Below are 1,058,537 nucleotides of genomic sequence, written 5' to 3'. Positions count from 1 at the left end.
ATAGTGCATGTGAGTGAGAGTGCAGTGAGTGTAGTGTCACTTTACATGTGTACTTAAATCAATCACAAACTGTATTAGGATGGGGCAGCCAATAGAGGCCACCTGTAGGAAGCGTGGACAGGGCATGGTCTCAGCCGAGCCGTATACCATCAGACTGTGCCTCTATACGAGCAGAGCGGCGCTGACTCACACTGACTATGTTCTCTTAGTTTGTATTTCTCACGTCAGTTGTTCTGTGTATCACTTATGTTGCACCCTCTGTATGATTCCTTTTTCTTGTTGTGTTGAGTCACAAGAGGCTTATTTCTGTTATTGTTCAAAGGTTTATTGTTAAAGACATGTGTGTGTTGCTAGTATTGGTTTTGTGTATTACTTGGTTACAACATGACTGCCAACAAGTTTGTAATGGTTTCTGCATGTGCAGACTTTAAGTGCAGTTACATCAGCTTTAGTCATTACAGACACTGTGATACTGGCCTAGATTGAACAGCTTACTTTGGCAGCGACCACTTTGTTGGCTTCATTAACAAACAGAGTACCATTCACTGGTCTATCCATCAACTTTTACTCTGTTTAATGATTCAGCGGAGGATTGGAAAGCTTATGAAAAAAGACTCAGACAGCATTTTTTGGCTTTCAATGTGAGAGACTCAAATTTGTACAAAGCCTTGTGCCTCTTGTGGCTTTCACCTAAGTTGTATCAGTTACTGTTTCAGCTCACCCCTTTACAAGAAATGTCAGCTCTTACTTTTGATCACATGTGCAGTTTATTGTCCAACTACCATTGCAAACAAATGCCTGTCATAGTGGCGCAAGTTGAACTCAACCAATGCTGCAAGAAACTAAACCGGTCATACAGGGCCTGGGCAGTTGCGTTACACAAACTTAGCCATAGGTCTCAATTCGTTACTGATGCCCATAATGATGTTTATGCAGACTCTATGGTGCGTGATGCAGTTATCTGGTTAGCTCCGAACAAGGAAGAGGACCAGAAGGCATTATTGTGTGAAAACCCCCTACCAGCAGAAATTTTACAAATAGCACTATCTTTTGAGGTTTCTTGGGCATTGGGTGATCAGATTGAAGCATAGGGTGATGTGGCAGTACTATCACAAGATGTGCCCAATAGGACAACAGGTAACTTGCAAAGGAAGCGGCAATGGCAGTGGTAAACGTGCGGGCCCAATGTGGAGCAGACTAAGAGTGGCCCAAGTAGCCATGACCACCACAGTGTCAGTGTCAGCATTCTCTGTTTCTGTATTGTCCAGCATGAATGTTTGGTGTGCCCTAGGTACTGGGCTACTTGTAATGCTTGCCAGAAGAAAGGTCACATTGCTTCCGTGTCTCATTGTCGAAGGTTGCTCAGGATATGTACATGGATATAAACTGTGTGACTCCAAGGCTTGTGACCTCTCACAAGTTGTTTATTGAGTTAAGTGGTTTCTGCCAATTGCTGACACCACAGGTTGACACAGGTGCTGTAGTGATGTTACAGAATTCTCAAACCTATGTGAGTTTAGGCCAGCTGCTGTTGACACTGTGACATGGAAGCTGGTCAGTTATAACAAACAGAACACTGTGCTGTTGGGACAAATTATGGCAAGTCAGTGGTTCATTCTATTACATTTTTGGTGGTTGCTGATGCTGGTGTTGAGAACTTGGTTGGGAGGGTGCATTTCAGGCAGTTGGATTTCCTGTCACTGATGCAGTTCACCTAGTGCCCGATCAGGTACAATATTATCAATTGGAAATGTTGTGCAAGGAGTTTCTGGAGATGTTTTCAGAAGATATAGAGGTGCTACAAATTTTTCTGCTCATATTTCTGTGAAAATCCACAGCTCGCCCTTGTTTTTGTCATTTGCATCTTACTTCTGTCACCCTGAAAGATCAAGTGAAAGCAAAATTGGACAGACTTCAATCTCTGGGGATGGTGCAACCTGTTATGGCTGGTGAATGGTCGTCTGCTGGATGTAGTTCAGAAGCCATGGAGGAAACTTTGTCTATGTGGCAACTTCAGTACTACTGTCAACATGCAGTCGATCATAAATACGTATCCTCTCCCATGCCAGAAGGAACTGTTGGCAAAAATATCAGGTTGGCAATACTTTTCTAAAGTTGATTTGTCTGAAACGTATCTGCAGGTTCTGTGGATGAAGAACTTTGACAAATACTGGTTATGAATACTAGTTTTGGTCTCTTTCAATATTTGTGCCTTTGTTTTGATGTGACTAGTGACCGTGCCATTTTCAAATGATTTTTAGGACAAATGACTGTGCCTGTCCCAGGTTGCAGTCATTATCTGGATGATGATGTTGTCACAGGCTCCTCCACAGCTGATCACTTGTGAAATTTATGCACTTTGTGTTCTGTCTTACTGTCTGCAGGCTTATCATATAACCTCATGAAATCTATTTTCAACCTTCTGTTGTTTATTTGGGGTTCGAGGTCTGTTACATCTCTGCCTCACCCCTTTCCCGTGAAGAGGCTTCAGGCCTTCCTAGGGAAGATAGCCTTCTAACATAAATTTCTGACAGGGGTGGCCACATTGACCTGTCCATTGCCTACAATGTTATGCAAGAACATACCTTTTCGCTGGTGCCTGAATTGCTAACATGCCTCTCAAATGTTGATATCAAAACTACTCTCAGCAGCTTGCTTAGCTCCATACTCTCCAGATCAGCATGTTGTTTTGGTGACTGACACCTCACATTACGACTTCTGTGTGGTCCTAGCCCACTGATATGCCATGACTCTGAATGACCTATTGGTTTCACCTCTAAATCTCCCACTCCAGCACAGCAGCATTATTCTCAGGTGGAAAAGGAGGCTCTTGCCATACTCAATGTGCTCCAGGATCTTTTTCTTTTTTTTTTTTTTTTTGTATGGCTACAAGTTTCACCTTATTGCTGACCATAAACCATTGGTTTCCTTGTTTAACCCTCACACTTCCTTGCCTGACACCACCTACAACACTGAGCACTGTTCTGGTCTCACACACATCCATTTTCAACCTACGTCTAAACATACCAATGTGGGTGCCTTGTCCCGCCTTCCTGTGGGTCCTAACCCTGACTTTCTTTGCTTTCATCTTGATATTGAAATGCAGGCTCTAGTTGAGGACTTCCCAATCATGAACTCTCACATAGCAGCTGCCATTCCTGCCAACCCAGTTCTTCACCAGGTGGTTCTGCTTGTTCAACAGGGTTGGCCATATATACCACCAGATCAGGCTTTGGACCCCCTGTGCAACTGTTTATCCTTACAGTATCGCCTCTCTGTTTTTGACAGTGTTTTGCTGTTGTCCATAGAAGATGTCTATCCCAGATGAGTCATTCACGCATCTACATATACATCTACATATATACTCCACTAGCCACCAAGCTGTGTGTGGCGGCAGGCACATTTCATGCCAAATTCATACTATCCCCCCCCCCCCCGTTCCACTCACTCGTGGATCGCGCGAGGGAAAAATCACTGTCTGCCTCAGTACGAGCTCTTATTGCCCTTATCTTTGAATGATGATCATTATGTGATATGAAAGTTGGTGATAATAATATATACTCTACATCCTCGGCAAAGATTGATTTTCGGAATTTAATGAGCAGCTCCTTCTGTTTGGCGAGTCGCCTATCGGCAACTGTGTCCCACTTCAAACTTTCTATGAGATTTGTAACACTCTCACGATGGCTAAATGTACCAGCCACGAATCTTGCCGCTCTTCTTTGGACCTTCTCAATCGCTTGAATCAGACCCAACTGGTAAGGGTCCCATACAGACGAACAATACTCTAAGACTGGACAAACTAACGTATTGTAAGCTATTTCCTTTGTTGAAGGACTGCATCACTTCAGGATTCTACCAATAAACCGCAATCTAGAGTTCGCCTGATCAGTTACTTGTGTAATCTGATCATTCCATTTGAGATCATTTCGAATAGTCACACCCAGATACTTGACTGATGTTACCACTTCCAAAGACTGATCATTTATTTTGTACTCATACATTAACGGGGATTTTCGCCTTGTTATATGCAGTAGGTTGCACTTACTAATATTGAGAGATAACTGTCAGTCATTACACCAGGCATTTATTTTCTGCAAATCCTCATTGATTTGTTCACATCTTGGTGTGATACTACTTTCTTGTAGACTGCAGAATCATTGGCAAACAGTCTAAGGCCGCTGTCAATACCATCAACCAGATCATTTATGTAAATCGTAAGCAGCAGAGGACCTATTAGGCTGCCCTGGAGCCCACCTGAAGTGACTCTTGTTTCTGTTGAACTTACCCCATTCAGGACAACATACTGCTCCCTGTCTGTTAGAAAACTTTCTATCCAAATGCATATGTCATTGGATAGACCGTAAGCGCACACTTTTTGTAGCAAGTGACAGTGCAGAACTGAGTTGAATGCCTTTCGAAAGTTGAGAAATATGGAATCAACTTGGGAGCCAGTATCTAGAGCCTGTTGTATATCATGCACAAAGAGGGCCAGCTGTGTCTCGCATGACCACTGTTTCCTAAAACTGTGCTAGTTTCTGCAGATGAACACCATGTTACAGAGCTTAGTTCTACATCTTCTCCACCACAGCCACTGAGGATTTTCATGCACTAAACTGTTATCTAGGACACACGCTTTTTGGCTAGGGATTATGGCAAAATTGTCTGTTTTGTCGTGGATTGTGAGCAGTGTGCCTGACAACAGGCAGCTCCCAGGGTGTCTCTGTCCCTCTGACCCACTCCATGCCAACCATGGGAACTAAATCACAAGGTGGAATGACTAGTGTGTATGTTCAAGTCCCAAATGAAAAAGTTTGTTGTGGATACTTCTCCGTTTTCTAAGCACCTATCACCTCACGCCTTTGGGGGAAGCAAAGCCCACCTGTTATCCTTCACAGTCAGTACCCACACACGCTCCTCTACCTTCTATGGCCTGCACCTGCCACGGTCAGGTTCATCTGGCCGCTTTACATCAGGATTGCCAGCATGGGCGCAAGTGTTTGGTCGCTAGCCCGAAAGGATACTGGCCTCTGCATCTGCTGCCAGGCACATTGTCTTCATGATGTCCTACAGCCACCAGCCTGGTGGCGGGCCACTATGACCAGTCGCATCCCCACTCACCCCTGGAAGCTACTGGTTTGCGGGTGCAGCCCTGTCACTGCAGCCTATCCCATGACCCTCTGCCTTGAGCCCTTTGTCACCTGCTGTGGAGGTGCCTCAGTCTCCCATTGGCTGCTCCTCCACATGCAACACCCTGGAGGTCCAGCTCCCTGGCATAGGGCGCTGGTTCATCTCTTGCCTTGTGTCCGTCCCCGCAGCCTGCTGTTCGAGTCAGGCCGCCCTACCTGCCCTTTCGCCATCATCACTTCAGCCTTTGTCACTGGTGGATCGAGTCCATCTCCTGTGCACTGGAAAATTCCTGCTGGAGACAACACAGAGATGGCGTTAGCACCCTCCTCCCCAGTGCTGTAGTTGGGCAACGCACAGACCCACCGCCTCCACACCTACTAGCCCTACGCTCAGTGCCCACCCGGCACATTGTCCCGTCCCACTGTCAGTGCTGGCTGTTGCCGCTCTAGTTCAGATAGCTGTGTCTTTCACAGGCAGCAAGCATCTCCTCCGTTTTCTGTGTGCCTTCTTCGCATGAGGGAGAAGTGTGCTATATCCTGCTACTAATGCACGTGAGTGTGAATGCACCAAGTGCAATGTCACCGTGCATGTGTAGTTAAATCAACTGCCAGCTGTATCAGTACAGGCCAGCCACTAGAGGCCACCTGGAGGAAGAGTGCATGTGGTGTGGTCTCCGATGTCCCATCTACTGCCCACTTTTACCTATATTTGAACAGAGCAGCCCTGACTCACTCGTACTATGTTCTCTTAGTTTGTACTGCTCACATCAATTGTTCTGTGTATTGTTTATGTTGCACCATCTGTATGATCCTTTTGTCTTGTTACGTGTGGAGTTACGAGAGGCTTATTTCCATTATTGTTCAGAAGTTTATCAATGAAGTCATATTTTGTTACTTAGATCAGTTTTATATATTACTTGGTTACTACACGCATAGTCTTAACAATTCCTTGAGTCTTTTTTGTACCTTATTGTCATGACCAGCTCTCCAGTACTTTGCCTGTACAAAAAACAATTTTCATGGACCGATATTTAACTTCTTTGCCACTTCTGAGTTCTCTCCTCAATCAGAAATCAATACAATGGTGTGGGACAATAATGAGTCAAGGGTCCAAGAAGTATTGGCCTAAAAAGGATCGACTACACAAATGTGAAGGAAGAGGAAGTTTCAGTCAAGTAGTGAGAGGTGATCATGCTATTGCAAACATAAAATGGCATGACTATCAGGCTCTTCATCTGGCCTCTTCCTACTGTGAAGTGAATCATGGTTGTCAAAGGTGGACTGAGTAGCAAGGTCAATACAGAGAGATTTCTTGTCCATTTTCAGTAAAAATATTCAGTTCTCACATGAGAGGTGTGGATATTTTGGACAGAGTCATTAGGAAATAAAACATGGGAGGAGAACAACGAAGTGAACAACAAGGATACTACATAGCTTTTTCTTTTTATTTTTCAATTGTTGCATCACATGTTGAATACAAAAATGCTGTAATTGAAACGACAAAAGAAAAAAAATAATACTTTTCCTTCAAGATGGACATTGCTGAAAATGTGATGTAGAACACCACTCAAAGGAACACAATCATAAACTTTCTGGATGTTAATGAAGAAGAAGCTGAAAAAAGGGAAGGGGAGAATGAAAGGAATAGAAGGTCAGTTTAGCCAATACTGCCAATGGCCAAAGGATATAAATGTGCTTTGCAAATGGCAGAAATTACTATGAAAGAAAAGAACAGATCATGGCTTAAGGGACTGGGTTGTTAAAAAACGAACAATGTGAGGTGTTCTGAATGTAAGAGTACTTGCACCTTACTTCAGAAAGGAACTGTTTCACGAAATTTCATGCTTCATAATCTAGGACTATTCCGTAATATTTTTAAAAAGTTATAATGTAATTAGTGCAATTAATTCTTTTTCAAACATTTTTAATTTTTATTTATTTAAACAAGTGTCACTCATGGAAGTGAACAATGAGTGGCCACGGAACATTCTGTGGACAGACAAAGACCATGTCCATCTCCAAGAGACATGCAAATATGCAGAACTGCAGAATATGGGCAATGTAAAAATCTGCTCACACATCAACCAGTACCACTTCATTTTACAAAGGCATCTGTGTGGTGTGGGTTGAACGATACTGTTTATCATGGGGCCATATATTTTTGAGGAGATGTGTCCTGTTAGCTGTGCCATCACTGGTAAACAATATGATAGTCTTTGGCGCACCAACATTATTCCAACTCTTAAAGAGTGTGGATGTATGCAAGATGGTCCACATTGCACAGTCAGTAAAGTAGCTGCTGAAGAGGTATTTTGGAATGCTGGAATTATCAGCCATCATTACCCTACAGACTGGCTGTCCAGGTCACCTAATCTTAATATGTGTGGCTTCTGGCAGTGGGATTACCTGAAAGATGCTGTGTTTAGTGCTCCAGTTACAAGTTAGCTGAACTGAAGGCACACATTGTGCACCACATTCAGAACATGAGCCCTGACACACTCCGATCTCTCATGGAAAATGCTGTTTCTCGATTTCAGATTTCAGCTAGTGGCAGCAAATGGTGGCTGGTATACTGAACATGTCTTGCACCAGTCTCAGGTCAATCACAAACAGATTTAATTGCTGATTTTTATTCCATTTTTGGCCTCACAACAGTTGAAAGCAAATTTCTCTCAAATTGCACAGTATGGTTGATTTAATGTACAACTGTGGCTGTCATGTTTCAGTTCATCTGTCATTTGTAGCCAAAACCATTTATGTTGTAACACTTGCAACTTAAATTTTTTTCAATAATTTACTACACTCTGGTTGTACAATAACATTAAATAAATATAAGAGCATATTACAAAGTTGGCTAAAAGATAAAGAATTCTATTTAGCTGAAGAACTCCTAGAAACTAATAATTATAATATACATGTTTCCTAAGTTTTAGATCTTAAATAAGCTAGCTATTTTCTGTGACCCAGTATTGATGAAAGGAGAAAATATAAAAATGCAGTAAATGAAGCAGGCAAAAAGGAATACAAACGTCTCAAAAATGAGATCGACAGGGAGTGCAAAATGGCTAAACAGGGATGGCTAGAGGACAAATGTAAGGATGTAGAAGCTTATCTCACTAGGGGTAAGATAGATACTGCCTACAGGAAGATTAGAGAGACCTTTGGAGAGAAGAGAACCACGTGTATGAATATCAAGAGCTCAGATGGCAACCCAGTTCTAAGCAAAGAAGGGAAGGCAGAAAGGTGGAAGGAGTATATAGAAGGTTTATACAAGGGTGATGTACTTGAGGACAATATTATGGAAATGGAAGAGGATGTAGATGAAGACGAAATGGGAGATACGATACTGCGTGAAGAGTTTGACAGAGCACTGAAAGACCTGAGTCGAAACAAGGCCCCCGGAGTAGACAACATTCCATTAGAACTACTGACGGCCTTGGGAGAGCCAGTCATGACAAAACTCTACCAGCTGGTGAGCAAGATGTATGAGACAAGCGAAATACCCTCAGACTTCAAGAAGAATATAATAATTCCAATCCCAAAGAAGGCAGGTGCTGACAGATGTGAAAATTACCGAACTATCAGTTTAATAAGTCACAGCTGCAAAATACTAACGCGAATTATTTACAGACGAATGGAAAAACTGGTAGATGCGGACCTCGGGGAGGATCAGTTTGGATTCCGTCGAAATGTTGGAACACGTGAGGCAATACTGACCTTACGACTTATCTTAGAAGAAAGATTAAGAAAAGGCAAACCTACGTTTCTAGCATTTGTAGACTTAGAGAAAGCTTTTGACAATGTTGACTGGAATACTCTTTTTCAAATTCTAAAGGTGGCAGGGGTAAAATACAGGGAGCGAAAGGCTATTTACAATTTGTACAGAAACCAGATGGCAGTCATAAGAGTCGAGGGGCATGAAAGGGAAGCAGTGGTTGGGAAAGGAGTGAGACAGGGTTGTAGCCTCTCCCCGATGTTATTCAATCTGTATATTGAGCAAGCAGTAAAGGAAACAAAAGAAAAATTTGGAGTAGGTATTAAAATTCATGGAGACGAAGTAAAAACTTTGAGGTTCGCCGATGACATTGTAATTCTGTCAGAGACGGCAAAGGACTTGGAAGAGCAGTTGAACGGAATGGACAGTGTCTTGAAAGGAGGATATAAGATGAACATCAACAAAAGCAAAACGAGGATAATGGAATGTAGTCAAATTAAATCGGGTGATGCTGAGGGAATTAGATTAGGAAATGAGACACTTAAAGTAGTAAAGGAGTTTTGCTATTTAGGAAGTAAAATAACTGATGATGGTCGAAGTAGAGAGGATATAAAATGTAGACTGGCAATGGGAAGGAAAGTGTTTCTGAAGAAGAGAAATTTGTTAACATCAAATATAGATTTATGTATCAGGAAGTCATTTCTGAAAGTACTTGTTTGGAGTGTAGCCATGTATGGAAGAGAAACATGGACGATAACTAGTTTGGACAAGAAGAGAAAAGAAGCTTTCGAAATGTGGTGCTACAGAAGAATACTGAAGATAAGGTGGATAGATCACGTAGCTAATGAGGAGGTATTGAATAGGATTGGGGAGAAGAGAAGTTTGTGGCACAACTTGACTACGAGAAGGGATCGGTTGGTAGGACATGTTTTGAGGCATCAAGGGATCACAAATTTAGCGTTGGAGCGCAGCGTGGAGGGTAAAAATCGTAGAGGGAGACCGAGAGATGAGTACACTAAGCAGATTCAGAAGGATGTAGGTTGCAGTAGGTACTGGGAGATGAAGCAGCTTGCATAGGATAGAGTAGCATGGAGAGCTGAATCAAACCAGTCTCAGGACTGAAGACAACAACAACAACAACAACAACAACAACAACAACAGTATCTAACTGATTGTTGTATAAAACTTGACTCCACTAAAAACTTTAATGAAGTCATTTTTATGAAAAATACTGGAAGGCAAGTAAAAATGACGAACACCATGAACACCTCAATATGTCAATGATTACTTACAGTATTGAAAAAGTGCAGAAAATGACAGTTGAAAATTACCAAACTATGGTTAGAGTGGTTGCTGATGTTGGTGCACTATTTGACTCATTCTAATCAATTTGTCAGACGTTTTGGGCACGAAATATGTAGCAGCAAAATTTGTTCTGTAACTGTTGAATTCCAGTCATAAACATTGCTGAATGAACACTTCCCAGCATTTTTGAACAGAGTTCTCGATTATTCAGAACTGCTCAAATGGGTCATAATTGGTGACAGCGCTGAGAGTATGATATTAAAACTAAGGCCTATTCTTTCCACTGGAAGCATCAGGAAAAATGAAGGGAAATAACACTAATCAAGTGTGATTGAATGAGAAGGTTCTACACACTGTTTCTCCCATTTCAGTGGTGTAGTGTCTCACGAATTCTTGCTGTCAGGTTATATGACCCATAAGGAGTACTTTCAAGAAGTTCTCCGCAGTTTGAATGGAAGAATTTGAAGAAACAATTCATGACAACTACATGATTATGCATCTGATCAATCTTCACTCCATGTTTGTGACATTTTGGCCAGAAACTACATCATTATGATATTTCAGCCTTTCCTGACACCACCCCTTGTGATTTCTTACTATTACCAAAACTGAAAAACTATTATGACAAGATGACATTCTGCTAGTATGGAAGAAATTAAGACAGAACCACTTAAAGAACTAACCATCATAGAGCAAACTGCACTCCAGAAGAGCTTGGAAGATCAGAAAAAGCACTGTCTAAATGTGAAGTTCTTTAACACGTTGACTGCCACAAGGATGGTGACAGATATTTCATAGCCAGGCCATGCTTGAAGGGTTGAGGCTTTGCTATGGCTGCTGGTGGTGTTGTGGCAGTCAACATATTAAAGGGTTAAAACAAATAACCAATGAACAGTTTTTCAAGAACAAGAAATTCTGCATCCCACCACCCTATTCCGATAACCCCTCCCAATATAACAGCATCTGTGGACAATATACTACATGTGGTACACGAGTTTTGTAACAACTGTCACAGAAAGATATGAACTGCAGATTAAAACTGAAGAAGTTGCAGAAAGTTAATAAATTAAGGTGATGCGACCTGAGTAAAATGAAAGAACCACTAGTTCTTGAGGGTTTCTAATGCTGAACTAGGCAATGATTAACTGAAACATGGGATAAGAACACTATAAGATGACTGAAACAACAGAAAATCTTGGATGGAATAACAATATGTATTAAGGCAGATCACTACTTAATGCAACAGAAATACAGTCAAAGTTGCTAACTTCAATTTTACTTACTTGATGAGTTGTTTCGGATCAGGATTCATTTTGATATCATCCAGATGGTCAATATAGTATTTCCCAAAATATAAGAACCATGTCAAGATAACAAACATACACATATAACAAAATGCAAATGAACAGTTACAGAGAATGCAGATAATGCTGCAACAATTCATTTTATTTATTCTACTGTACAACAGCCAAGGGAGACCACCAAGATACTAAGGGGATGATCATACTTTTCTGGCTGATCTGCGGGTACTATTAGTATATCTATTAAAGGATCTGGCACTGTCTTATATTTCTGCCATTAAAGAATGTCTTAAGTATTGTTAAAAAACCAGTGGTTTGTACAATGCATCAAGGTCTATTGATGTATTGCAACAATAAGGGCATTTATTCATCTGTTAGTAGATGACTGGTTTCCATAAATCAAGAGAAACAATATCAGAAATATTCTTAGCTGAAACATATGACCACAAAATGATGAATCTGTAGAACACATGCCATGGAATACATCAAATATGCAAACACAGTTCCATACAAATTATTTCTCTTCCACCTGAGGTCCTGTTTGACATGTAGAGATATATGTTCATTTGGTACAGCATACACAATGTAAACATGAAGCACAAATCCACGAAGCAGCAATACATTACAGAAAGTGGTGTGTGATGCAGTCAAAGTAGTGTCAATCATTTCAACAGAAAGTGAATGTCACACTTCTCACAGAGCTGCTCCTCATAATGAAAGGGTCTGGGACAGAGCAATTCAAGCGTACATACATACCTGAGAGCATCTGAAACATGCTACATGGGATTCCAGCCAGGAAATTTTCTACTGCAAGCACTAAATTTTCTGCTGTCGAAGATATCGGCTCATGAGTCAAGCCCACTTGCACTGAGTGTTGTGATCTTGTGAGATGATAGATCTAATATACTGGCAGTCCAGCAATATGGAGATGAACTTAAAGATTAGCTGTGATATTATTTGTACAGCTGATAGTTCTGTCCTCAGCAGCCATGTAGGGATCACGACAAACATGTTACATGGAGATAACTGTTAGCCCTCTACTAGAAACAGTTACCTGACACAGTGGGAGGATTGAGCAGTTTGTATTTCATTACTGAAGCCAGTCCTTGAATACAGCTATTACTTTGGTTTCTGGACCTGGCCTTTGATTTGGAATTCTGTTGGAATGAGTGTATTGCGTAGAATGATGCTGACTTCAATTCATAGGTACTGATTCAGGATTATGTTACTTGTAGTCATAATGTTCCCTCTACTGACATAGCACTGGTCACTGCATGGATATGGTGTGCGGAAGAGATCAGTCTTGGTAACGTCAGGTTGTCACATTTAATTGGTGATGGAGAGCTCAAACCATCACATATTCTTAGTTTATTGAATGGTGGGAACAGTCACAACAAGTGCAACAGCAAATTCAGAAAGAGTCTGATACACAGTATCACCAGCAGAGTGACCTGCTGAAGTGCATGCCAGAGCATTGTTTTGTAACGCTACTAAGAGTTCAGTCTGCTTTTTTATTATCTTCTATAAGCTACATTTTTAGCTGATTCACAAATTACAACCAGTCCTAGAACCAAGCACTTCTTGCTCAACATCTTGTGTACTTTTCTCTTCAATCATTTTCACACACACACACACACACACACACACACACACACACACACACACACACTGCTAAACTAAGTTGAAACCGGTGTCAGAAGAATGTGAGACAGTTGTACAAATCCCAGTTGGCTAACCTATGGGATCCTCATCATAAGTGTAACGTTCTGTGTTCACAACGCAAAATGTTGGTTGGTTCAAAAGTCGGGGGAGGACGGGGGGGCAGGGGGGGGGGGGGGGGGGGGAGAGAAGGGACCAAACTGCAAGGTCATCAGTCCCTTGTTCCCAGTAGTACAATTACCCAAGGGAAAGAAAGAAAGAAAGAAGATGTACAGCATAATAACAGGAGAAAGGGAGAACCCAAAGAATGACAGAAGGACAACAAACACTACAATGAACAAAACAGGACAAGAAAGCCACAGAGAGACGCAAGGAACAGGGAGCGGAGATTAAAAGCAAGAAAGGAAATTACTATGGCTGGCTGACCATGAGAGTAAAAAAAGGAGAAGCCAACCATTCTGCAACACATTAAAACCTCCACACAAAAAGCCCTAGGATGGAGGGGACAGAGGTACAAAGGATATGTGCTAAAACTCAGATCAAATGATAAAACCCACCCTCATGAATAAAACTGTCACCCAACACCAAAGCTAGGGTCCTGGGAATGTTAAAAGTTCGCTCCAAAGTGGCTAAAAGTGGGCAATCCAGCAAGAGGTGGACACTGTCATTTGGGAGTCACAGTGACACCGAGGTGAGTCCTTGTGACAGAGGAGCTAACCATGTGTCAGCCATGTATGGCCAATGCAGATTCGATAAAGGACAACTGATTCCCTGCGAGAAGCCCACAGGGAAGACTTCTACACGTTTGCAGTCTCCTTAATGACACACAGTTTGTTGCGCATACTGTTATGCCACTCCGTCACCCAAAGGCAAAAAACCTTGCGGCCTAAGACAGAATGCAAGTCAGTTTTAGAGATGCCCATCTTCAAGAGCAGTTTCCTTGTAGCCTGTCTGGTCAGCCTGTCAGCAAGTTCATTTCCTGGGATTCCGACGTGTCCTGGGGTCCATAGAAACACCACTGAGCGACTGGACAATTCTATGGCAGAGATGGACTCCCAGGCGTTCACTAACAAATGATGGCGAGGGTAGCACTGCTCAATAGTTTGTAAGTTGCTCAGGAAGTCAGAACAGAGAAAAAATGACTCATCAGAACAGGAATGGATGTACTGAAGTGCACAAGATATGGCCACAAGCTCTGCAGGGAATATGCTGCAGCCAGTGGGCAAGGAATGCTGTTCAATATGGCCTCTGTGGACATAGGCGAAGCCAACATTACCATCAGCCATTGAGCCATTGGTATAAACAACTTCAGAGCCCCGGAACACATCAAGAATCGAGAGGAAGTGACAGAGGAGAGCGGCAGGGTTAACAGGTTAACAGAGACCAGACGAAGCTTCGGCCATGGTGTACCACATAGGGGTGTACGTGAATGGACCTCAAGTAGAGGTGGTAAAGGGAAGGACTCCAGTTCAGAGAGAAGGGATCGCATGTGAACTGAAGTTGTGAGCCCTGACCTGGGCCACTGTTGCGGGAGATGAACTGCAGTGGGTGGGAAAAGGAGATGGTAATTCGGATGCTCAGGAGAACTACGAATGTGTACAACATAACTGGTGAGCAGTCGTGCACATCAGATCTGTAATGGAGGGACTCTGGCCTCCACCAGGACACTTGTCACCAGACTGATTCTAAAAGCTCCCCTTGCTAGGTGAACACCACAGTGGTGCACTGGGTCAAGGAAACACAATGCCGAGGGTGCCGCAGATCCATAAACCAGACTTCCATAGTCAAGGTGGGATTGAACAAGGACTCTGTACAGCTGCAGCAGCGTAGAGCGATCTGCACCACAATTGGTGTTGTTCATGCACTGGAGAGCACTGAAGTGCTGCCAGCACTCTCGCTTACGCTGATGGAGGTGAGATAGCCAAGTCAATTGGGCATCGAAAACCAGTCCTATGAATCGATACGTCTCCACTACGGCGAGTGGATCATCATTAAGATAAAGTTCAGGTTCCAGACGAATGGTACAATGCTGATAGAATTGCATGACACACAACTTCATGACTGGAAACTGGAAGCTGTGGGATAGAGCCCATGACTGCACCTTGTGAATGGCTCCCTGTAGGTGCCGCTCAGCAACACCAGTACTGGAGGGGCAATTTGAAATGCGAAAGTCATCCCACAAACAGAGAAGGGGAAACCGACGGCCCTACAGCTGCTGCTGGGCCATTGATGGTCACTAAAAATAGAGATACACTCAATACGGAACCCTGTGGAATGTCATTCTCCTGAATACGGGGGGAACTATGGCAGGCACCAACTTGGACACAGAAAGTACAGAGTGACAGAAAGTTTTGGATAAAAATCAAGATCGGGCCCCAGAGACCTCACTTGTACAATGTGGCAAGCATATGATGTTGCCAGGTCATGTCTTATGCTTCCCGTAAGTCAAAAAAGATGACAACCAGATGCTGCCACCTCGAGAAGGCTCTTCGGATGGCAGACTCAAGGGACCCTGGCAGAAGCCGCCCTGACATGGAGCCAGTAGGCCACGTGACTCCAGGACCCAAACCAACCGCCAACACACCACACTTTCCAGCAGCTTACAGAGAACGTTGGTTAGGCTGATGGGCCAATAGCTATCCACATCAAGCGGATTTTTACTGGGTTTTAGCACCGGAAAGATGGTGCTCCCCTGCCGTTGCGATGGAAATATGCCATCCCACAAGATCCAGTTGAAGATCATGAGGAGATATCGCTTGTAGTCAGAAGAGAGATGTTTAATCATCTGACTGTGGATCTGATCTGGCCCATAAGCTGTGGCAGGCCATTGTGCAAGGGCGCTGAGGAGCTCCCACTCTGTAAATGGGGTGGTATAGGGTTCCCTGTGGTGTGTAGTGAACAAGAGGACTTTCCTTTCCATCTGCTGTTTGAGGGTGCGAAAGTATGGAGGGTAATTCTCCGAGGTAGAGGCTCGAGCATAGTGCTCAGCAAAGTGCTTGCCAATCGTGTTGTGTCGGTAGAGAGCATGCCATTGATGTTAATGCCAGGGACACATTAGTGTCTGGTACCCAAAAAGACTTGGGAAGGTGACGTATGGAACCCAATGGTTGACACGTACCTCTCCCAATACTCCTGTTTCCGTCATTTTATAAGCAGGCAAATGCAGGGACAGAGGCACTTAAAGGCTATTAGGTGCTCTATGGATTGGTGCCGTTTATGTTACTGTAGAGCACGCCCATGCTCTTTAATTGCCTCAGTGACTTCCAGCGAACACCAAGGAACTTCTGCCGGGGCACCCTAGAGAATGGGGGATCACATTTTCTGCCACAGAAATTATCGTTGTAGTGACCTGATCAATCACGACATTGATGGCACAATGTGGGGGAGATTCAACAGTAACAGCAGAGGTGAAGGCTACCTACTCTTCCTTGTTCAAAGACCATTTGGTAGGCGTCCATGGGCATGATGCCGGGGAGTCATAAGAAGATGGGGAAGTGGTCAGTACCACACAGGTCGTCATGTGCTCTCCAGTGGATAGATGGAAGGAGTCCTGAGCTGCAAATTGATAAATCAATGGCCAAGTAACTACCATGAGCCACACTGAAATGTGTGGTGGCCCCAGTATTTAAGAGGCAGAGGTTGAGTTGGGACAGTAAATTTTTTACATCTCTGCCATGGGCAGTAATCATGGTACTACCCCACAAGGGGTTATGGGCGTTAAAATCTCCCACAAGTAGGAAAGGTTTAGGGAGTTGATCAATTAGTGCAGCCAATACCTTCAGGGGTACCACACCACCTGCAAGGAGATACACGTTGCAGATAGTTATTTCCTGCATCATCCATATCCTGACAGCCACAGCTTCAAGAGGAGTTTGAAGGGGCACAAGTTCACTACATACCGAGTTCAGGACATAAACGCAAACTCCACCAGACACACCATTATATTCGCTACAGTTCTTGTAATATCCCCTGTAGCCGCAAAGGGTATGGGTCCGTGTCGTCGTGAACCAGGTTTCCTGGAGGGCAATGCAGAAAGCAGATGTAAAGCTTAACAGTTGCCACAGCACAGACAGGTGGTGGAAAAAACTACCATAATTCCACTGGAGGATGATGTGCTCATCAGACTGGAAAGGCATGAAACACTCAATGAGGTAGTCTACACCTCAGGGTCACCTATTGTCACCAACTTATTTCCTGAACAGGCTATATCCATTGTGTCTGAGGGTCTGGCGAGATCTAGGTCCTCAGCAGACGCCAGAAACTTCACCTCATCCTCAGACGCACAGCTTGTAGGCAGCAGTGGTGTGAGTGCCACGACAATTCCTTTTGTCTTCGGGGTCTTCTTTCTTGATTTCTCTCACTGATCCTTGGGTTTCTCTGGCTGGGAGGCCTTCACTCATTCAGTCTCTGGGACTGAGGATGATTGGGAAACCCTACAACCAGCTGCTTTTGGGCACTTCAGCCACTGGTGGGTGTCATCTTGCCCACTAGCAGAAACCTGGGAAGGGAGTGACCCAAGGGACCCCTTCCTAGCGACAGGAGCTGAAGAAGACTTACGCTTCTCTGGCTGAGAAGTGGGGACTGGTGTACCTGATGGTTGGGGGGTGGGGGGGGGGGGACAGTGCTCCTGAGGTACGTGGTGTGGGAGCAACAGGGAGGGAAGTGCAGCCCTCCCCTATCAAAGAGGCAGGTGTAGTCTTCCCGCTCTGAGAACCGACGGGAACTCGCGGAACTGATAGACCTACAACTATTCTCGTAGTGGCAGCGTAAGAGGTGGTCATAGCCACAGGATGTAGGTGCTCAAATTTCCTCTTGGCGTTAGTGTAGGTCAGTCGGTCCAGGGTCTTGTATTCCATGACTTACCTTTATCGCTGTAAAATCCTGCAGTCTGGTGAGCAAACGGGATGGTCATATGCCTTGACATCACAGCAGTAGACCATCACCTTGACCTTCCCAGGTAATGTGTCACCCTCGAAGGCCAAGATGAAGGCACCGGTGGCAACCTGATTATGCCTCGGACGCCAATGGACAAGCCAGACAAAATGAACTCCTCATCACTATAAGTTGGCACTCAACTCGTCGTCAGACTGTAAAACAAGGTCCCTGTGGAATATTATACCCTGGACCATACTTAAGCTCTTATGAAGTGTGATGGTAACAGAAACATCCCCCAGTTTGTCGCTAGTAGTAATGCCCTTGACTGGGCAGAGGATGGTGTTTTTATTAAGGCTGACCCTGACCACATTTTGGACAAGCCCTCCAACTCCCCAAACTTGTCCTCTAAATGCACTGCAAAAAACTGAGGCTTCATCGAGACAAAGGAGTCCCCATCAGCTCTCGTACATGCAAGGTACTGGGGCGAATAAGGTTCACTGTCATCCTTAGCCTGGCATTCCTCCCATGGTCTGGCCAGGGAGGGGAATGATTTAGGATCATACTTCCTTGCATTGCACTGAGACTTTGAACGCTTAGCGACTGCTGGTGTTTGATCACCAGCAAGTGACAATGTGGTACGCTTTATTGTGCGTCATCCGCCCTGATGCCACCCACTCCAACCAGGGGCCCTCCCTGCGGGTGCCATCCAGCCGTAGCAAAGGACACCTGGCAGTAAGGCCACTGCCGGGAGTCCCGATGCCCCAGGGTGATGGGCATCTACTCCTTGGCATACATGGGGAGTTAACAGCACAGGCATCAGCAGAGCGATGCCTGTGTAGTCAGGGGGCTGCAACCTACAGGGTACATGGCAGCCCCACCACAACGGACTGGCTATTGTGCTGGATATGAGGTGCAAGGAATTCCATGGTCCTCGTGAGCACAAAAAATGACACTGCACAGTGGGAGGAGTAAAATGCCCCCAGGTAGGTGTCCTTGCTGACGAGATGGAGGATGAGCGGGACTGCAATGCCACGATGAAAAAGTGGGGTAATGATCTCAATGCACGATGGACACGATGCACCATGTAAGGCGCCCTTCCCCAATTGGCTCGCTCTTCAGGAAATTTTGAAAAATGGAGGTCAAACCCTACAGGGCACCATCACATAAAGGCTGAAAGGTGTGAGACTCGTTTTAGTCGCCTCTTACAACAGGCACAAATACCTCAGGCCTATTCTAACCCCTGGACCTGCAGGGGGGATGCAAAATGTCTTTATGTCAAATCTTTAATTCAAGAAGTAGTTGTGCTTGTAACTACTGACTCGGTGGAGCAAATTAAGGACACCTGACACTGAGTGTTTCTGTGGTCAGAGCTGATGCAATAAGCCACAGCATAATGCTTTATGTTTCACTCATAACAAATGTGGGCATAAACTTGGTAATGCTGGCCGTGACCTTTACCAAGATGTTGAACTTGGGAGGTCATCATTGGTCATAAGTGAATCTGTCATCAATCCAAAGGTTGGTTTGAACACAACTGTGTTTTTACTAAGCACACTGCTGTGGAAGATCGTATGTTGCCCTTTCCTTTCTCAGACCCTTGAAGTGACAGATAGCCAAACCAATGATCAAAAGCCAGGCCTTTGGATCCATAGTCAAACACAGGGGGCATCAAATATTTGAAGTAGCAGCCAAATAAGAACACCTCATGCAACACTGCAATCAACTCTGGCAATGAAAGCTAAATGATGTTACAATACTGATACAATCTTGTCAGTGTCAGCTTAAAATATACCTGGCAAGGATGGTTTTCGGAAGAATAATCATCTCATCTGGATTTCAATACAAAGAGTTAGTTCACATGCTTCATTGAAATGGAGGAAACAGCTGTTGTAAATTATGCAGGTGTGAGCCATGGTCGTATCTTCAGATATTCCAAACTGCATGATAGGCTGGAATATACTCTTTTTTTAGTAGCATTAAGGGGATGGGTGATGCTCAAGTCTGAGCACAGTGTGGTACTTGGGTAAGCTTTCACTAGACCAGTATTCTTAGGGTTACCCGCAATGTCAATGTTTTCTGGTCACTAATATTGCAAAACTTGTTTATAAATGATTCTGTCAGATGCGAATACCAACTACAGGGTATCTACTACTAGCTGCACAGAATAATGTCTGTGGATAAGAAAAAAGCCAATCATGTTGCAGCCTCAGTGTTGATTAGCTACGAGGCCTAAATGCTTAATTTGGAGAGCAGCTTAGAAATCATTAAACTGGACAATCAGTAATGGGTTTTCAAGACGGGAAGAAAACAAGTTTAGCAAGACCATGACGAGGAGAGTTATCAGAAATTTTTGGCTTTAATAGACATACTTTATTATTTTTGGCTGGGCATATCAAACTTTATGGAGACAGGTTTGCTGTAGGTATAACTAATTGACAGATGTGACCGTCAAGGTTAGGGGTAGTGATCTGACCCTACTACATGCCGTTATTGGTGGCAGCCTTGAGTTAAATCAGTGAGTTAATGGTTATCTGGAGGAGATATTGGTCAAATAAATATACTTAGAAAGGTTTATTGAAGTGTGAGTAAACATTATTGTTTCTTTAGTGACTTTCTGACTTCATATATTTGAACTATTCTCTTGAGATTTTTCTGTACCGAGATACTGCAAAGAGCCAATTGATCATAGATTGACAGAACTGCATATGTCCAGTCCAGCAGTTGGTTCTTCAAATTTATTAAAGGTCACTCGGACTGATAAAGATCGGTGATTAGTAATGACAGTTGTGACTTTTTAACTTCTCTCATGATGCAATATGATGCTGTCAGCCTTTATCAAATACTACACCACTCACATAGTTACGCAAAGAGTAGGTTCTCGTCTAACGATTAAGAGTTCCTTCACCAACAGTAGCCCAATTAAAATGCACATAGGCATTGCATGTGTTCTGAAGGTCAAGAGTGTGTATAACATGGCATGGAAGTGATATAATAATGTTGTGCAGTTACCAAAGAGAAGATGGTTAGAAACTTCTAGCTGAGTCAAAGGGTTATATTTCCATGAGCTTTTACCTCTATTACTCTCAGACTGCAATGAACAGTTGACTACAAATTTCGTGAATGGATAAATGCACCATGAGATTGTGGTTTAATATCTGAAATTGTTTAAACAGAAGCCTGGAAGATGTAGGTGTACAAACTAAAACACAATTCTAATTGCTTTATTTTTGTCTGGGTGAGGAGTTACCCCAAAATATTAACCCATAGGACATCAGTGAATGAAAATATGCAAAATATACACCCATAAATTTAGTACTTATTCTTATGGCAAAAGTGTTTAGCAGATCTGTTATATGTTTTTTTCCCATTTAAGCATTCATCATTGTGCACACCCAAGAACTTGAAACTTTTTGTCCTGTTTCTTACTTTTTTGCTGTCTACATTTACAGCAGATGGGTTTTTCTTTACAGTACACAATTGGATGAGTTGTGTTTTATTGAAAGTTTAATGCTAGCCCATTAGGGCAAAATCAGTTAATGACTTTAACAAAACCATCAATTACTATTTTTCCTATGCTTATTTGAATGCTTGAAAATAATGCTTTTATCATCTTTCTAAAGGACTAATTTTGCCTCCTGATTCAAATAAAATGGTAGATCATTAACAAAGAGCAAGGACAGTAATGGAGCCCAAGATCAAACCCTGCAGATGCCCATTTTGATTTCTTCCCATGTTGGTAAGATAGCATCTCTGTTCATATTACTCAAACATCCTAGCGTAACTTTCTGCATCCCACTTCAACAGGAACTATACCAGGCATGTGCTGGACTCTATATTACATAAAAATTTAATTTCTCTAATAGAATATTAGGAATGACACAATCAAATGTAATAAGTCACAGAACATCCCAACTGATGATAGTTATTATGTGCTCAGTGAAAGTATAAAAAGCTTCCTTTTGAAGTCCAAACTGTGACTCTGACGGGACCATGCCACGATCCGACATATAAGCAGGCCGAACACCAGTCAGTCAGTCAGAGTCAGTTGTGATGTGACCTGTGGAATGCGTGGCAAGTGTGCTACTGGTTTGTCTTAGATGCAATTATCATGGACGCTATTTGTCATTGGAAAAACTTTGACATGGTACAAACTGAACTTTTTTGCTTTGGGATATGGACTTGAGTTAGTTTGCACTGTTTCAGAGGAGCATCAGATACATCTCTTACTATAAATAAGCTTCGCAGGTCCCCACTAGCTCAGGTGTAACGTACCTTTACAAAAGACACTAAACCATATTTCTAGCTCACTTTTCTTGACAGGTTCCTTTAGGAAATTTGCATTAAAATTGCTACAAATCAATAATCCCTTTTTTCTGCCTGAGATATCATAATAAGGAAAAGAAATTAGTCATGAAAATTTCCAAATTATCCAGTGGAAATCTGTATACTGTAACAATCACAAATGTTATACTGTACAATAATTCACAAGCAAATGTTTGTATATCCTAGCCTATAAAAATGTACTTATCTCCATATTTTTGATTTCACACTCATTTTTATAAGAAAATGAAAACTTCTCCCTTATCTATGGTGGATCTAAGCAGCTTATATGTAACCACTTAATGAGAGATTCTGTCTCATTGGCCATATAGTGTTCAAACAAATACATTTCTTTCCAGCAGCTGAGATCATCTTAACTAACAGGTCATTTACTTTATTTTTTCTCTCTCTCACGTTCTTATGAACCAAGTTGACATTGAGATACATAATTTAGTTTTTAAAGGAAATACAATATTGCATTTCTGTGTGAAGTATGATTGCCTTAAGTCACCATTTTATGTTCACAAATACAAAGGTGTGTCAAACATGGAAAAATAAAAAATCACAAGTATAATATTTAAAAGAAGGGTTCTGAATAATAGACAGGAGAGAAATAAATTTTTCTTTTTTTTTTTAATTTATGAAATCAATATCACAGTCCTATAAGTAACACACATAAGTTTACACAGCACGTAAGTATGAATAAGAGTAACAAAACTGTGATCTCAATTACATGACAGTAAATGTCAGCACAGTGAGGACAGGGTATATTTAAGAGATGACATGGATATTTTTAAGCACAGACAAACTTCAAAGGCAATGTTGTCATTGTGTTAGAAATGTGTTATTCCAGCTCCATATCTTCTTTTATTTGCCTTTCCTTCTTACAAAAAATAAGATATCAAACAGGTAGTGGTTTTCAGGATATTTGTTTAACATTGTGTTTCAACATGTGCAAGAGAGCATAAACAAAACCTCTTAACAGCTGAAGACACCATTATGTAGGCACTGTTTTGGCACTCAAATCTGAAAATGAGTATGGTATAATTATTTTATATTACTACATATATGCAACACAGTAGCTAATAACAGAGATGTAATCCATGCCAACAAGAATTTAAAAAGTAAAAATAATGAATTCTCAACTTGTAACAGAATACACAAAGCACAGAAACCTGCTAAGAAATCATGACATATGTTATACTGCTGACCATAAAAATTGTATACCATGCATGTGACACGTAACAAATGTCAAACTGGCATGAAGTGCAGTTTATCAGTCAGCTACATTGCTGCTCGTTTTTGTTGTAATCTCATAATTTGTGAGAATATGGAATTGATGCAACAGTATCACTGCCAGTTCCTACACAAGGTTTGCATTTCAATTCCATTTTCTGACATTTTGACTTTTCTATTGAATGGCACATTATCTTCTAACAGCTTCAGGAAGCTTTCAATTTTATTCAAAGGATCTGGGATATATAATAGGAACAGAGACAGCCCTGTGACATCTTTGGTGTACACCAAAAATTACTTTTATATCTTTCACACCATTAAGAACAACATACTGAGTTCCACCTGGTAGGAAGTAACTGGTCAAATCACATATCTGGTCCAATATCCCACATGCTCATCTTTTGTTCACTAAGCAACAGTGTGGAACTGTATCAAACATCTTCTAGAAGTTGAGGAGCAGAGCATCAACATGGGTACTATTATCCACTGCCACCCAAATTCCATGAAAGTATAGACTAATTATTTTCACAAGGTTTATGCTCATGGAATAAAGTTTATTCCAATGCAGTAGGTTTCCAGTTTCCAAAAAGGTGCTAAAACATACACACACTACTGTCCATTAAAATTGCTACACCACGAAGATGACGTGCTACAGATGGGAAATTTAACCGACAAGAAGAAGATGCTGTCATATGCAAATGATGAGCTTTTCACAGCTTTCACACAAGGTTGCCGCTGGTGGCGACACCTACAACGTGCTGACATGAGGAAAGTTTCCAACCGATTTCTCATACACAAACAGCAGTTGACCAGAGTTGCCTGGTGAAACGTCGTTGTGATGCAACGTGTAAAAAGGAGAAATGTGCACCATCACGTTTCCGGGTTGTAGCCTATCGTGATTGCGGTTTCTTGTATCGCGACATTACTGCTCGCGTTGATCGAGATCCAATGACTGTTAGCAGAACATAGAATTGGTGGGTTCAGGAGCATAACACGGAACTCCGTGCTGTATCCCAACGGCCTCATATCACTAGCAGTTGAAATGACAGGCATCTTATCCGCATGGCTGTAATGGATTGTGCAGCCAATTCTCGATCCCTGAGTCAACAGATGGGGATGTTTGCAAAACAACAACCATCTGCACGAACAGTTCGACGACGTTTGCAGCAGCATCGACTATCAGCTTGAAGACCATGGTTGCGGTTAACCTTGAATCTGCATCACAGACAGGAGCGCTTGTGATGGTGTACTCAACGACTAACCTGGATGCACAAATGGCAAAACGTCATTTTTTCGGATGAATCCAGGTTCTGTTTACAGCAGCATGATGGTCGCATCCGTGTTTGGCGACATCACGGTGAACACACATTGGAAGCGTGTATTCGTCATCGCCATACTGGCGTATCACCCGGCGTGGTGGTATGGGGTGCCACTGGTACACGTCTGATCACCTCTTGTTTGCATTGACGGCACTCTGAACAGTGGACGTTACATTTCAGATGTGTTACGACCCATGGCTCTACCCTTCATTCGATTCCAGCGAAACCCTACGTTTCAGCAGGATAATGCATGAACGCATGTTGCAGGTCCTGTACGGGCCTTTCTGGATACAGAAAATGTTCGACTGCTGCCCTGGCCAGCACAGCCTCCAGACCTCTCACCAACTGAAAATGTCGTAATGGAGGCCGAGCAACTGGCTCATCATAATACACCAGTCGCTACTCTTAATGAACTGTGGTATTGTGCTGAAGCTGCATGGGCAGCTGTACCTGTACACACCATCCAAGCTCTGTTTGACTCAATGCCCAAGCATATCAAGGCCGTTATTACAGCCAGAGGTGGTTGTTCTGGGTATTGATTTCTCAAGGTCTATGAAAACGTAATCACATGTCAGTTCTAATATAATATATTTGTCCAATGAATATCTGTTTGTCATCTGCATTTCTTCTTGGTGTAGCAATTTTAATGGCCAGTAGTGTAAAAAATGTTCGACAATTCTAAAACAGATTAGGTAACAGTATATGCCTATAATTATACTCATCTGTCTGCCGACCCTTCTTGAGAATGGGAATCATCAATACCTTCTTTTTCTAGTCCTTTAGAATGCTTTCATTGCTACAGTGTCTTGTATAATCTGTACAGAGTAATACAGGTATCTCATTAGGTCCTACAGCCTTTCTAATTTTTAGTTATTTTCCATTCCACTGTCACTTGCCCTAATATCTGTCACTTCCGTGTTTGTGCAATGAAAGTGAAAGGGAACCATACGGCAATTTTCCCCAGCAAAACAATTTTGGAGTGCCAAATTCTGTATGTTGGCCCCCTCGGTGTCTGTAACTACTTTGGTGTCAGTATTAATATTAAACAACAGGATAAACAGCTTTGCTCCATTTACTGACTTTACATAAGACCAAAAGTACTTTACAGTTTTTCATCACATTGGTTACCAGAATTTTACTTTTGGGTTCATTGAATGCTTCTCACTTTTCTCTGCTTACATTTATTTTGGCTTCATATAATTTTTGTTCGTCAGTTAGACTTCGCCATTGTTTAAATTTGTAATATGTTATCTGGGTACTAAACCACAGCACTCTTTTCCATTTCTCACAACCTTGCCCAGGATATAATTGTCTTCAGCATACTGTACAATAATTTTAACCATTTCCATTTACATTCCACATTCTCACACCTATAAACAAATGCTGAATGTCAATTGCTTAAATAATCTTTGAATGAAAGGCTAGTTGTCTTCACCAAGACAGCCAGCTATCTAAAGAAGAAGAGGATGACCTCTGTTAGGCAGAAACATTTTGCAACCTTTCCTAACATTACTTTTAACACCAGTAATCACTGATATTATAATAACCATACAATAACCGATTCCCTCTTTTTTGTTTCTCAATCAGATATTTTAACTCTGTTAGTTACCATGAGTGATTTTCCAAGGTAATTTTCAGAGGAGACATTCACAATAATCTCATATGAATCCTTGTCCTTGCAACCAGTTTCACCAAGAAATTTTATCTCCAAGTGGCCTTTGAACCATTCTGTCACTAAAGCTACTGAGGCAGGTGATCTATAAATGCATCCAATTAATATGCTTGACCTAATTTTAACCAGACTATTTTCTATTTTGAACTGTGATAACACCATTAGATCTTATCAAGTTGTTCACAGCACTACAAATGCCACAATGGGTGTCCATCCTATCCTTGCAGTATATTCTTAAATAGGAATTCAAGTCTCAGCTGCTACTGTGTGGTCATTGTTATAAGCAAGATTATTTGTAGGACCTTATAATGAATGCTCCTGCAATCAGTACCACATTAATGTTTCCTCTTCCTTATCTGCAAAGATGAAACCCCTATGTGATGTGGCTGAGCTAGTCCTCTTTCTGAATATGACACTTAATTCATCATCAAGCCTATGGATGGGTTCTTCTAACCAGAAGAGCGCTCAGGTACCCACTACATGAAGAGCTGCTTCCTTTATGAAGGGTACAAATGACATACTCAGTGGGACCACACAATTCTACATTTGACAACAGAAATGAAGATTTATCATTCAAGACTATTGCAAATCATTTGAGTCTGCCACTTAAACACTCAACTCAGCTCCTAACTAGGGTATCATAATTAATTCTGAGGATGATGCTCTATATCCTGAGTCATATTTCCACCCTGTCTACAAGGCTATCTGCCTTCACCAACTCACAAAACCATCTAAAGAAACAAAGAATGATTTCTGAGACAACAAGGTGGCTGGTATCATTCATGCCCACATGAGCGACTTTTTGTAGATAGCTGTACCAAATGCCTTCAACAGCAAACGGCGCATCACAATTAAATCTAAAAACAATATAAAATAATTTCTGAGTTATATTTCAACAACTTTGTTTTTAGGTATGCCACAGTATGAGCCTGTTAAAACAATCAATGAGACCATGAACTGAACTCGAGGAAATTATTTTTCCCAAACGATGTAAATATTCGGTCTCTAGATTGATGCACAATGCCATACAGTCAGATTCTGAACGACGGTCACAAGAGCAGTTAAAGTAACATGCACTTTATTTTTACGAGGGCAGAGGGCGGGGGGGGGGGGGGGGAGGGCAGAGAGCGGGTGGGGGGGCGAGGGCAGAGGGCGGGTGGGGGGGCGAGGGCAGAGGGCGGGTGGGGGGGCGAGGGCAGAGGGCGGGTGGGGGGGCGAGGGCAGAGGGCGGGGGGGCGAGGGCAGAGGGCGGGGGGGGCGAGGGCAGAGGGCGGGGGGGCGAGGGCAGAGGGCGGGGGGGCGAGGGCAGAGGGCGGGGGGGGCGAGGGCAGAGGGCGGGGGGGGCGAGGGCAGAGGGGGACGAGGGCAGAGGGGGGACGAGGGCAGAGGGGGGACGAGGGCAGAGGGGGGGGCGAGGGCAGAGGGGGGGGCGAGGGCAGAGGGGGGGGCGAGGGCAGAGGGGGGGCGAGGGCAGAGGGGGGGCGAGGGCAGAGGGGGGAGCGAGGGCAGAGGGGGGGGCGAGGGCAGAGGGGGGAGCGAGGGCAGAGGGGGGGGGTGAGGGCAGAGGGGGGAGCGAGGGCAGAGGGGGGAGCGAGGGCAGAGCAAGGGGTGAGAAGGGGTGTGGAGAGGAAGAAGGTTTGTTTGTGGAGAGGGAGGAGTGGCATGGAGGGGGAGGTGGGGCATGGAGGGAAAGGATGGGGAATGGGCAAGGATGGGGAGTAGGGGGATGAGTATGCAGAAAAAGCTGAGTACCTATGTCACATGAAAGCATCTTGGACAGTGGCCAGTGACATAAGCCCAGCCGTTGCCACATGGCAGTGGGTGGAACTGTGGAAGTGCTTGGCTCCTGCTGGATGTTGCGCCGGCAAGTCACTGACATCAACTGAAGGAGATGGCTACTAATGTCCTCAATATGGTTCTTGGCTGCAGCTGTGGCATGTGCCGTTATGCTTCCTCCCTCCTAGAAAACTCCTGCCCTCTAGATGCCTACTTGTGAGCTGTTTGAAACATAAGCACTGTTACATATACACTATTATTTACACTCTGTCTCCCATACTTCTCTCAAAGTGATACTTGATGCTTTACATTGTTCACATGTCCTTTTCTGTCTCACTAGCATTTGGCACATACGCTAAGTTCGTACTTCATGATTGGCTCTGTTCTTTGCCAGTTTGTTCTTTGTTGGTGAGCAGCTTTTGGCACCACTATGTTGGAGGGGGGCAGTTATCAGGGTGATACTAGCACTATGATTTAATTTCCTCTTTATCTGCACCTATCTGTATAATCTTCTACAAGTTTACTTTAATAATTTAATACCTATAGTTAACGACTATACACATACTGTGATCTAAGCCTTTCATTAACCCACAGGGAACAAAACTGACCTATGCAAACTGAACAATACACACACTGCTCTACAGTTTGGTGTTATTGGCCTGTGTGAATTTTGTGGTTTGTGCACTGTCCTGTTGTACCATACCTTATATCTTAGCAATTAGGAAAGATGTACTTGCAACAGTCAGAAATCTGTGGTGACTTTGCTTTTGTCACATTTTTAAGACCCAGTGATCAGGAATCTATTGGAACTTCCACAACCTTTTACTGTTTTAGTCTTTATCTATCCCCTTATGTTACATCTCTTGGTTAGTTGGCTATGGTTGGTGAATCTACTATCATTAACATTGCTTCTCAAGGGATCTGGAGCAGCTTAATTGATGACATCTTGGCCAATGACACATCTCACTTCCTTGAGGTATCTTAGTATTTTTGCTGTTTTGAGACATTGTCTGAAGACAACAAAACCTAACCAAATAATACCACTATGACTGATTATTATTATTCTAATTCACTGGTGCTGTTATCACAGCTTAACTATATCTTATTGAAGTAAGTTGTGGCTGTTAACTATTTTCACTGGAGGTCATATTTTTCCAGATTACACCTCCTAATATTCTTGACTTATATTTAGTTGCCATGACCTTAAATCCTACACGATACCCGCCTTTAGTTACCAATTTACAAGGTACTTCTACTGTGCTTAACCATCCTAAAGTATTTACTCTACAGAATTTCTATTTAAAATAAAAATCTTGTGGCTTTTCTGGCCTATCCTCAAAAAAATTACCCAAGTTTTTGGGGGTACTAAGGCTTCCCATACCTGAGCTAGGTGCTCTTACAGCACTGGCTGGCATAATGCGCTTTTTGATGGCATACCCAGCAAACTACAGGGTGCAACTTAGTGCATGGAGTGAAGTTCCCAGGTGAATTGCACTGAGTGCACGTGACAGGGATTACTGTTTCAGCCCTTGGTTTTCTACTAAAACGTACAGCAATATCTAATCCCGACATCAAAAGAACAACCATATCTAATCCTGACATTATAAAAACACCACAGAGAGGTGAAGGCATCAGGACGCAGCATTAGCAGAATTACGCAGGCCTGGGCCGCGTGTGGCGAGGTTGCGTTAGTCGACTCATCGAGACCCTTCTAATAAACACATCGCCGCTTAACTGTTAGATTCAGCAGCGGTCTGCACTATTTAAGGGCATCAGAAGTGGGCGTTCAGTCACTGTCACGTCATCGTCATCAGTGACGCACTCTCCGAGGACCGGTCAGTGGGGGGGGGGGGGGGGGGGGCGTTACCCGCTGCTGCATCGGTGACTCCCGGCATCATCACAAGCCGTTGCGTCTGCGAGCTGGGCCGCGCCTCATGCTGCTAACCTCCTACTACCTGCGCAGCCGCTGACCGAGCACGGCGTTGCGTTCCCCGGACTGCGTGCATCAGCTTGTCTCCACCATGACACGAGCGGTGGGGCTGAGCTACTGGAAAATGTATTGGGAGAACCACCAATAATGAGGAAGATTGCTAGAAACAGCCACCTACTTCTACCCAGCCATGCCTTACAACCCCGATCATGTCACCTGCTCCGGTCATCCCATTACAAGTGGTGTCAGTCGGGCAATCTGCGCATCACACACTCCTGTTACAATTGGTGACAGTAGTGGTCTTCTCCCTGGATCTGGAGGAAATTGTGGCTGGTAATCGAAGAGGATATGTGGCAGCTAGAAGGGCAACAATGGATCAGCAACTCCTGCAACATGACAAGTAAGTGCCAATTTTTCGTTTGGTGGTTTGTCTGAACCTGTAGCATAGTCCGTCTTCCCTTCCTGTTCTTTCTGGGCTTAATGTAGTCTTGATTCGATAGCTGGTAGTGATGGAGCAGTCTGTCAGCTGAGATGGCTATTCAGCAGCTACTTGAGCGAGTGTCAGAATTAGAGATAGAGCTTGCTCGGTCTAATAAAGCGAGCATTGAACGGTTTCCTGTTAATGCAGTAATTCTTGACACTAACGCTGCATCTTTGGTCACCTCTTTCTCGGGAAAAGCTGGGGAGGATGTTGTGATTTTTTTTTTAGAACCTTAGCACGGCCGCTAAATTGGTGGTGGTGGTTAGTGTTTAACGTCCCGTCGACAACGAGGTCATTAGAGACGGAGCGCAAGCCCAGGTTAGGGAAGGATTGGGCAGGAAATCAGCCGTGCCCTTTCAAAGGAACCATCCCAGCATTTGCATGAAATGATTTAGAGAAATCACAGAAAACCTAAATCAGGATGGCTGGAGAATGCGAGTCCAGTGTGCAAACCACTGCGCCACCTCGCTCGGTGCCACTAAATTGGGAAATTGGGGTGCAGAAACACTTTTGCATGTGGCTAAGTTGAAAGTAACTGGGGATGCCACAGCGTATGTTACATGCCATGAAGAATTAAGGGATGCTCAGACATTTGAAGTATTCAAAAAATGGTTGCTGGAAAGATATCGGAGGAAAAATACGTCTAGATATTATCGGGAACAGTTCAATAGAATGTACCAAAGGAATGGGGAATCAATAGACGCTTCTGTAGACTGAATTTGAAAAATGAATGTTAACACTTATGAGCTAACGGATTCCGATAGGGTTAATGAAGCCATTCTGCAGGAAGCTGAGCAGAGGGCACTAGACGCATTTTTGTGGGGAATACAACCCGAAACCTCCCGCAAGATTAGGATGGAATTCCCTAAGACTCTCAATGAGGCAGTCAGAATCGCTGTGGCATTAGAGGAAGTTGAAGCAGTAACAAAGATGCGGGACAGGAAAGCAGTATTTAATGCAGAAGTAAAATGCTTCAGATTAGGTCAGATGAGACACATTACACATGATTGCAAGGAAGTGCAGTGCAGGAAATGCAGACATTGGAGTCATTGGGAGCGTAATTGCAATGCGTCCTGGCAGAATCACGATAGGAAACCGCAAGGTGGGCCTCATCCCCATCAGTTAAACAGGGCAAGGGGTGATGTGTCAACTGTGCAGCACCCCCGATAAGGATTACTGATAGTGCAGAATCAGTGGCAGACTTTTTTCTGACCGGCTTGGTGAGGGGCAGACCGTGCAAATTTTTATTGGATACCGGGTCTCAGGTGAGTAGAATTGTACTCGGTAAAGTAGAATTAAAACCACCACGCTGGGGGTTAAGTGGTGGGGGTAGGGGACAGGTAAAGTCACTCGGACCAGCGGTGTTAAACTTCCAAGTGGAAATGAGGAACTTCCAGGCGAATGTAGAAGTTCTTCCAGTTGTTAGCAGCAGCTATGATGTTATACTCAGATTGGATTTCCTGGTTGCGCATCACGCAAAAATTAACCTGGAACGGCATACAGGAGAACTGGATGGAATACAATTTAGCCTAGGTTCTGCAGCCGAAAAACCATTACTGTCGCAAGGAACCACGCAGACGTTGGGTGGGCCACCTAAACTGCGTACAAGGTCCCTTAGGGTTAACTCGTGGGATACTATACTGAAGGGTACAGGGAAAATTATCTGGGCAGATGTTGGAGCTAGCGTGCCGGTAAATTCGTTGTGCGATTGAACCTTAGTCTGAGAATGAGCCGCTGGATAAAATGAAGTGTTTTACGAGCCGTAGCGTGTCCTACGTGCGGCAGATAGAAGGAAAAAAGGTTGTGCTTGTCAGTATTCATAATTTTAGCATTGAAGAGGTGCAGTTAACATGGGGTACCATAATAGCAAATCTGGAGATAATAGGAGAAGATGAACTGGATAAGGATTTCACAGCAGATTACACAATGCCGGGAGAGTCTGTCAGCTGGTCCGCACTGAAGGGTTGGGGTTGTGTTGTTTGGGGAAGGAGACCAGACAGCGAGGTCATCGGTCTCACCGGATTGGGGAAGGATAGGGAAGGAATTTGGCCATGCCCTTTGAAAGGAACCATCCCAGCATTTGCCGGGAGCGATTTAGGGAAATCACGGAAAACCTAAATCAGGATGGCCGGACGCAGGATTGAACCGTTGTGTGTGTGTGTGTGTGTGTGTGTGTGTGTGTGTGTGTGTGTGTGTGTGTGTGTGTGTGTGTGTGTTTGAGGTTTATGGGCGCTAAACAGCGTGGTCATCAGTGCCCAAGCACATAAAAACAGGAACACATGCAGTGAAGGGACTAAGACGAACAGCGATCAAGGAGAATGGCTAAAAGATGCAGACCTGATGCAGCTCCAAATCCCCACATACAGAGGTAAAACAAGAGGAGAAGGAACACACTAAAAAAGGAAAGGAAACACAAGGAAAAGACAACAGAAACCAAAGGGAAACAAGGAGGTAATCGTGACTGGCGGACCTCTTACCTAAAACCTGGGCGAGCCAGTCACCCAGCAGCACATTAAAACCCTCTCCCTAAAATCCGAGGCAACAAATTGGACAGGACACAAAACCGTAAGACCTTAACCACAGTCGTTGTGACGTCTTGCAAAATAGAGGGCAAATCTGGTGGCAAAGAAACCACCGCCCTCTGGTCAGAGAATAAACGACAGTCAAGTAAAATGTGGTGGACATTAATCTGGACGCCACAAGCACTGCAGATTGGGGGGTCTTCCCACTGGAGTAAAAAACCATGCGTTAAGGGACTGTGCCCGATGCGGAGGCGAGTGAGGAGAACCCTATCCCGCCTGCATGACTGGTAGGACATACGCCATGGTCGCATAGTAGCCTTTACCAGACGCAGCTTATTGTCACCAACAGCCAGCCACTCGTCTTCCCATTGACGCATAACACGAAAACGCAAAAGGGAGGTAACAGCATGGAGGGCACATTCAACAACGTGAGGGAGGGAACATGCATCTTTGGTAGCCACATCCGCCAGATCGTTTCCCCTAATACCCACGTGCCCCGGCACCCAGCAGAAAGAAACCTCCTTCCCTGCCGTTGCAGGTGGAGTACGGCAACATGGATGTTCTGGACGACCGTATCGAAAGGGTGCAAAAAATGGCAGCTCGTTTTGTATTATCACGTAATAGGGGAGAGAGTGTGGCAGATATGATACGCGAATTGGGATGGAAGTTGTTACAGCAAAGACGTTTTTCGTCGCGGCGAGATCTTTTTACGAAATTTCAGTCACCAACTTTCTCTTCCGAATGCGAAAATATTTTGTTGAGCCCAACCTACATCGGTAGGAATGATAATCAAAATAAAATACGAGAAATCAGAGCTCGAACAGAAAGGTTTAGGTGTTCGTTTTTACCGCGCGCTGTTAGGGAGTGGAATGGGAATGGTAGAGAGATAGTATGATTGTGGTTCGATGAACCCTCTGCCAAGCACTTAAATGTGAATTGCAGAGTAGGCATGTTGATGTAGATGTAGATCCGCTGGGTACAAGTGTTGCATGGTCTGAAGGGCACTCAGGGAGTCAGAACAGATGAACTTAAGACTGGGAACACATCTCATCTGCTCCAATGCCCGCAAGATTGAAAACAATTCGGCATCAAAGATGGTAAACGCCGCAGGAAGCCGTGACTTGACGACTTGATCAGGGAAAACAACAGCACAACCAACAGAGTCCCCCTGTTTAGAACCATCCGGGAATACAGGTACATGGTCCGGATGCCGGTTTAAAATATCGTAAAATAAGGAAGTAAAAACAAATGCTGGAGTGCAGCTCCTCCAGTTCTCCGACAAGTCTAGAAGGATGCTGGGCCTCTGGAGCAACCAGGGAGGCAGGCGAGTAAAACCTTGTCATTGGGGGGCCACACGCTCCACACCAAGGGACTCAAGCAAATGCTTGGCACGAATCCCAAATGGTCTCGTTGCCCTGGGACGACTGAAAAAGAGACGTTCTATAGGCGGTCGGGCAATGGTAGGGTACGCAGGGGACAGGCAAGGAAATGACACACCCCTCGCACCATGAGGAGTTTCCGCCAGATGGTGAGCGGCGGTTTCCCTGCCTGAGCACACAGGCTGGGGATGGGACTGGTACGGAAGGCACCAGTGGCCAGCCTGATACCCTCATGGTGTACTGCGTCAAGGATCTTCAGATACAAAGGCCTTGCTGACCCATACACAGTGCAAGCATAGTCAAGACGCGATCGGACGAAAGCCCTATAAAACTGCAGCAGACGCGCCCCACCTGCTCCCCAGGACCGATGGCTCAGACACTTCAAAATATTCAGTGCCTTCAGGGCCCGCACCTTGAGGTCTTTAAGGTGAGCCAACTACGAGAACTTGGAATCAAATGTGAGGCCCAGGAACCTCACAGTGTCTCTAAAAGGAAGAACGGTGTCCCTCAGACGCAATTCAGGGGAGGTAAAAGGACGCCGAGAACGATTAAAATGAACACACACAGATTTGTCTGCAGAAAAGGTAAAACCCGTCTTTGCAGTCCATGCCTCTAAGCGCTTTATCATAAGCTGCTACTGCCGACTAGTAGTGACAAGACTGGAGGAAGAACAGAAAACAGCAAAATCGTCCACAAACAAGGAGCATGGGCAGGACCCCGGATAGTGGACGTGATACTGTTAATAGCGACGGCAAAGAGGGTGACACTTAAAACGCTGCCCTGAGGAACACCATTCTCCTGCACATACAAATCAGATAGCACATTACCAACCTGATACCAAAAGAGGTGGCGAGAAAGAAAGGACCGAATGAAGATGGGGAGACGGCCACGAATGCCCCACTCATGGAGTCGATTGAGGATAAGGCGGCGCCAAGTAGTATCACACGCCTTATTAATGTCAAAGAAGACACCTAGACAATGCTGGTTACATAGGAAGGCCTGCTGGATGGCGGCCTCAAGCAGGGTCAAGTTGTCTATAGTGGAATGACATCTCTGAAAACCACACTGAGAGGGGCTAAGGAGCGGCCTGGTCTCGAGCAGCCAAATCAGGCGACAGTTGACCATGCGTTCCAACGTCTTCCCAACACAGCTCGTCAAAGCAATACTTCGATAACTACTGGGATGCGTTCGGTCCTTCCCTGGTTTGAGGAGGGGAATAAAATCGCCTCCCTCCACGAGTCAGGGTACGTGCCGGATAACCATATCATATTAAAACAGTTCAGAACTTCCTTGGATAGCAGCCGCAGCATGCTGTACCAGATTTGATCATGATCAGGTGCAGTATCATGAGCCACAGACAGCGCTGAATCCAGTTCCCACATTGTGAAGGGGCAGTTGTAGGGTTCAGAATTTAGAGACCGGAAGTCCAAGTGACCCCTCTCGATGGCAGTGTGGTAGCAGCAGAAATCTGGATCACAGTTAATAGTGGTGGTAGAGTCCGAAAAATCCATGGCCAGTGTCTGGGCAATGTCTCTCGGCGCCGTGAGGAGACATCCCTGATGCAGCAATGCCGTGACAGGTAGTTGGCTGAGTTTCCCGGAAATCCTCCTGATGGCTTCCCATACTTTCATGGAACTAGGAGCGAGAGACGGAGTTCAAGAATGATTGCCATGACCATCGTTTGCTCTCATTAATCACTTGCCGCGCTTTGGCCCTTGCCACCCGAAAGGCCGCAAGATTGTCAGCTGAGGGACGGCACTTGAAGCAGCGCAGAGCTGCACGGCGGGCTCGGATGGCTGAGCGGCACTAAGTGGTCCACCAAGGGACAGGACGCCTCTTGGGATGACCGGATGACCGTGGGATTGACAATTCAGCAGCATGGGAGATCACGGCTGTAACATGGTCTACCCATTCGTGGACACTGGCACGGTGTTCCAAAACAGCCAGTTAGCTGAAAAGTGTCCAGTCAGCTCTGCAGAGGTGCCACCGGGGTGGCACTGGTAATGCCACAGCATCATCCAGGAGGCGAATCCAAAGGGGGAAGTGGTCACTAGAATGGAGGTCAGCAGCAGCCTCCCACAGAGCAGAATCCGTGAGTGCTGGAGAGCAAAAGGAAAGGTCAATAGCCGATGACGACCCAGAAGCAGTACAGAAATGAGTGGGAGCACCAGAGTTGAGGATGCACAGTTCTTCAGACATCATGAGGCTTTCCAGAATGCGGGGTGCATGTCACGGACAAAAACTGCAACACCACCCTTTGCCCTTTCCCCCGTCAGACCATATTTTCGATATACGGTATAGCCCCGTAAAGAAGGAGCATCAGTGGCCCGAAAATGTGTCTCTTGGAGACATAAGCACAAAGGGCACTCTCATACAAGGAGTTGTAATTCGGCCACATGCGTCCTGAACCCATTCAGGTTCCACTGTAATATGGGAGCCAGTTATCAGGGTGGCTGAACTTTCACCCTGCCTCTGTGCTTTGGAGGAGAGCCCATACTGGCCGGAGATTTATTCCTGGGGCGAGAAGATCGCCCCCAGTCGACATCAATGTCCATCAGCTCCGGTAACGACCCATGGGAGATGTCAGACAGTACGATGGCCTCGTCATCAGACCGATCCTGACTAGTCTCCTCAGGTGGCAAAACCTTCACCTTCTGCGTCTTTGTCTTGGGGGGCTTAGAATGCAGAGCCTTGTCAACAGTTGGAGCTTTACTCGCCTGGGCAGAAGGCGTCATATGGGGAGAGGCAGCAAGTACCCCAATGTCAGCAACCACGGCCTTGTCCGACGTAGCGGGGAGAGCCGCAGGTTGCAAAACAACCGCAGCAGCACAAGTGCACTGGCAAACGCAGGTATTAGTGCTAACACTAGCAACCTCCATTTGCGTATCAACAGTGGCCATTTGTAGAGCGGAAGCGAAAGATGTTGAAAACACAGGAGGTTGCATGGCCTTAAAGAGCTTCTTGGCCTCACCATAGGGGATGTGCTTAGAGGTTTTAATCTCCTGTACCTTCCGTTCTTCGAGATAGATGGGGCAGATCCGGCTCTAGACAGGGTGACTCCCAGAGCAATTCACGCACTTCACAGGCGATGAACAATCGGCTCCGTCATGGGCAGGCTGACCACATTTACCACAAGTGGCTATCCCATTGCACCCCAACGTAGTATGCCCAAAGCGCTGACATTTAAAACAGCGCATTGGGTTGGGGAAATATGGCCGTACTGGCAAACGTAAGAACCCCGCTTTAACATGCTCTGGGAGTCTCGGGCAACTGAACGTGAGAATAAATGAGTCAGATTTGACGAGGTCCCCATCGACTCGTTTCATAATATGCTGCACATCAACAATACCTTCACCAGCCCACTCAGATTTTAAGTCGTCTATGGAGATATCCACCAAGTCCCTACACGTCACAACACCCTTACTATAATTCAAAGTGGAGTGGAGCTCGGTCTCGATAGTGTACTCTCCTAGACAGGTTGCTTTCCGAAGGGAAGCGACTTGATGGGAACTAGAAGTCTCAACTAACAGAGTCCCATTGCACAGTCGCTTCACAGATTTCAGTGTTCCTGCAATTCCCTCAAGACCCTTGTGGATGTAAAAGGGAGAAACCCTCTCAGAGCTACCCTCCTTCCGTTTAATAATCAAAAACACATTCTGATTATCAGCATGTGCTCCGTTACGACAGTCTGTTAAATCTCTAGCAACACCTGGTGCTGGAGGACTCACAGTGCATAGCCGCTTTTTTGATGGGGTGTGTTTTCCTACCAGTGGCCCACCCAAGCCACTGGTAGGGGGAAATGTAGAGGTCGAAGGGTCCATTGCGGTGCCACGAGCAGCTAGGGAACTAAAGGTCCGCTCAGACAGAGCCCCGTGTGCTTGAGTAAGCCCTATACAACTGCAGTGCGGCAGGTGCCCCAGAGGTTGCCCGCTTGCAACTGTTCCACCCCAACAGTCATGCATCTTCTAGGCGCGGAGCACACCGAAAGATTGAGGTTTTTTTTATAGAGGTTGGCCTTCCTCACAATCCAGGTGGTCAAGCCAACATTACCATTCCCCGCAGCACACAACATTCCACCGCTGCGCCATACGGTGGTCGCTGAAGCACGTACGGGGGTTACGGTGACAGGAGACTGGCGGCGCTGACCAGTCCCCAGCTCAGGACCTCGGGGTCACCAAGCCCGTACTCAGCAAGGAAATGTTGAGCCCCTGGGGGCTTGAACCATCGTCCACTGAGGGGTGAAACAGCACATTTAGAAGGGCAAGACAGAGAAGTCATGGAGAACCTTTTGACGGAATATAAAGAGTTATTTAATTCTCATGGTCCACTGCCCGCCACACCATTAGTTCATCATTACATCCCCACTGGGAATGTTCAAATGGCTCTGAGCACTATGGGACTTAACATCTATGGTCATCAGTCCCCTAGAACTTAGAACTACTTAAACCTAACTAACCTAAGCATGTCACACAACACCCAGTCATCACGAGGCAGAGAAAATCCCTGACCCCGCCGGGAATCGAACCCGGGAACCCGGGCGTGGGAAGCGAGAACGCTACCGCACGACCACGAACTGTGGACTGGCTGGGAATGAAGCACCGATGTATAAACGTCCATATTGTGTTCCAAAAAGTTTACAACCTGTCATGGAAGAATTTACTAATCAACAGCTTAGGGATGTGATAATAGAAACCAGTAGTAGTCCCTGGTCTGCTCCTGTCATAATAGTGGGTAAAAAATCACCCGATGGGGAAAAGGCATATAGTTTTTGTTGTGATTATCGTTTCCTGAATCAAAAAACTGTATCTGATGCATATCCAACGCCTAATCTCACTGAAACTCTGGATAATTTGGGTCAGTGTCGGTACTTCACGACCTTGGATCTTCGAAGTGGGTACCGCCAGTTGGAGGTCGCCCTGGAAGACCGACCGAAGACAGCTTTTTCAAGTCCTACAGGTCATTTTCAGTATTAGCGAATGCCTTTCGGACTCAAAAATGCTCTGGCAACCTTCCAACGGTTACTAGATAGCGTGTTACAAGGGCTGAAACCCAATCAGTGTATGGTATATTTGGATGACATAATTGTTTTCTCAAAGGACATGCAAGAACATGTGCACCATTTGCGCGAAGTTTCTGATCGTCTGAAAGCAGGGCAATTAACTCTTCATACGGAAAAATGTCATTTTTTGTTACAAGAAGTCCATTATTTAGGTCATATTATAGGACGGGAGGGTGTCCACATGTATCCAAAACTTGTAGAGGCGGTAATGAATTTTCGGACACCTACAAAATTAAATAGTTGCAATCCTATTTAGGTCTTGCCAATTTTTACAGGAGGTATATTCCAAAATTTGCGGAAATTGCAAGGCCCCTCACGCAGTTGTTGAAGAAGGGAGCAAAATTTCACTGGTCAAAAGAATGCGAAGAGGCTTTTTAAATGTTAAAAAATTTGTTAACATCTAGTCCAGTTTTGGATTTTCCAGATTTTGGCAAAAAGTTTATATTATCTTGTGACTCCAGCAATTTTGCTTTGGGTATCGTATTATCTCAGGAAGTAGATGGGCAAGAACACCCAGTAGCATATGCTTCAACACAGCCAAACAATGCAGAAAAAAACGAGAAGGAGTTATTGGCATTAATTTTCGGAATAACGTATTTCTGGTGTTATTTGTATGGACGATGTTTCAAGATGATTACTGACCATGCAGCACTTAAGTGGTTGTTAGGGCTTAAAGACCCAATAAGTAGATTAACTAAATGGGCTTTGCGTCTTAGTGAGTATGATTTTGAAGTGATTAATCGACCGGGTAAATTGCACGGAAACGCAGATGGTCTGAGTCGTAAAGCATGCGCCATAGAATGCACAGGAATAAATGAGAATGAATGGGTGGAGGCACAAACCGCTGACACAGATTGTCAACGATCTACCTCGCAGCGACAGTCCGTCATGGAAGACGGGATATTGTACTGTAAAACTAAGAACGGTCCACGCATAGTCATAACAGAAAAATTGCAAAGCAAAATTTTAAGGCAAGCACGTGATTCAATGTTTTCTGGCCATTCGGGTTGAAGAGCAACGGAAAGAAGGGTAGCACAGAGTTACTTGTGGTCATTGCGTATGCAAGATATCGATCAGTACGTAAAGAATTGCATTCCGTGTGCTCAACGGGTGGAATTGAGTCATCAGAAAATTGTATTGCAACGACTACCGGAAATGGATAGACCTCTCCAATTACTGGGCGTAGATGTCTTCGGACCATTAGTGGAAACACCAGCGGGTAATCACTATGTTTTAACAATAATAGATCATTTTTCGCGCTATGTGTCTATGACAGCTATTCCAGACCAGCGAGCCGAAACAGTGGCTCATGCCTTGGTACATCGGTGGATATTGAAATTCAGAACACTTGAAACCATAATTACAGATCAAGGGTCTAACTTTATGTCCAATTTGATGAAACAGTTATGCAAGTTGTTGCATGTAAAGAAATTGAGAACGAGTGCATTAAACCTGCAGGCTAATGATCAGATCGAGAGAGTTCATCGTACAACAGCTAAGATGTTAAGTTATTATGTAAATTCTCAACACAACAACTGGGATACCCTATTGGCGTTTGTAACTGCAGTGTATAATTCAAAAGTGCATGAAAGTACAGGATTGTCTCTGTATGAAGTACTGTTCGGTCGGAAGATGCCATCTCCATTTGAATTGCTCAAGACCCCACCAGGAACTGATATTTCGGCTGTTAAGGATTTATCCACAAAGTTGAAAACAATCTGGCACCAGGTGAAAAAAATGAACACTAAAGTGTTAGAGAAACAGGACAAAGTTCACAATAGAAAGGCAGCTTTACCCAAATATCATGTAGGACAATGGGTGATGATGACCAATCCGTATGTGCCAAAGGGCAAAACGAAAAAATTTGTATCCCGTTATCAAGGTCCTTTCCAGGTGATCGAGATGACATTGCCGGTGAGTTTCAAATTACCGCTTCCAACTCGCCCTACTATTGTGCATGTGAGTCAAATTAGGCCTTTCAAGGGGAATTTTGAGGAACTTCCTTCATTGTCTGCAGTAACTTTAAGTGGAGATAAAAATGAATCTAAGAAAAAGAATAAGAAAGAAGTAGATAAATAAGAGAACAGGTAAGAACAGCAGTTCCAGCATCATGGGTTGCGCTGAAGAGGGAAGGTGTGCACTATCTCTCAGCATAGTTATTCTGTTTTGCTGTTGCAACTTAGCTGAAGCCTTGAAGATACGTCTTATATCAAGTGGTGTTTTGTTCTCGCAACAAGGGGACATAATTATGTCCGGACATCAATGGACCTTAAGAGTGGACTGTAATATTTGGGCGGTTGACAACAAAATCTGTAAATTAGAGGATACATTTAATGAACTTCATTCCATGGTGGCTAATCAGTCATGACACACAGGAGGAATATCAGCTACTACGATCAGCTTTTGTATGTAATGCGTGGGCATCTAACCTCGGTACTGTTACCTTCAGAACAAATTTGGGAAGGATTACGGAAAGTTCAATCAAAATTGCCCACATCCCTGGAGCTACTGACGACATTAACAGACGAACACTTATCTCTGTACTACAAAATGGCCACTGTTACCAGTACACGGACGGGTACCCTGCTGAGAATTCATATCATAATACCACTAACATGTAAGGATTGTAAATTTGAATGTTATGCCTTGCATATGTATCCAGTGAAATTTTGCAGAAATTTGTATAATTAACCATACGGGAAATACTGTTAGTGGCACATAACAGACAAGATCATGCATTCCTCACTGCACAAGACTTGCTGCGTTGTCGAACAGGTCCAGTTACCATCTGCCCCGTGAAATTGTTACACACTGTTTCAAATCTTGTGAGTATTCTCTATTCCGCTCTCAAGAACCAGTCGTGGAATGCCGTAAGGAAATTATACCAGGCGTGGTGCAGTTCTTTCAGCAAGTGGGTCCACATTGGGCATTTTCAGTAATGGAAAACACAATCGTTATTTGCATTTGTTACGAGCAGGGTAAGCAAGGGAGTATGCAAAGAATAGAATTGCAGACGCAAGGACTGTTGATTAACGGCACACAGTGTGATGTTTCAGGGCCAACTTTCCGCTTACCAGCCGTGATTACTGGAGATACAATCACAAACATAACACGCACACTGATCTAGGTACCCGACCAACCGGCGCAACTCATCATGAAAGAAAATCTCACTCTTTTGAATAGCACATTAGACCCGACTTTGCTCGCCTCTTTGGACCGGACGCTAGCAGCTCAGGATGGGCATCTAACTATGGAACATCTTTTTCAACGAGTGCATGAGTACCGTAATGAGCATAAGCAACGCTTACTAGTTATTGGATAATCAACCACCGCCACCTGTATTTTTATCTTTGTCATAGGATTAGTGTAGTATCGGCTCAAGAGGAAGGTGGCCCAAATCCCGCCCCTTCCAACCTTTAACCTAAGGGTCCAGACCAAATCACGGACCAGTTGTGAGGCACTGCAGCAGAACACTGAGTAATGTTTATGGACAAAGATTAGACTGAGGATAGAAGTGACTGAACACAGTGTAAATAGTGAATCAACCGCATTTTGTGGTGTTTGTGAAGTGAACTGTACTTGTTTTGACTTTTTGGTTGAATTCGGGGACGAATTATTTTTGTACGAGGGAGGAATTGAAGAGGACAAGGGGCTATTTTTAGGAAATACGGTGCAAAATTGTCATTTAGTGTGTTTCAGTGCGTGATGCCCCAGCCTCATGGCAAATGGCGGATGAAGGCTGGCCGGCGTGCTATGCAGATGACACAGTTTTGTAACGAGCATTGGTATGTGTGTGTATGTGTGCGGCAGCCATCAGAACGCAACATTAGCAGAATTACGCAGGCGTGGTTGCGTTAGCCAACTCATTGAGAACCTTCTAATAAACATGCTGCCGCGTAACTGGCGCATTCAGCAGTGGTCCGCACTATTTAAGGGCATCAGAGGTGGGCGTCAGCATTCGGTTCGACCGGCTGAGCATTCAGTTGCAGTCACGTCGTCGTCATCAGTGACGCTGTCTCTGAGGACCGGTCAGCGGGGGGTGTTGCCCGCTGCTGCATTGGTGACTCCCGGCATCATCAAGAGCCGCTGTGTCTGCGAGCTGTGCCGCGCCTCGTGCTGCTAACCTCCTACCGCCTGCGAAGCTGCTGACCGAGCGCGGTGTCACGTTCCCCGGACTGCGTGCATCAGCTCGTCTCCACCGCGACACGAGATGTGGGGCTGAGCTCCCGGAAAATGTATTGGGAGAAACAACAATAAAGAGGAATAATGCTAGAAACAGCCACCTCCTTCTACCAGCCATGCCTTACAACCGCAACCACGTCACCCGCTCCGGTCATCCCATTACAACTCTTATGATAGGTTTTCTTTCCATCAGTCATCCTTCTACCCACTTCCCTTCCCCCTTTGGAAAGATGCGGTCCTCAAATTGCATTGAATGTTCCTGCTGTAGAACCAGGTAACCGACTGCTGTCTTCCATTGCTTAACAATCTTCATCTTCAGTGATTCTTCTGACATGAAATACACGATTTGTCATGAAACTCCATGTTTTCATACTGGGTGGTATAGTCAAGTGGTTGGCCTCAGAGAGAGATAGAGAGAGAGAGAGAGAGAGAGAGAGAGAGAGTGTGTGTGTGTGTGTGTGTGTGTGTGTGTGTGTGTGTGTGTGTGTGTGTGTGTGTGTGTGTGGGGGGGGGGGGGGGGGGGCATTGTACATTCGCTCTCCGATGATGTTTTGTATACAGTGAGTCTGTGATGTAGACACATGACTTCCACACCTATTTTAATACTCTGGTCCTCTAACCTGTTCCAGGGGGCAATACAATTTTGAGGTGGCCTGGAAACTTCAACACAGCTGGCTCTGTACTGAAGAAGAAACTACCTGGTCCAATGGATCCTGCATGAAGATCCTCGTTATCACCTACAAAAAGTTCAGGTACATCAGCAATTTACTGAAGGTGATTATGAACAGTGTCTTGTCTTCAGTGAAACAATGTTTGAAACCAGAGGCAATAATAAGAACATAATTCCTCTCATGAGTGATGAAACCTTTTTCCATTTAAATGGAATAATTAACAAACAGAACTCTAGATATTGGGCATCATGAAGATCCTCAGATGTTACACAAGACCCCTGAACACAGCCCAAATGTATCAGTACATGTGCAGCTGGGGAGAAGGGCATTATTGGCTCTTTCTTTTATGTGAAAAACAGCATTACTGTGACTGTTTATTCAGAGCAGTGCATTATGATACTCTAAGACTACTACTTCCCAGAATGTCGACATTGCACACATGCAATGAGGAAAGTATGGTTTTAACACAATGTAACAAGTGCACATACAGCTCGTAATTACAAGACTGTCTTACAGGAGCAGTTTCCATGCCACTTTATCTCCAGATATGGCAATCTTCATTAGCCTTCTCACTTCCCTGATATAAGCTTATGTGGCTTTTCTTTGTGAGGATATCTCAAGTTCTGAATATATGTTAACAAGCCACATTGCCTTGAATATGTGAAGACAATAGGCCGGAAGGAAATCATTCCTATCCCATGCCAGATGTTAATTGACACTACTCAGACTGTAAGGACCGGCTGCAATCATACATAAACATAAAAGGGCAACATGCACTATGTATTACCACAAACAACAATATTTTTTAGCAAAACTAAGCAAATCTTATTTGAAAAGCACATGATTTCCATGATGGACCATGTATAATGATGCAGCAGAGAAAGTGTCTGTTGCTACAAGAAACTCTTTACTGTTGTTTATTTACACTCATTCAGTCTTCGACGCTGCTAGTATTGATCTGTGGCGAGTGTGGTTAATACAAAGATATGGTGTCTCCCAGTGTGTTGGCTTCCCAGCTTCAGCCTGGTCAGTGGTAGTACACGCCATGTGCCAACACTACTGCTGTTTCAGAAATGTGTCAAGTTTCCCAGTTGTAGCAGGCTGGCTGGGGCATTGGCTGCCATCACAGAATATATGGCAGGCTGCATCTTGCCCCAGTGGCACAGAGTGAAGGAAGCCTCAGATTGAACCTCAGAAAATGCAGCAATAGCTGGATCCCAGTCTTATAGATCCATGATGGCAGCAGACCTGCCTAGTTCCTGAGCAGTCACGTGAAGGTCGAAAGTTCAAGGTCTGGCACCAGTGGTGGCGTTGACTGTCACCGTCTGGTGGACATCCCGGCACAGTCCAACTGTTCAATGATGCCGGGCTGACCACGATGGGTTTAAATATTGCGGCCCGGGGCTGAGCATTAGAGAGAAGCCACAAAAAGGGGCCAGTGACCTAGGCCTGGCTGTCACTACCATAGCGGTGAGTGGAACTGCGAAAGCACATGGTTCCTTCTTGGTGCTACAACTGGGTGCTGCATCTGCAGCTGATGAAGATGCTGCTAATGCCCTAAACATGATACTTGGCTGTGGACCATGCTGTTACAGAATCACTTGGCGCATGGTTCATATCCCTGTGGTAGACACATGTGCAAGACCTGTCCAATTCACCTACCCAGCACATCCTACTCCAGTCCTATCATGGGCTTATGTTATCCCATCAGAGGTAGGACCACTAGCTAAAGCAGCCATGTCATATAGCATCATACACCACCTCTGCTGGTATTTGTGCTCAGCATTTTATGTGGACATGACCACCAAACATCTGTCCACCCATGCTAATGGTCTCTGCCAAACTGTGGCATGTTTTACCACCAACTGGTGGAACCCTGTGCTGAGCACAACACACTCAATTTCAACTCGTACTGCACAACCTGTGCCATCTGGATCATTCCCCTCAGCACTAGTCACACAGATTGGAGTTGTCCTTGCAAAATATTGTTAGTTCTCATAAACCTCCTGGTCTCAGTTTTTGATAACCCACTGCATCCATATCCCCTCACCTAATCTCCCTTTCCTCTGTTCTGTCACCCCACTTCCAATCCCTTCCCTCACATCACCACCACCTTCTTCCTGCTAACTCTTCCTCCTGCATTCCTATCTCATGCACCTGCTGCCAGCCTCTCTTTCCCAATGCTCCCTCCCACTCCATGGCTCCCTATATCTTTTCTCCCCTCACTCACTTCACTAGCTGTGTGTGTATGGGTGGGTGGGGGGGGGGGTGGATGGAGGGGGAGGAAGGGGCTTGGAGGGGGGGTGGAGGGGGGAGGGAGTGCGGACGTGCGTGTATGAACTCTAGCACAAAAAAGATTTTGTCCAAAAGCTAGCAAGGTTTTCAATTTGGTTGTATGCCTATTGATGACTCAATGTCTCTACTACCCAGCAAGTTGTTACATCTGCTCCTAAATTATTTATTTTCTGCCAGAACTTTCCCTCCTATATCTATTACTGGGATTTAGTTAAACTGCATAGAGAGAGACGTAAACTACAAAAAATATAATAATGGCTGGCTGGTAACAGTGATCTGGTATGGCTTCTCTATCGTTTCTCTATACCAATAAAATATCTAAATGAGTGCCCTTCATTCCCAGTTTTAAGACAACCTCAAAATTAATTTTTAGCCAGTTATCATCTGTAACAGATACAATGTACTATTTAAAATACAGGGTGGACAGAAACAGTCTGAAAAATGTGTACAACATTGCAAGGAAGGTTCCACGAAGAAATAATTGTTAAGAAGAAAAACTGATACATTGTGCAGTTTCCACGTTATTTATAATTAAAGTTAGCCTATCAGGTTGTTACACAAATTCAAGCACTTGCACATGCTAAAATGCAGTAACATACAGACAAATGTAGGCCTGTGTGTTCCCACTTGTTCAAATGCTCTATAAAAGTTAAAATGTACCTTTTTCAGAAGTAATAAATTTAAGTTGGATGAGCAAAAGCTATGTTCGTTCAGTCTGAGGAAACTGAACAAAAAACAAGTTTTCTGTCTCTGTCCCTGGCAGCTTTCTTGAATATGTGTGTGCAACAATGTGATTGGCTAACTTCAATGCTAAATAACTCTGAAATGGTGCAACATATCAAATTTTTTCCTTAATGATTTCTCAGTACAGCCTCTCCTGCAACACTCTTACAACTTTTCAGACTGTTTCTGGCTGCCCTGTATATGTACTGTAGTTACAACAAAAGGTGATAATTAAGTAAACCAACATATGTAGAATTATTCTATGTGACATATCATGTCAATTAAATAAGAAAGTATTATCATGTCCCGTAATGATACTGCTAAAGAGTACTTCAAGAAAGATATATGTTTAGATACAGGATACCAGGTACAATAAATCAATATATTAAATTTAAAGTGCAGACAGCTGCACACAACAAAGGCAGTTAAGAAAGTAGGAAGAGAAAAATGAGAAGCAATGCTATACAATGAAGGTGGTGGTGATGGTAGTTACGGTGCCAGTAATGCTAGAGGTAATAAGCAAATCTACAGCCTGGGCTTAAAGACACATGCATTAGTCTACGAAATGAAACTGAGCAAAGCACCTAAAATTGGACAGATAACACACACAAAAAATAACAAATAATAAAATAAAATGTTTACCTTATATGTGTCTGATTCAAGGTATATTGTAATTATACTTCTCCTATTCTTATCGCTTTTACAAGCAGACTGACATTGTTATTTTTCAGTGCCATACGACAAGCATTGATGACTGAGACTTTAAACCTGCCAACTGAAAGGGAACAGTATTAAAAATATGGAAGCATTAGTTTCCTTTCTACAAGTTCAAGAAATTAAAATCCAGAACATCAGACCATAATATGCAATATTTCTACAGAATAAGGATCAAATAAATATAATCACGGATACTGAAATGAATTAATATTTCACAGACAGGAGAAGGAGAAAAACATAGCATTTACCCAAACACCATATGCAGTTATATACGCAATTAGATACTACATCAAATGTGGAACACAGCCTCTGAAAGTGGTTTATGTATAAAGTAATCATGTCTCCCTATGCATCTGTAACCTTATATTTGCATTGCACTGCAAAAGGGTCAAAATTCACTTTTTAAAAACACTGCTATGAAAAACAATAATATGCAAAAATACAGTTGTGCATTTGATGAATTAATAGTGGTTTTGACAATCCCTCAAAGCCAGTACTATATCTGTTACACAATGATATCGAAACAAAATTAAGCATAATTTAGCATCACATAGGTAAAGAAATTGTGTGCTTTAGAAGTAAGAGTCAGCAACAGAAATTCACGCAAGAACTCAATATCTGTGCACTCTGAATCTTTTGCTTCTAAAGTGTTATGTATTTATCCTCTCTATCAGACAGGTATTGTCAATGATTATTGTACATGATGCAGGGCATTGCTGTAAATCCTGCTCTGAATGCTAAAGGTCTCAGTAGATTTACTACTGAAAAATAACTATTTATTATATTTCTCTAGGCTAATAGGCAAAATATGCACTGTATGAACACCTGACCACAAGAATAAAGAAAACACTAATATGTTATGCCATACTGTGAAGAACTCATAACCACTCATTCCAGAACCTTTTTCAAAAAGGTATTTGGAATCAACTTCTCAAAAGATTATAAATACCAGAAAAGAGGCTAATAGGTACATAAATTATTATAGACAAAAGAGGTTTTACAGATGGACTAAAATAATCTGGTGGCTTCACCAGTACACCACCTTTCCCCATAATTGCAATACTGGTAGGAGCTAAATCCTTATCTTTATATATAAAATTCTTGTATCACAGTGTCAGTTGACACACTCCTCTGAAATGGCTCAATCGATTCTGATGAAATTTTACATGTATATTTTGTAGGTCTGAGAATCAGCCGTAATCTATTTTTCATACCCCTAAGTGATAAGGGTGGTCCACCCCAAATTTTTTTCTTGTTATTTGGACAGAACTTTCTATTTTTATTTTTTATGATGTGGCATTAAAAAACACACACAACCCTAAATTTTCACCCTTCCACCACCAACTACTATTTTTTAATAGCGATTTTAGTAATTTAACAATTTTCAACCCAGGTCGATAACTGATCAATTATCCCTGCCAGGTGTCTACCGGTGACAGTCTTTCACTATTCGATAGATAGGTAATTGGTAATTGAAGAAAACGTACCAAAAGCAATGACTCGAATATTCCTCTTTGAATCGACGTAACTAGACCGAGAAGTTTAACTAGGTAGCACGTGTCATTAGCCAAACAGACATTTAGGCCTGGCGCACAAGCATCGATTTAAATACATCATACGATCAAATTCTTTTAGTGGAACAACATACAATATTTTTACATATGATAAAAATCTGTGCATGTCCATTTGGCCTTATTCATAATGCTGGCAAACACGTTTCAACACGAAATTGCCGCTATGTTTGTATGCTCATGGGCGAGCCATGTATCGGATGCAATTGTTAAATCCGTGAAATCTACCGTACAAACGCTAGAACTAATAGAGGCCGATACTGCCGGACTTCCCCCTAAGCCTCTTCTCACTCCCAACACAGTTTTTGCCCATTATTATTGTTTGTGTCATGAGCTCCCACCAACAACGCTATTATGTTAGACTTATATATTGTGTTACACGTATACATTATTCTCATAGACTAGAGATAATTTATATGGCAAAACAATGTTTGCCAGGTCACCTATAACACACAAAGATTTTCAGAGGCGGAACGAAATTCGCTGGGTATAGTTAGTAAAATATATATTCAAGTGTTACAGATTTTATCTCAATGACTGTGGCAGCAGTAATTGACTGAACATGTAGTGGGAAGGGAATTGAATTGCAAATGCTCCTTTGGGCAAGTATTCAAATGCAAACCACTCTCTAAAAATGAGGAATAAGAGGAGAGCATTTTACAATATAAATACAAAAATAAATAGGGAAAGAAACACATGGCCTTCACCTCCACACAATATAGATTTACCATAACAACAAAGATTGCACAACACTGAATATATAACCACATCACAAACCCTATATAGCTCCCCAACAACAACTGAGTATGACACCGATTCAAAATATGGCAGACCAGTGTGCTGTGTTGTTTATCTTTGAGGCTTTTCACATTCTAGACAAAATGAGGCAAGGACAAATTAGAATAACCAGAATAAAAATAGAACCCGGCACAAGAGAGAGAACTTCCAGAGGGTGGCAAAGACCACGTTATTAATAGTGTACACTTTGAACTATGGCAATGAAGAAATAAACTTACATTTCTATAAGTTAGAATTTTTCTCTCTCTCCAATCACATCAAAGTTTAGTGATAGGACGAAGTTATGAGATAGCAGCTGTTATCCCACAACTGGAAATAAAGTGAGCAGGTCAATTTAGAAACCAGAGAACACAGCAACCTATATAGTCTTCTACAACATGGAAGCACCATGTACGTTGAGGTCTTCAACGAGGATTACCTACAACAATATAAACTTTGAACTAATTAAAACAAAACACTATTAACAACTGGCTAATTCTTGAGGGTTTAATGGCAAATGACCATAACAGTATTTATATCACAGCAGAGACACAATAAATGCAAATGGTGCACTTGGAACAAGATGACAGGCCTTAATTAAAAGAGACTGCAACAGATTAATGAAATCCACTGCTGTATGCACTAAAAGATTAAATTTTAGTCTCGTTTATACAGAATATGCAGTGTTTAACATTATCACAAAGCCACAAAGGGTGTAGTTAACCAAGTTAACCAAGAATTAACAGTTTAGAACACAAAGTGGAAGTGCCTGAAGACTATGACGTGAGAGATTAGGTCCCAATTATATAGATATATGGAAAGTAAATAATTGATAATTAAAATAATAATAATATTGTAATAATAATCTCTAAACTCTGCAATCAGGCCCAGAGGACTGTGTGATGCAGCCCAGGTGTTGTGTCATCCTCTGCTATATGGCATCACTTGGAAGCAGTATGGAGAGATATGAGGTCAGTATGCAGCCCTCCAGGCTGCTGTCGATTTTTCAGACCTCAGAGTTGCTCTTTCTCACTCTAGTAGCTTTTCAAGGGGCATTACGAGTGGACCCAATTCCAGTCCTCCCACAAAGGAAAAAACCCTGTCAGTAGCAGGAATTAAACATAGGTCCTCTGCATGACAATTAGATGTGCTGACCACTCAGCTTCGGAGATGGATGAAAACCAAATACATACAATGTTCTAAAACACCGAAACAGGTGTGGTGGTGGTGGTGGTGGTGGTGGTGGTGGTGGTGGTGGTGGTGGTAGAACATCTTATTCGAAAGCAGAATGTTTGGTGTGTCATGTAAACTACTGATAGAGTATTTCTAATTCTGCTGACACCACCCACAATGAGGTTTAATGACAGCGCAATGACTAAAGGGTGGGGGAAAATATTAGAATATGTGCTGTATAAACCCCTCCATGATAATATAGTTGCTGATTTATGATTACACATCAATCACATAGCTGAATTAAGAGCCAATTATATCAACGGTGTCATCAGTTATCCATGTAGGCATGAAGCTCAACAGCTCTTGAGTTCAAGAAAAAGTATGTCATGGGACCAGAAGGAATCTGTTTAGTATTACTGCAACAAATACTGCCACAAATAACACATTATTTGCCAAAGATATAGATGAATCATTACACTCCCAAAGTGATTCAGAAACTTTGAAAATAGTTCAGATGTCCTTTGCCCTTTTGCCACCTCCAAACATTGACTTCTGCAGCTCCATACTTACTGGATGCCGCACAATCATTTGTTGCTTCTGCATGCCATACAACAATGATTCTAAAAGTTACACCATAGTATTGTCTGCATCCTGTTTAAAAATTCGATGTTGAACCACTTTGATCCATATCATGATTCATTACACACTTTACTATGCAGTTTAGAAGTGGTATCTCCAAAGTCAAAAATCAACTGAAAAAAAAAGAAAGAAAGAAAAAAAATTGCCACCACAAACAGTTCTTGCTGTCATACAATATCCCTCAAAGCACAATGTGTACGTTCAAGGTCAAAGCAGTAGGCATGGCAGAGAGCAGAGTTACAGCTGAATGGAAGCTCAATGCTCTATTTGGTAAAGAAAAGAAAAACTCCGCATCATATCCTACGAATGCCCTACTTCTGGGCATGAAATTTTGGGGAAAAACTCTCAATTTTGGATTTGGAGAAAAGTATGGTTAAATGGTGGTAAGTCTTTCCTGAAGGTATTTGTCTGGAATGTAGTTTTGTGTGTGGAAGTGAAATGTGGGTGACCCACAGTTTTGGACATGTAGAAAACAGATGCTTTTGGAACATGGTACTACAGGAAAATGCTGAAGGTTAGATGGGTAGATAGGATAACTAATGAAAAGGTACTGAATCAAACTGGGAAATACATTATGGTACAACCTGATTAACAGAAAGGGTTCCTACCACAATGATATACTGGTTATTGTTTGTGGCATTTTGCCATAAACTTAGTAATCTGCTTCATCGCATATCATGTTCAATAATAGACTCAGACTCACTCTCACTCTGTGTGTGTGTGGTGTGTGATTTGGGGGGGGGGGGGGGTATTCTGGCATTGGCTGGATGCGCTCCATGTTATGTTTTCATATGCATCACATTCTGACAGTTGAAAAGTTTCAGGATAAAATGGTTAATCGTATCATGGCAAGTGGAATGCTGATAAAGCTGAGTTTCCTTAAAATTGTTTGAAATGAGTATTGATTTTGGTAATAAAGTCTGCCATTTGCTAACAACTGTTCTCACTCGAACCTGTCACTGTCCACTTCCTAAAGAGTACTAGCGAAAGAAAAAATGTCATTAGCTCCTTGGAGTGGAGAGAGGCATCATCATCATTTAATATAGAACACCAAACTGTGGTGTTATTAATTGGGACTGGTGACAAGGATGTCACATCCTGCAAAAATCTTTGGATTCAGTGCCTGATTGCCAGCGTCACTGTATGGCAAGTGAATTCATAATTTTCAGTGCTGTCTCCATTTTTCAAGCCACTCTGGACAGGAAAAATATAAAGACAATTAATAATAAGTTCGCTATAAATTGTGTGTGCAGTATACATATTTGAATAACAATGGGTAATCAAACTGAGAATCATAACCTAATCAATGAGGGGAACAGTAGAGATTGGGATATTTTGAACATGGATGTTATTAATGAATTGGGATTAATTAACAGAATTTGAACTGTAGAGACAACGGAAAATGAAAGTTCAAATTCAAACACAGACCTTGAAACATGAGAGGCAGGCACAGACAGCAATCATATCAATAATATTGCCAAGTTTGATGTAATAATCCAACTTTTATGATAACTGGGTAAAAAGCCTCTATGATAATAATCAAAATATTGAACATAAGGCTAGACAATACTAATAAACGACTTTATGATCATGAGCAAAATTTGGATAAAAAACCAAATGATGATAAAAAATTGGAAACTGATTTGAAAAAATGTTGTATCAAAAAGTAACTGACATTCATGATGACATGCAACAGTTATTCAAGGAACTGAAGAATGAGCTTATAGAACTGACAAAAACTGAACAGCCGGACAATACAATGGGCAGTAAACAACACAGTGAAGAGAGAAATGATGAGGTGATAGAAGTTCAGTCTCAATCTTACAGCAATAAGAAGTTTATCAGTCTACTGGAGCGACCAGGTGCAGTAACTCACGATGCCACTGTTCTGTGCCATATGGACCAGGCAGTGCACTCGTCTGCCAGCACTGAGGTAGGCTGTCTGTCAACAAAGCTACATGGAACACGGAGACAACATGAGTCTTCACTTACGTATGATGCATTCACAGTTTCGGTTAGGTTCTCAACACAGCACAACACCCGTAAGTGCAGTCAATGATAAGATAAAATAGTGCAACGTAAAGTATGATATGGACATCTCACACTGAGAGATTTAAGTATTTAGGTACATGTCTCACAAATTTACCTATGCACTCTCCTACTTCCATTTCTTCATTTCTGAATCTACCAACTATTACAGTTTCTGTATTTAATTTGAAAATATTATATGTTTTGGGTATAAACTTTACTAATGACATGATCACTCATTACGTGACTATGTAATAAGATGACATTTGTATATCATGATCATTCTGATTACAAATTGTGCCTCTGTTTTTGTCTGATGGAATATTTATGGATTTATGCATTAACAATGTGCCTGTAAGTAGCTGTTACAGTTCCATTTAACAGACACATTCTGTAAACAGTTGCATTTGTTATCTTTTTCTGCCAACATTTCCTTGGATACCATATATTAGAGATTTTTATTTGATATCATATGTACTTATTCTTTGAAGTTGTTTTTCATATGATGACATCCATAAAGTGTAGATGATTCAAGTGCCTGTTAATTTACCATTATGCAGTATTTAATTATTCCTTCTTTCCTATCTACTAAGGACTTACTTTACTGATTAATTTCACACTGCCATGGATTCCCAGACCCCCCCCCCCCCCCCCTCTCCATTTTACTTTCTTTTTCTTTTTTTAGGTCTGAGGATCCTTTCTCCTACCATGACAATATACTGGTTTTTCTTTGTGACCTTTGATTGTAAATTTATTGATTTGCTTCATCACACATTATTTATTAGGTTACTGCAGCTGCCGCTGCAATTTGAGCATTTGCCCTCTGACAGTGCATTCCGAGGTAGGGTGGTTGTTGCATGCCACGAGTGCTTCCAGTAATAAACCATATCGTCTGTAATTCACAAGCTGTTCTCAATCGAACCCATCAGTTTACTTCCTAAAAAGTAACATACAAAGAAAATGTATCGTCAGTAGTGTCCAGATTTTAATGACCTAAAAAACAGCGATATCTGCAAACATTTTAGATCCAAAACTTATAAAAATATATAAAAGTAAAATAAATGGATACATACATTTATTTCAAAATGTACTTGTAACTCTTCAGGCTTTCCCGGCGAGATGTTGACATGTGGAATAATCGGGTCTACTGCCGGATGTTTGTGTTGCTCTGGCACAATATTTCAGCCACGTAACTCATTGCCTTCTTCAGGTGCTACCTGAGACTGCTGTATTGGAGGATCTTGTCCAGTATTTACGCCCAGAGGGTGCTGGGTGCTCTCTCTGCCGTCTGCAACCGCCTGGTGCTGCTTGTAATGTGTTGTCTCTCCCCCGGTGCCCCCTCAGACGTCCGCCCCCGACTTGCTTGCCATCTGTGGCAACTGTCTGAGGCCCATCCTGCGTCGGGAGTTGCAGTCACTGTCCGCGCCCACCTGGCGCTGCTCCTGCGGTGTTACTACTCCTTGAGGAGTTTCTTGGTTCCTTTCGTTGGGCCCTCATAAGCTCCAGAGCCGGATTCCACGCCGAGCTGAGCTGGTAACCGCTGTCTCGGTTTATTAGGTTGTCTGTGACCTTGATCTTGATGGTCTTCTGTAGATTTTCTATCTCTGTGGCCAGACTTTCCATATCCAACAGAGTCCAAGCCCTGTGAAGTAATGTTTTCAAGACTCCATTCTTCTGTACCGGGTGGTGGCAGGTACTGGCTTGAAGGTATAAATCCGTGTGGGTGGGCTTACGATACACACTGTGCCCCAAAGTGCCATCTGCAAAGATCAGCAGAATTGTTTCGAAATATGATATAAACAGTATCTTCCGTCCAACCTCCAAAATTGGGACAATGTTAGGGAGTGTGAAGGACGACCTGGAGCTACATAAACCAGGCATTTACAACATCCCATGCCAGTGTGGAAAATCATACATTGGCCAGACAACCAGGACAGTTGACATCAGGTGCAAAGAACACCAGAGGCACACCAGACTCGGACAGGCAACCAAATCTGCCATAGTGGATACTGTCTGGAGCTCGGTCACTCAATGGACTACAACAACACCTAACTTGTGACACAAACTCCAAGATTTTGGGACAGTGTCATAAAGAAAGCCATCGAGATCAAGGTCACAGAGAACCTAATAAACCGAGACAGCAGTTACCAGTTTAGCTCAGTGTGGAGTCTGGCTCTGGAGCTTATCAGGGCCCAACAAAATGAACCAAGAAATTCCTCAAGAAGTAGTAACACCGCAGGAGCAGCGCGAGGTGGGCGCGTACCGCGACTGCAACTCCCGACGCAGAACGGGCCTCTGACAGCCACCACGACCGGAGATGATGGAGAAGCCGAGTGCGGAAGACCGTCGGAGCACCAGGGAAGTGCCAACAGCTCAGGAGCAGCACCAGGTGGACGTGGACCGCGAACGGAATGCCCGACACAGGACGGCCCTCAGACAGCTGCCACAGATGGCAAGCAAGTCGGACGCGGACGTCCGAGGGATCACCGGGGAAGAGACAACACATTAAAGCAGCCCCAGGAGGGCAAGGATGGCAGAGATAGCACCCAGCACCCTCTGGGCACAAATACTGGACAAAATCCTCCAATATGGCAGTCTCAGGTAGCACCTGAAGAAGGCAACAAGTTACGTGGCCGAAATATTGTGCCAGAGCGACACAAACATTCGGCAGTAGACCCGATTATTCCACATGTCAAAAATGTACTTGTTGATTTTATATATATATATACACCAAATTAGCTTCTGAACAAATTGTGAGTATAGTACTTACTTTTAACAATGTTTGAAACTAACTAGCACATATTTTTGAAATCCTTGTATATGTCCGAAAAAAAAGCTAAGTGCAAACTATATAACCTATTAAAACAACAGAGTGGTGCTTTTACTACTGCACACCACTTGTTTAAAGTGTTCAAAATAGTTACCAAGTCCTGTCACTCTTCTGTTTCTGGAGAATTGCACTGATCCCAAGGTGCACTTTCAGATTTTCCATTTTTGAAGATCTATGGCTGCTGCAGGGGATCATTTTGCACTTCACACCTCTTGTCTCACATCACAAATGCCACAAGAGTATATTTGAATGTGGTGAGGTCACTACAGGCCAGCTGTGGTTCACTGTCTTCAAATGTTGTCGCATTTGCAGAAAGAGTGTCACTAATCTTGCACATTAGAATATCCATGATTCCACTGGAGAAAACTTTGCAATTTGTTGTTCACTTTGTCAGCAGGAGCAAACTCACACAGCACATGTTCCACACTATCCAGAGTGTCACACAGTTGAGTACCAGCAGCTACCAGTTGTGGATGCTTTTGATATCACTGAAAAGTTGGCATTGGCATATGTCAAGTTTTCAGAAAAGGTATCTGTAAATACATCTTTCACAGTTTTCATAGCACTTGATTCATCATTATCAAGGTCACAAAGGTTGTCGTCATTTTGGTGTACTTGGTGCAGTACCAGTCAGAAACATGAAGCCAGGAACCCCATCATGTGAGAAGAGGCAGTGAAGGTGTTCCTTGAATTTTTGCAGCCATTGTGGAGCTTTCACATAGTTTTCTTGCTACAGGAAATCACTTTGTCCACATTAGGGTAATTTGATCACGCCTCTTCTGCAACTCATTGTAATGTATGTGCACGGCAAGTGATGTACTGGGGTAGAGAATCTGAAGCCCCTTGGCTGCTTCAGCCGTGTATGAATCACCATCTGTTATTAGCAGCAGAACATTGTCTCTGTTCACACTATCTGGCCACAGTCGCTTCATAGGGCTGTCAAATAAAATGGCAATTGTCAAGCTGTTTACTCTCTTGAGAACTTCACACGTGAAGTGGAGCATTTAACATTTGCAATGTAACACCCACCCACATCAGTGGTTTCATTTACGGATACCCAGACCTTTTGATCAGAAACACTAATTTGTATTTTGTTGAGCATCTCCTCGTAGCACACAGATAAACAGTTCTTTCTAAAAGCAGATTCTTCTGGAACTGTAAGTATTGTGTACTTCTCCAAGAACTCTCAGAAGCATGAAATCTTCTCCAATTGGATGCTAAAATACACCATCATCTCACGCAAGTCCTCGAAAGATGATTGCACAGTTGAAGATGGACCTGTCTGCTCAAATGACAGCATTTGTCTGCTGTCATTTTCAGCACTTCTCTTTACACAGTTCCTGTGTTTGGTGGGATTACAGTTTTGTTGTACATTAAAGTGCTTTTTTACACTAACTTTAACTTTATATAGTTTGCAAAATAACATTTCCCCATCAGTGCTGAAGAACTTCTCTCCATAACCACAAACAAAACCTCACAACTTCATGATATTGAACCAGACTGCAACTGTATTCAGGTTGTATAATGTGACCACAATGTGTGATGTTTATTACGTTCTGAAGCCACCTTTGTTGGCTTCCAGAGCATTTTGTCAAGCCTGTGCTCCAATGTTTTACATCAGCGAACAAAATGGTGTGTCACGCTACTTGTCTCTATAGTCCTGATAAATAATGTGTGATAATATCATCTGAAACTGTCATGTGAGCAACATTTTTATGCTTTTATTCTTGTGTTTTTACAGATACAACAAATATATGCATTTTAGGCAATAGTTGGCCAAAATATAACCATTTTAAAAACAATTGTAAATATGGCTTTATAAGGACAATTAGAATACATTTTTTTACTCCAAAATACCTAGATTCACGAATAAATTGTTGTAAAATTCACCCTCAAATTCAGGACAAAGTATTACTTGTCATTAAAATATGGGCCTTAGTCATTAGCTTCTCGAAGCGGGTAGAGACAGCACCATAGTTTATTACAGCACACTGTGGTTTTGTGTTATAGTAGGTGATATTATAAGCATCAAGCAACTGTCAATTTGGTAATGGAGGAAAGTATGGGAGGGTGTGTGTGTGAAAACTGTAGAGAAAGACCAAGGGTTGGCTACTGTATAGCAAATTTCAATGAATGAAGGTGCAGCAGTTATGCAGAGATGAAGAGCCTTGCACAAGATAGACTCATAAAGATGTGCACGAAACCAATTGTCAGACTGACGATTGTAATATAACAGAGGGCTTATTGCTATCACAGTGATGTGTAATGGGACTAATAGCTAGAAGAGAAATGTATGCAGTGATTAGTAATGTTGGACAATGAAATGTGACAGCAACATGAAAGATCACAATCTTATTGTTATGCAGAAACAGACCATACAATTTTGTTGACAATATTGGTCAGAGGTTGGAGTATTGTACCAGTTATGGATCCCTCAACATTGGCAGTTCAAAGCTGCCAAAGGCACCACAGATTCGCTTCTCTTGTTCAGAAGCAACAAAATGCCTCAGACTGCCACAAGCATGTGAAAACAATGACTGGCTCAGTAAGTGGTAAACTATAGTGCATTCAGAATAATTCTTACTTCAACATGCCCTATAGTGATGGCTGCATATACACTCCTGGAAATGGAAAAAAGAACACATTGACACCGGTGTGCCAGACCCACCATACTTGCTCCGGACACTGCGAGAGGGCTGTACAAGCAATGATCACACGCACGGCACAGCGGACACACCAGGAACCGCGGTGTTGGCCGTCGAATGGCGCTAGCTGCGCAGCATTTGTGCACCGCCGCCGTCAGTGTCAGCCAGTTTGCCGTGGCATACGGAGCTCCATCGCAGTCTTTAACACTGGTAGCATGCCGCGACAGCGTGGACGTGAACCGTATGTGCATTTGACGGACTTTGAACGGGGGCGTATAGTGGGCATGCGGGAGGCCGGGTGGACGTACCGCCAAATTGCTCAACACGTGGGGCGTGAGGTCTCCACAGTACATCGATGTTGTCGCCAGTGGTCGGTGGAAGGTGCACGTGCCCGTCGACCCGGGACCGGACCGGACCGCAGCGACGCACGGATGCACGCCTAGACTGTAGGATCCTACGCAGTGCCGTAGGGGACCGCACCGCCACTTCCCAGCAAATTAGGGACACTGTTGCTCCTGGGGTATCGGCGAGGACCATTCGCAACCGTCTCCATGAAGCTGGGCTACGGTCCCGCACACCGTTAGGCCATCTTCCGCTCACGCCCCAACATCGTGCAGCCCGCCTCCAGTGGTGTCGCGACAGGCGTGAATGGAGGGAGGAATGGAGACGTGTCGTCTTCAGCGTTGAGAGTCGCTTCTGCCTTGGTGCCAATGATGGTCGTATGCGCGTTTGGCGCCGTGCAGGTGAGCGCCACAATCAGGACTGCATACGACCGAGGCACACAGGGCCAACACCCGGCATCATGGTGTGGGGAGCGATCACCTACACTGGCCGTACACCTCTGGTGATCGTCGAGGGGACACTGAATAGTGCACGGTACATCCAAACCGTCATCGAAGCCATCGTTCTACCATTCCTAGACCGGCAAGGGAACTTGCTGTTCCAACAGGACAATGCACTTCCGCATGTATCCCGTGCCACCCAACGTGCTCTAGAAGGTGTAAGTCAACTACCCTGGCCAGCAAGATCTCCGGATCTGTCCCCCATTGAGCATGTTTGGGACTGGATGAAGCGTCGTCTCACGCGGTCTGCACGTCCAGCACGAACGCTGGTCTAACTGAGGCGCCAGGTGGAAATGGCATGGCAAGCCGTTCCACAGGACTACATCCAGCATCTCTACGATCGTCTCCATGGGAGAATAGCAGCCTGCATTGCTGCGAAAGGTGAATATACACTGTACTAGTGCCGACATTGTGCATGCTCTGTTGCCTGTGTCTATGTGGCTGTGGTTCTGTCAGTGTGATCATGTGATGTATCTGACCCCAGGAATGTGTCAATAAAGTTTCCCCTTCCTGGGACAATGAATTCACGGTGTTCTTATTTCAATTTCCAGGAGTGTATGTTACATGCTATCATGATGACCAAAACCTGTTAGTCTGCATTAGTGACAGCACAGAAGACAAATACCAAGTGTGATGGTTTGGAGCACCTTTGGATTCACCACACAACTGTGTGGTGAGGCTGCTAATGTTGAGTAAATGTTTAATGTGACCAAACATCTAATGTCATCAGTCTCCTATTCATGCACCTGGACAGAAATAGGGAACCAGCCCAGTATCCATCTTGTGAGATGTGGGAAACTACTTAAAAGAGTCATCCAGGCCGGTCAGCTCACCAACCCTCCACTGCTAATCTGCCAAGTGGATTCGATCCCAGGCCGACATACCTCTCCGTCCCGAAAGCAGCCATGTCAACACACATGAGGCTATGTGGGCAGTTTCTTGTTAAGATACTGAAGGCAATCTAAACAGCAACACCTACATCATGGTGGCTTATGAGTCTGTAGTACTGTTTCTCTTTCATGCAACAACACATACTATATTTTGGCAGAGGAATGTCCGGTCACACATGTCGAGGAATGTGAACACCTCCTTTGAATAACTATGTGTGCTTCTGTTTCCCTGGTCTCAAAATTTGTCTGGTATTTCACATAATGAAGATGTGTGGGGAAACAATGTATCAGTTACTTGTTGGTGTTGAGCCTACCACCCACAAGGATGGCAATTCTTCAGGTATATCTTATTTCATGTTATAATGTTTAGATGCACTAATTATCGAACTGGTAGGCATAACATAATACTGAATTCTTAGAAGACAAAGATCAAAAACTCTGTGATTCTAATTATGTGTGTATTGTCATGTACTGAATTTTTGGTATAAATACAGATAAGTCAGACACACTGATGATTCAAAACACTATGACTACCTATTCAATCATCTTTGGAATTCAATACAGCAGTTATTATACATGGCATGGATTTGACAAGTCCCGAGTAGTTTTCTGGAGGTATGTGGCACCAGATGTCTATGCACACATCATGCAGTTTCTGTAAATCACGGGCCAGTGGTTTGAGGGCACAGAGCTGGTGGCCAATAAAGTCCCAAGATGGGTTCTGATAAGGTGAATTTAGTGGCCAACACATCAATGTGAGTTCAATATCATGCTTTTCAAACCACTATAGAACAATTCTAACCATGTCACAGACATTTATATTGCTGGAAGATACCATCACCATTGGAGAAGACGAGAAGCATGAAGGAATGCAGGTAATATGCAATAATGTTCGCACAGTCGACAGCTGTCATATTTCCTTTGCTTACAACCACAGGTTCCATGGAAGCCCAAGTGAATATATACCATAGTATAATACTGCCCCCATTGGCCTGTATCTGTGGCACAGTGCACATTACAAGCAGGAGTTCACCTGGATTGCAGCATATCCGGATACGAACATCCACTGCTGCAATAAGAAACATGATTCTTCTGATCAGGAGACATGATTCCATTGGTCTGAGGTCCAATCTCAATAATCTCATGCCAACTGCAATCATAATTGACAATATCATAGGCAGTACATGGGAGCACAGTGGGCTGGAGGTGATGGAGAGGTGGGGGAGGGGGAGGGGGAGGGGGAGGGGGAGGGGGAGGGGAGGGGAGGGGGGTGTCTGCTGTGTAGCAACACATTCAACAATGTGCACTGAATAGTGTGCTCAGAAACACTTGTATCTGCACCATCAGCACTGTAATCTGTCATCACACCTGCCACAGATCACTGCCTATCCTAGCATCCACAGCGGGCAACTTGTGTTTCACCATCCTTCAACCACTTTCTGTAGATGCTCATGATAGTAGAGTGTGACTAGCCGACCAGCTTCATCTTTCCTGATATGCTTATTTCCAGGAGATGGGCATATGAATTTGGCCTTTGTCAAAGTTACTTATGTCAGTTGATTTCCTGCTTTTTTGGCCTATAATGTTGCTAGAATAATTCCCCATTTCTCTCTGCTTCACTCATATGCTTTCCTTACCATGGCATGATGGCATGTGCCTGCAACACCACCAGCTAGTATCAACCACATGATGGGTGGAATAGCGGTCATAATGTATTGGATCACCAGTGCTGCTTATTGCAATTGTATCTCTCTCTCTCACACACACACACACACACACACACACACACACACACACACACACAAATAAATACTTCAATTTACCTCTTAGCTTAGCTGCCTTTTCAATTACGAGATTGACTTGTTTCAGAGCTTCTACAAGTTCTTGATGATTCGTGCAGCGTATGTTATAACCCCGTACCAAGTCAGTGCTAATGTAATTCAGTTCTGCATACCATCTCCGAACATCCTTACTGCAATATAAAATTCAGTTAACCACTAGAAATTTAAAAAAAAGCCACATCAAATGGAGTCACATACACTGAAGGAAAAAAATTACAACATCAAAAATAATTAATTCAGAATAATGAAATTTAGGGAATACATTTGTCTAGGTAACATATTAAAGGAATAAACATTGCACGATCACAGATTAATTTAAGCATGAGATAAGCCATTGAAAATGTGAAATGCTGGCAAACTAATAACTGTTATAACTGTCAGAACATTGCAAACATGCATGTATTCTATTGTACAGATGCCAAATGTCAGTTTGCGGGGTGGAATTCCATGCTTGTTGCACTTGGTCAGTGGATACAGAGATGGTTAATACTGTTTGTGGACGATGCTGGAGTTGTCATCTAAGGTTGGTTGGTTGATAAGGGGGAGAGGACCTAACGGTGAGGTCATCGGTCCCATTGGTTTAGTAAATGATGGGGAAGGAAGCCAGCCATGCCCTTTCAAAGGAACCATCCTGGCATTTGCCTGAAGCGGTCATCCGAGGATGTCCCATATGTGCCCAATTGAAGACAGACCTGGTGATCCAGAAGACCAAGGCAACATGCTGACACACTGTAGAGCACATTGGGTTACAATAGTTGTATGTGGGTGAGCATTATCCTGTTGGAAGTCACACCCTGGTATGGTGTTCATGAATGGCAGAACAATTGAATCACCAGGCTGATGTACAATTCTGTAGTCAGGATGTGTGGAACAAACACAATAGTGATCCTGCTATCATACAAAACTGCACCTCAGGCCATAACACCAGCTTATTGCTAAAATAAGTTTATGTGAATAAGGATTTAAACAGTCATATCTTGTTTTATATGGAATTAGTCAACATCTTAACACACATTCTGTAATTTGTTTATTTAACTCAGCCAAATGGCTTGACAATGGTAATTTTGGCACTGTCTACAGATTTGTGAGACTAATGACTGTGCATGTGGGAGAGGAGCAAAGACAGTTGCAGCAAATGAGATGGGGCAAGGTGGAGTACTTGTTGGACATCAAACAGAACGGATGCTTTTCTGGAGATGTAGAAGAGTAAGATTGGTGTTTAACTTTTATTTTCGAGAGGCATACAGCCACTTCTCTGCAAGGTCGCAGGACTTAATATTATGCATATGATGTTACGTTGGGACTATGAAATACTTATCAGATCACTCGGTAATAAAATTTGATGAATGTTAACTTGATGCAAAGTATATTACAGTAAAGTTCTTGTTTACTAGTTGCATTTATTAATATTATGCATATGCTTTTTCTAGACTGTATATCAAATGAATCAAAAACTTTAAAAATTCGATCATGAATTTTAGCTATGCAGCCAGGAACAGCCTGGAAAAGGACTGTTAGGTCACCCATTCTTCTTACCTCCACCATTAACTTTTTTCAGGAGGGGGGGGGGGGGGGGAATCTTTCAATGATCTGAAGCTGTTGTCTGTTACCACTTAATTAAACTGTTTATGGTGCTTTTTATGATTAATACCAAGATTTATGACATTTAGGGCTGTTCGAAAAATAGAAAAAAGTGCATCATTTTTAGGCTGAGTTAGGAGGATCTGGTCTTTTTCAGCACTGGTCCTTGTGCTACTGGAGGGGGATGGGAGGCAGCATATGCAAATACCACACCACTCCTCTCCCCCACCACCACCCCCACCCCCCAATCTTCCTTTGACTATAATACCATCATGGTCACTAAATCATGTCTTTTTGTTAACCCCTTCAAAAAGGTTAGGTTGGTTTCTAGTTTGGGGGTCTAAATACTTTTCCCCCCACATTTGGATTGTAAAACTAGTTGTTCATGACAGTTATCTAATTAGGTGTTCAGTAATATTTTGGAAGTCTGTCTTTAGCACTCAAAGCACATATTTCCTGTCAAAGCTTGCCAAATTAAGATCACCCTCTTGAAATGACTGTGTTTAATGCAATTAAGACCAGCAGCCAGTAAAACATCCAATTACCAGTCCAACAAAAAGCCCATTTGCACTGGGTCACTGGGTATCTTCAGCCATATAATCTCATGGTTGGAATCACTTTTGACATCACTAGACTTAATATTTCTATTTGCTTTTAAAACCCACCACATAGAAGTCTTATTTATCTTACCAGTAGGTCTCCACATGTCTCTGAAAAGAAACTGTTTTCTACATCAGATTTCAAGTATTGTGTAATGGTGACAAGTTTCTTGGAGAAGGGTGGCTTCTGAGCCTTAGGCCTGAATACTTCAGTATTCAATTTCTACACATTTGTTTATTCTCCATATTTGATACTTGGGCCATTCTAGTAACTGGTTTCTGGGATAGTGTTCGTCCTACAATACAGATTATAAAGTAATTTTCAGGTATCATTTGTGGGACAGATGGGTATCCCCTGTTGATCACGTCAGCAATCCTACAACCTGACATGCTATGTAACATGTTTGTAATGACAGGAGATGATGCCACCCTCAAATGCAGGTTGCAGGCTGTTGCACCAGTTGACAACACAGTGTCTAGCTACCCAGACAGTGGACAATAAAAAAGGAATCAGTCTAAAGGAACTCACAACAACCTGTCTCTTAGAAAAAAAATATCAACTGAACTGGGGTAGGGAAGGAAAGGGAGAGGAGGGGGAGAGGGTGAGGGAGGGGAAGGGAGGGGGGAATATGAAGGGAGAGAGGGGGGGGGGAGAGTGAGTATTAGTTTTACTAGTACATAGACAAGTATCCTACTTTAGATGATGAGGCCAGCAACACTACTACTCCTGCTGCTGCTGCTGCTCAGACACAGTATGAACAAACTGTCACATCTATATCTGAACTAAATGACAGTGGCAGTTATGGAAGTACACAATTACACTACTAAAATCTGAAATAATATTACTGATCTAGCACACATTAAATAATGTGATATGAGGATGGGAAGTAAGAAACAATTTCAAAGAATCTTGCTATTACCACTCTATGGTTTGTATCATGCTCCATTTCCCTTTCTAATATTCCCGAATCATTGTTTATGGTTTTGGAGGGCAAAACAAAAGCAATAAAATGCATGCAACATTTTATCTGCTGTAGTGTAGCAGTTGTCACTGGCTGTCTAGTGGTGTGCAGGTCACTGATTCAATTCCCACCTCTTACAATTATTTATAATCTAACACTGGAGATTTCTGGAAAGATCTGTGACTTATTCACAGAAATTTAGAATTTGCTAGAATACTTTATGTATCTATAAATAAGAACACAATCTTTTGAGACCCACAGTTGAGTTTCATTAGTAAGTGTTAAGAGAAAGTGTCAAAAACTAACACAGTGGGATTGGTGGTAGAATAACATTGGGCGACTTTCAGACCTTGACAAAAAGAACTGAAAAATAAAACCACTTGTTAAATGCATGACATCAGTTGTAATGAAGTGGAGCAGTGACAGAGGTGCAAACTATCTAATTCCTGAAAATTATAAAGAACTTGCCTTGTACATAGTGGTGAATCATGTTCATGTCCATTAATACTTGTTCTTGCTTATTCACTTTCTATATGACCAGTACCAAGTCAAGAAATAATACAACAGTAACAAAAAATACAAACAGGATATAAAAGTATCTGCTAATTTTCCCTATCTCCAAATACCAAAGGATACTATTAATATAGAAAATGAATAATATGAGGGCAAAGCATTAAGATTCCATTGTATTTGCGTCAAAGTATTTGTTAAGATGAAATATACTCGAAAGGATACAAACACAACTTCCGATAAGAAAAACTACTTTTTATGCCTACTACTTCTCATTACGGAACAGAAGATGAATAACTGAACCTCCATTTTTTTATACCAATGCTTTGGCAGGATGTTTACAGCCACTAATAAAAAGTGATGAGTGATAATTGCTGCCTTGTTAAAAGCCTTTTGTGAACTGTGAGAACAATGGAAAATGGTATTAATTTCCTTCTTAGTTGAAGGTACATACTACAGACAATGAAAGAGTTCTGATAATAACATGAATGTACTTATTTGCAGATTTCTAGGTACGTAACAATATACGTAATACTCATTGTGGTCCCTCTCCTTCCCGGTAATTTTAGATTTTTCCTTTCTTTATGTTGATCTGTTTGCTAAGTGTTTGGAGGTGAAAGTAACTTGTCAATAAATGGAGTTAAACTGTGTGAACAAACCAAGATCAGACAGGACATGGGGAAGGGAGACACAGACAGAATGTAGACAGAAAGTACAAATGTTGTAGGAAAGTGTTGGTAGAATGTAAATACTTTTGGCTTAAAGGAGACCCTCACTGAAAACCAGAAGCACTGAGCCATCAATAGGCACTCACAAATGAAAGCTCGTAAGTTTTCTTTTGGTTCGTGTGTGCTATTAACAATTCGACCACATCTGCTTATCTGTGAGTGGTCTTCTTTAATCCAAAAGTGTTTACAGAGGAAAAAAAAAGTACTGTAGTTGAAAAATAAAATAATAAATAAACAGAAATAATATGCACAAATGTCAAAATAAAATATTTAATAAATATTGCACATAACAGAATGTTCCTACCTATGGAGTTTGGTTGGGGAGAGCCTCAACACTAGATTCATATGGCTCATGTGGTAGCATTTCAGGAATCATATGGCATGCCTGTACACAATACTCATGCTTACACACAGCTTAGAGTTGGGTATTCCTACAAAGAAAAATTGAGGAAACTAATTTTGCCATTGATTAACTGAATAGTTGTTTGTTTATAATCCACTTACAACAATATAACAGCAACTGCATTCTTACATTAGCAGCTACAATTATGCTTTTACAACATTACATGAAAGCCAAAAACTTAATCATCATATTATATTGTCACGTGTTTCTTCAATACATGGAGTAAAACATGTCTGAGGCAGAAACAGATGATCCACGCAACAGTAAAATCAGTCAGTCTGGAAATCAGCTTATAATCAATGCAAGCTGAACTATACACAAAATTTTCAGTGATTGTCAGACATCTCCCCCATTACAGCAGATTTTCAAATTCCCATATGAATAGGTTACTACTCGGTAAATATAAGAGTAACTGGGCAGCAAACAATCACACAAGAAAGCATGACAGACTGACAAGTCTTTGGGCAAATCCCTCTTCCCAGACAGACTTACAAGCTATCTCCCCCTCTCAAATATACCGCCCCCCCCCCCCCCCCCCACACACACACACAATAAAGCATGACAGATTGAGAAGTTTTTGGACACAGCCCTCTTTCTGGACAGACATACTTGCTCTCTCTCACTCTCAAATATCTGCCCCCCCCCCACGAACGCGCACCCACCCACCCACCCACCCACCCACCCACCCACACACACACACACACACACACACACACACACACACACACACACACACACCAACCAGAGAGAGAGAGAGAGAGAGAGAGAGAGAGAGAGAGAGAGAGAGAGAGAGAGAGAGAGAGAGATACTAATCCATGAATTAGTAGTTTACAGGACTGGGCTACATTTGGTGCTTTTCTTTAAGAAGAGGGGAGATTACAGATAAGAAACTTGTTGAATTACAGTCACTTGTGATGTAGCTTTAGTGCAAACAAACAATTTTAGGAAAATAAATCAACTGTGATTTAATAAGCAAGACATTTTAACAGAAGAAATAACTAAACTAATGTGAATTTCAAATGAAATATGAAATAGTAGCAAAACATACACATCTCCCAAGTGCTGGGCATTTTCTGCACGCATCACCAAGCTACGAACAAGTCCAGAATGGTCTGCCATTTCTGCTGCCAAACGAAGCCTGGTTTCTTGAAGATCACTTACTTGCTGAAGCAAAACAGCAATTCGTTGTTCTTCTTCAGAAAATTCTGCCTTTACCTGTAACACACATATGCTAACTAAACAAAATATATAAACAGATTAACTAGACATTACAAATATTAATCTAATTATTGTTTGACACCTAGCACTACCAGAAAGTAATTTCACAGGGAGACTGCACCACTCTTCGTAATACCAGCAGCATCATTGGCGAGCAAAAGGTAAAACACTATGCCATGGCTGTTAATGTCAGGTTTTGAAATAAAAGCCACCACTTATCCTTCTGGTAGCTCTTCAGTTGTTCTCATATGGCTGAATGAGTCCTGTGTCGTTCCTTACACAAACTGAAAATCTTTTGCAGTATTGATGGTTGAACCAATGTCTTCAGTCTGGCACTCAGATATGCCAACTTAGAAAAATGGATTTTTCTGTTTGACAGCTACAAGTTATCAGCATTCTGGAACATGTTCTTAGGAAACTATAAAACATAGTTGAACTTGGACTCGAGTTCATCTAATCCCTTCAAGTGATTTATTATTGTCTGGCTTCATTTTTCATGTTTGCGTTACTATTTTCCTTATAATTCACTTCTCTTCTAAATTACTAGTCTTTATTTTAAGTTATTTTCTTGAAACATTATAAGCTGAAAGAAAAGAACTAATGAATTGTGTAGCAACATGTGAGATGCCATAACAGGATTCACGTAACTGTATAAAAGTGTAAACCACACTTTACATAAAAAGTAATTTACCTAAGAGATTATGCAGTCAGAGACAAGTGTGATAATTAGAATATATATATATATATATATATATATATATATATATATATATATATATATAGAGAGAGAGAGAGAGAGAGAGAGAGAGAGAGAGAGATCTAAAGTGATATGAATAATTGAAGAAATAATGCACATGGTGACAATACTGATGACTGGATGGCACAACAATACCTGGAATGATGCAAATTTTATTTGAAGGTTGGCTTGAGGAAGGACTATTTTGTTTCATCTGTGCAGCATCTGTTCTTCAGCTTGGACTGAAACCTGTATTGATCCTACGTACTGTGACACTTCAAGATAAAAATTCATACATTTAGATAGTAACATGACAGAAATCCACACAGCTTTAAGTGATATTTGAGATGAACTAATGGCGAACCATAGCGACTGTTTATTGGTCTAACTTTTTTCATAGTGGCTGTGAGATGAAATAACGATGCAACATCAAGTAGGTCAAAAACACCAACATATCAATTAAGTGTAAAACCTGTAACAGATACTTTTGAAGAAGATCACTGTGTATAAGTAAAGAATTTTCTCATACCACAGGGAATCCACCTAGTTAATATTCCAAATTATGAAAAATGTTTTAAGCAAGACAAAAAATTCTGTCCAAAGGATTCCTAACTGCTTTACTGCAATAGTTTGAGCTATAACTGAAGTGACAGGTAAACATATCACCAAGGATTAGTTTAGTATCACACATTGCAGATTTCAGCTTTGGTGATAAATCAGATACCTTACAGATGCCCAGGGGGTCTAAATTACGTACAAATTGGAATCCTAACTATCATAATCCCAAAGAGAAGAGCAAAACAGACCATTCTGGTATCTCCTCAAAACCCTATCTGCAGATGTCTCCCATCTAAACTGTTTCTTCCAACAGAGAGCAATTTTATTGTTGCAGATCCTACATTATTTCTTGATGTGTGTCAAGTTTACTCTCAATATAATATTCTCGTGGATTCCACAGAATAATTTTTTCATTCCAACAAACAACTCATCTACAGTAACAGGAACCCCACAGTGAATAGCCACTGAAACATATTGTATTCTTTACATTGTGTTCACTCCAAAATGAATATTCCTGGAATTTAAGCTTTCATTGATATTAACGTGATGAGAAAAAAAGTACTTCCACAGACAAAGATAGAGGAGGAAATCAGCTATAACCTTGTTGAAGAATGTGTATTACATCAACAAGAAGTAATTTTAAAAGCTCCAGGATTATGGGGTACAGATTTGAACCCGATTTTACAATCAATTAACAATAATGTAAAATACTAGATAAATGACAAAGTATAGTCACAATGGAACTTAAAAGTGATGAGGGGACAGACACACTCACATGAATTGACAGGTTCACTGTAGCATTGGTGAGTGATATGTCCACTTAATCATTTTCTATCATTTCAAAATTCTACTATTTATAAGTACTTGTTGAGAAGTGTAAACAACATATGGTAGATATATTAAAATATTTTCCAGATTAAAAATGAAGAAATATAAAACCTTTTTCTCAGTGTCACATTTAAAACAGATTACCTTTTTGTCATCCCCATTATTACAGTAGCAATGGGTTTCAAACAAAAATAATAATGGGAGGTCCTTGACCTAACATGACTCACATTACAATAAGTTTAACAAACAAAACACAATGTTGTGACTGTATGCCCCTTACTACATTGCAAATCATCAAAACTCATAAATAACTTTTCTGGAATTTACCTGCAATTCATCCAAATTTAAAAAAGCTGCAAGGGATTGTACGATATCACCTGCAACAGCCATGCTGTGTGTTGCAATAACAAACTTATTTTCTGGTTGCATTGATATATTTACTCTCGTGTTGTCTCTTAGTGAAAGAAATGTCACATTCAGTTCATTGTTTGCTTCAATATCTGACAAAACCAGGAAATTCTGATTAATCCACATTGCAATCTGGATGCATGAAACAAAAGAAAAATATCTGATTGATTTATGTTACAGAATAAATATGACAGTTTTCATGTCATTCAATGGAACAAATATTCCAAACTTAACAAGTGCTTACCCTCTGCACCCTTTCATTTAAAGAGAATGACACATAGCTGGAGGGTAAATTACCCGGCTCCTCGCATAAAGCATACATAGCAAAACGTGGTAGCTGCCTTGTAAGCTCAAAAACATGGTAATGCTGGCTTCCACGATAACCCACCAAGGCCTACATACACATAAAGTTGACCAATGATAAAGAATCTTGAAAAATGAAAGTGTATATCCTATTAACTGAACACACTGTGCAAAACTAATACTTTACCTTTATGTGAATGTCTACTGGCACATCCTTTGGAGGATAGAGTGCAACATTCACATTAGATGATATTTCTGATTCTTTTAAGTGGATAACATGTGTCTCACCTTCAAATATGCCCTCAGCGAATACCATTACAACTCTTATTACAGTTTCATTGTTTGTTGCAAGAGCGACTTCAATGTGACCCTAGTAATGAAGCAAAAGATTTAGAATACATTTTCACCCAAGTCTAAGAATAAATAAATACGTACTTAAATTTATGAAACTGTAGGAAGTTCAACAGTTTGCTATTACTTTCATTAATTACACCATTTTATGAAAAAAGAAGTGTCAGCATATTGTATAATTTGTCAGAAAAAGGTGATATTTGATTTGCATACCACCTTCTAACACTAGTCATACTAGAAATAAACAAGTTTACATTTTGTAATTTCCATCTCGTTTTACAAATGTGTTATTTTTTAGTCACATTCCACACAAACACGGTTACATTGCTCTGGTTGACTATAGTGTACCAGCTCTGCAGCTCTACTGGTGTGAACATAGCCAGTATGTGTGTGTATGTATGGGCGGGGGAGGGGGGGGGGGGGAGGCACTCAAATTCGAATCTTTGCCTTTTGTAATGTAATATAGCAACTGTTTATGGCATTAAGAAAAACCCAAAGATATGAGACACATGCAAAAAGTTTTTATCTGTCAGGCAGTTGCATAACAGTGCAAACTCTGTCACAGAATGAAAGTTCATATGGCACTGAGCACTATGAGACTCAACATCTAAGGTCATCAGCCCCTAGAACTTAGAACTACTTAAACTTAACGAACCTAAGCACATCACACACATCCATGCCTGAGGCAGGATTTCAACCTACGACCGTAGCAGTCACGCGGTTCTGGACTGAAGTGCCTCGAACCGCACGGCCACCACGGCCGGCTCACAGAATGAAAGGTTTATACTGAAATGAAATACTAAACCTGTAAAATACGGATGAGTGAGCATGATTTAAAAAAAATTGTTCAAATCAGTGTGTACTATACAAAAAATACACACTGTTTTCAGTTAAAATGAAAAGGTCATATTCATTCCACAACAGTCTGTCCTATGAGCAGGAGGAGGGCTCTAAGCATCACAGGGCAACGCCTTGAATTCTCTTAGAGCATTATGTCACTGGTATGGCAGTAACGGTGGAATGTCACTATTAAGTGCTTGGTTTCAACCCACATAGTTCCTCCCATAGATGCATCACCTTGCCTTAATAACAAAGTACAAGAATTCAATGAAATTATTCATTATATCACAGTATATTCCACATATCCTACTTAGCTACTCATTGGAAAGCTCAATTGTCTAAGATCTCATGTGCCCCATTTGAGAGTTCTAATGTTATGTCCAAATGATGCATCTTTCCTTTTGTCCTAGTGCAAATGCATGGGAACAAAACACATGCGCAAAACTTAGTGAATAGAACATACTGTATGCAAGTGCGCTATCATGTCCACACATTGGCTCACAGTTAAAGTAGTCTGATGTGCATCCATGTCTTTGCGCATTAATTTGTGCCATGTTTACTGTTATGAAAGGTGACAAAAACCATGAAGGCAACTTTCGGTCACACAATATTTAAATAACAGAAGTACAGTATAAGACATAAAAAGTGACAGTGATATTTTGTTTGCAAATTTCATGAGGCAGTTACAGCAAGCTTTCAGATTTTCTGCTTGAGAAACTGAGAACTTGTACCTCTAAACAATACATTCTTATACGTAATGCAATTTCTGCAGTGATAAGGCTGGAAATAATATTTTGCTAGGCAGCAACTTATATACCAATTTTAGTTATTTATTTCACGGCTCGAATCACAGTATTTCAGTATTTCGGTGATTATTCCTGAAACTGAGAAACAGAGTGAAATATAGCAAAGTGGAGTTATTACAATTACTATTACTCTGCTTCTCTTAAATAACTAATTTTTCCCTCTTATCTTTCATCTGAATCTGTTTATATATACTACTATGTAGGCAGTGCATATGGTACTTAAAAATGCCAAAATATTGTACATTCACATAATTTTACTATCCATGTGATAGTGCACAGTCTGCTGATTAAAATGGTACATGTGGTTTTGTTTAAAACCTTGTTAATTAAAAGACATTAGTAATGGCATGCTATGTAACAATTAGTGTGAGCAAATCAGTAGTTTTGACAGGATCGATATCACTCATTAGAAAAAACAAATTTCATACTTTCTAGCAATAAAATTAATTTTTCAAGAAACTAATTTACTCTAAAAATAACTGTAATTAAAGTCTGGTTACGTCCACAATTACTTTCATCATTTGGGCACTTCAACTCATTTAATTCCCAGGCTTGATGTCATACTTTTGTTACCCCAATTTTTCTTAACCAAATAACACTCTTCGTTATCCAATTAGGCCAATAACTAAGAATTTAGATAAATAAGCAAAATTTTGAATCTGGAAACTTTACACGAAATTAGGGAATTCATTTCAGAGCCATACAGTGTGCTTTCCTAACCGCCTATCTTCAAATTAAAGCAAATAACTGTTGGAAACTATATTAGTAAATTTTCACTGTTCAGTTTCACAAACTAATATTTAACATACAAGATTAAAAAGTATCATTACACCAGTCTATATATATTTCACCCCACCAAAAATCCTCAGTCAGCATCTAATAAGCACACACTCAACATATCTATGAAAGTCTATAAACATCATTTACTTACTTGGGTTATCTTTGTGAGCTACTATGGTAAAAAGTTAGTATGCCGCCACACTACACAATGAAATATATATGGGCCCCAGCTGACTGTTGTCTGTTATACAGCACAAGAGATTCCCAACCTGGGAACCAATGTGCTACAACACATGATATCCAATTTGAACAAATTAGGTATGAACTAATACATGTGCATGCTTGCACTGTTGGAATGTGAGTGCACACACAAATTTGAAGAGGAAAACAGCATTGTGTGGATGTACCTTAAGGATAACTCATTGATTTACAGTAATTTAGGATCATGGCAGAAGGATCCTCTCTCAACTACTGAAGTACCCTTTACATCATATGACATCATATACAGTTTGATGGAGCACCCAAGATGGACCCTCTCCTTAACTTACATCAGTCTGTGTTCACTGCACCATAATTCAACTCATTTAAGAAGGGCAAAGGATTGACTTTAAAATACAATATCTCTTGCACTATGACTCATGTGCTAAAACACTATAGTAAAAATCCAGATCAAACCGACTTAATGAATGCAAGTTTCCCTTGAGGTGGTGAGGCACTCATAGACTGAGCAGGACTGGAGGGGCTGCCTGAGTCCGGTGACTAGGCATCGAAATCTATGATCTCCTCCTCACCAGTTAGACATACCAGAAAGATATCTGATGGTACCTGGGACAGCTTTTGACCCAAATGGCATGACCCTTTCACTGCTCCCTTTCCCTTCAAGTATGAGGGAAAGGGGGCATTGAGAGGCACTGTGCTTTTGGGGTGTATTTTCTAGGTTCACTGGGAAAATGCTGCGGCCTCTTCTGTCGTACCTGCCTAGGTCACTATGTCTTTATTCACTTTGCTTTGGTATGGTATGTACACGTGCTGGTGGTGGATAATGATATGCTGAACATCATTTGTGTCGAAGCATTGACCTTAGGAACAGCTTTCTGCACCAAGAAAGCATAAAAAGTGGCAAAAGTGGGGTCTCATCATCTTATATTCCTTTTTGGCTTTTGCATAAGGGATCCACTTGCTCTCTTTTATTTCCTGAATTTTGCATTGCTCAGCAAAAACAGGGCAGTCTCTGCTGCAGGCTGGGTGGCTGCCAAAGCAGTTGGTGCATATTGCCAGAGATGGGTAATCAATTCCAGATTCATGGGCTGCCTTTTCACACTTCCCACAAGTTGTTTCACCTCCACAACTCAGCATTTTATGGCCAACCCACTGGTATTTGTAGCACTATATACATTTAGGTACGTATGGCCTAACCCAAAATCAGAGGAACCCTGCCATGTCGTGTTCTGGCGACGTTCAAGAACTGAAGGTGGCAGTCTATGTTTTTAAGCAATGTGTAGGATAACCAAATGAAGAGTACATGTGGTCATACCCAAAAAATAATGAAAATACACTCTTTGATTAAACCAAGCTGAATGAAGTCTATCAATTTCGACTTCTTTATATCTCAAGATAACTCTATGTACTGGTTCTACCTTGCACTAATGCTACTGCAGAAAGAGAGTTCTCAATCACAAATGATTTATGAATTGATGAAGAGAAGATGTTTAGTGTTGAAGCCATTAAGGAAATAGTTGTAACTAAGTTTTATTTTCAGGTTACTTCATGTGTTGATTTATATAATATTCTGTTTGAAAACATGAAGCTCCTGAATGACACACATTCTTCTGCAAAATTTAACAAAAAAAAAAAAGGTTTCCCAGAAATTATCTGCAGTTAAGCTTCCAGGCCAACTGAGACTGTACAATAAGTAACTAATGTCAACAATAATAATTTTCTACCCTAGTTAAAGACATCATTATATTATTGTGATATGTTGTGTTTGGATGTGAAACAACAAAACAATGAAAGTCCCACATTTTGATTTTGAAACTTTGGCCATCATTTGTTTGGATGAGTGAGTGTGAGTACCATACTTACTCGAATCTAAGCCGCACTTTTTTTCCTGTTTTTGTAATCCAAAAAACCACCTGCAGCTTAGAATCGAGTGCAAAGTAAGCGGAAGTTCTGAAAAATGTTGGTAGGTGCCGCCACAACGAACTTCTGCCGTCGAATATATGTAGCACTACACAGGCATGCTTTGCAGGCATAAAGATAAATACTGGCGTCAAAACCTCTTAGTCAGTAAATAAATTAAAATAAAAGGGTGGAAGACAAGCTTTTTTCCTCCGCCTCGAGTTTCGACCACTGCATTTTCATACATTATCCAACGACGTAAATACAAATTCCGTATTGTTCATCTTCGAATGTAGCAGCATTTCCATGTACTACGAAAATCCGACTGGCAAGACTGTTTGGGGTGTTTGTCAATATGGCCAACTCTGCGTTCTGATTTTTTTCCTACCTGTGAGAAGAGATGGTTGCTAATAAGAACTTTTATGAATTGTGAATCACATGCAGTACTCTCTTCACCATAAGAATAATACGAATATAAACATTTTGCCATGTTTTCGCTGCTATCTCATTTAAATCCTGTCTGCCTAATAAACTACGAAACTAGAGTGAAACAACAGCAAACGTAGAATAATCATATCATGTCATATCTATAATCGTATTATTCTTATGCCTAATAGTGATACAGTCAGAAATGAAGCACGGCAATTGACTAGATTTTTAAATCTAAGTTGACTCTAATCTCTGTGCAGAATGTGATGTACTAAAGAGGCGTCTGCAAAGATTTTCAAACAGAGAAAAATTTTCACTAAACTCTCATTCAGAACATCTTCAATCATGCACAGTCTATTATTTGGTTCTTGTTGATCATTATCAAAGAAAGCAGCAAGTAAGTAACAACAAATAGCAGTCTCTTGCCATTGTTTCGCTAATGAGACGATTCTTCTCTCTCTCTCTCTCTCTCTCTCTCTCTCTCTCTCTCTCTCTCTCTCTCTCTCTCTTTTTAAATTGTAAGCGGTGGTAGTGTGCACAAAAGCAAGCCATGCCGCGAGCGACGATGAGTCGTAAACACTCGTTATCGAAATGTGACAAACAATGCATGACACAGTACACTAATACATTTTCACCTTAGAGTGATGTAAACACTTATAACAAAGAGAATGGCACTTAACAGATCAAAGAAAAATAAGCAATCAATTCAAACTAGACGAAGCCCATGAAAAATGAAGGGTACCCATATAAATACGAACGGAGCGGCCGACACATAGCAATGGATTCCTGGTAAAGCTTAACTGCTAAGCTTATGACCCGAATCAAACTACTGTAGCTGTATCGTCATTCATTCGACATAAATTGTGTCTCATATTACAATGGACCAACTTAGTTTCGATTTGGAGGTGCTGCCTAGAACTGTTCTCTCCCCTTGAATTTCGAGTCTCAAATTTCAGGTGCGGCTTAGATTCGAGTGCAGCTTAGATTCGAGTAAATACAGTACTCCCCGACAGTACACCCATCAGATAAGGATTTGATAAGTTTGAGGGTTCCATCTCAGTTCCACAGGAACCTAGGGGAATAAAGGTCCACTCAGACAGCACACAGCTTCCTGCTTGAGACATGACTAAAGAATATCGTTGCTTCTAGAATCTAGATGGGACAGCAGTCCAAGTATTGCATTTTCACAAAACACTAGTTAATATAGAACTGTAGTGAGTACTAGTAGAGTTGGCTAATTCTTTGATTTGAGATTTGGATTAGGGTTGTTTTCTCCCTCAGGTTGAGAAATTGTTCCAAGAGTCAGATTTAATCAGAATGTATCTGAAGGCTTTCTTTAATCAATTCACAACATGTAGCTACATCCTGCATTAGATGCGTATGTCACTAGGTGGCTTATTATGAGTCACAGATGGTGCCAGAAGCAGACCTTATATGGGGTGGCATAACAACATTGCAGATAAAATGTTGTGTTTATGGGACATACAGAAGACCCTTTGAAATCAGAGAGAGAGAGAGAGAGAGAGAGAGAGAGAGAGAGAGAGAGAGAGAGAGAGAGAGAGAGAGGAGGAGGAGGAGGAGGAGGAGGAGGAGAAGCAAGCAAGCTACTTACCGGTTTCTTTTCATTCCCCATATTAATGGAGATTCCAGTCTGCAGCCGAGTCTTGGCCTAAAACAACAATATCACATCAAACACTCACAGTATTCAAGAAACATATAAAACTGTACAATAACTAATCATTAAAATTCACACTGAAATATCACAAAAACACTGAGGAAGTCATCAACAGCAACAACTATCAAACAAAGTAAGCAACAATTACTGAAATGTAATGGGACATGTGTCTATGCAAATTTTATATAATGAAAAAAGATGTGGAACTGAAAAATCATCCAGCTTTCTGATTCAATTTGTTTTCCAAAGTCGCATAAAAAATACATTTGGGTCACTGAGTTCTATAGTTTGTATTCAGTTAAGTGATTAAGTGGGTAAATGATAGACAACAAATCCAAAGGACTTGTATCCAATCCTTTGTCTAAGTATATTTTCATCATTTATCACTCCTTTTATCTCTGGGAAAATGATGATACATGTAAACAACATGTTGTACTGTGGTTTAGATTGCACATTAATCTGTAGATCCCCATATAACTGACTGAGTACGTCAGTTCAGTAGTCAGAAGAAGCCAAGGGCATATCACCTCCAAAAGGACACCACCTAATAAAACACTATGGTGTTCAAACCTACCTACAGATTGAGGACGGCTTTACTTTCTTACTATTGATAATATTTTCTGCATCTCTGCAATATTTGCTGACGTGTTATTTTTTTTCTCAAAGTATTCTTATAAAATATCACACGGATTAAACGAAAATGAGACAGATGAAAAGAAGTACGTAAACTGTTTATTATTCCAAAAGCTATTGCCATAATGTTAATAAATTTATCGCACTATGAGACAAAGCGGTCACTAACTTCATAGAAAAATGTTTGTGGTTGCCTACAGAACCATTATTGTACCCAGGCTTGCACCTAAACGGCCACTCAGGCATGCACTTATACATCCAAAACAAATCAACGGCCATCAATGTCTTTTTTCAGGGCTCCAAAAATATGGAAACGAAGAGCTTAAAGTTACCCTTAGGTAAATGATTGATAGTTGAGCCAATTTCTGAGCAGAAGTTATTGGTAACAGTAAATTCATTTCTAGTATAATTTCAAGTTCACAAATTTTATTAAGTAAGGACTGAACAGGATGATATATTTTTACAGCTGTGATATCAGTTTTGAGATTGGTTAAAGCCATATTCACAGTGACACGGATGGACCTTTAGTTGAAATTATGCTTCTGTTAGGGTTTACCATCTTCTGGATAACTAAGCTTGCCAGGTGGAGTTTGAACTGCTGAGTAATTGTGGCATGTTTTCTGTCAACTCTACAGGGATTGCCCAATTCAGACTAATCGCTACATTCACAGTAATCTTTTTGTTTCTTAAAATGTCATCTCTAACAATAAGCACAATAATAAATTCTCCAGCTGTTATCTCATTCCATAATCATTGCAGACAAAAAAAAAATCATTGATGAAAGGAGATACCTATGTGAACAAGAATGAAGGAAGTACTTTAATAATGAAACAATCAAAGAAACATCTGCATTTTCAAATTTAAATATTATAGTAAAACACTCACAGGTATTACACCAGCTTGCTGCTGCAATTGTTGAGCAATACTTTCAGCATAATCACTATGTGCAATGCCAGAGAGCTGTGCATTACTTTCATACATACGAAGCTCTGTAAGCAATGCCTGCTTCCTTGATAACAATTCCCTGACTGTCTCCTGTTCCACATTCACATCAGGTCTTGTTCCCATCATTTTTGCCTGTTTGTAGCCCCTCACTGAATAAGAAAAATACTTAATATTCATCATATAATAATAATTAATATATGATAAATTTTATCATATGCAATTTTGAAATATAATCCACCTGATGAATCTTATCTCTAACAGTACACAACCATTTACATTTTGCAAATTATCAGGAAGTGTTAGATCAAGATATTAACACCAGAATGAACTTTTCACCTTATAGCTGAGTGTGTGCTGCTTTTTTGAAACTTCCTGTTAGATTAAAGAGGTGTGTCAAATTGTAACTCAAACCTATAACCTCGCATTTTTTGGGCAATGCTCTTACCAAATGAGCTACTCAAGCATGACTGTCAACCTGCCCTCACGACTTTGTTTTCTCCCAGTACCTCTCACTTACATTGCAGATCAGTTTGTAGGAACACTGTCTGTGAAAAGCAAGGTACTGGGTTTGAGTCCCCATCTGGCACACAGTTTTAATCTGCCAGGAAGTTACAAGATATTCACAATTTGGAAGAAATCTGCACACAGATGCCACAGAAAAGGACAATCTGCATTGTTCAATTGGCAGAAAGAACAGGTAGCTTGTTGTCTAATTAATTATTTCAATAGAAACAAAGGTGAGTATACAACTTCAAAATTTCTGCATATCTATAGTTTTGTAGCACTCAAATTTAGAAATCAGATAATATAAATTGCATTTTTTTTACCTCTGACGAAACAAGCTAAGGTACAGGAACTATTACATCAGTGAGAGTCAACCTGGCCAATACCGCCCACTACTGGACGTTACAGTTTTCATAGAGGGCAGCAGGCAGTAAGGATTTTAAAAACACTTTCACTGGGTTTTCATAAAATTTTGACAAAGTATTTGCTAAATAATTATTATTACTTGCTTTAACTCAGTGTAACTCTGCTTTATAAATTTTACAAGGTAAATTTACTTCCCTACTTTATAAATCATAATTATGGTGGAACTAGTGGGCACTTAGATGATTTTACTATGTTCAGAGATGCAAAAGTGTGCGGCAGATAAAAAAGGTTGAATACACTCGTATTACATGAGTAACTAAAATTAGGCATACAAATTCAGAATTAAAATGGTTGACTGAAAGCTCTTACCTTCTCCCTCAACAGTGCAAACAAGGAGGTCATTCTTTCCAACAAGTCGATAATCGCCTTCTACAATCCCTGCTATAGAATGAGGCAATGTATCCTTGAAGATGACTTCACCTGTTCTGCTATTTCTGGCATCCACCTTCCCATTTGTCCAACCAGTTATCAGTTCTTCCATACCATCACCGTCCACATCAAAGCTATAGATGATAACAGCACGACTTTTTGACTGTGAAAAACATACTTTTTTATCAATATTCTAACAGCATTTCCATCAAAACAAATATTACTGAAATACAAATGCACAACTACAGTAATGAAAACATGATGTTTATAAAGGCATACTGCCTTGTAAAGGACAGATCAAGGTAGCGCAGTGGATAAGGCACTGGACTTGCATATGGAAAAATCAGATTTCAAATGCTTCTAACATGAAGCTACGTTAGATACTGAATCACACTGTAAAGTGATTAAGGCAGTAGAGTCACATTTGGAAAGAGTGGATTCTAAATCCCTCGTCATACCGGTTTTGAATATGTTGAAGGCATTCAATTTTCCTTCCTTCAACCTAGAAACGACTTTTTTTTTTGTATAATGGCTGTCTTTTAACTTGAAGTAACCTTATTTTATTTCTAAATTTATTGAGGAAATTAAAATCCATAGCCACTACATGAGACAAATCTCCAAGTGTTACATTCAACTGCTGAAAGGTCTTACTTATTTTGAAACTACAAACATTGTTGCAATAAATACTTCCAATTAAACTCCCTAACGGGCAGCAACTGAACACTATAATGAGTACAATACAAGGCTTTCTTATACTTTCTCAATAGCCATTCTCTGCCACAAAAGATGAGCAGTTAAAATATGTAAAAACATATCAGACTGAATAATGACACTGATTGTTTTTCTTGATACAGCGACAATCTACCAAAACCCAGGCACACTCGAAACAGAGTAATCCCAGTAATTTCCTAGCAGCAATTTCAAATTACTAAGGAAGTAGCAGTATACACTCCATGAGGTCTTTGAGAAGATATGTGACATTTTAAATGTCAATTAAAAATAAAATAAAATAAAAACAAATAATAGGTGCCTCACCCCTTCCCATACCCCACCAAGTGTGGACCTCACTGTTGTGGAGTATGATATGTGCAACAACATCAGAATGGTATTTGTCAAGGGGCCAAATAACATATGATTCCCAAAGAGGGGGTAACAGCCTTTTCAGTACTTACAGGAACAACAGTCTGGATGACTGATTTGGCCTTGTAGCAACAGCCAACAGGGTCATTTTATGTTGACACTGCACTAGTAAACTATAATCAATATTCTTCCCAAAGCTGTACCAGGTAAAATATTCTGGAGATAAAATACTTCACCACTTGGATCACGAGTGGTGACTAGTAGTAAGGAGGATGCTGTCATAAAAACATATCTAGCATTAAACTGATAGAATCCCTTAATCGTGTAGGTAGGTTAGAGAACTTGAAACAGAAATATATATATATGGAAGTTAGATACAGAGGGATTTAATGAAGCGTGGTGGTAGAGAGAACAAGATATTTGGTCAGAAAATACATGATTATTAACACTGAATCAAACAGACGTTATGCAGGAGTAGGTCTAATAATGGAGGTTAAGTACTGTGAACAGTGCAGTGAATAGATTTCAAAACCAAAATATACACAGGGTCACGACACACAACAGCAATATAACTGTAAGAAATTGTTCTTTTCCATATTCGTGATTCGAAAAATACAGGGTCATGTTATATTCAAAGATTAAACTATTGCTGCTGAGATCAATATTTTTGTGTTGTGTAACATTAATATAAGGGTCATCTTACATTTACAGATGAAGTTTTGGCCATTGAGGTCAGATGAATGTGGAATGTGTGTGTGTGTGTGTGTGTGTGTGTGTGTGTGTGTGTGTGTCCAGAGGATGTTAACTGCATACCTTGTCTTTTTATGAACACCTGTCGCATTTAAAATGCAGTTGCCTTAACCCATTTGTAGGCAGTATCAAAGTGACTTTAAAATTGGACAAATATTCAACAACTGTATACATTTCTGTGGGAGACAGTAAAAGTCTACATAGAGGCCAGTGTCACACGTGTTTCATGCAGCAATGTTGTCAAAGCTTGCTGTGAGGTATGATGGAACAAAAAGGGGTGTGCCAGCTGCTGGTTCTACACAGCCAATGAGAGAGCAATAAGCAGATGACATGTTTGGAAGCAAAAGACAAAGGAATACTGTCACATTCTCACATAAATATGGATGTGAAATCCATTACGTATTCAAAAACAGCTGTGTTCTCAGGTCCTGCTGTAACCACAACCTTGGAAATTGCAACAGCCACATAAATGTGACAACCATTTTATTGTTGCTCATATATAGAAATACATTGCCTCTTTTCTCACCTTTCATTGGCTAGTGAAACTATCATCCCAAGTACAGTGGTGGTGATGATCATGATAATATAAATCAATGTAAACTACTCTTTTTTGTATATTTTAGTTCTCAATATATTATCAAAATGTAGACAATCAATAAATAGCGTTAAGTTTAGAACAGGTATAATGATTACTTTTTGTATCAATGAAACAGTTAGTAATTTTGATTAATCAAAATATGTTAGAAATAAAATTTTCCTCACAGAGTCTTCTTATACTCTGGTAAATACAGTATGCTTGCCTAGTGGATCTGCAGATAGTGAAGAAACTGAACCAAATCAGATAAATATATTATTCACTAAATTATGGAAAATGAAAAATTAACTATCATGGATGACTGGAGTTCAAGAGTAGAAAATCAAATAGGAATTACAGGCCTATATCACTAACGTCGATTTGCAGTAGGGTTTTGGAACATATATTGTATTCGAACATTATGAAGTACCTCGAAGAAAATGATTTATTGACACACAGTTAGCATAGTTTCAAAAAATATCGTTCTTGTTCTTTATACTCATCGACTCATACTTTATACTCATCAGTAATAAGTGCTATCGACAGGGGATGTCAAATTGATTCCATATTTTTAGATTTCCAGAAGGCTTTTGACACCGTTCCTCACAAGCGTCTTCTAACCAAACTGCGTGCCTACGGAGTATTGCCTCAGTTGTACGAGTGGATTCGTGATTTCCTGTCAGAAAAGTCACAGTTTGTAGTAATAGACAGAAAGTCATCGAGTAAAACAGAAGTAATATCCAGCGTTCCCCAAGGAAGTGTTATAGGCCCTCTATTGTTCCTGATCTACATTAACAACATAGGAGACAATCTGAACAGCCGTCTTAAATTGTTTGCAGATAATGCTGTCATTTACCATCTTGTAAAGTCATCAGATGAGGAAAACGACTTGCAAAAGGATTTAGATAAGTGGCAATTGACCCTGAATAAGGAAAAGTGTGAAGTTATTCACATGAGTACTAAAAGAAATCAGCTAAATTTTGATTACGCGATAAGTCACACAAATCTGAAGGCTCTAAACTCAACTAAATGCTTAGGAATTACAATTACAAATAACCTAAATTGGAACGATCACATAGATAATATTGTGGGTAGAGCAAACCAAAAACTGCGATTGACTGGCAGAACACTTAGAAGGTGCAACAGTTCTACTAAAGAGACTTCTTACACCACACTTGTCCGCCCTATTCTGGAGTATTGATGTGTGGTGTGGGATCTGCATCAGGTGGGACTGATGGATGACATTGAAAAAGTACAAAGGAGGGCAGCTCATTTTGAATTATCGTGAAATAAGGGAGATAGTGTCATAGACATGATATGTGAATTGGAGTGGCAATCATTAAAACAAAGGCATTTTTCGTTGCAACGGGATCTTCTCATGAAATTTCAATCACCAGTTTTCACCTCCAATTGCGAAAACATTCTGTTGGCACCCACCTACATAGGGAGAAATTATCATCACGATAAAATAAGAGAAATCAGGGCTGACACAGAAAAATTTAAGTGCTCGTTTTTCGCACGTGCCGTTCGAGAGTGGAACAGTAGAGAGAGAGCTTCAAGGTAGTCCACTGAACCCTCTGCCAGGCACTTTATTGTGAATAGGAGAGTAATCACGTAGATGTAGGAAAAATAGTAGGACATGGACTGACAGAATGAAATGAAATGGGAAGGTGTACAGTAGAAGGCTGCAGAATACAATTTATTCACTGCTAATACATGCTTTAGGAATCATGGAAGTAGTTATTGTACATGGTAGAGACAGTTAAACATACAATACATAATCATAAGACAGATATAAAAGCATGATTCTGAACTGCAAAAAATTTCCAGGAGCACATGGGGACTCTGGCCATAAATTATTAGTTATGTAATGCAGATGAAAGTTGAATAAATTGCAGGATGGTTGGATATTAAGGATGTAGCACCTAGATACATTGAATCAACCAGAAAGTTTCGAGAATTTCAAAGAGAGCCTATGGTAATGACTGTCTGAAGTATACAAAAGAAATGTAACAGAAGATAAGTGATAGCAAAGAGAGCAAAATAGTGAATATAGAAGAGGAACAGCCTGGGGAAAAAATCAAGGTCCAATAGTAACACTCTGATAATTCATATGATAGTAAATGTAATTGATGGAAGGAAAAAATAGGAAAATTATGCAAGCAAAACGAAATGAATACAGAGGTACAAAGACTGAAGTGACAAAAAAACGGCACAGCTGGAATGGCCAGAAGAAACGGAGCTGTAGCATAAATGAATGAGGAAAACATAGGTGCCATGTAATGGAACATCAAAAATAAACCTTTGGAGAAAAGAGAAGCAGCTGCATTAATATCAGGATCTAAGGTGACAAGCCTGCACTAAATTGTGAAGGGAAGAGTGAAAGGTGTAAAGAATCATGGGAGAAACAACTAAAACTGCTCCACCTGGTATTCTGGACAGCTGAAACACCCTCGGACTTCAAGAGGAATTATATAATTTAAATACCAAGAAAGGCAGGTGCTAAAAGGTTAGAGTATTATCAAATCACCAGTTTAGTAAGTCATAGTTACAAAATAGTAACATGAATGATCTTCAGGATAATAAAAACTTACTATGGAAGATAAATTTGCGATCTAGAGAAATGGAAGAATATGTCAGATGATACTGACCATACAAATGAAAAATCTATATGTACAGCATTTGTAGATTTGTAACAGATTCTGATGATGTTGACTAAAGGTGTGGTTGGCATGTTTAATATTGGATTTGGCATGACTAACTTAAGATGAGACTGGGTGCCCTTCCTATTGTCATCCCATGACATCCCTCCCACCGTCCTTCCCCATGAAGGGAATGTGTGTACCCCATCTGTGTAATGTTATCCTTGGGAAAGAGTGTGGACATTTTGTAATGTTTAGCAAATTGCCAGGCTTGGGTACCTGCCCAGTATTCACCTCATCATATGTGGTAAACTATTTACAAACCACATCCAGGCCAGCCAGCACACCATCCCTCTTCAATTAATCTGCCCGGTTGATTCTCTAAATCCCTAAAGTGGCATGCTAACCTGCACATCTACCCAGGCAGGTTGCTAGAATATAGTTTTTTGACTTTATGAAGCCAGCAAATGTAAAACACAGGAAGCCAAATGTTATCTGTAACTTGTAAAGAAACCAGCAGCAGTTATCAGAGAAGGGGGACATGAAAGGACAGTGTAGCTGAAGTTGAGGGGGGCAAAGAGAGGGCTTAGCCTATCACCTGTGTTATTCAATCTGTACATAGATCAAGCGATAAAGCCAGATAAGGGGAAACTGGAAAATAAATTCAATTTCAGGCACAAAGAAATTTAACAAAATTAATGTTAATCAATGATTTGGTAGATCTGTGATCGATGGCAAAGCAGCTTGGAAGATCAGTTGAATGGAATGCATACTGTCTTGTAAAGAGATTATAAAATGAACTTCGACACAAGTACAACAAGGGTAAATGAGTGTATTCTAATTAAATCAGGTGATGTTGAGTGAATTAAGATTAGGAAATGAGAGACTAAAACTAGGCTAGTTTTGATATTCAGGCAGCAAAATAACTGATGACAGAAATAAAGAGGACATTAAATTTAGACTTGCAATAGCAAGGAAAATATCAATATGTAATACAAATTTAAATGTCAAGAGGTATTTTTGGAGGTATCTACTTGGAGTATAGCCTTAGGTGAAAGCAAAATGCCGTTGGTAAACAGTGAAGATAAGATGAGAATAGACGTTTTTGATATGTTGTGCTACAGAAAAATGCTGAAGATTAGATTAACTGACTTCAATTAACTCATTTCCATAATCTTTGTTTTGCTTTTGTATGTCTCTTTCATTACACATTTTTCACGCTCATAAAGGCAGCCAATTAGGCTAACAGTTTTTAACATTTTATTATTTTATCACTACTAGATATTTAGTAACCAATGATTTCCACACACATGGTTGAAATTTTCTTACTTACCACATCTACTTTTTGAATAGTTACCCAAAAATGACTGACTCTTTCAGTCATTAGTAGTGAGGATCCCAATATTGGCACATATGTAATTAAAAGCTTTAGTTCAGCCTCATACCTAGTATTTCTGTGATCCTAGTTCTCAGTGTTCATTATCAGTCATGACCTAACAAAAGTGTGTGCATTCATAGCCCCCTCCACTCCCAATCAATGCATGGGGACCAGGTGCACCCCCCCCCTTCCTTCCTTCCCTCCCCCCCCCCCCCCCCCCCCACACACACACAAAGTCACTGTTATAATTAGTCATCTGCAAATGGCCTGCATGTAAGTACTAGAAATTAAAAACAGATTGAGTATCAGTCTGATGTTGAGGGTCGCATACATCAGAAATCAAGGTGCTACTGTTGCAGCAGTGCTATACAAGCTTCCTTCCTCCCCACTGAAGTCTGACGAGCCTGAGAACAGTGGTGCTGCAGTCGCGCTTTCCTCATTGACTCATTCTCTCATACTGAAGTATGCAGGAGTGTATGGCTAGCTGTCACTGAGTATGACCAATTGTTGGAATCAGATGGCTTTTAATAAAGCTGTTTTTTGAGAGATTGTGAAGGGTGTAAGACGAAAATTATGAGAAGCAGTCTACACAATTTCAAGCACACTCCATTGCAGGCAGAGTCACACATGGGAAAAGCTGGATGCTATAGTCTACACTTCATATGAAAAACATACATTCGTTTGAAGCAAACAAATATTGTTGTATTCTCGTATATTCCACCTCCACCAGACAACAGATACATGCTCCATCACACAAAAATTGGGCACAGAGCAAGGTCATTGTCATGTTCGTGTGACCAAAAAGAGTGCTATTTGTTTATTGTCTCATCATAGTGGCTTAGTTTATGGGTTAATAATGAGTTGTATAGTTTATCATTCATTCATTCCTGTAACATTATCAAAACGGCTGTAAATTTATTTTAATAATTAACAACTATTTTGAGCCTATACTTCATCCTCATGTCCCGTGCTCGTCATATATCTCACACAATGACAACACTGGTGAAATTACATAAATTCGGGCTGATACAGATGGGCGTCAACAGTCTTCTCTTGTCCCATCCACAGATAGATTAGGAAGAGTGAAAATGATTTTGGTACACTATGCACCCTTAATCCCACAATGAATTGTCAACTGCAAAGACATTGATGTTCATTGAAGATGCTGTAGGAACTAGTTCAGCAGGGAATTCAGCTGTTCCGTTTCCTACTGATAAAGTGTTTCTCATAGAGCCTCATGCTTCCCCTGCTGTGCCATGTGTTGCTCTAGCAGCATCAGTTATGGATGGTAGTGATTTTCCTGTTGCTAAAGAAGTTCTAAAATTACCAGATCCATAACAAGTTACAGCCACCAGGGTGAAAGTAGACACCAACTCATTGTCAAGTTTTGTCTCTAATAGGTAAGCATTTACAGAACACTAGTACTGTATTGTGAACACAGTAGTACAATATTAGAACTTACTGAGGTAAACATATAGTATGACACAGCAGCAGCAGCAGCAAATACACAATCCTGTTAAATAAAATCCGTAGCCAATGTCCATGTTTAGCAAAGGTTATCATGGGAGAAACAAAGTGTAATCACATCAACAGTAACAGTTATAGTACCAAGAACAAACTGAAGTGATGCATTGCCATGTTGCTCCTTATGTCCTACCCATGAGTAAGACTACAAGGCTTGCAGCTGTGGCACATACATGGTGGTGGTGTCCTTCAGTTATGGCACTCCATTGGCTCTAATGTATTATCAAGATTAATATTTTCAGCTATTATAAGTAGTAGACGAGGCAGGTGGAGATTCCAGAGTAGGAGAAGGAGAGAAAGGGATAAGGGAAAACTACAATGGCAACACCAGTATGGAGTGGAGTAGTAGTTCTGTGAGTGTGAGGCTGGTGTTTGAGTAGGTGGCTGGATTGGGTGGCAACAGAAGAGAGTTGGTGGAGGCAGGTAGAGGACAGGGACCAGTGGAGATTGAGGCAAGCGGGTTGCAGGAACAAAGAATGTGTTGCAGGACCTCATCCTTTCGGAAGAGTTCACTGTATGAAAATAGCCTAACAAACTTGCTCCATTTTGTTCAGGAAGAGTTGTCCCAAGCCTTGTACAACAGTCCTTGCACACCTGATGGCCAGACACAAAGCAGCACACCTGTTGTTACTCAATATTACACTAACTTGATCAACTGAATCACATTCTCAGCAGGAATTTCAACTGCCTCAAACAGTTTCCTGGCATGGGGTATATCCTACTCGCAACTTCCCTCCATCTCATAATCCAAATCTACCACTGGCATTCTACCTCAACAATGATAGAAGCATTTATGAAAGCAGCTACATCATCTATAAATTTTGTTGCAGTCACTGCTCAGCATTGTTCAAGAATGTGACCAAAAGTATACCACCGCCTTGGATGTATCACAACTGCCAAACTGTGGTCAAGTGCTAATCAATAATGACAGAAATTTTCACGAAAATGATAACATGAAAAAATACATGAAATTGATGGTTTTAAGCGAACTAATGTGATATCTGGAATTTTTAAGAAATATCCTGAAATTTGTCATTTTCCCCGATAAAAAATGTTATACATCTGAGGGTGACTGTTTACTAATAATTGTAACTGATAGTTACTGAATGTTGAAACTGTATTTTGCCATCTTTTTTCATCAAGACTGATGAGGTTCATGTATCATACTAAAATGACAGTTCATTTCCTGCATAACAAAATAGCACCGAAATTGACAAAAAATTGCACTGAAACTGGTAAAGAAATAACACCAAAACAGGAAAAAAATGAACACTCAACTTGGCAAAAAGAAAGACTGAACTTGGCAAAAAAATACTGAACTTGGCAACAAAAAATCCACCGAAATTAGCCATAAAATAAAATGATTTTTTCCTGATCCTACAAACGGACCATCTATTTGTGAAGCACATAGAGCACAATAATGTGGTCGACTTCTGTGGCTCCTTCATAACTCGCACCACTCTAATCCTCCCTCCCAAGACAAGCTTTTCTTAACTGCTTAGAGGAAGGTACTTTTACTGCAACATATTCTTCATTCCCACATTCCCTCTGGCCTCAGGTCTCTGCTGGTCACTGTTCTCCACTTGCTTCCAACACCTCTTCCCCTTCCTCCACTTTCTGCCCCTTTCTACTCCCCTCCCCCAGTCTAGTTTCATCTTCCTCCAGTATTTTCTACTCTATTGTTACCTTCCCTTACTTCTTTATCTCTTTCTTCCAATCTGGATGGTCCACGTTCTGCCCTATACTTCCCTTTTCTAACTCTCTCCTTGTGGTCCCATAATTGCACATACATGCTCCACATCAGGATAAAATTTCCTCAATCTTTTCATACATAATATTGTATGCCATCTTTTTATTTCCATAACTACATATAAATTCAAAATGAATTAATGGAAGAACAAATCAGAAACAATATTCACAATTAAGAAAATTTTAATTAAAAATTCCATAAAAAAGAATAAGAAGCTTATAGTTAAACACAAACATGTACGTAAGCGATTTAAATTGCATTGCAAAAGTTATTACCTTAACTCTCCAAACCCTCTGAATTTTCTGATATACACCAACAGTGCCATTACCCAATCCATAGCCGAATCCACTTCCATTAAGAGGGGTCAGCACAGTTACTGCTTCAAGTTCTGCATGTTCACTTATTATATTGTCCTCCTTGAAGACACGGATATCAAAATCTCGAGAGCCAACAATTAACTGTAACAAAACAATGCTCCACAAATACTACAACTGAGCAGATTCTTACCAACAGATATTCATTATTCATAAATTTAATAATGTCTCTTAATGCAATCTATTATTGACTTATTTTTCTCCATTGGTCACCAGTTTCATTCTTAATTGGAGACCTTCATGTCCATTGAAGTTGCAGAGCAGTGAGTTGCTTTCATGTGCTGCATATAGTGTCAAATGGTTCAAATGGCTCGGAGCAATATGGGACTCAACTGCTGTGGTCATCAGTCCCCTAGAACTTAGAACTACTTAAACCTAACTAACCTAAGGACATCACACACATCCATGCCCGAGGCAGGATTCGAACCTGCGACCGTAGCAGTCGCATGGGTCCGGACTGCGCGCCTAGAACAGCGAGACCACTGTGGCCGGCATATAGTGTCCCTATGGCAAATGTGACTTCTGGCTGCTGTGCACTCTACATGAAATTGACTGACTGCTCTGCAACTATTAAGAATGACACCGTAAAAGTAAGTATGACAATACATTACATTAAAAGAAACTATTATAAATGAAGTGTTATAGATTTTCTCCAGCTGATATGAGAAGACTTCACGAAGTTAGGCATTATTATGGCAAGACTAAAATGTTTTATTGAATGCTGCACTACACTTCAAAGTGACACAGACAAATGACTATTTTTCAACACAGTCACCAAATATCTGTGAACAATGGTCAGAATGTTCTATCAGTCAATTTCTTTGTAACAGAGCATGGTGGAACCATCCCATTTGTTCTTCTACCACTCATTATCTCGGTATTTTATTTTATTTCTTTATTTAATCCGGTTTCATTGAGAATACGCAAAGGTCAGTTATATAGAATATATAATTTCTTATTCGTGCCCATTTCAGTGAGACTTATTATTCACTGTGCAATTTCTCAATGACTAACAGAAATATTATAGTTAGATTACTTGGAAATCATTTTTATAATGAAATATCTATAACTGAAGATCTATAAAAATCTATAATTGAAGATTTGTAATGAAAATGTGAAACTGAATATTTTACTGAGCAAATAGCTGTTTGTTTATAAACTGACACAGTTAACTTAAAAGCCCTCATTCTCCTCTTTGTCATAAGAACTTTACTTTTTCCAAAAATTTCCTATTTCAAAAAACATTCTTAATCAAAGTTATCATGTTCCAGAAGGTTTGAATCTTAAATAACCAGTAAACCCCAAATTCCGTAAAGAACTGACTTTCCATTTATAAAACGGCTTCAAATGTCTGATTACTTTAAAGATGAGTTAATGTTAGAAATGTTTGTATTTATACATGTAAGTGAGGAAAAAAATTAAGAAAAGTTTGAAATAGTGCTTGAAATTTGTTGGCAGTCGCTAGTGCTCTCATTATGAAACAATGGATAAATATAAAATGGGTAATTTGTGCTCTATTTTAAGCAAAAGCTAGTTTCTCACATTTCTCAATATGTACGATGTTATAAAACAGCTTCAAATGTCTGATTACTTTAAAGATGAGTTAATGTTAGAAACGTTTGTATTTATACATGTAAGTGAGGAAAAAAATTAAGAAAAGTTTGAAATAGTGCTTGAAATTTGTTGGCAGTCACTAGTGCTCTCATTATGAAACAATGGATAAATATAAAATGAGTAGTTTCTCACATTTCTCAATATGTACGATGTCATATCTCCTGAACTGTGTGTGTCATACAATGATACAATTTTGAAGGTTTGTTCAGTGGTATATAGTCTGCATATCGCATGGCAAATAGAGGTAGTCGTAAAGAAGTAATAAATTAAAATGTTGTGTGTGATGCTGAAGTCTGAGCGTGAAAATGTAATAAGTGATAAACTTTTTTCCTTTCATCATTTTTAGGGGGGGTGTTGATGAGAAAAAATTTCAAAACGGTTTGAAATTATGTCTAATCTTTTTTTGGAAATCACTAAGTGCTCTTATTCTCAAATACTGGATGAATGATGTCCGTATATTTGCGCAACGTCAGTTATGCTGCATCAAGACAAACACACAGCTTCTAACTATAATATTTGTGTCAAACTTTTAAGATAAAATTACACCTCTTAATGAGCTGATTATTATGGCAGGTTAATGTTTTAAAATTTGGTCAAAATTAATGTGAATTACTGAAAATATCATTTTTGTTGCCAATACACTGCAACTGGCAACAGGTTCTGGAATAGTCTTTTACTGACATAGATGGTTATTTCCAAAATTCTGAACAATAGTTTCATAGCTACTACAAGATATTCTTAGTATGCTAATGATTTAATTTGGAAAATCTCAGTTTTTATCACCTTTTGCCCAGTTATGGGAATTCCTGTGAAAGTAGAAATTATTGACATAAAAAAGTACCTTCTTTTTTTTGCAATATAGGTTAGAGTTACACAGACTTACTCGTTTGGTTGTTATTATTTTGTGTGATATTGCTCTTTTATGTTAGTATTACAAATATAACAAATTTTGAATTTTAGCCTTACATGCATCTGTAAGAAAGTGTGCAGGATAACGCTTCAGTCAATCAGCACCTAACAGCTAAACTGTGAGCATATCTGTGTCACTGGCTGGGTTCAGTCAGTCAGTCCATGGTTAGCCATTTAAATGTAAACTTCCTGGTGAATCATGGATGGGTATGCATTAATTTGTAGTGAAGTATGTCAGTCTGCAGTTAGCCGCTATATTGTAAAAATCATGTAGTAAGTTATACAAAGGGAACAGCTACTATATGCAGTGACTGTGTATGATGCATATTTAGAAAGTAAGTGTACTGTGATCACAACAAGCTGTGGTTTTTTTAAGGGTTGGCAACACTGAGCAGTATAGAGGGATTCCCTGACCACAGTGAGAATAATATGAACATAGTATTACATAAACTCACATTGTAGTGTCCAGTTGTGTGAAAGGTGTTGACAAGAAATCTCACCACATGTGGTCCACATGCTGTGATTCGCCTCCTATTTGCAAAAGGAATAACACCTACCAAATTTTTTTCACCAGTCAAGATGGTTTATGATGAAGGTGTTATGAACAGAATGAGTATGTTTAAGTGGTGTAGGGAGTTTGGTGGATGCAGGAAAAATGTTTATGACAAACAGAGGAGTGGAAGACCTATTTTGACTGATGAGTTAGTGCAAATAAAAAAGAAAACTGTTCATGAAGATCACCAATTGACAGTGGATGAAATTTCTGTGATGTTTCCACAATTCTCCAGAACTCTCTTATACGAGACACTCACAGAAACGCGAGGTCAGAAACTGTGCATGAGATGTGTCCCAAAACAGCTGACAGAGAAACACAAGAAAAATCTGATCAGTTGCACCCTCAATTTCTTGAGTGACTTGAATTGAAGGTTGAGGATTTTCTGAGCTCTATTGTGTCTGGAGATGAAACATGGGTGGCTCACTACATGCCTGACACAAAAAGACAGTCATTACAGTGGCTTCACACAAATTACCCATATGACATTTCAGCAGTGGTTAGGTACCGAAAAGGCACCATTTCGGTTGAATTTTTGCCTCGGAGGGAGACCATAATGCACAACGATATTATGAGACCTAAACAAACTCTAAAGGGGGCATTAAACACAAAACGAGGGGCATGCTGACGAGTTGTGTGCTTGACGCATAGCAACAGCTGTCCTCACATACAACCTTAGTCACCAAGACTTGGACTCATTTGGCTGGGATGTTTTGAACCACCATCCTGCACTCCCCTAACTTGGCACCTTTAGATTCCCATCTTTTCACCCCCCTGAAGGCACACACCAGTGAAATTAAATTTTCAACCGCGCACCAAGAGCAGACAGAGGTTATGAAGTGTGGAAAGGAGCTGGTAGGAGAATTCTTCAAGGTGGGCATAAAGAATCTTGTGCCACAGGTGGCCACATGCACTGAACAGGATGGTGATTATGTGGAAAAACAGTCAACAGGAGTATCAACAATATCCCATAATTTTTTCAAATACACTTTAAAAAATGTATATACATATATAAAAATCTAGTACTCTTACTTTCTGAAAATGTCTTGTAACTAAAATGTATTTCAAATTGAAACTTCCTGGCAGATTAAAACTGTGTCCCAGACCGAGTCTCAAGCTTGAGACCTTTGCCTTTCACTGGTAAGTGCTCTGCCAACTGAGCAACCCAAGCAATAGTCACAACCCATCCTCACAGCTTCAATTCTGCCAGTACCTCATCTCCTAACTTCCAAACTTCACAGAAGCTCTTCTGAGGGCAAAGGTCCTGAGTTTGAGTCTCGGTCTGACACACAGTTTTAATCCGCCAGGAAGTTTTATGTCATCACACACTCCTCTGCAGTGTGAAAATCTCATTTTGTATTTCATGTGGTCTGTCAGTCAGAATTAGAAAGTGAAAGTGCACCGTAAAAGTGTTACCACTCAGTCAAAACATTTGTAATGTAGGTGCTGACCTCTGATATATGAACTGTCTAAAATATTGAACAGAAGCAAATAATCACTATTTTACTGATACTAATAAATGTGAAAAGATCTCGTGTTTTTCATTTAACAAACATGTCACAAAACCATATAATAACTAGAAGGTAGATGCTCACGAGAAGCAGCACTACTGATGTAAAATACAGGTCCATAACATTACACCTCGGAGATAGAAATCCGCTACTTAGGTCATGGAGTCATTCGAGAACTGCTGTATTACTGTGTGATCACCACCACCACCACCATCATCATCATTGGAAAATCTTCCCCCCACCCATGCCCAAAGATATTCTTTCAGTTTGTTAAAATGATCGATCACATGGTACAATAGCTGGATTCCCTGATCAGTATCAACCACATTTGTGCTGTCTTGATCAAAATCTTGGCACCATTTTATGATGGCTGGATGTGAAATTGCATTTGGTCCACATGTTATTATAATTTCATGGTGGTCTGTGTGCAATTTGAATGTTTTGCCTACAAGAATTGTTCTGCATGGTGTAATTCAACTTTGGAGTAAGTTTCCACTTCCCATACCGTTCCACTCTCACATGGCTATACACCTGTTATCTGTACCACAGCAGTACTGTCTCTGCAAAAAATCTGAAAGATTCACTTTTTTCTCACAATACATCATTCTTGCTGTGCAGTGGACTTAATGTGGGATGACATAACTTATATACTTTTTGAACACACTACATAGTACGACAAACTTTCACAAATTTATAATAACTTTAAAATATGTTTTAATATTTAGATATACTCTCACAGTGCCAATCAGTATCACCACAATAAGGAGAAATTATATAGGAATGCAGCAGTATTCACTATCCATAAAAATAGAAATCCCCTCACATTCAACACAAGGTTTGGTAAGATATGTTGTATTTATTCTGAAAGTGACAAAAGTGAAATACCTTTTTCAGATATGAATGTGAGTTAATACATATGTTTCTACATAACAGCATTATATAAACAAGATTTTATGAGCTGGGTATCAAAATTTAGTATGTTTCATCACGGCATTTTTGCAGTATCAATGAGGTGCGGCATATATATCTACTTCCACAGTTAGAACAACAACAAGAACAACAACTGAAGCAATATTAACTATGGGCAGAGTAACTCAACAGTAACTGAAGCCAACTTTTCTTGTGTGTCTCTCTTCCTCCCACATTGCAAGAATCTGGTGCTTAGTCTATGTCCACTTATGTTTTAGCCTCAATGTCCCTTACAAAACCTGACAATACCACAGCACAGAATATAAAGGGAAATGATTTACTAGCACAAAAATATAACATATACAGGATGTCCATAATTAAAGTTCCAGTTTGAAAACACTGTAAAAAGAGAACTACTACTCAGAATGCTGTCAGATTTGAACAGCATATTAATGTTGGGGGGGGGGGGGGGGGGGGGGGGGGGACACACGACATAAGGAAGAAAAAATTTTACCAACAGATGGCACTGTAAACGTTTGAACATAAATGGGGTCAGCTATAAATGACAGGAGGAGTGCAATATGATGGCTATGGTTTGAGTTGCACATTACATCATCCATACTATTCAGTGTGAATGACTGCACAAGTACGGCATGCAACATTTATGGCACTGTTGGCAAGACAATCTCATCCACAAAGTACAGGTAGGACCGCGTCAGATGAGAAAATTGGCTTTTAAGTGTACAGAGGCCACAAACAGAATAAAAAGCAAAATGACATCAATTTCTAATTGTCGTGAGACTGACAGAAGACATGTTCAACATGCTGTCCACCATTTTCTGCCACAAGTTGAAATCGAGAAACAGCATGTCCCACAACAGATTAGTGTCTCCGGGGTCATGTTCAGAATGCGTTACACAATGTATGCCTTGAATTCAGCTACACAGCTACATTCCTAATTGCAGCACTGAGCACATCTTTCAGATCATCCCACAGCCAAAAGTCATGCAGAAAAAGCTCAGGTGATCTGGACGGCCAGGCTGTAGGGAAATGATGACTGATAAGTCTAGCAGTTTCAAAATGATGACTGTGCAATGTGCAGAGGACTGCCATCTTGTATAAAAATGATCTGCGCACACATTCACGCTGTTGAAGGGTTGAAATGACTTTGGTGCACAACAGACTCTCATAGCATTTACCAATGATGGTACAGGCAACAAAATTCGCACAGTTTACCTCCTCGAAACATGTTCAGAATGTGTTCAACAATGTGTCTCTTCAATTCAGCTATGTTCCTAATTGAAGCACTGAGCCCATCTTTCACATAGCCCCACAGCCAAAAGTCACACAGATTAAGATCACATGATCTGGACAGCCAGGCTGTAAGAAAATGATGACCGATAATTCTAGTATTTTTGAAAAACTGACTGTACAATTTGCAGAGGATCACTGTCTTGTACAAAAATGATCCTGCTCACACATCCATGCTGTTGAAGGGTTGAAATGACATTGGTGCACAAAAGACTTTCCTAGCATTTACCAGTGACAGTACAAGTAACAAAACCATCAAGACTCATCTTCTCAAAACAATGCCGTCAATTTGCACAACACAGTCATCTTTTCAGAATGAAGTGGTAGCAGTCAATATACAAGTGGATTTTCTGTTCTCAGTATTCTGGAGTTCTGTGTATTGACATGTCCTTGGACATGAAAATGGGTTTTGTCTGTCCACACAACATTCCATAGTCATTCTCGTCCACTTCCATGTGAGCAAGAAATTTCAGAGTGAATGTTTCTCTTGATGGCAGGTCAGAAAGAGGCAACTCCAGAACATGGGAAATTTTGTATGGCTAGCAATGCAGGATGTTTCGTAGGATTTTATGCACCATGGTTCCCACGCATGCCCAATGTTCAGACAATTCCCCATGAACTGCATGTTTGCACAACACCACTCAACCCCTCATGCAACGTCGTGACCACATATTAGACAGATGTTGGATCAACTGCCTTCCTCCCTCTGTCATGCTGTAATTCAAAAGACCTTATGTTTTCAAATTTTGTAATCATTTTCTCCAGATCCTCTGCATGCACTGTACCAATGCTTTTTTTCATACCTTGAGTATCTGGAACTACTGCAGGGTTACTGGCACACAGTCCCCATTCTTGTAAAATAACTGTACCAGCAGCATGTAATCCTTCATGGAGACAGCCATGTAAGGCATTTCAGATGCAAACTGAGGAACAGCCGCTTGCTGCACATCTGTTGGTGTGAATATACTGATGCTTACAGTGCCATCTAGTGGTCAAATTCTTGTTTTCTGATGTTTGCCCTGTATTAATAATATGCTATTTAAATCTGACATCATTCTAAGTAGTGGTTTCCTTTCTACACCATTTTGAAACTGTAACTAATTATGGACACCCTGTACATAATTTTATGATTTACAAGGGTTGCCCAGAAAGTAATGCACTGCATTTTTTTTCTTCAACAATACTTTATTGAACATAATGGGAATTACACACACAAGAGAATGGTGTTTTATCTACACACCCTATTTTTCCACATAATCTCCATCCTGTTCTATGGCCTTCCGCCAGTGCGAAACAAGGGCATGTATGCCTTGTCAGTAGCAATCCTTGTCCTGGTGGCAGAGCCAGTGCTTCACTATGTGAATCACCTCCTCGTCATCCTCAAAATGTCTTCCACAAATGGCAAATGACAACATCAGCTTGCTGCAACACGTCAGGTGTACCAGACATGGATGGTCTCCCCAACCACTGTAAATCATGGAGCTCTGCCGAACTGCCTTCTGATGACATCACCCTCTGTACCCAGCAGCTAACTATACTTCTGTCGACAGCAGGTGCTCCATAGACTTTGCACAAGTGTTTGTTAATATTCCCCACAGTTTCTTTATCTGCAGTGAGAAATTCAATGATGTCACATTGCTTGTAATGTACATCATATACAGATGCTGTTTTGAAACTGTCCTGCAGCTACACTATCTGTCAGACGTGGCACGCTCACTCAGGAGACTTCAAATAATACATACAAAATGTCTTGTATTCATAGCGCAGTTATCGGTTGAGAAAAAAAATAAGTGGTGCATTACTTTTTCGGCAACCCTCATATAACATTGTGTCTGCAAACTCATACAAGGCTAAATTTAACAATGAAAACTATTTTCTATATTTTTTGTATGCTAAAAAATAACAACTATTGCTAGTTTGTGAAAATTAAAAGATATGGCAGAAACAAAGAACACTCACCTCATTATCACCATCACCATCAAAGTCCAATAAAGCAAGCGAGGTGACTGTGTCTCCCGTGACTGTCCAAAATGGCTCATTACCTTCATAGTCAAATCCCTGAATAGAGCAGTTACCACCAACAATGACCAAAGGATTCTTCCAATGACCTAGCCTCCCAATTGTAATGGCAGACACTCCATCCATCACCTAGAATTTTGATATGGTAACAGCACCACGTTTTCTGAACAGTTTACCGATTATAATCAAAGCACCCACACCCAAATGCTGAGGTTAAAGCATTCTTTTCTTCCACAGAAGGAAACAGCTGTTGTATGCAGAGGTCAATCTCCTTATTTCATATTTCAATACTTTAATAATCAAATGCAGCAGTACCTGCTTTGGTGTTTGAAAATGATGTTTACTTTTAATTGTATTTATTATGGAGATATGCAGCTATGGACAGGTGACATCAAGTACAATTTCATTGTAACATAAAAAACAAATATTTAAGTGAACTTTTCAATCTATCCTGCAAATGACAGACATATAGAGCTATATACATTTCCCAATGATGACAAATTTTTCAAAAAGGCTCAGCCCACTTACAAAATGAAATCTTTGCCATCTCAAATTGTCTGAAGTCCTACATCACAATTTTACATGGCACTAGTTTTTGCATTTTATTCCCCATTTCAACAACACACTAGACTGGGTTTCACTGCCTTTAAAAATATGTTCCAAGTATGGAGATGTGCCTCTTTCGAAATTTTTGTGAATTTCTCTGTGATATGAGATGTAATGTGCCACACGTTTTTACGTTAAAGGGCATGATGCATACAAAGAACAAAGCAATAGCGACACTTATTACCTGACAGGCAATAACTATGGATAACCAGTTTCACTGACAGGAATATTACACATTTGTTGTTGTTATTGTCCTCCAAAACAACAACAACAGGCAGATGCCCTCATGTCTTCCATACAATTTACATGTTCATTCACCAAGTTTTACAAGAATTAAATAATAAAACAGTGCCAGTTGGTATTTTCTTCAACCTATTTAAGGCATTTGACTGTGTGAATCACAATATTCTTCTAGACAAATCTAAGTTATGAGATTGATGGTAAAGCCAACCAATGGATAATGACACATCTAGGAAAAGAAAGCAGAAAGTTGTAATTAGCAATTCAACCAATACAGTCTGGGGACATAATTCTGAATGGGGAGAAATCGTGTGGGTTTCCCCAAAGCTTAATCTTAGGTCCACTGTTGTCACTCATATGTTTTAATGTATCACTGACCAATTTTCTGCGAATGGTCTCACACTCTGTTTTAAAAAGACACAACATATTCAGTTCTGCACATCTAGAGTACTACATCAATGACAAGTGTAACACATGGCGAGGAAATAAGAAAGGGTGTGTAAACTTCAAAATTCTTAGGTTCAATATTAGTGAGAATTTAAACAGGAAAAAGCAGATTTTGGAACTCCTAAAACAACTTAGTTCAGTCACATCTGCATTTAGACTCATTGAAAATATTTGGCAAAGACAGTAAGCTGACATATTTTGCATATTTTTATTCAGTAATGTAATATGGCATAATGTTCTGGGGCAACCCATTTTTAAGAAAGAAAGTCTTCATTGCTTGAAAACATGCTCTAAGAACAATGTGTGGGGTTCACTCACAATCATATTGTAGACATCTGTTTATGGAGTTGGGCATTCTGACAACTGCTTCGCAGTATATTTGTTCCCCATGAAATCTGTTGGAAGCAATCCACTAAAGATCAAAAGAAACGAAGGTGTACATGTGATGAGTTTTCAATAAGTAATGCAACACATTTTTTCCCTATGTCACTTTTGGTTAAAAAAATTTGGAATTTCTTGTGGGACATTATGGAAGTTTCATGAAGTTCCAATAGGTGGCAGCCTTATACATAGCCTTCAAAATGGCCTCTGTAACAGAAGTGTGCCCCAAACAGAGATCTGTCATTGAGCTTCTTTTGACGAAAAATCAGAGCATCTGACATATTTATAGGCACTTGCAGAATGCCTATGGAGACCTGGCAATGAACAAAAGCATGATGAGTCATTAGGCAATGCATCTATCATCACTGCAACAAACTCAAATAAACCCATCTGATCTCACACATGCTGACTGGCTGCACATAGCCGTGACTCCTACAATGGGAATGTGTGGACAATCTCATTGAAGGTGATTGATGGATCACAATCAAACAACTCACTGCTCAATCAAACGTCCCTGTTAGTAGTGGTTAGTTGGGGGTACTCACAGATGTGTGCCACTGGGTTCCTTGCCACCTAACGCAAGACCATAAAGAACTACTAAGGACCATCTATGCAGAACTGCAAGCACATTATGAGGCTGATAATGACAATTTTTGGTCATACATCATCACAGGCGATGAAACATGGGTTCATAACTTTGAACCAGAAACAAAATGGCAATACATGAAACGGTGCCACACCACTCTCCTCTGAAGAAAACAGTTCAAAGCTGCACCCTCAGCCAGTAAAGTTATGGTGACACTCTTGTGGGACTCTGAAGGGGTTATTCTGTTTGACAACCTCCCTCATGGTGCAACAATCAACTCAAAAGTGTATTGTGCTGCCATCAGGAAATAGAAGAAATAGGTTCAGGGTGTTTGTCATCACAAAAATGCAAACAAACTTCTCCTTCTCCATGACAATCCAAGGGCTCATACAAGTCTGCACACCCAAGAGCAGCTCACAAACCTTCAGTGGACTGTTCTTCCCCATCCACCCCACAGCCCAGATCTCGCATCTTCTGACTCCCATCTGTCTGGTCCAATGAAGGATACATATTGTGACATATTGTGAGAAGCAGTAAGTGGATGATGGAGAAGTTAGTGATGCATCAAGACATTGGCTCTGACGGTAACCAGTAGAGTGGTACCATGGGGGCATACAGGCCCTCCTAGAAAGGTGGTGTAAGGCCATTGTGGTGAAGACAGATTATGTTAAGAAATGTGGTTTTGTAGCCAAAAGAGTGGGGAATAATATGGTGGGATAAAACCAACTTGCTTTCAGAAAAAAGGGTTGCAGTACTTATTGAACACTCCTCATAATCACAATACCAGAAAAAAAGGACATTCATTACTCCACATTAAGGTTGTCTTTACCACAAATAGTGGTACACAATGTTGCAACAAAATTTTTGACCGCTTACCCAGTGATATAGAATGACTGGCAGACAGCAATGCAAAAGCTAAAAACAAACTGAAAAAGTTTCTCCTTGACAAGTGCTCCTATTCCATAGAAGAATTTCTGTTATTGTAATGTATAAAACATGGTGGGTAGGAATTATTACTAACTCACATCTGATAAATGTTAAGCATGTAGCCATATTTACAAATTAATTCGTAATGTCAATGTGAAATGACTCATTTCACATTATGCAAAATGATCCACGGAACATGTAACTAACAAACTAACTAACTCACGCAACTTACCATCCGCTCCCCTACTTTTGTGAGTGCTCCACCATAAAATCTATAACATAATCAATAACTTCAAAAATTTTGTAACTTGCTAAATAAATGTTATGTTGCATAAGGATGTTTGAGTAAGGTTTACCATGTCAAATTTTGACTTTTTTTATTATGTTGCATTTCTTCCTGTAGGCAAAACAGAGCTATGTCAAGGGAAAGGAGACTATGTTGTGGAATGTGTACTCCCCTTCCACCTGTTAACATATTCATGTACTTCTAAGAGGTGAAATCTTTTTGTACAATCATTAATGAGCCATTTCCATTTAGTGTTGAACATGGAGGACTATGATTTGGATTTTCACAGTAATTCAGGAGACAATAAAAGTACTTAAAAACAAAACAGTCTCTTACATATTTGCATATTCCAAGACTTGGAATATGAACAAGGTCCATTTTATTTTTTTACTCACGCATCCATGTGCACTTATCATAGTTCAACCCCATTCAAATTAAGTTAAAATTTGTGTATAGTGGAATATGAGATACAAGGATAAGTTTATCACACTGGTTTGTACTGAAATAATCCATATTTAGTTTTTGCACTGCAAGAGAATTTCGCCCCATTAAAAATGGATCTATACGCATTGTTTCAATGAAGATCTTTCTGTATTCCAAGGAAACACATCTGCCAGACAAGTGGCGAACATGAAACTGATAACCATAATGGAAATGAAGTACAAGGGAAAACAATGGAAAGGCACAGGCAGCAAGAAAGCATCAGAAATGCAAAGAATGAAGCTTCTCTGGAAACACTTATTTTCAGTTTTGTCTTGGAAAAGTCATTAACTTATCTAACCTAGCCTTATGACTGCAAACAATTACATTTATACAATCTTGGTATTCATGACCTTGAGAGTGAGGAGAGTACAGTGTGTATGTGACATGATGGAGAGCAGACAAAGCTGGATGACACATAATTTAATACTGTAGTGAGGAACTAATCAACTGCCTGAAGGATACTGTGATATATTCCAACAGTTGTGGGGGACAAATTAGGAATTTCAAAATTTCTATGGTCCAGGTATTCTCTTGTCTGCAAATGAACTTCGAGGAACAATTAATGAAAACAGGCCACAGTTTTCCATGAAATGATAGATTTTTCTGTCACTGAGTCAGATCACTATAAACACATCTGTATGTCCAAGCACAGTATGGAAATAGTGTCATAAGCAAAGAACAATAAACTATTTGATGTAGTGAGAATGCAGAGAACTACTGTCAGTTGTGTAGGCAGAAATGATAGCCATTCATTCACAGAAAAAAGACTAGTGATGCATGGCTAGAAACATGTTTGCAATTTAAGAGGCTTCATATAACATACCCATCCAATGATAATGGAATTCAAACATTCCATGGATGACAGTGAGAATGGGAGAAGTGTGGACTTTGCTAGATGGAAGGTAGGTCATCCTAAGGTGGTGTACCCAGAAGGGTAAAAATATATAAATACATTAATAATAATAATAATAATAATAATAATAATAATAATAATAATAATAATAATCAGAGGGGCAGAGCTAAATGACTTCAAGAAATTTCTTCCATAGCATACATTCTATCTGACGGGGAATCCTAAACTCATTCCATATTTCAGGTTTTTGACAATGTTCCTTACAAGAGACTTCTAATCAAATTGTGTGCCTATGTAGTATTGCTTCAGTCGTGCAACTGGATTCATGTTTTCCTGTGACAAAGGTCACAAGGTGAATTTCTTTGCACCATGAGATGCAATGTGCAATCTGCTCTTCTGCACTTACATTACACACAGTTTTCTCACTTTAAAGTGGTTTTGCCAAAGGGTAAATGAATCTGGTATCTCACTCAGATGATTTAACACTCTAATCAAAATAGACCTGTAGCACCTCCATCTCACATGGACCAGCTCTTGAAAGAGCTGTTTATCACTTAGTTCTCAGTTGGCCTGCTCTGTTATAGGAAACTGTCATCTACAAGGGAACACAATCTACACGTCTGTTTCATCATCTACTCCTCTGTTTCCAAATTTGATGAATGGAGACCCACTCTGACGAAGGCCTACTACTGATGTGAAAGTCAATGACACCATTCCTATAGGCTTCATGTACCACAACAGACCACCTCTGGAACTGGTGTTCACCACAACTGGTTTCCATGAACTGTATCTCCACATTATGTACAGACTGTTAGTGACTGACTGGTAAAACTTACACAATCACAACTGAAATTTTGTTTCATTTGTTTTCACCTTGTAGTTTTTTCTTTAGTTAGGTGCACATGCTGTGTTTAATAAACTTTCAGAGATATATTATTTTACATTGTGAAGAACCGTGGCACATCATCAGTGACTAGTTTTGTGACTTCAGAGGAAATGCTACAGGGTAAAATTGGAAAAATTAGTGCATGACATTACTGCTCAGTCCACTTAGCAGAAGTACCATCTGGTTGGTAGAAGCAGTGCTGTACAAACACTCATCGTGCTTTAGCCCAATCAACCGCACACTTGTCCCGTAGGTGCTTTCTGAAACTGAGCTGGCAACTAGCAACTGAGCACAGATGATAAGCATTTCAAATGACTTTACAAGTTCTAGTAACAGGTTAACAGTGGCAATGCAGTGCACCTTCTTACACAGTGAGGACCTAAAGAAAGCAATATTAGGGTTTAGCGTTCCTCTGATACCAATGTCATTACAGATGGTTCACAAGCTCGTAAGTGCAATGTTGTGAAGGAAAATTGGTCACCAACTTTTCAGAGAAATCATACTGACTTTTGCCTTAACAAAATTAGGGAAACAAGAGAAAAATGAAATCAGAATGTGCGAGCTGGAATTCAAACACTGCTGCTCCTGATCAAGAGTCTAGAGCAGCGGTAGTAAGTGTGGTCCCTAACAACCATTAGTGGGCATTCCAGCTTTCATGGTGACCAGTAGGTTTTAAAAACATTTTCATTAGGTTTTCATAAAATTTTGGCAAAGTGTACAGTAAGTAATTATTATTGTACACTTTATATTGCTGTAGATCTGATTTATAAATTTTATTAAATAATATTACTTTCCTATTCCACCATTACTGTGGAACTTGTATGAAGTTAGACTATGTTACTACTAAAAGAGATACAAAAGTGGGCAGAAGTCGAAAAGCAGTTGACTACCTCTGATCTAGAGTACTAAAAGTACTGCACCAATTCATGGAACTTGCAACAGATTATTCAAAAACAAAGATACAAGATCAGATAGCTAAGTGCACAGTATTTGTGCACAGATAAAATCTTAAGAAGCTTTCCATATAATGAGCAGTTGACATCTGCTTTGAAATGTGTGGCTCAGCAGCTTTGTCAGAGACTGGGATTACAGGTGGGCTAAAAGGCCTTTATTGGCAGCCTAGTTCCCTCATTGTGTACTAGAATGGACATCAAGCAGCTTTATACATGTTTAATGTTTAGATCAGAAGGTATGATAATTTCTTATCATTTTGTTATATTATTCTGTAAATGTAACTGTATGTAACTTCTATGTATTCTGATGCTTTGGTCCAGTAGGAAAAGTTTGATATGTGACATTTTTGTTAATGCACAAGTAACAAATGAAAGAATCTAGCCTAGGTGGAGACTCTAAAGCATTAAGATGGATGAAGATGGTATGTCTGATTATAAGTAGAAAAATTTATTGTATTTTGTAACAGGTAAATGTTTCTCTTAAGAGTAATGAATCAATAGGGTAAAAGAGAACAGGAAGTTTTTAAGTATAGTGAATCTTGGTCGGGGCTCTGAAGCATGTATATGGACGGGTGTGTGTGCACAGAGTTAATTAGTGTGTGCGCAGAGTTAATTAGTGGAAAATCTATTAATTTTGGAAGAGAGATAAGCAGCTTTCATATAGTTGCAATTGGAGAAGTTCAAGAAGATATGAGACACACATCACTGAGATGAAGAATACATTATTAATTTATAGATACTAGAAGGAAACAGGACTTTCAAGAAAACAATTGCTTTACCACTGTTGAAATAGCATATCAACAGCTTAACAAGACATCAAATTCTGAAATTTGTCATAGAAGAAGAATCACAACAGGTGAAGATTTTGAAGACAGAAGAAAGGCAAGAACAAAAATTAAAATACAGAAGATTTTTCAGGAGCCAGCACAAAAGACAAATGAGGCTGAAGTTAACAGTACATGAAGAACCATAGAACCAGATGCTATATCGCCAAGAAAATACAAGAACATTACACACAGATATGGAAACGCTGTGAGAAATGCATGCTTGAACATAAATGCAAATTCTAACCCAGCTGTCCTATCTAACATGAACGGCGCTTGTGCAATGCCCTCAATACATTGTAAGTGACGGTCATGGTAAGAACAGTATCCTGGATAGTTGTGAGCGCAATATGTTGGAGCTCAGTGCATTCAAACATGGGCAAACTGTTGGTGCTTGTATGATGGACGGGTGTTCTGTAACCACGGGGGAGGGGCAAAAGGTTTGGTTTCTCAAGAGGCACCATAATGAAGATTTATACTGCATACAGGGGAAGTGAAAAAACATCACACTCTAAGTCACAGTGTGGATAAAAGTGTATGTTGAATAGTCATGACAGACAGTCATTGGATGGGATTGTCACAAAAAATAAAACGACAACAGCTGCAAAAGTCACTGCAAAACAGAATGTCAGCCTCATGAACTCTGTCAGCCTGAGAACAACATGAAGGGAGTTCCATAAGCACAGAATTGTAGAGTGAGCTAGAATGCCAAAACCACTCACCAGTGATGCAAAAGCCCATAACAGGAAAATGTGGTGCTGAAGCCATAAAACCTGGACTATGGAGCAATGGAAGGAAGTCAATTTTCACACTGTTTCCCTATATTATGATATTCCATGAGCCCAATGGCTACTCTGCAAGGTTACACTACTGCCAAGGATTATCTGACCCTTTTGGCTGATCAGGTCAGTCCCATGTAACAATGTCTTTTTTCCCATTGTGATGCTGTGTTCCAAGATGACAGGGCCCCTATTCACACAGTTCACATCATCCAGGACTGGTTTTGTGAGCACAAGAGTGAATTGTTGCATCTCCCCTGGCCACCACAGTCACCAGATCTGTATGTATTGAATCCCTGTGGTCTACTTGGGAGAGAATGGTGTACGATCATTATCCTCCTCCACCTTTGTTACCTAAAATTGCCTTTATTTTGTACAAAGAGTGGTATGGGATACACGACCTGTATTTATTCATTCTGAGATGACTGGCAGCCAGTTTGAATGCCAATAGGTTTCCTACACTGTATTAGGCATGGTAATGTGCTGTGTTCCTAGTGTATCCACATTTTTGTCCATCAGCTATAATTTCTCTTTGAAAGTATACCCAACCATTTTTCCACCTTATTCTGAAAAAGAAGAGATACTTAGAATTTCACCCATTCTACAGCCTACACGATAGAAACTGACTGCTACCATATTGTGTACTGACTGCGAGTCATTTTACAAAAGTTAGCTTAATCTGAGTGAGAACCAAAGCATGCTACGGTATATGAAAGTGAAAAGCAATAAAAGTGACAACTCATCACCTAAACACATGGTTACGCAGTTGTCGATCATTGAGCGTGCAAAACTGTCTGCTATACTCACTCAGAACATTCCGAACTCGCATCCTGCTCTTACACAATCTAAAATATTTACAGTCTGCACTCTATGACACAGTTCCACATTGGAGGAGCGGCATGAAATTAATTTGATACTTTTGTTAATTAATTTTGTCATTGTTGAGATAGCGCCTGCATACGTCTGGGTTCACCGATCATCAAAAACAGCTGTGGTGCACTGACACCAAAGAGCATCCAACTCAGCAATGGCAACACCATGTGAGAAAAGTGAATATTCCAACAATTTATATGCAGAAACAAGCTTTGTTTTTGCAATATGTGAAGACAGCATCATAACAGACTATCATGTAGCCATGTCTAAGATCACAGAACAGATAAACCAATTTCATTACGTAAGGAAATGATTTGAGTTCTATCACATCTTAATTTACTATTAGCTCAAAATTTCCATTGGCTGGAATCTGCAATCATATCCCTTAAAAGAACTGTGAAAACACTACCACTTATGTTCTTTGCCCTTACTACAACAAATAACCTTGTAATTAACAAAGTGTTGTATTTTTTTTCTAAATATGTTTGAGTGCAATAAAGGAAAAAATAGGTCCTCATTTGCTTAGCAAGAACAAGACAAAAAGCTACAATACATTACAGCATGTAACAGAAATAGCGAAATGTACATTTTACATTATAGTTACTTTGAGTCCCGGAATTTAATGGGCATGACCTTGCAAATTTGTACCAGATATATCAATTGCTACTACAATAGCATAGTCCTCATAAAGCTTTGCATTTTGATACACACCACTATTTTACGTGTGAGTGTATGTGAATGATTTATGTCGCCTGTATTACATTAAAGTAGGAGGAAGCTAGCAGTGAGCAGATTCAGTAGAGAAATCCATTTAGCAGTGAATTATTTTTTTCATTAGACCTAATCACATTAAAGGGGAGTATCCTTTCAAAGCAGTTCCAATGCAGAGTCTTCGATAGCAACTCTGCATGGTACTAGTGTGCGAGCTGTTTATAATAATATGTTACACTTTAACCAACAGCTTTTTGCTGATAAAGTGGTTGCTTTGGGGTTAGCTGACATTACCAGGTGCTACAAGCAGCAGTAAGTATGGAACACTTGAGGAGAAATTTGGAGAATATTTTGTCTAAATTTCCTGGTCATGTTATAGTTTTAGGCGGAGATTTTAACTTATTAGCTATAGACTAGGAGACTCAAGTGATTATGGTTGGCAGTAAGGACATAGAATTGTGTGACATTGTTCTAAGTGTCTTAGCCAAAAAATACATTGAGCAGTTAATCAGAGAACTGATTCATGAAGACATCATCTTAGACCTGCTGGGGACAAACAGATGCAAACTTTTGAATTATGGGTAGAACTGGGAATCAGTGATCATAAGGCCATTACAGCACCACTGAATACAGCTGTAAATAGGAATACAAAGAAAGACAGGAAGATTTTCCTGTTTAGCAATAGTGACGAGAGAGAGAGAGAGAGAGAGAGAGAGAGAGAGAGAGAGAGAGAGAGAGAGAGAGAGAGAGAGAGACCAGATTATCTGACAGGTCATCACAAAAATTTCATGTCCAGAATGCACAATGTTGAACATCAATGGACAAAGTTCAAAATCATCATACAACGTGCTTCCAAAAATTGTGTACTGAGCAGAATTGTGAGGGATGGGAAAGGCCCACCGTGGTTTGACAACCACGTTAGGAAGCTGCTACAAAAGCTGAGAGAGCTTCACAGAAAATTTAAACATAACCAAAGCCTCGCAGACAAACAAAAACTTAATGAAGGCAAAGTTACGATTAAGGGGGTCTATGTGTGAAGCATTCAATAAATACTAAAAGTAAAACTGTCTATCAACTTGACAGAAAATCCTAAGAGGTTCCACTCTTATGTTAAACCAGTAAGCTGATCAAAGAAATCTGACCAGACAAACTGTGAACGTAATGGCACTGAAACAGAAAATGCTGAACTACTACACATTTTTTCCAAGACTGTTTCACAGATGAAGATCACACTGTGGTTCCTCCTTTAAATCATCACAATGGATGACAAAATGACAGATATCAAAATAGGTCAAGGGATAGGAAAGCAACTGGCATTACTCAACAGGAAAGGCCACTGGACCTGACAGGACATCAATTTGGTTCTACACAGATTATGCGAAAGAACTTCCCCCTTTTCTAGCACCAGTGTACCATAAGCCTTTAAAGGAGTGAAGCATTCCTAATGGTTGGAAAAATACATGTGTTATTCCTGTTTTCAATGTGGGTTGTTGAACAGATGCACAGAACTAACGGCCTACAACTCTGACTTTGATCTATTGTAGAATTTTGAACATGTTTTATGCTTGCATATTATGACATTCCTGAAAACTGAAAATCTCTTCTGTAGAAACCACCATGGGTTCCAAAAACAATGATAGTGTGAAACACAACTCATTCCATTCACCCACGAGATCCAGAAAGCAGTAGATACAGGCACCCAGATAGATGTCGTGTTTCTTGACTTCTGTAAGACATTCAATACAGTTCCTTACTGCCACCTAATGAAAAAAATACAAGTGTACAGAATACCAGACTAACTCTGTGACTGGACTGAGGAGTTTCTAGCAAACATAACACAACAAGTTATTCTAAACAGAGAAAAGTCTTCAGACATAGTAGCTTCGGGCACGTCCCAGTGGAGTGTTATACGACCACTGCTTTTCATGATATAAATATAAATGACCTGCAGATAACGTCAGAAGTTCCACAAGGCATCTTGCAGCTGTCAGTGCGTATACAGAGAAGTCACAGGGTTAGAAAACTATAACAGACTGCAGGAAGAGCTGCAGAGCATTGATGCTTGGTGCAGAGAGCAGCAACTTGTTCTCAACATAAACAAATGTAACATCTTGTGAATACATAGACAGAAAGACCCTTTATTGTTTGATTAAAAAACTCAGAACAGTCACTGGAAGCAGTTGCTTCCATAAATTATCTCTGAGTATATGTATGGAGTTATATCAATTGGAACCACCACATAAAACTAATCACGAGTAAGGCAGATGCCAGACAGATTCATTGGAAGAATGCTCATGAAATTTAGTCCATCAACAACGAAGTAGCTTTCAAAACACTCGTTCAACCAACACGTGAATATTGCTTGTTAGTATGAGATCAGTACCAGATAGGACTGACAGAAAATAGTGAAGAGCCAAAGAAGAGCAGCAGTTTTCATTACAGGTTCATTTTGTAAGTGCAACAGCATCATGGAGACAGTGATGCTCCATCACAATATGGTCTACTGTTAAAGTTCCAAGAACATACATTCCTACAGAAGTCAACCAATATATTGTTTCCTCCTACATATATCTCATGAAAAGTTCATCAAGATAAAATGAGAGATTTCAAGCCCACATCAAGGCTTAGAAGGAATCGTTTCTCTCGTGAACCATATGCAACTTGAAAAGGGAAGGTGACTCTGGTACACAAAGTACCTTCCACCATACACTGTAAGATGGCTTGTAAAGTACAGATGTAAATGTGGTTTCTGACACACAGCAAAGGTGTTTGGGTTTATTACAAATTGTTGAAAACATCTTAAATAGTTTAATATAGTGGAAGGTAGTATAGAACATTTCAGTAACACAACAGTGGTCATGCAGACCCATAAAACAAGCATCCACGCACATGTCTTGTAGAGCTGCAACAAGCCAACATGTTAAAATAGTCAATGCGTTTAATGACTGTGCTTTCAGGTTCCTAAGGTGTGAAAGTCAAGTAAGCTTACAATCAGAAAAGAGGACCAAAGTCCTAATCTTTCATATTTACAACAGAAAACATCGTGCCAAGTTCATGGAGATAAACACATTATGAGCTGTAGAAAACGGATTTCTCGGGCTAGAACTTAAAAAACTTTTTTCTTTGCTCATTCTTCCAGCCTTTTATTTCTCTGTTGAAACAGAAATTGCCTGTGTTCTTTTCAAAGGAGATGAGGTGAATTTGTTTGTGAAGCTGAACCCTGGCAGACAGCCCCAAGGCTGACAAAGTGCTGTGGCTGGTCCAGCTGAAGCAACCATTGCTGTGAGCCTCTAACACATCAATATTTTAAATCTCTATAAAACAACAAAAGTTAATAATTTACAGTGAATAAAAATTTTCATAGTGAACTGCATAATTAACAACTTTTAAATGCTTCATGCGATTTCAACAACCGATATCTCAGATGACAGCATTGCACTATAGCTATCATCCTTTAAAGCTACATGTCTGTATTTATTTCATTTCTTGATTTATTATGTTTTTCATATCTCTTCATGATGCGAATGTTTGTCATTGTATTCTTTGCAAAAACACGGCAAATGAATGCAACATGAATACTGTATGTTTTGTCATATTTGTGTATTTACTTAACAAATATGTTAATATTCTTGCCAGATATTTATTTAACTATTGATTACAACTGTTAATACAAAATCATTTTAAGAAATGGTAAATCGTGTGTGTTAACTGACACCACCATTGAAGAGTGATAAAAAACGTTTCTGTCAAGCAAGCTTAAATAGTTGTTTAAACAATGTTCTGCAACAATCAGTTGTCATTTAATGTGGGCACACTTGTGAAAGAATGCTGGCTCATTTATTAATGAACAAACCCTTATTTTCAATTACTGTGAATCATAGGAATGTGATTTATTTATTTAAATATTTAAAAATTATTTTAATATATTGGTTTAAGTGGTCAAGTTGAATCAAATCATATCTCTAGAACTTACGAACAATGTATTATTGGTGGGGATGGCCTTTAGCAAATGAGAGTTGAACAGTGGTAGAACACTGCTGAAGTCAAATGGTGATGCGACACTTTTTCTAGTGAAAAGCTCAAGGGAGCGATTCTGGTCATTTTTGTGGGGAATTCTAGATGAAGGCACACCTGCCTGTGGCATTGTGTGGCATTTCAACTTATAGGTGATGAATTCCAGGCAGGAAATAGCCATTGCCGTATTTTAACTTCTGAAGTGACTTATATGTTGAGAGGTTTAAATGTACTCCAGTGTAGGACACTTAACTTTTTTCACCTGCATTACGAAACTGAGAATAGACAGAGTGCGAGTTTTTGGTCTTTGTATCAGTCAGGTTAATTTGTGAATCGTCACACAAACACTGAACTACTTTGAGCTGGCAAATATTTTGTGTATTATGATCAAAATGGACTTAGTTTCACATATCTTTGATGACTATTTAATATGAATAATCTGCTACCATTCTCATAATGCTCTAAATGCAGCTTTACTGCATTTGATAAGGTTATTTTCTATCTGACTTTTAATTGGATATCACAGGACCTCTTTCTGTTTATTTCCCATATCTTTTCTTGAATAAACATTATTCAATATAATTCTCTGTAGTCTATATCATAGTCCAGTTATCTAAGGTGTGAGGAACATCATGTAAATTCGCAATTGGTTTGCTCATAAAGGAAGCTGGTTAGATTGTGACAACTCAGGAGAAAACGGTTATGAAACATTGCATCAGGCTTCTGACAGGTGGTCACATTAATGTGAACAGAGTGTGTATGTCATAAAAGGCTGACAGGTTTTCTGCAGCTGGACAGCATTTGAAGCTAGGCACAACTACCTATTTGCCCTTGATTGTGGAGTCATACTTGTCACTCCACCAGCAGACAGGATCCTTTCACATTTTGTCTGAAAACTATGTGACGGCTACTTCAGAGCATATTATTCTTAATAAACTATGTGATCAAAAGTATCCGGACACCTGACTGAAAATGACTTACAAGTTTGTGGTGCCCTCCATAGGTAATGCTGGAATTCAATATGGTGTTGGCCCACCCTTAGCCTTGATTAGAGCTCCCACTCTCACAGGCATATGTTCAATCAGGTGCAGGAAGGTTTCTTGGGGAATGGCAGCCCATTCTTCATGGAGTGTTGCTGCACTGAGGAGAGGTATCGATGTCGGACAGTGAGGCCTGGCATGAAGCCTGTGTTCCAAAACATCCCAAAGGAGTTATATAGGATTCACGTCAGGACTCTGTGCAGGCCAGTCCATTACAGGGATGTTATTGTCATGTAACCATTCCCAACAGGCCGTGCACTATGAACAGGTGCTCGATTGTGTTGAAAGATGCAATTGCCATCCTCGAATTGCTCTTTAACAGTGGGAAGCAAGGAGGTGCTTGAAACATCAATGTAGGCCTGTTCTGTGATAGTGCCACATAAAACAACAAGGGTGCAAGCCCTCTCCATGGAAAACACCACCACACCATAACACGACCGTCTCCGAATTTTACTGTTGGCACTACACACGCTGGTAGATCACATTCGACGGGCATTCGCCATACCCAAACCCTGCTATCGGATTGCCACACTGTGTACCGTGATTCATCACTCCACACAATGTGAAGCGTCGCTTGGCATTTACCAGCGTGATGTGTGACCTATGAGCAGCTACTCGACCACGAAATCCAAGTTTGCTCACCTCCCACCTAACTGTAATAGTACTTGCAGTGGATTCTGATGCAGTTTGGAATTCCTGTGTGATGGTCTGGATAGATGTCTGCCTATTACACATTACGACCTTCTTCAACTGTCGGCGGTATCTGTCAGTCAACAGATGAGGTCGGCCTGTACGCTTTTGTGCTGATGTGTCCCTTCACGTTTCCAGGTCACTATCACATCGGAAACAGTGGACCCAGGGATGCTTATGAGTACGGAAATCTCGCATACAGACATATGACACAAGTGACACCCAATAACTTGACCACATTCAAAGTCCATGAGTTCCGCGGAGCACCCCATTCTGCTCTCTCACAGTGTCTAATGACTACTTAGGTCACTGATATGGATGGAGTACCTGACAGTAGGTGGCAGCACAGTGCACCTAATATGAAAAATATACATTTTTGGAGGTGTCGGATACTTTTGATAACATAGTGTATAACCTAACCATTATAGGATAGTAAGAAGACGTTCAAAGATGGTGTCTTGGTTACAGAGTGTCCAGAATGCCTTACTGTGGACCCACCTCTCAATATTGCTCTCTCTAGCAGGTGAATCCCAATTGAAGAGTGGTGACCCTGCTGGGAAGATGCTTCTGTCTTGCTAATATTACATTGTACTTCCAAAATTTGATCTACTGCAATCATATTTATGGGTTTAGTCATGGACAGGGTTGGGGTGGGTGGTCCCTTCACTGACAGGCTTTAGTTGAGGATATGAGTTGTAGTCCGGTGGCTCAAGACATCATCCATCATCTACAGCCACACATTTTATTAGAAACAAGCTGCAGTGCTCCTAGTGTCACTCCATAGTGACAATGCCATTGGGTGTGTGCTTACAGCAGCCAGCACAGCAGTGCTAATGCAACAGGTGGCCAGCAGCCTGATGGAAAACTGGGCCGGATGGAGAAGAGCGACATCAGCGGCACTACGTGCACCGTTTTGTCACGACTCTGCAACTCTGGGCAGGAAGGTCGTAATTCTTGTAGAGTAAGACAGTTCCTAGCAGTGATGTCTTCCCTCGAGCACAGAGCTGTAAACACTGTCAGTCAGCCTGCACAAGTGCATGCAGTGGAACTGCCTCATTCATGAACTACTGCCCTCCAGGGCAGACGGTTGGTTGGAGGCAGCCCATTATCTGGAAGATGCCAAGTCCATGTAAGTGGACTCAGAACCAGCACTAGGCTCACTGGTGTTGCAATCACAAGTCTCGTAGGGGCTGATTGCAAAATGATATTGCCACGTCACCCAGCACAGTCCTCCCCTAATGAATGGTGCATCCAGACGCCTCTGGCTGAAAATGATGGGTATTTATATCAGTTCAGTGCCTATTTGTCATGCCGCACCACTATTCCAAACACACACACCAAAACAAGGTGGCCGGAAGGACAGCAACTGGTCTGCTGTTGCCGTGATCACGCCGTCTTTCTGCTGTGTCAACAGTATTTGGGCACTGGCCCCTAGCTCAGAATGTGGAAACAGGCTGGTGGTATTGTTGCATTTGATGTTCCTTCAACACTCAGCTTGCTGGCTTCCACAGCCTTTCCCAACAGCCATGACAGCACTGCTATCTTACTCTGTAGCATCGTACAATAGTGACAGCACTAGATATCTGGTGATGTCACTCTGAAGACTTCATATGTCCCTTGTACTGTGTAATAAACTTCTTGGTCTCACCCTTTGGCGTGTATGTACCTGATAGCAACAATCACAGACATACCAATACTCTGGCACCTTTCTTATATGTTTCCTTACTTCTTCCTGATGTTCCAGGGCTTTGGCATTTACCCTCTGGACTTCTTTCCATACTACCCTTAATGTCTTTGTCAAATTCTGAACAGACTCCCCATTCCTCTTGATCTGTGGTCTGCTTATATCAAATGACAAAGGCATCTTCTTCCCATATACTACCCTTACAGAGCAAACCCAGTGCCTGTGTGCACTTTGGAATTATATGCCATGATGACAGATGCTAAGTAAACACTCCAATCATTACGGCTGTTGACATAGTAACTCAGCATCTTACCTATAGTACGATGTGAGTGCTCTGTTCTATCATTAACCTGTGCGTGCAGTGAACTAATCTTCTGTTTTCGCACTGTGATAAGTGATATAACTGCTTCATCAAGTTTGACATGAGATTAGGTACCTTGGTCCATGATTACCATTTCAGGATCACTAAATTTCAGCTCCCAGTTATTCTCCATGGCCTAGGCCACTGCAGTTGCTTGTTGGCTCTTAACATATATTGTGAGAAATAATATTTAATAGTCAGAACATAGCAGTTTCCCACTGGCATCTGGTTAAAAGGTCCTAAGATATTAATTCCTGTCATACCAAAAGGTTCAACTGTGCCCAGTAACCTCTGTAGTGTGTAGTGGTACTTCCCAATGGCTCAGATCTGCTTGCTGTGAACATGGTACAGAGGTTCTTCACATACTGGTCTACATTCCTTTTCATTGTCCTCCATCAGGAACATTCCATCACCCTTTGACACATCGATGTACAACCCCAAGCACAGATAGTACGTGATTGTATGCTTCCTTCCCTTAGTTTACCAAGCACTACTATGCAGTGCCCCAGTGTCATTGACCTACATAAAAATCAGTCATGCGCAATGTACTGTTGCTGCATCGTAAACAGCTTGCAGTCTGCGTCAGCTGTGTGTGCTGTTTGTCACTTCACAAAGCTGTGACCCAGCGCCCATACTACTGTAACCTTCCTGCTCAATCCAACCACATTTCCATTCTTCCTGTCTAATTTATGGACTACCTCAAAGTTAAACTCACTCAGTTCCAATGCCCACTTCATCAGTCTGCTTGATGGATCATTCAACCCTAACAACCTCTTTAACATTTTATGATCGTTTAATGTTTTACTATACATATAACATTTAAAATATGTAGCTCCCATATATCAGGCTCAACATCTCCTCCTCTGTTGTCGAGTAATTCCTCTATGCTTTGCTTGATTGCCACGAGATATGAGCCACAGGATGTTCCTCACAATGTATTACCTGACTCAAGGCACACTCAGTGCCTTGCTGGAAGCATCACATGATAGAACAATCTCCTCCTCACAATCCAGAAAGACCAACACTAGAGTCAACACCAAAGACTTTTTAGCTTCTCAAATGTGACTTGACACACTGTTGCCCATTGAGATTGTACACCCTTTTTAGTAATGTGTAAGGGGCTATGCAATGTCCAAACAACCCTTCATGAATTTTCTTTAGTAATTGACCAACCCCAAATATGATTGTAGCTCCTTACTTGTATGAGGAAACGGAAAATTCTGCACCTTCTGTATTGATTTCAGGTCTGTTTGTACCCCTTCCTGACTAATCACACATCCCAAAAAACTCCCTTATTCCTGGACAAAATAACACTTTTCCAAACTTAATGTAAGACACATGGCATATAATCACTTGAAAAATTCCCTCAACAACAGTGCATGTTCCTTCACATCCCTTGAAAATACAGTTATATCATAGAGGTACACCATAAATTGCTGAGGTTTCAAACCCCACAGTACACTGTCCAACAACCGCTGAAACACAGCTGGTGCATTTTTCAACCCAAACAGCAATCACCAATACTGGTAATGAGCCCAGGGGACCAAAAATGCAGTTTTTGGCCAGTCCTCTGGAATCACCTTCAACTGATGACACCCACTCTTCGATCATGTCATAGAGAAGTACAGGCAGTTGTCAAGGGCTTCTTTAATGTTGGGTACCAGGTATGAATGTATTATTGTTTTACCATTCGGATCCAATAGTCACAACAAAGTCCATACTTTTTCGTTGTATCTGCCGATTTCATTGGTACAGCTGCTCCCCACGCTCAGTTGTTTGACAATGATGTCCTCCATAATCAGCTGTAAATGCCAAGGTATATAATATTGTTTCCAATATACAGGTTATTTGCTCTCCAATGAAGTTCTATGTTGTGTTGTGAGAATCGCTAGTAATTAGCTCTGAGGATTAAATAGATCCTCAGATTCCAGTAACAATTATTTCATTTTTACTCTGTTCCCTTCAAATACTCTACATTTACATGTAATGCAGTTGTAATGGCAGCTTGCTTATGATTATAACCCACACATGACACGCCCAAATCGTCTTCATCCAGTACTTATAAACTTGCTTCCAACAATCCTTTGGTTAGCTTCATCTCAGTGCTGCCAAAGTTATTTAAACTGACAAGTGCCACATTCTCCCCATCCATCTCCTTATGCATACAATTCTGCTCCATATAAATCATCATGATGCAGCAAATATATCATTCTCCTATAGTTAACAGACAATTCTGGAGTCACATTAATCCCAAAGGAGTTTCCCACTGCCTTGCAGCAATATATCATGTTATTAAGCTTTAGTTATCTTGTCTGCAGTTTACCTGGGTTTCCCCATAAGGTAGATGCACCTAGTGACATAATTTCATTGGTGACAGCTTCCCCCAGTTGGAACATTGTCCCCTTGAATTACACTGTACATTCCCAAAGGTCAATTGTGGTGCCAAGCTTGAACTGAAAATCTAGCCCAGGGCTGTGCAGCAACCTTCACTTACATGAGATACCACTTTCATACACTCCTCAACTCATTCCACCCCAACCTGGAAACTTAATGCTGCTGAACCTAGTGACTTCACATCACTATCTCCTAATCTACAAAAATTATAGTGCAATAATTAGATTCCCTACCTAAAAGGCCCTGGCTTGCCACTGACACATGTGCTCCAGTGCCCAACAAAAATTTGTTTCTTACCCCTTACCATTCCTAATGTACCACACTTTGCCTTTGCATACATTTCTGCAGAACTGAAATTTAATGGGAATGCTGCCCATCTGACTTTTGGTTCCAGTTTGTGGTTAATGCCTGAATATTCCACTGTGTCAATTCTGGCCCTTGCTGCTGCTGCTGCTGCTGCTGGTACCGAACCACATCACATATCTCACATTGTGGCTGTTGGCACTGCCTGTGAACATGCCCAGCACATTGACACCTATAAAACCTTATTTCAGTACATCAAATACCTTACCTATTGTGTATCCCTGCTGTTATATCTATTACCTCCTGCTCCGTAGCTATCCTAATGGTAGTGTTCAGGTCTTTTGGGGTACCTGCCTGAACCCTCCTAGACATACCAGTTGGCAGGCCCCTCAGCAAAGCGTCTAGTGCCCTACAATCTGCTTACTCACTTCACCACTTTCTATTAATTCATAGGTAGGCCCATTCACTCTCCTTACCCTGTCACTGAACAGTCAATCGACTCATTCTGTTTCTGTGACATTTCACTCAAACACTCCCAGAAAAACCTCCCACTGTTCTGTTCCTTAAAGCATTGCTGGAGCCCTTGACCTAATAGCTGAAATTTTAGTGCATGCCTTAACTCTTCATTATATCTCACAAACACTTTTGCCTGCACTGTCAGTTCTATTTGCAATAGCTGATCATCGGACCAAAACCCAATCTTTAATACTGTTTCCAGATCATCCACCAAGGACAATAGAGCCTCAGTTGGTTTGCCCGAAAAGGGAGTAATAAAATTTCTAGCAGCTGGATTCACCAATCAAGTAGACAAACTGGATAATACCCTACCCTCCTCCACAGAAACCATCTGTACAGGCATCTCTGCCTTACCTGCCAATAATAGCACTACCTGATTTATAAATAACTGAATTGCCTCCTGTCCAGAAACATCTTGCATCCCTAATTCCGTGAAACCTTTATCCACAACACACAACCAAGTGCAATAAAACAATAACACCAGGACAATTACAGAATACTACTTGCACCATACGTCTAATCAACAGTCACTTCAACTCAGTACACTACCTAACAATAGGGTCATAATGGTGATATGTGAAACATTCCACTGATACCACCTCAGACCGTGGTGCATTGTGCCATAACAGGTTGCGTGCTCGCACGCATCGATGTGAAACTGTGGCAAATCAGCTGGTTCCTGAAGCTTCACAAATGTTACTCTCAAGTTACAATGGCAGTCTTGCCTTGAACTCATCTCCCCAGCACATGAAAGTAGGAGAAGAAAAACAAAACAGCTCATCAACTAACCCCACTGTAGCTCTCGATGATACCTGCTGTGGCTGAGACATAGTACTGAGTCCAGCTGCTGATATACCTCTACAAGAGGTTCTGGCACCAAAATGTAGAGATCTGGGGTGGGTGGCCTCTACAGTGGCAGGGTTGAGTTGAGATGGTAGGTTGTTATCCAGGATGTTGGCAGTAATACCTCAAGAAAAATCAACAACAGTCACACATTTTATAAGAAAACAAGCTACAGCACACACAGTTTTGTTCTAGAGGCAACATTCCCTCAGCATGTGCTAACAGCAGCTAGGGTGGTATTGCCGATGCAACAAGCAGCCAGCAGCCTACTGACAGCTGGGCTGGAATGCTGACATGCCAAGTCTGTGGCAGCATGTGCACTGTCCTTGGCAAGACTCGAATTCAGGCCAAGATGCATCAGCAGATGAAGGAACCTGCCACAATTCTTGTAGTGGAAGAGAGCCTCCAGTCATGGTGTCCGGTGCTGCCAGGCTGAGATGCCATTGGCTAAAAATGATGTGTATACATATAGAATAGAAAAATTATAGGTTTGGTGCCTATTTGTTGTGCCACTTCCAACCATGTACACCACAACAAGATAGTAGCCACAAAGCAGAGCAACTGCCCTGCAACTACAACGGTCCTGCTGTGTCGCTATTGTGGATGCTGGCCCCTAGCTCGCACTGTGGAAACAGCTGGTGGCATTGCTGCATCTTATGTAATAGTGTTTTTTTCAGCTCTGTTCTTTCTGGCTTTCATGGCCCTTTGTTAACAGCTGTGGCAATGCTGCTATTTGACTCCATACTGCTGAACAATAGTGGTGGTGCTACAGCCTTTTCTGTAGTAGTAGTCACAATTGTAGAGGAAATAAAGCTCTTTGGAATGGGTCATGTTACTGGTAAGCAAAATGACTTTACAAGGCAGTAAGATGGGCAGCTGAATGGCCTTACTCAACATTTTTCTCTCTGACAAAGACCAGATATTCTCTACCCAAAACCGATTGGTTTAGGCTGTAGTTGATAAATATGAGCTGAGAACAACATTGAGTACATTTGTGAGTAGCTGAATAGCACCTGCCATATATCACCTTGTCACTGAAATGAATACTAGTGTGCCCAAGTAGTTGGCAGCTGAAGCAGTGTTTTGTGTTGAATGCATAATGCCTAACTTACAGGCAGATGAAATACACTGAAATGAACTGCACTAACTGTGGTACAATAGAACTAAGAAGAGGGGATAACAGTCTTGCAGGGATCCTTGTGCACTCTCTTCGCAACTGTCCTGCCTTCCAATTATTATTGCTGGACTTTGGTGTCAAGGTTCATTACATCATTCTACCTAATGACATATTTAAAGTGGTATGTCACATATTGTATATTAATTATGCTGCACATGGTTTTCATGTGTTATGTAATTATATATTCTTAGTCTTATTTCCCAAATTAAAAACTTGAGATTGCATTTGCTTATGTTCACAGCATACTTGAATTTCACTGTGGTACCTCATTTGAACATTTACTTGTTCTCTGCACTTATCATCCAAGTACCAAGTTAAAATAATAAGACCAAGATATTAATTTCAAATTATGATTAAATCTGACATAAAATTAAGAAACGATGGGTCAGGACCAAAGCGTATGGGCTCCTCTGCACTGAAAAACTCTAGAAAAAATTTATTTATCATTTTTAATGTTATTATTAATCAAATCGAAACTGGAATCGGTTATTTATGTTATTAAAACATTATTTATAAGATTCCCTGGGACTACAGTTTCATATACAACTGAAAGATTTGTTTTACAAACCTCTTTATAGAAAATATCCATATTTCTCTCCACATCATATGCCAGAAGATTAGTAGCGGTTCCAACAAGTAATATATCACAGTCATTGCTCGGATCCAGGCGTCCTGCACATATGGCTGTTACTGGCTGGTTGATGTTAAGAAGTACCAATTCCTTACTTCTTTCATGTGAGACCATGCGTCCAGTTTCATATCCAACTCTTCGGTGTGGACTGTGTATAAGCACCTGTAATTAATGGCATTACAATACATCTAACATTCATGTATTCTGGTAAATTTCAACAGGACAGCTTTAGATAACTTGAAATTATTTGATATTTTAATTACTGGTATCTCATACATTTTTATCTGCTTCTGAGTCAGTATCCCACTCTTTAACATTTATAACCCTGTTGTCACTTAAATATTCCGCAATTTACTGGAACCCAGTACAGTTGCCCAAATTAATAAGAAAAATGACTCATCTAAAGGAAGGAAGGAAGGAAGGAAGAAAGGTCCTAGTTTAATGTCTCACTGATGAGGTCGTTACAGCACAAGCTTTGATTAAGGAATCATCCCAACATTTTCCAGTCCTCTCTAAAGAGGGGGCTTCTCTGACCCCCTCCCCCCATCCCCCCCCCCAAAAAAAAGGCCATACAGTCAGTGCTGTGCTTCAACCACTGTGCATACTCATACAGTGACTCAGCCAAAATCATGGACTGTTGACATCCAGTGTGCCAATTTGTCTACCTTCATATCTATTGTGGGCAGGGGTGTAGCTAGTTCCCATCTAGGAAATCCCCTGTAAATGAGTTTGGACAGTATATTGTATGCAGTGTGTCACATATACTGAAGTGTCCTACTGCAGTACATACACTCAAAAAGAAGCTACAGTGTCAGTCTTTGTTATCTGTATCAGTTCACTTCAGCATCCACCTTGTTGTTCGAGTCCAATGCCATTAATACTGTTCAAAATAGACACATGTCATAAACGTATGTCTTGTGTTACACCAGTCATTCAAGTGCAAAGTTGACCACAAAATCAGTAAGTGATCATCAGAATGTGATCATTCCTAACTGTCAGAGTGAAAACTAGCTCTACGAAATGCTCACAGCATCCGCTTGACCAAGGAGTCACTAGTGGCAGTGTGTACCAGAACTGCTTAAATATCCTTATTACCAGTATGAACTTCCCATTCATCCTCCCAGTTTTCCCAACTACTGCATTACTCCACCTAAACCTCCCCCAGGCCCTTCTGTCTCCCTCCCCCTTTTTCTCATACACCTTATTCCTTGGGCATACTTTAGGTCAATCCCTGCAGTTGATACTCAGTGTTATTCACTCCCATTTGAGTTACTGTACACCTCTGTATGACTTCAGGTGCAGTAGATGTGGATAGCTTATTAGAGCTTAGGGTGAATGCCCATATTTGAGATGGAATGACTGTGTCTAGCTTGGAATTCAAAATATTGTTAGGCATTATTGTTCTATCACAGAGTTCAGACTAAGATAATGGACGCCTCCCTCAATTTTCCATCCCTTACCATCTACAATCTCATCATGCCATGAAAAGTGGATGTACAGATTACTTTGGCACAACTTAGATGAGCTACCTATATACCTGTTTGTCATGTTACGCATCTGGCAAAAAAGATCCTCAATCTCATATGATAATGTCACATCCAAGAATTCAGGGCAAATCATATTACCACTAACCTCCCTATCATACCCGACCCCTCTCCCAACCCCCCCCCCCCCCCCCCACGGACCTCATCTCTCTCTCAATCACATAGTACCCTTTCTCATCCCCCCCCCCCCCACATGTTAACCAATCTAGACAATTTGCAAGGTTTACATTATATTTACCAACTTACAAAGACAGTGATTAGACAACAAATGGTTATTCAAAACATAATCCCTTGAATAATAGGTGGACACATTTGTATTTACATGACCTAAAACTTCCTTGACATTGTGTATCTCTGTCAGTAATGTGCATTGATTGTGATCGTAACACGCTTAGTTTTGTGTGTGTGTGTGTGTGTGTGTGTGTGTGTGTGTGTGTGTGTGTGTGTGTGCGTGCGCGCACGCGCGCGCTGTTCGCCAGCTGCAAGTCCTTCAATTTGATGCCTCTTTGGCAACTTGCACATCGATGGGGATGAAATGATGACGATTAAGACAACAAAACACCCAGTCCCTGGGCAGAGAAAATCTCCGACCCAGCTGGGAATCAAACCTGGGCCCTTATGATCGACATTCCTTCACGCTGACCACTCAGCTACCGGGGGCGGTTACATGCTTAGTTATGGTCCACCAATGAGTGCAATAGATGCAATAGCATGCCTTAGATATCAGCAGATCTTTAAATGGGTGTTATCCTTTCCCTATCAGGACTCCACAACAGGCACGAATAACTATACGGCATGAAGTACTTCACAAAGGCTGTCAAACAGCTGTGTGAGGTATGATACTTTTCTTGTGAACAACCTCTTGTGATCAAATGAGCACTTTAGCATTTGAGGTAACATAGCTTAACCATGGCCCATCAGCTTGTGTAATTTTAGGATGCTTTATCAAATGGGCATCTTTTATCATAAGCCTTAAGGTACCATAGTTATGGCCCACTGACTCATGTACCACCCGCATGCTAAATAGGCTAACACGTCTTTAAAAGGAAGTACTTTTCCTTGATTAAGACCCTGTGATGGGCAATAGTTAGAACATGGCATGGAGTACTTAACAGAAATTGAACACAGCTGTAAGAGATAGGGTCCTTTTTTATGCAGACAATGTTTACAACAGGCATTTCTTATCTAGTTTAAGACCTTTTGTATATGACTGTATATGACATGAGGAATCATGCCCACACGACATAGGTGCCTCACACTAATCCATACTATGATACAATCTGTTTTTTCACTTTAACTTCCAAAAATTTATCTTAGGTCCTGTTACAATGGTCTTGGAATACACTGGACATGACATCATATTTTTAACATGCAGATCCTAGTTATATTTCATAAGGTTTTATTTCAACTGTTAATTTTTGTCATGATGGCAACTTACCAATGTTTTGTAAATTGCTTGTAATAAAATACCCAAAGCTTTTGACATGGTGTTGCTACCCAGTGATATCAGAAGATACCATATGCGGCATCACTGGTACTTGATGTACTTATACTAGCAAATCTTCACAACTGCTACATGTGTATGGAAATTGTGTATACATCCTAATCTACTTCTCCTCCCCCTCTCTGTCCATATCCTCCCCCCTCTCTATTGCCCACTTCATCTTCCTCCCATCTCTCTTTATCCATCACCTACTCCTCCCCTCTCACACTGTCCACCCCCCCCTCCCCCCCCCATCTCCCTCCATCTCGTCCTCACCTCTCCCTTTGTTTATCTTCTCCTTTCCCCTCTCTGTACATTTTCCCCCCTTCTCCTCTCTGTTCATCTCCTCTTCCCCTCTTACTCCAATCTTGAGTCTTGTTTATTGTTATTGCAAATTAAAACATTGACTAATAAATGAAATCACTTAAAAGAAATGGGTAAATCAGTTGGGAGACATCCCAGTTGCTGGATCTATGAGGATAGTAGCTGCAATGACAGTATTTCTCATAATTTTAAGTTGTGAACTGATAGACTTGCAAAGTTTCAAATGATTCAGACTCCACTGTAGTATTCTAATCATCAGTTGATAAGCCACAAATACAACATTCCTCTTTCCTCTTGAAACTGACTGTGACAAAGGAAACAAAACAGCACAGTGTTGTGTGTATATATATGGAAGAAACAAGTTGTCTAAAGGTTTAAATGCCCTGACATCTAAGTTAAAACTGACTGCAAGAAAGAAAAGGAAACTCCCTATTTTTTTCACAGTGCCACATTTTATTTGTAGCAATTAGTTTTAACAGAAAAGCTGTACATCGTTGTTTAAAAAGTAGAGAGACCATAACTTTCAAGATTCTTGCAAACAACGTTTCCCCTATACATATTACATACACATATTTGTTTACCAAATTTAAAAAAAAAATTATGTAGCTTATATTTGTCTGAAAGGTTATTAGAGTTTCACACAAAAATAGGAAATAACTCAGCCAAGAACTTCTTAACATTGATGCTAACTATGTTTCTCGTTTTGTGTACTACACACACATTTATGTATTAAAAAGATATGTGGCCTATGTCTGCCTGAATGTTTAGTAGAGCATCACGTAAAAATTTGAAGCAAATCAGAAAAAAACTTTTTGAGAATTTTGCTAACAATGTTAAACTACAAGTTGTCTTTATATAGAAGTACTGATTTACATTTTATAACGTTTAGTCCTGTACCTGCAACAACTTGACAAGAATGAATTGTATTAATTTTAATAATCTTACTATCTATTATTTACAAATCCTGTTATGCAGTTTTAATGCCTGATGTTCTAAAATACATCATGTGTGCTATCACTGTATCTAATGTTTGTACATTCCACTTAGTGATTTATATGTTTATTTATGTTTTCAATGAACAACTTGTCAACAATGCCTTTCATGTAAAGTTTTGTAGATCATGTTTGGGTTACAATAAAATGCCCCACTCCTTGGATGTATGTCGCCACCAGTGACTCCTAGGTCACAATGATACTGTAGTTTTCGTTCTGACAGTTAGCGATAAGCACATCTGGAGACCATGTTAGAAGGATCTCATGGTCAATTTTCCAGTCGTATGACTGGTGTAATGCAAGAGTTACATTTATTGTATGTCATCTATTTTGAACAGTACTACTGTTGTAGAGCCTAAGTTTCTATTGTAATGCAATTTTGTAAACCTTATTCCTATATATTGTAACATCTCCAGTATTTTGTTCCTCAGGCTAATGGACAAGACGTCCGAACCAGTCATCAATAAATAAATGTTCTCCAAGTGCACCTTATGACAGTTTCAGTAACAGTTATTCTAATCAAGAAGTCCTTTGTCATGAGAGTTTTAATGTATTCCAGAGCTCATGATATAGAGGTCAACTCTGCAGTGTATACACTGCATGCACTCAGCAGAGAATAATTCTCATGCTGCCTCATGTGTGTGCAAAAGCATAATCAACTCTTCTGTTGACTTTCAGTCCAGCTGTATAGATGCATGTCGCATTGGGGTAGTCGCGGTGAACTGAAAGGAATAATCAATCGCCTGAGAATTGTGGAGCCTATATTTTCATTTGACACATGGTAGAGGTCCATCCAAATTATAGGACTGGGTACACTCTATGGGACATGCTTATTGGATACTCTGTGTACACGACAATAGGGGCAGTCGGAGGTCCATGCACAGAGCTTCAAATTGTATCCCAGCTGGTCTATCCATTTTTGGGTGCTTTGTAAACAATCTGAACTGCTGGTTGTGAAACAGAGTCAAGTAACACAGATTGGTAGGTACGTGACAGACTGTGACCACATGTCTGACCCTTAGTGGTCAGATACCAGCTTTCATCAGGAAGCTGTTCACGGGACCCGTACAGTAGGCTCCACCTGCTAAGTGCACACCACTGTGATGGACTGGGTCTAACAAGTGCAATACTGATGGTGCTGTTGAACCTTAGGCAGCACATCTGTAGTCCAGGCAAGATAAAATCAAAGCTTAATAGAATCACTGAAGAACTGTGTGGTCTGCACTCCAGGAGGTACTGCAGAGAAATCTGAGTGTATTAACTTTGCTCATGCAATTTTCCTTGAGCTTGTGTACATATGGTAACCTTGTTGACCTACTGCCAAAGAAAATGCTTAAATATTTGAAACTTTCAACGACTTCATGTAGCTGGTAACTAAAATAAAAATCTGGGTGTGGATGAACAGCCTGCATCCATAACAGTGCATGATGAGTTTTCATGTAAGAAAATTGACATCCACGATTCAGGGCCCAATTATGTATTTTCTGTATGGCCCCTGAAGTTGGAGCTCTGTGTTGCACAATGATGCAGAGTTGTAATACAGGCAAAGGTTGTCCATGTACAGTGACTGTGAATTGTGGATCTTACAGCAGTTGCAATACCACTGACTGCAATGGCGAAAAGGGTTACACTCACAACTGACCACTGAGGGACGTCAGCTTCCTGCACATACTGTACAGACTGGTTGCTGACGGTTAAGTCTACCTGGACCCAGAACAGTTGAAAGGATTGGAAATTCTTGGTAAAAATGGGTAAGCAGTCCCAGAAGCTCCATTCATGCTCAAGTAGACAGGATGTGATGGTGCCAGGCTGTATATTTTAAGCATTATGCAGGTCAAACAACACAGCAATCAGGCATTGGCGATGCACCAAAGCAATGCATACTGTAGATTCCAGATGAATCAGTTAGTCTGTGGTGGACTGGAGTGCTCAAAAGCCACTTTAAACGTGTGGTAAGTAATCTCTGGCACCTAGGCACTAACACAGCCATTGGTTAAGCACTCTTTCAAATATGAAGGACATTGAATACATAATGCACAACTTTTTTCCTCAGACAATTTCACATGAAAAAATGTGGAATTTGTTGTGGGGGCATCATGGAACATTCCCATTTCAGCCCCTATAGTTTCACAGTTCCAATAGGTGGTGGAACAGTATGTCTCTTTCGAAATGACCTCTTGAATAGAGGCACATTCCAAGTACAGAGCTGTCACTGAGTTTCTTTTGGTGGAAAATCAGAGCATCCAAGACATTCATAGGCACTTGCAGAACGTCTACAGACACCTGGCAATAAATAAAAGCACACTGAGCCTTTGGGCAATGCATCTGTCATCATCACAACAAGGTTGTGCAAACCTGTCTTATCTGGGTGCCAGCCAGCTGCACACAGCTGCAACTCCTGCAATGTTGGAACATGCGGACAATCTCATTCAAGGTGGTTGACAGTTCACAATCAAACACCTTGCTGCTCAGCTGGATGTCCCTGTTAGTAATGCTGACACACTCGTCCACCAGTTGGGGTATTCAAATATGCGTGCCTGCTGGGTTCTTCACTGTCTAAGAGAAGACCATAAAGAGTAACTGAGGACCATCAGTGTGAATTATTTGTGCATTACAAGACAGATCATGACAATTCTTTGTCAATCATCATCACAGGTGATGAGAAATGGGTTCATCACTTCAAACAGGAGCCAAAACATCAATCTGTGGATTGATGCCACACCACCTTTCCTCCAAAGAAAAAGCTCAAAGCTGCAGCCTCAGCCAGTAAAGTCATGGTGACAGTCTTCTAGGACTCTGAAGGGTTTATTGTGTTTGAAGTCCTCCCTCATGGTGCAACAATCAACTCAAAAGTGTATTGTACTACCATCAGGAAATTGAAGAAATGAGTTCAATGTGTCTGTCATCACAAAAATGCAAATGAACTTCTCCTTCTCCATGACAATACAAGTCATCACAAAAGTCTGCACACCTGACAGGAGCTCACAAATCTTCATTTGACTGTTCTTCCTCATCCCCACTACAGCACAGATCTTGCACTCTCCGACTGCCACCTGTTTGGTCAAAGTTTGCACTCTGCGGTAAGCAGTACATGGATGACCAGTAGTTTTACTGTGTGAGCATACAGGCCCTCCCAGTAAGGTGACATAATGCTGTCACACCGAATGGAGATTATTTTATAAATAGAGTTTTGTAACTAAAATAGTGGGGAATAATATGCTGTATTGGAATCCTGAATAAAACCAACCTGCTTTCAGAAAAAAATTTGTTACTTTCCTTATTGAACGCCCCTCATAATTTACACAGCCAGTTCGTTAGCAAGACTGGTTGATAATTAGTCAAAAATTGAGGGTCTTTCCCTACTTCCAGGATATGAATAATAATGGTATTCAAGCATTTGACTGTGGATTTCATCAAGTCCAGGAGCTGCCTCTCAACACACTATTAAAGCAGTTCATTACTCCCATCCCCTAAATGGAATAGGATACATAGTTTTGTTCTGCTAGGCATTTCCATGTCAGGAAATTATGATGATACATACTGTATGTGGACACTTCGGCGAAGTGTGCCACAAACCACTAAGCAACTGCAGGAGAAGTACAGATATTGCCACTGAGGGAGAAAGCAGAAACTACAGTGGACAATGGGTGGCTGCTAATGTGGTGGGGTTTAGTCAACACTTGAGACAATGCAGTGTGGGGCCTCACACATGATTTATACTGTTCCAACACTCTCCCTTTTTTATTAAAACCAATGCCTTCATTTGAAGTCTGCTAAATGCTAATAAATGTTCCACAGAAGGATGGAGTTTGTGTAACTGAAGCGCACCTCAGTATTCTCCGATAACTGCAGCGATTTCTCCAGACCATCACGGTACAGGTATCCAGTGGGAAGGGCCTGAAGGACAGGGTATCACTGCTTCCGCAGCATGTATAATCTTGTCAACAGTATCTTATGTTGCTCCTTTGGTACATTTTTCTTGACTGGCTTCAAAAGTTGCTTTGGAGGTGAAAGCTTGCCAGTTGGTTTTCTGAAATGACCAGTGTGGTGCTTATTCCACTGGTCGGTAGTTTGAGAAAAAGAGAGTGATAAGAGGCTGCCATGGATGTAGCATGATGCTCAGGCTGCAGACTGTGTCTATGGCTGAGTATGTTTCATGAGACATACTGAAATGTGTCACATCTTCATTAGTAGGTAGACACCTTCAGGTCTCAAACAAACTGCTCTATTATATGGCCAATGCTAGGTGCATTTGTGTAGCCTCACAGAAGATTGTGGGCACTGAAGTCCCCCAGAAGGAGGAAGGGTGGAAGCAGTTGTTGCACTACCTCAACCAGTTGAGGATATGATGTACATGTGTCTGGGGGTAGACAGTTATTACATACTGTTACCTTAACTGGCAGATGGACACTAACAGCCACAACTTCTAATACAGTGTTCAATGGCACCTGCTCACTGAAAGAGTCAAGTATGTATGGGCATTCAGATTCCTTCAGATGCCCTCTAGGTATTAACACAATTTTTACAGCAGGATTTGTAATTTTTAATAATAAGGAGTTGGGTTTCAGAGAACTCTCTCTCCTGAAATGCCACCCCTAGTGCAGAGTAAGTAGCCATTAAGTGATGGAGTCTGGCCACGTGGAAATGGTAACCATTACAGTTACATTGAAGTAACATTTTCAGATTATGATCTGACAATGCAGCAAAGGGGAAACAGGACTTTGCTGTAGAGTCATGTTCCATCTGAATGTGTGATTCTTCATTGGTATTCATAAGCTTAAACAGAGAGGGGGATGGGTGTACGCCAGCAGCAGATTTCAATTTAACTTTTTCTTCTTTTTCTTGCCTGTGAGAGGTTTTCATTCCTGAAAGGATTTTCCTGTCTTGACTTCTGGGACAGAAGGAGGCCATTCTTGTCTACCTTGGCAGGTGTCCTCTTCCCTGGTTATGCCAGAGGATGAGGCATTTTTTGGTTGTGCCGATGGGGTGGTAACCAGCAGTGCTATGGATTTGGGAGAGAGCTGATGTCCCCTCCACTAAATGAAAAGCAGTAATTGACATGTGACTAGGGCCAGATGTTGCAGTTTGAAACCATGACATCACATTAGGTGTGGATTTTGACACACAGTGTTTGCAAAGTTTGAAATCATATCAATTGGGTGGAGTCATTTAAATATTTTCTTAGCACCTTGATAAGTCTTTCAGATTTTCTTGTTCCTCTTGAAAACTGAACATGTTGGCAAATGAAAGGGTTGGTGGTCTCAGCAGTTTACACACATAGGGGGCCATTCGCAACAACTGCCCTTATGAGTAATTGTTCTGCATGTCCCACACATAGCCTCATTAGTATAGCAGGAGAACATATATCCAAACATCTGGCAACTAAAACATCTTATAGGAGGAAAACAGGGTTTGACAACATACGTATAAAACATAACCTTAACTTTCTCAGGTGAAACATTTCCAATGAAAGCTAGAATGAAAGCTCCAGTGTCCATCCTGTTTCCTTAGCTCTTCTCTGAATATGATAAACAAAATGCACTCCACGTGACTCTAGGTTAGTGCACAGTTCCTCCTCTGTCTCTAACATTGTGTTCCAGTGGAAGACAACACCTTCAATCCTGTTGAGTCTGTTGCAAGGAGATGTGGTAACTGTTATATCCTTGAGCTTGTCACAATCCTCAATATTTTCAATGAAAAGCAGTGGCTTCATTATTGCAGAAGATTCCCCATATGTCCTGGAGCCTACTAAGAACTGGGAAAACTGTTCATCTCAATTTCTCCTTGCCAGACTCTCATCCCATGGTGAGGCAAAGGATGGAAATGTCATGGGGTTCTAAGCCTCTGCATTAAAATCTTGTTTTCTATCTGGGCTATGATTGCATGGCCTCTGGTATGGGTAAGTTTGATACATTTCATTGTGGATAGTTTACCCTGATGCCACTAAGATCACAAGCTTTCCCCATAGTGCCACCCTACTATGGCAAAGGCTACCTGGCATAGTAGCCATTGAATGGAGTCCTGGTGCCACGAACTCGACAGGCACCTTCTCCTCGGCACACACGGGTAAGTTACTGTGGGTCTATTCTAGCCCCTGGCACTGCAGGGAGAGGTGGTTTCGAGAACCCACTGTTTGTATCAGTTACAATCACAGATAATAACAATGAAGAATCCAGTTTGATGTTCCAGTGTAATGATGCAGAATAAGTACTGGGACAAAACTGAAGAGGAGTATTATATTTTAAGGTACTGTCAAAGTGACGTATTAGAGAAATAGCTCTAGTTCAGGCTGGAAACAATAGAAGATGAATTTCGACGAGGCCTAGTAGATGGAAATATCCATGTATCTGCCTGCAGTGTTTTAACCACAATAAACAAGTATCTAGTTGGCCATATGTGGATTTGATACATACTACTCCTTGAACATAAATCAGAGTAACAACTGCTGTGCCATGTTTCTCAGTGATGGAGCAACAAGACATTTTTCTGGACTATATTGTCGTTAATGGTGATTCTTGCATAGCTTACAACACATCTGATGATAAGAAACAATCAAAGGAATTCCATTAAATATCATCAGTAAATGATCTTAAAAGATGCGACAAAGACCACACGGAGTGTCTTTATGTCTGGTAACTGAGCCCATTGTTGAGAAGGTTTAGCTTACCCTAAATTACATACAAGATGATTTATGTTCCTGCTTACTTTTTGGAGCACCATATAGTGGCTGAACATAATAAAAAACATACTCATTTTTATTTGCCTTTCATTCAAGATTTAAAATCTTTAATACTGTCATCCACATGAACTCCATGTATACTCAGTATGTGAACTGCTCAACAGAGACTAACTTTGAATCAACTACAGAAGGATGAAATTGCTGATAGAAGCTGATTTATGGGAAGATCAGTTTGCGTTTTGGAGAAAAGTAAGAACACACAAAGCAATATTGACCCTACAGTGACACTGTTGACTGGAATACACTCTAAAGACCTGAGTTGTCAGGGTCAGTGAACATAAAATGCTGACTGATAACAAAAGAAAAGTTTTTATCAGAGAATAGAAATTCATTAACAAGAAATATAAATTAAAGTGTTTACAAGGCATAGGTATTTATTTGGAGGATAGCATTAGTAAGATATGGATGCTAAAACAGACAACGACAAGAAGACAGAAGCTTATGGTATGCATTACAAATGATTGCTAAAGATATGGTGAGTACATTAAGCAACTAATAAAAATATACCCTGATGACCAGTCACCACCCCACACGCAAATAGTAGGCTAAATTAGGCCAGGTTCAGAGCAAAAATGCTTCCATTGTCAAAATTTTATCAGTAAATTACCGAAGTATTTGCCACAAAGTTTCTGAATTTACTGCTCCCCCCCCCCCCCCCTCCCCAAGAAATTTGCCACGCTCAAATTGTTCAAAGAACCAAGAGCTGGAAGAGACACCAAGTAGAAAGCTTTGAAATATTTAGCAAGACACGGAATGTACACTCCTGGAAATTGAAATAAGAACACCGTGAATTCATTGTCCCAGGAAGGGGAAACTTTATTGACACATTCCTGGGGTCAGATACATCACATGATCACACTGACAGAACCACAGGCACATAGACACAGGCAACAGAGCATGCAAAATGTCGGCACTAGTACAGTGTATATCCACCTTTCGCAGCAATGCAGGCTGCTATTCTCCCATGGAGACGATCGTAGAGATGTTGGATGTAGTCATGTGGAACGGCTTGCCATGCCATTTCCACCTGGCACCTCAGTTGGACCAGCGTTCGTGCTGGACGTGCAGACCGCGTGAGACGACGCTTCATCCAGTCCCAAACATGCTCAATGGGGGACAGATCCGGAGATCTTGCTGGCCAGGTTAGTTGACTTACACCTTCTAGAGCATGTTGGGTGGCACGGGATACATGCGCACGTGCATTGTCCTGTTGGAACAGCAAGTTCCCTTGCCGGTCTAGGAATGGTAGAACGATGGGTTCGATGACGGTTTGGATGTTCCGTGCACTATTCAGTGTCCCCTCAACGATCACCAGAGGTGTACGGCCAGTGTAGGAGATCGCTCCCCACACCATGATGCCGGGTGTTGGCCCTGTGTGCCTCGGTCGTATGCAGTCCTGATTGTGGCGCTCACCTGCACGGCGCCAAACACGCATACGACCATCATTGGCACCAAGGCAGAAGCGACTCTCATCGCTGATGACGACACGTCTCCATTCGTCCCTCCATTCACGCCTGTCGCGACACCACTGGAGGCGGGCTGCACGATGTTGGGGCGTGAGCAGAAGACGGCCTAACGGTGCACGTGACCGGAGCCCAGCTTCATGGAGACGGTTGCGAATGGTCCTCGCCGACACCCCAGGAGCAACAGTGTCCCTAATTTGATGGGCAGTGGCGGTGTGGTCCCCTACGGCACTGCGTAGGATCCTACAGTCTTGGCGTGCATCCATGCGTCGCTGCGGTCCGGTCCCAGGTCGACGGGCACGTGCACCTTCCGCCGACCACTGGCGACAACATCGATGTACTGTGGAGACCTCACGCCCCACGTGTTGAGCAATTCGGCGGTACGTCCACATGGCCTCCCGCATGCCCACTATACGCCCTCGCTCAAAGTCCGTCAACTGCACATACGGTTCACGTCCACGCTGTCGCGGCATGCTACCAGTGTTAAAGACTGCGATGGAGCTCCGTATGCCACGGCAAACTGGCTGACACTGACGGCGGCGGTGCACAAATGCTGCGCAGCTAGCGCCATTCGACGGCCAACACCGCGGTTCCTGGTGTGTCAGCTGTGCCGTGCGTGTGATCATTGCTTGTACAGCCCTCTCGCAGTGTCCGGAGAAAGTATGGTGGGTCTGACACACCGGTGTCAATGTGTTCTTTTTTTCCATTTCCAGGAGTGTATATCGGAAAGACAGATTAGACACCCTAGAAGGTTGAGTATTCATTGTAGTCGAGAAAAGTACTGTCTCTAATGAGGTCAATCCTGAGTGTGACTGTGAAGTTATTTGGATGTACGTAACAGATCTAGGTGAACACACATGAATTTTCTGATGTTTTTACTGACCAACTGATTCCACTCAGACAGTTTTAGAATCATTTAAAACAGTCTTCATTCAATAGCACAGAAAGATACACATCATGCAGTATTAGTTAGAGATGACTTTAGCCTACCAAGTGTAGACTGAGATGTGTATGAATTCATTGTAGATTGCATGGACAGGTAGCCTTTTGAAGTTCTTTTGAAATGTTTTCTGAAAACTGTCTTGTGCAGATAGTTCAACAGCCCACATGCAATGGAAATATTCCAGACCTTACAGCTACAAACTGGCCCAACCTTATCGACAGTGTCAGTACAGAGACAGGGATTAATTATTACGATATCATTGCAATGATGGTTACTAAAGTTAATAAAACAATAAAGAAGGCTATAAGAGTATTTCTGCTAGAAATTCACAGATGATCAGCTTGCATCCGACTTAGACAATGAATAAAGATCATTTAGTAATAGTATGATGGAAGTATAGGAATTATGGGCAAAGTTTGAACGGATTCTAAATCACATTCTAAAGAAGTGGGTGCCAACTAGGTGGACTAAGGACAGAAAAGCCCCAATGTGATTTAACAACAAAATTTGGAAAATGCTGAGGAAGCAAAGACTTTTGCACTCTCCACTCAAAAGAGTAAGCACAAAAGATGACAGGCAAAAATTAGTTGAGATTCCTGTGTCTGTGAAAAGGTCAATGCGTGAAGCATACAATAACTACGACAATCATAACTTAGTGAAGGATCTAGTTGAGAAACAGACAGAATTCTGGTCATACATAAAAATGTTAAGCAGGTCAAAGGCTTCTATCCACCCACTCGTCACCAGTCTGGTGTGGCAACAGAAGATAGCAAAAGGAAAGCTGAAGTTCTAAATTTCTCATTTATAAAATCAGTCGTGCAGGAGGATTTTACAAACACACCATTGTTTGACTATGATGCAGAATCCCATATGGAGGACATATTAATAGGTATCCGTGGTGTAGAGAAACAACTGAAAGAGCTGAAAACAAATAAATCATCAGATCTGTATGGTATCACAATTCAGTTTTACAAACAGTACTTTGTGGTATTAGCCCCTTACTTGGCTTGCATTTATTGCAAATCTTTCACCCTTCGCAAAGTCCAAGTGACTGGAAAAAACTGAAGGTGACTCCTCTATGTAAGAAGGGCAAATGAGATAACCTGCAAAATTAAGGACCAATATCCTTAAAATTGGTTTGCAGCACAGTTCTTGAACACATTCCAAATTCGAATATAATAAAGTTCTTTGAGATGGAAGAGCTTCTGTTTACAGCTCAGCATGATTTTAGAAAGCATCGCTCATGCTCAATTTGCCATTTTCTCAGAATATCCTGTGAAATATGGATGAAGGACCCTCCGCCACACACCGTCAGGTGGCTTGCGGAGCATAGATGTAGATGTACATGAAGCAGATTCCACATTTCTAAATGCCAGAAAAACATTTGACACAGTGCCCCACTGCAGACTGCTAATAAAGGTATGAGTATATGGAATAGGTTCCAAGATATGTGAGCAGCTCAAAGACTTGTTACGCAATATGACTCAATATGTTGTCCTCAACAGCGAGTGTTCATCGGAATCAAGGGTATCATTTGGAGTGTACCACGGGAGTGAAACATGATTTTTTTGACTTTCAATATACATAAATGAACTGACGGACAGGATGAGCAGCAATATGCCACTGTTTGCCGATGATGCTGTGGTTTATGGGAAGGTGCCGTCATCCAGTGGCTGTAGGAAGATACAAGATGCTTTCAACAAAGTTCCTAATTGGTGTGATGAAGTCTGCTAGCTCTAAATGTAGGAAAACTTTGGGAAAGTGTAGCTCACCTATGAAGGAGACAGCATATACAACACTAGTGTGACCCAGTCTTGAGTACTGCTTGAGTGCTTGGGATTCCCACCAGGTTGGATTAAAGAAACAGATAGAGGCAATTCAGAGACAGGCTGCTAGATTTGTCAGAGAAAATTCGATCAACATGTAAGTATTATGCAGATACTTTGGGAACTCAAATGGGAATTCCTGTAGGGAAGACAAGGTTCTTTTCGAGGAATGCTACTGAGAAAATTTAGAGAATCGGCATTTGAAACTGACTGTATAATGATCCTACATCAATGTACTGGTACATACATTTTGGCTAAGGATCATGAACATAATATAAGAGAAATTAGGGCTCACAGGAGGGCATTTAGAAAGTTGTTTTTCCCTTGATCTATTTGCAAGTGAAACAGGAAGGAAAATGATTATTAGTGGTACAGTGTAACCTCTGCCATGCACTGTATGGCACCTTACAGAGTACATATGTAGATATCAATGTAGATGTAGTTATGCAGGTATGGAAACATTTGCATGAAGTAGACCAGCACAGAAAGCTGCACCATACCAGTCTTCAGACTGATTACTATAACAACAAATAAAGATGCTGACAGACACAAAGATGGGGTGACGGAACATTATCCTACCACCACATGTAGTCTCCCACCACACAGTACAGTCCCCACTCATGTAATATCAGCGCTCAGCTCTTCCAGAGGTTGTGCATGTGCATACCACTACACACTGATAAGTAATCATATAAATCTGGACTTGTTGCCCACTGAATGTCATTCAAATTTGTAGATTCTTCTCATTTGTAATGCAGCTCTGAAACAGAGTATCCATCAGTTGTCAGATTGAATCCTAGAGACCTAGTATGAACATTCACTCTATATATTCAATTAATTACACTTTCAGCAAGACATTTGATGCAGGTTTAAATCTATAGTCACAACACCTTCATGGCATTCCAATCAGCCCAGGAGACTTGCATTTGCATAGGATATAGTTTTGAAACAGATACACCTTAAACATTTTTTTTTAAATAAAATTCTGTATATGCAACAACTCAGGTGCAAAAAGGTCTATTGTTCTTTCCTGTAATCAGCAGATGCTGCATGGAGGAGAATAAACAGATCAACTGTGAGTAGTGTGAAAGAAAGGAGAGGGAAAAGAAATCTAAAATTGACATTCAAAATAGTACACACTTAGTGAAATGAATACACATGATTTACAATACAGCAAGAGAAGACCGGATTTCTTCTTTTAAATTGTATTATGAACATCCCATTAATAATATTATACGAGAGCAGCTTCCCAAGGTTGACAGTGTGGGAAATGGAAACTGTAGCCCAAATAATGTACTTATTTGGCATTTGCAGCCATTTTTCTTGCTACTGGTTTGCCACCATAAATACAAGCATCTGATTAAGAAACGGAGAACTGGCTCACAGGAGAATGATCAAGCAATGCAAAACTTACAACCTTGTTAAAGGAATAGTCCCAGAATTCAGAAGGCATAATTTTGGAAAACTAAGGAAAACTGATGTCAGTAACCCTACACTGATATCTAAATAAAGGTTTGGAAAATTCTTGTAAAATGAAGTGAGCCCAATAATGAAATCCACTACAACAAATAATCACTGTGACATACTTCAAATGAAAGAGAGTAATAGAAGACTAGGAATTTAAACTAAATATAGAGACGGAATTTCGAACTATCCAAGACAGAGAAATCTCACTTATAGAATTGGGACATGTTGTGAAGAAGAAATAATGACGTAAAGAAAATAAATCTTTGTGTAAGGGGGATAAAAAAGAAATATCCCTTTTACAATTAAAGTGGTTTTTACACTTTTCTTATGCGAATCATCAAAGAAGGATAATAAAATTTATTGAACACTTATGGTAAGTTACACTTAAATATTTAAGAACTTTGTTCTATATCTGTGGACTATGGGCAACAGATATAACCTGACTGGCATCTTTCGATCCAATAAGTGAGCTACAAAACAAGCTAAATATTACTCACTCACAAGAAATTACTTAACAAATAAACATAACAAACCTGTATATTGAAATTAACAATGACTATACATTACCTGGTCAGCTGTGGTGGCAGCAGTGAGACATGCATGTGTGCCATCATACTTTCCAATTGTAACAAGACCAGGCAGAATCTTGTGGTTAAGGTTAATGGTAAAGACTGGCAAGGCCATTATTCTTAATCTCTAATCTTTGCCTGAAAATAAAAAAAAAAAAAAAATTCTAAGATATACAAGTGACAAGAAGTAGGCATGTAAAAATGAAAATAAACTTTTGGTTAATTTATGTTAAAACTAGAAGCAATGACTTTCAGAAAGATAATAATTAGCCCCAAAACAATTTGTTGGACATAATTATGCCACATTGCATCTTATCTTGTCTTACTAACCAGCCATATTTATAAAATGTCAGCCAAATCTCAAAGCAAATTTGTAATTGAAACAGAAAAAAATTTCTTTTGACCACCATTTTCTGTTCCATAAAAAATAAAATTAAAATAAAAACCACTAGCATGTATTGTGTAGAAGAAGAATACGTATATCTTTGTATCACTAGCATAATGAGTAGTATCACTGCAGACAACGACAATAAATAAACAAAAACTTTTACAATTATAGTATTTATTGACCATTAAACATTAATACAATTTAAATTACTGGAGTCCTGAACCTGCAAAAATTTAAAGTCTATAAGAAACATGAGCAAATTAGAGCAAACAGACACTTGAACTTCTAGATTTTCAGCATTTTTTACATGATGCAATGAGTAATACATACTAACAGTAGCACAGACATCCCAAAGAATTTCCGAGCTAAAAACCTGAAGTTGAGTACTGCTAACTGAGTCAAAGTCCCATGGTGGTATTACAGGGCAATATGACGAATCTGGCAAATTCCAATGGAGCAGAGTCATGTCGCGAACAGAGATTAGCTGCAGTGGTGCTGAGAAGATGGTACAGTAGGGCATCACATGTATTGTCACTGCCTATTGATCGTGAAGCCCATTTCTTTATTTCTTTCGGCAGATATTCAAATTCATCCAGCCACAGAACCAGATCCCCCCCCCCCCCCCCATGCTTAAAACGAGCAAACAAATGCAAGCGCGCCCTATATATATATATATATTAAAAACAGTCCGCAGCTCGTGGTCTCGCGGTAGCGTTCTCGCTTCCCGAGCACGGGGTCCCGGGTTCGATTCCCGGCGGGGTCAGGGATTTTTCACCTGCCTCGTGATGACTGGGTGTTTGTGTCGTCTTCATCATCATCATCAATCATCCCCATTACGGTCGGAGGAAGGCAATGGCAAACCACCTCCACTAGGACCTTGCCTAGTATGGCGGCGCGGGTCTCCCGCGTCGCTCCCCTACGCTCGGTAAACGGAGTATGGGACTCATCATCATCATCATCATATTAAAAACAAAGATTCCAAGACTTACCAAGCGGAAAAGCGCCGGTAGATAGGCACAATAAATAAAACACACAAACACACACACAGAATTTCGAGCTTTCGCAACCGGCGGCTGCTTCGTCGGGAAAGAGGGAAGGAAAAGGAAAGATAAAAGGATGTGGGTTTTAAGGGAGAGGGTAAGGAGTCATTCCAATCCCGGGAGCGGAAAGACTTACCTTAGGGGGAAAAAAGGATAGGTATATACACACGCGCGCGCGCACACACACACACACACACACACACACACACACACACACACACACACACAAGCAGACATATATGTCTGCGAGTATATACCTATCCTTTTTTCCCCCTAAGGTAAGTCTTTCCGCTCCCAGGATTGGAATGACTCCTTACCCTCTCCCTTAAAACCCACATCCTTTCATCTTTCCTTTTCCTTCCCTCTTTTCTGACGAAGCAGCCGCCGGTTGCGAAAGCTCAAAATTCTGTGTGTGTGTTTGTGTGTTTTATTCATTGTGCCTATCTACCGGCGCTTTCCCGCTTGGTAAGTCTTGGAATCTCTTCTGTAAGAATGAGCCCAGACAGTGACACCTTACAAGTAGCACTGTGAGAGCTGGATGCAGGGTTCTGGAAGGAGTAGTGTCAGGAGATGAGGGAATATTTGCAGCTGTCACCCATGTAGTAGTTCAGCTGAGCTAAATTTGTTGGCTGGTGTCATACTGTTGGAACCAAAAAAAGAATTATGGTTGATGATGTCATAGTGGATTCCACAGCTTTTAACATTTTCTATTTAAATGTCTTATCAAGCCTTCGGTTCCACCGTTGGAGGATGGATAGAACAGAGGACTGAAGTCATGTTTTATGACATCAGCTAGACAGAAGTCCTAGGATGTGGCAATAATGAATTGTACCCACTGTCTGACACAAGCATGCAGGGTAACACCAAATGGTCAAAACCTGGGTGAATGCACTGAATGTGACTTCTGTCAAGGTGGACACCAAGCTTACAACATACACATTCTCTTAGTATACATCCATGACGGTAACCTCATTCTGTTCACAAATGCGTCTGCAAAGTTGAGGTGTATGTGGTCCCAGGACTAGCAGAGGATGGACCATGGAGCAAAAGCTTGTGGTGTTGCCACCTGGAACTAGGTACATGATGTGCAGCTGTGTACTGTCTTCTTTACATCTCCACTGGTTCCAGATGAGTATGTGTCTTCTTAATACTACCTTCATGACAGGCATTTCCCAGTGTTAACAGCGCAGTATGTGCAACGAATGACAGTTCTGCTTAGATGACCATCCAATGTGTGTGTCATTCACCAAGTCCCAGCAAAAGCTGTCACCTACGACCAACAGCCTGAGATCAATGTGTTTCCACATCTTTAGGTCACTGCTCATCCTTTAGGTGAAAAATGTTGGTCAGGCACAGGTCACATAGAACATGACCTGCCACAAGATCAGCTTCCAGGGTAAGCTACCAGTGACATGAGCTGCTGTAATGAAAATGCTTTCCAGAATATGTTTTCTCGCAGTGTCCATGTGTAAACACAGCACTTCCCACAGATGAAATTTTCAGTCTTAGAATCACAAGCAAGCATCCCACTTAGACAACAAATGGACATCATTTAATTCCTGTATAGTGGACACAGAGGAATTACTGGCAAAGTTTAAACTGATTGTAAATCAGCTCTGGGAAACTGTGTTCCAATAAACGGAATAAGAATGGAAAAAAACCACCATGGTTTAATAACAAAATTGGAAAATGCTGGGAAAATATAAATTTTTGTACTGTTGGGTCAAAACAGGATACAGAAATTTTGACAGCCGTAGGCTATTAGATATTTGTGCATCTATAAAAAGATTGATGAGCGAAGCACACAATAGCTTCCACCATCACATGTTAGTGGAAGATCTTGACAAGAACCCAAGAAAATTACGGTCTTATGCAAAATTACTACGCACCTCAAAAGCTTCTATTCACTCATCAAACATTCTATTGTGATAGTGTAAGAGAGCAAAAGGAAGGGTGAAGTTTTAAATTCCCCATTAAAGAAATCATTCATTCAGGAGGATCATACAGACATAGCATTATTTGACTTCTGCACAGACTCCTTTATGGAAGATACAGAAATAAGTATCTGTGGTACTGAAAAGCAATGGAAAGAGTTGGGGAAAAAAAGCAAGTCACCAGGTACGGATGGAATTCTAGTTCAGTCTTACAGGAAGTCCTCTTCCTTAGCATCCATTTATGACCACTTTCTCACCCAATGCTAAGACACATGTGAATGGAAAAAAAGCACATGTCTCTCATACACAAGAAAGGTAAATAATCATACATGCAAAATTACAGAACAAATACTTAACACTGACTTGCTGCAGAAATCTTGAGCATAATCTGACTTCAAGTACAACACATTTCCTTGAGACAGAAATGCTTAAACCCACACAGTATCACTCATGTGAAACTCAACTTGCCCTTTTCTCACACGATATTCTGTGAACTACAGATGAAAGGCAACAGACATATTCCATACTCCTAGATTTTCAAAAATCATTTAACACAGTGCCCCACTGCACACTGACAATAAAGGTCCAGGCATAATGGGTAGGGTTTCCAGATATGTCAGTGGCTTGAAGACTGTTTCAGTAACAGAACCCAGCATGTTCTACTGGATGGTGAGTGTTCATCACAAACTAGAGTATTGTCAGGGGTGCCCCAGGGAAGTGACAGGATGGCTCTTGTTCTCTATATACATAAACATGTGAGGGCTTTTGTTCTCTATATACATAAACAGTCAGACAAATAGGGTAAGCACCAATCTGCAACACAAAGAGGGAGCCCGAGACATCAGGAAGGAGACAAACCATAATTGGATTTATGGCAATGGCAAACAGTACAACACTTAGCACGGAGCTCTGGGGTACACCGTTTTCTTGGGAGAAAGTACGGGAGAGAGTAGTGTTCACCCGCACTTTAAATGTGCGCTCTGCCATAAATTCGCGAAGAAAAAGGGGCAACCGACCACGAAAGCCCCAAGAGAACAGTGTCCTGTCCTCCAACAGGTATCGTATGCTCTCTCCAGATCAAAAAATATTGCTACTGTTTGGCATTTCCGGAGAAAATTGTTCATGATATAAGTGGAGAGAGCAACAAGATGGTCAACTGCAGAACGATGCTATCGGAAACCGCATTGGGCAGGTGTTAAAAGACTGCGGGACTCCAGCCACCAGGCTAAACGGCAATTAGCCATATGCTCCAAAACCTTACATACACTACTCGTGAGAGAAATGGGGCGATAGCTAGAGGGGAGATGTTTGTCCTTTCCAGGTTTCAGAACAGGAACGATGATAGCTTCCCACCATCATCTGGGAAAAGTACTGTCGGTCCAAATTCGATTGTAAAGGCGGGAGGAGGTAACACAGACTATGGTATGGTAAATGCAGCAACATTTGGATGTAGATACCATTCGGTCTTGGGGCAGAAGAGTGAGAAGAAGAGAGTGCATGGTGGAGTTCCCGCATGGAGAAAACAGTATTGTAGCTTTCGCGATTTTGAGAGGAGAAAGCAAGAGGTTGCACTTCTGCTGCACGTTTCTTCGAGAGAAACGCTGGCGGGTAATTTGAAGAGCTCGAAATCTCAGCAAAGTGTTGACCCAATGTGTTAGAAATCGTGATGGGGTCTACTAACGTAACATGCGCGACAGTGAGCCCACAGACCGGGGAGAAACTAGGCGCGCCAGATAACCATCGAATCCGACTCCAAACTTCTGAGGAGGGAGTGAACATGTTAAATGAGCTAGTAAAGAAGTCCCAGCTTGCCTTCTTGCTATCGCGGATGATGCAACGACATGGCGCACGGAACTGCTTATAGCAGATACAGTTGGCCAAAGTAGTATGGTGTCTGAAAACACGAAGAGCATGTCGTTGCTCACGTATTGCGTCACGGCATGCCTCGTTCCAACAGGGAACTGGGGGGCGCCGGGGCAATTCGAAGGTGCAAGGTATTGAACGTTCCACAGCTGTAAGAATAACACCTGTAATATGAGTGATCTCATTGTCGACGCTAGGAAAGTGACGGTCATCGAATGTCGCTACACACGAAAAAAGTGTCCAATCGGCTTGGGCAAACTTCCAGCATCTCAGGCGCATATATGGAAGTTGTGGCTACAATAGAAGGACACATGGAAAGTGGTTACTCGAGTGTGTATCAGCAAGGGAGAACCATTCGAAGCGCCGAGCTAGCAGAACCGTACCGACCGAAAGGTCCAAATGAGAGAAATTTGTCATGGAGTCAGACAAAAATGTAGGGTCCCCAGTGTTGAGGCAAACAAGATCCGCTTGGTGGAAGACGTCTATCAATAGTGAGCCACGCCAACAAGGATGTGGAGATTCCCAAAGCGGGTGGTAGGCACTTGAAGTCCCCAACCAGCAAATAGGGGGGTGGAAGCTGACCAAGAAGATGGAGGAGATTCAGCTGGAGCCATTGGTGTGGACTATGGAATGTATACAGTACAAAGAGAGAAGGTGTATCCAGAAAGGGAAAGACGGACAGCAACTGCTTGGAAGGAAGTGTTTAAGGGGATTGGGTGATAATGGAGAGTATCATGGAGAAGAATCATGAGTCCTCCATGCGCTGGAGTACCTTCATTCAACAGAGGGGAGATTAAATCGGACTGACTGAAAATGGGGGAAAACAAAGCGGTTGTGGGGACGCAGCTTTGTTTCCTGAAGACAAAAGATGACCGGCGAGTAGGATCTTAAGAGGTTCATCAATTCATCCCGATTGGCTCGGATATTCCAATGGATAATGGACATAGGGTGGACAGAAAATGGAAGAATGTGACCAAGGTTGCCATCAACTCATCGACTGCTCAGAGCTTGCGACCGACAGCATGGAACGGCATTCAGCCGAAGGCAGAAGATCCAGATCCATAGGTTGTTCAAGAGCAGCTCCTGCCACCAGCGATCGGCCGGTTGATTGGCCACCAGCGATCGGCTATGCGTGGAAATGCGTGGTTGGCCCTCAGACACGCACAGGGAAGAAAAAAGAGAGAGGGAAAAACAAAGAAAGGGAAAGGAAAGAAGAGAGGTCTCAAACACCGCAGCAGAGAAAAGGGTAAAGAGAAGAGGTAAGGAAAAGAGAAGAACAAAGGAAGGATGAAGACTTGCAAGCAGAGAAAACGAAGAGTGTCCATCTCCGGAGGTAGGCACAAAACATACTCCCAGAGGGGGAGAAAGGGAAGGAAAGAGGCGGAGGTGAGGGGGGGGGGGGGGGGAGGACAGGGCGAAGATGGGGGAGGACAGGGCAAAGATGGGGGAGGACAGGGCAAAGATGGGGGATGGGGAAGGATGAGGAAAAGGAAGGTATGCAGCCCGGAAAGGAAGGAGGGCCACATTAGCTTGGGGTCCCGTGCTCACTACGTACGTATCCACAAAAGAGTTGTGGACCCCCTGGGGAGCCATTTTAGGAAGATATCAAAGCAATTCAGAGGCATACTGCCAGATTTGTTACAAGTAGGTTTGATCAACATGAGTATTATGGAAATGCTCTGTGAACTCAAGTGGGAGTTTGAGTTCCTGGAGCGAAGACGACATTCTTTTCCCAAAACCCTATAGAGAAAGTTTAGACAGCTGGTATCTGTGACTGACTGCAAAATGATTGTCCTACAATCAAGGATTGTGAATACAATGGATGAGAAATTACAGATCATGTGGAGGCATGCACACAGATGTTTTGCCTTGCTCCATTTGCGAGCGTAAGACAAAATGGAATGACAAGCAGTGGAACAAGATACCCTGACACACTGTTTACGGTATCTTGTGAAGCATGTGTGTACATGCAAAAGTATGGATGCCTTCTTTTGCAAATGTATCGGCTAACACTGAAATGGTGGCTTCTGCTAAGGTGTAGGACATTTGCATTGTACAGTAGACATGTGAACAGACATCCTTTACTACTATCCACATACTCTGCAAGAAATGCCCCACAAAGTCTATGTGGATGTGGTCCCAAGAACCCTGTGGTAGAAGCAAGGAATGAAACTGCTGATGTGCTGCTGGATGGGATATGCTGCAGACCATGCAACCATCTTCATTATACCATGCCACTATATTGACCAGCATCCATAATATTTGAAATGATAATTAAATCAAGACCCTAAGCTGCCGACAGGCGTTGATATACATCAACGGGGACAGTTGAAAATGTGTGCCCCAACCGGGGCCTTAACTGTTGGAAGATGGTATCATCTTCACATAGTTAAGGCTAACAGCCATTGACCTCCTTCTGTACAGATGCACACACATTGCCCGAACTCTTACGGGACTCGGTAAGATCGTCTACTGGGAGTAATGAGCGGAATGGGCAAGGGCACTACGAATATAGTGTGTGGACATTAAGTTGGGAATGTGGGTCTCACGGGGAGCGAGCAAGGGATAAATCCCTGCAGTCTCACTATCCTCTGTGCCCTCAGTGACTCAGATGGATAGAGTGCCTGCCGTGTAATAAGTAGGAGATCCTGGGTTCGAGTCCTGGTCAGGGCACACATTTTCAACTGCCCCGTTGACGTATATCAACGTCTGTCGGCAGCTTAGGGTGCTGATTTAAATATCATTTCATCTAGAGAGTTGCACAGTCACCGTCAGTATCTGTTCTTTCAGACATGTCTGAAAAATTTATGATTACATTTGGTCCACCTGATGTGCAAACAATTAAGGAATGGCATAGGAAGTTTCCGGCAACAGGAAGTGTTCTGCAACATTCTAGCACTGCACATTACGGAGTTTGAGAAGAGACAGTGGAGGACATCAGACAAACTACAATGTGGTACATTTTTCATTTTCATTTCTACTGTGGTTTTTCTCTCCTGGGTCCTTGAAATCAGGGAGGTTTGAGTGGGACACACAAGAAACAATAAATTGTTACGTCAAATGTCTGGTCAGTCACAAAAACTATCAGTGAATCTATTGGAGGTCTTTGGCATTTACAAAGCAGGAACAGAAAAAGGAGGTAATGACAGTGGCACGTAAAGTGCCCTCCGCCACACGCTGTTGGGTGGCTTGCGGAGTATAAATGTAGATGTAGATGTATAAATGGAGCTTTCAAGTCTTCACTACAGTGTAGCTTTGTTACACTAATAAAGCAGGCTGTATGAGTGATGAATACAACAGCAACTAAACATTAATCGTGCATCACAAGCAAAAAACAGTGAAACAAACCAAAATTTCTAACTGGAGTTTGATGCGTAATTTTTGTTCATATATGACACACAGCTGAAGAATATGGAAAATTAGTAATTTCAATTTCGATGTCAGCATATGCTGACTGTTCCTATGACCTATGACATTTGTCTCAAATAATCACAACAAGGACAAATATGTCAGTAACATATATGCCGTAAAGCGTTAAATCATGCAAGAATACAAATGTTTCATTCCAATGCCTCTTTCTGACAATACACAAATATGATAAGCAAGCAAGTTGTGGAAGATACAGCCACCACCTGAATTAAATCCACAAACTATCTGTAATAGTTTTGCAACGAGATAGGTAGACAATTTAATTTACAATGTAACCACCTGACTAGCAACTCTGAGATTTGTAAAATTTCATGATGGTATATAAGAAGTAGAAGCATTTTCTTGAATGACGGGTTAAGTCAAAAACTTTTGTATGACACAGAAAAGTAAATGTTAAGTATTGTGTACAAACTTCATTTTTTTCCATGGCTCCACAATCTGACATTTATATCCATTTGAGTTTATTGACAAACTTTACTGAGTGACTTATCAAATCCTATAACAAAATGATTACAAGAAGTTATAGAATCCCTCAGTCTACCTTTATTATAAAGCGTAATCTCATAAAGAATTGAGTATGCAATTTTACTTTGCTGCAGGACAATTTTTCTGGCTGGTTCGCTATTGTCGAACATCTTTTTAAGAAAGTATGTGTTACTTCCAAAACTTCAAACCTGACATGCTAAATGCAACAGCCTGAAATTTAAAACAAAATAAAATATTTAATGATTTGACATTTTTACTATTACAGTATTTACCTGACAATATAAACGGCACACTCCATTCAGGTGCTGCGAGTTGTGCTGTTGTGTGTACTTGCTACCTAGATTCCAACTAGACTGAACTATTGTTACTTTCATGCCACTAGTTACAGCAGAGTTTGACTCCCGATACCCACCATGCCCTTGCTGGTCTTTTGTTTTTCAGAGACCACACTGAAATTCAATGAAACTTAAATCATCACATCATTCTCCAGCTCGGGTGGACGTGATGGCTAGCGAGATCTTAATGAATTGAGTGCTGCATCCCAAGCCTTATTTGAGTTGACCCTCTGTTCTGATTTGTGAGGTTTTCACACATCATCACTTTGAAAGAATCCTTAATGATGTCATCCAGGAAACTCGGCATTTCCACCACGGTAATAGTCTCTTCTTATTTAATTTCATGATTATATTCAATGTACTGCTCGGCAACATCTGCTTTGCTTTGTTGTTTAGTCGTGTGTGTCACTGATATTCCTTGACTGCTCTAATAGAAATATGTGGAGACCCTATTATGGTGCAACTGTCACATTTCTGGGACAGTGTAATTAAGGAGTCTATCGAAATAAAGATGTATGAAAAACCTAATAAATCAGGACTCAGGTTTCATTTTAAACAAGGCTTGGGGTCTGGCACTCAGTTTATTAAGATCTCACCAGCAGTACCACCCACCAGATCAGGGAAACACTGACAGAGCATGTGTTTTGAGAAATATCAGTGCAGGCTCTGATAGTAGAGTATCAAAGGGCACAGTGGCCAATATGAGTCAAACTCTACTGTAAAAGGCACGAGACCATGAATGATTTTCAGTCTAGTCGGAGTCCAGGCAACAAGTACACATAAAAGCACAACAAGAAGCACCTGAATAAGCTGACTGGATTGGTTGTTGAAATATTGCGCACAAAATGCGAACAACTTGGTTGAACTCCTGGAAACACACCATTAATCTGACTGGTTCTGCTGGTATTTCATATTGGTGGCTTCCTTTCTATGATTGCTCCATGTGGTAACTGGATTCATAGTGATATGTGGTGGTGGTGGTGGTGGTAAGGTTGTGAATACACAACAGCAAGGACTTTAGTACCCACACAAAAATGTAATGAGACAGGTGGGGAGGAAGACTGTAAAATTACTAAAATGAGAACTGTGAATAAAAACATAAAGAAAGTCCTAAACACACACACACACACACACACACACACACACACACACACACACACACACACACACAAAAAAAAAAATCAGGCTGTCTGATCTAACACCAAATGGTAAAAATGGAAAAAGCTAAGAAAAAAATAAAAGAAGACAGTAGATACCTGTGGCTGGCTGACTGCCAGAATAAAAGAGGCCAAGCCAGCAAATCTGTAACACACTAAAATCTCCAGCGTAATAGCTTAGGCCAGTGTCCAGACATATCAAAAAATTTTAAAAGCACACTCACCTTGTCATTAGATAAAATAGAAGACAGATCCCCAGGTCCTTGTGCCGGGGTAAAAAGCCACATGTTAGGGGATAGTGCTCAAAGATGAGCACAACTTGCCAGAGCAGCCGGTATTAGGATCGCCACAGCTTATTGTCTGTCACTGCCTGCCACTCCTCCTCAGAACAATATGGAGCTGCAACCCACCAGTGAAATGACAGCCTGTGGCAGAATGGTGAATTCTGATACATTATGTTCCATGCAGACCTCCTTGGCATCTTTGTCAGCCTGTTCATTTCCATGAATTCCCACATGCTCTGGTACACATCAGAATGACACCTTCTCCCACTGCTGTATGAGCTGGGCCAATTTCTCTGCTGGGTACATGTGTTGCAACGATTTTAGAGCACTAAATGAATCAGAGTAGATGAGAAACTGTTTTCCCTGAAGACATTTCGACTGTTCCAGTGCCATCAGGATCAAATGAAGCTCTGTAGAAAATACAGTGTAGGTGTGGGGAAGGCAAATCCCGAATACATGTTCAGGGAATACAACTGAATAATCAAGGGAGTCCCCTCACTGTAAGTCCTCTGTGTACCTTACTGTACAACCATGATGCCTATCTAAAATTATAAACAGAGATTAAAATGTAAAAGTGGGAGTGCACTCTTTCTGAAAATTCATTAAGTCTACAATAGTTCCAGGCCAAGGTGGAAATCTGCTCCAACCTTGGTGTAAAACATTAAAACCAGCCACATCCATCACTGAAGGGCAATCTTTCATGTGAATCCCATAGCACCTAGCTGCTAAGTGTCAAGTATGGAACAGCATTTCTTGGTGGCCAAGCAGTAGTATGGTATGCAGGTGTGTATGTAGTAGACAGTATTTTACAGGCTTGTGGCACCATGAGGAGTCATTGCCAGATGTGAAGCGACGGCTCATCAGTCTCAACACAGAGGCTCAGCAGGGAGCTGGTTTGAAAGGCCTCAGTAGCCAGCCTAAATCCTTCATGATTCATCATGACCAACATCTTTAAACAAGATGGTCCTGCAGACCCATACACCGTGCACCCATAATTGAGGGCTCTGTACAACTGGAAGAGGCAAATTCTGGCTGATCCCCAAGAATTGTGGCTAAGACATTTTAAAATGCTTAGTGCTTTCAGGGAGTGTCTTTTCAGGTCCCTAAGGTGTGGCAACCACATAAGTTTCCAGCCAAATGTGAGGCCCAGAAACCTCACCGTGTCTTTAAAATTAAGGACAGCGTCCCTCATCAACAACTGAAGAAAGCGTAAAACCAAACTAGAACAGTTAAAAAGGATGCACACAAACTTTTCAGTTGAGAATTTAACACCTTTCTTCTCGGCCCATTCATCCAGTCATCGAAGAGTCAGTTGCAACTGACAAGTTGTTGTTGCAAGGCTTGAAAAGAAACAAAAGACAAGAGAAATCGTAAACAAAAACAGAACACTGCAAAGGATATTTAAAAACAGATGTGATACTATTAATAGTTACTGCTAAGACAGTCACCCTCAAACATTACCTTGAGGGACACTGTTCTCCTGCTCAAAGCTGTCACAGAGGATGACACTAGCTCATGTCTCAAATAGTGTGATGAGAGGAAGGACCACATAAATATAAGGAGACATCCTCAGAAACCACATTCATGAAGCAGCCCACAAATAATACGCTGCCAAGTAGTACCACGGGCCTTCTTGATGTCAAAAAAATACACCCAGAAGGTGAATGAGGCAACTCAATGGTTCCATCACACACACTTCTTAGTCCGTAGTGCCCACAGAAGTGTCATTATATCCGTCTGATAAAACTAGTGTTGAGTGGTCTGACAGCTTTCATGTTTTCTGCTTTTTATTCTGTGCTTAATTTTTGGGGATAAAGGTGGGGGTGTAACTATTGAACAAATCCTAGAGGACTTGTCTTTGACTGTTGTTCACATAAGTGCGGTTTGCTGTTCACTATTCGTAAGTAGTGGTTTCATTAGCTTCTTGGAGCAGGTAATTTGTTTCATACATACTGCACTTCTAAAAGCGCACTTGCAGGTACACTTTTCCTTTTTTCAATATTTGAATAGTCTGTGTCAGTAAAGTAACTTTTTGTGGCAACTTTTTCACTTTGTTTGCAAGTAATATTGGACACAATGTACTGAACTCACTATGGCATTTCCTGAATCTTTTTCTCCTCCTCCAACTAAACAAGAAAATCCCAGTTTCAGATAGCACAGTTTCCATAACACTTGAGGGGGGAGCTGAACATGCAGCAGAAAGCTCATGCACAGCTTTTTCACAATTTCAACAAGTTGTCTGACCAGCAATGTGCATCAGAAATGCTGACATTTTAAGCACCTTACTGGCTTTGATATGTATGGCCAGACTCTCAAATGAACAAACCCTGTTTTGATATAGTCAAGAACAACAGACATATTAAAAATCAAAATAAATGCAGCTGGCTTTTGCAATAAGTCATTGATATGGTGGGGAGGTGGTGTGAAACACATCACATTACTTTAAAACATGCCTTTGAAAACAAAGGCACAAGAGCTTTCCCTATAACAATAGACCCATATGGGTCCTGAATCAATCTTGGTTACACTGTTGTGGCACAGCCACCTAACTGATGAGTTTTGCCTTTGTCTGCTCCCCCTCCCCCTTTTTTTTTCTAGCCAAGATTGTAACAATGTGGAAGCAGAGAGGGGGCTGGTTGATTTGCTTCAGCAGACTTCACATTTCATTACTTTTGTGAAGAGACCCTCATCAGACTAGACAGAGAACATTAACATAGGATAGTCTGATGGCTTTTGATACACAGTTTATCTGTTTGGTGTTTTTCTTCCTATGTCAGTGCTGGCAGTAAGACATTTCAGTACACTGCTTTTTGGATATTTTGCTGCTCTCTGTTATATGAGATGACATTTTATTTATTTATTTGTCCAAGGATCATTCACAATGACACAGGATCTGTCAAGGTAATACAATACCAATCAATGGGCCAAAATATAACACACAGCATACATAACATGCTTTAAGAGGATAAGATAGGAGGAGTACAGAGATAGGACAGGTGGTATAGTTTATCAGAAACTATTAGGTTTCAAACATGAATGTCTTTATGGAGCAGAGAGTTTAATTTCAAACAGAAAGAGGGATATTGAAGAAATTAAAGAGAAAGGCAGAAAGATTGTTAGGAAAATATTACGCCCAAAAATTACTGATGGAGAAACTTATAGGTTGAGAAGTAGTAAGGAAATAGAAGAATACACGGACATACATGGTGACATGAGAAAATGAAGACTTAAAGTTTATGGGCACATTAAAAGAATGGTCCCCACTAGGTTGATAAAACAAATAGAAGAATTCTACAAAAACAGAAGTAAGGCCAAAACTGAGTCAATTAAATGGATCAGTGTGATTAAGGGGGATCTTAAAGTAGCCAGTATAACTGAGGCAGATGTTACAGATAGAAAAACTTTCAGGCAAAAGATATTCGCTTGAAAAGTTGGTCAGAGGGAAATTAGAAAATGATAAAAGAAGGAGACTTCATTGTGTAAGGATGAAAGAAATTTGGACACAAAGGAAGGCCAACCATCAAAAGTGACATTGATGGATTGTGCCTCGCATGGTCCTATTGGGCCATTCATGAATAATAGTAGTAGTAGTAGTAGTAGTAGTAGTAGTAGTAGTAGTAGTAATAATAGTAATAATAATAATAATGTTTCTTACATCAGTCATCTCTTCATCAGATAATTCTTATGTCAGTTCACAAAATATTGAGACAAACTTAAGAGAATTGTCCTTTTCAACAATAATTGAGTATTTCCCTAACTTTTTTTCACTAAATAAGCCTTTCAATATGTGTGACTGCTAACTTCTCCATAAGCAACTCCACATTCCAAATTCATGTCAATAACTTTAGGCTTATAGTTACACATGCTATAACTTTTTTTAAATAGAAGAGTGACACCACATCAAATGCCACTTTTTCTCTTTTAATTACAGTATGTATACACCCCTTTACAATTGATCATTAACATCAGGAAGGAGGAATGTCAAACTCTTAGGTGCCTGGGAATAGTTTCAACCGCCCATCCAACACACTGCAGGATTTTTGGTAGAGAGAGACTTAGTTGCACCTTCCCGGGACAAGCTTGACAACTGATTTGTAACACTGGTCCCAGAGGTTACTTACAGAAGAGTTTTGCTGTCCATCCTATTGACACACAGCATGTCTTGAAGGGGGGAGGGGGTCCACCATCTATGCTATCTAGGTAACTAGGCCAAGATCACCATTTTCTGTAATGCACAATGTTTGATCATTACGCTGTATGATCTGTAAGGTGGTCGCCGAAGCACACTGGAGTTTATGGTTATAGAAATACTGCCTGAGGTCTCTAGCCTCTAGATCAGAAACCCCCACAGGACCATCAAACAGTACTCTGCCAAGAAAAGCCTGCTTGCAATATGACTTGTGGGTTACTGAATGCTACAGATATGGCAAGTATTATCTTCATTAGAGACTCAGCACAGGGCCAACTAGATAAGGATGGTAGTGAAAACTGACCATGCGATCTTAATTAGACCATCATGGCGTTTACCTGAACTGATTTAGAAAAATCATGAAAATTCAAAATCATTGAGAACGGAAGGAAATTTCAGCCATGTTCATTCAGAATATGAGTCCACGGCCTCAACCACAGCTACACCTGGCTTGATAACAGGTGGAGAATTGTAACAAAATCATTGTACATGGTTTTACTGCATGACCTTTCTAACGTATAAGGTTACAAATCAGAAACACACTTTCAGACAAACTTACAAATGGAATGTAAGCGAACTTTCACTATGATACACATAATCTGGCACCATGCTTATCACACATACAACCAAAATGTTGACAAATCCCAAAATTGATAACATGCAACAATCAGAATACTTTCTGAACTGTATAACTGCACACTTATTTATCTGTAACTATCAATGACACAACAATGTATTAACAGCATTTAAATATAAACTCACATAAATAAGATAGCGGATGACCATCACCAATCTTTATGCTTCACAACTGGAATGGAACACAGTGGTGGTATAAACTGTCTCCATAATCATGAAGACCACCAAACTAAATCTGAAATGTGAAAGACGTGTGGAATTTAACACTTCTGCACTGAGGGAAATACTGCAACAATTCCAATAAAAAATTTACAAATTACGATTACCCAAATATTTGCTCTCTCTCTCTCTCTCTCTCTCTCTCTCTCTCTCTCTCTCTCTACAGGGCCATTCCATATCAAATCACAAACTGAAAAACACTTATATCACATTTCTCCAATCTGCTGAGAACCTAGTTTTGGTCTTAAAATATTCCTAGGGTTATAAGCATTCTAATAAAATCAAAATATTAATGGGTTTTCTGTGAATGGATACACAAATAAATCAGAAACCAAATAACTTTTTACTGTGATGGAAAAACAAGTCATTCTAAGTAAGTTCAGTCATATCTGACACCCACTGCCTCAGATGCAGAGGTCTCAAATTAGCATATTTAAATATCAATTATTCTAGACAGACAAATTAATTTTAAGTGTGAAAAATTTATTTCATTTTATTAACTAACTGATTTTTGAAAGAATGTAATGTATCACATTTATCCGTGCAGCTAACCACCAGCTCACAGCAATAAAGCATTCTGTGTGATTGCAGTAGCATTATTGAAACTTGTAAATAAATGAAAACATTGCAACATCACTGTCATCTGTTGCTGAACATAACTGACAAGCAACAATCAGTCCATTTGACCTCAGTTGCTCCTTGTCTTTCTGTGAGATAAGTCATATTTGTTTGTGGTGCAGCCATTTATCATTCTGTTTATAACATAGTGCATTTTTAATCAAAGTAGTGCTCATCAGAGGGTAGAATGTCAGATCTCTTAATCGGTCAGTTAGGTTAGAAAATTTAAAAAGGGAAATGGATAGGTTAAAATTAGATATAGTGGGAATTAGTGAAGTTCGGTGGTAGGATGAATAAGACTTCTGGTCAGGTGACTACAGGGTTATAAATACAAAATCAAATAGGAGTAATGCAGCAGTTGGTTCGATAATGAATACAAAAATAGGAACACGGATAAGCTACTGTGAACAGCATAGTGAATGCATTATTGTGGCCAAGATAGACACAAAGCCCACACCTACCACAGTAGTACAAGTTTATATGCCAACTAGCTCTGCAGATGATGAAGAGATTGAAGAAATGTATGATGTGATAAAAGAAATAATTCAGATAGTTAAGGGAGGCGAAAATTTAATAGTCATGGGGAACTGAAATTCAACAGTAGGAAAAGGAAGACAAAGAAAAGTAGTAGGTCAATACGGACTGGGGGTAAGGAATGAAAGAGGAAGCTGGCTGGTAGAATTCTACACAAAGCATAACCTAGTCATAGCTAACACTATATGTGGAAGAGGCCTGGAGACACTGGAAGGTTTCAGACAGATTATATAATGGTAAGACAGAGATTTAGGAATCAGATTTTAAATTGTAAAACATTTCCAGGGGCAGATGTGGACTCTGACCACAATTTACTGGTAATGAACTGCAAATTAAAACTGAAGAAACTGCAAAAAGGTGGGAATTTAAGGAAATGGGGCCTGGATAAACTAAAAGAATCTGAGGCTGTACAGAGTTTCATAGAAAGCACTGGGGAATGATTGACAGGAACAGGAAAAAGAAATGCAGTAGAAGAAGAATGGGTAGCTTTGACAGATGAAATAGTGAAGGCAGCAGAGGATCAAGTAGGTAAAAAGGTGAGGGCTCGTAGAAATCCTTAGTTAACAAGAGATATTGAATTTAATTGATGAAAGGAGAAAATATATAAATGCAGTAAATGAAGCCGGTGAAAAGGAATACAAACGTCTCAAAAATGAGACCGACAGGAAGTTCAAAATGGCTAAGCAGGCATGGCTAGAGCACAAATACAAGGATGTGGAGGCATATATCATTAGGGATAAGATACATACTGCCTACAGGAAAATTAAAGACATCATCCTTGGAGAAAAGAGAACCACTTGCATGAATATCAAGAGCTCAAATGGAAAACCAGTCCTATGCAAAGAAGGAAAATCAGAAAGGTGGAAGGAGTATATAAAGGGTCTGCACAAGTGATGTACTTGATGGCAATATTATGGAAACTGAAGAAGACATAGATGAAGATGCAAGTCAAAATAAGGTGCTGGGAGTAGACACCAGAACTCCTCACAGCCTTAGGAAAGCCAGCCATGACAAAACTCTACCATCTGGTGAGCAAGATGTATGAGACAGGTGAAATACCCTCAGACTTCAAGAAGAATTTCCAAAGAAAGCAGGTTTTGACAAGTGTGAAAGTTACTGAACTATCAGTTTAATATGTCATGGCTGAAAAATACTAACCCGAATTCAGTACCGACAAATGGAAAAACTGGTAGGAGCCAACCTCGGGGAAGATCAGTTTGGATTCCGTAGAAATGTTGGAACACGTGAGGCATTACTGACCCTACGACTTATCTCAGAAGATGGATTAAGGAAAGGCAAACCTACGTTCCCAGCATTTGTAGACTTAGAGAAAGCTTTTGACAATGTTGACTGGGATACTCTCCTTCCAATTCTGAAGGTGGTAGGGGTAAAATACCGGGAGTGAAAGGCTATTTACAATTTGTACAGAAACCAGATGGCAATTATAAGAGTCAAGGGACATCAAAGGGGAGCTTTGGTTGAGAAGGGTGTGAGACAGGGTTTTAGCCTATCCCCGATCCGATGTTATTTAATCTGTATCTTGATCAACCAGTAAACAAAACATTGTAATTCTGTAAGAGACAGCAAAGGACCTGAAAGAGCAGCTGAATGGAATGGACAGTGTCTTGAAAGGAAGATATAAGATGAACATCAACCAGAGTAAAATGAGGATAATGGAATGTAGTCAAATTAAATCAGGTGATGCTGTGAGAATTACATTAGGAAATGAGACCTTTATAGTAGACGTGTTTTGCTATTTGGGGAGCTAAATAAATAACTGATGATGGTTGAAGTAGAGAGGATATAAAATGTAGACTGGCTATGGCAAGGAAAGTGTTTCCGAAGAAAAGAAATTTGTTAACATTGAGTGTAGATTTAAGTGCCAGGAAGTCATTTCTGAAAGGATTTGTATGGAGTGTAGCCATGTATGAAAGTGAAACATGGATGATAAATAGTTTAGACAAGAAGATAATAGAAGGTTTCGAAATGTGGAGCTACAGAAGGATTCTGAAGACTAGATGGGTAGGTCATGTGACTAATGACGAGGTACTGAACAAAATTGGGGAGAAGAGGAATTTATGGTGCAGCTTGACTAGAAGAAGGGATTGATAGGTAGGACACATTCTGAGGCATCAAAGGATCACCAATTTAGTACTGGAGGGAAACATGCAGGGTAAAAATCATAGAGGGAGACCAAGAGATGAAAACAGTAAGCAGATTCAGAAGGATGTGGGTTGCAGTAGTTACTCAGTGATAAAGAAGCTTGCACAGGTTAGAACAGCATGGAGAGTTGCAAAGAACCAGTCTCTGGACTGAAGATATAAGAACACAGTGTTCATTTACTTACAATGGAAAATATGAATTCATGTAGTGTCAGACAATTACTGACACCATATCATTTGATGACCTACACCTCAGCAAAAATTCTTCAAAAATTTTTAGAACTAAGTGAAGACTAAGAAGATTTGGTCATGTTATGGTCCAATACAAATTTCCCAGATGACCAAGAAAGAACTATAAGTGGACATCACAGATATTATTACTTAAATGGTTTTTGAAAGCCATCAAAGAACATGTTGTTATTCTTTCAAAATACATGGGCAGAAAGTTAAAAAATCTTTGAGGTCTGTAAGTTTGGCTTTGTCTAAATCATTAAGTGAGAGGAGAATTTATGTCAAACAAAGAAAAAGCTTTGTACAGCATGTGAACAAAAAACTGAAATCAGCGATGGAAATGAAAGTGCTGCCAGTGACCCGGAGGTGACAGTACATGAGTCAGTGCTAAAAAGTGAAAGTAATAAGAACGAATACACAAATTAAGTTGATTTTGGGTGCTCTCCCTTAAAACTCCAAATCACAGCAATGTCTCATATGGCAAACAGATGCCAGAAAAAGGGAAGCATACTTTGGAAGAAAATGTGTACCAGACACTGGATTGCAGCATTGAAATTTTTGACTGTAGGGTGGATAAAATGGATGATGAAATTGTTAAGAAAGACTTTGATGCCATGATATTGTTAATGAAAGAAAAAGGAGCTGGTGTAAGGAAATCTGAAATAATTCAAGTTTTAACTATAGCTCCTGCCTCTTGGTCAAAAGAAAAAAATTTCAAAATTCAATGTTAGTGTGTATACAGCTCAACAGGCATGGACACGAAAAATAGAGATGGGTATTTTATCAATTGGTAAGCCAAACTGAGGTAAAATGATGATTGATAAAGCTGTGAAGTTTGTCACTGATTACCGAAATGATTAATACACATAAATGTTACCAGGAGCAAAGGACAAAGGACAAAGTTAACATTCAGAAGAATCTGCCTGTGCAAAAAAGGTCCTTTGCAACCTTAAGGAATGATATCATTGTTTTAAATGGGTAAACCCAAACATTAACACTGGTTTTCTAAATTTTGTTCACAAAGACAAAGTGGTGTATTTTAGCAGGCACTCATTCAGCATGTGTCTGTACTATCCACCAAAGTGTAAAACTGCTTTTGGATGCAGAACGAATTCAATAAAGATATAAACAATTTTTAAAATTTCTTGCATGTGACTCGGAAAACTACAACTGCAAGCTTAATCACTGCGATAGTTGTCACAGTGGTGACAAATATTTAGACTTTTTGAAAGAAATATTATCTTCCAAAGATGCTGATGATGAAATTGAGTACAGCCAGTCGATTAGCACACACCATTGGACTGAACTAGTAAAGCAATCTGCAACTGTTGAGGAATACACTGATTTGTTGTGATTTGTTGGTAACCAAATTACAGGCACTTAAACCACACTCCTTTATACCTAACTGTCAGGCAAGTCCCTGACAAATTTGGAAGAAAATCTAACCTCTGAAAACGCAATTCTGTTAATGGTCTTTGTTGAAAACTACAGTTTTGCAATTCAGAACAAAATATAAGTTAGCACTGGACAAGAAGCAGCTGTTCAATCCATCCTGTTTGTGTTTATGTGATAAATAAGGAAAATAAATTGATAATACCAAACGATTGCTTTGTAAGTGATGATATGGATTACGATGTAGTATATGTAAATGCTGTTCCGAAGGAAATGGTTAAGTGGTTGGCTGAACACTACCCACAAGTCAAGACACTGCATTATTTCACTGATTGATGTGCTGCTCAATATAAATATACAAAAAGCTTTAAAAACTTGTGTCAATATTGCCACTGAACATACCTTTTTTGCTGCTAGCCATGGTAAATCTGTGTGATAGGCTGGGACGAACTGTAAAATGTGTATTGAGAAAAGCTAGTCTTCAACTAGACGCTGATGTACAGATAACAACTGAATTTTTTTTTCATTTCTTAGAGAAAATCAATGTAGATTTCCTTTGGAAGAAACTTGAGAAGAGATTTTTGACAACCTGCAAAATTAATGCTACCAGGAATTTTCACAATTACAAAAAATTTTCCTGTTGTCCATTACAAATAAGAAAAGTAACTTGTTCTGAAAGGTCTTCCTTGATTTTCTGATTCAATGAAAATGCCCCGCAATGGACACGTACCCGTCCTCAACAAAACTCTTTTGTGGCAACTGTGTATGATGACAGGTGGTACTTTGCCTTCATCAAGAATGTATGTGATGGAGGAGGAGATGCTGAACCACTTTTTCTCCATTCATCTGGACCATCAATGTCATTCATTTGGCCTGAATAGGAAGACTATTATTTTGTGCCTTTGGAAAACGTTTTATGTACATTGGGTGTACCGGAATCAAGCACACTTAGAAGGAATGGATTACTTTCATGAAAATGATATGATGTTAATAGAATCTAATTTCTCACAATGGATTCAAAACAAAGACACTATTGAAACTATCAATTGAGAACTCCAAGGATCTTCACTGCTGAACATGTATGTTTTAAATCTAAACATTTGTCTGTGTAGAATAATTGTCATTTAAATATGCTCATTTGATACCCCTAAATAAAGTTAACATTAGTATTGAAAAATATTTCAACTAAAACTACAACTTTTGGCTCTGTGCTATTATCATTTTAACAAAACGTGAGATGTACCAAACATGATGTGCTTTAAAATACCTACTGAACAATGTTACAAATATTTTAAGACATAAATTAAAATTCTATGTTTGTCACAACCCACGCCTGTTTTTGTTTTTAATCACATCATATTTGAGCTTCAATAAAAAAACTGGCCTGATAACAGCTCCACCTAAAAGTATTTTGAATATTTAAGAAATCATTGTTTGGGCCATAACAATTTGATTTTCAATGTCACCATAAATCAAGCCGAGTTACTAAATATTTTTTCCCCCCACAAAGTTACATTCTTTTTCTGATATCTGGAAAAATATGATAGTGATTTTTTTTGAAAATCTGAGTTTTTTCCCTAAAGTAATGCAATCCAAATAAAAAGCTTCAGACACAGAGTAAGCTTTCTGAATGCTTAACCACATTTTCCTTAAAAAAGTATATGAAACATGGAAAAAATTTTACACTGGTTAATACCTGTAAAAAAAAATTAAAAAAAAATCTAAGGCAGTCGCTGTCAGGCCTGGATGAAGTTAGTAGGAATGGCCCATTTTTCATTATAGTTAAGAGGTTTTTGATTTCAAATGTGTGTGTCCATTCACAACAATATCATTAATATTTTTATATTATTAGAAAGCCTACAACCTTGGGAATCATTTAAAATCAAAACTAGATTCCCAGTAGATTGGAGAAATGTGATATAAGTGTTTTTCAACATGCCTATAATTTTTTCTAGAAAGTTTAAAGTGACCTACATTAATATTTTTTTGTAGTTTTCTTTATAGCCTTACTGCTCAAATAAATGCATTTTTGTTAATTATATGCCTCTCTTAACTTCTGAAAAAAAATCCAAAACAAAAGCTTCATATATACCTGGGTTATGAGTATTTCTGTAGATAAGTACCACTTTACATGGATATGCCTGCAGATCCCAATATCTGGACATCACTATATTGAAAATTCAATAAAGAATAAAGTTTTAGGCCAAAATGAATTTCCAGAACTTCTTATGTTACAAGTATAAGCAAATATACAAAGTTTCATAAAAATTAGAGAAGTCAGGTGCGTGACCTGAGTGATTGGATGTGGAATTACCCTACATCCATATTTGAAATTGAGCACTATCTCAAATTGGGCTGCAATGGTCTAGTGGTTGAAGAACTTGACCCCAGCCTTGGGGAACCCGGGTTCAAACATGGGTAGGGGCAGCGATTTCTGCTCTTCTTTTCCCTCCAGAATGGCCCCAGGACCACTCTGTCTACTGTCAAATTGAGTAATGGGGAACTTTCCAGAGGGTAAAATGCGGTTCAGGCAAGAGACTAGCCACCCATCCCCTCCTAATGCTGTGGTGGATAGAAGGGCTGAACTGTACCTGCACTCTGAACTATAATCTGATCATGGACTTGCATCACATGCTAGCTCAGATGCAACAATGATGGAGGCTGGGTTGTAGCAGCTTTGATGAACGAATAATCTCAGCCTTTCCAATAATGATTTGGGGAAATCATAAAAAATATACACTAAGATGACACGATGTGAATTTTTGTACTGGTTTTTCCTGAGTATTATCCACTGGACCAACTCACTCAGTTTATTTTCTAATTTTTATGCTTCTTTTAATATTACATACTTCTGACACCAATTCTTTTACACATTTCCAACAGCTCAGTAATAGTGCACAAATGCAATGCAGTATTACTCATTTCATAGACTTCAATGATGTACTATGACAGCTCAAGCTCTCTTTAATTTAGGATGATACATTTTCTTCCATGTCTCACTTCTTGTTTTGATTACACATAAGTTTCTAAACTATGAGCTTGTCATTTTTCACTTTTAAAAGAGAGCTAAACGGCAGTATTCTTTCCCTATGTTCTTTCTGTAGTTGGAGTGCTGGAACTCGCCTGATTCACCTTAACTACTGGGGCTTTCTCAAGAATTTCATAAACCAATTTATGGTGGTGATGTAGCAGTTGGATTATTTTGTTTCAGGTATAGTTCTGTATAAATAATTAGGATGAAAGGAATGGAAAGTAAACAGGATGGGAAAGAGGTAGGGAGAAAATAATCAATTCCAGCTGCAGAGGACATTGCAGCAGTGTAATGGTGAGAGATGAAAATTTTTTGCCAAAGTGGGACTCGAAATCAGATGCTCTGCTTCTCTCTGCAACAACCACTGCCTATTAACCCCTACCCACAGATTTATGATTACTGTAGTATTGGTTATGCATCCACACTTAAACTTTTCATCAAACAGCTGTTGCACCCACAGAATTCTAGATATCTGTTGTATCGGACATATCCAACAGATGAGCCACCACTGACATTGATAAGTGTAGTTCCCTTTCCGACAGAATGGTTACTTACTATATCAGAATATCACAAACGTATGGTGATGCTTAGTTTGTCACATCGAACTATTCACCTTACCATCTTTTAGCAAAGAGTTATGTATGATCTATGTGGAACACAGAATTCCAGTACTTATCATTGCAGGAAAAACACCAGCATCAGTGCTATTAATCAATTTTAAACAGATAAATATAGCAAAAGGGGCTACTTGTATCAAAGACAAATTCAAGTTGTTATTTATTAAATATAAGAAAGTACACTGTTTGTAATACTGCATCAAAACTCTTGGCCTGATTTATGTGTCAATCTTATTTCTCTGTCAATTCTGTCCACATTTACTTGGATCTCAGTTGCACAGCACAAGTGGGCCAAATGAAATATTTGTTTCCAAAATCCAAACTATGAGAATTTTAGTCTAACTATAGAATGAATTAACTCCTCTATTTTCATTTCTTTGTCCCTATTTCGCCTTATTTTTTGTGGTTTCTGTACTGTACTTCTAGGAAACTTCACTTTTTCTGAAACTGCACTTTATAAGCCTTCGTTACAAGGTAGGTTATATTTCTGCTCCATTTACTGTTATTCTGGTACTGTCATTCTACAAGTAGTGAACTAGCTATACTACCTATTACACCACCAGAGTGAATAAAATGGATGCAAATATAAAGCATTACAAAGAGTAGTAAGCCATAAAGCATCACAAAAGATGGTTCCAAACTGGTAAGGTTTACTGATTACAAACATACTAGTTAGTTACTTTCATGTTCTACAGATAATTATTTGAATGATTATTTTATCAAAATGAAGTGGGTCAAGTCAGTTTACATGATATCAAAATGTATAATAAAGGTCATTTTTCTCTCTACTGTTGTAGTTCTTAAATTGTGATGGATTGTTTATGACAAACTTCATTAGTGAAAATATGTAGAAGTGATGGAGCAGTTAAAATGCCTATCTCCTTGAAGAGGTACAAACACAATATTTTGCGTGACCACCACACATTACTCTTACTGCTTGCTTTTGTGCAATCGATACTTTCTTTGTAAGTGATGAGTTGCCCCAGAAAATTTTCCCATGTGACACTGAGTGGAAATTAGCAAAATGTGTCAGGAGGCTGATATATCTGTTTCCAAGATTAGCAATTAGTTGAAGAGCAAAAGTAGTTGAACTTAATTGTTTGAGAAGCTTAGTAATATGCTTGGTCCAGTTCAAGTTTCCATCAATGCGTACACCCAAAAATTTGGGGCATTCTATCCTACTTACTGGTTCCTGTTCATGTGCTACATCAGTTATTGGTATGACTATTTTTTATACAGAACTGAATGTAGTGTTTTTTTTATTTGTTTAAGGGAGATAGGGAGAGTCCATTTTTAGAGAATCACTTAATAATTCATTGGAAAATATCATTTTCTAATTCTTCTGTTCTCTCAAGTGGGATTTACAACAACACTAGTATCACCTTCAAAAAGTACCAATTTTGCTTGTTGAATGTTAAGTGGAAGGTCATTCACATATACGAGGAATATGAGTGGACCCAAAACGGTACCCTGTGAGACTCCCTTCGTGATTTTTATCCCAGTCACTAAAATTTTCAAGCTTTCTGACACTGTCTGAATTATTCACCACAACCTTTCACTTTCTGTTTGTCAAGCACGATTCAGACCAGCTGTGTGAAAAGCCACTAATTCCATGAAACTTGAGTGTCATTCTCAGTCAAGCAATCTTTCTGGAAACCAAACTGTGATATGCTAAGTTAGTTGTTTCAGTTTAAGTGTGCAACTACTATTGAGTACATTACTTTTACACATATTTTGTGAAAAAAACACCCGCAAAGAAATTGCACAATAATTGTTTAAGGCTGCCTTGTCACCTTTCTTATGAAGTGGTTTAATAATTGCACATTGCAACCTGTCTGGAAAAATACCCTAGGCCAAAGATCAACTGCCTATATCACTCATGACATTGCTTATTAAGTTGGAACAACTTTTCAGAATTGTGTCAGAAAATCCATCAACTCCTCCACAAGTTTTTGTTTTTTAGAATTTTTAGAATTATATTAAGTTCAGTGAAGGATGTTGGTGCTACTTCTAGTTGCTTAAAGTTTTGTGGAATGACATTTTTAATACATTCTCTTGCTTCTTCAATTGAACCATTTAATCCTCAATTTATTGCTACATTTAGAAGGTGATTGTTGAAAATACTTGCAGCTTGTGAATTATCAGTCAAAACACTGTCATTTAGTTTAATTGTTATAGAATCTCATACACTGACTGACTATCCTGTCTCCCAGTTGACAATGTCCTGTATAGTTTTAATCTTACTATCTGCATTATTTGTTTCTTTCATGACATGCATGCTTCTGGATATTTTAATGGCTTTCCTTAAAATACTACAGTATTTTTGTAGTATGCAAGTAATGTCAGATCTTGACTTACTCATACTGAGTATAAAAAGCTTTCATATGGGACACTGTTGTTCTTAACCTACACATGTGATCATCCAATGATGTTCAAGGAAAGTTATAAAACTGGAATGCTTGCTGGTATTGTTAACATAATTTTCCATTGATATGATACAAATTTGACCATTATTAGGATGTAGTTAAATGCACTACATTATTAATCCACTAGTTACAATAATAAAGGGGCAAAATTAGTGATGTTTGTTGTTGATAAAAATGTGGGGAGTTTTTACTGATTGATATCGGTTGCACATGTTTAAACTTTGTTTAAACTGTGCTTTATTTGAACAGTTTAAACAGAGTTTGAAAGACTTTTTGATAGGCAACTCCTTATATTCTGCAGATTCATATCTTAACAGCAACTGTTGGACTAGCTGAAGTAAAAATGTCTGTTAGATTTCAGTTTCACTTGGTCACAACAGAAAAGATTACGTATTTTGTGTGTGATACATATATGAAATGAGCATAACTAAGTTTCATTCTGACAGTGTATAAATTCCATAAATATCAGCAGTTCCAGTTTACTGTAATGTATTTATATATTTTGACAATCTTGGGACAAAAGAGCACAGAAGTGAGTATTATATTCAAATGTTCTTTTTTTATGCTATACTTTATGACAAGACTCATCTCATCTTTGGGTCTATGGAATGAAAACAGACTCTAATCCGATCTCTCATTAATCTTATAGCGACCAGTTTTATTTGGTGTGATGTTTCTTCTTCGCTACTTAAGAGTGATTTGCTCTGTTATTTGTATCTGACTTGTAGCTAATGTGTCAGGGCGATTGTCCGCACTAACTGTACAAAAGTATCAAAATTTCATTCTCTCATCCACGAGTGTTACTTTGGATACCTCATCGAACCAGTTTCCTATAGGACAAGCATGGTGACTTTTCAGTTACATTCCAAACTCACAACGGAGTGCTGCACTGGAACTATGGACTGCTCCATCAAACAAAGGTTGCTTGGACCATTTTAGCAGCAGAGTGATCTCAGTGTGTATCACTGTGTAGTGAATGATATGAAATAGGCCAGTGACTCCACAGACAATACAAAGCAGGTTCCCCTGGTACATGACAGCATTCATGTGACTTGATTCTGATTTCCACACAATTTAACAACATGACAACTCTCCAGTCCATACCCTTGTGCTTCTGGACCAGGAACAGTGCAACTGAATCCATTTCTCCCATTATGTGGAGCACAGCCTGCTAAGTAGTGCAACAAGAATTTTAGTTTTTCTCACATGGCGTGCATGATCAATGGGATCCTGTATGCTGACACCCTTCGACCACATAACCTAGCACCATATGAAAATGTTTTCCACAATGTGTTATCACGATATTCACCATCAAAGTTACCTCCATTTCAAGTGGAATATCCACGGACATGATTTGCTATTGCAGAGATATTTTCACTGGTCATAATCCAGTAAACAGTTTGTCAAAGTTTTCTGTCTTATCATGGAGTGTTGGTGACAATGCATTCCCATAGCTATGTGATTCTATCTCCTCCAGCCACGGGCAAATTTGACATAGCTAAGGCTGCTTCGTGACAATGTTTGTCCATATCATCTGAGCAAGAGACAAGGTGGGTGGTTTATTATGAGAAGTTGGATGGCAGAATGCTGTTCCAGTTCTGGAGGCATCTACATGAGTTAATTGATTCAGCACTAACACTGTGGACTATATGGTAAAATAAATTGCTTGCACACATAGAAGTTTACATGATTTCTTTTGAAGGCAATACACAAGAGCACAGGTTACTTGTAGTTTATCAGATTTTTGCACTCACAGAGCAGTAGCATTACTACAATGGAGGCAGTGACAGTTACAGTGAAAGCAGCCATTCACCTCTCCAACATCGCAATAGGTGGTCAAAGAGTGCCAAGCACAAACAGAGGGACATGACAGTGCCACAGCAAGTGAACAATGGCTGTTCACAGAAGTCCCAAACATCTGCTGTTTCTGGTACATGAGCCCACAGCTGACAATAATCAGAGTTCTACTTACATCTGAGAGAGAGGACATAGTGGTACTGGTTCCACATATATTTTCACACTAGTGCTCACAAGTGCTCTGCATATTGCTCCCACCCAAATTCCAGATGCAACCTCCACTAGATGCTACGAGTTGCAGCACATTTCAGGGGCACCTACATTTAAAATGATTGAGCCCCACTAGCATAGCTTGGATCTCCCAGGACAGTTGCAGGTTATATGTTCTCGACACAAATGTGAGTCACTATTCCCTTGTGGACACATGCAGGGAAGTGAGCATGATTATAAATGCATAAAAGCAATTTTTGATATTCTGTGACCGTGTCTAATTGCCACAATCGCCAGCGGAGCACATGGAGTTAGTTACTGCAAAGACAGGCCTTGTCTCCTATGACTACAATGATCTGTTGCCATGGTGACTGATGGTGTTGGACACAGGCTTCCATCCACAGTGTATTGTCCATAAATTTAACAAAATGAGAAGGAACCACACGAGCAGACACTGTGGTAGGTGTAAGACAACAGGATTCACGGAATGTGTATTACAATTTATTCTGTTCATACAGGAAATTAAATACATTGTACAAAGTAAACAACATGTGATGCAAATGCTCAAGATTGTTCTCTTTAAAAAAAAATGGCTCTGAGCACAATTGGGACTTAACATCTGAGGTCATTAGTCCCCTAGAACTTACAACTACTTAAACCTAACTAACCTAAGGACATTACACACATCCATGCCCGAGGCAGGATTCAAACCTGCGACAGTAGCGGTCATGTGGTTCCAGACTGAAGGGCCTAGAACCGCTCGGTCACACCGGCCGGCTGTTCTCTTCACTTTTTTACGTTGGTTTATCAGATTTCAAGGGTTCAAGCAGACACAACTCAAATTATAGCTGAGCAGGCCTACAACTGGTTCAATCCAAACAGTTTCAATCTTAATGTCACAAATACTCACATTATGCAATTTTTGAAAAAAACTTAATGAAAGATGGTGTGTAAAATTCCTTGGAGCCAGCTGGGCAACAATTAAAATACAGTCAACACACAGATAAACTGGATAGGCTAAGTTCAGAATGTTTTATGCTTTACAAGCATCTATCACTGTGCTGGCCTACAAAGAACGTTGACTTCCACATATTTTTACTTCCTGCTATCTCAAGAAATTATCTTCTACGGCAGTGAACCCAAAGTGAGTGAGTGATTATACAACAGAAAGAAGCACTCAAAATATTGTGTAAAGTAGATAACTGCTCATTCTGCAAGGGACTTTTTAAGGGTTTTGGAATTCTTACATTCACATGTGAGTAAATTTACTCCTTGATGATTTTTGTGCCAACAACAATTTTAGCTGAACTGCTATCTACACAACCACAACACAAGACAGGCACGTAGTTTGCAGGTAGACTTTCAGAGAGGGGTTATGTACTCTGAGATAAAGGCATTCAACAAGCTCTGAAACAACATAAATAAATAAACTGGCAGCCTTTTACAAATTGTACCAAAAAATTGAAAAACTATGCCATTAGCCACCCCACCTACAGATTATTTTAATATCTATAATTGTGGACTGAAAAGATCTGTCAGCTACACAGCAGGAAGTAGTGTTTGTTGTACAGATGAATAACAAGTAGTAATGCATCGCGAAAGGACTGTTTACAGATCCGGGTACCTATTTCCTTTGAGAAATATCATTGTAATTAAGTACATATTAAGCTGCCAATCAGAGATATGCGGCAGCTATTTAATATAACAGAGGGAGCAGCAGTTTTCCTTCGAATGACGCTATACCAGGTTAAATTTAGTGAGCATAAGCACAAATAGAGATAAGCATTATATTGATAGTTTATTGTTGAAACCATGTAGAATTAAAAGCTTGTTTGTATTTCACTAAAGTATACGTTAACTCATTCCTTATCCCTAAAGGTTCTCATTCATGAAATCTGTAGAACACCATGATTAACTGAATGAATAAATGAATGAATGAATGAAACACTTATGAACCCTGCATCCAATGTGGAAAGATGTTTTTTTCATTGGGAAGTATACCATCAATGAAGTAAGTGAAAATGAATCTCTTGTTTTTATGGCTGGGAGGAAATAACACTGAACTCTACTGAAACGAAAAGACTAGTGTTGTCAGTTTCTTCACCTCAAGGAAGACAAACATTCTCTTAGCGGTGCATGATACTTTCCTAGCTTCCTTCTGCTGCTATTGTAACTGGAAATTGGCATCTCAAATATTTGAAGCAGTTTATCTGTTGAGCACATGTGGGGCATGGGTTTCAGTTCACTGGGTAATTTCAGTAAGTAAGGACTTCAAGTGTTTTGATCAATTCCAGAGTTTCTAATGCCTCTGGGATTATACAAATTTTGACAAATGCTATTCACAATATACATAAATGACCTGGTGGATGACATCGGAAGTTCACTGAGGCTTTTTGCAGATGATGCTGTGGTGTATCGAGAGGTTGCAACAATGGAAAATTGTACTGAAATGCAGGAGGATCTGCAGCGAATTGACGCATGGTGCACGGAATGGCAATTGAATCTCAATGTAGCGAAGTGTAATGTGATGCGAATACATAGAAAGATAGGTCCCTTATCATTTAGCTACAAAATAGCAGGTCAGCAACTGGAAGCAGTTAATTCCATAAATTATCTGGGAGTACGCATTAGGAGTGATTTAAAATGGAATGATCATATAAAGTTGATCGTCGGTAAAGCAGATGCCAGACTGAGATTCATTGGAAGAATCCTAAGGAAATGCAATCCGACAACAAAGGAAGTAGGTTACAGTACGCTTGTTCGCCCAATGCTTGAATACTGCTCAGCAGTGTGGGATCCGCACCAGGTAGGGTTGATAGAAGAAATAGAGAAGATCCAACGGAGAGCAGCGCGCTTCGTTACAGGATCATTTAGTAATTGCGAAAGCGTTACGGAGATGATAGATAAACTCCAGTGGAAGACTCTGCAGGAGAGACGCTCAGTAGCTCGGTACGGGCTTTTGTTGAAGTTTCGAGAACATACCTTCACCGAAGAGTCAAGCAGTATATTGCTCCCTCCTACGTATATCTCGCGAAGAGACCATGAGGATAAAATCAGAGAGATTAGAGCCCACACAGAAGCATACCGACAATCCTTCTTTCCACGTACAATACGAGACTGGAATAGAAGGGAGAACCGATAGAGGTACTCAGGGTACCCTCCGCCACACACCGTCAGGTGGCTTGCGGAGTACGGATGTAGATGTAGATGTAGAAAACAGAATGTAGACTTTCAATACTCACTATTCACATGGCTGTAGCAAATTTTTATATGGAGACATTTGAAGAAGAAGCCCTTCAGACAAAAATAAAAAGCCCTCATGTTGGTATCAGTTTATGTGGTTGATATTTTCATTACATGGCCTCATGGAGAAGAGGAACTCTCGTAATTCTAAATTTTCTAAATAATGTTAAGTCCAATTTTTGGGTGTACAGGTGCTTAGAAAACCTAATGGAACTTAAGGACATAAGGTCTACATAAAGGTAAACACACAGATAGATACCTTCACAGAAATTCCAATCACCACCCCAAGCAGAAAAGAGGAGTCATAAAAACCTTGGTGGACTGGGCTGAAAGAATCTGTGAACCACAGTACTTGGAGGGCATGCTCAACCTTCAGAAAAAACATCTATTCTGACAAAGAGATAAATATGGCACAACACCCTAAAAGGTCCAAAGCATCTAATGAAAAAGAGCCAACTAAAAGGAAAATTTTGCCTCCATTTATAAAAACTGTCACAGATCGCATCAGCAGAGTACTCAGCAAACATGGAGTTGATGCAGTGTTGAAACAAAAAGAAAGGTGTGCGAACATTTGTACACTGCAAAGGACTTATGCTTGCCACTTGCACAACAGGAGTATATCAAATACCTGGTGCTACATGTCAAATGTAAATATGAACTACAAAAATAAGCACTGACCTCACTTTCAGGAACACAAGATGCAGTGGCAGATAATGAGCTGGGACCAAGGAACCACAACATCCATTTTTCTGACACTATGGTTTTATCAAGATCTACTCATTAATATGGCCACAGAAATTCAAATACACAAAAACAACTTTAACAGAAAAGGAGGAGGATTCAAATCAGACAAGTTGTGGGCCTTAGTGCTAAATAACAAACAGCACCAACTCTTCCCCACCACAAACTCCATAGCATACGTCAACATGACTCCGTGATCTCGGGCACCAGTCGACCTCACAAACTGAATGTTGTGTGGATACATATAAACAGTTTGGCTTCTTGAGCTTGCTTGAGGCTGTAACTGCTTTCTGAAATGTTAAAGCCTCTGATGATGTCTCTACCAGTAGAAGACGAAATGTTAAGCTGAAAATTATGCATTGGACCACAGCCTTATGCCCAGAAAATAATTACCATAAACAAAAAGACAAATTCTGCAGACAACTTAGAACCATCTGTGCATATAAATTTGATAATGCAGAGGTTATTATTGTTGACTGTTAGCACAGGGCTTGCAGTTCTTTAAAGTAACAGCATGTATGGAGAAAACATTCATGTGGGGGTCAACAGAGGCGTCCGATCCCACCCATCGGCAGTGACCCGTGACATAAGGGTGTTGTGCTGTGTGACGTCATGATGGCACGGACTTTAGTTTATGATTGTTGTGTTTGTAGATGTTGTCTTGTTGCTGTTGGTGGTGTCCTCTGATGGTGTGTGTATGGCCCGTGTGTTATGTGGTGTATTGGGTTCATTTGGGTGCCAGTGCCTGAAGTGTGTATTTATCAGTTGTGACTGTTATAGAAGAACGGAAATTAGTTTCAGTGAATTAAGAATTAAGTTTCCATTGTGTTTATGTCATTGTGGTGTCATTTGATGTTACTGGTTTGTTGTTTGTCGTGTGGTAAGTCGTTTAATTCAATCTGTGTCTAGATTAGATTAAATTAGATTAGATTAATACTTGTTCCATAGATCATGAATACGACACTTCGTAATGATGTGGAACGTGTCAAGTTAATGAAAGATGTCTGTACAAGATATTACATTACACAAAATATTGCATGACACTAATGCTTAAGTCAGTTTTTTTCCCTCCCTTAATTTATATCTAAAAATTCAGCCAATGAGTAGGAGGAGTCGTCATCTAGAAATTCTTTTAATTTATTTTTAAATGTTGGTTGACTATCTGTTAGGCTTTTGATGCTGTTTGGTAAGTGACCAAAGACTTTTGGGGCAGCATAATTTACCCTTTTCTGTGCCAAAGTCAGATTTAACCCTGCATAGTGAAGATCATCCTTTCTCTTGGTGTTATAGCTATGCACACTGCTATTACTTTTGAACTGGGCTGGATTATTAACAACAAATTTCATAAGTGAATATATATACTGTGAGGTTACTGTGAGGATCCCTAAATCCTTAAACAGATGTCTGCAGGATGACCGTGGGTGGGCTCCAACAATTATTCTGATTACACGTTTTTGAGCAATGAATACTTTTCTACTCAATGATGAATTACCCCAGAATATGATACCATACAAAAGCAGTGAATGAAAGTAGGCATAGTAAGCTAATTTACTGAGATTCTTATCGCCAAAATTTGCAATAACCCTAATAGCATACATAGCCGAACTCAGACGTTTCAGCAGATCATCAATGTGTTGCTTCCAGTTTAACCTCTCATCAATGGACACACCTAAAAATTTTGAAAATTCTACCTTAGCTACAGACTTCTGTTCAAAGTCTATATTTATTACTGGAGTTGTGCCATTTACTGTACGGAACTGTATATACTGTGTTTTATCAAAATTTAAAGAGTGTTCGTTTGCTGAAAATCACTTAATAATTTTGTGAAAAACATCATTTACAATTACATCACTTAGTTCTTCGTTTTTGGATGTTATTACTATACTTGTATCATCATCAAAAAGAACTAACTTTGCATCTTCATCAATATGGAATGGTAAGTCATTAATGAATATCAAGAACAGTAAAGGACCTAAGACCGAACCCTGTGGGACCCATTACTTGATAGCCCCCCAGTTTGAGGAATCAGCTGTTGTATTAACATTACATGAACCACTTATTTCAACTTTCTGCATTCTTCCAGTTAAGTATGAATTAAACCATTTGTGCACTGCCCCCCTCAAACCATAATGATTTAGCTTATCTAAAAGAATTCCATGATTTACACAGTCAAAGGCTTTTGAGAAATCACAAAAAATACCAATGGGTGATGTCCGGTTATTCAGAGCATTTAATATTTGATCAGTGAAAGCGTATGTAGCATTTTCTGTTGAAAAGCCTTTCTGAAAACCAAACTGACATTTTGTTAGTACTTTATTTTTACAAATATGGGAGGCTACTCTTGAATACATTACTTTCCCAAAAAATTTTGATAGAGCTGTCAGAAGAGAGATTGGGCGATAGTTGTTGACATCCGACATATCCCCCTTTTTATGCAATGGTTTTACAATGGCATATTTCAGTCTATTGAGGAAAACACACTGCTCCAAAGAGCTATTACATACGTGACTGAGAATCCTTCTTATCTGTGGGGAACAAGCTTTAAGTATCTTGCTGGAAATGCCATCAATTCCGTAAGGGCTTTTACTTTTCAGTGAGTTTATTATTTTACTGATTTCAGAGGGAGAGGTTCGTGGAAATACAGTTGTTTCAAACTGCACAGGTATGGCCTCTTCTATTAGAAGCCTTGCCTCTTCTAGTGAAGATCTAGATCCTATTTTCTCCACAACATTTAAAAAATGATTATTGAAAATATTTCCAATTTCAGATTGTTGGTTAGTACACTTGTCATTCAGTTTTATGGCACTAAAGTCTTCCTGTGCTCTTGGTTGCCCTGTTTCCCTTTCAATAATATTCCAAATTGCTTTAATTTTATTATCAGAGTTACTGATCTTAGACATGATACACATGCTTCTGGACTTTTTAATAACTTTTCTTAGTACCGCACAATAGTTTTTATAATAGTGAACAATTTGAGGGTCAGTACTCCCTCTTGCTGTTAGATAAAGTTCTCTTTTACGGTTGCAAGATATTCTTATTCCTTTAGTTAGCCAAGGTTTTTATGTGTTTTTTTGGAATTATGTTACACTATTTTCTTGGGAAAACAATTTTCAAATCGGGTTCCATATACACTTCATCCCAGTCTAGCTCCTTTAGGCTTTCCCTAAAGTTTGCAGTATTTATATTGTTAATTGAACGCACTGCTTTGAAATTCTGATTTGATATACTGCATGGAGCTATGTCATGTACTGTAACTAGCTGTGCACCATGATCTAAAAGACCATTCTCAACAGGATAAGCATTTATATCCTTAAACTTATCTTGGTCTATAAAAAAGTAATCTATCAATGTCCTGCTGTTCTTTGTTATCCGAGTAGGAAAATTAATGATGGAGCTCAAATTGAAAGAACTGAGTAATACTACAAGGTCATTCTTCCTATTACACTCTTTCAGGGAATCAACATTGAAATCCCCACAAATGATAATTTGCTTCCCCCTGTCTGACAGATAGCACAACAAAGCATCCAAGTTTTCTAAAAATAGATGGAAATTCCCTGAGGGAGACCTATTGACCTATATAGGTCAAGGGAAGTGTCCGATTCCCAATTTTTGTTGTTTGAGGTAGTGGCTTTTTGGTACTGGCAGTTGCCGTGTGAATATAAATTTTGGTTTTTATTTGGTGGTATCAACAATTGTGGTTGAGCTATGTAGGTGAAGGGAAGTGACCGATTCCTGTCGATATTGTAAGTGTAGCGGTATTTGGGAATTTTGTAGCACTTTTATATCCTCGTCCTGTATGGTTTGGGATCGTGGTGTGTGTGTCTGTATGTGTTTATATTTAGTTTGTCCCCACCCAAAAACCCCCAATTTCTCATGCTGGTCTTGTTAGTCTGATTATGTTTTTGGAGGGACATGTGTTTGTTGGTTTTATATGTATTTTCGTGTTTGTTGTGTTTATGTAATGACGTCATAGGCGCCATATTGGAGACGTTGAGAATGGTCGTTTCTGGCGATGACGTCATGAGTCAAAGCAGATGGGTGGAATCGGACACTTCTGTAATCCCCTCATGCGGTTGTTTATCAATAGTTAGATGCTTTTGAGGACAGTATTAACTACAAAAAGAAGTTATTCAAATAGACAAACATACGCTATTAAATCATCTAAGTTGTTGTGCCATGGAACTCTTCTTTGAACCTTCCCTGTATCAATGTTTTGATCCCACTACTTGGATCTTTATAATGCTGTGTTATGTTATTGGGCAGTTTTGCTCTATGATTTCATTGAATCTGCTGTATACTTAATGACAGACCATTGAGAGCATATGAAATGTATTGTCCATCAGTTTTGACCCATCATATAACAGTGTGTGTTAGGTGACATGTTTGCCAGTGTACTTCAAATAGACTGTGTTTAAATAGGAAGATATGAAGTACTTTGTCACACTGTATTGTTGAACATCAATGTTTCAAATCTGCGTTCAAGTGATGTAAGTGCACAACTGGATTGGTGTGGTGCTATTTGTTAGGTGTTGTGTATTACTTGTATGCTTCATACACTGATAAGCCTAACACAGTAACGAAAGTATATGAGTGGAGCAGTCACACACGAAGGATCATCCTAGTGAATATATGAGCTGCAAATCGGGAAATCCATTGCGATAAGCGACTTTGACAAAGGGTAGTTTATTATTACATAGAACCTGTGAACGAGTCTGTCAAAAATGGTGATGCTGGTGGAATGTTCAAAAATGTTACTATCATGAGCATCAGTGCAAAGATGTAAAAGGACAGTGAAACTACCACTAGGCACTAAATGGTTGGACGTCCTCGACTCATCACAGAACGTGGGGTTCAGAGGCTTGTCTGCTCCGTAAAGTAGGATAGACGGTGATCTGTGGCATCTCTACCAAAAGAGAACAGTGCTGGTGCACATGCAAGAGTTTCAGAGCACACCGTATGTTGCACATTTTTGAATGTCGAGCTCTGCGGCAGACCACCCCTATGTGTACACATGTTGACTCGATGAGGTTGTCAATTATGATTGCAATGGGCACATCACCATCTGGATTTGACTGTCAATCAATGGAAAACATGTTGGCTCTTTGGGTGAATCACATTTTTGGTACACTAGGTCAACGGTGATTACGACAAACGCCATCATCAAGGTGAATGGCAGCTCGAAACATGCAGCGTGCCACGGATGAAGGCTGTTGGGAGTAGTATTACGCTATGAGAGGCATTCTCTTGCACTTTTCAGGCATTGTAGAAAAGCTGCAAAAATGTTTCCCTAAAACGGGTGTAGCACCAACAATGAGTTATATAGCCAGCACAATGATACTGTGGCCCACTGCAGAGCAATAAGTCAACTACATAACACAAAAATTACAAAATATGAAGTTGGCAGGCCTAAATAAGGTGCCAGTCTGTTCTAAAGGCATGAATGGATAGGTCAATTGAAGTTTTCTGTATTGCCAGATGGGATTATACCATGTATGTCATAATTGTGCTGAAGTTTTCTCTTTTGCAGGGAGGCTTGTGTAATGCTAGTTTATGAGCTTTTATTAGAGGACACACTTATTTGTGAGATGGTTGAGACTGTGTTGTGCAGGGTAAGCATGTTTTGTAATTATATTTGGTTTTAAGTTATGCTGCACATATACTAGGAATCAAATTATGTATTGTGATTAAGAAATTGGTCTATACTACAACATCTCTCTAGTTTTTCTTTCAACTTGGATATGTTTCCAACCAGATCTTTAATCTGTGATGCCACTGTACAAAACCCTTCTGCACCATTGCCCTTCCATATTGTTTATCGAGCTTCCTCCGGATGTTGGAATGAACTACTGGATTTGAGTAAGTTGCTGGTTTTAGTAACAAATCACATCATGGAAAAAAATATTGCACAGTTGTTTTGAGGATTTGAAGATTTCTAAATAGATTTCAACACAAGTGCCTAGGATGGACTCCCCGCAGTTCTAATAGTGTGCTTCTATGCATAGAATACTTTTTTGTTTTGTGGGAAGAAAATACTATGGAAGTCTCACTTCAGTCTGCTGTTTATATGCAGACCCTTCTGCACTGTTTTAGCTAGATATGACATTCCATTCGCTTGATATTACAATCAATTCCAAAAAAACCATGTTTAGCCACGAGAATACTATGAGTAACACAGTCATATGCCTTAGATCGATCACAGAAAATACCAACTGGTACTATTTTATTATTCTGTGCTTGTAAAATTTGGTGAGCGAATGTGTCAATGGCGTTATCAGTTGGTCAACTGTGATTGTTTGACGATATAGTTGGGGTGCTATTCTAGAATACACAATCATATTAAAAAAAATTTGGGAAAATTATGTCAGTGGTGAAAGAGACCGTTAGTTACTGACATCTCTACCGCCTTTCTTATAGAGGGATTTACAAAAGTTACATTTCAGTCTCTATGGAAAAAGCTCTGAATTAATAATGCCTTACAGATTTCAGAAAGACAGTGGTTAATTTACGGGAACAAGTATTCAGTAGTCTGTTGGAAACCCCATCATATCCAGATGAGGATACACATAAGGATACTGGTGAAGAGAATGTTAAAAGCATGTTATGCCATTAAGGTTATGTCATTAGAATACAACAGCCAGTGTTTTGTAGTGACATGCTATTGGCATGTATACATAATTCTTAGCTATGCGATTTGTTTCTGGTGACGGGGACACTCATTATGGCGATTTGGAATTACACGAATGTTTACGTGGTACGCTGACTGCTAACCGAATTCTGTAGACAAAATGCTATAGTACAGCCAGTTTAACAGTGTGCTAATCATATCATGCACACTTTCTTCAGAAACTTGTTTTTCCCTTAGAATGGCACCAATAACTCGTAAGAAGTTTACTTCTGGGTTTAACTATTAACCGTCTATTTTTTTCATTTTTCTTTCGCCTTTAACGCATAATATCTCTTATTCAAATTCATATTGGCGGTATAGCAATTATTCGTAACACGTAAACGTCGTCACTGCTAATGTTAGGCCACTTCAATGATTTTCTGAAGAAAGTTATTGCCATATTTGGTACTTTACTATATTCCGTGGGCTGAATATGAAATTGCATCCTGGTGAAATCGAATAAGCAGCTGTCATTATAACAGAATAAAGTTTTGTTGTGAAAGTTTTGTTTTCCATATAAATTAACTATCGTGTTTAAATTAAACTCATTTCTTTCTCTTTAAGGCTTAAAAGTTACACGTCAAAATCACAGATATATTTACGTGTGCTTACTACTTACAGTTCTACACCGTCACATACTCTTGTTTTCCTGCAGCAAAATTTTAACTTAGCGCCCTTCAAAATATCAACAAACTTTGACGGAAACTATTTGGGCAGAGATAGTATACATTAATCCACAGATTTTAGCAATACTAGCATTTGAAAACGTCAAATATAGAGCCACGAAATTTACATCAGTGTCATCCAAGAATATACTTCACAAAAATAGTTAACATTAATACTTTCTATTTCCTATATAAAACAAAAATATCAGAAAAAGTAAAAAAAGAACGTTGCAATAATTTACGACGAATCCCTGTTTATTGTAGCTTGATACAACCCCAGCTCCCAAAATAATTTATGTATTCTTTCACTGTAGGAGTTTTCAGGGATCACGCTGGCTCCCTAGCAAAACGTAGTTTCTTCTGCTCAAGAACAATTAACATTTATGATATAAGTTTTCAGATGACGAACATTTTGATCGTGTACTGCTCTTTTTCTTTCCTTGTTTGCAGGAAACTGTCAAATTTTTAAAATATATCAGCTGTTTCATTTTAGCTTAAATTTCTGCATTTTCATAATCAGTACTGTAGATGAATTCAATGTCACATGTGTGAAAGAACAGACAAAGGGTTACACATGCACAAAGGAAATGACCTTCTAGTGGAAAGTATTGCTTTGACTTAGAGCTTTATCCTGAATTATGCTAAGCCCTTCTACTATTTCCGTGATTCATGCTCCACTATGAAGTCACTATAGAGCAAAATCTCATTTCATAAATCGGTGGGCAGTATTAATAAAGAATGCATTTCCTGATCGTGTTGCACAAGACTACACATACGTATAAGTGTTACCGAGCCACCAGTTACTGACCGTTGTTTACTTTTTCAATTTTTTCCCGTTTTCAAACGCAACTTTTTTTTTCACGTCGTCTACTAAGATTCATCCACATGTGGAAGCCTCACCTTTGATGCGAATTGGAAGTATGAGTTTGAATAGCGTGGACATCAATTGAATAATTTTCAGCTCTGGAATTTACTTCTGAAAAGTTTCGTTTGTAACATGAACGCATGCATCCTACTGTCCATACTTCAGATAGTAAGCTGTGTGATGGTCTCTGTGTGAATGGCCACGTGTCATGCTGTAGCGCGAAGTGGTCGCTACAGGAGCGGCGTGCAAAGCACTCACGCATTGTAAAAGTCTTTTATTACGTGTCGATCTAAATATCAAGAATAACGTCAGAAATGACATACTACTCACGCTAGCAGAGTTTTTCCGTGCAGCGGGAATTTATTACTCGAAAAAAATGTTCTTAGACATAAGCAATGACAAATATACAGTAAGTAGTGTCATACTGACAGTCTGACCAGAGAGATGGGATCATTAAATATGTGTTTTGTTCAGCCATGTGACGTAAACTATGGGTGCTGAATCACCACGAAGGCCCACATGCGACTTTCTAGAAAGAAAAACAAAGATCGAAATGAGAATGTTATATTCAACCCGTGCATGTTACAGGGTTGCTAGCCACAATTGATAGCAGTAAACCCTCCTTTGCATGTGGAAGCGCTGTAACACACATTCCTTCTTACTAACTGAATAGAAGATTTCTCCAAAACATTAATTTAATGCTTGAGTTGTTACCTGTAAGTTCTTAACTCAAATTGGACGACGTTCTTTTCGTGATAAGACTATTGAGAAGTGACATCCGTAGCCAACATACATTTTGGTAAAAGAAATTAGGACCCATACAGAAACATCTCTTTTTTTTATGTTTTTGTGTGTACAGTAACACCGTGCATACAAACCAAACACATGCATGTTGCTTACAATTGCTGGACTCACACTCCATGCCATGGACCTATGGTATCCACGTAGCAGTACACACAAAATAGTGTAAGTAAATTGCAAGCCTAATCAGATTTAGAACGTATAACCAGAAGATCATGTGACTGGTAATGATATCATCATGTTCTTTAGCGAAATGTTTCTGATACTAGTGTGAATGATAATCATCAGCAAGAAGTATCAGCTTTTGGAGGACTATATTGTTATGCTCAAATGCATTCTGGTGTTTTCCCTACACTTCGGAAAATACTAAGACAGACTGACATGGGATCTAAACCAGCAACTGCCAGAGAATTATGTAAATACTGTCAACTTGTTTGGTGGTACACACATTCCAGGTAATCAGAACCGATAATTGCTTATATTCTCTATATGGCTGTTGTTTTAGTTATTTGACATGGAAATCGATTACACAAGCCATCAAACAGCGATGCTAACAGCCCTGCTGTAGACTGTATCTTGGTTGTATTGCAACAGGATGACTGTCTATTCGTCGTAAGCAGATCACAACTCAATATTAGTATGCGTTACAAACGCTTCTCACAGGTTTTCGCTAGTGTTAAGAATGTGGAAAACTCTATGGACAATAAATCTCAGAACGCAAAGAAAACCAATACATCTCTAGAGGCCTGGCTGCCTTTCTGGCAAGTATACATGGATACCTAAATGAGCCGTCGTGTTGAGAAGACTTAGACCATTACCTATTTAAGTTTTCGAGCATGTGAAATTTTAATGACGTGTCGTTTCTGGGATAATTCTCGAAGTTATGTACTTAAAGTTAATACAGACTGTAGTCTGGTGACTTACTGTCAATCAAGGCCAAGTCTGTATTCTCCACCATGTTTTGTGTCTCGTGATGAGCAGGTAAGTCCTGCTCCTTCCTATTATACAGAGTGAGTCAGGAGGAAGGTACATTCGAGAGAAGAAAAAGTGGGCCATATCTGAATTCCAATTTGTAGACCGCGCCCGACTGTATGCAACCAACACATCATAACTGTATCGCTGGTCCTCTAAGCCCTCTGCATTACAGTAGTTTGACTATGCACAATGAGTACCACAGTAGATTACTAGAGAAAACTGCTCATTATGGTAGCCAGTTCAGATATAAAGTAATACCGTTACACAAAAAATATTAGGAAACACGTTATTAGAGGCGAAACAGTTCATAAAGCTTGCAAATGAAACATCATTACAAAAAGTGACACTACAGAACTCTTATTACACGCACTAAATGACATGATGAGTTGTTCGTGATCCGAATTTGATCCCACTGTTAACAAAACAAAGCTTGTGTGTCTGATCAAGACTCGACTAGGCATAAAGAGATGTCAAATATCAAAGTGATCGCCGGTATCAGCTTACAAGGCCAAATGTCCTAACCTGGAAATAAATGACGATACGTTTGGCACTGCACTGGGAACACCATGAAGGTTATATTGCCCCTGAGAAGTAACCATTAAAGGTATGTAATGAAGTGCAACGCAAGAGTAAGAAAAGCCATGAAGTAAAGGGGAGTAGAAAGTAGTTATTTGAATTGTTAGCTGTCGGCCGTTGTGACCGAGCGGTTCTAGGCGCATCAGTCCGCAACCGCGCTGCTGCTACGGTCGCAGGTTCGAATCCTGCCTCGGGCATTGATGTGAGTGATGTCCTTAGGTTAGTCTGGTTTAAGTAGTCTAGGGGACTGATGACCTCAGATGTTAAGTCTAATAGTGCTCAGAGCCATTTGAACATTTGAAGTGTTAGCTAAGCACAGTATTAAGTATGCTCACCAGTAGCGTGATAATGGAACCTGAAAAGATGATACAAATGACTTTTGCCTGGTAGGGAATCGAAACCGACACCTTTCCCTATTGTCTTATAGCTACGAATAAGCACGGAATATTTATTGTTTCTTCACCACTAACGAGATGTGCACCTGTTCGGCTAGAGGCAACACAATGAATAGTTCTGTGCTGCCTGGGACTCCAACCCGCGCATATCGTTGTTGTTAACCGCACGCGAAGAGGTTTCAACTATCAAATACCCTCTCACTAGTAGTTACAACAGTTAGGATCACGCTATAGGTAGAGACCTGCAGAAGTTTGGCATCGTGAAGAAACAATGAAATGCTGGAACAGCATCATCTCGAAGGATTCAGATGTAGAGAAAAATTGAAATCGGAGCTCGAATCCCAGTCGAGTGACAATATTTTCAAAATCTCAAGGTCACTTAAAATAAGAATTAAACGTCCTATGACCAGATATGACGATTGGTCCGTGAACTAAAATAACATTACTAGTGCAAGAAAGCTTACGAGAGGCAGAGTTTCTGCAAGCAGCAAGTTTTGCCTCTGACAACCAAAACTAATCCAGCTCTGTTCCAGTCAGTAGCGAATGGACATGTTCAGTGTTGATTTGAACCCACACCGCCTGCCGGTGTGGCCGTGCGGTTCTAGGCGCTTCAGTCTGGAACCGCGTGAACGCTACGGTCGCAGGTTCGAATCCTGTCTCGGGCATGGATGTCCTTAGGTTAGTTAGGTTTAGGTAGTTCTAAGTTCTAGGGGACTGATGACCATAGATGTCACGTCCCATAGTGCTCAGAGCCATTTGAACCCACACCTTAGCCACTACAAGCTAGCCTCAGTCCAATCAACCACCAAATTTCACGTGTGTTAGAATCATGTCTTCGTCGTAATGGGGTACACACTACACGGTATGAAAGGTGTTAACGTCACCTTGATGTGTTGTTGTGGATAACATTTTCGTTGTCTACTAGTCAATTTCATGCAGTGCGATCACAAAACCATGAAATCAAACCCATTCTTTTCCTTTCTTTTTTAAGCCGTATTCCGTCTACCTGCTAAGAGCATCAGTCTCACAGAAGGTCAGAGACAATTTCGTTGTTTTCTAAACAACCAATAATAGAGAAACCTTTCGGAAACATGTTTGTGAAAGGGCTCGCGGTTGTCTGTCATGGTAAGACCAATTTCAGTATCACCAGCCAGTGGCCGCTTGATACAGACCAGCGTCTGCCCAATTGATCGCGACGCATCAGGCGTAGAGTCTGTGATCTCCAACGGACATTTCTGTGCTCGAATTCGCAAGTATAGCAGTATGAACGTTGTGTATGATATAATACTATGTTTCAACACACTCCGTGGAAGTTTTGTATGGCATATTGTTATAAGAGTATTTAACTATGGTCTTATTTTATTCAAGTTCGTAGCATAGTTCATGGTATCGCAATTTGAATATTTCTCATTTACGATGTTATGAATTAGAAAATGTAGTCTAAAATATAGTAAAGTCTAATTTTGTGACCTTGTGAAACCAGTAAAGGCAATTCGAAACACCTATCCCCTGTATGGAGTGAGTGCTATCGAGGAAGTCTAGTTGTATCATTCCAAGTATTATCGTTTTGAGATGAATTCATCACCACATTCAGGAAGACAAACGAGTGTGATTTACTACTATGACCGTGTCAGTGTGCCAACGGCCTTGCCGCAGTGATAACACCGGCTCCCGTCAGATCACCGAAGTTAAGCGCTGTCGGGCGGGACTAGCACTAGGATGGGTGACCAACTAGTCTGCCGAGCGCTGTTGGCAAGCGGGGTGCACTCAGCTTTGATTGGGAAGTGACGGCTCCGGTCTCGTAAACTGACATACGGCCGGGAGAGCGGTGTGCTGACCACATGACCCTCCATATAAGCATCAAGTGACGACTGTGGTCTGAGGATGACACTGCGGCCAGTCGGTATCGTTGGGTCTTCATGACCTGTACATGCGGAGAGTTTTTCCAATGTCAGTGTATCCGATAATTGTCAAGTGTGACGACCAGTTAACCTTAGTGCGACACTTGCCTTTAATAATCATATTGGGGTTAAAAGAAAGTAAGGAGGATTACGGTACAACGTCTCGTCGAAAAGGAGATTAGACGCGAAGCAAAATGTCGAACTGGGAAGGATGAGAGAGGAAGCAGTCTGTGTCCTTTCAAAGTACTGATCCTGGCATTTGCCGTAATAGATTTAAGGAGGTCACCATAAACCCAAATCAGTGCCACCTGATGGCAATTTGGAGTACAGTATGGTAACTTCGTACGGAGAAGATAGCGGATAACATAACAGACATTTTATCGGACGAAGGCCTGTATACGTCCATTAATATTGGTATGCATCTGGTGGCACAAAGAAGGTGTTTTGTGTTAGGAACTGATTCACAGGGATGTGTTCTTCGCAGTTGACATTTGTTGCCAACATATGAAATGCGCCCTGGAAGATAGTACCAAGGAGCTTGGTTGGAAGGCATTCCTACCGCGCGTTTTCGAATCTGCTACCCGCATGTGTAGAGAGAGGGAAGACGGACTGATCGATTGAGATGGAGCTGTAACAAGGTAGGATTTAATGGCAGACTGATGATGCATGCTAGAGAGGGAGATTTTGCTGCAGGGGTGTCGATCAAAGACAGTGCAAGGGGTCTTTCAGTCTCTAATTTCATCCTAAGACTGTGAGAATGCTCTGTGACTCGCTGACTCCCATCCGCATAGGGATGGATCGTAAATTATGCACTATGCTCGAGGTGCCAAAAAAATGTATAGTGCTGTCTGGTATACTTTGATGACGTATATGTTCGAGAATTAACAATGAATGGACGTACTGCACTGTCATCTATCTACATTCGCAATGATACTCGCAACGTAGAAAAGGGGCGGTTTAGCTATGATACTGAAATTGGGAAATATTCTGACACCTCGTTTGTCGTTGAAATTACTGTAAAATTGCTAAAATTCTTCGCAATATCAACTGTGATGCTTATTATTGCAGTACATCGATGGTTTCTTCTCCACCCCGTCTGTCCACCGGTACGCTGTTGGTTACCACATATTGATTGACTGACATCGTATATTTGAGATGGAGAAAGAGTTTTGGTGGAGGGGCAACACCTTCTGGGGATGGCTAGTACCGAAACAGTGATCGCGTACATGATTGCAATATGAGGAATCAGTAGAAATGGAATGCTTATTCATCAGCTATTCCGTCTCTGTGACAGATGAGTTTAAATGTAGAGGTCGTCAATCACCTTCATACAGCCGTTTGGAAACGCTCCACAACGCCGTCAAACTTTTCCAGTTTTCTTATGTTGTAACTGTCTTTTATTTAAAATCATCCAGTTTGTGTAGTGTGCTACGGTAGCAGCTGTAACATGATTTACACCGTGCGACGTCTAGTTTTCTGTGAGAAGGAATGGGTCAGAACGTCTTAATGTCAGTTTAGAACTTGCCACAGACCTTGAAGTTGTGGCGGAAAAAAAAAGTATGTCAATGTACAAAGCGTGTTGCAGCATAAAAAACAATGTTTCAAACCATGGCACAGGGTCACTGGAGAGCGTCTTTTGCGACTTCAAGTATGGTTTGTGGGATACGGTCATCCTCCTACAGCACAGGCGATGCAACTTTACACTGGTCTGTGCAGTGGATCGATACCTGTATATTTAATAGGATCGTGACATGTGCTAGATGCCGGCATGCAGACGGTATTTGTTTTCGATATATGGGAGGAGAGAGATGCAGTAAAAATCTTATCGAGTTCTCTATCAGATGAAGTTGATGGAGCTTTTATATCAAATGGCTCTGAGCACTATGAAACTTAACGTCTGAGGTCATCAATCCCCTAGAACTTAGAACTACTTAAACCTAACTAACCTAAGGACATCACACACCACATCCATGCCCGAGGCAGGATTCGAACCTGCGACCGTAGAGGTCGCTTGGTTCCAGACTGTAGCGCCTAGAACCGCTCGGCCACCCCGGCCGGCTGAGCTTTTATAGTTCGTAATTTTTCTCTGTTGGATGGTACAGAATAATGATCCCAGAATGAGATTTTCACTCTGCAGCGGAGTGTGCGCTGATATGAAACTTCCTGGAGGATTAAAACTGTGTGCCCGACCGAGACTCGAACTCGGGACCTTTGCCTTTCGCGGGCAAGTGCTCTACCATCTGAGCTACCGAAGCACGACTCACGCCCGGTACTCACAGCTTTACTCCTGCCAGTATCCGTCTCCTACCTTCCAAACTTTACAGAAGCTCTCCTGCGAACCTTGCAGAACTAGCACTCCTGAAAGAAAGGATATTGCGGAGACATGGCTTAGCCACAGCCTGGGGGATGTTTCCAGAATGAGATTTTCACTCTGCAGCGGAGTGTGCGCTGATATGAAACTTCCTGGAGGATTAAAACTGTGTGCCCGACCGAGACTCGAACTCGGGACCTTTGCCTTTCGCGAGCAAGTGCTCTACCATCTGAGCTACCGATGCACGACTCACGCCCGGTACTCACAGCTTTACTTCTGCCAGTATCCGTCTCCTACCTTCCAAACTTTACAGAAGCTCTCCTGCGAACCTTGCAGAACTAGCACTCCTGAAAGAAAGGATATTGCGGAGACATGGCTTAGCCACAGCCTGGGGGATGTTTCCAGAATGAGATTTTCACTCTGCAGCGGAGTGTGCGCTGATACGAAACTTCCTGGCAGATTAAAACTGTGTGCTCGACCGAGACTCGAACTCTGGACCTTTGCCTTTCGCGGGCAAGTGCTCTACCATCTGAGCTACCGAAGCACGACTCACGCCCGGTACTCACAGCTTTACTTCTGCCAGTATCCGTCTCCTACCTTCCAAACTTTACAGAAGCTCTCCTGCGAACCTTGCAGAACTAGCACTCCTGAAAGAAAGGATATTGCGGAGACATGGCTTAGCCACAGCCTGGGGGATGTTTCCAGAATGAGATTTTCACTCTGCAGCGGAGTGTGCGCTGATATGAAAGGCAAAGGTCCCAAGTTAGAGTCTCGGTCGGGCAGACAGTTTTAATCTGCCAGGAAGTTTCAGAATAATGATGATTGCATGTTGGAGTGATAGGCACGAATGGGCCCTGAGGTGTTCGGATCTGCTTCAGAGAGCAGTACCTGTATGTAGTTTGGGGATGCACCACAATGCTGTAGCAAAATCCTTCTCCCAGTTCCCGTACTGTCTTTTCTACTACCTCGTGTTGCACGAGCAGGCTTAACTTGGCGCTGACCTTACACGCAGTAAACTGTTGGCGGAGTTATGTCAACTTGTTTCCATTTCCACTGAATGGTCAAAACACGATCCTGTTGCACCAACTCAGGTCGCTCTGTTTCTCCACGGGTTGCAGAAGGTTGTAAATACAGCTCTCTCTGACTTCTGCTCAGTTCCGACTTAAATTGGAATGATCACATGCGCGAAACTGCAGAAATAGCAGCAGTTGCAGGAGGCATAGGGACTATCTGAAATTTTACTGTAGCAGATAGGTTCGAAAAAGGTAACGCGTTCCGAGATATGAGAGTGCCAGAAATGTGATTCACTAGTGGTTTTAATCATAAAAAGACTCCTCCATCGGATACAACGCAGGTATGTGGTTGAATGGAAAGACTTGATTCCAAATCATAGACATAATTTCTACCGGGAAGCGCAGCACTAGGGATCTGAGAAGCTAGTGTACATTTCTTACGAAATGGTTCAAATGGCTCTGAGCACTATCAGACTTAACATCTGAGGTCATCAGTCCTCTAGAACTGAGAAATACTTAAACCTAACTAACCTACGGACATCACACACATCCATGCCCGAGGCAGGATTCGAACCTGTGACCGTAGAGGTCGCGCGGTCCCAGACTGAAGCGCCTAGAACAGCCCGGCCTCACCGGCCGGCACATTTCTTATCACCTCAATCAGCACACCATCTACTGCTTGTGATCCTTCCCAATCAACCATCGCTTATAACCCAGTCGATATATCACCGAACCTGTGATGTGGCATCGAGACAGAATGGGAAATAACTGGCGGTGGCATGGGGCGGCTGATAATTCTAGCATTTCCGAACTGGCGCTTCAGCGGCTGTTTAACTGGATTTGCAGTGTGCGGAGTTGCGCCATCTTGCATAAAAATGATCCCATCCACACACCCACGCTGTTGGAGAGCTGGAATGACGTTGTTGAGCTAAAGACACTCAAAGCGCCTACCAGTGACGGTACAGGTAACAGGACAGGAAGCACCTGTCTCATCGAAAAAATATGGCCCTATGATAAATAATGTTGTAAACCCGCACAGCACAGTGGCCTTTTCAGGATGAAGTGGTGCTGGTTGATTTACGTGAGGATTTTCCGTTGCCCATGGTCGACAAATCTGTGTATAGACATATCCTATCAGATGGAAGTAGGCTTCGTCTGTCTACAAAATCTTCCATTGCTAATCATTATCCACTTCCATTCGAGCAAGAAATTCTAAAGCAAAGGTCTGTCTTGCTGGCATGTCACCAGGAAGCAACACGTACACGCGGGTAATTTAGAATGGACAGCAAAGAAGGATGTTTCGGAGGATTTTACGCACCGTGCTCACAAATGTGTCCAATGTTCGGGCAATTCTCTGTGCACTACACGTTTGCACACCACCACCCGTGTCCTTCTGCATTGCTGTGGCCACTGCTTCCACTGGCGTCGAATGAATTCGTTTCCTCCCTCTACAAGGTTGCACAGCAAAAGAAATGGTTGAAATGGCTCTGAGCACTATGGGACTTAACATCTAAGGTCATCAGTCCCCTAGAACTTAGAACTACTTAAACGTAACTAACCTAAGGACATCACACACATCCATGCCCCAGGCAGGATTCTAACCTGCGACCGCAGCAGTCGGGCGGTTCTGGACTGAAGCGCCTAGAACCGCTCGGCCACCACGCCTGGCAGCAAAAGACCCCGTCTCTTCGAATTTCTGAATCATTTTCTCCAAACCCACGGCAGTAATCGGACCAACGCCTTTTTCAAACCCTTCAGTGTCTGGAACTTCTGTAGAGAGACGTGTGCACAGTCATCATTCTTGTAATACAAATTTACAAGCAGAGAGGGATCCTGCATTGAGACAGTCATGGCGAACGTCGCAGACGCGAAAGGAGGAAAAGCCTTGTTTATACCAACTTCAGTTGGTCATGTGAATGACAGATGTTTTCATTTACGTATTCTGACATATACAGCACCATCTATTGATCAATTTTCACTCTATTTTTTTCTTCTGCTATATGTTTTCCATGTTCTCCTATAATAATGGTTCAAATGGCTCTGAGCACTATAGGACTTAACATCTGAGGTCATCAGTTCCCTAGAACTTAGAACTACTTAAACCCAACTAACCTAAGGACTTCACACACATCCATGCCCGAGGCAGGATTCGAACCTGCGACCGTAGCAGCAGCGCGGTTCCGGACTGATGCGCCTTGAACCGCTCGGCCACCTTGGCCGGCTCTCCGATAGTATTCCGTTGTAATTTGACGTCATTCTCACCAGTGGTATTATTTCTACAGCGTTTTGAAAGTTTAACTTTAATTATAATTACCCTGTATATCATCCATTTCATCTACATTTTGCGCACTTATAAAGCGCACTCAGTGTTTCTGAAACAATAAGTGCTGCACGCCGGAAATTACGTTCTGCTGAGACACTTCACTTACATCGCAATGATACACCATTACTGTTTAATTCACAGTTAAGTGCCTCGTAAAGGGTTCACAGAATCGCTACAATTTCTCGACTGTTCCACTCACGTATGAAGCTCGAGAAAAGCGAGCACCAAAACCTTTATGAGCGAGATCTAATTTCTCTTATGTTACTACAGTTGTAATATCATCATTTGTACGGTGGTGGCAATGAAAACTGTTTGCATACGGAGGAGAAAAATGGTGATTGAAATGTCGTGGAAATAACCTGTGTTTGTTTTAATACTGCGTCCCCAACTCGGCCCCCTGCCCCCTCCACCCTCAAAGAAAAAGGGAAAAATACATGCATCACTCTCTCCCGCATTCGTGTCCGCAGCTCATGGTCTCGCGGTCGCGTTCTCGGTTGTCGCCCCCGGGATCCCTTGTTCGATTCCAGGCGGGGTCAGGGATTTTTTTTCACCTGCCTCGAGATGACTCAGTGTTTGTATTTTCCTCATCATTTCATCATAATTCATGAAAGGGGCGAGTTTGGACTGAGCAAAGTTTGGGAATTTGTACAAGCACTGATAACCGCGCAGTTGAACGCCCCAAAAACCAAATATCATTGCTATCATCATCATCCTAATTCGCTATACCACAAAATCAGTTGCCTTCTTTCAATGGTTTCGATGTCCGCCGTCAACCCCGTCAGGTAATGAACGCACAGTGCTCAGCAATATTCCAGAAGAGGTCATACAACCGTAATGCTGGCTGTCTCTTAAGTAGACTTCTTGGGTCTTCTAAGGGTTTTGTCAAGAGCCCAACATTTGTTTCATCTTGGCCACAACATGTGATGTTTCCCAGTTACGTTGTTTATATTTGTACTTTCGTTAGATCTATAATCCTCAAATTTGTTTTGCTTATTGATTTCTCGATACTTGACGAAACCTTTTTAGTAATCACGTGGTGAACCAGACAAATTTTATTGTTTACAGTCTACTGTCACGTGTCTTACCGCAAAGATATATAATCAACATCATTTCGCAATTCTATTTGCTCTTCGAAGGAATTTACCAGGCGGCAACATTACCTGCCACAAATCTAAAATGAATGTTTTGATTGTGTGCTAAATAGTTTATGTATATTAGAAATAGCAGAAGATCAGCATCACTTTACTTGCGGAATCACACACATCACTTCTGTTTCGCTAAGTGATGTCCCGGCAGCTACTGCTAACTGTGACCTTTCACACAGGATACCACGAAACTAGTCGCACAACTGAGGCAATAGTCCAAATTCTCAGTTCGAATATAATGAATTTCCTTGAGACAGAGGAGTTGCTGTCCATGCATCAGCACGGCTTTAGAAAGCATCGTCGACCGTTGTGGCCGAGCAGTTCTAGGCGCTTCAGTCTGGAACCGCGCGACCGCTACGGTCGCAGGTTCGAATCCTGCCTCGGGCATGGATGTGTGTGATGTCCTTAGGTTAGTTAGGTTTAAGTAGTTCTAAGTTCTAGGGGGCTGCTGACCTTGAACCACTTAGAAAGGATCGCTCCTGCGAAACGCAACTCGCCCTTTTTTCACATGATATCTTGCGAACCATGGGTGAAGGGTATCAGACGGATGCCATATTCCTTGACTTCCGGAAAGCGTTTTACTCGGTGCCCCACTGCAGACTCCTGACTAAGGTACGAGCATATGGGATTGGTCCCCAAATATGTGAGTGGATCGAAGACTTCTTAAGTAATAGAACCCAGTACGTTGTCCTCGATGGTGAGTGTTCATCGGAGGTGTGGGTATCATCTGGAGTGCCCCAGGGAAGTGTGGTAGGTCCGCTGTTGTTTTCTATCTACATAAATGATCTTTTGGATAGAGTGGATAGCAATGTGTAGTTGTTTGCTGATGATGCTGTGGTGTACGGGAAGGTGTCGTCGTTGAGTGACTGTAGGAGGATACAAGATTACTTGGACAGGATTTGTGATTGGTGTAAAAAATATTTAAATGTAAATTAATGCAGATGAATAGTAAAAAGAATCCCGTAATGTTTGAATACTCCATTAGTAGTGTAGCGCTCTACACAGTCACGTCGATTAAATATTTGGGCGCAACATTGCAGAGCGATATGAAGTGGGACAAGCATGTAATGGCAGTTGCTGGGAAGGCGGATAGTCGCCTTCGGTTCATTGGTAGAATTTCGGGAAGATGTGGTTCATCTGTAAAGGAGACTGCCTATAAAACACCAATACGACCTATTCTGGAGTACTGCTCGAGCGTTTAGGATCCCTATCATGTGGGATTGAGGGAGGACATGGAAGCAACTCAGAGGCGGGCTGCTAGATTTGTTACTGGTAGGTTTGATCATCACGCGAGTGTTACGGAAATGCTTCAGGAACTCGGGTGGGAGTCTCTGGAGGAAAGGAGGCATTCTTTTCGTGAATCGCTACTGAGGAAATAGAGAGAACCAGCATATGAGGCTGACTGCAGTACAATTTTACTGCCGCCAACTTACATTTCGCGGAAAGACCACAAAGATAAGATAAGAGAGATTAGGGCTCGTACAGAGGCATATAGGCAGTCATTTTCCCCTCGTTCTGTTTGGGAGTGGAACAGGGAGAGAAGAGCTAGTTGTGGTACGAGGTACCCTCCGCCACGCACCGTATGGTGGATTGCGGCGTATGGATGTAGATGTAGGAAAGCAGTGTGGTTGGAAGAAGCTTATAAGTAATGGTATCGAAAGACATTCTGGAACTCTATAAATACGGGATCAGTTTGAGAGACCCTGTACGCAACACGTCGTGAGTATAAAGTGCAAGCTGTGTCCCACAAGAGTGATACTTTCCAAATCCATGCTGGTTTGAGGTCAATAGATAATATATCTCGGGGTATTACATAACGTTAAAACAAAGTATTTTTTCACACTTCCTGCTACATGTCGATCTCAAAAAATGGTTCAAATGGCTCTGAGCACTATGCGACTTAACATCTGTGGTCATCAGTCGCCTAGAACTTAGAACTAATTAAACCTAACTAACCTAAGGACATCACACACATCCATGCCCGAGGCAGGATTCGAACCTGCGACCGTAGCAGTCGCGCTGTCGATCTCAATGAAATGCATCTGTAACTCAGAGGATTACGTTTACTCTCTTTCGTATGTATTGCGGTGGTCTGTGCAACTTTCCATTCTTCTTCATCACCATAGATGCTACAATACTCCTCAGGACGTCGTAGCTAAAGTAATTAAGCCACTGCATCGTTGATGCACAAGATGCACTCCTAAATTTTAACCCACTCTAGAAAGACATTGTCTGGAGAAATATAATCGTCCTGCTACGACTACGGTGGGATCATGACAACATAGTGAAACAAATCTGGCGATGCTGTAACAGTTTTCTTAGTTCCTGGAATGTCAGAGAATTATCTTGCAAGATTCACTTGATATATACGTCATATACTAACAAAAATTCCGAATGATTTCGACTTTGGTGTGTCACCGACCTATCAAATATATGGTTAGAGACAAGGGAGATATCTTTCAAGCGGCAACTACAACTAGTCTCGTTGTCTACATTGCGAATTATCTGTATCAGCCATCACAAGGGCAATGAGAAGACGATGAACACTCCAGTTAGTCGCTTGATCCCTAAAATGTCGATGCACTGTAAAGAGAAAGAGGTAGTAGCTTCCAGTTCGTAACTGGCTCGAGAGTAACATTTTACCTCATCTGTGAGAGGAGACATATTTAGAAATTTTGACATCATAAGACGCTCGAGCATTTTACGAGCATTTTACGTATTTGAATTGACGCGGCTGGAAAACCGAGAACGTTTTATTCATGTATGCCGTCGCGAAAGACTCCGAGGACACATAAGACGTGTCGCTACGTTCAGTAACCAGTAGATCTAGAAGTAGGAAACATAAAATACTGCGGAACTGCTACTAAAAATACAAAAATCTGTTAATGCAATCATATCACTGAATACTTCGTTGACTATGTTTCACTTAGCAACTGCTCTCACAGTCACATTGTGGAATTTACATTGTAGTCCGGTAAAGCTACTTTATTACGACAAAAGACGTCACATTAAATTAAGATAGCCATTCGTTATATGGTATTATGACGATTCACCAGTTGTTTTACCGTGATGCATATTATTACCGTTTCCCACTAGGTTAATAAACAAAATAGACACAATATAATCAACCTCGTTATAGAAAACCGTCTGATGATGAGCATGTAGTTTTTCATTCCCACGCCTGTATCGATTTGCTGATTGTGAGTTAACCCAAGTTTAAAGTGCAATCGCCAAAACATAATAAAAAGAAGAAAACAAAAACTAACTCTCTTAGTGGTTGATCGATAAGGGGAGAGAAAGATAAAACACACGCGGGTAGCAAATTGTGCGGCTGGTCCCGGCGGAAGTTCGAATCCTCCCTCGGGCATGGGTGTGCGTGTTTGTCCATAGGATAATTTAGGTTAAGTAGTGTGTAATCTTGGGGACTGATGACCTTAGCAGTTAAGTCCCATACGTTTGAACATTTGGTAGTAGATTCGAAGACGTGCGGTAAGAATGTTTGCCAACCAAGCTCCTTGGTACTGTCTTCCAGGGGCAAAGAACACATCCATGTGAATCAGTTTCTAATACAAAACACCTTCTTTGTGCCACCCGATGTATATCAATAACAATAAAGTTTGTGGACGTATACAGGCCTTCGTTCGATAAAATGTTTGTTGCGGCTTACCCGCTATCTTCTCCTTACGAAGTTACAATACTGTACTTCAAACTGCCATCAGGCAGCACTAACTTAGGTTTATGGTGTCCTCCTTAAATCTATTACGGCAAATGCCAGGATCAGTCCTTTGAAAGGGCACAGACTGCTCCCTCCCTCATCCTTCCCAGTTCGAGATTTTGCTTCGCGTCTATCTGCTTTTCGACAGACGTTGTACCGTAATTCTCCTTACTTTCTTTTAACGTCAATATGACTACTGAAGGCAAGTGTGCCATGGAGGTTAAATGGTCGTCTCACTTGCAAGTTATAGGATACACTGTCATTGACCATAGTAGTAAATCACGCAAACGTCTTTCATCAACGCCCGTTTGTCTTCCTGAATGTGGTGATGCATTTATCCCCAAACGATGGTACTAAGAATGATACAACTTGACTTTCTCGATAGCACTCACTCTATACAGAGGACAGGTGTTTCGAACTGCATACACTGCTTTCACCCTTTTATTAAACACAAACAGAACACAATTTCATAAAGGTGAGACTTTACTCCGTTTTAGACTCCATTTTCTAACGGATAAACGACTTTACTCATAACGTCAAAAATGAGAAATATTCAAGCTGTCATGGTATACTGCAAACATGAACAAAATATGACCATAGTTAAATACTCTCATAGTGACATACGGAGTATGCTGAAACACAGTATTATCTCATACACAACGTTTCATACTGTTATACTTGCTAATTCGCGGGTAACGGCCTTGCCGCAGTGGATACACCGGTTCCCGAGAGATCACCGAAGTTAAGCGCTGTTGGGCGTGGCTGGCACTTGGATGGGTGACCATCCATAGTATTATCTCATACACAACGTTTCATACTGTTATACTTGCTAATTCGCGGGCAACGGCCTTGCCGCAGTGGATACACCGGTTCCCGAGAGATCACCGAAGTTAAGCGCTGTTGGGTGTGGCCGGCACTTGGATGGGTGACCATCGAGCCGCCATGCGCCGTTGCCATTTTTCGGGGTGCACTCAGCCTCATGATGCCAATTAAGGAGCTACTCGACCGAATAGTAGCGGCTTAGGTCAAAAAAACCATCATAACGACCGAGAGAGCGGTGTTCTGACCCCACGCCCCTCCTATCTGCATCCTTCCCTGAAGATGACACGGCGATCGGAAGGTCCCGGTAGGCAATTCGTGTCCTGAAGACGAGTGCTTTATACTTGCTAATACGATAACAGAAATGTGATCTAGAGATCCTAGACTCTGTGTCCAATGCGTCGCTATTACTTGGTGGCACGCGCTGGTCTGTATCAAGTGGCCACTGGCTGATGACGCTGTAATTGTTCTTAGCATGACAGACAACCACGAACCCTTTCGCAAACAGTTTCCTAATGGTTTTTTCTATTACTGCTTGTTTAGAAAACAACGAAACTGCCTCTGACCTTTTGTGAGACTGATGCTCTTAGCAGGCAGACGGAATACGAATTTATTTATTTATTTAAAAAAAGGATGGGTTTTATTTCATGGAGCTGCGTTCACACTGCATAACGTTGACTAGTAGACAACGAAAAGGTTATTCACAACAACACAACAAGTGGAAGTCAACACTTTTCATAGCGTGTGGTGCGTATCCCATTACGACAAACCGTGATCCAGACACATGTGAAATTCGGTGGTTAGTTGGACTGAGGCTAGCTTCTAGTTTATAAGGCGTGGGTTCGATACCCGCTGGGGATTCCAGTTTGAAGTCCCAAACATACCCTCTTTACTTATAGCAACACTACGTAAAGAACGCAGGACTGTGTGACTCCAAATCAACATTAAACATGTCCGTTTGTTACTGACTAGAACAGAGTTGAGTTAGTTATGGCTGTCAGAGGCGGAACTTGCTGCTTGCAGAAACTCTGCCTCTCGTAAGCTTTCTTGCACTAGTAATGTTAGTTAGTTCACGAACAATTTGTCATGTAAGGTCATATGACCTTCATTTCTTATTTTAAGTGACCTTGAGATTTTGAAAATATTGTAGCTCGACTGGGATTTGAGCGACGATTTCAATTTTTCTTTATATCTGAATCCTTAGAGACGTTACTGTCGCAGCATTTCATTGTTTCCTCACGAAACCAAACTCCTCCAGGTCTCTACGAATAGATCGATCCTAACTGCTGTAACTACTAATGAGAGGGAATCTGATAGTTGGCACCTCTTCGTGCGCGGGGTTGGAGTCCCAGCCAGCACAGAACTATTCATTGTTACCTCTAGCTGAACAAGTGCAGATCTCGTTACTGGTGAAGAAACAATAAGTATTTCGTGCCTATTCGTAGCTATAAGACAATAGCGAAAGGTGTCGGGTTCGAATCTCTACCAGGCAAAAGTCATTTGTGTCATCTTTTCAGGTTCCAGTATCACACTGTTGGTGAACATATTTAATATCTGATATCTGATTGTGTTTAGTAAACAATTCAAACAGGTACTGGTTTCTACTGCCCGTCCATCACTACAATTTTACTTCATGGCATTTCACACTTGTACGTTGCACTTCAGTACCTATCTTTCGTGGTTACTTCTCAGGGGCAGTATAAGCTTCATTGGGTTCCCGGTGCAGTGCTAAACGCATTGACATCTATTTCCAGGTTCGGACATTCGGCCTTGTAAACTGATACCGGTGGAAACTTCGATATTTTAAATCTCTTTATGCCCAGTCGTGTCGCGATCAGACGTGTAAGCTTTGTTTGGTTAACAGTGGGTTCAAATGCGGATCACGAACAACAACTCATCATGTCATTTAGTGAGAGCGATAAGACTTCTGCAGTGTCACTTATTGTAATGAAGTTTCATTTATTCGCGTTAGTGACTGTATCATATCTAATAACGTGTATGTCGGTGTTGGTTTACATCTGGACTAGCTGCCATAATGAGCAGTTTTCCCTAATGGTCTCTTGTCGTAACCATTCTGAACAGTCAAGCTACCGTTTACCGAGAGAGGTGGCACAATGGCACACTGGACTCGCATACGGGAGGACGACGGTTCAATCCCGGATCCGGCCATCCTGATTTAGGTTTTCCATGATTTATCTAAATCGTTCCAGGCTAATGTCGGGATGGTTTCTTTGAAAGGGCATGGCCGACTTCCTTCCCATCCTTCCCTAATCCGATGAGACCGATGACCGCGCTGTTTGGTCTCCTCCCCCAGAAACAACCCAATCCGACTACGTTCAGACGGCCTGCGACACAGCACCGTTATGTTGGTTGCATTCAACAGTGACCCACTTTTTTGCTGTCAACTGCACTTACTTTGAGGGGTGACAGTAATTCTGAATTGAAAAAACGTCATATAGAAATATGCCCTAGTCTGAATGGTTTCTGAGCACTCAGAGCCCCAGATTCTTCATTATCATCGATTCAACGTGCAACTGGTGCTTCAGTGACCACGAGGACTATTAATGGGCGACTCACAGAACGAGGGCCGAGCACAGGGCGCCCTTCCATCGAATACCGATGACCTCTGTACACCAACAACCCTGCTTGCAGTGCTGTCGGTCATATTGGGCCTGGAATCTCACTAACTGGAATAGAATTGTATTCAGTGATGAGTCCCGCTTCTGTCGGAACCCCGATGACCAGCGAAGACGTGTCTGGAGACGCCCAGGATAGCGATGAGAAACCAGCCTGGCCGTCACCCACCATTTGGCCTGACAACAAGCAGTGATGGTTTGGGGTGTCATCTCTTTTCATAGCAGGTTGCCATCCGCGACACCCTTACAGAACAGTCGTATGTTGACGATATTTTGCACACCGTTTTGTTGCTCTTCATAGTAAGCCTTCTTGGACTTACATACCAGCAAGATAATGTCCACCCACACCCAGCGAGAGCTTCTACTGTCTGTGTTCATGCTTGCCAAACCCAGCCCTGGTTAGCAATTGAGAACATCTAGAGCGTTAGGTGCAGGACCCTCCAACCAGTCCGGGATTTTACATTCTAACGCACCAGTTCTACAGACACAGACACGATATCTGTCAGGATGACACCCAACGACTCTCTCAATCAATGCCAAGAAGAATTACTGCTTGAATAAGAGCCAGAGGTGGACCAAGGCGACATTGACTTACACAGTCTGTGAAGCTCTTTCTCTTGAATAAATCATCCAATTTTTCTAAAAATAAACATTTGTTTGTCTGTAAATGTACTATCGTACCCAAAAGTATCCTAACGACCTGAATAGTGTTTCGCCTGATTCACATTCAGTCCACATAACGTAGCTGTCGTGCAGGTATTCTATTCGCTTTGCAGAACAGTCGTTTGACTATACAAAATGGATACCACAAGAGATCACTCCCAGAATGAGATTTTCACTCTGCAGCGGAGTGTGCGCTGATATGAAACTTCCTGGCAGATTAAAACTGTGTGCCGCACCAAGACTCGAACTCAAGACCTTTGCCTTTTGTGGGCAAGTGCTCTACCAAATGAGCTACTCAAGCACAACCAACGCGCTGTCCTCACGGCTTTACTTCTGGCAGTACCTCGTCTCTTACTTTCTAAACTTTACAGAAGCTGTCCTGCGAACCTTGCAGAACTAGCACTTCTGAAAGAAAGGATACTGTGGAGACATGGCTTAGCAACAGCCAGGAAGTTTCATATCAGCGCACACTCCGCTGCAGAGTGAAAATCTCATTCTGGAAACATCCCTCAGGCTGTGGCTAAGCCATGTCTCCGCAGTATCCTTTCTTTCAGGAGTGCTAGTTCTCCAAGGTTCGTAGGAGAGCTTCTGTAAAGTTTGGAAAGTAGGAGACGAGGTACTGGTAGAAGTAAAGCCGTGATGAGTGCAAGTCAGTTGTGCTTGAGTAGCTCAATTGGTAGAGCGCCTGTCCGCTAAAGGCAAAGGTCCTGAGTTAGAGTCTCGGTCCGGCACACAGTTTTAATCTGCCAGGAAGTTTTAAGAGATCACTAGCGAATATTGTTCTTTAAGATAATCAATCCAGATCTAAATCAACACCACGATATTGCAAATTCTGGGAAATGCATCTTTAGAGATAAGACAGTCCTTGACACTTGTAAACTCAGTTATATTACAGTAAGTGACACTTCAAAATCACTACCACACTAATTAGAGTCTGAGTTAACTAACACCGTCACATAAGTCACTCTAGCAATATTTAGGCAAAATTAAATGTATTTATGAACAAGAGCTTTTGAGACAACATCTGGAATCCTAAAGCTCTATGATAATTCGAAATATGTTTGCTCTTTAAAACATTTCGCAACACCTGCAAAACATCGTGCCAGAAACGAGAAAATGAATATTGAAATAACCATGACTGAGCAATTATTTGTTCATATGTTTGAAATTTAAACGACATGAAGAAGTTTTTTGTTCCCGATCTGGATTGAAACCAAATACTTATAGCCCTATAACTAAGTAAAGCTTTAGTGTCTGACCGAAACTCGATTGCAGCAATGTTCGTCGTTGGAGGCTAGGCATAAATAGTTGTGAAATATCGGAGTTTTCGAGGTATCAGTTAGCAAATCTGAATTTGAAAATTTTTGTACTTTGCCTATAATCCTGTCAAGATTCTTACCTCCCTCTTAACTAATCACGAAAAACGTTTAATATAATTTAAATTAACAAAGTTTGCACGTTTTTAAAACGAAGTGCCTTGATGTAAAGTCTTGTGACGGTGACTCGAACCCAGCACGTAATCAGATTGTTAACTAAGTAAAATCAGATGTTCCATATCAAATTTTTTCACCATTAGCGAGATGTTTGAATTTCAAATGAGGATACACATTTTTTGCCTGATTTGGAATCAAACCCGGCAGCCACCGCCGTTGTTTTCTATACACGAATTGTTTGCTCACCAGTAGTGAGACGTGTACATGTTTGACTAGAAATAACGGCACTTATCGTTGTTGTTGACACTACTAGTTTGGTGTGCATACACTAAGGCTTGAAATGAAACCATGAATGTTTTTGTGCTGGACCAGGGTTCGAACCCACATATGTGCCTTTCATGAGAGCTAGAGGAATTTTCGGTCTTGGGGAATACAATGAAATGATTGAACTATTTCGTTCAGCGTGGGTCAGATACGACGAAAGAAGAGATCCGAATTCGAATCCCAGTCCACCACCATTCCTTTTTTTTTTTTTTTTTACCGTCTCAAGTTCAAATAAAATATCAGCTCTCTGACATAAAATGGCCAGTGATTCATTAAATAAAATAACATTTCTAGTGTAAGGAAGATCACTGGACACAGAGTTTCTGTCTGTCGCGACATCCGCCTGTGTTATGGCCCAACCTAAACCGGCTCGGCCCCAGTTGGTAGCGAAGGGATATGTTGTTCATTCTGCGAATTGTTAACTACTGTGCAACCTGACGTTGTTCACTTGGCGTTACTTGAGTTATAGGTGATCTGTTCGGGTGTGCCGGCCTGGGTGGCCGAGCGGTTCTAGGCGCTACAATCTGGAGCCGCGTGATCGTTATGGTCGGAGGTTGGAATCCTGCCTCGGGCATGGATGTGTGTGACGTCCCTACGTTAGTTAAGTTTAAGTAGTTCTAAGTTCTAGGGGACTGATGACCTCAGCAGTTAAGTCCCATCGTGTTCAGAGCCTTTTTTTTTCTTTTTTTTGTTAGGGTGTGTTTAAAGTACAGGAGGGATGTAGGAATCGAAACCATACCTCGCAGCTGACAAACTAGAATCAATCCACGAGACTGCTGAAACATACATTTGCCACATTCATAATATTGAGTAACGTAGGATACGATTAGCTAACAAATCAGACACGGTGAAAATTTTTCAGTCCTCAATTAACTGGTTAATTATCAGCAGGCTTCTGACATGGAAACTATGCTAGTCTCATGTCAGCAGGATGTAGGGACGCATTTAGCCATCACCGCCTCGATTCGAAGCCATTTTGAAATTTCCACTATTCCAAGAAGTTCCCCAGATCGAGGTTCAATCCCGTCTCCAGCTATCCTGATTTAGATTTTCCGTGATTTCCCTAAATCGTTTCAGGCAAATGACGGGATGGTTCCTTTGAAAGGGCACGGCCGATTTCCTTCGCAATCCTTCCCTAACCCGAGCTTTCGCTCCGTCTCTAATGACCTCGTTGTCGACGGGACGTTAAACACTAACCACCACCACCCCAGATCGAGAAATACAATTGCAGATTATGAAGTTAACAAATACTAGTATTATTACTGCCACTATCGCTATTAACTTCTTCAACCTGCTGCTGCTATCAGTGTGCTTGCAGGATGCATTAAATGCTTCTGGTCCTTTTTAGAAGAAGTTTCCCGAAAACAGGTAAGTACACTCCTGGAAATGGAAAAAAGAACACATTGACACCGGTGTGTCAGACCCACCATACTTGCTCCGGACACTGCGAGAGGGCTGTACAACCAATGATCACACGCACGGCACAGCGGACACACCAGGAACCGCGGTGTTGGCCGTCGAATGGCGCTAGCTGCGCAGCATTTGTGCACCGCCGCCGTCAGTGTCAGCCAGTTTGCCGTGGCATACGGAGCTCCATCGCAGTCTTTAACACTGGTAGCATGCCGCGACAGCGTGGACGTGAACCGTATGTGCAGTTGACGGACTTTGAGCGAGGGCGTATAGTGGGCATGCGGGAGGCCGGGTGGACGTACCGCCGATTTGCTCAACACGTGGGGCGTGAGGTCTCCACAGTACATCGATGTTGTCGCCAGTGGTCGGCGGAAGGTGCACGTGCCCGTCGACCTGGGACCGGACCGCAGCGACGCACGGATGCACGCCAAGACCGTAGGATCCTACGCAGTGCCGTAGGGGACCGCACCGCCACTTCCCAGCAAATTAGGGACACTGTTGCTCCTGGGGTATCGGCGAGGACCATTCGCAACCGTCTCCATGAAGCTGGGCTACGGTCCCGCACATCGTTAGGCCGTCTTCCGCTCACGCCTCAACATCGTGCAGCCCGCCTTCAGTGGTGTCGCGACAGGCGTGAATGGAGGGACGAATGGAGACGTGTCGTCTTCAGCGATGAGAGTCGCTTCTGCCTTGGTGCCAATGATGGTCGTATACGTGTTTGGCGCCGTGCAGGTGAGCGCCACAATCAGGACCGCATACGACCGATCACACAGGGCCAACACCCGGCATCATGGTGTGGGGAGCGATCTCCTACACTGGCCGTACACCTCTGGTGATCATCGAGGGGACACTGAATAGTGCACGGTACATCCAAACCGTCATCAAACCCATCGTTCTACCATTCCTAGACCGGCAAGGGAACTTGCTGTTCCAACAGGACAATGCACCTCCGCATGTATCCCGTGCCACCCAACGTGCTCTAGAAGGTGTAAGTCAACTACCCTGGCCAGCAAGATCTCCGGATCTGTCTCCCATTGAGCATGTTTGGGACTGGATGAAGCGTCGTCTCACGCGGTCTGCACGTCCAGCACGAACGCTGGTCCAACTGAGGCGCCAGGTGGAAATGGCATGGCAAGCCGTTCCACAGGACTACATCCAGCATCTCTACGATCGTCTCCATGGGAGAATAGCAGCCTGCATTGCTGCGAAAGGTTGATATACACTGTACTAGTGCCGACATTGTGCATGCTCTGTTGCCTGTGTCTATGTGCCTGTGGTTCTGTCAGTGTGATCATGTGATGTATCTGACCCCAGGAATGTGTCAATAAAGTTTCCCCTTCCTGGGACAATGAATTCACGGTGTTCTTATTTCAATTTCCAGGAGTGTATTTAGTCCGCAGCAAATGGAACCGTTGTTCTGTGGCTCAAATGACTCTGAGCACTATGCGACGTAACTTCTGAGGTCATCAGTCGCCTAGAACTTAGAACTAATTAAACCTAACTAACCTAAGGACATCACACACATCCATGCCCGAGGCAGGATTCGAACCCGCGACCGTAGCGGTCGCTCTGTTCCAGACTGTAGCGCCTACATTGGACGCGCATTCGGGAGTATGACGGTTCAATCCCGCGTCCGGCCATCCTGATTTAGGTTTTCCGTGATTTCCCTAAATCGCTTCAGGCAAATGCCGTGATGGTTCCTTAGAAAGGGCACGGCCGATTTCCTTCCGCATCCTTCCCTAAATCCGAGCTTGTGCTCCGTCTCTAATGACCTCGTTGTTGATGGGACGTTAAACAGTTATGTCCTCCTGTAGCGCCTAGAACCGCACGGCCACTCCGGCCGGCTGTTGTTCTGTGGCAACTGGACTGTAACAAATAGTTATTTAGTTCTTTCCATGTCTAGCGAATACCTTTCATGTTAAAACGGACATCTGCAATTACTAGTAGCTTACATTAAAACTACATTAACTGATGAAGACGTTACTTCATAACAGAAATTGCGTTGCATTACTTACGCTTAGCAACGACACTTGTAAATTGCTAAAACTCGTTGTAAACCCCACTTTCAAAGGCAGAGGATGTTAATGTCTTCTGTTGAATGTCACGATCACTCTCTCGTAACTTGGTCCACGTCACCTATTTCAAGTAGTACAAGGAAGAAAACATTGCAGAAGATCAAATGTTTTCCGTTGCAGTAAAATCATTCCATGTGGTCTAAGTTCATATTTTTATGGAATCACTATTACTGTAGTATCCAATTCAACATTGTAGATAAATATTTCAACGTTGCAAAATTCATGTCCGACTCAAAGGCCTTACACTTAGTCGCCAACCAGAAATTCTAACACTGTGTAACACCAGTTGCAGTAATCTGATGTAGCGAAGACTGTTTACTGCTGCCCTTTCTCACCGGAAAATAAGCATTTGACATATTGGGCTCCATAACTATAGTATAACAGTCATTTCGCGTCCAAGCAAAGCTTAAGAACAGCAGAATTTAATAGTGCCGTGGCTTCCAGTTCTCTATATTCCTATATTGGCTCGCATTGCCAACTTAATTGTTCATTTCACTTGATTTTGTAATCACCGAAGTAAAAGTCACATGACCTCCCATTATGAGAGGTTCCATTTCGTTCCTTCTTTCCATTTTAGCGATTAGTTTTATGGACAGTAAGCTATGTCCCACGTAACCAGCGGAATTCTGCAAAATATGCCCAGTAATCACTGCACAAGCCGCTGTTTCATGCTGTTAAGTAGATGTATTTTAACGTTGCCGTAGGAGAAGGAACTTAGTTTAATCTTAAAACATCTTAAGCAGTAAAATTCAGAAATGGGCCAGATCGATCTTTTCGCATGACACCACTGTACTATACTTTGCCTAAGAGGTATCACACGATGTGTTCCTGTAGCTGTGGAAATCATTAGCTGAAACCAAGTTTAACATCGGACGATATGGTATTGCTAAAAATACAAAGAATTAACAAATGAAGACTGAGTTCATCCTCAAACAATAATTCGATACCTGTATGAGGGGCTGTTATGGGTTAATGTGGTGTAATATGTGAGGTAACACAGTTGACTAAAATACGACATCGAGAGTCTAAATCTTAGCATTAATCTCTGAAAACGGTGTCATTATTATTACCACGAAAGATGTTTGGAGACTAAATAAATTTACACGATACTCTCAAGAATACTCAAAAGAAACTAATTTATAAAAAATTTTTTTCAGATCATGTAATGGGGAAAGGATTTGACTTCTGAGGTGAAGGAAGTGCTCTCCACTTTGCATCGAACGTTGTTTTGTCGGCAGGCTCTTACTTGCGAGATGTTACATCTCTAGGAATTTGATAATGGGGTGCATTCAAGCGCTTTATGGAGATGGATACCGTATCAGCACAATTTCCCGTGCCCTACGATACAGCAGATCTACAATACATCTCTGGGTGAAGAGGATGGCGGAGAATGGCCACCTCAACCGTTGTCGTCGCCCTAGACATCCACGGACCGCCACAGAGGATCAAGACAATAGTATACTCCACTGCAGTTACGAAGACCCTTTCAGGAGTAGCAAAGAAATGAGGAACATCCTCTAGCTGAGTGTGAGCAGGTCGTCCATTCGTTGTCGTCGTCTCAACGACAAAGGAAGATATTGACGAAAATCTGTGGTTAAGGAAATGTTGAAGGAGCAACATAAGGCTGCCAGATTAAACTTCGCACAGGGGAACAGCAGAAAACCGCTTTCGTGCTGGGAGCAAGTTACATTTACGGACGATAAAGTATTTTCTACTGCACCAAATACTTCAGTCTATGTATATCGACCAAGTGGAGCGAGATTCGATAGCAAATATATCCAACAGAGGTAAAGGCGTGGCCGAATTGCTGTCACAGTTTAGGGATGGACATCAGCAAGTAGCAGAGGCGTTCTGTAGCAAGTAGACCGTCTGTGTTCTAGTCATTAGTACTGCGAAATGCTGGAAAACGTAAATGCTTCCTTCTGTTGTTTAGGGATTTTTGGGGTGTACAGTAATCTTCCAACATGACCATTTTCCTCTTCACATTGCGAAATGTGTAGAACACTGGTTTCAAATGAACGTAGATGTTGTGCTGTTAGAGTGGTCTCCCAAAGTTGCTATCCTGTGTCCCATAGAGTATATTGGCAGAGATGGAGAAAATTGTCAGGTGTAGAAGACATTTACCTACAACCCCAGCGCTGGTCGCATCACTTCATGATGCATGGAAGAGTTGTCACAGAGTAATAGATTCATTTGGAAATTTGTTGCCTCGGCTGCTAAATGCAATTGTATAGGAGGACGAAAACTGGACACAGTACTGAATTTTTGTGTTGTTAAATAGAAAATTTTATATGGCAAATGAACGTTTTGTTTTCCCTCGAAGAACAGGAAATTTCGCTAGTCTTATCTTTAAGAAAAAAAGGAAGAGGAGCAATTTATGCATAATAATTTCACTCTTTTCAGTCGTTCAATAGACTCCGATTGTAAATTATTTTAAGACCTTTGATCAAAAAGACAAACATAAAACTTTTTTTGTCACGTGGCGCATGACTTCGATGCTGATGAAGATATGAAAGAGAATGTATTTAGTTTTTTATGTCGGGGAAAAGCATCACATTAATTTGTGTTCTCTTTATTTACATTCAGGCAGAACAGCAATGCTGAAAAAAGCACAAAAGAGATATAATTTTTTAATGCCAAGCAGAAATCACAAAACATAAACAGAAAAAGTGATGCACGACCGGTGGTATAGACGTGAAGTCGAGCGTTTGAGTCCAGTTCAACCTCAGTTATATACTTACGAATACTTTAAAAATGTGATTACTTAATAATACTCGTTGTCTTTCTAAACTAATAACTCTTACCACGAATTAAAGTTCATGGAAGTGACAGGATTCGACCGCCCCCCCCCCCCCCCCCCCCCCGAGACAGATCAGAAACTGACTGGACTAACCACTACGCCATTCTACCAACAGCATACGCAAAACTGACGTATGACATAGTTTGTGATGTCATACGATACTCATGAAAAAGAAATGGCACAGTGCGACTTCGACGGAAATGCAGACAGTCCAAAGCAATGGAAAGGTGTGGTAAGGTCCCTCAGCTTACACACTACTTAATCTAACTTAAACAAACTTACGCTAAGGACAACACACACACCCATACCCGATGGGGGGAGTCGCGCGGCAGACAGTCCATCTGACTTTGAATTCCATGAACGGAGTTATGAAGAACATAAGGTAATTGAAAGTGACAGAGTAGATATTCTGTTAGATTTTGTCAGATTTGCTTGTTTGGAAAGTGCTGTATGTGGGAGAGTGTGAGAAATGAAAACCCGCTAACGCGAGTGTCATACAGTTTCGACACGATGATGACAAAGTTACTCATGTGGCAATTACTCGTGAGAAAATGGCTTTAGGATCTTTGTAGCATATATTCTGTCACCATGGTTGAAATGTATCAGAAAACACAGTTGAATTATACACGTATCATATCTATATTACGAGGAAAGTTTGATCTAATGAAAGAGAACTGTTAGTTTTAGGCACAGTTGCGAAGTGATTCGAGTATATATCACGCAGTAATCAGAACGTATATTTACGAGGAAAATATATCTTATTTGATGCAGATACAAAAAGAAAGATAGGAAAAAATTGAAATTGTGCTATTAAATACGTTTTTCACCTTCAGATTTACATCAGTATGTTCATTGATTCCGTAAAATTTGTCTCGGGTGATGTTTTCCTAAATGACAAACAACACACAAATTACAGTCATTAATGGATCCTTGGAGCCTTTTCTGAGCCTTTCTTGTGAAATAACTCAGTATTTCGAAAGCAGACACTTCTGGTCACTCTTGCAATGTATTGAATAGATGTTGTAAGATGGCTTATAACGCAGAGCTTTTGTTATGATTTAGTCGCTGAATTTCGTTCTACCCGATTGAAAATCGAATAAAAAAACGAGAAAAGGACTTATGAACCGCAGTGTTTCTCCAGCGAGGTCCGAACCGCCTTTCATATGAACCAGTGCATTGGGAGTCGAGCGTGTTAACCCGAAGTATTTCCTAAAGTTGTTTACTCGAAATGTGACATCAGAGAGCAATCGTAGCTTAGATGCCAAACAGACAATTGATGTTACTAACTCATTGTCATATTTTAAACGGAAGCCACTGAGTATATTTCCTCTGGATGGCAAGAAACTTATGAAAATGGTTTAAGTATGATAAAATAGTCTCAAGTGGAAAAAGGTCTAACATTTGCTACGTATTGTTCGCTTTGGGTTTGGTTGAGGAGTGAAGGCAACAGAGGAAGCTGTGAACCTTGACATTATGTGAGGGGCGAATGTTTTTTGGCAAAACACGCCAGAAAAAAACTTTTTGCTCCGAGAAAGATCTTCTACCATGAATGAGGTTGCACATTCAGGAAGCCTCGATAATAGACATGTAATGAAGTGCAATCATTTAAGTGTCGTGCGACAACTGCATTTAATAGGCAAAGTTCAGAATTCTTGAGCAGTATTATTTCATTCTCTAAACAACATCGAAAATCAAAGTGGTGAATATTAACTCATTTTTCCTTGATCGTCATCAGTTGGATAACTGCGAATTCCAATGCAATATTTCTACTGGTGACTAGTTAGGATGTCTTTATATTAACTTCATAAGAAGAATTGATGACGGAACCCTATCAAATAACACACACTCGAGCAAAGGGCAGTGTGAAGTAGTACTTTGCATCTGGTGGCTCGAAAAGGGTATTGTGTGTTACTAAGAGCCCGCCAGCAAAGAGTATATCGCAACTGTTATTTTCTGCCAACAGTCAAGTCACGTATAAAATGGTTCAAATGGCTCTAACCACTATGGGACTTAACATCTAAGGACATCACACACATCCATGCCCGAGGCAGGATTCGAACCTGCGACTGTAGCAGCAGCGCAGGTCCGGACTGAAGGGCCTAGAACCGCTCGGTCAGAACGGCCGGCCAATCACGTACTGGTCGCAGTGTATGAAACACGGCAGACAAAATTTCAGCACGTGTTGATAATACACGATAACGCATTCTAACGATTTCACTAACAAAAATTGAAACGTCCCCATAAAAAATTTATGAATTACTGTGCTGATAAACCTCTTACATTATTTGATTTTCAAACAGCTGAGGAAAACTGAACGTACTCAGACATTTCTCTCTTTACTTATTCTGATCAACACTAAACTGACAAACAATATTTTTTAGCGCAACGCAATCCTACTTTCAATAGTCTCTACAAAAGAGCGGCCCTGACTAACAATGACCTATACGTTTCATGAATCACTTACCTCACAAAAATCTTAGTTACTCGAACTACTGCTATACAGCGAGCTCCAATACTGCCAGCTAAATAAAAGATTCTAACTACTGAAGGCACTAACTACTGAGAGGCATACTTAGCAAATGAAAGATTTTGACAGAGAACAAACAATGTATTTACCTCAATAATGTTCCAAAGTCGTCATATATATATATATCAGTTCATGATATCCAATATTACAAATTTACTCTTTCTGATGGACACACGTCAGGATCGTCCGCTCTCAAAATTCTGCCATTTCTCTCCCCACATCCACCACTGCTGGCGGCTCACCTCCAACTGCGCAACGCTACGCGCTTTTCACATCCAGCTGCCCCACACTACAATAGCGAATATTCCAACAAAACCACCAGCCACAGACTCCACACAGCGCAGGCAATGATTTTCATATAGAGCGCTACGTGGCGTTACCAGTATAAAAACCTAAACAGCCTACTTACATAGCCCCCATGCTCCCCACAAAAAAATTTACAGATTGTTTTGGGCGCTGGCCAATACACATTTGTTAAAAAATTAACGCTAACAAATATATCAAATGCACACACTTATCGATACAATGTTGGTCAAAAGCTAAAATTTTCTCACAGTCCATAAAACAGTTCTGATCATTCATCACAGTATTAATAACAATTTTATTACGGAAGTCAGAGCAGTAAAAGAAAATGCACACGGAAGTAGTGGATTTCCATGCAGTCTTGAAGAAGTAGTCTTGTCCTTCCAACGGAAAGACAGTGCTGACTTTTGACATGCAGACAGGTAATGGGCCACAGCAGAGCAAACCCGCACCAGAGTCTGTCGAAGTTTTGAAGAATATTGGTAGGTAGGTCATCACAGAGCAGAACCACTGCAGTCCTTGTAGATATGGCCAGCAGCCATCTGTTGCGACTGTGTGGGTGCACAATCACCATCGAAGAGTCTTGCGGACAATATAGCAAGTCCATAAACCACCACTTGTGCACTCACAAAGCTTTTGGAATTGTCCTTAGAACCAGAAATGCTGTTAACCAGTCCCTTGCTGAATTATTAACACACGTGCAAACACTAACAGTCCCAACTTCTCACATATTGTGCGTATACTATGACCAACAGAAACGTGTGCAGTGAAATGAAACTTAATTTGAAGAACTGGTTGTAACACCATAGCTCTAATACTCCAATGATTTATTTTGGTTTTTGTTTCATTTAATATTACATCGTTAAGCTTCTGTAAATGTTTTTGATTGAATAGATGTCACAAAATTGTATACTCTTTTCTTTGTTTAAAACTTTGATGTCATGATTTGATTCTATGCAATGTAGTGTACCTTTCATTTGAATTCTTTGTCTCATTTGGAGGGAACAAAACTTACTGTATATGATTGTAATTTTGTGTGAATAATTTTTGGTAGAAATGTCAATATGTGCAAATGTTTTGTTTTAATTAATGTATTTGATTATTGTTATGTAAACTGCTGATCCTCACTTAGGGTTCTTAGTTCTTTAGTATATAAAAGGTGTAGTGGTTCCCCTCGGGAACGGAACTGTGTAGCGCGCGCAAATTGTGGTTGGCATAGGTAGAAAAGGTGGAACAAGAGTCAGTCGGGGACGAGCCACTAGTCGGGGGCGAGCTACCAAATTGTGAACTGCCATGTAATAGTTGCATATTGTGCTGGTTCCGAGAGAGGTTTTTTTCTGCCACTTTCCAATGCCTCGGATGGATGGATAAATAGCTTTAACTATTCTGGAATTTGTATCTATCATCGCCACCAAGAAATGACTGAGTCCAGCAATTCTACCTGTAATTCCACCTACCGACATGCAATCGCCACCACACTGCGCGATCACTGTAATGGAGCACTATAGCAATGTACAGTGAAGGATCAGTTTAATGGATGTGTTAGTGTGCTCAAATATAAGGTAATTTATAACTTAGTTTATGTACCTACCTTGATTTTTCACCTTATCATAACACCTCTCAGTTTCCTCTCCGTTTGAGCTAAAGTGATTTCCGAGTGTCCCTACTGAAATAACATTAAAGACCAGTGTTTTTGCTAATTAATGCCTCTTGAACATAATAAAAAAAGAAAGTTAATGAAAGTAATTTTCCTAATAAAACTGCTTATTAATGTATTGTTGCCAACTTCAAATTAAGAGTTCGTAAGACTGAGGCTTATAAAGTTTTGCTTCGTAAATGATCTCATTACTGCTTGTTGTAAAACACAGAAGGTGAGTCAGTATTTACATATATGTTAATTTTGTCTCTCAATGTAGTAAGAGTGGAAAACTGCAGTATGAAACTTTATATACTCATGTTTGCTAAGTGTTTGTCTCTCTTGTGTATTAGAAGTGCATATGAATAGTATACCAGGATCCATAGTCCGTCTATTGTGTTAATGCTCGGTAAGAAGTAACGGAAAGACCATTAACTATGAAAACCATAATTTCTTTATTGAAATGATATTGAGAAGCAACCTGTTATTGGATTCCAATTAACTTTCATTTTAAATAGTAAAGTATTTAACTGAGAGAGACTTAACCTATATCCAATTAATGATTCTGCAGTGAGTAGTAATAATAACGTTATAAAGACCATCCAGTTTGTGTAAGCCCTTAAAGTAATAGTGTGTTTCGGTATCTGTTAAAATTTTGCAAATAGTTTGTGCTGCTCCAGTTGTTAGCTTCAATCTTAAAACATACGTGTGTGTCAAGAGTTCACTGCACTCACGTGTGACAAAGTATAGGTTGTGTTTATCCATTAAAGTTACTAATAACTATTTTCTTGAACGAGAATGTTAATCATTCTCTTGCCTAGTTAGGCTGGCGACCGTTTTCTTTACCCGTTAAACAGTACAGATAGGCAAAATTTTGTTTGTTACTGTTCAAATATTTCCGTAATTCTGACTTTCACTTCCGATAAGCCACCTCCGTTAGGTACAACACGGTCAACACAACAAAATTCCTCTCAGAGGGTAACACTGCTCTGTTGCGTTATACCATAATTGCTTTAATAAGATTGTTTTATTTCACAACCTGCTTTAGGGTTATGGTACAACAGCAGTAGCAAATTGCAGCAGACGGTAGTGTTATATGGTGCCTATACAATTATAAATTTACAACATAAGAATACAATTACAAAGGTACAAAATATAGGCTTTACAAAAGACTATATATAAACATATACATCACTGTTACAGGAATTATGACATAAGTACATACATAAAATAATGAGAATAGTTTTCGAAACATTAACTTCAAACACAAGCATGAAAACAAAACAGAATAAATAATGTCTAAACATCTTTACAAAGAAAATAACATATTATTAGAAAAATTCTACAACATAACTCTTATCAGATAAAAACATAAAGACAGTAAAAACACAAGCACACAAGGGTACACAAACACATAGTGGGATAACACAAAAGGAAAGGACAGGGCTCGTTTTCAGTGTAACAATTGGTACTGCAGTCCAACCCAAAACTTCATTCCATAGATCTTTCATGAAAAAAGAATCCTATCTAATGCTGTTGTCTCTAAACCCTACTGTTTTCTTCGTATCCTCTTTCAAAATAAATATTTCTCATTGTACAATACTCATTTTGGCCTAAATCTTTTTCATATAACTTCTCAATGCATTCTTTCCCTATTCTTCATAGTTAGTTTCTTATATAGTCTACCCCCTCTTAAGCTTACTTAAATCTACTGAGCTCAGATACATAAACTAAGGGACGAGGCAATGCAGCAGTACAAAACAATTAGCGCAAACAGCAAAGACCAAAAAATGCAAATTGGCAAAGCAAGCAGCAGTATATCTAAATTAGCAAAGCAAATGCAACATTACAACGAATATAGGGCAATGTGCAGCAAACAAGAAAAATAAATCAGTAGTAAAACAGGCTTAACAGAGTAATACAAAGTGAAATTCAGGAACACTATGGTTGGCAACCAGCACCAAGAAATGCAATAACTTATACCTAAACATGATAAAGCTCAAGCAGAAAGAATATTACAGTAAAGATATGAAATGCCTAATACCTATGTCAGATCTTAACAGTAGAGTGATGCGTCACCTTGACTTACTCTACGAAACATGTTACCCAGACATTGAAAAAAATTCTGTATGCAATTCCTGTGAAGGGAGATGTGTGTTTGTGATCACTCGTTTTTTTTTTTTTGGAAGTAGATCATAAAATAATTATTTACTGGATCTGTAGGCATAAAATATCTATATTAATACATCTATTAAATTTTATTTTAACCAATGATGCAGTGCAGCTAGAAACTAGATATTAAACAAAATGAGCATATATATATATATATATATATATATATATATATATATATATATATATATATATAAAGCAAGGCATGAAACGTCATTCACTAGGCAAATGGCGTCTCCAAAGGCAGTAAAAAAAATCTCTCAACTAGAAAGACAATAGATGTAAAATGTTTCTCATCATTTCATTAGGCATTTTAGTAAATATCATAAATTAAGAGCTCCACAGTGTAATCAAATTTTTTCAAGTTTGAGCGTGTCGTATTTGCGATGCTTTCTGCAAAGAAATGTCAATAGTGAGGATAATGGCCTCTTTTTTTCTCCACCTAATGGCTTTCTTTTTTCAGGCGACTATCGCACAGCTGGGCGCCCACAACGCAAATCATCAAGGTCACTTACCTTTCTTACCGAAATTTACAACAGAAGTTTCTCCTACAGTGACAGTTTGATACAAATAAAATTTCACAAGTCGAGAAATTACAGTAGAAATGTGTAGAAACAAAATCTTATAAATATAACAGTGTCCAAAAAATTTTCGCCGGCACTGTGATACATTCACTCAATTTACACACATTTCATAACTCTTAAAGCATGATTCTTGGTTTCCAACATCCTTTTTCACAAGTCAGAGTCCCTAACTACTACTCATTACTCCTTACCTTATTACACATACACATATTCGTCGACATTTCTTCAATATTTCATCATAATAAATACGTAGCATAATCAAATTCCTCATATAGCATCAGCTTAGATCATAAACATACCTCAACGGCATAATACACATCGTCATCGTAATAATCACATCATAACAGGTCAATCACATCTCAATATAGTCACAGATTCTTTCAATAATTTCAAGACCTTCAATAAAGTCATCTACCTCAAGCGTACTTCAAAAATCATTATCCCTTACCAAATACGACATTCACAGCTCTCATAGTATCACAATGGTTCCGAAAAGATTTGAACAGTTCACAAAGCACAGACAAAATACAATTTCATAAGTGTGAAGTTATCCAACTGTGTAATTGCGTAAACATCTGTCACTGATGTAGTAAAAAAAAATGTTTGTCTCTCTCAGTTAAATGATCAGATAACTGTGTAATTCTGTGTTACAGAAATGTGGTACCGATGTGTAAAGTTGTATAAGCAAATACCATATTAGCTAGGGCTCCTTGTGCTTGCCAAACACATGGTACACAAAGTAAGCATGTACTCCCCCTGAGGAATAATGTAATTATACCCTCAGGTGTTACAGATTACAGCAATGGAATGAAATGTATCACGGAAAACCTTTGTATCTTTTTAATTCAAAAATCTTTGGAAATTAATGTTTTAAGTACTAAATTAATCACTCAAATGCGTGTACTGTAGCGCTAAACTGTGCGTCTTGTTGTAAGATAATCTCTGTCATTACTTAAGTGCAAAAAATGTGCCAAGTGTCATAATTATCGTCGTCCGTAAGCAAAGTTATGTAGAAGTCAATGTACTTACCTCGTAATAAACAAAAGCGAAATGCTATGCGTATAGATATCGTAGTTATTACGTACAGTACCGTGATCAAGAAAGAACTAAACTATAACGTATTGTTGTGCTACGAAAAAGGCTGTCTCATTGTAGCTATACCACAAAAGGTACTACTAAAACATGTTTTACTTTTCAGAAGAATTCAGAAAAACTGTGCAGATATAAGACAGATACAGCGCAAAAGCAATAATATAAACTGTGTCACTCATTAGTAGCGTCGTGATATAATCGTGTAGCCGTCAAATAAACTAACCACTGAGTCATCTGATATCTCTCAGAAAGCACTTTAAATCCATAATGTATTTTCAAGTAAACCAAAATGTTGCATTAAGATCTCATTAGCAGTAGCGGTATATGTTTTAAGTATGTGAGTCTTATAGTCGTTACGTAATCGTGCAACTAACAAGCAAGAATGTACACACACAATAACACTGTGTCGTCTGTTCACTATAACAATGTATTCGTAATTACTGTCTAAATATGTTCCCTAGGTTCTAGACTGGATAGTTAACTTCAAAACATTGTTGCATGTTAACAGTTTCTAAGTGTGACAAAGCGTACTAGTAGCGTGAAGTGAAAAATTTTATGGCAATGACTAAGTTAAAAAGCAGATTATCATTCAATAAACGGTTTTACATGTGAAATGTGCTGCAATATTTTATCCTTTCTAGTGCGCATTTTTTCAACTTCAACGCAATTATCATGTGGTATACGTCGATAAAGAATACTGGAATTTTTCTCAAGGTTAGCGTCTATGTTAGTTTTCTCTTGAGCCAGACGGCGCACGTGGCTAACTGCGGTGGGAGTCATTGCCTATTGTGTCTTTGTTGGCGCGCGTCGTTATTGGGATTAGGAGACCTAACTTCCACAAATTCACCTTGTCGAGAGGGCCCTGCCCTGTTTGAATGCCGCCAGTTCTTGAAATTCAGGTCTGTCGTTTTGTCGGTAGATTCCATAGTTTCCTTCTTGCCGGTCACGTGGTGGAGAATTTCTCCATGAATCGTAACTGCGAGGTGGATCGTTGCGTCCGACGTTATTCTGTCTCCCTTGATAATAATTATTTTGGTTCCCATATTGTCTGTTTCTCTGATTGTCTCTGTGATAGTCATTACCGTGGAGAGGCGATCTTTCCCTGTAATTATTATTACCCTGCCAAAGGTTGTCATACGGGTGGTGTCTGTTTTAGTCACGATTTACGTTGTAAGAATAGCCTTGTCGTGTCCAGTTATTATTTCTTTCATCGCGGAATTGTGACGGATGTGACCTGTAATTGTTGTGTTCCTGTTTTCGCTTCCCGCGATTGTCAGTGTCAATTTACAATTCTTGTAACAGTCCCTGAAAAGCTTCTTTGTAACGTCCCGCCAAAATAATATGTCGTAAATGTTCAGGCAATTCGATTAAGCAAATGCGGATGAGTTCTGAGGGGCTGTATGGGTTTGACAGGTACTGATTCTTGTATAACATGTCTTCAAAATATTTCACAAGACCGGAAAATTCAGACTGTTCGAAATGTTTCAACATTATGATGTTATGTTTTACTCGGTCTTGTGTAGCTTGAGACCAATATGCTGAGAGGAAGGCATGATAAAATTCTCCTTCACTGTGACAATCGTGAATGACCGATCGCATTCTTACAGCTGGTTCATTCTCTAAATAGCCACACATAAATTCTAATCTGTTCTCTAATGACCAGTTGGGAGGAAAACAATGAGAGAATTGATGAAGCCACGCTTTTGGATGAGCGTCATTGCCGGAATTCTTAAATGTTTTGAATTTGCGTGTAGTAATAAACAGCTTATAGTCAAAATGATCATGTCGGCGAGTCGCACGTCGGTCATTGTTACGTCAAAATTCGGTGTACCTTGCCAATTTCTTTCATAATTTCCGAAGTGCCCTGTGTTATTATTTTGTGGCTGTTCCGTATTTCTATGTCCCTCTTCCCGTATTGGAGCGCGAGTGTCCTCTGAAATATGTAATTCTTGTATTATCTGTGTCAACTGATCTTGACTTCCCGGATTTCTCTTTGGTGTTGCGTATTAATTTGATTCTGATTTTGTTTGAATTTCCTAATTTGTTCGTACTCTTCTGTGTCATTAAAGACTGCCGGTCTTGTGTCATTCAGATTATCATCTACCTTCGTAGATAAATTATTTAGCTGATCCGAAGGTTCGACTACTTTCTCTGATAGTGAACTAATTTCCAACATGTGTCTTTCTGAACCAATTTACATAGTATCTACTGTGTCCTTTAAGTTTTCCTGACTTTTTGCAAGTTGCGGAACCGAATTGGTAGATGCAACTGAGTCAATTTTAGCCCGCAAGGTCTCGTGATTTTCATGAACAATAGTTTGCAGTTCTTTTATGGCTGCTTCGTGATTCTGTAATGCATTTTCATGCCACGAAAAAATAGGTTGAAAATGCTCACAAATTTGTGTTTTTATGTCATTACAGACTTCTTGACATTTCGATTCGATGTTATGTAACTCAGTAGTTAAATCTTCACGTGTCTGTTCAAGCGTGGTGTCTAACTTTTGAAGATTTTGTTCCATTGTGTCTAACTTTTGAAGCTTTTGTCCCATTTGTTGTATTAATTGTAATAACAATGCACTGGTGTCTGAAACATGTTCCTCAGTGCTATTCGGCAGTGCATTTGAACCGGCAATATTCGCATTTTGAAAAGTAGAACACGTGTCTTGACTTATTTGAGAAAACGGTGAGGACGCAAAACCTGAATCTACGGTATTTGCAAGATTGTGTCCTGTCATTTCGGATTCCTGAGGAGAGCTGTTGTCGACCGATGATAATGCTTCCCTATTCACTAATTATTTCACTGTCTACACCATTATTTGCCGCCAGCTCCATTTCCCTATGCACAATTACCAAATTACTACTTTGAATGTCTGTTAATTAATTACACGGTGGTGCTCATAAGCTACGCTCGTCGTCACTATCATTTCTCAATTTACTTTGGAGCCTAGTGTTACGTTTCTCACACGCCATAATTATCACGTATTTCACACAATAACAAGAAAAGAGCAATTTGAAGAGCAAAAACTAGAAAACACATTAGCATAGCACTGATAATTGAAAATAATATCTCGTAAATTGCAAGCGCAGCTGCGAAGAACTCGGCGCAAATCTACATGGATGCCACAACTGTTTTACTGTACAACAATGAAAAACTACAACTACAAAGGAAATTCTCTCTATAATTAAGCGCAAACAATAAGCAAAAGCTACACTAATTACACAAACTACAAGAAAAAATCAGAAGATTCCAGTGAGGTATCCTCGGCTAAGAGTCGACATATGAAACGTCCCCTTAGAAAACTTTATGTGGTGATAAACCTCTTACATTATTTGATTTTCAAACAGCTGAGCAAAACTGAACGTACACAGACATTTCTCTCTTTACTTATTCTGGTCATCACTAAACTGACACACAATATTTTTAGCGCAACGCACTCTGACTTTCAATAATCCCTACAAAAGAATGGCCCTGACTAATAATAACCTATACCTTTCATGAATCACTTACCTCATAAAAATCTTCGTCACAAGACCTACTGCTATACAGCGAGTGCCACTACTGCCAGCTAAATAAAAGATTCAAACTACTGAAGGCACTAACTACTGATAGGCATACTTAGCAAATGAAAGATTTTGATAGAGAACAAACAATGTATTTACCTTAATAATGTTCCAAAGTAATCATATATATATATATATATTTATCAGTTCATGATATCCAATATTACAAATTTACTCTTTCTGATGGACACCCGTCCAGATCGTCCGCTCTCAAAAATCCGCCATTTCTCTCCCCGCATCCACCACTGCTGGTGGCTCTCCTCCAACTGCGCAACGCTACGCGCTGTTCATATCCAGCTGCCCAACACTACAATAGTGGATGTTCCAACAATACCAACTAGCCACAGATAAGATATCTGTATGGTGCGAAAAGTGACAATTGACCCCGAATAAAGAAAAGTGTAAAGTTATTCACATGAGTACTAAAAGAAACCAGCTAAATTTCTATTACGCGATAAGTCACACAAATCTGAGGGCTGTAAATTCAACTAAATACTTATGGATTACAATTACAAATAACCGAAATTGGAACGATCACATAGATAATATTGTGGTAGAGTAAACCAAAACCTGCAATTCATTGGCAGAACATTTAGAAGGCGCAACAGGTCTACCAAAGAGACGGCTAACACTACGCTTGTCCGCCCTATTCTTGAGTATTGCTGTGCGATGTTGAGCTGGCCGCGCGGTTCTAGGCGCTACAGTATGGAACCGAGCGACCGCTCCGGTCGCAGGTTCGAATCCTGTCTCGGGCATGGATGTGTGTGATGTCCTTAGGTTAGTTAGGTATAATTAGTTCTAAGTTCTAGGCGACTGATGACCTCAGAAGTTAAGTCGCATAGTGCTCAGAGCCATTTTTTTTTTTTTTTTTGTGCGATGTGGGATCCGTATCGGGTGGGACTGACGGATGACATCCAAAAAGTACAAAGAAAAGCAGCTCGTTTTGTATTGTCGTTAAATAGGGGAGATAGTGTCACAGACATGATACGTGAATTGGAGTGGCAATCATTAAAACATAGGCATTTTTTGTTGCGACATGATCTCATGAAATTTCAATCACCAGTTCTCTCCTCCGATTGCGAAAACATTCTGTTGGCACCCACCTACATAGGAGGAAATGATCATCACGATAAAAAAAGAGAAATCGGGGCTCGCACAGAAAAAATTTAAGTGCTCCTTTTCCCGCGTGCCGTTCGAGAGTGTAACAGTAGAGAAACCACATGAAGGTGGCTCATTGAACCCTCTGCCAGGCACTTTATTGTGAACAGCACAGTAATCACGTAGATGTAGCTCTTTCACGAAATGGCTAAAAATGTTGTCAGCGAGACTTAACCAGGAATCAGAGCAGCCCCCACTTCACAGGCAACCGCACTACCTCACATCTAGCAGAATAAAGCAGCATTGTCTTTTCCCTTATTGCTCCAGTGCTGGCTAGGACAGATAAGCTTGCAACGTAAAAGACCAGACCAATTGCAGTTTCCATGCTGAATGACTTTCCTGGACTCAGAACCATAAAGTTATAACTTTTTCACACCTGTATGTAAATCACTCATATTATTTAGAGGGAATGACATGAATATTTCAAGTGAATTTGGTAGGCTAGTTCTGTGTCATCCAGGAAGTAACTCGTCCGTCACAGGGTTGCCAAGCATATCCTGAGTTGTTACCAAGACTCATTTATACGTCTAGTAGGAAAAATACCAGTCTTGAACCGTCTAGAAAGTGACTACAGTTCGTGTCTCAAGCACGTAACGATCGAGCGTTGAAATATCCGAAGAGTAAGTCAGTGAGTCTTATTTGGAGTTCTCCAACTAGGTTTAGGGAGAAGAGCACAATCACTAATAGTAATACTCAGATGTGTCAACTACAGACTAAACAACACAAATCTTTAACTGTCACAATTATTTGTGTTTTTCTGTCTTAAGCGTACTAAACCTAAAAAGCTCATCAGACACGAGTCACAGTTTTAGAACATCTCCAATAGTTATACAGTAAACGTTATGATGAGGCAACACATCTTTTTTTTATAGAAAAAGACTTGGAAAATAGTCCTCTTGAGATCGATGTCAATGGCACTATCCATGAAAGACAGGAGTACAAATGAATAGACAACAATACAGCATCGATTGCAAAATGTGACGCCCACAGGGAGACTTCATAAACTACAAATAACATGAAATTCTAAATCAAGAAAGGCTACTATGCAGGAAACCATAAGAAGTGACAGAAAACACAGGCTCAAAATTCCTTTGAAAATCAAGCTAACGAATGTACGTAGCGCAACTTCGATTCCAGCTTCTGCTAACGTGAGAAGAGAAGCAGTTGTTAATAGGAAGTCGAACAAGGAACACAAAACGCGGACAGTAAGGTCTAGAATATGTCACCCTCGAGTAAAACTGTCATTCAGTCCATACATACTAAAAGAAATATACGTATCATCTATTCCTTTGTGATTAAAATATACTACCTGCTGATGCTTTGTCAATAAAAGCGAAAAGCACCTATATTGAAGAGCTTTTCAACGTTCACCATACTTAAACACAGACAAGAACCGAAATAACAATAGGTTCACCAAGCTGATAGTGGTGCTAAGATTTTATGCATCGCTGAGCATGGTGAAAAGATTCTATACATCACGTGTGCAGAGTGTTATTAATAGAGCCCCTACCGTTTTAACGGTAACGACGCCTCTGTCCGTCACAATAATCATATGAGAATTACCGAGTTCTATTGCGGTGACACAGATGGGCAGACGGTTCTAGAATCTGCAGAGACTATCAATATGGTGCTAAATCATAAAGTCGAACTAACACTGCATCAGATTATAGGCCATACTTAATTTATTTCTGTGAAAGAACCGTTCAACAGTGGGCGAATGGCACCAACACCACTACCCCTCACCCTACATACAACACCGTCTCAGTATATGCCACCCACTCGTTGTAAAATGCTTTGTGCTCTCATCTTCCGCCAACGACTTCATTTCTATCACAGAACTGTCACCCCTTTGCCGAAACGATAAACAATTTTTACCAACTAGCACACCGTCGTTCACGCTCGCTTCCTCCGCACACCCGCCGCACCCATAGTGGATGTCTCATAAATTATGACACCGAACACAGATTTACACCTTCATTCACCTTCTTATCAGATTTCTTCAGTGCATGTTCTGCCGTTGCTCTGAAGAGAAATACGTAAGGTAAATACGAATATTCTGCATAGCGATCATACGCACATCAAAAAAAGTTTTGCATCACCTCGGTTCCCAAAGTTACGGAACCTGTACAGAAAATTGGAAAAGAGATGAACATAAACATCATTTCCGCCCTTTTTATTGCTCATAAAAGCCACACATTGCATGTTGTACCACCATACATCGTGACCTTCAGAGGTGGTGGTCCGGATTGCTGTACACACCGGTACCTCTAATACCCAGTAGCACGTCCTCTTGCATTGATGCATGCCTGTATTCGTCGTGGCATACTATCCACAAGTTCATCAAGACACTGTTGGTCCAGATTGTCCCACTCCTCAACAGCGATTCGGCGTAGATCCCTCTGAGTGGTTGGTGGGTCACGTCGTCCATAGACAGCCCTTTTCAATCTATCCCAGGCATGTTCGATAAGGTTCATGCCTGGAGAACATGCTGGTCACTCTAGTCGAGCGATGTCGTTATCTTGAAGGAGGTCATTCACAAGATGTGCACGATGGGGGCGCGAACAGTCGTCCATGAAGACGAATTCTTCGCCTATATGCTGCCGATATGGTTGCACTGTTGGTCGGAGGATGACATTCACGTATCGTATAGCCGTTACGGCGCCTTCCATGACCACCTGCGGAGTACGTCGGACCCACATAATGCCACCCCAAAACAGCAGGGAAACTCCACCTTGCTTCACTCTCTGGACAGTATGTCTAAGGCGTTCAGCATGACTGGGTTGCCTCCAAACACGTCTCCGACGATTGTCTGGTTGAAGACATATGTGACACTCATCGCTGAAGAGAACGTGATGCCAATCCTGAGCTGTCCATTTGGCTTGTTGTTGAGTCTATCTGTACCGAGCTGCGTGGTGTCGTGGTTGCAAAGATGGACCTCGCCATGGACGTCGGGAGTGAAGTTGCGCATCATGCAGCCTATTGCGTAGAGTCTGAGTCGTAACACCAAGTCCTGTGGCTGCACGAAAAGCATTATTTAACATGATGGCGTTGCTATGAGGGTTCCTCCGAGCCATAATCTGTAGTTGGCCGTCATCCACTGCAGTAGTAGCCCTTGGGCGGCCTGAGCGAGGCATGTTATCGACAATTCCTGTCTCTCTGTATCTCCTCCATGTCCGAACAACATCGCTTTGGTTCACTCCGAGACGCCTGGACACTTCCCTTGTTGAGAGCTCTTCCTGGCACAAAGTAACAATGCGGACGCGATCGAACCGCGGTATTGACCGTCTAGGCATGGTTGAACTATAGACAATACGAGCCATGTACCTCCTTCCTGGTGGAATGACTGGAACTGATCGGCTGTCGGACCCCCTTCGTCTAATAGGCACTGCTCATGCATGGTTGTTTACATCTTTGGGCCGGTTTAGTGACATCTCTGAACAGTCAAAAGGACTGTGTCTGTGATACAATATCCATAGTCAACGTCTATCTTCAGGAGTTCCAGGAACCGGGGTGATGCAAAACTTTTTTTGATGTTTGTATAATGTTTCCATTCTCCCAGGTCCATTATTTGAAACATTGTGGAAATAAGCGGCAGAGAAGCTCCTATGAATTATTAAATAATAATCAGGGAAATTTGGAGTGTTGACCTACACAACACTGCAGTACAGATTTAAGGGTTTTGTTGGAATCTGTTACTTAAATTCGTTGCGGTATGTGTCAATGATGAGAGATGGGGGGGGGGGGGGGGGGGGAGGAAAGACTGCCTTTAAATATACTATTCCAGCGGGATTTGAGCCTATGGCTACAGTTTTAGTACCACTCAGTTACTGAGGAATCAAGAATGTGAACATTCTCTCCTTGATGTAGTACAGACTAAGGCAAAGAGAAGCAGTTTAATTATTGATTTTTATGTTTAATTTAACATATTGCAACACATTTCAAGCATGTTCGTTCATCATCAGGTGCTTAAGCACACAGAAAACTGTTACATAAAAATAAATTATCTTTATCCAACTTGACGTAGAACTGCTTTGCTCAGTGTTCGCTGCTAGAATAGCTATTGGAGTATTTGAGAGAGGGGGTGCCTGTGGGTGGCCAGTAATGAACGTTCAGTGGTGCCTTCTGCTGGCGTGGAACTGTGTCTCGTTGTGACTGACACCATAGCCCGCGGCAGTTCTCGTGCTGCGGTATGAGATTTTTTTTATATATGTTAATTTTTCACTTTAGATTTGGGATTCCCAGACTTCATTTGCTTTTTTGGTACTCTGGAGGAGTGGTGTTGTAACATTGCACTGTCGCAATCCTTAATCTGACACCAAATTGGACGTAATTATTCCACAGAATCCTGATTTGTGAACTTGGCAAGTGTGGTAACATTTAATGAAGAAAGAATCAAGTTTCCCAGAAAGTACCTGACGAGAGATACAGTAATTTTCCCGTTAAATAGCTTTCTCTCAGTCCAAAGCTTAAACTTTCCAATCATATTACGCACAAACTGTTCAGAAAATTTCATCAAATTACAAGTAAATATCTAGTGAACTGAGTAGGATAATTTAATTTCAGTGCTTGAAGTCCTTCGGCTGTCACATACCAACCCCCTCAGAGAAACTAACGAATTTGTGAAGTGCTTCGAATATTTCTAACAATGTGATTTGTGATTTAGTGCCTCATTCGCAGCACAGTCGTCAACATTGTGCATGTGCAAGCACAACTTGATACCCCATGAACGTTGTTTTTTTTTTTAAATTTCGTTCTCTAGTGTTGTTTTTGTAATGTATATTATACCTTGTATGTGTTTGTGTTTTGCATTGTAAATGGTTCAAATGGCTCTGAGCACTATGGGACTCAACTGCTGTGGCCATTAGTCCCCTAGAACTTAGAACTACTTAAACCTAACTAACCTAAGGACATCACACACATCCATGCCCGAGGCAGGATTCGAACCTGCGACCGTAGCAGTCGCACGGTTCCGGACTGCGCGCCTAGAACCTTTGCATTGTAATTCGTATTGTTCTCCATACCATGTTTTTTAAATTTTGTATTTATTGTTGTGTGTATGCAAACAGTGTGCCTGAAGTCCCCATAAACTAAAGCAGATACCACCACTGTCATTGTGAATGAACCCTCAGTTCAGGGAACATTTTGGAAAGCTTATTCTTGCTGCAGGGAGACAGAATGAATCGGGGGTTGTAATTAGATTCTGAAAGCTCACAAAGAGATTGTTAACTTAAATAGTAACATGTGTGATTGAGTTCAGGTTAGTTTAATGATTGAAATCGTTGTAACATCTTAGGCATTTAATTGCGGAGCACTCCAACTCTGATTGTAAAGAATAAACTGCTCCATATTTGGCTTACATGCCCGGGCCATATTTAGAGCGTGAATGTCTGTGTGAATCGGTGTTTGGAAGGGGCTCCCTGGGTATGGATGTGTGATGTGAGTGTTAGATTTCCATATTAAGAAGGTGAAGTTGGCTACATCATAAATAATCCTCCCTTTATGAGCTGCATTTTCTGTTGCAGTGATTTTTTATAGAGTGCGGCATGTGGAGTCAGTTTGCAAGATTGTTCTTGGGCAATTGACTCATTATCTTGTTCCTAAGTGAGACAACCGCTCACCAATTACAATCTAAAATGGCGTAGGGGCTATGAGAGGTGGCATCAGACCCCTCTCATATTTCTATCTTACTCTGAGTAATTCGATTTTCCTCTCTAATTGCATGTGGTGAAAAGTTGCTATTCCTTCACACGTGGACTTCCCACACAGCATCTCTCGTCACCCGGGTGGTCCGGTGACAGGCGGGCTCTGCTGATCTTGAAAGGGTTAAGCCGACTGGTGTGAGGGAGTCAAGTGAATGCTTTCCAGACGCCGACATTGTCATTATAGCGGAGGAGACACGCCCGCAGGGGCCTGAAGGAGCGGCTGGGCTAGAGATTACGTTACTTCGCAGAAACTTAGCGAAAACACTTTCTGGAGGGCTACCAGCGAGGCGTGGGAATGACTTGTGTTCCCAGGCAGCCTTGGCGGGCAAATTCCCGCGTTTTCTGCAAAATCGTAACTGTGATTGGCTTGCTCAGGGCATAGCTCCGTGATGTAGCAAAATCGGCGCAGAAATTGGCGTCAAGAATCTCCATTGGTGGAATGGTAGTGCTTCGGCAATTGAGTGGAATTCTCCGCCGGTTTTCGAGTTGCTGATTGGAACGTTTAACCACGGCCACTTTCGTGGGGGCGGGAATGTTCTGTGTTCAGTTTGTATGGGTGATCTTGAGGGAGTCGGCTCTCGCCTTTCGGTTGGAGTAGGTTACAAGACTGAGCTCTCGCTGCTCTGGACAGCCCGCCTTCCGTTGGCTGTCTAATATACTTTTATTTAATTGTAACTGTTTGGCGAAGTTGCTGAAGTTTCGACTTCAACGTAACTTTCCGAGAACAGTTGGCAATTGAGCGTTCTGCGTACAAGCGGCCTGTTGTCTGTCTTGAGCAGTTTTGGCTAAAGTTGACTATCGGAGTTACTGTGTGACTTCGCTTGTTAAAATTAATCACTGTACCATCAGTGATTGTGTGGCGAGCTATGTTCGTCTCCCTCAGAGGCGCATTTGTATTGCTAGGAAGTCTTTAGTCTGGAACAACCAGACCAGGATAATTTGTTTCGGGCTATACTCGCGACATTACCATCACCACGACGGGACGTCGAAGCAACCAGCCATCACCTTCGGTACGCCAGATCGTGTTCTTGCAGTTAAGAAGACAGCTTGGTAATGTATGTCCGCAGCACCGGCAGAGCAGGGATTTTCCTAGGTGATAATCAGAGCTCAGCAGCGCGCGCCTGTTCGTCTTTTTCTAACTTTGTTCTGTCTCGTGTGTTCATTGTCTGAGTTCTCACTACTGTAGAAGCAATTAATGTTGGGTTGGCTGTGTGTTTCTCTTAAGATTTGAGTTGCAAGGAATTGGCTCCACATACCACTTCGTCATAAATGTCACAATCTAATTTACGGACAACTTCACCTTCACAGCATTTATTTGAATATCCAATTTGAGCCAATTTGATGTATTGTAAATGTTTCATGTGTTTTGTTTATTATTTTGAGTTTAGTCATAATACATCATATTGTTATTTTGGACAGATCTTTCATTCTGTTAATCGGTGGAGCAACCCTTTCATTTCTCACTGCGTTAATGAAATTTTCCTTTATTTAACTTATTTATCAAATTAAATTATTGCAAATGCCAAACTCTTTTCTACTCCACTTGCAGGGTCGATTACAGTCAGTTCGCGTTTCTTTTTAATCCATGTGCAACAGCAGAAGTCGGAGTTAGAATAGGGGGGGGGGGGGCTTAGAGCATCATTTAGGCATGAAGATTCGAGAAGAATTTAGGGTTAAATACACTGCTAGACCCGGCACCTCGCATACTGTCAAGTACAGAAAAGCTCCTTAGTTCTTTTGTGTATTGCGTAAATTTTGATGTCAATCCATGTTACTTTGTGAGAAGTCTCTTCCTTCCTTGGGGTTAAAAGAGAGTGGGCACTATCATTGGCTAATTTACTGATGACTAATGACATGATACTAGCTCCATTTGCTCCGACGGATATGCGAAAAGGGTTTCACTTTGGCTACGCGAAGAACGTGCAGATAGTCTGTCGGCACACTGCACTGAGAGCCTTGTTGATGTGTTTCTGTCTTAGCGGTCTACTGCAGCGAACGCCGGTCAGCCAACATAAACACATTGGGCATTGTTTACCGCTGCACTTGCCGCGAGCCAAGAGCGTACTGTCTGTGCTAAATACATTACTGACGTAATACTTCCTCCAAGAACTTGATTAGCGTAATATGCAGGAATCATGTGGAGTACACTTGCTGTCACATTAATATACTGCACACAAAAAACACGCAAACACACACACACACACACACACACACACACACACACACAAACAAACACACACACGCACGCACGCACGCACGCAACCATTATGTCCAATAATAGAGACTACTAATGCCTGTTCTACAATATATTCAGTTGCCGTCAATTGGGAGACAATTTTCAATTTCCTGGCAATGCATGAACTGTGAGAAGGAGACCAGAAGATACTGTACTTTTATTCCCAAGAGCTGGTAAAAAGCAGCGCTTGACTTTTTATGAGAAGATCGAGAGCATGTGTTTTGCTGAAGAATATACTTACAGTAATCAACCCATCCACCATCACTGCTTAGGATTTGGCGACGTCGCGGTGGCATTTATTCCGCTAAGTATCTCGATAGTGTAACGTGATGGTTTATCTCCTACCACGCGTTTTCTACAATTGTCCACAGGTCACTTGAATTCCTAGGTCCACAAGGCAATGACCTCGACACTTCAGCCCACATATTCTCTGTCGGGTTGAGGTCCGGTGATCGTTGAACGAACGCCAATAGCTTTATTGTCTGAGCACTGAGACCAAACCTAAACAGCTCTGCTCTGACAGATGGCCCTGTAAATAAATTGTTATCTAGTTATTTCATCTATTTATATTTAAATACCGTATTTGAAATTGGCACAGGATATTAGCATGTTTATAGCGATTAAGGATTCATCTCCGGTCACAGCTAAGAGGTCTAAACAGTCCATTCAGGAACTTGCTCTCCTGATTCATCATATGACGATAGCCGTTGCCTGAAAGCCACATTAAGACCGACTGGTTCAATCAGATACAAACTATGTGGTGTCGAACTGAGATACAGAAAACATTGATCAATTTAGACTTCTGCGTTGCAACAGTGCTGCGAAAATAAGTATCCTCGATGGAGCGACAGGCAGCAGCCGCTCAAGGAAATTTAAGAAATTTGACAAAGTGAAACTCTATTTGCACATCAGACGCAGCAAGTGGAACCAGTATCATTCCATTAAACTAAACTCCGTCCGAACAGGCTGTGGAAGGTCCTACCGACTGGCCGCCATGTCATCCTCAGCCCACAGTCGTCACTGGATGCAGATATGGAGGGGCATGACACCGTTCCTCACAAGCGACTTCTAATCAAGCTGCGGAGCTATGGGGTATCGTCTCAGTTGTGCGACTGGATTCGTGATTTCCTGTCAGGAAGGTCGCAGTTCGTAGTAATAGACGGCAAATCATCGAGTAAAACTGAAGTGATATCAGGTGTTCCCCAGGGAAGCGTCCTGGGACCTCTGCTGTTCCTGATCTATATAAATGACCAGGGGACAATCTGAGCAGTTCTCTTAGATTGTTCGCAGATGATGCTGTAATTTACCGTCTAGTAAGGTCATCCGAAGACCAGTATCAGTTGCAAAGCGATTTAGAAAAAGATTGCTGTATGGTGTGTCAGGTGGCAGTTGACGCTAAATAACGAAAAGTGTGAGATGATCCACATGAGTTCCAAAAGAAATCCGTTGGAATTCGATTACTCGATAAATAGTACAATTCTCAAGGCTGTCAATTCAACTAAGTACCTGGGTGTTAAAATTACGAACAACTTCAGTTGGAAGGACCACATAGATAATATTGTCGGGAAGGCGAGCCAAAGGTTGCGTTTCATTGGCAGGACACTTAGAAGATGCAACAAGTCCACTAAAGAGACAGCTTACACTACACTCGTTCGTCCTCTGTTAGAATATTGCTGCGCGGTGTGGGATCCTTACCAGGTGGGATTGACGGAGGACGTCGAAAGGGTGCAAAAAAGGGCAGCTCGTTTTGTATTATCACGTTATAGGGGAGAGAGTGTGGCAGATATGATACACGAGTTGGGATGGAAGTCATTACAGCATAGACGTTTTTCGTCGCGGCGAGACCTTTTTACGAAATTTCAGTCACCAACTTTCTCTTCCGAATGCGAAAATATTTTGTTGAGCCCAACCTACATAGGTAGGAATGATCATCAAAATAAAATAAGAGAAATCAGAGCTCGAACAGAAAGGTTTAGGTGTTCGTTTTTCCCGCTCGCTGTTCGGGAGTGGAATAGTAGAGAGAATGATTGTGGTTCGATGAACCCTCTGCCAAGCACTTAAATGTGAATTGCAGAGTAGTGATGTAGATGTAGATGTAGATGGTCAGCACACCGCTCTCCCGGCCGTATGTCAGTTTACGAGACCGGAGCAGCTACTTCTCAATCAAGTAGCTCCTCAGTTTGCCTCACAAGGGCTGAGTGCACCCCCCTTCCCAACAGCGTTCTGCAGACCGCATTGTCACCCATCCAAGTGCTAGCTCAGCCCGACAGCGTGTAACTTCGATGATCTAACGGGAATTGGTGTTACCACTGCGGCAAGGCCGTCGGCAGTAGTCTGCCATTAGTCATCAGCAAATTAACCAGTGATAGTTTCCACTCCTTTTTGACCCCAAGAAACAAAGAGCCATCTCACAAAATAAGATTGGGGGACACCAGAATGTACACTATATACGGAAAGAACTAAGGAGCTTTTCTGCACTTGATAACAGTAAACAATGAAATATTTTTCTGAGATGCCACCTCGATGAAATATTCTGAATGGCTTCCATTTAAGATGTACACCGAGTGATTAAAATTCATTGTTTGAACCTAGGTTTGACGTTTGACACCGAAGCTACGATTACTCTCTAATGTCACGAACCGAGCAATCTATATTAGGAAACATGAACGTAATGGATAAAGGTACACTGCAGCGGTGTTATGTTGGCTTAGTAGTAACATGTCCGATTTCCAGTGCGCTAGTAGATATAAAACGCGCCTCGAATCTCGTTGCAGAAAAAAATGCAGTTTCTACGTCTACTTCTCGTTTTCCTTATTTTATCTGCCAACGGTCAGAACGAAATTCAATGACTTATTCATAAGCCAAGCAAGGGAGTAAAAGCCATCTCACAGCTTCTATTCAGTACATTATAGGAGTGACCAGAGTGTCTGTTTTCGAAATACTGTTTTACTTCACAAGAAAGGCTCAGAAAAGGCTCCAAGGGACCATTAATGACAGTAATTTAAGTGTTGTTTGTCATATAGCGAATCATCAGATGAGAAAAATGTTACGGAACCAATGACCATACTGAGGTAAATCTCAAGCCGAAAATGTGTTTAATAACAGAATTGAATATTTTTTCATATTTTCCTTTTTGTATCTGCATCAGATAAGATAAATTTTCCTCGTACAGGGTGTTTCAAAAATGACCGGTATATTTGAAACGGCAATACAAACTAAACGAGCAGCGATAGAAATACACCGTTTGTTGCAATATGCTTGGGACAACAGTACATTTTCAGGCAGACAAACTTTCGAAATTACAGTAGTTACAATTGTCAACAACAGATGGCGCTGCGGTCTGGGAAACTCTATAGTACGATATTTTCCACATATCCACCATGCGTATCAACAATATGGCGTAGTCTCTGAATGAAATTACCCGAAACTTTTGACAATGTGTCTGGCGGAATGGCTTCACATGCAGATGAGATGTACTGCTTCAGCTGTTCAATTGTTTCTGTATTCTGGCGGTACACCTGGTCTTTCAAGTGTCCCCATAGAAATAAGTCACAGGGGTTCATGTCTGGCGAATAGGGAGGCCAATCCACGCCGTCTCCTGTATGTTTCGGATAGCCCAAAGCAATCACACGATCATCGAAATATTCATTCAGGAAATTAAAGACGTCGGCGGTGCGATGTGGCCGGGCACCATCTTGCATCAACCACGAGGTGTTCGCAGTGTCGTCTAAGGCAGTTTGTACCGCCACAAATTCACGAAGAATGTCCAGATAGCGTGATGCAGTAATCGTTTCGGATCTGAAAAATGGGCCAATGATTCCTTTGGAAGAAATGGCGGCCCAGACCAGTACTTTTTGAGGATGCAGGGACGATGGGACTGCAACATGGGGCTTTTCGGTTCCCCATATGCGCCAGTTCTGTTAATTGACGAAGCTGTCCAGGTAAAAATAAGCTTCGTCAGTAAACCAAATGCTGCCCACATGCATATCGCCGTCATCAATTCTGTGCACTATATCGTTAGCGAATGTCTCTCGTGCAGCAATGGTAGCGGCGCTGAGGGGTTGCCGCGTTTGAATTTTGTGTGGATAGAGGTGTAAACTCTGGCGCATGAGACGATACGTGGACGTTGGCGTCATTTGGACCGCAGCTGCAACACGGCGAACGGAAACCCGAGGCCGCTGTTGGATCACCTGCTGCACTAGCTGCGCGTTGCCCTTTGTGGTTGCCGTACGCGGTCGCCCTACCTTTCCAGCAAGTTCATCCGTCACGTTCCCAGTCCGTTGAAATTTTTGAAACAGATCCTTTATTGTATCGCTTTTCGGTCCTTTGGTTACATTAAACCTCCTTCTTGCAACAACACTGTGTTCTAGGCGGTGGAATTCCAACACCAGAAAAATCCTCTTTTCTAAGGAATAAACCATGTTGTCCACAGCACACTTGCACGTTGTGAACAGCACACGCTTACAGCAGAAAGACGACGTACAGAATGGCGCACCCACAGACTGCGTTGTCTTCTATATCTTTCACATCACTTGCAGCGCCATCTGTTGTTGAAAATTGTAACTACTGTAATTTCGACAGTTTGTTCGCCTGAAAATGTACTGTTGTCCCAAGCATATTGCAACAAACGGTGTATTTCTATCGCTGCTCGTTTGGTTTTTATTGCCGTTTCAAATATACCGGTCATTTTTTAAACACCCTGTAAATGTACATTCTGATTACTGCATGATATACTCGAATCACTTCGCAACTGTGCCTGAAACAAACAGTTTTCTTTCATTACATCAAACTTTCATCTTAATACAGGTACGATAAGTGCATAATTCAACTGCATTTACTGATACATTTCAACCATGGTTATAGAATACATGTATTTTATGACACGTTATCAGGTTTTAATTTTCACATTCTCCTACACACTGCATCTTACAAACAAGAAAGTCTGACAAAACCTAGCAGAATACCTACTGTGTCACTTTCAAGTACCTATCTTATGTCCTTCATAACTTCGTTCATGAAATTAGAAGTCTGCGTTTCGGTCGTCGTCTCACTGTGCAGCTTTCACTCGGTATACCATTTCTTTTTCATGGAACGCGTGTGACATCACAAACCACATCATACTTAAGTTTAGGGTATGCGATTGGTGAGGATGTAGTGGACTTTCACTTCCATGAACGAAGTTTGTGGCAAGAGTTATTAGTTCAGGAGGACAACGAGAATGATTATGTATTAATAATTTTAAAGTATTCATAAGTATATAGCTGAGGATGTAGTGGATTCAAACGCTCGAATGTACGTCTATACCGCCGGTCATGCATCAGTTTTTCTGTTTATCTTTTGTGATTTCTACTTGGCATTAAAAGAAAATGATACAGGTATCTCTTTTGTGGTTTTTTCGGTATTGCCGCCTGCCTGAATGTAAATAAAGAGAACGCAAATTAATGTGATGCTTTCATTTGAAATGAAAAACTATATACTTTCTCTTTGATCTCTTCATCATCGCCATTGACGTCATGCGCTATGCGACAAAGAAATCAGTTTCATCTTTGTGTCAGTCTTTTTTATCAAAGATCTTAAAATAATTTAAAGTTGGACTCAGCTGAACGACTGAAAAGAATGAAATAGACACCCTAGTTTTTATGTATAATCAGCTCCTCTTCCCTTTTTTTCCCTTAAAGATAAGACAAACGCAATTTCCTCTTCTTCAAAGGATAACAAAATGCTCATTTGTCATAAACAAAATTTTGAACACCACAATAATTCAATACCGTGACGAGCTTTCGTCAGTATTAGAGAAACAAGGTCGCCACCACACTCTACATTGTTGCCAAATTTATTCAAGACGACGGCCGTAGATATGGCAACGTCGCGATGACGTCATGGTGGGAAGACAAATTTTGGTGGAAAAACAGGTCTACTGGGCTACCTCCTTAAACTAAGAAAATGGCGGGAAATTTTGCCGGGAAATAATGGTGGGTAATAGGTCAATTGGGTTACCTCCAATAACCACTACTTCTTCCTTGAAATTAGCGGGAAACGGTCACTCTACGTCCAGCTGCTGTAGAGGAAGGAGTGTACTTTATTTATTTTCAGTGGGAAGCTGGAACAACTTTTTTAGGGATGGATTTCACATAGTTTGTTTATTATGCTGATACAAAACACTCGCCTTGACTTGCAGGGATCACAGTACACAGTCTACAGACGCAGATGCAGGACAGGAAGTAGTGTATTTTATTTATTTTCAGTTGGGGAGCTGCAACAGTTATTTAGGGCGTGGTTTTCACGTAGTTTATATATTACTCTGATACAAAAAAAACTGGTCCTGATGTAACTGGGGTCACAATAAATAGCCCACAGACTGCAAACTGCTCGTAAATTACCGAAGTAACGCAGTACGCTGATGTACAGACACGCAAACAACTCTTAAATTGCCAGAATGAGATTTTCACTCTGCAGCGGAGTGTGCGCTGATATGAAACTTCCTGGCAGATTAAAACTGTGTGCCCGACCGAGACTCGAACTCGGGACCTTTGCCTTTCGCGGGCAAGTGCTCTACCAACTGAGCTACCGAAGCACGACTCACGTCCGGTACTCACAGCTTTACTTCTGCCAGTATCCGTCTCCTACCTTCCAAACTTTACAGAAGCTCTTCTGCGAACCTTGCAGAACTAGCACTCCTGAAAGAAAGGATATTGCGGAGACATGGCTTAGCCACAGCCTGGGGGATGTTTCCAGAATGAGATTTTCACTCTGCAGCGGAGTGTGCGCTGATATGAAACTTCCTGGCAGATTAAAACTGTGTGCCCGACCGAGACTCGAACTCGGGACCTTTGCCTTTCGCGGGCAAGTGCTCTACCAACTGAGCTACCGAAGCACGACTCACGTCCGGTACTCACAGCTTTACTTCTGCCAGTATCCGTTTCCTACCTTCCAAACTTTACAGAAGCTCTTCTGCGAACCTTGCAGAACTAGCACTCCTGAAAGAAAGGATATTGCGGAGACATGGCTTAGCCACAGCCTGGGGGAAGGTAGTAGGGTAGGAAGCGTATGACGATGCCGTCGAAAAGTGTGCTGCGAGGTGTTCTGCGAGGACCAATGGATCAGTGCACAGAGCACCTTCGAGGTTCGGACCCTGGACAGTTGACTTTCGGTGGTGGCACAGAAGGCTACGGCACCTGGACAAAACCTGCAGTGAAGAGGCATACGTCCCCAGGGGCTCTGCTGACTAAGGAAACGAGCCTTAACACGGAGATGCTGAAAAGAAAGGAGACTGGTCTGTGATGGGTGTCGATTAAATCTCTGCATCGCCCGTCAGCAGTCCTGGACAGTGACTGCGGCATCCATGTTAAAAACTATACCTATTTTATAAATCGAGGTATGATATTGCTTCCGAATGAAGTGGTTTTCCACACAAGTACCGCGACATTGAATACAGTGATCGCTTGCGTGTGTATTAACAGACTGACAGTGCAGGCACATGTCGCCAGCTGTGTAAGCTCATAAAAAATAATCACCCAATTTAAAAAGTGATACAGCTAAGGAACATGGTATGAATCCGCTATTTTCAACTCCTTCACGCCGCCGCTAGATGTTTCTCCAGTAACTGCAGCACATTCTATCTCGATGCAAGGTCAGAGGTCTTGTGATACATCCACTGGATTATAGGCGATGGTTGATTAAAAATAATCGCATACAGAAGATGGTGTGCTATGCGAAGATTCACTTTAAAAGAAATGCAAACTAGATTGAGGTTGTAAGAAATGTAGACTAGCTTTTCAGATCTATGCTGTTACTCTTTCTGGTAGGAATGCTGTCTGCGATTTGAAATCAACAATATACCTGCGTTGGATCGTATGGAGAAGTCCTTTAATGATTACAGCCACCAGTCAATTATATTTGTGGCACTGTCATATCCCAAAACGAGTCACCTTTTTCGAATCTATCTGCTACAGTAAAACTCCAATGTGGTTTTTTAGGCAGTCCCTGTGCCTTGTGCAACTGTTCCTAAGACTCTGCCCACCATCTGTGCAGATTTGTGCATGTGATCGTTCCAATTTAAATCGGAACTGAGCCGAAGTTGAAGAGCACTATATCTACCACCTTCTGAAACCCGTGCAGAGACAGGGTAAGCTGAGTTAGTGCGACAGGATCGTGTCTTGACCAACTGGTGGAAATGGAAACATGTCGCAACTCCGCCAACAGTGTGCAATGTGTAAGGCCAGCACCAAACGAAGCTTTCTCCTGCAACACGAGATCGTAGTACAAAAATACCATACGGAAAGTGGGAGAGGGACGAGGATTTTGCAACTGCATCGTAGGGCGCCTCCAAACTACATACAGGTACTGCAGTCTGAAGGAGATCTGCGTCTCTCAGGGTGCATTCACGTCTATCACCCAAACATTCTCTCTGTCAATGTCCCATCCAACAGAGAACAACAAACTATGAACTATAAAAAACTCCGCTAACTTCATCCGGCAGGAAAATCGAAAACAAATATTGTCTATGGGCTGGCATCGAGCATAAGCGCCGACCTCATTAAATATCCAGGTACTGATCCACTCAGTCCCCTGCACAGACCAGTGTAAAGTGTCAACGTCCGTACTTTAGGAGGAGGAGGGCCATATCCCACAGACTATCCGTCGCAAGAGAGGCTCCCTGTGACCCTGTGTCATTGTTTGAAACATTGTTTTTTTCTGCTGTAACGCTTCCAAACAGTGTATGACACAGCTTTGTACACAACCATATATTTTATTTTTTCCACCACGACCTGGAGGTCCATGTCAGGTTCTAAACTGACATTAACATGTTTCGACCCATTGACTCTCACAGAAAACTAGACATCTGTGCAATATGTCTATTCATTGTTAATTCTCGAACATATACACCATAGTATACCAGACAGCAATCTACATATCTCTAGCACTTCCATCATCCTGCTGAATTTACGATCTTTCTCTATGTGGATGGGAGTAACAGGGCATTCTCGCATTCTTAGGACAGAGTTAGAGATCGGAAGATCTCCTCACATAGTCTTTGATCAACACTGTCTGACTGTGTGGGGTAGCCACACATGGTAGCCGTGCGGCCAAGGGCGCCTTGCCACGGTTTACGCGGTCCGTCCCGCCAGAGATTCGAGTCCTCTCTTGGGTATGGGTGTGTGTGTTGTCCTTAGCATAAGTTAGTTTAAGTTAGATTAGGTAGTGTGTAAGCCTAGGGACCGATGACCTCAGCAGTTTGGTCCAATAGGAACTTACTACAGATTTCCAATTTTCCAACACTGCCTGCAGCACTGGCACCAATTTAATCTGCATCTGACCAGAAGTAGACAGCTACATTCCTCGTTTCGTGAAGGAACAGTGCGAACCGAGTCTGTAACTGCTGTCCTGCACCCATCCAAGAGCACGAGAGTTCTCCAGATGCGCAAATGTCGAGGAGGTTAGCACCCCTTAACAGTGTATAGTAGATATGAAACTGTTGTGATGATATAACAGACGGTTAAGAACAAGAAACAAGTGGTTTTTATGTATGATGGAGCTCCAGACGGACGGAGTTTTAAGCATTTTACATAAATCAACTGCGCTATCATCTCTGAAGTATTGTTCTAGTGTCTCTGGTCAGTACCAAGAAGGTAATGATAAGAGAGAACATGAACAAATGCGCTCCTAAGACTACACGGTTTAGCACTTAAAACAGACTGTAATGTTAGATCGTTGAGGCTTCTGACCTATTAGTTGTGTGGAATGCAACGCTGTTATTATCACAATGTAAGAAATATATTTCCAGCGCATGATATACATTCTCCTAAGGCCGAAATCCTCCCCCATGAACCATGGACCTTGCCGTTGGTGGGGAGGCATGCGTGCCTCAGCGATACAGATAGCCGTACCGTAGGTGCAACCACAACGGAGGGGTATATGTTAAGAGGCCAGACAAAGATGTGGTTCCTGAAGAGGGGCAGCAGACTTTTCAGTAGTTGCAAGGTCAACAGTCTGGATAATTGACTGATCTGGCCTTGTAACAATAACCAAAACGGCCTTGCTGTGCTGGTACTGCGAACGGCTGAAAGCAAGGGGAAACTACGGCCCTAATTTTTCCCGAGGGCATGCAGCTTTACTGTATGATTAAATGATGATGGCGTACTCTTGGGTAAAATATTCCGGAGATAAAATAGTCCCCCATTCGGATCTCCGGGCGGGGACTAGTCAAGAGGATGTCGTTATCAGCAGAAAGAAAACTGGCGTTCTACGGATCGGGGCGTGGAATGTCAGATCCCTTAATCGGGCAGGTAGGTTAGAAAATTTAAAAAGGGAAATGGATAGGTTAAAGTTAGATGTAGTGGGAATTGGTGAAGTTCGGTGGCAGGAGGAACAAGACTTCTGGTCAGGTGATTACAGGGTTATAAACACAAAATCAAATAGGGGTAATGCAGGAGTAGGTTTAATAATGCATAAGAAAATAGGAATGCGGGTAAGCTACTACAAACAGCATAGTGAACGCATTATTGTTGCCAAGATAGATACGAAGCACACACCTACTACAGTAGTACAAGTTTATATGCCAACTAGCTCTGCATATGACGAAGAAATTGAAGAAATGTATGATGAAATAAAAGAAATTGTTCAGATAGTGAAGGGTGACGAAAATTTAATAGTCATGGGTGACTGGAATTCGGCAGTACGAAAAGGGAGAGAAGGAAACGTAGTGGGTGAATATGGATTGGGGCTAAGAAATGAAAGAGGAAGCCGCCTGTAGAATTTTGCACAGAGCACAACTTAATCATAGCTAACACTTGGTTTAAGAATCATGAAAGAAGGTTGTATACATGGAAGAACCCTGGAGATACTAAAAGGTATCAGATAGCTTATATAATGGTAAGACAGAGATTTAGGAACCAGGTTTTAAATTGTAAGACATTTCCAGGGGCAGATGTGGACTCTGACCACAATCTATTGGTTATGACCTGTAGATTAAAACTGAAGAAACTGCAAAAAGGAGGGAACTTAAGGAGATGGGACCTGGATAAACTGAAAGAACCAGAGGTTGTAGAGAGTTTCAGGGAGAGCATAAGGGAACAATTGACAGGAATGGAGGAAACAAATACAGTAGAAGAAGAATGGGTAGCTTTGAGGGATGAAGTAGTGAAGCCAGCAGAGTACCAAGTAGGTAAAAAGACGAGGGCTAGTAGAAATCCTTGGGTAACAGAAGAAATATTGAATTTAATTGATGAAAGGAGAAAATATAAAAATGCAGTAAATGAAGCAGGCAAAAAGGAATACAAACGCTTCAAAAATGAGATCGACAGGAAGTGTAAAATGGCTAAGCAGGGATGGCTAGAGGACAAATGTAAGGATGTAGAGGCTTACCTCATTAGGGGTAAGATAGATACTGGCTACAGGAAAATTAAAGAGACCTTTGGAGATAAGAGAACCACTTGTATGAACATCAAGAGCTCAGATGGAAACCCAGTTCTAAGCAAAGAAGGGAAAGCAGGAAGGTGAAGGAGTATATAGAAGGTCTATACAAGGGCGATGTATTTGAGCACAATATTATGGAAATGGAAGAGGATGTGGATGAAGATGAAATGGGAGATACGATACTGTGTGAAGAGTTTGACAGAGCACTGAAAGACCTGAGTCGAAACAAGGCCCCCGGAGTAGACAACATTCCATTGGAACTACTGACGGCCTTGGGAGAGCCAGTCCTGACAAAACTCTACCATCTGGTGAACAAGATATATGAAACAGGCGAAATACCCGCAGAATTCAAGAAGAATATAATAATTCCAATCCCCAAGAAAGCAGGTGTTGACAGATGTGAAAATTACGGAAGTATCAGTTTAATAAGCCACAGCTGCAAAATACTAACACGAATTCTTTACAGACGAATGGAAAAATTAGTAGAAGCCGACCTCGGGGAAGATCAGTTTGGATTCCGTAGAAATGTTGGAACACGTGAGGCAATACTGACCTTACAACTTATCTTAGAAGAAAGATTAAGGAAAGGCAAACCTACGTTTCTAGCATTTGTAGACTTAGAGAAAGCTTTTGACAATGTTGACTGGAATACTCTCTTTCAAATTCTAAAGGTGGCAGGGGTAAAATACAGGGAGCGAAAGGCTATTTACAATTTGTACAGAAACCAGATGGCAGTTATAAGAGTCGAGGGACATGAAAGGGAAGCAGTGCTTGGGAAGGGAATGAGACAGGGTTGTAGCCTCTCCTCGACGTTATTCAATCTGTATATTGAGCAAGCAGTAAAGGAAACAAAAGAAAAATTCGGAGTAGGTATTAAAAACCATTGGAGAAGAAATAAAAATTTTGAGGTTCGCCGATGACATTGTAATTCTGTCAGACAGCAAAGGACTTGGAAGAGCAGTTGAACGGAATGGATAGTGTCTTGAAAGGAGGATATAAGATGAACATCAACAAAAGCAAAATGTGGATAATGGAATGTAGTCGAATTAAGTCGGGTGATGCTGAGGGAATTAGATTAGGAAATGAGACACTTAAAGTAGTACAGGAGTTTTGCTATTTGGGGAGCAAAATAACTGATGATGGTCGAAGTAGAGATGATATAAAATGTAGACTGGCAATGGCAAGGAAAGCGTTTCATAAGAAGAGAAATTTGTTAACATCGAGTATTGATTTAAGTGTCAGGAAGTCATTTCTGAAAGTATTTGTATGGAGTGTAGCCATGTATGGAAGTGAAATATGGACTATAAATAGTTTGGACAAGAAGAGAATAGAAGCTTTCGAAATGTGGTGCTACAGAAGAATGCTGCAGATTAGATGGGTAGATCACATAACTAATGATGAAATATTGAACAGAATTGGGGCGAAGAGGAGCTTGCGGCACAACTTGACCAGAAGAAGGGATCGGTTGGTAGGACATGTTCTGAGGCATCAAGGGATCACCAATTTAGTATTGGAGGGCTGCGTGGAGGGTATAAATCGTAGAGGGAGACCAAGAGATGAATACACTAAGCAGATTCAGAAGGATGTAGGTTGCAGTAGGTACTGGGAGATGAAGCAGCTCGCACAGGATAGAGTAGCATGGAGAGCTGCATCAACAACAACAAGGCCGAAATTGTACAGTCGTTCAGGAAATAAAGCTGAAGGCTTTAAGAAATCATTCAAAAAATAAAAAAGAGTACACTCCTTCCTCTCCAGCAGCTGGATGTAGAGTGACAGTTTCCCCCCAATTCCAAGGAAGAGGTGGTGCTTGGACGGCTTGGGTTAGTGGAGGTAGCCCAATAGACCTTTTTTCCCGCCATTTTTTCCCACCAAAACTTCCCTGCCATTTTCTTAGGTTAGTGCAGGTAGCCCTATTCTGCTTTTTCCCTCCGTTTTTACCATCTCAAACTTTCCCACCATTTTCTTAGGCCAGTGGAGGTAGCCCAATTGACGTATTTTCCTGCCATATTTGAACTTCCTGCCATGATGTTAGTGCGACGTTGTCACGTCTATCGCCGCCATCTTGGATCTGCAATCTTGAATAAATTTGGCAACAATGAAGAGTGAGGTGGCGTCCTTGTTGCCCTACTACTTCCGTCCTCCTTTACAATTGAATTTATCTGTCGGAGAATAGAGACAACAAGTTTCCAAATGAATCTGTTACTCTGTGACAACTCCTCCCATACGTCATGACGTGCTTTGGACAACGCTGGTTTGTCTGTGTGTACTGGTCTTATACACCTAAAAATTTTCTCCGTCTCTGCGGATACGTGCTCTATGGGACAGAGGTCAGCACTTTTTGGAGGCCGGTCCAACAAATCACGTTCATTTGAAAGCAGTGTCCTAAACATTTCGCAATGTGGGCAGGAGAAAGGTCATGTTGGAAGATTATTCAACTCTCCAGAAATCTCTGACGAGCAGAAGGAAGCATTACGTTCTCCAGTATTTCGCAGTAGTAATGACTAAAAAACGGACTGTCCACTTGCCACAGAATACCTCAACTACTTGCTGATATCAGTCCCCAAACTATGACAGCAGTTCGGCCATACCTTTGCCTCTGATAGACGTATTTGCTATCGAATGTCGCTCCACTTGGTCGACGTAACACGGACTGAAGTGTTTGGTGCAATAGAAAACACTTTATCGTCCGTAAATATAACTTGCTCCCAGTACGAAAGCGGTTTTCTTCTGTTCGCCTGTGCGAAGTTTAATCTGGCAGCCTAATGTTGCTCTTGCAACATTTCCTTAACCACAGATTTTCGTCAATAACTTTCTCGTTGAGACGTCGACAAATGATCGACCTGCTCACACTCAGCTGGAGGATGTTCCTCTTTTCTTTGCTAGGCCTAAAAAGGTCTTCATCACTGCAGTGGAGTATACTATTAGATAATAGTACATCTTCCGTGGCAGTCCGTGGGCGTTCAGACGACGACGGTTCACGTGGCCTTCCTTCCATCTTCTTCACCCAGACATGTATCGTTGATCTGTTGTATCCTCGGGCACGGGAAATGGTGCTGATACAGTATCCATATTCATAAAGTGCAAGAATGCGCCCACTTTCACATTCGTTGAGATGTGACATTCCGCAAGTAAGAACCTACTGACAGAATAGGAGGAAACGAAGTGCGATACAAAGTCGACAACACTTCCTTCATCTCACCACTCGTAATAATAATAATGACACCGTTTTCAGAGATTAAAAGTAAAATTTAGAATCACACTGTAATGCAGGTCATGTTGCTCTCGCTGTCGTATTTGAATCAACAGTGTAACCACAAATATTACAACACATTAATCTGTAACAGCCCTTTATAGTGTAGTCGAATTATTGTTTGAGGATGAACTCAGTCCTCGTTTGTTACTCTTCTTGTATTTTTAGCAATACCATACGCTCATATGTTGAACTCGGTTTCAACTAATGATTTCCACAGCTACAAGAGCACAGCATGTGATACCTCTTAGGCAAACTATAATGTAGTGCTATCAGACGAAAAGATGTGCTGACTTTGTTTTGAAAACTTTTCCCGTCTGGACAATAAGCATTTGTTATTCGGTAAATTTCTGAACGTTGCTTTTTAAGATTTTTTAAGATTAAGCTTAGTTCCTTCACCTACGACAACGTTAAAATACATCCTCTTAACAGCACTAAACAGAGGTTTTATAAAGCGATTACTCGTCGCATTTTGCCTTTTTTCGCCGTTTGTAAGGGAAATAGCTTACTGACCAGGAAACTAATCTCTCAAAAGAAGAGGAGGAACGAAACGAAATCTCTCACGTTGGGAGAACATGTGACTTTTATTTCAGTGATTACAAAATCAAGTGAAATGAAGCTGGCAGTACGAGCCAGTTATTACGAATATACACAACTGGAAGCCAAGGCACTATTATATTCTGCTATTTGTTAGCTTAGCTTGGACGTGAAAGGACTCTTCCAGTAAAGTTATGGAGCCCAGTAAGTAAAATCCGTATTTTCCGGCGAGAGAGAGCAGCGGTAAACAGTATTCGCTACATCAGATTACGAAACTGATGTTCCACAGTGTTAGGAGTTCTGGTTGGCGACTAAGTGTAAGGCCTCTGAATCGGGTGAGAGTTTTTCTTCCTCGTACTACTTGAAATAGGTGACGTCTATCAAGTCACTACAGAAAGATCGTGACATTTAAAAGAAAACGTTAATATCCTCTGGCTTTGAAAGTGGCGTTTACCGCCAGTTTTAGCATTTTACAAGCGTCGTTGCTAAGCGCAAGCAAATGAAGTAATGCACCGCAATGTCTGTTATGAAGTAAAGTTTTCATTAGTTAATGTTGTTTTGATGCAATCTACGAATAATTGCAGATGTCCGATATTAATTTGAAAAGTATTCGCTAGATATGGAAAGAACCAAATAACTACCATTTACGGTCCTGTTGCCACATAACGTCGTAACCATTTCCTACGAACTAAATATTTACCTGTTTTTGGCAACTGCTTCTAAAAATGACCAGAAGCATTTAATGCTTCCTTTAAGCACGCGGGTAACAACAAAAAGATGAAAAAGTTAATAGCGACAATGACAATAATAATCGAAGCATTTGTTGACTTCACACTCTGCAATTGTATTTCTCGAGCTAAGAAACTTCGTGGAATAGTGAAAATTTCAATATGGTTTCTAATCGAGGCTGTGACGGCTAAAAGCGTCTCTGCATCCTGCTGACGTGAGACTAGCATAGTTTCCATGTCAGAAGCCTGCTGATAATTAATCAGTTAATCTAGAAGAGAAATTTTTCACCGTGTCTAATTTGTAAGCTAAGCGCATCCTACGTTACTCCATATCACGAATATAGCAAATGTGGGTTTCAGTAGTGTAGTGGATTGAATTTAGTTTGTTGGTTGCGAGATATGGGTTCTATTTCTACTTCCTTAATGTATTTTAAACACACCCGAACAAATCTCCTAAATCTCTACTAATGTCAAATGAAGAACGGTAAGTTATGCAACTAGTTCAGAATTCGCATTGTGAGATTCATATCCTCCGCTTCCAACTGGGGCAGAGCCGTTTTAGGTTGGACCATAAAAAAGTCGGAAGTCGCGGCAGACAGTGAGCTTCCTTACGCTAGAAACATTTTATTTTATGAGTCAATGGCCAATTAAGGTCACAGGGTTCTTATTTTATTCGAACTTGAGATGGTGGAAAATTTGTTGCTGGATCAGGATTTGAATTCGGATCTACTCTTTGTGGTATCTGACCCACGTGAAACGACAGATGCCGTTATTTTTATTCGAGCACATCTCACTGCTAGTGATCAAACAATTCATGCATTGAAAACAACGACGATGGGTGCCGGGTTCGATTCCTGATCAGGCAAAATAATTATATCCTGATTTAGAATTCGAACATCTCGCTGGTGTTGAAAAAATTCGATACGGAATATCTGATTTTACTTAGTTAACAGTCTTATTACTCGCAGGATTCGAGTCTCCGTCACAAATTTTTACATCATGGTACTTTGTTTTAAACACGTGGTAACTTTGCTACCTGAAATTATATTGTACGAAGTGACAGCCAGTCAAGGAATACTTTAGGGAATTGGTTTAAAAAATTTATTTTTTAGGCTCTGTCAAATCTTTACACTTCCACTGTGCCTACATGACAAAAGTTACCTACCTTTCAGAACCGATACAGTTCTGTGCAGTTAAAGCTGCTGACAAGAGACGCCTTGAGCCCTATGCTAAAATTGCTAGCGGATTCAAGCCATCAGTTTTAGCCAATAGTGTGCGTGGAATACAGGTCACGTGTGTAGACACTGGACGATTCTGCAGTGCAGAACACTGTTGCTTCTCTCTCTTGTGATCCAGACCTTGAGCAGAACAGAAGTCTTTACTGGGAGACAAAGCCTCTGGTTCTGCGTTCCATGACATGCCACTAACATTAGTTAACATGAACCGCCTCCCCATCCATTGCCCAATGATATCGTTGTTCGTCCTCCTGGACTGGCCTACATCTGATAATTTCTGACCTAGGCGCGCCCTTTGTATTCCGTACATTGAAAGATATTCTCTTTATTTTACCTAATTTTCGTTCTGTCATTTAACAGCAGCCCTGGATGACGACTCACAACTCCTGACCGCTCAACCTCCTATAGATTGTCGTCGTAAGCAGAATCCAACAATCTTTTCCCCCTTCCCAGGCCATGTACAATATTATATGTTTTTCGTAGTTAGTTAACAGGGAGGTAAGGATCGTGACAGGATTCCAGGTAAAGCACAAAAATGTTCAAATTCGGATTTGCTGACTGACACCGGTGAAAACTTCGATATTTCATGACTCTTTATGCCTAGCCACCAATGACGAACGTTCTGTCATCGAGTCTCGGTGAGGCACGAAAGCTTTGCTTAGTTACAGTGGCTATAGGTGTTTCAATCCAGATCCAGGACAAAAAAGTTCGTCGAGTCGTTTGGATTTCAAACATGCGCACAAATATTTAGTTCAATATCCATTTTCTCGCACCAGAAATGATGTTTTACAGGAGTGGGAGAAACGTTTAAAGAACAAACATATTTCGAATTGTCATAGAACTTTAGGAATCCATATGTTGTCTCAAACTCTCTTGTTCATAAATATATTTAATTTTGCCTAAAGGTTCCTAGAGTGACTTATGTGACGGAGTTAGTTTAATCAGATTGTAATTAGTGCGGTAGTGATTTTGAAATGTCACTTACTGTAATAAAATTGAGTTTACAAGTGTTAAGGACTGTCTCATCTTTAATAATTCGTTTCCCAGTATTTGCAGTATCGTGGTGTTGATTTAGATCTGCACTGATTATTTTAAGGGACAGTGTTCTCTACTGATCTCTTGTGGTATCCACTTTGTATAGTCAAACGACTGAATTGCAAAGCGATTAGAGGACCTGCAAGACAGATACGTCATATGGGCTGCATGCGAATCAGGCGAACGCGCGATTCAGGTCATTAGGATACTTTTGGGTATTATAGTAAATTACGTTTGCCGATTTTAGTCCCATTCGGATCAGCCCTTCGTAATGCCTCTTTTTTTTTGTCTTAGAGTGTACTAACACTCCTCAAAGCACGCACCTTTTCTTCTAATTCACCCTTCTTGTACCGTACGTGGGTGAGAGAGAAATGATGTCTTCCCCACTATCTCTCAAGTCGGTGCCCTGTCGCTGGGGACAACGATACCTTCATGCCTGCACATCAGAATTATTTTTTTTAAAATAAAATACATTTCCTATGTTACACCATTTTGTGATGATATTGTTTACGTTGTACTTTTTAACTATGTGTTGAGATGTTCCTACAGCAATAAGAGCACACAGTTCCTATAGAGATTGGTTAATTCGTGCTACCTTAAGATGTATCTTTTTGTAGTAGATGTAATTTATTGTAGTAGAGTTAAAGCGCGAAGAACATGAAGAAGAGGAAGATTACGTGTCTTTCGTTACAAATTACGCATACAAAACACACTATTTTATGTAAACAGACTGGAAGTGACGTGTCCTTTACAAATTACCTATACAATACACACTACGGTACGTAATCAAACTGGAAGTGTGCGTCGTTCGATGTTTACCCACGTGGGTCGATCTAATCTATAATTATATATATAATTTCATGATCATTAGCGTTATTATTCTCAAGAGGGGATATGGCTGCTTTCGTGATTCTCATAATCATTTAAATCCGGTTCTTGAAACTTTCTTCATAGACTTTCTCGGGACAGTTTACGTCTGTCTTCAAGAATCTTCCAGTTCAGTTCCTTCAGTATCTCTGTGACACTGTCCCACGGATCAAACAAACCTGTGACCATTCGTGCTGCCCTTCTCTGTATACGTTCAATGTTCCCTGTTAGTCCTATTTGGTATGGGTCCCACAGACTTGAGCAGTATTCTGGCACCGGGCTCATGAGTGATTTTTAAGCATTATCCTATGTAGACTGATTGCACTTCCACAGTATTCTAACAATAAACCGAAGTCTACCACCTGCTTTACTCACGACTGAGCCTATCTGATCATTCCATTTCATAACCCTATGAAGTACACTACTGGCCATTAAAACTGCTACACCAAGAAGAAATGCAGATGATAAACGGGTATTCATTGGACAACTATATTACACCTGAACTGACATGTGATTACATTTTCACGCAATTTGGGCGCATAGATCCTGAGAAATCAGTACCCAGAACTACCACCTCTGGCCGTAATAACGGCCTTGATACGCCTGGGCATTGAATTAAACAGAGCTTGGATAGCGTGCAGTTACGGCTGCCCATGCAGCGTCGACACGATACCACAGTTCATCAAGAGCAGTGACTGGCGTATTGTGACGAGCCAGTTGCTCGGCCACCATTGACCAGACGTTTTCAATTGGTGAGAGATCTGGAGAATGTGCTGGCCAAGGCAGCAGTCGAACATTTTCTGTATCCAGAAAGGCCTGTACAGAACCTGCAACATGCGGTCGTGCATTATCCTGCTGAAATGTAGGGTTTCGCAGGGATCGAATGAAGAGTAGAGCCACGGGTCGTAACACATTTGAAATGTAACGTCCACTGTTCGAAGTGCCGTCAATGCGAACAAGAGGTGACCGTGAAGTGTAACCAATGGCACCCCATACCATCACGCTGGGTGATACGTCAGTATGGCGATGACGAATAGACGCTTCCAATGTGCGTTCACCGCGATGTTGCCAAACACGGATGCGACCATCATGATGCTGTAAACAGAACCTAGATTCATCCGAAAAAAATGACGTTTTGCCATTCGTGCACCCAGGTTCGTCGTTGAGTACACCATCACAGGTGCTCCTGTCTGTGATGCAGCGTCAAGGGTGACCGCAGCCATGGTCTCCGAGCTGATAGCCCATGCTGCTGCAAACGTCGCCCAACTGTTCGTGCAGATGGTTGTTGTCTTGCAAACGTCCCCATCTATTGACTCAGGGATCGAGACGTGGCTGCACGATCCGTTACAGGCATGCGGATAAGATGCCTGTCATCTCGACTGCTAGTGATAGGAGGCCGTTGGGATCCAGCACGGCGTTCCGTATTACCCTCTTGAACCCACCGATTCCATATTCAGCTAACTGTCATTGGATCTCGGCCAACGCGAGCAGCAATGTCGCGATACGATAAACCGCAATCGCAATACGCTACAATCCGACCTTTATCAAAGTGGGAAACGTGACGGTATGCCTTTCTCCTCCTTACACGGGGCATCGCAACAACGTTTCACCAGGCAACGCCGGTGACCTGCTGTTTGTGTATGAGAAATCGGTTGGAAACTTTCCTCATGTCAGCACGTTGTAGGTGTCGCCACCGGCGCCAACCTTGTGTGAATGGTCTGAATAGCTAATCATTTGCATATCACAGCATCTTCTTCCTGTCGGTTAAATTTCGCGTCTGTAGCACGTCATATTCGTGGTGTAGCAATTTTAATGGCCAGTAGTGTATTACTCCCAGGTAGGCCGGCCGGTATGGCCGAGCGGTTCTAGGCGCTTCAATCTGAAACCACGCGACCGCTACGGTCACAGGTTCGAATCCTGCCTCAGGCATGGATGTGTGTGATGTCCTTAGGTTAGTTAGGTTCAAGTAGTTCTAAGTTCTAGGAGACTGATGACCTCAGATGTTAAGTCCCATAGCGTTCAGAGCCATTTGAACCATTTGAACACCCAGGTATTTGTATGAGTTGACCAGCTCCAACCGTGACTCACTGATATTATAGTCATAGGAGACTATGATTTTTTTCGTTTTGTGAAGTGAACCATTTTACATTTCTGAACATTTAAAGCAGGCTGCCAATCTTTGCACCACTTCGAAACCTTATCAAGATCTGATTGAATACTTATGTAGCTTCTTTCAGACAGCACTTCATTACAGATAACTGCATCATCGGCAAAATGTCCGAGGTTACTATTAATATTGTCTTCAAAGTCATTAATATACAACATGAACAGCAAAGGCCCCAACAGACTTCCCTGGGGCAGACCCGGGGTTACTTCTAGATCTGACTATGACTCTCCATCCAAGATAAAACGCTGCATCCTCCCTACCAAAAAGTCCTCGATCCAACCACAAATTTCACTTGATACCCAAGTACTTTTGGCATTAAGCGTAGCTCTGGTACTGACTCAAATGGTTTTCGGAAGTCAAGATATACTGCATCTACCTGACAGCCTTGATCCAATGCTTTCAGTAAGTCTTGTGAGAAAGGAGCTAGTGGGCATCACATGATCGATGTTTTCGGATCCATGGTGATTGGCAATGAGAGGGTCATTCTACTACTACTGCTACTAGTCATTCCATTTATTGTTCCACTCGCAAATAGAGTGAGGGAAAACAACTGTCTATATGCCTACGTACGAGAACTAATTGCTCTTATATTCTCTTCGTGCTCCTTACGAAAAATGTACGTTGGCGGCAGTAGAATAGTTCTGTAGTCAGACGCATAGGCCGATCCTCAAAATTTTCTCAGTAGTGTTTCGCGAGAAAAATGTCGTCTTTCCTCCAGGGGTCCCATTTTAGGTAACGAAGCATCTCCGTCGTAAACGCGTGTTCATAGAACCTGCAGGTAACATCTAGGAGCACCCCTCTCAAGTGCTTCAATGTCCTCCCTCCGTCTGGCCTGGTGGGGATCCCAATCACTTGAGCAGTACTCAATAATGCATCGAACTAGTGTTCTACACGCGATCTCGTTTATAGATGAGCTACACTTTCGTAAAATTCTCCTAATAAACCAAGGTCATCATTCGTCTTCCCTAATACCAACTTTACGAGCACGTTCCATTTCATCGCTTTGCAACGTTATGCCAGATTAATTATGTATATCTGATGCAAATTGTTCTGGTTACAAAAAAATTAAATCAAAAAGAAATTAATTTTAAGAAAATGAGTACATAACTAAGGTAATTTCAGGAAACTCGTCTTCATATTCTCAGCTACAAGTATGGTTCAGATGGCTCTGAGCACTATGGGACTTAACATCTATGGTCATCAGTCCCCTAGAACTTAGAACTACTTAAACCTAACTAACCTAAGGACATCACGTAACACCCAGCCATCACGAAGCAGAGAAAAAATCTGACCCCGCCGGGAATCGAACCCGGGAACCCGGGCGTGGGAAGCTACAAGTATGATAAAGTAGTAAATCCAGTCTCGTTCTCAGGCCTGTAGATTAGTACTCGATCAGGATTAATGCTTCCAGGAAACCACGAAACACATAACGCACCCTAGCGTACAGGCGCCGTAAGACGACGTTAACAAAGTTGTTTTCTTTTTAACTCAGTTTTGCATACAATATTTAAAGTAGCTTAATAATGTTGACTGAGCCAAGTTCCAAAATATTTTTTGTTACTGGTAAGTGCCTCTTCTAGAGGGAAACATGATACTACCAGTTACTTTAGCTGTCACTCGGAGATATGCCACGTGATTTTTAAAACTTGTTATGAGTTCCCTGATCTTCTCCGCACAAACTGAAATGGAATATTTTGTAGTGTTGTCGTGTACCGTGCTCTTCATATTTTTGATTATTGATTAGTGAATTACGTGTTCTGTGATTTTGGATAAACAGGTACTTATTAAGCGTTTTAAATCCAAAGCGAATTTTTTACATCAAAAAGTGCTGTTTTAACGCCAAAACACAACTTGTGTCCACAAAATGTAACAAAACAGAGTATTGTACCTCCTGCTTCCATCGACCTACGCACAGCCTATAAACTCTACTCTGTGTCGCTTTTCCCACAACAGCTGTTTGAAATATTATTGCCACTCACTTAAAGTTTCCCATCTTACTTTTGTATGATGTAAGTGCTTATGTGTGAGCAAAATATAACCGCAAAGAAAACATTTCGGTACACTCGTGCTGATTTCTTCCTGCTCGGGAAATGCGTAATGAGCAAGGCTTATTTGATCTGGTAATGGCTCAACATTCAGTAGAAGACAACTTTCCTAAAGGAAGAATAACGACTCAGCTTTGACGGATGTGGACAGCGGAAGTGACCATCACTTGCTACACTGCAGGCCGACAATATGAATCACACAGTCTATAGATTAAGCTGACCGACTCATTCTTCGTGCTAGATTTGAGGCAGACTGCCGCTACTCCACGTCATTCCGTTGGTGTATTGTGTAAGACATCTATGAAATCTTCACGGTTTATCAGCCGAGTGGCATCGTCTTCTAGTCGCAACGTTTCAATGGATTGCGTATCCATCATCATTTCCTCTATTTCAGTTTTATACGACATCAGCAACGTGTACGTACCACACATGGAATTAAAGACCTTTCTTTTTATTCGTTGACATAAAACCTCAGTTCTTCCGGAGACGTACATATAACACAAAGGGATTCCGTACATTAAATGAGAAGAGAGCATCATGTGATTTAATCTCCTCACTCCTGAGCTTCCATTTTGTGAACAAAAACTTTATATTGGTGGTTAATGGGTTGTCCTGGGATAAAATAAGCCTAAAACGCTAAATTTACTAAGTAGTTGAGATTCACGAAAATATTTGGACATGTTGCAGGTCCATGCTACAGCAGGACTCAAAGACGTTTTTTGCTGTAGTAATGATATGTTTCAGGGATTCATTTGATGGATATTTTTATAAACGGACCACTGAAATATATAACTCTATTTACGTGATATGTACGTAAGTACCACAAGTTTGTATTTTATTATTTCATTTGAAAACACAATTTGAAAACTAGTCACACGAGGTGACTTCAGACACTGACTTCCACGTTATTATGGCAAGATAAGTAACATTTACTGGATACTTTAATGCACTTCGAAATGACACAGCTGCATGACACTATTTTAAAACCTAGTCTCCATGTCTCTGTAAACAACAGTCAGACATTCTACGAATCGTTCAATCTTCGCCGATAGAAATCCGCTACCTGGTCATGGAGCCATTCGAGAACATATGAGCGAACAACCTCATCGTCAGAAAATCTGCAAATCAGTTCCTCGATTACCTGGACACAGTCGTCTGTGGTCGTTGTCGATGACCTTCCTTTCTGATTAGCATCACCCACTTCTACATATGTATCCATGGTCAAATAGTGGCCTCCGTTTCATTACGGCTGGACACGACATTGCAATCAATCGGTAAACAGCCAGAATTTCTCGACGAATCTGTCTGCAAATTAGACCTTTTGTCGGCAGGAATCATATTTTTCCGCCTGCTTCAACCATGGAGTTTGTTTCCAGTTGCCATTCCATTTCATTCCCACACTGTAACGCATCTCTTATCCGTACCGCAGTAGATCTGTATCTCCACGACACTCGGGGCATGTACTCTCTCTCCTAACAATACTAGGTTAGCGTGGGACGACATGCGTAACAACAATGTTTTGAAGTCCCTACGTATGCCGGCCGCGGTGGTCTCGCGGTTCTAGGCGCGCAGTCCGAAACCGTGCGACTGCTACGGTCGCAGGTTCGAATCCTGCCTCGGGCATGGATGTGTGTGATGTCCTTAGGTTAGCTAGGTTTAAGTAGTCCTAAGTTCTAGGGGACTGATGATCACAGCAGTTGAGTCCCATAGTGCTCAGAGCCATTTGAACCATTTGAAGTCCCTACATATATGATCCATTGTGCTATTTTTATGAAATTTTAAGCAAAACCAGTTCCGTTTCTTTTTCTTTTTGCTAAACAAATATATTTTGCGTTTAGTAGATGATCTCGGGAAGATGCATGATGTATAACGTCTTCCTGTTGGTGATGGCACAGAATTTTACGTTCTGGGGCGTTTCCATATTCGTCATTACATTGCTCTTCACACTCTTCCTCCTCTCGTATTCTCTCTTGTGATCGTGAAAGTCTAGCTTCCTTTCTAATTGTAGACCCAGTGCTACAGAGAAAAAATGTATCGCGATATTGATGTGAGGAAATAAACAATCACTTATTCGGTAGGGTAATGTAAACAAATTATAATTCAGAATTACTAAAAACCAGCTAAAACTACTTTATTTCTTGAAGTCATGCTAAAACTGCGATAAACAACTTTCTTCAGTCAGGTGCTGAAACCTAGTAGGAGCTTGCAGAAACGGAGGTGCATCTAAGAACGCACATGATGTACAGTACGCGCTACAATCAGGCACAGCAAATTTTGTTAACTGCCTGATGCACAAAAGAATTAAAATTTGTGTGTAGTATATACGCTGCATGAGGTGTTTAAACAAGGTGTCTGAAACCTACAATGTTGGGTATATTTCACGCGAATGACGCTGTTTGATGTGATCGAGCCTAGTGGAAGAATTTTTGTGTCAGTCCTCGCGAACTTTCCGTACTTCTATATCACACGAGAAACAACATAACTTTCAATTTCTACTTCTAAAAATACAATCGTGGATCTAGTACAAATAGAGATTTCGCGCTTTTATACTTTTATCATCCATCTTAGTATCTTACTTTTCTTCTCCCAGCGAATGTAAGGGGAAAGTGCTTCATTGCGGTAGGAACTTTTAATTTCGCTTAATGGCAGCAACTAATGTATGTTGCTTCAGTTAAATTACGTACAAGATAGCGTTGCTTTCCGTTTAGGACTGTTTACGGTAAATGAACACATTTTAAATACTTGAAGTAATTTATCCAAGTTGCCCCATTAAATCCATGTAAGAAACTTGAAGAACTTGTCGTAATGTGCCTTAAAAGGTGGTTGTATTTAAACTTTCGCAACTTGAGTAGCTGTAGACGCAAAACTATTTACCGTATGGGCACCCAACTTTATAGGAATGAAGTTCAGGTTGTGCGCTGCAGGATTTGCGTTGTTAGTAGTGATAGAGTCACGACTTGCCGTTGGGCTGAAACACAAGCATCAGTCTGCATTATAGTTGCATAGAGTCAACAGGGGTCTGGACAACGTAAGTTGAGCTTTTCTTGTAAAGCTGTTTTATCAAAACAACCTCAATAATGCTGATACTCTTCATGAGTCTCGTCACATTAAAGAAACACGGAGCTGTTCTCTTTCCGCGCCGCAGTTGAAGAAGACGATTCGGAAGTTGGAATTAAATGGCGATTTGGATATTGCCTGTGGGCGAGGACGACGACCGATTGCCCGCAAATTATTGAAGAACTTACTGTTGCCATGGCTGAGAATTCTGGACGCATCGTATGATCTACAAGCAGTACACGAGCGGTCTCACATCTGAACATTCCATGGTCCACCATTCGAAAACTGGTGTTTCGTGGAGCATTAGAGCAATCTCTAGTGCGGTTCCAGGCTGTTGTGGGTGCAGATGGTCGCCACCCTAAGCAATGCTTATAACGTGGAACGTAAACATGGTACGCAATTAACAAATGTTACCCTCTCATGTGGAAATTAAAGAGTGTGTTTTCAGTGGTTTATTCGTTATTTCTTTTCCGCATGTCCTTGCAAGCGTATCCAGAAAGTTACATTGTTCTACTATCATTCATTTTTAATGGGTACCCTGTCTCAAGTATCGAAAGTTTAATTATAACCACTCGTACACAGTTCAAAAAAGGAACCACACACTCAAGTTTCTACATTTAGTTTTACATATTTATATTATATATTTTATGTATTTATCTTAAAGTTGTTATAGTTTCTTTCAAAGAATGTACACATGAAATCTTGAAATGGTAAAATATTCACTTATTTTCTGTACAGTAGTGTACTGAGAGAGACCACAGGAGTCTACAGCCAGATAGAGGGGAAAGCCTGATCGAGAGCGAGGAGTTAGTTAGATAGTTACTTAGTTGGTTGCGTGTTCCATTTATCAATCCCACGGTACGGTAGCCGTTATGATGTGGAACGTGTCAAGTGCACAAGAAATACACATATGAAAGAAAATAAGGCCGCATCTCGTGGTCGTGCGGTAGCGTTCTCGATTCCCGTCGGGGTCAGGGATTTTCTCTGCCTCGTGATGGCTGGGTGTTGTGTGTTGTCCTTAGGTTAGTTAGGTTTAAGTAGTTCTAAGTTCTAGGGGACTGATGACCATAGATGTTAAGCCCCATAGTGCTCAGAGCCATTGTTGTTGAGAACAAATTTCATTAGTGAGTAAATGTACTGTGAGGCTGTTGTAAGAAATCCCAATCCTTTTAAAAAAAATACCTACAAGATGTGCGACTATGAAACCCACACATTATTCTAACCACTTTCTTTCGAGCAGTGACTACTTTTTGTCTAAATGTTGAGTTACCCCAAAATATTATTCTGTATGACATCAGAGAGTGAAAGTATACAAAGTATGTTAGTTTACTAATTTCTATATCCTCAAATTGGCAATTATCCTGATCGCAAAAGTTGCTGAACCTAGTCGCTTTAGGAGATCCAAAATATGAATTTTCCAGTTAAGATTCTCGTCTATATGTACACCCAAAAACTTAGTATGCTCTACCCTATATACTGACTTCTGTTGATGTGTTATATTTATTGAAGGAACTGTACTTTTTCAGCAGAAAATTGGATGTACTGTGGCCATTGGCCAACCATACACGTGTATGGCTGATTACACGCACGGACACATTGGCACAAGAATGATGCTTCTCGAAGACAGAACTGATCAAGAGACATGCTCACCATATTCAGAACTTGCCGATATCAGTGAAAATGTAACTTCTGATAATGAAGGAATGCTAGTACAAAGAAACATTCTTGGTTTTTAGCACCTGAAAAGAAGGCATTACGAAAAAGCTATGAAAGTTGTTAAATAATTTTGTTGGCGGGACAAATAACCTGAGCTGTCCAATCAGGTAAAGAAGCACACCCACATAATGCAAAACATTAGGGGAGGGGTCCACCTAGTGCAAGAGACTGTGAGGTTCCCCTTGTTTTGGTGTATATTTATTTTTCCAAGTTTTTCGTTTACTGGAATTCGGCAGACAACAGAAGTCAATTCGCTGCCTTAAGCAGTGCTGCAAAATAAGACGGCAGCGAGTAGGAAGCTCGTTCCCACGGAGGCAGTGGGTAGCGACTGGACCGCGCATAGAGGAACGCGAGCCTTGAGCATGGACCTTGCTCGACAATCAATATGTAGGGTAACGGTGAGTGTTCTGGCGTGAAACGACGCATTTACGTTAGTAAATATTAATGACTGAAGTCCACATTTGGCATAACTGTTTGTAGGAGGAGCCCATGGGTCGTCAGAGCATCATTACAATAATAACGTTGTGCAGTAAACCTATAAATCAGCACAAATGGGTATTGTCATCTTACTGAAGGGCTACAGTGTTTTACGGTGTTCGGCTGCACGCTTATCTTTCCAGTCGACGATAGGGCGTACTCGGAGCTTGTAATGCTAAACTGTTACTGTTGTACGGAGTTTGCAAATAAACGCCCTGTAATGGCATTCTGGGACATATTTCATATAAATTAGCAATTCCACTTACAAGGGAAACTCCCCATCGCACCCTCTTTATATGTAGAGGTAAGATGGCCGATCGCATAGCCCGTCAAAAACCGAACACAGATCAAACATGAAAATAGGAAAGTGTACTGAACTGTGAAAAAAAAAGAGGCAAATTGAACTCTGTGAACCGTCCAAGATTGGTATGTCCAACGTTCAGGGATTTACAAGCAGCAGGGTGTCGTGGTCATACGGTCACGGTATTAGAGTGTGACGGGGCAGGCCCTGGTTCAAGTCTCCCTTATTCCTGACCGTTTTATTTTTACATAAAATAATGACCTGGTCGTCCAGACATTGATGTGTATGTTCGTTGTATTAAAATTAGTGTCTGTATCGTTCTATAGCGCCCGTTGGCAAGCGCGAGTTTTAACTAAGGGACCTACAGACGTCCATACTTCCTATTTGTTCTACACAAGTACCACATGTTATGCGTCTTGAATTCCGTTTTGGAAGTTTTGACTCTTGAATTCCTTCGTTGTAACATAGTTCACACCCGTTTATTTGTCGTTCTCATTGCTGTGAAAGGTCTAGGCCGGTCGGCGTGGCCGTGCGGTTCTAGGCGCTTCAGTCTGGAACCGCGTGACCGCTACGGTCGCAGGTTCGAATCCAGCCTCGGGCATGGATGTGTGTGATGTCCTTAGGTTAGTTAGGTTTAATTAGTTCTAAGTTCTAGGCGACTGATGACCTCAGAAGTTAAGTCGCATAGTGCTCAGAACCATTTGAACCATTTTTTGAGAGGTCTATGGGGCATCTCGCCTGCTGTCACTACTCATCACATTTACTTGCAACAATAATATATTCCTACCACATGACTCATATTCTACAACCAGTGTATATTATGACACTTGCCATGACTACAGAGGAGAACACACACGTCAAGGACCAGAGGGACAGTTCGAAAATTAAATTTGTAAAAAAAAAAGTAGGAAATGAGGGAGGTTTGAACACTGAGTGAAAGCCTTGTAGTCCAACACCGTCATCGCATAACCACGACGCCATTCTCCTTGCAACTCACTCAATCTTGTACGTGTTGCTCATGTTGGATCGTTCAGTTTCTATTTTGCTTCTTTTTTCACAATTCAGTAAACCTCCTTCTTGTTTTCATGCTTGACCTGTCTTCAGTTTTTGACGGGCTATTCACAGGGCCATCTTAGTGCTAAATATGAAGGGTCTCCGATGGGGAGTTTTGCTTATTAGAATTACAGGTCGCTTCCTTACATCTTCTGAAGAAGCCAATGCACCACAAGAGTTGCTTCGAGGGTCTATATCTATGAGAGCTTCGCAGAGAACAGATATGAGGAAGTTCTGTGTGCTCCTTCGCTAAGATAATCCACGGCAGGATCATCTTAATCAGTAGAGTTTCAGGTGGGAAGGCTTGGCCAGTACACTGTACGTCACCTTTATCACCTTCTATGGATCGCTGCTGAACCGAGAGGTGATTTTGCGCATGGCATCCTCCGTGTGGAAATAAGGATTTTGCACATGGCAGCCTTTGTCAAAAAATACGTGTTCAGGATAGAAGATGTAATTTGAAATCAAGTGCGTCAGCAAGAAAAGCAGGAGGTGAACTGTGGCCTGAAAGTGACTGAAATTTGTGATTCGCGGGTAGCAACGTCGAGTTGAAGTTGTGTGTGTTGCGGTGTGCGGAAGTGTGTCACTAAACATAAAGTCCGCATCGGGGAAAATTTAAACCGCATCCAAGGATTACAAACATTTAGTGAGTGAAGTGTAATGAACAATCATCAAGAAGACATCATGGTGAAGAAGAAAGAAGACAGTGGTCAGTGGCAGCAAACATGGCGAGGCCAGTTACGTAGAGCGAGAAGGCATCGCTGCAGGGAGCTCCGCGGCAGGTGCCGGAGGGAGGGAGTGGGGGGGGGGGGGAGGGGGGGGGGTGCTGGAGGGCACATTTGTATGTTCGGGGTTCGACATCGGCGTAATCTGCAAATAGCTACGTCATGACACTTACCCAGAGTAAGTTGATGTTTGAAGTTTACATCAACTATAACAGGGCGTACAAAATAAGTTATATATATATATATATATATATATATATATATATATATATATATATATATATATATATATATATATATACTTCAAGAAGAATATAATAATCTCAATCCCAAAGAAAGCAGGTGCTGAAAGATGTGAAAATTACCGAACTATCAGTTTAATTTGTCACAGCTGCAAAATACTAATGCGAATTCTTTACAGACGAATGGAAAAACTGGTAGATGCGGACCTCGTTGAGGATCAGTTTGGATTCCGTAGAAATGTTGGAACACGTGAGGCGATAGTGACCTTACGACTTATCTTAGAAGAAAGATTAAGAAAAGGCAAACCTACATTCCTAGCATTTGTAGACTTAGAGAAAGCTTTTGACAATGTTGACTGGAATACTCTCTTTCAAATTCTAAAGGTGGCAGGGGTAAAATACAGGGATCGAAAGGCTATTTACAATTTGTACAGAAACCAGATGGCAGTCATAAGAGTCGAGCGGCATGAAAGGGAAGCAGTGGTTGGGAAAGGAGTGAGACAGGGTTGTAGCCTCTCCCCGACGTTATTCAATCTGGATATTGAGCAAGCAGTAAAGGAAACAAAAGAAAAATTTGGAGTAGGTATTAAAATTCATGGAGAAGAAGTAAAAACTTTGAGGTTCGCCGATGACATTGTAATTCTGTCAGAGACGGCAAAGGACTTGGAAGAGCAGTTGAATGGAATGGATAGTGTCTTGAAAGGAGGATATAAGATGAACATCAACAAAAGGAAATGCTGAGGGAATTAGATTAGGAAATGAGACACTTAAAGTAGTACAGGAGTTTTGCTATTTAGGAAGTAAAATAACTGATGATGGTCGAAGTAGAGAGGATATAAAATGTAGACTGGCAATGGCAAGGAAAGCGTTTCTGAAGAAGAGAAAGTTGTTAACATCGAATAAGGATTTATGTATCAGGAAGTCGTTTCTGAAAGTATTTGTTTGGAGTGTAGCCATGTATGGAAGTGAAACATGGACGATTACTAGTTTGGACAAGAAGAGAATAGAAGCTTTCGAAATGTGGTGCTACAGAAGAATGCTGAAGATAAGGTGGATAGATCACGTAACTAATGAGGAGGTATTGAATAGGATTGGGGAGAAGAGAAGTTTGTGGCACAACTTGACTAGAAGAAGGGATCGGTTGGTAGGTCATGTTTTGAGGCATCAAGGGATCACAAATTTAGCATTAGAGGGCAGCGTGGAGGGTAAAAATCGTAGAGGGAGACCAAGAGATGAATACACTAAGCAGATTCAGAAGGATGTAGGTTGCAGTAGGTACTGGGAGATCAAGAAGCTTGCACAGGATAGAGTAGCATGGAGAGCTGCATCAAACCAGTCTCAGGACTGAAGTCAACTGGCAGGACAAGCCAAAGAGTTAGAATGAATAATTTTGTGGAAAGTGCTGAGCAGAATATGGTTCAAGAATATGAAGATTCAGCAGAAAATATTAGTAATTTAAACTCGACAGAGGACTCTGATGAAGTCAGGAAAGTAGAATGAATGATTTAACAGTAAATGGGGAGAATATAATGCCTCAAAGGACTGTAGGCCTGGCAGATAACGTTACTAATGACGGTGCGGCCAAAAGAAATGAGAATGTAAACTTTAATACGCAGGAACTATTGTTAAACTTGATAAATAAAATGGAAAAAATTAACAAATCTTTTAATGTGACTAACCATAAATTAAAAGATTCTTCTTGGGAAATTAACAATAAAGTATAACAATCTTCTAGTGATACTAATCACATATTAGAACACTCTCACAAGGAAACTAACCATAATTAGAAGAGGTCAACAACAAGATGGACACATCTAACAACAGCATGGAAGAATTTTTTAGGGAATAGAATCAAAGGTTTGACGACATAAGGAAAATCAGTCAGTAGGCTAACAAAGCGTCTAACGGTAGATCAGACGAAAACATTAAGAATACAGACAAATTGATTAAAAAGGTAGACGAAAAATAGGGGAAACTGTAAAAGAGCAGAAAGCAGTGACCAATGAATTGCCAGGTAAGATATCACTATATTTCTGTACTTGCATTAACACAGGTAAAAAGTATTAACTGAATTTGAAACAAAAAAATTCTTATGCTGCTAAGATGATCCTGTCGTGGATTATCTTAGTGAATCAGCACATAGAACTTCCCCATACCTGTTCTCTACGAAGCTCTCAAAGATACAGACCCTCGAAGCAACTGTTATGGTGCACTGAATTCTTCAGAAGATGCAAGGAGGCGACCTGTAACTCTAATAAGCGAAACTCCCCATCGCAGCCCCTCAGATTTAGCAGTAAGATAGCCCTGTGGACAGCCCGTCAAAAACTGAACACAGGTCAAGCAGAAAAAAAGGAGGTATACTGAATTGTGAAAAAAAGAAGCAAAATAGAAACTGAACGGTCCAACATGAGCAACACGTGCAACATTGAGCGACTTGCAATAATAGTGGTGTGGTGGTTATGTGGTCACGGCGTTGGTCCACAAGTTACTAGATCAGTCCTCCCTCGTGTCCCATTTTTCTTTTTTTTTACAAGTTTAAGAGCTGTCCCTCTGGTCCTTGACGTGTGTGTTCTCCTTTGTAGTCGTAGCAACTGCCATATATACATTGGTTGTAGAATATGAGTCATGTGGTAGGAATATATTACCGTTGCAAGTAAATGTGACGAGTAGTGAGAGCAGGCGAGATGCCTCATAGACCTCTCACGGAAATGAGAACGACAAATGAAGCTGCGAAATATGGATAAAATTAAAATTCAATTTCTTATTGGCAATTAGAACCTGTCGGTTCCGTAGGACGGCGCCTAGAATGTTCTAAATAAGTTATTTATTTTCTAATTTGTCTCATTTTTGTAGCGATGAGGTGGCCAGCATAAGTCTGTGGTAGACCTTTTCATTTTTTGATACAAATAAAATATGTACAAAAAGAGAAACATCGCTTTCTAATTCTTCTGACAAATGTGAGGCTTCACACTTAGAACGTTTGAAATTTCCACTGTTCGCGTGCTTTACTGTGCTAAGAATGGCACGCTTCGAGGATTTCTTTTCAGTTTCAATTGATTATGTGCTATCGTGTGACACAAAACACTGAATGTCTGGCTCGTATTGGTCACCGTTGGTCAACAACACTAAGCTAACGGCCGCTACCTACAAATTATGAATTGAAGGTACCCAGAGGAGAATTCTACAAAACTGCAGATTAACTCTTTGGAGGAAACGGGGAGAGCTGCGTCGACCCAGACAGTACAGGACCGTCCGCATGCGATTACTTAGACCTCTAGGAGTCTACTACGAAAAACACTATAACCCCCCCCCCCCCCAGAACGCGGTGTGCAAAGGAGGTGGGCAAGTAAACACTTTACGTAGTGGTGTCGGGAGCACTTCCCCGATGAGTACAGGATTTGTATGACAGTTGGTGATCGCCATAGAAGAGTGTAGAGCTGGGCAAATACCAATGCATGTCTCAGGAAACAGTCCCAAGTATTCTGCAGGTAGTTGGGACAGCCATGGTTTGTGCCAGTATCATGTACAGAGCTCTGACACCACTCATCACTATAGAGAGTAATTTGAGGGATGTGTAGTGTTTGGACATGTTCCTTCAACCTATTCTTCAGTCATATTGTCAATATTTCGGCAATGAACTCGTTTTTCATGACAATAATATACAAGCACTTCAGGCCCAGCTCGTGACCACCTGCCTCCAAGAAGGGGAATCGACACATTGGAATGCCTGCGGTATTTGCTGACATGGACCTGACTGAGTACACTTGTGACCAGTTGAAACTTGCAGAGCATCGCTCAGAAAACTCATACACTGGACAACCTCAGGAGGGCCGTCGTTGAAGAATTGACTGGCTAGAGCAGCAACGTTTCCACACCCTAATAGATGGCCAATGTATGGTTTTCCAGACCGCTGGAAAAGGTCTTCTTTCGTTCTTCGTTCCCATTTACCTTCCGTGGTATTGTTGATAGGACCATAGACATTTCGAGGTACCTTCTTCTCGAAGGCACAGATTATTTCTTCAGTTGTTGCTAGTATCACCCAGGTTCCCCAGATCTACAAAAGTACTGGCGGTACTACTGTCATGTATAGCTGAATTTTAGTCTTCTGTGGTATCATATGTACCTTGAATAAAGTGTTCAGACTCAAGAACATGCGATTAGCGTTGATTTTTCCTTGATGCACTTCTTTCGTCACTTCACTTTTATTAGTCAACATGGATCGCCACCATCCCAATTTTCTTTGCACTGTGTAGAAATCGGGGAACTATCAGCGCACGCTTGGTCCAGGATGTCGCCAAGAATCACAACATCGTCAGCAAGTTCAAATGGTTGAAGTGGCTCTAAGTACTATGGGACTTAACATCTGGGGTCATCGGTCCCCTAGACTTAGAACTACTTAAACCTAACTAACCTAAAGACATCACACACGTCCACGTCCGAGGCAGGATTCGACCCTGCGACCGTAGCAGCAGCGCGGTTCCGGACTGAAGCGCCTAGAACCGCTCGGCCACGGCGGCCGGCCGTCAGCAAGTGACAGGATTGTTTCTTCTCCCACAATATCCATTTCTCTGGTTCGACAAGTGTTACGGCTTACTTTTTCCAAGATTTTATTTTGGATATTGTTTCATTTTTATTTCATATTAATTTTTTTTTTTCATTTCTTAAGGGGGCTATTTTTTCATTTCCTGCTTCCCGTGAAATGAAAGCTACACCTTTCGTTGATATGTACATGTAAAATTTAGTATGAACAGTTTGTAATCAGCAAGAAGACAACACACTATCTTTATTCTGATACCTTGTTCACTATTAAAAGAGAAATAACATATAGTCCATTACCAGGAAGTATCATACTCAGCCTGCTCTGTCATTTTAAAACAACACAGGAAAAGAAAATGTTCTCTTACAAACGTTGCATGTCCGCTACTCTTATACAACATAAAACTAAAATAGAGAACGTGACGCATGTTACTCAAGGAGCCAGACAAGTGATGTCTCACAGCAATAGACTGCAGGAGTCACCAGTTGGTGAGCTTAACGTACGTTCTGCCTGATTCACTTTATTATCGCTGCAGTTGCGCAAGTAGCGAGGTGGTCACTTCCTTTGCTCATATCCACCAAAGCTGAGTCATGAAGCCGCCTCTAATAACATCCTTCCTAACTCCATGTTGAACCACAACCAAAGAAAAAGATCTTTGCTCCTTCACGATCAGGCTGAAATTAAAGTGTGGGTGTGATGCAAGTCAGTTTTGTAACTATTTAAAGTCCCCATGCTGTCATTTGGTTCTAAGACCGCAGTGGTTCATTTGTAAAATTCGGTAATACATCTATGACAGCATGAAAAAAAATTAATAGTGGAACTTGTCTGTTGTTCTTATGGTTGGTTGAGGTGTACACCATCTGGAAATTTACTCTACTTGTTGTCGAAGATATAAGAGATACGCGATTGTGTATTTCTGACTGTAGTATTTGTTTGTAGCGCCAGGGAACCGGTGTCTACGTAGAATAAGTTCCTTATGAGGCGTGAAGAAGTAACTTTACATTATGGCTATGAAACATTTACATCATCTGTCATTAGTTTGCAAATTTTTTAGGTGTCTAATGATTTCTTTCGTAAATGTAGAACAGATTGATGGGGTTTTAATTTATCAAAAATGTCACTACAGTTCTCTAAGTGCATCTGAACGTTTACCTATATAGCAGCACGCAAACAATTTCGCAATTACTACAGTAATATGAAACTAGACTGATATCAATCGAAGGGAGTTCTGAACATTCTTCGTCGCCATTAAAATCTGCGCAGTCCGTCCAAAAAGTTAACAGACTGATTTTTTATTCCAAAGATTTAAGCACCGTCAGAGCAGTAACTATGGTGGCAGCTGAACTAACAACTGTAAATAACAGACATGCATTCGACTAGTCAGTTGTGAACAGGGAGCGTTAAATAGTGAACGTGTGATCTGTTACAAATTACAATGGAGCATTATATCTAAATCAAAAACAATGCGTAGACCCATAACATGAGTTGATTGAAATGGAAAACGGACAGTTCTTCTCTGGAAAGAAATCATTACGGGTGACGAGACCTGACGTTAGCAATACGAACCCAACACAAAACAATAAAGTGCAGAAATTCACATGAAGGCTCGGCGTTTTGACGACCTAACCAACATTCAATCCAGAGTGACGTGCAAGTTGAATAATAATCCAAACAATCATTTTTGTGGCAGTTTCACATCGTTGTACAGTGGCGGATTACACATTTGCCGCCCGAATTTTGACGCCCCTACCGACCACTACAATGCGATACCCTACTTCACAATCATAATAATTACATTTTTTGACAATAAAATAGTATCTTTATGCAGTATCGTCCTAACTACACCACCTTTTTCCCGTAATAAGTATGATTTTGAACTATGGGGTCAGTGTGTCAGTTCCTAGATTATTTTTACAACTCAACGATTTAGTTATGATCGCACAAGAAACAGTTTTTGGGTGTATTTATGAGCTAATAAAAACTCAGTCATGTAGTACTAATAAGGTGGGGTAAGGTGTGGCTTAATATCACGTACACAATAATGCACATTCGGTAAATGTAATCAAAATTTTTATTACGCTCACTTACAGTTTTAAAAACAATATATTCAATTATCTTGTAACAATGACTGATGACGGTGATGAAACTCAATTAATTAAGTTATGAAAGTTTTGCAGTACATTCTTGCTCAGTTTTCTATTCGCAGAATCAGCATATACAGGGTGAGTCACCTAACATTACCGCTGGATATATTTCGTAAACCACATCAAATACTGACGAATCGATTCCACAGACAGAACGTGAGGAGAGGGGCTAGTGTAATTGGTTAATACAAACCATAAAAAAATGCACGGAAGTATGTTTTTTAACACAAACCTACGTTTTTTAAATGGAACCCCGTTAGTTTTGTTAGTACATCTGAACAGGTAAACAAATGCGTAATCAGTGCCGTTTGTTGCATTGTAAAATGTTAATTACATCCGAAGATATTGTAACCTAAAGTTGACGCTTGAGTACCACTCCTCCGCTGTTCGATCGTGTGTATCAGAGAGCACCGAATTACTAAGATTTGTCGCTGGTGTACAAAGAGTCATGCGAACTGCAGTATCGAAGTTTGGATAAACGCTTTGCAAATTCTGTTTAGAACGAAGATAGACTTTTGAATGATCCAGAATCTGGTTTTACCAAAATTCTTTCATAAGTAAGGTGGTATTGAAAATGTACGCATTCTTCAACTAAGTCAGTTTCTACATTATTAGGATACGTTTCTCCTAAGAAAAGGGGGTCTTCCGAAAGGGTTGATGATGACAAATCACTCACTTTCAGTCAGAAATGAGAACCTTTCATTGAACCTGTACTAGGCCTCCTGCCATTTTTTAAAATTCGGATACGAGTCTATCAGTGAGCATGAGAAATGTGCCGCGGTGGTCTAGCGGTTCTAGGCGCTCAGTCCGGAACTGCGCGACTGCTACGGTCGCAGGTTCGAATCCTGCCTCGGGCATGGATGTGTGTGATGTCTTTAGGTTAGTTAGGTTTAAGTAGTTCTAAGTTCTAGGGGACTGATGATCACAGATGTTAAGTCCCATAGTGCTCAGAGCCATGAGAAATGTGTTATCCTGGAAAAAACACTAGCAGTCATTCTCGTTTCTTCATCGGGTGTTTCATCATAAATTTCTTTCCTTTTCGGTTGTCTTCTTCCCATGACTTTCGTTTGCTGCTTCGACACGTTTTATTTCCATCGCCTTTTGTTCGAAATACTTAAAATTTTCTCCTTCAGCTATACGAAAAACTTGCAAAGAAATTAGTAAACATCACCAACAGTTACCAAATCTAATGTGGAAGCCTGAACTTGAACAGTCAGTTTGTTTATTCTTCCAAAAAAAAAAAAAAAAAATTCCACACAACGACCACTGTCTGGCACAGTTGTTACATCGTTTGCTGCTGCTACAATGACAGTTATCAAGATTTAAGTGAGTTTGAACGTAGTGTTTTAGTCGGCGCACGAACGATGGGACACAGTATCTCCGAGATAGCGATTAAGTGGGGAGTTTTCCGTGCGACCATTTCACGAGTGTAACGTGAATATCAGTAATCCGGCAAAACATCAAATCTCCGACATCGCTGCGGCCAGAAAAAGATCCTGCAAGAACGGGGTCAACGATGTCTGGAAACATGTTGCCTGGTCGGACGAGTCCCGTTTCAAATTCTATCGAGCAGATGGGCGTGTACTTGGAGACAACCTCATGAATCTATGGATCCTGCATGTCGGCAGGGGACTGTTCAAGCTGATGGAGGCTCTGTAATGGCGTGGGGCGTGTACAGTTGGAGAGATATGGGACCCGTAATACGTCTGGATACGACACAGTTGCAGTGGCGGATACAGAAAAACCTCAAGGAGGGGACGCTAAAGATATCATGAGCTACGTTTACTTTCACAGTAATAAAAAATAATCAAGTCACATGCAAATTTAAGAAAGTTTTATTTAAACTGATTATACACATATACAACACAATGGCATCTTATGATATAAGAAAGTTACGATTGTGGTTCTCTTCCTTAAATGATGAATTCTATGCTCCTATTCTTCCTGGCAAATTGGTAAATTGCATCGTCAATAGGACAATCAATGTCAGAGCTAAGCCATTAAGTCGATCCTCCTTCATCGTCAACCGCAGTCATGTCTTTGTACACCGCAATGTTGAAGAACTTCTTTCTAATGTAGCAATAGATGCGTGCGGCTGACTGGCGGGGGCGGCATGGGTGGCAATGCGTGCGGTCCCGCAAGAGGGGGGGGGGGGGGGGGAGCACCCCGCAAAAAATGGTTCAAATGGCTCTGAGCACTATGGGACTCAACTGCTGTGGTCATCAGTCCCCTAGAACTTAGAACTACTTAAACCTATCTAACCTAAGGACATCACACACATCCATGTCCGAGGCAGGATTCGAACCTGCGACCGTAGCAGTCGCACGGTTCCGGACTGCGCGCCTAGAACCGCGAGACCACCGCGGCCGGCGGAGCACCCCGCACGCCCCCCCATATGTGTCCGCGACAGCACAGGTGACACATACATAGCATCCTGTCTGATCACCTGCATCCATTCATGTCCATTGTGCATTCCGACTTAGACAATTACAGCAGAAGTCTGGCGTGAGGTCGGTCGCTTGACGGCGCGGGCCCACCCGTCGCCGGCGCGCCGTAAGGCACGGAAGATCGCACTGGGGCGTATCGCTTCCAGTCGGGCGTGCCGCGGCAGTCTCACAGGGGGAGTGACGTGTCTCTTATAGCCTCTCCTTCCCAAGTGGCTCTTTCCGCCTTCCCGTGGTGCCAAATGTTAAGCTTGGCTTCTGCCTTGCGTCAAAAGGGAGAGCTGCGACCCAACCCGATGCGAAAGCGAAGGGTGCGTGGCACAGGGGGAGCTGTGTCGAGGGACCGAGCACCAGTCCCTTTCTATTCGCAGGGCACAGACCAGCAGGTACTCTGCGTGCCGGCGATCTCGTTTATCGGCGTGGGATCGCGGCGCGAGTCGGCAAGGGTGCTTCGCCGCGTCCCTGGGTAACCGGGTCGTGTTCTGCCAAACGCAGGAGGTGATGACATCGCCTGGGCCAGGTTAGGTGGGTCCAGACCGCCGAACGTCTGGGGGAGCGGCCCGCCACCTGAGTAGGAGTGGGTCCCTGGCCGAGAGGTGGAAACTCGGGCAAGTAGGGCGAGAGGTGCATCCGCCTCTCCGGAGTGCGGGGTGCTGTTGCCGAGGAGCGTCGCGTGAAATCGTCGATGACGGAGTCACCGAGGGGGACCAGTGCACTGGCAACAGTGCGCTGAACCCAGCAGTTCGGTAGTGCCCTTGACCTAGCGGCGAGGTCGGTGGGCGAGCTGCAGGCCTCCTCCCCCCCCCCCCCCCCATGCCAGAAGAGCCGCTCCGGGGTAAGAGACGGGCTGCCACCTCTTTTTTATCACTCGTACAAAATGGCGACAACCGAGACGAGTGATACTAGTGCGCTATCGAGAACTTCTCTTGCGCCTGATCCCTCTCCACAGGACGAGGTGGGACAGGCAGAGGAGGATTATTCAGTAATGAAGAGACGTGCCAAAATTACGCTGCTCCTGGAGCAAAGTATTAAAAATGGGAAGATAAGCCATGCAGCAATCTCACAAATAAAAAATGAATTGGCCGCAATCGCTCATGCAAAATTGGAAGGACGCGTAGAGGAGTTGGAGAAAGAGAACACCCGACTGAGACAGCAGCAACAACCGAGCAAGACCTGGGCGGCGGTGACTGCACAAGCCCCCACCAGACATAACAACACAAAAGAAACAATAGATAGAGTGACTAAAAAACAAGAGACGGCGGTCTTTCTTAGGACCTTGCCTGGACAAGACACGAGTGTCAAAAGGATCCAGGAACTCTTAACTACTACAATCGACCCGGTGAAAGACAAAATAAAGATCAGACGAGTCAAACCAAGCCGCAACTCGGTGATTGCAGAAGTTGCGTCCGAAGACGATAAAAACAAGCTGCTTCAAAATCCTAAATTAAACGCAGTTGTAAAATGCGAACCACCAAGAAAGAGGAACCCGTTGGTCATACTGTACGATGTTCCTACAGTAATGACTAACGAGGAACTCTGTGAGGCAATCAGGAAGCAAAACTTTGAGGGCACTAACGAAAAGGATTTCCAGAGCAGCTTCAAATTGAGATTTAAGACGGATCCTCGGGACCGTGATGTCGTACATCACGTTGCCGAGTTCTCTGCAACCATGTGGAAACAAATAACATCAATGGGCAGACTATACGTGGGATTCCACGTAATAAATACCAGAGATTACATTGTGGTACCTCGTTGTCACAATTGCGGCGACTTGGACCACATCTTGAGGCACTGCACCAGGGGGTTGGCCTGCTCCAAATGCGGTGATAGTGGTCACACCCGGAAGGATTGTAAGGCCACAGGCGTCTGCATCCTTGCAAGAGTCGAGGCAAGAAGTCTTGTGGAGACACAGGACGGAACTGCCCTACCTACAGGATGCTCGAACAACGATTAATATCACGAATTGATTATGGTTGAGAATAGCATACCAAGCAGGATGCCAAAGCATAAATCCCCGAGCAAAAGGAGGAGGGATGCTATGAGAGCAAGTAGATTCAGGAATTTCCTGAAGTCGCTCACCAGCGTCGACGTATCAACGGTCGACAAATCAATACAAACAGAGTCCCCCACTAGGGACATTGCCATTCAAACTGAGCTTCCCTCAGTGGTCAGAGCACCCTTCTCCCAATGCCGGGACACGCTGCCGACTAAAAATCCACAACGGTAAGAGCATCCTGTGGTAGCGACAGATAAAGCTGCAAAACCTGTCCAAGAAAACACAATAACAAGCTCCACCGCCAACTCCATCACAAAAGGTTGCCACCCGTGGACCCAGTGAGGGTGTGCCCGAATCTCGAGTACACCATGCAACTTGCTAGGCTGGAGCAGCCGACTACCCTGACCACTGCCTTAAGACATGTGGTCCGGGTAGGACATGAGTACGAACGGAGGGTAACCTTCTCGGTGATGGTGGACAGAATACAATTAAAGTCAATGAACCTCCCCACTGACTTCGGAGCACTGCGCGACCTACTCAAAAAAGTATTTGAAAGACGAGGAGAAAAATTTGACCTAGATGAAATCTACCATCAATCAGTGATAGCAAACGGACAACTAGCAAATGACTGGAACAAAACCTGGCCACATGACCACATACATACTTACTTTCCATGACGACCAAAATAAAAATAGGACAACTCAATACTCATAACGGTCGACTAGTAATGCAGGAGCTCCGTAAGGAAGTGGTGGAAAAGAGACTGGACATACTCTGTTTACAGGAGCCGTACTCTCTGACTGGAAAAGTTGCGTTCACTGCCGCAACATGGCAAACCGTTAGCAGTGGGGACACCCCCAAAGCAGCCATCCTGGTGACAAACACTGCACTGCTTGCAACACCTCTGTCACAGTATTCCAATAGTCACTGCAACGTCGTGGAGATACAATCTCTTGCTGGAATTGTAATCATCATTAACATGTACTTCCAGTAGGGAGACAGGATTGAACAGCACATAGACCAGCTAGTGAGTGTGGCCACGGCGTTGCGGGGACGCAAAATCATTATAACTGCTGACATAAACGCCAAATGCCCCCTATGGTACAGTGGCACAAGAGATGAAAACGGTGCTAAAGCAGAGGAAATGATTATGGCTCTTCAAATAGTGGTGGCAAACAGACCAGGCAATCCCCCCACCTACGTGGCTGGAGGGGGACAGGGCACCAACATTGACGTGACATTGGTCACACCAAACGCAGTAAATGTACTCCAAGAATGAAGAGTGGTAGACAATGCCACCACTAGTGATCCCAATCTAATTACCTTCATAGTAGGAGACAGAGAGTGGCGGTGGGCCATGGGGTGGGAGGTGCAAAGAAATTTTAGGAAGACAGACTGGGAACGCCTAGCCAGAGAGTGCGACATTCCTCCATTACCAGGAGGGGACGTACGACAAGACCTTAACGTGGACGACAGAGCCGAGGGGCTGATACGTGTAATAAGGCGGCTGTACCAACCAGGAGGACGGCCGTGGCGGCCACACCGACACCATGGTCAGCCGAGCTACAAGATCTACGTCAGTCTGTCAGGAGACTGAGAAAGCACTACCAGCGCAGTGTCGTCTGGTGGGAAAAGCAAAGATGGTTGCAGTTATACCGGGAGGCAAAAGATAACTTTCAAAAAGAGCTACAGAAGACCAGACTAAAAAGTTGGGAAAATTTTATAACCAATCAGCTGGCCCTTGACCCTTGGGGTGTGCCATACAGATTGGTGAGGGAAAAGATGATACCAACGCTCAGGCACGTGGCGGGATGACGGAATCTTGGCAGGAAACTGCCGAGGTCCTCCTCCGGTCCCTGTTGCCTGACGATGACAGAAATGACGACACCGAAGAGCAGCGCCAATTAAGGAATGAAGAACTTGCTAGGTATGTAAATGACGAGGCGGTCCTCCCCTTCTCCGAGGAGGAGGTTGCTGCTCTCATCAAGTCCCTAAAGAAAGGAAAAGCCCCCGGGCCAGATGGCATTGTGGCGCAGATGGTGCAGTTCTTAGCCCCACAGCTAGTTGCGCCACTCACACAACTCTTTAACGAATGCCTCAGGCAGGGCAAATTTCCAAAAATATGGAAAACTACAAACGTGGTAATCATTAAGAAAGGCCCTGAGAAGGACCCTGCTGAGGCCAAATCCTGCAGGCCCATCTGCCTGCTGGATGGCTTTGGCAAACTTCTCGAAAAGTTACTAGCTGACAGACTGACTGCTCACCGCATGCTGCAGGGGGTGAGCGACAGGCAGTTCGGTTTCAGGCCGGGCCGATCGGCATCTGATGCAGTCGCGCTGGCGGCTTGAGGTCTGCGGCTCATCCCCGTGTAAGTATGTTGTTGGCATCATGGTGCATATCAGTGGCGCCTTTGACAACCTGTGGTGGCCTTCGCTCTTCTCCTGCCTTCGGGAGAAGGAGTGCCCAGAGCTACTATATGATTGTTTGAGGAGCTATTGTGAAGATCGGGAGGTATGGCTATCATCCCCTAGCAGAAAAGTCCGGAAAACAATCACCAAGGGATGCCCCCAAGGCTCCGTGCTGGGTCCCCTTTTCTGGGACATCCACATGGAGTCTCTTCTGGGCAGCCTGCAACAGAGCGATGAGGTGCTAGAGGTGATAGCCTACGCAGATGACCTCCTCCTGCTGGTCGGCGGCCGAAGTCGCGAAGACATAGAACCGAAAATAGAGAGAGCTATTGACAAACTACAACTATGGTGCCGTAACACCAAGATGACCATCTCACCAACCAAGTCGACTTACCTGCTACTCAAAGGACAGTTAATGAGAAACCCGACCGTGAGAATTGACGGTACGCCAGTTCTTCGGAGACGAGAAACGCGCTATTTGGGGATCATCATCGATGAAAGGTGGAACTTTGCAAGGCACATTGAAACCGTAACCCAGAAAGCATCACAGCTACTAAATAACCTGATTTCGATAGGTCACAAGAGATTCCACATTCCGCCTCATCTAATTAAGCTCTATCAAACATTATACTGACATCAGTAGTGGGTTACGGCTCGGGAGTCTGGGCGCCTCACGAGGGTGGTGCCTGCCGTGACGGTGAGAAGAGTACAAAGGAACATGGTACTAAGGTCCGTGGGAGCATATAGAACATCTCTGGGAGGTGCCCTGTTAATTATAATAGGGCCCTGTCCCCTGGATATAAAGATAAGGGAACAGGCTGCATGGTACTGGGCCAAAAGAGGGAACAACACCAAAGTAGAGGAAATTATGGGGGCACCAGTCAGGGAAAAAGGGGAGATAAGGGGAAGGGGTGAAGAACTATGGCAGGAGATATGGGAGTCAGATGAAACTGGCAGAAGAACCTTTCAGCTCCTACCAGATGTTAAGGAAAGACTAAAAATGAAATACTTTGAGCCAACTCGAGGATTGTTCCACTTTCTCACAGGTCACGGCCCCTATCCGACTTATCTATGTCGGTTTGGGAAAAGGGCGACGCCTGCGTGCGACTGTGGCGCACCGGAGGGTACTCCTGACCATGCGGTTTACGACTGCCCCCTTTTCGATGATGTAGCCGAGACATTGAGACGACAATTACCAAGTACCAACACCTATGATCTCCTAAGACAAGAGGAGACCTTTCAGAGACTGAACACGCTAGCCAACGAGGTATCACAAAAAGTGTTAAAAACCTTTTTGAGAGAACTTAATGACTAGATAAACAAAAGCACCGATTGCGACCACTGCCCCAATCCCGTACCGCCTGTTCGTGGATAGGTCGACTTTACAGTTGGAATCCGCCACGTGCAGGACCAGGGGGACTGGGGTGATCCTGAAATGAGACAACGCATAGATTATGACGTAATAGGATAGTAAGTTAGGAACCTGCAGCGATAAATACTTTTTGCCTGACCTGTGCCAGGGGCATGCTCATAGGGATTAGCTCTATGAGCAAGGCACCCAAGTAGGTTTATATTATTAACACTGGCACAACTGTAACGCTGCAGGCAGCTAATACTAACCTTTCATAGTAGCTAGAAATAATACTAACACTAATTAAATTAGAAGTAGTCTGCCTAGTAATAAATAGCACTGTCTGTAGTCTAATAGAATGTAGAAGCTGCAAATATAAAACTAGAAACATAGGACACACTAATCACTAAGGTGGTGGGTCATTTTGTATAATTATTATGTTCTGGAATAAAGAAATTAAAAAAATTACAGCAGAACAACGCGATACCCCACATGTCCAGAATTGCAACTGAGTGGCTCCAGGAACATTCTTCCGAGTTTAAGCACGTCCGCTGGCCACCAAACTCTCCAGACATGAACGTTATTGAGCATATCTGGGGTGCCTTGCAACGTGCTGTTCAGAAGAGATCTCAAATCCCTGTACTCTTACGGATTTATGGACAGCCCTGCTGGATTCGTGGTGTAAATTCCCTCAGGCACTACTTCAGACATTAGTCCAGTCCATACCACATCGTATTGCGGCACTTCTGCATGCGAGCGGGGGCCCTACTCGATATTAGACAGGTGTACCAATTTCTTTGGCTCTTCTGTGTATCTTTTAACGAAATATTGTGTATCCCTAATCGGATCTTTCGGAAAACATTTTGGCATAAAGTATCAAGTATAATGTTCTGAAGATCGTCTTCAGTATCCATAAACTCTGGTTGACAATATATCATACTAGAAGAGCATTCTACTGAGCCCAGTCTTACAAGTAGTTTTTAACGACCAGTCATAATAATTTGCTTTACAGTTACCTGTTTAGCTGTTGTGACATAGTAGTCGATTCGATATTTGGTTGCCAAAATGCCGTATTTATTTTGTGATTAAACTGCTTCCACAACACAAACTGTAATTAAAAATAGTTTCATACGACGTTGAAACATCCTTTAATTGGCCTGAGAATGGTCACATGATATTTGAAGTCAGCAGAAAAGCCTCCCTTGCACAAAAAGTGTATGGCAGAATATACAGAACTGCATTACGATATATTTGCCATCGATGATTTCTACACAGTTTGAGAACTACCCGTGCATTCGAAAGTTATCGATAACATACAACCAGTAATCGGTTGTTGTTCCTGAAGGAATACGTGTCTTACAGAAAATATCATAAACTGCAGAGTAATTCGACCTTATCATTTGTTGACAGTCGCATAAGAAAACTGCATTCAAGTTGTAACTTTTTTCTAATGTAAGGCTGTCTGCAGTTAGTAATAGAGATGTATACGCAAATACTTCACAAAATATGTAATAGAGGCTATATTAAACAAATATTCCGGCTGGGCTGCGTTAACAAGTAATGCCATTCGCCTCACTATTTATTTGTTGCGGTCTTCAGGTTGGAGACTGTGTTGACACAGTGTTCCAAACTAGGCTACCTAGTGTAAAGCTCTTCCGCTCTGGCTAAATACTGCATTCTGCATTTGTTCGTATCTGTTTCACATTGCAAAGCCTTGATCTCTCTCTACAATACAGCTTCCATCGCCAAACTGAGGATCCCTTGATATCTCGGAATATGTAATGTTAACTAATCCCATCCTTTAGACAAGTTGTGCTCAGTTTCCTTTTTCTCTTCAGTTTGATTCGGAATCACATTTTAAATTTTTCTCTCTCTTAACTGTCTGAATAATTTATTTTAGCTCATCGCACATTCTTTCAATCTGTTCATTATCTGTGGTGTTGTTAGGCATATTAACTTGTACCACCGTGGTAGGTGGGTGCTGGATATCTTCGCTATGATAATGTTAATGGCAGTTTAGAGATGGAATTGAGTGTTGTGATACTGTTGCATTGATTGTTTCAAAGTGGTTAGTGATCTTAATATAGTAAATACTGATGATCAACTGTCAGCCGTTTTCAGTTATAAATAAATGCCTACCGCATAAGAGGTTATGTACTACCGTTACTATAAACTGCATTTAAATACTGAAAATTGCAGTACAAAATGCTGTTGTGAGAGTCACAGAAAGTTCTTGTTTTGGGCGATCGGTTTTCTAAATGCTGTCGACTATACAGGGTGGTCCATTGATCGTGACCGGGCCAAATATCTCACGAAGTAAGCGTCAAACGAAAAAACTACAAAGATCTAACCTTGTGTAGCTTGAAGGGGGAAACCACATGGCGCTATGGTTGGCCCGCTAGATGGCGGTGCCATAGGTCAAACGGATATCAACTGCGTTTTTTAAAAAATAGGACCCCCATTTTTTATTACATATTCTTGTAGTAGGTAAAGAAATATGAATGTTTTAGTTGGACCACTTTTTTCTCTTTGTGATAGATGGCGCTGTAATAGTCACAAACATATGGCTTACAATTTTAGACGAAGAGTTGGTAATAGGTAGGTTTTTTAAATTAAAATACAGAACGTAGGTACGTTTGAACATTTTTTTCGGTTGTTCCAATGTGATACATATACCTTTTTGGACTTTTCATTTCTGAGAACGCATGCTGTTACAGTGTGATTACCTGCAAATACCAATGCAATAAATGCTCAAAATGATGCCCGTCAACATCAATGCATTTGCCAATACGTGTAACGACATTCATCTCAACAACGAGTAGTTCGCCTTCCGCAATGTTCGCACATGGATTGACAATGCGCTGACGCATGTTGTCAGGCGTTGCCGGTGGATCACTATAGCAAATATCTTTCAACTTTCCCCACAGAGAGAAATCCGGGGACGTCAGACCCGGTGAACGTGAGGGCAATTTTTCGACGACCAATCCACCTGTCAAGAAATATGCTATTCAATACCGCTTCAACCGCACGCGAGGTATGTGGCGGACATCCATCATTTTGGAAGTACATCGCCATTCTGTCACGCAGTGAAACATCTTCTAGTAACATCGGTAGAACAATACGTAGGAAACCAGCATAAAGTGCACCATTCAGATTCCCATCGATAAAATGGGGGCCAATTATCCTTCCTCCCATAATGCCGCACCATACATTAACCCGCCAAGGTCGCTGATGTTGATGTTCCACTTGTCGCAGCCATCGTGGATTTTCCGTTGCCCAATAGTGCATATTATGCCGGTTTACGTTACCGCTGTTGGTGAATGACACTTCGTCGCTAAATAGAACGCGTGCAGAAAATCTGTCATCGCCCCGTAATTTCTCTTGTGCCCGGTGGCAGAACTGTACACGACGTTCAAAGTCGTCGCCATGCAATTCCTGGTGCATATAACTGTAGTACGGGTGCAATCGATCTTGATGTAGCAGTCTCAACACCGATGTTTTTGAGATTCCCGATTCTCGCGCAATTTGTCTGCTACTGATGCGCGGATTAGCCGCGACAGCAGCTAAAACACCTATTTGGGCATCATAATTTGTTGCAGGTCGTGGTTGACGTTTCACATGGGGATGAACACTTCCTGTTTCCTTAAATAACGTAACTATCCGGCGAACGGTCAGGACACTTGGATTGATGTCGTCCAGGATACCGAGCAGCATTTGGATCACAACAGCCATACATCAACACGATATCGACTTTTTCCGCAGTTGGTAAACGGTCTACTTTAACACGGGTAATGTATCACAAAGCAAATGTCACCCGCACTGGCGGAATGTTACGTGATACCACGTACTTATACGTTTGTGACTATTACAGCGCCATCTATCACAAAGCGAAAAAAGTGGTCCAACTAAAACATTCATATTTCTTTACGTACTACACGAATATGTAATAAAAATGGGGGTTCCTATTTTAAAAAACGCAGTTGATATCCGTTTGACCTATGGCACCACCACCTAGCGGGCCAACCATAGCCCCATCTGGTTTCCCCCTTCTAGCTAGACGAGTTTCGTTCTTTGAAGTTTTTTCGTTTGATGCTTATTTCGTGAGCTATTTGGCCCGGTCACTATCAATGAACCACCCTGTATAATGAGATAGAGGACAATTATGAACTGTAATTCATAAAATCTGAAATAAGAAAACACGAGTAATGAAATATGTGAAATAATTTATCAAAAATGGTTCAAATGGCTCTGAGCACTATGGGACTTAACATCTGAGGTCATCAGTCCCCTAGAACTTAGAACTACTTAAACCTAGCTAACCTAAGGATATCACACGCATCCAAACCCTAGGCAGGATTCGAACCTGCGACCGTAGCAGTCGCGCGGTTCCGGACTGAAGCGCCTAGAACCGCTCGGCCACAGCTGCCTGCCGAAATAATTTATCATAAATACAATAAAAAATATTTGTCCTCACCAAACTTCTTGTTTCTTTCGTGTAGTTTCACGGCATAGTTAATCAAATGCATCGCGCTTTCCAATGGATCCCGCCCCATACCTCTATGGCGGTCCGTCATTGGCTACGGCTAGCGTCTGCCGCTTCCAGATGGGAAAGTGAGCCACCGCGTCACCCCAGAGAACGCTTGCCGACGGCGTTGCGGCGTGCCGCGCTGCCGGGTCGTAATGGGAACCGGGTATACAACAAACGGCACGACCCCGCTGTGGCTCCCACGGCTGCCGCGCCGCGCTCGTGGAGTCAGTTCAGCCAGCAACACTTAGTAAACGTTCATGTTACTCGTTTCCGCACCGCAACCAAACGCGACTACCCAAGTAGCAGAAAATTTTTTTCTATGTGGTGGAACATACCACATGTTGCATTGTTGTGTGGACCAATAACACTTAGGTATATAAAGCTGATTGTTTTTATTTTTGTAAGACATAAAAAAGTTTTGCCCAGATTTGCAGCGCCTAAAATCTGCCGCCCTAAGCTCCTATCTACTAAGCCTGCTGTTAAATCCGTCACTGAGGTTGTATGAACGTTCTGTGAGTTATACGCAAGTGTGTAGCGGAGGGAGGCAGACTATGTAAAACACCTGAAGGAATAAAACCCCATCTCAACGCCGGTCTGTGTGGCCGAGCGGTTCTAGGCGCTTCAGTCTCGAGCCGAGCGACCGCTACGGTCGCAGGTTCGAATCCTGCCTCGGGCATTGATGTGTGTGATGTCCTTAGGTTAGTTAGGTTTAAGTAGTTCTAAGTTCCACGAGACTTATGACCTCAGTCCCATAGTGCTCAGAGCCATTTGAATCACTTTGAACCCATCTTAACGCTTCTCTATTTGTTATTAACCCATTCTCGAACCCTTTTGGATTGATGAGAACCCCGAGCGGTCTAGGACACTGCATTCATGGACTGTGCGGCTGGTCCCGGCGGAGGTTCGAGTCCTCCCTCGGGCATGGTTGTGTGTGTTTGTCCTTAGGATACTTTAGGTTAAGTAGTGTGTAAGCTTAGGGACTGATGACCTTAGCAGTTAAGACCAATAAGATTTCACACACATTTGAACATTTTGACTGATGAAATACTATCAATGTGTTTTCCCGCAAGGAAATAATTATGCTGTTGATAACCAGTTGTAAATGAGTTCAGGAATTCCTGTTAAACTACCTAATCTCTGTACTACACTCAGATACTCTGAAGTTCAAGAAAAATGAAATGAAGTACCTCTTACCTCGACGACGCACATTTCCTTGCGAAGCGAAGAAACAGCGTACTTATTGATGCAGATTTACTTCGTATTTTATAGTCAGATGTACGAAATAATTTGGGAACTGTATTGACACATCAAGAACTTCTCTTTCAGATCCAAAATAATGTATCACAGTTCCAGGTAAAATAATGAAATTGGTAGCTGTAATTTATCGATCCGTCCACCTATGCACCACATATTGCCTCACAACATTGAAGAATTTACGCCTGTCATTAGAGTGCTCGGGTTATTCATGTGACCTCAGTGGCACCGCTTCTTAAACGTGGATAAAAGCAGGATAATACCCGTATGTGAAATATCGAGGCGAACGGTATCAGATCATACAAGTTGGTCAGAAACCGTCTGAAAAGCTTGTAAGGGTGTTGCAGCGGAGGTTTTGCTGCAAATAAATGTTAAAAAAAATTCAATATGCTGGACTGTTTCCGAGTTGAAGTTAGCCCGTCAGATCGTCCCTCGCACAAATTTAGCAAAGTGCCAGAGGCGGTGCCGCCAAACGTGTTCTTCGTTTGGTTTCTTCAAACCGGACAAAGTTAGCTTTTTCTCACCTAGCTGAAATTTATCATTTCCGAAAAAGGTAAATTTTAACTGGAAATGAGAATTTCAACAAGTGGTAACTCACGGACCTACACATGTCTGTGCATCTTAGTGGGTGGAAGTGCTTGAATTTGCGTGCGTAACGACTTAATTGGCTAACTTCAATGCTAAAAAAACTGAGAAACTGCGCAAAGTGTCGAATTTTTTCTTAACAATTATTTCTCAGCACAACATTCCCCTGCAACGCCCTTACAACCTGTTCATATTGTTTTTGACACCCTGTACAATGAAAAGTAAGCTTCTTGATGCTGTCACGTCGTTTAAATAAATAGGGATAACACTGCGAAGTTTTATGAATTGGAATATCAATAGTAATGAATGGTAGTGGAAGTGAAGTTCGTCAGATGATTATACCATATAGAAGACTCTACTGCGACTTAATTTGTGGCATACTGCAACAGTGTCTGGGGTTCTTATCACGTCGAAGTCAGAAGATGAATGAATACAGAGGCACGGCTCTACCAACCCAGTAGATGGGGGACAGTGGACACAAAATTGTACGAGCCATGGTCAAGGAGCTCAATGGGGAATCATGCTAACAAGGGAAAATCACCATTGCGCCCCCGTCGGATTTAGTGGTAAGATGACCCAGTGAACAGCGATTCACAAACTGAACACATATCAAGCATGAAAAAAGGAAGGTGTACTGAACCATAAAAAGGAGCAAAATAGAAACAGTGAACGGTACAAGCTCAAGATGTGCAGCATGAAACGAACTGAAAGAGCCAAGGCGTGTTGGTTATTTGGCCACGGTGTTGTACTGCAAAACGGAAGATCCATGTTCAGATCTCCCTTGTGCCACATTTATTATTTTTTTCATAAAGTTATGAACTGTCCGTCCGCCCATTGACGTATCCATCCGCTGCATTCAAATTTGTCTCAATATCGTCGTTTAACATCCGTTTACAATAGCGAGGTGTAAGAAAAGGACCTATAATGAAAGTTTATTCCGAGATCTTGTGTGTTTTCACCTGTACTCGAGACTGGCATCCCGTGATTACAAGGCGATGAGCCTCTAGATGTACCGGGTGATCAAAAAGTAAGTATAAATTTGAAAACTGAATAAATCACGAAATAATGTAGGTAGAGAGATACAAATTGACACACATGCTTGGAATGACATGGGGTTTTATTAGAACCAACAAAATACAAACGTTCAAAAAATGTCCGACAGATGGCGCTTCATCTGATCAGAATAACAATAATTAGCATAACAAAGTAAGACAAAGCAAAGATGATGTTCTTTACAGGAAATGCTCAATGTGTCCACGATAATTCCTCAACAATAGCTGTAGTCGAGGAATAATGTTGTGAACAGCACTGTAAAGCATGTCCGGAGTTATGGTGAGGCACTGGCGTCGGATGTTGTCTTTCAGCATCCCTAGAGATGTCGGTCGATCACGATACACTTGCGACTTCATATAACCCCAAAGCCAATAATCGCACCGATTGAGGTCTGGGGACCTGGGAGGCCAAGCATGACGAAAGTGGCGGCTGAGCACACGATCATCACCAAACGACGCGCGCAAGAGATCTTTCACGCGTCTAGCAATATGGGTCTTTTTTTGTCCTAATAAAAGCATGTGTGTCAATTTTTACCTCTCTATCTACATTATTTTGTGGTTTATTAAGTTTTCAAATCTATACTGACTTTTTGATCACCCGGTATCTGCGCTTCCTTCTACGGAACAAGAACAAACTGACACTAATTGTATTCTAGTTAGCTCGGAAATGGCGGAACGTATCGAATTCTTTTTCTTAACAATTATTTCTCAGCACAATCTATCCTGCAACACCCTTACAAGCTTTTCACACTGTTTCTGACCACCTTGTGCACTGAAGAGCCAATGAAACTGGAACACATGCCTAACATCGTGTAGGGTCCCCGAGAGCACGCAGAAGTGCCGCAACACGACGTGGCAGGGACTCGACTAACGTCTGAAGTTATGCTGGAGGGAATTGACTCCATGAAGCCTGCAGGATTGTCAATAAATCCGTAAGAGTACGAGGAGGTGGAGATCTCTTCTGATAAGCATGTTGCAAGGCATCCCAGATTTGCTCAATAATGTTCATGTCTGGGGAGTTTGGTGGCCATTGGAAGTGTATAAACTCATAATAGTGTTCCTGGAGCTACTCTGTAGCAATTCTGGACGTGTGGGGTGTCGCATCGTCCTGCTGGGATTGCCCAAGTCCGTCGGAATGCACAATGGACATAAATCAATGGAGGTGATAAGACAAGATGCTTACGTACGTGTCACCTGTCAGAGTCGTATCTAGACGTACCAGGGGTCCCATATCACTTCAACTGCACACGCCCCACAAAATTACAAGAGTCTCCACCAGTTTGAAGAGTTCCCTGTTGATATGCAGGATCCATGGATTCATGGAGTTGTCTCCATACCCATACACGTCCATCCGCTCGATACAATTTAAAACGAGTCTCGTCTGACCAGGCAACATGTTTACAGTCATTAAAAGTGCAATGTCGGTGATGACGGCTCCAGGCGATGCATAAAGCTTTGTGTCGTGCCGTCATCAAGGGTACACGAATGAGCCTTCGGCTCCGGAAGTCCATATCGATGATGATTCGTTGAACGGTAGGCAACTGTTGTGCACTAGAAGTGAGTCTGACAGTAAGTTCCATTTGCGGTGGGTGAGGGGGGAAAGGCGAAGGGGGGAATCCGCGTCTGAGGGCTGTCTTCACTTTGCTTTTTTGTTTCAGATTTTTATACATAAACCGCACGCTATAAAATACTATTGTTTTGAACATAAATGAAAATTGTGATGCATCTGTTTTCAAAACACAACCCAAATCTTGTAATGCTGCCTTGCAGCCTAAAACTGTATAGTTTAGATAATTCAGTTGTTTGTTACCTGGGTCATAACTTAATTATCTCGTAATGACTTTGAACAAGTTATTTTATATGCTATATAACATAATTTGATTTTTATTAATGCCACGTTCTTACCATTTACAGAAGACCTGATGTAGCAATAGAGGAATATTCAGTTTAATAACGGAAGTAAGAATGTATTATTTTTCACTTCGCAGGCTACAAGCTCCAGAATAAAAGTTCCTCCACAAAACTGAATGAGTCGCTCAGAAGAAACTTTTTAATGAACGCAATTTTTTGCTCCTTGTAGCAATTGGAATTACATACATATTTATTCCTGCTGAAATGTGATGCATTATTTATAAGAAATTTTATTAGGGAACGTATACACATGTGAAACTGTGATTAAAAACCTTATTCCGTAAACAGCTGTATAGAAGACAATTGGGGTTGAACCCAGCGTTAAATTTTTATTGTACGCTTCCTTTAAAAAAATGTTCAAATGTGTGTGAAATCTTATGAGACTTACCTGCTAAGGTCATCAGTCCCTAAGCTTACACACTACTTAACGAAAATTATCCTAAGGACAAACACACACACCCATGCCCGAGGGAGGACGCGAACCTCCGCCGGGATCAGCCGCACAGTCCATGACTGCAGCGCCCTAGACCGCTCGGCTAATCCCGTTCGGCTACGCTTCCTTTAGTGGAAAAAAAAATCAAATTTGTTGCTGGTCGATTGAGTTCTCTGAGTAACACAAAAAACGATCCGCACTTGGAATATCACGGCCCTGGTGGCACTGACACGTAAACTGCATTTCTGGAACAGTCGTGTGCCGCTTCGGATTTATACTCGCGCTTTTCTGACATCAGATGCCACCTGCCTGTCAACAGTGGCTTCTCCTTTTGGGCACGCGCCACCCACCTGCGTTTCGCTCGTACTGATATGTGTCGCCAGCTTGCTGCTCTCCTATTTTCGTTTGCGCCGCCTACCTGCAGCTGCTCGCCTGCTTTTTTTCCGCTATGTGCCACCAACTTGCGTATCGCTCGCCATCTATTTTTATTTCGCGACTGCCACTTGCTGAAAGCGAAGGGGTGTTGCTGCACCGCGTATACTCACGTATGTGGAGCCTCTCTTACCACAAAACCCCCGATTCTATAAAGGATCGCACTCCCATGTATAAAACATCTTCAAACGTCTGATTACTTTACAAACAGATTAATGTATTCAATATTTGAAGTGAAGCATGTAAGGGAGAAAAAGTTTGAAATTATGCTTAAACTTTGTTGGAAGTCGCTAAATGCTCTCATTATGAAACACTGGATGAATATAGGGGGGGGGGGGGGGGATTTGCTCTTCATTTTAAGCAAATGAAAATTTTTCCCGCATCTCAAAGTTTATGACATATCTCCTGAACTATGTAACTTTACGGTGATATTTTGCACGTACTTTCAGAGGTATATGTACACTACTGGCCATTAAAATTGGTACATCAAGAAGAAATGCAGAATATGAACGAGTATTCATTGGACAAATATATTATATTAGAACTGACATATGATTACATTTTCACGCAATTTGGGCTCATAGATCCTGAGAAATCAGTACCCATAACTACCACCTTTGGCCGTAATAACGGCCTTGATACGCCTGGGCATTGAATTAAACAGAGCTTGGATAGCGTGCAGTTACGGCTGCCCATGCAGCGTCGACACGATACCACAGTTCATCAAGAGCAGTGACTGGCGTATTGTGACGAGCCAGTTGCTCGGCCACCATTGACCAGACGTTTTCAATTGGTGAGAGATCTGGAGAATGTGCTGGCCAGGGCAGCAGTCGAACATTTTCTGTATCCAGAAAGGCCTGTACAGAACCTGCAACATGCGGTCGTGCCTGCTGAAATGTAGGGTTTTACAGGAATCGAATGAAGGGTAGAGCCACGGGTCGTAACACATCTGAAATGTAACTTCCACTGTGCCGTCAATGCGAATAAGAGGTGACCGAGGCGTGTAACCAATGGCACCTCATACCATCACGCTGGGTGATACGCCAGTATGGCGATGACGAATACACGCTTCCAATGTCCGTTCACCGCGATGTCGCCAAACACGGATGCGACCATCATGATGCTGTAAACAGAACCTGGATTCATCCGAAAAAATGACGTTTTGCTATTCTTGCACCCAGGTTCGTTGTAGAGTACACTATCGCAGGCGCTTCTGTCTGTGATGCAGCGTCAAGGGTAACCGCAGCCATGGTCTCCGAGCTGATAGTCCATGCTGCAGCAAACATCGTCGAACTGTTCTTGCAGATGGTTGTCGTCTTGCAAAGGTCCCCATATGTTGACTCAGGGATCGAGACGTGGCTGCACGATCCGTTAAAGCCATGCGGATAAAATGCCTGTCATCTCGACTGCTAGTGATAGGAGGCCGGTGGGATCCAGCACTGCGTTCCGTATTACCCTCCTGAACCCACCGATTCCATATTCTGCTAACTGTCATTGGATCTCGACCAACGCGAGCAGCAATGTCGCGATACGATAAACCGCAATCTCGGCAGGCTACAATCCGACCTTTATCAAAGTTGGAAACGTGATGATACACATTTCTCCTCCTTACAGGAGGCATCACAACAACGTTTCACCAGGCAACGCCGGTCAACTGGTGTTTGTGTATGAGAAATCGGTTGGAAACGTTCCTCATGTCAGCAGGTACTAGGTGTCGCAACCGGCGCCGATCTTGTGTGAATGCTCTGAAAAGCTAATCATGTGCATATCACAGCATCTTCTTCCTGTCGGTTAAATTTTACGTCTGTAGCACGTCATCTTCGTGGTGTAGCAATTTTAATGGCCAGTTGTGTAGATACTGCATTGTGAATACAATTAGTAGTAAAGAAGTGAAAAATTAAAACGTCATGCCCGATGATGTTTTATGCGCGCCGTTTTAAGCAGAAGTTGGTGTTTCACGAACCTATATGTCTATGACGTCATATCTCCCGAACTATATGTCGCACAACGGTGTAATGTTCCAGATACGTTCTGTAGCATATGTGGATACTGTCTGTAGACTATTGGGAATAGAGTCGGTAGTAAAGAAGTAATAAATTAAAACGTTCATGTCTGCTGAAGTTTTACAGCATGAAAGGCGAAAATGTAGAAAGCGATACACTTTTTTTCTTTTCACCATTTTGTTTGTGGGAGGGGGGAGGGTGACAGCGAGAAAAAGTTTCGTGGAGGTTTGAAATTACGTGTAAAGTTTGTTGGAAGTCGCTAAGTGCTCTCATTCTCAAATACTGGATGAATAAAATCCGAGTATTTGCGCACCGTCAGTTGCGCAGCCTCAAGACTCGCCGTTCCTAACTGCAATACATGTCTTACTGTGTTAATCTTTTAACATTATAATTATACCTCTTAATAAGCAGATTATGACAGCACCTTAAATTTTTAAATTCGATCAATAACTGCACAAAATATCGGAAGTAAAATTTTTGTTGTATAGATCGGAAGTTTTATTACTTATTTGCTTCGACAGTGCCGGCCATTGTGACCGAGCGGTTCTAGGCGCTTCAGTCTGGAACCGCCCTACCGCTACGGTCGCAGGTTCGAATCCTGCCTCGGGCATGGATGTGTGTGATGTCCTTAGGTTAGTTAGGTTTAAGTAGTTCTAAGTTCTAGTTGATGACCTTAGATGTTAAGTCCCATTGTGCTCAGAACCATTTGAACCATTTTGAGCTTCGACAGTGTCAGACCATTGACAAGTGGCGCATTTTCTGTTGGCTTTTTTCCAGCAGCACAAGTTTTATATTACGGGTAACCAATTCCAGCCGTTTAGTTGTATTACTTAGACATGTCTGAGGAAAGTCTCCACTAACTTTACCATCTGCTTCCAGTCCACTCAGGTCTTGAGGAACTTTGCAGTGTAATTACACTAACGTGACAAAAGTCGTGAGAAAGCGATATACACAAATACAGATGGCGATAGTGTCTCGTACCAAGATATAAAAGGCAAGGGCACTGGTGGAGCTGTTACTTGTACTCGGGTGATTCATGTGAAAAGATTTCAGGCGCGACTGTGGCAGCACGACGGGAATGAACGTACTTTGAACGCGGTATGACAGTTGGAGCTAGACGCGTGCGACATTCCACCGCCTGGTAGCAGACGTTCGGTTCATTGGCACTATGCATCGGTACCACTCAGGAATGCGCTGCCGAGAGACGTAAACAGAGTCAGCAAAGCAGGACGCGGACGTGAAACGGCCATCCTGCCCTGCGACATTACGACGTCAGCGGCACAACGTGCCCGCAGAGGACGTATCTCTGGGTGTCATCATTGTAGCTCAAGACTAAATAAAAGATGTAACGTCTTGCAGTGGAGTTTTCCTAGCCACCCCCGGCCAGCACCACCACTTCCACAACCCACTACTCCACCACCGCTACGCACAGGGGTTCCACTCAGTCCAAGTCTGTACAGAGAAGTATTTTGGTATCAGTGGACCTCGTCTGGCTGCTGGTACCAGCACAGTCGACCTCTATACAGCACGGCTTCGCAGCCACAGCACTCAGTTTCGTCAGACAGTGGGGTGAGGGAGGAAACTATGGTTTTTCTGGTTTTTTCCCTTTTTATGTGAAGTGGGTATATAATCTGAGTGTGTGATGCACAGCGATTTGATGGTTATGTATATACAACGGGGGGAGGGGGGGGGTTGATCTTTCACAATTACGTGGTGATAGTACAATGGAGCATTATTACAACCTGTGAGATGTGGTCAATGTAATTTGCCAGAGCATTCTGCACCTTGTAAGGAGGCAGTACCTGTACTTTATGTTAACTGTCAACGGTTCGGGCATATGGCTAGTCAGTGCACAGAATAAAGACGGATGATGGTAAGTTAGTAGTAGGGCCACGAGAGAACGGGAACAAATATGCCCTTTGTTCTTGTATAGCAATGGTCAGTGATAAGATAAACCCTTTACTTTCCTCCTCCCCCGAGGGCTGAGGTGAGGTCATCGAACCACAGGGCTGGTTCTGGGTTTTCCGGCGTGACGTCAAACGCCGGCAAGACGATCAAGAATGGAAGAGCAGAGAAGGCTGTGAGACGACGTCAGCCAATAGTACGCTGACAGATCTCTCTCTAGAACGACACCGAGACAGGAGTGTCATCTAGGCCAAGAGAATATAAGACCCGCTCCGTCTGGACGCCACCCGAGTTTAAGTTGAACCGACCTACGAACGCTACAGGAGTGACTTAGAAAATGTGTTGGTTCACTTGTATTACGAAGTGTATATACTGAAGAGCTTGCTTATGTTTGTCTGTCGTCCTTGCTTGCGACACGCCTGTATCTCACAAAGTTAAGTATTGTCATCATTTCCTTTTGTAATATACTCCATTAATACGATTTGCTTGAATTGTTGTCTAGTTGTCTAGCGATAGGAGAAAGCAGCTTTCCTAGGCACCCTATATTAGACGAGTGGGTAGAACACGACACTGGAAGAATGGGCTATTTTTCTAGTATACCGACATGTGGTGCAGTTGTTGAACCACATGTCTGGGACTGGGGAAAGAAGCTATTGTCCTAGTACGCCGAGGTCACTAGGCCAATAGGAATAAAGTTCTCCCTCCCTCCTCGCCCCTCGTTTTTTTTTTTTTTTTTTATCCCAGTTGCGTGAATTTCGTCATTCATTTGAGGTCTGTACTTAACAGTAAAAGGACCACCATGAAATGCCACCAGAAATGGAGCAATAAGAAGAAGAGTGAGTAATTGTCAATCCTTTATTAATATTATGAAAAATTATTGTTATTATTACTATCCTATGTGTTGTACTTACTTTTTTTTGTTCCAACAGCGCAAAATGTCCCTGATGCCGTACAAGTGGAAATGCCTGACCAGGCCACTCATTGCTAACTGCACTACCACAGCAACCTACAGGGGGTCTTCTGGATGAATCGGGCTTTGCTGCACCATCACAGTTACAGCAGCAGCAGCCGCTGTCGGAGCGCGCTCAGGCTGCAGTTCGCCAATAGCTACAATTTGGCTGCTAACAGATCATAAGTGTGAATGTAGTGTTATTGAAGTGGCGAATGTCCAACGGCGCAGTATTAAGAGTACAGCGCGCGAGGTATGATGTAACACATCGAGAGATAGATGACAACCGAGTACGACCCGTCGCTTATTGCTGTTAACGTCCATATGTTTGGAATCGTCACATACAGAATTTTTCGCTCGAGCCTGTACCTCAGAGCTTCGTCCTATGACTTTCTAGACTACTAGCGAACCCGCAATGCCTCGCAATTGCTAAATATGTATGAGAATTGGATGTAAGTCTAGACCTCGCCTCCTCTTCCCCTCTCTCTCTCTCCGTCTCCGCCTCTCTTTGACCATCTCCTCCTCCTCCTCCCTCCCTTATTCTGTCGTTGCTCTTCTCCTCTTCCCCTCTCTCTCCATCTCCGCCTCTCTTTGCCATCTCCTCCTCCTCCTCCCTCCCTTATTCTGTTGTTCCCCTTCTCCTCCTCCCCTCCCTCTCTGTCCATTTCTGTCCATCTCCTCCTTCCTCCTATCTATGCTCATTTCTTCCTCCTTCTCTCTGACTTTGAGACTTGTTTATTGGTGTTACAAAGGAAATCTTGATAGGAAGCTGAAGCAGCTTTAAATGAATGGTTAAATCAGTTGGGGTCATTGCTATACGGAGTATGAGAGTGACCTCTCCATCTGATGGATCTGTGAGGATAGTAGCTTCGACGACAGAATTTTGCATGGTTTTAATCTGCAAATGGGCAGGATTAAATGATTAATGGAAAATATCATATAATGATGTGAAACAAATACTAACAAAGAGATAGAGGGGCTGGCCAGTACTTACCTCAGCTCAGTACAGCCGATAGATACACAAAACAGAACAGAAAATTTACGTTCCTATCTTTCGCAACTTTGTTCCTTCGTCACGGATGAGAGAGGGGAAAAAAGGGAAGAAGGGACAGTGGATTCAGTTACACACAACCCAGGTTATGAAGCAATAGCGAAAGATAAACATGGAGGGCAGCAAGGACGGAGGCATGGTTGTCACAGGGAAGCCAAAGATAATCTACTGTCAGTACTGTGCCAGCTTCAAACCAAAGAGGATAGATACAGAAGTAAAGAGGTATACAGTATACAGATAAACACAACTGTATACGTAGGATGAAAAGATACATGAATGGCTAAAGAGGAAAGGGCAAAAGGTGAAGACTGAAGAGTAAATAAGAGTGAGGTTGATTAACATAGGTTTAGTCCAGGGGTGACAGGATGTGTTGGAGTGCAAGTTCCCATCTCCGCAGTTCCGAGGGACTGGTGTTGGGTGGGAGAAGCCAAATGACATGTACGGTGTAGCAGGTTCCTACGTCCGTATGTGAAGAACTTTTAGAGATTTTTGATGTCAACATATGAGCTTGTATGTGATACATATTTAAAAATGTGTAGCCTGTCTCCGTCTGTACATTTATTAGAATGTAATGTAAAAATCCGAAGTAAATCATCAAGACTTTTTCGAGATTTTTGGTAAGAAGGTTAAGCTACAAATTGCATTCACTTAGAAGAGCAGCGGTAGAAATACACCGTTTGTTGCTTGGGACAACAGTACATTTTCAGGCAGACAAACTTTCGAAATTACAGTAGTTACAATTTTCAACAACAGATGGCGCTGCAAGTGATGTGAAAGATATAGAAGACAACGCAGTCCGTGGGTGCGCCATTCTGTACGTCGTCTTTCTGCTGTAACCGTGTGCTGTTCACAACGTGCAAGTGTGCTGTGGACAACATGGTTTATTCCTTAGAACAGAGGATTTTTCTGGTGTTGGAATTCCACCGCCTAGAACACAGTGTTGTTGCAACAAGACGAAGTTTTCAACGGAGGTTTAATGTAACCAAAGGACCGAAAAGCGATACAATAAAGGATCTGTTTGAAAAATTTCAACGGACTGGGAACGTGACGGATGAACGTGCTGGAAAGGTAGGGCGACTGCGTACGGCAACCACAAAGGGCAACGCGCAGCTAGTGCAGCAGGTGATCCAACAGCGGCCTCGGGTTTCCGTTCGCCGTGTTGCAGCTGCGGTCCAAATGACGCCAAAGTCCACGTATCGTCTCATGTGCCAGAGGTTACACCTCTATCCATACAAAATTCAAACGTGGCAACCCCTCAGCGCCGCTACCATTGCTGCACGAGAGACATTCGCTAACGATATAGTGCACAGGATTGATGACGGCGATATGCATGTGGGCAGCATTTGTTTTACTGACGAAGCTTATTTTTACCTGGACGGCTTCGTCAATAAACAGAACTGGCGCATATGGGGAACCGAAAAGCCCCATGTTGCAGTCCCATCGTCCCTGCATCCTCAAAAAGTACTGGTCTGGGCCGCCATTTCTTCCAAAGGAATCATTGGCCCATTTTTCAGATCCGAAACGATTACTGCATCACGCTATCTGGACATTCTTCGTGAATTTGTGGCGGTACAAACTGCCTTAGACGACACTGCGAACACCTCGTGGTTTATGCAAGATGGTGCCCGGCCACATCGCATGGCCAACGTCTTTAATTTCCTGAATGAATATTTCGATGGTCGTGTGATTGCTTTGGGCTATCCGAAACATACAGGAGACGGCGTGGATTGGCCTCCCTATTCGCCAGACATGAACCCCTGTGACTTATTTCTGTGGGGACACTTGAAAGACCAGGTGTACCGCCAGAATACAGAAACAATTGAACAGCTGAAGCAGTACATCTCATCTGCATGTGAAGCCATTCCGCCAGACACATTGTCAAAGATTTCGGGTAATTTCATTCAGAGACTACGCCATATTATTGCTACGCATGGTGGATATGTGGAAAATATCGTACTATAGAGTTTCCCAGACCGCAGCGCCATCTGTTGTTGACAATTGTAACTACTGTAATTTCGAAAGTTTGTCTGCCTGAAAATGTACTGTTGTCCCAAGCATATTGCAACAAACGGTGTATTTCTATCTCTGCTCGTTCAGTTTGTGGGTGACGTTTAAAAATGTAAAGCATATCAACCAAAAACTTTTCAATATTTTTGCTAATAACGTTAAACTAAGACTTGTCTTCACATAGTAGCATCCATTGAGGTGACAAAAGTCATGGCATATCTCCTAATGTCGTGTTGAACCTCTCTTTGCCCGGCGCAGTGCAGCAACTCAACATGGTATGGACTCAACAAGTCGTTGGGAGTCCTCTGCAGAAATACTTAGCGATGCTGCATCTTCAACGGTCCATATGACCTCTCGATTATATGCCATAAGTGTTCGATACGCAAACGTCGGGCACTCTGGTGGCCAAATCATTTACTAGAACTGTCCAGAATGTTCTTCAAACCAATCGCAAACATTTGTGGCCCAGTGAAATGGCCCTTTGTCATCCATAAAAATTCCGTCGTTCGATGGCTGCAAATGATTCCAAGATGTTTTGTTGCCCTAGACGAGAACTGTAAAATCACTGTACCCTTTTTTTACTACTTTCGGTCTCCTAGACCCTCCCCCCTCTTCACCACCAACAACATCCATAGGCATAACAATGCAAATCTCCTATTAGGCTATACATTTAATCATCAAACTAAGGTGACCAATCGTCCTCTTTGTCTGGGAACAGTCTTCAGCATTCATACTTTGTCCTCAACTGCTTTAAAATTGTTTGAGGTTAACATATGCCATCAATTTTTTATTTTTGTCCTCAGTTTTTGAAATTTCCCAAAATAATTGTAATGCTGAACGTTTTGAACTAGAACTCAACTAAATATACCAATACGTCCAAATTTGTCATCAATTCCATATTTTATTTAATTGCAAACAAAGGGACAAATAAAGTTGTGGAACTATTTTCTGGTGCAAATGATTGTTTCCTTGAATTTAGAAATTATTCTATACTGAAGTTTGTGCCACTTGAAAGTGTTATACTTCTTACAGAAACACATATAGTTCTTGTTTAAAGTAGGGGATAAGAGTGCTGCGTTTCCTGCAATGAAAACAATTTTTCATGAAATCAAAATATCCACGGGTGTACTGCCGGTCTACAGTGTCCAGTGGACACCGTAGACCGGCAGTACACCCCTGAATATTTTGATTATCAAATACGCCGGGAGAAACTCAAGAATCACATTTTTCATGAAAATTAAGAATTACTGTAAAACTAATCAACAATTAAATTTTGTTGTGATATATATACAATCATTTGTACAGCATTCAGACAATGAAAATACCACAATATCTGCTTGATAGGTTCCCGGGAATTACGCCGGATAATATTGTAGAAACCGCACAATATTTCAGCGAGACAACTGCCCGCCATCTTCAGGTGCTACTGTCGCGTAGCTTACACATAAGATGGAGCCCCTCCACGCCCACACCGGCGTGGTGACGAAACCAAAAGTTCTACTGTCACCTCCGTATAACATGTTAGTTTTTGAATCAGGAGTCACAGGATGCGGTCTGTGATGTTATCCATGGGTCTGGGTAAGATTACTCATTAACATGGTCCATCAGGAGATAGAAAGTGGACGAGAGCGATCGAAGGGTAGCGGTTGTAAGGGCAGAGGAAAAAAAGTGCTAAGGCAAGCGCCAAGTGGAAAAAAAAAACCTCTGCGACAGTAGGACGCGTAGTAGGGGCAGTAGCGGCTTGCTATCTGCGACAATGCATGCAAGGTGTGGTTATGTTAGTTCGAGGCATCGTGCATCGTTACCTTTGTCGTTGTTGGAGCTTGTTGCGGCGCTTTCTGTAGTTGCTGCGTCCCTGCAACACTTCAAGGTCGTTGTAGATTAGTGGGCGATTGGTCACAGATCGGCTCACAGACGGTGTAGCGGGTGTGTGTGGCTGGTTTGCGTGCTGTGTACAGTACGGTTTCCCTGCGGTTGTCTGTTTTTCGGCTGGTCGAACATCTGGGGTTTCCAGTAATAACTGTGTTGCAGGGGCTCGCCAGTACTGTCGTGTCAGCGTTCTATGGACCACAGATGTTAAGTTCCTAGCCAGTACTGTCTTTGGTCTGTTATGCTTCCATCTATGGTTGTGGTCGTAGTTACCCAGAGAAAAGATAAACGGTTTGCACGAGTGTCTCGTGTTATTGTACAGTCGTGTGGAGAGTTTTTGGAATACCTGCAAGATAGTATCTAGCCGGTATTCCCGGTGAAGGTCCGCGATGCGTGTGTAGCGCGGAGCGTTGCTTATGATTTTGAGTACTTTATTCTGTATGAGCTGCAGACGGCGCACACGTGTGGGCGCAGCGTATCCCCAGACGGGGGCTAAGTACGTCATCGGGGGTCGAATAAGTGCCATGTACATGGACCTAGACACCCTCCTGTTCAGTGTGCTACGCCTGTTCAGCATAGGGTAGAGTTGTTTGAGCCTCGCGTTAGCTTTGTTGGTCACGTGTTGAATGTGGTCCCCCCAGAGTAGTATCCTGTCGAGCCAGACACCGAGGTATTTGACCTTTTCGCGGAAACGTATTGGGCGTGTGTGTAGCGTTATTGGGTTGCAGTGCTGATGTTTGCGCAGTTGCTTCGGTCTTCTAGTGAACGGAACGGCCTCGCACTTGTCGACGTTTACTCTAACACGCCATTTCACTAGCCAAGGCTCCGCCGTTCTGAGTGCAGTCAGTAGTCGTGAATTAACGTTAGACGGCTTCCAGTCTTGCGCAAGGATGGCGGTGTCATCCGCGTAGATTGCTACCGTCGTGTTGCGTGTAGCTGAAGTCGCTGAGAAGCTCGCCAATTTGTATGCTGCCTTTCTAGAACAGCGCAGGCGCCAGCGGGGCATAACGTCATCGAAAACCAATCGCAGACAGCGTCGAATAGCAGAGCCCTCTACTGGAGAAACGGGTCGCGGCGAGGGAAAATGCGGCCGGGAGCGGCGGTCCCCGTTCGCGCGCGCGAGGTGTTGACGCGCGATTTAAGCATCCCCGCTAAGGCTTCCCATCTGCGTTGACTCGGTGCGGTTGCTGATCTGTGGCTGACGATTCCTTAGTGCCGCCAAGGCTGGCTCCCAGGCTTTGCTCAGGTGCAACCTCGTGTGTCTGTTTATTAGGTCACTGCTTATACGTATTTCGACCGCCTCTTTGATAATGGAGTCCTACTATGTGGAAGCATGCGAGACGATCTTGGTTTCTTCATAATTCATGTCGTGCAGCATTTTCCCTCGCCGCGGTGCGTTTCCGCAGACCACGACCCGTTTCTCCAGTAGAGGGCCCTGGTATTCGACGCTGTCTACGATTGGTCTTCGATGACGTTATGCCCCGCTGGCGCCTGCGCTGTTCTAGAAAGCCAACATATAAATTGGCGAGCTTCTCAGCGACGCGGCACATCCGCACACTATATATTGTCCACCGCCTTGATCCCCTCACCCACCTGGTTTCTCCCATCCTCTCCACCCCCAACCAGTTGCCGCGCCTTTACCGTTGTGTCCCACCCTCTCTCCATCTCCACACCCTCCATCTCCTTTCCCAACACAAATTCCACCGTCTACCCCTCCCAGATGATGAGCTTCGCCCTGACATCTACCCTTCCTACCAACTCTAACCCCATCTTCCTGCTCCTCCTCAGGGCTCCCTCTCCTCCCCCTCCCTCCTCTTGAACGGCTTCCCCCTCCTACTCCCCCTCCATCTTTTGTGCCTCCTTCCAGTGTCTCTGCGCTCCCTCCTGCCCTGTCTTACCTCTTCCTCTCCCAGCCCACTTGTCTCCTGCCTCTTCGTGAACCCACTGATGCCCCTCCTCTCTTCCTCCCACCGCTTCCCCAGCTGCACCATGCTCTCCCCTCCTTTTCCATCCTCTCTGACCTTTTCACTAGGCAGGTCCCACCTGGCAGTTTTGTTCTTCGTCGTGTGTGCTCCAAGTGGGTTTTAAGTGTGTTGTTCCAGAGTGTTTTTACTACTGTGGCCGACTTTTAACCTGTGCCTGCGCATTCAGTGTCTTCTTTGTGTTTTAAGAATCGCCAACTGTGTTTTTTTAACTTTCTGGTGACTTTTTTAACTGTCCCCCATGAACGTCTCCATGACAGTGTATATTTTACCTCCAGTTTCCCCCTTACTCTGTTTTATGTTCCCCTTTTTTATCTCCTTATGTATGTATCATTTTATTCTTGTTTTAGTTGTAGTGTCACTCGGCTGAAGAGCGGCGGATTGTGCCACTGACAGCCATCCCCTGCCCATATGGGGCAGGGGGACAAAATCACAATAAAGAAAAAAAAGCGACGCGACAGTGGCACCTGAAGATGGCAGGCAGTTGTCTCGCTGAAATATTGTGCAGTTTCTACAATATTATCTGGCGTAATTCCCGGGAACCTATCAAGCAGATGCAGCGCCAGGAAAGCCTCAAACAGCATACCACAATATCTATCAAACAAATAAATTCATGTAAATATTTTTTTTACATAAAACCATCATCCAAATCTTCTGTCAAATCCCTGCGAGGTACAATAGTGCAGCCTTGTCAGCATCAGTATTTGCACATTGTTGTGCAATGTAGGTCAGCCTTCACACATCCGCACTTTCTTACGCAGCCTTGAGTGCAGACGCATGAAATCAGCAGCAGTACATTCTCTGGAGCAGGTAGTCATTTCATATGAATCGGGGACAGGGATGAGTTTGATTCCCTCCAGCCCCTGTCTCTGAGATCCAAGTTGTTCTCCAGCCATAGCTGGAGTTGTAGGTAAACTCAGTAAAAGTGGAGGCAGTGCATCAGTAGTGGGTGGCAAACGAGAGAGAATGACAGCATTGTTTGCATGACACACAAGTACATTAAAACATTTAAATCGAATGCCATTTAAGTTGTCATCATCAGGACTCTCTACTGTTTCTGAGAAGAGAAAGAGTATAAATTTCTCTCCTGCTTTTGCGATAGTATCAGGAGAGGAAGCAGGATCGTTGAATATCTGTGGAATATTATGAAGTTAGGAATACCGGTTGAATAGATGGGAAGCTTGCAGCTTTCATTTCCCAAACAAGGCTAAAGTGCTGTCGCAACCATTTACTGCATCAAGAAACAGTGTTCAATTCTTACATTCATGAATGATTGAGGAGTGCGTATATTTTTAGAACTGTAACACCTCGTTCAGATGCTACCTTTACCTTCCTTCATCAGGATTATGTCTGTGTCGTCTTGAGCAAGGCGATAAATAGCACAAGGAGATCTGCATCTTGACCCACTACAATCACTTTCTGGTAAAACTTTGAGGCATTTATTAATTTTACAACAATTTCAATATATTCATCGTCATCCGCAATACTGGTTTCAATACCAAAACTGCTAGTTTTTGCACAAGCTGCGTAATAAGCATTTCCTTCTTACTGAGGTTACTAAGAAAGGCGGACTGTGATTCAACACATAACGTCTCGTCATTAAAGAAAATTTCTCGTGAGGTCCGTTTCATCGATCGCCTTTGGCGTTCAATAGTTTTTATGTTCAGAGAACTTTCTTAATAACCGTCAAACACAACAGTAACATCATGTTCATAACGTCTCTGAATATAGGCTATTAAGGTTTTATAAATGTCACCAAAAGTTCCATTCACATGGTGGAGAAGAAACCCTCTATCTAAAACAAAGAACTTTGATTCATTATTGTCAATATTCCTGTCAGGTACTTGATTGAAAAGATTGTCCAGCGGCAAAATTTTTGTTTTCCTCATCAATCTACTTCTGTCAAACAGAGACATTGGTATATTCGATAATTCGTCCGTGAAGCAATCCTTTAGATCATCAGGTGAGAGAAACGTGCACAGTATTCTCTGAAATAACTGCGTTATATCTACTTCAGTTATATTTTTTTCAAGCCTAACAGCTGACATGCACATTGCCCTAACCATGCTGGATCGCTTAAGTTTCAGAGAACCAGATTTTGGCGAGACAGTAACTACTGTTCGAAGAGCTTTTTCACCTGCAGACACAGCTTTGTAGCAATTTACTTCCTGAGAAGCTACTAATCCAGATCCTAATGAATACAATTGCTCCTTATAAACAAATGGAGTGTGTTGTTGCAACCATAGCTCAAATTCCAGAATGAGATTTTCGCTCTGCAGCGGAGTGTGCGCTGATATGAAACTTCCTGGCAGATTAAAACTGTGTGCCGGATCGAGACTCGAACTCGGGATCTTTGCCTTTCGCGGTCAAGTGCTCTACCAACTGAGCTACCCAAGCACAACTCACGCCCCGTCCTCACAGCTTTACTTCCGCCAGTACCTCGTCTCGTACTTTCCAAACTTCACAGAAGCTCTCCTGCGAACCTTGCAGAGGTACTGGCGGAAGTCGTGCTTGTGTAGGTCAGTTGGTAGAGCACTTGCTCGCGTAAGGCAAAGGTCCCGAGTTTGAATCTCGGTCTGGTACACAGTTTTAATCTGCCAGGAAGTTACATAGCTCAAATGTTCTGCGAATTTTCTCGTCAATTTCTATCCTCCCGCTTATAAGTTCAACATGCTAATCACTAGAAACCGAATGTAAATTGCAGAACTGTTCCACAGCTTCAGACATGTGATGGGCTATTGGTATACCGCAAATCCATCGGTTCAACACACTATCGGTGAAACCTCTTTCATGTGAAACGCCCCCAGTACTCTTCAGGTTGCTCATAAGCGTTTGTTTTCTCGTCATGTCGATCCATACTGCACACCAATACTTATCAGAGCGTCGAGCTGTGAAGAAGCTATCCTTGGTTCAAAAGGATCTGAGCACTATGGGACTTAACTTCTAAGGTCATCAGTCCCCTAGAACTTAGAACTACTTAAACCTAACTAACCTAACGACATTACACACATCCATGGCCGAGGCAGGATTCGACTGTAGCGCTTAGAACCGCTCGGCTACTGCCTTCTCCTTGGTGAATTTATCGAATTCCGCGGGTGTCATGGTATCTTTCATTGTATGCACGACCAGAAAGTTTATGGGGTACAGAAGTTGCAGCATACAGGGTGTTACAAAAAGGTACGGCCAAACTTTCAGGAAACATTCCTCACACACAAATAAAGAAAAGATGTTATGTGAACATGTGTCCGGAAACGCTTAATTTCCATGTTAGAGCTCATTTTAGTTTCGTCCACCTACGCTCAATGGAGCACGTTATCATGATTTCATACGGGATACTCTATCTGTGATGCTAGAACATGTGCCTTTACAAGTACGACACAACATGTGGTTCATGCACCATGGAGCTCCTGCACATTTCAGTCGAAGTGTTCGTACGCTTCTCAACAACAGATTCGGTGACCGATGGATTGGTAGAGGTGGACCAATTCCATGGCCTCCACGCTCTCCTGACCCCAACCCTCTTGACTTTCATTTATGGGGGTATTTGAAAGCTCTTGTCTACGCAACCCCGGTACCAAATGTAGAGACTCTCCGTGCTCGTATTGTGGACGGCTGTGATACAATACGCCATTCTCCAGGGCTGCATCAGCGCATCAGGGATTCCATGCGACGGAGGGTGGATGCATGTATCCTCGCTAACGGAGGACTTTTTGAACATTTCCCGTAACAAAGTGTTTGAAGTCACGCTGGTACGTTCTGTTGCTGTGTGTTTCCATTCCATGATTAATGTGATTTGAAGAGAAGTAATAAAATGAGCTCTAACATGGAAAGTAAGCGTTTCCGGACACGTGTCCACATAACGTATTTTCTTTCTTTATGTGTGAGGAATGTTTCCTGAAAGTTTGGCCCTACCTGTTTTTTAACACCCTGTATACAGTCTCCAAAAGTTGAGAGTGTTCACTGTCTCTCATTAAGAATCCTATTGCGCCTAGAAAAGGCATTATCAAGTGAAAGCCACCTAATTGAATAACTACATTAGTGAAGAACTCTTTCCTCCACTAGCCTCCACTGCAATTATATCTTTTGCTTTCAAGTAGAGTGGTTGACCAAACATCACGATACATGTTTGCTGTGTGGTCTTCTTACTCTCCGTGATGGCATAAATTAAAGCAGTTAAAATAGTACTATAATCTGTGGGCGGATTGTTGATGAATTGAAGCGCTAATACATTTGATTGCGTATAAAGTTCTCCAGTTGTGATTTTCTTCATAAAACCTTGCCATGGACGAATAGAAAGCTGTAAAAACTTTCCCATCATACAAGTATAATTGTGATTGGTAGGAACAGTTGCTTTAGTGAATGATTGTTCTGAGTAGACATTTTGCTGAACAATTTCAACTCTATTCTGCCTAACCGCCGTCTGCTTCACGTCTGCTGTGCAGCGAGCTACCTTAATTTAAGTATTAACTGCATTTTTCTTACTTGTCACTTCTTCTTCTGCGTGTTTTTGCTTTTAGGAAGCTTTAATAGTCTAGTGCTATTAAGTGTTCCATAGATCTCGTGTTTGTTTTGAATACAGCCAGAGAGTCCTTTAGTCAGCCATAGTGCTAGTAGTTCTAGTGTTTGTTTTGAATACAGTCCAGAGACAGGTAGTGCTATTTTCCTTGTTTTCTACAAGAAGTGGTTAGCAATCACAGTTTAGTCAATAATCAACCGCCTTTAGTGAATTAGCAGTCTATTTAAAAGTTTATTAACACTCTATAGTAAATTGATTTCTTAGGATGGATAGGATGTGTGGCTGCTGTGTACGGACGCAGGAGGAGCTGGCCACTCTTCGCGAACAGCTGAGCGTGTTGATGGCCGCGGTCAGCCGTCTTCAGGCTGCTGCCTCGGAGTGTAGCGGCAGTGGGGAGTCTGGTGCGTCGCAAGGTACACCCCAGGTGTTACATGCTTCACCCACTGTCCCTGCTGTCGAGACATCTTCGCGGGTACCGGGCGCGGTTGGGCCACCCTCTGCCCAAGGGGAGTGGCGGGTTCAGCGGCGTTCGCGGCGCACGAGGCGGAGGGTCAATGTGGAGGCTGGCCGTGTGGCATCGCCCGCTCTGCCTGTGAGTGGATATGTGGCTGCTCCTTCAGCAAGGTCCGAGCAGGCACACGGGGGGAGGGGTTTATTAGTTATTGGGAGCTCCAACGTTAGGCGGGTGATGGAGCCCCTTAGGGAAATAGCGGAAAGGTCGGGGAAGAAGGCCTCTGTCTGCTTGCCGGGGGGTCTCATCCGAGATGTGGAGGAGGCCCTACCGGCTTCGATAGAGAGCACTGGGTGCACCCGACTGCAAATTGTTGCTCATGTCGGCACCAATGACTCCTGCCGTCTGGGTTCAGAGGTCATCCTCAGTTCGTACAGGCGGTTGGCGGAGTTGGTGAAGGCGGAAAGCCTCGCTCGCGGGGTGGAATCAGAGCTAACTATTTGTAGTATCGTTCCCAGAACCGATCGCGGCCCTCTGGTTTGGAGCCGAGTGGAAGGCTTAAACCAGAGGCTCAGACGATTCTGCGGAGAGCTGGGGTGCAAATTTCTCGACCTCCGCTATCGGGTGGAGAAATGTAGGGTCCCCCTGAATAGGTCAGGCGTGCACTACACGCCGGAAGCGGCTACGAGGGTAGCGGAGTACGTGTGGAGGGCACATGGGGTTTTTTTAGGTTAGAGAATTCCCTCCCTAGGCCCGACAAGACGCCTCCTGAGACGCGGCAAGGCAGGAGTAGGCAAAATGCAACAAGGAATAACAATATTAATGTGCTTATAGTAAACTGCAGGAGCGTCTATAGAAAGGTCCCAGAACTGCTCTCATTAATAAACGGTCACAACGCCCATATAGTACTAGGAACAGAAAGTTGGCTGAAACCAGACGTAAACAGTAATGAAATCCTAAACTCGGATTGGAATGTATACCGCAGAGATAGGCTGGACAGTGAAGGGGGAGGCGTGTTTATAGCGATAAGAAGTGCAATAGTATCGAAGGAAATTGACGGAGATTCGAATTGTGAAATGATTTGGGTGAAGGTCACGGTTAAAGCAGGCTCAGACATGGTAATTGGATGTATCTATAGGCCCCCGGGCTCAGCAGCTGTTGTGGCTCAGCACCTGAAGAATAATTTGGAAAATATTTCGAGTAGATTTCCCCACCATGTTATAGTTCTTGGTGGAGATTTTAATTTGCCGGATATAGACTGGGAGACTCAAACGTTCATAACGGGTGGCAGGGACAAAGAATCCAGTGAAATATTTTTAAGTGCTTTATCTGAAAACTACCTTGAGCAGTTAAACAGAAAACCGACTCGTGGCGATAACATATTAGACCTTCTGGTGACAAACAGACCCGAACTATTTGAATCAGTTAATGCAGAACAGGGAATCAGCGATCATAAAGCGGTTACTGCATCGATGATTTCAGCCGTAAATAGAAATATTAAAAAAGGTAGGAAGATTTTTCTGTTTAGCAAAAGTGACAAAAGCAGATTTCAGAGTACTTGGTGGCTCAACACAAAAGTTTTGTCTCAAGTACAGACAGTGTTGAGGATCAGTGGACAAAGTTCAAAACCATGGTACAATATGCGTTAGATGAGTATGTGCCAAGCAAGATCGTAAGAGATGGGAAAGAGCCACCGTGGTACAACAACGGAGTTAGAAAACTGCTGCGGAAGCAAAGGGAACTTCACAGCAAACATAAACATAGCCAAAGCCTTGCAGACAAACAAAAATTACGCGAAGCGAAATGCAGTGTGAGGAGGGCTATGCGAGAGGCTTTCAATGAATTCGAAAGTAAAGTTCTATGTACTGACTTGGCAGAAAATCCTAAGAAATTTTGGTCCTATGTCAAAGCGGTAGGTGGATCAAAACAAAATGTCCAGACACTCTGTGACCAAAATGGTACTGAAACAGAGGATGACAGACTAAATGCCGAATTACTAAGTGTCTTCTTCCAAAGCCGTTTCACAGAGGAAGACTGCACTGTGCTTCCTTCTCTAGATTGTCGCACAGTTGACAAAATGGTAGATATCGAAGTAGACGACAGAGGAATAGAGAAACAATTAAAATCGCTCAAAAGAGGAAAGGCCGCAGGTCCTGATGGAATACCAGTTCGATTTTACACAGAGTACGCGAAGGAACTTGCCCCCCTTCTTGCAGCGGTGTACGGTAGGTCTCTAGAAGAGCGAAGCGTTCCAAAGGATTGGAAAAGGGCACAGGTCATCCCCGTTTTCAAGAAGGGACGTCGAACAGATGTGCAGAACTATAGACCTATATCTCTAACGTCGATCAGTTGTAGAATTTTGGAACACGTATTATGTTCGAGTATAATGTCTTTTCTGGAGACTAGAAATCTACTCTGTAGGAATCAACATGGGTTTCGAAAAAGACGGTCGTGTGAAACCCAGCTCGCGCTATTCGTCCACGAGACTCAGAGGGCCTTAGACACGGGTTCACAGGTAGATGCCGTGTTTCTTGACTTCCGCAAGGCGTTTGACACAGTTCCCCACAGTCGTTTAATGAACAAAGTAAGAGCATACGGACTATCAGATCAATTGCGTGATTGGATTGAGGAGTTCCTAGATAACAGAACGCAGCATGTCATTCTCAATGGAGAGAAGTCTTCCCAAGTAAGAGTGATTTCAGGTGTGCCGCAGGGGAGTGTCATAGGACCGTTGCTATTGACAATATACATAAATGACCTGGTGGATGACATCGGAAGTTCACTGAGGCTTTTTGCAGATGATGCTGTGGTGTATCGAGAGGTTGCAACAATGGAAAATTGTACTGAAATGCAGGAGGATCTGCAGCGAATTGACGCATGATGCAGGGAATGGCAATTGAATCTCAATGTAGACAAGTGCAATGTGATGCGAATACATAGAAAGATAGGTCCCTTATCATTTAGCTACAAAATAGCAGGTCAGCAACTGGAAGCAGTTAATTCCATAAATTATCTGGGAGTACTCATTAGGAGTGATTTAAAATGGAATGATCATATAAAGTTGATCGTCGGTAAAGCAGATGCCAGACTGAGATTCATTGGAAGAATCCTAAGGAAATGCAATCCGATAACAAAGGAAGTAGGTTACAGTACGCTTGTTCGCCCAATGCTTGAATACTGCTCAGCAGTGTGGGATCCGCACCAGGTAGGGTTGATAGAAGAGATAGAGAAGATCCAACGGAGAGCAGCGCGCTTCGTTACAGGAGCATTTAGTAATTGCGAAAGCGTTACGGAGATGATAGATAAACTCCAGTGGAAGACTCTGCAGGAGAGACGCTCAGTAGCTCGCTACGGGCTTTTGTTAAAGTTTCGAGAACATACCTTCACCGAAGAGTCAAGCAGTATATTGCTCCCTCCTACGTATATCTCGCGAAGAGACCATGAGGATAAAATCAGAGAGATTAGAGCCCACACAGAAGCATACCGACAATCCTTCTTTCCACGTACAATACGAGACTGGAATAGAAGGGAGAACCGATAGAGGTACTCAGGGTACCCTCCGCCACACACCGTCAGGTGGCTTGCGGAGTATGGATGTAGATGTAGATGTAGATGTAGATGCCTTCGGAATGTTAACAGATTAGTTTTTTGGGCATTTGCTGTTTCGGTAGAGCTCGGCATGACAGAGAGTTTCGTTACTATCTCATGTTCTATCGTTCTCCCAGGAGGCACACACCTGATTCCGCCCATAGTATGGAATATACCTTTGCCTGTCATTGTTGCAATACCGAAGTCAGCATTATCGAAAACGAACTGCGAGAACGAATCATTTAAAATATTTGGTTTCCAGAACCGAAAGGCAGAAGCCTTAAATAAAGCCACATTGCTATATGAAGAGCAGAAATCCATATTTGAGACAATTTCAACAACGTTTTTTGATCCTACATTACGAAACAATTACACTGCAAGATCAAGTTGCAGTGGGGAGATAAATGAACGAGGCCGGGTAGCTGACACAGTCGAATGGGATATTGCTGTACATTTTTTAATTGACTCTTCAATACCTTTCTTTTTTGACAAAACCACAACCTTCAAAAATTCTTGTAAACTGTCAGGAGCCATAACTTCAGCATTCTCTGTCAAGTCATTGATATCTGGATAATCGGCAATACTGTAAGGCGTCATTCTTATATATTCACGGATGATGGCTGCTGCTGCTGCTTCTACTGTTCTCTTTCTCTCATCTTTTACATTAACAGCTCCTTCCCTGTACCACTGATTCAAAAGTTTGTGGCTACTGCCACGAAAACGTACAATTAGGGGATTTTTTGGCATTGTAGCATACAAGACCCATCACCGAAGTGTTCAGTCAGTTTGTTTTTCAGAGTTTTTATGGTCATTGTTTCTCCTTCTGGGAGACATTCATTAACTTTCGGGCCGGCCTCGGTGGACGAGCGGTTCTAGGTGCTTCAGTCCGGAAACGCGCGACTGCTACGGTCGCAGGTTAGTTAGGTTTAAGTAGTTCTAAGTTCTAGGGGACTGATGTTAAGTCCCATAGCTCCCAGATCCATTTGAACCATTAACTTTCTGCAACAAATCGACGAGTGAAAATTGAAGTTCCTTGTGCTATCTATAAACCTGCATAATTCTTGAAAAGCGGCATCAAAGTTAGTATCTTGAGGGCGTCCCCATTTTCGAGCACAGGGGAGGCTTGACACTAATTTAGCATAGCAGTCTTGACGATAAAGGGCTTCTGCAGCTACTAAACACAAAGCACTGTTGATGCGTTCGGCTACATTCCTGAAAATAAGTACAAAGCTGGCAGTAGGCTCTTTGTCATTTATGTAACTGTTTAGACAAAGGATAGTTATATTGATTGTTGTGCTGTAACAGATTTGTCAAAAACCTTTTCACCTGGAAAGTATTGTTCGGACATCAGATCACTTTGATGTCAAAACAGGGTGAACTTTAACTATAAATCTCGAACGACTGGGTATAAAAGAAGGATGTTCTCTGTCAATACTTCTTGATTGTCCGTCTTACTTCTCATCGCAGCTGGCTTTCAGGAAATTGCGTGATGGAAAGCGAATGGATCAGAAGCATCACAATGTCAGAAAGCCATAAATAAAGGGTGAAATCGTCTGAGCTGTATGAAAGAAAAATAAAATGTCAAGTATTTCTCAGTTATTAGGGGGACATAAAATCAACTCTTCTTCATTTTGGACGATCATCAGCAAGACAGACAGTGTAAATTTTTTAAGATGGAGACACCAGGAATTGTACCTCAGTTGTGTTATCCTGTCACTATTAATGAACAGTTGAAAGTTTCCATTTTTATGAAGGAATTTTAGTTAGTAGCTTTTCGAAAATATACAAATTTCCTATGAAAGTAAATTATTTTCATGACATTGAAAAGAATACTTAGACTGTTGAAAGCCGTGCATCCTCAAAATTTGAAGATAAACAGCACTTATTAGAGATAATGCAAGATATTTTAGATAAGCTTATTGAAGACTATGATTCAAAAGCTTTTTTTCAGTTTGTAAAATCTATAATACATCTTATGGGTAGCAGGCACAGGCTAAGATACAAACCAGAGAACTCGTTGTTGTTTCCTCTTTTGCGAGTTATTCTCCAGCTGACTATAGTTTCATTTTGAAATCTGGAAACTTGTAAATGCCCCAGTCAAGCACAATAGGGAGACTTTGTTCTGCACTTAATGGGTGCCCTGAATTAGAAAAAAACTTTACTTTAAGAGTAAAGTGCCTCTGTTGCAGTCCCCGGATATGATTGTAGCCTTAATGGTTGATGAGGTCTATATTAAGCAATATCTTGATTGTAAAGCTGGCAGTGTTGCTGGAAATGCATTTGATTCTCAAGAGTTAGCTAGTAGTGCAAAACATTTATGACAAGTAGCATATTATTTCCATTTCAAGGATGTTGTACACTTTTTTCCTGTTAGCACTATAACTGCTGAACTGTTGCACATTATTCTGAAGAAGGTAGTTCTTGGCTTGAAAGACATAGGGTTCAGAATGCTTGCAGTAGTTAAGTGATAATAATTCTACAGATAGGAAGGCTATGACATATTCGTCAGACAAGCATAAGCTAAGTATTGCTTATCCCCGTCCTGCAATCAGCACGATGCCTCACATTCTCATAATTGATCCTGTGCATTTATTTAAGTGAATTACAAATAATTGTCTTAACCAGAAAATAACTTTCATATATCCTTCATTTTCTGTACAATATTTCCTTTGAGCTTAGTTCACTAGTGTACTATATTTTTTCTTTCACTAGTTTTATCTGTGTTGTGACAGAATGACAGATCATTTTCACTATTCTGTGGATAGATATAGTCACATTTGGTTTTAATTGTTTGGAAGAACTCTGGAAAACATCTGTTGCCGCCATTTTCTGTAATTCAGGCTCTCACTCTGCATCTGATATTGCTGCTTGACAAGCAATTAATGTTTCTTATTTATGACTCTTTTTGTGAATACATAATTGGAACACCATGAAACAACTGGTTGATTATTAACTCTTTTTATAGAAAGTTCCATAACTAGTATGCTGTTGTTCAGTGGGTCAGATGCAGTTACTGTGATGAGAACAGACTGGATAAGGAAGGGCTGTTTTTCCTGATTGGTTTTCTTTTATTGCTGTGCTTTAAGTAATTTTCCATGTGATTTTGTTATTGTTTTTATTTATTTGTTGAGACATCATACTCCATAAATCTCATTCTGCTGAACAAGTCAAGGTATACATTAACAGCTAGAAGGAGACACTACAGGTTACTCATGTAAATTACACAAATAAACCATGACAGGAGAAAAGTAGTTGCTTTATAAAAAGTTACTGATTCCTTTTGTAATGTCCAATTTTTTTTATCAATAACTTCATGCAGAGTGTTTATATAATTCAATTCATCTCAGAAAACATCATCTGTTTACTCTCTGGAACAACTAAAAAACTGATTGATGTGAGCAATAGCGTGAAATAGAAGTTACATACCAAATTCCAAACATTCTGATAAAATATGTGAGTGGCTACTAAGGTACTCTTTCAGTTTGTTTTGAATAGCCTGCAATATCTCATGTCTTCCAGTAGCACGTTAGAGTATCTAATGCAACTATGCCAGAAACTTTCTGTGTTTCCACTTGAATTATATCTCAATGTTTGAGAGTAAAAATTGCTTCATAGCACTGTAAGACAATTTCTTTGGAGAGACAAGTAATTCTCATCCCCAGTATGTCCTTACTAAACATTTTCTCATTGTCCATGTAGTAAATTCTCTCTGATGGTATGGCTGAGTCAGCATTTATGATTCCAAGTAACTGTACATTTCCTCTTTTTGAATCAAAGATGATTGATGAAGATGCTTTATTGCTGCCATATAACTATCTTAGTCAGAAAAATCATTTACTGTGGCGTTCACATCACATCTTTTTCATGAAAGACAGCTGGAGTTAGAATTAACCTATCAATCACTGCTGCACAATGTCCTTTTCTAGTTGGGAATATTAGCATGTGTAAGAAACCAAAGGTGGACAACAGTGCTCTAATCAGTACTTTTAGTACAATCAGTATAATCCAAGGTGTAATTAATATTGAAGCATGCATATACAAAGCCTTTCTAGTTATTACTAGGAAGTATTATTGGTACTTTAATTGCATGGCGAGGTTTAAAAAAGTTAAGTTGTGGGCCTTTATACAGTAAGAAATGAAATAACTTAATTGTGGTACTCATTTATGACGATGACCTGGAACTTTACTTCACTTTGTATGTATACAGCCACTTCCCATTTCCTTATATTAATATTGACTATTATCCATTTGGTCAGTTAGTTAGTTAGTCACATGCTCCCTGAATGATAATGATGAGGAATGAGTAATTGTCTATTCACATCGCAATTTAATTTATTTTTTAAGCATTACAATAACAGAAATTTTTCTGCAGAATAGAAGGAGTTGCCAAGCAGAAACTTTCATAATTTGTTTCCAAATTTTACTTTGCTGACTGTCAGACATTATATGTCTCTGGTAAGTGACGAAAAATTTTTGTTGCAGCATTGTGCGTCTCTTTGTGAGTTAAAGACAACCTCAATGCGGAGTAATGAATGTCATTTCTCCTCCTGGTAGTGTAATTATGTACATCATTGATCCTTTTGAACTGTAGTGGATTATTTACAACAAACTTCACGTGTGAATAACTGTAGTGTGAACAGTTGTCTACAAGACAGTTATGGGTGAGGCATGTTTTTGTGCAATGAAGACTTTCTTTCTTAAAGATGAGTTACCCCAAAAACTTTATTCCATATGACATTATTGAATGATAATACTTAAATATGTCAGCTTGCTGATTTGTCCCTCCCCAAGATTTTCAATGATTCTAAGTGCAAATATGGCTGAACTAAGTTGTTTTAGGAGTTCCAAAAAGTGCTTTCTCCAATTTCAATTTTCATCAATATGGACATCTAAGAATTTTGAAGTTTCCATTCTATTTATTATTTCCTCATCATGTGCTACACTTATCATTGGTGCAGTACTCCTAGATGTGGAGAACTGAGTATGTTGTGCCTTCTGAAAATTGGTGGTGAGACCATTTGCAGAAAACCACTTATGATACTTTTAACAACTTTGTTCACCATTTCTTCTGTTCCTGTGTGTGTGCTTGGACTCATTCAAATACTAGTGTCATCTCTAAAATAAACTAATTCTGCTCATTGTATGACTGAAGATCGATTACATATACACACATAAAAAAAAATTTTGCATTACCCCGGTTCCCAGAACTCCTGAAGATAGATGTTAACTGTGGATATTGTATCACAGACACAGACCATTTGACTGTTCAGAGATGTCACTAAACATGCCCAAAGATGTAAACAACCGTGCATGAGCAGCGCCTATTAGACGGAGGCTGTCCGACAGCCGCTCAGTTCCAGTCATTCCACCAGGCAGGATGTACACAGCTCATGTTGTCTGTAGTTCAACCATGCCTAGACGGTCAATACCATGGTTCAATCATGTCCGCATTGTTACTTTGTGCCAGGAAGGGCTCTTAATAATGGAAGTGTCCAGGCGTCTCAGAGTGAACCAAAGCGATGTTGTTTGGACATGGAGGAGATATGGAGAGACAGGAACTGTCGATGACATGCCTTGCTCAGGCCGCCAAAGGGCTAGTACTGTGGCTCAGAGGTACACTGGCAGCAACACCACTATATTGAATAATGCTTTTCGTGCAGCCACATGACGTCGTGTTATGACTCAAACTGTCCGCAATAGGCTGCATGATGCGCAACTTCACTCCCGACGTCCATGGCGAGGTCCATCTTTGCAACCACGACATCATGCAGCATGGTACGGATGGGCCCAACAACAAGCTAAATGGAATGCTCAGGGCTGGCATCACATTCTCTTCACCGATGAGTGTCATATATGACTTCAACCTGACAGTTGTCAGAGATATATTTGGAGGCAACCAATTAAGGCTGAATGCCTTCAACACACTGTCCTGTGAGTGCAGCAAGGTGGAGGTTCCCTGATGTTTTGGGGTGGCATTATGTGGGGCAGATGTACACCACTAAGGGTCATGGAGGCGCCGTAATGACTGTACTATATGTGAATGTCATCCTCCAACCAATAGTGCAACCATACCAGCAGCATATTGGCGAGGTATTCGTCTTCATGGATGACAATTCGCGTCCCCATTGGGCACATCTTGTGAATGACTTCCTTCAGGATAACATCGCTCGACTAGGGTGGCCAGCATGTTCTCCAAACATGAACCCTATCGAACATGCCTGGGATAGATTGAACAGGGCTGTTTGTGGACAACGTGACCCACCAACTACTCTGAGGGACATACACCGAATCGCTGTTGAGGAGTGGGACAATCTGGACCAACAGTGACTTGATAAACTTGTGGATAGTATGCCACAATGAATACAGGCATGCATCAATGCAAGAGGACATGCAACTGGGTATTAGAGGTACCAGTGTGTACAGCAGTCTGCACCACAACCTCTGAAGGTCTCGATGTATGGTGGTACAACATGCAATGTGTTTCTCATGAGCAATAAAAAGGACAGAAATGACTTTTATGTTGATCTCTGTTGCAATTTTCTGTACAGATTCCAGAACTCCCGACAATGAGGTGATGTAAAACTTTTCTTGTTGTGTGTATGATGAACAATAGTGGACCTAAGAGTGCAACTTGGGGAACCCCATACATGATTTCTCCCCAGTCAGAATTACGTCCACAGACTAAATTGGTTGGATTAGTAAGAGAAACTTTCTAAATTATTTTGCTTTGATAGGTACATGTGCTCAAATTATATTACTTCAAGATGATGTTTCGTCACATGTAATGCAACCATAGAACTACCTTTTGATTTTCAATTAAGCTCATCTTTCTTACATTTTTAATTGAATGGAATTTTATTTGATCCTGTAGGATAACGCGGTGTACAGCAAATGTACATGTAATATTGGACACATGGAAAAAAGAAAATATACATTATCCCATACTTCTAACAATTTTTCTTACATTCCAAAGTCACTGATTATAAATAACAACATAAACAAATTTAATGTGATAAGTATTCTTCACCACTATTACTTTTCCACTAGACAGTGAAGTTCTTTGGAAAGTTAGTTTCAAGTCCACTGTCAGGCAGATTTTAGGCAGACTAATCAGTAATTTGATACCTGAATACCAAGGTCCTTTTTCAAATGCTGTCAGTCAGTTGGGTATACTTTGTATGTCATTCTTCCTCTGTGTGTTGTGGCTGTGTACATTAGCATATGTAATCCACTCTGCACTATGTTTTGTGATGTATATTATTGTTTTCAATATATACAAAGATGTAAAAGCTAAGATGCTTAGATATTTAAAGCAGCTTCGTCTTAAAATGATTATAATTGCTTTTATTTGTAATGTGAACAATATTTTTGTTTCTTGAATGTTTGAGTTTCCCCATAAATACACTCCATACTGCATGTATGGTTCAAAGTGTCTGAGGTAAAATGTGCACAGAAGCTGCTTGTCTGCATACTGCACTAGCTGCTTCATCATGAATATGATGGATCTGATTTGTTACAGACAGAATTAATATGTTGCTTCCATACCATCTCATTATCCATAGTAACACCTAAACCTCTAGTGAACCTCGTTTTATCCAACTCTAAACCCATGCGCACAAGCCTCTCTTTCTTTAATTCTGAACGCTGTATACACAGTCCTTTTGAGGTATATCACCAGCCCATTTTCCAAGAACAACTGATCTGAGATGTTTGAAGAAATGTATGCCCTTCTCTCAAGCTGTTCCAAATTTTGGTCACTGTTCAGTGTTGTCATGTCATCTGTATAAAATATTTTTCTTCTCATTTTCTTCAAGACCTATATCATTAACTAATAGATTAAATGGCAATATCCCCCTTACTGATCAAGCAGTACTCCATATTTCACAGCTTTGGTTTCTGACGAATGTGCATTCCCTATTCATATGTATTGTTTCCCTTTGCATTAGTACTATTCTATTCACTCTCTGGCTTGCCCTTGAATACCAGTTCTCCAATTGTTTTATGCTCAGTAGCACTGAATGCTTTGGGGAGATACAAGAACATTGCAAATACAACTTTTTTCCATCTAAGGGCGATATATTTTGTCAGGCTGACAATTGTTGGTTCTGTTGATTTACCCTTCCTGAAACCATTCTGTGATGTACAAGAATGTTATGTTTGTGCGTGTAATCAACATGGTGCATATACATTAGCATGTACAGGATTTTTGAGAAATCTGATATCAGTGGAACTGGACTGTAACTGTTGGGGTCATCCTCCTCCCCTTTCTTGTTGACTGGCATCACCCAGCTTATTTTCAGTTTTTCTGGAAAAATGCCATCTGTTATTTCTTGGACTTCAAATTCTATACAGTTTTCCTCTGTTCTTCTTCTGTGATTGGTTTCAAGAACATGGTTCTGTTTGATATATTTTATATACTTTAGTAATGCTTTTTGGATTGTTTCTTTCCAATTTTAGTAGCACTAACATATTTATGATTGAGGCTGTTAGCTATTTCTCCCATTCATCTGTTACTGCTGTGCTGTTTGTTTGCATTTATAGGATCTCCGTTTTATTGTTTGATCCTTCTTTTCCCTTTATTTCACCATCAGTTACATTGCAAGCTACCTTTATCTTTCTTTCTTTCTTTTTTTTAGTTCATTATGGTAGTACTAATTGTTCTTGCTTTTGCCCCTTTTACTGTCTTACAATTTTCTGTACTTCTTTTGTACTACACTCCTGGAAATGGAAAAAAGAACACATTGACACCGGTGTGTCAGACCCACCATACTTGCTCCGGACACTGCGAGAGGGCTGTACAAGCAATGGTCTCACGCACGGCACAGCGGACACACCAGGAACCGCGGTGTTGGCCGTCGAATGGCGCTAGCTGCGCAGCATTTGTGCACCGCCGCCGTCAGTGTCAGCCAGTTTGCCGTGGCATACGGAGCTCCATCACAGTATTTAACACTGGTAGCATGCCGCGACAGCGTGGACGTGAACCGTATGTGCAGTTGACGGACTTTGAGCGAGGGCGTATAGTGGGCATGCGGGAGGCCGGGTGGACGTACCGCCGAATTGCTCAACACGTGGGGCGTGAGGTCTCCACAGTACATCGATGTTGTCGCCAGTGGTCGGCGGAAGGTGCACGTGCCCGTCGACCTGGGACCGGACCGCAGCGACGCACGGATGCACGCCAAGATCGTAGGATACTACGCAGTGCCGTAGGGGACCGCACCGCCACTTCCCAGCAAATTAGGGACACTGTTGCTCCTGGGGTATCGGCGAGGACCATTCGCAACCGTCTCCATGAAGCTGGGCTACGGTCCCGCACACCGTTAGGCCGTCTTCCGCTCACGCCCCAACATCGTGCAACCCGCCTCCAGTGGTGTCGCGACAGGCGTGAATGGAGGGACGAATGGAGACGTGTCGTCTTCAGCGATGAGAGTCGCTTCTGCCTTGGTGCCAATGATGGTCGTATGTGTGTTTGGCGCCGTGCAGGTGAGCGCCACTATCAGGACTGCATAGGACCGAGGCACACAGGGCCAACACCCGGCATCATGGTGTGGGGAGCGATCTCCTACACTGGCCGTACACCTCTGGTGATCGTCGAGGGGACACTGAATAGTGCACGGTACATCCAAACCGTCATCAAAGCCATCGTTCTACCATTCCTAGACCGGCAAGGAAACTTGCTGTTCCAACAGGACAATGCACGTCCACATGTATCCCGTGCCACCCAATGTGCTCTAGAAGGTGTAAGTCAACTACCCTGCCCAGCAAGATCTCCGGATCTGTCCCCCATTGAGCATGTTTTGGACTGGATGAAGCGTCGTCTCACGCGGTCTGCACGTCCAGCACGAACGCTGCTCCAACTGAGGCGCCAGGTGGAAATGGCATGGCAAGCCGTTCCACAGGACTACATCCAGCATCTCTACGATCGTCTCCATGGGAGAATAGCAGCCTGCATTGCTGCGAAAGGTGGATATACACTGTACTAGTGCCGACATTGTGCATGCTCTGTTGCCTGTGTCTATGTGCCTGTGGTTCTGTCAGTGTGATCATGTGATGTATCTGACCCCAGGAATGTGTCAATAAAGTTTCCCCTTCCTGGGACAATGAATTCACGGTGTTCTTATTTCAATTTCCAGGAGTGTATTTTATGGTCTTACTCATCCACTGTGTGTGGTTCTGCAGTTTTTCTTGTCTCTTTACTGCAGGGAATGGTACATTTAAAAATGGGATGTAATTGTTCTAATAAAGGAATCATACTTTTAACGTACATTCTGCACTGGTAGGTTTCATCCCTTGTTTCCATACTTAATATTGTACTAAAGATGTTAATATTTTGCTTGCTGCTGATTCTTGTCTCTAAGGATGTTCGTATTGATTCAGATACTATGTCATTACTTATCGAGAAGCAAACCAGCTGTCCATGGTGATAAGATAATTCTGTTTCTACATCTATACCTATACTCTACCAACCACTGTGAAGCGCATGGCAGAGGATAGATTCCATTGTACCATTTATTAGGTTTTCTTCCCATTCCATTCCATTTAGACTATGTGAGACTTGCAATTAATATTGGTAATCATGATGTCAAAAACTGTCTGACCTTGAGAAGTAACTGTTGTTACTGCACATATTCTTGCCTACATATTATACTGTATTAACAAGTCTTCAAAATTTGTGTTGTTTTTCTACATTTTCCCGTGTCAATATTGAAGAATATTGCAGATTTCTCATAAAACAATGTTTTTCTTCTTATTCATTCTTAGTAAGTTAGCAATCTTTTTTCAGAAAGATGCTCATCTTGTCAGCTGATGATCTGTATACACAAAACACTCGAATCACATATATCACTACACCAGTAATTTCAAAGTCTTTTTCTCTACCTGTGGATAATCTCACACTTTTAGTGTTTCCGATTTTAATGTATATAGAAACTCCACCATCTTTATTTTCAGATCTACAGATGTAACTGGGTAAGACATAGGCCTTTGTCAGGTTAGCTATCTAACTTTTGGTTAGCCCACGTTCAGTGATACACAGTAAATCTGGTTGTATTTCCCTTTAAAGTACTTCTGCTCTAATTTCTTTTTGCCTTTGTACTCGGTACTATGTGTGTAGTAATTGTGATTTTTCTTTTGCTAATGCAAATGTTGTGGGCTGTAGTCCCCCCTTTTTGTGTGGTGCTTATATTTTGCTTTACCAGCTGGAGCATCTGATGTTTCACCCCTACCAGGCCATATTAGTTAGCTTGCTTTTAATGATTTTTTAGACATCTGTGAGTGTTCTGCTGACTGTTAACAGACCCCACTGTATTTAAATGCATACCATCCATTCCTACGTAGTTTTCACATAAACATTTGTTTTGGGCCTGTGAAAAGTGCCCCAATACAAACACATTGTTCATTGATGACACAGTTTACTTTGGAGATAATATTTGTCACTCACTAACCTTCTTTTTATGATTCTGCTAAGTATCAGTTGGAATCCCTCATAGACACTTCTTGCTGAATGAATCATGTTTCTTGTTTCATTAGTAATGTCTTCTTATCTGCTACTCCATATCATGTTTGTTATGATTTGATGTCCAAATGTATTTTGATATATGTGTTACCACAATGTTAGTCAGCATAGTTTTATTTCAGTGAAGCTTGTATTGCATTAATGCGCACAACTTCTTTCTGTTAACACTGTGCTTTACAATGAATGTTTGTCAAGTTTTCAGACTGGGTTATATGTCAAGAAACACAATGTGTGCTCATAGATGAGTGTGAAATTATTGTGTTTGTGTGGTGTGCCTACATTAAGCAATCCTCTTCTAGTGTCACTGTGTGCTTGGAGGGAGTTACAAGAAATTATGTAGTTATTACTTGACTCTGATTCATTGATTACTGGTGACAAACTTAACTTTCTGCTTGATGCTGGATGTATGTTGAGCAATTTTTAACCACGTTTTTGTTTCTAGTATGCATGAAATAAAATATTTTTTCTTCAGTTCTAGTATATTCTGATATTAAGAAATAGCTTTCTTTCTATAGTGAGACAAACATCTCAGTGTCTATACTGCTGTGTGTGTTATGTATCTGTCTGACTTTTTGTAACAGTTTACTGATATTGTCATGCAACTTTTCTGTGCTGTGAAATAAATTTTCAATCATTCTTGTGGCTCAAAAAGTTTTGTATTCCATATTGTTCTACCAGGTTTTTTAGTTTCCAGGATTTTTGTTTCACAGAGCTACAGGATCATTATGGCCTAGTATAAAAACATCTACAAAACATTTTGACCATTGATACAAATATGGCAATATCTGAAATAATTTTGAACTTAAATTATCTTTGAAATTTGTTTTAATGAATCCTGTGTTTCACATATTAAGCAATGTTTTCCTTCCTCCTTCCGCACAGGTCATGAAGGCCCAAAGGAACCGACTGGCCGCTGTGTCATCCTCGGCCCTCAGGCGTCACTGGATGCAGATATGGAGGGGCATGTGGTCAGCACACCGCTCTCCCGGCCGTATGTCAGTTTACGAGACCGGAGCCGCTACTTCTCAGTCAAGTAGCTCCTCAGTTTGCTTCACAAGGGCTGGGTGCATCCCGCTTGCCAACAGCGCCCATCAGACCGTATGGTCACACATCCAAGTGCTAGCCCAGCCCGACAGCGTTTAACTTCGGTGATCTGACGGAAACTGGTGTTACCACTGCAGCAAGGCCGTTGGCTATTATGCATTGCGGGAAGGAGAATTTCGATGTAAGAACTTTGTGAGGAATGTAATATCATTCTCTGACAATACTTTCAGTCAAGAATGTAAAAGACACCCAAAATTTTTCTTGTCTGAGGTTCCTACAGGCCTGCAAAATCAAGGAAATAAAAGATTGTCACAGTGTTTTTTGATTTAATGAACATCTACTCCATTCCGTCGCCGGCCGATGTGGCGGAGCGGTTCTAGGCGCTTCAGTCTGGAACCGCGCGACCGCTACGGTCGCTGGTTCGAATCCTGCCTCGGGAATGGATGTGTGTGATGTCGTTAGGTTAGTTAGGTTGAAGTAGTTCTCAAGTTCTAGGGGACTGATGACCTCAGATGTTAGGTCCCATAGTGCTCAGAGCCATTTGAACCATCCATTCCGTCAAATGATACAGGTTCCGTGTGCAGTCAGCAAGAATAAATAAAGACGAAAATTTGCTAAACTAACCAGGGAAATAAATTCTTATGTCCTTCCTGTAGGAGCACTGTTGTTTGATTTCAAAAGGGGAACGTCTGTTTCTTAGTGCGTATGACGGAATTTCTTTTTAATACTGCCAGGTAACCCATGAGGTAAGAGGGAAAGAACGAATTTAAAACTTCAGTTTATCTTCTACTGATGTGTATTTACAGTAAACTGTCAAAACAATTTTACATGTTCAAAAATCGTAGAACAGTTTTGGTCAATTATTTTACGCAATGGTAAAAATTTCCTTAGTTTCATTACAAGGCTGTGAAACAGAAGAAAGCATGGAGAACCGGCGTAGTTTCAGGTCTGAAACTTGAAGTCCCTATAGCTGCATCATGCTCACATCGCACTTCGTATACAGACTGGGTGATCTATACGTGACGTCACCAGCAAGCAGACCTGTAGTCCAGATGGTGTTGGTCGGAGGCAGACAGGCTGTCGGTGGAAGGGGATGGGTGCAGGTTGGTGGTACTGCGCCGGTCTCGCTTGTAACAAACACCTTCTGCTGCGAAATCTGCAGTTGCTCCAAGAGCTGAAGTGAAACAAGCTCTATGATATTCATGGAGAAGGGCACTGGACTAAGAAACCACACAAACTAGGAGAATCAGACGTATCACGAAACTTTTATCCTCGTTAGCAATGTTATGTCTGTGACCACAAATGGGACAACACACTTACTCATGCGCCACCAGTAGTGGTGAACAACACTTTATTAAGTCAGTAAACAAGGTACATGAGTAATAGGAAAATAAACAGTCACTGCTTGATCACAAGAACGAAATAAAGAGATACTTCTAGGCAAACAGAAATAAGGTTACTTTATATCCACCATTAACAAGGTTCAGCCAGAACGGAGGTTTTGATAATTGAAGTAGAACTGTCTGACGGCGTCGTAAGTACCAAGTCCCGTGAGGCAGTGGTCGAATGTGATAACACCCTGGGAGTACAACAGAGGAACTGTACTCTTTATGTAAAGAGACAAACTGCTGTCAAGCTTTTCTAATTCAAAAACAACATTAGGTGCAGAACAAAGTCTCCTTACTGTGCTTGGCTGGGGCATTAACAAGTTTCCAGATTCCCTAATGAATCTATAGGCAACTGTAGAAATAATTTGCACAAAAGAAAACAACAGAAAGTCCTCTGGTCTGTATCTTAGTCCGTGTCTGATACTCACAAGATGCATTTGGGACGTCACAAACTGAAAAAAACCTTTTTCATCAGAGACTTCAATAAATTTATCTAAAGTACTTTGCATTATTTCTGGTAAGTGTTGTTTATCTTCAGATTCTGGAGATACGTGGTTTTCAACAGACTTCAGTATACTTTCAATATCATTAAAATAATTTACTTTCATATGAAGTTTGCATATATTCGGGAAGCTATTAACTAAAATTTCTTTATGAAAAACAGAAACTTCTAGCTGTTCATTAATAACTCCAGAATGACACAACTGAAGTGCAGCTCCTGGTGTCTCCATATTAACAAAAATTAGATGGTCTGTCTTGCTGATGACAGTCCAGAACAAACGAAAATTGATCTTTTCCGCCTACGTTATTGACAAGAATTCTACAGCCAGTTCATACTAATCTTGTTAACTATGGTGTTGGATCAAGAAACAGCAAATCTTGGTATTTCATACATACCATAAATGCCGTTATAAACGTTTGTCAACTGTGCTGCAGTGGAAACAAATAACACGTTATAAATTTATCTTCATTTACTTATCGTTGAATGATGTGTAGCCACAAAATCCTTTCTGGGTATTGCAGAGAGCCAGCGATTTCTCAGCTTTTCGCATCTGGAAAACCGGAACATGAGAACTTTTAATCCTCCCTAGGGTTTATAATTTCCCTGGTAATAGGGGACAAGAAATGCAGGCGTGTAGTGCATGAAACGTAACACTTTCAAGTGGCACGAACTTTCAATAGAATACATTCGCGAAGTGAAGCTTACTGTAACAAACGGTCAAATGTTTGTGACGTTACGTTCCAATTTGGCAGCTGTGCGTAGGCCTGTGTAGCTAGAAGGCGTTGATGCATACTGTATCGAAGCCCACAAAACTGACAGGCCGCGTCAAAACACGTGACACCGCAGGTCTTACTAGTGCCAGCAGACGTCTCTGGCACGGAGCAATTAACTACACTGGTTTCCAAAATTAAAACAACAAACGGAAATTTTTCAAGGTTGTGTTTATTTTGCCACAAAACAATATGAACTGATGATAGCAGAGGAGAAACAATGTAAAGAATACAGAACGCAAACAGCTGCAAAACGCATAACAGTAGATGCAAATATTCTTCTTTTTTTCCAACTTAACAGATTTACACACATATTCCGACAATTGGTTAATGTGCTCACTATGGGGTGTGACTTCATCTGGCAAGAATACGGGCCTGATAACGACGGAGCATGTTGTGAATAACTTCATGAATGTCATGTTGAGGCAATAACCTCCAGTCTTCCAGCGGAGCTGCTCGCAAGTCTTGGAGAGTGGTTAGTGGATGTTGACGTGACGCAACCCGTCTCCCTAGTGCATCCCAGACATGCTCTATGGGATTCAAATCGGGAGAGCGAGCAGGCCACGCCAGGCGTGCAGTATGTTTCCAAGAAAACATTAGCCACTTGTGCTCTATGAGGTCGAGCATTATCGTCCATCAATACGAGCTTTTGGCGCACAGCATCTCGCAACAGCCGTACATGAGATCCCAAGGTATCGTCGTGGTACCTGACAGCACTTAAACCTTTGCCAATTCACCCGTACAATTTCATGGAGAGGTGTTCGAGTGGTCAACATAATCCCTGCTCAGAGCACTAGCGATTCTCCTAAATATCAGTCTCTTTCCACAGTGGTCGGGTCTCGAAATCGTGTTCCACAATGCCTTGAGATGCGAAACCCTCGAGAATCACTCTCCAGAACTATTCGGTACTCACTGTGGAAAGAACATTGGCCCCCTATTCGACTGTCCAGTTGGCGTATTGACGACTCCACTCTAGACGTTCTCTTCTGTGAAGACGCGTCACAGGCATACATACAGCAGGTCTCTGACAATAAAGCCCACGCTGTCGAAGCCTTCTCTACACAGTTTACCTCGATACAGTACATCCAATGGGTGCTACGAGGACAGATGCCAGTTGCTGCGCAGCACTAAGGCGGTACCATTAGGCCCTTACAGCGCAATAACGGTCCTCTCTTTCTGATGTCACACGTGGTCGGCCCTGCCCTGGTCTTCGGGGTACAGTTTCGGTCTCTATAAACTGTCGCCACATCCAAGAAACAACAGAGTGATTCACGTCCAGCCATCGCGCCACATCAGTTTGCGAATGTCCTGCTTCCATTCCTCCTATGGCCCTTCACCACAGAGACCTGGTAGGCAGACGCCCACCATACTGCACCATCTATGGCTGTGTACATAGCGATTGTGGATGGTTGGTTGGTTTGTTTAAATGGGGGGAGGGGCTAAACAGCGAGGTCGTCGATCCTATTCAGATCAGGAAAGGAAGTCAGCCGTGCCGTTTCAAAGGAAGCATCCCGGCATTTTCCTGAAGCGATTTAGGGAAATCAGGGAAAACTATATCAGGATAGCCGGACGCGCGTTTGAATCGTTCCGAATGCGATTCCATTGTGCTAACCGCTGCGCCACCTCGCTTAATTGTGGATGTGGGACTACTCGGCGAACACTACTGCGTTTGATAGGTGCCCTGACGTCATCGTTGGCGTGGTTTTCCGTTGACTGAAATGCCATTTTCCGTGCAGAACACGATCGTACGGACATCTGTTGAGAGTTTGTATGATTACACTGTGAAATAAACACAAGACGGTGAAACAGTGGTTTGTTGCTTTAATTGTGGACACCTATGTATTTCAGACGAGTGTAATAATTCTTTAGTGCGCGTTTAAATGCATGTAAGCCCTCGATAGTACATGACGGAGCTAGGACCTTCAGTGGGTACCTTTTCATTTGTATTTTGATTTCCTGTAGGCCCTGCGCAGATCCAAGCGTTCACAAATTATGGCGGACAAGGCGACTAGTGTGACATCACCAGGTTCGTTGCAGTGGCCGTATTTCCCGTGGACCCCCATACCGCATCCAATGATGCAAGTGGCAGAGGATGACACGGCGGTAGATCCGTCCCAGTTGGCCCATCAGGGCCAGACCTTGGAGCTTTGCTTGCGTTCCTTTCCTTGAAAAGTTCCACCCAAATTGAGTTTGCGGAAAATTCAATATTCATTTATTCTGAAAGTTCATACGGTTTTTCCAGTAACAAAGGTCCTAATTGGGATAATTATGAGCCTTAGCATGTTTGAACCAATCAACTACATCATTGTGTTTAGCTGTTCTCATATATTATCTCACTGGCTCGAAACATTGCTATCAAACAATCAGGTAATTTTATTTGTATTTTTAATTTTCTTCAACAGTATAGAGACAGCAATGCCAAAATCTTTACAGATTCCCATTTTCGAGCTCCTTCTTTGGTCAACTGCCTTAAGAAGCTTCTTCTTCATTTTAAGTGAAATAGTAGTTTGTCTCCAGCCAAACCTCTCCGCCATTGCGCCTAAAAAATAAATTTAGTACTTGTCTTTAACAATGTGTTAGTTACGGCTCCTGCTCGATAAGATTGGTCGCGGGACATATCTGAGATGCATTTTTCGTTTCTACTTAAATAAAACCAAATCGTAAGTGAAAGTACCCTTGGATCGAAAACCACATGATTAACTGTCCCAAGCTTCATTAATCCTTACTTCTTAACAAAAGATATAGTTAAGTATAGTGTAATAATACCGACATTATACTTGATTGGCATTTTTAAACTGGTGCTGAGCGTTCGTTTTCTTAGGCTTTTGGTACAACTTTAAGATGTTCTGTTACCACCTGCTAAAATGTGTGTGATTTTCTATATCTGTTCTCTTGTCATTTCTGAAGAGACTCCCCGAGTACGGAAGCGTGAATGTTAAACCGCCTACAGTGAAGGGTGCATCAGTTAGGTTCCCCTACTGCCCATCAGATGATCTATCGTCTTCTCATTATCTCCTAGTCCCCTTTTCGAAGTAATTTGACAATAGTTGTGCATCATTTCGATTACTGCTGGGCCGCCCGTGGTGGCCGAGCGGTTCTAGGCGCTACAGTCTGGAATCGCGCGACCGCTACGGTCGCAGGTTCGAATCCTGCCTCGGGCATGGATGTGTGTGATGTCCTTAGGTTGGTTAGGTTTAAGTAGTTCTAAGTTCTAGGGGACTGATGACCTTAGAAGTTAAGTCCCATAGTGCTCAGAGCCATTTGAACCATTTTTCATTACTGCTGTCTTAGAATTGCTTATTGATGGTACGAGGGTTGGATTTTTACAGTGGAGCGGTGTATTTCCCGACGAATCTCTGTAAAAGTTCTGAAGTGAATGCCATGCAGTGCTTCCTTCGTCTTAGGAATCAAGTTGACGTCAGAAGGACTTAGACCAGGGAACGTGGTGGATGGTACAGCACTTCCTAACACCATCGATCGAACACATCAGTCACAACCTGTGCTATACGGGCCCGAGCGTTGTTCGCACAATGATTGGCGGGTTCTGCAGAAAACGTCACCGCTTATATCTCTACGCTGTTCATTTTCGGAAGACAACCTGCAACCAGTTTAGAGTAAGCAGCAGCGACAAATTTTTTGCACGAGTGGCCCATCATTGTTAGGACAATGCTCGGGCTCATATGGCGCAAGTTGTGACTGACTTGTTGAATATATGGGGCTGGGAAATACTGTACCATCCACTAAAATCCCGGACTTAATCCCTTCTCACTTCAACTTGATTCCTAATATGAAAGAAGCACTTTATGACATTCGCTTCAGACCTGTTACAGAGATTTGTCGGGCAACAGACCGCTCCACACGAACTATCCAAACAACTGGTGCTGCTAAGGGTATCCTACGACTTTCACATTGCTGGCAAAGTGCTATACACAATTCTGGTGACTACTCTGAAGCACGTTAAAACTCTGAAACAACTATATATTTTGTATAAGTTGTAAATAAACAGTTGTAACTATGAAAGTTCCACCCCTCGTACATCATCAGCATATGCGAGTAATCTTCACACACTGTGTTGGATTTCATTGGGGTCAGTTTTAGCAAATTCTCTTTCAGTCTTTTCTAAAGAATAAGTTAAAATAATATATGTGAGATGGCATATCTTTGTCGCAGTACTGTGTACGCCTTAAAATATTCAGTTTGTCCTGTTAGTTTCTCTCTTCGGCAGGAATTGTCTTCTACACACGTTACCTAATTCGATGTACCCATCACCATGAGTACGATATTTACTGGATTCCATTCAGTTTTGCTTATCATAATAATAACGATGACAATTAAGTGAACCTCAGAAAGAGTCTGCCAGGAGAAGAGTTTTTAAGTTGGATTATAAAATAAGTAGTTTCTCTAATTTATTACGGAAGCCTGATAAAATAATTCTACATCGTAATGTACACTTATCTGGCGGCAGAGTATTTCAGTGACAGTAGGGCCATGTGCAAAGTGTCTTTCATGAAAGCGATGTTCTCTCGATCATGCATCCCGGTTCAGTTAAGTTAGCAGCCAGGTTCATTTTCCGAGCACGTACAATCAGAACTAACGAAATAAGGAACATATTCTTGTTGCAGCGACTTCCTGAAGAGCATTCGCTTGAGACGTGGTGTACCCGTTCGTGTTCACACCTAGAGCCGTGGCCTGACCTAATCAATAGCACCGGACGCTGTGCATACCATCCTTCACAATGCTCCATCACTGTATGTATATATTCGAACAATAAAGCAGAGAGGCAACATCTAAGCGCATTAAAAACGAAAAATAACAAGGATCTCCTGATACAAAATATTGAAAAAAAATAGAGGCAACACGACCACAAGTTATGTATGGCCATCTGTTTTTAATTTTTTTTAGAGAGAATTATGAACAACTGCATTATATCCCGACAAAATAATTTTCCGTGTAAAGAAACCAAATACGTCATACCTAAACATTTGACCCTTCTAACATGATGAAATACACAATAAATACGTCGGCAACATTGTAGCACATAACATGTTTGGCTAGTTTCCTTGTCCTCCGTCCTGTTGTTTAATTATTTATTGTTTTATTATATTGCCTGTCTCTCTTACAATGAGTTTTTATTTCTAATATTGTTACAAGATTCAAACAAATTTGCAAATTTTGGTAGACGTACAAACCAGAGATGCTCCTTCCTTCGAAACTTAATTAAAGCATGTGGTGTGTAAGAGTACGGGCGTAGCACCATTCCATCTCAGAAATATTCTCCTCATTTTAGATATAACGTTTTCTCTTGTTTACAGAGGCATAATGCAACAACGAATGATGAGACTTCACAGAAAATACTGCCAGATAATAAATTGTCTCAGCATTTGACAGCCGTTATGCTACAATTTGGTACTCTTCTCGTGAGAAACTGTCCGTCACTCAAAGTTCTGAAAATGTACCCAGAATATTTTCCATTCCGCTGCAAAGACAGAGAGGATATATATATATATATATATATATATATATATATATATATATATATATATATATAAGAAACACTAGTAACGCCAGAGACGTGAATTTGTTTCTCCCAGTGTTTCTCGTAACATGTATCCTGAGGATTTTCAGATGCCCTCTTGGCTGTGAAGAGTATATATCTATTATTTCAAAAGGAAGGAGAGGAGATATACATAGCATTATAACGACTACAAATTAGAAGCAGCTGCGGAAACCACATTTGAAATTTGGAAGTAGGAAAGCATTACATTAGTTGGAGCGAGGGACGTTGCTCTCGTATCGTTCTGCGATTCAGGCGGGGCGTTTTGCGACAATCAGTTCCGATAGGGTTAAACAGCTTATAAAGTACTAAAAAAGTAGTAAGAAAATCAGGTACGGTACTTCATGACGTCGTCTCCTTGCTGATTGACAGTTTTGTGCGACTAGCGGGAACTTTCAATGAAATAAACCAACTCTCACAGGGATATTAAAGATACCGCAAAAAATCTGTTGACAAAATAGTAGCCGTCGCTTTAGTTGTATAGAAGCTATAACGAAATGTTATATAGTGATTTCACATGTTCTTTCGCGCTGAATGTTACAGCTAAACAAAGTGAAACCTCAGGTGTAGACGATTCTTCGAATTATTACAGCTTTTATGACTTGACAGCTACGAATGAAACACGGGAATAAAATTTAATACTACCTGAATAGAAAAATAATTTCTCTGCAGATTTTTAACTTATTGATGTTAGGAAGAACGGCGCTTACAGCTGGTAAAATTTTTTTTTTTTTTAAAAAAAAAAAAACACGGCCGGTTTCGTGGCTTTAAGTCGCATCATATGGTGAACAACCTTAAAAGATCATTTGCATACCCATCACTCCTAGTCAAAATTTACTATTCAGATAATATCGTCAATACTATGGTGAACGAAAGGTCAAGTAGAAGTTCCCCATTCTTTAAAATTTGCCTGCATCAGTATGACAGCAGGGCAAACTCAAAGAGGGAGAGAGCTTTAATAAACAACAATTTTACCAACTGTAAGCGGAGTTCTTCCTAACATCATGTCTTTCACCAGCTGCGGTTACCCGGAATATAAAATTAAAAGAATAGTTTGTTTACAAAAGTATTTTTAACTTACGATCGTTAACTATTAAAAACAAGGCGAATTGATGATCCCGGTTTCCACATACAGTGTCTTCGTCATTACTATTTATTTAAAAAAAAACATTATTCATCTTAACAGAATGTATAGAGTTGTTCAGTTAATAAAGATTTTTAACGTTTCAGTAAATAGAGTGATAATACTTAATGTTCTGATGATGCGGATTTATTACCAGCGTACGATTACCGTTCTTGTAGCTGAGAAATAGTTTCTTTGCTTCACTGTATTCCCGCAACAGTCTCATTTACGTTTCGTATCAGGCAGTACATCAGAGTGTGGTTGTGCCGAAGTGCTAAAATATGCGGCTGCCAACATGAGGGCAATCTATACCCGTGGAACTCATCGGAAAATCACTTGCGTTCAAGATCTCGAATGTACTAGCAGGTTACAGAGTTCGTCCGCTAGATGGCAGATTTGGTCGTAAGCCTTGCAGTGAGGCGACGCTATCGATAGTTGCGGCCCCGCGCCTCGACGCCATAATCGATACATCTCGCTATTTGTATACCCACGCGGCACACGGGCGCTCGTCAATTGGTTGTTAGCAAGCGCGCAGTGCGGTTGGGGACTGAAACTCGGGCACTGTCACATTCGTAACAGAATGTCGGGTTACGAGGCATCAACAAACGTGGCCAACAATGGCGACTTTTTGGAGGTTAACTCGGAGCGTTCTTCAAAATATATTTACGTTCTGACGTTTCTAAGCGCAATTGGAGGGTTCCTTTTTGGCTATGACACGGGTGTGGTGTCCGGTGCTATGTTGCTCATAAGGTAAGTTCATTCTTCCAGTAAACTAGTTTTATTCGATTTCGTGTTAAAATTAGTGTTCCGCAGTAATGGCATGACACGCTTCCTGCATTGTACCCATATTCTCGTGTGGCTTCTGCTTTGAGTCAGAGGTGTGTGTGCTGTAACCGGCTTTTTGTAAATAACAGAAAATTTTCTGAAAGTTCGAAGTTGTTCTACTATATTTTGTTTTACAAGTGTTCATGAAGTGTTGTTATATTGCAGAACGCTTCAGTTTTAACAGAAAATAGATGTCTTGAGATTAAATCATAGAATGAAATTCCTAGGCCAGTTAATCTTTAATATACTGTAGCCAGTCTAAAATTGCTTGATTACACATTTACTGGCGTAAAGTTAACTAAGGTGATGATATTCAAATATAATCTCGTAGACTGTTAAATTTCGCAACGGCGCGCTGTGGAAGCTACTAGAAATGCGGCCACCCCCACGTTGCTATGGTGAAACTAAATTCCACGACGTGCAACATCATTCAGGGTTTTGCTCACCAAAAAAATTGTTGTAGTTTTAAGGAAGGATATCTCCTGACATGTAACAAAAATTGAAAATTTATTTATACTGCCTTCAAGTCGATTGCTGCTAGTGAAAGAGCTGTTGGTGGAAGGAGCACGTGTTTATTCGTGAAGCTGTGTGACTGTTGTCTAATAGATTTACATTTTCGTCCTCTAAGTGTGACTTATATTGTTGTTGGACGGAACATCCTCACAATGAAAGATCGCCGGTGTCAGCTTTTTGTTTTTCCCGCTCCGGTGAAGATCTTTGAACGGAAAATTCCCACGACCGTAGTGGTGTGGGTATGAGCAGTTAGCGACTCTTTTAACATTGTCTCCGCTTTTTTAAATGTTTTTGTGTTTTGTTTGCTTAAGTTTGCAAATCGACCTGCGTGGGATTGCCATTAGTAAACTGGACACATTTTCTTTTTTCTCTCTCTCTTTGCAAAGTACGCGCAGGGTAAGCGATTCAGATGTTGCATTATTAATTTTGCGCGTAAATCCGTCAACAAAATTCCGCTTTGTAAAATATCGTGCTGTTTATCTTTCAGTTGTCGCCACCAACACTAGAGAAGTATAAAAGATGAGAAGTAAACAGAACGTTTCTCGCTCTTTCTTTTATTGGTGTATATCACTGCAAACTATTAACTCATTTTAGTGCGACAAGCATTAGAGACCAGTGTATGTTAGCTCTCACCCACTTCGTGTTTTTTTAAGCGGTCGTCCACATACTGTGCAATTCTGTTTTAGGCTCTACGCAAACATGCTTTGTTGTCACTAGGCCCGGCGTTACTGCTAATAGATCACCGTACCTCTATTAATACTGAAAGATGATGTGAATAGTGCAATTAAATGTTTTCACATGCATTCGTGAGTTGAGGCAGGGGCTTAACAAGAGCTAAGTAAAAGCGACGTTATCAGGTGGTTGCTCGCAACTTTTCTTGCTGACACTAGGTCGGCGCGTTTTCTCTTCTGCAACTTTGATGTGACATTGTATATTGGTCGCAGGGCTGGTCAGTTCAGAAACGGTATCGTGTAGTTTGTTTGATGATATCACTGCTGTTTACGTGAAAGCGGTACTACTGTCAAGAGCGTGAATCTAAGCTGTGGAGGTTGGGGGACGAAGTGGGCGGGGCTCAGCTCATTGGTTTCGGAGTGAATAACAAGGCCTAATGTGGTGCAGGGAACCTGATGTTATTCAAAACGGCTTCCAGTCATCTCATAATGGATAAATACAGGTCCTGTATGTATTTCAGGCCGGCCGGTGTGGCCGTGCGGTTCTAGGCGCTTCAGTCTGGAACCGCATGACCACTCCGGTCGCAGGTTCTAATTCTGCCTAGGGCGTGGATGTGTGTGATGTCCCTAGGTTAGTTACGTTTAAGTAGTTCTAGGGGACTGATGACCACAGATGTTAAGTCCCTTAGTGCTCAGAGCCATTTGAACCATTTTATGTATTTCAAGGTAATTTTATATCATTCTTTCTACAAAGTAGTGGCTTGTTCATGTAACGATGATGGAGGTGGATAGCTATCGCGCACTCTTTTCTCGAAAGCAGACCACGAAGGCTCAGTATTGCGATCTGGTAACTGTGGTGGCCAGAGGGGAAAGGGCCGATTAATCTTCGTGCTCACAAAACCAGTCCTTGGTGATGGGAGCTGTTAGCAGTGGCTCTGTCGTCTTAAAACACAACATGGCCATTGCGGAAGAACTGTTGTACAAGGGGATTGACCTGATCCGCCAAAATGGGTACATAATCCTTGACAGTAGTGCGATTCCACAGAGTAACCTTGGAGCGCATGGAATACCACGATTTGACAGCCCAGATCATCACCGAAACCACGCCATGGAATGAACTTTCTTCCATAGTCCAGGTTTTACGGCTCCAGCACCACGTTTTTCTGATATGAGCATTTGCATGACTGATGAGTGATTTTGGTGTTTCATCTAGCCCTGTAATTCCCTGCTTATGGCGCTCTCTTCGTTTTGGTTCGGCCCTGACAGGGTTCGCGCGTCCGTCATTCAGTTCTGCAGCTGTCATCCTATTTTTCGTCGTAATCCCTTTCAGTGACCGCCTGTCACGATCATTCAACTTAGACTTTCGTGCCCATTGCGACTTAGCGGATGATATTTTTCCGCTTTCGCAGTATGCGGTATAAATCTTCTATATGATGCCATTAGAAATACTAAACACTTCGCTTGTCTTAGTTACGGAAGCACCCACCGTACAAGGACCAACATTTTGCCCACGTTTGGATTCACGTAGCTCCGCCATAATACTCACAACTGCCGAGAACACTGTTGTGACCACGACTGACACTTGTAATGTTGAGGACATGGCACAGGTGCTGTGCGTGGTCATATAAAACAGTGCGGCCTGCGGGATTGGCTAGCATCTGCATTTATGTTCAGGCATGCGTTTCTCGTGATGTTTTCATATTTTTTTCTAAACTCCTGTCCCTCAGTCATTCTGAAGTGTTGCCCAAACTCAATATTTCTTACGAAAATTCACTAATAGTTTCTGTCTGGTTCTCAGTTGCTTAGCAGACAGCGGGGGCGTTAAGTGACAAGAAAATTGATAAATTTTTGCCAGTAGATATTACCATGTTCTACTTCACCGACTCTTCTCCGAGAACACTGTATTGACTTCCAGGCTTCAGTGGCTGATACCAGTTCTGGAGAGCAACCATAGAGGATCCGCGCAAAAACTGTAGGTTTCAAATCAGTGTTGGTCATGTTGCGTAATTCGCGGAAAGAGCACCCTCAATAAAATGACAGGCTTACATACAAAACAGTTACTTCCGGCAGTACACATTATATCCTGAGACTGTTCTCTACTTCCTTCTTCTTCTTTTGTTTACCTCCACTCAGCTTTTTCAAGTATTTGAGTTGCCCGGATTAGCTTCAAGTATTGTGTATTTAATTCTTACTTGAAGTTGTGAGCAGAAGGTATATTCCAGCACCATAACTTGTCCTTTTTTGCTTCGTAATCGTACTTGTAACAATGAAGATTTTTCCTAAATCTACGTACATACATACACCGCGAGCAACTGTACGGTGCGTGGCGTAGAGAACCTTGTACCACTACTAGCCATTTCCTTTCCTGTTCCACTCGTAGGTAGAGTGGGGGAAAAACGACTGTCTATATGCTTTCGTATAGCCATAATTTCTCGTATCTTATCCCGTGACCCTTAAACTAAAAGTATGTTGGCTGCAGTAGGGTCTTCCTGCAGTCGGCTTTAAATGCTGTTTCTCTAAATTTTCTCAGTAGTGTTCCTCCGAAAGATCGTCACCTTCCCTCCAGGGATTCCCATCTGAGTTCCCGAAACATCTCCGTAACACTCGCGTGTTGTTCGAAGGTAACGATCACAAATCTGGCACCTCGTCTGTGCATTGCGTCGATGTCTTCCTCTAATCCGACCTGGTCCGGATCCCACATATTCCAGCATTACTAAGGAATAGGTCTTACTGCAGTCCTATATGCATTCTTCTTTCCAGACGAACCACACTACCCTAGAATTTTCCCAAGAATCCGAAGTCGAACATTCGCCTTCCCTACCTAATCCTCACATGTTCATTCCGTTTTATATCGCTTAGCAACTTTTCGTCCAGATATTTAGACGACATGACTGTATGAAGCAATCTACTACTAATGGTGTATCCGATCATTATAGGTTTGTTTTTCATACTCACCCGCATTAACTTAACTTTTCCCACATTTAGAGCTAGCTGCCATTTAGCCGCGTGGGATTAGCCGAGCGGTCTAGGGCGCTGCAGTCATGGACTGTGCGGCCGATCCCGGCGGAGGTTCGAGTCCTCCCTCGGGCATGAGTATGTGTTTTTGTCCTTAGGATAATTTAGGTTAAGTAGTGTGTAAGCTTAGGGACTGATGACCTTAGCAGTTTAGTCCCGTAAGATTTCACACATTTTTTTCCGATACACTCGATTTTCAGACGCACATCGCGCCTAATTTCCGCCTCTTTTTCTCATATTGTTTGCCTGGTTAACTGATGGAACTTGAACTCAAAAGGACCGTGGTTCCAATTTCCGTTCACCTGTTCGATTTGATTGTGTGTAGCTTGCCTAAGCGCAGGATGATGTAGCCAAGACACGCCACCTAACATTTGTCGAAAATCTTTAAATATGTCCTGGTGTGGTTTACGATAGTTTATAGCGGAAAATGTGGCGAATTATCCGACTACCTCGGAGAATGCCTAAAGTATCGAATTTTTTTCTTGACCATTATTTCTCAGCATAACCTACCCTGGAACACCCTTACAAGCTTTTCAGACTGTTTCTGATCTCCTTGTAGATTTCATCTGTGGAAGTAGAGACTCCGGAGACCAATTCGACGACACAACGTGTGTGGAACTTTATGAAATACTAACAAAATAACAGTTCCGCAAGCCACTGTCACGCACTCCGAAGGCAAGAGCACAAAAACGTCTGCCTTACTGCACCATATGTACGCAAACAAGGTACTCGAGTACCGTTCGTAAGTTTGCTGTTACGAGTGTCATTTCAAATACTCAAAATGTTGGCCTTGAGCAGTGATATGTTATAAAGTGATTCTGGCAATTCTGCACGTTGAATTTCACCTTGACGCATCTCATGTCCGTACTCTACAGTTTGTGTCATGAGTCGTCGGTGTTTCCTTGTAGATCTCTTCTTTCAGTTTTCCCCACAGATAAAAGTCCAGAAGTATTAAATCAGAGGACCGTGCAAGCCTTTCGTGTTTCACGAACGTCCCACACAACGAGGTCCAAATGTTCTGCTAGGTCTGAGATTCTGTGCAGAAGGATCGGGACATCCGTTATGTTAGTACCACATGGATTACAATATCGTCTGCCAAATCTTCCAGTATGAGCGGTGGCATATCTCGCAGGAACTGTAGATGCTTGACCGTTTACACTCATCAAAATTAGAAACCGTGATGAGACTGTAAATTTCCAGAACCATACGTTGACAGATCATGGTCGATACTTATACAGTTTTCCTAGGCAGCGTGGATTTTCAACAAAATGTTGCATGGAGACGCCGCATCTTTTTCTAGTATTCGTAAACACAGTTCAAAGAACTGTAACGGATTTTCAAAGTCTGTCATGGAGCTGTTGATGAAGTGAAAATTGTAAGGCAAGAAGTGGTGATTGTATATTCCCACTAGTAAAATGTTAGAGTCGCCTTTCTGTCATCAGATGCTGATATTTTTGGTTTGCGCATTTTATTCTCCACATTTGTTTCTTGAAGTATTGCCTAAGATTAGCAAAGACAGACCATGAGAGCCTGGCACCATTTGAATACATTTCAGTAAACATCTGCATCACTACTGTAGCAGTTTAACATGTGTCACAAAGGTTAACTAACCACGTTTCAGACTGTCTTACACGTCGGAATGTCTGAATAGCATTACGAGCAGAATTTTTCATCGCTACAGCAGCAGAGCGCAGACTGATGGCCTTCACACGCATAGGTACAAACACTTTTATCGGAATCCGTCGATTTTTTTTTCTCTTTGGTCGTTGGTTAGTAAAATTTCATATGTTGATTTAATTAATGTTTAACTGTTCAGCGCTATCCGTGTTGATGTGACTGTTCCTGTCAGGTTAAAACTGTGCGCTTGACCGACATTCGAACCCAAACTCTCGCGTTTTCCAGGCAATGCGCATGCAGTCACCCTTCATCAACCAACTCATAGTTCCAGCAAGGCACGCAGTAATGCGTCTGGATGTGAGTGAGGTAGCGCAGTGTTTAGCGTACTGGAGCACCGCCCAACCATCCAGATTTAAGCTTTCCGTGGTTTCCCTAGATCGCTTAAGACGAACACCGCAATGGTTCATTTTGTAAAGGGTGCGTCTTATATCCTTGCCCTAGTCCAACTTGGGTGCTTTTGTCGTTGTCTAGGCGTTAAACCCTAATCTTATTTCGTTATTGTGGGGTATGAAATACAGAAAAGAAAGCTTTGAGCCACGCTGAGGTGCGTGCAGCAACCTTTACTCAGTAGTATTTCCGCAACTTTGTGTGGATTTCTCACTACTGCGACATCGTGATGATAAAGGAGTCAGCGAGTACGCCTTTTCCGCTCCCTCACCTTCAAAAAGTTCAATCCTTATATTTACTTATAATTGCTCCACGTCGTTCGGCTTCGAAGAGTTATTGTCTTCTAAATGCACGTAATTCACGGGGAGAGTTTACTTTACCTGGCCTGCATGGCTGGGATTTTAAACAAATTATTCCAGAAAACGAATCCTATGCGTTAATTATTGGGCCACTTTGTTAAGATTCTCGAGGGCGAAGGGCAGAGAAAAACAATGAACGGAAGCTACTGGTAGACGCTACTTTTTTTCGCCCACGTTTGTCCCCATTTCATAAAATAATTTGTAGTTGGCAAACATCGCCACTTCACGCGTTTATCATATATGGACAGGACGTGAGATACTTTGTTGCCCAAATTTATGGTCTTGCTGGTAGCCTAATTTTAGGGTGTACCTGAGTATTAGTTAAAGAAACGTGACTAGCTCGACAACACTTGGCTAAAGTTACAAAGTTCAGCTGGATGTAGGTTTCAGTAGTCATGCAGAAGCGCAGATGCTTGCACAGGACAGACTATCATGGGCAGCTGAATGGCCCTAGATTTCGGGAAAAACGCAACAACTTCGTTATTTACTGGGTTAGGCGTGCTCGCTAAGTCTGTAATTAGAGCGTTAGGGGCTGCCATTGCTGAAGAGTGCTTCACTCTCTGGGTCCAATGAATCATTCAAAATGCAGCTAACCTTCTGTCGTAATGAAAATTAAAATCAGATAAGAACCGTGTGCTGAACATGTGTCGAACTCAGCCTTTGTCTTTCATGAAAAATATTCATACCAGCAGAGCAAAAACGAAAAGAAAACTGTGACAGTGATGTGCGCTGCAGGACGACACGCAGGAAGTATTTAAGTAAAACTTGGCCAAGAGGCTCCTGAAGAGGGGCATGAACAATGCTATCCCAGAAGACAAATATAGTGCGCAGTCACTTTTTTAAAATCCCTTCAATTTCCCTCCATTGCGACGCAGTAAAATTTAGCTCAAAGGTGCGTACTGCACCTATCTATAACAGTGCAAACGTTTAGAGCCTTGTGATGTCACCTCTGGCTCGGTGACGCTTCAAACAGAAAGGTGTCGACACAACTGAGGATAAGGTCAGAGCTCAAAACTTTATTTGGCTGTAAAGTGAATGAATGATGTCACATCGGGACCAAACTGTGTCACAAGTCTGCCCAACACCACAGTGTACGTTTCGTACGATGGGAAGGTCATCACACTACCTCTTACCACATTTCGCCCATTCTTTTGACGCCTCTGCAACGGAAGTCAGAATTACGACGCCCGGCGTTGAATTCGCGCGGATTTCTTGTGGGTGGCAAAGGAAAACATTTCAGACGTACAGCTGCTCAAAACTGACACGAAACCACCTCAGGAGGTGGCACAAAAGACATCAATAAATCCACACCTTCTTTTGGGGCGTCCGTTTACAACACATTTCACGATCTAAAACTACAGTTTGCAGTGCGATACGCAACAACAGAACGACATTCTTGACACCCTTCGACACTGCTGACACCCTCCGGACGATACAGCCCTTCTCTAAGGACATCGCAAGTCTGCAACTCCATTGAACCTGATCTGACTCTTGGAGTGTGGTGCGACCACAATTTTTCCCTGGTATACAGGGTGGAGGCACTAGGTACCTTCAAGAACATCCGACGAAATTGGAACGTGGTTCAAGTAACAAAGAGTATTTCCTTCTTCAGCCCTCATGTTTCGCGCCCTCATGTGGTGTGACCACTGTGGGGAGGGGAGGGTTGAGACGTTGAAACATGCGTGAATAAAACGGCAACGGATTCATGTAAAACGCCCCAGTTCGACAACCGCCTCAGTAATCCCACACACCTGATGACGAGGTTTCAAACAGTGATCCATTAATTCTTTTGCACAATGTAGTGTAGCGTGCACTGCACTGTCTTAAGAGATAGGCAGGTGAGACGCACCAAGAAAGCAGCCAGCTTGAGTGGTTTTTGGGCAGTTCCCACACTCGTTTAGGCGAATATCCTTAGGTCTTTTGCTGTCATTTCTTCTCTACACTCAGTGCGTTTTGATGTCCAGAAGTACTCTATACTGATGGCTTAATGGTTGCCGGTGACACTGGCTTTGTTTATTTTTATGCGGGATGTACTGGATTCTACTCCTTGCTGGATGAGTGCAGTATTTTCACTACAGAATTAGTAGCCATCTTTCATGCTCTTGAGCATATTTGTTCCTGCACCAGTAAGTCTTTCGTCATCTGTAGCTACTCTTCAAGTAGTTTGCAAGCTCTTGATCAGTGTTAACCTCGCCATCCCTTGGTTCTAACTATCCAGAATGCTCTTTGTGCCCTCAATGTCAATGGTTAGTGGTCTTTGTCAGAGCTCCAGGTCATGCTGGGATTGCGGGCAATTAAATCGCCAACTAGCTGGCCAAATATGCTATCGGCAGTCTGGCTCCTGAAATCAGTATTATACCATTAATTTCTAAGGATTTAGAATATGGAAAGGCATACTCTGACTTTGTCAAACAAATTACATGCCATAAAGGAGGCTCTCCATGCAACCCTCTTACAAGGACTCCGTCATCCTTTGCTGGCTCTGCATCGACCATACTCAGCTGACTCATGGTAATGTCCTCTTTAATGCGGATCTGCCCCATTGTTGCTGTGGTGCCCATTTGATGGTGATCCACATTTTTATGACTGTGCTAACCTAGCCGCCCTGTGGCGTGACTCTTAAATTTACTCTCACTTAACATGGCTTTTTACCACTCTCGGAGAGCACCTCATTCTTGTAAGCCCATTGAGGAGTTGGGCAGAACGCTCTGTTGCCTCCTCTGCTCTGAATGGGAAGCAGCTGTCTGGGCTTGGTGGTCCACCCCAGCCCTCGCCTACCCACTGGTTTGCTCTTCTTCACCCTTCATGTTCTGTTTGACTAGGTGTTCTATCGTTGTCTTCCTGTGCTTCTGATGCTCTGTCCATGTTGCTAGTCTTTCCTGGGTATTGGTGTGCGGGGTGCCTCTCGTAAGGGGTTGGGGTATGTGCCACTTCACCCTTTCTGCCTTTGGGGGCCTCCAGCTGCTCCCTGGCTGAGGCACCCTACGTGCCTCCTTTCTTCCTTTCCCTCCTTTCCTTCTTCTTTGTTCCTTTCTCTAGGCTTTCTTGACTTTCGATAGACTTAGGGGTTTTGCACATTAGGCACTTACTTGGTGTGTAGTTTTGTCGTCTTGTGTGTTCCAGATAGAAAAGACTGATGACCTTGTAGTTTGGTCCCCTTTATTCATTAAACAAACCAACTACTCCATGTTGTGTACAGCACAGCTTAAAGCATTGCCCCCTCTCTTGGAGAAAGAACACGGTGCTGTTTCAGATGTTCTCATTTGAGCTGACTGCAGCATCCTCGATGTAGATCTTGTCAGTGGTACCCTGTATTCCAGCGCTGGAGGATGCCTCCCCCCCCCCCCCCCCCCGTCCTCCGCCCCCCATTCAGGTTGTTGTCACATGCTCATCACCGTGAGGAGCATTGAAGGTAGCCCCTTCCATTGGCGGTTTGCGACGGTCGAGAAGGTTTTCAGTTTACTTGAAAGAGAAACACCTGTCATCGGTATGCACCTAAGATTGTAATAGGGCTTCATTCGGAGGACATGGACGAAGTCTCTGAGTTTTTGTCTTCTCGATGAAGGGTCATGTATATGACGCCCGACAAGCGACAAGGGATAAAATATGGCCCCAAATAGCACTTTACTGACTTTTCTGGTAGTCTCACTTTCGGTACAGCTCTAAAAAAATCCATACCAAGTCTCACAGGCTCACCTCACTGGCTATAGTCGTGAGCATCCAGGGTCCATATACGATCCAGCTACCTTGCTTCTACAGTCCTGGTGTCAAGGTGTTTCATGGTTTCATCTTAAGTATCGCCTGATTGAATCAGGAACAGTGTATCCATTGCCATATTGGCATCACTGTCATGGAGCAGAAACAATGGCGTGAAGCCTGTAGTGTCTTGCTTCACTGCGTTCTATGCAAACGTCACGATGGGCAGTAACTTATACCACTCTCTGTTGGACACCAACGCACATTGAGAGAAAATTTACAAACACCATACTAAAGCGTTGTGTGAGACCATTCGTCTGTGGGTGAAGGCTCCATTTTACAGGCCTTCTTGAAGAAATTTTGCAGTTTTGGTGACAGAGTAGCGAGGGAGATAGTGGATTCCTATTTGTCGACTTTGGGAACATCACCAAGAGGTGGATTCCAACTTTATGGAAAAGCGCTGCTGCAGGCAGAGCTGACATCAGTTGCCCTGGAAGTAACTGCGACACTGCCTATGTCATTGGCATTCCTTACAGTGGTTCACATAGTGTCTAACGGACCAGAGTCTTCATGAATGCTAGGTGACCAGTGTTGGTCATCATCATCATCATCATTTAAGACTGATTATGCCTTTCAGCGTTCAGTCTGGAGCATAGTCCCCTTATAAAATTCCTCCATGTTCCCCCATTAAGTGCTAACATTTGTGCCTCTTCTGATGTTAAACCTATTACTTCAATATCATTCTTAACCGTATCCAGGTACCTTCTCCTTGGTCTGCCCCGACTCCTCCTACCCTCTACTGCTGAACCCATGAGTCTCTTGGGTAACCTTGCTTCTCCCATGCGTGTAACATGACCCCACCATCTAAGCCTGTTCGCCCTGACTGCTACATCTGTAGAGTTCATTCCCAGTTCTTCTCTGATTTCCTCGTTGTGGACACCCTCCTGCCATTGTTCCCATCTACTAGTACCTACAATCAACCTTGTTGATAAGGTAACCTGAATCCACCCAGCTTTCGCTCCCATACAACAAAGTTGGTCGAAAGATTGAACGGTGCACAGATAACTTAGTCTTGGCACTGACTTTCTTCTTGCAGAAGAGAGTAGATCGTAGCTGAGCGCTCACTGCATTAGCTTTGCTACACCTAGCTTGCAGTTCTTTCACTATGTTGCCATCTTGTGAGAATATGCATCTTAAGTACTTGAAACCGTCCACTTGTTCTAACTTTGTTCTTCCTATTTGGCACTCAATCCGTTTATATTTCTTTCCCACTGACATTACTTTCGTTTTGGAGATGCTAATCTTCATACCAAAGTCCTTACATTTCTGATCTAGCTCTGAAATATTACTTTGAAAACTTTCAATCGAATCTGCCATCACAACTAAGTCATCCGCATATGCGAGACTGCTTATTTTGTGTTCATCTATCTTAATCTCACCCAGCCAGTCTATTGTTTTCATCATATGATCCATAAGTATTATGAACAACAGTGGAGACAGGTTGCATCCTTGTCTTACCCCTGAAACTACTCTGAACCATGAACTCAATTTACCGTCAACTCTAACTGCTGGCTGACTATCCATGTAAAGACCTTTAATTGCTTGCAAAAGTTTGCCTCCTATTCCATAATCTCGTAGAACAGACAATAACTTCCTCCTAGGAACCCGGTCATATGCCTTTTCTAGATCTATAAAGCATAGATACAGTTCCCTGTTCCACTCATAACACTTCTCCATTACTTGCCGTAAACTTAAGATCTGGTCCTGACAACCTCTAAGAGTCCTAAACCCACACTGATTTTCATCCAATTGGTCCTCAACTAATACTCGTACTTTCCTTTCAACGATACCCTCCGCCACACACCGTCAGGTGGCTTGCGGAGTATGGATGTAAAAAAAAAAAAAAAAAAAAAAAAAAAAAAAAAAAAAAAAAAAAACCTGAGAAGATTTTACCCACAACGCTGATTAAAGAAATACCTCTGTAGTTGTTACAATCTTTTGTTTCCATGTTTAAAGATTGGTGTGATTACTGCTTTTGTCCAGTCTGATGGAACCTGTCCCGACTCCCAGGCCATTTCAATTGTCCTGTGTAGCCGTTTAAGACCTGCCATTCCACTGTATTTGATGAGTTCTGACTTAATTTCATCCACCCCAGCTGCTTTATTGCACTGCAATCTATTGACCATTTTCTCCACTTCCTCAAATGTGATCCTATTTCCATCATCATTCCTATCCCATTCTACCTCGAAATCTGAAACATTACTGATCGTATTTTCACCTACATTGAGCAACTCTTCAAAATATTCCCTCCATCTACCCAAGGCATCCACAGGATTCACCAGCAGTTTTCCTGACCTGTCCAAAATACTTGTCATTTCCTTCTTACCTCCCTTTCGAAGACTGCTAATTACACTCCAGAATGGTTTTCCAGCAGCTTGACCCAAGGTCTCCAACCTGTTTCCAAAGTCTTCCCAAGATTTCTTCTTGTATGCTGCAATTATCTGTTTGGCTTTGTTTCTTTCTTCAACATAACTTTCTCTGTCTACCTGAGTTCTAGTATGTAGCCATTTTTGATACGCCTTCCTTTTCCTTTTACAGGCTTCCTTGACTGTGTCATTCCACCATGCTGTTTGCTTCATCCTACTTTTACACACTACTGTTCCAAGACATTCTTTAGCCACTTCTAGTACTGTGTCCCTGTACCTTGTCCATTCCTTTTCCAGTGACTGCAATTGACTACATTCAACTAACTGGTACCTTTCTGAGATCGCTGTCATGTACTTGTGCCTGATTTCCTTATCCTGAAGTTTCTCCACGCTTATCCTCCTACATATGGACCTGACCTCCTGCACTTTCGGTCTCACAATCCCAATTTCACTGCAGATTAAATAATGATCAGTGTCATCAAAGAATCCCCTGAATACACGTGTGTCCCTCACAGCCTTCCTGAATTACTGATCTGTTGTTATGTAGTCAATGACAGATCTGGTGCCCCTGCCTTCCCAAGTATACCGGTGAATGTTCTTATGTTTAAAAAAGGAGTTTGTGATTGCTAAGCCCATTCTGGCACAGAAATCCAAGAGTTGTTTCCCGTTCCTGTTGGCCCCCATATCCTCTCCAAATTTACCCATAACCTTTTCATACCCTTCTGTTCGATTTCCAATCCTGGCATTAAAATCCCCCATAAGCAGAACACTGTCCTTGTCCTTTACTCTAACAACTACATCACTGAGTGCGTCATAAAAACTATTCATCTTATCTTGATCTGTCCCTTCACAATGCGAATATACTGACACAATCCTAATTTTCTTGCTAGACACTGTCAAATCTATCCACATCAGTCGTTCGTTTACATACCTTATTGCAACTACGCTGGGTTCCATTTCTTTCCTGATGTAAAGCCCTACACCCCATTGCGCTATTCCTGCTTTGACTCCTGACAGGTAGACCTTGTATTCTCCCACTTCCTCTTCTTTCTCACCCCTTACCCGAATGTCACTAACAGCTAAAACGTCCAGCCTCTGCCAACTCTGCCTTCTTCCCTGAGTATCCCCATTGATATTAATAGCTCCCCATCTCATTACCATTTGTTTGCCAAGTCGTATCTTAGGAGTCCCTGGTTTGTCAGTTAGAGGTGGGACTCCGTCACCTCCAAAGGTCCGAGGCATTTTGCTCTGATTGTTGCCAGCATCATATTTAAAGTACCAGGGAAGCAGGTTGCTAGCCTTACTTGCCCCGAGTCCCATTGGGTTTTACCCCTAACGGTTGAGGGATTAACCGGTGGATTTGGTAGTCTTTGCCGTATGAGCACAAAGGTGACCACGACTCAGAATATGTCCGAGATGCCCAGCCTTCTTCCAAAGTAACTGGTATCCCGACTGTCAGGACCACTTACTTGGCCACTCATACGTTGCCCGTGGTTCATGAGCTAGGACATGACTACAGGAACCCACACCATGAACCACCAGTGTTGGTGCGGCGTTGAAATACTTCAGGATAGTTGGCCGTCGATGAGCCGGGATGACTATCAGCCATTCATCTTATGGCATTGATTGTAATTTGTTTGATTGGTTCCTCCTCCTTCAAGGCTTCTGTGTTTTTTTCAGCAGTGATGGATCTTCCCTCTGTTCTGCAGCCATGTCATTTATGACTGAGACTTCATCCACGCAGCTGTGTACCAAAGCAATCCTTGAAAGCCAATCAGTGTTCCTGTGTTTGCGTCCACATTTGTATATCACTGTGTTGTATTCCTGAAGCCTCAGTGCCCATCTCGCCAGTCGACATGTTCAGGGCGTTCACGATGGAAACATACCGGCGTGTTCTTCTGTCCTCCAAATGTCTGTTGTTCTGCTTGGCGTTGGGTATACCTGCGTTGGTCGGATGCTGGGCTGTCGTTTGATAGCTGCAACATAATCCAGAGATTGCAAATACCATTCTTCTTGGAGCGTTCGAATGTTGGCTGAGGTTGGTACTAAAGATAGATACTTTTCAACATTTTCCATTAACTTCTGACGCATGCGGTCGACATTGATGTTTTATATCCCTGGTGTACTCGGTGCGACACTAATGGCTGCCATAAACTGTTTATCTCTTCTCTTACTACCTAGCATATGAAAGAGGCGACTTCATTATTGTCTTCCACAACTGACTGTCATTTCTTTGGTCCGAGTTGTTGCTGTTGGATTTCCTCGTGCTCTGACATCACTTGACAAATTCTTTGTTGTTTTGTCATCCTTTACCAGAAGAGCTTGATACAAACCTCATGCGACGCCTTACATAAAGTGTGAAATTTTGTCGGCTTGTGTCATAGTCGAATTCAGAATGTGGCATAGGACCAAAACTTTCTGTATGTAAGTCTCTGTTTTCCCCAAGAAGTTTGGCCTTGTTCTTCATATAAACAGACTTGCTGCTGATTGTCATTTTCTTCAGTTCCACCTGGAATTTGTCTCAGCTTTACAACTTCTCTTCGTTTTTTCTCGAGCCACTGTCGTGCTGTGCCGTCCTGGCCAACGTCTCCGGTAAATACTGATGGATGCCTGGTGTGCAGCTGACTTCCTACAGTTTTGGGATCCTTGGTTACATTAATACACGGCCTTAGGAACGATTTACTGCTTGCTTTCCGGTTCCTGACCATGTAGACGACAGATTCCACTTTGCCTACTTGGCGCCACTGTATTTAACTGTTTTTAAATACCTGGCGTCTCCACCAAACGACGTCACTTCGTAACCACAATAAAGTCAAAATCCTAAAGTAGGATCGTCAGTGAAGTATAACACTTAGCTCTGAAAGCACGTTTATTACAGGCACAGTGCAGAACTGCTTCGTGGATGGAGTGTGTTGCTATTTATACAATCAGTGTATATTGCAGAATATGCAAACATAAATAATTTCGAGAACATTATAGAAATGATAAACACTAAGTAATAAATATTTATTGATCGGTTTTGAACCAGCGATCCACAGTACGCCAGCATGCTCAACTGCACCAAACTGCGAGAAAGTCAGCCCGCGGGAATATGAAAGAGTTATACGTACTTTGTTAATAAATTTCTTCTAATTTCCTTTGTCGATGAAAACCTTTGTAAAACAAAAATCACAGCAGTTTCAATTTTCTTTGTGATACTCGTTGTCGGCATAATGCAATTGATAAATATTAGTTAGCTTCAAGCAATTCACATATTTTCACTGTTGCATTGTGTAGTACGTACGACGTTTGCTTCTCTGTTCTGGAACTGCTTGCCTCGCCGGGTATCTTCGCAAAATGTTTGCGTAAGATAGGCGAGCTTCGTTGCGGAAGGACCGAATCGCAACTTGCGCGTCAATCGCTCGTTTCCTTACGAATCTTGCAAGTTGTCCAATGATCGTGACGTCCAGTGCGTTGACGTTTCCGCCCGCTGTGACGAAATAACTTGTCGCCGCTAAATTGTAGGGGCGGACTCTGTGGCTGTTATTGTTTTGTGGCCAATCGGCGGGATGGAGGTTCAAGGCTGTGACAGCCGCGGCGGCGCTGCCCCCACCCTGGAGACGGGAAGTTATCTTGGGATAATCGCACCCTCGTTTAGACATTCGCGTCGCCGTTACATCACGGCGCTTCTCACGCCAGTTGTGGCTCCCCGTCTCTTTCTCCCTCCCTCTCTCTTAGCTCCTCGGCGCAGATTTCCAGTCTGACAGACTGGCAGACTCTTTGGTCGTTAGGCGTTTTGCGTCCTTACAGAAGGATGAGAGCAATATAACGCGCGATGTTTTCATTAGAATGAAATGACAGTTAGAAATCAGTAACGGAGGGGGACTTCACCCCGGATTTCCTGCCTTGCGCGAACAGTCGCCTTAACCATTAAGCTACTGTATCTGAGCAGGCTTCCATGCCTGACTCACTCACCCTGCTGGCTATTAACCCTCTGAGTCCCATCAATATGAAAAGAAATATAATTTTATAATTTTTCATATAATTAACCTTTATTATCACAGTAAGCAACAAATCCAAGAAAAATGGATAAAAAATAAAAACTCTATTGTTTCAAGGAGGTGGTTTCACTTTGGAACTAGAGCATACGGTTTTCAACCACACATCGTTTTATGCGGTATATTTGACAGCAAATCTGCAATTTCCTTATATTTAGTTCCACATCTCGAAACTTCCGTGAACACATAATGCCAAAAACAGATTATAGAAAAAAAAAGAACCACATGTCACAATCTGCTACAGTCACGTAGCACAACCTCCGCGTCAGCTGTTGCTTTGAACGGTATAAGTGACTGCTACAATGCACTATATTCGTAATGGTATTTCACAGTATCACTGGCTGTCTCTGTCTAGCTATAGTATCTTTGGTTTCATGCTTAAGGCCTTGGTACTCAAATGGTTCAGATGGCTCTGAGCACTATGAGACTTAACATCTGAAGTCATCAGTCCCCTAGAACTTAGAACTACTTAAACCTCAATAACCTAAGGACATCACATACACCCATGCCCAAGGCAGGATTCGAATCTGCGGCTGTAGACTGAAGCGCCTAGAACTGCTCGGCCACACTGGCCGGCAGGCCTTGGTACATAAAAAATTAACGAAAAGGTATTTTCAGGCAGAAACCACTGGTACTCAGAGTTAAAATTGCAACTTTGGGAGCGATAGCAAATAACGCAAATTTACTTACTGTGCGTATACAACTTAGTAGAAAGAATACGGGTGATTTTTGGGGGTGTACAAGGTACGAAATTTAGTACACAGATCAGGCATCTCTGGCAGCAACAACGTGTCTAACCGGACAGGGCATAGAGTTGAACTGTGCTTCGATGACAGATATGCGTAGGGCATTTCATGCTACTTCAACGCTATGCCTGAGTCCATCAATCGTAGTAGCGTTCCAATCTCACGACAGCCCGTGACGGAATGTTTTCAGTGGGTGATAGATATGGGGAACGTGTTGGCCAGTACAACAGGACAGCACTTGGTGCATAAAGGTAGGTCAAGACAGCACACGGAACATGCGTTATGTAGCTAGTGGCACCTCACCCTGCACAAGCTGCTAGGCGTTCCTGCTTTTTACACGCGGTATGCGACAATCTTCTCACAAATAGCTGACATTCAAATGCGATTTTTTGGGTGAGGTACTCGCTGCATAATCTTCCTATGTCTGCAAAATATAGATGGCGTTATTCCTACTCTGTGGAGTAGCGGTTAAATGCTAATAATTTGTCTATTCAAAACTGTCAGAGGGGCGTTCAGTAAGTAATAAAACATATTTTCTTTCTGAAAGCAAGTTAGTTTTATTCAGGATTCCAATACACCATATTATTCCCCATTATTTTTGGCTACAAAACCCTATTTTTCGATATAATCTCATTCAATGCGACGGTCTTATGCCACCTTATTGGGAGGTACCACTGTACTTTTCAGCGTCGGAGCCGACTTCTTGAACCAATGTTTCATCGCCTGTGACGATGTTTGACAAAAATATTGTCACGTTCAGTCTCATAACATGCAACCAGTTCCGAACAGATAGTCCTCCGTTGCTCTATATTTTCGTTTGTTAGACGGCGAGGAACCCAGTGAACACACACCTTTGAGTAGCCCAACTGGTGGACGAGTGTGTAAGAACTGTCAACAGAGACGTCCAGTTTAGCAGCGAGGTGGTAGATTATCTTCAGTCGATCACCTCGAATTGACGTGTCCGCACGTTTAAACACTGGAAGAATCACAGTAGGGTGTCACAGGCCGGAACGCGGGAATTAGACAGGTTTTCTCAACCTCGTTGCGATGATAGACGCCTCGCCCAACGACTCGCCATGCTTTTGTTCACTGTCAGGTCTTCGAAGGCATTCTGCAAGCGCCTATGAACATCTGCGATGCTCTGGTTTTCCACGAAAAGAAACTTAATGACAGCCCTGTGCTTGGAAGGCACCTCCGTTATAGACGGCATTTTGAAGGTTACTCATGTTGAGATGAAAAGTCGTGGAATACCTCCTAATCTCGTGTCGGACCTCCTTTCCCCAGGCGTAGCGCAGCAACTCGATATAACATGGACTCATGTTTGTACACGCACTGAGCTCTTGATTATGTCTCAAATTTTCGATGGGACTCTTTACGGGTGATCTGGATGGTCAGATCATTTGCTCGAACGGCCCAGAATGTTCTTCAAATCAGTCCTGAAGTACTGTGGCCCATTGACACGGCACATTGTCATCCACAAAAATTCCACTGTTGTTTGGGAACAGAAAGTCCATGAATGGTCTTCTAGTAGCCAAATGCAATCATATCCAATCAATGACCGATTCAGTTGGACTAGAGGACCCATTCCATTATATGTAAACACAACCCACACTATTATGGAACCACCACCAGCTTGCATAGTGCCTTTTTGACAAATCGGGGCCATGCCTTCTTGGGGTCTGCGCCACAGTCGAAAGCTACCATCGAGTCTTACCAATTGAAATCGGGGGCAGGCCACGGTTTTACAGTTGTCTGGGATTCAACTGATATGGTCACGAGGCCAGGAAAGACGGTGCATTCGATTTCGTGCTGTTAGCAAAAAAAATTGCATCGCTCGTTTGCTGCCATAGCCCATTAACGCCAGAATTCGCCGCACTGTCCTAACGTTCGTCGTACGTCCCAAATAAATTTCTGCGGTTATTTCGCGCAGCGTTATTTGTCTGTTAGCATTGACAACTCTATGCATACGCCGCTGCGCTCGGTCGTCAAGTGAACGCCGTCGGCCTTGCGTTGTCGGTGGTGACAGCAAGTGCCTAAATTTTGGTATTCTCGACACACTCTTGACACTGTTTCTCGAGATATCAAATTCTCTAATTATTTCCGGAATGGAATGCTGCAACCATCTAGCTCCAACTCTCATTCCACGATCAGTCTCTGCCCGTCGTTCGGCCATCGTCACGTCGGGCACCTTGTCACATGAGTCACCTGAGTACAAATGACAGCTCCGCGAACGCATTATCCTTTTATACCTTATGTACACGATACTACCGTCATCTTTACATGTTTATATCGCTGTCCCATGACTTTTGTCACCTCAGTGTAAGATTATAGGGTGAGTCACCTAAAACATGCACTGCAAGTATTGCGGAAATGGAAAGTGCTATTGATGTGCGATTTCTACAGAATGGATTGGTGGTGGGGGAGCTTATTGTCTGCCAATAAACAGATTGTAATAATACTTAGAAAGTGTATTTTTGTGCAAAAATACTTTCAAAGTGGAACAATGTCCATTGACAATGTCAGTAGTGTTTGTTGCAGGATTTTAGTGAGAGTCGTTTACGAGATATCGTATTTTGAACATTTCCCACACAGATTCTTGCACAATACCTGTGGCACAACACAATAAAGAACACCACAAGTGGGTACGCCGGTAATGATGAATCTTACTAGAGACGAGGCAATTGACCATCTACATTTATACTCCGGAAGCCACCCAACGGTGTGTGGCGGAGGGCACTTTACGTGCCACTGTCATTACCTCCCTTTTCTGTCCCAATCGCGTGTAATTCGCGGGAAGAACGACTTCTGAAAGCCTCCGTGCGCGCTCGGATCTCTCTAATTTTACATTCGTGATCTCCTCGGGAGGTATGAGTAGGGGGAAGCAATATATTCGATACCTCATCCAGAAACGTACCCTCTTGAAACCTGGCGAGCAAGCTACACCGCGATGCAGAGCGCCTCTCTTGCAGAGTCTGCCACTTAAGTTTGTTAAACATATCCGTAACGCTATCACGGTTACCAAATAACCCTGTGACGAAACGCCCAACTCTTCTTTGGATCTTCTCTATCTCCTCCGTCAACCCGATCTGGTACGGATCCCACACTGATGAGCAATACTCAAGTATAGGTCGAACGAGTGTTTTGTAAGCCACCTCCTTTGTTGACGGACCACATTTTCTAAGGACTCTCCCAATGAATCTCAACCTGGTACCCGCCATATCAACAATTAATTTTATATGGTCATTCCACTTCAAATCGTTCCGCACGCATACTCCCAGATATTTTACAGAAGTAACTGCTGCCAGTGTTTGTTCCGCTATCATATAATCATACAATAAAGGATCCTTCTTTCTATGTATTCGCAATACATTACATTTGTCTATGTTAAGGGTCAGTTGCCACTCCCTGCACCAAGTGCCTATCCGCTGCAGATCTTCTTGCATTTCGCTACAATTTTCTAATGCTGCAACTTCTCTGTGTACTACAGCATCATCCGCGTAAAGCCGCATGGAACTTCCGACACTATCTACTAGGTCATTTATATACATATTGTGAAAAGCAATGGTCCCATAACACTCCGCTGTGGCACGCCAGAGGTTACTTTAACGTCTGTAGACGTCTCTCCATTGATAACAACATGCTGTGTTCTGTTTGCTAAAACCTCTTCAATCCAGCCACACAGTTGGTCTGATATTCCGTAGGCTCTTACTTTGTTTATCAGGCGACAGTGCAGAACTGTATCGAACGCCTTGCGGAAGTCAAGGAAAATAGCATCTACCTGGGAGCCTGTATCTAATATTTTCTGGGTCTCATGAACAAATAAAGCGAGTTGGGTCTCACACGATTCGCTGTTTCCGGAATTCATGTTGATTCCTACAGAGTAGATTCTGGGTTTCCAAAAACGACATGATACGCGAGCAAAAACCATATTTTGAAATTCTACAACAGATCGACGTCAGAGATATAGGTCTATAGTTTGGCGCGTCTGCTCGACGACCCTTCTTGAAGACTGGGACTACCTGTGCTCAATCATTTGGAACCTTCCGTTCCTCTAGAGACTTGCGGTACACGGCTGTTAGAAGGGGGCAAGTTCTTTCACGTACTCTGTGTAGAATCGGATTGGTATCCCGTCAGGTCCAGTGGACTTTCCTCTGTTGAATGATTCCAGTTGCTTTTCTATTCCTTGGACACTTATTTCGATGTCAGCCATTTTTTTCGTTTGTGCGAGGATTTAGAGAAGGAACTGCAGTGCGGTCTTCCTCTGTGAAGCAACTTTGGAAAAAGGTGTTTAGTATTTCAGCTTTACGCGTGTCATCCTCTGTTTCAATGCCATCATCATCCCGGAGTGTCTGGATATGCTGTTTCGAGCCACTTACTGATTTAACGTAAGACCAGAACTTCCTAGGATTTTCTGTCAAGTCGATAGGTGGAATTTTACTTTCGAATTCACTGAACGCTTCACGCATAGCCCTCCGTACGCTAACTTTGACATCGTTTAGCTTCTGTTTGTCTGAGAGGTTTTGGCTGCGTTTAAACTTGGAGTGAAGCTCTCTTTGCTTTCGCAGTAGTTTCCTAACTTTGTTGTTGTACCACGGTGGGTTTTCCCGTCCCTCACAGTTTTACTCGGCAAGTACCTGTCTAAAACGCATTTTAAGATTGCCTTGAACTTTTTCCGTAAACACTCAACATTGTCAGTGTCGGAACAGAAATTTTCGTTTTGATCTGCTAGGTAGTCCGAAATCTGCCTTCTATTACTCTTGCTAAACAGATAAACCTTCCTCCCTTTTTTTACATTCCTATTAACTTCCATATTCAGGGATGCTGCAACGGCCTTATGATCACTGATTCCCTATTCTGCACATACAGAGTCGAAAAGTTCGGGTCTGTTTGTTATCAGTACGTCAAAGATGTTATCTCCATGAGTCGGTTCTCTGTTTGATTACTCGAGGTAATTTTCGGATAGTGCAGTCAGTATAATATCACTCGATGCTCTGTCTCTACCACCCGTCCTAAACATCTGAGTGTCCCAGTCTATATCTGGTAAATTGAAATCTCCACCTAAGACTATAACATGCTGAGAAAATTTATGTGAAATGTATTCCAAATTTTCTCTCAGTTGTTCTGCTGCTGAGTTGGGAGGTCGGTAAAAGGAGCCAATTATTAACCTAGTTTGGTTCTTGAGTGTAACCTCCACCCATAATAATTCACAGGAACTATCCACTCCTACTTCACTACAGGATAAACTACTACTAACAGCGACAAACACGCCACCACCGGTTGCATGCAATCTATCCTTTCTAAACACCGTCTGTGCTTTTGTAAAAATTTCGGCAGAATTTATCTCTGGCTTCAGCCAGCTTTCTGTAGCTATAACGATTTAAGCTTTGGTGCTTTCTATTAGCGCTTGAAGTTCCGGTGCTTCACCAATGCAGCTTCGACAGTTTACAATTACAATACCGATTGCTGCTTGGTCCCCGCATGTCCTGACTTTGCCCCGCACCCTTTGAGACTGTTGCCCTTTCTGTACTTGCCCGAGGCCATCTTAGCTTAAAAAAAAAAAAAAAAAAAAAAAAAAAAAAAAAAAAAAAAAAAAAAAAAAAAAAAAAAAAACGCCCAGTCCACGCCACACAACCCCCGCTACCCGTGTAACCGCTTGCTACGTTTAGTGGAGTCCTGACCCATCCAGTGGAACCCGAAACCCCACCACCCTATGGCGCAAGTCGAGGAATCTGCAGCCCAACCATAGCAGGTTATGTGCAGAATGACCACCTGCAGCGGCAGTACATACTTAGTCTGTTATGGGACGATTGCTGACGTGCTAGCATTTCAGGGAAGATGTCCGAGCAGGCTGCAGTAATACGTCGTTGCATATCATCGCGTGTAGTTGGTATGTCCTTGTAGGCAGCGTATTTCCGCTTTCCCCACAGAAAACATGTAAGGCGTCAAATCCGGGGAACGGTCCGTCCAAAGTAGAGGTAGTCTGCGTCCAACACAACGATCTGGAAACAGTTCGTGCACTGCGGGCTGGAGAGCCATCATGTTGGTACAACAGGTAACTCCTGGTGAGCAGAGGAACGTCTTCTAGCTTCCGTATAAGACGGTCTGTTAGGAGGCTACGATACTTGAGCTCATTCAGTGTTCCGTCTGTAAAAAACGAGCCAATCAGCTGATGATTCACTACTCCACGCCACACGTTTACACTGTATAGACCCTGACGTTGCAACTGACGAAGCCAATTGGGTTTTTCGACAGACCCATAGTGTATGTTTCGACGGTTTACCTGGCCATGATTGGTAAATGAGGCTTCATCAGTAAACAAGAAACGTGATATATTTGAAGTGTCTTGACTTAATGCCTACGTACAGAAGTTAACACGATTCTCATAATCGTTCCTATGTAGCGCTTGATGGAAAAAGATGTGAAAGGGATGGATCTTATGACGATGGAGAATGCATTGTTTTCCTTGCCTGACTCATGCTACTTCCACGGGGAACTAATGTGCTGATCAACTGCAACAGCAGGAAGAACATCTGTTCTACTTCTGTCGTCACTTCTTTTCTTGCGTTACGCTCTCTAGGTGCTACACTACAGTGTTTACGTTACTAGTTAAGGAGGCTGATAACTGCCGAGAGTCTCGATGTTTGTTGGGATGTATTGCTGCATACAGAGTACAAAAGCGAACTGATTTCTTCCTACACTGTAATACACCATGAGCATGCCGGCTTTTTCTGCGTAAGTTAATTCCATCGTCCACTCACGACCTACTGATTGGACTGTCACACACGAACTAGTCACACTGTAAGAAAACATAACATCGCAACCAGCAACTATGCAGGTTGAATGGCACAGACAAGTGTCGATGTGGCACCTTCTCGCAATACGATATCTCGTAAAGACTCCCACTAGAATCATGTGCAGCAAACACCACTGACATTCTAATTTACTGTGTCAGTAGGCATTGTTCCATTTAAGGAAGTGCACTTTCTAAGTGTTATTGCAAACTGTTTATTGGGCAACAAGACAAGCCTCTGACTGCCAGTCCATTCTGTGAAAACAGTGCATCAACAGCGCTTCCCATTCCTGCAAATTTTGCGGTGCAAGTTGTTGGTGATTTACACTGTGTATGTAAACTTACCTTTATATGCAACTTTTCTAAACGTAAGTAGACTCACCAATTGTAACATCTATAGGTTTACTTGAGAATGGTGCTACAGCCGAAACAAGCTTTTAGAAAAGAGGAAACATTACTAATTAAACTATTACAGCTCATCTGTAATTATTCACTATAAAATGTCACATTAGTTTGTATTATCGTTTATTCCACAGCCATCATGAGAATATAGGTTCTACGCCAAACGAAAACGGGGCACGGAGCAACGTCAGTGTTACGTGCATACGACCAAAAAGGGCGCCGTTTCTGCATTCTTTTTGTCATGGTAGCTTGTATTTATGGGTAATAGCTGGTTGTGAAACTTATCATTTATTTTTGTAACTGTTTCGAAGACAGCTGTTAACTTATTTCAATAATTAACCACCAGTTAGAGGATTCGCTTCGTCCTCGTGTCTTATTTTCTCGTGCTGTCGTCACAGACCCGGTAACATGTCGAAAGTTTGTGTATTTCAATATATTTTGTAGATATTCTCTGAATAGTGATTAAATATTCAAATAAATTTACAGCAGTCTTCGAAAGGGTTAAATACATACACACTATAGAAGTTAGTGTGTAAACAGAAGAAAAATCATTGCTAACTGAACATTCATTGTATTGGTTTATATAATAACCGTCATGCAAAGCGGCTGCGTATGTCGTGGCAATGCTGCGACTCCTTGGTTATACTTACCAACTCGTTTACTCTATCTGTTTTCTATGCTGGTGTAGCCCACTAGTACCCCACAACAGACTTAAGTGACGAGTTTGCACTTAAATGGGCAGCGGCGGATACTGGAGAGTCCTTTCGCCGAGAAATGCAGCTAGCGAGTTGGGAGATGTTACAGGACCCGCTAATGAGTTTTCCTACTATAGGCCGTGTATGTACCGGGGGGGGGGGGGGGGGGGGGGTTGTGGACAAAAATAAGGAAATATCCAAAACAACACAATACCATGCTTAATAGTGTTCAGTGAAGCAGCTGGTATTCAAAACAACTTCCAGTCGTTTAGGAATGGATAAATACCGTTCCTGTGCGGTTTTCAAGGGAATCTTATGTCATTATTCTTGGAAAATAATGGCAAGTTCAGGTAACTATGATGGACGTAGATAGCGATCACGCACCCGTCTTTCCAAATTACACTACAAAGGTTCAATAACATTGAGATCTAGTGATCGTGGTGGCCTGGGGAGATACGACAGTTCATCCTTGTGCTAACAGAACCAGTCCTGTACGATGTGAGCTGTATGAACAGGGGCTCTGTCACCTTAGAACCCAGCACCACCGCTGCGAAACAAACATTGTGTCGTGGGATAGATCTGACCAGCCAAAATGGTCACACAACCCTCGCCAGTGTGACCTTGCTGAGTAACCATGGGGTCCATGAAATATCACGATTGGCATCCGAAACCACCGAACCCCCGCCACGTTCCATTATTGGGACGTAAACTAGGCCAGAAGTCGGAAGCAGTGTGAAAAGACATCCGACGAAATGACTGTTTAATTGCACCATATTTCAGGTTTAATGTGTTCGGGACAACGTGTTCCTGTTCCGGCCGTTTACATCACTAATGTGTGGTTTTGGAATTCCAATTCGCCGTGAAATTTCCGGTTTATGGAACTATCTCCCTGTTAGTTTGGCGCTGAAAGCGTTCGAGAGTGCGACATTCAATTCTGCAATGACTTTTACAGCTGTCGTAGTCTTACGTTTCTTCAGTCCTCTGCAATTATCGTCAGTCACGATCACTCACGCGCACTTCCGTCCGCGTTATCACTTAGTGGATGATGATTTTCCTCTTTCCCTGTTTTCGGTATAAAACTTCGACACGGTGATTTCTAAAACCCCAAACACTTCGGGTACCTTGGAAACATCAACCACAAGAGCACCAACAGTTTGCCCTCTTTCGAATTCAATGACCCGTGACATAATGTGCTGACACCTGACCGCGAGTGGCTCTTGCAACGTGCCGTTCGTGGCCGAATAAAACGGCGCAACCTGCAGGCTTGGATAGCATCTGCACTTAAGTTCAAGCGTACATTTCTCGAGGTATTTCCATATTTTTGTGCAGCCCCAGTATACAAGGTATTTCATAAATATTCATCTGATTTCGCAAAACATTATTCTGCATATAAATGTGAAGATAGAAACTTGACGTAAATATTAACTTAACGTCGACTCTAAAAGTTACCTTGGCATATGGTTGTCGGTAGGAGTCTACCTGATGCAGCTATCTCCATCGCACGCTCCTTCACTCATTACGCAGCGGGCGTTCAGTCGAGGAGGTGATTACGCAGTAACAAAGCGTTCTACGTTTTCCGATTCAACGGGTGCAATTCAGTTAAAACTTAATGGTGCGATTTTCCTCTAGAGTTCGGCATTGCGCCTCCAACAGCTAAAAACATTCGACGATTTCGCATAGTGCTAGTGGCCTCAAGTCACATTAGCTCGCGGAGTGTTTTTTTTCTGTATGGAGGAGGTGGAGGAGTTGTGTAATACTCAATTTATGACCTTCCCCTTCTAACAACTTTCGGGTGACTAAGCTGCCGTTTAGCAATACCGATCAATCCAGTAACGCTAAATATTTTCGAAAGAGTTCGGACCTAGTTTTGCTATCTCCTGGTTCTTAGTCTAAATTCGATGGAGATACGTCGAGGATTTATGAAAGCTGTATAAAACTGTGATTTAAACGTAAACAGTACGGCGAGGCTACATGAGCACGCATGTAGGTCTAAAAGAAATATCTTTGTAAAATCAGAGGGTTCTTTTGAAAATCAAGCTTTGTAATTCCATGCACTAGCCAAAAACTACCTCAAGTTGCTGTCTTCACTCCTGTAGAAAATGCAGTCCAGTAATATCTAATCTTTGTGAAACACCCTACGTACAACTGATCTGTAAACTCCGCTGCGTCCAGCGTAAGCCGTCTTCAGCACGTTCAGAAATCTCAGCTTTGTGGTTTCCTTCAGGAGAGCCACCAGGTTTCTTTCCTCTGGTGGTCATAAAATATTCTCCATTTAATTTTCCCGTTGAGTGATAGCGTTAATTCCAGACAGAGGCTGCAAGTGTGGTGTTTCGCACGAAGGCGGAAAAGAAAAGATGAAACGTACTCTACTCTGCTTTGGTTCGTGTTAAGTTTGTCCATCTTTGTGACTCCTACTTTACGTCCGATCGTAGCATAGTGCGATATATTTGGCGGTAGAATAAAAAAAAGTACAGATTTCTGATCTACAGTCTTCTCCGTAAGGCGGTCGATTTGGCAGAGTGGTTCTAGGCGCTTCAGTCTGGAACTGTGAGACCCCTACTTTCGCAGGTTCGAATCCTGCCTGGGGCATGGATGTGTATGATGTCCTTAGGTTAGTTAGGTTTAAGTAGTTCTAAGTTCTAGGGGACTGATGACCTCAGAGGGGAGGAGGAGCAGAAGGGAGACATACTCTGGCCATGGTATCACACTGCCAGTTCCAACTCAAAAAGAGAGTTGGATCGTAACTGTCTTATCCCGTAACCATGCAAATTCAGTTATTTCTTTCGGAAGTTTTTGCAAGTAAAGTGGTTTGCATGTGCAGAACTTTCCCAGCTGCAGCTATGTCGTCTGCAGTTTCGAAGCAGTAGTTGCGTTAGACCGATGCTGAAGCTGAAGAGTCCGTGGCATCTCTCTTGTCGCCGTTGGAAAATGAAAATAAACATTCACATTTTTTATGCAGAAAAATTCGTCCGTGTGGTATGCACCTGATTGTTTTCCTGAAAATAAGGAAGAGTACAGCCTGTGGAACGATCTCACGCTTCAGTTGGAAGAAAGGGTAGTACGAACCTATCGATACCACACGCCTGCTTATGCATGACGTCATCAAATTAGCTGAAGTAGACCGTTCATTGAAATCGTATATGCATTCCATTCGATAAGAAAGCTGTAAATTATTCTGACGACATAAGTCATTCGTTTCGCTGGCTCTCGTGTAAATGTCATCTTTCATCCAAATGTTGACCTATGGGCTGCGCTACAAATCAGCATGCCACAACAGCTTACATTCCAAAACATAATATACTAGACTATATGTATGAACAATGCTGTTCGTTATCTCTGGTTTAGTGCACGACATCACACGCTACGTTATTACTTAACAAGTCAGTCGACGTCCGGTATTGGTAGGTTCAACTATCCCGCAGGAAGTATTAGTGATATTGCCGGCACGTAGTAGCAGCAGGGGCAGGCCCGCTGCCTGTGGGACGCGGCGGTGTTTCTGGCTGCGTGCTGGCTGAGTACCTCGGTACACATTCACTGTCTTTTACCGCCTGCGCAGTCCTGAAAAACTTAGCAGCTTGCTCCTTTTCGCTGTTGCATGTCACCAGCGGATAATGCCGCGTCCTCTTGCCTCTGGGTGGAAGCTCCCAGTACGCTGTTGTCTGCCTGTTGCGCGCTAGAGTGGCAGAACCCCGCCATCACAGTTCTCTTGACTGTCCAATAACGTCGCAGAACAGTACGTCGATTGTCACACAACAGGAAAGGATATAATTAAGGAGAAATCTGGGAAACTGAAATAAAGCTCAGGGAAAAGAAATAAAGTTTTGGGCTTGACAGCGAGTGTCTACAAACAGATGGTACTTCATTGCTCTTTAGCCGGCCGCTGGTGGCCGAGCGGTTCTGGCGCTACAGTCTGGAACCGCGCGACCTCTACGGTCGCAGGTTCGAATCCTGCCTCGGCCATGGATGTGTGTGTTGTCCTTAGGTTAGTTAGGTTTAAGTAGTTCTAAGTTCTAGGGGACTTATGACCTCAGCAGTTGAGTCCCATAGTGCTCAGAGCAATTTGAACCATTGCTCTTTATGGTCTTCTGTTAGGCGGCGAGAAACGCAGTGGGCGTACACCTTTGAGCACCCCGATTGTTGAAAGAGTGTGTCAAGACTTCCAACAGACACATCCAGTTGTGATCCGTCGATCATCTCGAATAATTGTATGCGCACGTTGCGGCATTGCAGGAGTCACCCCTGTCTGCGGCCGGTCGGCACGCGGAAGATTGGACAGGTTTGCGAGACTTTGTTGCGATGAAAACGCCTCGCCCAACCACTCACGGTGCTTTTGCTCGTTGTCTGGTATTTGTAGCCATTCTCCAAGGACCTATAAATATCTGTGATGCTTTGTTTTTCCGCCGAAGGAAACTCAATGACAGCTCTCTCACTGGAACGCACCTCCGTTACAGACGCCATTCTGAAGGCTACGTATAGCGCCACCACCTGTCGAAAGTTCATGAAACTATAGGGGCTGAAGCGGGAATATTCCACCATGTCCCACAAAAAATTCCGCAGTTTTCAACCAAAACTGGCCTAAAAAAAGTTTTGCGTTACTTATTGAACGCCCGAGACAGGGTCGTAGCCTATCCGCGATGTTATTCAATCTGTATATTGAGCAAACAGTAAAGGAAACAAAAGGAAAAATTTGGAGTAGGAATTAAAATCCATGGAGAAGAAATAAAAACTTTGAGGTTCGCCGATGACATTGTAATCCTGTCAGAGACAGCAAAGGGCCTGGAAAAGCAGCTGAACGGAATGGACAGTGTCTTGAAAGGAGGATATAAGATGAACATCAACAAAAGCAAAACTAGGATAATGGAATGTAGTCGAATTAAATCGGGTGATGCTGAGGGAATTAGATTAGGAAATGAGACACTTAAAGTAGTAAAGGAGTTTTGCTATTTGGGGAGCAAAATAACTGATGATGGTCGAAGCAGAGAGGATATATAATGTAGACTGACAATGGCAAGGAAAGCGTTTCTGAAGAAAAGAAATTTTTTAACATTGACTATAGATTTAAGTGTCAGGAAGTAGTTTCTGGAAGTATTTGTATGGAGTGTAGCCATGTATGGAAGTGAAACGTGGACGATAAATACTTTAGACAAGAAGAGAATAGAAGCTTTCGATATGTGTTGCTACAGAAGAATGCTGAAGATTAGATGTGTAGATCGCACAAATAATGAGGACGTATTGAATAGAATTTGGGAGAAGGGAAATTTGTGGCACAACTTGACTAGAAGAAGGGATAGGTTGGTAGAACATGTTATGAGGCATCAAGGGATCACCAATTTAGTACTGGAGGGCAGCGTGGAGGGTAAAAATCGTAGAGGGAGACGAAGAAATGAATACACTAAGCAGATTCAGAAGGATGTAGGCTGCAGTAGGTAATGGGAGATGAAGGAGCTTGCACAGGATAGATTAGCAGGGAGAGCTGCAAAACCAGTCTCAGGACTGAAGACGACGACGATAACAACAACAACAACAACAACAACAACAACAACAACAACAACAACATTGAACGCCCCTCGTATTTATCGTGTGTGGCTATTTCTGTAGCCAGGAAACTAATGGCAAATGAAAAGTGGCTATAAAATTTAGAATGGTTATAGTAAGAAAATCTTCACTCAAAAACAAAATATTTTAAGAAGTTATTTCTAAACGTATTTGTTTGGAATTTAGGCCAATACGGAAGTGAAATGTGGATGATAAACACTAGACACGTAAACAAGTCTTTGAAATGTGATACTACAGAAAAATGCTGAAGATATGATGTATAGATCGAATAATTAATGAAGAGGTAGTGAATCGAAAGGATAGGTTGTCGCGAGGTAGCCTGAGGCAACGAAGAATATGTAATATGGTAAAGGGTGGGTAGTGCGTGTATATGGTGTGGTGGATCGGGGATAGTTGAACACCAAGTGTTGAACACCAAGGCAGAAGATACACTAAACTGCGGAGAATTCGAAATAATTTACTCTTCGCCCCTTCACATTCATTTCACGGATACTAAACAGCGCACTTGATTAGAAGTACCAGTGTGAACTGCGTAAATGTCAAGTTGGGGAGGACGTGCTTGTTGGGCAACATGTACAGCATACGATACTTAGTCACCTAAGACACCAATGTAATCATTGGACGTAACTCACCCTTAGATTGTAACCGTCTTAGATAGCAACAGTAATATCGAAATAGAACGAAATTGTGGCCATGACCTCAGCCGAGAACGACAGACACTCATTTTCGCAAATATAGCAACAACAGCTAAGTTTTATTGAATAAAAAAAATCGAAGAATAGCTTTTTGAATGAGTTTGATCTCTCCCAGTCATTGTTGGTCCGTGTTAATTCGTCTCAACAGTAATTACATAAACGGCAGGCTTCTTAGTGGCGGTGAGATGTTTTAAAATTGATACTCAGCTGTAATGAAACAGATAGTGCAAGTTGAGTCGGACATTTGCTGACAGAAACGAGTTGTTAAGAGCTTCTCGTTAAATTGTGTTCACTTCGCGCCACATTACCTTTACTTTCTTCTGTGTTCGGCAATCCATATAACTGAAGAGTCATTTTTGCCGACGGTTACTCTCCACTTATCTTTCGATAGGTCGTGTATGAAGACTCACTGTCTACCTCATATCAAATTTTTCCTATTAACTTAATCTCAGCCTGTTTGTAATTTAAGTTATTGTTCAGCCGACATCCTTCTCTAACTTTGTGCAGCTGAATGGTCGAAGTAATCAATCATACCATATTGCAGTGTACAAATGAACCCTTTTACCACCTTACAAAGATTTGTGTAAAACGTGTGTAGGTATTAATAACTAGCTGTATTACGAATACCGTGTCGATCATAGCAAAGGAGGACTGTTCCACAGTGAACATGCTTACTTGCCGGCCGCGGTGACCGAGCTGTTCTTGGCGCGTCTGTCCGGAACCGCGCGACTATTGTCTCAGGTTCGAATCCTGCCTCGGGCACGGTTATGTGTGATGTCCTTAGGTTAATTAGGTTTAAGTAGTTCTAAGTTCTAGGGAACTGATGACCTCAGATGTTCAGTCCCGTAGTGCTCAGAGCCATTTGAACCATGCGTACTTCCAATCTTCTTCCACGTGGGGGCTATTAGCGAGCGGTATTACGCTGCTACAGTGATTAGTTATCGAAAATGATAGAGATACGTCTGATTCACAGCCAGACGCCAATCCTTTGATGGTCAAATAACGTCCGCATAGCACTACGCCACCTTCACATGATTCACAGCTGATGAACAGACAGGAAATGGCGTACGGTGCACTCAGTGCGTTATTACGTCACTTACCGGAGGATGGAAGGCGCTATATCCGCTTCCGCGTGGTCGTGCCTGTCTCATCAAAGGAGTTTAACTTCGCGTAAGTTCTACGCGTTTCTCATTCTCGAAAAATATCCCCACGATTGCCCAGTGCAACGTTACTGAGCCTGGGCTTCAGAACGAGAATAAGCCACGCAAGGTCTCACAAGAGCTTCGACAATAGGGTGCAACTGACAGTGTTCGGACGATGTGTAGTTTACTCATGAGAAGCTTATTCGGGTTTCGGGTCAACCGCACTCTAATTTACTTAGATTACTTGGCGAAAAATGTGGAGCAGTGGTTAAGACGGAGTCGTATGAGGGAGGAGCTGGATTAAACTCTGCTTAGATGATTACTCTGAAAAAGTACACGGCCGATTTTGTTACCCATGATAGTCCAACGAGAATTTGAGGTCCACCTCTAAAGACGTTGTCGTGGACTGGGAGTTAAACCCTAATCTACTTCCTACCTTATATTACTCAACAAGAATCGGTTTTTATAGAAAGTTTCTTAGAGAAAGTTGAATCCAATGGCTTTCGTGGCCTTTAATGCCGTCAATCCGCAACACACAGTTACCTTTGCAGAGTGAAGCAGTACCGGTTGAATGCCCATATTCTGCAATTCTGCGTAGTGCACATGTCCTTGGAATTGGAAATGGGCTTCGCCCGTCCACAAAATGTTCCATGGCCATTCGTTGTTCACTTCTGCGCGAGCGAGAAATTCTAGAACAAACGTTTGTCTTACAGGCAGGGCAGCATGAAGCAACTCTTGCACATGGATAACAGTGCAGAATAGTTGTTAGAATTTTATGCATTGTGCTCACAAGCATTTCCAATGTTCAGGCAATTCCCCTTGCACTCCATGGTTTGACACTACCCCTCGACGCCTCCATAAATGCTGCGGCCACATCTTCTACTGAAATCAGATCACTTGTTTTCCTCCCTCTGCCACATTGCACTTCAGTAGAATCTCTCTCTCCGAATTTCGTAATCATTTTCTCCAGGCTCTTTGCAGATAGCGGGCCGATACCTTTTTTTCATACCCTTGAGTGTCCGGAAGTTTTGCAGGGCTACTGGCGCACAATCATCTTGTAAAACAGCTTCGCCAGCAGCGTGCGATCCTGCATTGAGACAGTCATGCCGAGCGTCTCAGATACAAACAGAAACAGCCGTGTACCCAGCATCTTTTGTTTTGCGCATTCTGCCGCTTACAGAACCATCTACGGGTAAAATTTCCCTTAAATTCTTTGTTTCCATAACGTTTCCCCTTTCCTTCTAGACCGAGCGAGGTGGCGCACACTGGACTCGCATTCGGGAGGACGACGGTTCCATCCTGCCTCCAGCCATCCTGATTTAGGTTTTCCGTGATTTCCCTACATCGTTTCAGGTAAATGCCGGGATGGTTCCTTTCAAAGGGCACGGCCGATTTCCTTCCCTAACCCGAGCTTGCGCTCCGTCTCTAATGACCTCGTTTTCGACGGGACGTTAAACATTAACCATCACCACCACCACCCTTTCCTTCTATTCCATTCAAATTTGACGTCATTCTGAGCAACGATTCATTTTTTTACAGTGTTTTGAAACTGGAATTTCAGTTACAATCACCCATCGTATCACTACTCTCTCCCTGGTCTAATTCTACGCATGGGTGTAGAGGCATAACTAGTAAGCCCCTTGACGACCTGCCTCCACGAAGCTCTGTCTTCGGTATGGTGACTTGCTTGCTGCAAGTCCATCTCGGCCAGGCTGTTAATCTGTCTATCCACCGCAGCGGTGGACGTCCTCTTTTTCTTCGGCCGTTGACTTTTCCCTCTGTGAGTGTTCTTTCCTTTGCCCCTTGCCTTCTGGCAGTGTGGCCAAAATACGTATTTCAGCTGATTTTGGTTGACGAGGATAGAGAGTCTTGGTCTGATACCGAGCTGCCTCAGAATCTATGCATTAGTTAAATGCGCTGCCAGTAGTGTTAGAGGTAATATTCTATTGCACCACATTTCAGAGCATCAATCCTGCTACGATACGCCACCTTCATCGTCAAAGTTCATGCTGCATAGCTCACGGTAGGAAAGATTAAAGTTCGGACGAGGGTGAGCTTTGTCTTTTCAGTGATGTAGGCGGCCTTCCAGATGCAAACAAGTTTCCCTGTAGAATTTCTGGCAATCGGATTGCGCGTACGAATCTCAGGCCCGCAAATTCCAGTATCAGGAACGACAGATACTAAATACTCGAAGGGGCTTATGACCCCTTAGCCAGCCGTTATTGTGTTGTCAGGTCTGTTACCAGTAGGGCAATCTACAGTCATCTTTTTGGGCTGTGTTGCCGATTTAAGGACTGTATTCTCTGCTTCGCTCGGCCATCCTTCGTATGATGGTTTCCAATTGATATTCGTCTGCTGTAATTTTCAGTGCCATACCTGAAATTAATGTTTCTGCCGCTTAGGCATTGAGAGAGAGAGAGAGAGAGAGAGAGAGAGAGAGAGAGAGAGAGAGAGAGAGAGCGCAACCTCGTCTCACTCTGACATTATTGTTCAAATCTTCCCGCAAATAAATAGATAAATAGTTGTTGGCTGCTTTTGAAGTGCCAGAGGTTTACAAAAGTCCGTGCTAAATCTAAATGTACCCATCCTACGTCCAACCCTAAAGAAAAATTTTAAAATATAACCTCTATCACATTGCAAGTAGCACTTAGCTATCATTGTAGCTTGTTGGAGCGGTACACCAGCGAGCAAGAGTGTGGTTTCTAGGCGCTCGCTTGGGCAAATACTTTGCTGGTTAGCCGGCCGCTGTGACAGAGCGGTTCTAGGCGCTTCAGTCTGGAACCGCGCGACCTCTACGGTCTCAGGTTCGAATCCTGCCTCGGGCATGGATGTGTGAGATGTCCATAGGTTAGTTAGGTTTAAGTAGTTCTAAGTTCTAGGGGACTGATGATCTCAGAAGTTAAGTCTCATAGTGCTCAAAGCCATTTGAACCATTTGAACCTCCTGCACAGTCGAATCTTCATTTTCGTCGATGACAAACTCCTAATAGAGCGAAGCATGGTGGAAGATTTTTGTCATTAAAATTTTTTCAGTGGTTGTTCGTGAAGTTGTAGTCGCCAACTGATGACTCGTGTAGGTATCTATATGTAACGGGGCTTAGGTGTTCCGCATAACGTTGTGAAACAACGCGTAAACAGCTGCCGCATTCACAAAACGCAATTCCCAGTGTTAGAGACTTTTATTGGGCATAGTACATCCTTTCTCTACTTGGATGGTTTGATAATAGTTACGACTGTCAGCTCCCAACGACGAAGGAAGTCGTCGAAATCTTGAGGTATCATTTAAACGTAATGCGCCAAGAAAACCGCAACAAATCGTAAGATTTTCTTCGCAAAAAAAGATGTTTCCATGAAAATTTGTATGGGTTTTCAGCAATCTCCTCCAGCTTCGTGTTGACTAACTTTGTATGTGCGTATAACTAGTCTTTCATCCACTAATGGGATTTGTAGTCTTCTACGAATTGGATATTCTTTTGTCACTCTTCATTTAGCCCTTTGAGTCACATTGCCTTCTGTAGTGTATGAACACGTTTAAACAATACAAGAAAATCCTCTCGTTAAATTATCAGTGCGAGTTGCACACGTTCAACATAGAACCGTCCGTAAGTCCGTATTGAACTACGAACAACGGAACGAGAAGGCCTATGTACCAGTCTCTCTCACGTTTCCTGCCATGGCCAGTGTACCTGCATTACAGCGCTGCGTCATGTGCTTGTAATTGTTCCAGACTTCCGCTCTCGGTACGGGATTCCGGTCACGGCGACGGGCGATTGAATAGTCATCAACGGCAGCGGCACGTTGATTACCTAATCTGCCTGATAATGACTTTCGAAACTCAAGCGGGCCAAATGGGAGAAAACACGTAGTCACGAATTCGCTTTAGGAGCTGAAGTCTTTCCAAATTATTTCGCTTATCGCTGCAAAAAAATTATGCTAGGCTCAAATAAAATAGTTCGTGGAATAACAGACATGGTTTATTATAAATAAAAGCGAAGACTGTCAAGGGTGAATGTCATGAAAATAGAAGAAGAAAAAAAAAAACATTGGAGCAAACACGGTTCTACAAGCAAATATGCGGGTACAATCGAACACGGGTTTCAGAATGAAGTATTGTGGCAGTTAACAGAAATTTATTTGAAATTTCAAGTTTCCGATTAAATCACCAACTAATTTGGATCAAATTTAGCCGTTGACGCATGTTTGGGAATGGGATACCTGCACGGTAGACATCTGCGCATTTTGGTGCTAATGTAAGACATGTAATTTGCCCAGACGGATTTGTCTAGCAGGTCCTGTACTCTTGTCTCCATCACCACCTGACCTCAGTCTTCTGGTTTTGTCTGTCACACAAGTGTGGCGTGCAGCGCTCTCGTTGACAGTGTTGAGCGTTGAAGGACTGGAGAAGAATATTGCGCATTCTTATCTCCCTTCAAGGAGAAGTGCGTTAAGAGATACGTGTATGCAGTGCATTGTAACACGTAACATGCTGAGTAGAGTTGCACAGTACATCGTACTAAGTTAGGCCATGTATGAAATTTTACTTTTGTACTAACTAGAACAATACTTTAAAGTGAGTGTTGTTTCGTAAGCACACATTTGCAATTACATAGCAAGTTGCTCGTTTCCCGACTCATGTTTACTGAAACGATTTTGCTTCTAATATAGTATACTTCACCGATGTCAGTTTCCTCTGTTAACTATGACACACTATATAGTATGTCTTCAGTTGCAAAAACAGCAAAATAGGTACTGATATTAAAATGGCATACTGATAAATTGCTATTGTTCTCTCGTCCAGTCGCTGGAGTCGCTGTGTGACCTAAATTGTATAAAACTGAAATGTCTGACGTCAGTCGTGGTGGACAACAAAAACACAATTTTCTTGCTTAGGTGTTTACATGCACAGTGCCATATATTCTGTACATTCATTCACCGCTTAAGTTGTCTGTAATTAGAGATGATCAGTGAATGCCGTCAGTAGGTTTTCCTGCTGAGTCCTGTAACTCAGCTTACCTTCGCTGCGAAGCAATCGTGATCCAGAGGAAGGGAGGAAGCGGTCTTGTTGACCGGAGTTAAGCTGACCAGCGTACGCTGGGTGGAAATGAAGAATACACTGGGCATCACAATTACAGGATCACTTTTTCGATATCCTGTAACTCTCCCGTATTGCTACGCATAATTTTGAAAGTTGTTCGAAAACAGAACATCATGTGAGGTGTCGGATGGATTAACGATATCACATTGGCACCCCAGTTCTGCCGACCACCACCGTGGACATGTAACACCGTTGAAGGTCATCGCATTCCCTTCTTACAAATATTTCTCCCCTTCCTTTGATGCCCCCGCAGTGGAGGTCAGAAACGCGACACCCAGCGTTGAAATCACTCGGCTTTCTTACGGGTGGTCGACAAAAAATTTCACACACACCACTGATCAGAATGGGCACGAAAAGGGCTGAGGGGACAGCATAATGGGCGTCGATATACAACCGTTCGACCGAGCGAGGTGGCGCAGTGGTTAGCACACTGGACTCGCATTCGGGAGGACGACGGTTCAATCCCGCGTCCGGCTATACTGATTTAGGTTTTCCGTGATTGCCATAAATCTCTCCAGGCAAATGCCGGGATGGTTCCGTTGAAAGGGTAGGGCCGACTTCCTTCCCCATCTCACTGTCTGGTCTCCTCCCCCAAACAACCCACCCACAACCGTTCGCTCGACTAAAGATCCGTACCCAAAGTCTGGACAGTTGCACAGGTCGCACCAATATTCAAGAAAGGTAATAGCAGTAATCCACTTAACTACAGGCCCATATCATTAACGTGAATATGGAGCAGGATTGTGGAACATACATTGTGTTCGAACATCATGAATCATCTCGAACGGTCTATTGACACACAGTCAATATGGATTTAGAAAACACGTTCTTGTGAAACACAAATAGCTCTTTATTCGCATGAAGTGTCGAGTGCTATTGACAAGGTATTTTAGATCGATTCCGTATTTTTGGATTTCCGGAAGGCTTTTGACACTGTACCACACAAGCGGCTTGTAGTGACTTTGCGCGCCTGTGATATATCGTCCGAGTTATGTGACTGGATTTGTAATTTCCTGTCAGTTCGTAGTAATTGACGGCAAGTCATCGAGTAAAACAAAGGTGATTTCTGGCGTTTTCAAAGGTAGAGTTATAGGCCCTTTGCTGTTTCATCTCTACATAAACGATTTGAGATAATATAAGCAGCCGTCTTAGGTTGTTTGCAGATGACGCTGTCGTTTATCGACTAATAAAGTCAGCAGAAAATCAAAAGAAATTGCAAAACGATTTGGAAATGATATCTATATGGTGCGAAAGTTGGCAATTGACCCTAAATAAACGAAATGTGAGGTCATTCGCATGAGTGCGAAACGGAATCCGTTAAACTTCTGCACACGATAAATCAGTCAAATCTAATGGCCGTAAATTCAACTAAATACCAAGGAATACAATTACGAACAACTTAAATCGGAAGGAACACATCGAAAATGTTGTGGGGGAGGCTAACCAAAGGCTGCGTTTTATTGGCAGGACTCGTAGAAAATGTAACAGATCTACTAAGGAGACTGCCTACACCACGCTTGTCCGTCCTCTTTTAGAATACTGCTGCGCGGTGTGGGATCCTTATCAGATGGGACTGACGGAGAACATCGAAAAAGTTCAAAGAGCAGCAGAACGTTTTGTATTATCGCGAAATATGGGGGAGAGTGTCACTGAAATGATACAGGATTTGGGCTGGACGTCATTAATAGAAAGGCGTTCTTCGTTGCGATGGAATCTTCTCGCGAAATTCCAATCATCAGCTTTCTCTTCCGAATGAGAAAATATTTTGTTGACACCAACCTACATAGGGAGATGTGATCACTACGATAGAATAAGGCAAATCGGAACTCTTACGGAAAAACACAGGTGTTCGTTCTTTCCGCGTGCTAGACGAGATTGGAATAGTAGTGAACTGTGAAGGTGGTTCGACGAACCCTATGGCAGGCATTTAAATGTGATTTGCAGAGTATCGATGTAGATGAACTCCGAAATTATATATATATATATATATATATATATATATATATATATATTGCATGCTGTTTAAAGCGTCGCCCAACCCGTGAGTGACGTCGCAGGGTGCCAAGCTTTTTTTATCATTATAGAGGAAGGTTGTAGTCACTTGTGAACCACATTTCAACTTACGCGTCTCAGTGGGAAACAATTGCACGCTTTCGAAAAAGTGTAAATCAGGATGGCCGGAGGTGGGTTTGGACAGTTTTCTTCCCGAATGCGAATCCAGCGCGCTAACCACTGAGCCACCTCAGGAAGGAAGCGGCATGTGTTCAGTGCAAGGGGGTGTACGTAGAAAAAGTGGGGTGGTTGTCGACGGTGAAGAGAGGCATGACACTGGTGAAATGCAGCGAGGCGCTCGCAAGGCAATCTGTGGCCGGGCCAGCCTCCCTTGGGATCACTGTGAAGCGGAAACACCGCCCCTGCCCCCGGGGACCCTGACTGCGGGCCGCTGGCCGTTTGCACGCTCCATTTCCTCACATCGCACCCGCAAAGCAAGGGACGTATTTTTCATTCTTCCCTTAAAACTTGTTAATTATTCTTCTGTTTTATTGAGATTCTCGGCCTGCGTCGTTTCGTCCGGGATTTTTTTTTAGTAAGCGAATTTACATTATTTTTTTATCATCCCATCTCCTGTTACGTCATGTAACTTCCTGTCATGTCACGTGATATGTCAGTTCAGCAATGAAAGCAAGGTCATTCAAGAGAAAAATGTAGGCTTCAAACATCTGGCGGGTGGAGGCGGCGGCTCTGGATTTACAGCAAGCAGGGAAGATATGTGTTCGACGTGCTTTCGACGATGAGATCATTAGGGGGCTGGAGCTCACGTACGGATTCAGGAACGGTGGCGAACGAAATGGGGCGTATCATTTTCAAAGCAATTATTCTAGCATTTGCCTTAAGCGATTAACGGAAATCACGGAACGCCGAAATCTGAACGGCTAATATGGAAATTGAACGCTCTGCCTCCCGGTTGATAATTGCAACGGGCGTGAAACCTCGCAGGTTTTTTTAGGCAAATCCCGCTCTTTTCTCAATGCTATGTAACCGAGCGAGGTGGCTCAGTGGTTAGCGCGCTGGATTCGCATTCGGGAAGAAAACTGTCCAAACCCACCTCCGGCCATCCTGATTTAGGTTTTCCTTGATTCCCTTAAATCGCTTCAGGCAAATGCCGGGATGATTCCTTCGAAAGGGTACGGCCAACTTGCTTCTCCATCCTTCCCTAATTCGATGGGACCGATGATGTCGTCGTTTGGTCCCCTCCCCCAAATCATCCTTCCATCCAAGTTATGTGACCGGCGGTAGCGATGCGAGACCTAATCGTATGATCGCCACTGAGCGATGCATGTTTGTGAGCAGCGTCTCGCAGTCTCTTTCTACTACTTGAACGTAGTAATGATTAGGGAAAGCAGTTTCCGTCTTGACTAGCTGATAAATAACGAACATACACAATTCTAGAGCACAGCTCCAGGTTTTGCAGTTCTTACCATGTAGGCGTAGTACCACACAGCTAACGAACTCAGAGACAAGCTCCAAGCATCGTAAAATGTCGTTACACTCCATTCGAAAGCGTAAAAGAAATTCTCGAGAAACTGTATTTTGACTTTTTGGAAGAAAGGTAGAGATTTATGCTGTTGGATAAATCTGGAGAATCGGTATTTGTGAAAGACTGTAACTTCTACTGCCTCTTCGTGCATCTCGTGTAGGGGTCATAGGAATAAGATGAGAGATACGAGGCACGTACCGAACCAAATACATAGTCGCTTGTCCCTCGCTTCGTACACGAAAGGAACAGGATAAAGGCGCTCTCGTTGGTACAAAGTATCCTCTGCCATGTGTGAAACAGTGGCTTGCGAAGTATGGAGGTCATTAAAAAAAGTACTGAAAATTTTTCGATGGTAGGACTCATCGAAACAAGATAAAAAGTCCATTAAACTATGGTCCGGAAACGTGCACGAGCTGAGAGCTGAACACTTGTTGATAGGAGGAGTTGTAAACATAATGTAACGAATATCAACAAAGTCGTTGTATTGGTACTCCTTCGACGTATCAACAGATTGTTTCAGTGTCGTTCTGTATCACAGTCCCTCAAGCTGTACATTAATCTGAGCAACTGGAGTCTGCAGTCAACCGATCTGTGCTGTAGTACAATAAATTACTCGCTACTATGGGTATATATCGTGTCGTCTTACCTACTTCCACGAATTTGTTTTCTTTGTTGTGGCGGCTGTGATTTCCTGCTATGGCTTCGCAAGTGGAGGTAGCCAGCGAGCCCGTCACCTCTGAGCAAAAATTGTACCCATGTCGCTGAGTCCCGGGTTCGATTCCCGGCGGGGTCAGGGATTTTCTCTGCCTCGTGATGACTGGGTGTTGTGTGCTGTCCTTAGGCTAGTTAGGTTTAAGTAATTCTAAGTTATAGGGGACTGATGACCATAGATGTTAAGTCCCATAGTGCTCAGAGCCATTTGAATCATGTTGCTGAGTACCATCTTACAAACTTTTCGGGTGGTTTCTCCAGTGTCTTAGAGAGAGAGGTTCTTCAGAACCTACAAGGTAAGCAGCAGAGAGCCTCGTTTAGCCTTCGCGCCATAGGTGAAGAAACTGGTTCCAGAATTTTCGCCCACTAAATGCAGTGTTCTACGACTAGCAGCAGCGAAAGGCGTTGAGTAATCTTCTCGTCTGGACGGTACTTCATGAACAGTTGTTGTATCCATAGCATCTTCAGCGCGTCAAAGCCCTAAAGCTACGACGCCACTGCGGCAGATTGCAGTTTTTTAAATGGCAATTATTTGCGTCGTTGCAATGCACACATTGAGGCTGGCGGTCTTGAGATCCGGCGGTAACGATGTAAATGGGGCAGTACCTCCCTTTCAGATTTCATGTTGGGGTATTTGTTGTACAGGTGCTCACGAACATTAACGGAACCGTGCGTCATCCTGTAGAAACCACATTCTGTCAACGGACTATAGGAAGTATAGTCGCCAACTATTGTGTCAAAACATCAAGAATGGACACCTAATTGCGTCTAACATTCAAACATTGTTCTATAAGTTGACCTTGAAGATCTGTCCACCTCAAAAGTGTAGAGACGATCTCGTAAGAGCCCATATTGCTTTCAACAATCTTCAACGTTTGGCGCTTTTGCTTACAGACGTTGTTCATGGCTGAAGTGCAGATCGGCCTCTACTCGGTATTCCAGGTCATGTACATTTCAGCGATAAGTTGACGGATCTGTATTCATGACCCTCCTGCGTGATGTCTTGCATGTCTACAAGTTTCAATGACAAATAAACTCCATCTCCGAAACCAACAATGAGCTGGAGACAGTGGTAAATTCTTCCACGGACAGCACAGAAAATTACATGTTATTTTACTACGACTCTCTACCAACCAACCCACGTGCTGCGTTCGGTTGTTCGTTACGAAGTACGAGGAAATTACAAACACGGGCTTCACACGCACTTATGATACGTCATACTGCTTAAAATATTCATTTGTAGCCATTAAATGAGTGTCCTATGCGCCTTTATAATTATTATTGGCTAACGTTGCAAGGCGGTATGAACTAAAGCGAGCACATGAGTCGGTAGTAGGGAAGGCAAACGGTCGACTTCAGTTTATTGGTATAATGCTAGGAAACGGTGTAGCTCATCTATAATGGAGACCGCTTATCGAACGATAGTGCGACCCATTCTTGAACATTACTGGAGCGTTCTGGATCTCCAGCAGGTCTGATTAAAGGAAGACATGGAAGCATTTCGCAGGGGTGCTGCTAGAATTATTACTGGCGGGTTTGATCAACACGTAAATGCTCCCCGAACACAAATGGGACTTCCTGGAGGGAAGATGATTTTCTTTTCACGAAATGCTACTGAGAAACTTTAGAGAATCCACATTTGCAGCCGACTGCAGAATGATTCTGCTGCCGCCAACTTACATTTCGCTTAAGGACACCTAAGGCAAGATAGGAGAAATTAGGGCTCGTACGGAAGTGTATAGACATTTTTTCCTTCGGTCTATTTCCTAGCGTAACAAGAAAGAAAATGAGTAGTAGTGGTGTACCTTGTGATAGCTTGCAGAGTACGAATGTGACTGCCTAGTTAAAGCAATGCGAGGATGCTCTTTTATCCCGCAATGACATGGCTACTGCGCTTAATGGGCAGAAGGCGGCACCTTTTCTGCTGGTGACTTGATACCAGTTAGACGCTGTTGACCCACGGAACCTGCATTATGTGAGCCCGGGACGCTAGGGTGCTCCAGATGAATCACAGAGCATTACCCATGGCTGTCTGGCCTCGGCCTCCTTATACATACCACGGCGGTGCACAACTGTCTACTTACAAACGGTACCCTCTGTTTCTTCCTATTGAAGGGGCAGCCTGTTACAACGTAAGGCGATAAAAATGTTGGATATCTTTTTAGTGATTCGGAGAATCCGTCCAACTTGAGAGATCTGAACAGACAGCTAGTCATTCCGCCCTTTGCGAAAGTGGAGGATGTAACGTAAGGTTTACCAATAAGAGCATTATCCGAGAAAGGCAAGATACCGGGTTCGTTTCCTGACCAAGCACACAGTTTTAATTCGCCAGGATGTACTATGTGACTTAACCTAGCTACTGTACTCAGTGTTAATTCATTTTATAATATTTGACTTTCCATCGACTTACTCATCAGCAATGACTCACACATTCATACCTGACTAGTAGTACATAATGTGTCTATTGCGGCTGCTATCTTGCCTGTTAACGGGAAAGCCTCAAAAACGAAATTTCTACTGTAAAGTCGGAAAGCAAAGGTTTTTATCAGATTGGGAATCCAGTATTGCATTTATCCATTAACTAGTTCTGTTCCCAATTCTGTTCGGTAAGTCCCGATATTGTTGTCAGACTGCTCCAGATAGGGAGCATCATGACTGATACAGGGATTAGTGACCACAAGGTTGTTGTAGCGAGAGGGAATAGCGTAACACCCAAACCCACCAAAAATGAACGCAAAATATATCTATTTAAAAAGGCAGTTACGTATTCGCTTGACGCCTTCCTAAGAGACAGTCTCAATTACTTCCGAACCAACTATGACAGTTTAAACCGGTAGTAGCTTAAATTCAAAGAAGTCGTACTGTCAGCTCTTGAGAAATTTGTACCAAACATTAGTAAAGAGACGGAACCGATCCTCCATGGTACACAAAATAATTCAGAACACTATTTCAGAATCGACAAAAAGGAATGTCAAATTTAAAAGAATAAAAAATCCCGAAGATTGGCGAAGGTTTACAGAAACTCGAAATTTAGTGGAGATTTCAGTGGGAGATGCTTTTAATAGCTCCCACTGTGACACTGTGTAGAACTGTGACAGAAACTCCAAACAGATCCTGGTCGTGTGTAAAGTGCACCAGCGGCAAGATCCAATCAATCGCTCCACTGCACGATAGCGATGATAATTTTATTGATGACAGTGCCACTAAGGCGTAGTTAGTAAATACGGTTTTCCGAAATTCCTTCAACAAAGAAGACAAGCTAAATATTCCAGAATTCGAATCGAGAACTGCTGCCAACGTGAATAACTCAATAGATATCGTCAGTATAGTAAAGCAGCTCAAATTCCTTTGAGGATGCTGATAAAATAGCTCGATTCCTATCAGTCGTACAGAACCGCACGTTCGACGAAAGATCCGTACCGAAACAGTGGAAAGGTGCATAGGTCAGAGTTGTACACAAGAACGGAAACGAATATTCCGCCGAATTGCAGACTCCTTTCACTGACGTCGATTTGTAGTAGGATTTAGGAACATAGACAGTGTTCCAACATTTTACCTCTAAGAAACGGACTGTTTACACATAGTCAGCTCGGTTTCAGAAAATATCTTCCTTGTGCAACACAACTAGCTCTTCATTCTTTGGAAATAATGAGCGATATCGATACGGGCTCTGATTCCACTTTTCTGGATTTCCAGAAGGCTTTTGCTACCGTTCCTCAAAAGCGGCTTCTCATCAGATAACATGTATGCCTATAGAATATAGTCTCAGTTGTGCGACTACATTCCTAGTTTCCTGTGAGAAAGATCAAAGTTCGTAGTAACTCACGGAAGCCATCGTTTAAAACTGAAGTGATAGCTGGCATTCCCCAAAGAAGTCTTACAGCACTCTGCTATTCCTAATCTACATAAATGACATAGGAGACAATCTGAGAGCCCTCTTAAATTGTTTGCAGATGATTGTGTCACTTACCGCGGAACGCTTAGTAGATGCAACAAATCTACCAGAGAGACTGCCGACACACACTTTTCCGTTCTCTGCTAGAGTATTGGTGTGCGGTATGGAATCCTTAACAGATAGGATTGACAAAGGACATGAGGAAGTTCAAAAGAAAGCAGCTTGTTTTTTATGTTTTGTACTAAATGGTGTGTGTGTGTGTGTGTGTGTGAGAGAGAGAGAGAGAGAGAGAGAGAGAGAGAGAGAGAGAGAGAGAGAGAGAGAGAGAGAGAGAGAGAGAGAGAGAGAGAGAGAGAGGGGGGGGGGGGGGGAAGGGGAGACTCTATGATAAGCTAGTTGGGGTAGCAGTCATTAAAACCAAGGCGTTTATTGATGCGGCAAGATCTTTCACGATATTACTATCTCTAACTTTCTCTTCTGAATGCGAAAATAACTTGTTGATGTCCACTTACACAGGGAGAAATGATCATCTTAATAAAAGAAGACAAATCAGAGCTCGCACTGCGAGAGATTTAAGCGTTCGTTTTTTTCTGCGCGCTGTTAGAGAATGTAACGCTGAAAAAATAGAATGAAAGTGGTAAGGAAACCCTGTGCTAGGTACTAAATTGTGACCTGCAGAGTAGTCATGTAGATGTATATTCAGAACACTAACGATTATGCGAGAAATACAGAAAAAGCAACCTATGTGCTGTTCTTGTTAGGAACGTCAATGACGGCAAGTTTTGTTCTAGGAACATATTGAAGGAGGTGCTAAAGTGGCGTGGCAAAGTTGTGGGCTTGTAATCTACTGTCCAGATTTCAATCTAGTAGTCTTTACGCTTCCCACTGGGGGCCGAACAGCGCAATAACCCAGGGTTCGGTGTGGGGCGGCGGTGGGGAGAGTGGATTGCTGTAACCTGTTGTGGGGTTGTTAACCACTGAGGGCTACGGCGGGGACGAAGCCTCTCCGTCGTTTCTAGGTCCCCAGTTCCATACAACACAAGTATGGTTTAAAAGGGTGCCTGTCACTCGGAATTGAATGTAGGTCGACCGACCTCTCCGTAGACGGACAGCTTCACAGCTAGTCATCTCACACGCCGTCTTGTCAGTTTCTGCACTTCCTTGTTATATAATTGAATTGACATGCCTTTGACATTCATGTCTAGCACTCAGAGAGTGCGCAGCGGAAGTGTTAAAATAAGTGAGGCACGTGTTCAGCCGCGTGTAAATAACATTGAGAGTTGCATGGAAATGACTTCCACAGTTCTAAGCTTCTGTTTCTGAATATTTAATTTCCCTCTTCACTGAATTCAGAGTATTACTAATGGTTGGCTATAAGCCAAATATGGAAACAGGTAACCTTTTGGATGAGTATCGTGTACGTTGATATGCTTCATTTCGCAAAAACCTGTCAAGTTGTGAATGCATGCCATCTGTGTGGAAAGTTTATCGTGTTCGTTTGAGATGATGTTCCATGTAATTTTTCTCGCATTATGTTTCCTGGAAGTAATAGATGTCCTTACAATACGCGTGACTTATTTCGCAGACGTGAGGATATTTTTCTTTCTTGCGATACTTGAGAACATGGGTAGCTGTTAACGCAACCTGTTAAGCCTCGAACGCGACTTTAGAGGCTATGACGAAGCAAGCTGGGATATTTTTAATTCCCCTCTTGTTTTGCCATTTGCCTCCTTAAATTCATTTTTTAATGTTCTTAACCAATTAACATTTACGCACCTTAATACACTCCTGGAAATTGAAATAAGAACACCGTGAATTCGTTGTCCCAGGAAGGGGAAACTTTATTGACACATTCCTGGGGTCAGATACATCACATGATCACACTGACAGAACCACAGGCACATAGACACAGGCAACAGAGCATGCACAATGTCGGCACTAGTACAGTGTATATCCACCTTTCGCAGCAATGCAGGCTGCTATTCTCTCATGGAGACGATCGTAGAGATGCTGGATGTAGTCCTGTGGAACGGCTTGCGATGCCATTTCCACCTGGCGCCTCACTTGGACCAACGTTCGTGCTGGACGTGCAGACCCCGTGAGACGACGCTTCATCCAGTCCCAAACATGCTCAATGGGGGACAGATCCGGAGATCTTGCTGGCCAGGGTAGTTGACTTACACCTTCTAGAGCACGTTGGGTGGCACGGGATACATGCGGACGTGCATTGTCCTGTTGGAACAGCAAGTTCCCTTGCCGGTCTAGGAATGGTAGAACGATGGGTTCGATGACGGTTTGGATATACCGTGCACTATTCAGTGTCCCCTCGACGATCACCAGAGGTGTACGGCCAGTGTAGGAGATCGCTCCCCACACCATGATGCCGGGTGTTGGCCCTGTGTGCCTCGGTCGTATGCAGTCCTGATTGTGGCGCTCACCTGCACGGCGCCAAACACGCATACGACCATCATTGGCACCAAGGCAGAAGCGACTCTCATCGCTGAAGACGACACGTCTCCATTCGTCCCTCCATTCACACCTGTCGCGACACCACTGGAGGCGGGCTGCACGATGTTGGGGCGTGAGCGGAAGACGGACTAACGGTGTGCAGGACCGTAGCCCAGCTTCATGGAGACGGTTGCGAATGGTCCTCGCCGATACTCGAGGAGCAACAGTGTCCCTAATTTGCTGGGAAGTGGCGGTGCGGTCCCCTACGGCACTGCGTAGGATCCTACGGTCTTGGCGTGCATCCGTGCGTCGCTGCGGTCCGGTCCCAGGTCGACGGGCATGTGCACCTTCCGCCGACCACTGGCGACAACATCGATGTACTGTGGAGACCTCACGCCCCACGTGTTGAGCAATTCGGCGGTACGTCCACCCGGCCTCCCGCATGCCCACTATACGCCCTCGCTCAAAGTCCGTCAACTGCACATACGGTTCACGTCCACGCTGTCGCGGCATGCTACCAGTGTTAAAGACTGCGATGGAGCTCCATATGCCACGGCAAACTGGCTGACACTGACGGCGGCGGTGCACAAATGCTGCGCAGCTAGCGCCATTTGACGGCCAACACCGCGGTTCTTGGTGTGTCCGCTGTGCCGTGCGTGTGATCATTGCTTGTACAGCCCTCTCGCAGTGTCCGGAGCAAGTATGGTGGGTCTGACACACCGGTGTCAATGTGTTCTTTTTTCCATTTCCAGGAGTGTATAATTGCATTTTCATAGAAGAGAAAGGTTGGCCATCATTTTAAAGAATATGACACCAGACCTAATTTTGTGCTTAGTTTTGTGTGTGTGTAATTAATTTTCTAATTTATTTCAAATATTCATAGTTAGTATCTTCTGTTATAGGGGGAAAGTCCATTGTTGATGTATAAACAAATATAAATTCTGTAATAATTATAAACATTTGGAGGACGAAACATTAGCAGTCTTAAAGTATCAATTTGGCTCTAGTCGGAAACATGTTAGCGAAGTCAGTCCTTCATTAATTCCAAAGTAATTAACAATTTTGTCAAAAGTATTGTTTGCGTAACTATATATGTTAATTTCACCATTTAAAACAATAATTCGGCTTATTTCTTGCAGTAGAAGAAACTCTTAAAAATAACCAATTTTTCGATGTATTCCGTTAATGTAATGAGTTAACTTTTAATTGTACTTTCTGTAAATTAACTTCGAACAATGTGTAGTTTAAAAAAAAAATAATGGCTCTGAGCACTGTGGGACTTAACACCTGTGGTCATCAGTCCCCTAGAACTACTTAAATCTAACCAACCTAAGGACATCACACACATCCATGCCCGAGGTAGGATTCGAACCTGCGACCGTAGCGGTCACGCGGTTCCAGACTGAAGCGCCTAGAACCGTACGGTCACAAGGCCGGCTTGTGTAGTTTCAGTACCGAGTATTGTGATGATATATAAAAGCGCGATTTTTTGTCACGAGACAGTCAGTCCACGGTAGAGTTTCAGACGAGTAACCTGTGCTGGTTAGAACAACAACAATGCTTCAATTTAACTGTGAAATAAGTGTTAAACAATTAGGCCGCGTGTAAAAAGCCATGACAGTGACAGCTCCATACGTACCTGATTACTCTTCAAGAACTATGGACTCTGTTATGTTTTTTCTGCTCGTAACTGTTAAACAGTAAACTATCGTAGCAGATTGTGGTGTTCCGCCCGCAATCTATTTATGAGGCTTTTCTCAAGTTAACAATAGTCCACGGGCCATATGACACTGCATTATTGGGGGTTGTGAAATTAAAGTACTATGAAACACAACTGTGTACTTTTCGGCTACATAATTTGCAATAGTCAGTTTCGGAATCCACAACCCATTTTTTCAGCCAGTGTAGCAACGCAGTACGTCGACACAGAACAGCAATCAACAAACGAAGAATCAAAAGCTGGTGGGACCGCCACAAGGCGGTGCTAAGCCGTATATGAGCCACAAATGTGGTCCGTTCTTTTTAAAAGTTAGTCCTCGGCTGTGAATTATGACCGCTATCACAAAATTTGAAATGAATATTGCACGGTTTTATCTTTTGCAGTAATATAGATAGTAGAACAGATAAATTTTATTTCTGGTCCCCTTTCTTTTCGTTGCTGAACAAGCCAGCTGCTATAGTTTAGATATGGTCTTGATTGGCTGGTCAGCTGTACTGAATATTAGGCACCTTAAGGTTTGCTATAGCTTGCTTTGATTATTAAAGTACAACGTTTTCTGAGAAAACTATTGCACTGAAATGAGAACTTTTTTTTTATTTTTTTTTTTAACAACACATTTTGCGTCTCATCAGTGGTGTGTTCGAAAGTATCATCAAGCCCCCGCCACCTAGCTGATTTTACGCGTAGTGTCAAATGACATGTTGTTGGTTGGAGAAATACCAAGCCATAAACAAAGTAAGGGGAATACTGTATATACCCACTAGCTTTCATTTTGCCATGGCTTCTCCTTTCACAACAAAATATTCTCACGTCACACGGACACGGGTAATCTCTCATAAATTACGTATGATACAGAACAACGATTTATTTATGTTTAATACACGTTACTTTTTAGTGTACAGAAATACATAATGCCTTTTTGATGAAATTATCACTTTTTAACGTATATTAAGAATAGAGGGTATAGCTTTCGTTAATGTTAACCACTGGAATTGCGGGAAATATTATCGCTGTAACGTTTTAGAGTGCTGTTCGCGATGTTCACGTGTTAAGTAGAGATGAAAGTGCGTTGCGCTGCCAACCTTGCCTGTTACTTTTGGCACTTCCCGTATTTTCTTTCCGGTACATGTGGGCAAACATTAATAAGCATCATATGTCTATACTTCGTTATTACGGAGTCATCAAATGTCAGCAAGAAAAAAAAATAAAAAACCTCGGTAGATACAAATTTGAGTGAACTGATCATACACGGAAGTACGCGCTCTTCTGTTGTAGTGTCACCTACCGAAGATCTTGTTTAAATATTTTGACGAGCTTTGGAAAGTTAAGATCGTTCTTGTTACGTAGGCTAACATGATGCGCAGCTTATGTGCAAGGGTCAGCATTGCCATAGTCGTAGACCTGAAGTAAGATTAATACGATGGAAAGAAACGGCCAAAGTTGCAGATTTCTCTATCATTTACCTGATGTGCGGTTTCGGGTTGGGGCCCATCTTCATATCGTCCTGCAGGACAGAAAACAAAAATTACTATAATGTACAATACAGTTGTTACCAAATTATTGACCGCACGTCAGAAATACAGAACATATTGTTTCAAGTTATACGTGCCAGATTGTCAAAATGGTATTTTCCAAAATATAAAAACCATGTCAAGGTACTGTATACGTATAACGAAGTGCAAATGAACAGTTCCAGAGCGCACAGATAACGGGCAATCTCTATTCCTGGTGCCGTAAGACATCTTGACATGGCTTTTATATTTCTGGGAAATATCATTTTAACTATATGGTACGTATATCTTGAAACAATACGTTCCGTATTTTTGTCGTGCTCTCAGTAATTTGGTAACAGTTCTATTGTACATGATTGTAACTTCGGTTTTCTGTCCTGTAGGATGATTTGAAAATTGCTCCCTATTTTTCTGTTGTACTGATTAACGCAAGTTACTGCCCTGCATTTACTCCAGCGTGCTGGAAGTTTGTCCTGAAATAAGGCTGTCGTGTGACGTGTTCAAGGTTGATTGAACGTCCTGAAACACCGGCGTTGTACAAAGTACCTCAAAGCTTCAGGATCAAAATTATGCAGTTCGTAGAGGAACGGGTACTGAGTGTTTCGCTGCAGAGTAAAAATAGTTTTGTTTGGTAACATAAACAATTTAAGCTCATAGCAACTATTCAAAATGACGCCGGTCGGTCTCAGAATGGAGCTCTGGGTTCAAAATAATTTCGCTCCACTGCTTGCACACAGTATTTGCGATAGGGACGTAATTGCTACGTCACCAGTACCATCTTTTCTGTTTTCTGTCCACTTAACGCGCACTTTGAAGGACCCTTATAGGTGAATCTTCTCCCTGAAGATCCAACTCGTCAAGGTTTACTTTGAGAACGATTCTTTGTGGAGAACTTTGCCCAGCTTTCTGTGGCTTGAACCCAGTTTCTCGTACGTTTCTATTCACGGCGCTAAATTAGGAGGATTACTGTTTGAAAACATTTATCTGTAAATTCGTTAAGCTTTGCGGACTCTACATCTTGTCTGAACAAACACCAAATGCTTGTCCAACAGTTTCAGTAACGAGTAATTCCCCATCTTCAACAACCACTGATGATCTGTAAAAGGTGGTGATCTCCACCGCGAACACTTCAGACACTGTGAATTGTTTTTAAGATAGTGCTACCAACGCTGATTCGGCAGGCATTTATTAGTTACGAAACGTAAACCGTTTACAAGCACGTCCTATTTCAAGATCTCGTACCTCTTGAAATATTTCTTTCCGACCATTGGCTTTGAATTCTTGTAATCCTCGTAGACGCTTCAATACACTGCGCAGAGTCACCCAATAATACGGTTAAAGTACGTAGTCTGAGTCTGTTCGTCAAGCACGAGGAGTTAAGAGAGTGATGTAAACAGTTTGTGCCGCGTTGTCACCCACTGGGATTTTCCATTAATAAAAGTAGTGCCCCAGCTCCTGTTTGCTGTCCATCTTCGTCACCTCTTTATTAAGTGCAGGCTCGTCAAATATTTCGAATGGAGCCCCGTGCCCTCTGGTCAGACACTGTGAATTACTTAGGTCGCACGCCGTCTCCTCGGTGAACGTACGGCTAGCGGAAAACCTTGTTTTCTTTCTGCTCTCTTTAAAATTCAACGAAACAATCGATGCCATCACATGTGGTCGTCTTGAGCAAAAACTGTCGGCAACCCTTTGATTTGAAACATGACAGTGCTTCAGTAGGCGTGGTTCTAATGGATATGCTCTTGCCTCCTCCGATCTCTTGACCAACTACCCAGTCATTTATAGATAGACTTAAACTTCAACGTGGGCTCAAAAAAGTAGTGTAACTTAGCATTTTTCGCAAATGTAAATTATTGTCAGAGTCGAAAAGAGCGGTAAGTGACAGAAGTTCGTAGTTTTTAATCCAACTAGGGATTTCGCGCCGGATGTAAGGATATGCAGTGTAGCACTTCCACACGTAGCCACCTTTCCCTTTGCCCTTGCGACAGAGGGGACAGGAGGAGTAGTGGCGTAAAGTTTCTGATAACCAGTCCTGTCGCGAATGTCTTGGATTAAATTCCGAACCTCTTCGCAGTGTGTCGTAAAGTGAGGGCTTGCGACATTGTGGTTGGTAGTCCACCTGTCAGCCGGATGGTGACATTAAACATAATCATGTCCAACATGTACACACACACACACACACACACACACACACACACACACACACACACACACACACACGAAGCGAGCGGGTTGAAGTCTCTTCACATCATAAAGGGATATGACGACAAGCGTGAATATTACTGAAATGCTGTGTAGGCGCTGTGGTGGACAGAATAATGATGGGACAGATGACTGATCTACCTACAAGAGGTATGGGGGTTCTTAAACTCATGGCAGCACTGTGACGTCACCACGAAGCAGCAACTGCAAGTGTACCCAGCGTTCAATCGTGGGTCGGATCGGTGATCAGTCGTGAGACCGTGTGTATGTCGTGCATGAGAGGTGTTCAATTGAGCAAGCCACTGTGTCCATGAAAACCAACATGCTTCATACATTCACCCATCCAGAATAAACAAATACGCTGTGTAGGGGTGCTGTGACAGTGCCCGTGCGGCTGTGACAATACCAGAAACGCGTCCCTGACGGCGAACCCCCTTTGCCAGGGTATTTTCCAGGGTTTATCAAACATTACGATAGACCAGAACATTGCCCAGTGTACACGTAACATCAGAATGTGAGGCCATCCAGACGGTTGAGGAAAGGGAATACGTTATTGCCATGGTACAATGAAGTTCCCACCACCTGTACACAGCACATTAGCAGTCAGCTAGATATTCCGCGAACGCGAGTGTGGAGTACGTTACATTTTGAGGGCTTATACTCCTTCCATGTGCAGCCTGTGCAACATGTTCATTCAGTTGATTCAGTTTTGTGGATGGTTGGCTGTACACACAGACATCGTGCAAAACACTTTATTTACAGACGAGGCTACTGTTGCACGCAGTGGTATGAACATTCGCTATTATACACACGGACGATGGAGAACCCACATCACACTGGATTTCAAGTCAGATTCTCAGTGAACATCTCGTGTGGTATGATTGATGACCTGGTAATAGGGCAGTTTTTTCCGATAGGCTATGACAAAGGTGATCCAATGTTTATGTTGTTACAAGGATTTAAATTTCTGTACTCCTTCTGCTGGGTACTTGCTTGGGTTGTTTTAGATTCACAAAGAAGTACATAGTTTTAGTTCCCTGCACATGCCTCTTTTAACGTTATAGGCATAACATTCTCCTTTTAAACTTCCTTCGATTTTAACCGCATAAGATTGGTCATGAAGACTAGTTTCTCCTAAATACTGCCGCGCGGTCTCAGGCGCCATGTCACGGATTGAGCGGCCCCTCCCGCCGGAGGTTAGTCCTCCCTCGGGCATGGGCGCGTGTGTTATTCTTAGCATAAATTAGTTTAGGTAGTGTGTAAGTGTAGGGACCGATGACCTCAGCAGTTTTGTCCCTTAGGGATTCCCACACATTTGAACATTTCTTAAACAGTTGCCGGTCACTTCCTCCCCCAATATTTCCTTAACTTCAAAAACGTAGTTACTGTTTAAGGTCTGCGCCTTTCTTTATAGACGAAGACCTGAAATACGACAAGTCCAATTTTAGATTCTGGAAGCCAACATAAATTAAGCTTGTGGTATGGAACGCCATACCCAAGACATGCACTAAAATACAGCTGCCCTCTCGCTCTCTCTTTAATAGTTTTCCGCTCGCTCAATTGAAGGCGTTCTCAGTCACAAATGCTGCATTCGCACGCCTCCTAGTATCTGCCGGCAAATCACAGTCGCCTATCACGCACAAACTATTCCATTCGTCATAGTGCCAGGAGCTCTGGCACGCACCCCCCCCCCCCCCACCACACACACACACACACACACACATTCAGTGCAGCTATCTGTAAGCCACCTGTCCGTGAGTGTACACATTACGCTTTATCTGTGGCATGTAGTACTGCCCGTTATCACTACGGGTAGCCACGATATTTTAGCACCGGTAAGGCACTATAGGAGGGACACTTAACGTCAGCATTTTCCTCGATGCACACTGTTTTAGAGCGGTGAATCAGATTACGTATGTTCAACGTGCTAAAATTGCGCCGCGGCATTCATAAGGGCCCTTCTCAGACACATTTGAAGTGACGGTCAGTATTTATAAGGTAACTATTAATTTATTTGCTGTCATCTTGCAGGCTTTCTCGGCAAAATTAATGATTTTCAAGTTTACTTCTAGGATTTTTCGACAATTTTCGTTGTTGTCTTGGTCTGGAGTGGAGTGCGGATCTCGTTGATAGCTGCAAGCAAACTGTGAACGAGGCAAGCTGTGCGCTGCGCTTGTGATTGTTTTATTCCTTGCCGGCTTAGAGAAACAATCTCTAACAAAGCAAGCCAAAACGCTATGCCAGACCGTAAAATATTGCGAGGAAGGTATCTTAAGGTAATACCCTTTGAACAAATAAGCGTCCTCTACGGGTAGTGCCAACACTGATATTTTCAAATTTCAGTGACGTTATTTCTCCTGTATTAGGCATCTTGAGATTAAGAGCAGTGAAAAAATTTACAAAAATAGGTAGAAGGAAACGTAATAATCCTATCTTGTGCAACAACATAGTGTGCGGGAAAAGTTTCTATGCACACTAATTGAAACTAGTCACGGCGCGCTGTCCATAAAAACGATTACACGATGCGAATACATCGGCAGAATGCGATTAGGATATCAAAAAATTGAATATGCCCAATGTCCGTCAAGTGGGTTTCTGAAAAGGACCGGAACGATGAAAAACTGCAGAGAGAAAATTCTAACTTTTGATAACCGGAATTAATTAGATTTGAAAAGAGCGACCATGTAGACCGTGAAAATAAATACTGAAAAATCCTTTAATTACCTTACTCGTTGGCATGCGTAAAGGACGCTGCACAAGTTAGGAACAGATGCACAGCAGAGTTTCATGGAGCGGGAGCACAACGTGTGTGGGCGGCACCGCTGACAAACACAGAAGTCCAAAAATATAATAATCAGGCCTCGAGTGCAAGTAGCGCAGCAGAATCAGATGGAATGGAAGAGATTTGACAAGTGATACTTTTTCCAAAATTTAAGGCTGAAGCTCGCTTTACTTGCTTTACTGACCCACGCTTTACTTAAACAAAAAGCCTTTGTTCCTCTTAATTAAATGATCCGCATTTCTAATCCCCGATTGCATCCTGTATTATACTGTTCAAGAAATTCGTCGTTTGAGGAAACTTGCACAACTAGGCACTCAAAGAGCCTACTAAATCTGCTATCGCTAAACTCCGTCTCACGTGTGAAGCTTGGAATGGAATACGAAGAGACCTTTTAGCCTTTCCTTCTTCATGCCTTTCTTGATGCATATGTCGAAATGACCATGACGAGACATTGTTTAGGAATGCATTAAGAAAGGGGGGAGGGGATTATAATATCTCCATCACACTCCGTAAAGTGGGTTGCGGGGTGTAGTTTTAATCGTATTAGTAGTGCAGGGAAGCAGAAATACACGTAGGTAACGATATCTGGGTAACACCTCATACACTGGGACCAGATTAAATTTTCACTCCGTTAAGGTGTGAACATTCATTTTCTAGCAACACTAGGGCTGTGACTACGCATGTCATCTTTCACAGCAGTGCTAGTCCAGTGGGCTATGCAGGAAAGTCTCTGTGCGACTTTGAAAATTGGAGTCGAGAGGTACTGCTTTGGGCCGTATGATATACTTAGATAGCTCAGTCGGTACATAGAAGTTCAGAGGTAGAAATCGAGGTGCTGTGTTGCACAGTATTAATCTTTCGGGGAAATTTCGAGAAACCAGTGCCTTGCTGCTGTGCGGTACTGCTGCTCCTGTATAGGCCAGCCAGGCGCTGCCGAGAGGTGGGGATGGCGTCTGGAGTTAGGGGGTCGGTGTTTTTCCACTGTCTCGGCGCTGAGTTGGGCGAGCTGTCTATCAGCCACTTAGTTGCGCAACGGAGGTGGGCCCGCGCCCCTATGCCCACGGCTCATTGGCACGCCCCGTCAATTTCTCGACTGCAATAAACGGACGTATTCCCTAGTACTGAACGCCATATGCGATTGACATCTATTTGCCCTCCTGGCTACTGGAACTTTAAGGTTCACGGTTGATGCCACACTACACAGTGCAGTCCGTCACTAGCAGAGTTTCGGATTCTCCACGCCCACATCGTCATTACATCCAGCCGCCAAGAAAGCGCAAAAGACGGTGACTATGTGGCTTTCGTGGAAGTGGAGCACAGAGAAATGTGACCTTACTAGGTGGTCGTACAGATATGTCGAAGGACAGTTCCGGGGATTCTGTCTCCGAGGTCTAAGGAGATTACCGTAGTTGCGGTACGAACTGGTTAGGGAACAGAGTGCTGTGGATAATTACCTGGCTCCTAGGCAAATGTGCACATACCAGTTTGATTGCCTTACAGTCCAACACAACAGGGGACCAATATGGTCTGGCAGCAAGGATCAAGACGGGATCTACGTCACCTGGATCATAGTTGAAACTGCACTGTGTGGCTGATCCCGGCGGAGGTTCGAATCCTCCCTCGGGCATGGGTGTGTGTGTGTGTGTGTGTGTGTGTGTGTGTGTGTGTGTGTGTGTGTGTGTGTGTGTTTAGGATAATTTAGGTTAAGTAGTGTGTAAGCTTAGGGACTGATGACCTTAGCAGTTAAGTCCGATAAGATCTCTCTCTCTCTCTCTCTCTCTCTCTCTCTCTCTCTCTCTCTCACACACACACACACACACACACACACACACACACACACACACACACACACACATAGTTGAAACGGAGTGCTAGATGTAGAAACAACTACCTACCTTCTCATGCCCTTGACATAGACAGGTGTGGTCCCAGGAACACTCATTTGATATAATACTACAGGAGAATAAATGTTACACAGTTGTTATAAATCGTAAATATATGGAACAGAGCATGGACTATTTGCATGGTTTTTAGATTACATTGATTGTCCAAACTGCCAAAACTGCAAAATTAGAAGAATTTTAGCTATTCTCCATACAAGTTGGCGAGCGATTCGGTACTGTGAAAGGATGTCGTAGGCAATTACGCTCGTCTCACGGCAGCGTCGACCGAGCGATGTGGTGCAGTAACTAAGGCACAGGATTCAGATTCGGGAGGATAGGAATAAGATTCCTCGTCTGGCTGTACACACTGATGTTTCTACGAATGCCCAAAATCGCTAAGGCAGATTCTGGGGTGCCTCATTCGAAACGAAGACTCCCCATCCTTTTCTAGTCAAAGCCTGTGCTCTGTCACTAATGACATCGACGTCAGCGTAACGATAAATTCCAGTCTTCCGCTTCTCAAGACACGATTATTCTCACTATTGGTGTGTTTGTGTCATTGGTCGATGTGATGGCCCACAGTGTTAGCTACGACCCCCCATCCACACCCCAACTCCCTATTCGCTGATTACTGAATGTGAAACAGGATGTAGGTGACATATGTGGTGATGTCACTACATACTTTGCGCAGGTCTATATGTTACACTGCAACAGTACTGGTGTCTTCCCTTTCGTTCACTTTCCCCTCCCCTCCCCCCCCCCCCCCCCCCCCAAATCCCTTGACAATGTGTCATGGTGCAACAACGGTTCTTAGAATTTTAGATAGCAGACCGACTACGACGCTATGAAATCTGTTAAAATTATCGATTTCACCCTCATCGCTGACCCTGATACCGCTAAGAAGGTGCCTAGTGCGACGTGCACCAACATGAAAGTTACAGATTCATACGAGCACTGATTTGGATAGCATCAAAAGTTAATTATGAATATCTAGTAGTTCCACATACACAACATGTTTGACTGTTAGAGTTACAAACACAAGGAACGGGTTGGGTTGTTTGGCGAAGGAGACCAGACAGCGAGGTCATCGGTCTCATCGGATTAGGGAAGGACGAGGAAGGAAGTCGGCCGTGCCCTTTGAAAGGAACCATCTCAGCATTTGCCTGGAGCGATTTAGGGAAATCACGGAAAATCTAAATCAGGATGGCCGAACGCGGGATTGAACCGTCGTCCTCCCGAATGCTAGTCCAGTGTCTAACCACTGCGCCACCTCGCTCGGTCACACAAGGAGCAATTAGAGGACACTGAAATTATGAAATAATCCTGATTAACTAAGTCTGTAAACCAGTGGTCTCGCAGATACGACATACGCAGTCACACTAATGTTGCAATACTGTTAATGTTTCATGCTAGTGTTGGATGATATTCCTTACAGCGAAAAGATGCGCATGTGGTACATCTACATGATGGTGCTCCTGCCAACTTTCACGTGGTTGTTTGGGAATATGTAGAAGGAGTTTCCAGTAAGGGTACCAGTTCGCCAATACCTGGTCTCTCAGGTCCCCCCAACCTGAACACGACGAATTTTTTGTGTGGGAGTGTTTAAAAGGTTTGCTATATTCCATCCCTGTTGATCTTGTTGATGAACACAGAGATCGCATTGTCAATGGTTGACAGTGCAGTCGGAACACGCCTGGGGATTTCGAACGTGTGGTCATCGGTGAGCAGACGTGCTGAAGACTGCCTTCACATGAACGATGGCAATGTGGAATATTTATTGTAATGTGTTCGTACTCGAGTGCATATCTACAGTTTAGATCCTCGGGGTCTCTGCTATTAAGTATTTATGTGTTCAGTCGTAATATATCGTATCGGGGAAATCATGGGTTTCCAGTCATGTGTTTATTGTGATTGTTTGCTCATTTCGTTGTCCTCTAATAGTTTCTTTCGTTTACACCTATAATAGTGAAACTATCTGTATAATTGGAAAGTCGCTGTATAGCACATCACAGGGGATGCGCCACACGAATCTTAGCGATTTTCTGTATTATTCCGTTCGCTAATTGAGCCCGGGGGGGAGGGGGGGGGGGGGAGAAGAGACTGGAGAGACTGATATAGACTGATATAATCTACCTCGGTGGCTCAGAGGGTGGGTGCCAGACTACAAATCCAAACGTCCAGAGTTATATCCTCGGGATCCTAGGATTGTTTCTGTGACGTGTTCTCTCTGCTCTCCACGCAGTGAGTTTTTGATATGAAAAATGCAGAACTGCGTCACGGTTCTACGTTCACGTGAAATTATAGGTCTCCCTGCGTCTAGTTGCGTAAGTGGAGAGCTCGGAGCAAGGAAATTGTATACCACCTCGAATAAGACCTTGCGTAGTAAATCATTGTGAAGTTTTATCTAACCATCACGTTGATAACAGCCTTATTTACTTGCAGCCTAATTTTTCTCATCATTTTAAATATTCCTATTCGTTATTTACTATGAATATATAACTGTTCTATCCTTCTAACACTGGTTCTCTAATTTTACGAAGCAGGCTCCGCTAGAATAAAGCAGCCCTTTATGTACACTTTAGTATGAGCCATACAGAGTAAGGAGTAGCATGCATGAACTTTAAATGAATTCGAAAGCAAATTCTATCCACCGATTTGACAAAAAATGTTAAAATGTTTTGGTCTTTCAAAGTCTGCCGTGGGCGCCGGTTACCCTAATTATGCAACCGGTTGGATTTGAAATTTAAGTGTGAATACTAGAAAGGAGTTGCATACAGATAAACATTTAATTCCACACCAGTGAGATGATAAAAGAAACCTCGGTAATAGCTCTATTACTCAAAACCTAAAGTTTTAGGCTCAAGGTAGAAATTATGATCCTAAACCGAATGCTTTGACATAAGGAACTAATGGCCTGACTGGATATTTAATTCCCTACTGATGTAAGCATGTTAAACCTTACTGCAATCACCTAAGCGCATATCAATTATGTTAAGTATCGTCAGCCAGTCTCAGTATTACAATGGCAGACACATGTCGCCGCACCCATCAAATATTCCCCCCCCCCCCCCCCCCCCCCCGTTGCATTTCCGCCTCTCTCTCTCTCTCTCTCTCTCTCTCTCTCTCTCTCTCTCTCGTTCGGGAATACGTAGCACGAATTTTCAACAACGACGGTACCTGTCATGGTTTGCCAATATTTGCTCTCTCAGGTCCCCCGACCTGAACACCTCGCCGGCTGGACGGAAAGTTGAACCGCAGCCCTTCCGAATAGTATTCCATTCGCTAACCACTGCGCGACCTCTCTCGGTTGGAAAAGTGTTAACAGAACGTATTTGAACTACCTTGATGATACTGTACTTCTTTGCTTCTAGTACAAACTAACTCCAACAGTGAATGGAAGAACTTCATAGAGCAAGTATGTAAATAGAGCTAAAAAACAGGCGCTTTTCATTCGTTAGGGTTTTCCAGGCAATGCATCCTGCTGTGCCATGCATTAAATATGTCTGCCAGTTCATGTAACAAGTAATGCTCCATCTTCGGCTGTCATGAACCTGAAATAGTGGTAAACTCCACCGTCGACAGACAACAGAAGATTTTGCATTACCCCTTTAAGGTAGCTGGAACACTATCGGTTCGGCAGGCAGTCGTTGGTTGCGGCATATGAGCATGTGACATAAACCTGCCTCACGCATTGTCCATTCAAGAACTCGTGACGCCTCAAGGATTCCGTTGGCTCCATATTTCAGAATACTCAATGTAGGCTCCTCTAGTAGGCTTGGGACAGCCCCGTGTATAGGTGTTGGCTAGAACTACGCAGCAGTATAGGATACTTCACAAGAACGTCATGTCAGAGTGGAGCTGTGGAACAATGCAGCCCGTGAATGAGCGCCACGATTGAAATGGTCTCAGAAGCTACTAATAGAACGCTTGAGAGAGCGTGAGAGCGGTCGCTATAGTGAGGAAACACCGCAGGACCTTGACGGTAGGAATGAGAATTCCTAAACAGTAAGATGCGAGGCCGTACACATCGCAGTTTTCGCCGTTATACCCACCCAACAACTGTAGCTCAAATAAGTCTCAGCTTATGCCAGGAAAAACCTGACTGATTTCCACCACAAAATCAGTAGCATTGTGATGGAGGAAACTAGACGCTATGCCAATGGTCCGCTGACCTGTGCAAATATACGTTAGACAAGAGCGGCGGTAGTTGCGTAATACACTCCGCTGAGGCTGCTTGCAGTGACCGTGAAACTTAATCAGACGCATCCATTCTCACTTAAATTTACACCTGAGGCTGCTCCATCCAGGAATCTAGTAAGACTGCAGTACATGCCTAGTATACATGATTGTGTATCAAAACTATTCTCTACTGCGCGAGAGGACGTCCTCTGATATCTAAACTGGTAAAAGGGAAGGACTAAGAATGGAAAATGAGAGTTTGTCCCGTCGACGACGAGGTCGTTAGAAACTGAGCATTAGCTCGAACGTGGAAATGTAAAGAATCGTTGTGGCATTTCTCTTCAGCGATTTAGGGAAAACACAGAAAACTAAAATCTGGAAGGCGGGACGGAAATTTGAACCGCAGCCCTTCCGAATGGTATTGCATTCACTAACCACTGCGCCACCTCTCTGTTGCGGAAGTGTTAAAACAACGTATTTTAACTACCTTATTTACACTAATAATACTGTACTGGTCTGCTTCTGGTACAAACTAACTCCAACAATGAATAGAACAACGTCATAGAGCAAGTATGTAAGTAAACCTGAAAACCAGTTACACTTTCACTAAAATAATGTACACCAGCTTATAAAGTAGAAAACTGTACAAACTAACAATATAGTCGTAGAACCAGTTTGTGTATTTATATTTAGAACAGTTTGACGGCGATTAGATGGACAGCAGAAAAAGTAAAAAAAGGTCAATAGTGCTTTTGGCAAACTAAAGAGGGTTTTGAAAATTACGATGGCAAGGACTGTGTTTTTACAATCAATGTATATCATCAGTTTAGAAATTTTGGAAATTTGTGGTAAGGTCTTATGGGACCGAACTGCCGAGCTCATCGGTTCCTAAGCTTACACACTACGTAATCTAACTTAAACTAACTTACGCTAAGGACTCCCCCCCCCCCCCCCCCCACTCACACACACAAGCGCGCGCGCGCACGCCAGAGAGAGGATTGGGGATTCGACCTTTCGGCGGGAGAACATCAGTTTAGACATTGTTGTGAGCCATGAGCTTTTGACACGAAACTACTAAAACACCAACTACGGTGTCGTCTAACTGACGAGCTAATGATCTTCTAGGGAATTGAAGGAGAGAAATGTGTGCGAACTTTGTTCTCCCGAAGAAAACAGACACGTGGATGCCCGTCTCGTCTTGATTGAAAAGCAAAACGTAGACAATTACTTTCTGAAAAAATCATCACAGGTGACGACACTTAGTGTCATCAATACGAATCCACTACAAACCGATAAAGTGCAGAAATTCGCAAGAAGGATCAATGCATTTTACGCATAACATTCAAGCCAATGTGATACGCGAGTTGATCAACGCCCCGAAGCCGGCCGTGGTGACCCTGCGGTTCGAGGCGCTTCAGTCCAGAACCCCGCGACTGCTATGGTCGCAGGTTCGAATCCTGCCTCGGGCATGGACGTATGTGATGTCCTTAGGTTAGTTAGGTTTAAGTAGTTCTAAGTTCTAGGGGACTGATGACCTCAGATGTTAAGTCCCATAGTGCTCAGAGCCATGTGAACGCCACAAAGGATTTTTCTGACAGTTTCGTATGGTTGCATGAACGTTCCGTGCGATGTATTAAAGTGGCAGGAGGCTATGCGGAACACTGGAAACATTCATATCACCATTTTAGCTTTTCTAATTATCATTAATCCTAAGTCGAAACTTTTTAGATTGACAGGGTAGGTTTACTTACCGAGCAAGGTGGTGTCGCACTTTAGGAATTATTGGTAGAGGCAGTAGAACAAAGAAATGGGTCACCAGGCTGACCAGAGTGAACGAAGTAATTAAGTCCTTAACGAAAAGATAACGGAGAGACACGTAGGCAGGTGAATGGATGGTAAATGTACCAATAAGTTCTTCGCTGTCTTGTGGCAGATGACTACGACAGCATCGTAAAGGAACGTGGGTAGATTACATTAGAAAATGAAGGAGCAAGATGAACGGTGTGTGTAACTGAGGACAGTACTTCGTGGTGGAGATAGGAGAAGGCTTTATCCGGTACTGAATGTCGAAAATCTGATGCTGAGGTTCCTTGCGTCAAAACTAAACGAAGCTCTCATTAAACGGGAAGGTTGGCTTTGAAAGGCACAGGATTTTCTAAGCGCAGTACTATGGCAGGCGGTATGGCCCTTGCTTCACAATTCCTGAAGGCTGGCTTTTTCGGCCATATACTTAAATGAGAGCTCAGTGCTCGTTAACTCACAACCTACAGCGAAAATAATTTATATCTCATTTCTTCCTTGCTGTAAATTTTTTCGGTATAGGTACTATTTGTGTCTGGCACTATATTTTATTCAAAACAGAATTAACAACTTTTGGAACAATAACATGCATCTGCAAGCATTTTCTTTCAGTTGCCCTCCAGGAACTTCCTTCTCGTTTTAATTGCCGTATTTTTTAGGGTAGTTCTGCATGCCTGTAGGTAATAATTTGTCGATTTTCGTTTTCTTAAACCTTTCCTAATAAAGGAATATTGGTAGTGTCGGTGTTATGTTTAGCCACTGATGCTACGCCGCACTTGCCCTTCGCTTTCAAAAACGGTTCAAATGGCTCTGACCACTACGGGACTTCATATCTGAGGTCATTAGTCCGCTAGAACTTAGAACTACTTAAACCTAATAACCTAGCGACATCACACACATCCATGCCCGAGGCAGGATTCGAACCTGCGACCGTAGCGGTCGTGCGGTTCCAGACTGTAGCGCCTAGAACCGCTCAGTCACCTCTGCCGGCCCCTCGCTTTCGACCGTAGAAATTTTGATTTTTACTCCGATGAAAAAGACCAAGCAAGATGGCGCAGTGGTTATCACTCTGGACTGCATTTGGGAGGATGACGGTTCAGACCCGAGTGTGGCCTTCCTGATTTAGGTGTTCCGTGATTTCCCTAAATCGCTTCAGGCAAATGTCGGGGTGGTTTCTTTATAAGGTCAATGCCGATCTCCTTCTCTATCCTTGCCTAATACGATAGTACCGATGATCTCGCTGTTTAATCCCGTGCTCCAAATAAACCAACCAACTCCGATTAAAAGGATACTGCGGTGTCATCATCATAATCATCATCAATAAAGGACGTCTTGTTTTACAGGCTTGTGATACCTGGACAAGTGACGGAGCGATAACCATAATTCTCGATGTGAAATTAGGATATATGTTTTAATGGCGTTTATGAATATGTAACTGAATCCCTTTGCGATCGTTACGCTGGGTAACTATTTGTGAATTACTCCATCGAGCGCTTACACGAAGTCCACCGGCCGTACAGCTGCTCTTGCTTTTGCTGTGTATGTTGCCACAATAAAGTCTCTATCCGATACACTGTGCAGCTTCAGTGTTAGGTGTACACAGAGCACTGTCGATCAGGGGTTACTTTAACTCGCAGAAAAAGATCGTAGGACCAACTGTGGATCGAATCCAGACGATTTGGTTTTGTAGAATGACAAAATAGCGCACACCCTTATAGAGAATTTTAGTAGGTTGGCCCAGACAGGTCACAAACGCTGTCAAAATAGGTTTGTTACACATGGGGTTGAGAGGGTGCAACAAGGGTAGTTATCGCATTTGCAATCACTACCAACAAAACGTAGAAAATAACACACAGTAGTTTGTGATTATCACTGGCAATGATTAATGGCCCGGTGGCCCCTAAAGGCCAAGATAACGGTGGGTGACGTTAACGTCTCTGTTTGTGCGAACACATGTAAACCAACTTCACACATGTACGTAAGAAAGTAATTTACAAATGTCGTCGCACGCTAAGACCATTGCGCAAGAAGAGTGGCGTATTGTCAGAAGAGAGTGCATGTTCTGTGTTTCCTGCTGAGGTAATTCTGCTGCGGTACGGATAACAGATGGATCACAGTATGCGAGTAAAACGGCGCGGCAACTGGAAACATGTTCCAGAGTTGGACACATGACAATTTTTGCGGTGGAAACGCTTAAATTGCTCACACCTTCACCTTTAAATTCAAGCCGTATGTGGGACCAAATGCAGTGTCGCATCCAGCCGTAGTCTAATGGCGCCAACAATTTGACCAAGGCCGCCCAGAATTGGGTGATGCTGATAGAGAAGGAAGATTTTGCACCATGCAGTATCTTCCTCTTTCGGCAAGCTGAAAGAACATTCGGTGGGAAAGAAATTTTCCAACGATGAGTGTTGACTCCGCGGTTCTCGAATGGCTCGGTGGCCAACGGTCGGATTTCTATCGTCGATGACTTGAACGATTGGTAGAACGTTCCGACCGTCACTTATAGAGATTTGGTCATCGCGTTGAAAAATAGTGTCGTGTATCTGTCAAGTGTAGTGCAGCAGTCAATAAAAGTTACTTGTCCTGCTATAATAATGTGTAACCTAACCTTTCAAAGTCACGTCGTAGTTTCAGATTATGTCAGAAAAGTGGTTCTTGTCGTAACAGGTGGTCCGAAGTGGTAATATTTTGAGGCACCTTGAATGGTTTTGAACACAGCGACTACCTAAAAAAATTACATGACTGCGTACACGGAGTTTTCAATATTGATAAATCTCTCTAACTCGACACTTCAGAATTTAAAATATTAATCAATAGCTTAAGAACAAATGCTAAAAATCAACTAACTGTTCTTCTGTCGTAAGTGTTATATTCTAGTTATCAAAATTCAAATATTTATTTCGAAATTATTCATCAATAAATCCTGTACGAACAAAATATTAAACACAAAATTGTTATCTCGAAGATTCTCCCATGTGTATGGAACAGAGACTGTAGCTCTCCCACTATTAAAAAAATAAGAGAACTTAAATTTAACTTTCCCTTAATTTGAGGAGGGTAGAAATCATGGCGTGAGAAAATGTAGCGTTAGCTACCATCCTCCGACGCTCTAAACGTGTCAGGAAAAAAATCAAACTTTCAGGATTTCTCCTTTGCTTGATCCTAGGGTTCTTTTATTTTATATCAAAGGTTTATGTGTGATTAAAATGATATCTTACGCCGTGGTTCTAATTTTATCATAAACTGTATGTCTCCTTATAAGTGTTAGGGTGAGCCGGCTCTCTCCAATAGAATTGGAGCTAGTAAAGCATTATAGTGCCTGAGCCTCATGTCGATGAATGTGACCTCTTGCTAGTTGACAACACTTCTGCACCATTCCGTGTTGGGAGAGTTCGAGAAACTTGAAGTTTTCTAATTGCAGCGCATGATTACGCAATGTGTGTTCCTATACATTTAGCGGGAGGGGAGATTGAGAGAGAGAGAGAGAGAGAGAGATAACGCAAATCAAGAAAGAAAGAGGAGGGAAATAACACATGCGTACATTTGTGTACAGAACTTAAGGACGAGAATAACTTTCGTATGTCACTGCCAAATGACATAGCGCGATGAAGCTTGAATCATACATAGAAAAAACTGAGACTGTATAGTACAGAAGATAATTGAAAGAATAGATGAACAGGAATGGCGCTTTTATTCAAAGACAATAACAACACTGAAGTCACCGCTATTCATGGTGAACCCCTTGACAGTGCAGAGGGCGGGACACGGTTCTTAATAGGGTGTGTCATCACCACGGACCGCAGTGCATGCTTTGAAACGTGCTCCCATGCTGGCCACAAGGTTGATAAAGAATTCTTGTAAGAGGACGTTCCGTTCTTCCAACGGCGCTGTTTACTGTCGCACCCCACATGTGTTCGATGGGATTTAAGTCGGGGGGAGTGGGTAGGCCAGTCCATTCTTGCATATCGTCTAGCTCAAAGAGCTGCTCCACCTCCGCTCTTCGATCGCACGTGGTCATCCAAAACTATGCCAGAGCGGAATGTACCCCTGAAAAGCAGCGCGTGGAGAAGAACTCTGCCACAAAGACGTTGTTCAGTGGGTGTACAGTGTTCAAAGATCTCGAAGTCAGTACTACCATGCCAAATTATGCTTCCACACACGATAACACATGGAGCACCAAAATGATCATGTTCGATAACGCTGGATGTAACCTCAAATGGTGTGTCGTGGGTTCAATAATGCCCCGAGAAACATAGTAGCTCTAAAGTTACAATAATAAATCTATCCGTCAGTTCTTCAGCAATCTTCTGTAGCATCACATTTCAAAAGCTTCTATTCACTTCTTGCGTTATATTATGACAATAGAAGAGTTTATTGTAGTTATAAACGAGTTTATACGCTGTCCAGTCATGTCAATGTGACCAGCGCCTATGTTCGACGTCAATGTGCCATAGACACTCATAGACGGCAGGGGACTGAACTAGCAGTGGAGGATATATATAAAGAATGTCGGAGGGGGGGGGGGGGGAGAGGGGAGACATATTTGTAAAAACAGTGCAGTCTTTGTCGTAATGCGCAAAAGGATCTATTTTGCTCCAACGTGCAGATGTGGCTTAGATTCTGTAAAATAGTATAGATAGTAATTTAAGGATTTGTACCGAATCAAAATGTACCAAGTAAATAAATAATATATGGCACTACCCCCCCCCCCCCCCCCCCCCCCCGCCCAAGAGTACACAAAACAGGCCAGAACACTGTTTCAGAAGCAATGAAAAAAGCAAACTCTCCAAAATTCTGCTGGTATATGAATAACGGCAGTAGGAAGACGCTATCCATAACTTCAAAGTGCGATAGCGAAAGCAATGTTACCGATAACAGTGCCAGTAAAGCGTATTTTTCCGAAATTCTTTCACTAAAGAAGACGTAAGTATTTGAGAAATCGATTCAAGAACTGTTGTCAACATGAGTAACTTAAAGTAGATATCCCCGGTGTAGCGAAGGAACTCAAGTAACTCAATAAAGGCAAGTCTTCGGGTCCAGATCGTATAACATCTATAACACTTTGAGTATGCTGATGCAATAGCTCCGTATGCGGTAATCATATACACCCGCACTCTCGACAAAAGACTGGCACCGAAAGACTGGAAATTTGCACAGGTCATACCAATACTCAAGAACGGATATATGTCTAATCAGCTGAATTACAGACCCCCTATCACTGACGTAGATTTAGAGCAGTATTTTGGGACATAGTTTATGTCCGAACATTATGAATTACCATGAAGAAAACTATCTATTGACTCACATTGGCAGCACAATTTCAGGAAATATCGGTCTTGTGGAACACAACAGAACGGCTTCTCATGAAGTTGCGTGCCTATGGATTCGTAATTTTCTGTTGGAAAGATTACAGTTCGTAGTAACTGACGGAAAATCAGCGAGTAAGACAAGAGTGATATCTGGCGTTCGCCAAAGAAGTATTATAGGTCCTCTGCTGTTCTTAAGCTCCATAAACGATTTAGGAGACAATATGAGCAGCCCTCTTAGATTGTTTGCAAATTATACTATCATTTACGGTCTAGTAATGTCATCAGATGATCAAAACCAATTGCAAACTCATTTAGACAACGTACCTGTATGGTGTAATTAGTGGCAATTGACCCTAAATAATGAAAAGTATGAGGTCATCCACATGAGTACTAAAAACAATACGTTAAATTTTAGTTACACGATAAATCATACCGATATAAATGGCGTCAGTGCAACTAAATGCCTAGGAATTACAGTTACCAACAACTGAAGTTGGAACGATCACACAGATAATTTTGTGAGGAAGGTAAACAAAAGACTAAGTTTTGTTGGCGGGACGCTTGAAAAATGCAACAGGTCTACTAACGATACTGCCTACGCAACGCTTGCCCTTCTCTGCTAGTGTTTTGCTGTATGCTATGGGATTCTTGACAGATTGGATCGACGGAACACACCGAAAAAGTTCAGAAAAGGGCAGCTCTTTGTGTATTATCGCAAAATAAGTGAGAAAGTGTCACGGATACGATATGCGAGTTGGGGCGGCATCATTAAAACAAAGGCGTTTTTCGTTGTGGCGTGTTTTTTTTTTTCACGTAATTTCAATCTCCAACGATCCTCCGAATGCGAAAATACTCGCATTTTACCTGTCTTCATAGTGAGAAATGATCATTATCGGAAAGATTATGTATTAGTTTTTGCCGAGCGTTGTTAGAGAGTAGAACGGTAGAGAAATAATCGGAAAGTGGTCCGATAACAACCCTCTGCCAGGCACTTAAGTGTGAATTGCGGAGTAGTCATGTAGATGTAGATACACTGCGAGCTTATGTATGGGAAATTTTGACACCTTGTTCCCTTTTCGAGTTTAGATTTGACTGCAGTCTTCCTCAGATACAGGAACTCTAAATTTACCCAACAGAGTAATCACAGAACTGGCGGTTCCGCTTCACTTTCCTGATCATCTCTGCTACACTTCCCGTAAGGGATGTACTGGCCCGCTACGATCTCTGTTCTTCCGGCACCTGTTATCATGAATGCTTGATAAGAACTCCAAACGTCGGAGCAGTGCTCCTAAATAGGTCCTGTTACAGTCCTGTGTGCGGTATCCTTTACAGATGCATCGCGCAGTAGAACATCAGGTTCTGATGCTTTAAATGAAGGTAGATTTAGTAATGGAATACAGCCACAGTAAGGGGTAGTTTTCCTTATTTTTCTCAAGGTTATCTCCCACGTGGCAGTACCTCCCGGAGATCTGAATGGGGGACTAATCCGGAATCTTCTGCCTATGGAGAAATCGTCATGACATTTTTTCAGTTACAGGCCACATGTCCTGTAGATACACATTATTTATCTTTAATGCAGTGATCCATTGCTTTCTGCATTCCCCGATTCTGCCACCTTTTAGAGGCATTTCCTGCTCCTCAGCTTTCTTTAAGGCCCGAGCAGAAGAGAATCGAAATGTTTGAGCTGTAGTGCTACAAAAGTGTTGCATATCAGGGGGACTGATAAGTTAAGAGATTAAGAGGTTCTCCCAAGAATCGGCGAAAAAAGGAAAGTTGGAAAACACAAGAATATGGGGCAGCATGATAGGACAAAAAACCCTAGTTTTTATATGTAGTTGCACGGGGAAGATTATAAAATCTGTTCATTAATGTTAACACTAACCGTGTATACATATCCTGTAATCAGCCTCGTATCTCACCATCTCGATAAAACAATCTTTTAGGTTCAAAATGGTTCAAATGGCTCTGAGCACTATGGGACTCAACATCTTGGGTCATAAGTCCCCTAGAACTTAGAACTACTTAAACCTAACTAACCTAAGGACATCACACACACTCATGCCCGAGGCAGGATTCGAACCTGCGACCGTAGCAGTCCCGCGGTTCCGGACTGCAGCGCCAGAACCGCACGGCCACCGCGGCCGGCAATCTTTTAGGTGGTTTATGGAACATGTAACTAATAAATCTCCATGGCACTAGAGGGAGCTATAGAAGATAAAAAATGTAAAGCAAGACAGATACCCTGGGATACATTCAACAAACAACTGAGGACATTGAGTACAAGATGTACTGGGAGATGGAGAATAATTCGTAGTGGGCCTTGTCAAACCAGTCAGAACACTGATTACTCAAACAAGAGAGTATGGAACGAGGCAGTGCAGTGATTAATGCGCGACACTAGTATTTGGGAGAAGCGTTGGTCAAACCTCCGTCTGACCATCCTTGTCTGGCTTTTCCGTGGTTTTCGCAAAGTATAGTCTACTTCTTGACCTGGGCTTTCTATGTCAAGATAGCATGCTAACAACCAGAAGGCTTTTTAAGCATACGTAGACAACACTCGTGCTCCCATATTGGATCTTACTGCCATTCCAGAAATATAATAGCGTGGAATTTAAATGAAACTAACTTAGATTGGAAGTGAGTGACACTGAAAATCGCCCACCGACAGAACTCATTCCGGCTGAATGCTGCTCGTTATGCGGGACACTTCTGTAGGCGGATTCGTCGAAATTCCATGTACAGACGGAAAATGAATTTGTAACTGGACCCGCAGGTATCTCTCTCTCTCTCTCTCTCTCTCTCTCTCTCTCTCTCTCTCTCTCTCTCTGGGTTAACGCTTGGCCTCTGGTAATGGAAAGACAGACAAATTATGACGTGAAGGTACAATGGTCGTCGGAAATCGTTGACAGCTAAGTGCCACGTCTGATAAAAATGTAATGCTGGATGATGATTGGTTTGTGGTGCGCTCAACTGCATGGTAATCAGCGCCTGTACACAAATCTGTACACACTCCAGTCTAACCACTTTCATGAACGACGATGGAATGATGAGGACAACACACACCCAGTCCCCTGGCAGAGAAAATTCGAAACCCGGCCGGTAATCGAACCCGGGACCCCGTGATCCAGAGATAGCAACGCTAGGTAATGCTAGATGAAAGATGGAACGATTGCAGTGCGTGATAGCGTACCACTCTTCGCGAAGTTTCACGACAATCGTGCGGGCTATTAATTTTATGTTTGCCCACCGCCGGCCTTCATTGCACGAGTGCAGAATACAAACAAGTTACACGACTGAAGATCTATCGTCACTCAATGGAGTTACGAGAGACCATTCACTTCGAAAACCAAATTCTTAGTCAAGCGTTGTCACCAGCACAGTCAATAATAATCAGTGCAAATCAGAGTAGCGTAGTAGCCTTGGTGGTCGTCTTCAACGTAATAGTCCGCTAGATCTTGTAGATAGGCAGCGTGTAGGTGTAGCACCTCAATTGATTGGTACTTCTTTATTTTTCTCTCTATTGTTGCTTCAATTTCCCACGAGTGTGCGAAAGATTTAACATGTTCAATACAGCTTTAATTGTACTAAACAGATTAAATGTATTGTTTTAAAGTATGCATTGTAGTGTAAAATAATCCTGTTTTTTAATAAGATCTAAAACAGATAAACTTTAATTACGAATGATGATGTTGAAGCTTCAGTCATATATTTTTGATGCTCGTGGTGCATCTAAATGATTGTTTATGATATTGGTGTAATAACAAGTACTACAATGGGGCTCTCTGGAACCACTGACAACATCTAACGCCGTCCGGTGTGGCTTAGCGGTTCTAGGCGCTTCAGTCTGGAACCGCGCGACCGCTGCAGTCGCAGGTTTGAATCCTGCCTTGGGCATGGATGTGAGTGATGTCCTTAGGTTAGTTAGGTTTAAGTAGTTCTAAGTCTAGGGGACTGATGACCTCAGATGTTAAGTCCCATAGTGCTCAGAGCCATTTGAACCATTTTTGATTTGTGATTAGCCATTTGGATGCTGGGAATGGCATTTCCGGTTGGTGCATTGCGTTCGGAAGTGCTCAAATAAGATAGTGTAAGAAATCGGTGAGTTGATACAGAAGGCGAGTTTGGGATGGTAGGCAGACGCGGAAGATTACTAGATTTCCGAGCGGCTTGTAGAATTTGGGGGGGGGGGGGGGCAACAACCTTGCCGCAGTGGATACACCGGTTCCCGTGAGATCACCGAAGTTAAGCGCAGTTGGGCGTGGCCGGCACTTGGATGGGTGACCATCCAGCCGCCATGCGCTGTTGCCATTTTTCGGGGTGCACTCAGGCTCGTGATGTCAATTGAGGAGCTACTCGACCGATTAGTAGCGGCTTCGGTCAAGAATACCGCCATAACGACCGGGAGAGCGGTGTGCTGACCCCACGCCTCTCCTATCCGCATCCTCCTCGGAGGATGACACGGCGGTCGGATGGTCCCGGTAGGTCACTCGTGGCCTGTCGACGGAGTTTTTTTTTTTTTTAAGTAGGTAGGAGTGGCGGAGATACTGGTAACACTGTCGTCAGGTAGCATGAGGCCCAATGCAACCACGGTACGAGCCGATTGGCCGCGCCCATGTGGCGGAGAGTGACGTATAAAATCTTGACGCGCCCCTTCGTGCTGTCTCCCGGTAAGTGACCTACACGTGCTGAAGGTGCTGTATCGATAGGGGTGAGCCATGTATTCGTAACGTAGTCGCGGAGATATCTCAAAACAGCGAAAACTGCTCTCTCCCTCAATTTTCAGCAAATATCGTTACGCTGTTTTAGACAGAGAGCTGTATTGTGTGCAAAGTCTGTAAAACATCTTCTATTAAAACGGCGAATTGTTGAACATTAGTATTTATGGCAAACCAAGGCCAAACCATTTGCTCGAGATTACTTGGGCAGGTAACATGCGGAAAATGCAGTCTGTGGGCTGCCATTAGTTCAAATGGCTCTAAGCACTATGGGACTTAACATCTGAGGTCATCAGTCCCCTAGAAGTTAGAACTACTAAAATCTAACTAACTTAAGGACATCACACACATCCATGCCTGAGGCAGGATTCGAACCTGCGACCGTAGCAGCAGCGCAGTTCCAGACTGTAGCGCCTAGAACCGCTCGACAACAGCGGCCGGCTTTGCCATTAGTAATTCTATGATTTTTGCTGTAAGCGACGTAAACGCGAGCCAAATGATTCAGTGATAATTATTCACGTCTGCACCCTTTACCAGAGAAGATAATAAAATCAGCTGAAATGAAATTATCGTGTGGCTAGGTCCTCCCTTCAGATACACCTGTCACCCGGTGCAAGTATTTTTAGTTGACGCCACTTCGGTGACTTCTGTATCGGCGAGGGTAAAATGATGAAGACAGGACCCAGTCCGCGAGCAGAGAAAATTTCCGCCTCGGCCGGGAATCTATCCCGGGCCCCCCGCATGGCATTCTGCCGCGCTGAGCACTCAGCTATGGAGGCAGACTGAAAACGGTTAATTTATTATGGCGTCGCCAAGAAAGGAAACTTTCCTTTCATATCGATAGTAGAATTTTCGTTTAGAAACGACCTGTGTCACGGAGTCATTATAAAAAACATTTAGCTGTTTCACTTGTGTGCAGTTAGTTTCTTAAATGTCATTGGTCGCTACGCAATGTAGCTATCGACTTGATGAGCCTCATTGTTAAACTCGTAAGACTGCTTCACATTTTTAACGCTTCTAATCTATCGCCGTTCGAGGGGCAATGGAAAGGCAAGCTGTAAGCGAAAATAAATACACAACAAGAAATTCGTCGAGTTTTATGCTTTTTACGAGAACAGTTAACGACTGATAAATCTTACAGCACAGACATATCTTTCAAAATAGCTGAAACTGAAACGACATTCTCATCAGCACTTAGTGACATATCTGGCTACTGACGTCTAACAGAGCGCAAAACGATACAAACTCCGTTATTAGAGAACGTCTCCCATGTTGAGGAGTAAACAGCGGAAGATTTTTTTTTCTTTTTTTAACAGCAGCAGCATCTAGCATTTAGCGGTTCGGAGTGAGTCAGTTCAGTGGAATTGATTCAGAAGCGGAGCGGAACCCTTTTGTGTAATTACTGGCGGTGTTTACACAGGCGGCGCGCGCGCTGACACCAGCTCGGGCGAGCGCGACGGCCGTATACCAGGCGGATTTGTTAGCGTTGTCATCACAGGTACGTCGAGACGCGGCCGCGAGGACACAAGATAGCCGCGTGCTGTTGCAAAACTTCCCGGGTGAGGGAGAAAAGTGCGATAGGATCGAGTCCCCGAATCAGGCTTAAACGACGTCGACCTCGGTACGGGTACGTTTTGCTTAAAAGACGGAATATTCTTATAATCGACGCAGCATACGCTGTACTTTGGATAGCAAGCCAAACTCCACGCTATATTCTCTGGGATGTGCTAGCCGCTCTGCACCGGGGAACTGTTCTGGAGTTTAGGAAAGAAAGGCGAGGAGTCTGCGACACGTTGAAGCTTCAAGTTGATCTGTGAGACGTGCTCCTATCGTCTAAGTGGCAGCGATCCGGCATCGAATGCCGGTCTGCTCCACAGTTTTAACCTGTCACGCAGACTTAGATTCATATAAGTTTTGTAGAGGCTGCTACCTACCACAATTCTACATTATCCCGCTTAAGTTATTTTATTTCTGCAACACGTTTCTGGGTACGGCCTAATTGTGAGGTATACATCGCAATACGAGAAATTTTGAGTTAAATATACACAGATATCACGATAGCATTTTAGTGCCATCGTGTGCTGCTGACTAAATGCAGAGAAAGGGAAGTAAAACAAGTTTTGGAGGGCGTTTACTGGTCTATTGTTAACATGGAAATGTAAATAATAATTCATTCTGTGCATTCTTCTTAGGGAGTACTCTCCCTTTTCTACCACGAAGGCCGTTTGCCATTTTGTTGTTCACTGCATGTAATAATACCAAGTACACTATCAATATGTTATTTATTGCATAAATCATCACTGTGTACTAAAACGAAGATGGAGATTTTTTTTTAAAAAAAAAAAAAAGGTTGGTCCGACGTAAATGTCGCTATGTCGATGATGAAAATGTCTCACATCGTAATAAAATTTAGCACACCATTGTTTCGATCGCCACTCACTACACCAGACTCTTCAAATGTCTCACGTGTTACATAGCTAACTGTTCAGATCGTGTCTTGATACTGTAGTCAGACATTGACTAAATGTGAGATTTAAGGCGCACCGATGCCATTTAGAACACAGCTGTAGGATCTTCTTCTTGTACTTTAAGTGGGACCAGATACTCTAAAGGAACAGTCCGAACGCGAGGTATTCTTTTCTCGTGCTTAAATTGTGAACGTTCATCCCGGAGCATATTGTTTAATCGGATGTTGGTAGTTCAAATGGCTCTGAGCACTATGGGACTTAACTTCTGAGGTCATCAGTCCCCTAGAACTTAGAACTACTTAAATCTAACTAACCTAAGGACATCACACACATCCATGCCCGAGGCAGGATTCGAACCTGCGACCGTAACGGCTGCACGGTTCCAGACTGTAGCGCCTAGAACCTCTCGGCCACTTTGGCCGGCGATGTTAGTATTTCTTAACATGTTACCACGGTATAATTACAATTTTAAATTTTTTGTTGGGATTAAATATTTCTTCGGCTGTGTGGCAGTTAAGTGATCGAAGTTAATCGTACTGTATTGTACACAATACCTTCTGTCATAGCACTGGACTTGCATTCGGGAGGACGACGGTTCAATCCCGCGTCCGGCCATCCTGATTTAGGTTTTCCGTGATTTCCCTAAACCACTGCAGGCAAATGCCGGGATGGTTCCTCTGAAAGGGCACGGCCGACTTCCTTCCCCATCCTTCCGTACACCGATGAGACCGATGACCACGCTGTCTGGTCTCCTTCCCCAAACAACCAACCAACCTTCTGTCATACAGAAGTTCGTTGGCTTTGAAAGGGGAAATACCGGGCAGATTATACTTTCTACGACCTCAAAGGAGAGGTTTTGTTATTTCTAGATGGAAAAAAAGATAGCTCTTACTAGAGCAGTTTTCTCAGCTGACATCTCAAATACTTTTGGATTATCTTGTGGATATTTGCACACACTGCAATAAGTTGAGCTTGCATTTGCAAGGCTCCGGAAACAAATTTAGAAGGCGTTGTAGATATATTTATCTTCGAAGATAAACTTCATGTCTTTATTTGCAAATTTCAGTCATGGATAGGTAGAACTGGCTAAAATCGCATTCGCGACTATAAACGCATGGAGGACACGAATAGTGCCAACATACAAAAAAAAAAAAAATCGAAGTTACTTTTCACTTTGGGAGGCGCATATTCGTTGGGCACTGTCACACTGGCAATGCTGGTTTTCGAATTCAAAGTGTGAGTCAGTGGGCCGCGTCTCGAATGGAGATGGGGACGATTTTGAGGAACAGTGAATGTGAGGGAATACTGAAAGTCGAATATATTTCGACAATACGTAATCAGCGGAAATTGACAGGAAGAACATTAATTCACAGGAAAAGATGGCAATAAGTAATTATTAAAGGACGCTGAGTTCAGATTTAATGTTTTAGGTAATTTTTATTTTGTAGGGGAAGATCTACACCAAACAGCTACAGTTTCCCAGAATGAATTTTCAGTCCACAGTGGATTGTGCTCTGATTGGGAACTTTCTAGCATATTAAACCTGAATGCCGTACCGGAACTAGAACCTGGAATTCTTGCCTTTCGCGGGAAAGTGCTTCACCGCTCCGTCGACTGAGCTATCCAAACGCGACTCACGATCTGTCCACGCAGCCTTACTCCACTGCACACTGAAAATTCATTCGGGAAACAATTTCCCAGTCTGTGTCTCTGCAATATCCTTTCTTCCAGGAGCGTTAGTACCGTGAGGCATGCAGGAGGACTTTCGTGAATTTCGGAATGTAGGAGACGAGAGAATGGCGAAGTAAAACTGTGGGGACGGACTGCGCGTCGCGCTTGGATAGTTTAGTCGGTAGAGCACTTACCCGCGAAAGGCAAAGGTCCCAGGTTCAAGTCTCTGCCCGCCACGCAGTTTTAATCTGCTGGGAAGTTTCAGTTGCAAGTTTTCCTTGAACTTCATTCGAAGAGCGGTTCGAAGAGCGGTTTCGAAAACGTCTATTTCCATTATCATTGCTGTATGATACACCATACCACGTACAAGAGTCGCCGCTATAAATCACCAACACTCCCGATCCATATACATAATCCGATACAGTCTTATCGTAGTTGAGCAGTGCAGCAGTGGTTTTTCGGGAATTTATAGCGGCGGCTCTTATACGTGATATGGCAAATTATAGAGCACTGATAATGGAAATCAGTCTCCGACACCGCTTTAGGAGTGAAGTTCAAATTAGCTGTTGATTGGATTTTCTTTCCTCTGCAAAATGGATTATACACATTCGGATCCGCTCCAAGTACCAACCTCTTGGAAATGCATTAAGATACGTTTAAAGTTAATGATAAGAAACGGTAATTATCCTTCAGGATGTCTTTATTTAAGCTTTAGCAATTTTTACGGGAAACCAGAGTATTTTAAAAGTACTGCACGCTCAGTTTAACGTGGTCCTTCTGTAGGAGATGCTGGGAGCATAATCACGCCCTCTAACTTAGTGGATGGTGGGTAAAGGAGGTAGGGGGGGGGGGGGCGATGTGTAGAGGAAACAAGCCCCACCACTTTCTCGAAGAGAATGTAGACACTGGTATAAAAATTGCATTCACAGGACCTACTACACTGCTACTTAATGTCGTGTTGTCTAGTAACTAAGGTTTACAACGAGAGGAAAGATTCCGTACCGGCTCGAAGTTACCCGACTTCCATCGATTCCATTCGCCCTAAAAGAAGGGTCAAGACAGGTTGTGCTTGTAGTAGTGATGAGTATGAGTGTGGGTTGAAGCTATTTGGGATTGAAATTATTGTGTAACAAAAGTGAGTACAAAAACAAGTCTTCCTGAATATAAACCATGCACATCCTATCCTCTATTAAATTACGATGAACAAGAATGAAACTATATTAATATCGAAACAGGATCTGGAATGGGCACTAGGTACACGGCCTCAGCGCATTACCTTCTCTTCTTTACCTTTACGTGGATGCTTCACCTCAACTAACTGATTTCCGATTGCCTTCAATGAAATTTACGTCCCCTAATAACCATTGGAATATAGAAAGAGAGACTGGAAGTTTACATATGTAACTGATTAAATATGACAATAAGGTAATTGATCTCTCTCTCTCTCTCTCTCTCTCTCTCTCTCTCTCTCTCTCTCTCTCTTCTCAAGGGATATTTTTAAAAGTATTTAGCTGCACAGATTACGCGTTTTCTTTCTATTTTGCTAGGTTTAGCGTTTCATTTCGTTAAACAGAAACCTGATGCTTCTGTTGGCAGCTGAAAACACCTCTCACAGAGCCGCTGACTGCTACGGCTGTAGTATTCGATCAGTCCGAGAGTTCAAATATTGTTGTTGTCAGTTATGAGGTTGGCCGCCCAGATCGATCGGCGTCTTGTGTTGTATCGAGACCAGCACGGAACTTCGCGCAGCGTACCACAACAGTAGTTTTCGATAGACACGCTCCCCCATACGCAGTCTTCATTCTCTGATGTATGTGCACCGGTGTTTATCCTACGGCAGCTAAGAAAAGAATAACAGCACGCTGGACCTGTAAGAACGCATTTGGTAATAACGTCGCCATAGTTCCCGTTTCACATTTACGGCACGAGAAACGAAAAGACAGGAATTCCTCACTAATCCCTTGTCTACATGTCGGTGTTTACATACCCACATAGGAACATATACGCTGCAGCAGTACCCTAAAACAGAAACTTTTTGATTGCCCATATCTTTCTCTTGTATATCTGGATCTAATAGAGAAATGCAGTCATGTTGAACTAATAACAAGACCAACGCAAAATTTAGAAATGTTATGTGTTATATTAATAACTGCCAATGAGCTAGATGCATTGTTAATATCTGGACAGTAATTCGATGTACGGGGGACTTTTTGAAGCAAACGTGTACGTGTAATGGGACCCTGTTTTGTGTTGCGGACAGTAACAACACGGTCATGCCTTGCACACAGTTTCGATAACTCGATATTTATCGTAAAGCGTCCATTAAAACTGAATGTGCACTGTTGCTGCTTCGGTCCTTCCGTTGTATCTCCGGAATGAATTACCAGAGTAAAATGTAAAAGATAGCTACATTTCTTAACGTACTTCGCTGACCTTGCAAAGTTTTGCGTGTGAATGTTACGCCTATTCATTTTGATCATACACACATCTTAAATGTTTTGAAAATCAAACATTGGCTTTTAATGTACGATGGTAGTTACTGAAATCCTCATGTAATTATCTTGAAATATTTTTCAAGATAAACCAAGTATTAAAATTCTATTTTTCTTTAGTGCATACTCAGAACGAGGAGGTATACAGTCTCCTTCCCAAGACTACAAATATCGTTTATTGCAAGATTAGTTGTGCGATCCACAGAGAAATGTGACGTGCTTGAAGTACGGAGCGAGAAACCGCCACAGCCATTGACAAAGCAGCATTCGTCAGCTGAGATTTTTGGCTGTCGTTCGCAACTACACGGGATCGGAGGATACTCCCTTTGTAGGCAGCCTAAAAGCGGGAGGGGAGACGTTTTCAAAACAGAGTGTTATTGGCCCAGCAGATTAGCGTCCTATAACCATCATATCATCCTATCATGTAGTATCCTACTATCTTCATTACATCGTATCGTGTCATCATTATTCCAGGAATGAATATTTGTAGGCAGCTGTTCTGAAACTTTCTGGCAGATTGAAACGGTGCGCCGGAGCGGGACTTGAAAGCCGATCCTTAGCTTTCACAGGCAACGCTCATACCGACTGAACTATCTAGGCACGATTCACGACCCATATTTACAACCATACATCTTTATTTCTGCCAGTCACCCTCTCCTACTCTTCGGCGCTCGGTAAAGGCATGGTCCTCAAAAGCGACGTTTAGGGTTAAGAGTCACGATGTGGGCTCATTTTTAGTCTGTCATGAAGTTTCTTTATCATTATTCCCCTGCTCTGAGTATTCAGTGTTTCTCTTAATGTCACTGGAAATTGCGTGGTTATTACCTTTACAAAATTCGGTTGAGTGATTTTGCCAGTTGCAGCACCCACCTAAGAGGATCATAGTCGGCGGGAATACCCGTGAGCTGGAAACAATCCAAATGTTCCACAGACAAGTCGCTAATTGGCTAATAGGTCTAATTAAGAAATCTGGGTAGTTACTCACACGGCTAGTCTGTCCCGTACCATGGAGGAGGGGACCTGTACACGGTTGGTCAAAGTTGTGGTTGTTCTTTTTGTGCAAGTCAGCGAGATTTTTCAGTAACTACGTTGTACTGACAGCTGGGAGGAAGTCGAGGATACAGTGTATTAGCCCCAACGGGTGTTATCATTCAGTGTCAGCACTACTTTAGATACAGGACCTAATAGGCGGTGGTGATGCTGATAAAGAAAGCAAAAATCCACATTCATGTTCCGCGACGTGTCCTGGAGGGTACTTTGTACCACAGCTACTCATCCCCTTTATTGCACCAGTTGCAGGTACAGCGCGGGAGAGTGATTCTTTGTATGCGTCTGTGGCAGTGCTGTTCACGGAGTGGTATTCCTGGAGCTTATGCGACATACGTCAGAGCCTCCCAGTTGCGGTGCTTCAATAAGGAGGGAGCCGAATTCAAACAACCGGCCTCCGTAGTCCCGGCTAGCGTCGTTCCCTTAAATCCGAAAGATAGGAGGGGCAATTTTGCACTTTATGTAGAATGGACTATATGGCCTCATAAAATAACGAGCACTGTGTAATCTTAATGTTGTTCACCAACGGGATGCAGGTATAGTTTTTTCAAACGAAACTATGCAGGTTTTTTTGTCACAGAATAGTAGTATTAGATGTGTTCTGCAAGTATTCATGCATTCTCAATGAACTAGCACGTTGTTAATATTACTGAGGTAGTTTACTGTTGAGGAAAATATAAAGATTTGCAGTACGAAAACATGTAAACGAATGTGTGTGTGTGTGTGTGTGTGTGTGTGTGTGTGTGTGTGTGTGTGTGATAAGTTTGTATAAAAATACCTTCTGAATTTTTCATACACATGCTTTTTGTACCTCCAGACATTTTTATTTATTGCCCACTCATGATTATAACAATCTTTGTGGCATCATTTAAAATGATTGTAGAGGTTAGACGTTCTTCCACTTTCAGCCTACAACCACCCACACGTGCTAAATATAGCAAGTTTATGGTCGTCCACTCTTTGAGAAACCTGTCAATCATCCGATATTTTTTTTTTGGTCATATACTACCTGGCCAAAAAAAGTGAAGCACCAGAAGGAGAAGAGGAAACGAAATTAATCTTCATGGGTTGAGATCGTTGTTGTTGTTGTTGTTGTTGTGGTCTTCAGTCCTGAGACTGGTTTGATGCAGCTCTCCATGCTAATCCATCCTGTGCAAGCTTCTTCATCTCCCAGTACCTACTGCAACCTACGTCCTTCTGAATCTGCTTAGTGTAGTCATCTCTTGGTCTCCCTCTACGATTTTTAACCTCCACGCAGCCCTCCAATACTAAATTGGTGATCCCTTGATGCCTCAGAACATGTCCTACCAACCGATCCCTTCTTCTGGTCAAGTTGTGCCACAAGCTCCTCTTCTCCCCAATTCTGTTCAATATTTCCTCATTAGTTATGTGATCTACCCATCTAATCTTCAGCATTCTTCTGTAGCATCACATTTCGAAAGCTTCTATTCTCTTCTTGTCCAAACTATTTATCGTCCATATTTCACTTCCATACATGGCTACACTCCATACAAATACTTTCAGAAATGACTTGCTGACACTTAAATCAATACTCGATGTTAACAAATTTCTCTTCTTATGAAACGCTTTCCTTGCCATTGCCAGTCTACATTTTATATCCTCTCTACTTCGACCATCATCAGTTATTTTGCTCCCCAAATAGCAAAACTCCGTTACTACTTGAAGTGTCTCAGTTCCTAATCTAATTCCCTCAGCATCACCCGACTTAATTTGACTACATTCCATTATCCTCGTTTTGCTTTTGTTGATGTTCATCTCATCGTATATAATCGTTGAGATCGTATATAATTTTATTTCAGTGACAACAATATCACACCACACCACACCACAAGAAATGATCGCCGTATAGTGCACCAAGCACATCGTAAGCACTTAACATCTGTGTTTCCCATCTGACAATGGATGCACCCGATCGCACCCCCCTCAGATTTAGTTATAAGTTGGCACAGTGGATAGGCCTTGAAAAACTGAACACAGATCAATCGAGAAAACAGGAAGAAGTTGTGTGGAACTATGAAAAAAATAAGCAAAATATACAAACTGAGTAATCCATGCGCAAGATAGGCAACATCAAAGAGAGTGTGAACTCAGGAGCGCAGTGGTCCCGTAGTTAGCGTGAGCACCTGCGGAACGAGAGGTCCTTGGTTCAAGTCTTCCCTCGAGTGAAAAGTTTACTTTCTTTGTTTTCGCAAAGTTATGATCTGTCCGCTCGTTCATTGACGTCTCTGTTCACTGTAATATGTTAGTGTCTATGTTTTGCGACCGCACCGCAAAACCGTGCGATTAGTAGACGAAAGCCTGCCGCGGTGGTCTAGCGGTTCTAGGCGCGCAGTCCGTAACCGCGCGACTGCTACGGTCGCAGGTTCGAATCCTGTGTGTCATGTCCTTAGGTTGGTTAGGTTTAAGTAGTTCTAAGTTCTAGGAGACTGGTGACCACAGATGTTAAGTCCCGTAGTGCTCAGAGCCATTTGAACCATTTTTTTAGTAGACGAAAGGATGTACCTCTCCAATGGGAACCGAAAACATTTGATCGCAAGGTCATGGGTCAACCGATTCCTCCACAGGAAAACACGTTTGATATATTCTATACGACACTGGTGACGGCATGTGCGTCACATGACAGGAATATGTTATCGACCCACCTAACTTGTACATTTGGCGAATGGGTAAAAAGATTCTTCTGCCTTGTCCTATTTAGGTTTTCTTGTGGAAGCGATAATCACTCCCCAAAAGAGTTTGTCACATAAACTGCAACAAAGGAATGCAACAGTTTCACAGTCGCACAGTTTTCCCTGTGCTCTGTCAAAACATATGTTTTAACGTTTTCAAATTTTTCCGTGTGTAGACCGTCAGATCCTGTATATGTCCAAGCAAATCTGAACATGTCCTGGAATTTTGGAGAGCGAAGTTGGTTATATGTGAGTGCCTGAACTTTGATAATTGTCTGAAAATAAAAAGCTAAACTTTTCACTCGAGGGAAGACTTGAACCAAGGACCTCTCGTTCCGCAGCTGCTCACGCTGACCACGGTGCTCCTGAGGTCACATTATTCTTTATGTTGCCTGTCTTGCACATAGACTACTCAGTTTGTATATTTTCCTTATTTTTTTCATAGTTCCACACAACTTCGTCCTGTTTTCTCGATTGATCTGTGTTCAGTTTTTCAAGGCCTATCCACTGTGCCAACTTATAACTAAATCTGAGGAGGGTGCGATGGGGAGGTTCCCTTGTCAGATGGCAAACGCAGATGTTAAGTGCTTACGATGTGCTTGGTGCACTATACGTCAATCATTTCTTGTGGTGTTCTGACGTGTTCGACCAGAACCTTGACGATGAGTACGCCGGCCCTCACAGTCCCACGCAGTCCAGCACCGGGCCAATGTCACACCCGAATGCCTCACAACTCTGAATATTTCACGATTCGACCAGATGGCCAAACCGGAGAACAGCAGTGAGAGACGCCTTTCAAATCCGTCTGGTTGTGATAACGCTGTGTCGAAAGAGTATGGAATCTCCGTGTCCTTTACAGTGGTCACGCAACATCTGATGCTGTTCACGCCCTTCATATACCCCGCCGGGTCTAGTAACAACACCAGACACGGACAAAACTAATGCACTCAGGTAGCCGTTGTACCTGTCAGAGAGGATTGTATCTCTAACCATTTACGTGTCCACCGACACCGTGTATATGTACGAAATTGCATTCACACCCGATCATGTCTTTTTGGTTGCTTGTTTTTTTTGTCAGACAGTGATTTAAATAGAAAATACCGATTACAAATGCAATAATAATCTCAAAGCACTTTTACTAGAAGAATATGTGAATCTATACAGACACGTATCTGCTGCTATGTAAAGTATGTGAAGTGCACTAAAACACAGTGTCAATAATCGTTCACTCTTTCGGTAACTGACCATTTCATCCGTTCTCTTGTCGCTTGCTCTACCGCTGTGAATAACAGGAAGGAGGGCACCGATTTACTAGTCGGTTAACAGGACCAACTAACTCTCTGTGCCCCAGACAAATGTCTGCGGCCTGCGTTTGCTCCGGCGGGGCTCCTTTCTTTCGTCGGCTCCTGCCGCAGCATCGGAGATAACCGGAGGGAGTTCACTGCTCGGAGATACGACTTATTTTCTGCTTAACTAGAGAGGTTGACCAGCACCAGTCTGCACGAGTAATAATGTTCCCGATTTTTTCCTGGCGGTTCTTAAACAAGATGAACACTGAAGGCAGTGGAATATTTTTGCAATCCGTCCCAAGTGCTTCTTCTCTAAATTTCCTCAATAGTTTTGCGAAATGCTCGTCTTCTTCCCTCCAAGGGTTCCCACCTAACCTCACAGGCTATTTCTGTAACAGTCTCGTACATGCCAAACCAACTTATACCAACACTTCTCTGAATTGATTAAGTATTTTCTTAATCCGACCTTGCGGTTATTCCGAACACTCTAGCAGTCCTCAAGAATGAATCACACAAGTGCTCTATACGCCGTTTCTTTCATACATGGTATTAGAAAAAAGTACTCCCTAGTTTGAGAGGTCGTAGTATGGACCAAAACAAAGGAAAATAAAGTGTTGTAAACGTTGGTTCCAAAACGTAGGCCTTAAGAGCTATGAGCACTTGTTCATCTTAGGTACTGCGAAACACATCTCTTTCACTGCAAGCTTTTTTCCTATTAAGGGATCCCGGGTTCGATTTCCGGCCGGGTTGGGGATTTTCTCTGCCCGAGAACTGGGTTTTTGTGTTGTCCTCATCATTTCATCATCATCATCATTCGTGATAGTGGTTAGACTGGGCTGTGTAAAATTTGGGACTTTGTACGGGTGCTGATGACCGCGCACTTGATGGCCGATGGCCGCGCAGTTGAGCGCCCCACAAACCAATAATCATCCTATTACGAATGACCTACAGAATGCAGTAAACAAATGAGAAAACATTATTCTGTTAGTATGTGTTCTGGATGTTTTTCAGTATACAGGACACGGGCTCGAGAGTTGCTTCCATTTGCCAGAGCATAGCAGATAATGATGACTGCCATTTCCTGTGTCGGATAATAGGCTACCATTATGCTGGTAAGTTCAAAGATAAAATCATAGCGTGAAGGCGTTTCACCAACGTAACAAAACACAAACTGGTTCCATTGGAACTGCTTACCCAGAACTGTGAATACTATGTATAGTAACAACAGTAACAGACGTTTACTGCATGCTGTATCCATGGACAATAACAGTGCAACGTGTCTTCACTTCCTACTGCGCTCTGTAGGTCGTTCGTAATTGCAAAGAGTTTGCAGCAGAATTATGTTTCACAGTGGTGAAGATTAACAAGTGCACATACCTCTTACGGAATTTATTTTAGAACCCATAATTACTGAACATTATTTCTTTATTTTGGTCCATACTACCACCACTCAAAATAGCGAGTACTTCTCAACTCTCTACTCTCTCCCCCCCCCCCCCCCCCCCCCCAATAATTCTTACAATAAGCCGCAGTCGGTCTTACAACTGAATTTAAGAGTGCTTTCCATTTCATTTCGTGTCTCAGCATTACGCGTAGACATTTAACAGACGTGATTTGACGAAGTTTACGAGAGTGGGAATAAACTGTATTGCTTCCGTGGAAGTTGAAGTGGGTTATAGTGTTAATTTCAGGGTTTAGCATGTTTGGGCTCACACACAAAGGGTTTTTACTTGTTACAATATCTGAGGAAGTAGCAAGTATCCAGTTGCGTATTGATCACTGTCAGCGGTGTAAGCTCCGGGTCCGATTGTGGTATGTTGGAATCCCTCTGGCTGATTACTGATCAGAGCACCGTAGCAGTCCTCCTGTAGAGTGTTGTGAATTTTTGAAGCTTGTCTCTCGGGTTTAAGCGAGGCTGGCGACCTGTATTAAGAACCACGTCGCTTGTATATTTTATCAGAAATCTGAGCAGGATCTGCCGATAAGTTCGTCGTGCAAGTCTCGTCAGAAAGGCGCGAAACACGGGGACTACGCCACGAATGTTGTTTCGGACTCTGCATCGTTAAAAAGAGGAGAATGTATTATCAGGTTGCTACATATATACTCCACAAGCCACCTTACGGTGTGTGGCAGAGGGTACTTCTAATGCCTCTATTTTTTCCCCTTTCCTGCTCCATTCACGAATGGTGTGCGAGAAGAAACATTATCGGCGAAGCTCTCTGTGACCTCTAATTTTCTCGTATTCGTCATTTCGCGAGACGTATGTGGGAGGAAGTAATGCCCGACTCTTCTCCGACTGTTGGCTCTCGAAACTTCAACAGTAAATCTCTCGGTGATGGATAACGCCTCTTTCCCAGTATCTGCCGTTGGAGTTGAGTACCTCCGTAACGTTCTCGCGGCACGCAAAAAATCCTGTGACGTAACATGCCGCTTTTCGTTGGTCTTCTCTCTCTCTCTCTCTCTCTCTCTCTCTCTCTCTCTCTCTCTCTCTCTTCTATTAATACTACATCGTAAAGGTCCCAAACTGATGAACAGCGATCAAGAATCGGTCGAAAAATTGTTTTGTAAGACACTTCTTTCGTGGATGAAATAAATTTCCTGAAGATTTTCCTTGTGGATCTCTATTTGGAATCTCCTTGACCTGCTATTTGTTTAATATGGTCATTGCACTTTAGGGTAGCTCCGGATGGCCAGTCCTATGTATTTTACGGTAATTACTGCTTAGTGATTTTCCGCTAACCGTTTAGTTGTGCAGTAGTGGATCTCTTCGCCCACTTAAGCTACGGTTATGTTAGTATGACTGCCCTCGGAGATATGCGTAAGTACGGATGCCTTAACACCATTCTGTTTGAAGGGAAAGAAGGAAAAAGGACATCAGATGTTACATTTCCGTCGACGCTCAAGTTGTTAGACCGAACTCGAGCTCGAATTGGAAAACATAAAACGGATGGCTAGATGGGGTTTCAAACGTTGCATCTTCCAAATTATCTATAGTGGCCCGGGAAAATAATTGCGAAATAATGTTGAATGAGGTAGACCTTGGGGTGACTTCCGTCCGACAAATGTCGTCACAAGTTTCACTCGCGTACGTAAGTATAGCTTGCCATCTTTTTATGCCCTCTTCAGCAGACGTCAAATTGTGTCGTGGAAATTCTAAAATTGCTGCTTCCTCTTAATAACATCAATCCTCCAGTCTTTTTCAATTTCTCGGTGCCTGGTTTTCGCACGGAAGTAGTTTCTTAAATTGATGAGCAGTTTGTTCCCACGAAAAAAAAACAAAAAAAAAACAGCCAATTAACCTAGCTGTTGCTGTCCTCTTGTTTTCTCTATACTTAGCGGGAAAACGCTGTTGTTGAATAACATATCTTTGCAGTGGTAATGATTATTCACTTGTATTACAGCTACAACCCGTACAAAGTACACCGCGCGAGGGGGCGTAGCTATTACGGCAGTGAACCGGCATTTCGGAGAACGTCTCTCCGGACATCCATATTTAAGGTTTCCAACGCTTTCGCTAAATAGGCAAATGCTGGCATGGTTCCTTTAGAAAGGACTTAGCCTATTTCCTACTGCAGATTTGTCCTTTTCGTTTTTGTGCTCAGTCGCTAATGATCTCGCCGTCGAGTAGGCGTTAATTCTAACTCACCTTTTACACGGAGAGCTGATGACGCCAAATCTTCTTACATATTGTTGGTTGTTCGTACTGTAATTTACGTACATAAACGTTATTGCCTGCTCGTGTAGCGAGTAGAGCGTCAGCTTCCGATACAGGAAGGTGAGCTAGAGCTGAATAGAGTCCTCACGGCGGACTAACGATCGTGGCTGGTGCACCGGCACAGCAAAAGTATGATTTCTTTTTTAAGCGGTTTGTCATTCCCGTTTAGGCAAATGCTGGTCTGATCCCCACTTTCAGCTTCAGAAAATACGATAAACAATGTTAAAATAGGATTAAAACACACATCAAAGCTTACACAATAAAGACAGGCGGTGCACATGACTTCCGTCCCTTAAGTAACTGACGACTGCAGCAACAGGAAGGGCATCCGGCTGGAAAGTTAAATAAAATTAAATCTGGCAAAACATGAGTGCGGTGGACTTAACAAAAGAATAAATCGGTACGCATGTGTCAGCATGCGCTACCACTACGTTCGAAACAGGGACTCATAAGAAAGGAAGGATCAAGTGTTTCGGATAGCACTTGGACTACGGACCATTTGTATACCCAGCAGAAGATTTGTCTTAATGTAACTATTCTGCAGCACAAGATCAATTTCTTAACATCACACACTTGCTCCAGCTTAGGCAAATGGAGCAAATCGATTGGTATTAATTGGGTTAGATGTGGTCGTCTGTGCCTCTTAAGGTGCTTGAGGAGACACCGTTTGGTTTATGGACGATTCCTGAGAAAACCTGGAAAAAAGCGTTTTTCACCATTATTTCGCCGTCAGCAGCGGATATCTAAATAACACTAGCAAATTGCGTATAGAATATACCATTGAAATTTGAGTATTTATCTAGAAGTGCCACCTTCCCGATTCCAAAAATCTTTATCTGTTATCGAGAAACACACACAAATATGATATTTTGATAGCGAAATTTAGCCGCGGATTCCAAGATGGCTCTGCATATCAAATGGCTAAAATTAAGATATGTTACTAGGAGCCCGATATGGGATAGCTTCGAACATTTCCTTGATGTCTTTATACGTTACCGAGATACAGAGGTTCGAAGTTACCCTACTTGTACACGTAAAATACGCACATAAAATCCGGTGTGAAGCGAAAATTCGTTCATAAAGGGACCTAGTACGGAAGAACTATGCTGTAAAGTATCTCCGTTATCATCACAAGGGTGCTGGGAACCTCGTGTTGTCGTAATTAAGTACATGCAAAATTTTTGGGCACGTAAGATGCGGACTGGGGTGTAAAATTAGATTCGTGTTATTTCAGTGTAACATAAGTTATTAAAATTACTGCCCGCGAAAGTTCTTTTCGTGTGATTTACGTGCCATGCTGTAGTAGGGAAAAGAAAAAGCAGCACGAAAATGCTCCTATTGGAGCGCAAAATAGCCGAATATGCTCATGTTTAAAAGACTTCTTGTGAAAATTTTAAAGGTGCTCAGGAAGATAGAAAGGAGCAACTAGTGCCCCACTTTTGCGTCAGTCTTTGAAAGAGGAGGATATTCGCATTTTTTCTGTCCCGATAGCAGCATTTGTCCACTGGAATATTAATGCTCACAGTTTTGAGTCGCTGACAAATGAAATTCATACACACATCTTGACGGCCATACAGCTCATTAGCAGCGTCTGCAAATAAGAAATTTAAAACCTTAGTGGAGCCTAGCGAGTATAAGTGCGCTTACTCTAAACCACTTGGGACATGGTGTCGTTTTCCTGGTAAGGTACAGGGTATTCAAAAACATTGACCTCATTTCACAAGACTATATCGTCTGCTTGAACAAAGATAGAAACTTTAGGAAAATTTTAAATTCCGCATCGAAACTAAAAGTTTACCATTGCTGGAGGTTTCCGGTTGATGGGGTTGGCGGTTGGCGTCTCCTGTGTACATCTCGCTCGTTCATTAATCAATGTGTGTCGAGTCTGCAAGCAATAAGACGGTAACGAAGGGCGTTTCGCATTCTCCGTTTCAACAGATGGAATATATTCACATCTGTGCGGCGTGGTTTTCGTCGACAGCACGGCCTTAATGATGGATCGGCGGTAAACTGCGTAGGGATCTCGTATTGCACCATTTGCCTCCAATGCTACCTGACCTCACCGTACGTGATAGTTTTGTTGGCGTTTGTGACAGACCCCGTCTATGTGCCTCTCCTTATAACGACCTTGGGTGAACAGCGACACCGCGTAACAGCACCAGCGAAAGCAGTGACTCCAGATATACTCTCAAAAGTATGGGACAGATTTGTCTATCGACCGGATAATTGTCGTCAGTCCGATGGTGATCATATTGGACATTAGTGTGAAAGATAAATTAAAACTTTGGTATTTTATAATGAATTATTCCATCGTCATATTAAGTCACGTGGAACATTCCTAGACACTTACACTTGAAAATTAAAACTATGCTGCGGGCCCGGCAGAAAAGAAAATAACTTTGCTCTTACACGTAATTTGTAAATATTACCCCGAGATTGTATGTGCGCGCATTAAAAGATGTACTCTTATCAAAGCGAATGATTCTTTCGAAAATTGATCTTTGTAGTCCTATGCGTAAGTTAAAATATACCTTAAGTTTTTGTCTTCATTTGTGAAGAAGATTAGCCGTCTGAGTCTGGGTGAATCTTTCTGAAATTCACTGTAGTTGACGTAGGTGAGGTGTCAAAATGTAGTGTACCTTGTCGTCAGACGCTTATGACAGATGGGCACTATTACTGGGAAGCTCGAGACAACACTTAAAAACCTCAGTTTTAATGCGTTTGTTAAAAGGCTTTTGAACACACATCATTATGGTAGAGTAGTAATCTTAATTTGTAACTCACTTAATTCTGTTCTAATTGTCATTATTTTTCGGTAAAAGTCGAGAATCTAATAGAGATGTGTTAAAAAAAAATCGTAAAGAGCGAGATATTTTCAGACACCAGCGGTTGCTCTTCTACTTTGATAGCGCAGAGAAGGTACACTTGCACGTATCCGGCAGATCACATTGCCGGTGGTGTTTGCTGCGGCCGTCCTGTAAGACACACACGGGTCTATTTCCAGCTCACTCTCCAATGCCCACAACTCGGCCACCCGTAGACACGCAAAGCGGCTCAACAAAGGGTTTGTGTACGCTTATACACTTCCGTACGTAAAGTCGTATTCCGCTATCCCCCTAATAAGTAAAGACAAGATTTTGCGGACCGAGTTAATCTTTCCTGAAATGATGTTTGCGATTTAGAATCACAAAAACCTGCTGTTCAAAAGTCCTACCGGGCGATTACAATTGAAGTGCAGCTATACGCAGTCTCCAATGTAGGCTGTAATTATCGTATGGCAGCGAAACTTGGTAGATATGCTAATGCGTTAATACAGAACCGATTTACGCTGAAAAAAATTAGTTTCAGTTCTGGCCATCAGGCGCAAATATGGCTCTATGAATGCCAGAAAGATGTATAGAAATGTTTCCATATGTAATGAATCAGGAACGGGACGTGGGCAGAAAAGGTCAAACAAGAGAGAAGGGCATAATGTTAATATTATCATCATTTTATTATTATTATTATTATTATTATTATTATTATTATTATTATTATTATTATTATTGCCAGCCGCTTACACAATTTATTCAATACGAGCACTGAAATCGTCAACGAGATGCTGTATCCGTAAAGCACTGTGATCAAAAGTTGCTCGCAGCAGGTCCGATAGAATATGAGCAACGTGTTCCTTTATATTGGCCTTCAGATCTGGTGGAGACCGAAAGTGTCCCTAGTAACCGTGCCATTTTAGATATCCCTAGAGCCAAAAGTCATTATGGATTCAGATCAGGTGCTCCTGCTGGACATGCATTTGGAAAACCTCTAGAGGTAACACGTTCGTGGAAGGCTGCATTAAGCAGATCTTTCACTGGGCGATCGACTCGAGGTGTTAACCGATCTAGCATGAAAATAGTGATTTCTACACAGTTGCGCTCTTACAAAGCAGGAATCGGTAACGTGGAGACGTCTTGGTATACTTTATAGGCCCACTAGGTGTATACTCTTCAAAGAAGTACAGACCGAGAATAAAGTTGCTTCTATACGCTACAGTATGGGACCGCGCGACCGCTACGGTCGCAGGTTCGAATCCTGCCGCGGGCATGGATGTGTGTACTGTCCTTAGGTTAGTTCGGTTTAAGTAGTTCTAAGTTCTAGGGGACTGATGACCACAGATGTTAAGTCCCATAGTGCTCAGAGCCCAATAAAGTTGCTTGTGAATCTACACCACAGAGTAACATATGGAGAGTGCGGTGGCTCTTCGTGCAGAGCAGGCGCTTTAACAGTACCCCATATTCGGTGGTTCACTGCAGCCTGTAGTATAAAACATGCCTCATTACTCCAATGAATATTGCTCGACATGTTACCAACTTACAATTGTGCCAGAAACCGAACAGCAAATACAGAACGTTGCTGCGGATCATGAGGTTTCACTTGCTGCACTGTCTGGATTTGTACGGGTACCATTGTTAAATAGACAGGAAACCTTTGTGGTGTTGATCACGTGATGGACAATTCTTGTGACACTGCAGGAGTGCTAGCACTACTCATGGCATATAGTGCATGGTCAGTTACAGCAACAGCAACTTTCTCTGTAGCTTCCACTGGGATAGGCACATACTCTTCCAGGTGCCACACAAAGGTTGCCTGTTTCCGAATTTCGTTATCATATTATTTAAACCATTTAATGACACTGAGCCTTTCCTGAGCCCCTTCAGTCGGCGATACTCTCCCATTGCAGCACTGCAATTGCTGCCGCTCATATAAAAAAGCTTCACTTACAGCGCATGGTCTCTATTCTCGATAGCCATAGTGTTCATTTACGTTATAGTTCGTCATATGACAGCGTGAATGCCATACCGTCATATAAGCAATATACAGCGCCATATTCACATCTGTTGGTCCATTGTTTTATCGGGACAATCGCCAAACAGCCGTACATTTTGAGAAGTTATTTTATTTAGGCAGCCAGTTACGGCATCTCAATAATGCCATCTTTAGGCGCCTATGCACTTCCTGTGCAGACAGTCAGACAAATCGATACTTCCATACTGGAGCCGCCAAAATCTGGATACCGTGAATTCATTTTTGGAGTGTTTATTTCGAAAAATTGACAACAATTCAAATCTTAGAAGTAAACACTCCAAAAACGAATTCCCCCCCCCCACTCCCCTCCCCCCTAAGGGGATCGCCCCCACACTTTGGCGGGTTCGTACATAGCTACCACGCGACCCCAGCCTTTGCAGCATTTTTTTCCCTTCCGTGCTGCATATCTATCCTCTTGCTATTCTTTTTCCCCTCCCTAGGGGAACATGTCTGGGGTATTATTGGGAATGTTCTGCATTCTGTCGCTGACGAGTAAACAGTCTCACCTTTGTTGTTGGCTGCCTTTTCCTTTCTTCGTATCCCTTCTCGTCTTGTTCCTCCGCTTCAGCGTTTGAGGATCCTTTTTTTTTCTTCTTCTTCTTCCTTCCTGTGCGCTCCTGAAGGCCGGCCCACGCGTCTGACGCGTAACAGGTGATTGGATAACGCGTAATTCCCAGCCCTGGATCGACAAGTAGGGTTCGCACGTACCCCCTGGTACATGCCAGGCCCAGGGAGAGGTGATTGCCTGAGCTGTAACCTTCCAAAATTACCGATGGCTTCCTCTGTCAGGTGTTCTGTGTGTGTGAGACCTAAGGTGTGAACAATCACCTAAGGTGGGTGCACCCCCCTTGTGAAGGGAGCCCCCTGTTGGAAGGAGCGCGCCATCGGAGACACTGGCAATCATGGGGATTTCCTCACGATGAGTCTATCACCTTCCACTCAACATCTACAAAACGCAAACGTAATGAGGCTAATGATTCAAAGACCCTTCCCTCTGCACCACGACTCATTGTGGTCGCACGTACTGAAGACGGTCAGTCCTTCGCCACGGTAAATCAGTTCATCATTCAGAAAGGCGTAGTGCAATTGCTGGCCCTGTGAAATCCTGTTCTCGTTTACAGAATGGCACTTCGCGTTTGGAGACCACTTACGATTCTCAAGCACAACTGCTTCTCCATGATTACCCAGTTCGTGTCGAGGCCCATAGAACTTTGAATTCTTCCCGTGGTGTAATTTACAGCAGGCTGCTCGACGGTTTAATCGAGATTGAAATCCAGTCTTATCTCTGTGATCAGGGTGTCACTGCTGTCCATCGTGTAATGCAAAAGGTAAGTTCCTCCTTAGTGCCCACCTGCACTCTTTCTCACGTTTGATAGAGTGGTGCTTCCCTCCAAGCTCAAAGCAGACTATGAAATTATTGCCGTCCAGCTGTACATTCCGAACCTGATACGCTGCTACCAGTGTCATCGTTTCAACCACACTAGAAAATCTTGTCGACACCCAGCCACATGTCACCTATGGTAGGGATGTGGACGAAGACATTGGTCCACCTCCTTCTCACTGCTGTATAAACTGCAATGGCGACTTGCCGCCGCTTCTCGGGATTGTCCAGTGTATCTTGATGAGCGAGCTGTTAAAGAGATCTGGGTAAAGGAAACGGTGCCTTATCCAGTTGCACGCAAGTTACTGGCTAGTCGCAAACCCTGCATTCTCCCGTCTGGTACCTATAGTTCTGTTCTTGTTACCCCTCGCTCCACCAAAGACAAACGGTCTTCCACTTCGCCACCGCGAAGATCCTCTTCGATGGCGTCGCCATGTGATACCTTAGTCCGGCCAGCCACCATGTCGCTGGTGCGCACCACCATCAGTTTTCCAGCGTTGGACTCCACAGACTGACAGCACAGACAAGCTGATGCTTCTGTGGACGCCATGGAGCAGGATCCTCCTGCTTCTGTGTCCTGTAGTAGCGCCTCTTACCCAGAGGGCACTCGGCAGCTGCCGAGGTGACACCCCTGCAGCTCTTAATCATCTTAACTCTCCTTCAATGGAACATTCCCGGCCTTCGGTCCAACAAAGAGGATTTACAGCTGCAACGTATCGGGCAGATACTTCCCCCCGTTTTCCTTCTCGGTGACTTTAATGCGCATCATCCCCTGTAGGGTTCTCCCAGGACCTGTCAGACAGGTGCCCTCTTGACGACCATCTTAACCTCTTCTGCCTTTTCACTGGAGCACCCACTTTCTCATCTGACTCCTTGCACACGTATTCCCATTTGGACCTTTCCTTGTGCACTGCACAGCTTGCCCCTCGTTTTGACTGGTCCGTTCTTTCTGACACCTACTCGGGCGATCATTTCCTGTGTCCTGTCAGTTTGCTGACGCCTACTCCACCTCTGTGCACTCCTAAATGGAGGCTTCCTAAGGCTGACTGGCAGCTTTACTCCTCCCTGGCGACCTTCGAAGAACGAGATTTCCCCAGTTGTGATGACCAGGTAGAATAACTCACAAACGTTATCCTTACTGCTGCAGTACATTCCATACCCTGCACTTCCTCTTTACCACGTCGTGTCCCAGTCCCTTAGTGGATTGAGGCTCTGACACAGTTCGCCCACGGAGAGGTGCTCTCCGCGTTTTTAGCCTCCACACTATGGAGGCAAACTGTATTCATTATAAACAGATGTGTGCAAAGTGTCGTCGCGTTCTTCGGGATAGCGAAAGAGATATCTGGATTTCATTCACTGGTTCTTTCAACAGTTACACACCTTCCTCTGTCGTGTGGGCCAACTTCCGACGGCTTTCTGGAACCAAGATCCATTCCCCGTTTCCGGCATGACAATGGCTGATGTCATCGTGGACCCTATTGCTGTCTCAAACACCTCGAGCCACCATTTTGCGGAAGTATCGAGCTCTTCCCATACCCTTCTCTTCTTCGAATCGTGAGTTCTATAATTCCGCTCGATCATGCTCTCATTTCATCCCAATCCTCCGCCCCAGGGCCAGGCGCCATCGACATTCAGATGTTGCAGCATCATTCTCTTGCTGGCAAGCGCTTTCTGCTTAACAAACACAACTGCATCTGGGCAGAGGGCACATATCCTGGACGCTGGCGTGAAGCCACCGTCATACCCATACCTAAGCCCGGTAAGGACAGAGACTTCCTTCTAGCTACCGCCCCATTTCTCTCACCAGCTGCGTTAGCGAGGTTATGGAACGTATGATTCATGCCCATCTGGTGTGGTAGCTAGAGTCTCGCCATTTACTGACGACTGCACAGTATGGATCTCGAATGCGGCATTCTGTAGTTGACCATCTCGTTACTTCGTCCATTCAGGTAATGAATGGTTTTTCTGCGGAAATACCATACACTGGCCGTGTTTCTCATTTTGGTAGAAGGCCTATAACGCCTGCTGGAGAACTGGTATCCTCTATACTCTCTACACGTGGGGCTTCCGTGGGCGCCTGCCCGGTTTTCTTCAGACATTATAACAAGACAGTTTTCAAGATGTGTGGGTTCTGCTTTCTCGGACACCTTTAAAGAGGAGAAATGGTGTGCCTAATGGTTCCGTCCTGAGTGCCATCCTCTTTGCTATCGCCATTAACCCTATAATGCCGTGTCTCCCGCTGGACATCTCCTGCTCTCTCTTTGTTGACGATTCTGCCATCTATTGCAGTTCTCCACGGACCTGTCTCACTGAGCGGCGTCTTCAGCGCTGTCTTGATCGTCTTCACTCCTGGAACATCGACAATGGCTTTCGCTTTTCCACTGACAAAACTGTCTATATGAATTTATGGCGGCGCCAATGGTTTCTCCCACCATATCTCCATCTTGGGCCTATTGGCCTATCGTTCGTTGAAACTACGAAATTGCTGGAGCTCATGATCGATAGGAAACACGCTTGGTCTATCTTACCTGGCAGCCCGCTGTACTTGATCCCTCAATGTCCTACATATCCTCAATGGTACTTCCTGGGGAGCCAATCTAACCACCCTCCTCCGTTTGTACCAGGCCCTTGTCCATTAGAAACTAGACTATGGGTGCTATGTTTATTCGTTTGCATGCCCATCCATCTCACGCCGTCTCAATACTGTCCACCATTGCGGCATGAGTTTGGCCACGGGTGCCTTTTACACTAGCCCGGTTGAGAGTCTGTATGCTGAAACTGCTGACTACCACTGGTCTACTGCCATGGCATTCTCTTCAGCAGGTATGCATGCCATTTGTCTGCCATGCATGGCCACCCCTCTTATGCCGCCTCCTTTGATCGTCGCTATGGGGCTCGTCCCTCTTCACTGTTACCTCCTGGAGTCCACTTTCGGCACTTTGTATGGCGGCTTAACTTCACACTACCTGCACCTTTCTCGGTGAGAGTGAACCCTTCACCACCTTGACTTCGTGAAATGGCTCATGTTAACCTTGGCCTTCATTCGCTTCCTAAGGACACTACTCCAGCCTCAGTCTATCGCCTTCAGTTTCACGACCTTTGCATGGAACTTTGCGATAGTACCTTCGTGTACATTGATGGCTCGCAGACTGACTGTGGGGTCAGGTGTGCCTGAGTCTTTCGGTATTGTCTTCTGGCACACTCCTCAGTATTTACAGCCGAGCTCTTCGCCCTGTTTCAGGCTACAGAGTACATCCGGCTTTTCAATAGTGTCTTCTACTCACTCACTTATTGCCCTACCCCCCCCCCCCCCACCCCCGCGAAGAGCCAGCCAACTGCGGAAGGGCACCTTACATGGTGCATTGTGTCATCCATCATGGCTTGAGATCTATAGCCCACTTTCTCATCGTCGCATTGCAGTCCCACCCATTCTCCATCTCTTGGGCGACGACATCTTCCTGAGTGCGTTTTCCACCATGCCCTATGCAGTGTCGCTTTTTTCCGGGACGATGACCATGGACTTCTTAGCACCTCATATCTTTTGCGGTAGCCAGTCTGTTGTGGTGGAGCCGCCATGTACCCTGTTGGTTGTAGCCCCCTGACAACACAGGGACGCTCTGCTTATGCCTGTGCCATTAACTCCCTACGTATGTTAAGGAGAAAATGCGTCATCTGCCAGGTGGCTGCAGCTGGGTGGCGCCCATGGGGAGGGCCCCTGGTCAGAGTGGGTGGCATCAGGGCGGATGATGAGTGAAGCATACCACATTATCACTTGCTGGTGATCAAACACCAGCGTTCCAAGTCTCAGTATAATGCAACAACGTATGACCCTAAATCATTCCCCTCCCTGGCTACACCATGGGAGGAACGCCATGCTAAGGATGGAAGTGAACCTTATTCATCCCGGTAGCTCATATGTACAAGAACTGATTGGGACTCCTTTGTTTCGACAAAGCCACAGATTTTTGTAGAGAATTTAGAGGACAAGTTCAGGGAGGTGTGATGGGCTTGTCCAAAATTCGCTCTGGGTCAGTCTTGATAAAAACAGCTTCCTCTGCCCAGTCACGAGTATTACTCACTTGTGATAAGTTGGGGATATTCCTGTTACCATCACGACACATCAGAGCTTAAATATTGTCCAAGGTATTATCTTCCACAGGGACCTTCTTTTGCAGTCTGACCACGAGCTGCACGTCAATTTAGAGCGGCGAGGTGTTTATTTTGTGCGGCGCGTCCATAGGGGTCCGAGGGATAATAAAGTTGCCACCGGTGCCTTCATCTTGGCCTTCAAGAATGACACCTTACCCGAGAAGGTCAAGCTGATGGTCTACCACTGTGATGTCAAGCCATATATCCCTCCCCCGATGCAGTGCTTTAAATGCTGGAAGTTCAGCCATATGTCTTCCCGCTGTAATTCCAGTGTCACATGCCGAGATTGCGGATGTCCATCACATCCCAATACGCCGCCACTACGAGAACAGTTGTAGGCCCCATCAGTTTCATGAATTCTATTTGGCTCTTGGAGGCAGAAGGCTACACCTGCCCCCTTCATGGTGGGGACACTCCCCCCCCCCCCCTGTTGCTTCCTCACCACCTACCTCGGAAGCATTGCCCCCCCCCCCCCAACTATCGGGGACACCAGTCCTCACTTCTCAGCTGGAGAAGCGTAAGTCTTCTTTGGCTCCTCTCGCCATGAAGGGTCCCTTTGGCTCACTCCCTTCCCAGGGTTCTGCTAATGGGAAAGATAACGGCCGCCAGTGGCTGAAGAGCCCCAAAAGCAGCTGGTTGTAGGGCTACACGATCGTCCTCAGTCCCGGAGACTGAATCAGTGAAGGCCTCCCAAACAGAGAAACCCAAGGAGCAGCGAGAAAAGTCGAAAAAGAAGATCCCTAAAACCAAGGAAATTGCGGTGACATCCACACCACCACTACCTACAAGCTCTGCATCTGGGGATAAGGTGGACATTCGAGCGTCCGCCAAGGACCTAGATCTCGCCAGACCCTCAGACACAATGGATATAGATGGCTCAGGCAATAAGTCGGTAGCAGCAGGTGACCCTGAGGCGTAAACTGCCTAATTGAATCTTCCATGCCTTCCCAGTCTCACGATGACGTCATCCTCCAGAGGAATTGCAGCAGTCTTTCTTCACTGCCTGGCTGAGCTATGGCAACCGTTAAGCTTTACACCTGCTATCTGCATTGCCCTTCAGGAAACCTGGTTCCCAGAAATGTGGATCCCTGCCCTCTGCAGCTATAAGGGATATTAGCGGAACCAGGGCAACTATAATAGTCCTAAACACAGTCTGTAGTGAACCTGTGCCCCTTCAAACCCCTCTTGAAGCTGTGGCTGTCAGAATAAGGACGACACAGGAAATAACTGTCTGCAATGAATATCTTCCTACAGATGGTGCAGAACCCCAGAATGTGTTAACTGCACTGATAGATCAACTCCCTAAACCTTTCCCACTTTTGGGAGATGTTAACGCTCATAACCCCTTGTGGTGTGGCACTGTGCTTACTGGCAAAGGCAGAGATGTCTGAACTTACTGTCTGAGTTGGACGTCTGCCTCTTAAATACTGGGGCTGCCAAACATTTCAGTGTGGCTCGTGGTAGTTACTCGGCCATTGAATTATCCATTTGCAGTCCAGGACTTCTCCCATCTATCCACTGGAGAGCACATGACGACGTGTAGTAGTGACAACTTCCCCATCTTCCTCTCACTGCCCCGGCGTCAGGCTCGTGGACGCTTGTCCAGATGAGCTTCAAACAAAGCAAACTGAGAAACATTCACCTCTGCGGTCAATGATGACCCTTCCCCAAACGGTAACATCGATGTGATAGTTGAGCATGTGACTACAACAATCGTTACTGCGACGGAAAACACGATCCCTCGCTCTTTAGGGTGCCTGAAAGGCAGTCCCTTTGTGGTCGCCGGAAGTCGCTGAGGCAATTAAGGAGCGTTCGCCAGCTTATCAAAAGACTGAAGCAGGAGTGTTGGTAGAGATAAGTCTCGACTATTGGGTGCCATACGCCACTTTCCCAAGGCTGTACGAAGATCAGACGTCTTTTTGGGTACCATACCCCAACAGGTGTCCCTGGCATTAACATCAATGGCATGTTGTCTACCGATGCAAACACGATTGCAGAGCACTGCGCACTATGCTCGAGCCTCTGTGTCGGAGAACTACACCCAGCCTTTCGTACCCTCAAACGGCTGATGGAAAGGAAAGTCCTCTCGTTCCCTACACCTCACAGTGAACCCTATAAAGCCCCATTTACAGAGTGGGAGCTCCTCAGTGCTCTTGCACATGATTAAACATCTCTCATCTGACTACAAGCGACATCTCATCATCTCCAACTGGATCTGGTGCAATGGCGTCTTTCCATCGCAATGGCGGGAGACCGCCATCATTCTGGTGCTTAAACCTGGTAAAAACCCTCTTGATGTGGATAGCTATCGGCCCATCAGCCTCACCAACGTTCTTTGTAAGCTGCTGGAATGTGTGGTGTGTCGTAGTTGGGTTGGGTCCTGGAGTCACGTGGCCTACTGGCTCCATGTCAGTGCGGCTTTCGCCAGGATCGCTCTACCACTGATAATCTTGTGTCCCTCGAGTTTGAAATCCGAACAGCCTTTTCCAGACCCCAACACCTAGTTGCCATCTTGTTTCGATTTACGAAAAGCATATGACACGACCTGGCGATATCATATCCTTGCCACATTATACGTGTGGGGTCTTAGAGGCCCGCTCCCGATTTTTATCCACAATTTCCTATAGCTTCTTACTTCCCATGGACAAGTTGGCGCATCCCATAGTTCCCCCCCCCCCCCCATATCCAAGAGAATGGGGTCCCGCAGGGCTCCGTATTGAGTGTATCTCTCTTTTTAGGGGAAGTTAGTGGTCTAGCAGCAGCTGTTGGGCCCTCCGTCTCACCTTCTCTGTATGCAGACGACTTCTGCATTTCGTACTGCAGCTTCAGTACGGTTGTTGCTGAGCGTCGCCTACAGGGAGCCATCCACAAGGCGCAGTCATGGGCTCTAGCCCACGGCTTCCAGTTTTCAACCGCAAAGCCGTGTGTCAAGCACTTCTGTCGGTGTCGTACCGTTCATCCGGACCCAGAACTTTGCTTTCATGACAATCCACTCACTGTAGTGGAGACATATCGATTGTTAGGAGTGGTTTTCGACACCCCATTGACTTGCCTTCCTCATCTTTGTCAGCTTAAGCGGAAGTGCTGGCAGCACCTCACTGCCCTCCGCTGCCTGAGCTATACCGAGTTGGGTGCAGATCGCTCTACGCTGCTGCAGCTCTACAGAGTTCTTTCTCAATCCCACCTTGACTATGGGAATCTGGTTTTTGGTTCGGCGGTACCCTCAGCGTTGCATTTACTCGACCCAGTGCACCACTGTGGCGTTCGCCTGGCGACAGGAGCCTGTAGAAAGAATCCAGTGACCTGCGTCCTGGTGAAGGCCGGAGTCCCTCCATTGCAGGTTAGGCGTCCACAACTGTTCGCCAGTTACGTTGCACACATTCGCAGTTCTCCTGCGCATCTGAATTACCGTCTCCTTTTCCCGCCCACGGCGGTTCATCTCCCGCATCGGCGGCCGAGGTCAGGGCTTAAAATTGCAGTTAGTGTTCGATCCCTTCTCTCCGAACAGGAGCCCTTGCCTTTACCACCTATACTTGAAGTTCATTCACAAACAGCTCCTTGGTGTACATCTAGGCTGTGGCGTCGCCTGGAACTTTCGAATGGCCCTAAGGACTCAGTTAACCCTGTGACTCTACGCCATCACTTCCTCTCGATTCTTAAAATGTACCGGGACCATGAAGTGGTTTACACCAATGGCTCGATGGCTGATGGTCATGTTGGCTTTGCCTATGTTCACAGAGGACATATTGAACAGCACTCTTTGCCAGATGGCTGCCGTGTATACACTGCAGAGCTGGCGGCCATACCTCGTGCCCTTGAGCACATCCGCTCATTCCCAGGCGAGTCATTTCTCCTGTGTACTGACTCCTTGAATAGCCTTCCAATTATTGACCAGTGCTACCCTCGGAATCCTTCGGTAGTGACCATCCAGGAGTCCATCTATGCCCTGGAACTGTTCAGTCGTTCATTGGTGTTTGTCTGGACCCCAGATCACGCCGGAATCCCAGGAAACGAACTTGCCTACAGGCTGGCCAAACAAGCTACGCGGAAACAGCTTATGGAGATCGACTTCTCTGAAACTGACCTGTGTTCAGTATTACGCCACAAGATTTTGCGGCTTTGCGAGACGGAATGGCATAACCTCGGTACGCACAACAAGCAGCGTGCCATTAAGGAAACCACGAGTGTGAGGAAGAGCTCTGTGCGCGCCTCTCGCGGGGACTCTGTGGTTCTCTGTCGGCTCCCTATTAGCCATACGTGGCTGACGCATGGTTACCCCCTCCGTCTCGAGGACCCACCTCGGTGTTGCTGTGGCTCACGAATCGCGGTCGTCCATCTCTTGCTGGACTGCCCACTTTTAGCCGCTCTGCGGGGCGGTCTTTTAAGATTCCCAGCACACTACCTTCGGTGTTGGGCGACAGTGCCTCAACAGCAGCTTTAGTTTTACGTTTTACTGGTGAGGGTGACTTTTATCGACTGCTGTAAGTTTAAGCACATGTCCTTTGTCCCTCTGTGTCCTTCATCCTACCGCTTTCAGGGTGGAGGTTTTAATGTGTTGCAGAGTAGCTGGCTTTCCCTTTTTGTCCTCATGGTCAGCCAGCCATGGTAAACTCTTCCTGATTTTAACCTCTTCTACCTGTTTCTTGCGTCTTCGTCGTTTTCTTGTCCCCTTTTGTCCATTTAAGTGTTTGTTGCCCTTCAGTCTTTGTTGTGGTTTTTCCTTTCATTCTGTACTGTGTTGTAAGTCTGATTGTATTATTCTCACCCTTGCGGCATTGTCTTCTTTGGACCAAGGGACCGATGACCTCGTAGTTTTGTCCCTTCCCCCCCCCTCTTTTAAACCAACCCATCAACCAATTCAATGCCTTTCGAAGTCTATGTGCGCTGTGCACCGCCCATCCCTTAGTGCAGCGGCTCCAGGAAAATGGCCATTTAATTTTTATTTGGACCTACGTTTCTGTCTGGTGTCTCTTTTTAGCTCTTTTTCCGCGTGCCTGTTTTGAGCTATATTCTCTTCTGTCAATAGGGACTGACGTACAGTACCTTAACTCCTCTATGTGTCCGTGTCTGGTAGTTCTGACATGGGCGCGTATGACCCCAGCTGTTTTTGCGCCCTAAAGCAAAGAAATATAAAACAAACAAAAATGAATTACAGTAACCAGATATTGATGGCTTCAGTATGCAAATATCGATATGTCTGATTGTCTGTACATGGAGTGCGTAGGGGCCTGAAAATGGCGTTATTTCAATGCCCTAACTGGCTGTCTAAATGATATAACTTCTCAAAATATACGGATGTTTGGCGATTTTCATTGGTAAATATTGTTCGTCTAGAACCTTCGATACTGACGTCCTAACCACTACTCGAAGACGAGTAAGTTTATTGCACCTCTGTGTTCCAAAACTCCAATTTTACCACTGACATATTTTATGAGGAAAGAAGTCACTTACCCGCCCATGCGTAAGTGCGAAGAGATCAATTTACTGGAGAGTATCGAAACTGGATAACCTGTTGTTGACGACAGGTAGCAGTTTATAATTCTGAGGAGGGAAAATTTTTTCATGAACTGTAGTTGGCTGGCAAGCAGAAGAGTCGTGATGGCATAAAATTCTCGATACCCAGACTTGTAGTTAATGACCTGACTTAAATTTGAAACTTTTTCGCTGCGTTTCGTGGAGTGAGGGACTATGTGGTGGATTTTTATGATTATTATTGGTAAAAAGGACTGGAACGTTAACTCCGACGCCTTACCTCAATCTTGGTGCTACACGAGTGAAGTGTAGTATGTGCCAGAATGTGATTTTATCCTTTACTTGTCGTCGTCGTCGTTATCTGCGCAATCATCAGTAACTTATACAAGATCATTACAGTGAAATGATTGATAGTATGGCATTATTGGCCGGGAGACCGCATCTGTGTTTGTTCGGCCGCCTAGCAAGTCTTTTTATTTGACGCCACTTCGGCGACTAGCGCTTCAGTTATCGACCGATCACGTTGTTGTCTTGGGCAGCAAGAACACTGGAGTGGAATGGTGGTTGAAAATAATAATTTGATGCCTCGGAGTCAATACGGTTCAGAAAAGGCAAGCGGACTATGGGCGATGTGTATTCGCTTGCTGTGGAATACTTCAGCCTTCCAAATGAAGGGGGAAAAAGCAGTCTTCGCCGCTTTTCGTGACATTTAGGGGGCTTATGATCACGCTCAGATACCGACTGTCTTGGTCAATCTGACGAAATTTTGAATTCCTTCGTGGATGATACATACTATCCGGACCCTGCTCTGCTCAAACAAAAGTCTGTCAGATTCGATAGAAAAATGCTCTGACCCTTCTTGTCGCTTGGGGTGCAGTTTTAAGCCCCTGTTGTATACTCGCCGTCAGTCTACTCATTGTTTACAATTACCCAAAAATGGTTCAAATGACTCTGAGCACTACGGGACTTAACTGAGGTCATCAGTCCCCTAGAACTTAAACTACTTAAACCTAACTAACCTGAGGACATCACACACATCCATGCCCGAGGCAGGATTCGAACCTGCGATCGCAGCGGTCGCACGGTTCCAGACTGTAGCGCCTAGAACCGCTCGGCCACTCCGACCGGCCTTACAGTTACTATCCTCACTAAAATACTCCGGTATGCAGAAGATGATTGAAAAAGAGTCTGCAGTTGAATAAACACAAAGAACCAAAATGGAATTACTACTATTGAACACATCGACGAATGGCTGTCTACCAATGGGCTGGAGATATGGGTTTAAGAGACCCGTGATCATACTTTCTACAAATCGAACGCTGTTCGCACTGAATGGCAAGCCACATGCTAGATTCCTGGGAATGATATTTGAATACAAACTATGACAGGCGCCTCACATACAATCTACTTTTAATAAGTGCGAAGAAAGACTAAATGTAATTATCTGTCTCACCCATGTGTAGTAGCGAACGCATCAGTGTATTATACTCACCGTCTACCGAGAGTTTATTCGATCTAGATTGAACTGCAGTTATACAATGTATCATAATGCGGCTAAGATTAATTCCACAAAGTTGTATACACTTCAATAGAAATCCATATGTATCCGTCTTGGAAGCAGGAGAGATGTCTCTGAGCATTACACATTAACCAGTATCGAATCGATTTTTCATTCGGCGCATGGCATTCGTTGATAGTCCTGGCCATAAAAGTAGACTGCATTTACCAATTACTGACTGCCCCCAACAGAAGAAATACAAATCCGGCCGTATGTAACAACTTTGAAATTTGCCTTCCTATCTTTCATTCTGTTGCATATTTACATACTCTTTTGTCAGATTCCAATCTATTGTCTGAATAAGACATACTCGAAAAGTATAAATGGCAGTTTTAATAGTCTCATTGACGTTCAGAGGCCTGGTTACACCTCTGTGTACTCAAATGATCTAAAATTCCCCAAGGGTAGTATACTGGATGTACTTTTCTATACCTTCAATCCAAGTCAGTAAAACCTTTAAATTACCGAAAAGCGCTTTTTTCGGTGGAGAAATTGAAAGTTTTCAAAGCACTGAAGTTTATATCAACTGTCTTTTTAAAGATGTCGACCCTGTCCACTCCCAGAGCGCCATTACAAATATTTAGTAACGAAAATAGAATAAATCAACCAACTGTTATACAGCGTGGTCTGAAAAGCTTGTGAGGTGTCGCAGGGTAAGTTGTGTTGAGAAATAATTGCCAAGAAAAAAGTTCCGCACGTTACGTCGTTTCGGAGTTTACTAGTATTGAAATTAGCCACAGGCTGTTGCGCGGTCAAATCAAATGGCCCGCCACATACGGCGTCGCCAAACATGTCTTACGTTTGGATTCCTAAAACCGAACAAGAGAGCGGTACAGAAATTGGTTACGAGACGGTTGTAATGATAGACTCCTAGCAAAAGGCTGAGCAGTCTCGTGCGCTATTATTTACGTTATGAGAACAACTGAAACTAATTTTATCTGGTGGGACGGTTGAATTTGCGCGCGCAATGGCCTGCTTGGATATCTGTAGTACTAATTAATTCCGAAACGGCGCAACTATCGAATTTTTTCTTAGTCATTTCTCAGCATAATCTACCCTGCAGCACCGTTACATGCTTTTCAGACCGTTTCTGACTGCTCTGTGTACTGGATGTGCTGCTGGAATACGTTCGCAGTAAAAGGAGAGGGGCAGACAATCTAGCTTCTGTGGGTGCATTCCCAAGCTGTCACCCACTAGCGAAATAAGCTCTGTCTGTAGGGACTGTCCTCGATTTGTCACGCCATATACAAACGACTCACGTGGAGTCAAGAACCACAGAAAATGTAAATGGCAAGATATATGGGTACTGTTCCAGCAAGCGAAATGCAAGGTATTAATGCCGAGTAATTTCACACATTCCTACAAGGTCGTGGTTTACGGGGATAAATTTGGACCGATCAGCGATTTCCACCATCTCCGCGGTAAGCACGCATCACTTCCTGTTCATCTATACATCTGCGGATGTTACGGCTTCCCCTTATGCGGCAGTAAGGAGAGGCGTGCTGCAGTGGTGAGCCTAACACTGGACACTCAAGTGGCACCACCTCGTCTTACCAAGAGAGTGCCGCTTTTGTGGATAGCATCGCGATGGGCATATCATGTGTGGAGCCTCCGAGGAGAATGAATGCTAGCAGATTCCATCGGTTATCGTCATACGTAGCGGTAGGATCGTTACTGAGCACACAAACCCTGTATTTATTAAATCTCTAATATGTTAAGATTGGGGATATGCCCAGTCTTAAATTTGGTGTCCATGACATCTTAAAAAAGATAACGGAATACCGCATGTTGCTGTCCCGATACAGAGAGTGGTAGACTGTTACCTGGCGAACGCATTCTGCAGATCTCTCTCCCTCAAAATAGGAAAATGGTCATGGGTTGTCGAGATACTGGCAGTCCACCACACGCCAGCCAATACGATTGACGAACCCCGGCGTACAAGGGGACCGTACGAACTTTCACTGGCCGATTTAATTTATACTGAAAGGATGTGTAGGGCACGACTAGGACTTCAACATATGCAACAGGAAGAGGAAAACATTAAACTTTTTGAGAAAATAGAGTTTGAAAGTTTTAGACGTGCTATATACTTCGTATGATTGCTAGCACTGGATTCCGCAACCCAGCGAGTAAGCGCTTAGTTTCACAGCCGCGAGGTTTGTGGATAGAATCACGCTGCCGCTACTTTGATTTCTTGTGTGGTTTTTAATTTCATTATTACCACGTTATTCTAACAATAGATATGCATGGTCCACCACGAAACTGAGTGATGGCCGAGAACCGTTTATGAATGTAAACAAAGTTTGTTTTGCGATAGACATACACATGCAAAAATTCGGCGTTCATTAAAATTGCTGTATGTAATAGTAAGTTTGCCATGTTTATGTGGTCAGTGTCATCCTGAACCGTGCAGTGCTCCATAGATTACAAATCACTATTGTCACAAATGTGGATACAATAATTTAAATAAAATGAGTATACTGATTTTATTGGAAATAGGAAAAAGGATATACAAGACCTTTCCATCTCCTTACGAATTTTTTTATAGTTTTTGCAGGATAAAGATAATTAAAATGTAAATGGATCATTCAGTATTAATAATTTACACAGTCATAATAAATCTTCTGTTGCAATTAGTGCTGGTAGGGAGATATGATCTCAAGACCTGGCGCTTCTGAAACTAAACTCTTACCTTACAGCCGGCCGGAGTGGCCGACCGGTTCTAGGCGCTACAGTCTGGAACCGCGCGACCGCTGCGGTCGCAGGTTCGAATCCTGCCTCGGGCATGGATGTGTGTGATGTCCTTACGTTAGTTAGGTTTAAGTAGTTCTAAGTTCTAGGGGACTGATGACCACAGCAGTTAAGTCCCATAGTGCTCAGAGCCATTTGAACCATCTTACCTTACAAAATACATTCTAAGACAAAAAAGGAGACGCACTGTGAAGGAGTTATTTGAAAGGGACGGAAATGGGTAGATGTTATGTTATGTACATGTACATACAAACAAATGATGGTAGTCTCAGAAAAATTAACGTCTTCGTCCTGGAATCTCATTGACGGGAGTAACTGAGACCGCACAGGTGGTGTGTACGGCGCCGAGCGTGTGCAGCCGGATAAACATAACGAGATTCAGCTCATATCCCCAAGGACCTACTCTCCATGGGCAACAACGATCCGTCGCGACTCGCTTATCGGCAAAAAATCTATTTTCACATACGAAACGTGTGTCTAGCATTTTCGTGGCTTGTGGCCTCGCCTTAAGATCTTAGAAACGGTTACGGTGACTTCCTGAAATATTTTAAGTCTTTACTCTTAGATACAAGGTTGGCCGAAGGAAAAGTGACAAGTAGAGCTAAGCGCGATATGTTAAACAGTTAGTGCTTATCAGCGACACAGCAAAGACTTCTATAACCGCTTGTAAACGGGACGTAACAACTTAACCTGAAAAAGTTTATGGCGGACCTACTGCAGTTGACGAGAACAGTATCTGAAAACTACGTGCTACTGATGATATGTTGTCTATAGTGGATTGCTACATTCAGCGTGGTGTGTAAAAATGCAAGAATTGGATGGCACGGTATACTGGCATCCGCGGTAAGTCCACTTACACCAAACTACTCAAGTTTATAGACAGCGTCAAGTCGCATAGCAATAAGGGAAACCTGAAGAGAACTCGCGTAGAATAATGATGTAACCATGCACGTCGCTTTACGAAAGAGATGTAAGAACAATAGTGAAGGAACTCTGCCGTCCACATTCTAAAGGAACCATCCCGCAATCGCCTTGCTCGATTTGAATCAACGATGGAAAATTTAAGTTATGGTGGCCGGACGGGTGTCCAATGTCATAACCACTGTACCACCTTGCTCGATATATCTCAGTAGTGTTTCGCTCATGAAGTGAGAGTGCTAAGAGCTAAAAATTCAAATTTGATGTTGGAAATGATCTGCACGGTTTTCACCTGACTGTTTCAATTAGTGCGATACTATTCGGCTAATTGAGAGATTTCTCAGCTAATTCCTTGGAGGGTGTTATACATTTCTATCCCAGATCATGTGATTGGATCTCTCTCTCTCTCTCTCTCTCTCTCTCTCTCTCTCTCTCTCTCTCTCTCTCTCTCTCTCTCTCTCCAGCGCTCCATGGTAAAAGTCTCGTTGTTGATTGTGGTCAAGAATAAGTGATAAGTGTCTCACCTCCAGTAACTTCAGCAGGTGTTGGAAAGGCCAGGAAAATGAGGAAACTATAGTCCTAACAATGGGGACCGTGAAACAGTGACTACACTTCTCCGCACATTCATGTATCACACATAGTGTGACGTAAATAACGTGTAAATCGTAATGTTTCATAAAAGATAAAATATAAAAAAAATTCAGAAAATGATTTTTTTTAGTTTCATATTGACCAACTTGGATCACGTAACAACTTAATTCCTCTTCTTGCCTTGTTGTTTTCTGTTTTTCCACTACTGCAGCTTCTCCCCATGTCGTCTTTTCCTTTGTTCTGTTCATGTTGTTACCGATTTCTATTTTCTTCTGCGCTGAAAGTGTACTAAATATCTAAATATCTTGAAAAGATTTCTTTCAGTTCTTTCTGATTCTTTGATGTTATCTCCTTTCATAGATTAAAAGGAGAAAATATTAAAGTGTAGTAAAATAGAAGCATATATCAAATGGTTCAAATGGCTCCGAGCACTATGGGACTTAACTTCTGAGGTCATCAGTCCCCTAGAACTTAGAACTAATTAAACCTAACTAACCTAAGCACATCACATACATCCATGCACGAAGCGGGATTCGAACCTGCGACCGTAGTGGTCGCACGGTTCCAGACTGTAGCGCCTAGAACCGCTCGGCTACTCCGGCCGGCAGAAGTATATATCACTAAGGGTAAGACAGATGCAGCCTACAGGAAAATTAGAGAGACCTCTGCAGAAAAGAGAACCATCTGTATGAATATAAAGAGCTCTGATAGAAAACCAGTCCTAAGCAAAGAAGTGAAATCAGAAAGGTGGAAGGAGTGTATAGAGGAAGGGAGATGTACTCGAGAGCAATATAATGGAAATGGAAGAGGACGTAGATGAAGATGAGAAGGGAGATGTGATACTGCTTGAATAATTTGACAAAGAACTGAAAGACGTAGGTCAAAACAAGGCCCAGGGAGTGGACAACATTCCGTTAGAGCTACCGATAGCCCTGGGAGAGCCACCGATTACAAAACTCTTCCATCTGGTGAGTAAGATGTAAGTCAGTTGAAATGCGCGCAGTCTCCAAGAAGAATATAGTAATTCCAAGTCCCAAGAAAGTAGGCGCTGACAGATGTTAAATTACCGAACTATCAGTTTAATAAGTCACAGTTGCAAAATACTAAACGAATCCTTTACAGTAGAACGTAAAAACTGGTAGAAGCCGACCTTGGGGAAGGTAAGTTTGGATTCCGGAGAAATACAGGAACACGCGAGGCAATATTGACCCTACGATTTCCCATAGAAGATAGGTTAAGGAAAGATAAACCTACGTTTATAGCATTTGTAGACTTGGAAAAAACTTTCGACAATGTTGACTGGAATACTCTTTCAAATTCTAAAGGTGGCAGCTGTAAAATACAGGGAGGGAAAGGCTATTTACAAGTTGTATAGAAACCAGACGGCAGTTATGAGTCCAGGGGTATGAAAGGGAAGCAGTAGTTGAGAAGGGAGTGAGAGGGGTTTTTAGTCTATATCCGATGTTATCGGATCTGTGCCCTGAACATGCAGTAAAGGAACCCAAACAAAAATTTGGAGTAGGAATTAAAGTTCATGGAAAAGGGATTTGCCCGATGACACTGCAACTCTGCCTGAGACAACTAAAGATTTGGATGACCAGTTGATCGGAATGGACAGCGTCTTGAAAGGAGGATTGAGATGAACATCAACAAAAGGAAAACGAGGATAATGGAATGTGGTCGAATTAAATCAGGTGATGCTGAGGGAATCAGATTAGAAGATGGGACTCCTAGAGTAGTATATGAGTTTTGCTATTTGGGAAGCGAAATAACTGATGATGGTTGAAATAGGGAAGCTATAAAATGTAGATTGGCAATGGTAAGAAAAACGTTCCTGAAGAAGAGAAATTTGTTATCTTGGAGTATAGATTTAAATGTCAGGAAGTCCTTTATGAAAGTATTTGTATGAAGTGAAACATGGACGATAAACAGTTTAGGCAACAAGAGAATTAAAGCTTTCGAGATGTGGTGTTACACAATAATGCTGAAGATTAGATGGGTAGATCACATAACTGTTGAGTAGGTACTGAATTGAATTTGACAGAAGAGAAATTTGTGATAAAACCTGACAGAAGAAGGGATCGGTTGGTAGGACACATTCTGAGGCATCACGGGATCACCAATTTAGTACTGGAGGGAAGCGTGTCGGGTAAAAAACGTCGAGGGAGACAGAGATCAATAAGTAAGCAGATTCAGAAGGATGAAGGTTGCAGTAGTTACTTGGAGATGAAGAGGCGTCCACAGGTAGTATGGAGACCTGCATCAAACCGGTCTTTGTACTATAAGACCACCACCATAACGACAGCGATGTTGTTTCCTCAGAGATCTTTCCTTATTTCTGTAACCTACGCTATTGTCGATTTCTTCTTCCCGAAATACAGGAATGTTTGTTTCGTGAGCCTTTTCTCATTCAATTGGTGGAGGTGTCCAAAAAAAGATTAATCTTCTTTTAGCCATTAATTCTGAGATTTTCTCTAAATTTTTTAGATCTCCTCATTACTTCTCATTTTCCTGTCCATCTGTAGTTTGTATTGCACTACTATTTTTCTTACTATACGTCTTTCAAGTACCCCTGTTCTGTCCAGCTTATAGATCATTGTTAGACATTCACGTCAATATAAACACTCTGGTGTTACCACTGTGATATAATGTTTGTTGTTTTCCTTGATGTCATTTCTTATTGTAAATATTTTTTGCCAAACCATATGCTCTCTCCATTGGCTAACTCATACATCTACTGCAAAATTTTCTAGACCATTCCGTTGTATGGTTTCTTCAAGATATTTGAATTTACTTACTCGCTCTGTTTTACCTGTTTGAGTTTCTGTGAATTTTGGTGCATTTTTTATGCTGGTCATGAATTCTGTTCAGCTGAAATTTTGAGACCAGTTCTATTTGCTGTTTCTTCTAGAAGGTTTATCTGAGTAACTGAGTCTGTCAGACTTTCTGGAAGTCTTGCAAAATCATCTGCAAAAGTCAGTCAACATTAATTCTATCTGTTTTCTTTCATAGAGTTATTGGTCAATTTTGTGATTCTTTAGCTTCAAATTCCAGATCCTTAAATTTTTTTCTAGAACGCACCTAATCAGTAAAGTTGACAAACCATGTCCTTGTCTGATACCAGTTCTTATTTCAAATGGCTCAGATAGTTATCTGATAAATTTAACTTCAGATATTGTCTTTAAGAGTTTCATGAATTTTCTGCAATTATTATTACGCAAGTTCTTTTTGTTTGCCATATCTACAAAAATTCTGAAACTGCTGTTTCCAACGTAACTGTGCAGTTTTTAACGGCGTGAGGTCTCCCATGTCAATGTTCGCAGTGACACTTGTCTCTAAGTAACTGGGAAGCGTGCTAATGTGCGTGAAAGATCTATTGATCCGCCATTTTCACCTGCTATATAAATATCGGCTATATGCTAGAAACTAAACTGTGGTGGCACATTTAAATTTTTGGGAGAGTTTTTATTCGAAGCGTTGACAAGATTGTTCTTGTCGGAAATGAACACTGACAAAAATTATTTCGGTTAATAAAAACGTTACTAATTCATGCAGTTGCAGAGTGGAGGATAAAAACTATACAGAAGTTGACTCGCCCGTTTCAGTACTAGTTCTTCTATACCACTAACCATCTTACATACGAGTACATACACGTCACAGATGAGATGTAACGCTGTGTAATTTCTATAATGAATTTACTCATGTGAAACTGGCTACTATGTCTCTCTGATATGACTGGGTAACGGAGCTGTCAGACAAGTAGGGAAGCTGGTGAGGGAGCGGTTATCACAATTGCGGACAACAGCTGTCCGATACGTCGGTATAAGTCCCTGCACCTCATACTTAATACGTGATGTCAAAATTTTTTGAAGAAAGTGTGAGCGCGGAAATAAAAGTATCTTAATATTCTATTAAAAAGTCACTATATCTGTAAAAAAGGAATTTCATGTGGAAATAGTACATGATAAAACGGAGGCTGAGATTGTGTAAAATTTGGTTTATGTAATGATTGGGAAACTGGTTGGAGACAGAAAATGGAAAGCGCGATTCGCAGCGTGATGGCACGAGGTACCGGACGAGGAAGAGTTTTTGCGCGCGCCCTTGACTCCGTGGGAAAAGGTGGCAAGTGCACTGGATATTGATCGCGGTACGTGTCGGTAAACGCACATACGAGGGCGCCTACACGCCGAGAGCGCTTGCCAGAGTCCCCGGTTCGACAGTTGACCCATGCTCTCCAGGGCGGCGACGTCTTCGCAAACTGTGAACACTGATAAAGCGAAAACAAGCTTAGTATCTGCGAAGATAATCCGGATAAAATCTCAGGTTATTTGAAAGACAGCCTCCGTCGTCGTCGTCGTCGTCGTCGTCAGAGTGTGAATATGTACATTCTCGGCAAACCTCTAGACAATGCATGGCGAAGGGTATTTCGTGTCAGTATTAGCTGTTATCTGTCGTGCTCCACTCACGTGCTAGTCCAGTCAACGAAGGAAAATTAAAGGGAAAAGTTCGTGTAATCCCAAATTTTAGTACAGTGGTAGGAGGGAGTATGAGATACAAAATGCTATAGGGGGGGGGGGGGGGCGTTTAAAGGTCGCTTTTATTGTTTTTCTCGAAAAACTCGAAAACAGAGGTTTCTAGCGAAAATGTTTCACATTACAAAATTGAACATATGAAATTTCCTATAAGAAAAGGTCCTATTATTTTTTTTCTCTAGGTCCAATAATTTCTGCGATGCAAGAGGTATAAAAGTCTGATTATCAAAAAAAGTTCTTTAATGATACCAAATTTATGTGTATTGTTAAATAACGTTGATCAAGAACAAACATCAAATTATTGTACCACATCTAACTGTAGTAGAGGCGTATTAAGAAATACATGATGTTGCTGGGATCTGACTGGATGGAGAGGAACGGGGTAGGGGAGGGGAGTGGGCAGAAGCGTGAGGAATTGTGTTTATGCAGTTCCGTTCTTCATAGGTCGGCAAACTGAAGAGCGAGTAGGTGGATTGCCCATTCCCTCTTCCTACTACGTCCCAAGACGCATCTTCAGGGTGTTTCACAGAGTCATGCCAACACCCCGCAGTATGCGTTGTAAATCACAGGCGCCGCAGTGTGGAGATATGCCCAGGGGTGTTTTTTTACGCAAAGTGCATTAACACTACATGGAATGCAGATATGAATTAAATATAATACTAACCGAAGAAACAGGTATAGACAGAATCTACGTAAATCTTTGCACACTGCTCGAAGATAAATTTATTCTTAGTCATTCCGTACGGCAGCTGTAGCGTTCTCCCGGGAAAGCCAATGTCCCCCACCGCGAGTGCTGCTCGCTTTTCAGTTTAGACAGACTATACCTTCCCAGCATTTCCTGTCCACTTCTCTTATGTGAGAGGACAAATTAACTTCATTGAGATTGTGTTTACATAGTGCTATTATTATCAGGTTATTAAGTTCAAATGGTTCAAATGGCTCTGAGCACTATGGGACTCAACTGCTGTGGTCATTAGTCCCCTAGAACTTAGGACTACTTAAACCTAACTAACCTAAGGACATCACACACATCCATGCCCGAGGCAGGATTCGAACCTGCGACCGTAGCAGTCGCACGGTTCCTGACTGCGCGCCTAGAACCGCGAGACCACCGCGGCCGGCGATTATTGAGTATTTATTTGCAGTTCGTAAGTGAGCTTGTATGTGAAATACGTTTTTACAAACAATTGCTGAGAAAGAAACTTCCTGGCAGGCTAAAACTGTGTGCCGGACCGAGACTCGAACTCGGGACCTTTGCCTTTTGCGGGCAAGTGTTCTACCATCTGAGCTACCCAAGCACGACTCACGCCCCGTCCTCACAGCTTTACTTCTGCCACTATCTCGTCTCCTACCTTCCAAACTTTACAGAGCTCTCCTGCGAACCTCGGTCCGGCACAGTTTTATTCTGCCAGGAAGTTTCATATCAGCACACACTCCGCTGCAGAATGAAAATCTCATTCTGGAATTGCTGAGAAGTGTATAATTTGAAAGTATGATTTTGTAAATCACATTTGAAGAGTTGCTGAGAAAAGAATTGGATTTGTAAATGGGGCACCTTGCTGCTGTTCGTCAAATGGCTGTGAGCACTATAGGACTTAACATCTGAGGTCATCAGTCGCCTAGACTTAAAACTACTTAAACCTAACTAACCTAAGGACATCACACACATCCATGCCCGAAGCAGGATTCGAGCCTGCGACCGAAGCAGCAGCGCGGTTCTGGACTGAAGCTCCTAGAAACGCTCGGCCACAACGGCCGGCCACTCAGGAATTCTTGGCACTTCCAGAGTGGCTTGCACTGAGTGGAGCCACTTAAAACATCCACAGTACACACTATGTGATAAAAAGTATCCCGACAGCTGGATAAAAATGACTTAAAAGTTCGTGGCGCCCTTCATCGGTAATGCTGGAATTCAATATGGTGTTCGCCCACTCTTTGCCTTGATAACAGCTTCCACTCTCGCAGGCATTCGTTCAATAACCTGCGGGAAGGTTTCTTGGGGAATGGCAGCCTATTCTTCAAGTGGGGAGGGGGGGGGGGGGGGCGACGGAACTGATGGGAGGATCGATGTCGGTCGGTGAGGCCTGGCACGAAGTCGGCGTTCCAAAGCACCCCAAAGATGTTCTACAGGATTCAGGTGAGGACTCTATCCAGGCTAGTCCATTACAGGGATGTTATTGTCGTGTAACCACTCCGCCATAGGCAGTGCATTATGAACAGGTGCTCGATCGTGTTGAAAGATTCAATCGCCATCCCCTAATTGCTCTTCAACAGTGGGAAGCAAGATGGTGCTTAAAACATCAATGTAGCCCATTGCTGTGATAGTGCCACGCTAAACAACAAGGGGTGCAAGCCCCCTCCATGAAAAACACGACCACACCATAACACCACCGCCTCCGAATTTTACTGTTGGCACTACACACGCTGGCAGCTGAGGTTCACCGGACATTCGCCATGGTCCCGGCGGAGGTCCAAGTCCTCCCTTGGGCATGGGTGTATGCGTTTATCCTTAGGATAATTTAAGTTAAGTAGTGTGTAAGCCTAGGGACTGATGACCTTAGCAGTTAAGTCCCATAAGATTTCACACACATTTGAATATTTGACATTCGCCATACCCACACCCTGCCATCGGTTCGCTCCATTGTGTACCGTGATTCGTCACTCCACACAGTGATTTTCCACTGTTCAATTGTCCAATGTTTACGCTCCTTACACCAAGCGCGTCGTCGTTTGGCATTTACCGGCGTGATTTGTGGCTTATGAGCAGCCGCTCGATCTTAAAATCCAAGATTTCTCACGTGTCGCCGAACTGTCAAAGTACTTGCAGTGGATCCTGATGCAGTTTGGAATCCCTGTGTGATGGTATGTATAGGTGTCTGCCTTATTACACATTATGACTGTCTTCAACTGTCGGCGGTCAACAGATGACGTAGGCCTATACGCTTTGGTGCTGTACTTGTCCCATCACGTTTCCACTTCACTACCACATCGGAAACAATTGACCTAGGGATGTTTAGGAGTGTGGAAATCTCGCGTACAGACGTATTACATAAGTGACACTCAGTCACCTGACCACTTTCGAAGTCAGTGAGTTCCGCGGAGCGCCCCATTCTGCTCTCTGACGATGTGTAATGACTACTGATGTCGCTGATATGGAGTACCTGGCAGTAGGTGGCAGCACAACGCACCTAATATGAAAAAGATTTGTTGGGGGTGTCCGGATACTTTCTATCACATAGTGTATAATCCAAGATGGATGTGAATATGTCTAATCAAATGGGACTAATGGTGTTAAAGTGTAGAGCAGTAATCTGCTGTAATGCAGTAGGTGATTTAATCCCTTTGCAGAGGCAGACAGCTGGTCCTCTTCTTCTCTTCTACATCTACATCCATACTCCGCAAGCCACCTGACGGTGTGTGGCGGAGGGTACCCTGAGTACCTCTATCGGTTCTCCCTTCTATTCCAGTCTCGTATTGTTCGTGGAAAGAAGGACTGTCGGCTTGCTTCTGTGTGGGCTTTAATCTCTCTGATTTTATCCTCATGGTCTCTTCGCCAGATATATGTAGGAGGGAGCAATATACTGCTTGACTCTTCGGTGAAGGTATGTTCTCGAAACTTTAACAAAAACCCCTACTGAGCTTCTCTCCTACAGAGTCTTCCACTGGAGTTTATCTATCATCTCCGTAACGCTTTCCCGATTACTAAATGATCCTGTAACGAAGCGCGCTGCTCTCCGTTGGATCTTCTCTCTCTCTCTCTTTCTCTCTTCTATCAATCCTATCTGGTACGGATCCCACACTGCTGAGCTGTACTCAAGCAGTGGTCGAACAAGCGTACTGTAACCTACTTCCTTTGTTTTCGGATTGCATTTCCTTAGGATTCTTCCAATGTATCTCAGTCTGGCATCTGCTTTACCAACGATCAACTTTATATGATCATTCCATTTTAAATCACTCCTAGTGCGTACTCCCAGATAATTTATGGAATTAACTGTTTCCAGTTGCTGACCTGCTATACTGTAGATAACTGATAAGGGATCTTTCTTTCTGTGTATTCACAGCACATTACACTTGTCTGCATTGAGATTCAATCCATTCCCTGCAGCATGCGTCAATTCGCTGCAGATGCTCCTGCATTTCAGTACAACTTTCCATTGTTACAACCTCTCGATACACCACAGCATCATCTGCAAAAAGCCTCAGTGAACTTCCGATGTCATCCACAAGGTCATTTATGTATATTGTGAATAGCAACGGTCCTATGACACTCCCCTGCGGCACACCTGAAATCACTCTTACTTCGGAAGACTTCTCTCCATTAAGAATGACATGCTGCGTTCTGTTATCTAGGAACTCCTCAATCCAATCACACATTTGGTCTGATAGTCCTTATGCTCTTACTTTGTTCATTAGACGACTGTGCGGAACTGTGTCGAACGCCTTGCGGAAGTCAAGAAACACGGCATCTACCTGTGAACCCGTGTCTAAGGCCCTCTGAGTGTCGTGGAGAAATAGCGCGAGCTGGGTTTCACACGATCGTCTTTTTCGAAACCCATGCTGATTCCTACAGAGTAGATTTCTAGTCTCCAGAAAAGTCACTATACTCGAACATAATATGTGTTCCAAAATTCTACAACTGATCGACGTTAGAGATATAGGTCTATAGTTCTGCACATCTTTTCGACGTCTCTTCTTGAAAACGGGTATGACCTGTACCCTTTTCCAATCCTTTGGAACGCTACGCTCTTCTAGAGACCTACGGTACACCGCTGCAAGAAGGGGGCAAGTTCCATTGCGTACTCTGTGTAAAATCGAACTGGTATTCCATCAGGTCCAGCGGCCTTTCCTCTTTCGATCGATTTAAATTGTTTTACTATCCCTCTATTTCGATATCTACCATTTTGTCATCTGTGCGACAATCTAGAGAAGGAACTAGAGTGCTGTCTTTCTCTGTGAAACAGCTTTGGAAAAGACATTTAATATTTCGGCCTTTAGTCTGTCATCCTCTGTTTCAGTACCATTTTGGTTACAGATTGTCTGGACATTTTGTTTTCATCCACCTACCGCTTTGACATAGGACCAAAATTTCTTACGATTTTCTGCCAAGTCAGTACATAGACCTTTACTTTAGAATTCATTAAAGCACCTCGCATAGCCCTCCTCACACTACATTTCGCTTCGCGTAATTTTTGTTTGTTTGCAAGGCTTTGGCTATGTTTATGTTTGCTGTGAAGTTCCCTTTGCTTCCGCAGCAGTTTTCTAACTCGGTTGTTGTACCACGGTGGCTCTTTCCCATCTCTTACGATCTTGCTTGGCACATACTCATATAACGCATATTGTACGATGGTTTTGAACTTTGTCCACTGATCCTCAACATTATCTGTGCTTGAGACAAAACGTTTGTGTTGAGCCGTCAGGTACTCTGTAATCTGCTTCCTACCTTTTTTAATATTTCTATTTACGGCTGAAATAATCGATGCCGTAACCGCTCTTCGGATATTGGAAGGGCTGAGGCTTGATACCCCTCATGCTGTGAAATGTATTCCAGCCATTGACAGTAGAGACAGCGAAACTGACATTGTGCAATAGATATTGGTAGCGTACTTACGACAATCACGATCGACCTGTCTACTGAACATACAAGCATCTTTAGAGGTCCCTTTCATGGGCGCACATTTAGGAGCATGCAGTGCCATTGATGGTGATGACACACGCTATTAAGAACGATGTCTTGCCATTGATAATGTCCCGAGGGGCCTTCATGAATCGCGGTGGCTTCAGTGTAATTATTCTCTTTGAATTTAATGTGGATTCTGTTCGTCTCATTGCGTGTTTTCTTGTTACCTTCTCTGCTGTACTCTAGCAGTTACTTCTATGTATGGACCAAGTTGCATCTAGTTACGTAACATAGGAGCGCCGCATCAAGCGAAAGTCACGTTCGTTTTACACACCAGTGTACTATAGTATTCAAACATATAATTAGAACACACTGATTGACAAAAATAGCACTGAGAAGATGGTAAAGGTTGCACTAATCATCACACATAAATACAATAACAAGTAACAGCAGACGTTTCCCAGCTAACTGAATAACAGAGGCTTCAAGGAAGTTTAGACATTAGAGCGGACAAGATTGTTTAAGGCGACGCCTTAGCGGCAGCGACACGCCGGTGGTCGTGCCACCGTCCTAAAAGCAGCGGATGCGCTGTCGCAAACTGTCAAATAATGAAACGAACGAAATCACTCGTCTTCGGGCTACACTGAAGGAAGAAAATCGCAACACCACGAAGAGGTTGGACGACATCAACGAAAGTTGGTAGGCGTGTTTCTACATCTGAAAGATAGTGTCTATTCAAATTTCGCGCCTGTTGCGTAAGAGTGGCGGTAGGGGCGCCACTGTGAGGATGCAAATGAGGTTTGCTTTAAATACACGCTTTAACGGTTGTGAGCGTTAGTTAACTTACAGATTGTACGTGGTGAGTTGATACTAACCAAGAGCTTTTTTCAGGCGGCAAAGACGCCATTACCAACACCTCACTGAGTTTGACGATGTGTAATATGGCTAAAAGAAGCTGAATGTTCCTTCTGCGGTATTGGAGAAAGACTTGACCAGAATGTGGGCACTGTACGTCAGTGCTAGCAGCGGTGGCACGAGAATGTCCGGTGCCAAGAAGACCAGGTTCCGGAAGGTCTGTGGCACCACCCAGAGGGAAGACCATATTGTTGGGCGTATGGCTCTGAGGCATCGTACTGTATTTGGAGCAGCAATTTGAGCATCAGCTGGCACCACAGTGACAAAACACATTGTTACAAATCGATTACTTCAAGGGCAACGCAGAGCCAGACGGCCTGTAGCGTGCGTTCTACTGACCACAAACCACCGCCAACTTCGACTTCAGTGGTGTCAAGGCAGAGCTCATTGGAAGGCAGAGTGGAAGTCTGTTGTGATTTCCGATGAAAGCCGGTTCTACCTCGGTGCCATTGATAACCGTGTGTTGGTTCGGGGGAGGTCAGTTCGGAGCCTGGAAACAACCTGTCTGTGTGCCACACACACACACACACACACACACACACACACACACACACACACACACACACACACACACTGGATCTACACCTGGAGTTAATGTGTGCAGTGCCATTTTGTATGACAGCAGGAGCCCTCACGTGGTTGTCCCAAGTGCCCGGACTACAAATTTGCGCGTCAGTCTAGTGATTGGAATTCCTTCGCTGCCACTTATGAACAGCGTTTCAGGTGGTGTTTTCCAACAGGATAACGTTCGCCCACATACCGCTGTTGTAACCCAACATGCTCTACAGAGTATCTACATTTCGCCTTGGCCTGCTCGATCACCAGATCTGTCTCCAATCGAGCACATATGGGATCAGCGGACTATAGCTCCAGCGTCATCCTCAACCAGCATTTACTGTCCCTGTACTGATCGACCAAGTGTCACAGGTATGGAACTCCATCCTACAAAATGATATCGAGCATCTGTACAATGCGTGCACGTTTGCATGCTTGCATTAAACATCCTGGCTGTTACAGCGGTTACTAATGTTCATTTCCAGTGGCCTATCTTTAACCTGTGATCTTGCAATGTCTTACCTCGACAAATGTATTCCCGAAATTTCATTAATTTACATTATTTTTTTGGTGTTGCGATTGATTTCCGCCAGTGTAGTTGCTGTCATTAGTCGTCTTACGTGCCTTCAGCACTCAGTAAATTGTTAAGCCTACATGACGTCTAAACTGGAAGTCATATGGCTTGGTGGCAGACTACACAGGTTTCGGTAGCGTGTGGTCTAGCTAAAAGATAAGATGTCCTTCTCTCTCTCTCTCTCTCTCTCTCTCTCTCTCTCTCTCTCTCTCTCTTTCTCTCTGGGCCCCATTTAAAATCTCTTATCTACAGAAGAACAGTCCTCTATCGAAACTGGTACGACCTTTTGTGATTAATTCAACACTATTTTTTTGTTGTTTTTTACCAATGTCCATTTAGGATGGCAATATAAAATACTGCAAAGCACGACAGTATGCTGTTGTCTTGCTGACCGTCTTCAAATCGGAGCAAGTGGGTCCTCTCATTCCCACTTTTTTTTTGAAGCCGTGTGATTGACGCATCGCAAAGTGTGAATGTTATAACCTATGTTTCTCATCTGAGTGACCAAGGTCTCTGTACATGACTTTCGCCAACATGGCGTCCAAGACAGAGGCGACTGGACTGCTTCAAAAAATGTTTGCGTGGTAGAGTGATTATGGTGTACGCGTACGTGGAGAAAGTGTTTGTGCAGCAATCGCCGACATAGTGTAACTGAGACGGAATAAGGGGAACCAGCCCACATTCGCCGAGGCAGATGGAAAACCACCTTAAAAACCACCCAGAGGCTGGCCGGTACACAGAACCTCGATACTAATCCGCCGGGCAGATTCGTGCCGGGGACCGGCACTCCTTCCCGCTCGGGAAGCAGGGCGTTAGACCGCGCGGCTAGCTGGGCGGGCTTTCGAAACTACACTCCTGGAAATGGAAAAAAGAACACATTGACACCGGTGTGTCAGACCCACCATACTTGCTCCGGACACTGCGAGAGGGCTGTACAAGCAATGATCACACGCACGGCACAGCGGACACACCAGGAACCGCGGTGTTGGCCGTCGAATGGCGCTAGCTGCGCAGCATTTGTGCACCGCCGCCGTCAGTGTCAGCCAGTTTGCCGTGGCATACGGAGCTCCATCGCAGTCTTTAACGCTGGTAGCATGCCGCGACAGCGCGGACGTGAACCGTATGTGCAGTTGACGGACTTTGAGCGAGGGCGTATAGTGGGCATGCGGGAGGCCGGGTGGACGAACCGCCGAATTGCTCAACACGTGGGGCGTGGGGTCTCCACAGTACATCGAAGTTGTCGCCAGTGGTCGGCAGAAGGTGCACGTGCCCGTCGATCTGGGACCGGACCGCAGCGACGCACGGATGCACGCCAAGACCGTAGGATCCTACGCAGTGCCGTAGGGGACCGTACCGCCACTTCCCAGCAAATTAGGGACACTGTTGCTCCTGGGGTATCGGCGAGGACTATTCGCAACCGTCTCCATGAAGCTGGGCTACGGTCCCGCACACCGTTAGGCCGTCTTCCGCTCGCGCCCCCAACATCGTGCAGCCCGCCTCCAGTGGTGTCGCGACAGGCGTGAATGGAGGGACGAATGGAAGCGTGTCGTCTTCAGCGATGAGAGTCGCTTCTGCCTTGGTGCCAATGATGGTCGTATGCGTGTTTGGCGCCGTGCAGGTGAGCGCCACAATCAGGACTGCATACGACCGAGGCACACAGTGCCAACACCCGGCATCATGGTGTGGGGAACAATCTCCTACACTGGCCGTACACCTCTGGTGATCGTCGAGGGGACACTGAATAGTGCACGGTACATCCAAACCGTCATCGGACCCATCGTTCTACCATTCCTAGACCGGCAAGGGAACTTGCTGTTCCAACAGGACAATGCACGTCCGTATGTATCCCGTGCCACCCAACGTGCTCTAGAAGGTGTAAGTCAACTACCCTGGCCAGCAAGATCTCCGGATCTGTCCCCCATTGAGCATGTTTGGGACTGGATGTAGCGTCGTCTCACGCGGTCTGCACGTCCAGCACGAACGCTGGTCCAACTGAGGTGCCAGGTGGAAATGGCGTGGCAAGCCGTTCCACAGGACTACATCCAGCATCTCTACGATCGTCTCCATGGGAGAATAGCAGCGTGCATTGCTGCGAAAGGTGGATATACACTGTACTAGTGCCGACATTGTGCATGCTCTGTTGCCTGTGTCTATGTGCCTGTGGTTCTGTCAGTGTGATCATGTGATGTATCTGACCCCAGGAATGTGTCAATAAAGTTTCCCCTTCCTATGACAATGAATTCACGGTGTTCTTATTTCAATTTCCAGGAGTGTATATACTCCTCGCACAAATGTTACAGTAGATGAGCCGATGGAACTTAACTTCAAAAATATAGTAACTTTCAATAATTTGTAAATAAGACGCTCTAAAGAGCATATATGTATATCTTCTGTAAGGAAACAAGCGGGGTTAATCAACGTACTAATTGACTGCTTGATTGAAGAGTGGTGCTGCTGAGGCTACATCAAAGAGAACCTCTTTGGGTTCCACTTTTTAGAGGCTCTGTCCCGCCAGAAATCATGTGTCTTGGGCTTAGAAGTACTCCACTTACATGTGTTGGCATCGTTTTATATCATGAGTCTTGCGATTAAATTTACCTTGTTTTGTAACCATTCTGAGTAAACAGTTTAGGAAATAATCTTTTACTTCTTGATTGTTTACAACTTTTGGAGACAAATACAACTCCATGCATCAGGCTTAGCTCTTGAAACAATCAAACTGAGCATTAGATTAAGTGTCGTTAAGTTGCAGTACGCAATTGTTAATATTTGTTTTATGAGCAGTAGGCCTTGGACCCAGGTATAATTCTCTGCCTAATGTTTCGTCTTCCAGTGCTGGAGATACCACGTTGCTTTAACGACTCAGAAAACAGACTCGAAAAAGCTCAGTAAGCCGAACTGTTCATATGTATTCACGCAGTGGTCGGTTCGTGACATGAGATAGCTGATTTTTAAGATGGCAGAGTCGCGCCGACGTATACTATGGAGCTTGTCGTGGGAAAGAGTTGACACTGTAAGTTTTATTTAGCACTATTGCCCATAAATTGTCTTATTTCAGTCCTTCTTTTCTGATAAAATTAATTTTGTGCTTTTGAATTTCTGTGGCTTCTCTGTACATCCTAGGGTAGAAATTATAGATCTTGCAAAACTCAAAGCGTCGTAGAAACGAATTAAATGTTTTCCAGGTCCTAGTGCATGATCTGCTACTTCTGATTTTTTTCGTCTTGCGTAGGCGACAGTAGCTCTTGTATTCATTAAGGCGAGCTTCTTCTTTAGCTCCTATGTACACTTGGCCGTAAGGGCAAGGGATTTTATACATTTTTAGGCAGCGAATTATTCCTTGGACCACGGCCATATGCCCATAAATCAAATATCATCAACTGTGCAAAAACCGACCTGAGCCTGCATTCATTTATTACTATACTTAGTCCAGTGTCATACAAAGAGGGAAGGTTTACATATTATTGTTATCATCATCATCTATGCGCCCGGATAGCCGTGATTGTTAAAGCTCCGCTTCCCGGACAGGGAGATGCGCCGGCCATGCCTAGAATCCACCAGGAGGATTACCGACGAGGGTCTGTGTGCCGGCCAGCCAGATTGGCTGTAGATTTTAGGCGGTTTCCCACATCCAATTTGGTGAATACCGGGCTGGTACCCAAGTACCCCCTCAGTTCCGCGATTCACAAATATTTAGAACATTTACGCTCGCTTTCAGATGATTAACATTACACGCAGACAGTTTGGGTACACACATTCCGTTTGGGGTATAACAGGGTGGCAACAAGAAGTGCAGCCAGCCACTGGTTAAATCTGAAGGAAAGCAAGTTGAGCCTTCAGCTGTAAATGTGCAACTTTCTTTCTCAACCAGTTTCTCTTACTACAAGCACCATCACTGGAGGTGAAGCTGTAAAGCGGTAAGGATCTTATCCATTAAAGTAAACATGCCAAATCCGTCAAGAACCATGTCGACCCTGCTCCGATGCGGTACAAAGGCACAAGAAAAATAAAAAAAAAGGCTTATTATCAACAGTTAAATAAGTAAAGCTGACTTCAGTGCTTTACTAGGAATTTCGCTATTGGCGTTTTGCCCTTGTCCTCATTCAACCTTTGAAATGAGTTACTGAGTCAGATATACAGAGAATGTTGTCTCTCAATTCTGCGTTGTAGTCTTCGAAAGCTCTGTCAAACTCTGAGGTTGGATTTCACATGTATTACAAAGCGAAACCCATTTTGCGTTCTATCACTGCGTCTCTTGGCATTTTAAATAAATCATTGCCTGAAGTGAAAGAAGCCATAAGTGATACATAAAATATCGTATAACTGATTGTGGGTTGAAAAGTAGAGATGGGCAAACTCCTTCATCCTTGGGAACTAGTTCACTGGTGATCCTCTTTTTTTTTGGGGAACCGTTCATTTTTACTCGTTCTCCGTTCAGTTGTGCTTGGTATATGGTTCTTAGGAAAAGTTGAAAATTAGTAGCATAGGTGACTGAAGACGGAAGGCGCCAAGAGGGGGCACTTGCCTCCCCACTGGAGTACAGAGTTTTTGTTCACAACAGAATTCTCACACACTTGTAATTTTCCTAATTCTGCAAAATCTCTCGTATAGCCAAATGGCGCTTTATATGGCTGATGGCAGTGAAATAATAAAAGGTGGCGCAAGAAAAACCGGCACCGAGTACAGGCTGCTCGCCAATTACGCACGATTTGTTGACATTTAAGAGCAGAATAGATAAACATGTAATAATTAGGCAGGGAAGAAATACCAAATACGCTAATGCAAACAACTACTTCGAAATAATGGATGACGATTGGTGGTCGACAATGAGCAGTCTAGTACCTAGGGCCTATTTTTCGTGCGCCGCCCTGTACCACTGAAATAACATTGTAGAAGTTATCATATTCTCTTTACAACATGTGACTCCAGACACTCGATTACGGGGCGCGGGCTTCATTCGGTTGTAAGTCGGTCTGCCTTCCATAACAATGAACATCTCTTTTACCTTGGATAAAAAGAAGACGGAAAAGTCCACTCGTGTGTCCCGTGTCAATTTCCTTTCCATGTGTAATAACAAAAAATCCTTGCATTTTTACAAGTATTTCTTCTGCTTCTCATCGAAATAGTAAAGTAACCTGATATGCCGTTTTGTTACGTGAAAAGATGTATGTATTACATACCACGTAATTTTTATGTAATTTACGTAATTAGAAAATACATTTTAATTACCGGTCGTGGAGGCTGAATAGAATACGAAAAGAACCAGAAGTTCAGAGTTAAAAAAAAAAGTTTGAAACAGATATGGAATGGGCGTGCGCAGCGAACGAAACGAACAATTCGATACTGAACCAACTACGAGCAGTCGGCAATGGAACTGCGACGAGTGGCAACGCAAAGAAGGAAGAGTCCGGCCGACCGAGACCGACGCGAACGGGACCGAGGCTGGAACGAGACCATTTCTCGTTCCCGGGAACTATAAGTAGAAAGGCGCGACCGAAGTGAACTATGATCGACTGTTCCTCAGAATTCGTTCCTCGCTCGTTCCGTTTATCTTGGTAAACCGTTCCTTTAGGCTCGATAGTTCGCGAACGACCCATTTCCAGTCGAAACGCAAACTTTCGATTGGTGTTTTGGCACTTGCTCACTCAGCGACCGAGTCAAACAGTTAGTAATCAATGTAAACTATGCCACTCCTTTCTCAACGCACTACAGAATACTCGTAGTTATCTGTATAGTCGCTGAACTGTCGATGCCCAGCTCTTACTAATATTATATTGAGGATTTTGAGGTAACGTGTGTGTGCGACTGAATAATTGCTATTTACTTTGCCATTCGTGTTCCGACTCAATTTATTAAGAAGCATCTTCTATGGCGGTGTAAATCGATGTTTTATGATTCAGATAAAAGAACAGTATCTCAGACAGAAAAGAACACACACCTCTATTGCAACATGAAAACACACACAATACACATATACGCCAGACTACTTACAACGTAAAAGCTCAATATCAGAACATGTAAGTGAGAAGTGTAGCCTGTAATTCCCTATGTTTGTATAATTCATACCACAGAAGATGCTACTTCTTCAGGCGAAATGCTCATGGTATAACATAAATTATAATCAACAACACGTGATGTAATTACGTACGCAAGTGCTTATCGACATATGAGTTTCAACTTCATCGTCTGACGCACTCGTTAATAAACTGCCATTCGTAGGTGTGGTGATCACTGGAGAAGACTAAACCCAATACATGGAGACGTCATTCAGGTCTTACTGAACACGTTCCGCTATGTGGCAAGATAAGCCGCAGCTACGTCAATTCATTCGCAAGTTTTCAGCAAGTTGTCATTTAACGAAAGCCAAAATCATTACCGTCACTAGATCTGCTTTCTCTTAGCGCATATGCTGCTTTAATCTAGGACAATTAAACGCATAACCACATCCCCGATGTGCCGATAATGTTAGTCCAGACATTAAGCGAAGCGTGAACAAAATAGGTCGCTGACAGTGAGAAGTGTCTGCGCTTTATTGGCGTACAAAAGCTTTCGTGCGCAACCGGAAGGTTCACTGGTGACAAACTGAATCGTTAACTGAGAGAATTCTTATTCAGATATTGATCCGGTGGCTTTCCTAAACGCCGAGAGGATTCTCTATGAGAACTTCGTGCTGCAGACGCTGATTAGGCTTTCAGTAGATGCACCTAACTAAATCAAGTAAATGCTGGAGTAGTTCCTTACACCCCACCACGTTAGATACTTTTAGATACCTGTCTCCCCCCCCCCCCCCCCCCCCCACATGGATGTGTGTGATGTCCTTATGTTAGTTAGGTTTAAGTAGTTCTAAGTTCTAGGGGACTGATGACCTAAGATGTTAAGTCCCATAGTGCTCAGAGCCATTTGAGCCAAATTTCGCGTGTCAAGTTAGTGCTACGTCTCTGCTGAATTCTTCGTTGATGAAACGTTAAAATCTAACACTTCTTTTTGCTTCAGGGTGACTGTTGATAAACACACTACTGCTGCTTGCAGTCACATATTTTGCTTCTATTGTTAGCTCAAAACTTTGAGCGTTGTGCAGTCCTCAAAAGAACAGAACGAGACAAGTTCGACCTCGAGACGTACCTTATGCGAAAGGGTTATTTTATGTATATTATCAACTGATACAAGATTTTGTCTTTCTCCCTTACGCGATAAAGTGCGTCAAATTTACTCTTATCCAGAACTGTTTTCATATAGAGTGAGTTAAAATTTTAATTCTTTGCTAATCCAAGTTGTTTGAGAAATTTAGCCTATTTGCCTAACTAATTATTTTGCACTATTTATTTACCGTATTAACCCTCCTATTCGTACCAATTTAGAAGCAGAAAAAATACAAATGGAAGAAAAGAATGCACTTGGGAATCGAACAAAAGTTCTCTGCTCCCGAGCAAAATACGTTGGTCGCTACCCCAGCGGCGCTTCCTTTGAACAGCATTTACCTTATATGAGTACGTAATCGGCTGTCACAAAAGTTTCTTTCTGTGATTTCTTGGGAAACAAGCATTTGCGGACCCCATATGTTTTGATAAAAAGCGCTCAGTTTCCAAGTATCTATCGATCTTGTCTGTTTTGAGTCGATTGTGCGTCTTGAACTTCAGGGGTCGTATTCTCTAAAACGCTGGTTGAAGGAGGGGGGGGGGGAGGGGGTTGTTGAGCCAAAATATCTAAGTCTTACATTTTATGTTTTACACAAGTGACTTGCCAAATTTAAGTGGAATCTATTTGCTCTGTCTGAGGACTTCCCCTTCTTAGTTACAATGTGATTTTCCCCCATATTTAGCTGGATTCAGCCGGCCGCGGCCCAGTGTTGACTGGGAATCGAACCCCGCACAACCGGCCGAAGTGGCCGAGCGCTTCTAGGCGCTTAAGTCCGGAACCGCGCGACTGCTAAGGTCTCAGGTACGAATCCTGCCTCGGGCATGGATGTGTGTGATGTCCTTAGGTTAGTTAGGTTTAAGTAGTTCTAAGTTCTAGGGGACTGATGACCTCAGATGTCAAGTTCCATAGTGCTCAGAGCCATTTGAACCATTTTTAGCTAGGTTCTCTTCCTGTCCCATCGTCAGCTGAACGGAAAGTCGTAAACGATGCAGGAGCTGTAATGACATTGTGCCGGACAGGATTTCTAAGCCAGTGCACTGAGTTGCGTGGGCAGTACTTCTGGCTGCTCAACTAGCAATCCTCTAGCTTCCATTACCTTCTTTACCTTTCCAAACTCCACAGGGAAGATGTGCGTGCCTTACTAGGCAGCTGGTGGGACTATGGCGCGGGGAGAAGTTGAGGTCACATGCGTATCTGTTTTGTCTACTACCAGAGGGTAGGCGAATGTAAAAGGTCGTAGCTGGCCGCAGCAGCAGTTCTTGCCGCGATTTGGAGTGGTCGTAACTCAGGCAGTTTGTTCTGCGCCGGGTTGCACCGCAAGTAGGCGCTGTAAATCTACCAGAGAGGCCGCACTCTTCGTTATTGGCTCAGGGGTTGCTCTTCGAAGCGGGTGCGGAGTAGACACGGTTGCACGTCTTAAATCTGCTTACGGATCCCAAACCATTGTATAGTGCATAGCAGAATTGTATTTTTTACCACTGCTAGTCGTTTAATTCACTGTTGGCTCAAAAGCGAGATAAGCGTTGTAGCCGGTAAATCGTTATCTAGTCAGTTGCAAATACTGGTTCTCAAAACTTCTTCCGTAGCGTTTCACGGTACGAACTTCTCCCCTCGAAGGATTCACATCATACTCAAGGAGCATTTCAGTAACACACTCGTGCCGATCGAACCTACATGTAAAACATCTAATGGCACACCTCTGGGGCGCTTTGATATTTTCTTTTAATCCTGTATAGTGGGAATCTAAAACATTCGAGCAGAAACTGTCCTTCCATATCCTCCTTCATAAACAACCATACAAAAGTTTCGCACCACCCTCATGAGTGTAGTTTTCTTTAACATTGTTACTTGTTCCTGAATACTGTAATCACCAAAGAAAATAGCTGTCGGTGTAAATCTGCATTCTCAGTACAGTTCGGTAGAGCGCGCTGTGTCTCCAATCGTGAGTGGGGCAATGCGGATTGCTTACACTCTCTGTCGAAGAGTCAGTTCAACTTGGTCCGTGCGCGCAGTTTAACTTCGGCATTTTGTCAGGGCTGGAAGTTGCCCACTGAACTGTCGCACTCCGCAGCGACGAACTTTCATCCGTTATCGTGTAACACAAAACGTAGACGTTCTACCTCGTAGTCGTCGCCTACGGTGCTCAGAAACAGCTGATTACCGCTAACCTAGGCCGGCCGGTGTGGCCGAGCGGTTCTAGGCACTACAGTCTTGAACCGCGCGACCGCTACGGTCGCAGGTTCGAATCCTGCCTCGGGCATGGATGTATGTGATGTTCTTAGGTTAGTTAGGTTTAAGTAGTTCTAAGTTCTAGGGGACTGATGATCTTAGAAGTTAAGTCCCATAGCGCTGAGAACCATTTGAACCGTTAACCTACAAATTCTGACTCATAGGAACCTCTAGAAGAATTCAGTATAGCTGCATGCTGCTTTCTTGGAGACATTTGAGAGGTCTGTGTCGACCAAGACAATATTTACCATCTAGACATTGTCATCTCTGGGCGTCAGTTACGAACCCCCCCTAGCATCGTGATGCTATACACAGGGGGACAAGAGACCACCTGGGATGGAACCTGGACGTGTTGCGTCGGACTGTGTGAGGTTGATAATTGTAGCACAATTCGTAGGTGTTGTCTAGGTACCAAAACAAGTGAAGTCTCATACATGAAGTCCCACGAGTTTTACAGAGTGTGGGTCAGTCAAATTTTGGGCTGGTATCATGTAAGGGATTTCGGACGCCTTTCATAGCTATCGAGGGTAATTTAAGGGCTGTGCCGTGTCAGGACATTATTTTCAAATGACTCTCCAAGCATACAGCTAACGTTTCTATATAAGATTGGTTTTTAAAGATAATAAATCACAAACCCTGGACATCTTCAGGGGGCAGGTATCAATCGAACGGTAGAGCCCTTTGTATCTGCTGACATGAAGCCGACTCAGAGTGCTTGCGACTAGTTAGAAATTGCAGTGCTTCGTCGTATGAACTCCCTTCGGTGACAGGGTTACCATAGGGGGCCACTGTCGAGGAGTGGGACAGGCTTGGGCAACATCGTCTCGACCTCATGGAGGACTGCATACCAAAAAGCAATCGAGCAGACTGTAATTCACAGGTTGGAGCAACTACTACCCTTGAATCTACGCCTACATGTGTCAGCAAATCTGTAGACGGTGAAAAACTGTTCTTCTTCCGAACTCCCATAATTAACCGTAGACGGCCGCGCCTTCCCTAAAACAGACCAGATGTGCTCGTTACATTTCATGTACTTGCACAAAATTACAGATAAATACTTAATAGTATGCTGATTGGCTCGATCACGTTGATTAATACTGTTCTTAAACATTACACGGATGTTCATCCTACCCACCTGCACTCAAGCTGCCGTTCATCAGACGGAACAGGAATTCTGTCAGTTGCCCTGAATACACGTACAGTTGCTTAAGGAAACTATCCTGTTCACAACAGTGTCATCCGGAGAGGGGTCTCAGATTGCTGTACAAAGGACAGGATCAGTACTACCACACTGTAGGTCGTAATTATTAGTTTCATTTTGTGTATAGGGTGAGGATGGTGCGGGGGGGGAGGGGGGGGGGGGAGAGCTTGCTGGATGTAGAATGGGGCGATATTGACTATTTTACTCAGTTTGAAATCAAATGTAACAAAATAGTCCTAGGAATTCCGCACTGGATTAAAAATAGGGTGGTTTAGTGTGCCAGTAAATGTGTAGGGTGCCAAAGTGTTCAACAGGAATTTACAAGTGGCGTTCAACAAGTAATGCAACACTTCCTTTTCTGAAAGCAGGTTGGTTTTATTTAGAATTCCGATACACAATATTATTTTCCACTCCTTTGGCTAAAAACCTCTAGTTTTCAACACATTCTCCCTTCAATGTGAAGGCTTTACGCCACCTTACAGGGAGCGCCTATATGCCCGCATGGTACCTTTATATCGGTCGACGTCGGAGCCAACGTCTTCCTACATCAATAGCCTCCCTGTCATTCATGTATTTCTTCCCCCGGATTGGATCCTTTATTGGGTCAAACAGATGGAAGTCGGAAGTGGGAGATCCGTGCTGTAAGGTGGATAAGGAAGAACAGTTCAGTGAAGTTTTGTGAGCTGCTCTCGGATGATACACAGACTTGTGAGAGGCTTGGCGTTGTCATTGAGAACGAAAAATTCGTCTGCATTTTTGTGGCGACGAACACGCAGAACTTGTTTCTTCACTTTCCCGAGGGTAGCCCAGTACACTTCAAAGTTGATCGTTGCACCATAGGGGAAGACATCAAATAGAATAACACCTTCAGAATTCCAGAAAACCGTCGCCATGGCTTTACAGGGTGAGAGTGTGGCTTTGAACTTTTTCTTCGGAGGAGAGGTGGTTCGTCGCAATTCGATGGATTGCCATTTCGTTTCCGGTTCGAACTGATGAGCCAATGTTTCATCGGCTGTGACAATCTTAGACAAAAAATTGCCACGATCAGCCCCGTAACGCGTAAGTGGCTCCTCCCAGATGGTCCTTTGGTGCTCTTTATGGTCTTCTGTTAGGTGGCGAGCAACCCAGCGGGCACACACCTTCGAATACCGCAACTGGTATTTATGATCCGTCGATCACCCGGAAAATGAGTATGTTTGTACGTTCCAACACTGCCCGAGTCATAGCTGTGTCCGGCTGGCCGGCACGTGGGGATCTGACACATTTGAGCGATCTCGATGCGATCGTGCCACGACTCATCGTGGTTTTGTTCACTATCTGGTCCCCGTAGACATTCCGCAAGCGCCTATGAATATCTGCGATGCTCTGGTTTTCCGCCAAAAACAGACAGCTCTCGACTGGAAACGTTTCCTCCATTACGCCATTTTGAAGGCATTGTATAGCGCCGCCACCCTTTGGGGCTAAAGCGGGAATAGTCCACGGCGTCCCACAACCAAAACTGGCCGAGGAAAAGTGTATGTTGCATTACTAATTGAACGTTCTTCGAATTTCTACAACACTGTAAAGTTCACAGTTATCATCTTGGAAGAGTGCACATAGGATTCTCATCATGAAGGTGTAGAATGAAGGCAACACGTGGTTCCGCATGTTTATGTAACGCACTTGGTGACCATGTTCACTGTAACCTGAATGACTGAGTCAAAGACATGGTACGAAAAGTACCCCTAAAATATCACAGAACCACCTCCATCCTGAACTACACCCTCCACACACTGCTGGCAAGACGTCTCGTAGGGCAGTTACTGCACTCGACGCTTTAATTTATTTTTAGAGAGTCAAAATCTTGGCTCGTCGGACACCATTACCGTCTCGTTACTGTGTTGTGTGGTCCAATGGAAGCGTACAACCTTGTCTTCCACCGTGAGCAATGGCCTTTTGCGAGATGTCTGTCCCCAGATGTTTGTCGCGTGCAGTCCCCTTCGCAATGTTCGCTCCGAAACTGGTTGAGACAAACCTGCATTCACTGGATCAGCAGTTCCTGTCGGGTTTGAAGCTGTTGTTATTGACAAGGCATAGCAATCGTTTTCGGTCCCTGTCTGTCAGGGTATTTTTACTACCACTGTTCTTGCGTTATATTACATGGTTGCAAGTGTCAGTTGCATTGGACAGTAAGTAGGAATACAGCAACAAACCAGGTAAATTAATTCAAGCTGTGGTCACGGGCGCATCCAAAAACTATAGCTTCCTTCCACAGACACATTACATTACTGCCATGACATACGTGGACGGTGATGGTCACATTACCGACTGGTACAAGTTCTACACCATCTAAAGTGACCAGTGTGCTTTTTTAAGGGAGTTGACTATATTTTACTAGTGAGCTTACGATATGTGATGGGAGTGGAGAAGGGGCTACGGTAATCATAGACTGTACTCTCTGCCACACATCATAGATGGGGAAGGAAAGACAAAGACGAAATTTAACATCCTGTCGGTACGAGGTACTCGAGAAGGGCCACCTTCTCAGTGGTACAGCATTGGGGAAAGCGTTGAGCCATAACGTATTTCAAGAAATCGCTATTGCATACACCTGGAGTGATTTTTACGGAAGGAACTAGAAGTTTAGAAATGTTAGGCTGTACAGACAGTTCAGATTCATAATTTGAGTCCCGTGTCTTAACCACGGCACCTTCTGTCATGCTTTGTAGCATGTCTTTCATCATGTACAGGGTGTCCCAAATCTAAGGTCCAAAATTAGTAAGACTGTAGAGGATCCTGAGCTGGGTACTTACAGATTGGCAACTAATGGTGAGGAATGAATTACACCATACAGCAACGATTTAATCTCTTAAACTAACATAGTGACGTCCAACAGTCACAATGGACGCGTAACAACATAATCCATTGTAATAAATGAACAATGGACTCAAAATCATTTGGACCCATTGCTTGCACAACTTGTTCGTGATAGGGTAAAGAGTGCTGCTCCTCCGGTACTCTCTGCACTATATACTTCCGAGTTGACAAATAACTGACGATCTTGCTCAACATGTTCAAGCACTGTCTCCGCAAATTGTACTGTACGGAAAATTCGTTGTGGAGGATCTTGGCCATTTCGATATGGCCCACTTTATCTTATGTTTTTATCCACCGCGAAAAATTGCTTTCAGCTAGGATGGTAGCTAAGGCAAGAATGTTTCTCCGCATTACTGTCCTGCGTTCCTGGCACAACATGCTGCTGCATCATATATCAAATGCCTGTCTCTAAGTTCGTGGAGGGAGTAATGCTGCATTTCCGGCAACCAATCATAAATTGTAAACATTGGTAAACTCTGCCATGGACACACAACAGACGCTGTCGTATTGTTGTTGCAAGTTAGTGCCAGCAACTTTGATGAGGAAGGCAATATTCTTCAAAGACCTCGTAGTACTTGAAACACTCATTTCCGTCCATGGGTACTTGTTCGAAAATTACCAGTATGATACTCTGCCGTCTGTGTAACGTTGACCCTAAAATGTATATTTATGTAGCGTGGTAATATTGGTTAAAACATTACTATCGTTTAAAGTAATTGTACAGATTGTGAGTCGTAAATCACAAACACTTTACAATTTCCATTTCATAAACTTAGTTGTCGAAACCCAGGCTTTTATGAGTGTTACAAACTTGCCATAATACCAAAATAGAAGCGAGAAGCCTCTGAGGACAGGCAGGACAGACAGGACTTCCTAGTCAATTTAATTGTAGTTCGTGCTGCATACAATATAGGCCACAAAACACTGTTCCATCCATCGAACACATACGGCATTGTTGCCATACGTCACTAAATACCGCTGGGACTGGGACGCAACAGTCTTCTCTGCTTCAGACGTGCGAACTCGTGTGTGTGTGTGTGTGTGTGTGTGTGTGTGTGTGTGTGTGTGTGTGTGTGTGTGTGTGTGTGAGAGAGAGAGAGAGAGAGAGAGAGAGATTAAATTTCATAAATAAAATTGTCTTAAAATTACTTATTGAAGTCTATGAATTGATTTACTATCAAGATAACCTGTTCAAGTTTGAGGATAAGTTAAATATGAAAGAACTGAGCATCTCTAAACAATCATACTTCTCACTATAGTAAAGTTTTTTATGCATATTTGGTTATTAATGCAGCAAAATTCATCGTAAAAACTATTGTTGATTTCTTCTGAATTATGTTACATTTGATTTATTTTGCCGGCCGCGGTGGTCTAGCGATTCTAGGCGCTCAGTCAGGAACCGAGCGACTGCTACGGTCGCAGGTTCGAATCCTGCCTAGGGCACGGATGTGTGTGATGTCCTTAGGTTAGTAAGGTTTAAGTAGTTCTAAGTTCTAGGGGACTGATGACCAATGATGTTAAGTCCCATAGTGCTCAGAGCCATTTTGATTTATTTTTCTATTACAACAGTCGTTTTTTTTTATAGCTTTATATATGGAGTTCTTTCGACCGAGAGAACGCTGTTGGCAAAGGCTGAGTATTTCTCTCTCCTCGTCATATTCATGTATTAGACGGGTAATAGTTTAAGGAAATTTTCACCTCGTATTTTCATTTGTTTTCTATAGAGATTGTCCATACCACTGTTCGGATATTGTGCTGTTCTAAATGAGCTTCGAATCTGTACTGTACTTACGTGCCGACGAAGTAATAACTAGTCTCCCACAAACAAGACCTACAGAAAATATACACACCAGTGGATAGAGTATCTCCAAAAAAAACTTCAACTCACATCGCAGGTAATCGATATGGGCACCGTTGGTTGCGCACCAAACGTCAATACGTGTGTGCAGAACATTAAAAGTCGCTGCTGCTTCTGCTGCTGCTCGGGAAGACGCAGGGACAGCAGCTCTCTCCTGAAACCTGTTAATTGGGTTGCCAGTCTACAGGCTCGAACTAATTCGATGCAATAATACGTAGCCGTTAATTTATCTACATCTTCTTACAGACATGCCCTACAGTGGTGCACTCTACAACTAGATGACAGCGCGTCTTATGTATTGAAAGATGGAGAGATGCTTTATCCAATCATACACAGGGTGTTCCAGGAGGAATGGTCAATATTCAGAGATAAAACAGGAACGATCATTGGAAACAAAGTCTACTAAACATGCATACCTGAAGAACTATAAGAAATTCTTCAGTAGAACAGAAGTGTTTCACAGTAGCGAAGATGAACAAGTGCTCATAGCTCTTGAAGTATGCATTTCAGAGCCCATGTTTACTAGACTTTTTGGTTCTACATCTACACGGATAATCTGCAAATCACACCTAAGTGCCTGACAGAGTTCATCGAACCATCTTGAAAATTCTCTTATTCCAATCTCATACAGCGCTCGGATAGTACGAACACCTGAATCTTTCCGTACGAGATCTGATTTCCCTTACTTTATCATGGTGATCGTTTCTCCCTATGTAGGTTGGTGTCAACAAAATATTTTCGCATTCGGAAGAGAAAGTAGGTGATTGGGATTTCCTGAGAAGATTCCGTCACTACGAAAAACGCCTTTCTTTTGTGATTTCCAGCCCAAATCCTATATCATTTCAGTTACACTATCTCCAATACTTCGCGATAATACAAAATGTGCTGCCCTTCTTCGAATTTTTTCGATGTACTCAGTCAGTCCTGTCTGGTAAGGATCCCACACCGCGCAGCAGTATTCTAAAAGAGGACAGACGAGCGTCGTGTAGGCAGTCTTTTTAGTAGATATATTACATTTTCTAAATGTCCTCCCAATAAAACGCAGTCTTTGGTTAGTCTTCCCCACAACGTTTTCTGTGTGGTCCTTCCAATTTAGGTAGCTCGTAATTGTAATACCTAGGTATTTAGTTGAATTTACGGCCTTTAGATTCGACTGATTTATCGTGTAACTGAAGTTTAACGAATTCCTTTTAGCACTCATGTGGATGATCTCACACTTTTCGTTATTTAGGCTCAACTGCCAGTTTTCGCACCATTCATGTCTTTTCTAATGATTTTCCAATCTGCTTTGATCTTCTGATGAATTTCGTAGTCGATAAACGTCATTGTCATCTGCAAACAACCGAAGACGGCTACTCAGGTTTATACAGACAAGGAACAGCAAAGGGGCTATAACAGTACCTTGGGAAACGCCAGAAATCACATTCCTTTTACTTGATGACTTTCCGTCAGTTACTAAGAACTGTGACCTCTGACAGGAAATCACGACTCCAGTCACATAACAGAGATGATATTCCATAAGCACGTAGTTTCACTACAAGCCGCTTGTGTGTACAGTGTCAAAAGCCTCCCGGAAATCCAGAAATACGGAATCGATCTGAAATCCCTTGTCAGTTGCACTCAACACCTCATGCGAATAAAGAGCTAGTTCTGTTTGACAAGAACGATGTTCTCTAAATCGATGTAGACTGTGTGTCAATAGACCGTTTTCTTCGAGATAATTCATAATGTTCGAACACAATATACACTCCTGGAAATGGAAAAAAGAACACATTGACACCGGTGTGTCAGACCCACCATACTTGCTCCGGACACTGCGAGAGGGCTGTACAAGCAATGATCACACGCACGGCACAGCGGACACACCAGGAACCGCGGTGTTGGCCGTCGAATGGCGCTAGCTGCGCAGCATTTGTGCACCGCCGCCGGCAGTGTCAGCCAGTTTGCCGTGGCATACGGAGCTCCATCGCAGTCTTTAACACTGGTAGCATGCCGCGACAGCGTGGACGTGAACCGTATGTGCAGTTGACGGACTTTGAGCGAGGGCGTATAGTGGGCATGCGGGAGGCCGGGTGGACGTACCGCCGAATTGCTCAACACGTGGGGCGTGAGGTCTCCACAGTACATCGATGTTGTCGCCAGTGGTCGGCGGAAGGTGCACGGCCCCGTCGACCTGGGACCGGACCGCACCGACGCACGGATGCACGCCAAGACCGTAGGATCCTACGCAGTGCCGTAGGGGACCGCACCGCCACTTCCCAGCAAATTAGGGACACTGTTGCTCCTGGGGTATCGGCGAGGACCATTCGCAACCATCTCCATGAAGCTGGGCTACGGTCCCGCACACCGTTAGGCCGTCTTCCGCTCACGCCCCAACATCGTGCAGCCCGCCTCCAGTGGTGTCGCGACAGGCGTGAATGGAGGGACGAATGGAGACGTGTCGTCTTCAGCGATGAGAGTCGCTTCTGCCTTGGTGCCAATGATGGTCGTATGCGTGTTTGGCGCCGTGCAGGTGAGCGCCACAATCAGGACTGCATACGACCGAGGCACACAGGGCCAACACCCGGCATCATGGTGTGGGGAGCGATCTCCTACACTGGCCGTACACCTCTGGTGATCGTCGAGGGGACACTGAATAGTGCACTGTACATCCAAACCGTCATCGAACCCATCGTTCTACCATTCCTAGACCGACAAGGGAACTTGCTGTTCCAACAGGACAATGCACGTCCGCATGTATCCCGTGCCACCCAACGTGCTCTAGAAGGTGTAAGTCAACTACCATGGCCAGCAAGATCTCCGGATCTGTCCCCCATTGAGCATGTTTGGGACTGGATGAAGCGTCGTCTCACGCGGTCTGCACGTCCAGCACGAACGCTGGTCCAACTGAGGCGCCAGGTGGAAATGGCATGGCAAGCCGTTCCACAGGACTACATCCAGCATCTCTACGATCGTCTCCATGGGAGAATAGCAGCGTGCATTGCTGCGAAAGGTGGATATACACTGTACTAGTGCCGACATTGTGCATGCTCTGTTGCCTGTGTCTATGTGCCTGTGGTTCTGTCAGTGTGATCATGTGATGTATCTGACCCCAAGAATGTGTCAATAAAGTTTCCCCTTCCTGGGACAATGAATTCACGGTGTTCTTATTTCAATTTCCAGGAGTGTATATTCCAAAATCCTGCTGCACATCGACGTTAATGATATGGGCATGTAATTTAGTGATTACTCCTACTACCTTTCTTGAATATTGGTGTGAACTACGCAACTCTCCAGTCTTTGGGTACGGATCTTTCGTCGAGCGAACGGTTTATATTATTGTTAAGTATGGAACTATTTAATCAGCATATTCTGAAAGGAACGTAAATGCTATACAGTCTGCACAACACAACTTTTAAGTTGCTTCGCTAGTCCGAGGATATTTACTTCTACGTTACTCATGTTGGCAGCTGTTCTCGATTCGAATTTTGCAATATTTACTTCGTCTTCTATTGTGAAGCCATTTCAGAAGGCTGTGTTTAGTAACTCTGTTTTGGCAACACCGTCTTAGATAGTATCTCCATCGCTGTCGCGCAGAAAAGGCATTGATTGTTTCTTGCCGCTATCATACATCACACATGACTTGAATCTCTTCGGATTTTCTGCCAGATTTCGAGACAGTTTCATTGTGGAAACTATGATAAGCATCTCGCATTGAAGTCCGCGCTAAATTTCGAGCTTCTGTAAAAGATCACCAATTTTGGGGATTTTGCTTCTGTTTAAATTTGGCATGTTTGTTTCGTTGTTTCTGCTACACTGTTCTGGCCAAGGAGGATCTGCTCTGTCGTTTGTGAATTTATCAGTTATAAATCTCTCAATTGCTGCCGAGACTATTTCTTTGAATACAAGCCACATCTGGTCTACACTTACATTATTAATTTGGAAGGAGTGGAGATTGTCTCTTAAGAAGGCGTCAAGTGAATCTTTATCTGCTTTTTTTTTCTTTTGTTTAGTAGGTATATTTTTCGTTTATTTCTGGAGGATTTGGGGGTTACAATATTCAATCTCGCTACGACATCCCTGTGTTCACTAATCCCTGTATCCGTTTTGATGCTCAGGATTATTTGTTGCTAAGAGGTCAACTGTGTTTTCATAACCGTTTACCATTCGCGTGGGCTCATGAACTAACTGCTCGAAATAATTTTCGGAGAATGCGTTTAGCACAATTTCGGATTATGTTTTATGCGTACCTCGGGAGTTAAACATGTATTTTCGCCAACATATCGAGGGTGAATTAGTCACCACCAACTAAAATCGTATGAGTCGGGTACTTGTTCGAAATCAAAGTCAAGTTTTCTTTGAATCTTTTAGCATCTGAATTTTGAGGTCGGTAAAAGGATCTAATTATTATTTTATCCCGGTTGCCAACAATGACCTCCGCCCATACTCACAGGAGCTATCTACTTCAATTTCGCGACAAGGTTAACTACTTCTGACAGCAACAAACACGGCAAAGCCAACTGTGCTTAGCGTATCCTTTGGGAACACCTTTAGGTTTTCGCAAAAATTTCGGCTGAACTTATCTCCGGCATTAGCTAGCTTTCGGTGCCTATAACGATTTCAGCATCAGTGCTTTCTATTAGCGCTTGGAGCTCTGGTAGTTTGCCAACACAGCTACGGCAATTTAGAACTGTTACACCAATGGTTCCTGTGTCTGCGTTCTTCTTCTGTTCGGCCTGCACCCTTTGTGACTGAAGCCCTTCTTGTGTTTACCTGAGACCTTCTAACCTAAAAACAGCCTAGTTCACGCCACACAGCCCCTGCTACCCGTATAGCCGCCTCCTGCGTGTAGTGGACACCTGATCTATTCAGCGGAACCCGAAACCCAACCACCCTTTGGCGCAAGTCGAGGAACCTGCAGCCTACACGGCCGCAGAACCGTCTGAACCTTTGATTCAGACCCTCCACTCGGTTCTGTACCAGAGATCCGCAATCGGTCCTGTCGACTATGCTGCAAATTGGTTCAAAAATGGCTCTGAGCACTATGGGACTTAAAATCTGAGGTCATCAGTCCCATAGAACTTAGAACTACTTAAACCTAACTAACCTAAGGACATCACACACATCCATGTCCGAGACAGGATTCGAACCTGCGACCGTAGCGGTCGCGCGTTTCCAGACTGAAGCGCCTAGAACCGCTCGGCCACTCCGGCCAGCTATGCTGCAAATGGTCAGCTCTGCTTTCATCATGTAAGCAAGATTGGCAGACTTAACATTTCTGTTACCCTCTCGAAACCAGAGAGAGTCTCTTCTGATACAAAGTGACACACATCATTGGTACCGACGTGAGCAACCACTTGCAGTTGACTGCACCCTGTGCCTTTCATGGCATCCGGGAGGACCCGTTCCACATCTGGAATGACTCCACCCGGTATGCACACGGAGTGCACATTGGTTTTCTTTCCCTTCTTGGCAGCCTTGTCCCTAAGTGGCCCCATAACGCGCCTAACGTTGGTGCTCCCAACTATCAATAATCCCACCCTCTGTGAGTGTCCGGATCTTGCAAACCGAGAGGTTTCCTCTGAAACTGGAATGATTGATCCCTCATGTCCCTCAATATTGACCATTTCTCCTGGGACACCATGTATGTATAAGGTGGCAGTCAAATGAAAAAGAGATAGATGGAAAAAGTAAGTAAACTGTTTATTTCAAAAGTAAGCGGCGTAACTGTTAATGCATTTGTCCCACTGTGAGACAAGATGGTCAGTGCCTTCATGGAAAAGTGTTCGCTGTTGCCTTCGGAACCAAGATTGAAGCCAGGCGTTTACCTCTTCGTCCAAAGCTGTTGATTTTACAATTACGAATATCTTTGTACAGGGCTAAAAAATATGGGAGTCCTTTGGGGAGAGATCGGGACTGTATGAAGTATGTGTAAGGGCTTCCCAGTGAAACTTCTGCAGTGTAATCGAAATAAACTTGGCATCATGTGGGAAACGTGACCTCGACGCAAAATGTTCCATGGCGGTTTTGCTTCACAATGTAATAAATGTGCTAACAGTTGCGGTGATTATTTTTGAAATAATAAGCAGTATACTTCCTTCTGTTTATCTTGTAGTTTTGGCGCAGTCCTCTTGATATCCCTAAGGTCCTTACAAATAACCTCTTGTTAATTTAGACTGAGTCACTGCCCTGTTTCTGTTGAAACTGAGGTAAAATTTTCTCAGAATCAATGAATTCGAGGAAAAGTGGTCATTCATAGTATCTGCTCAGTTCTCTAATTTGGTCCATGGCTTGCAGACGGACCATTGCACTGCATGGAATGCTGAAGCCAGCCCGATAAATGTCGTTCCGCTGATGGTACGTGGGAAGAAAGAGTGTTTTCTTCTGGATTTCTCAAATTTTAGCGGTGTGTCAGTACGCGAGATACTTGTTGGGCAACTAGTACGTTTCTCGTCTCGTCTCGTTTTGGAACGTAGGCTGCATGAAACATGTGAGAAAGCCTCTCCATGATTCATAACGTGTTTATATTGATATCATGGACAGGTGGCTGTTTATGTCCTTGATATGGGTTCGATATTGTATATCACTATCAGGTAAGGAAATTTATCGAGGATCACATCATTCCTGATATCCTAGTCGACTGACTGAAATTGCTCCATGCCGACAGAGGCAGCCCAGCTGAACAGCAAGCTAGGTGGTGCAGTGGAAATGCACTGGACTCGCAGTCGGTAGGAGCGGTGTTCAAATCTCCGTCAGGCACACAGCTATGGTTGTCCCGTGATTTATCTAAATCGCTTGATGAAGATGCTAGAATGACACCTTTTGAAAGGCCACGCCCCATTTAGTTTCCTTGTCCACTCAGAACATGCGCAGTGTATCTGATGAACTCACCGTGAACAGGACGTTAACCGAGACCTTCCTTGCTTCGTAGAAAAGATGGAAGTGTGATCAGTCAAACCCCAACAAGGAAATCGTCGTGCAGTAGACGTAACATTTTAGAAGGCAAATCCTGCCAGAGATAATGCTGTTACAGATGGGCGCCAGTAGTAGTTGAGTGTACGGGGCCACCGCTTTGTGGGAGAGCTTTCAACTGGTTGTGCACCGTCTTTTTCCCGCACCACTGATCCCTAACTGTGCATCTGCCTATCGTTGTGACATACTTGTTCATCAGGCCCATTTGCGACATTCGGACTTGGGCTTCATTAACCGTTTTCTCTTCTGCAGACGTAACTTGCGATCCGCGCCGTAAGTTAGAAGTCTATGGGCCATCCGCATCTTACTACAATGATACATGTAATGGTACACAGTCCTCCAGTGTGCATCTACATACATAACTCTACAAACTACTATGCAGTGCGTGTTGGTTACTTCTTACGAATATTATCGATTTTGGTTCCCATTCCATTCGCGTATTGAATGAGGGGTGAAAAAAGTCTGCTATATGCCTCTGTGCGCGCCCTTATCTCTGATCTTGTTCTCACAATTCCTACGAGAGATACTAGATGGTGGCTGCAGAATGGTCGCACAATTTTCCTCACATAGACGTTCCTTAAATTTATCCTACGGAGTTTCCCAAAAATTGCATTGTCGAAGTTGCATGAACATTTGTTACCCTTTCATATTGTTTGTAACCACCTGTTACGATCCTACGAGTACGTCTCTAAGTTTGCTCAGTATGTATTGTCATGCCTACTTGGTAAGGACTCCAAAGACTGCAGTCTTCTAGAAATGGTCGTACTAGTTTCGTATGTGGTTTCGTTTACAGAAGCATTGCAGTTCTCCAGAACCCTTCCAACATCTCTTATCTTCCCTTCGCCTTCCCTATATCTAATTTCATATACATTCTTAGAAATACTCCTAAATACTTCCACGGTGCAACATTCTCAATAAGTGTGACACATTCCAGGGAGGTAACGGGCAAATGAGGACGCAAGAGGTCCTATATCGTTACTTAACAGACATGAAAGTAACATGGTATTATTCTTAAATGTGCTAGTTCCATTCTGAGAATGCTCGGTCGACATGTGTATAAATAATTTGTGTTTGTTTTATTGCACCATTCTGACTTAACTCAGCATGAGAGAATGGGCAGTAGGTAGAAGAAAGGAAAGTCTCTCGATTGCACAACCGTGCACCGAAAAACTAGTTAGACACCGTGAAGGACGAGTAGAGTTCGCCGTAAGGACACTGCTATACCAGAACTAGTGCGGATTGTTTCCCGTGGAACCTGCTTATTAAGGCCACTTGACACCTTACATTCGGGTAATACAGTCTATAAAGTAAAGTGGTAAATGAATAAAGAGTAAGAAAAGCCCTTAATTGGTTGGCTCTGTGTGGGAAACTGGTTGTGCGGACTATCTCTTTCAAACTATAGTCGTCCATAACATGAACACATCACAGATAAGAAAATGTTACTTGTACTGAGGCTTTTTGCAGATGATACTGTGGTGTATCGAGAGGTTGTAACAATGGAAAATTGTACTGAAATGCTGGAGGATCTGCAGCGAATTGACGCATGCTGCAGGGAATGGCAATTGAATCTCAATGTAGACAAGTGTAATGTGCTGCGAATACATAGAAAGATAGATCCCTTATCATTTAGCTACAAAATAGCAAGTCAGCAACTGGAAGCAGTTAATTCCACAAATTATCTGGGAGTACGCATTGGGAGTGATTTATAATGTAATGATCATATAAAGTTGATCGTCGGTAAAGCAGATGCCAGACTGAGATTCACTGGAAGAATCCTAAGGAAATGCAATCCGAAAACAAAGGAGGTAGGTTACAGTACGCTTGTTCGCCCACTGCTCGAATACTGCTCAGCAGTGTGGGATCTGTAGCAGATAGGGTTGATAGAAGAGATAGAGAAGATCCAACGGAGAGCAGCGCGCTTCGTTACAGGATCATTTAGTAATCGCTAAAGCGTTATGGAGATGATAGATAAACTCCAGTGGAAGACTTTGCAGGAGAGACGCTCAGTAGTTCGGTAAGGGCTTTTGTTGAAGTTTCGAGAACATACCTTCATCGAAGATCAAGCAGTATATTGCTCCCTCCTACGTATATCTCGCAAAGAGACCATGAGGATAAAATCAGAGAGATTAGAGCCCACACAGAAGCATACCGACAATCCTTCTTTCCATGAACAATACGAGACTGGAATAGAAGGGAGAACCGATAGAGGTACTCAGGATACCCTCCGCCACACACCGTCAGATGGCTTGCGGAGTATGGATGTAAATGTAGATATGGACAGGTCTTGGTTCAAATGGCTCTATGCACTATGGGACTCGACATCTGAGGCCGTCAGTCTCCTAGAACTTAGAACTACTTAAACTTAACTAACCTAAGGACATCACACACATCCATGCTCGAGGCAGAATTCGAACCTCCGACTCTACCAGCAGCGTGGTTCCTGACTGACGCGGCTAGAACCACTCGGCCACAACGGCCGGCTCTGGACGGGTCTACCAAAATATTAATACCTTGCATCTACTCTGGAACGAAAAGTGGCAGTTCTGCGGAAAAATCGTGAATTCGTGTATTGCACGAAGCTGTTATATATATGTTACAGAACAAATGAATTGGAGACAGCTGCTCTGGTAGGACAGGGCATCCTTATTACCATGAGTGGAACAGTTCGCCGAGTCACGTGACTGTGACGTCATGTATTGTACTAGCCGTCAGTGAGACAGTCGATGACAGGATGAGCATGACGCGCAGTATCAGCACATTTGATTGCAGGGAGAAAGTAGATGCCCGACTATAGAGCACTCCATTTCAGCTGTCGAGAGGCACTGGGCTTTCCATATGCCATTGACAAGGGTACGCAGTTAGCACTTCGATTTCAGGACAGAACCACTGCCATCAATCAGTTCGGTGAATAAAAAACGATCTTGCCAATTATCGGTCTAGATTTGTGGCCGTATTCAGTAGTTCCGAGCAGCTAGAACTCAAAATGTTGTTCATAACAGGCTGAAATGGACAGATGGAATTTCTGGAGTACCTCAAGGGAGTTTTACACATCCGTTGCTGTTCACTACAAACAATGATGAGCTAAAATCTATGACCATCTGCTTAATAGCGTGATGGCCCACCTTTGAAACACAGTACAGCAGCGATCCTACGTGGCACGGTTTAGAAAAGTGCTTGGTAGATTTCTCGAGGTATGTGCCACCAGATGTGTAGTCACAGGTCACGTATTTCACGTAAATCACAAACAAGTGAGTGGTTTGTGCGCACCGAGCTGGCACCGACAACATCCTACATGTGTTCCATCGGGTTCAGATCGGGCGCACTTGGTGGTTAAGACATTGACACGAGTTCAATAACATGTTCCTCAAACCACTGTAGAATGAATTCGGTATTGCCATAAGGTCTATTAACCTGCTTCAAGACGCAATTGCCGTCGTGGAAGACATCAAGCATAGTTACATATCTATGAACCTATTCCATATAGTCGTACCTTGGTTAACAGCCTGCAATTGGGCGCCGTGTCAAATGCTTTCCGGAAATATAGAAATATGGACTGTGCCTGTTGCCCTACAATCATAGTTCGCAGTATATCATATGAGAAATTAACAAGCTGAGTTTTGCACTAGCGATTCTTTCTGAAAGCATGCTGATTCATGGACATAAGCTTCTCAGTCTAAAGAGTGTAATATATTCCAACTGGGATTAAGTTCAAGGATTCTGCATCAAACCGATATGAGATATATTGGTCTGTAATTTTGCGGGTCCCTTCTTCGCGCTTATCATCTACGAATATAATAGAAATGGAGGAAAATGCTTCCGGCAAACAATGTACTCTAATGATATCTTGGCTTGTCGAGTACAGGCTGGCGCCCTTCTCTCTCCCTCTCCCCTCTCCTGTGTGTGTGTGTGTGTGTGTGTGTGTGTGTGTGTGTGTGTGAACTCATTTCCCGTAACAACACACCATGCGCATATTCTGCTGAGTGAATTGAGAGAATTTCTGTTTCACTGTCATTAGTAAATACTTCTGCTCCCTGGCTTCACTGTCATTAGTAACTACTTCTGCTCCCTGGGAGTGCTTACCGATATCTAGACTTGGTGCGAAATATCCGTGTCTCATCTATAACTGCTCTGGCAAGAAAGCCTCTTGTTCCTGAACAGCCGCTTGAATGAAATACAACTAGCTGTGCATCTCAAGCCTGCAGTGTCTGTCTTGTCCTTAGTTTACAAAAATTGACCCATTACCCTTTCGCCATGAACCGCACGCAGTTAACGATGAATGTTAGTCTTAGCTTCTTGAATTCTGGAAACTAATCTTAACTTCATCTCACAGCCATTCTTCCTGTTATTCTGTATTGTTGAACAACTGATAAAAATGGTGAAAAAGCAATGTAACCTTCTTATGTGACAGACAATGGCTAATGAATGAAAGAACGAATGAATTCATCGTGCATGTCAAAAGTCAGGCACACGACGACACGATGGAAGTATTGTAAAACAATGCTTGCTTCAAAAGTAGCTCTTATCGTAAATGTTCCCCTTGGCCACTGATTATGTGTCAACACATTCTGTAAACAGTTCTTATGTTTGAATCAATTAGGCTCGGATTACGAGCATGTACACAGTTTTATTGGAAAAAAAGATTCTATTTTGCATTTCGATGAAAGAGAATTCGTGGCAAATACGATAGAGATACTGTCTTGACAGTCGAGACAGTGTGCCTAAATGGTTCTTGTTTTCTGTGGTAAAATCACGTAAAATAGAAATTTTAAAATGCGATGCCAAGAATGCAAGTTATTAAAGATAAAAATTTAAAAAAAAATTTGTAAGGACTATTTTTAATGAGTAGTAGTAGTAGTATCAAAATTTAAAACATACGCGAACGTCAGTGACTATCATATCTTAAAAGCGTATAAAATGTACGGACTTTTTACTCCTAATTTAACATCAAGAGCATAGTTCCTAAATGTTTGTTGTACTAAACCAAGTGCTCTTATTTAACCAACCATATGTGTATAATTAAATGACTGAAAGAACCATGAAGTGCATTTTTATAAAAACATGTGCCATTAATGAGGAAAAATACAAGCAAAAGTCATTATTACAAAACAAAATTGCAAACGGTAACTCGGTGATATAGTGCAAACAATTATCATTTAAAACTTTTAAAATTAAATTACGGTAAAATAAATCAATATTAGGATAGAAATGCGCTCTACTTGTCAAGACTATCGTATGATTTTCGAAATGCCTATCTGTATTTATTTATATATCTATGCGAAGCTAATAGACTAGGCAGGCAGTGGTAACACCGGTTCCCGTCACATCATCGATGTTCAGCGCTGTCGGGTTTGGCTTGGATGGGTGACCTTCCGGGTCTACCAAGCGTTGTTGGCAAGCAGGGTGCACACAGCTCTTGATGCCAATTGAGGAGCTACTTGACTGAGGAGTAGCGGCTGCGGTCACGAAAGCTGACAACGGCCAGGAGCCAGGAGAGCGGTTTGCTGAACACATGCCCCACCGTATCGAAATCCGGTGATGCCTGTCGGCCGAGTATGACCTGCTGATAAATCGGTACCGTTAGGCCTTCTGAGGCCTTTTTCGGACGGAGTTTCACTTCTATAAGAAGCTTTTGAGGGGAATTAGCGCATCTGAAGACAGCAACTACTTACCGAAATCAGAAATTTGAATATTTTTTTTACACTTAATCGATCGTGACGTAATAAATTATTATGCAGAAAATGTATTTCCTAGAACAGTCAATTTTGCTAATTGTGTCTAGCATGCGTGTTTCTCAGCAGCTATTCGCCAAGTGAGGAAGCGTCAGATGACCAGTCTGAAGGTCCGGAATTCAATTAAGAGTCAGTGCTAATATTTTTTCTGGCGCTTGTCACTTGTTGCACCTCTGACAAAGGTGTGTGTGTGTGTGTGTGTGTGTGTGTGTGTGTGTGAGAGAGAGAGAGAGAGAGAGAGAGAGAGAGAGAGAGAGAGAGAGAGAGTCAACGTGTGAAAATCTCGCTTTGATCGTCCACAAGACCGGGAAGGCAGTTATACAGAGTGTTACAAAAAGGTACGGCCAAACTTTCAGGAAACACTCCTCACACACAAAGAAAGAAAATATGTTATATTGACATGTGTCCGGAAACGCTTACTTTCCATGTTAGAGCTTATTTTATTACTTCTCTTCAAATCAAATTAATCATGGAATGGAACACACAGCAACAGAACGTACCAGAGTGACTTCAAACACTTTGTTACAGGAAATGTTCAAAATGTCCTCCGTTAGCGACGATACATACATCCACCCTCCGTCTCATGGAATCCCTGATGCGCTGATGCAACCCTGGAGAATGGCGTATTTTATCACAGCCGTCCACAATACGAGCACGAAGAGTCTCTACATTTGGTACCGGGGTTGCGTAGACAAGAGCGTTCAAATGCCCCCATAAATGAAAATCAAGAGGGTTGAGGTCAGGAGAGCTTAGAATTGGTCCGCCTCTAACAATCCATCGGTCACTGAATCTGTTGTTGAGAAGCGTACGAACACTTCGACTGAAATATGCAAGAGCTCCATCGTCCATGAATCACATGTTGTGTCGTACTTGTAAAGGCACATGTTATAGCAGCACAGGTAGAGTATCGCGTATGAAGTAATAGCGTGCTCCATTGAGCGTAGGTGGACGAAACTAAAATGAGTTCTAACATGGAAATTAAGCGTTTCCGGACACATGTCCACATAACATCTTTTCTTTATTTATGTGTGAGGAATGTTTCCTGAAAGTTTGGCCGTACCTTTTCGTAACACCCTGTATACCGGAGCCTAGGTTGATGTTCAAGTTTGACTTCTCGAAGGCGTTACATCCAGTTCCGCGCTGTCGTCTAATGAACAAAATACAAGCCTACGGAATATCAAACCGGTTCTGTGGTTGGACTGAGAGGTTCCTAGCAAGTACAACAAAGCATATCATTCTGAACGTCTTCAGACGTAAAACTAACTTAGTCATTCCCCAAGGAAGTATTTTAGGATTATTATTGTTTACAATATATTCAGGGTGATTAAAAACCTGACGCAAAGTATCAGGAATGGATTCCTCATATAACAGCAAGAAAAAAGTCTAGTAAACACGGTCTCTTAAATACATACCTTAATACCAATGACCACTTGTTAAGTGGAAGAGATGTGTTCCACAATAGCAAAAATCAAAAAGTGCTCATAGCTCTTAAAATATGCATTTTAGAGCCCACGTGTAATAGACTTATTTTCTTCTTGTTATATGAGGAGTCCATTCCTGAAGTTTTGCCGTCGAGTTTTGAAGCATCCTATACAAATAACCTAGTGTACAACGAGGGCATCTCCATGAGGCTATTCGTGGATGATGGTGTTGCTTATAGAGGTATCTTAACGGCAGAAAATAGTAGCGAAATGCAGGAAGTCCTCTAGAAGATGAATACTTCATGCAGGGATTGACAGTTGACCCTCAACACAAACAAATATAACTTGTTGCGCGTAAATAGGCGGGAAGACCCGTTATACTAGGTGATTATAAGACTGTCGCACAGTTACGGTAAGCAGTCATGTCGATTAAATCGCCGGGGCAAATTAATGTGGAACAACCCCATAAAACTAATCGTAGGAAAGGATGATGCCAGATCTGATTCATAGGGTGAATCATCAGGAAGTGTAGCCCACCAAAGAAGGCAGTAGCTTACAAAATCCTCGTACAGTCATTACTTGACTACTTTTTGCTAGCCTGGATTCTTAAGAGACAGGAGATAAAAAAAGAGCAATGCATTACATCATAGCCAGTTCTAGGCGCTTCAGTCCGAAACCGCGCTGCTGCTGCGGTCGCAGGTTCGAATCCTGCCTCGGGCATGGATGTTTGTGATGTCCTTAGGTTAGTTAGGTTTAAGTAGTTCTAAGTCCAGTGGACTGATGACCTCAGATGTTAAGTCATATAGTGCTTAGAGCCAATTGAACCGTTACATCACAGATCATAGGATGGTTTAATAAGCGAGGAAGCGTAATGGAAGTGATAACTCTAGTTTCAGACTCTAAGAAAGGCGTTGCACGTCACTGACTTGTTTACTGTAAAAATTCCAGGGGAGTACGTTCGTAAAAGATTTCCAGTGTATTGCTTCCTCCTACATATGTCTTGCGAAAAGACTATGGAGATAAAATTAGTGTTTAGAGGCCGGACGAAGGCTTACCAAAAATTATTCGTCCCGCGCACCATTTGCCACTGAAGCAGAAAATGGTATAGGATAGCATCTTGTGGTGCTTACGGAGTATAAATGTAGATACTGTTGGTCCCCATGTAATTGGTTGGATAAGTTTGTCCAAATAACGGAGGAAGGCAAAGGCGTAACAATCGGCAATAGGACCGTACCCTGTAAAGCACGGTCGCGGCGAACCAACCGACGAGTTAAGGACTGCTTCACCCTTCAGTGGCCGCTCTACGGATGAAAAGTCTTACTGTCACAATAGGCTTGTCGAGTACGATTGAAACAGCATAAGAATGGAACAAAGAGTCCATTGAGACGACTAAAATGAATAGGTAGTGGCAGATAAAAGTAAGAACTACGTGCCAGCTCCTACGCCTTTTCCAAACCTATACTTGAGGCTGCTTCTGAAGTTCTACTTTCAAGAATATTAGCGTCGTTAGGATTATTTTGAAAATGCAAGCATGGAATTTCTCGAAAGAAGAGGAGTTACACAGTTGAAACTTTCTCGCAAGATAGTAACTGTGTACCGGCCTGGGATTCGAACCTGCGACCTTGCCTTTCACAAGTGTTGCTCTTACCGACTAAGCTATTCACGCACGACTCACGAACCACTCTCACAGCTTCACCTCCGCCGATACCTCTCTCGCACTTCCATTCTGGATTCGATCACCTAGGCTGTGGCTGAGCTATTCCTCCCAAGTATCGTCTCTTCCAATAGTGCTAGTCTCACAAATTATCCAAGAGTGCTTCTGTGAATTTTGGAAAGTCGAAGTGAGGTGCTGGACAGAAGTGAAGCTATGTGGACGGATCGGGAGTCGTGTGCGGGTAGATCAGTTAGTAAGAGCATTGCCCGCGAACTGCATGGTGCTGGGTTCGAATTCCCGTATGGCATACAGTTTTAATCCGCTAAGAAGTTTTAAAACAGCGGGCAGAGTGAAAGATAAATTCTGGAAGTTGCGATGTTGTAGTAATTTCGATTATTAATTGATACGTTATGGTTTATACCAGTTTTCATTATCGCTGATAAGGCTTCTCACATTGGATGAGAAAATTGTCTATATGGAAGGTCAGTATATAGTTGAAAATAGCCGCCTTGCTTCTGGATAGCTTCTCGATAAGCTTTGCATATAATTCTAGTGTGTTTGATTTGTTTTATGGCTCGTTAAAGTAGCGATAGTTAAACCACCCGAAACATGTCATTGCATTCATATCTCCTCTGAGTCACCTCATTCCTCGGAAAGCAGTTGTGGAAGCCTAGTGGAGTTGTCGCATTCTCGTAAGGCTCGTGGATAAAACTATGAAACAAAGCTCTCCCATTGTTTTTTAGGGCTGTATTACAGGGTGTCACAGGAGGAATGCTCAGTACACAGGGATATGATAGGAACGACCATTCGAAGGAAAAAAGTCCAGTAAACAAGGGCTCTAAAATGCATACCTTAAAAGCTACGAGCACATCATCACCATCTTCGCTGCTGTGAAACATTTCTTCTACTGAGCAAGTGCTCATAGCTCTTCAGGTATGCATTTTAGAGCACATATTTACGAAACTTCTTTGCACCAATGATCATTCCTGTGATATCCCTGAATATTGACCATTTCTCCTGGGTCACCCAGCGTACGTGTTTGAATAAAAATCGCGTCAACATCAGCTTTCTTTTATTTAAAACTATAGGGTAATCCATTGCTCATTTCAAGTGTGCCTTGAAGACGCAAATTTATTGTAGGACCGGGATTCGAAACGTAACTATTTAGGCCATACGAACACGCTTCCAGGACCGATCTAAGCATTCACTGCCACATAAGATTTCTTCCTGTTTTCCGAACAAATAGACAGATGTTGCTCTTTTCAGAAATAGCACTACCAGGTGATGCGGCGTGATGGAAAACATTGAAGTACGTTCACATCGTGATGCACATTAACTGAAGTAAATTTACTATAGTGGCATTTAAATGTTGTCACACATGTTCGCACTGTTTCCGAGCGCTACTAGCAGTGCTTCGCCCACGGAGTATGTGAAATAGCGCCACTGGTAGGAACGGTGCACGAAGTGTGCGTGGAAATTTGTTGGAGTGACGTTTTTCGAATAGTTTGAGATCCAGGTTTTAATTTCGGACCAACATAAAATTTTATTAATTACAACATTATTATTACACTGCAGGCTCAGCGTTTCAGAACAAATTTCGCTGCTATCATTACATTCACTGCATTTCGTCCCTACTGATTGCATATATCTCATGTCAGTGCATTTGTTTAATCTTGTTCGTTGTTAGCTGATACTTTGCATACGCTACACTTACGTGTGAGTGGCTATATATATATATATGTAATAAAACGCTTCTTCCCCTTTCGGAATACTGTAGGTAGACTCCTAGTACCAGACAGTATAACTCCAAATCTTCGTTCTTTATTTCGCTGCCTTTCCAAGGGTGACGTGATTTCTATATAGTGTATGCGTACCTCCTGCATGTATCAGTGCTTTCATGGATTCTGAAGCTGTTTTTGCGTGGAGCTTAAGTTTTCAATTGCTTAAGACTCCTAGAGTAATTACGTCATTACGCGTTTTCATGCAAAAATTTTAATACATGATTTTGTATTTCTGTGTGTGTCTTGGGTATTGTTTCACTCGAGAATGAGCCGCAACTTGAAACTGATAGCAGCATTAACGTAAATGAAGTTTGAGAATTGCTGGAGGTCGTTGTTCTGGAGCTAACAGGAGCATACCCGTCACACAAAATTATCTGCATTGTTAGAGAATCTGAAACTACATCTTCCAGTCACATTAACATCACCACCGCCTATGCTTGACGTCAGCGTGCAATAACCAATCACGGACGGCAAATGGCAGCATTAGCAGTCAATGATATGTAAAGAGTGTTGCAGAGGGGGGGAGGGAGACGAGGAAAAGCAGTGCAGTTTTTGTCGTAGTGAGGGAACGGAGTCATTTATGTCACATCCAAAAGAGCGTGATCATAAACTGTCGGGCCAAGGGTGGAGGCATTTCCGAATCGACTAAGTTTGTAAGCTGTTTCCGTGCCAGCATGGTTAAAGTATACCGTGCATAGCAAAATGGCGCTATCCAAAACCGGCGCCGAGGCAACTGTGGTGCCCCACGGGCCATTGAAAACGGAGGAGGGGGGGGGGGGGGTGAATAACGGCTGGGGAGATGTGTACGGGCAAACAGACGTGCCACTGTTGGGCAACTGACCACCCAGATGAAGCAAGGGGCTACCAACAGTTTCTTCTCAACCACCGTTTAGCGAACATTGCTGCATATGGGTCTCCGCAGCAGGCGCTTGGTTCATGCATCCGTGATGACTGCTGCTCATCGGCGACGATGGCTGGAATTTGCACGCCAGTGCCGCCAATGGACGTCCACTGAGTGGCGACAGGTGACCTTTTAAGATGAATGCTCAACTGGACAGACGGTGTGTACGACTTGTATGATGTATGAAAACAAACACCCAGCAAAAATTATCAGGAAGTTTCAGGCCGGAGGAGGAAGCTTTATGGTTTTGGGAATCTTTCCATAGCATTCTCGTGGTGATTAAGTCATTTTGGAAGGCACAATGGATCAACGCAAATATGCATCTGTCCTTAGGGACCGCGTCCGCTCGTACATGAGATTTGCTTTTCCTCGGTACGATAGCGTCAACCAGTAGGACAATACAACGTGACCGAGCGAGGTGGCGCAGAGGTTAGCACACTGGACTCGCATTCGGGAGGACGACGGTTCAATCCCGCGTCTGGCCATCCTGATTTAGGTTTTCCGTGACTTCCCTAAATCGCTCCATGCAAATACCGGGATGGTTCCTCTGAAAGGGCACGGCCGCGACTTCTGACTTCTTTCCCCGTGCTCCCCTAATCCGATGAGACCGATGACCTCGCTGTTAGGTCTCTTCTCCTAAACAACCCAACCCAACCCAGCCCAATACAACGTGTCACAAAACTCGCAATATACGTGCGTTGTTCGGAGAGCAACAGGATGAGTTTATCCTACACCCTTGGCCACCAACTCGCCTGTCGAGAATCTGAGAGATCACCGCGATCGGGCTCTAGGCGCCGTGGATCCTTAACCGGGAAACAGAGTGCAGCTGGCCGTGGCACTGGAGTCGGCACAAAGTTTCTATAGTCCGGTCGATACCTTCCAGAATCTCATTGACACTCTTTCTGCACGTCTCGCAGCAGTCCGCGCTGCAAAAGGTTGTTATTCATGCTTTCGACAGTGACAGATAACAATCCTAGGACTGGCCAGGGAACGAATCCCAGACCTTCGTTCGACAACAAGCTCACTTGGCTGCTCCATATCAGACTTCTGAAGGTAGGGCGCTTCCGTAAACTCAATGTCCTTCGCTTCCTTGCCCACATCTCTTGGGGTGCGGACCGCTCCCTCCTTCTCCGTCTTTATCGTGCTTTAGTTCTGTCTCGCCTGAACTATGGTTGTCAAGTTTATGGTTCGACTGCTCCTTCCACACTGCACGTGCTGGATCCAGTCCACCATCGTGGTATCCGTTTGGCCACCGGTGCCTTACCTACTAGCACTGTTGATAGTCTCCTGGTTGAAGCTCGGATCCCCCCCCCTCCTTTCTGTTCGACGGTCCCAGCTTCTGGTGTCTTATGCACTCGCTGTCCGTTCCTGTCCCACCCATCCTTCCTATTCTATCCTGTTCCAAGACCATGGACATCACCCACCTGATTCCCGCCCTCGGGCGTGTTTACCGGTTGGGCTCCGCCTTGAGTCTCTTTGCCGTGATTTTCAGCTGCCTTCTTTGTCTTGTCTTCCTCGCTCCCTCCCCTGCACCCCCCTTGGTTAGTTCCTCGGCCTCGAATTCGGATGGATCTCCGCCGAGGTCCGAAAGATTCCATCCCCCCGATGGTGTTCCGTTCCTTTTTCCGCCGAATTTTATGGGAGTGTTCGGGATGCTGTTGTTTTTTACACTGATGGCTCTAAATCTGCTGATCATGTGGGATATGCTTTCACGTCCTCTGTTGGAATGGAAAATCATCTGTTGCCACCTACATGTGGGGTGTTTACTGCGGAATTGATGGCAATTTCCCAGGCCCTTGCCTTTATTAAACAGTCCCAACACAACCGCGTTTTGTTATGTACAGACTCGATGGGTGGCCTTCTGGCTCTTAACCGGTGTTTTTCGCGCCATCCCTTGGTCTTTGCCATCCATGACCATCTCGCTGATATTCACCATGCTGCTTGTTCCGTTGACTTCCTTTGGGTCCCTGGCCACGTGGGTATCCCGGGTAATGAGCTCGCTGATCGTTTGGCTGGGGGAGCAATCACTTACTCCCCGTTTCCTGTAACCCCTCCTGCAGCGGATTTACGGCTTCACATCAAATCCTACTTCGCACAATCATGGGCCAACTCTTGGGAGGCTACTTCCCTGTCTAATAAACTTCGTGCGATTAAGGTGACACCAGGCCCGTGGCGTTCTTCCTTTCGCCTCTCCCGAAAGGACTCGACCACACTGTCGTCTCCGCATTGTCCATACCAGGCTGACTCAAGGTTTTCTTTTGCATGATGAGCCATCCTCACTTTGTCGTTGTGGAGCCTTCCAGTCAGTAGCCCATATTTTGGTTGAATGTCCCCTTCTGTTGGCTCTGCTTGCTAAGTACAGACTCCCCCGCACTTTACCTTTGATGTTGGCTGACGATTCCCGGATGGTCGACCTGGTTCTCAGTTTCCTCCGGCAAAGTGGTTTTTACTCTGTTTTAAGGTCTTGAATATCTCTCTCTCTCTCTCTCTCTCTCTCTCTCTCTCTCTCTCTCTCTCTCTCTGGTGTTGGGGCAGGGCGGTGAGTGTTGGGGTATCTCCCACTGTAAGCCGTGTTTGGAGATTCCCGACTCCCCCCCCCCCCTTACAGAGATCCTCTTTTCTATCCCTTTTACTCTGTTTTTATCATTTTTTAGGATTGGTTAGTCTCCTTTTTCCATACGCACTTCTACATTTTAGCGGTTGCACCTTTTAAGTCGCAGGTGGTCTTCCCTCTGCTGCTTCAGAGGTGGGATATTTCCTGCCTCTAGCATAGCGTTGGGTTCGCTCTCTTGCTGACTTACCTCATTCTGTTTTTACCATTGACGACATGACTGCCCTTTTACATTTTTTAGTCTTTTCGCTTTTATCGTTCTGACTTTTCTATCGGAATGGACCACATTTGAAACAAGGGACTGATGACCTTGCTGTTTGCTCCCTTAAACCCCAACCAACCCAGACCTTCGGATTCATAGTCTGGCGAGGAGCCGCTTAAGGAAAAATAATACGCTCGGTTTCGTAGTTCTGCAGAAGTTTGCAAATGAGCACACAGACGAATAGCTCATATTAGTACAGTACCTTATTGTCTCGCAGGTATGTACAGCGTTGCATTTTCTTTCTTCGGTGTAAGTCCGATGTAACGTTATTTTCAGATATTTTGATATGCTTGCTTTTTCGTGTATCGTTTGTGGAGAGGAGTCCAGTTTCATGGCTATGTTGTGCGCACATAAGGACTATATATTGCCCTAGTTCTAAATCAGCCGACCAGATATATGTTAGCGTGTGCACTTTTTTTAGCCCTTCTTTGGCCGCAAGCTCGCGTGTTGTCGGTTTGCGCTGCGCCAAAAGTTGTATGTACCGAAGTGATTAACGATAGTGTCGTCTTTGTAATGAGGTAGCTTGATCTGTTACATAAATCATTTAGCGGCTGCCTCCCGTAACAGCAAGCGGGGACAGGTACTGCAAATTATAGCTCCCAGAAACCGTGGTCGGAGCGAGGAGGGTGCCGGAAGCTAGACGGAAGCTTCACTAAGAGGCGAAGCGGGGAGAGAGAGAGGCCTATATCGACCCACTGTGCCAGAAATTGCGATGAAGCGGGCCAGGCATCCGGGGGCAGATCAGCATTTCCTACCAGTGCCACAGGTGGACGGGGACACGGTCGCGACACAAGAGAAAAAACTCAAATTCCCCGGTCATGTTAGGCCTGAATCGGTTTTACGAGCGCCATTTGTTTAACACGAGTAGTGTCTGTTCTGATTTAGTCAGAGCGGTGACGTAAGGTTGTGAGTACCTACATACCTTTTTTAAGGAAAGAAGGGTGATAGTTGCGTGTGTATGTCCCTAGGAAGAGGATTACAAGGAAGTGGAGGAGGTTCAAGAAGAGAATTTGAAATACTGTGCTGGGGGAAGGCGTCGTGGAAAGTGTATTTTGGCGAAAAATGTGAACAGATCGCTGCAGGGACGTTTTTGTTCCCCGTCGGTCTGGAAACTTCATCAGACTACAAAGTTTCTGAATAAATAAAAAAGCCTATGTTAACTTAGTAAATGAGGATGGCTGAACTTTTTGCCTATCCTATTCCTACTTCACGTAAGAGCAGGTTCGAAGGGGAGGGAAAGTGGTTCACGTTTCTTATGTCCTACACGACAGCCTTGGTGCGATAGATAACCTAAGGTATGTTTTAAGACAAACAGGATAGCTTTGACACTGTGAGTCGTTGCTAGCCGATTTATCTGCAAATAATTTATACGCTGCTAGTGCCACATTAGGCCCGGACGGACAGCGAGTGAAAGTACAGCTGACGCCTATCCAATGAAAATTTTGCTGTCTCGCTGGACGTCCTTTCGTAGTGAAGCGATCGCGTTATACAATAAAGGGGCGAGTGTAAAATCTGTACTGCATTATGCGGACTTTCTAATAATAAATGAAATGATTTTGGTGGCCCTCAACTACGTTCCCTCCAACTCAGAGTTGCAATATTAAAAGTTCTGTCTGGTTTCGTTGTCTAGGGGCTGGGATACGTAGTTGCCGCATTACGGGCCAAATAAAGCTGAGTCTACAGTATACGATAAGAATACACACATGAATCGAATGGTCGAAGGTTTCTATCACTCGGCAATTGGGAATTATGAAAGTAACATATAAATTTTCAAATGAAAGATTGCAATTAAATAAGATCTGCAGGTACTATCTTAAAGACTTTAAATGATGAGTACGGTAGTAGAAGTACTTTTGAGAATGCGGTATATTTCTGCGAGACACTTGTTGGTGTCGATGGTCCAGCAATTAAATAAAATGTAAGTTGAATAACAGGGAAACAGTAGATTCCTACAGCACGTAATTATTTATGAACAACACAGCTCGCGAGATATTCACTTCTAAACGCGTACTACGTCTTCACTGTAGAAGCCACGGAAATCACACAAGTGCACAAGTCGGCACTGCAAAGTATTTCTATCTGCCTCAACCACGCGCATTCCGCTCCACAGTCTCAAAGTCTCTCTCGCGACCGTGCCGCACCTGCCGTGTCCTGTGCGACTGTCCCCGTACTGTCCAGCACTCTTCACCCGAGCTCGCTTCCAACCAGTCTCCCCATTCACGAGCGCTGTGACTGGCTAGAACGCTCGCACCATGTCTTCAGGCCAACGCGCCCGCACAAACATAATGAAACACATTCGAAGTACTTGATTTACAATTAAATAACTTGAAGTTATGTAAATATTCCTATGGCTCGACCATAAACACGCTCTAACACACATTATTAGATACATAAACTAATTAAATAAACATTTATCAAAGGAATAGAACAAAAGATAGGCTAGTAGCCTAATGTCTCTGTGCTTTCTATAACACAGTAAATATTTAACCAATTTCTTCGTGAATAGCGTATATCGGATATAAACAGAGACATACATGAGTAAATATATTTATAAGCATGCTGCTACCGTTTTTTCGTGTAACTTCGAGTACTTATGGCCTGTTGCGATCGATAGTAACCGGCCACTTTGACCTCCAATAACTTACGTATTATTCAAGTTACATGCCTGTAATTCATACCAATTTAGGTTTACACTATTAACATTCTAAAGACACGGCGATCGACAAACTCGGATGAAGCGTTTATATTTTGGAAATTCGTTGCCGGGTGTTACTTGTATAATTTACCGTCATTTACTAAACTTTAAACTAATACAGATATTGAAAATCTGATTACACCATCAGAATCGTCGTGCAAATAGTAGTAATGTACATGTTTCTTTTTGAGGTATCATGATTCATCTGGCTACTATTAATTTATATACGAACTGTGAAATGACTGTCATTAAGGTTTCACAAAGTCCGGCATCTTTGGCCCTCCCGGCGCACAGCGTCACCAAGGAATTCCCAGCCACGTGTTCGATGGACCACCCGCGGGGGCTACCCCTCTCGTTCGGCTAACGTTCCGCACCACGCGTTTGCTGTCGGGTCCCGACTGGCCGAGCGGCCTGTGCGGTCACTGCTTCCTCCGAACTTCTATTATCAGGGCGCGACGACTCGCCTGTTACCTCACAATAACTATGACTGGAAGACTAAGTAGGTTGAAAATGCGGGGGGGGGGGGGGGGGGGGGGGGGGGAGAGAAGAGCACTGGCAGAAAACAACTTCTTAATACACACGGGTTGTTGTGAAAAACGTACACACAACAAGCAGTGTATGTTTAATAAGAAGGACGTGACCCAGTTATTAGCTAATAACGTAACGGTTCTGTGTTGCAGGAAGGAATTGGCGCTGACTACTGCCTGGCATGAGGCAATTGTGTCGGCGACTATTGCAGCAGCCTGGGTGTTTGCCTTGATGGGAGGCTGGCTGACTGGTAAGTACAGAGCAACTCATTACCAGGGCTTGGACAAAATAATATCGACTCGCAAGTAATGGCAGTAGTTCAATCAAGCTTGTCGTATACTCCCACCCTGTAGTACTGAAACGTGCCACCTAGTCGATGAATGTGTGCACATCAGTCTCTTGCTAGCAGTGACAGCCGTATCAGAAATCCGTTAGGGCTGATTCTTCAGACATCCAAAGAGGCATGGTTGTTGGACACAGTCTTGCACACTGGCGCGGTGATACGACACTGGACTCGCATTCAGGAGGACCACCGTGCAGATTTACGTTTCCCTCAGTTTCGCAAAATGGCTTAAGGCAAATGCCGGTATGGTTCCTTTAAAAGAGCACCTATGAAAGTTACGTACAGAGACCGAAAGACGAAGCTGAGTGATAGACACAGGAAAACTGTGAAGTGAATTATGGCCAGAAAATGCAAGACAGTAACATGTGAGACGAACACAAATCTATGGGAAGTTTATGAAGAACTATTCGGAGGAACTTCATGTGGAAACATTCACGATAGAGCTGCTATTTAAAAACGTATATATGTGGTATCTGTTCTTTCGGACATGGCCGGGGCACATCATCAGTATTGTGGATAGGTTGGAAATTTGGGTCGGTCAGGGATCGTGTCAGGATAGCCGAGCCGGTCACGGCGACCGTTCACCGGAAACTGAAAAAAAATCGGGTTAGAGTCCCGGTCCGGCACATATTTACAACTTTCCCCACTGATTAAACTAAATTGCCACTAGCAGCTAATGTCGTTATTCCTTTAATTATTTCAGAACAGTTGATTAAAAAATTCAAATGGCTCTGAGTACTATGGGACTTAACGTGTGAGGTCATCAGTCCCCTAGAACTTAGAACTACTTAAACCTAACTAACCTAAGGACATCACACACATCCATGCCCGAGGCAGGATTCGAACCTGCGACCGTAGCGGTCGCGCGGTCCCAGGCTATAGCGCTTAGAACCGCTCGGCCACTCCAGCCGGCCACAGTTGATTACACCATGCAGTATCTCTCAGTATCTCTGATAGCACGAATCGTCGTTCACATTATTTCAGACAAATGGAAAACACCAGCGGACTCCAATAATGTTTACTTTCCCAGTGCTAGATTCAGTGATGCTGAGGCTTGCTATGTCTGGTCCACTTGTTGTCCTGTATGGGCGGTTACGCTGGTAGCGTGGGTAACGGTCTTCATCCAATGCTAGAAAATGTGTTTCAAAGTGAACGATCTATATGCTAAATTCTGCTAACAGTGCTGGAATTGTGAGAGACTCGCATGATGAATATGATGGAGCCTCTGTAGGTTATATCGGAGGACACGCTGCACAGTCGATTTCGTCCTCCAAGGACATATTCGAAAATGGCACCCACTTTGCACGAGAAGTATCTATTCCTCTGAATGTTCCGAGTTTTACGCATTATCCATTCTACGACATATGCAATCTGTTGTTTATGCCAAAGGAGACCGGCAGCATACTAATCAATCTTCTTTCTCTCTTCCATAGGTGTCCTTACTACGTCCAATCCCTGTATCTGTGCAATGAACAGTAAGAGAGCTGTACCACGTGCACTTTCCTGCCAGCATATTCTTTCAATGTGAAAGGTGTCAATCTCCTTGTTGCTTGTGAGCTGCACCAGAAGTGTGGCTCATTCGTTATATTACGAGATTTTTAAGTAGAACTGAGTCACTTATTTAACTTTGTCTTTGTGCTTCCAAAGTTTAATTTTTAAATTCTCGTGTGTTTGTGCATACATGAGGCGTGGACTCAACTATATGTGTAACATAAATTTACACATTCTTTAGCGCCATAATCGACAAATTTAGTATGAACAGGAACTGAGAATGCTGTGTTCAGATGCGTGCTAAATTGGAGTCCCTTAGTTCACAGCTCCAAGCAGTGTTGCTTCAGACAAGCAGCTTGATGCTGTTGCCAGTGGGTATTATTGTGGAGGGGAGGCGGGGGGGGGGGGGGGGGGCGAGGCTGGAGGGGGTATCCAAAGGACGTCAAGCAAGAGGTCGACTCCAAGGTGTAACAGGCAACGAAAGACTTTCAAGGAAACCTACCTGAGAAACAGATTTCAGGCGCTGTCTGTGGTTGATAATGACCCTGAGACAACTGCAGACGTTTGCCCTATCAGGGGATGGCTCTCAGCGTGCAAGAAATTGGTCCGGTATTTACAAATGGTGAGATTTTCGGTGCTCGAGAGTTCCAGTGGTAGGTGCTTGATGAAGCCCCTTATGGGTATGAGTGCCAAGGAGGGAAATAAATCTAGAGTACATTCTATCTGTATCCCAGGTAAGGAACAGGTCCTTCCGGATGCCATGAAGAGCATAGGTTGCAACCAATTGCGGTTGAGGGCTCATATTTATTGGTACTAACGACATGTACCGCTTCGGATCGGAAGAGATTCTCTCTGATTTTCGGCGGCTATCGGAAGTGGTGAAAACAGCCGGTCTTACTTCGAAGATGAAGGCGAACCTCACTATCTGCAGCATAGTTGATAGGATCAATTGTGTAATTTTGCTATAGAGCTAAGTGGGGATCTGAATCAGTGGTACAGACGGTTCTAAGAGTGTGTGGGCTGCAGATTTCTTGACTTGATTCACAGAATGAGAGACGTCGGTATCCGCTGGGAGTTGGGGGGGGGGGGGGGGGAGGGGGTGTCTCCGGAACTTCAAATAGGAATATGGTGTCAGTGGGACCAGGTCAAAAGCAGGACGAGAGTAGACCTAGAAAACATCAGCATTATAGTTGTAAATTGTTGTAGCTGTGTTATCAAAGAATCATAGATCCAAGCTGTCGTAGAAAGCACTGTAACAGAAATCGTTGTAGGTAGTGAAAGCTGGCTAAAGCCGGAGATAAGTCGAGCTGAACTTCCTACGAAAGATGTAACGGCGTACAGAAATGATTAGCTAAATTCAGTGGGTGATGGCTGGTTCATTACCGTTATTAGTAGTTTATCATGTAGTGAAACTGAAGTAGACAGTTGCTGTGAGCTAGCACTGGTGGAAGTTATACTTCAGAACCGAAACGACTCAGTTTTTAATATGTTCAAGGAAAATTTCTGTCTTGTTTTCAATCCTAGCCTGATTCGTACAGTTATAGTTGACAGATACTTCTAAAGACCCTCGATATGTTTATGCCGGCTGGTGGGGCCGTGTGGTTCTAGGCGCTTCAGTCGAACCGAGCGACCGCTATGTCGCAGGTTCGAATCCTGCCTCGGGCATGGATGTGTGTGATGTCCTTAGGTCAGTTAGGCTTAAGTAGTTATAAGTTCTAGAGAACTGATGACCTCAGATGTAAAGTCCCATAGTGCTCAAAACCATTTGAACGTGAGTCTCCATTCCTTCCACAATAACAAGCAAACATCGATTAAATGTGATTAAAATCAGAGAAACTGCGTTGATGGCAGTTAAAGATTTATACCTCATGAATTAATAAGAGGCGGAACAGATCCCCTATGGTATACGAAACTGATCAGGATACAGTTGCAGAAGTAACGAAAAAAGCATGTCCGATTTAATAGAATGCAGGATCTACCAGATTGGCGATGGTTAACAGATGCTCGAAACGTGGTGCTGAATTCAATGCTAGATAATTTTAGTAGTTTCCAGTAGTAGCGGCAAGACACAATCACTGCGCAATAACAGTGGTGGTGGTGTTACCAACCACTGCGCCACTATAACGGTGTTACTAAACATGATTTTCCGTCAATATTTCTCCGATGATGATGATGATGATGATGATGAATGATGATGATGATGATGATGATGATGATGATGATGATGATGATGTAAATACTGCAGAATTCGAATCACATCCAGCTGCCAACATGAGAAATTTAGAATCGGGTATCTCTTCCATAGCGAAGAAATTTGTTACTTAATAAACGAGTCTCCCGGTCCAGATTGTGTACCAATTAGGTTTCTTTGAGTATGCTGATGAGTTTTCTCCGTTTCGGCGGTAATATACAATACCTGTCCAATGGCTGGAGAGTTGCACAGGTCACACCTGAATTTAAATGGAATAAATGTGCTAATTTGTAGACTCCTATCAAAGTAATAGTTTTTTATCGGTATTTTTGGTACATACACGTTGTTCCAAAATTGTCATATCTCGAAGAAAATTATCTATTGACATGAAACCATCACGTATTCTGCAATTATCGTCAGTGTGAAAAACAACTGGCTGTCTGTTCACATGAAGTAATGAGTGCTATTGGTAGGGCATCTCAAGCTGATACCATATTCATTCGTAATTTCGTGTCAGAGGCAGAATAGAAGGAAGGTCATTTAGTGAAACTGAAGATACAGCTAGCATTTCCCACGGTCAGAGGCCCTGTGCTTTCCTTAATATACATGAACGTTTTAGGAGTTGGGGTGGCAATCATTGAAACAGAAGCATTTTTCATTGCGACGAGATCTTCTCACGAAATTTCAGTCATCATGTTATTCCACCGAATAACAAAATACTATGTCGTTTCTCATCTACATAGGAAGAAATGCCCATCGTTATAAAATCAGTAGACTCATGTTTCACACGGAAAAAATTGGACGTTAATATTTTCCACGTGCTATTCGATAATGGAAGAAAGGAGAAATAGTCTGAAATTATTTCTGTGGATCCTGTGCCAAACATGTAAGTATGAATTGCAAAGCAATCACTTAGAAATTCTAGATACATAATCTGATTCTACATCTAACTATTCTGTGATTTAGGTGTTTGGAAACCAACTATGAATCGTAGAAACGTCCCATTTAGGCTTGATCGTAGACACTTCCCGTCTTCAGGCATGATGTAAACGTTTAAGTCAGTAGCTATCTAAAACCAGATCCAGCTCGACATGTGTTGTGGCAAAATTGTACAGGGTAAGAGGGAAATCTGGCAAAATTTCTGGCAGAATAATTCAAAATGGCGGAAGTATTATGGAAAAATACAATATTTAAATGTTGCAGGTAAAATCTGACAAAGCATACAACGTTAAAACAGTTTGCAAAATTTGATTATTTCAGTTTCAAAGTTAAGATTATTGGACAAAGTCAAACATAGCGTAAATAGTACACTCTCCAATTTAATAAATGCGGGGTGTTAAAAACATGCAAACAGCGATAAGTTAGAATACCACTGCCCTCACTGGGAGCTTGTGTCCTCCAGCAACATCTTTCAATTCGATTGAACTCTGTACTATATTCACCAGCAATTAACAAGTGACCCCCTTGTCACAGTTGTTCAAAGGGTCCGTCCAAATCACATAGTTAGAGGGATCAACGCCTGATTATCCTCTTAAAGAGGTCACTGTTTCGAAACTTGGTTTTTCCACTACGTCTTCAGGCCACGAGTGCTCTACCGGGAGGATGCGGATATGAGGGCCGTGTGGTCAGCACACCGCTCCCCCGGTCGTTATGATGGTATTCTTGACCGAAGCTGCTACTATTCGGTCGAGTAGCTCCTCAATTAGCATCACGAGGCTGAGTGCACCCCGAAAAATGGCAACAGCGCATGGCGGCTGGATGGTCACTCATCCAAGTGCCGGCCACGCCCAACAGCGCTTAACTTCGGTGATCTCACGGAAACCGGTGTATCCACTGCGGCAAGGCCGTTGCCCCGAAACCTGGTGACGACTTTTTCAAAGTTTTCGACAAACTATGACTTTTCCTGATGTTTACACTTCGTAAATTACACTGACGGAAAAATCTCAATACCAAAAAATAATTATTAAATTCACAGAGTAAAGAAATTTCGGGAATACATTAGTCCCGGTAACATGTTTAAGTGATCAACGTTGCAAGATCACGGTTAATATAATGTACTTGATCGGTCAGTACGGGGACTGTTAATGCTGGTTGTGGATGACGCTGGAGTTGTCGTTCGATGATGACCACTGTGAGCTCGATTGGAGACAGATCTGATGATCGAGCGCCGACCTTAGTGGCCGTGCGGTTCTAGGCGCTTCAGTCTGCAACCGCTTGACCGCTACGGTCGCAGGTTCTAATCCTGCCTCGGGCATGGATGTGTGTGATGTCCTCAGGTTAGTTAGGTTTAAGTAGTTTTAAGTTCTAGGGGACTGATGACCTCAGAAGTTAAGTCCCATAGTGCTCAGAGCCATTTGAACCATTTTTTGATGATCGAACAACAGAAGGCAATATGCCGACACCCTGTAGACCATGTTGGGTTCCAACAGTGGCATGGAAATTGGAAATTCGTGGTAAGATCTTATGGGACCTAACTGCTGAGGTCATCGCTCCCTAAGCTTACACACTACTTAATCTAACTTAAACTAACTTACGCTACGGAAAACACAGACACAGACACAGACACACACACACACACACACACACACACACACACACACAAAAACACAAAAACACAAAAACACACACACACACACACACACACACACACACACACACACACACACACACACACACGCGCGCGCGAGGGAGGACTTCAACCTCCGACGGGGTGGAGCTGCGGAACCGTGACAGGACGCCCGCAGACCGTGCGGCTACCCCGCGCGTCAGTAGTATGTGAGTGTGCGTTATGCCTTAAGAAATCACCCCCTGGAATGCTGTTAATGAATGGCAACACAACAGGTTGAATCACCAGACTGACGTACAGTTTTGCAGACATGTGCGTGGGACAGTCACGAACCAACACACGGCCGTCAATGGCACCGAAACAGAGCCGACTTTCATCAGAAATCACAACAGACCTCCACCCTGCCCTCCAATGAGCTCTCGCTTGACACCACTGAAGTCGCAAATGGTGGTGGTTTGGGTTCAGTGGAACGCACCTTATAGGGCTTCTGGCTCGGAGCTGTCCTTGGTCACAGATTTGTAACAGTTCGTTGCGTTGCGGTGGTGCCAACTGCCGCTCAAATTGCTGCTGAAAATGCAGTACGATGCGTCAGAGCCACATGCCGAACATGATGGGCTTCCCTCTCAGTAGTGCCATGTGGCCGGAAACTGGTCTCCCTGCGACCGTATATTCCCGAGACCACCGCACATTCTCGTGACCTCTGTCAGCAATCATGTACAATGGCTACAGTCCTGCTAAGCCTTTCTGCAATATCGCAGAAGAAATATCCAGCTTCTCATAGCATTATTACACGACCTCGTTCAAACTCAGTGATGAGTTGATTGATAATGGTGTCCTCGTTGCCTTAAAGGTATTTTTGACTAACGTCAACGCACCCTGCCCAGACTCGAAGGTAACTAACACTCACGACCGTTCAGCTCATAACCTCCTGACCATACATTATGGTATTATGGTTTTCTTTAATGTTTTTCTTGAATGCTTTCCTTGAATGCTTTCGGTCGATATCAGAACTGATGTAGTGCTTAGATTCTGGTGGGTATGTTGCTGACACTTTAAAAACTGGAAGGCATAATTACTTACAGATTCTGCGTTATCGTTTTGGGGAGATTTTAATGCCGGGCATCTACATGTATTCAGTATTACGTTTTGGATAAAGTGATCAGATGTCTTAAAACAACTTCATAAGCAACTGGCATGTCGCAAAGCACCACACCACTTCGATTTTTTTTATCTTTATCTCAACGATGCCGTCTCAATCTCTTCGCTAAGAAGATCCAGACTCTGTTAAAATAAATCTTACTCCATGTGTCTCTCTGAAGTAATCAGTGTGGTCCAGACAATGAACTCGTATTCGAGAGGAGTGAGACTCAAATCCCCCATCCCACCATGCAGATAGTTTTCTGTGGGTTCATTAAATCGCTTAACGCGTATGCCATGATGTTTTCTTTCGAAACTGACAAGACCTAATAGCTTCCTCATGCTGGTGCAGTCGGCAGTTACACTCAGTGTCCAATTAAGACGTTAGAACGGCATCTTCTTTTTCCTCGTTGTTCGATTAATCAGTCTGATAAATCGCACTGCCTTTGCTCATATATATTCTTGTTTTCCAATTTGTGCAAACATCAGCATATCTCGCAGATTTATCATTTTCATTCAGGAAATGTTGAAAATAATGTTACGTGTGCCTACTGACCTGCAAAGCTGTGAACACGGTACACTCACCAATCAACGACATTGTCACACCGTACTTCTCCCCCCATGTGCGTCTTTTCAGGGGTGTATTCGATCTGATTATATATTCGTAGATGACAACTAGCGACTGCATCGAACATCGCAAGTGGAGGAGCTCTTGGATAGGAAGAAGGATATTCGGCGAATGAACTGGCCTACCCGCTCTCCTCGGTAAATCCCATCGAGCACGTGTGGGATGCGCTGGGAAAGCTGTTCCAACACGCCCACATGCGCCGACGACTATCCTGCAGTTTCAGACGTGCTCGTGGAAGAATGGGACGCCCGATCACAAGAATTCCTTAGCGACATCGTGGCCAGAAAGGGAGCATGTTGCAGAGCAGGCGTTGCCGTCCTTGGTGATCACACCCTATTAGGAACCATATCCCTCAGTTTGTAATGTCCAGGGGACCATCATGAATGCCGTTACTTCAGGATAATTAAGGTGTTTCATTAAAAGTGTCATTTCTGCTCGTCACACTGCGCATTTCTTTCTTCTGTACTGTATGAGTTGCATGCATGGTCCAAGTCTCATCAAACTGTTACTTGGCACTGACACATCATGGGAAGTTCCTTTCGTCAGAGGGGCGAGAGACGGCATGTATGGGATACCAGAAGGAACAATTTCTGAATATTGTCGTACCCGTTGTAACGGGAAAAAAATTGTTAGTTACGGGATGAAGCCGAGCTCGACCCTCATAATGGTTTGCGTCGCAGTAACGTTCTGGGGCTTAGTTCGGGCTAAGAATCTCTTTACCGGTATAGACTTTCGGGATCAGAGGTATTCATTGTTGGGTAGGCGATGTCCAAACTGCGTTTTGTTCTGCGCTGAGATGATCACATACGAAAAGGCAGCGGTCACCACTTTTTTGGAAGGGAGGAACAAAGGAAGGAAGGAAGGAAGGAAGATTAAGATTCAATGTCCCTTCGACGACGTGGTCATCACAGACAGAGCGCGAGCTCTTGTCAGAGGAAGATGCGGAAGGAAATCGCCTGCGTCCTCCTCCAAGCGATCATTCCAGAATTTACAAGGTCTGGGTGGCCAGACAAGTTTTCAAGGTGCAGTCCTCCCCAGTAAGAGTCAATGGACTAAATTATCAGTGCGCCACTGCGGTACTCAGCTGGAAATTCTTTGCCAGTAAAGACGAAACAGACAGATTTCAATGGCCGAAATGAATATGTAATTACTGGAACCGTTTTTGATTTATTCGTCTGAGAACTGATAGTATTCCTGTCATGCGGGAAAGCTTATGGAAACGATATTTGGTTTCTAAGTACAACATTTATCTGCAAAAATCTGCAGAGCTTGTTGAACTACTAATGGTAGAATAACTTTCATCTGTGCATAAAGCCTCAGTTAAAATTAAAAGAAAACTGACACTTTTGATATTGTGCCGTTTTGTCCTGTTTGGAAGTTTGTCGTACATACTACGGCGGATACACACTGAGTTGACAAAAGTCATGGGATACCTCCTAATATTGTGTTCAACTTTCTTTTTTTCCGGCATAGTGCAGCAGCTTCACGTGACATGGGCTCAGCAAGTCGTTGGTATGCCACTGCAGAAATATTGAGCCATGCTGCCTCCATAGCCGTCAATAATTGCGAAAGTGTTGCCGTTAGAGGATTTTGCGTACTAACTGACCTCTCAGTTATGTCCCATAAATGTTAGATGGGGTTCATGTCGGGCGATGAGACTTCCCAAATAATTCTCCCGAATTGTCCAGAATATTCTTCAAACCAGTCGAAGCAACTGTGGCCCGATGACGAAACGTAGACGTTTGGTAAAATGAAGTCCATAAATGGCTGGAAACGGTCTCGAAGTAGCCGTACGTAACCATTTCAACCACATACCGACAATGAACGGTTCAGTTGGACCACACAATCCATTCCGTTCCATGTAAACACAACTCACGCCGTTGTGAAACCACCACCAACTTGCCAGTGCCTCGATGACTACTTGAGTCCATGGCTTCTTTGGAGCTGCACTACACTCCAACCCTACTATCAGCTCTTATCAGTTTAAATTGGGCCTCATCTGACCAGGATTTTCCAGTAATTAAGTGTCCAACCTCTACGGTCACGAAGCCAGGAGAGGCTCTGCAGGCGATGTCGTGCTGTTAGTAAAGGCACTCACGTCGGTCGTCTGCTGTCGTACTCCATTAACGCTAGTTTTCGGAACACTGTCGTAACGCATACTTCCGTTGTACGTCCTACATTGATTTCTGTGGTTATTTCACGCCATGTTGCCTGTCTGTTAGCACTGACAACTCTACGCAAACGTCGCTGCTCTCGGTTGTTACGTGAAGGCTGTCGGCTTCTACGTCCTCCGTGGTGAGAGGTAATGCCTGAAATGTGGTATTCTTGGCACACTCTTGCTACCGTGGATGTCGGAATACTGAATTCCCAAACGATTTCCGAAATGAAATGTCCCATGCGTCTAGCTCCAATTACCATTGAGCGTTCGAAGTCTGTTAATTCCCGTCGTGCGGCCATATTCATGTCGGACACCTTTTCACACGTGTTAGCAGAGTACAAATGAGAGCTCTGCCAATGCACTGCCTTTTATATCTTGTGTACGCGATATACAGGTTTATATCGCTGTTCCATAACTTTCGCCATCTCAGTGGAATGTTTATCTTACGTCATTAGGGCAACAATGGGATGAATTCTCAGGGCAGTCACACTTGATGAAGGTAGTTAGTTCAAAATTAAAGTATGTTGGCATTTGCATTATAGTCACAAATATGGATTTCCTTTTTGGTAAAACCTTTATATGGCAAATAATTGTACCAAATTCCAATTAGACTACTGCTTTTAATTCTAAAGTTCTTTCATTAACTCGTAGGGATTAACACAAGTTACAATTGTTTTCTGGAAATGAATCATCCACGTACGGAAAATTCTCGTACCGGACCATGTCCAACTTCAGAATCGTGTTTTAATACATCCACTATATCATGAAGCCCAGGACAAGTACATAGTTAATGTTTGAAATTTACTTCCTTAGTGTCCACATACTTCTTATTTTATTTTATTTGGAAACGCTACGTCACTGCCAACGTCTCATCTTTCTTTTCACAAATGCGTTGTTTTTTATTTGGTTAGCTCTTCTGTGTTTTCTTATTACATCGTGAGGTTTGGCAGGCTGATTAAGTTGGCCAGATTTGAATCTCTCCGTGAATACTGGTTCTTTTGGTAGGCTGAGTATGCCTTCACATCGCGCAGCATGAATGTAGAATAAAAAGAACGAATATGAGATTTCATTATTGATGTACTAGGCTGTACAGAATTGTCTGTACAGCATCTGACTTTCCTTAACCCTAGGATGCATGGTGCCGAATATACACACGAATGCATATGCAGGGCCTCCAAGGCCCTGCCCCAATTTAAAATTTTCCTCTTTTCACATAATCATTCTTTGGAGTTACATTTATTTCTGTCAAATTTATTGTCATATCGAAAGATTCCTAAGATACAGTAACAGGATTTGGTGGGCCTGATTAACATTTCATCAATATAAAAAAAAACTCTAAGAGTGAATTTTTATTAGTTGTATCCATTTACATACAACATATACAAATAATTTTATTAATTCACTTATAAGTTGCAGTTTACATTTTATAACATTTATTACAACCAATTTCGTCATTTAAAACATACTTATTATTCATTGTTCACATAAACTTGCATTTTTCTTAGTTTTCAACATGTGACGAACAAGAAGCACAAGGAATACCACGATGTTCCTTACAAATGTTGGTTTTACACTGAATGCATGTCATAGCACTTTTCCTATGTTTATTATATGGACAATAATTGCATCTTCTTCTTCTTTTTTCATGAAACAGGTAGTTGGTTCGGCAATATGACATCTTTTTGAACACCACATCTTTGCATGGCATCAACGATTTTCTTTGGAAGATTTGGGATCTGAATACGAAGTTCCATTGGTGGTCTTACAATTTCCTCTGCTAAATCTCTTAGGAACAAACGCCATTTATCACTTCTTCCACTACAGTATGTCAGATGTTGGGCGGAAAATAAAATTTCACTGTTCATAGCTGTGATGTCAAAAAAAAAAAAAAAAAAAAAAAAAAAATCGCTCTGAGCACTATGGGACTTAACTTCTGAGGTCATCAGTCCCCTAGAACTTAGAACTACTTAAACCTAACTAACCTAAGGACATCACACACATCCATGCCCGAGGCAGGATTCGAAAGTGCGACCGTAGCGGTCACGCAGTTCCGAACTGAAGCGCTTAGAACCACACGGCCCCACCGGCCAGCGCTGTGACGTCTATCATATTCATCCATAATGCAAATGGCCATCTTCTTGTTTGTCTCTTGTAATAACGAATTTTATGGTCCATTTGATCTACTCCACACTTCGTAGAGTTACTGAACTTCCGTATATCTGGTTTCTTTTTTTTTTGCATGAGTTTCATCAATGTTTCTGTCGTGATGCATTGTGCTAATGAGAACTATAGACTTTTTTTCTTTTTGGGAACGTAACTCACCATTGTAATGTCACCTCTAAATGCAAACAGAGGAATGAATCGCTCTTGAGGCAGATGGTTTCATCTCATTAGGAATTCCTGGTTTATTTTGTTTGATTGTTCCCACCACTGTAATTTGCTTTTGAAGCATCTGGCCACTAGTAAAGAAGTTGTCAGCAGTAATATTTTTTGATGATCCTTCAATGCTTTTCGCAAGATCTTTCACCACATTCAATCCAAGATTTTTCTGAATAGGTTCATGGGGCTCCCTTTCTGTGTAAACAATTCCGCCTAAAGCATATGCAGATGCAGCATCACATAACCAAAATATTTTTATGCCATACTTGGCTGGTTTACAGGGCATATACTGGGTGAAGCTGCATCTTCCACGGAATTGGACTAGCTGTTCTGCTACGGTCGCAGGTTCGAATCCTGCCTCGGGAATGGATGTGTGTGATGTTCTTAGGTTAGTTAGGTTTAAGTAGTTCTAAGTTCTAGGGGACTGATGACCACAGCAGTTGAGTCCCATAGTGCTCAGAGCCATTTGAACCATTTGAACTAGCTGTTCGTCAACTGTGAGTGAATCATTCTATTTCTACACGTGTAAATAAATAGTTCCCATACATAGCGAACAACTGCAAGTTTATCTGCAGATCGAGCTTCATGGGTACGCCTGTCATCAAATCTTATCATTTTCCTTATATCCTCGAATCTGTTTACTGACATGGTGGCCTTACATGTAGGATTTGCCTTTTCATCCAAGAATAATTCTCTAATAGGAACATCCCAACTCTTTGTGTCTAAGCCGTAGCAAAATGCGTCTCTCTCTAACAGCAGCTTGTGCAGCACTAAACGAGTCATACTCGTAACAATATGGGCCTTGCAGCAACAAACAAACTACAGTAACAATGAGGCTGACAAGAGCAGCACAGGATAACAATACTATGCAATAATAAAACATTGATAGCAAAAAGATCAATAATACACCTACATTGCCAATATGTGAAAGTAGTGTCTATTATTTTTTAGTGTGTGTTATTTTTTAGTTGCACTATTACTACTATAGCTACTGCTGCTCTTGGCACTCCTGTTGATGGAAATACCACTACAGTTATTGTTGAACAAATAACTGCTCCCAAACAAATGTTGAAGACAATATAGGCTAAAGAACATTTATAAATGTGTGAATGGTTTCTGAAGCCCTGCTTATGCATTCACGGTGTATGGGTAAATGTATTGAATTATACAAAAAACTTAAAAAGGTATCTCGTTCAGGCTTGATAGGAGGAATGTCACAGTGTTAGTGAAAGAGTACTGGAAAGCAGTTTGAAATCAAACAAAAATTTACAGAATTTAAAAAAAAATGAAGACGTACAAGGGCCTCGAAGGACCTGTAAATAGCATCCTAGGGTTAAAGAAACGGAAAACTTACTTTTCTATGTCGAAAAGTGGGTTTGAAACCTGCTGTGTGTGTGTGTGTGTGTATGTGTGTGTGTGTGTGTGTGTGTGTGTGTGTGTGAGAGAGAGAGAGAGAGAGAGAGAGAGAGAGAGAGAGAGAGAGAGAGAGGAAGATTTGCATACGTTAAGCCTATCGCAATCGATTTTTAACACAAGTACTCATTCCTCTCTGAGAGACTAGCTCAGTTATTTCGCTTTATCCGTTATTCAGAGGTTGCGAGAAAGCCTTGAGTGTCAAGCTTACTTTTCAATGGAGCATTCGTTGCCAGTCGCGTTTCAGTTGCTGTTTGTTGCGCTAAGCACAGAACTTTACATTAATTAACTCATTTTTGAGTGCTTAACATTTTTTTAATTTATAGTCAGCGATGTATACTACTTCTTTAATGCTGCGTCGATCCTCCTGTCACTCCCCGATAGAATAATTTCACGCAAAACTGCCAACATTTCACCGACAACTTCGTGACCAGACTTTGTGTTATTTGAATGCCTCACCTGAAGAAATCAATAATTTTCGTCAAAGAAATTAGCGGTAGAGTTTGAAACATACCTTCGACTCGTGCTCAGAACTAGCGTGATACCTCACTCGCGACTGCGACTGCATTCTTTGCATTCGTAAATAGGTGCAGGGCGTAAAATAAATTCCGTGATGTATGGCGCCACTGATCGGCAAGGAAACGTTTATAGGCTTACCCGGATCACTTCCCGGTACTGCTTTAATTTAGAAACAGCCTTAACCCTTTGAGTGACAAAATGGTTTTCACTGTTATGGTGGATAAAACAAGTCAGTATGTACGCTTCGGGTATAGTAATCAGCAAAGCTTCTCAATTTATTATGTATCTCTAAGTGCACCACCCATTTTAGGGCCGTAAGTATTCATAACCAATGAATAAGGAGCACAAATCTGTCGGTTTCCCTTTCCTTGTGCGTAGGCGCTGCTGTTTCCGTAATCGGATACTCCACCTCCTCTCTAGAATTGCCTATATATTTCAACTTACATGGACGAGCTGTGGTCTTACATACTAGTCATAAGTGGTGGCCAGTGTCAGTGTACACATCACGCCACCTGAATTGCGTTAGAGGCGTTTTCGTCCCCAGCTTAACGATGTTCGCCTTCGGTTTGGTCAGATTTGTGTACCCTACCATGTTACCAACTACTTACGTAATAATGCTGTTATTATTTGCAGTCATTTCTCCTCAGTTGTTGCTCCAGTTATGCTTTATCATATACACGAGAAAAGTTCCGTATTTTGCAACTAAATTTCTCTCTGCCAAACATGTTTCGCCAATTGATACTAGGCATCTTCACTTGTATTCATTTTATACACTATTCATGCATCCATTTGTTGATCTGTATGCAGTAAATGAAGTTTGTACAGGTTTCTTCCAATTGATATATGACATGTAAACGTTTCTCTACATATAACCTATACTGTACAGACGGCATATACTTCTTTTCACATTTATGGAGTAAATACGTTTATTCTGTCATACAAACAAAGATTGAACGAGGTAATACGCAGCACTGATTTTCAGTCGCAGAGTGATACACTAGCCCTTCTACGCAGTCAAGGAAGCAATCTGTATGATTAGTGTCCACAAATGATTAGCTTGACGCTTTCTCCAGGATCCGTTGTGGAACAGCTCGCTAAGGCGGTCTAAGGCGCTGCAGTCATGGACTGTGGCTGGTACTGGCGGAGGTTCGAGTCCTCCCTCAGGCATGGGTGGGTGTGTTTGTCCTTAGGATAATTTAGGTTAAGTAGTGTGTAAGCTTAGGGACTGAAGACCTTAGCAGATAAGTCTCATAAGATTTCACACACATTTTGAACAGCTCGCCAACAGATTACGGTTAATAGAACTCGAACGACGCCGAAAATATCCATGTCGATTTTCTCTAAAAACTTTGATATGTGAAGCTAAAAGAGATTTCGTGATGATTCTTCTTTTTCCGATGAATAACACCTGTGCTAAATTTTATCGAAAACTGTGACCCGCAATTCCAGGCCTACCCTTTTTACACACTCTGCACAGTGTCAGTAGTTTTAATAACAATTCCAAAACTGAATTATATTTTTGCAGATCTGAAGACGGTACTGTATTTCTTCGATGATCGTTCTGGCTTATCATCTTAGCTGCTCGGATCAACCGCAAACTGAAACAAGGTCCCATGTGTCCGTTTAATTTGGTTGGATAAGAAGCCGCGGTGGTGTCACAGACAGGCGAACCAGAGGTATAAAGCCCACATGTGGAAGCGGCACAGGACAGCGACGTCTTTCCTGCAGCGTCTATTGTGTTTATCAGTAAAAACTGTAATAAAAGAGGACGCCGGAGGTTGAGAGCAAATGCTACGCTCGTAAACACAGTTGTAGATGGAACTATTACGGCACCAAAGGGGAACCACCATGACTCGTTTGGCCGAACTTACTAAACTACAGCAGTTCCAGCGAGACAGGTGATGCAGTAGTTAGTGTGCTCGACTCGCAGTAGGAAGAAGCGAGTTCAGTTCCCTGTTCTCCGTGGTTCCCCTAAATGTGCTGAGGTGAATGCCAGGATTAGTTGTGTGGATGGGGTAGGATACGACAAACGTTGTTCCCCATTCTTAACTCTAATGATACTGTCGTCAGTAAGACGTAATGTGCAAATCTTTCTTCGTCCGTCACAGTAAAATTCCATTAATGGCACAGAATACTCCTCAGTGGAGATAATTTATGCTGATAAGATGATGATGATGATGATGATGACAGAAAGACATGGTTGGTTTGGGGGGAGAGACCAAACAGCGAAGTCATCGGTCCCATCGGATTAAGGAAGGAAGTCGGCCGTGCCCTTTCAAATGAATCATCCCGTCATTTGTCCAAAGCGATTTAGGGAAATTACGGAAAACCTGAATCAGGATGGTCGGACGCGGGTTCGAACCGTCGTCCTCCCGAAAGCAAGTTCACCGAGGTAATCATTGCGCCACCTCACTCGGGGTGAAAGAGAAATTGAAATCATTTGCTGGTGTATAGCCAGTTCCTATCAAATGGCGTGACGTACCAATCTAAGGGATGTGTCACTTGCTCTCGGTCCGTAAGAATCTGCAGAGAGGTGTTTGGAGCTAAACTTACAACTTCGGCGCAGAGTTTAATCGCTTACACTGCCACCTCTCTTCCGCGTTCGAGCCAAATATTGGCGGCGAATTATTATTTTTTCATCACTGGTCTTCGAACCGACTACCTACGTGACGAACACCAACGAATCGCATATTCGATGACCTTGATTATGGAGACAGATCACAGAAAAATGTACACACATTAAGATTGAACGATTGTGTGCAGTTATAGAAAAAAAATATATATTACCGGCAGCTTGTCTACGGAATCGATACGCGTACGACAGCATGCTCTACCTAATATGTTCCATAAAAACGGGATTTTTCCGGGCTGGCTCTGAGCACTATGGGACTCAACTGCTGTGGTCATCAGTCCCCTAGAACTTAGAACTACTTAAACCTAACTAACCTAAGGACACCACACACATCCATGCTCGAGGCAGGATTTGAACCTACGACCGTAGCAGTCGCACGGTTCCGGACTGCGCGCCTAGAACCGCGAGACCACCGCGGCCGGCATTTTTCCGGGGATCGTACCATCGGTTCTATTGGTAGTAGAAAGATAGGGTCAAGTGTTTCGAATAGCTCTTGGCTAGGGACCATTTGGATATCCGACAGAAGGATCATCTTACTGTAACTGTCATGAAATGCAAGGTCAAAGTTCAAATATTGTATACTTCCTCCAGTTTTGGCAAATTGAGTAAATCGTTTTTTCTTTGTTTTTTTTTTTTTTTTTTTTTTTTGCATCATATGGGGTGTGTGGTGCGTCTTAATGAGTTTTTGGAGATAAAATTTAGTCCGTGGGCGGTTTCTGAGAAAACCCGAAAAATTTCGTGGGTATCAAAACCGAGCCGCGGCTTCCAAGACAGCTATGCATGGAAAATGGCTGAAATTTATGGGATATATTCCTAACATCCTGATCTGGGATTGCTTTGAAATTTTTCTTTATATATTTATCCTTTTCCGAAATACAAGTTAGCCTACTTGTACACGTAAAATAAACACGTAATATCCGGTGTGAGGCGAAAACGTAGTTTATAAAGTGACGTATCACGGAGATATACGCTGGAAAGTGTTCCCATTACCATGATGATTATTCTGAGAACGCTATGTTGTGGTACTGAAGCACATGTAAAATTTTTGTGCACGTAAAATCCGGTATGAAGCGTAAATTGGGTTTGCGGTATTTAAATTTCACATAAGCAAATTATAAAAAAAATACTGACCTATTAAGTTCTTCTCATATGAGTGTCATCCCGTGCTATAGCGGGGAAAGAAGGGAACACGCGGAAAATGGTCCTGTTTATTAAAAGACTCTGACTGAAAAGTGGGGTACCATCTGTTTCATTCTACCTTCCTCAGCACTTTTAAAAAATTTCCCAAAAATTTTGGGACGCGAACATATACGCCTTCTTTTTGTACTGAGAAAAGTGTGGCACTGGGAGAGGAATAAAGAGAGGGAGAAATTGAAAGTGAGTGAGGGCAGGTGCTAGGGAGACATTCAATGACAATAGATGGTTCACATGGCTCTGAGCACTATGGGACTTAACATCTCATGTCATCAGTCCCCTACAACTCAGAACTACTTAAACCTAAGGACATCACACACATCCATGCCCGAGGCGGGATTCGAACCTGCGACCAGGTTCCAGACTGCAGCGCCTAGAACCGCTCGGCCACAGCGGCCGGCTCAATGACAGTAAGAGAGATATTAACTCTTAGAGGAGACAGAAGCAGTGGGAAGGAATTAATGAGACGGTAGCAGTAAGAGAGAAGAGGGAGATACTGACAGTGACAGAAGACAGTAGTAGTAGTAGTAGCAGTAGCAGCAGAACAGAACAGAGGTGGCTGTGGCAGTCAGACAAGACAGTTAGAGTTACGGAGACACGAAGAGGTCATGACAATGAGTTGGGCTGAATCTCTGGGCGAGAATAGGCAAGTGGGAATGGATGAGCATGAACGGCTTAACGACGATGAAGTAGAGGTGCGTTAGGGTAGCTTATGGGAATATGAGGTGAGCTGCATATTAAAAAGAGCGCGACTATGTTCGCATGCCAAAATTTTGGGGAAAATTTTTAAACGTACTGAGGAAGGCAGAATGAGACAGCTGATACCCCACTTCTCAGTCACTGTTTTAAAACGGTAGCATATTAACCTTTTTTGTGCTCTGATAGTATGTTATATATTCCTCTACCACGTTAATGAGAAAGACTGGCAAACTAGGAGATCCATGTGGCATGTTTGGTTGACTCAACTGCTTGTGTACTGTTGGCCAAAGGCTTGGAATTGCGATCTGCCAAATATGCTTCATCTGACAACATATTTCGTTTAAGTGCATTCCCCACAGGCGAGTGGAAGAACTGGCGGCTTCTGAAAATAATGGCTAGGCTCTTCTTAGGAAATCAGAATGGAGTGAAAGTGTAAAGAGATACCGCTTATTGCCGGCCACAAGAGCTAGACAGAATAGTTTCCTGGAGGATTTGACATTTCGGTAGTGGTATTAATACAATAGTAGGTCAGACTCGAATGTGGAATGAGAATGGCGTTGCTACTCTATGCTGGATGACAGCATCATCCAGGTCACGTAGCGCCTTTATTTTGCCTGTGAGAGTCCAGTGGGCGGCATAGTGAATAGCTGCAATTAGGGGGCGACAGGAGTACCTAAAGCCAGTTGGATCCGGCTCGTGCTCCTTTCTTCTCGCAATCAAGATAGGCATAGACATAAACTGTGGCTGTTGTCAGAGGACGCTTTAGAAGTTGACCGCTGCTTGGGAAGGGATGAACTCTGGATGGCTGCTTGGCTGCCGTAGACAGCGACAGAGTCATCGCACATTCTGCCGCCTCGCTAGTGCTGAGGACATCAGTGAGGTGGACCATAGGCACTGCCAGGCAATATTTCTGCTATACCCTGCGAGCATCTAGAGTAACCGTCAACTATTGATACAGAGCACATGTAGAAGAGTTGGAAATGATTGCCAGGTGCTGACAGGCTGTACCGAATCATTTCTAAACCCATAGGGAGTTGTTGTCGGAAGACTAATTATTCGTCTCAGATTTCAGTATGTAGAGTACTTTTGTATGCTTTAAGTTCGCTGGACAGAAACCACTGTAATAAGCAAACATCCGCTAGAAACTTCGGAAAGCGTTTCAAGCTGTACTGAAACTATGATTCTCCCTTCGTTGCCTGCCTTACGGGAAATGGTGGATTTCCTCGAAATCACAGCATAATGTGGCACTTGGAAAACGCTTCACTGCGGGGATTATTGAGAGAATTGTCTATATCATTATGGGAAATTTTCTGTTTATTAGTTTAAACAAATTCGGCAACGAGTGATTTTGTCAGGCAGCAGCACCATAATTAACCGTAGAGGGCGAGGGCGGAATCGGCGAGTAGCAGCCACAGTGCTGATTTTGAGAGAGCCCTAAATGTTTAAAAAGTTTGAGTTACCCAGGAAGTGCATGGACTGTTGTTGGCAGTTGCGTGTTGCGACTGATAATCATTGTATCGTTATCGTTGGTGCACTAGGATAAGTACGGCAGCACTGGCATATTGCCGGAGTGTAAGTTGTTTTAAAGTCTAATGGTCGGCGATTTAGCCGCAAGAGATGGTTAATTGTTGCCAGCCTCGCTTTTGAAAGATGACATTATATGCTGTGGAGGTACCGGTGAAAGAAATGTATTTGCCAAGGTTTATCAAAGTGGACAGAAACTAAATTGGTTTCGTGGAACTTAGTGTTCGATTTTTGTGCGAATTTCTGACCATATTTTGTTTAAATTCTCATCTCGTGTCTATTAGTTCGCTGAAAACGCTGCAAGAGCCAGTTATAAGATTTACGGAGATTGGTCAGGTTGCATGTATTCAGTCCAGCGATCGGTTCTTGGAATTTCTTAGTGTGATGGGGTTACAGCCTCATAGTCATTAGTTGCTTCTGCTTTTGAACCTGTCTCGCGGATTAAAGTGAGATTGTCGACTCTTACAAAAAGCCATTTCTCTAATATAACTATTCAAAGATTTTATTCTTTTGCCGCGAGTTATCTTATAGCGTTTCGTGCATTGCAAACGCCTGGGGCATGTTCACAGCGGCGTGACAGAGCTTTCGCGACATGGAAAAGTTTCGGAGAAGCGCAAAGGTGTCACTCCTGGTGTCATTGTGTGGGGAACCGTGGAATATGACTTCAGTTCAGTCTGGTAGTGGGTGAGGGAACAATGCAAAACGGTACGTCACGGATGTCCTTCGTCCTGATGTATTCTCTTCCATGTGACAATATCGTGGCCGGCCGGGTTGGTCGAGCGGTTCTAGGCGCTTCAATGTGGAACCGCGCGAACGCTACGGTCGCAGGTTCGAATTCTGCCTCGGGCATGGATGTGTGTGATGCCCTTAGGTTAATTAGGTTTAAGTAGTTCTAAGTTCTAGGGGACTGATGACCTCAGCAGTTAAGTCCATTTTGGACCACTTATTGAAACTCTCCGTTCGTGCAGTTTCATTTAGTTTTCTCCTCGCCTTTTGGGTGCTTCACGTTTTTGTCAGGCAGCGTAAATACACTATGTGATCAAAAGTATCTGGACACCCCAAAAACATATGTTTTTCATATTAGATGCATTCTGCTGCCACCTACTACCAGGTACTCCATATCAGCGACGTCAGCAGTCATTAGACATCGTGAGACAGCAGAATGGAAGCACTCAGCGGAATTCACGGACTTCCAACGTGGTCAAATGATTGGGTGTCACGTGTGTCATACGTATGTACGCGAGATTTCCACACTCCTAAACATCCCTAGGTCCACTGTTTTCGATGTGATAGTGAAGTGGAAACGTGAAAGGACACATACAGCACAAAAGCGTACAGGCCGACCTCGTCCGTTGACTGACAGAGACCGCCGACGTTTGAAGAGAGTCTTAATGTGTAATAGGCAGATATCTGTCCATACCATCAGAATCCACTGCAAATACTATGACGCTAAGGCGGGAAGTGACAAAACTTGGATTTCGTGGTCGAGCGGCTGCTCATAAGCCACACTTCACGCCGGTAAACGCCAAACGATGCCTCGGTTGGTGTAAGGAGCGTAAACATTGGACGATTAAGCAGTGGAAAAACGTTGTGTTGAGTGACGAATCACGGTACCAGTGTGGCGATCCGGTGGGAGAGTGTGGGCATGGCTAATGTCCTGTCAATGTCACCTGCCAGCGTGTGTAGTCACAGGTCAGGCCTACATTGATGTTTCAAGCACCTTCTTGTTTCCCACTGTTGAAGAGCAATTCGGGGACGGCGATTGTACCTTTTAATAATGCACGGTCTGTGGCGCAGTGGCTACATGACAATAACATCCCTGTAATGGGCTGGCCTGAACGGAGCCCCGATCTGAATCCTATAGAAGTCCTTCTGGATGTTTTGCAACGCCGACTTCGTGCCAGGCCTCACCGACCGACATCGATACTTCTCCTCAGTGCAGCATTCCGTGAAGAATGGGCTGTCATTCCCCAAGAAACCTTCCAGCACCTGATTGAACGTATGCCGGCGAGAGTGGAAGCTGTCATCAAGGCTGAGGATGGGTCAACACCATACTGAATTCCAGCATTACCGATGGAGGCCGCCACGAACTTGTAAGTCATTTTCAGCCAGGTGTCCGGATACTTCTTATCACATGGTATACAAGACTGTAGCAGACAATGCGGCAAATTTTCGACGTAGACAAGCAATTTTTATCGTTCTTAGATGCCAAATTATGAGAGACCAACTTTGTTTTTAAATGGAACTGAATACTTCTTTTAATGACCGTTTTCAGTAAAACAAGATACCGATCGTTGCCGCTCCTGATATGCTTTCCAAAATTATTTATGTACTTCTGTATCAGTGAATAGAGGCCTCGAGGAGGTTCTCAACTAGATATCATGTGTAGAATTTCAGCAATAATAACTAGGTAACAGTGCCACAAACATCTGTCGCGCCGTCTGATGAAAACTGTCTGCACTTCTGTGCCAAATGTAAGAAAAACGTAACTCCGTTCGTGCTCTGCTGCTGTCTGAGCTGGAAATGCTGAACTTGCAGATGTGGGCTGAGGCCAATCTTGTCGCGCTATTCCTCCGATCGTAACTACAACTACGCAACATTAGGCATAATGGATGTGGTGGGTATTAAATGTTAGTTGTAGTTGTTAGGCAGCTAGCGCAGTAAGGAATCACGTGCACAGCAGGTCGGCCCACGTCGTTGTCTCGCGCGGATGAAACTAATGCCCCGAAGCGTGTTGGTTCAAATGGCTCTGAGCACTACGCGACCTAACTTCTGAGGTCATCAGTCGCCTAGAACTTATAACTAATTAAACCTAACTAACCTAAGGACATCACACAAATCCATTCCCGAGGCAGGATTCGAACCTGCGACCGTAGCGGTCGCTCGGTTTCAGACTGTAGCGCCTAGAACCGCACTGCCACTCCGGCCGGCCCCCGAAGATAGTTTTTCACATTACCGGCGAGGGCAGATTTTTCTCGAAGCGCTCGCGAAGGAGCGGCATCTCAACCAGTTTGTGACCCATTTTAGTACAGTGATTCTCAGTTTGGGGTAAAATGAAATTTTCTGAGGGGTAAAAACAGAAGGGTCTGATTGCGGTTCGGTTACGAAACTAAATTAATTTTAAAAGATCATGACGATCATCAGTCTGTCGTTAGTCTAATATTGATTACTTAAGTTACAAATAATTACATTTTTTTTTCAAATACTAGCATTAAACCATGTCACAATACAGTGTAAGTGATAGCCTCTTCCTCTCATAATCCGCCCACTCTTTACATACTCTGTTCTTTGTATCATGCACCTACGACAGTAAAATTGGGATATATACATCACATATTCTTAAATATCTGATGGAAATGCCTTCTCAGAGTTGTAGGTAGTTCCCAAAATAGACCAGATTTAGCTTAATTATTCGCTTCACACCAGTAACAATGCAATGGCTCCTGCACTGCTGTAGGGACCACACAGTAATTACTATTGTTGTTATTATTATTATTATTAGTGGCAGTGGCTATGCAGAAAGCATTTGCTGCCTAAAGTCTTCCAATTTCTGCCAATTTGGATGTAAAGAATCCAGCAGCCAATTGATTTACGAACAGTAAGTATAAGGGCACAAATTTAGTTGGTTAAATTGAAAGGGGGTGCAGGGGCGTGAGTGAAGCCAGTGTCGCTAGGGAGAGCAGCAGTGTAGGGGAAGTACGCTTTTCAACAGCTGTCTGTCCATAACGTGGCTAATTAACTTCCTTTTCTGAGGAAGAGCCCGCATCTCGTGGTCGTGCGGTAGCGTTCTCGCTCCCCACGCCAGGGTTCCCGGGTTCGATTCCCTGAGGGGTCAGAGATTTTCTCTGCCTCGTTATGGCTGGGTGTTGTGTGATGTCCTTAGGTTAGTTCGGTTTAAGTAGTTCTAAGTTCTAGGGGACTGATGACCATAGATGTTAAGTCCCATAGTGCTCAGAGCCATTTGAACCATTTTTCTGAGGAAGAGTAGTAGGGGTAACACTGGCGCTGCACTGAGAATTCCTTCATCATAACGTAAGGTTGCCAGAAATAAGCAGTGTCGATTGTCTCACCGACTCTTTGATTCGTCGTTTATTAAAATAGCTACAAACACTAATACCATTTACCTTTCGTCATTTTGAAAATAAGTGTTCGAAGAAATCTTTTTTGTTCTGAAGTTCAGTTAGGTGCTGATGCTGAAGGTGGCGGTGATTCGGGGGGGGGGGGGGGGGGTTATGTGTAATAGGTAACATCTGATTGCACTCAGCAGCCAGGGGTGTCTCACAATGATATTGCTGTTTGCAACAGGTGTAGTTTCCATTATGCTGTGTTGCTCCACACAGCCTCACATGTCCCAATATTCCACCTTGGTTTTATGCAGGGTGAGCCCCAGATGTGGCAAGAAAAGCGTTTCTGAAAAATAGAAATTATGTTAACATTGAATATTCACTGATGGAAAACATCGCAACGCCAAATAATAATTTAGGTAAAGTAATGAACTATTGAGACTATATTTGTCTAGGTAACAGAATTAAGTGATTAACATTGCAAGATCACAGGTGCAGTTGCAAATGTGTACTGCTGGTACATCAATAACCAGTGAAACTGCCGAAATGTTAAATACAGACATTGTGTTACGCAGGTACCGGATGTCAGTTTGTGGCATAGAGTTCGATGCCTGTTGCGCTTGATCGGTCACTACAGGGACAGTCATTACCGTTTCTGGATGACGTTGTAGTCATCGTCCAATGGTGTACCATATGTACTCGATTACAGACAGATCTGTTGATCGAGCAGGCCAAGGCAACATGCAGACTCGAAGCGGGGCCGGTGAGCCCCTGTGTCCCGAAAGCGGGCGCTTTGGCACACTCTGCCATCCGGACAGGCTCTTTTACACTCAAGAATTCGATTCTCTGAAGGGAATAGAAATGAGAAGTGTTCCAGAAGCGAGAATAGTGAGGAACCTCGTTTTGTGCTACAAAATAAAAATCATAATTTTTTTAACAAGTTGCCGTAGTGAAACATTTTTGCTGATATGCCCCAGTGGCTGAATGTGATAAATGTAGTGCTCAACTATTTTTTTTATGGCCACCAACCGTTCACTGAAATCCGAGCAACGTTTACTTGTTTTGCATCTCTTGAAATAAATTATGCTCAGACACCATATAGATACAAGAAAGTTATTAGTCAGTACTTTTCCACCGTTTCTGGACATACTCTTCTCAAGTTACCCATGAAAATGTGTAGAATTAACGGTATTCACACAGGGACGTGGTGGCATAGCTCCTTCTTAACACGTTAAGAGCGCCGTCAGTTCCGTTGTCCTGACGATGTTCAAATGGCTCTGAGCACTATGGGACTTCACATCTATGGTCATCAGTCCCCTAGAACTTAGAACTACTTAAACCTAACTAACCTAAGGACATCACACAACACCCAGCCATCACGAGGCAGAGAAAATCCCTGACCCCGCCGGGAATCGAAACCGGGAACCCGGGCGTGGGAAGCAAGAACGCTACCGCACGACCACGAGATGCGGGCCCTGACGATGGAATCTTGCTTTGGGCAGCTGGACATGACCGTTTACTTTCCGTATGGACGGCAGTAAGTTCATTTGAACAGTCAGTACAAAGATGAGAGTTAGACTTGCACGTATTACAAAAGGTAATTGTCCAGCTGCATTGTCCCCGAATGTGTTTGTGTCGGTATTCCAACATTCAAAACGGTATCTACGTACTTTATATACGTTTCCTTCCTTTTTGTCCAACCGATGTTCACTTCTTTACGTATCGATAGTGACCGGCGTTTCTTCCTGTGAATGCTGTGTGAGTGCATCTGGCAACTGTTTCCGAAATTTTGTGACAGATTTTTTCCGATCCGTCGCGTCTTGGAATGCATAACTCATTCACAACAGTGGTGTTCAAAAGGAGATCGAATGATTAATTCGGTTACAGTTTTAATGTCTGCCTCAATGGACTGCAATATGCACTCGTCTGATCAAAAAGGTGAACAGCAATTTTTACCTTACTTTATTCAGTAAGAATTTTTGGTTTTGCGATACTCTTCTTCTGGTTGTCAAGTTTTCCATTTCACTCGAATACACACGTCAGGTGGTCGCCGGCACGTGAGATTGCCGCCTCAGCGGAAAGCCCAGTAAAATCGGCTTCGCGCTCAACGTGTTAACTTTGGTTCACCGAAGAAGAAGAAAAGGCAGTGTGCGAGGTATTTAAGAGCTTACGCACAGTCAGCAATCCATACTGGAGGAGACGTACCGAGTAGTTATAATTAAACTTTCGCTATTTAACACGTTATAACACGGAAACTACAGTAATTACCATACAAGGACGAAACTTGGTAGCATTAATGTCAAAGACATGGGAAAGAGAAACAATGCAGAATCAGTTCAGTTGAAACACTTTCAATGTGTTGCTACGGTACATCATACCATTACATACCGGATTCATTACTGTTACGAAAGGGACTCAATATGGCGTCCGTCAGTGTACAGAAGAGTCTAAAAGCGCAGGATTGCATTCTGCACAGCAGAACGAAGCATGTCCGTAGCTATGCCGGCTACCTCTCTTGATATGCTACGCTTCAGATCAGCACATGGGTGAATGATGCCCCGGTAAACCCTGCCCTTCCGGTAGCCCCACAACCAAAAGTCATAGGGAGTAAGGTCAGGTGATCCTGCCGGCCAAGCATTTGGAAACGATCGGCTGATGATTCGATCGTTTCCAAACGTGTTTCGGAGAAGCAGGTGAACTTCACGAGCGATGTGCGGCGGGGCCCCATCTTGCACGAAAACTGAGTTCAGTTTGTCTCTCCTGTAGGTCAGGTATGACCTGCTGGCAAAGCATATCGTAGTAACGATGGCCAGTCACACTGCACGTCTTTGGTCATTGAGCGCCAACCTGTTCAAAAAAGAGAATGGCCCAATGAAGAACATAGCCGTGAAACCACACCATACGGTGACACGTCCACCATATAGAGGAACTTCATGCACAGTGACTGGAGCTGAAGATATCCACACTTGGCAATTCTGCACCTTCACTTCACCCGTCAGAGAAAAATGAGCTTTATCTATCCATAGGATGGTCAACTTCAATCCTTGCGAGAAAATGGAGAGCGAAGTCAACATGTTGTCCGTCCTGTGGTGTAAGTTGCTGTATGATATTAATCTTGTACGGATACCATTTGAGAATGGTTCGAAACCCCTTCGGTACAGTTCTCCACGGGATGTTCAACTGTCATGATACCCCCTCCCCCCCCCCCCCCCCCTGCAGACCTGAGGTATTCCTGCCTGTTGTAAGAGGCGATTAAAAGGAGTCTCTCACGTTTCGGCCTTTATGTGGATGGTCCCCTGCAGGGTTTGCTCTCCATTTTTCAAAATTTTCCCGAAGAGCGAGCCAATTGGCGAAGAGGTGTGTCCAGCCTGAATAACAAAAGAATAACATGAGAAACTGTAACACAACATATTATAACTACTTCATAATTCGTATATATATATATATATATATATATATATATATATATATATATATATATATATATATATATATATATATATATGCTACCGAAGATTCTTCATAAATAAAATAGGCGAAACGCGTATTGCAAAAGACAAACCGCCTTTCATCTAATTGCGAAGACGGATCATACCTCCATGAATTTTCGAACATCTAACTAACGACTGACAATGGAAAAATTGACTGTCGAGAAAAGAGAGAGAACCGGCATTTGAAGCTGACTGAGGAACGATTCTACTGCTTCCAAGAGAAACTAGGACTTGTACGGAATCACATAGACAGCCGTTTTCCCCTCGTATTATTTGCCAGTGGAACAGCAAAACAAATGACTAGCAGTGGTACAAGGTATCCTCTGCCATGCACAATACAGTGGATTGCGGAGTTTGTATATAGATGCAGAACCAAGAAATGCTTATTGGCTGAAAGGAATGGTGCCCATAAAGCGTTTTTCTTGTGTATCTGTTCACAAAAAGATAGTTGAATTTTGTATACCATGCAAATCCAGAGACTGAAAATAACTGTATGCTCAAGTTTGTGCTTTGATGTAAGAACGTGGTGTGATCAGGTTGCTGGCAGGGATGAACTATCTTGCGAGCAAGGAACTGCGCCTAAAGATCCCCTGATTGTCGCACGAACAGCCAATAAAAGCTCGCCGCGTCATTACATACTGCACAAGCCACACAGCTAGACTTTCAAAGGTCGATGCGGCTACTATTTGTCCTTTCAAAAATACAACCAACCATTCATAACTGCAGCAGTTAAAAGAGGCTGATTTCTACTATTATCTTCTAAATTCATGTATATACTCCGAAAGTCAGTGTACAGTGGATGACAAAGTTATTTTGTATCCATGTTAGCCCCTTCTGTCTTACTCCATATGCGAATGAATTGAAGGAAAAACTTAATGTCGGTATTTCTCTGCACGCCCATTTAAAAATATTAATCTCGTGATCCCTATCCTACATATACGGTGGAAGCAAAAGCAAGTGTTGCATAGTTCTCTTCTCTAAATTTACCCAACTGGGTTAACAAGACCATCATCTTTTTTTCCAATGATTGCCGTGAAAATTTCTGATCACCTCTGTTACCCATTTGCATGCACTCAACCGGATCCTAGTGATCTGCCCTTGAACTAGCTTTGCTTTGGAGTATATCAACGTCCGTGAGTTGATACAGACGTATCGTGAATTGCTTTCAGATGCGTTCCGTACCATTTGTTTTGTACTAGAATACTTTGTTTCGTTAGCGTTGATGTTAAAGGAAATTTGTGCTGGATTGTTTCCACCAAACCAGAAACCTCCAACTGGATAACGTTAGTCTGGTGACTTGGTGGGGGGTCGGACAGAACGTATTTTAGTTCACCCACTATTTTCCTGAATATATCCCTAAGATGTAGTAATGGAAATCGGAGTATTGTCTTCTTAGAAGATGACATTCCTATTAGGGAGAGTCATCTGTGCTACTGGATGCTTCTGATCGTTAGAAAAATAGACATGATATTTCTATGTTAATTGTCCATAAACAATAAAAATGTTCGTATCTTCTCCTTACAGCACCATCTCCATTCTTAACGGAAGTTAGCAGTCCGACACATAAACTTCACTGAACGCCGCCCATACTTTCACATGATCTGTTGTTGGAAAGATGATGATAGAAACCCTCATCCACCCATTGTCGCAGGGTCTGACCTATTTGCAGTGTCTTAACGTGGATGATGAGCGATTTGGTTCCAATGGTTCAAATGGCTCTGAGTAGTATGGGACTTAACATTTGAGGTCATCAGTCCCCTAAAACGTGCAACTACTTAAACCTAACTAACCTAAGAACATCACACACATCCATGCCCGAGGCAGGATTTGAACCTACCCCGGCCAGCTCAGCGATTTAGAAGCAATCATGTAGCTATGAAGTTTATCTCTGGAATTCTGCATGGTTTATCGTTCCAGAAACTATGATAACTGATTTCTCGGTTGGAGCAATTCTCTAAATTTTTTTGTGCTAGCGTCTTTTCTGCTATTTCTTTCGCAGCCGGGCCGGAGTTTCCCAGATCCCTCCCGTCAGATCAATCTTGGATTCAACTTAGTGTGACAAATTTTGCGGTATCGTCCTTTATCACGTCTTACTACCTCTATATCGCGCGATTGTGTGAAAACCAGCTCGCTGCGTACGTCCACGGGGCCCAGAACGCAGATACCGGCGTCTAGGTAGGTTTTGTGTTCCTTCCCTTCCGTAAGACGTTACATAAAATTTCGCACTGCCGTCTAATGAACAAAATACGAACATGGGGAATATGATACCAACTGTGTAATTGGGTTGAAGAGTTCCTAGCAAACAGAGTACAGCCCATTCTCGACGGGGAGACGTCTTTAGACGTAAGTAGCTTCTGGTGTACCCCAGGGGACTGTTACAGGTCAATAATTTTTCAGAACATACTCCATAAGAAAAAGAAGACGTACTACTAAGGAATTACCGAATGGGACTGAAATCGGTAGACGTGATTTACATCTACAGACAAACAAATGATTACAATTTCATTAAAAATTTGGTGCTCTTTCTTTTTTTTTTCCTTTCTCAAGAGAAGGAGCTTCACAAACAGAAAGTCAGTAACGCGTTGGTCCTCATCTTGCCTGATGTAAATAGTTATTCGGCTTGACACTATTTCTTATTGGCTGTCCTCCTGTGCCCGAGCTGGTTGGAGGGCCTTGCCCCTAATCCTTCAAACGTTCTCTATTGGGTATAGATCCAGCTACCTTACTGGCCAAGGTAGGGCCAGGCAAGCACGAAGACAAGCAGTAGAAACCCTTACTGTGAGCGGGCGAGCATTATCTTGCTTAAACATAAGCACAGGATGGCGTGCCATGGAGGGCAACAAAACGGGGCTTAGAATATCGTCGACGCACCGCTGTGCTGCAAGGGTGCCACGGATGACAACTAACTATGAAAGGAAATGGCACCCCCTGACCACTACTCCTGGTTATCGGGCTGTATGCCGGACGACAGGCAGATTGGTATCCCACCGCTGTCCAGGCCTTCTCCAGACACATTTTCACTAGTCATCGGGGCGCAGTTCGAAGTGGGACTTATCACTGAAGACAGTTCTACTCCAGTCAATGAGATTCCAGGCCAAAGACATGTCTGGAGACGCCCGGGACAGCGGTGGGACACCAATCTGTCGCCCGCCTTACGGCCTGACAACCAGGAGTGATAGTCTGTAATGTCCTTTCATTTCATAGCAGGACCCCTTTTGATCATCATCCGCGGCACCCATAGAGCATAGCTGTTTGTTGACGATATTCTACGCTCAGTTTTTTTGCCCTTCGTGGCAAGTCATCCTGGGCTTACACTTCAACAAGGTAACGCCCGCCTGCTCACGGCGAGCTTCTACTCCTTGTCTTCGTGCTTGCCAACCCTATCTTGTCCAGTAAGGTCGCCAGATCTCTCCTCAACTGAGAACGTTTGAAGCATTATGGGTAGGGCCCTTCAATCAACTCTGGATTTTGACGCGCCAATAGGACAGAATTTGGCACGATATTCCTCGCGAGGACAAACAACTCGGTCAGTGCCAGCCCGAATACCTGCTTGTGAAAGGACCAGAGGTAGACCAACGTGCTATTAACTTGTTCAGTTTGAGAAGCTTTTTTCCTGAATAAATCGTTCAATTTTTCTGAAGTTGTAATCATTCTTCTGTACATGTAACTCATATCTACCAATTTACGTCCTATTCGGATAATACATTCGTGGCGCGTCTTTTTTATTCGCCTTAGAATGAATATGAATGACATAGTAGACAAAGTCGGAAGTTCCATGAGGCTTTCCGCTGATGATACTGTTATAAAAAGAGAAGCAGAAACGCTAAAAATTGTAGCGAAATGCAAAAATACCTGCAGAAGACCGATGCTTGTTCCAGGGAGTGCCAATTGACGGTCAACAATGACAAGTGTAAGGTATTGCGTATACGTAGACAGAAAGAACCATTATTACATAATTCACAGTTTGAGAACATGCAGTGGAAGCAGGTACTCCCATAAAATGTCGAAGAGTATGCGTACGGAGCTATATGAAGTGCAACTACTACCTAAAACTAATCGCAGATAAGGCACATATCAAACAGATCCAATGGAAGAATTCTTAAAAAATTTAAACCATCGACATAGCAGGTAGCTTACACAACCCTCGTTCGAGCAATACGTGAATATTGCTCGTCAGTATGGGATCAGTACCAAATAGGATTCATAAAATAAATACAGGAGATCCAAAGAAGAGCAGCGAGTTTCGTTACAGGATCGTTTACTGGACACGACAACATCACATAGTCGATCAACCGACTCCAGTTGTTTATTTATTTATTTATTTATTTATTTTTAAAATATGACTGACTCCATAAGTTCACCATTAAATGTAATCGGGTTCAACCCTTTTCCTTCTCTTTCTTATTGCCGTTATGTTGCATTTATCCACATTTAAGGAGAGATACCTCTCAGTACATAACATGTTTCCAGTCATCAACAGTCCAGTGTGGATGTTGACGGCTCCAGGCGAGGTGTAAAGCTTTGTGTCGCGCAGTCATCAAGGGTACACGAGTTTGGCCTTTGGCTCCGAAAGTCCATATCGATGATGTTTCGTGGACACTTAGAAGATGCAACAAGTCCACTAAAGAGACAGCTTACACTACACTCGTTCGTCCTCTGTTAGAATATTGCTGCGCGGTGTGGGATCCTTACCAGGTGGGATTGACGGAGGACATCGAAAGGGTGCAAAAAAGGGCAGCTCGTTTTGTATTATCGCGTTATAGGGGAGAGAGTGTGGCAGATATGATACACGAGTTGGGATGGAAGTCATTACAGCATAGACGTTTTTCGTCGCGGCGAGACCTTTTTACGAAATTTCAGTCACCAACTTTCTCTTCCGAATGCGAAAATATTTTGTTGAGCCCAACCTACATAGGTAGGAATGATCATCAAAATAAAATAAGAGAAATCAGAGCTCGAACAGAAAGGTTTAGGTGTTCGTCTTTCCCGCTCGCTGTTCGGGAGTGGAATAGTAGAGAGATAGTATGATTGTGGTTCGATGAACCCTCTGCCAAGCACTTAAATGTGAATTGCAGAGTAGTCATGTAGATGTAGATGTAGATTCACACGCTGGCACTTGTTGATGGCCGGCCGCGGTGGTCTCGCGGTTCTAGGCGCGCAGTCCGGAACCGCGCGACTGCTACGGTCGCAGGTTCGAATCCTGCCTCGGGCATGGATGTGTGTGATGTCCTTAGGTTAGTTAGGTTTAACTAGTTCTAAGTTCTAGGGGACTGATGACCTAAGATATTAAGTCCCATAGTGCTCAGAGCCACTTGTTGATGGCCCTGCATTGAAATCTGCAGTAATTTGCAGAAGGGTTGCTCTTTTGCCACGTTGAACGATTCTCTTCAGTAGTCGTTGGTCCCGTTCTTGCAGGATCTTCTTCCGTCCGCAGCGATGTCGGAGATTTGATGATCTATAGGATTGCTGATATTCACGGGGCACTCATGAAATGGTCGTATGGGAAAAGCCCCATTTCATCGCTACCTCGGAGATGCCGTGTCCCATCGCTCGTACGCCGACTTAAACACTACGTTCAAACTCAAGTAAATCTTGATAACCTGCCATTGTAGCAGCAGTAACCGATCTAACAAAAATAGCTCAAATGGCTCTGAGCACTATGGGACTCAAAATCTTAGGTCATCAGTCCCCTAGAACTCAGAACTACTTAAACCTAACTAACCTAAGGACATCACACACATCCATGCCCGAGGCAGGATTCGAACCTGCGGCCGCGCGGTTCCAGACTGTAGCGCCTAGAACCGCTCGGCCACCCCGGTCTAACCGATCTAACAACTGCGCCAGGCACTTGTATTCAGTTTGACGACCGCAGCATTTAACTCAGCCTGTTTACGTATCTCTGTATGTGAATTCGCATGCCTATATCAGTTTCTTTGGTGCTTCAGTGTATAAATCTTCCAGACTTGCTCTGTGTCGCACGCTCTTGACACCATTTGCGTTGTGAGAGGTCGGTCTTCGCGACGATCAGGTGTTAGGAAACACTCCCCGTTGCAGGCTGCATTCTGTGCAGCTCGCGTCGACCTGTGATTGTGGAAACGCGTTGTTTAGATATGCTCATCGATTTGTGACATCACGTGTCGAGTACAAAATAGAAATGACTTTTTCGGTGTGAAAGATCGGAAATCAGTAAAGCACGAGGTGATGCCGTTGCTAAGAGAGTTGGTTCGTGTGAAGGGACTTTCAAAACCCCGTCGGATCACGCATATTACCCTCTAACCGGCGTCATACCCAAAATCACTCTACGTTCAAGAGGAGATTAAATCTTTCTCTAGTATCTGGGCAGCTTACCTCTTCTTTCTGTACAGTAGGGAACCAGTATCCGCGTCACAATGTGAACAATTTATGCTTTTCTGACCCTCTTTCAATTTCTGTTTTTATTTCTTCCGTCTCATCTGGTAATATTATCCTATTATTTCTCGCTCTTTCTATACATTGATTTCTTCTGTACTGTTGTCGTACATTTCTACTGACACCAAAACAAGGAAAAAAGTGTGGTAAACATAGGCTCTAAAATGCATACCGTAAGAGCTATTAGCAATACTTCGGTAGAAGAGATGTTTCACACTAGCGAAGATGAACAATTGCTCATAGCTCTTAAAGCATGCGTTATAGACCCCATGTTTACTGGACATCCCCCAAAATATGGAAAGAAGGAGGAGGAAATGAGTGTTTGACGTCCCGTCGACAACGAGGGCATTATAAACGGAGCACAATCTCTGATTAGGGAAGTATGAGGAAGGAAATCGGCCGTGCCCTTTTAAAGGAACCATCCCGGCATTTGCCTGAAGCGATTTAGGGAAATCACGAAAAACCTAAATCAGGACGGCCGGACGCGTATTTGAACCGTTGTCCTCCCGAATGCGAGTCCAGTGTGCTAACCACTGCGCTACCTCGCTCGGTAAATATGGAAATCAATGTCCTTGCTGTATAAGATATATGTTTCATAGTATAGAAGATGAACAAGTGCTCATAGCTCTTAAGGTTTTTATTTTCGATCCTATGTTTAACAGACATTTTTTCTTGTTTTTGTGTAAGGAACCTATGCCTAAAGCTTGTCACTGTTTTTTTGGAACACTCTGAACATTGTTCGTGTAGTAAACATACTGTAATATTGAAAGTTTCCTCAATATGCAAGTCTGCTTAGATGCAACAGGCCAGGTGATACAAATGCATAATGAGTATTCACTTCGGTATAGTTCTTTGAAGAACACAACCGTAAAAGTATGAGCTAATTAAGGATGATTGAGGATATTGTATGCTCAAATACAGCAATTTCTTGCACTGTGGTACAAGACGGTCAATGCCTTCATGGAAAAATGTTTGCGGTTGCCTGTGGAACTGTGACTGTACCCAGGCGTGCACCTCTTCGTCCGAAGCAAATGGACGTCCATGAATGTCTTTCTTAAGGGCTCCAAAGATATGTAAATGGCATGAGGAGAGACTGGGACTGGGTGGAGGATGTGAAAGAGCATCGCAGCGAAAGTTCTGCAGCGGAGTAGGAACGCCCAGGAATGTTGACGGACGGCATCATTCGTTTACAGGATAATAATCGGACATATGTTCCCTAGGCTGTTTCGACGATGCTGCATGCAGTCCTGATGTCTCCCCATGCTGTTTCCATGTGTTTGGAGGCCGTGGTTAGTAGGCAGTCGCACACATTTTTCCATGAAGGCAGTGACCGTCTTATCTCACAGTGGGGTATTAATAGTTACGGCGGTTACTTTTGAAATAAGAAACGGTTTTCTCACTTTTTCATTTGACTCGTTTCCATTTTTGTGTCGTTTATAGTTTCCACAGCGTAGTAGCATCGTTAAGGCTTCGTAACGTTTTAACATCTGGCTCCGTGTGACTGTAAACCATGCTGTGTGGAAACCTTCTGGAAGACAACATTTCTGGCGCACTGCGGAAGAAAGATCTGTGTTGCCGATAACCACATTTATGAACTTCACACCTTAGGTACCGAATTTTGCAACCACGACCTGTCACGAAATATATTGTTAATGGCCTGCATTTATGATATTAATTGTCGTCATGCCATGATATTTTCAGCCCACTTGTAATTATGTTTTAATTTTCGTCTGTGTCATATAAATGAAACGCTGTTTATTACCTGCCTTCCCCTGAACAACAGACGATGAAACAGATTTGTTGCAACGCTTCTGCAATTTCATTGCTGGTGACGTAGAACTCTTTGAACGTGGATCTCGCTCTGTTTATGTCTCTTGATAATAAAGAGGAAATATTGCATCAAAAGAAATTTGGGAAAGTTGTACGATTCACAACTCTTTATGGTGGAACTTAGCAATTCTCTCTCCGCTACATCGAGAAGTGTTCAGTCATCCTTATCTGTGTATACTACAAAGTTTTCGAAACGAGTTCGATGTAAGAGCCTGCTTTTAACAATAAAAAATCAAAATGACCTGCACATTAATAAAGTTTCGCTTTGCTGCTGATGGGTACTGAGGGTTAGTCGGCTAGCTGAACTCGTAGTTCTTCGTCGGATCTCTAGACCCATCTTGTTGTTGCTTTGTCAAATGTTTTCTGGTGTACACTTTATCTTTAAAGATAGCGGATTGAAACACTTCTCTTTTGCTCGCCGTCCATGTTTTTACTCCATACAACTTTACTGGACTCATGATTGTGTTGTAAGAGTTTCAGCGTGGTTTTCCTCATCAGGAATTTGGAAAATAGAGGTTTTCGGGGGAAGAAGTAACTTTGTGTTTGGTAGTCGAATCTGGTATTCGACTTAAGTTCCATTGCAGTCATTTATATTTACACCAAAGTATTTGAAGTTGGGGATGTTCTTGAAAGTGTAGTTTTCCATACGAAGGTCACTACTTTGTTCTGTAGTCACGTTTTCCCTTCGTATGAACATGCACTGTGTCTTTTCTTCATTAATTTTTGATACTGTTTTCATGGCAGTTTAATTTAGTTTCTAGAACCGAGTTTGTTTTACCACTGTAGTTGCCTACTAAACCTATGTCATCTGCATGGGCCATTACATTCGGTTGGGTACGTGTAATGTTTCATTTGTTGCCTGTTTGTCTTCTGTTACTACTTTTTCCATGTTAAAGGTAAGTGGAAAGAGCAAGTCACCTTGCTTCGGTCAAATGTCGTGCTCAGAACAGACCGATAACGAGCCGCGTATGTCACCTTTCTTACACCTCTCCATGCACATTTTGACCTGGCTGACGAGTTTCTAAGAGATTCCGTGTTCTGTATGATTTCCCATACCGTTTCCCTGTGCACCCAATCATAGGCTTTCAGAATGCTAATGAACATGTAATGGGTGTTCTTGTTCTATTCCCAAGTTTTCCAGTGACGACCCTGATGCAAAATATGCTGACTGTTATAGTTTTGTTTCCCTTAAGACCGTTATAGTCCCCAATTTTATATCCTCGATATAGGAGACGAGTCTGCAACTAAGAAGGGAAATTCCTCTGTAATTCCTGCAGTTTGGCTTGTCTCCATCCTGATGAATAAGGAAAATGAGCCCTTCCATTAACCCGGCATTTTTCGTTTCATTTTAAGAATAACATGAAAATTTCTCATGACGTTTATGACCGCCATATTTCAGGAGTCCCACTGGTATTGCGAGAGAGTCAACTGCTGGAGGGCAAGCTTTCTCCGGTTTGTTTTCCGTTTCAGGGTAGTTCAATAAGACGTCAGTGTTCTTTCCAAGCCTGTAATGTGTAACCTGATTCAGCAATAATGTTATCATTGTTTCGCTAAGAGCTGCTGCCCGCAGTTGGTATCCTCTTCTGATATTATTTACGGCGTTCCGTATACTTTGCGGATTTTGTTTTCTTCCTGGTCGCTTTCAGCACTCCATTGTGTGCTTGGGGCACAGCCTTTTTCTTTCCGTAGAGTCTTATTTCCTTCTGTGTCTCCTTGTAGCCCTGTTATAATTCTTTTTTCTTTTCCTGAAGGCATGCACCTCCGGCTGTGATGCTAGCTGATTCCTTCGATTTGTATCTATCGTAGAGGTATTTCTTCTTCTTCGTCTTCTACTACTACTACTTCCGTTCTATTTTTGGTAATGTGTTTTCGGCTTATGTTTAAATAACTTTCTTGAAGTCCATCCAGAGTCCATTTATATCTGTAGTTTCGCTTTCAGTCACTTCTTTTCTTATTTTGTAATGTATTTCAAATCTGTTGGTTACTTCCTCTTGATACTGAAAAGTATCAGCATTGTTCCTCTGTGATTAAACTTCGTGGTGCGCTGTGCGTCCTTCGTGTTTTGGATGGTTTGTTTTCAGTTTGACTTATATTGATGCAACCACCAATATAATATATGGTCGATTTCGTTTTCTGTCTTTCCATCTGCTGTATATCTTTGCGTGTACCTTTATATAGAAATGTTATACTTCTAACATTAATTCTTTCTGATTCAGCGAATAAGTCATTTCGAATCTATATTCACTGTTATCTCGTGGAGGCTTTCATTGCGTATCATGGGTTGACATGATTCTCTTTTCTTACCATGGCATTAAGGCCTCAGAGTACTATTTTGGTGGTGTGTTCTGGTACGCTGATTAAATACATTTTCTAGGAGTTCATAGAAACTATCTTTCACGGCATCTCCTTCGTCATTTGTAGGTGCATGGATGTGATAGCAGTCACAATTAATCATAGACTTTTTTCTCGTGCCTAAAATATTCTTTCATTAATTCTGTCAAACCTGATGACTGTTTCAACTAACTCCTTAGAATCAAGAATTGCCGTTCCAGATTCGCGCTTTTCAGTTCGTACAGCAATGTTAATCTTAGAGTAGTAGGTTCTGTATGTATTCTCCAGAAAATAGTTTACTTGTATTGTAGTAAATTTTATATCTTGCAGTCTTTGCATATTTCCAGGTGTCCAATCTCTTTGCATTCCATATACCGATTCGTAAGTCAGTTTTCCATTTTACCTGTCAGCGTAGAAGCTTGTTTCTTAAATCATTCAGAGTCGTAAGCAAGGGATTTGTAACCACTTTTTTTTTCGTGAGACGTTTGTTAGCCCGAAGCATAATCTCCAACCTGTGGCACCAGTTCCTCTTCTGTTGAGGTTACCATATCATACCCGAGTAAAAGATGGGAAAGGAATAATGAAGGATAGCAGGAGACTCTGAGTTATTTAGTTCAACCATCGCCTCTTGCGGATAACAGAAATGACAAAAGAACTTAAATGGGGAAACTTTGATAACGTTATTTTCACGAAACATAATCAAGTACAACCAAAGATTAGATATTCGAAGGAGGTTGTGCGGCATTTCTACTATCCATCGCAAATCTCGCGTAGAGATCATAAGAAGAGAGAGATTAAGGCACGTGGAAGGTATACAGAGACATTTTCCCTCGTTGATTATTCGATTGATGTGGAGTGCCTCCTTGATTCTCATGAAACTTGATTCAGTCCTCTAATCGGAAAGATTGTGATTACTTCCTGTTGCGGAATATTCGAATTACCGCAACGATGATAGCATTGGAATTGTACACAGCATCTAGTTGGCTGTGACCACAGGAAAGCGAATTAAACTGCACTTTCATGCTTCACTTTAATAATAAAATAGATTTCTAACTGCTGGTATGTGTTGCGTGTAGGCGATGTTTCAAAGTGATGATTTAAAACTGAAATAAAGTAGCTAGAACTTCATATCTGAGAACTGGTACACCCAGTCATACTTCCAGAACGAATTTTCCTGTCCTGTAGCCTTCCTGGCTGTGACGCTAGCGTCCGCTGCCGTTCTGCGTGTATCGCTGTAGCGGAGTGTTCGCAGATTTTAAGCTTACTGGATGATTAAAACTGTGTTCCGGATGGGGTTTCGAACTCGGGGACCTTTGCCTTTTGCGTGCAAGTGCTCCACCGACTGAGCATCCAAGTACGATTAACGAGTCGCTCTCTAAGTTGTATTTCTCTCAGTACCTCACCTCAGTACCTCAGCGCATACCGTACTCTGCTGAAGAGTGAAAATTCATTCTGGAAACAGTGGCCTAGGCCGTGGCTCAGCCGTGTTTGCACAATATCCTTTCTTTCGGGAGTGCTAGTCCGCTAGGTGTGCGGTAGAACTTCGAATTTTGAAAGGTAGGAGATGAGGTAACAGCGGAAGTAAAGCTGATGAAGGCTGGTCATGAGTTGTGCTTGGGTAGCTCATTCGGTAGAGCACTTGTCCACAAAGGCAAAGGTCCCAGTTTAGAGTCCGGTCCTACAGTAATGGCCGCGTACTTATTAGGCGTTATTGTGGTGAACGCAATCGGACAGACTGCATTGTTGAGCGGCTTAGCGGACGCAGCACAAGTGTGATGGTTTGGGTCGCTATTGGCTATAACGTGCCATCTCGGTCCCTCCGTACTGAACGGCAACCGCTGTATCGGAGAGGTTTTAGAACTTGAGGCACTGACCCTCCTGCAGGTAGCTCTGCATACCATATTTCAGTAGGACAATGCCCGGCCACACGTGGTGACTAATGTAGAAGCCATCTTCGAAGAACGAGAAGACCACTTTCACCTGACATGCCCATTGAACATGTCCGGAATAGTTTGGTCAGAAATTTGTTCGTTCTGGCCTCCTGCAAACACTGTCGATGCTTCGTGGACGCGCCTAGAAACGGCGTAACGGTGTGTTCTCCAGCTCCATGTACAGTCCCTCTTTGATTCCACGCCACGACGTCTAAGGGCTCATATTGCAACACGTGGTAACTGCCACAATTCTGAATTAGTATGGTGAGAATGCATGTACAGTTCTAAATTCTAATTGTGTATTGTCATGTTTAATCTGTGGAATTATTTTCATTGTAATCACACGTATACTTCCTGGTGTTACAGTAGTATATAAGAGAAAGGAAATTTACACTGTAAAAGTATTCTGATTCTAGAAATTATTTTTCTGGATAAGCGGGAATCTTAACGATATCATGTTGTTTCTTATCTTAAGGCTACCAAGTGGAAAGTCGTACGGTTTGTTATTACCGATTCCTCAAAAAATAAAATGTTTCGGAATTTTGAGCACCAAGAAATACGGCGATTTCACTATGAATAGTTTCCGCTGATCTGCCACGCCTCGATAACATATGCAGTTGTGTACGCGTACATGCAACCAGATAAAAGTATTGATTAGTGGTAGGACAGATTATGCTCGGTAGCAAACTGTTCTAATCTTATTTTCGAAAGGAAAATTACAGACGTTTCTAAAATGTTTTTCATGTTTTAATTAGAGTGCAGAAATCTCTTCAGAGTCGCATAGCCGATTTGTGTGTTGCGCACTCTGGTACCAGCGAACATCCCACTTGAGAATGGAAGATTAGCTTGACTATCCCTTTGCTCTACAGACACATCGCCATGGAAATGATATGCTGATGTTTGCATGGGAACCGTCGGAAAGTTTACTGTCAAGTTTGTTTCTCTAATTGCAGTGACCTTTCCCGTATGTGAGTTTAAGTTGTGCCTTTATCTGAGTGACGTCGAACTGCAGCGGCGAGCTTGTCGCTTTAGAATGTTGCCACCGGGACAAAAAACAGGGATACTTCCACTGTTTTCTAAAATGTTTTTCTTAAATCTTTGTTTTCTTAAATCTTTGTTTTCTTAAATCTTTGTTTTCTTAAATCTTTGTTTTCTCGCTATGCGAGACAATTAATGGCTATAAAAAATTATTGGAACAACAGTTTCGTCTGTGAGACATGTGTAGGGCGATAGGGTTCTGCACGCATATCAGTGCGATGTACTGTACGAACTGCAACCTTGGTGACGCAGAGTATCTTTGGCCCATATTGACTTAGACTAATGCAAGCAGACCAACTACTCCCTCGCCGAAGAACGTGTAATAACGAAGCAACAGCCTCACTTCAGCCCTTCAGTTAGCTAGCATTCCATCAGAACAATGCTCCACAACGGTTATAATATTAAACTTCCGCTATTTGAGCCAAAGTAGACGGAAAGCTATTTACCTTATGGCTACTCAACTTTATGGGAATGATGTTTCGACTGTGCGCTGCAGGATTTGCGTTGTTAGTAGTGTTACGAAGTTTCATGTCGTGCCATTGGCCACCAGTACTGGTGCGATGACGTCGGGTGGAAATACAAAGATCAGTGTGCATGCATCTGGACAAGGTGAGCAGGGATTTCTCGTAAAGCTGTTTTATTAAACAGCAGTAAGAGTTCTGCTGCCCTTCACGAATATCGACGCGTTAAAGGAATACGGAGGGGTCCTCTTTCCGCACGGGGATCGAAGAACATCAGTCGGAAGTTAGAATTAACTGGTGATTTCGGAATTGTTCCGTGGAGATGCCGATGGCCAGTTGCGCCACAATTTGTTGAAGAATTTACTGTTGGGTTTATCAACGGGACACGAGCACACATTGGAGGGTGAAGATGAGCATAGCGAGAGCGGTAGCCAGCATCCCGCCTGAGACATTTCGGGCTGCAGTATCGAGCTAGGTGGCGAAGTGGTTAGTACACTGGACTCCCATTAGGGAGGACGACGGTTCAGCCCACGTCCGGCCATTTTGATTTACGTTTTCGGCGATTTGCCTCAATAGCTCCAGGCAAATGCCGAGATGGTTCCTTGAAATGGCACGGCCGATTTCCTTCCCCATCCTTGAATCAATATATCTATATAAATACTCGGCAGTCCACCGTACGGCACATGATGGAGTGATACACCGTACCACTATTAGTGATTTCCTTTTTCTGTTACACTCGCAAATAGAGAGGGAAAAAGACTCTCCACATGCCTCCGTATGAGCTCGAATCTCTGATCTTTTCTTGTGATTCTTATGCGAAATGTATGTTGGCGGCAGTAGACGCCTGTTCTCTAAATTTTCTGAACAGTGTTCCTCGAAAAGAACGTCGCCTTCCCTCCGGGGATTTCCATTTTAGTTCCCAAGCGTCTCCGTGACACTTCCGTTGTTCGAACCCACCAGTAACAAATCTAGCAGCCCGCCTCTAAATTGCGTCGATGTCTTACTTTACTCCGACCTGGTACGTATCCCAAACACTCGAGCAGTACTCAAGAATAGGTAGGACTAGCGTCTTAAATGCAGTCTTCTTTACAGATGAACCACACTTTCCTAGAATTCTCCCAATAAGCCGAAGTTGGCCATTCGTCATCCCTACCTCACACGCTCGTTCCATTTCATATCAATGTTACGCCCAGATATTAAAACGAATTGACTATGTCAAGCAGGGCACTACTAATGCTGTATCCAAAAATTACGAATTTTTTTCCCTACTCATCCGTATTAACTTACATTGCCCTACATCAAGACTTATGTGCAATTTATCACACTAATAATACATTTTGTCTAAGCTGTGCTGTATCCTCCTACAGTCACTCAGCTTCGACACCATACTGTACACAACACCATCATCGATAAATAACCGCAGATTGCTGCCCGCCCAGTCAGCCAAATCATCTGAGCTTCTGCTCCGTCCCGAATGACCTCGATGTCGACGGGGCGTTAAACGCTACCCCTCTTCCCTTCCTTCCTTCGGACTGCAGTAGAACTATCTTTGGTGCGGCTTGAGGGTGTCATGGATGCAAATGCTCGTCAAATCGGGTTTTGATCAGACGAATTCGGTTGCCAAGACTTCAATGTGTTTTGACCATCATGCTCCTCAAACCACTGTAGCACTGTTTTGGCCTTGTCAAGCAGAAAGTTACACTGCTAGAAGAGGCCATCGGAGAAGGTATCGAACACGAAGGGATGCAAGTCGTCCGCTGTAGTGTTCATGTAGTCTACACAGTTGTCATGATACCTTTGATTAATATCACTGATCTCGTGGAAGCCTAGCTGAGCGTCTTCCAAAGCGTAATACTCTCTCCATCGACTTACACTATGTGATTAAAAGTATCCGGACACCCCCAAAAATACATACTGCCAAGTACTCCATATTAGCAACCTCAGTAGTCATTAGACATCGTGAGAGAGCTGAATGGGGCGCTCCGCGCAATTTACACACTTTGAACGTGGTCGGGTGATTGGATGTCACGTGTGTCATACGTCTGTACGTGAGATTACCACACTCCTAACATCCCTAGGTCCACTGTTTCCGATTTGATAGTAGAGTGGAAACGTGAAGGGATACGTACAGCACACAAGCGCACAGGCCGACCTCATCCGTTGACTGATAGAGACCGCCGACACTTGAAGAGGCTCGTAATGTGTAATAGGCAGACATCTATCCAGATCATCACATAGGAATTCCAAACTGCGTCAGGATCCACTGCAAGTATTACGACAGTTAGGCGGAAAGTGACAAAACTTGGATTTCGTTGTCTAGCAGCTGCTCATAAGTCACACATCACGCCGGTAAATGCCAAACGACGCCTTGCCTAGTGTAAGGCGCGTAAGCATTTGACGACACAACAATGGAAAAACGTTGTGCGGACTGACGAATCACTGTACACAATGTGGTGATCCAATGACAGGGTGTGGCGAATGCCCGGTGAACGTCATCTGTCAGCATGTGTAGGGCCAACAGTAAAATTCGGAGGCGGTGGTGTTACGGTGTGGTCGCGTTTTTCATGGAAAGGGGCATGCACCCCTTGTTGTTTTGCGTGGCACTATTAAAGCACAGGCATACATTAATGTTTTAAGCACCTTCTTGCTTCCCACTGTTGAAGAGCAATTCTAGGATGGCGATTGTATCTTCCAACACGATCGAGCACCTGTTCATAATGCACGGCCTGTGGCGCGACAATAACAGCCCCGTAATGGCCTGGCCTGCAGAGTCCTGACCTGAATCCTATAAAATACCTTTGGGATGTTTTGTAACGCCGACTTCGTGCCAGGCCTCACAAGGTTCCAAGGAAGTGATCCCTCAGTTGTGTTGCGCAGTGTAGTTCCGCGGTACTAAGACTTCTCTGGTTTCTTGTTGTCGAGGCGTAGATATAACGAAGCAGGCGGCACCCAGGCCGTCAGCCTTAGTGCGAAGCAACAGTAGGAGCGGGCAGAAAACGCCCTTGGAACACAGGAAATTGCTTTCTGATGCGATCGCTTAACTCTAAGATTATCCCACTCAGGGGTGGGAGCAAAGTTTCAGCCTCGTTTGTATTCTTAACCTTTAATGTAGTTATTAGCTCGCAGCTTCATTATCTGTGTTAATGACAAGGGCAATAATGTTTGTGGTTCTTTAGGTCGGTCCCTCGTGGTGTTGATGTTTCTGTGTAAACTGATACAGCGTCAAGTATGCGAAGTTCGAAATTGTGTACGGTGCTGCAACGCGCACGCAGACTTCCTTTCAGTGATTATAAATGTAATGTGGAAGGTTCTACGGAACGTGAAAGTAACAGCAGCGGCTTATTATTCGTATCTTGGTAACTTACAAATGGTAGTAGACATGAATGAGATTTCCGACGTTTCGTGCAAAGATAAACCACTCATAAATAGTAATCTTGTACTTTTGCTATGATATCTGTATGAGGCAGTGAGCAGTTTGACCACGCGAAAGAGCGATCACTGCGATAAGTTAAGCAGCAGTTGTTAAGTATATCAGAACTAGACATGATTGTCTTAATGGGATTTCCGCGATCGTTCTTTAAATAAAAATATAGCATTTCAGTCTTTGATCGCTATTTTTTATTTTCGATGACCGGCTTCAGGCTAGCTGCCCATCTTCAGATCATATGTTGCAGTTACAGAGTAACTTGTCAGTACAGAACTATCGGTTCACTGTCATTGAGTTATGACACTGAACCGATAGTTCTGTACTGACAAGTTACTCTGTAACTGCAACATATGATCTGAAGATGGGCAGCTAGCCTGAAGCCGGTCATCGAAAATAAAAAAATAGCAATCAAAGACTGAAATGCCATATTTTTATGTTGTTAAGTATTTCATGTTGTCGGCGTCATAACTAAATTGTGTAGACTATAAAGTAATAACTGCTTCAAAATGGTTGTGGAGCTTAAATATAAAGACTGCGTTCATAAACCTTTATCTGTAACAGCTTGCAGATTGTGACCAAAGAATGTGTACAGTGTAACTCTGGCAGTCTTACTTCTCGTCGAAGACTAATACAAAAGTGAAAGCGCTTGGACCAGTGGCGCTCGTAAGGAGGGCAACTAGATCAGCAACAAGCATGTGTGTGCGTGCGGGGGCTGGGGAGGAATTCATTAGTGTGTCTGGTAGTTTTATCGGAGAACCATCTCGTTCTTTAGGTGCTAGACAGATCTCTGTAGTGAAAAGGCAACTTAAGTATGTGGGTGTTTTAGCAACTATTTTTAAGTGCGTAGCAACTGGCGTTACTGAAAAACTACAAATCCGAGCCAAGCAGAAAATAAAATTTGAGTCGAAATGATACATAACTTTTCATTAAGTCCGAAGTTTTCTCATTCCAGCAACATTCATTTTGTAGTTTCCGAACGTAACTTAACGGAAAATCTCTTTACAGATCTATAAAAGATGCTGTATTTTTGGTCCATATGGACAGTAGAATCATATGGACGTACGTATTCCGCCGTACGGGAAAATTTTAACCCCCCGTCGACATCTTACTCATTGATGACGGGGCACCGGCTCTTATACATGAATATGATGAAGGAAATCGGCCCTGATTTTGTTAAAGAAACCATCTCAGCATTTGCATAAGCAAATGATTCACCTGAAACGCAGCATACAGTAATCACGCAGACACGTGAATCCGATTCTTTCAGATTACATGCCCAGTATAGAAATATCGAACCACCGGCTCGGTTTCAAGTTATCTTTCTACGCACTGTTTAAATCCATACATGTAAATTCAATATCTGCATAATAAGTAAAACAGCCCAATGAAAGTAATGAAGACATACGTAGATTATATTTGCTGACTGTGAGACACGTAAGACACGATACGCTAATAAGTTCAGGGAAAAAAAAAGGAAAAAACGAAATTTTGAAAAGTTGTCTAGGCATTCAACGGAAGTAATATTCAGGCCACAACCGAAAGTCATATTAAAAAAAAATAACATTTTTTCTTTCTAGTGTAGACGTAGGGGGCTTCGATAAAAAAAAATGTGGAACACCACGAGAAATGCTTGCTTAAATATATAACTAGGCGGTATCCAAGTCTGCAGATGGCGCTGTTAAAACGGCACCTGTGCGCAATGTCTTCAATACGTTGCCAGCCTCAGTCGTAGCCAGAACGGTGTTCTGTGCACATGAGATTGAGTTGTGTGTCAGCTATGTGAATTCAACTGTGGGCATATTGTTGGTGTCCGTATGGTGCGTGCTGCCGAAATCGAGGGAGCCGAAGTAATTAGTTGCACAAGAGGCGTCGTATCGGTGATTTATACGGCATACAGGGAACGCGGAAAAACGTCATCGGCTAAGTCACAACGCGGCCTAAAGTGTGTGTTCAGCGATGGTGACGGACGATGATTGAAAAGGATTGTAACAAGAAATGAGGACGACAACTGCAAAAGTCACTGAAGAACTGAATGTCGCAAGCGCGAACCCTGTCATTACCGAAACACGAAGGGAGCGCGTTAATCTGGGAATTACAGGGCTAGCTGGAATTCCAAAACGACACATCGATAATGCAAATGGCCGTAACTGGAAAATGTGGTGTCGAAGCCATAAAATTTAGCCTGTGGAGAAGTGGAAGAAAGTCATTCGGTCGAACGAATCTTGTTTCGCACTGTCTCCAGCTTCTGGTAAAGTTCTTGTACGACGTAGACTGCTTGCTGCCAAGAGTGAAACGTGGTTGGTTCGGTGATGCTTTGGGCAGCCATATCGTGGTATTCCATAGGCCCATGGTTACACTGCAACATCACATTATTGCCAAGGACTATGTACTCATTTTAGCTGGTCAGGTCCACCCCACGATACAATAGTTTTCCCCCAATGGTGGTGGTGTTTTCCAAGACGACAGAGCCCCTGTTCATGCAGCTAACACCGTCCAGGTTGCTTTCGTGAGCACGAAGATGAATTACCGCAGCTCCCCCGGCCCCAAGAGTCAGCAGATCTCATAATGATTTAGACTTTGTGTTCACTTTGGAGAGAAGGCCGCGTGATCGCCATCCACCTCAATTATCGTCACCTGAACTTGCCACCATATTGCAGGAACAATAGTATGATTCCTTTGAAAACCGTACAGGGCCTGTATTTATCTATTCCGAGACGACTGAAAGCAATTTTGAATTTCAACAGTTTTCCTACACCATATTGAGCATGGTAATGTGTTATGTTTTTGATGTTTCTATGTTTTTGTTCACCCCTTGTATATACACTACTGGCCATTAAAATTGCTACACCACGAAGGTGACGTGCTACAGACGCGAAATTTAACCGACAGGAAGAAGATGCCGTGATATGCAAATGATTAGCTATTCAGACCATTCACACAAGGTTGGCTCCGGTGGCAACACCTACAACGTGCTGACATGAGGAAAGTTTCCAACTGATTTCTCATACGCAAACAGCAGTTGTGATGCCCCGTGTAAGGAGGAGAAATGCATACCGTTCACGTTTCCCACTTTGATAAAGGTCCGATTTTAGCGTATTGCGATTGCGGTTTATCGTATCGCAACATTGCTGCTCTCGTTGGTCGAGATCCAATGACTGTTAGCAGAATATGGAATCGGTGGGTTCAGGATGGTAATACGGAACGCCGTGCTGGATCCCAACGGCCTCCTATCACTAGCAGTCGAGATGATAGGCACCTTATCCACATGGCTGTCACGGATCGTGCAGCCACGTCTAGATCCCTGAGTCAACAGATGGGGACGTTTGCAAGACAACAACCATCTGCACGAACAGTTCGACAACATTTGCAGCAGAATGGACTGTCAGCTCGGAGACCATAGCTGCGGTTACCCTTGACCCTGCATCACAGACAGGAGCGCCTGCGATGGTGTACTCAACGACGAACCTGGGTGCACGAATGGCAAAACGTCATTTTTTCGGATGAATCCGGGTTCTGTTTACAGCATTTTGATGGTCGCATATGTGTTTGCCGACATCGCGGTGAACGCACATTGGAAGCGTGTATTCGCCATCGCCATGCTGGTATATCACCCGTCGTGATGGTGTGCGGTGCCATTGGTTACACGTCACGGTCACCTCTTGTTCGCATTGACGGCACTTCGAATAGTGGACGTTACATTTCAGATGTGTTACGACCCGTGGCTCTACCCTTCATTCGATCCCTGCGAAACCCTAATTTTCAGCAGGATAATGCACGACCGCATGTTGCAGGTCCTGTACGGGCCTTTCTAGATACAGAAAATGTTCGACTGCTGCCCTGGCCAGCACATTCTCCAGATCTCTCACCAATTCAATACGTCTCGTCAATGGTGGCCGAGCAGCTGGCTCGTCACAATATTCCAGTCACTACTCTTGATGAACTGTGGTATCGTGTTGAAGATGCATGGCCAGCTGTACCTGTACACGCCATCCACGCTCTGTTTGACTCAATGCCCAGTCGTATCAAGGCCGTTATTACGGCCAGAGGTAGTTGTTCTGGGTAATGATTTCTCAGGATCTATGCACCTAAATAGCGTGAAAATATAATCACATGTCAGTTCTAGTGTAATATATTTGTCCAATGAATACCCGTTTATCGTTTGCATTTCTTCTTGGTGTAGCAATTTTAATGGCCAGTAGTGTATAAATTACTGTTGAGGGACTTCCGCAATATGGAGCCTTTCTTAAAATTTATAGAAAGCTGTTTTAATTAAATAGTAGTAAGAAAAGCTGGCCTGAACTCTATGGTTGGTTTCAAAACAGTGCTGAGGAGGAGGAGATTTGTGTTTAACGTCGCGTCGACGACGAGGTCATTAGAGACGGTGCACGAGCTCAGATTAGGGAAGGATGGAGCACGAAAGCGGCCATGCCCATTGGAAAGAACCGTCGTGGAATTTGCCTCAAGCGATTTAAGAAACATAAATAAGGATGTATGGACGCTGGTTTGAACCGTCGTTCTTCCGAATGCGAGTCCAGTGTGCTAACCACTGCATTACCCCGCTCGGTATCATTAAATTTACTTTTTTCATCTGAAAATACATTGAGGTAACTACTTATGAACTCTTATGAAACGAACCTATACGATGGCGCTTGAGAAAAAGTATGACAAATAGTTATTGATAATATTGTAAATAAGTTATACACAACTGCAACCAATCACTTTATTCCAATAATAATGCTTTATTACATGAACCGGTTTTCGAACCCTTTCAGGTTCATCTTCAGATGATTTCGGGAGGATCCGGGAAGTTACATCATTACTGGTAGTAGCATAATGCTGGGTGCTGGTTCTATGGCAGAAAGATGGGTCACACTTTAATGTATCGCCATGACTATAGCTTATCTGTCGATATGGATGTAAATTTAGTTTTTACTTACTGCGACAGTATAGGCGGCTTTTTTTTTTAACTGTCGTAGTAAGTAAAAACTAAATTTACATCCATATCTGAAGATGAACCTGAAAGGGTTCGAAAACCGGTTCACGTAATAAATCATTATTATTGAAAAAAAGTGACGGGTTGCAGTTGTGTATAACTTATTTACATTCAATATACAGTCACGGTTCTAAAATATCCGTAATGGATAAGCATAAGTTCTTGATAATACATTGTTTCGTCCCTAATGGCACGTAAGCATTCCACATGGAGCGGAAACTGCTCTGACCTATCAACCTTGATATCTGAAATTTGCATGTTTCTCAGCCAGGTGATTTAGGCGAAAATTTTCAGTATTAACCTGAGCAAGTGTTGTTTCGCCACAACCTTATTTCGAAGAGGTTTTAAATTCATTAAAGTAATGCGTACATCTTGTTACACAAAAGAAATAGTAATGAGTAGTAACTATAAAATAAAATACTCGGCTCTTGTCAAACATTCGGTTACATGAACTACTTCTGCGTGCTGGAAACTGTTATCACAAAGCCAAGGAGTCCACCTAGTTCAATTAAAATTTTTTCGTTTATTTCGATCTTAGAGTTTTTTCGTTTTATGTATAATAAAATTCGTATTCTATTGTTACAGAGGTCATCTCAAAGGTTGTTTGATTGTCAGTACTGCGGTGTTTCTGATACATTAAAATGGTCAAATGTGTGTGAATTCCTAAGGGACCAAACTCCTGAGGTCATCAGTCCCTAGACTTACACACTACTTAAACTAACTTATGTTAAGAAAACACACACACACACACACACACACACACACACACACACACACACACACACACACACACGATGGAGGACTTCGGCGGGAGGGGCCGACAATCCGTGACATAGCGCCTCTAACCGCGCGGCTGATACGTTCAACTTTGTATTTCTATCTAACAACAGTTTGCTGACTTACGTTCAGTTATTAATTTGATTACAGAGAGAGAGAGAGAGAGAGAGAGAGAGAGAGAGAGAGAGAGAGAGAGGAGTTGAGGTGGTTAATTATGAAAACAGACTTTCTGCAGTTCGTCAGCAAAGTAGATAAGCTTGTGAACTTTCCCAGTAGTGAGTAAATTTCAACGAAGGTATAAACTACGTACTTGAGACTCAAGGAGGCACTTAAAAGTTTCATCCAATTACGTCTGAATAAGCGAACGTAAACTATTGACCCTTGAATAGTAATATTACAAAGTGCGCCAACTCCTCAGCATATCTCATTTTTATTACACAGAACTTCGTTAAGCGGAAAATAACATAACCAAATAACGGAGAATTTTACAGTAAGTTTTAGTTGTTGGATGCAATCAGCTGTACTTCTTACATTTTCATGTTTCAAACCGAGGGATGTGGTGCAGTAGTTAGCACTCTGGACTCGCATTCGGGAGGTCGACGGTTCAAATCCGCGTTCAGCCATCTAGATTTAAATTTTTTATGATTACCCCAAATCGCTCCAGAAACATACTGGAATGCTTCTTTTGAAAGGGGAACGACCGATTTCCTCCCCCCCTTCCTCCCCCGTCTTTAGGACAATGCAAGCTTGTGCTCCGTCTCTAATGCCTGTTTTTCGACGAGACTTTAAACCCTAAGCTTCGTACGTCTTTCGCTTTTTTCAATGAATTTCTTAATCTTTGGATTTTCTGGCACCACGTACACGTATGTAAACATTTATTCCATTGTTTTTCAAATACAGGTGTAGAGGTCTCACATGGAAAAGGTACAGTTAAATGCCATATCGACTTCCGAAGAGAAACTCGCACCTGCAATGCTCGAACGACGCGACAGCGTTTCAGCCCAGAGACCACGTACACTTATCAGCCAGAGCATTATGACCACCTATCTAATAGCCAGTATGTCCACCATTGGCACGGGTAATAGCGGCTAGCGTTCTGGCATGGGATCAAATAAGGCCTTAGTAGGTCGCGTTAGAGAGTTGGCACCACATCTGGCATACACGTTCTCACATTACGTGGTCCGCAACCAGTGTAAGATACTCCTTGGGCGTCATGGTGCCTTGCACGAGCACCATTGGACCCATGGATTTCCACGTGAACGTTCCCCAGAGCTTAATGCAGCCGCCGCCAGCTTGTTCCGTCCGGCAGTGCAGGAGTCAAGGAGCTGTTCCGCCAGAAGGTAATGAAATCTCTGTTGATCCATTGTGGACGTGGGACAACGGCTGGTCGAATATTTAACAAAGAAACTCGCCAAACAGCCGCGCAAATTGAGAAATTATATATATATATATGTTTTCGCTACCAGTTTCGGCAGTTCAATATGCCATCTTCAGGTCTCTACATAATAGAGTATACACGTAGTGTATGTCAAAGTGACCGGTAGTAATAAAAGTGCTTAATTTTTTAAGTACTTTTATTATTACCCGTCACTTTCTGTAAAGCGTACTGTGGTACACTTAGTTATACTGGTGCTCCTCCGAAGTTACACTCAAGTTATTTGCTGTTTTTTGGTATGGTATTGGTATACCGTCGAGAAGAATAGAAGACCAATGTCCACATAGTTCAGAACTAATTATGTGGTGGGATACTAAAATTACTTCGAAATTCTTCGAATTTAGTTAAAGTTATAGATTGTTCAATCATCTGGAGAAAGTTTGTCATTCGTGTGGACGATTGCGGTACTCATATCTTCAGGCTATACGGGGCGTTGAGTTTAAAATAGAATGGGAACCAAGCTTCTGACTGGCAGTCCTCCCGTTGACAAATCATTTCCAGAGAGAAAAGATGCGATAAATGACCGAGTCAGTTCTCGGACTGACTGACAATTGAACCCCGAACTTTCGGATTTTTCGCATGACACTCCTATAGAGTCAGTGTACCGAAGACTCATCAGCAGACTTCTCCTTTCTGTGCACGAGCGTTGGGCGAAAGTAATTCACTGCATGATATCAAAAGATAACGAAAAACTGATTTTGTTTTATTTGGGATTAACGCATTACTGACAAGTAAGTTCACTAACACAAGCCCTACTTTTCAGATCCTTACGCAGAGACAGATAATAGTTCTTCAGTGCTAGATGCAATACATTAAGGTCGAGTCAAGTGCATGGAAGACTTAATTTCTCCAGGATCATTTGTCGTGGCGCCGCAAAACATTGCTATTAAAGTTAATTGCCGGTAAAAAGCGGAATATTCTTGTGGTCTTCCTACAAGAGCGTCTGCTTCTCGCTCAGATTCGTGGTACCAAAGACTATCGGTTTTGACCTTTCACCTTTAGGGACGTGAGCTACGTTTAAAGGAGGCAGCTCGAAACTTGTAACCGTATTTCCTCCCGTACTCTTCTCCGGAACAAATACGCTGCGCGCGCCCTTTTGAAACGTGCGGCCTCTTCCCTTCGTCTTTCTTCTTCCTGGCCTGTACCCGGTATCTTCGCGGGATCGTTTTCTTAGTTATTAGATTTGCCATGTTAGTGGTAGAGGGTGGCCGCGTGCTCTCCCTGTCGCCACACTTTCCCACTGGGACGGCATTTGTACACCCCAGTTAGCTGCGTCTAGTCGTGTGCCACATCATAGCGTGCAAACATTTTCTAAATTTTTAAGAATCGTGCAACTGAGGAGGGATGTAGGAACCAGCTCGGTATTCACCTTGTCGAATGTGGAAAACCGCCTGAAAACCACTCCCAGGCTGGCTGGCACACCGGACCTCTTCCCTAATCAGGGAGGCTGTCCCGGCGGGTCTTGCGGAGTCTTCTCGAGGACCAGTTAAAACATTTCGATCTATGTCAGCTTTGTAAAGCCCTTAGCGTAACCCACATATGTCATGTAATATACCGCAGAAAAAGTAACAATCGTTGCATACTCTGGAGTGTTAGTCTGTGAGCGTTATTAACTGTAGCAGGGGTTGGTATCTCAGACAAGCATGCCTGGCCTTCGAATTGGTACACAACACAATACGCCCCTCCCAAAGACAGCGCGACCAGAAAACCGAAACATAAATTACCATTATTATGTTACAGGAAACTGCTTTTCCTAAAATATTTCCAGTATATGCATTATGAACAAATGTTAATCAAAACTTGGTATTCTGGTAGTGTGGTCGTGGATATTTGTGTCCCGTAGACCTAATAGCATCTACACTGAGGTGACAAGTCGTAGGATACTCCTAATATCGAGTTTGACCTCCTTCGGCCAGGCGTAGTGCAGAAACATCACGTGGCATGGATTCTCCATGTCGTTGGAAGTCCCCTGTAGAAATATTGAGCCATGCTCCTTGTGTAGCAGTCCATAACTGCGAAAGAGTTGCCGTTGCAAGATTTTGTGCGTGAACTGACCTCTCGATTATGTCTTATACAAGTTTGATGGGATTAAAGTCGGGCGACCTGGGTGGTCAAATCATTGGCTCGAAACTCCCAGAATGTTCTTCAAACCAATCTCGAACAATTGTGGCCCAGTGACATGGTGCATTGTCATCAATGAAAATTCCATCGTTGCTTGGGAACAAACAGTCTCAAAGGTGACCGAACATAACCACTTCTAGTCAATGATCGGTTCAGTTTGACCAGAGGATCTAGTCCATTCCCTGTAAACACAGCCCACAGCATTATGGAGCTATCGCTAGCTTGCGCAGTGCCTTCTTAACAATTTGGATCCAAGGCTTTGTGGGATCTGCACCTCACTCGAACGCTACGACCAGCACCTAAAATTGGGACTCATCTAACGAGACTACTCTTTTCCAGTCGTCTAAGGTCCAGTCGATATGATCACCAGCCCAGGATAGGCGATGCAGGGGATGTCGTTCTGTTAACAAAGGCACTCGGGTCGGTTGTTTGTTGCTATAGCCCATTAACGCCATATTTCGCCTCGCTGTCCAAACGGATACGTTCTTCGTACGTTCCACATGCATTGCTGCGGTTGTTTTGCGCGGTGTTGCTTGTCTGTTAGCACTAACAACTCCACGCAAACGCCGCTGCTATCGGTCATTACGTGAAGGTCGTCGGCCACTACGTTGTCCATATGGAGAGATAATGCCTGAAATCTGGCATTCTCGGCACTCTCTTGACACTATGGTCCTCGGAATATTGAATTTCGTAACGATTCCCATATGGAGTGTCCCATGCATCTAACTCCAACTACCATTCCACGTTGAAAGTCTGTTAATCCTCGTCGTGCGGCTATAACCACGTTGGAAACCTTTTCTTATGAATCACCTGCATTCAAATGACAGCTCCGCCAATACACTGCCATTTTATACCTTTTCCACGTGATACTACTGCCATCTGTATATGTGCGTATCGCTATCCCATGACTCTTGTCATCTCAGTTAAATATTCAGAACATTAGTACAGAAGGAAAAAAAAACAGCTTTAGGTTAATTTAACTCCATTCTCACCGCTGCCCAATTTCATTTCGTTATATTTTGATTGCAACAGGATCTGTAGCCACCACAACTTGTCTGAATAAGAACATGCTACCACACCAGTTGACATTGGTTGGGGTAAAATATCCTTTTTTGTTGTTGCTAGTACTGCACAGTATCGACAAATAGACTGTGCTCCCAAGTTCATAAACGTGCACCCTATTTGATTTTAGTTGATTAAGTCATGTGTGTTTCCAAAACAATTGATTTACTGGTGTATTGTAAAGCGCTGCATATGCCGGTGTGGTGACAGAACGCGTATATGGATTCCACTTTTCAATTTTATCATCATAACACGTTTTTATTTAGACGTTTTCTAGTCTGTGTATTCGGTACAAATTTTGCGATTCATTTTAAACTAACTTCCCCATAACAAGGCGAGGCCACGACTTTGAGATCACAGATCTACTTCAAACTTTGTACACCTTTAGTGGACCATTAAAACAACATAATGCGCAAGTAGTAAGGTGTACTACTCTAGGATTCCGAGAAAAAGTGGAAAACAAGTTTTTCCCGTCTATTATGTAACTAATGTACCTGTGCGCAGGTGCCTAGTGGCCAGGCCTCGGGTTGCAACCCCTGCTAACTTTTCCCCCACCTCTTCCTTTGGGCGCCGGGAAGGTTCCTTAAAAAATGTGCTAGCTTCAGAGCTTCCTAAGACTAACATGTATGAGGCGATGGTTCGATTCCAGCTCAGACCTTTATTTTTGTAGTACAAGTGTAAATTCTGTGACATTCAAAAAAATGGCACCTACACTATTAGTTCTTGCCACATTAGCAACGTCTCACCACTTTGCAGTTTCTGCCAAATGGGTCCTGCCTCTGTGTCTGCAGCTGGAAGCGTCGAGGTGCAAAGTAGGTTCTTGGTTCCTTAACAGATTGCATGTATAAGAGATTTCGCAAATCACAACAGTCATACATTTTCAGGAAAGTTCGGTGCGTTTCTTAATTTACTTGGCAATAGTTATAAATATGTTCTAATAATTAAATTTAATTAAAAATAGTAAGTAGTCAAATAACATGAAATTCACTGTAAAGCTTCATGCAAATACACGTGGTTCTTTAACATTGTATTACCTCCCAAATGTTGTATAAATTAAGTATGGCCAGTGATGTCTTTAGACTTTAGAATGCTAACCGCTTGACAAGTACAAACTCTAACATCCGGCACCTACACATAGATACATCAACTACATAATAGATTCGTAAAACTTCTCTTGCGCTATTCTCGGAACTGCCAGAGTAGTGCGCCGTACTGCTTGCACATTTCTGTTTTAATGGCCTACTAAAGGTGTACAAAGATTGAAGCAAACTTGTGATGCCAAGTCGTGGCCTCCCTTTACAAGTTAAGAGATTTTAAATTTTGAACATAGCTCAGAACTGGACGCCAATGCAATATTAACTCGCTTTCTTGTCTCTTTTTCGGCAGGGATGGGGGTGAAATAGATTGGTAACGCCTGATATCTCAGCTGCCTGCAGGACTGGTTGCTGTGCGGGTAGTATAGAAATGCGTCCGCATTTGCAGAAGTTGTAACACGCTGGTTAGGTCTCAAGTTCGAGCACATTCATAATGGCTGTTAGGTCGTAGCTGAAACTACATGCTGTCACATTGGACGTGATATCGACTATTTCTTCCCGTTGTAAAATGCTTTCGGAGACTTTGTTCACAATTCACGTTCTAACACGACAACGGAATTCCTGGTGAACTTGGGATGAACACTACGAGACATCACAGAATATTTTAAGCAAAAAAGTAGATTTTCTTAAATTTTCAAAGAAGTCCATCCAATTATATCTTTCCCAATTATGCTCAGTCAACTGCTTCTTGCCAATGAGTTACAGAATCAATTACAATTCTCTGAATGGTGTCTAGTACAAGGGGCGGCAAGATTTTGTTTCGAATGAAGCATCATTTGGAAACCATGTGGCAAATCAGTATTTGCAACAGAAGCTACTGATCTGTTGGAAAAAGCACGAAGGCTGAGACAAGCGGATAAATGAAGAACTTGTTCGGTCAACGTGTGATCCAAGCGTTGCAAGAATCTAATCATTTTATTACATTGGAGGGACTCTAAATATCCAGAAGTATGTACAGTTCGTAAGTGATTCGCTGCTGCACTTAGTGTAAGACATTCAATTGGCCTCTTTTAAGTCGCATTGGTATATATATAATCATTTCTCTACAATTCTGTTTCTTACTTTATTAATAGAAACGATCGATCTTTTGGTATTACTACTTTCACCATACTTTCTATGACAATTATGAATACCATTTCCATGTTCATAACTCGGTAGGATTGTGATGTCAGCGAACAAATGAGGAATGGAATGAGTATTTATCGATGGCCTTTTAGGCACTCGTCTTCAGACCTGGTTTTGCGTTCAGTTTGCACTTGTCACGTGCGGATGTATTCTTCTGACACCTTCCGATATAAAAGACGTTGAGTTCAATTCCGAGTAACATTCTCTGTCCTATAAAATATAAAATCAGTGAGAGAGTCGTTTGTAAGCATATTTTCAGCTATATTCTTGAGCAACGTAATTGTAAGCAAATAGATTGTCGTGTAATGAGTTTTACTGATTATATTCTGTGAAATGCTTCTTCTAATGAAGAATGAATATTGTAGATAATATTTTTTCACAAATTACCTATAAAATGTTACACTGAGATCAAATATGAATTATTTCCGCTGACAGTGCATATGTAGGATGATTACTGAAAATACGCAACATGACGAAAACGCTTTATACACATACTTGAACCTACTATGCATATTTACCCATTTTTGGTTGTTTTATATAGTCAGAGGGCTCTTGTTGATATTTTTGAATAGTTCTTATGGGTTTACAAGACCGACTTCGTGAACGTGGCATAGTTCCGTGGCAGATGTTTTAGTTGATCGTGTAATGAACGGCTGGGAAGATGTTACAGAACAGCTCGCAGACGATTCAGAATTTCGAAGAGACTCTGATGCAGATATTGTAGCTGCTGTTTCTACAGTTCCAAACACTAAAACAGTAGCTGATGGTTGTCTGTGGAACATAGTGCCAAATGGATCACTGGATGAGACGCCACTACAGATGCAGTAGATACGGTAGACTTGTTGCCTATGCTTGATGAATAATTTCATGAAAGTCATGAAGCTGATACTGAAGTAGCTGCCAATGTAGATTCACTTGCATGGTCTAAAGCTGGTTGTGAATCAGTCTTTTGGGAATGTTACTATTTTTACTAACTGAAGGAAACATTAATTTCCTGTAAATTTTTTCGAACGTTTTCAGCTCTACTTTTTTGCTCCTGAATCATTGGTATGAATGTTTATCACCCAAAAAGCCATGACAGACTTGAAAATACGTAAAAAATAATGGAGCAGTGTTATTACTGTTCCCAAAGCGTACATACTGGCAAGTATTTCATTGTTGTGCTAGATAAAACATTTCAACCCCGTAGATCTGAGCAGTCCATGTGGTAACAACGGGTCAGACGTCCTGTTCGGTAGGACTGTAGTTATCTTTGCGGAATGAGCAGAACATCTGGGCATCATTAGAGGACTCGTTCGGCAAACACAAAAGAGCCTGCACGCTCACCCGTGCGGTATAACACCAGGTCTGCAAGGAAACATAGATGACTTCCGAAGACATGAAATGCAGTACAACACACGCCTGTATAGCAATATGTTCAAATAAAATTAAACATCCAGTATTGTCTGTTCATAGTATTAGCGCCCAAGGTCAACATTTTGGCGCCCTTGACATGACAGCCGTAGTAATAAACACACAAACCGTACCCGAGTTACCAGTTTGTTGCCATTTGATACTGTGGGACATACATCAGTGGACCCTGTAATACTGACGGCGGCACAGAGGTTTGGGAGGAGGAGGAGGAGATTAGTGTTTAACGTCCCGTCGACAACGAGGTCATTAGAGACGGAGCGCAAGCTCGGGTGAGGAAAGGATGGGGAAGGAAATCGGCCGTGCTCTTTCAAAGGAACCATCCCGGCACAGAGGTTTGATGCAGTGTTATCTTCTTACTATATGATTCCACATATAGTAGTCGTTAAAGTCCTCTTTGAAGTCCTCGAGAGGACGACAGTTTAATCCCTCGTCCAGCCTTCCTGATTTAGGTTTTCCGTGGTTTCTCTAAATTGCTTCAGGCAAATGCTGGGATGGTTCCTTTGAAACGGCAGGGCCGACTTCCTTCCCTATCCTTTCTAATCCGATGAGGCCGATGATCTCGTTGTTTGGTCTCTACGCCAAAGCAACCCAATTCTTTGAAGTCCGTTTGCAGTACCACACAAAACGTATGTAGTCACATTTAAAAAGTTTGTTATTCGGCAGCTATAAGACTTCAAAATTGCTTATGCAAATCGGAAAATCTGCAGTATTTTCCGCCATCATGTAGCGAAAACCACACCTCTAAATATACAACGTGAGCATCAATAAAACGGAAAAACTGCAGGGGTGGACTTCTGACTGGAAATGGAGGAAAAAGATGTTATGAACATATGTCCGGAAACGCATTGTTGCCACGGTAGATGGCACTGACGAATGTAATTTCCTCTGACCACGTGCCGTGTGTCGCTTGTGCATTGCAAGCTGTGTGACTGATGCAGCGTATTGTTGGCAACAGAACGGTCCGGTATTCATGTCGGGAAGAAGCCGAGATGGTGTTTATGTATGGCCAAGCAGATGGAAACGGTCGAGAGGCAGCACGGCTGTACCAAAAAAATACCCTCACAAAGACAACCACATCACACATTTCAAGCCCTTTTTGGGCGTTTGTGTGAGCATGGGTCCTTTGAGACAGACGAAATTACAGGGAGCCAGCGAATTGAGCGTGCACCAAATTTGGAGGACCGGTGTCGACACGATATTGAGACGAACCCCAGTACAAGCTCCAGGCAAGTGGCCCGCTAACACGGTGCAATCAAAGTACAATTATGTGTATCCTGCATGACAACCGCTACCATCCCTATCACCTGCAACGAGTGCAAGGATTATCGGCAACGTATTTCCCTCTACGGGAAGGGTTTTGTCGATGGTTTTTGCACCAGACTATCACAATTATGGGATTTCTCATAAGTCCTCTTTACCGACGAAGCAACCTTTACCAGAACTGGCATCATCAATCTGCGCAATCGCCATCTGTGGTCTACAGACATGGCACGTGGTCAGACGAACTTTCATTCGTCAGTACCTTCTACCGTGGCAAGAATGAATTTCCGAACATACGTTCATACGACTTTTTTTTTTCCTCCATTCCCAGTAAGGAATCCGTCCCCGCACTTCGTCGGTTTTATTACTGTTCACCCTGCAATTACTCATTCTGGATACATTTGGGATAGTCTCTCACCGTATCACATTCTCGCGGAGTCCTGTAAAGTCCTGCTTTGAGCTGTATTGTCTTTGGCCATTCCCAGACACGTCAGAGGTGTAGCTAAAGTACAAATTTATCACTCCGACTTCTGCTTAAACTTTCTGTCTGAGAGGTGGTCAACACGTAAAACTGATGGCTAGCCTGTTCTTCCCGTCTGCGGTAGACACTTTTAAGAGTTGTCAGTGTTCCAGTTATGAAGATGTCTCCGCAGAAATGAGACTTAGCACTCTGATGTGCAGACCTTCAGGGCGAGAGTAACTCATATGGTGTATCACTGCCAAGAAACACAGATCGATGAAACTTGGACTACACATAGAAGAAACTGCTACAGAATAGTACCACTGACCATCCAGCAGTCGTCTACCGTTCCAGTGGAGCAGTGGAACGCCCTGCCCCAAGAACCCCTTACCAACCTTGTGGCCGGCAAGGCAGCACGTTACAGAGCATGAATTGCAGTCTGCAGTGACCACGCATCCTATTTAGAACCATGTCCTGCCTTTTGTAATGTCCAAGGGAGCATCATAAATCGTGGTGACTTCATTGGTAATTATTGTCTTTGAATAAAAGTGTCATTTCTGTTCCCTCATTCCGCATTTTTTTCAGCTACCTTTGGTACTGTACTGTATCAGTTCTTTCTATGTGGAGTCAAAGTTTCGTAGAGCTGTATTACTTGGCGGTGAGACATCATGCGAAAGTTGCTTTCGTCCTTAAGCTTTACATAGCAGTGTCTTTTTCTGCATCGGCCGCTGCCTTCCATATCGGATGGAAGAATAGTGGGTGGAGGTGAGGGTGAACAAACTGCAGGCTGTGAAACCCATTGTACATCCGAGGCTTTCCTCTTCCTGGTCATGCAGGCGGGATGAAGTCCTACTCCCTCGTCTTCGTTTAGGACATAGGTCTCTTACGCATGGCTTTTTGCAGGAGGAAAAAATGGTTCAAATGGCTCTGAGTACTATAGGACTTCACAGCTATGGTCATCAGTCCCCTAGAACTTAGAACTACTTAAACCTAACTAACATACGGACATCACACAACACCAAGTCATCACGAGGCAGAGAAAATCCCTGACCTCGCCGGGAATCGAACCCGGGCGCGGGAAGCGAGAACGCTGCCGCACGACCACGAGCTGCGGACTTGCAGGAGGACCCATTTGTCCATGACACCAGTTTCATATTTTATCTGAGTGCGTTTTATGTTCTGACGGGAGGGAAGTAGTAGATTTAACTCTTTCAAATTCTAAATTTTATTTAAATTGAGACAGAGAAATGTGGAAAAACAAGTGCTACGTACATTAATTGAAGACATACAGTGTAGTTTCAAATTGAGTCACTGTGCATGAAATGACGTTGCTTCTTGTGATAAGGCAAAACGCAGTTTCTTTATGCAGCTAAGTGTTAGGCTATTGTGACAGAGAGTACACGTCAATCTGCGTCTGTGCGCTCCTTCTGTGTACACAGTGACTTCAGATGCCATGTATTCGTAGGTGCATTGCTAATGATTGTTTGCTCTCGGTCTCTGAAGTAACGCAAGGCAACACCGATTATTTCGTTCGAAAATAAAGATCATTGACTCCAGCTAACACTTCATCTCCACCTTCACTGCTACCGTCAAACCGAGTTGACATCAAAAGAAATCACTTCCAAAAGGCACGCCAGAATGTCCTCTTCCTTCATTCTCCGAGAGTGCATATGTGAAACTGGAAATGCAACAACCTGTCGCAGCTACGCATGTTGCCCTTAGAGCCACAGTGGTTTCAAAAGGAACCACCACAATGACTAAGTAAATAAATACATAAATTCTATCATAATTGGAAAACGGACAGTCGCGCACTGCATTAAAAAAAAAAAAAAAGAGTCTTAAGTTTGCTCGTCTAACTGCTAACGTTCGAAACACAAGCTGCAGCCGCTTGCTACAGGGCAGCCTCTACTGGAAACGTACACGACGGCTACAGATATAGCTACTGAGCATAAATTACGAAATGAGAAAATCTTAGGTGGCTTAAAACGGAACCACATCGTCTGAAAGGATTAAATGGTGATCTGCTCTCTATATTAGAGGATTTTGGGCCGCGTTTTACAATTTTGTGAACTGTTCAGACGCAACCCTAAGCTCTTACGTCGTTTCTCATCCTTTAATTGTATGATCAATCAGCCCCAGTATCTAGTGTACAATTTTTCACCATTCATTGTCTTTCCTCTCTCAACTGGTTATTCCGGAATTGACGATTACATTCATTTTAGTGTGTGTGTGTGTGTGTGTGTGTGTGTGTGTTTGTGTGTGTGTGTGTATACACACGTCTTCTTTCAGCCACACTAGTCGTCAAGATTATAGTAAGGGCGCTACAGACCCTGATGTACGCCCAACAAATATTTATCACCGTCACTATCTCACCCCGGAAGTAAACACCGACCGTGAAAGCCTTCATTGTATCTTAACTTAATGTTTCGTCCGTACTCTATGCATTCTGAAGGAAACATTTTCCTCTTTTTCGTGCCGGCGTATATTCGTGTTAAATTTCTTGTTGTGTTCCACCACCTGTCGCCAGTTTACACCTGAAGATTCGATATCGAAATTATGCGGCAGTAAGATGTGGATAGCCGGCAGTTCCCGCAAATTTCGTGGACTATTCAGTATACAAGGAAAGTTTTAAGTGTTGCGATATCAAACACATTCTTCGAAAACTTCAGTAGTTCCGCCGCGTTTACAAGTCGTTGCATTTGCAGCAGTAGTAGTTCACACGAGCGGTAAAAGTGTGAAACACGATGAATGACCGTTAAAGCCTTTTCTGAACGTAGGAATTCATTGTCTTAAAGCTGAGAGTCCGAAAGCATTCGAAGCTAAATGCACGGTGGTTGAAAAGGCTTTTGTGTCCGTTGATGCGCATCTCAGCTGGGACTGACAAAGCTTGGCCTTGCTTTGTTGCGCTACCGCTGTGAGGTCCGTGGTCTGCTCGGCTGGAGCGGGCTTTTAGGATCGCCAAATTGAGCGTGTTGTTGAAAACCAGCCACCAGCAAAAATTCGGCGCACCAGGGCGCCAGACACGCTGTTTGGTGGAGGTTACTACATAGCCACATCGCCCCCCTTTTACTCGTGGCCGAGCGCTTTCTTCGCGTCGTCTCAAAATCAGGATTTTGTAATCCCATTACGTACATAAACATATCATTAGTTTAATTTATAGCAGACACGCCAATATAAGTAATATAACTGAGTCATAAGGTGTCGAGAAAACGCACAACTATCAGTATAAGTTTATTAAATCACACTACGAAGATAGCTTTGTCATTTAAAAATCGGTGACTGATTGATAACATTTTTGCACAAGATAAAATGTAATTTCTTTTCAGCAAACATAGTTCAGTACTGTTAAATCGTTCAGTTTTAAAGTATTGTAAATTTTCGTAGCCATGTACTGAGGCTTCAGATATGGTAATATAACATTTTTGTTCTTTCCAGCACCAGACTTACCTTGAAAAAAGGATTTCTATAAATAAATCTGGATTGGTATGGATAACGATAAATGTTCGTGTATGTAAATACACGGAATATTGAAAATACTTTGATTTCTATTGATCAACTTTGAAGACTGCCATAAATTGTAGGAAAATAAAACAGCAAAGAGTGAACGGGACACATGTAAGGAAAAGTAAAGGGAAAAGATCAGAGACGTATTGAAAAGTCTAAAGTGGAAGCGAAAACACATAGCAAAATGTCATACATATAATGTTAGTGGTGAGTAGTTAAGATACTGCATGTATTATGTGATGGGAAAATGGTCACCGACCTGAAGAATGCCTTTGTATATCGGCAAAGGTTCACACACTTGTCGATTCCTTTTTAATGTGAAAGACTTCGTAGTAAACGCCTTAGCATACCTCCCATTAGCACCACCTAGCGGCAGTCCGTCTACTTTTTGACGAAAGTAGATGATCACGTTGAGGTTAAAGCTCACTTTTTATGTTCTTATTTGCTTTCAAGTAAATAACTTTTGAAATAATTCTGCCCTCATTTTTTCGCTTATATACACTGTGATCAAAAGTATCCGGACCCCCCCCCCCCCAAAAAAAACATAAGTTTTTCATATTAAGTGCATTATGCTGCCACATACTGCCAGGTACTCCATATCAACGACCTCAGTAGTTATTAGACATCGTGAGAGAGCAGAATGGGGCACTCCGTGGAACTCACGGACTTAGAACGTGGTCAGGTGTTTGGGTGGCACGAGTGTCATACGTCTGTACGCGAGAATTCCACACTCCTAAACATCCCTAGGTCAATTGATTCCGATGTGATAGTGAAGTGGAAACTTGAAGCGACACCTACAGCACAAAAGCGTACAGGCCGACCTCGTCCGTTGACTGACAGAGACCAACAGTTTAAGGGGATCGTAATGTGTAATAAGCAGACATCTATCCAGACCATCACACAGGAATCCCAAACTGTATCAGGATCCACTGCAAGTACTATGAAACTCAGGAGAGAAGTGAGAAAACTTGGATTTCGTGGTCGAGCGGCTGCTCATAAGCCACACATCACGCCGGTAAATGCCAAACGACGCCTCGCCTGGTGTAGGAGCGTAAACATTTCACGATTGAACAGTGGGAAAACGTTGTGTGGACTGACGAATCACGTACACAATGTGGCGATCCAATGACAGGGTGTGGGTATGGCGAATGCCCGGTGAACGTCATCTGCCAGCATGTTCAGGGCCAAAAGTAAAATTCGGAGGCGATGGTGTTACGGTGTGGTCGTGTTTTTCATGGAAAGGGGCTTGCACCTCTTGTTTTGCGTGGCAGTCACAGCACAGGCCTACATTGATCTTTGAAGCACCTTTTTGCTTCCCACTATTGAAGAGCGATTCAGGGATGCGATTGCATCTTTCAACATGATCGAGAACCTGCTCATAATGGACGGCCTGTGGCGGAGTGGTTACATCCGTGTAATGACCTGACCTTCACAGAGTCCTGACCTGAATCCTACAGAACACCTTTGGGCGGTTTTGGAATGCCGTCTTCGTGCCAGGCCTCACCGACCGACATCGGTACCACTCCTCAGTGGAGCCCTCCGTGAGAATGTGTTGCCATTCCTCAAGAAACCTTCCAGCATCAGATTGAACGTATGCCTGGGAGAGTGGAACCTGTCATCAAGGCTGAGGGTGGGCCAACACCATATTGAATTCCAGCATTACCGATGGAGGGCGCTACGAACTTGTAAGTTTGAAAAGCGAGGTGTCCAGCTACCTTTGATCACATAATGTATGTTTCAATGAAGTTTCACTGTCATTAGCGAGTGTCCTGTACAGGCTGTCCTAGGAAAGTTGTGGGTAGATTGGGCACATCACAAGGATAAAGAATTGTATAGCAACCCGTGATAGCAATCGTCGTTATACGCTACTAAGTGGTGCTGTATGCAAGAGTATTGCAAGAGAACGCGAGGATTTCCTCATTAGAGCGCTAGCCAGCATAAGAGGAGTATGGAATGGTATACGAACGGTGAGCTTGCGGACATGTCGAGTGAAGTAGACGAACCGCTGGACGCATTTATCGATAACGCTTCCGAGACCGATATCAGCCGCACCACATTTTGTTCGAACTGTCTGCATCGTAATTTGTGCTAGTACGAGTCCTTAAGAAGTGAACGGGCTGGGTAAGGCCGGCCACGATCGACATGTTCCCTTGTTAAGAAAGAAACTGTGTTCGATGCAGTGGAGCCTAATCCAAGCTCCAGCATATGTACTGCTGCCTCGGACTTATAAATGTCTCGTAGCAATGTCCAGCTTGTTTTGAACGCATATTCCTTACACTCTTTTCGTCTCCAAAGGGTGCAGTTATTGCACCCCGATGATCGTCCTTCGTGTGTTCGTTTTGCACATTGGTTTCTGTAACAAAGTGGGCAAGATGTGCATTTCCAATCTTACCCGTTGTTCACAGATGAGGCCACATTCACTAGAAATAGCATATTCAATCGCCACAGTGAGCATCTGTAAACACCAGAAAAGTCCCACGGTGTGTGGCACCACGTGGAACGACATTGCTTCGCAGTTAATGTGTGGGCGGGTTTGGTCGTGACTGCTTAGTCGGACCGTGCCTTTTACATGTGAGTCATTAATTAGATGGACGAGCAACTAATGACGATGAAAACCGTTAATGTTAAGAAAACTTCTGTTAGAGGAAATCAGAGCGTGCTGTAATGGACCTTATTCTTTATAGCGGAACATGCACTTCCGGGAAAATTTGTGAGAGAATAAAAGTGCTTGTGGACCGGGGTAATTGGTTTTCGCAGCCTTGTTTTTATCGACTGATGAATCGAGAAATGAAGTGCATTCACAGTTTCAATTCTGTCAGTATCGGGGAAAGGAAGTAGGAGAGGAACATTCTCTTGCATACGTTTGTATACATTCCGGGTTAGAACCCCCGTCTGGTCCACATTTTTAATCTGTGAGAAATCTTGAAACCGTGTTACGTTCATCTAAGAAGTGAAAGCTCACAAAAATCTCATTCACATTTCTATCTACTAGCTGAAACATTCTATCGACAGAATGATTTTTCTTTCCATTTGACAAACTTGGTCTCTTAAGTTTTTTCCCTAAATTATTCACAGAATGGCTCGGTCTATTTTCTTTGCTGCTAAATGTGAAAGGAGCAATACCCACGTCATTTCAGTGGTGTATGTAAGGGAGTCCTTCATTCCATAATAATTTACTCACTCACTGTGCTGCCCAATTAGTGAATGCAACTTCCATATCCCTATAATGTCGCTATGGTCTTCACACGAAATAAACAGCGAACCAGTAGGAAAATTCTCACGATTCACAAGGACTGATTCTTATTCAGCACAGTTCCGTAAGAATGCTTTTCTTCTATCGATGGCATCGAGCGAGGTTGCGCAGTGTTTTAGAACTCTCATTTGGAATGACTGTTACAATGTCCGTCCACTGATCCAGGTATGGGTTCAAATGGCTCTGAGCACCATGGGACTCAACATCTTAGGTCATAAGTCCCCTAGAACCTAGAACTACTTAAACCTAACTAACCTAAGGACATCACACACACCCATGCCCGAGGCAGGATTCGAACCTGCGACCGTAGCAGCCCCGTGGTTCCGGACTGCAGCGGCAGAACCGCACGGCCACCGCGGCCGGCCCAGGTATGGGTTTTGCCTGGTTTCTCTAAATCGTTTAATGCAAATTCTGAGCCGAGCTGTATTCGAAACTGTCAGTGCAATGTTTTTCATCAATCTGGGTTCGTAATTCGACTCTAATGATGCATATCGACCATCCTTCCTGACGTCTTCGAGCAGATTCCCACAGCACATCCGCAACACTTCTTGAACCGACAGGTTCAGCTACCGAACTCATTAGACCGCTTCCTTCATTGCCGATGGCTAATATTAAAACGGCAAAGCTTCCGTTACAGTATCGCTGAACTTCTCGTAAGAAAAACAATCTTCCGTTTGTCCTGTGTACAATTGTTTCTCTGTGCTCATTCCATTGCGTCATTGTCACTACAGATGTTTTTGGAATCGTAAAATAAACAAACAAAAAACGGAAGACACAATAATTTAGAAGAATGCGTAGAGGAATCCAATAAATAATGGAAATAAGTCAAAAGTACCCGGTGGTGATATTAAAAAGTGAAGTGCGAAAAGAAAGGTTCAGATTTTCGCAGTCAGGTGCAAATCTGACGCAGTGAATGCAAGAAAGACGTATAGAAATGTTTCCATATGTAACGGATTACGAACGGAACGTGGGCAGAAAAGATCAAACTATTGAGGAACGCATAATATTAATTTTGTTATTAACTATCTTACATGAAAATAGTGGTTTCTACACAGTTGCGCTCTTCCTAAGCATTAATCATCTGCTGTACAAGATGGTCTCGATAACGTGCAGACTCACAGTACACCTGATATGCCCTCCGGGTGCATTCTCTGCAAAGATGAACGGACCAAGCATAAAGGTGCTTGCGAAGCCACACCACACCCACATACGTCGAGTGCAGTGCCGCTTCGTACACAACGTGCGGTTTAAAATTATCCCAGATTCGGCAGCTCTGTGTATTCGCTGCTCCTTGTAGCGTAAAAGGATGCTCCGTCACTCTGTAGAATATTGCCCGGCCACATATCAACTTCGATCCGTGCCAGAAACCGAAGAGCAAATTCAGAACATTGATACGGATCATGAGGTTTTATTTGCTTGTACGGGTACCAATGGAAAATCCACAGCTAGACTTTGTGTACTGTTGACTATGGGAGTGACAATTCTCGTGACACTGCACGAACACTAGCACCGCTCGCGGCACATGCCGCATAGTCAGTTACAGCTACAGCAACCTCGTCAGTAACTTCCACCTTCCTCTTCTACGTCACACACCAAGGTTGCTTGTGTTTTCGAATTTCATTATCATCTTCTTTAAACCATTTAATGATGTCGGGTCTCTCCTCAGATCTTACAGTCGGTGGTACTCTCTCAATGCAGTACTGTAATTGCTGCCGTTCACACTATTATATTACTATCAGCGCACGGTCTCTCTTCCGACAACCATACTGTTCCCTCAAGTCATGGCATGTCAAATGACAGTGTGGATCTCATACCATCATACAAAGAGTGTAGAGCGTCAGATTTGCTCCTGGTAGCCAAAATTGCAATTGTTCTCTTTTTTTAGCGTAAATCGGTTCCGCATTAACGCATAAGCATATCTACAAAGTTTCGCTGCACTACGATAGCTACAGCCCACACCAGACCTCCGCGGGTAGCTGCGCTTTAGTTATAACACCCTGTAAGTAACAAGTCCCCACCTAGAGCCTGAGAGAAATAGCTCCACTTTTTGAATCAGGCCATTTACACGACTTCGCTACAAACAGACACTAAGGATCTGCGACACTGCACAAAGTCTGCCGCCACGCTCAACTGAACTATGATGTCATTGTTATCTGTACGGAATGATAAGCGGAGGAAGACTACTATCAACGCGATAAGGGTGTAATGAGCGGTGGACACGTAAAAAAGCGTATGAGGAAGTAAAGAACTTTACGGTCCATACCTTTGTTATGGGGCGAGGAACTATCATATCTCCAGTTTTATTCTCCATTAAAAATAATCTTTTAGTACTTAACAGAATTTATGTGCAGTAGAAACACAAATTTCCCGCATGGTGCATAGTGAAACGTGAAATGTTTTCCCCGTGTTCTAGAACTGTTCAATGGCACGCAGTAAGCTAGACAGCTGCAACCAGCTTACACCGTCACTTCAATTTATGACTACCTGTTGGTACGCAGAGCAAGCATAGTCGTTTGCAGCAGACGGGATGTATAAGACTTGTGAGGCAGGTGATCCCTGATGGATCTACGTTTGTGTCAGGGGCAGCTGTTTAAGGGTGCGTGGCGAATCATTCGCACATCCGAAAGGCAGTCGCTGTGGTAGCACAGTGTTTGTTCTACACTCCGAAAAGTCGCATTGCGTGACTCACAACAGTTCTCGAGATCTGCGCTGATGACTGTGGTGTCACCACCAGACACCACACTTGCTAGGTGGTAGCCTTTAAATCGGCCGCGGTCCGTTAGTATACGTCGAACCCGCGTGTCGCCACTATCAGTGATTGCAGACCGACCGCCGCCACACGGCAGGTCTAGAGAGACTCCCTACCACTCGCCCCAGTTGGAGAGCCGACTTCGCTAGCGATGGTTCACTGTCTACATACTCTCTCATTTGCAGAGACGACAGTTTAGCATAGCCCTCAGCTACGTCATTTGCTACGACCTAGCAAGGCGCCATATTTAGTTACTATAAGAACTATCTTCAAGAATGTATTCTGAACAGATAATATTGTGAATTATGTACCGTCAAGAGCGACGTTCCTCATTAATGGATTAAAATTAAGTATCAAACTAATTACGTGCTCTTTCTGAATTCTCATTTCTTGTCATATTCCACACCTCACGTCAGTATAGTTCTTCCCTCCTCACGCTAGCCTGCTTGAGCTAAAACGCATGCATTTCGGCCTCCACTCGTAACGCGGTGTTGTCTCTTCTGCTAACACAAAAGACTGTGACGTATGTGAGGAGTTGTGGGGAGTTTGAACGAATTACTTTAGCTGCTTGATGTATTTAAGAACCGAAGACTTTTGTGATGGATTGATTGATTGATTGATTGAGGGAGGGGGCTGAAGAGAAGCTGAGAGGTGATGGTTACCCCGAAGTCTTCATCGTGCTGCGCCAATCATTTGCGTACATTTCTAGTTGGTGTATTACCCTTCGAAAAGGTCCTGCCCTCCCCAGGGAACATTATGACCGTGAGTGGTTGCACGCCATCATAGAGGACGGGCATGTAACCAGTTTTTTTCAAGACCGTATTCCGCATGGATTGATAATTCCATAGAATGTCGCGACTTTATTCCTCTTACCATAAAATTGCCTCACCACTTTGTGCTTTTATGCTTTTATAGTAGAGGCTGCAGAGTGCAATCTTCTTGTTGGCGACCCCATGAGAAAGGTTTCAGTACGTCAACTTATGAAAATTCAGTGCGGAATAATGTAGATAGAGAAGCAAAAATTGTCGCAGGTGCTTGAAATGACATGGTGTTTTATTGAAACCAAAAATATGTGCACAAAGTGACTAACAGGTGGCGCGTCATATGATGCAAAAGATATAATTAGTATTTCAATCGATTTTTTACAAAGACGATGTTCTTTATAACAACTGTACAATATACCGACCGTCATTGACAACAATACCTGTAGTCAAGGGACAATGTAGTGAACAACACTGTACAGCGCATTGGTACGTATGGCAAGAAATTGCCGTTGGGTGTTGAGTTTTAGGATTCCTAATGAGGCCGTAGTAGATTAGTGACTTCAGGTGACGCCCCCGCCCCCCCCCCCCCCCCCCACCCCCACCCCGCACAGCAGTTATCACACGGATTGAGGTCTGGGGACCCGGGAGGCCAAGCATGACGGACGTGTCGGCTCAGCACGCGATCCTCACCAAGGCGATGTGCAAAAGCAATCTTCCACACGTGTAGCAATATGGAGTGGATCGCCATCCTTCAGAAAAGTCGTACTCCTGATGAGGTGTTTATCAGCCAGGCTAGGGCTGATCTGGCTCCCTCTCTCACTAGTGCTCATTTTATACACTATACTTATGCAGCGTCATGGATGTGTTGCTATCTAATGCCATCTGTCTGTCAGCTTTTCCATTCTCTTTTGTCTGTCATGATCTCGGGTGGCGGGAGTGTCCTCAACGTAGACATGGTTATGTAGAAGAAATGTCAACACCTTCTCATAAAGCTTAAATAAACATCCTCGTTCGTGCTCACTGTAACCTAAATGTCTGGCCCCAAGTCACGGTACGAAAAGCAGTCCCAAAGCATCGCAGAGCCATCTTTGGCCTAACTACATACTCCAAATACTGCGCGTTGAACGCCTCATTACGTTGTCTGGACGAGATGTCTTGCTTCGTTTGAAACAGGCAAAAACACGAAACGTCGGAGCACACTGTACGCATCCAGTCAGGTACCGTCCAGTTTTGTGTGTTGTTCCGCCTAATGAAGTCTTTGTTTCATGTGCCGCTGTAAAAGTGGCCATCACACGCTTAACATTATTAATGTGGCAATATATTGCGCGAAGTGCGAGGCTAAGTGCGGTGCAACAATAATGCGCAGTGTTTATGTCCTGGAAGTTACGGTTAGAATTCTACTTTCGTAGCTAACATCTCGGCTCTTGCCGGCCGCGGTGGTCTCGCGGTTCTAGGCGCGCAGTCCGGAACCGTGCGACTGCTACGGTCGCAGGTTCGAATCCTGCCTCGGGCATGGATGTGTGTGATGTCCTTAGGTTAGTTAGGTTTAAGTAGTTCTAAGTTCTAGAGGACTAATGACGACATCAGTTGAGTCCCATAGTGCTCAGAGCCATCTCGGCTCTCGACGATGTGCAACTCGGATGTTTTGCGACTGAGTAGCTTACCCTGCAGAACACATGCAGAAATTACGCAGAACGCCGGAAACAAGTCTCGAAAGATACCATTAAACATTTTAATGGACCAGGGCCTCATTCAGTCCTGCATATATTCGTAAACCACAACAATTACTAATTACAAATTCAACAAGTGAGCTATAATTACCATATACTTCTGCTGTTTCTATGAATTTCTCTTCTGTCCATTATAATTATCCGAGCTGTTATGCCGTGGTCGGTTGATGAATTCTGTGTTAATTCTCAATGTTTCGTCCCCGTCTGCGGGAGACATCTTCAAGGGGGTCTGTAGCTCGATGGAAGTTCCAACACACCCACTGGCTCGCAGCAGAACTTAGTGTCATGCCACCATGATGCCGCAGCATGCGCTACACAATATGTTCCAAAACGTCACGCATAAAAACAGCATATTTCCGGGGCTCATACGTCGGGTTCTATTGGCGATCGAAAGGTAGGCTCAGGTGTTTCAGATAGCCCTTGAGCTAGGTACCATTTGTATACCCAACGGAAGGATCGTCTTACTGTCACTATTCTACGGTACAGGGTCAAAATTTGAATATTACGCTCTTCCTTCTGCGTAGGCAAATGGAGAAAACCGGTGGTTCCTGAGAAAACCCGACAACCGAGCCGCGGATTCCAAGACGGCCATGCACAGCAAACGGCTGAAATTTTTACAATATATCGTAACATCCCGATCTCGAACGACCTTGAAAATTTTCTCTATCTTGATCTGTTTCAGAGATACAGCTATTCAAAGTTACCCTACTGCTTATACCTGCCGTGAGAGGAAAACGTAGTTTATAAAGTGACATAGCACTGAGAAATATGCTGCGAAACGTCTCTGATATCAAACTGGTTCTGGGAACCTCGTGTTGTAGTAGTGAAGCACATGCAAAATTTTTGTGCCTGTAAATTCCGGCATGAGGCGTAAAATTAGTTCTGCATTATTTCAATTTCACACAAGTAAACGATCAAAATTTTACGGACTCACAAAGATCTTGTCATATGAGTGACATGTTCTAGTGTAGCAGGGAAAAGAAGGAAACCAGCGGAGAAATGAGTACTTGTTTTGTAAAACGAGAAAGGCTAATATGCTTCTGTTTTAAGACTCTGACTGAAATTTAGGGTACAGCTGCCTCATTCTACCTTCCCCAGCACCTTTAAAAATTTTCTCAAAAATTTTGGGATGCGAACATGTTCGCGCTTTTTTATGTTGAGAGGGGAGGAGGCAGTGGCAATAGAAATGGGACAGAAAAAGGTAAATACTGGCAGATAGTAGACAGTCGTTGTGGTGTATAAAGAGCGAAGGTGACAATGGCTCTGTGACGGAGAAAGAGGGACACAGTAGCAGTGGACTGTAGTTGACAATGATAGAACAGTGCTAGGAAAAGAGTGAAGAAGACAGTGCCATTGTGAAAGGAACAATGAGACGGGGAAATGAAAAAGGATGAAATCCAGAGGTAATGAGAGATCGTCTCTGATAAAGACGACGGGGCAAAAAAGGAAGCGAGAAGACAGCAGCAGTCGAAAGGAAGGAATGAAATAGTAGCAGTAAGAGAGAGCAAGAGGGAGACAGTATAAGAGAGAACGAAAGAGACAGCGTCAGTTAGAGAGAAAAATTTATAATGACAACGAGTTGGTCTGAATGGGTATGTGAGAAATGACAACTGGGAGTGGATGGGTATGAGCGACTTACAGCAATGGACTAGGGCACGTTAGCGAGTCAGTTAGATGAGCTGGTGGGAGTCAGATGCACAAGCTGCACGTCAAAAAGAGTGCGGATATGCTCGCGTGCTAAAATTTTTGAAGGTGCTGAGGAAGTTAAAATGAGGCAGCTGGTACCTCACTTTTCAATCACTTCTAAAACAGGAGCGTGTTTCACTTTCCTGTTCTCCGACAGGAGCATTTTTTCGCAGGTTCAGTTTCCTCTCCTATAATGGATAATGAGGTATCTGGCGTTTCCTGTTCAATCCTTAATTAAATTTCTCAAAGTATCGCATGGTGCTTTCATACACGACTTCAGGCCTACTTCCTGATCATTTACTTTTTTGAGTTCTTCTCGGAAATACTTTCGAAACTAATCGTACTTGTATTTCTCTTGGCCTCGACAGGAAGTGCCGCGTATTGCGTAATACCACCTTTACAAGGAACAGTTTGCTAAGCGAGCGTCAACGTTTTTAAAGCTCTGCAATCTTCTTCGGTACATTGTGTTAACCGTTAATAACCGTCTCAAGCGGACAATATTATTGCTCAATAAATATTGGTGTGTGAGGGGCCCCTTAAACAATTGGCTTTTGCAAAGTACCCGACTCAACACGGGATCGACCTGCATTCACTGACAACAATTCCCGTCGGGTTTCAAACAGCCGTGGCACTCGTCTCTACTCGAAGTCAGTTAAGGTATTTTTACGACTAGTCTCTTTAAGTCATGTTACGTAGCTGACAGTTTTGAAAACTAACTCTCTCTCTCTCTCTCCCTCTCTCCCTCCCCCCCCCCCCCCCCCCCCCCCCTGCCTGCCATGCTCGGCAATCACTGCCAGCCTTGACAGGAAGGCATACCCGATGGTTCCCCACACCATGACGTTAGGAGTAAAGCCGCTGTTCCTGTCCCAAACACTGACAGAATGGGACCTCTCGCCAGACCGCTGAAGATGGTCATCTGGGGCAGCGCAGAACCGTGATTCACTACTGGACACACTGCGACTCCATACATCAGCAGCCCGTGGTTTCCAATCACGGTACCATTGCAAATGCATTCGTTTTGTCGTCGTGTTGACGGCAGCTTACCTGCTACGTGAAAGGGTTATGATCTGGCAAATTCCGTCATGTACCATGAACGCTGTCTCTAGAGAGTAACGTCTCCGCGTCGTTCACTCAACATATGAGCCTGTAGTCGCCTCGTATATACTCTACCAGCTCCGGTAATAACACTAAATATGAAGAGCACTAATTGATTCTAGTTACTGTTTTATCTGTCACAAAGAATTGAAACTGTTATTTTCGTAGCCGCTGATAATGTGTACGTGTAAGAAGTTACATTGACATCCGACCGTGTCTTCTGAGTAATGCACTTTTTTTTTCTAGGCAGTGTATTTAACTCAGGTAATGTTGAAGCTCTGGTTGGAATGGAATATTTTTCAAAATCCTGCTGTTATTGTTGCTCATATCTCCAGGAAGCATCGCAAACTGTGCGTTATCAGCCATGGCCTGCACTTACTTTTAAAAATCCCCGAAATTCTTTTGTGAACTGAGTGAGGTGGTTAGTGATAGCGGAACCGTGACGAGGTGAGTGCTCTTGATAGGGCGGTGTGACGATTGACGTGCACCAGCAGCGGCGCGATTACGCAGGAGATAACAACAAACGTAGCATTCGCCTGGAAGATGTGCCTAGTGAGGTCACTGTTGTCGTCACTGTGTCAACTTCAGCCGAAATACCCAGCAAGACAGCTTTGCGTTTGTCTACATCTACATATATACGCCGCAAGTTACCGTACGGTGCGTTGCGGAGGATACCGTGTACCACTAAAAGTCATTCCATTTCCTGTTCCACTCGCAAACAGAGCGAGGGATAAACCCATTGTCTGTATGCCTCTGTCCGAGCCCTAATGTGTCACATCTTACCTTTGTGGTCCTTACGCGGAATGTACGTTGGCGCCAGTAGAATCGTTCTGCAACTGCCCCAAATGCCGATTCTCTAAATTTTCTTAATAGTGCTGCCGAAAAGAACATCGCCTTCTCTCCAGCGATTACCATTTGAGTTCCCGAAGGATCTCCGTAATACGTGAGTGTTCGAACTTACCGCTAACAAATCTTGCTGCCCGCCTCTGAATTGCCGGCCGCGGTGGCCGTGCGGTTCTGGCGCTGCAGTCCGGAACCGCGGGGCTGCTACGTTCGCAGGTTCGAATCCTGCCTCGGGCATGGGTGTGTGTGATGTCCTTAGGTTAGTTAGGTTTAAGTAGTTCTAGGTTCTAGGGGACTTATGACCTAAGATGCTGAGTCCCATAGTGCTCAGAGCCATTTGAACCATATTTAGCCTCTGAATTTCTTCGGTATCTTCCTTTAATCCACCTAGTGCGCATCCCAAACACTTAAACAGTACTCAGCAACGGGTCGCTACAGTCGTCGAACGACGACGTAGTCAGAAAGCTGGCTTAAGCTTTGGGAAGCAATAAATCGCACGGAAAGTTAAGCGTTCAGCTGTGTTTTCAAGACGACAGAAAATCTCTCCATGTACATAAGACCTAAAAACCCAATAAATAAAAAATGAAAAGGTAAGCCTGTTAGTACCTATGTGCTGACTTAGGTTGCGTCTTGACTCGTGGTCTACAAGGGCGCATTGGGGCGCAGCGGAACTAACACGACGTTAGAGTAGTGGCAACTTGTCATCTTTCACCGTGCGAAGGCTCGTGGCATTATCCTCGATTGAGTGCCCCTAAAACTGCAGTCCATCTGTTGCAAGAATGTGGTTAAATGGTACCTTAACGAACTGTCCGGAGAATAATCAGAGAAGACGACTGCATATGTAAAGAGGCAAGGAAAATCCCATGCCGGCCGGTGTGGCCGAGCGGTTCTAGGTGCTTTAGTCTGGAACCGCGCAACCGCTACGGTCGCAGTTTCGAAACCTGCCTCGGGCATGGATGTGTGTGTTGTCCTTAGGTTAGTTAGGTTTAAGTAGTTCTAAGTTCTAGGGGACTGATGACCTCAGATGTTAAGTTCCATAGTGCTCAGAGCTATTTGAACCATTTTGAAAATCCCATACGTGAAGAAAATGAGCCAAATGAAAAGGCTCCAGTTCGCGAGGGACGGCGTTAACAAATCATCATAGTGGTGAGATGATGATATTTTTGCTGATGAGAGCAAAATAAGTCTTTTCAATAGAAAGGACACTTATGCTGTGGCGAAAATGAAACGACGGAACGTAAGCAAAATATTCAGTCTTCTGTAGAACAGAGCCAGGGAAATATTCTGGTATGGGGATGTATTTCGTCATCTGGTGTGAGAGAATCACTTTCGTTGGTAGATCGCTATACAGGGAGGTGTGTCTCAACTTTCTGAAGGAAAATTTGCACAAGAGTGCCGAAAAATTTGGGAATATATGTACACTCATATTTTTCCAAGGCAATGGCCTGAATCACCCATCATACACCGTAAAAGAATAGCTTCTTTGCAACTGTCTCAAAGTTATTCAGACATAACCTCAATCGCCAGACCATAACACCACAGAGCTCTTACTAGGTCGAAGTCGATAGAAGGGTTACGAGAAATACAATCGACTCGAAAGATTACCATAAAAAGAAGCCGAAGGAAGAATGGAAACCAACTGCCATGGGTACCAGGCAAAAATCTTTGGTAACATACAATGCATTTGAAAGCTGTTGTATAGAAAAATGGATATCCCACGAAGTATTGAGTTCCCATATTATTCCTGTATCCAAGCAGCATAATGTGGGAACCGAAAGTGTTAAACTGAAGCATTATTTAAGAAATATTCTGGTATGGGGATGTATTTCGTCATCTGGTGTGAGAGAATTATTTTTGTTGGTAGAACGTTACACAGGGGGGTATGTTTCAACTTTATGAAGCAAAATTTGCACAAGAGTGCCGTTGTTATATGTATGAAAAGAGTTCATTTTTCGTTTAATGAAACTTCATTTTTTTTGCGTCGATCCTCCGCAGGTCTTTCAGCACCCCATTCCATTTTTTGGCGCAACAGGATTGTTTGCGAACAGCCTTACACATCTTCCAACAATATCCAACATATAATGTACAGGGTGGTCAGAAAGTCTGAAAAGCTTGTAATGGTGTTGCAGGGGAGGTTGTGATGGGAAACAATTGTTAAGAAAAAAACTGTAAATTGCGCCATTTCCGAGCTATTCAGCATGATGTTATCCAATCAAGTCGTCGGGCGCGCAGTTAAAGCGCGTGAACACTCTTAAATGCGGTAATGCACAGACATCTGTGGGTCTGAGAGTAACCGTTTGTTCAAATGCTCATTACCAGTAAAAACATGCTTGTTTCGGAAGTGATGAATGTAAGCTAGGTGACCAAAAACTAAATCTTTGGTTTGAAAAAACCAGACGAAGGAAAAGTTTGGCGACACACACTGGCAGGCCGCTTGAATTCGTTCGCGCGTTTACCTGATTGTCTAACTTCAATGCTAAATAACTCTGAAACGGCGCAACGCATCAATTTTTTTGTTAATAATTATTTCTTTGTACAATCTCCTTTGAACAGCCTTACAAGCTTTTCAGGCTTTCTGACCACCCTCTACATACTTACTGAACAGTAATGGTCCTACTACAGTGTCTTGGAATAATCTCGCAGTTACGTCCTCATCTGACGATTTCGCCGCGTTAAAAACGACGGGTTGAGTTATATCCTTTAGAGCTGAAGGGAAAGACAACGAGTAGTAGACATCGTGGGCCCGACTTTCCTTGTCGAGATAGTAGCGCTGCGGCCACGAAGTTGGTGGGCTGTCTGCGATAGATAGGAGCCGGGAAGTGCGCCGGCAGCAGTGAAAGGCAGCCGGGCCACGTGGAGGCGGCTGCAGGCTGCCGACTGTCAGCTGTCTCGTATCTGACGCCTGCTGGTTGCCGCAGTCTGCGCACGCGCATTCTGCGCACTCAGGTGGCGTCCCCACCAGCGCCCTGCCGCAAACAACGACTGCAACGAGTGCAACCCGGAGCACACCTCGCTGCCAACGCCCTCCGGCGTGCTAGCATTCTCGCTATTAAAACTGTTGGCAGCACTTTCCTGTGAATTTTATTCACGCCGTCGATATCTCACAAACGTAAGTCTTAATAAAGCTGGTCGCGACCCGAAGGCTGATTCGAAAATTACAGTGATTTATTAGGTATCTTCCTACATTGACCTAGAAACGGATTTGAGAAGACTGGCGATGAAAAAACGTACTAAGGCTTACTGAAACAATTTATGGCGTTAATGTCAAATAGTTAATTTAATAAAGGTGCACTGATCAGCCAGAATATGACCGCCACGGTCTGCAGCTCGTGGTCGTGCGGTAGCGTTCTCGCTTCCCGCGCCCGGGTTTCCGGGTTTGATTCCCGGCGGGGTCAGGGATTTTCTCTGCCTCGTGATGACTGGGTGTTGTGTGATGTCATTAGTTTAGTTAGGTTTAAGTAGTTCTAAGTTTTAGGGGACTGATGACTACAGAGGTTAAGTTCCATAGTGCTCAGAGCCATTTGAACCATTTTATGACCGCCACGTCCATCCTTGGTTCTAAAAAACTGCTGTTTACAAGTGTTCGTTTTATCATCTAAGGGAAGCGACGTAACTGGAATCCTATAAACAGATTACGATCTGATTTTATGTAAGCTCTACGGTGGCACTCGTTGAGTGTAATCATTGGGACGGAGTCGGCCTGCTTAGCAGCATGGTAACGTGCTTGCCTACCATGTAGCGGCACCGGGTTCGATTCCTGGCCGGGTTGGAGATTTTCTCCGCCCGTGGAGTGGGTGTTGTCCTCCTCCTCCTCCTCATCATCATCATCGCAGCGCAAGTCGCCCAGTGTGGCGTCACGTGCAATAAGACTTGCAACACGACGGCCAAACTTCCCCGGACGGGGCCTCCCGGTCAACAATGCATACGATCATTTCATTGGCACGGGTATCCGGTGAATTTCACGGTAATTCATAATTATACTCCCCAAACTACTGTATCACGATTTTTGCCTTAGGTCAGGAACAGTTACCTCACTGGGGAATGCCGTGCCCCTGTGGAAGACATGACGATACAAACGGACGCAAGTGCCCAGCAAATACTACTGATCTACTCCACACTTTCATTACCACGTTGTGTAACAATCACGTTTTTGAAGACAAAAGTAAGTGCCGGTCCATATCCTGACCTTCAGCATGAATAATGCTACCTCCATAGGCTACAGAAATCTCGCCGTGCATGCCGATTAGACTGTTCATTAGTGTCATTGACATACTAGGTTCTTTGGTTTATTAGTCTGATTACATGATTTTTTTTTTCTACTGAAATTCTACTATTTGCAACTCGTTAACAAAGTTCTAAAACGCAACATAGTGAATGACCAATATTTCATCTGTTTCACTGGATGTTGAGCTCCGTGGCTGTGGGTTATATTATTTTTTACAAGTGCAGCAATAAGCTACTTAATCTGCCTGTTTATGCCAATACACATTCCGGGCTTTCACCCGTCCTCATTTGGCGTAATACATGTTCGCCTTTAGGTAGGAATACCAGATTATTTAACGGAAATGTAGAACACATTGGTAAAAAATGTAGGACATTACCGCTCAATGAAAAAAATCATGTAAATTTCAAATTTAGATGCCATTTCTAATACCCACAGGCATGTTGTTGTTGTTGTTGTTGTTGTTCTTCTTCTTCTTCTTCTTCTTCTTCTTCTTCTTCTTCTTGTTCTCTTCAATCCAGAGACTGGTTTGATGCAGCTCGCCATGCTGCTCTATCCAGTGCAAGCTTCATCATCTCCCAGTACCTACTGCAACCTACACCCTTCTGAATCTGTTTAGTGTATTCATCTCTTGGTCTCCCTCTACAATTTTTACCCTCCACGCTGCCTCCAATACTAAATTGGTGATCCCATGATGCCTCAGAACATGTCCTACCAACTGATCCCTTCTTCTAGTCAAGGTGTGCCACAAATTTCTCTTCTCCCTAATTGTATTCAACACCTCCTATTTAGTCATGTGATCTACCCATCTAGCTAGCCTTCAACATTCTTCTGTAGCATCACATTTCGAAAGCTTCTATTCTCTTCTTGTCCAAAGTCCGTATCGTACACGTTTGACTTCCATTCTTGGCCACATTCCATAAAATACTTTCAGAAACGACTTCCTGACACTTAAATCTATACTCGATGTTAACAAATTTGTCTTCTTCAGAAACGCTTTCCTTACCATTGCCAGTCTACATTTTATATTCTCCCTACTTCGACCATCATCAGTTACCTTGCTCCCCAAATAGCAAAACTCATTTACTATTTTAAGCGTCTCATTTCCTAATCTTATCCCCTCAGCATCACCCGATTTAATTCGATTACATTCCATTATCCTCGTTTTGCTTTTGTTGATGTTCATCTTATATCTTCCTTTCAAGACATACCCACAGGCATATACATTAATATTTTTATTTTAATTCTGACACATACAATGGTAAATATGATAATCAATAGCAGCCAGTTATGTTTCTCTGAAGAACTAATCCTGTGCAAAACATTTAGCTTGTTTGAAATATAATGAAAAATTTCCAAACAGCTGAAGTTTTCTTAAATTATACTTCACCAAACCAATACCTTTGACCGAAACATCAGATAATCTGTTCTTTTCATCTTTCCACTGTGTTCTTACTAGTGAAAATACTCTTTCAACATTGGCATTATGTGCAGGAATAGAAAAAAAAATACTGAATTAGTTTAAACAGCTCAGAATGGCAGTCCCCATGCTTGCTACAACTAAAATGTCTAATCCACTTGCCGTTACAGGGCAATTTCTCAAGTTCAGAGCTACGATGCTGCAAAAACTGGCCCACATTACATATCCCATCACAACATTTGACAGCATCTATTACAATGCTTTTATCACTCAAGAACTGTACACTTTGTACATCATCCATGCATACCATACCACTTAAATTTAACCACCTAAAACAACTGAGTTCTGAAAAGAACACACACCATTTATCTAAATAGCCCAGACAATCGCCATACAACGAAACAGCCTCCTGCTCAAAATTGTCAGCTTCTTCATCAAAGCCCTCCTCCCTAGCACTTATCAAAACCTTTTTCGTGTTCAGTGACATGAAATTACTCTCTAATTTATTCTTAAGAAGACAACACATATTATCTAAAATTGCGATCATCTCAATAATGGATGTTTGTTCACTAATACACATTGTTGTATCACACGGTGCAACACAGACATCAATGAATGTAAGTGATATAAATAAGCCTTACTCAAACTGTTTTCAAAGAAAATCTTTAGATCTTCAGGAGCATTGGCTATAGACAAAAAGTAAGATTTTAAAGCCTCATACATTTCAATTATTCTACCAACTGCGGGGAACAGAGATAACCACCTGGTTTTACTGTGACTAAGAAGCTGTTTGTAACTGATTTCTACACACTCACAATAATCCTTCAGTTCCTCAGTTCTTGCTATATACGTAGAAAAGTAAGTGTACAGCTTGCAAACAATACACTCTAAATCTACACTTAAAATATCCGATCCATGCTGAATGGCATTGTTAAGAATGTGAGCTGGGAAACCCACTCCAACAAAATTTTTATTAATATAGGACTTTAGTTTGCTGAATACATTTTCGTCTTCTGATCGACTTATACCACCAAAACTTGTGTTCGTATTATCAGCACCAAATGCGACACATTTCTTTTCTATTCCTACCCCTACTAAAGTGTCTCGAACATCTGATGATATTGTTTCTGCACTTTCATTTGATATAGTTCTAATTTCGATTACCTTTGTCTGCATACCGCCAGCTTTAAGGTCAAAATATTGTATTAAAATAAAGAATACTTTCTGGGAACCATGATTACTGCTGTCGGTACTAACCTCAAAAAAAGAAATTTCTTCTAGACGTTGTATAGCCACGTCAACAGAATGTGGTGCAAGGACTTTGTTAATAATCACTTCGGTCTTTGTTCTTGCGCACGAAACCTAGCTCCCAATTTGAGAATCACTTTATAGTTATGCGTTTAGTTTCGGCGTGCAGTCCACGGATTTGTATGATGTGTGGTGATTAAAAACGTGAAATGCAAGCGTTACATCTGCAGCACTAACACAATATGCTGACTGTGTGGGCTGAGCAAAGAAGCGTTTAATATCTGAAGTACCGGCAGAATTTTGAGATGTTTCTTGGAAGACAGGTGTACTACCAAATCTTGTGCACCTACAAGAGAAACGTTTCCGTCTTAATATAGAGATAATATACCAAAATTGGTAATTATACATTAAGACTCTTTAAATAATCGCCATAGCAATATGCCGATCAACGTCAGACGAAAGATAAAAAAAAACCTATTTGATAACCTTAACTTTTGTGTGCAAGAGAAACATATGTTCCTGCAATACAAATAAGGCATTGTGCTTCATATTTGCTTCTTCCTACCTTGAAACACTTATACTTTGGCGACAATGCGTCACTGAATTTGCATTTTCGTTTCGGCATTTCGGCTTGTAAAAACAGCACTGTGAATTAACTGTTGACTTTCCACAATCTTAATCTTCGATAACCAAACTGCAAATGGAAGAAAGAGAAAATAGTCATTGGATCTTCACATCTGTATTATGATTCGTTGTCTCGATTTCCCGTCATTCATCGCACCGTTACCAACATCTGCGCAGCACACAGACACCGCCGACACCGAAATCCATTTTAACCCAGAGTTCAAATGCTGTGTTGCCATACCGACTTGCTGTGTTGCCATACCGACTTGCAGTTGCGGCTAATAACCACTTGTTCGTTTCTATTTTCACAGCTGCCAGTTCATTTCTAACGATCACTGTTTGTTTCTGAAAATGTAGGACATTAAAGACTTTTCAAAAATTCCCCCCTGACGCCGGACAAACGATTAAAATGTAAGGAATGTCCGGGAATTTCCGGACGTCTGGTAACCCTAGTCTTTAGGTAATATATCGTCAATAACATCTACTGTGTTTTGGATTCTGCAAGTGGCCTGTACAAATTAAGTTTTGTTTAGCTATTACACTACACGATATTTATTTTTAAATTGTATTACTCGATGTATGTACATACTTTCTACTTTGCTTCTTGTTCCCAATTTCGCATTTATAACCGTGATGCAGACATTACTTTCATTTGTATATTGCACGAAAGCAGCGCAGTATCAGCTATGTTGCCAGCTGACATTTTTGTATACAACAGAAAAATTTGTCTATGGTCAAAGTCACATTTTACTTTCAGGTTCTGAAAGTTCTGTTTCTAGTTGAAGCTTCTGTGTCGCTAAAAAATGAGAATGCTTTGCATGAATCTACCGAGTGCTATGTATGGTTAGTTACTAATTGCAGTAGTGATTTTTAAATAAACTATATCAAATACCTAAAAAATAATATTGCACCTTTCATATAAAAGAATTGATATTATATATTTTACCCTTAGTGTGAGTGACCTTTATAAAGAATAAAAGGCGGGACAACTGACTTACATGCATATAGTTGTTCTACATCATGTGAGTCATTTGTTCTGCCCTTATTGTTCGTAAATTTTACTCCCACTATGAGTAATATATGACATATTAATTCTTTATAAAAAAGTACTATATTTTTAAACATTCAATATAGTTTATTTAAGCAATCTCTACCAAACTTCCCAACTAAACATGCATAGTATTCTCTAGACTCATGCTAAGCAATTTCCCTTTTTAGTTATACAGAAGGTTAAAGAAGAAATAGTACTTTCAGAACCTGTAAGTTAAATGGAATTTTGACCATAGACATAATTTTCCGATTTACACAAAAATGTCAGCTGGCAACATGATTGACACTGTGCTGCTCTTGTACAACATACAAACGAAAAAATTTTGTGTCATGATTATAAATGCGAAAATCGGAACTATAACTAGAAGCAGATACGTATAACAGGTACACATTACGAGTAATTTATCGTAAATATAAATCACGTGAAGTATAGTAGCTAAACCAAACTGTTATTTGGCAGCCGGCCAAAGTGGCCGAGCGGTTCTAGGCGCTACATTTTGGAATTGCGCGACCGCTACGGTCGCAGGTTCGAATCCTGCCTCGGGCATGGATGTGTGTGATGTCCTTAGGTTGGTTAGGTTTAAGTAGTTCTAAGTTCTAGTGGACTGATGACCTAAGATATTAAGTCTCATTGTGCTCAGAGCCATTTGAGCCGTTTGTTATTTGGCACAGGCCAGTCGCAGCATCCAAAATTACGACGACGTGCTATCTGAAGATTGAAACATTTGTTACACCAATTGAAGACGGGCGAAGCAATACGGAACGTGTATTTGCATAAATAAAAGTACATAATAATGCCGCTGGTTGCTGTGTGAATTTCCACTTGAATCAAGTTTATTGGTTTTCTGAAACCTTTTAACTCCTCTTCAACAAAATCTCTGTAGAAACCCTTGGAAAAACAAATAAGTGATTGAATCTATGTCAATATACGGAATGGTATATATAAGGGAATGTTTCAGCTTGCATTACAATGATCGTGATAAAACTAGAACCGACAGAGGAGTCGAACAGTGTGGCTACATACCACCAAATCAATTCTCAGCAAGCCTAGAGGATGTTTCCAGATCCTCGAATCTATAAAGCGGAGTAGGATAGAGCAGGATACAGTTTGCCTCTAGTGCACATAAACTTAATAAACGAAGAAAATTAAAAGGTAAAGCAGGAAAGTGGTCTGAAAATCATTTCTAATCATGATTAGAAATGTATATCCAACATATTGAAAAGAAAAAAAGGGCAAAACAACAGTGAAGCTATAGAATTGTGGTTGTTTTTTTTTTTATTAAGGGGAGTTGAAGACACACTTTGGAATGACAGAAACGGAAGTAAATGTGAGAATGAAAATGGCGTGGAGTGTGGTTGACAAACTAAATAGGTTTTCCATAAATAAGCTTTCGTTGCGCCTGAAAATGAGATAGTACTATTAATGTATGTTACTTGTTTTCTTTGTGGCGCTGACACAGGAACCAATCCAACAGTGTGTACAGGAGACGAGGTGGGAAGCGATATTACGACTAGCCTGAGTGGACTTCCTATTAATATCCATTGCAAGTTGTGGATCACTTCAGACTGATACTGAATCGATACGTCCGTCTGGATGCGTATTCGGTTTGCGAATTTCTCTTCCCTGGTCCGGGGACCGGGGGGAGGGGAGGGGCGGGGGGGGGGGGGGAGGGTAGTGTGTGGCTGGTGCCCTCCCATGCCCTTAGCTGGGTACGCTATTTACAGCGACATTCAGTGTTAAAACTTACAAAGAAACTCGAAGCTACACAGCGCGAAATTGGGAGATGTGTATTGGGAATAATTAGTAGAGACAGAAAAACTAACTAATGTATCAGAGAATAGACAGGAGTGAAAGACATAATTATCACTGTATAGAAAATAAAATGGTTTCGAGCGAGACAGGCGAACGGATGCTAGACGGACCAGGAATGGATTCCAAGAGATGGGGACAACGACCTATTGGAAGGTAGCTTGCATTAGAAACCATGGAAGAACAACATAGACGTATATTGCAGAATGCTGTAATGCGTGAAATCTAGACGAAGCTGTCTGAGGTAGATCTCGTGTGCTGCTAGTGCTAGTGGTGGTGACTACCAACTAGTGATTTTATAATCAGTTCTGATACTTCCGCGCCCGCATCTCGTGGTCGTGCGGTAGCGTTCTCGCTTCCAACGCCCGGGTTCCCGGGTTCGATTCCCAGCGGGGTCAGGGATTTTCTCTGCCTCGAGATGGCTGGGTGTTGTGTGATGTCCTTAGGTTAGTTAGGTTTAAGTAGTTCTAAGTTCTAGGGGACTGATGACCTAAGATGTTAAGTCCCATAGTGCTCAGAGCCAGCCTGATACTTCCGCTATCGTCGAGGGAAATCATTTTCCTAGGTAAGTTGTTTTTACTTTTGAAATAGACACTCTACTTCATGCTTTTGCTATTAGCTAATTTCCTTCCCTTGGGCATCTTACTCCTGCTACAATGAAAAACTGTAATCCCGTATCGTATTATCTTTCACACACTTGTGTGGAGGAAGGTCCAGCTAATGGTGTTCTTAATGAAGGTTTGCTGTGACCATGCTGATAACGGGCACAACTATCACATATCTGAATTCCACATGAAGACTGAGAGGAATGCCACTGTGACAGCGCACACCAAATTAAAATACGTTAGTTACACGTTGCAAATGAAACTACATATAGCAAAACCCACATAATGATTGCATTTTGCACAAGAAATTCACATCTGTCATAATTGCAGACGTTACTACCATAATCATAAGATACCTCTATTAAGGGCACTATTAGATAGAGCTTCCTCTACGCAAGTCTATTAAGGTAAGATGACATGTGACCACAGTTTTTCGCTGTGGCAAAGGTAGCTTAAAAATTTCCTAGGTCTCGAAACTAGTTAATATTAAAAGCGTGAAATAAAGTGTTCATTTCAAAAGTAAGAACAGTCTACGCGGGAAAATTAATTCCCCCAAGAAATTTGCAGCGGCCGTGCGGTTCTGACGCTGCAGTCCGGAACCGCGGGGCTGCTACGGTCGCAGGGTCGAATCCTGCCTCGGGCATGGGTGTGTGTGTGATGTCCTTAGGTTAGTTAGGTTTAAGTAGTTGTAAGTTCTAGGGGACTTACGACCTAAGATTTTGAGTCCCATAGTGCTCAGAGCCATTTTGAACCAAATTCGCAGCGTCTGTGGGCCTATGTATGCAAAAGACTTTCGCTATAGGTTTCATGCTTTTCACGGAGTTGGTGCGATCTTTCTAGTACTATTTCTCCAAGTAAGATACTAACGTAACCACTGTGGAACATGAAAACATCGCCTCTGTCTGGCGTCGACTGTAAGTACAGAATACGTACCATTTTTTAGCTATTCGCAAGTATTAGGCATCAGGATATAGATGTGGCTTCCCTTTATTGCTGTTAGCCGTGTTCGGAGCTGCTGTATTTACTGGGCCTTATTTGTAGTAGAGGCTGGTGTCGGAACACGTTGGTCCACAGCTGATGTAACCGACGTCTGATTAGGAAGCGCTAATGCCTCCTTGGCACGGTTAAGCTCGACCACTCGGCGCACTGGCTCACGGCCACGACGCCGCCTGCATGCAGGCTACCGACTGCCCAAGACGGCAAACTCAAAACGGAAACGCTGACGTCTGTCAACGTAATTACTCCGCACTCCTCATTCACAAGGCGACGCCCCAGCGGCCTGTGGCAGTGCGAGAAGCATGACGAGTGTTTCTACAGTACAATTATAGGTAGTATCGAGTTGGAGGGGAAGTATCGTCAGCAGCGAAAGTACCGTCCAGTTTACGTCAAAATAATGTCATAGCGCCGCTACTCTTAATCGTCGGCTACTTGGATAAAGGCCTCCTCTAGACTTTGCCATTTCTGTTGCCTACCGACATCACCATCTCAGGCTTTTCTCATCTTTTGGAATCCAGCAAGCAACTTGATAGGTACATCTACAGTCCATTCTCCTGGTTACATGTCTCAACACCTAACATCACATTTTCATTACTATCGTGGTTACGTCTTCCACTCTGTTCTGTCCCTTGGGTCATTTCCTTTTTTTCTGTCTCATCTAATAATTTCTTACACGAAACTCTTCAACGCTCGCTACGCAGCCTTCAGTTTTGGAAAGGTTTTGCATTGAAGTCCATGTTTCTTCAGTCTAGTACAAGGGATGTTATTCCCTGATGCCTTAACACATGTCCTATTGTTATGTCTCTTCTTGTCGGTGTTCTCCATATGATCCTTTTCTTGCCGATTCTCTAGAGAACCTACTGACTCATTATCTTGAGAGTGCACCTAATTTTCAACATTCTTCTGTAGCACCACATCTCAAATGCTTCGATTCTCTTCTTTTCCGGTTTTATCATTGACCCTGTCTCACTGCCGAAGCTTCTCAGAAATGTAATCCTCACATTAAGGCCTATGTTTGATAACGGTAGACTTCTCTTGACCAGAAAAATGGCTCTGAGCACTATGCTACTTAATATCTTTGGTCATCAGTCCCCTGGAACTTAGAACTACTTCAACCTAACTAACCTACATCCACATCTACATCCATACTCCGCAAGCCACCTGACGGTGTGTGGCGGAGGGTACCCTGAGTACCTCTATCGGTTCTCCCTTCTATTCCAGTCTTGTATTGTTCGTGGAAAGAAGGATTGTCGGTATGTTTCTGTGTGGGCTCTAATCTCTGATTTTATCCTCATGGTCTCTTCGCGAGATATACGTGGGAGGGAGCAATATACTGCTTGATTCTTCGGTGAAGGTATGTTCTCGAAACTTTAACAAAAGCCCATACCGAGCTACTGAGCGTCTCTCCTGCAGAATTTTCCACTGGAGTTTATCTATCATCTCCGTAACGCTTTCGCGATTACTAAATGATCCTGTAACGAAGCGCGCTGTTCTCCGTTGGATCTTCTCTATCTCTTCTATCAACCCTATCTGGTACTGATCCCACACTGCTGAGCAGTATTCAAGCAGTAGGCGAACAAGCATACTGTAACCTACTTCCTTTGTTTTCGGATTGCATTTCCTTAGGATTCTTCCAATGAATCTGTCTGGCATCTGCTTTACCGACGATCAACTTTATATGATCATTACATTATAAATCACTCCTAATGCCTACTCCCAGATAATTTGTGGAATTAACTGCTTCCAATTGCTGACTTGCTATTTTGTAGGTAAATGATAAGGGATCTATCTTTCTATGTATTCACAGCACATTACACTTGTCTACATTGAGATTCAATTGCCATTCCCTGCACCATGTGTCAATTCGTTGCAGATCCTCCTGCATTTCAGTACAATTTTCCATTGTTACAACCTCTCGATACACCACATCATCTGCACAAAGCCTCAATGAACTTCCGATGTCATCCACAAGGTCGTTTATGTATATTGTGAACAGCAACGGTCCTATGACACTCCCCTACGGCACACCTGAAATCACTCTTACTTCGGAAGACTTCTCTCCATTGAGAATGACATGCTGCGTTCTGTTATCTAGGAACTCTTCAATCCAATCACACAATTGGTCTGATAGTCCATATGCTCTTACTTTGTTCATCATCACATCCATGCCCGAGGCAGGATTCGAACCTGCGACCGTAGCGTTGGCGCGGTTCCAGACTGAAGCGCCTAGAACCGCTCGACCACATAGGCCGGCTCTTGGCGAGAAATGCCCCCTTGGCGTGTGCTAGTCTGCGTTCTATGTCCTCTTCGCTTTGTCCATATGCGGTTACTTTACTTCCAAGGTAGTAGGATTCCTTAAATTCGTCTGCTTCGTGACCACCAATTTTGACAGATTTTTCGCTATTTCCATTCCTGATACTTCTCATTACTTCTGTCTTTGTCCAGTTTAGACTCAATCCATGTTCTGTACTTGCTAGACTGTTCATTCCATTCAACTAATCCTGTAATTCTTCTCCACTTTCACTGAGGGTAGCAATGTGATACTACATTTACTTTATAAGCGAATTGAGCTATGAATTAAAATTAAAAAAAATGTTTCTAGGTTTTCTGTTTGTCCTGAAGATGGAGAATGAGATGGAAATTACTTCACACTATTCCCTCTGTACAAGAGTCGCCTTGGGCCAGGTTAATTTAGAGGCAGTGTCTTTCAAACTGTAATTGTTGGTGGCCATCAGTATGGTAGTGACTGTTATAGAAGCTCCTTGGTTTGAGGAGGGATGCCAGGAGCATAGGGATACCTTCCTGGGAGATAGTTTGCGGTTAGTGACTGGGAAGAAATAACGAAGGGAGTCCCACAGGGTTCAATTTTGGGTCCACTCTCATTTCTACTATATGTGAATGACCTTCCACTTCAACAAGCAGAATTGGTACTTTGACAGATGATACTAGTGTTATAATAAATCCAATTAAAGAGAAAGCAACAGAAGATACGGTAAATGATACTTTTCCAAGAATTATAATATCATTCTCAGAAAATGGGCTCTTCTCAAATTTAAAAAAAATGGTTCAAATGGCTCTGGCACTATGGGACTTAACATCTGTGGTCACCAGTCCCCTAGAACTTAGAACTACTTAAACCTAACTAACCTAAGGACATCACACACATCCATGCCCGAGGCAGGATTCGAACCTGCGACCGTAACATGTCGCGCGTTTCCGGACTGAGCGCCTAGAACCGCTAGACCACCGCGGCCGGCCTCAAACTAAACAAAAAAAACGCTATATTCAGTTTTGTACAACAAATAGCCATACCAATAACTGACGTAGCATATGAGTAGGAGTCAGTAAATAGGGTAGAAAGCTCCAAATTTTTGGGTGTGCAGATTAATGGAAAACTTGAAGCATATTACTCAACTTCTCAGACAGTTAAGTTCAGACACTGCTGCTGTTATCATAATTGTTAATCTTAGAAACAAACGAATCAACCTCCTCACGTATTTTGCATATTTCCTCGCAGTAATTTCTTACGGAATTATTTTCAGCTCACCACTTACAAAGGAAGTATGGATTGCACGAAAGCGTGTGGTAAGAATATGTGGTGGTCACAAACTAAAGACGTCATGTACGTACCACTTCAAGGAACTAGGCATTTTAACTCCGCCGTCACAGTACATATATCTGCTATTAAAATTTGTCATAAATAATCCATCACGATTTGAGAAAAACAGTGATATCCATACCTACACCACTAGAGGAAGAAAGACATTTATTACCCTTTACGAAAGCTGTCAGTGGCTCAGAAAAAAGTCCAATATGCAGCAACAAAAATGTTTGATCTTTTGCCCAATAAAATATTTGACAGGGAGCAAACAAAGTTTCAAATCTAACCTTAAATCATTTCTCCTGGACAACTCCTTTTATTCCATTTACAAACTTCTACTTCAAATCTGGTAGCCAGTTACAAAAAGGAAAAAAAACTTGTAAGTGTAATTGCGGCAAGTAGGACCAAAAAATTGTGTTCATTTATGTTGTCATTATTTATGTAATATCCTGTAAAGTGACTGACTCCTCATGATTTCGGTAAAAGAATCGTTCAAATGACCTCTGGAACATCTTCACTGAATTCATTTGTGTGGTTTTATTATTATTATTATTATTATTATTATTATTATTATTATTATTATTGGTGCGTAATGGCATGAGAACTTGATACTGAACAATACTGCAATCATTCCTCCCGATTTCAATACTTAATATTCGCTCTCTGTTGCTTTGTAGTAAATCGCAATTAACGAGTCGAATTTCGGCTCTTCCCGTTGTTAGATTGTGGCACTGCCCTTACTGTTAGTGTACATCCCCAAACCCTGTTCAGTTTACTAAAAGCACTTGAGGCTATTCTTACTCTTCCGTCTTATCTTCAACTGCCCTAAACACAAAAACTCAACAATTGGTTGTATAGTTTCATTGTTAAGTTACAGTTTTTCGATACGTTGTTTGGAATGTGTTTTAAGTCCTATCATACTTCATTTCCAGGTATTCTTTCAAACTCTCTGTTAAATATAATTCTGTCTTGGTTTTTTCAATCAAATTCACCCTTCGCACATAGCACATACATGTGTAGATGCCGATTTGTAACGGGGTCGTATTTTTCCTGGCAGTCCTATAAATGGATCAACATATCGGTGCGCGAAGGGCGATTACCATGAAAGCAAACCACGCGAAGAATGAGGGACAAGGGCACGAGCCGACAGGTAACTGTCTAAGGTAGTGTGCGCTGCGGGTCACGTCGAACGTTTCGCAGGGCTGCACCTCGAGACTGCTAAGGAGCTTCCGCTGGTCATGGACACGCATGCGGCGAGCTGGCAGCCTCACGGCAATAACAATTGCATCACTTGAGATATCATTCATTAGATACCTCTCTGAAAGGAGGTAGCCAAGCCACAACTTCGTTCGAAAGATGATCTCAGTTTCCATTCTAGCTTTATGTGCTATGTGGGCTCCTTATCTGGGGTTCTTTGTCTATAAGGGCCAGTAATTTTCCAACAGGAGATAAACTTTAAGGTAAACAGTGTCAGAATTAGAACAGAACCAACAATAAGATGAGTCTGGCATACGCCTCCAGTGATTTGGCCTCCAGTGAAAACTGCAATCAGTATCACTGGCCGGACATTTGAATCCTGCTTCCACGAATGCAAGTCCTTTATGTTAAATGCTGTGTTACTTCCCTAGATATATGCGATATGATATTGCAGTGCCTGTGGTGTTAAGAAGTACCGGGTGACCAAAAAGTCAGTATAAATTTGAAAACTTAATAAACCACCGAATAATGTAGAGAGAGAAGTAAAAATTGACACACATGCTTGGAATGACATGGGGTTTTATTAGAACAAAAAAAATCAAAAATGCCCCACAGATGGCGCTGGACAGCAAAACGTCAGTGACTGCGCATAACAATCGCGTATAAAATACTTATTCATTCTGGTTGCACACCATTTGGTGTAGCTGCCATAAATGTGGCCTTGAAAGAAGGCTATAAAGTGTGGACAACTGTGGGTTCTGATGAGGAGCGCACTATCCTGAAACAGACATTTCCACAGATAAATGACTGTATCTGCAGCTACGATGATCGAAAAGTATACAACAACATCCTCCTTGCAACCAAAGGACGAGGTGTCTCACTAGTAATAAACACACTCACAGGAGACAAGATGGAACACTCACTATTTTGTGTTGAATACTTTGGAACTTTTATCCAGCTAGCACAAGCAGACCTTGACAAAAATCACAAATTAGAAATGAACCCATTTCTAAGGAGTATTTCATACTATGGAATATCATGTAACAAGCTATTTGACTTAAATGATGACCTGAAATTGAGATTACATAGGGAAGTAAAAGAAGGTGGAAAATGTAATGAGAGAGCGAATCAGGTGCGCCAGCAGTCACAGCACCATCCCCAGCCTGCTGGAACGTACGATGTTTATGGAGGATGGCGCACCACCCCTATTGCTAGACGCTTCAAAGATCTCTTATGCGCGTCGTTTGGTGGTGATCGAGTGCTCGGCTGCCGCTTTCGTCACGCTTGACCTCCCAGTTCCCCAGACCTCAGCCCCTGCGATTATTGGCTTTGGAGTTACCTGAAGTCGCAAGTGTATCGTGATCGACCGACATCTCTAGGGATGCTGAAAGACAACATCCGACGCCAATGCCTCACCATAACTCCGGACATGCTTTACAGTGCTGTTCACAACATTATTCCTCGACTACAGCTATTGTTGTGGAATGATGGTGGACATATTGAGCAATTACCGTAAAGAACATATGTCTTACTTTGTTATGCTAATTATTGCTATTCTCATCAGATGAAGCGCCCTCTGTCGGACATTTTTTAACGTTTGTATTCTAATAAAACCTCATGCCATTCCAAGCATGTATGTCAATTTGTACCTCTCGATATACATTATTCCGTAATTTATTCAGTTTTAAAATTTATACTGACTTTTTGATCACCCTGTACAACGTAATGTTCCTTCGAATAACCATGCTTGTTGTCGTCGTCATTCCATTATAAAACTGATAGTTGTCCATATTCGCATCTGCGAATACATTTCATGTCGTTGGATGTGATTCACGTTACATCAAATGAGCCAGAAAAACTCACAACGAAGTGTACCTGGGTAGTGTTAATATTATGCACAGTGACGTATTAAACGAGATTAGCTCTGCGCAGTTATTTAAGATATAAAAGACTCACTTTATCATGTACCTCGATAAAAAAAAAGGTAAGTCTGGTAGCGTCACTAAGGAATTAATATTATTTTTTTATGATTTGGTCCACAGCCCTACCAGTTTCTTGAAACAAGTTTTCTTCCAGTGTAAGGCTGTATTTCATCTTAAACGCTTCAATTCACTGACGATTATCTAATTCCGTCCCTCGTGCATCATTAAGAAACACCAAAAAATTACGTGATATGCTTGCATTTTTCATCTATTAGCCACCCAGCGTATGGAAAGATAAACGCTTAGTGGCATCACATATTCCCGTCGAATGGCGTAAAGCCAAAAAGTCGAAGACTTGGAGTTATCTGTGTTGAACGATGCAAGTGCAACCCATGAGCGGGTGTACTGAGCGTAGGAGACGCTGACCACGCCACGTGCGCCTTAACATCAAGGTCCTCGGTGTAATCAACAACTACATAGGTTTCCCGACTTCTTCATTAATTTCAATTCGCCACGAACTTTTTTGTCACTAAATTTATGAACATGATTAGTAATTCATAAAGAAAGTAAGGTAAAGGTTGGTTCTGTTGCGCAAGCCCATGACCGGCCTATCGACCTGACTAGCGGTAGGGTGCCGCGGTATTATGGGCATGGCGGGGTTGGGGGGGCGAGCCACTCAGCACAGATGCCCGGTACTAATTTTCACGGTGCAGGGACTGCAACGAGAAAAAATAGCCGCCACTATGTGAGACTGAACCCAGAATTTCCAGGGCCTGAGTCACGTGGTCTCCTTGTTAGACCACCACGGCTATTACGAAAGTAATTTCTCTCCATAAATTGTTACAATAATGCCTGTCTGTCACGATTTTACTCGTATAGAAAGCAAAGATTGTAGTTTTGTCTAGGAATATGCGCCATTTTAATTAGTTCTTAGACGTATTAGACGGTGGGAGACGTTAATAAAAATGTATAAAATTTGAATGTAGTATTCGAACCTCTTTTGAGCACACAATGTGGTAGCAGCGCGCTGTTGCGCGCGGGTCTAAACCAAAGTTGGGATGTTCTGCTTAGAACAAGAGAATATTCACGATAGAGAGCTAATCGGGTGATTTGAAAAATCTGCAGAACATCTGTGAAAACTGTTTATGCAGCAGTTATAGTAGACAGTCACTTCACAATGACGAAACTTGCGCTCCCAACACAATGCCAACATATTGGTGAAACTGTCTCTCCTCACATGCGAAAAATTACTACGAGAAGGGTATATAACATATACATCAGAAGAAAACTTTTCACCTTGACTGTGTGTCTCGTCGATGGTTGATTTCGACCGAAAAGGATTGGTGGTGGGCGGGAGGGGGGAGGCGACTAGTGACAGTATTTCTCCTAAGTGTAATCGCTAACCAGAGCAGTCCAGTCCAAGTGTATCTTTTCATGTGCGAACAGATAGATATATAAATGTTCTAGCAGATTTAGACTTGTGTAAATTTCTGTCTCCTTTTTTTACGTGTTGTCGCAATTTTCCTAATCCATTTTCCTAGTCCAATTTTCCTAAATCATCAATACCTTTCACTAGATAGCGAGCAAAATCCCAATTGATGGTTTAAATCACGTGAATATCCGTACACTTTGATGATTTATATCTGTGTTTGCAGATAAGAGCAACAGATAACTGTGGCGGTCCGGCTGCCGTGCCTTCTAGGTTCAAAAATGGCTCTGAGCACTATGGGACTTAACATCTATGGTCATCAGTCCCCTAGAACTTAGAACTACTTAAACCTAACTAACCTAAGGACATCACACAACACCCAGTCATCACGAGGCAGAGAAAATCCCTGACCCCGCCGGGAATCGAACCCGGGAACCCGGACGCGGGAAGCGCGAACGCTACCGCACGACCATGAACTGCGGACTGCCTTCTAGGTCTACTAAAAATTGGAATCCAAGGAAAGTTATTCGGTTTCGAGTAGCCTCGAAAGCATCGCACTAGGCCCTATTTAAGGCGTGAATCAAGCATAATATTCTTACGTTGTTTGCTCTACGTTAATCATTGGCTATAAATGATCACTTTTCGCAGCATCACATTCATACCACAAGAAAAGTTTAAACTTTCAATATTTACATCAAAGTTTATCTGAAGGCGATGGGCTGGGGGTGTGTCTTTCGTTAGCACAAATCAGATGCTTTTAACATGCGAACGGAAAAAGGTCACGGTCGCATAATGCCGTGGTTTGCACGACTTTTGTAAATCGACGTCCCTTAAAAAGCCAGGTAGCTCCTACGACAAAGTCCTGAGAGATTTCAACAGACCTTTCAAGTTCTCATTAACTGGAGGGTCCTACGATCAGAGGTATCCCTAAGCACCTAACGGTCATCACCGCTGCCAAGAGGAGAACAATGGATGATGGTCTCGGAGACTGGCTGTACATGGATATAATGAAGTAGAAGACACACATTAACATTACACGGGAGTCTGGAAATGTAAGACTGTACGATGATGATAAGTTAATAGTAGCTACATTACAATAAAAATAGGTCCATATCTAATTTCTCTCTCTCTCTCTCTCTCTCTCTCTCTCTCTCGGTCGTCAAAGTCTAAAGATCTTGTAAGGGTGTTGCAGAAGACGTTGTGCTGAGAGACAGTTGTCAAGAGAAATTAGATACGTGTGGTCGTTTGAGAGTTATTAGAGTTACCATTGAAGTTAGCCCATCAGGTAGTCGCACGCGCAAATTCAAGCAGTCTGCTAGAGACAGTGTGGCCAAACGTGTTCCTCGTTTGGTTATCTCAAACCGAAAAAACGTAGCTTTTGCTCAGCTAGCTTAAATTTACCACTTCCGCAAAAGGCTTATTTTAACTGTTAGTAAGCATTTAAACAAGTGGTAACTCACGGGCCCACAGATGTTTGTGCATTACCGCATTTTAACGAGTCCAAGTGCTTGAATTTGCGCGCGCAATGACCTGATTGGCTAACTTCAGTGCTAAATAACTCGTAAACGGCGCAACGTATCGATTTTTGTCTTAACAATTATTTCTCAACACAATGTCCCCTGCAACACCCTTACAAGCTTTTCAGACTTTCTGACCATCATGGGAATCGAAAATTATTATAAAAACTTTAGGACTTGTTAATTAACAAATTATTCGCTAAACAAAATTAAGAACTTCAATTCAATAGTGTGTCAGATAATTATATTGAAGATTTCTACCCCCTTTGATGTTACTATCCAAACACACATAATTGCTAGAACTAGAGTATTTCGATTTTCCAAATCTTTCAAAACAAGAGAACCGTTGCTGTGTGTGTGTGTGTGTGTGTGTGTGTGTGTGTGTGTGTGTGTGTGGTCTTTTCAGATTTGTAGAAACACGGCACAACAGCCATTGCAAGCAGCGAGCTGCGTTACAGATGCGTAGAAATTGTCAAGCACAATGACGGGCTGCCTGCAAGGCACCTGTGTTCACACTAGTGCACCTGGAAAAAGGCACAGACATCCAGCTGCAACAAGCCGAAGTTGCAGAACTTGCATTTTACAACAGTCAGTATCCTAGTTTCCAAGGAGCTTTACATAAGCTCGGATATGTTTTTTCTATTTTGAGTACATAGCTGCTATGTCAAGACAGTGTAAATCTATGTCAATGCATGATGGAAGTGTTGGAGTAGCATGTTCTTTTGTATAAAGTTAGATATCCATAGACGTCTCGCTCAAACAGTTACGTCTCCGACACGTCATTAGATGATAGAACGCCACGTATAGCATCAAGTCGTCTACAGTACGAATGAAAGAAGAGTAGAATTTGACGTCACACCGACCACGAAGTCTTCGCGCAGGTATCTCAAGCTCAGACTAGGTTAAATGGGGGGCGTGGGAGGTGGAGGGTGGAGAATTGCTCGTTTTTTTTTGGGGGGGGGGGGAGACACCGTCGTGACATTTGCCTTAAGCGACATACGAAAGCCACAGCACTTCTAAATGCGAATTTCCGAACAGGGATTTCAACATTGGTCTTCCTGAATACGGACCCCTTGCCTTAACCTCTGAGCTGTCTCGCTTGATATCTACTGTCCATCAACAGCCCGAGGCTGAAATGTAATTTCTGTTGACGCTATTTATGAAGAGAGATTAAAAAGCAAAAAATTTTAACCAGCTCCGATAAGACTATCGTCTTACAAGTTTTAATTAAAAGTTGCCAACTACTCTACCTCTTTATGTTAACTGAAAGAAAGCAATACTCTTCAGAGTTGCCTACAGTCTCTGCTGATGTTATGTTTCATTATAACGGACTTTCAAAAAGAAACGAGCCGGAGGCATAATTACAGAAACCAGTATCTGTATGTTAGAAGTATTGACTCTGACTGTTGAGACACTTGTCCCTCTATGACAAGACGGTGGATAGCTGTCTCATAAAATTCCTGGAGCTGCGATGTTAATCACTTCGGCCTTTACAGCTAAACTTGGTCGTCCGACGTGAATCGTTCGCCCCCTCAGAGCCTTTTTAAGGGGACCAAAAATGGTGTAATCACAGGGAGAGAGGTCCAGACTGTATGGAGGGTGGTCGAGAACCTCCCATTTGAATTTCTGCAAGAGTGCCGAGACTGTGTTGGCCGTTTGAGGCTTCGCATTGTCGTGGAGCAGAATGACCCCACTGGTGAGATTGCATGGTCGTTTCGGTTTGATCGCTTGGCGAAGGGTGGTCAATGTTTGCGAGTAACTCTGGGCACTCACTGTTGTCTGATGCTGCAGGAAGTAAATCAGAAGGGGGCCATCTTGGTCAAAGAAGAACGTCAGCACAACCTTTCCGATTCACCTCGGACGACGACGTCCATCTGTACATGCGGAACTGGTTAACATCGCAGCCCCGGGCATTTTATGAGACAGCCATTCACTGCCTTGTCACAGTGGGGCAAGTGTCTCAACAGCCAGAGTCAATACTTCTACCATACAGATACTGGTTTCTGTAATTATGCCTCCGGCTTGTTTCTTTTTGAAAGTCCGTTATAATGAAACATAACATCAGCAGAGACTGTAGGCAACTCTGAAGAGTATTGCTTTCTTTCAGTTAACATAAAGAGGTAGAGTAGTTGGCAACTTTTAATTAAAGCTTGTAAGACGATAGTCTTATCGGAGCTGGTTAAAATTTTTTGCTTTTTAATCTCTCTTCATAAATAGTGTCAACAGAAATTACATTTCAACCTCGGGCTGTCGATGCACTCGATGCCTTGCGTCAATTGAAAACAACCAACATCTCGTCTCAGCGGAGCACACTGCACGCCTATCGTCATCTACTATCAGATTTAAATGTTTTTTGATCCGTTATAGACGTGCAGCTTCATGTGCCGATGGGACAATGGCCTTTTGTGAAGTCTCTCTCTCTCTCTCTCTCTCTCTCTCTCTCTCTCTCTATTCGTTTAGTCGGTTCCGACTCTTCGTGACCCCATGAACCAAATCACGCCACTTTTTCCTGTCTTGCACTTTCTCCCGTAGACCTTCCAGGTTGGAACACATTGCTTCTGTGATGCCATCGATCCATCTCATCCTCTGACATCCTCTTGTTCTAGTTACATCAATCTTCCCCAGCATTAATGTTTTTTCCAGCGAGGCATGCCTTCCCATTGTGTGTCCAAAGTAGGTCAGCTTTTGTTTTAACATTAGACCTTCCAGGGAGAAATCTGGTTTTATTTGCTCCAATATTGATCTGTTGGTTCTCTTTGCAATCCACGGAACTCTAAGAAGTTTCCTCCAACACCACAATTCGAAGGGGTCAATTCTTCGCCGTTCAGCCTTTCTAATGATCCAGGTCTCACCATACATCACAACTGGAAAGACCATAGCCCTCTCAATACGGATCTTTGTTGCTAGTGTTATATCTCTGGACCTTATAACCTTGTCAAGGTTTGACATCGCCTGTCTACCGAGCAACAGGCGTCTCCGGATTTCATGGCTGCAGTCGCCATCAGCAGAGATCTGGGAACCGAGATAACTGAATGTGGTCACTACCACATTTTGTGAAGTATCCTGCTCCAAATGTCCGTTGTAATGCAGTTCTCTTAGCAATGGTCCTACGAAAACTGCAGGAGATGGACCTGCGTTCACAGACAGCAGCAATTCCTGAGGCCTCCGAATTTTTTTTTTAACAAGGCGTGACAGTTCTCTGTCGGTAAGAAACTTTTTTACAATTACTGCTTTTATTCCGTGATTCATGGTTGATAACTCGTACGCCATTCCTTGTAGAAGCGTTAGCAGTCCGTGTTGATACTCCAAGAAATCGGCCAACGTCACTGACGGTGTGGCCATGGACACGTCCAAAAGCGTCAGCTCCTTTCTGCCATTGGGTCCCGTCTCTGTCATTCCATGCCACTGAGCAGATTCCACATAATCGATTGGCATATACACACCGTTTCGCTGGTATCATTTACGTTCAGCGGTGGAAGATTACGTAACGACCTGGTACCAGTTACACAGCGTTCCAAAGCGACCGCTCGGCTCTTTCAAGCGAGTGAGTCATTCTGTAGGGTCACTCTAGTTTTACATTAGTTTTTGTTGATGCAAAGCTCTTTTCTGAGAGAAATTTTGTGTGAATTTATAACCTTAGAGCGATTCCGCCACTATATGGATTTTTCTCGAAAAATCCTAATTATGAGTAAGCATTATATTGTCCATAGAGAGGTGCTGCGACTTATTGAGGCACTTTTTGTAAGTACGGGGTGTAACGAAAAGGTATGGCCAAACTTTCAAGACACATTCGTCACATTTAGAGTAAGAAAATGTGTTGCGTGGATATCAGTCCAGAAACGCTTGATTTCCATGTTAGAGCGTAGTTTCCACAACTCTTAAACACACCAGTCAGGGGAAACACACAGGAAAAGTACGCATTAGCACGGTATGAAACACTTTCCTAAAAGAAATGTTCAAAATGCTCTCCATTGGCAAGTATGCATGAACCCGCCATCGCGTTGAATCCCTGATGCGCAGATGTATACTTGGAGAATTGCTACTGGTAATGCTCGCTGTTACAGATACAGCAGTTTGTCATGTAGCACTCTCCGGACAGTCATGTAGTCAAAATTACTTGTTGCAGCTACTTGTCTTGCGCTGACACTAGGACTGTTAACTGCACGAAGAAACTCTTCCAGCTGAGTTGCCCTCTTCTATCACACACCTAGCTGCATGCTTGGCAGGCACACTTGCAAAAACGTGCTTGAGCAAGTATGTACAAATTCCTGGTGCCTACACGCGGTTTAAGGAAGCTTGTACAAGAATTAGTTTGTTTACCAGAAAATGCCGAGCTCAGACGACGATGCGCTGGCTTTGGCAGCCTTTCTGCTTGTGTTACAAAAAAAAAAAAAAAAAAAAAATTAACCACGTCACTGACAGATGCTCGCACAAGCCTTCCTATTCTTGGTACACACGCTCAAGCATACTTACGCTTGAACGCTTGCACAAGCGTTCATAATCGACATTCGATCAAGCATGAAGCTGCTTGTACAATCCTGAGGCATGCGCAAAGTTTTCCTACACACTCTGAAGCATTCTTGGGTAAGCACGCTTGCGCAAGCTTGTAGTTAGGTGTTGGGGCCGCCTTATGACGGCGATCAGTTGCTTCAAACATCGTCCTGTCGAGGCACTGTCTTTCTGTAAATATCTCCCGATACAAACGCTTAGCGGTAAGGCCATTACAGTATGATTATGTGTACAGCAAATGGGCATCTGCCAACTGAGCATTTAACTACACTTACATTCCACTGTACCAGAAAGTAAGTCCGTGATGAACACTACACAATCAGAGTTGATGCTATGTCAGTGATGGTGGTAGGGCAATGAAGTTAGGAGCAAGTCAATACAAACAATGGAGCGAGTCACATGTCAGCATTGCCTTCCTTCGATTGGAACAACAAACACAGCCGATGAACATAATAATGACTCATTCCTGTAGATTCTAACCAAATGTTACCAAGAAAGAATTTTGAATATTTCATGCAAGAAAAGTTTCGTGCAGTGCTGGTTTTTTCTGTTTGTGTGTTTTCCGTGATTAATGCAATTATAAAGAGGAAGTAGAAAACGAATTTCAACATGGAAGTAAATCGTTTACAGGAACATTTTATTCCTGAGTGTGAAAAATGTTTCCTGCAAGTTCGGCCACTTCTTTTTTAAACCCTGTATGGACAAAGAAGTCTACGCCCATTTGTCTGGCACCTTTGGCCTACGTCGATTGAGATCCTTACTGAAAATACAGTGCATTTTTAATTTGTTTTGTCACCTTAATATTTTAATTCTTCCTATGCCGCAAAGCGGAATAGTTTGTGACGTCGCCGAGTAAACTGCGCTTACGTGCAAGGTCATGAGATCGATCTAGATATTCGTGTCTGTCCGTCATTTGCGAGGGAGGCAGAAAGACAACCATTGCTCACCAGTTTCAGCATGTGGCCATCGCGTGATTTGGCACGGTTTAGCTTCATCATGCAATAGTGTGTCAGGAACTCTGTGATCTCGCACACGAACCTATCTGCAATTGATAGTCGTCTGTGAATCCGCTGCTGGTCACGTAAAGGGCGCCGGCAAAGTTCTGTGAATCTGTCGGTTCGTAAATACTTACTATCATTCTCCGTCATCTGGCGGTTGTTGGTGTTCTGGGGGTTGAAATGGCTTTCTCAAATACTCTAAACGTTAAGTAACAGACATTCATTTCCATTGTCACAACTGGACGTTTTTTCTACGAAAGGCTGAAGATTAAGGAGTATAAACTTAGAAGAAAACTTTCGTAATTTAGGAAGACAATTTTTTTTTCGTGCAATAAGGATCTGTCGAATACGGTGAAATAGCGCGAACGTTTATCTGTTGTTCTCAGTTTCAGTACCTTTCTAGAATACGGAACCTAAATGTCACGAACAATCTTAGTACCGTCATAGGATTCAACCTCGAACCATTGGATTCGTAGCCTCACTCTCCACCTCTTTAGACTTTGTCACTGATTAACACATGTGGTAAATGACCGCTGGATCGTGATTCGGAGTCTGTCTTAATTTCCAGAGCCGCCTATGTCAGGAGGGTTAGTTCGTAGGTCGGAGGAACATGAGGCCATATCACATCCAATACGACCATGCGTGATGACATGCTGTGGTGTGCAAACCGACTCCCACGTTAAGGGCAGCTTTAACATATATACATACACTCCAAGAGAAAAACAAAATAGACACATACTAAGGAATTATCCGAATGGGACGGCAATCGGTAAATATGATGTACACGTACAGACAAGCAACTGATTATAACTTCAGAAAAATTGGATGATTTACTGAAGAGAAAGAGCTTCACAGATTGAGACAGTCAATATCATGTTGGTTCACCTCTGGCCCTTATGCAAGCTGTTATTCGTCTTGGCACTGATTAATTGTTGAATGCCCTCTTGAGGGATATCTTACCAAATTCTGTCCAATTGACAGGTCAGATCGTGAAAATTCCGAGTTGCTTGGGAGGCCCTGCCCATAATATTCCAACGTTCTAAACTGGGGAGGGATACGGCGACCTTGCTGGCCAAGGTAGGGTTTGGCAAGCAGTAAGTCAAGCAGTGGGAACTCTCGCCACGTGCGGGTGGTCATTATCTTGCTGAAATGTAAGCCCAGGATGCCTTACCATAAAGGGCGATGTAACGAGGCGTAGAATATCGTCGACGTATCGCTGTTCTGTAAGGATGACGTGGATGATAACCAAAGAGGTCCTACTATAAAATGAAATGTCATCCCAGACCATCACTCATGGTTCTCGGGCCGAATGGCCGGCAGCATTCTGGTTGGTATCCCATTGCTATCTGGTGCGTCTCCAGACACTAAACCCTACATTGGCTAGCAAGGTCGCCGGATCTCTCCCCAATTGAGCAGCGTTTAGAGCATTATGGACAGGGCGCTCCAGGCAGCTCGGCACTTGGACACTCTAACGCGGCAATTGGACAGAATTTGGCGTGATAGCCTTCAGGAGAACATCCAACAACCTTATCAATCAATGCCAAGCCGAATAACTACTTGCATAAAGGTCAGAGGTTAACAAACGCGTTATTGACTTGCTCAATTTGTGAAACTTTTTCTATTGAATAAATTATCGAAGTTTTCTGAAATTGTTTGTACGTGTACATCACGTCTATCAATTTCCGTCCCACTCGGATAATTCCTTCGCGGTGGACTTCTTTTTTTCTCTTTAGAGATATACTCTGTAAGCCACTGTAGGTAACATGGCCTACTGTCTACAAACCTCGGTATGCATCTTAATTCTTATACGTTATTCTCAAGATTAATTTGGAGGAGGTAGGAGGGACGCAATAAAGTTGCTGCACAGTCTAGCTCGAATACAAGAAATTCAGTGTAACGTTCCATGAATCAAAACTTCTTTTTGAAAAACACAGATTTGTGAAGATAATTCGTAGGACCTATTTTAGTTACAGGCAAAGAATCTTGTGGAGCACTCACCGGTTTCTGATCACCTGACTTTGCGTCAATTTCCTGGATTGAATTCCAAACCTTGCTACAGGGTCTAGTGAAGTAAGGGCATGTAACACTGTACGTGGTGGTCCGTACGTAGGATGGGGAACGTTAAGCTCGGTGACTCTTTCCTGTGCTATTCATCATCATGCAACACAAACATACCATTACACAATATATAAGCATCCATTGTCACAGTCCCCTGCGCTCAAAGGAAACATTTAAGACCCAACAGTCACACCGCGAGGAAAAAGGCCATTGTGGCGAAGGAATGTTGTTGTTGTTGTTCTTGTTATTGTTGTATTGGCCGATCAACACCTAGGCGGAGGAAGAAAACTCTTTCCGATTTCCCGCTGTACCTACCCGTCGAACGATTTTGGAAATCCTCGAAGACTGCTTCGAACTGTTCATTTCAGTTTAATGTTACCAAGCTATCGTTTTGAAATAAGTGAACGTTGTTTCCCGAACCAGAGCTTTCTCTGAGATAAACTTCTCTACGTTCAGGAAAGTCATAATGTTGGAACTTAAAATATGCTCTTAAGATCTGTTAATATAACCGGTTTATTTTGAAACATAGCACAGCTTCCTATTAAATGATATCGATTGCAGGAATGTGAAATTACTGATTTGACATTTATTGGAGAATGCAGAACCTTTTAGGTACTGAGAAAGCGAATTGCATTCAGGTTATGTCCTGTAGCGTCATAGAGAGTGTTTCTGAATTCCTCTTAAGACCTCCTATGGCTTGCAGAGGGCGCTGGGTAAATAATAATTTCGACTGAATTATTGTCTGGAAACGAACCACATCACTGATACAGCAACATCTAAGGAGAACAAGACGTTGCATTCTCCGGAGTTTTCTGTGACCGTAATTAATACTGCGTTTGTAACCAACTAACACAACAACGTCGTATGCCTACCGTTGTAACTAATGTTAATCTCAATCGTTAGTTGCTCAGAAATATAATAATAAAATCACAAAAAATGAGTCTCCCTTTGTGATCCGTTTAATGTACGCAGGTACAGACAGCAATGATGCCAGGGAGATCACGGGTCATGTCTTGATTGTTCAGTAGGTATCCGCATTGCTAACACAGTCGCTGCACACTAGACATGAAAGGAACGGAAGCGAACGTCATCTTCAAATGGCACCGTGTTCACACTATTCGGAATGTGAACACAGCATAACGTCCCGCCGCTTAGCTCAGTGGTGAATGACGTAAGTGAAGTTGCGTTGTCCTTCTATCGGACTTGCCTTTAGTGCCCTCGGGTTCACACGTGGAATTCGTGGGAACATGCTTTGATCTAGAGAAAAACATTAGTCTGTATGTTTTCCGTAACGTAACGCATGCTGCTCACTGATTTGGTTATTTAACATGTATGGAAGGTTTCTTTTGTTGGCATTGGAACTTTAATTTCAAGATACATTCGCAGAAAGCTAAGAGTATGTCCGGTCGATGCACGCCATTCCCTTATTTCTAGTTACAGAATCATTTCGAAATGTATGAATCAATATTTAGAAGAAAGTACATAGCGCCTTTTTATTTCATCCCTTGTTTTGCTTTCTTTCTCAATAACTACAAAATAAAGCGAAAGGACTCTGTTTTTGTCCTTCAGTGTTGGTGACAGGTTTTTAAATGAAAATTACTCTTTTTTTTCAATTTATTGGCTTTTGGGCCGTGACCATTTAGCCATCTCGACAGTGTAATGGCAATCATGGTGACACGAGCGTACATTTATGTTCTTATTTATGCATAGTTACAGGCTGTTTCTTCGGTCATATATTGTAAAGTTCACATTTTTTTTTTCTTTCATGCCTTTGACCTATATTACGGCGGAACACTCGTACCAAAATATCGAAGTCCTCATGAAACTTGCGCAATGTGTCATGAAAACGAAAACAAAAATAAAAAATTAAGAAAACACAAAATACACAACTTCAATTAGAATATGCTCGGCAAGGGAAGGTTAACATAAGATGCTATCATACGATGCGAATCTTTCTCCAACATCGCCATTAAAGCTTTCTTCCAAAAAGTCCTTAGAAGCTGACGTTCAGCTCAGATGGTCTGTGTGACTGCCGTTATTTTAGTGTATTGCGGAGTTTTTGGTGTCCAATTCCACATGTGAAACAGAGGGTACTAAAAAGTAGAGTTCGATCCTTTAAGAGGGAGCAGGTGAGGGAATTTGCAAATCTCAAAGGCCAAGCGCCAAAGGTATAGAAATCGTGTACTGCCGACAGAATGTTCCGACAACTTTGGGGACTGCTGTTGCTCGGCAGTGTTTGCAAGTCAGCGCGATTGTACTGCTCTTAAATTTCGCAACATAAAGAGTTAGCAAAAAAAAAAAAAAATGGGCTTCGTGGGTGCTGTGTTTTTTAGGTAAGCGAACTACTTCCGAAGCCTTAAGGTGTGACTTGACGCTGGATACATACCTTTCCCAGAAATTTGAAACGAATTCTGAAAATACCAGGTGAGCAAAATAAAACTGGCCCGTACAATATTTACAATAAGACTGACGCTGGATTGAATGTTGTTTGATGAATATCATCAGAAGATGCTGGCAGTAACCGCCGTTGGCGTCCATGTAATGCTGTGCTCGATTTATCAAGCTGTAGTACAAGCGTAGGTGCTGTGACTAATTGCAGTAATAGCGTTTTCAATGTTCTACTGTAGTTCTTTCCGTGGGTGAAGGTTATTTGAACACATTTGACCTTTCATTTTGGCCCACAGGTAAAAATTACAGTAAGAGAGGTGAGGCGATCGAAATGGCCAGAAGACTGCATTGCCTGTGGCGATTGCCCTCCCTCCACGGAACACCTTATGCACGTCTGACAAGGTTGCCAAGGCGGTGTGTGCTGTTGCGTTGTCGTTCTGAAAATATCCATACAGTATCTCATTTTCTGTGTGTTGATATACATCTGGACTAAACAGTTTCTGAACAGATCGGTTAGCACTGACAGTTCAGTGACAGAATCGTATTGCGATGCGCACCAGACACCATTCTTAAGACTATGCAACGGCTCTTCAAAATACGGAGGTTTTTTTTTTAATACACACCATGTTCTGCGAGTACATGCCTTGACAGGCCGAAGCAGTTCTCATCTGAACAAATGAAAAATGAGGATCCAAAGATCTCTATTCCACAGCACTCAACACCGGGAAGTTCGTCGGGACGCTTTAACTCGTGCACAACAACAAGTTTATAAGGAGACATGTGCAGGTTCTTTTTTTATGTTTCGACGCGACCAACTCTTAATTTCACTGCAAGAACAAACGGCGTTGAGATTTCGTCAGGTTTTCCTTCATTTGAGCAGTGTTTTCTGGTATCCGAACCCTTTTGGGATAGTTAGGGATTTTATGTGTTATAGAGCCCATTTCACACAATTTTTTTCACTAAGTTTTACATTGGAGACTTTGCTGGAGGTTTTACCGTAACACTTCCACTCTTAGTCTTGCACACACAGTTCGCAATCGTGATCCACGAATTGCGCTTAACATGCGGCAATGAGCACACGTTGTTCTGTCTTGAGTTCCATTTTGTACACATGTGACAACAGGCTGGTGAATCGTAATCACGGTTCCCAGCGTTTTCTGTGATGAGCAGTTCTACTGTTCATTAACAAAGAGCAATTCTGTGTCAGTCTCGTAAATATTTTCCAGGCCATTTTTGTTTTGCTCCCCTTGTATTACTAAAACAATTCGTCCGTGACTTCATAAGACAAATACCAATACAAAAGACTGAATACCAGTTGCAACCAATTCACGCTTGGGTTTTTTTGCTACTAGTGATTCATTCAGAAGTTCGACGTATATCTAAAGCGCATCTCTCACCGCTGTGCGTCGACATACCATAGGTTTACAATATTTTGTTAGAATGACTCAAGGAATTTATTAAGATAATTTGAAATAAGTGAAGTATTTGGCAATAGTTTATTGTAGCTTTCATTATAGCGAGAGAACTATGAATTTCATACATGCAATAAATCAACGATGAGAATTACGGAACGTGTGGGAAGTAATAAAAAGAGAAAAGGTAGGTAGTTGGTGAGAATGAATATGGAAACAGGAGCAATTAAGCCTAAAAAAGATTCAGAAGTCTTAAGAACCTTTATAGTATACAATATGGCTTTGCTGTAGATCTTCTAATACGACTGTAGCAGCAGCAAGAACTTCGTCTCCTTTTAGACGGCGGTCTTTGTATGTATTGGTTTCCATACTCCATAGCACCGGACGAAGATGTTCGTTTATCATCAGTGAAATTCATCATTTCCTCGTTTGCCCACTTCTACGTTTTTGTAGACAAGAAATAAATGAAGTGCCTCTACATAAACGCGTCAACTTTCGAAATGAGCCGAATTGATATTGTTTCATTGCTCAGATTACACGACCCCCGCTTTACAAAAGTCTTCACCGTTGACAGACATCACCTGCAACACTTCGGCAACTACCTACAACAGCCTGCTCCGTCAGCAATATTCCCAGACCATACCACAATATTACCGTGTACTGCAGCTATGTTTGAGGCAACACTACTGCAGCCACACATTGCCGTAAAATGTGACCGATGTAAGTGCACCTTAAGGATCCTGCTATCTGGCGCACTACAGAAGTAAATAATCCAAGCGTAGCTCTACAGGACAATTATTGTCAAAGCGTGACGGGACTGCGCCGAGGCTGCTTTGCGGTGAGCATTGCAGCGCTGCCACTCAGATCATCGGCGCCCGCTGCGCGGTGAACAATGTGCCAGCATTCCAATGCGGAGGAATTCCTGGATTGCTATCCGTCCACATTCCTCACTACAGTGGGCGCATTAACATGGCATCTACCAACAGTTAAATATATTGGGCCGAGCCCGTATTAAACTTCTATTGCAGCGATGTAGCTGTGTACGTGCTGATAATGGTGATTGGTTTGTGGGGGCGCTCAAGTGCGCGGTCATCATCGCCCATACAAAATACCAATTTTTTTCACAGTCCAGTTTCTTACACAGTCAAATCTAGCCACTGTCACGGATGATGATGATGATGATGATGACACAAACACCCAGTCCGCGGGCAGAGAAAACCCCAACCCGGCCGGGAATCGAACCCAGGACTCCAGAGGCAGCAACTCTAGCCACTAGACCAAGAGCTGGGGACTACGTACGTGTTGGACAATACTGTCTCAATCGTCGTTTTCCGCCTGAAGTTTTGGGGTAAGGTCTGGACGAACGGTGGGCATGCTGAGATGGGGGGGCAGTTATCATCAGCAAGCACTTGTAGTTAACTGACATCACTTATAGTAGTCTTCTTACACTTCCAGGCTGTGATAACTAAAAGACGGTAATTGTGTCCTTCCAAAAAGATGTCTATGGTAGCTTGGTGCAAAAACTAATACCTGTTCGTCAAATTTCACCATGGTAACCATGCAATGAGATGCGCAACGCTCGGTGGGCATATTCTAATTCCATATATCCATCTGACTACAACAATATACACTCCTGGAAATGGAAAAAAGAACACATTGACACCGGTGTGTCAGAGCCACCATACTTCCTCCGGACACTGCGAGAGGGCTGTACAAGCAATGATCACACGCACGGCACAGCGGACACACCAGGAACCGCGGTGTTGGCCGTCGAATGGCGCTAGCTGCGCAGCATTTGTGCACCGCCGCCGTCAGTGTCAGCCAGTCTGCCGTGGCATACGGAGCTCCATCGCAGTCTTTAACACTGGTAGCATGCAGCGACAGCGTGGATGTGAACCGTATGTGCAGTTGACGGACTTCGAGCGAGGGCGTATAGTGGGCATGCGGGAGGCCGGGTCGACGTACCGCCGAATTGCTCAACACGTGGGGCGTGAGGTCTCCACAGTACATCGATGTTGTTGCCAGTGGTCGGCGGAAGGTGCACGTGCCCGTCGACCTGGGACCGGACCGCAGCGACGCACTGATGCACGCCAAGACCGTAGGATCCTACGCAGTGCCGTAGCGGACCGCACCGCCACTTCCCAGCAAATTAGGGACACTGTTACTCCTGGGGTATCGGCGAGGACCATTCGCAACCATCTCCATGAAGCTGGGCTACGGTCCCGCACACCGTTAGGCCGTCTTCCGCTCACGCCCCAACATCGTGCAGCCCGCCTCCAGTGGTGTCGCGACAGGCGTGAATGGAGGGACGAATGGAGACGTGTCGTCTTCAGCGATGAGAGTCGCTTCTGCCTTGGTGCCAATGATGGTCGTATGCGTGTTTGGCGCCGTGCAGGTGAGCGCCACAATCAGGACTGCATACGACAGAGGCACACAGGGCCAACACCCGGCATCATGGTGTGGGGAGCCATCTCCTACACTGGCCGTACACCTCTGGTGATCGTCGAGGGGACACTGAATAGTGCACGGTACATCCAAACCGTCATCGAACCCATCGTTCTACCATTCCTAGACCGGCAAGGGAACTTGCTGTTCCAACAGGACAATGCACGTGCGCATGTATCCCGTGCCACCCAACGTGCTCTAGAAGGTGTAAGTCAACTACCCTGGCCAGCAAGATCTCCGGATCTGTCCCCCATTGAGCATGTTTTGGACTGGATGAAGCGTCGTCTCACGCGGTCTGCACGTCCAGCACGAACGCTGGTCCAACTGAGACGCCAGGAGGAAATGGCATGGCAAGCCGTTCCACAGGACTACATCCAGCATCTCTACGATCGTCTCCATGGGAGAATAGCAGCTTGCATTGCTGCGAAAGGTGGATATACACTGTACTAGTGCCGACATTGTGCATGCTCTGTTGCCTGTGTCTATGTGCCTGTGGTTCTGTCAGTGTGATCATGTGATGTATCTGACCCCAAGAATGTGTCAATAAAGTTTCCCCTTCCTGGGACAATGAATTCACGGTGTTCTTATTTCAATTTCCAGGAGTGTACAAAGTTAAGTCATTGTATAAGTTTGGCTTCCATTGAAAGTTCCTGACAGGTAACAATGTGTCTCGGACCGGGAATCGAACTCTCAACGTTGCACCGCACGAACAATGTTCTTACCGACAGAGCATCCATGCATCCCACTTGTTTCTACCAACATTCACAGACAGCCTCTGTTCTGCTGCTTCATTGATGAACTGTCAACAGTTCCTGCAAGTGCAAGTTAGTCACTGAGCACTCTATAACAACAAAAAGTTTGGTTAATATGCTCCAACATCCCCATGTAATAGACGGATGAATGGTGAAGTCGAGTACAGTGACTTGCAAAGCCAAAATCATTTTGTTGCTGTCCTGCAAAAAAAGTTCCAAAGGAGGTGTCCTTCCATTGTCTTAATCCTGTCTCCTATGGAGTGTCCGTTGTAAATTCGTCTTATGTATGATAACTGTAATACGTGTTTTGTTGTGTAGTGTGGATGAGAGGGGGTACTGTAAAAGCCAGTACCTGCAGCACTCTAATAGCACCAAGCAACCGAATTTAATGTCCTCATCCGATGGACGGGTCACCAGCACTATCGACACTGCCGTCACTCAATGAAATAGTGCAAAGAGATTAGAAGTTTAACCCAGATTAGTGGCTCAACTCTGGAGATTAGGAGCTGTACGGCACAAGTTGTCTTCTTCCCCTGACAACCAAATATTGGCGGTCAACTTTTCTACGCCACATGGATTTGTTCTGGCTTTATCTGACTCTAGCAATGCTGCTGAGACCTGTCTGTGATTAACACGAGACTTTCCAGAGGAGAGAGATTCGTATCCACATCCAACCATAGCAATACATAGAATATATGGTTTTCCTAAACCTCTTAGAATGAATTGTGGTATGGTTCTCTTGGAAAAACCGAGGTCGATTTTTTACCCCATACCTGCTTTAATCCCCAATGTAAACAGGACGTTAAGCTACACCCATCGCTTCTATGCAAACAGCAGCAGTTCTGATCCCAACGGAAAACCTATCGCTTGTCCGATGGCAAGTTTCTTTAGATTTCCATGGCTATTTTTGTCAGCATTTGAGACTTCTCTGATTGACACAGGACTTCTTTCCCCTATTGCCAGGTTTTTGTTTCATCACAAGAGGCTTCTGAACGTGAAATCTGAATTTATGGACGTAACACACGTTGATCTACTAAATCTGAAGATACGGTTGCTCATCTCTTTCTCAGCCGCCCTCAACTGTTCAGCTGTTGTACTTAACTTTCAAAATCTAAAGTCAGTAAACCTTCCAACAGAGCACGCACGAAATTAAATTCACACGACTTTAGCGACGTTAGTTCAGTCTGATTTCCTCTCAAATTCAGGTTCAACACGAGAAGACATCAGCGTGTCAATAATTTAAAGAAAATAAAGGTTTATCGTACCTTCGGCAACAAGATCTTTAAAGACTGAGCACATATTCGAGCTGGACGTGGATGGGGAAGTTAAACGGTTGTGTAATTTTAAAGATACTTTCCGGCCATTCGCCTTTAGCTAACTAGGAACGCTGAGACGCAAAGCTTGCCTCTTAATAACGAAGTTACTTCGAACGCTCTATGGTGAGACGAGACAGATACCAGCTGACTGAAGCCTTCGACTAGAATCTACATTTTTTTTTTACCACTGATTAGTTCCAAAAGTTTGGAACAATATAATTGTTTGTTTATGCAGCATAAAGCCTGTTTTGCATGACTGACTTTGAGGTCAAAACAGACTATTCGTGGCGGGAGCGCGCCAAATGAAGGCATGTAAATCAGCCGCCAGCCATGTCGAGAGTGGATTAGTGAGACCAATGATCAGCTATACCGAGAAAATTATGAGGCTGCAAATGACAGAACGCCTACAAACGGCACGCTACTGATGTTGACGGAGCGGTGATGTCGTCTGCTAACTGAAAGTTAAACAATTCCATCTAAGCTTGTGTATGTTACAGTAATGGGTTTTGTGCTTTCGTGCATTGGTAGTCTCTATTTTGTTGTTTCCTTTGTTTTCATGACAAATTCCGAAGTTTGCACAAGGACTTGATATTTCTGTTGCGAGTGTAATCCCACGAGACTCAACTGAAAGAGAAAAGTAAGTTATGTTTTACAACATCTAGCCAAAGAAGAGGCATACGCTGTTCGTAATTAAAAAGGGAAATAGATCAAGTATTTTTAAAGAAATTGTTTCAACAGTATAAAGGTTAGCTGTATTCAACGAGAATTTCTTTTTACATTATTTGGTACTTAAAAAATAAGACTCAAACGACTACAAAGATACTATGTGCTGCCTCCGTACATATTGTTTGATGTGTTTGTATGTAATGCTTTCCCGAGCAAACAAATGATGATCTTTTAATATGTACTGAAGACCCTCTTCTCATTATTTCAGTTTCCATTATAATTGCAATTTTATCTTCATCAAGAAATTCATTATGAATTTTGCTTTAGTCATTAATAAACTCTACTCTCATTACAACTCTTTACCGCTGCTAGTATATTTCAGTTTCTTGTAATACGAACGTTCTCTCATAATATCACTTCCGCCGCACAACACTGTGAGGACGGCCCCGATACTGGCCAGACTTTTAAACACAAGTGACGTGTGATTCTCAGTGTGTGAATAACAAGCCAGCACTGCAGTAGACCCATTTGTCACGAATAGTCAGTTAAGAAGTCGCTCATTTAAAAGGATCTTAAATGGCACAGATAACGAATCCTTAGTAGTTTCGGAACAATTTACATTCAAGTAGGCGATCCTTTCAACTAAAACCAGTCAGAAAATGGGACGAAAAAGAGCACACAATTAATTATTGTCGCTACGCGTGGAAACTAGATTGCATGGGTTGTATTAGTGTGTTGCAATTACTTGCGAGTAACCGCATGCCCCATGCTCATCACAATCATTATAGACTGTACATTGTTGGGAAGCGTAGCAAGCGGTGTGTTACGAGTGCGGGTGTGCTGGTGGCAGGGAGGGAGAGGAGGAGATAAAGCGAGCCACACTAGCTGTAGTGCATGGAGGTTTTCACGTTTACCGTGTAGCGCTGGCAGTCGCTGTGCCAGAGTAGCTATAGGGAAGTAGTTTCACCGGTTTCCCGCAGAGGGCACTATGTGGCGGCAAAGAATTTCAACCCTGCAGATAAACCAGCAGGCTGACTGTTTCAAAGCGTTGCGCAGGCAGTTAATGAAGCGGTGGCAATGGCTGCTATTCGAATGCAGAAAGTGCCGATCCTCCTCAATTACGATGTGACTACCATGTTTAAATATAAGCCAACAAATGATATGTTTCTTCGAATCAACGGAGGGGATGTGTGTGCAGCCTAGAAACGTTGCGAGCGGGTGGAGCAAATTGTTAGTGCGTTGCGTTACTATTTCAATCAAAAAGCGAATGTGCAATGTTAGTTATCTCCAAAATACGATGTAAAGTGGTTTTGTCGAAAGTGCTTCATGAATGTTATGACCGGGGAAAGTATGAAAAATGTAGTTCCTTGCAGTGTTGCCGGTAATGCATACATGTCATATAGTAAGGTGTCCGTAAATATATTACTGTTGGCTCACCGTGATCTTGAAAGTTTTGCTACCGGACGAAATGTGTCTTTAATTTTTTATAGAATTATTACTCTCAACGTTTCTAATATGCGCCGAACCAGTATTGCTTCTTACTTTAAAGAAATTGCTACACTGGTTATTTAATGAAGTAGAATTTGGTTTAACTTGGTGTTAGAGAATGGTTGGTACAAAAAAAATTGAACATATGATTTTGACAGGGTTATTGGTTAATAGATGTGGAAAAGACGTTCGCACATCGCTCCCCACGCCCACCCTGAGAGGTCTGTCTGTTGAAATTTGAGGCGGATACTAAGCACTTAATACCAATTAGAATTTTTACACGCAGGTTACTGGCTGCGTCATTGGAGATCTTAGTTCGACCGAACTTTAGCTCTGATAACCATGAATGATCCCAGTTCTTTGCTGAAATGCTACAAATAATTTATAGTGTCGTCTTTTCACATACCGTAAACGTAGCATTTTGCTGGCGAATAAGCGACTTATTGCAGGACGTGATTATATTGCAGCGATTCAAATGCCCGTCCGGCCATCCTGACAAAGGTTTTCCATAGTTCGGAAAGTCGTTCGTGTTAAAACAAGCCACAAGGCAAATGTTACTATTAAACGCAGAGGAAGCGGGGACGTGAACTCGACCACAAAAAATGAATACGTATTTTGTAAACATACTAAATAACTGTAGTTTGTTAAATAACTAGGCAGCAAGAGGCCCAATTAGAAAAAGGCGAAGCCTCAGGCAACATCCGTGTTGTCATCGGATGTGCCTTCAAGCATGGACTTGCCTTAAATTCCGTGTAATAAAGGGAAGTAGGTTGGGCTAGTAAGTGTAGACAGTTTGCTCAACTCTGCGACCGTTGCGCGCCGAAAGTGACAGTTACAGCCACTAGATTGGCCGAACTAGACCCATGGATTTCCCTCTTTACAATGCAATGACGTAAATCAGAGCACGCGGTGAGAATTCTGAGTAGGCCTTATTAGATTGAGAAAGTTTGGAGGCAAAGAGAAGGAAGAGAAATTAGACGTAGAGCTGCTGTTTAAAGGTCGAAACCTGTTGAAGGATTCTAGTTAATTACGTCAGTGGCAAATCAGCGTTCGGTAGAAATTCAGTGGCCCAGAAAAGTGTCTGTCCTTTCACGACCACAGAGGCAGTGACGGCAGATGTGAAGTGATCGCTAAAATCGGCGCAGTGTTTGTAGGGGAGGGGGACTGCTCAGTGTCGCAGGCAGGGTCTAACTGGCGCCCACTATCGAGTGTACACATCTAGTATGCGACCTTGCTCAGTTTGTTTGCTGTGAATTCCAGAAAGAAAACAAGACGGCGCAGGGCAGTATGAAAATACTAATGACTGATTTTCAAAACTGAAGACCAAGAAATACGTTACTACGCGGGATTATTTATAGAATCAGCAGATATTTCTGCCACTACAGCGACCTGGCAGGAACGCTATTGAACGTTTGGTATTCTACAAAGCAGGTGCCATAATCGCGCAAAAACTTCAGTTTTTTTGTATAGTAACCCTAGTGGCTTCTCCAGCCAAATCGAAACAGTGTATTGAATGAATGACTAACAATTCTTCTGATCTCTTTATAATATCATATTTTACTGACATAAGTTTCAAAGCAAATAGTCTTTTTCAGGGCTTCAATTGCGTACTGTGCTATAAGTAGACGGAAACGCGTGCCTATGAAAAGTAAAAGCGAGTTTTCAATGAAAAATGAACAGGAGTTACAGCAGAACATATGTAAGGGACTTTTCAATCGTGGGGTGTACCTATGAATGTTGCTATTTTCTTCGACAGGAAATCAATACAGTTAGCTCCTCTATTACTTGAACTGCAGACGTGCTGCTGTGTATACACTGTTTCCAACAGTTATAGCAAAAGCACAAAGCGAACTGACATTTCGTTTGTATGAGAACAACACAACAGACAAAACGCATCATACAAGGGGCAGTCAAATAAAAGCAAGACAGACGGAAAAAGTAGGTAAACTGTTTATTTCAATAGTAATCGCCGTAATTATTCAGCTGCGAGACAAGACGAACAATGCTTTCAGGGAAAAAATGTATGCGGTTGCCTGTGGGTCAATGATTGTACGCAGGCGTGCACCCCTTCGTTCGAAGCGAAGCGACGGCCACGATTAGCGAGATGCTCATTGAATTTCTGGAAAATAGCGCCAAAGTTAACGCGCCAGCGGTTCGCGAACACACAAATTGAAGCGCGCCATTATGTCCAAACGCCCAGTTATGTTGAACAGCATCATTCCTTTTCAGGATAATGCCTGTCCACATGTTGGCAAGGCTGTTTCGACTATGCTGCAGAAGTTCCATAAAAAAAAGGTTCAAATGGCTCTGGACACTATGGGACTTAACATCGGATGTCATCAGTCCCCTAGAACTTAGAACTACTTAAACCTAACTAACCTAAGAACATCACACACATCCATGCCCCAGGCAGGATTCGAACCTGCGACCGTAGCAGCAGCGTGGTTCAAGACTGGAGCGCCTAGAACCGCTCTTCCATAGCGGCCGGCTATTCACTGGAAAGCCCTTATACTCCTCTATACTGCCAGGATCTCCCCCTCCCCCAGCGGTTTCTGTGTTACTGGAGCCCTGAAGAAAGACGCTCGTGACCGACGATTTGCTTCGGACGAAGAGATGAACGCCTGGGTACAATCATGGTTCCATAGGTAATCGCAGACACTTTGCATGAAAATACAGACAGTCTTGTCCCACAGTGGGGTAAACGTATTAACACTTATGACGATTAGACGTTTGAAATAATAAACAGTTTTTCCACATGTCTCGTTTTCATTTGCCTGCTTGTTACTTATAGATACACTTACACTTAATGTTATTTTGTTAGACTAAAATCTAAGTGTAAGCATCAACAAAGATATCAAAGAATAAGATGTATGCGGCTTAATGTATAAGCTATATGCATCTACATTCATACTACGCAAGCCACTGTACAGTAAATGGCGGCATATACTTGAGACAAATATTAGCAAGCTTTCCATTCATTTCGGTTCTCATAGTGAACGAGGTAAAAATGACTGTATGCATCCATCAGCACTCTCCCTAATCTCTTTTCCAAACCCTGTACTCCCTGCCATAAAGTAGGAAATTTTTGTGGAATTAGTATTTAGAAGCGCAGAACATGATTTATGTCGTCAGAATTTCTATGGAATGAGTATTCAGACGCGCAGAACATGATTTTTGTCGTCAACATACCTTTCCTAATATGTCACGTGGCTTTTCGGTACTTACCTATGAAATGTAACTGTTCCTCTATCGAGTGGTAGGTAAACGTACCATGCAAACAAACATGTTTAGGTTTGCATTCGTAGCAGCAGCAATTATCAGGATATATACGCCCCGGGATATCCGGGAATTTTTTCATCCGGGAGAAAACCGGGAAAAGCACGGAAATTTTTTAGAACTCCGGGTATTTTGCAGAGTTTTAGAGTTCAATTAAATTTTTGATTGCTAACAACTGTTGTCTAACAAAGAATATTACTCTACCTCGCTACTGCAGAATTATATTGCAGCAGTAAAACATGAACGAGAGGAAAAAATTAAGTAAAACTTAAATTGCAAAGGAAATGCGCCATTAAAAGAAAACAAACTGCACACGCAAACGTCTGCCAACTACAAAAGGTGTTAAAGGCATTAGGACGAAAGACAATGCACTACATAACAAACTGCTTGCGGTGAGCGTGACGTCACAATTGTTTACGTTAGCTTCGTTAGAGAAGATGCCAGTCGCATATGAACAGTACATTCAGCCGCTTCTGGCCACTTGGAAGTGTGGCTGTAGCAAGCAGCCAGATGCTACCCGGAAAATTTGTTTCTGGCACGCAGTGTTTACATTTAGTTATTTCGCTGTTTCCTCTTCGTTTACAGATCTCACGTCAAATGAAAACAAAACGGATTTCTGTGGCCGGGAGCCATCAATTCATAGGTTTCTTAGATAAAATGGATTTACATAAGTATGGAAGGCTAAAATACGTTATTCGTTTCAGTTTTTTGGTTTTATTTTATTTCCAGGTTTTTAACAGTCAAGCATTAATTGCCTTGCAGAACGGTGAAGTTATTTTCTTCGGTTTGCTAAAGAAATTTGGTTGTTATTAATCTTTTCCGCTGAGGCAGTCAGTTTATATTGGTTAGTTTTCATCTTCTGGCACGTATGGCAATATCGATAAAATAAAATGAAATGAGCGTATGGCATCGTTGGCCGGGAGGTCCCTATTCGGGGAAGTTCGGCCGCCAGGTGCAAGTCTTTTTTTCATTCGACGGCACTGGGCAGTGGATGATTTCAAATGAGTGATTTGAAGTGATGACTAAAGCTGTACCCTGCTGCAGTCCCATGGAAGAGTTTGGGTTTGGCGAATACCAAGAGAATGTTGTCTGCCCTCACGTCTATTGTCAACAGTGAAGTACGGGATAGGTGGTAATAAGGTATGGGCGTGTTTTCGTGGTTACAGTGTGGTTTCCTTATTGCCCAGAAAACGAAAAATGGGAAAAGATATTAACGCATTTTACAGCATTGTATACCGCATACAGTAGAGGAATAGGTCGAAGATCATGATAGTTCGCTTCAGCTTAACAATACGTGCTGTCATAGAGCAGCATATGTGAAGCAGTGTTTCGTAAACGATGACATTGCTGGAATGGAATGTCTTACCCAGGGTCCTGACTGAATGAATCCATTGTACAATCTCCGCGACGAGCTAGAGCGTCGACTTCGCTCCAGACTCCATTGTCTGATTTCACTACTTTCCCTCGCTTGGGCTTTTGAGGAAGAACGGGCTGCTACTCCTCCGCCTAAATTCAAGTACCTCATTGAAAGTATCCTCAGCAGAGCTCAACACGTCTCACAGGCTAAAGTGGACACATCCCCTACTAATGCCCACTAATACTCTAGATGTCTGGATACTTGTGATCAGGTAGTGTGTGGTTCCTGAAGATGGCAACGGACTTTTTCAGTAATTGTAGAGGCAAAGTTTTGGATGACTGTCTGGTCTGACCTTCAAACATTTAGCCAGCATGGCCTTGCTATGCCAGTACTATGAACGATTGAATGCAAGGTTGAACTACACCCGTTGTATTTCCTCGAGGACCTGCAACTACACTGCATGGTTTAATCATAATGGCATCCTTCTGGGTGGCAACTACTCAGGAGGAGCAGGAGGGTGATAAATGATAAAACGGATGTTCTAAGAGTCGGAACTTGGAGTGTTATTGGATGGTAGGTTAGATAAATTAAGTAAAGAAATCGGTATATTACAATTGTATGCAGGGGGAAATAGTAAAACACTGTTATAGGAAGAAAATGACTTCTGGTTAGGTGAGAACGGGATTATCAACGCAAATTCGAGGAGGAGTAATGTAGTAGTGTCTGATAATGAATAGTCTGTCCACTAAGCTGTACATTGTAGCTCACCCGCGTTCTTATTTTCTTAAAGTACTCAAAAAAGATGCAAAACTTGGCATCTTACTCAGCAGTAGTAGTTTACACTACGACTAGTTCCGCGGATGATAGACATTGAAAGAATCTGTAATTGTTGGTCATCCCATCTTAAACTTACTGGAAATAATTGAATACTTTTCATCGGTGGTTTTCTCTTTGATTCATAAAGTATATTCTCAACGTACATAACGTATAGATATATTAAGTATCCACATTTCCATTCCGAGAACAAAAGATGATTTATAAATGAAACAGGTGCGTGTCTGTTGAAAAATACTTTAATTATTTGCTGTAAGCTTGGACGGCAAACCATTGATTGATTGTAAGAGCTGCTGCGGAAGATAGACGCAGAAAAAAAATTGCACTGAAAGAATATCTGAGATAAAAGAAATAATTCAGATAGTTCAGTGAGACAAAAACTTAACAGATTGGGGCTGGAACTGGACTCCGGGAATAGAAGAGGGGGAGGAATACTAAGAGAATATGGCGTGGGGTAGAGGAATGAAAGGAGAAGCCGACTGGTAAAATTCTGCACAGAGTAAAATTCAATCGTTGCTAACATATGAGTTAAGAATCATAAATGATTGTTATATACGTGGAAGGTACCTCGAGACACCGAAAGGTTTCAGATAGATGGTAGTGATTGTAAGATTTGGAAACTGTGTTGTAAATTGCAAATATTTTCCAGTGGCAGTTGTGCACTCCTGCCGCAATTCATTGGTCATGAGCTGCAGATTAAAACTGACAAGAATCACAGAAAGGTAAGAAATAAAGAAAGGAGTACCTGTATAAGTCGAAACGACAAGACGATGTTGAGAGAGAAAAAAAGGTTCAAATGGCTCTGAGCACTATGTGACTAAACATCGGAGTTCATCAGTCCCCTAGAACTTAGAACTACTTAAACCTAACTAACCTAAGGACATCACACACATCCATGCCCGAGGCAAGATTGAAACCTGCGACCGTAGCAGTCGCGCGGTTCCGGACTGAAGCGCCTAGAACCGATCGGCCACCGTGGCCGGCAGACGATGTTGAGACATCGGTTTACTGAAACAGAGCAAAGCAATGAGAGCACACGAATGGGTAGCATTGAGAGAAGGAATACGGAAGGCAGCAGAGGATCAAATGTGCAACGCTCACTAGAAATGTTAGGATAGCAAAAGAAGATACTGGATTTAAGACTACAGAGCAGCTCATGATGTGCGTAGACATCCTAGCGTAGATCGAACACGTAGCTAGAGATTCAATTAATGCTTGCATATTTGCCACCGATCAACGCCTTTTGTGCTTGTGTATCTGTGGCTTCAGTCTGTCAGCTTATTCTGGAGATAGCCAAAATATTTGGAGAAGAAATACGGATACTCCGGTTGCACTCGAAGTTTCATAAATGTATATCAAAACTGTTCCACCCGGTATGTAAGATAGATGAGGAAAGCGAAATTCCGTAAAATTTCAAGAATAATGCCATAATCTCAGTACCAGGAAGGAAAATGCTGACGTGTGTCACTATTGCCGAGCCATCAGTTTAATAATTCATGGTTTCGAAAATAGTGACAATCATTAACAGCAGAGTAGAAACACTGGTAGAAGACGACCTTAGGGAAGATCAGTCGGGTCCGGGGGACATGGTAGAACACGATACACAGTCACAACTTTGCCTTAAAACATAGACTGAAGTAAGGCAGATCTACAATTTTTTTTTAGTGTGGACTAGACAAAACTTTCATAACAGTTAGGAAAAGGTTATTTACAATGTGTACAGAAACCAGTCTGCAGTTGCGAGAGTCAAAAGAGCGTGGAACGGAAGCAGTGACTGAGAAGAGCGACAGAAGTTTGTAGCTCATCTCGTTGTTAGTCGACCTGTACATTGAGCAAGCAGTAAAGGAAAGCAAAGAGAAGTTTAGAAAGGCGCGAAATGAGAAATTCGATATTTTTCAAGTAATATTGCTACCCTGACTGATATGGAGAAATACATGGAAGATAAGTTGAACGGAGTAGTAAATGTTTATTGTTGTTGGTTCATCTTATAACATCTTTACAAGGGTAACGCAGTATAGTGGTATGAGTTAGACGGAGAAATAAGACACTAAATGTAGTAAACAAATTATGCTATTTAGGCAGCAAATAACTGACGATTGCCGAAGTAGAGAAGATGCTGACTGCCAGTAGTACGAAAAGCGTTACTTAAAAAGAAATTGTTTAACATCGAACAGAAACTTAATCTGCCATCAAGTTTCATAACAGCGCACACTCCACTGTAGAGTGAAAATTTCTTTCTGGATAAACTTAACAGTCAGAAATACTCTATGAAGGTATTAGTGTGAAGTGTAACCTTGTACGGAAGTGAAACGCCTACGAAAAACAGTTCAGACAAAAAGATACTAGGGAGATTTGAAACGCGGTGCTGCAGAAGAATGCTGAAGATCTGGTAACCATTGAAATGGTACTGAACGGAATTGGGAGCAAAAGAAACTTATGGCATGATTTGACCGAGAGGAGGAATATGTTGATAGAACAAATCGTATCGTATCAAGAAATCGTTAATTTTGTAACGGATGGACATTGGGGCTGTACAAATTATAGAGGGACACCAAGGCTGAACTACAGTTGGCAATTTCAAAGGGATGTGGTTGCAGCAGTTACGCAGAAATGAAGTGGCTTGCTCAGAACAGACTAGCATGAAGATCTGCATCAAACCGGTAGCCGAAATGAAGACCACGACTGCAACAACATTAGGACATGGAATTTATCAATACTATAACAAAAATTCGTAAAATAAAGAACAAACGCCTTCAGACACAATCGTATTTTTTTTTAATGCGCAATGCATTTTGAGCCCTGGGGTCTCATATTTAGATGGTTTGACAATCTAATCTTTTTTCAGGTTGGTTCTGGTAAGATGGCATTTGTATGTTAATGTAAATTTGCACAACTAAAATAACATAAGTATGTTTCCAGTACTGGAAACACACTAATGTAATCATCCGGAATTAACCTAAATCTGGAAAAAAATTGATGTAGACTGTCAGAGCTCCTGAAGATACGCCCCTGGGGCTCAAATAGTTCAAATGGCTCTGAGCACTATGGGACTTAACATCTGAGATCATCAGTCCCCTAGAACTTAGAACTACTTAAACCTGACTGACCTAAGGACATCACACACATCCATGCCCGAGGCAGGATTCGAACCTGCGACCGTAGCGGCCGCACGGTTCCAGACTGAAGCGTCTAGAACCGCTCGGCCACAACGGCCGGGCCCCGGGGCTCGAAATGCATTTTACATTGAAACAAAATCACGATTATGACTGAAGGCGGTTGTTCTTTATTTTACGAAAGTAATGCAGTCACAGAAGAAACACTGACAAGAATGTACAAAATTAAGAAACTAATAATGGAAATTCACATGACAGGAAAAGTATGAGATAATGTCTCACCGTTCTGCACAGGGTTTACAATGGATCCAGTTTCATCGTTGTCAATTCTTCTCTTTTCCTTTGCTGATTCTTATTAATGAAACTAAACTATGGTTTGTCTCCTCACTCCCCTGCAGCACTCTAGTGGCAGTCTTTTGCGAAGAGAAAATAGCTTATAGATGCTCGGATCCCATTGCCCGATGTTACTAACTGTAATTTATTTCCTGGATAATTCTCTTTCTATGAATGCAGCAAAGTCAAAGTACCAGCCTCTTTTATGCAACTGCGGTAAAGCCACATGAAATCTCTTCGCGTGGGTGTCACGTAATTAGTTGCCTTCTGCTTTCCGTTCTGAGAAGGAGCATGTTGTGCAACTGAGTACATTTGCGGTGTGTGTGATGCAATTACGTCCGATCTTCTTGTTATTCCGTATAAGCTCATATTGTGATGATAAAATTTAACGTGGTATTTTTCGCAGAGATGTTTTCAGCCTTCATAATTCTTTAGTAATAAATTATTAGATGTAGGTGTAGATTAACAGTCTTAGACTACTGCTCTAGTATCTGTGGTCCTTGTTAAGGTGGTCTGACTAAAGGCTTAGAAGGCACTGAGAGGTGCATTGTTAAGATCGTAAAATGTCAGTGTAGCCCGTACGAAAGTGTAGCAAAGACGCTCATGGAAGTTAAATGGGAGTCACTGTAAACACTGTCAAATACACTTAGCGAACGGGTATTTGATGAAGACTGTGCACCAGTTTTCTGTGTGGATCGTAAATTTCGCGTAGGGATCGCGAGAATGAGAAAAAGGAGCATCGAGTCCATCTTTCCCTCGTTTCATAAGTATGTGGGAAAGTGAAGGAAATAAGTAATATTGCTAAGAGACAACATGAGCTATGCACTGCAGAGTATGCTCGTAGATGTATACCAGTTCAGACATTCATGTCCATCGTCAGATCTCTTACAAAAGTACATCTTACTTGACCGATCCGTGCAGCACACACGAGAAACTATATTTTTCCGACGTATTCCCATGAATACAGAGATGTGATTGAAATTCACATTACCGAAATGGAAAGTAAGCCTTTCCGGAAGGGAAGTGGATGACAGTCCTATTAGCAAGTTGGGCTACTGGCGGAGCGCCAGGTTTTCACAATGTTGCCATAGGTCACTTACGACCTGATATTTATAGTCGACCACGTGGGATCGTCACAGAAATAACTCCAGGGAAGCAAAAAGTGGTTACTGAGCAGCTACAAATTGGACTGCCTTCATCGACATGTCGTAAGGTCAGAATTACATGAGACTGCTGGTTTGTGAATCGCCGTCTATTACCAGATATCGATACCCGGTAATTTCCAGTTACGTATCTGTTCCGGAGGAAAGTAAGACAGGAAGAGAAACTGCGTGAAGGATATGGGGAGAAGAGTGCTAGGTTGGTGAAGGTGGTGAGCAGGTGGTGTGGAAGAGGGAAGGGTGAATAATAGGAGGGCGAAAGGGCGACAACACATATCACCCAGCTATGTCGTAACGTAAGACACTCGGTTGTCAATAAAATGTTCCGGTTTTTACCGTCGTATACGTCCAGATGGCATCGAGATGTTTCGAGAGTAATCATTCGTTGAGATAACAGGGAGTACAGAAGAAATCTAACCAGGCTTCCTAAAAATTTGAAAAAAAAAGTGGATCAGTGTCCGGTACTAATAATTTTCGCGCCTAAAAGCTGGTAATGTCAGTAAAGAATGAAGTCAGCTGCGTGAGATACGGAACAAGATCATGATATCGTTTCTTCATTTGCACCGTAATCAAAACCTAAACCTAAACTGTGTTGTGTGCAGTAATTTGTGACACTATACATGTTACTTTATATAAAACTATTCAATGTGATATTATAAGAGTAGTTCGAAACATAGTGTCACATTCTGTTGAATTAAAAACGAAGAGGGGCGAAACACACATGAAAGGCTGTGATTGAAGTTGCCGTTGTGCAGTGCCGGTCTGGATTCTACACAATTCTCTTGACTCTGCATGAATGGCTGAATTATGCCTCATACAAAGAGATTCAAATACTCTAACCTTACTTGGGTTTTCGCGCGTTCACAAGATAACTTTCAGGAAATGGTGGGGTTGTCCACAGCTCGTGGTCGTGCGGTAGCCTTCTCGCTTCCCGCGGCCGGGTTCCCGGGTTCGATTCCCGACGGTGTCAGGGATTTTTCCTTGCCACGTGATGGCTTGGTGTTGTGTGATGTCCTTAGGTTAGTTAGGTTTAAGTAGTTCAAAGTTCTAGGGGACTGATGACCATAGATGTTAAGTCCCATAGTGCTCAGAGCCATTTGAATGGTGGGATTATTCCTTAAAGTTGCACATTCCAGTGATCCTTACCTTCTGCTTTAAATTGCGTAGATATCTATGTCAGTAGACTGAGATGACCAGTCATTTCAAATCTGTAGTGTAAAAAATTTTCATGTTTGATCGGCAAGGGTCAGAAAAGTGTTGACGGTAAGTTATGATCTTGAATATCCTGTCTTAAATTTCAAATGGAATCAAGGAATTTTGATGGTTATCCGTTTCTCTGATAGGAATGTTAAAACTAGCTGCCCTCCCGGTACACACACTCTCCCTCTCCCTCCATAAAGAAACACAATTATTATGCCTAAACTCTACTTGAAAGCTTTTCTACTTAGGAACCTGAACAAATCATCCAGGGATTCACGCTAGGGGACTGGTGTTCGATAGTAGCAGAACGAGAAACAATGGTACCGCATGGACTTCAAATGGTTCAAATGGCTCTGAGCACTATGGGACTTAACTTCTGAGGTAATCAGAACTTAGAACTACTTAAACCTAACTAACCTAAGGACATCACACACATCCATGCCCGAGGCAGGATTCGAACCTGCGACCGTGGCGGTCGCGGGGTCCAGACTGTAGCTCCTATATCCGCTCGGCCACCCCGTATATGAGACAGGCGAAATATTCTCAGACGTCAAGAAGAAAGTCATAATTCCTGCATCAAGCAAGGGAAATGCTGACAAGTGTATTGCTGAGCTATCCGTTTCATAAGTCATGGTTTCAAATTAATGAAACGACTTATTTGCCGAAGACTGGGAACACTGCTCGAAGGCTTCACTAGGAAATATCAGTTTGGTTTCAGGAGAATGTGGGAACAGAGAGACAATACCGTCCTAATGACCTACCTTAGGAAACAGAATGAAAAGGCAAATATAAATTTATTGAGGGAAATCATTGTTCTGCGAAAAGCTGTTTCTATATTTGGAATAAAGTCTTTAGTTCATGCTTTTGCGCTATTAGCTAATTACGCCGTCGTGGGCGTTTTCAAGTTACCTGATAATGAAACAAATAACAAAAGTTACAGCAGCGGTGCAGAATGTGAAACTGCTTATTTCGTCTTGGTTACTTCGCAAAAAGGTTGAGGTGCTGCACAGATCAAAACACTGTATCCCAACAAAAATTCCACAACAAACTGATGCTGCAACATGCTACCGAAACGCCTTGGCTTTATTTTTATGTGGGCCCACGAATAGTTTTTAAATTACAACGAGGTGAACTACATCATGCGTCTTTTGAGTTACTTAGGAATTTTCCTTATATGGAGTCAGAAAGCAGCTACTTCCTTCACCTATCCTATGTGAACAAACTATGCGACTTTTATTTTTAATTCTCAGTTTCAGTAAGTTATTAAAGCAGTCGTGTAGCGCAGTGGAAATGTTGGTACGGTTCTCTCTCTGTTTCGCTGTTTCCTAAATCTTTTTTGCGGAAATGGTTGATTAGGAAGTTGATTGCCTGCAACATTATCGGGGTTAATGTTTACGATGTAGGGCGTACCACATCGTCAACCTGTGTAAGTGCGTTGGAACACAGATATAAAGAGCTGGCTCTCCTCAGCTTCATTTAGATTACCTTACTCGTTCTGCGGACTTCTTCATATTTAAGAACGACCATTTCAAGTAATGAAATGACAGTAATAAGCTGTAAGCGTGAACGCCCACCTCTCTTCTTACCAATTCACGTAATCTTAGCGAGCGCAGGCAAGCCAGTAAGTAGAACGGCGACCGTAAGAAATAAAATTATGCAGGAGCCATAAATCGCATACAGCTTTCCCTTATTACCGCTTTCCCCTGTGCTCCCTGAATTTGTGCTTAGCCATGCCTGAGGAGTTGTACACAAACACTTCAGACTGAAGTTGAAGCTGATGCAGACCACCTCGAAGATAACATTTAACTGAGATCACCTGCAACTTGGCGTCATCCCAAGGTATGCAAGAGTGCAGATTCGGACTGCATCTCGCAACCCACAGCGCATCGCGCATGCTTTGGATTTCAGATGATGTTTGCGTCTGACGAGAAAAACTGATACCAAAGGAAGTTGTATGAGACTGTTGTCTACCCACAGTTTTTTATTTTATTTATTTCTTTACTTTTTACACGTAATCTTCTTATCGACTTCGCAAAGAACCATAAAATGCACGAGGTGTGGTAAAAGTTCCTCGCGAGTTCAGTGATTCGTTATAGGGCCTAAAGTTTCACGGTGGCCGATAAGCCGCGCCGTTGCATCCATGGGCACTCAAATGAACTGAAGTCCTTCGGTAGAATGCATAGAGCAGGAATACGAATAGTGAGCAAAGCGCTCTGCGCATGTCACCAACATCAAATGGCGAACGTCACGTGGATTGATTATAATGCTGTTTGTTTATATTTTGCACTATGACTAAAACTTAAAGTTTCGGTTAGTAACAGCAATAACGAATAATTGTCGCTGCTGCTAACGCAAATCAGAGAAGCCAGAGGAGGAGAAGTTGCTTTTCATAGGTAAGTTCGACAAAGGACTAATTTCGGTTGTCACACTATAGAGATTAAAATTACTTGACAGTGACGTCTGTCACTTGACGTTACAATGTTGCCACATCGAATGCCGCCTAATGCTCGGTTATTGGCGACACACAAACACAGTAGATCGATTCACAAATGTTGTCAGTGTGTAACGTGGAGCAATTTTCGAAGCAGCCACCGCGAGGTATGGCAGAAATAAGAGATGCTCTGTCGACGACTGGTTTTTAAATGACCAGTGGCTCAACTGCATCAGACGACTGAATTTAAAGTCATGTCCTAAACTAACCACAACTTCGTAATGTGCAATATACCCGAGTAAACGGCTGTCAAGAATCGGCGGCAGAACTAAAATCACGGTCGCTTAGTTCACAGCTATTAAAGCTAAACTCTACGAGCAAACTCGAGACAGAAAAATTTCAGTTTCAACGCTAAAACCAAACTGTAATTTCTCGCTATCATTAACTACCTAAAATCATCCTCCCATTGGCTACGCGAGCTGCCGCGTTAAACACCGATGAGAAGTCATGGCTCTTGGTTACAGATTATGGACGACACAGGAAGATTCCAAACGGAAACAGAATGACAGGAAGAAAAGTGAGAGCATATATAGTCAATACGATAATGGAAATGACGTAGCAAAGTATTAGAAATTTAAAAAAATACATTTACACTAGTTTATTGAATAAAATAATAATCAGAGTTTTGATTATATTTAGAAATAAAATTTCCATGCATATGGCGAAATTCGAATTTACGACCTTCAACGCGTCAGGTTTATACGCTAATCACTGCGCTACGCCACTAGTACATTGTGTGAGGTCGTTATCTTAATTGACTCTGGTGACCCAGTCGCAGCGATGAATTGCATCCTTCTAAAATTCAGATTCGTGATGTCGTGCGAAGATTTCTAATGTAAGCCGATCTCTGTGATTATAATAACTGTATATGTGACACTGAAATGCGCCTTGTGCGCAAAGGTCTAGTAGTGTTTGGTTAGTGTTGTGTATGAAACGTGTGTTTTTCGTTTGCATCGCTATAAATGGATCAGACCCGGGATTCGGGATGTAAACACATCAAGAAAGAAAGCTGGGCTAGGAATTGGAAGTGAACTGACCAATTGTTGTGGCAGCTTGTCAACAGCGAGTGGTAGGGGGCTTGATGTTGAGCGCTCTGATTGGAGGAAACCAGCTCCAACGCGTGAAGTGTCAACTGTCAAGTAATTTTAATGGGACTATAACAAGAGGTGCTTTGTGTCGAAAATATATCGAGGCGCAGTGTGAAAAATATCACAGGGCTCATTTATGCGACTGTACTGTCACATGATTAAGAGACACACAGGCTGTGTAAGACAAGTCCCCGGCTGCTGTAACCGAGCAGTTCTAGGCGCTTCAGTCCAGAACCGCGCTGCTGCTGCGGTCACAGGTTCGAATCCTGCCTCGTGCATGGATGTGTGTGATGTTCTTAGGTTAGTTAGGTTTAAGTAATTCTAAGTCTAGGGGACTGATGACCTAAGATGTTAAGTCCCATAGTGCTTAGAGCCATTTGAACCATTTTAAGACGAGTCGCAGGTACTGGGGAAAATGGAACCATTCTACAGATCACCTGTGCTTCTCATCCTAGAATATTGCTCAAAGTGTGTGAGACCCGTACGAAATAGGTCCGACAGTGAATATTAAATAGGATACTGCGCACGACGTAATAAGTTTTTGCGATAACCAATCACTGAATTAAAATAAATCAACGTATTGCTTAGCCTATATCCTTGCATGTTCGCAAGGAGTAATTGGTTAATTTTTTATTTTAATTTTATTCATTGGTTTTTGCAAAAACTGACCAAAAATACACGAAAAACTAAGTTTATTTCAAACATGCGTATTTTTTATTTTTTAAATTTGAAAGAAAACGTTGCAATTATTCTGTACGCAATACCTTATAGCTTAAGTATTTTTTTTTTAAATTTCAGGTAAGAATTTCAGACTGCAGGACCTTCGCCACACCCTATTTTGGACAGAGCAACATTCACTCATCCAATGGGACCCTTAATGACTGAATTTCATTTAAATGAATAAGAAAATATTGCCCAAGAATCAATAAATAATGTGCAAAAAGACTTAAATTGATTGCGTCCTTAATTAAAAAAAAAAACATCGTAAAAAAAGCATGTTTTATTGGACCCTCAAAGCAGCCATTCTTCCCTCTCTCTGTTCGGGATTGGAACGGGAAGAAACCGCAACATGACCTAGCATGCACTTCACAGAGGTCTGATGAGCACCTATCCGTATTTAGATGCAGGCAAGCGCTAGATAAAATGGTGTGACAGAGTGCTGCCAATCAATCCGTTGAATGTACACACATTTCTAGCAGTTTTCACCTGCAATTATATATAAATATGGCTGTCATCACCTACGGATTACAGAGCTCTCCAAATCGTTGCGCTTATTTTAAAGTGGTTTCTATGGGCAACAGTAATACTAATACCGTAAGGGCAGAATGAGGCTGTTAGATTAACATTTCACTTTCCGTAATGATGATAGAAGATCAAACATGTGATACCATAAAGAAAAAACAGAATAATTTCGTTCCTAAAAATGTTTCAATGAGTGATAAACCGCTAATTTTCTGCATATCATAGCACCAACTTTGAACTTCCTTTTTGATGCACTAGGAAGCCATTTCGTAATACCGCCAGAATAAAGAATTTATTAAAACAGAGGCTCGGCATTACGATAAAGTGCTGTACAGAACATAAAAAACAGTGGTAGCTATACCTCCTTTTTCGATACCGGTAACAAATGTGTTAGAGACAAGATTTGCGACACTCGTCGCAAACAAGTGAAATACCTTTCGGCCAAGTTCACTCCACAAATCGAACGCAAATTCTTAAGAGGCCAATGAAACGCGCGTACTAAATCCGCAGTGCTTTCGAACTGGATCTGTACTACCGATGAAATGACTTGCGAAATATGCAGAGTGCTTACGGGCAAGCCGTACGCCGCGCCACTTTCAGTCGACTTTGAAGGCAATGTATGTTGACAATGATGAGTCAGTAGATAAACCTACTCAGTGGTAGGATACGTTCTGTGGTAATAGTGATAAAGGGCGTCAGGGAGAAGCAGTGGAGCGCGAAGTTCGGGCGCAGCTGTGCACCGTGCAACGAATGCAGCGCTCCCCACCTGAAACAGCTGGCGCTGCAGTGGCGGCCGTGACCTTCACTGAGGCGCCCCAAGCCGCTGGCAGACCGCCTCGAAGCGTGGGTGGGGGGACTCCGCGCCGGTATTTGTGTACATGCACCCGCTCTGGGTTTCCGGTTGGCACACATTCACTTCTTGCTAAAAGTCTGCAGATTCGTCTTGCATTATTGTGATTGCCTGGGCGGAAGTACTGTACTGTTTAATCGTATATAATCCTACGAAAAACTCCGTGTTTTTTGGTGCGCTAAATCCCAGCATGTAGTAGAAAGGCGGTGCTCTTATACGAGAGATGGTTACAGAAAAGAGATATTTCATCTAGATACGACCATCGCCCGAGGTATTTTAGACATCAAAAAGAACTTACCAGCAGTTGGCTGAGAATGTGTCATTGTAGTAACCTCTTTTGGGTAATGACTTCATTCAACTATCAGCAAGGCCACCCGTCCCCACATAACATGTAGCTCAGTCATGTAGCTAACACTATTTATCTCTGTCAGTTTATACAGCCAGTCTCTGACAATTCTCGAAGCAGTAAACTGAAAATATATCGACGAGAGAACACTAATCGCTAAGTAAGGGCAAGAGCTGTCGTCAACGTGCAGGATGCGTTTAGTGCTTTACAAGACATGGTAGGATTGAAAGTATTTTTCTCTGATCTTTGAACTGACTATCTCACTTAGCCGGCCGATGTGGCCGTGCGGTTCTAGGCGCTTCAGTTTGGAACCGCGTGACCGCTACGGTCGCAGGTTCGAATACTGCCTCGGGCATGGATGTATGTGATGTCCTGAGGTTAGTCAGGTTTAAGTAGTTCTAAGTCCTAGGGGGCTTATGACCGCAGATGTTGAGTCCCATAGTGCTCTGAGCCACTTGATCCATTTATCTCACTTAGTTTTGGAAGAATCTAAACGTGGTTTCTGAACCACGACAGAGTTTTGAATTTTGGGTATAAGCAATGTACTGAACAAGATTGCATCAGTATTCACTTCATTTACAGACTAATAATTATAGCTATTAACAGTGGTATGTTTTTAGGCAGGTTAGTATCTCCAAGTACATGTGGCAAGATCAAGCCATTAATGCTTATTTTCCACTGGCCAGCAGGTCTGGTGTGGACGTGTGGAAGCAAAACAGTTATTCTCTGACAGGCGTAGTCCACTTACACAAGTAAACCTAATCAATGCATACACTTAGATTGATCGTGTGAAACAAACTAAGTGTAATATTTCCCAATGAATACCGTTAAAAAGGTAACAGATATCTAAAAAAAAACCTTAACATAAAAGTTCTGTGGGTTTTAATGTAAGTTACAACGGTGCGCCCAGAGTTGCCGAAAAAGTATTTTTTTTTTCGAACTCTCTGCCCTCTTCCCCCATTATTTAGTTTTTCATTTCAACATTTGACTAATAGCAAAACATGCAGGATCGTTAATACCAAATTCAATCGTGTATGATGAAGTGGCATTCCAAAGACAGATTTGTCAGAAATAAGCTAGAAATATCTCTGTATCGCTGTACGTGTGCCCGATATTTGTCGGCTTCAGTGCCATTTGTCATGTTGGGTTGTTTAATAGATATTTCCCAGATAAACATGTTATATAATTTTCTTTTAATTTTATGAAATATCTTGTAGTGGACTTGTTTCTTTTTACATTTGTAGTTTTTTTCCTCAGGTTGTAACCTTTCCAGATATAATTTCATATTTAATTATATTTGAAATTGTTCGTAAATTATTACTGGAACATTATTTTAAATTTGTACAATAATGAGGAAGCGCAGAACTATTGTGGTAAAAAGTATTGAATGCACTTTGATTTCGAAAAGATTACTATCTAAAAATCTGGGTGCACTGTTACAACACACATTTAAAACCATAGAATTCTTATTTAAAGTTTTTTGTATATCTGTTACCATTTCAACCGTATACATTCAGAAATATTACATTCAATTTTGTTGGGGGGGAGCGGGTACAGGTACGTATAAAAAGGTCTCTTAGTTCACTCTACACTACAACATATTCGAAGCCGATTAAAATGGAAGTGTATCCTTTGAGTAGGATTACGTGTTAGTGGTGCAGTTACGACTGTGCAGAAAACATCAGGTAGTATAATTACGTGCCGTGTTTGCGACAAGACCGACTCACAGAAAAAATTAGTAACACAGAAAAGTGGGTACATGCAAAGGTACTATGATCACTATATTTATACTTTAAACCCCTAACACTCGGTATACACATCACTGCCTAGCCATGTCATTGCTAACCACCGAGCCACACAAAATAGCTAAAGAATATAGAGATACGTTAAAACATGATGATTCATCTAAAATGACGAATACACATGTGCATTAACATCCATTTTTCATTGTTGTATACAATTGGAGACTGTTGGACCACTATTTAATTTACAAAGTAATGCTTACTTCGAACAAATAATAAGCTAAACTTCCGTAAATGACGTTGCAATCAAAAATGTTCAAATATGTGTGTAATCTTACAGGACTTAATTGCTAGGGTCATCAGTCCCTAAGCTTACACACTACTTAACCTAAATTATCCTAAGGACAAACACACACAACCATGCCTGAGGGAGGACTCGAACCTTCGCCGGGACCACCCGCACAGTCCATGGCGTTGCAATCGCGAAGTAACGGGATATTGAAGTGGGGAATGGTATTCCTTATTTTCTACCTTCCTTGCATTATTCCTGTTGTTTTCCTTTGTCTTCCGGTCGCGAGAGCTATGCGCTTGATGGCTATTTAAAAAGCTCCCCCAGCGCATTGATAGCTTTTATTTTCTGGAGATGGCTCAAATAACAGACGTGCTATAGCCGCATCCTAAAGATAGATTGTAGAATGCCCTCTGCCGAGGTTAAACTCCTAAAAACTGTGGTTTCCGTGACGTGACAATTTGAACTCTGATATAAAATATTCCGCTTTGAGTGTGTTATCCGCTACTAACTGGACCATTCCTTTCAGTCGCTTAATTAAGGGAGTGAAGTAAGTACAAGGCAGAGGAATACCTTAAAATTGCATTCCGCTAGTCTCCTTGACTAATGCACCCATCGTTTTGTTAAGATGGATCCTGCGCTAACATTAATGGCTCATGCCTCTCCCGACCTACGCCAAAAATGCTTTCTTTTTCTAAGCGCGTAGCCATCTGGAGCACTCACTTCTTTCACTTTGGTTTCTGGCCAAGTCTCATATACACCATAAATTTGGACGAAATCGCTGATGAGTAGGCGCGATGTTGTTAGTTGTCATGGATTTTTCTGTAAGATGACATATTTTTTACCGTAGAATATCAAAACCGCTGTCCAGTCCATCTATTTAAGTTTGATTATTCGAGTATTTCAGGTTAGTTACAAGGAAGTGTGCCACGTTCTTAAATGTTTTTTCGTAAAAGACAATAGGTCAGGCGTCACGATTTCAAGGTACGTTTCAGCGTCGGTGTATTGATTCATCCATTGTAAGAAACAACCTTGGTCGCTTGCTGTGAAACAGTCGCCGTTGTTCAGCTTGCCGTGAATGAGGATTTATTGATAGAAAAAATTACTTGAGGTGTGCGTCAAACTACAGACCCATATCGCTACTTTACATTTCGGTTTCCGTTCTGAAACAGTTTACTAGCAAAAACCTTCAACGGCAACTCCAAAAATCCGTTCCATTTCAGGAACAGTTTCAGCTCGCTCTCTCCGTGAAAGACATGCAGAATGCTACGGATAGCGGAGTTCTTGTAGATATAATGCTTCTCGTTCTCCTGAATGTGGTTGACTGTTGTGTGTTGAAACTGCTTTGTTTTTGGGAAAGATAGCACAAGACAGAAGACTCAATGAACAGTACAACTCTCAATAATATGAAAGTGTTGAAAAAGCCCGTAACGTTGGCGTGTCTCAGGGAGACATGGGATCGTCGAGATTCGCTGTGTATGGGGTGGTTATAAATAGTTGCGCGATATTATAAAGCTGTGTTTTCGCCAACACGAGTTTACCTTGTACACAAGAAGATAAGTTTAGTTTTCGTGTAAAGGTGAATTTCTCTCGATGTGAACATATGCGCGTAGGAGAACTGTATAACCGGTAATGCTGTTCCCGAATAGTAAGCTGAAAAAAATTCCCAAAAGATTGAATTTTTCGAATTTTCCATCGTATTTTTCGTGAGAGATGTATGTGTGAAAGACAAATGTGTTGCCCGACTCTTTCTGGAACGTACGCTATGCAGTTTTAACTGTTAACGTCTCCATTATACACAGTACCTCCCTTGTTACGTCTGATGAGAGGCTAAGTGAAGTCCTGGCGTTTACTAAAACTCCAGAGGAAAAACAACAACGCTTGGCCGCCTGCTCAGACTTGACTGAAACGAAAAACGCGTACAATTCCTTTCTGGAAAAAATCTTAAAGGGTGATGATACTTCACGTTACCCGGTACGAACGTACCACGAAACGACAACGTGCAGAGATTCACATGAAGGATCACCGCTTTTGCGACATAACCGACATTCAATCCAGTATCACATGCGGATTGAACAACATGCCAAAAAATGATTTTTCTGACAATTTCACATGGTTGTATGAACTATGTACATATTTTCTCTTCTTCCAAACATTCTGGAGACTGTCTTGACTTGTTGAATGCACAGCAGTTGTTTCCAGTTGTTAGTTCCAGCTGCCGCCGTAGTTACTGCGGCGACGTCGCTTATACGCCAGGTATAAAGTCAGTTTACACATGATATTGGGGCGATCTAATTTTGTAATATTACAAGTCAAGATAGCTTGATGTGAAACAGCATATTTCATTACCAGTAGTGACGGTAACTAGTTGTCACCTTTAGATTCTCAGATGTCCCAGAAATATTACTACACACCAATCTTGTCGACCTACAGAGAACATGCTCAAATTACAGTAACACACCTCCACACTGGTTTGTGAAATATGTAAAACTTGCTAAATATGATATCCGTAGCACCGATAAGGAGTACGGGAGCAAAAACAGATACATCAGTAAAAATGATGCGTTGACGGTAACTCAGGAAGACTGTACCGATGGGCTTAGAGCCCGTGCTAAGCTTGGTTGCCAGGGGACACCACCGACCTAAGGCGACAATGTGTACACGATTATTTCGAAGATCGTACAAACCAACTAGCGACATAAATTTTTTTAAGCCACGTTACATAACAAAACTGTAGACAGGAAAGAAGTTCCAACTACACACACAAAAAAAAGTTCGTATGAAATCTGATGTGGAACCAGTATGCACTAGAGCACGATTTTATCTTCGTAATTGCTTGCACGGTGTACGCGTCATTTATAGAGATGGCGGGAGGACTCCCGCAAGGAAGCAATGCACGAGGTCGCACGCTTTTTCCCTCCCTGGAATTCCGCGGCGGGGCCTCTGTGTTGCTAGTTGTTCGCTTTTTCGCCGCACTGGACGCTACTGGCAGAGTACCAACATACGAGCGTTTGTGACGACCTTGTAGGACGTGTTTAGACATTAACGACCCAGTATTTAAGTTCGTAATGCAGCAGTCTGGAGTCGGTGGATTAGCGAATGAGTGAAACCGACCCATCAACCACTGCCGCGAACTGGTTTTGTGTCCGGTGTTGGTAGTTTATGCTTACACTCGTGGCTACTTGTTAGAGAACTCTCACTTAAGCTACTGGGGAAGTGCCGGGGACTTCAGGATATTTAACGCTCAGCGATTTGATTAATATTGACAGGGAGTATAGGACACGAGTAGGACTTGAACTTGTAAACAGGAAGACGCAGTTCTCAACTGTCTCGAGAAATCAGTCTTAAAATTTTAGGCGCGCTTATACGGGTTGCTCGAAATGCCCACTCACAAACTTCTAGGACTTGTACAGTGGACTGAGTAGATACTGTTTTGATTGTTACCTACATCCAGAAACGTACCGTTTCCGTACCACAACATGTTGGTAACACGTCCACTTTCCTAAGTAACTTATTAGGCGTGACGTGGTACATTACTTATTTTGGAATTCCACTCAGTAATAACAAAAGAAACAAAAGGGAAACTTAATCAGTTTTCAGAAACACTTTTGTTTACAGTTAAGCCGTTTTTTGCCCTTTTCAAAAGAGGGTTAACATTCTGATTTACTACAAATAAGGTCAGATGTGGCGAAAAGGGTGTGTGCTGGAGTGGACGTTGTAGATAAAGGTGTTGATGTAGGTGACAAGCAGCTCTTTCGTTATCGTGAGCTTTGCCCTTCATAAGGATCATGTCGGTCTATCCTGAAAACGTGTAATCAACCATGTTGCTCGAACACTCGCATACGCGTGATTGAGCCGGCCGCTGTGGCCGAGCGGTTCTAGGCGCTTCAATCTGGTACCCGCGCGACCGCTACGGTCGCAGGTTCGAATCCTACCTCGGCCATGGATGTGTGTGATGTTCTTAAGTTAGTTAGGTTTAAGTAGTTCTAAATTCTAGGGGACTGATGACCTCAGATGTTAAGTGCCATAGCGCTCAGAGCGATTTGAACCGTTTTTGAACGCGTGATTGAGTCTCGAACCAGGTTAGAGAGGTAGAAGAGACGTCAAATGACACGCGTTTCCGGACGTGGGTTCCAATTCAAAATATGGACTACTCGGTCCTCTTTACAATTCATAGAAGTTCGTGGCTGGCTGTGGCTCTGAGCACTATGGGACTTAACTTCTGAGGTCACAAGTCCCCTAGAACCTAGAACTACTTAAACCTAACTAACCTAAGGACATCACACACATCCATGGCCGAGGCAGGATTCGAACCGACGACCGTAGCGGTCGCGCGATTCCAGACTGTGGCGCCTAGAACCGCTCGGCCACTTCGGCCGACCATAGACGTTCGTAAGGGAATTCTAGAGCACCCTGTATACCTCGTATGTTTGCTAGTATTCAAGGAGTCTGCAGCCAAGCGAGTGAGCGCTTAGTGTTATATGGGCGAGGTCTCTGGATCGAATCTCGGTGCCGGTACCTTGTTTTGATTCTACCGTAATTTTAATAACATATTTATTATTACTGTGAAGATTATCAATATCTAATGTACCATTTATTATTTTCATGGTCTTTACACTTGAAATCGGGTTTTTCTTTAAAATTTTGATAGTGAGTGCCTATTACAACCATATTCGGCGTTCGTAGTTTGTGCTGTCTGTGACAATAATTGCTGCTTTCTGTTTCCCTACAATCACTATCATCCTGATTCGTGCAAATCTCAATGGGTGACACATTGTACTTGCCACAAATTTAGATACGATAATATAAATAAAATAACTATAGTGATTCGATTGAAAGTTCTCGTGTATCCTTTTTTATTCAAATCTCTTTACCAATTTTTTTTCTCGTTTTCTGAAGATAAAGATCATGAAGTAATTAATAAATCATTAAAGTTGAGAAGTTGCACAGTCATAGTTCTATTGCTAGAACTACGTGCGTATGAAAAAAATACCAGCAGCGATATTCGATGCAGAGACTTGGCTCTTGTGAAGTCTAAGCGCTTATTCCATCGGCTGCGGACTTCTTCATTACTAGCGACCATACAAAGTACCGTTTATAATGACGCTTAAAATATTCAACCTCGATTTTCTCGAAAGCAGTTGCAAGTTGTGTCTTTCTGTTTACGTATGTGGAATGTCTAGTCTTCCAGTCACAGATTTGATTCATATTGAAAACAAGGTCGTATGGTCTCTCTGTCAGTACAGTTGAAGATGAAAATTCCATAACAGTGTTGTGGTCGTTGCGAAGAAAGCTGTAAAATGTAGTCGATCTGGTTATTGGCAAAGAGAGTAAGAATATGGAAGTTTCTCTCAAGCACGGAAGCAACAAAAACCACTAGTGTGAAACACATCTTGCTTTTTTCCCATTTAGGATCTCTGGCGAATCGTATATGCAGATTAACAAGTAGATTTAGTATTTTTATACCCAAGCACTGTAAGGTGACTCTTAGCGAGGTGGCTGATTGGGGTAGCAAAATCGTTAGAAAATACCAAGGACATCGACCGGTGTTGACTTGGTTCTGGTCGTGTTCAACGTTAGCCAGCAGGCAACTCTGTGTTTACTGCTTGTGTGTCTACGAAAGCAGCAGCAACACTTAGAGATAAAGAGTGCTGAAATGTTACCTGTAATTTTGTTCGAAATCGTTTTATTAACTGATAGATTAAACATATATTCAGACGGCTACCAACTTTAGTTAGTAGAAAAGGTAATACCGGTTGACTACTTTAGATTTCTATCGATTCAGCTACCCCCATCATCCACCTTGCTGTGTGTCTACTTGGAATGCGCGTATAGTAGATTTTGGAGAGGCGCTCGACATTGTATCAGGTCGCCGATCAAAGTACGATCATATGGAGTACGTTAGCTGATAAGCATTAGGCTCAAAAAATTTTTGGTAATAGAACCAAGTACGTTATACTGGACGGCAGATCTTAAACAGAAACGGTAGTAATATCACGTGCGACCCAATAACCACTGATGTTGTCAATATACGTACACTGTTTATCAAACAGGGTCAGATTGTCCTTTGATATTGCTGTTGCATACAAGAACGTATCGTCACTGGATAACCGGAAGGAACTGCAAGACGACTGATACAGAATTTACACTAGGGAGCTCACTTTAAACGAGGATCGTGCAAGATAATGTCCATAACAAAGATACATATCACGATAGTACGAGATCACAATCAGTGATAAACTTACACTGCCCGCTGCATAGCTTAAATATATGGAAATAATACTAAGTAGCAATGTGAACTAAGAATAACACGAAGAATCTTGTTGGCTTAGATTTCTTGCTGAATTCTGAGAAAGTTAAGTACATATGTGAAGGAAATAGCACACAAGCGCTTGTGTAACCTATTGTAGAATATTGCTTTAGCTTTTGGGATCAAGTGGATAAACCCAAACAGGACTAAAAAAAAGCATTGTTAGCTTCGTGACAGGCCGCTTAACCTATGACATCGTGGAGCAGAGTTGCTCCCTATAGTTAAATGAGAACTTTTGAAAGAATAGTAACGGACAAAAACGAGTCATCCCCAGGAGAAATGACGCGCTTCCCCCTCTAGCCTTGGCATTGGCGTCAATTCGGTGAGGAAGGCTGTCTATTCAGATACATCGTATCCAGCAGAAGCAAATAATGAGAGATTACTTTCAGGAGAGCTACCAAATTGCGGGTATGTTTTACCCGCTCTTTCAAATAATCCCAGAAATTTTCTATCGGATTAAGAATGCGTGTTTTAGCGGGCCAGTCGAGACGCGATGTAGTGTTTCAGTTTTCATAGAAACCAGGATCTTGTCATCATCCAAGATGATACACGCTTAACATACCCATCATGAAGATGTAGAAGAAAGGGCATTAGTTGGTCATACAGATGTTCAAATAAATATCACGGTTCACATTCACGGCAAGCTGAATGAGCCGTCTGAATTCCTGATACGAAAAACGGGCCAAAACAACATAGAACCTTCTCCAGCCTGAACAACACATCTCAACACAGTGTGGGTTAAGGATACAGGGTACTTTCCGGCTCAGTATTATTTAAAAATCAACACCTATTGCTTTCAGGCACTGTTTATAATCTGTGTGTTTAACAGATTTTTTTATTGATATCAGATAATGCAGCCGGCCGTTATGACCGAGCGGTTCTAGGCGATTCAGTCCGAAACGGCGCTGCTGCTACGGTCGCAGGTTCGAATCCTGCCTCGGCCATGGATGTGTGTGATGTCTTTAGGTTAGTTAGGTTTAATTAGTTCTAAGTCTAGGGGACTGATGACCTCAGATGTTAAGTCCCATAGTGTTTAGAGCCATTTGAGCTTCCTCAATCTAGCACCCATCCTCTTTTGCACATGTTGTTACAAGGTATCACCATAAACATTGAACTCATTAATTTTATTGAAAACTTTAGAGTCCCCATCGCCTAGGTGCTTCGTATATCCAACGTTGTAAACGGGCACCCACCTCTGAAATATTTTTAGAGCTCCATCACACTCCATACCCCCACTGTAACCATCATAATTCTTAGAACACTAATGTTCAATGTGTCCGTCAGTGTTAGCATGGCAGGTGTGGCAGTACTTACATAAGCACTCAAATCAACAACTTTCCATTCTCCAGATGAGTATCACTTACACCACCATTCAAGGAACGATGTCCTCGACGTTGCCATGTTCCATCAAATGCAAGAGAAGTGTTCCTGGTTCCACTAATATTCACAGTTCCTTTTACACGTTTCATAGATGCTTTAGACACAACCGTCAAGGCACCTAAAAGTATTTTTATGTACTTGCTGAACCTACTGGGAGGAGGAAAGTCCATCAAACCACAAAACGTTTGAGCAGCCTTTTTTCGTTTTCCTATTGCACGCATTGCGTACACTAACTTCAAATTCACATCATATGAATTATGCGCAATGTTCGAAGTCAAAAATGTTCAAATGTGTGTGGAATCTTATGGGACTTAACTGCCAAGGTCATCAGTCCCTAAGCTTACACGCTACTTAACCTAAATTATCCTAAGGACACACACACACACACACACACACACACACACACACACACACACATGCCCGAGGGAGGACTCCATGACTGCAGCGCCTAGGAACGCTCGGGTACGAAGTCATTTTCGAGGTAGATACATTGATTGCTAGATCTACACAGAACAACTAATTTTGACGTTAAACCCTTCCTACTACTTTGTTGTTCAATTTCCTTTTATTGAATTTCTTGATGCGTGGCATAGTTGGTATTAATTACACACCAAAGGATTTGTACTTCCACAAATATATGTAGCACTTAGGCAACATACATTCAGTAACACGTGGTCAAAGTGCTTCAGCGAAACAAAAGTAAATACTAGCAAAGATAATCATTTACAGACACTAGAAACACATAGTCGCTGAAAACAGAAAGTTCAGTTTTTTTCCGACATAATACTTGTTTCTGTACAAATAAAGGGGGCGTGGCAGCATACATGACCGTAACTTTAAAATACAGATCATTTTTCTTTTGAAACCCTATAATGAATATATCAAAGGAAAGACTATAGAATTTGATAAAGTCATAAAAATCTATTTTTCCACCATTTATAAGTACCCTGTATCCTTAAACGCCTCACTGTGTTGTCAGTGTATGCGACGGCTGACATCGTTTCAAACGAGGCAAAATCACGAGTCATCTTACAACACCACATCCATCTACATCTACGTGACTACTCTACAGTTCGCATAACTACCTGGCAGAGAGTTCATCAAACCACTTGAACTCTGTAACAGCGCGCTGGAGAAGCAAACACTTAAATCTTTCGTTCCAAACTTTGATTTTCCTCATTTAATTAGTGTTCATTTCTCGTCGTGTAGGTGGTTATTTTTGCGCTCTAAGGAGAACGTTGTAGATAATAATTTCGTGAAAAGCTCTCTCCGCAACGAAACACGCCTTTGTTTTAATGATTGCCACCCCAACTCGGGCATCATATCCGCATACTTTGTCCACTATTTCACGATAGTACAAAACGAACTGCCCTTATTAAAACGCCTTTGATGACCTTCGCCAGTCCTGCCCGGTAAGGATCACAGCAGTATTTCAGAAGAGCATGGACAAGCGTAGTGTAGACCGTCTCTCTAATGGGCCTGTTGCATCTTCTAAGTGTCCTGCGAATAAAATGCAGTCTTCGGCTTGCCTTCCCCACAACGTCATCAGTGGCATCCTTCCAATTTACGATGTTCGTAATTTCAATTCTATTTACTTGAAGTAGCAGCCTTTAGATTTGTAAGATTCATCGTGTAACCGAAATTCAACGGATTCTGTTTAGTACATAAGGAATCAGCGTGAATAAAGTTGCCCGAGCTATTCGTTTATCGACGCCGACAGTCCGTCGTGTCTAAAAGGAATGTTGTGCCAGCCTCAGTCATGAATCACAGCCTAAGAACACTGATCGTGCGCGATAGGGACGTGAGAGTAGTGCCGCGCCATGACAATGATGGCTGCGCACGTCTCCAAGCAGCTCCCTACGGAGTGTTCATAAACTGATGGACATGGGCCTGCGGGTATTGAAAGTAGAAATTCCTGTCTGGTTCGTCACCGACTGTCCCTATCGCGCACGATCAGTGTTCTTAGGCTGTGATTCATGACTGAGGCTGGCACAACATTCCTTTTAGACACGACAGACTATCGGCGTTGATAAACGAATAGCTCGGGCAGCTTAATTCACGCTGATACAAATGCGGTAGTTCCTGTCTGCCATCTACGGAAGAAGAATGAAGTGGGTAAACAGTGTGAGTATTGTCTTTTGGCCAACATATAGCGTGGCAGAAGGTACCATGAAGCAGATGTGACTGGCAAAAAGTCACGTATCAATGAAAGAAAGAGGGGGAGGAAGGAAGGAAGGAAAAAGAATGAAAGAAAGAAAAAAAGAAAGAGAGAGAGAGACTAATATAGGAACAACAGATGTTACTCATTGGAGCACTAATTATTTTCTCTTATTATATCCTTCCCCCCCCCCACCCCACCCCCCCACCCTTTCTTTATGTTTCATTGACAGGCAGTTAAGTGGAAGCAGATGACGAGTTGCGTCCAAGATCGCAGATTTTGAATTTCGTCTCGGAAATTAGTTAAAATTTTAGATATGCCTTTACTGTGTCTATACTGTACTGTTTTAGAATCACACGAAAAAAATGTGCACGGGGTGCGCGCAACTGAAACACAAGGAAATGTATGCTATTGAGTAATACAACATTGTGTGTGTGTTGAGCATTTATAAAAGGTGGCTATGATTTTTTTTTTAAAATAGATGATCTAACAGCTATACTGCCTCTTAGTCAATTTCTAATCACCATGAAAGACTAGGTAAATGAAACACTGAGTCTATAATTTACAAGTGATCTGAAACACGTGAGCAAGGCGAGTGTCAGTTAGCTAAGACACTGAGCACGCATTCTAAAAGACAGGATTTACATCACGCAGTGGATATTCGGATTTAAATTTTCCTTGGTTTTAGAAAATAGATTAAGACAAATACTGGGACTGTTCCTTGGGAAAACACGTGGAATGGCGGTGGGAGTATCATTTTCAAATTCGAGCTTGTACTGTCTCGAATGAAATGTGTGTGGACGGGGTGTTTAACCTGAACTTTTCTTACTTTCTTATACTTGGATTGTGAAGTATAGTACAGAACGTCATACCCGTCTTGTGTAAAAAACGAATTTGTTTATTTTATTCGAGTTCCATCTAGGAAAAATTATTGCAATTATGTCTAGAAAAAGATGCGAAGTAAACGAGAATCTGCGATACGGACTGTAGAGCTGAATGACTGCATAATAACAGGGGAGTAGTGGTGTCATGCTGAGTGATGGATTACCGTACTGGGACGGATCAGATTGGTCTCGGTGTTTGGCCAGCGCGTGTCGCGTTTCAAAACAACGCTCTGCGAGTGGAGTCACGGTAACTCTGTGCGTAGTAGGCCAGCATTGAAGCCAGCGGTATTTCTTTTTCAAGGAGTTGAATTATGGTGGGAATGAGGGACGCTAGACTGAGAAATATACTACCATAATTCTCTATCAGTTGACCGTCAGCATGTATTCTTTGTCCGCAAAAACCATTTTCCAGAGGAAACCGTTCTAATTCCGGGTCATAAAAAGAGTGTGTTACACAGAGTTAACTATTTCACTTCATTATTTGTATTTTTCGGTTACTTAGCATCACGAGTTATTTCTCAGTACTTCGTCTTTCTTCTCAATACCTCTTCATTCTCACGCTCCTTCCGTAATCTTAATTTTGGTACTTACATCAGCCCCCCTATGATTTCTTATAGCTGAACCTATCATGCAAGGCTATGTATGAGTTTTTCCTCCCTTATTTCCATTGCTTTCAAATACTCCCTGATAGCTTTCATCTGACCTTTCCCTGTTACACGGAATTTTTTTATCAACACGCTGTTGTCCATCATCATCCCCGTAAATCTCAATCCTTATTTGGCATCATGCTTGAAACTGGTTATACATTCTCATTCAACTGCTGTCTTGAATTTTGTGCAAAGACTTAACATGTTTTTTCGTGCTTCCGATGTCTTCAAATCTTTTGTTTCTATTACTTCAGCCGGATACAGTCCCTATTGCCCAAGAACAGGGGGCACAGTTCCTAAAGGAAAAAGAATTAAAACCTAACAGAAAAATATCGTGAACGACAGTGTTGTTCGTTAAGATGCATTTGTTTTTCTTTTGTGCATGGTTTTGGAAGGGGGATGGCGCGGAGGAAGCAGACCGGTTCCTCCATAACGGCCCCATCCTTGTATTTGCATTATCTCAGTCAGCGAAACCATGGGTGTTGTGAATTCCAGGTTCTACTATTCGGGCTTTACAAGGCTCTCTTCAACATAGTGAGGGTGCAAGGCTGACGAGGAATAATCCAGTATTTAGTGTTCTTTAAGCTAACTACTACTTTTGTGATTTACTTGTACATCTAAGAATTCTTCACAAATCTATCCGATATCAGCGTTTCCTACACCTAATGTTATGCGATCGACCGCTTTAGGTTGCTCCGGACGATTTATCGTATGTAATTAACTGGTGTTACCCTTTGCAGTGATTCAACGCCAACCAATAAAACAGTAAGGGACCTTTCCGTCTATTTCTACTAAGTACGTTACAGCTGTTTATGTAAAAGAACAACAGACAGGCCAGGCGTCAATATATTCCGACTGCACGGCTTGCAGCATTTCAATACAATTTTCTGACGTCGCTACTCCCTCCTAATACAATAGTGTCATCATCGAACAGCATCATAAATGTTCAGGTTTTGTTAAGATCACGTGTTATTAACATTAATCTCGTAGGAAACAGTCAATGCAGTTACACTATCCGGTCAAAAAATTCGGGCCCCTATTAGTAGACATCAATATGACGGCTTAATGACGTTTGAACTCTGCTGGAAACACTTTCAGGTATGAGGATGTCGTGGAGGAATTGAAGCTCGTTCATCACCAAAAAGCCGAAATCAGAGAAGGTTGGACGCTAGGGCCTGGATCTGACTTTTTAACTCATCCCTAACTTTTTCCATTGGATTTAGATCGGGACTCTGGCCAGACGAATCCATTTCAAGAATGTTGTTGTCCACATACCATTGCCTCACATACTCGTATGCTGCTTCATGACAAAGTACACTGTCATATTTATACAAACAGTCTCCGAACTGTTCCTCCACTGTACACAATACACAGTGCTGTAAAAAGTGTTCATACCCTTCCGCATTTAGCGTTTTCTTAAGGAAACCACAGCCTAATAACTAAAAGCACCCCTGTAACTTAACACCACCACGTCCATACCTCTGTTGGCTCTACACACAGTGGTAGTTAACGTTCTACAGGAATTCGCCAAACATTCTTCACTCCAAATCACTTGTTTCCAGTCCTCTACCGTCCGGTGGGATAGCTCTTTACACCACCTCAAGCGTCTCTTAGCGCTGAACAGAGAAGTGTGCGGTTTATGAAGAGCTGCTCGACCATTGTACCCAGTTCTTTCTAACTCCCTACTCAGGGTCAATGTGCCAGTGTTCTGGTAGTTTAGATTTCGTGTGATTTCGTTTTTCAGCCACTCTCTGCATTGCTCGATGGTCACTGTCCGTCAGTGGACGAGGTATGCCTGGTTCAAAAAAATGGTTTAAATGTCTCTGAGCACTATGGGACTCAACACATGAGGTCATCAGTCCCCTAGAACGTAGAACTACTTAAACATAACTAACCTAAGGACATAACACACATCCATGGCCGAGGGAGGATTCGAACCTGCGACCGTAGCGATCGCACGGTTCCAGACTGAAGCGCCTAGCTCGGCCATTCCCCAATTTGCACGGCGATAATCCAGCAATAGTAAGCGTTTAGCGTTCTCCTGTTCATCGGGAGCAGCTCAGTTAAAACTGCGACGACGGCACCAGCAGGTTCAAGACGGGAGATAGACAATCCACACCCGGTTATTCGTTCACAGCGTACAGCGCATTCAGAGTCGCGTGTGCATTCCACAGAAGTCTACTCGTGGTGCCGTCCCATACGTCTGCCTGGCAGGTTTCTCGGAAGCGTTTGTTTCAAACCGTATAAGATTCCGCCGCTACAGCCATTCATGCTGGTTATAAACAACAAGGCGATTTAAGGACAACGTGGGAAACCTAATTTTTGATATACAGACGGTGGTTTGAACTCCAATTCTCCCAAAGTGTCTTAAAGTTTGAGGAAAAATTAAGATACAAATGAATTACAGATTTTGGCAGCTAGCGGGTATTGATGCCGATCAGTGGGGAAGTTAAAAATTTGTGCTGGACCGGGATTTGAACCCGGGTCTCCTGCTTACTAGACAGTTGCTCTGACCACTGCCCCCATCTGGACACAGTGGTTGTCATAACTGCATGGACTACCTCAGCACGCCTCTGTCATGTCCGCATTCTCAACTTATCCACACATTGCGAATGTAGCGTTCCTTGCCCATTATCCTATTACTCGCGGCATTTCGCCTATTCCCGTAACGTTTGAGCCTGGTATGCATCCGCACGGAAGAGATCATTGGCCGTCTTCGCCTTAATTATACACTCCTGGAAATGGAAAAAATAACACATTGACACCGGTGTGTCAGACCCACCATACTTGCTCCGGACACTGCGAGAGGGCTGTACAAGCAATGATCACACGCACGGCACAGCGGACACATCAGGAACCGCGGTGTTGGCCGTCGAATGGCGCTAGCTGCGCAGCATTTGTGCAAAGCAGCCGTCAGTGTCAGTCAGTTTGCCGTGGCATACGGAGCTCCATCGCAGTCTTTAACAATGGTAGCATGCCGCGACAGCGTGGACGTGAACCGTATGTGCAGTTGACGGACTTTGAGCGAGGGCGTATAGTGGGCATGCGGGAGGCCGGGTGGACGTACCGCCGAATTGCTCAACACGTGGGGCGTGAGGTCTCCACAGTACATCGATGTTGTCGACAGTGGTCGGCGGAAGGTGCACGTCCCCGTCGACCTGGGACCGGACCGCAGCGACGCACGGATGCACGCCAAGACCGTAGGATCCTACGCAGTGCCGTAGGGGACCGCACCGCCACTTCCCAGCAAATTAGGGACACTGTTGCTCCTGGGGTATCGGCGAGGACCATTCGCAACCGTCTCCATGAAGCTGGGCTACGGTCCCGCACACCGTTAGGCCGTCTTCCGCTCACGCCCCAACATCGTGCAGCCCGCCTCCAGTGGTGTCGCGACAGGCGTGAATGGAGGGACGAATGGAGACGTGTCGTCTTCAGCGATGAGAGTCGCTTCTGCCTTGGTGCCAATGATGGTCGTATGCGTGTTTGGCGCCGTGCAGGTGAGCGCCACAATCAGGACTGCATACGACCGAGGCACACAGGGCCAACACCCGGCATCATGGTGTGGGGAGCGATCTCCTACACTGGCCGTACACCTCTGGTGATCGTCGAGGGGACACTGAATAGTGCACGGTACATCCAAACCGTCATCGAACCCATCGTTCTACCATTCCTAGACCGGCAAGAGAACTTGCTGTTCCAACAGGACAATGCACGTCCGCATGTATCTCGTGCCACCCAACGTGTTCTAGAAGGTGTAAGTCAGCTACCCTGGCCAGCAAGATCTCCGGATCTGTCCCCTATTGAGCATGTTTGGGACTGGATGAAGCGTCGTCTCACGCGGTCTGTACGTCCAGCACGAACGCTGGTCCAACTGAGGCGCCAGGTGGAAATGGCATGGCAAGCCGTTCCACAGGACTACATCCAGCATCTCTACGATCGTCTCCATGGGAGAATAGCAGTCTGCATTGCTGCGAAAGGTGGATATACACTGTACTAGTGCCGACATTGTGCATGCTCTGTTGCCTGTGTCTATGTGCCTGTGGTTCTGTCAGTGTGATCATGTGATGTATCTGACCCCAGGAATGTGTCAATAAAGTTTCCCCTTCCTGGGACAATGAATTCACGGTGTTCTTATTTCAATTTCCAGGAGTGTATTTAGATGGAGTCTGTTCTTTCGGTCATGCCGGAACTCTTACAGGAATCGGTGAAATGTCACGAGTAATCAGGATAATGGGCAAGGGGCATTAAGTTAGTAGTGTGTAGATAAGTTGAGAGTTTGGATCTGACGGGAGGCCTACTAGGGTAGTCCGTGCAGATACGAGAAAGCCAATACCCTTTGCGTATCCATGGCTGATGTGTAGCCATGATCTTACCTGGGTACTGCAGCTCTTCACTTCTTGTAAATAGGAACATGCTCAGTTGGTGATCTTGCTAGACTTCGTAGTTTAACCGACAATGGAGAACATAGAATTCGTACCATAGGCTTATAGAGAATTTGTACCACATTCTTATAACATGAATTGCATGTGCATATGATGATAACATAAACGTTCATAAGCGGTAAACGTTTTTAACACATTTGCCACGAACCTGAGCTAACTAATATAGTCACAGTTTCTGGCGCCACGACCGTATATGGCAGCCGTGCATATTATTTCTAAATATCTAGGAGGATTTGGTTAGACTCTTAGATTTTCAAAGTCGTGATATAGTTCTAAATGTCACCTAGAATTCGATGCTACATTACTCGTTAGTACTGAAACTGAATTAAAATTGACGCCGGGGGTGCGACGTAATTTGGTTGTGGCATTGGACCCGATTTCGCTACAAGGAGGATTTGAATTTCTGCTTGATTTATGACAATTACAGAGAACCTAGATGAACGTGGTTCGTGTTAGTGTATATGATAACAAGCTGTGGTCTGATATTTCAACATATTACATATCATATCATGCATTTGGGCTTGATCTGTTGTTGGAGACATTTTTTTCTTTGAAGAAGCTAAAATCAATACAAAAATATAAATTTGAGTGATGCCAGCCGAAGATTAACGCCAACACGAAATTTTTATTCTTTCGGAATCCATTTGTACAGTTTGTTTAGCAGTAATTCTTGCATACTGCTACATTTTACATTTTGTGGCGGCGACCTTCAGCTCGGAAACACATACCTCTGCAGTCCATTTGCCGTCCACTAAAAACGAAATGCGAATATTACGGCTATGTGGCCGTGGTTAATGTTGGGACACAAAAGCTGTTTGCAGGAGACCGCAGGTCTCAGTGTTACGTTGTTAACTACAGCTGTCTGGCTTAACAGCCGTAAGAACAGCTAAACATGTCTTGAGTGGGAATATCTTGCATTGCTCGTAACTCGACTTACTCGTCTGCCCTTTAGTGATACGATCTAAAAGAATTGTGTTTATAAGGGACAGTCAAATGAAAACGAGACAGAAGGAAAAAAAGAAGTAAACTGTTTATCAATTCAAAAGTAAGTGGCATTGTTGCCAAGATAAAAATTCTGTTTTAATAAAACAAGTTTACGTACCCCAAGTCTTTTGAAACTACGTGAAACTGTCTTTTGTCATGCAGTCCCGTGTCACGCTCAAGTAAAGTTTCAGGATTACCACAAAAGTATGCAAATCTGGTAGTAGGAGTACTTGGCGACTTGTTAAATACCACACATTAATCAATCAAATTGTGCATTAAAAATTAAACATTATAAATGTTGTTGGCAGTAGCAGAAATTTGCAGATATTTACAAATGTGAAATTCTGCATTTCCGTAGATTTTCACCTTCAAATCTACGGGATATTAAACTGACGTTGCCAGAAGTCTTTGAGATTCACGATCTCTAACTTGAACACACAAGAGCGGAAAAAACTTATGAAGTTTACAAGACCTCCAGTGAGACTGAAATGAACTTCTAATGAAGCTTTCGTTACACATTGCGACCGCATTACAGCTGAGCTGGCGAGCTATTGTTGTGTTTATTCCTCTCTCATTGCCATAGTAATGGCTAAGACAGATAATTCTCAAAATTCAAATTCAAATGGCTCCAAGCACTATGGACTTAAAATCTGAGGTCATCAGTCCCCTTGACTTCGAACTACTTAAACCTAACTAACCTAAGGACATCACACACATCCATGCCCGGGGCAGGATTCGAACCTGCCACTGTAGCACCAGCGCGGTTCCAGACTGTAGCGCCTAGAACCGCTCGGCCGCAGATGCCGGCAGATAATTGTCATCATAAAGACGACATTCGTTGTAGCTTCTGGGACCCAAAAAAATTAAATTTAATGGTTCGATGTCACGCTTTAAATGAGCGTTAGTCAGAATGTTTAAACGAAATTACACGAAAATATCCAGAGAATTTAACAGAATAATTGTGCGTCACCACAGCAAGCCCGTCGCCCAGATGTCAAACATATTCTGCTATGTTGACAAGTCTCTATTACATTAGCGCCAGGAAGAATGCGTTTAAACAGCGTCTTAAGTGTTCCACACTTTAGGAGCACAGCTTGAATTGCCACAACGTGGCTCATAATACTAACGGACATGGAAGAGGGTTGTCTGAGTATAATGTAGCGGCCAATATAGACGTTCTTCTTTGTTTCAGAACTGTTCTGCTTGTCGTCCATTCGACACAAACAATGTTAAGTGCATTAACATTACCAGTCATTTCATTTACTCTGCCCACAAAATCCTCTAAAAAGTGGATATTAAAATAAGAGATTCAGTCCGATATAGCCACGAAAGCAATTAACTCGATCATATATCCAGATGTTAATTGAGCAGTGAAGTCGTAGATTGATTAATCGAGGCTGATCGTGGTAATGTGGTGAAAAAGAAGTGGATTAAAACATTTATAACACCAAGAAGAGCCCAATTTCGACTCGACAATCGAAGTATATTGTTGCACTGAGATTTATATTTACTTAGCACCACTGACAAAGATTTTGCTCTGATATATAGAGATAATGGTACACTGGTATTGATCATCATGTTTCGGAGGTTAACGGAGACATCAATGTAGATAAAGGGGGAAAACACCTATGAGGCTGTGTACAATGGGAGCTAGAACTGTGAGCAGTAACAACGGACACTGGAATGGAATGTCGTGTTAGCTAGATTGTGGCTCTTACTTTTTAAATTTCACATTTTCGTTTGTGCTAGCCCACAGTTTGAGTCCATTTCGCAAAAAAATGAGTTTTGTGTAATTTTAGCTCGATAGGAAAAGAAGAAATAGTAACGTTCTGCCTATGCATTTGCAAAAACTGATAATATGCATCAAATTCTCATCGCAAAAAAGTTCAGAAGTAGTTAATTAGCCAATAAAAGTATTACTGTAAACAAGATTATTAATAATGCTATATTAATTTTACAAATACAGTCTATAAAGCAAATTTTTACAACGTTTGGGAGGCAGATGTGATGAGAAAATCAAATTTTGTTTCAACAATTTCGATTCTTTGATGAAGTGACTTTTTTATGCGTGGGAAACGTGTGGCAATAATCAGACACAACCTAAATTATATAGTGCTTCAGTTTCTTATTTTTGTGTAAGTTATTTATTGTGGTTCTCAATGTGTTTGATGACACTCTCAGTTGGAAATGTTTACAAATTTTAGTTCAACAGCAAGTTGTCTTATGTTAATGTAATCTTCAATTTTATGCCACTGGCAATGGTTTGTCTCAAGGAACGTGTTCCAAAATCAGATTTAGTAAAAATACGCGTATTTAAATTGGAAACAAACTGTTCAGTGCCATTGCTGTTTATTTATGGGATTTTATTGTCCTTAATTGAATCCGTTGATGGTTGTGCTTCACAACGCAATGCAGTGACAATATTCAGTTTTTATTCAGAAGACTGATTACGATCAAAGATGAGAACGGTGACAGGAGACAGGTAACATAGATTATTTTTGCACATGAAAAAATATCACGATTGACCACCTGATACGTACAAGGTTTTGAAAAAAAAAATTGCTGAAATTTCTCTTTAGATTGCTCTGTCTAGGAGTGTAATCTTGTTCAGCCGTATATTTCTCCAATAAACGTAGTACAGTTAAACCTGTATAAGCAAAACCTAAGGGGACAAGGAATTATTTCTCGTATGTAGAGGTTTCTGACTCGCCTGTTTCCAGAAGTGGCTTAAGTCGGAGGTTTTCCTTAATGCAGGTCTAGCAAGTCTCACTTAGGGCGTATGAAAAGCGAGCAAACAGTATAAGGAATTTGAGTGTAATTAAGAAATACTGAAGTATTATGCTAGAATTACGTAAAGAAATTATTCAGGCCTTTTTTGCGATTTTGATATTTGTAACATGTTTGTTAAAGCTGAGTGTGTGAAGGTTAATTGTTTCCGCGCAATTTCGTGGAAGCCACAGTTGCTTAGGAAGCTGGAAGCTCAGATAGTCAAAATATTTCTGTGGGGGAAAATCACATGTTTTCACTTTGACTTGCGATTCCTCCTCCCGAATGAGACTCCAGTGTCCTCGCTCGGTCGTCAGACCAATACGACGATAATTTCTTGTGAAACACGATAACAGTAAATATTATATAGTCAACAGTGCACTTAAAGCAACACGTGTATCTGACAGTGTCAGAAGGTTGACTATAGTCAGACAATAGTGGTTTTCACTTAGACACATTCTAGACACGTTATAACTCCATAGACGAGAAGGCTCTTCCAAGTAGTATTTACACACACACACACACACACACACACACGAGCGCGCGCGCGCTCAAGCACGCACGCTGTAACTGTTAACTAGCAAGTTATCACTTACGCCTTTGTTGCGGCTATCATTCTTCAACTAAAGTCTAGTATTCTCGTTTAACCAAGTGTTCAGACAAGTACTTCCTGCACCTCTTACAACAACAACAACAACAACAACAACAACAACAACAACAACAAAATTGAATGTATGGGTGCAAAGCACCCCACACAATATGATGATGTACAAGTTACGTAAGTGCTGGATATATTTAGGAATATGCGAAAAATACAATCCTGCAACTTCGCAACAAAATCGCGCGGAATTTTCAACGGCAACAACACACCAAAAATACTTCGCCACAGTGGAATAATAAAAATCAAAAACAGACGATAATGTAAAGTGTATCTTGAAAATCATGTGAACAGACGTCTGATGACGAACTTGCCAGTTCGAAACCGGTAACGGCGCTATTTGCCTAAATAAATAGCAGTATTAATAGTGGCTGGTTGCTGTTTTCTTCTCTGTAAGAATTAACCTATATTAATTGTAGACAGCCACGGTCTCACCATGTCAGTTTTAGACAAAATAGCAGTAATATTATGTTACTGACTAATGATAAGTTACTTGTAGTTTGTATGAAACTCTTGAAGTGTATCGCATTAAGGTGTTACTAAAATGTATCGCAGAGGACCACCGACATATAATCATTGCACGGTTGCCACAACTGTAGTGTAGTCGTAGAAGCTGGGTATAATATTAGATTGGTTTCACAGAGTCGACTAACAGAAGACTGACGCAGCACTAAAACTCGCATCGGATGTTCCTACTAATTTATTTCAGTGGCTTTAACATACGCTTGCCTACCGCTATGGAGCATATGGTAAAAGTGTTGTAATAAAATGTGCTCTGCTTATTTGCTATGTTGGACGCAGTAGAGGTTCGTTGGAGCGCTAACAAAAGAAGCAGACCGTATCTAACGTCTCATATTCTTACTGAGGAGTGACTAAAAAGGAAAAGATGTGTTAGTTACAGTTTCAACGTGACCATTAATATCGTCCTAGCAGTGTTGCGCAATGTGAAGAAACAGTCTCTTCTAAATGAAGGCTGTCATAATTTATCATTCATACGCAGTTACGATGAGAAACAAAGATTACCCATTTTCGATTCAGTGGTGGAATTAAATCGCGACAATTTGAATTACATCAAGATATGAGCCAGTATTAAAGTAAACTGGTATCTCAGAAATCGTAACGAGCTTAATGTGTCACAACTATTGCTGGCTAAGCTACTGTTTCAGATTATTTTATCGCGGCATTCGTCCGATAATGTTACAGTGTCACGACCTACTGTACTTTGGCACAATCGCTCAGCTGTAGTATAAAACAGATAACACAATCAAAGCGTGATAAAGTGTCCTGTAGAGTATCATAGAGGCTATCAAATGGTTCAAATGGCTCTGAGCACTATGGGACTTAACATCGATGGTCATCAGTCCCCTAGAACTTAGAACTACTTAAACCTAACTAACCTAAGGACTTCACACAACACCCAGTCAACATAGAGGCTATCGATATTTCTGGTAGTATAAGTAAAAGATGAATACACTAAGAGAGCAAACAATTTCCCAGTTATGTAGTTTCAAAAGCAAGGGGTGATAACACTGCCGGTCGAATGACGCATCTTTTGCTCAGTGGCCTGTTACTGTTACTCCAAACACAGTACCAATTAGTGCTAGGGATATTTAACAGGCTACTTAAGTAACGCCAAGAGAACAGATGATGCAACATGAAGGAAAACTTACATTACGTCCTTTGCGATCACTGTCGCAAATCGGAAATACGGGCCTATGCGGAGGGCTACATAGCCCTTTTTACCAGCGTTCACATGGCTATGCAATGCACACTCTGAGATTTCATAAATCGTGGGATACCTCCTAATATTGTGCCTGGCATAGTGGAGCAACACGACAGGGCATGGTTTCAACGAGCCGTTTTATGACCCACGCAGAAATATTGAGTCACGCTGTCTCTGTAGCTGTCCATAATTGGAAAAGTGTTGCCGGTGCAGGATTTTTGTGCACGAACTGACCTCTATATCATGTCCCATAAATGTTCAACTGGATTAATGTTGGGCGATCTGGATGCCCGAACCATTCGCTCGAACTGTTCAGAATATTCTTCAAACAAATTTCGAACAGTTGTGGCCCGGTGACATGACGAATTGTCATCCATAAAATTTCCATCGTTGTTTGGGAGCATGAAATCCACGAGTGGCTCCAAATGGTCTCTAAGTATCCGAACATAACAATTTCCAGTTAATGATCGGTTTAGTTTGACCAAAGGTCCCAGTCCATTCCATGTAAACACATCCCGCACGACTATGGAGGCACCACAGGCTTGCATAATGCCTTGTTGACAACTTAGGTCCACGGCGTCGTGGGGTCTGCGCCACACTCGAACCCTACCAGCAGTCTTACCAACTGAAATCGGAACTCGGCTGATCAGGCCACAGTTTCCCAGTCGTCTAGGTCCAATCGATATGGCCACGAGCCCAGGAGAGGCGCTGCAGGCGATGTCGTACTGTTAGCAAAGGCACTCACGTCGATCGTCTGCTGTCATAGCCCACTATCGCCAAACTTCGTCGCACTGTCCTAACGAATACTTTCGTCGTACGTCCTACTTCGATTTCAGCGGCTATTTCACGCAGTGTTACATGCCTGTTAGCACTGACAACTCTACACGCAAACGCCGCTGTTGACTTACGTGAAGGCCGTCGGCCAGTGCGTTGTCCATGGTAAGAGGTAATGCCTCATATTTGGCATTCTCGGCACACTCTTGACACTGTGGATCTCGGAATATTGAATTCCCTAACGATTTCCGAAATTCAGTTTCCTATATCTCTAGCTCCAACCACCATTCTGCGTTCAAAGTCTGTTAATTCCCTCTTCGCGGCCATAATCAAGTAGAAAACCTTTCGACACGAATCATCTAATTAAAAATGACAGGTCCACCAATGCACTGCCCTTTTATATTTGAGTACTACCGCCATTTGTATACGTGCATATCCTTGTCTTAAGACTTTTGTCGCCTCAGTGTAGGTACACAGCCGGCCGAGGTAGCCGAGCGGTTCTAGGCGCTACAGTCCGAAACCGCGCGACCGCTGGGTCGCAGGTTCGAATCCTACCTCGGGTATGGATGTGTGTGATGTCCTTAGGTTAGTTAGGTTTAAGTAGTTCTAAGTTCTAGGGGACTGATGACCTCAGCTGTTAAGTCCCATAGTGCTCAGAGCCATTTTGTAGGTACACACATCAAAAAAAGTTTTGCATCACCCCGATTCCCAGAACTCCTGAAGATAGACGTTGACTGTGGATATTGTGTCACAGACGCAGTCCCTTTGACTGTTTTAGAGATGACACTAAACCCGCCCAAAGACGTAAACAACCATTCATGAGCAGCACCTATTAGACGGAGGGGGTCAGACAGCCGATCAGTTCCAGTCATTCCACCAGGAAGGAAGTACACGGCTCGTGTTGTTTGTAGTTCAACCATGCCTAGACGGTCAATATCACGGTTCGATCACGTCCGCATTGTTACTATGTGCCAGGAAGGGCTCTCAACAAAGGAAGTATCCAGGCGTCTGGGAGTAGACCAAAGCGATGTTGTTTGGACATGGAGAAGATCAGAGAGACAGGAACTGCCGATGACATTTCTCGCTCAGGCCGTCCAAGGTCTACTACTGCAGTGGATAACCGCTACCTACGGATTATGATTCGGAGGAACCGTGACAGCAACGCCACCATGTTGAGTAATGCTTTTCGTGCAGCCGCAGGACATCGTGTTACAACTCAAACTGTGCGCAATAGTCTGCATGATGCGCAACTTCACTCGCGACGTCCATGGCGAGGTCCATCTTCGCAACCACGACACCATGCAGCGCGGTACAGATGGGCCCATCGGCATGCCGAATGGACGGCTCAGGATTGGCGTCACGTTCTCTTCACCTATGAGTGTCTCATATGCCTTCAACCAGACAACCGTCGGAGACGTGTTTGGAGGCAAACCGGTCAGGTTGAACGCCTTAGACACTCTGCCTAGCGAGTGCAGCAAGGTGGAGGTTCCCTGTTGTTTTGGGGTAGCATTATGTGGGGCCGACGTACGCCGCTTGTGGTCATGGAAGGCGCCGTAACCGCTGTAAGATACGTGAATGCCATCCTCCGACCGATAGGGCAACCATATCGGCAGCATATAGGCGAGGCATTCGTCATCATGGACGACAATTCGCGCCCCCCATCGTGCACCTCTTGTGAATGACTTCCTTCAGGATAACGACATCACTCGACGAGAGTGGCCAGCATGTCTTCCAGACATGAACCCTATCGAACATGCCTGGGATAGATTGAAAAGTGCTGTTTATGGATGCCCTGACCCACCAATCACTCTTGAGGGATCTACGCCTAATCACCATTGAGGAGTGGGACAATCTGGACCAACAGTGCCTTGATGAACTTAGATAGTATGCCATGACGAGTACAGATGTGCATCAATGCAAGAGGACGTGCTACTAGGTATTAGAGGTACCGGTGTGTACCACAATCTGGACCACCACCTCTGCAGGTCTCGCTGTACGGCGGTACAACATGCAATGTGTAGTTTTCGTGAGCAATAAAAATGCCGGAAAAGATATTTATGTTGGTCTCTCTTCCAATTTTCTGTACAGGTTCCGGAGCTCACCGAGGTGATACAAAACTTTTTTTTATGTGTCTAAGTGACGACCGTGTTACACTAAATACTCCGTACAAAATCTGACGGAGTGCTGTAGTGGGTGAAGAGGCACACGGGACTCTTAAAACACTCTTTCTCGTTAATGGGAATCACTGATTCGCTGGATTAAAAAAAGTGATCTAGTTTGCTTATTGTGCTTCCCTTGCGCTATTCACAAACGTGTATGTAATAAATTCAAAACAAAATGCCTATAAAAATACCGCAACCTGTCAACAAACGACAACAGGACATTTACTCTTGTCAGAGGAAGCAGCAATTTTGCGTGTGAAGTAACATATTTTGCGCCGACCAGAGTGGCCGAGCGGTTCTAGGCGCCACAGTCGCAGGTTCGAAAACGGACCCTAGTCTTAAATGCCCTACCAATATCCAGTCTTGTCTTACACACACTGTTTCAATTTGCCACTTGTTTGCAGCACGTAGTTTTAACGTTATGCAAAATTTTTAACGCTCCTTCTTTTACGTGTAGAGTAAAAATTTTCGTATCGGTAACAACAAAAGTTTTGAGGTAGTCCGTGATGTGTGCACGGGAAAGATACAGATAAAACGTGAATTCGGAGAATGTATGAAGTTGTGGGTGATAAGGACACGCTCAGCTCCTGGGGTGGTTTACTAAATGCACCGAAAGTGGAAATAAGATTTCCGTATTGAAAGGCACGTGCAACAGTTGGACGAGGTGGGGCTAGGAGAAGGGGTTTGTTCGGTAACGGGTCACTCCTTATCTCTCCTGCACTGCATGCGAGCCGGTCCCGGCAAACTTGTTCCCCCAACCAGATTGAAGACACCTCTGACTCGAGGGACGCTTGCTGTCCCTTTCTATAACACACTCTGCACATATCACACTTGCGGTCTTCAAATCTCCCCAGGTATGTCGAGTCGTCCTGCTCAAGTGTTTGGGACTCCCACCAGCTCTGGATTAAAGGAAGACATTGAAGCAATTCAGAGAAGTGCTGCTAGATTTGTAAACGGTAATTGGTTCGTGAAATCAAGGGGGTATCTACTTCCAGATCTACATATATACTGCGAGGCGGAGAGTACCCTGTATCATTACTACTACTACTTCTAGTAGTAGTAGTAGTAGTAGTAGTAATTTCCTTTACTGTTCCAATCGCAAATACAGCGAGGGAATGACGATTGCCTATATACCTCCGTATGAGTCCTAACTTCTCCTATCGTGGTCCTTAAGCGCAATGTATGTACCGGCAGAATCATTCAGCGTCATGCCGGTCTCAATCCATTTGAGTTCCCGAAGCATCTCCGTAATATTTCCACATTGTACAAACCCATAGGTAGCAAATCTTGCAACCCGCCTCTGAATTACTTCGATGTCCTCATTCAATCCGACCGGGTTCTGATCCCAAACACTCGAGGAGTAATCCAGAACAGGTCGCACCAGCGTCCTACATGCGGTCGCCTTTACATATGAACCACACTTTCCTAAAATTCTCCCAATAAACCTAAGTCGACCACTCGCCTTCTCTACCTCAGTCATCACATGCTCGTTCCATTTCGTATCGCTTTGCAACGTTAAGCCCAGGTATTTAAACGACATGACTGTGTCAAGCAGTACATTATTAATGTCGTATCCACACGTTGCAGGTTTTTTCCCCCTACTCATCCGCATAAACTTACACTTTCTCATTCATCACACAAACTAGATATTTTCTCTATATCACCCAACTTCGACACCTTGACTTACACCGCAACATCATCAGCAAACAACTGCAGATTGCTGCCCACCCCGTCCGCCAAATAATTTATGTATATAGAGAATAACAGCCGTCCTATCACACTTCACTGGGTACTACTGACGATACCCTTGTCTCTGATGAACACCCGCCCTCGAGGACAACATACTGAGTTCCACTATTTATGAAGTCTTTGAGCCACTCACATATCTGGGAACTTGTTCCATATGCTCATGCCTTTGTTAACAGCCTGCAGTGAGGCACCGTGTCAAATGCTTTCCGGAAATATAGAAATATGGAAGCTGTCGGTTTCCCTTCATCCATATCTCGCAGTATATGATGTGAGAAAAGAGCAAGCTGAGTTTCGACCGAGCAACGCTTTCTAAATCATGTTCATTCGTGGACATCTGTTTTTCGGTCTCTAGAAAATTTATTATATTCGAACTGAGAACATGTTCAAAGTTTCTGCAGCAAACCAAAGTTAGAGATATTGGTCTGTAATTTGGCGTGTCCATTCTTTTACCCTTCTTATATACGGGAGTCACCTGAGCGTTTTCACAGTCGCTTGGGGCTTTGTGCTGCGCGAGAAATTTGCTATAAATGCAAGGTAGGCAAGGAGCCAATGCCCTGGAGGAAAGACGACGGTCTCATCCCGAAACACTATTGAGAAAAAAATTGGATATTGGGGATTTTTTGCTGACTGCAGAACGGTTCTACAACCGCCATCTTGCATTCCATGTAAGGATCGCGAAGATAAGGTAATAAAAATTAAGCCTTCTACGTAAGCAAATACAGTGTGTGAACCGTAACTGTTTACAGCGTACCACAGTGGTGTAAGTAATAGATATAGGATACTTGTGGTCTCCCAGGCCGGGAAACAGTCTCACGTTGGCCTACAAAAGCCACCTGAGCTCCAGCGCATGCGTGCTGTAGACGATTTTCGCTGAAATCTTCCTTCTATATTGAAAACCGTTGTTCTTGTACTTAAAATGTAAAATTCATTTTTGTGTAAATTTTACGTCAAATTACTGTGGATTTGAACAGTATAAAATTAACAATTAAATGGTTTTGTTCCTCTGATATTCTTTCTTCGAAACTACTTTGCTTTTCAGGGTTAAATTTATACCGAATCGCAACCGTAATTAGTTTTTGCACAACTTTTGGAAAAGTCGTTTTCATTAAGTGCACTTGAAAGTTTAAAATAATAATGTTAATAAAAGAGTCGACCAAGTTGGTGGCGTGAAAGAACGAGAGGATATTGAAAATTTCGCGCGGCGCCCATGGCAAGTAGCTTGTGGGCTTTTTAAGACAAGTTTGAGGCTATATCCGTCGATAGACCACAAGTATCCTTTGTTAAACTGTTCGTATCGGCTTCCTCTACACTACTACGGTACTTATGAACAGTTATCGCTCACAGCCTGTAGATAGTCGTTTTACCTCCGCTCCATTTGCGAGTGGAACAGGAAACGGAATGACTAGTAGCGGTACAAAGCACACCCCGCCATTCACCATATGGCGGCGGGCACAGTATGTATATAGACGTAGATCTGGATTATAAGCAGGCGTCTTAGTCCTACAGGACGGCAACTTACCAAAGGTAACACAAGAAAGAGAAAAATCGTTGAGTTTACTTGCTACCTCGAGACTGAGAACAATACAGGAGGTAACGACGTACTGCGTATTCCCGCTGCCCAGACTGTCCGACCTTCGTGGAAGCCCGATGCGTTTCCTCGATATCTTGCTAACTATTGTGAGAGTGCGAATCTAAACGAGTTGCCGTTGCTAATTCTGTGTTCCATACCACGTGACAGTGAATTCAGATGTGTACTGGATTTTTGGATGTCCATATATGGAAAGCAAGTGTGTGATGATACAGTAATGAACAAAAGAAGTTTGAAACTTCCTGGCAGATTAAAACTGTGTGCCCGACCGAGACTCGAACTCGGGACCTTTGCCAGGAAGTTTCATATCAGCGCACACTCCGCTGCAGAATGAAAATCTCATTGTGGAAACATCCCCCAGGCTGTGGCTAAGCCATCTCTCCGCAATAGCCTTTCTTTCAGGAGTGCTAGTTCTGCATGTTTCGCAGGAGAGCTTCTGTAAAGTTTGGAAGGTAGGAGACGTATACTGGCAGAAGTAAAGCTGTGAGTACCGGGCGTGAGTCGTGCTTCGGTAGCTCAGTTAGTAGAGCACTTGCCTGCGAAAGGCAAAGGTCCCGAGTTCGAGTCTCGGTCGGGCACACAGTTTTAATCTGCCACTCCGCCACTCCGCTGCAGAGTGAAAATCTCATTCTGGAAAAGAAGTTTGGTTTACAATGTTCAACATTGGCGAACTACAGGGCAAGATGAGTTCCGTCTCATCGGCGATAATTTGAAAGATCAGACAAACACGAAATCCTGGACTTGTTACACATTTGTTATCGAAATATTTCTCGCCATTTGCTGGTGAAATTGTCTCCGAACCTCTTGGCCATAGCATGGGCGAGGGGTTCCCAAGTAACTGAGTGGCCACCACGAAACACAAAGTATGGCCACGGTGCTGAAGTTTTTGACACGGTACCACGCAGATGGAAATACCTTTTGTTCATTAAATTATTACTGATGATAAATTTCCAGAGACAATCACCCACAAAACCTCGAAAATTCGAAGTCCGTCAGAACGAAAACTCATAGCAGCGGTCTTTATGGACTCTTAAGTGTACTTTCTAGTGGGTTTCGTAGCAAAGGACAGTAATATCAGTGGAGTGGTAGTGCTTCTGCAATACAATGATCTCTCACACTGTTGCAATCAAAGGGTCGCTGAATCAGTTTACGAGGGAAATTATCGCACACCTTCCCTATAGTTCGGACCTCACTACTAGCAATTCTCCCCTTTCGCGATGCTAAGCAAGCTGCTGGGAGGGAAATATTGTGGAAGTGATGCAGTGAAGAAATGGTTCAATTTATTGGCGGCAGCCGCCGATGAAATCTAAAGCTCTTTGGCAGATATGAAACATTTTTTAAATAACGGGCGTGATTATGTATAGAATTTAGGTACTCTTCAGTTTTGTAACTGGTATATTTTTTGGAAATAAATATTTCTTGAATTAATAAATAACAAGTGGTCCTTACGTTCTACATTACCTTCGTATTTTTCTAACGTTCCCGACCATTACGATTTCCAAACTTTTATTCGTGTATTTCTGGCGTGAAATCAGTGTGTCATGAAAAATACATTACTTTCGACAACGACTGCATCGGTCAGTAGGAGTGCTGGTTATTTGTGGTGTTACAGGTGGAAGCGTTGGTGACAAAGGAATTATGTATTCCATAAATACGAAGATGTATACGTGTTTTGTGAAAGTTATTTATTATCTTTAAAAGGTTTCCTTAATTTATTCCAAATTCGTGAGGGCCATTTCACTTGGGATATGTGCAAGGTACATCAGGATATTTTTCTTTGTAAGTATTTATTGTGTATTCTTGTTTTTCTGATACGTTCTACATCCTGTAGGAGATCCTCACTATGGATATGTTGGGACAAAAATTAAATATAATCTAATGTATTGCGAATTTCTTCGCCTAGAATTTAACCGGAAGACGTGTCGGAAGGTTGTACCAAGGGTTAGGAAATGAAGCACATGAGCCATGAGCTTATCGAGGACATGAAGACTGTTCTGATGTCACGATCATGTGAGGGCAACAGGTACCGATTCTTGAGAAGTGGGTGAATAGGTCGACTCATAAAGGGAGGTGTGGCCGTTCATTTCTAGCGAACAGCGTTCTTGCAGCATGGTAGGCTTGCAACATGCAACAAAACGTAATAGATCATTCATTTGAGCTGTATCATTCGTTTGGCGTGAGCAGACGAGACTTGTACTAAACTCTACAGATTACCCCATATATCTAGATCATCCCCCCCCCCCCCCCCAAACAGCTTCCTATACAGAGGCAAATTTAAAAAAAAAGTATCAAGCAAATGTTGATTAGCTTCCCGGGGAGCCATTAAACAGCACAATTGCCTTTCGTGTAACTCCGTTTGTTGCGAACATAGGAAAAGCAGTATGTCTTTCTTAAATATGTACCTATATGATTTTCTTCGACAGTCCACTTCCTCTCCTGAAGACGTGTTCAGAAAAGTGTCATAGTGTACTATCCACATAAACACTAAGCTATTAAGATCGCAACAAAAAATTAACTTTGACTCTTCTGTACTAGTAAACAGTGAAAGTAACGTAATTCATCCACTTCCTGTAGGTAACAGTAAACAAATGGAATCACAAGGAAAATTAATGTCCGTCGTTAAGTTAGCATTGTTCAGTTGAAAGTTTGTGTGTGAGTACAGTGTACATCAACGAAGAGAAAGTAGAAATGCTACTCATCCACGATGAATATAAGTTAGCAGAACAATAATGACCCGTGTGCATTTTCCTTCTTTCCATTTCTTTACTACCAACACCAGAAAGTCAACTAATCACGCTATACCGGGTACATGCACCGTGTGCTACTAGAGGAGAGTCAGTCATTTTGTATTACGACATTTATAACGTCATTTTAAAAAATAATAATCCGAGGGATTGAGGAAGGGGGAGCCGTGCAAACCTTGGAACTGGTTCTCCGCCAGCCATCCATTAGACGGGGTAGGTAACAGCCATTGCATCTTGAAAACAATGTGACTAAATGCCTCAAACAACACGCTTCCTCTTGTTTACAGAGGCACATCCTGCAGCAAATCTGGAAATGTTTTCCAAATAAAGTCCACATAATAAATCACTGCTGGTGCTTAGGATGAATTTTACTGCGAACATTTTCATCCTCTCACAAACGTTGGTTGAGAAGGTTTTCTATCCCAACTCCTCCACTTGATGTTTCACCTGTAAACACGACTGACACAAAGGGATGAAGGTTTGTGCAACATATCATTCGCAAAAGTTCACATCGTCGGTGATCGACAGGAGAAAACCTTGCGCGCTTGTGGTGGTGGTGGTGGTGGCGGCTATTGTAATGCTGATTATAATTATGTTGATTATGGTTATGATGGTGATGATACGTACACGGGAACCTGAAGTATTACCTATCGCCATCCTCCATGTCTTCTCCATGCGCTGCTATGAAATGTGTAACGCACAACGGCAGTGTCTTTCTATTGTGCGCTTATAGCGGATGTTATTGAAAGACTTGCAGAAGACGTCCTTGCTGCTCAAGCATAAGATCAAACCTTGGTGCTGCGGCTGGTCCCACCGGAGGTTCGAGTCCTCCCTCGGGCATGGGTGTGTGTGTTTGTCCTTAGGAAAATTTAGGTTTAGTAGTGTGTAAGCTCAGGGGCTGATGACCTTAGCACTTAAGTCCAATAAGATTTCACACACATTTGAACAAACCGTGGTGCACCTCCTCCTAGTGTTTTTGTTGCTACAGTTCCTCTCTCAGAAAAGCGACGTTAATAGCATCAGAGCTTGGGTGACAGCAGACCACCGGGGAACTTATTACTACTGCTACTACATGTGCGACAAGTTAGACATGCCTACCCCAAACTTCAAATGTAAACATGTCTTCGTCATAGGATGTAATACAAGCATAATTAAATTGACTTGAACCGATAAATTAAGTCGAATATCTTACAAAACGCATTTTAACTATTCTTTACACACTTCAGTTGTTCGACTGTACCCCGAAACTGGTTGAACGTTTATTTGTAGAAATATCTCAGAAAGAGAAGTTTTCCCTCATATTTTTACAAGGACTTTTCTGATGTTTTTATGTGAGAAAACCGCCCGATTGTAAAAGTAATTTTGTAACACCTTGTGTAACAAGAGAGCAAAAAGAAAAAAAGAAACTGGAGGACGTAGGAGATGAAACTGATTAGGAAAAATCATTGCATGTTTGACAAAGAGGGTTGTGAAGACTGCCCCATGAAATGCCATGACAACTTGGAGATCAATCTCATAGTGTGAATGACGCGGTGAACGAAATTCCTAGAGACGATCTCGTAGTCATTAGTTCTTTCAGGCCAAAGGACTTATTTTTCCCTTCTCTGTGTTTTACGTAGAACGTCATTACTAACAGCTGTAAAGTAAATGTTTTGACTGCGAAAGCATAGCTAATGAAAAAACGCAGAAGTGTACTATTGTTCCTAACAGGGCTACTGCGTTTTTTATGCACATCCATAGCCAGATGTTCACTACTTTTCATTTCGTGACACCACCAGTACTTAGGCTCAGATTATAGTTCTCTCCATGAAGAACACAACACACAAATTTACAGTACGCGTCAATGTATCTGAAACAACAAGGCTATGGGACGTTTATAGAATTAAAACGAAGGAAAACTTCGGATTTTCTGGTGCATTTGTTTACTTGTGGTCTACCCAACTGACAACATAAGTTGTAAATCAGCATAACAGCTTTTACGCAAGGATTGAATTAAGTACTCCACTGCGAGAAATATAACAACCCAGATCTGCCTCATCGCTTATTAATCAAATGGAAAATCTCTTCTGCCGAGAAATCAGTCTTGTCAACTAGGCTTAAAGCGTTTATAAACAGTTCAGTTACAACCGATCAGGCAATAGTGTCTTATCTCAACACATACGTATCGAAAACTTCCCGTGAAGCCTTCAGCAGTAGCCAGTAAGTTCATTATCTTCCGCTGTAATTACTAAACGTTTATAAAATAGGAGTTGCAAAATTTGTTGAACAAATCGCTAAGATGTGTACGTGTGCACTGAAATTTCGCAATATAGTTAAATGTTAGCATCCGTAAACCTTTGGGAAGAAGAATGACACCACTTCGTCAGATTCCCTTCTTGAAACCCACTAATGGCACAAGGTGACATAAAATGACACCTTTTTGGAGTTACCAAAAATCTGTGCGGCATAATTTAAGTAAGCAGCGAAATCCGAGCGATAAATTTAATCGAGATTCCAGCACATTGGCTATCTCAAGTTTGGCCGTTTGGATAATCGTCGAAAGACGTATTTACAAACTTTTATAAAACGCTTCAGTAAGTTATCAAATTTAGAGTGATTTGAAGCACAGTTGCCCTGTGTCGTCAGCGCATCCGAATGCCATATTATTTCTCAGCCAACTGAAAACGTTCGCTTTCCCTGGCACGAAAGCCGACAACGTTCCGGTTCTTTGAACGCATACTTAAAACAGCAATGGCTCAACGTTTCCTCCTCCAGCTTTCAGATACAAAATGTGTATGTTGAGATCGGACTCTCCATAGTGGCAATTATTTCTGAAACCTTAATGAATTTGGTTGTCGCTGAATTAAGCCACTTTTCTCACACAATCTTTAAAAGTCAGCGAAAAATGATAGGTGCTGATCTTGCATTATGAATCATTTATATGTTTAGAGAAAATTTGGTCTCATATTACGCGTTCTTGTGGCACAGCCGATGATAATTTTGCTTGTATCGACCATTCGTCGTTCAGTATAAAGTATCTGATTCTATTAGTCATACACTGTTGGCGCCAATCAAATACCTGCACAGATACTCAGTATGAACGTGATGCGTTAAAAAAAATGGCGACTCAATGGTATTTACGTGGAAATGTGTATCAGGAAATGTGCGTGTACATGGAGAAAGGTATCGACAAACACCATGTAGCGCCGAACAAAGCTGATGCATAATTGTCAGTGCAGTCAGTCAAACGTAATAGTTTTAAGAATTGCAGTAGTGCAATCAAGCAGCTCATAAACACAGTCTGCTTACGAATTGAGGATAACTGAGACAAAAATGCATGCAAAACAGAAGACGTGAGCAGAAAATCGGCGGCTATGTAATATTAATATCGGTAGATTAGCAACGATTGTGTGAAAGCCATCATTCTACAAGATTTCGATAAACGTAAGATCGGTTACTGATATGTGCTTGAAAAGGCCACACACACTGATGTGGACAGAGATTTTATTGACAATGTGTAACAAATATTCGTCTTCCATGTAAAGCATCGTTACGGCAGAAGTAATTTGGTTCCAACATTTAGATCCGGAATAGAGAATGCTTCGACTGAGTCCAAAATAAGCCTTTAATTAGTGTTTTCTGTTGTTTCAAATACTTCGTGACAAATGAAAAGTTGGGCCAAAGAGAGGCTCGAACCTGTGATCTTCTGCTTATCGACCACAGTAACGTTAATTATTTGGCTATCTGAATCCTAAGTAAAATCCAGTTAAAATACTGAGCCTACGATGTAATGAATACGTGTTGATAATCTGTCTCGAATAAATTTTCTGTTGTTACGGTTATTTCACTGAATTGTATGTTCAGCGTTTTTCAAACGATTTCATGTATATCATTTGTTTCTCATTGAATTACATTCATTTCATCCTTGTTGATCTGATTTTTTATCTTCCTTTTTTTTTTTATTTCAGTCCCTTGTATATTTCGGTGGGTAAGAACTAGACTACAGATTCAAGTCTACACCCCAGGATTTTTTTTATCTGACACTTATCGCTTCTTTCACGGCCGTCAATGATTTGTCAATGTGAAAATGCTTAGTTGATATATAGATCGGACACCACATTACGAGGTTTTCCGCTCTCGGAGCCTCATGTTATGCGTAAGTTCAACTTTTCTTCTGCAAGAAATTATTTTTTTGATACGAATCTCTATCAACAGACGAAAGTACATATCTCAAATATTACGTAAATAACTTTCAGCCAGTATATTTATGAGAGGGTGCAGCACAAAATGGCGGCCATATAGCAGGACAAGCCGCGGTTCTCTATCACTTCCGTTACTCTGGTAATACAAATCCGGAATGGAGAAACTCTGGTTGTCTATTTAGAATTAATAGGAGAAAACTTCAGTGACAGTTAAGATTCTATTTAGGCCAATAGGCATGCTCAGATAGTCTAATACTTTAAGACTTGGGTCAATACGACGTACATTACATTGCAGGTTCAGCGTTTATGAGCCTATTTCAGCGGCACTGCATCCTCATATACCCATTCACTTCATGTCCGTAGTTTTATAAATGTTATCAAAAATGTGCTATGGCATATGGAGATAACTTTGCAGGGGGATAAAAGTATTTTGTCTATATCTTCGTTTTAAGAAGACATTCATTTTTTTATTGGACGGTAAACCGGGGGATATGTACTGATCGAAGTAAGAGTACGTCACTGAGCTTGTCACTCGACGTGGATGGCTTTGTTCGCCAAACAAATAGAGTAAGTGAGACGCGGAGCGTGCTTTTCTCAGAATGCTCAGTAGGCGGGGGTCAGTAGCCGTGCTATCTCTTTCACCTGACGGCAGAGCCACAACCCGTCTCTTGCTCCCTGGTTTGACCGAGGCTCTCGAATCATCCAGATTTAGAGTTCTCGTGCCTTCCCTAAATAGCTTAATGCAAAGCTGTAATGTTTCTTTTAAGAAGTTTTTGGCCTATTACCTAGATGACTGTACAATGAAGATGCAGCGCCAGAAAACTATAGCGTAATGCAGTAAGACGCGCAGAAAATAGAAGACTGGTGCAGAGACTTGCAGTTGACCCCCAGAGAAAATAAATGTAGCTTATTGCACACAAACACAATGTTGGTGATAAATTATTGGAAACATTTAGTCGCAAAATTTGTAGGGATACCGTCCAGAGCGATGTAAAGTGTAATGGCCATATAAAACTACTAGCAGGTAAAGATGATAGGCTGAGATTCACTGGAAAAATGCAAAGGGAATGGGATTCATCGACGAAAGAAGCGGCTTATGAAACTCTCGATCTGTCTATTCTAGAGCACTTCTTTTCAGGCTGGGGCTTTGCCAGGTAAGATGGAAAGAAGGGATGGTGAACATACAAAGAATAGCGCCGCCTTTCGTCACAGGTTCGTTCAGTAACTACGAGAACGTTACGCTGATACTGAACAAACAAATTAGCAGATACAAGCGAAGCGTTATGAAGCGCGGAGAATTTTATTGTTAAAATGTGTAGAACATTTGTTCCGAGAAGAGTGGGGCAACTTCGTCCCACATACGCTCGTACTTATCACGAAATGGCCTCCACAGGAAGATTAGAGGAATAGGATGCCTGCGGCCGCTATTCTTCCGACGCACCTCTTGGTAGTGGGACAGGAACTCAAGTGTACCCGAAGTCTCCTCCGCCACACACCGTAAGGTGACTTGCAGAGTGTACATGTAGATGAGGTCAGATCCTGTGCTGCGTCTCCTTATGACTTTATTGTCGACGAGACATTAAACCCTCATCTTCCTTCATACCTGGTTTCTGCCTTGCTTCAGATCGGACGTACCACCAGTGGCTAGGCCAATAAAGAAACAACAATTCCCATTATTCTGTGGGACAAACTGTTCATCCTGTGCTGCCATTGAGCAACTATCCTACGATTCTCCCTCTAGAATTAATACGTAGGAAAAAATGTACAGCTGGTTCGTTTGAACGCCAATGTTTTACTAGTCATTGTCATATTTGAGGTGCCTTCTTCTTCCGGCCTTTAGACTGATTTACACTGTTAGTTGCGTTGGGTGAGGGGGGGGGGGGGGGGGAGAGAGAGAATACCTACAGTAACGTGGATTCCGAACCACGGTAATATTTCTCACACAGGAAATTCATTACTAGAGGCGAAAGGTGCGAGAAGTGGCAGAAAGCCATTCTAAGACTGAATGGCGCTGGAACACCGTTCATTTGAATCTGGAGTCTGACACCTCTTGGACAATGGGTATAGTCTACTAATATATGTTATCTGATTAAGGAAGTATTTGTCATCACATAGCTGTGCATAGTCGGAACTCTTGATGGTCTAGCAGTAAAGCGTGTGCCTGGAAACAGGGAGGTCGCGGGTTTGGACTACGGAAATTTTCAGTCTGCCTGTAATCTAGGCTTCACCTCCCAACGACGTGAGAAGCCGCCAGGAATGACACGTAGTTTGGATTCCTCGTTAACTGTACTTTCCCCATTTAGGTATCTTGCATCGATTAGGCCCATGGAAATCGCCGAAGTGGCGTCCAATTGAAAGAATTTGCACTAGCAACAGAGAGACTTGAAAGTATTATACTTGGGCGCAATTCTTTTCCGACATTGAATTCTATTCTTACGCTGAGATAAGTTCCATGATAATCAAACCATTCAGTGGCAGCGGACTAGCACTTTTCTACAAACGTGCACGAGATCTCACACAAAGGAAACGACACGTATTTGAATATGTTTGGTTCTGCACTGTCAGTGGTAGTTGCAGACAACGCAAGATCCATTTCATCCCATCCACGTCCCCATTCGTTGACTCCTTGCGCCTAACATTTCGGCATTTCGTATTCCGTGTAGTGCGCAACGTTTTTACCATCTGGTGAGAGGACGAACACGCGATTGAATTTATCGCTCAAATTGAAACATGTCACAGCGTAAGGGTGCGTGTTGTTAGTGTTCGAAAACCAGTCACGCGCTAATACACCACGACGTACTGTCGTAGTAATGCGAAAAATCTCATTTGTTTTGTGTATACGATTACTGAACATGTAACTGTACACTTACTACGATCATTAAACTGTTGGGCTAAGCAACGGTCTTCCACGGATTCCGTTCACCCAGCAACGCTACTCACATATACTCTGTGGGAGAACAGGAGTAGCGTGTCAACCTTAACATCCCGTTTCTCTTCACACTGCATTCTTAGAAGTGCGCATTTCATTGGCAAGTTGGCGGACGAATCTTCTCCTACTTATCCAACGCCTAGAATTAAATTGTTCAAACTGTTCTGTAGAATTAAACTGTTCGAACTGTTCTGCCTGTGGCTTAAATGACCCTGTTTGTCGTTAAATTCCTGTCCAGAGTGATCGTGCTCTTCTAATCAGGTGATGCATATTGCGAAACTTTTCTCTATACATTTGTTCGACTTTCCACACGCTATACATTCACTGAAATTGCTGTAAAGAGTAATGCTCCATCTGAATCTTTGACGACCAGTCGTGAACTGGAGAAACTGGTAAAGTCCACCCTGAACACATCACAGGTGACTGTATATTGTTCTTCAGGGTGGCGCTACTAATGTCGAAGTGTCAGACAGCTGTTTGTTATGCAGCGTGTTCAGTTTACAAACAAACATGGTATGACTGAACGTTGCCTTTGAGTAGGACGGAGCTGCCGTTTGTTGACATAAAAATCGCACCACTGCTGTTAGAGCGGACATACTTCGATTCAGAATATCACAGATACTGGACAAATATAAGCCTGCATACAACATGGTTGTAAATTTGAAAAATACTTTTATTAAATACTAGTACTGAAAAGTATTGAACACTCTTCGCAGTCTTAAATATTGTAGTAAATCCGAAGTCTTTCAGTTGCAGTTTCATGAGCTTTATCTCATTCTGTTGAGTTATCGCTAAACTGGATGAGAGAACATTGGTGCTGTGTTCTTTGTTAGTCAATACTTCCTCGTCCAACCTGTGTTACAAACTTCGTCCTCCCTAAAATTATAAATGTTTACCGTATGCACAGAATTTCGCCTAATCTCTTGACAGTTCCGTCTGCTTCTACAGCAACTTTGCGTCAGACCATTCAAGTTTTCAACGAAAGGAAGATTATAGATACTTCTTGCTCATCGCTATTGTTTTGTTTTTCAAAAATCATCTTACTGAGGTTGGTGACGTTTTTTACATATTTATGAATTAAATTTGGCTTTTAAAACTTATGAAAGACTCGAGGTTTCTCTCATTTTAATATTGACACCCATGTCATCTTCAGTGGTTCTCATTTTGTTTCTGTAAAATATTATACAAAACTCATGGCTGATTCCCTTTCTTAGGCCTAGACGGATAAAAGCACGCCAACTTATACATCTCTTCTTTGAACGTAACGTTTTTCCAAACGAGCAATCATCATAAATTAAGAATACGCTAAAAGTATTACCGACAACCAATGAAGATGCCAACGTAACGGTTAGAAGTCACATGACGTCTGTAATATGGCGCAGTTGATTGCATGGTAAATACGTTGTTTTCTCAACAGCAGCGATTTTTCATTGTTCAACAGTATTTTGTCAGTTGTTGGTATACACGTGTGGTAGAAGCATTTCGTGGGGACTAACCAGATACCGCAGTGTCGGACAGTTAAAGAAAGACAACATAAAGTGCTCGTTCCCTTGAATGTTGATCAGTTGCGGGCAAGGGGAGAACCAAGAGCCGGCCGCCGTGGCAGGGCGGTTCTAGGCGCGTCAGTCCGGAACCGCGCGACTGCTACAGTCGCAGGTTCGAATCCTGCCTCGGGCATGGATATGTGTGATGTCCTTAGGTTAGTTCGGTTTAAGTAGTTCTAAGTTCTAGGGGACTGTGACCTACGATGTTAAGTCCCATAGTGCTTCTGCGTTGGCCTTCAAAACGCTTGAGCAGACTATCTGTCCAATCTCAGATTTCTTAAAATTAGTGCTCAGAAAGCGATGCAGAATTTAAAATTTCGTAGTGTGTAGGAATTGAAGGTACTGGACAAAGAAAAGCGTCTAGCTCACTGTACAGTGTACTTGGTTTTGGTCATTTGTTGACGTCTGTGGAATAGCGGTAGTGGATCGTATTTTCTCCACTGATAAGACGTGGTTTCACCTTAGGGATACGTGAATACGCGAAACTCAATAATTTGAGCAAACGAAATCCAAATGTCTTTCTTGAAAACACGTTGCACTGTCAGAAAATTGGTATTGTATGTGACGCGTCGTCGTATAGTGAGCCCCATTTTTGTTGAAATTACAAGGAAATATTCTGCACCAAGACATGATTACACAGTTTATTTTGCTTCTTGGGGCTGATGGGCGCAACTTCTCGATCACCCTGTAGTCTTCAGGCCTAAAGCAGACATAAGTTTCGTCAGTATTTTCCAAGAATAAAACAAGGCCCACTGAAGATGATACGTAGGTGTCGATAAATGTAAGGGTAAGAATAAAAACAAGGTGAAGTATTAGGTTTTGCCCAAGTCGGAATTACAGAAACGAAATGTCTTTTAAAATCTTGTCCAATATGTAAAAACCTTAGCTCGTATATATGCCTTAACAATTGGAGCGGTTGGCCACGTCTTCAGTTATTTAGATATCAATATTTGCAAACACGACCATTTATTTTCTTTATGGGAATGAAAATGCTTAAAATGGCTCTGAGCACGATGGGACTTAACTTCTAAGGTCATCAGTCCCCTAGAACTTAGAACTACTTAAACCTAACTCTCCTAAGGACGTCACACACATCCATTCCCGAGGCAGGATTCGAACCTGCAACCGTAGCAGTCGCGCGGTTCTGGACTGAAGCGCCTAGAACCGCTGGACCACTGCGGTCGGCCTGGGAATTAAAGAAGATAGATTTCCTGTTACGAACTACATAATATAAAGCAGTGTCTCTTAGAACAGTGCATGTATCTAGGGCACTGGGAAATATCGTAGGCGCAAACACTTACCGTTAAGTGTGTTGTTCATCTAATATTCTTCCTGTAGCTAAATAGTCATGCTTTTTGTTTCTATACTGGCAATTTATGCTCACTCCAGTAGTGATTTCCTTGGAGGTGCTTGCACCCTTTTTATTTACTCCCTGAACATACTCGTAGTAGACATACTTCAAACAACAGTTGAGCTACTCAGATGAACTATACTGCCCACAAGAGAGATGTGATTCGCCCAACTCCTTAGGCCCTCAACTGTTTCAGAGTTAAGTTCCAGTGTTTGCCCTCGGTAAACAATTTCCAACAGGTAACTGCCCCTGAAATATTTATTTCCGGCAATTGGTTCCTCATCTCAGAGTACTTTGTTTGCGGTCATCTACCGTCTGTGTAGTGTTTTTGGCTTCCCTGTATTTCGGTTAGAAAAACAAATACACTGCTTGACAAAATAACTGAAGCTCTCGGAAGATTTGATCGGATGTCAATGTTAACTTCGTGCACGTACGAAAAAAGGTGCCTCCTTGTGGGTCTCCATTTGGCCGGCTGGTCGAAACGTCCGATATCCAGACATGTGGGGTATTGTGCACCAAGCACATCTGATAACAGATAATTGACTCGCTACAACGTACTGTGTCATCCCGCACTAAAGGTCAGACCAGCAACAGCCGGACTATTGAATTACCGTCCTATGCGTAGGCTGACGTTGAGAACACTACATAACCGACTGCGTTTGGAGTATTGCCGCGATCGGGAAGCATGGGCTGCTGATGAATGGAGTCGCATTCTCTTTGATAGTACCATGGTCTCAATTTTAAGCAAGGTAATGCTGATCCACACGCGGCACGTATCTCCATGAACTGTTTGCGTGATTTTGAGGTATTGCCGTGGCCGGCAAGGTCATCCGATCCGTCCCCAATAGAAGGCTTGTGGAAACATATCGGACGGCACTTCTGTCCCAGTGTCCGTCTCCAGGATATTAAGGACTAGTTACAATAGTTGTGAGCTGCGAAGTGGCCTCATACTGCGAAGTCATTTATAAATGTGGTTCGAAATAACACATACGTCTCAACCCCTGAAGTTTCATTTCGTTTCCTCTTCTTTTCCTGGATGATTAACTGTTTTCTTGGCCAGTGTAATTTCTAGTTTGAGGCGGTCGGTATGTTACCGACGTAGCACAGGCAGTCAACAGCTAAGCTTAGATTATAATTACGGGTGGAAGGCGGTGAAGAAATAGCTTCTGCCGCGCGGGATTAGCCGAGCGGTCGCGGGCGCTGCAGTCATGGACTGTGCGGCTGGTCCCGGCGGAGTTTCGAGTCCTCCCTCGGGCATGGGTGTGTGTGTTTGTCCTTAGGATAATTTAGGTTAAGTAAAGCGTAAGCTTAGGGACTGATGACCTTAGCAGTTAAGACCCATAAGATTTCACACACATTTGAACATTTGAAATAGCTTCTCTTTAGAGACAAGAGAACATGCGTAGAACGTAGCACCATGTAGAGGAGAAGCGTAGAGCTCTATTGAAGGATATTGCAATGCTCTGACGGCAGCAGTAAGCCATGTGAACGAACGCTGCAGGAAGCCGGCAATACAGAGTGTATACATCTGCGACGTCTACTTTCTCCGGCGTGCTCGAGGTCAACCGTAGCACACAATGGTAGCTTGCCAATTCCAGCACACCAGTCGGCACTCCAGTGGACGACAGATCTGGCGTTCTGCGTCGAGGTTGCGTCTGTTTATTGTGCAATCCCACACAGGCACATACCTCCCCCCTCCTCTCATGTATATTCAACGTTATCGTACTCGCCATGTATAGACAAGGCCCATTACGCATCCTGTACAAATCTGTGCTTAAACAGTTATTAATGGGTACGCATTGGTTCTAAATAGCTTTAGACGAATACTGGAATGTTTTCTCGGATATCTGTCCCTTTTGCGCAGTACAAGATATGGACTGCTCAAGTGTTCCACCACAACACGAACTCCACAGCATTAATGTTTTCTCGTCAACGAATATACTTCCTCGGCACAAAAGCAACAAGATTGCTCGCAATATTTACACGAAATATTTGCCGCTATGCAACATTGCGACTTTTGTGTATTTCAATTCGTATGAGCATTTATTAATTGACACGTGCTCGTCAAGAGGAATGGATTCTTGCCGTAATTGTCAACGTTTGAAATCGGCTGATAGGCTGCTCGCTTTAAACTCCTTGTTCTTCCGTTTCATTAACATCATCTACTTTACAAACACGACTGCACTTTCCGCTTTATGAAAGTAATTCGAATTCGGTTCACACTGAACATAATTCTAAAGGGAACGCGGCTCTTCAGTGTGCCTGACGTCAAGAGAGATCCAGTGGTGTGTGGATGCAAGGAATTTCTGGAGGAACCCTTCCCTCTTTTTCAACGGTGGTGCTCTCTTGAACATTGAAAATTAGCAGCAATTCAATAGTAACTGGCATGACCTTATGTGGAATTAGTTCATTGACAGAACATTGCTCTTAATTGCAACGCATTCTAAAGAAATATTCCTTAAGGCACTGAGGTTGAAGAATTCGCTGCTTTAAAAATCTACCCGCAATATTACGTCAGCTCCTCCATGGTATCTTATGGAGTAAAGTGATTAGAGGAACAATCTTGACGTAAGTCAAGCTTCGGTACTTTGTTAGACCGTGGGCGTTTTCGAACTGTGCTGTGCAGGTGAGCTACGCCCTTAAGTATACGAGTGACGCTTCGTTTATGGAATCAAAACATTCTGGGCGTGAATTATTCAAAATTTTCAGTTTTAATAGACACACACAGAAGAGAGGCTTGTGGTTGCATTATGTGAAAGAGGAGGGCAACAGTTCAGTCTCTCTGTCACTCATAAACATAAACTTTGAACGTTACATTGACTCAGCGTACGATACAAAATAAAGCAATGTTTCGAGAGTCACGCTCTCATAATCATGAGAGAATAAGATATTCTGGTGAATGAGCGGGTAGTGTGATGCGATAGACGATGGCTGTTTATGCAAATTATTTTATGACTGCTACTTTGCTTGCTCAAGTACCTGCGATTTATGAACAGCAAGAAGACTAGAGGTTGATTCTCAAAACGCATATCACTGTGTTAACACGGCTTTACTGTGTGGTTTGTATTAAATACGCTACTGACCATTAAAATTGCTACACTAAGAAGAAATGCAGATGATAAACGGGTATTCATTGGACAAATATATTACACTAGAACAGGCATGTGATTACACTTTCACGCAATTTGGGTGCATGGATCCTGAGAAATCAGTACCCAGAACAACCACCTCTGGCCGTAATAACGGCCTTAATGGCCTGGTCATTGGGTCAAACAGAGCTTGGATGGCGTGTACAGGTACAGCTGCCCATGCAGCTTCAACACAATACCACAGTTCATAAAGAGTAGTGACTGGCGTATTGTGACGAGCCAGTTGCTCGGCCACCATTGACCAGACGTTTTCAGTTGGTGAGAGATCTGGAGAATGTGCTGGCCAGGGCAGCAGTCGAACATTTTCTGTATCCAGAAAGGCCCATACTGGACCTGCAACATGCGGTTGTGCATTATCGTGCTGAAATGTAGGGTTTCATAGGGATCGGATTAAGGGTAGAGCCACGGGTCGTAACACATCTGAAATGTAACGTCCACTGTTCAAAGTGCCGTCAGTGTGAACAAGAGGTGACCAAGGCGTGTAACTAACGGCACCCCATACCATCACGCTGGGTGATACGCCAGTATGGCGATGACGAATACACGCTTCCAATGTGCGTTCACCGCGATGTCGCCAAACACGGATGCGACCATCATGATGCTGTAAACAGAACCTGGATTCACCCGAAAAAATTACGTTTTGCCGTTTGTGCCCCAGGTTCGTCTTTGAGCACACCATCACAGGCGCTCCCGCCTGTGATGCAGCGTCAAGGGTAACCATAGCCATGGTCTCCGAGCTGGTGGTCCATGCTGCTGCAAACGTCGTCGAACTGTTCGTGCTGATGTTTTCTTGCAAGCGTCCCCATCTGTTGAATCAGGGATCGAGATGTGGCTGCACGATCCGTTACAGGCATGCGGATAAGATGCCTGTCATCTCGACTGCTAGTGATACGAGGCCGTTGGAATCCAGCACGGCGTTCCGTATTACCCTTCTGAACCCACCGATTCCATTTTCTGGAAACAGTCATTGGATCTCGACCAATGCGAGCAGCAGTGTCGCGATACGATAAACCGCAATCGCGATAGACTACAATCCGACCTTTATCAAATTCGGAAACGTGATGGTACGCATTTCTCCTCCTTACACGAGGCATAACAACTTTCCACCAGGCAACGCCAGTCAACTGCTGTTTGTGTATGAGAAATTGGTTGGAAACTTTCCTCATGTCAGCACGTTGTAGGTGTCACCACCGGCACCAGCCTTGTGTGAATGGTCTGAAAAGCAAAGCAACTCACAGCATCTTCTTCCTGTCAATTAAATTTCGTGTCTGTAGCACGTCATCTTCGCGTTGTAGCAATTTTAATGGCCAGTAGTGTAAATAAAACTGTTGACTCAATAGCCAAAAGACTGGTACACCTGCCTAATATTGTGTAGGTCCCCCGCGACCACGCAGAAGTGCCCCAACACGACGTGGCATGGACTCGACTAATGTCTGAAGTAGTGCCGGAAGGAACCGACACCATGAATCTTGCAGGGCTGTCCATAAATCCGTAAGAGTACGATAGCGTGGAGATCGCTTCTGAACATCACGTTGCAAAGCATCCCAGCTATGCTCAATAATTTTCATGTGTGGGGAGTATGGTGGCTACTGGAAGGGTTTAAACTCAGAAGAGTGTTCCTGGCGTCACTCTGTAGAAATTTTGAACGTGTGGGGTGTCTCATTGTCCTGCTTGAATTGCCCAAGTCCATGGGAATGCACGAAAATATCAAATGGCTCTGAGCACTATGAGACTTAACTTCTGAGGTCATCAGTCCCCTAGAACTTAGAACTACTTAAACCTAACTAACCTAAGGACATCACACAAAACCATGCCAGAGGCAGGATTCGAACCTGTGATCGTAGCGGTCGCGCGGTTCCAAACTCGGAATGCACAACTGACATGTATTATTGCAGGTGGTCAGACAGGATGCTTACGTACGTGTCACTTGCAGAGTCGCATCTAGAAGTATAAGGGGTCCCATATCGCTCCAATTCCACACGCCCCATACCATTACAGAGCCTCCTCCAGCTTGAAGAGTCCCCTGCTGACATAAAGGCTTCATGGATTCATGAGGTTATCTCCATACACGTACACGTCTGGCCGCTCGATAAAATTTGAAAGGAAACTCGTCCGACCAGGTGACATGTTTTCAATCATCAACAGTCCAATGACGGTGTTGATGGGCCCAGGCGAGGCGTAAAGCTTTGTGTCGTGCAGTCATCAAAGGTACACGAGTGCACCTTCGGCACCGAAAGCCTATACCGATGATGTTTCTTTGAATGCTCCGCACGCTGGCACTTGTTAATGGCCCAGCATTGAAGTCTGCAGCAATTTGCAGAAAGGTTGCTCTTCTGTCGTCGTTGGTCCCGTTCTTGCAGGATCTTTTTACGGCCGCAGCGATGTGGGAGATTTGATGTTTTACCGTATTCCTGAAATTCATGGTACACTAGTGAAATGGTCGTACGAGAAAATCCCAACTTCATCGCTACCTCTGAGATTCTGTGTCCCATGTCTCGTGCGCCGACTATAACGCCAAGTTCAAACTCACTTAAATCTTGATAACCTGCCATTGTAGCAGCAGTAACCGATCTAACAACTGCGCCAGACGCTTGTTGTCTTATATAGGCGTTGCCGACCACAGAGCCTTATTGTGCCTGTTCACGTATCTCTGTATTTCAATACGCATGCCTAGACTTTTTTTTGCGCTTTAGTACATGTCTATTTGAGGAGTTAAACTTTTCATTTCTATTTAATTTCTATTTTTTCCCATTAATAACCAGTTGAAGTTTTGTATTTGTATTTCAATTACATTATACTTCCTTTTTTTAAGACAGTTGAAAATCATTATTCTGGAAAATCTATGCAGTAGTGGAAAATCCAAAGAAAAAGTAATTATTTTATGCTAACGATAGACAGTGAGGCAGAAAAATGACATTCAAAAGATTCGTATTGGCTTTGGACGCCATTGTATACTATAAACACTAACGGAAAAATAACAGCATCAGGAAGTTATGTGACATAAACCAAAGTTGGTAGAAGTGCTTTTATATCTGAAAGATGATGTCCACTCCAATTTCGCGAGCGTCGCATAAGAGTTGCATCCTCATAATGGCGCTACTAGTGCCAATCACGTTTGCTGTAAATACATACTGTAACGGTCGTGAGCGTTAGTTACCTTTGAGACTGAACGTCGTGAGTTTCTGGTAGTCAAGAATGCCTTTAATGCGATAAAGACGCTACTATCAGCACATCACTGAGTTCGAACGAGGTCGTGTATTTTGACTATGAGACTCTGAATGTTCCGTCTATGATACTGCAGAAAGACTTGGCAGGAATTTAGCCACTGTACGTAATTACTGGCAACGGTGGTCACGAGAATGTGAGGTCGCAAGAAGACTGGGCTCCGGACAGCCACGTGGCACTTTCGAGAGGGAAGGCCATCGTGTTAGGCGTATAGCTGTGGCTGTAGCAGCAATCTGAGCAGCGGTTGGCACCACAGTGAGGCAATGATCTGTTATATATCGATTATTTCAAGGACAGCTCCGAACCAGGCGCCCTGTAGCGTGCATTCCACTAACCTCAAACCATTGCCACTTCCGACTTCAGTGGTGTCAAGCGAGAGCTCATTCGAGTTCAGGGTGGAGGTCTGTTATTTCCGATGGAAACCAGTTCTATCTCGGTGCCAGTGATGGCCGTGTTAGGGGGCCAGTAGAAGGCCTGCAAGCAACCTGTCTGTTTGCTAGACACACTGGACCAACACCTGGAGTTATGGTCTGGGATGCGATTTCGTGGGAGCGGGAGGACTCTCTTGGTTGTACCACGTACCATGATGGCAAATTTGTACGTCAGTCTGGTGATTAGACCTGTTATGCTGCCATTCGTGAACAGCATTCCAGGGAATGTTCAACAGTAAAGCGCTGGCCCACATACCTTGTTCCAATGCAACATGCGCTACAAAGTGTCAGCATGTTGCCTTGGTCTACTCGATCATCAGATCTGTCCCCAATTGAGCACACATGGGACATTATCGGACGTCAGCTCCAGCGTCATCCACAAACAGCATTATCGGTAGGCCGGCCGTTGTGGACGAGCGGTTCTAGGCGCTTCAGTTGGGAACCGCGCGATCGCTACAGTCGCAGGTTCGAATCCTGCCTCGGGCATGGATGTGTGTGATGTCATTAGGTTAGTCATGTTTAAATAGTTCTAAGTTCTAGGGGACTGATAACCTCAGATTTAACATCTGAGGTCCCATAGTGCTCAGAGCCATTTGAACCATTATCGGTACTTGTATTGACCGACCAAGTGCAACAGGCATGGAACTGCATCCCACAAACATATCTAGCAGCACCACACAATGCATGCACGTTTGCATGCTTGCATACAACATTCTGGCGGTTACACTGGTTATTAATGTACCAGCATTTCACATTTGCAACGGTTTATCTGATGCTTCATTAAACTGTTGATCTTGCAATGTTAATCACTTAAATATGTTATCTAGACAAATGTATTCCCGAATTTTCATTACTCTACATTATATATTGGTGCTGCAATTTTTTTTTTCATCAATGTATTTCTACTATATCAATTTACCATCCACATCACAGCTGTAACTTCTAAAATTTTCGCGTTTGGTCTTCAGTTCCTTATCAGTATTGCAACCGGAAGTTTTTGTATGTTTAATTTAAAGAGAAGAACCTTCCGTTCGTTTGAACATTTCTTGTCGTCGTCGTTCTCCGCCGCCTCAATCTCGCTTTCCCTTTTCATTCGGCCTTCCTAATCATTTTCGCCCGTCACAGAACTGCACTCGGATGGAAATGGTAACGGCACTGATCTCTCTTATCGGCGACAACTTATATACCAGGTTGTTTTAAGTCGAGTGTGTCCTGATGTTTCCTTCAGAGCGAGGTGGCAACACATTGGACTCTTAATCGAGAGGATGGTGGTTCAAATCCCTGTCCGGCTACCCAAATCTAGGTTTTCAGTAATAGCTTAGCTGAATGCTGAAGATTACTTTTAAAGGGAGCGCACGATTTCGTTTCCCAATCCGAGCTTGAGATCCATCTCTAATGATTTTGACGTCGACTGGACGTCAAACCATAGTCGTCCTTCCACACCTCTTCTCGACTGCTCTGTGCCAAATTAGACATGTGGCACTGGTACAAATTCCATAGAAACGTGGTTTTCCGAGGACTTGGTTGTTTTTAACATTATATTTAGGTCTTTTAACTTTGTTGGTAGGAGTCAAATGCTCTAGATACCCTGCTGCCGATAGGAACCTACCGATTTTTCAGAACACTGAGCCAACATAGAGCAAACTTTTTTCCTTGTTGGGTCTTCACCTCCTAAGTTTCGAAAGATACTGTGTGCACTCTGAAATTAACTCTCCGCATAACATGAGCCGTATTAGTCCAGTATTTCTCTTCGTATGCACAATCCAATATTTATGCGATACTATAAAATTTTGTATGAGAACGTCAATGTTCTGAACTAATGGTTTGGGAAAGTGACAGTAACGTCTGTGATAGTAGCTACAATTTCATTGCGCAGACTGAGCATTATAACGTCAGTATTTACAGAAGGAATCTCTTTTGTCTGGCTGCCTCATTGGGACTACTGGTAGTTCTTAATTAAATTAGTTCCCTTCGTGGTATGAGACTGTAAGAATGTAAGTTTTACACGAGTTCTGGCTTTAATTCAGGTTAGACTGCGCTAACAGAATTGGTGAACTTCCGCCAAGTTCGCAAATAAATGTGTACTTTGCATTTATTTCAACGGCGTAGGCCACGTCACCGAACAGTTGGTCGTAGCCTTTAAATCGGTGGCTGTAACTCATTAATATTTAACACTATTTTAAGGTAGCTGTGTGTTTTTCTTACAATTATCCTGTGCTTCACGAAGTACTTGTATATGTCTAGTAAATTTCAGTATATTCTGGATTCATCCTGAATTTTCGTACACTTGCCGTAAAAGATTAGTGCTATATTAGTCACCAGTTACACACGTTATTAAAAAAAACTAAAAAAGATGTTTTGACATGTCATATACTTCGAAACAGGTTATGAACCTAAAACTTTCTGGGAGACATTTCTGGCAAGTAATAATCTAATGCATCTTCTCGAATAACCCGGTTTACAAGAACGGAAGTGTTCTGATTATTCGTTGTACAGACCATAAGTGGAAAATTTTGAGGAAGGAGCATCTGCAAATGAAAATTATTGACTTAACTCCCGCCGAAGAGGCTACTGTGCAAGATGTTTATAAACCGACATTGTATTTGTAAGCTCTTAAAAATTTTGTAGATTTCAGTAGTTACTAAAAACTCGATTAGGATTCGTTCATGAACTTAAATGACCAACTTGTCCGCCCCCGGTAGCTGAGTGGTCAGCGCTACAGAATGTCAATCCTAAGGGCCCGGGTTCGATTCCCGACTGGGAATTCGGGAAAGAACTATGTCCGAATTCTAAAAGACTTACGTCGTTGCTTTCAAGAGGCATGGCGGTCACTGTCTTTGCTTTAACGTTCAGGTCTCTGCAACCTTTAATGAATCCTAATGCACCCATATCACTGTTAATGTTATGGTTTTAAATAACATCTAAATTTTTCTCTGTTTCAGATCGATTGGGAAGGAAACCAGTAATCCTAGTAGCAAGTTTCGTGTTCACGGCTGGTTCTGTGATCATGGGTATAGCGCCCGGCAAGGAACTGCTCCTCATTGGGAGAATTATTGTGGGGATTGGAATCGGTGAGTACACTTTAACTTTTGTTTGTATACGAGAGATAGGTGAAAATTTTTCAGCAAAAGTGAAGGATGGTTATTTATTGGCTGAGAGGGGAGATCTGTGAAATACCCGTCTGCGGCTGACATTGCATCTTCAGGAATCAATACACAGTGTCACTCTCTCTCTTTCTCTCTCTCTGTGTGTGTGTGTGTGTGTGTGTGTGTGTGTGTGTGTGTGTGTGTGTGTGTGTGTGTGTGTGTGTGTGTTTACAAAACTCAGCAAGGGTCGTACAATATGAAGATGTGTGTGTATGACGGCCCAAAGTTGAAGCTATAATGCAGACTAAGAGAGTGTGGACAAATATTTGGGTTGTCACTTACAGCCAAGTGTGTAATGAATGAATAGAGGAGTACGTTGCGAGTTAACTGATTATTAGCGAGAGATGATGATCGACACAAGTATTTTGCAAATTGCACAAGAATTAGTTTGTGAGGTCAGCAGCATCTAAGGTGAATCTTCACTATCGCGGGGACAGTGGGTCGACATGTGTAAACCGCTGTTCAGGACGACCAAAAGCGTTTGCTAAAGGACCTTACCTCATCTCCGGAGAGCCATTTGAGGCGATCGACGGCACGAGTCGACCTCGTTGCAGAATCCCATTTCTGCCAGGAATGTACGGAGACAAACGCTCCGCGAAGGCTGCATCAGCCGACGACCGATGTACCTTTGCTTACACCATGACATGGAGCTCAACGAACATCCTCACTGGACCATGGAACAGTGTCGGCGTGTAGCACGTTTCGACGAATCCAGGTTTCAGTTCCATCAAGTTGATGAGCGCATAAGTGTGTGGTGTATGCCTCCTGAAGCCATGGATCTTATATGCCATCAATGTTGTCTGCTGACTGAGGGTGATCAGTTAAGGTATGGGCTGTGGTCATACAGTCTCTTTTCAGGGACCAAAGACAGGTTCGACTTATGTGGACATTTTCGCAGACCATCTGCAGTCCTTTCTGGTATCAGAGTACTTTAATGGAATTGCTGTGTTTCTACAGGAGAAAGAACCATGATGTCGCAGATAGCTTGATGAATACTCCAGCGAAATTACACCATGAAATCTTCTCCCTTCCCCCTTCCGCCGTTCCACGTCACCCGATCTTAACTCAATCATTTATGGGATGTCGTCAATACCCGTTTATACCCGATGAACCAGTGTCAACTATACGAGAAGAGGTGTGTTTAGCACTGCAAGATGGCTGGATAAAATTTCTCCTGAACCATTCAAAAACTCTTAGAGTATATTCCTCGGTGTTATTGCAATTTTGAGGTCACTCAGAGGAGCGACCCGCAATTAGTATCACATGTGTTGCCTTTCCACGACTTTTGGCCACTTAGTAAGTAGTTATTAAGGGCTGGTTCCTAATTTAAAGGGACACTCGTCTGAATATAACAGGATTTAAAGGTACAGTAGTTAACAAAGGTGGGTGATATCTCAAGGTCACCGATGACGGCTTCCGGTGTCAGGTTACACACTTGGACACTTTGGTGATTTATAGTCAAGGTCACTCCCCACACCTCTTGAATAAACAAGTGGAAACTCCACATAGAGACCATTTGCATCTAACGGGGAAGATCTACGAAGTAGATCACAATGCATGCAACTTCAAATACCATCTGTCGTGCACATACGCGTTTTCTTTCACTATTTGAACAGGTATGATGCTCACTTTCTCGTTGAACGTTTGGGTGATTTCGGTTTGAATAATGATGACGTCAGTGTCGTTCATGATACTACCAAACCGTACATTTATTTTTCTTAGAGAATCAGCAAAAAATATCACACCGTTTCGTGGATTCGTTAAGTTTCGTGCACGCGTCTTTCCAGAATCTTGCTAAGACAATGCATCAGAGCTGCAGATCCTGATGATTCAAAGTTTCAACTTGTGATGAAAAAGACAGTCTTCCATATGAATACTTAGACTCGATGGAAACAACGTTGCTCGACATAAGTGGTGGAAACTCAGTCACTGTCATAATGCATGCGGAGTACAAGCACGTGCCGAATGTTTGGCAGGAGTTTAGTATCACTGATTTATGGGATCTGATAAATTGTACGTAACACAGATGTACATCAGCTCGCAGAAATTTCCAAAAAATTGTAGAGTGTATGCCTGTGCACATACTCCGTGATCCTACCTTCTATACACCGTGTCAGGGCTTTCGTGTGTCGCAGTTTTAGGAACACGTATCAGCATCGAATTGTTGGCTTATGTTGACGTGCTGCTATTTCTTTGAACGTGGTAATCGCGAGAAACTTCGCCGGTGCATGCACAGGTACATCAAGGTGAATAACCTGTGGACGAACGAGGAGGAGTAAAGACCATCTGACGATTTCAGTTACATCCCCTAATTGGATATAAAAACTTCTATGAGCAAGTCATGCGACAAAGTCAAATGTTTGGATGGTTCGGATGGATCTCCAAAAGAAAAATCACCAGACTGAGCGAAAAGATCCATGATACGGCTGCTGATTTTGGTGAGGTATATGCGTGATGTAAACAGTGCTTGCAGTTGTGTCTAAATCGCCTACACCCATGAAATGGTCTCTTCCCGAAGCTGTTGACAATGCTACGGACTAAGCAGCGATATATTATCCACTATAGATAGCTCCAGCAATTTCTCAGTTTGGGGTTGTAACTTGTTTATAGCAAGCCTGAAACTATCCCAGTGATGCATAGACATCGAACGAAGAGGCCTCCGCTGTTGGACTATTTGTAAATGATGATAAAGAGTACGTGGAGCTTGAATCTTATTGGTCCAGGGAAGAGGGCGACACTTTGTCGCCATTTAATGTGCTCCCAATGGTCCTGGAGTTTGCCACCAATTTTGTACCACATGACCAATATCGATTTACGTCATAGTTGCGTAAGGTGCGTGGGGAGGACTGGGATTTCCCTCTATGACATTGATCAATTCCCTGGGAGGGAGGGGAGTGGGGAGTGATATTGAATAAAAGTTGCTCAAGTGCGTCACCTGTCACCATAAGTGCTTATCAGTGACCCTGAGATAAGATCGATATCGGGACTCGTACCCGCTCGTAATAACTACTGCCCCTTCAAATCGCGTCCGCTTAAATCTAGTTGAGATGCGTGTCCCTTTAAATCTAGAACCTGTCATTAATAAGTCCTTTAGTGTATTTTCCACCCACAACTATAGTTTAATGTGGAAGTGCTAGAGTTCTAAATATACTAAACACCATGAATCTTTTACCAGTTCTCACTTCAAATCCGAAAGCAGCCTTGTGGGTAGATTCCTTGCCCTGAAGAAAGGTGCTAGTTTTTCCTTTTGCAATGCAGACGTCGTCTTGCGAAATTTTTATCCATTTGGTACAAAAGACTTGTGAAATATTCACTAGTTTTTGTCGTTCAGAGGAAATGCAGATCTATTGTCTTCCACTGCTTTTTCTTTTCTGACGTTAGGTGTAAGATCCACGTTTCTGTAATAAATCGAACCTCAGAATAAGTCGACTCCTTTTTACAGCTGCCTAAATACTGCGGATGCGTCCCTTTCCTCATTTGCTTGTGGCCAGCGTCTAACAAATGCCGTATCTACCGCGTCAGTTCCAAAAGTTTTAGAGACTAATCAATAAAAGATCAAAAAATAGAGTGAAATTAACATGGCTTTAATGCTTCAGGTGTCTCCCCTCACTGGAATAAAATGCACAGAACTTTCATACAGCAATGTGAAACTGTCAGAAAAGTCCTTCTTTTGGATATTGTTCAACGTGAGCGTCATGGGCTTGAATGTCGGTTATGTAGTCAAATCGTTTATCGTTCTTGTGAATTTCTGCGCTTTGTAGTTTTGCGATATGTTCGTATTGATAACACTAAGTTCGTCACCCATGTTCATTGTTTCTAGTAAAAAAATTTCCGCATTTTGCATTTCAATTTGTTGTGGCAGTTGTCTACACGTCGTTGTTTTGTTCGGCTGTCAAGGTGTACGGGACAAACCTTGCACACACTTCTCTCATCTTAAAAACACTCTAGAGACAGTCATGACCATTTATTGGTCAATTGCGATTCGTTACAAGATGACGGTGTTGGCACGCTACGCTCGCTCGTCCACTACTTCACACTGCCTGCTTACAATTGACTGGTCGGATGCACATCTGTCGTTTACAGTTGTTAATTCAAGCTGCCACCGTGGTTACTGCGCTGACGTCACTTGTGCGCCAGGAATAAAACAAGGCTCGGAACTCTTTCATCGGACGGTGTATCGTCTCTTAGTCACAGATACTATACTTCGTGTAGAAGACACAATAAACACTAACCCAAATGACTGTGAGTGGTGTCTCAGTGGCATGTCTTGAGGCTCGGTACAGGGAGGCAGTGTTACGAACTGCGAAATCCTCAGGAACATCTACGTCTACATGGATACTCTGCAAATAACACTTAAGTGCCTGGCAGAGGTTTCATCGAACCACCTTCGCAATTCTCTATTGTTCCAATCTCGTATAGCGCTCGGAAATAACGAACACCTATATCTTTCCGTAAGAGCTCTGATTTCCCTTATTTTATCGCGGTGGTCGTTTCTCCCTATGTAGGTCGGCGTCAACAAAATATTTTCGCTTTCGGAGGAGAAAGTGGGTGATTGGAATTTCGTGAGAAGATTCTGTCGCAACGAAAAACTCCTTTCTGTGATGTCCAGGCCAAATCCTGTATCATTTCAATGACTCTCTCCCACATTTCGCGATAATACAAAACGTGTTGCCCGTCTTTGAACTTTATCGATGTACTCCATCAGTCCTATCTGGTAAGGATACCACATCGCGCAGCAGTATTCTAAAACAGGACAGGCGGGCGTAGTGTAGGCAATCTCCTTAGTAGATCTGTTACTTTTTCTAAGTGTCCTGCCAATAAAACGCAGTTTTTGGTGAGCCTCCCCCCCCCCCCCCCCCAACATTTGCTTTGTCTTCTTTCCAATTTAACTTTTTCGTAATTGTAATTCTTAGGCATTTAGTCGAATTTACGGCCTATAGATTTGACTGATATATCTTTTCTAAATCTTTCTCAATTTGTTTCGCTATTCTGATGACTTCAGTAGTCGATAAACGACAACGTCATCTGCAAACAACCTAAGACGGCTGCTCAGATTGTATCCCAAATCGTTTATATACATAAGGAACAGCAAATGGCTTATAACACTACCTTGGGGAACGCCAGATATCACTTCTATTTTACTCGATAGCTTTCCGTTAATTACTATGAACTGTGACCCCTCTGACAGGAAATCACAAATCCAGTCACATAACTAAGACGATATTCCATGAGCACGCAATTTCACTACTAGGCGCTTGGTGGTACAATGTCAAAAGCCTTCCGGAAATTCAGAAATACGGAATCGATCTGAAATAGCACTCAACACTCCATGCGAATAAAGAGTTAGTTGTGTTTCACAAGAACGATGTTTTCTAAATCCATGTTGACTCTGTGTCAGTAGACAGTTTTCTTCGAGGCAATACGTGATGTTCGAACACAATATATGTTCCACAATCCTGCTGCATATTAACGTTAATGATAGGGGCCTGTAATTAAGTGGATTATTCCTACTACCTTTCTTGAATATTGGTGTGACCTGTGCAACTTTCCAGTCTTTGCGTACGGATCTTTCGTCGAGCGAACGGTTGTATATGATTAAGTATGGAGCTAATGCATCAGCATATTCTGAAAGCAACCTAATTTGTATACAGTGTGCACCAGAAGACTTGCTTTTATTAAGTGATTTGAGTTGCTTCACTACTCTGAGGATATTTACGTCTACGTTACTCATGTTGGCAGCTGTTATCGATCCGAATTCTGGAATATTTACTTCGCCTTTCTCTGTGAAGGCTTTTCGGAAGGCTGTGTTCAGTAACTCTGCTTTGGTAGCACAGTCTTCGATAGTATCTACGTTGCTATCGCGCAGAGAAGGCATTGATTGCTTCTTACCGCTAACATACTTCACATACGACCAGAATCTCTATGGATTTTCTGGCAGATTTCGAGACAAAGTTTCATTGTGGAAACTATGATAAGCGTCTCGCATTGAAGTCCGCGCTAAATTTTGAGCTTCTGTAAAAGATCGCCAAACTCGGGATTTTGCGTCTGTTTAAATTTGGCATGTTTATTTCGTTGTTTCTGCAACAGTGTTGTGACCCGTTTTGTGTACCAAGGAGGATCAGATCCGTCGTTTGTTAATTTATTTGGTATAAATCTCTCAGTTGCTGGCGATACTATTTCTTTGAATTGAAACCACATCTGGTCTAAACTTCCGTTATTAATTTGGAAGGAATGGAGATTTTTTCTCAGGAATTTTTATCTGCTTTTCTTGCATCGGTATATTTTTAGTTTATTTTTGGAGGATCTGGCGGTAACAATATTCAATATCTCTACGACAACCCTGTGTTCACTAATCCCTGTATCCATTTTGATGTTCGTTATTAACTCAGTTTCATCTGTAGGTAAGAGGTCACTGTGTTTTCACTTCTTCACTGAGCACACAAACACAGTTACACAGCGCAATTCGTACCATATCCTGTCAAGTCGTCGTACAAAGCTAAACACACAGCCTGTCGAAGACGTGTCCAAAATAGTCCACAAAAACTGCCAAAGCAGTCTTAAATAAGATCCCAGTGGCAGCGAACTGAGAACCGCGTTCGATGACACACGAACTCTGACAAGCAACCCCTTGAGTGCGAGGTTGGAAGTTCAATTTCTAGTAGGGCTCATTTGAAAGTGTTGTGTTAGAAACTTAGAGGAAAAATACTAGCTGCTAATGACTCACGCCCAGAGGCTGAATTTGCCAAGTGATTCCGCGTTTATGAACTGCAATGTCACGCACGTTTCAGAATACGTAGTTTGCTCCAAAGGAATATGATTTTTGTACGCAGACCACCAGGAATCAAGCAAAAGGAAGTTATTTTGACCACCTATTGGCCAAAACGAATGCTCATACCATACTTATAGTTCTCTTACACACATTTTCCACTCTTGCTTTCTGTGACGTAAATGTTCCTTACTGCCCTTGCAAGATCACGCACACGAGAAAGAGTCGTAAGGGGAGAGCACTTCCAACGTCACACAGCACAACAAATAACTTCCCAGCCATTTTATCATCCAAATCAACAGTTGGCATAATTGTATACGAATGTGTTAAGCCACTGATATTACTTGATCTCGATGCAATACTCTTGTTACCTCTAATTTCTAACGTTTCTTTCATATTCATTTCCTTTTCAAACCTCGATTGGTCGGATTTGAAAACAAATTTCTTACTTAACAATGGGATAAGTTTATCTCATCTACAAATGTGTGGGCCGATTCTGCAGTTTGCTGTGCATCATCAGGTTGACGCTGTGTTTGAAATTTCGTTATCTCAGGTCTTCAAATTCTGCAGCACAGTTCGAAGTTATGCAATCACTCATTGCTTTCCTTGAAATCAGTGTAATCTGTGTCGCGCGCAGTTTGATGCGCATAACGTAGTAGGTCACTATCGTGCACATCCTGAAGGTTGTGTCGAGCATCTCTGAAACGTGCACACACCAGTTTTTGTAACAAGTGCGCCTTGTCCTCCATTGTATATCCGTAGATTTTCTTAACCCCTTCTCAGTCATATTGCTGCTGGCTTATTCGAAATCTATTCATATTTTTTTCCATGCCGCAGACGATCTTCAATGAACGTATTTACGTTCAGTAACCGCTCCTTGAACAACGATTGCCCTTATTTCACTGGAGACGGAATCTGTGGCTCCCTGTCCGACAACGATGATGACCTACATGGCTCGACACCTCGACACACAATGTCATTTTCACTTATTAAACACGTACCGTCATCATTTTACTCCTGATGTACGTTGTACGCACAGAGTTCTTAGCGCACTTGTTTAGTTAAATCCGTCAAATCATTGTGTAGTTTCGTAATTAGCAGGGGCAGATTGGCATTTTAATATCTGTGACGTGTAAAGTCGCGTAGTCGTCTGTCAGATTCCGCGACTTGCGCCATAGGGTGGTGGGGTTTCGGGTTCCGCTGGATAGGTCAGGAGTCCACTACACTCAGCAGGCGGCTACACGGGTAGCAGGGGTTGTGTGGCGTGGACTGGGCGGTTTTATTTAGGTTAGATGGCTTCGGGCAAGTACAGAAAGGGCAACAGCCTCAAAGGGTGCGGTGCAAAGTCAGAACATGCGGGGACCAAGCAGCAATCGGTATTGTAATTGTAAACTGTCGAAGCTGCGTTGGTAAAGTACCGGAACTTTAAGCGCTAATAGAAAGCACCAAAGCTGAAATCGTTACAGGTACGGAAATCGGGCTGAAGCCAGAGAGAAATTCTGCCGAAAATTTTACAAAGGCACAGACGGTGTTTAGAAAGCATAGATTGCATGCAACTGGTGGTGGCGCGTTTGTCGCTGTTACTAGTAGTTTATCCTGTAGTGAAATGGAAGTGGATAGTTCCTGTGAATTATTATGCGTGGAGTTTATACTCAACGACAGTGCTAGGTTAAATGCGATTTTGACAGGTACGTGCTGAGGAAAACTGTGAGGGACGGGAAAAACCCACCGTGGTTCAACAACAAAGTTAGGAAACTACTGCGAAAGCAAAGAGAGCTTCACTGCAAGTTTAAACGCAGCGAAAACTACTCAAACAAACAGAAGCTAAACGATGTCAAAGTTAGCGTAAGGAGGGCTATGCGTGAAGCGTTCAGTGAATTTGAAAGTAAAATTCCACCTATCGACTTGACAGAAAATCCTAGGAAGTTATGGTCTTACGTTAAATCAGTAAGTGGATCGAAACAGCATATCCAGACACTCTGGGAGGACAACGGCATTGAAACAGAGGATGACACGCCTAAAGCTGAAATACTAAACACCTTTTTCCAAAGCTGCTTCACAGAGGAAGACCGCACTGCAGTTCCTTCTCTAAATCCTCGCACGAACGAGAAAATGGCTGACATCGAAATAAGTGTCCAAGGAATAGAAAAGCAACTGAAATCACTCAACAGATGAAAGTCCACTGGACTTGACGGAATACCAATTCGATACTACACAGAGTATACAAAAGAACTTGCCCCCTTCTAACAGCTGTGTACCGCAAGTCTCTAGAGGAACGGAAGGTCCAAAGTGATTGGAAAAGAGCACAGGTAGTCCCAGTCTTCAAGAAGGGTCGTCGAGCAGATACGCAAAACTATAGGTCTATATCTCTGACGTCGATCTGTTGTAGAATTGTAGAAAATGGTTTTTGCTCGAGTATCATGTCGTTTCTGGAAACCCAGAATCTACTCTGTAGGAATCAACATGGATTCCGGAAACAGCGATCGTGTGAAACCCAACTCGCTTCATTTGTTCGTGAGACCCAGAAAATATTAGATACAGGCTCCCAGGTAGACGCCATTTTCCTTGACTTCCGGAAGGCGTTCGATACAGTTCCGCATTGTCGCCTGATAAACAAAGAAAGAACCTACGGAATATCAGACCAGCTGTGTGTCTGGATTGAAGAGTTTTTAGCAAACAGAACACAGTATGTTGTTCTCAATGGAGAGACGTCTACAGACGTTAAAGTAACCTGGCGTGCCACAGGGGAGTGTTATGGGACCATTGCTTTTCACAATATATGACCTAGTAGATAGTGTCGGAAGTTCCATGCGGCTTTTCGCAGATGATGCTGCAGTATACAGGGAAGTTGCAGCATTAGAAAATTGCAGCGAAATGCAGGAAGATCTGCAGCGGATAGGCTCTTGGTACAGGGAGTGGCAACTGACCCCTAACATAGACAAATGTAATGTATTGCGAATGCATTGAAAGAAGGATCCTTTATTGTATGATTATATGGTAGCGGAACAAACACTGGTAGCAGTTACTTCTGTAAAATATCTGGGAGTATGGATGTGGATCGATTTGAAGTGGAATGATCATATAAAAGTAATTGTTGGTAAGGCGGGTACCAGGTTGAGATTCATTGGGAGAGTTCTTAGAAAATGTAGCCCATCAACAAAGGAGGTGGCTTACAAAACACTCGTTCGACCTATACTTGAGTATTGCTCATCAGTGTGGGATCCGTACCAGATCGAGTTGACTGAGGAGATAGAGAAGATCCCAAGAAGAGCGGCGCGTTTCGTCACAGGGTTATTTGGTAACCGTGATAGCGTTACGGAGATGTTTAGCAAACTCAAGTGGCAGACTCTGCAAGAGAGGCGCTCTGCATCGCGGTGTAGCTTGCTCGCCAGGTTTCGAGAGGGTGCGTTTCTGGATGAGGTATCGAATATATTGCTTCCCCCTACTTATACCTCCCGAGGAGATCACGAATGTAAAATTAGAGAGATAAGAGCGCGCACGGAGGCTTTCAGACAGTCGTTCTTCCCGCGAACCATACGCGACAGGAACAGGAAAGGGAGGTAATGACAGTGGCACGTAAAGTGCCCTCCGCCACACACCGTTGGGTGGCTTGCGGAGTATAAATGTAGATGTAGATGTAGAGCATATACGACACCACACATTCCACTGACCCATCTTTCAGAAAAGCTAATATTTCATCTTCCACTTCTTTCTTACTCTGCCAAATTCCTTGGCTTCCTTTCTGACGTAACGTCAAATTTGTTAACTGTTGTTGTAGATACAATGCAATGTTTTCTTCGTTCACCGTTGTCATTGCTCTTCTTTTTATCAGCGCCACTAGCACTGTAGCGTTGTTTTGAGTTACTTGACGACTAAGCAGTTAAACTGCGCTCCGTAGCCTCATGCTGTGCTTACCATTGAACCATTGGATAGCTTATGCCTGGATCTTTCATTCGGCATGTTAAAGAGGCTGTTGCTTCCAGTCATTGAGAGGGAAGAGTGTAGGCAGCTGTGATTGAGGCGCACATGGGAACGAGTAATGCCTGTCGTCTGGGCTCTGTGGTCATACTCGGAACATTCCTGTCACTGGCAGAAAAGTTTGAAAAGACCAGCCTTGCTCACGGAATTTCCGCCAAACACACAATCTGCAGCATTATCACCAGAACTGATCGTGGTCGTTTCCCTGTTTGCGAGTCGAGTGAAAGGCTTGAACCGTGAAATTTCTATAACAAGGTAGGTTACGACTTGGTAGACTTGCGCCATGGAGGTGAGAACTGTAGGTGCCCTTGAATGGGGGTGCTATACACATCAGATGCTGATACAGAGCTAGCCCATCGTGTCTAAAATGCACACAAGGTTTTCTTTGTTGCATAACGCGAGTCTTTATCCACTTCAAATAATGACAGCTGTAAGAGAGTTCAGAGTATTGGTGGATGATCCAAAGAATTATCACGTGCAGATGAAACTACTAAAATTATAGTCAACTGCCGAAGCATTCGCAACAAAACGCCAGACGCTGAAGCACTCCTGAACAACAGTGCAGCTCAGATGATTCTAGTTAAAGCTGGCTAAAATCCGAAATGGACTGAAGTGATGCTTTTGGGGCAAATCTAGGTGTGCATCGAAAGAATAGGCTAATGAGGAATGGAGATGGTGTATTGGTCTTAGTAGACAAGAAACTCAGATATTCCGAGATAAAAATTTAAGCTACATGCGAGATAGCTGGACAACACGCAATATCAAGAGTGTACATAAGCTTGTAAAGGTTATCCGCCTTCGACCGTCTGACTTATATCCAGGTGTAACCGAAACTTCAGAGAAAATCTCATCTCGCTAGTGTTTTTTCCCCAAACATACTGTCGTTCATGGAGACTTCAGTCATCCAACATCATCCAACAGTTTATCTGAATAGTTATAAAAGGTGGGCATGATGTTCTTTCTTTCTGTAAGAGGCGTACATGGATCCCTTCAGTCAGTCAACTTCTGGCATTGAATATGATCTTGGAAAACTCGAATGTCTACGCAATTGTGTTTCAGTTTGAACAAAGAGTGTATTGTAGGAGGAAGCCTTGGGTATAAACTGAAGAGGTGTTATTTATTGAGTAACCACATTTGTCTCCAAATGTAACGCTTCTAGATCCCCACTTGTGGGGGACCATGGGGAACGAACCTTACCGGCAAGACAGCATAGAAGCATAATGCAGCGGACTCGTTGACCACCGTAGTTTCCGCTGCTGAGCTGACAATGTTTAGCCGCAGGTGGCGGTCACTTGGAACATCTATAATGGAACAAGTTGTTTTTCCGTTCCTGTGTCGTTATTAATCCAAAGGCTTTGATAGTCAAAGAGCGAATGATAGTTACGTATTCCATGTTGTGGTAGCTATGGTTCAAAAATGACTCTGAGCACTATGGGACTTAACATTTGTGGTCATCAGACCCCTAGAACTTAGAACCTAACTAACTTAAGGACATCACACATATCCATGCCCGAGGCAGGATTCGAACCTGCGACCGTAGGGGTCGCGCGGTTCCAGACTGTAGCGCCTACAACCGCTCAGGTATGGTTCTTTTGGAAAAATTTGTAAAATAAGCTATGCATAACACTGCGTTGTGGTGGTGTGTGCGTAACACGATTAATTGAAAACCAGACAAAATAAATTTGCAGCGCTGAGCGAAATATACTGGCAGTAGCTACTGTAGAATAGCCTAGTCGACGTAACACAGAAAAAGGTCCAGCCGCAATTAATTCCAATTCATAAACAATTCTTTACCAATGTTCGTAGTAAGAATGGCTTCCTGGTTGCATCAAATAGTACCTGGCTGGCGTAGGCAAACGGATCTACGGCGAGGACGGCCTTCTGTATTTGGGATGGTGGTATGCTTGATGACAATGTTATTAGTTCTAGCACAGCCGGCGGCGGTTACGCCAAGCAGAGAGAGGCAGATATATACTTGTGTATGATAAACTCCTCCCCTCAAAACTTTCTCTCCTTCATATCTCATCTGTGTTATTACAGATGATGTGTCACTGAGCTGATTTGTATTAAGATTGCGGTATACGCGAGACGCCTGTTACCTTCCACCGCCCGAGTGGGATGTATAAGTCCTAATTAATGTTCACCAACCTGCAGTCTTCTGTAGTTGTGTCCCCTGCACAGAAAACAGGACTTAGGTCGTGAATCCGTTATCTTGAGGCTGTAATAAACTCTTAGCGAGGAACTGATAGTGTGTAAATAATTAAATGCTCAATTAGTTTGTTTATGCGGGACGTCACTCGCTTTTTATTAGCAGAATACGAGAAACTGCATAATTATATTCCACTTTATGAATCTTAAATAATTTCCAATATTCACACTTTCATAAAAACAAAACAGTTACTTGAGTAATTACTATAAAATTGTTCTCAATTATACATCCAAATAACCAGAGATTGCTAATTAAGTCCTTAACCGTCTGCCTTCAGACTGCCGAACCGCGTCGCCCACCATCGAAGTTAGGTGCGAACCCAAGTGTTTCTTCCATCTTTTCGTTTAGCAGTTGTTTATTATGCTTGTTATTAACGCTTCTGAAATAATGGAATGATAGCCTGCTATTGAGAGATGCTTTAATGTAAAATGCAAGTAAATACACTGTTTAATTTTTCTAATAATGCTTTCATGTAAAATGCAAGTAAATACACTGTTTAATTTTTCTAATATTAATAACAGAAGTTTATCGTTTTGGCGCGCAACTTCCGAACGCAGCAGCCAGTAGCGGAGAAGGACCGCAATTTAGGCGGTCTTTCTCACGATACTCGTACCGAACAAACCATCCGTCATTGGCACGTCACACCACATTACGTCATCTAGTCACTGCTGCCTTCTCAGCTGCTCTAAGAAGAGCTTCTTGTAGCTGAATATAATGGTAGCCAGGCCAGAAATACTGCACAGTCACAGCAACACGACCGCTGAAGCTCGGTGACCACAGTCTGGATGGGAGCCTGAATCGTAATAAGCCGGGGTAACCACAAATATAATCAACAATATATTGTAATGTCGCAGAATTATTACTCAGTCGTCACCTGCAGCTTTCCAGTGGCAACACAGATCTAGAAGCTCGTTGGGGAGTGCTGATAGTCTCTCTCGTCATGTTCCTTTTTCTCGCCTCTCTACTCCTTAGATTATTAATCCCTCCCGCTCTCTTCTCCTTCCGCCACCCCCTCTTATTTCCCTTCCGCCGCCCTCCTGTTTGGTTTTGTCCACCCCTTGCAGAGATCTGTGTTTTGGTTCATACGTTTCTTATCCTAATGCCAGTAACGTAGGACTCATCAGTGTCGAAAAAAACATTTGAGAACTGAAATAGTTCTGTCTTTTCACAAGTGCATGCTGGTGAACAGTTAATGGGCAAAATGTAACACATTATCCTGGGGGTGAGTCCCCAGCAGGCAGAACGCCGGTGTGATAGGCATCAACTCGTTAATGCATAATGTGTATAGCGTTTGCCGCAATCGCACACTAAAAAGATACCAACGAGGAAACAATCTACCTCTGCTGTCTTAAAAGCTGTCAGAACATCATTTATACAGAGAGAGTTAGTCGTAAGTGCAGTCAGTTTTGCCACATAGATAACACAGAGTAACATCAGTGTTGTGTAGCATACGTTTATTGTAAGTAAAATGAAATAAGTTAATGTAGGGTTACACTTTCCGTCGCCAAAGAGGCAATTTGTGGTGGAACCCAAACTCAGAGTGAGAAGTCTGCCATGTTCTTTTCAAAGAACTCACCCCGGCATTTCATTGTTCTTCTGGAACAATATAGTCAACAGCGATTGATGTACCACAGCCAGCTTTTGTGAAACAGTTTAATAGTCTGTGGTGTTACAGTATTGCCCAGACAACAACAAACATACGCAATGGCCGTAGAATTTTGAGTTTTATCACTTCCTATTATTAAATTTACTTCTGCACAATTGTTTCTTTGAATTTGGCTTTAAAAGTGTTTATCATATCCAGGTCAAGATGCTGCTGTCCATTAAGGGCAACCACTAAAAACCTAATTCAGGGTGGCTGAACGGGAATTTCAAGCTCCATCAACCGGACTGCAAGTCCAGTGTGTGAACCATTGTGAAAGTGTTTATACTTAAAACACTTGTCTACCTACAGATGATGATGATGATGATGATGATGATGATTTGTGGCTGAGGGCACTGAACAGCAAGCTCATCAGCGCCCTTGCATTAATGATATATCAATGAGCATGGTGAAGAATAAAAAAAAAGGTCGATAAAACGGAAAAAACTGACTACCGAACCCGACACGCTTGAGAGCAATATAGACATTAATTGGGGGGAGGGGGGGAGGAGAGAGAGAGAGCGTACAAAACAAATAATGTATGCTCATTCTAATCTCTCAGTGCAAAATTCTTCTCGATAATTTTATGAAACGTTTGTAACGTTTGCCATTTTATCGTTTCCCATTTGACCTCCATTCCAGTACATTCTTGTTGTTCTGCCGATATCCATTTTTAAGTCGTACCCAACCACGTTATTTTCGTGCTCATTATTAACCCCATGATGTTAGCTCCTTTAATCAGACGATTGCGTTCAGCATTAGTTTTAATTGACTATATGACGTATATGTGCATAACCTCGTACAATTTTCACAGAATTCGTCGCTCTAACATTCTAAACTGTTGCTCGTCAGCACTGCCTCGTATCCATAGGTATAAAAAGTAGTGTTAGGCAGTCCAGGAACCAAGAGCTAAGGTAATCTCGATTCCATGATGATGATCTGTGTTTGCTCGAGAACTGATGGCAAGTATTCCTCCGACAAGACATCCCGTTTCACGATGCGGGCCGTCTCCTGCGATCAGCCCTCGAAACCAAAGCGAGAACAGTTGTAGATATTCTGGGATCTCGGATGTGATTACGTTTGCGTTTCTTCCCAGCTGCCTCTTAATACGGGAATTTGCACAGCAGCTTCCAGCCGTGCAAGAATGTTGTTTTGATAGCTGTATTTAAATAAAATACTTCATCATGCATAATTTAAATTTACATTAACATAAACCCATAAAATTTAGCTGACTTAGCTGTTGTTATAAACATGTTCAGAAATTATTATGAAAACATAAGAAAATAAAATATTTTGAAAGAAAGTTCTGATGTTTCATATCCAATTTAAATTTAGTCAAGTTGTCAAAGAACTGTAACCTCTGTTACAGCAGAAGAATGTCATTTGGATGTTTTTCATACAAACAAACGTGAATAAAATCATAAAATTGAAATCAACGTTAATATTGGTATTTTACTGAATAGTTATTTAAAATCGGATAAGGAGGACTGCATAGCAAAGGAAGATTTTTTGTAGGCAAAAAGTAAAATGGTGTACCAGTAACCATCTCCAAAAACTGCCTCTGAAGGTTTAATGTGAAAACTATTAAAGATTTTAAAATAAAACAAACGTTATAAACATTCTACACCTTTATTCTTCGTATCTACATATTTGCTGCCCTCTGTCGCTATAGGTCTCCGAATAGTAGCATGAAACATGATGATGTGTAACGTAACTACGTCGGTGTATGAGAAACGGCGTGCTGTAATCGAGTTTCGGATTGGAAGAGTTCGGCCACACGTGGGGGCACCCTCTCCCTCGACATGGCAACGCCAGGCCACACACGAACGCTGCTACATCTGCAGCAGTCCGACGCCTTCGGTTCACTGCCACCGATCATCCTCCATACAGTCCGTACTTGGTCCCGTTCGATTTCCATCCGTTTCCAAAACTTAAAGAACAGTTTCGAGGTCTTCATTTTGATACTACTGTCGCAGTGCAAGCAAAGGTGAGGCAGTGTCTCTGTCAACAAAGTCAAACATTCTACAGTGACAGTATCAGCAAACTGGCCACTAGATGGAAGAAATGTGTTTATCGAGAGATAAATACACTCCTGGAAATGGAAAAAAGAACACATTGACACCGGTGTGTCAGACCCACCATACTTGCTCCGGACACTGCGTGAGGGCTGTACAAGCAAAGATCACACGCACGGCACAGCGGACACACCAGGAACCGCGGGGTTGGCCGTCGAATGGTGCTAGCTGCGCAGCATTTGTGCACCGCGCCGTCAGTGTCAGCCAGTTTGCCGTGGCATACGGAGCTCCATCGCAGTCTTTAACACTGGTAGCATGCCGCGACAGCGTGGACGTGAACCGTATGTGCAGTTGACGGACTTTGAGCGAGGGCGTATAGTGGGCATGCGGGAGGCCGGGTGGACGTACCGCCGAATTGCTCAACACGTGGGGCGTGAGGTCTCCACAGTACATCGATGTTGTCGCCAGTGGTCGGCGGAAGGTGCACGTGCCCGTCGACCTGGGACCGGACCGCAGCGACGCACGGATGCACGCCAAGACCGTAGGATCCTACGCAGTGCCGTAGGGGACCGCACCGCCACTTCCCAGCAAATTAGGGACACTGTTGCTCCTGGGGTATCGGCGAGGACCATTCGCAACCATCTCCATGAAGCTGGGCTACGGTCCCGCACACCGTTAGGCCGTCTTCCGCTCACGCCCCAACATCGTGCAGCCCGCCTCCAGTGGTGTCGCGACAGGCGTGAATGGAGGGACGAATGGAGACGTGTCGTCTTCAGCGATGAGTGTCGCTTCTGCCTTGGTGCCAATGATGGTCGTATGCGTGTTTGGCGCCGTGCAGGTGAGCGCCACAATCAGGACTGCATACGACCGAGGCACACAGGGCCAACACTCGGCATCATGGTGTGGGGAGTGATCTCCTACACTGACCGTACACCTCTGGTGATCGTCGAGGGGACACTGAATAGTGCACGGTACATCCAAACCGTCATCGAACCCATCGTTCTACCATTCCTAGACCGGCAAGGGAACTTGCTGTTCCAACAGGACAATACACGTCCGCATGTATCCCGTGCCACCCAACGTGCTCTAGAAGGTGTAAGTCAACTACCCTGGCCAGCAAGATCTCCGGATCTGTCCCTCATTGAGCACATGTTTGGGACTGGATGAATCGTCGTCTCACGCGGTCTGCACGTCCAGCACGAACGCTGGTCCAACTGAGGCGCCAGGTGGAAATGGCATGGCAAGCCGTTCCACAGGACTACATCCAGCATCTCTACGATCGTCTCCATGGGAGAATAGCAGCCTGCATTGCTGCGAAAGGTGGATATACACTGTACTAGTGCCGACATTGTGCATGCTCTGTTGCCTGTGTCTATGTGCCTGTGGTTCTGTCAGTGTGATCATGTGATGTATCTGACCCCAGGAATGTGTCAATAAAGTTTCCCCTTCCTGGGACAATGAATTCACGGTGTTCTTATTTCAATTTCCAGGAGTGCATGTAGACAAGCTTCGAGATTTCACATAAAAAAATTCGTTAGCATTACTTTTCAGCACGGCCTCGTAACTTTGCTTCATTTACATAAAACTATTTCATTTAGGTACTCAATGGACGACGTGATATCCCTCGTTAGGGAAACGGACCAGAACTTCACGCGTCCATCCTTCTGCGTGGCAGGCAGCCCCTAGCAGCTAGGCTGTACGCACACAATTATTCTTTTCTTGGTTGCGTATTCGATTGCTTGTGGCGCTCTGCAACAGCGTTGTCGGTTACTTCAAGTTCTCAGTTCTGTGCATAAAAAAAGGTTATTCACGGGTCTATAAAATCTACAAAAGATTGTGCGGCACAGATTGCGTAAAAGGTATTCTGTTGTGAAATAACCACACTAAGCAGAGAATTTTTTGTTTCGTTATTCTGAAACTAATTTCAACCTAGCGGTCACATACGTAACAACTAATTGAAAAGGTCAAAATATGTTATCTATTTTGAGAGATTATACATCGCAATTGTAATATAATATTTAGTGCATGTATTGAATATATTGATTGAAATGCTACTTAAACGCATTGACAGTTCCATATACCCAGTTTCTCTTAGAAATAGAGTAGAGCCCTAATTCAGTTTCAGACTCGGATGTCAAGCCATATGAAAGGTACAGGAGGTCGACAAAAATACGGAAGCACCAAAAACCTAACACATTACCATGCCTTATTCGGTGTAGGGAAACCGTTGCAGTTTAAAAAAGCTTCCAGTCGTCTCGAAATGGATGAAAGTAAGTGCTGTATGGTTTTCAAGGGCAGCTTATACCGTTCTTCCAGCACAATAGTAACAAGTGCAGGTAACGGCGATGGAGGCGGATGGCGATCACACACGCTTCTCTCCAAAGAAGACCACAAAGGCTCAATAATATTGACATTCGGTGACTGTGATTGCCATGGGATATTAGAAAATTCATCCTTGTGCTCACAAAAGCAGTCCTAGACGCGAGCTGTGTTAACACGGGGCTGTCGTCCTGGAAGAAACATTGTACTATGGGATGGACCTTAGCAATCAAAATGGTCACATATTACTAGGAAGTAATGCCACCTTGCAGAGTAATCATGAGGCCCGGGGGATAACACAATGTGACTTCCAAAGTCGTTACCGAATCTCTGCCATAGTTCACTCTTGGGACGTAAACTTGACCATAAATTGGAAACAGCGTGAAACAAGACTTATCTGATCAAATGACTTTCTTTCGTTGCTCAATAGTCCAGGTTTCATGCATTTGCACCACGTCTTCCTGTAACGGGCAAATGCTCCACTAAAGAGTGGTTTTGGAATTCCATCTTGCCCTGTAATTCCCTTCTTCTGGAGCTCCCATCGTTTTTTCGTGTTGACAGGGTTCGTGAGTGCGACATTCGGTTCTGCAGTGACTTTTGCAGCTGTCTTCGCTTAATTTTTCGTCGTAAACCTGTTCAATGACTACCCATCACGATTACTCAAGACTCTATTTCGTCCGCGTTGTGACTTAGCAGTTGATGTTTTTCCGCTTTGCCTGTATGCTGTATGCACAACTGGACATTAAAATTGCTACACCACCAAGATGTCGTACTACAGACACGAAATTTAACCGACAGGAATAAGATGCTGTGATATGCAAATGATAAGCTTTTCAGAGCATTCACACAAGGTTGCCGCCGGTGGCGACACCTACAACGTGCTGACATGAGGAAAGTTTCCAACCGATTTCTCATACACCAACAGCAGTTGACCGGCGTTGCCTGGTGATACGTTTTTGTGATGCCTTATGTAAGGAGGAGAAATGCGTACCATCACGTTTCCGACTTTGATAAAGGTCTGATTGTAGCCTATCGCGATTGCGGTTTATCGTATCGCGACTTTGCTGCTCGCATTGGTCGAGATCCAATGACTGTTTCCAGAATATGGAATCGGTGGGTTCAGGAGGGTAATACGGAACGCCGTGCTGGACTCCAACGGCCTCGTATCACTAGCAGTCGAGATGACAGGCATCTTATCCGCATGCCTGTAATGGATCGTGCAGCCACTTCTCGATCCCTGATTCAACAGATGGGGACGTTTGCAAGACAACAACCATCTGCACGAACAGTTCGACGACGTTTGCAGCAGCATGGACTGTCAGCTCGGAGACCATGGCTGCGGTTACCCTTGACGCTGCATCACAGGCAGGAGCACCTGTGATAGTGTGCTCAACGACGAGCCTGGATGCACAAATGGCAAGACGTCATTTTTTCGGGTGAATCCAGGTTCTGTTTACAGCATCATGACGGTCGCATCCGTGTTTGGCGACATCGCGGTGAACGCACATTGGAGGCGTGTATTGTCATCGCCATACTGGCGTGGCACTCGGCTTGATGATATGGGTTTGCCATTAATTACACGTCTTGGTCCCCTCTTGTTCGCATTGACGGCACTTTGAACAGTGGACGTTACATTTCAGATGTGTTACGACTCATGGCTCTACCCTTCATTCGATGTCTGCGAAACCCTAAATTTCAGCAGGATAATGCACGACCGCATGTTGCAGGTCCTGTACGGGCCTTTCTGGATACAGAAAATGTTCGACTGCTGTCTTGGCCAGCACATTCTCCAGATCCCTCACCAACTGAAAACGTCTGGTCAATGGTGGCTGGGCAACTGGCTCGTCACAATACGCCAATCACTACTCTCGATGAACTGTGGTATCGTGTTGAAGCTGCATGGGCAGCTGTACCTGTACACGCCATCCAAGCTCTGTTTGAGTCAATGCCCAGGCGTATTAAGGCCGTTATTACGGCCAGAGGTGGTTGTTCTGGGGACTCATTTCTCAAGATCTATACACCCAAATTGCGTGAAAATGTAATCACATGTCAGTTCTAGTATAATATATCTGTCCAATGAATACCCGTTTATCATCTGCATTTGTTCTTAGTGTAGCAATTTTACTGTCCAGTAGTGTAAATCTGTGATACAGTGTTTGAGGCAGCAAACGCTTCGGCTGCCTTGGCTACGGAAGCACCCACCGTACGAGAGCCAACAATTTGCCCCCTTAGATACGATATAGTGCGTTCACGACTACAGACAACAGTTCTCACCTCGACTGACATTTGCAGCGTATTGAAGACATTGAACAGGGGCCTTTCGTGGCCAAATACAACAGTGCAACCTGCAGGCTTGGTTAGCGTCTCCATTTATGTTCAAGCTTACATTTCTCGCGGTGTTTCCCTGTTGTTAAACCCCTGTATATTACGATTGAATGTAAAATGGTCCTGTGATCCCTAACGTACGTTCATTTATTTGTCATGCTTGTACTTAGAGCTACGTTCTCGTTCAGCGATAAGTAATTGTGGATTACATTTTAAAATTACAGACATAAGTTGTCACCGTAAAAACCTTTTAGAACTAAATGTTTAATGGTTTCAATGGTTGTAATATTGAATTAGAAAACTTATATCCATTATAGATGTGAAACTTGACGATTGTGATGAATAAAAGTTTACACAAATTAATTCTACCAGTCGCATTTTGTGACCGTACGTTTTTATTGTAGAATGGCCGGTTTCCAAACGTTTAGCGAGTCATCTTCGGATGGTACACGCCTTTAATGATTGTTTGTAGCATTGTGGCGGTCGTGTAGCTCTAGCCAATAGCTTCAAGACGATCCTGTGATTGGTCCTCATACCTCGCCACATTCAGCGCTATATTGTGTTGTTTTGTCTATGTTTGCGCAGCTATAAGGCACCCACAATGCTACAATCAATCATTAAAAGTATGTACCACCAGAAGATGAGTTGTTAATAAATATGAACCGTCACAAAAGGTGACTGTTTGCAGTTACTTCTGAAACCTATATCGTATTAGGTCTCTCTTCTGCGAGGAAAAACCGTGTTGTCTTCTGTACCATGTCCAGGTTCTGTCAGGATGACCACTGAATCGAAACTCAGAAAAACTTTTAGCATCTTGGTGTGGTTATTTTACAACAAAAGAAGTATCATGTGTGTTTTACGAACTGTGAGTATTATAGCAATGCCGAAAGTTCTGAAATGGCAGAAGCTCGAAAAACGAAGTCGAAGCAACATGACTGCGGATTGCGAAGATGGCACGTGCTGAGAGTAGCGTCTCCCACGATAGCCTACAAACTGACTGAGCGCACCAAGTGTATGGGTGGGAGACGAGAGGCGACGAGTGCGCTCTGGAATGCCGGAGAGTTTATCGAACTCTGGCTGGCGTGCGATCAATGGTGGTGGCAGTGGGCGACGCCTCCAGCTGCCGGCCCTGGCCTAGCCCACTGCGGCCTCGCCTTTCCTGCTCCGCGCACCAGCGCGGAAGGTCAGGGTTTAACGCCGCGTCGACGGTACGGGATTGGGGCACGGGTAAGTGGGAGTGCCTCTTGGGTCAGTGATGGGACCACTACTGGTTCTTACACACCAGTGCGCAAAGCGTAAGACGAAAGTAACTTACCCGTGTTACTGCCAAGTTACATAGAACTAGGGCCATACACAGAAAGAACTGCTGCACTATAGCACAGAAGATAACTGAAAGAAATATATAACGAGACGAACAGAAATGACACTTTTATTCAAAGACAGTGATTCGTAGTGGTCCCCTAGACATTAAAAGTGGGGGTGGACATGGTTCTTAATAGGATGTGAGATCACCACGGACGGCAATCCATTCTCTGCATCATCCTCCAGTGCTGGCCATGGTTGCTAAGGGGTTGTTGTGGCAGTGGAAGAAGCTAATAGAATCGATATCATAGTAAAGACTACACAAGGAAAAACTGTTTCCTTCGCCAGTAGATGCAGACACCCAAACCCACAGATGTTACCTAACGAGAGATTATCTGTGGAAATGGAGAGGAAGTGGAACAAGAAGAGTGGCCAAAACCTCAAATAAACACACACACACACACACACACACACACACACACACACACACGCGCGCAGCAGCAAGGCGCGAGCACGGAGCAGCGCGAGCACGCTACCCCCACTACCGGACCAGAGCGGAGAGTAGGGAGAGTCACGTGGGGCACACAACAGCTGCCTCCAGTCAATGTAAATCCACGGCTACCTGCAGGGATATCACTCACGAATTATTACAGCGACAAATGAAACAAATAAAGGAGAATGTACACGTGCCACATAATTTTATTAGCTTAGTGTATGCCTCTACATTCGTATTAATTTGAACTGTTACACAATACTAGGTGTCACTGAAGTGTGCGATTCTCGGCTATCTTGTACTTTTTGCCCTTTACAATTGCGTCTATGTTCGGAGTAATTGTTCTTGTGCATTGTAGGCGCAGCGTGCAGTTTAAATTTCGATCAGACAATGCGTTTCTCAGGCGCGTCTCGTTACATTTCATTGCAGAGAACAGTTGTTCTCAAGCATACGTGGAACCGAACATTGATATTATTGTAGCCGCCAGTTTGTGCAAACGAGGAAATCTATCCTGAGGGAAGTGTCTGTAGAACTCCAAAATGTTTTTCTTGTTCTGAAATTTGTCTCTGTATTCTCTGTCATACTGCAGCTCAATAATTTCTAGTTGCAGCCCAGGACGAATCTCTTCAATATTCGCTGAATTGGAGAGGAGAACAGATCAAAATCACTGTCTAGTGCTGGCAGATCTTGAAAGCGTTGATTAAATTCTTCCTTAAGGGCAACTAAACTATGTGAATAACGTTCACAGTCTTTGTGAACATCTTGCATGGATGGTAATTTAGGAAAATGAGCTAGATTTCCTGTTTCCAGCTGACTCACCCAAAGTGTCAGTTTCATTTTAAAAGCTCGTATTCGATCTATGAAATGAGTAATTAGCAGATCTTTACCTGAAGATTAGATGGGTAGATCACATAACTAATGATCAGGTATTGAATAGGATTGGGGCGAAGAGAAGTTTGTGGCACAACTTGACCAGAAGAAGGGATCGGTTGGGTAGGACATGTTCTGTGGCACCAATTTAGTATTGGAGGGCAGTGTGGAGTGTAAAAACTGTAGAGGGAGACCAAGAGATGAATACATTAAGAAGATTCAGAAGGATGTAGGTTGCAGTAGGTACTGGGAGATGAAGAAGCTTGCGCAGGATAGAGTAGCATGGAGAGCTGCATCCTACCAGTCTCAGGCTGAAGACCACAACATCAACATACCTTGTAGTGAAATGTTCAAAGCATTCAGATGGCTAGTGAAATCTGCTAAGAACGCGAGATCAAATTTCCATGAAGGCTCTTTCGATTCAGGAACGCACATGTTATTTATTCCCATGAACATATTTATCTCATGTAATAGGCAAAAAAATCGATTTAATATTTCTCCTCGACTATACCAGCGGACCTCACTACTATACTGGCTTTCTACATCCTCAAGAAAGCTTTTAAATTGCCTGTGTTGTAGCCCATGCTTCCTTATATAATTGATTGTACGAACAACACTCATCACATTTTTTAGAGTGATACTCCTTGCACATACGTTTTCCTGGTGGAACACACAGTGAACGCCCCTTATTTCATTCGGCACGGTCAGTTTTTGCATTTTCTCCTTCAACAGCGCAACGAAACCTGATTTTTTCCCCTGTCATCTGTGGTGCACCGTCTGTAGACACTGAAACTAAAGAATTCCACGACAATCCTATATTTTCAACACTTTTCTTCTACACTACTTAAAATATCACCTCCGGTTGTAATGTTCTTCATGGCTACTACATAGAGGAGCTCCTCCCTCACCTGAAGATCCCTATTAACACCTCTAATACATTTGGCAAGCTGCGCTGTTCCAGTGATATCAACACTTCCGTCCAGAGCTAGAGAATATGAAATAAAATCTTTACAGATATTTGCAAGCTGGCTCTGGACGTTGTCTGCCATGTCCTGTATGCGACGCATAATGGTAATGTTTGATAATGGCACAATCCGAAACTGTTCAACTTGAGATGGATACAAATGTTCCGCTGCAACTACCAAACATTCTTTTATTACATCGCCATCAGTGTAGGGGCGCAGGGATTTTGCTAAACGCAAAGCAGTTTTGTAACTCACTCTGAGAGCTGCCTCTGTTGATTTTTCTTCGTCGTCCAGATCTTCTTCCTTTTAAGTTCAGTAACTTCCTGTGCACGATCTCGTCCATCACATTTTCCGCTTCCGTAGTCTTTCGCGTGGTACGACATATAATGTCGCTGCAAATTAAATTTCCTAAAATAATTCGGCATTTTGTGACATACTAAACATTTTGCGACACCATTTTTTTCTGTAAACAGATAAAATTCCTCCCAATGGGGGTTGAACTGCGAAAGCATGGTTGGGGTTACACAACGGCGACTTGACATGATTCTTAACCAGCGAAGTGACTGTTAGCGCTGATCGTAGTACTTTAAACGTTACACAGTCGGCGCGAATTCAATAAGCACGCTGCGGCCCTATTCAAACGTGCGCGCTCATTTCCCCTCCCCTCCCCTCCCCTCCCCTCCCCACCCTCCTTACACCGCGACCTTGCGCCGAGCACTTGCCTGAGCAGACGCGAGTACTCGCGCTCAAAACCGGCCAGTTCTTAAGCCCTGATTTATAATGATAAACAACGCGGTTGATAGCTACTGGATGGCCGTTGGTGCATGTGGACGTGCTGGAATATGCCTCCCCAACGCGTTCCACACATACTCAATGGGACTTGAGTGGGGCAACAGGCAAGCCAGCTCATTCACCGGATATCCTCTCGTCTCAGCAGTTCCTCTACCTGCGCAGTTTGATACGGTCGCGCATTGTCATCCACAAAAATGAGGTCAGGGCCGAATGCACCCCTGAAAAGACGCACATGGGGAAAGAGTGTTACAATAACGTTGACTGGTGAGTATACAGTGTTCAGAGATTTCGAGGTCAGTTCGCCCATGCAACATTATTCCTCCCCTCGCCATAACACATGGACCATCAAAACTATCATGTTCGATAATGTTCCTGGATGCATTTCCTACCATTTTATGGCGAGAGGTGGAGACACGTGCATTTTACAACGGCGTAAATGCTCATACACACATAGGGCGTGTCTCTTTGAACTGCCTGCGTGATGTTGAGGCACTTTTGCGTCAAGTAAGTTCCCCAATAGAATACGTGTGGGACCACCTAGGACGTAAATTCCGACCCATTGCCAATCAAAGACCTATCGTCATATTTGTGGGAAAGCCTGTGTCAGGACGGGATACAACGAATTTGACACCTTTTCCAACTGAATCAAGGCCTGCATCCGGGCCAGAGATGGTATTACCACACTGATAAGTATGCTCATACTGCCAAATTGTTCGCAGATTTCATTTAGTTTCCTGCTGCTCTTCTGGGTGCTTCACATTGTCAGACTATACATATATACCATTCCTTTTCTATGTAATAATCATTTTTTTGTATTTACTTGTATTATTATGATACATACAACAATGATTATCTTGCACATTATGATAACTGTTACGTCATGGTATCAACTCGCACATTGCGTGCACGAAGAGCCACCCTCACAATTGTGCTCAGTCTATAATTACCTCCTTCAAGCGTAATCTTCCTTCTTGTCCACCTTTCAGCTCTTATTCATTCTGAGCCGAAACTCGAAGGCTAACCAGGCATTCACTGAATACTTAAGCAACGAAGGGAGAAGTAATGACAGTGAGGTCCTTACGGACTGAACTCAGGCGTGGGTTGCGGAAAACTGAGGAAGGAAATCGGCGTGTGTTTACAAAAGAACCGTCCCGTTGTTTATCCTAGCGGTTTACTGAAATCATGGAAAACATAAATCTGGAAGACCGGACGGAATCTGAACCGCCGAGACGAAACGGACTGCCAATCTGCCTCCGCCTGCAGGTTTGGGGATTATAATAGGCCCGAGGTATTCCTGCCTGTCGTAAGAGGCGACTAAAAGGAGTCTTCAACCTTTTGGCTTAAAGAGTTATGGTCCCTTTCAGGGTCTGACCTCCACCTTTACAAATTCTTCAGAAGTACGGACCATTCTGGGAAGGACGCCTTACGTGGTGCATCATATCCATCGTGCCCCGAGACCGTCTGATCAAGATAGATTTTCTCACACCCGATATCCAGCACGGTAGCCAGTCCATCATAGAATGGTCGTCGTGTAACCTTTTAGTTGTAACCTCCTAACAACACTGCTGATGCTTGAGTTGCAAACTCCTCACGTATGTCAAGGAGTAGATCCCTGTTTTCTTGGGGCATCAGGATTCGCAGCATTGGCCATTGCGTCAGGTGGCCTTTGCTGTGGCTTGGTAGCACCTGTGGGGAGTGTCCATAATCGGAGTGGGCGGCATCAGGGTGGGTGACCTGCCATGAAGCAGATAGTCATCTTTTGTTAGTGGCCGAATGGCTCCAGCAGTCTCTAAGAAGGGAAGGCTAGATTTCAATGCCCCTAAATCGTTCCTCTCCCTAGCTACAGTATGGAAGGAACATAGGTCTACAGACAAAAGAGCCATATTCGCCTCGGTACTTAGTCTGCAGCGGATCAAATGGAGACTCCTTTCTGGCTGAAAAGTCTCTATTTTTTGTGGAAAACCCGGAGAATAAATTCGGGGAAATGCTGCACTATCCAAAAATGAAATGTGTCAGTCCAGATACCTACAGCATCCACAGCCTGTGACACGCTGGGTGATATTCCCGTTTCAGTCACTCCTGATAAAAACTTAAACATGGTCGAGGGGACTATTTTCCATCGAAACCTCCTATTGCAGTCCGACGAAGAGCTACGCGCCAATTTAGAATGATGGGGTGTGCACTTCATCCAGCGTGTCTATAGGGGATCAAAAGATAATAGGGTTGCTGGGTTGCTACCAGTGCCTTCAACTTGGCCTTTGAGGGTGATTCGTTACCTGCAAAGGTTAAGGTGATGGTATACCAATGTCTCTTTCCCTATGCAGTGCTTTAAGTGGTGGAAATTCTGGCACACGTGTGCCCCGTGCAATTCCAACGCCCCATGCAGAGGCTGTGGGCGTCGATTGCATCTGTGTACTCCATGTGCCCCCACCCCCTTCCTCCCCCCTGTGTCAGCTGTGAAAAGCATCACTCGCCCTGATCACCAGACTGCACGGTTCTTCAAAAGAAGACGAAAATTATGGAATAAAAGGCCCTTGACGGAATGACATACCAAGAGCCTAAAAAGAAGTATGACAGGTTGCATTCTGATTGATTTTCACCTATGCCGTAACTACTACGATGTCGCGCTCGATGGCGACGGTAGTCCCCTCATCTGTCATTTCTGTGGTGGGCCCACAAGACCAGCTGACTACACCCCCATCCCCGTTGGTGGTTGGGGACCCCTCTTCTTCCATTGCTTCCAAAGCACCTACTTTGGGAGCAATGCCCCACAAGACAACGGGGACATCCGTCCCCACACCCCAGCTGGAGAAGCAACAGCCCCCTCCGTCTCATCTTGCACAGAAGGGACCCTCCCTTTCCAGGACTGCACACATACAAAAGCAGACACCGGCTAGTGGTTTAAGGAGCCACGAGGTCCTTGTCGAAGGTCTTCCCGCTCTTCAACTGTATCTGAAGCTGCTTCAGGGAAGCCTTCCCAGAAAGTCATGATTAATAAAATTCTTTTCCGGGCTATTATGCCGTGGTCTGATGGATTTCGCATTGTAACCCAACGTTTCGTCCCCATCTGCGGAGGACATCTTCAAAGGGGTTCGTGGCTTCTGTTAACTTCCGAAACACACTCTGTCTCACTACTCCCAGAAAGACCCTAAAGAGCAGCGAGAGAGTAAAACAATGTAGAACAAAGCAGTTCAGAAACAAACTCTAGTGGCTCCCACACCACCACTCGCTACCAGTTCCGCATCTGAGGACAAGGTGGAGAATTTAGCTTCCCCCAAGGACCTAGATCTCGCCCACGCCGCAGCAGCGATGGTCATACATAAAAGACTGCAACCAGTGGCTGCAGATGACCCTGAGGCGTAAACTACCTTCTTGGTCCCTCCATGCCTTCCCAGACTACAGAAAGCGTCATCATCCAGTGGAATTGGTGCAGTTTTTCCCCCACCTGGCTGAGCAACAACTCTTAAGCATTACACCTGCTTTCTGCGTTACCCTTCAGGAAACTTGGTTTCTAACAATGCAGACCCCGCACCCTTCATGGCTGTCGGGGGTGACTGTAACAGGATGTCAGGCGGAGTATGTATAATATATTTCCTTAGCGAACCTGTGCCCCCCTTCAAACACTTTTAGAAGCTGTGGCTGTCAGGGTGAGGACAGTGCAGGAAATTACCATCTGTAACATTTACATTCCTCCAGATGGTGAAGTGCTGTAACACTGCACTAATTTCTCAACTCTCCCACCTTTCCTACTTTTTGATGATTTCAACACCCATAACCATTTGTGAGGTGGAGCCAAGGTTACTGGCCAGGGTAAAGATGTCGGGAATCTACTAACTGAACTTGACCTTTGACTCCTAAATATAGGTGCCCCCACTTACTTCAGTGTAGAACAAGGCGCATACTCGGCCATTGATCTCTTAGTTTGCAGCCCTGGCCTTCTACCATCTATTCATTGGAAACTTAATATGACCTGTGTGTTAGTGGCCACTATCTGCTTTTCCTGTCCCTCCCCTGGCGCCACTCACCTAGAAACTTGCCCAGATGGTCCCCTACCACGCTGACTGGGGCGCTTTCACCTCTGCCACTAACGTTAAATCTCCATTGTTTCGTAACATCGATGTGGCGATCCAGGATGTTTCTGCAGCTGAATCGGCCATCCCTTTTTCCTCCCATTGCTCCCGGTGGAAGAAAGGGCCTTGGTAGTCGCCGGAAATCGCTGTGGCCATTAGGAATTGTAGTCTGGCCCTATAGTGTCATAAGCGGCACCCTTTTATGGAACACCTCATTGCCTTCAAACGGCTCTGGCTTCCTACCCGGATCCATCAACTAATCAAAAGACGGAAGCAGGAGCGCTGGGAACGATATGTCTCCACCACTCGAACACGAATGTCTCCTTCCCGGGTTTGGGCAGATCAGATGTCTTTATGCCCTTATGACCCCTGCAGGTATACCTGGAATTTCCACGAATGGAGTTATCTATGCCGACCCAGACACAGTCATAGAGCATTTTGCTGGACATTATTCTTAAACCTTTGTGCCTGAGGATTACCAGCCCGTCTTTTGTACCCTAAAACAGTGGGTGGAACGACAACTGCTGTCTTTTACTACAGGCCGCCCTGAGTCATACAATGCTCCATTCAGTGAGTGACAATTTCTCAGTGTCCTTGCACACTGTCCCGACAGAACTCCAGGGCCAGAGTACATCCATCCCTAAATACTTAAACATCTATCAGCGGATTACCTGTGCTACCTCCTTGCCATCTTCAACCACATTTTGAGCGATGGCCAATTTCCGTCACAGTGGCGAGAAAGTATCATCATTCCAGTGCTAAAACCTGATAAGAACCCGCTAGATATTGATATCTATCGTTCTATCAGCCTCACCAACGTTCTGTGCAAGCTGCTCGAATGTAAAGTGAGATGGCGGTTGCGATGGCTCCTGGAGTCTCAGGGCCCTTTGGCTCCATCCCAGAGCGGCTTTCGCCAAGTTCACTCCACCACTGACAACTTGATATACCTGGAGTCTGCCATCCGAACGACCTTTGCCATCTGTGATCATCTTATTGACGTCTTTTTCGACCTGACGAAAGAATGACACCATTTGGCGATACCACATCCTCGCTACATTACAAGAGTGCTGTCTCTGGGTCCCGCCCCTGATTTTCATAGAAAATTTTTTATCGCTCCGCTCGTCCAGAATTACAGTCGGTGCTTCACACAGTTCCCCCCCCCCTCCCCCCATATCCAAGAGAATGGTATTCCGCAGGGCCCTGTACTGAGCGTCCCTCTTTTTTATTTGACATCAACTGTGTGGTCATCGGTCTCACTCTTCTTATGTGCTGACGACTTTTACATTATATTTTGCTCATCAACTATTGGTGTGGCTGAACATCGACTATAGGTAGCCATACGAAAGGCACAGTCATGAGCTCTCATCCATGGCTTTCGGTTTTCAGCCGCCAAGACTTCGTCATGCACTTCTGTCGCCATCATACAGTTCATCCGCACCCACAGCTTTATTTTGATGACCATCTCCTTCATATAGTGACTATTATCGCTTTTTAGGACTGGTTTTCGACACCCGCTTGGCTTCACTATTTTCGTCAGCTTAAGCAATAGTGCGGGCAGCACCTTCGCATTCTTCCATGCCTGAGTCACTGCCTAGGGTGCAGATCGCCCTACACTTTTGCAGCTGTACAAAGCCCTTGTACAGTCCCTTCTTGACTATGGGAGCCTGGTGTATGGTTCAGCATTGGACGTGCTGGACCCTAACACCACTGTGGAGTTCGACTTGGGGCTGGAGCTTTCTGAACGAGCCCTGTGGACAGCCTACTAGTGGAAGCTAGGGTTCCTCCATTGCGGATCCGGCGGCAAAAAATGCTTGCAAATTATACTGCAAACATTCGCAGCTTGCGTAGACATCCTGATTAGTGTCTCCTTTTCCTTACCATGGTCATCCATCTCCCACACTGGCGGCCCAGATTGGGGATTACTATTGCAGTCCACGACTCAGTATCTTCTCACTGAGCTCGAGTCTTTCCCTCTACCACATCTCCTCCAGGTCCACTCATATACACCTCAATGGTATATACTTCGGCCACAGCTTCACCTGAACATTTCACAAGTCCCAAAAGACTCAGTTTACCCTGCAGCCCTTTGGCTCCTGTTCCTCTCTTCTTGACGTGTCCCTGGGTTCAAGGGTAGTTTACGCCGATGGCTCGATTTTTGATAGTCACATTGAGTGCGCTTATGTTGATGCAGGACATACTGAACAGTGCCGCTTGCCAGGTGGCTGCAGTGTTTTCACTATAGAGCTGGTAGCCATCTCTCGCGCTCTTGAGCATAACTGTTCCAGCTCCGGGGAGTCCTTCCTCATTTGTAGCGACTCCTTGAGCGCCTTACAAATGTTTGACTAGTGCTACCCTTGCCATCCTTTGGTAATAGCCATCCAAGAGCCAGTTTATGTCCTCGAACACCGTGGACGATCTGCGGTCATCGTATGGCCCACGGACACCTCGGAATCCCGGGAAATGAACGTGCCGACAGACTAGTCAAAGACGGTACTTGTAAACTGATCCTGGAGATCAGAATACCGGAATCTGATCTTCGATCGGTGTTACGCCGCAAGGTTTTAGGGTTCTGGAATACAGAATGGCGCTGCCTGACTTTACCAAATAAGTTATGTACGGTAAAGGAGACGACGAATGTTTGGAGGTCCTCTAAGCGAGCCTCTCGCAAGAACTCCATTATCCTTTGCCGGCTCTGCATCGGCCGTACTTGGCTGATTCACGGTCACCTACTACGTCGCGTGGACCCACCTCAGTGTCGCTGTGGTTCAGGTTTGACAGTGGACCACATCGTGTTGGACTGTACACATTCAGCCGCGCTGAGGCGGACTTTTAACCTTCCTGACGCACTATTTATGATGTTAGGTGACAGTGTCTCAACGGCTGATTTCGTTTCAAGTTTTATTCGAGAGGGGGGATTTTGTCGCCCAATCTAATGGTGGGCGTCTGGCCTTCTCTTCCAGACCTTAACCTTACCTGCATTTCAATTCTTCCTTGCTCCTTATAGTGCTGTCTGTCCCACTTGGTATTAGACTTTTTACCATTATATATGTCGTTGTTGTTGTCTTCAGTCCTGAGACTGGTTTGATTCAGCTCTCCATACAAATCTAGCCTGTGCAAGCTTCTTCATGTCCCAGTACTTACTGCAACCTACATCCTTCTGAATCTGCACATCTCTTGGTCTCCCTCTACGATTTTTACCCTCCACGCTGCCCTCCAATGCTAAATTTGTGATCCCTTGATGCCTCAGAACATGTCCTACCAATCTGTCCCTTCTTCTAGTCAAGTTGTGCCACGAACTCCTCTCCTCCCCAATTCTATTCAATACCTCCTCATTAGTTATGCGATCTACCCATATAATCTTGAGCATTCTTCTGTAGCACCACATTTCGAAAGCTTCTATTCTCTTCTTGTCTAAAGTATTTATCGTCCACGTTTCACTTCCATACATGGCTACACTCCATACAAATACTTTCAGAAACGACTTCCTGACACTTAAATCTATACTCAATGTTAAAAAATTTCTTTTCTTCAGAAACGCTTTCCTTGCCATTGTCAGTCTACATTATATATCCTCTCTGCTTCGACCATCATCAGTTATTTTGCTCCCCAAATAGCAAAACTCCTTTACTACTTTAAGTGTCTCATTTCCTAATCTAATTCCCTCAGCATCACCCGATTTAATTCGACTACATTCCATTATCCTCGTTTTGGTTTTGTTAATGTTCATCTTATACCCTCCTTTCAAGACACTATCCATTCCATTCAACTGCTCTTCCAAGCCCTTTCCTGTCTCTGATAGTATTACAATGTCATCGGCGAACCTCAAAGTTTTTATTTCTTCTCCATGGATTTTAATACCTACTCCGAATTTGTCTTTTGTTTCCTTTACTGCTTGCTCAATATACAGATCGAATAACTTCGAGGAGATGCTACAACCCTGTCTCCAACCCTGTCTCACTCCCTTCCCAACCACTGCTTCCCTTTCATGCCCCTCGTGTCTTATAACTGCCATCTGGTTCCTGTACAAATTGTAAATAGCCTTTCGTTCCCTGTATTTTACCCCTGCCACCTTCAGAATTTGAAAGAGAGTATTCCAGTCAATATAGTCAAAAGCTTTCTCTAAATCTACAAATGCTAGAAACGTAGGTTTGCCTTTCCTTAATCTATTTTCTAAGATAAGTCGTAGGGTCAGTATTGCCTCACGTGTTCCGACATTCCTACGGAATCCAAACTGATCTTCCCCGAGGTCGGCGTCCAGCATTTTTTGCATTCGTCTGCAAAGAATTCGCGTTAGTATTTTGCAGCGGTGACTTATTAAACTAATAGTTCGGTAATTTTCACATCTGTCAACACCTGCGTTCTTTGCGATTGAATTATTATATTCTTCTTGAAGTATGAGGGAATTTCGCCTGTCTCATACATCTTGGTCACTAGATGGTAGAGTTTTGTCAGAACTGGCTCTCCCAAGGATGTCAGTAGTTCTAATGGAATGTTGTCTACTCCCGGGGCCTTGTTTCGACTTAGGTTTTCAATTTTGGCTCGCTACTTTCATTTTCTCCTTCTGTATCGTTACTCACTTATTTTTACGCATTTTGTTCCTTCCTCCGATATCAGGCGATAGCATTCTTTCGGGGTATGGTTTTATTCAGAGTCATGTGTGACTACGGAAAAAAGGGACTGATGACCATGATGTTTAGTCCCTTTACCCTACAAACCAACACAGTTTTCTTGACCTGATCTCTTGCTTACTTCATCTCCAGAACTGTACCAACGTTCGTGCAAGAAAATTACTCCAGAAAGAAAGTAAGAGGGAGGGTAGGGTTTTACGACCCCCCGACGAGGTGATCAGAGACGAAGCCCAAGCGCCGAACGGAGGTGGACTGGGAAAAATCAGAACATGTCGAACCATCCTGTCATTCATCTCAAGTGATTTCAGGAAACCTTGCAAAACCCTAAATCTGCATGGTCGTATAGGGCTTTGAAACAGCATCATTACGAATACAACTGCATTGTCTAACCATTGCTGCGCCGCCTCGCTCGGTAATTTTCCTGAATACAGAGCATCTCTGTACGAAGCAGGGTGTAATCTTGGAACTGTGACTCTGTGAAACTAAGATGTTTTTTTCTGAGATCCAACAGTTGCAGTACACACTACGCAGCGTAATAAAGTGTTTTGTCCCGTTTATTTGCAATTTACACGCGGCGATAACCAATCGCCCATCCTGACGATAAATCGTCGTTTATCAAAAGATTGATGAAAAATTCGTGCGTCTATGAATTGTATGACCTATCTTCTGTGTTTTTTTGTCATTTTTCCGCTACAGAGATTGGGCATTATACCGGTACTTGTATAGACGCGAGGAGGAAAACTGGCTTTATAAAAAGAAAATCATGCTGGCCAGTGTAGTAGACGAACGGTTATAAACCTGCGCTCCTATAGGATCCAGATCTGTATAGTCTCCCTCTTTTGCAAGCTAGCGCGTTAAGCGTTCGCCTGTACACGAAATTGCTTCCCTATGTCTGACGGGTGCCTTGTTGGCAAACGGACGTCATGTGGTGTAATCATACTGCGGCACATACCAGCACTAGCGTGTAACTCTATCCCTCCGTTCAGGCAATTCCCCTTGCTTCTAGGGTTCACTGGCGGTGCTCCTGCACCTGTGCTAGTGCCTGAGATCTGTCGCGTGTGGGGGCAATGGCCTCTGTGGCTCATAGGTAGATGGTGATTCCGTACGTAAGGCCTACGAGCTGTTGCTGGCCAGTACTGAATAGGTAAGTGATCCCAGCCGTAGTCTATGACGACCCTTGTCAGACACATTAATCAGCTGACTCTGACGGCCTCCGTTTTCCTTGAATTGAACTCGTGCTACATCCTTGACAAACTAGTGTGTGAAAATCCTGCAAGACTCGAGTATCCACGACATGGCTGCTAATCTCGCTCATCCCGTCACTCGCGCGTTCGAATGTCAAGTTGACAATTAGCATAACACTTGACATTAGTCATTTGGCACGAGGAACTGTTCCAGGAAAGCGCTCAGATCAACACATTAGCTTCGGCATACATAATATAACTGCTCATGAATATACCTGCAGTAGCTAAAAAACTGGTGCAGTGTGAAGGAACGTAAAAAGAAGACAGAAGTATGGCTATTTCATTCTACTACAGAAGGAAGGTTAACTCTGGAAGGCAACCCCTACTTTTTGGTAAACCCATTTCTCCGCGATGTCCTTTCTCCCCGCCCTGCAAATCCAGTGACGTATGCGGGAGGACTTCTTTGAAGTTCGGAAAGTATGAGAGGAATACTGGCAGAATCTAAGCTACGATGACGGGTCGTGAATCGTGATGGGATATCTCAGTTGGTAAGAGCTTTTCCTCGAAGGGCGTGGTCCCGGATTCAAGTCTCTGTCCGGCACATGGCATTAATCCACCATTAAGTGTAAAATTTGTATTCTCTACCCGATCAAAAGTACCCAGACACCTCTTTGTAATGTGGAGCTGACCACTAGATGTTTACATCGAATGTGGACTAGGCACTGTATGTTGCTTGAGTAATGGATCCATCAGGGACACTTCAATCCTCCTAAAGTTGCCAAAGTCGACCGCTAGCGATGTGACTGTGAAGTGGAAACGCGAAGGAACAACCACAGCTAAACCAAAACGAAGCAGATTTCATGTAATGACGAATAGGGACCATCTTGGATTGTGGAGGGTGGTTGAAAAAATCGCATATCATCAGAAGAAATAAGTCACGAGTTGCAGATTTCTGTCAACAGTCCAGCTAGCACAGTGACTGTGGATAGGGAGTTCAAAAGAATAGGGTACAAATGTTTTTTTTTTTTACACAAAATAGTGCAAAACGTGATTATAATACCGAAACCAAAAACAATCTGTATAAGGACTATAAAAGCTTAACATTAGTACATAAAGGAGTCAAATACAAGGGTACTCATATATTCAATAACTTACCAGAGCATATCAAAGGTCTTGTAAGTGATAAAGATTAGTTTGAGTGAATTAAAGAACTTCCTGCTGGCCAACTCCTCCTACTCCATCGATGAACATCTTCACAAGGATTATAGCTCATAACTCACTCTGCATTAGAATTGTACAATATCCATGTATCTGCGAAAAAAAGCTTTGACTCTTTCCATATCCCAGAGACTCCTCTCCAAGGGATGCATGGAAAACGATAAATGTAATATAATGTAATGGTCGACCCCCGTAGTCGGTGCTAAGCACCGCTTGAGGTGGTATTCAGAACGACGCCACTGGGCAGTGGATGACTGGAAACGAGTGATTTGGAGTGGCAAATCACGCTACAGCCTGTGGCAATCCGATGTAATGGTCTGCGTTTGGCGAATGTCTAAGAGAACTTTACCTGCCATCACGTGTGGTGCTAACAGTGAAGTGAGGAGGAGCTGCTGTTACGATCATAGGGTGGTCCTCGCGGTTAGGGTGTGGTCTGCTTATTGAACTTAATCAAACGCAAAATACAGAAGGATATGACAACATTTTACAGCATTGTGTACTGTGTGCAGTAGAGAAACAGTTCGGAGACAGTGATAGTTTGTATCAGCACGACAATGTACGCAGTCATAAAACAACGTTTGTGAGGCAACGGTTCGTGGACAATAAAATTTCTGTAAATGTTTTGGGCTATCCGGAGTCGCTGACCTGAACCCAGTCGAACACATTTGGAATGACTTAGAACATCGACTTCGCTCCAGACCACAGCGACCAATATCGCTTACTTCTCTGGTTTCAGATACCTCACTGAGTGTCCCTAGCAGACTTCAAACCGTCATAAAGGCGAAAGGTGGAAACAACCACTGATGTCCAGTAATAGGAGTCCGGAAACTTTTGATCAGCCGGCCGAAGTGGCCGTGCGGTTCTAGGCGCTGCAGTCTGGACCCGCGAGACCGCTACGGTCGCAGGTTCGAATCCTGCCTCGGGCATGGATGTGTGTGATGTACTTAGGTTAGTTAGGTTTAACTAGCTCTAAGTTCTAGGAGACTAATGACCTCAGAAGGTGAGTCCCATAGTGCTCAGAACCATTTGAACTTTTGATCAGGTAGTGTGTATGATTTTGTCCTGGTCGTGTCCGCCCCCGGTAGCTGAGTGGTCAGCGCGACAGAATGTCAATCCTAATGGCCCGGGTTCGATTCCCGTCTGGGTCGGAGATTTTCTCCGCTCAGGGACTAGGTGTTGTGTTGTCCTAATCATCATCATTTCATCCCCATCGACGCGCAAGTCGCAGACGTGGCGTCAAATCGAAAGACTTGCACCCGGCGAACGATCTACGCGACGGGAGGCCCTAGTCACACGACCTGGTCGTGATATTTATTCATAATTGTGCGTACATATAAAGTCACGAATACAGGGAAATTAAAGAAACTATATCACCTCCTAAAGCGTTCAGGGGTGGTACGCGACATTACCAATGAAACAACCTGGTGGCTGTACAATACAAACGTACGAGGGTCGTTCAATAAATAATGCCGCACGAATATTTTCACACAGCGCATTTAATCTTAACAGTTTAAATTTGGTTACAATATCAGTCAACATTTCTCTTACATGTACCATTTTTCTACACAGTCACCATCATGTTCTTTGGCCTTAAGCCATCTTTGTGTAAGAGTGTGTATTCACTGTTGGTGAAAGCTCTTCTCCTGTGCTGATAGCCACGTTTTCTCTGTATGAATTACGCTCTCATTATCTTCCAAGTGTCCCACGTGGAGAATTCTTAAGTGGCCCAAACAGATGGACCCACCACGCCGGAACAGTGACGATGACAGGACTTCCCGAACGTGGCCGACCACGGACCTGCACTTCCGACATTTCAATTCTCTGTACCCATCACCCAACACTCTCGTATCAACTTCATCACTACCGTACACAGCACACAACTGTTTCTGTATATTCACCACAGTTTCTTTCTTAGCAAGAATAATTTTATTTATTTATCGTATGACAATTCAGACACATAAGAAACAAACAGACAAATCACTAATATAACAAACGTTAATAATTGCAAACCAACATTACTAATATAACAAAGTTTACGGATTACAAACAAACATCAAGTCTATTAATGTAATATAACGACTCTGGAGCTGCGAGCAGGAAGTCATCGGGGCTCCCATTATAGGCTCTTCTGGAACACACCTCAACAGTGTGGCTGATGGTCTGACTCTCTCCGCAGTCACACTGCGGGCATGGTATTTTACCCCATTTATACAGGGAGCAAGCACATCTGTCATGACGAGTTCTAAACCTATTTAGAGTGGACCACGTTTTGCGTGGTTAGCATGTTAGTTGTAACAAGTGCCTTGTGTAGCTGTCACTTTGATGGTTCACTACGACTTTATCGTCTGTCGGAACTGTTCGAAACATCGTGCACGTGCTGAGAAACGTCATATTTGAAGTGCCTAACAATACCCTGTATGTAAAAACGGCCGCAAGAAAACGAATGGAGCGTTAATTTTCGAACGATCCTGGTAGATTCCAGCACTGAGGCAAAACATAAGCTCTAGTACACTCGAACCGCTGACCACGAACAGTTAGAATCATGTAGTCTGCCAGCCTATATGAGTGTCCTAAACGGATTGCTCAATCTCGTAACGGCTAGCAACTGTTGTGAGCATCGCCTCACCGACGCACTTCATCTACTCTGCCAATTTCTCAACTATACGCTAATTAAACGTTCTCCTCTCATGTAATCGCCTAGAATACGTTACATGGAATAAAACTTAATCATTATCCATTGCCTCAACATACATACATACATACATACATACATACATAGGACAACGGAACTTCGAAGCAGGCTTCTGTCTGTCGGTGTTAATCGTCAAAGGCAACACTTGGATGTGGCAGTATTTCCCTGATCCTTCCTTACCTTAAATGCAAAATATTAAAAGAAACAGAAACCGCTTTGAGCTGTGTCAGTAGTGTGAACAGAACTACAGTGTGTAAATATTAAGTGATGTATCAGTGTCACCAGAGTTAATCGCTGGTAGTTTCCACCCAGCCATGTCACATGCGATTGCCACAGCTTTCCCGCTACGGCGGTGAAGTTGAAATCGAAGACAAATAAACAGTTACTCCCTCAGCATGTTAGTAACAAAACAGCATATGAAGTAACAAAAAAAAAAGCTCTGAGCACTATGGGACTTAACTCCTGAGGTCATCAGTCCCCTAGAATTTAGAACTACTTAAGCCTAACTAACCTAAGGACATCACACACATCCATGCTCGAAGCAGGATTCGAACCTGCGACCGTAGTGGTCGCGCGGTTCCAGACTGAAACGCCTAGAACCGCTCGGCCACTCCGACCGGCACGGAGTAACATTCTCTCCTTAGTGTATAGTACTTCTTGAGCTGTTCTTGCAAGCACTGTTTTTATAGAAGCAGAAGTATAACGATTCGATAACAACTGGTAGCGGTCGTTACTGCTTTGCTGAAGGATGGAGCGAAGTGCTGATTATCTTCTTATATCTACCTTAATAAGGGGCTGTGTCAACTGCTCTAGTAATTGGATGATGTAAGAGGACCGTTGCGTAACTTGCAGTTCCAGGAGCGGTAGCATTACACCTGTGATTACAGTGATAAGTCCTGTAGACGTTTCAGAGACAGGTAATCTGGCCGAGAAAGCTGAGATTTGCATATACTACACATAGATTAATAATGGGAATATGTGAAACGCTAGCCTGGAAGCTGCTATCTTAAACGAAAATTACCTTACCCTGCAGTTTAGTTTCGAGAATTAACTTTTACTAGGTATACGTACGAATCTCTTAGCTACGCAGTATAGATGTGCATTTGCATCTACATCTGTGTTAAGAAAGCCGCCGTACCACTCACGAAGACCTTAGATAGCCGTCTGTAAAAGGTACGGTCTGTGGCGCAAACCAGTGACGATATTATCGGCGTGACTGCATGTAGAGTGCAGCTTTTTTGGCGGCCGATGTGGCCGAGCGGTTCTAGGCGTTTCAGTCTGGAACCACGCGACCGCTACGGTCGCAGGTTCCAATCCTTCCTCGGGCACGGATGTGTGTGATGTCCTTAGGTTATTTAGGTTTAAGTAGTTCTAAGTTCTACGGGACTGATGACCTCAGATGTTAAGTCCCGTAGTGCTCAGAGCCATTTGAACCATTTTTTTGCAGCTTTTCTTAGTCGCGGCACTAGGAGGGGGAGGGAGGCAGGCCCATCGCCCTGCACGCCTTTTATCCCCAGGAAAGTTCCCAGAACTCATTTGATAGCAGGATGGAGGACCTAGGGTCATTCTGGAGGATCAGTGACAAGGAAAATTCCCCATGCCGTCCTGCATTGAACCCGGAATCTCCAGGGTCCAGATTGTCTCTCATTTTGGACTCGCTATCATTACGCGATACCCTGATGAGTCAAAACATTATGACCACCTGATTAATAGCTTGTGTGTCTTTATTTGGAACGAAATACATCACTGGGTCTGCGTATCAGGTATCCGACGGTTTGTTGGCAGGTGTGTGGAGGCATGTAGCATTAGATGTCTACGCACAGGACATGTAATTCGCGTAAATAACGTGTCGCTGATTTGCGTACACGGTGATGGCGCTCGATAGCTACCCAGTTGGTACCATAGGATTTTCATCAAGCAAATCTGGTCGCAGAGACATCAGCGTGAGTTCACTATAATCCTCCTCAAACTACTGTAGTACGGTTCTGGCTCAGAGACACGGACGGTTATACTGCTGAAAGATGACATCGCCGTCGTGGAAGACACCAAGCATGAAGGATCAAGTGGTTCGCAGCTGAGCGTGTCTCGGACAATTACCGCAGTTCCCATGCAAGCGCAGGAGGATGTCTCCCGTAGCATAATAGTGCTCCCACCAGCCCGCGTCCGTGGCGCGCTGTACGTTTCGAGCCGCCGTTCATCTCGATGGCGGCGTCTGTGGAGACGACCATCGACCTACTGTAGCAAAAAAATGTGATTCACCCGAAGAGCCGACACGTTTACATTGATCGACGGTCGAATCCTGATGGTCCCGCGCCCACTGCAGTCGTAACTGGCGATGTCGTTGGGTCAACATGTGAAAACATGCTGATGGTCTTCTGCGAAGCTCGATGTTCAACAATATACGATAATCAATGTGATCCTAAACAGTTGGACGTGCACCAGCATTGTGCTCTTTCGGCAGAGATGCCACTTATCACCATCTATCCTATTTTACAGTGCAGACAAGCCTCCGAATCCCACGTTCTGTGAAGGAGTCGTGGACGTCCAACCATTTAGCACCTAGTGGTAGTTTCACTGTCCTCTCATTTTCCGTAGATGCTCACGACGTTTTCGAGATACTCGTTTAGACTCTTCATAATAATAGTAATCTTCCCTTTGTCAAAGTCACTTATCTCAGTGGACTTCTCCATTTGAAGCACATGCCTTCGCTAGGGTGATCCCCGATCCCTGTCTACTCCGCTCACATAATTTTGTTACCGCCTCACGTGCTTGCAACGCTACCAGGCGGCATCCATCGTCGCGGTGGGCAATGGTCGCAATGTTTGGCTCATCACTGTATGTAAGTAGTATGTTTCTGCACTGGTTTTGTAACGCTGGCTCTCTAAGTTTTGCGACTCAGGCTCTCTGCGATGCACGCCTTTTTTGTCGCGTCACCCCCTACGGTTTGTTGAGTATTTGTATAACAGTCGTCACACTGACTAAGCAAACCCGTGACGACTCGAGCAACTATTATTCGAATCTTCTCCATCCATGCCTGTTATGTAGTAGTTTCGTGAGGGTCCTACAGTAGAGTTGGCGAAAGACGACCTCTCTCAGGAGGCCAACTTTCTGGTGCGATGTGGAAACTGCTGTAGACGAAACAATAGTCTTCTACAGAGCTGCAACAACACTGAATCAAGGCGTGTACAAAATTGCCTTTACGTGATTGATTGAGGTGGGTGCGCGAAGCAAAGGTTCAAATGGCTCTGAGCCCTGTGGGACTTAACATCTGAGGTCATTAGTCCCCTAGAACTTAGAACTACTTAAACCTAACTAACCTAAGGACATCACACACATCCAAGCCCGAGACAGGATTCGAACCTGCGACCGTAGCAGCAGCGCGGTTCCGGACTGAAGCGCCCAGAACCGCTCGGTCACATCGGCCGGCTGAAGCAACAGTCGGCGATCTTATTTCGCCTACTTTACTATAGGCGGGCGAAAAGTACTTAAGGATTAGTCGAACGAATGTCTTGTGAGCTGTATGAAGCACCTCTGTTTTCGGAACCCAAAGTTGATAGACAAAGCGCATACGCAAAAACATTGCTTCTGAACTAATACTACACTCCTGGAAATTGAAATAAGAACACCGTGGATTCATTGTCCCAGGAAGGGGAAACGTTATCGACACATTCCTGGGGTCAGATACATCACATGATCACACTGACAGAACCACAGGCACATAGACACAGGCAACAGAGCAGGCACAATGTCGGCACTAGTACAGTGTATATCCACCTTTCGCAGCAATGCAGGCTGCTATTCTCCCATGGAGACGATCGTAGAGATGCTGGATGTAGTCCTGTGGAACGGCTTGCCATGCTATTTCCACCTGGCGCCTCAGTTGGACCAGCGTTCGTGCTGGACGTGCAGACCGCGTGAGACGACGCTTCATCCAGTCCCAAACATGTGCTCAATGGGGGACAGATCCGGAGATCTTGCTGGCCAGGGTAGTTGACTTACACCTTCTAGAGCACGTTGGGTGGCACGGGATACATGCGGACGTGCATTGTCCTGTTGGAACAGCAAGTTCCCTTGCCGGTCTAGGAATGGTAGAACGATGGGTTCGATGACGGTTTGGATGTACCGTGCACTATTCAGTGTCCCCTCGACGATCACCAGAGGTGTACGGCCAGTGTAGGAGATCACTCCCCACACCATGATGCCGGGTGTTGGCCTTGTGTGCCTCGGTCGTATGCAGTCCTGATTGTGGCGCTCACCTGCACGGCGCCAAACACGCATACGACCATCATTGGCACCAAGGCAGAAGCTACTCTCATCGCTGAAGACGACACGTCTCCATTCGTCCCTCCATTCACGCCTGTCGCGACACCACTGGAGGCGTTGTTGGGGCGTGAGCGGAAGACGGCCTAACGGTGTGCGGGACCGTAGCCCAGCTTCATGGAGACGGTTGCGAATGGTCCTCGCCGATACCCCAGGAGCAACAGTGTCCCTAATTTGCTGGGAAGTGGCGGTGCGGTCCCCTACGGCACTGCGTAGGATCCTATGGTCTTGGCGTGCATCCGTGCATCGCTGCGGTCCGGTCTCAGGTCGACGGGCACGTGCACCTTCCGCCGACCACTGTCGACAACATCGATGTACTGTGGAGACCTCACGCCCCACGCGTTGAGCAATTCGGCGGTACGTCCACCCGGCCTCCCGCATGCCCACTCGCTCAAAGTCCGTCAACTGCACATACGGTTCACGTCCACGCTGTCGCTGCATGCTACCAGTGTTAAAGACTGCGATGGAGCTCCGTATGCCACGGCAAACTGGCTGACACTGACGGCGGCGTTGCACAATTGCTGCGCAGCTAGCGCCTTTCGACGGCCAACCCGCGGTTCCTGGTGTGTCCGCTGTGCCTTGCGTGTGATCATTGCTTGTACAGCCCTCTCGCAGTGTCCGGAGCAAGTATGGTGGGTCTGACACACCGGTGTCAATGTGTTCTTTTTTCCATTTCCAGGAGTGTATTTTTCAGCAATACAGTCCTAAGTTCAAGAGATAATACGTCCTATTAAATAAAATGTAGAATAATTTCCTTAACTTTTACGTGGTCGCAACGTATAGTTCAAATAAAGAGTGTAGTAAAATCTAAGAGTCCAGGGTTGTTCAATAATTCGGGCTGAATATTGTATATTTGAAGTTCCAAATCTTGGCTTGTTTATTATTCCACGTAACATTTCACAAGTCTTTTTCAGATCTCACATATAAATATCAAAACATCACGTTTACATATCTTTTCTGTTTCTGTCTCCATTTGACAGTTCCAAAGATAGTCAGTGATATCAGGTTGAAGACTAAAACCAAACTGAAAACTACAACGAGACTAACTGAAGTGAGACTGGCGTGAAATGAATATATGACAAGTAATTCTTTGCAGTGCATTCTAGTGAATGCCTTGAGGCACATTATTCATATGATAACTTCGAATTTCTAAGTTAGTTAACAAGTTTAAGTTATGTAGTATTTTCCGATAGTGTGTATTTATGCAAAGATTTTTAGTAGTAATATCAAATGATAAAAGTTGCATAATTTGTTAGTACAAAATTTAGAAACTTTCTGTTAAGTTGTGATATCAGTTACATACCCGTAGTAAAATAAATGTAAACATAAATAGGATCACATGCTTGACCTGCATTTAAAACAGGTTTATAAAAATAGCAAAATTAATGTAGTATTGTTTTCAGAGTATCTGTTACTACTAATTTCTAAACTTTCTTTCATAGTGTAGGCTCGAAGTACGAAATGATATGGTTATTTAAATGAAAAATTACGTTCACGGAAACATTGTGCCAAACAGCTAGAAAATTTAATAAATTTTAATGGATTAAAGGACATCCTTCTCCAGGCGACGTAGCGTCGTCCTTCTAGGCTTGCCCCAGCCGCGGGCAGTAAGCTTAAACGTCCCATGCTCCCTAAGAAAACGAACAGTTGCTTCAAGCGTCCTCCTATCGGTGATCGTTCGTTCTGGAAATCCCTCCCAATACAAATGTTGAACGACACAACCATTATCATCTGCTAATCCGTACAGCAAATGGGCATCTATCAACGCCGCATTTGAGCACACTTCAGTTGCGCAGTACTCAAAAGCAAGTCCATGATAAACACTGAACAGTCGATGCTATGCACCTGCACAGCCCTTGAGGAACACCTATAAGTTGAGTCTACGTGATTGATGCTAGTAGAGAAATGAAATTAGTTGCATTTAACATGAACAATGACGTGAGTCACATGGAAAGATAACATTCGTTCAGTTGGAATCACAAACACAGGAGGGCAACGTGATAATTAAATCCCGATAATTCCCCAATCTGAGCTTGTGCTCAGTCTCTAATGACCTTGTTGTCAACTGGACGTTAAGTGCTGATCTCCTCCTCTCTACTAAGAGAAAGAAGACGCTTTACGCTCTGTAAAACAATAGAAGTCGTTATCGACGCACTCAGCCCAGTAGTGGAAACAGAACAAATTCATAACAAAATGCTAACAAGGGACATGTTACAATAGCTGGTATTTGGGACAACTGGGAAAACAAATAATGTATTCTCGTGATCTCCTCACTGATAGACTTCTCAATAGCGAAGCTGGCAGGAGCGGGCTCGAAGACAATATACTGGGCACAGATCGATAGTAAAGAACCCACCAGGGTAGCCAAGAGCGCTAACGCGCTGCTTCCTGGACTCGGGTCGGCGCGTCTGCCCCGGATCGAATCCGCCCGGCGGATTAACGACGACGGCCGGTATGCTGGCCAGCCTGGATGTGGTCTTTAGGCGGTTTTCCACATCTTCCTAGTTGAATACCGGCTGGTCCCCACGTTCCGCCTCAGTTACACGACTCGCAGACATTTGAAACACATTCACACTCTTTCACGATTTACACTAGATGAGGACAGCTAGGGTACACTAATTCCGTCCTGCGCGGGGGGTTGGGGGGGGGGGGGGGGGCGTGGTATGGGGTGGCAGCTGGAAGGGCATCCGGCTGGAAGGGCATCCGGCCATCCCTTCAATTAACCATGGAAAAAACCGTACTTAACCCTGCCGACCCTGCGCACAATACGGGATAAAGGCGGTAGCAAAAAGATAGATAGTAAAGGGGTTTAAATAGTTCAAATGGCTCTGAGCACTGTGGGACTTAACTTCTGAGGTCATCAGTCCCTAGAACTTAGAACTACTTAAACCTAACTAACCTAAGGACATCACACACATCCATGCCCGAGGCAGGATTCGAACCTGTGACCGTAGCGGTCGCGCTGTTCCAGACTGTAGCGCCTAGAACCGCTCGGCCACTCCGACCGGCTAGTAAAGTTGTTAGAATACACGTAGGATCTCTGGTTTCATCTTTAATCTCCGTTCACTACGAACATTGTTGCCACTGGATATGTGAATACGATATACCGGCTGTATCAAAACTCACGTATTTGGCGTCACAGGGAGATTTCTTGCTTACTACCAGTAAAAAAATGCCTCGAACAAATTTTAATCCCGTCCATATTTTCGGGAGAAAATGGACGTAAAAGAAATGTAATTTGGCAGCACAGAAGTCTTATGTACAACACGTATCTTCATTCAGTACTTTGCACTTGTGCTGCTTTGTTAGTATAGTGGGTACAGTTTTGTGTTTCAATACTAGAGTTCGTGTGTTCGATACCGTTTATGGTTTTAATTTGTTTAGTTTTCTAATATTTGAGTGCGTGATATTATACATGGCTTCTTAATAGTCATGCAGCAATTACAACAAGTCTTCCACAAAACTCGTGCAGTTATTTGACACTAATACATAAATGAAAGTGCAATGGTATTTACTATCCCACTTTCAAATATGTTTACACTGTTCTGCCGAGTTGATGCCATTTCTTGAGTTATACCCCAACCCCAAAACTGAAATAAAATAAACTAACTCCACCCCTATACTTCTTGGTTCGTCACTACTTCATTTATCGTAGACAGTTCACTTTCAACCAAGCAAATCACATAGCCACTTCGTCCCCGTGTATTGTTTTACACTACGAGGGGGTAACCAAAAGAAACCTAACTTCTTATTTTTTGAACTTATTTATGCACATTTTGAGTGAAAACCTTTAATCCCCTTCAAAATACTCTCCACTTGCACTAATACAGTGTCTAATCTGTTATTCCACATTTCAAGACATTGTTTAAATTCACCTTTTGTGATACTTGACAGCGCCTCCGGCCTTTTTTTTCCCTCTCCTCAGCAGCATCAGCAAGACGCCTTCTTTTCATTGTAGCAAACCATTTTTGGTCAAGAACTATCGTACAGACCAAGCTGTGTGAGCAGGAGCATTATCATGATGGAAAAACTAGTCACCTGACAGATACAAATCAGGCCGCTTCCGCCGCACATTGTTGCGCTGTCTTTTCAAAACTTCCAAGTAGAAAGCCTGGTTAACTGTTCGCTCCTGCGAAACAAACTATGAATCGATGACTCCCCTCACATCAAATCAGCATTGTCTTAATGTTTGATTTCACCTCACGAGCTTTCTTGGGGTGAGGCGAACTTGAAGTCTTCCACTGGCTTGATTCTTCCTTTGACTCAGGATGGTAAGCGTAGCACCAAGTTTCGTCACCTGTCATAGTCTTTGAAAAGAAATGTGGATCGTTCCGTGACTCTTCTTTCAAAGCACAGCGCGCTTCCACGCTACTTTGTTTTTGTTCACCTGTCAGCAGTCGTGGCACAGTTCGCTAAACTAAATTCCAAGTCACTCTCGACAGCCCCACAATTTTTTCAGTGGCCATTCGTCGATCTCCACGAATGTTCCCACCTTTGTCATGTGATTGGGCCGTGGAACGACGACCAGAACGTCGTTTGTCAGTAGTCGAAATTTCACCATTTTTGACAGGGGAAAACCACTCAAAACACTTGAGTTTCCTCCATAGCATCGTCCATGTACGCCGTTTTTAACATTTCAAGAATTTCTATTCCACTTTTTCCGAGCAAAAGGCAGATTTTCACCACCGCAGGCTGTTCACGAAAATAAGCCATTGCGAAAACGAGAATCACACAAAACAGTGGTCACTATAAACTGTGCCGAAATTAGTCCCTGACCTTCGTCAGCGACGGCACTGCATATTGACTCTAGAATGTATGCTCTGTGCTCTCCTAGTGGCAAAACGCGGTGCTACAAAAACTATTTTTTTAGATACCCTCTCGTACTTCATCAACTACAAACGAACCTAGTGTCAGGTATACCTTCCTGTCATTGGTTGTATCGATTAATACCAACTATGTTCATCAGTTACATTTCTTTAGGAGGGGTAAAGTGCGAGTAAGAGAACAGAGCAAACTTTCAAAGGCAAAGTACATCTTTAAAAGTGGAATAGTAAAAATGATTGTGCTCTCATTTCTGTGTTAGTATTAAAATACTCTCACGTGCTCTGAATAAGACCTACTGTAACTGTTACATAAGTATTTCGAAGCCAGATATCACGTCACGCAGTCAAAAATTAGAAAATAAAACAAAAATTACACCTATACCAGTAATCGAACTTTCGAAATCGATTACTTCAATGCAGATCTCTATCCGTTACACTAAACGAGCAGCACAGCTACCGGGTGTTGAATCAAGATACTTATTGTACATCCGATAACGGTGTTACCAAATTCTTTCCTTGACGTACATTTTCAACCATTAATATTCCCGAGACGAAATGTTGTATCAGACGTTTTTATACTGTTACTGTAACAAGGAATCGCTGTGGCGTCAGAGTGAGAGAATTTCCGTTAACCCTGTATAATTCGAAAACTAGCCTCGTTCCTTTTCTGTAATTGTATTGTTTCATCCTAAAAGTTAATAAGATTTGCTGTCTTGCTGAATTCTTGTTGGTGGCGGGAATGGGCCAACGAAGTTAGTAACGAAGCACGAGCCGAGCAACGTGAAGCACGCAGCCTCGGTATGCTGGCTCAATATCGCCCAGACGGTGCGGTGGAATGCTCGCTCTGCCGTAGACGGCGACTGCGCCCTTCGGGCTCTTAACTCCAAGTCTCAAAGAAGCTACCGGTGCCGTCCCCCCTCCTCCCCCCCTCGCCCCCTTTTTCCAGAGTGTAACAACTCTGTTCTCTGTGAACTCATTTTAGCTGCTGTTACCTTCGTGAATATACATATGAAGATCTGCAAATGGAAAATCTTTCGTGAATATACGTGCCTTTGACATCAGACTTCATTGTTTTATTTGTAGGTGCAGATGGACAGCTTCTGTTGGCGACGTGAAGATATTTCAATGTTTGCTACCAACAAATAACCTAAGAGAAATAATTTGCGCAGTGTTCGTTTACTTTATACTTACAGTATAAAAGACATACCATAATGCTGGCATTGGTTGAATATTTGAGATAGCAGAACCCACATTTCCCCTCGACACTGACTGCTACACCACATCCCCTCCCCCCCCCCCCCCCAAAAAAAAATCTAGGGAAGCTTCGTTTGGCAGAGTTTTTCGTGATGTCGTTATTGTTTTATTTATCGTTTGGCATAAACACTTGAACATGTGTGGTTCATTGGACATTAAAAATAACTCCAGCTGAGGAGCTAAGAAAACAACTGCATTAGTTTTATGTACATTAGATACAAAATATGCAGTAAAATGAACAGCACAGTGTGTGATGCGATAGACTGTAAAATGACCACTAAATATAGGCTGTGAAAGGAGCCAATACGACGAACAATAAACTGTACATTCAGATGAGCTAGTGAATGAACATTAAAGTCAGTTATAAAAAGAACATTAAAATGAACTATAAGATAAATAATAAAACCGACAATGAAATTAACAATAAATTTACAGTATTAAATTTAACATGGGTAGCAAGCATAATCAATATATATAAATGTCATAGCAATCCACCCACGAGACTGCAGCGTCCTTCAGTTCGTGTGGGTCTATTTATGGTCCTGGATACGATCTGAAACTGCAGCCAGTCACTTATGGTCAATTGTCTGACACAGAGCACCACATTCACAATGAGGGCTACAAGATTTGGTCTTTGTGTGGGGGGCGGAAGTGGGCAAGCAGATCGTCAAGCTGTCTGCGCTCCAGTCCGCCCGGACTGTGCCATGATGTTGAAATATGTGTCGAGTCGTTGCTCCACTAAGGCTAAAGGCGTTTACTGAACCTCAGCCTTTTCAGTGATAAATGAGAAACGTCCTTATGCACTGGAAATTCTGGGTCACTTTTAATCCTCTTCGATTGACGACCCACGAAGCCCTTTCTGCTTAGCGAAGGTTGGGCAGTGTGGCTCAGCACGAGTAACGATTGCAGGGCTGTAATTTTGGTGCGTCCACTGATACTCACCGTGTTGTCTAATTTGACAACTAGTTCCCTTACATCACTGCTTTTCAACCTCACAAAGGATCAGTATTTCGCGACAGAGTATGAAAGCCAAAGATCGAAATCTCTGTGTGAAAGCAGATGCTCCCCAGTTGCTGGATATTGTTGCGGTTGTTGACTTCAGCTTCCGTGGCTTCTATGTATTTCTTAAAGAACAGGGTGCGATCCGGTGTGCGCCAAGGCACTTTCGAGACTAATAATGGGGAGGCTCTTTATTGTTGAAGCACACATATTATTCAGGTGAAAACACATTGTTTCCGTTTTGCTTGTGCTGACAGCCAGTCTCCAGTCAGTGTAGAATTTACCAACAAGTTTAAGATCTTGGGGAAGGAGACTGCCAGTACCCGCCATCCGCTTGGCTTGGACAGCTATTGCCAGGTCCTCGACATAACCAAATTTACGTCCTTTTGTTTCTGGCATGCCTGATACGTACAAGGTGAAAAGCGCAGGCGCTAGCACGGATCCTTGAGGAAGGCCGTTGTCTATTTTTCGGACGCTACTTACGTTGTCTGTCACCCATTATTATTTGGAAGTTCTGTCACGTAGGATATTACTGACGAGGCGTAAGACATGGGATGGTGCGGCACTATTTATATAGTAGACCATCTTTCCACATGGTGTCATATTCAGCGGTTAGATCCATGAGAACAACAATCGTCTTGGTTCTTCATTGGAACCCCCTTCTAACAGCCGTGTACCGCAAGTCTCTAGAGGAACGGAAGGTTCCAAATGATTGAGCACAGGTAGTCCCAGTCTTCAAGAAGGGTCGTCGAGCAGACGCGCCAAACTATAGACCTATATCTCTGACGTCGATCTGTTGTAGAATTTCAAAACATGTTTTTTGCTCGCGTATCATGTCGTTTTTGGAAACCCAGAATCTACTCAGTAGGAATCAACATGGATTCCGGAAACAGCGATCGTGAGAGACCCAACTCGCTTTATTTGTTCATGAGACCCAGAAAATATTAGATACAGGCTCCCAGGTAGATGCCATTTTCCTTGACTTCCGGAAGGCGTTCGATACAGTTCCGCATTGTCGCCTGATAAACAAAGAAAGAACCTACGGAATATCAGACCAGATGTGTGTCTGGATTGAAGAGTTTTTAGCAAACAGAACACAGTATGTTGTTCTCAATGGAGAGACGTCTACAGACGTTAAAGTAACCTCTGGCGTGCCACAGGAGAGTGTTATGGGACCACTGCTTTTCACAATATATGACCTAGTAGATAGTGTTGGAAGTTCCATGCGGATTTTCGCGGATGATGCTGTAGTACACAGAGAAGTTGAAGCATTAGAAAATTGTAGCGAAATGCAGGAAGATCTGCAGCGGATAGGCACTTGGTGCAGGGAGTGGCAACTGACCCTTAAGATAGACAAATGTAATGTATTGCGGATACATAGAAAGAATAATCCTTTATTGTATGATTATATGATAGCGGAACAAACACTGGTAGCAGTTACTTCTGTCAAATAACTGGGAGTGTGCGTGCGGAACGATTTGAAGTGGAATGATCGTATAAAATTAATTGTTGGTAAGGCGGGTACCAGGTTGAGATTCATTGGGAGAGTCCTTAGAAAATGTGGTCCATCAACAAAGGAGGTGGCTTACAAAACACTCGTTCGACCTATACTTGAGTATTGCTCATCAGTGTGGGATCCGTACCAGATCGGGTTGACGGAGGAGATAGAGAAGATCCAAAGAAGAGCGGCGCGTTTCGTCACAGAGTTATTTGGTAAGCATGATAGTGTTACGGAGATGTTTAGCAAACTCAAGTGACGCGCTCTGCATCGCGGTGTAGCTTGCTCGCCAAGTTTGTAGAGGGTGCGTTTCTGGATGAGGTATCGAATATATATTGCTTCCCCCTACTTATACCGCTCGAGGAGATCACGAATGCAAAATTAGAGAGATTCGAGCGCGCACGGAGGCTTTCAGACAGTCGTTCTTTCCGCGAACCATACGAGATTGGAACAGGAAAGGGAGGTAATGACAGTGGCACGTAAAGTGCCCTCCGCCACACACCGTTGGGTGGCTTGCGGAGTATAAATGTAGATGTAGATGTAGGTGTAGATGAACCCTGCTTCGATGTGGCTAGTTAGGCTGAGTACCTGATCTTCACAACTTCGGTTGTAACGAAAGCCAGCTTGCCAGACTGGTAAGTTTTCTTCTACTATCGGATCAATGCGCCTTCAAATGAGCTTCTCCAACGGTTTATAGGTGGTGCTTAGGAGAGAAATAGGGCGATAGCTTTCTGATTTCCCTTGGTTTGCTGGTTTTAGCAAATATATTATTTTATCTTTCTTGAACTCGGATGTATATGACCTTTCTGCATAATATGTGAAATTAACTGGTTCAGCCATTCTCCGGCTCGTCGGCGCTATGTATTTGGAATTCAGAGAGAACAGCATCGCCGGCTGTTGTGCCCGATCGATTCTAGGCGCTTCAGTCCGGAACTGCGCCGCCGCTACGGTCACAGGTTCGAATCCAGCTTCGGGCATGGATGTGTGTGATGTCCTTAGGTTAGTTAGGTTTAAGTAGTTCTAAGTCTAGGGGACTGATTACCTCAGATGTTAAGTCTCATAGTCCTCAGAGCCAACTGAATCATTTGAGTACAGCATCGAATCCTGGGCCTTCAGCTTACTGATGGCATAACTTCATCAACTGTGAAGGAGCGGGAGACTTTATTTGGAGCTTCTACCGGCTGACAGAATAGTTTCAGGTGGCGCTTGACAAAAATAGTGTGTTTTCTGTCTCTAGCTCTTGATAAGGATACAATTCTTGAGACAATTTGTTGGGAGAGAGATCTGGTATTTGTCGCTCAGGTACAATAGCGTCTCATAACTTCCTTAGAAGTTCCATGTTTTCCTTCTTGATTTAATGAAGTCTCATGCCTTAGTTGTTTCTTCCTGTTTCCTCCTTTGGACTGCATCAAAGTTTCGTTGGAGCTCGTCGGTAATTTTTAAATCATTCTACAAGAATCTGTGGTACAGTTCCTCCGTCTTTAATTCATCCTGGGATATATTCCTTGCGATAAACTTGGTGAATATATCGTTTTGTAGTGCTGTTACTATCTTTACAAATCTATGATAACTGTACCACTTCACAGGCATCCACTGTAGAGATTGGTCAGGCTCATTTCAAAATTTTTCCCACTTCGCCTTTCCGAATTTCCATCAGGAAGGAACGGGTAAGGGGATATTGATTCCAATTTCTAGAAGGATAGTGTGGTGTTGACTGTGTGGAAAACTATCCTTAACTAACCTGCGCACGGGGATGGGATGTGACTGGGTTCAAATGGTTCTGAGCACTATACGACATAACTTCTGAGGTCATCAGTCGCTTAGAACTTAGAACTACTTAAACCTAACTAACCTAAGGACATCACACACATCCATGCCCGAGGCAGGATTCGAACCTGCGACCGTAGCGGTCGCTCGGTTCCAGACTGCAGCGCCTAGGACCGTACGGCCACTCCGGCCGGCGATGTGACTGGGAATTCCTGGTAGTACAGCTCAGGTCAGGGTTCATTTCAGTTTTTGGCAGATTTGAAGATGCTTTTATCTTTTGCACCACAGACCATGTACAAATGGATTTTTTCGGCCCAGTGTAATAACTTCCCCGTTTTCAGCCGATTTACGGTATTTCCAGTCGTCGTGAGCACTGTTGAAATCTTGGCGTATATTTTAGGGTGTGTATGAGTATCTATATAACATTCTGTGGCCAAGCTTTTTGAGACTAATGGTTGGAAACAGTCCGCTGAAAGTGTGACCAGGGATGCGTATTCGATAATGCTTCTCACTTAAGTTAAGAGTCGATAATTTAGGTGATATGCAGCTCCCAATAAATCATAACCTTGGCTCCTGCCTTTAGATATCTGTTGTTCTTCTTTTCCGATGTGCTGTTTTTGGAGTATGGCTGTGTCAGCCTAATTTTCCATTAACGTATTGAAAGGCTTTAACTCTTAGAGCTGCTAAGCTTCTCTACATTCAATCGGTAAATTCGGGTAATGCTACCTAGCTCTTCTGTCAATACAGGTTCAGGAGTCTGATGCTTGTTAGTACTCGGATTAATCAGTCCGCGTGTTTGACAGCCAGGAAAATCCGCAAGTGGTCTGTCTGGTATCTAGGTCCACGTCAGAATCCAGGAGAGAAGCGCTTGAAGCTGCAAGGCGGATGCAAGTGAAATTGTTACCCAATAGTCTGTAGTACAGCGATGATAGTAACCGGCAATTTCAGATGCGAGTGCAGAACTGATCGGCAGCAAGGAAAATTATTGACTTTCGTATTCACGCGATAAGACGAAAGGGACGCTAACGCTGCGAGCGCTGCAAGACTACTCTAACGATCATCTAGCTCCATTACATCCGGCGGGCGTTAAACTTCCACGGAGCTGGATACCAGATGCCTTCCACTCGAAACAGGCGCGTATGGGCGGAAACGCTCCTGCTGGTGTCATGGTAGATGGAGGATGGAATGGAGGCACGGGCGAAGATCCGTTCCATTCGACCAGTGGGCGCGCTAGGGAGTTCCACCGATCCACGTGATTGCGAAAGAGACTGCCAGTGCAACAGTGCTGATGGTAGGTTTCCGCCAGGGGCTCCGGCAGTAGGGCCACATTGTCACCAGGAGACGGTGGAGCAGGCGGCGGCAGACACAACGCCTGCGCCCGAGACCGGAGCTGGTTGTCGTGGCGGAATTCGATCCCCTTCTGTGTTTGGACTGATCCAACACGCCACCCATGAGTCTCCATCGCTGTCACTGGTGTCCAAAGCTCAGTACTCCCATAGGGATCAGGCCCACACAGACGCACAAAGCGCTGAATACTGGGAGGGACGGGAGCGAGGCTCTGAGGGGGAGGCATCAGAAGATGAAGCAGGGTGTGAGCTTTCCGCTCATGGATGAGCCCGGCGGGCTATAATTGTTATTCGACGTGATTCAGTAAGTGCTCAAAACAGGGTGAGGGCTGACGTAGTAGCAGAGGATTCGAAGATTTTCTCATTTGCTGCTTAAAGATTCAAACGAGACGTTCTGCTTGACCGCTTGAGAAGGATGGAATGAAGGGATGTAAGTATGTTTTATGTCGTTGGAATCGCAGGAATCTTTGAAGGCAGATGCTGTGAACTGCGGCCCGTTATCGGAGACCAATGAGCGAGAGAACCCTTAGACAGCTAAAACCTTAGCCAAGGTGGTGAGGGTGGTGTCAGCCATAATCGTCGCATGCGTTCAACGTAAGGATACTTCGATAAAGTGACCACAGTGGGCAGCCATATTGATCCCAAAAATGGACTCGCAAAATTGAGATGAGTGCGGTCCCAGAGGAGGCGGAGGGTAGGCCAGAAGGGCCACAGGAGAGTGCGAAACAGAAGCGTTGGAACGCATAAAACCCGTACCCTTATTCGCATCGGATCGCGTCCAAATTTCGTCGAATGGTTTGGAATGGTCCCTAGTAGCTCCACCTTGTATACCAGAGCAGAAATTTGCAGTCGCACTACGCTTCGAAGGGGCCAGATCACGTTCAATAGGTTTGTAGCCCCAAGTTGTCCTTAGAGTAGGGCTGAAACGCTCAGGGGTAGCAGCAGCGTCGAACGTTGTCACAAACGTCGTCCTGTGGCTCACTGCACTGCAAACCGTCGTTTTAGACGTCGAAATGTGTGTAAATCAACGCTCCAATGGAAGAGGTGGCTTCATTGTCACCCTTTATGCCACCCCTAAGAGCTTTTCGTGTCAATTCTGAGCGGCGGTTTGTCAGAAATGTTTCCTTCGGTTACCCATAAGAGAACAGCGTGATGGGCGAGAGAGGGGTGTGACGAACTTCCCATCATGTGACACGTCCACGGTGGCGTTGGGCAGAATTGTGGTGAAATTTGGTGCCAACGTGACATCATTAGCCCACCTTACAGTTCACTGGAAGTTTTGACCTGTCGCCTTTTTTCCCCATTTGTCGACACCTTGCTGTTTGAAGCGTCACGGAGCCCCAGAGTGACGTGGCAGGGCGCCAAGCTTTTGCACCGTTACAGAAGAAAGTTATATAGGCACCTTTGAGTCAAATTTCAAGCTTATGCGCCGTAATGGAAGACAATTACCAGTTTGAAAAAAGGGTTTCTTTAATTTTTCTACGCGGAATATATTGGCGTTCCCGTCCACACGCTCTGTTTATACGTCATTGACACTTTGCATCAAAATTTATGATTGTGATGTGTGATAGATCATTGTTATCTAACTCTTGTTCTGCTAGCATCTGTATGTACTTTACTAAACCATTAATTTGTGTTTATTTGCAGCCACATACGTCAATAGCTCGGCATTAATGGCTAAACAGTAGAAATGACGTAAATGGATTTTATGAATAAATAGGTTTAACAGTCAAAGGTGACCATTATATCTTTAAAGAAGTTTTTTGTTTGTGAACACCATCCACGGAAAAGAAGCGGGAAAATGATTTCAGACGTTTGTAGCTTCCAGAAAGAAGTGACATGAGTGTTCCGGTTGTATGTTGCGTAACACGTTCAGGGCAGGATGTGGCCGTGGAACACTTGTTGCAGTGGAGTGCAACTTGAGTGGTTTCCCTGGCTCGTTACCACGGCAGGGATTCGCGCAGGTCACTTTCCGCGCCCTATCTTCGTCCTATTGCGCACATACGATTTGCTCGACTGATTTCTGCGTCTGATGGGACTTGCTTACACAGCTATCGATTCATAAGAGCGATAAGGTCTTGAAAATCGACACGCAGTGTTTGCGTGGAACAATACCAATATTTGTTTTAGAAGGCAGCTGAACTTGAGAGATGTTCAGTGAAATAGTTGCCACGTTGCTACTTTTGCTATTCGCGCGGCATTTAGATTACTTACGTGCGTGCCTGCGGGAAACAGTGCTTCGCCATATTTGTGTGTTGGCAGTATATAGGGGGGCGGTCAAGTGAAATAGACACAAATGGAGAAACGTAAGTAATCTGTTCATTAGTTCAAAAGTAATCGCTATAAATGTCGATACAGTTATCCCACTGTGAATCAGAATGGTCAGTGCCTTCATGGGACAATGTTTGCGGTTGCCTACGGAACCATGATTGTACCCAGTCGTGCATCTCTTCGTCAGAAGCAAATCGACGACCACCAGTAGATTTCTTCAGGGTTCCGAAAACATGGAAAACACGTGGAGAGTTTTCGGGATTGCATGGAGGATATCTAAGGGCTTCCCAGCGAAGCTTCTGCAGCGTAGTCAGCCCAATCCTGGCAACATGGAGCACCAAGAAAGGGAGGAGGAGACGAAATGATACTTCATGACTTGTCAGAGTATCTGCCGTTACTGCAGGAGTACAATGTCGAATCAAATTTATAAAGAACTTAACAGTATGAGTCCTCCAAGGACCTGCCTTATTGAGCGGCGTCTTGAGCAATGTCTTGATCGTCTTTACTCCTGGAGCATTGACAATGGCTTTCGCTTTTGCACTTACAAACGTCTGTATGAATTTCTGGCGACGCAATTGGTTTCTCCCACCATCTTTACATCTCGGGCCTGTTGCCCTTCCGTTCGTTGAAACTACAAAATTCCTGGGGCTCATGCTCGATAGGAAACTCCCTTAGTCCTCCCTTGTGTCTTACCTGGTAGCCCGCTGTACGTGATTCCTCAATGTCCTACGTGTCCTCAGCGGTACTTCCTGGGGTGCCGATCGAACCACCTTCCTCCGTTTCTACCGGTGCCTTGTCCGTTCGAAACTAGACTATGGGTGCTTTGTTTACGTGTCTGCACGTCAATCCCTCTTACGCCATTGTGGCATCCGTTTGGCCATGGGCGCCATTTAGACTAGCCCAGTTGAGAGTCTGTATGCCGAAGCTGCTGAACTACCACTGTCCTACCGCCGTGCCTTTCTCCTCAGCAGGTATGCATGCCGTTTGTCTGCCATGCGTGGCCAACCATCCTATGCCTCCATCTTTAATGAATCTTTTGATCGCCAGTATGGGCCGTGTCCCTCTTCTCTGTTACCTCCTGGAGTCCGCTTTCGGCACTTGCTACGGCGGCTTAGCTTCACACTACCTGCACCTTTCTCGGTGAGTGTGAACTCTTCACCACCTTGGCTTCGTGAAGTGGCCCATGTTACCCTTGGCTTTCATTTGCTTCCTAAGGACATTACTCCAGCCTCGGTCTATCGCATTCAGTTTCACGACCTACTCATCGAACTTGTTGATAGTACTTTTGTGTACATTGACGGCTCTCGGAGTGCCCGTGGGGTCGGGTGTGCCTCCGTCATTGGCACCCATGTCTTTCAATATCGGCTTCCGGCACACTGTCCAGTATTCACAGCCAAGATCTTCGCCCTGTATCAGACCACGGAGTACATCGGACGACACAGCCTTTTCAGTTGTGTCCTCTGCTGAGACTCACCCAGCACCCTTCAAAGTTTATGTGCGCTGTACGTCACCCATCCCTTAGTGCATGGGGCCAAAGAAAACTTCACTTGCTCACTCTTGATGGATCCAGTGTGATGTTTCTGTGGGTCCCTGGTCATGTCGGTCTGCCAGGAAACGAGGCTGCTGAGGCTACTGCCAAGGCTGCAGTCCTCGCACCTGAGCCCAGTAGTTCCTATATTCCCTGTGTTGCCCTCTCTGAGGAGGTGGTGTCCCTTTGACATCACCATTGGTCCTCCCTTCACGGGAATAAGCTCATGATTATTAAGCCTCTCTCAGCTACTTGGACGACCTTCTCTCGGCTTGCCCGCAGGGAGGAAGTGATTTTAACCCGGCTGCGTATTGGACACTGCCTTTTTAGTTATCGTCATTTGGTAAGTGGCGCTACCCCACCACTTTGTACACATTGCGCCCAAGTTTTAACTGTCCGCCACTTCCTGATGGAATGCCCATTTTTAACCGTTTACGTCCCTGCTCGGGTTTGCCGTCTGAGTTATCGGCCGTTTTAGCAAATGACGCGTTGGCTGTCTACCGCGTTTTACTTTTTATCCGCCAAAACAATATGGCGAAGTCCATTTAATTTTTAGTTTTGGATCTCTGTTTCTGTATGGTGTCTTCTTAGCCCATTTTCCACGTGCCTGTTTTTAGCTGTCTTCTATTATGTCGCCGGCCTGTCAGATGTTATCCGTCTACCCACCTTCTCCAACACCCAGCACCGTGGCGCAGCCAGACTACGGGGTCAAAGGCCTGCAGTTCGATCCCTGGTCAGTACCATGACTTACCTGTCACTCTTCACTTCTTTCACCCCTGGCCATGTTTGTGAATGTAAAAAACATAGAGCTGCATTTTGGTCTGGACTCCACCGTCAGCTGCAGCTCACCCTATAACTGGCTAGTTCAAAGGTCTGACGAAGTTTACAGCCTATCACCAATAGAACCATGTCTAGCAAAATACAGTGGTACTCTAACCTATTTTTGGTTTGTTTACAGCTTCACTTCTTATTCTCTTGAATAGGAGACCAACAAGTTGACAATTAATCGTCTAGATCAGCCGGTCGATACGTTTCTAGATTATATATGATACCCTGCTGAGATGCCCTGCTGGTAAAATGAGAAAATATGATCGGAGGATATAGTATTGATGCGAATTATCGAATACTTGGTGGTCGGAAAATGTGTGAAGGGGTATGGCTATAGTGACGTTGCGACTCCACGGCCAGCCGGGCCTTCTATCTCAAAGCGATCGCTACATGCAAATGAGCAGGAAACGCCCCGAGGGCGCCTGGTCTCTTCTTCAGAACAACAGTCGGTATCTATTCAAAATTTGCGGCGTCCTGGTTCGAAAGTAAGACAACTTCATGCGTTGAAGGCAGAAACCAAGCGAGGTGGCCAGTTAACACACTGGACTCGCATTCGCGAGGAAGACGGTTCAAACCCACAAGCGGCAGTCCAGATTTAAGTATTCCGTGATTTCCCTAAATCGCTCCAGGCAAATACCGGGATGGTTGCTGTGGAAGGTCACTGCCGATTTCCTTCCCCATCCTTGATACAATCAGAGCTTGTGCTCCGTCTCTAACGACCTCGATGTCGACGAGACGTTAAACCCAATCTTCCTTCCTTCCTTGAAAGCTGAAATAGAGCTCCCCAGCAGCTGCTCTTTAATTACTAAAGAACAAGACAAACGCTATCTTGTCGAAAGGAGACATGTGATCTGATTTAAATCATATATCTTGTAAGAACACAAACGTCTCCATGAAATGTGTTCTAAACGATACACACATTTAAACTGACTTTTTTTTAACCATTCGTTTAGGCTAGAAAATACACTACCTGGAAAAGAACAATAAGCACTCAGAATACGTTGTCGTGTGTCAATGTGTACACACCATTGGCAGTTATGTAAATGACTAGAGTAGCAAATCTCTGTGTCAGGTAGAATGGCCACTTGAGTGCAGCATTTTCGTTCCTATTCAGCGTTGTTAACAGGCCCAGCAGGGTACATAAAAGGCGTCAACAACGTTAATTGTTGAGTGATCATTGTGAAGAACACGAAGATAGCGCGTACTTGTGTGCCATAGTGTGATCAGCACCAGACAGACTAAGTTTGAAAGGGGTCTCACTGTAGCTCTCCATTTGGCCGGCTGGTCGAATCAGATTTGTGGGACATTCGAGTATGAAAGTAACTAGATGCTGGACTGCATGTGAAAGTGTGAGCTGGCATAATCGTCGTCAAGGTTCCGGTCTGACCACCTTAGGGAGGACAGCCATCTTTTGCACCAAGCACATCGTAACCCGTCCACATCTGTGCCTGCCGTCTGAGAACAACTACTGTGCAACATTCCGTGCCATACCGTACCTAGGGTCGGAGTTCAGCAGCAGCCAGACTACGGAATTACAGTACAATGTGTAGACTGCCGTTAACACCATAACGCGAACGGCTGCGTTTGGAGTGGTGCCGTGACAGGGTAGCATCACGCTTAGCAATGAATCGCGGTTCTGCACTACCCTGGATGACCATCGCCGGAGAGTATGGCGGCCACCTGGGGATAAGTCCCATTACTCCAGTGTTTTGGAGAGGCACAGCCGTGTTACACGTGGCGTCATGGTGTGGGGAGCCACAGAGTATGATTTCAGGTCGCGGCTGATAGTGACTGGAGGAACTTTGGCGGCACAACGGTACGTCACGGACACGCTGCGTCCTCGTGTGTTACCTATTATCCAACAATACCATGGTTTTATTTTCCAACAGGACAATGCTCGTCCACGCACGGCACGTGTGTCTATGAACTGTCTGCGTGATGAGGTACTCACGTGGCCAGCACGATCTCAAATCCAGCCCCAATAAAACGTAGGGAATCAGCGCTGGCGTCAACTCTATTGGAGTGTGTCGGATATCGAGGACTAATTGCAACCGTTGCGGGTCAGCTTGCCTCAGGATAGGATATGTGGGCCAGCTTGCCTCAGGATAGGATATAACTGCTTTATGATACCCTTCCCAGCCGAAGTGCATGCACTGAGGCTAGAGGTGGGGGGGGGGGGGGGGGGGGGGGTTTGCAACGTCACATCGAGAAGTGAGCTCATACTTAAGTTTTGGTTTTGTTTTGTTTTGCTTTAGGGCGCAAAAAACAACTGGGGTCATATGCGCCCAAGTCAAAACTTTAGAACACGAAGACAGAGGAGTTAAAAAATGACTATACGCAGACTCAGTTGACATAATACATGGTTCAAATGGCTCTGAGCACTATGAGACTTAACTGCTGAGTTCATCAGTCCCCTAGAACTTAGAACTACTTAAACCTAACTAACCTATGGACATCACACACATCCATGCGCGAGGCAGGATTCTAACCTGCGACCGTAGCGGTCGCGCGGTTCCAGACTGTAGCGCCTAGAACCGCTCGGTCACCCCGGACGGCAAAAGCGTAAAAAATTCGAGCATAATGTCTTTAGTCCTCGATATCGATAGCTGTGGAAAATTTCTAATGTTAATTTACTGGGGAGGAGGAAGGAAAAAGTGAACGATCTTCATTAGATATTTGCTCTTTGTTGTTGCTTAGCTTGCGAATTTAAGATATGTTTCAGCTGTTACACGAATTGTAGTCTACATGGGAGGAGATAACAAAGTTATCGGAAGCTTAGAACACTTGGCCTTTACGTGCATGCGTGGTAGCCACAGCACACAGTTGTTGTCCGCATGCTCTGCGGCTCAGTGCATTGGTGCCTGGCTAAAAAGATTCGATGCAAGTGTATTTTTAGCGTGATAATGTGATAAGTTTCTCCATGGTTCGAATTCCACTTCAAATTACGGATTTCACTCCATGTACCACAGTTCGTTCAAAGGTTGAAGGAAGGCAGAGGAGTATCAACTGCAGTAGGACGATGCCTAATAAAGATTTAAGACACAAACGAATTAATTACATTACATGCCGTTGTGCATTGATACAATCAGTGGGGAAAAATGAAAATTTGTTTCATGCGGTTGCTATGACCACTGTATCCCGATAGCGCAGTGATCATTACATATGCCTAGCAAGCAGGAGATCCGGGTTCGAATACCGGTTTGGCGCAAAATTTCCAACTTTCCCCATTGACTTAATAAATGCCGCTGGCAGTTCATGTCATTAATTCCTTTTTGCCTTGATTCATAGTGGCTGCAGGGTCGTTGGGCAACATTAACCACAGCGCATAGTTACTAAGCAGTCAACGAATAGGGGTTACAACAGTTACCCCAACAGCTGCAAAAGACGTCTGCAACTGACACTGCTAACAGGAATCGTAGGTAACAGTGATCTGACTAGAAGGTGCGGCCGAACGCAAAATCACTGTCTGATTGACTTCTGCTTTGGTAGTTTCCTATAAACTACTAACTGTCAATCATTTTGTCATTCTCATCCAGGTTTAGCAGCAGAAATCCACCTTTGCAGAGCCGCTCGGTTAGAGGCGCCATGTCACGGGTTGCTTGGCCCCTCCCGACGGAGGTTAGTCCTCCCTCGGCCATGGGTGTGTGTGTGCTGTTCTTAGCAGAAGTTAGTTTAAGTAGGGTGTACGTCTGGGAACGGTGGCTTCAGCAGTTTGGTCCCTTAAGAATTTATTCTTTTCCACTTTTGCAGAAGCGATGAAATATTAGCAAACCTGACTGATAATGGCATGTGGTGTGCGCAGATATCCCTCTCCTTTGCCTCGTCACACACTTCCCTGCATATTATAAAAGTGTATGTATGTATGTATGTATGTATGTATGTACTATTGTTCCGCAACTCCTCCTAAACCAATGGATCGATTTTAACCAAACGTGATACACACATCACTTATTGTTTGGAAAGAACCACTGCGGGGGTGGAATGGCGTCTCTATCAAAGGAGTGGCGGTGGGAGTGAAAAAGTGTCGTAGTTCACGACATGCAAATAGCTAGACTATATTCATCCTGTATTTAAGAATGAGAGCACTTTGTGACATGTGACAAACTTTACACAAATTTGAAACCTTTGCAAGACTTTTTCTCGCTGACGCCCCGCACAAAATGATGAAAGGAAAACGTTTGATCGCTTACTGCATTTCCGTTGTTCACGTATAAATCTGATGCATCAGACAAACTTTTTTACTCTAACTCTATTTGCAACTCTTTCGTAGAGAGTATTTACATATAGCACCCGGTGTACCAGTATACACACAGTTCAGGAGATACAACGTCATAATAAACACTAAGCTGTGTGAAAACGAAACTGCAGGGTGAAATTCGCTGGAGATATGGGTGAAATAAGTGTACAAATACATGTTAAATGTGTTAAATATGTAACAAAGAAACGGGTGAAAAGCTCCACCCAAATCCTTGAACCGACTCCAATCAGACTTGGTACACACATTACTTGATATCTGGAAATAAGTACTGTGGTGGTACGAACCAGCAATCTCCTATTAGGTTGGGGGGGAGAGGAGGGGGGTGATAACGTGGAAAGTGAAGGACGGTCGGACGGACAGACAGACAGAGGGAGTAGGAGGAGATGAACAGAGAATGAGTGTGGATGAGTTGAAATGGGGGAGGTAAAACGATCAGGTGGACAGGGCGAGGAGGCGGAGGAGATCGACTAATAGGAGATTGAAATGAATACATATATGAGAACGCCGGGTACTCAGTAGACTACAGTATGTGATCAAAAGTATTCGGATACCCCCCAAAAACATACGTTTTTCATATTATGTACATTGTGCAGCCAGGTACTCCTTATCAGCGACCTCAGTAGTCATTACTCATCGTGAGAGAGCAGAATGGGGCGCTACGCGGAACTCACGGACGTCGAACGTGGTCAGGTGATGTGGTGTCACTTGCGTCATACATCTGTACGGGAGATTTCCACACTCCTGAACATCCCTAGGTCCACTGTTTCCGATGTGATATTGAAGTGGAAGTGTGAAGGGACACGTACTGGCCAAAAACGTACAGACCGACCTCGTCTGTTGACAGTTGAAGAGGGTCGTAATGTGTAATAGGCAACATCTATCCAAACTATCACACAGTAATTCCAAACTGCATCAGGATCCACTGCAAGTACTGTGACTGTTACGCAGAAGGTGAGGAAACTTTGATGTAATGGTCGAGCGGCTGCTCATAAGCCACACATCACGCCTTTAAATGCCTCGCTTGGTATAAGGAGCGTAAACATTGGACGATTGAACAGTGGACAAACGTTGTATGGAGTGACGAATAACGGTACACAATTTGGCGATCCGATGTCCTGGTGTGGGCATGGCGAATGCCCGGTGAACATCGTCTGCCAGCATGTGTAGTGCCAACAGTAAAATTCGGAGGAGATGATGTTATGGTGTGGTCGTGTTTTTCATGGAGGGGGCTTGCACCCCTTGTTGTTTTGCGTAACACTATCACAGCATAGGCCTACCTACATTGATGTTTTAAGCATCTTCTTGCTTCCCACTGTTGAAGAGCAATTCAGGGATGGCGATTGCATCTTTCAACACGATAGAGCACCTGTCCATAATGCACGGCCTGTGATGGAGTGGTTACACGACAATAACATCCCTGTAATGGACTGGCCTGCACAGAGTCCTGACCTGAATCCTACAGAACACTCTTGGGATGGTTTGGAACGCCGACTTCGTGCCAGGCCTCACCGACCAACATCGACACCTCTCCTCAGTGCAGTACTCGGTGAAGAATGGGCTGCCATTCCTCAAGAAACCTTCCAGCACCTGTCTAAACGTATGCATGCGAGACTGGAAGCTATCACCAAGGCTAAGGATGGGCCAACACCATACTGAATTCCAGCATTACCGATGGAGGGCGCCACAAGCTTGTAAGTCATTTTTCAACCAGGTGTCCGGATGCTTTTGAACACACAGTGTATATTGTTAACGCACCCTACTGAGGTGGCGGTGAATCCGAAGATAGGAAGTTTAATGATGGATCTGGAAGAAATTTTCATCACTGGATTTGAGGTTGGTGCTTTTACTCCGCCGAACGAGGACATTAAGCTCTTCGGCCTTCTTGGTGCATTGAGCCGACGCTGTTTCGCCCTCTCCCTAACTTCCATTCTAAACCCATCAACAGTAAGACAACGTGCAAGAAATATATCGCATACGCAAAAATAAAGCGTCCACGCAGTCAATTGACGTATCATCTGCACGGTAGAAGTAATTTAGGGAGTACCCCAACGGCGTATATATATGAGGGTGGGGGGGGGGGGGACTGTTCATTATATATGTAAATGATATGGTGGCGAAGGATTCTACATGAAGCTGTTCGCGGGTGTTGCTGTTGTACATAGGAAAATCACTACGTCAGAAAATAGTAGTGAAATGCGGAGGATCAGCCTTTGGTGCAGGGCCTGGCAGTTCACACTCAACATAAAGGAATATAGCAGATTGTGCACAAATATAAGGAGCTATCCATTATTTTTCGATAACGTGATTGGTAATAAATAACTGGAAACAGTAACAACCGTAAAATGTCAGAGAATATCCTTTCGGCTCGTCCCAAAGTGAAACGATCGAGGAAAACCACTTAGCGGACGAGCAGAGATCCGTTGAGAATCAGCAGTAAAACATTAAGGAAGTATAAAGAGTATCTAACGAAGAGCGATGCATTTCTGGTCACTGGTTCGCTTAGTAAGAGCGAGAACGTACGGACATGCTCTTGAACCGCTCGCAGCAGACGATATGACAGAGGTGCTGCGCATCACGGAGAGGTTTACTAAAACTAGTCCTGCAACACATTACTTTCTCTCACGAAATGACCACGACTAGAAATTATATATCCCATACGGAGGTCTACCGACTGCCCAACACACCATCGCTGATGGAAGGGGGGGGACGTAAGTGGTTCTAGAAGTACCCTCCGCCAGACACCATAATGTGGCTTGTGGGGTGTAGATGTATATGTAACGTTAAGAAACGTTTTGAAATGGAGTCAATACGTAAAATCGATAGTACGGGAGATCAGTGAAAGACTTTTTTGATAGATGGGTTCTGAGAAAGTGTTTCAACGGTGTCAGCATGTCTTTGAGTGTTATTGACCTCGTTGCAGGTCGCAATGACGATGCGGCAGCAGGTATGTAGAGCTTGGTGGACAGTCGTCGTAAACACATAGAAACAGTGAGAACACAATAGCCAATGTATTCCGTACAATTAGTTCCGCGCCGGCCGCGGTGGTCTCGCGGTTCTAGGCGCGCAGTCCGGAACCGTGCGACTGCTACGGTCGCAGGTTCGAATCCTGCCTCGGGCATGGATGTGTGTTATGTCCTTAGGTTAGTTAGGTTTAAGTAGTTCTAAGTTCTAGGGGACTAATGTCCACAGTAGCTGAGTCCCATAGTGCTCAGAGCCAATTAGTTCCGCAGTCAAAACGTAATTTTGCTGTGGTCAGCTCCCAGTGGCGCAGGATGGCCCTGAACAGTGATGTTTGGTTTTATGTTATTTATTTAGCCTGATATGATTAAGGCCATCAGTTCTTCTCTTGTGTCGGAATAGGATTTCACACATACAGCACCTTTTCTACATCAGTTATCTAAAAAATAATTATTTTAATATGACAGTATAAAAATGATTTGAGTGTCTTTACAGACAATGTGTGTAATAATACTGAATATGAACTAGTAAGGTTAATACTGGCGGTACGTAGACTACAGCTGCTACTGTCACTGATGATGATGATGATTTTCCGTTATAGCTAGTTCTGGTAAAAGGAAATTTAAGGAGACTGCACCAGATAAAAATACTGAGAAGTAAGAAAGTTCTGGTTATTCATTTCTCTAATATGATGTGGGAGATTGCTCTAGAATTGGGTTCCTGCTACTGAGAAAGGTTTCAAGAAAGTGGCGGAACGATGGAGAAACGGAATGGATTGTGCTCTGATGGTAAAGGTTGTTTCTGACATATTCAGACAGGAGCGTTAAGTTTGAGGAGAGATATGAGGGACAGCGTACGTTAGTATAACGGTAGAGAAAACAGGGGACATGCAAATCTCTTAGCTTGTCTACACGATGCCAGTATAACTGTGCATATGATGGTAAAATACGAGCAAAGAGTCAATAATCACACACTATAACGAACACAGGCATTAATAACCAGTTGCAGGCGCCATGAGCTTTCCTGAGAAAGGTCCTTTCAGGATAAAATCGCTGTAATCAATAATGGGAAGTACAAGTGTTTGTAAAAGTTCTTTTTCAGGTCAAAAGGGAAGAGCTTTTTATATGTTGGTAGGGCATGGAGAGATGCTGATGCATTCTTCCACATTGTAGTTACGTGTTCAGTCGAATTTAGGTTTTCATCTATTATTATTATTATTATTATTATTATTATTATTATTACTACTACTACTACTACTACTACTACTACTACTACTACTAGACTCTTTGCTGAAGGAGAGAAGTTGATATTTGTTCCATTTAGGGTTAAAGATAGTAGGGATTCCCGATTTTTCGGGCTAATGAGCCCAGAATGGCTAACAAGTACCTCTTGGGTTTTGGATGGGTGGAGCCGTAATCCTATATCCTGCGCCCATTTTGATAGCGTACACAGCTCGGAATTGAGATTCTAGATACCTGTCTTCTTCTGTGACTTAATCGTGCTGGACATGATGCACTGCTGGCGAGGCGTCAGGTGCAAGAGCAACCATTGCACTTCATTTCGGAGAAATTTAGGTTGTTGAGTTCGGCAAGTAAATTGTCGAAATCGACCATGTCAAAGGCTTTGCTGAGGTCTAAGAAGCACGTGATAGCCGTCTCTTGTGCATCCGCAGCTAGCTTTAGCTCATATATTATCTTTGTTAAGGCAGGTGTTAAACTGCGATGTTTACGGAAACCTGATTGGCATTTGTCTAGTAAGTTGTTTGGTAGTTAGGTAGGTTGTTAGTTGGTCTTGGATTATATATTCTAAGGCCGAGGACATACAGGAAGAACGGAAGATCAGTAATGAGAGGCTGCTGTGGCAACGTCCTTTTTAGGTGGTAGGTTAATTAGTCCCTGTTTGCAAGCCTCGGGGAAAACACTTGTGGTTAAGGAGTCATTGAAGATAACTTACAGTGGGCAGTAGTGTGTCTATAGTATGCTTCATCACTTGGAGTGAGATGCCGATCAGATATGCATGTTGGCTTTTCTGACGATATTCCAATTAACAAGCAGAATTTTTCGTAACTACAACGTTTACCACCCGTGAAATAATCGGTGAGCCTCTGTTCCGTTTGCGGTTGAGTTGTGGCTGCAGGTTCATTTCTTTGGCTGGAAAAGGGGGATCAGCTGCAGCTTTTACTTTACGTATACCGAGACCACTCAGGTTTCTCCACAGGAAAGCTGGCCTGTTTCTGTTGTCGGTTAATGTATGGGCATGCCTGAGTTTGGCATTTCTCACAGCTGGACTGGCTCTGTTTAGCTTCTTCTTGTAAGCAGTATGATTCAGGCTTTGGGCGTAGTTTGTATGATCGGTGTGGAGCGTCTCTGAACTTCATGACCTGTTTCAGTTGTTCAGTTAGCCAAGGTGCAGCCTTGTTAGCTCAGTATGCGGCAGGCTCACGGAATCGCCAGACGAGCATACGGCGGCGGTGACGAAGCGATATCTGCATCTCGGCGAGCATAGGGCTGCGTCAGGCTCGGGCAAGCGGCAGCAAGCTCCATTGGAAGCCGGCCACGCCCATGGAGGTGTAATAAGGGGAGTTGTCATGACGTCACAGACTTGTAACCGAGGTCTGCTATGTTGGTAGGGCCAAACATTAGCTTCCACTGGAAGTGTTTTGATAAAAAAATGCCAGCTTGCATCGTTTACAGGTGTACCAGTCGTTCTGATTATAGTCTAAAGCGTAAAGAAATCACCTTTCATTCGTAAGCGGTCACGTTCAAGCGATATTTTCTTTTATATATACCAATTTTATTTGCGATGGCTACTTTCGCTGTAGTTGTTTTATATCTGTAATTTGACGTTCGATTGACTGTCATTGGGACTCGAAGAGCGTTTTCTGGTTGAACGCTGTGAGAAAGAAACTGTCTAAGCATACCAAAATATGTCCTCGGCATTTCGGGAAGATGCGTAGGGAGATCATAAGTTACGTTATTCCGCATTAAGAAAAATGCTGGATAACGTGAGCAGCCATTTCACATTACGTACTCCGCTTCTCGGTTATTCGAAACATGTAACAAAAAGAAAGTTACATTAACTAGGCGAAATGCGTCGTTTTATTGTTTCAGATAGGTACTTACGACCAAAAAATCGCTTGAAAGTGCCTTCCTGATGCTGTATTACTCACAGAAGCACTGCAACTTTTGCTATTTAAAACAACTGTTGCGTAAACACGACAGAAAATCAGAGCAAGAATCAATCGTCTGCTGATTTTTTGACAAACTAACAAGGCGGCGCCGGCTTCAGAGCAACGCACAGCATGAGTCTGTAGCGCCAGCGCCCCGTATTATACCTCCACGGTCACTCCGTTTGAAGCAAAAACACGACCAGCGAACAGCCTGAGTCGGACCCAGTACAGGAAGCACGAGAGCGCAGCGGCAGACCGAGGACTCCGTCGTAGGACACAGCGTCAGCGCCAACAGAGTGCGTGCACATTGAGCGGGTGGCGACTCAGCAGAAATGGTTCAAATGGCTCTGAGCACTATGGGACTCAACTGCTGAGGTCATAAGTCCCCTAGAACTTAGAACTACTTAAACCTACCTAACCTAAGGACATCACACACATCCATGCCCGAGGCAGGATTCGAACCTGCGACCGTAGCAGTCGCGCGGCTCCGAACTGAGCGCCTAGAACCGCTAGACCACCGCGGCCGGCACTCAGCAGAAAGTCAGGTGCAATTACGAACCGTGGACCCCCGGGTAGACGCCCTGAAATCGGTTGAAGTCAGCCAGCAGATAGCTCCCGGATGGAAGACAGCAGTCCAACTGACTGCGTAAGAACTAGACGCAGCCTGTAGTGCTAGTAGCAGTATGCTGGATGACACACATCAGGTCTAAACGACTATCACAGGTACCTGTGGGGTTAGCTGCAGACGAGAACAGATACTGTGTAACGGGGGCGGGCGGTAGTTAAGTTCGCCCGACCCCTCAAAGTTGTTAACAGGACAACCTTTCTGATCACGTACGCTCTGGTAGTGGTACAGTGACAGGATAGGAACTGTTGTAAACGGGATCACCACTGAGACAGTCTGGCCTCTGTACTATGCTGCGCCAAATGTGTTCCCGCCCCGTGTGATAACTAGTCTCACCCTAGGACCATGTTAGACACGTCCATCACGTCAGTGCTGCCACTTTACAGTTACAGAACGCGGTGATAGCTTCCAGTTTGCCCCGTTAAGTTGAAAGGAAGTGGTGCCAACAGTGTAGTGTACGGTGCAAAGGTACTCGCTTACCAAGCGATAATGCGACCAGTTGTTGAGTATTGTTCCAATGTTTGGAGTCCGTATTGAATAGGCATCACAACAGACATTAAACTAATTCAGAAATGCGCCACTGGGATAGTAACAGGTCGGTATGCGCCATAAGTATGTGTAACAGAGAAACTCAGGGAATTGATATAGGAATTTTTGAAGAAAATGCGACATTATTCTCTCGAAAACCTATAGGATAAATTTACAGAACAGATAGTCTAAGACTCATGTGCGACAGTTCTGCTGACACCGACGTACACTATGTGGTCAAAAGTATCCGGACACTTCGATGAAAATGACTTAAAAGTTCGTTGCGCCCTCCATCGGTAATGCTGGACTTCAGTATGGTGTTGGCCCATCCTTAGCCTTGATGACAGCTTCCACTCTCGCGGGCATACCTTCAAGCAGGTGCGGGAAGGTTTCGTGGGGAATAGCAGCCCATTCTTCACGGAGAACTGCACTGACGAGAGGTATCGATGTTATTGTCATGTAACCACTCCGCCACAGGCCGTGCATTATGAACAGGTGCTCGATCGTGTTGGAAGATACAATCGCCATCCTAGAATTGCTCTTCAACAGTGGGAAGCAAGAAGTTGCTTAAAACATCAACGGAGGCCTATGCCGTGAAAATTCCACGCAAAACAACAAGGGGTGCAAGCCCCCTCCATGAAAAACACCACCACACCGTAACACCAACGCCTCCGAATTTTACTGTTGGCACTACACACGCTGGCAGCTGAGGTTCACCGGACATTCGCCATACCCACACCCTGCCATCGAATCGCCCCATTGTGTACCGTGATTCGTCACTCCACACAACGTTTTTCTACTGTTCAATCGTCCAATGTTTACGCTCCCTACACCAAGCGAGGCGTCGTTTGGCATTTACCGGCGTGATGTGTGGCTTATGAGAAGCCCCTCGACCATGAAATCAAAGTTTTCTCACCTACCCCATAAATTTCATAGTACTTGCGGTGGATCCTGATGCAGTTTGGAATTCCTGTGTGATGGTCTGAATAGATGTCTGCCTATTACACATTACGACCCTCTTTAACTGTCGGCGGTCTCTGTCAGTCAACAAATGAGGTCGGCCTGTACGCTTTTGTGCTGTACGTGTCCCTTCACGCTTCCATTTCACTATCACATAGGAAACAGTGGACTTATGGATGTTTATGAGTATGTAAATCTCGCCTACAGACGTATAACACAAGTAACACCAGGTCACCTGACCACGTTCAAAGTCTGTGAATTCCGCGGAGCGTCCCATTCTGCTCTCCAACAGTGTCTAATGAGTACTGAGGTCTCTAATATGGAGTACCTGGCAGTAGGTGGCAGCACAATGCACTTAATATGAAAAACGTATGTTTTTTGGTGGTGTCCGGATACTTTTGATCACATAGTGTATATCTCGCGGAAGTATCATGAGAGTACAAGAAATTTGGGCGCATGCAATATACTATCGTTAGTTTCTCGCTTGCTAACTGACAGTCTCTTTCCCTGCGTTCGATTCAAGACTGGAACAGGAAAATTAGTGTTACCGGAAGAATCCTCCGCCGCACACCACAAGGTCACATGCGGAGTATACATAAACTGATAAAAAGTACCCAGACATCCATATGTAGGCGGGAAGTCTAGTGGTGTCAGTACAGAGGCAGTAGCAGCAGAATGGGTAGGTCGAGAGCGCCCATTGGCTTCTAATATGGGACTGGTCACTGGATGTCAACTGAGTAACAGATCCATCAGGGATATTTCAGCCTTTCCGAAGTTGCCCAGATCACCCGTTGGTGATGAGATTGTGAAGAGGAAACGCGAATGAATAACCACAGTTAAACCGAGATCAGGTAGACGTCGTGTAATGATGTACAGGGGGCCCCGAGTATTACGGAGAGTGTTTGTAAAAAATCACACGTAATCGGCGAAATCGTGAGTTCCAAAATGCTGTCAGCAGGCGAACTAGCCCAATGACTGTGCGGAGTGAGTTAAAAAGAATGTCGTGCGATGGTCTAACAGATCCTCAAAGCGACACATTGCTGTAGTCAATGCTAATGCATAATGTGTAATGCCATCAGTGAAGTTGGCAAGACGTGTAGTTACGGTGTGGGGGTGTTTTTCGTGGTTAAGGTTTTGTCCCCTTGTTAATATTTTACTGGATTCCACCTGTTGTTAAAAGCTGTGCTACTGTTCCTTTCAACACTATCGGCCTCCTTGGTAGGAGAGGTTGCTAACGCGCCCTAATGCCCGACCCGGAGAGGTAGGCTCCTCAAATCCTGTATGCATAAGAAATTTTCTTTCCCAGTGTTTGGCCGGCAATAGGAGCAGAGGTGATGGTGAAATATATTTCCCAACTTGAAGACTATCAGCAAATGTCAGGCCACATACAGTGTAGCTGTTAGGCCAATTCTACAGGAGACTATCATCTGTGCATTGAGGTACATGTTGAATATTACCCGTGTCTCGCGGAGTGAAAGTAGAGCCGTGTGGCACCTCCGCAGGGCTGTTTAAGTGCCCGCAAGGGCTCCCATGCCTATGGGCAACGGAGAGCCGCGCCTGACCCCCTCCCCCCCCCCCCCCCTTCCTCTAGTTCTCAGGGATAGGAAAAAATATAGTATATTCAGGTATTTTTCTTTGAAGAAAACTATTTAAAAGTCAGTATTATACAGATTTTTAAAATGGTTGGTTACTTCAAATTCGCCATTCGTCTTTTAAAATGTTAAAAATACACCATACTCAATGTAGCTGTCTGAGAAGTGCGTGTGGAGTTTACTGTTATGCCTGTGTTGTTGTTGGTACTGAGAGGACGAAACATTTGCCTCCATAGCCATATGCTTAGTGCGGCTGATTATGGGAGTCCCGGATTCGGTTCCCGGTACTGCTGAGGATATTTCTTGGTGGGAGGACTGGAACGAGGTGCACTCAGCCTCGTGAGGTCAACTGAGGAGCTAATTGACCGGCTCCACGTCACGGAAACTGACAATGCGGTGGTCTCACCACACACCCATCCATACCGCATCCAAGGACGCTGCTGGCACAGAATGACGTGGCGGGCGGTCGGTGCCGATGGGCCCGCCAGGGTATGGAGTTTTATAATGTGAAACGTTTTAAGGTCCCATGCAGCAGACGGACTACAATCACCATTGCCACTAGCCTTCTCTGCGGAGATGTTTGGAATTTAACCCAGGAAATCCGCGCAAAAGAACTGTACGCCACCTACTTTCCCGTGGCCAGCCAAACAATGGGAATGAAATTTTTTTCCGAAGATTCGAATCGGCTGCCTGCGTGTACAGTGCCAACACGCATGTGCCTATGGAGACGGATTTGTGATGCAATGAGTACATGTGACATTAACGATAGTAATCATTCAGTGCCTTTGTGTTTTGTAAGAGAGGAATACCGAGCCAGAGGGGCGCAGTGGTTAACGCATTCATGTCGCATTCGCGAGGATCGCGATACAAATTCTCGACAGGCATCCACATTAAATTTTTCCTGTGATTTCCATAAGGCAGCTGCTGCGACAGGACTCCTGGAAAAGACATGTCGATTTTCTTCACTATCTACGAGGGGCTTTCCATCACTAATTCAACACGGTTTTTTTTTTTTTTTTACTGAAAGCAGGTTGGCTTTATTCAAGCTTACAATATACTATATTATTCCCCACTCTTCTGGCTACAAAACCCTATTTTTCAACACAATCGTCATTCAGTGCGACGGCCCTACGCACCTTAGTGGGAGGGCCTTCGCGCACGCGTTGTACCACTCTACTGGTCGACGTCGAGGCCAGCGCCTTGCTGCATAAATAATTTACCCGTCATCCGCGTACTGCTTCCCACGGAGTGCATTCTCCATTGAGCCCAACTCGTTGCTCCTTATGGTCTTCTGTTAGGCGGCGAGGAACCCAGCGAGCTCACACCTTTCAGTACCCCAGCTGGTGGACGAGTGAGTCTGCACTACCAACAGAGATGTCCGGTTGTGCAGCGGAGTGTTTGTGATTCGTCATCACCTCTAACGAAAGTGTCCGCACATCCCAACAATACAAGAGTCAAGCTGAGCTGTGTGTAGCAGCCGGCAAGCGGGACATGGGACAGGTATGATCGGCCTTGTTGCGACGATGACAGACGTCTCGCCCGATGACTCACCGTGCTTTTGTTCACTCCGTACACTGTCTGCAAGTGCCTATTAATGACCTGGATGCTCTGGTTTACCGACAGAAGAAACTCAATTATAGCTTATAGCACTTCTGTATGCTGCTGCTATACCATAACCTCGAAGCTGGAGGCAGTTTGTAGAATATAACTACACTCCTGGAAATTGAAATAAGAACACCGTGAATTCATTGTCCCAGGAAGGGGAAACTTTATTGACACATTCCTGGGGTCAGATACATCACATGATCACACTGACAGAACCACAGGCACATAGACACAGGCAACAGAGCATGCACAATGTCGGCACTAGTACAGTGTATATCCACCTTTCGCAGCAATGCAGGCTGCTATTCTCCCATGGAGACGATCGTAGAGATGCTGGATGTAGTCCTGTGGAACGGCTTGCCATGCCATTTCCACCTGGCGCCTCAGTTGGACCAGCGTTCGTGCTGGACGTGCAGACCGCGTGAGACGACGCTTCATCCAGTCCCAAACATGTGCTCAATGGGGGACAGATCCGGAGATCTTGCTGGCCAGGGTAGTTGACTTACACTTCTAGAGCACGTTGGGTGGCACGGGATACATGCGGACGTGCATTATCCTGTTGGAACAGTAAGTTCCCTTCCCGGTCTAGGAATGGTAGAACGATGGGTTCGATGACGGTTTGGATGTACCGTGCACTATTCAGTGTCCCCTCGACGATCACCAGAGGTGTACGGCCAGTGTAGGAGATCGCTCCCCACACCATGATGCCGGGTGTTGGCCCTGTGTGCCTCGGTCGTATGCGGTCCTGATTGTGGCGCTCACCTGCACGGCGCCAAACACGCATACGACCATCATTGGCACCAAGGCAGAAGCGACTCTCATCGCTGAAGATGACACGTCTCCATTCGTCCCTCCATTCACGCCTGTCGCGACACCACTGGAGGCGGGCTGCACGATGTTGGGGCGTGAGCGGAAGACGGCCTAACGTTGTGCGGGGCCGTAGCCCAGCTTCATGGAGACGGTTGCGAATGGTCCTCGCAGATACCCCAGGAGCAAGTGTCCCTAATTTGCTGGGAAGTGGCGGTGCGGTCCCCTACGGCACTGCGTAGGATCCTACGGTCTTGGCGTGCATCCGTGCGTCTCTGCGGTCCGGTCCCAGGTCGACGGGCACGTGCACCTTCCGCCGACCACTGGCGACAACATCGATGTACTGTGGAGACCTCACGCCCCACGTGTTGAGCAATTCGGCGGTACGTCCACCCGGCCTCCCGCATGCCCACTATACGCCCTCGCTCAAAGTCCGTCAACTGCACATACGGTTCACGTCCACGCTGTCTCGGCATGCTACCAGTGTTAAAGACTGCGGTGGAGCTCCGTATGCCACGGCAAACTGGCTGACACTGACGGCGGCGGTGCACAAATGCTGCGCAGCTAGCGCCATTCGACGGCCAACACCGCGGTTCCTGGTGTGTCCGCTGTGCCGTGCGTGTGATCATTGCTTGTACAGCCCTCTCGCAGTGTCCGGAGCAAGTATGGTGGGTCTGACACACCGGTGTCAATGTGTTCTTTTTTCCATTTCCAGGAGTGTATTTTGTTAGATTAATTATGGTATAAAGCAACAGAGCAGTGTTACCCTCTGAGAGGAATTTTGTTATGTTGACCGCGTTTGTACCTAAAGGAAGTGGCTTATCGGCGGTGAAAGTCAGAATTACGTAACTACTCAAACAGTAACAAATATTTTTGCCTGTCTACAATGTTTAAAGAATAAAGAAAAGCGGTCGCCAGCCTAATAACGCAAGAGAAAGATTAACGTAATTGTTTAAGAAAGTAGGTATAAGTAACTTTAACGAACAAACACAACCGATATTTTGCCACATTCGAGTGCGATGAGCTCTGATACCTGCATATGCTCACGGTTAAAATTGGAAGCTGACAGAGCAGGACAGACTATTTGCATAAATATAATAGATACCGAAATACACTATTACTTTTAGGGCTTATTCAAACTAAATGGTATTTATAACATTACTGTTAATATTCACTGCAGAATCATTAATTGGAGATAGGTTCAGTGTTATTGTTCAAATATTTTCCTAGCTGAAATAAAATTATAAATGTAGCTCACTGCATTATTATGAACTGGTCACAGGTTAAATATCTCTCAACTAAATACTATTCTATTTAGAATGAAAGTTAAATGGAATTCATTAACAGGTCACTTTTCACTGTCTTTTGAATAAAGAAATTGTTTTCATAAATAGTGGTAAAGGATAACCTGTCGATCTTATTAGACTATTAATATGCACTTTCAATACCCAAAAGAAACAAGTGCTTGGCAAGCATTCAACTTTCCACAACTGCAATTCACGACATTTACTGCAGTGAGACACAATGTTGACAAATTTACAAGAAACTCACTCACCTTTTAAAATTTACTATGATCATTAACTAAGCAAAACTTTATAATCCTCAGTTTTAAGAATTTTAATTTTTAAAAGAAAGAGCAAATTGCCTTTATTACCACAGTCTTCTACTTTCAAGTAAATGATTAAATAGGCGACTCTAAAATTTAAAAAAACTTTAAATTGGACTGTTTCCATCACTGGGAGGCTTTCACAAGACTACATTTACTACCTCCCACAATTTCACTAAATCCACAGTAAATCTGAATACTCTCTTTTTACAAAGATCAAACAACATTATTTGATTAAATATTTGGCTTTGAGGCTTTTATTTTTTCCACAAACTAGGACACTTTGTAATCCTAGTTCAAGTGGAGAGGAACATGAGCGTGATAGGGAAAAAATCAAGGTAGGTACATGAATTCAGTTATAAGTTACCGTATATTCGCGCACACTAAAACATCCAATGAGCTGATCCTTCACTGTACATTACTATAGTGCTCCATCATACTGACTGCGCAATGTGGTGGCGATTGGAGGTGGATTTGGAGGCATAATTGCTGGACTCTATCCCTTCTTGGTGGCGATGATAGAGACCAGTTCCAGACTAGTTCCAGCTATTTATCCATCCATCTATCCGAGGCATTGGTAAGCGGCAGGAACAGCCTCTCTCGGAACCAGCACAATATACAACTTTTACATGGGCAGTGCACAGTTTGGTAGCTTGTCCCCGACTGACTCTTGTTCCACCTTTTCTACCTAGGCCAACCACAATTTGCGCGCGCTTCTAAGTTCCGTTCCCGAGAGGAACCACACTACCTTTTACAGACAACATAACTAAGAATCCTAAGTGAAGGTCAGCAGTTTACATAACAGCAAACAAATATTTTAAATAAAACTCAAGACCTTTGCACATATTGTAATTTCTATAAAAAATATTTAAACAAAATTACAATTATATACAGTAAGTTTTGTCTCCCTCCAAATGGGACAAAGAATTTAAATGACATACACTACATTGCATAGAATCAAATCATGACATCAAAGTTTTAACAAAGAAAGGAGTATACAATTTTGTGTTATCTATTCAATCAAACACATTTACAGAAGCTCAACGATGTAAAATTAAATAAAACAAAAGGCAAAATAAATCAGTAGGGTATTAGAGCTATTGTGTTACAAGCTCTCTCATTGGAACGCACCTCAGTTACAGACACCATTTTGAAGGCCGCCGCCACCAATGGGAACTTCACGAAACTATAGGGCTGAAGCCGGAGTTTTCCACGATATCCTGCGCCGAATTTTGCATTTTTCAACTGAAATTGGCCGAGGAAAAAGATGTGTTGCATTACGTATTTAACGCCCTTAGTACATGTACATGACCCATCTCCAGTCAGATTTGCTCCGTCAATACTGATCTCGCCATCGACGCGACGTTAAACCCTAATGCTGTTCTTTTTCGAGAATAGTAGAGTTTCCGCCTCCCCATCCTGCCTCTTTCAGCGGCATCAGGACGGACTGAAAATCCTGTCGTTCCGTGTAGAAAGACTGTTGCTTATCTCTATACCATCCAAAATTATCGGAAAATATTTCTACTGGATTTGAAGTGAAAAATGTGTGCAGTCACTCGTTGTGCTAGAATCCCACTATTGTGATGTGATCCAACACGGCACGAGTATAGACAGACAGATCTAAGATTGAATTATCGTTTGCGGTATATTTGCACCGTTAGCTTGTTTGACTATCAAATCCCTCTTACGCCCAGTTAGAATCTTTGTGACCAGAATGAATGCTGTCTGCTACCTTCACTATAAGAAAGATATCCAGTCTGCGACACTGAAACGTGGAGGCTTATTTTCATTGTTTACTTTCACTCTATGGTGTTTTATTTCTGAGCAACTCTGTGCGCTCGTCATCAATATTCCTTACTCAGAAAAGGACGGTTCCATTCATATGCGAGTTCACGAATTTCATGTAGACCGTTGTTCAAAGATCTCCGCATTGTAACTCTTATCACTCCTGCGCAGATATTCTCTCATGGAATTTGTAGCTGACAATATTGACAGATTCAGAAAAAAATGCAGTATTAATTTAGTTAACACTAGACGGATAAACGATTTGTACTTGGCTAACACTTCCGTAAGCATCGTACAGAAACGTGTACACTTTCCAGCAGGTTTTTGTTTCCCCTGTAGGCTTCCAGCAGAAATGGGGAAAAAAAAATTGAGCATAGGCCGCCAAGTATTCAAATCCAAGTAGAAAGATTTTCTTGTGGCGCACTCCTACTATTCTGCACAGAAATTAATCGCAGTAATTGAGACATTTTCTGTGTAATGTGTTATTTCTGCATACATTATCTTAAAAGTTCTCCGTGCTTTATTAACTACTTCGTTTATAAATTGTCTTGGCAGCATTCTGTAAACTATGTACTGATTTGTAGTACTATGACTAAGTAGCTGTGGACTGCATGGTCCCACTGAACCTGATAGATAGATAGATAAATAAATAAATAAAATAAGGCACTAGACTCAGTCTACAGTGTAACAGACACCTATCGTCTGGTCATAATAGCTACGCAGACTCACTTGCCTAGTTTTCTGGCTGTATCTATTCGTAAGTAAAAATATACTCAGTCTCGTCCATTTCTGCTGGGCCTCTGCAACAGCCTGCCCAGCACTTAGCGTGCAAACAATACGCTGTGAAGAAAATCCTGGATCACTTGCTTTTGTCAGCTTACAATTATTCCCTCAAATGGTAACGTGCTTGGACATTTCTATCTGTCAGACAGTGAAGCGAGCGATCAGTGCTTTCTCCAATCACTCATTTCATCATTTTCTACATCTACATTTATACTCCGCAAGCCACCCAACGGTGTGTGGCGGAGGATACTTTACGTGCCACTGTCATTACATCCCTTTCCTGTTCCAGTCGCGTATGGTTCGCGGGAAGAACGACTGCCGGAAAGCCTCTGTGCGCGCTCGAATCTCTCTAATTTTACATTCGTGATCTCCTCGGGAAGTACAAATAGGGGGAAGCAATATATTAAATACCTCATCCAGAAACGTACCCTCTCGAAACCTGGACAGCAAGCTACACCGCGATGCGGAGCGCCTCTCTTGCAGAGTCTGCCACTTGAGTTCTTTCTCTCTTCTCTTAATTATCTGCAATTCATCTCTTCCTCACGTTCCTGTACCTCTCCACCTCTCATCTCTTCCCTCTCGTCTATTTCTGCAACAGGTCTCAGTCTAAACCTACCGCCCTGTAATTTCTCTCTCGTATTCTACTGTTAACAGACAAAACTGTGGTTTGCATTCTGTCGTAGATACTACCACTTTACTATTTCTGTCTTTACTTTTTATTAATTTTGTGTTCCATACTGACTATGCGGCACACATGACCCATGTCAAAATTAATGTAACGATAAATTTTCAAGAATTGATGGTTAGATGTAAAAGTGGACTTTGTGGTCCTAAACTTGACAGGATCTACTTCTACACATATCTACATCTACATCCGTACTCCGCAAGCCACCTGACGGTGTGTGGCGGAGGGTACCCTGAGTACCTCTATCGGTTCTCCCTTCTATTCCAGTCTCGTATTGTACGTGGAAAGAAGGATTGTCGGTATGCTTCTGTGTGGGCTCTAATCTCTCTGATTTTATCCTCATGGTCTCTTCGCGAGATATACGTAGGAGGGAGCAATATACTGCTTGACTCTTCGGTGAAGGTATGTTCTCGAAACTTCAACAAAAGCCCGTACCGAGCTACTGAGCGTCTCTCCTGCAGAGTCTTCCACTGGAGTTTATCTATCATTCTGCAATCCACTTTATAGGGCGTAGTGAAGTGTAAATCGCAACAGTATTAGCGGTTTTTGTCATATTCCATACGTAATTTCAAAAAGGGAAAATGACTAACTATACGAGTATGCGATTGTCTGCGTATCTGATCCTCACGGTCCCTCGCGATATATGCGATGGCGGCAGCAGAATTCTCGCTCAGTCTGTCGAATACAGGTTTAAAAATGGCTCTAAGCACTATGGGACTTAACATATGAGGTCATCAGTCCCCTAGACTTAGAACTACGTAAACCTAACTAACCTAAGGACATCACACACATCCATGCCCGAGGCAGGATTCGAACTTGCAACCGTAGCAGCCGCGTGGTTCCAGACTGAAGCCCCTAGACCCGCTTGGCCACAGCAGCCGGCAATACAGGTTCTCTAAATACCAGTAAACCCCCGATTCTTTAAAAAACCGAACTCCGTTGTACGTAGAAAACAACTTGAAACGTATATCTGCTGTACTAATGAGTTGATGTGTAAAATATTTGATGTTAAACATGTAACCGAGAAAAAGTTTAGAAAAAGTATGAAATTATGTGTAAAGTTTGTTGGAAGTTGCTAAGTGCTTTCATTATGAAACGCTTTATGAATTCAGTCAGGCTAATTTGCGTAGAATGGAGTACAAAAGTAAGTTTTTCATGCATCGCGATGTTAGGCCTATCTTCTGAACTATGTGTCGCAGAATGATGTAATTTTACAGGTACATTCAGTGATGTATGCAGTTACTGTCTGCAAAGTGTGTCGTGAATAGAGTTAGTAGGAAAGTAGTAATAAATGAAAATGTCATGCCTAATACTGAAGTTTTACTGCATGACTGGCGAAAACGTAGTAAGCGATAAAATTTCTTTCCTTCCTTTTGTCATTCTTTGGCAGGCGTCAGCGAGGAAACTGTGTGGAAAGTTTGTCTGAAGTCGCTAAGTGCTCTCATTCTCAAATACTGGATGAATGAAGTCTGTGTATTTGCGAAACGTTAGTTACGCTGCCGTAAGACACACAGTTTCTAAATGTAATACTTGTCTCACTGTGCTAAGCCAGAGCCGGCCACGGCGTGCCTTGATTTCTCGCGTGCAGCGTGTGCGGAGAAAGGTGGCCAAGGCCCTGCCTGCCAATCGGCTTTGCTCGGTACTTCTCGGTAGCAATCGGTACAGCGCAACATTTCATTTAGTATTCCGGTGCGGCAGTTTTCGGTCGACACAATTCTCTGCTTTCAGCAGAAGCGTGCCGTCAGCTCTATTTAACCTTCGCTATTTGTTCGTGATATGAACGACGTTCACGAGTCCATTGGCTGTTTGCACAAAAAGAGGCAGTCCTAGAGCTCTGCTGTCGCAATCCTTTAAAATGAATGGGACTGACTCTCAAATCGCATTAGCAACAGGTACTACATATTTGCTATGAAAGAAAATTACAATAGCACGCAGAAACAGTTTCATTTATTTGACAGTGAAAGAGCAAAAATTACAACGCTCGACAGACGTATTGCCGGCCGGTGTGACCGTGCGGTTCTAGGCGCTTAGTCTGGAACTGTGTGACCGCTACTGTCGTAGGTTCGAATCCTGCCTCGGGCATGGATGTGTGTGATGTCCTTAGGTTAGTTAGGTTCAAGTAGTTCTAAGTTCTAGGGAACTGATGTCCTCAGCAGTTAAGTCCCATAGTGTTCAGAGCCATTTAAACCATTTTTTTGACAGACGGATTTCTTTGTTCTGTGCATCAAAAAGCACTTTGTGCTTAATTTGCAGACTTAGAGCATATGAAGACATTTGTGGTACGAATAATGAAATTTCTCGAGTCGCACGCATTCTCAGTTTCAACAGTTGTCAATTGAACTGAACGAAGAGTATGGAGACTTCATATATTACTGCAAAATACAGTGGTTAACTAAGGAGGCATATGCCGCGCGGGGTGGCCGAGCGGTCTCAGGCACCTTGCCACGGTTCGCGCGGGGCCAATGTCGGAGGTTCGAGTCCTCCCAATGTCGGAGGTTCGAGTCCTCCCAATGTCGGAGGTTCGAGTCCTCCCAATGTCGGAGGTTCGAGTCCTCCCAATGTCGGAGGTTCGAGTCCTCCCAATGTCGGAGGTTCGAGTCCTCCCTTGGGCATGGGTGTGTGTGTGTGTGTGTGTTGTCCTTAGCGTAAATTAGTTTAAGTTAGATTAAGTAGTGCGTAAGCCTAGGGACCGAGGACCTCAGCAGTTTGGTCCCATAGAACTTGCCACAAATTTCCAAATTAAGGAGCCATGCCTGGAAAGATTTTTCGATCTAAAACTCGCTATTGTTGAAGTCATGAAGGAGAAAAGAAATGCAGGAATAGAAAGTAGACTATCCGAAATGGAGTGCAGAATTCACATTTTAGGGCGACTTGACTGCACACTGCCCATAGTGCAAGGTAGCTTCTTCCTGATTTGGCGGGGGTGCATTTAAAGCGAAAATCGCGATATAGAAGGACGACATTCTGACAAAGACTGACCTTAAGCTCAATGGCGTTAAAGTGAGTGCGAGGTTTGAAGAACTCATTGTGGCCTTGAAAGGATTAAAAGTATAGTTTATAAACATTTTGAGGACACTGCCAATATTACATCTGTTTCCCAGCTGTTTACCAGACCGTTTGCCGTTTCAGTTGAAAGCGCCCCTGCGCATGTGCAGTTGCAACTCACTGACCTGCATGGTAATTCCAGATTTAATGACAAATCTTTTTACGTTCAAACTGTCCAGGACGTCTACATCGTTTTCCTCGGTAGAGTTTCCAAGTCTCCGTAATGAGGTTGCAAAAGTGCTACAATCTTTCAGTCTACATGTTTGTGTGAAAGATCTTTTAGAAACTAAATAAGGCTCACGATGACGTGGCAACCGAATGCGAAACTCTGTGAAATGGCCTGTGTCTATCCGTTTGTTGATAGTTTGCACCAGATGAATATTGTGTCTTCAACGCGTCAAAAATAATTAAATAATACTGAAAATTTTGTTTGTTTGTGATCTGTGTTGTCGAGAAATGTGAAATGTAAAAGTAACATGCAATGGGACTGCACTGCCATTTACATGTGGCACAGTTTTCCCGTCTTCCCCGTCCTGTCGCTCGGACAGCGTGGCGTGGCGAAGGCGGAAATGCTCTGCGAGGCCGAGTGCTTTGCACTCGGGCCCGACACACACACACACACACACACACACACACACACACACACACACACACGCCCGAGGGAGGACTCGAACCTCCGACGGGGCGAGTCGCGCGGACCGTGACAAGGCGCTAAAAACCGCGCGGCTACCCCGCGCGGCCGTAGAGGTCAATTTTGCGTTATACGGGTGTCCGGATACTTTTGATCAGATGGTGTAAACGCGCGAAGATAAAATCGAAGGAAGCGCAAAGCATGCCAGTTGCAACCTTGGCCCAAAGGAGGTGGCTTGGATGCGCGGCGTGGCGCGTGCCCAAGGCCGCTGCTACCTCTTCCACAAGCAGGCCGCGGTTGCCCGGGAAATGGACGCATCGATCAGTGCAGCTTCCCCTCCTGTGCCACCGCCCACTTTCGCTGTTCTACGCCTCTCCCCTCCACACTCCTTCCATCCCACTCGTCGCAATTGTTGCTGCCGCTGTTTTTGCTGCTACATGCCACTACCACGACAACCGCCACCATTATTCGCGCAGTCCAGCTTCATACTCGTCGCAGTGGCTGATAGGAGAGACTGTAAAATAATGGGAAATACCTTTACGGTCGTTACCACCAGCCACCGCGCCGTGTGGCAGCTTGTATCGTGCGGAAAGTAAAGGGGTGGCGAGCCAAATTCGGCTTCGGCGAGTGGAAGAACCACAGATACGTTACCTGGCAAGCCAGGCTTACACTGGAGCGAATACGAGCGAAAGAGAATTCTTTCTTGTGTAAACAGTAGACGAGCGAACAGCATTCTGTCGGGTTCCGTTTGCATTCGCTGTTTGTCGGCCTTGCAGCGACACTCCCAGCAGAGGGAGTCGTCTGTTATTTTGCGTGCAAACTGTTTTTGTTGTTGACATAGTTGCGTGAACGACGGAGAGGTCTGGAGAAAATGGAACGTTTTCGTTAGGAGAATATAGATATCATAGGTGGTTGTGGGATCAAAGAAATCAACAGCACAAATGCCGAAAAAAAAGATTTAATAAAATCGTCTAGGGGAATTTAACCGCCTGATGTGGCTAGAAGTTCGAGAAGATTCTATTTTATTAATTAATGTCGCCGTAAGATCATGCATTCATACAGAAATATGATTGGTAGAAAATTGCTGCATCACTCAAAGGTCCAGCTGGGATAGTGAGAAAGATGATAAATTCATTAACTGAAGAGTGCGAGCTTTTTATTTCCTTTTATTAAAAAAGGAACAGTACAATAAATTTCCTTTGACGTAAACAAGTATATGAATGTCTTATGCTGATTAAAATTAAAATTATACGAAGGACAAAACCATTCAAATTGATTATGTTCGTGGTACATGTTATTACATGGCTGATGCATCACTGTTTCGTTAGAGATTTCTGATATTTTAACCGAATAAATAAAAATGGTTTTGGCGCGATCACGCCATCTGCCCTCTGACAAACTATAAAGCAGATTTTATCAAGTAGCCTATGTGACTTGTATATGTATTTCACATTTCATTAAACATACTTTATATGCATTATCTTCTTCCATGTGTTTTTAATAAAGTCCCTGCAGTGCTTCACATATATTACTGCAGACACTAGGAACTATTTGAGATACAGTAGCCGTTGAAATCCGAAACAATTTCTGACATAAATACCTCCAGTAGCTAATAAGAAGAGTGTAGATGCTAGTCTTTAAATATCAGAGTCGTACATCATCATTTGTAGCTCTTATTACTTTCGGTGCTTGCTAAGAAAAACTGCAGAGAAATTCCGCCTTCTGCAAGATACCGTTTTCTAATTTTGTTATTACCCAACAATGTTTCCGCACTTTCTATGCAGTCTTCACTGGAATTTATTTTTTTGTCTCGCGTGATTCTATTATTTGCGTAAGTTAGTAGTTCTTTATCAACCATACATTCTACATCCTTCCTAGTTTTTTTCGATGCTGTTGTCTTGGTCCCTTTGTTTAGGACGTGTTAAAGCATTTATTTCTTTTGTTGCCCTCATTTCCGCCCTTTTGCACTCTTGTTTGATATAATTTATCTACAATGCACATGTTTTCTGCCGCGATTTCCCGTGTTATCGTAACATCGACCATCGGTCTCGCGTTCCGTCAGATTTCGTACATGAGCTTTTCCTAAGGAGGACGAATACACGTCTCTGGTGAAGAGCTTGTGCTCTGCCACTGAACTGGTTGATGACAGATTCCAACATTGAAAAAACAGTCCTGCACCAATATGGTGCGACGGTGAATTCCTTAGTAATGCGAGCAGTTTCATGTCATTTGTATAGAGCTAATATGTTGTTAGATTAGGAATGCCATAATTTCCCAAAATTCTGAAATTAACAATAGAACTGTGGAACAATGCTGTGGGGCTGCTCAAGCGAAGAAATGTTGGTTGACAGCTGCTGGCTCGGCGTCATGAATAATTGTGAGGACTGCGTATGTAACGTAATTATCTGATGCAGTAATGGCATAATTACATTCATTCATCCATTCAGGAATATCTTACATTACATAGAGCTCATACTGGGTAATAACACTAGGATATAAACATTAACTACACTACTGGCCATTAAAATTGCTATACCACGAAGATTACGTGCTATAGACGCGAAATTTAACCGACAGGAAGAAGATGCTGTGATATGCAAATGATTACCTTTTCAGAGCATTCACACAAGGTTGGCGACGTTGGCGACACCTACAACGTGCTGACATGAGGAAAGTTTCCGACCGATTTCTCATACACAAACAGCAGATGTCCAGCGTTGCCTCGTGAAACGTTGTTGTGGTGCCTCGTGTAAGGAGGAGAAATGCGTACCATCACGTTTCCGACTTTGATAAAGGTCGGATTGTAGCCTATTGCGATTGCGGTTTATCGTATCGCGACATTGCTGCTCGCGTTGATCGAGATCCAATTACTGTTGGCAGAATATGAAATCTGTGAGTGCAGGAGGATAATACCGAACGCCGTGCTGGATCCCAACGGCCTGGTATAACTAGCAGCCGAGATGACAGACATCTTATCCGCATGGCTGTAACGGATCGTGCAGCCACGTCTCGATCCCTGAGTCAACAGATGGGGACGTTTGCAAGACAACAACCATCTGTACGAACAGTTCGACGACGTTTGCAGCAGAATGGACTGTCCACTCGGAGACCATAGCTGCGGTTACCCTTGACGCTGCATCACAGACAGGAGCGCCTGCGATGGTGTACTCAACGACGAACCTGGGTGCAAGAATGGCAAAACGTCATTTTTTCAGATGAATCCAGTTTCTGTTTACAGCATCATGATGGTCGCATCCGTATTTGGCCACATCGCGGTGAACGCACATTGGAAGCGTGTATTCGTCATCGCCATACTGGCGTGTCACCCGGCGTGATGGTATGGGGTGCCGTTAGTTACACGCCTTGGTCACCTCTTGTTCGCATTGACGGCACTTTGAACAGTGGACGTTACATTTCAGATGTGTTACGACCCGTGGCTCTACCCTTCATTCGATGCATGCGAAACCCTAAATTTCAGCAGGATAATGCACGACCGCATGTTGCAGGTCCTGTATGGGCCTTTCTGGATACAGAAAATGTTCGACTGCTGTCTTGGCCAGCACATTCTCCAGATCTCTCACCAACTGAAAACGTCTGGTCAATGGTGGCCGAGCAACTGGCTCGTCACGATACGCCAGTCACTACTCTTGATGAACTGAACCTGCATGTGCAGCTGTACCCGTACACGCCATCCAAGCTATGTTTGACTCAATTCCGTGGCGTATCAAGGCCGTTATTATGGCCAGAAGTGGTTGTTCTGGGTACTGATTTCTCAGGATCTATGCACCCAAATTGCGTGAAAATGTAATCACATGTCAGTTCTAGTGTAATATATTTGTCCAATGAATACCCGTTTATCATCTGCATTTCTTCTTGGTGTAGTACTTTTAATGGCCAGTAGTGTAAGATGAAGTAGCTGCCAGAATCTTGGTCTGCACAGTGTAGTGATACTTAACGCACTATTTGTCCTTTGTGTAACTTTTGCCCCCTCTCGCTAGATCTGAAATGTTTATTTAGCGGTCGTAATTTTATCCAAAGACATCGGAAACTGTTTCAGTTGAGCGTGAAGAAATTACATAAAGGTGAACAAAGAAAGGTCAAGATCTGTCAATGCGTACATACTGCTGTGATGAGCAAAAACATTATGACCACTCTCTACCGAGAGATTGATGCTGCTGGTGGAAAAGTGTCGCCTGGCTGGATGAATCACGTTTCTTATTAATTGGATCGATAGTCGTCGCCGGATATGGCGTCATCCAGGCGAACGGCTGATGGAAACATGAACTGTGCCATGGGTGCAGGCCACTGGGAGCAGTATAAATCTATGGGGGTGGTGGTAAGTGAAGGCATTGTGACGGCTGTGGACCAAATGAAAATTGCTGACCGCCTGCATCCCATCATGCTTGATGTCTGCCCCGACGGTGGTGGCCTCTTCCATTAGGATAACTGGCATTGTCACAAGGCCAGAATTGCGCTACAGTGGCTTGAGGAGCTAGATCGTGAACACACATTGATGTCCTGGCCACAAGATCTGCCTGATCTGAGCGAGGTGGAACACGTCTGGGACACTATCGGGCGTCAGCTCTGCACACAAAACACCAGTCTGCAATTATAAGAATAGCGTGGACTGTACATAGAAATCTGCAGCCGAGCACGACAAACTCGATTAAAACTTTACTCTGGTAAATTCTGCATTTAACCCTGTTAAACGCAAAATTATTGTGCACTGACCTCGATCGAAGTTAAACGAGGGAGGTGCCCGCAGTGAAATTTGATCGTGGCTAACACCTGGTTCTCTCGAGATGACAAGGGTTTCATAAGCGTACGGTATTAAGATCGCGGCGCGTTTCAGTGTATTGAGACGGACTCCAGGCATTGTATATCATACCCTACAAGTAAGATGAACACAAAAAGCTTATTAATTTATGAATTGGACTATCTAGCAGTAGAATTAAATTGTGCCTCCACATGTGATCACATTGCCTGTTTTTCTCGAACAAAGGGACCGTGCTACAGTCGTATTTTTGTAGTTTTATTTATATTTATGGTATGAGAGGTTCAGAACTAAATATACTTCTCCCGAAGCAGTTTGATGCAATTTTCACATATTCTCGAGGAAATAGATATTCTCGAGAAAATAAACTTCTAAATTTTCCGACCATGTTTAATATGCTACAATGTGGAAGATTTTTTTCGACAAGTAATATGGCTCTGTGGTAGAATGTTTGCTCTGTGTATGGCGGCCTGGATTCGATCCCAGACGGATTCAAATTTTTAAAAGACGGTGCATGTTCTATGAGCATATAGGTGAAGTGTAAAATACAAAAATATAAACACAAATTTAATTTGACGTTTCTTAACTATGCAGTCTTGATTAACAATCCTTTATAAAAGTTTGGTAATTAGTAATTTTTGTTTGCTATGAGAACTGGACATTTTATGCAGTACACAAGGTGATTCAGCTGCCCCTACCGCAGTTTTATGCAACCCGCAATGATATAGCTCGTTTTCATAAACCCCGCGCGAGATTTTGACATTCTATCGCTCGCTTCACCCAAGTTATTAACCGTACAAACCGTACAGGAAAAAATGTGCAGGACATTTTTGTAGGAAAATTGTTGCAGTTAAATTTTACACTGGGCCAAGTTTTTTCTGGAGGCCTCAGTTTTTGAGTTATTCAAGAAAAACGTGCCAAATGGTTCAAATGGCTCTGAAAATTATGGGACTTAATATCTGTGGTCATCAGTTCCCTAGAACTTAGAACTACTTAAACCTAACCAACCTAAGGACATCACACATATCCATGCCCGAGGCAAGATTCGAACCTGCGACCGTAGCAATCGCGCGGTTCCGGACTGAGCACCTAGAACCGTTCGGCCGCCGCGGCCGGCCAAAAACGTATCAAAATGATCTTCAACCGCACCTGACCGCACACTCGTCACTCACCAGTCATAATTTCTAGTACGTTGTTTGTGGCACTCCATCCCACAATTACACAAAAATTCCTGACTGTACCCGCAAATATTTGGAGAGTGGTAGGAGGGAGTTGCCCCTGAACAACATACTAGAAACTCTAACCAACGGGGGGCTGAGTGTGTGATTGGCGGTGCGTTTGAAGGTAACTTTTGTACGTTTTTCGTGAATAATTCGAAAACTACGGCCTCTAGTGAAAACGTATTCCAGTACAAAATTTAACTGCATTGAATTTCCTACAAAAAGGTCCTGTTCCTTTTTTTCTGTAGGACTAATAGTTTGCGCATAGAAAGCGAAAGAATATGAAAATGTCGCGCGTGGTTTATGAGGGCCAGCTACAGTTTTGCCTCTGGAAACCTACCAGGCAACTGTCGAATCCATGCCACGCAGAATAGCTGCTGTATTGAGTTACAAAGGTGGGTCAACACGCTTTTGTGTGTGTGTGTGTGTGTGTGTGTGTGTGTGTGTGGCTGTAGTCAGTAATTAACCAGAAGAGTTTTCAATTACGCTACTTCAGTTCTAAGTCACTCGCCATTGCCTTAGCTAAACTATTTTTACTCTGGTTAGTGTTTTCTGGGATGTCTTTCATGGAAACACTAAATTTTAAATCAGAAACCATTTAGGACCATTGCTGTTTCTTAGCGTTGATACACGATTTTTGTTCTTAAACAACTGAGCCACTCGAAGCCGACGCAACTTCTTCCTATTGACCACCACGCTCACCTCGAGATGTAACCGAAAACTTTGCGAAATTTCAGTTCCGTGGTATTTATGTTCCATAATCATACCGTCATCTTTAGAGGAGATAATCGCATCACTAAAACCCTAAACATGATAGGTATGTAATAAATAATTATAGATTCGAAGGTCAATCATAGGTATTTATTTCCAACGCAATTTATTTACAACGTCACTGCGTGGTGGGACAGTAACACATACGGGAAAACTGTTTCTGCCAGCCATAGCTGTGAGGTCATAATAAAGCAAGTTTCCCGTTTTGGTTCCACAAGAAGTAACGTGGGCAGACGTTACTCAAATAATAATGTTAATTATTTAAAATTATATACATACAGTGCATAGAATTGTAACCATTTATCGGTTCAAAAAATGGTTTAAATGGCTCTGAGCACTATGCGACTTAACTTCTGAGGTCATCAGTCACCTAGAACTTAGAACTAATTGAACCTAACTAACCTAAGTACATGGAATGAACATGCAACCACACAATTCAGCTGTGTTTAATTTACCAGAAGTTTCCGGTTGACGTCCGGCGCAGGAACTTCGAATTCCACCAATAGATCGGCTACTAAACAGCTGCTAGTATCGATGTTTTTGTGTAATCGATTTCCACGTTCAAACTGCAGGCATGCCGCATATGATGTTATAAACTGTTATAGGTCCTAAATCTTTTTTATTCTTTTTTTAAATAGAGTATCGAGGAATTGCATCCTTCCCTTACCGAATAATTCATTAAAACTACAGTCTTCCTCAATATGTACACATACAGCTAATAAAATATAATACTTATGTATTCTAATTTTGGGAGTCATAACCAGAATATGGTCAACAACATCTAAGCTAGTATTGCTTATATAAATTTTGGACATTTGTAGTAAGTTCCTATGGGACCAAACTGCTGAGGTCATCGGTCCCTAGGCTTACACGCCCCCCTGCCCCCCTCACACACACACACACACACACACACACACACACACACACACACACACACACGCGCGCGCGCGCTGGATGACTCGAAACTCCGGCGGGGGCACCCCACGAACCGTTGCAAGGCGCCCTGGACCACGCGGTTACCCTGTGACACTAGTATTATTTACCCAGTAGACAAGTTGCAGAATGTACTTGGAGTTCTATATACAAAAACTTTAGTAGGTAATGGTCTAAGTCTGCTCGACGCACATTGCCTCCGTTATGTGTCTTATTCTTAACACTATCGAAGAAAAACTTCTGGGAATGTAATCTCTCCTATACTGGTTTCCTTACGATGAATAGACAGTCATCGAGCCTAGAGATAGTCCACACTGTCAGCACCGCTGTTTGGTAGCTCATGTAATCGATGACAAAACTACAAATATACAAAGCATACCATTATGACCAATATCATGTACCGGCAACACTTAAGCAATTATGGACGGCTGCAGAGACAGCATGGCTCAATATTTCTGCAGGAGACTTCCAACGACTTGAGTTCGTGCGACGTCGAGCTGCTGCACTAAGCCGGGCAAAATGAGCGCCGACGCGATATTAGGACGGACCCCATGACTTTTGTCACCTCAGTGTATAAAGTTGACTGTTTTGGAGGAGAGTGAACGCACGTTGACGATGGATGGTCGAATTCAGTTAGTTCAGATGCCGCTTCGTATCTCATTCCCAGGTCTGGTGGAGTAATTTAATCTGAGCTGAATCGCCATCGTCGCCCGATAGTTCTGTCTATCATCCTTCGACGTCTTCTCTCCATCTTGTGTGTAGCATTTTACGGTCATGTGTTGTTATTTAGCCAACGGCCTTGCCGCAGTGGTAACACCGGCTCCCGTCAGATCACCGAAGTTAAGCGCTGTCAGGCTAGGCTAGCACTTGGATGGGTGGGCATCCGGTCTGCCGAGCGCTGTTGGCAAGCGGGGTGCACTCAGCCCTTGTGAGGCAAACTGAGGAGCTACGTGATTGAGAAGTAACGGCTCCGGTCTCAGCGGTTTGCTGACCACATGCCCCTCCATATCCGCATCCAGTGACGCCTATGGTCTGAGGATGAAACGGCGGCCGGTCTGTACCGTTGAGCCTTCCAAGGACTGTTCGGACCGAGAGAGGAGAGAGAGTTGTTATTTAAACAGACAATTACTCTATTTCTATATAGTGGCCTGGGTGTCCTTAAAGTGAATTTCCTGCATTAATATGCTGTCATGAGTACAGAAAAAAATTGAATTCACCCTACCCGTAGGCCTTGGGGCTATTCACGTTGCAGGACACGCGTGAAAAGAACGTAATTACATCCGCACTTAGAAGATACAGATAACAGAAAGTGCTGACGTCTTGAGTCTTTACCTAGGTGTTCTGTGCTAATCATCGACTAAACTGGGACCTGTGGGGGCCTAATCCAAAATATCTGCTTATAATCTTAATGATTTAATGTGGAAATCGATTCCGCAAACTCTTGTTGGTGTGTGCTCGTATAAAAAAAAATTATTCTGGATTTTTTAGTACTACTGCATACGGCATATAAGCGCTGGACTGAGGTCCTAAGTCTACATTATGTGTATTATGTTATCAATATACATGTCTTAGTTCTACTTACGATATCAGTCATTCATCCATGCTAGGGTAGCCGTATTGCGTTCTTCCATATAACGGTGAGGCTTGGGAGCTGTATCTCTCAAATTAAGGCAACCCGCTAGAAATGTTGTTGCCAAACGTGTTCTTCGTTTGGTTTCCTAAAACCGAACGCGAGAGCGATACAAAAAGTGGACATGGGACGGTAATAAGGACCGAATCCAATCCAAAGGCTGAGCAGTCTCGTGCGCTATCATCTACGCTGTGAGAACAACTGACACCAATTGTATCTGGCGGGCTTGAATTTGCACACAACAGACTGACTGGCTATCATCAGTTCTGATTAACTCGGAAACGGCGCGACGTATCGAATTTTTTGCTTAATAATTGTTTCTCAGCACAACCTATCCTGGAACACCCTTAAAAGCTTTTCAGACTGTTTATGACCAGTGTATTGTAGTAAAGTAGTATAGATTGTCTGCCAGTCTAATTTCAGTCGATTCTTTTACGATACAGTCCCAATAGCGAGACATAATAACAACTGTATGTACCTCAACATACATCACTCCGTGTCCCTTGGTTAGACAGTGCTGCGCTACTGCATATTTCTCATGTTTTAGTAATAGTGTGTGGCGATGTTTCTGAACAATCTGTCGGGAATGGTGTGGATTGTCTGGTCAATAAACGTTTTCCCACGATGGGAAGGGTTTTTGTAAAACCTGGCATACTCAGTCCTACTTCATCGTCAACCGAGACTGGCGGGTGAAACTCCATTCCAGTATTATATCTTTTTAATATCCTTCCTATCACTTAAGGAACACTACCAGTGTGTAATAGGAAAGAAACGGATCTACGTACATCTTCTACTGGTTCCGGTGGAGGTCCAAACTTCGAATCACGACGAATGCCATTGTAAACATTTTGAACCCAAGATTTAGGTCTTTAGTTCTTGTTCAAGGCTTCCGCTTCCGAGACGGCAAAAGCCGTCCTTGCACACGTTCTTAGGACCGCCATGCGTTGGTACAATGGGCGACAACTTACCGCATGTAAATACCACTCCAGATGCGTTGATGTCCTATGAACAATGTGTCAGAGTCCCATCATCCTTCATTCAGACCAGTACGTTCCAAAAAGAAAGCCTTCTACCCATTTCGACCTTTACTGTGAACTTGATGTTGGTGTGTAAGCAATTAAAATGATCGATGTAATGGCTAAGACAGTCTAGGCCATGTGGCCACACCACAAACGTATCATCGACGTAGCTCCTAAAAGAGGCGAGTTCTGAAAAAAGCCGCCTTCAGCGCCGTATCTTAAAAAATCTTACATACATTGGCGACTATGGAGGATAATCTACTCTTCATAGCCACTCCGTCAGTTTGTTCAAAGTGCATATCACTGAATGAAAAATAGGTAGATGGTACCAAATGATGGCAAGATTGAGCAAATATTGTTCTCACATGAAAATGGCTCTGAGCACTATGGGACTTAACATCTATGGTCATAAGTCCCCTAGAACTTAGAACTACTTAAACATAACTAACCTAAGGACATCACACAACACCCAGCCATCACGAGGTAGAGAAAATCCCTGACCCCGCCGGGAATCTAACCCGGGAACCCGGGCGTGGGAAACGAGAACGCTACCGCACGACCACGAGATGCGGGCGTTCTCACATGAAGATGGCGGCCAGATGTATCGCTGAAAAATTGTCAAGGTGCTTGTGTGATCTAGCTGCAGAACCATCAAGATTACTCAGTTAATATTCCGGCAAGGTTTACACAGTGACAAGCAACGTGGATGTTTGAAAGAGTGCGGCAAAATTTTATGCATACATTGAGACTGGCAGTCGTCACATTGAACACTGGCTATGGGCTTCAGTGGTAGGTATAGGATGTGAGTTGTTTATGTCAATGAAACACTAAACATTCATTTCTGGCATTAGTTTCCGTCTGAAAGCAATCGGATTAATATCATCCACCAAGACAAAGCGAACCAAAAACATTAAAATGACTGTCAATACTGGAACTGTGACGTAAGCGGCGGGTGACTCGGTACTTAACGCGCTGGACTCTCCCATTACGGGTTAGTGTTACCATGGTTTTCTTTAAATCGATTACGTCTAATACAGGGATGATTACTCTGAAAAGGGGACAGCAGATTTTTCTTCCCTTATCTTCTCTTCTCTTCTCCTCTTCCTTCCTTCCTTCCTGCCGGTACTTCGAAAGAAATTGCAGCTTCCCTAATTGTGCTATGTACCTGCGTGTTCCAATTTACGTGAGTACATTGATAACAAAGCATAATCGTTGTAAGTTGTCTGCTTAAGAATGTAGACGATTGTCTCTGTAATGTTCATGTCAATGCAATTTAATTCATTTAAGCTGATCTTCAAAATGTTGCTGATTACGTGATTTGTTTTTAGTATTGGCTTATCAAAAAATAAGGCGACCTTCCAATGCAAGCAGTTCTTCGCCGCATGTGGAGTAAGGCGGGATATGAACATTAAGATCCTCGAAGGATGTGGCTTCTTAAGCGATCTCATTTAACAGCGTCACTGTCTGATCGTACACGATGCGGCCGGTATCTACGTTAAGACGCCAGTTCTGTTGTAGCTCCATGTTAACTATGACAATTGAAGCTTCCCGAATTCCACGCTTCTTGAGTTGAACGTTTTTAAGGGCCGTCCTTTAAGGCCACTTTGGGCGCCATTAAATCTGGCATACCGCCCAGAGGCGGCCACAGCACTGCTGACCAGTTTACTGTAATTGATGTAAATTGTACTTTTCCTGTCTCCAGACAAACTCCTCCACACGGACTACTCCTTACAAGAGAAATTATTGAGATGCCTCTGTACAAAACGATTTTAGGTGCCATAAAATGAGTTCTTACAGTATCTGAAATGGAAATGATGCGCAGAAGTTGTCATGGTCCTCATTTCGAGTATACCAAACATGACATCTGAAATACTCAGGACACACGGTGGAATGAAAGTAAGTTCTCTGTTGGAATATGACATAAGCTTCATTCCATGATATAAATACGGGTCCCTGTCTAGTTTCAAAATACGCCAAGTATTATAATGCTTTCAGAACCTTTTTTCTGATTAATAAACGCTTTTACTTTGTAAGAGCCGCGGTTCAAAATTAAGAGCCGATCAGTAATAAAGGAACGATTAACTAAAATGATAATTTTAATAACGGTTTCTTTAATTTACGTATTTGATATTACCACCCAATCACATGCCATTCCAAACAATTTTTGAATTTTGTAATAACCATCTTCCAGCTTTGCAGGTAAAATTCCGCTGCCTTCTATTTTACCCAGCTTTACGTATGATTTTATTCTCCACTTTCCTCTAAAGAAAGACAGTTTTCGAGTTGTCGCAAGAGATGGCAGTCATATAGCATTACTCTTTCATACGAATTTTTAAGTTGTTTGGCTATTGCAGCAGCTTGTGTGGACGTACACGCAGCTTCTTATAGCTCAGAGATTGTAACACTTCACATAAAGTTGTCCTAGAAACGTCTGGAAATTCTAGAGAAAGATGACGTTTACCAGTTCTCTGTTCATTTTGAACATTTTAAAGACTTTTCTGCATTTAGGGCGCCATTGACTAAGTTTTTCTTTCACTAATTGCATTGTGTCCTTTGGTGGTTATATAGGGTGTTACAAAAAGGTACGGCCAAACTTTCAGGAAACATCCCTCACACACAAAGAAAGAAAAGATGTTATGTGGACATGTGTCCGGAAACGCTTACTTTCCATGTTGGGGCTCATTTTATTACTTCTCTTCAAATCAAATTAATCATGGAATGGAAAAACACAGCAACAGAACGTACCAGCGTGACTTCAAACACTTTGTTACAGGAAATGTTCAAAATGTCCTCCGTTAGCGAGGATACATATATCCACCCTCCGTCTCATGGAATCCCTGATGCGCTGATGCAACCCTGGAGAATGGCGTATTGTATCACAGCCGTCCACAATACGAGCACGAAGAGTCTCTACATTTAGTACCGGGGTTGCGTAGACAAGAGCTTTCAAATGCCCCCATAAATGAAAGTCAAGAGGGTTGAGGTCAGGAGAGCGTGGAGGCCACGGAATTGATCCGCCTCTACCAATCCATCGGTCGCCGAATCTGTTGTTGAGAAGCGTACGAACACTTCGACTGAAATGTGCAGGAGCTCCATCGTGCATGAACCACATGTTGTGTCATACTTGTAAAGGCACATGTTCTAGCAGCACAGGTAGAGTATCCCGTATGAAATCACGATAACGTGCTCCATTGAGCGTAGATGGAAGAACATGGGGCCCAACCAAGACATCACCAACAATGCCTGCCCAAACGTTCACAGAAAATCTGTGTTGATGACGTGATTGCACAATTGCGTGCGGATTCTCGTCAGCCCACACATGTTGATTGTGAAAATTTACAATTTGATCACGTTGGAATGAAGCCTCATCCGTAAAGAGAACATTTGCACTGAAATGAGGATTGACACATTGTTGGGTGAACCATTCGCAGAAGTGTACCCGCGGAGGCCAATCAGCTGCTGATAGTGGCTGCACACGCTGTACACGGTACGGAAACAACTGGTTCTCCCGTAGCACTCTCCATACAGTGACGTGGTCAACGTTACCTTGTACAGCAGCAACTTTACTGACGCTGACATTAGGGTTATCGTCAACTGCACGAAGAATTGCCTCGTCCATTGCAGGTTTGCTCGTCGTTCTAGGTCTTCCCCAGTCGCGAGTCGTAGGCTGCAATGTTCCGTGCTCCCTAAGACGCCGATCAATTGCTTCGAACGTCTTCCTGTCGGGACACTTTCGTTCTGGAAATCTGTCTCGACACAAACGTACCGCGCCACGGCTATTGCCCCGTGCTAATCCATACATCAAATGGGCATCTACCAACTCCGCATTTGTAAACATTGCACTGACTGCAAAACCACGTTCGTGATGAACACTAACCTGTTGATGCTACGTACTGATGTGCTTGATGCTAGTACTGTAAAGCAATGAATCGCATGTCAACACAAGCACCGAAGTCAACATTACCTTCCTTCAATTGGGCCAACTGACGGTGTATCGAGGAAGTACAGTACATACTGACGAAACTAAAATGAGCTCTAACATGGAAATTAAGCGTTTCCGGACGCATGTCCACATAACATCTTTTCTTTATTTGTGTGTGAGGAATGTTTCCTGAAAGTTTGGCCGTACCTTTTTGTAATACGCTGTGTATCCAATCACTGATAGTGTTTGGAACCCATTTTAACGCACTGTCTTGCGAAGGCAGACAGCAGTGAACGGTCACCAATAAGAAGTGATCTGTTACAATCCCAACAGGCCAATTCACTGTATTACGTGTCTACGAAATAGTCAGCTTCGTCAAATGTTTGATACACTGAGGTGACAAAACTTATGGGACAACTCCTGATATCGTGGCGGACCTCCTTTTGTTTGACGTAGTGCAGCGTGGACTCAACAAGTCGTTGGAAGTCTCCTGCAGAATTATTGAGCTATGCTGTCTCTGTAGCTGTTCATAATTGCGAAAATGTTGCCGTTGCAGGATGTTATGCACGAACTGACCTCTCGATTAAGTCCAATAAATGTTCGATGGGATTAATGTCGGGCGATCTGGGTGGCCAAATCATTCGCTCGATTGTCCAAAACGTTCTCCAAACTAACTGCGAACAATTGTGACCCGTTGACATGGCAAATTCCATCGTTGTTTGGGAACATGAAGTCCATGAATGGCAACAGGTAGTCTTAGAGTTGCCGAACATAACAATTTCAGTATCAGTGATCGGTTCAGTTGGACCAGAGGACAAAGTCGATTCCATGTAAAAACAGCCCACAAAGTTATGGAGCGACCACCTGCTTGCACAGTGCCATGTTGATAACTTGGGTCCACGGCTTCGTGGGGTCCGTGCCACACTCGAATCCTGCCAACTGAAGTCGGAACTCATCTGATGAGGCGTCTGTTTACCAGTCCTGTATAGTCCAACCGACATGCTCGCGAACCCAGGAGAGGCGCTGTAGTCGATGTCCTGGTGTTAGCAAAGGCATTCGCGTCAGTCGTTTGTTGCCATAGCGGAACAACGCCAGATTCTGCCACACTGTGCGTTCGTCGTAGGTCCCACATTTATTTCTGCGGTTAATTTGCGCAATATTTCTTGTCTATTAGTACCGACTACTCTACGTAAACGCCACTGCTCCCGATCGTTAAGAAATGGTCTTTGACCACTGCGTTGTCCGTCGTGGTGAGAGGTGCTGCCTGAAATTTGGTTTTCTCGGCGAACTCTTGATGCAGTCGATCTCTGAATATTGAATTCCCTAAAGATTTCCGGAATGGAATGTCCCATGCGTCTAAATCCAACTACCATTCCACGTCCAAAGTCTGTTAATTCCCGTCGTGCGGCGGTAATCACGTCGGAAACCTTTTGACATGAATCACCTGAGTATAAAGTAACAATAAATGGTTCAAATGGCTCTGAGCACTATGGGACTTAACATCTGAGGTCAGCAGTCCCCTAGAACTTAGAACTACTTAAACCTAACTAACCTAAGGGCATCACAAACATTCATGACCGAGGCAGGATTCGAACCTGCGACGTAGCGGTCGCGCGGTTCCAGACTTAAGCGCCTAGAACCGCTCGGCCACATCGGCCGACTACAAATAACAGCTCTGCCAATGCACTGCCCTTTTTATACCTTGTGTACTAGATGTTATAGCCATCTGCATACGTGCATATCGCTATCCTATTACTTTTCATCACCTCAGTGTATATTTGATAGGACCCTAAATTTAAACTCAGTCTTATATTCGATTTGAAAATATTTTCACAAGCTGCGGTACCTCCTTTCTGGTGGAATGACTGTAACTGATCGGCTGTCGGACACCATCCGTCTAATAGGTGTTGTTCATGCATGGTTGTTTACATCTTTGGGCGAGTTTAGTGACATCTCTCAACAGTCAAAGGGACAATATCCACACACCTGCAGGAATTGTGGGAACCGGGGTGATGCAAAAAAAATTTTGATGTGTGTATAACAGAGGCGGTCACTGATAAAGTAAAACATTGTCAAACAAAGAAAAGTAGGCAATGGGCACGAAGTCGCTCTGCCAGTTAAGCAGTTTTGTTGGTGCTTTCTTTTTCGCTTCATGTACAGAACTAATTGAATTTCTAGAATGTGTCTTAGCTTACTATTTTTTTTACCTTCAATGATGAAATTTGTTATCAATGTTCGTTGATAGTTTCACCTAGTGTAGAGTGTCTTACATTTTTACTTCGTTTTTGTACGTTGTACGCCTAACTCTAGTATTTTCTTGTTCCTTCTCTGTTCATTTAATGTACTGCATTAACTAGATAATGTTGTTCGTGCACTGGTACGGAATTTTGTCATTCTTTTCTTGTAACGGCGTGCCGCAGGGTATGAGGGGCCCTCTGGCTGTCACGTTCCTCTTACCACTTCTCGTCTTTGCGTAATTCTGGCGTTAGCGCTAACAGAGGGCGCTGATTATGCGCAGCAGTATGTTTTCTTCCATTGTGGCTTCTTTAACTATTTGTTTTATAGTTTTTTATTATTATGTGCACTATGAAAGCTGTTTATTACTATGTCATTATCTAGAATATTGGCACCTGTGCATATGTCAAATACTGTCTCTTAAGTCTTCCTCATTTTAACAGTCTTAACTTTTGCCGTGTACTGTTTCATCGCCTTTTTATTACTGTAATGCCTCTTATACCTTATAAGCCCATTACAGATTTTACTGATTGTATTCTCCCTTTATTTTACGCTGTTCATTTGTCATTAAAGACTTGTGTAAGCCTACAGTAGCGACATCTGGTGAACGTACAACACAAACATCTTGTGGCTACTGTACGGCAAATTGTTTTGAACAGTAGTGCTGCTGAAAACATGTCTCGTGCACATGCTGTTATTTATATATTTTTGATGATGGTGGTGCGGATTTTGCATTTAACCTTTGACGATGCCACTATGGCTGCAGCATATTAGGATATTGTTTAATAAAACAGGTAGGCCTGTGCCTCTTCACACTTAAAGCGCACAAATACATATGTATGTCAGTAGTACTTTTCATTATGGCCTGTTTATTGTTTTAAGCTGTAGACAATCTGCTAATGTATTTATGTTTCCCATAGTTTGCTGCAGATCTGAAGATGGTCATTATAGACCGAAACCGGCAATCTGCTGACAAAATTTTGTGACCATAGACGTAATGTAAATGAAATTTTATAAATATTTTGTTTCCCGCCACGAGACTGATGCAATTGGTGACGTTGCGCACATGTGACACGGTAAGCAAAGTACGCAAGCGGAGCAGCGACTAATGGGAAATCGTTCAAGCGATGATACGGGCCATAAATGGGGGAAATGCACTGCCATACGCGATTTTGACGAAGGGTGGATTGTTATTGGTCGGCGCAGGGTTCAAATGGCTCTAAGCACTATGGGACTTAACATCTGAGGTCATCCGGCCCCTAGACTTAGAACTACTTAAACGTCACTAACCTTAGGACATCACACACATCCATGCCCGAGGCAGGATTCGAACCTGCGACCGTAGCAGCAGCGCGGTTCCGGACTCAAGTGCCTAGAACCGCTCGGTGACAACGGCCGGCTCGGCGCATGGAGAAGAGCTTCCCGGAAACTCAGAGCAAGTCAACTGTTCAATTGTTGCTGTCGTGATCGTCTGTGAAATTTGGCTGAAGTATAGCGAAACCACGAGTAGACGACAAGGTGGTGCATGTCAGAACGTGGAGGTCAGAGGCTCGCCCACTCTAGAAAACAGCGTAGAAGGCGTTCTGTGGCAAATCTGACGGCAGAGTACACTGCGTCAGCAGGCAACAGTGTTTCGCAGCACACTGTTCAACGCACATTGTTGAACGTGGCACTCCACAGCAGATGACATCTACATGTCCCCATGTTGACGCAATGACGTCATAAATTACGAATGTAGTGGACTCGGATACATCGAGACTGGACCGTGGACCAGTGTTGCCTGCACTGATGAATCACATTGCTTCTTACACCTGATCGATGTTTGTGTCCGGGTACACAGTCATGCAAGCAAACGGCTTCTCGTAACATGCACCACGCCACATGTACAGGCTAGAGGGAGGAGGGGCTGTGACGTGGGCACTACGCTATAGTGAGAGATGTGGCAGGATTCAAAGGACGACTACAACTGTGGACCACTAGAATGTTACTGCTGGCCACCGACATCCGTTCATGCTTGATGTCTTCCCTTACGGTGATGGCATCTTCCAGCAGGATAACTGTCCAAATCACAAAACCAGTATCATGCTACTGCGGTTCAGGGAACACGATAGTGAACTCACGTGGATGTCTTGTCAACCATATTCACCTGGTCTGAACTCGATATATCACATCTACGACCCTACTAGGTGCTAGCTCTGTTTACAAAAGCCCCTGAAAAGTAATTTAAGGGAATTTTGTGGCCTGCTCATACCACATTCTTTTAGAAACCTGCCGATTTACAGAATCACTGCTGTACAGCATTCCACGTGTGGAGCAGCACATTGTTAAGCAGATGGTCATATTGTTTTGACCCATCATTGTAAGTCACAGCCTAACATTTTGTTGAACAGGAAACATAATTGCGCACCAAGTGTGTTTGGCAAGATTGTAGAAGGCAATTCATTGTGTGGACCTTCTTGAAAGAATCATTAGCCTGAGCTGATTTAGAGAGAATCTAAATCAAGATGGGCAGATGCGGATCTGAAATCCATGTGTGATGGGTGGAGGGAGAGAGAGAGAGAGAGAGAGAGAGAGAGAGAGAGAGAGAGAGAGAGAGAGAGAGAGAGTCAGGTGGCTAGAGAAGAGGGGAAGTCGACAGGAGAGTATACTAAGGGATTAGATTGTTATTCTGCAGGAAGGATATTGAAATACCATTTCTGCCATTATGATTTAGGTTTTCTGTGGCTTCCGTAAATCATTTGATTGGAATGCCAAGGAGAGTCGTTGGAAAAGAATCGTCTCAGATTTGAATTCCTGGAAATGCTTCTAAGAAATTTCTACACTGAATGTAATTTCCCAACTTAATGTTTCATTAGTATTGAAAACAACCATGGACATCTTATTCTTGGAAAAGGCATAAGCTAGACCTACCCTTCATGTAGTACAACCACTTAACTTGTTTTATTAATTTGTCTTTCAGGTACTTTTACACATGGAATAGTGTCCTCCCCACTTTTAGTATCCGTCATAGATGTATTATCTATTTGAATAACAATAATACTTAACTATGTCCAAAGAAAAATTTGACTTGCTCCTTCTTGCCAGGTCAATGATGATTTGTGGTAATTTTTTCTGAAGAAATGCAAATTTGTCTACTCAGTTTCTGATTATGCACTCTTAATCACTCTATGATATTTGCCTGTTAACTGTTGGATTGTGTGCAGAAGACCTAAATATTCATATGGTATAAAAGAAGAAATTTTCTTTCTGCAGCCAAGTCATTATGGAAGTCATAAGGTTGTGTAAGGTACTGGATACTATTTCAGAGTCCCTTAGGTATTCTCTTGTGTTCATAGTATCAATATAATGCACTGCATGCTGTATTCTCCTGGTTGCTCTCTTCAGTAGGTATTTGATAAAAGGTTTTTACTAGATCCAGTATACAAAAGTAGTGTAACTTCCCTGGGCTGCCAAGAATTTCATATATACCTGATAGTGGGAAGGTTTCATAAATGCTCTGCTTATTTAACAATAATCAGTTGGCTACAACCAGCCATAATTTCTGTGCAAAGGCATCTATGTTTTTAGTAAAAAGGTAAGACAAAAATTCCATGTTCATAAACTATGGGTAACATCTTCGAAAAGCATTTGCTGGATTTTCTATTGCATCCCTCTGTAGGTGCAAAATTCTGTCAGAATGTAATTTTATGATTTTCTTTTTTGCATCTGGTAGCAGTTTTCTTTCGATGAATACAGTTTGCGTGTGCTAACTTCTCAGCTGGAAGAAGGAATATATCTTAATGAACTATACATAATAAAATGGATTTCCTTTCTTCTAGAATTCTCCCCTTACATCTTGTTCATTTTGTGATACTTTATCTATTTATGGAGAAACCGGCACCTTCTTTCTTTGTTATGAGCAGGGCTTCATTAGGTCCCATTATCTGACTGTTACCATTGTATGTTATTCTGGTAAATATTTTTTTTTTCTTTTTCTACTTCTGTGTAAAATTTCCTGTCTATTGGTCCATGTTTTCCCTCACCCATGTGAATCAGCAACTGTATTCAATGGAACATACCACCAGCAGTGGCTAGTGTCATTTGAAGCTAGTATACATGTGAAAAAAAGAGGGTCATTGCTGGATGCATATGCTTTTTGGGTAGGGCCTACTTAACTACTAAACAGGAAAAAAGAACAGTGTCTAATTTTCTTTTGACTCATTGATGTAGTTAGCTCTCGTATCATAAGAGTGCCCCACAGCCAGGAAGGTAGCTAGTCTCAAATAGCTTGGGGAGCACTAAAATATTTCAAAGTCCATTTTGAAAGGAGTTTATGAATAGATTTTAACTTAAGCTGAATAACAGTATTACCTGTCTGTCTGAAACCAAATTTTCTCCTGTTGAAGGTTTGGCAAGCATGAGTGTACCTGTGTACATAGCAGAGAGTGCAGTGCCCAGCAAGCGTGGTCGAATGGTTACTACAAATTCACTGTTCATAACTGGTGGGCAGTTTATAGCAGCTGTCCTTTGTGGTGCCTTCAGTAAAACATATGAAGGCTGGAGGTACGTTGGCCATTGCTTCTCTAAATTTCTCACCAAAACAAATTATATAATGGAAATTCATTTGTACATTTCTTTCATAGGGATTTGGTGTGTTAGAAACAAGAATGTTTCTGTTGTGTAAGTCTGCAGATACAAGGCAAGGGTACCATAAGTTACAAGTTAGTTGCTTAGTTAGTTGTTTTTGCAACACATACATGTTACATTTGTATTATAAAAATGTGGAAAAAGTCGCTTTTGTAAAAATTACTTGCACCTTGCCTTACATATAATCATACTTTATTTTTTACTTGGGTAGATAAAAAATCTACTCATCAGGCAGTGGCAGAACACTCACATAAGACTGTTGTGATTGGCAAGCTTAAAGAGCCAGTGACTCCTTCATCAGGTAGAGGGTTAAAGAGGAAGGATGAAGGGTGAAGGAAAAGGACTGGTGAGGTCTAGGAAAAGGGGTAGATCTTGGGAAAGTCACCCAGAACCGTTGGATGAGAAGGAAGGTCTTTCCTTCTCACCACGTACAGTAAGTCTCCACTGGCCTGTGGTTCTGGCGACTTTCCCAAAATCAACCCCTTTTCCTAGACCTCTCAGTCCTTTTCCTTCACCCTTCTTCCTTCCTCTTCAACTCTTCTACCTGAAGAAGGAGCCACTGGCTCTGAAAGCTTGCCAATAACACTCTTTTATGTTTGTGTTCTGCCACCACTTGGTGAGTAGATTTTTTAACTATTAAATTAAATAATTTTATCAATACTTGATTGTTTTTGTTGTTATGCTTTGTTTTGATAGATTTAAATGTAACAATATTAAGTGGTAGTACAAAAGTGATGGAAAAGATTTAGCAATGCCAATCAGTAGCTGCCCTTAACTCGTTCCTTTTAAAAACTGGGGAAGAGATCCTACAGCAACTTGTAAATGCCCATTTGAGTCTACATCAGGCAAATGTCTTGCCTAGGGCATTGTCACAAATTGTCCACATTGCTCTAGCTAGAGCAGTCACAGCTTTGAGGCTATGTTAATCAAATGAAGGAATTTTAATAGCCTTAAAGCAGAGTTAGAATGTCAAATAATAAACTGACTTTACCTCCATAGTACTGTGACTGCCAGTGTTTTTCACATTGAGCAATTTTCACTATGTCTGACTCTGACAATCACCACCAGTATTGTTATCCACCTGACCAAACACACGCAGACAATTTATTATGTTCTTATATTTTGGGTATTTGAAGATCATATTAACTAAAAAGTAGAAATCAATGTTCACAATGCTGCACAAAACCTGTACAGTACAAGATGAATTTGTCACCAGTTCTAGTAAAAAAAGGAAGTAGTAATATTTTTGTGATATTGTACTATAGTTAATATATAATTGAGAATAATGTATCAGGACATCCTTAATTATTGCATTATAGAGTGGGAGACTGTGTAGGTAATCTAGCATATCAGGCTAGTCTAAAAAGTTTTAGTTCATCATACAGTATGGCAAACATGCTTTATGAAGAGGGTGCGGGGGAGGATGTTTGTTTCCTGTGATGCTGCTGTTATAGCAGTCAATGACTGTAAACAGTTGGTAAAACTGTTGAGAAACCATAAACATATGCTGTCCATTAACAAATCCTGTTAAGCTTTTATGAAGCAATAGCATGCTTTATTAGACTGTAGAATGCCATTTTAATTTTGATAGCAGACAGATACTAATTCCACAGTCAAGATGCATCAGGGCATTTTCTTTGTTTCAAATTTTGATGTGTGTCTAAATTTCAGGTATATGTTGGGCCTTGCAGCAATACCAGCATGCATTCAATTTTTTGGTTTCCTTGGAATGCCTGAGAGTCCAAGATGGCTTGTTTCAAAGAAGAGGTACATGTTTTATTATTGATTTTGTAATGAAAACAGTGTCATCCCCATATAAAACTTCAGATATTCAGAAGCTAAAGCACATCACATTCAATAACATTACATTTAGCCTCCCAGAATTGCTTACATTTCTTATTTCATTTTTGCAAGAATTGTGTTTTGTTGCAGTTTTATGAACTACATTGTTAATATATGTAAGACTGGGAATATTTAAATAGCACAGGTCGCCCTTCAATGAAGTTTGACCCCACAATTTTGATAACATAAGATAAAAGTTTATCCCTCAAAAGCTATAAATAATCTATTGCAAATAGTTAAGGCATTGTTAAAAACTTGATATCTTCCTTTTATATATATTTCATTGTACTGAACTGCTGAAACTGATTTCCTTAGGTGAATTAGAACTATATAGCCAACTCACAAAAAATTATATTTGGTTTTGGGAACTTCCTTTGACTGTCTACCTTTATGTTGAACAAGATATCATTGAGAATATCTGATGCTGATCTAATTTGTTTCTCTTATTCAATTCATAGTTAGAATGTAAAAGGTTGGGGTGGGGGGCGGGGAGGGGTTGGTGTTCTCTCCTGTTTATATTCATACGTGTTCTGATTTCTCACAATTCAGCAGGTTACATTATGTGTGGAAATTGATATGATCTTAGATTCAAATAATTCTCATTAATGTATTTGTGAATTGCTTTTGTTGACTGAATTGGCTGATCACAAAATGTTAATATTTTTGTATTTTTTCAGTCCCTTCAGTTATTCTGATTTGGTGTGGCTTGTACTCCGTTTGTGGGTAACACAAATGATTAGGAAAACTTTCAATTGTGAATTTGATTGGTTTACCAAGATTTTTTTCAATTATTTATCAGCATGTGCATCTTGCTTCTAAAAAAAGCCATATTTGTGGTTATTTTTCATTCACTGCACAAGACAGTGATTGTCCAGAAATTCATTTGAATTTCTCAGAGTTTTCTTGCAACAGCAGTTATGAATACATAAGATATTCAATGAACAGAGTTTTCAGAACAATGCTGGACATACTCTCATGCCATGTATGCTTGTTTTGCATACCACACTTATCATATTACATATTTCTGGGACACTGCTAATATCAGCCGGCCGCGGTGGTCTCGCGGTTCCAGGTGCGCAGTCCGGAACCGTGCGACTGCTACGGTCGCAGGTTCGAATCCTGCCTCGGGCATGGATGTGTGTGATATCCTTAGGTTAGTTACATTTAAGTAGTTCTAAGTTCTAGGGGACTGATGACCACAGCAGTTGAGTCCCATAGTGCTCAGAGCCATTTTTGCTAATATCATTTTTAATCATGTCGTCTTATTACTTAGTAAGACAGCATGATCTCAAGCCAGATCTTCTCTTAGAACATAAGTTCATGTATTAGGCAATAATGGGAAACTGTTAGAAGTTTTCTATGAGTTCATTGTGTTTCCTGTCCAAAACAAGAGACTGATGTATTCTTAATGCAGTCAGAACTTGATAATCCTGTCTGTTACGGTGGGGTTATTTATCATTACTTGTTGTCATGAATATGTTACTCAAGTGTGAGGTGTATCAAACCTCCAATAAAAATGTAGCAGTGGTGTTAGTCTGTAAGTTAGTATATTTGCCCTCCCTGAAAGAGAGAGAACTTGTCAAACTTTATGAACAGAGTTCTTTGTGTTTACACTAATTTATGGTAAATGATAGAGCAAACTACTGTATGTATTCCATATAAAACACAAAAAAAGGTCATGAGATAGTGCACCCTCTGTAGTTCACTGAAGTCAGTCAGAAAAATTATGATACAGACGTATTTCTATACCATGCTCAATTGTAATTGTACTGTTGCTACTTTAAAAAAATTGTACTACAGTACTCCTCTGCAAAAAGATTTTTTAAAAACAAACAAATTTTAATCTTGTCACAATTCCCATGATATCATTCCACAGTATATGCCCAGATTTTTTAAAAATTGCGTACTATTTGTTAATGTCGCAGATAATTTCATATCTAGTATCCTGGTATGTTTATGGAAAGCGTTAACGGCCATGTGTGTATTGTTCTACTTATTTTACTTCCACCTAATTTTTGGTTTCTCACCATTCTATGATCTCTTTGACTCACAGAGTAACTTTCTTTTTGCTAGATATCTGTGACATTGCCTCTGAACCATGCTCAATCTCACTGCTTCTTGCCATCGTGGGTGGCACACACAGTGTCATTCTCATAGTCAAGTCTCTCCTAATTTTTTTCTCTCAGAATATAGTTTTTCAACGTTTTTCAAACTTTGTTTCATTATAATTAATTGTTCCTTTAACATATTTCATTTTCAGATCAGTTTCCTTTAACTTGTATAGTCTTACACTAAGTAATTTCACATGCAGATGTAACCACTATCCCACTGTTTTATTAACACTTTCACCACCTTCAAATTCAATTAAAAGAGGTCAAATTTGTATTATTTAATTAAGGCAGTATGGTTGACAGAGTAGCATGATTGAATTCAGGCTCATGTGTTTTGTGTTCTCAGACTTGGGTGAGGTTGTGCTTATCCGTGGTGAAACAAAACGTGTGCTAAAATCTTGTCATGTCTATGATCTACTTGATGTTTTTTTTATATCTATGACTAATTACTGCACTTGTTCATGTTTCAGGAAAAAAAGAATGTTGTCATAATCAATAGAAACAGTGTATAATTTTTTCAATAAAGCGAACTGTATTGAATTTCATCTCTTGGGTGTTTTTTATGATTCCACTACTTTACTGACCCCAGGCCAAATCAAAGCCTGCAATTCATCATTTGCTCCAAAACAGGGTGGAAATGATCCACATTTCACATCAGAGCTCCAGAAATTAAGATGGAAAAAAGACTTCTTTAGAAGCCTTGATTTTTGAGTATTAGAGAGCCTCAGTAATTGAAGACATTTCCCCTCTTGGATCTAGTCAAAACTGAGTCTCTGCCAACATGTGTAAGGCATCTTCTTCTTCTTCCTTTTTTGCACTTTGTGGTCTAGGCAAAAACACCTGCATATCTCTGAGTTAGTTACTGCACGTATTTGTGTTCCAGTAAAAGAATAAACATATTACACTGTAATTTCACTACTGCTGTGAAGAAAAACCTAATTATATATACAGCAGAAACATTGGATTTCGGCCATTCAAAAGTGCTTATCTCTGTTTTCGTTTATGCCTGAGGGTAATGAAACATTATATTAAGAGTGATCCTCATACATTTTCAGTGCTTACTGAACTACAAATTTTCATTAAAACTCTCAAGCATGTGTGGATGCTTTCATCTGAGTACCTCGCAAAATGACTCTCCAGTTGCAACGGCAGTGACAGACATTTTACTGTCGTTTCTAGTAACCTAGAGTTATAGCACTGTTCGCTTCTATATCTGAGCAATCTGATTGCATTAGAGAACTTAGGTCTTCTTTATTGCTCAATCAATAAGTATTAAAATAGAATTACCTCTTTATCCATACTGACTCAAGACATTAGAATTCCTGGAAATGCTTCTAAAAAATTTCTACACTGAATGTAATTTCCCAACATAATGTTTCATTAGTATTGAAAGCAACCATGGACATCATATTCTTGAAAAAGGCATAAGATAGACCTACCCTACATGTGGTACAATCACTTTATCACTTTATCAATTTTCCCTTTTTCCCTAGCTTAAAAAAATCTTTAGTACAGCCTATTTGTGTTGTGTGGGTCAGTTTCATTGAAGTGCAATGCGGACTTTAAAAAAATCTGTTTGATTCTAATAATCAGTGGTTTACAATAGGCAGTGGAACGACTGTGATACATGCCAAATAAACAAACTGTTACAAAAGTTATGATTATAGTACGTACTTAACATTTCATAAATCATGTTAAATAGGTTGAGTGACATACTGATGGGGATATCAAAACTAAATACATGAGGCAAGAATTTCAGTGAGACATAAATTTGTTCATGTGTAACTGTTTACATAATTTATCATGTATTTTGTGTTTCAGATGAAACATGGCGTAGATTAGCTGTCATATAATGTTAATGGGTTTTATTACTAAATGAAATCGTCCAGATTTTGTAGACAAATTTTATTTTTGTCATGTTCAGAGTGCTCAAGACGGCACACCTGTTGTAGCATTAGTGGACATCATGACCACCAATGAAAAATGAAGAGGCAATCTAACATTCCACTCAGGACTACATTACCCTAAAATTTGAGAGATTCAGTAGATTTTCTTGTAGATTATGTTATGATAGTGTATTGCTTGTCAAAATTTTAATTTTATACAAATGCTAAGTATGACAATTCAGTAAAATGCTCTTTGTGACTCATCAGTTTCATAATCTTCATGAAAAAGCATTTAAAATTTGTAAGGCTCTCTGATCAAGTATTTCATAAATACATCATACACAACAAAATTTGGGTTTAATTTTGTGACATATGTATTAGTATATTTTAAGAGAGTCTTAGCATATTTTAAGTGTGTTTAATAACTGCGGCAGTGACTTAGGTATTAATTTCAACTAAGTGCTTTCTTTGTGTCTTTATTCACTAAGATTTTTTGTTTCAGTCCTAATAAAAAGCACTACTTCTAAGATTGTAAGTAATTGTTGAGTACAGTTACTGCTTAGAAGCAAGAGTTCTTTAACCTCATATGAGCACATGGTTTTCAGTTACTCAAAAACAGTTTTAAAAGATAGATACTGTCATTTAATACAGTTTCCTAAAGTGGGTTGGATTTTGAATTCAAATGTGAACATAAACAAGTCTTGAACATTTTGCTGTAGTTTTAATTTTAATGTGTATTCTCTCTCTTTTAACATGATGGCTGTGGCTGAATTTGACACTAATAGCAGAAGCACTCCTAGTATCACTCCTCAAGGCCCCACTAAGAAATTGGTTTTCTCAGAAACACCTGTCATTACAAAACTTGAAGATGTATCAACTTTGAGAAACAAGTTCATGGCACTGTGCAATTTCATATCACATTCATAAGGCAACTGGGTTGGTTAGTTAACTGTTTGTCAGTACATATGGAAAATTTTGCAGTGTAAGGTGAAATTTTAAGGGATCAAGTATATGACATGAACTACCGATGGTTCATCAAAGGCGCATGTCTGCACCAGCATGTCTCAGTCTTTCAGGCCTTATGTGCTTATTTATTCCAGCAGCACACAGTGGTAATCTTCTTTTATTTGTTTCATATTAACCAAAAAACTTATACATTGCATGTTTCCACACAGTGTTGATGTTTTTGTATTGCTTTTCTTGTGCCAGCTGAAAATTTTTTGGAAACGATTATCAGAACTTCCACATTTCTCCTCACAGTAGACATTCAATTATGACTTTCTCTGTGTTTAACTTACTCCCCACATGAACAAGTAAAACGAAACCAATATCTCACATTTGTGTTCAGAATGTTGCACATTGTTTAAATACAGTGAAATCCTGATTTTTCTGAGAAAAAATTACCCTTATAGTGGCAATATTATAGATTAACTTTTATGAATTTCAGCAGATATTGAAGAGCATTTCATTTAAAATATGAAAATTATTGAGTTTATTTTGCAAATTAAACACGGTCAAATTTCATCTTCTTAACTGTTCAAATTAAGAAATCATAGCATGACATCTTCACTTGTTCAGATTATTTTAAGTGCACACCATCCATAAAAATGAGCCAAAATATCTGGAAATTGGATAAGACTCAAAAGAATACATGCAATTTGTAGCAAATAAAAACCTTCACACTAGTGATCCAGTGACAGTAATGTAGGGTAATACTTTATGGAGGGTCATAAGATAAGAAATTCCATGAAAGAAACTTGTGTGGTGTATTTAATAAAATATTCTGGAAATAATGGTTTTCTTTCATGGAAATTAGGTTCAAAGAATTATCTTTATGTGACATATTCAGAAGTATTTAATGACTGAGGTATTATCAAAGTATTCATCAATATGAATATACGTAGCCATATGAAATCCAAATAAATTAATGACAGTAGCTGCAGTGTACATTTGTATTGGAGTGAGAAGAAATATATGAAATTGTTCTCATGAAATAACTAAAACCTCACAAAAATTTAAGGGGAGTTATTGATAATTAGTTCATGTCAGCTGAGTCAATACAAATTACCAATATAATGATCCACTACATAATATTTAATGCAAAAATTTGGAATTATCAAACCGTCATCACAGTGGCATACAGATATGCAGTCAGCATTCAGTCATGCTATTTACACTAACTAGCAATATGTAATAAAACAATTTATTTTTGAGTTGCTGTGAAATTTGAATATCTTTTGATTATTGTTCTCAGCCACAATTTCCCTACATTACTTTACTGTGAAGAACAAAAGCAGTTATGACTGTGACCTGTTGTCTGGAAAGAAGCTGTAATACAGACAGCAGTGTGAACTTCAGCAAAAGCAGAAGGAAAAAACTAAGATGTTTAGTGTAGATTGCATTAGTAAATCAAAAACAAATGTGTACAGATAAAAAATATTTTGTTTACTTATGATGCTACAGAACACAAACAGTAAATTAAATGATACAAGTAAAATGAGAGATTGTATACAACTAATGTGCCTTCTACAGTTTCATAATTTGGTAATCAAAGGCACATCAGAAGATATAAAATATAGTAAATACAAAGATTGGAATATGTGTTTCATTATTAAGAAATGAATAGTGACTGCAGGCTATTAAGAGACAAGTTCCTGTGGAGAATATGACAATCTTTAAGAAGCTCTCATTTGTTGTCTTCACATCATTTTCTGAGAGTTAGTTTCCCCACAAAAATATTGTGTCCATGTGTGGCTTTATGATGGATTAGGTCTTAATACAAATGATCAGATACACTTGCAACTAAAAGAATTCACTCTAGTCAGATAATAGCAGAGTTCTTATGAGTTGGTGGCTGAGGAATATGGCTGAAGTATATATTGCAGCTGCACACATAATCGATAGCAACTGGTGAGTGTGTTTGGTTGTGTTAACTCTGCAATAGAAAGAGTTAACTCTGCTATAGAAAGAGAAATGTGCATCTCCCCTTTACTGTACAAAGAAATGATATCTAGGAAAACTGGAACTAAGAAGAGTTTCAGTGACCAAAAATATTAACATTTAAGGAAAACATAGTTCTTTTGTAATAAAACATCATACTTTTCATAACAGGAACAGATTGTTTTATAGAAAAACTGTAATATTCAATTAAGAATAGTTTTCTGCTGATTATAAATCATCAGTCATCCAGTAGGAAGGGCAGATTATGCTTGTACTTCATATAGGCACAGTGCTACTTAACATGTCTTTCTCTGAGCTGAATATTATCTCACACAACTAACAAAGGAGAGACATAGATTATAACATAAAATCCAAATCATGGTGTAGCTTGACCCTACAATGCTTTGTGCCATGGCGAGTGTATTGCAAACACACTGGATAGCATTGTACACATTTATTACAATCACAATTACAGGAGTGCAAAATCAGAACATTTACAGAAAAAGGTGCTAAAACCCAGAACAACATCAAAGATCAAAAGTATAAAAAGGTGATGCACTTCCCAGTTGACACCATTTGTTACAATTAATTGGTCACCACACCAGCATCCCTCCCTCCCCCTCCTTTTTCTTCTTAAGAGAAAGAAAACACAACCAAGAGTCCCAGACATGTCACAGATCAGATGTTTTACCACTCACCCTGCATGAGTTCTCAATGTTGGTACTTCCGGTGGCTGTAACTGGCATCTGCTGCTTGGGCTGCTGTTGTCAGTAGCTGGTTCTGTGCGGACTGGTGAAAGGATTTGAGTGCAATGAGAGTGTGTGCTGGTAGTTGTGTTTGTTTCATCCATTTGCAGGAGCACTGGTTTAAGATGGTTGGTAGAGGCTTCTTCCTCCTGATTATTACACCATATCTTAAAGGTGTGGGGGCTGCATTGCACAACTGGAAATGCATCCCTATGAGGCGGTGTAAATGGAGGACAGACTGAGTTGTCGCAAAGCCACAAATCAGCAGAGCTGAACAAGCCCTTATACATAGAAATGAGCTTATATCCACGCGGTTTGGGTAGTGTCAGACAGAGAAGTGCCATAGTTTCATGTAGGTGGTGCCCAAACTCTAAAACTGCCATTGTCACAGGGAGGTCTGCTGGTTTCTCCAATAGCAATCCCACTGGTAGATGCAACATTTTGCTATAGACTAATTGAGCAGAAATGTGGCCCAAGTCCTCGTTGAGTGTTGACCTCAATCCTAGCAGGATCAGTGGTGGGGCACTTGCCCATGTCTCTTTAGCGCACATCAGTGCCACCTTCAGAGTGCAGTAGAATGTTTCCTCTGTTCCATTGCTGTAAGGGTGATAACTAGTTGTCTGAATGTAGTTGCACCCATGCAAATCGAAGAGTTCTTGGGTTAATGCTACCTCAAACCGTCTGCCCCTGTTGGTTGTAATAGCTTGGGATGTTCCAAATCTTGCTATCCATCCACTGAGTACTGTCTTGGCCACTGTTGTGGCAGTGTTGTCTATTAGCAGAAATGCTTCCAGCCATCTTGTAAAATGATCCACTACAGTAACTAAACAGCAGAAGCCATTTTAGTAAGGTAGTGACCCTACCAGATCCACATGAATGTGACCAAATGTTGCCGAGTGCTTGATGATGTTGCCTGTGTGGCTCGCTATCTCTCTTTCCACCTTGCATTCTTGACATCTCTGACATTGTTGTGCACACTGGTAACTGTCTTTATTCAATACAGGCCACATCACCTTCCTTGTCAGCAATAGCACTGTAGCTCTCATTTCCAGGTGTGAAAGGCTGTGGAACACCTTGAAAACTGCTCATCAGAAATTACTGGGAATGAACACATGTCATATTGACTGTGACATAGCATCATCACATTAAATCCCCTATTAACGTTTTTACATTCTTCAGTGTCAGACTACATTGTCCACTCACTCGTAATTCATGTAATTCTGGGTCAAGAGTTTGTTCTTGGGCAATGTGTTTTCAGTTTACCGCTTTTACACTCACAGTCACCATGATAAGAAATCGGCCACAATATTCTTACTCCTGCTAATATGTGGACATCTGTGGTGAATTGCAAAATAAAATCTGTATGTCTAAGAAGTTTTGGCAAGTCTTTAGGAGTTCCCTTGCTGAAGAGTACTGTAATTGGTGTGCGGTCTGTGTAAATAGTGAAAGTGTGGCCTTCAGTTGAATCTGTGAAGTGAAGAACAGCTGTATATGCTGCAAAAAGTTCCTTGTCTATAGTACTCAAAGCCTTTTGTGTGGCTGTAAACAACAGGAAAAAAAAGGCAAGCAGCTCCAAAGTGCCATTGACAAGTTGCTGAAGTGCTGTCCCCATGGCTGGCTGGCTGGCTGGCATCCACAATAATCGCTAGTGGTGCATTAATCAGAGAGTGTGCAAGCAGTATAGCCCTGACAGCATACTCCTTTACTCTGTCAAACACCATCACCAGTTTGTTGCTCCAAGGAACCTTTCTTACACTAGCCATGTGTTTGCCCTTAAGTAGTTTTGTTAATGGTTGCAACAGTCTCACTGTCTGAGAGAGGTGGTGCTGGCAGTAATAATGAAGCATTTCAAGAAACTGCCTTATATCTTTGAAAGTTGTGGGAAGTGGAACCTGTTGTGTAACTGACATATGCTCTGTCAGTGGAATTCTGCCGATATCTCAAAACCGAGGAACTTTACTTTGTTCTGACCAAAGACACATTTGTCTAAATTGACCACCACACCAGCATATTGGAGTCGAAGGCCTGGGGTTCCTCCTGAGCCTTTGAAAACATAAGGATGTCACCCATGTAGCAAAATAATAATTCCAGCCCACCCAGCAGCTGATGAATAAACTGCTGCCATTTTTGAGCAGCATTTTTCAACCTGAATAGCATGTAACAGTACTTAAATAAACCAAAGAGCATGGTGACTGATTGCCACCTTGTCAGTGTTCAATGGGGCCACAGAAATTTGCAATATGCTCATGTACATTAAATTGCTCTGAAAAAATGCGCACCTGCCATTGAATTGTTCATATCCATGATATGTCAAATAGGGTATGTATCCAGGGTAGTTATGGAATTTAACACTCAATAGTCTCTGCACAGCCTCCATGTGCCATCTAATTTCTTGACCATATGTAGAGGTGATGCCCATTGGCTATATAATGGCCTTGTTGTGCCCTCTTGCATTTGCCTCTATGTGTCTTAACTACCTACTGCAAATTTTTCTGATATGAGACAGTGTGGTTTAGCTGCTACTGCCTGCCCCGGTTTGGTGCAGATGAAATGTTGAGTGTTGTCTTGTGTCTACACCTACACCTTTGCTCTTGTGGGATACCCAGAAATGCTTGTACTATTCTGCGGCATTCGTTGTGCTTTCCCACTGCCACTATTATTGCTTTCCACAGTAGTCCATCATGTGCTCTTGGAAGCAAAGATCTAACACCAATGATCTGCTTCCATACACTTTGATTGCTGAATATTTGCTACTGCTAAATCTAGAGGAGTGGCTGTGCTGTATGGTTAGAACAATCCTTCAGGTAACACTCTGATATCTGATCCTGTGTCTAGCAAAAATGTCATGTTGGAGCACCTATCTGTTACGAATGGCTGCTTTGCCCAGTTGGCCAAGGTGGTAAATCCTACCTTCCAATCGTGGGAGTATTTGTAAAAGCAGAGCTTCTCAAAGTTGATGTTGTCATAACCTGGTGTTGCTATGATGTGTATTACTTCCATTCTGGCTACTGCCTCAAAGCTACCTAGCTTCTTGCCTGTTGCTTGCAGTATGTGGAACATAGTAACCCAATTGGAAATTCCATTTGAACCCACCTCATGTATGCTTGACTGGCGCAGAGAGAACTTCATTAAGGTGTACATTGTCTCGTGTTGCACACCTGGGTGTACACTGCAGAGATTACCATTTGTGAACATTTGCTGTGAATTCACTGCGAAAGGTGTGGTAAGGGAACAAATGCCATAGTTCTGTGGGTGACTTAATGTTTGTATGCGATGAGCAGGAGCATCCTTTAGAGGTCGTTGAATGTGTGGGTACTGACATGGAGCAGAGCATTTGTGAGTCCTGTTGCCAGATATTTGGTGAAACAGACCGCCACCATGAGGGTCTGTTTGTTCATGAACATTTATCATATTGCATGTAGTTTCACTGTCATCCATTGCCAGTGCTAGCTTCTCCTACATGCTGTGTGTTATGCAGTGCTGCCACCTGCACGGCTGAACTGTGAACTGTCGCTGCTAACTTCCGATGAGGTAGATTGCACCTCACTCATGATGCTTGATCCAGGGCACTCACTTGTTTCCAACATGCTCTGTTGGGGGCCCCTGCTGAAATAATGCCATCTACAGCATTGCTTGCTTTGAATATCATGCATGCCACCATTGGTTCTGCTCTTTCTGTCAGCACTTGAAAAGGTAGTTTTGTTCCCAGTCGAAACGATTCTCATATTTTCGAGAAGTCTTTTAAGACCCATCATGTGCAACATTTGCTCTGGTATCAAATCTTGTCCTGCTACTGAGTGAAGTTCATGCAGAAGCTGACATGGTGATTTCTTGCCGAACAGTGGTCTGCCGTTAATCTATAAAGCCTGAGCTCTGGAGAGGACGTAAAAGTTTCTTACGAGACAATTTTTAAATTCTTATCTATTTTGTGCTGTCAAAAAATATAAGAACAAAAGTTCTAGTCTGAACATCCAAAACACTGTGTTGTGTTGTCCTACAGTGCATTGTTGGATGTAGTAGATACTGATACTGATGCTGTTACTGTTGATGTCAGAGGAGGGAGCAGTCATTATTTCTACTGATGTTGAAGTGTGTACACAGCCCTTTGGTATCGACCTCCCGTTTTATCCCTCCATTGTCTGGCAGTGTGGACATTTCTCGTTCTGATCAGGGTCAACACTGTAGGAATGCTTGGTGCAATGGTGAACTCGGTACAAACAGCCTGAATGGTGTTTTACACTTTTATTACAGTCACAATTACAAGGGCACAAAATCGGAATGTTAACAGAAAAAGACGCTAAAACCAGAAGAAAATCGAAGATTAAAAGTATAAGAAAAGGTGCTCACTTCCCAGTTGAAGTCATTTGTTACAGTCAATTGTTCAGTTGGCACAACCTCAATGCTGCTACAGATGTCCAATTTAAACTACTGCTACCAAAAGAGGATATCTTAAGACCAATTGGGGATTGAACCAGGACCTCTGTAATTATTTTTTGGTGCTTACATTAAAAATAAATGGCATGTAACTTATACTGGCCTGAATCATATGTCAATTTTTTTGTCAACACAAAACAGTACGAGTTGTGAGAAAGCCAACCAAAGAATGTATAAAGGTGACAACTGTTGAAAGAAACTGGGTAAAGGAGTTTGTAGACAGCTATTAAAATTAAAAGTAAAAGCTATATTTGAGGTGGCTATATCTTAATATAGAAGAGTAATGGCCCAAGCATAGAAGATTAATAGATGGAACATGATATTGATGAATATGGACATAAAATAACATCCAAGGAGAAAGTAAAAGATTGAGGAAATTCAAAAAATAAAATAATGAGGAAGAAGTTTGTTGGTTTTCTTTTATGGGAAGAAGACTTAACATACACCAGAAGGATTAAGAGCTTTTAAATGATAAGAAAATGAATGTGTTCCCTCGAGTGGTTTTTGTAAATAAATATTTTTTGAAATACTGTTTAACTGGCACATTATTTGTCAGGCTCAGAGAACAAAACAAAGGAAGTAAAGTGAGGAAGAGGATTACAAGTTGCATGAGACAGGAACCAAAATGAAATGTAACCAAATGTGTAACTAGAAGGGTGATGGATGAGATTTAAACATAAAAAAATGTAAACAAACTTAGGTGGAAAAAAATATCATTATTAAAAGCTTGCTCCCTCCTTCCATCAGGCCATAAATGTTTCTTATTAATGCTAAAAGACACTTTGACTACTATTCCATTATCACTCAATGCTGGTAACCAAATGAAGCTAATTTGTAAGCAAAGCAAACTTTATTATAATCATCATCATCATCATCATCATCATCGTCGAGGAACTAGTTTAATGTCTCATTGGGAGCAAGGTCATAAAACAAAACAACAAAAATCTGGAAGAGAGCACCCTGTATAAAGCTGTGCCTTAGCCCTCTTCAACACTGATACAGATTTTTTGGATTTGACATTAACAGGCAGGAATTTAAACCCTGCTTTGCAGAAATAAAGGGCAACTAAAACAAATAGACTTATATGTTCAGCAAACTAGACAAAGAGGCAGTAGTGTCATGTCTCAATGAAGAACTTGATACATTTAGCTCTGGAGAGGAGCATGTAGAAGAACTGTGGCTCAAGTTTAAAACAACAGTTAACTAAGCTCTTGATAAATATGCACCTGGTAGAACTGTTCATAAGAGACCCTCCATGTCAGTGTCTCTGCAGTGCAGGTGTACAACTAAGTATAGAGCTATAGATAATGTGTTGCTGAATAATATCTGTTTCTCTGTCAAGAGGGCAATGCACAAAGCCTTCGGTGACCATTCCTATCAGAAAAAAAAGATCTCTGACAAACCCCAAAGAAACTCTGGTTATATGTAAGGGAGTTAATATTGTGAAAGTTATTGCCCATGCAACCATGGACAAGACACAACTGAGATTGAGGATAGCAAAGCGAAAGCAAAAATTCTGAAATCCATTTTCAAATGTTCCATTGCAAAGGAAAATCCAGGAGTATTGCAACTCGTGCACCACTCCAAAGACTAGTGCTATAGATATTAGTGCCATGATGTTAAGAAGCAGCTGAAATCACTAAAATGGAACAAAACGATGGGGGCTCAGAGGGTGTCCTATCAGGTTCAGTACCAAATTTGTGGCTGAGTTAGCCCCACTTTAAGCCATAAAATACCATACATCCCTTGAAAAACAAGGAAGTAGTTGGAAGAAGGCATAGCTCCCACACATCAACAACAAGGGAAGAAGAAGGTAACCACGAAACTATTATCCCATTGACTTGACATCCATTTGTCAGTTGTATCTTAGAATGTGTTCTGTGTTCAGATGTAATGAGGAGTCACAGACAGAATGACCTCCTATATGCCAACTAGCATGGATTCTAAACACATAGCTCATGTGAAATGCTGCAACATCCTGAAAGACTCAGATGAAAGGAGTCGGGTACATGCATTTTTTTTTTTTTTTCTGTAAAAGCATTTGCCTCTGTACCATACATATGCTTAATATCAAAAGCACAGTCATAGTGAAATGTAACAGAATTGAAGATTTCTTGATATGTAGGATGCAGAATTTTATCTTGGATGGACACTCATTGACAGCTGCAGAAGGAATTTCAGGCATACACTGTGAAGTGCGAATGTATCCTTAGTGTTCATGTTGTGTATTAATGACCATACAGACAGTGTTAATAGTAACCTCAGACTTTTCACAGATGATGGTTATCTATAATGAAGCAATGTCTGAAAAAAAAAAAAGTTGTACAGACATTGGTAGCTTGCTTTAAATGTTCAGAAACATAAAAATGTACACTTCACAAAATGAAAAAAAGTAGTATCCTATAAATATAATGTTTGTGGGTCACCAGATTATACAAATACCTGGAGTAACACTTTATAGAGATACGAAATGGAAAGATCATGTAGGCTCTGTTGTAGGTAAAGTATGTGGCAAATTTCAGTTTTTTGGTATAATACTAGGGAAATGCAATCAGTCTACAAATGAGATTACTTACAACACAGTCTTGTGACCCATTCTAGAGTATTGCTTAAGTTTCTAGGACTCGTATAAAATACAACTTAACGGGGGGATAATTGAACATATATGAGGGGTTCAGTACAGGTGGTTATAGGTTACACGACCCATGAGAGAGTGGTGGAGTACTGAAGAAAATGAAGTGGCAAACACTTAAAGATGGCAGCAAACTATGGAGAGAAAGCTTAGTTAAAAGTTTCAGCAACTAGCTTTAAATGATGAATCTATGAACAGACTACAGCCTCTCCACATACCATTCCCATAGGGATCGTTAGGAGAAGATTTAGACTAATTATAGCATGTACAGAGGTGTTCACTCAATCATTCAACCTGCAATCCATATGTGAATGTAAAATGATGGGCAGTTCCTTGTGCCATGCACTTCACGGTTGGAGTGCAGAGTATGGATAGGAAAAAGAAAGCCATTGCTATTACGCCACATACAGATATTATTACAACCAATTTCCCTCTTTCTATTGGCTTAATCTGCAGTGACTAATGCATTCTTCTTTGAACTCGTACTCTGTATGAAACAAACTCTGTTTATTACCTAATTATTCACATTCATCTATGTTGTTCTTGTGGTTGACCTTATTTATGGTTTGCAAATTATAGCTTCTCTAAAATGAGATTGTTTCCTAAACTTCCCACTTGTTAATAACATGTAAAATTAAAGCCAACAACATGTTCAGAGAATTCCTTGTATTTAAACATTTTGTTTGTCCCTATTTTTTTTAGAAGCACTGAACAATGTACACTGACTGACCAAAACATTATGGCCACTACCAACTGTAGGACTGAATACCATCTGGTGATATTGCAGGCATGCAACATGGTAAGAAAGCTATATAAATGGAGGAGAAATGAATAGGGACTCATTCTAGTACTGATATGAGCCTTATAAGTGACTTTGACCAAGGGCATATTGTTATGGCTTAGCACGTGAGAACAAGCATCTCCAAAATGGCTCAGCTGGTCAGCAGTTCATATGCTACAGTCATGAGCATGTATAGAAAGTGGGTGAAAGATAATGAAACTATGAGTATGCCCTAAGGTGTTGGACGTCCACACCTCATCACAGAACATGGAGGCTGGAGGAATGTGTGCTCTGTGAAGCAAGATAGACAGAGATCTGTGATAGATCTAATGGCAGAGTACAGGCACAAAAATGTTTCAGAGCCCACTAACAAATGCACATTGTTGAAAAGGGCAGTCTTTCACAGATTACTCTTACATGTTTCCGTGTTGACACAGTGACTTCCTCCACTATGATTTCAGTGGGCATCGAATCATCAACACTGGACTGTGGATCAATAGTAACATGTCACGTAGTCAGATGAATCGTGTTTGTTGCTACACCAGGTCCATGGTAGTGTCTGGATTTGTCATTATCCTGGTAAACGACTGCTCAAAACAAGACCCACACCCCAGATGCATGTGGTTGGGAACAGTATTGTGCTACAGAGGACAATAACCTGGGCTTCGGTTGGACAAGTGATAATAATCTAAGTTATCATGACAGCTGTGGACTACATGAACATTATTGCGGATAACCTGCATCTCTTCGTGCTTGAGGTCTTCCCTGATGGTGATGGCAGCTGGCAGCAGGATAACTGTCAGTCACAAGGCTAAAATCATGTTACAGTGGTTTGAGGAGTATGATAGTGAAATCATATTGATGTCTTGGCCACCAAACTCACCTGATCAGAACCTGATTGAATGTATCTGGGAGGCTATCAGGTGCCAGCTCCATGCTCACTAACAATAGGGCCGTAATTTACAGGAATTGCGGGACTTGTGCATAGATATTTGGTGCCACATACCCTGGGAAACCTACAAAGGACTTGTTGAATTATTCTCACACAGAACTGCTGCAGTATTATGTTCAAAAGGTGGACCAACATGCGATTAACCAAGTTATCATAATGTGTTGGCTCAACAGTGTATATATGGACCCAACATTATTTTAAAATATGTGCCTATAGTTCTATTCCCTTTTTATCAATTTAACTTTTCTTAACTAGTTTGTTTGGATGGAATTTTTTGGTTTTTTCCACCTCTCTCTCTCTCTCTCTCTCTCTCTCTCTCTCTCTCTCTCTCTCTCTCTCTCTCTCTCTCTCTCTGCTGTGGAAAAATTGTGAAAGTAATGGGCTAATTTGATAGCAATTCTCTCTCTCTCTCTCTCTCTCTCTCTCTCTCTCTCTCTCTCTCTCTCTCTTGGTAGCTGCCCTAGACAAGTACTGAAAAGATGCTGGGCACTCAAGAACAAAATCAGTTCTGGATATTTTGATTTGATCATAACAACCCTTTCATTTTAAATCAGTAGTCATAATAGTTCAGGAAAAACTGAACATTTTCATTGTGATGGTCAGTTATTTGTCATTTATTAGTTTTCAAGCTTGTGTGTGCCCATACTGAATTGCCCTTATTTATGGGAGGGGCAGATGGGGGAGAGCTTAAACATTATGTAAAAGTAGCCAAGAACAATTGTCGTTGTAGTGTAATCCTATCTCAGAAGTATCCAAAACTCATAATGCATTTAAACATGCAAATATCCCAGTTCATCATATCCAGTATCATTTAATGCCAGAACTCAATAAAAATAAGGTAAACTGACAGTACAGTAAAATGTAATGTGAAAAAATGGGAGACAAACTGAAAACTTAAGCATGTGTGTTCATAAGCTGTTATAATATGCCATTATGATGTATACTGACTAATCTGGCAGTACCCTGCCCCAAGCCATGTTCATACAGTACCTGCTCATTGGTTAATGTATTCTTATTGATTGACTTTTCCTCCCAAATAAGTCCAAATCTGTTCACTTTGTACAGCAAAATTTCATCTCCTCTTTGTTGATTTTTTAAAAAAGCATTGAATAATTTAACTTGTTTAGGTAATGCACCCACTCTCCAGCCTAATTTTCTACTGACACAGTGAAGATTGATTTCAATTGTGTGTTGTATTTTGGGTATGTCCTTTCTAATGTAAGACCCATTTTATTTGGTTTAGGTATAATTTCCTGAAATATATTGTGTGGTTAGGAAACTGTAAAGACAAATGGTTTTAAACACCATGCAAGTGGAAAAAGTACTGCACATTTTCTAACATGATGAGTAGTTAGTTTGTTGGTGATTTGTGTTGGTATACATTTGTGGTATAGATCCCCCACTTTATCATATTTCAGAGCAACTTTGAATTCATTCTTATTTTGCATCAGTAGGCTCAAATGATGTCACTTTTTCAGTTGTTTCTGAACATGAAATTTTCCTGTGTTTCAGAAATTTTGGTCCTGGTGTCCAGACATTAAAGAAAAATCAGGATTTCACTGTACTTCTGAAAAAAAAGTATCTACCAAAGAATTGCAAATTTTGCTGCCAAATATAATATCTTTGCTATCTTTTTCAGTAATATGATCTGGCTAAACCAGTAATCTTGAATCATAGGAAGTACTGGTAACTAATTACAGAACTTGTAAGATTTGAAAGCTGCTGTGCAGTTAACACATAAGAGGCTTTGGAAAGAGAAAGATGAAGCTCTTCTGTGAGCTGATTTGGAAGCACATTGCTCCTGTGTAGCTGAAGATGCTGCATCACACTCTTCAAAGGCAGGACAAATTTTTTTATCCCTTTAGCAATTTTTTAAATACACTACTTACTAGCAAAGCACAGGAATGAAACAAATTAACGTGATTCCTTCCAGTAATATTGAGAGTAATTATAATACTTGGTGGCAGTCTACAGCAGCAAAATTTGTTCATACTTCTTTTTCCTTTTATATTTATTCGTTAAATGTTCTCTTCAGTAGGTGGTTTAAAATTCATTTGCAAAATTGTCCCATTATGCTATCATTTATTGTTTTTGGGATAATTAGAGTAATAGTTGCATATAAATGTTGAATGTGACCTTAGTAATATCAGCTTTTATTCCAGAATGCACACAATACCCGGAAATTCTGTTCACAAGTAATTCACTCAATCTAAATGGTTTTTTTATACTATATTCTACAAAAGAGAAATGACAGGTGCACTTTAAAGTAACTGGGAGATATCCTGACCAGACATCTATAAAGTGCTCCCAGTGATGAGAGAGTTGAAGGTAAACAAACAACTCAGTCACCCTGATCCCACAACAGGAAAATATGTGTTAAAGATGGCATTCAATTTCATTCACGAGTGATAGCATTCATCACTCTGATTTTTTACTATTATTTCAAATGAAGTGGCAGAAACTGATGAAAATAAAAAATGAGAGGAAAAGGCAATTAAATTACTGCTTTAACAGAACCACTTTCTGAAACAGTAAGAAATTCGAAATAATAAACATTTGCCATTTTTTAATTATAAATATCTTTGTGATTACTCTGAAAATAAAAATGTAGTCCATGGATTGCAGTATGGACTACCTAATACATAACAGCCCATATTTTATCTGTGTCCTCTTACCACTATAAGGGTTGTGGAATAGGGGGAGGGGCAAGAGGACTATTAGGAGGAAATTATTGTAGAGTAGACACACAGCCACCTTATGGTGATAAAGAAGTTTGAGGCAGAAAATAGTCTCCTCACCAGTGCAATGATTTGGGGTACCTAACTTTTGCTTCAGTCTTACTGTCTCATATAAATTGTCATTTAACAAATTCATTTTATTTTACACATTGGAAAAAGGAAAAAAAAAATCAGAAATGAAATTCAATACCAAGTGTTAAGTGCATAAACACAGTGTATGCTGTTGCTAAATACACTGACCTTATTTTCTTGACGTACTATCTAAACCAAGACATATTTCTTAATTGTAAATGTTTAAGTTAATTTTCACTGGCAGTTCAAATTATCATGAATCGTTAATAAAATTTTAAGCATTCAGACTCATTGACCATATTTTGTCAGTATAGTTTTGCAGAATCTACAAAGTGTGAGTATTACGCTTCTTGTGTTATACATTTATTTCAGCATATAAAAATTACATGCTTTTGTGGGAATAACACTCTTATATGTATGTTAGGTACGATGATGCTCTGAAAGTTCTGAGTTCTATCCGAGGAGACAGAGCAGTTGCGTCTGATGAACTTGAGCTGATCAAGGCTTCATGTCTTGAAGATGAAGAACTCCAGCAAGCAAAACAAGCAGGTTCAGGGCAATCAACTTTTGTGAAAATCCTGAGAACAAGTCACACACGCCATGCATTAATTTTGGGATGTGCCCTGCAAGCATTCCAACAGCTGTCGGGCATCAACACTGTGATGTAAGTACCTTTGCCGGTGATAAGCTGAATGAAAAATGTCTGCTCTTAGGTACTGGAATAACGTATGTGTAACAATATTTGTAGAGCACAATGAATGAGAGCAAGGGAAGAAAAAGAGTACATAATATCACTAGGGAAGTACATGGTGGAAAAAATTCAGTATAAGTAAAAAATATTTTTCTACTTGTTCATTTAGGTTCTGTGCTTTTTGTATTATGTATTAGCATTGTGGATCCTATTTTGTAGTAGGTATGCCAGCATATGTTCTGTTAAATTGGATTAATGTCTAAACTACTATCTTCTGTACAGTAACATGAACAGTACACACATTTCTTTTGTTGATCATCGAATTATTAGTATAAAAACGGATATTACATTAAAAAATGTTATATTCACAAAAGGACAGGTGGACTGGCCATATCTTAGCTTCAGGAGATGCAGCACCCAGTACAGCTGATAGGAATGAATAAAAATAGATAACAGCACTCCATCCATTCATATATTTTGCTCCATGAACCTCACCATGAAGAATAATTTCCAGAGATGTGGACTGCATAAAGTTACATGTGAACAGGAAGAAGCAGCCTTTGCAGGCTCCTACTGTAAAATATATAAATTAAGATTACTGCTAACATACTCACACTGATGGTTATCAGAATTATTTTGACATTACTTCATATGTATGTCTCTACTTGGAGAAAAACAACTGCTGTACTTAAAAAGAAGAAAAAGCTACTGCTGTTCCTCTTATACTACTTAGTTTTTTTTTTTTTTTTTTTTGTCCGATTCTTCAAACTGTGAGTTCGTGTAACTTTCACACAGATCAGTATAAGCTGTCTATATACTAGCAAAAGCAAGAGAGATTTAATACAATTTTTAACAGTGCATTACTTTACTTTTTACGTGGTGTTGCTGCTGACAGTAAAATACCTAGTAAGAATTTGGTTCAGTACATAGCATAAATTAGTGGAAAAAATCTATGAAATGCTTGATAGCATTTAATTATTTTTTGCAGGTATTACAGTGGTAGTATAATTCAGATGGCTGGAGTTAAAGACCTATCTCTGGTAATTTGGTTAGCTGCTGCTACAGCAAGTGTGAACTTCCTGTGTACATTCATTGGCTTTTATTTAGTAGAGGTTTCTGGACGGAGGCCTTTGTCGTTGTGGTCTCAGGCTGGTGAGTGACAGTTTGTTAGCACTTTAAATATTCATTCATTTTTACTGTATTAATAACACTTTGCTCTCTTTTAATCCATTTCTTGATGATCAAAGCATTCTGTGGTCTTGTAATAGAATCTGACTGCCTAAAATAAACAGTATGTTGAATAGTTCCAATACACAATGAAAAAAAGTCTTGGTAGTAGTAGCTGAATTATGTAGTCATGATCCTGCAGAACTGGGCTGTATTTTCAGCTGTATGGCTTATGATGTTAACAACACCCATTTCACCTAACTTAATAATTGGTTTTTATTTTGGCATTGTTCTTTTCTCATTCATTACTTCAGCAATTTCAAACTGTCATTCCTTTACCTGTTTTTTCTGAAATGTTCAAAATGTTAAGTGATTTCATATATTTTTCCTGTTTTTGAACATCTCTGTCTTGTATAATCTTTGTGTTGAAGTTATATTCCCATTTGCTTTTAATTTTCATGCTCCATACAGTTTCTGATGTTTTTGGGCAGTATAACATTCTCATAAAGCTTCTGGACAATTTTACATAATTGAAAAGCTATAGCACATCAGAGATGTTTTTGCTAGCATTCTCCCATATTTGTCCTGTTGTTAGTGGCAGTTCATTAAATTATCATTCATTAAAAAATGTTCTTTATAGCCAGATGATAAGCTATTTTTTATGTTAAACAGTGGTTTTGTCTTCTTCAGGCTATTAATTATATGTAAAAAATTTACCATGGTATACTAAAAGCTGTACTGGTTTCAACAGCATCTGTCAAGAAACTGTCATTTAGTACCTTCTAAGTTTTATTTTGTAAAAATACATAAAATGTTCACTTGCCCATAATCTAATCTGCAGCTTATTTTTACCTGAGTGACACAATCATTTTTCATTTTTTTGTACCCATAAGGTGCTGCTAAGTGTTTGAATGGGAGGGGGGGGGGGGGGGGGGGGATGGATACAACCAACTTGGAACAAATTGATTTGGCATTTTACCCTTACTGTCTGGATGAGCAAACCACATGTTAATGTAATGAGGTTCAAATGCTACACTACTTATTACAGTTTTCACTACCTAGTGACAATTTTTCTTCTTCAAATATGAATTTATGTAGAAACAATGAAAATTGTACATGACAAGTAGTACTAACATATGAAAACAAAGTTTAGTACTTTCCTCTTTTTATTGAAAAATTACATTTTTACCTATACGTTTTCAGTAGGAAATAGTCAAGGTTAATTTTTTGAACTTTAGTTATTAAAGTCACATTAAGTTTTATATGAATTCTGATTTAAAATTGAAATTTCAGTTGATTTCACTGTGAGGTTCTTGGTAAAATACATTGCATGACAAAAAAAGTGAAGTACCTAATGAACATTGTCAGATAGCAATGTTACTTTGTACACATACATGCTATCTGCAGGTTTGCAAACGATTAGAGCTGCAATTCCATGTGACAGTCAGATCAGACAACAGAGTACATCAGTGCTGTCTGTGTTCTGTGTTGTTGTTAGGCCTGGTAGTGTAAACAACAGGTATAAACAGCATAAGACGTTGAGTGATCTTGGTGAAGGATACAGAGATACCACATACTCAAATGAAACAGCATTACCAGGACCAAACTGAAAGCAGTCTCATTATGGGTCTTCATTTGGCCAGCTGGTCCAATTGTGCAATATCCACATTTGTAGGGCACTTGGATATGACAATGTCCCATTATTGGACTGAATGGCAATGTGAGAGCAGGCATACTCGTAGTTGAGGTTCTAGTCTGATTACCCAAGGGAGGATCGCCATACTGTGTATTGAGCACATCTGCAACTGCCATCTAACAACAAGTAATGGACTCATTGCAGCATTTTGTGTCATTCCACACATGCATTGGACACTAGCAGCAGCCAAAGTAGGGAATTACCATCCCATGCATAGCTGCTGTTAATGCCACCACAACATATACTGGTGTGTTTGGAGTGGTGCCATGACCAGGAAGCATAGGCTGCTAATGAATGACATTGCATTGTGTTCAATGATGAATAACATTTCTGTACTCTCAAGAATGACCATTATCAGCAACTATGGCAGCAGCCTGGGGAGACGTCCCATTCTTCCAATGTTTCAGAGGGGTGCAGCAGAGCAGTGTTACTCTTTGTGTCATGGTGTGCGGATCCATCTATGACTTACAGTCACAGCTGGTAGTGATTGAGAGAACTCTGACAGCACTGTAGTACATCATGGCAGTAGTGTGTCCTCCTGTGTTACCTCCCTTGTGACAGTATGGAGGCACCATTTTTCAATGGGACAATGCTCAGCCACACATGGGGTGCTGAAAAGACAAACCTCCTTTGAATCTTCAAACTAAAAAAAAAAAAAACAGAGCAATGACAGGAACCAATAGCAGTAGACATTCATGCAAACCACTATTCAAAAGCCTGGACTTCATGACAATCCCTTCCATCTTCATGTATGAAATACTTCTCTTTGAACAGAAAAACTCACATTTGTTTGAAGGAAATACATTCACACATGCCTATGAAAATAGACATAAATTGAAATACATGCTGCCTTGTCATCAACTCACAGTATATGAAAATACTCCATATTACATGGCTCTGAAGATCAGAAATAAGACAAGGTCAATATTTGGTGAATCCACATTGCGGACCATTGGCACATACCTAAAAAGCAAATGTTATTATAGTCTAGAAGAATTTCTAAATGAATAAAAAGCAATATTACAGTTTAGAAGAATTTATAAATAGAAATAGGGAGTAAAGATGCAAGAACAAATGGTATACTTTTGAAGCCATATAGATACAAAGTATACATGTTCGCTTTATATTCGTGTTTATATATAGAATTATATGGCGTTTTGTATCCCGTTCAGTACATCCATACTTCATATAGGTGTGTGAAGGCTATAGTAATGATTCAATGAGTTAGGAAAAGATTTAAAATAAAATGTTGTATTTTTACTATAATAAGCAATGTATGTATGACGTATTTCCTGTAGTATATAAAATACTGTAGCAACTTAGGTTACAGACTGACGAGTCACCAATGTTCTGAATCGAATGATTGTATAAAAACATGTTATGTGACAATAAAGTATCTTATCTTATCTTATCTTACCTTACCTTACCTTATCTTATGTCTCCATGAACTTCATGCATGATGTTGACATACTTGCACAGCTGGCAAGATTCCTAGATCTGTCCCCAATGCAATGTGTGGGACCATTTCGGACATCGATCCCATTACAATGCTGTGATATCTAAGACCAGTTACAGCAGTTAAAGGCCAAGCCTCCATAGGTGATACAACAGTTTTGATGCATTTCTTAACCAAATCAGTGCATGCATGTGTGCCAGAGAGTATGCAACATCTTAATGATTACTGAGCTTATACTACCAAGTTCTATGTAAATGTGATTCAGTTTTGTAATATCTGAAATAACATCACATACCCTCTCAATTCATGAAGTTTCATTTCATTTCCTCCTCCCTTTTTGGGTGCTGAACTTTTTGTCTGGCAATGTATTATTACGTGAAAAAACACTGTTTTGCTGTCAGTTTCAGTATCTTCTAATGATTCTGAACAAGAACTACACACAATCAAAACAATACCTGTAAACGATAAACAAGAAATTAACATCTGCAAATGAGAGTAAACAAACTTAAATATCAATAAATAAATTTAAATATTAAATAACATCAGGTGTGAGTGAGCACTGCACCTTAGCCGTCATTGAGGCTACTATAATGCATCACTTCCCCACGTACTTCAGCAGTCAGTTGCCCCAGTTACCATGACAACTGCAATGAGTGTTGGCAATGCCCTTCTATTTCTGTCATTGTTTTCAAACAATGCATTCAACCCATTATTGTGGACTCTGCCTCCTCTGTTTTCTTGGTTCATTCCCTCAAAGAAAGACTGGTCCTCTTTTTCAATCATAACACGTGCTATATTGAAGTAGCCTAATTTGAAAATGCTCTTCACATGAGCAAAAGAGAAAATGGAAAATGGAAAAATATTATTATTATTTTTATTCCTTCACAGCTGTCTGAATACTGGCTTCAGTTAATACAGATTTTTATTAGTACAAATCACAGTTGAAGAAAATATGAAAGACTGAACCCATGGCATTTGGTGATCAGTAAAGGAACTAATAATTATTCATTCACATAATTATTGATTTTAATCAAAATTCTCCTCTTTAGCAGCACTGACTAGTCAAAATTCACTCCATTTTACCATAATATACAACTGTTATATAGTAACATACAATTCAATCCCAGTTACTTACGAGAAAATATTAGTTTACACTTTTCATATACACTTTGGAATCCAAAAACCTATTACTGCCAAAAACACTCACATTCTAGTATTGTATATGCTTCTTTACCTTCAAATTCATACCTTATGATTTTCATTCCAGGCCGTCTAAGTTGTGGCTTTGCAGAACGAGAAACATGGATATTAAAATATTGGCACCAGAATTCTCAAATCTGCATATTTCATATTACTGATTTAACCAAGAACATTCAGTCAGTCCATTTTAAAGCCACCTGGGTCACGGGATGAGCTCTAATGACACTCTGACCTTTTTTTCACTTTTGCCCAGTCTCTTTCTGCAATACTATAGCCCTTGATGGGCTTTGGTCTCTACAACCATCTTCCTCATTTGTTCTCTGCTTATCTCTTCCATCCTCAGATCTCCATCTTGGTAAGGTCAGCAAACATATTGTCCAGCCATCTAGCTCTTGGTCACCCTTTCAGTATGCTTTTTATTATTCGTTTGGTCATCGTGTCATACTTCTTCCTCTCCACGTGTCCTAACCAACATATTCTTCATACTTAATAAATGTCGCTGTATCTTTCTCTTGTATAAGCTCTTGTATTTCATAATTGACTTCACTCTCCAATACTATGCTACTCACACCGGCCTATAAATTTCTTGCAGGATTGTCCCATCAAATGCACTTAGTTGTTCACATCTGCTTTTGTCATTGTCCACATTTCTGACCCATATGTAACAACTGGTTGTACAAGTGAATAGTATAATCTTAACTTGGCTGTTCTTGTAATTGGAGAATTCTCAAATACCTGTAAGTTTACGTATTAGCTGCTGTTTTCTGCTTGTATTCTTTTTCTAATATGGGGTGGTTATAATTACAGTGCAGCTACTCGCAGAAGTCCACTGTGGGCTGTCATTGTCTTATGGCAGCAAAACTTGATAGATATTAGAATACATTAATGTGTTTCACTAGAGGCCATACGTTTTGGGTTATTCAAGAAAAAACATACAAAAGTGACCTTCAGAGACACCTGTGCTCCCACACTTAGCTCCCTCTGGTGGATTTCTATGACATTTATCATGGCACTCCTTCCTACCACTGTACAAAAATTTGCAACTCCATGAATTGTTTCCCACATTCAACATTCTTTGGTTTTCATTGACTGGCCTCATTAGGCCACTGGGCTTAGTCAAGCACTTACAGATTGTAAAATTGACAGTATGTGTAAGTTTTAACAGCATAAAGTAAATTATTACATCATTGTATTCGCCAAGCCTTCTGACTATGAAACTAACGTTCTTGTAAGGGCTAAGTTTGGGTTGAATTGTCTACGTAATTAGTTTATTGCATAACATTGTAGTCTTTCTTTTTCTTTCATTGCCCTCACAGGCATGTTTAAATCAATCATGTTAATGAAAGAGCCGACTATGCTGGAAGTGTAATAGCCCAATCAATAGAGACCAAAAAAAAGTTAAGTATCGGGACTAGTTCATGTAATCGAAAGTTTTTTGTACAGTGATAGGAGAGAGTGACATGAACAACATACTAGAAATTCTGACTGGTGAGGGATGAGTGTGGTGATGGAGGTATGTCTGAAGGCTACTCTTGCTCTTTGTTTTATTGACTAACTCAAAAAACTGTGGCCTCCAGTGGAAATGTATCCCAGTACAAAATTTAACTACATCAAATTTCCTAGAAAAGGTTCTGGTCATTTTTTTTTCTGTAGCACTAATAGTTTGCACTTAGCAACCAAGAGAATATGAAAATCTTGAGTGGTTTTTGAAGACCAGATATAACATCATGGGTTGCATAAAATGATGTTGGTAGGGCAGCTGAATCACTCTGTATATTCTGTTACAAACAGCATGCACCTCATACAGTTTTAGCTATGAAATAAATGTGAAGAACAAGATCCAGAGTGTTTCTAAAAAAATATGGGATGGTTCTTTCCTTCTCTGAGTATCAGCCTTCTGTAATACTTAACAACAAATCAGCATATGCAAATAGCAATAAACAAATTTTAATAGTAAATCATATCATGAGTATTAGTGAACACAACAGCACAGCCACGATTTAGGCTGCTATGTTACAAAATGTTTCCAGCTCACTGCTATCAACAGTATTCTTAAGAAAAAGCTAAAAAATCAAATCTAAATCACTGGTACATCCATGATCAGTGTCCAAAACAATTTCCAAATGTGTATTACCATTTGTTGGAAGACTGTCTACCAAAACAGGAAATATTTTGACGAAAATGAAACATTCTACTACTCAACTGAGATAGTAGGCAAAAATGTATTTTACCACAAAGGCACACAGTCATCAATGAATAAAAGTGGTGTCTGTAACATCAGCTGCAAAGATTGTGGTTCATACTTCAAAGGAGAAATGTCACCACAATTAAGGAAAACCACAGAAAATGGAAGCTGCAGAAAAAACATTCTAAATTTACACAGTTTTATCTGGAGACTTATTTCTTTGATGATCGTAAATTCTTTGCTGTATATATTTGGACTATTATAAATGTCAACATCTTTGTCACTTACAATAGACAAAGATCTAATGATGCAAAATCTAGGTTGTAAAAATAAATAAGTAGAGAAATAAATGGCAAGAAATGTATTTTCTATATAAAACTGAAATTATTGGCATAATGACTTTTTTCTGTACTGAAACAAATCTGATATAATATTACAACATATCCAACATGTTTTAAAACTCTCAGTTGAAATGTTGCGCAAATTCTCACAGTAATTCACCAAAGTTCCTAATATCTTAAATATTAGCAAAAAATTTCTCACTCTTTGCAAACAACCATACAATTGATGGCATATTTAAAACATTTTAAATTAGGTAGTTAGGTAACTGAAATAATAAGCTGAGAAGGATAGATTGTTACTCACCATATAGACGAGACTTTGAGTCACAGACAGGCACAATGAAAAGACTATTAAAGGGTTTAAGCTTTCAGCCAAAAAACTGAACTTAAATCTGTCCGAAGAGGCCATGAAGGCCTAATGGAACCGACCGGCTACTGTGTCATCCTCAGCCCTCAGGCATCACTGTATGTGGATATGAAGGAGCGTGTGGTCAGCACACCACTCCCCCAACCATATGTCTGTTTCCGAGACCGGAGCAACTACTTCTCAATCAAGTAGCTCCTCAGTTTGCCTCAAAAGGTCAAAAGGGCTGAGTGCACCCCGCTTGCCAGCAGCGCTCAGCAGAGCGAATGGTCACCCATCCAAGTGCTAGCCAAGCCTGACAACGTCTTAACTTTGAGAGAGAGAGAGAGAGAGAGAGAGAGAGAGAGAGCAGTCCATCCTTTCCATAATATTGTTTTTATTTCATGCTGGACTTTCCATTGTTTGAAATAATGGTTCATCCAGGAACCTAAATATGAAGCTATCATACATATATATTATGTATTATCTCTTACATAATGTCACAATTCTTTCTGCAGGGGTTGTACTGGCTCTCATCATTCTGGGTGTTTCTTTCCATCTGATGGCACTAGACTCACCAGGCATTAGCAGTCCATTTGATGCACCGGAAGGGCCGTGTTCTGCAGCTGAGTAAGTGTTCAGACTTCATAATATGTCAAATATAATAATAATAATAATAATAATACACTGTAGTGTGCTTTGAAGACTTACGTGTGGAAATTTTTATAGAAAACACTGGAGTAGTGTGCAATGTGAATTATCATGTATGTGCACAAATATTTAAACATGTATGTATACTTGCTTTCTAACATACTTTCACACTTCCTTTTGAGAGTATCGGTATTGTGTAACTACAGCATATGCAAACTAGTTTTTTACTTTGATACACCTGAAAGTATGGTGCTTGTGAAATTGTACAAATAATATGACTTCTACAGAACAAGTTAATTTTAGCTGCAGAGGAAGATAAAAGGTTTATTCTTCACCTTAGTGGAAATTACATTGGCACCTTCAGTTAAATGAAATAAGTAAAAGGGTGTGTTACAAGATGGTGTACACAGTAGGCCACTCGGATCATCCCAGCGACTGGCAGAGAAGCCTGAGAAGATCAGCCTCGGACACAGAGTTTCAACAAAGCTCAAAATTTGCAGCATTGTCCCCATGTCAGATTGTGGCCACCTGGTTCTGAGTTGAGTGGAACAACTGCACCACAGACTTCGAAGGTTGTGCGACAAGCTAGGCTATGACTTCCTGTCCTTGCACAATTGGGTAGAGAAATGTGGGGTCACCCTAAATGAGTCTGGTGTACAATTCACATCAAAGGCTGAAACCTAGACTGTGTGTTGGGTGCACAGAAGGATTTTTTTAGATTGGGGTGACTCTCCATCCTTTCCACATAATGAGCTGTAAGAGATACAAAAGTGCAAGTATAAGATCCAAAAGAATGCCCTGTCCCCTCCCCCCAAAGCAAGAGTATTAAAATTGTAGTAATTAACTGCCAAAGCATTTTCATCAAAGTGCCATAGTTTGAAGAATTCCTGAAAAATAGCGCAGCTCGTGTAATACTAGATACAAAAATCCAATTAAAACCTGAAGTTGACAGCAGTGAGATTTTTCGGTATAATTTAACAGGGTGTATACGACCCGGGAAATCCGGGAAAAACCTGGGAATTTTTTCATCCAGGAGATAACCGGGAAAAACCCTGGAATTTTTCGGAATTCCGGGAATTTTTCATTGTTTTAGCTTTCAGTTAAATTTTTGCAATTTTGACTGCAGAATTGATTCTCTAGCAAAGAATTTTATTGTTTCCTGCTACTGGAGAATGATACTGCAGCAATAAAATATAAACAAGAAGGAAAAAAATAAATCTTTAGTGGCAAAGGAAAAGTGCAATTTACAACAACAAAACACCGTGCACGCACAAGCATGTGCAAATAGCAAAAATATGTCAAAGGCCGTAGGGCTCAGACTGTAATTCTTTGTAACAATAAACTGCTTGCTATGAGCATGACGTGACAGGTGTTCACATTACGTACGTTTGACCAGTTGCCAGCGGTCTGTTGCACATAAGCGTATAAGCAGTACCTTCTCCCGTCTCCCACTACTTGAAGTTTAGCTGTTAGCTTCGGTAGTAGCAGCAAGCAGCCAGATACAAACAATAAAGATTTTTCTCGCGTGCCATTGCTGCCAGATTCGCGCTTTCACAGAGTTGTCTGAGTTGTAGTGGGGAAGAGGTTAGTCTCCACATGACCCATGTTTACATTAAGTGATTTCGCTGCTTCTCTTCGTGTACAGCTCCCACGTCAAATGAAAACAAAACGGATTTCTGTGGCCGGGAGCTATCAATTGAATTAAAATACTTTCACATAATTACAGAGGGCATAAATATATTATTAATTTAAATTTTCTGATTTTATTTTATTTCCAAGTTAGGAGCAGTCAAGCATTAATCACCTTGCAGAACAATGAAGTTATTTTTGCAAGTTTACTAAAGAAATTTGGGTTTATTAAGCTTTCCGCTGAGGAAATCATTTTATTTGAAACAAAGTGTTTCATTCCTCAGTATTGGCTTGTTCCAACTGTTCGCTGAATTTAAAGTGCACCTTATCATCTTCTGCCATGTATGGCATTATGCCATAATAAAGAACCAAAAATTACATCATAGAGTACTGGTACTCCAAGAAAATTTACATCCCAAAAACCACACTGAAAAGCTTAATATCAGATGGGACCTCATTGTGAATCTGGAAAAAGCCAATTTGCACTTCAAGCCGAATTATGCATTTTAGTATGGTTCACGAAATCCAGTGCTCTTTGGAGTATCCTCTGATGCCCTGTTTCTTTTATGGTGTAATGTAAGCTCTCTTAGTGCTTTATACACACACACACATTCGGGCTTCCTACACCACTGCAGTTGCACACGCACAATAATGCCTGTTTTCTGGCGCTCTCTGGCAACTGGTAAATTGAACCTACTTCTAACAGTCTCCGGATAGTACTGCGAATGGTGGTTAGAAAAGCGTTACTTTCAAAGTAAATTTCTTTTTACGCAAGATGAAATAAGTTACGTGTGAGAAAGTGGGGTGGATATCTAAATCACAGAGCGTTCGAAACTGAACAGTTTGAGAACCAGCCACTTTCAAGAATTTCGAGCCGAGACATTTATGTCATAATTTTAAATTTACGCGGTGGTCTAGGGGTTCTAGGCACTCTGTCCGGAACTGCGCGACTGCTACGGTCGCAGGTTCGAATCCTGCCTCGGGCATGGATGTGTGTTATGTCCTTAGGTTAGTTAGGTTTAAGTAGTTCTAACTTCTAGGGGACTGATGATCAGAGATGTTAAGTCCCATAGTGCTCAGAGCCATTTGAACCATTTTTTTTTAAATTTACTGGCACAGTTGTGTGATGTATCTTAAAGTATAACACACGCAAAAGAGATCAATATCACATGTGAAAGCTTAACTTCTGTTGAAGTGTGTTAATCTTAGAGACTAACATTATATGTGAAAGCTTAGCTTTTCTTGCAGATATACGGTACTGTGTACATTAATGTAAACCGTTAACTTTTCCTCTTGTGTGTTCGTGCTATGTAACCAGTGATCTTGCTATTGGCTGACTATAACACGTGCCCTATGCTCTGAATCGGTGCTGTCATCGGCTGGCGAGACCTCGTGGCGTGAGATATGACTCGCTTACAAAAGGACATCGCAACCTCGGTTTCAACACTCTGGAAATTAACGCGCTGTGTCTAGTGCAATTTGAATTTATACTTTCATAATACGAAAATATGCAGCGTATATGTTGCTGCAAATCAAAGGTCCTTCCAAAACTTCACTCATTTTTTTTAAATTAAAAGTTTCTCCATACTTCTCTCTCCCGTCTTTTTTTTCCCAGAAGTTCTACGCAATTGTATAAAATGTTAACCATTCAAAGGATTGATAAGTTTTGCAGTTCCGAGGGAAAATCTACTGAAAACCTACTGTCACTTAGCGCGGATAAAGTGTATATTCGCCCGGGAAAAAGCATATTTTTTAAATGGGATATCCGGGAGAAATCCGGGAATAATCCGGGAATTTTTTTTCCTTGTCCCCGTATACACCCTGTTTAAGTGGTTACCGAAAGGGTAGGCTAATGGGAAGTGGAGGTGGTCTATTAGTTGTGGTGGACAAGAAACTCAGTTTCATGAAAATAGAAATTGAAGCTGCATATGAGAGTGTTAGGGCAAGAGTCAGTATCAGATGCAGGCATAAAATTGTAACTTGATCCTTTTATTGCCCACCAGGCTTGCCTCCTGATCTAACTGAAAACTTTAGAGAAAACCTCAGTGTGCTTGTAAACAAATTTCCCAAATCACAGGTGTATACTCTAATTATCCATTAATTAGTTGGGAAAATTAGTTTCGTTAGTGGTGGATGTGAAAAGACATTTTGTGAAACATTACTAAATAACTTCTCTGAAAACTACCAGGAACAGTCAGTTTGGAACCCCACTCATGATGGAAATATATTGGATCTAATGGCAACAAATAGATGTGACCTCACTGAGGATGTCCACATGGAAACTGGCATGACTGACCATGATGCAGTTGAAGAAGCAGTTGTTACAACAGTACAAATGACAACTGAAACAAGTAGAAAGAGACATACATGCCATAAACTAGGTAAAAAAGCAGTAGTGTCATATCTCAACGAGTAACTTGAAACGTTCAGCACAGGAAAGGAGATTTTAGAGGAAATATGTCTTTAGTTCAAAAGAATAGTTGACCATGCGCTGGATATAACTGTACCCAGTGGAATAGTTCATAATGGGAGAGACCATCCGTTGTATACAATCATTATAAAGAAACTGCTAACAAAACAGTGACTACTGCATAATAGGTGTAAAGAAAGCATAAGACTATAGATAGAGAGATGCTGAATGAAATGGAGTCTGGCTGTGAAGAGAGCAATGTGTGAAGCCTTCACTGACTACCATAGCATAATACTGTCAAATGGTCTTTCACGGAACCCAAAGAAATTCTGGACATACGTAGAGGCTGTTAGTTGGACCAAAGTTAGTGTCCAGTCACTTGTGAATGAGACAGAAACTAAAATTGAAGATAGCAATGCAAAATCTGAAATTTTTAACTCCATTTTCAAATATTTCTTTACAAATTAATATCTAGGGGTATTGCTCCAACTTATTTCTCGGCCACTGTGGAGATCTGTAATATAGATAATAGTATCAGTGGTGGTTAGAAACCACTGAAATCATTAAAATTGATCAAAGCTCCAGGGCTCGATGGAAACCATATAAGATTCTATACTGAATCTGTGGCTGAGTTTGCCACTTCTGTAACTGTAATCGATCAAATCCCTCAAAGAAAAATAGATGCCCAGTAGTTGGACGAACTCTCTTTTTCATATATTATGAAATTATAACAAGGAGAGACAAAGGAAAGTAAAACAAAGAAACCCCTGTAGGTAGAATTTAGAAGATCCAGTTATACACATCTCAGCTTGCAGAAGTGTATATTAAATCACAACTCTAGTGTCACCATATTATCTATTGTTTTTAAATTAATGTTTGAGTAATGACACCATTTCTTCGATGCATAACTAACCATACCATAACATCAGCAAGTCTTGGCATTATCTTGATTAATCAACACTCCATTTTTTTCATTATATTGATAACACCAACACATACGTTTGCACATGTGTAAGTGTGTGAATGTCTGCAGCATTTACAGAGAAACAACTTTCACATTTGAATCAGGTTCAGTAAATTGCACATCACAAACACTTGGTGCAAACTCTTTTAATGAACCAAAACACTACCCTGCTTAACCAGTGTGCCCAGTACTTCACATAATAATTTGTGATAAAAATGAAAAAGATGACATCATTAAATAATTAGAAGAAAATTTCAGGTGTGAGATGTAGGAGAACCTTTATTTATATGGAGAATTTACCATTGCTATAAAAATCTTTGCACTGTCATGTGCCAAAAGTTTTTAGGAGATTGCAAAATCATTTGTTCCTTATTCAAAAACAATAAATATTATGTGACTGCTGCAACCAGTATTGGAAAGGGAATATGGTATTGAAATAAGACAGCTGTGCATACTTTTCTCACCCATTTGATAGAGCAGTTCCAAATTAGTCTAGTGTAATATTCATTTTATCAGTAGATGTTAACAGGGTCATTAAATCATGAAGAATAACCAGTGCATCAATGATGACTGAACAGCACCCTGACCTGCTCAGCTACTGCTGAAGTACTGGTTGCTCTTAGTGTGTTAATGTCTGTGTTAATACATATGAATAAAGTCAATATTGAAATATACTAATTTGGGACCCATCTATCAAATGGCACACACAATTCTGTGCTAAAATAATTTTATTTGTAATGGGAAAGAAACTGAAACTTTCTGTCGACACTGAGCATCGCATGAAAGACGTGAGTATTTGTTTGGGGTAACTCTGGCTACACATTGCAAAAGTAAAGTTTTCGTGGTGGAGGGTTCATCAAACCACTTTAACACAATTTCTGTAGTGTTCAGCTCTCAGATAGCACGTGGGAAAAATGAACACTTAAATCTTTCCATGTGAGCTCTTATTTTATTATGCTGGTAATTTCTCCCTCTGTAGATAGGAGTCAACAAAACAATTTTGCATTTGGAGGAGAAATTTGGTGATTGAAATTTCTTGAAAAAATCTTGCTGCAGCAGTAGTACAAAATGAGCTGCCCTTCTTTGAACTCTTTTGATGTCTTCCATCAGTCTTATATGATAAGGATCCCACACTGCCTAAGAATACTCTAGAAGTCTAATATAACTAGCCTCTTTAGTATATCTGCTGCATCTTCTAAGTGTTCTTCCAATAAAACACAGTCTTCACTTCACCTCCCCCCAAAAAATTTCTGTGATAATTCCAATTGTAATCCTCACATATTTAACTGAATTGACAGCTTTAAATTTTTGTGATTTATCATTTAACAGAAATTAAACAGATCCTATGTAGTGCTTATGTGGATGAACTCTCACTTTTTATGCCTTACTCAATTGTCAATTTTTGTATCGTACAGATATCTTTTCTAAATCATTTTACAATCGGTTTTGATCTCCTGATGACTTAACTATAATGACGGCATCATCTGAAAATAATCTAAGAGGACTGCTCAGATTATCTCCTAAATTGTTTGTTTAGATTAAGAACAGCCTGTAACATTTTGTTCTGGAATGCCAGCTATCACTTCCATTTCATTCAATGATTTTCCATCAATTACTGTGAACTGTGACCTTTCTGACAGGAAATCACAAATCCAGTCACACACTGTGACTATACTCTGTAGGCAAACAATTTGATTGGAAGCCCACTATGCTGACTATATGTCAATAGATGCACATAAAATTATTTAATAATTTGAAATTGACTATTTTCCACTGCAGGACATGTGCGTCTTGTGTGGACCAATTAGCAGGATGCGGCTTTTGCTACTGGGATCTTGATGTGGCAACTAATGGAACATGCCTGCCTGTGAATTCTGAAGGTGAAGCATTAGTGGGGCTATGTTCTAACATGACATCAACTCTTGTGGATGATGGGCTGACACTGGCTGTGGGATGGTGCCCTTCGCGTTATTCTGCTCTTGCAGTTGCAGCACTTGGCATCTACCTTTTGTTTTTTGCTCCAGGTATGTCTCAGTTTCGGACAGAATCTGAGCAATTAAAAACTTTTTTTTTGTGTAAGTTGTCCACAATAAAAGATTTTGTTAGCTTAAGGTGAAGTAGTGGAACAATATGTGAAATTAAATGTTACATTCTAGGATGATGATTTAGTTTTAGTCAACTTCTAATTTAAATATTCTATTCATGAGGCAAGTTGGTATGTGGAGTCACCTTTCTGGTAGCCTCTTTGTCTACATCCCAGTGTATCTAGAATGCTGTTTACAGCAGCGAACTTATTTTTGCTCAGTACAAAATAATATCTCTTGTAAAACAGTAGAGCAGTTGACTAGAACCAGTTTTCTTTAACAATATCTGGAAAACATGTTGCTCAAGAACATCGTAATTCATTGTGGAAGTCTGTTACAGAATTCTCATTGGAACATTGTGTACAACAGTATCTGTAGGATTTTTAATTGGGAAAATGTGCCTTAGAATTTGTATCTGATCTTTCTGATTTAGGTTTTCTAAAAATGTTTCATGAAACATATCTGTAAGTGAGATTGACATTGTATGCTTGTGTGTTGGTACTTGGCTCTAAAATTGCCATTTCAAATCGTGGTGGTGGAATAAATTTTCCTCATCAGTATTTGGCAGGAAGTGGATGAGCTACACAGATAATTATAGTTTTTAGTATACAAAAGGAATAAAATATATAATTCCGTTGTTCTCACTGTGAAACTATCTTCAGTGAATTCTTCAGCAGAGAATTGGCACTTTTCCACTGGGCGAGTAAAGAGCAATTGTTTCAGTGAACCTCTATGTTTAATAAATTACTGGCATTCATTTTATTGTAAATTTTTAACTCTGTATACTCTGAGGTGATTGGGTAAAGAGTTTTAAATGGTATTTTGCGACATTTAAAATTTTCTCTGTAGCGAGTGCTGCAGTCGTGGTGGAAAAGAGTGTCAAGTGTACATTTGTTTTTGTATAAGGCAATCAACACCTCATACGTGTAAAGGGAGGGAATGGGCAGTTCTTTTAATTTTTTGTGGTGGTAAACATGATATACATTATTCACAATGTATTTTCTTTCATAATAATGCTAAGTGCCGTGACATTTGCTGAATATACCCGGAAGATTGTCATAATGAATGAGCAACTCAAAGTAACCGTTTTTAATTATCTTTCTGGTATCTATATTTGTGGCACCTGAAAAAATACACATTGAAAATGGTAAGGTACTATATTTATTTGCTAAGTAGTCAATTTTTATCTCCCAACTTAAATTTTTATCAAGATTTAGGCCTAAGGACTTTTATATGGTTTGCTTCTGTGATTCCTGATCATTACAGGTTACTTTTATTTTTCTCTGTTCTAAGGACTAATTTTCAAATTGTATTATTTTGTATTTAGTTCCATTTAGTTTTAGGCCATTTTAATGGAGACAAGAATCAAGATTTTCAAAAGTATTTTTATACTTTATGGAATTTTTTGGTGCACATAATTTTCAATTAGAAAAGATATAAGAAATAAAATTGAATGAACATTAGTAGCAAGTGGTTCATCATTTATATAGAAGAGGAATAGATAGATACCCAATATCCAACCTTGAGGGACTCCTTCAAAAATAGTTTTCCAGTTTCAGGAGTAATTGCTGGAATTTGAAATTACAATTATTTACTTCCTATCTAGCAAGTAAGACTTGAACTATTGTAAAGCAGTGTCCCTGATTTTGCCTATTACAGAATACTCATATGACCTTTTTGCCTTTATCTAATGTGGAGCATATTTTTTGAGCAAACTCATTTATGGTATTTACAGAGCTTTTTCCTAGTTGTAATCCAAATTGGGTTTTAAAAATTTGTCATTTATAGTAAGCAATGTTTGAATCTGTTTTGCTGCAATCCTTTCAAATGCATTAGAGGACACTGGGGGAAGTGAGACAGAACAGTAATTCCCTATATTTCCTTTTGAATAACGGCTTGATCTCTGTACATTTCAGTACATCTGGAAAACGCACTTGTGCAAAGGATTGGGTTATAATAATTGCAGAGGTAGTGTAATGATATCATTCAAACTCTTGATTAAAGGTGTGAATATTTCATCAAACTCAGATGAAGGTTTTTCTAAGACAATAATTCATTTTTCATATCTCTCGGGGTGATTTTATTTATCTATATATTTTAATGTATTTATTTTTTAAATGGTTTAAAAGATGTGTTGTAGTTTTTCAAGCTTATGAAATTTGCCTTGTCTTGGTAGGCTGTCATATGTTCATCTGGTCTTACTATGTTACAGTACTCATTGAAATAACGAGACATGGTTTACTATATTATTTTCAAATCTAATTTTCAGAATCTCTTGACATTTGACTTAGGCTTCTCATTCTGACTGAATAACTGACCACACTGATTTTGTCATATTTCTTTATTGAAGGATGAATGTAGGCTGTTATATGCCATTTTTGGCAGCCAGTATGACTTTCCTGAATATAGCTTTATAATGTATGCTGTACATAACAGAAATCGGGATTTCTGCTTGCTTTTAGCTCATTGTGCAGCTCTCTCTTTCTGATTCTAGAGACTTTTATTCCTTTTGTAATCCACTTAATCTTACTGCTAACATTCTCTTTTACCAAGTCCTGGGAGGACAAGATTAATTGAATATATATAAGAAACAATTTAAGAAGTTTTATGTGGTGCTTGAACTTAAGTGATCTACCGGCCAGCATACAACTCTTTGTTTACTGCAGAAAAAATCCATATTATCTTTGCTGAAATTCATTTTTATATGAGGGAAAGTCAAAAAGTAAAGGGACTTTTGCAATTTCTTGCCATAGGGCTCAGTAACAGTGCTCTTATGCAGAGCTGATGTTTTGTTGTCTGCAGCAGTTCTATACAATGCGTCACTCTTATTCCCACATTAGTCATTGTATTGTAGCAGGCCATGAAACATGCCAGCTCAATTGCTGATCTGCACCAAGGAGGAAATGAGTGCAGTGATTCACACTTTGTTTGCCGAAGGTGTTAAACCTGTGGAAATTATTCACTGGATACAACAACAGTAAGGTGACAGCTTTTTATTGTGAAGCAAGATCTACGAAGGACAGAGCACTTTGATGAGGAAAGATCAGGCATGCCATTGACGTCAAAAACTGAGGACAATTTGGATGTCACTGAGGGCGTGGTGGTGGAAAACAGATGAATCACAGTAGACAAAATCACCAATACTTTACATATTGGTCATGGCTCATTGTATTTCATCTTGCACGACAGGCTAAATTTTTGGAAAGTGTGTGCAAGGACGGACATCGCGTAACCATTTGGTCTGTTATCATTGTGAGGGAGATCGATTTTTGCAGCAAATTGTTACTGTGGGTGAAATGTGGGTCCATCATCATGAACGGGAAAGTAAGGCTGCAGACATAGTTAGGAAATAACAACCATCACCAGAAGTTAAGAAATTTAAATGTCAACCATCAGTAGGTAAAATTATACTAACACTATTCAGTTAACCTCAAGAGCCAAAATTGTGAACAGCGAGAACTATTATGATACGTTGTGAGCTAAAGTGAAACATGCATTAAGATCCAAAATCATGGAAAACTGTAAAAAGGTGTCATCCTGCAGCAAAATAACACTTGGCCACATTCTGCCAAGCACACAACCAAAATGATAAGAGTTTGGATTTAAATTGCAAATTGCAGGGACACCTGCCATACAGTCCAGACTGGCTAAAAGTGATTTCCTTATGTTTGGACTATTGAAGGAAGTAATCAAGAGAAGATGATTTGCAACTGATGCAGAAGTCATTGATGCAGTGCAAAATTGATTACAGGCACAACCAAAATACTTTTTTTTTCTCCAATGGAATCAAAAAACTTGTGAAACATTGGACAAAGTATGTTGAAGTAGAGGGAGGGTATGTATAAAAAAATGTATGTTTGTTTTCTATCATTAGAATAAATATTCCTTTTCTCAGAAGTCCCTTTACTTTTTGACTTCCCCTGATATATGCACTTGTGAAGGCTTTATTTTATCTGTCTTTGGCGGCTCAATAAACAGAGCTGAATGATCCAAAATACCTAGTTCTAAGCATTACTAACTTGCATTTGCAAACTGTTAGTTTGTAATAATATTATTGGTGGAGGTCATTGATCTGTTATTTTCTCTAGTACCTTAAGAAAAGTTTAACTTGAAGCCAAATGCCTGAAATAAGAAACAAAATTTTGTGGCTTCACTGATTTCACCGAATGCATTTAAGTTGAAGTCTGCTGTGATCATGACTCTTTTCTTACCTTCTTTCTTATAATTTTGCAAGAGACATTGAAAGTTTAACACTATTGTAATAGCATATGCAAGAAATCCACAGAGTGCTATAATCACTGTATTCAGATAACTTAACTCTACAGAGCAACTCTCACACTCTCTCTGCATTTAAATAATTAAAATTTTCACTTGCTTCATAACTTACTGAAGAATCAACAACAATGAAGGGACCTCCATGTAATTTATTTCTGCTAGAAAAGCTGCTAGCTACCTAAAATTATTAATACTGTCTAAAATCTTTAGACAGTCTTTTTTTAACCACCATTTTTTATTTTCAGTTTGTAACTTGGCATTTTTACCTTGATGTATCAGTTTCCCCTGCTTTTTAGGAGTTCACACAAATCTATAAACTTTAACAGATGTTCATAGAGCTTAACTTATTGAGGTGTTGGCCAATTTTTCCCCAGACATTTATCATTTAAAAAACTTACTTGGGTCAAACAATATTGCCCCAAGACATCACACTGTCCCCTAATGCCACTATCTATATGTTGAGGTAAGTATCACTTGCTGATCTCCTGTGAACAATACCACTGACTGCCAGCCTGCAGACTGTCTATGCAGATTTTGTTGATCTAATTAGATTTTGTGTTCCACTCAGTATTTCTTCCTTAATGCTGCTGTGGATATTTTGGTTTCACATGTATTAAATCACCTTTGTAGTTACCAATTCTTTCAGTTTTGTTATCATTTCTGGCTATTTTCCTTTTCACACTCAAGTATATTTTTAGAAAGGTCTGTTTGGCTGATGGGCTTGAATTGAAAGTTGAATATTGATCTTACTGTCTGGCACAATAACACTTTTAAACATGGAATCACCTGTTAATAGGACATAAATTTTGTCACTTCCTTTCCTAGCAGCTCTTACACATTTATCCTTTTCGTGGTAGATAATTGTTCTTCATTTATATTTTATCACTTGCTATTTCTCTTATGGAGTTCTCTGCAACATTTTTCACTGTGGTACATGTATGTGAATTTTGCCACTTTGTTTAGTAATCAATTATTTTCCACACACGCAGGACTTTCTTTCACTGACTGGTTTAGCATTTGTTTATTTTAGTGACTCTGTTTATGGCAATCATTTTGCCAAATGAGGTCAAATTAGAGAGGAGTAGGCTATGTGCTGGCAACAGCTTTTACCACCTCTGTTCCTTTCAGCTATAACAACATGCACACACACACACACACACACACACACACACACACACACACACACACACACACACCATCACATCACACTATCCAACCACCTCTTCATAGTTATTCATGATGCATGCACACACCTGACACCTTGTAACAGACTGGATAAAGGCAATGGCAAACCACGTCCACTAGGACCTTGGCCAGGACAGCAGTGTGGGACTACCTTGCCCTTTCATCTCTCCCCCACCCACCCACTTCACCTATCTTATGCCGAAGCTCATTTCCTGAGTATGGGATCGACTTCAACCTTTCACCCTTCAAAAATACTGTAACTGATGCTAGTTCTGTTGGGAATATTTTCCACTGAGCTAACTTCCTATGGACAGAATATTAAAAAAATATAAATACTTTCGTAGGACAGTCTATCAACATATTTTCTAACATGTACACAAAGCCATTACAAGAAGCATATGGAATAATGTACTGTGTATCATAAACTAAATAAATCTGTTAGTTGAATATACTTTTTCAAAAAGCAAACTGATGTAAGCTAATATAGAATAACAAATAGTATATGCATTATAAAAGTCTGATGTTGCAGCAGTGTTGTCCCACTGTAAGTGTTAGTATGTTGAAGGTGGATGTTCACCACTCGCTTACTGGACAATTATGAGTTAGTTTGTGTAGTACTCTGATGCATGAAAGCAAATTCTTTAACTACTAGTTAACAGTTTGACCATGAATTGGTATGATATTCAGTGAGAAAACATGAGGCTTGGTAAAGATAAATCATCATTGAAATATGCTTTACTTGGGGGTCTGAAGGACATTGAACAACTTAATGAAAAATGCATCATGAAGTTAAGGTGAAAACCAACATGCATGTAGAATAAGGCTGTTGAAGACCATTCATTCCTGTCACCCCTCATACTCCTTTCTTTAAATCTCCACTTTGATGAATATGATGTAGTCTTAAAGATAAATTTTATAAACTTATTACTTGTTTGTAGTAATACATCACTTGATACTATAAACAACATGAATGTATTTTATACTCACTGAAGACTATACTAGGCTGTTTAATTTGCTCTATTTGTAATTGTTACCTGATTTACAGGTATGGGTACTATGCCATGGACAATAAATTCTGAAATATATCCAACCTGGGCCAGAAGCTTTTGCAATAGTTTTGCAACATCTACAAATTATGGATGTAATCTGATCGTTTCAATGACTTTCCTCACACTGACTGAAGTGTTGACCAAGGAGGGTAAGTTAGATCTAGTTAACAAATCGTCACATTTTGTGCAAATGTTTATTATGTAATAGGTGGTAAAATTTCGACAAGACATGAAATTAATTTGCATAAAACACTTAGAAAACTGCTGCTCCTGAAGATAATTGATTTGCGTAGCAATGTTTCATTTACCAGTACTATGAGAAGTGCATAATGTTGAATTTTCATTACTCGTTTTAGAGTTATCTAAATGGAAAGAAAATTAATGTAGTATTAAAACTCTACATAATAAAACAATGAAATAGGAATGGAGGGTGGAGAAAGGAGGAGAACATGCAGATATCATAAAATGTTGACAAAGAACTAGAATACTTGGTGACTAAGTGGCTGAGTAAAGTATAAGTTGGGATTAACATAAAGAAAATTAATAAAACTAAAACAAAAAAGTTTTGCTTGGGAAACAAGATGAAAACAGGCAGGTGCAGTGGGTTGGTATAGTTAACTTTGAGGGGTAGGGAGGTGGGGGAAGTGGCAGAGAGGATTTGGATTTGTGTTTTACTGATTGTGTGTTTGGCAAGAATGCTGGTTCTATTTCCAGCTGAAAACTAGTTACAGTGCTATGTTATGATACAGTAAATGATTAATTATCTATGTGCATAAAGGAAATGGTGCGAGAGATCAATGTGAAATCACTTTGTGCATCCATCATTTGTGACCTGAATAGATAAGGGCAGTAAGTAGTAACCTCAATGCTACAAATTTAGTTTGAAAATGGTGGTAGACAATATTGTGTAGTTGTAGAACACTAATTCGAGACACAGCGTGCCGTTTTGGTGGGGAACGTGTAGTTTCATTTCCTACAAGTGTGATTTGATAAGCTAAGAGAGGTTGATTTAAGCTTGCTAGAAAGTGACCTTTTCCTAGGTTATAGGGGCAAAAATTTGACTGCATATTAATATGAGTGAATTGTGAACTTTCTGTGCTGTTAAGGACATTTGGTCTGATGTTACAACTTCCTTCCTAAAATTTCTCATTCCCAGTTGTTCCAAAGGTAAACTGATTTGTCTCCCTGGTCTTATGTAGTTGCAATGAAATGAATTAATTTTTAATAATATATAATGTGAATTATGCTTTGACAACATAGTTATTTACGTGGATCCTAAGTGTTAAGTCTCATTTAAATGCTGTGCTGGCATTGCGTATGTGAAAAGAAGCTGTGGCCTTCCACCATATTGTATTGAAGATTGATAACAATATTTATATGTGTGTTTCAGATAACTAACTTTCTTATCGATTTTCCAGCATAATTTGATGGTTTTTGTTTGTCACAATTTACATGTAATTTCCTGTTCTTTTTTTAATATACTGGGTGATCAAAAAGTCAGTATAAATTTGAAAACTTAATAAACCACGGAATAATGTAAATAGAGAGGTGAAAATTGATACACATGCTTGGAATGACATGGGGTTTTATTGGAACAAAAAAAAAAGAAAAAGAGGAAAGAAAGAAAGAAAGAAAGACAAAGTATTGCTAGACACGTGAAAGATCTCTTGCGCGCGTCGTTTGGTGATGATCGTGTGCTCAGCCACCACTTTCGTCATGTTTGGCCTTCCAGGTCCCCAGACCTCAGTCCATGCGATTATTGGCTTTGGGGCTACCTGAAGTCGCAAGTGTATCGTGATTGACTGACATCTCGAGGGATGCTGAAAGACAACATCTGACGCCAATGCCTCACCATAACTCCGGACATGCTTTACAGTGCTGTTCACATCATTATTCCTCGACTACAGCTGTTGCTCAGGAATGATGGTGGACATATTGAGCATTTCCTGTAAAGAACATCATCTTTGCTTTGACTTAATTTGTTATGCTAGTTATTGCTATTCTGATCAGATGAAGTGGCATCTGCCGGACATTTTTTGAACGTTTGTATTTTTTTGGTTCTAATAAAACCGCATGTCATTCCAAGCATATATGTAAATTTGTACCTCTCTATCCACATTATTCCACGATTTATTCAGTTTTCAAATTTATACTAACTTCTTGATCACCCAGTATTTATGAAGAACCTTTCCCAAATACCACTTGCAGTTCAACTGATACTTCATTTTTGCTGGTACATATTGCCTGTTTTTGTGTCTAAATACTGAAGACAAGACAATGTAAAAAGTCATCTACAAGGACAGGACAGGCATAAAGGAATTACACTTTGCACTGAAAATGATCTTCAAAGTGGAACATAACTACATGCTTATTGGCTGTTGGATTGTTTCAGTGGATCGGATATAATATGTTGCTAACTGATGGATTCCATATTTAAGATACTTACCATTTCAGTTCTTCAAACTTCCTGCCAAACTAAAATCAAATGCCAGATTGGGACTTAAACCCAGGACCTTTGTCTTTCACAAGTAGGTTCTCATCTGCTTGAGCTGTCTGACCATGACTCGTGACTCGGCCTGTGACAATGTGTTGCCATGCTTGGGTATCCCAGTCAGTAGAGCAATTACCTATGAAAGGCAAAGGCCCAGGCTCAAGTCCCAGTCCAGCACACATTTTTTTTTCCTGCTGGGAAGTTTAGACTTGGTGCAGACTCCATGCTTAAGAGTACATGCCTTTAGTACATACTAATTGCCTGCACATCGAATCCTTCAGGTATGGGACCTGAGTACACTGTTGCAGGCTAGGAGCATGTGCACTGGCAGTAAACCAAACACTCATTTGTCAGGTGCAGTCTCATGGGTAAAAATTTACTGCTGGCTTCTGTTGATGACATGTGGTAAATACTACTTCATAAGCTAAACTTAGTTATCTGTGCTGATGCACTGTTAAGCTCTTTCTCAGGAAATGAATGAGCAGAAAGAAATTGGAAACAACCTTATCTTATGGAAAAAAGTGTAAACTGGTACATTGCAATACTTAGAAAGCTAAGGAATTTTTCAGCACAAAGTGTACTCTCCAGTCCAATGAGAAGATAAAGGAAGGAGCACATGTGAATTTCTGACTGCTGCTTATAACAATACTGTTCAAAATCGACAGGAAGACACTGTACTGTAGGACGCTGCTTTGAAGATTGGTTTAAAGTGTAGCACAGTGAAAGTTCATTTTAAGTGATCACACAGATTTTAACTGTAATAAAGATCTATCCTTAACAGCTCAAAAATTTGAATAATTTCAGACAAATGATTCCTGGGCTAGAGCAATATAAATAAATTGCTGCAGCGTTACACCAGCTGACCACATAAAAACTACTGCCAGTAGGATAGGCCCGGCAAGAGCCAATAAACTTTTGGCAGGGGGGGGGGGGGGGGGGGAAGGAGAGAGAGAGAGAGAGAGAGAGAGAGAGAGAGAGAGAGAGAGAGAGAGATAGATAGATATGCCTTTACTCCCATTATTTGTGTTTCACCCAGTGGGCTTTCCAGTATTGTATCATTCTTTCGTTCATAGTATGTATAATAAGACAGTGATAGTTGTTGAATATAGAAATCTGATTATCCCACACACATAATGTACCATTAACTCATTTCCAGGTACATTTTACCTGTATGCTGGGATAGCTCTCCTGGGATTGGTTATCTTGTTCTTCATACTACCTGAGACCAAAGGAAAATCACTGGAGGAGATGGGACAGCTGTTTTCTGGACCTTGGTGTGCAAGAATGAAGAAAGAAAATGCAAAGAATGTTCAGTACGTACATATCATGGTTGTTCTGAGGGTCAGCATAGTGCTGACATTGATTACTGGTATTCCATAACATGCTGCTCTCCCAGCCTGTTGCCTGCTTGTTAATGGTACTTTGTTTGTGATAGAAGTCAGTGTTTGTGAATCATATGTGCTTGCTTGCTCATGTACTACCCACAACTTCAATGATAATACAAACTAAAACAGGACAGGTCTTGGTGCTTTGGATGCATTTACTAAGCTAATGCAGATTATCAATTATAGAAATGTCCTAATGCTATCCCCATAACTCTTCCTGCTTAAGTAGTTAAAACAAAAGAAAAAACAAATGTGGACGTGTCACAAATGGGTTTACGTTAAGGGTAGTTAGATTTATGTTTTATTACAACTGTGGTTAACAGTTCCCATTGTTTTATTACCTGTTTCTCATAAAGGATGGAGCAATTTCTTTCTAATGAGGAAAGACAGAATGCAAAATATTGAATGCTGCTGGTCTCTTTTTCGCATGTCAACTGCTGCTGCACCATGTCATCTGTGGTAAGTCAAGGGCACTGTCCATCACATCTTTAAAATTCAGACTGTAAGTAACGTAAATTTATAGAAGCAAGCTTGTCTTTCGATACAGTATGTTGTGTAACTTCTTTATAACATTTGTTTCACACCTGACTCTTAGTTGTGCTTTTTGTTGTTTTTTTGCTTGGGCTAAGCACTTTCCTTGCACTGACCCATCTTTGTCTGGTCCCAGAATATGTTACTTTTTATTATTCATCACCATTGCATTGTGGTAGCTATCCTCAACAAGAATTTATTAGGGAAGATACATGAAATACAAAATGTTGGAGTAATTTTAACTGAACACTGACACAAAAATGAGATAGCCAGTTACTCCAGTCTTACCCGAAATGTTAATGGAGCAAGATACCGATTAATTGTTACACGTAAAAGCAATTGAAATTAGCTTATTTAGAATATGAATACATTCCTTTCCCCAAAATCACCAAATACTTCACAGTATGTTGCTTCATTTCTGTTGATATTCTCTCCGTCACTGGTGAACTGGCTTGCATCTCCATTGTTATCAATAAGGGTAATAAATATACGTACACTCTCTTTCTCAGCACTATATACTGTTTTACAGCTCTCATATAGCATAAACTGGTGTCTACTAATAATGTAATATACTCAATTTCTTGCACAACTTTATATACCTTGTTTGTCCTCGTGCACAAGTACTATCTCCTATTGCCAGATGTGACTTATTTCTCTGGGAGTTATTAATGTAGAGCTGATAACTCTTATAGGTTGTTGGATGAAAGAATTTCTAATAGACTGACTGTACTTTGTTCTGTGTGCCAGTGGTGATCACATTTTTTCTGTTTTTAATTATTTCAGTCATTTAATTTACAAAATATGGAAGTACCTAAATGCAGTGTTACTAATAATATTGATGACAGAATTAATTTTGAGGCTAAACTCTGTAGGTAAAGTACAAGGGAATGTCTTGGGTCAAGTAATGATAAATTCATAAAAATTATTTTAAATCGTATTAGCACTGATGGAGAGCAAAATAATAAAATTGCAGTTTATTAGCTGCTGTTTCAGTCATTTAAAAAATACCAAAAGATTATCAGATGCATTTTGGGCGTATTCAGTCTTTCAAAGCAGCATTGTTACCTTTCATGCAACTGCTCGAGGGATGTCTGGTGGAAGTAAAGGCACACACCATATTAAATCACTACACCATATTAAATCACTTACAGATAAGTGCAGGAATAATGTCTGACTGCTAAAATATATTTAAATCCTAATCAGGAATTTAGTACGTCTCTCTTTGCTGCATGGACGTAAATAGAAAGATGAGACAAAAACCAGAAAAACTTAGATAAAACCCTGGGAAAGTCCATAATTACCAGTTTCATGTTACATCCAGGAACTTACTTCTAATTTGAAAATGAGGGATACAGCTGCTGTCTTGTACTGACCAGTGATTAAATTAAAAACAGAAATTAACAATACATAAACATAATTATCTGATTTCTTTCAGATAATGGTAAACTCCATAGGTAGAATTTTTTTATCTAATAAGATGGCCTACATTTGTGAAAGTTGATGGTCACCACTGTGATGAGCTCAATGTGCACCCAAGTTTAAAGACGTAAGAGACATACAAAATATATGGAAAGCTGATTCATGTTTTAATATAGCAGGATTTTTAGTATGTCAGTGTACAACACTGATTCCAAGGTAATGTAACCACTGTAATACAGACATATGTTGTGAATGCAAGGAAACATGATTTTATAACAACTTTTGATGAGAAGTCTTAGTAAGAAGATAGGAGGGCAATGGAGCCAAGAAAGTCAGCTGAAGATAACAGATGCAGAGAACAAAGTTAAATTAACTTCTTCTTAAGAGCCACAGTTTTCAGCAGATATAGAAAATAGAAAGACCACAGAATTTCAGACAAATTAAGACAATTATGATTGGAAAGTATGAAACAGTATTGCACAGATTGCAAGAACTGAGTGATACAGACTTCAAAGAAAGATAAACTGAATGAAGAATGCTGGAAATGGTCCACCATATCCTGTACAGTTAATAATAATAATAATAATAATAATAATAATAATAATAATAATAATAATAATAACAGTAAAGGGAAATTTGGAACTAAAAACAAAGTTCACATCAAACTCTTTCTCATAAGCAAACTATTAGTTAACTGACTAATTAGTTTTCATTTATTAAGTGTTTTTATTTATAGAACACATTTTATAGTTGAATTAAGTAGTACATACACAACTGACCATTAAAATTGCTACACCAAGAAGAAATGCAGATGATAAACGGGTATTTATTGGACAAATATATTATACTAGAACTGACATGTGATTACATTTTCACCCAATTTGGGTGCATAAATCCTGAGAAATCAGTACCCAGAACAACCACCTCTGGCCGTAATAACGGCCTTGATACGCCTGGGCATTGAGTCAAACAGAGCTTGCATGACATGCACAGGTACAGCTGCCCATACAGCATCAACACAATACCACAGTCCATCAAGAGTAGTGACAGGCGTATTGTGACAAGCCAGTTGTTCGGCGACCATTGACCAGACGTTTTGACTTGGTGAGAGATCTGGAGAATGTGCTGGCCAGGGCAGCAGTCGAACATTTTCTGTATCCAGAAAGGCCCATACAGGACCTGCTACATGTGGTCGTGCATTATCCTGCTGAAATGTAGGGTTTCGCAGGGATCGAATGAAGGGTAGAGCCACAGGTCATAACACATCTGAAATGTAGCGTCCACTGTTCAAAGTGCCGTAAATGCGAACAAGAAGTGACAGACGTGTAACCAATGGCACCCCATACCATCACGCCAGGTGATACGTCAGTATGGCGATGATGAATACACGCTTCAAATGTGCGTTCACTGCAATGTTGCCAAACACAGATGCGACCATCATGATGCTGTAAACGGAACCTGGATTCACCGGAAAAAAATGGCGTTTTGCCATTCGTGCCCTCAGGTTTGTCGTTGTGTACACCATCGCAAGTGCTCCTGTTTGTGATGCAGCGTCAAGGGTAACTGCAGCCATGGTCTCCAAGCTGATAGTCCACTCTGCTGCAAACGTTGTCGAACTGTTCGTGCAGATGGTTGTTGTCTTGCAAACGCCCCCATCTGTTGACTCAGGGATCGAGACGTGACTGCATGATCCGTTACAGCCCCGTGCAGATAAGATGCCTGTCATCTCAACTGCTTGTGATACGAGGCTGTTGGGATCCAGCACGGCATTCTGTATTACCCTCCTGAACCCATCAATTCTATATTCTGCTAACAGTCACTGGATCTCGACCATTGCAAGCAGCAATGTCGCGATACAGTAAACCGCAATCGCGATAGACTACGATCCGACCTTTATCAAAGTCGGAAACATGATGGTATGCATTTCTCCTCCTTACACAAGGCATCACCAGGCAACACCAGTCAACTGCTGTTTGTGTATGAGAAATCGGTTGGAAACTTTCCTCATATCAGCACGTTGTAGGTGTCGCCACCGGCACCAACCTTGTGTGAATGCTCTGAAAAGCTAACCATTTGCATATCACAGCATCTTCTTCCTGTCGGTTAAATTTAGTGTCTGTAGCACATCATCTTCGTGGTGTAGCAATTTTAATGGCCAGTAGTAGATATGAACCATTAGAAATTTGTACCCCCCTTAGCAGGATACAAATATTTTGTGACCGGCTACAATACAAAGATGATTAGCATGGATCCGGTGCAAGGATGACATACAAAATAATGAAACATTCCACATTTTTACCAAGTGTGGTGTCATAGTGGTAAGACACTGGACTCATATTTGGGTGGACAGTAGTTCAACTCTTGGTACAGATGTCCATATTCAGATTTTCTGGTATTTCCCCCAAAGTGCTTAAGGCAAGTGCGAGGATGGTACCTTCGAAAGGCTTCAGCTGATTTCCTTCCCCAGTCCAAATCTGTGCACAATCAGTAATGACCTCATCAGTGATGAGGTGTTAAATGCTTGTAAGTTCCTTCCTTTCTCTCCCAGAAATATCATGGATTTTTATGAACAGTCACAAGGTTTTGAATGACTGTGTGAATCTTTCAATGACAAGACTATAGGTATAGACATATTATACTTTGAATGATAGTGTAAAGAAAAATACCAGAGTGACAAAGAGTAGTAGCACATCATAAATTAATTTAAATAATCAAATAACTGTGTACATTATTAAAATATCCATAGATATTCAACCTCCATCTGCACAATCAAATTATGCAGTTGGGTGCAGTTTGATAAATGTGACAATAATACGAATAAGTAATAATCTTATAATTTATGAAGCCTTATCTCTTGAAAGTTGTCAGATATATTGCCCTTTTGCCCATAATTGAGAGACAGATCATTTTTTTTTAAGAAATGTAAAATTTGTAGTAACAGCCTTCTCCATAACTCAGCAGTAGTAATGCAAACTGAGAGCCCTGTTCCTCATTCTTAGCTGTTTAAAATGCTTAAAAATTCTTGCAAGAATATGAGGATTGCCCATATGAAAAGGTAATTACACACTGGAGAATAAATGGTGAATTACTGGAGATATGTGGAATTTTGTTCGTACATTTGTGCATGTCGGGTTGTGGTGCTGCAAGTAAATTGTTTTTATAGTATGTTGGTAGGTGGTGTAAACTGAGGATTCTGAAATGATGAAAAAGTAATCAGTGGTTTTTGGTTATGTCAGCAATAGCATTTTCATATGATTGGAATAGTGGCAGCTGTGATCTCAACCAATTATAATAAGCTGTAATGTTATAGAGGAGTTGCACAGTATTTATTCGTTTGATAAGATCGTGAATGATTTCGTGTGTGCTTCAGTACGTTCTGTTTTCTATTTTTGTTAATGGTCTACAAAAAGTACTAATGTTTTTTAGTAAATATTGTCCTGAAAATATCTGTTTTGGTGTTGGATGTCATAGTCCTAAAATATTGGTGGTTGTTTTTGTCATAGTTAGCTGGCACACCAAATGATTTCACTTTTTTGGAGGAGAAATAATGTTGCCTGTTGTATGTGCAGCATGTTATCCTTGACTTTAATTTGAAAATATTATTCCAGTTACCATTGTTGAGTAATAATGAAGCCACTATAAAATGATGAGAAATGAATCATAACAACAGATGCTCACTGACTGGATTTTGACTTTGCAGAACAAGGAATTGAGCAGGCACTGGAATTCAGGAATTCAAACTCGTATAAATACTTCACATTTTTCATTATTGTCTAATCATTTTTGGTTACACACAAATCATTTAATATTAAGAGTCAATGAGTATGCCCACTCAGTTGTCTTCTCCATCTGTTTGTGAATCTGTCCCAAATTTAGACAATGTATTTTGAAAAACTTGTTACCTGACAAGGCAGTTACATTTAAATTTGTATAATCCAAATATTATGCAATTCATGCTATCATTTATCATTTGTGTTACCTCATTTCTTACAGTGAACAGAGTTAGACAAATAGAAATAATATTTGAAGTAAAATTTAAAGAATATTCATACCACTTGAGTGAAGTAGAAGTGAGTGAAGTAGAAGTGAGAATTTCATCACACAAAACATGACCTGTATTTTTTAGCTGTAAGGTTATTTTTTTTTTTTAATTGTCTGAGTTGATACTTCAGAAGAAAAGGAACATGCAAGATGCTACAGTGCTACAGCAATAATTTTGAGGGATATATACTGAGAGGTAGAGAAAGGCAACACGGAGTCATGCCAATGGAGTTCTCCCTCCACTCCAACCCCATCTCCCCCCCCCCCCCCCTACGCCCCGGGGGGGGGGGGGGGTCTGTAGAGATTGACACTGTCATTAATTTTCTCTGCCCTCCCTCACCCTGTATTCTTATTGAGTTCTTCTTTATTTTATTTTCCAAACTGTTCTAAATGGGTACATATTATGAATTTTCTTGTTTCCTTTTGTAAATTTGGAATGGTTGTAAAATTACAGAAGCCAGAAGCCACTATTTGTTTTACACTGTTTCATATTATTTTATAATTAAACCAACTAGGTTTCTTAAATAAAATACATAATTATTGATTGGAGTTCCTAGAAATTAAAACATATGCTATATTTACTGTTAAGAGTTTGTAATTATAACTAAACTCACCCCACATAACAATTTCTATGCAGAAAATGGGAGAGTGTATTAGCAGGAACACAATTAAAATATTGCCTAGGAACTGGAGAAAACGTTAGCACTACAATAAAAGAATATGGTGACTGACATGCCCAAGAAATAGATTGACTTGAAATGTGTTATAGAGAAGTTTTTGAAACAGATTAACTTTGTGCTGTGGAAATTAATCTTGCTTTGAGATAGATGTATGGAGTGCATCTCTGTCTTCTATGGGGCAGGTGTTGCATAGTGACAAAGTATGTCACAGTAATATAAACTACACACACTGCATCTCTTTGGACATTATGTACCAATGACTTCATTGAACAGTGGAGCAATGATGAAACTAACTTTGAAGTTAAACCTCTGTATGCCAAGGAATTTCATGCATATCTATCAAGAGTAATGACCCCATACTCATCGAATCTGTGTGTTCCCTGCTGACTGCACCCATGGGAGAAAATGTGCTTATGCCACTCTATATGATGCTCAATGACTGAGTACCACTATATTACGTCCTGGTATGGAAGCAAGGAGCAAAGTTAAAATGCCTTTTCTTCTCCTGTTGTCAAATGTCTCTCAGTATGAACCTTGAATAGATACATTGTTTGAATTTTTTGAGGCACCTTCCAAAAGGTGGATGATTGGATGTTCAAATGGTGGCACAGCTTGCACACTGCTTGACATTAGGTGGTGGTTGCCTCACCTATAATAATTATATCAGCTATCTGTGTAGGAGTGATCACAAACCTCTTACCAAAGCAAGACTCCGTTCATAGAGCAGTGTGCAAAAGAGGAGCCTCTTGTAATTCTTTCAACCACAGAAATTTTCAAAGAGCATCCACAGTGCTCTTGTTACCATAAAGGAGTTGCCTGCACATTTTTTTCAAAGTGTGTATTTACACTGACTGTAATGTTTCTGGTTGATGAAGCTACCAATACATGTAAATAATGGCTCTATGTGATAAAGTTTCATGCTAATGAAAGCACCGTACTATAATTTAGATGTTGTTCATTCAGGTACGGATACAAGTAACTGTATTACGAAAAAGACTATCCAACAGCAATTTGATTTTGAATCTCTCATATAATTACTGACAAAATTAAAATTTTTGTCATCATTTACTAATCTTACATTAAATGTTAATCACAGCAAGACAAGTTTTACAGTTACAAACTGTTTCTTGAGGTAGTGTAACTGATGATGTGTAAATACCCGGACTTCATTCATACAGTATTTGACAGCAAGAGCACTTACCAACTTCCAACAAATTTTAAGCCTAATTTCAGTACCCATCCCTGACCCCAATGTGCTCCCCATGTTAATGTTGTTCATGATACAGGTTACTCTACTGTATAGTTTTGAAACTAGACAATTGGCACTGATGATAGTTTTATGCAAGAATTCGAAGGGCTGAAGAAAATAGTATAAAAACATTGAGATAAGCACCTTGTTTCCAGAGATTATTTTCTAACATCCTTGGAAGTGTTCAGTGATTGTTGTAATGGTTTCATCAACAAACATGTTAGTTTTTGTAGACTTCTAAAAATGCCAAATTATTTGTGTCCTCGTAGTGGTAGTATTGGAGACAACAGTTACAAATGTGCTAAAAGTATCCAAAGCTACTGCATATGGTATTAGGACATTGTGCCTAGTTCATAGGAAAACTTTGTTAAACATAAGAATGAAGGAAAAACTATGCTCCCTAAAGATAGGATGACATTGAAGTGGATTGTTAAAATTTAATAAGCAGACTGATGCCACAAAAGTGACTGCTGAGCTTAGTATGCAAAAGAGCTGCATAAATGGAAAATTTGTGGTGGTGTTGCTTTTGCCAAAACTGTTGTAAATTGGGTGACTACAAAGATGCTGCTGCTGTGGTGCAAAGATCACAAATCCTGAACTGTTATTCAATGGAAATGTTTAATGCAGCATTTGTTAAGACTTGTCTTCTTCCAACTACATAGCTTCAGCAAGGCTCTTTAGTGGTTTGGAGGGTTATATTAATGTTTCCAAGGAGTACCATGCTCACAATGAATGAAAAGGCTTTTCTGGTAATATCTATGAAACTATTGTAGGTGATAATGTTGATGCAGTTGTGTAGACACTGTTTCAAACATGGAACTGAATTTTGAACATGATGATCTCTACATATGTTTCATGAGCATGAGGATGGAATAATGTCTTCTTTGGCACCAAAATTAACAAATATGAATCTTTTCAAACTATTATGGTCTGTGTTGGAAAAACAATGCCTTGCTGCCATTCTCCAGTACTTTCAAAGAATTGAAATAGTTGTTTTATCACAATGAATGCTATAAAATCTCATTGACATCCTTCCAAGGCTAGTAGTACTATCCTCTGTTTGTATATGTAACAGCATATCTTTAATAGGATTACTGCAAAGCATATAAGAACAGTATTGAACTCATGTCCATTTTATGAAATGGAAAACACAAATGTATACAATATTTGCAGAATAATTGGTATTTTGAGAAACTGTGCTAGATATGTTTCTGGATGGGAGGCTCATAAAATTAAATTGCTAGTAGAATTCTATTTTCAATTTTAGGAGGTTATATTTAAGACATTTTGCCTCTGAGTAACATTAGTTTTTTTGAATTACAAAGAAACAATATTGGTCAAAATTTTTACTCTTTCATTTGTGTGATTTCATATTTGAGCAAAACAGTGAGAGCAAGAAATTTATATTAATAACAAATTCTGAAAATATTCTTGAAAAATTGTTTTTCATATCTGTTTTTAAAGCATTCTTTTATTTCCTTAGGAAGCTTTGTAAATCTCCCTGCCTTGCTTTCTTCTCCTTATGCACTTAAAGGTATTTTGAATATTCCTAATTAGTTTCTTATAAATTTGAAGTCTTCATAAGAAATAGTTATTCTTGATGATGATATCATTTTATTCTCTTCAGTGTTAAAGGTCCCCATTTCATTGTCAGAATTCTTTGGAAATTCATGTCTTGCACATAGCTTGTGATACTGTTTTCATTACTGACTCTAACAGTTTCAAATTCTGGATAGAAATATTACCCGTTGCCAGTTAAGTACCAACAAATGGCACAATGAATGTGAATTCATGAAATTAGATTAGCTGCACAATAATGAGGGAATGATTGGCTGTGGTCTTAAGAGAGGGCCCATTCTGGTAATCACATGAAGAGATTTAGTTAAAGCAAAGAAGATAGAAAACCAGAATGGGAAGACTCAGATTAGAAACATGTGTTTCTTGGTTAACCACTGCACCAACTTTGTTGGTCAGAATATTTTTAAAACAATTGTGTAATCCACATCAGGAATTTTCAGTCAAATCAAAAATATAAAAGGAATATATTGTAGTTCTGACAAAATAGATTAAAGATCATATTTTTACATGAAGATAACAAAACTACCAAATATATTGTGCAGCTACTAATGACTGCTTTGATCAGATACTAATATAGAGCATTAAACACCACTCTGCATTTGACTGGCATTTTGATATTTCAGCAGTTTTAAGTTCTGTGTTAAAGATTTCCTGTATCTTTACAACTGAGCACTCACCATGTATTACACATTAAAAAACAACAAAGAAGTAAATACTAAAGAAGTTATTACTAATGTAAAAGTAAATGTATGAATACACACACTTACACTGCTGAAGCATGAAATATTATTTTCTTAGTCTGTAACGTTAGATTAAGGAATTGATCGGCTGTGTAAGTAATAAATGCAGGTAATAAGTGGACTAATAAAAGATCTTGGAGATGACTCATTATCAATTTGAATAGTTTAAGATGTTTTATAAACACATAAAGGAAAAGTAAAAAAAAGGTAATTTTGAAATATTTGTAGTGAAAAGATCTAGGTTTGAATAACAGTAACTACACAATAAACATCAAATTTTTAGCCACAAAACATATGCTTAAATTGCTATGACAACTATACACAAATTGATGAACAAAACTAGTAGCAAGCATATGTAAGGCAATTAGTCATGATCAGGTGGTTTATTTTGTATGCGGCAGTGTTTGCTACTGTGAAAAATACTGAGTTGTATGAGATTCAAAGTAAAAGTAAATTGTGAAACAGTTGTTCAAACTGAAGAATTTCACTAGCACAATACAATACAGCTTCCATGCTTCATATGATGGGCCTGAAACATTGGAAACAGTATTTGTTAGCAGAAGGTCTACAAAGAACTTCCAGTAACAACAGAAAATGAAGTTAACAGGAGTCACAATTCAATTAGGGCAGCATTTACTAACAATGTATTTACTTAAAAGCAGTCACAAAATTGGAATAAATTAACAAATTTTCAGTTAGAAAGCCTGATACAAATTTCATTTTTTTATTGTTCCAGTTTTTTAAATTTCTGTCTACTTTCCATGTTACCATTGTTATTTCATGTTTTTGAGCATGCATTTTGCTTTTAATTTGTGTTCATGCTTCAAGCACTGTAACAGTCCTTTTGTAAAATTGCTATTTCTCTTGGAGAACATTTTCTGTTCTTTTGCTTTTGGGGGACAATTTTGACACTGTGCATTCTGTAAAAGACCTCTGCTATATGTGTTGCTCATCTGATTGTACTTAGAGGTTGTTTTTAGTGTTGCAGTCAGATGACACTATCATTCTTACTAGTTCAATGTAACCATTCTCTTCTGAAGATTCTTTTTCATTGTCATCAATTAGGTGTATGATATTTTTATTTAAATTTGTCATCTCCTTGTTTACTGATGTTGCAAATGAACTACAACCTTGAATGTTGTTTAAATCTTTATCAGAACAACATGTTGACAATGATTATAAACTCTTTTATATAGCAATTTCTTTTTTCGAAAAATTATTGTGAGCACATTAAAATAGATACAGATTGCTGCATATAACTTCTGAATGAAAGTCCGTGTCAGCATAGGATTCGAAATAGAGATAAATTATGGCTTCAGGAATGCAAAATTCTTCTGTCTGCATTCTGTAGCAGTAGGCCTAATGAAATTATGCCTCCAGTTCTATGCAGTTCAATCTTGAAAAGTTTGACTGACACTGTTTTTGCTAGAGTTGACATGGCACATGTGGTTACATTAAGCTGAAGCATATTGTAAACTGCATATTAAAATGATATCTTTTCATCCAGGAATGCTTTCTTGGACCTTTTCCTTACATTGTCATAAAATCTCAGCCATAATTTTCCCCAGTTCTGTGAATTAGACACTGGCATCTTTGTTCCACACCTATTCTTTGTTGGCTGTAGCAACTTTATAAGGTTTTTTATCTTCACTTGTGTCTCTATACTGATTCAGTATGGTTTCCAGCAACAAATAGTTTTTAACTTTTCCAGTTAGGTGACTGAACCTGCCCTTCGGGGTCTCCCAGTCATTTATACCACATGACTTTACTTTATGTAACTGGGGAGAAGTTCGAAAATTGCACCTTTTTCTGCTTGCTTTTTTCCATCCTTATAACATGCCACCTTTTGTGTGATTAGTATCTGCAGTTAAAGTGTGACAATCATATTGATAGCTGATTTTAGTGCATGTTTCTGAACATTTTTTATGCTTCCAGAATGAGATTTTCACTCTGCAGTGGAGTGTGCGCTGATATGAAACTTCCTGGCAGATTAAAACTGTGTGCCCGACCGAGACTCGAACTCGGGACCTTTGCCTTTCGCGGGCAAGTGCTCTATCAACTGAGCTACCAAAGCACGACTCATGTCCGGTACTCACAGCTTTACTTCTGCCAGTATCCGTCTCCTACCTTCCAAACTTTACAGAAGCTCTTCTGTGAACCTTGCAGAACTAGCACTCCTGAAAGAAAGGATACTGCGGAGACATGGCTTAGCCACAGCCTGGGGGATGTTTCCAGAAGAAGAGCTTCTGTAAAGTTTGGAAGGTAGGAGACGGATACTGGCAGAAGTAAAGCTGTGAGTACCGGACATGAGTCGTGCTTCGGTAGCTCAGTTGGTAGAGCACTTGCCTGCGAAAGGCAAAGGTCCCGAGTTAGAGTCTCGGTCGGGCACACAGTTTTAATCTGCCAGGAAGTTTCATTTTTTATGCTAATTTAGATCAACAATGAACCTCACTCAGAGGACCAAAGTTTAGGGTTACACAATAAAGTACATTACTGAACATGTTAATTTATGTGCTAAGTCAAAATTGATCCCCAGTCAGCAATGTTTATACAGTCAGCTCTGAGTATTTTAAACTTTCATGTTTTGGTTGATTTTGTGCTAGAAAAGGTAACAATTTCTAAATTCAAAGTTAATATACTGAACTAGTTTTACTGAAGGACAGAAGTAAATCTGTAGCCCCATGAGCAGGGATTTCAATCTACCTTTAGTTAAAGTTTTACTGTGTAGTTCAATGTATTGTTTGTTTCCTGCATGATTGTTGCTGTTCTGTGGTGCATGGTTTGATTATAACATGTCAAGATATGACGATATTCTATAAACTGTTTTTCACTCCAGACATGTTCTGGCTAAATTATTTATGCCTAATTTTTTTAAGCAAACTTGTCTGTCTAGTATGGTGTATTAATTTGTTTTTAGCTATTTACAGTGACATATCTGTGCAGCAAAATGACTGTTGTCAATTTTCAAAACACTTGGCACAAGAGGTAGTAAAAACCCAAAACTGTACATCCTATTTGTGAATACTGAATTAATGAAAATACATTAGTTATAAAATTGGTGTAAAACATATTAGTATCAAGTGTTTTGAACATAAATTAACTGTTAATTAATCCATATTTCCTGTTTTGTTTTGCAGAAATTCAAAAATTACAGAAAATGCAAGCAGCAAATTGTGATGCTTCATTTGCAGTAGTGGAAATGAATGCAGCTGGAATTTAGCATTGTTGAGTATTCTTGAAAGGTATTGTTTGTACCAGTTGTGAAATATTTTGGTTATAACCAAGGTGTTATAAGGACTTCTTTTTGAGAATGCCAAAGAAAATAGCATTTCTTATTGTTCATTCATTCATTACTCCGTGGACAGAAAACTGTATATGAGTACAGTGTTTTAGTAATGTGTATTTATGTTGAGTTAGTGTCAGTATGTTACATGCACTTTTCTGAAGAGAACTGAATGTGGAGATTGTGTCCTGCATTTTAATAGAGTGGAAAAAAGATTTTTAATGACAGATATTTTTATATAGTTATTTATATTTGAATTATAAATTGCAGAAACAAGTTCCATGTACTGATAGCTGTTTCCCTAGCTTGAGAGTGATTGTTGTTGAAGTTACTGATTAAATGGAAGTGTATTTACTGTTGTACCTTTTTCTAAAATGGAATAAAATGACTGATTTAAGCATTTCTCATTTTTAATTATGTTTGAGGACTGTGAAATTATCAAATTATTTATTCTGAGTAATGAAAGTATGTGCAAAACATTAGCTGCTGGTAATTACTTAATCATTTGCGAAGTGAAGTGGAGCAAATAGAATTTTTTGATTATATAACTTATCACTATAAAATTAAGTGTGTAAAATTATTAGCATAAAACACATCATTTCCCTACTAGGATAAGGAATTATTTATGTAATACCAACTTCAGATATGTGATTATTAAATAGCACTTACCTGTTGATGTCCTGAACAAAGTAAATGTACACTTTGTTTTAGCACTACTATGTTACTCAGATAATGGTGCTTTTTCACTGTTCCTTACAGTTTAATGTTTCCCCTCACTGCATTTAATGACAAAATATGTACATTTCACAATTTGTGGCAGTGATGTACTTACAGGAAAAGAATAAATTTATATAAAATTTGTCATTTACAGTGTTTTCCTAGTATCACAAGATAGCAACAGATCTGTCATGCCTGTCAAAATATTTATGACAAAAGCAATAGTGTAATTATTTGAGAGAAATAAATGCAGTGATATCCATTAATATCAGTCACTTGCTGATGAAAAAATACCTTTTCCCTGGAATCAGAATGTCGTAATTAAACTTGCAGTTTTTGTGATAGTGGTTTATCAACAATATGATGTACCAACTGATAAGTGCAAATACAGTGAAACAACTGAACATTGTTACATGTTAAATTGCTTGCAAAACACACGATTGTGGTGTAAAATTAAGTTTGTTTATTATGTATGAGGTTGGTTTGTATTCAGGTATGTATTTAAAAAATTGAATAAGACAATGTAGTGCTTCGTGATTTTTAATGTAGTACATGCGGTCCATGTGTTTACTTGTTTACAGACACAATATTTCAAATTATGATGCTACTAGTCACTTGTCAATGTGCTACTTTACTCCTGAACAGGTTAATTTGCTGTCAAAGACTTAAAAGCACTTAAACTGCAACAAATTTTCCTAGCTATGAACCAATTTTGCACCATTTAAGAGTGGAACTGCAATTTTCAACCTACACTGTATGGCCAAAAATCTCCAAACACCCATGAATGTGCTGGATGTCATAGACATTTCATGTTGCAATGAATGAAAAAGATGTTTAGTAAGGCTTGGCTGTAGTGTGCCCAATATGTTCAGGCACCTGATTAAAAATATCTTTCCAGGTTCAATTTCTGTGGGCTTATTGTGAAGTTGTAAAAGTGAAGCAAGCATTAAATGGAATTATTAGAAATTTACTGCTGGAGATGACAATGATTTGTGGGGACCACCGAACTCAAAAACCTATAGTGCAAAATGGTCACCAGAAACCCTCGACAGCTAGTTCAAACAATTTGTCGTGAGTCACGAGTAGAGAGAGAACATTGAGAGGCAAATCCATCAAGTGGTGACAGGACTCGATTTTCATGATCACACTTCTGCCTAGAAAAATTGTACACTGACGTTTTAAGTTGTATAGCAATGCTCTCATTGTTCTGTGGAGCAGAGGATAGTTTTATGGTATGATAGTCATAGTACTTAGCTTAGAATGTAAGGACTTGGCAGATGCTAACAGTATTTATTGGAGTGTATTATCAGAGCATTGATATTTGTTAGAGTTGTCATGATAGTCTAGAGCAATTTTCCTGCTTTTTAACCTGAACAGTAGTTGAGAGGAAAATGAATAACTGTGATACTGCAAATAGTTGCGAGAAAAATATGCTTCCCACATAATGGCTCGGTGAAGAGTAGTATATCTACATGTGCTTGTTTACTGTGCAATTCAAAATTACGAATTAGTTTAAAAGCAGTATCTCAGATACTCTACTCTTGAATAAAATGTGGAAAAAATGAACATCTAAATCTTTCTGTGCTATCTCTGATTTTATGACAATAGTCATTTCTCCCTGTATTGATTGGGATTCAACAATTGTTTTGAAATTTGGAGAAAACGTTGGTGACTGAAATTTTGTGAAAAGTTCTTGTCAATGAAATGCACCTTTGTTTAGATGAGTGTCAACCCACCTCTCTTATCAAATATGATGCTCTCTTCCTCTCATTTTGCAATAATAAGAAATTAACTGGCAATAAATTGAGGTCTTTCGTTCCACTTCCCTACAACATTTACCATGTGATGGTTCCAGTTTAAATTGTTTATGATTGCATATCCTCAGGTATTTAGTTGAACTGATAGCCTTTAAATTTATACAGTTTATCATGTGACTGAAATTTTACAGAATCTGTTTGGTAATCATGTGAAGGAACCCACATGTTTTATTGTCCATGGTCAATTGCCACTTTTCATTCCGTGCCCATATATTTTCTAAAGCAGTTTGATATTCTGGTGTTTACTAGTCAGTAAACAATAGAAACTTCTGCAAATAATATGAGAGGGCTGCTCAGATTGGGTTGTTCCCTGAATCATTTACATAAATTAAGAACAGTGGAGGACCTATAATAATTTCTTTGGGTAGCCCAGAGATAACTTTCGTTTCACTAGATGACATCCTTTTGATTGCTGTAGACTGTGACCATTCTGCCTGGAAGTCGCAAATCCAGCCAAGCTGGCTGACTGAGATGGTACTCTGTAGGCAAAGATGAAATGGTGGCAAGATTTTGTTTGAGTAATGCAGCAGTAATCTTTTACTTGAATACCACTGAAGGTCAATGTTTGTGTTTATGCATTAATCTGTTTAATCAGTAAAAAGTTCCAAGGTAAAACAACAAACAAATCAGTCCTTAAAAAGTATAGAACTTTCAAGAGGCCACAGCACATGATTTATTCAGCACTTGATAACTGCACCATCTGCATCCTGTGGGGGAGCGAGTTTGGGCCGGGCAGTAAATCATTTTCTACCATTTTCGTCTAGACAGTTATGATGACGATCTGGAAGCACCTCGAGTTCCTGCCACAGAGAAGCTAGTTTTCTCACATTATCATTTTTATCTCTGTTCTGGCATAACCACAAGTGCCAGAATGAAGATGAAGAACACAAGAGAAGAGAAGGCGGTGGGACAATGTCGTCCAATAGGATGCTGACCAGTATGTCACCACGATAGGAGCGGCATCTAGCCAAAGTGAATATAAGCGCCGCTCCTGCTAGCCTTGGCTGGACATTAGTTGATGACAGTATTTGCAGAGTATTTGTGAGGCCTAGCAGAGAGTGCTACAATAGCAGTTATTAGTGATCCACAAACTGTGTGTCAAACTTGCATGAACAACATGTGTAACATTCTGAGAATGTGGCATCCCTTAGGCACTCTGTATGAGATGGGTGGGCAAGACCGCACAGTCTCTGCCATGTGCTTTTTGATAGTATTGAAATTTGGAGCCAGAGGAAATCAGTCAAGAGAAGCATTCTTGTTCAGCCATGGAAACCACATGTACACCATTATTGACTTGTACTGAAGACTAATCCTACTATAAATGTGTTACTTTTTGCAAATAGGAGTTGTCACACAGTGGGATCATAACACTAGCATTCCACCCCCTTTTAGTCAGATATACAAACCAGTGTGATATTACTGACATATTTGGTTTTCGAACATACATCATAATGTATACCTGTACTGGACCATCATTTCCCGAGGAAAATAATCAGAAAATATTATGTTTCACCACTTATAATTGCCAGCATCTCCAGAAATTTGTTCAGCTGATGTTCACCTCAATTTTTCCTCCTTTTGTGCCTGTGCATTTGGATTGTAACATGGCCTGCCACCAAATTAAACTGACTGCCTCAGGATATAAAGCAATGGTCTTCAGTAACACAGAATATTTTTAGACAGATGCTGCTGTCATGTGTAGATCATTAGTCTGACCCAGTGTTGTAAAATGTTATGTCCTAGCTACCATATTGACAACATTCTTCTAGCCACTAATTCATAATGCCCTTAGGAACACCTTATCATGTTCTGCCTATGATATGATCACACTACTGTCATATACAAGGGCAACATTTGGGTCTAGCTTGTTGTTATGGGGCATGGTCCATCAGTGAAGTGACTAGTCTCAAAGGGTAGGATAGAATTATATGACTGTGCATATAACAGAACTGGTAATGAACTTACAGAAATAATTCATGACAACACAGTATTTGTCTACACAGCAAATTACTGCCACATCTTACAACAATGCCCAATGTGACACTACAAGAAAACTACTCCAGAATGACAGTAAGGTTCAGATGAACTACCCATCAAAAAAGTTAAGCATTTACATCCTATAGCCTCTGTTCCTATACACCTCCTTTGCCAGTAAGGTATTAAAACTTATGTAGAATGCCTCCTCCTTCCATTTTCCATTTTTGACAGTTGGTGTATGGTATACATGTGTAATGTGCACTGAAATAATCACCATAGGTTTCTCTATGATTTACCTTGCTATTTGTAGATAAAAGTATGTTACATAAGAAGCAAATGTTGGTAACAGTAGATTCTTTCAAAAGTTAGAAATGGTTCAGCCAATCAGGACATTAGGGTAACATGTCATTATAATGATGTGAGACAGATGGCAGGGGGGGAGGGGGGTAAAGAGATATTCCATTCACATTTCATTAGTTACCTTACAGATTATAAGGTGTCTTACCACACTGAAAGTGGACCATTGCATTCACCACAAAAAGAGACAAGTCATGAAAGTGTGTTAATACGACGAGTGTGCTACCTACAAAGAATATTTTTCTTGGGAGAAATGGAGGTGGTGGAAGAATCAGCATATGAAAGAATGTTCAAATCAGAAAGGTACTTGGTTTCCAGGCACGATTTTTGAAACTTGTATATACAGATTTATAAGTATAGCTATGATCTTATTTAATGTGACTGATTTTGGAAATAAATACACTGTGAGTTGGATGAACCTAGAAAAAAGTGTACTGTAGAATCTGGCTCCGTGAACCGTGCCTTGCTTATCTACAAATTAAACAATGGAAACTAGGAATATCAACAATGAGCATTACAAATTAGATAAATATGGGATTAAAAACAGTGCTCTGGAATGGTTCACAATGTACTTGAACAACAGTAAACAAAGGGTAACTATCACTTCAAATACATTGAATTATTATTCTACATGGAGTACAGTATCACAATGTGTGCCTCAAAATTTCCATTTTGGAGCCAATCCTGTTACTATTCTAAGTAAATGACTAACTCTTAAATATAAATTCCGCATCAGTTCTGAAAATTCTGAGCTCCATCATGAGAGTACTGCATACCCTAGACAACTGGTTCCAATTAAATGGGTTGAAACTGAACATTGCTAAAACTCATATGGTACATTTCAAAACCAAACATTCAGAGTGCATGGAACTTAAAACACAACATTATCAATGAACTTACGGAAGAAGTTGCCATGATCAAATTCGTGGGACTAAATGTGGACAAAGACTTAAGCTGGAATACACATATTGAGTTTCTGTTAAATAAACCAAGCAGTTATTCATTTGGAATCAAAACACTAACAAGAGTTATGTTGAATATTGAAACTTCAGAAGAAAATTATCAAATACATGTGTACTGTACAACAAGCAGAATCTTATCACCCATTATTTTGGAAACTGCACATCCTAACTGTTCTCTCCCTATACAAATAATCTTCCTACATAGCAGAAAAAAGTATTTTAAGACAATTGTTTTAACAACACATACAACATGAGAAATAAAATATTATGCTATCCACACACCAATTGAAATTATTTGTATGGACTCCACAGTATATCCAGATGACAATATATAACAAGTTAAAGGGCAAAAACATATTTAATATGAAACCAAAGAATCTAAACTATATTCTTTTATTTTATGTATATATAACAAAATTGTATTATTATTATTATTATTATTATTATTACAATTATACTGTTTGTTAACACCGGCTGTTCTATGTTTTATGACGAAATTTTACCACAGTTTTAAGTCTCTCCTGTACCTGAATCAAATGATTTAAATTATTCATGTTATGAGTCTAATAAATCACAATTCACTGAAATATGTTTGAGATCACAGAAAGTTTGGCAGGAAATAGATGATAGCATAAACATACTTTTGTATTTGGGAAAGAGGAAATTGTAAATCGGGGATGGGTATTTGTAGGGTGTGTGTGGTTATGATAAAAAAGTACTTTTTGTGTTGTAGCACATAGAAACAAAGTAATACTAATAGAACAGGGGAAAAGAATGGGGTCAAAGAATGATTTCACTACGACTGTGTCGGTTTGTATAGGTACAAAAGATTCAAAAACTCCACCATAAACCACAAATATCTTTCAAGGAAATCAATTGTCAAGCAAATAGAAACATAATACAGAAAACGAGGCCTGGAATTAAAAGATATTTTTATGAGACCAGAAAAAAATTCAGTCGTAATTTAGTTGAATATGTGTGGGGAAAACAACAGATTATCAAAATACTTGTGTACTACAGTAAGATTGTGCCTGCAAATTATAGCACCTAGAGTTGCCATCGTACAGATAAGGTGCACTATTCGTAAAATACGTAAATGTTTTTCATCTATATTCAAATAAATAACAAACAAGTTTTTACACTGCCTTATTGCTTGAAAATATCTTTTAATAGCGGAACACATTCCTTCCACTCTGTTTGCCGTAAGTATGTGCTTCTGTAGGCAGATCACTGAAGTGACGGCTATGTTTTATATAGGTGCTTCAGTTCTTCATTGGACAGGCACTTTTATGAGCTGAAAAAATTGGACACTATGGTTATTCCAGGTAAGATGTTATCTTTTATTATATTTAAAGTACCTCCTTCAGCAAGAAAAAAAGAAATACATACTGTCGCTACCTCTTTCAGTGGCACTGAATACCCATCACAGATGAGGAATTACTTCCTTTCTCCGGTTTTCTAACCCAAATATTGATATATGTATTTCAAGAATTACATCTTTCTCACAATTTTTCCCTAAACATTATAGATAAACACATTTCTCTACAATTTTCTTTCTAATCAACTATATGTTGAATTCCAGTTCATAATTCATGCGAGATTAACTTTTGCAAAATTTAAAAATGCAGAAGTGTCATATATAAAACAGCAGTTATTGGTAGTTTGCTACCAGCAAACCAAGCATTGTTTCTCAGACCCCCCCCCCCCCCCCCCAATCTCCCACATACACACACACACACAAATAACCACCACTGAAAACACCATCACACTTGTCCCTGCTTTTGAGAAACAGAGAATTTGTTCAGTTTCATAAATTCTGGAGAATACTGACACTTCACACATTCCATCAGCAAGCCACACTCAGGAGAAATTTAATTTTGGATGCCAAAGTGTCGCTCATAGCAGCAACCAGTAGCTAGTAAATGTCATTGTAAGAGCTATACATAGTACCAAATGGGGAAAAAATTACTTTCAAACCCTTAATTATACATTCAACTAAAAATATCAAAATCAAAAAGAAATCATTAGCCGACAGCTAACAACATTAAAATAACAATGCTGTCAAGGCAATAAAACACCCAAGAAATAGATTAACACACAGCACCAAGTCCAGTGCTGCACTAACATCACTCACAAACAATTTGTAAATGAACATCCCACACAAGAATGTGTCACAGCATACTCCACCAAGCACTTTGCAAAAAAAATCCATTTCAAACACACCACACCTCAATGATTTCACATCACTGTTACATCATCGGTCTAAGCAGACAGGTGGAATCAGAATGACTTGTTTCTCATACCAATTATTTTCTTTAATATGATACCACCATATAAAACCCATCATTCAAATACTTCTTTGATACTAGCTCCATTTATCATTGCAACACCACACATTCTCTCTTTTTCAATGAAACATCTTATTATGCACCAATATGTGATTACTTTCTGGTATTGTAAACTGCAGAAAATACAAGATCAGTTCATTTGCTAATTACAACAGCCCAGAAAATCTCACTCAAACTTACAACATCCACTCACAAATTGAGCAGCTGTCAGACTAATCACTTGTTGATAGTAGCAAAAGAGAATGCAAAGAGAAAGATGCAAAGATCAAATTTTTATTTCCACATGTGTCTGTGGGATGGCAGAGAATTGATTTGTAACATCATCAGAGAGGTTGAAAGTCTGTTACAGAACCACCTGGTGACTTGACCTGTAAGGAGCTTTGTTGACCTAAGTAATGTCATTCGCCTGTTAAGCAAACCTTTTAAATACAGTCCTGTCCACAGCAGTAATTTTGGAATGTTAGGTCAGTGCATATTCTTGAATGGAGCTTTGGTTGTGGGAATTAAATGTGGAAACCAGGTTCAAATGACAGTAATCTTGATTATGGTGACAGACTAATCCATAGGATAATCAGAGTTATGGATTACTGTTACCTAATTGTTTGATGCCAGTGAAGTAACTACATGTTATTAGTTCTAATGAAAGAGCAGCATAACACATGATACTATATTTTCTTTTCAACGTGTCTCAATGTTCTTCAACATATAAAGCATTTCCTACTAATCTAATTACATGCAAATGTTTGTAATATGTAAACACAAACTTGTCTTTGCAGCAGAAGCAAATGCAGAAAAACAGATCAAATATGGATAAAAGTTATGTAATGTAACACCCCTTGCATTTTTTGCAGTGTCTATATATGATATATGTACATAATATGTATCAAAATACTCGCCTGGTGCTTACTCATTGTCTAACATACATTTTCTGAATTTACCTCGCAGTTTTAATTTCTATTACAAAAAAAAGTGCATCAAATATGGCAAAGTGTATTGAAATATGACACAAACATAAATATTAGGCTATGCCACATGTCGGTCTGTTACCATAACAACCTTTATTTTACATTAATATTCACCGAGTTTGACAGCTTTCAACGAAATTGATGCCTTTCAATCCGAGGTAGACCTCAAACTATGCCACAGAGAAACCTGATGCCCCAACCAAGGTTTAGTGGAGAAAGGAGAGGGGCTTGCCCAATATCATGCCCTTAATCCTAATATGTGCAGTTGCCCACACGTGTTATGTTTAAATTTTGGTCATTGTTATTGTGAAAAACAAACAGCTATATGCCAATGTTATGTGCCAATTGCATCCTCCTATTTGTAGTCTTTCATAATGCTGTTCATTTGTATGCAGCATTTTGAAATGGAGGAGAAATTATTAATAGATGTAGAAAATACTCAAATCTCCAAATTATAAAACTGTTATAGGTGCGAGTCAATTACTATCATAGGTGTGAGTCACTATCACAGTCTATCATTTACAGTCAAATGTGGAACAAAACATTTGAAATAAATAAAAAGAATTAGGCTAGCTAGTTCCCAATAATATTTTTTAATGTGAAAGGCAATCACAATATTTTCTGTAGTCTACATCTACACATTCATACGTACATAAATCCTATAGCACCCTTCAGTGCAGGATTAGGCAGATATGAACCAGGATGGTGCAAGCGGGTGGTGTAGATGGGGTGAGAGCCCAGGAGGCTCCAGAGAATATCAGCTGCAAATGTACCAAGTTCTTTATTGACTTATCTACACTGCTTGATACAACTTTTTTTTCAGTTCAGTTCAATTCAGTTTATTGTCAAAAACTTTATACCTGCTACTTGCAAATTCAAAAAAGGTCATACACATTCAATAATCATGGTGACATACAATGTTTTATCTTACATATACCATAATAAGTTATATTAACAGCAAACACTGGTAATCTTAATGTAGAAATAAAACACAATATTGCAAATAAGAATTAAAAAAAAAAAGAACATAAGATATGTTTCTACATAGGTTACTGGCAGCCTCAGAATAACTCAAGGCTTGCAACTAATTACAACTATACCTAATTCTAAATATGTGGTTGCTACACCATTCACATTACCCACAATGCTTTCTACACACCTCAGCAATCGTCAAGTCTACATATACCTGTGAGGATGTCCACAGCATTCTTTCTTTAATTTTTTTGTGTTCGTTATACTGATGTTCAGAGCATCCACTTGATTTTACAGACTGAGACTTCAGTGGTTGCCTTTTAGATATTTGATATGTAATCATATTAACTGCACTCCATAAGTTTTGGTCGCTTCCAACTGTCTGCTGATTGCTGTCTAATTGCAATATCTCTCTTTACCTGAAAAAGGGAGCGACTGAAAAAGTCATGATCAGCCAAACCTTCCTCTCTACATTCACAGATTGGTGTGTTACTACATCCCAATCAATGCAGGACCAGGGTGTGTTAATAGATGCACCACACCTCAAGTAGGGGAAATGTCCTGCAGTTTGAACCATTCCTTATGCTTGGAAATGTGCTGTAAACCTACCTTGCAGTCCTTCTAGTGCCCCAGTCAGACTGCCATTCATCTAACTTCCAGTTTCGTAAATGTCTTTTATCAGTAATTTTATTTTCTGTTATTTTGTACACATGATGATATTGTTCACACCCCAACTAATACAGTGCTTTCCTGTAACATGCCATTATACGCATTGGACATCTCCTGAGAATCACAAGTAAACCCTCGAAGGTGTAGTGCAAAAGGCACTGCTGAGCCTCAGAAGTACGTTCACTGAATTTGTCACAGTATTGTTTTGTAGCTGCCTAGTTGAAGCACTCAAACACTGACAGCAAAGCCCAAAACGGGACTGAAGATAGTTTTGTGGTATGACTGTATCAGATGCAATCACGATTTATAGTCAGCAGTGGCAGCATGGGCAACCTTATGCATAGTTTCAGCCACCTTCTGAGTAAGGATTTTACATGTTCTAGAAAGCTTCTTTTGTCATTTAGAGGAATGCCTAAATATCTACAAACAGTGTTCCATTTTACAGGGATTCTGTAAAGGCTCAGGGGAGGACTTCTGGCAATGGAAAGTCTTCCCTTCAGAAGTATGTACTATGTGGTTTTATGAAAAACTGCAGTCACTTTGTTGCCCTTGCACCAATGCTGCATCTGAGCGAGGACATCATCTGTCTTTTCCTCAAGTCTCACCCTGGAGTCTGTAGACACAGCTACTAGGCTGTCATCGGTATACCTTCAGTGGAGGGTCTGCAGATGATGTCAAAGCTGTATGTGTCTACTGCTACTGTGGAGCTGATGTCTTCGTGATCATCACTATCTTTATCATACCCTTTGGCCAGAACTCCATAAAGATGTGGCATTGGGTTGGACAGCTGACAAATCAGGAAGTCTCCAATTGCAGATGTTTCTGCACCAGGAACATCCCTTCCGTCAACAGCCCCTACAGCTTGGGTTGATGCAGGTGTTTCCCATATGGTCTCTCCTTCAACTATGTTCACAAATTTCATTTGATGTGATTTTGGACATGATGAGGAAGTGCCTTCTTGTCTTGTGGACAGGTCATTATGAGTTATATTGTCTGTGTTTAAGCTTCCTGATGTTCAGCTTCATTTGCATAAAATTACCATAGTTCAAGTTTATTTATCACGCAACACATTTTTGTCTGCATTATTACCCACTTAAAAGACTGTCTTCTAAGTTTCTTTTCAACTGCTAACTCTAATCACTTCTGCAGTATCATTTTATCTATGACATTCATGAAGTCAAGATGTTGCTTCTCAAATGACTTCATAGTGATTGGCACTGGAATGTCATCATCAGGTGACACTCCTCTCTCTTGCAGTATAATCAAAAGGTACTGATGCCCGGCTATGGCATGATGCCAATTCCTTGCTACTGTCAGTGGCCACTTGTGTTTTGTATCCTGTCCAACATGGCCTCTGTTACATAGATTTGATATGGAATTGACCACTCTATGATTGCTTGTGTTTTAGATGGACCTACAGTCTGTTCTAGAATTGCATAAGTTGCACAGCCTTTCACAGGTGAGTCTCATTTTCTATTCCTGTTATGACAAATCATGCAGACAGGTTTCTCAATGATTTTTTGTGCATGTACTTTTCTGGTGGCCCCCTGCTCCACAGTGGGAGCACATACACTCCTTGTACTACAGACCTTCTTCATGTGATAGAAGTCATAAGATTTACATTTTGGCATGCCTATGTAATCATTCATTCCTAGAACGTGGAAGCCAACATACACCTTTATTTTTTGCTGCAGAAGCTTTGAACATGAGAAGTGATTTCCAGTATGTGACTGACATAGGTTTTCCCTAATGGTCCAGTTTAGAATCTGACTCATACCTCTTCATAAAATTCATCCTTTTGCATGTTCTCAGACACATTATACTCATAAATATCTTTGAGAAGTCCATTGATGTCCACTTCCTTTGGCAGATTGTACACTTACCAGAGGCCTCTTCTTTCTCAGTGGTTCACATTTAATGCTGTGTACACTGAGGTGACAAAAGTCCTGGGATACTTACCAATATGATGTTGGACCTCCTTTAGTCTGGTGTAGTGAAGCAAATTTATGTGGCATGGACTCAGCAAGTCACTGGAAGCCCCCTACAAAAATTCCGAGCCATGCTGCCTCTATAGCTGTCCATAACTGTGAAAGTGTTGCTGGTGTGGGATTTTTGTGGACAAACTGACATCTTGGTTATATCCCATACATGTTCAATGGGATTTATATTGAGCAATCTGGTGGCCAATTCATTCACTCAAATTGTCCAGAATGTTCTTCAAACCATTCATAAACAACTGTGGTCTGGTGACATGGAGCATCATCATCCATAAAAATTCCATCATTGTTTGGCTGCAAATGCTCTCCAGTCAGCTAAACATAGTCATTTACCGTCAATGATTGATTCAGTTGGCCCAGAGGACCAAGTTCATACCATGTAAACACAGCCCACATCATTATGGAGCCACCAGCAGCTTGCACAGTGCCTTCTTGGCAACTTGGGTCCATGGCTTCATGGCATCTGCACCACACTTGAACCTTGCCATCAGCTCCTACTAACTGAAATTGGGACTCATCTGACCAGGCCATGGTTTACCAGTCATATAGGGTCCAACGAACATGGTCACAAGCCCAGGAGAGACACTGCAGCCAATGTTGTGTAGTTAGCAAAGGTACTTACATATTCGTCTACTGCCATATCTCATTAATGTCAAATTCCACCACATTATCCAAGTAGATACACTTGCTGTGAATCCCACACTGATTTCTGTGGTTATTTAAGGCAGTACTGCTTGTCTGCTAACACTGAACACTGACAACTCTATGCAACTGCTGCTGCTCTCAGTCGTTAAATGAAGGTCATCGACCACTGCTTTGTCCATGGTGAGAGGTAATACCTGAAATTTGGTATTCTCAGCACAGTTTTGTCACTGTGGATCTCAGAACACTGAATTGCTTAATGATTTCTGAAATGGAATGTCCCATGCAGCTAACTCTAATTCAAAGTCTGTAATTCCCGTCAGATGGCCACAGTCACATCGGAAACCTTTTCACATGGATCACCTTAACACGAATGACATCTCCACCAATGCACTGCCCTTTTATACATTGTGTATGCTGTACCCTACCATCTATACATGTGTATATTGCTATCCATGACTTTTGCCACCTTAGTTTATCTAAATAGCTTTCTCTTGATTTTTTTTTTTTTTCCTTCATCATTTTTCTGTTCATACTGTGTCGGAGCTGTTGGCTGTATGAATCAGTTTGATTCTAATCATGTCTATCCTTGGATTTATTGCATCAGTAAGTTTCTTCTTTATGTCTTTGTTATTCTTCTTCTCAGTGGATCTAAGAAAGCATGTGTTGGATTCCTGTTTACTAATGTCTATGTCTTAGATGTCATACTTAACTCTGTTTTCTATGCAGCTGTGACAGTGGCATATGAAGGAATAGATGCAGTTGCTTTTTCTGTCATCTTCAAGTTCTCCTGCTCTAGAAGCTTAACACAGGCTTTCAGTGTTCTTAAATCTGATTCAGAGATTTCTTGACATAGTCTTTCATTCTCCTCTCTCAGTTTTTGTATTTGACCAGGCAACATGGACTGAAACATGGCCCATTTGGACACTTTCTGCATCAGTTTGTTTGTTACAGCAACAGGAACTTTCTTCGCTTCTTCAAGGAAATTGAAGATGTCTTCACAGAATTCCTCAGGTGATTTCCCAGCCATATTCAATGGTAGGTGGACATTCCATGTTACACAATTCATTGGCATCACTATTAAGAGGCTACTATTCACTTACCCTGGAATGGCATTGTCTTCTGGCTTCAGTTTTTACCGCAAAGAAACACACAGTTTTAGCTGCCTGCCTCTAGAATTTTCTCAATAAGATGCAGTCGGTTGATACCCCACGGGGTGGGCGCAGCTGCGGCTGGTAGAGAAGGCAACTGGTATACCAGTTAGTGGGTGGCTGGCTGCTGAATTCTGCTGGGTTAATTGCCTGCACACCCCACAACAATGATGCAGCTACACCACGGCTGTACGGATCCATGCCAGCAGTGTGCACTCGACGATGCTGTACCCCACACTGGTGGATGCCCAACAGGATGAGATACCCATCCGATGATGGTGTACGATGGCTAACGGGCAGAGGCTGCAGTGTGCTGCCTCCTGGGCGGGAGTCAGCCATGCTGCTGGAGATGACCTGAGATGGCAAACTGCACCATGGCACTAAGTTCACGGGGCTTAATGCATAGAGCTGTTGCCCTGCAGTGGCCTCAAACTGATGACTTCTGCTGGCAAGTCCATGTGGCATCCTCGCCCGGCACAGTCTCATCATCCTGATAGGGCTGCAAGATTAAGAATATTTCCATTACAAATGTGTCCAGTACTTACATTTTGCAGTGGCACACTTTTTGTGCATATGTGCCACTACCAGTCACTAATCCTAAAACACAGCTCCCACTGTAAGTTCGGAAATTTTGTCCGTCGCTGCATTAGTCTGTGCGGTACCACTGAGTTTGCTGTTTCAACAAGCTAACCTGCCTCACAATATTATGTTAGACTTGTTAGACTGCTGAAATAAACCACTCAGGTTCACACTAATATGCCCATATATGGTTGGTACTCTAGATAACCCCCTCTATGAACAAGACCCAGTCTCCTGGGTTTACCTTAAAAGCAGTTTCGTATTAAACTACATGTTTGTACAAAATACAAAGAAAATTTATAATCAGAACAACTGGCAGCATGTCCACACGGGTTACTGCATCTGATCTTACTTATTGTGTTGCTTAATTCTACTTTATTTATTAATCTATTCATCATAATTGTTTTGCACTTCTGGCAATTTAACTTTCATGGCATGTCCTGTTGCTTCTTTTTCTCTTAAACATACAATTACATTTTTTTCTGTATTGGCACTACAAGGTTACACCCTTGATCTCTATTATGCTCTACAGATCCAGTCTACTGGAATCTGGACTATTGGTGGTTTATGCTGACAGTCAATTTTTTGTCTCAGAAGACTTAAAGCTATGCACATCAGAGTTATAGCCACTTGGTATTATGGCCCCCAAAGCCACAATTACATGTCGTCGTCCTTCCCTGAACTGCTCTACTTCCTGCATTAAGTGCTTAGTTGAAATGCATACTTCCTGTGTGGCAATGAATCAGTCAAGGGAATGTTACATCATTCATTGGCATCACTGTACTGTGTGGACTGTAGGTCATGGTCCAGACACTATGCTGAGAGAAGGCAGTGCAGTTAATTCTGACAATAAACTATAGCATCCACAGTGCAGGGTGGAGCAAATATGAGCCAGGATGGTGTGAGGTGGTGGTGGAGGTGAGGTGGGAGCCCAGGAGGCTCCAGAGAAGGGCAGTTGCAAATATAAGTTCTTTATTGATGCATCTGTGCTACTTGATACACTGGGTCAATGGCCAGATGGCTGCTGAATTCAGCTAGGCTGGCTACCTCAATGCCCTATGATGCTGATGCATTTATGCCAATGAGTACCAGTGGCCTCATTTCTGTAGCTCAGAATTATGGAAGCCAACCACACATTCCCCACACTGACAGTGTGCACTTAATGATGCTGTATTCACCATGAGCCCAGGCAATGCCTGGTTGTGTCACTGTGGTGTATGTCCAACACGATGAGATGCCTGTTTGGTGATGGTAGATGAAAGTTGGTAAGCATGAGGTGCAACCCAATGTTCCCTGAACAGGAGTCAGCCCTGCTGCCAAATATAACCTGGGATCCAGAATGAAGGTAGAAGACAAGGCACTGGTGGAATTAAAGCTGTGAGGGTGCATCGTGAGTCATGCTTGGGTAGCTTTGTTGGTACAGCACTTGCCCGTGAAAGGCAAAGGTCCCGAGTTCAAGTCCCGGTCCAGCACACAGTCTTAATCTGCGAGGAAGTTTCGTAACCTGGGATGACCAGTTGTGTTGTAGCACTAAGTATGGGGGGTCTAAGTGCATAGAGCCATTGCTCTACAGTGGCCTCAAACTACTGACTTCTGCTGGCAGGTCCATGTGATGTCCTTTTCCAGCACAGCCCCATCAGCCTGGTAGGTCTGTGAGCCTATTGATAATTCCATTACAAAAATGTCCAGCACTTATAGTCAGCAACTGCACACCTGTTGTGCATATGCACCACTACCAGTCATGTATTTTGAAACACCACTGTCATTGTCAGTGTGGAAATCTGCCTTGCATCTTGCTGCAGTAGTCTGTGCAGTACCATAGCATTTGCTGTTTCAACAAACTAACCTGCCTCGCAACATTCCGTCAGCCTTGTTGAATTATTACAGTGATAACGTCCTGTGTTGACCTGCTATAAGCACTGCTGCAATACACTGCTGAGGCTCACACTAATATGACCATATATGGTCAGTACACTACAATACCTACTCTGTAAACCACCACATGTAGCATGGCAGAGAGCAGCTTGTACCACTACTAATCATTTCCTTTCCTGTTCCACTCACAAACAGACTGTGGGAAAAATGACTATCTTTATGCCTCCACATGAACCAGATTTTTCTTATCTTCATGGTCCTTACACAAAATGTATGTTGGCAGCAGTAGAACCATTCTGCAGTCATCAAATGCTGATTCTCTAAATTTTCTCAATAGTGTTCCATGAAAAGAATGTTGTCTTCCCTCTAGGGATTCTCATAAAGATTTACAAAGTATATTTGAAATACTCATGTATTGACTGAACCTAGCAGTAACATATTTAGCAGCCTACCTCTGAATTGCTTCGAATTGTTCATTTAATCTGACCTGGTTGGAATCCCAAACACTTGAGCAGTACTCAAGAATGGGTCAGTCACACGTGTGTTCTGCACAGATGGGTTCATTTCAAGCTTTGGTCTAAGTGATCTTCCCCTTATTCCCAATCTTCCCAAGCCTATCCATCTTCATCTGTCCACCAGGAACTAAGAGGCCTGAAGCCTGGAAATAGTTTTTTACCCATCTGTTCTTTTCCTCTCATATTTCATACTAAGCATTTTATAATTTTACAAAGAGCACTATCAGCTGTGTATATAATGGTAAAGTTAAAAATCTGTTTGATATACACTGAAGAGCCAAAGAAACTGGCCCACCTGCCTAATATTGTGTAGGGCCCCTGCGGGCACACAGAAGTGCTCCAACACAATGTGGCATAGACTCAACTAATTTCTGAAGCAGTGCTAGAGGGAACTGACACTATAAATCCTGCAAGACTGTCCATAAATCTGTAAGGGTACGAGGGTGTGGAGCTCTCTTTTGCACCGTATGTTGCAAGGCATCCAAGATATGCTCAATAATGTTCATGTCTTGGCAGTTTGGTGGCCAGTAGAAGTGTTTAAACTCAGAGGAATGTTCCTGGAGCCACTCTGTAGCAATTCCGGAAGTTTTGGGTGTCACATTGTCCTGCTGGAATTGCCCAAGTCTGTCGGAATACACAATGGACATGAATGGATGCAGATGATCAGACAGGATGCTTATGTACATGTCACCTGTCAGAGTCATATCTAGATGTATCCGGGGTCCCATATCGCACCAACTGCACACACCCCACACCATTACAGAGCCTCCACCAGCTCGAACAGTCCCCTGATGACATGCAGGGTCTATGGATTCATGAGGTTTTCTCCATACCCGTACATGTCCATTCACTTGATACAACTTGAAACAAGAGTTGCCTGACCAGGCAACATGTTTCCAGTCATCAACAGTCCAATGTCAGTGTTGACAGGCTCAGGTGAGGTATAAAACTTCATGTCATGCAGTCATCAAGGCTGCACAAGAGGACCTTCAGCTCCAAAAGTCCACATCGATTAATTTCGTTGAATGGTTCACATGCTGACACTAGTTGATGGCCCAGCATTGAAATCTGCAGCAAAATGCAGAAGAGTTGCTCTTCTGTCATGTTGAATGATTCTCTTCAGTCATTGTTGGTCCCTTTCTTGCAGGATGTTTTTCCAGACTGCAGCGATGTTGGAGATTTGGTGTTTTACCAGAGTCCTGATATTCACAGTACACTTGGGAAATGGTCGTATGTGAAAATCCCCACTTCATCGCTACCTCAGATATGCTGTGTCCCATCACTCATGTGCTGACTATAACACTACATTCAAACTCACGTAAATCTTGATAACCTACCATTGTAGCAGCAGTAACTGATCTAAAAACTGTGCCAGACACTTGTTGTCTTATATAGGCATTGCTGACCACAGCATCACATTCTGCCCATTTACATATCTCTGTATTTGAATACACATGCCTATACTAGTTTCTTTGGTGCTTCAATGTATATGTTAGCATTAACCAGTACATGTATCCTTGAGTCCAGACTCTATGATTAATTACAGAACAAGAGAATAATAAGATGTTCTTTTCTTGGCACTTATTTATTTACTTATTTTATATATCTTGTGGTTTCCAGTCTTCTGGCTGATGTTTACTGGCAACCTATTAACCACATTTATATCAAAATGTAAAATTTCATTCTGAGTCCTAGGCAGGGATGCATAGTCTACAAGGAAACTAATCTTACTTCCAGTGTTTCACTAGTTAATTTTACTGATTTTCCTATAGCCACGCTTATTATTAACCACAAATTCCATTCGGAAGTAAATATATTGACATATAAGTGTAAGAATCTCTAGGACCCTGAAGAGGCTTCTGCAAGCTATTCAACTATTAGTTTTACATAATAATCTTACTCACATAGATAAAAAGTTCTCAGTTAACTTGTCATGTCAAATTTGAATAAAATCTCCATCACTATTTATCAGGGGCTAACAAGGAAACATCACTAACATTTAAGGACAGAAAAACACACTTGCAAGACATCAGCCCCATCAGTTGATCCTGTGCAAAAATTGGGGCCATAAATCTGACAGTACTGTGACATTACTTAATGGATACTCTGCTGAGTAGTAGCTTCTCTAACCGCCATTCCATGTGAGCAAACCAGCTGAGACTTTACCAGGTGTTACTTGTACCTTAGGTAATTGGTTTATATGCAGCTCTGTTTAAAAAGAATAGCTCAATAAAGTTGTAGGATTGAGCTGCACACATTTGCTTTCATGACAAGTAGCTATCTCACCGCAAATGATAATCTGAAGCTGTGACCTGACTGTCAAATAGGCTGTGGATTAGCTAGAATTTTGAATTAAAAGAATAAACAGAAATATTAAATAAAAGTTATATGAATAATTAATAAAAAGGGTTCTACTGCAATGTCTATAATTGTGTAGTTGACACAGAATTATGTTGAATAATGTTTATTCATGAAAGTAAAACTCAAATAAATGGATGTGGTCCAGCAATAATAAGTTTATAGACAGAATGATAACCTTATTGAGAGCATCACAATAATGGTAGCAGAATCCTCAAGCTAAGCAGTTAGCCAAGACTCACAAAAACGAAGTCTATTTCATGATCACAATACACAAAATATTTGTCATTTCAAAATAACTCAGAGTTCAGCATGACAATTTACACATGAAAGACAATGAGTAGAAACTCATACTCTCTCTATTTTTGTCCCTGTAAAGCAAGCAGACAAGTTCCACACTGGAGCACATTCAGATCTCCCAATGGCTAAAATACCACCAATAGTTAAAGTATTTTAGTGGCTGGCTGTTCACCACCCAGAATCTGTTACTCACATGACTGAACATCACACTATGTCACAGGTAGGTCTGCCTTTTTCCAGAACTGTCATAAAAGTGTCCAGCATCACTCCCTTGAGTGCAGCACCCGAAAAATATCTGTCACCACTTGACTAAATCGGTGTTCTGCCACTGTTTGCTTCTAGATTGGCTGAAGGCTGTCCCAACCAAAAATAAAAAATACATCACATTTATGTTCTACAGACATGATTTGATTCAAATTGACCACTTTCTGCAGTGAACTAATATATTAAAACAATATTTTAATAAAAGAAATGTTATGAACAATTGAGCACACTCAGACCATTCTAAATAAACATAAATTGATGTTTGTTCATAAAAAATAAGCCGAATTCTTGTACCCATGTGCTCATATTAAAAGAAAGCAAAATGCAATTAAATATTGAGTAAACAATTATCAATGTCTGCTTGATATAAATGTCTTGTGGTACTCTTTTCAATGGCATCATTAGCTAACACATGATGGACCACTTTTAAATTACCATGATTTTTAATATTAATTGTGATCAACATTTAAATAAAGTTACTGGCAAAAATAGTAACATATTCCTTAAATCTAAAAACTATGGAAGTATGACAAGATATGAGGTATTCATTACTCATGCTCCAGTCAGTTGCTATGTTATTGTGAAGGATCCAGTGTTTTGACAGGCATTTCAATAAATAAAATGATATAAACTACAATAAATCAATCAACAAAATAGTTAGTTACAGCTATGTGGCTTTCACAGATGATAGCTGTAGTTCAGTGCTATCAGCCGAGATATTGTTTGTAGATACCACATGAATCATTTGAAAGTTTTTATTTATTTATTTATTTACATGTCAAGTTCTGTAGGTCCAAATTGAGGGGCGAATCTCCAAGGTCATGGAATGTTTCAGTACATGAAATTATAAGATAAAAGAACTAACAGATAAAAATGTAATTTTTATGAACCAGAAGAAAGTCAGTCCATAAGTTTAAGTAAATGTAATCAACAATACAACAAGAATCAGCTTAATTTTTCAAGAAACTTCTTGACAGAATAGAAGGAGTGACCCATGAGGAAACTCTTCAATTCTGATTTGAAAGTGTGTGGATTACTGCTAAGATTTTTGAATTTGAGTGGTGGCTTATTGAAAATGGATGCAGCAGTACACTGCAGACCTTTCTGCACAAGAGTTAAGGAAGTCCAATCCAAATACAGGAGGTGACTTCTGCTGAGTATTAACTGAGTGAAAGCTGCTTATTTTTGGGAATAAGCTAATATTGGTAACAAGAAATGAAAGTAAGAAATATATTGAGAGGACAATGTCAAAATACCCAGACTCGTGAACAGGGGTCAAAAAGAGGATCGTAAACTTACACCACTTGTTGCCCAAACTGCCCATTTTTGAGGCAAAAATAACCTTTGAGAATGGGAAAAGTTACCCCAAAATATAATACCATATGACATAAGTGAATGAAAATAAGCAAAATAGACTAATTTTCATGTCAAACAATGAGTCGTAAAAATGGCAGCATTAAGTCTTTGAACAAGATCCTGAACATGGGCTTTCCATAACAGTTTTCTATCTATCTGAACATCTATCAATTTGAACTGTTCAGTTTCACTAATCATATGCCCATTCTATGAAATTAAAACGTCAGGTTTTTGTTGAATTGTGTTTTAGAAACTGTAAAAACTGAGTCTTACTGTGATTTAACATTAGTTTATTTTCTACAATCCATGAACTTAAGTCATGAACTGCACTATTTGAAACTGATCCAATGTTGCATACAACATCCTTTACTCCCAAGCTAGTGTATCAGCAAACAGAAATATTATAGAGTTACCCATAATACTATTGGGCATATCATTTATATAAATAAGGAACAGGAGTGGCCCCAACACTGACTGACCCCTGGAGCAACCCCCACTTGACTGTACCCCACTCAAATGGTTCAGATGGCTCTGAGCACTATGTGACTTAACTTCAGAGGTCATCAGTCGCCTAGAACTTAGAACTAATTAAACCTAACTAACCTAAGGACATCACACACATCCATGCCCGAGGCAAGATTCGAACCTGCGACCATAACGGTCACTTGGCTCCAGACTGTAGCACCTAGAACTGCACGGCCACTCCGGCCAATGTACCCCACTCAGACCCCACATCACAGCCATTCTCAACATTGTGAATGATGACCTTTTGCTGTCTGTTGCTAAAGTAGGAGGTGAACCAATTGTGAGCTACTCCCTGTATTCCGTGGTGGTGGTGGTGTGTTGGGGCTTATGGGCGCTCAACATCAAGGTCATCAGCGCCCTGACACACATTAAAAGGAACGAACGTGGACAGACCTAAGAAAACTAAAGCACACACTCAAAGAAAGCAGGAAAAGAAGGAAAATGTTACATAAGAAAGTAAAACCTAAGTAAAGGGTACACATAGCAACAAGAATGTCACAGGAAATTGTTATTGGCTGCCCACTTACATAAAATATGGGCTAGCTTGTCACACAGCGAGCACATTAAAATCCTCTCCCTAAAATCTTTGTAAAAACATTTGACATGTCACAGAACTTTAAAACTTTAGCCACATTCATCCGAGTGTTGCCTAAAAGAGATGGTAGGTCCGCTGGCAAGTCAGCTGTGGCCCGCTGGTCAGAAAATAAAATGCAATCCAATAAAATGTGGCGCACAGTGACCTGGACACCGCAAGCACCACACATTGGAGGGTCCTCTCGCCGGAGCAGGTAGCCATGCGTCATAGGGCTGTGGCCTATTCGAAGCCGAGTGAGGAGAACCTCATCCCGTCGATGGGGCTGAAAGGAAGTACACCACACACGCGTTGTGGGCTTGACTATACGGAGCTTATTGTCAGTCACTTCCAGCCACTCATCCTCCCACCGCCGCATAACCTGTGAGCTCAACAGCGAGGTGAGTGCATGCAAGGGGATAGCACACTGAGATACTTGTGGGGCGAGACACACCTCCGTGGCTGCGAGATCTGCCCTTTCATTCCCAGCAATGCCGACATGCCCCGGAACCCAGCAGAAAGCTACAACCTTCCCCAGTCGCTGTAGTCGGAGGAGGGCATCCTGGATGGTCTAGACAGTTTTGTCTGTCGGATACAAATGTTGCAATAAGTGAAGGGCACTGAGTGAATCAGAACAGACAAGAAATTTAGCAGAGGAAGAATGTCTCGTGTGCTCCAGTGCCCGCAAGATCGCAGACAATTCTGCATCAATGACAGCGAAAGTCTGAGGCAGGCGGACCTTGAAGACACGATCTGGAAAAACAACTGAGCACCCAACAGAATCCCCTTGTTTCGACCCATCTGTAAAAACAGCTACATAGTCGTGGTGCTCAGATAAAATGGCAGAAAATGCTGCATTAAAGACGGTGGCAGGCGTGCAGTCTCTCTTGTACTGCAATAAATCTAAAATCACTCCAGGCCTCTTCAGTAACCAGGGTGGCAGGCGGTTAAAACCCTGGATTTGGGGTTGTACAGACTCCACACCGAGGGACTCTAGTACACGTTGCACACGGATCCCAAACGGCAACGTTGCCCGGGGACGGCGGGAAAAAAGGCAGTCCAGAGGTGGATGGGCAACAAGATGGTGAGCCGGTGAGCTGGAAGCTGCAAGAAACTTACAAGCCTGGTGCACCAGCAGGAGCTGCCACAGGATGGTAAGTGGTGGTTTCCCAGCCTCAGCACAGAGGCTGGGTATGGGACTGGTCTGATAAGCACCCGTGGCCAGTCGAATCCCAGCATGGTGAACAGCGTCAAGGATCTGCAAATAAGAAGGCCTCGCTGACCCATATACTGCGCACCCATAGTCCAACCGTGAACGCATGAAAGTTCGGTAAAACTGAAGGAGACGCGCCCTGTCCGCTCCCCAAGACCTGTGGCTGAGGCACTTGAGGATGTTGAGTGCCTTCAGGGTTCTGGCTTTCAAGTCATGTAGGTGTGGCAGCCATGACAACCTGGAGTCAAAAATTAGGCCCAGAAACCGCACTGTGTCTCTAAAATGTAGGACAGTATCCCCCATATGCAAGGCAGGCAAAGTAAAAAGACGACGAGAACGATTAAAATGAACACAAAAAACACACTTATCGGCAGAGAACCGAAAACCCGTCTTTGCATTGCAGCACACTCCTCTAACCGCCACACTGTTAGCTGCAACTGACGGCTCACGGTTGCAACACTGGAGGAGGAACAGAAAACAGCAAAGTCGTCCACAAATAAGGAGCACTGTACTGGACTCCTCACTGTAGACGTTATACTGTTGATGGCTATGGCAAAGAGCGTAACGCTTAAAACGCTCCCTGGGGGACACCGTTCTCTTGCTCAAAGTGATCAGACAGTGTGTTACCAACGCGGGTCCGAAAAAACCGCTGAGACAGGAAAGACCGAATGAAAATCGGGAGGCGGCCACGAAAGCCCCATTGATGCAGTTGTGCAAGAATACAGTATCTCCAAGTAGTATCATATGCCTTACTGATATCAAAGAAGATACCAATACAGTGATGCTGACGGAGAAAAGCCTGCTGAATAGCCGTCTCTAGGAGGGTCAGGTTGTCGACCGGGGACCGAAATTTTCGGAATCCACACTGAAAGTGGCTAAGGAGCTGTCTGGTCTCTAACAGCCAGACCAGACGCCGGTTAACCATCCGTTCCAGGGTCTTTCTGACACAACTTGTCAAGGAGATACTACGATAACTACTGGGACATGTGCGGTCCTTTCCTGGTTTGAGGAGAGGGATGAGGATTGCCTCCCGCCACTAGGTGGGGAACACTCCTGTCTGCCATACGAGATTAAAACATTCGAGGAGGATTTCCTTTGACGCCGCTGGCAGATGTCAAAGCATGGAGTACCGGACGTGGTTGTAACCCGGTGCAGTGTCAGATGTCTCACTAAGAGCCGATTCAAGTTCCCACATGGAGAAAGGGGAGTTGTACGCCTCAGAACTGTTCGACCGAAAGTCCAAGTTCGCTCTTTCGACAGTCGCCCGGTAGCAACGAAACGCTGGATCCTGATTTGCAGTGGCAGTACTTTGTGCAAAATGCACTGCCAGCGTCTGAGCAATGGCTCTGGGTGTCGTTTGGAGGCATCCTTGGTTCAGGACAGCAGCTATCGGTAAATGGCTATGTTTACCGGAAATCCTCCGGATGGCTTCCCATACTTTTGTGGAAGAAGTGGAACGGTTGATGGAGTCCAGAAACGCCTGCCATGACCTTTTCTTGCTCTCTTTAATGACACAGCGTGCCCTGACTCTCACGATTCGAAAGGCGGTACGACTGACCGCTGTTGGACGGCATTTAAATCGGCGAAGAGCCGCACGTCTGTCCCGGATGGCTGAATGGCACTCTTCTGTCCACCAAGGCACAAGGCGCCGCTTAAGAGTGTCAGAAGACTGTGGTATAGACAGGTCAGCAGCATGATGGATCACAAGCGTGATGTGATCCACCCATTCTTGGATGCTATTGTGGCGGTCAAAGACAGCCAACCGAGTGAACAGTGGCCAGTTAGCCCTGCCAATTATCCACGATGGTGGCCGCTGCTCCAGCAATACACCATCCAGGAGATGAATGCGGATAGGGAAGTGATCGCTGGAATGAAGGTCGTCAATGACCTCCCAGTGAACAGAGTCAGTGAGGCTTGGAGAGCAGAAAGGTAGGTCAATGGCTGAGAATGACCCTGTAGCAGGAGAGAAATGAGTCGGAGTACCTGTGTTGAGGATGCACAACATTTGAGATGTTACGAGGCTCTCCAAAATTCGACCTCGAGCGCAAAGAGAAGTGGAGCCCCACATGACATTATGGGCATTGAAGTCTCCCAGGAGGAGAAATGGGCGGGGGAGTTGGTCGATAAGATCTGTGAGAGCATCTAAGGTCATTGCATCCAGAGGGGGTAAATAAAGGGAGCAAATGGTAAGCCTCCGAGGTGAATAAATTTCAACTGCAACTGCTTGCAGGTCAGTATCCGGGGGGAGAGCAGAGGAGTGGTGGTCATTATTGACAAACACAGCGACTCCGCCTTTGGCCCTTTCTCCAGTCAGGTCATCTTTGCGATATGACGTATAGCCTCTTAGTACAGGAGCATCAGATGGTTTGAAATGCGTTTCCTGTAAACACAGGCACAGGGGGCGTTGCCGTGCTAGGAGGTGCAGTTCCTCCACATGTGCCCGGAATCCATTCATGTTCCACTGTATAATGGGAGCCATCTATCAGGGTGGGAGTACCTTCATTCTCACTTTCTGTCGGGGAGGAGAGCCCACAACAGATGGAGGCTCAGTTTTGGGGCGAGATGAGTGCCCCAGTCTGACATCAACCTCCATCACCTCTGAAGAGGACTCGAGAGAGATGTCAGAGAGAATGACATCCACATCAGCAGACTGTAGTGGGCGAGTCTTCACCTTTGTCTTTGGCTTCAATTTTCTGGCCTGAGGCGGCAATGGTGCCAAAACCTCAGAAGCAGTAGGGGGTGTAGCAGCGCTGGGCAATGCACAAGACTGGACCCGGAAAGGGGCAGGAAGTTCCATGTCATCAGCTACCACGGCCTGGTCAGAAGGCCTGGGGGGAGCAGCAGGCTTCACAGGAACGGCAGCAGCACACGTACATTGACAAACGCAGGTGCTAGTGCTGACAGTAGCAACCTCCGTTTGTGTAGTGGCAGCGGATTTCAACACTGGCTGTTTGAGAACGGAAGAAAAGGAAGCAGCGAACGTGGGCGGCTGCATGGACTTGTAAATTTTCTTCGCCTCACCATACGGGAGGCGTTTTGTAGTTTTAAGTTCCTGGATCTTCCATTCCTCAAGGAAAACTCTGCAGTCATTACTCCACACAGGGTGATCCCCAGAGCAGTTGACACACTTGGGAGGAGAGGAGCAGCCAACTCTCTCATGAGCAGCTTTACCACATTTCCCGCGAGTGGCTTCCTCTCTACAGCCGAGAGTAGTGTGTCCAAAGTGATGGCATTTAAAACACCGCATGGGGTTGGGGTAATAAGGCCACACACTGAGACGAAGGAAACCGGCCTTCACATGCTCTGGCAATTTGGTAGTGTTAAATGTAAGGATAAATGAGTCAGTCTTTACGAGAGTACCATCCACCCGTTTCATAATGTGTTGCACATCGACAATTCCTTCCCGGGACCATTCAGCCTTCAGTTCATCTTGGGGAATGTCAACGAGATCTCTGCAAGTCACAACACCCTTGCTGTAGTTCAAGGTGTTGTGAAATTCAGTCTCTATCGCAAACTCCCCAAGAAATTGCGCCTTCTGAAGGTTCTGGGCTTGCTGGAAGCCAGATGTTTCAACCTACAAGGTGCCATTTCGCAAGTGCTTTACAGATTTTAGAGTGCCAGCAATGCCTTCTAAGCCCTTCTGGATATAAAATGGTGAAACTTTCGCGAAACTCCCATCTTTTCTTTTAATTACAAGAAACACATTCAGCGAAGCAGCATGCGTTTTGTTACGACTACCTGAATCAGGAGGACTGGCTACACGAGCCCTCTTGTTAGATTGAGTGTTAGAACCTACCAGCGGCCCACCCTCTCCGCTGGGAGGAGAAGAAGAAAAGTTCGAGGGTTCCATCTCGGTCCCACGAGCAGCTAGGGAACTAAGAGTCCACCTAGACAGAGCCCCGTGTGCCTAGGTAAGCCTTATACAACTGAGGTGCTGCAGGTTCCCCAGAGGTTGCCCGCTAACGACTGTTCCACCTCAACAGCCATGCATCTCATCGGCGTGCAGCACACCTTGAGATTGAGGGGTTGTTTATAGAGGTTTATTCCATCCTCGCGATCCGGGCGGCCAAGCCAAGATCCCCACTCCCTGAGACACACAACATTCCATCGCCGCGCCGCACGGTGGTCGTTGAAGCATGCCCAGAGTTTACGGTGACAGGGGACTGGCGGCGCTTACCAGTCCCCAGCTCAGGAACCCCGGGGTCGCCAAGCCCGTACCCAGCAAATGATTGCTGAGCCCCTGGGGGCCCCTGTATTCCGTAATGGTAAAACTTCTCGAGCAATATTTTGTGATCAACACAATCAAACGCCTTAGTTCAATCAAAAAATATGCCTAGCATTGGTAACCTTTTGTTTAACCCATCCAGTACCTCACAGAGAAAAGAGAATGTAGCATTTTCAGTTGTTAAACGACTTCTAAAGCTGAACTGTACATTTGATAGCAAATCGTGTGATATAAAATGATCAATTATCCTCACATAGACAGCCTTTTCAATAACTTTAGCAAACAGTGGTGACATAGAAATAGGTCTAAAATTATCTACATTATCCTTTTCTCCCATTTTATAAAGCAGCTTTACTACAGAGCATTTTAATCATTCAGGAAACTGACCAGTTCTGAAGGAAAAATTACAAATGTGGCAAAATACAAGGCTAACATATCCATGAGAGTCCTTAGTCTTCAGTGATTTAATAATTCACTCAATCTCCCCCATGTCTATATCACAGAGGAGTATTTTAGGCATTAATCTCAGAAAGGCATTTGCCAAGAAAATTATGATTCCCTTTAGAAACTAAATTTTTGTTGAATTCACCAGCAATACTCAGAAAATGATTGTTAAAACTGTACATATATCTGATTTTATATTGTTGATCTTGTGTTGCTGACCAGACAGTTACTTGATAACTGACCATATGTTTTTAATTTTATCTTGTGAATCAGCTATTATATTTGCATACCACATACTCTTGTTCTTCCAAATAACATTTTTAAGCACCTTACATTACTGTTTGTAATAGACTATTGTAGCTTGATTGTGACTACTTCTAACATTTTGATATAATTCCCGCTTTGTTCTACAGGATATCCTTATCCCACTAGCCAGCCACCCAGACTGCATATTTCTGCTATTACCCCCTTTAGTATGTTCTAATGGAAAGCAACTCTCAAGGAGCGTGAGAAATGTGTCAAGGAAAGCATTGTATTTGTCATCTATGTTATTGGCACTATAAACATCCTGCCACTCTCGTTCCTTGACAAGGTTTAAAAAAAACTCTCTATTGCTGTTGGAGTAACTGCCCTACATAGTTTGTAATTATATTTGACATTTGTTTGAGTACAATAGCCTTTTACTGTTAAAATTTGTGCATCATGGTCTGAAAGGCCATTCACCCTTTTACTAACAGAATGCCCATCTAGTAATGAAGAATGAATAAAAATATTTTGTATGGCTGTGGTACTGTTCCCCTGCACCCTAGTTGGAAAAATCACCATCTGCATCAGATCATATGAATTTAGGATATCTACCAACATCCTTTTTCTTGCACCATCATATCCAAATTTTATATTGAAGTCGCTACATATAACTAATTTCTGGTACTCCCTAAAAAATGAATCAAGAACCCTCTCTAGCTGACTTTGAAGTCAGAGTTAGGGGACTTATAAACAACAACAATTACAAGTTTAGTTTCACTAAATTCAAGTGCCCCTGCACAACATTCAAATATCTGTTCAGTGCAGTGCCATGATACGTCTATGGACTCAAATGTAACACTGTTTTTTGCATACAGTAAAAGGTTTCTTATGAAAATATTTATTCTCTGTAATTTATTAACTTCTGTAGCTTTTAAGATATAGAAAATATTATTGTTTGACTGGTTGCACCTCATTTTTCTGCAACTGCTGATGTATGCAGATTTGCTCTATTATTTCACTATGATTTATGACAGAACTACTAAAAGCTATAAGAAGCCATCTTTCAGACTGCCTGACACTCTACCTTTGCTGGTGCATCCTCTCTTTTTCTAAGCATGTGACTGGTGTCCACATGCTTTGAGTTTAACCCACTTCCTTCCAGGCACTCCTCATCTCTCACCTGGGTTGACCCAGCGACGGCCAACTCAGCTGGCATGGCCTCACTGCACCCTCAGTCTGGTGTGCTGGCTAGCCCTCAGCCACACAAGTAAATTCCTTTCTTCTTGTACTAACTCTTGATGACCAAATCACTTGCCTACGTATGCACAATGTTACATATGCAATTATGACTTTCTGAAGGGACAGCTTTTAAACTTTCATATGGACCAGTTGTTTTTCACTGGCTCTGCATCACTGCAGCTAACTAATATGTGAGTGCAAAGTACAGTACAGCAGAGTGACAACCAGAGCCCTTCTATTTGCAGGGTGTTGAAGACAAGGGAAGAGGAATGGAAGGTGGACACATATGCCTGATGTGTTTTGAAGTCTTGTTCAAGAACACGTTATTCTAAGCCAAAAATAGTTAGTAATATGATTATGTAATGTATCAACCTCATGCACATATGCATTTAATATTATTTTAACAATGTTCTCATACTAATATTCAGTAGTTATATATATGCCTAAAAATTAAAATGAAGAAAAACCTAAGCAGTGGAAGAACTTTCGTGAAGTGAATTTAATGATTTTAGATTTACAATTTCATCATGCCAGTCATGTTGAAGATTAGTGCATTCCCTGTAGATGTCCTTCACTTTAACAGTTCCAGCGTTAAAATCCAAAGAAAACAACACACAATATCAATGTAAATAACTAAACAGCACTACACTACTTCTTTAATGACACATTAATTCCTTTCGTTCATTCACTTACACTGCATTTCTCAATCACAATACAAAAACGTTCAAAACAAAGAGATCTCTGTTCACTGTGTCAAAGAGCATGGTTTATAACGTATAACTAGTGCCAAAGAATGTAAACAATGTCAAAACAGTAATTCAGAAACCTCTTACTTACTCCACTCAGCAATACTTCATGCTTGGGCATTAAGCAAATGCAGTGGAGCATACCAAGTAGCAAACAATCAATGCTAGCAAAAGTTTAAAAGCTGTACTTTCAAATGATCATAACTGTGTTGTCAGAATCATGGACCAAACTTTCAGACAGTATCTATTGCTGGTGCCGATATATTGCAAGTGTGCTGTTTTTATCCTTAAAATATGAGGTGAAGTTGGTGATGTTTCCTTGTAAGCCTAACTGTTGTAAAACTGTCAAGGCTCACACTTCTATGCCAAGTGGATGGCATCTGATTGGCTAAATTACATCATGATGATATCATGGTGACAGGACATGCTAAGATGGTCCCTCTTCATCCCTACATTACATCTGTGCTTGCTGTTCAGCTTAGTTTGCAGTGCCATAATTTATATCAGATAGTGACCTGTGTGAAGTTTTTCTCTGTAATTTTTCTTTGGCAAGTGGATGGTTCCATGCATTGCTTAGTTATGCTAACTCATGGGAAATTGTTTTATATTATTGTGTGTTAGTATACATGAATATAGCTCATGTCTAATATTTGGTCTGTTATTATATATAAATAACATGCTGAAAAGTAATAAATAAATAAATTCTAAGTGCATAGCCAGTGTCTCTATGAAATTTGTGATCACATTATCTAATTTCTATTAATTCCCTTATCATAGAGACCCAACAGTAGGATGTGTGGGTGAAAATTCTCATCTGTTCAAACATAATCTTGACTTTATTCATTAAACTGATTTTAGAAAGTGCTTATTTTTTAATACTTCTGTACTTAAGGTGATGATGTTCGGCACATCAATTAGCAATAATCTGTATAGACTACCCCACAAAACTGATGCCACACTAACAAGGAATATTATAAATCTCTGGTACTCTGAGGTGGAGAGTATCTTTGTCAGGTCACAACATTTCTTTAAATTTCCTATGTGGCCAGAAGACTGGTCTGACTCCTTACCTGTTTACACTCTACCTATCTTACTCATTGTTACATCACAAAGCACATATACAAAACCCAAGCTGTCATTAAAAGACTCTTTATCTCTCAACGGCCAACATTTTGATAAGAACATGAAGCATTATTTGAACATGTCCTTTTATCATCTTATTTTCAGTTTAATGGTGAATTTTATGAGCATATTGATGGCATTTGCTAAGGGAAGCCCCCTCTCTCCTCTGGTCACGTGGATGACACATTTGTGGTATGGCCACACAGAATGGATGAATTACATCGATTTTTTAAGCATTTGAGTTCTTTCCATGCTAGTATCAAATTTACTATGGAAATAGAAAAAGACAGCTACCTCCCCTTTATGGATGTTGTCATTTGCCATAAAGTTGATGGCACATTAGGACATGCTATATATCGTAAACCAACACATACAAATCTCTATTCATGCCAGTAGCTGCCAAAACCCTTTGCAGACCATAAGTGTCCTTAAGAGCTTAATACATAGGGTGCACTGCATATCCAATAAAGATAATTTGCAAGAAGAGCTCACATACCTCAACAGCATTTTTAAAATGAATGGATTTTCTCCACAACAAATTCATAGAGCATTCAATGTAAAACTTAAATTGTAGGTATTTGATGGGGAAGAAGATAGTAATTCCTTCAGATCAAGTGCATTTTTGCCCTATCTGGATGCTCTATCCTCGAAGGTAGGCCATATTCATGAGAAACACTGTGTTAAGGTGATCTTCTAGTCTCCCACAAAGATTGCAGCTTTACTCAGCTCTGTAAAGGATGATTTACTGCTCCGTAAAGTGGGTGTGTATCAGATTCCTTGCCAAAATTGTGAGAAAATACATAGGTCAAACAAGTCATAGTCAAACAAATCAAACATAGACCAGACAATTCGCTGTGGCCAACATTCCATGACCTACAGTGATGTGAAGATTTTAACATCTGCCTCTTCCTTTTGGGATTCTGTCTTCAAGGAAGCTATAGAGATTAGAGTAGCTAATAATTTAATAAATAGAGATAATGGTTTTAATTTGCACAAAGCATGGAATCCAACTCTTGGGGTAATTAAACTGCAAAGAAGTTGTCATGGTATTACCACTGCTGAACATGCATTGATAAGTGAATCAAATATCTGTACACCTTCACCACAGGTGGTGCACGTGTATTTCTTTGTCGCCATCCAGCAACTGTGACCCGTATGTGCACTACCACCACTGTGGAGCATATAAGGCTGGACTTGGCACCTTGTCATCAGTCTTGTGACTCACTCTGAGGTTGTCTGAATGATAGACAGCTGAAATATCAGTGGAAGAAATTTTATTTGTGCAGCTGCATGCCTGTAATTTAATGGACAGTTCTAAATCTTTCGAATAGCTTTTCTTTCACACTTTTGCAAGTTTCATTTTGGTGCATATTTCATACTGTGTGTAAATCTTTCTTCCATTTACACAATTTATATTCACATTTTATGAAACAAAACATTGCACACTGCTTAACATTAAGCACGTCCTCTCTCCTTTGTTTAACTAAAAAATTTACATTCTCTTCCTTGTCACTGAAAACTACTATGGTACACATTTTCTTTTGGGATTGGAAAGTATTGTACTTTTGTTCTGGACTTTAAATAGCACAATAATCATCATTAAAACCACAATTTGTGGAATTGTCAGTTACTTTCTGTTTCTTCTAATGTTTGCACAATTTATAGCAAAATGTTGACATCATTTGAATGAATTTTGAAGAAACTAACTAATAAATAACACATACATAGGTCTTCAGGAAAGGTAGGTGATTTTGACTACATATCACATTCATCATATTTACTATCATATCATGCCATGTCATCTGTTTATCAATGTGCTGACAAGCAAGGATATGTGCCTGTCATGTTGCACCTGTGTTGTCTATTACAACTAGGGTAGCGGTATACATTTCTCCAACCACCTGGCAAGCTACCAATTTAGCAATTTTTAGCATTTCTTTAAAAAATACTTTCAGCATGTCTTAATAACTAGAAGTTGGACATTGTTTTTCTTTAAGTGTATTCTACGTGTGTAAAAGGTTTCAGGGCAGGTTTCAACATGTCAGATTGGACCGTTCCCTTGTCAGTACCTTTTAGACAGTGTGCTCTGAGCTGTTGAACAGACTGCTTGTATTTACAGCAGGTAAGTTTATGACTGTACCCAGATTTCTGTTTCAGTTGTTCATACTGATTATGACATTTCTCTAATGAATTGTTTTCTGCTCTCCTAGATTTAAATAGTGTAACAGTCTCATAAAAAATGAAAGTAAGTGACCCTAAGCTTAAGAATGGCTAAAATCAATCCTTGATGAAGTATAGCTACACATATATTCAGCAATCCTCTATAGGGTGCATGGTCGAGGGTACCTTGTACAGCTACTAGTATTTCCTTTCCTTTTCCACTTTCAAATAAAGCAAGGGAGAAACGACTGTCTATGTGACTCCATACAAGCCCTAATCTCTCTTATCTTCATGGTCCTTACGTGAAATGTATGTTGAAAGCAACAAAATCATTCTGCAGTCAGCTTCAAATGCTAGTTCTCTAAATTTCTCAATAGTGTTTCATGAAAAGAACATTGTCTCCTCTCTAGGCATTCCCATTCGACTCCACAAAGCATCTCTGTAATACTTGCATGTAGATGAAAACTACTGGTAAAGTATTTAGCAACACACCACTGACTAGCTTTGATGACTTTTTTTTTTTAACCCAACCAGGAGGGGATCCCAAACACTCACACAGTACTCAATAATGGGTCGCACTAGTATTCTATATGCAGTCTCCATTATGGAGGGGCACTACATTCCTGAAATTTTCCCAATAATCTGAAGTTGACCATTTGTCTTCCCTCCTGCCATCGTTACTTCCTAAATATTTAATTGACATGACTGCAGCAATTGGCACACTACAAATGCTGTGTTCAAGCATTATGGGATTGTTTTTTCAATTCATCTGCATTCACTTATATCTTTTTACATTCATGGCACACTGCAATTCTTCACACCAATTACAAATTTTGTCTAAGTCATGTCCTACAGACACTCAATGATGGCACTTTCTTGTACACCACATCATCATCAGCAGACAGCCACAGATTTTTGCTCACCCTGTCTGTCAGATAGTTTATGTATATAGAGAGTAAGAGTGGTCCTATCACATTTCCCTGAGGCATTCCTGATGATACCCTTGTCACTGATGACACTTGCCTTCTTGTACAGAGTAATAGACTGAATTAACTAAGGAGTCTTTGAGCCACTCACATATCTGGGAACCTAATCTGTGCGCTTGGAACATTATTAGAAGTCTTCATTTGGGCACTGTATCAAATGTTCTGCGGACATCTAGGACTATGGACTCTGCTGTTGCCCTTTATCCATGGTTCGCAGAATTTCATATGAGAAAAGGGCAAGCTGAGTTTTGTGCAGATGAAGCTTTCTAAACCTGTGCTGATTTGTGGGTGGAAGTTTTTCCATTACAAGGAATTTTATTACATCCGAGCTCAGAATGTGTTCAAGAATTCTGCCGTAAACTGATGTTAAGGAAATTGGTCTGTGATTTTGTGGGTCCATTCTTTTACCCTTCGTATATACAGGAGCCACCTGTGCTTCTTTCCAGCCACTTGGGACTTTGTGCTAGGCAAGATATACATTGTAAATGCAAGCTAAGTAAGGAGCCATTAGCACACAGTACCTCTGTAAAACCAAATTGAGACTCCATCTGGACCTGGTGACTTATTTGTTTTCAACTCTTACAGTTACTTCTCTACATCAGGGAGTCTGTGTGACAGTCAGTGGAGATATGTTTGTCTGATGCTTCTGTGTGAATGATTTCTTAAATGCAAAATTTAAAATTTCTTCTCTACTTTTGCTGTCTTCTATAGACGACGGCTTCAGCTGCAACAGTGACTTGAATTTTGATCCAAGTTATAGATGCAGCGAAGACAGTCATTCAGAGTTAGGTGAAGAAGAAGAATGTGAAAATGAGGTGGAAAATGAATAGGTTCAGCTGATGCTGAAAAGCATACCTGTAATGCTGAACATGTATGGACATGAAATTATTCACACACTACCAGAAGTGCTGTGAGTGATGTGCAACAATGTGTTGTGCATGCACAATCAAGCTGCGCGGCGCTACTGAGTCCCCCAGAGACACACCGTGACTGTCCCAGAGAGCTACTACAGTGCTAAGAAGAATCACTTCTCGGCTTTTGGCAAGAGCCATGCAGGTTTTTTTAATCATGGGATTCAAGGTCACTTTCATTGATGAGAATAAAGAATGAAATCACCAGTTACAGTTACATTTTCACAACATCCATAGCCCTTAAACCAAATTAAACACCTCCAGCATCCTCTGCCCTACATTTTCTACAAGGGCAGTGAGTCAATACATTATCAGAATAATAGTAGGACAATCTTTATTTGCTACCTCACTAATGTGGTAAGTGCAATGAGCGATCACATTATGAGAATCAAAAATCTCCAACCCAGTGACAGCAGTGGTACCACTACCAGTTCTTAGAACAGCAACACTAAGTCAACTTACGCACTTACTTCTGGTCATGCTGCCAGTCTCAACTGGGCTGCTGCACAGCAACTGCATTGAACACAGCTACTGAGCTATGCTGTGTATTGGGCATCATCAATGTGTGCGTCATTTGCAATTGTATTCGAGTGTATTCTGAGCATAGAAGTGAAGAGTAGCACTAGAGAGGGTGTCACAAAGAATAAACTTAAAGGAGTTGCCTCTGCCTCTATCCTTCATGGTCCTTGTGTATTTGCAGGCTGTAGTTTTAATTTTAGTATTGTTAATAATGACAGTTATGGTAACAGCTGGTTTACTGTTGCTGTTGTAAGAACTGGTAGTAATACTATAGGTGCTTCTGGGTTGGAGAGCTTTGATTCTCCTAATGTGGTTGGTTATCTCACTCACCACATTGGTGAGGTAGCAAATAAAGATTGTGGCAGGTCTTATTATTATTCTGATAAGGTGTTGACTCTCTGCACTTGTAGTAAATGTGGGGTACTGGGTACTGAAGGTATTCTCATTTGGTTTAAGGGTCATGGATGTTGTGAAAATGTAGCTGTAACTGGTGATTATACTGCTTATTATCGTCAATAAAGATTACCTTAGAACCCATGGCTCTTTTTAAACAAAATCTGCTGTTGCTAAAAGCCAAGAAGTGATTCTTCTTGGTGTTGTAGCTCTCTAGACTGCTCTGGAACAGCCACAGTATCTCTGGGTGACTTGGTAGTTCTGCTTGACTCAATTGTGTGTGCAGAACACAGAGTTGCACGTCACCCACAGCACTTCCGGTAGTGTGTGAGAGGGACCTACAGCCAAAGGCCAAATGTCTCATAACGAAATTTGTATTAAAACTTTTATGAATTAATTGACATATATGTTTGCAATAAAGGCCTATGGTGGTTTTTCAAAATGATTTTGTCATTTAAAAATGTGACAGTGGATAATTGGTTCTATTCAGTTGAACTGGTAAAAGGAATGAGAAAAAATGCCTCATGTATTCTGGAGAAATTTAAAAAAAGAAGAGAAAAGAGAGAGAGAGAGAGATTCCAAGCCAGTTCTTATAAGCAAATTGTTAGAAAACTCATTCTTCATTATTTGGTTTTGGATTAGATTAGATTAGATTTACTTTCATTCCAATTGATCCATAGTGAGGAGGTCCTCCAGGATGTAGAACATGTCAGAAAAACACTAATATGTCACAAATATTTACAACTGAAACGAATAAGGTAATGTACCTTCCACTGGTCCCAAGTGGAATGATTGTCATTTTTTTAATGAACACTATGTGAAAGAATCATTTTACAAACACTAATGCACTGAATTTAAAACAAAAAAGTTTTTTTTATTTATAAGGTAATAAACATGTAATAGAACTACTGTAATACTTATTTACAATGAGCACATTACCGCACTGAAATGGTGTGGAAGTTAGATTGTACTCTCACACACACACACACACACACACACACACACACACACACACACACTTATTAACAGTGAAAACATTACTGCACTGAAATTCTGCATAAGTTATATTATACTTACACACACACACACACACACACACACACACACACACACACACACACAAACTTATTTACAGTGAACACATTACTGCACTGAACAAACAAACAAACAAAAAATAAAAAACAAAAAACTGTTGGTTCTGCTGAGAAATTCATCAATGGAGTAGGAGTTGGCCACCAATAAATCCTTTAGGCTTCTCTTAAACTGAATTTCATTGGTTGTTAAGCTTTTTATGTCTGCTGACAGGTTATTTAAAATGTGTGTTCCTGAATAATGCACACCTTTTGTACAAGAGTAAGTGACTTTAAATCCTTGTGAAGATTATTCTTATTTCTAGTACTGATTCCATGAATTGAGCTGGTGGTTTGAAAAAGTGGTATATTTTAAATAACAAACTTCATTTAGGAATAAATATATTGGGAAGCAGTAGTTAGTATCCCTAGTTCCCTACACAGGCTTCTGCTGGGTGTTCCTGAGTCACACCACATCTAACTCTTACTGCATGGAAAACTTTAGGTTGCCTTGATGAATTACCCCAAAAAATAATTCCATATGACATTATGGAATGAAAGTAAGCACAGTATGCCAGCTTTTTCATTTTTATAGCCCCTATGTCTGACACAATTCACATTGCAAACAGAGATTTGTTACGCTTCAGCAGTTCTGTGGTGTGCTCCTCCCAGTTGAATTTATTATCAAGCTGTAATCCCAAGAATTTAACACTGTCCACTTCTTCTATCTGCTTGTCATCGTATGTTAAGCATATACTCGTGGGACCCCCTTACAAGTTCTGAACTGCATGTAGTGTGTTTTTTCAAAGTTTAGTGACAATGAATTGGCTAGGAACCAGTGATTAATGTCCACAAATATTTTATTAGCTGATCTTTCTAAGACTACACTTGATTTGCTATTTATTGCAATGTTTGTATCATTGGCAAACAAAACGAACTTGGCATCTGCTAATATTACTGATGAAAGATCATTGATATACACAAGAAAAAGTAAGGGGCCCTAAAATGGAACCTTGTGGGATCCCACATGTAATTAGTTCCCAGTTGTGATTTACACAGTCAAATACCCTTGACAGATCACAAAATATACCAGTTGCCTGCAGTTTTTTGTCTAATGAATGAAGCACATTTTCACTGTAAGTGTAGATAGCCTTCTCACCATCAGAACCCTTTAGAAATCCAAACTGCGACTTTGACAGTATGTTATTTGAGATAAGATGGTTATAAAGCCAATTATACATTACGTTTTCTAAAATTTAATGAGAATGCTGACAAAAGTGAAGTTGGACAGAAATTTGATGCTATTTCTTTATCTCCCTTCTTAAACAGTGGCTTAACTTCAGCATATTTCAACCATCCGGGAAATATTCCACTGATAAACGACTGGTTACACAGGTAGCTTAATATATTACTTAACTCAGAATCACATTCTTTAATTAACTTTGTTGATATCTCATTATACCCACTAGATGTTTTTATTTTAAAGATTTTATGATGCAAATTATTTCTGCTGGGTACTGAGGGTCAAATTCATATTATGAAAGTCACTTGAAATGTCTGGTCTGAGGTATTCCATAGCAATGTCTACAGAACTTGACAACCCCATCTTTTCAGTAACAGTTATAAAATGTTTGTTAAAAAGTTCTGCAACTCTATACACATTTGTAACCAATGTATCATTTACTCTTAATGCTATTTGTCCCTCTTCATGGCTGGTTCTACCAGTCTCCTCCTTCGCTATATCTCATATTGTTTTTATTTTGTTATCCGATATGACTATCTTTTCCTTATAATATATTTGCTTTGGTGTCCGTATTACAGTCTTTAATATGTTGCAGTATTTCTTGTAATGTGCTACAGCATCAAGGTCAGAACTGTTTTGGATTGACAGATACAGTTTTCTTTTTGTTTTACAAGATACCCCTATTCCTTGAGTAATCCATGGCTTCTTTGTAGACTTTGCTCCAACCTTGCTTAGTTTTGGGGGAAAACAGTGTTCAAATAAGGTAAGCACTTTATTAACATAAGTGTTATATTTTTCATTCATGCCAGGAGCACTGTAAACATTGTTCCAGTGAATGTCTCTGAGGAGTATCCTAAAATAATCCGTTTTTGGCTTATTGATTACCCTCTTGAACTTAGATTTAATAGATTTTATATCCTGTTCAGTATTAAAATTTAACAGAAGGAATTGCATTTCATGGTCTGAGAGGCCACTGACTATTGGGTTTGTAATATAATTTTGTTCATTGGACTTTTCTATAAAGATATTATCGATGGCTGTTTGTGAGCAATTGGCTACCCTACTGGGGAACTTTACAGAGGGAATTAAGTTGAATGATAGTGTTACTAACTCAAATAAGTTCTTATTGGGAGAGTTTTAAGGAAATCTACATTGAAACCACCAGCAAACCACTATTTCTTTGTTTTTGGTTGTTAAATGGGCCAGTACAGCTTCAAGGTGCTTTATGAACAGATTGAAGTTACCTGCAGGTGCTCAATATACACTTAATATTATGAAGGAGTTTTTGTGAAATTCTACTTCTGCTGCACATGCTTTCATATTCTGTTCTAGGCAAAATTTACGAATGTCTATATTCTTAAATTTATGACAGTTCCTGATGAATGTGGCAACTCCTCCATTCTCCATTTCTGCTCTACAAAAGTGAGATGCTAACCTAAATCCTGTAACACTTAAAAGTTCTATACCAGTGGTCACATGATGTTCAGAGAGGCAGATTATGTCAGCTGGGTTTGAAGACTCTAAGTCATCTATGCAGATAATTAATTCATTAATTTTATTTCTCTGTCCTCGAATATTCTGATGCAATAAAGATAGCTGACATTCCACATTGACTGAGTTAAAATTGGGTAGAGTTGAAATATCTGCTGACTGCTGAAAATTCTTAACCAATAGCTGTTTATGCAGATTTAAAAGCTAGAATTATGTTTTTGGGTTTCTTTCTCAAACTGAAGGTTTGTCTCAGTCCTAACTTCTGTTAAAATTTGGTTTCTTTCTGTCCTCCCTACCCTAGAAAAGGGTCTTTTCTGAACCCTATAACCAGTGGTATTTTATCACTCATGACAGTGTCTCCCCCCTTTAACTTTCCTGCTATTTTCCCAGCCAGTTTACCCTTCCCTCTCCTGTTGAGGTGAAAGCCATGCCTAGTATAATCCTACCTATTGAGAGAATCAACAGGAACCACACCAATGTGTGACCCTGCACCCGACGTAAATAGCCGTTCCAACTCCAAATTAACTCTCTTGACAGAAGAGTTCAAATGAGGTCAGTCATGGTGCCCAAGAACAGATACAAACTCAACACTAGTATGCTTTGATGCTGATTCAATCTTTGCCAGGTCACACTCTATACTGTACCCAGAATCTCTGTCAATACTATTACCTGCCCCACCCACTATAGCCACAGTGTCTTCCTTAGTGAAATCTTTGTAAAGTGATCCAATATCCTCTGTCACCTGCTACAGACCAGCACTAGGTTTAAAAAAATTGGCAACCTGGTATTCTGATCCTAGTTCATCCTGCAAAAGTTGGCCAACACCTCTTCCATGGAAAGTACCTAACAGCAACACTTTCTTTCTCTTTACTGATTTCCCTACATTCTTACTTTTCAATTTGCTGCTGAAAGTTTGTTGTGCCCTATCTACACCTGCAACTGCTTGAGGCTCACCAGCTTCTAACTCAAGCAACAGATCAAATCTATTTTCTACATTCACCATGAAGCTGCCAGACAAAGTTCTAGGCCTGTTCCTCCTGTTGCCTGTTGCCACTTCCCACCTCTCTTTAACCCTTCCCTGTCCTTAACCTGTCAAGAACTCCCCTGGCCTTGTCTAACTCAGCCTGAAGGGTGGCAATTTTCCCCTTCTGTTCTAGTATCTTCCTATCTCTACTACATATCCTACAAAATCACTGATGAGTCTCATTTACTTCCCCTATCCCCACACCACTACAGTCACCCACATGGAAAAAACTACAGTACCCATCACACCAAAGTCCCGACCTAACAATTCTATGGCAAGTCTAGCACTTTTCACTCATGATAAACATAATAGTTTATTATGAATAAGTCAGTTAAATTGCAGATAAACACGAAAATATGGTTCCACAAATTTGGCCTACACACGACTGTGAGTAAACAAAAACAACAGTGCAAAGTTTCAGAAAACAAAAACTTAAACTTTACGCTACTTTCTGGAAATGTGAGTTATATGAGAGAAGAATTCTTTAGCATCTTCATGTTTTTCATCCCAAAACCTAAGAAGGCTATTATTTTAGTTTTCTCTTTGCATAATGGTGCTTCACTGAACAGGATAAAAAATAAGCTTGATATAATGGGTACTATAATAGCACCTAAGGAAGAACTGGTCTGGATGAGAAGGACAAAATTTACTCTACTAGCAGGTGTTCCAGAAGATGGTCTCACACTGTTGTATGCCATCATTAATACTTCTGTGATAAATACGTTTGTGATACACTCATCACTGATAGAAAATTTTGGAAGTCACACTTTAACTTCACCAAGCCCACAGTATAGCAGTTGATTGAACCACATCCCAAGAGATACCTTATCAGTCTGCACCTGCCACAGGAAATAAGAAAAATTTCCAGAACTCTTACAAGTGAAGCTTCTAAACCTTCAGTTGATCTAGCAATATGAGTGAGATGTGACATGTGTCGAAGATCAAAAGACAGGAAAATGAAAGTTTGATGTAGTAGTTGTAGCACATCAATATACAGTCACTGTGTGAGGTGTGTGTAATGACTGCTACAAAGCTATGTAGTTCCATTTAATTCCTGGTTCAAGTAGTTTACAGTTCACATTATTTCACTGATAAGCTTCCTATTGTTATCATCCATTAATAATATCTGAATGTTAACAGTTTTGTAATGGTAAAGCACACCAGTTTTTTGAACACTGAATGTTTGTTACTTTAACAAGAAAATGTTTGCTATTCACTGGACAGTGCTAATTCAGATTTTTTAATAATGTTCACCTTCAAATATCAATAAATATTTAAACTGATTATAAGAGTTTGTTTTATTTCCATTTATCAAATTTTGAAATGCTGATGACCCAACAGTATCAGCAGTGGTGACAAAAACTACACCTTACATGTTACATGCTAAATGTAATCTGTCCTTCTCTGACATTTGCAGCTCAAATTGCTCTGATCACTATGGAACTTAACATCTGAGGTCATCAATGCCCTAGAACTTACAACTACTTAAACCTAACTAACCTAAGGACATCACACACATCCATGCCCGAGGCAGGATTTGAACCTACGACCGTAGCGGTCACATGGCTCCAGACTGTAGCGCCTAGAACCGCACGGCCCCTTCGGCCGGCATTTGCAGCTCAAAAATGTGTTATGTTCAATACGTCAATGTACTGCTACAGTTAAATTGTCATATACCTGAGTGAAACCAGTTGTTGCCTATACATCTATTTAGTGCATCTTTCCCACAGCAGTGCTGTGTGCTTTGTGTGAAAATTTTTCTGAGTAATTTACTTATGTAACTACAGTTAACACTTGTATAACCTAGTGTGCACCTTTGATGGTTTGTCTTTTGTGTCAGTACAACTATCATGTTTGGTTTTGAAGGTTTCAAGAAATATATTTCCATATATGATAATTTTTAGTCATCTGCTCACAGTTGCTTCAGTGTAAACATTTTAAATACTGTTGGGTTAATACAAGGGTGATTCAAATGAAAACCTTAAATATTTTTTTAAAATATTATTTATTGAGCAGAAGTGGTACGAAGCTGTATCACCGTTTAACATAATCTCCCCCACACTCAATGCAAGTCCTCCAGCGCTTAAAAAGTGCATAAATTCCTTTAGCAAAAAATTCTTTTGGTAGTCCGCGCAACCACTCATGCACCACTTGGCATACCTCTTCATCAAAACGGAACTTCTTTCCTCCCATTGCATCTTTGAGTGGTCCAAACATATGGAAATGACTTGGGGCAAGGTCTGGTAAGTATGATGGATGAGGAAGACGCTCAAATGCAGATCTGTGATTGTTGAAACTGTTGTACCAGCAGTGTAGGACTTTGCATTGCCATGTTGTGAAAGGACACCTGTTGACAGCAATCCACATCACTTTGATTTGATTGCAGGCCGCAGATGATTTTTTAGGAGGTCTGTGTATGATGCACTGGTGACATTGGTCCCTCTAGGCATGTAATGCTCCAAAATGATACCTTTTTCATCCCAAAAGAGAGTCCGCATAACCTTCCATGCTGAAGGCTCTGTTCAAAACTTATAAATAAGTCAAGTACTATGATCTGTGAAGGATAAACGCCCTCCTCTGTCGACATGTGGGGTGTATAAAATTCCATGTACCTGTGGGAAAGTTTATATTGGTACTACCAAAAGAAGCATAAATACGCGACTGAAAGAGCATAAAAGTCTTTGTCGACTTGGAAAAATAGAAAAATCAGCTGTAGCGGAACATGCTCTTCAACCAGGAAACCACCAAGTGAAGTTTTCGGATACTGAAGTTTTATCTACAACGTTACATTACTATCCACGCCTATACAGAGAAGCTATTGAAATTTATAAACATCACGATAATTTTAATAGGAAAGAGGAGGCTATGAAACTCAGCGATATATGGACAGTGGCTCTACAAAATTGCTAACAATTTTTATCTTGACATGGTGGTAATCAATAGTCAACCTTATCTTTGCTATGGATTATCACTGCTCATCACGTGTCACCTGAACCATGCCCCCCTTTCTCACAATATATAAGTCGCTCTCAGACACCCGACCAGTCAGTTGGCAAGACTCAGCGGAGCAACGCCTCTGAGGAAGTCCAGCGCAGTCCTGGACGAAACGTAAGAAGCAGAAAAAGTTCTTGGACCACGACCTCACATCCCAGAAAGTATATCAACAGCCATGCTGCAATGTCATTCAGTGTCACTCAGTGGTTTTCCTTCACTGTGGCTTCAACTGCTGCAATGTTCTGTGGAGTCACAACTCGTTGTGACTGACCTGGATGAGGAACATCTTCCACTGAAGTCACACCATTTGCGAACTTCCTTCTCCATTTGTAGACTTGTTGCTGTGACAAACATGCATCACCATACTGAACCTTCATTAGTTGATGAATTTCAATAGATTTCACACCTTCACTATGCAAAAACCAAATAACAAAATGCTGTTTGTTTTGAATACAGTCAGAGAGTGCCTTTAGTCAGCCATAGTGCCAGTAGTGTCAGTGTCATCGTAACTGCCATCTGCATCACGTCTGCTGTGCAGCAAGCTACATTAATTTAAGTATTAACTGTATTTTTATTACTTGTCACTTCTTCTTCTGTGTGTTTTTGCTTTTAGGAAGCTTTAATTGTTGAGTGCTAGTAATAGTGTTCCATAGATTTCGTGTTTGTTTTGAATACAGTCATAGAGATTTCCTTTAGACAGCCATAGTGCCAGTAGTGCTATGTTTGTTTTGAATACAGTCCAGAGACAGGTTGTGCTATTTTCATTGTTTTCTACAAGAAGTGTTTAGTAACCACAGTTTAGTCAACTACCAGCAGCCTTTAGTGATTTAGCAGTTAGTTGATCAACTCTCTACAGTAAATTGATTTCTTAGGATGGATAGGATGTGTGACTGCTGTGTACGGACGCAGGAGGAGCTGGCCACTTTTCGCAAACAGCTGAACGTGTTGATGGCCTCAGTCAGCCATCTTCAGGCTGCTTCCTCAGAGTGTAGCGGCAGTGGGGAGTCTGGTGCATCACATGGTACACCCCAGGTGTTACATGCTTCACCCACTGTCCCTGCTTTCGAGACATCCTCGCGAGTACCGGGCGCAGTTGGGCACCTTCTCCTCAAGGGGTGTGGCGGGTCCAGCGGCATTCGCGGCGCACGAGGCGGAGGTTCAATGTGGAGGCTGGCCGTGTGGCATCGCCCGCTCTGCCTGTGAGTGTACATGTGGCCGCTCCTTCAGCAAGGTCAGAACAGGCACACGGGTGGAGGGGTTTATTAGTGATTGTGAGCTCCAACGTTAGGTGGGTGATGGAGCCACTTAGGGAAATAGCGGAAAGGATGGGGAAGAAGGCCAGTGTTCACACTGTCTCCTTGCTGGGGGGTATCATCCGAGATGTGGAGGAGGCACTGCTGGCGGTGATAGAGAACACTGGGTGCACCCGACTGCAAATTGTTGCTCATGTCGGCACCAATGACTCCTGCCGTCTGGGTTCAGAGGTCATCCTCAGTTCATACAGATGGTTGGCGGAGTTGGTGAAGGCGGAAAGCCTAGCTCGCAGGGTGGAATCTGAGATAACTATTTGTAGTATCGTTCCCAGAACCGAGGAAGTGGAAGGCTTAAACCAGAGGCTCAGACGATTCTGTGGAGAGCTGGGGTGCAAATTTCTTGACCTCCGCTATCGGGTGGAGAAATGTATGGTCCCCCTGAATAGGTCAGGCGTGCACTAGACACAGGAATCGGCTACAAGGGTAGCGGAGTACGTGTGGAGTGCACATGTGGGTTTCTTTAGGTTAGAGAATCCCCCCCCCCCCCCCTCTAGGCCCAACAAGATGCCTCCTTAGGCAAAATGCAACAGGGAATAACAATATTAATCTGCTAATAGTAAACTGCAGGAGAGTCTATAGAAAGGTCCCAGAACTGCTCTCATTAATAAACGGTCACAATGCCCACATAGTACTAGGGACAGAAAGTTGGCTGAAACCAGATGTAAACAGTAATGAAATTCTAAACTCAGATTGGAATGTATACTGCAGAGACAGGCTGGACAGTGATGGGGGAGGTGTGTTTATAGTGATAAGATGTGCAATAGTATCGAAGGAAATTGACAGAGATCTGAAATGTGAAATAATTTGGGTGAAGGTCACAGTTAAAGCAGGCTCAGACATGGTAATTGGATGTCTCTATAGGCCCCCTGGCTCAGCAGCTGTTCTGGCTGAGCACCTGAAGGATAATTTGGAAAATATTTCAAGTAGATTTCCCCACCATGTTATAGTTCTGGGTGGAGATTTTCATTTGCCGGATATAGACTGGGAGACTCAAACGTTCATAATGGGTGGCAGGAACAAAGAATCCAGTGAATTTTTTTTAAGTGTTTTATCTGAAAACTACTTTGAGCAGTTAAACAGAGAACCGACTCATGGCAATAACATATTAGACCTTCTGGTGACAAACAGACCCGAACTATTTGAAACAGTTAACTCAGAACAGGGAATCAGTGATCATAATCCGGTTACTGCATCTATGATTTCAGCCATAAATAGAAATATTAAAAAAGGTAGGAAGATCTTTCTGTTTAGCAAAAGTGACAAAAATCAGATTTCAGAGTACCTGATGGCTCAATACAAAAGTTTTGTCTCAAGTACAGATAGTGTTGAGGATCAGTGGACAAAGTTCAAAACCATCGTACAATATGCGTTAGATGAATGGAAAAGAGCCACCGTGGTACAACAACTGAGTTAGAAAACTGCTGTGGAAGCAAAGGGAACTTCACAGTTAACATAAACATAGCTAAAGCCTCGCAGACAAACAAATATTACGCGAAGTGAAATGTAGTGTGAGGAGGACTATGCGAGAGGCGTTCAATGAATTTGAAAGTAAAGTTCTATGTACTGACTTAGCAGAAAATCCCAAGAAATTTTGGTCTTATGTCAAAGCGGTAGGTGGATCAAAACAAAATGTTCAGACACTGTGTGACCAAAATGGTACTTATACAGAGGATGACAGACTAAAGGCCGAAATACTAAATGTCTTTTTCCAAAGCTGTTTCAAAGAGGAAGACTGCACTGTAGTTCCTTCTCTAGATTGTCGGACAGATGACAAAATGATAGATATCAAACCAGATGACAGAGGGATAGAGAAACAATTAAAATCACTCAAAAGAGGAAATGCCGCTGGACCTGATGGGATACCAGTTCAATTTTACACAGAGTACACAAAGGAACTTGCCCCCTTTCTTGCAGCAGTGTACCGTAGGTCTCTAGAAGAGTGTAGTGTTCCAAAGGATTGGAAAAAGGCACAGGTCATCCCCATTTTCAAGAAGGGACGTTGAAAAGATGTGCAAAACTATAGACCTATATCTCTAACGTCGATCAGTTGTAGAATTTTGGAACACGTATTATGTTCGAGTATAATGACTTTTCTGGAGACTAGAAATCTACTCTGTAGGAATCAGCATGGGTTTCGAAAAAGACAATCGTGTGAAACCCAGCTCGTGCTATTCGTCCACGAGACTCAGAGGACCATAGTCACGGGTTTCCAGGTATATGCCCTGTTTCTTGACTTCTGCAAGGCATTCGATACAGTTCCTCACAGTCGTTTAATGACTATCAGACCAATTGTGTGATTGGATTGAAGAGTTCCTAGATAACAGAACACAGCATGTCATTCTCAATGGAGAGAAGTCTTCTGAAGTAAGAGTGATGTCAGTTGTGCCGCAGGGGAGTGTCATAGGACCGTTGCTATTAACAATATACATAAATGGCCTTGTGGATGACATTGGAAGTTTACTGAGGCATTTTGCAGATGATGCTGTGGTATATCGAGAGGTTGTAACAATGTAAAATTGTACTGAACTGCAGGAGGATCTGCAGCGAATTGACCGATGGTGCAGGGAATGACAATTGAATCTCAATGTAGACAAGTGTAATGTGCTCCGAATACATAGAAAGAAAGATCCATTATCCTTTAGCTACAATATAGCAGGTCAGCAACTGGAAGCAGTTAATTCCATAAATTATCTGGGAGTACACATTAGGAGTGATTTAAAATGGACTGATAATATAAAGTTAATCGTCGGTAAAGCAGATGCCAGACTGAGATTCATTGGAAGAATCCTAAGGAAATGAAATCCAACAACAAAGGAAGTAGGTTACAGTATGCTTGTTCGCCCACTGCTTGAATACTGCTCAGCAGTGTGAGATCCATACCCAATAGGGTTGATAGAAGAGAGAGAGAAGATCCAATGGAGAGCAGCGCGCTTCGTTACAGGATCATTTAGTAATCGCGAAAGCGTTACAGAGATGATAGATAAACTCCAGTGGAAGACTCTGCAGGAGAGACACTCAGTAGCTTGGTATGGGCTTTTGTTGAAGCTTCACCAAGGAGTCGAGCAGTATATTGCTCCCTCTTACGTATATCTCTTGAAGAGACCATGAGGATACAATCAGAGGGATTAGAGCCCACATAGAGGCATACCGACAATCCTTCTTTCCATGAACAATATGAGACTGGAATAGAAGGGAGAACCAATAGAGGTACTCAAGGTGCCCTGCGCCACACACCGTCGGGTGGCTTGCGGAGTATGGATGTAGATGTAGATGGTGCAACTCGCAAGGGGAGGGCCATCTTTATACTGCGATGGTATGTGTGGATCTGCACTATGCTGCCACCTACAGGCCATTTTGCACCCTTTTTGTAGCACGCTTACCAACTTACAGGATAACGGCGGGAAATTTCGATATGTTATTACAAATTAAAGGTTTTCATTTGACTCACCCTTGTATAATGCCATTTATAGCATGATCCAGAATGCTTAACAAATTTAATTGTAATTGCTTTAACGAAAGAAAACTGGCAACAAACTCTTGAACTGTACACTTTTTGGTATAAACATGTTGACTGGCACAAAGTTGCCAGCAGACAGCTCTGCTGTCATCAGCAGCGGCCTCGTGACAGTGTGTGTGTTACATAATTAGTAGACTCCAGCAATTTCCCCTTTAATCTTACTGGGAAAAAAGATTTGTAGACAGTCAATGAAAAAGTTAAGTCTATTCAATGAAATATTGCCTTTTTCAGTGTATAAGGAGAAGTCTGAATTACACAGGCATAAACTGAATTTCACACCTCAAGTGCCACTATAAACTTAAAGTTCACTATAAAAGCCTGAGACGAATCCTCTGATCAGTTTCGCTGGAATCAAAAACTGGTGAGATACTATGCTTTCAGCAGAACAGTGCTCTGGCAGATTGGGCTGATGAGGAGTTAGTAATGTGGCATCTGGCAATGATCTACTGAATGGTCAGTGGGTATCAGGAACCTGACTGTAATGAAGCTGCTTGCAGAGCTGCCAGCATGGCCCTAAATACATTGGTGGTGGATGCATACAGGTTTCTTTTTGGTGGTGCAAAGTGTTTGCAGAAACATAATGAGTGCACCATTCTCCACGAATGAAGCCAGCAGTGCACATGTCCTCAGTGTGTGACCCTCCATGCCATAGGGACCATCTGGTGCTGGCTGTTGAACTTTGCCGAATGCTCATCAGCAGCCACTAGCCTGCTGCAGGGATGAAGTGGTAGGCCACCTGCCATGCTATTTCAGCACTATGGCATTGGTGCACAGTCAGGACACACCATTTCTCCTCCCTCCCCCCCCCCCCCCCCCCCCCCCGGGCCTCCCTCTCCCCAGAAAAACCCACAGAAGAGATACAAAGACAGGCATAAGGGTCGGTGATGCTGGAACTGGAAACATTGTTGGCTGGTCCTCTGGGATAGAATCAACCTCCATCCTCCATGGGAGTGGCTGCCATTGTGCCACAGTGTAGAAGTAGGTTCGTCCATGTTCGTCTCAGGCACCACCTCGGACTGGGAATCTGGAACAGAGAATTGAATTATCATGCCTGATGGCAAGAGGAGGCTGTGTCATGGATGCACTTGATTGACATGACGTCTGTTGCAGCAGCCATCCTCTAGCTGTATTTCTAGCATAGCATGTTACAGGATTGCTATAACTGTGCTAGCATGCCAGTGGGGTTGTACACTTCCAAACATCATGACCCACCCATCACTGTGTAAAGAGAAGCAACGTCTACACAAGCAGGTGGGGTGGTGGCTCTGTTCTTGAGGGTGTACAGTAGAAAGAGAGGAACGATGGGGCTGCCTGTGGAGCCATTTGGCTGGAGAGGAGCTGTCTTTCAGCGCGGCCCTGTATGAGGCAAGGAAAAGAGTCGCAGCATAATTAAGAATTAAGAGGGTGATGATGAAAAAGGTTGGACATTTGTGTCTTAAAAATGCACGTAAGTCATTCCGCTACACTGTTAGAGGCTGGATGAAAAGGCATAGCGTGGACTGAAGTGACGTCATTGGTTGTGTAAAACGATGTCAGTTTGTAAGAGGTAAATTGAGGACCATTATCAGTAGGCAGAGTTTCTGGGAGGGGGGGATGATAAAATCGACGGTCAGGACGTTGATGGTGTGCACAGAAGATGTTGAGGACATAAGGTAACAAAAGGAAAACCTGTACATGCATCAATAGCTGTGAACCATGAGGCACCAAGGAAGGACGGGCAAAGTCGAGATGGACTTGGGACCATGGGCTGAAGATAGTGGGTCATGGAAAATAACAACAAGCCTGCATGGCCTGTTTGCTTTGGCACGTAGAACGAGCAGCCACCATGGACAAGATGGCAGATTCCCTACCCCTCCAATAGATATGTTAATGGGCGAGGTGTTTGGTGAGTGCCCCCCTCCCCTGCCCCCCAGTACCCCTCAAGCAGAAGTGCAAGGACCCACTACGGAGTGTGTGAAGGATGTAACTTGAGTCCTGCTGTTGTCACCCTGTATGAGGTGAGGATGATGCCACTGACCACGGAGAGCTCCTGGCTTTGAGCCCAGACAGTCTGCAGATTTGGGTGTGTCAGTGTATCCTGGTCCACAAGCCAAATGTGTCTGATTACCCCCAAGACATCACAGGCGGGTGATTTCCAACAGGAATGGACTATGGCAGCTTTAGCATCTAAGTCCAGCTGGAAGCAGACCTCCAAGTTGGAGTCAGAGTCTGGATCTTGGCCAACGGGCAGCCTGGAAAGAAGGTCTGCATTAGCCTGCTGAGCTGTAGACCGAAACTGAATGTCATAGATGTATTCAGAAAGAAAGAGAGCTCAGTGCTGGATCCAGTGAGCTGTCATGATGGATGTAGGCATGGTAGACTTCAGTAAGGTCAGGAGCAGCTTGGGGTGCAGGAGCAGTGTGCTGGCCATACATACTGTCATGAAACTTTTTGATAGAAAAGATAATGGACATTGCTTCCTTCTCAATTTGGCTGCAGTTCCATTGCACTGATGGCAAATTTTTTGTTACAAAAGTAATTGGCCTCTCCACTCCATTGATTACATGTGATAGTATTGCCTCTATGCCATAATCTGATGAATCGGTAGCAAGAATCAGAGTCTTCGAGGGATCATACGCGGCAAGGCAGGTGGGGCAGAGGGGGGCCTCTCAGGGATCAGGAAATACCTTGTCAACAGGGGTGTCTATTTCACTGTACATTTTTATGAATGAGATGATGAAAAGGTTCTGTCAAGGCACCACATGGTGAAGAAAATTGTGGTAGAAGCTCAAATGTGCTAAAATGGCTTTGAGTTGAGATTTGTCTTTTGAATGGGTAGACATTGGACAGCATTGATGTGCTGGGGTGTAGGTCAAATTCCTGAAGCACTGAACATATGGGCTAAGTCTTTGGCTTGTCCCACAAAAAAAAATCATACTTCTCCTTGTTGCGATGGAGCTCCACATGGTCAAAACTGCATCCACGATAGTAGCTTTAATGAATTTGTGTTGAGTATATGTTGAATACAACCCAGTTTGAAATATCACTAAATACTGCGTGAATATCAACTATAGCCCTAAAGGAATAATTGTACAGGAAACACCTGCCTGGAAGGGAAAAGGACAGTAAATTGTAAAAATGTTTATTTCTTTGCTACGAGCTGGGGCATTGTGCAGATCAAACGTAGCCTGCCCACAGTTTCAGCATGTGCTGCTGACATGCTGCTGTTCACACAGTCATGACTGCTAATTGAAGGACACTCAGAGTGGATTTTGTACACCATCCCTGACCAATAAGGGCAAGAGATGGTGTGGTGGATGCGAGTGGCTGGGGACCGAAGTGTGATTGCTTCCCTCTCCTGTTCACAAGTGCCTGGCCTGCTACCTCGGTCCTCTCCCACTCTTCCATTGCCATCCTGTCTGCCCCAATAGCTGAGGGTGACAGACTGCTGTCCTACGGGCCCCGGTTCGATTCCCGGCTGGGTCTGGGATTTTCTCCACTTAGGGACTAGGTGTTGTGCTGTCTTCATCATCATTTCATCCTCATCCGGTGTGCAGGTATCTCAATGTGGTGTCAAATGTAATAAGACCTATACCAAGGCGGCCAGACCTGCCCCGAAAGGGGCCTCCCAGCCAATGACACCAAACGCTCATTTCCATTTCCATTGCCATCCTCAGCAATTTGGTCATAGTGGCTACCTTCCCAAGCAGTTGGTTGCTTCCTCAGGTGCCACAATTGTACACCATTTTATCAATAAACCCTCCAGAGTTCTGTTTAGGATTCACTGTTTTATTAATTGAATTGACCATACTGATCTGGATGCCCACATCTAACTAATTCCCACTGTCCTCCACAACCTGGTGTCACATAAGTGGCTTGTGTTACCACCTTTTGATCCAGAATAGTGGTCCTTTTTCCAGCTGGTTGCCACCATTATCCCACGTTAGCATGGTCGGGGGCTGTGTATAACATAGCTGGACTATTTCCTATTGTCCATGGCATGACTGAAGTTATTGGAGGGGGATGCACACATCTACGTAGAGTTGATTAACACATTGAAAAACCCCACAAGATTTGAATTTCTGGCAAAAGGCTTATCAGAGTGGAGTGTTAGTTACTACCGTGACAAACTGTCCACCTTTAGACAAGGTATGGGGAAGATTTTGAACATTTTGCAGAGTATAATCATGCATAACATATACCCTTGGTCAGGATGCAATCTGTAAACAATGTGCTTCTAGAAGAAGCAGAAAAGTGATAGATATTTATTCATGGTACTGACACACAAATCAGAGTGCAGGTTAAAATAGCCTATCCCATCTCACTCCCCAAAACAGTCTGTTTGGCCTTGTTACATGAAGAAGTGCACTGATTTGTTGCTAACCCAGTGCATAATAATTTGCCACACTGCATGTTTACAGTGAATTAGTTTGTGCACAATGTAGAAGAGCCAGTCACACAGCTGACAAGCATTTTCCACCTTACTTCCTAATATCTGACTATGCTAGGACTGGACTGTCTGCAGTCCCACAGCAGACGAACCCATGGCTCCAGCGGACCTCTTCATACCGGAGAACGAGTGTTTCAGTCAGGGAAATGGCAAGGGGGCAGGCACAGCCACCCCATCTCCACCCCTAGTAAGAAAAGTAAACCACATTAATTACTGAGGTTGGGAGGAGGTGGCAAGTGTGATTGTGAATGGGAAGACAGAAGGAAAACTGGTCCAAATTTTGGTGGGTATGGGTGCCCAGATAAGTTTACTTTTTCTTTGTCCTAACAACAAATGGCTGTTAAAACTGCCCCAGTGTCATATTAGTGGATTGAGTACCACAATGGTAAATCCCACAAGTGTGTGTTCAGTTCAGTCAAAAATTAATGGTACCTCTTATGAGTTTAAGATGGAAACTAGAATGCACAGGAGGCCTGATTTTAATGTCATACTTGGAAATGATTTCCTGCACTAGTTTCAGGGTACGATTGATTTCAGGGTCGCTCTCTGTCAAATTCAGTGAATCAATTCACCGTTTTGGTGGCACTAGTACCTCACAGATGTGAGGAAATCTGGGCAAGGGCACCACATCCCAGTGTTCAGATACACTGCACATTTTGGTGTTAAAGGCAGCCACACCTGTAACAGTAAATGGCGGCTTTCGAAGAACTCTCTGATTGGCAGTCAAAATGAAAGAGCCTAAAGAGACGGTCTTTTTGGTCAATCTGCACACCCAAAATGATGTTCTCGACAGAGTACAGATATAAGTAAGAGGAGGCCTGCATAGGACAGAAACTGTGTGAGAAAAAGAATTCTGATGTGTCTAGACAATTTTGGAGTACAGTGCATAGTACTACCATGTGGAATCATACTGGCTAGTATGTAAGAAGTCTCTGAATGTGAAGAATCCTTTTCTGAACAGAGAATTAAGAACAGAGGGAAATTATAACCAGTCCAAGATGTATACACAATCATGCTACCCCTTAAGCAGCAATTGCAGAATAAGTTGTCACGTTTGACTTACTTCAAGCAGAGTTTGCTGTATTCAGTTTTAGAGGAGTATTCATGGTTATTTGAAGAGAATCAATACTCATCAGCTACTGGTATTGTATACCATGAAATTCCTACCAGAAGTACGAGGCAAATTGCCCAGAAGATGTACCAAATTCTGTATCAATTACAGTCAGTTGTGGAAGAAAAATCTTGTACCAAATTCTGTATCAATTACAGTCAGTTGTGGAAGAAAAATCCATCAACAGGCCCAATGCACAGATTATTCAACCATCTTCCAGCCCCTGCCTGAGTCCTGTTACTGTACATAAGAAATACATTGACAGGGAAAAGACCTATTCCCTATGTGTAGCAGTAAACAAGGTTACGAAGCCCGATACCTACCCCTTGCCACGTACTGACAAAACATGGGACAGATTAGGAAACTGAAATTTTTCACTATTTATTGCCCTCAGTGTTCTAATATCACCCCCCCCCCCCCCCCCCCCCCCAGGACTGGCCAAAAATAGCTTTCATTGCACCAACTGGCTTTTATGTGAGTTTTTGTGGGTGCCCTTTGGCCTAAGAAATTTGCCCTCCCCCACACTGCAGAGATTCACTGATATGTTGTTACAAGATGTGTATGGTCTATTTAGGTGACATTATACGGTTCTCTTGAACTATCGAAGTGCATGCAGAATGATTGAGAAATGTATTGGTGAGGTAGCAGAATGCTCATTTAAGTTTGAAGTTTAAAAAAGGTTCATTTGCAGAGTCACAAGTTCAGTACTTTGGCTCCTGTGGAGTATAGCCAGAACTATGACTGACAGAAGTCATAGATAATGTGCCTGCTCCTTCAGATGTGAAATAATTACAAAGTTTCCTCCAGTTAGCAAATTATTATCAATGATTTGTGAAGGATTATGTTACTGTGACTAAACCCCTAACCTGTTTGTAGAAGAAGGGGTTAACTTTTGAATGCACTGTAGAATGTGAAACTGCTGTGCAAAAAATTTAAAGAGGTATTGACAGGTTTGTCTTTATTGGTATGTCCTGTCTCTGAAAAGCCATTTATACAAACTTCCTGCATGCTGGAGTAATTGTAGGTCAGTAACTTATGTTAATCAGTACAACAAAAAAGCCAGTGAAAGTTCCAAATTTCACTGTTTTTATTCACTGAATGGAAACGGCCTTGTTGCAGTGGATACACCGGTTCCCGTGAGATCACCGAAGCTAAGCGCTGTTGGGTGTGGTCGGCACTTGGATGGGTGACCATCCAGCCGCCATGAGCTGTTGCAATTTTTCGGGGTGCACTCAGCCTCGTGATGCTAATTGAGGAGCTACTTGACCGAATAGTAGCGGCTTCGGTCAAGAATACCATCATAACGACCGGGAGAGCGGTGTGTGCTGACACCACGCCCCTCCTATCCGCATCCTCCTCTGAGGATGACATGGCGGTCAGATGGTCCCGGTAGGCCACTCATGGCCTGAAGACGGAGTGCCTTTTTTTTTATTCACTGAATAAAAAAAGTGAAATTCACAACTTTGGCTGGTTTTTCATTGTACAGAAGCCAGTTATACTCTCGTGTAATTCCTAAGCCAAGAGTACAATAGCAAACATAAACATATTGGTTATGCTTCTTTACAGCTCAACAAAGCTGAAATTAATTATAGCACTATGTTCTAAGGTGTGCCATGAACCTGGAAGACTGCACCACAGTGCTATCACCCGCACTAGAAAGGTCTGAGTGGTGCAAGCAGATGAAGTGATAGTAGCTGAATTAGAAGATGTCCAGGGAGAATACTCCCAATGTCCATATTGCCTGATTTTGTGTCTGAAGATGGTATATTTTACCTTAAAACCACTCGTCACCAGTAAGTGATACCAAAGTCGTTCCAGACATAAATCACTACTCAAGGCCATGATAGTATACAACCTTGCCATTGTGGCAAACAGGCTACAAACTCCTGTATTGCTACCCATTATTGGTGGCAAGGCCATCTCCATGACATCAATAAGTACGAGGGGTGCTCAATAAGCAATGCAACACATTTTTTTTCTGAAAGCAAGTTGGTTTTATTCAGGATTCCAGTACACCATATGATTCTCCACTCTTTTGGCTACAAAACGCTCTTCCTTACCATAATCTCCATTTATGTGACACCCTTATCTCATCTTACTGTCAAGGCCTACATGCTTGCACGATGCCTCTACTGGTCATTGTTAGAGCCAGCATCTTGCTGCATCAATAACCTCCACATCACCCATACACTGCCTCTTGTGGAGTGCATCCTTCATTGGGGCAAACACATGGAAGTTGAGAGGAGCGAGATCTGGGCTAGCGAAGAGGTGAACTTAGGTTTCATTTGTGATGATGTTCAACAACAACAACAAAAAAAGTCATGATCAGCCTCGTAATATGCAAGAAGTTCTGCACAGATGGTCCTTCATTGCTCTTTACAGTTTTCTGTTAGGCATCGAGGAACCCCACTAGTGGGCACACACCTTTGAGTACCTATCCTGACTGGTGGATGAGAATGTCATCCATCAGTCCCCTCAAATGAGAGTGTCTGCATGTTTCAGCATTACAGGAGTCACAGTCTGTGCAGCTGGCCACCATGCTGGAGATCGAGAAAGTTTGTGTGACCTAGCTGTGATTATGACAGGTGCCTTGCCCAATTACTCACCGTGGTATTATTCACATACAGGTCTCCGTAGACATTCTGCAAGTGCTTATGAATATCTTTGATGCTCTGGTTTTCCATCAAAAGCAACTCGATGACAGCCCTCAGCTTGGAACGCACCTCTGTTACAGACACCATACAGAAGGCTACATATGGCACTCCCACTTATCAAAACTTCACAAAACTATATGGACTGAAGTGGGAATATTCTACAATTTCCCACAACATATTCCACATTTTTTCAACTGAAATTAGCTAAGAAAAAAATAAGTTGTATTACTTATTTAATTCCCCCTGTGTATACATGCATGCTTATTGTGCACTCAGAAGTCAAGAGTCGACGCAGTTATGAATTCCTTTGTAAAGCTTACTCAAAACTTCCAGATCATTTGAAACTGTAGCATTGGATGTAATGGGACCCCTCTCCCAAACACAGAAGGGAAATAAGTATAGTCTGTCAATTACTGATCACTTTTCCAACACCTGCTACTAATGTTGATTGCCAATATGATGGCACAAACAGTGGCTAAGGCATTTGTAAACCACCTGGTATTACCATTTGGCAGTCCCGATGCTATCTTAAACATTCAAGGGACAAATTTTATGTCCTCATTCTTTTTACAAGTGTGTAAACTGCTTAGAATTAAAAAGTGGAGGAATACCCCCTTCCATCCTAAAGCTAATGGCTTTATTAGTGAGTTCATAAAACCATTGCTCAAATGCCATACTATTACATGAACAGAATACACACTGATTTGGGCAGATGTATCCCATTGGTCCAATCTGTTTACGATCACAGAATTCACAAGTCCACAGGACCACTTATGTGGCTGCAAAATTGAAACATAACAGGGATAAGACGGGATGTCTCGGAAGTCTTTCCCTGATTGCAAACATTTGTAATGTCTCTTTTACCAACTCTTTTGATATATTCAAGTTTTTGTGTACATAAATACTTACTGTTACTTTGTTTGTTACAAGGCCAGTGACATAGCAACAGTGGAATTGGACAACATTTGCAAACATGTACTCAAACTAGGAGAAAGCCTAATCTGGCATCACAACACACAGTCACAAAAACAGTCCAAGGAAATTCCAGACTGCTTACCACAGACAGCCACCATATGTTGAAAGCATCACAATGTGATATGCAAAGTTTAAGGAACAAGGAGTGTCTACGACTTCCCTGGAACAGGTAGGCCTGGACATAGTGCACAGGCACTTCATACAATGGGACATCTTCATTAGAAGTCCCAAGCAGTCAATGCACAGAGTCTCGTGTGAGTTGCATATTCCAAAGACATTAGTACGCTGCATCCTACAAAAAAACTCCGACAAAGTCCAGAATGTGCAGCTCTCCAACCAATTGGTTACAATGCTCAGTACGACTTTGCTGTTTCCATGCTGGCCGAGATTGAGGAAGATCATGATTATCTGAAATGTGTCCTTTTTCTCTGTTGAGGCCACATTTCATTTGAATGGTGTTGTCAACCATGACAATGCTAGGATCTGGGGCTCCAAGAATCCCCATGCTGTATTTGAGACAGCCCTAAACTGAGTGTGTGGTGCAGTCTTATGAGGAAAAAAAAATACAGACTTTTTTTCTTCAGTGAAACAATAATCACAGCCAATATCTATCTTTATATGTTGCAGTCACTTGGTGTGCCACAGATTCAGGACATTCAAGACTTAATTTTCCAAAAAGATGGTGCAATACCTTGATGGCAGTTAGTTAATTTGGATACAACATTTCCGGAAAGTTGGGTCAGAGAGGGTACCATCATTTGGCCTTCATGACATCTGGACATAAAACTGCTGGGTTGTGTCAAGGACCAGTGAATGGCATCACAACATTGTGGCGCAGTATTACCAAAATCATAACGTCCATCTCTCATGAAATGTTGACCAATGCATGGGTGGAACTGGACTATCATCTGGATATGCTTTGGTCAATGAAATGAGTATGTGCAGAAATTTATTAATTTTATGTGTGGACACAAAAACTTGAATGTGTTACACCTGCACTTCAACATAACAGATATTTGTCTGCATGTTCATGTTCTGCCTTACGCATGTTTGTAATCAGAGAGACTTCTTGTGCACCCATAGCACGGCAATTAGATTTTCTTATTCATTTCCCTGTGTTTTATTAGGCTGCTACATGTACGGTACAGACCATCAACTGCTTGGCTATTGCTCTCACTTAATTGCTATTAAGTTGGTTATTTGCATCTGGTAAATGCTGACATTCTCAGTTGCACCTTGCTCGAATGACAGTATTGTTCACAGTAAACAATGCAAACGAAAGAGAGTGTTGTGAAAATTGGTGATAGGTATGCAAGTGTGCTATTTGCCATTGTCAGCTGCAGCCCAGCCGTCAGAGCTAGACCACATGCTTGTTTACTAATGTGTAAAACCTGTATGCACAGTGTACCACATGCCACCAGCAGAGGAGTCATTTAGAAACAGGGATGTACCTCCTCTTGTCCCCTGCACCACTGCACACTCTCACCAATTGGTGTCTCCACTCTCATCAGTCCCTGCCGCTGCTGGGCAGACAGTGGGTGTGTTGCCACATCATCCCCTACCATCAACTGTGAGTGCCGCTAGTGATGTAAACACACCTTGCCATGATAAAACCACATACTGCTGGCTGGACGAGCATTTCACACTGTACAAATCAAGCTCCAACGAATAGTTTCTGATGATAGCTTTGATATATTTCCTTTGGAATTGTATCAACTACAAACTTATGGTAAGTGTGGGAGCCATTTAATAAGTACTTGGCTGTGCACAAACGCATGTAAGCATAGAGGTAAAAGTCGGTGGAGAGATTGCTGATAGGGCAATAGAATTTTCTTGCACCACATTATACCTACGCCTCTTTTACCAGCACAACCCACATGTGATAGATTTTCAGTGCAAGTGCTTAGTGATCGTGATGCCTACGAAACCTATGCAAGTCACATGTAGACTGATGGTCACAATCAGAGCCACCACTGTTAATGGGTATGCTCTATATTATGCCACTGAAACCACCTTACCCATTTGGTATTATCCTTATATTTTAATTATCTTATTCACCTAATAATGACACTATCATTAAATGGTGCCACCAGTATGCATGTCCTTGGTCCTCTTATTATTCATATTTTTGCTTTCATTCCCGATATCAAAGATAGTCCAACTATCTCAGGTGAGTTAGCCCTTTTGCTGCTGTGGACATATATAAATATCCTGCTATCCCATTCCCCCGCTGCTGTGGATGTGTATACGTGTGCTGCTTGGATTTTCCTACAATGCTGCAGATGTTTGTAGGTTTTCTGAGCCACTGAGCTCGTACTGCTGTGGACGTGTTACTTCCGTATCTTGGTGAATAAAAAAAGTTTTGAATATTTTATCATATGTCAAATGTGCCTCATTGCAAGTTATCATTTGCAAAAATCATCTTTTCGAGATTTTGAATCATTTACGAAATATGGCAAGTTTTATGACTGCACGATTAGCAATGCGCAAGGAAGCGAATGGGCATGTTGCATTAAACCATCTGTTAGACATAAAACCCATTAACTCAAGAAAAAAAAAAAATGAATATCATTCTCCTCTCAGTTTTAAATAAAATTTCGATAGCTTATCTACATTTCGTTCACTGCAGTATATGAACTAAAATCAACCACATGCAAAGTTTATGCAGCACATTTTTACCTCAGCAAACTTTAAAATTTCGTGTGATGTTTTACTTAATTTAATGCAGTGCAGCAGGTATGATGGATCACAAAAGGAAATTTGGTTCTTCATAGAGTGAAGATTTCAGACTATAAGATGTACGAAAACCAACTTTTTCCACCCATTAATTTTTGAAAAATCAGTGATAAGTATTTCATGTTGGCTGGAATGCAATCTCTCACCACAAGCACCAGAATTTGGTGAGCAGTAGTACTGCTATAACAAAAGCCACCCTCAACATGGATTGCAGAGAGCATGTCTGTAGCAGCAAAAAGGTTAAAGATGTTTAATGTGATGTGTTCCCCTACTATATGCATTGTGAGCCCACCATCCTATTCACTGGATGGCTGTCAGCAGAGAAAGTGATCGCGAGTGAGACCGTGGTAATATCTGATGAATATCTCATAAACTTGCACTTTTGTGTGAATATCAAGAAACCTAAAATACTACATTGTACAATTTGCTTTAACTGTAAAAGAAGTCGTCCTTAAGGAAAACTGTCATTCAGTGTATAAATACTGAAAGCATAACAAAAATGATCTACTCATAATGGTTACAACATTGCCTACCACCTCTGATGTGTAGCCAATAAAAGTGAAAAGCGACTATGTTAAAGAGCTACCCACCTTGCAGTAAACTTAAGACAGAGAGAACTAAGCTGAACATAGTGTTAATTGTTTATGCAGCACTTCAGTCAGTGCAGAGGTTTACTAATTTAGTTCCTGATGGTTTCATACAAATGACACCTCTAGGCTACCACAATATTCATATGATAATTATCGAGGTGTAATGTGACAGTTGTAACAATAGGTGGTTCCTCTCATAAACCAGTGGAGCAGGATCATGTCAGGTAATGGCAACCCTGCCCTACACAAGCACCTGTTCCTGCTCACCTGGATATCCTTAGGGCAACATGGTCTAAAACCTTTATTCATCCAAATCTCTACTAACTCCTACACCACCGTTCACCTCTTCTCAACCAACGTTGGACCAGCATGAGAAGATATGGCCCAATTCTTCCCTGAATGAATATACTGAACCTTAAAACAAGCACACCCCAGGTAACTAGAGTTGGAGGGCAGAAAGTTGACTAATGAAACTAAACAACAAAAGAAACTCAAAGGAAATAGGACCAACTTGAACAAAACTGCCTATGCTGTCACATATAATATTTGCACCCTGAAACTTGAAGAACATCTTGGCTGTTTGTACCATGAAATGCAGATCATCAAATAGGACATTCTGGGAGTCAGTGAAATGAATCTCAAAAGCAAAGTGACTACTGTTCTCGAGTGTGGAAATCTCCTATTTCAGAATAACTCAGATGTAAATTCACATTTTGGCAGTGTAGCCCTGCTAATTCAGAACAGGAACACTTTATCATTAAGACCATGCCAATTTCAGACAGAGTGATCTACGTGATCCTTGAGGTAAATACTAACATTAGCCTTCAAATCAATTGTGCCTACACACCCGCATACAACCGTTCTATGAAATCTGACAACAGTGAACAATTCAAAACCCACCACTTTTTCCTTAATATGTGGCGATTTTAACACCAAAATAGGAGTGTGGTCCACATAGTGCCATCCCTTCATTGGAAATTTGGGACTTTCAATGTGAAACCAGAGAGGACAAATTTTAATGAATTTGTCAGCATGGCACATTACTGAGCAATGGGGCCAAGGTCAGAGATTTCCTTCGTTTGGGGACTGGGGGTTATATTGTCTTTACTTTTGCATTGTCATAATTGACATTACTATTGAGATGGCTGAATGGGTATGGTCCGAAAAAAGTAAAGAAGGTGCTTAGGAGGTACCAGTGAATGCAAAACACAACACTAATTAAAGAGATCACCAAAATCAATGTGAACAGAAGTCCTCCATACCAAAATCAAAAGGCAGGCTTATAACCCAGAACATTCAGAACGGCCAAGGATAAGTTGTTACTGAAAGAGACAAAATTGTAAAAACTGCCGATGTCTTCCATTGGAAGCTCTACAGGCAGTCACTGTCAAACCAAACCTGCATGACTAATAACAAAGATTTGTTATGAATCTGGGATCAAAAGAACTGGAATCTATCTATAAAAATGAAGTGGAAACAGGCTCTGAAACAACTCAAGAACTGTAAGATGCCAGGAGAAGATCATATCACTTGTGAGATGCTTAAAATTGGGGCAAGACGAAGCAGCACTCCTAATTCTATTAAATAAATGCCTCCTGAAGGGGAAGATCCCAGAGTCGTGGGAAAAATACATGTCATTCTCCTCTTGAAAAATGGAGACAACAGTAACAATGAGAATTAAAGGCCTATTAGTCTTATATCTATATTTTACAAGCTGCTAACAAAAATCACTACAAAGCACCTGCTTCAGAAATTTGACTTTTACTAGCCAGTTAAATAGGCATTATTCAGGAAAGGATCAGTACTACTGACCATATCTAGGCAGTATGCACACTGATAGAAAAATTATGGGGGACAATGTCTCATGTCACATGGCCTTCATACACAAGAAGGCATTTGACACAACTGAAACCTGGGCAGTATTTGAAGAGAATGAACAGAGCCCACACTGACTATAGATATACCAAATTAATCCGTTACATTTATGAAAATGTCATCTACATCTGAAAATACAGAAAGACTGGATCATTGGAGAGGTTTCCGTGAGAAGTGGCATCAGATGAGGAGAAAAAAATATCATCTAAGTTATCCATATTGACTCTGGAGAATGTGTTTAAATGTCTATCCTATGGACATAAATGTATAAGCATGGAAAATGTCTCCACAATCTCTGCTTTGCAAATGTCATTCTCTTTAGTAGTGACACAAACATACTGTCAAGAATGATCTCAGAACTCCAAGATGATTTCCAAGCTGTTAGCCTCAAAATAACTTCCAAAAGACCAAAGTTATAAACCATTTCAGTATTACAATATCCACTGAAAAACATGCTCTGGTAGAAATAAATGAATGCATTTATCTGGAGCATAAAATCCAACTTCAAAAATATAACCAAACAGCAGAGACCACCTGGAAAACTGGGCTCACCTGACCTGCATTCGGGAAACTTAGTTACATTTTCTGTAAACTGAGTATCGCAACAAATTTAAAAACGAAGGTTTGTGACACACACATCCCACTATAAACAACATACAGCCTCAAAATTATGACACTTACAATCAGTGTCACAAATCAACTCTGGGTATGTAAAATGGCAACACAGAGATCAATGCTTGGAGTGAGTTTGAGAGACAGGATCATGAACTGAGAAGGGTAGGAATGGGGCTCAATAAGGTTGTCAAGCGAATGCTGAGACGTAAGTGGTGTTGGGCAGGACACATAGCTTGGAACAAACTGAAATGGATAACAACATTGATGCAATGGTGTCCAAGGGAGTCTCCCTCTGACAAGATGGAGACACAAAATCCACCGACGCGCAGGAAAAAAACCTGGATCCAGACCATCCAGAAAAGATACACATGAAAATCTTTGGAAGACGTCTATGCACAGGAGTGGATATCTAGTGCCTGAGGAAGAAGCAGAAGAAGAATGTCATGGCCCAGATTGGCAGAAGGTTCTAGAAAATATTTTCACAGTCTATAATGACCAAAAGATGCATTGCCTACTCATAATGTTTATAGTACATTCACTGCAACACTCCAAAACATGTGAATTCCATATTGGGTATGATTTTTTAATTTTCAGTGTGCTTAAGGCAGAAAAATATAAATAAAACAATGGAAAATCCAGGATGGGATGTAACAATTATGAAAAGGATAGTTGCCATTCACCATACAGCGGAGATGCCGAGTCGCAGATAGGCACAACAAAAAGGCTGTCAGAAACTGAGAAAGAACTGATCTATCGGCCTCCTTAAAAAAAAAAATACACACACACACACACACACACACACACACACACACACACACACACACACACACGTGTGCGACCACATTTCTGGCTGCCGAGACCAGTCTGAGCAGCAGCACTTCCGACTGTTATCGCCCCATGTTTATTTTGTAGTTGGAGCACCAAGAGCCTTATTATTAGTAACAATGCTCTAGTTCCTCAGCCTAGTTACAGAAATATAAGACTCACTGACATATACTTTTGGTATTTTGGACTTTGACAAGCGCATGTTTGAGACAAACAGTTTGGTTCCTTCCTAGGCTGCTCAAGGAACTCATCGGCTGGTATTCTTCTTGGTAGTAGTATAGCCAAACATTGGCAACACCACAGAATATGTTTGTTAACACTATGGCTAATGAGTTATTTCCTGGTCAGCTCAGAATTATCCTGCTAAATTAATTTGATTTTCCATGACAGTTCCATTGAATAATCAGAGTGATTTGAATTTAAATTGAAAACTTTATGTGATGCCTTACAATTTCGAGTCCAGGAAAGTCATTCCACATGGAAGCTGCAACTAATCTCCTCTTTTACACTGTGATTATTCTGTCCTACCCATCAAAGGGAGGGTAAGCGAGAGACTAATACAGCAGATTCTCACTGAAGGTCAGATTTTTAACCTTGCCGTAACAAAGCTGCATGCAGCCAGGTCAAAAATCAGTAAAGAAACCTTAACAAATCTTCTCCATCAAAAGTAGTCTATCTACTTCCAGGACCCCACAGTATACGGTCAAAAAACTTAATGATACTGCACAATTGACAGTGCCTCTTTATGCTTCTGCTTACATAATTTTTGCTAACTATGAATATGTAGTTTTATTTATGAAATACTGCATTTCCATTCTACTTTTGTATGACACATGACAGCCAGTAAACATACACCATATCAAAATCCAGAGTAAGTAATATCTTATGAATTCATGCCAATGCAAGGATGCTCATATTACAGATACTTCATGTTTTATTTAACTAGACTTTTATCATGGAAAGTTTTATTTCATTTGTATTAGTACAGTGCATATTTTATTAGCATTGTCCATTAGTTTATCGATCACAACAGTAATCATCATAGACACATTTAGTACCAACAACACAGGGTGTTTCATGAGGAACGGACAAAACTCTGTGATATGACATGGATCATTCAAAGGAAAGTGTCTAGTTGTTATGGGCTCTATAATGCATACCTTAAGAGTTATGAGCACTACATCTTTGATACTGTGAAACCAATCTCTCCCACTGCATGCCGTTTGCTTTCCGTATTTTGCCAGGTCATAGAAGGGACCAAACTAAGAAAAAAGTTCTTCAAAACATGGGCTCTATAAAGTGCATACCTTAAGGGCTATGAGCATATGTCTTATATTTAAGAAGAGCTGACAGCTCTTAAAGTATGCATCTTAGAGCCCATGTTTACAGACTGTTTTCTTTGGATGATCATTCCTGTCATATGCTTGAATATTTATCAACCCTCCAGGACCAGCCTGTATATTCTTTCACATTGTCTAAAATAGTCTGACAATGCTGTGGTAGTTTACCAATTCCATGCCCGTAAAAACTTACTGGTTCTGAGTTACGGATGTTGTCAAAACAAGCTTGAAATGCATTTCTATCCTAAAGGGCTTTTCTTGACAGTTGTTTGATAAGGAGTGGGGAAGGTAAACATCTGAGGGCATAAGACAGAAGTGTATAAGGAATGAGTTCCCAAATTGCTGGATAGTTTTATTTGTGATAGCAGCAGAGTGCATTACCACGTAGTAGCAACATGTAATGCAATTTTGTCAGAGGTTCTTCTTACACTGCAATCGAAAGGTGTATCAGTTTTTGGCGACTAATACCAGCTTCGTAGGACACACCTGTAGGGAGGAGTTTGTAGAACACAACACACTTTTTGAGCCAGCAGATGAAAAATATTATGCTGACACTACCCTTTGCTCAAGTATGTCCTCTGGTAGTCTCAGCTTTTAATTTCATCTTAAGTATTAGTTAACAGAACCACATCATTACTCATCACCAGTGACAATGTTGCGTTGGAATACTCAATGAGTGAAATGATAATGTTCATAAATAATATTCCCCCCCCCCCCCCCCCTTTCTTTTGCTTTCGATTAAGACATGCAGTACTCCTTAACCCAACTTCTGAACTTTGCCTATTGAATGCAAATGTCACACAACGGCCAAAATGGCCAAAGTTCATCACGTTACTGTAATTCGTAAATTCATGTCTACATTTTGCAACTGCTAGCACTGTTACAGCATGCGAAAGAGACAATACTTCCTCCAGACATTTCCGCATTCCACAATGTTATCAAATCATACATATAGTTGGACTTAGAAATCTAGAGGGTGGCCAATTTTACTGGCCACCTTGAGTCATACTTGGTCTCAGCAGTGGGCAGTTGGTGGCAGTGTTTAATGTCTAAGACTGTACCTCAACTCCTGGACATTTAGTTCGGTCATTTCAGCGGGGTCAAAAGTACAGAGTGCTAAAAACTCTTTATCTCATTTATCTGCCAACCATCCTGAAAAAAATTTACCAGTATCTCTAATTGGCAAGTGTTAACTCAGACAACTTTTTGTCTTTGACACTGAAATCCAGAAATTTCTGACACATCACAGTTCAATACTAAGTCTATTATCCTAACATAGATATTGTCATATCAGATCCAATATTACTTGTACCTCTGGACAGGGAAACTAATTCGAGATTATGTACCGAAAAGTGATTTTATTTTACCATTCTATTTATTTGTGCTTGTAACACTTAATATAGTACTGATGACACTCGAAACAGGATCTTACACAATACATACTTAATATTATTCACAGAATATGTTACTACAGCTTTTTGACTCCTAATAAAGAACAATGGTTCCTTCTAGGTAGATTACACTTCCTACAAATTTACAAATGCCATTCCTTGCACATATGGGTGCTGGATTACTGGAAGTGGCAGATTACTGAAAGTGCCTTAAATTTAGTGTAAAGATATACGGATTATACATTGTTAAATCCAAAGATACATTCATTTTCAGAAAAAAACTTAGTTCTTGACTGTGTACCTACACAGTAGTATCACTCACTACGAGACATGTCACAATTTTTTGTTGCTGCAATTATGATATGTGATGGCAGTATGATTTATCACACAACAGCTTTACAAGCAATACATCACTACTCTATGTTTTTGACTGCTACATAATTTACTTCAGGAAGATACCTGTAGCTTCAGCACCAGCAATGACAGATATCTTCATATTCTGTCCTCCTATGTCCTCTTTTCCATCACGTTTATTGTAACTTTCCCACACGCTTTTGATTGTCTCTTTGTCTCTTAAGGTTTGGTCATAAATAGTTGCTCATCCAGGATTGTACTCAGCAGCAATGACTTTCTGTGAAGAACTTCAGTTCAATGTATCTCTAATTTCAAGTATCCACTTGACATCTAGCATAAGGTTTTTCCTTTCGGAAGTGTTATACTGGATCTTAAAGAAAGCCACAATTTCATTCATGTATAGCATAGTATAACATTGTAATTAACTAACAACATTGATGCACACGAGACTTCATTATCGAAGGCATCATTTCTCGTTGAGAGACTAGAGGCTGGATGTGGACCAGATTAGTTCTTTATCGTTACTGCAGGCAAATGAGTTTCATACAATTACCTGTTTTATATGTTTTGGCAACTGAGGACAATTTTGAACAAGAACACAGCAAGCCGTAATAAAATTCTCTCATGGATGATTTTCAGTTTAATATTCACAACTGCTGAAATTTTTGCTTGAAAAGGCAAAAACACTGTTCAACAAGACATCTTTTTTTTTTAAAAAAAATGTCAAATCAAAATATTTCTGCTATCTTGTCAAAATCTCTAAGTTCCTGTAAGCAGTTATCAAACAGCACAAGGGTATACAGTGTCCTCCAAAATACAAAGTTCACCATCATTTCTCCTCAAGGGTGTTGGCTAAATGCAGTGACCTGTGAAAAGATCCAGGGCACCCCACAAAAGGTTCCTAATTACTCTCTCGTGATCTCTTACAACTTGAAACTTGGTGGAATACCTACTTTTCTGTATAACTATCAACATAGATCATACGAAAGTTGATGTATCTTCATGGGACAGCTATTGGTAGCACTAATGACTCCTGGTAAACCAAGTCTTTCTATAGCAGCTCTTTCTTCTGCTGGTGGCCATTTTATAATGTCGGGTGACATGCTGCTAAGAAAGTCTCTCATCCTCTTTACTACAGTGCTATAGCACATCTATCTGCAACATCTCTCAAGTGTGATGTTTGATGGTCAGCAAACCACAAAAATATTAACATTTGGTGAAGTGGTTCCAGTTTCCCATAGCCATCTGAAAATACCAACAGTTTTTGCGCTGCTGAGTGAGATTTTCAGTGATTTGGTTGCTGGCTTTGAAGTTTAAAATAAATAAATAAATAAAATAAAAATAAAAAAAATAATAGTCATTATATTGTGATGAAATTTCTTCAGACGTTTCAATACGTGCAACTCATTATTGCCTGATGATACATATTATGAATGGCTAACTACAGTTTCAACACTCGCTAGATGTCTGTACATTAATAAATAATTTCATCTCTTCAATAGCACAAATACTGCTATTCTTTTTCACTATTACGAAAAAATTAGTTTTATATAATTACTTATTTTGGTCATTAGGTAGAAAGACGAATAAACAACTCTTGATCACTTTTGCAGAACGAAGTAACCAAACACACAAACCAAAATCAGTACACTACATTTGCTGTGGACGCTAAGATAAAATGAATGGGAAGCTACACACATGACTGCCATCAGGCAGCTACTTGAGAAAAATACTCCACCTATTTTCTGGTGTTGGCAACCATTTGTGACTCTCGATGAGACTCAGATTGAATGCTGTGTGTGTACATGTGACTCTTCCGTACTGCTGCTCAAATGAATCCTATGTTATAGGAGAAGAAACCACTGTTTACTCAGACTTGGTGGAATACCATTATCATGTTATAGGGTCACTTTTTTGAAGTATTGTAAGCTAATAATTTTCACAATACAAATCTGAAGAAAAACACTCCATGACAGTGAAAAATATATTACTGCAGGAAATTGACTGCTGACAATGTGATTTTGTCTTGGTTTCCTCACAATCCACATGTTGCTTCTCACAAACAATAACAGACTGCAAACAGGTCATCCCTAAGTATCAATTAGACAGTAAGTCCCCTCATTATTATCAACTACTAATAGTAATTTTAAAAAATATTTAGTCACATTCAGAACCAAACAGTTGTCACCTTCATCACATGACACCATTTCAGATCTGCATCCAGAATCTTCTAATATTTTGATTTAAATTATCAGTAAATTTCAACTGTTTTTCATACCTCTTCATGGGCTGAGATTGAATAGAATGAATCACCACTTTTTGTTGAGAACATTTGAGAACAATAAACAGCAAAAAATAAAATCTTACTGATAAGCCTGCATGTCCATGAGATTTAAGTTGGACCTGGTTGTACAGCATAGAAACATTTGACACTTTTGGACACTTATACACAGCAGAGATGTTGTGGATGCACTGATCTAACACTATTAAATCACCAAAGACAGTGAATGTGTTAGAAATAAAGATAAACTTTAATTATGCAATTATAGAATGAATACATATTAATTTCTTTCTGTAGCTACTGCTGTCCTACACATGAAAGGTGAATTGGGATACTAACAGATGTTAAACTGCTTACAGAATTGTTAATTGTATACAGAATTATTTATTGCTTATGTTGAACCTGAAATAAAAATTGTAAAATTTGTTTACTCTGTTTTTGTGTAAACATTAACAAACAGCAGTATGTTGTTTATCATAATACTCTGCATTTTTGGATGCCTGTCTATCAGAAATATTTTTTGTTGGGTGTAGTATATTTTACAGTAAATTAAATTTTAGCTATGTAATGGAAACATTTTCCAAATTGTAAATAATAACCACTTACTTTCATGGTGTTCAGCAATACTGAGTGTTATGAAGGGAGTAAACACACTGAATGGGGACAAAGAACTGATTTCATTTTATATTTTGCAAACTAATGTTGTCAGAATATTATTTGTATTGTTTGTTGGAAACATATAATTTCAAATTAAGACAGGAGACTTCCTAAAACAAATGTATATGTTAACATTTTCATAAATGCAACAAAAAAAACTAGTTTTATTAAATAACATTCTTATTAATATTTTCACAGCCACAGACATATACAAACAATATGACAAATGCATGCATTCACATTTACATTTCTCTCTCTCTCTCTCTCTCTCTCTCTCTCTCTCTCTCTCTCTCTCACACACACACACTCACACACACACACACACACACACAAACCACTACTTGGTAACTACCGATCACTAACATCTATAAAAAAAATTCACAATGACTATGTACAAAAAGACATTTAAAACGAACACTTTACTGGTGAATAAGCTCTCCAGACAATTTGTTAAGTAGTCTTCCAAGTTGCACTTACTTAAACATAGAAAAAATAAATACTAAGTACAGTTCTCACAAGGAAGGTTACATTGCTTCCTTAAATATAAAGATGCTATGGTGATCTAACAAGAAATAATAAATACTTGAAAAGTATTAAATCAAAATATCTGGTACAACAGTCTCATAACAACAATCTTTTAACACATTTATAAAAATAATGACATTCCCACATGGAACAAATGTTCAGTACTCTGGAAAACTACAGCATTTACGCTTAGCACTTTCCAAGTTATTACAACCATTAGCTTCCAGCATGAATGGTCCATTTAAAACATTGTGACAATAATATAAATTTTTTGGTTCCAGTTTTGGGCACACATTAGCAACTTCACACAGACTCTCAGAAGAAAATCTAAAGCATCCACTGAAATCAAGATGTTTTAAGTTGTGCAGAAACTTTGGAACATTAAGTAATGCACTTATAGAGCCTGATGTTAACCTCTCACAGCCTGACATGCTAAGACTTATGAGTCCTGTAATATGATCATCATTACTTTGTGTTTGCTCTAAAAATAGCCAGCACTTCGTAAGGTTGACAATGCATTCATCCACCAGATTCCTACAGCCTGAGAAGCTCAAGTATTTGAGACGTCTACAGCATTTGTATTCGTGCAGCCTGTAAAATATTTTACAAAAAATTACATTTAAATATTTTCTGTACCTGTTAACTGAACTTGTGTAGATTAAAAAGGTTAAGTGAAAATCAAAATACTTTACACACATCAAATAAAATTTTCTAAAGGAACTACTTTATTAAGTGATTAAAAGAGTACCATTATTTTACAGCCATAATAATATACACAGCTCAGAGTGTGATTTGTTCAGCAAAGAACTGTGAATGGTCTTTCTAACACTTACTCGTTTTACACATGAGTCTGTAAAGCAGTTATTCTAGTCTTGGTCAGTTATTGAAACGGTTAATAAATGTATTATCCTAAAGGTAAAGTTGTCTTCAACCCAAAGATTTGGTCTACACAGCACTGCTTCACAAGCTTTGAACTAAATTACCCAGGTAGTTGCAGAATAACAGAGTTTAACTTCGATTTCCAACTAAGGTGCAACTTGTTTTTTTGTTTTTTTTCACATTAACCATTTACCATCAAGAGACAAAATAAGCAATAAATGACAGGATCAGTAGTCACTCCATGGACCCTTGGATTTGTAGTCTGACAACTACCCATTTGATCAGAAAGCCATATTACAATAAAAATTACAGATATGTTTTTTACATCAATATGTGTATTTAGACTGTAGTATGTTTTTCCTGAGAAGACAGCTCTGAAAGATACCTCAACAAAGATACATAAAGGAAAGATACTGACCAAAATGTAGCTTCATAAGACACAAACTCTCAAATGAATGTATTCATGTATTATATCTTCAGCACCATAGGTCTTTCATTATCAACTATAACTAAAAGATTGAAGCAAATGGATGAATTAAGCTTATCATTAGATAATTGGTTGATTTTGGGGAGGGGACCAAACAGCAAGGTCATTTTCCCCCATCGGATTAGGGAAGGAAAATTGCAACGCCCTTTAAAAGGGGGGAGGCAGAGGGGGGCAAGGGGGGAGAGGGGGGCAAGGGGGGAGAGGGGGGCAAGGGGGGAGCGGGGGGGCAAGGGGGGAGCGGGGGGGCAAGGGGGGAGAGGGGGGGCAAGGGGGGAGAGGGGGGGCAAGGGGGGAGCGGGGCGGCAAGGGGGAGAGGGGGGCAAGGGGGAGAGGGGGGCAAGGGGGGAGAGGGGGGCAAGGGGGGAGAGGGGGGCAAGGGGGAGAGGGGGGCAAGGGGGGAGAGGGGGGCAAGGGGGGAGAGGGGGGCAAGGGGGGAGAGGGGGGCAAGGGGGGAGAGGGGGGCAAGGGGGGAGAGGGGGGCAAGGGGGGAGAGGGGGTGAATATTTGGTGGGTAGTGTTTCATCTTCATGTAAGTGCAGACAAAAGATCTTTTACATGTCAGATGGTGGATTAGCTGAAACTTGTTTGTATATGAATGAGTTATTTATGTTATTTATACAGCAGTGTATTGCTGATATTTAAAAAATAACTAATTGAAGGGCAGATAAGCACATTATTTGAGCCAGTAAATTGTTGATGGAAGCTGATTTTCACTGGACGTGTTATCTTCTAAATTTCGTTTTTAAATATCAAGCTACTGATGACAATGTCACAGTACAGTTCCTTGTTGATACAGGGGTTATTAATGTGGCTTTCATGTCTGTGAATGTTTTATGTATGTGCATAATTCGAAATTGCCTAGTTAACCTCCTTGAATAGAAGAAAGAGATTTTTAGATGTACACTTCTGTAACAGCTTTTTAAATGCAGATGAATTAAATGCAAATACGAGAAAACAGCTGAATTTTTCAAAGGTTACTGGAAAGGAACAAAAATAAAACAAATGCAATTGTCAAACAGAATTTGGCAATTCAGTTTCATGATTCCTTCACTACGTGTTAGGCAGTATTCAAGTGCTACCAAACAGAAAATAGCATTGAACTGTTGATGCGAAATTTATGTGGTGTCCATAAGAAATACAAATCTTTGATACGTACCCTCTAAATGCGAAGTATCCTGAAATACAAGTGTAGCTAAGATCTAAGGTCTCAAGATTAGGGCAGCTTAGCAGCATTAGTCTCACAAGATCATCTGTCAAGTTGACACCTGACATGCAAAGTAAGACAACCCCATGTCCAATAGTTGGAAGATGGTTAAGAATACTGAAAGATAAAAATATATACATAAAATACATAACATCATGATGTGTGTGATTTTACTTCATACAAAACTACACACTAACATTTACACTACAATAATGGACACTTTTTCAAATTTATAGTGCTATTTTTTGTTCACTCACAGACTGGGCTAAAGAACAGTGATAAGACTTGAATAACTGCATCAGAATTGCTAAATTTCTGAAAGTTAGGTTGAAACTTTTATACTCATTCACTTAAGAATATCTAGATCTGCCGCCATAATAGATGTGTATTGAAAGATATGTATTATGATACTACAAAAGTGAGTATTATAAATTGAAGTTTCGCAGAGGGAAACATAAACATATGTTGTTTCATTCAAGCTGCTGTAATTTATAGCAGCACTTGAGAAATGATTTTATAAATACATCTGCCTAGAGTTCACTTCACTTCAGAGATGACAAAGTTATTGAAAATAAAAAACCATTTTCACAATATTTTTTACTACATAAATAAACAAGGAATTTTAGAATTTGGTAATATCTACATCATAATTTTTTGTGAATGGGGTATTTTATTTATTTGTACATTTCATAAAGTAAGGTTTGGCAAGTCTTCTTTGCGTTATCATCCTGAAATTGGATGATCTGCAACTTGTTTCGCATTTTTTAATTTTTTTTAAATTTTGACGTAGTCCCCACATTTCCTGCATGACTAATACTTGGGCTATTATCAGGCCCATTAGGTACATCTGAAATTACAAAAATATGGCAAGAACCAGTCACATTAGTACAGTACTGCTCATAAATGTAAACACTTGTAATTATGAATGCAACTGAAGGATCAACACCTTGACCTGCAAATGAAGGTGTTCATGGAGTAAAATGCAATGAAATTTTGAAAGGTATATACTCTCTTTCCATCTTAACAATATGCTGTAAGGAGAGGATATGCCTTCCAAATAGCCATGGAATCACTGTGAACTGATGTGGCAGGAAACCTGAGAATGTTTTCTTGGTGCCTACAGAACACAGAAGGAAATTGTGGTGCAATAGTCAAAATTACAGCCCTAGGAAATGCCATTACTATCATAAGGTGGTATCAAGTGGGGAACAGTAGCAAGAAATATCTCAATGCTGCAGCAGTTAGTCTAATGTGTTTATAGCTTGAGAGAATGGTCAACAAGCTGGAAGGCAACAGTGTGATGGCAGAGTTCAGTTTGGATTCCACTTATGGTAGATTTTTTTCTGATACTGTGTTCATGTGTTTATAAGTACGAAGCACATAATCAGCAGAATAAATAGTCCTAGATTCTTAATAAGATATTTTTGGCCTTTAAAATGGCACATAATGTGGTTTCCTAGCTACTTAATGTTCGTGCACAGGTCTTCCATTTCTTTGTGTGAGGAAGTTAAGTCCATGAGGTGGATAATATATATCTCATTTTCTGCCACCTCCTCCACAGCAGTCAGGGTGATGTTCCAAAGGTTGTCATAGGTAGTTGGTGTAGGGTCAGGCCAGTTAGACAACACTGGTGACTACTTTGAAGGACAGTAACAGGTGAAAACTTTAAACTCTTTTGTATCAGTTGTGAATAAATAGTTGCCACTATTTAAGTTCCAAACCTCATATTTGAGGTTGAATTTGGCACCTTGCAGCCTACACACCTGGAATGTCATTTGCTGAGGACAATATTGATTTATTGGAAAATGCTACTTTCTGCCAGTCATAATTGATATCATCCTTGACGAACAGTAATTGATAGTGTCAGTGTTCATTAATGGGCCTCTCACTGATAACAGCATGTTTGCTTTGCAGTCCAGCCGCTGGTCAAAACGCATCCATTAGCCAAGGAATACATGTACTGGGCACCAGTTGCCACCCAGATGTTTTCACAATGCGAAGTCAGTCTGTAGCCAACAGTGTGTGCTACTATTCACTGCTCTGGAAACTACAAAGGACTTTATTGTTCAATGATGTTCCCAGTCCTTTATGCAGCTAAGGATACGGCTATGTGAATGTGTTCTTACCACTGTTAGTGTAATTCTAACATGCCAATATGGTAGGAAACGTATGGCAACACCATGACTGTTCTCTTATTTCTGGTAGTGGCATCAAATTGTACTCTTAATCCCTTATCCCTCAGTGAAACATTTAATAATTCTCTCACAAGATGCGACACTGAAGCAGAAAATTTGAGTTTTTGTCTAGTGGGATGTTGTTCTGCATGTAAGATACAGCTATTCTTCAATGTAATGTTGCAAGTAATAAGTCCTAGTCAACACTATAGCAACTGGAGGATTCTCAAGGTACCAATGTCTTGTTGTTTAGTGATACCACTCTCGTCATGTTATGCAATGGCTGCACTATCAGCCACTTCAAAATTTGTTGGGGGATTACAATACTCTACGTAAGTTTTTCTTTTTCTCCCCCAATCAAGTTACAAATAGCTACACTCTGTGATCAAAAGTATCCAGACACCTGGCTGAAAATGACTTACAAGTTCATGGCACCCTCCATTGGTAATGCTGGAATTCAATATGGTGTTGGCCCACTCTTAGTCTTGATGACAGCTTCCACTCTTGCAGGCATACATTCAATCAGGTGCTGGAAGGTTTCTTGGGAAATAGCAGCCCATTCTCCACGGAGTGCTCCACTGAGGAGAGGGATTGATATCATCGGTGAGGCCTGGCACGAAGTCGGTGTTCCAAAACATCCCAAAGGTGTTCTATAGGACTCGGGTCAGGACTCTGCGCAGGCCAGTCCATTACAGTGATGTTATTGTCATGTAGCCACTCCGCCACATGCTGTGCATTATGAACAGGTGCTCGATCACATTGAAAGATGCAATCACCATCCCCGAATTGATCTTCAACAGTGGAAAGCAAGAAAGTGCTTAAAAAATCAATGTAGGCCTATGCTGTGATAGTGCCACGCGAAACAACAAGGGCTGCAAGCCCCCTCCATGTTACATACAACCACACCATAACACCACTGCTTCTGAATTTTACTGTTGGCACTACAAATGCTGCCAGATGATTTTCACCGGGCATTCGCCATACCCACACCCTGACATTGGATTGCCACATTGTGTACCATGATTCATCACTCCGTACAAAATTTTTCCACTGTTCAATTGTCCAATGTTTACGCTCCTTACATCAGGTGAGGTGTCATTTGGCATTTAATTGCATGGCGTGTGGCTTATGAGCAGCCGCTTGACCACGAAATCCAAGTTTTCTCACCTCCCGCCTAACTGCCACAGTACTTGAGGTGAATCCTGATGAAATGTGGTTTTCCTGCATGATGGTCTGGATAGATGTCTGCCTGTTACACATTACGGCCCTCTTTAACTGTCGGCAGTCTCTGTCAGTGAACACACAAGGTCGGACTGTACAATTTTGTGCTGAACGTGTCCCTTCACGGTTCCACTTCAATATCACATCAGAAACAGTGCCCCATGGAATGTTTATGAGTGCTGTAATCTCGTGTTTAGATGTGCGACACAAGTGACACCTAATCACCTGCCGCCTCCCCCCCCCCCCCCCCCCCCCCCCCACCAAGTCCATGATTTCCGCAGAGCACCCCACTCTGCTCTCTCACAATGTCTAATGAATACTGAGGTTGCTGATATGGAGTACCTGGTATTAGGTGGCAGCACAATGCACCTAATGTGAAAAATGCATGTTTTTGGGGGTGTAGAATGAAATCTCTATTAATAAAGAAACTGTAGAACCATCACGTCTGTCTGAACACGTTAGTCTCCAAATCTGCTAGATGAATTTTCACGGGGTTTTCACAGGTAACTCGAGCATAGCTGATCTAGCTCAGGCCCTGCTAAGTCACTGGAGGGAGTTGGCACACATCTGCACACGTCACCTAATTCCCATGAATTCCATGGAAAGAGGTGGGGGGCGATGAGCTCTGATGCCACATTCAATCACATCTTAGGTGTGTTCAATCGGTTTCAGATCTGGTGTGTTGGGAGGGGGGGGGGGAGGGGGGGGGGGAGGAGGAGTCGTCAGCACATCAATTGGAACTCATCACTGTGTTCCTTGGAGCATTCCATCCCACTCCTGGCCTTGTGACATGGCACATTATCTGGCTGAAAAATGCCAGTGCCATTAGGAAATATGATCATCACAAAGGGGTGTACATGGCTTGCAAGCAGTGCCCATCATGGTGTCTTGCACGAGCTCCACTGGAGGCATGAATGCCCACGTGAATGTACCCCCAGAGTATAATGGAGCCGTCACCAGCTTGTCTGTCCCACAACAGAGGTGTCAACAAGCCGTTCCCCTGGAAGATGACGGATTCACACCTTTCATTGGCCTGATGTAGGTATCAGGAGTCACAGACCATAAAATGCCCTGCCACTGTACCAACATCCAGTGCTGATGGTCACGTGTCCATCATTTCAGTCATAGTTGCCGATGTTGTGTGGTTAACACTGGCACATGCTTGGGTCTCCAGCTGTGGAGGCACATCATTAGGAGTGTTTGGTGCACTGTGTGTTCAGACGCACTTATATTCCGCCCAGCATTAAAGACTGATGTTATTTTCGCCATAAAATGCTGCCTGTCCTGTTTTATCCATCTGGCCACCCAACAACATTTGACATCTGTAATGAGGTGTGGCCACCTAGCCGCAAAATGTCTGGACATTGTTTTACCTTGGTTTTGCCATGTGTTGAAGAAACTCACCACAGCACCTTTGAATACCAGACAAGTTGTGCAGTTTCTGAACTGCTCTTTCTGAGCCCTCGGGCCATCACAAATCTGCCATTGGTCAAACGCAGATAGATTCCCATTCTACACATGGACAGCATGTTCACAAGTACTACATGCACTATGTGTGCACTTGATTAGCAGTCATTCCTTGCCAGGTGATGCTGTTATTGCCTGGACGGATCTATATTGATAGTAGGTCAGTGTTTATAGTGTTCTGGCCAATCAGTGTACAGGCTTTAGTTCATCAAAATACGAAGATGGAAAAAAGATAGTTTCAAATTTTTTCCAAGATCAACTGCTCAGCTTACTAGTTCGGAAGTTTAATCACCGTAGCGCAGTATACCGAAGAACCATTAGATGGCACTGACAGTGTTTTTTAACTCGGTGACAGATGTATTTTCGGAAGTTTACATCAGTGGCAGAATTAAGCGCCATAATCTTAACTTTATGAGTGCAAACAGCGAATTTACTTGGCTAGGATGTACAGAGTTATTTCACTCTGTATATTAAAAAAATAACAACATTGCTTTGCACCTTTAGATACATTTTATTTATATTCTTTGCTAGGAAGAAACAAATGTATTAAGTTTGCTTTGCGATTTGTGGACCTACTCATTAAATTCTGATTTCATTTTGCTTATTTATTAAAGTGCCTAGGGAAACAGGTCTATCTGAATACACCCGAACTGAGGACTGTGATCTCAAGAATCCAATGAAGATTGTGCTGCGAGACTTTCTGTGGCTCGAGAACATCAGGTTTTAACTTGCTATTTGGAAACTACTACTAAAGTGAGGTGTAACGTAACTCTAGAGAGCAACATGCATTAAATCACTCCTCAAGAAGCCTTCACTCACAGATGCTTGAAGTTAATTCTCTCCAACGCGACATCACAAAAGTGGAAATTCTGAGGGAAGATGGCACAGGTGAGTGAGTTTTTATTTCCTGTATCCCACTTGTTCCTAACAGTTCACCATACGGCTTTAAGTGTGTACGATTCTCAGTGACCTTATGCAATGACCATAAACAAAGCAGAAGGCCAGATGCTAAATTTTGTGAGAGTGGGCCTCAGTGTCTCTTGTTTTTCGCATGGCTGGCTCTATGTAGCTCTCTTCCATGTTAGTTGATGTGAACATGCTTTTTGTTCATGTCCCCAATCATACAAAGAAGCTTTACACATCAAAATAAATTCAACGCATGCAAATAAATATCCAGGTAAAGCCAGGTTCCTCAGCTAGTTTAGTAATATAGAAAACTCAGTGTTCATGTTGCCAAAATTGCACAGACTGAACAATCAGTTTTTCATCTTTCTACGAAGCAGTAATAGACAACAATGACAATGATATAATACATATATCACCACTGTAGTCGTCATCATCAGCAGAAATCACAGCAGTCCCATATGGGAGGGATAACAGCAAATGTTAACACCAGTTTCATCATACCTGCTATCTGAAATAACCCTCCTTGATTTAAATCCAAAACACAGTCACATATACTGTGTGAAATTACCTGTATCTTCATGAAGGAGGGATATGCACTATAAATATAGATAATAACAGTATATCCTATTTGCAGAGAAGTACTTTCATCTTCTTGGAATAGGTCTACAGTACTAAAGGTCTGATTTCACATAATTTCTGATGTAATATTTCTTCTTCTGTGTATTCCCAACGCCTGTGGAAAAATTTAGGTAATGCATTTAATTTGCATCAGTGCTGTACATAATTAACTCTACATGTTATAGATTTTCTATGACCAAATCTTGTTAAATGTATCTGTATTTGATTTCTTCCCAAACGATATTAAACAGGCCACACCACATTACATAAAAATTCAGCCCTTTTTTTTTTTACCACACCACAGGTCTATTTCATACCAAGAATTTATTTCTCAACAGTGTATATACTGTCCCTGTGGAAAAATACATTGCCTAAGGCTCAGTGAGAATGTGTATGCCATGATATTCCAATCCGCAATGTAAATGCCACACAGTTGGTTACACACACATTGACTGATCTAGTCTTAATTTTAGAGGATATGGTTTCTCACTGCAACACATGGAAAGTTATTCATTATTAGTGCTATACAGGGTTATAAAACATAGCTAACAGTCAACAGCATCCCAAGATGCAACTTGGGGGGGGAGTAAGAAAGGCAGACGGGTGGAGGGGGGAGGGGGGAGTAGTTGACAAGTCATGTTACTTCATGATGGACTGTGGTCTAATTCTGAGCTTATATGACAAAAGTTTATTCGTGTACTTGCTACTACTCAGTACTGATTACATGTTCTGCCTTTCTTCGAAACGAAACTCAAAATGTCTGTGTGTGGCAGGGCAGCATATCAACTTTAGTTTGTAATGACTTTTTTTGTATATAAAAAGAGGGGGGGGGGAAGCAGTAAAATGAATAACACTATGTTTCAATACATGATTCTATTATTGGCATTAGTATACTATTAATGCAATGGCTAGTGGCGTAATTTCTCCTTCAGTATGATGTAAAAAGCAGCAGTGAAGAGAATGTATTTCATTTTCAGAACACTGTCAATGAGTTGCAGCAGCAACAGTTTATTTTCTTGTAATGTATATTTTATATTGACTTCAGATATAATATTTAATTAACTGTTTTATAACTTTGGATGCATCTGAAGCAAACAAGTGAAATAATACCTGGTAAAAAAACCTCTGATCCTGAAAATAATTGACTTATCACACACTATGCACTGTTGTGCTACCAAAAATATCCTTCACAGTAACTATAAATATATTACACGAAAGCAGTAGCATATCACACTCTTTCAAGACACACTTTAACTATTCACTTTGGATGCCTGAAAGTGTTCATTTACTTGATCCAAAACAACTACTGAGAATCTGAATAAAGTAGATAATGAGGTAATATGAGAAATAACTACAAGAACACACCCATGAATCACATAGAACTCCATTTCATCATCACAGAGCTGCCTTTCTGCTGGATGTGTATGATAACATGGAAGCCGTCCAGATTCAACATCACGGTGTGCTTCTTTAAACTCCCATAGGCCTGGAAATGGGACAGAACAGCTAAAATATGTGTATAAAATTTGTTTCTGGAATACAATGTTGTCCTAATGCATTTGAATGGATGAAAAGAAATTGGGAAGCATTTAAGTTATCTTCAGTCCCATACTCTATTATTCATTACAAAGTAATTTATTCATATGAGGTTCCCATCCAACTGATAGATTAGTGTTCAAGATCCATTCACTGGTATGGTTTGAATATGCTGCAAATTTTACTTACAAGTTTGGTCCTGTGAATGCAAAATGCTACTATGATCTAACAAATGGCATCCAAACAAAACTAGAGATGATTCAGTTTTTTTTTTTTCTTAACACGATACATTATGATGAATCTCAAAGTAATGGATAGAATAAATGCAGATCGTAAATGACACATGAACTACTACTAAATGAGAAAGTTCTATGATGGCCAAATCACAATACTGCATGAAAAGGGTAGTCTATAAACATGAGAACAATGAGAAATCATAGTCAATTATTCAAGGTTAGGTTTCCACAACTTTCATATGAGAATTCCCCTCAGCTAGCACAATTACAGTTGGCATTAGTCATACACGGAAGCACCAAAAAAACTGGTATAGACATGTTCATTTAAACACAGAGATATGTAAACAGGCAGAATACAGCGATGTGGTTGGCAATGCCTATATAAGACAAGTGTCTGGCGCAGTTGTTAGATCAGTTACTGCTGCTACAATGGCAGGTTATCAAGATTTAAGCGAGTTTGAACGTGGTGTTATAGTCAGTGGACGAGCAATGGGACACAGCATCTCTGACATAGTGATGAAGTGGGGATTTTCCCGTATGACCATTTCACGAGTGTATCTGGAATATGAGGAATCCAGTAAAACACCAAATCTCTGACATCACTGCAGCCAGAAATAAATCCTGCAAGAACGGGACCAATGACGACTGAAGAGAATCATTCAAAATTACAGAAGTGCAACCCTTTTGTAAACTGACACAGATTTCAATTCTGCACCATCAACAATTGCCAGTGTGCAAACCATTCAATGAAACAACAGCGATATGGGCTTTCGGAGATGAAGGCCCACTCGTGTGCCATTGATGACTACACAACACAAAGCTTTATGCCTCGCCTGGAACCGTCAACCCCGACATTGGACAGTTGATGACTGGAAACATATTGCCTGGTCCGACGAGTCTCATTTCAAATTGTATGTAACTGATTGATGTGTACGGGTATGGAAACAGCCTCATAAATCCATGGACCCTGCATGTCAGCAGGGGACTGTTCAAGCTGGTGGAGGCTTTGTAATAGTGTGGGGTGAGTGCAGTTGGAGTGATATGGGACCCCTGATACATCTAGATACGAATGCAACAGGTGACACTTACGTAAGCATCCTGCCTGATCACCTGGATTTTGGAGTTTGGATGACAGTTACGGGAGTGGAATTTCTTGCTGGAGCAACTGCATAGCAGGGTGCATCAGTCATAGTGCAGATTGGTGGCAAGCCAGTATCTAGGCACCCCATTACCAGATACTTCCAATGGGTGAGAGATCTGGAGAGCGTAATGACCACATAAACAGTCTAACTTGGTGGGTCAGGGCAGCATTCTGCCAGACTTGGGCAGTTCTAGGAGGACACTGTGACACCCCACATATCCAGAATTGCTACAGAATGGCTCCAAGAACACTCTTCAGAGTTTGAACACTACTGCTGGCCACCAAACTCCCCAGACATGAACATTATTGAGCATGTCTAGGATGCTTTGCAACGTACTGTTCATAAGATATCTCCATCCCCTCATACTTTATGGATTTATGGACAGCCCAGCCCTGCAGGATTCATGGTGTGAATTCCCTTCAGCACTACTTCAGACATTAGTCTGAGTCCATGCCACATTGTGTTGCAACAGTTCTGTGTACTCGCGGCGGCCCTACACGATGTTAGGCAGATGTACCAGTTTCTTTGGCTCTTCCGTGTAGTTTAACCACACAAAATAATTTTATTAATCACTTAAGGACAAACTCCATAAATAAATACTTCTGCCCCCAAAATATGAAGCTATTATGTACTGACTACAATGTCTTGCACTATCATACGCAATACTCACAATTTTGGATAACAGTGTGATATATCAGATACTATACTTGGACAAAAGAATTAGAAAAATCAGTCAAGTGAGCCCTATATAATTTAGAGAGAGAGAGAGAGAGAGAGAGAGAGAGAGAGAGAGAGAGAGAGAGAGAGGAGGGGGGGGGCGGGGGGGGGGGGGGGGGAAGGAGAGTTGTCTAACACAGATTGGTGTACAATTCTCCTTATTTAAGTATGTAATTAGACTCTTGAATGATATGGGTTATTGTTCAACTATTAGAGTTTGGTGCTAGTTTTCATTCTGACATGACAAAAGGTGATGTAATGTCTATACTTCAATGAAAATAACTTTGCAATTGATACTTCAGCAAGTCAAGTGGGATCAAGTGTTAGCTATCCGCAATTCATTCTCAGGCTCCATGTATTCACTGTGTTGCCCATTTTGTAGGTATATGACAAGCATGGGTAGTTACAGGTAGAGGGGTAAGAGTGACACGTCAATGCCGTACCCAAGCTGGCACCAATGACGCCTATCAGTCACAAAGCAAACTTATTTTATGCATGCTATAATTTACTACGATCTGTGGAATGGCAACTCATCGATGTAAGACACAATGTGAGCCAAGAAATGGATTGAGAACTTTTGTGTTTCATAATTTTTGCTATAAAGAGGCATGAAGAAATTAAAGACATCGGCTGCCAGTGGGCATTGATTTGTATCAATAGGGCAAGTTGAAAATTTGTGCCGGACTGGGATTCAAACCTGGGTCTGCTGTTTACTAGGCAGGTATGCTGACCATTACCCCATCTGAACACTATCGTCGCCACAGCTGCATTGACTAGCATAGTATGGTTCCCATCAGATCCAAATTCTCAACTTATACGACACACTATTATGTAGCACCCCTGCTCATTAGCCTCATTGGACGCACTATCTCACTGATTACCGTAAGAGTTCAAGCTTGTTGTGCAGCTGCACTGGAGAGATCACTGGCCGTCATCACCTTAATTATACATGTAGTGGCTGTCTTTCAGACATAGTTAGAGAGATTAAGTTTCTGGATTTTTTGAACAACATGCTAAAAGTAAAGATGTTATATGTGGTTGCTATAATCAGGAATATTGGAAAGTTTGTTACAGGATTCCAATCGAAAGGTCAATATACATAGGTAAAAAAAAGAAAAGAGAGATCAGCACTTTGCAGACAGCAATTCTGTTCATCAGTTTAACTTCTGTTAGAACAATTTTAAACAAACTGACAAAAATGGAATAACTTACAAAGTAAAATGACAGTGCCACTGGAAAACACACATGATATTAATTTCCCCAAGCACAGCAGTTGGCAGTTATGTACAATACCAAAACAATGTAATGTATTTTCATGGGTAGACGTCTTTCCACAGGTGTATTATCCACCAATACTCTAAGTGTGATTCTTTCCAGCGATTCATAAACAGGATTTTGAATGATACCTTAATTCTTATACAACAGGAAACTGAAGCTGATGATGTTTGAAACATCCAGCCTAAAACAAAAATTTGCCTTATAAATATTAAAACCATTTGTAATCACAGCAACAATTTCCACAAAGCCATTGGCATGATGATAATTCTGGAAGGTTTGAAAATGATTGTGTTGTTATCCACCTCTGAAGGCTCACGGGGCCTGTTAGACACTATACTCTTCTCTTAGGATTGAACTGGCAACCTTCTCCAAGACCTTCACAATAAATGTTTCAGTATATCTATATTTTGCAAGCCACTGAACCATCGTTGGCAGAGGATACTTTGTACATATATTTGTAACTATCTGTCCTACTCCATTTATATATTAAGAGGGAAAAATAGTTTGTTATGTATATACCTCAGTACGTGCCTTGATCTTTCTTTTCTACTCTCATTGTTCCAAATTGAGACATACAGTGGAGCCACTAGGGCTGTTGCATAGTCTTCCCTGAGTAGTAGTTCTCTGAGTGTTTCCACATGAGAACAACGTCAATTTCTTCCCTAGATTCCAAATTAACATTACCTAATCATCTCTGTTACACTGGCGTCTTGTACACTATCTCTTTTACAGAGGCACTGCTGTTTTCCAGAATCCTCTCCACAAAGATGTCTTCCATTTGTCTTTCCTATTATGTGTTTTAAACAGTTCATTCCATTACACAAGGTGGTCAGAAACAGTTAGAAAAGCTTGCAAGGGTGTTGCAGGGTAGGCTGTGCTGATGAGTAATTGTTCAGAAAAGAAACTCAATACACTGTGCCATTTTGCAGGCCATTGTATGCACAAATTCAAGCAGCCCACCAGTGATGGTGTCACCGAACATGTTCTTAATTTTGATTCCTAAAACCCAACAAGAGAGTGATACAAAAATTGGACAAGGGACAGTAGTAAGGACTGAACTCTAGCCAAAGGCTGAGCAGTCTCGTGCGCTATCCATCCTTAATGCACTATCATCTGCGCTATAAGAACAACTGACACTAACTGTATTTGGCAAGCCACTTTAATTTGTAAAGACACTGGTTTGAATGGCTAACTTCTGTGCTAATTAATTCTGAAACAGTTCAATGTACCAAACATTTTTCTGAACATTTATTTTTCAGTACAACCTACTACTTTGCAACATACATTGCTTCGTAGTAAACTGAGGTGACAAAAGTAATGGGATAGCGATATGCAGATATTCAGATGGCGGTAGGATCACAAACACAAGGTAGAAAAGGGCAGTACTTGGTGGAGCTGTCAAATTAACAGACTCTGAATGCAGAAAGGTAGTTGGAGCTAGACACATGGGACATTCCACTTTGGAAATCTTTAGGGAATTCAATATTCTGAGAACAACAGTGTCAAGATTGTGCTGAGAATACCAAATACCTCTCACGACAGACAATGCAGTGGCTGATGGCCTTCACTTAATGACTAGGAGCAGAGAAATCGACGTGGGCCTTACAACACATGTATTCGTTACCACATTGCAGTGAAATTTGGCATTAATGGGCTCTGGCAGCAGACAACTGGTGTGAGTACTTTTGCTAACAGCATGGCATTGACTGCAGTGCCTCTTTTGGGCTTGTGACCACATTGGTTGGACCCTAGATGATTGGAAAACTGTGGCCTGGTCAGATGAGTCCTGATTTGAGTTTGTAAGAGCTTATAAGTTGTGAGTGTGTCACAGACTCTATGGAGCCATGGAGCCAAGTCAACTAGGCACTATGCAGGCTGGTGTGGTCTCTGTTTACATGGGATGTACTGGGTCCTCTCAACCAACCGAACCAATTGTTGACTGGAAGTGGTTATGTTTGGCTGCTTGGAGACCATTTGCAACTATTCATGGACTTTATGTTAGCAAACAATGGTGGAATTTTTATGGATGACAATGTGCCATGTCACTGGGCTGCAATTGTTTACGATTCATTTGAAGAACATTCTGGACAATTCAAGTGAATGATTTGACCACCCTGGCCACCCTCAGCAACGAACATGAATCCCACTAAATATTTATCGGACATAACTGTGTGGTCAGTTTGTGCACAGCTCCCCACACTGGCAACACCTTCGCAATTAGAGACAGCTATAGAGAGGCAGCATCACTCAATATTTCTGCATGGGACTTCCAACGACTTGCTGAGTCCATGCCACATAAAGTTGCTACACTACATTGGGAAAAATGAGGTCCAACATGATATTATGAGGCATACCTAAGTGTTTTACCCCTAGATATTTAAGAAATATGACAGGCCCTATAATTTTACCCCCCAATTTTGTAATGGATACTACTGGGTTCTTTTATCTTTTTGTGGTTATTATTTTTCAATTGGAAACTGCAACGCATGATCCCACGATATACTGAGAAAGGCTGCCATCAAAGAGTAGGGCAGGCTTCAGTAGTAATGTATTGAGCATTTTGTGCACAGAATGCCTAAGAAGGCACAAGCGTATTCAATGTATACTGTGGAGCATTATGGTACTGAATGTTACACAACAGCAATTTTTGATCCCACAGATGTGTACTTCTGAACAAAATGCCTTTATTTTAATTGTTGTTTTGTTTTTATTTCACAGTATTTTTTTATTTTCACAAGACTTATTTTCAGTTACTCCTTCCCCTGAATGTAAGGTAGATATGAGGGTAGTACACTCTTAGTCATATCACACTTCCTTGGGGGCACACTATGTTACTTTCACTTTTGTTGAATACTCACTGGCAAGTGTAATCTATTGTGTTTTATCAGCCAAACCTGTTCCAGCATAGGCATCAAACTTCGTGTCCTTCATGAACATAATACCTTGCTCCTAAAAAGTGTTCGACACTGTACCATATTGTTAATATGGTAATTGTGATACTTGTGTGGAATATTCTAACAAATATATTAGAATCTTCTTTCTCAATATTCTTTTGACAACAAATAGCAATCACTACTCACAGCTACCTGTTTAACAGAGGTAGAAGGAAACCTGCATTCTCAGCACAGTTCACTACATTCTGCTCTCTCTCCAATCGTAAATGGGACACTCTGGCCTGTGTACCTTGTTCAGTTGCCTGCTGAACTTATGTACAGGCAGTGACATCATTGGAACCTTCTGCCTTGTGGTTACCTGTGGTCAACAACAGAACTACAAAGGCCTTTTTCGAGGCAACTGGGAGTCTTACATCAACCCTGACAGTATATTCTACCACCTCAACAAGCTCAACTTAGCCTCTAGGCATCTATTATGAGTAATGTTGCAAAACTTCCAGCTCCGTGGTGTGCAAAGAAGGCGGACAAGAGGAACATCTGAAACAGGATCTTGATCAATGGCACTGTCATACATCTAGAGTAAACCATGGAAACATGTACATTGAGAAAATGAGTAGTACGCCTAATGTTCCATTAAGAGATTCTACTGAGAATGTGAATGAATGATGCGAGAGAACTGTTGCTTCCCAACGAGTCAATGTGCTACAGAACTTTCACAGATAACATTTGATGTAGTGTTATCAAGCAGCCAACTTATTGGGTACTGTCTGCATGACAGTGTCAAAAATTAACTTGGGTAGGGACTAAGTATATTGACAGATGAAGCTTGGGTGGGATCCAAACAAACACTCACTGCCATGTTGGAGGTTCTCATTTGGTAAATCAGACACCATTCGGGTAACTCCATGACATGGGCAGCTGCCACTGCCCCCGCACACCCCAGCATTAAAAGAATGACATGATGCCATCAAGACCGACCACCAGGAGGTGAAACCAGTGCCTGCAGAGGGTGCTGCCAACAAGGAACCTGCTCACATCCATGTGCCACGTGACAGGGAAATAGTTACAACAGTATGCTGCCACAGGTTTCTAAATAAGCTGTCGTCAGGACAGCACAAGTCTGTTAAACTTCAAGAGCCTCTCCTGGTCCGAGCAATGGGTGCTACTCATCCCATTAAACAGGACTGCTCTCCAAGTCCATTGTTAGGGACAAATGCAACTGTCAGAAGTCACCTTTCTTTCTTCCTACAGACTCTCATGCCTGCTGATACTCAGGAATGTTAGCTTCTACAGCAGCACAGTGTGTTCATCATTAGTGACATTATTCAGAATTGGATGTTCCAGTTGTCGGCCCCAAACTCAAGTACTATCTGGTTGAACCTAACCCAGAACTCAGACTTACAGGCCACAAACTTTTCATCCAGGCACTGATCATTGCTGAACTTAGTGTCTAATAAGTGCTCATTCTCAACTTGGCTCCAGGTAGTGTTTAGTGCCAAAGGGAGCATACTGTCTGTGTTTTCTCTGTAAACTTAATCTCCAACAAGTGATCTCTGAGCTTAGTGCCAGATTGACCTTACTGTGATCCACTGTTTCTTTAGTATCTGTGCCAGTACCTTTGTACCTATTGTGTTGCTCTTCTTATTGTATTCTTGGCCTTTATTTTCATACCATCAAAGCAGATGTTATTATATCCTTGATATTGCTTTCCTGTTTCATGGAGCATGACACTACGCTCAAGACAATATACTCGTCCTTATAGCCATGATTTCCACTCGGTGACTTTTCTTTCACTTGAAGAAAAGGCTTTTTAAAACAAGTCCTCTTAAAAATTTCAAAAAATACAGGAAAAGTTAATGTGGATATCAATAACATCTCATTCCACCATATAAGCACTCTTGCTTATATGCCATCCATAAAACAAAGCATTTCTCAAGAAATTTTACATTCAGGCACATCTACATCCATTTTACAACCAGTATAACTCCATATGAATCTTTCCTCTATCATAATGCGAAATAAAGCATCTACAGGCATAATTCTGAGTACCAGGGAACAGCTGTGTGTCTATGAAGCATTCTTTAATAACCTTTCCAAGATGATTTCTGCTATGGAGCTTTCACTACATGGTTTAACAGGACACACTGGTGCAGACAACTTCCTTTGCATGAGGAAGTAACATACCAACAAAACAGTTTGACAATAATGAAATTTACCAAATACTTAATTCAGTTTGAATATTATGTATTCTTGTCACTGTGTGAGCAAGAGAAGCAGGCAGGCATGCAGTTGCAGCATAATACTGTATGGATCTGATGCACTGCCACAAGTGGGAGCAACGATTATTTATGACCTTGTTATTAAGTTTTACATTTTATTTAGTTATGGAAGGTGAGACTCCCAGTTCACACATTGATATTTTTCTATCTGATTTGTAGCATTTTTTTTAAAAAAATGGCATGCTTTTTGGGGTGTCTGCTTAAACAAAACTTTAGCCAGGCCACCAGAACTGTGTTTAACTGAACAGTATAGTGCCTGTACACACTTGTGAAAGTTGAGAGTCTGAGTGTATCTCAACTGTGGAACATGAGAAGGAACTTTTAAGAACATCAAACATCTGATTTGGCAAAAGCAGATACATCATCCAAGAACCGCACTCAAGTTTAGCAGGTCAGTGGTACCCAATGTCTTGTAAATTAAATATATTAAAAACTAAACTGTAGTATTACTGAATTTTAGTTACTGCTACCACTAACCATTTTCCCAAGATGTCTGCCTGTTTGTAATATTAGCACTATAATGACTACTTCACTGGATGCATCATTCGCTTACCTTCTTGGTGAAAACTGCCAAGAACAAAATCATGTGTGTGCTATTTTAGTAACATCTAATTTAATTGTAGTTTTCTGTGCTGATTTTGTAGTTCTTAAACCTATTTTTCTCTGTGTTTCCCATCCTTAACTGTACTTTATTGTAGAAGGTTAAATGTTTTCAAAATCATCACTATCTCATCCATATTTCCTCACAATGAATACTCTGCTTCCCACTGCTCTTAACCTCAGAAAATCTTCACCTCAAAATCTACAATGCTTCAGTGTCATGAGCAAGAACCACAACAGCACGCAGAAACCCTGGCAGAGAGAGAGAGAGACAGCCTCCACCAAACAGCCCAACAGAATGTGTCACAGCTCGTACTAGCTCTCATTCCAATATCCAATCTTTATCTGCACATTATGAAGAACTTAGTATCTTCTTACAGCAATTTAATCATCAAATAACCTTCCTCTCTGAAATGTGGCTCAAACCACACATTTTCTCTGCACCTTTTCACCTCCCAGGATATATATTTCTTGCCATCCCTGGTAGCTGAGTGGTCAGTGCGACGGAATGTCATACCTAACGGCCAGGGTTTGATTCCCGGCTGGGTCAGAGATTTTCTCCGCTCAGGGAATGGGTGTTGTGTTGTCCTTATCATCATCATCATTTCATCCCCATTGACATGCAAGTTGCCGAAGTGGCATCAACTCTAAAGACTTGCACCAGATGAACAGTCTACCTGATGGGAAGCCCTAGCCACCTGGCATTTCCATATATTTTTTATGATGGACGGATCAAACAAACAAGATGGAGGTGTTGGGGCATATGTACGAACTGATCTCAGACCCAAAGTCTTAAGCACATTAAACCCTGCTGAAGAAAGACTGGTTGAATTCATGTTCATAGAAATAATTGAAGTGCTTAGCTTGTGTCATCTACAAGCCACCAATAATCAGCTGAAGGATCACCTTTCAGTTGAAATTACAGGCCGTCAGTACAGTGTCAATACAAACACACCGTCATAATGAGACATGAACATAGATTTGTTGAGAGAGAGACTCCCTCCATAGTTAACTTAAGAAGCTTGTTTAGTTGAAACAACATGAACATGTTTTATTGGAACTTACACGCCATATGGTACACAGTCACAAACTTACTGGGGTGATCACAATGAAAAAGATTGAGAGTAACAGATACAGGCCAAACCTTGGCTCCAGGCCTCTCAGCACACGGTATAATATTCATGACCTACTCTGTGCAATTCCCAAAGCTGAAATTGCATGATATAATGTGTAGGAACATTAAACATATGGATTGTGACACTAACAGCCTGCTGCCCACATACCTCACAGCATCACATAATCAGAGTGCCCAAAATTGATGGTAAAATTCATGAACTTGATAATAAACTCACTGTTCTATATAAAAAAAATGGCACTATGCACAATCTGTGTAAGAAAACCTCCTGCGCCATGGCTGACAACAGAATTATGCCAAATAATGAACAATAGGGATGCTGCTCATAGACGTTTCAAGGAAAATCCAAAACCCGAACATTCCGAAGAATACAGTAGGCTACAAAACAGGTAAGGCAACCAGTCTGCAATGCCAACATCAGGAGAGTTTGTTTCTTTGTATGCAGCAATATGACACCTGTGACCCTGTGGAAGAACCTCCACAGCTTTGGGGTTGGAAAGACAAAAATCAAACTATTTGTCAGGTCTCCGTTAATGAAGTAAATGAATTTTTCTTTGCACTAGGCAACTTCCATGTGGCAAGGAACTATTGCCCACAAGGGTCTCCTCCCTACATACCTAATCACAACACTTTCCACCAAGACCACACAACAATACAAATGACAAGAAAAGCAACAATGAGAATTTCTTCTGAAGCTACAGGTAATGACAGTATTAGCATAATCATGATCAAGAACATAGCCAATAGCTTAACAACTGTTTTAACATACATATTTAATTTTTCTCTCATGAATGGAATACATCCCACTTCACGGAAAAGAAGCATTATCACACCTATTCCTAAGATAGAAAACCCGTAATCACTTGGTGAATACTGGTCAATCAACATATTACCTACTGTTTCCAAAGCTCTGGGATATATTGTCCGTGAACAAGAATTCCATGATCAACTGCCATTCAGCGTGATGACATCTCAAAGCCATATCAGAAAGCAGTGAATAACTGGAGTGTAATTTCAGATGAGCATTTAAACTGGACAGAGAATACTGTCACCATATGAAAGACGACTTGCCGCTATGCCATCGAAATGTTTCTGAACATGTTTTCACAGGACATGAAATAGAAACTCTTGCAATCACTCATTCTACTGAACCTCCACTGCTGTGTTGTAATTTGACATGGTACAAGTAGTGAAAGCACAAGACAGTTAAGGCTAATTATGAATACTTGTGTGCATTACATCTGTATCATTTTTTGATATGACTACGTCAGCACATCATAAACTCAGTTAGGGTGGTTGTTGTCATGTTATGCGACTATCATATGCTATGTCTACTTCACTCGCTCCTCAGTGTGGAAGCACCCTAATATCTTGCCTCAGAGATTAAACATCTTTCATTCAATCATAAATATAAACACAAGGTCTTACCTATCTGGTATCCTAGCTATGCCGATTCATAAAACAAAAACACTGGCAAACTCTTCCACTGTCACTGCTGTTCACCTCTGGAACATCCTGTCCTGCACTCTTAGTGCAATTCAATGTCCTGCTATTGCCTGGTTAGGTGCAAGAGGGGGTCTGATGGCCCTAATCTTTCCAGGTTAAATGAATGGATAAATAAATTATGAGACAAGAACGTCCATACAATACATGGCAAAAAATCTGACAGCAACACTTTTATAGACATAGATAAATGAAGAAATCAAAATAAAAAATAGCCCACTCCTTAATACAATTAGATTGATGTAGAATCGTCAAATATCAATTTTATTTTGAGATGACAAACTGACGGGACTGGAGAACATTACAGTACATAAATTTTACCCAAGGTGTTAAAAATTATTGTATTTGAAGATATCTGCTCAGTTTAGTTAGTTATATTGTTGATGTGACATCACACAGCACAATGGTCATCGTAGAAGTCAGCTGATGCAAAATCTCTCATTGTTCTGGTGAAAAACTCACTAAAACATGTTCCCTACATGAGAACTCTAGGACACATGGACATATGAAAATGAATGTAAATAACTATTTTTAGTTTGGATATGAAGAATATTTCTTTAAATATTGTCAAAGTGGGAAGACCAAAATGTTTATCATAAGATAAGTGCTAAAAATGAAGATAACATTTTAAGATGCTACCTGTTAGAAAGGGGTGTTATTCTCTTAATTATTACTAAACAAATAAATGCTAATCACCCTTTAATTCAAGTTGAGTGACAAACCAGTGGCACTTTCTGATATTTGTTTTTCCATAGCTCTGCAATAAAATTGTGCAATTTACTTAGGAAGGTAGTATTATTATCAGAAATAAGATATTACAAATAGTGAACAACTTAAAATCCTGTAACCAACACCATCAATAAGAATTAGGATAAATTGCAACTTAACACTGAGCAGCAGACCCATACATCTGAAAAGAACATTTAAAAGTAACCCCCCCTCCCCCCCCCCCCCCCCCCCCACACACACACACACACACACACACACACACACACACACACACACACACACACACACACAGAGAGAGAGAGAGAGAGAGAGAGAGAGAGAGAGAGAGATATTTGATGATGGTGATGATAAGAAGAAGAAGAAAGGAAGGACAATGCAAATGTACCGGGGGAAGGGGAGGGGGCAAGTGAATTGTGTTCTTTGCCTGTGTTTCAACTATCTTTCAGCAGGCCCTGAAAACAAAAATATTCTCGTAAGGTACCCTTCCCCCTCCACAGCAGTATTCCTCTGTCCACCCAAACTATGCATATCTTTGCCCATACCCACTCCGCACTTTTTCCCAACCCCCTTGCACCAAAGCTCATGTCCCTGTAACAGACCCAGAAGCAAGACCTGTCCCACACCTCCACTGACTAGCACCTACTACTCCAAGTCCTGTCACAAGTATCACCCATGCCATTAAAGGCAGGGCCACCTGTAAAAGCACTCATGTGGTCTACCAACTTAGCTGCCAACACTGAGGCATTCCCATGGGCAAGCACACTAACAAGCTATCTCTCTGTATTACCTAGTTACTGAGCGTGCCATTCAAAACAGTGTGCAGGAATTCAATGACTGCTTTACAGCCTGTGTCATCCGGATTCTTCCTACCAACACAAGCTTTTCTGAATTGCATTGTAGGGAACTCTCCCTGCGACATATCCTTAGTTCCCGCAATGCCCCTGGCCTGATCCTCCCCTATTCCCTGCCTCCAATTGTCTCTATGCCCTATCCTGCTCCCACTCCAGCCTCACATGCCTTCTGTCTCCCCCTCCCCCCCACACTCCTGCACAGTCCTAGCCCCCTTCCCTGCTTCTCTGCCCCTCCCTGGGCCACAGCCTCCCTTTGCTGCACATAGCAGCCCACTTATCCTGTCCCTATGATGTCCCTGCACATTCCCACAGTCAACAACACACCATCTTCCTCTTTCTACCCCTTCTTCTTTTGTATCCCACTACACAGCTCAGCTGAGATTGTTACTCCCTGCTGTTGGGACTCAATACCACGAGGCAAAAGTCTCTCTCTCTCTCTCTCTCTCTCTCTCTCTCTCTCTCTCTCTCTGATGGACTCTGTAAGATAGCTTAGTCTACTTTAATATAATAATAATAATAATAAATTGCCTGTCTGAACTACTACCGATATTACAAACACACTGGTATACCAAACTCAAGGATGAAAGTACCTTTCACATAATGTTACTGCTAAATAACATACCTCAATGAAATTTGGACCACAGATACACAGAACTGCTCAAGTATAGTAAAGAAGGCAACTTAAAGAAATACAAAATGAGATGAACAGAAATGACACTTTTAATTAAAAACAATAATTACACTGAAGTCACATGTTTCAAAATGGTCCCCTAGGCAACACAAAAGACAGGACACAGATCTTAATAGGATGCGTGATCACCAAGAACGGCCAAGCACTTGCATGCTGGCCACAAGACTGGTGAAGAGTTCTTGCAGTAGGGCATTCCCTTCAACCACTATTGTGGTTGACAACTGCCAGATGGTCATTGGTGCATGTGATGTGCTGCAATACATTTCCGCAAAGCACCCCACACATGCTTGATGGAATTCAAGTCGGAGGAATGGGCAGGCTAGTTCATTCGCTGAATATCCTGTCATTGCAAGCACACCTCCACCTGTGCTGTTCAATGCGGTCATGCATTGCCATCCGTAAAAATGAAGCCAGGGCAGATTGTCTTTTTGATACACATGAGAAAGAAGTAAAGTGTCACAATAACATTGGCCAGTGAGCATACTGTGTTCAAAGATTTGGTGGTAGGTATGCCCAAGCAAAATTATGCCTCCCCACAACATGACACCTGAACCACCAAAATGATCATGTTCGACAATCTGGGACTTACCCTCATATGGCAAGAGGTGGGAACACAAAATGCACCCAGGAACATTGTCGAATATGATTTCTTGGTGGCCCAGATGTTATGTAGTGGAGAGGCATAATTTTGCATTTTTGTACTGATCTCCAAATGTTTGAACACAGTATACTCACTGATAAACATATTGTGACACTGTACTCTTTCTCTAGATGTATCATTTCAGGGGCCCACTCAACCTGACTTAATTTTTATGAATGACAGTGCACAACCAAATCTAACTACGCAGACTGTAAGCGGAGGGGCTCTTGTAACAATAGACTATGTGGTGAATGGACTGGCTTGTCCAGTCCCCCGATTTAAATCCCATCAAGCACATGCGAGCATTTTCGGGAGACATACTGCAGCATGTCCACATGCACTAACAGCTGTCCAGCAGTTGTTAACCATGCGGATGGAGGAATGAAATGCTCTACAACAAGAACTCATTACCAACCTTGTGGCCAGTTTGAAAACACTTTGCAGAGCATGCATTCCTATCCATGGTGATCTCGCACTCTATTAATAACCATGGGCCGTCTTTTATAATGTCAAGGAGACCATCATGAATATGTACGTACAACTTCAGTGTAATTTTTGTCTTTGAATAAAAGTGTCATTTCTATTCGTCTCATTGTGTATTTCTTTCAGTTATCTTCTGTACTATACTATAGTAGTTCTTTCTATGTATGGTCCAAGTTTCATCAGCTATGTTGCTTGGCAGTGACACACCATGCGAAAGTTATCTTCGTTCATAAGTTTTGCACATCAGTGTATTAATACAAGGACACACAGATGCACGCAATCCAGTGAGTCTCACAAGAGCTTCAGATGCTACTATTATTTTACAATAAATTTTAAAAGAACACTGTACCACTTTAAATTAAGGAAGTTTAATATTTACCTTTAGTCCAATATGGTATGTACAATCCCTTCCAGAATTCCTGCCTATAAGCTATCGAGTTGAATAATTTGCAAACCTGGGCACACCTGCAGAGATCTTTTGGGCTTAAATAGTGGAATATCTCAAGCCACATCTCTCGTGGCAAGATGAAGGTACCATCTGTAAATAAGTTACATGAAATAAGACTGTTGAATGTGTTAACAGAGATACAGCATCCTGTAAAGCATAACAGAATATTCCAACTCTATAGACATTTATTGACACGTCCACTGAAAACTGACAGAATCTCTCCAAAAATTGTAAAATGTGCCTTTCATTGTTTTCTAAGGATATAAGTTACAGCAATGGTATTACATCTACAGCCGTTTGACCAGTTATGACTTATACAAAATTTAAAAATACCTCATTTATCTGAAATTGGTATACAGAATGTGCAAGGGTATAAGAAAATTTTTACACTGCATGCCTCAATAGTAGTTATAATGCAGTTTCAGCTGTCCCTTATCATTATTGTAATGTGATTATTCTAATCATCATATTGTGAAGATCAGTCAAGTGAATACCACCCCTTATTTTATGTTGTTCTTTCCTTCCACAGAGAGGGGCACAACAAGAATAATGATTGTGATCCAAATTATGTTCAGCAGCCTCTTGTCAATATGCAAGTAAACTGATACTGATCCAATGCACTCTAATGGTACCAAACTTTAAGCACTCCTGAAACCATGTGACTTACTTATTTCATGTCTTCATAAACAGTTTCTCTCAGTTGCTCCAATTGTATGTAACCACTTACTGAAAAGTACAATTTTAATTTTTTATTCATTTAGAAGCAGATGCCAATGTGTGCACCAAGCTCCAATTCTGTCGAGCTCTGAAGAGATCTTGTGCAAAATTATTCAGATGAAAGTGTCCCACTGATCACTACTATTATTTGAAAAATAAATAAACAAAAGCAGGTTACAATGCTGTTATGCTGTTGCTATACAACACGAATAGTACTGCCGTTTATGACAGTTTCTAATGAACTATATCAAGTTACCTCTGTGTCTGATTATGTGTCTGTATCTGATACACTGTGCTCTGTCCTACCCATCAAGACATCTTCATCTCAGTGACAAATTAACACAATATCTTTTGCAGTATCTCAGTGAAAGCTTCTTGGAAACCTAAGTATGTGCAATTCACAACACATGTGAAGAACACATTTGTTTCCGCATGATTAATTGTTTTCAAATTTCTGCTAGTAACCAAAGAAAAGATTATAAGGTTCAAGATACATCATTCCAATGCACCTCAGACATGTTCCAGTAGTCTTCTTCAGCAGGGCACTGTTAATAAGTGATAGTCACGATACAGGAAGACTATGTTGTACATTGTGAGATGCAAACATTAAGATATTGTTGATATAATTCCAATTCATACTGAAGATTCAAATTGCAGAATTGGAAACAAGCCTTTATAAGCAGCACAGTAAAATAAGAAAATACTGCTACTGCATTATTGCCACATTCATATTCTGTAGGCAATACTTAACAGTTAAATTATATACTAAATGATGAGTATATATACACTGCTTCACTTCTAACAAACATGTACAGTGTGAATTAGCAAATTCTGCAGACTGAAGGGCTCAGGCTTTTGGTGAAGCTATAACAATACAGCCCACATAAATTTAAACTAATTGCCACAGCAAACAAATTTCACTCTTTTTGTATGAAGTTAAAATTGTTGTATGTAGATTAACATTGCCTGAAAAAATTTGGAAATGAGATTGATGACTACCTAACAATATATACATAATTTAAAAAAAAACCTAAGAAATTTGTAAAAATCTTCTCCAGGAGAATGGAGAAGCTCTCTTTAGTGGAAATTTATGCAACAATTCACATAATTCACAACTATTTGTTAATATACATGATGCACTCTTAAGTACTTTCACAGAAAAGTAGTGACAGGCTACTGTGTGGGTGTCAGGATATTACTTCCAGTTCACACAACATACTCTTAAAAAACACTTTCCACAGACAAGTACAACAAAAATTCAAGTAATATATGGTTCAAGTAGAGGTAATATCTTGCAGGAACCATCTACACCAAGGGTCTCCAAAATACACCCAGCAGGTTGCTTCTAGCCCACTAACGGATTTAATCTGGCCTCTGTTTGAGCAAAAGTTTTTTAAAGTAGCACGCAATTCTTGAGGAGAGACACTGAAAGATTTAGAAATGATAAAAATAGCTTTTGGAAGTCTTGTTAGATGAAGAATGACTATGGAAACTAGCTTCCTTGGCTGATGTCACTCTCCATTTGAATAAACTGAATAAAAACTTCACGTGGATGACAATATTATTTGTCACCTTTACATAAAGGGGCTGGACAAAAATACAGAAACATAAGAAACATAACACATCACCATGCCTCATATGATGTAGGAAAATGGTGGGCATTAAAACACCTTCCACTCATCATGGAATGGATAAATACAGGTCCTTTATGGTTTTCAAGGGAATCTTATACCATTCTGCCTACAAAATAGTGGCAAATTCAGGTTGTGATGATGGAGGTAGATAGCGATCACACACCCTTCTCTCCTAAGTTAACAACATAGGCTCAATATTATTGAGATCTGGTTACTGTGATGGCTAAGAAGATTCGACAATTCATCCTCATACTCACTAAACTTGTGGTATCATCCAGAGGTGATGCTGTGGTTAATATAGGTCTAGCTGGCAAGAGCCCTGCCCAGTTTGAAACCTCAGCTACAGCAATCACAAATATTGTCTAGGACCAATGAGCAGTTGAAATTCACACGAGCTTTTACTGTTCTTACTGTTGAACACTGTACCTCAAGAGAACAGTTTGTTATTTAGTGCACCAAGTGATGCTTTGTTAGTCAATGATAGTTGTAGATGATCAGGTACTCCTGTGGCAAAGGAAAGTAAATATTTTGTTCATTTAGGTAATAAAAGGAATTAATATTTCATGTGTTCTAATTTGATGAGCCTTCTCTCAGAGCAATCAAAGTACCCACAGCTGTGGCCGGATGAAAGTAATTTTCCCTGGTCATAACAAATGGCGACAATGATAGACGTTTAGGCAGCTGTGGGTACTTTGATTGCTCTGGGAGAAGGCTCATCCAATTAGAACACATCTCTTTTTCCTACGTTTTGTAGGTCTGTTTCTAGTTAGTTCTATTAGTGTGTATTCTCCTGTACTTCAAAAAGTACAAGTTGCCACAGGAAATGTCTTTAACCAAACCTGCACACTTTCAAGTGGAGCAGATAGAATGCTTGCTGCTCACTGTCACCCCATTGATTTCTTTACTAAAGAAGCAAGCAGCATTGCTGCCCGACGCTGCTCTGAAATTCTGCCCGTACCATAGCCAGGACGAAGAATGGTTTGACTACAGGTCATAATTAGAGGCACACTTTGCTATCCACAAAACAACAGGTACAGAGTCCAATGATTACTTCTTGTCCATTGTTGGCCCCGAAGTGTATCACCTCTGTATTCCACTCCATGGATAAACTGTTCCTGAGAAAGTCATGTACGATGATCTTGTGAAGCTGCTAAATGAATATTTTGACAGTCAAATCCATGTAGCAGCTGTACAGTTTGAATTTTTTCATCTGAAGCAGCAGCCTGCTCAAACAGTCAAACAGAGGACAGCAGAGCTCCATTATATGATTTGTTCAACTTGTGCCTTGAAAATAATGTGTTACAAATCAGTATTTCTGTGCTGTACGCTAATTTTTCTGAGTTGTATAATAAGTGCAAGGAGCTATCTGAACCACGTATAGAGAGGGCAAGAGACTTCGTAGCTCTCATCACTGTGAAAGACAATTCACAGCCATGACTTTCTCACACATGACATGTCCCTCATGCAATACATAGGCAAGTTGCCCGGGAACTACAGAGATAGCGAGACAATGGTGTTATCCAACCAAGCATTCCAATGGGCATCACCCTTGGTCATTCTGAAGAATCCTTCAGGTGGTTTACATTTGTGTGCAGACTAAGGCAACAGTAAAGCCCACAAACTGTGGTGGATTCTTTTCCTCTTCCCCATTTGGATTGATTGATGGACATACTGAGACAGGACAGATACTTTTCACAAATAGATTTGCGACAGGCATACATACAGTTACCTTTGGATGAACAGTCCAAGCAATATTTTGATACACACTCGCTAAGGTATGTTCCAGTTTCAAAGACAACTACTGCAATTTTTCAACAGTTCCTGGAACAATTACCAGCAGAAGTCCCTCCTTGTACAAACTATTTAGATGGTTCTGTGGTCATAAATCTGCCAAACATTTAGCAAATTCAGATTGTTTGTTTCAAGTTCTTTCAACTGCTGACTTAGAGCGCAACAAGGACATGTGCTCCTTCTTCCAGGAAGGATTGACCTATTTAGGTCACTTAATAAATGCAAAGGTTGTATCCCATTAAACTGCACTTACGGTTACAGACCTGGTAACACCCTGTAAGGGGGATCTAATCAATCATGAGGTGGCTCACCTATTATATAAAACATATTCCTAACTCTGCACAAAATGTTGCTCTGCTTAACCGAATGCGCCAGGAAAAAATGTTCCTTTTTGCGTGGCCCAAAGAATGCCAGAATGCATTTCAGCAACTGAAAGAGGCACTGTTCAGTCATATATGTTTGATTCACCTTGACCTAGTTCGTGATGCATCTTCTTGTGGGATCAAAGCGGTGCTCTTCCATAAAATTGGTTCTCCTGACAGCCCTATTGCTTTTGCCCCAAAAACTCTTAACAAAGTACAGTGTAACTACGGTCAGCTTGAAAAAGAGGTGCTTGGCTTTTTCTATGGTTTTACGAAATTCCACCAGTATTTGCACTGTCAGAAGTTTTATTTGCTGATAGATTGTTGGCCTTTGACAGCCTTGTTCAATACTGCCAAGCCTGTCCATCTCTGACGGGGCAAAAATTGCAACTTTGGGCTCTGATATTATCTGATCATCAGTATGAACTGTTGTGCAGGCCCACTGCCCAACATTCAAATGCTGACACATTGTCTTGGTGTTTGATTTGTTTGAGGAATCACGTTTTCGAATCAGTTCTTACGTTATTAAATGTCTTCATACTTTTCCTCTTTACTTTTGGCATGTTGCTGCAGAAATTGCTTCCGATGCAGTTCTTGAGGTCGTTTTGCAATACGTGAAACATGGATGGCCACGTACCTTGAAAGAAATTACCCATCCAGTGGCGTGACACTATTTGTGACTTCATCACCCACTTTCCGCACACTCGGGTGTTCTGATCCTGCATAGAGAGAGCAACAATGCATGGATTATATTCACCAAGGTCATAGGGAGCAAAGTTCGCACAAAGCAACTTGCCTACCTTCATTGCACGAGACTGGTTTGAATGGTTCTCAGAACGGAATAGGAAAAAAGTACTCACATCACAGGAAATTTTTTTTATTTTTCAATGTAGTCTCCTTGTAGATTAATGCATTTGGTTCAATGATGTTTCAGTGCCTTTATCCCATCTCGAAAATGAGTTTCCTCCAGGCCTGCACAATAGTGTCTACTCCAATGATCAATTCTTCATTTGAAGTGAGTCTTCGTCCATCAAGAAAAATTTTTAGTGGATGAAAGTCTGGACGAGATGGAACTCTGATAGAGGCATATCAGGTGAATAAGGTGTGTGTGGCAACAATTCATACCTTAGTTCATGTAATTTTGCCATAGCGATGGCACATGCATTCAGGCATACATTGTCTTGATGGAAGATGACTTTCTTCCTTGCTAAACCTGGCCTTTTTTCGCATATCTTTTATTGCAATTTGTCCAGGAGGTTAGCATAGTATTCTCCAGCAATTGTTTGCCCAGTGGGGATTTAATCTACAAACAGAATCCCCTTCGCATCCCAGAACACCGATGCCATGACTTTTCCCGCTGTAGGAATTGTCTTTGCTTTCTTTGGTGGCAGAGAATCAGCATGTTTCCACTGCTTTGACTGTTGGTTTGTCTCTGGGGTATAGTAGTGCACCCAGGTTTCATCTGTAGTCACTAACCAGAGCAAAAAATCTTGTTCGTTTCTCCTAAAACAGACCAAACATTGTTCCGATATGTACATTCTCATGTATTTTTGATCCAGTGTCAAGAGTCGCAGCACCCATCTTGCAGATAATTTTTTCATTTATAATTCTTCAGTTAAAATGTGATATATCCTTTCAGGTGACAACTGGCAAGAATGAGAAACTTCGTGCACTTTCAATCGGTGATCCTCCTTGACCATTTTGCGCACTTTTGCAATGATTTCTGGAGTAGTGACACATCTTGGCCGACCACTGCACAGATCATCATCTAAGCCCTCCCGGCCAAATTTAAATTCATTTGTCCACTTGGCAACAGTTGAATATGAAGAACAGAGTCCCCCAAGGTATTCCAGAAATCCGCGTGAATGTCCTTTGCTTTCAAACCTTTCTTTACAAAGTACTTAATCATTGTTCGAATCTCGATTTTTTTTCCATCTTTGCAAATCACTAGGTGGGAACAACAACACAGCCATATCACCACCACAGCTCTCTTCCAAGAACACTGACGTGGTACGTGTTTATAGGCAACAGTCCAATGAATATCATGTGAACAACTCGTTGCGCTAGTGCTGCCCTCTCGTGATGATTCCAAGAACTTCTCAAATCACCCTCATACATGGCAGGACATGGATACTCAGATTGAGTAAAAAACCATTTGTTGCAAAGTTTGTGCAGAAAATCAGTCAGCACTGCCGCAATGATGTTTAGAAAGACCAAGTCCATTCGGACCAAGGCAGCGCATTCAAATTGATTTCATTGATCCATTCTGGAACACATGATGGCTGTTGGTGGTTTTGTTTTGTTTTACTTCAAGTATGATATCAGCTCTGTCTTGTCTTGAAGGTCTTCCTGAGGTCACTGACTAATAATGGTATGAAATCCACGTCAGCCGATTTCCAACAGTTTTGTGCAAGTAATGGCATACACAATAAGACCACAGAATCTTTTCATCTGCAGTATGACAGTGAAGTTCATTCGACTGTTCAGCTCACATGGAAAAAATCATTCCTCCCACGCATGGGACCAGGCATTGACAATTGTGGCCATCTCTCCACCAGTTGCAGCCAGCAACATCCACTGTGGTGACAATGAAGGTGGACACTTCACTGCCACTGTTGCTGCTGATGTCTGTGGTCGTAACAACCCTGGAAGGTCATCACACTACCCTGGAAGATCTCCTCACTGTCCAGATGGCCACAGTGTCTGCATCTTTGTATGTGAGTAGTGCACCCTGGGTCTGGTTTTCTGGCCGATGTTTCTGGATCACCTTGTGGTGGATACCGGGGTGTGGGCACGGAGGTACCATCAGCCGCACTTACCCTCCCTGCTTCCTCATCTGCATTCAGCCCCTCCCCCATGCATTTGCCCTGTAAGACAACGTAGCAATGTACAAGTATTGTGGGGCCACATTGAAGTTGGCAATGTGAACTGATACCACATACATAAGAGAGCTCTCGCTGCAATCCACAACTAAGTATGGGAGGCCCTCCAGAAGACCACAACACCTCCTCAGCATAGCAGCACCCTCGTGGTGAGGTGAAGCAAGAGCTCTGCCCAGTTTGAGACCTCAGCTACAGCAGCCAACATCATTGTCTAGGATCAACAAATAGTTAAAATTCAGATGAACTTGCAGTGTTCCTACTGTCGAACATTTTATTCATGAAAACAGTTTGTTATTTAGTGCTTTGCTAGTCAATGAAAGTCTTAAATTATCAGGTACTCTTGTGGCAAAATAATGTGGTACAGTTAAGGAAATCTTTTATTCATTTATGTAATAAAGTGAACTAATATTTGCATGTGTTCTATTTTTATGTGCCATCTCACTGAGCAACAAAGAACACACACATGCACCTAGATGAAAATAGTTTCGCCTGATCACGACAAAACCAAATATAGACAACTGAGCTGTGTGAACTGGGGCCCTCATCAACTTTGAACACAGCATCATCACTGATGAATGCATATTGTAACATGTGATGGACTGGATCACGCAATACTTGCCACTACTACAGCTTTGCAGAATAACCATGGGGGCCATGGAATACCATGATATGGATGCTCAAATCATCACATAACACCTGCCAAGTTTCACTCTTGGCAGCAAGCACTACACGACTGAGATGGCATATGTCAAATGTAAACTCTGTCAGAAGTTAGAAACAGTGTTAAACAAGACTCAACTGATCAAATGACTTTCTTCCATTGCTCCATGGTCTCAGCACCATGTTTTCCTGTTATGGGCATTTGCATCATTGATGTGTGGTTTTGAAACTCCAGCTCACCCTGCAATTACAATGCATTACAGTGCTCTCTGTGTTGTTCTGGTGCTGACAGGGTTCACGAGTGCAAATACTTAGTTCTGCAGTGACTTTTGCAGCTGTTATCCTCTTATTTTTCATCACAATCCCCTCCAATGACCATCTATCATGATCACTTAACACACATTTTTATCTGTATTAGTAGATGCTGCTTTACTGCTTTCCCTGTATGCAGTATACATCTTCAACATGGTGTCTCTTGAAAGACTCAACACTTTGGCTAGCTTGGATGTGGAAGCACCCACCACATGAGCACCTTCAGTTTGCCCATGTTCAAATTCATTCCTACATAATACACTCACAACTCCACAAAACACTGTTCTGGCTATGGCTGACACTTGCTATGTATTGGGCGCACTGCACAGATACCACTTGGGGTCAAATAAAACAGTGCTACTTGCAGACTTGGCTAGCATCTACATTTTTGTTCAAACAGGCGTTTCTCACTGTCTTTCCATATTTTTCTTCAACCGCATGTTAAAGCATTCAGACAGAAACTGACACTTTTTTTTTAAAACACCTGACAAAATTTCCTCAAACTTCGTTATTTTTAGTTATTAAGAGGAGTACGTGATTCAAGTTTTGCTCTCTTGTTTGCAACTGAATTTCTTGGTGATCTGAAGAAAGAATCCTATATCAGGCTCACAGGTTTAAATGCTTATTCCAAAGAGTTCAAAGTTTTCCAGAACACCTTTCTTGTGAAGTGGAAGATGTTCAGGCAACACTGCAAGTGAAAATTATTAATCTGCAATCTGAGCAATCTGACAGCACCATGAAGAACACGTTTAATGAAAGAAGCCTTTTTCAATTTTATAAAATTCTTTAGGATAAAAACTATCCTAAGGCCAAAAAGTTTGCACGTGATTTGTTACCCATATTTGGTATTACCTAAATGTGTGAACAAACATTTTCTTTGCTTAAATTTACAAAATCTAAATATGGAAGTAGCCTGAGTGACAAACATTTGCAAGCTATTTTACTCTTACAACCAATGAAGTTAGAGCCACAGTATAAGAAATTTTTGGACTCAAAAGACAAATTTAACACTTCTCACTAACACCCAAACCTCCAGATATCAGACACTCAGATTGGTACCAATGTATGTTGATACAGTATTGACCAAAACTCTGGCTTAGTTTGTACTATGTGGTATCATCCAGCAGAATGCGTGTAAACGTTAATTAAAAGTAACATCAGAACTCTAGAGCACAGGAAAAGCATAACTGAGAGTACTAAGCTGAGAAGATTTGCTTGTAAATAGCCTTTTATTTGCTGACGATGCTGCATTTGTAGCACATACTCAAGATGATCTGAAAGAGCTTGTGGATAAATTCTCTACTGCATGCAAGCTCTTCTCCATGTCTATAAACACAAAGAAGACATTTGTCATGGCACAAGGATACACACATCCGCCTGTCATCAAACTGGACGGTTATTTGTCGAAGGTGGTCGATAAATTGTGTTATCTTGGTTCAATAATGACAAATCTCTCCCTGTACGACGAGATAAATGCACGGACAGGAAAGGCTGCCAGCACTTTTGGAAAGTTCTGCACATGAGCATGGGACAACAAACATCTTACATTGTCAACAAAAATACTTGTGTATCAATCATGTGTGCTGTGTACTCTCCTGTATGGAGCTGAGACATGGAAGTTGTATGCCAAAGAGGAACGAAAGCTCAACGCATTTCACCTGCACTGCTTACGGAGCATCTTGGAAATATCGTGGAAGGATCATGTGACAAATGATATGATTCTGTAAACTGAGAAACAACAAGAGTATCACTGCCACGCTCAAGCAACACCGCCTGCAGTCTTTAGGACATCTGCATCGTATGGACCACTCCCGTCTGCCCCGGCGCACATTACTCAGTGAAACAGCAGGAGCAGAGAGACCTCGTGGAAGACCTTCACTATGTTTTAGAGATTGCAGCAAGCACAATATGTGTGCATTTAATACTGACAGTGACAGTGGGAGCAACTCGCTGATAATCGCAGCAAATGAGGAAACTGACTACAGATGGAAGCAAGATGCACGACCAAGTATGGCTTAACAACTTAGCTGCAAAACGATTGCGCAGACATGAACTTACGATTAACCCTACTGTTGGAGCGACTCATATTTGCCTCGCTTGTGGGTGCCAAGACAGCTATCGCATCAGACTTCTGAGCCACCAGCAAAAATGTCTCCAGGATGCCACTTGAATCTTCCAACAGGAAACACCAGCCATATAATAGCTTCTCTGGGGAAGGTGGTAGAGCATTAGATCATCCTACCAAAGGTCCTGGGTGCAAAACCCCATGTGCTAATTTTTTTTACTGTATTATGCATGAAAGTGTTACATGGGGCAACATATTTATGACACATAAAAGGGGTGTTTGGAGTTTACAGAAACGTTCTCTTAGCTGTTTGCTTTTGCTTCCAAGATAAGATAAATATTAAATACATGATGTTCAAAAATCACTGCAAACATGACACACACACACACACACACACACACACACACACACACACACACACACACACAGTGCCATTCATTCAGAAACAAAGGCTTCACAATAATGGTTGCATACGAAGAAGTATGTGGAGAAAATTACTTTCACACACCATGCACATTTGATGAATCCAACATTTGCGCATCCACCCTTTAGATTGCACAATGAACACTTGTGCCTGAAACAGAACTTCGTTGAAGTTCCAAAGGGTCTGGATTCATCAACCAGTTCCGCCATTACTGATTGTATGTGGGGGACTGCAGCTTAAGATTATTCCGTTGTTGCAGACTAATCTCTTCTGAATAATATCAAGCTGCATCAGGCATTTTATGAACCATATGCTCCTACATTCAGTAGAAATGATGATTAAGGCATTGACAAATGGAGATTGTGTTTGCTGGAATTATGTGAATTGTAATTTTGTCTTTTAGTACATTATTTTTGTACGTGCACGTCAGGAAGAACACTAGCGTCTTTGTGGAGCCTGTAAGAACCCAGTATTAGCAGAAGTTTCTCTTCACTGATTTGTTCCACTACCGCTTCTTGTAGAAATGTCCTGAACAATTCTTTGGTCATTTTGCCGGAAGAGTGAGAGTGGACGATTATTTGGTGCTGGGAATATGGAACAATGTGTATGAGTATTAAAGGAATGAAGCTCTTGAAGGACAACAAACAGCTTTGGAGCAAGTTTGCCCATCTGTGAAAGCAATGAAATAACTGTGTACGTATGGGTTGTCGCATGAATGAACTGTACAACCCCTACAATATCTTCAGCACCTCCAGTTGCAAGAGTGCGCCCAATTTCGTCAGATTTTAGATATTTGTGTGTCTGTAGGCTCTCATATGTGCATGAGCTGCTTGTTGTCTGTCCCCGATCATTTTCTGGATATCGTTTCTGCTGTGGTACATTTTCACTGTAACAGAAGATTTGATTTTATGGCTTACAATATTGTTACTGCAAGACACAACTGTCACTGGCGTCAAATCTGGGGAAATTTAACTGTCTTGCTTTTGTTTTTGTCCACAATATGATGTCTACATCGTGAACATGAACATATCCATCTTCTGGCTATGGTATTTGAATGTCTCCATCACATGCACTGTAATTTGTTTGTACTTCTCAACAGACATTAACTCTCCACTTTCCCACTGCAGTTTCCATTCATCCAACATACACCGTGCAGGATATCTAGTGTGAAATCTGTTTTTCATTGCAGACATCCTGTGATGTGCCAATGTTTGGGTTGCCTTCGGTTGCTTTTTGCCGTTAAGCCGATATTCAAGCACTTCAATTTTCTCGTTTCTTGAGTAAAATACTACCCTTTTCTACTTATGTCGTATTCCATCATTTCCTTTGCTTGAGGGCCCTTCTGATGACTATATCAAAGATGTCAACTCTAATCCATTCACTTTGGCACAAACCTGGTGTGCGCTCCTCGATATCTAATGTTTCCTCTTTGGTGAAATTCGACACATTCCACTGATCAATTATATCAAATAGGAATGCTGCACGCTTTCTCTCATCTTTGTTATTTCTGTTGTTGTAAATAACAGTCACTATGCAACAGTTTGATAAGAATGTCAATAGTGTTCCACAGATTCATGCCACACAACAACAGTACTTGTAGCGTGCAGACTGGATAGTAACTGCCGACTCATTTGTCTGTATGTGCACAAATACGAGACTCTAGCCATAACACGCACATCTGATATTATTATTATTATTATTATTATTCTTTCTTTCTTTTCTCAGACGTAATGCCTGGCCAAAAATTGAAAGTGACGGGGACCTTGATCAAGCGTGACTTCCATTTAACTATACGGTATATGTTATATAGCATTTAGGAACTTTCGGGTAAATGAACATGTATCAATAATTACGGATTTCTGTAGTTGTATATATAAGTTTGGATGTAGCTGTATTGCATTGATGTACTGGTGGATATTGTGTGGTATGACTCCTGTAGTTGATAGTATAATTGGTATAATGTCAACTTTATCCTGATGCCACATATCCATGACTTCCTCAGCCAGTTGCATGTATTTTTCAATTTTTTCTCCTGTTTTCTTTTGTATATTTGTTGTATTGGGTATGGATATTTCGATTAGTTGTGTTAATTTCTTCTTTTTATTGGTGAGTGTGATGTCAGGTTTGTTATGTGGTGTTGTTTTATCTGTTATAATGGTTCTGTTCCAGTATAATTTGTATTCATCATTCTCCAGTACATTTTGTGGTGAATACTTGTGTGTGGGAACGTGTTGTTATATAAGTTTATGTTGTAAGGCAAGCTGTTGATGTATTATTTTTGCTACATTGTCATGTCTCTTTGGGTATTCTGTATTTGCTAGTATTTTACATCCACTTGTGATGTGATCTACTGTTTCTATTTGTTGTTTGCAAAGTCTGCATTTACCTGTTGTGGTATTGGGATCTTTAATAATATGCTTGCTGTAATATCTGGTGTTTATTGTTTGATCCTGTATTGCAATCATGAATCCTTCCGTCTCACTGTATATATTGCCTTTTGTTAGCCATGTGTTGGATGCGACTTGATCAATGTGTGGCTGTGTTAGATGATACGGGTGTTTGCCATGTAGTGTTTTCTTTTTACAATTTACTTTCTTCGTATCTGTTGATGTTATGTGATCTAAAGGGTTGTAGAAGTGGTTATGAAATTGCAGTGGTGTAGCCGATGTATTTATATGAGTGACTGCTTTGTGTATTTTGCTAGTTTCTGCTCGTTCTAGAAAGAATTTTCTTAAATTGTCTACCTGTCCATAATGTAGGTTTTTTATGACGATAAATCCCCTTCCTCCTTCCTTTCTGCTTAATATGAATCTTTCTGTTGCTGAATGTATGTGATGTATTCTATATTTGTGGCATTGTGATCGTGTAAGTGTATTGAGTGCTTCTAGGTGTTTGTTCCTCCATTTCACTACTCCAAATGAGTAGGTCAATATTGGTATAGCATAAGTATTTATAGCTTTTGTCTAGTTTCTTGCTGTCAATTCTATTTTCAGTATTTTTGTTAGTCTTTGTCTATATTTTTCTTTTAGTTCTTTTTTAATATTTATATTATGTATTCCTATTTTATGTCTGTATCCTAGATATTTATAGGCATCTGTTTTTTCCATCGCTTCTATGCAGTCGCTTTGGTTATCCAATATGTAATCTTCTTGTTTAGTGTGTTTTCCCTTGAGTATGCTATTTTTCTTACATTTGTCTGTTCCAAAAACCATATTTATATCATTGCTGAATACTTCTGTTATCTTTAGTAATTGGTTGAGTTGTTGATTTGTTGCTGCCAGTAGTTTTAGATCATCCATGTATAGTTGTAACTCTTCTATAGTTGTGTTTTCATTTATTTTGTTGTGTATGATTGTGTTGATAGTTTTTATTTGTGTGTGTGTGTGTGTGTGTGTGTGTGTGTGTGTGTGTGTGTGTGTGTGTGTCCTTTTTTCCCCTTAAGGTGAGTCTTTCCGCTCCCGGGATTGGAATGACTCCTTACCTTCTCCCTTAAAACCCACATCCTTTCATCTTTCCCTCTCCTTCCCTCTTTCCTGAAGAAGCAACCGTTGGTTGCGAAAGCTTGAATTTTATGTGTATGTTTGTGTTTGTTTGTGTGTCTATCGACCTACCAGCGCTTTTGTTTGGTAAGTCACATCATCTTTGTTTTTAGATATGTTAAATAATTTAGTTAGATGTGAATGTGTTGAGGTGAACTTCTTTAGCCAGAAATTTGCTATTTTATCTTTTCCAGGGGCTTTCCAATTGTGAGTAGAATTAATTGCTTTGGTGACTTCATGTTGCAAAATTATCACTTCAGGCATTTGTGGTATCATCTTGTATGTATCTGTTTCTGCTTGTATCCACCGTTATGTTGTACCTGGTTTGACCATATGTTGCTCCAGAAGTGTTCCATGTCTGTTATGTTTGGTGGATTGTCTATTTTAATGTGTGTGTTATCAATTGTCTGGTAAAATTTCTTTTGGTTTGTGTTGAATGCTTGGTTTTGTTTCCTTCTATTTTCACTTTTTTTGTATCTTCTAAGTCATTTGGCCAATGCTTGTAATTTCTGCTTCTTTTCATCTAATTTCTCTATCACTTCTTGTTGTGAGATTTTAGCTAACCTTTTTCGTCCCCCCCCCCCCCCCCCCCCTCCAGACATTTCATTTCTTATAAATTGTGTTAGCTGTCCGATGTCTTTTCTCAGTTTTTCTATTCTGATCTGTAGCCTGTGTTGCCACCGTGGTTTTGTGGGTTTCTTCTGTGTGTTGGTTGGCTCTGGTCTCTGCCTAGTGTGTATATTTAGTGTAGTGAGTGCTCCTATATAAACCAGTAGTTGTAACTCTTCCATAGTTGTGTTTTCATTTATTTTGTTGTGTATGATTGTGTTGATAGTTTTTATTGTTGTTTCGACTTGTGGGTTATTTGGCGGTCTATGCAAGAATGGTCTAATGTCTGTGTTTGTGTCTTTGTATTCTACATATGTCAGCTGAAATTTTTCTTCTATATCTAACATGTGTGTCACTTCGTGTTCTATTTGTACTTCTTCTGGTGGCAGTCTTAAGATTTCGTTTTCCTCTGATTGTTTAATTGATGTGTGTTGTTCTTCATTTGTTTGCTCTGGGATGTTTGAGTCCATTACTGTACTTTCTTCTTCTTCCGATTGCACATTATTTTGTTCCAGTATTTGTTGTGCTTGTTGTTTGATGTTTTCTAATTATGACTGGGGTATCCTGTTATTTTTGATTATTACACGGATCTCATCAGCTAGTCGTTGTTCTGTAAAAAATTTTAATTCTGGGTATCTGATAATAAATGTTGTGTATACTGGTCTTCTGTATCCAGTTGTGTTGGTTCCTAGGTTTGTTGCTTGGTAATAACAGAACATGAGGTGTCGATTAACTTCATCTGACCATCTCATTCTCTGTCTTTGTTTTCCTTCTAGGGTGGTTGCAGGAAGCATATCCTGCGAAACACCTCTATTTGGATTTAAATCATTTTCCAGTTGGCTAGCAGTGTCGTTACCATTGTGGGCGGGCATAGGGTTCAAACGTCGTCCCCGACCATGATGGCACTTGTCCGAGGCTTCTTTAGTTCTGTCCTGAATCAACTAATCACACTAAAAGAGGGGTTAGCCCTATTAGTGGTTTGTTCTTTTCATCTCCTTCTACGACTGGCAGAACATCCCGGAGGCCTATTCTTTTCCTGGGCCTCCACGGGGTTGTTATTATTATTATTATTATTATTATTATTGATATTTTCGCACTTGTGGTGCATTTTTTGTGTTTTTGTGGTTTTAGGGCGCAAAACTGCTACAGTCATTAGTGCCGGTCTGTGACTTAGTAACAGGTAAAAAACGAAACTGGAACCCAGCAGTAACGGGAGCGAAACTCGAAAAAGTGGGGAAACCAAAAACAGAAGGAAAGCTTAAGAACCACTATAGAATGGAGGTTGTTTGTCCCCAAAAAGAGCTTCAAATGACTGACGTCATCTCGTTGGCACTAATGAACTCAAGTACGCGATTGGCTGAGCGCATGTCATCTGCTAAAATGGAAGATACATCAGGCGACAGCTGTAGACGGGCGCGTAACGGAGTAAAATATGGGAACTCAAGTAAAAGGTGTCTCACCATCCACAGTTGAGAGTAGTGGGGACAGAGTGGGGGAGGATCACCACTTAAAAGATGTCGATGGCTAAAAAGACAGTGCCCAATCCGGAGTCTAGTTAAAATTACCTCTTCCCGATGACGAGTTCGGGAGGAAGAGGGCCATAGACATGGGTTCACAGGTAGACGCCGTGTTTCTTGACTTCCACAAGGTGTTTGATACAGTTCCCCACAGTCATTTAACGAACAAAGTAAGAGCATATGGATTGAGGAGTACCTAGATAACAGAACGCAGCATGTCATTCTCAATGGAGAGAAGTCTTCCGAAGTAAGAGTGATTTCAGGTGTGCTGCAGGGGAGTGTCATATGACCGTTGCTATTCACAATATACATAAATGACCTGGCGGATGACATCGGAAGTTCACTGAAGCTTTTTGCAGATGATGCTGTGGTGTATCGAAAGGTTGTAACAATGGAAAATTGTACTGAAATGCAGGAGGATCTGCAGCGAATTGACACATGGTGCAGGGAATGGCAATTGAATCTCAATGTAGACAAGTGTAATGTGCTGCGAATACATAGAAAGATAGATCCCTTATCATTTAGCTACAAAAAAGAAGGTCAGCAACTGGAAGCAGTTAATTCCATAAATTATCTGGGAGTACGCATTAGGAGTGATTTAAAACGGAATGATCATATAAAGTTGATCGTCAGTAAAGCAGATGCCAGACAGATTCATTGGAAGAATCCTAAGGAAATGCAATCCAAAAACAGAGGAAGTAGGTTACAGAACACTTGTTCGCCCACTGCTTGAATACTGCTCAGCAGTGTGCAATCCGTACCAGATAGGGTTGATAGAAGAGATAGAGAAGATCCAATGGAGAGCAGCGCACTTCGTTACAGGATCCTTTAGTAATCGCGAAAGCATTACAGAGATGATAGATAAACTCCAGTGGAAGACTCTGCAGGAGAGACGCTCAGTAGCTCGGTACGGGCTTTTGTTAAAGTTTTGAGAACATACCTTCACCGAAGAGTGGAGCAGTATATTGCTCCCTCCTACGTATATCTCGCGAAGAGACCATGAGGATAAAATCAGAGAAATTAGAGCCCACACAGAAGCATACCAACAATCCTTCTTTCCACGAGCAATACGGGACAGGAATAGAAGGGAGATCCGATAGAGGTACTCAGGGTATCCTATGCCACACACCGTCAGGTGGCTTGCGGAGTATGGATGTAGATGTAGATGTAGATACCAACAAGTCCTGGGATCCAGAGAAACACCACAGAGATGGCCCCCAAGTGGAGGCAGTCCTGAATCCGGTGGACCAGAGGTGGACAGGGTAGAGAGCTGTGAGACTGAGAAGAGAGCTGAGAGACTCTGAGCAGATAACATACTGTATCCGCTGATGGCGACGGATGTATTGGACAGCCTGGAGAACAGCGTAAAGCTCCGCAGTATATACCGAACACTGGTCAGGAAGCCGAAACCGATTTGGGGTGTCGCCAACAATATAGGCACTCCCAACACCAAACGATGTTTTGGAGCCATTAGTGTAAATAAATGTGGCATCCTTCATTTGTGTGCATAGAGCAGCAAATGCCTGACGATAAACAAGAGAAGGGGTACCATCCTTGTGAAACTGACAAAGGTCATGGAGCAGGCAGGTCCGGGGCCGGAGCCACGGCAGTGCTGTACCCCAAGTTGTCAAGAAAGTTTTAGGAAAGTGGAAGGAATGAGAATGGAGCAGTTGACGGAAGCGGACTCCCGGTGGTAGTAGGGAGGAAGGGCGGCCTGTATACCCTAAATCCAAGGAAGCGTCGAAAAAAATGTCATGGGCCGGATTAGCAGGCATGCAAGACAGATGGCTAGCATAACGACTCAGGAGGACAGCTTGCCGATTGGACAGCGGAGGTTCAGCAGTCTCTGCATAATTGCTTTCCACAGGGTGGGTGTAAAAAGCTCCCGACACTAAACGTAATCCACGGTGGTGGATAGAATCGAGACGCCAAAGAATAGATGGCAGAGGAGAGGAATAAACTATGCTTCCACAGTCCAATTTCGAGCGCACTAAGGCATGATAGAGGCGGAGAACAACAACTCGGTCCACTCCTCAGGAGGTGCCATTTAGGACATGGGGGGTGTAGAGGGATCACAGACAGCGAGCCGAAAGATAGGAAATGTGGGAGGACCAGCACAGTTTTCTGTCAAACGTAAGACCCAAGAATTTAGCGACGCCCACGAACGTAAGGTTGACAGGTCCTAGATGTAAGGAATGCGGAAGAAACTCCGTATGACGCCAAAAATTAACACAAACGGTCTTACTGGGAGAAAAGTGCAAGCCGGTTTCGATGCTCCAAGAGTGGAGGTGATCGAGACATACTTGAAGACGTCATCCAAGAAGGCTGGTCTGTTGAGAGCTGTAGTAGATTGCAAAATTGTCCACAAAGAGGGAGCCCGAGACATCAGGAAGGAGACAATCCATAATTGGATTTATGGCAATGGCAAACAGTACAACACTTAGCATGGAGCCGTGGGGTACCCCATTTTCTTGGGAGAAAGCATGGGAGAGAGTAGTGTTCACCCGCACTTTAAATGGGCGCTCTGCCATAAATTCACGAAGAAAAAGGGGCAACCGACCTCGAAAGCCCCAAGAGAACAGTGTGCGTATGCTCTCTCCAGATCAAAAACTATTGCTACTGTTTGGCATTTCCTGAGAAAATTGTTCATGATATAAGTGGAGAGAGCAACAAGATGGTCAACTGCAGAACGATGCTTTTGGAAACCACATTGGACAGGTGTTAAAAGACTGGGGGACTCCAGCCACCAGGCTAAACGGCACCATACGCTCCAAAACCTTAAATACACTACTCGTGAGAGAAATGGGGCGATAGCTAGAGGGGAAATGTTTGTCCTTTCCAGGTTTCGGAACAGGAACGACAATAGCTTCCCGCCATCGTCTGGGAAAAGTACTGTCGGTCCAAATTCGATTATAAAGACAAAGGAGGTAACACAGACTATGATATGATAAATGCAGCAACATTTGGATGTGGATACCATTCGGTCCTGGGGCGGAAGAGTGAGAAGAAGAGAGTGCATGGTGGCGTTCCTGCATGGAGGAAACAGTATTCTAGTTTTCGTGATTTTGAGAGGAGAAAGCAAGAGGTTGCACTTCCGCTGGACGTTTCTTCGGGAGAAACACTGGTGGGTAATTTGAAGAACTCGAAATCTCAGCAAAAACTTGCGACAGGGTCCACTAATGTAACATGCGCGACAGTGAGCCCGGAGACCGGGTAGAAACTAGGCGCGCCAGATAACTGTCGAATCCGACTCCAAACTTCCGAGGAGGGAGTGAAGGCGTTAAATGAGCTAGTAAAGAAGTCCCAGATTGCATTCTTGCTATCGCGGATGACACGACGACATCGTGCATGGAACTGCTTATAGTGGATACAGTTGGCCAAAGTAGGATGGTGTCTGAAAACGTGAAGAGCACGTCGCCGCTCATGTATTTCGTCACGGCGTGCCTCGTTCCACCAAGGAACTGGGGGGTGTCGGGGCAATTCGGAGGTGCGAGCTATTGAACGTTCTGCAGCTGTATGAATAACGCCTGTAATATGAGTGACCTCATCGTTGACATTAGGAAAGTGACTGTCATTGAATAATGCTAGTGACGAAAAAAGTGTCCAATTGGCTTGGGCAAATTCCCAGCTTCTCGGGTGCATATATGACAGTTGTGGCTGCAATCGAAGGACACACGGACAGTGGTCACTTGAGTGTGTATCAGCAAGAGCGAAAACCATTCGAAGTGCCGAGCTAGCGGAACAGTACCGACCGAAAGGTCCATATGAGAGAAATTTGTCGAGGAGGCAGACAAAAATTTAGGGTCCCCAGTGTTGATGCAAACAAGATCCGCTTGGTGGAAGACTTATCAACAGTGAGCTGCGCGGACAACGATGCGGAGATCCCCAAAGTGGGTGGTGGGCACTGAAGTCCTCAACCAGCAAATAGGGGGGCGGAAGCTGACCAAGAAGATGAAGGAGATCAGTTCGTGCCATTGGTGCGGAAAATGGAATGTATACAGTACAAAGAGAGAAGGTGTATCCAGAAAGGGAAAGACGGACAGCGACAGCTTGGAAGGAAGTGTTTAAGAGGATTGGATGATAATGGAGAGTATCATGGAGAAGAATCATCAGTCCTTGAGTCCTCCATGTGCTGGAGTGCCTTCAACAGAGAGGAGATCAAATCGGACTGACTGAAAATGGGGGAAAACAAAGCGATCGTGGGGACGCAGCTTTGTTTCCTGAAGACAGAAGACAACCGGTGAGTAGGATCGTGAGAGGATCGACAATTCATCCCGATTGGCTCGAATGCCGCAGATATTCCAATGGATAATGGACATAGAGTGGGCAGAAAATGGAAGAATGTGACCAAGGTGGCCCTCAACTCAACGACTGCTCAGAGCTTGCGACCGACAGCGTGGAATGGCATTCAGCTGAAGGTAGAAGATCCTGATCCATAGGTTGTTTGGGAGCAGTTCCTGCCACCCACGATCGGCCGGTTGATCAGCTGCCAGCAGTGCGCCTCGGCAACACAGAAGACCGAGGGCGGTTACCGCAAGGTGGTGCTGTAGATGCGACACATTGTGGCGGAGAGGGAGAGGAACTGGGTTTCTTATTAGCCTTCTTGGAAACAGGACGTTGATATGGAGGAGGAACCAATGGTTGTGAAGTTGGGGTACGTGAAAAATCTTCACGAGTAGCCTCTTTTTTGGAAGTCCGGGGGTCTGACTTTGAGGCTCGAGATTTAGCAGAACCCGATGAAGCGTGAGCCATAGAGTGAGCAGGCGAGAGTGGGGAGGTTGAACGGGCGATCTTTGCACTGGCCAATCTGACAACCGTAGCACTAAAGGTGAGATCACAAGCCTGTGTGGCTGCCTCCTTTGTTGGCCGAGGAGAGGCAAAAACAGTGCTGTCTTTACCTGTCTGAGGCACAGTGGGCTTTTGACTGGTGAATAACTTTCGAGCAGCAAAGATTGACACCTTTTCCTTCACTCTGATTTCCTGAATGAGCCGTTCATCTTTCAAAATGGGGCAATCTCTAGAGGAAGCAGCATAGTCACCCATACAGTTGATGCAACGAGGGGGTGGAGGTGGACAAGCACCCTCATGGGCATCCTTGCCACACGGAACACATTTGGCCAGGTTGGAACAGGACTGGCTCGTATGATTGAGCCGCTGACACCGATAGCAACGCATAGGGTTTGGGATGTAAGGGCAAACGGAAATTATCTCATAGCCTGCTTTTACGTTCGATGGAAGTTGAACTCTGTCATGTTCGTGATAACCCTTTTCATGACTCGATGAACAGCCGTTACGCCCTGGTCAGACAGGTAGTTTTGGATTTCCTCGTTGGACAATCCATCGAGGGAGCGTGTATAAACGACCCCACGTGATGAATTTAAAGTGCGGTGCACTTCCACCCAGACAGCGAAGGTGTGTAGCAGTGAAGTACGCAGCAATTTTTGTGCCTGGAGGGCAGTGACTGTTTCTAACAACAAGGTGCCATTTCGTAATCGGGAACAAGACTTTACAGGACCTGCAATTGCATTGACACCTTTTTGAATAATGAAAGGGTTGACTGTGGAGAAATCTTGACCTTTGTCAGACCAAGAAACAACAAGGAACTGTGGCAACAATGGAAGAACTGTCTGTGGCTGAGACTCATTGAATTTACGCTTGTAAGCAGATATAGTAGATGATGAGGAAACCATTGCGGAAGTATCCCGCATGATTACCGGCGTCTCCGATGGCGTGCTCCTTCCTTCTGGGGGCCCTCTCTGAGTGCACTCCCACCTTAGGTGATTGTTCACACCTCAGGTCACACCTCCCGAGAAACGGACGGAGGGACCAATCAGCACTTTCGGAAGGTATCAGCTCAGGTAATCCCTCCCTGAACCTGGCCGTTACGAGGGGGTACGTACGTGTCCTACCTGTCTACCCGGGGCAAGGAATTACGCGTTACCCCAACACCAGCCACGCATGGGAATGCGTGGGTCGGCCTTCAGACACGCACAGGGAGGAAAAAAGAGAAAGGGAGGAACAAAGAAAGCCAAAGGAAAGAAGGGAGGTCTCTAACGCTGCAGCAGAGAAAAGGGAAAAGAGAAGAGGTAAGGAAAAGAGGAGGACAAAGAAATGACAAAGACTTGCCAGCAGAGAAGGCGAAGAAGAGAGACTGTTGTACAGCTTCGAGCGTCCGTCTCCGGACATAGGCACTAAACATACTCCCAGAGGGGGAGAAAGGGAAGGAAAGAGGTGGAGGTGATGAGGTGATGGGGGGAGAGGGGGGGGGGGAGAGATAGGGGATGGCGAAGGATGAAGAAAAGGAAGGTTTGCAGCCCGGAAAGGAAGAAGGGCCACATTAGCTCGGGGTCCTGTGCTCGCTATGTACGTTTCTAAAAAAGAGTTGTGGACCCCCTGGGAGGGGGGTCATGCAATTATTTCTTTATTCTACTGTTCTGATTGTTTATGTTTGTGTTGTGATGAAGCAGCCAGTGCATTTGTAGTTTCACAAGTGGTGTCTGTTCCATTGCACATGTCTGACAGAATACCTCACCTATCTATACACATGTAGTCTTATACATTTGCCTACTTTCAACTAATGAAGCGAAAGCAGACTTCCAAAATAACATTGCTACGAACTCCAAAAAGTCCTTTTATGTGTCAGGAAAATGTTCTCCTGTATAACAGTTTCACATGTAAACAATTTTTAAAAAAATCCCCTTGTGGGTTTTGAGCGTGGGACCTTTGCTACGATGAACTCACACTCTTCCAATGCACCCATGCAAGATGTACAAAACAGTCACTCACAGATATGCTTTTCCTTTCCTCCATAGTTCTGGTGTTACTTTTAATTACAGTTTACGCATGTTCTACTGGGTGACAGCACATATCACAAACTAAATTGGTGTTTCACTTGATACTCTATAGATATAGAATGTTTTGTACAGATCTGAGTGCCTGACATCTGGAACTTGGGTGCAAGTGTACTAATGAGTAATGAAGTGTACTTGTGGTATTAACTGAATATTTTGTGTGTGTGTGTGTGTGTGTGTGTGTGTGTGTGTGTGTGTGTGTGTGTTAAGCATTAATAAGTTCACTATAATTTTTCTTCTTTCATTTCTGAGAAAATTTGTTATCCAGCCTCCAATGAGATCCAAAACACGATACATGGTCGTCATGGTCTAGTAATTTGGAGAGATCTGGTCTACGCTATTTTTTCCCGTAGCTTCATAGTTGCAAGACCTCTCAAAACTGTTACCTACCCTTTCTTTTATAAGCTTTTATTACAGAAGTTAGATGAAAATGCTAAATAACAGTACATCTGTGTGATTAATTACTAGCCTAATTCTTGAATTTCTTTTGCATTTGTACGCTTACTAGGCACAGTTTAGCGTTTTAATAGCAATGTAGTGTAGAGTACCACTGCCTTTGGATTTGGACTGTGACTGCCACATTCAGATGTCAGCCGAGTTGTTAATCCTTAGCTCACAGCTCCACGCAGTGCTGGCTTAGGTCATGAAGCTTGGGGCTGTTGCCAACAGGCATCACTGTGGGGGCAGGACATGGCTCACATGTCCCTCAATAGGTCCACCACTGTTGATGCCCCAATTACTGCCTGCACTGAGGCTGACACCTTCACACATTACAGAGAGGTTGGTTGTCCCAAGGTATGGCAAGCAGCAAAAGACTTTCCTGGGAGCTGACTCCAAGATCCAGTTTGTCTGACAAACAGGTTTTGGACACCATCTCTGGATGGAAAGTCCCTGAGCCTGGTGCAGTTGCTCACCCTGTATCAGAGGAAGCCTCTTGGCCTCCAAGATCCAGGCAATCAATTGTTGGTAGATGGGAGCTCCATTTTAGGGGTGAAAATCCAGTGTACACTCTGTGTGCATACCGGGGGGGGGGGGGTCATCCAAAATGTGGAACAGGTCCTTCTGGGTGCCATGAAGGGCACAGAGTGCAGACAACTGCAGTTAGTGTCTCATGTCAATACTAATTATGTGTGTCATTTTGGATCAGAAGAGATTCTCTCTGGTTTCAGGTGATTAGTTGAATTGGTAGAGACTGACAATCTTGCTTGTAAGATGAAGGTGAAAATCACCCTCTATAATGTCATCGACAGAACCAATTGTGGACTTTTTATATAGAGCTGAATGGAGGATCTGAATCAGAGGCTCAGAAGGTTCTGCAGCTACATAGGTTGCAGATTCCTTGACTTGTGATATAGGCTGGTGGGGCATCAGGCCCTGCTTAAAAGGTAAGGTGGTTTTGAGAAAGAACAAGAAGGGTTTCAGCCTGAAAGGGTGCAGGTTAAACACAGCATAGGGGCTGATGTAGGGGCAATAGGTATTAGAGCAGTAAATTGCTGTAGCTGTGCTGAGAAAGAACCATAGCTCCAGATACTAATAAAAGCACTGCAGCACAAATTATTATACGTACTGAAGAAGTTTGGAAGAACACACTATCACCAACATCCCCAAAATTTAGTGTGAATTTCAATGTGAGAGATGTTTTTAACAGTTTCCACAATGAATCTCTGTCTTGAAATCTGGTGGAAAAAAATCAGACAGATTCTGGTTGTATGTGAAGTACACTAGTGGCTAGACACAGTCAATACCTACACCACGTGATAGCGAAAGTAATGTTACTGGTCACAGAGCCAGTAAAGCAGAGTTACTAAATATGGTTTTTCCAAAATTTCTTCATCAAAGAACTTGAAGTAAGTATTTCAGAATTAGAGTCAAGAACTTAGCAGTAAATACCATGGGTGTAGCAAAGCAGCTTACATTACTTAATAAAGCCAAGTCACCCAGTCTGTATTGCATACCCAGTTGACTCCTTTCAGAATATGCTAACATAATAGTTCCCTACTCAACAATCATACACAACTGCTTGCTTGATGAAATATCCATACATGGAGACTGGAAAGTTGCTCAGGTCATACTAATACTCAGAAAAAAAGAAGGGGTAATCCTACGAATTACAGACCTATATCACTAATGTCGATTTGCAGTATGATTTTGGAATATATACTGTGTTCAAACATTACGAATTACCTAAAGGAGAAAAATCTGTTGACACACTGTCATCTTCATCTACAGCCATACTCTGCAAGCCACCATTCGGTGTGTCACAGGGGGGTATCAAGTACCACTACTAGCCATTTGCTTTTCTGTTCTACTCGCAAGTACAATGAGGGAAAAAATGACTATCTATATGCCTTCATATGAACCCTAATTTCTCAAATCTTACCTTTGTGGTCCTTACGCAAAATGTATGTTGATGACTGCAGAATCATTCTGTTGTCAGCTTCAAATGGCGGTTCTCTAAATTTCCTCAATAAAATTCCCCAAAAAGAACATAGCCTACCCTCCAGGGATTTGCATTTGAGCCCCCAATGCAACTTGGTAATACTTGCATGGTTGTTTAAACATACTGGTAACAAGTCTAGCAGCGTCCACCTCTGAATTGCTTTGCTGTCTTCCTTCCATACGACTGGGAGGAGATCCAAAACACATGAGCAGTACTCAAGAATAGGTCACATTCATAACCTACGTGTGGTCTCCTTTACAGATGAACCACATTTTCCCAAAATTCTTCCAATAAATTGAAGTTGACAATTTGGTTTACCTCACATGCTTGCTCCATTTCATGTCTTTGCAACATTACGCTTAGATACTCGTGACTGTGTCAAGCAGTACACTCCTAATGCTGTATTTTGTTTTCCTACACATCCACATTAACTTACATTTTTTTTACATTTATAGCTAGCTGCATTCATCACAAACTACAAATATTCTCCAAGTTACCTTGTATACTCCTACAATAACCAACTTTGACACCTTTGCGTACACCATAACATCATCAAACAAACAACCATAGATTGGTACTCAACCTGTCTGCCAGATCATTCATGTAGATATATAAAAATAAATAGCGACCCTATCACACTTCCCTGGGGTGCTCATAAAAATACCCTTGTCTCTGATGAACACACTGTGTTGAGGACAATATACTGGATTCCACTACATAAGAAATCACATATCTGGGAACCTATTCCATATAATCAGACCTTCATTAATACTCTACAGTGGGGCACAGTGTCAAATGCTTTTCAGAAATGAAGGAACATGGACTCTGCCTGTTGTCCTTCATCCATAGTTTGCAGGATACCATGCGAGAAAAGGGCTAGCTGAGTTTTCCACAAGTGATGCTTTCTAAAACTGTGCCAATTCATGAACAGAAGCTTTTCGGTCTCAAGGAAATTTATGACACTTAACCTCATTACATGCTCAAGCATTCTGCAGCAAAGCCTTGTTAAGGATATTGGTCTGTAAGTTTGCACGTCATTTTTTTTACCTTTCTTATATATAGGAGTCACCTGTGCTTTTTTTTTCAGTTGCTTGGGACTTTCTGCTGGGTGAGAAAATTGTGATGAATTCAAGCTAACTAAGGGTTCAGTGCAGTAGAGTACTCTTTGTTGAACTGAACTGGGAAACCATATGGACATGGCAATTTATGTTTTCAGCATGGATTCAGAAAATATCATTGTTGTGAAACAATTAGCTCTTTATTCTCAGAAAGTAATGAGTGCTATTGTCAGGTGATCTCAAATTGATTCCATAATTCTATATTTCCAAAAGGTGATTGATACCATTCCCCCACAAGCAGCTTATAATCAAATTGCAAGCCTATGGAGTATTGTCCCAGTTATGTGACTAGATTTGTTATTTCCTGTTGGAAAGATCACAGTTCATAGTAACTGATGAAAAGTCCCCAAGTGAAACAGAAGTGATATCTGGTGCTCGCGAAGGAAGTGTGATGTAGACCCTCTGCTGTTTGTAATCTGTATATTCATAAATGATTTACGAGACGATGTGAGTGGTCCTCTTACATTGTTTGCAGATTTTGTGTCATTTACCATCTAGTAAAGTCATCAGATGATCACAAACAACTGCAAAATGATTTTGACATGATATCTGTATGGAGGAGTCCTGAAACAGATCCATCAAATTTCGGTTACATAATAAATCATTCAAATTTAAAGGCTATCAATTTAGCTAACTACCTAGGAATTACAATTATGCACAATTGAAATTGGAACGACCAGGTAGATAATGTGTGTTGTTTTGGCAGAACACTTAGCAGATGCCACAGATCTACTAAAGACACAACCTACACTACATTTGTCAGTCCGGAACTATAGTACTGCCATGCAGTATGGGATCCTTATCAGACCAGATTGACAAGGGACACTGAAAAAGTTCAAAGCAGCGCAACTCTTTTTGTATTATCACAGAATGGAGCGGCGGCAGGAGGGGGGGTGAGGGGGGGCGCACAAATATGATAAAATTTAATTCAGTCACAACTCAAATGCTACCAGCACTCTGTTGCATTAAAAAAAACTGCATGCACACAATTACAGTTTAACTCCATGGTCGACAGGAGTTGAATGAATCCTTTCTTACTACAGTGTTTCTTCTCCCTCCTTCCACCACTTATAATGTTAAGACTTGCAACATCAGTGTGATGGTAAGTGCACCAAAGCAACTGCTGCAAACAACTACAGGTTTAAGTCCTAAAGCTTGTCCTCCCTTTGTTCACTATAAACAGACTGATATTAAATGCAAATAAAACAAATTATATGCAGTTTGGGACAATGAGTAAAGATGTAAATCTTTAACTGGTGTTGAGTGGCAAAGCCACAGAGTGAAATCCACAATGTTGCGGGATTAATGTCAATGAAAACTTAAAATTTAACGACTATGTAATAAAACACGCATGGAAACTCAATTCAGCTGGTTTTGCTCTTAGAATTCGTGTAAACATTTGTACCTTGGAGAGTGCCAGGAGAGCATATTTCGGCTATTTTCAGTCTCTTGCAACATATGGAGTAATACATTGCGGTTCCACCACCTGTTGTCCGATAATAATTTTTTTTTTATATTTATTCCCCCCCCCCCCCCCCCCAAAGAAGGCTAGGTGAATAATACTATGCTGTCATTCACAGACCCACTGCAAACACTTACTCAAAAAGCTTAAGATGCTAACAATACCATCATCATATTTATACAAATGTGTTTCATGTTAGGGTACACTCAGGAAGTTTTCAGACAAACTTCCACAGCTACAATACCCAAAATAGTGGAGTACACCAAACTCAATGAACAAAAAGAATGAACACACAAATGCATGTGAGCCATTTTGGCACTAAACTTTACAGCAGAAAACTAGAACACAAAAACAAATTCAAAGCAGATTTTTAAAAAAAAAAATTCTACTCTAACAATGTTTTCAGTTGGTTATTGATTATGTACGCCAATAAACATTTTCTGATAATGTTTGTATTAAGGCAAAACTGAAAATACTGTCTTATGCCCCTAAACTTTTTATTATGTTTGCATATCTAACTGACAGCTGTTGCATGATGTAAAATTTTCACTGATTTATTGCAGTGTATATAAGGATTTGCTGCTTATGGACGACAAAAGTAAAGCCCTATAGAAAACAAACCATGCGTTTATAATACTGTAAAAATATTTGTAGATATAAGCTGCGTTACTAGGAGTTCTATGACCTTGTATTATTTTGTTTCTACTTTTATGCACATATTTATATGTCTCATATATCCTTGAAATGGTTTCCCATAAATTTATACATACATCTGAACAACATCCATACATTAGTCCATGGATGGACACACAAATAAAATAATAAAATTGGTTGTAGGTGTACTATCTTTCTTCAATGTGGTACGGTAGAACAGAAACTAATCACTGTTAAAATGTTTTGGATGACACATTCCCAGTCAGACGATCAGTTCTGTTTAACCACATTCAAGTTCAGGGCATTTTTCAATTTAAAATAAAATTTGAAAAAAAGTTAGATATGTTAAACTGTAAATTGTTTGGAGAGATGCTTTGCTACTCTGACCAAAAAAGTATATAATGTCTTGCACAAAACCCACATGTTAATGACAAAATGAGCTCAAATAACCATAAGTACTTACCAACAATACTATCTTCATCTGTTTCATTTTCTATTTTTGCAATGTTGTAACGCTTCTCAGCAGTCAGCCTGTAAGAGAGAAGTTGGATATTAAACGCTATTTATATTAGCATGAAGTATGTAAAAATTTATAATTTTTTTTTCAGCTACTATACCCACTCAGTTGGGGCTCTGATATTTCTAAATGATTATAGGATACGAAATTTGGGTGCCCACACAAATACTTCAGACGAATTTGGTTATTCTTGTAGTCTAGTAAATTTATTATTCGACTTGGTTAATATTGCTCCACAAGCGACTGAAATGGTATTCAACTCAATAAATATTACTTTTTAACATACCCAAAATCAGTCAAAACTGGACCATAGAAAAACACCTAAAAATGAAATTCCAAATCATGGTCATTTTTCAAAATTATTTTATTAGTGAGTATAAAATTAACAATGTAAGGACATATAGGTTGCTACTCACTGTAAAGATGACAAGTTGACTTGCAGACAACCACAACAAAAAGAAACGCATTAGCTTTCACCCAAAGCCTTTGTGAAAAAACACGTAGGTTCATTCACACCTCACACACACGTGACCGCCATCTCCGGAAGCTTGGACCATAATACAACTGCCATGTAGAACAGAAGCAGCAATCTGGAGGGGGCAGAAAAGGTAGGTAGGTAGGTAGGTAGGTAGGTAGGTAGGTTGGTCTGAGTTAAAGGGACCAAACTGCAAAGTCATCAGTCTCTTCTTCCTACATGTATCAAACTAGGAATTAGCCTCAGAGGTAGAATATAAAAAGCAAATCCTGGGAAGCCCAATTGTAAACAAGGCACAATAAGACAGAGATAAAAAAAACAAGGAGCAGTAGGAGAGGAGTGAAGAGGGAGTGAGGTGAGTGAGCTGCTCTGTTCAGAATGCAGTTGGACATCCTAGAGGCACAGTATGTTGTAGGAGATGTACTATCTGCATCCGACCAGCACTACCTTGCCCTTCATTACACCAATAAAATGAGCAGCCCAGATAAGATGATAAAATTTAGGGAAAGACAAAACATCGAAAATGGAAAATATAAAAATGTAAGGAGAATAAAAGGCTGGGAAGGGTAGAAGCCACGCCAGACTGGTGAGCAAGGGATGTTATGTGTTCCCCTGGGCCAGAGCAAGTGATGGATGCCCCTCCAATGCCTCAGGTAGTTAATGAGGCCAAATGTCCCCCACCTCCCAGAGACAAGTAGAAACTACCTTCGAGAGTAAATCGTAAAACCACGTCAATTGCTTTGGAGTCATCTGCTACCACCAGACGTAGTTTGTCAGAAAGTTTTAAGATATCGCTGAAGAGAAGCCAAACTTGAACAGTCTAGTAGGATGTGGGCCACCGTCAGGCAGGCACCACAATGGCAGTAAGGTGGGTCTTCCAGCCAGAGAGAGAGTGGCCATGGGTCAGCAACTGTGGCTAAAGCACAGCTAACAAAGGAGAGTGGATTCCCTGCATGAAGTGCAAAGGCAAGACTGCACACAGTGAGGGTCTCCTTTATTGCCCTCAGCTTGTTTGTGAAGTCCAGGATGGGCCATTCAGAGTTCCAGGCCTCCAACAATTGATGGCGTAGAGTCTACCGAAGGTCCAGTTCTGGGATCCCCCATTCCCAGAATTTGCATCCTGGTACATCTACATTGATACTCTGCAAATCACATTTAAGTGCCTGGCAGAGGGTTCATCGAACCACCTTCACAATTCTCTTTTATTCCAACCTTGTATAGCGAGCAGAAAGAACGAACACCAATATACTCCCATACAAGCTCTGATTTCCCTTATTTTATCGTGGTGATTATTGCTCCCTATGTAGGTCAGTGTCAACAAAATATTTTCACATGTGGAGGAGAAAGTTGGTAATTGGAATTTTGTGAGAAGATTTCGTCACAACGAAAAATGCCTTTCTTTAATGATGTGCAGCCCAAATCCTGTATCATTTCAGTGACACTCTCTTCCATATTTCATGACAGTACAAAACGTGCTGCCCTCCTTTGAACTTTTTTGATGAACTCCGTCAATCCTATCTGGTAAGGATCCCACACCAGGCACCAGTATTCTAAAAGAAGATGGACATGCGTAGTGTAGGCAGTCTCCTTAGTAGATCTGTTACATTTTCTAAGTGTCCTGCCAATAAAACACAGTCTTTGGTTAGCCTTCCCCACAAAATTTTTTGTATTTTCCTTCCAATTTAAGTTGTTCGTAATTGTAATTCCTAGTTATTTAGTTGAATTTATGGTCAACTTTGCTCCAAGTGGTCAGCATGTTCATTCCTTGTGATACCAACATATCCAAACAAATACAACTGACCATCCAGCTTGATGGAGGTCAGAAAGAAGGTCCCAGATAGTGATGAGGGTAGGACTGATCTATAGCCTGAAGACTGCTCAGGAAGTTACTGCAGGTTAAAAGCATCTTGCTGCTGCAAGACTGAGCATGGCTAAGGGTTTGTCTGATGGCCACCAATTCAACAGTGAAGACACTGCATCCATTCAGCAGGGAGTGCAGTTCACTGCACCTTGCATGTGTGTATGCAAAACTTGATTATCTATCAACCACTGAGCCCTCAGTACACACCACTTCTGAACACAGAAAAGCATCGAGGAAAGCCAGGAACAGGTAGCAAAAAACTGTGGGATCAACTGATTCTTTCAGTCTAAAGGATAAATCAAGACTGATCCAAGGTCAGGATACTCGCCATGGGGATGCACAGGATTGCTCCCTGACAATGGGCAACAGTGGCGGAAGTTGGAGTTCGGAGCATACACTGTAGCCAGGCTCAAAATGTGACCTCAGTTCTATGTCTCTGTTGTGGAAGGTAGAGCTCCCTGCCAGGAAAAAGAACATGGTGGTTCAGATGCTAAGGGGAGCTCTGAATGTGTACAGCATAATTGAGTAGCTGTTGGCTCGGCGAATAGTATGTTCACAGGGCTAGTTCGAAAGGCTCCTCTTGCAAGTTGGACCCCACAGTGATGTATCAGGTCCAGTACCTGCAATGCTGGGGAAAACGATAAACTATATTCCAGACTCCCGTAATCAAGGTGGGACAGGAACAGGGCTTTGTAAAGCTGAAGAAGGGTAGTGTAGTCTGCATCCCAGCTGCTGTTACTGAGGCAGCAAAGTGTATTAAGGTGTAGTCAGCACCTTTCCTTAAAATGGCGAAGATGGATAAGCCAAATTAGCCAGACATCAAAGACCGGAACCCAGAAGTGATAAGTTTCCATCACATTGAGTAAGTGGTTGTAAAGATAAAGTACTGGTTGTGGATGAGCAGTACAATGCCAACAGACGTGCATGGCACGAGTCTTGGTGGCTGAAAACCTACAGCTGTGGGTGACAGCCCACATTCATGCCTTTTGAATGGTGCCCTGCAGTCGGCGTTCAGCAACAGCCACACTAGAAAGAGCAATAGTAAAAGCAAAAATTGTCAGCATACAAGGAAGATGGGAGCCCATTCTCTTCGATAAGGGTGTACTGTGAAAAGCACCAACTTGAACCCAGAATGTACGGTACGATAAGTAGTTTTGTACAAAAATTGGGCGTGGGCTCCAGAGATCCCATTCATGTAAGGTAGTCAGGATGTGGTGTCACCATGTGATTTCATAATCCTTTTGTAGGACAAAGACGACAGCAATAAGGTGTTCATATTTGTCAAAAGCTGTCATGATGGCAGACTCCAGGCAAACCAAATTTCCAGTAGAGGAACAGCCATGGTAAAAACCACCCTGGGATGGAGTCAGATGGCCCCCAAGACTCAAGGAGCCAACACAGCTGAAGGCTCACCATGTGTTCAAGTAACTTACAGGGAACACTGGTGAGGCTGATTCGGCAATAGCTGTTTACCTCTAGGGGATACTTAAACAGTTTCAGTACCTGAATGATGATGCTTTCTCGACACTGAGATGGGAATTCATCCTTGCTCCAGATACAGTTGAAGATGGTAAGCAGTTGATACTGACAGTCCATTAATGGTGTTTGAGCAATTGGTTGTGGACATGGTCTGGTTCTGTGGCTGTATCAGAGCCAAGGGCCAGGGCACTGAGAAACTGTCACTCACTGAATGAAGCATTATAGGGCTCTAGGTGAAGGGATGTGCAATCATTACACCCACTGTTTAAGGACATGAAAGGCACGTTGATAGTTCTCAGATGCAGAGACTCGAGCATGATGAAGAGCAAAATGTTTGGCGACAGTGACAAAACCACCATTCAAGGAAATACCAGATGACCTGCAGAGGACTGGTATCTGTAGAAGCATCTGATCTTTGCCCAAACCTGTGTAGGAGGTGTACATGGTCCAATGGTTGAAATATTCCATACCCAGCATTCTTCTTCCATCGTTTTATTAAGGGGGAAGTAGGCACAGAGCCATTTAAGGGCAATGAGGTGCCCCATCAAAGGACGCTGCTTATCATGTTTGAGAGCCCCCATGCAATCTCTATTGGCCTCAGCGATTTCTGAGGTCCACCAATATACTATCTTCCAATGAAGAATGATTGATTGTGAAATCAGCTGGCAATATAATGGCTGCTGTTGCACTCTGGACAGCCATGTCAATGCCTCCATGTAGCACGGAGCTAAGAACAGTGGAGGCGAAAGCATTCTAGTCAGCACTGTGGAGAGCCTATCTGTGTGGACATCCAGCGCAGTGACAGAGAGGGAGGGACAGGAAGATCAAGAAGTGGTCGCTAACACACAGGCCATTGTAGACCTTCTAGTGGAAAGATGGAAGAAGAGCAGGGCTGCAAATAGACAGATGAATGGCTGAGTAAGTTCTATGTGCCACACTGGAAGTGTGTGAGAGCACCAGTATTCAAGAGACAGAGGTCGAGATCTGCAGTAAGTTTTTGATGTTTTTACTGTTGCCAGTGATCATAGTTCAGGCACTGAAGTCACCCACGATTAAGAAAGGTGGGGGAGCTGAGAAACAAATGCAGACAATACAGTCTGACGCATTCCATCATCAGGAAGGAGATAAACATTAGAGATGGTAAAATGCTGAAATGCCCTTATCAGTCAATCCATATGAAGTGGTCCAGTGATGGTTGCCTGACCATTTTTAAATATTTTAATATTTTTATACGTGATTGCCATGTATTTGAGAAATTCAAAACAGTTTTTTTTACAACAATCTATCTTGCATCTTTACTGGATGGCGGCCATTTTTATTTGTAGGCATGTGACGATTTTTCAGTCTGTAGACATTAGTGAAAATTTGAATATCTCTGCACTGGGTTACAACATTGCAATTGACATGATTGTTTTTAGAAAAGCGTCCTCTAAAACATTGTCTATTATGCAAAATACCCTAAATTCAAAAATAACCGGCCAAAATGATCTCCAAAGTTTGGTAACCAAATTTTCAAAAATCCACTTTTTAGGCCCAAAAATAACAAACAAGGAGTAATTTATGAGAGTCTATTTTTCCCTACTGTTAGATATCATACACTACTAGCCTCATATAGAGCAAGAACACTTACAAATGTTTCCTTAATTCTTTTAAGAATTTTTGAAATTTGAAAATTTTCATTTTTTGTAGGGCTTTGGGTCAGTTATCTCAGGTGCAACCACAAATAAAAATATGATTTTTGCACAGTTTGTACATCTATATGATAGCGACGTGCTGTAAAAATGTCAACACTGATATCCGACAGAACAAAGATATGAATTTTTGAAAATGAGGAAATAATTTACATTACTCTACAACTGATCTTATGGCTGTTGCCTGTTTAACTTGTTTATTGTTTCTTTGTAATAAAATTTAATTGTGACATATATTTAGTTAACACTATCATCCAATATTCATTTGGTTTACTTATTTTTAATAATGAAATATTAAACAATAGGAGCTTTCGCTTTTGTTCTATGGTAATAAAAATGCCCATTTATATTTAAGTTTACTGTCAATAAAGAAGTAAATTATTGCTGGGTGTGGCATTGCTGTAGCCAGTCTGTTCTGAAACCTCTGTTATAGTGGATGTACATACTTCATCGAGAGTGTAGAATGTGTTATGTGCTTTGTTCTGTGTGTAATTTGTAATTAATTTTGCGAGATTAACTGGAATGCAATAACATGGATGAACAGCGCTCTGTTGGACAGATAGCAAGTGAAGTGTGCCACAAAACAGTTTATCGTTCAGTTTTAAAAAAAACTTGAAAAATGTCAGTTACTTTGATGAAGTTAGACAAACCTTGTTTAAATTTTGAGTAAGTTCCTCTGTAACATCAGTGTGTGAGTATCATGAGAAGAAATATATTCTGAAGTACAACCACAATTTTGGAAGAAAGTGCTGTGTTGGTAAAGAACCAGAGCTCCAAGCCTAATAGAAATCACTGAAGCTCAAATAGTTGTAGGTACAGAGAGCTGGCTAAAGCCGGAGATAAGTTCAGCTGAAATTTTTTCAAGCGATCTAACAGGGTTCAGAAAGGATAGATTAAATACAGTTGGTGGTGGAATATTTATTGCTGTCAGGGGTAGTTTGCTTTGTAGCAAAATTGAAGTAGATGGTTCATGTGAAATAGTATGTGTAGAGGTTATAACTGACAATCTGACTAACCTATTAATTGGATCGTTTTACCAACCCCCGACTCAGAAGACAATTTGAGTCTCATTTCAAATAAGTACCCTGCTCATACAATTACAGTCGGTGGAGACATCAATCTACCCTCGATATGCTGGAAAAATTATACGTTTGAAGCTGGCGGCAGGCATAAAACAGCATCCGAAATTGTACCGAATGCTTTCTCAGAAAATTATTTTGAACAATTAGTTCATGAGCCCACTCAAAGCGTAACTGGTTGCGAAAGCATACTTGACCTTTTAGCAACAAATAATCCTGGACAAATAATGAGTGTTGTGACGAATACAGGGATTAACAACCACATGGCAGTTGCTGCTAGGCTGAATACCGTAACACCTACAACCATTAAAAAGAAATGCAAAGTATATCTATTAAAAGAAACTGATAAAAATGCTCTTAACGCCTTTTTAAGAGGCAGCCTTCACTCCTTCCGAGGATATGTTCATTGATCAGGGAAGTGGCGAATCACAACTGCATGGGAGATCAAGAGTTGGTACCATCAGAATGGAAGAGATGGTAGTGGTGGTGGTGGTTAGTGTTTAACGTCCCGTCGACAACGAGGTCATTAGAGACTGAGCGCAAGCTCGGGGTAGGGAAGGATTGGTAAGGAAATCGGCCGAGCCCTTTCAAAGGAACCATCCCGGCATTTGCCTGAAACGATTTAGGGAAATCACGGAAAACCTAAATCAGGATGGCCGGAGACGGGATTGAACCGTCGTCCTCCCGAATGCGAGTCCAGTGTGCTAACCACTGCTCCACCTCGCTCGGTCTAGAATGGAAGAGAGAAGCGCTCTGCTTCAGCTTGGAGATCATCTATGGGACCAATCCAGAAGGTGCCAGTAGTCAGATGAACTCCACAATGATTGGCTGGGTCTACATTTTAAAGCCAACAGTGCTGTCAAGCCCTAAACCTGAGAACCATAGTCCAGTCAGGATAAGACCAAGACCCCATAAATACAGAGAAGAATAGCATGATCTGCACCCAAGACATGTGGGCACGGAAGCAAAGAGCATTAAGATTCCACATACAACTAGTCTTTAGTTGGATATGGAGTAGCCATGATAGTTTTTTTTACCAAAAAGGATGCCCAAAAACGGGAGTTGCCGAACAACTTCCAAGTGCTGGGTACCCAAGGAAGCAAAATTTTGTTTCAGAATGTACCATGGTACAGTGACAGAAATGCATGATTCATGTCCACACAGAGGCACCTTGCAACTGCAATTCAGCCGAAGCTACTGAGTGGGTGCTATGACAAATGTAAGTCTTAGACACACAGTGCAGGGATGACCAGCATCCCAACACAGGTCAACAGCACATTGATGATAATGATGATGATGATGGAGTGTTTGACGCTTAGGTCAGAGCCTTGTGGGACACTGTTCTCTTGGAAATGTGGAGGGTTAAGTGAAGTATTAACTCAAACCTGGAACACGCAGTGGAATACAAACTGACAAATATCAGTAGGGAACCATGAAAGTCACAGTCACAGAGGGTAAGTAAAATGTGATTACAGTAAGTGGTGGTGTATGCCTTATGTAGGTCAAAAAAGACAGCAATGAAATGTTGGTACTTAGAAAAAGCCTGTTGGATAGTGTTTACAACCAGGCCAGATGGTTGGTTGTGGATCGTCCCTCCAAGAAACCACAGCGATATGGAGACAAAAGGCCTTAAGACTTGCAAATCCACTATACCTGTGGGCAACCATCTTTTCAAGCAGCTTACAGAATGTGTCAGTCAGACTAATCGTCGAGAGATGTTGGGTTTTTGCCTGGCTTAAGTATCGAGACAATGATAATATATCCCTTTTGTGATGGGAGGACATCTTTGAGCCAAAAATATTTGACGACATTGAATAGATGTCTTTGAGTAACATTCAGGTATCGGATCATCTGATTATGAATTGAATCAAGGCTTGAGGCTGTATTGCGAGATGAAGCAAGAGCCTGAAGCAATTCCCACTCAGTGAAATGTTTATTATATGATTCAGCTTGGCAGGGGGTGAAACATGAGGGGACACCTAACTTGTCGCTTCGGCATCAGAAAGGTAGCTGGATAAGAAGAGGATGCTGATGCTGTCAAAAAGAGGGTCGGAAGGTGTTCAGCAAGAACAGATGCATCATTTCAATAACCATCCTTTGAAGGACAAGTCCCAGAATGGTTGTCATGATCATGGTGGCCCAAAAGACTATGGAGCTTCGCACACACCTGGGATGAAGAGGCATTCATTTCCAGGGAGGAGATGTAGTAGTTCCACCATTCCTTCTCACTGTGTTCAATCAGATAGTGAGCCTTAGCACAAAGTTGCTTAAAAATGATAAAGTTGGTCTGCAAAGGATATCTCTTGAATTGTTGCAGGGCTCCTAGGTAAGCCTGTAAAGCTACTGCAATGTTCTTGGTCCACCATAGTACCAGCCGGCAGTGAAAGGACACTGCAGAAATGGGAACGGCAGTTCCAGCAGTGTGGGTGATCATACAGGAGACACCTTACACAACCTCGTCGATGAAATCTGACAGAGGAGGCGAAGCTGACAGCAGTAAACCAGAAGGATACAATTGCCAGTTGGCTCATTGAAGCACCCAATAGGCAATTCCATTTGGCGCTGGCAAGGAAGCGACATAATTGGTGGAAAGTGGTCACTGTCAAAAAGATCATCATGTGGTGACCAACGCAGTGAACATTAGATCAACAACTGAAAAGGTGCCATCGACAACACTGAAGTGGGTAGGAATATCATCATCAAAGAGACACAGATCGTGGTTGGTAAGAAGTTGATCAAGTAGAAGGCCCTTACCAGATGAAGTGGCACTCCACCCTCATGGGATGGTGCACACTGAAATCCTCGAGGAGGGAGGGGAGGGGGGTGGGGGGGGGGGAGGAAGGTTGTTGAATTAGGGTGGTCAACTCAAGGAAGTAAGTGGCAAGCTTGGAGGTACATAATCATTACAAGTGATGATTTCTGAGGTCACCTGCACTCTCACCACTGTTGCTTCCAACATGGAATGAAGGGGATTCCACCCACCAACCATACCTGAGCTAACCAATGTATAGACCCCTCTAGATGTACTGGGAGGGCCAGCACAGTTCTGACAAAGCACGATAAGTGCAGAGCATTGTAGAATGTTCACTACTAGTGTGTGTTTCTTGTATAGCAATGCAAACTGCAGAAGAGGAGGAAATAAGGTGAAGTATGATAATCATAGGGCACTGGGCGTTGGGTAATATTCGCAAGTAGTGTGTGTTTCTTGTAAACCAATGCAAATTGCTGAAGAGAATGAAATAAGATGGTGGTATTCCAACAGGTGATGGTAATATCTACTATAGTTCCACTGAATGATCATATTATGGGCATCCAGGCGAGGCATGGAAGGGCCAGGCACACATGGTGACACCCCAGGATTATTACCCATCATCAATGGGGGTGAACCCACATCAACTAGCATTGGTTCAGAACCCGATGGCATGACGAGATCTGGCCCCTCTGGGGTCACTGTAGTAGCCTTGTCCCCATTTCTCTTCTTCTTCTTCTTCTTCTTCTTCTCCTTCTCACTCTGCCGCCTTCGGTGGGGGTTTCTTGCAAGGGCCTATCCATAATTAGTGTGGGGATGGATGGAGAGCAGGCAGTCTTGGCACCCAGAGGCTGTGGTTCCTTCACCCAATGGCAAACATCAGGTCTCTGATCTGGTGAGAGGGATCATGAGAAAGCCCTGTCACTGGTAGACACTGGAGGAGGAAGCTGCTCCTCCAGCAGGCTGAGGGAAGTTCCTGAAGACAGTGCCGTGGTAATCACATGACAGGTGGGCAGTGGGGGAACTGGTTTCAAAAAGAAATTGAGGTAATGGGAGCAACGGCTGTGGCTTTCACATAACTGGATGTTATATCAAGAGGATGTATGCATTCGTATCTTTTACGTGTCTCAGTATACAACAGGTGGTCAACAAATTTATATTCCTGTATTTTCATTTTTTTCTTCATGACTGGGCAAACTGAGAACATGGAGGATGGTGTCATATTGGACTGATGGGGTTAAAGGGACCAAACTAAGAGCTCATCAGTCCCTCCAACCCATACACGTCAAGCCAAGAAGAGTCCTCAAAGAGGGCAGACACTGAAGACAAATCCTCAGGAACCCGATTGCAACCGAAAATCAGTAAAACCAAGAGACTGACACAAGTAGAAATGAGAGAGGGGTAAGAGCATGAAGGGAGGTGAGCTCAAAGCAGCTGCAGGCTCCAGGACGTATATTATGGGAGAGACAGCCTCTGCAGTGTTTCTTCCATTACTATGAGAAAACTAGCAACACAGACAAGTTAAAAAAATATCAGGAAAGAAAACAATGACGACAGTGAACCTGTTCTGGTGTAACCACAAGCGCCGGAATGAAGATGCAGATTGCAAGAGCAGAGAAGGCGGTAGGAAACATTGGCCAATGTTGTGCGGAATTGGATAACGCTGCGCCAAGAGCGACACCTGGAAGAAGTGAATATAAGCGTCGCTCCTGCTTGCCCCGGCTGCTGAGACTGGCACCGGATTGTGGACGTTAGTTATCAGTGTCGTGTGTGAACTTGCCTGAACAGTTCACATATCAAGGACTCTAAATCATATTGCTTGTCGTCCCTCGTTTGCTACTACTACTACTCGTAAATCTCAAAGTTAAGTATAGGCAATTGCTTTATAGAAATAAAACCACTAATGTTATTTGTTTGAATTGTTGTATAGAATTCCACGAATGCTCCATCCTGTAGGTACTCTATTAGTGACACATGGTCAAGACCCCACGAAACCAACAACAAATCTAAAAGGATAAGAAGAATTAAAAGGATGGGAAGGGCAGGAGCCAGGACAGACTAGAGAGCAAGGGCCGCCATATGCCCCCTGGCTCAGAGCAGGTGCCAGGGCACCCTGCTAATCCCTGAGGCAACAAATAAGGCCAGAGTGCCCTGCCTCACAGAGAGGAGTAAAATGTGAAACCAGATCAGCAGCTTTGGTGTCTTCCACTAGCACAAAAAGGCAGCACTTCAGCAAGATTAAGGTTTCACTGTGAGGTGGCCAAAATTAGGGAAAAGTCCAGTAGGATGTGGGTCACCATCAGACGGGCATCACAATGACAGTGGGGTAGATCGTCACATATTACAATATGGTCATAGGTTAGCCAAATGTGGCCAATGTGTAGACAACAGAATAGTAGATCTACTGCAGGAAGCATGAAAGAAACACAGTCACATAGTTACAGTCCCCTTTACTGCTCACAGTTAGTTTGAACCAATCAGTGTTCCAAGTTTCCAAGACCTGATGGAATAGAGTCGAATGACGCACCAGTTCCAGTACCCCCATCTCCAAAGTTGGGATCCTAGTAGCCAGCTTGGCCAATCCGTCAGCATGTTTCTTCCCTGAGATCCCAATGTGACCCGGAGTCCAGGTGAAGGTAACCGACCATCCAGCTTGACGGAGATCACAAAGGAGATACACTATTTAGTAATGACCAGTGGAGCGTCAAGGGTAGCATTGGGCGATAGTTTGAAGACTACTCAGGGAGTCACTGACTATTAAGAACATCTCGCTGGTGCAAGATTATTATTATTATTATTATTATTATTATTATTATTATTATTATTATTATTATTATTATTCTTTCGTTCTAATCTCAGACGTTATGTCTGGTTAAAAATGGAAAGAGACGCGGACCTTGATCAAGCGCGACTTCCTTTTAACTGTACGGTATATGTTATATAGCATTTAGGAACTTTCGGGTAAATGAACATGTATCAATAATTACGGATTTCTGTAGTTGTATATATAAGTTTGGGTGTAGCTGTATTGCATTGATGTACTGGTGGATATTGTGTGGTATGACTCCTGTAGTTGATAGTATAATTGGTATAATGTCAACTTTATCCTGATGCCACATATCCTTGACTTCCTCAGCCAGCTGCATGTATTTTTCAATTTTTTCTCCTGTTTTCTTTTGTATATTTGTTGTATTGGGTACGGATATTTCGATTAGTTGTGTTAATTTCTTCTTTTTATTGGTGAGTATGATGTCAGGTTTGTTATGTGGTGTTGTTTTATCTGTTATAATGGTTCTGTTCCAGTATAATTTGTATTCATCATTCTCCAGTACATTTTGTGGTGAATACTTGTGTGTGGGAACGTGTTGTTATATAAGTTTATGTTGTAAGGCAAGCTGTTGATGTATTATTTTTGCTACATTGTCATGTCTCTTTGGGTATTCTGTATTTGCTAGTATTTTACATCCACTTGTGATGTGATCTACTGTTTCTATTTGTTGTTTGCAAAGTCTGCATTTACCTGTTGTTGTATTGGGATCTTTAACAATATGCTTGCTGTAATATCTGGTGCTTATTGTTTGATCCTGTATTGCAATCATGAATCCTTCCGTCTCACTGTATATATTGCCTTTTGTTAGCCATGTGTTGGATGCATCTTGATCGATGTGTGGCTGTGTTAGATGATACGGGTGCTTGCCATGTAGTGTTTTCTTTTTACAATTTACTTTCTTCGTATCTGTTGATGTTATGTGATCTAAAGGGTTGTAGAAGTGGTTATGAAATTGCAGTGGTGTAGCCGATGTATTTATATGAGTGACTGCTTTGTATATTTTGCTAGTTTCTGCTCGTTCTAGAAAGAATTTTCTTAAATTGTCTACCTGTCCATAATGTAGGTTTTTTATGACGATAAATCCCCTTCCTCCTTCCTTTCTGCTTAATGTGAATCTTTCTGTTGCTGAATGTATGTGATGTATTCTATATTTGTGGCATTGTGATCGTGTATGTGTATTGAGTGCTTCTAGGTGTGTGTTACTCCATTTCACTACTCCAAATGAGTAGGTCAATATTGGTATAGCATAAGTATTTATAGCTATTGTCTAGTTTCTTGCTGTCAATTCTATTTTCGGTATTTTTGTTAGTCTTTGTCTATATTTTTCTTTTAGTTCTTCTTTAATATTTATATTATGTATTCCTATTTTATGTCTGTATCCTAGATATTTATAGGCATCTGTTTTTTCCATCGCTTCTATGCAGTCGCTTTGGTTATCCAATATGTAATCTTCTTGTTTAGTGTGTTTTCCCTTGAGTATGCTATTTTTCTTACATTTGTCTGTTCCAAACGCCATATTTATATCATTGCTGAATACTTCTGTTATCTTTAGTAATTGGTTGAGTTGTTGATTTGTTGCTGCCAGTAGTTTTAGATCATCCATGTATAGCAAATGTGTGATTTTGTGTGGGTATGTTCCAGTAATATTGTATCCATAATTTGTATTATATAGCATGTTGGATAGTGGGTTCAGAGCAAGGCAGAACCAGGAAGGACTTAAGGAGTCCCCTTGGTATATTCCACGCTTAATCTGTATTGGGTGTGATGTGATATTATTTGAATTTGTTTGGATATTAAGTGTGGTTTTCTAATTTTTCCATTACTATGTTTAGGAACTGTATCAATTTAGGATCTACTTTGTATATTTCCAATATTTGTAGTAACCATGAGTGGGATACACTATCAAAAGCTTTTCGGTAATCAATGTATGCGTAGTGTAGCGACCTTTGTTTAGTTTTAGCTTGAAATGTTACCTCTGCATCTATTATCAGCTGCTCTTTACATCCTCGTGTTCCTTTGCAACAGCCTTTTTTGTTCTTCATTTATAATTTTGTTCTGTGTTGTATGTGTCATTAATTTCTGTATAATGACTGAAGTTAATATTTTGTACATTGTTGGCAGGCTGGGTTTGCTGTGTCTGCTTGATCTTTAGGTTTCATATAAGTTATTCCATGTGTAAGTGTATCAGGGAATGTGTATGGGTCTGCAATGTAACTGTTAAATAATTTAGTTAGATGTGAATGTGTTGAGGTGAACTTCTTTAGCCAGAAATTTGCTATTTTATCTTTTCCAAGGGCTTTCCAATTGTGAGTAGAATTAATTGCTTTGGTGACTTCATGTTGCAAAATTATCACTTCAGGCATTTGTGGTATCATCTTGTATGTATCTGTTTCTGCTTGTATCCACCGTTACGTTGTACCGGGTTTGACCATATGTTGCTCCAGAAGTGTTCCATGTCTGTTATGTTTGGTGGATTGTCTATTTTAATGTGTGTGTTATCAATTGTCTGGTAAAATTTCTTTTGGTTTGTGTTGAATGCTTGGTTTTGTTTCCTTCTATTTTCACTTTTTTTGTATCTTCTAAGTCGTTTGGCCAATGCTTGTAATTTCTGCTTCTTTTCATCTAATTTCTCTATCACTTCTTGTTGTGAGATTTTAGCTAACCTTTTTCGTCCCCCCCCCCCCCCCCCCCTCCAGACATTTCATTTCTTATAAATTGTGTTAGCTGTCCGATGTCTTTTCTCAGTTTTTCTATTCTGATCTGTAGCCTGTGTTGCCACCCTGGTTTTGTGGGTTTCTTCTGTGTGTTGATTGGTTCTGGTCTCTGCCTAGTGTGTATATTTAGTGTAGTGAGTGCTCCTATATAAACCAGTAGTTGTAACTCTTCCATAGTTGTGTTTTCATTTATTTTGTTGTGTATGATTGTGTTGATAGTTTTTATTGTTGTTTCGACTTGTGGGTTATTTGGCGGTCTATGCAAGAATGGTCTAATGTCTGTGTTTGTGTCTTTGTATTCTACATATGTCAGCTGAAATTTTTCTTCTATATCTAACATGTGTGTCACTTCGTGTTCTATTTGTACTTCTTCTGGTGGCAGTCTTAAGATTTCGTTTTCCTCTGATTGTTTAATTGATGTGTGTTGTTCTTCATTTGTTTGCTCTGGGATGTTTGAGTCCATTACTGTACTTTCTTCTTCTTCCGATTGCACATTATTTTGTTCCAGTATTTGTTGTGCTTGTTGTTTGATGTTTTCTAATTATGACTGGGGTATCCTGTTATTTTTGATTATTACACGGATCTCATCAGCTATCGTCGTTCTGTAAAAAATTTTAATTCTGGGTATCTGATAATAAATGTTGTGTATACTGGTCTTCTGTATCCAGTTGTGTTGGTTCCTAGGTTTGTTGCTTGGTAATAACAGAACATGAGGTGTCGATTAACTTCATCTGACCATCTCATCCTCTGTCTTTGTTTTCCTTCTAGGGTGGTTGCAGGAAGCATATCCTGCAAAACACCTCTATTTGGATTTAAATCATTTTCCAGTTGGCTAGCAGTGTCGTTACCATTGTGGGCGGGCATAGGGTTCAAACGTCGTCCCCGATCATGACGGCGCTTGTCCAAGGCTTCTTTAGTTCTGTCCTGAACCAACTAATCACACTAAAAGGGGGGTTAGCCCTATTAGTGGTTTGTTCTTTTCGTCGCCCTTTGCGACTGGCAGAACATACCGGAGGCCTATTCTTTTCCCGGGCCTCCACCGGAGGCCTATTATTATTATTATTATTATTATTATTATTATTATTATTATTATTATTATTGACGGGGCAGTCAATAGCATGTTCATCAGCGCCCTGATGAAAAGTCAACATGCAAATCTCATGGGTGGGGACTAAGACTGTCACCACATGCAGAGAAGTTTATAATGTATTAAAGTCTGACACCCTTCCCCACTAATTTACAGATGAGGCCTGACAGTTCACAAAATTTCACTACTCTCATAACACTGGTATCAGTATCTGCGAGGATGGTGGGCAGATCTCCAGCAAGACTAAGGACTGCCCTAATATCAGTTCCCAGGACACACGTCGCCAAAATATGCTGAACTGAAAGCGGCGCGCCACAGACTTCACAGAGTGGTTGATCCTCCTGCCGGAGGAGGAAGCCATGTGTGAAAGGCCTATGCCCGATGCACAGTCTGATAAGCCAGAGCCATCAGAATGCCGTATAACTCCGCATCATAATTTGTAAATTGTTCTGGAAGATGCACTTAAAAAACCTTATTAGGGAAAACAGCAGAACAACCGATAGCATTCTCATGCTGGGATCCATCTGTATAAATAACGATAAAACTATGGTACATACTTAAAATAGACAAAAACACAGATGTAAAAACAAAATCTGGAGTACAATTCTTCTTGTACTGTGTCAAGCTCAAAATCACTTTGGGCCTCTGAAGACATCAAGGTGGCAGTGTGTTCCATTCCTAGGTGTGTATTTTCATGCCAGAGAGAGCCAGATCCTTGAGACAGCCTACAGCACGTATACCAAATGGCTTGGTCCCTTGGGGCCGATTCCTGAAGGTAGGTTTGGTTGGTTTGAAAGAGAGGGGAAGGGAGCAAACTACGAGGTCATAGGTCCCTTGTTCATAATAAAACAATGCCACAAGTGTGACAATAAAACAGACGAGACTAATAACACAAACGAAAAGAAAGGAACAAAATAGGACAAGAAAACTACAGAGACTCTAGAAACAGATGAGAGTAAAACAAGAAAGCAGATTCCAGTGGCTCGCCAAACACGAGAATAAAAAAGAGAAGTCAGTCTCACTGCAACACATTAAAACTTCCATCCTAAAAGCAAGGTGGAGGAGACAGAGGGACAAATACCATGTGCTAAAACATACACAGAAGTATAAAACCCAGTCTCATGGACAAAACTGAAAACTAAAGCTGCTGCTGGGGTATTGTAGCCCAACACTGAAGGTAGGGAGCTGGGAAAGTTAAAAAGTCCACTGAAGAGTGGCTAAAAGCGGGCAGTCCAGCAAGAGGTGGACGACTGTCATTTGGGAGTTACAGCGTCACTGAGGTGGGTCCTCGAGACAGAGTAGGTGACCATTTATTAGCCATTTATGGCCAATGCAAAGCCAGCGGAGGACAACTGATTCCCTGAGAGAGGACCGCATGGAAGACTTCCACACATTCATAGTCTCCTTAATGATACACATCTTGCTGAGCATGCTGTTATGCCATTCTCTCTCTCTCAAACCCGGAAAACCCTGCAGTGTATGACAGAACGCAGGTCAGCTTCGGAGATGCCCATCTACAGAAGCTGTTTCCGCACCACCTGTAAGGCCAGCGCGTCGGCAAGTTCATTGCCTGGGATTTCGACGTGTCCAGGGGTCCACACAAACACCACTGAATGACGGGACAGTTCCAGGACGTAGATGGACTCCTGGATGGACACTACCAGAGGATGGCGAGGGTAGCACTAGTCGATAGCTTGTAGGCTGCTCAATGAGTCAGTACACAGCAGAAATGATGCACCAGGGCATGAGCGGATGTGCTCAAGAGTACGAGATATGGCAGCCAGCTCTGCAGTGAAAACACTGCAGCCATCTGACAAAGAATGCTGCTCAATATGTCCTCCATGAAGATACACAAAGCCTATGTGACCATCAGCCATCGAGCTGTTGGTTTACACCACTTCAGAACCCTGGAACACATCAAGAATCGAGAGGAAGTGACAGTGGAGAGCCGCAGGGTTAATGGAGTCCTTAAGGCCATGTGAAGCTGCGGCCAAGGCGTACATCATGGACGCGTACGCGATCAGACTTCAAGTAGAGGTAATAAAGGGAAAGACTCCAGTTAGTAGAGAAGGGACCGCACGTGAATCGCAATCGTTAGCCGCGACCTGGGCCACCGATGCGGAAAATGGACTGCCACTGGTGGGAAAAGGAGACGGTAATTCGGATGCTCAGGAGAGCCACATGTGTGTGCAAAGTAACTGGCAAGCAGTTGTGCACGTTTGATCTGCAATGGAGGGACCCTAGCCTCATCCAGTACACTGGTCACCAGACTTGTCCTAAAAGCTCCCGTTGCTAGTCGAACCCTGCAGTGGTACTGACAAATCATAAACCACACTCCCACAGTCAATCTGGACAAAATCTGGAGTGGGCCCCGGAGACCTCCCTCATAAAATGTGGTAAGGATATGATGTCGCCAGGTCATGTCACATGCTTTTCATAAATAAAAAAAAAAGACAGCAACCAGGTGTTGCCATCTTGGAAAGGCTGTTTGGATGGCAGACTCGTGGGACATAAGATTATCAGTGGTAGAGCAACCCTGGCAGAAGCCGCTCTGACATGGAGCCAGTAGGCCATGTGACTACAGAACCCAACCCAACCGCCAACATGCTATACATTCCAGCAACTTACAAAGAACATTGGTGAGGGTCATGGGCAGATAGCCACCCACATCAAGTGAGGTTTTACCAGGTTTCAGCACTGGAATGATGGTGCTCTCCTGCCATTTTGATGGAAAGACGCCATTGTATCAGATCCAGTTGAAGATGACAAGGAGATGTCACTTGTAGTCAGATGAGAGATGTTTAATCATCTGGCTGTGGATTCGATCATGCGCAGGAGCTGTGTTGGGGCAATGTGCAGGGGCATTGAGGAGCTCCCACTCTGTAAATGGGGCGTTATAGGATTCACTGTGGCATGTAGTGAATGACATGACGTTCCCTTCCGGCCGTTATTTGAGAGTGCCAAAAGCTGGGGGGTAATTCTCCAACGCAGAGGCTCAGGCAAAGTGGTCGGCAATCTTGTTTGCGCTGGTAGATAACATGCCGTTTATGTTAACACCAGGAACACCTGTTGGGGTCTGGTACCTGTAAAGATATTTAATCTTTGCCCAGACTTGGGAAGGTGATGTATGGCACCCAATGGTCGAGACGTATCTCTCCCAACACTCCTGCTTCCGTCATTTGATAAGTTGGCGAATGTGGGCACGGAGCTGATTAAAGGCTATGAGGAGCTCCAGGGAAGGAGAGCTCGCCAATGTTCCTTAATGCTTCAGCGACTTCCGGTGACCACCAAGGGACTGCCTTATGCCTTGGGCACCCTAAAGAGTGAGGGATCGCGTTTTCTGCTACAGAAAGAATTGTGGTCACCTGCTCAACCATCACATTGGTGTTACCATGTGGGGGAGAATCAACAGTGACAGCAGAGGTGAAAACTTTTCAGTCTGCCTTGTTTAAAGCCCATCTGGGTAGACGTCTCTGGGCCTGATGCCGGGGCAGTGACAGGAAGATGGGGAAGTGGTCACTACCACACAGGCAGTCATGTGCTCTCTAGTGGATAGATGGGAGAAGTCCTGGGCTGCAAATTGATAAATCAATGTCCGAGTAACTATCATGAGCCACACTGAAATGTGTGCTGGCCCCAGCATTTAAGAGGCAGAAGTGCAACTGAGACACTAAAGTTTCGACATCTCTGCCTCTGCCAGTAAGCACAGTGCCACACCACAATGGGTTATGGGAGTTAAAATCTCCCAAAAGTAGGAAAGGTTTAGAGAGTTGATCAATAAGTGCAGTTAATACATTCTGGGGTACTGCACCATCTGGAGGAAGATATTCATTGCAGAGAGGAAGATATTCATTGCAGACAGTTATTTCCCATGTTGTCCTTATTCTGACAGCCACAGCTTCAAGAGGGGATCAAAGGTGCACAGGTTCACTACAGACCGAGTTTAGGACATAAACGCAAACTCCACCTGACACTTCCGGGACTGAGGGTGACATTGAAGCCCTACGACCAGCTGCTTTTGGGATCTTCAACCACTGACGGGTGTCATTTTTTCCTACTAGCAGAAACCTAGAGACCCAAGGGACCCCTTCCTAGTAAGATAAGCCGAGGAAGACTTACGCTTCTCCAGTTTAGAAGTGGGGACGGACGTCCCCGATGGTTGGGCGGTGGGGAGTGTTGTTCCCGAAGTAGGTGGTGCAGTAGCAATGGGGAGGGAAATGCCACCCCACCATCAATGGGGCAGGTGTAGTCTTCCGACTCCGAGAGGTGACTCGGGTTGGCAGAGCTGATGGTGCCAGAACTGTTGTAGCAGGCGTAAGACGATGTCATACGCACAGGATGCAGGCGTTAAAATTTTCTCTTAGCCTCAGTGTAGGTCAGTCAGTCCAGGGTCTTGTACTCCATGATTTTCCTTTCTTTCTGGAGAATCCTGCAGTATGGTGAGCAAGGCGAAAGGTGCTCTCCACAGTTGACACAGATGGGAGGCGGGGCACATGGAGTATTGAGATGTGATGGGTGTCCGCAATCTTGACATGTGACACTGGAAGTACAGCAGGAAGACATATGGCCAAACTTCCAGCACTTAAAGCACCGCATCGGGGGAGGGGTATAGGTTTTTACATCACAGCAGTAGACCATCACCTTGACCTTCTCGGGCAATTATCACCTTCGAAGGCCGAGATGAGGGCACCAGTGGCAACCTGATTATCCCTCGGACCACGGTGGACACGCCAGACGAAATGTACACCTCGCCCCTCTAAATTGGCGTGCAGCTCATCGCCAGACTGCAAAAGGAGGTCCCTGTGAATATGATACCCTGGACCATATTTAAGCTCTTATGGGGCGTGATGGTTACAGAAACATCCCTCAGCTTGTCACACGCGAGTAACGCCCGTGACTGGACAGAGGATTCCGTTTTGATCAAGACTGACCCAGATCTTATTTTGGACAAGCCCTCCACTTCCCCAAACTTGTCCTCCAAATGCTCAACAAAAAGCTGAGGCTTTGTTGTCATGAAAGATTCCCAGCAGCTCTCGAACATACAAGGTACTGGGGTGAATATGATCTGCTACCATCCTTAGCCTGACATTCCTCTCCTGGTTTTGCAAGGGAGGGGAATGATTTGTGGTCATACTTCTGTGCATTGAATTTAGCACGTGAATGCTTAGAGACTGCTGATGTTTCACCACCAGCAAGGGATGATGGATTACGTATGCTTCATCGTGTGTCATCCGCCCTGATGCCACCCATTCCGACCAGAGACCCTCCCCACAAGCTCCACCCAGCCGCAGCAAAGGCCACCTGGCAGGATGGCCACTGCCGGGAGTCCCGATGTCCCAGGGGGATGGGCATCTACCCCTTGGCATATGTGGGGAGTTAACAGTGCAGGCATCAGCAGAGCAATCCCTGTGTGGTCAGGGGACTACAACCAAGAGGGTACATGGCGGCCCCACCACAACACACTGGCTACCATGCTGGATATCAGGTGCAAAGAAGTCCAGGGTCATTGTCGATGCGTACAGTGACACTGCATAGTGCTTGGTGGAAAACACACCCAGGAAGGTGCCCTTACCCAAGAGATGGAGAATGGGCGGGACTGCATTGCAACAATGAGAAAGTGGGCTAAAAATCTCAATGCACGATGGACACAATGCGCCATGTAAGACGTCCTTCCCCAATTGACTCACTCTTCTGGAAAATTTTGAAGAACAGAGGTCAAACCCTACAGAGGACTATCACATAAAGGCCGAAACGTGTGCGTGTGGACTCCTTTTACTCTGCTCTTACAACAGGAAGGAATGCCTCGGGCCTATCCTAACCCCCGAACCTGCAGGGGGGCCGATTCCTGAACGGTTGTTCAAAGTTGGGTTGGATCACTGAACTAAATGCCAATGACTGAGGTGACACTGAGATTTTCAGCACCTGTCAAGCCAAAAGGATACGTCGCCGAATCCATGGTGGTGGTTCAGCAGCCTCTGCACACAGACTCTGAACTGGGCTGGTCTGAAAGGCTCCAGTCGATATCCGAATGCCTTCATGGTGGACAGCATATAACATCTGGAGGTAGGAAGGACGGGCTGCCATAGTCTAAGCGTGATTGAACAAATGTCCTATTAAAACTGAAGGAGGCAAGACCTGTCTGCTCCCCATGTTTTTCCGCCAAGGCATTTCAAAATATTCAACAACCGGAAGCCCTCTGTTCGTAGGTCTTTTAGGTGTGGGAGCCAAGTTAATTTTGAGTCAAATAATAAACCTAAAAAAGTGCACAGTGTCTCGAAAACAGTAAAATATGGTCCCCCATTGTAAGCACTGGTTGGTTAAAACTCCAACAAGCATGGTTAAAATTGACACACAGTCTCCTCAGGAGAGAACCGAAAACCAGTTGTCTGAGCCCATATTTACAGCCTCCTAATGGTCAGCTGTAGCTGCCTCATCATTGTCTTAAGATCCGGGGAAGATTAGAAGATTGCAAAGGCATCCACAAACAAAGAGCATTTGATAGGGCTCCTGACTGTGGAGGAAACGCCATTGATAGTGGCAAACAATGTGACACTGAGGACACTGCCCTGGGGCACACCACTCTCCTGAACATAGCAATCAGACATGGAATGCCAATGCGGTAATGAAAACACCAGTCCTTGAGAAAGGATTGGATCAAAAGTGGCAGGCATCCAAGTAGGTCCCATTCATGAAGTTGGCGAAGGATGTTGTACCTCTAAGTAGTGTCATATGCTTTTTCAAGGTAAAAAAAAAAAAAAAAAAAAAAAAAAAACACACACACACACACACACACACACACACACACACACACACACACACACACACACACACAAACCAAACAGTTTCGGTGTATAAAGGACTCTTGTATTGCCGTCTCCAGTAGAATTAATTTGTCAAGGGTGGAATTGCCTTAAACTGCACTGGGAATGGCTAAGGTAACCTCGGGATTCAAGCAGCCAGACGAGGCAGCAGTTGACCATACGTTCAAGAGTCTTACCCATACAACTGGTAAGGGGGACACTCCGATAACCGTTAGGGGCACTACAGTTCATACCTGGTTTCCAGAATGGAATTAATATTGCTTCCTTCCAAATCGTGGGGTACTGTCCATCAAACGAGATATGATTGAAACAAGAGAGCTGCCCTTTCACTTCGATGACGAAGCAGGGCATAATGGATCTCATCAGGTCCTGGAGCAGTGTCTCTGGCTGCAGAAAAAGCGGATTCCCGTGCCCATATGGTTGTTGTTGTTGTTGTTGTTGTTGGGATGTTTAAGGGGGACTAAACAGCTAAGGTCATCAGTCCCCCATTCCAAAAAACCGGTGAAACAAAATTTACGGAACAGGTAAAACCCCAAGGGGGGAGGAGACGCCCCTCCCCCCAGTCACTGAAAGAACACCAATGTGTCAGCGAACACTAGAGACAAGAAGAGTACAGACGAACACTGGACAGAAAGAAACGGAATAAAATAAGAGGGTCGGAGACTGGTTGACTGACCATGGGAACAAAAATTGGGAAAGAGTCAACCATCCGAATACACACATTAAAATCTGCAACCAATGAGACACTCGAGGACAAGATACACAGAAAGGGAAAGGGACAGGTCCCCCCTAAATGGAACCATAAAAAGGACTACCACGGATAAAATTTAAAACGTCGTCAGCCATGGAGGCATCGTCGCATAAAACCAAAGGCAACGTGCCCGGGAGATTAAAAGTCTGCCGGAGGATGCGCAGGCGGGGACACTCCAACAAAATGTGGGCGACCGTCAACCGGGACCCACATTGACACGGGGGGATCCTCCTGACGCAAAAGATGTCCGTGCGTCAGGTAGGTATGGCCGATGCGGAGCCGACACAGGATGACAGAGTCCTTGCGAGAAGCCCGCAGGGAGGACTGCCACACCTCAGTCGTCTCCTTAACAGCCCGCAGTTTATTCGGAGAAGTCAGGTTACGCCACTCGTCACGCCACATCTGAAGCACCTTACGGCGCAACGCCAGCTGCAAATAACGAGCCGGGAGGCCGATCGCCAAAGTGGGGGCGTCGACCGCCCCTTTGGCCAGCCTGTCGACACGTTCATTCCCCGGGATGCCAACATGACCTGGCGTCCAAACATAGACCACCGAACGACCAGAGCGGGTAATGGCAAAAACAGACTCCTGAATAAAGGATACCAGAGGAGAAGAGGTATAGCAGCGGTCGATAGCCTGGAGGCTGCTCAGGGAGTCACTGCAGATGACGATGGACGTACCTGAGCAGGAACGCATATGCTCAAGAGCGTGCAATATGGCCACCAGCTCTGCAGTAAAAATACTGCAGCCAGCCGGCAAGGAGCGCTGTTCAACATGGGCAGCGTGAGCAAAAGCGTAGGCAGGACGACCATCCACCAGGGAGCCATCAGTGTAGACAGGCTCACAGCCTGAAAATGAGGCGACGAGCGCAAGAAAACGGTGACGGAGGGCCACATGCGGAACCGAGTCCTTGGGTTCCCGTGCCAAGTCCAGGCGGACGGACGGGTCATACACCAGGGAGGCGTGGCTGCACAGGCCCGGAAGGGTGGCACAAGAGGGAACGACCCCAGTTCCGACAGCAGGGACTGGACACGGACAGCAATGGAAAGCCCAGACCTAGGTCGCCGGTCGGGCAGAGGGAGGACCCTGGCAGGGAAAAGCAGGCGATGATTGGGATGGCCCGGTGAGCAATGCACGTGGACAGCATAGTCGGCGAGCAGTCGGTGGCGGCGAATCCGCAGCGGGGGAACCCCAGCCTCCACCAGCAGACTATCCACGGGGCTCGTACGGAAAGCACCAGTTGCAAGCCGAACCCCACAGTGGTGTATGGGGTCCAACAACGTCAACACTGAGGGCGATGCAGACCCATAGGCCAGGCTCCCATAATCAAGCCTGGACTGCACAAGGGCTCTGTACAATCGCAACAGCGTGCTGCGATCTGCACCCCAAGACGCATGGCTCAGGCAGCGGAGGGCGTTGAGGTGCTGCCAGCACTTTTGCTTCAGCTGAGTAATATGAGGAACCCATGTGAGCCGGGCATCAAAGACGAGTCCTAAGAAGCGGCTAGTGTCCACCACTTCAAGTAGGTGACCGTCGAGGTAAAGTTCCGGATGAGGGTGGACCGTCTGACGCCTGCAGAAGTGCATAACTCGAGTCTTGGCCGCAGAGAACTGAAATCCATGAGTCAGAGCCCATGATGCCGCCTTGCGAACGGCTGCTTGCAGCCTGCGTTCGGCGACTCCCGTAGTCGTTGAGCTAAATGAGATGCAGAAGTCGTCGGCATACAAAGAAGGAGACACCGACGACCCCACGGCTGCAGCCAGACCATTAATGGCCACTAGAAATAAGGAAACGCTCAACACCGAGCCCTGCGGGAGCCCATTTTCCTGTATATAAAATGAACTAGAGGCGGCACCGACTTGCACCCGGAAAGAGCGGCGCAATAAAAAGTTTTGAAGAAAAGCTGGGAGCTGACCACGAAGACCCCACTCGCGCAACGTAGCAAGGATGTGATGCCTCCATGTTGTGTCATATGCCTTCCGCAGATCAAAAAATACAGCAACGAGATGCTGACGACGGGAAAAGGCCGTACGGATAGCAGATTCCAGCCGCACCAAATTGTCCGCAGCAGACCGGCCCTGACGGAAGCCACCCTGGGATGGAGCGAGGAGACCGCGTGACTCAAGGACCCAACACAAACGCCGCCCCACCATATGTTCGAGCAATTTGCACAAAACGTTGGTTAGTGTAATGGGACGATAGCCGTCCACCGCCAGAGGGTCCGCACCGGGCTTCAAGATGGGAACGATAACACCCTCTCGCCATTGCGACGGGAACACGCCCTCGCTCCAAATGCGGTTAAAGATGGTGAGGATGTGTCTCTGGCAGTCCCTGGAGAGATGCTTCAGCATCTGCGCGTGGATGCAGTCCGGTCCTGGCGCTGTATCAGGGCAATTGGCGAGGGCAGCGAGGAATTCCCTCTCGCTGAAAGGAGCATTGTATTTTTCAGAACGACGTGTGTGGAACGATAACGGCGTCCGCTCGGCGCGCTCCTTTAGAGAGCGAAAGGCAGGAGGGTAAGTTGCAGTCGCAGAGCTCGTAGCAAAGTGCGTGGCAAGGTGGTCAGCAATGGTGGCAGCGTCCGTGCAGACAGCGCCGTCCAGGGAGATTCCAGGGACACCCATAGGGGTCTGGTATCCATAAATCCGCCGGATGCGGGACCACACGAGCGACGGGGAGACACGGGAGCCCAAGGATGAAATGTACCTCTCCCAGCATTCCTGCTTACGCCGTGCAATAAGACGACGGGCCAAGGCACGGAGCTTCTTAAAGGCGATGAGGGTCTCCATAGACGGGTGCCGCTTATGACGCTGGAGAGCCCGCCTACGGTCGCGAATAGCCTCAGCAATCTCCGGCAACCACCAGGGGACAGACTTCCTCTGAGGGAGTCCAGAAGAGCGAGGGATGGCAGTCTCGGCCGCAGAAATAATTGACGAGGTCAAGACACGGACCACCTCGTCAATGTCACCCTGTGGGAGAGAAGCAATGGTGGCAGCGGAAGTAAAAGCCGGCCAGTCAGCCCTGTTGAGAGCCCAGCGGGGCAGGCACCCAGAAGAATGACACTGGGGCAGTGACAAATAGATGGGAAAATGGTCACTACCACACAGATCAGGATGCACTCTCCAGTGAAGGGATGGGACAAGTCCGGGGCTGCAAAGAGAGAGATCGATGGCCGAGAACGAGCCATGGGCCACACTGCAATGCGTGGGAGCACCGGTGTTCAAGAGGTTAAGGTCGAGCTGAGCCAACACATGCTCCACAGCGCGACCGCGGTCATCGGAGACAGTCCCACCCCATAGAGTGTTGTGAGCATTGAAATCGCCCAGAAGCAGCAATGGCGGCGTGAGTTGAGCCAGCAGCGCAGCCAAGACATGTCGGGGGAGTTGCCCATACGGAGGAACGTAAACAGAGCAAACAGTAATAGCCGGCGAGAGCTCAATCCTGACAGCGACTGCCTCTAAAGGCGTCAGAAGGGGTACTGGTGAGCTACAGACAGAGTGGTGAACAAAGAGGCAAACTCCACCTGAAGCTCGTTGACAGTCAGCGCATTGCTGGAAACCAAGTTTCCTGAAGAGCAATGCACAGAACAGGGGAAACACTCAGAAGCATCCGGAGCTCAGGCAGGTGGCGGAAATACCGGCCGCAATTCCACTGGAGAATGGAAGCAGGAAGGGACTGGGAGGGCGTTAAGTCGACTAAGAGGCAGACGGCGCCGCAGAGTCAACGGCCGCCACCGAGCGAGAGTCAGCTGTGTCCATAGGAAAGGTATCCGAGGGTTCCGTGAGGGCGAGATCCGCGGCAGAGGCGAGGATCTCCACCGCATCCCCAGAGCCAGAGCTATTGACAGCAGGTGGTACTGAAACTGCCGGAGCGTCCTTCTTCTTGGACACGTTCCGGTCCTTTTTCTCGCGTCTGTCCTTTGGCTTAGAGGGCTGGGAGAGTTTCTCTGAAGGAGCGTCGGAGGCTGACGACGACGCAGAAGCCCTACGACCAGCAGGTGGATGAACCTTCAGCCACTGGCTGACATCCGGCGGGGTAGCAGAAGAAACGGAAGAAGGGAGGGCCCCGAGGGGCCCCGAGGGACCCCTTCCGCGAGAGAGGAGCCGGCAGAGACGACGCCTGCGGAGACGATGCCGGCAGAGAAGGGGGAGGGGGAGGGGGAGGGATCGAGCCCCCTGGTTTTGGAGCAGATGTCACTCCTGAAGCATGTGCGGGGGGAGTGACAGAAGGGGGTTTGCCCCCAACTGCTAAGGGGGCAACAGAGGAAGGCTTGCCCCCAGACACGAGAGGGGCAGACAGAGATGGACGGCCCCGAGGGCCAACTGAAGGCGGCACAGAGGAGGCGACAACTGCCGCCCGCGAGGGCGACGATAACGTAGCTGCAGCATAAGAAGTTTGAAGAGGGACAGGATGCAACCTTTCAAATTTCAGTTTTGCCTCGCGATAAGTAAGCCTGTCCAGGGTCTTAAATTCCATAATCTTCCGCTCCTTATGAAGAACGGGGCAGTCCGGCGAGCATGGAGAGTGGTGTTCCCCACAGTTGACACAGACAGGCGGAGGCGCACATGGAGAATCGGGATGAGAGGGGCGTCCGCAATCTCGACATGTGGCGCTGGATGGGCAACGGGAGGACATATGCCCGAACTTCCAGCACTGGAAGCACCGCATCGGGGGAGGGACGTATGGCTTGACGTCACAACGGTAAACCATTACCTTGACCTTCTCAGGCAATACAGCACCCTCGAAGGCCAAGATAAAGGCACCGGTGGCCACCCTGTTGGTCTTGGGTCCTCTGTGCACACGACGGACAAAATGCACACCACGTCGTTCCAAGTCAGCTCTCAGCTCGTCATCGGACTGTAACAAGAGGTCGCGATGGTAAATAATACCCTGGACCATATTTAAGCTACTGTGGGGAGTGACGGTAACAGGGACGTCTCCCAGCTTATCACACAAGAGCAACGCCCGTGAATGGGCTGGGGAGGACGTCTTGAGGAGGATGGACCCATTCCTCATTTTAGACAAACCCACCACTTCCCCAAACTTATTCTCCAGGTGTTCCACAAAAAACATAGGCTTTGTCGAAAGAAAGGAATCACCATCAGTCCTGCTGCAGACAAGGTATTGTGGTACATAAGGCTCCTGCTTGGCACTAGATCTGCGTCCCTCCCATGGCACAGCCAACGAGGGGAACGACTGAGGATCATATTGTGCAGCATCGAATTCAATTTTGCCTCGCTTAGAGACACTGGTGGCAGTGCGACCACCAGCTTGGTGAGATTTATTGCGCTTCATTGCGCCACATCCGCCCAGATGCCACCTACTTCGAACGAGGGCTCTCCCCAAGGGCGCCACCCAGCCAAAGCAACGGGTACCTGGCCGATATCCCATTGCCCGGAGTCCCCGTGCCCCAGACAAGATGGGCACATACTCCTTGGCATGCATGGGGAGAAAACAGCTCTGGCATCTGTAGTGCGATCCCTGCGTGGTCAGGGGGCTACCACCAAGAGGGTACATGACGACCCCACCACAACGGACTGGCTACCGTGCTGGATTTTAGGTGTTGAAAGGGTCCACAGTTGCCGTGGGCGCTAAGAAGGGGATTGCGCACAAGACGAGGAGGCAACCCAGAAGACATGGGGTGTAAATCCCTCCATACGACAATAGATAGCATGCAAGATGGAGGTGCACGATGGACCAATAGAAAAACACCACGTAAGGCGTCCTTCCCCAAATGGCACGCACTAACAATGGAAATTTTGAAAATGGCAGTTCAAACCCAAGTGGGGACCATCACATAAGGCCGAAACTTTGAAGACTCCTTTTAGTCGCCTCTTACGACAGGCAGGAATACCGCGGGCCTATTCATACCCCCGAACCCGCAGGGGGGGTTCCCATATGGAGAATGGAAGGTTGTAGACTTCTTCATTACATGAGAAGAAATTGAGCTTCCTCATCTGTGCAGTCCGACAGAATACCTGAACAGCAGGAGCTTGTCTGGATGACGTAGTAACAGTAAAGAAGTGTTCAGCTAAAACGTGAGCCATGTCTTCTGTCATTTCCACAAAGAACACATTTTTTGACAAGGCCGTAAGGGGATGTGTACTATCCCTGCCCGAAATCCGTCATATTGATTCCCAAACTTGTGCAGTGGAAGTGGACCAATTAATGGAAGTCGTGAATTCCCTCCAGGAAGCCCTCTCCTGTTCTTTGATCACTCACCTTGCATATGCTCTCACAGACCTGAAGGCATCAAGACTGACTGTAGTTGGACAGTGGTTGAAGTTCCGCAGAGCTGTCAGTCTGGTCCTGATTGCCAATCCACAGTCATCATTTCACCAAGGTACAGGCAGTTGCCTGAGGCGGTTACTAGACCTGAGGATGGACTCTGCGGCAGCCCTTTGGATCTCACGAGTGATATGGGCCACTGCCTCCTATGCACAATCCTTTTGTTCAAAAACAGCCTGTCAACTGTACTGGAACCAATTTGCCCTCTGTATCATCCACCTACATGGTCTTCTGTTGGCTACCATACTAGTTGGCAGATGGATCCACACTGGAAAGTGGTCACTAGACTGTAAATCTGGAGCCACTTCCCACTGAACTGAGTCTGCAACAGCTGGGTGACAAAAACAAAGTTCAATAGCTGAAGCTGTGGAAAAGTGAGTTATCTGACTTGCATTCAGAAGGCAGATACTCTCAGAATGGACGAGTCACTCGATCATGCGACCCCTGGAGCAGGTAATAGCCGAGCCCCACAGCACATTGTGGGCATTGAAGTCCCCCACAAGAAAGAGTCGGTGTGGGAGAGCCTGGAAGAGGTCTGCCAGTGTGTCTGCATCCAAAGCATCACTGGGGGGCTGGTACAAAGAACACACTGTGATATTAAAGGGTGCGAGAACTTTCACAGCAATTGCTTGCATGGTCGTGGTAAGAGGGACAGGAGAGGAGTGGCATCTGTCATCAAGGAAAATAGCCACTCCACCTTTAGCCCTGTCTCCAGTAGTATCATCCTTCCCGTATATATGGTAGCCCCATAATGCAGGTGTATCTGTGACTTTAAGATGTGTTTCTTGTAAGCAGATGCAGAAAGGTTTATCCTATACCAGCAGCTGCAAAGCTTCCAAATGTGAACAACATCCATTCACATTCCACTGCAACACAAGACGTCCCTATAGAAGCCATTGGTTAGTGATTGTTGTTCTTTTCTTTCTTCCTTGGAGGTGGTGATCTACCAGGGAGGTCAGGCGGAGGAACATCAGCTGGTTCCTTGCTCTCTGGTTCCTTTGAATGGCAGTCCCTATATTCAACAGCATAGTCCCCATCAGAAAGGGAGAGAGCTCGCCAAGCCGAAGGTTTAACTACCGCTTTCTTGGGCTTAAAACTATTTTTTGAAGGGCGGTTTTCTTTACCGACAGGAGGAGGTGGTTGCCTGGATTGTGGGGATACCTTAATTGGCTTCTAATGTTGGGAAGTGATATGTGGATTAGGTGATAAGCCTATTGCTGACGGCTTCTGAACGACATCAGTTGCAAATGGAGCATTTCACCCCACAGGTACAGCGACAAGTACATGTGCTCGTACTTGAATCTGTGGTCTGAGTTTGCGTGAAGGCATCACGCTTAGCAATTGGTGTCTACATCTATATTCATACTCTGCAAGCCACCTGACAGTGTGTGGCGGAAGGTAACTTGAGTACCTCTATCAGTTCTCCCTTCTACCCACATCTCGTATTGTTCGTGGAAGGAAGGATTGTCGGTATGCCTCTGTGTGGGCTCTAATCTCTCTGATTTTATCCTCATGGTCTCTTCGCGACATATACGTAGGAGGAAGCAATATACTGCTTGACTCCTTGGTGAAGGTATGTTCTCAAACCTTCAACAAAAGCCCGTACCGAGCTACTGCGTGCCTCTCCTGCAGAGTCTTCCACAGGAGTTTATCTATCGTCTCTGTAACGATTTCGCGATTACTAAATGATCCTGTAACGAAGCGCGCTGCTCTCCATTGAATCTTCTCTATCTCTTCTATCAACCCTATCTGGTACTGATCCCACACTGCTGAGCAGTATTCAAGCAGTGGGCGAACAAGCATACTGTAACCTACTTACTTTGTTTTCGGATTGCATTTCCTTAGGATTTTTCCAATGAATCTCAGTCCGGCATCTGCTTTACCGACGATCAACTTTATATGATCATTCCATTTTAAATCACTCCTAATGCGTACTCCCAGATAATTTATGGAATTAACTGCTTCCAGTTGCTGACCTGCTATATTGTAGCTAAATGATAAAGGATCTTTCTTTCTATGTATTCGCAGCACATTTCACTTGTCTACATTGAGATTCAATTGCCATTCCCTGCACCATCGGTCAATTCGCTGCAGATCCTCCTGCATTTCAGTACAATTTTCCATTGTTACAACTTCTCGATATACCACAGCATCATCTGCAGAAAGACTCAGTGAACTTCCGATGTTATCCACAAGATCATTTATGTATATTGTGAATAGCAACTGTCCTACAACACTCCCCTGCAGCACACCTGAAATCACTCTTACTTCGGAAGACTTCTCTCCATTGAGAATGACATGCTGTGTTCTGTTATCTAGAAACTCTTGAATCCAATCACACAATTGGTAAGATAGTCCATATGCTCTTACTTTGTTCATTAAACGACTGTGGGGAACTGTATCAAATGCCTTGCGGAAGTCAAGAAACACGGCATCTACCTGGGAACCCGTCTCTATGGCCCTCCGGGTCTCATGGGCGAATAGCGCGAGCAGGGTTTCACACAATCACATTTTTCCAAACCCATGCTGATTCCTACAGAGTAGATTTCTAGTCCCCAGCAAAGTCATTATACTCTAGCATAATACATGTTCCAAAATTCTACAATTGATGGACGTTAGAGATACAGGTCTATGGTTCTGCACATCTGTTCGACATCCCTTCTTGAAAACGGGGATGACCTGTGCCCTTTTCCAATCTTTTGCACGCTACGCTCTTCTAGAGACCTATGGTACACCGCTGCAAGAAGGGGGCAAGTTCCTTCGCGTACTCTGTGTAAAATCGAACTGGTATCCCATCAGGTCCAGCGGCCTTTCCTCTTTTGAGCGATTTTAATTGTTTCTCTATCCCTCTGTCGTTTATTTCAATATTTACCATTCTGTTATCTGTGTGACATTCCAGAGAAGGAACTATAGTGCACACTTCCTCTGTGAAACAGCTTTGGAAAAAGACATTTAGTAGTTCGGCCTTTTGTCTGTCATCCTCTGTTTCAGTACCATTTTGGTCACAGAGTGTCTGGACATTTTGTTTTGATCCACCTACCACTTTGACATGAGACCAAAATTTCTTAGGATTTTCTGCCAAGTCAGTACTTAGAGCTTAAGGACTGACGCAAAAGAAGTAGCAAAAAAAACAGTGGTTGCATAGCTTTGAAACCTTTTTTAGTTTCATCATACGGGGTGCGTCTCTTTACTTTCAACTCCTGAATTATCCTTTCCTCATTGTAAACCCCACACAATCCTCGGAGCAGTTTACACATTTCAGAGGAAGTGTACAAGAAGTGCCTGACTTGTCAGTGGAGCCTCCACAATTTCCACACATAGCCTTCCTGTTACACCCCATAGCACTATGGCCAAATCTGTGACACGTGTAACATCGCATGGGGTTAGGAACAAACGGTGAATCTTAATTCGGATATAGCCTGCAAGGATATGTTCAGATAATTCCAGACTACTAAATGTTAGAATAAATGTTGCCAATTTTTCCAGTTTGCCATCAACTCTCCTCATAATTCTGCACTTCCGTGATGTCCAGATTTTTCCATTCTTCACATAACTCCGCAGGGTCCACCTCCATTATATCGGAGCAAGTAAACACACCTTTACTAAAGTTAAGGGTTTTATGCAACTCAGCCTCAACTGGGCTGTCACCTAAGGCCTTACATCCCAGATTCCTAGATATTTAGTTGGAATTAGCAGTTTCAACTAGAAGTGTTCCATTATGAAGTTTTCTGACACTTTTCAGAGACCCAGCAATACATTCCAATGCCTTGTAAATATAGAAAGGGGATATTTTCTCAAAGCTTCCCCTTTTAGATTCATTATAATGAAAGTGTTATGGCACACCAATGCCCAGTTACTATGATTCAGAGACTGACCAACCGAGTTCTTTGAGGAGTGGGTGTAGGTGCTGCTGACAGTACACCCCTCCCATCAGTAGTAGTAGTAGTAGTAGTTTCACGAGACAGTTCCATAGGGATCCCACAAGACGCTAGGGAAACAACCGTTTTTTATAGAGGTCTGTACTTTCGTTGCAGTCCAGGTAGTGAAGCCAAGATCCCTGTTCTCCGAAACACACAACATTCCACCGGTGCACCGCACAGTGCCCGCTGAAGTATGATCAGAGCTTATGGTGACAGAGTACTGGTGGCACTTACCTGTCCCCAACTCAGGAACCCTGGGGTCGCCAAGCCTGTACTCAGCAAATGAATGCTGAATCCAAGGGGGCTGGTGCAAGAACGAACATGACCGAGAGTGATCACCACCAATTCTGCACCCATTCAACAGCGAGTGTTGTTCACTAAACCTTGCATGGGTGCAGGCAGAACCAGGTCATCCACCGTCCCTAGAGCAATCAGTGTATACCACTTCCGAACATGGAAATGTATTAAGGATGGCCAGGAACAGGTGGTTAAAGACCAAAGAGTCGACAGAGTCTTTCAGTCGAAAGGATAGGTTGAGACAGATCTGAGGATGGCGTACACACCATGCGGGCATACATAATTGCTGCCTGGAAAGAGGCCACAGTGTGGCAATTTGGAGTTCAGAGCAGAGACACTGTATGTCAACTACGATTGTGACTCCAGTCCTGGGCGTCTGTTCCAGGATGTGAGGGTCCCTACAGGGAGAAAGGGCACAATAGTACGAATGTACCGGGTATACATAAAGTCTGGAAACACTTTCAATTATTTATCACGCAGTCACAAACGTGGCGAGTTCAGGTATGGAGCAAGTTTTTTGTGTGCTAGAGTTCGACAAAAACAAGTGTGCTGCAGTTGTTCAACGGATGTTTAGAACCAAGTACGGTAAGAAGCCACCAACAAGGAAGGACATTTACCACTGGCACAACAAATTTGTTACGATGGGTTGCTTGTGTCTGGCAATGAGTAGCAGGTGTCCCAGTGTGAGTGAAGTGAATGTGGAGTGCATACGAGGGACATTCCTAAGGAGTCCAAAAAAAATCAATGTGTTGTGTATCCTGTCAACTCGAAATGGCTCCAATGAAAGTGTGGAAAGTCCTGTGACAGAAGCTGTCTATGAAACCATTTACGTTGGAGCTAATGCAGAAGCTCAATGATGGCGACACAGACAAGCATTTTGAGTTTTGTTTACAGGTGGAACAACTGAATGAGAATGTGAATGGCACTGTTGATCACTTAATTTTTAGTGATGAAGCCACTTTTCACACTACTGGGGAAGTGAACAGGCATAACGCAAATCTGGGGTACCAAGCATCCACACTAATGCATTGAATTTGAGTGCGATTCCCCAAAGGTAAATGGTTTTTGTGCCATTACATGTCGAAAACTGTACGGGCCATTCTTCTTCACCAAGAGCACTGTCACTAGATATTCCTACGCGGACATGTTGCAGCAATGGATGATGCCTCAAATGCAACTGTACTCCCCATTAATCTTTCAGCAGGATGGGTCTCCACCCCAGTTTCATCGTGAAGATCATGGGTACCTGAACACTGCAGCTGCCACATCGACGGATCAGCCGTGCTACAGAAGGGGATAGCTGTTTCATGAAATGGCTTCCCCGATCACCAAATCTCACTCTGTGTTACTTTTTTCTGTGGGGGCACATTAAGCTCTGGTGTATTAACTCCCTGTACCACGTGATGTAGCAGAGCTCTGGAAGAGAATACGGGAAGTGATTGCCACAGTCTACGATGACATGCTGTGACGGAATTCGATTACCATATTGACGTCTGCTGGGTCACTCATGGTTCACATATCGAATGTTTGTAAAAAAAAAAAATCTTCAAAATGCAATATGTATGACATCTGTAAAATGTTTAGTTCTTGTGCAAAAAATAATTGAACATGTTTCCAGATTTTATGTACACCCTGTATATCACATAGTTGAGCAGCAGTAGTTGGTGCCTGATCTATATTGGTGGGCCCCAGCTGTGTGAGTAGGCTATTCACAGAACAGTTCAGGCCCCACAACGCTGTATTGATTCTAGCATCCACAATGCTGATGACAATGCCAAGCCATATACCAGAATGCCATAATCAACATGTGACAGGATCACAGCTTTGCAAAACTGCAAGAGTGTAGAACTGTCTGTGCTCAAGATGATTTTACTGGTGCTACAAAGAATATTAAGGTGTGACCAACACATTCCCTTAAAATGGTGAAGATAAGGAAATCACATAAACTGAGCTTCAAAGACCAGTAAAAAAGTCCCAGAAAGTGATAATACTCCACCACAATGGACAATTGGTCGCCGAGGTACAGTTTGACTTGTGGATGGACAATATGAAGGCGTCAGAAGTGCGTGACACATCTTGGTGGCTGAATACTGGAAGCCACAAGTGAAAGCCAGAGTATGTGCCTTTTGTATGGCATCCTGCATTTGGCGTTCAGCATCTCCCACAGTGGAGGAGCAATAGTATATGAAAAAAATTGCTTGCCTACAGGGAGGGTGACACTTTTTTCTTTTGAAAAGCACATGAAAGTTTGATCTGTTTCATTTGCCAATCATCCACCTTAGTGCCACCAACTCCGAGTGGGGTTCACCATCCAGGCACCACCCAGCCACAGCAACGTAACCTGGCTGATTAACCATTGCCTGAAGGCCCCGTGCCCCAGCTATGATGGGCACATATGCCTTGACATAAGTGGGGAATTTCCACCTCAGGAAGCAATAGTAGTGTGAGCCCTGAGTGGTCCGGGGGCTGCCACCATGCCGGTATTTTATGACACCTCCTCCACCCCCCCCCCACCCCACCCCCCACAAAAAAAGGAATGAGTTTTGGGTGTAGTACTTTTGCTAGGAATCAAGGGGTGCAAAGACAGAATGGACACTGCACTGGATGACCTTCCCTGCAAAATCTGCATGTCTAAAATTTTGGAATGGTAGTTCAAACCCAACAACACAGACCATTTCGTGAAGGATGGAAAGTTGTTGAAAGTACCAGAAGGGAGAAAAAATGAGTGTCCAAAATAATAAACCAAACTGAAGCATGATCGGCACCAAGAAGACCATTCTATGGAAAGACAGATGGGAAAAAAGAACAGTAGGATACATTTGCAGCACAGAAATGGAAGTTGTGTTGCAAGGGCTGGGGGCCCTGTGGTGGTCACACACATACTCACAAAAGAGATGTAAGCCCCCTGGGGAAAGGACAGTGTTCCACAGAACTAACAAAGGTGGTTGTTCACAAGGACTACTTTCATGGTGTGATCACCTACAGTTACCACATTTTTGGGTCAGACATGCAGTGAGGTGAAATATGACCAAATCACAAGCATTGGAAGCATCTCATGGGTGGTGGGACATTAGGTTTCATGTCACATATGTACACCACGACTAACTTCTTCCAGAAGGACATTCCCTTCAAAGCCATTCAGGCACTTGTACCTATTCCATTATCCTCAGGACCTTTATGGACACGTTGGACAAAATGTATGCCTTGCCTCTCAAGATTGGCCAGTTGATCCTCATCTGTTTGGTGTGTAAGGTCTGAAGAGAATTCATTGAATCAAATTCAAAGCCTTGTGCAGGGTGATGGTTCACTCACTTGTCACCTACCCAGATGTTCACATGCCTGAAGAGCTGTAGATTGTCCAGCAGAAGAGACTAATCAATAGCAATCCATTGCATATTTTTCCAATTGACCCAACTTCTCTAAATTTATCATCAATATGCTCCACAAAAAATAATGGTTTTGTCGCAGTAGAAATATCCCCATCCGTTCAAGCGCTACTGTGTTCTATTGAATACATTTTTCACTCCTAGATGTTTGACTTGTCCTCCTTTCCATGTGGTAGCCAGGATAGGGAAAGCAGTAGGGTTGTAACTGTCTGGGCTGAGGTTTCAATTCCTGTCATCCACACCGCTGCCACCTATTCCAACCACAGGCTCTCCCCATGGGCATCATCCAGCCGCAGCGAAGACCATCTTGCACAAGGGCCATTGCCTGGAGTTCTGGCACCTCATGATGACAGGCATCTACTTCTTGGCATGTGTGGGGAGCAAGCACCTCAGGCATCAGCAGTGTGATCCCTGTGTTGTCAGGAGATTCAACCAAAAGAGTACATACTGACCCCACAACTATTGGCACTGGCTTTGAAGTGCACATAACAGCCTATGCAGGTACTGTGCACAGATGATATGCAACACTGCATGCAGTATGTGCTGTATAAGGTGTACTTCCATAGTCAGTCCACACTTCAGAAAAACTCACACCCGGAATGGGATCATAAATTACCTCAGCTAAAATGTAGTGAATGAAAGAATATTCCAAAAATGGAAGGCAAAATGCAGTAACCAAGTCAACATCAAAGTATGCCACCATGAGAATGAGAGAACAAGAAGGAAAGATAGTGAGAAATGAGAGACTGCAGTACAGGAAATTCTTGACCTTGTGAGTGGTCATGTTTCTTCCTCCTTAAAGCTGTGCTGATGTGGAGAATATTCATTATCTTAGAACACCTTGTTTAGATGTCCCAGCTCCTTTGCAAGGCTATCAGATACCACACCCATGGTACACCAACATTCGAAAGACGCGCATAGTTTGAAAAGGGTGGTGGAAGCTAGATGACTGGAAATACAGGGCCTTACACATTGGCTTATGGTAAACAGAATGCCCCCAGTAACCAATCTGCTTTCCAACTGACCAAGATGTCGAGAAACAGCAAGCAGCTCCTCTTCTCCAGTTTCATACTAAATGTGATAGTCTCATGGACTGAATTCAACTGTTGAAAAAATTGAGACATTCCTTCTTCACTATGGGGCCACACTACAAAGATACCAACATATTGCCAGAAGACTTTTGGTTGAAGTTTTCCCAAATCAAGTGCCCTCTCCTTAAAGTCTTGCATTTAAAAAAATTGCCACTAGAGGGAGGAGAGGACTATCCACAGTAACACAGTCTATTTGCTCAAAATATCCACTGCTGAATAAAAGGTAGGTTGAGGAAAGGGCATGACAAAATAGCACATATCAGCTTTGAACTTACTGCTGATTAGTAGCAATGAACCTATGAGAGGGATCTTAGTGAAGAGTGAGACAACACGGAGATTTACTAATAAGTCTGATTCACTGACTCATTACTAGTTCAGTTTATTGAGAAAGTCACCAGAGTTGTGAACATGATGCAAGCATTTCCCCACAAAAGGTCTCACAAGGCGAACGCGGCAAGTTTAACAACCCAATTTTCCAAAAACTTCACTCAGTGAAAGAGGATTCAGCTGAAATGGTGGCACAGTATTTAGCGCCATGGCCTCTCACTTTTGGGCCTATGTTCAAAACCCAATTGTTTATATTTTATTTATTTATTTCATTTATCTATGCTTGTCCATAGAAGGTAACTTACACCAGTGTTTCTTATCAAGTTAGGGAATGCAAGGGTGTTATATTAATTTCAAAATTACAACTGGGTTTCAAAATAAGTGTCACACACTTACTGTGTAATACACACACATGTGGTACTTTCATAGGTTACAATAGTTTTAGATTCTCATAGTTATATTTCAGTCTTATATCAATTTTTATATTTTATTCTTACGTTTATTCTTCAGGAAGATTTGGTGCATTCCCTTGGATGATACCATTCATAGAAACATTCGAAACAGAGACATTCTTAAGACTCTGCACATAATCTGAGGGCAGGTTTGCTACAGAGACATTTCTTCATACATATGTTACTCGAGAAAGAAATGTCGTTAAAACTGTTGAAGATTTCACACACTGGCAATGATTTTGCGGCGAACCACACATAACAAGTCACTTCACTGAAAATTGGTGCTTGCAATTTATTATAAATCAAGAGGCACAACAGGAATTTCACCGAAAACCATTTCAAATAATTTTCTCATTCATTTATTATTACTTTTTATACCAGATGTACAGTTAGTAGATGCACAAGGGCAGTATTATTTCAATATACATTGGAAAAAAATTGTGTAATAATCTTCCACGGACATGGATACATAAATGAAACACAAAATAGTAATAATCGGATTTTGAACACAAGGTGCAGAAATGTGGAGCTGGGACACTAGCCACTGTGCCACCACTTTGGCTGAATGATTTACCCACTACAAGGCACATAAATTACCTCGAAAGCTTTGACTGTCATTTTCGCAGAAACGGTCGAGTATCTACAGATAAGCCAAGACATTTGTTTGCTTATTGTGACTCCTCTTCCACTGCCTGAAATTTCTGGAAAATCAGGTTATGACACTTGCTGTGTTCTCCTCGTCAGTAATAATGCAAGATGTGTTGCTAAGTCATAGGTCACAGTGCCAATAGTGCTCATAAAACATGATGTGGGAGAAAATTAAGGGTGCTATCCATTAAGCAGTGTAATTTGTGTGCCATCTTCTCATTACATGGTCTGGATTCACACTTTCAATCTTTCATGTGTTTGGAGTAAATGCTGATGCATATGGGCTATTCCATGCCAAGTGGTTTAGAGGTTCCCGCATGAACATCATCGATTTTGATGAAATTTTGTATGAACAATCAAACATGTTCCCAATGAACATCGATAAAGTTTCATGATTATGATGATTAATTCATTATTTCCAGAGATGTACTCATTTGTTTGATTCCATAGCACACCTATCAAAAGTGCATCCATGAGCTTTCACCAAATTTGAGATATAATATCTCTTGCAATATTTTCTTGAAAGAAACAAAACATCATTTTGTACATTTTTTGCATTATTATTATTATTATTATTATTATTATACATCCCTTTCTCAGACGTTATGTCTGGTTAAAAATGGAAAGTGACACGAACCTTCATCAAGCGTGACTTCCTTTTAACTGTACGGTATATATTATATTGCATTTAGGAACTTTCGGGTAATTGAACATGTATCAATAATTACAGATTTCTGCAGTTGTATATATACGTTTGGATGTAGCTGTATTGCGTTGATGTACTGGTGGATATTGTGTGGTATGACTCCTGTAGTTGATAGTATAATTGGTATGATGTCAACTTTATCCTAATGCCACATGTCTTTGACTTCCTCAGCCAGTTGCATGTATTTTTCAATTTTTTCTCCTGTTTTCTTTTGTATATTTGTTGTATTGGGTATGGATATTTCGATTAGTTGTGTTAATTTCTTCTTTTTATTGGTGAGTGTGATGTCAGGTTTGTTATGTGGTGTTGTTTTATCTGTTATAATGGTTCTGTTCCAGTATAATTTGTATTCATCATTCTCCAGTACATTTTGTGGTGCATACTTGTATGTGGGAATGTGTTGTTTTATTAGTTTATGTTGTATGGCAAGTTGTTGATGTATTATTTTTGCTACATTGTCGTGTCTTCCGGGGTATTCTGTATTTGCTAGTATTGTACATCCGCTTGTGATGTGATCTACTGTTTCTATTTGTTGTTTGCAAAGTCTGCATTTATCTGTTGTGGTATTGAGATCTTTAATAATATGCTTGCTGTAATATCTGGTGTTTATTGTTTGATCCTGTATTGCAATCATGAATCCTTCCGTCTCACTGTATATATTGCCTTTTCTTAGTAATGTGTTGGATGCATCTTGATCGATGTGTGGCTGTGTTAGATGATATGGGTGCTTGCCATATAGTGTTTTCTTTTTACAATTTACTTTCTTCGTATCTGTTGATGTTATGTGATCTAAACGGTTGTAGAAGTGGTAATGAAATTGCAGTGGTGTAGCCGATGTATTTATATGAGTGACTGCTTTGTGTATTTAGCTAGTTTCTGCTCATTCTAGAAAGAATTTTCTTAAATTGTCTACCTGTCCATGATGTAGGTTTTACATGTCGATAAATCCCCTTCCTCCTTCCTTTCTAATTAATGTGAATCTTTCTGTTGCTGAATGTATGTGATGTATTCTATATTTGTGGCATTGTGATCGTGTAAGTGTACTGAGTGCTTCTAGATCTGTGTTACTCCATTTCACTACTCCAAATGAGTAGGTCAATATTGGTATAGCATATGAATTTGTAGCTTTTGTCTTGTTTCTTGCTGTCAATTCTGTTTTCAGTATTTTTGTGTCATCTTCCTGACTTTTTTTGGAATGGATTCATGTTATGGACAACTATTAGTTTTTTTATTGTGTAATGCCACTGATGTGCCTTTTAATTCTGTGCATTACCAAGGCATTATTATTATTATTATTATTATTATTATTAATAATAATTCTGTCGTAAAAAAGGACACTAAAAAATGTTAAATTTAAATTTGTATATATCTGGAAGTAATTGCGGGATACACCTGAAACCTTGCTGATAATAACTTACCCTTACAAATTACATTCTCCTACTGCTTTCCAGTAGTTCGCAAACTGAAGGCTAAGTTGATGATGCTTCTAAATACCTCCAAAAATGGCTATTTGTTGCCATCTTTACAAAAAAGGTTTTTTGGAAATCTTTTTTCACTTTGTTCATTAGAAAGACCATGTTACAGCACTATTTGGTTTTGCAATGCAAACATATAAGGCCCTAAAAAACAATGACAAGGTGGAGGTGCACTAAAAATTGGCCACATTCCACTGCAACTTTTATTATGTTCTACAACTGTTTAGTACTCCCTGCGTAATCTTGTATCAAAAGTCTTGATGTCTAGGAAGTGAGGCAAAGTCTGAATAACTCCAGAAAAATATGTATTTTGTCATGACTCATTTTGACACATTTCAGTCTGTTCTGCTATACCTACAAAATCAAACTGATTATACACTTCATAATTTAACTGTGCATTACCAAGGCAGTGGATATCATGGCAGCACAATAGTTGCATAACAGCTGCAGTACACATCATCTAAATAACCTGCAGATTTTACACCACTGCCAACTGTGTAAATTTTGGTGAAGTTCACAACAGTCTTCCGACTTTTTTTGGAATGAATTCATGTTATGGACAACTATTAGTTTTTATATTGTGTAATGCCACTGATGTGCCTTTTAATTCTGGCTTAAGGTGTAGAATTCTTGAAGTTAGTATAGTTTGCAGTTCATGTGGAACATTAGTGTACACATGAAAAATTATATAAATGTGTTGGTATGGTCCATGGTGCATTATACCAGTTATTAGGGTTTTTCCCCATTCCATTCACATATGGAGTGCGGCAAGAATGACTATTCAATGCCCTGGTGTGTACTGTAATTATTCTAATCTTATCTTCACAATCCCTATGTTAGTGATACATGGAGGGTTGTAGTACATTCCTATAGTCATCATTTAAAGCCAGTTCTTGAAACTTTGTTAGCAGACTTTATCGGGATAGTTTACTTATATCTTCAAGAGTTTGCCAATACAGCTCTTTCAATATCTCACTGAGACTCTCTCACATATCAAACAAACTTATACCACTGGTGCTGCCCTTCTCTGTGTATGTTCAATATCCCCTGTTAGTCCTATTTGGTAGAGGTCCCGCACATTTGAGGAATAGTCTAGAAGTGGTCAGATGAGTGATTTGCATGCAATCTTCTTCGTACACCGATTGCATTTCCAACATAGTCTACCAATAAAGTGAAGTCTACCTCTTGCTTTACCCCAACTGATCCTATGTGATCATTACATTTCATATCACTACAGAGTGTTACACCTAGGTATTTGTATGAGCTGGCCCATTCCAACAGTGACTCATTGATATTATAGTCACAAGAACTATGTTTTTTATCCATTTTGTGAGGTGCATAGTTTACATTTTTGAACATTTAAAGCAATTACCAATGGTTGCACCATTTTGAAATTTAACCAAGATCTGACTAAATATTTATGCAGCTTCTTTCAGACACTACTTCATTAAGATAACTGCACCATCTGCAAAAGCTACGAGGTTACTATGAATATTGTCTGCAAGGTCATTAACGTATAACACCAACAGTAAGGTTCCCAAAACACTTCCCTGGGGCACACCTGAACTCAGTTCTACATCTGATGTTATTCAAGACAACATGCTGCGTCCTCCCTACCAAAAAGTCCTCAATGCAGTCACAAATTTCACTTGGTCCCCCATATGATTGTACTTTCGATAATAAGGGTGTGTGTGCGCTACTGAGTCAAATACTTTTTGGAAATCAAGAAATACTGCATCTACCTGATTACCTTGATGCAAAGCTTCCAACTACTTGTATTTTTTACATGTTTCATTAATTTGCTGAAGTATGTCACGAGGAAAACTATATGGCTGGCCATATGATGTCACTAATGGGATTGTTAGGAAAGAAATTGTGATAACACAGGACCCAAAAAAAATTACACATTTCAGATGTGATTACCTCAAATTATTAGAGCCACAAAATGAGAGAACTATTCTTTGTATGGATTCCTTATTTCATTTCACTTTTTATAAAAGGAATTTTGTAGAAGTGAATGCTGGAAAAAAAAAAAACCTTATTTGCAGTTTTTCTGACTCAAGCTCATTTCCTAGTCATCAGGTCTTTTGATATTATCTTCCACAGAGACAAGTAAGCAATTGTAGAACATAATAAAAGATGTCATATTTAATTTAAGTACCATGGAATATGGGCCATTTTTTTAGAAAAATTATCAACTTTATCCTCAATTTGCGAACTGCTACAAAGCAGTAGGAAAATGAAATTTTATATCTCAAGACCTTGTATTGGTAAGTTACTATGTGCAAGTTTCAAGTGTATCCAAAAATTACTTCTGGAGATATAAAAAGCTAAACTTCACTTTTTTTCCAAGCATTTACTATTGCGGCCAACTTTCTTTCAAATTATCTATATGCAAGTCTCTTGGGAAATATATTTTTATTCTTTTGTTTAAAAGAGTACACAATGTTGTACAAGATCACGTAGTTTTGTTCCTTCTAGGAAAATACTTCCGGAGGCACTACGTCTCGAAGTTGCCCAAAACTCTAAGGTGCTCTGTTGATAGCTGTGCTATGGAGTCAAACAAATTACTATATCAAATTGACAAAATAAAACTTTATTAATGTTCATTGGGAACATGTGTTAATGTTCACACAAAATTTCAGTGAAATCCGTGGCAGTCATGCAGGAACTTTTTTTCTAAGCTATGGAATGATCCATATATCAAGTGGCTTATCCTTCTTTTTATGAATTGATAGCTCAAGAGCCAGATATTCTTACCAGCAGAGAGAAAGTATGATCATTCAATACAATATAACTTTTAAAACCATAGCAAATAAATAAAAAGTTGTGCTACCACAACATAGTAGTTCTTCATTCTGTTGGATTACAGACGTTTTTACCCAAGAAAAGCCAATGGACATTTTCCTTTGCACTCCTAATTATTACTTTTCCACCACTCTCTCTCTCTCTCTCTCTCTCTCTTCTTTAACAGGGTGTAAAATATTATCACTATCTATCCACAGCAGCACTGAACTTAAAAAAATCAATAGAATTATTTCACTAGTGCAATAGCCACAATATTAATATGTAAATCAGTTCTATCAGTTGGAAGTTACTTGTAGGCTATCTTAAATAAGGCTTACTGTTAATGTCACGTGACTTTTAATTGAAAAATAATAGTGAAGTAACTGTAAAATTTCATACAAATCAGAACAGACTGTATGTGCATCAAAACAATGATGCATAGCAGACTTTGGGCTATTCAAGTGAAGTGAGACACATAAGATGTTCAAATGGGAGGATTGTGCAGAGTTGGAAACAAATGGCCATAACAAGTCAATCAGTAAAAAGGGGGGGGAGGGGTAGGGATGGAAGTTAAATTCTGCCAAGAGAGCTCAAAGAAAATATAACATTCGAGGCAGCAGTATGGGAAAGGAGGGTAGGGATGCAGGTAGATACTCGAGGTAAATCAACAAAGGTTATGTGTGAGAGAACTGCACGACACACGAAATGAACACAAAATGTAGACATCTTAAGGTGTAAGGGATTATCTTCAGTATCTATTAATAAAGTGTGAATAGCTCTGGAGACAGGCTTCTGTGATACACTATCTGACCAAAAGTTCAAAAGTATCCAGACATCTGTTAGTGGACATTAATATGGTGTGTGTCCACCCTTCACATTTATGATGGATTGAAATATGTTGACGACACTTTCAACAAGGTATCTGTATGTATGTGAAGGAATGGCATCACAAGTTGGAACCAGAAAAAGGTAGTAATGTCGGATGCTCAGGTCTGGAGGGAAGTAGACATTCTAAATGATCCTGAAAATGTTCCAACTGGACTTAGGTCGGGACTCTGGGCAAGCCAGTCCATTTGAGGAACATTATTGTGTACAAACCTTCACCTCTGAGATGCTGCTTTATGACAGCTTGCATTGTCATGTTGATAAAATCATAGTCTCTGAACTGTTTCTCAACTGTACACAATGCTGTAAAATGTGATTATATTCTTTCACATTTAGTGTTTTCTTAAGCCCAATAAGAGGATCATATCTTAACCACAGAAAGCACCCCCATAACGTAACACCAACTCCTTTTTGCTTACACGAACTGCAAGAATGAGAAATTCTGCAACACCAAACGAAACCTGAAACCTGTTTGTGAACTGATATAGGTTAAGTTAAATATTGACAGCAGTGCATCCAGATTTTGTTAAAATGAGTTAGCAAGCTCTCAAAATGACAATATGTATCGTGCAAGCGTGAAACTGTCTGAAGTGCTAAAATTTCGCGACAAAGTGAGTTGTCCCACATGAAGTTCACGGAAATTTGCAACAATCTACAATTTGTAACAATCTACACGGAGAAATTTCACAAACTGCATTCTGTTTCGGTGAGTTAGCTGATACACGATATCACGGGAACGACACCATAATTGGCATTGAATTCCATTAATTTTTAGTAAACAGGTTGTGTAGTGACTAATCTACCGCAACTATCATGAAGCATAGAGTAAATGACAGGAAGCACTTTAATGAAAAACAATGCTGTTCGGAACTGAAACAATCACTTACATATCAGACGTATGTCGTTCGTTTGCTTCTTTCTCCATTACTTAGTCCGGCAACAATAAACAACACTTATTTATTGATTCGAATTTCAATCACAAACAATTATGAGGTTTCTTTTTTCAAACCGAAGAATTTCTTTAAAGCGACGGATAACACCAGTCACCTTCCTCGGCTGTTGTATCTACAGCCGTGCACAAGCATAACTTTGATAAACAGACACCTTAATTTTCCGTAGTTGCTTTAATTTATTCTCTGCTCTGCCATAGATAACTAGCAAGTAACTCGGAGCGCAACGAAAGGCATCCAAGGGACTTCCATTATTATTCGCCTGTGTCACTGCAGATCTGCATTTTTCCCACTCCGTCATTTGCCATAATAGTTCTAGCGTAGAGCGTCAATAAATTCCACTCTAATGGTATTGTTCCGGTCTGTCATTCGATAGCTCCTCGTTTCAGATATCCGCATGAAATTAAATAAAAATGACGGGGCTCGCGACAAGGGCTTTCGTCGACCCATGAACCTTGAGCTGAGACAACAAATTGAAGATTTGTTAATGATTTAGTTAATTTTTCGAATGTCAAATGCGTTTGAAGTATTACTGTTAAATTTTTTAAGTTTTATTAGCGGATTTTACTATTAGTTGACATAAGTCATGCATTTATTAAAAAAATATATTCATTAAATAGCAGATTGGTATAGGTATATGTTGTATCTTCGTCATGCCATATGAAGAACTTGCTACGAAAAGCCTGACTTGAACTTAGCCAGTCACACAATAATGCCACTCGCAACTTTTTTGTTTTCATAATAAATTGTTTTCATTTTATTTCTATACTGCTGTATTTTGCTCATTGTTTATGCATTTTGGTTACTTCACTTTGTCCATGTGATATGACACACAATTACTGTGCCACCTGTACTTCTTCCGTATTATGCCTTATTTTTACCTTGCATTTGGTTTATATGTATTGTTATTCTCTTGATTCAGAATTTTATACTGGTGCATTTACTGTTTTCAGTGTATAATTTTCTATTTATTATGCACTCTCGTTAAGCATTTTTGTATCTTTATCTGGTTTATCGTATGCAATGCTCATAATCGCGTCATTTGGTGGCCATGTTAGTTACTTTGTACGTAATGTTAGTTGTAATTTGAAGCTGGCGACTCACACGTGACGCCATAAAGAGTGTATGAAGCTTCTTACCCTCTTTGGTATGTTCATTTTAATGTAAGTTTTTAACTGTTGTCTGCTTTATTATTATTTGTTTTAAATAAACTATAGTTCCTCATGACTCTTGTATCCTTTCTACAAATACTCGGAAGATGAGTTCACTCGAAACACGTATCGGTAGATAAAACTGAGTTGTTCAACATCATCATCAGTGCCTCTTCAGATTTGCATAATTTCCTCTTCCCTTTATGTCGTCTATCATCTTGTCTTCTCTCCTTCTTCCTCTCAGTCTTCTCCCACAAACCAATCCGTCCAAAGCATGTGCTAGCAGGCACTTCCTTCTCAATGAATGTCCCAACCAGTTCTTTATCCTTTCTCTTACGACCTTCAGAAGACATCTTCTCTCACCAACCCTTTCCAATACTCTTTCATTACCGGTACTCACTCTTTCCATCCAGCTTATTCTCTCCATTCTCCTCCACATCCACATCTCAAATGCTTCTAACCTTCTTTCATCCTCTCGTCTGAGAGTCGATGTTTCTGCCCCGTATAGTGCACACTCCAGACAAAACATTTGCCAAGCCTTTTCCTTAGACCTTTATCTAATTTGCCACATAAGAGTGTCGCCTTTCTTTGAATGCCTCCTTCGCTATGGTAATTCGAGTTTTCACTTGCTTTTGACATCTCAAGTCTTCAGTTATTGAGCTTTCAAGATTTTTAAATGCACTTGCTTGGCTAATGGTAGACTGTCCTATTTTAATATTGGACAGTCTGTGTCTTGTACTGATAACCATACTCTTTGTTTTTGCTGTGTGTATTGGCATTTCATATTCCACACAAGCTTCATTCAGATCTTTCAGCATGTTATTCACTGTCCGCTCGCTTTCTGCCACTAATACCTCATCTTCAGCAAATCTTATACATTCTATTCTCTTTCCACCAATACATATTTCTCTTTTCCCATCTAAGCCTTTCGGAATAATCTCTTCAAGATATGAGTTATACAATGGTTGGGAAAGGCAACAACCTTGTCTAACACCTCATCCAATGCTGCTTCCTTCTGACATTTCATTTCCAATCTTTATCCTTACTTTCTAGTGTAATTATTCTAGTGTAATTATAGAGTCTGTATCAGTTGTCTCTCTTTTTCCAATCCACTCTTTTCCTCTTCAAAATATCCATCAGCTTGTTCCACTGAACTCGGTCACAATCTTTTTCTAAATCTATGAAAACAGCAAAGATTTCTCTACCTTTTTCCATACATCTTTTCCCTATAGTTCTTAACAGACCAGTAGTATCTCTTGTTTCTTTTCCTCTTCTACATACGAACTACTCCTCTGAAATCTCTCTATCAAGCTTGCCATATAGCCTTCTATTCAACACTCTCAGCAAGACTTAAGCTGCATGAAGAATTAGACTGATGGTCCTATGCTCTTCACATTTTTTAGTGTTTCTCTTTTTGTCTATTAGTATCACAACTGTTGCATGGAAGTCCTCAGGCCACTCCCCTTTGTCACATATCTCGTTACAGAGGTAGACTATTTCTTTTCTTGAATTGTTTCTCAGACTCTTCAACAGTTCTGCTGTCAAATCATCAATTCCACATGCCTTCCTATTCTTCACCTCCTTCAATGCCTTTTCTACTTCTTCTTCCAAGATGATGAATCCTTTGCCAATCTCTGGCACATATTGCTCCTCTTCAACATTAATTTCGCTTTGTGTTTCACCCCCATTCAATATATTCTTGTCATCTGTTCAAAACCTCCTGCGATTCTACTGCTAGAGTACCATCCGCTTTCTTTTTTTACTTGTTATTCCTCTTTCTTTTACGTTTAATACTATCTCACTAGCCAGTCTATACATCATTTCATACTTTCCCTCTTTCTCCATTTTCTCTATTTTGTCGCATTTCTGTTTCATCCATTTTGCCTTGATTCTTCAGTTTCTCTTCCTAATTCATCATTCAATTTCCTGTACCTCTTTTTGCCTTATTCAGTTTCTACATTTTTCCACTTCCTTAGCTCTTCCATCTTTTTTAACATGTTTTCTGTTATACATTCTTTCCTGGTACTTTGGGATACACTAATTCCTATTACTTCCTTGGCAGAGTCCATCAGGTCTTCCCTCATTTTTATCCATTTGTTATTAACACTTTCATCAACGCTGCCTCTTTCCCATTTTTCCATAAACCTGTTTTCCAAGTCTAATGCCTTTCCTACCTCTTCGAGTCTTTCTATGTTTAGTCATTCTTTTGTTTTACCTCTCCAGACTTTTTTCAACTTCACTTGTGTTTCTCCCACTACTAATTCTACTAGATTGTGGTCTGAATTTATATCTGCACCTGGAAAAGCTGTGGCAATCATCAAGTGACTAATAAAAATTCCTACAGCGACCATAATATCAGTGTTTAACATTTGTAAAGAATAAGAGTTGCTTATTACATCCAAAAATGACGAGAAAATAGTATTTATGTCCACTGATTATTGAACAAAGGAAAAGGGAAATATATTTGTTGGCAGGGACAAGTAGAGATCCTTCAGTAGTTGTGCAACACGAAAACTACCCAAAGTTACTAAAAAGAAGTTATTAAAAAGTCAAAGAATGTGCACATGATGCAAGAAATCAGTAATTCCGACAACAGACTTCAGGCTATATGGAACGTAGTGAACAAATTCATGAACAATGATTCCAAAGTATAGAACACCTGACTATTAAGCAACTGGAGACTGAAGGTATTTATATTTTCAAAGTAAATAAAATTTTGTATGTAGTTGTGTATCTTTACCTTAGTAGCTTTCGCTCTTTAATGTTCATGTATCTGTATCACATGATATAAAAGCCGTATTTTTCACATTAGATCAAGTTCCAAGTCTGTACAGTTCACAAAATGTCAAAAACGAACAAATAAGGTAAGTTGAATTTGAAGTAATACTGCTGAAGAGTGTTTACATTTTTCATTCCCACTCCTCAGTTCCTGTACAGTGTAATGTAGCCTGTGTAACGAATAATATATGATTTTTATATGTTTGCATTAAACTTTTATACTGGAATTAGCATCAAAAACTGTTATCGTCATTGTGCCTGAGTCTATCAATAGCAATAAGACTTTGATGTCAAAAGAGACAGTCACAGGCCTCTGTTCACGTAGGACTTGCATCCAGCAATGATTATCAAAAAAAAAGGCAGTACCTAGATTTAGTAAGGAAACTAAAATAATCAATATAATTAGCTTCGTATATAAAGGACAAAAATCATACCATAAAATGTCTAAATAGGTTAAAGAGAACTGAAAATAGAAACTAAGAAAAAACTGTAGGTCCACCCCTACCCCCCAGAACTGCATGGGTACTTCAGCTGAAAGGTCACAGGAAGGAAATAGCACACTATGTCCAGTAGGATTGTGCCTAGTTAAGTGTCCAAACAAACCTTCAGGTTGAGAACAGTATTGACTTACACTAGAAACGACCATTTAAATGCCTCAAATAAAAATTTAAATAATTTTCCACCGTCTATTTCATATTACTGACCTGAAAATCTCATTCATTATGGAGGGATATTTAACTACTTTCCCTAGTAGGCAAATTGGAAAATGTGGAGTGTGTGAATAGCTGTGCACCAGTGCCACTATAAGTTTGTGATCAAACATTAGTGTGTGTATAATATGTTTTATGGAGTCTTTCAGTGGTTTGATATTATACATATTTAGTTTATTTTGATATTTGTGACTTAATATGTTTCATTATTATTTCATTTATTATGTACATGTATAAATTTTATCTTTCAAAACGGAAGTTAATTATTAATACTATATATCGATATGATGTTTATGGCCCATTTAAGAATTGTTGATCTCTGCTTTACTTATTGACATCTGTGATATAAAAAAAGGTTGTGTATCAAAGATAAAAAAGTACAATTTGAATGGAATACTGTTTTTCCTGCTGTAGCTAATGATACATAAATGGGCTTCTGGTCAGTGGCTAGTAACATCTTAAGTGTGTACACTGTACTACTCAAAAGCTACAAGTGACTTGCTGTTTTGTTGTGGCACACTAGGAACAATGTACTATATTGTAATGTGATGAAGATAGCTTTGATTGAAGGAACCAGGTTCTAAGATGTGATGCAGCAAGTAATACGTAATTTCAATCATTCTCCATACCCCAATCCTTTACAGCTGTTGCTGAAGTTTCCTTTGAATTCTTATGTAATAAAATTGATACTTCGATAATTTCAAACAAATACATGGGTAAGTAACTTCAAACCTGTTTACAGTACACAGAATTAGATACTATAACATGGAAAAAGAAGAGAATAGAAGGTCTGGATAGTTGAAATGTCAGAGGAAAAAACCAGGTAAGTCATTTTTTTATATTGAGTTATTGCTACAGTCCAAGTCAGACTGACCACAAACTTTGTTGAGAGGTTAAAACTGTAAAAAACAAGTGAAACAATATACATTTTTTTCGAAACTGAGTTATAGCTACAGCTCGATTCAGACTGATCATAAACATGTGCTGAGAAAGAAAACTTAGTGAGTCCAGAGATATTAGCGTACAAAGTTTGCTGTAAGAGGAAAGAACCAGATAATACAATAAAAATGTTAGGTTATGGAACAGAAAGGCACTGATGGAAGCACTCGAAGATTTGAAGTAAAATGATAGAACCATACAGATGTAAGCTATCTCCTTTCACTGTGTTCAGTGTTAATCAAAAATTGTTGTGGACTAGAAGACACTATTAGTTTCACAGTGCACTGCAAAATGCAGCCTATTAAGCTAATGTCATCTGAATCCAGCAACTGCCCTATGCTGAAATATCAAACGACTTATCACAGAGGAATGCAAACGCATCAAAACGAAAATGTCGACCAATCGGTGGGCTGCCTGAACTGCCCATTCGTGATAGTAGAGGTATGCATAACTTCAGAATTCTGTACTTCTCTAGTGCACGAGAGCTTTGCACTTATCTTCCCTCTGCCACAATTTATATCGAACTATTCCATTATTTATTCCAGATCTTCTTCCAGTTGACAGACTAAAATATGAAGATTTTTTAAGACTAGTGGAGTTTTGCCCTCCTGGTATTCTGAAGTTTTTCAGTCAGCTTCCCTGTAGGAAAATATACGTGATGTGAGTTATCACAACCAGAAATTCGTTTAGTCTTGGTTATTAATGGAATTATTGCTTCCATTTCACTTGACTTTCCCGTTTCTTTCCCCATACAGAGTGACTTTTGACTGCATTTTGAGAAATTACTTCATTTCGGCAACATTCGATACGCCCAAGCTGTTTAATTTATGAAATAAAAATTATTTTATGTACTTAAATATTGCTGTAATCACAGTCCAAATATTAAAATCGCTTTTTCTCAAGTTTTTCCCTCTGACTCTTCATATGTGGTGCTGCAGAAGAATGCTAAAGATTAGATGGATAGATTGAATAACTAATGAAGAGATAATGAATCGAATTGGGAAAAAGGACATTCGCAGTACAACTTGGTTAAAAGAAGGGATTGGTTGATATGTCACATACGGAGGCACCAAGGTATCGTTTAGTTTTGTAGCTGAAGAAGTGTGGGGGTTAAAAACTGCAGGGATACACTTAAGGTTTGTTTACAGAAAGCAGGTTCAAACTGATGCAGGTTGCAGCAACTATGCACAGACGAAGAGGGTAGCACAGTATAGGCCAGGCATGGTGAGCTGCATCAAATAGTTTGAAGACTAGAGACAACTAAAAGCACAAAAAAATTCAAATTTTTCTCACTTTTGCAGTTTTTCATTTATATATCTAAAACTATGCGTTTCTAGAAGATAACCAATCTATACAGAATTAAAGTAGACAAAATTTTCTACAAAATACACTAGTTAGGTCTGATTTTCTAACGAATGGTGCTGGCGACATAGCGTGCTGAAAAACAGTGTTTTTCGGCCTTCTGCGAAAACGTCAAAACTCGTAATCCTCGTCCCCTCCAAGTTGAAAAATAAACATGTGATAAAGAAAACCAGCTGACCAAGTGAAAGTACACTAAATTTCCCGCAAGGGATGTCTGAACGAAACATTTTCTTGTAAGAGGGAAGGGAGCAAAACCAAAATTTAAAATAGCGCTCTAGAGGCAAATGGACCCTCCAACCTCCCTGTCTCTCATTGGCGCTATTCTTTCGGCATATTAAGCTTGGAGGAGGAGGAGTTTAGTGTTTAACGTCCCATCTACAAAGAGGTCATTAGAAACAGAGCACAAGCTCGGATTAGGGAAGGATGAAAGCGATTTAGGGAAATCACGGAAAGCCTAAATCAGGATGACCGGACGCAGGTTTGAACCGTCGTCCTCACGAATGCGAGTCCAGTGTGCACACAACCACTGTGCTACCTTGCTCGGTATATCCCACTTGAACATGGTTGTTAATAAACTGATTGGAAAACATGTTTGGGTAAAAATATTAACTAATTATATTTACAAAATATTGGGTACATTAGATTGACTAGAATGATGAAAATGAAATCTGTATGTAGTAATGTACATGTGTGAAGACCGACCTTTATAGTCTGTCTTGTATTTGCATTATATAAGCTAAAGAAAGTTCCCTGTCTGGAAAAGAAAGACTCCATATAGTGATAATATAATTTGGATACAATAGACAGATAAGCTGTATTGTAAACTGTTGATGTATGAAGAAATGCCTATACTGATGTCAAGTGTGCACATTTTTACTCTTCTCCATTTGGCTGTTGGTGGTCCAGACAAAGTTTCTTGGGTGCTAGGAGTTCCAAGTGATGGATATTGTGCACTGGAACGTCCAGACAAAGGGTCAGGGGCTGTGGACGGTCCAGGCTGAACTGATGAACTGTGAGCTGTTTTCAGTGTGTGATTTGCAAGTGCAGATGGGGGGGGGGGATTTCCCCCCATCTGTATCAAACGATCCCCCCTTCCCCACTGATTTTAAATTACTCATCCCGACCAGAGATATGTAAAACATACCATTTAATTTAAATTTGGGGAGCTGTACAGATAAAGTATTAATACACTATTACTATAAACATATTTGTTCATTAATTTCGGAAAAAGTGTTACGTATTTTAGGGTTTCAAATCATTTCAAAATGATTAGTTGTTCTCATGTTGTCATTGTTGCATTCATCTTAGGTCGCCCATATGTTACTTGTGAGCTTGCAAGGCAAGTAGTGAGGCATCTGTTCCACAGCCGTATCACGAGAAGTGAGTGACGGAGCTGAAATTCACTCTTGGCCTTGGCACAGGGCTAGCAGCCTGGTACCTAAGTGCACATTTACCGTTAGGCCAGATTTTGACAACGGTGCGGCTTGGACGAACGCGTTAGGGACAAAAGCACAATGCAAGGCAAGCAGAGCAGCGGTACCTGACGTAAGGGATTCAATAGTCTGACTTTGCTAGCCATGGAGCACGTAGGACGAGCTTAACGCAGGTTCCCCTAGTATCGCGTACGCGAAATTAATTGGTACCGTTTGGTTCTTCTCTCACGTCCGCAAAAATATGGTGATCGCATGTTCCCGTTTCAGTAGCATTCATTTGGTGCTTATGGGAGCTCAAAGGCGACGTTATCAGCTTTCAGTAGCACTGTTAGTGAGTTGAGTATGTGCTGGTCTGTAAGAACTATGGAATTACAGCATGGCTTTCAAACAAAGCAATATTTCGTCGTTCCTTAAGAGCAGTGCATTAACAGATATGTGTGCAAACATTGACAGTTAGGATATTAACAGTGGTGCTAAAACAGTTAAAACAGACGGTGAATCTAAAAAGCAAAACGGTAATGATGGTGCTAATAAGAGAGAGAATGAATGTTTGGGGACTGAAAACTGTGAGAAGTCTTAAGGTAGGAATGAGAGCGGCAGTAGGCTCGAAGTTATAGTAGGAAATTGTGTTGCATTGTCGTGTTTTCAGAACTGGCAAAAGAGTAAGCCGTGGCTGTCTGTAAATGACCAAAACTTGGTAATACGCATAGTGTGTTCCGGTATTCATGAACTTAGAATGAAAAACATGGAATTTGTGCTTATAGATAACCCGTTTTGAGTTGGAGTTTCTGATGATAATGTAAATAAGAAAGTGATAAAACAGGTGGTCATGCAAAGTGCAAATCATGCATGAAATATGTAGAAATCATATGTAACAAAGAAAAGCAAAGTTTAGAAAAATCCAAGAGTGAAAGTGAAAAGTTTCGACTCAAGCAACATCAAGAAAAATTGAGCACAACTGCTTCGTTGTTCAGCTCTGTACATGTAATAATTGAACAAATATTATCATTCAAACCTGCAGTAATCAAACTACCATTCGGTCATAAGCTTCATTCTGACCATACATGCCGAAATATCATTATGTTTATAGGAGAAGAAATGAATAAAAATCTTGGTCACTTTCTTGTAGAATCAGGTATAAACTTAAGAATCATGATGAACGAAAGAACAACAATTAACAAAAAAACTTGTTAAGTAATATATGTATGTTTGTTCTTTGAGTGTGTTGGTTGCCATTATTTTGTCGATATTGTTGATCAGCAATGGAGCAGGAGAAACCATTTTGAGTGCACAATTAGCAGCTTTTGAAAGTTATGACATTAATTATGATATACTAAAACTCATACTGTAATTTTCAGAACAGGTGGTGCATCAACAATGCTTGCGCCTTAAAAAGGCGTAGTCACTCAGCTCCATTAATATTTATGTAAGGGTTTAATTCCTGTGAGCTCTATGAACCACAAAAAGATTCCTTGTATACTGTTTATGTTGTTTATAATGAAATTAATCGTGATTTATGAGGTCCAACCAACTGTATGTACCACAAAAAGTCGAACTAACTGTCCGCAATATTATGAATGTTGTAGCAGATGTAAACCACACATGGTTTTTTAGATTCCTTGTATACTGTGTTTTCTCAGAGTCCCAAAAATCAGAGACTAATGTAGGGTGTTTCACAAGAATTATACTTGTAGATATTAAAACTAGGCTGTGTTTTTCGTGTACACTGGATTGCTTCACCATTTAACGCTGTTCTTGTTCTTCTTTTCTTGAAAGTCACAGTTCTCTTGTCAATCTTTTTGAAAAATTGAACCATGATAGTTCCCACTCAACTCACGAGAGACCTAAATTGGAAGGTTTGCTAAAAAAATCCCGCAAAGTTGTTGTTTATAATTAAATTAATTGTGATTTACGAGGCCCAAGACGTTCTGCACGTATTACTGTTCTTTATGCAAAAGTCCTTAAAACGAAACAAGAAATTGACGAGACTGAAAACTCTTGAAACATTGGAAACTAATGACTCACTGAGAATTAGGATAATAGTGCAAGAGTTGGAGGAAAAGCGTACTTTCAAAGCAGTGTTAATGAAAAAACCACCTTGTGATGAATGTAACAAATTTTTGACATTTCAGAAGAAATTTTCCCAGTCTTTGGTAGACAATATAAAAAACTGCTTTGAACACTTGGGTTTCTTTTTGGATGCAGCCGTATTAAATTCAGAAACATGGTCTTCAGACGATTATGAAAGTGTGTTTTATAGTGACATGTCAATTCTTCACTTATATAAGAAGGTGGATTTTAAATTAAGTGAAAGCACATGTGGATCACTAGTTAAAGATTTTCGAATCTATAAAGAAAATCCTCAAGAAAAGCCCACTTCCATGAAAGAACTTGTAAAAGCAATCGAAATCATACCTATACCTACAGCTGAATGTGAAATAGGGTTTTGTGCCATGAATTTAACACTATTGATCAGAGAAATCATGTACAAATTCTGAGACTTTCAAATCTGCTCTTCATCTTAATAAAAGGACTTCCACTGCATTGCTTCGATGTAGAAAAATTTGCAGCCAGACGGATCAAGTCTGAGCACCATAGCACCCTTAACAAACCAACTGGCAAACCCTCGAATCTGCAGGAGCAGCCCCATTCATTTTGTATATTCAACTAAACTCTGGAAGTGTGTGTGTTAATTGTGCAATAAATATCTTTATAAAACCAAGAATTAAATGAAAATCAACTAACTTTCTCATAATGACTAAGAATACCCATTAAGTGCTTTGTAATTTCAGGAATAATAACTGAAATGCTTTATTTTGAGGCGTGAAGCAAATAGCTCAAACTAGTATATGAATCCCCAGTTGCAGGTAATACTGTGTTATTGCAAGCCACATCTCTACAAAAAGTGCAATTCACATAAAAATATCTTGTGTATAGATGCATGTTTCAGTTTCATAACCTGAAAATTAAAATCATGCTGTGACATTTCTGTGAAATTTTCAAACAAAACGCCGCAGTCATTATGTATATCTCGTAGTAAAGTGCCTCTGTTATTTAGAAACTTTTTCCTGTGGTCGCCTTTGTAATGTCTTTTTTTATTATCGCTTTTTTTTATCACAGTAAGCACATTGCAAATTGCCCAACAAAGAAACGGATCTGTAGCAGATGACTGCAGCAGTGAGGCAATGTGTGGACATGAGAGTGTGCATCTGCACATCACTGATTTCCACTGAATTTTTGTGTATGTACTTTCGTTCCCAGGCATCTGCGATTGCGTAAGAGGAAAGAGGCATGGCCTGGACATACTGTTACTACTTCACACTGAAATGGCTGAATGGATTGGGATGAAATTTGGCATGGAGATAGATTATACTCTGAATTAAGACATAGGCTACATATTTTAATGTATGTAGTATATACCAGTTCATATGTACGTAACATATAAAGTGGACGTGTTGGTACCATATCTCTCAAAAAGTTATTGACTGCTTTACTTCATATTTTTGCATGATACTGTAATGAACTTTTGTCTAGACATGTGTGTGTGTGCGTGTGTGTGTGTGTGTGTGTGTGTGTGTGTGTGTGTGTGTGTGAGAGAGAGAGAGAGGAGGAGATTACAGATAGACAGTGAAGGAGTTGCATAAGGACACAGACATAGGGGATATACTTTTATAATGTATATGTAATACAGAGGTCCAAGAAACAAGTTTTGAAATGGGATATATGCATGGATAGTGAGTTTTGGTATGAACATTTATTCATAAATAACTGTTCAACTATGGGTAACACTGTGGGGCGAATCTGGTAATGAACTATACTAAGCTTCTAGGACATCCCGCCAACTGGTCAAACCACAAATCGCTCAATGGTTGTCGTTCTGCAATAAAAAAATTTCTCATAAGGGGGAGGGAACAATGCGAAAATTACGAACGATGCGCCTTACAGCCAAACGAACCCTTACACCTCTCTATCTGTCACCGGCGCTTTTCTTTCGGTGTATTATGCTTGAAAGAGGTTGTTATGATTGAATTGATGGGAAAATATGTGTGATGAAAACAAAAACAAAATATTTACAACATACTGGGCACATGAGACTGAATAGAAAGACGAATACGTAATCTGTTTATACTAACATATGTGTGTCATGAAATGGATGAATGTCGAGCACAGGATTCAGTCATCACTTCGTGTAGGATATCTATCTGGAAAAGAAAGAAGGCGATTAGTAATAGAATGTGGATACAAAAGACGGATAAGATGTATAGTGAACTATCGACGCATGAAGAAATACCTACACTGATGTCACATGTGCAGTTTTTCTTGCTCACCCCTGGCTGTTGGTGGCTCAAACAAAGTTTCTTGGGCACTACAAGGTCAATGTCAAGGGTCTGGGGTACTTAAAGGTCAAGACAGAGAGTCAGGGGCTGTGGAAGGTCCAGGTTCGATTGAGCGCTGTCGCTATTCTTCAAATGAAAAGTTGTAATTGAGTGATTAACATCATGACAGATAAAAATTTATTAGTAAAGATGCATAATATTGCAACATATGAATTACACAACTGGCCATTAAAATTACTACACAACGAACATGAGTGCTACAGACGCGCAATTTAACCAACAGGAAGAAGATGCTGTGATACACAAATGATTAGCTTTTCAGAGCATTCACACAAGGTTGGCGCCGGTGGCGACACCTACAACGTGCTGACATGAGGAAAGTTTCCTACCGATTTCTCATACACAAACCTTCAGTTGACCGGCGTTGCCTGGTGAAACGTTGTTGTGGTGCCTCGTGTAAGGAGGAGAAATGCGTACCATCACGTTTCCGTCTTTGATAAAGGTCGGATTGTAGCCTATCGCGATCGCGGTTTATCGTATTGCGACATTGCTGCTCGCGTTGGTCGAGATCCAATCATAGTTAGCAGAATATGGAATCGGTGGGTTCAGGAGGGTAATACGGAACGCTGTGCTGGATCCCAACGGCCTCGTATCACTAGCACTCGAGATGACTGTATGGCTGTACCGGACCGTGTAGCCACAACTCGATCCCTGAGTCAACAGATGGGGACGTTTGCAAGACAACGACCATCTGTACGAACAGTTCGACGACGTTTGCAGCAGCATGGACTATCAGCTCGGAGACCATGGCTGCGGTTATCCTTGACGCTGCATCACAGACAGGAGCGCCTACGATGGTGTACTCTACGACGAACCTGGGTGCACGAATGGCAAAACGTCATTTTTTCGGATGAAACCAGGTTCAGTTTACAACATCATGATGGTCGCATCCGTGTTTGGCGAAATCGCGGTGAATGTACATCGGAAGCGTGTATTCGTCATCGCCATACTGGCGTATCACCTGGCGTGATGGTATGGTGTGCCATTGGTTACACGTCTCGGTCACCTCTTTTTCGCATTGACGGCACTTTGAACAGTGGACGTTACATTTCAGATGTGTTACGACCCATGGCTCTACCCTTCATTCGATCCCTGCGAAACCCTACATTTCAGCAGGATGATGAAGGACCGCATGTTGCAGGTCCTGTACGGGCCTTTCTGGATACAGAAAATGTTCGACTGCTGCCCTCGCCAGCACATTCTCCAGATCTCTCACCAACTGAAAACGTCTGGTCAGTGGTGGCCATGCAACTGGATCGTCACAATACGCCAGTCACTACTCTTAATGAACTGTGGTATCGTGTTGAAGCTGCATGGGCAGCTGTACCTGTACACACCATCCAAGCTCTGTTTGACTAAATGCCCATGCGTATCAAAGCCGTTATTACGGCCAGAGGTGGTTGTTCTGGGTACTGATTTCTCAGGATCTATGCACCCAAATTGCGTGAAAATGAAATCACATGTCAGTTCTAGTATAATATATTTGTCTAATGAGTACTCGTTTATCATCTGCATTTCTTCTTGGTGTAGCAATTTTAATAGCCAGTAGTGTACTTTTCCACATAGTCACCAAACACATTGAGGCACTTATCATAGAGGTGGACAAGCTTTGAAAGACCTTCGTCGTAAAATTCTGCCACCTGAGACTTCAGCCAATGAGTCACGCCCTCCTGGAGTTCCACGTCGTAATCGAAGTGCTGCATTGCAAGCCCTTTCTTCATCTTGGGAAGTAAGTGGAAGTCGGTTGGTACAAGATCGTGGCTGTAGGGCGGATGAGGGAAAATATACCATTTGAATGAATTAAGGAGTTCTTTAGTGCAGTTTGCAGTGTGTGGTTGGGCATTGTCGTGCAAATACAAAATTTTGGACGTCAGCTTTCCTCGGCGTTTTGACAGTACCTGGCAGAATTTATGGTTGCTCCACGTTCGAGAAAATCAATAAGAAGCACACCTTACTTATCCCAAAACACTATCGCTGTCATCTTCCTTGCTGACATGGTTTGCAAACATTTTCTTGGTTTTGAGAGGGATCTTGTGTGACCCCACTCAATGGACTAATTATGTCTCGCAAATGACAAGTTTCACCCAAATCTCGTCACTGGTTACGATTTGATCCAGTACTGAATCACCATGTTTGTGATAGGCCTCCAGATATGTCAACTTTGCCCCCATTCGCTGTTCTTTATGGTGCTCTGCACACATTTTGGGTACCCATCGTGCACAAAACTTGTGGTCGCCTAACTTTTGAATGATAATTTCAAACAGCAAAGTCCGTGAAACTTGTTGAAAAGAAAGCGAAAGCTCCGTTATTGTGAAGCGACGGTTTTCTCGAATCGTTTCATCAACTTTAGCGAGAATATCGTTAGTCACAATGCTCGCGCGTCCACTCTTTTCTTCGTCATGAACGTTGGTTCGGCCATTTTTAAATCGTATGCACCATTTCCGGACGGAACACTCACTCATTACGTTGTTTCCGTACACTTCGCACAGTTCAGGATAAATTTTTATGGGTTTTAGGTTTCTTGCCAACAAAAACCGTATTACAGACCGCAGCTCATAAGTGGAGTGATTTTCGATTGCAGCGTACATTTCAAATTCGAATATCTAAAAATCAAACGCGTAGAGACATTCCCGCTGTCATGGATGGATGCCGACCGAGCTGCAGAGCACGCACATACCAAAATATACGCTATCAGCACGCGCATAGCGGCGTCAGACGGAAACGTTCCCTAGTTTCTGAATAGCCCTCGTATAAGAGGACAGAAATCAATGAAGGCATATGGTTCACAACGTTCTTGCCTGGCTCGCGGCAAGCTAATCCTGATAATGATGATGGTGATGATAATGATGATGATGATACTGAAAAAATAGAACAAGATTGGTCGAACATGAAATACTGCAGAGGGTAGTCTTATGACAATGGGGCAAGCATGCCTCAAAAGTACAAAGGGGTCCAGTCAAGAAAACTTGAGAAGAATGAAATGACCTATTTTGTACCATTTGACACACACCCTTTAAACTTAGTAGAAGCACATGTAGCCAACGTATCTGACGAACCTCAATCTTTTCTTGTAACTATGCATCATTAATATCTATTCTTTAGCACCTCAGCTTCAAGATGGAAAATCTTACAAAAAGATGTACTCATAACATAAAAATACCAGACTGTCTGCAAGAATAGAGGTGACTGAAGCAGTTTTACAAGTATTTTGATAAAGCTATAAAGGCTCTGAAAGAATTTGGAATTTATAAACACTAGAAACAAAAAGTGAGGGAAAAATCTATTTTAAAGTCTATCAGAAAACTAATTCATTGCTTCAGCTTTTTTTCTGATTTTGAAAAGAAAGTGAGATCATATTGTCAAGTGTCACGGTGTAATTAGATGAATGACGAACGCTAACTTCACTTAACGAAGGTTTATTCAGCACTTGCACATACAAGAGTGCGGAGCGAACTGTCTCTGACCAGAAAACTTGCAGGATATATACAGCTCCTGAACATTCCAGTACAGTGATGCTTGACATTTGTGGTACTTCTAGAATCTACTCGAACCGAATATAGAAATTAAAATTGTACAGTCCTGGTGCGTTTTGAGCTCATGACCCTCAAGGCAATAGTTTAGTATCATAACCACTACACCATGGTGCTCCTCAGCTTATTCTGCGACATTGCTCCCTTGTTAAGCGAACAGCGTCTCGGTGTTTGTCGTTCTAGTCCGGGAACGAGTCATCGGTCCTGCATACTCTCGGGGTCGAAAACCGTAACTTCATAAGTAACATCAGACACCTGTCTTACAACCTTATAAGGTCCCAAGTAGTGCCTGAGGAGCTTCTCAGAGAGACCGATCTTCCGAACAGGAGTGAAGATCCACAGGAGGTCACCAGGCAGGTAAACACCAGGGTGGTGGCTAGCGTCATACCTTCGGCGACCATTTTCTTGAGCCTGCAGCATGCGGAGTCAAGCTAACTGCCGAGCTTCCTCAGCTCTAGTTAACACCTGGCCGATGTAGTCGTTGTCCACGTCATCAGGGTGTAACGGAAACACAGTGTCCATCGTCGTAGTCGCCTCACGCCCATGCACCAGGAAAAAAGGGCGTTCTCCTTTGGTGTCTTGTTTGGCAGTGTTGTGGGCAAACGCCACGAAAGGTAGCACCTCATCCCAGTTGCGCTGCTCAACATTGACGAACACTGATAGAATGTCGGCCAAGGTCTTAATAAGGCGTTCAGTAAGCCCATTAGTTTGCAGATGGTAGGCAGTCGTCACGTGATGAGTAATTTTGCACCGACGGTTTATCTCTGTCACAAGATTCGATTGAAAAGCTCTCTCTCGATCCGTCATTAAAGACCTTGGGGCACTGTGTTTTAATACAATGTCTTCCACGAGGAATTTGGCTACCTCGAATGCTTTGGCTGTTTTCACGGCTTTTGTAATGGTATAGCGTGTCAGATAATCTGTGCAGACAATAATCCATCAGTTGCCACTAGCAGACGTTGGAGAACGTCCGAGCAGGTCAATCCCAACAGGATGGAAAGGCGTTTCGGTTTGTAGAATTGGTATGAGTTGGCCAGGTGGTTTCTGAGGGACTGCCTTTCTTCTCTGGCACTCTCGACAATGCGACACATAATGACGGACACTCCTAAATAAACCTGGCCATAAAAATCTCTTGTGGATTCTATAGAATGTCTTAATAAATCCTAAACGTCCAGCCTCAGGTGTGTCATGCAGTTTCTGTAGAACATCTAAGTGCATGTGTTTATGAATCACTGGCAGCCACCTCTTTCCAAACGAATCAAAGTTTTTCTTGCAAAGTAATCCATTAACTACCTTAAATCGTCGTTTCACATCCTCTGACCGATTTAAGGCAAGCATAATTTGAGATATCTTCTCGTCCTTCTTCTGCTCTGCAGAGAGATCCTGGAGTGCAGCGACACAGTCAATATCTTTATCAAAGTCTTGATGGTCTCGCACAGGGTTTGTTGAGAAACAGTCGGCACATTGGTGTTTCCTTCCCCTTTTGTACACTATGGTAATGTCATACTCTTGAAGAAGTAGTGCCCACCTGGTGAGTCGTTCTGTTGAATGATTAAGACCTGCCAGCCAAAAAAGAAATGCAATGCGAATTGTGTCAGACATAGGGGATATAAAAATTAAAAAGCTGGCATACTATGCTTACTTTCATTCCATAATGTCATATGAGATTATTTTTTGGGATAGTTCATCAAGCGAAGCTAAAGTTTTCCAGGCACAAAAACGTGCAGTAAGAGTTATATGTGATATGAACTCAAGAACATCGTGCAAAGCCCGTTTAGGGAACTAGGGATACTAACTACTGCTTCCCAATATATGTATTCTTTAATGAAATTTGTCATTAAAAATATATCACTTTTTCAAACCAACAGCTCAATTCATGGAATCAATACTAGAAATAAGAATAATCTTCACAAGGATTTAAAGTCACTTAGTCTTGTACAAAAAGATGTGCATTATTCATGAAAACACATTTTCAATAACTTGCCACCAGCCACAAACAGCTTAACAATCAATGAAATTCAGTTTAATAGAAGCATAAAGGATTTATTGGTGGCCAACTCCATCTACTACATTGATGAATTCCTCAATAGAACCAGCTTATATATATATAAGTGTGTGTGTGTGTGTGTGTAAGTACAATCTAACTTCTGCACCCTTTCAGTGCAGTAATGTGTTCATTGTAAATAAGTATTATAGTAGTTGTATTACACGTTTATTACCTTATAAATAAATAAAAAACTCTTTTTTATTTTAAATTCAGTGCATTAGTATTTTAAAATGATCCTTTCATATAGTGTTCATTAAAAATGGTAATCATTCCACTTGGGACTTGTGGAATGGTACATTAGCTTATTTGTTTGAGTTGTGAATATTTTCCATGTGTTGTTGTTCTTCTGACATGTTCTACATCCTGGAGGACCTCCTCACTATGGATCAGTTGGAATTAAAGTAAATCTAATCTAATCTAATCTGATGGGCTGTAACAGCTGTGAATGGCCTTCCATAGAGATACTGCGGAAATCTGCATATGGCCCAGATCACAGCAAGATCCAGCTTAAGTTGCGTTTGGTTGTTTTGGAGAAGGAGACCAGACATCAAGGTCATCGGTCTCATCAGATTAGGAAAGGATGGGGAAGGACGTCGACCGTGCCCTTTCAAACCTAACTAACCTAAGGACATCACACACATCCATGCCCGAGGCAGGATTCGAACCTGCGACCGTAGCGGTCGCGCGGTTCCAGACTGTAGCGCCTAGAACCGCTCGGCCACTTCAGCTGGCAGCGATTTAGGGAAATCACGGAAAACCTAAATCAGGATGGCCGGACGCGGGATTGAACCGTCGTTCTCCAGAATGCGAGTCCAGTGTCTAACCACTGCACACAGCAAGACATTCTCTTTCTGTAGTTGAGTAGTTTTTCTCGGCTTTTGTAAGTGTCTTAGAAGCATAGGATATAATCTTCTCTTTTTTATCCAAAATTTGCACCAGAACAGCATCGATTCCATACCAACTGCCATCTGTGTGTGGTTCTGTAGGTGATCCCTCATCATACAGACCAAGTACATGGTCAGTAGTCAGAGCTTTTCGCAGCACATCGAAAGAATCTTGTTGAGCACCACCCCAGATAAATTTAGCATCAGCTTTTAACAACACTTGGAATGGCCTGGCTTTGATACAAAACGACAGTATTAAGAACATAATCCGAGGAAGCGTTATAGCTCTCGCCTTTTATGGGTCTGGCCTCACACCTTCGTTTGAGAAAAGGTGTTCAAGTATTTTCATTTCTTTTTCTCCAAAGAGACACTAACTTTGATTAAGTTTCAGTCCGCCTTGTTGGAGACACTTGAGAAAGGCCCTCAGTCTTTTTATATGTTCATCAAATGTCTCTGAGAACACTATAATGTCATCTAAATAAGAAAGACACATCGTCCACTTTAGGTGCCTTAGAAGATTATCCATCATTCGTTCAAAACTTGCTGGTGCATTACACAAAACAAATGGCATTACCTTAAACTCATAGAGGCCCTCAGGGGTGATGAGTGCAGTTTACTCACGATCATCCTCATCTACTTCGATCTGCCAGTATCCCAAGTACATATCCATGGTTGAGAAAAACTTAGCCCCCTTCAGAAAATCTAGTGTATCGTCAATTCGTGGAAGAGGGTAAACGTCGTTATGAGTTATCTTATTAAGCTTCCTGTAATCAACACAAAAGTGCCAGCTGCCATCGTTCTTTCTGATGAGGATCACTGGTGACGACCATGGGCTCTGGAAAGGCTGTATGATGTCATTCTTCATCATTTTCTCTACCTCGTCGCGAATTATTCGACATTCAAATGGTTCAAATGACTCTAAGCACTATGGGACTTAACATCTGAGGTCATCAGTCCCCTAGAACTGAGAACTACTTAAACCTAACTAACCTAAGGACATTACACACATCCATTCCCGAGGAAGGATTAGAACCTGCGACCGTAGCGGTCGCTCGGTTCCAGACTGAAGCGCCTAGAACCGCTCGGCCACACCGGCCAACTTTATTCGACATTCCGTTGATGACACATGGTATGCTCTCCGGCTTATTGGTTGTTGATCTCCAGTGCTAATCCGGTGCTGCACCGTCGATTTGTCTAATTTGTTCTTCACCTGTGGATTGAAGCATTCAGAGAACTCTTGAAGAATGGCAAGTAGCTTCTTCTGTTGATCCTTAGCGAGATGTGGTGATAGTCGAGCTATAAAATCTTGTCTTGTAGTGGTAGCGCTAACTTCTCCCACAGACTCAGCATGGGAGGTTTCTATGATACTCAGCTGTTCTTCAATTAACGGCTCAGCGTTTCCTATGCACATGTGTCAGGGAAGAATCTGCGGTTCTCGGTGACAGTTGACTATCCATAATTCACCGAATACGTTCTTAAACGAGACGATAGAGGCTGGGATGACCAAGCTATTCTTCAGTGGTATGCTTCTCTTTCATTCCACTACAAAAAAAAAATGGTTCAAATGGCTCTGAGCACTATTGGAATTAACATCCATGGTTATCAGTCCCCTAGAACTTAGGACTACTTAAACCTAACTAACCTAAGGACACCGCACAACACCCAGTCATCACGAGGCAGAGAAAATCCCTGATCCCGCCGGGAATCGAACCCGGGAACCCGAGCGCGGGAAGTGAGAACGCTACCGCACGATCACGAGCTGCGGACTTCCACTACAAGATCCATGGTATGATGCATGGCATGACCCATGACAGCTACCTTTGTAGCGCTGCCTGCAGGAATGATCACTTCATCGAGCACACATAGCCTCCACACCCTCGGATGCCCATCTTCCAGTCCACAGTATCTCATCTCGTCCAGCATAGTCTTCGAGCGACCACAGTCTATAACTGCCTGAGAAGCTTTCAAAAAGTTCCATCCGAGAATGACGCCATGATTACACTCTTGTAAGACGATGAATTCTAAGGGCTGTGAATGGCCACTTATACCCACTCGAAGGGTACATCTTCCTGTACGTTTTACATATTTCCCAATAGCCACCTTCGGCAGAGATGTTTTGCTGTCGATGAATACGGTTTTCTGCAACTGGCCACGGTACTTCTCCTAAATGACTAAATATAATGCTCCAGAGTCCACAAGAGCTTGGGCTGGTCGACCAACCATGAGGATATCTACGTAGTTTCCTATTATTGTTTTAGAGATCGACGGTTGAGGATTTTTCTCTTCGGCAGCCTCATCTCCAAGGAAGGTCGGACCCTTTAGTTTTCCAGGTTGCGGCAGCTAGGTGATCGGCTGGAGCTTCTAAACAGCGATGGAAACCTTGATCGGCACGTTGGGTATCGTCCTCTCCAGCGGCTAGCTTGCGGTGATGGTGACCTAGGTCGTCCTACACCCACATCTTCTTGTTCATCTTCATCGCCCCGGAGTTGGCGTCGGCTAAGATCGCTGTGCTCTCTTCTGGAGCAGGCGTCATCAAATATCCGCCTCCGCACCACATGTCCCGGTCGTTCGTGGTGGAAACACACTGGTTGGTTATCCTGGGTTCTGCAGATGTCAGTCTTCCTTGGTGCCCAAACATGTTCCTCATGCGGCATTGTAGGAACTAACTTCGGCTGGGTCTCGGCTTTTTCACCGTTTTAAAGGAAAATGAAGGACGAGAGATTGGGTTCAAAGTCTGTTCCACTTCTTCCCTTACAACCTCTTGAAGCGTCTCGGTTTTTTCCTCGCCGTGCAAACTCCCTCTCTCACTATCTGATGAAGAACACTTGTGAAATCAGTTGCTTCCTCCATCACAGACATTGATACGACGTTTGGAAGCCGTTCAAACTTATTGTGTGTAATTCATTTTTGATGCATTGTCTCGATATACTGGCACCATTTTATGAGGTCGTCTGCTGTCGATACCTCCTTCAGGAGTAGGGCTTGATACATGTCCTCAGCAACACCCTTCATGAGATGTGCAACCTCATCTTCCTCCTCCATTCGAGGATCCTGATGAACATAGATCCAAAAACCAATGTTGACCTGATCTCCACAAGGACACTCATGCAAGTGTTATAACACTGTTAATGTCTGAGGCTACATTTATTTTGAAACACCACAACTGAGGCATAAATTATAAAGTGATAAACTGGTCTCATCTGATTTTGTCACGATTCTAGATATCTAAGTACTGGTAAATAGCGTTTTGACAACAAATGTATTGGTAATGGCTCACCAATAAGGTAGCCTCCCTGGTCTCAAAACTGGAACCCACTGGATTTTTTTGTTTAGTATATTCGGAAGTGGAAGCTATAAAGTATTCCAGCCCCATTGATAGTGTCGCTGAACTCTGGGAATGCATTTTGGATGGTTGTTCATGCATTTGAAACCACCTGTAATTTCTGAATGTGTATGGGCATCTATGAGCGGCAATGCTGTCGCCTACTTTCACATGAAGAGTGACCTAAATCCTTGTGATACTTTCCAGTTTACTTCTTGTATCAAAGCAAAGATTAGTGATGCACATATTATCATAAGTGGTATTAAGAACCAACTAAATTCGTTAAACTGAAACAACGCTCTTGTGCCAGATTGAATCCTCATCATATACATAACTTGCAGTTGACTGAACTCCAATTTTAACGATAAAATACCGTAGATCCAAAGCAAAAATAACCATACCCTCTGAGTGGAAATATTTATGCAGGTGATGCAATTATATATAATTGTGTACTACATGAAAAATTACACAGATATCAAATCAGAACTTAAGGTCACTTGCTAGTGAATTGGCTTCAATAATTCTAATTTTTTTTCATCTTAAATCAATATGTAGAGTTTTGTGATCAAAATGGTAGTTAAATGAATCGTTTCGGACATTGGGAACATCTTGAAAAACAAATTTAAGTATATGTCGGTATGCGGCAACTACCGTATTTCCACTGCGGTCGGCTGTCAAATTGCGTCATTATTATTTTGCCACTTTGAAAAAATACACTGCATAATCGTTTTTTGAGTTGGCAACCCTGTTAGCGGACACGCTTAACGATGGTCCTTTGTTTTCCTTTGTATATCTATGGTTTTCGAGATTTGTTTGTGTTCAAACTTCTGTATGTTGTTGAGTTGTTGGTGCTGTGTCATTCTTGGAAGCAGTTATGCATGCAAAAAAGTGTTTTGGAATGGGAAAACGTAAGTTTTGAGGTAATCGGTTTACTTTGTTGGAAAGTAGAGATTGTGTAATTACATCCACAAATCAACTGGATGTTATGTCGACTCCGCCAAGTGACTCATGACAGAAGCTAAAATATTGGAGTACCCAGAGTGACATTTCTATAAAATATGATCAAACCACTGTAACAGAAAGTGTTTTCATAATTGCTGAATTGAGAGCTTCATCTACTTCATCTACATCCATACTCCACAAGCCACCTGACGGTGTGTGTGCTTCTGAAGAATGCTGTTGTGTGTGTGCTTCATGGAAAAGGTGGTACTAAAATCGTCGAAGATTTTGAAGGCAGGAAAGGTGTGGCTAGTAATTTACAAGTGTTTTTTGATTTCTGTGGGGTAACTAAAAGTGGGTATTCTTCTTGATTGTGCGAAGGAAGAGTTTATCTTACTAAAGATGATGTGGACAAACTGCAGCTCTATTATGGTTTAGCCATCAGAAGGAATCAGGACAATATTGAGGCCATGAAGAAAGCAGTATGGGCTACCTTTTCCATAAAGCTTCTATGGATGACCATCCACAGCATGCTCTCTGTGACAGTTGTGTAGACACATGCTGTGGATACAAAAAAGCAATAGCAAATGGTGAAATGTTTTGCTTTAATAATGGGGCAGAAAACAGATGTGATGTTCAAAATGGCTCTGAGCACTATGGGACTTAACTTCTGAGGTCATCAGTCCCCTAGAACTTAGGGCTACTTAAACCTAACTACCCTAAGGACATCGCACACATTCATTCCTGAGGAAGGATTCGAACCAGCGACCGTAGCAGTTGCACAGTTCCACACTGTAGCGCCTAGAACCGCTCGGCCACTCCAGCCGGCTAACAGATGTGATGTTTTAGAGTTGTTGCGTCTAACTCCTGGTTTCAATATTAGACAATTAGATTGCAATTGATTCCTTGAGAGTGGCCAAAGGCGAAAAAGGGTTCTTGAGGCAACTAAAGAGGCCAGAATAGCAAAGAGGAGCAAGAAAAGGAAAAGAGAAGATGAGGAACACACAAACCAAGAATATTATGCTACTGGAGGGTTTTAAGAGTAATACAGGTGATTAACAGATGAAACATACCTTTAAACTGAATTTCCCAAGAATAAAATTTTCTGACATATTTATTTAATGCAAAAAAACTATTTGAGCTAGAGGTCTGAAATTTTTTAATGATATTTCAGGCTTACTGTCACCAAGAGGAAAAATATATCCTTATTAATTGTAAAAAATTATCTTAATTTTGATTGTCTAATTTAAGTATTTATGGTATAAAAGCTATTGATCGAAATCATTTGATTGTAGTGTACTTTATAGATTACAATGTCATAAATGTGTGCACAATGTTTTAAGCATCTAAGAAAAGTAGTCAATAACTTCAAACATAGATTGGCAGGAAAAATTTTAAATTACTGACCAACATAAATGTTTATACAATGAAGTTTATGTCAGAGCGGTTCTGATTATTCTTACACCAAAATCTACATCCTTAAAACACTTTCATTGTCCTAAAATTTCTTTGCATTCAGAGTTCACATTATGTAGTTAGTCCCTCATAAACTTTATAAAAATTCTTAGTGTTTTTCCAGGCATTCACTGGCAATTGACCTTAATAATATTTCATAGAGGAATAAATGGGCAATATAGTATAGTCATCAAAGTCTGAAGCAAAAGAAGTATATGAACGACAGGAAGATTAATAATCTGAACTTCGAACACTAATAATTTAATAACAAAATGAAAATATAAATGAAAAATTGAAAAATAAAATAATTGGTACCATACTATGTTTCATTATATTTAATTCAGCAAAAATATAAAAAACTGTGCATAAAGAGTATTGAAACAACTAATTATCAATAATTATTTAGTGAACAAAGCAAGATAAATGACATTATTATAAAAATTTAAGAAACATAAATTAAAAGAATTTAAAAAATTTTACCAAACAAACTACTGTGTAAATACCTACAGCACACTTTCAAACAACAAACTAAGAAATAATATAAAAAATTGTAATCTATCTCTGGAAGATAAAGTAATAATTTAAAATAATACATGAAGAACAGTGTAGCCCATTCTTAATGAAACTTTCAATAAATATTTTCACTGCGAAGAAAATACACAAACACTTCTAAAATATACTAGAAAAATAAAAATATAAAATTTTTACATTCATTTCCATAGTTTAGAATAATATTAGACTTTGGTGGAAGACATAAAACCAGTCTGTGCATTAAATACTCCTTGGGGCTGGAAAATAACCCTATCATCAGACTCAAGACAGATGTTTTATCGAACTAACACCCATACTGAATAAATTGTAATTTACCCCTATTAATTGATATGAATATTAATGATATTGAACTGAAACTTAGTGTGTGATAACAGATTTTATAAATTTACAAACATTCCTTCCTGGATTAATAATAGTTACAATGTTAGAGAGGTCTTAATTTTCATACTTTTTATTTTCAACATTTGTTGGTGGTACAGTAGTTCAATTTATTTTTATAAGAAGAATTTATTGTAATGGAAAATTCACCAAATTCAACATGATATTTTTTAAGGATATTTGTTATTGTTATATTAATTATTGTGAAAAATAGTTATAGATTTCTGTGACATTTCAGAAGTCATAAAAAAACGACAGTTCAATTAACCACCACTAAATAACATCTGGAGAGATCATATTATAGCCCACAGTATATTTTTACTATAAGAATAATTTGTCTAACTTAAGCACTGCTGGCAGTAGTAAAATTCAATAATATTTCCAAGATATTCTTAATTTAAAAGCTTTAAAACTGATTTACCAGCAACTAACGGTATTTTATTTTGATAAAATTTTGGTTCATAGTAACACATTGTAGCATAATGTCTGAAGTAGTGCTGGAGGGAATTGACACCATGAACCCTGGAGGGCTGTCCATAAATCTGTAAATGTACAGGCGTTGGAAATCTCTTCTGAGTAGCACGTTGCAAGGCATCCCAGATACGCTCAATAATGTTCATGTCTGGGGAGTTTGGTAGCCAGCCAAATTGTCTAATCTAAAAACAGTGTTCCTGGAACCATTATGTAGCAGTTCTGGACGTGTGGACTGTCACATTGTACTGCTGGAATTGGCCAAGTCTGTCGGAATGCACAATTGGCGTGAATGGATGTAGGTGATCAGAAAGAGTCGTACCTAGATGTATCAGGGGCCCCATATCACTCCAATTGCACATGACCCATACCATTACAGAGCCTCTACCAGCTTGAACAGTCCCCTGCTGACATGGAAGGTCCATGGATTCATGAGGTTGTCTCTATACCTGTACACATCCATGCACTCGATACAATTTGAAACAAGACTCATCCAAAAAGGCAACATGTTTCCAGTCATCAGCAGTGCAATGTTGGTCTTGATAGGCCCAGGAGAGACGTAAGGCTTTGCATCATGCAGTCATCAAGGGTACAAAAGTGGGTCTTCATCTCCAAAAGCCCATATCGATGATGTTCGCATTCTGACACTTGTTGATGGCCCATTATTGAAATATGCAGCAATTTGCATAATGGCTGCACTTCTGTCACATTGAATGATTCTCTTCAGACGTAATTGGTCCCATTCTTGCAGGGTCTTTCTCCGAATGCAGCGATGTTGGAAATTTGACATTTTACCAGTTTCCTGATATTCATGATACACTCGGGAAATGGTCATGTAGGAAAATCCACACTTCATCGCTGCCTCTTTATTATCTCTGTACTTGAATATGCATTCTTGTACCAGTTTCTTTGGTGCTTCAGTGTATATCCTTCATTTGTATTCATTAATAAGAAATATAAGTTATGCATTATGATTTTATACGTATGGATATATATTGTTATTTGAAACCTTGACGTTAAATATTGTTTTGAGCTGGTACCAAGAATAATCAAGAAACTATTATTAACATTACTTAGGAATAGATATAACCCAACGAGATTGAGGTGTATTTTCTGCAGGTAATATCACATTCAATAGACTTGTTACACTTCAGCTTTATAAATCAGATATGGTCAAATAATCCTTTGTGAATTAATAGAGAGACAGAAAAATTATAATTTCTAGATTATGTTTGAGAATAATATAATTATGAACAATCTAATTTCTTATTAATTTCGATATTCTGGGAGATCCAGGGAACTCTTTTTAATAAGTGATGTTATAACTCCAGTAAATCTTTTGCCAGTATGGATAATCTTATTTGCATATGTAGTTTTGCAATACCTTACCAGACAAGACTGGATGATTTACTGCTCTACTTTTATCATTTATAAATATAATAAATTTCCATATTATAATAACACACATTTTTGATTCATGTAATTGTATTCTGTTAAGCAAACCTTATTTTAAATTAAAAGTTTAATAAAATTAATTGGTAAATGACAGATAGATGAACATTAACTTATCAGAGCAGAAATCCTAAAAAAAAGTTTCATTTGCCAGCTGCTGAATCGATATTCATCATTTAAATGAAAGTTATTTGGTTCAACAAGAGCATTGTTTAAAAATTTAATGGTAGAAGATTCTATCATTTTTCACTTAATAATTTAAAAGAAAATTAAGTAGATACATTCTTTAATTATAGCTTTAAATCAACAAAGAAATAAAAAGTTAAACTTAAAGGTGAAAAACGTTTCCAAGCCAACTGTAACAATATATAATAACAGAAATGTTAACAGAAACAGACTACGAAAATGAATAAATAGAAAATACATAAGGGCACAGCTGATAAAAAGATAAAATTATAAAAACCACACTTCAAAAATTAAATCTGTATGTAAAATTATAAAAACACGAGTGTAACACTCAACCAAAAAAATTATAGTGAAACCATCTCTACCATATTCTGTGTTAAACCTAGCTACTAATTCAGATTCAGTATCAAGAAAATAAAAATGGGTACAATTTGTGTCAGTTAAATGAGAAGCAACGCAACTTAAGGTGCGGGGTAAGAGATTTAAACAAGAATATAATTTATAAAATCAGGTAATCTAAAAATTACAATATTTTAAAATTATAAACATAAAGCTAAACTAACTTCATAGAAAGTATTTTGAGCAACAGAACAATATGGTAATCATAAGGAAATAATGAAATTTCATCTACCAACAGTTTTTGTAATATAGATATCCTATCAACTACAATACAAAAATAAAACAACTATATCAAAAAGAACATAAATATAGCCAGTGAGAAAAATTAATCTACATGGAAACTGACCTGTCTCAATATGATATGATGTTAGAGAATATAAGGGTTTAAAGGTTTATTTAATGGGCTGCTGTTTCTTAATCCAATGATAATATTACTGACAGGTTCGTTGGTATGAGTTCCTAAATACAGTACCTGCCAGGTTAGCTGAGAGTGCTAATGCACTGTTTCCTGGACTAGGATAGGTGCGCTAGCCCTGGACCCCAGATCGAATCTGCCTAGCAAATTAACGATGAGGGCTAGTGTGACAGCCAGCTTGGATATGGTTTTTAGGCGGTTTTCCACATCCTCCTAGGTAAATACCAGGCTAGGCCCATGTCCCGTCACAGTTACATGACTAATAGACATCTGAACACGTTCACACTATTCTGTGGATTATACTATACACAGACAGCTGGGGTACACTAATTTCGTCCTGGGGGGTATGGGCTGACAGCACAAAGGACATCCTGCCATTCCTTAGCATTAACCTTGCCAAATCCGATTCTAACAATGCCAATCCTGCAACATGCAGGATAAAGGCACAGGCGAAAGTTAGCTCTTAAATATAATATTTCTCTAATCCCTAAGGCGACTTATTCTTAGGCCCACCAATTACAAATCAAGGTAAACAAAAGTTATTTCCAACAAAACACTATCATTAAATGCGGAAAGACCAACAAAAACCATATAACAATAAAATTTCATGCTATATGTAATCCTCTTATCTCAAGAAAAGTCCCATATAACTGAAAAGCATATTTTAAAATTCAACAAGAGAGTTGGTTCCTCAAGAAGACATTTATTTGATTCCCTGATATTATTGTATATGCTACCTTTACACCAGAAATAAGATCATGCTTTGTAATCTGGACTTTAAAATATCAAGAGTAAATGTTTTTGATTAACAGGAAGAAAGAAATTTGTCTAAGTTCATTTATTAAATTTGAAAAAATTAGTAAGTAATTTAAAAGATCTTTAAGAAGTTAAGTAATTATAAAGGAAGAGAAAAGAATAATGAAACAGAACATAATCAAAAATATTTGGTGTCAATTCTACTATTATGTTTAGAAGGAGTATGTTTTAAGAGAAATTATAGGTTATTCCTGAAGTCAAAATAGTTTAACATTTTCACTTGAAAATTAAATAAACACAAAATTAACTGTAAAAATAAAATATTTTGGCCACTGATGTAACTTAGAGCATAATAAAATTTCCATTTTTGCAATTAATTCTTTCATAATTACAGTAAAATAATTATGAACATATTGAAAAAGAAACTAAATCAGTATCAATAAAGAATTATCTAAATTATGATAAACCTTAATAGAAAAGCGACAGTAATATAAATTTACCTTAGCAAATTAAAAACTCTAATTTCTAAATTTACTCAAATAATTAATAAATTACATTACTACAATAACACTTGGCAAAATTATTTATACAGAATAATAAAATACAAAATAACAAATGTTATAAATATCCAACGCTTTGTGGTTTGTACAGAAAGATGGTATTGGAACACATTGATAGTATCTCATGTTTTATATGTCTGCCGATGACCTTGCTGCAGTGGTGATGCCGGTTCCTGTCAGATCACCGAAGTTAAGCGTTGTCGGGCTGGGCTAGTACTTGGATAGGTGACCATGCTGTCTTCCCAGCGCTGTTAGCAAGCGGGGTTCACTCAGCCCTTGTGAGCAAACTGAAGAGCTACTTCATTGAGGAGTAGAGGCTCCGGTATCGGAAACTGACATACGGCCGGGAGATATGTGTGTTGACCATATGCCCCTCTATTTCCGCATCCAGTGATACCTATGGGCTGAAGATGACAAGGCGACCGGTCGGTACCGTTGGGCCTTCATGGCCTGTTTGGGAGGAGTTTAGTTTTATATGTCTACCTACATATTCTTCACAGTGTATATACTTTTTTACAACTTCTCTCATGTGATTTAAAACCATTATCAAAATCCTGTACTACATAAATCTGTTGAATTCAACTGGCAAGGGTACACTCCACAGAGGCAGTGTTTACTAAATTAACAAAACAAAATTTCTGTCAAATCTGCTTTTATTTACAACTTTCAAAAACAACACATTATAAAAGAAGTGATAAGTTGCACTATGGCCTGAAACAGTTCATAATTATAAAAAAAGAAATCTAAATCTAAAAAGCGATTTCTGATAATAGAGAAGTACAACAAAATTAAGTACAGCAAACTGCGTGATATCAGTTATGGGATAGATTCCTCTGAACGAAAGATGTAATTTATCTCTACTGCTATAAATTATTGTTATTTGTTGTGAGGTTTGATTCTGCTAGTGTCACTGACAGGTGTATTCCAGGACAGAAAGAAGGTCAGCTTCATTCATAATATCATTTGTGTTTTATTTGCAGATCTAGATTTCATATAGCAGCACAGTACTCATCAGTATGTTATAGGTATTTACATAGACTCAGCATAGTTATAACGACACCTAGTACAGTGTAACTTTGGTATGTAAGGGCAACTATTAAATGCTTGTACATGCCAAAATTGTATTGTAATATGTATCATTGTTACTACACTGATTGTACATGACTACCTATAACACAATGATGATAGCTACAATGTTGTCTGAAATCTAGATCTGTAATAAAATACATATGACATTACAATTGATGCTGACCTTTTTTCTGTCCTAGATTTATTTGTCTGTTGTGTAAGCTCTGCTGCTTGCACACATTATGTCTACACTATGTTAGTTGCCTATTCCAAAATAACTTGCTAATTATGACAAATTATTGGGTAAAAGAACTTTAATCTTACCAAAACCTTCGAATTATACAAAGAAATAAATAAATAAGCTAAAACGAATCCACTGAGGAAGTAGATAGTACTGTTAATTTAAGACTAATTCAGTTCTAAAATTACACCTGCCCAGTTAGCCGTCCATGTTAAGAGGCCCACTCCTGTAATAGAGATGGAAATAACCACAAATAGAATCTGCCTCAAAGATTAATCATGAGAAGTCAGCGTGCTACACAGTCTGGATGTGGTGTTTAGGCTGTTTTCTGCATCCCACTTGATGAATACTCGGCTGGTTCCTTTATTCTGCCTCATATACACACTATGCAAACATTAAGAAAACTCTCTCACAATTGTACACAGAATTTACCATAGTCAGGCAGTTTGAGTACACTACAACTGTTCTGGTGGTGGATGGGCAACTGAAGATCTTTGCTGTTTGGGCCCTTTAAACAGTTAACCAGTATCAGAATCTGAAATCAAAAAATATTTAACAGAACTAAGAGAATATAAACGGAAAAAGATAAGTCTCTATCAGAGATGATGACAGCAACTACTGCATTGTATATAAATAGTCTAACATATTGGTCAATTTTCTTATAAATATGTTATAACAATTGTAGTAATTACATTTGTATCTACTAAATAACAAATTTTGTCATAGTATATATATGAAGACTGATGTGTTACTAATTATATTACTATAAATTTTTTATTACATCTCTCTCTAAAATAACTTTTGATAAATATGTCGGTCAATATTACTTAAATGAAACTTATAATAGTATCTATTATTAAACGTTTTGAAATTAATTTGATAAATTATACTAACAAATTTAAGGTGTGAGCAAAAGTTGAATAATTTTAAGGACAATATGAGAGACAAAATTAAAAAACCTTTACTAAACATATTAAAAAACGAGAGGAAAATGAATGGGTCTATTAAAGAGTCATCTTGATACAGTAAATAAAGCATATAAGTGTACCTCAACTTAATATCTTATCAATTCATGTTAACCTACTTTATTTAGTCATTTCTGTCCTGTTTTATGACCAATTGCACAAACCATCTATTCCTATTAGGATGAGTCACAGGAACTCTCCTCTAAAATTCTTCAAATTCCTGATTTAGATTTTGGTTAGGACTAAAGATGAATTTAGTTTCATTTTTCTACTTACTATAAAATAATAAAAACTTAATAACTCGTACTTTTATTTTTTCTGTTCAATAACAATATCAAAAATATTAATTTTTAATTTTTATTGATTGTAATAATCTGTCCATTACCATAGAAAAGAGATTTTATACAATCAACAAGAATCATAATTAGATTGTTATTCAAGCAGATTAACGTATGACAAAAAATTGCTCCAATTATCATCTTTTTGGCATTCCATCAGAACATTCTCCACTAGAATCACTATTTTAAGAATTGTTATTGCAGTATTAAATTGAACATCATTACATTTTTTAGCATATTCAGTAATTAATCACATAGTATGTATAAAAAATTCAGTTATTTCAGAAGAAGTATATTTTATTCTGTTTTCATAGTTATTATAAAATACAGCTTAAATATTTAAATAAATGAATTTATTCTACATCAATTAAAATTAATCAGATACTAATACAAAAACGAAATTAAGTGAATACTGTTTTTATCCTTACTCTCATTAGGTAGATTGTTGCCATTCCTCGAATTCTTAGCAAAACTATCACCTGTAACAGATCGCAGTACCACATAAGGATCCCTTGTCAAGCAGTGAAGGTGTAAATGAAGATTTTCAGTAGGATGGAACTGGTAGAAGATGCAGTCCTACTCTTAGGGTTAACATAAAAGTTAGACACTAAAATCCGAACATGTCTGTTCCCAGATTAGGCAGTGTTAGGTCAGCATCCATACCCCATGTCAGGGGCAGTTCTCAAAATTCACTATGAAGCTAACAATCTTAATTCTGACTTGGGTACACAAAGGTCTAAGCAGACTGACAAATAGGACCACAATAATTTAGATGAAAAATCAATATTACTTTAGGTGACTAATCCACCATTTCTCAGAGGTGTGCAAGGATACTTTCAGATTCTGGAGTGTCTGCACCATCATGTAATGACCAGTTAGGGAATCCAGAAAACATTTTTACTCTTAAATTTAATTTAAGGGAAGTATAAATTTCCAACTTTAAATATCCACTCTCTTGGCAAAGTTGAGTAGCTCAAGCAAATTATAAACATTGTGAACAGCAACAACATCCCTCTAGCAGCCATCCAAAAAACAAGTTAAGCTGATAACCTAACAATGGATAGTGAAAAGTATAGAATTTTTACAGTAAACTAGCCAGTAGAGTTTAAAATTTAAATCCTACAATTTTAGGGTCCGACCCCTCAGTTTACAAAAGTGTAATCCAAAATGTTGCTTTTGACTCCTGTAGTGAAATACATTCTGCTTTGACAATAAATGCGAGAATAAATATGAATCAGTATTCGGCTGCTGTGCACCAGCAAATGAAGACAACAAGAAGAAACCAGATGAAGTAGAAAACATCAGGGAAGATCCAGAAAACAGGCTATCAAATGTTTACAAGGAAAACATAATAACCATTATAGGGGATTTTAATGCCCAACTGGTAAAGGAGAAATCATTCCGAAAAAATATTAGAAACTATCCATCTCAGCACAGAACTAACACAAAGGGCACAAGATTAGTAGATATAGGCAAGTCACACACTCTCAAAATCATGAAAAACACTCCAAAAACTACCTAGAAAGCAAAACACATGTATATCAACAAACTGCAATTGGGGGGAGTTTCAGACTAATCACGTAAACATTTCCAGACATAATTTTCAAGAGATCAAGAACATTGGAATCATGAGAGGTATGGTAGTTGATTCAGATCACGACACAACTGAGATCCACATGAGACTTGGTCCAAAACATAAAAACATGAAACAAATGTGTACAACTAAGAGAATTAATGATGATAGCTTGAAGGAAAAGAAATGTGATTTTCAAAAGGTATTGAAGGAACAAACAACATTCTGGGGAGGGCAGCCTGAGCTAAGAGATATTATGAAAGACAGTAATAACACTCAATTACCATTCACATTATCTTAAAAATTATAACAATTAAAAAGTCAAGAAGGATGAGGTGTTTCCAGAAGCATCATAGCTTTATGAAGGTGCTTTATTTGCGACTACTGGTTCACGTCAGTTTAGACTCATCTTCAAGTATATTTGCC

General features: G+C 42.0%; 3 protein-coding genes and 2 pseudogenes across 8 annotated transcripts; 3 read left to right on the top strand and 2 right to left on the bottom strand.

Annotated features, from left to right (window-relative positions):
- Nucleotides 1–22,924: 22,924 nt before the first annotated feature.
- Nucleotides 22,925–182,300, bottom strand: LOC126299091 (Bardet-Biedl syndrome 2 protein homolog). Of its 5 annotated transcripts, XM_049990763.1 has the most exons (16): nt 182,194–182,300; nt 157,816–157,924; nt 141,947–142,086; nt 124,536–124,760; nt 101,051–101,239; nt 92,186–92,368; nt 82,153–82,375; nt 80,854–81,062; nt 79,273–79,329; nt 72,524–72,706; nt 72,278–72,427; nt 71,953–72,165; nt 69,334–69,500; nt 63,485–63,633; nt 48,192–48,324; nt 22,925–23,330 (listed from the first exon to the last, which is right to left on the bottom strand). In XM_049990763.1, exons 3-15 carry the CDS (start codon nt 142,061–142,063, stop codon nt 48,224–48,226), a joined length of 2,166 nt encoding a protein of 721 aa, XP_049846720.1. In that variant the 5' UTR covers nt 142,064–142,086; nt 157,816–157,924; nt 182,194–182,300; the 3' UTR covers nt 22,925–23,330; nt 48,192–48,223. The 5 variants fall into 5 exon arrangements, with proteins under 5 accessions (XP_049846720.1, XP_049846721.1, XP_049846722.1 ...); XM_049990764.1 differs by lacking the exon at nt 157,816–157,924 and having other exon boundaries at nt 182,194–182,289; XM_049990765.1 differs by lacking the exons at nt 157,816–157,924; nt 182,194–182,300 and adding an exon at nt 152,805–152,865.
- Nucleotides 182,301–187,488: 5,188 nt separating this feature from the next.
- LOC126299833 (5S ribosomal RNA) lies at nt 187,489–187,606 on the top strand (annotated as a pseudogene).
- Nucleotides 187,607–330,042: 142,436 nt separating this feature from the next.
- On the top strand, nt 330,043–850,241 carry LOC126298319 (proton myo-inositol cotransporter-like). Of its 2 annotated transcripts, XR_007552594.1 has the most exons (13): nt 330,043–330,278; nt 494,147–494,244; nt 680,929–681,057; nt 787,161–787,317; nt 789,073–789,168; nt 808,960–809,199; nt 810,215–810,378; nt 818,133–818,244; nt 825,048–825,292; nt 831,858–832,010; nt 835,509–835,665; nt 836,094–836,196; nt 849,113–850,241. XR_007552594.1 is itself a non-coding variant. In XM_049989617.1 (12 exons), exons 1-12 carry the CDS (start codon nt 330,109–330,111, stop codon nt 849,150–849,152), a joined length of 1,761 nt encoding a protein of 586 aa, XP_049845574.1. In that variant the 5' UTR covers nt 330,043–330,108; the 3' UTR covers nt 849,153–850,241. The 2 variants fall into 2 exon arrangements, 1 of the variants encoding a protein (XP_049845574.1); XM_049989617.1 differs by lacking the exon at nt 836,094–836,196.
- LOC126300058 (U6 spliceosomal RNA) lies at nt 839,871–839,984 on the top strand (annotated as a pseudogene).
- Nucleotides 850,242–920,434: 70,193 nt separating the features above from the next.
- On the bottom strand, nt 920,435–1,024,253 carry LOC126298871 (F-box/LRR-repeat protein 5-like). The gene is made up of 6 exons (XM_049990386.1): nt 1,023,748–1,024,253; nt 977,008–977,075; nt 947,439–947,597; nt 931,711–931,831; nt 923,912–924,076; nt 920,435–921,980 (listed from the first exon to the last, which is right to left on the bottom strand). Exons 1-6 carry the CDS (start codon nt 1,023,783–1,023,785, stop codon nt 921,548–921,550), a joined length of 984 nt encoding a protein of 327 aa, XP_049846343.1. The 5' UTR covers nt 1,023,786–1,024,253; the 3' UTR covers nt 920,435–921,547.
- Nucleotides 1,024,254–1,058,537: the final 34,284 nt, after the last annotated feature.

Source organism: Schistocerca gregaria, chromosome X (genome assembly GCF_023897955.1).
Source record: "Schistocerca gregaria isolate iqSchGreg1 chromosome X, iqSchGreg1.2, whole genome shotgun sequence".
Classification (NCBI taxonomy): domain Eukaryota; kingdom Metazoa; phylum Arthropoda; class Insecta; order Orthoptera; family Acrididae; genus Schistocerca; species Schistocerca gregaria.
The sequence above is the reverse complement of the archived record's forward strand: the minus strand, read 5'-3'. Positions and strand labels throughout refer to the sequence as shown.

Bases quoted from the DNA above. Each gene is read 5' to 3' on its own strand.
- LOC126299091 (XM_049990763.1), bottom strand. From the start codon at position 142,063: ATGGCCTTGCCAGTCTTTACCATTAACCTTAACCACAAGATTCTGCCT. The intron at 72,707-79,272 runs GTAAGTAGCTTG...CTTCATTACTAG, and splicing joins TGGGGAATGAAAAGAAACCG to GGTCACATTGAAGTCGCTCT. The intron at 63,634-69,333 runs GTATGTTTTGCT...TTTATATTGCAG, and splicing joins GCCCAGCACTTGGGAGATGT to TAAGGATGTTCGGAGATGGT.
- LOC126298319 (XM_049989617.1), top strand. From the start codon at position 330,109: ATGTCGGGTTACGAGGCATCAACAAACGTGGCCAACAATGGCGACTTT. The intron at 330,279-494,146 runs GTAAGTTCATTC...TCTGTGTTGCAG, and splicing joins GGTGCTATGTTGCTCATAAG to GAAGGAATTGGCGCTGACTA. The intron at 789,169-808,959 runs GTACATGTTTTA...TATGTATGTTAG, and splicing joins TGGCTTGTTTCAAAGAAGAG to GTACGATGATGCTCTGAAAG.
- LOC126298871 (XM_049990386.1), bottom strand. From the start codon at position 1,023,785: ATGGAGAAAGAAGCAAACGAACGACATACGTCTGATAT. The intron at 931,832-947,438 runs GTAAATATTAAA...TCCCATTTCCAG, and splicing joins CATACCATATTGGACTAAAG to GCCTATGGGAGTTTAAAGAA. The intron at 924,077-931,710 runs GTGTGTTCTTGT...TTTATCTTTCAG, and splicing joins GAGTTCTATGTGATTCATGG to TATTCTTAACCATCTTCCAA.